This window comes from Ranitomeya variabilis, chromosome 6 (assembly GCF_051348905.1).
Source record: "Ranitomeya variabilis isolate aRanVar5 chromosome 6, aRanVar5.hap1, whole genome shotgun sequence".
In the NCBI taxonomy this organism is placed as follows: Eukaryota; Metazoa; Chordata; class Amphibia; order Anura; family Dendrobatidae; genus Ranitomeya; species Ranitomeya variabilis.
In genome coordinates, this window is record NC_135237.1 from 34,676,903 (window position 1) to 35,830,335 (window position 1,153,433).

Here is a 1,153,433-nt window from a genome sequence, read left to right on the forward strand (position 1 = left end):
ATTTCATTAATTAATTTTATTAATTTTATTTATTGATTTATTTTTTTCAGTGATTTTCTCAATGCGGCCACTTTCCATTTTTTGCATTTCTGTTTTTTCCTTCTCTTCTCCCCAGTGCCACATAACTCTATTATTTTTCTATCCTCGTAGAAACATATGATGGCTTTTTTAATTTTTTTTGAAGGATTCATTTTACCACATAATATAATAGAAAACCGGACAAAAAAATTCCAAGAAATTGCGAAAAAAAAAAGTAATTTTGATATCCTTGATTTTTTTTTCTCATTTACCAATTGGGTTAATTATTTTTATATTTTGATAGATTTTACTTTTCTGAACATGGCGATACCACATATGTGTATTTTCAATTATTTTAAGATTTTAATGAGGTAAAAGAGGTGTGATTTGAACTTTTCTTTTTTTTTTTCTTTTTTTTTTTTACTTTTCATTGTTTTTTTTTTTAGTCCCCTTAGGGCTTGTTCACACTTTGCGGAATTAGCTGCGGATTTTTCCGCAGCGGATTTGCAAAAACCGCAGTGCAAAACCACGGTGGTTTTCCCTGCGGTTTTTTGTGCGGTTTCTACTGCGGATTCCACTACGGTTTTCCAACTGCACTTTCCTATTGGTGCAGGTGGAAAACCGCTGCGGAATCCGCAGAAAGAATTGACATGCTACTTCTTTTTTTCCCGCAGAAAATCCGCGCGGATTTTCCAGCGGAAAAACGCAAAGTGGGCACAGCGGTTTTTGTTTTCCATAGGGTAACATTGTACTGTACCCTGCATGGAAAACTGCTGCGGATCCGCAGCGGCAAATCCGCTGCGGATCCGCAGCAAAAACCGCAAAGTGTGAACATAGCCTTAGGGGGACTATAGCAGAAATCACAGTATTTTATGAATGCCGACCACAGACTGGGTTTCAAAGGAGCTCTGTAATGACAAGCACGGGGGTCTTCAGCAGGCCCCCGGCTGTCATAGAAACCCATCAGCCACCTGCGATCACGTCATGGGCGTGCCCACGGAATTACACGCCTCGTAAGGGAAAATCAGTCATGTGCACGAGCCCTTATACTGAAGATACCATCAGTGCAGTGGAAACCATAGTGGTTCCTGCACAGTTCAGCGCGGATTCGGCCACTGTGAATAATTTGTCCGTGGAAATCCTGCAGCATTCCCATCCATGTGGATTCACCTTTAGGGTTTGAAATATCTTTAAAATACTCCATAAAATAAAATGTATAGTTTTGCCCACCTTTAACTGTAGTTTATTAGATATATTATTCCCTAATTATAGGGTCACATTGGGGCTGGGGGCTTTTCGGAATAGTTGAGGGAGGGAGGGAGGGAGGTATTTTTTGTTCTAGTTTGTTAGCATTTTTTAAATTTATTCTTTACTTTTTTGGGAGGATTTTATTATTTTATTTAAAAAAAGAGGCAAATTGTATAAAATGATAAAAATACTTCTCCAATCCTCTCAGCATAAAAGCACTAATGTTTCCCCCAAGTCATGGACAGGTGGTGTGGATGCAGCAGGAGGACACAATGGGAACATCAGAAGCTGTAGTGACTGGTCGGCAGCTGGAGGAGCAGAACTGGAACCATGGGTAACGATGAAGCAGATTTGAAGCAATGATAGCAGACATAGCTGGGTGTTAATCCAGAAGGAAATAGGGTAGACTTAGTGATGTAGTTGAGCTGAGTTTGCAGTAGAATCTCAAGCGGAGTTGATATAATGGTATAACAGAGTTGACTGTGGAAGTGCTGAGTTCGTCACAGAGTCCAGGCAGAACTGACACAAGAAAATAGCAGCGTTAACTCGGCAGCAGAGCGGAGTTTGTCTTAGAGTGCAGGCAGAACTGGCACAACGTTATAGCAGTGTTGGCTCTGGGGCAGAGCTGAGTTTGTCATAGAGTCCTTATGCATATCTGAAAGAGCGATATCACAAATCCGTAATTGTAAGGATGTCTGAGCCAGCCCAAATGGTCCAAGAGATTGATGTCCCAGGAGAGCATCGGTTCAGAGCAGCAGAGAGAACTAGTTGGTGCAATGGAGGACGGATCTATTGGTGTTGGATCCGGAAGATCCACTACTGCCATTATTGCTCCCATTGATTAGAAGTCATGCCTATAGTGTTACATATAGCTGTAGAGGCCAATGATTGGCTGCAGTGTGATCATGGCGACTGCTCGTAAACAAACCTAGTGCAAGAGTTGGAGCTTCTGCGCAGGATTGGTAAGATAAGTAGTGGTATTTTTGTTAGTTTTGTTTTTTAACTCTGCTGCTGTTTTTTTATTTTAGGACTTGGATAACCTGAACAATTCTGAGCTACAAATATGCATAACTTACTACATAAATAAAAGTATGAAAAATAGTATACTAAGGTTAAGTCCCCACGATGAGTTATTGGTGAGTTTTTGATGTTGTGTATTTTTACGGCACAAAAAGTGAAGAGTCTTAAAGTTCCAGAAAAGTGACTTACTGCCACGGGGCACAAAGAATTGTCCAAAGAGGAAAAAAAAACCCCTTTAATAGCGGCCATATTGGCTGACACTAACCTCACTGAAACACCAAAGTTTGCCAACATCAGGGCTAAGTGGTGCGAGTCCATGGGCTCTTGTCCATATAAACGATCTCAGTCTTATACGTGACTTTTCGTACGGCAGTAATAATTTATGTTGCTCCGACCTTCCAGACTTAAGAAAAACAGGAATCCGATGAGAGTTATACTTTGAGCCTCTGCATCATTTTTCCATAAACAAAGCTCTTAATGGTTAATTAATGTGTCAGAGGAGGATAATATTATGACGTGTCCGGTAAATATTTGGGGATCTTAACCTCCCCTGATTTAAGGTCTGGTGATGCATTTGGTTTACTTCTCCCTGCTGCAGTCAGATCTCTATCTTCGCTCATTTTTCTCATCCGTTTGGTATGCTGCTTACATTAGCACAAAGCCTCAGGCCGCACCATTGCAGCGTTATATACTAGTTTTACTTTTAGCTTAATTTTATAACTTTTTTTTTTGCATAGCCTGTAACTTCCATCGAAGTGAGTGAAAACCTAGTGCAAAATGCCCATGTGGGCTATCACAAGGATGTTCCTATCTAATAGAATCATACAGGTCATCAATATCAGATCGGTGGGGTCCAACACTAATCAACAGTTTGTAGCTCCCGCTATTATACCAGGAAGGGGACCAGGATGGGGGACAGTATGCCAGGAAGGGGACCAGGATGGGGACATTATACCAGGAAGGTGCCCAGGATGGGGGACATTATACAAGGGAGAGGCCCAGGATGGGGGGGACATTATACCAGAAAGGTGCCCTGGATCGGGGACATTATTCCAGGAAAGGGCCCAAGATTGGGGTCATTTACCAGGAAGGGGACCAGGATGGGGGGACATTATACCAGGAAGGTGATCAGGATTGGGGACATTATAACAGGAAATGACCCAAGATTGGGGTCATTTACCAGGAAGGGGACCAGGATGGGGGGACATTATACCAGGAAGGTGCTCAGGATTGGGGACATTATAACAGGAAATGACCCAAGATAGGGGGCATTATACCAGGAAGGGGACCAGGATGGAGACATTGTTATTGGATGGGGTCCAGGATTAGTGGGGCACTATTACTGGATGGGCTCAGCATAGGGAGCATTATTACTGGATGGGACCAGTATGGGGGACATTATTACTGAAGGGGCCAGAATGGAGGCATTATTACTGGAAAGAGCCAAAGATGGGGGACATTATTGCTGGAAGGCGTCCAGGATAGGTGACATTATTATAGGAAGAGGCCCAGGATGGGGAAGATTATTAAAGGACCCAGGACATGGGACATTATCACGTTGGGGCGAACATGTATGTCTTTATTGGATCTAGAATGCTACAAGGGTCCATACAGCTAACCAACATGTAAGTGAGGGCCAGATCCAGATTTTGCACTGGGGCCCCTCAGACTCTAGTTACGCCACTGTCCCCATTGATCTGATAATGATGATCTTTGTTAAGAATAGGTGATCAATATATTATTAGCAGGCAGTCGTTTTAATCAACCAACAAATTAAAAGTTCTACAACTTTCCATTATGCATTGTCTTTCAATTCTTCATCATTTCAAGATTTTTGCTTGCTGAGAATGATAACATTCATAAACTGTAATCCTGTACACAGCTAAGAAAATCCGTCAGCAGGTTTTTGGTCATTAATCTGACAGCAGCACAATGTTGAGTCTGAGACTCTTATTCCAGTGATGTGCTACTCGCAGGGCTGCTTGCTGTCATTTTGATACAATCACAGTTTTCTCTACTGCGGATATAGCAGAACTCAAATGCTGAGATATGTATAACCACGCCCACTCCACCGATTGGCAGCTTTCCGTGTACACTGTGGTAGGGGCGGGGTTACACAGAGCAGGACTAGGAAGCAAACAAACCCTAGTCCTCTAGTGATAATCTCCTGCTGATAAAACTCTGATTTTCATTAAAGCAACTTATTAAGTGACACATCACTTGAATCAGGGTCTCAGTCCCTACATTGTGCTGCTTTCAGGTTGTATGACAAAAACCTACTGACAGATTCCTTTCTGCCTGTTCTCTTCTGAGAAATGGATACAATTGTATCAGTCTACACAATGCTCTGTGACCTAAACATTCTGGACTCAAGACTGATACATTGTAGCAACTTGCAGAGATTGTCCACTGATGTGTTTAGCTCACCGAGCATTGTGTAGACAGATAACGTTCTCATTCTCGGACACCAAAACTGAAATCTTGAAAACGGTGAAGAATCAAGACACAAAGCAGATGAGAAACTTGCAGACCTTTTCATGTACATCATATAATATCCTTCTTTCCATAAAGCTGGAAACCTCATTTAATCATTGGATTCTCTTGATATCTGTAGATCTGTGGTCTGACTTTCACGATTGTTTATAAGTGATCGGGCATCTGGATTTACACTTATTTCATTCCGAAGGTCTCCCCAATGTATCTACTCCCACATTTCATTATGCAACATGACCACAGCCCATTAACCTTCACCATCCCGTAAGAAAAATTGCCTCTCCTACTCCTCCTAGTTTGTGTCCTTCCAATAACCTACAAATTACCGCTGATTTCCCATCAGAAGTGGAATTTTCCTTAAAAAGAATAAATTAGAAAACAAAGCAAAAAGATACATAATGTATCGCGTCATAAATGATATCACAATGCTTTTCTGGAATGTCAGGCATTGGGGCAGAGCTGTGACAATAGTGACAAAATGGCACAAGAAATATATGAGTAGGGCTGATCCTGTGGGCATTTGATGATCTCCTATCGGGCTGATGAAGATACCCAAGAACTGTATTTGGCTGTTTAATCAGTCCCTTGGAATTGGAATTGAGCAAAACTATGTAAAAGTTATTGCCACCCCTCTTAATGCCTGTTTTCGTGAACGATGGTGGTGCTAGCGGTGGAACCCTCAACATGGCCACCTGCTTCTCAAGATTCCAAACGGGTCCCAACAGAGATCAAGGGGTTCATATACTTTTCTTGCATGGTGGGACCTTTGCTTTCTGTGTCCCCCCTGCTTTCCCAAATGCCCTAGTAGGGAAAATTGACAAACTGAAGGATACATTGTCCAGGACCCCTCTGTAGACCAGCAATGACCAGCACTTGAGATGTAGAAGTAGGTGATTACGAGATTACAATGTTACATATTTTTTTTATCATGTTCTATATTTATTGTCAGGCTTGGTAAGGAACGTTCCTGTAACAAGTATGTTGTATACGTCTTAAGAACTGCTGCACCAACGTAAAGTCATCATCTCATAAATGACCCCCTAATATCACTCATGTCACACCTGCAGTATGTGTATGTTCTCAGATATAAAGCAATAATTATGGGGGTACTATATTTTTATTGGCTTCCCATGACCTCAATGAGTACTACAGTAAAGCCTCTGCTGAGCCTGAAATGGCTGATAACTGAGAACAAGAGACTGGTTACATTGTTATAGGAGAAAATACACAAGAAAATCCTCTTTTAATAGCCTCCCTTTCTGATCGGATGTCTGACCCCTGCCGATCAGACAGTAATGTCCTATCCTAAGGATAAGTCATCAGTGACAAAGTAGTGGACAACCTCTTTCAAACTTAGAAATATATAAAGAAATCTCAGTGTCATTGCTCTATGTCTGGCTGTAGGACAACTGGCTGCAGCAAGAGCCTCCCCATGCCCTGCTTTGCAATAGGACAACAGACTGCTATGCTCACCCCTTTTGGCGGCTCTTGGCCACAAGTCAAAAATGTCAGTGATCAGCAGCAGATTAACTAGCATCAGGGCCGATTTTAAACAAAGTGATCCCCTGGACAAAAGTTTAAAATGGGGCCCAAATGCTCACATATTGCTCCATCACACAGAAACATTTTGGTTATAGTTACAAGGCCATTAAATGGGCGTGATTGACAATATTGAAGTCGTTCGACGCTTGTTTCCCAGCCTCTTTACACCGGCTTAGAAAGAAGGATGGTGACAGAATGATCACTAATAGATCAATCTGTCCCCGTACAGCATCATGTGATCAGCAGTATATCTGCAGTTTTCACCCGATAATGTGCTGTTGAGAACAATAATTTTTATTCCGGCATAAATAATCAAATCACTTGATGGGAAGAATCCACCATTTACCCTGGGGGGCGTCTGCGCGCGGACCTGGTCCTCTGGCAGCGTTTTATTGATGATGTCATTTTTATCTGGTCTGGTGGTTTGGATACTCTTAATACATTTTTAACTGATATTAATAAAAATGAATATTTTTTAAATTTTACTTCAACCACCAGTTCCACCAAAATCAACTTTTTAGACTTAAATATTTTTATCAACAATTCTGAAATTCAAACGTGTACATTCAGGAAACCCACTGACACTAACAGTTTTATCCCTCTTGACAGCTGCCATCTCCCTAGCTGGCTGTTGAATATTCCCAAAAGCCAGTATATGCGGATCCACCGCAATTGTTCGAGACCCCAGGATTTTAACATTGAGGCACAACTACTAACCAAAAAATTTTTGGAGAAAGGATATGACGAAAAAATGTTGGAATGTTCTAAAATAACGGCTCTTAAAAAGTCTAGAGAAGAACTTATTAATAATAATTTTAAAATAAAAGATACAGAAGATTCTATCCCCATCATTATACAATACAATGCCAGTACTAACATTCTTCGTAAAATAGTTAACAGACACTGGCACACACTCAAGAATGATAAAATTTTGGGGGATAAAATAGCCAGTCATCCACGATTTGTATATAAAAAATCCTGTAATTTGGGCAACAGTATTGCACCCACCGTCCAGGATAAACCGGCCTACAAACCATCTACCTTCTTCCATAGGATATTGAAGGGGTTTTACCCATGTAACAGATGCAACATGTGCAAACAAATTAGAATGCATAAACAAACTGACATCGAAAAGGATAATAAAAAATTTACAATTAAAGACTTTATTACATGCTCCACCAAAGGGGTTATATATACTATTAGGTGCCCCTGTGGTAAAAGGTATGTAGGAAGAACAAAACGTTCAATGAAAACTAGGATCAACGAACATATCCGAAATATTAAAACTAATTTCATGGGCCACCCACTCTCAAAACACTTCATAGACCATCATGGGGGACAAGTTAAAGACATGGAAGTTACTGGTATTGCGGTGGTACAGAAACATTGGAGAGGTGGCAATTTTATTAAAGCTATGTCCAGAGTTGAGACTAAGTGGATATTTCTACTGGACACTATCGCACCGAGAGGTCTTAACGTTGGAGCTGAACTGTTTGGGTTCCAGTAATGGAATCGATTATGGGAGGCGGTATAAATAGATCATTAGTGGGGTAAGGACCATTCCTGAAGAAGGAGACAGGATAGAGGTCCTTACCGCACTCCGTACACACATCACCGGGCAGTAGCGGCGGTCACGTGAGTGCTACGTCATACAGGTCCTGTAGCTTAGCCGTACGCACCGCTCGGATCACACGCGGCGCCGGCACAGCTGGACCCCGCTTCCTCCTGCCATCAGGTGAACAGTGGCTGCTACCGGCCGGGGCAGCCACTACTTTCTTCGTATTAATGGACTTCTTCTCACTGGATTAACCTCCACGAAAGAATCTTCCGGACGGACATCTACCACCACCTGCCAGGACCACCAGGCATTCTATGCTATCTACACAAGGCGGGTGAGCTTATAGTATTTTCTTTTATGCTGGCTAACAGCCCTGTGTCTGGAATAATTGAATATTTCTGTCCTATATCTGAACCAATATGTCTCCACATCTTTTATACTTTGACCTTTCCAGCGCGAACCTATACACGCTCCGTACGTGTATATATTATCTGCAACTTGATGAATAGGCAGCATTTTGCTCATTTAGTATAATACACCCCATAGTCCTCCACATAATATAATGCACCCCATAGTCCTTCATATTGTATAATGCACACTCCATAGTCTCCATATAGTATAATACACACCCCATAGTCCTCCATATGGTATAATGTGCCCCATAGTCCTTCATATTGTATAATGCACACTCCATAGTCCTCCATATAGTATAATACACACCCCATAGCCCTCCATACAGTATAATGCACCCCATAGTCCTTCATATTGTATAATGCACACTCCATAGTCCTCCATATAGTATAATACACACCCCATAGTCCTCCTTCATATTGTATAATGCACACTCCATAGTCCTCCATATAGTATAATACACACCCCATAGTCCTCCTTCATATTGTATAATTCACACGCCATAGTCCTTCATATAGTATAATACATACCCCATAGTCCTCCATATGGTATAATGTGCCCCATAGTCTTTCATATTGTATAATGCACACTCCATAGTCCTCCGTATAGTATAATACACACCCCATAGTCCTCCATATAGTATAATGCACCCCATAGTTCTTCATATTGTATAATGCACACTCCATAGTCCTCCATATAGTATAATACACACCCCATAGTCCTCCATATGATATAATGTGCCCCATAGTTCTCCGTGTAGCATAATGTGCCCCATAGTCCTACAATGCTGCTACAGTTGAATGCCCGATGCCTGGCACCGCCCCCCCCACTCACAGGCCCCATTGCGTCCATGTGGTCTCCCGCTATTAGAAGCATGCCAGTGGCTCCAGGTTCCTGGTGGAGTGGGGTCCTGGGCAAATGCCTAGTTTGCCCTGCCCTAATGTTGGTCTTGACTGTCATGTTTTCTGCAGGATTTCTACAGGACCGACTCTTAGGTAAAAACAACATTTTACGCATGATGCTGAAACAAACAGCTATATTTCTTGATTTATTTATGCATTCATTTATAGGTTTAGTTTTCCTCTAAGCTTGATGGTTTAATGTCCTTTTAAAACAGGTTATTGACTTTAACACTACCCTGAAATATATTTCTGCAGATGCTTGCCTCCTACTTGTTTCTACTGGCCGGTCCTTAATTCTTTGACACAGCCCAGGCATCTGGAGATAAGATTATTCCATTCCTCTACCTCTCCAATGTTTCATTATTTGTCTCCTTGGCTCAGATGTTTGACCCCAGATCTTCTCCAGCTTCCTCTACAAATGCTGCAGGAGTCCTGGTGGCCAGAACATGCCCTTTGAGTAATCTTCCAGTAGTTGCAAAGCTCAAGGATCCAACATCCCTCATCCTATTGTTTTCCAAAAGCAAAATATTAATTGAGCAATAAAATAGAAATGAGCAGAATATTATGATATCCATACATCATAATTTGATAATAGCTGATTCGGAATGGGACCTACTTTCTTCCAAAATTTCTAAGCCATAACAAAGGCTACCATCAGTAACACACTACGCCGCCAGGAACTCAGATCCTGCAGTGCCAGATGTGTCCCCCTGCATAAGCCAGTACATGTTCGTCGTGTTTGGAGGAGACAGAGTGCTGAGTTGCATCCAAAGAACACCATACCTACTGTGAAGCATGGGGGTGGCAACATCATACTTTGGGGCTGTTTCTCTGCAAAGGGACCAGGACAACAGATCCGTGTACATGAAAGAATGAATGGGGCCATGTATCGTGAGATTTTGAGTGGAAACCTTCTTCTATTCCTTAGCTGATGTAAAAAAGCCATAAATCTATGTGACACATTAATTCCTGCACTGAATGTGTCACAGGTCGCCATAAATTTGTATTTCCACATTCTTCTGTCTCTCTGGGATGTGAAGGTTCCTTTCAATACCACAATTTCATGTCTATCATCCAGGTTTGGATTGTAGGAGGGTAGGGTCTTTGTCTTAGTGTCCAATTCATTATTTGCACTTTTTTAAATAACTTTTATTTATTTGTTTTGGGGTCTTTGTGTATGCGATTCATGAATTTTGTGCAAAATAAAAAATGCTGTTTAGTTTTCTCTTTAATTTTTTTTTTATAACTTCTTGGCACAAAAAGTTGCATGTTCCCCTGAAATGTTGCAAAATTTGCTGAAAAATGTCAGACATACATAAAATCACTCCTGGTGGGGGATTTTCCTACATTTGCAACAAAAATGTGCAAGTGACAATTATCAAAAATATCTGGAAACCCCAAACTTCACTCACAACATAAAAACAACAGGTGAGCACATAGAAAATAGACATAAAAAGGAATAAACTAAAAAAAATAAGGTGCAAATGAAAAACAGGCGAAAAGCACTAAAAACTTGAAAAAAAAGGTGCAATTACAGTAATGAATCAGATCGTTTGTTTTTCCCAAGTAAGAGTAAAAACTATTACCCAGAAGATCAGAACAAAAAAAAGATTGGTACTGCCGCACTGACACGTTGTGACAAATTGCAGCAATATTTCAGTTCATGATCTTAGCTCCCTATTCAGAAAAAAACAAGCCCTGATACAGCTCCCTCAACAGAAAAATAAAAAAGTTACCGATCTCAGAAAATAAAGTTGTTTTTTTCCAAAAATATGATTTTTTTTAACCATTAAAATATAAAAACAGTATAAAAGTTTGTTATCGTCACTGAATGATCTTAAAACAAAATCTAAAAGATACAATAATGGAATTTTTTTTCACTGTTTCAATGCACTTGGATTTTTGTTCCAGTTTTTCATTACATTATAAGAAAAGTTTAATGGTGTTATTCCAAACCTCCTGCAAAAAAAGAGTCCTCAAACAGCGATGTCACCGAATAAAAAAGTTGTGTGCCTCTTGGACAAAGAGAAGGAAAAAAATAAGGCAGAAAAATGAAACTTGGGAAGGGGTTAATCAGTGTGTTGAGACATTTTACTGTATACTTGCAAGACTAAATTTTGTGTCATTCTTATTTTTTTTGCTTCTTGATGAAATCTCATAGTTTAGCCCTAAGTCATAGTTACTATAAATGTTACTCATCATGGCCGGATCAGACCTTGTTTTTGTCTGGAATCTTCTCAGGATTGTAACACTCTTGTCACTTTCACTGTCAGACTCTTTCTTGTGGTATGGTGGAATATTCTTCCAGTCTAATGTGCGTTCTGTTCAGATAAACAGGAAATCGCAGAACTTTCTAATGACTTTTGTACAACGCAGATGCTATCGCTTGGTATTCATTCTTGATCCTCTTGACCTTTTCCAGTAATGTCTTGGACCCTCCCGAAACATGAAGAACACAACAGATGGGGGGATGGAAACTTTCTCCAACTTTTTCCAACTTTTAGAGAACATACAGTATTACTCACTGGGATCGGCAAGGACTATGTAGACAATGTGCTAAGTAGTTCATTAGGTGTGATCCATAAGTTCATCTGGAGATCAGGAAATAGGCCGGAGGCAGTGTTAGACTGTTGTTCTTTGGGTGCACCAGATGATTCTGAGGATAACCCTTTCTCTACAAATCATTTACAATTCTAATGTCACAGTCATCTTTGTTTTACTCATTGAAGACTCTAAGATCTAACATGTTATAATTAGATCATCCCATGAGAAATAAACCCTGGTGGTATGCGATTGTCACAAAAATAATCTCCAAATAAAGTTGTCTTTTGCACTTTTGGTGCCTATTTTTATGTTGGCGCCTTGGCACATTGGAGGATCGTTTGATACTCTTTGAGCAGCTCTGCTGTTTCCTCCCTCCTGTCTTCTTTCTTCTTGTGCTTCCTGAGCTTTAGTTCCTCCTACACTTGACCCCACACCATAACATGATGATATGCATCAGCACTGCACGTGGCGTTGTGGGGTGGAACATGACACAAGGAACACAGGAGACAAAGGAGCTGATCGGAGGACTGTCGGGAGAGGTGTGGGGAGGGATGAGGAGAGTTGAGTATAAGAATTATTTTTTAACCCATCTCTTCAATTTATTATTAACCTCTGATGTCTTCCCTTCTACTTTCAAACATTCAATAATCATACCTATCCTGAAGAACCTTTGGCTCAACCATCGCCCCATATTTCTATTCCCTTTCACCTCAAAACTTGAAAAGCACTTTCACATTGAACTTTCTTCCCTCCTATCATCCAACAAACGGTTCGACAACCTACAATCAGGCTACTGTCCATACCACTCCACTGAAACTGCCCTAACCAACATTACCATCGACTTACTAACCATCAAAGATAATAAACAATATTCTATACTTCTCCTTCTAGACCTGTCTTCTGCCTTCTACACAATTGACCACTCAACTCCTACTACAGATCCTCTCTTCCCTTGAGATCAAAGATGTTGCCCTCTCATGGATCTCCTCATATGTCACTAAGAGCACATCTAGCGTCTCCCGTGCCCACACTACCTCCTCATTTTACCCTCTCTCTGTTGGAGTCTCTCAAGTGTCTGTCTTCAGACCCCTACTCTTCTCCATCTATACCATTGGTCTGGGACTACTCACAAAGTCTCATGACTTCCAGTATCACCTATACGCTGATGACACTCATATATACCTTTCTAGCCCAGATGTCACCTCTCTGCTGTCCAAAATCCCAGAGTGTCTCTCAGCCATATCCAGCCATATCCTCCTTCTTCTTATCGTGCTTTCTAACACTCAAAGTGGACAAAATCACACTCATCATCTTTCCTGCATTTCAATCAACCCCTTACCCAATTTATCTGTATCGGTAAATGACATCACCCTTTCCTCTGTCTCACAAATTCATCAAATTTCCGATGTTTTCACAAATAAACACGTCATATCGATCAAATTTTACTACTATCATGAAGTACAATATGTTAGTCAGAATCGGTGGGATCCGTTGATGCGTTCCAGAATTATTAAGTTATAAAGTGACACTGGTCAGAATTTTAAAAATTAGCTTGGTCAGCAAAGTGAAAAAAGGCTTCGGAGTGAAGGGGTTAAAGGACAGTTTTGCCAGGGGCCACCGCGGTGAGCTTACCATAAATGTATGTATCCTTGGAAACAATATCCAAATTCTATAATAATTATGAATATTCCAGAGACAACCCAAAGCTGGAGAACAAGCAGCTTATTCAATTATTTTCCATTTCGTATCCCCAAGATAATGTCATGACATTCCTTCTTTCCTCTCGTTGAGCATCTGTTGGACGAGTTTCAATATCAGATAAGACAAAAATGATTGCACAAACCATAACACATGACAATCTCACCGCCAAGAAAGATAGAATTTAATAAATGAAATCAAACTTGAGTGTTGCAGCGTAATCTTTCTTCGCACATTCCTTAAGTCAAGTTCCAGTCTGCGTGATTGGACCGGCTGATAGTTAAATGCTGCAGGCAATCTTCAAAAAGAGAAAGAGTGGAAATGTTTTTTTGCTGAGTAAAGTCATTATTTTATACCACTCATGACAATTGATATAAATCATTAGCACTTAAGTACGTTAAAGCTGAGGCGTGCAGAACAATGCGGGGACCATGCTTAACAGAAAAGTGCGCTTATCGAGAAGAACCACAAAATTACAAAGTTTTGTAAAAAGTAAAATAACTTACACTTTTCTTTTTGCATTGTCGACAGCCAAGCGAAAGGACAATAATGAAAAACTATATGTTTATACAGTGTGTACATTAGTAGCCAAAATCTTCCACGTGTGGTCTATTAGTATGGTGATGGGAGTATGTTTTTGGAAGCATCTCATAATCATATTCGGCTTTGTAGCAGCTGCCTGGCATTGGGTGATACTAGAGATGAACGATTCGATTTGCACTACCAGTCCAATGTTCAGTCTGGTGCTTTGTGGCAGCGGTCCTTTACTTCTGCACCCCCCGGCACTCCCAACCTGAAATCCTGTGTGTTTCATTACTAGGTCCTTGACATCACGACATTGTGAGGGGACTAGTAAATAGAACTCAACCAGTGTCAACCAGTTCACATGATGTGCATCTTCTTTTTTGTTTTTCGGTCATCTCTTAGTTCAATGCCCCCAGGACTAGAACTGAGGAGTGGGGTCAATTTAGGTTATTTAGGGTCACTAAGGCATTTTGCTTTAGCATTGAGGTCCAAGCTCTACCAGTGGTGGAACGGAAAACATTTAATAACATAGCCTTGTATCCCTGAGGCAGGGAACACATTGTGTTTGCAGCCAGTGTCGGGGGCATACGCTTGGGAGGAATGTGCCTGATGGTGGCCACTGTCAGGATGGATGCCAAGGCATCCTTCCACCATTTGGACCCACTGTAAAGAAACATATACCGCATGGCAATCTGCTGCACTCCTCTGTCTTTAATTTTTATTTTAACGGCCTTCGGCACGGCCTCTAGTTATGGAGATTTGATAGATAAACGATATGTAGGGTAATTGGTCTTGTGCAAACCTAGATAGATCCACCAGGGTCTTCTCTGCCATTACGTTGATAGTATCAAGGTACCCATAAGTCCCTTGTATAAGGCCAGGTTCACATTGTGTTTATGACTCAGTCGGAGCTTATGTCTGAAGCCCTGGAAACCTGGATTTGGACATAGGTGCAGACAGGGCCATTTACCTTAATGATGCAGACCGTGTCACTGTGCTCTTATCGGACATCATATTCAGTCTGGCACCAAAATACAGTTGATGCAGTCTCTGTGCCCACCTAACAGAGGTGGATTCAAAGCTTATCCCATGGCTAAGGGATAATGTGATTTCACTGGACAACCCGCTTAACTATCATGCTGAAGAGAATTGGTCACAGAGATTAGCAGGACCCACGTCCGTGGGCACAAGACCCAACCCTGTGATGATCTATCACACCATATCTACCAGAATCTTCATTCGATTTCACCACGTCATCTTTGCAGCTTGCACGGCTGGCTAATCAAATTCCATAGCAAGGGATTTTGGCAGGTAGGTGTTGTGGGAGGCTGTAGTCTGGTGGCCATGGTCTGTCAAAGTAACCATTGGGATGGAGCTCTGCAAATTTTTTTGAACAACTCTAGTGCTCAGAGACAGAAAGCACCGGTATAATATTACATCTCTAATTGGATCATCACTACAAAGGGGAAAAGTAGTTGTATAGCCTGCAGCGAGGATCTCCTAAGAGCCCGTACTATCAAGTCACTACTTTACCAGTACTAGCTACTAGGAGTCCATACAATACATTGTGTTGGCTATAGGTAGGAGCTCTTACAATAAGGGCCTACTAGGATTCCAGGGATTTACCAGGAGCTCATACAATTAGGACCTAATCGGAATCTGAGGACCTACCAGGAACTCATACCATAAGGGCCTACTAGGGGCTCATACAATAAGGACCTCTCAGGAGTCCAAGGACCTACCAGGAACCCATACCATAAGGGCCTACTAGGAGTTTGGGGACCGACTAGGAGCTCATACAAAAAGGACCTTTCAGGAGTCCAAGGACCGACCAGGAACTCTTATAATAAGGACCTACAAGGAATCCAGGGACCTACCAGGAACTCATACAATAAGGACTTACTAGGAGTCCGAGGACCTACCAAGAGCTCTTCTAATAAGGACCTACTAGGAGTCTGATAACCTACCAGGAGCTCATACAATAAGGACCTACTAGGAGTCCAGGGATGATGAGCACAGCAGCACATGCCGACTACATCAGCAGAGTCGCTGAGCTCAGTGATTGGCTGCAGCGCTGTAAAAATTACATCACCACTGGAACCTATACACAATCGCTGGAGTGTTTGGAGTATGTTCACAATACTTTTTTTTTCCAAAATTTTTTTTAATGGGTCCGTTCTCACAGAGTGTATATTACACACCTTTAGGGCAGGTACACATAACTGTAGATCATCTCATCCGAGACAATCGGGTCAATTATGCAAATGACGTTGATCAAACTCCATGTTAGCGTCGTGCGTCCGATCCTCTCAGATGAGGAGAAGATGGAGAAAAAAATGTCTCCATCTTCTGCATCGTGTCAGTGCGCGGAAATAAGACTGCACTCAGATGTCATCCGACTGCAGTCTGAAGTGGGTGTCATGAGGTTCTGCAGCAGCTGAGGTATGTGTTATGAGGTGCTGCAGCAGCTGAAGTGTGTGCTATGTAGTCCTGCAGCAGCAGAGATGTAATATGAGGTTCTGCAGCAGCTGAGGTGTATTATGAGGTTATTCAATTGCTGAGGTGTATTATGAGGTTCTGCAGCAGCTGAGGTGTATGATGAGGTTCTGCAGCAGCTGAGCTGTATTATGAGGTTCTGCAGCAGCTGAGGTGTATTAAATGCTTAGGAAGTCTTTGCAGGGGTTTTGTTAATTACTCTGTTTTACTGAGATAATGACTTTTGGGTTTTCATTGGCTGTAAGCCATAATCATCAACATTAACAGAAATAAACACTTGAAATAAATCACTCTGTTGGTAATGACTCTATATACTTTATGAGTTTCACTTTTTGTATTGAAGAACTGAAATACATTAGCTTTTTGATGATATTCTAATTTTGTGAAAAGCACCTGTACCTTAGATGGGAGAATATTCCAGACTACAGAACAGGAGAAGGACTTGGGGATTCTCATTACAAGTAATTTGAGTAGCAGTGCTCAATGTCAGGCAGCAGCAAACAAGACTTTAGGATGTATAAACAGAGAGATAAAATCCTGCGATCCCAACGTATTGTTACCCCTTTATGAATCACTGGTGAGGCCACATCTAGAATATGGGATCCAGTTTTGGGCTTCAGATTATAAAAAGGATATTCAGAAGTTAGAGTCAGTTCAAAGGCGGCAACTAGATTATTACAAGGGATGGAGGCCTCTAGTATATTACAAGGGATGAGGCCTCTCGTATATTACAAGGGATGGAGGCCTCTCGTATATTACAAAGGATGGAGGCCTCTGGTATATTACAAGGGATGGAGGCCTCTCGTATATTACAAAGGATGGAGGCCTCTCGTATATTACAATGGATGGAGGCCTCTGGTATATTACAAGGGATGGAGGCCTCTAGTATATTACAAGGGATGGAGGCCTCACGTATATTACACGGGATGGAGGCCTCTCGTATATTACAAGGGATGGAGGCTTCTCGTATATTACAAGGGATGGGGCCTCTCGTATATTACACGGGATGGAGGCCTCTCGTATATTACAAGGGATGGAGGCCTCACGTATATTACAAGGGATGGGGCCTCTCGTATATTACACGGGATGGAGGCCTCTCGTATATTACAAGGGATGGAGGCCTCTCATATATTACAAGGGATGGAGGCCTCTCATATATTACAAGGGATGGAGGCCTCACGTATATTACAAGGGATGGAGGCCTCACGTATATTACAAGGGATGGGGCCTCTCGTATATTACAAGGGATGGAGGCCTCACGTATATTACAAGGGATGGAGGCCTCTAGTATATTACAAGGGATGGAGGCCTCTTGTATATTACAAGGGATGGAGGCCTCACGTATATTACAAGGGATGGAGGCCTCTCATATGATGAGAGGGTGTAAAAGTTGGACTTGTTTAGCTTAGAAAAAAGATGCCTAAGAGGAGAGCTTATTTGCATGTATAAATATGTGTGGTCAGTACAGAGGACGGGAACATGATTTATTCTTTCCAAGGACCATACTAAGGACCAGGGGGCACTCATTACAGGTGGAAGAAAGGTGATTCCGGCAGCTAAATAAGAAAGGGTTCTTTACAGTTAGAGCAGTGAGACTGTGGAAAGCCGATGACACAGGAGGTAGTATTGGCACATGTGTCATGATCCACATCGGGTTTTGAGTCCTGTCTTCCCTTTTCTCGGTCTGATCATGTCAGGGGTTAACTTTTCTCAGCCTCAGCCTCAATCTGGTCTCAGGTTTTCTATTTAGCCCCGCTGTGTTCTGCAGATCATGTCAGTTATCCTTTCTGCCAATGGATTTCGGATGGATCCCGGGAAGGTACAGGCCATTGTTGATTGGGTGCAACCCAGAGACCTCAAGGGTCTGCAGTGTTTTCTGGGTTTCTCCAATTATTATCGAAAATTCATCAAGGGGTTTTCTCAGGTGGTCAAGCCACTTACCGATCTCACTCGCAAGGAGGCTGATCTCAAAGTCTGGTCACCCTTGGTGGTTGAAGCATTTTCTACATTAAAGAAGTGCTTTTTGTCTGCTCCTATATTCGTTCAACCCAATCCATCAGAACCATTAATTGTAGAGATGGACGCATCGGAGGTGGGAGTGGGGGCGGTGTTGTCTCAGGAACCTGTTACTTTGACCAATTTAAGACCATGTGCCTTTTTTCCAGGAAGTATTCTTCTGCTGAAAGGAATTATGATGTTGGTAACCGGGAGTTATTGGCCATAAAATTGGCTTTTGAAGAATGAGGCACCTTTTGGAGGGGGCGGTTCATCGGATCACGGTGATTATGGACCACAAGAACCTGTCTTACATTGAGTCTGCCAAGCGGTTAACTCCTAGGCAGGCGAGGTGGTCGCTTTTTCTGTTTTCATTTTTCTATCACCTTTCGGCCTGGTTCCAAGAAAGTCAAGGCGGATGCCTTATCTCGCAGTTTTGATCCGATATCACCCCCCAAACTTCCTTCCTCCATTCTTCAGCACAGGGTGGTTGTTTCTGGGGTATCCTCTGAATTGGAGCGTGAAATTCGGGAGGCTCAGTCTCTTGCTCCTCCCTCTTTGCCTGATAATAAGCTCTTTGTCCCGGTTTAGTACCGGTTGAGGGTTCTCCGGGAGTTCCTGCCCTCAGTGGACACCTGGGGATCTCAGCCACCTGGAAAGCCATTACTAGGCTGATTTGGTGGTCTTCCATGACCTCTGATGTCACTGTGTTTGTGTCTGCTGTTATGACCTGGTGGTTAAGAGGCCACACTGATAAGACCTGGTGGCTAAAACGCAACTTGGGACGAGCTCTGAGAAGGTGGTATCTCTACTGACCGCAGTCCCTAATCCTAACAACAACACTAGTAATAGCCGTGGGATGTTCCCGACTCTCCCTAGACACCTCTTCACAGCCTAAGAACTAACTACCCCTAAAGAAGGAAATAGAAAGCTATCTTGCCTCAGAGAAAACCCCAAAAGGAAAGATAGCCCCCCACAAATATTGACTGTGAGTGGAGAGGGAAATGACGTACACAGAAATGAAATCAGATTTTAGCAAAGGAGGCCAATACTAAACTTGATAGACAGAGAGAAAAGGATACTGTGCGGTCAGTATTAAAAACTACAAAATCCACGCAGAGTTTACAAGAATGAACTCCACACCGACTCACGGTGTGGAGGGGCAAATCTGCTTCCCAGAGCTTCCAGCTAGCCTGAATATGACATAGTGACAAGCTGGACAAAAAGATAAATATTTGCAGAGCAATAGAGTCCAAAACAAATGGACAAACAAGGACTAGCAAGAACTTATCTTTTGCTGACAAGGACAGGCCATATGAGAATCCAAGGAGAGAACCAAATCCAACCAAGAACATTGACAGCTGGCATGAACTAAAGCCCAGAGCAGGTTTAAATAACAAACCCAGGCAAGGCGATCAGTGAAGGCAGCTGCTACAGCTACCTAAAGGAGCAGCAGTTCCACTCGAAACCACCAGAGGGAGCCCAAGGGCAGAACTCACAAAAATACCATTAGCAACCACAGGAGGGAGCTCCAGAACGGAATTCACAACAGTACCCCCCCCTTGAGGAGGGGTCACCGAACCCTCACCAGAGCTCCCAGGCCGATCAGGACGAGCCAAATGGAAAGCACGAACCAAATTGGCAGCATGAACATTGGAGGCAACAACCCAAGAATTATCCTCCTGGCCATAACCCTTCCACTTGACCAGATACTGAAGCTTCCGCCTCGAAAAACAAGAATCCAAAATCTTCTCCACCACATATTCCAATTCCCCCTCAACCAACACCGGAGCAGGAGGATCAACGGAGGGAACCATAGGTACCACATATCTCCGCAACAAGGATCTATGGAACACATTATGAATGGAAAAAGAAGCTGGAAGGGCCAAACGAAAAGACACCGGATTGATAATTTCAGAAATCTTATAAGGCCCAATAAAGCGAGGCTTGAACTTAGGGGAAGAAACCTTCATAGGAACATGACGAGAAGACAACCAGACCAAATCCCCAACATGAAGCCGGGGACCAACACACCGACGACGGTTAGCAAAACGTTGAGCCTTTTCCTGAGACAACGTCAAATTGTCCACCACATGAGTCCAAATTTGCTGCAACCTGTCCACCACAGAATCCACACCATGACAGTCAGAAGGCTCAAGCTGCCCCGAAGAAAAACGAGGATGAAAACCAAAGTTACAAAAAAAAAGGCGAAACCAAGGTAGCCGAACTAGCCCGATTATTAAGGGCAAACTCGGCCAACGGCAAAAAGGTCACCCAATCATCCTGATCAGCAGACACGAAGTATCTCAAATAGGTTTCCAAGGTCTGATTGGTTCGCTCCGTTTGGCCATTTGTCTGATGATGGAATGCTGAAGAAAAAGACAAATCAATGCCCATTCTAGCACAAAAGGACCGCCAAAACCTAGAAATGAACTGGGAACCTCTGTCAGACACAATATTCTCCGGAATACCATGCAAACGAACCACATGCTGAAAAAATAATGGAACCAAATCAGAGGAGGAAGGCAACTTAGGCAACGGTACCAAATGGACCATCTTAGAAAACCGGTCACAAACCACCCAGATGACAGACATCTTCTGAGAAACAGGAAGATCAGAAATAAAATCCATGGAAATATGCGTCCAGGGCCTCTCAGGAATAGGCAAAGGCAAAAGCAACCCACTGGCATGAGAACAGCAAGGCTTAGCCCGAACACAAATCCCACAGGACTGCACGAAAGAACGCACATCCCGCGACAAGGAAGGCCACCAAAAGGACCTAGCCACCAAATCTCTAGTACCAAAAATCCCAGGGTGACCAGCCAACACCGAACAATGAACCTCAGAAATTACCCTGCTAGTCCATCTATCAGGAACAAACAGTTTCCCCACTGGACAGCGGTCAGGTTTATCAGCCTGAAACTCCTGAAGTACCCGCCGCAAATCAGGGGAGATGGCAGAAAGAATCACCCCCTCCTTGAGGATCCCAGCCGGCTCAAGAACTCCCGGAGAATCAGGCAAAAAACTCCTAGAAAGGGCATCAGCCTTCACATTCTTAGATCCCGGAATATACGAGACCACAAAATCAAAACGGGAGAAAAACAGAGACCACCGAGCTTGTCTAGGATTCAACCGCTTAGCAGACTCGAGGTAAATCAGATTCTTATGATCAGTCAAGACCACCACGCGATGCTAGGCTCCCTCAAGCCAATGTCGCCACTCCTCAAATACCCACTTCATAGCCAACAACTCCCGATTGCCGACATCATAATTACGCTCAGCAGGCAAAAACTTTCTGGAGAAGAAAGCACATGGTTTCATCAAAGAGCCGTCAGAATTTCTCTGAGACAAAACGGCCCCTGCCCCAATCTCAGAAGCATCAACCTCAACCTGAAAAGGGAGAGAAACACCTGGCTGACGCAACACAGGGGCCGAAGTAAAACGACATTTAAGCTCCTGAAAGGCCTCAACAGCCGCAGAGGACCAATTCATCACATCAGCGCCCTTCCTCGTCAAATCGGTCAGAGGCTTCACCACACTAGAAAAATTAGCAATAAAGCGGCGATAAAAATTAGCAAAGCCCAAAAATTTCTGAAGGCTCTTTACAGATGTAGGTTGAGTCCAATCATGAATGGCCTGGACTTTAACAGGGTCCATTTCAATGGCTGAGGGAGAAAAAATGAAACCCAAAAAAGAAACCTTCTGAACTCCAAAGAGGCACTTAGACCCCTTCACAAACAACGCATTAGCACGAAGGACCTGAAATACCATCCTAACCTGCTTCACATGAGACTCCCAATCATCGGAAAAAACCAAAATATCATCCAAATACACAATCATGAATTTATCCAGATAATTCCGGAAGATATCATGCATAAAGGACTGAAATACCGATGGAGCATTAGAGAGCCCGAATGGCATCACAAGATATTCAAAATGGCCTTCGGGCATATTAAATGCTGTTTTCCATTCATCACCTTGTTTAATACGCACGAGATTATACGCCCCTCGAAGGTCGATTTTAGTAAACCAACTGGCACCCTTAATCCGAGCAAACAAATCAGAAAGTAAAGGTAAAGGGTACTGTAATTTGACCGTGATCTTATTGAGAAGGCGATAATCTATACAGGGTCTCAAGGAGCCATTCTTCTTGGCAACAAAAAAAAAATCCCGCTCCCAACGGTGACGAAGACGGGCGAATATGCCCCTTCTCCAAGGACTCCTTTACATAACTCCGCATAGCGGCATGCTCTGGCACAGACAGATTGAAAAGTCGGCCCTTAGGGAACTTACAGCCAGGAATCAAATTAATGGCACAATCGCAGTCCCTATGAGGAGGCAGGGAACTGGACTTGGGCTCATCAAATACATCCTGGAAATCCGACAAAAACTCAGAAACTTCAGAAGAAGGGGACGAGGAAATGGACATCAAAGGAATATCACTATGTATCCCCTGACAACCCCAACCAGTTACAGACATAGATCTCCAATCCAGCACTGGATTATGTACCTGTAACCATGGAAAACCCAGCACAACAACATCATGCAAATTATGCAACACCAAAAAGCGAATATTTTCCTGATGTGCTGGAGCCATGTACATGGTTAACTGTGTCCAGTACTGAGGTTTATTCTTGGCCAATGGCGTAGCATCAATCCCCCTTAAGGGAATAGGGCTCTGCAAAGGCTCCAAGGAAAAACCACAGCGCTTGGCAAATTCTAAGTCCATTAAGTTCAGGGCAGCGCCAGAATCCACAAATGCCATAACAGAAAAGGACGACAATGAGCAAATCAGGGTAACAGACAAGAGAAATTTAGGCTGTACAGTACTAATGGTAACAGACCTAGGGACCCTCTTAGTACGCTTAGTGCAATCAGAAATAGCATGAGCAGAATCACCACAGTAAAAACACAGGCCATTCTGACGTCTGAATTTCTGCCTTTCTTCCCTAGTCAAAATCCTATCACATTGCATAGGCTCAGGACTCTGCTCAGAGGACACTGCCATATGGTGCACCACCTTGCGCTCGCGCAGGCGCCGATCAATCTGAATGGCCAAAGACATTGACTCATTCAGACCAGCAGGCGTGTGAAACCCCACCATAACATCTTTAAGGGCTTCAGAAAGACCCTTTCTGAAAATTGCTGCCAGGGCATACTCATTCCATTTTGTGAGCACAGACCACTTTCTAAATTTCTGGCAGTATACTGCTGCTTCCTGACCCTGACACAGAGCCAGCAGTTTTTTCTGCCTGATCCACAGAATTAGGCTCGTCATACAGCAATCCGAGCGCTTGAAAAAATGCGTCAATATTGAGCAATGCAGGATTTCCTGGCTCAAGGGAGAATGCCCAGTCCAGCGGGTCGCCACGCAGCAAAGAAATAACAATCTTCACCTGCTGAATGGGGTCACCAGAGGAACGGGGTCTCAGAGCAAAAAACAATCTGCAATTATTTTTAAAGTTCAAAAATTTAGATCTATCCCCAGAAAATAAATCAGGAATAGGAATTCTAGGCTCTAATACCGGAGTCTAGACAACATAATCTTGGATACTCTGTACCCTTGCAGCGAGTTGATCCACGCACAAGGACAGACCCTGAACCTCCATATCAGCACCAAAATCCTGAACCACCCAGAGATTAAGGGGAAAAAAAAGACAAAACAAGCTACAAAGGAAAAAAAAATGACTCAGAACTTTCTTTTCCCTCTTTTGAGATGCATTTAACACATTGTAGGCCAGCTGTACTGTTATGACCTGGTGGTTAAGAGGCCACACTGATAAGACCTGGTGGCTAAAACGCAACATGGGACGAGCTCTGAGAAGGTGGTATCTCTACTGACCGCAGTCCCTAATCCTAACAACAACACTAGTAATAGCCGTGGGATGTTCCTGACTCTCCCTAGACACCTCTTCACAGCCTAAGAACTAACTAACCCTAAAGAAGGAAATAGAAAGCTATCTTGCCTCAGAGAAAACCCCAAAAGGAAAGATAGCCCCCCGCAAATATTGACTGTGAGTGGAGAGGGAAATGACGTACACAGAAATGAAATCAGATTTTAGCAAAGGAGGCCAATACTAAACTTGATAGACAGAGAGAAAAGGATACTGTGCGGTCAGTATTAAAAACTACAAAATCCACGCAGAGTTTACAAAAATGAACTCCACACCGACTCACGGTGTGGAGGGGCAAATCTGCTTCCCAGAGCTTCCAGCTAGCCTGAATATGACATAGTGACAAGCTGGACAAAAAGAGAAATATTTGCAGAGCAATAGAGTCCAAAACAAATGGACAAACAAGGACTAGCAAGAACTTATCTTTTGCTGACAAGGACAGGCCATATGAGAAATCCAAGGAGAGAACCAAATCCAACCAAGAACATTGACAGCTGGCATGAACTAAAGCCCAGAGCAGGTTTAAATAACAAACCCAGGCAAGGCGATCAGTGAAGGCAGCTGCTACAGCTACCTAAAGGAGCAGCAGTTCCACTCGAAACCACCAGAGGGAGCCCAAGGGCAGAACTCACAAAAATACCATTAGCAACCACAGGAGGGAGCTCCAGAACGGAATTCACAACAGTCTGCTTGTGATTCCTGTGCCCGTGTTAAGAGCTCCCATAACCGTCTGGCCAGGGAATTGGTGTCATTGCCAATTCCGGATAGACCTTGGACTCATTTGTCCATGGATTTTATCACTGATCTCCCTCCTTCCAAAGGCAAGACTGTAATCTGGGTAGTGGTTGACAGATTCAGTAAACAGGTGCATTTTGTACCTGTGGCAGGATTGCATAATGCAGACACACTATCTAAGTTGTTTGTTGAGCACATTGTGCTGTAGCATGGCGTGCCTTTGAGTGTGGTTTCTGATAGAGGGGTACAATTGTGTCCAAATTTTGGAGGTCATTTTGTAAAAAATTTGGTATTTGCTTGACTTTCTCCTCTGCTTACCATCCTGAGACCAGCGGTCAGACGGAGAGGACCAATCATTCACTTGAATAGATTTTGCGGTGTCTTGCTACGTCTCAGCAGGATGATTGGTGTTCTTCATTGCCAGTGGCTGAGTTTGCATTTCATAATCGGATTAACCAGTCCACTGGCACCTTTCCGTTCTTTTGTAATTATGGCTTTCACCCCCATTTTGGCGAATTTTCCAGGCTGGATTCAGGATGTCCAGGGGCTGATGCGGCAGTTCAACGGTTGGGGGAGGTGTGGAGGGAGGTCCAGAAGAACATTAGGGAGGGTAAGGGCAAACATAAAGATTTTGCTGACAAGTGACGGTCGGTAGGACCTATATTCCTGTTAGGAGATAAAGTGTGGTTGTCTACCAAGAACATTCGTCTGAAAGCTCCTTTTACTAAGCTAGGGCCCAGGTTTATTGGTCCTTACACGATCATTGAGGTTGTCAATCCAGTTGCCTTTCGCTTACGCCTACCTCCGTTGCTTCGGATCCCCAATGTGTTCCATAAGTCCCTTCTTAAGACATTTGTACCTTCCTCTGCTGGGTCTCCATCCCCTCCACCTACTGTCTCTGTGGGTGGCCAGACTGAGTATGAAGTTGAACGTATTATGGATTCTTGCATGATCCGCAATTCACTTCGGTATTTGGTCCATTGAAGGGGTTACGGTGCTGAGGATCGATCTTGGGTCCCGGTGCCATCTGTCCATGCTGATCAATTGGTTCGGGCGTTTCATATACGTTATTCTGGGAAACCTGGGGGTCCGTGGCCCCTTCTTGAGAGGAGAGTACCATCATGATCCAGACCGGGTTTTGAGTCCTGCCTACCCTTTTCCCAGGCTGAACATGTCAAGGATTAACTTTTTTCAGCCTCAGTCTGGTCTCAGGTTTACTGTTATGACCCCAATGGCGAGGGTCTCAGAGAAACAAGTAAGTCTGCGACGTACAAAAATCCAGCTCATAGGGCAGTGGTAACTGGGTTGACCATATATCTACTCCTAACGCCAACACTAGCAGTAGCCGGGGAACATGCCTACGTTGGTCGCTAGATGTCTCGCGCCAGCCGGAGGACTAACTACCCCTAGAAGAGGAAAACAAAGACCTCTCTTGCCTCCAGAGAATAGACGCCAAAAGTAGGATAGTAGCCCCCCACAAATAATAACGGTGAGGTAAGAGGAAATGACAAACACAGAGATGAACTAGATTTTAGCAAAGAGAGGCCCACTTTACTAATAGCAGAATGTAGTAAGATAACTTATATGGTCAACAAAAACCCTATCAAAATCCATGCTGGAGATTCAAGAACCCCCGAACCGTCTAACGGCCCGGGGGGAGAACACCAGCCACCCTAGAGCTTCCAGCAAGGACAGGAAACAGATAATATACAAGCTGGACAAAAATGCAAACAAAAACAAATAGCAAAAAGCAAGAAAGCAGACTTAGCTTAATCAAGCAGGAACCAGGATCAGAAGACCAGAGCACTACAGATTAGCTCTGATATCAACGTTGCCAGGCATAGAACTGAAGGTCCAGGGAGCTTATATAGCAACACCCCTGACCTAACGACCCAGGTGAGCATACAAGGGATGAATGACATACCCAGAGTAAAATCACTAGTAGCCACTAGAGGGAGCCAAAAGGTAAATTCACAACAGTACCCCCCCCTTAGTGAGGGGTCACCGAACCCTCACCAAGACCACCAGGGCGATCAGGATGAGCGGCGTGAAAGGCATGAACTAAATCGGCCGCATGCACATCAGAGGCGACCACCCAGGAATTATCCTCCTGACCATAGCCCTTCCACTTGACCAGGTACTGAAGCCTCCGCCTGGAGAGACGAGAATCTAAGATCTTCTCCACCACGTACTCCAACTCGCCCTCAACCAACACCGGAGCAGGAGGCTCAGCAGAAGGAACCACAGGCACAACGTACCGCCGCAACAAGGACCTATGAAATACGTTGTGGATGGCAAACGACACCGGAAGATCCAGGCGAAAGTATACAGGATTAATGATTTCCAATATCTTGTAAGGACCAATGAAGCGAGGCTTAAATTTGGGAGAGGAGACCTTCATAGGAACAAATCGAGAAGACAGCCATACCAAATCCCCAACGCGAAGTCGGGGACCCACACCGCGGCGGCGGTTGGCAAAACGCTGAGCCTTCTCCTGTGACAACTTCAAGTTGTCCACCACATGCCCCCAGATCCGCTGCAACCTATCCACCACGGAATCCACCCCAGGACAGTCAGAAGGCTCCACATGTCCCGAGGAAAAACGAGGATGGAAACCAGAGTTGCAGAAAAATGGCGAAACCAAGGTGGTGGAACTAGCCCGATTATTAAGGGCAAATTCAGCCAACGGCAAGAAGGTCACCCAATCATCCTGATCAGAAGAGACAAAACACCTCAAATAAGCCTCCAGAGTCTGATTAGTTCGCTCCGTTTGTCCGTTAGTCTGGGGATGGAAAGCGGATGAAAACGACAACTCAATGCCCATCCTACCACAAAAGGATCGCCAGAACCTGGAAACAAACTGGGATCCTCTGTCCGACACAATATTCTCAGGAATGCCGTGCAAACGAACCACGTTCTGGAAGAACACAGGAACCAGATCAGAAGAAGAGGGCAGCTTAGGCAAAGGAACCAAATGGACCATCTTGGAGAAACGATCACATATCACCCAGATGACAGACATGCCCTGAGACACCGGAAGATCAGAAATGAAATCCATAGAGATGTGTGTCCAAGGTCTCTTCGGGACAGGCAAGGGCAAGAGCAACCCGCTGGCACGAGAGCAGCAAGGCTTAGCTCGAGCACAAGTACCACAGGACTGTACAAATGACCGCACATCCCTTGACAAGGAAGGCCACCAAAAGGACCTGGCCACCAGATCTCTGGTGCCAAAAATTCCCAAGTGCCCTGCCAACACCGAGGAATGAACCTCGGAAATGACTCTGCTGGTCCATCTAGCAGGCACAAACAATCTGTCAGGTGGACAAGAGTCAGGCCTACCAGCCTGAAATCTCTGCAACACACGTCGCAGATCTGGAGAAATAGCAGACACGATAACTCCTTCCTTAAGAATACCCACAGGTTCAGCGACTCCAGGAGCATCAGGCACAAAGCTCCTAGACAGAGCGTCGGCCTTCACATTCTTAGACCCTGGTAAATACGAGACCACAAAGTCAAAACGGGAGAAAAACAATGACCAGCGGGCCTGTCTAGGATTCAGGCGTTTAGCAGACTCGAGATACATCAGATTTTTGTGATCAGTCAAGACCACCACACGATGCTTAGCACCCTCGAGCCAATGACGCCACTCCTCAAATGCCCACTTCATGGCCAACAACTCCCGATTGCCCACATCATAATTTCGCTCTGCCGGCGAAAACTTCCTAGAGAAAAAGGCACAAGGTCTCATAGTAGAGCAACCAGGGCCTCTCTGTGACAAAACGGCCCCTGCCCCAATCTCCGAAGCATCCACCTCAACCTGAAAAGGAAGTGAGATGTCAGGCTGGCACAAAACAGGCGCCGAAGTAAACCGGCGTTTTAACTCCTGGAAAGCCTCCACGGCAGCAGGAGCCCAGTTAGCTACATCAGAGCCTTTCTTGGTCATATCCGTCAGCGGTTTAACAACGCTAGAGAAATTTGCGATAAAACGACGGTAGAAGTTAGCAAAACCCAAGAACTTCTGAAGACTCTTAACTGACGAGGGTTGAGTCCAATCATGAATAGCTCGGACCTTGACTGGATCCATCTCCACAGCAGAAGGGGAAAAAATGAACCCCAAAAAGGGAACCTTCTGTACACCAAAGAGACACTTTGAGCCTTTTACAAACAAAGAATTTTCACGCAGAATCTCAAAAACCATCCTGACCTGCTCCACATGCGAGTCCCAATCATCAGAAAAAAACAGAATATCATCCAGATAAACAATCAAAAATTTATCCAGATACTTCCGGAAAATGTCATGCATGAAGGACTGAAAAACTGAAGGTGCATTAGAGAGACCGAATGGCATCACCAAGTACTCAAAATGACCTTCGGGCGTATTGAATGCGGTTTTCCATTCATCGCCCTGCCTAATGCGCACAAGGTTGTACGCACCACGAAGGTCTATCTTGGTGAACCACTTGGCACCTTTAATCCAGGCAAACAAATCTGACAACAGCGGCAAAGGATACTGAAATTTAACAGTGATCTTATTTAAAAGCCGATAGTCAATACAAGGTCTCAAAGATCCGTCCTTTTTGGCCACAAAAAAGAATCCCGCACCAAGAGGGGAAGAAGAAGGACGGATATGCCCCTTCTCAAGAGACTCCTTGATATATGAACGCATCGCGGTATGTTCAGGTACCGACAGATTAAACAGTCTCCCCTTAGGAAACTTACTGCCAGGAATCAAATCTATTGCACAGTCACATTCCCTATGAGGAGGCAGTGCACTGGACTCAGACTCACTGAAGACATCCTGATAATCAGACAAATACGCCGGAACTTCCGAAGGCGTAGAAGAAGCAATAGACAAGGGCAGGGAATCTCCATGAATTCCATGGCAGCCCCAACTTGACACTGACATAGCCTTCCAGTCCAAGACTGGATTATGGGTCTGTAACCATGGCAAACCCAAAACAACCAAATCATGCATTTTATGCAGAACAAGAAAACGTATTACCTCCCGATGTTCGGGAGTCATGCACATGGTAACCTGTGTCCAAAACTGCGGTTTATTTTTTGCCAATGGCGTAGAATCAATACCCCTAAGAGGGATAGGATTTTCCAATGGCTCAAGAACAAATCCGCAGCGCTTGGCAAATGACAGATCCATAAGGCTCAGAGCAGCACCCGAGTCCACAAACGCCATGACAGGATACGATGACAGTGAGCAAATCAAAGTTACAGATAGAATAAATTTAGGTTGCAAATTACCAATGGCGACCGGACTAACAACCTTAGTAAGACGTTTAGAGCATGCTGAGATAACATGTGTAGAATCACCACAGTAGTAACACAAGCCATTCTGGCGTCTATGAATTTTCCGCTCATTTCTAGTCAGGATTCTATCACATTGCATTAAATCAGGTGTCTGTTCAGACAACACCATGAGGGAATTAGCGGTTTTGCGCTCCCGCAACCGCCGGTCGATTTGAATAGCCAGGGCCATAGAATCATTCAGACCTGTGGGAATGGGAAAACCCACCATCACATTCTTAATGGCTTCAGAAAGGCCATTTCTAAAATTAGCAGCCAATGCACACTCGTTCCACTGGGTCAGCACGGACCATTTCCGAAATTTTTGGCAATACACTTCAGCCTCGTCCTGGCCCTGAGACATAGCCAGCAAGGCCTTTTCTGCCTGAATCTCAAGATTGGGTTCCTCATAAAGCAAACCGAGCGCCAGAAAAAACGCATCAATGTCAGCCAATGCCGGATCTCCTGGCGCCAGCGAGAAGGCCCAATCCTGAGGGTCGCCCCGTAAAAAAGAAATAACAATTTTTACTTGCTGAGCGGAGTCTCCAGATGAACAGGGTTTCAGGGACAAAAACAATTTACAATTATTCCTGAAATTTCTAAATTTAAATCGGTCTCCGGAAAACGGTTCAGGAATCGGTATCTTAGGTTCTGACATAGGACTTCTGATAACATAATCTTGTATGCCCTGCACACGAGCAGCAAGCTGGTCCACACTTGTAATCAAGGTCTGGACATTCATGTCTGCAGCAAACACAAGCCACTCAGAGGTAAAGGGGAAAAGAAAAAAAAATGAGAGAGAGAAAAAAAAACTCAGAACTTTCTTTCTTATAATCCTGCTTCTGCAATGCATTTAACATTTAATTTAGGCCTGGCAAACTATTATGACCCCAATGGCGAGGGTCTCAGAGAAACAAGTAAGTCTGCGACGTACAAAAATCCAGCTCATAGGGCAGTGGTAACTGGGTTGACCATATATCTACTCCTAACGCCAACACTAGCAGTAGCCGGGGAACATGCCTACGTTGGTCGCTAGATGTCTCGCGCCAGCCGGAGGACTAACTACCCCTAGAAGAGGAAAACAAAGACCTCTCTTGCCTCCAGAGAATAGACCCCAAAAGTAGGATAGTAGCCCCCCACAAATAATAACGGTGAGGTAAGAGGAAATGACAAACACAGAGATGAACTAGATTTTAGCAAAGAGAGGCCCACTTTGCTAATAGCAGAATGTAGTAAGATAACTTATATGGTCAACAAAAACCCTATCAAAATCCACGCTGGAGATTCAAGAACCCCCGAACCGTCTAATGGCCCGGGGGGAGAACACCAGCCACCCTAGAGCTTCCAGCAAGGACAGGAAACAGATAATATACAAGCTGGACAAAAATGCAAACAAAAACAAATAGCAAAAAGCAAGAAAGCAGACTTAGCTTAATCAAGCAGGAACCAGGATCAGATGACCAGAGCACTACAGATTAGCTCTGATATCAACGTTGCCAGGCATAGAACTGAAGGTCCAGGGAGCTTATATAGCAACACCCCTGACCTAACGACCCAGGTGAGCATACAAGGGATGAATGACATACCCAGAGTAAAATCACTAGTAGCCACTAGAGGGAGCCAAAAGGTAAATTCACAACAGTTTACTATTTAGCCCTGCTGTGTCCTGCAGATCATGTCGGTTCTAGTTTCTGCCTAGTGCTGCTGTAGCTGACTTTGATTGCTCCGATTTTCCCTGCTGCGCTTGCTGTCTGAACCCGTGTCTCTGTTTTCCCCTGCTGCCGTCTGGACTCAGTGTTTCCCTTTAGTGTGCAGACTCCCTGGTTTGACTTGGCATGTATCCTGATCTGTTTCTGCCCTTTGTCTTTTGGCTTATCCGATCCTGACCGTTACTGACCCCCTGGCTTGTCTCTGACTGTGAGTTTGCTTATTCCTTTGGTACTGCGCTACAGTCTAGGATTTGACCCGGCTTGTTTTGACTATTCTGCTGCTACCTGTAGTAGCCTCACTGTTGCACTGCAGGTTAGCTCTGTTAGGTGCAGACCTGCTTCCTCTCTACTGCCATCTAGTGAAGCCTGCAAGTGCAGCGCCCCAGTGTCCTGGTCGTTGCAGTACTGTGGCTCCGCCACTAAGGGGAGCCATGGTACGTCTGATGGCACTGAAGGAGTTCATCTGACCAGGTATCACAGACACCAATACATTTCAAAGCCGGGCCTCCAGGGGGAGCTAAGGGTTCTATTCATTAGGCCACTCCTCACATACTGGTAAAACTGGGGGTCAGGCAGGAAGTTAGAGAGAAAGCCGACTGGATGGGAACCAGGCAACACCTTGTGGCAGAGGGTGTTGCAGGGGAAGATTCGGTAGGGTCCCTGTCAGGGGTGGGATCCTGACAGAGACTTGGCAACTTGAGCGAACGTAACGGGGCCGTGCCTGCTCAGCATAGCGGCGGTGCCCAAGGAGGGATTGGAAGCGGGATAGATTGTGCTGAGTGAGAAACGAGATCAAAGCAAGAAGGAGAATACCAGTAGGAGTCGTGCTGTAAGACCGAGGCAACATCCTACTGAGGCGCATAACCGGCGGCCGGAACGACGAGGGAGTATTACAATATTTAGCTTCAAGCAATACTCTAAACCAACGGCAGGACAGTCAGTCAAAGGCGGGCTGTCTCATCTAAATCACCTATGCAGTCTTGGGGGGCAACTTGTGGAGAGGGGCGACTCTAGGGTCCCGGAAGAGCTCCGAGCCTACCCGTCATACGGGTGCCGTCCTAACCGTAACATCAGGGAGGGACGGAGGATTAGCAGAACATCATCTAATCGAGTTGTGAGGGAACTTAAGAAACGGACACAACAGTTGTGGGGACTTTCCGTAAGCACAGCAGGGAAGGACCACAACACATAGCGCTAGCAGGTAGGCACAGATTTCCACCTGCAAAGAGAACTCTGGAGGTGCCATCGGACCGGCCGGACTTGCGCAGCCTGGTTATCCGGAATCCGGACTGAGGACCCGGAGATCTTCAGTAAAGAGGTAAAGAGACTGCAACCTGGTGTCCTCGTTATTTACTGCACCGCAACACGCACTACCACCATCCACTTCTATCATTCACTGTACGTCGCCTCCCCACCAGCAGGGTCACGGACCGGGCCTAGCCACCGTGACAACCCCAGAGCAGAGACTCAGAGGCCCGGTACCAGGTACCCCTCGGCCCTGCGGCAGTGGGGGGGCGCTACAATTTTGGCGTCACGAACAGGATCTACTTAAGCCTGAAGAATCAGGTCATGTGTGCCTTGGAACTGTGATTTACTGTGCTTGGACTGTACTTTATTGCAAAGACTGTGGATTGTCACTTGCCGCCAAAAGTTCGCGCCAAAACCGCCGCCATTACAGCGCTGAGGAGAAGCGCAGGAGAAGAAGGGCGTGGAAGTGGGCGTATACAAGCTGGAGAGCGCGAAAGACAATGGCCGCTCAGTCTAAATATTTCTGCACCGTGAGGACGTGTCCGTCAGCAGCAGAGATCCGCCTCCTGATCCTCAATGGAGGGCGGAGACCGAGAAAACGACACCGCCCACTAAGGAGAGAGCGGGAAAAGGACCAGGAAGAAGAATTCAGCGACATGGAGGACGCCATAGCCAGCCGCCCGGAGCCGGAGCGTGGGGTCGGAGCCGAGGACTCCCCCAGCTACCCGGAGAGGCACCGCAGCCAGACCTCCATAGCTGACGCTGACCTCCTGCAGATCAGAGCGAACGAGCTGATCCACCAACTCCCGCAGACGCAGCTGAGCACTGAGGCCGGGTGGAAGAAGACCATCATCGGGAGCCTCACCAGACATCTGTCGGCAGCCTCGTCTGGTCCGGAGCAAGAAAGAAGTTCCAGCGCTCCGAAGCCACAAAGCAAGGCCCTGCCGGAAAAAGAGATGCTGCAAGCAGAGATGACAACGTCGCAGCACGAGGCCCTACAGCCAGCATTCCAGACCCCAGCGGAGGCAGAGCAGACCGGCACCGGAGGGACCGCATCTGAAGCAGGTATGAAAGACGACCCTGCCCTGACGACCGACATCACTCCAGCGACTGCTAGTGCCACAGCTGCTGACTCCGTTCCAGTGACTGATCTTGCAGCAGCCGCTACCTCTGCTGCAGCAAATGCCCCTGCTCAAGCTGCGCAGACCTCCATCGCTGCGCCCGATTTAACCATACATGCAAGACAGATTAACGGCGTTTGTCCAGCACTGGGTGTAACCCTGGACCTCACCTTTCCCAGGCCAAGAAGGGTTAAGTGCCAGGTGCAGCCCTGGAAGCCGTTCAACTAAACCTCGGAAACCTGAAACTGTACATAGTTAACTGTTTGTTTCCCTGCTTTTTGCTACTAATACCCGACCTGGGTTATTCTTAAAGGGATCCCTTTGTTGACCCGGGATCCCTATTGCTCTTTGGTTATTTTCTATCTGCTCTTTGGTTATTTTCTATCTTTTCTATGTTATCAAGAACTGCCGCAATCATGAACAGTGCATGATACAAACTGCTTGTAAATAGTTTGCACCTTCTTAAAGGTGCTCCCTACTGGTTTTACTTAAAGAAGGACTCTTTGCGAAGATACCGCACCGGAGCCTTTGCTGATTATGGACTGGTAGCTTGAGAAGATGCGCTACCTCATAAAGACTTGGTCCCCTCTTAAAGGGGATGTTCACCTGTGTACCTACGAGTAATACTGCCTTAAAACAGTAAAGTGCTAATGATGTCTTAAAAGAGAAAGTAATGATGCTGATGTGAAGAAGTTATATGTAATCAACGAGTTAATTGTAAGAAATGTTTAATGAGGTTGATAGAAAGATGAGGACAGGAAGTGAACCCGTACGGGGTTAGTCAGTGAGTCCTCTTAGGAGCCATACAGGGATGGCTCAGTGATTTCAAACTGAAAGTAATGTTATGTTCTATACTGTGTATAGTAGTTGAAAAGGCAGTAGGCCCGGGCTGAAAGGGGCGGTCCTGTAAAGAAAGGAGAGGCAGCAGGCCTGGAGCAGTTAGGACAGGCGGTCCTGCAGACGTAAAGTAGGAGAATGTAGCACAGTTGCTCAAGCCTTATAATGTGTTATAAGAAGGTCTTTAGTGGATTTAGAGTGTACATCCTTAAAGGCAATGTTAAATTATTGTTCAACAATTTTGCACTAAGTAGAATACCCGGTTGGGTAACAGGAGTTGTTTATAGCCTGTAATTTATAATATTTAACCATGTTTGTAACGTTCAAGTGTCCTCACCTCCCATAAAGGGAGGCTCTGTTCAAATATGCTTATTGTTATTGCACTCAACAAAAATTGTATGTCTTTTTGCTAACCTGTATTGTTGTTTTCTTCCCAGTCCAGGAGTACTGGATTTAACCGGGGGGGAGTGCAGCGCCCCGGAGTCCTGGTCGTTGCAGTACTGTGGCTCCACCACTAAGGGGAGCCATGGTACGTCTGATGGCACTGAAGGAGTTCATCTGACCAGGTATCACATACACCAATACATTTCACAGCCGGGCCTCCAGGGGGAGCTAAGGGTTCTATTCATTAGGCCACTCCTCACATACTGGTAAAACTGGGGGTCAGGCAGGAAGTTAGAGAGAAAGCCGACTGGATGGGAACCAGGCAACACCTTGTGGCAGAGGGTGTTGCAGGGGAAGATTCGGTAGGGTCCCTGTCAGGGGTGGGATCCTGACAGAGACTTGGCAACTTGAGCGAACGTAACGGGGCCGTGCCTGCTCAGCATAGCGGCGGTGCCCAAGGAGGGATTGGAAGCGAGATAGATTGTGCTGAGTGAGAAACGAGATCAAAGCAAGAAGGAGAATACCAGTAGGAGTCGTGCTGTAAGACCGAGGCAACATCCTACTGAGGCGCATAACCGGCGGCCGGAACGACGAGGGAGTATTACAATATTTAGCTTCAAGCAATACTCTAAACCAACGGCAGGACAGTCAGTCAAAGGCGGGCTGTCTCATCTAAATCACCTATGCAGTCTTGGGGGGCAACTTGTGGAGAGGGGCGACTCTAGGGTCCCGGAAGAGCTCCGAGCCTACCCGTCATACGGGTGCCGTCCTAACCGTAACATCAGGGAGGGACGGAGGATTAGCAGAACATCATCTAATCAAGTTGTGAGGGAACTTAAGAAACGGACACAACAGTTGTGGGGACTTTCCGTAAGCACAGCAGGGAAGGACCACAACACATAGCGCTAGCAGGTAGGCACAGATTTCCACCTGCAAAGAGAACTCTGGAGGTGCCATCGGACCGGCCGGACTTGCGCAGCCTGGTTATCCGGAATCCGGACTGAGGACCCGGAGATCTTCAGTAAAGAGGTAAAGAGACTGCAACCTGGTGTCCTCGTTATTTACTGCACCGCAACACGCACTACCACCATCCACTTCTATCATTCACTGTACGTCGCCTCCCCACCAGCAGGGTCACGGACCGGGCCTAGCCACCGTGACAACCCCAGAGCAGAGACTCAGAGGCCCGGTACCGGGTACCCCTCGGCCCTGCGGCAGTGGGGGGGGGGCGCTACACACTTACTGTACTTGCATTGCAGCAGCATGACAACATGGTATTTGTCATATCCTTCTCCAGCACCACATTTTGGCCTCCGTCTGGTGAATTGGGGTCTTGGGCAATGTTACAGTTTACTTGGGAAAAAGCTCCTTTCTTATCCTACAGGCTAAGTGGACAGACACAGTGGCACCTAGCATTGGGTATATCTAATGGTTGACAACATTATGTTTTTTACAGGTTGGAGGTAGCAGCATAGAGTAGGTGACATGAAAGGCTAGACAGTGCAAATGCAGTTTACTTTGTAATATTACTCAGCCCACACTGTAAACACTCGGTAGCACATCTTGTCTTCATACATTTTCCGTGTTGTCGTAGGCTTGGCAGCGTTTTCATTCATTTATTTTCATAATTCGTAGTTTCTCAAATGAGACATTGTTTTGTGCCACCATAAGTCTATAGGTCACAAGTCTTCTGTTCTGTATCTAATAGAATAGTTTATTAATGCCCACGTCCAAATCCGTGACTTAATTTGGTGCCCATGGGGATACGGGTCCTGTAACGTCTCTACCATCTGGCCCATCTTCAAGCATGAAAGTGAGGAGGAAAGATATAGAGATGGAAACTGTATTTGTGAAGGGGCAATGGCATAAATAGAGGATATAATTGGCAGCGCTAGTAGATCACTTCTTGGTAACTTTAATAAATCCTCAAACTTTTGGGATAAAAAGTCTGGGGAAAACTAGACAAGGAGTCTCTCGTCATTCCTTACCACTGCCGGCTTCCAAAGCTCAAAAACTATATAACGCCTACTATAAAATTAATGGAATGAAATCTATGATATTAAATCCCCTAAAATAACGTTATTCAAGAACATAGAGACACAGTATATAGGTATATATGCAAGTGTTATCAGTTATTGTACGGGAGGAGGAGCAGGTGAGCTGTGATATCACTTATTGTGAATGGTGGATCCGGTGTTATCTACTGTATATAGAGGTGTTATCAGTCATTGTACAGGAGGAGGAGGTGAGCTGTGACATCACCTATTGTAAATGGTGGATTCTGTGTTATCTACTGTATATAGAGGTCTTATCAGTCATTGTACAGGAATAGGAGGTGAGCTGTGACATCACCTATTGTGAATGGTGGATTCTGTGTTATCTACTGTATATAGAGGTGTTATCAGTCATTGTACAGGAGGAGGTGAGCTGTAACATCATCTATTGTGAATGGTGGATCCTGTGTTATCTACTGTATATAGAGGTGTTATCAGTCATTGTACAGGAGGAGGAGGTGAGATATGACATCATCTATTGTGAATGGTGGATCCTGTGTTATCTACTGTATATAGAGGTGTTATCAGTCATTGTACAGGAGGAGGAGGTGAGCTGTGATATCATCTATTATGAATGGTGGATCCTGTGTTATCTACTGTATATAGAGGTGCTATCAGTCATTGTACAGGAGGAGGAGGTGAGCTGTGACATCACCTATTGTGAATGGTGGATCCTGTGTTATCTACTGTATATAGAGGTGTTATCAGTCATTGTACAGGAGGAGGAGGTGAGCTGTGACATCACCTATTGTGAATGGTGGATCCTGTGTTATCTACTGTATATAGAGTAGTTATCAGTCATTGTACAGGAGGAGGAGGTGAGCTGTGACATCACCTATTGTGAATGATGGATCCTGTGTTATCTACTGTATATAGAGGTGTTATCAGTCATTGTACAGGAGGAGGAGGAAGTGAGCTGTGACAACTATTGTGAATGGTGGATCCTGTGTTATCTATTCTGTACAAAGGTGTTACCTATCATTGAAATTGTTCATGTAATGGTAATGAGATTGTTGAAAAGTCTTCTATGAAAATCAGGATATGTAAGTCTCTCTCTCTCTATATATACATATATAGATAGATATTAGTGATGAGCGAGTGTACTCATTGCTCGGGTGGTCTCCGAGTATTTGTTAGTGTTCGGAGATTTAGTTATCATCACCTCAGCAGCCTGATTTACAGCTATTAGCCAGCTTGATTACATGTGGGGATTCCATAGCAACCAGGCAACACCCTAATGTACTTAGCCTGGCTAGTAGCTGTAAATCATTCAGCTGAGGCGATGAAACCTAAATCTCCGAACACTAACAAATACTTGGAGACCACCCGAGCAACGAGTATACTCGCTGATCACTAATAGTTATGAAAAATTGAAAAAAAAATGTAAGATAATCTCTTGTTTAAATCTATTTTTATTTTCAGATGACATATTCCCTTTAGAAACAGGATCACCCTCTACATTACAAAAAAATCACAGAAACAGATGTACTCTTTTATTAGCTGGGATGCGCCACAGCATTTATAAAATAAATACCCGATGACACAGGATGGTCCAGTTCTACCAAAACCATCATTAGAAATATTTGCACCTCTACAGAGACCTCCGAACCCTAAAGGTACCTTCACATTAAGCGACGCTGCAGCGATAGCGACAACGATGCCGATCGCTGCAGCGTCGCTGTTTGATCGCTGGAGAGCTGTCACACAGACCGCTCTCCATCGACCAACGATGCCAAGGTCCCTGGGTAACCAGGGTAAACATCGGGTTACTAAGCGCAGGGCCGCGCTTAGTAACCCGATGTTTACCCTTGTTACCAGCGTAAAATGTAAAAAAAACAAACACTACATACTTACATTCGCGTCCCCCGGCGTCCGCTTCCTGCAGTGACTGAGCGCCGGCCCTAACAGCAGAGCGGTGATGTCACCGCAGTGCTGTACTTTCACTTTCACTTTACGGCGCTCAGTCAGTGTGGGAAGCGGACGCCGGGGGACGCGAAGGTGAGTATGTACTGTTTGTTTTTTTTTACATTTTACACTGGTAACCAGGGTAAACATCGGGTTACTAAGCGCGGCCCTGCGCTTAGTAACCCGATGTTTACCCTGGTTACCAGTGTAAAACATCGCTGGTATCGTTGCTTTTGCTGTCAAACACAACGATACATGGCGATCGGACGACCAAATAAAGTTCTGGATTTTGTTCAAAGACCAGCGATATCACAGCAGGATCCTGATCGCTGCTGCGTGTCAAACTAAACGATATCGCTAGCCAGGACGCTGCAACGTCACGGATCGCTAGTGATATCGTTTAGTGTGAAGGTACCTTAACCTGAGTGAATAAAGCCTGCACTATTCCATCTTAGGGTACTGTCACACTAAACGATTTACCAACGATCACGACCAGCGATATGACCTGGCCGTGATCGTTGGTAAGTGGTTGTGTGGTCGCTGGGGAGCTGTCACACAGTCAGCTCTCCAGCGACCAACGATGCTGAGGTCCCGGGCAACCAGGGTAAACATCGGGTTACTAAGCGCAGGGCCGCGCTTAGTAACCTGATGTTTACCGTGGTTACCAGCGTAAAAGTAAAAAAAACCAAACAGTACATACTCACATTCCGGTGTCTGTCCCCCGGCGCAGTGCTTCTCTCCACTGTGTCTGCGCCAGCCGGAAGCACAGCGGTGACGTCACCGCCGTGCTCGCTTTCCGGCCGGCGCTCACAGTGCAGAGAAGCAGAACGCCGGGGGACAGACACCGGAATGTAAGTATGTACTGTTTGTTTTTTTTTACTTTTACGCTGGTAACCACGGTAAACATCGGGTTACTAAGCGCGGCCCTGCGCTTAGTAACCCGATGTTTACCCTGGTTACAAGCGAACGCATCGCTGGATCGGTGTCACACACACCGATCCAGCGATGATAGCGGGAGATCCAGCGACGAAAGAAAGTTCCAAACGATCTGCTACGACGTACGATTCTCAGCGGGGTCCCTGATCGCTGCTGCGTTTCAGACACAGCGATATCGTATGGATATTGCTGGAACATCACGGATCGTACCGTCGTAGCGACAAAAGTGCCACTGTGTGACAGTACCCTTAGAGGCTGGACAAGAAAATGTTGATTCTTATGTCATTAATCTCATTAAGGTGTACCATGTCTGGGTGTATCAGGTGAATGTGATTGCCCTCCAACCATTGGTGGTGACCTACTACCTCCGCAGCCCCTATCTAACCAGAATGTGTATTGATAATACACTTTGTCCTGTCAACAGACTCAACATCCTGGGTGGACTTGTAAAGGGATCCTATGCATCACTAGTGATCCTCTATGGTCCTCCACTTGGTTCTCACGAAGTCAATATATCATGTATTGTCCAGGAGTCCAAGGCACCATGGTTTTTCTTAGAAATAACTTGGCTTTTATTTCATGGATGTTGAAGAAGGTCTCTCTGAATCATTCGGCGGAACCATAGTGTGACAGTTGCAGTTTTCATGATCCCCAGACAGATCCTCCCTGGGAACAAGACTGGACAGGACTTAAGGCCCCGTCTCACATAGCGAGATCGCTAGCGAGATCGCTGCTGAGTCACAAGTTTTGTGACGCAACAGCGACCTCAGTAGCGATCTCGCTATGTTTGACACGTACCAGCGACCCGGCCCCTGCTGTGAGATCGCTGGTCGTGTCGGAATGGCCTGGACCTTTTTTTGGTCGTTGAGGTCCCGCTGACATCGCTGAATCGGTGTGTGTGACACGGATTCAGCGATGTCTTCACTGGTAACCAGGGTAAATATCAGGTTACTAAGCGCAGGGCCGCGCTTAGTAACCCGATGTTTACCCTGGTTACCATCGTAAATGTAAAAAAAACCAAACCGTACATACTCACATTCCGGTGTCCGTCAGGTCCCTTGCCGTCTGCTTCCCGCACTGACTGAGATCCGGCCGTAAAGTGAAAGTACAGCACAGCGGTGACGTCACCGCTCTGCTGTTAGGGCCGGCGTTCAGTCAGTGCAGGAAGCGGACGCCGGGGGACGCGAAGGTGAGTATGTACTGTTTGTTTTTTTTACTTTTACGCTGGTAACCAGGGTAAACATCGGGTTACTAAGCGCGGCCCTGCGCTTAGCAACCCGATGTTTACCCTGGTTACCCGGGGACCTCGGCATCCTTGGTCGCTGGAGAGCGGTCTGTGTGACAGCTCCCCAGCGACCACACAGCGACTAAACAGCGACGCTGCAGCGATCGGCATCGTTGTCTGTATCGCTGCAGCGTCGCTAAGTGTGACGGGGCCTTAAGGTGTGGAGCCTCATATCTTCACAGAGATAAGGGACCCTACAACATATCATGACTCGCAGGTTGTGGTCCTCAGGACAACATCTCATAGGAGGAAGCTGTGGCCAGCTGCTATGAAAAAGCTTCCCAAAGTGGTTGTAGAAGAAGCTAAGAGTTAGGGTACTGTCACACTGTGCAATTTTCGTCGCTATGACGGCACGATCCGTGACGTTGCAGCGTCGTATGAGTATCGCTCCAGCGTCGTAGACTGCGGTCACACTTTGCAATCACGGCGCTGGAGCGATGCCGAGGTTCGCTGGTAACCAGGGTAAACATCGGGTTACTAAGCGCAGGGCCGCGCTTAGTAACCCGATGTTTACCGTGGTTACCAGCGTAAAAGTGAAAAAAAACAAACCGTACATACTCACCATGTGATGTCCGTCAGGTCCCTTGCAGTCTGCTTCCCGCTCTGACTGAGTGCTGCCGTACAGTGAGAGCGCAGCACAGCAGTGACGTCACCGCTGTGATCTGCTCTCACTTTCCGGCCGGCAGACAGTCAGAGCGGGAAGCAGACTGCAAGGGACCTGACGGACATCACATGGTGAGTATGTACGGTTTTTTTTTTTTTACTTTTACGCTGGTAACCACGGTAAACATCGGGTTACTAAGCGCGGCCCTGCGCTTAGTAACCCGATGTTTACCCTGGTTACAAGCGAACGCATCGCTGGATCGCTGTCACACACAACGATCCAGCGATGACAGCGGGAGATCCAGCGACGAAAGAAAGTTTCAAACGATCTGCTACGACGTACGATTCTCAGCAGGGTGTCTGATCGCTGCTGCGTGTCAGACACTGCGATATCGTAACGATATCGCTAGAACGTCACGAATCGTACCGTCGTAGCGATCGTAATTGCACTGTGTGACAGTACCCTTAGAGGGAACCTAAGATCTGAGTTGAGCTTTTCAGTAGTGGTTGGAAATAAGGGTGGGGAACTGGCCTAATGTTCATGGAAATGGCAAACACTTGGTTTTTCTGTCCACCTCCAGTAAAACCTGACAACATAATGGGGGCCCATTTTGATCTTTGCTGTGGACATCCATCTTTTTTTTTGTTAATCACTGACTTCAATAGACAAGTTTTAGTAACTAAGATGTAATGTTAGTCTGATACACAGTGTGGCCTACATGACTTGCATTTTTCTGAAATCCTATAAATCACGCTATCTCATAAATGAGTGTCAGTAGAAATATTTCTACAATTTTAAAAATGACAGGGCAAGAGAGTTTTTTCCATATATCAATCAGTGCATCCAACTTGGGTTGAAGGCCAGCTACAATACAGTATAGACCCCCAGACTGCGATGTGGACCACACATCGTGCATTACTGGGTGGTTGTGACATGTTCTTCAGGATAAAGAGGACGTTGATCACTATTCTATTTTTTTCAAGTAGCTCATATTTTTAGTTTTTTTTGTACATATTTTATAAGAAAGCTTTTATCTAGTTATGATTTTTCTGAGAATCTTGTGAAAGTCTACATTCATCTGCAAAATTTCACATGACACCATATACAGTGAAGGAAATAAGTATTTGATCCCTTGCTGATTTTCTAAGTTTGCCCACTGACAAAGACATAAACAGTCTATAATTTAAAGGGTAGGTTAATTTTAACATTGAGAGATAAAATATCGAAAATAAAATCCAGAAAATCACATTGTATAGAGATAAAATATCGAAAATAAAATCCAGAAAATCACATTGTATAAATTGTATAAATTTCTTTGCATTTTGCAGTGAGAAATAAGTATTTGATCCCCGACTAGTTAGACGCTCCTAATCAACTCGTTACCTGCATTAAAGACCGCTGTCTTACATAGTCACCTTTATAAAAGACTCCTGTCCACAGACTCAGTCAGTCAAACTCTAACCTCTACAACATGGGCAAGACCAAAGAGCTTTATAAGGATGTCAGGGACAAGATCCTGCTCTGCCCTTATTTGCATTGAGGTTGGCTGACACAAGATAAGGTTTTACTGTTCAAAATGGGATAGGACCATCCCGATTGGGGTACACCTTGTTGTGGTGGGATGGCTTTTATACTTTTTTCATCAAAATAGTGTTAACTAAGTACTCCATGTTTTTACATGTACTATTGCTGTTTACTTATTTACTTACTATAGGGTATATGCCCATTTTATTTTTGTCTTGGTTTTTGGGCGGGCCCATGGTGGGGCTTTGAAGAAGAAGCTAACTACAGAAATTCTTCTGGTTTTTATTGAAGGAGTACTATCATATTCTGATGACGATGGCTACCACCGCCAGTGACAGACATATAAATTATAGGTATGTAGTGTATGTATTTTGGGGTATTTTTAGAATTGTGCATGGGGCAGAGGCTTGTGGACATGGGGTTAAGCCTTAGCTAATAATTACACATTTATAAATTTATATTATGTATTCATCTTTATTGACTTGTTTTACTGTCTCTTACATACCTTTCTGTTGAGTAATGTGATACACAGCCATGTTTCGCCTTGTATTATCTGATAATCTGAAGTTTTGATGACAACTACTGCAGTTACCTGTTGATGTCTTTCAAAGTGGGTGGTGCCGTTCAGAATGTATTGACAGCAATGACGCACCCCCATAGTAATAGACACACAAGCAGAAACATCATGATTCTCATGTGACATGGGCAGATTTTCGATTCACTTTATTTCCTCAGTTTCCTGGCATGAAGATGTAAGGGTGTGGACTGTCTTGCCCTGTTCCCGTCCCTGAAGACAACAATCACAAAGTGTGAATAGTGTCATGCGTGTCTATGCGTCTAGTGTATAATATGGTATGGTGCAGTATAAATACTAATATGGTAATGTGAAGTGTAATATCTATCTATGATGTGTAGCCATGTATAATGTTGGTAGTGCACAGCATAAAATAAGGACAATTTGTTTAGTACATACTGATATAGGATAAAATGTGGTTAATGTTTGGGACTTGCCCACAGTGGGAGGAGGTCAGTGAGATTAGAAAAGGGACTCACTTCCTGGTAGTTGTTAGACAGGGAAGTACAGCAACAAGGTCATGTTCAAGTGCAGTGAAAGCTAGGACCAGCATGTACCAATCCTTCAAGGCAGTGGAAGACCCTACTGATATCTCATGCAAACATTCTGGCAACATCAAGAGTCCAAGGCCCCGCATGGGGCCTGATGGACGCATTGTGTCCTATAGCTCACAGTGGAACATAAAAGCATAACCGTGTGAAGGGCAGGTGGACGACCCTGGATGCACTGCGGAAGTGGACAGGAAATTCCTGGGGATGACAGAGTCAGTGTTCTTAGGGATAGTCCAGGAGAAACGAGTGGTATGGTTGAAGATGTGTAGAGCTAAGGAAGCAAGGAAAATGTTGTGCTCTATCCCACATGTTACAACCTGATGAACTTGAACTGACCAGTAAATGGTTGCTAGTTGCAATGAACTTGGTGTTCCCTGAACTCTGTGTGGCGGCTCCTGAGGATGGAAGCCTGGAGGCAGCGGGGGCCTGAGTGAGTGTGATGGACCCCACACCTGACAGCACACTGGGACTGGGACACAGTTTTCCTGCGTAAGGCAGGGGACGGAATGCAACTCACAGGAGGCAGAAAAAGTCAATGAATGTTTTAATTCTTTCAAATGCAGCGGGGATTTACAGTAGTTAAGAAACAATTAATGACATAAAACAACGTAAATCAACAAAAGACCATGCAACAATATGATTGTGATAACAGGGAAAGCTTCTCATTCTGTTATGCTAATGTTCTTCTTGCAAGGGTGGTATGCCCATTCATGGGAGCTACTACGTTAGTTCTTCCTGAAATCCTAACCCTAGCGGGGGTCACTGGCTTTTCCCGCTAGGCTGCAAGTTCTAACGAAGTCTATCAGAGAACATTTAGCCTCCCGTGCACCAAGCAGCCTCCTCCCCAACTGTTGTCCAACCCGTGTGCGGTACGTTGTACCTGGTTGGTGTAGACCTGCTCACTCAAGCTCTTCCTCTGTAACCATAGGCATGCTCCTCTGATCATCATCTCTGAATTTTCGGTGCTTGCCTATCGGCGTGTGTCACCTAGGCATAGGGCGTAAAAGACTGACTGGGTCCCGACTCTTGACGGTTGACGTCTGGCCATTGGGACTTGACTGGCATAAGGTGACAGTTCAGGTCTTGACCGGCGCAGTCTGGACTCTGGGTCTTGACCGGTGTAGTTGGGTCTCACTGAGCATTGTCAGGACCTTGCCTGATGATGACCCGAACCTTCGTGGCGTACGCTTTCCACTGCAGCCTTTCTGGCTGGCCTCAACACGTCTCTGGTCCGCATCTGCCCTGCTCTTTTCCTTAGCGCCAAATCTCCCGGTCATTCGGCGCTCAGGGCTTTTATATCCAGGAACTCTGTCATGCAAGGCACCTGATCAGGTCCAGCACACGAACTCGCTCCACCTGCAACTCTATTGGTACCGAATGGTTCTGCTTGATTTTGTCCAGCCTGCAGATGGCAGTCTTTCCTCACTAATGCCACACCATGCACAGGCTCTTCAGGGGTACCATTGCTTCCTCTTACACTGTAGAGTGCCAGAGTGTATCGGACAGCAGCTTGGTCATGACTACTGCTCCCGGTAGGAGGATAGAAATAGAATGATGTGAGAGGTAAGGAATTTGGTGGAGATTTCGCTCAAAACACTAATGACATACGGGCTGCTCAGGAAACAGGAGGGTGCACGCAAAGCGGTGTAAGTGTCCATTAAAGCTGCGTTGTAGTGAGGACAAAAGGAGCTGTGTCTAATGGCCAGGACCACTCGGATTCCACATGATCCAGAACTCTTTTTTTGGCAGTTCCAATTCTCCATTGACGTTCCTGCTTATTGCAGAAAACTCATTGTCAAGCTTTTTTATTTAGTTCTAATTTCTATGGTTTTTATTAAGGGGGCATGGCTCACAGGATCCTCTGGGGCGTGTCTTTAGACTGCTCTGCCTTATTACCCTTTGAACCATGCCCCCTTAGTAAAAACTATAAAAAAGTATCACAAAATAAAAAGGTCCATATCTCTGGAACTGTATGACAGATTTAAAAAGAACAAAAATCAGAATACTAAGGAGAGCAACGGGAATAAGAGCAAAAACTGGACATCTTTGATGGGTGTTCTTTAAAGAGGTTGTCCAAGGAAGTTTATTTTTTACATGAAACAGCACTCCTCTTGTTTACAGGCTGTGCCTGGTATTGCACCTTAGAACCTTTCACTGCAATGGTATTAAGCTGCAATACCAGACACAATCCAAAGACAAGAGTGGCGCTTTTTCTGGATAAAACGGCACATTGTGGAATACTGTTACCAGAGGTCCCAGGGCTTGGGTATGGCTGAATGTACAGTATACTGCCGTTTAATAGTTAAATTCTTGGGTTATGTAATCATTGCTCCTCCACTATTATCAAGAGAAAATATTTTCCTGTGTTATAAAAATATCAGTTTCCCAGTGGTCTTATACAAAAGTAAAGATAGGAATGTTAAAATATCACATTACCCAGAATGTTTTTATACTAATGAAATGTTTGGTGGGAAAGTAAATCAGCAAATATTTGTGTTTAAATGACGACTAATTGATTTTTCAGGATGATTAAAAGACTTAAAATTGTCTGAGAAATGTGCACACATATACATTGTGAAAACGCACGCAAGCATACGTATATAACACACACATATATATAGTGCAAACATGTGCACAAGCATACGTATATAGCATACATATACACATAGTGCAAACAAACACACAAGCATACGTATATAACAAACACATATACATAGTGCAAACATATGCACAAGCATACATATATAGCACACACATATACATAGTGCAAACAAACACACAAGCATATATATATATAACACACATATACATAGTGCAAGCATGCGCACAAGCATACGTATATAACACATACACATACATGTCAGGCTTCTGGCCACTCCCGCCCTCACTCCCCTGGCCAACATGCTTTTTTAATACAAGTAAAGAGCTGAATTTCTACAAAAGATCGGTGAGAGCTATCTGCTTTTCTTTGGAGGATTTATGACGCATATACATAGTGTAAACATACGCACAAGCATACGTATATAACAAACATATATATAGTGCAAACATGTGCACAAGCATACGTATATAACACACACATATACATAGTGTAAACATGCGCACAAGCATACGTATATAACAAACACATATACATAGTGAAAACATACGCACAAGCATACGTATATAACACACACATAGTGCAAACATGTGCACAAGCATACGTATACTGTATAACACACACATACACATAGTGCAAACATGCGCACAAGCATACGTATATAACACACACACATTCAGCACAATCACATCTTCATCATGCACTTGTTCAGATGACCACACAACTTTTTTTTTGTTCTTCATTCATAGTTGTAGCAGTCATAACATTTTTATTTTTGTGTAATCTTCACTATGTGAGCCCTGGTTTCTTAGAAGGTGAACCGTGTTTTTTCTTTCAAGTGCCATTTTGTAAAAGTTACTTTTCAATTAACTTTTTTATGAGTTTAATGCCTTTACGACCTTTGATGTACTTGTACGACAATAAATGTTGTGTCCCTGCCTTTGATGCGGGCTCGCACGATAAGCCCGAATCTTACCCGGCACATGATAGTTGATTTAATCAGTCATCATGTGCCTTTAATTGCAGTTGGAGCAGAGCGCCGCCTGTGGCCGTTAACCTGTTAAATATCCCCGTCAATCTCTGACAGCGGCATTTAACCTGCACTGGCAGGGGCTATTTCATTCCACGCTCCCATCGGCGTGCTCATGACGTGACCTAGGTGCGCCGATGAGTTGCCATGACAGTCGGAGGTCTACTGAAGATCCCCATGCCATCATCATTATCCTGCTGTGAAAGCCAACCCGTGACCGGCGTTAAGAGCAGAACGTGATTTTTGCTATTCATAGCAGGGCTGACAAACTGCTACTGTATTTATATAGTACAAGCAATCAGCAGCATCAAATCTTCTAAGGGGACTATTAAATACAGTAAAAAGTGAAAAAAAGTTTAAAAATATAAAATGAAAGCAAAAACAAATCCCTTTGACCCACTAAAATAAAGCATTTAAAAAAAAATAAAATAAAAAATACATAATCGGTATTGCTGCGTTCAGAAATGTTAAAATATAAAATAAATTCAATTAATCTGATCGGTAAATAGTATAACAAGAACCACTTTCACCACTTAAAAAAACCCTATACATGTTTAGTATCTGTGTCCCCGTACTGACCTGGAGAATCATTTTGCCATGTCAGTTTTACCATATAGGGACTATGACAAATATAAAACCCAAAAAACAATGATGTCATTCACAAGTAGAATAAAAAAAAAAAAATGTTTTGACTCTTGGAAGAAGAGGAGAAAAAAAGGAAAAAAAAACCCCGTAAAATGACAAGTGAATACTCACTTTGCGTAATCTGTGCACTGTGCGATTTACATACATCCCGCCACATTCCGACTAGCTGTATCTGACCTTGCACAATACACTTACACTGATCGAGTGAGTGTAGAGTAACCTAAGGCCAGACAATCCCTTTAAAATACAGAAACTATGATCGAGGACTTTTACTTAAAATGACCCTCTGGTCCCCCCTGACTAGATAGCCATGGGAACGGTGTGTAGTTATAAGTCGAGCTGTGTACATTACATTCACTTCAATAGCATCAGTAACATTTTGCGCTCCCACAGGATGGAATGGGGGTTCATTTTTGGGCACAATTCATCACTATCTCTACTCATTTTGAAGAAAAGTCATCAGGACCTTTAGACCTAACATCTTAACTAAATTGATGAATGTCTTACAAGAAATGTCTACCTCTCGGGGGAGATATATATGTGTGTATATATATATATATATATATATATATATATATATATATATATATATAAAAATATATATATATATATTCACTGCTCAAAAACATAAAGGGAACACTTAAACAACAGAATCTAACTCCAAGTAAATCAAACTTCTGTGAAATCAAACTGTCCACTTAGGAAGCAACACTGTTTGACAATCAATTTCACATGCTGTTGTGCAAATGGAATAGACAACAGATGGAAATTATTGGCAATGATCGAGACACCCTCAATAAAGGAGTGGTTCTGCAGGTGGGGACCACAGACCACATCTCAGTACCAATGCTTTCTGGCTGATGTTTTGGTCACTTTTGAATGTTGGCTGTGCTTTCACACTCGTGGTAGCATGAGATGGACTCTACAACCCACACAAGTGGCTCAGGTAGTGCAGCTCATCCAGGATGGCACATCAATGCGAGCTGTGGCAAGAAGGTTTGCTGTGTCTGTCAGAATACTGTCCAGAGGCTGGAGGCGCTACCAGGAGACAGGCCAGTACACCAGGAGACGTGGAGGGGCCGTAGGAGGGCAACAACCCAGCAGCAGGACCGCTACCTCAGCCTTTGTGCAAGGAGGAACAGGAGGAGCACTGCCAGAGCCCTGCAAAATGACCTCCAGCAGGCCACAAATGTGCATGTGTCTGCACAAACGGTTAGAAACCGACACAGTGCAGGACGCTTGGCATTTGTCATAGAACACCAGGATTGACAAATTCGCCACTGGCGCCCTGTGCTCTTCACAGATGAAAGCAGGTTCACACTGAGCACATGTGACAGATGTGACAGAGTCTGGAGACGCCGTGGAGAGCGATCTGCTGCCTGCAACATCCTTCAGCATGACCGGTTTGGCAGTGGGTCAGTAATGGTGTGGGGGGCATTTCATTAAAGGGCCGCACAGCCCTCCATGTGCTCGCCAGAGGTAGCCTGACTGCCATTAGGTACCGAGATGAGATCCTCAGACCCCTTGTGAGACCATATGCTGGTGCAGATGGCCCTGGGTTCCTCCTGATGCAGGACAATGCCAGACCTCAGGTGGCTGGAGTGTGTCAGCAGTTCTTGCAAGATGAAGGTATTGAAGCTATGGACTGGCCCGCCTGTTCCCCAGACCTGAATCCGATTGAACACATCTGGGACATCATGTCTCGCACCATGCACCAACGTCACGTTACACCACAGACTGTCCAGGAGTTGGCGGATGCTTTAGTCCAGGTCTGGGAGGAGATCCCTCAGGAGACCATCAGCCGCCTCATCAGGAGCATGCCCAGGCATTGTAGGGAGGTCATACAGGCACGTGGAGGCCACACACACTACTGAGCATCTTTTCCTTGTCTTGAGGCATTTCCACTGAAGTTGAATCAGCCTGTAACTTCATTTTCCACTTTGATTTTGAGCATCATTCCAACTCCAGACCTCCGTGGGATATTAGTTGTGATTAAGGTTGATAATTTTTAGGTTTTATTGTTCTCAACACATTCCACTATGTAATGAATAAAGATTTACAACTGGAATATTTCATTCAGTGATATCTAGGATGTGGGATTTTAGTGTTCCATTAATTTTTTTGAGCAGTGTGTATGTATGTATGTATATATATATATATATATATATATATATATATATATATATATAATTTTTTTTTTATTTAAATACATGTAGGTTGGGCCTAAAACAAAAATAATTTTTGCACATAGGTTTCATTAAAAATGTTGCACCGCTTACCTTTTACAAGCTTTTTTTCTTCTCTGCACATTCAACTTTGATGTGCTCCATAGTCATAAATCAGCTGAGAGGAGCTCAGGAAAACAGATAAAAGAGTCGCAAACTTCATGTCACACTGAGATAGCGGGCTCACTGATGGTTTCTTAGTTGACTCACCAATAGACAGAGGCTATAGAAGGCACAAATTAAGCCCCAAACACATGCATATAACTAAAAAAAAGTCTCCAAAGGCAGAAACCCCCTTTTTAATTATTTGCCACCAATTACTTGGAGTGGACCAATTTTTGATGCTAAACTTTTGGTATGGAAGGATTTTTTGCAATTTACCATCTTTGCAGAGTCTATGCATGCGGAGACAGAACGTACAACCATGTGATCCTTATATACTCCTACCTGAAGAGGAAATGTAGCATGTACGCTCCGTGTCCAAGGTCCCTCTAAATTTAGCTTTTTTTCCATGGATTTGGGGTGGCGCGATCATTTTTGGAAATGCGTTGAAGTGACTTCATACTGTGTAATGGAACATAAATGTTTATTATGCTATAAGTCTGTTTATACAGCAGTTAACATAACACAGAATTTACTGTTTAACTTTCCCACCGTTAACTGATCTCTTTGTGAGCGCTTGCCAATTTTGGGTAGGCATTTTGGCGTAAAAAGAAGTTGATCTAGCTCGCACACTTCACAGCGCGCTCATATTAAAAGGAACCCATCTTGGTCTCGGTCCAGAGCATCCGAGACGGTTCCAAGTAACAAACTTTTCGGCAGCTCCCTTGTTTTTTTTTTTTTTACTTCTGGTGCTTACTATATAATTAAAGTTTTATTAAACAATGTGATAAATCAGAACTATAAGAAAAACATTACAATGACAGCAGTAATCTATCAGCATCTACAAAATGGGAGATGGTAGGTGACAGGGCCCTGCTATGGTGTACGGTAAGGGGGCCAAGCCATCCAATCAGAGTGTCCAAACATAATATTGTGCTCATATAATACCGTATAATCATTTAGTGCACAATAATACAATCTTATAGTGAACAAATACTATGAACATATAGTGCTTAAATTATATCGCTATGTAATGTCCACATAATACAATAATATATTGCCAAATAACAGTAAAAATAGATCAGACAGTGCCCGCATAATACTATAAAGTAACCCCCAATAATACAATCGCATAGGACCAAATAATGGCACTATATAATGGCCACTTAATACAATGAAATACACTGTGTGCAGAATTATTGGGCAAGTTGTATTTTGATCACATGATACTTTTTATACTTGTTGTCCTACTCCAAGCTGTTCAGGCTTGAGAGCCAACTACCAATTAAGTAAATCAGGTGATGTGCATCTCTGTAATGAGGAGGGGTGTTGTCTAATGACATCAGAACCCTATATAAGGTGTGCGGAATTACTAGGCAACTTCCTTTCCTTTGGCAAAATGGGTCACGAGAGATTTGACGGGCTCTGAAAAGTCCAAAATTGTGAGATGTCTTGCAGAGGGATGCAGCAGTCTTGAAATAGCCAAACATTTGAAGCGTGATCACCGAACAATCAAGCGTTTCATGGCAAATAGTCAACAGGGTCGCAAGATGCGTGTTGGGCAAAAAAGGCGCAAAATAACTGCCCATGAATTGAGGAAAATCAAGCGTGAAGCTGCCAAGATGCTATTTGCCACCAGTTTTGCCATATTTCAGAGCTGCAACGTTACTGGAGTATCAAAAAGCACAAGGTGTGCGATACTCAGGGACATGGCCAAGGTAAGGAAGGCTGAAAAACGACCACCTTTGTGCAAGGAACATAAGATAATACATCAAGACTGGGCCAAGAAATATCAGAAGACTGACTTTTCAAAGGTTTTATGGACTGATGAAATGAGAGTGACTCTTGATGGGCCGGATGGATGGGCCAGAGGTTGGATCAGTAAAGGGCACAGAGCTCCACTCCGACTCAGACGCCAGCAAGGTGGAGGTGGGGGACTGGTATGGGCTGGTATCATCAAAGATGAACTTGTGGGACCTTTTCCGGTTGAGGATGGAGTGAAGCTCAACTCCCAGACCTACTGCCAGTTTCTGGAAGACAACTTCTTCAAGCAGTGGTACAGGAAGAAGTCGGTATCGTTCAAGAAAAACATGATTTTCATGCAGGACAATGCTCCATCACATGCCTCCAACTACACCACAGCGTGGCTGACCAGTAAAGGTCTCAAAGAAGAAAAAATAATGACATGGCCCCCTTGTTCACCTGATCTGAACCCCATAGAGGACCTGGGTCCCTCATAAAATGTGAGATCTACTGGGAGGGAAAACAGTACACCTCTCGGAACAGTGTCTGGAGGCTGTGGAGGCTGCTGCACGCAATGTTCATCGTAAACAGAATCTATGGATGGAGGCTGGTGAGTGTCATCATAAAGAAAGGTGGTTATATTGGTCACTAATTTTTTGGAGTTTTGTTTTTGCATGTTAGAAATGTTTATTTCAAAATTTTGTGCAGTTATATTGGTTTACCTGCTGAAAATAAACAAGTGAGATGAGAATATATTTGGTTTTTATTAAGTTGCCTAATAATTCTGCACAGTAATAGTTACCTGCACAAACAGATATCCTCCTAAGAGAGCCAAATCTAAAAAAGAACCCACTCCAACTTCCAAAAATATCCAGCTTTGATATTTCTGAGTCTTTTGGGTTGATTGAGAACATAGTTGTTGATCAATAATAAAAATAATCCTCTAAAATACAACTTACCTAATAATTCTGCACACAGTGTAGTCTCCATACAATACCATCATTTAGCAGCATTTAATACCATTACATAGAGTGAGAAGAACAACACAATCACATAATTTCCAAATAATGCACACATATTGTGCCCGCATTATACCATTATATATTGCCAAATAATAATTTCCCCTGGGATCAATAAAGTGTATCGTATCATAAATAATACAATCATATAATGCCCAAATAATACAATAATATTTTGCTACTTTATATCATTATATAGCACCCACATGATGCAGTATATTGCCAGATAATAATCATATAGTGCTGAATTTAGATCATTATATAGTGCCCACATGATATATTGCCAAATAATACAACCATGTAATGCCCAAATAACGCTATTGTGTAATGCTAGAGTAATACAATCATATAGTGCCCAAATAACACTATTAAATGAAGCCAGAATAATATAATCTTATAGTACCCATATAATATCATCACTTAGCAGTTAGCACCCAAAAATATAATCAAATAGTGCCCAAATAATGCCACTATATAATGGCCACATAATACAATGAAATAGTGGCCATATAATACCATACTTTAGCACCATAATACAGTCTTAGGCTGCCGTCACACTAGCAGTATTTGGTCAGTATTTTACCTCAGTATTTGTAAGCCAAAACCAGGAGTGGGTGATAAATGCAGAAGTGGTGCATATGTTTCTATTATACTTTTCCTCTAATTGTTCCACTTCTGTAGTGCCCAAATAACACCATTATATAGTGCCCAAATAACAGCATTATATAGTGTCCAAATAACACCATTATATAGTGTCCAAATAACAGCATTATATAGTGTCCAAATAACACCATTATATAGTGTCCAAATAACACCATTATATAGTGCCCAAATAACTTCGTTTTATAGTGCCGAAATAACACCATTATATAGTGCCCAAATAACAGCATTATATAGTGTCCAAATAACACCATTATATAGTGCCCAAATAACAGCATTATATAGTGTCCAAATAAAACCATTATATAGTGCCCAAATAACAGCATTATAGAGTGTCCAAATAAAACCATTATATAGTGCCCAAATAACAGCATTATATAGTGTCCAAATAACACCATTATACCATGTCAATGTCATTGACTGATAGGATTGCTACTTCCAATAGGTGACACTAGAGTTCTAGTCCTCTTCCTCACTGAAGAGACAATTTGCATATTTCCCAGTGGAACATTGCAGCTTTAAGTCTCCTCATCTCGACATGCTTAACATGTCACTCTCTGCAAGGAGAAACGATACTTCTTGGATCCCGGACAGATGCCTCTCACTCAGCCAAACCAGATCTCCACTTTGCACTGACGAGGGGCAGTACCCCGAAACACAGTGTCTGCAAATTGAGATTCTGGTTTGGTTTTTATCCTAAGTCATGTGACAAGGCTCGTTAAAGGGTCGTTAGGTTTGCTACTTCCAATAGGTGGCACTAGAGTTCTAGTCCTCTTCCTCTCTGAAGAGATAATTTGCATCCTAAGGTACTGAAAGAGTTAGCAGAGGAAATTGTAGAGCCATTAGCCAGAATCTTTGAAAAATCCTGGAGAACAGGAGAATTCCCAGAAGATTATTGAATGGCAAATGTTGTCCCTATCTTCAAAAAAGGAAAGAAGATGGAGCCAGGAAATTACAGGCCAGTGAATCTTACTTTTATACCAGCAAAGATCTTTGAACAAATTATTAAACAGCATGTATATAAATACTTGGATAAGAATACAGTAGTTAACCAGAGCCAGCATGGGTTTGTAGCAAACAAGTAATGCCATACTAATCTAATTTCCTTCTATGAGGGAATCACTGACTGGGTGGATCAGGGAAATGTGGTAGATATAGTGTATCTCGACTTCAGCAAAGCATTTGATAAAGTATCTCATACTATCCTTATTGAAAAAATAATGGAATGACAGTGCTACGGTTAGGTGGATTCATAACTGGCTCAGTAATTGTACTCAAAGAGTGATAGTAAATGGTTGCACATCCAATTGGAAGAGTGTTTTAAGTGGAGTACCACAAGGCTCTGTCCTGGCCTCAGTGTGGTTGAACATTTTTTATAAATGATCTAAATAACCGACTTGAAGGTAAACTAATCAAATTAGCAGATGATGCAAATCTAGGAGGAATAGCTAACACTAGAGAAGACAGAGAAAGAAGATTCAGAAGGATCTAGATAAGCTTGAATGATGGGCAGCGACTAATAGAATGGTATTTAACAGGTAGAAAGGCAAGATTTTACATCTGGGCAAGAAAAATGAAACTTACATCTACAGAATGGGAGGAATAGAACTAAGCAACAGCACAAGTGAAAAAGACTTGGGTATACTAATAAATCACCAACTGCACAGGAGTCAACAGTGTGATGCAGCAGCAAAACAGGCAAGCACAGTTCTGGGATGTATTATTAAGAGTAGCATAGAGTCTAGATCATGTGAAGTAATTAATCCCCTTTACTTCTCCTTGGTCAGACCACATCTGGAATATTTTTTACAGTTCTGGGCACAACACTTTAAAAAACAAATAGAAAAACTAGAGCAAGTTCAGAGAAGAGCTACCAGTGATGGTGAGCAGATTGCAAGGTATGTCCTACGAGGAATGGTTAAAGGATCTGGGAATGTTTAGCTTATGAAAAATAAGGCTAAGAGGAGACTTTATAGCTGTCTACAAATATCTGAAGGGATGTCACAGAGCAGAGGGATCATCATTATTCTCATTTGCACATGGAAATACGAGAAGCAATGGAATGAAACTGAAAGGGGGACGATACAGATTAGATATTGGAAAAAACTTTTTGACAGTGAGGGTGATCAATGAGTGGAACAGGGTGCCATGAGAGGTGGTGAGTAGTGATGAGCGAGTATACTCATTGCTCGGGTTTTCCCGAGCACGCTCAGGTGGTCTCCGAGCATTTATGACTGCTCTGAGATGTAGTTTTCCTTGCTGCAGCTGAATCATTTGTGGCTACTAGACAGCTTGATTACATGTGGGGATTCCCTAGCAACCAGGCAACCCCCACATGTACTCAGGCTGGCTAGTAGCTGTAAATCATTCAGCTGCCGGAGATGAAAACTAAATCTCCGAACACTAACAAATACTCGGAGACCACCCGAGCGTGCTCGGAAAAACCTGAGCAACTAGTACACTCGCTCATCACTAGTGGTGGTGAGTTCTCCTTCATTAGAAGTCTTCAAACAGAGGCTGGACAGACATCTGTCTGAGATTGTGAAAGATGACACCAGAGAGATCACGTAGAATTCCTCTGCTGCCACCACATGTGATGAACCTGCACCTCGCCACTTCGCTTGACATCAGTATTACATCACCAAGATCACGTGGTATGGTCTCCTCACTTGTACCAACGTGACATTCCTCACCCCCTGGAGACATGTAAGGTCAGCTTGGTGCAGTTTTACACACACACCCCCTGTCCACACGGATCCAGGGAGGCACAGGGAGTCAGAGCATGTGGCCCACGCAGTCACTGACATGTCACCACACTCACAATCCTGACAGGCTGAGAGGCCCCTTTCACCAACACCAGTGAAACAGAGAGCTGCCAGCCCAGAAGGACTGCCACAAGTTCATCGTTAGATATAAGCCCGGTCTATTATCAGGATTATATTGGGGCAGAAATCAGTCCCGGTAGCATGAGAAGTTAATCAGAGAAATAGAAGTGTGGATTGAGATAAAAGAGCAGCCCAAGGTTAAATTATTTATTTAATTGCCTGAAGGGCATGCAAGATAATACACATATACAATAGTCACATATGGAAATACAGATAGAAGTAGGACAAAAGATATAAGCAGTGGTGATGTTAGATCATGGGTGCACTGGGCCACAGGGGGCATGGTCTGCCAGCTGTCTCCTGGGTCCTTTCTCTGCCCGTTACTCAACCCGCCCCTCAATTCCAAAGTGAACCGCATGCATCACAGAGAGAGGGACCACATGGCCTTACACTAGCCTTAATTCCCTTTGTGTCACTCCCCTCCTGCCCTCTGGGCTGAACCTAAATCCCCTCCCCTTGCCTCGGGCAGCTAAAAACACCAAAAACTAATATGAGACATACTTCACAGATATCATTTAGTGAATCCTATATGGAGCAGGGGGTTGGACACGATTATTCTAGAGGTCCCTTCCAACTTTAATGTTCTATGATTCTTTGATTCTATGATTTTACTTGTTTGTGCTGCAATAGTATTGCTCATCCGGCAAAGGGCTTCAAGGATCCAACTCTCTGAGTGAGACATAAAATATACACACATTATTATAGGATTTTCATACAATCATGAACACTCTTGTCATCAGCGGTCCTCACGGTACCCATTACCGATGAAGCTTGTTGACCAGGGATAATTACCATTGTGGTAGCACAGATGGTTTGTTTACACATGGTTTATATACAGTAAAACCACAGGTCAAATATTAGGTAAAACCGCTTTGTATCACCAAACAGCTCTGACCCATCGAAGCATGGACTTCGTAAAACCTTGGAAGGTTTCCTCACTAAGAAACTAGAAGCAGATCCTGAGTGTCCTGTAAGTTGCCAGTTGCGGCATCTGTAAGTTGGACTTGTTTTTCCAGAAAATTTCACAGATGATTGATCAGATTCAAATCTGGAGAATTTGAAGACAAGTCATCACCTTGAACTCTTTGTCATGTTTCTCAAACCATTCCTGAACATTTTTTTCAGTGTGGTAGGGGCGATATTGTGAGACCACAGCTATTAAGTAATCTAACTGATAGGTAGGTGATACATGTCATATCCACGTGATGTCAGGATGTAAGATTTCCCAGCAGAACATTGCTCCATCACACTGACCCCGGCCAGCTCGTCTTCTTCCGATTGTGCATCCTGGTGCCACCTATTCCCCAGGTAAGTGACACACCTGACTATACACATGATGTAAAACGAGATTAATCTGACCAGGCTGCTTTATTCATTACTTCATCGTCCAGTTTGGTAGAAGTAAACCCATATATCTCCTCTATAACATCCAGAAATTGGCCGCTTAAAGATGGAGTGGCCCATCAGCTCCAGTGATTTCTGGGTCTTCCTTATCCTAATTATCCCCTGGCCAACAATGAATCCATCACTGTTACAGTCCCCCCATGTTTGCAACCACTTGTGTATATACAGAAGAAGCTTAGTTGAAAATTTCTTTTTTTTATTCTTCCGTGAAATTGACAAGTTCACAATCAGCCTAAATTATTTTTCAGACATGTTGTTCCTCTATAAACACTGAACTTTTCGACAACTGTTAAATGCGCATTCATTTATGAAGCTGCTATGAGAAACAGAGTGTATTGGAAAGACCAATGACTCCAAGAATGCGAGAAAAATATACAGTTACTCAAAATATCAAAAATAATTTGGGTTTTGGAACTTGACAAAAATGTGCAGAATGTGTGTGGTATGGAAACCATGGTGGAAGGAAAAAATCAAGACGGCTTAATTTTAACTCCCTAAAAGAAATGCAATAAAGCATTAAATCATTTCTATGTACAATAAATCTATTTATCCAAAGAACGCCCTCTTAAATCATCTCCGACTTCTAATTCCATGTTATTTTTGGACAATTGTGCTTCCTCTGTGTGTTCAATAATATACTGAGGAGGACTTAGTGGAACGGAATTTGTACAATAAAGTCTAAAAACCAGCTTGTACGGAAATACTGAGCCAGGAGTGTTACATGTGACCATGGGGCCCCATAGCCGAACTTGGAATAAATGGCTATTCCTCCATGGCCATTACATTCTCCTCTGTCTGGCTTCTCAACGCTCTACAAGTTATTAACCAATGTCAACGCAACCACCAACCTAAATCCAGCAAAAGTAAGTCATGACAAATAGCGCTGCTCTAAAGGTGCCCATACAGATAAGATGGATACCTTTTTGTCATGATGTGACTTGACCCAAAGGGGGTCGGTCAGCGGATGGCGCAACACAGACACAACAGGATGGAAATGGGGAGAAGAAGGCCCTACTGATAGGGAAATGGGGGATGGTCACCACCTGAGCTCAAACCTGAGCCTGTCTCTGCACTTCCCTAATGCCCTAAGTGGGTCCTTCCCCCCACTGCTGTCAGGAACCTCATTCCTCACTGTCACCTAGCACTGCCTTGGATAGTGCACTGGCTGGCAAGGGGCACTTGCCTCACCACTGCAGATAGTATCACACAGGGGACAATGACAAACACGAAAGGAATGAGGATAAAACACCACACTTAGCTGCCAAGCTCCACATCGCAGATGACACAGAAGCCAGACTCCAAACTCCAGAGAGCTGTGACTGCAAGGCTGGTCTCCATAGAGAAACTCTATTACCAACAGTCAGCTGAAGCATCAGGTGGCCATTTAAAGGATGGTGGGAGTGGTCACCACCCACATCAGCTGACCTATCAACTCTGCAGTTACAACAGATTGCCAGCGGGGGGGAAACTGACATTAACCCCCGCTGGTCCTGAAAGGAAAAAAGCTTCATTTAAAAAATAGTGGAACCAGAGCTGCCACTAATCCAAAAATGGATCGTGACACTTTTATGACTCTCATGACTTTCATGAAGTCTCAGCTTGGCCCAGGGTTCATGTATGCCTCCCAGCTTTGAAAAATAAGAAGAGGACACATACTGCAGCGCACATAATGCTCAGCAAGACTTTTTATTTAATGCTAAGCCAGTACCCTAACCTCAACCAGTCCTTTATAAATACCCACACAGAAATATCACTCCTAGTGAGGACCATTGATGTTCGCATACGGTATGGTACCCTTCATGTCACCCTCCATAGTAAAATGATTCCCACAGTATAATGCCCCTACAATCCATTCCCTCCACACAGTATGACGTCCTCACAGCAACCGAGCACACAGTAGGAGGCATCACATACACAGTGTGATGCCTGACAGCCACCCATACACAGAATGATGACCCCCACAGTTGCCCCCGCACAGTATGATGCCCCCACAGTCCTCCAAAACATATTGCCTCCCACAGCACATTTCTCCACAGTGTATGATGCACCAATAGTCCCCATCATACTGTATGATGCTCAGACACAGCATGTTGCCTCCACAGAAGCTTTTTACTGGCCCATGTGCCCTGCTCTAATGGCTGAGTTCATTTCCACTGCTAGTTACGTGACCTGAGAATGTCACACAGTCTGAAGGTCCTTCCAGATCTGATGGCTCCTTACTCCACTACTGTAGTCAACCGTATCGTAGTCAGTTGTATCTGTGCCTTATGAGCACAATTACAATAGAAGTCGGAGCATACCCTGCCCTCCCCTGATAGCGGGACAACTCCAAAAATAACGGACAGACAACATTTTTTTGAGGACACCCTAAAAAAAGCAATAAATCACTAACTTTTCAATTGATATATATGCGGCGCCCCAGGGTCATGGTCGTCGCAGTGGTATTGCTTTCCTCTCGGGGAGAGTGATGCTACGTTTGGAGGAAAAGAAGGATAACTGCATCCAGGTATCACAAACATGCAACACATTTCACACTCCAGACCACCAGGGGGAGCTTTTGCTCCTATTTATTAGGTCACTCCCCATATATATATAACTGGTAGTCTGTAGGGAGAGTTAGAATGTTCCAGACCAGAGTCTGAGGTGGACAGAGGGTCCAAGGAGCTGTGCATGCCCTCAGAGCTGCAGCTCCCAGATGGAGACATTCAGAAGGCAGAACTGTATTGCAGCGAGCGTGAAGGAAGTCATAGCAAAGGAGAGGATACCAGAGGGGGACAAGCCCCGAATAGGCTGCCTCCCTCTGAGGCGCAGAATCCCGGTGGCCGGAACACCGAGGGAGTAAGGACCTTTATGCTTTGCTCCAGAGTCCGGCAGGACAGCTAATTGCAAGTTACCTGTCCGCCCTACACTCAGGAGGCACGGTGGCACCCCTCGGAGGCCGGGGCGTGCTAGAGTCCCTATAAACAGCCTCAAGCCAACAGTCATACGGGTTTGTCCTATCCTATATGGGGGACAGAGAGAGACACCACATCTGTGAGACCCTTATGTGAAGCCATAGGCAGTAATAGACTACACCACTGCAGCGCAAGGGAAGGCTACTGATTTCCACCTGGATAAGGGGACTCTGGACTTGCCTCCAAACCGGCCGGACTCTGCCTGCCCTGTGATCTGGTGCCCTGGACTGTGGATGCTGAAGTCTTCAGTAAAGGTAAAGAGACTGCAACCCTGTGTCCTCGTTCTTCTCTGCGCCTCTCACCATACCACCATCTACACACCGGGAAGCCCTGGGGACATACTTCACCTGTGGGAAGGTATACCATCTAGCTGCCATAACATCACCCCAGTGGACCCCTTAAAGCAGCGTCGGTCATCCTGACCGAATACCACAGGTGGCGTCACGAACACAAACTATATCCCTTTAAAGACCTTTCCTTTTACACGGACGTCCCAGGGCCACAGATCGGTTCAGCCACCGTGACATCCCCCTGTGAACCGCAGGACCTGGTACCGAGTACCCCATGGCCCCATGGGGGCGATCCATATGTGATATATGTTTATAGCCCTTTTTCCTAATATGAAGACACTATCTGCATTTACTGTGATGCATCATTTTTTTTATTTTAATGAACAGGGAAAACATTTGATTGATTATTACGGACTGTCCAGGAATCTCTGGAAGGGTGACAACTCTGATCCCGACTCTCCCCTGGGAGATGGTATCAGGCGACAGAAGACTCAGGCAGATTGAATTTCAATGGACGATCCTTTGTTTTTGCACATAAACTGCTACCAGCTGGAACGTCAGCCGAGCCAGGAGAGATGGATGTCAGCTAAATGATCGTTTGGCCGACAGTAATCTAACATGTATGGCCAGTTTTAGGCTTCTCAAAAGTGTAATCTGATGAAGACAGCCCCTTCTGAAAATTAAATCCATCTAGATACCCCCTGCGATCAGCTGTCATTGTGAGCTGGAGGCAGTGACACCCACAACTTTTATAGCATTATCCACCATTTATGTGTGTGGCCAACTGAGTAACACAAGGCCGTTTCCACCAGAGGAAAGTATGAGATCTGGTTTGGCTAGGTGAGAAGCTTAAGACTGGGATCTCGAGAGTGACGTTTCTCCTTGTGGAGAGTGACAAGCCAAGCCTGACATGTCAGAGTGAGGAGACTTATATGCTAGGGTGAGGGCGGGACAATACCCCAAAGCATTCTGTCTGCAAATTGAGATTATGGTTTGGCTTTTATCCTAAATCATGTGGCAAGACTCATTAAAGGGTCGATATTTACTTTTAAGATCGCTGCTTCCAATAGATGGCACTAGAGTTTTGGTCCTCTTTTTCTATAAAGAGGTAATTTGCATATTTACTTTCCCCGAGGAGCATGCATGACTTATAAGTCTCCTCACTCTGACATGCCAGGCCTGACATCACTCTCCATAAGGAGAAATGTTATCCTTTAGACTTCAGAGGAAAAACAAGGGCAACTCGTAAGGAGGACTGTCTTCTATCCAAACATGCCTGTTCTGGCAAAAACTTGTAGTCCCCATGACTGGGCATAACAAGTCCTTAGTCAGGAGGGCGTGGCCATAGACAGTATGGCAACCCTGATAACACAGTATCAGAGTGTATTGGAGACAGATCCATTACCAATGGAAATGGTAATGCCCACTTGTTAATGTATTCGTACATTTTCAAGACCCTTGTTCTAGTGATTGGGGGAAATACCAGAGAATAGACATTTGTCGGCAATAAATGATGATCTTGGAAAAATATCTTTAAGGGCTTCACAGTGCATTGAAATAATTATTTAGTATTTAAAGGGGTTGGACTACTCGGACAACCCCATCTCAGTTACAATATTTCCCCGTGTAGAATAAAAACACATTAAACTCATGTCCGGTGCTGGCGCCATTCTTGACACATCGGTGTCGAGTGTTACGGGACTCGTGTGACATTACTATCTCACGTGAGCCCTGCAAAGGATACTAATGGGCTGCTTCACTCTCCCTTTCTTCAAACAAAACAGACACTCCGATTGTGAGTTTCATCTGAAGAAATTTAGAGCGAAGCGGCCCATTGGCGGCTGCTGATTGGCTGCAGGGCTCACATGACCTAACAACATCACACGAGCCTCAGGAGACTGGTGCCAACAATGCTGAAACGGCATCGGAAGTAGGATTAAGATGTTTTTATTCTACATTCCAACTAGTAGACTTCCCTATCTAATTGTAGTGAGATATCTCTGCTCATCCTGCCTCAGTCTATACAGTAAAGTTATTAAGTCAGCTATAGGACTCTAGTGGCCAATATCATCTAATATCAGTTTTGCAAAAGCCTGTTTATATTAAGTCCTTTTTTATTCTAGGGGGAAATAATTCTTAATATATCGAAGAATTTAAGTGTAAAAAATTGATAACACCGCTCCGAGCTCTTCTCACGCTGTCAACCGCAGTCTGAGAGTCACATTTATCTCTGCTGCATTTATTTATGCCGGATACATAATTGAGAGCAGAGATAAGCGGGCGAGTGCTGAGTGACGCGGGCGTGCATAGGGTTACTGAGGTAATGTGTATGTATCAGTCAACACGGCAAAATATTACCGAACACCGCACGGCCTTCCGATGGGTTCATTTTGTGGTGCAAAGACTATAGGAGACTGGTTTTATATAGATTACTGGTGTTAAAAGCTTACAAGGCACCAGCTGTGAATCATCATCAGACACAATGCGGCTCATCACATACAGGACGTTTCTCCCTGAGAAACCGGGCCCCACATGCTCAATGGCTTCATATCTCTGACAGCAAGTTACATTGGTCTCGGCACTTATTTAAAGAGGAAGTGAAGGCAAAATGGTCCATTCGACCACTGAGGTGGATTCTCTAAGCCCTTCAGGATGAGCAGTTATTATGAAGCACGGACAGGTGACGCTGATGCAGCAGGGACATCCAGATGGAACAATGGAAACTTCAGTGGCAAAACAGCAACCGGAAATCACAGGAACCGATGTAACAGTGCATCCAGATGCGAGCAGAGCTCAGTTGCATAATAATATGGTAGAGAGGACTCGGTGATAAAGTAGAGCTGAGTTTGCCACAGAGTCCAATACAGTGATAGCTGTGGTAGGGCAGAGATTACTCAGAAATATAGCAGAACTGAGTTCAACATGTAGTCCAATACCTAGCAGGTAGGGGTATGGCAGGGTTGACTCAGCGATATAGCACAGCTGAGTTTGTCACATAGTCCAAATGCAGAGTTACTGCAGAGTTAGCTTAACAATGTATCAGAAATGAGTTTCTTACAAGGTCCAAGGCAAGGTCCAGGACCATAGCAGAGTTATAAAGTGTTGTAGCAGAGCAAGGTTTCTCAGGAGGTTCATGCACAGCTCATATAAGGAAGTTGTCCACAGGAAGAGCATGGATACCAACTACCCAAAAACTCAGGTGTTGTTCTTCCACCTGAGCCAGCCTATATGGCCAGGTAACGGGAAGTCGCATAAAAAAGCGTAAGCAGGAGGAAGACAGAGAGCCCAGTTCTGGATCCACTAGAGGTGAGTATTGAGCAGTACTACTCCTTATAGCGCTGGAAGAAAGTGATAAAGTGCTCTAAGTAAAACGTTTGGCAGTGCCCTTTATTTTTAGAATAAAAAGTTAATTTACTTTAATGCAGAATTATTTGGACCTGATTAGTGTCATATACAGCAGTTTGAATGATCAATTAGCCATATATACATATCTTGAGATAATTAGCATTAACAAAAATAAAATATTTTGTGATACTCAGTGGGGAGAGGTTTATGTTATATGTGTCTATGTGCGGCCTCCCAGTGGTCATAATGTGAATTGCAGTCTATCATGGGACTTTCTAGTATGTCATGCTATGTCTTTAATTTGTTTCATAAGAAATCGTAGTCTTTGATGAAATTCACTGAAAAGTAATAATAAAGACATCAGTGGTTCAATATATTCATATACATAATATATACTGTATATAAAACTTAGAAGCGCATGCAATATATAAATAAAATGTTTTCTTCTATTAATTGTAACTTTTGAGCCATTACTCTAGTGTCAAGATGTTGGAAACAAATGACATGAGAGTTTCTAGATAATTAAGGGTCAGATTTTAGGAATTTCACTGAACTACATAAAGCTCACATACTACCATGTAGTACTTAGTGCCATACAGTGAACACGTTACAGTGCCAGACAGTTCTCTAATGAGCTACATAAGTTCAACAATCTGAAAATGAGGACCCAGTTTTATTACTAATTGGTTGCATTTTTATTGATTTTTCTATCAGCATTTCATTTGATTACATAGGTAGGAATCTTTCTTCTATTAACTCATATTAAAGGTTATTCCCAACAATAAAAGTTAGTAGTTATTCATGGGATAGGTGATAACTTACTCGGTGTTGGTGGTCCGACCACTGGGACTCTCACTGGGAATAGATCTTTGAAATGATGCATACACGTTTTTATGGGACTACCAGTGATAGCTAAAAAACGCATTACACGTATGCACAACTACTGCTCCATTCTGACAGTGATTTTTCACTGCTACCAATTAGAAAGTTATTATCTATTCTGTGAATTATGGAAAAAAAAACTTTAGTTACCAAGATTATCATCATAATGGTGGACTGACTCCTGGCACCACCGCCAATCAGCTGTGACACTCCAGCAAGTGTACTACAAGTACATATTAAATATTACAAATATTTAATTTGCCTTGTATGCAGCATAAAGACTAGGAGCAGCTTTGACATGGGAAAAAAAGTATTTTTGCATAGTTAATGATTACCTTTAGTTAACAACATTTCACTGACTTTCATTCAGCAATTTTTAAGTCTTTAGTCATTTTCAGACCCACAGAAATGCAGTTATCGAGGGAGTGACTCTTTCTGTAATACAGGCTGGATGTGAGTTCTGTATCCAGTATATCCTGGTGCTGAGGTCTTCATTTACTTTTGTGTGTTAGCCAAGCTCCATTACTGCCCTTATCTCCTCTCCATGTGCTTTCCTTCTTGTCTACACCTTGTTTTCTCTGCCCTCCCTGAGACGGTAGATACTCTTTTTTCTTCAGATCTGTATACAAGCTCCTCCCTTTCCCTGCTGCTATCGCTAACACTGAGAGAAGGGATCGGGGAAAGCAGAGGGAGCCATCGGATCCTGGAGCAGGAGTTCTGATGGATTTGTTACTTTTTCTGCAAAAGAACTCAGCTAGATAAAGGACTTATACAAACAATGAAATAATAATTAAGGACTATTTCAAAAATTGGTTTAGTTTGAATTTAGAGGGCAAATAAACTATAAAACATTCTGTGCTAAGGTGTACATTGCTGTCTTATTCAAATCAATGGGACAGAGCTGTAATAGCAAGTCAAGGCACTACTAAAAGTACGGAGCTGTGCCTGGTAAACAATGAAAGCTTCATGGCCCCATCAACCAGCTTTCTAGCAGGGGTACTGCACTGATATTAATAATGTCTATTTTATAACAATAAAAAATAGGGATTTATTATCTCAGAATTAACGATATACTTTAAATTTTAATAGCTATCCACAGGATAGACGATAATTTTCTGGGTGGTGATGGTCCGACCACTGGGACCACCAGTGATCCCGAGAATGGGTCCTTGAAAATCCGGTGCATACACATCTTTATGTGACTACCAGAGATAGCCAAGTGCAACATGGCACACAGGTGTGACTTCTGCTCCATTCTGACTGTGATTCTTCAGATCCCCGTTCTTTGGAACGGTAGGCGTTAAATTTGGTCAGACTCCCACCAATGAGAAAGCAGAGCTATGCATGTTAACCAATGATGGGAATGTGGCCCTGAGCTGACTGACGGGGATCTCAAGAATTGTAAACCCACTTCTTAGATATTAATAACCTATTCTCGAAATAGACCATGTATTTTGTAGCCCTAGAAAATCCCTTTAATCCTTAATACCAAATGACGGGTATAGTACGTCATGAGCACATTTCAGTTCCCGCATCATGACGTGCTATACCGGTCATGTCTTCACGCTGTCACAATGACAGCTCCGTGCCAACAGACAGCTAAAGACGCGGTTCCTGCTCTCTGATCACTGTGATCGGTCAGTCAATCCGACGAACCGATCACGGCATCACAGCATGCACAATCACCGCCCGGAGCTTGGCTCAGCTGCCAGACAAGTTGACCTGTGACCGCACCGCTCCTTGTTGATTAACCCTCCAGATGCCACGATCAAATGTGATGTGGTCCCCCAAAAAATTGGTTTTATAAATTTTGTTGGAAAAATGAAAAATTGCTGGCAAACTTTTAGCCTTTTAACCTAAAACAAAATGATGTTTCAAAATGTATGCTAATGTAAAGCAGACATATGGGAAATGTTTTTTTTATTAACTATTTTGTATAACTATTTGATTTAAGGGCATAAAAATTTAAAGTTTGAAAATGGCAACATTTTATAACTTTTTGGCAATTTTTTTTATATTTTTATAAATAAACACAAATCGTATTAACTAAAATTTCGCTCTACCATGAAGTACAACATGTCACGAAAAAACAAACTCAGAATTACTGTGATGTGATGAAACGTTCCAGAGTTATTACCACATAAAGTGATGCTGGTTATATTTTAAAAATGAGGCTCAGTCATTATTGTATAAAGTGGCTCGGTCCTTAAGCGGTTACATTTTCTTCTGCTTTATTTCTGCTCTATTTCACTGTGTTTTTCTATCATTCCCTTGCTCTCGCTATTAGTAGAAGCTGACAATTCTGATCCTTTTGATTTTCAAAGTTTTGTTTGAAAGTTCTTAAACTTTTACTTGCTGATAGAGTTGTTGCGAATTGATTTGAAGGACCAAGTTCATCGGTAACCTGAGGAACCTGTGGTGACTGGAGGGGAGTCCTGAGAACTGTCTCCTACCTACTGCCATCTGCTGCTCTGCTGTCGATTAGCCGGCTTGGCATAATGTCATCGTTGCGGAGTGATGCACATATAATGCTGCGCCAGACCAGATAATCAAAAGAAGAGCCTTGATGCCAAGAGGTAGGAGGTGGTTCTCAAGTCTCCAGATAAGATCACGTATGTGGCCAATGGACCAGGTCCTGCAAATCGATTCACACCAACATTATAGAGCATAAACGTAAGTTGTGTTATGGAATTTTACTGTTCCAACTACAACTTGGTCCCTATTATAACAGGATAGGTCGTATTGTGAGGCAGCAAGAGGCTCCTGTAGATAAAGACGTTGACAAGAGATTTGGGCTGAGTGACAAATACCTGTCTCTATCCATTTACAAAATGATTGCTGCACCTCTCTATCTGACTAGTCGGCACTGGTCTTTTGGAATACGTCTTCCCTACAGACCCATTGTGTAATCCCTTTCAACACTTGCTCAGTTATTTTAATGGATTAATGTTTAATGCACCGGTAATTCGTGGGATCATATTTGTTTTGGGAATTGACACAGACAGACGGGCTTAGTGACAACCAACTCTATCAGCAAGTGTATCGCTACTAGTTTCACCTGTCACTGTTCACTGTAGAGAAAGGATTTAATGGGGAATTCTGCCAGTAGAGTTGAGCCAAAATGATTAGCAGCAGTCTGGTCGGCAGCCGGTCAGTATTCTGTGGCCACTCGACAAGAGCCCTATGAACCACCTCCCATCTGATGTCACACCACGATGGTTCATTATTATACGTACCGCCAGCAATGTGCTACTATTAGGTAGTGTTTGGTCCACCTCATAACTACTTAATAGTAGCACGTTGCTGGTGGTGCGCCTAATAATGAGACAAGTGTAGAGATGGGCGGACACCTGGATGTTTGGGTTCGGCCGAACAGTTACAAAAAATTCAGGTTTGGTTTATCGCTTCTGATCGGCGGTAAAATCATCACTGCTGGTCAGACAGCCGTGGTTCCTACGCTGTCAAAAGACAGCATGAGTGCGCAGCTATAATCGGAGGTATAAAGTTTACCTCCTGTCACTTGTGTCTGCTGATGGGATTACTGCTCCCATCAGCTGCCGCCTGCTGCCGCTAAGAACAGTGCGAGCAGGAGCAGCTAAGGAGAGTATTCATCAGCCGGCGCCCTCGCTGTAAATAAATAATTAAAAAAAAAAATGGCATGGGTTCCCCTGTATTTTTGATAACCAGCCAGACAAAAGTCACAGCCAAAAAATACCAGCCCTCAGCTGTCTGCTTTAGCTTGGCTGGTTGTCAAAAATTGTGGGGAGACCCCAAGCAGTTTTTTAAAAATTATTTATTTAAATCATTAAAACAATTGGAGTGGGGACCCCTCTTTTCCTGACAACCAGCCTTGCTGAAGCTGACAACTGAAGGTTGCAGCTCCAGCTGTCAGTTTTGCCTGGCTGGTTATCAAAAATACAATGGAACCCACACCATTTTTTTTAAATTGTTTATTTATAGCACAGGCAATGGCTGATGAATACTCACATCAGCCACTTCTGCTCGCACTCCTATTAATGGCAGCAGGTGTCGGCTGATGGGAGCAGTAGTTCCTTCAGCCAACACCAATGACTGGTAATAAACTTTCCAGGTGAAGTCCGTGTTCGGTGTCCCTACCCGAACAGTAGATGTTCGGTACTGACACCAAACTTTACTGTTCAGGTTTGCCCATGTCTAGCCAGGACTAAACAAATGTTTTAAAACAAAATGAAAAGAGGGAATAGAGGTTTTCTAAAACCAGAAAACCCCTATTACGTTATGTTGGTGGTTAGGTGACCTTAAAAGTTCATATTAATATTAGAAATTAATATTTATATAGAAATTTTGAACTATCAGTTGTTAAATTAAATTAATTTTACTTTTATATCAATCTTATCAATAATAGAAAAAAGAAACAATAGTAATATATCACAATAGTTACAGAATTTTTCCTGCGTAACACGAGTTAGTAATACAGGAGTTATTAAGCTTTACTTAGATATTACAAAATTCCGTCCATATTTTATTTTCCGACTTAGTTACTTTTACGGTTTCAAATGCCCTTGTGTTATAGCAGAAAGAACAACATCAAAAGTAGCTTTCAACTTTCCAATTCTTTCTAAATTTCTTTAAACTTATAGGCCATATTGCTGACTCCAGGACTTCAAAGGTGGATTAGGATCAGGCTCAACAAAAAAAATCTTACGATTTCATAAAATATGCATGTGGATTTTGTGCCCATTACAGTAATTATTCATGTTTTAATTATTTCAAAATTCAATTTTCAGGTTACTTTTATGCAGGTGAAAACGGACAGATTTTTGTGAGTGCCATCTATGAGGAAGAACAAGGAAGACGCTAATAGGTTCTTCGATGAAGATGGGAAACCAGGCCTGGTCCTGACTGTTTAGGAAATGATACAAGAATTACCGTATCTAAAAAAAAAATCTCACTGGGTTTGAGAAAATATACATTTTTGAGATTAGGAAACATAGGTATGGATTTATCACAAAAGCTCGTGTGGATAAATTGGTCAGATTTTGGGGGCAATTTTAGTGCACTCTGTTGCGTTTCAGGTTGTTAAGTAGAGATGGTGCAAATCAATTTGGAGGACCTGGTCCAGTAGCCCTGTCAGTGATCGGTTACCACCGAATGGAAGCCTTGTGAAGCACCTCTTACCTGATGGCATCGGCCACTTTTGGGTTGACTGGCCGGCCTGGCGTGATATCATTGTTGCAGCTTGAAACTCTTGAGATATCATGCCCGGTTGACTAAACTTCTAGTTCTAATTACAGTTTTGATCATTATTATGAATTCAATCAATTTGTAGCTATAATAGTCCACTGTTTTTCTGGGAAGGATTTTGACAACATTTTGGGGGGATTTGTGGGAATTTTTACCCTTTGATCCAGAAGAACATTTGTGAGGTCAGACCCTGATGTTGGGGAGATGTCAGGCTCACAATCTCTGTTCTAGTTCATCCTAAAGGTGTTGGATGTGAGTCGCCCTGGCAGGGCCGCGCGATACTCGGTACCGGGTCCAGTGTTTCACAGGGGGATGTCACGGTGGCGACCCGGTCCATGGCCCTGGGCGCTCATGTAAAAGGGGAAGGTCTATAAAGGGAATAAAGTTTATGTTCGTGACGCCACCTGTGGTATTCGGTCAGTGGGGACCGACGCTGCTTTAAGGGGTCCGCTGGGGTGATGTTATGGCAGCTAGTTGGTATAACTTCCCACAGGTGAAGTATATCCCCAGGGCTCCCGGTGTGTAGATGGAAGATGGTGAATGGCATGGTAAAGAACGAGGACACAGGTTTGCAGTCTCTTTACCTTGTTTACTGAAGTCTTCAGGCAGCCACAGTCCAGGGCACCAGATCACAGGGCAGGCAGGGTCCGGCCAGCTTGGAGGCAAGTTAGGAGTCCCCTTACCCAGGTGGAAATCAAAGCCTTCCTCTAGCGCCGTGGTGTTGTAGTCCCTTACTGCCTAGGGCTTCAAGTAAGGTCCTCACAGTTGTTCTATTGTTCTCTCTGCCCCCCATATAGGATAGGACACGACCCATATGACTGGTGACTTGAGGCGGTTTATAGGGACTCTAGCATGCCCCAGGCTCTAAGGGTGTCGCCGTGCCTTTGGAGCGCCCCCACACCACCGCAGGGCCGAGGGGTACCCGGAGCCGGGCCTCTGGGATCTCAGTCCTGGGGTTGTCACGGTGGCTAGACCCGGTCCGTGGCCCTGTCTGTCAGTGGGGGACGTCCGTTGCAAATAGGTGCTGTTAACGGTGGTATAGCGGTGCAGTTGTGGGGTGCAGGTCGCGGTAAATAACGAGGACACCAGGTTGCAGTCTCTTTACCTCTTTACTGGAGATCTCTCGGTCCTCAGTCCAGAATCCGGTCCACCAGGCTGCGCAAGTCCGGCCGGTCCAATGGCACTTCCAGAGTTCTCCTCACAGGTGGAAATCAGTGCCTTCCTTCTTAGCGCTTTGTGTTGTAGTCCTTCCCTGCTGTGCTTACGGAAAGTACCCCACAACTGTTGTGTCTGTTTCTTAAGTTCCCTCACAACTCGATTAACTGATCTTCTGCTAATCTTCCGTCCCTTCCTGATGTTACAGTAAGAACGGCACCCGTTTGTCAGGTAGGCCTGGAGTTCTTCCGGGACCCTAGAGACGCCCCTCTCCCGCAATTGCCCCCCAAGACTTCATAGGTGATATGTGGTAGACAGCCCGCCTGAGACTGACTGTCCTGCCGCTGTTTGGAGTATGGCTTAAAGCTGTATATTATTCCACTCCCTCGGCGTTCCGGCCACCGGTAATGCGCCTCAGCAAGGTGCTGCCTCTTTCAACAAAACCCCTGCTGGTATTCTCCTTCTGCTTGATTTCGTTTCTCACTCAGCACAATCTATCTCGCTTCTAATCCTTTCTTAGGGCACCGCCGCTATTCTGAGCAGGCACGGTCCCGTTACGTTCTTTCAATGCCAAGCCTCTGCCAGGATCCCACCCCTGGCAGAGACCCTACTGTCTCTTCCTCCACAACCCCCTCTCTCACTAGGTGTTGCTTCGTTCGATCCAGTCAGCTTTCTCAACTAACTTCCTGCCTGACCCCCAGTTTACCCACTATGGTGGGGAGTGGCCTAATGAATAGCACCCTTAGCTCCCCCCGGAGGCCCAGCTGTGAAACATATTGGTGTCTGTGATACCTGATTGGAGGAACTCCTTCAGTGCCATCGAACGCACCATGGCTCCCCTTAGTGGCGGAGCCACAGTACTGCAACGACCAGGACTCTGGGGCGCTGCACTCCCCCCTGGTTAAACACAGTACTCCGGGACTGGGAAGAAAACAACAATACAGGTTAGCAAAAAGACATACAAATTTGTTGAGTGCAAAACAATAAGCATACTTGAACAGGCTTCCCTTTATGGGAGGTGAGGACACTTTAACGTTACAAAACATAATCAAATATCATAGCAACAGGCTACAATTAACTCTCATTACCCAACCGGGTATTCTACTAAGTGCAAATGCTGGAACAATAAATTAACATTGCCTTTAGGGAACATACACTCTTAGTTTACCAAAGGCCTTCCTATAATCACATTACAGGGCAAGGTAACTTCACATTCTCCTACTTTGAACCTGCAGGACCGCCTGTCCCTATGGCACCAGACCTACTGCCTCTCCTTTCTTTTACAGGACCGCCCCGTTCAGCCAGGGCCTACTGCCTTTCTCTACTATACATAGTATAGACATAACATTCCTTTCCATTTGAGAGCATGGAGCCCACTCTGCTTGGCTCCTATAAGGACTCACTCACTAACCCCTACGGGTCTACTTTCTGTCCTTAGTAACGAACTAACTTTCTATGGGGACGCAGGGTTTACCTTCTATCCTCACCTTCGTTATTACTTCTTTACTTTCAGTTAAACGGAACTCTACATCTACCCCTACGGGCTTTCTACATCTTTCTCTTCAAAGAACATTATCTAGGTTTCACATTTTAAACAAATTAAACACACATAACTTTTCCATGAAAAACAGTTACATTTCCTTCAAAGCATTATCTTGACATTACTGTTCTAAAACAGTATCACTTTCAAGTTCAATTCTAACCTCCCCTTTAAGAGGAGATCAAGTCTTTCTGAGGTAGCTCTTCTTCTCAGCCTACCAGTCCATGCAAAGGCTCCGGAATGGTATCTTCGCAAAATGTCTTTAAACAAAACCAGTAGGAAGCACCTTTAAGAAGGTGCAAACTATGTACAAGAAAGTTCAAATCATGCACAGTCCATGATTTCGCAGTTTGTGTAACTTTGTGCAAAACTTCAAGAAAACAACAATAGTGACCCCGGGTCAACAAAGGGGTCACCTTTCTTAAAGTTTACCCTGGACGGGTTTAGCAGCAACTTAAAGAACAAACAGTAACTATTTACATTTTCAGGTTTCCGAGGTTTACTCTTGCTCAGGTGGCTTGGGCTCCTGCCCCCCGGCCACTGTGGTGCCAGTGTCCGCGGTTCGAACGTGCAGATGAACTCGACTGGCCAACTCGGTGGCCGCTACCAGGCGCACTGTCGCGATGGTGACAAGGTCGGGCGCTCCTGGGACCAGGTCCGAGGTGGTAAGGGTCGCGGCTCCAAACATACACCGCCGAACATTCCGTGCATACCACCCGAGCGGGTTCTGGTGGCGGCTGTAGGTCACCTGATCCCCCTTTTGCAATGGTTCTCCACTTCGGCCACAGCAGGGAGCCCTCACGTTACAGTGCGCAACAAAAACGTCAGTATCCAATCCCGGCTCGTGTATGAGGCCCCACCCCCTTCTTGCATGGTAGGCCAACACAGTGCCCCGCCTTATCACGTCTCTGTCATCCCATGCCGGAGGGGATTGTGGTATTTTCGGTGGACACATCGGCTCGGCCTCTTTCCGGCCTTTCCACTGTAGAATCAAGCACTGTCTATATTGTTCCCACGTAAGCACCGCAAGAGTGGACCCGTTCTCCTGGGATCCATCTGTCCCAACCCAGGGGCTGTCCCACCGAAGAACTACTCCATCTAGACTCACATCCACGGGCTCTCCCACTCTAGTCGACAGCGGTGGCACCATCCTCCCCAGGTCACCAGGGGATAACACCATTAACCCTGCCGAGAAGGGTCGACCTTTACTGAGATGGAGGTGGGTCGTGGAAGCGGACTCGTGAGGGGGAGCAGGGGCGTCTTCCGTACCTACGCCTGATGTGGTTCCACCGATGTCGATCCGGTCCGCTGACAAGAACGCTGGAGTCGGCTGCTGCTCGGACCGCGGCTCTTCCGATGCGGCCCCCGAACGCTGCTCCGCTCGCTGTGGTTCCTCCTCCACGGACTCCAAGGTCAGGGTTGGTGGACTCAGCTCTGCTATCTGTTCCAGGAGTTTCAGGTCCTCCGGCTGCAGGGGACATAAGTCCGTCTCCGGTGAAGAGGGGCAAGCCGGAGTCGCATCTTCCTCGCTCAGGCACTTGCTGTTCATCATCGCTGCCTGATAGTCGGTGGCAGTGCATGCACCTGACTCCGCCATTTCTCCGAGGTCGGGCTTCTCCATCTCCTGCTTCCCGCCGTTGCAAATCAGGAGGTTGTCTTCTGCTTTGGGGCAGGTCATCTCCTTGCAGCCCGAAGCGCAGAGGGCGGTATCCATTTCTCGCGCCATTCTGGTAGTCTCCTCCCATAGCACGCCCTCCTTCTTCTCCAAAGTAGCAATGGCGGCGGCTTTTGGCGGGAACTTCTATTGGTCAGTGGTAGCACACAGTCTCTCAATAAAGCTACAGTTCATGCACAACAAATCACAGTCTCTAGGCACACATGACCTGATTCTTCAGGCTTAAGTAGATCCTGTTCGTGACGCCAAGATTTGGAGCGCCCCCACACCGCCGCAGGGCCGAGGGGTACCCGGAGCCGGGCCTCTGGGATCTCAGTCCTGGGGTTGTCACGGTGGCTAGACCCGGTCCGTGGCCCTGTCTGTCAGTGGGGGACGTCCGTTGCAAATAGGTGCTGTTAACGGTGGTATAGCGGTGCAGTTGTGGGGTGCAGGTCGCGGTAAATAACGAGGACACCAGGTTGCAGTCTCTTTACCTCTTTACTGGAGATCTCTCGGTCCTCAGTCCAGAATCCGGTCCACCAGGCTGCGCAAGTCCGGCCGGTCCAATGGCACTTCCAGAGTTCTCCTCACAGGTGGAAATCAGTGCCTTCCTTCTTAGCGCTTTGTGTTGTAGTCCTTCCCTGCTGTGCTTACGGAAAGTACCCCACAACTGTTGTGTCTGTTTCTTAAGTTCCCTCACAACTCGATTAACTGATCTTCTGCTAATCTTCCGTCCCTTCCTGATGTTACAGTAAGAACGGCACCCGTTTGTCAGGTAGGCCTGGAGTTCTTCCGGGACCCTAGAGACGCCCCTCTCCCGCAATTGCCCCCCAAGACTTCATAGGTGATATGTGGTAGACAGCCCGCCTGAGACTGACTGTCCTGCCGCTGTTTGGAGTATGGCTTAAAGCTGTATATTATTCCACTCCCTCGGCGTTCCGGCCACCGGTAATGCGCCTCAGCAAGGTGCTGCCTCTTTCAACAAAACCCCTGCTGGTATTCTCCTTCTGCTTGATTTCGTTTCTCACTCAGCACAATCTATCTCGCTTCTAATCCTTTCTTAGGGCACCGCCGCTATTCTGAGCAGGCACGGTCCCGTTACGTTCTTTCAATGCCAAGCCTCTGCCAGGATCCCACCCCTGGCAGAGACCCTACTGTCTCTTCCTCCACAACCCCCTCTCTCACTAGGTGTTGCTTCGTTCGATCCAGTCAGCTTTCTCAACTAACTTCCTGCCTGACCCCCAGTTTACCCACTATGGTGGGGATTGGCCTAATGAATAGCACCCTTAGCTCCCCCCGGAGGCCCAGCTGTGAAACATATTGGTGTCTGTGATACCTGATTGGAGGAACTCCTTCAGTGCCATCGAACGCACCATGGCTCCCCTTAGTGGCGGAGCCACAGTACTGCAACGACCAGGACTCTGGGGCGCTGCACCTTCTGTGTAGTAAGGCGGACAGGTAACTTGCAGTTCAGCTGTCCTGTCAGTCTCTGATGTAAGTCGTGGAGGGCCTTACAATCCTCAGTGTTCCAGCTACCAGTATCTACGCCTCAGAAGGAGGCAGCCTGCTCGGGGTTGGTCTTCCCCTGGTATCCTCTCCTATGCTTTGCTCTCCTGCACGTTCACTGCAATGTATTCGGCTTTCTGAATGTCTTTTTCCAGGAACTGCTGCACTGCGGCTACACAGCTCTGTAAACCCTCTTCTGCCTCAGACTGATCCAGTCTGTGTCCTGGCAAGAACTCACTGACTTTCCCTACAGACTACCAGATATATATATGGGGAGTCACCTAGTAAATAGGATCAAAAGCTCCCCCTGGTGGCCTGGAGTGTGAATGTGTTGCATGCTTGTGTTACCTGGTTACAGTTATCCCTTCTTGCCTTCAAGCGTAACATCACTCTCCCCGTGAGGAGAGCAATGCTACTGTGGCGACCAGGACCCTGGGGCGCCACAGATGTATCGAGGTCTGGGCTCTGTGCGGCCGCTCATGTTCTTCCCACCAAACTCCCCCACCATGATATTATGGACCTTGTGCACTGGAAAATGGCCTACCTCAAACTGCTCCCACAAAGCTATAATTGTCCAAAATGTCCTGTGCTGAAGCAATAAGATTTCCCTTTATAAGAACTAATGGTCTGAGTCTGACCCCTGATAACAAGTCCATACCATTATCCTCCACAAAACTGTACAACAGGCACAATGCAGTCAGGGGGTAACATCGTTCTGGAATCACCAAACTCAGACTCCTCCATCAGATGCAGATAGAGAAGTGTGATCCATCACTGCACAGAAAAAGTCTCCTCCAGAATCTAGTGGTGGCGGCTTTACACCACTCCATACAACGCTCAGCATTGTGCTTGGTGATGTACGGCTGCATGTAGCTGATCAGCCATGAAGCTCTCAACGGGGGCGTTGTGTTTGTGCTGATGTTAATACCAGAGGAGGTCTGCATTTATGGGGTCAGCAGGGCGTTGGTGAGTGACTTTTCTGCCCTCTCCTCCTCAGCACTTAGTGACTCCGCTCGGTAACATTATGTGGTCTACACTTCGATGAGGTCTACTGCAAAGAAAAGTGATCAAATATTACCAGTTCTAAATGTGGCATTCTGATAGACTTCTGCCCAACAATACTGATTGCTATCATAAAATCAAAGGGGGCTTCAACAAAGTAAGCGTGTGCAAATTTACGCAACCACATTATTCTCGTTCTCTATTTTTCTTTCACCCAATAAAATTGAAGCTTTTTTTTCCCAATGAAGTTGTACAGGTTATAGGTGACCTTAAAATGGAGAAAGGTCTGAAATTATTTTTCTCTTGGTGTGATGTCTTACATGACAAAAACCTGGCATTTTGATAGGGGTGTGTAAACTTTTTATATCCACTGTATGCGTAAAATGATTTTATGTTCCATCTGGGGGTGAGGAGGAAGGTGCGGGTTTATCACAGATGTATGGTGGAAAAGGTGACCTGCTATAACTGGCTGGCGTTTCAGCTGTGCAAACAATTATGGCGGAGTAGGTAGTAATCTATAGTGACAATATGTCGGGATTAGAGGGAAGCTAATGCTGGACGTAAATCATGTTTGCATTTATAATACTTGAAGGAGGCAAATAAAGGCAGAAGGAATTCGCCTTGCACTTAACTAAAGAATATGTTAAGTGAAAACCAATAAAGTATAACCCCGCGAGGTCGTATGAAATAACCCAGTGCAAATATCCTGAGGTCCCCTGGTGAATGAGCCGCACAAAAATCCTTTTAGTTTAATGCATTTTGACTAGAAATATATGTTTTCTTCTTCTGCGTCCAAGTCCTTTCCAATGAAATTGTGAAAGAAAACAGATCCCCTAGAGTAGGCAGACAGAAGCTGACCGGGGCGAGGTGGAGAACCTTTTTTTTTTTTAACTCCAGTGCGTAGCAGACAGAATGAAAGATCAGTCTAGCTTACCCATGGGCAGATTTGGGAATGGCCTAAATGTAAATCCATAGAAAATGTTCCCCATATCATTGGTGTGGGAGCTAATCGGGTCACTGTAACTATCGTAGTTATGGGGGCAGCTGGCGCACCGTCAACACGACTGACAGTAAGATCAAACTGTGTCATTCCAGATAAAAGCTGCAGACGTCTTAAGTTGTGTCACAAATATAATATTAGAAAACGTGCATAGCAGGTGCTAAAAACTGCCTGTTAATGCTGTTTAGGGACTGATAATTGTCTGAGATTATTGCATAGTTTTGTAAAAGGTGGTTGTGGATGGTAGAGGTGTGCCCCTTTAAATAAAAGAAAGAATGTAGGGACCCTTGGTCGTAGAGTAGTTCCCCACATATGCCATCTGAGTGCAGTCCGATTTTGTTCATGGACCAATAGACTTGTATTGCCAATTTTCATGCAACACCCAGACCAAAAATGGACATGTTTCTGATTTTTTCTGCTGACCACTGGGTCCAAGGAAAAAAATCTGACATGTGCACAGCGCCATATAATATTAACAGTATGAGTTTCTATCCATGAAAACCATGGATAGCACTTGTGCGAGAAAATTGGTCGTACGGTTGTATGCATGAACCCACGGAGTCAACAAATTTGATAATTATGCAGTTGTACTTGAAGCAGCAAATGTGAAGGTTTCAGCAATCTAAGGAAGAGGCAACAGGTTAACGTTAATAGATGCAAACAAAGTTTTTGTAACTGTGTGCTGACACGAACAAAATGACTGAAACATGCTACCATTCGCTGGCAATCACTTCAGCAGCACCACAGTCACAATGTTGAGGTCTCTGTGATACTTTCTGTGCTGGTCACAACCCCTTCCACAATTACCTCCTTGCAGTGCGTTGCAGGTGGAATGTTGTAGAATCCCTTGTCTGCAAGAAATCACGGGGACGTGTCTGATTTTGTTCCGGGTCAATGTGTTGTCCATGATTAACATTACAATTTGTAGCAGAATCTTTGCAGATTATTATTTTATGCGGGAAAATCTCTGATGAAACACTAATGGTAAAAAGTTACAACTGAGCAAACACTAATGAAAATCGGATCAAAAACATTGATGATAATAGGACACTTTTTGCATAAATGTATAAAAAAGAGAGAATTTGGGCTTGACGCCCTAGCCAGCTCACCGACTGTCCCAAGTGCACGGAACTCTGTTAGGATCTGACGTGGATCAGCAAAATATGAAGGTAGACGTTCCACACTAGGATCGAAACGCGTCGCTTGGCCGCCAGTGCCTGGTGTGCCTATCCACATGTAAAGAGGACACTGCCGTCTGTCATGTTCTAACTTTTGGAAGAATAAAGAAATTGTTTTAGGAGCTGGAACGTCTACCTTCAATTTTTGCATACCCTAAAAATGACTGACGTCTAAATGAGGCTTATAGGCCACTCAGAATAATGATAATTTTTTTATATAGCGTCAAGATATTCCGCAGCATTTTACAATTAAGCGGGGACATGTGCAGACAACAAAGACATGACCAAGTAACTCAGAGTTACAGTTACAGGAGGAGTGAGGGCCCTGCTCTCCAGCTTACAGTCTATTAAAAAATGGGACACAGGTTCGGAGGCTACTAGTGTTACATCAGTTGCAGAACAGAGAGCACGGGTAGGGTGATAGACAAAGATTAGGGAAGAGATGTAGGGTGCTGCATAGCTGTGGAGAGCTTTGTGGGTGACAGTGATAAGTTTATATGGTACTCTGTAGCAGATGGGCAACCAGTGCAATGACTGGCACCAAGTGGAGGCATCGGTGTTGCAGCTGGACAGAAAATCGACCTGGCTGCCACATTCAGAAAGGACTAGAGAGGAGAGGAAAAGAGATTGGAGAGTAGAAAGTTTAGTAAGAGGGAGACTAATCAGTAGAGAGTTGCAATAGTCCAGACGACAATGAATAAGAACAACAGTAAAAGCTTTTTGCAGTTTCAAAGGTGAAAAAGGTGAGATTTTGGAGATGTTTTAAGGCACAGGTGACATGAGCGATTGAGTGATCGGAAACAGGGAATAAAGGAAAGTTCTGGGTCAAATATGACCCCAAGACAGTGAGCATGCTGTTTGGGAGTTATGGTTGAACCACCCAAGGAAATTGCTATATCGGGTAAAAGTAGGTTACAAAAGGGAGGAAACACAAGAAGTTCCATTTTGGAGAGATTCAGCTTCAGCTAGAGGGAGGTCATGACGTTAGAGACAGTGGACAGACATTCCCTGGTATTTTGTATTAAGATGGGGGCGATGTCAGGCAAAGGTGTGTATAATTGGGTATTATCAGCATAGAGATGGTACTGGAAACCAAATCTACCGATGGTTTGTCTAATAGGGTCAGTGTATAGAGAGAAGAAGAGGGGGCCTAGGAAGATTGGTCATCCATGTAAAACACAGTATGGACCAAAATTCCTCCTTATGGGATTTTTGTGGTAAGACAACCTCTTAATGGAGTTCTAGTAAACTAATTTCATGTACCCTACTACAAAATTTGCAATAATTCCGAAGTTGCCGGGACTGTTCCAAATTTTCAGAAACAATCTTGTCTAATCTGGGCATGTCCCAGGCTGAAAAGGGGTGAGATTTGCATAAACCCTGCCCAAAAGTGTGCTTTGTTTCCCAGTTTAGGATGGTCCTGGCGACCTAAAATTTTGCAACAGTGAAGTTGAATTGGGGAGGTCTTCTGTTACCGGTCGATACCTGATAACCAGATTGGAGAGAAGTTCCAAAAAGCGCCTCTCACTCTAGAGGCCCTCTTCTGTCCTGCAAGTCATTAAATTAAATGGGCACTAGTACTTTCCATTGCAGAAAATCCCTTTAATAAGCAATTCTAAAGTGGTATATTGATAGAAGTTTAGTAGAAGCTATAGCAAAAGTCAGAACTTTCCATAATGTGAATTAACCTAAGGCTCATGTATAACCATCTGGAATATTGACCTGCTCAAGACGGAGTGTCTAAAGTTCTTAGCGGAGACATTCTGTATTAATAATTCATAAATATTTCTCATGCTCTTGCCAGATGAAGCAGAGAAAGCAAGACACGTATAGTGCTCAGTCTTAAAACAGGAGCTCCGTTCCCCCAGTGCTTTGGCTAAATGACTATTATGTCTACTGTGGTCACACAGACCTGGTATTAAAAGCAGACACTGTTCTTCACGGTTACCTGCTATTAATTCTAACCGCTGTCGAACTGTTGACAATATGCCCTTCGAAGCCAAAGTCATTTCCCTTTAAAAAGGGAGCAACATGTTTACTACCCTTCACCCGCCACCTACGCTCGTTCTATGATTTGCGAAACGGTAAGAAATAAAAACACTTATGGCTTTCCGCGTTTCTCTTTACTGTAAGAAAATAAAACAAATTACATCCCAAGCCACACAACCTTAGAGACGAGGATGGCCCAGACGGCAGCGCAGTATAGCCTCGGTAAAAGGAAATGTATATTTGTTATTCTAGAAAGGAAGGGCATTCACGGGGGCCTCACATATTGCAAAGTTGTGTTTGGCACAAGACTGACATAAGAAAACGTAAACCTTTTTTTCGGGTGGGAGTCTAGGCACATTTAGAATTTAGGAATAATCTCAGTTGACGGGAGATCCTTGCTGTAATGCCAACTAAAGGTAAAAGACATAGTTGCAAATTTTCCCAAAATCTTCAAGGAAGGCCTCTGGCTTTACAGGTTTGTCCGTATTGACAGAGTATCCCTTGTTCACTGCATTAAAATCTATCCTGACCACCCACTCATAATCCCGGGGCTTTTTAAGTTCATATTTACTTAACAGACTACTTAACATGCAAAAAAAAAAAAGTATTTTCTAATGAAATTCAGTGAATATTTTATGACGGGAAGGTAATTTAGTGAGGTTCTACATGACCAAAGGGGTAGCTGGAAGCTTCGGAGCCCCCCTTGCCAAGCTATGCATGTGTTTAGCATAGAAAAATCGGCCACTATAGCCTCACAATTTTGTGACTTAAAGGAAACCTGTCATGTGGAAAAACGTTATTAACCTGCAGATATAGGGTTAAAAGTGTTCTGAAGCTGCCCAACGTCCTCACTGAAAGCACAGCTTCTGGCCGGAAATGAACTTTGTTCCTCCTGGCAGCCTCTGGCTTTAAGTCATAGAAGCACGACTAGCCGTCTTCAGTCACTGCTCAGTGCATAGTGAGCGCTGGCTATAAGCGTGCTCGGACACTGACTACTGACATCTGACTCTAGAGTGCATCAGTGCCGAGCTGGCTATTGGTCAGTGCCGGGGGAACTGTTACCACCGCGACTCTCTATGCACTCTGTGAGGTGCCTATGGTGGTAGTCATAGCGAGGGGCTGCAGTTCCGGGACACCCTAGCACCCTGCAAAGAAAATATAATGTTTGGTTTACGGCCACGTCCTGGTTTCGGTAGCCGATGGTACGACTCTCCAGGTAGAAGGGGGAAGCTGTCGAGCTCGGGCTCTTCACTGAGAGCGGGCGGTTCCTGAAAATCTCCAGAACATACTTTCACTCCACATGGCCAACACTGTAGCAATACTTGATGTTGGTATGCTCCATCGTCGCCGTGCCGCGTATCGTGAAGGCCACCTGCTGCTCGGCACGTGGTGTTCTTCTTCCAGAATCCACCCTTCCGTGTGTGGAGCAGCTTGCCATTGCTCTACCCATTCAGCTTTGTACTCCTGTTCTTTGGGAATCTGCTGAAGGGACATGGCTTCTTCTTTCTCCGCCACACCCACTAACAGGAGGCTGCAACCTGGACTCAGGCCAGCCCCCACGCCAGACGGACTTTTGCGCCAGTTTCAGTTTAGGACGCCCACGATGGGTGGAGCTATCGCCATCCTCCACGCTATCATCTGCCATTTTAATGTCTCTAATGGCTGCCATCTTTGCCATTTCAGGGGTTCCTCTGCTTTCTGAACACGAAGAATCTAAATCCTGCCGACTACGCCAATTTGGTGACATGGCCAGGATGGTAGTCATGGCAAGGGGCTGCTGTTCCGGCACACCCTAGCACCCCACAAAGAAAATATACTGTTCTGTCTGTTGTGTGGTTTGTATGTAGTACGCAACACTCACTTTTGGATTGGAGATCTCCACACATTGACAGACTCCGAGTCCATTTTCAACATACTAACACTCTGAAGGGAATAATATATCACTACTATTTGCATATGACTGGTATTGGAATTATTTACTAAAGTGTTTGTGTATACCATGTCTATATGCCAGTAACCTTCCTGCTAAGACTTTCTCACAGTATGGGCACCACTACACTCAATAAGCTACACGTATATTGATATATCACAGCTCTCTGTCACTTTTTTTTTTAAATCAGATATTTTTTATTAAAGTTTTCAGAACATAACAGAATTTTTCCAAACATACCCCACAATCTTTTCCCCATTCCCAACTGCTGCTCCCCTACCCAACCCTGGTCCAATGATAAAATATATCACATGAAAAATACAGACATAGATAAGGCACATATCCCAAGGCACCAGTCATGGAGTACAACTAAATCACTTTCAGGGTGATATAAACATGGTACCACGAGAATAAACTTACAGACGGTAAGCCCGGAACATTCAACCATCTTGCCCAAATTTTCTCAAACACTGCCGGTCTACCCCGTTTAAGATAAATGGCCTTCCCTCTGCATAGTATGAGGTTTAGCTTATTTACATATTCTTTCCTCGTGGGAACTGTATCTGAGAGCTCTCTGTCACTTTTATTATCTCTTATAACACATTGCTCTATTTTTTACTGCCTATTATATTAGTCTTCAATGCTCAGTACCAATTGTGTACATATAAAAAGTGCTTGTATTTCATTTCATAGTAATCTGTCATTTAAATAGCTACCTCTTGCGCTATATTGCTATACCTTACTGCCTATTGTGTTCAGTTTGTTCCATACCTAGTATATGTTGATTAAAATTGAGCAGCCATTAGCCTCCTTGACATGTTTCACCACAAGAGCGTCATCAGGTGAAATGATTATAGCCCAATCATTTCCCCTGCCCTTTGAACCTCCACCATATTTAACTGTAGGTACTGTGTTCTTTTGTTTCTGTGTTCATTCTGTTTTTGGTAAACAGCAGAATGATGTGCTTTGCAAAAAGCTCTATCTTGGTCTCATATGTCCACAAGACTCTTTGCCAGAAAGATTTTGGCTTACACATGTATATTTTGGCAAACTGCAATCTAGCTTTTTTATGTCTCTGTGTCAGCAGAGGGGTCCTCCTGGGTCTCCTGCCATAGCGTTTCATTTCATTCAAATGTCGACGGATAGTTTGTGCTGACACTGATGCACCTTGAGCCTGCAGGACAGCTTGAATTTCTTTGGAACTTGATTGGCGCTGGTTATCCACAATCCGGACTATTCTCCATGGCAACTTTTCATTAATTTTTCTCTGCCGTCCACATCCAGGGAGATTAGCTAAAGTTCCATGGGTTGTAAACTTCCTGATTATGTTGTAATCCATGGACAAAGGAACATCTAGATCTCTGGAGATGGACTTGTAACCTTGACATTGTTAATATTTTTCAACAATATTGGTTCTCAAGTCCTCTGACAGTTCTCCTCTCCTCTTTCTGTTCTCCATACTTAGTGTGGCACACACAGACACACAATGCAAATAATGAGTCAACTTCTCCCCTACTTATCTGGTTTCAGATGTGATTTTCATATTTCTCTGTAATTTGCCACAGACGAGTTTGAACGACCATCACATTCTTGAAACAAAGTTGTTTACCCACAATTTTAGAAGGCTGTCTACAATTTTGTCTGGACCATTTTGAGTGTTTTGTGCGAAATTATATCCAATTTGTTTGTTTTTTGTGTTGTTCCAATACACATAAAGGAAATAAGCATGTGTATAATAAAACATGTGTAATTATTAACTTTCTGAGAGAAATACTTCATTCTCTGTAACAATTTCAAGGGTGCCAACACTTTCGACCATTACTGTATATGGCCCAGTGTGCAGGAAATCCTGGCTAATGCAATGAATGTGGTGGGGTTTTGCTGTGAGGATGAGGTCTAGGACTTTGGAGAACTTAGCAATTGTCACTCATTATGGTGCTCAGCTCGTTATGTCTGGGTAAGGATTAGAATAGTAACATCTCTGGTTTTGTGTGCTGAAACTCTGTTCTTTTGTTACAGGGAATTAATATAACGTGGGCACGTTAATATAATTTGTTTTGAAACAATCGCCGCACAACAAAAAGTAATTGACTGCAGTCTGCCGGTTGGGTGACGCCGGGGCTGAGTGACATTCGCAGATAAGTCATTTGTTTTTAATTAACCATGCTTCTCTTATCTTGCATTTAAATGAAACATTACTATGCAGAAGATTTTCATATGCAAAGCTGGAGGAGGGAGACAACATTTCTATTTAGTTCTCTTCAAATACAGATGAAAATGCCAACACTAAGCGTGACAACAGTGACTAATATCCGGGATCTCACTACTGTGCATACTATAGCTACAGGGGTGTAACATGGCGCTCCTGGGGCCTAATGTAAAATCTGTATCAGGGACCCACCTGCCATGTGCCATGTATAACAGGGGTGTCCTCTGATATGGCAGAGGGGTCCTTGGGCCCCACAGACACCAAGGCCCAGCTGCCACAGCTACCTTTGCACCTTCTATGGTTAGACACTGGTATATATTTTATACTTGACAACTTTCATGGAATTTCCAGTTGACTCCCGAAAAAAGGGCTTTCTGCACTCTTGCAAGCATGTTGTCTGTGACATGGCTGGAGTATGAAGTGTGAATCATGTGGAGAAGTCTGGTTGGGGGTCTTTATCTAAGGGTAGGCTTTTATTTGAGGTTTTTACTGTTTGGTTGTCTGATCTGGGGTCCGTATTTTGGTGTAGTTTGGCTTGTGATGTTTATATAGGAGTAGTTTTGTTTAGAGTCTGTACTAAGGGAGACTCTTTTCTGTATTTTGGGGTAGTTTGGTATCTAATGATAGTTTTTTTTTTTAGGGTCTGTACCCTTTGAATCTTGTCTGTGGTCTGTATTTAGAAATAGTCTGGTCAGGGGTCTTTGCTACAGTGGAGACTAGTCTGGGGTCTGTATTTAGGCATAGCCTGGTGAGGGGTCTATATTTTGGGGCAGTTCGGTTTATTGTCTACATAATATAGTTTGTAATGATGGGCGATGGTGCTCGGATATTGTCCGAGCACTTATAATGTGCTCGGATTACCTGTTTGTTAGGGAATCCCCACATGTGTTCAGGCTGTCTAACAACTGCAAATCATGGAGCCCTAGGGACTCGAAAATAATATACAAACACGAATACTCATATAAATACCCTATTACAATACTTTATTGGTTAAAAGAACCCACGATTGGTTCACACCAAAGTGAAAAAAAACAGACACAAATCAAAAACAAGAGCTCAACAATTATTCTAAAATATTGGAGTAACATAGATGTCCATGGTATATTGCCTAAGCTCAACCTACCTATATGCGGGGGTTGGCGCCCTAGGGGGGGAGCGTTATGTCGCCCCCGCTCCACGATGGCTACCCCTAGGAACCCTGATGCACCCTACCACCACTTAGAGGATCCCACTACCCAGTTTCTAGAGGAACCACCACCAATAAACATAGATTAATCCTATGCTATAGAGGACCCTAGACCCCAACAGGTTAAAAACATGTATACTGAACACATCCGGCAGACTAGTGGCCAAACTGGTGGAAAGATTAATTCACAAAAAAACCTTTCACAGATACAAGACTCAATGTTGATGAAGTAATCATACACACATCAAGTTTGCTATTGAAATGATTTAATCATATGACTCATCTGCACCTGTTATTGATACTCTATCATAGCCATAGATCACTGAGATGTTGTCATATCATGATAAATTTACTAGCATATCAGGGTTAATCCAGAAGACAATAATTCATACATCCCTTACCCATATACTCAACCCCAGGAAGAAGCACATGCGAAACGCGCGTCGGGGCTGTAAGGTTCAGCGTGCCACTCGACTCAGCTTGGCTGAGTACATTGTGACAGACACTGAGGAGGTAATATGTATGGAGCGCGGGATATGCTATCATTTTAATGTTTGATACTCACAGCAATTAGCGTGAACCATGGAGTATATTGAGGTCTGATTGATCCATGACTTAGGCTTGTGGCTGAGCTTTGTCTTTGCACTTTAAGGGGCGCACTAAATTATTCATATATTATATCATTGTACTATGTGAGTGCTATTTTAATAATTGTAGGGCTATGTGAGGGCTATTATAATATTTGATAGGACTATGTGGGGTGGATTATAATATTTGGAGGACTATGTGGGAGATAATATACTGTATGGAGGACTATGAGGGGGCCATTATACTGTATGCAAGCAATTATACAGTGTGAAGGTTTGTGTGGGGTCCATCATTCTGTGTGGAGGGCTGTTTGGGGACTATTAAACTGTATGTAGGGCTAGTGGGGACCATTGTACAGTGTGGAGAGGTGCTGGACCATTATACTGCATGTAGGACTGTGCAGGGGTCACAGTTGGGGATCATACCTTGCCGGGGGAATTAAGGTGGGGTACAGGAGGGTCATCATATTGTCCATGTGGATGGTAATGTGGAGGAACTCACCATGGGGGTATCATACTACGTTTGAGGGGGACTTTTGTTGGCATCATACTTTATGGGTGCCTTTAAAGGAGAATCTAGAGCTTTAGTAGAAGGAAAATAACTTTGTAAAGTCTGCAAAGTTGCGAGATATGCTCTTCTGTGACCCCGCCGAATATTTTTTTTTTTTTTTTGGGGGGGGGGCCCAATTAGAACTTCTGCTATGTCATGTTTTCTATGTACGCCCCCGGTCCTGGGTCTAGAATAAGTGGATATCTGGGGTCATTATCATATGAAAGAACGGTCTGTGTTAAAGAGGAGTCTAGTTAGGGTTTTGTGGTCATCCATATTTATATAGATCTGACATATACATTTATTTAAGGGGTCTGTATTTGTTTAGGTGATCTGCGGCACTGTTTTGATTTGGAGGTATATATTAATTCTGTAAAACAATGAACGGGTCATATTTGGACTATTTGGGATTAAATGTTGAGACTATGTTGAGACTCCCTATTAACTACCCTTTTACTTTCATGTCTTGGGCTGCAAAAAAATGTAAAATAATTTTTGTATTTTTTTTCATGATGCATAGAGCTGCTATTAATACTTATGTGATTGACTAAATGATTCTCATGAAAGTTACAAACGAGAGGACAGAAGCAGCCACATCGAAAAAACAACCTCCCCTCCAAATATTCTGTCTTCAACATTTTAGAAAACTACTTGATAAGGAAAGATCTGGCTGAGAACCTGGTCATGTGTCAATGTAAAAAAATATGTAGTGTTAAAAATAGCCATGGTCTTGTGGAGCAGGTTTCTTCTGACCTTGAGGTTGAAGATATGAAGACTGTCAAAGTAATGGGTGTGCCTGAAGAAGACCAGATCTGTATGCACTAATGGTATGATGACTGATGAAGTACTGAGCCCATGACAACTAAAAAAAAATCTCAGTAAAGACCAGAGTTATCCATATCTGGGTAATTAAGGTTATTTTAATTAATCTTTACTTTTTCTAAAGTAATTAAAATGTGTCAAGGGACAATTAAAGCAAATTGAAGAAAATTAGTCCCATTTCAGCAGATTCTCCACCAAACTCCTAACCACCTGAGAAAGAATGTCATGATGCCACATCCCAGGTTCTCACGTCCTGCTAAAATAGGCACATGACACATCATAAATGGACCCCTGTTCACCAGGTTCTCCTTAGGAGCTATATAGTCTACGTCTATGACATAAATTCCATTGTCAAGAAATAATATAAGCTCAAAAACATTTAAATCACAAGGTAGAACCCATTTATGGTCCGTCTTCTTGTTTTGCAACAAATAATGACCAAACGACAGCCTATTGGAATTTTATTTGACTGGTAATTGACATAACAGTAAGTTTGTATTACGATTGGTTTCCTTCATGTCCATCCAAAGCAAAGAGAAGAAAACGAGATTGAGTTCTTAGCTTCTGCTCTTTTCGGTTACCCAGATATCCATATCACCTTCCATGTTCATCCTTGGTGATCCCCAAGCTACTGACTTCAGACAGGGATAGTATACTAATTTTGGAACCATGCGTGGTGGAGGCCTTGCATATACCAATGATGGCATCGGATATATCTAGGCGCAATATGGGTACATAGTTAAGGCCTTCTACAACTCGTGTCCATCTTCTACCTTGGTGAGCATTTGAGGAAGACTTTAATACTTTACTGTTTCTGAATTTAAGGAAAATAATATGATTATTTTTGGAGCCACCAATGCCCTTCCGATATATTTAGTAGGTAAATTGGAGTGGGGATCAAAACGATAATTGGGACATTTTCATTTAAGAAAGTGCCTACCTAATTCTGTATAGTGACCGGTTAGTGGTGGGCTCTTTTTTGCATGGAACATTTGTTGGAACATACACAGAAGTGTAGGGTACCAGGTTTTTTTTGTTTGTTTTTTGTCCCAACCATGAGCTGACAATTGCCAGCCTACCATTGACAAGAAGTTGATCACCTAAGCATATCTTGATCCCTGGTGATTTAAGTGGCACAGTAAAATATTTCTTATACCAACAAACCATGTGGAAAGTCTGATGTGCATGAAGCTAATACATTAAGCAGAGACATAAAAACATTCTGACATTTCAAAAGGGGTTTTATTCAGATTTCCCAGCCAGCTATGCTTTACAGAACGCAATACACAATCCATAATGCCCAGCTGGAATTTGCTCATTTGATGACCAAACCATTCCCTCTCTGGCCAGGGAAAAGAACTTGAGACACAGCCAAAAATATGAATTATGTGGGTTTCATTTCACGGTGTGTAATTAAGTACATCTACGCATTTTCTATTCACACTTCGTTACCTAGCGATATCTTATTCGCCAAAGTCTGACAGGTCTCCAGGCAATTAAAATCGACTTTTTTTTGCTCCTGCAAAAGATATTTGCAGGTGCAAAGTGAAGGATCTAAACCAGACAAAATTAGCTCATTTCTTAAAAAACATAGACATATTTCTAGGTAGAATCACCTCATTATTTCCAGAGCTTATTGCTCACTGTCTATGAATAGAGAAATTCATGGTTATATGATGATTTTAGCACTGTCTAGCAGTGGTGTCGCTAAGCCTCGGCACCAGCAATCGCCACTTTCAATTCCATACACATCCTTAGGACTATTAGGGCCAGGGAGGACATGCCATTATAGCAGCCTGCGCAGCTGCACAGGGGCCCAAGAGATAAGGGGGCCAATACCACCCCCAAAGCAGGTGGACTTGTGCATGATGAGGAACTATTCGACTCCAAAGGGCCTTTATATTTATTGTTGTTGCACATGGACCCAGTTCTATCTATGTCCGCCATTGTATTGGGGTATGCGCACACAATGCATTTTACCAAATTTTTGCAAAAGGAAAATGTTTAAGGATAAGGCTGACGGTGTTTTTCCTGGCATCTCTTCAGCCGCTCTTGTGGCGGCTTTGCTGCTGGCATTTTTATTTTTTCATTTATGTATAAAATAGTGAGTGGCTTCCAAGCGGGACGCAAGTTCCAAAGGTTGCTCTTATCAGCTGTTACATTGCATCATTGCATGTATGTGGGGTCTTCCCCAGGGTGCCATGACCATGACATGCTAGTAAAAATAAATCCGACTGGTTTTGACTATTTTCCAACCTACTTGTAGTGGTGCCCTAGAATTCACAGTGCGACTCCATTCACCCTTGTAGCACTGCGAATGTATTAGCTACACAGAGCGATCTATGGCCACGCAAACTGTGTTGCGGTCAAAGTCACCATGTAGATCCAACCGTACTCATGTTTTTCCCCAAAAAAACTACAGTATATATCAATTTGCTCATCTCTGGCTGTGCCTTAACCGCCTTCCTAGAAGATCAGACATCATATTTAATGTCACAAGTTTCTTTTAGCCAATTTCCTCAAATGTGGAATTTCCTTGGTTTCCACAGATAGCACTCGTATCTATTATATTTATGGGGTTGTACACATGTATGATTGACTTTTTTCTCGGATCTAGTGGTCCACGGAAAAAAATGGAGACATGTCCAACTGTGATCCGAGTGTCGGATCAAAGTCGGCAATGCAAGATTTTGGGTCCGTGAAAAAAAAATTGATTACAGAAGGTTGGGAAACTTTTTTTTTTTTCTCTCCATATCCAAGAAAAAATGATACCACTCTGATCAAAGCCTGATCAAAGTAAAAGGTTTTCTCAGATGTGCAGAAAATGGTCGTATGACTCTATCCAAATAATGAGGAGCTTCAGTTCTCCGTAGACAACAGTGCCAGCGGAAAAAAGGTTTAGGCTTCAATTTGTCAAAGTGTTTCCATGAGAAAACTGTCGTAAAACACTTTGAAAAGTTGCAAATTTTTTTGTGCAATGTATAGTTGTGCAAAGAATTTTGGCGTTTTTATGTCAGCTTTGGCAGCTCTGACAAAATGGACAGAACTGGGGAGGAGACATCGCGGGACTGGGTGTGAGTACGCCTGCCCACCATCAGATTCAGCATGGTCGGTGTTTCTTAAGCTGGAAATATTACTCACATTTCTGGGGAGATGCACGAAGGTCCACACTGCTGATAAGATGCACAGAATTCAGTAAGTGGGGTCTTCCTCTTAAAGAAGTCAACATATCTCATTCCTGCATGCCGATCATTAAGACTGGAATACGAAACACCAGTTTTAATGAATCACGGCAATAGGTTAGACGTTGGAATTAGCCTCTTTTTTAAAGACAGTGTTCAGAACATGTTTTAAAAAGAGTGCCGCTGCCACTCTTATCATTGGGTTGTGTTTGATATTACAGTTCAGCTTCAATGTGAGGGCAATGAAATTTGACAGGTTATGTACTGGTGGGGTGCAGGTTTTGGAAGAACGATGCCTTTTTTCGAAACCTGGACACTCCCTTTTAAGGCTTTATTAGTCTGTGTGCTTGATAAGGTAAGTTAATGGCTCACAGAGCTAATACAGCTGGAGGAAGTGCAGAACTTTCCTTCTTCCGATGATTCCCCCTTGAGTCGTGCACATTGGGGAACACAATGTGTGTGGTAGAAATGAACATAATTTATTATTTTCTGCCAATTTGGACATCAGCACCTGTTAACATTCTCGTTTGTCTTTATTGTTCCCTTGCGGCATCATAAAGCTCATCACGCCGATATCTCCATGTGCTGATTACACATCTGTTCAGGACATTTCCATAGACTGCTATTCTTTTGCTAGATCATTTATTGTATTTCAGCTCTGAGAACTGCCCCAGACAAAGCGAAAACTTTACTGCAAACATTTATAAAAAAAAAAATAAAAAAAAATCAGCATTTTGCCCATATTGATCAATAGGCTTAAATACATCAATGTTTTCTGGAGTGCACACATGCAAACCAACATTTGGAACTCCAAAATTGGGTAATTTACAAAATAGGATTGTCCCCTTTGGAGTGGGATTTCGTTAGTCTCTGCCTCTTTTGTGGGCCGATTTGCATGGTTATCTTGGCAAAGAGGCATTGGAGGATCGAGGCGCGAAAAGGGACATAGCCGGGAATATTTGGAATTTATGTGGGATTTAATAGGGTCCTCCTAAAATACAGACATGGCACTTATTTCCGTTGCATTTTTTTTCCCCCCCAGTTCACAGATATAAATCTAGTTAGTAATTACACGTGGTTTGTAGAAACCCCATTTCCATGCATGCGATGCGGAAAGTTAACACATTTCATGTGGATTTAGAGGCAAAATCCTTGAAAAAAATCCATGTAAAATTCAACACATGTGAATGGGTCTTTAGGAGTTTAGTGCAAACTATTTTATTATTAAAGGGGTTTTCCCATCTCCAAGATCCTATCCCAATATGTAGCAGCTGTAATAATAATATTAGCAAATACCTCCAATTAGAAATGTAGTATAGGTTTTCTGATTCTCTTTGTCTCTTTCCTCATGTGCAGATATTTCAGGACCTTAGGTATCCATGGTTACGACCACTGATATAGTGACAGTTAGTTAGCTAGTTGCTAGTGGTCGTAGCTATGGATACCCAAGGTCCTGCAATGCCTGCATCTGAGGAAAGAGACGTAGCAAATCAGAAAAACTCTACTATTATTATACATACTACATATTTGGGATAGGCTCTTGGACATGGGAATATCCCTTTAAGCTTTAGCTTCCAAAGTCCCAATACTGGCAACAATATGCAGCTATCATTTTATCATTTAAAGGGGTTGTCTCTTTTAAAAGAAGTAATTACCTATCCATAGCACAAGAGGTAACTTATAAATTGGTGGGGGACTGACACAGCACAAGAGATGAGTACCTCGCCCAAGGCTGCTGCCCACGTTACATACACATATCGGTGCCCATGAATGTATGCATATATATAGTTTATGAGAAGTCCCAGGATATAAGATGCAATACTGAGAAGTCACAGAAAGGTAAGTATTAAATAGTAGATAATAATTGTTCCAGCAGTGGATGCTTACCCATAGCTCTGTGTCAGAATGAAAGCCCAACAGTCCCAATACGCGTTTCGCATGGGTTGCCTCAGGGGGCTATATACACAGACATTTGAGTCAGTCTAATATACCCTACCCAATAGCTGAAGACAATCCAATCGCAAAGAGTGGCACAGGCGTTTCAGCCCCCATACTCTGTATACATCGCTTCCGGCAGTCCGGGTGATGCGGTGGGTCAAAGGATTAATTTCCTGTGATGTCATAAACCCGCCCATCTCCCTGTATGATGGCGGGAAAATGCACAGAGCTGATGAGAGCTGGAAAGCACAAGTGGTAGCCATGTTAAATAGGAGCAGTTAAATAAACGGATAGTAAACCCTTTACACATAAAGGCAACAGGTAAAGGGGTTGTCCGGTCCAAATTAACTTATGAATACCCCACCGCATGTACTGTGCGCTGCGGGGATTTTCCGGGTTTCTGACCCAGGACCAGAGGGTATGTATGAGATATACTGTACATACCCCCGGCCAGTGGGCATCGCCTCGATCCATACACTTGTATTGAGCAGAGGTCGCGACCGGACTAGTGACGCAGCCGTACAGTGGGCGTGGCTGGTTGACTTCTTTAAGGAAAATATACAAAATGTGATAAAGAGGTGTTTGTATTCATTTATGTGTGTGCGAAAAGCAGACAAACCGATAGCTACATAATGATAGAAAATATAGTACACCGCACATTCTTGTATATATTTGCAACGGTGAAGATTTATTAACAAGACAACTATATGATTTGAAAGCGACCAGAAGAAATCATGACGTTTCGGCCCTCCCAGGGCCTTAATCATACAATCGCTTTATTGTGCAGAGAAGAGAGGATAGAGATCCTTGAAGGAAGAGGCATACACTTAGGTGCCAGGTTGCTACGGACATAAAGTCACTTAGACTGCCCTGTTGTGGGGGTCTTATGGAACAAGCTGATAAGCGGCGCTCCCGCGCCCTGCTGCCAGACTCTGGCAGCAGGGCGCGGGAGCGCCGCTTATCAGCTTGTTCCATAAGACCCCCACAACAGGGCAGTCTAAGTGACTTTATGTCCGTAGCAACCTGGCACCTAAGTGTATGCCTCTTCCTTCAAGGATCTCTATCCTCTCTTCTCTGCACAATAAAGCGATTGTATGATTAAGGCCCTGGGAGGGCCGAAACGTCATGATTTCTTCTGGTCGCTTTCAAATCATATAGTTGTCTTGTTAATAAATCTTCACCGTTGCAAATATATACAAGAGTGTGCGGTGTACTATATTTTCTATGTACGTGGGGCTTTCTACAGCCCACTACACCTGCACCTCGCTCCCTTATTATCCTGAGTGCACGCCAATTTTCTTTGTTTATAGCTACATAATGATGACATACATAAATAAGTACCGTATATACTCGAGTATAAGCCGAGATTTTCAGCCCCAAAAAATGGGCTGAAAGTGCCCCTCTCGGCTTATACTCGAGTCATGGTCGGCGGGTGAGGGGGAGCGACGCCTGTCAAATACTCACCTGCTCCCGGCGCTCCTGACGCGGTCCCCGCATGTCCCACAGTGTTCAGCGCGGCAGCTTCAAGTTCTTCCCCTCTTCAGCGGTCACGTGGAACCGCTCATTAAAGTTATGTATATGGACTCCACGCCCATAGGGGTGGAGCCACATATTCATTACTGTAATGAGCGGTACCATGTGACCGCTCACTACAGGAAGAAGCTGCCGCGCCGTACACCGTGGGACATGCAGGGACCGCGTCAGGAGCGCCGGGAGTAGGTGAGTATATTTACCTTCCCTCTTTCCACCGAAGCTCCGTCTTCCCGTCCTCTGCTGTGACTGTTCAGGTCAGAGGGCGCGATGACGTATTAGTGTGCGTGCCGTCCTCTGCCTGAACAGTCAGTGCGGAGAGACGGGACGCTGAGGAGCAGCGACGAGAGGTGAGTATGTGATTTTTTTTAGTGCAGCTGCAGCAGCAGCATTACATGTGGCAGAATGCTGTATGGAGCGTCTATGGGGCCATAAAGAACTGCATGGAGCATTATATGGGGTATCTATGGGGCCATAATTGCATGGAGCATTATATGGGGCCATAACTGCATGGAGCATTACATGGCGCATCTATGGGGCCATAATTGCATGGAGTATTATATGGGGCATCTATGGGGCCATAACTGCATGCAGCATTATATGGGGCATCTATGGGGCCATAATTGCATGGAGCATTATATGGGGCCATAACTGCATGGAGCATTATATGGGGCATCTATGGGGCCATAATTGCATGGAGCATTATTTGGGGCCATAACTGCATGGAGCATTATATGGGGCATCTATGGGGCCATAATTGCATGGAGCATTATATGGGGCATCTATGGGGCTATAACTGCATGCAGCATTATATGGGGCATCTATGGGGCCATAATTGCATGGAGCATTATATGGGGCCATAACTGCATGGAGCATTATATAGAGCATCTATGGGGCCATAATTAACTGCATGGAGCATTATATGGGGCATATTTGTATATGGAGCATCTTATGGGGCCCATCATGAACTGTATGGAGCATTATATGGGGCTCCTGATTCAATATGGATATTCAAAAACACTTAACCTACTGATGTCTGAATTAATTTTACTTTTATTGGTATCTATTTTTATTTTTGGCATTTACTGGTAGCTGCTGCATTTTCCACCCTAGGCTTATACTCGAGTCAATAAGTTTTCCCAGTTTTTTGTTGCAAAATACTCGGGTCGGCTTATACTCGAGTATATACGGGTATATGAAACCACATGATGAAGAAATATAAAGAAACAAAAGAAATAAACAACAAATACAGAAAAACAGGAACGACATGATCAGACTCAATTATTGATATAATTAATACATCATACTGATAAATATGTGTGCATATATAATAAAAAAACATAATAAATGATGTGATAGTGAGATATCCATAGGTGGAACAGCGAAATGGCCAAAGGAGTCATCATAATCACTTCATGCATAGGGAAAACTAAAAGACAGACAACGCATAATAAAAAAAAACAAAAATAAAGACATAATATACCTATGAAAAAGCAATGAAACTCAATTTCTTATTTAACCGATAAGGAGTCATAGTCTCCAACGTGACGATCCAGCGACATTGAAGTTGCGCTAGGAGGCGCTTGGCATCCCCGCCCAAAGAGCCACATGTAAATCTATTAATGCCACATACTTTTAGTTCATTAGGATTGCAGCCATGACACAGTTTAAAATGCTTCAGAATGGTGTCAAGTGATGAAAAATCATCAATGCCACGAGCCGCCAGAATGTCCCTAACATGTTCACTAGTTTGTATTCGGAATTCTCGTGATGTAAGTCCCACATAGGTCAAACTAAAAGTGCATATGACGCAGAACATGGAAAAGGTGGTACTGCATGAAATGTAATTAGCAGTCTTATACTTCTTTTTCCCAACAGCAGATATACTGTAAATGTACAGATGAAATTCTTACATGCAAGACAATCCCCACATGGATAGCAGCCACACCTCTGTCGTCCACCACCAAATGCATGTGGGGGGTTTGCCACATAGTGGCTCCTCACCAACATGTCTTCAAGATTTTTCTCTCTTCGGGCTGTCAACAGAGAAGTGTCAGGGAGTAATCTGGACAGAGCGGGTTCAGTTTTTAAGATGGGCCATTGCTCCTTTAACACCTCACGCATTCCCAATGCCGATCATAGGTAGATATAAACCTTATTTGAGGATATCTGCAGGACAAGAGGAGACAAGTAAATTAAAATGTGGAGTATTCCTAGCTTGATAATACCCTTCCTTGATATTTCTCTTACTATATCCTCATGCCCTAAACTTCTCTTTGAGGTCCAATGCCTGTTTTTCAATTGGTTCTTTAGAGGAAGAGATAAGCCTTATCATAAAGAACTGTCCTGTAGGGACAGCTCAAATAGTAGATCTTGTGTAACCTGATGAGGAATGGAGTAGTGAGTTGACAGAAGTCTCTTTGCTAAACACATCTGTGTGAATAGAGCTGTCCCTCTGAACCATCAGTTTGATATCCAATAAGTCAATCTGTTGCCCATGGAACTTGTATGTGGGTCAGATGATGAGACTGTTGTAATTCAACTCAGACATAAATGAATGAAGTTCATCTTCAGTACCCTGTCATATAATTAATAGATCACCAATATATTAATACCAACCCTGGATATGGGACGCTGCCTGTGCACCATTGAAGACGACAACCGTCTTCTAGAACCCCAGGAAAAGGTTGGCATATGATAGCGTACAGGCCACACCCATTGCGGTGCCCTGATTCTGTAGAAAAAAGCGGTCTATAAATGTAAAAAAATTGTCAAAATGAATTGGAGCATTTCTCCACATTATAACAGTGAGTCATATTTTGTAGCAATATGCTGTTGATATCTGATGAATCATTATAGACAATATTCATCTTATTTTTTGATGATGAACTTCAGCTTTGTGTGTATCCAATAAGATATTCATTGATGAATCCAGGGCATTATAAGCTGTGCATTTGACATATATAAGATTTATTGGCCATTATTTAATGGCCATGGGACTGAATTAATTATTAAATACCTATACACTTTGGGATTAATACTACATCAGTTTTGAGAGACCATTAATATATTTTTTAGTACAAAGCAGAGCAAGCCAATATCCATGGCCCCTTCCCTGGCTGTTAATATCAGCCCACAGCTGTCTGTTTAGAATTTGCTGGTTAGAATTTATAGGGCGAACCAACTTCTTTTTTTTTATGTGGTTCCCTGTAAACTAACCAGTAAAGGCTAAGCAAACAGCGGTAAGCTCTTATTAATAGCCTCGGAATGTTTAGGGCTAATGGCCCCTTTCCAGATTATTAATATCAGCCCCCAGCGGTCAGTGATATAGCAGGGCATTGTTTGTCACAGAGTTTAGGCATTACTGAGGAGTGATGTAGCAGACTTCCAAGACAGTGTAGCAGAGCTAGGTCTGTCACAGTGTCCAAAACAGCTGGCCTGTGGCATATCAGAGTAACCCAGCAATGAAGCTAAGCTGTGTTTGCCAGGAGTGTCTGTGGCTAAAGAGGTGCATTGCAGCAGTCGAACTACCAGAATATGCAATGCCCCACTGCCTGAGCCAGTATATAAAGCCTGGGACCAAGGCCTAGGAACACAAAAGAGCGGAGGGAGCCGTCCAAGGCAGGAGTAGGGTGTAGAGCCAGGACACATGAGAAACACATTGTGCTTTCATTTCCTATCTGATGATGTAGTGAATCACAGAGGAGTCACAGTGTAGAATCAGAGCCATATGAGATGTCTCCTGGTCTTCTGCTGAGAGGGTGTAAGATGACAAGTTAGGGATAGACTACTTGTAGACAATAGGTACAGTCATGGTGTGTAACCTATTTCTGCAGCTTTTATTGGCTTTTTCTCTGACTTTACTGCTTTTTTAATTTATTGCAGTTTATGGGTGATGGCGCCTGACGATTGACATAAAGCAAAACACCTTTATATGATCACGCAGACACAGATTTGCAGAAATATATTCTACTCCAATGTGTATTATGAAGATATAAGGAATGGTTTACAGTGGTTCCGCAGTGCAGATACAGCAGTGTTGAATTAGATTTTTGTTCAGTTAGGGAATTACACAATTTTGTCAAAAAGGCATTTTGTTTTATTCATGTTTAATTGTAGAAACATTTTTAGAATTGAGAGTCCTCAGTGGTTGATACCTTTTAATGGCTAACTGAAAAGATGGTAACAAATTGCAAGCTTTCGAGACTAGCTTGCAATTTTTTATCATCTTTTCAGTTAGCCATTAAAAGGTATCAACCACTGAGGACTCTCAATTCTAAATATTTTTCTATCTACTGGCTAAAACGGTACCAAGATATACAGTACAGACCAAAAGTTTGGACACACCTTTTCATTTAAAGATTTTTCTGTATTTTCATGACTATGAAAATTGTACATTCACACTGAAGGCATCAAAACTATGAATTAAAACATGTGGAATTATATACTTAACAAAAAAGTGTGAAACAACTGAAAATATGTCTTTTATTCTAGGTTCTTCAAAGTAGCCACCTTTTGCTTTGATGACTGCTTTGCACACTCTTGGCATTCACTTGATGAGCTTCAAGAGGTAGTCACCGGGAATGGTCTTCCAACAATCTTGAAGGAGTTCCCAGAGATGCTTAGCACTTGTTGGTCCTTTTGTCTGCACTCTGCGGTCCAGCTCACCCCAAACCATCTCGATTGGGCTCAGGTCTGGTGACTGTGGAGGCCAGGTCATCTGGCGTAGCACCCCATCACTCTCCTTCTTGGTCAAATAGCCCTTACACAGCCTGGAGGTGTGTTTGGGGTCATTGTCCTGTTGAAAAATAAATGATGGTCCAACTAAACGCAAGCCGGATGGAATAGCATGCCGCTGCAAGATGCTGTGGTAGCCATGCTGGTTCAGTATGCCTTCAATTTTGAATAAATCCCCAACAGTGTCACCAGCAAAGCGCCCCCACACCATCACACCTCCTACTCCATGCTTCACGGTGGGAACCAGGCGTGTAGAGTCCATCCATTCACCATTTCTGCGTCGCACAAAGACACGGTGGTTGGAACCAAAGATCTCAAATTTGGACTCATCAGACCAAAGCACAGATTCCACTGGTCTAATGTTGATTCCTTGTGTTCTTTAGCCCAAACAAGTCTCTTTTGCTTGTTGCCTGTCCTTAGCAGTGGTTTCCTAGCAGCTATTTTACCATGAAGGCCTGCTGCACAAAGTCTCCTCTTAACAGTTGTTGTAGAGATATGTCTGCTGCTAGAACTCTGTGTGGCATTGACCTGGTCTCTAATCTGAGCTGCTGTTAACCTGCGATTTCTGAGGCTGGAGACTCGGATAAACTTATCCTCAGAAGCAGAGGTGACTCTTGGTCTTCCTGGGGCGGTCCTCATGTGAGCCAGTTTCTTTGTAGCGATTGATGGTTTTTGCCAGTGCACTTGGGGACACTTTCAAAGTTTTCCCAATTTTTCGGAGTGACTAACCTTAATTTCTTAAAGTAATGATGGCCACTTGTTTTTCTTTACTTAGCTGCTTTTTTCTTGCCATAATACAAATTATAACAGTCTATTCAGTAGGACTATCAGCTGTGTATCCACCAGACTTCTGCACAACACAACTGATAGTCCCAATTCCATTTATAAGGCAAGAAATCCCACTTACTAAACCTGACAGGGCACACCTGTGAAGTGAAAACGATCCCCGGTGACTACCTCTTGAAGCTCATCAAGAGAATGCCAAGAGTGTGGAAAGCAGTCATCAAAGCAAAAGGTGGCTACTTTGAAGAACCTACAATATAAGACATAATTTCAGTTGTTTCACACTTTGTTAAGTATATAATTCCACATGTGTTAATTCATAGTTTTGATGCCTTCAGTGTGAATGTACAATTTTCATAGCCATGAAAATACAGAAAAATCTTTAAATGGCAAGGTGTCCAAACTTTTGGTCTGTACTGTATATATTTCCTGTTTAGTTGTATAATTTCAACCAGGGTGCTGGCAATCTGTGAAGTTACCTGGGGCATAATAGAGCATCGGAAGGAGGAGACTGCAGAAAACCTTTAAATTTAGAATGCACTAAGGCACCTACACATTCCAGCTACAGAAGATTTATGACCTTTCATTCTATTTCCATAAATATTAACCCCTTCATGACATATGACGTACATTTATGTCATAGGTCGTGTCCCTTACTTTGGGGTGCACATCATTGCATGCTCCCATCGGCACGCAAGTGACGTGATTGTTGGGGGCCGATAAGTTATCATGACAACCAGGGGTCTGCTGATGGCCCCACATGCTTGTCATTACGATACTCCTGTGAACTCCAACTCATGGCCGGCATTAATAGGAGATCATGATTTCTACTATACTTAGCAGTACTGAAGCCCTGTTATGTATAGCACAAGCGATCGGATGATTGCAGCTTCAAGTCTCCTAAGGAGACTATAAAATACAGTAAAAATGGGAAAAAAAAGTTTTTAAACAAAAGGAAAAAATAAAAATACAGAAAAATCAACTCCACCCCCCTTTTACCCCATTAAAAATAAAACAATTAAAAAATATACACATATTTGGTATGGCTGTGTTTAGAAATTTTCAATCTATCAAAATATAAATTAAAATAATCCGATCGGTGAATGACGTAAGGAGAAAAAGAAGAAAAACTCCAGAATTACATCATATCTACCCATAAAAATTTCAGCTCAGGGAGCAAAAAACGCCCTAGATACAGAAAAATAAAAACGATATGCAAACATTTTTTTTCATACAAATTTCCGAATTTTGTTTCACCACTTAAATAAAAAATAAACTATACAAGTTTGGTACCTGCATTCTAGTACTGACCTGGGGAATCATATTTCCAGGTCAATTTTTCTATATAGTTAACATGGTAAATTAAAGACCCCAACAAATTGTGGAATTGAACTTGGGCCGCCTGATCCAAGATGTCTCCCAGGTGGCTACACTTTGCTGACCCCTAAGTTGAAGTTGAAGTTTCTCAGCTTTCAATAACAGTGAGGTCTTTAAGGTACAAGTATAATTAAGCCCTGACGGCAGGAACTTCCAGGTCAGGGCTACATCGGTAGCATGTCCAAGACCCACTTCATACTTCTTTACATTGCTCTACTTTTGTTGAGAAAAATTCCTTTTTCTTCTCCCCATCAGACCTCAAATTTTGATTGGTGGCAGTCCAGATCCGGAGATCACCGTAAAGCATCAGAAGAAAATGGATGATCTACGCTATGATACACAATCAGAGAGGTGTATGGACCTTTTGCTTTAGTGATTGGATAGGATCTCGGAATCTGGACCACCACCGATCAAAACTTCAAACATATGGGTATAGCATATCAAAAGTTTGTATAAAGTTTCTTGCCGTTTCAGTGTTCACAGAGTATTTTATAAGTGTGAAATGAAATGACAAACTCATATATCACCATCATAGACCCTCTGGGAGTTTATTGGCCATCGGAAGGGCTCCCAACAAAAGCCCGTAAAGAGATTTCTATTATCCTCTTATGTAGCATGAAACAGACACGGCTTTTGTTCTGAGCTGAGTATATAAAGATCCTGTGTACACAAACAAAGCACAGAGTATGCACTCATCAGACTATTGTGCCTCCCTTTAGTTTGGTTTTACACCGTTTCTAAATGCCTAGGGGGGCAATGAGGCATTACGCAGCACATAATTTACTGCGGTTCAATGGCACTTCGGAGAGAAAGCTGAGCCATGTAGGGTCTATCCACGGTGAAATAAAGGCAATAACGCTGTGTAATTAGTAAATACTAAACTAGATAGCCCAAAGCGTTTTGGGAAAGTCTGAATGTCGGTAATTGTAGGGTACACTTGAACCCCTTAGCCACACAGGGCACTGTGCGTTCCGTCAGGGTTCACGAGCTTCATCCGGTGGCTTTGGGTTATATGAATCATTAGTTTTATTTACAGCACTCCATATTTATATCCTACTAAATAATGACCCATCGACCAACGCAGGCCATAAACTGCAGCTGAAGACTTAGAGGCTTAAAAGGCCGTAATTACCGCAGAAACTGACGGCCGGCCGCGGATTCATTTCTAACTTTTGTTTAAGAGCCCCAGAGGAAGCCCCAAAGGAAGGTATCTGTTCTATGATCAAGTATGTGTGTGGGCTAAGGAAGACGATGGAGAAGAAAAATAACATTTACTCTCACATAGAAATCTTCCACCCTTCCGGGCCCGGCTCACACTCAGAGAAGAAAAGAAATCCTATATTGATGTGATATTTTCTGGAAGCTGGCACCGTCTTAAAGGCGGTGTTCTGTAATAACACATGCAACGTATTAGCAATTACGCTTTGTAGATGTGAAACAATGGATATTAAGAAACATTTCCCATTGCTGGCCTGGTGCTTTGGCAGGAGAGTTTTTAGACTTCAGCTGGACGAGATGCAAAAGCCTTTTATGGTTTGGCAATCAATAGGATTCAGCTATTCTGCAGGGAGGGGCAGATTAGGAGAAAGAAAAAGTTTCTGGAATTTCTAGGTCTGTGCAAGCCGTGGATTAGTAAAAAATGGTGCTTTGCATTTAAGGAGGAAAATAGTGATTTTAGGTTGTAGGATTCATGACTGTCTGAAGTCTGAGGATCATATATGTTTCCTGCAAAGAATTACATTGGTATTAGATATTATAGGGGTATTCCCACCTTGGACATTTATGATATCCATAGTAGAAAAAGATTCTCGTATCTGGGACTCACACATGCACACTCACCTCTACATTCCCAGTGGTGTAACGTGGACCTCTTTTCTTTAGAAAGGTGCACATTAATCGGACTTTTATGGCATATTCTGTGGAATACCACAAAAAGCTCCCTCCTCCATCATTCTCCTTGTGCATCTCATTTCTGATGTCTCAGCCCAGTGGATGCCAAGACGTCACTCACTACATTGTGTCTGTAGACCACATGCTGCAGAGACTGCTTTTTTAAACAATGAGTACGTTGTGAGGACCGGGACCATTATGCTTTTCGGAGGGCTACAGTTAGGTCCATATATATTTGGACAGAGACAACATTTTTCTAATTTTGGTTATAGACATTACCATGATGAATTTTAAACAAAACAATTCAGATGCAGTTGAAGTTCAGACTTTCAGCTTTCATTTGAGGGAATCCACATTAAAATTGGATGAAGGGTTTAGGAGTTTCAGCTCCTTAACATGTGCCACCCTGTTTTTAAAGGGACCAAAAGTAATTGGACAGATTCAATAATTTTAAATAAAATGTTCATTTTCAGTACTTGGTTGAAAACCCTTTGTTGGCAATGACTGCCTGAAGTCTTGAACTCATGGACATCACCAGACGCTGTGTTGCCTCCTTTTTGATGCTCTGCCAGGCCTTCACTGCAGTGGTTTTCAGTTGCTGTTTGTTTGTGGGCCTTTCTGTCTGAAGTTTAGTCTTTAACAAGTGAAATCCATGCTCAATTTGGTTGAGATCAGGTGACTGACTTGGCCATTCAAGAATATTCCACTTCATTGCTTTAATAAACTCCTGGGTTGCTTTAGCTTTATGTTTTGGGTCATTGTCAATCTGTAGTATGAAACGACGACCAATCAGTTTGGCTGCATTTGGCTGGATCTGAGCACACAGTATGGCGGCTCTGAATACCTCAGAATTCATTTGGCTGCTTCTGTCCTGTGTCACATCATCAATAAACACTAGTGACCCAGTGCCACTGGCAGCCATGCATGCCCAAGCCATCACAGTGCCTCCGCCGTGTTTTACAGATGATGTGGTATGCTTTGGATCATGAGCTGTACCCCGCCTTCGCCATACTTTTCTCTTTCCATCATTCTGGTAGAGGTTGATCTTGGTTACATCTGTCCAAAGAATGTTATTCCAGAACCGTGCTGGCTTTATTAAATGTTTTTTTAGCAAAGTCCAGTCTAGCCTTTTTATTCTTGATGCTTATGAGTGGCTTGCACCATGGAGTGAACCCTCTGCATTTATTTTCATGTAGTCTTCTCTTTATGGTAGATTTGGATATTGATACGCCTACCTCCTGGACAGTGTTGTTCACTTGGTTGGCTGTTGTGAAGGGGTTTCTCTTCACCATGGAGATTATTCTGCGATCATCCACCACTGTTGTCTTCCTTGTGCTCCCAGGTCTTTTTGCATTGAGGAGTTCACCAGTGCTTTCTTTCTTTCTCAGGATGTACCAAACTGTAGATTTTGCCACTCCTTATATTGTAGCAATTTCTCGGATGGGTTTTTTCTGTTTTCGCAGCTTAAGGATGGCTTGTTTCACCTGCATGGAGAGCTCCTTTGACCGCATGTTTACTTCACAGCAAAATCTTCCAAATGCAAGCACCACACTTCAAATCAACTCCTGGCCTTTTATCTGCTTAATTGAGAATGACATAACGAAGGGATTGCCCACACCTGTCCATGAAATAGCCTTGGAGTCAATTGTCCAATTACTTTTGGTCCCTTTAAAAACAGGGTGGCACATGTAAAGGAGCTGAAACTCCTAAACCCTTCATCCAATTTTAATGTGGATACCGTCAAATGAAAGCTGAAAGTCTGAACTTCAGCTGCATCTGAATTGTTTTGTTTAACCCCTTCCCGACCCATGATGCCTATATGGCGTCATGGAATGATCGCGTCCCTGCAGATCGGGTGAAGGGGTTAACTCCTATTTTACCCGATCTGCAGGGAGAGGGGGAGTGGTACTTCAGCCCAGGGGGGGTGGCTTCACCCCCCCGTGGCTACGATCGCTCTGATTGGCTGTTGAAAGTGAAACTGCCAATCAGAGCGATTTGTAATATTTCACCTAAAAAACTGGTGAAATATTACAATCCAGCCATGGCCGATGCTGCAATACCATCGGCCATGGCTGGAAAACCTGAAGTGACCCCCCCCCCACCCCACCGATCGCCCCCCCAGTGCTCCGTTATGGGGTCCGGTCCCCTCCGTCCTGTGCTCCGCTCCCCCGTCCTCCTGCCCGCTCCCCCCCTGCTCCTATGTCACCCCCCGGTGCTCCGACGCCCCCCCCGTGCCCCGATCTCCCCCCCTTATACTTACCGAGGCTCCCGGTGTCGGTCCGTCTCCTCGCTGGGCGCCGCCATCTTCCAAAATGGCGGGCGCATGCTCAGTGCGCCCGCCGAATCTGCCGGCTGGCTGATTCATTACAGGTACATTTTGATCGCTGTGGTAGGTTCTAACACAGCGATCAAAATAAAAAAATAATAAATAAACCCCCCCCTTTATCACCCCCATAGGTAGGGACAATAATAAAATAAAGAAAATATTTTTTTTTCTTTTTCCACTAGGGTTAGGGTTAGAACTAGGGTTAGAACTAGGGGTAGGGTTAGGGTTACGGGTAGGGTTAGGGTTAGGGGTAGGGTTATGGCATGTGCACACAGAGCGGATCGGCCGCGGATCCGCAGCGGATCGGCCGCGGATCGGCAGCGGATCGGCAGCGGATCGGCCGCGGATCCGCAGCGGATCGGCCGCGGATCCGCAGCGGATCGGCCGCGGATCCGCAGCGGATCGGCCGCGGATCCGCAGCGGATCGGCCGCGGATCGGCCGCGGATCCGCAGCGGATTGGCAGCGGATCCGCAGCGGATGGGCCGCGGATCCGCAGCGGATCCGCAGCGGATCGGCCGCGGATCCGCAGCGGATTGGCAGCGGATCCGCAGCGGATTGGCCGCGGATCCGCAGCGGATTGGCCGCTGCAAATTCGAAGCAGTTTTCCATCAGGTTTACAGTACCATGTACACCTAAGGAAAACCAAATCCGCTGTGCCCATGGTGCGGAAAATTCCGTGCAGAAACGCTGCATTGTATTTTCCGCAGCATGTCAATTCTTTGTGCGGATTCCGCAGCGTTTTACACCTGTTCCTCAATAGGAATCCGCAGGTGAAATCCGCACAAAAAAACACTGGAAATCTGCTGTAAATCCGCAGGTAAAACGCAGTGCCTTTTACCTGCAGATTTTTCAAAAATCGTGCGGAAAGATCTCACACGAATCCGCAACGTGGGCACATAGCCTTAGGTTTAGGGTTGGAATTAGAGTTAGGGTTGGAATTAGGGCTAGGGTTTGAAATAGGGTTAAGATTAGGCTTGTGGTTAGGGTTACGGATAGGGTTAGGGGTGTGTTGGGGTTACAGTTGTGGTTAGGGTTGGGATTAGGGTTACGGTTGGGATTAGGGTTAGGATTAGGGTTGGAATTAGGGTTACGGGTGTGTTGCGGTTAGGGTTGTGGTTAGGGGTGTGTTGGGGTTAGGGTTGTGATTAGGGTTATGGCTACAGTTGGGATTAGGATTAGGGGTGTGTTGGGGTTAGTGTTGAAGTTAGAATTGAGGGGTTTCCACTGTTTAGGCACATCAGGGGTCTCCAAACGCAACATGGCGCCACCATTGATTCCAGCCAATCTTGCGTTCAAAAAGTCAAATTGTGCTCCCGCCCTTCCAAGCCCCGACGTGCGCCCAAACAGTGGTTTACCCCCACATTTGGGGTACCAGCGTACTCAGGACAAACTGGGCAACAACTGTTGGGGTCCAATTTCTCCTGTTACCCTTGCAAAAATAAAAAATTACTTGCTAAAACATAATTTTTGAGGAAAGAACAATTATTTTTTATTTTCACGGCTCTGCGTTATAAACTTCTGTGAAGCACTTGGGGGTTGAAAGTGCTCACCACACATCTAGATAAGTTCCTTCGGGGGTCTAGTTTCCAAACTGGGGTCACTTGTGGGGTGTTTCTGCTGTTTAGGCACATCAGGGGCTCTGCAAATGCAATGTGACGCCCGCAGACCATTCCATCAAAGTCTGCATTTCAAATGTCACTACTTCCCTTCCGAGCCCTGACGTGTGCCCAAACAGTGGTTTACCCCCACATATGGGGTATCAGCGAATTCACAACAAACTGGGCAACAAATATTGGGGTCCAAATTCTCCTGTTACCCTTGTGAAAATAAAAAATTGCTTGCTAAAACATCTTTTTTGAGGAAAGAAAAATGATTTTTTATTTTCACGGCTCTGCGTTGTAAACTTCTGTGAAGCGCTTGGGGGTTGAACGTGCTCACCACACATCTAGATAAGTTCCTTGGGGGGTCTAGTTTCCAAAATGGGGTCACTTGTGGGGGGTTTCTACTGTTTAGGCATATCAGAGGCTCTGCAAACGTAACATGATGCCCGCAGACCATTCCATCAAAGTCTGCATTCCAAAACGTCACTACTTCCCTTCCGAACCCCGACGTGTGCCAAAACAGTGGTTTACCCCCACATATGGGGTATCAGCGTACTCAGGAGAAACTGGACAACAACTTTTGGGGTCCAATTTCTCCTGTTACTCTTGCAGAAATAAAAAAATTCTGGGCTAAAAAAATATTTTTGAGGAAAGGAAACACATTTTTTATTTTCACGGCTCTGCGTTATAAACTTCTGTGAAGCACTTGGGGGTTCAAAGTGCTCACTACACATCTAGATAAGTTCCCTTGGGGGTCTAGTTTCCAAAATGGAGTCAATTGTGGGGAGTTCCTACTGTTTAGACACATCAGGGGCTCTGCAAACGCAATGTGACGCCCGCAGAGCATTCCATCAAAGTCTGCATTTTAAAACGTCACTACTTTCCTTCCGAACCCCGACGTGTGCCAAAACAGTGGTTTACCCCCACATATGGGGTATCAGCGTACTCAGGAGAAACTGCACAACAACTTTTGGGGTCCAATTTCTCCTGTTACCCTTGGGAAAATAAAAAAATTGTGGGCTAAAAAATCATTTTTGAGAAAAGAAAAATTATTTTTTATTTTCATGGCTCTGCGTTATAAACTTCTGTGAAGCACTTGGGGGTTCAAAGTGCTCACCACACATCTAGATTAGTTCCTTGGGAGGTCTAGTTTCCAAAATGGGGTCACTTGTGCGGGAGCTCCAATGTTTAGGCACACAGGGGCTCTCCAAACGCGACATGGTGTCCGCTAATGATTGGAGCTAATTTTCCATTCAAAAAGCCAAATGGCGTGCCTTCCCTTCCGAGCCCTGCCGTGCGCCCAAACAGTGGTTTACCCCCACATATGGGGTATCATCGTACTCAGGACAAACTGGACAACAACATTTGGGGTCCAATTTCTCCTATTACCCTTGGGAAAATAAAAAATTCTGGGCTAAAAATCATTTTTGAGGAAAGAAAAATTATTTTTTTATTTTCACGGCTCTGCGTTATAAACTTCTGTGAAGCACCTGGGGGTTATAAGTGCTCACTATGCATCTAGATAAGTTCCTTGGGGGGTCTAGTTTCCAAAATGGGGTCACTTGTAGGGGAGCTCCAATGATTAGGCACACAGGTGCTCTCCAAACGCGACATGGTGTCCGCTAACGATTGGAGCTAATTTTCCATTCAAAAAGTCAAATGGCACGCCTCCCCTTCCGAGCCTTGCCGTGCACCCAAACAGTGGTTTACCCCCACATATGAGGTATCGGCATACTCAGGAGAAATTGCCCAACTAATTTTAGGATCCATTTTATCCTGTTGCCCATGTGAAAATGAAAGAATTGAGGCTAAAATAATTTTTTTGTGAAAAAAAAGTACTTTTTCATTTTTGCGGATCAATTTGTGAAGCACCTGGGGGTTTAAAGTGCTCACTATGCCTCTAGATGAGTTCCTTGGGGGTCTAGTTTCCAAAATGGGGTCACTTGTGGAGGAGCTCCAATGTTTAGGCACACAGGGGCTTTCCAAACGCGACATGGTGTCCGCTAACGATGGAGATAATTTTTCATTCAAAAAGTCAAATGGCGCTCCTTCCCTTCCGAGCCTTACCATGTGCCCAAACAGTGGTTTACCCCCACATGTGAGGTATTGGTGTACTCAGGAGAAATTGCCCAACAAAATTTAGGATCCATTTTATCCTGTTGCCCATGTGAAAATGAAAAAATTGAGGCCAAAATAATTTTTTTGTGAAAAAAAAGTACTTTTTCATTTTTACGGATCAATTTGTGAAGCACCTGGGGGTTTAAAGTGCTCACTATGCTTCTAGATAAGTTCCTTGGGGGGTCTAGTTTCCAAAATGGGGTCACTTGTGGGGGAGCTCCAATGTTTAGGCACACGGGGGCTCTCCAAACGCGACATGGTGTCCGCTAAAGATTGGAGCCAATTTTTCATTGAAAAAGTCAAATGGCGCTCCTTCCCTTCCGAGCCCTGCAGTGCGCCCAAACAGTGGTTTACCCCCACATATGAGGTACCAGCGTACTCAGGACAAATTGGACAACAACGTCCGTGGTCCAGTTTCTCCTTTTACCCTTGGGAAAATAAAAAAATTGTTGCTAAAAGATCATTTTTGTGACTAAAAAGTTAAATGTTCATTTTTTACTTCCATGTTTCTTCTGCTGCTGTGAAACACCTGAAGGGTTAATAAACTTCTTGAATGTGGTTTTGAGCACCTTGAGGGGTGCAGTTTTTAGAATGGTGTCACTTTTGGGTATTTTCAGCCATATAGAACCCTCAAACTGACTTCAAATGTGAGGTGGTCCCTAAAAAAAATGGTTTTGTAAATTTTGTTGTAAAAATGAGAAATCACTGGTCAAATTTTAACCCTTATAACTTCCTAGCAAAAAAAAAAATTTGTTTCCAAAATTGTGCTGATGTAAAGTAGACATGTGGGAAATGTTATTTATTAACTATTTTGTGTCACATAACTCTCTGGTTTAACAGAATAAAAATTCAAAATGTGAAAATTGCGAAATTTTCAAAATTTTTGCCAAATTTCCATTTTTTTCACAAATAAACTCAGAAATTATTGACCTAAATTTACGACTAACATGAAGCCCAATATGTCACGAAAAAACAATCTCAGAATCGCTAGGATCCGTTGAAGCGTTCCTGAGTTATTACCTCATAAAGGGACACTGGTCAGAATTGCAAAAAACGGCAAGGTCATGAAGGGGTTAAAATTCATTGTGGTAAAGTCTATAACCAAAATTAGAAAAATGTTGTCTCTGTCCAAATATATATGGACCTAACTGTATGTGTCGGCCAATATGATTTTTGGAGGTCTATGTGGGGGCCATTATGCTATTTGCAGACCTTTGAGGGGGGCCATTATAATTTACACTTAACAATTAAGCGGGGACATGTACAAACAATAAATTCGGTTCGAGTTAAGACAATTTAAACAGTGACATTAGGGGTGAGGTCCCTGCTCGCAAGCTTACAATCTACAAGGAAATGGGGGGGACACAATAGGTGAAAAGTGCTTGTTATTTCAGGTCTGGCAATTATAATAAATAGGGATTTTCATATAAAGCTGCATGATCCGGTCATCAGCCCGTGTGTTTAAGTGCAATAGTCAAGTATCAAGTGCAGTTATCATGTGCATGGAGGGTGTGGAGACAGATGAATAGTAGGGTGCAGATTCAGAATAATATTTGGAAGGAGGGAACAGGGCAAAGTTAGTTTACTGAGTAGTTGATGTGGTAGGCTTGTTTGAAGAGATGGGTTTTCAAAGCGCGCTTGAATAGGTCGGGGCTAGGTATCAGTCTGATAGTCTGGGGAAGTGCATTCCAGAGAGCTGGCTCAGCACGAGAGAAGTCTTGGAGACGGAGGTGTGAGGTTCGGATTACAGGGGATGTTAGTCTTAGGTAGAACAGAGGGCACGTGTAGGGCGATAGACAGAGATGAGAGAGGAGATATAAGGCGGTGCAGAACTGTGGAGAGCTTTGTGGGTGAGAGAGATGAGTTTATACTGGACCCTGTAGCGAATGGGTAGCCAGTGTAATGACTGGCACAAGATGGAGGCATCGGTGAAGCGGCTCGACAGAAATATGACTCTGGCTTCAGTATTCAAGATGGATTGGAGAGGAGAAAGTTTGGTAAGAGGGAGACCAATTAGAAGAGAGTTGCAGTAGTCCAGACGAGAAAGAATAAGAGCGACAGTAAGAGTCTTAGCAGTTTCAATGGTGAGAAAAGGTCAGATTCTGAAGATGTTTTTAAGATGCAGGCGACAAGAGCGAGTGAGTGATCGGATATAGGGAGTAAAGGAAAGTTCGGAGTCGAATATGACCCCAAGACAGCGGGCATGCTGCTTGGGAGTTATGGTTGAACCCTCCAGGGTAATTTCGATGTTGGGTAGAGTGAGGTTAGTAGAAGGGAGAAACACAAGAAGTTCCATTTTGGAGAGCTTTAGTTTCAGGCAGAGGGAGGACATGATGTTAGAGACAGCAGACAGACAATCCTTGGTATTTTGAATTAGGGTAGGAGTGATGTCGGGGGAAGAAGTGTATAATTGGGTGTCATCAGCATAGAGATGATACTGGAACCCAAATCTGCTAATTGTTTTTCCAATAGGGGCCGTGTATAGAGAGAAGAGGAGGGGGCCTAGGACTGAGCCTTGCAGAACCCCGATAGTAAGGGGACGAGGAGAGGAAGAGGAGCCAGCAAAAGATACAGTGAAGGAGCAGTCAGAGAGGTAGGAGGAGAACCAGGAGAGGGCTGTGTCCTTGAGGCCTATAGAGCGGAGCATAGGGAGGAGGAGCTGGTGATCCACAGTGTCAAATGCGGCAGAAAGATCCAGGAGAATCAGCAGAGAGCAATGACCTTTGGATTTAGCTGTTATTAGATCATTAGAGACTTTAGTGAGGGCAGTTTCAGTGGAGTGTAAAGAGCGGAAACCAGATTGTAAGGGGTCAAGAAGAGAGTTATTCGAGAAATAGCGGATTAGACGGGAGCGGACCAAGCGTTCCAGGAGTTTAGAGATCAAGGAAAGGTTAGAGACAGGTCTGTAGTTAGCAGTGCAGTTCTGGTCCAGGGATGGCTTTTTAAGTAAAGGGATTATGATGGCATGTTTAAATGAGGAGGGAAAGATACCTGAAGAAAGAGAGAGGTTAAATATTTTAGTCAGGTCAGTGGTGACCACTGGTGAGAGAGACTGCAGGATGTGTGAAGGAATGGGGTCACTGTTGCAGGTTGTAGGCCGAGCAGAAGCGAGGAGCTTGGAAACTTCTTCTTCTGAAACAGGCTCAAAGATGTCTAGTGAGCTTGCGGTGCGTCAGGGAAGGGGATCCAGGCACTGAGGAGATTGGGCTGAGATATCTTGATGGATGTGGTTGATTTTTTCTAAGAAATAAGTGGCCAGATCCTCACCGCTGAGGTTGGTAATGGGGGCCTGTACTTTAGGCTTCAGGAGGGAGTTTAAGGTTTCAAAAAGTTGTTTTGGGTTGTTGGATAGTGAGGTGATGAGGGTGGTGAAGTAGGATTGTTTGGCCAGATAAAGGGCAGAGTTATAGGTTTTGAGCATGAACTTATAGTGGATGAAGTCTTCTGCTAAGAGAGATTTTCTCCACTGCCGCTCTGCACACCTTGAGCAACGCTGAAGAAAGCGTGTTTGCATAGTGTGCCAGGGCTGCCTTTGTCTGTGTCGGGTCTTTCTGCGTGTAGAAGGTGCTGCTTCATCTAGGGCATTCTTCAGTGTATTATTGAAGTGTGACAATGCTGAGTCTGGACAGGAGAGGGAGGAGATGGGGGCTAGAGATGTGTGGAGATTGTCCACAAGCTGCTGGGTATTAATGGTATGTGTATTCTGATAAGTGTGGTAAGTGGGGGTGTCCCGGGTGAGGACACAATTCTTGACAGAGAAGGAAAGAAGGTTGTGATCCGAGAGCGGGAGAGGGGAGTTAGTAAAGTTGTGCAGCGAGCCGGGATGAGAGAAAACCAGGTCCAGAGTATTCCCGTCCTCATGCGTAGGAGAATTAGTAAACTGTGAGAGGCTGAATGAAGAAGTTAGAGAAAGAAGATGAGAGGCAGATTGGGAGAAGGGATCATTGATGGGGATGTTAAAGTCTCCCATGATGAGGGCGGGGATGTGCCAGGATAGAAAGTGAGTAAGCCAGGTGGCAAAGTGGTCTAGAAACTGGCGGGAGGAGCCTGGAGGGCGATAAACAACTGCCACTCACAAGGAGAAGTGTTATGGACCTGGTGGTTAGGAGCACCTGGAATGACCTGATAATCAAAATAGGACGAACTCTGGGAAGTGGGAGCTCTGCTGACCGCAACCCTAATCCTATTATCACACACACTAGAATTAGCCGTGGATCGTGCCTGACTCTGCCTAGACGACTCTTCACAGCCTGAGAGGTAACTACACCTAAAGAGAAACAAAGCCTCACCTTGCCTCAGAGAAATTCCCCAAAGGAAAAGGCAGCCCCCACATATATTAACTGTGAGTTAAGAGGAAGGTACAAACACAGAAATGAAAACAGGTTTCAGCAAAGGAGGCCAGTCTTACTAAATAGACAGAGTATAGATAAAGGGATCTTTGCGGTCAGCACAAAAATCTACAAAAGCCACGCAGAGAGAGCAAAAAGACCCCCGCACCGACTCACGGTGTGGTGGTGCCACTCTGCAACCCAGAGCTTCCAGCTAGCAAAACAAAATCATGATAACCAGCTGGACAGAAACTTAACGGGTACTAAGGAATATATTCAGTACACAAACGAACAACAAATGAGCTTAGCAGGGACTTAGCTTCTGTTGATGTAAACAGGACATCAGAAAGATCCAAGAGAGATCTGAACCAGTACTGATACATTGACAGCCGGCATCAAGTAACGATCTGAGCGGAGTTAAATAGAGGAACCAGCCCAGTCCTAAACGATGCAGCTGAGGAAGCCACTTCCAGACCAGCAGCTCCACTTTCAGCCACCAGAGGGAGTCCACGGACAGAACTCACAGAAGTACCATTCCTGACCACAGGAGGGAGTTCGAGAACGGAGTTCACAACAGAGAAGGGTTTAAAGAGTCTGATGGCATGGACTTCAAAGGAAGGAAATGTGAGTGAGGGAACCGGGGGGATGTGTTATGATTTTCCCAATGGCAGGGAAATCAAAATAACAACGGACTAGCTCTCGGGTGATGGGAACTAAAGTGACCGTGACCTGAACCTGACACAACACTGGAAGTAGCCGGGGAGTGTTTCCTACGATGCCCTAGACACCACGCGCCAGCCGGAGATCTAACTACCCCTATCAGAGGAATATACAGGCCTGCCTTACCTCCAGAGACGAACCCCAAAAGGAGATAGCAGCCCCCCACAGATATTGACGGTGAGTCAAGAGGAAAAGACATACGTAGAATGAACAGCAGATTTAGCACAGTGAGGTCCGCTTACTAGATAGCAGAAGTACAGGAAAGAGTCACTTCACGGTTAACTTCAAAACCCTACTCAAAAACACCATCCTGAAATTACTTTAAAACTCCAGTGACAACTCATGCCACTGGAGTGGCAATTTCAGTCCACGAGAGCTTCCAGCTACAGAGAGTCACATTGCAAATAGCTGGACAAAAATAGCATTAACTAGAAACAAAATTCAACTTAGCTGAACAGGATCTTGAGGCAGGAGAATGCAACAGAATGCTACTGATACATTGTTGGCCGGCATCGGACCAGCAGCCAAGCAGCCTTAAATAGGAAACTCCCCTAATGGGTGTCAACAGGTGATCAATGATAGAAGAAGGCAAATAAGTGGCACTACCATAAAACACCACCGGGGGAGCCCACAAACAGAATTCACAACAGTACCCCCCCCCTTAAGGAGGGGGCACCGAACCCTCACCAGAACCACCAGGGCGATCTGGATGAGCACTATGAAATGCACGAACCAAATCAGGAGCATGAACATCAGATGCTGTCACCCAAGAATTATCCTCCTGACCATAGCCTTTCCACTTAACCAGATACTGAAGTTTCCGTCTGGAAACACGGGAGTCCAAGATCTTTTCCACCACATACTCCAACTCACCCTCAACCAGCACAGGAGCAGGAGGATCAGCAGACGGAACAACCGGCACCTCATACCTCCGCAATAATGACCGATGAAAAACATTATGAATAGTAAAAGATGCTGGGAGGTCCAAACGAAAGGACACAGGATTGAGAACCTCCAGAATCCTATAAGGGCCGATAAACCGAGGCTTAAACTTAGGAGACGAGACCTTCATAGGAACAAATCGAGAAGACAACCAAACCAGGTCCCCAACACAAAGACGAGGACCGACACGCCGATGACGATTAGTGAACTGTTGAGTCTTCTCCTGGGACAACTTCAGATTGTCCACAACCTGTCCCCAAATCTGATGCATTCTATCAACCACAGCATCTACTCCAGGACAATCCGAAGACTCCAATTGACCGGACGAAAAGCGAGGGTGAAACCCTGAATTACAAAAAAATGGAGAAACCAAAGTGGCAGAACTGGCCCGATTGTTAAGGGCAAACTCTGCCAATGGCAAAAAATCAAGCCAATCGTCCTGATCAGCGGACACAAAACACCTCAAGTAAGTCTCCAAGGTCTGATTAGTACGCTCAGTCTGGCCATTAGTCTGAGGATGGAATGCAGACGAAAAAGACAAGTCGATGCCCATCCTGGCACAGAACGCCCGCCAAAATCTAGACACAAACTGAGTACCCCTGTCAGACACTATATTCTCAGGAATACCATGCAAACGCACAACATTCTGAAAAAATAGAGGGACCAGCTCAGAGGAGGAGGGCAATTTGGGCAAAGGTACCAAGTGAACCATCTTGGAAAAACGGTCACACACCACCCAGATGACGGACATCCTACGAGAAACAGGAAGGTCAGAAATAAAGTCCATAGAGATGTGCGTCCAAGGCCTCTTAGGAATAGGCAAGGGCAACAACAACCCGCTGGCCCGGGAACAGCAGGGCTTAGCCCGAGCACAAACATCACAAGACTGCACAAAAATACGTACATCTCGAGACAAGGAAGGCCACCAGAAGGACCTAGACACCAGATCCCTGGTGCCAAAAATTCCAGGATGACCTGCCAACGCGGAAGAGTGAACCTCCGAAATAACTCTACTGGTCCAGTCATCAGGGACAAACAGTCTACCAGGCGGACAGCGATCAGGCCTATCCACCTGAAACTCCTGCAAAGAGCGCCGCAGGTCTGGGGAGACAGCTGACAATATCACCCCATCCTTCAGGATGCCAGTAGGTTCGGAATCACCAGGCGAGTCAGGCTCAAAACTCCTAGAGAGGGCATCCGCCCTCACATTCTTAGACCCAGGCAGATATGAAACCACAAAGTTAAATCGAGAGAAAAACAATGACCAGCGCGCCTGTCTAGGATTCAGACGCCTGGCTGACTCAAGATAAATTAGATTTTTGTGGTCAGTCAAGACCACCACCTGGTGTCTAGCACCCTCAAGCCAATGATGCCACTCCTCAAATGCCCACTTCATGGCCAAGAGCTCCCGATTTCCAACATCATAATTTCGCTCAGCGGGCGAAAACTTTCGAGAGAAAAACGCACATGGTCTCATCACTGAGCAGTCAGGACCTTTCTGCGACAAAACTGCACCTGCTCCGATCTCGGAAGCATCTACTTCAACCTGGAACGGGAGCGAAACATCAGGCTGGCGCAACACAGGAGCAGAAGAAAAGCGGCGCTTAAGCTCCCGAAAGGCCTCCACAGCCGCAGAGGACCAATTAGCAACATCAGCACCCTTCTTGGTCAAATCAGTCAAAGGTTTAGCAATGGCAGAAAAACCCGCTATGAATCGGCGATAGAAATTAGCAAATCCCAAGAATTTCTGAAGACTCTTTAGAGAAGTAGGTTGTATCCAATCACAAATAGCCTGAACCTTAACAGGGTCCATCTCCATAGATGAAGGGGAAAAAATATATCCCAGAAAGGAAATTCTCTGAACCCCAAAAATACACTTTGAGCCCTTCACAAATAGAGAATTAGCTCGTAAAACCTGAAAAACTCTCCTGACCTGTTGAACATGAGATTCCCAGTCCTCCGAAAAAATCAAAATATCATCCAAATACACAATCATAAATTTATCCAGATATTCACGGAAAATATCGTGCATAAAGGACTGAAAAACGGAAGGGGCATTCGCGAGACCGAAAGGCATTACCAAATACTCAAAATGGCCTTCAGGCGTATTAAATGCGGTCTTCCACTCATCCCCCTGCTTAATCCGCACCAAATTATACGCACCACGTAGATCGATCTTAGTGAACCACTTCGCCCCCTTTATGCGAGCAAAAAGATCAGTCAGTAAAGGTAACAGGTACTGGTATTTAACTGTAATCTTATTCAGAAGTCGATAGTCGATACAAGGTCTCAATGAACCATCCTTTTTACCCACAAAGAAAAACCCTGCCCCCAGTGGAGACAAAGAGGGGCGAATATGACCCTTTTCCAAAGATTCTCTGATATACTCCCGCATAGCAGTATGTTCAGGTACAGACAAATTAAACAAGCGACCCTTAGGAAATTTACTACCGGGAATCAACTCAATAGCGCAGTCACACTCTCTGTGAGGGGGGAGAGAATCAGTTTTAGGCTCCTGAAAGACATCATAAAAATCTGACAGAAATGCTGGGATCTCAGAGGGGGTAGATGAAGAAATGGGAACCAAAGGTGCATCCCCATGAATCCCCCGACATCCCCAGCTCAGCACAGACATTGATCTCCAGTCCAAGACTGGATTATGAATTTGTAACCATGGTAATCCAAGTACTAATACGTCATGTAGATTATATAACACAAGGAAACGAATAATCTCCTGATGGTCTGGGGTAAGATGCATAGTCACTTGTGTCCAATATTGTGGTTTATTGCTAGCCAAAGGTGTAGAATCAATACCCTTTAAGGGAATAGAAACCTCCAGAGGCTCTAAATCAAACCCACAACGCTTGGCAAAGGACCAATCCATGAGACTCAGAGCGGCGCCAGAATCCACATAAGCATCCACAGTAACAGATGATAAAGTACAAATCAATGTCACGGACAAAAGAAATTTAGACTGCAAGGTACCCATAGAAAAAGATTTATCAACCTTTTTATCAACCTTCTTTATGCGTTTAGAGCATGCTGATATAACATGAGCTGGATCTCCACAATAGAAGCACAACCCATTTTTGCGCCTGTAATTCTGTCGTTCGCCTCTAGACAATACACTATCGCATTGCATATGCTCTGGTGCCTTTTCAGAGGTCACCGCCAAATGATGCACAGGTTTTTGCTCAGAAGATACCGCCATATGGTGCACAGGTCTTTGCTCAGAAGATACCGCCATATGGTGCACAGATTTGCGCTCCCGTAAACGCCGATCAATCTGGATAGCCAATTTCATGGCATCATTCAGACCTGTAGGCACAGGGAACCCCACCATGACATCCTTCACGGCATCAGAGAGACCTTCTCTGAAATTAGCTGCTAGAGCGCACTCATTCCATTTAGTAAGCACCGACCATTTACGAAATTTTTGGCAGTATATCTCAGCTTCATCTTGCCCTTGGGAAAGAGCTATCAAGGCTTTCTCAGCCAAAATCTCTAAATTAGGTTCTTCATAAAGCAACCCCAAAGCCAGAAAAAACGCATCTACATTTAATAACGCAGGATCCCCTGGCGACAATGCAAATGCCCAACTTTGTGGGTCACCCCGCAATAGAGAAATAACAATTTTAACCTGTTGCGCAGGATCACCAGCAGAGTGAGATTTCAGAGACAAAAACAATTTACAATTCTCTCTGAAATTCAAAAAACGGGATCTGTCTCCGGTAAAAAATTCAGGCATAGGGATCTTAGGTTCAGACATTGGAGCACGTATAACAAAATCTTGTAAGTTCTGGACTTTTGTAGCCAGGTTATTCAGACCTACAACCAAACTCTGTGGATCCATGATTCAAACAGGTGTAACCAAAGCCATTCAGAGATTAAGAGGAGAGGAAAAAAAAAAAAAGGCTGAAGACTGCAGTTTAAGCAAGGAGTACAAATAAGCACTAAGGTGCACTTTCCAAACACAGAAGGAAAAAAAAAAAACCTTTTCATATCCTTTCCTGCTTTAGTGCATAGTTTTAGCACATGTGGCCGGCCAAACTGTTATGATTTTCCCAATGGCAGGGAAATCAAAATAACAACGGACTAGCTCTCGGGTGATGGGAACTAAAGTGACCGTGACCTGAACCTGACACAACACTGGAAGTAGCCGGGGAGTGTTTCCTACGATGCCCTAGACACCACACGCCAGCCGGAGATCTAACTACCCCTATCAGAGGAATATACAGGCCTGCCTTACCTCCAGAGACGAACCCCAAAAGGAGATAGCAGCCCCCCACAGATATTGACGGTGAGTCAAGAGGAAAAGACATACGTAGAATGAACAGCAGATTTAGCACAGTGAGGTCCGCTTACTAGATAGCAGAAGTACAGGAAAGAGTCACTTCACGGTTAACTTCAAAACACTACTCAAAAACACCATCCTGAAATTACTTTAAAACTCCAGTGACAACTCATGCCACTGGAGTGGCAATTCCAGTCCACGAGAGCTTCCAGCTACAGAGAGTCACATTGCAAATAGCTGGACAAAAATAGCATTAACTAGAAACAAAATTCAACTTAGCTGAACAGGATCTTGAGGCAGGAGAATGCAACAGAATGCTACTGATACATTGTTGGCCGGCATCGGACCAGCAGCCAAGCAGCCTTAAATAGGAAACTCCCCTAATGGGTGTCAACAGGTGATCAATGATAGAAGAAGGCAAATAAGTGGCACTACCATAAAACACCACCGGGGGAGCCCACAAACAGAATTCACAACAGGGATGACCTGGAAAGCACATTGTGATGAAAGAAGCAAACCAACACCTCTACCCTGTCTGTTCTCAGGTCTGGTGGTATGTGAAAATTTCAGCCCACCAAACGAGAGAGCAGCAGCGGCAGTGATGTCTGAATGCTGGATCCAGGTTTCTGTACTAGCCAGAAGGTTAAGGGAATTAAAGATCGTGAATGTAAGTTAGTTTGTTACACACAGACCGTGCATTCCAGAGAGAACAGTGGAATGCAATATGAGAAGGCATGCACTGAATGTTAATAAGATTAGCATAGTTTCTATATGTAGCTGGAGGAGAGTAATGTATGCTGGTGGAGGGAGGCCCAGGGTTGGGGGAGATGTCACCTGCAACTAGTAGAAGGAGAAAAAACAGAGCAGGTGGTGGGATGATTTGTATGAACGTTTTGAGTGCTGCATGGCAGTAGTGGCTGGTTTGGAGTGGGTAAGAAATGTCAGTAGAGCCTCAGAGTTATACATGGGAGAGGGAAGGAGGGGTGGATATAGAGAGAGTGCCCAGAATGTTTTAAAGGGCGGGCGAGTTGTGAGAAAGCAGAAGTAAGAACAAATAAGAAGCACATTGATATGATCAATGCATAATGTAGTATGATTGATAAAGAAGCATGATTGTGTGAAAAACTTATGCGCCTTACCTGTCTCCTGCCCTGTCCAACTGCCATTTTCTAACTGCCAAGCACTTTAAACTGTTGCACTTAAAATTTGTTGCCCACGCGAACCCGCGCACGTGCTATCCCAGCCACACTAAATATATATGAAATGGAGTGACTGCTAGCATCAGGAACCACATGGTCACAATCAGCAATTAACCAATTAGCATAAGGCCAGAGCAGGCATTACTATGGAGGGTAAACAACCAATGCTGAACAAGGCCATAAAGCAGTGGGACAAAAGGAAAAAAAAGATAGCTTTGAAAACTTTAATTCAGAAACCAAAAACAGAAAAAAAAACAAAACAACAACAACACAGGAGTGATGGATATAATACCATGTGCAAAGCTTGCTAAATATGGTTCAGTTCACACTTGCAGTCAGCACACAAATGGATGGATGGATAAAATACCATGTGCAAAGCTTGCTAAATATGGTTCGGTTCACACTTGCAGTCAGCACACAAATGGATGGATGGATAAAATACCTGTGTGAAGAAGAGAAGAGAGGATTATCTGCTTCAATGCCATTTTCTAACTGCCAAGCGCTTTAAACTGTTGCACTTAAAATATGTTGCACACGCGAACCCGCGAGCGTGCTATCCCAGCCACACTAAATATAATATACTATACTATACTATATACTACTATATATTATGCCATTTGGAGGTCTGTGTGGGTTTCATTATAATGTTTGAAGAGCTATGTGGGGCCATTATACTGTTTGGAGGGCTGGGTGGGCATCATTATATTATAAGGAGGGCTATGTGGTGGTCATTGTAATGTTTAAAGGGCTGTGTGGGGCCATTATACTGTTTGGAGGGCCGTGTGGAGGCCATTATTCTGTTTGGAGGGCAATGTGTGGGCCATTAGACTGTTTGGAGTGCTATAATAACAAAACCAGGAAACATATTGAAAAAATGGGAGTTTTAACACTATATAGTGCAAAGAAACCCAAAGGCAAAAGCAAAAAAGGCAACCAACTCCATATCTAAATCAAAAGAGGAGGATACAGGAGTATGTAGGTTAAAAAGCAGTAATATTTTATTTAACAAACAAAATATCATTACCGTATATACTCGAGTATAAGCCGAGATTTTCAGCCCAAATTTTTGGGCTGAAAGTGCCCCTCTCGGCTTATACTCGAGTCATGATTGGTGGTGGGGTCGGCGGGTGAGGACTGTCATATACTCACCTAGTTCCGGCGATCCCACGGTCTTCGGTGCCGCAGCCTCTTCCCCTGAGCGGTCACGTGGGACCGCTCATTAGAGAAATGAATAGGCTGCTCCACCTCCCATAGGGGCGGAGCCGCCTATTCATTTCTCTAATGAAGCGGTAACGGTGACCGCTGATAGAGGAAGAGGCTGCGGCACTGAAGACCAGCTGTCCGGGGAAGGAGCGGGACGCCGGGAGCAGGTAAGTATCGCATATTCACCTGTCCTCGTTCCACACGCCGGGGCGCCGCGCCATCTTCCCGGCGTCTCTCCGCTCTGACTGTTCAGGCAGAGGGCGCGATGACGCATATAGTGTGCGCGCCGCCCTCTGCCTGATCAGTCAGTGCGGAGAGACGCCGAGACGGGACGTGAGGAGCTGCAAGCAAGAGAGGTGAGTATGTGTTTTTTTTTTTTTTTATTGCAGCAGCAGCTATGGGGCAATAATGGATGGTGCAGAGCACTATATGGCACAGCTATGGGGCAATGGTGCAGAGCACTATATGGCACAGCTATGGGGCAACGGTGCAGAGCATTATATATATGGCACAGCTATGGGGCAACGGTGCAGAGCACTATATGGCACAGCTATGGGGCAATGGTGCAGAGCATTATATATATGTGGCACAGCTATGGGGCAATGGTGCAGAGCATTATATATATGTGGCACAGCTATGGGGCAATGGTGCAGAGCACTATATGGCACAGCTATGGGGCAATGGTGCAGAGCACTATATGGCACAGCTATGGGGCAACGGTGCAGAGCATTATATATATGGCACAGCTATGGGGCAACGGTGCAGAGCATTATATATATGGCACAGCTATGGGGCAACGGTGCAGAGCATTATATATATGGCACAGCTATGGGGCAACGGTGCAGAGCATTGTATAAATGGCACAGCTTTATGTGGAGTATCTATGGAGCAATGGTGCAGAGCATTGTATATATGGCACAGCTTTATGTGGAGCATCTATGGGGCCATAATGAACGGTGCAGAGCATTATATGTGGCACAGCTTTATGTGGAGCATCTATGGGGCCATAATGAACGGTATGGAGCATCTATTTTTAATTTTGAAATTCACCGGTACCTGCTGCATTTTCCACCCTAGGCTTATACTCGAGTCAATAAGTTTTCCCAGTTTTTTGTGGCAAAATTAGGGGGGTCGGCTTATACTCGGGTCGGCTTATACTCGAGTATATACGGTAAATTGTGCATATAATTACGCACAAAAGGTTAAAGTGCATCAGGATAGTTAAAAGAGAATGGACATCCCCCGGTGTGTACAGCCTATTGTGTCTGTGCAAGCAATGGCAGTGAGCTCCTATGATTAATAACCATGACCACCAGAATTGTCAGGTATGTAGGCCATGCTTACCAGTAAACAGGGCAGTAAAACACCGGGTTGGATCGAGGAGAAGAGACCCCCGACGCGTGTTTCGCTACTTTTAATTAGCTTTCTCAAGGGGAAGTAGGTAACAGTGTCACAAGGACCTTAAAATATGATTGGATTTCATGCATGTGACCAATCACATGCTCGATCTTAGCCAATGAGAGCGGCACTCCTGGCACATACGCATGCAGAACCCCAGGGCCAATTTTTTTGGGCCCAATCAGGATTTCTACTATGGCGCGCCATGATTTCTATGTATGTCCCTGGCTGTCTTATTTGGGCACTGTTATATGTTTAATGTGTGGCACTATTGTAATCACTGTATCACAGGATTTGGGGAGTTTCTATAGCATTTTGCCATTATTACTCTCCATCTTACGTCTTTGAAAAAGGAAGCGAGTCCACAAAAATAAGACATCGAAAACTAGAAAAAATATTATTTTTGAAACATACAGAGAAAGTTTAATCTAAGATCTGAATGAAAACGCATGATAGCTGTTTATAGTAACAAGGCTGTTCTGAATCCGGTCTTTGGATGTCAACGTGATTCTTATTCTGTTGCGTCTAAAGTAAAGCCATCTGTCCATAGAACAATAAATCCCAGTAAGGACAATCATCCAGTAGCTGACGTGTTACACCCTATGATTAGGTCTGGTGTTTACAGGCCTAAAATATGCTGATCATTAAAAATGTAAATTTGATTTCTTCTTTGCCCCCTAAATAACCTCTCCAGCTGAAAAAAGTGATAATGTTGTTTTACAAAGTAAAATTGGGACATGTGATGAGTGATGACCTCTTACTATGGATATGTCATGTTATTTCTAAAAAAAAAAGTTTACTAAGTTCTTTTAGAAAGTTTTTCAAAAGTTTGCAAAGCTATAAACATGATGATTTGGGTGGAGACCATATACCATAGATCTGTCATGTTATGTTTACTAAGTTCATTAGGAACTTTTCCAACAGTTTGCAAAGCAAGAAGATGAGAAAGATTGACTACATGAGACTAAATAATGCCATACTACCAGTGAAAAATCTGCAATAGAAACATGTTTACAAGTCTGAGTAGAAGGAAAGGAATGGATGGCAGCCATCCTCAATTTTGACAAGTAGTGTAGCTTTAATTTGGAGAAGCTGGGCACTTTTTTTGACTGTGCTGGGAGCACTGACTCCAACAATGATCGTGTCTGTCAAGCACTGATGCTTCTTTTCTGGTTGAGGAACTGAATTGCACAAATGCCGCCCAACCAAAATGGTTGTCATTGCTAAGGGTCAATTAGGTGATCTAGCTGACTGGCCAATCACAGCAGATGGCCATAAAGGACTAGATGTCTTCATTGGTTTTACCCTTTGACTGCCTAAGCCCACTGTGTCTTTTACCCTGCCTATCTTCCTTCATTTGATCCCACTGTCCTAGACTAAACATTTGGATTCAATTTTGTCCTTGCCCCCATTTACCTGGTTCTGAACCTTCTTTGAGTTGTTCATTTTGCTCCACCGTTCTGCAAATACAACCTAAGGGACCCTGAGGTGAAATGAAGTTTTTTTATTAGGGAATACAGTATAATATGATAAATGGAGAGTCTATACCCCTTCAAGTGGAATGTTGGAAATGCAAAGCCTGCCCATGGAAGCCATCTTTGAGCGGATGGATTGTTACAATAAAGGTGTATTTTTCCAATTTTATGGAACCATTTTACAGGCCCATACAGTATAATGGCCCCAACACAACCCTCCACGCAGTATGAGGGCTGCATCACAACCCTCCACACTATATAATGGTCCGTACACACTGTATTAGCACCGACATTGGCCACCAAACAGTAGAATGGCCCCACACAACCCTTCACACAGCATAATGGACCCCACACATCTTTCCATACTGTATAATGGCCCGCATATACTATAATTGCCCCCACTAGCTCTCCAAACAGTATGATTTTCCCACACATAGCCCTCCAAAAAGTATAATGGCCTCCCACATAGCCGTCAAAACAGTATAATGGCCCCCTACACAACCCTCCACACAGTATGATGGACCCCACACAACCCTCCACACTGTATAATGGCCCACATACTGTATAATAGCCCCACTAGCCCACCAAAAGACTGACTTAGACCTTATCTTTTGTACTGAAGCATCTAATGAGCATATGCAAAAGTCATTGCAAAAAGAGGAGGAGCAGGGACAGCTGTGAACTCACCTATTGTGATTGGTGGATCCATGTGATCAGCTGTATACAGAGGTGTAATGAGTCATTGTAATCCTGCCTCTGATGATAAGGAGCTTTACTGAAAACTCTTTATGAAAAGACTGGATGGGTGCATCTAAAAGAGCCCTATTGGCCAGTGTGAAGACTGTAAAATTACTATTTTTTATTAAATTAATTTGATGCTATGTGGAAAAAAATATTGCTAAAATGTTTTTAAAACTACAAGTAACCCAAAAATTCTGATTACAACAGTAGGTCATTTTCTGATGATCGCTCCCTTTAAGACTCGAATAGACAATCTGCTTTCTCTAGGAAAATTAATTTCAGGATATCTAAAAATCAAATGAAAAACACATTGCCGACTTTCTCCAGAAATTTCCCTCCAAGTCAATGCTCGGCCAGACCGCCCAGGATGTCATCTCTCTCCATGAGATTATTTATTTACTATCCAGTGGAAAGGTAGAAATACACGATATCTCCGTTTTTATAACATAATTAAATTAAACGTTCTACATACAAAAAGGTTTTATTTCACATGAATGTAAATTGACTTTTAGTTTGAATTTCATCCCAACAAGAACTCTACATGGGAAAATAACTTAAAGGGCATGTAAACTTTTGTAGCCATTTAATTCTTTTTAATGATCTAATGCATTTTTAATAAAATAGATTAAATAATAGAGTTTGGGTCTACAGTTCATAGGCAGGCTCGGACTGGCCCACCGGAGAACTGGAGGATTCTCCGGTGGGCCCAGTCACTGACCCCTGCTGGCATACTGGCCAGCAGCTGCCTTGGTTCCCACTGCTCCAGGGGCCACCAGCCAGTGGCTATGGGGCCCCTGAGTCAAGGGGGCCCGCCCTGTGCCAGCATAGCAGCAGCTGGAGACAGGATCCTGTCCCCGCTGCTAAAGCAAAATGAATATTCACGCTTCCCCACGCCCCTATGGGCCATTTCTGCCATTTCTCTTTAATAGCGGGCAGCGTTATCCACAGGCTGCAGCTAACACTGCCCACATGTAAAGCCACACCACACACACGCACAAGTACCGCCCACACACACACACAGCACCGCACACATACACATACATGCAGGCACACAGACTCACACAGAGCAGCTCACCTCCTGTCATCCTGCTTCCTGTCTGAGACAGCCCAGCTGGATGACGTCATCATCCAATGGGCTGTCTCAGACAGAAAGCTTCCAGCGAGGAAGAGGCTGCTGGGATGAGCTGCTGCTGTGGGGAGGTGAGCTGTGCTGTGTGCCTGCGTGTGTGTGTGCCTGCGTGTGTGTGTATGTATGTGAGAGTGTCTGTGCCTGCGTGTGTGTGTCTGTGTGCCTGCATGTGTGTGTGCCTGTGTGTGTGTGAGTGTGTGTGTGTGCCTGCGTGTGTGTGTGTCTGTGCCTGCATGTGTGTGTGCCTGCCTGTGTGTGATGGGCTGCGGTGAGGTGTGTGTCTGTGGTGGTGAAGGACAATGATATTGATGGGGGAGACGATGGAGGTGATGGGCAATGATGGTGGTGGTGGGGAGACAATGATGGAGGTGATGGGCAATGATGGTGGTGGGGGGAGACAATGATGGAGGTGATGGGCAATGATGGAGGTGATAGGCAATGTTGGTGGGGAGGCAATGATGGAGGTGATGGGCAATGATGGTGGTGATGGGCAATGATGGAGGTAATTGGCAATGATGGAGGTGATAGGCAATGGAGGTGATAGGCAATGATGGTGGGGAGGCAATGATGGAGGTGATGGGCAATGGTGGTGGGGAGGCAATGATGGAGGTGATGGGCAATGATGAGGTGATAGGCTGCATTATACTATATGAGGGGGGCTGCATTATACCCTATGAGGGTGCTACATTATATTCTATCGTGGGGACTGCATTATACCTGAGGGGGTTGCATTATATTTTGTGGGGTGCTACATTATATTCTATGAGAGGGGACTGCATTATATTTTATGAGGGGGCTACATTATATTCTGTGAGGAGGCTACCCCAACCCTTGCTACATAATTATGACGTGAACTACCTTATATTATACCCTGATATTAGCACTTTTTACCGCACAATTGGTGGTTTTGTATCTATTTCTATGTAGCTACATGGTGGGCCCCAAGAATGATTTTCTCTGGTGGGCCCAAGGTGCTCCAGTCCAACGCTGTTCATAGGTAGATCTATGTGTCTTCCTGGTCACAGACTGCAATAATATTTGGTATGTATAGTTGATTTTACTGAATTCTGCTAATTTGTAGTCAGTAGATTTTCAATAAGTAGAAGATATGGAGTATTGCTGCAGGATCAGACTACAAAGGTTTTGCTTGTAGTCTGTTACCATGAAAACACATAACTCTGCGTGGAGGCAAGTATATTAAAAAATAGATTAGATTATGGCACAAAATGGATAGGGATTTAGGAGGATCATTAATTTGGACCATCCATTAAATATACCATCTGCCCATTTTCTATAAACTAAGATCTTATTGATGATAGAAAGTCCGTCTTATCGCCTCTAGAAAAGAGTACATTTAAAAAAAAAATGTTTTAGGGTTGCTTAGTAAGAATCATCTGAAAAATTTCATTTGAATCAAATCAAAAGAGTCCCAAAAAGTCTTTTAATTTGTCCAGAACCAAAGTCAAAATAAGATGAGGGGAAGAAAGGGGTTTAAATACTATGTGAGATTTTACTCAATTGTCCTGGGCCCGTCCTCCAGGTCAGAAGATCCAAGGCAAAGTCTGGAGGACTAGAAGAACTGGGAAAACTTATTGACTCGAGTGTAAGCCGGATATGCATTGTCCCTAATTCCTATTCTGGTATGCATGGTTCCTCATCCCCATCCTTGCATGCATGGCTCCTTATTTCCACCCTTGTCTGCATGGCTCTTTATCCCCATCCTTGTATGTATGGCCCCCATGAGATAAGCGCATAAAAAAAATTCCTACTTACCTTCCCTGTGCACCCTCGCAGCATCTCGTTCCGGTGCCAGCAGCTCCTTTGGCCTGGCGATCACGTGTCACCGCTCATTAAGGTAATGAATATGGGAGTGGAGAGATGTGAATATTCATTACCTTAATGAGTGGGCAACCGTGATAGCCTTGCAGCTGCTTTGAAGCCGGCGATTGCTGCTGACACTGTGCGCACGCTATAAAAGAAATGAATGTTCACTGCAGTGAATATTCATTTCTTTTTAGCAGCGGGTACAGGCTTTAGCTGCAGCCGCCAGTTCCTGCCTCCTGTCACCCGCTGCTTTGCTGTTGCCCCTACCCCGCCATCTTCAGGGACAATGACTTGAGTATAAGCTGAGAGGAGCTTTTTCAGCACAAAAAAATGTGCTGAAAAACTCGGCTTATACTCGAGTATATACGGTAGCTTCAAATCGAATGCACTTATCTCTAATCTCCTCTATGAGAAATTTGATTTCCAAGCATCAATTGGTAAATAAGGTAAGTCTATGGAGACAAGTCAACTGTACAGGAAGACATCTTGAATGCGTTAGAGTAAGGTAGGGGATAATGTCTACAGACCTGCTAAATCTCACAGGGTGTGCTGATTCTCATGAGAACTCTGAAACAAATAACTGTTGATGGATGTGACTAAGCTGGGTGGACATAATGAGCGCCTTTCACTTATTATGCAGCTATGATTTCTGCTATTTGCTATTATGTACGAACCAACTTAAATTTATGTACAGAACACGATATTCATGAAGGGTATAAAATAAACAAACACTCCGACATGCACTGAAGATTGTTGGAGATCAAATACCTGTGTATTTCCTTTGTTCTTATCGTACAAAAACTGGATCCGAGAAACCTCTAAGTTGGAGCGAGTTCAGGTTTGATCCTTCAGGTCTCTGATAATTTGGTCATAAGGTGCTTTCGATAGCTTTCCATGTATTGCCCCATTTCTAGCGCAACTGTTGAAATTGTCCAAAAAAAGTTATCATTTATAGCCACTTTCCTCAAACTGTCTTTTCCATTTTTAATATCTTCCTCTTGTTTTATAGATTGGATACTATGCCCTAAGCTGATAAGAACAGTAATCTGTATTCCGAAGCATGGACGTCTCGGTAAGCTGACATGGCACTGTCAACAAAACGTTGTTGTATTAGTAGCCCGTGTACAGCATTTGTTTTGAATATATTTAGTTAATGCTGTTTTTGTGAGCAAAGAGGGAAAGAAATACAAGCTCTTTCCCGGAGAAATCGCTAGCAATGTTGGCAAGAGTGAGATAGAACTGTTCTACTTAACAGACAACACATGCAAATCGCATTATGATATTACATGGGCATTTGTACTGCTGTATCTTCTCCAAATAATAGTATAAAGATGCAAATAGAGGACATCGCCTTTAAACAACCTTGTGATATTAACTCAAATTAACACAACACATTACTGACCCTATTGGGAAACATATTTGCATTAATTGACTTCTCGAGAAAAAAAAATTCTAGCGTAATTCCTGCTGACATATCACATGCAAATGATTAGCTTTCTTCGATGTTAATTTTCTTTTAGAATGTAATTTTTTTTTTCAATTCATTCAAGTCAAGCAAAGTGCAGCTAATATTGGCCAAAAACCACAGTACATTGCCTGCAAGACAAAACAGTTTGACGATCAAGTTGCAGGTAATGAATCCGCGTCGTGTAACTCGGGCTGCAGCGCTTGGGAAATTCTCTACTAACGAGGAGAAAGTAGATTGTGGAGTAACATGTAAAACTGTCTGACCTGATTTCGTTTTTGTATAAAAAAAAAAAATCAAGCCCTCGGGAATATTTATACTCATACCGAAGAAATTCTGTTTACGCAATTCATTTTTATATTGTTCGGAAAAGTAAAACATAAGTATTCATAGAATCGCGTTCAAGAAATGAATCTCCGAGGCTATTATCGAGAAAATGAAGTGCAGAGGAATAAGGTATTAATGCGGACCCTCGAGATGGGAGCAACAACACTACAAGATGTTATGGAGCATATAATGCAGGTGGTATATCCGATTAACCAGTTTAGGCCCATGCGCTGTAAATATATGGTGTATGGTCCAGGGCTTTCTGATTGGTGAGAGATTGATTTCTGAGACCTATGATCCTGAGAGTGAAGGAGTCAGAGAGCCATCCCATGTGGAAGGAACTAAAGCATGGTCTCCTGCACTTGAATTTAGCATTTGGTAGACTGGTACAGAAGGAAGAGGACTCTGTCCTTGTAGCTTATAATCTACAGTGTAATGGGGAAAGAAACAGTAGGTGGGTGGGTTGGAGCAGCTCCGGTGGTAGTCTGGGGAAAATGGCATCATTGCAGGCTGTAGGTTTTCCTGAAGAGATGAGTTTTTAGGTAATATCTGAAGTTTCCAAATGTGGGAGACAATTGGATGTCTTAGGGCACTAAATTCTAGAGGATGAGGGATGCTTGGGAAAAATCTTGGAGGCAGTTGTAAGGGGGTACAAGGACTAGTTGTGCCCACTCGCCTGTGTTTTTACGTCCCTGACAAGCTGGTATATTTAATACATTATGCTGTGAACTGTATAATTCTGCTAGATTATATATGACTGTTAAATGTGATTGTGCTGTGAAAGTGTAATATCCAGATTAGCCCACTAGAGGGGGGCACAATGGTGTAGGGTAGCAATAGGATAGGAACTAGATAATTAGGAGGGGCCAACTGTGTAAGGTGTAGGGAGCTTCCTGCATTTAGTCAGAAGGACCTCAGAGCCCATACAGGGCAGTTGAGCCACGTAACATTTCTCAAGTCAAAGAGCCCAGCTCGTCCAGGGCCTAGAAGTAATGATTGCTGGTGAAGCAGAGGAATACAAGACAGCTTTGTCATGATGGCAGTCAGCTACTTAGGAAGACGCCTGCCTGTCTGCTGCGAAATGGACCGGGAACGCCTACCGTTAGTCAGACTGGTCAGACCGAATGCTGCGGTACCGGGGACAACGGTGCAACCCGGTGATATTCCTAGAGAGAGGGACAGCACAGGGACAGAAAATGATGTGTCTTGTGAAGTATCTTGTGCTGTACCTAAATGTGAACTGGACGAGCTGAGAAAGGAACTAAGTAAAATTGTTTGTTTTAAGTTGGAACTTGACTCTGTCTCTTTATATGGGATCTCAAGAAAGAAACCCCCAGCGAATCAGAGAGGACCCAGATGGACAGGAAAGTGGACAAAAAGGTACACTACCGCTGGGACATTGTGTGTATGTGAAGAGGGCCAGGGTGCGCTAAAGCAGCCACCATTGAAAGCCACGACTACAGCCCTGGCCCCTGTTACACAGTTATGTAAGGAATGTATGAGACTGGAGGCGAGAAGGAGCACTTGTAAGGATCAGAGATTACATATGGTAAACTATAGGGAGATTAGTTTAGGAGACAGAATATGGATGGCCTTGTAGGTCATTTCTAGTAGTTTAACCTGGATTCGCTAAGGAATTGGAAGCCAATGAAGAGATTGTCAGAGGGAAAAGGTGGAGGAGTAGCAAAGGAGAAGTAGAAAGGATTGGTGTGAGAGTGTAAGCTGGGAGGCCAAAAGGAGGATATTGCAATAGTCTAAGTGGGAGACGATGAAGGAATGCACTAACATTTTAGTAGATTCAGGGTTGAGGAAAGAACGAAATCTAGAAATATTGTTGAGTTGGAGGTGGTAAGGGCTTGGATGTGTAGTTTGAAGGACAGAGCAGAGTCAAAGGTTACTCTTAGAGATCAGATTTGTGATAAACAGGCAGGTGACACAGTGTTAGGGGTTGAGTTCCTGCCTCTGCACAGGGGGAATATCGGGCCATCTCTGCTGCGGTCTCCCATTCTTTTCCTGCCGCAGTGGAGCCTGCTCAGCGGAGACGTCGGTCCCAGTGTCTTGCTCAGTCTGACTCTGTGCAAAGGGTTACTGCTGCTTTTCCAGCTTCTGCCATTGAAGCCAGTGATGGGCAGCGGCGAGCAGACGCTCTTGGGACTAAGTCCTGCTTTTCCCCTTCTGAGCATGCCCAGGGCAAGATTTCTCATTGTAGATCGAGGGTCACATGCTTAGATACTGCAGCAAATCCCATTGGTTCTCCAGGAAGGTCTTGAAGTTGCTCAGGCTCTGTGGCAGCCTCCCATTGGTCCTTCTGGGAAGGTCCTGTACATGCTGCAGCTATAAAAGGTTTGCATGGCCGCACGGTATCAAATCTAAGTCATGTGCTTTGCGCCAGTGTGGTTACGTGTATACAGTATGTGTTCAGGGACCCAGCTGAAATAAGCCCCTAGAATACCGGCTCCTCCCGTGAGGAGATTGTATGATTGTGTAACCACAAACTGCTATCTGCTCGGCAGTTGCTGTGTTCTCCTATGAGTTTAACAGGACACAGTGCTTTCTTTAGGCGACTCTGTGAAGTAACAGAGTTCGTTTCTACCACCATATAGGGCCGCCATGTGCCAGCAGCAGGTTCTCTCCTGCACGGTGGACCCCGGGCTGCAAACGCACCAAATAGCATCTCTCTATTTACTCGGTGCGTTCCGCCAGCCCTAACACACAGCACTGACAAGGAAGGAGCAGGGTCGACCTAAGAGACGAAAATCAATTCTTTTATTTTTCCTGATTTCTAATTAGTGATATGTGTGGAGAAGGGGGGGGGGAGATTTTTGCAGTGTTGTCTCTTTTTGTCTTTGTGCTATATAAGTCTTGCGGGAAGCAGAGGAGGTGTGACTGGCCGGGTATACTCTTATTGGTAGAAATATATGGAGAGATTTAGGGTAATTTAGGATAGTGACAGTACATCAGAGCTCATAGCTCAGCAATGGAAATGGAAAGACCTAAAAGTTTGGACAAATACTTCATATAGTAATGTGTTGTACAACTGCAGCATTGAAGAAGATGATGGTCGTAGTCTATGAATCTTCTTCTTTTTTCTTTATTTTTTTTTATATAGCGCTAACATATTCCGCAGCGCTTTACAGACATTATCATCGCTGTCCCCAATGGGGCTCACAATCTAAGTTCCCTATCAGTATGTCTTTGGACATGAATAATACAGAGATTCATTTGATGGGAGAGAGAGATAGGAGAGGTGATAGCAGTAGCAATGCTTCAGTGTGATTGATCAGTTGTATGTTGTAGCTTTCATCTGTCCTGCTGCAATTGAATTATAATTATACATTTTTTCATCATTTTAATGCACTATGAAGCAGCAGCAATGCAATGCAAGGTTTTTTTACAGAATAAAAAAATATAAAATCAATGTTAGTTAGAGACAGTGTGCTTGCCTGTCACAAGCAACTGTACTGAGCTTTTGCATTTCTTGTGCAATCCTTTACACTAAGAGGGGAATAATTGTTTTTCAGAAATACAAAAGAAACTTCTCCAACATCCAGACATTTAACTGAGACTTTTACCTCTCAAAGGTCTGTTCTACTAGTCAGATTTTACATCGGTGTACGCCACACTAATGCAGTGCCCTGTGACAGGTACTAGTTTTTTGGATGTATACCTAGCTAGCTTCTTATTCTGTCATTTTTGTGAAGGGTGTTGAATTTTGCTTAAAAAAAAAAGAACATTTAAAAAAAATCTTGACATTTAACAATACATTTCATATTTTATTAGTCCTATTTGACAACGATATGCAGCACACCTATACTGCAACATTTTGCTCTCTGTACGTGTACCTAACTAATATTTCTTGTTACTTTTTGACAAGGCCCAAATAATATGCATTAAAAACTTGTTAAAAGTTAATTATCAAATGTATAGTAATTGAAAAAGAGAATAAGTAGCAATGGCAGTGCATGAGGAAATGTAAAAGAGAAAGTAACATATTTCAAGGGTAAAAATGTAGCATCGTCTAGCAGTAGAATAAGCACCATCTCCATTGGCACCAGCTGTTTGGGCAATAGTACTAGGTCACAATTGGTCTCCTTTGCATCTGGACAGTGTATTAGTGGGGAGGAAGTGGCGGGCATTATGAAATATATGACATATCACTCATCTCAGTCACTGCAGGATGATGTTACCTCTGACAGCGACACCTTCAGTCTGAATCAGTGTCTGCACAGAACAGCTTTTCTAATCACAAATGACAAAAACTGCTACATTTTGGCTAACTTTTTATTTTTAAAAATATAAAAAGTCATTATTAAATGGACTATTGATTGCTACTGGGTTACCATCTGTTACTTTTGAAAAATGACAACATTACTAAGACTGTGCTTGTGTTGAAGTGATGAAAAGGGGTTTGATAGAAACCTAGGAGACCTCCTAGGAGATGTGTCTAGCAGACCTAAGAGTGTTAGACAATGTCTTTCATGGGAAAGTGGAGGCTCTACAGGACTACATCTTTCTGCAAATTGATTCGTTGCAAATTAAATTTTGGGGAACAATTTTGTTAAACCTGGTGAATATGAATTTAAAAAGATTGAATAATCTCTATTTATTATACTTGTGTATTACTATATTAGGAGTCTTTTTGCTCTTTTTGCCACATTTTAGCAAAAATTGTACCATAAACCATTATATAAATATGCGGGCAGACCTTACGAAAAACACATCTTTTTTATAGTTTACGGTATTATTGTTGAATCCCGAAATAATCGTTATTTGAATGAAAAATAAAATATGTACAGTATAAAAAAAATCTCCACATGATTTTTTTCATTGCAACAGCATTAATATACGTCACCCACCATATAACCTGCAAGTCACGGGAATGAGAATGGTCTGTGTTCTTTCAGATTAAGAATGGTGAAAACAACTCCACAGAGGGGATGATTTAATGACTTAGTCACCTGGTGTGAGGGAGGGGAGACATGAAAAGGTCTGTGGCTGGACAGATAAGTGAAAGTTTGGGAAGAGAATTCCGCTCTGAATGGGCACCAATTGCTAGGAATGATGTAAATCTCGATGGGGATACTTAGCTTCCATAATGTTAGGAGAGTATGTGTGCTCCGCTGATAAGATTACAAAATCCACCTCAATGCTCCATTGATGTCTTCTAACCCTTCCTGCAAATAATGTTAAAAGAAGGACGGATCACCATTAAAATCAGCATGTCATTTTTATCATTAGGATCATGCCATACTAAGCCTGGAAATACACGAAGCGTCAGGAATGGTTAAACATGCAGGTAAAAAATGTATGTATATACTGTATATATATATATATATATATATACAGCTCTGGCAAAAATTAAGAGACCACTGCAAAATGTTCAGTTTGTCTGATTTTCCTCTTTATAGGTATATTTTTAAGTAAAATATAAATTGTTCTTTAATTCTATAAACTTCTGACAACACGTCTCCAAATTTCCAAGCAATAATTTTTTTTTTTCCTCTGGCCAAGAAAAATTGGCAACATTTTAAAAAAAAAAAACAGTGCTCAAATAATGCAAAGAAAACAAGTTCATAATCATTTAGAAACAACAATATTAATGTTATAACTCAGGAAGAGTTCAGAATTCAATATTTTGTGGAATAACCATGATTTTTAATCCCAGCTTTCATGCGTCCTGGCTTGCTTTCCACCAGTCTTTCACACTGCTCCTGGCACCAAAATGTCAGCAGTTCTTCTTTGTTTGATGGCTTGTGACTATCCATCATCCTCCTGATTACATTCCAGAGGTTTTCAATGGGGTTCAGGTCTGGAGATTGGGCTGCCCATGACAGGGATTTAATGTGGTGGTCTCTTAATTTTTGCCAGAGCTGTAAATAAAGAACAAAAAGCAGTACCAAAAAATTGTAGGGTGCAAAAGCCTCCCAGGTATGTACCAAGCCTTGTAAATATATAAAAAATATGGAGGCAGCAGACCAATTAGATGAAAATCCCGTGCGATTTAATTGCCCATATGGCGATGGCGATGTTTCGGTCCAGAAGTGTGGACCTTTCTCAAGCTTGAGAAAGGTCCACACTTCTGCACTGAAATGTCGGCAATTAAATTACACATGATTTTCATCTAATTGGTGTGAGGTCTCCATTTTTTGGATATATATATATACGGTATATATTTCTACATATAATTTATGTAGATATACTTCCATGCAAGCAGTATACTAACACAGGACTGGAAAATTTGCTGTTTCAAAATCAGTATAAAATATTTCTAATGCTGGCTTCACTATGTTGCAGAGGTGCCACCATTGGGCCTCCTCAATTTTCAGGGTCTAGGTATGACTGCTACCTTTGCACCCCCAATGTCCCTTCTTGATCCGCATGGTGCCTTTGCAATCTGTTTGTTACTCCTATTTAGAGCAACTAACCCTATGACAACCCATTTAGCTATAGAGTGTATAGCAGGAGACCGCTGAGGACCTGCCCCGTACTATTTTGGCGCGTTGATCCCTGGTCACTGTCACTGCAGCTATGTGATTAACAACATTCTCATGTTCAGCTAAAGCTCTGATCCTAACGGTTTTATCCCTTAGATGCTGTGGTCAATAGGGACAGCAGCGTCTAAGGTGTTTAATAAACTCTCCCTCTTGTCAGCTCGTCAACCCTGGCTATAAAATCATGGGGTGACGATGGGTTAACATCTGCCTATTTGTGTACCAGTGACACGCTATAATGTTTAGAAAATTATCTAATCCAAAGCATTTATGCTTTTGTAATTTAGTGGAACAAAAAAAAATTTGTTTTTTTAAAATTAGTGTTTTACATTCTATAAAATAATTTCCACTCCCCAGAAAATAAGAACGTTTTTTTAATAAAAAAAAATAAAATAAATGTTTTCCCACAACAGGCTTCTTTTTTTAATACATTTTTGACAATGTTTAATGAGGCATAAAAAGTGTCTAAAACACATAATAAAAATGGCACTTATTATATTTGTAATTTTGATTGTCAATGTAAGCCAGAATTTTGGTTCACTTCTTTGCTTAGTAAAGAGTTTGTCATATTGAATCCGGAAAATTTCTATTTTTTGAATGGAATGCTTTGTAAGCATCATTCTCGGCAGCACATCATCCTCTGTAATGTGCTGCAGATAACGGGATATTCTATGGGAAAAGAATGAGCGATTTGATTAGAGTTTAATGGCCATGATTGTGCGGTGTAAACCCAGGATAAGTCTAGGGTCTTTTCTACACCTCCCTGTATCTGGCCTTGCTGAGCATGTGTGGCACCCCAGGAGTTCGGGTACCACAGTAGTGTTGTCTTCCTCTCGGGGGGTGGGGGTATTGCTATGTCTGGAGACAAGTGAGATTCCTTTTGGTAGGTTATCACACACACAACACCTTCCAAATCCAGGCCAGGAGTGGGAGCTGAAAACCCTGTTTTGTGGCAGGTTCCCTGAATAAAGATCCTGGTTTGGAGGAGGAGCGAGTTCAGTTAGTACAGATAGTCTGTGTGTGAGGACAGACAGGGACAGAGCACAGTGGAAATACAGGACTCCAGGAGGCCACGAGTAGGCCCCCAGGGAGTCAGTGCGCAGAGAATCCGGGAACCGGGAGCCCGAGGCTTATGTGGATTATAATACACAGAGCAGAACCGGAGGGCATTGAATTACATGGACTTTGCCCATGTTTACCTGTGGCACAGCAGCACCTTGGAGCCTGGAGTCACCGTGAAAGGACCCCAGTAGACACGGCTCAAGCTGCTAGCCATACATATACCTGTCCCAGGACAGGAGAATGAATAGGGACCTTGCTTGAGACACTTAGTGGTAGCAGGGACCTCAGAGACAGTGAGCTCAGAGTGGAAGGCCCCTACCTGACCTACCCAAGGGACCCCGCTGGTCTCTGCACTGCCCAGACTCCTAACCAACCTGTTGCTGGTACCCTGGACTGTGGCCTGTCACCCACAAGTAAACCAGGTAAAGACTTATCACTTGTCTCCTCCATTTATTCACCGGCTACACCATCTACGCCACACACCATAGGATCCCTGGGGACCCCGCTTCACCTGTGGGAAGTGTGACATCTGGGCTGCAGCAACATCCCCCAGGGGACCCCTTTAACTCAGTGTCGGTCCCCCTATTGACCAAACTCCACAAGTGGTGTCACGACAATCTTTGAACATTTAACCCCCTTTAACGTTGATGCCCAGTGCCACAGACCGGGTCGCAGCCACCGTGACATCCCCCTTTGCGACCCAACCCAGTACTGAGTACCCCACTGCCCTGTGTGCGCGTCACATGCCCCTCCGTATGTGCGGTGTCACTTTTCTGTACCATTTACCGGGGCCATGGACCCACAAGTCCATAATGAGCAGACTCTGATTTATTGCCTTTATTGCTCCTGTTTTGCAGTGTCGAGAATGTGACAAGCCAGAGAGCAAGTTAGGACACGTATCCCGGCAGAAATAATAGCAATTACTTTTATGAAAGGCTTAGGTGAAAGATCTGGCGATAACAGCCGTGGCCTCCGGCATGTCTGTAATATTATCATTCCAGTCATCACTGGGCAATTACGTCCATAAGGAGGCCAATAAGGAGCACAATGCACTCATGAGTTACCACCAAAATCCTACATATCAGATATAGGCGCTATCTCGCAGCAAGGGGAGCCAAGAAGTGACCAGTTTCAGGTGCGCTCCGTCCAATAGTTGCCAACTGTTACGATTTTGGCAAGACCTCAGCCCCGACTGTTGTTCCTGTAGTAGAATAAAGTGACTCCCTGCAGTATTAGGCTGTGTTCACACGTTACGGTTGCATTTTTTGGAGTGAATTCAGAAAAAACACATCCATATAACATGCGGCACTAGTTGCCACTCACCAACTTCAAGCAAATTGACCAAATTTTGTAAAAAAAAAATTTTGCATACCCTCTTACAGGCACAACCCATCCCATTCCCCTATTTTCTGCGTCTTGAAGATGAACCATCCAAGAAGTACTGCTTCCTGGGAGAATTGGTGGCATCTGGAAGTTTTGCCAACTCTTCGACGATGTTCACTCTTCAGTATTTGGTCAGTATTTTACTTCAGTGTTTGTAAACCAAAACCAGGAGTGGGTGATAAATACAGAAGTGGTGACATTTTTCTATTATACTTTTCCTCTGATTGTTCCACTCCTGGTTTTGGCTACAAATACTGATGTAAAACACTGACCAAATACTGAAGGTCTGAACGTGGACTTTTGGGAGTCTGAAAGGTGCACCCCTTTTTTTGGGGGAGATTCACAGGCGTTCTGGGGAGGTTGACAAATATACCTTTCAGTGTTGTGTCTACATTCATTACCTGTTACGTTTCACATTCTTGTTGCGTCAGTAAGACAGAAAGGCTGGAGCAGAGGAGCGGAACCCAGCGATGCAGCAGAGCAGGGTAGATCAGGAGACTGTATGTAGCAAAGTAACAGAGCATTCTCCTAAACAGGGGAAATTCCAGCTCAACGGACTTGTGAACAAACTTGTCTTTATCCATCAAAGTGCTCACATCATGATTAAGGTGCAGAGTTACCTGAAACGCGTCGATGTCGCATATCATGTAACTTTCATCGCTGATTCTGTTTTATCCACTATTTGAGCACTTTGGTGAATGAAGAAAAGTTTGTTCACAAGTTCGTTGAACCGGATTTTCTCCTGTTTATGTGATTGCCCCACGCTCTGACGCAACGTTTCCTGTGCTCCGTACGCCAAAGGACGAGCTGGATTTTACTCCTCGAGTACATCAAGATACTTATATGGTCTGTGCACACTTTGCAGTTTTGTAAGGTTTTTGTTGCATTTTTTTCCTGCTCAGATTTATCACAAAACCTGAAGAGTTTCTTGATACCAGCAAAATGAATGAGATTCTTGAAGTCTCATGCACACGTTGCTTAGTTTTTCTTGCAGATTTGCAGCAGATTTAAATCTGCAGCATGTCAATTCTTTCAGTGCTTTTGCTGCAAATTTCACCCATACTAATAAGTGGGGAAAAATCTGCAACAAAAACTCATTGTAAGAAAAAAATACGGTAAAAACATGCCTATTTTACCCCCAGTGGTTTTCCTGCCAAGAGATGTCGAAATGGTACAGAAATTTCTGCTGCAAATACCTCCATGATTTTAAGGGGATTTTGTGCTTAACAAAAAAAAAAAAAATATTCGCTTAAACATACACGAATGTTAAATGTGAAGACAAGCTTGCATTAATGGACATGATACCATCAAAGAATAATTAAAATGATCAGGACACATGATTTTCCTTTTTTTCTAGGTTGCAGCTCTTCAGGGAATAAACAGACCACTTTGGGCGCAGGCCCTCTTCTCTCTGTGATGTGTAGTGGTATTCTGGATCACATTGTACTCTACCAGAAGACTTTTTTTTTTATCCTTTATCTATTTTTATCATCTTCTTTTCTTCATGTAGGATTTCACAGCCTCAGAACGGCTGCAGATGTCAGACGACAGACGAGCACGTATGATTTTATGGCAGCAAATTGCAACCTTTACTGTTATCGGGTGATAATAGACTTTGCTTATGCCGCTTCCTAATGGAAAATGATGTGTGTATCTGCTTATATGATGTGGTATAAACTGTAATAGCAACTAATATCTTATCAGACGCTGTCATAAAAATTCTTCTGCAAGAGAAAACAGTCACATTTTGTTTGCACTTGTACTCTTCTGCTTCTATACTGTCAATGAGGGGAGATACTAATGTCTAAGTGTGCGCTGCGGCATTGTAGACCTCCTCGTAGACACGTTTATGTAGGTTTCTTATTTGTTTAGGTAATTGCGGCACATCAGGGTTTTCTTTATCTTTATGGTTCTTTTTTTTTTTTTGCTTTATTTATGCTTCGCCTTTTGGGCTTGTGACTAAGGCTACGTTCACATTTGCGTTGTGCGCCGCAGCGTCGGCACCGCAACGCACAACGCAAACAAAAACGCAGCAAAACGGATGCACAATGCTGCGTTTTGCGCCGCATGCGTCCTTTTTTTCATTGATTTTGGACGCAGCAAAAATGCAACTTGCTGCGTCCTCTGCGCCCGGACGCGGGCGCCGCAGTGACGCATGCGGCGCAAAACGCAAACGCACCGCATGTCCATGTGCCCCCATGTTAAATATAGGGGCGCATGACGCATGCGGCGCCGCTGCGGCGCACAACGCTGCGGCGCTGACCGCAAATGTGAACGTAGCTTTATCTGTCTTGAATTTTTATGTGCTCCTTTTGTTCATCTTTTTTATGCATTAATATTAGTTTCTGGTGCAAAATTTGTAAATGGAGCTGTGTCACTCCCCCTGTTCACATGCACGGCTAATGTTCATGTGTCTTGAGAATGGAGAGAGATGAGCAAGGCTACTTTCACACTAGCGTTAACTGCAATCCGCCACAATGCGTCGTTTTGCCGAAAAAACGCATCCTGCAAAAGTGCTTGCAGGATGCGTTTTTTCCCCATAGACTTACATTAAGCAACGTATTGCGACGGATTGACACACGTCGCAACCGTCGTGCGACGGTTGCGCCGTGTTGTGGCGGACCGTCGGGACCAAAAAACGCTACATGTAACGTTTTTTGCTCACGACGGTCCGCTTTTTCCGACCGCGCATGCGCGGCCGGAAATCCGCCCCCACCTCCCCGCACTTCCCCGCACCTCACAATGGGGCAGCGGATGCGCTGGAAAAATGCATCCGCTGCCCCCGTTGTGCGGCGGAGACAACGCTAGCGTCGGGAACCTCGGCCCGACGCACCGCGACGGGCCGAGCCCGACGCTAGTGTGAAAGTAGCCTAAGCCACTGTCAGGTACATTTGTGACCCCTACATGCATATATACTCCAACCTGAAGCAGCCAGGATCCAGCGGAATAAGTCATATTTTTGTATTTAAAGGGGAAGCTCTCTTTATGTAAATCATACGGAAACCCATAAAAACCAAATTTTATTCTTCATTTAAAATGCCACCAAACCTGTGGCTACCGACACACAAAAAACACAAACACCGTGCTACAACCACTGTGAACAAACACTGATGACGGGATAATCTTTCCTACTATGGTGCCTACACTGATACCTTCCTAGCTGCGGGGGTTGGCACCCTAGGGGGAGCGTTGTGGCGCCCCCCGCTCAACGATGGCTTACCCAAAGGTTGCTATATATACCCTACAAGATAGGTGGACCCCTCTACCCAAGATGCAAACTGAAGGATCCCCTGGTAGCTAGACAAAGATCACACCAATAACTAAGGAAAACGTGATCCCCCAATCATATTAAAAACAATGGAGAACATGTATCTTGGCAGAAAACGGCAATACATATAGATTTTACACAATACTCGACTGTGATACAATCCCAGTATATAAACTTCTGTGCCTCCAATTTTATCAGCACCTAGACATCATCAAGATGTATGCACAAAAAAATGCTCTTTTTATGATATGCTCCTCAATCGCTGTCATACATTATCAGATACAATTTCACAAAAGCAAGGTATGCAGCGCCCCAGAGTCCTGGTCGTTGCAGTAATGTCGCTCTTCCACTAGGGGGAGTGATATTACGTCTGATGGTACTAAAGGAGTCCATCTGATCAGGTATCACAAGTCACACTTTGTCAGCAAATGAAGAGGAAAAATAATCAGCACCGCTGTAGTGCACTTACCCCTCGGGTGTGGAAATTATCCGTGTCGTGGTGACTCTTCTCTTGATTTGTTATCACAAGTCACACACTACACTTTACACTCCAGTCCACCAGGGGGAGCCTTGCTTCTATCTATTAGGGCACTCCTCACACACGGGTAAAACTGGAGGGTTGGATAGGAAGTTGGGGAGAAGCTACCTGGGTTCGACCCAGAGAGGACCTGTCAGGCAGACAGGGGGAGAAGGAGGAACATCTGAGCTGCAGACAGAGGGTCCCTGTCAGGGGTGGGATCCTGACAGAGGCCAAGCACGAGATAGAGCATTACGGAGCAGCGCCTGCACCCATTGCGGCAGCATCCTAAGAAGGGACATGAAGTGAAGTATATTGTGGAGAGTGAGAAATGAAGTCACAGCACAAGGAGATAATACCGGGAGGAGACCTGCCCCAAGATCGGCAGCCTCCTTCTGAGGCGCGTAGCCGGTGGCTGGAACACTGAGGGAGTCATTAACTCTACCTATTACTTCAGAAATCGGCAGGGCAGTTAATTCCAAGTTGGCTGCCCGACCTTAATACCTATGAAGGCACGGAGGCAATTTGTGGGAGAGGGGCGACACTAGGGTCCCTATAAAATAGCTCCAGGCCTCCCCCGTCATACGGGTTGTCCTATCCATACCATCTGGGGGACAGAGAGAGATAACATCAGAGACATCTACGACAGTTGTGAGGACTATCCCATGGTGCTCAGCAGGGAGGTACTACAACACAGAGGCGCTAGTAGGAAGGCTACTGATTTCCACCTGATTAAGGGAACTCTGGATGTGTCTTCGGACCGGCCGGATTCCACCTGCCCTGTGAACGGTTCTCTGGACTGTGGACCCTGAAGTCTTCAGTAAAAAGTAAAGAGACTGCAACGTTTGTGTCCTCGTTATTCATGCGCCCTACAACGTCCACCATCACCACCTACACATCAGGGAAGCCCTGGGGACCTACTTCACCTGTGGGAAGGTATACCATCTAGCTGCCATAACATCACCCCAGCGGACCCCTCAGCAGCGTCGGTCACCCTCACTGAATACCACAGGTGGCGTCACGAACACCAGACAACTACACCTTTAATTGGACGCCCCTCAAAGGGCCACGGGCCGGGTTGGGCCACCGTGAAATCCCCAGCAATGAGGGAGGGAGAGATTGACCCGGTACCGAGTACCCCATTGCCCTTACACGTGGGGGCGCTCCAGGTACTCATCGTAAAAACGTATGCCGTCTGCCTTTCATACTCCGCCTCAACGCGTTTCGCCCCTCTGGCTCATCAGGAGGTCCTTTTTCTTAACATGCGTCTCGATAGAGTGTGATATGTTTGCATTGTATCCACTAACCTTGGTTTAAAAAGGCCCCCTCCGTTCTATGTGATACCGCCCCACTTCCTGTTAATTAGCAGGAAGAGCGCCTTACCAAATGCACCATGGGTGCAGGATATGTTTTGCGCATGTTCCATATGGAACGCACCTCTATCCTCTGCGATCCACTGAGATACGGCTCGTATCTCATTAACCATTAACTGCGCCTGCGCCGGAAGGATCGCAACTAGATCTTCCTTCTTTTTGCCCCGGGAGTGCGCACTAGATGAAAGTTACACTGCGCATATTCCCTATGGAGCGCTCTTCTATCCACTGCATTCCAAACAGGGGCTACTCATAGATCCCTTTCCTCATACTGCGCATACGTTAGGTGGAATTTAACTCTATCATCTCTAACTTCCAAATCCCTCTGTGGGAGTGTGTCTCCTAGTAAATCATTCATAAATAGTTTGTAAGTGATTATTGCGCACACTCCCAGTGGGACCCCACTTATACTATTGCGTTACTCATCATAAACCATATCCCTTGAAAATCTTTAGGTAATACTCGCTTGTTGCACTCAACCTTAAATCGGGTGCATCTCTCACTTTTATACTCCAATAAGGATCATCGCTCCTCCAACAGATTTCTACAATATCAAAAGGCCCCTCACCTATATATATTTATAGACATTATACTGTCACGGGGCACCTATTTCTCAGCTGATCCAAAAATATATATCTATGCAATTCAATTAAGCTACCTAAACGAACAGTGGGTCCATAGACCAAGGATTATTTTTGATCAGAAATTTTTTTCACAGTAATCTGTGCATCCCTCTATCCAAAGGGAATTTCACTAGAGTAAAGCACCGCCAGATTCATCATTAATCATAGTCCCTTTATAAACAAAAAAGAAGAACAGGAAATGGGTGAAGGAAGAGTCAAGACCTATATGCATGAGCTATAAAAAGCATGCAAACGACATTTGTTCATTAATACCCCTCGGGGTCATTGTATCCAATGTAATATAATCCTTAGGTCAGGGACATGTTGCCATGTAAACAACCCCCATTGTTTTACAGTTAGAGAAAACCCACTGATAGAAAACTTTCCCTGTAGAAGAGCTTATGAACGACTTGTCTGGTTTCATCCACCTGCACATCTGGCAATTGCCACATCTATAGAAACCACAAGGTTTTCTATCCAGCCATGTCCCGTTATTTGTTGGTCTAATGTAGTGGCTATGTACAAGCAGATCTTTCAATGACTTCCCTTTCCTGAAGGTAATGTCCAGGCGTGAGCCTACAATTTCCCTTAATTCAGGGTCCATTTTAAGGATGTCCCAACATCTATTAATTATCTCTCTGACCTTATGATGTTGATTATCAAATGTCCCTATAATTCTAACGACCTCATTTTCGGTTCCACTTAGAACCTCCCGTTTGTGCAACAGACTTTGTCTATCCTCATTCATTGCAAATTGATATGCTGTGTCTGTGACATATCCGGGATAGCCCTTCTCCCTAAATCTGTAGTACATATCTCCGGCCTGACTGTGGAAGGTCCTTGTATTCGAACAGTTCCTTCTCAGTCTTAGGAACTGGCCCTTGGGGATCCCCCTTTTTAGAGGTGTTGGGTGATGGCTATTCCAGTTCAGAAGACTGTTTGTACTGGTAGGTTTACGATATATGCTGGTTGTTAAACCCCCATTTCATTCCTTTTTAATTTTAACATCCAGGAACGCTATTTCTTCCTTGTGGATCTCTGAGGTAAATCCCAAACCAATATTGTTGACATTCAATTCCTCTATAAACAATTTAAACTCATCCTCTGCACCTGTCCAAATCACAAAGATATCATCTATGAATCTATACCAAATGGCTACAGATTCATGGCACCATTTCTGACCCTCCCCAAACACAATGGTTTCCTCCCACCAGCCCAGGAACAAGTTTGCGTACGATGGGGCACATGGACTCCCCATCGCAGTGCCCCTGAGCTGGTGGTAGTATTTGTCATAGAACTTAAATGTATTATGGGAAAGGGTAAAGCTTAGAAGAGACATCACAAATTCATTATAATCACTACAGGCTACCGATCTTTGTTTCAGAAAATGCTGGACACCCCCAATCCCTGCACCATGCGGTATGTTGCTATACAACGCCTCCACATCAATTGATGCCAACCATGAATCCCCATCAACATGCAAGCCCTCAAGTTTTCTCAATAGGTCTGCTGTATCTCTCCAGTACGAGGGGATAGAAGTCACAAATGGACGAAGAATTTCATCTATATACAGGCCGCAATTCTGCGTCAGTGAATGTACACCAGACACAATTAGTCGTCCTTTTAGGGGGTTTAACCCCTTGTGTATTTTTGTCAATGAATAGAAGGTGGCCGCTAGGGGGAACCTTGGAAACAAAAAATAATATTCACTCTTAGAGCTCAGGCCTTTTTCAAAAGCTACATCAAGCAGTTCTTTCAATTGCACTTTATAAATTTCCATTGGGTCTGATCTTAATACCTCATAAATATTCTTGTCTTGGAGGATGGCATTGCACATTTCCTGATATACCTTTGTGGTCCATAATGACCAAGTTACCACCTTTATCAGATGACTTGATTACTAACTGGTCATTACTTCTTAATGTTTCCAATGCCATCATTTCTCCTTCTGTCAAACTGTGATCCTCATTCAATCCAAAGCTTTTAATTTTTCGCAGATCTCTCTCTATAAGTTGTAAAAAGATATCAATGTTATTTGTGTCCCCCTGTGGCGGCGGTTCTCTTTACCAAGACATCAATTTAATGGGTTTAAATAATATACACTCACCGGCCACTTTATTAGGTACACCATGCTAGTAACGGGTTGGACCCCCTTTTGCCTTCAGAACTGCCTCAATTCTTCGTGGCATAGATTCAACAAGGTGCTGGAAGCATTCCTCAGAGATTTTGGTCCATATTGACATGATGGCATCACACAGTTGCCGCAGATTTGTCGGCTGCACATCCTAAAGATGCTCCATACAAGGCAGGATGGATCCATGCTTTCATGTTGTTTACGCCAAATTCTGACCCTACCATCCGAATGTCGCAGCAGAAATCGAGACTCATCAGACCAAGCAACGTTTTTCCAATCTTCTGTCCAATTTCGATGAGCTTGTGCAAATTGTAGCCTCAGTTTCCTGTTCTTAGCTGAAAGGAGTGGTACCCGGTGTGGTCTTCTGCTGCTGTAGCCCATCTGCCTCAAAGTTCGACGCACTGTGCGTTCAGAGATGCTCTTAGGCCTACCTTGGTTGTAACGGGTGGCGATTTGAGTCACTGTTGCCTTTCTATCAGCTCGAACCAGTCTGCCCATTCTCCTCTGACCTCTGGCATCAACAAGGCATTTCCGCCCACAGAACTGCCGCTCACTGGATTTTTTTTCTTTTTCGGACCATTCTCTGTAAACCCTAGAGATGGTTGTGCGTGAAAATCCCAGTAGATCAGCAGTTTCTGAAATACTCAGACCAGCCCTTCTGGCACCAACAACCATGCCACGTTCAAAGGCACTCAAATCACCTTTCTTCCCCATACTGATGCTCGGTTTGAACTGCAGGAGATTGTCTTGACCATGTCTACATGCCTAAATGCACTGAGTTGCCGCCATGTGATTGGCTGATTAGAAATTAAGTGTTAACAAGAAGTTGGACAGGTGTACCTAATAAAGTGGCCAGTGAGTGTATATATATACTGGCTAAGTGAAATATTCCCTGAAAATTTGACCCTCTGCCAATTTATCATTGCAAAACCTCTATTTGCCTGGAAAAAACGTATAGAACACACTGAGGTCTCCTAGGACTGTATTAAACCTTTTTAATGCTCTTTTATGCAAACACAGCCTTAGCAATGTCCAGGTGTCTTCATCCTATCTGGCTATTGGAAGACAGACAATAGCTGTATTGGGTGGCATGTGTGAGCCTTTTATTAGACTACTAACTGTACTAGCCGGCTTCGCCCGGGTAAATAACTGCTGTTAGCAAAATAGAATGTGTTAGCAAAAATGTACTCTGCACACAAAAACCACAAAACGAATAGACAGAAATGTAATTATTAAAAGGCAAAAACTAAGCTAATAGAAGCATTTCACAACATATATTTCAACACCAGAGATATTCCACACAGATTTAACTAAATTGGCCAAATAATGTGAAGTAATCTTCTACTACTTATACGAGAGCCTTTTGATAAAGTTTTTCCTTCAGGTGCAAAGACGAACAGATTTTTGGCTGTTCCAACTCTTGAACAGGCCACATAAAGTTGACCATGAGAAAAGCATGGAGATTGTAAATCGATTCCAACTACTTTCAAGGACTGTCCCTGAGCCTTGTTGATGGACATAGCAAATGCCAGTCAAACAGGAAACTGGAGGCGTTTAAAATCAAAAGGCAAATCAGATGGAATGAGAGGAATTGTTGGAATGAAAACATCTTCTCCTGTGGCACATCCTGTCAAAATGGTTGCCTCAATTACATGTGGAAACAGGTTCTTAATCAAGAGTCTTGTTCCATTACACAGCTTTGGTGGATCCAAATTTCTCAATAGCAGAATAGGTGCTCCAGGTTTAAGAAAGAGGTTGTGAGGAGGAAGTCCTTGTGGCTCCAAGGAATTGAGGAACTCAGTTGGATATGGCTCTTGAGGAAGCAGCTGCTGTTCTCATGTGTGTCAGCCTTGTTTCTCAGTCTTCACATTTTTCATTGGCCCGTAATGCAGCTTTTCTTTTCGCATCAGCTGACCTTCGTGCCATGGAATTCCTTTTCTTATGAGGCATTATTGTGGTAAAAATAGTCTGTAACTGGCAGTTTCTATATCCTCTCACATAGAGGTAATGTGACTGACATCAGCCTTTCCACCAACACACCCTAACTGACATGCTATTACCTCACACAAGCTTTGTTATACTGAGAGTGTCACAGTTCCTCCTGTTCCTCCTTGCACAAAGGTCCTGCTGCTGGGTTGTTGCCCTTCTATGGCCCCCTCCGCATCTCCTGGTGTACTGGCCTGTCTCCTGGTATCTGCTGCCTTTTCTGGACACTGTGCTGACAGACCCTTCTTGCCACAGCTCGCATTGATGTGCCATCCTGGATGAGCTGCAGTACCTGAGCAACTTTTGTGGGTTGTAGACACCACCTCATGCTACTGTACAGTAACCCTAGGGGTGAGAGCAATGACAAAATGCAAAAGTGACCAAAACAACAGTCAAAAAGGATGATAACAGAGAAATGGTCTGTGGTCACCTCCTGCAGAACTCCTTAATAGGGGTTGTCTTGATCATTTCTACCTGTTGTCTTTTCCATTTGCACAACCGCAAGAGAAATTGATTCACAATCAATGTTGCTTCATTACTGGACAGGTTGATTTCACAGAAGTGTGATTGATGAGTTACATTGTGTTAAGTGTTCCCTTTATTTTTTTGAGCTGTGTATATATATATATATATATATATATATATATATATATATATATATTTATATAAATAAATAAATATATATATCGTATGGATGAGGAATAGTAAGAAATGTATTTAAATAGCTTGCAATGTAGTTTATTTACATATATTAAATTGATGTGTTTGTGAAGTGAATTTCCCCTTTAAAAACAAAAACATTATGACTTACTCTGCTAGATCCTGGCTGCTCCAGGGGGAGGATATATGCATGTGGGGGGCACAAATTGCATTTATTTCTAGAGATAGTTCCATACTGATCCATTCCAGTGAGGTATATATCTTTCCAGGCATGAGAAGGAATTTTCTTCGACTCTATCTTTGGAACAATATTTCAATAGCTTTCAATCCTTGTAGACTGTGTCCTGAGATAACGGGCATTATTAGGATACTCCAACATTATTTAGGGCTTTAAGGTTTGTAAATGATAAGGATATGGGACAAGAGGATTAGAAAGTCATTTAAGATAACTACAGGCCTTGAACATTTCCTTACTACAAGATTGAAGAGAGTGAGAGCCGCTACCCTGAATCCGCGGAATTCATTAACCAGACTGAACTAATTAAGCGCCCTTCCTAGTCCGCCTGTAAATTCTACTAAGCAGATTGCAGGAGAATTAAAAGTCAAATTTCCTTCTTTCATAAAGGTCTCGGCCTTTATATTCCAGCATGGAGCAAAGGTGAAAATAAGTTTTAAAATATTCTAGATGAACCAAATTGTTCATATTTTGCTATATAGAACATTTCATTATAAAACATCATGTTTTCCGACTATCTTGCAAGATTCTTCATCAATCCAGTTAGAACTAATGGGAAAGATCCTATAAGGACATATATTTTGCTCTCCTGTCCCTCATTATGTAATAATGCCCCCCATCCTGGACTCATTCTGGTATACTAGGCCTCTCTCATCTTTTTAAGACCGGAGTCACACTACAGCGAGATACGGCCGAGTCTCGCAGGTTAACACCAAGCTCTGGCACCGGCACTCCGGAGCGGAGCATGCAGCTCCATGTATTGCTATGCGGCTGCACGCTCCGCTCCGGAGTGCCGGTGCCAGAGCTTGGTGTTAACCTGCGAGACTCGGCCATATCTCGCTGTGTGTGATCCCGGCCTGAGTGGGAGAACTTGCACAATTGGTGGCTGACTAAATACTTTTTTTCTCACTGTAAGTATTCGGACCTTGTGCTCAGACACTCATATTTAAGTGACATGCTGTCCATTTCCTTGTGATCCTCCTTGAGATGGTTCTACTCCTTCATTGGAGGCCAGCTGTGTTTAATTAAACTGATAGGACTTTATTTGGAAAGGCACACACCTGTCTATATAAGACCTCACAGCTCACCGTGCATGTCAGACCAAATGAGAATCATGACGTCAAAGGAACTGGCCAAGGATCTCAGAGACAGAATTGTGGCAAGGCACAGATCTGGCCAAGGTTACAAAAGAATTTCTGCAGTACTCAAGGTTCTTAAGAGCACAGTGGCCTCCATAATCCTTAAATGGAAGAAGTTTGGAACCACCAGAGATTTTCCTAGACTTGACCGTCCAGCCAAACTGAGCAAGTGTGGTAGAAGAGCATTGGTGAGAGAGGTAAAGACGAACCCCAAGATCACTGTGTCTGAGCTCCAGAGATGCAGTAGGAAAATGGGAGAAAGTTCCACAAAGTCAACTATCACTGCAATCCTCCACCAGTTGGGCCTTTATGGCAGAGTGGCCTGATGGAAGCCTCTCCTCAGTGCAAGACATATGAAAGCCCACATAGAGTTTCCTAAAAAACACAAGAAGGACTCCCAGACTATGAGAAATAAGATTCTCTGGTCTGATGAGATGAAGATAGACCTTTTTAGTGATAATTCTAAGCAGTATGTGTGGAGAAAACCAGACACTGCTCATCACCTGCCCAATACAATCGCAAAAGTGAAACATGGTGGCGGCAGCATCATGCTATGGGGGTGTTTTTCAGCTGCAGGGACAGGACAACTAGTTGCTATTGAAGGAAATATGAAAGAGGCCAAGTACAGAGATATCCTGGATGAAAACCTCTTCCAGAGTGCTGAGGACCTCATACTTGGCCAAAGGTTCACCTTCCAACAAGAAAATGACCTTAAGCACACAGCTAAAATAACAAAGGAGTGGCTTCAGAACAACTGTGACCATTCTTGACCGGTCCAGCCAGAGCCCTGACCTAAACCCAATTGAGAATCTCTGCAGAGACCTGAAAATGGCGTCCACCAACATTCACCATCCAACCTGACGGAACTGGAGAGGATCTGCAAGGAAGAATGTAAAAGGATCCCCAAATCCAGATGTGAAAAACTTGTTGCATCATTCCCAAGAAGACTCATGACTGTACTAGCTCAAAAGGTGCTTCTACTCAATACTGAGCAAAGGGTCTGAATACTTATGACCAGGTGATATTTCAGTTTTTCCTTTTTAATAAAATTGCAACTATTTCTACGTTTCTGTTTTTTTTCAGTCAAGATGGGGTGCAGAGTGCACATTAATGAGAAAAAATTAACTTTTTTGAATTTACCAAATGGCTGCAATGAAACAAAGAGTGAAAGGTTTAAAGGGGTCTGAATACTTTCCGTACCCACTGTACAACAATAATTGTTACAAAATGAGGAACACATTTTTTTATGTATTTTAATGGCCTTTTGTGATCATAGAAAAAATGGAAAAAACAGCAAAAAAGGTGAGAATACAACAGTAATAAAAACAAAGATGAAAAGATACCTTGAATGTTCAAACAAGAAAAACACATGTACGAAAACCCCCAGAAAATATGCCTGGTGAGGAATGGGGGTAAATATCCCGGTCTTGAACTAGTTAAGGAAACCTCTACAAACTAGATGCTGTCCAATCAAAAGAACAAAAAAAAGTCTTCAAAACTGCTTCAGGAAATGAAAAAGCTGTTGCAAAAACGATGCAAAAGAAGTCAAGAAAGACACTTTAGGAAAAACTCAGATGGAATTTCCCTAAAGCGTCTTCCTAGAGCAAAATCTATGAGGGTATGCCGGCAATATAAAAGACACCATGCACACATGACCCAAAGAAGGAAAGTTTGCTCAACCACTCTCTGATGAAAAAAAAGCTTGTGCACATAGACTTGTGTGGATGTCTGATTTAGAAAACCCATTTAGATTCCTCATTCTTATAGAAAATTTCCACCTACTATCTTCATACTTATGTTCAATCGTCTGCGCTAATTTCTTAATAGACCTTTTGAGCAAAATTAAAAATTGTATATCTTATTAATTTATTTCAGTTATGCCAGATGCCCCTATTGTAAGGTGTCCTCTTTGGTGAAACTAAGCTTTACATAGATCTCATTCATATCAATTGGTTGTGTAATACAGGTGCTACTCCAGCATCAGGCTGTCTGTCCGCCCTCTACTTTGGCTGGTCATCCCTGATCCTTGATGAACCTTTGGGATCACAACCTAAGGCCTTATAAACCTGATTATTCGTATAGTTGTGGTATCATGACCACATTACTATACTATTATAACTTTCCTTTCTTGATTCACCTAACAAACCAAGCTCTGTTATTCTGCTGGGCTCTGCTACAATGGTAAAAGTGAGCATTTTGACATACTCAGCTCTGCTATTCTGCTGGACTCTGCTACAATGGTAAAAGTGAGTATTTTGACATACTCAGCTCTGCTATTCTGCTGGACTCTGCCACAATGCTAAAAGTGAGTCTTGTGACATACCCAGTTCAACTGTTCTGCTGCATTCTACTACATTGTTACATGTGGGCTTCCTGACATAACCAGCTCTGCTGTTCTGCTGGGCTCTGCTGCATCGCTACAAATGAGCCTCTTGTCATACCCAGCTCTGCTCTTCTACTGGGCAGTTAGTCACCTTACATACTTAAAGTCGTCTTTCTTTTTTTGTCTTGTGCTATTCGTTTTGCCTTTTTTTTCTGCCAAATTCTTCAACCTGGAACCCTCAGTTCGTGAATTTTCTACAAAGATGAAAATAGGGTTTATTTTTCCCTTTGATTTGCTTTATGACTAATAAAAAAAAGTCTTACACTTCACAAAACAGCGCAAAATTTGTGCCAACAATTTCCAGCGTACATAAAATCACTTCTGAGGAGCACAATTGCATTAAATTTAGAAACTTTTTGCAACATTTTTCCCAATTCTTTTTTTGCAGTTAATAAATCAGCTGAAAGCATCTAGAAAACTCAAACCCCAAACGCAATGACGAACATTAAAAAAAAATCAGGCAAATGCTTATAAAATAGATTTTAAAAAAGGTGCAAATTAAAAGATGAATAAGGCACAAATGAAAGGTGAAAAACCACAAAAACTAGACAAAAAAAGACACAAATGTACCGTAATAATAAATGGGATTTTTATGTTAACAGAATGGGGAAAAAAAATACAGCCTTCTGGTTGAAATGCTAATTTTTCAATATGAGACGATGGCAATGTGTAACTAAATCATAAAAGAGTGTCCTGAAACAAGATAAGGAGAACATCCATGGTGGGTCAACGCAGAGTGACTGGCACAGTGTTAGAAGGAGTTACCAGCGAGTGTAGGTTTAGGAGGTTCTATCAAGGCGTATAAATGTAAAGTTGGAATCCTTATCATATTTAATGCTATGTATCATTAGGTTCAAGCTGTGTTTTCAGAATTTTACCTCCTGTCCTTTTTCAGAGAAATGAGTGTAAAGTGTTTTAAGTTTATTTTATGGGCAGGAATCTTCTTGACACTGTGGTGCCCATTCTAAATTGAAAAAAAAATTGAAATTCAGCTGCTTGCCTATAAAGTAAAGGAGCGAGTTTTAATCTTTAAGTGTTTGCTGCAGTTAACTGCAAATTAGCTAAACCATTCCCGTGCTCAAGTTACAGAATCTGCAGCTTTGAAGCAAGCTTTCCTGAGGCCAAGAAGGCTTATTATTAATGTTACGTGATGTTCCTACTGCTGCCTAGAAAACGTTAAATATTCTCTGGTTGAATGAGAAACTTTTAAAATTTCAAAATATTCTCTGGAAATATTTTTGCATGACCTCTATTCTTAGTATCGCTCTCCATTTTTCTATGCTAGTTGGGTCTCCTAAGGTTCAGAGTTGGACTGGATCACCACAGTCCCCTAGGAATCCGTGAAGGGCCCAAAATTTGACCTACAATTGTCATGATCCACACCGGGTTTTGAGTCCTGTTTTCCCCTTTTTCCGGTCTGGTCGTGCCAGGGGTTAAACTTTCTCAGCCTCAGTCTGGTCTCAGGTAAACTATTTATCTCTGACCATGTCGGTTATATTTTCTGCCTATGACGTGTGTAGCTGCATATATATCTGCTCTATATGGGTATACCTTGACGATTGGTGGAGCAGCAGTATACATTTTTTTGCAAAAAAACGTATCAACTATATACCCTGTTTTTTCCATCTTTTGACTAGCACTCGCTTATTACTGTGATTTTTTTTACAACAGAGTATTTTTGACCTCACTGTGCTCTTTTTTGTCTTCAAGTTTCTTGGTGGTGTGTGAACAGGTTCGTACAGTCTTGTTCAATGTGCAAGTAGCCCATGTGTTTCTGGTCCTCTTCTCCTTCTCTTAAATGCCTGTAGATTTTATGGTAAAATTAATGAGGAAATGTTTTACTTGTCCTAATTTTACTGTATATATTTGAGAATGAGTTATATTTTGGTCTCCTTTTACGTGATAAATTTTCGTAGGAAGTGATATGTCCGCTTTAATTTCTAAATATACTTTTATTTTAAGGCTTTTGCAGTTTTATTTTTAATCGTTGAGCTTGATTGTTCCTATTATGTAGAGATCCATTCTCTGCAGTCATCTCATTATTATCACTGGTAGAATTACAATAAAAGATAAAACCTAGATATAGAGAGCACAGGATCCACCACTCACAATACATGATGGACACAGCTCGCTTCCTCCCTTTCAATGTACAATTGCCTCTGCACTATTGTTCCCTATTAGTCTATTGTTCCCTATTATCTTTGTGACTGCAGTAAAGCATATTTCTGAATGTAAGGGTATGTGCACACGTTGCGGATTTCTTGCAGAAATTTCCTGAAGAAAACCGGAAATTTTCTGCAAGAAATCCGCTTTTTTTTTTTTGCGTTTTTTTTCCGTTTTTTTTGCGTTTTTTTAGCATTCTGCAAGCGTAATTAGCTTGCAGAATGCTAAAGTTTTCCAAGCGATCTGTAGCATCGCTTGGAAAACTGACTGACAAGTTGGTCACACTTGTCAAACATAGCGTTTGACAAGTGTGACCAACTTGTTACTATAGATGCTGCTTTTGCAGCATCTATAGTAAAAGATAGAACGTTTAAAAATAATAAAAAAAATAAAAAAAATGCTTATACTCACCCGCAGACATCAGATCTCCTCACCGGCGTCCGTTCCTATAGCTGATGTGTGCGCGCAGGGCCTTCCATGACGTCACGGTCACGTGAGCGGTCTCGGCCAATCACAGGACAGTGACGTCATTCGGCAAGGTCCTTCACCGCACGCCAGCTACAGGAACCGAAGCCAGCGTGCAGCACAGAGGCGGGAACACTTCGGGGGCCATCAGAGGGTGAGTATAGGACTATTTTTTATTTTAATTCTTATTTTTTGACCACTTATATGGTGCCCAGTGCGTGGAGGAGAGTCTCCTCTCCTCCACCCTGGGTACCAACCGCACATAATCTGCTTACTTCCCGCATCGTGGGCACAGCCCCGTGCGGGAAGTAAGCAGATCAATGGACCCCTAGGTGTGCGGAATCCCCTGCAATTCCGCATTTTAATGAACATGTTGCTTTTTTTTCCGCGATGCGATTTTTTCGCGGAAAAAAAGGCTACATTTGCACAAAAAATGCGGAATACACTGAAAATAATGGGAGGCATATGTTAGCGTTTTTTTCGCGTTTTTATCACGTTTTTATAGCGAAAAAACGCGAAAAAAACGCGAAAAATACTGAACGTGTGCACATGGCCTAATAGTAGTTCATGCAAGATGGTCAAACCAATAATCATGGGCAGGAAGTAAACTAACAAAATTATCCAATCAGAAAAGAAAAAATAGATAACAAAAATATTAATTCAAAATTGTGTTTTAATTAGCAACAAGGCATTTCAGGGCAAACAAGCTATTGGACAATGGCAGGAGCAATGCATGCTGACAAGACTGTAGGGAAGGAACTCCCAGAACCTATCGTGCTGGTAGAATTCCAACTAAAAGGAACCACTCACTCCAAAATAGTGAATGGCCAGTTACAGAACTTGCTAATTGAGATAGTTCCTGTACATATTAGACTGGTATGTGAGAGAAAAACAGTTTTAACTGGTTGTAGAGAATGAGGGCAACAAGCACTTTTAATGTTTAAAAGAGGTCTAAATGGGCTTATCTATGCTGGTAAATGGGTCTGCGGCGGGGCGGATCTTCTAGACATTTTCTGTATTGTGTTCGATCATTTCGATTTAATGAAGACAAAAGTGAATTTGGTGAGGTCAGATGTCACATTATGGAGAGAGCTGGTAAATTATATATTATTTTACGGAATCTTAATTAGGTGTAACCTATAAAGATTATTTAGACGGAATTATTTTTGATTTAGGAACACAAAAGAAATGAAGAATATCCCCATACCTGATTAGTCACATAGACAAAAATGTTCTTGTTATGCTTTTCCTTTGTTTGACAGTTGTGTGGATTTATAAGCGTCTCAAAAATAATATTTCCATATGTGTCCTAGATATATAATTGTAGGTTGGACGAAAATTATAAATTCTTATTGTAGCGAGACTTATAAAACACAGTAGGATACAGAATATAAAATGCAGATAATAGCCTCCTGCTGAATTGAACATAAAGTGCTGCGTGTACTTTGCTAAATTTTAAGCACTCTGAACAAGTCAAGGCTCTTGGGACCATTAGTTGTATAGCGCAGCGGGTTTGAATAAGCTTCAGCCAGTCCAGAAAAAGTTACATGAAGACTGGTATAAATCGCGGGCTGACATTCAGACTTTACAATCTCCAAGCAATTAATCTTTAGCTGGTTTACTGATCCAACTCTACACGAGCGAGCGGGATTATTTGACTGCACAAAGCTATGACATTAGGTATTCTTATACTCAGAAACAGATTATAATGAGGGCAATCCGGGCTACTTCCCAGGGCCAGATTGCCCTCATATAATTTTTTGCGGCACCATTGGCGGCGCATATGGGTGGGCATGAAGCCATTGCTGTTGCGTTGCTGCCAGCAATAGAGAGATGGAGTGTTGCCTTCTCTATGGCTCAGCCGACACATTGACGTCATCATCTGTGTCATTTAGCCTGTACGAGCTAACCACAAGAGGAAGGACGCACAGCTGCAGAGGATCGCTAGGAAAGGCAAGCAATTATTATTATTTTTTTACTTTAAAGTAAATAAATTGGGGGTGGGAAGTGGAGTTAGGAACATAATGTATAATTAATTGGGGGTGGGAGAGAGGACATTATATTATAATGAATTGAGGATGGGGGTGGGAGGAAGAAATTTTGAATTGGGGGTATGTAAATTTAATGAATTGGGGAGGAAGTGTAATTATAATAAATTGGGGAAGACGTATAATTATAAAGAATTGGGGGAGGACATGTAATTATAATGAATTGGGGAAGAACATGTAATTATAATGAATTGGGGAGGACGTGTAATTATGAATTGGGGGAGGATATGTCAGTATATTGAATTGGGGAAGGACGTGTAATCATAATGAATTGAAGGAGCATATGTAATTATAATGAATTGGGGGAGGACATGTAATTATAATGAATTGGGGGAGGATGTGTAATTATAATGGATTGGGGAGGAAGTGTAATTATAATGAATTGGGGGAGGACATGTAATTATAATGAATTGGAGGAGGACATGTAATTATAATGAATTGGGGAGGACATGTAATTAGAATAATGAATTCGGGGAGGACATGTAATTATGAATTGGGGGGAGGATATGTCAGTATATTGAATTGGGGAAGGACGTGTAATTTTAATGAATTGGGGGTGGGCGTGTAATTATAATGAATTGGGGGAGGATGTGTAATTATAATGGATTGGGGGAGGATGTGTAATTATAATGGATTGGGGAGGACGTGTAATTATAATGAATTGGGGAGGACATATAATTATAATGATAATGACTAGTGGAGGAACTGCAAGACAGCTAGCAAATTGGAGGCTGTAGTATCTGCATGTGCTACAGCCAAATCTACACACATTCGCTAAAAAGGCAGCCACATAGGGTCAAGGGGACCAGGAGATTGTTGCCCGACAGGACCCGAGGCTGCTGGCTTGGGACACTGTGTGTGAGGCGCAGGGCAGGAAGACAAGGGCTAGTGCAGAGAGACGACCTGGTAAAGGTACACAAAAAGGGGGTCCTGGAAAAGTGCACCCCAAATTACCCAAAAGCTGGCTGGACCACAGACCCAGAGGACAAAGCACCCGGCTGGTGATTGTAACCAACAGACCGTGAGTAAAGTGAGAAAATTGCACCCTGCTGTGTCCTCAGAAATATTTACTGTGTCACCTGCCCAGTACTGCAACCGTCAGCATCATCATATTGACCACATATCTGCCCTGGGGCTCGCTCTACCTGTGGAGAGCTGTACCATCTTTGCTGTGTCACCATTGGCCCCAGTGGACCTGAACCGCAGCGTCAGCCATCTATTGCTGAACACCACAGGTGGGGTCATGAATCAATCCCCTATAAACTTTTCCCCTTGCATCTTTATTGCAGGCCCAGGGCCACGGAGTTGGGTCATGGCCCCGTGACTTCCCCAAAGAACTGTCTGGCTCAGTTCCGAGTACACCACGGCCCTGGTGGGCAGGTACGGACTGGGAAGTCCTTGGCAGCGGACGGGAAGAAGCCGCCAGGGACTGGTCTTTCCAACTAATCTAAACATGCATGAAATCATACAGCCAGTGCCTGATACATGCTGTCCATGGATCGAGCGACATGTATCAGCTGTCTGATTTCCTTTAAAGCTGCATTCAAATGAATGTGTTTGTAGAAATTATATTTTTTGCTGTATTTGATCTGACATTTGATGAAACCTGCATGGCACTTTACGCTAAGGCGTGGAATCGGGCTTCTCTTGGGAGACCTTGGATCTGAGTGGTGACGCTCTCTCTCCAAAAGATCAGTTCTGGCGACACGTAGTGGACAAATTGCCTTGCATCTTTAGCTCCAGCAAATCTGTGTGAAACAATACATTGACGACATTCCACTTTTATTACCCTTGCTGATATTTTCCCATTTTATAAACATGACGGAATTAGAAATCTATATATATAATTGTCTAAGGGGTACTTCCGTCTTTCTGGCTGCAACTTCCGTCACGGAAATCCCACGTCGCTGATTGGTCTCGCCAGCTGCCTGTCATGGCTGCCGCGACCAATCAGCGACGGGCACAGTCCGATTAGTCCCTCTCTACTCCCCTGCAGTCAGTGCCCAGTGCCCGCATACTCCCCTCCGGTCACCGCTCACACAGGGTTAATGCCAGTGGTAACGGACCGCGTTATGCCACGGGTAACGCACTCCGTTACCGCTGCAATTAACCCTGTGTGTCCCCAACTTTTCACTATTGATGCTGCCTACGCAGCATCAATAGTAAAAAGATGTAATGTTAAAAATAATAAAAAAACAAAAAAACTGCTATTCTCACCCTCCGTCGTCCGACGATGCGCTCGCGCCTGCCGTCATCTTCCATTCCCAGAGATGCATTGCGAAATTACCCAGAAGACTTAGCGGTCTCGTGAGACTGCTAAGTCTTATGGGTAATTTTGCAATGCATCCTGGGAATGGAAGATGGCGGCAGCTGCGCGCGCATCGCCAGAGCTTCGGTGGATCCCAGCGGGTGAGTATATCACTATTTTTTATTTAAATTATTTTTTTTTAACAGGGATATGGTGCCCACACTGCTAAATACTGTGTGGGCTGTGTTATATACCGCGTGGCTGCTATATACTACATGGGCAGTGTTATATACTGCGTGGGCTGTGTGATACACTGCGTGGGCTGTGTGATATACTGCGGGGGCTGTGCTATATACTACATAGGCAGTGTGATATACTGCATGGGCTGTGTGATATACTGCGTGGGCTGTGTGATATACTGCGTGGGCTGTGTGATATACTGCGGGGGCTGTGCTATATACTACATGGACAGTGTGATATACTGCATGGACTGTGTGATATACTGCGGGGGCTGTGCTATATACTACATGGGCAGTGTTACATACTGCGCGGGCTGTGCTATATACTACATAGGCAGTGTGATATACTGCATGGGCTGTGTTATATACTACGTGGGCTGTGTGATATACTGCATGGGCTGTGTGATATACTGCGGGGGCTGTGCTATATACTACATGGACAGTGTGATATACTGCATGGACTGTGTGATATACTGTGGGGGCTGTGCTATATACTACATGGGCAGTGTTACATACTGCGTGGGCTGTGCTATATACTACGTGCCCTGTGTTATATACTGCGTGGCCTGTCTTATATACTACGTTGTCTGTGTTATATACTGAGTAGCTGCTATATACTGTGTGGGCTGTGTTATATAGCACGTGGGCTGTGTTATATACTGTTTGGGCTGTGTTATATACTGTGTAGCCTGTATTAACACATCGGGTATTCTAGAATATGTATGTGTGTATATGTATGTATATAGCAGCCACATAGTATATAGCACAGGCCACGTAGTATTTGTCTGCTATATACTACATGGCTCCTATATACTACATGGCCTGTGCTATATACTATGTGGCTGCTATATACATACATACATACATATTCTAGAATACCCGATGCGTTAGAATCGGGCCACCATCTAGTTATATTTATATTTTCATAAATAGGATTAGAAAACCTCAGAGATCGGCAGCAGAGACAGGCTGGAGGCTATTGTGCTGCAAAGAAGAACATGGAAATCTAAAGTCACAATTTGTTGCCAGAGTTCAGAGCAGATAATGGGAGAGTAACATTATGTGTGTATGAAGAGGTATCACAAACAGCCGAGAGAGTGTCAATCTGATCTCTTTGTTTGTTTGTTCACCTTTAAACCTTATCATTTTACGATCACACTACTTTGTGGACACGTTACAATTGTACAGGCCGCCGATCATTCTGTGCTGATAGAACAAATGTTAATATGATGATTCTGTGCCCACAGAATAGCATGTTATCAGCAGCACATCACCTTTTATCCCCTTCATGATATAGTGATTTTCCATTTTTTAATTTTGGTTTCTACCTCTTCTTCTTCCAGGAGCCATAACTTTCTTTTATTTTTCATATAACCATATGAGGGCTTGTTTATTTCAGGATGTGTTGTACTTTTGAATGACATGATTCATTCTACAACATACTGTACTGGAAAAAGGGAAAACAAATTCCAAGTGCGGTTAAACTGCAAAAAAAGTGCAATTTTACAATTGTTTTTTATTTTTAGTTTTTTTTATTTATCATGTTCACCATATGCTAAATCTGACCTGGCAATATGATTCAAAATATGATTACATTACTGATCCTGAACTGATCCTGAGTTACATCCTGTATTATACCCCAGAGCTGCACTCACTTTTCTGCTGGTGCAGTCACTGTGTACATACATTACATTACTGATCCTGAGTTACATCCTGTATTATACCCCAGAGCTGCACTCACTATTCTGCTGGTGCAGTCACTGTGTACATACATTACATTACTGATCCTGAGTTACATCCTGTATTATACCCCAGAGCTGCACTCACTATTCTGCTGGTGCAGTCACTGTGTACATACATTACATTACTAATCCTGAGTTACATCCTGTATTATACCCCAGAGCTGCACTCACTATTCTGCTGGTGCAGTCACTGTGTACATACATTACATTACTAATCCTGAGTTACATCCTGTATTATACCCCAGAGCTGCACTCACTATTCTGCTGGTGGAGTCACTGTGTACATACATTATATTACTGATCCTGAGTTACATCCTGTATTATACCCAGAGCTGCACTCACTACTCTGCTGCTGCAGTCACTGTGTACATACATTACTGATCCTGAGTTACATCCTGTATTATACTCCAGAGCTGCACTCACTATTCTGCTGGTGCAGTCACTGTGTACATACATTACATTACTGATCCTGAGTAACATCCTGTATTATACCCCAGAGCTGCACTCACTATTCTGCTGGTGCAGTCACTGTGTACATACATTACATTACTGATCCTGAGTAACATCCTGTATTATACCCCAGAGCTGCACTCACTATTCTGCGGGTGCAGTCACTGTGTACATACATTACATTACTGATCCTGAGTTACATCCTGTATTATACCCCAGAGCTGCACTCACTATTCTGCTGGTGCAGTCACTGTGTACATACATTACATTACTGATCCTGAGTTACATCATGTATTATACCCCAGAGCTGCACTCACTATTCTGCTGGTGCAGTCACTGTGTACATACATTACATAACTGATCCCGAGTTACATCCTGTATTATACCCCAGAGCTGCACTCACTATTCTGCTGGTACAGTCACTGTGTACATACATTACATTACTGATCCTGAGTTACATCCTGTATTATACCCCAGAGCTGCACTCACTATTCTGCTGGTGGAGTCACTGTGTACATACATTACATTACTGATCCTGAGTTACATCCTGTATTATACTCCGGAGCTGCACTCACTATTCTGCTGGTGCAGTCACTATGTACATACATTACATTACTGATCCTGAGTTACATCCTGTATTATACCCCAGAGCTGCACTCACTATTCTGCTGGTGGAGTCACTGTGTACATACATTACATTACTGATCCTGAGTTACATCCTGTATTATACTCCGGAGCTGCACTCACTATTCTGCTGGTGCAGTCACTGTGTACATACATTACGTTACTGATCCTGAGTTATATCCTGCATTATACCCCAGAGCTGCACTCACTATTCTGCTGGTGCAGTCACTGTGTACATACATTACATTACTGATCCTGTACTGATCCTGAGTTGAATCCTGTATTATACTCCAGAGCTGCACTCACTATTCTGCTGGTGCAATCACTGTGTACATACATTACATTACTGATCCTGTACTGATCCTGAGTTACATCCTGTATTATACTCCAGAGCTACACTCACTATTCTGCTGGTTGAGTCACTGTGTACATATATTATGTACATACCTTACATTACTGATCCTGTACTGATGCTGAGTTACATCCTGTATTATACCCAAGAGCTGCACTCACTATTCTGCTGGTGCAGTCACTGTGTATATACATTACATTACTGATCCTGAGTTACATCCTGTATTATACTCCAGAGCTGCACTCACTATTCTGCTGGTGCAGTCACTGTGTACATACGTTACTGATTCGGTACTGATCATGAGTTACAGCTTCTTACATACTTCAGAGCAGCATTCACTGTTCTGCAGCTTTCCAAGCTCGTATTTGCCAAAATTCTCCCCTGTCTTTAGAGAGCTTTCTTTGATAATTGGTTTTATGGTAAGATCATTCACATTACTTTACAATAGAGTCAGCCCATGCGGATTCTATAGGGCCCATAAAAATCAGATGGGCTCACTCTATCCATATTGTGAGATAGCGCTCCCTGAGTGCGTTGGGGGACACTCGCTTGGCAACGGGATTAAAGCACAGGAACGTTTTCACACAAAAACAGTCTATTCCTGTTTATTTAGGCTTATAAACTATACCACAAACAGTTGAGTATATACATCAACGGATCATAATAACCACAGACAGTCTGTTCCAATGGCAGATACTTCTCTGTCCGTAACCCCCTTTATCTGGAGTTACCTTACAGGAGCTCCTGCTCCACACACTGACTCCTGTCAGTCTTGGTTTCCATGGAAAAGCTGCCTGACTGGGATCACTGTCCTTGTGACCAGGGCACTCCAGACAGTCCAGACCTGCAGAAGGAATGGTAGCTTCCCCAACGCAGTGCCGTCACAGACTCTGCACATACGGCCTCTCCATGCGCTATTTAGGAAGTCCACTGTTATGACCCCAGTGGACAGGGTCTCAGAGGAACGTGTAAGTCTGCGAGATTCAAAAATCCAGCTCATAGGGCTGTGGTAACTGGGTTGACCAAATAGCTACTCCTAACGCCAACACTAGAAGTAGCCGGGGATCATGCCTACGGTGATCGCTAGATGACTCGCGCCAGCCGGAGAATCTAACTACCCCTAGGAGAAGAAAACAAAGACCTCTCTTGCCTCCAGAGAAAGGGACCCCAAAGCAAGATACAAGTCCCCCACAAATAATAACGGTGAGGTAAGAGGAAATGACAAACACAGAAATGAACCAGGTTCAGCAAAGAGAGGCCAGCTTACTAATAGCAGAATATAGCAAGATAACTTATCTGGTCAACAAAAACCCTATAAAAATCCACGCTGGAGATTCAAGAACCCCCGAACCGTCTAACGGTCCGGGGGGAGAACACCAGCCCCCTAGAGCTTCCAGCAAAGGTCAGGATACAGATAGGAACAAGCTGGACAAAAATACCAAACAAAACAAAAGCAAAAAGCAAGGAAGCAGACTTAGCTTGAAATACAGGAACCCGGATCATAGGACAAGAGCACAACAGATTAGCTCTGATTTCAACGATGCCAGGCATTGAACTGAAGGTCCAGGGAGCTTATATAGCAACGCCCCTGAACTAACGGCCCAGGTGAGGATATAGGAAAAGACAGAAGCTCCAGAGTCAAATCACTAATGACCACTAGAGGGAGCAAAAAGCAAAATCACAACAGTACCCCCCCCTTAGTGAGGGGTCACCGAACCCTCACCACGACCACCAGGGCGATCAGGACGAGCGGCGTGAAAGGCACGAACTAAATCGGCCGCATGAACATCAGAGGCGACCACCCAGGAATTATCTTCCTGACCATAGCCCTTCCACCTGACCAGGTACTGAAGCCTCCGCCTGGAGAGACGAGAATCCAAGATCTTCTCCACCACGTACTCCAACTCGCCCTCAACCAACACCGGAGCAGGAGGCTCAGCAGAAGGAACCACAGGCACAACGTACCGCCGCAACAAGGACCTATGAAACACGTTGTGGATAGCAAACGACACAGGAAGATCCAGGCGAAAGGATACAGGATTAAGGATTTCCAATATCTTGTAAGGACCAATAAAACGAGGTTTAAATTTGGGAGAGGAAACCTTCATAGGAACAAAGCGGGAAGAAAGCCACACCAAATCCCCAACACGTAGTCGGGGACCCACACCGCGGCGGCGGTTGGCAAAGCGCTGAGCCCTCTCCTGTGACAACTTCAAGTTGTCCACCACAAGATTCCAGATCCGCTGCAACCTATCCACCACAGAATCCACCCCAGGGCAGTCAGAAGGTTCCACATGACCCGAAGAAAAACGAGGGTGGAAACCAGAGTTGCAGAAAAACGGCGAAACCAAGGTGGCGGAACTAGCCCGATTATTAAGGGCAAACTCAGCCAACGGCAAGAAGGTCACCCAATCGTCCTGATCAGCAGAGACAAAACACCTCAAATAAGCCTCCAAAGTCTGATTAGTTCGCTCCGTCTGTCCATTAGTCTGAGGATGGAAAGCAGACGAAAACGACAAGTCAATGCCCATCCTACTACAAAAGGATCGCCAGAATCTGGAAACGAACTGGGATCCTCTGTCTGACACAATATTCTCAGGGATGCCGTGCAAACGAACCACGTTCTGGAAAAACACAGGAACCAGATCGGAAGAGGAAGGCAGCTTAGGCAAAGGAACCAAATGGACCATCTTGGAGAAGCGATCACATATCACCCAGATAACAGACATGCCTTGAGACACCGGAAGATCAGAAATGAAATCCATGGAGATATGTGTCCAAGGTCTCTTAGGGACAGGCAAGGGCAAGAGCAACCCGCTGGCACGAGAACAGCAAGGCTTAGCTCGAGCACAAGTCCCACAGGACTGTACAAATGACCGCACATCCCTAGACAAGGAAGGCCACCAAAAGGATCTGGCCACCAGATCTCTGGTGCCAAAAATTCCTGGGTGACCTGCCAACACCGAGGAATGAACCTCGGAAATGACTCTGCTGGTCCACTTATCAGGCACAAACAGTCTGTCAGGTGGACAAGAATCAGGCCTATCAGCCTGAAATCTCTGCAACACACGTCGCAGATCTGGAGAAATAGCTGACAAGATAATACCATCCTTAAGAATACCAACAGGTTCAGCGACTCCAGGAGCATCAGGCACAAAGCTCCTGGAAAGAGCATCGGCCTTCACATTTTTTGAACCTGGTAAATACGAGACAACAAAGTCAAAACGGGAGAAAAACAATGACCAGCGGGCCTGTCTAGGATTCAGGCGTTTAGCAGACTCGAGATACATCAGATTTTTGTGATCAGTCAAGACCACCACACGATGCTTAGCACCCTCGAGCCAATGACGCCACTCCTCAAATGCCCATTTCATGGCCAACAACTCCCGATTGCCCACATCATAATTTCGCTCCGCAGGCGAAAACTTCCTAGAGAAAAAGGCGCAAGGTCTCATAACAGAGCAACCAGGGCCTCTCTGCGACAAAACGGCCCCTGCTCCAATCTCTGAAGCATCCACCTCAACCTGAAAGGGAAGCGAGACATCAGGCTGGCACAAAACAGGCGCCGAAGTAAACCGACGTTTCAACTCCTGGAAAGCCTCCACGGCAGCAGGAGCCCAATTAACCACATCGGAGCCCTTCTTGGTCATATCCGTCAAAGGTTTCACAATGCTAGAAAAGTTAGCGATAAAACGACGGTAGAAGTTAGCGAAACCCAAGAACTTCTGAAGACTCTTAACTGACGAGGGCTGAGTCCAATCAAGAATAGCTCGGACCTTGACTGGGTCCATCTCCACAGCAGAAGGGGAAAAAATGAACCCCAAAAAGGGAACCTTCTGTACACCAAAAAGACACTTTGAGCCCTTGACAAACAAAGAATTTTCACGCAAAATTTTAAAGACCATCCTGACCTGCTCCACACGCGAGTCCCAATTATCAGAAAAAACCAGAATATCATCCAGATAAACGATCAAAAATTTATCCAGATAGTTCCGGAAAATGTCATGCATAAAGGACTGAAAAACTGAAGGGGCATTAGAGAGCCCAAAAGGCATCACCAAGTACTCAAAATGACCTTCGGGCGTATTAAATGCGGTTTTCCATTCATCCCCTTGCTTAATGCGCACAAGGTTGTACGCACCACGAAGGTCTATCTTGGTAAACCACTTGGCACCTTTAATCCGGGCAAACAAGTCAGACAACAGCGGCAAAGGATACTGAAATTTGACAGTGATCTTATTTAAAAGCCGATAGTCAATACAAGGCCTCAAAGATCCGTATTTTTTAGCCACAAAAAAGAATCACGCACCAAGAGGGGAAGAAGACGGACGGATGTGTCCTTTCTCCAGAGACTCCTTGATATATGAACGCATAGCGGTATGTTCAGGTATCGACAGATTAAACAGTCTTCCCTTAGGAAATTTACTGCCTGGAATCAAATCTATTGCACAGTCACATTCCCTATGAGGAGGCAATGCACTGGACCTGGACTCGCTAAAGACATCCGGATAATCAGACAAATACTCCGGAACTTCCGAAGGCGTAGAAGAAGCAATAGACACAGGCAGGGAATCCTCATGAATACCACGACAGCCCCAACTAGACACTGACATAGCCTTCCAGTCAAGGACTGGATTATGGGTCTGTAACCATGGCAGCCCCAAAACAACCAAATCATGCATTTTATGTAGAACGAGAAAACGTATCACCTCGCGGTGTTCAGGAGTCATGCACATGGTAACCTGTGTCCAATACTGCGGTTTATTTTCTGCTAATGGCGTAGCATCAATACCTCTAAGAGGAATAGGATTTACTAACGGTTCAAGAATAAAACCACAGCGCTTAGCAAATGAGAGATCCATAAGACTCAGGGCAGCACCTGAATCTACAAACGCCATGACAGGATAAGATGACAGTGAGCAAATCAAAGTTACAGACAGAATAAACTTAGGATGCAAATTACCAACGGTGACAGGACTAACAACCTTAGATATACGTTTAGAGCATGCTGAGATAACATGTGTAGAATCACCACAGTAGTAGCACAAGCCATTCCGGCGTCTATGAATTTTCCTCTCATTTCTAGTCAGGATTCTATCACATTGCATCAAATCAGGTGTCCGTTCAGACAACACCATGAGGGAATTTGCGGTTTTTCTATCACATTGCATCACATCAGGTGTCTGTTCAGACAACAACATGAGGGAATTTGCGGTTTTGCGCTCCCGCAACCGCCGGTCAATTTGAATAGCCAGGGACATGGTATCATTCAGACCTGTGGGAATGGGAAAACCCACCATAACATTCTTAATGGCCTCAGAAAGGCCATTTCTAAAATTAGCGGCCAGTGCACACTCGTTCCAATGTGTCAGCACGGACCATTTCCGAAATTTTTGGCAATACACCTCAGCCTCGTCCTGGCCCTGAGACATAGCCAGCAAGGCTTTCTCTGCCTGAATCTCAAGATTGGGTTCCTCATAAAGTAAACCGAGCGCCAGAAAAAACGCATCAATATCAGCCAATGCCGGATCTCCTGGCGCCAACGAAAAAGCCCAATCCTGAGGGTCACCCCGTAAGAATGAAATAACAATTTTTACTTGTTGAGCAGAGTCTCCAGACGAACAAGGTTTCAGGGACAAAAACAATTTACAATTATTCCTGAAATTCCTAAACTTAAATCGGTCTCCTGAAAACAGTTCAGGAATCGGAATCTTGGGTTCAGACCTAGGATTTCTGGTAACATAATCTTGTATACCCTGCACACGAGCGGCAAGCTGGTCCACACTTGTAATCAAGGTCTGGACATTCATGTCTGCAGCAAGCATAGCCACTCTGAGGTAAAGGGGAAAAGAAAAAAAAAAAAAAAATGAGAGAGGGAAAAAAAACCTCAAAATTTTCTTTCTTATAATCCCACTTCTGCAATGCATTAAACATTTAATACTGGCCTGGCATACTGTTATGACCCCAGTGGACAGGGTCTCAGAGGAACGTGTAAGTCTGCGAGATTCAAAAATCCAGCTCATAGGGCTGTGGTAACTGGGTTGACCAAATAGCTACTCCTAATGCCAACACTAGAAGTAGCCGGGGATCATGCCTACGGTGATCGCTAGATGACTCGCGCCAGCCGGAGAATCTAACTACCCCTAGGAGAAGAAAACAAAGACCTCTCTTGCCTCCAGAGAAAGGGACCCCAAAGCAAGATACAAGCCCCCCACAAATAATAACGGTGAGGTAAGAGGAAATGACAAACACAGAAATGAACCAGGTTCAGCAAAGAGAGGCCAGCTTACTAATAGCAGAATATAGCAAGATAACTTATCTGGTCAACAAAAACCCTATAAAAATCCACGCTGGAGATTCAAGAACCCCCGAACCGTCTAACGGTCCGGGGGGAGAACACCAGCCCCCTAGAGCTTCCAGCAAAGGTCAGGATACAGATAGGAACAAGCTGGACAAAAATACCAAACAAAACAAAAGCAAAAAGCAAGGAAGCAGACTTAGCTTGAAATACAGGAACCCGGATCATAGGACAAGAGCACAACAGATTAGCTCTGATTTCAACGATGCCAGGCATTGAACTGAAGGTCCAGGGAGCTTATATAGCAACGCCCCTGAACTAACGGCCCAGGTGAGGATATAGGAAAAGACAGAAGCTCCAGAGTCAAATCACTAATGACCACTAGAGGGAGCAAAAAGCAAAATCACAACAGTCCACTCCTTGGACCTTCCAACACATAGGCCTTCAGTCCATGGCCTCACCATGTTCTTCCAGGAAGAACTCCCAGGATCTTCCAACACAGACCATCCAGGACCTTATAGTCTGACCATTCAGGTCCATACACTCTGAACATGTGACCCAAACCCTGGTCACATTAGGAAGCTGTAACCGCCCCTATAGGTGGGATGTGTGTGTGGTTAGTCAGTCCCGCACAGCTCTCCAACTAACCCTGAAAGCCCCCCTTATAACAAACCAAACACTTGTGGAACTAGAAGTCCCAGAGCAACAACATTTCGGGGCTTACAGCGCAGAGGACAACCTCTGTCTCTGCTACACATACCGGCCATTCACGATGGCGCCAGTCACTGTATCACATAACCTACATTTTAATGGGTGGTAAGGACCAGTGCAGGACAGTAGTCTTTGCAGGTGCTGCCATGATAGCAAACAAGAAAGCAGAAAATGCTTTCAAGCTACGGAAAGGGATGAGAGTACTAGTGTCAAGCAGCTCCTGAAAGGGGCGACATTTTTATCGTTGCATGGATCTTCTCTTTATTTATACTTCAGTCTTTTTGACTGTACAGATATTTTATTTTACATTTTAAGCACAGTTTTCTCTCTGTGACCAACTAATGTTTTCTTATCATCCATTAAAGGTGGACAACATGCACCAAATGAACACTTAATAAATCTGAAAAAAAGAGATAATTAAACAATGTGATAAAATATTGACTACCTGCATGATATATAATAAATCTGACAAATTCATCCATTTAAACAAACCGGTTTATTATTGAAGGCTCCGAACAGGGAACAAATTAAGTCATTGAATGTGGTTTAAAGCGGCTGCCAGGGCCGAGCGACCGGCTGCTAGCAGGGGGTTAGCATAAAGTGAATTCTTTATTCACCTCGGTGTTTGGCAACGTCCATGTAGTCTCATTATCATATTCCGTTAAATTATTCAACAAGGTGGTATTAATGGCGCTCGTGAAGGTGTTTTATACCGCCAGCTTCACAATAGTTACAGCAGAGGGGTCTCCGCGCAATGAAGCAAAAATAGCAGTGGCACTAAATAGATCTACAGAGCATCTGGCGAGGGGTCAGCTCTTTCGAGGATGCAGTGATAAGCGGTGTCGTATTTATTGCGGCAGATATGGATGGGCTCAGATGTGAAAATGATTACAAAAGATGCCATGAAAATTAAGAAGATGATAAAATATCAATTGACCCCCTATGTGGAAGCTATTGTTCTTCTCACTTGATAAGTTTTATAATTCTGGCCGCCACTAGAGGGAGCTGCCTGCATACAGATTTATAAATGTAGCTTTGAACTCAATGGAAGTTGCATTAATCTGTATGCGGTGAGCTCCCCCTAGTGGTTGCATCCAACAGCTGTTTCCACAGTGTGCATAAGTCATAAATAATAATTATACATAGTAAATATGTAGTGTGCATAAGTCATAAATAATAATAATACATAGTAAATATGTTGGTGTTTTTGTTTTTAGTTTTTCATGTTAAAAAAACCAAACAAACTAAAATGCAGCAGTTTTCACATTGCCTATTAAGCCTCACACTTGCACCCAGTCTGTACTGCAGAGGCAGATATACCATTGGAGGAACCTGTGCAGCCGCACAGGGGCCCAAGAAGTAAGTGGGCCACTGCTACCTCCAAAGCAGATGCTTTATGATGACTTATTAGACTGCAAAGAGCTCATGTATTGTTCTAGCACAGGAGCCCTCTTCTGTCTGTGTCGGTTCCTGCTGTGCTGTGTAGGCTGGGGTAGGGTCAGCAGAGTTATTTCATTCTTATTGGAGAGCGGGGTTACATTGAAAGGGATTACACAACACTGCATGGAGCGGACTCAGGAGCTGAGCCTGCATCATAAAGTGTGTAACAGAGCAACTGCTGCGATCAGAGTTAGCTCCGATCACAACATTTTAATCTCTTAGAGGCAGCTTTTAAGTGGTATTTAGGAGATTAGGGACATTTGTTTTTTACCACTCATGGGTCCCCCACAATGTGATACCAGGAGGTTGACAGGCTGTAGTTATGAGTGAACGCGCTGGGATAAGGTGTTCTTCGAGCATGCTCAGGTGCTAACTGAGTGTCTTCGGCGCACTCGATAAATTTGTTTGAGTGCCTGCGGCTGCATGTCTCATGACTGTTCGACAGCCGCAACACATGCAAGGATTGCTTAACAAACAGGCAATCCCTTCATGTGTTTCAGCTGTCGAACAGCAGCGGGGACTCACATATATTTTTCGAGCGCGCCAAAGACACTCGGCTAGCACATAAGCATGCTCGGATAACACCTTATTCAAGCATGTTCGCTCATCACTAATGGACTGTCATGGCAGCTGAAGTGGTACTCAGCTCACTGTCCACTTCACTGCCATATAGATACTCTTGTGAGGATCAGCCAGTGGTTTCCTCTATGTACTGTAATAATGTGATATTGCAGTATAAGTAATCAGACAATCACAGGTTGCAGTGCCTTATGGGGACTAAGAAATCTACAAAAAAAAGTGTACAAGTGAAAAAAAAGTAAAAAAAATAAATTAATTAAATCACCCCATTTTTTTCCAATGAAAAATAAGGAAATAAAAAACATCAAATAAACATGGAGCGGCCCCCAGACGCAGGACGGCGGGGTACTCGGTACCGGGTCTATCGGTTCTGAGGATGTCACGGTGGCCTGACCTGGTCCGTGGTCCTGCTAAGGGGCGCCCAATAAAAGGTGTAGGTGGTGGTGTAGGTCGCAGTAAATGACGAGGACACAGGGTTGCAGTCTCTTTACTTCTTTACTGAAGGCTTCGGCATCCACAATCCAGAGCACTGCTAACAGGGCTGGCTGAGACCGGCCGGTCCGAAGGTACATCCAACGTTCCCTTTGCAGGTGGAAATCAGTGCCTACCTACTAGCGCCTGTGTGTTGTAGTACTTCCCTGCTGAGCACCGGGATAGTCCTCACAACTGTTGTGTCTGTTTCTGATGTTCTTTCTCTCTCAATCCCCCTGATGATATGGCTAGGACGCACCCGTATGACGGGGTAGGCCTGGAGTTATTTTATAGGGACCCTAGAGACGCCCCTCTCCCACAATTGCCTCCGTTGTCTTCATTAGGTGATTTAGGTGAGACAGCCAACCTATAATTAACTGCCCTGCCGTTGGTTTGAAGTAATGCTTGGAGCCCAATACTTCCTCGGCGTTCCGGCCACCGGCTACGCGCCTCAGTAGGATGTTGCCGATCTCGGGGCACGACTCCTACTGGTTCTATCGCCTTTGTGCTGTGATCTCGTTTCTCACTTCTCCACAATATACCTCACTTCGTGTCCTTTCTTAAGATGCCGCCGCAATGAAGTGCAGGCGCGGCTCCATAACGATCTGTCTTTTCGCTAGGCCTTTGCCAGGATCCCACCCCTGACAGGGACCCCCTGAATCTTCCCAAGCAACCTCTTCTCTCACAAGGTGTTACCTGGGCAAAACCCAGTCAGCTTCTGACTAACTTCCTATCCAACCCCCAGTTTTACCAGAGTGTGAGGAGTGGCCTAATACATAGAACCCTTTGCTCCCCCTGGTGGCCGGAGTGTGAAGTGTAATGTGTGACTGTGATACCTGGTCAGGTGAACTCCTTTAGTGCCATCAGACGTACCATCACTCCCCTTAGTGGCGGAGCGACAGTACTGCAACGACCAGGACTCTAGGGCGCTGCAAACATATCTGATATCACTGCATCTGCAGAAATCTGGGAACATGTAAAATTATTTAATTTGTAAGTTAATGCCATGAAGAAAAAATGAAACATTAGAATTGTCCACCAAAAATACTACAAAGAGTGGAGATGAGTGAATAAATTTGCAGGACCCTGATCCAGGGATCCGTTCAGCATTCCATGGTTGCTGGACGGGAGCCCTACGAACTGCCTCATAACTGTTCACATCCCAGGCTCCTTTTAGGTTAGCCGCCATGGCGTGGCATCATGAGTTTTTTACACTTCAATGATGATGTTCCACCAGGCTGGCTAATAAGAAGAGGCGCTGGAGATGCCGGAAGGCGGTAAGCGGTTGCAGGGCTACTGCCCAGCGGCCATGGAATTGTGACCTGACCACTGGACCAGGGTTCTGTGAATCGATTCTAACAAAAAGTGATCAAAATGGTAACAATGTAAAATACAGCTCACCACTCAAAAAAAATATACCCTAAAAAAACTAGACAAAAAAGTAAAAAATGTCTCAGAAAATGCCTCCGGAGGTTATTACTAAACAAAATTGAAAATAATCGGAGGTATTACCAGTGTGAGACATGTAGATTGGGAGAGCAGACTGTCAGTCGTTACATGTCTCACACTGGTAACTCTCCTTTTATTTAAAATTAGGCAGATTCTCGGGGAGATCTATGTCCGGCCCATAGATCTTAACAGCTCATTTACATATTAAGAAAAGCATGGATTTCCCTGGAATAAGACGTCCGATCATAGACATCAAGGCATAATTTTTTTCACCTTCCTATGACCTACATGCTCATATAGACGGCTTAGGAGGGACGATCCTACTGTAAGATTCCCTTTAATAGAAGTGAATGTGTCTGTTACAATAAATGATACAATAATAATTGAAAACAAACAGAGAATAATATGCTTAATACAATTTCTTTATTAATAAATAATGATCTGATTCATTCCCTCTAAATTTTAAAATGTGTAGAAAATTCCATAGAATTCTATCTCCATAGCAACCAAATGCAGATCGATGAGTGTTTTCCTATCATCTCCTTTTACTTTAACTTTGTTACAAAACCCGGAAACTAGGGTAAAATATCGAAAATAGTCTGAATGGGTTTTCTTTAAAAAAAAAAAGAAGTAACTTTCTGTATGAAACACATGGAAGAGATTATTAACGTGAAAGAGGAAATTTAAGCCCCTGCTTCCAAATTTGGAGATGTTGGATGTTTTAAGGTCAAGAAAAAAGGAAAGTAGCTGCGATGCAATTTTATGACTACATTTAAAGAAAATAATTGTCTGTTGCCTTTTGCCTCAAACCATCTGAAAATGATATATATCGGCTAAATTAGACATTTCATTAAAGTTGTAAAAAAGGTGAAGTCTCTTAATCTGCGGGTTACTTCATATGCTCTTTGCAGGAAATTCTCAGGACCTTGGATATAAAGCAGAGGAGGAGATCTTGGATGATACTCTGACCGTCTTAAAGGAGCACTATGCATAAAACAATATAATAAAATTAGAACAAACTCTTAAAAAGTTATCCATTTCCTCCTCTTCCAATCTTTTGACTGGCAGTAAGGCAACTGCCTGCAGCAGAAACCCTGTCTGAGAAATTAAACCCACATGTTTTGTAAATCACAGCCTCAGGAAAACCGCGAGGACTCAAACACTGGTAGGCTGTGGATGTTGTTTCCTTATTATTTTGCACTTGTGCTACCTGCTTTATTAAGGGGGTCTGCTGCATTCTGTTTGTGCATTAGTTTCTATGACCTTTTTGCTAGGTTTATACTCTATAGTATACTATACTGACACCAAGGATGGGAAAGATAAGAAACGTAAGGAGAAAATGTAATGCAACTGAAACGCAATTGCACGCAACCTCCACCAGGGGGCCAGGTAAGGGGAAAAAGGTAGCACTCACTGTGTAGCACCACAGTGCAAAGCACAGAGCGGCACTAGGAGGCGGCAGAGAAGTTAGACAGGCCGGTCAGCAACAAACAGGAAGAAGAAGTATCAGAGGTCCCAGACATGCACGTGGTCAGAGACAAGCAAAAAATCGGAACAAGACGGAAGCGCGGGATCCAAAACGTGAGACAGAAGATGTAGTCAGGGTACAAGCCAAAGAGTCAAAGCCAGACAGGAAACTTAGTAACAGAGGCAGAAAGCTGGAGGCAGGGTTCAGAATTCAAGCTGGGTCATACACTGTAGGAAACCACCAAACACAGACTAAGTCAGGGATAGGGAACGGGTCAGGCACAAATACAGGTAGTCAGAGGCAGAAGGATCACTAGGGTATTCGGGTCAACTGCTCAAGCCAGAGACTGGAACTATCACTGACAAATGCTACCAGAAATGGCACCAATAAATAGCCACCCATGAACCAAAGAGAGGCAGGAAAAGTTAACCCCACTATAACCAGGCCGGGGAAAGAAAAGCAAGAAGCAAACCCTGACCTGGATCATGACACAAACAACTTGATTCCTAGCCATGTAACCCCTTGCATGCCATAATCAATGGTGACCACAGCATCTAAGGCTATGTTCACATGTTCAGTAATCATCCATTAGAACAGATCCAGCAGCAATCTGTTGAAAAAAAAAAGTTGTGCAGACACATTTTTGTCTGTTTTTTTTAATGATTTCAACCGGATCTGGGGTTTTTTAACATTGAAACCGATGGAAAAACATATTGGTAAAATAGCCTTCTGTTTTTTTTCTTTCATTTACAAAAGAATCCATTTTTTACTTACTGTATCTGTTTCAAATGGAAGAAAACGGATGGCTATTTAATGGACCCGTTTTCCATAGACTTCAGTGTTGGGAAAAAAAAGGATCCAACAGAAATCAGGTTTTTTAAAAAATCATCAAAAAAGTTGTGTCTGCATGGCTTTTTTGCCAATGGATTGCTGCTGGATCCATTCTAATGGATGATTGCTGGACATGGGAACATAATCTAAGTGTTTACAGAATGACTCTATGTCTGCCATGTCTGGAAGCCTATTTGACTTTGAAAGGCAACACTGCAATGCAGAAGTATTGGTATGTCTTTTCATGTACGTATATGTATGTGATAAGTACTTTAGATCAGATGTTAAAGACTCAAGAGTAACCTTTTTTTACTTTATTTTCCCCCAGAAAGCAATAGTATACATGAAAATACAAAACTTTGTAATATATCTTATTTGAGAAATCTACTTCTTTTTTCCTCTTAGGACTGATCTGCTTAAAATCTTTCTTCAGTGAATATAGACGCTCCCATTACTCAAATAGGAGATGACAGTTGGTGCTCATAAAGTTCTATGGAGAACTGTAACTGTTGTTATAACCCAGGGGTCAGGAACCTTTTTGGCTAAGAGAGCCGTAAACGCCACATATTTTGAAATATAATTCCGCGAGAGCCGTACAATATGTTTAAAGGGCCATTGACAGATCAATCGCTCCAATGTTCACTTAGTACAGCAAGGAATGCTCCTCCCTGCTGTATAAAGCCACAACTGGACTGAAACAATGGTAATTAGCAGTAAAAAAATTAAATAAATAACTTACATTGTGAGCTTGCGATGCATGACATCAGTCCAGCAGTCTGGCTTCTTCTTTTTCCTGCGCATGACTGGAAGCTGGCATTCTTCCCACCTGATGTTGAGAGAATGCCAGCTTTGAGGCATTCGCAGAAGAAAGAAGCTGGAATGTTGGACATGTCACACAACGCATTGTCAGTTATGTCAATTATCTATTTTATTATTTTACAGCGAATTATTGTTTAGGTCCAGCGGTGGCTTAGTGCACCTTCAAAGCAGCAGCACAGCCAGGGGTTTCTGGAACGTCCAAGGGAGACACAAGGGAGGAGACAGATGCCGCTTCACTAGGGGACGCAGGTGCGTGCTTGCAGACGGCGCGGCTATGCAGGGAGTTATGGGAAATGTAGTCCATGCTCCCTGCCGCTCACCACTGCCGCCAATGCTTATCAGGCCATCAAAGAACTACCAATATCAGCGTGCACCGCGGCCTGATGGAGCGCGGTGCATGCATCCTTCCCAGGGGCGTAGCTAGAGCTTTTGCCGCCCGGGGCTGTTCCCGAGTTTGGCGCCCCCCCCCCCCCCCCTAGAACGTATGCGATTTTCACACTTAGTCATGTACCGACGAGCTCCTCTCCCTTAAGCTCCCAATGTTCAGTGAAAAACTGAGAGAAGCAGAAGAGAAGCTCGTTGTTACAGGACCATGAGTATGAAAATCGCATATGAGTGACGTGTCCATGTGTCGACGACTGGAACCTGCAGAGGTGAATCCTGACATCGCAGCTTCTGAATTCTCACAACTAATGCATTGCACACTTTTAGGATTCTCCCTGGCCGGTGGACAGTCATGTCAGCACAAGCATGCGATTTGTATACTTCCGACCACATTCCGACTAGACGTGCCTGGCCTCGCTCAGTTCATTTTCATAGAGTGAGGCCACACATGTCTAGTCAGCACGTGACCGCATGTATGTAAATCGCCAGCACCAGAGAATCCTGACAGTGTGCAGGGCGCACTGTGAGAACTCAGAAGTCTGCAGTCACAAAGAATGACTGCAGACTCATCACAAACCTGGACATCCCCTTTAATGCTCCTAACATAAATAAAAACATGAGAGTTAGTCAGTATCACAAATAACATTTACATCCAGGTACCTTATAGATGACGTCGTCTCTGGAGCCGTTCTTCTTTTCTTCATCTTGTCCAGATCCCCATGATGAGTTTTCTCATCCACAGCCGTCTCTGCAGACTTCCATCTTCTCCGTTCTTTTGCAGAAAGTCTCCACATGACGCCCTTAAAGATACAAGTGTCATTATAATGCTCCTGAATAAAAAATTTCCCCGCACTATATTGTCTGCATAAAATATGACCCCCACACTGTCTGTCTTATGGTACTTGCTCTTCACACTGACCTCCCCTTTCTATACCGGACCCCTCTTCACACTGACCTCTCACACTGTGTCCCCCCTATAGGGCCCAGTATTTATACTGTACTCTCTCATCACACTCCCCCTCCTTTGTATCATATCCCCTCCTGGCTGTGCCCTTACACTGTCCCCCATGCTACGCATGCACACAACCCAACACCCTCACTCCCCGTACTCTGTCCACATACGTTTTTCACATCGCTACTCATACTGTGTCCGCATACATTCCCATGTTTGACCCCAAGCTGTCTGCACCCATCCCCCATACTGTTTCCTCATATATGCCCCCCATCTCCCCCTTTGCTCTTCATTTTGTGTCCTCAGATCTCCCCCACACATTAAATCCCCCCATCCCCATGACAAATCTTCCCCCACACACAATAAATACCCCATCTCCACTCACATTAAATCTCCCCCCACAATAAATCCCCCCATCTCCACTCATATTAAATATCCCCAATCCAATAATATATCCCACTATCCCCACTCACAGTAAATCCCCCCCATCCCCACTCACAGTAAATCCCCCCCAGAATATATGCCCCCCATCCCCACTCACATTAAATCCCCCCCACAATATTTTCCCCCATGCCCACTCACAGTAAATCCCCCCCTGCACCTTCGGTGTCTTCAGCTCCACTCACAGTAAATCCCCCCCACAATAAATGCCCCCATCCCCACTCACAGTAAATCCCCCCCACAATAAATGCCCCCATCCCCACTCACAGTAAATCCCCCCCACAATAAATGCCCCCATCCCCACTCACAGTAAATCCCCCCCACAATATATGCCCCCATCCCCACTCACAGTAAATCCCCCCCTGCACCTTCGGTGTCTTCAGCTCCAGCCTCCACTCACAGTAAATCCCCCCCACAATATATGCCCCCATCCCCACTCACAGTAAATCCCCCCCTGCACCTTCGGTGTCTTCAGCTCCAGCCTCCACTCACAGTAAATCCCCCCCACAATATATGCCCCCTTCCCCACACAGTAAATTCCCCCCCTGCACTTTCGGTGTCTTCAGCTCCATTGGAGCACTTACCACCGCTCTGCATCTCCTGCTCTGCCGCGCAGGTGAGGGACGTCAGCAGCGTGATCACATGACCTGATCACGCTGCTGGCATCGCTCTGACCCGGCAGTCAGAGCTTCAATTGTACTCGCATCACAGATACGAGTACAATTGAACACTGGGAGCCGGCACGCTGCAGCTTCTCTGTGCCGGCTGTCAGCTTGACAGTCGGCACAGAGAACAGCTGACTCCCAGCGCGGGGGGTGACAGAATGCAGCCGCCGGGGGAGACACTGCGGACCGCCGCTTTAGGCGGCCCGACTGCGCCCCCCTGCTGGCTGCTCCCCCCCTAGATACGCCACTGACTCACCCCCGCATTGTGCCGCCCCCCCGCATTGTGCCGCCCGGGGCGGCCCGCCCCCCCCGAACCCCCCTTCCTACGCCACTGATCCTTCCCATAGACAGGTAGGAGCCCTGTCTGCGAGCCAGATACGGCCATCAAAAGAGCCATATCTGGCTCGCGAGCCATAGGTTCCCGACCCCTGTTATAACCCTTCCCTCCATAGCATTTTATAAGCACTAACTGTCATCTCCTATCTCAGTAATGTAAATCTTTCTTCATTCAACACAGATTTGACCCATTAATTGTGAGAGAATCATCAGTCCAATAGGAGAAAAGAGCAGATTTCTCTGATAAGATATTATATTGATATATGCAATAAAAATTAAAACAACGCTTACTCTTTAAAGTTCTTTTGTGGTATTAAAAAAAGTAAAATAATTTGAAAAAGAAAAAATCCTTTTGGAAAAAAAAAGTGAAAAAAGTAAGTTTTTATGCATTCCACCTCCTAAAAATGGAAGAATAAATGATCAACAACTTATATGGACCCCAAAATGGTACCAATGAAAGCTACAAGTCGTCTTATCACTTTATTTGGTAATACAGGTGCTTCTCACAAAATTAGAATATCATCAAAAAGGTAATTTATTTCAGTTCTTCAATACAAAAAGTGACACTCATATATTATATAGAGTCATTACAGACAGACTGATCTATTTCACGTGTTTATTTCTTTTAATGTTGATGATTATGGCTTACAGCCAATGAAAACCCAAAAGTCATTATCTCAATAAATTAGAATAATTAACAAAAAAACTGATTATGATGAGAATACTTGTAAAAATCATCTGCCCACAATAATTCCTCTATGCAAGGACCTCATTAACGAAGGTGTGAAAAATAAAGTCCTTGACTCTAGAGAGAAAAAATTGTAACCATTAATAATCCATCTATTCCTTTTTTTATCATTTACCTAATATTTTGTGAAAAAAAAATGGAAGAATTGCTGTTGTTTATCAGCTACCCCTCCGAAAGATAAAAAAGAAAGAATAAAATATACAATAAATTCCCCCAAATGGTGACATTAAAAAAAATACAATTTACTGCAGGAAAACAAATCTTCATAAAGCTACATCTGCAAGAAGGTAAAAACTATTTTTTGTCATTACTGAGAATCTGTGGTCTTTCCCGTCACATCTGTTTTATTAATTACTTGTATTCCTAAAAGTATCAATTCTGAAACATCTTTTTACAACTTTTCATTGTGAGAAAATTCTAAATATATTGAAGCTGATTGTTTTCACTTCCTTTGTCAAAGGAGCACGTCCCTGCCAGTGTCAGACTGTATAGGATCCTACTTCAACTGGTCACACCTCTTTGTCAATATATTCATCAATTTTTTAGGAGGAATAGTAGATTTTCGAGAAAACATTTTCCAAAATTGTTATTTCATCAGGCATATGATTATTGCTTAAGCAGACCTGGCCGAAGAGATGATAAGTCCTCTTTGAAAAGGTGATCCAAAGTCAGGCATTTATAGAATGTCCAGCAAAACCAAAGAAAAGAGCCGGAGCATAAGTTGCAATGTGTAAGAGCATGTTCACACTGTGGCCATTTCATAGACAAAACCCCCCCAAAAAACAAAATGAGCATATACTCTGTAGTAATTAAATAAGTAAATAGTAATGGTACATCTAAATAACATAGGGTACTTAGTTAACCCCTTTACCCCCAAGGGTGGTTTGCACGTTATGGACCGGGCCAATTTTTACAATTCTGACCACTGTCTCTTTATGAGGTTATAACTCTGGAACGCTTCAACGGATCCCGGTGATTCTGACATTGTTTTCTCGTGACATATTGTACTTCATGATAGTGGTAAAATTTCTTTGATATTACCTGTGTTTATTTGTGGAAAAAAAAAACGGAAATTTGGCGAAAATATTGAAAATTTCGCAATTTTCCAACTTTGAATTTTTATGCAATTAAATCACAGAGATATGTCACACAAAATACTTAATAAGTAACATTTCCCACATGTCTACTTTACATCAGCACAATTTTGGAACCAACATTTTTTTTTGTTAGGGAGTTATAAGGGTTAAAAGTTGACCAGCAATTTCTCATTTTTACAACACCATTTTTTTTTAGGGACCACATCTCATTTGAAGTCATTTTGAGGGGTCTATATGATAGAAAATACCCAAGTGTGACACCATTCTAAAAACTGCACCCCTCAAGGTGCTCAAAACCACATTCAAGAAGTTTATTAACCCTTCAGGTGTTTCACAGGAATTTTTGGAATGTTTAAATAAAAATGAACATTTAACTTTTTTTCACAAAAAATTTACTTCAGCTCCAATTTGTTTTATTTTACCAAGGGTAACAGGAGAAAATGGACCCCAAACGTTGTTGTACAATTTGTCCTGAGTACGCCGATACCCCATATGTTGGGGTAAACCACTGTTTGGGCACATGGCAGAGCTCGGAAGGGAAGGAGCGCCGTTTGACTTTTCAATGCAAAATTGACAGGAATTGAGATGGGATGCCATGTTGCGTTTGGAGAGCCACTGATGTGCCTAAACATTGAAACCCCCCCACAAGTGACACCATTTTGGAAAGTAGACCCCCTAAGGAACTTATCTAGATGTGTGGTGAGCACTTTGACCCAACAAGGGCTTCACAGAAGTTTATAACGCAGAGCCGTGCAAATAAAAAAAAAAATTTTTTCCACAAAAATTATTTTTTAGCCCCCAGTTTTGTATTTTTCCAAGGGTAACATGAGAAATTGGACCCTAAATATTGTTGTACAATTTGTCCTGAGTACGCTGATACCTGATATGTGGGGGGAACCACCGTTTGAGCGCATGGCAGAGCTCGGAAGGGAAGGAGCATCATTTGGAATGCAGACTTAGATGGATTGGTCTGCAGGCGTCACATTGCGTTTGCAGAGCCCCTAATGTACCTAAACAGTAGAAACCCCCCACAAGTGACCCCATATTGGAAACTAGACCCCCCAAGGAACTTATCTAGATGTGTTGTGAGAACTTTGAGCCCCCAAGTGTTTCACTACAGTTTATAACGCAGAGCCGTTAAAATAAAAAATCTTTTTTTCCCACAAAAATTATTTTTTAGCCCCCAGTTTTGTATTTTCCCAAGGGTAACAGGAGAAATTGGACCCCAAAAGTTGTTGTCCAATTTGTCCTGAGTATGCTGATACCACATACAGGTCCTTCTCAAAAAATTAGCATATAGTGTTACATTTCATTATTTACCATAATGTAATGTTTACAATTAAACTTTCATATATTATAGATTCATTATCCACCAACTGAAATTTGTCAGGTCTTTTATTGTTTTAATACTGATGATTTTGGCATACAACTCCTGATAACCCAAAAAACCTGTCTCAATAAATTAGCATATCAAGAAAAGGTTCTCTAAACGACCTATTACCCTAATCTTCTGAATCAACTAATTAACTCTAAACACATGCAAAAGATACCTGAGGCTTTTAAAAACTCCCTGCCTGGTTCATTACTCAAAACCCCCATCATGGGTAAGACTAGCGACCTGACAGATGTCAAGAAGGCCATCATTGACACCCTCAAGCAAGAGGGTAAGACCCAGAAAGAAATTTCTCAACAAATAGGCTGTTCCCAGAGTGCTGTATCAAGGCACCTCAATGGTAAGTCTGTTGGAAGGAAACAATGTGGCAGAAAACGCTGTACAACGAGAAGAGGTGACCGGACCCTGAGGAAGATTGTGGAGAAGGACCGATTCCAGACCTTGGGGAACCTGAGGAAGCAGTGGACTGAGTCTGGTGTGGAAACATCCAGAGCCACCGTGCATTCCCCAGGTAAAGCCACTTTTGCACCATAAACAGCGGCAGAAGCGCCTGACCTGGGCTACAGAGAAGCAGCACTGGACTGTTGCTAAGTGGTCCCAAGTACTTTTTTCTGATGAAAGCAAATTTTGCATGTCATTCGGAAATCAAGGTGCCAGAGTCTGGAGGAAGACTGGGGAGAAGGAAATGCCAAAATGCCTGAAGTCCAGTGTCAAGTACCCACAGTCAGTGATGGTGTGGGGTGCCATGTCAGCTGCTGGTGTTGGTCCACTGTGTTTCATCAAGGGCAGGGTCAATGCAGCTAGCTATCAGGAGATTTTGGAGCACTTCATGCTTCCATCGGCTGAAATGCTTTATGGAGATGAAGATTTCATTTTTCAGCACGACCTGGCACCTGCTCACAGTGCCAAAACCACTGGTAAATGGTTTACTGACCATGGTATTACTGTGCTCAATTGGCCAGCCAACTCTCCTGACCTGAACCCCATAGAGAATCTGTGGGATATTGTGAAGAGAAAGTTGAGAGACGCAAGACCCAACACTCTGGATGAGCTTAAGGCCGCTATTGAAGCATCCTGGGCCTCCATAACATCTCAGCAGTGTCACAGGCTGATTGCCTCCATGCCACGCCGCATTGAAGCAGTCATTTCTGCCAAAGGATTCCCGACCAATTATTGAGTGCATAACTGAACATTATTATTTGATGGTTTTTTTGTTTGTTATTAAAAAACACTTTTATTGATTGGACGGGTGAAATATGCTAATTTATTGAGACAGGTTTTTTGGGTTATCAGGAGTTGTATGCCAAAATCATCAGTATTAAAACAATAAAAGACCTGACAAATTTCAGTTGGTGGATAATGAATCTATAATATATGAAAGTTTAATTGTAATCATTACATTATGGTAAATAATGAAATTTAACACTATATGCTAATTTTTTGAGAAGGACCTGTATGTTGGGGTAAACCCCTGTGTGGGCACACGGGAGAGCTCGGAAGGGAAGGAGCACTGTTTTACTTTTTCAACGCAGAATTGGCTGGAATTGAGATCGGACGCCATGTCGCGTTTGGAGAGCCCCTGATGTGCCTAAACAGTGGAAACCCCCCAATTATAACTGAAACCCTAATGCAAACACACCCCTAACCCTAATCCCAACGGTAACCCTAACCACACCTCTAACCCAGACACACCCCTAATCCTAATCCCAACCCAATTCCCAACCTTAAATGTAATCCAAACCCTAACCCTAACTTTAGCCCCAACCCTAACTTTAGCCCCAACCCTAACCCTAGCCCTAGCCCTAACCCTAGCCCTAACCCTAGCCCTAACCCTAGCCCTAACCCTAGCCCTAACCCTAATCCTAACCCTAGCCCCAACCCTAGCCCCAACCCTAACCCTAGCCCTAGCCCTAACCCTAGCCCTAACCCTAACCCTAACCCTAACCCTAGCCCTAACCCTAGCCCTAACCCTAGCCCTAACCCTAATCCTAACCCTAGTCCTAACCCTAGCCCTAATGGGAAAATGGAAATAAATACGTTTTTTTAATTTTTTAATTTTTCCCTAACTAAGGGGGTGATGAAGGGGGGTTTGATTTACTTTTATAGCGGGTTATTTAGCGGATTTTTATGATTGGCAGCCGTCACACACTGAAAGACGCTTTTTATTGCAAAAAATATTTTTTGCGTTACCACATTTTGAGAGCTATAATTTTTCCATATTTGAGACCACAGAGTCATGTGAGGTCTTGTTTTGTGTGGGACGAGTTGACGTTTTTATTGGTAAGATTTTCGGGCACGTGACATTTTTTGATCGCTTTTTATTCCGATTTTTGTGAGGCAGAATGACCAAAAACCAGCTGTTCATGAATTTCTTTTGGGGGAGGCGTTTGGTAAAATTGATAAAGCAGTTTTATTCTTCGGGACAGTACGATTACAGCGATATCTCATTTATATCATTTTTTTATGTTTTGGCGCTTTTATACGATAAAAACTATTTTATAGAAAAAATAATTATTTTGGCATCGCTTTATTCTGAGGACTATAACTTTTTCATTTTTTTGCTGATGATGCTGTATGGCAGCTCTTTTTTTGCGGGACAAGATGACGTTTTCAGCGGTACCATGGTTATTTATATCTGTCTTTTTGATCGCGTTTTATTCCACTTTTTATTCGGGGGTATGATAATAAAGCGTTGTTTTTTGCCTGTTTTTTTTTTTTCTTACGGTGTTTACTGAAGGGGTTAACTAGTGGGACAGTCTTATAGGTTGGGTCGTTACGGACGCGGCGATACTAAATATGTGTACTTTTATTGTTTGTTTTTTTATTTAGATAAAGAAATGTATTTATGGGAATAATATACCGTATATATTTTTTCTTTATTTAGGATTTTTTTTTTTTTTTACACATGTGGAAATTTTTTTAAAACTTTTTTACTTTGTCTCAGGGGGGGACATCACAGATCGGTGATCTGACAGTTTGCACAGCACTCTGTCAGATCGACGATCTGCTGTGCAGGGCTGCAGGCTTATCAAGCGCCTGCTCTGAGCAGGCACTCGGTAAGCCACCTCCCTCCCTGCAGGACCCGGATGCCGCGGCCATCTTGGATTCGGGACCTGCAGCGAGGAAGGAGGTAGGAGACCCTCGGAGCAACGCGATCACATCGCGTTGCTGCGGGGGTCTCAGGGAAGCCCGCAGGGAGCCCCCTCCCAGGGCGATGCTTCCCTATACCGCCGGCACACCACGATCATGTTTGATCGCGGTGTGCCGGGGGTTAAAGTGCCAGGGGCGGTCCGTGACCGCTCCTGGCACATAGCGCCGGATGTCAGCTGCGATAGGCAGCTGACACCCGGCCGCGATCGGCCGCGCTCCCCCCGTGAGCGTGGCCGATCATGCTGGACGTACTATTCCATCCTTGGGAAGTAGGGCCCACCCCACATGGATGGAATAGTACGTCCAATGACAGAAAGGGGTTAATATTATTGTGATCCACCTCGACAAGGTGACCCATCAAGACGGACCTATCCTGTCTCTGGTATCAAAACCTCACCTTGTGTCAGTCGACTTCAATATCGATAAGGGCAGAGCAGAACAGTGGTCCGACCTTTCAGACACCTGTCTTTGGGAAGCTGTATACTGTACATGAAAAGCCTACCTTGAAAGGAAGGGGCAAACCTATGTACAAAGTACAAGAAACTACAGCAAAACCAAAGAAATGAGCCGGAGCATAAGTTGGTATAGGTGCAATGTGTAACAGTACGTTCACACTGTGGCCATTTCACAGACATGATCCAAACAAAATGAGCATATACCTTATAGTAAGTAAATAAGTAAATAGTAATAGTGCAGGTGTTCCTGAGGCTACTTTCACACATCAGGTTTTTTGCATCAGGCACAATCCGGCGAATGTTCACAAAATAATAAGTGCCTCCCCCCATACTACATAGGTTTAGGTAAGATTATCGTTAAATCTTGCATCTTGGGGCCAAAGAGTTATACTATTTACATGATGTCAGTATCTGAATGCTCGATAACAGTAATTCATTGTTTGTATTCGGCTCGTTGATGTCACTTTGTGGTTAGAAATGTTGCAGAGCTCGGTTAGTATTCTGCCCCGGAGCTCAATGCACTGAATACGTTTCAGCAGATAACCACACAGTAATTAAACAGCTCATTCTGTACAGATGCACGTCGTGTTGTGACCGTCCATTAGTAGTAATCTTCCTAGAACAATATTTAGGATCTCTTCTTGTTGATGTGACATAACTGGCTCTGCAGCCCTTCGCGTTGTTATTTCTGTAGGACCGCGCATTGTTCCATTTTGTAGACCGTTAAGAGACATCCCAGCACCATTACATTAATTACCCAAATTCCTTGGAATTGTATTTGAAGCATAAATTACCATTGGGTAACTTAAAGGGAGTGCACAATCCAAAAAATGATATATTCTAAAACTTGCTCATTAGCTTTCTAACTGCAAAGTTAAAAAGGATATCCAGGACTTTAGAAAAAAAGGCATGCAATTGCTAACATAGGCAACTACCTGAGTATTGTACCTTGTGTCAGTCATTGACCGCTCCTGCCAGAGATTCAGCTGCTCAACAAAGCAGCAGCTTTGTCTTCCTGTTGACAGGGTGGGACTACTGATGTCATGTTGATTGACAGCTGGCCCCGGCTGCCTAATTGGGTAATCTGGCTGTCAATCAGGATGACACCAGTAGTCCCACCCTGGAAGAGACACTGCTGATCTGTTGAGCAGCTGAATCTCTGGCGCGAGTGGTCAATGACCGGCACCAAGAGCAACAGACAAGTAGTTGCCTCTGTTAGCAACGACATGCCTTTTTTTCTAAAGTCCCGGATATCCACTTTAAGCAACTTTCTAAACAGTTTTCAATAGAAAATTTTTGTATATCCTTTATCAAACTGAACAGTTTTGCAAAAAATGTTACAAATCCATCAAAGCTCCTTGTGATGGCCCTCCTTTCTGGAAGGGCTCATGCCTATGACCTATTTTATTAGTTTTCATGGACAGCACTTGCACCCATGATATTCAACGGGGCTTTGCATGTCGAATTTTTTTCATCAGACAGAGTGATCCTGGAAAAAAATGGGAGATATATCTGATTTTTATCCGAGTGTTGAATGAAAATCGGCTTTGAAAGTCTATGGGTCCGTGAAAAACATCAGACAACATTGGGATGACATCGGAGTCCAGTTCGATTTTCACAGACCAACATAATGGAGAAGATCGAGAGACTTTTTTTTTTCTCTCCATGCCTGAGAAAACCTGATGACACTCTGATCAAAGTCTGATTTTGTATTTTGTATTGATGCCCCCATTGCACTTTAAGGCTAATCTGCATGTGGATTTAATTCTTGATTTCTCAGTGCTGGCCCATCAGATTACTACAAGAGAGGTATCATCTTGATTGTTGCTCTACGACCTACACAGCTGTGTCACTGGTTAGATTAGTAATATCTGAAAGCATTAAAGAAGCATAAAAGAAGAGCCAGCCCATATACCTACAGACTTACAATTATTAAAGGGTTAATGCAAGTTAATGCCGACCTACAGGGGACAGGTGATAACTTGTCGATTGATGAGAGTCCGACTACTAGGGTCCCGCCGATCCAGGGAACATGGCTCTGAAATGCTCCATTCTCTATCTTAACTGCTGGTTCAGTTTCTTGTATTTTATTCTTTTTTGTCTCTTCTGTAAGGTATATAACCCCTGCAAAACTACAACTCCTATCATGCCCTGACAGCCTTCCCAGACATTGCATTTGGCAGTAGCTGCTTGACAAAGTTGCACTAAAGACCGCCTAATTGGCCGTGCGCTACGTAATCTAAGACACACCGAAAATATTCTTTTCCTTGCAATCGTATACACGGAGATAAACAATGGCGATACGAGCGGTCCAAGTCAAATAGTTGATTCAGAAATCGGACCTTTTAATAAGGGAAAAAAAAAAACTTAAAAATGCTAAATAAAAGAAGAGGCAGTTAGATTAAACGATAGGTTCCCGCGCCAAACTAAACAGGAATATCCAAACAAAAGGGAAGCGGACCTGTTTCTGAAGCTTCCCTTTGAAGTGCTGCAGTTGTGGTAGGCGTGTTGTGTAATTCTGCCCTATGTTAGTGTTTCTCCTGGCTTGTTTGCTGACTTTACATGTGGTGCGGTTGAAACTGAGCAGAACGTTATAGATATTATGGTGTTTACTGTATTTTACATTTACCTTCTCGAGTGACAACGAGTCTGATGAACTCTCGGTAAACTTTTACTGCAGACATAGTATGTTGTCACTATAGTCATACTACTCCGGGATTTTGGTTTCAGGCAGGCAAGTGCCCACGAGGAAGGTAAGCAAATGCGGATATCTTTTAGAAAAGGGCTTTACTGTTGAGGTACAGAAAAATATAAAAATCTAAATTATTTTTAAACAGGACCTATTACTTTTTTAATTATTTTTATTTTATTTGGTGTAAATGCCACTGTTCTCCTGAATCCGACGTTGTCTCTCTCGTGTTCCTGCACCTCTCCGTTCTGGAAAAATGGCCTCCTCTTCCTGATGTATAAATCTAATATGCTAGTGTAGCGCCCCCACTGCCGCAGGGCCGAGGGGTACCCGGTACCGGGCCTCTGAGTCTCTGTTCTGGGGTTGTCACGGTGGCTAGACCCGGTCCGTGACCCTGCTGAGGGGCGTACAATGAAGGTGGAGGTATGGTGATGATGTTATGATGTGGTGCAGGCCGCAGTAAATAACGAGGACACCAGGTTGCAGTCTCTTTACCTCTTTACTGAAGTCTTCAGGATCCTCAGTCCGGAATACGGTTAACCAGGCTGCGCAAGTCCGGCCGGTCCGATGGCACCTCCAGAGTTCCCTTTGCAGGTGGAAATCTGTGCCTACCTTCTAGCGCTTGTGTGTTGTGGTCCTCCCCTGCTGTGCTTACGGGATAGTCCCCACAACTGTTGTGTCTGTTTCTGAAGTTCCCTCACAACTCGATTATGATGTTCTTCTTCGTCCCCCAGATGATATGGCTAGGACGCACCCGTATGACGGGTAGGCTCGGAGCTCTTCCTGGACCCTAGTGTCGCCCCTCTCCTGTTGTTGCCCCCTATGTCTTCTTAGGTGATTTGGGTGAGACAGCCCGCCTATAACTGACTGTCCTGCCGTAGGTTTGAAGTAAGGCCTGGAGCTCAATACTTCCTCGGCGCTCCGGCCACCGGCTGCAAGCCTCAGTAGGATGTTGCCTCGTCTTACAGCACGACTCCTACTGGTGTTTCTCCTTGTTGCGTTGATCTCGTTTCTCACTCAGCACAATCAACCTCGCTTCTTGTCCTTTCTTGGGGTACCGCCGCGATGAAGTGCAGGCGCGGTCCCATAACGTTCTCTCAGTTCGCTAGGCCTCTGTCAGGATCCCACCCCTGACAGGGACCCCCCTGAATCTTCCCCACAACACCCTCTGCCACAGGATGTTGCCTGGTTCCAACCCAATCAGCTTTCTAACTAACTTCCTATCCAACCCCCAGTTTTACCAGATTGTGAGGAGTGGCCTAATACATAGCACCCTTAGCTCCCCCTGGAGGCCAGACTGTGAAGTGCATTGGTGTCTGTGATACCTGGTCAGATGAACTCCTTCAGTGCCATCAGACGTACCATAGCCCCCCTTAGCGGCGGAGCATCAGTACTGTAACGACCAGGACTCTGGGGCGCTGCACTAGCAAAGTGGGTGGGCTTGGTCCTCGACTGCTCCCTGTGGTTGTCTTCATGAGGATCACTCCCAGTTGGCTAAAAGACCAGATTTATAAACAAGGAATAGGAGGCCATATCTCTGGAAAGGAAATGTGCAGGAATAAATGAGAAACATCACTGGATTCAGGAGAACAGCGGCATTCACACAAGATTTTAAAAAAGTATGTATGGCAAGCAACAGATCCTCTTAAAATAGCAGCCTCCATATTTAAAAATCTACCAAAAGAGTTGTGGAATCATACACATTGGTGGCATAATACTGGGATACACTATGTCTGACCGTCATGGCCACAGCAGAGTCTAAGCTTTTATTAATTCTAAGCAATGTGCTGCCCTCACCCTGTACCTAAATGCCCCATCCATTCCAAATGCCTAATTGGCGGCCTCCCTTCTCCAAAACCTAGCTCGAGGACAAATGAGGAGGTTGGCCAAGAGCACTTACGCGGCTACGCCTCTAATCATGACCCTAGGTCAGCTGATTGCTAGAATGAATTAGTAACAGCCCTAGGAAACCATTGTGTCTAGTAGCACATTGAAGGGTTTCTCCTTTCTACTCATTGAAGGGTTTCTCCTTGCTGCTCATTGTGGGCATATCCCTGGGACATGTTATCAATGTCCAAAAGTCGGCGGCAGCCCCAAATTCTCCTGAATTGTATATAAAGAATGGTAGTTGAGCTAGGAATGTAATGCTCCACCTTGTCTCCTGGCGTTTGGCGTTTTCTTTGGCTATTCTAAAACAGCTGCATGGATGGCCAGTATGTGAATATATGTACATAAGTAGCTCTACATTTTGCTTACATTCCTGCCACTTCCTTTTAACAATCAGTCATTTGTGATTTATCGTAACCATGGGTCATCAATGTCTGTGATGATACCATTAACTATAAACCATCTTTTAAGTATTTTTTTATTGTAGCTTTTTTCGAAAAACTGAGTGCAGACCAATTTGGCCACTTTTAGTTCTCCTTTAAAAAGCAACCACCAAATTAATTTGCCTTTTAGGATCTTTTTAGCTCACCTTGATGGCATGAATATGCACCGCCCAAGGGTCCTGGTCGTTGCAGTAATGTCATTCTTCCACCAGGGGGAGTGATATTATGTCTGATGGCAATAAAGGAGATCTTCCTACCAGGTATCACAAACCATACACCACACTTCACACTCCAGACCACCAGGGGGGGCCTTGCTCCTATCTACTAGGGCACTCCTCACAAAAGGGTAAAACTGGTGGGCTGGATAGAAAGTTAGTCAGAAGCTGGCTGGGCTTTGCCCAGGCAACACCTGTCAGGCAGACAGGGGGAAAGGAGGAACATCGGAGCTGCAGACAGAGGGTCCCTGACAGGGGTGGGATCCTGTCAGAGGCCTAGCTGGACAGAAAGACACGGAGCTGCACCTGCCCCACGTGCGGCAGCATCCTAAGAAAGGACACAAAGAGAATTGTGTTGTAGAGGGTGAGAAACGAAGTCATAGCACAAGGAGATAACACCAGAAGGAGTTCTGCCCTGTAATAGGCTGCCTCCTTCTGAGGCGTGAAGCCAGTGGCCGGAACACCGAGGGAGCAACCGTCTCCAAGCCTTGCTCCAGAGACCGGCAGGACAGTCAATTCCAAGTTGGCTGCCCGACTTTAATACCTAGTAGACATGGTGGCAACTTGTGGGGGTCGGGGCGTCTCTAGGGTCCCTACAAACAAGCCTCAGGCCATCAGTCATACGGGTTTGTCCTATCCACACCATCTGGGGGACAGAGAGGAAGAAATAACATCTAGAACATCTACAACAGTTGTGAGGACCTTACCGAGAAGCTCAGCAGGGAGGTACTACAACACACAGGCGCTAGAGGAAGGCTACTGATTTCCACCTGGATAAGGGAACTCTGTACTGTACTGGACTCTGGACTTGCCTTCAGACCGGCTGGACTCTGCCTACCCTGTAGTCTGTACCCTGGACTCTGCCTACCCTGTGGTCTGTACCCTGGACTGTGGATGCTGAAGCCTCCAGTAAAGGTAAAGAGACTGCAACCTTGTGTCCTCGTTATTCTCTGCGCCTTACATCATCCACCATCACCACCTACACTTCTGGGAAGCCCTGGGGATACACTTCACCTGTGGGAAGGTATACCATCTTGCTGCCATAACATCACCCCAGCGGACCCCTAAGCTGCGTCGGTCACCCTGACCGAATACCACAGGTGGCGTCACGAACTACCCCTTTAAAGACCTTTCCCAAAACCATAAAAAACTCTTTCCTTTATTGGACTTCCCTCAAAGGGCCATGGACCGGGTCGGGCCACAGTGACATCCGCCGAACCGAAGGACCCGGTGCCGAGTACCCCATTGCCCTTACGTGGGGGCGATCCAAATATCCAATAATCTGTTCGGGGACTGAATACAGTGAGGCTTTGCTTTTGCGAGGACAAAGTCATGGCAGGCGCTAGGAAATATTGTGCCACTTCTTCTGTTGACTATAATTTTCTGAAACAGAGGCATCATGAAATGGAATAAAAATCAGAGATTCTGCTTTTGGGGCAAAGTTGGATGACAACCAGGATGGCAGCCATTATAGCTTTCACAAGGGTGGTCACCCAGAGTTCTCAAACTTCTGTTGGCACCCAGATTTTTCAGAATTAGATATAGCAAAAAAAAAATTATTTAGAACCTTTGATCCAATGTAGATTGCCCAATTTATTGTTATAGATTAACGTCTATGAACCTGTGCCAGTTGGAGATTTCATTTCAGAACTATTTATTGATGTCAGCTGTAGCCAAGCACTACGTGTGCCCACACTTACTGGATGGTTTCCACAACCAAAAGTATATGTAGAGTCTTGTTCAGAACTTGTGGGCATCACAGAACAGAAGATTTCCAGCAGTATAGGAGAATGAGGAAACATCTTGGCTCTAGTCTCCACATAAAGTGACGATGGCATCTCCTAGCTCCTGGCATCAGAGGGGTATAATGGATGACCTGGGTCAAATAAAAAAAATGTATCCCAGTGTCCCAATCCTTATGTGATATAGAGTATTGCTGTTTTCTTATGTAGTAGGCATCATAACCCGCTTTAGTCATAGTTGGCAACTTTTGAGAAACGTACATTTTTTTTTACCTTATTGCCTATTCTGTTATGTACAGGACACACCATAACCCAATGGCACTTGAATCACAAACATTGCATATAACCCCCTTCACCATGTCTCAAACTAATAGGAGAACCTTCAACAGATCTGCTGAACAAATACTAACCTCCAAAATAAAGATCCCGCCATACCAGGCTAATATTTACTTCTCTGCACCTTCTTGAAGGGGTTTTCCATATCGACCATATCGACCATATAAAGACTTCATATAATCTCTAAGAAGGGTCAATTTGCAAAAAGTTGCTGAGACCCTTACAATCATCTGGCAGTAAGTGTTCAATTTCCCTGCAGCACCTCCACAGGTGAAATAAAGTATTACACGGTGCCCATTCAAAGCAATATGTCATCTGTGTCATGCAGGACAGGATAGGTTCTCCAGATCATGAGACCTTAATTGTAACCACTGTCCACTTTGGTCAACAGATTATGGTCCTAAAAAATGGTGTGTTAATTGCCTAATAGTGTACATGAAAGTAGGTTTCTCAAACTGGACAACCCTTTTATTCTTAAAGTTTGTTTACATAAGCAGATAATCGATTAAATGACGAAAGGTGTGATCGTAACTCCCAACTGCAAATGATGTCAGACAAATGTCTATACAGGACGAGAATCGTTATTGAAATGGTTGAACAGCGATTGTTACATATTAACTTCGAACATCTTGTTGTGCGTTCACACAGACAGATAATTTGAGGTGCAGGGTCATAAGTACAATAGGTGCAGGGTGCAGGGTCATAAGTACAATAGGTGCAGGGGTTGCAGTTGCACCCAGGCCTTGAAACCTAAAAGGCCTAATTGGTCCCTTTGGCCCATATTAGAAGACCTATAGTATTACATACCAATGATAGTCAGGGGCCCGGTTGTAAATTTTGCATTGAGGATCATGAAATTCAAGTTACCCCACTGCTGTAATGGAATTAGAAAAGCGAAAACATTTTCGATAATCACGAATATGTAGTTGCTCCAACGACTACTGAATTATTGCCTTGAAACACAATCAACCCTATATAGTACTTAAATTTCCAATTTTTGGTGGTCAAATCATTTAGCGAGTGAACAATCTCCATTTGCAATACACAATTTTCAAAAGTTGAACAATCTCCATTTACAATACACAATTTTCAAAAGTTGAACGAGATTTTTTTCAATTGCCTAAACAATTTGCAATGTTCCATGAACACATATACAATGAAAAAGCATTTTTATACACATCATGCAGTCGCTCAACCCATTCATATTACACAATTATCGTGAATGATGGATTGCTCACTTCAGAATTTGATAGATTTTCTGCCAGTGTAAATGCAGCTTAAATAGGGTATTCTTAAGTTATTAAATTGCTTTAATTAGATAGGCAGTGCTTTGATTCTCCTGCAATGACAGCTTTTATCTTTCATAGTGTACAGCTGGTTTCCATGGAACTCATCCCAAACCCTGAAAGAGTGCCTGTTAGTTATATTCCAGTAGAGGGGTTAACTCTTAACATACCAGCCAGCTCTCTCCAGCATACTGATTTATATACAGCTTTAACGATAGCTACTCACCTCCTTGCCCCTCACCTTGACGATCTGTTCTTGTCAATCCTTGTAGAATCACAATCTCTGGCGCCCAGCATCACTTCTCTCACTGTTCAGAGCTGGGTGCTTTTTCAAGTGCCCTGTTATCTATATATGCAAATATAGTGATAACAGTGTAAGACTGGAATAAACTTCAGTTCTGCTACTCCCCAGAAATGTATCTCAAGAAGAAGTAACCACCCTGCCAGAAACCATAAAGTAGGGAAACTGCAATGAGACTGCAGAGTTGTGTTCTGCTCAAAAGTCTACTTCAGAATAATCCTTAAGGGAAAGAGAATGAAAGAAGGAATGAGAAAGAGGAAGAAAGATAGAGAATGAGAGTAAGGGTACCGTCACACAGTGGCATTTTCATCGCTACGATGGCACGATTCGTGACATTCTAGCGATATCGTTACGATCTCGCAGTGTCTGACACGCTACTGCGATCAGGGACCCTGCTGAGAATCGTACGTCGTAGCAGATCGTTTGAAACTTTCTTTCGTTGCTGGATCTCCCACTGTCATCGCTGGATCGTTGTGTGTGACAGCAGGGCCGCGCTTAGTAACCCGATGTTTACCGTGGTTACCAGCGTAAAAGTAAAAAAAAAAAAACCGTACATACTCACCATCTGATGTCCGTCAGGTCCCTTGCCGTCCGCTTCCCGCTCTGACTGTCTGCCAGCCGGAAAGTGAGAGCAGATCACAGCGGTGACGTCACTGCTGTGCTGTGCTCTCACTGTACGGCGGCACTCAGTCAGAGCGGGAAGCAGACGGCAAGGGACCTGACGGACATCAGATGGTGAGTATGTACGTTTTTTTTTTTTTTACTTTTACGCTGGTAACCACGGTAAACATCGGGTTACTAAGCGCGGCCCTGCGCTTAGTAATCCGATGTTTACCCTGGTTACCCGGGGACTTCGGCATCGCTCCAGCGCCGTGATTGCAAAGTGTGACCGCAGTCTACGACGCTGGAGCGATAATCATACGACGCTGCAACGTCACGAATCGTGCCGTCGTAGCGATCAAAATTGCACTGTGTGACAGTACCCTAAGAGAAATAGTGTGTGTGTGAAAGAGAAAAAAAGAATGAGAGAGAAAGGGAACAGGGGTAAGAGAGAAAACAGAGAGTGAAAAAAGGAAAAGTCTCAGAAAATTATTATTGTGTAATTCTTCTCTATTCTTTATTGAGTAAATATAAGATATTATGTTGGTGGAAGCCTTCGGTATATAAGGTATAATTATTTACTCACACACTAATATTAATATCATCAATGTAATAAATCTGGCGCTGTGCAGACTATGAATCAAATAAACAGCTTCATTGTCTGTAATAATAAGCCACACAATTATGTAGCTGTGACCACAGATCATTTGATGGGCTCCAGAGCTCTTAAATGAAAAGAATAATTTCTCATTGCTTGAGGCATTATAACAGGAAGGGGCCTGGGATGGGGACATTGTTATAGAATAGGGCCCGGGATGAGGGGCATTGTACCAGGATGGGGACATTATACCAGAAAGGGGTCGAGGATGGGGGACATTATACCAGGGAGGGGCCCAGGATGGGGGACTTTGTTACAGGATAGAGCCCAGAATGGAAGGCATTATTACTGAAAGTGTTCAGGATGGGGGACATTATTACTGGAAGGGGCTAGATTGGGACATTATTACTGGAAGTTGCCCAGGATGGAGGACATTATTATAGGAAGGGATCGAGGATGGGGGACATTATTAAATAAAGGGCCCAGCGAGGGCAACATTATTAAATGATGGGGAACATTATACCAGGAAGTGGCCTGGTATGGGGGACATTATTACTGGAAGGGTAACGGATGGGGTGCACTATATCAGAAATGGGTCCAGGATGGGGGACATTGTTATAGTATGGGTCATAGGATGGAGGACATTATTACAAAAAGAGGCCAGAATGGGGGAGGTAATTACAGGAAGTAACCAGGATGGGGGGAATTATTACCGAGGGGACAAACAAGCATGTCTTTATAGGATTTCGAATGCTACAAGGGTCCATACAAGGGCGCTGAAGCCGGCTGTCATCCCTTCTCCCCTGCTTGGCCGGCAAGCTACATGAGCAGGGGAGAATGAATGTAAGAAAAACCCCGTCATGGCGTCCCCCCTATGTTTTTAAACCAACCTGGCAAAACTCACAGGTGCACGCTGGTATTCTCAGGCTGGTAAGGGGCCATGGATATGGGCTCCCCAGCCTAAAAACAGCAGCCAGCAGCTGCCCAGAAAAGGTGCATCTATTAGATGCGCCAATTCTGGAGCTTTGCCCAATTCTTCCCACTTGTCCTGTAGCGGTGGCATATGGGGTAATGAGAGGTTAATGTCACCTTCCTATTGTAAGGTGACATTAAGCCGGCTTTGTAATGGAGAGGTGTCAATAAGACACCTCTCCATTACTAATCCTATATATGTTAAAGGGTTAAAAAACACCACACTGTAAGAATAAAGTCTTTTAATGAAATAAAATAATAAACACAGTTTTTCCATCTTTATTAGTCTACCAATCCAAGCAAAGCCCTCGATCTCCTGTAAAAAAAAAATAAAAAATAAAAAACAAACAATATACCCATACCTGTCCGGCGTACAGTCAGTCCCGTGCCATAATCAATGTCTGGGGAATGTACAGTTTACAGTAGCGCTTCTTCCCCGGCGGCTGTCCTTGCACACGGAGGACAATGTGCACTGTTCTCCGTGTGGCACATTTTGCGGCCCGTGTGTCCGGGTGAAAACGAACATGTCTGCGAGTTTTGCACACGGACACACGGTCCGTGAAAACACACTGACATGTGCACAAACCCATTCACTTGAATGAGTCTGTCTATGTGTATCAGTGTCTCCGGTAAGTGAGAAAACTGTCACCACACGTACCGGAGACACTGATGTGTGAAACAGGTCTAATGTGAACAGGTGATAACTAGGAGCAGCTACCTTCATATACAATAAACAAAATAAAGTTGCACTCTGTAGTGCTACAGCATGTCAATGTGAAATATATGAAATACGAATAGCAATACTGCTTCTGGATACTAGGAAAAAATGAGATGCTTAGTACATAATTTGGCCAATTCATGTATGCCCATCAACCAAAGTCAAGGTGGTCTCAAAGCTGATGGGTCCTAACGTGTCTAATGTGAATACCTTTCTAAGACTGAAGTCTGAATTCCTGGGTAGATGTGAACACCTCTCTTCCAAGTCTGGAAGACCCTGCTGCAATTAAAATCCACCACATGCTGAAGGGCGGAGTGCTCGGTCAGAGAGATAATATACAATGACAGAAAGACTAACTGGCACTTCCAAGCTAGTGTGAACAAGTGCCAACTAGGAGTGTCTACCTCCATATACAATACACTCTGTAATGTAGCTTTATCACTACAAAGTGCAATAATTTTTTTTTGTTTATTCCTTACCCAAACAATCCCAGATTTTTCTGGAGTACAGATACTTATCCATTTTCCCATGCTAGTTACATAACAATTACAATTTAGTCATCACTTACTTACCCACGTCAGTAAATAATGGGGCTATTATGTCGGCGGAATGTCATATTTCTTTAGAATTTTCTAAAATGTAGAATACCTTTCAGCCGGGTTGATGAAAAAAAACAAAGCTCATTGTTATTCCTCGCATCTGGGACACGTTTTCTGCTGTGGGTCTTTTTCACAAGCTCCGCAGCAATTCCGATTTACAGTGTAATAGTTTACCTTGGACATCTGAAAATAACCCTGTTTTTCCTTTCATCATGGTGATTTCTGGAGGCCTCTAATAGCAATAATAAAGCTTTCAAGTGAAAAGGCGGCATTGTTATCTGCAGGAGTCTGCAATGTTCTTCATGCTCCTTGGCACGGTGACAATGGGAAAATGATGATTAATAAAACACTGTTGAATACTGCGCAGAACAAACAATTGCTGTATAAATCCCATAGATAAATGAAGCCTAGAGTATCTTATGGGGGTTATTTCGTGTCTGCAGGAGATTCACTTGACTAGTGCTACTCTCAATGTACAGAGTAGCCTTAATTATTTAGACCATAAGTATATGGAGAAAGACAGATAGATGGATAGATAGATAGATAGATAGATAGATAGATAGATAGATAGATAGATAGATAGATAGATAGATAGATAATAGATAGATAGGTAGATAGATAATAGATAGATGATTGATAGATAGAAAGGTAGATAGATAGATAAAAGATACCGTAGATAGATAGATAGATAGATAGATAGATAGATAGATAGATAGATAGATAATAGATAGATGATTGATAGCTAGATAGATGATAGATAGATAGATAAATAGATATATAGATAGATAGACAGATAGATAGATAGATAGATAGATAGATGATATATTTAGATAGATATAGATAGATAATAGATAGACAACATAAAGATAGATAACAGATAGATAATAGATAGATAATAGATGGACAGATAGATAGCTAGATAATAGAGAGATAGATAATAGATTAATAGATAGATAGATAGATAGATAGATAGATAGACAGATAGATAATAGATAGAATAGATAATAGATAGATAACAGAAAGATAATAGATAGATACAGTAATAGATGGACAGATAGATAATAGAGAGATAAATAATAGATAGATGATAGATAGATAGATAGATAGATAGATAATAGAATAGATAATAGATAGATAGATAGATAATAGAATAGATAGATAGATAGATAGATAGATAGATAGATAGATAGATAGACAGATGATATATATTTAGATAGATATAGATAGATAATAGATAACATAAAGATAGATAACAGATAGATAATAGATGGACAGATAGATACATAATAGAGAGATAAATAATAGATGGATAGATGATAGATAGATAGATAGATAGATAGATAGATAGATAGATTGTATAAACGTGACAAATGTAATACTGATATCAGACAGCAAGGCCCTTATACCGCTGCAGCCTGCACACCTTGGTTACTTCTTTAGGAACGCACACTTGAGAGGTGGGAAGTTCAGCTGTAATCTAGGCTATGTCTACAGCATGTGTAAAGCCTCCTTCACATGTCCTGGTGATTCTTGCACAGGAAAAACCAGTACTGGTTAGATCCGTGGTCTGTGTCCATGTGCCATCGTTTTGTACATATGTGACATCTGTGTGTAAGTGTTTCACATCCGTGTGCAGACCGTGTGACACTCACTGGTGCCTGGAAAAAGCAGTACAGTTTGCGCTGATCCCAGCCGCCAGCTGCAGAAGGCAGCTCTCATCATTGTCGCTTGGTCTCCTTGAGATCAGTAGGGCCAGGTGACAATGATGGGAGTCGTACTCAGCAGCTGCTGTGTCCCTCCTGTGTAAAATAAAGAATTTTTAAATAAAAAAAGCATGACATTGGTATTGTCGATGTTAGGTGGGTGATTGTACTTCGCCCACCTTCCCCCTGGACCCTAGGGGCCCCTTCTTGACCCATAAAAGACACCAAAGCCAATGTTGGATAAAACTGTCCACAGCAGCCTTTTATTATAACAAACAATATTTAACATTACATAAATAACCACAAATAAATAGCTGGGGATGGGTCCTTGAAGCTTAAAATCTGGTGATTAAACATGCCAGAAATGCAGTGGACAAACCGACCATAACTTACACCCAGCCGTTACCCCATGGCTCGGGAGCACCAAATAACCCCGAAGGGTGCCACTGCCCACTCAACCCCTGAGGATCAGCCAGAACTAGGCAAAATCCCCCAACCGCCACAACGAGGGTCTTTTGATCACCTCAAAAACCCCAGACCCCACCACACCGAACTGCCATGACCCTCTCGATACCATGTTGTAAACCGAGTGCCCATAAGTCAATGCCCACAGCATTCAAGTGCACACCGTCTCCTAACAGAAACTCTTCACTCCCTTCCTCCAGCTCAAAATGCCGCACCACCACACCACCATTCTGCAGGACAAAACCGGACACTGCACGATTAAGTTTAATTCGAGCCTTATTAAGCATCTTCGCGGCACAATATCCGACCAAATCACCGTCATGCCACTAAACGACAGCCACAACCGTAACAAGTCATGTTTTATGTCCCTCAACAATTCACAGAAAGGGCGTACTCCTAAGTCGTTACCTCCAACATGAAGCACCAAAATATCTGGAGGCCTATCAAGCCGAGCACTGCTGTGAACCTCCTGGCTGGCCCTGTTCCATTCCATGCCCCTGAAACCCAACCAGCGGACAACTGCCATGTCCTGATGGAAACCAAGCTGCCATCCGTCACGCTGTATATGCGCCCGCCGAGCGCTCCAATGGCCCAAGATCCAGACCAAGAGGGGTTTGGCACCTACAACAAAAAGAGAAAACTTAACAATCGTACACAGTAACGACAAAACACACTGTGTTAAGGCCTAATCTAGCTCCTATAGCGCTTAGAGTCCCACCTCCCAATTCTCTGCACCACTTCAGGCGCCAAACCACCTAACGCCGCTTCGGTCACTGCCCCGATTCGAAATGAATGAGATGCGAACTGAGCCATGTCTAAACCCAGCAGCGCCAAGCCTTGCCGAAAAATCGCTACAAACTGAAACTTTGACAGAAACGAACCGTCACCATGACACAACGGACCCATCTGTACCGGCTGGAAATTAAGAAACCCTCGAAAACAACGGACAGGGCACATCAAGGAATCTGTTGCTGCGCCCAACACCACCCACCAAACTGATCAGTTTTACATCGCCGAATCCAAAATTCTAGCTGACCATTAGCGAGCAACACATCCTTGGCTAACAAACCTCCTTGCCTGCACCTGCTCGGGGACAAAAGTTCCCCGATCCTCAATGCCCCAAAGAAAGCCAACGAAAAAGTCAAATGAAAAAGTGCGACTTCAAAATCAGATACGCAAATTTCAGACAACCGCTCACCCAGTTGCTCTAACATTTGAAAAGACACCGGGTGTCTGTGGTCCCCCTGACCACTCCTACGTCCAAACCCCTTCAGCGCCTGTCGGACCAAAAACTATTTTGACAAAACTCTGTCCCATAAGCCTAAAGCCAACCCCGCACAAATTCGCCCTGCCTTAGAAGCGGACCACCCTTCGGCAGTCCCTCTACTCAGCCACAGCAATAAAACTCCCAGCTGATCATCTGCAGACCCGCTAATTCTACATGACTGCAACCACCCTTCCCATAACCCCCATACCGACTGATAAGTGGCCCAAGTGCTGGGAGCCAAGGAAGCCCGTATCAAGTGTTCCACCGCCCTGAGACCACACACCAGAGTTCCAGTGGGCATTCCAAACCCAGTTCCTCCGCTTCCAGAGCCAATAAACGAAAACGCTCCCACTGCAAACGAGACAATGACTCGGCAATGGAATTTTGAACGCCAGGCACATGAGAGGCGGTAACATGTGAATTTATTACCAAACAAGACAAAACCAGCTGTCACAGGACCCGTATCACTAGAGGTGATGACGCCAATAAACTATTAATCGCGCACACCACTCCCATATTGTCACAATTGAAACGGACTCCCCGTTTTGAAACTCGGCCTTCCAGAACTGCACAGCCACCAGGATGGGAAAGATCTCCAGCATGGATACATTTTTGACCCAACCGGTTGTAAACCAGTCAACAGGCCACCTCATAGCGCACCACTGTCCTCTGCAATAGGCCCCAAAGCCAATGCCACCAGAAGCGTCCGTAAACAAATCCAAATCTGCGTTGCCCACAACATCATCCATGAGCAAAGAACGACCATTGTAATCCGGCAAAAAATGATCCCAAACCTCCACATCCACATTGTGCTCGCCTCGCAAGCGCACAAAATGATGCGGTGCTTGAACCCAACTCGTGGCGGTGGCCAACCTACGGGAAGAAACCCTACCCATCAGGATGATGTGGCAAGCAAAATTCAATTTACCAAGAAGCAATTGAACCTCTCATGACTGCAACTTCTTCACACGCCTCGCCCTCGCAACCTCCTCCCGTAATGCAACAACCTTCTGTTCCGGTAACCGAAATTCCCAGTTCACCGTGTCAATTTCAATGCCTAAGAAGGAGAGGCACATACAAGGCCCCTCAGTCTTACCCGGAGCCAGAGGCACGCCAAAACGCTCTGCCACCCAACAAACTGTCCACAAAATTAACTCACGGCATCTGGATTCCGCAGGTCCAATGCACAAAAAAATCATCCAAGTAATTAATTAAGGAATCAAAATCCGACATGCCCCGAACAACCCACTCAATGAAAGAACTAAATGCCTCAAAATATGAACAAGACAAGGAACAGCCCATTGGTAAACATCTATCCATGAAAACCCCCCGTTCCAAAAACATCTCAACAACCTGGAACTCTTGAGGTGAACTGGTAATAAACAAAAAGCGGATTCAATATCAGTTTTTGCCAAAATTGCTCCCCTACCACAACGACGTACCCAACCAGCAGATTCATCAAAAGGCATATACACAACAGAGCAGAGTTCAGGGTCAATCCCGTCATTTACCGACCTGCCACGAGGATACGACAAATGGTGAATCAGTCTAAATTTGTTCAGTTCTTTCTTAGGCACAACACCCAAAGGCGAGACCATCAAGTCAGCTAAGGGGGGATCCTGAAAAGGTCCAGACATCCTGCCCAACGCAACTTCCTTATTCAATTTCTCAGTAACAATAGCAGCGTATTCCTCGGCTTACCTGAGTTTTTTTAAAGACTTAGGGATCTCAAAAGGAGGAACCGGGATCCTGAAACCGTCCCGAAAGCCAGACAACAAAAGTTCAGCCCCATTCCTGTCCAGGTACCTATTTAGATAAGGGGCCATCGCGCCAGCTTCACTGGCGTCACCCCTTTTGAATTTTAAACATCTCGCGGCACCGTGAGAGGAACCATTGCAGTGCGAGCACACGTGTTTGAACTTGCATGTGGATCTGAATTTACTCTGGCCCTCATTGAATTGCCAGCATAAGCTGTGTTTTTGGACTCCTGACTGACCCCTGGCCCCTGTAGCATTCCCTTGCGAGGTAGACTGGCCGGTGCTCCGGCCCCCCCTGAAAGGGATGGCCCAACCTCGATGGTGCCATGACCCACAGCCATAAACCAATGTCCTTTTGATCCCAGCGGATCACCGGACAGATCGCTTTTTTCTGTCTAAACTGCTTGTCGTATCGTAGCCACGCATGGCCCCCATACACCCTGTGTGCCTCCCCAATCGAATCCAAGTAGCAAAATAGGCAAGAGCAATTTTCAGGAGCCTTCTCCCCCACCACACTTGCCAGAATGGCAAATGCCTGTGTTATGATCCTAGTGGTAGAGGATCGCAGGAGTTGTAGCTAAGTCCGCAACCACAAAAACCAGCTCATAGGGAGGTGGTAACTTGGCTGACCGCATACCTGATCCTAGCACAACAACTAGAAGCAGCCGGGGAACGTACCTACGTTGGTTCTAGACGTCTCGCACCAGCCGGAGAACTAACTAACCCTTTCAGAGAAAATAAGACCTCACTTGCCTCAAGAGAATGGACCCCAAAGTTAATATACAAGCCCCCAACAAATAATAACTGTGAGGTAAGAAGAAAAGACAAACGTAAGTATGAACTAGATTTAGCAAAGAGAGGCCCACTAATTAATAGCAGAAAATAGGAAGTGGACTTATGCGGTCAGCAAAAACCCTACAAAAATATCCACGCTGAATATCCAAGAACCCCCGCACCAACTAACGGTGTGGGGGGAGAATATCAGCCCCCTTAGAGCTTCCAGCAAAAACAGGAATCACATTTTGTACAAGCTGGAACAAAATAAGAACAAATGCAATAAACCAAAATAAGAAAGCGGACTTAGCTTTTCTTGCAAAAATCAGAGGACAAGGAGTCAGGAGAAAACAGACATAGACTGATTACATCGATTCCAGGCACTAGACTGAGATTCCAGGAAGTCTAAATAGGAACAGGCCTAACGAACCAGGTGGGTACCAACCTGGAGAAAGACAATCAAAGTGTCATACCGCTAGTGATCACAAGAGGGAGCCAAGAAATACAGTTCACAACAGTACCCCCCCTTTAAGGAGGGGTCACCGAACCCTCACCACGACCACCAGGGCGATCAGGATCAGCAGCGTGAAAGGCACGAACCAAATCGGCCGCATGAACATCAGAGGCGACCACCCAGGAATTATCCTCCTGACCATAGCCCTTCCATTTGACCAGATACTGAAGCCTCCGTCTAGAGAGACGAGAATCCAAAATCTTCTCCACCACGTACTTTAACTCGCCCTCAACCAAGACCGGAGCAGGAGGGTCAACAGCAGGAACCACAGGCACAACGTACCGCCGCAACAAAGACCTATGGAACACATTGTGAATGGCAAACGACACCGGAAGATCCAAACGAAAAGACACCGGATTAAGGACTTCCAAAATTTTATAAGGACCAATAAAGCAAGGCTTAAACTTAGGAGAGGAAACCTTCAGAGGGACATACCGAGAAGACAACCAAACCAAATCCCCAACACGAAGTCGGGGACCCACACCACGGCGGCGGTTGGCAAAACGCTGAGCCTTCTCCTGTGACAACTTCAAGTTGTCCACCACATGATTCTTAGCTCCCTCGAGCCAATGACGCCACTGCTCAAATGCCCACTTCATGGCCAACAACTCCCGATTACCAACATCATAGTTCCGCTCCGCAGGCGAAAATTTCCTAGAAAAAAAAGCACAAGGTCTCATCACAGAGCAACCAGAGCCTCTCTGCGACAAAACAGCCCCTGCAACGATCTCAGAAGCGTCCACTTCAACCTGAAAGGGAAGTGAGACATCAGGCTGGCACAAAACAGGCGCCGAAGTAAACCGGCGCTTCAGCTCCCGGAAAGCCTCGACGGCTGCCGGAGCCCAATTAGCAACATCAGAACCTTTCCTGGTCATATCCGTCAAAGGTTTAACAACGCTAGAGAAATTAGCAATAAAACGACGGTAGAAATTAGCAAAACCCAAGAACTTCTGTAGACTCTTAACAGACGTGGGTTGAGTCCAATCATGAATAGCTCGGACCTTGACTGGGTCCATCTCTACTGCAGAAGGGGAGAAAATGAAACCCAGAAAGGAAACCTTCTGCACTCCAAAGAGACACTTTGAGCCCTTCACAAACAAAGCATTTTTATCACACAAAACCTGAAACACCATCCTGACCTGTTTTACATGAGAATCCCAATCATCAGAAAAAAACAGAATATCATCCAGATAAACAATCATAAATTTATCTAGATACTTCAGGAAGATGTCATGCATAAAGGACTGAAACACTGAAGGAGCATTAGAGAGCCCAAAAGGCATCACCAAGTACTCAAAATGACCTTCGGGCGTATTAAACGCAGTTTTCCATTCATCTCCCTGCTTAATGCGCACAAGGTTGTACGCACCCCGAAGATCTATCTTGGTGAACCACTTGGCACCCTTAATCCGGGCAAACAAGTCCGACAATAGTGGCAAAGGATACTGAAATTTGACCGTGATTTTATTCAGAAGCCGATAGTCTATACAAGGTCTCAAAGACCCGTCTTTCTTGGCTACAAAAAAGAAACCCGCACCAAGAGGGGAAGAGGATGGACGAATATGTCCCTTCTCCAAAGACTCCTTTATATAAGAACGCATTGCGGCATGCTCAGGTACAGATAGATTAAATAATCGTCCCTTAGGAAATTTACTACCAGGAATCAAATCTATTGCGCAGTCACAGTCCCTATGAGGAGGAAGGGCACTGGACCTGGACTCACTGAACACATCCTGATAGTCCAACAAATACTCCGGAACTTCAGAAGGAGTAGAAGAAGCAATAGACACCGACGGGGAATCACAATGAATTCCCTGACAACCCCAACTTGACACAGACATTGCCTTCCAATCCAAAACTGGATTATGGGTCTGTAACCATGGCAGACCTAAAACGACCAAATCATGCATTTTATGCAGAACAAGAAAACGAATCACCTCCCGATGTTCAGGAGTCATGCACATGGTCACTTGTGTCCAATACTGCGGTTTATTCTCCGCCAATGGCGTAGCATCAATTCCTCTAAGAGGAATAGGATTTTCTAAAGGCTCCAGAACAAAACCACAGCGCTTGGCAAACGACAAGTCCATAAGGCTCAGGGCAGCACCTGAATCCACAAATGCCATAACAGGGTAGGAAGACAATGAGCAAATTAAAGTCACAGACAAAATAAACTTAGGTTGCAAATTACCAATGGCGACAGGACTAACAACCTTTGCTAGGCGTTTAGAGCATGCTGAGATAACATGTGTAGAATCACCACAGTAAAAACACAACCCATTCTGACGTCTATGATTTTGTCGTTTGGTTCTAGTCTGAATTCTATCACATTGCATTGAGTCAGGTGTCCCTTCAGACAACACCGCCAGAGGATTAGCAGATTTGCGCTCCCGCAATCTGAATAGCAAGAGCCATAGAATCATTCAGACTTGTAGGAATGGGAAAGCCTACCATCACATTCAGAATAGCTTCAGAAAGGCCATTTCTGAAATTTGCGGCCAGAGCACACTCATTCCATTGAGTAAGCACGGACCATTTCCGAAATTTTTGGCAATATACCTCAGCTTCATCCTGGCCCTGAGAAATAGCCAGCAACGCTTTTTCTGCCTGAATTTCAAGATTGGGCTCCTCATAAAGCAATCCGAGCGCCAGAAAAAATGCATCAATATTTGTCAATGCCGGATCTCCTGGCGCCAATGAGAAAGCCCAATCCTGAGGGTCGCCACGCAAGAAGGAGATAACAATTTTTACTTGCTGAGCTGAGTCTCCAGACGAACGAGGTCTCAAAGAAAGAAACAATTTACAATTATTCCTAAAATTCCTAAATTTAAATCGATCTCCAGAGAACAGCTCAGGAATAGGTATCTTAGGCTCTGACATAGGACTACTTGTAACAAAATCCTGAATGCCCTGCACTCGTGCGGCAAGCTGATCCACACTGGTAATCAGAGTCTGAACATTCATGTCTGCAGCAGAGCTTTAAGCCACTCAGAGGAAAAAGGGGAAGAAGAAAAAAAAAACAAAAAAACTCAGAACTTCTTTTCTTTTAATCCTGCTTCTGCAATGCATTAAATATTCACTTTTTGGCCTGGAATACTGTTATGATCCTAGTGGTAGAGGATCGCAGGAGTTGTAGCTAAGTCCGCAACCACAAAAACCAGCTCATAGGGAGGTGGTAACTTGGCTGACCGCATACCTGATCCTAGCACAACAACTAGAAGCAGCCGGGGAACGTACCTACGTTGGTTCTAGACGTCTCGCACCAGCCGGAGAACTAACTAACCCTTTCAGAGAAAATAAGACCTCACTTGCCTCAAGAGAATGGACCCCAAAGTTAATATACAAGCCCCCAACAAATAATAACTGTGAGGTAAGAAGAAAAGACAAACGTAAGTATGAACTACATTTAGCAAAGAGAGGCCCACTAATTAATAGCAGAAAATAGTAAGCGGACTTATGCGGTCAGCAAAAACCCTACAAAAATATCCACGCTGAATATCCAAGAACCCCCGCACTGACTAACGGTGTGGGGGGAGAATATCAGCCCCCTTAGAGCTTCCAGCAAAAACAGGAATCACATTTTGTACAAGCTGGAACAAAATAAGAACAAATGCAATAAACCAAAATAAGAAAGCGGACTTAGCTTTTCTTGCAAAAATCAGAGGACAAGGAGTCAGGAGAAAACAGACATAGACTGATTACATCGATTCCAGGCACTAGACTGAGATTCCAGGAAGTCTAAATAGGAACACCCAAGGCCTAACGAACCAGGTGGGTACCAACCTGGAGAAAGAATCAAAGTGTCATACCGCTAGTGATCACAAGAGGGAGCCAAGAAATACAGTTCACAACATGCCTGTAACCAATTAACAAACGTCTGCGGGATGAGGCGCCATCTCCACTTCTCCTCCTCTTCCTTCTTACTGTCATCTTTTTTTCCTTTATCTAAATTAAATTTCTCCAACGGAAGAAGTGAAAATATTTCAACGTATTCGTCCTTTGAAATCTTCTCCCTCACTTCTTTCCCAGCAGGCCTTCAAAGCAAGCATACACCTCTCCATGCGCCCTGTCATCTAAATGGATCCTGCATTCCTTTTCTTTTTCTGTCTGCACAGACACCAACACCGACTCAGCACCGCCACTAGGCGCGACAAAACCCCAACCTGGAACCACGTGACCAGCGCCTCAAGGTCCTACCCAAGCTCCCGAACGCCAGCACCCCCAAGTCAGATAAGCCGTGGCACCCTGACTCGCTACCAATGGCCTTACCGCCTGACCGACTCCCAACGACTGAGATAAAGGAAATGACGGGGACGGACATGACATAAAGCTATACTCACCAGGCTGCGAAGGAACTGTGATCCCCCAGCAGCCGACCGTGAGTCCATCCAGCCGATCGTTAACCTCACGCCTCCCAATAGACCCTCCGGGGCCGGAGGTCAGTCTAACAATGACCCAGCGGATCCGGATGATGTAACCTCGACATGGCCAATGACCCTTAAAACGCCAGATCCGCAATCTTCGCGTGAGCCGGCAGACCCAGCCTGGGAATTGCCCCCTCTAGTCTCAGGCCCACCGCCCGCTGGCGATAATTGAGGCGAGTCTTCGCCAGCCCTGCTGGACCATAATGATGGCGAACTGCACTCCACTGGCAGGTCAGGCAGCCTTGTGTCCACCGAAGTGCCACCTGCCATTGCATCTATTGGGGGCATCCCACGCCGTCTCCCACCTGATGAAGAAGCAGGTCGCCTGCCAGGATGATCACCCTGGCGACCTGCCATGACATCCCCGGAAGTTGCTGCAGTCCTGGTGCATGTAAGCTCTGCCCCGGCACAGGAGGAGAAGGTCAGCACATCGCCGTAGGCCTCAGCTCAGCCGGCGTATTTCTCCCAGATCGGGGCCTGCTTGGACGCTTGCAGGCAGGCACCCGGCCCGGAGGGTCCCTGGAGGTGCTCCTACGTCGGCACTGAGACCGGGGAGGCATGTCTAGAGACAGCCACTCAGGGATGTACCCGTCAGGATTGCCGCGCTCCTCCGGAATCCCCCCGACGCCGACCCACCGCTGCTTCCAAGAATGCCGGAGAGCCTCCCATGGCAAGTATACAGCAAGGGAACTGCTCGCTGTGGTTCTGAGCGGGAAACTGCCCAACTCCTCCCATATATAGCCTTATAAAAAAAAACATTTACATATGCCGCCCCCCCTAAAGGTATCTCACCCCCCTCTCCACACCCCTGTCATGTCGGCCTTCACTTAACGCCGCGGTGGAGGGGCGGCTTGCTATGGCCGGTGCTATTTTAATAACCAACAGAGGGAAAGCCTACGGCTGGGAGCTAATGTTAATAATCTGGGAAAAGGGATAATATCCCAAAAGGTTTCAAGGGTCACAGCTGTTTGCTTAGCCTTTCCTGGGGCGTTTACGGAGAACCCCAGAAAAAAATGACACAGGGTCCCCCTATAAATTCTAACCAGCAAAGGCTAAGCAGACAGCTGTAGGCTGATATTAATAGCTTGGAAAGGGGCCAGAGATATTGGTCCTCCTTAGGCTACCAACATCAGCCGTCAGCCGCCCCAGAAATAGCACATCCATCAAATGCACCAAATCTGGCGCTTAGCTTCGCTCTTCCCACTGGCCCTGTGGTGGCAGCAAGTGGGGTAATAGGGTTATTCTCAGGGTGCTAGCGGTGATCTCATTGAGGTCACCGCAGTTCATGAGGACTCTCATAGTGAACTGTCCGTGGGAGAACAGCTTCAGTGATCGTCTGTAAACTCTATGATGTCACCGCTCATCATTGAAACTGCACTTAGTGTGAATGATCGCATCACGGCGTAATTTATTTTGATAATCAGATGCCCCAGAGATGGATCACGGCATGGGACAGTATGGATTATCTACACTTCAGACAGGTGAAGGAAATGGTAGTTTATTGTTTTTGCTGTTTTACAGGGGACATGGGCATCAAAGGATTATCTTCACATCTGACAGTTGATGGATATGGTTGTTTATTATTTTAGATTATTTACAGGGGACATGGGATTCAAAGGATTAGGTGTAAAGGTGAGTATAACTGTGTTTCTTATTTTAAAATAAATGTGAAAACAGGGTGTTGAGTTTTATTTCAAAGAAAGATTTTATTCTTGCTACTTGTGGAGCGCCCCCAGACGCAGGGCCGCGGGGTACTCGGTACCGGGCCTCTCTGTCTCGGTCCTGGGGTTGTCACGGTGGCTAGACCCGGTCCGTGACCCTGCTAAGGGGCGTCCAATGAAAGGTGTAATGATGGGGCGTGGTGCGAGGTGCGATGAATAACGAGGACACAGGGTTGCAGTCTCTTTACCTCTTTACTGAAGGCTTCAGGGTCCGCAATCCAGAGCACTGCTAACAGGGCTGGCTGAGACCAGCCGGTCCAAAGGCACATCCAGAGTTCCCTTTGCAGGTGGAAATCAGTGCCTACCTTCTAGCGCCTGTGTGTTGTAGTACCTCCTTGCTGAGCACCACGGGATAGTCCTCACAACTGTTGTGTCTGTTTCTGATGTTCTTTCTCACAACTTGTATCTGTTCTGATGTTCTTTCTCCGTCCCCCAGATGATATGGCTAGGATGCACCCGTATGACGGGTAGGCCTGGAGTTCTTCCGGGACCCTAGAGTCACCCCTCTCCCACAATTGCCTCCTATGTCTGCTTAGGTGATTTAGGTGAGACAGCCAACCTAAAGTCAACTGCCCTGCCGCTGTTTGAAGTAATGCTTGGAGCCCAATACTTCCTCGGCGTTCCGGCCACCGGCTACGCGCCTCAGTAGGATGTTGCCACGATCTTAAGGCACGACTCCTACTGGTTCTATTCTCCTTTGTGCTGCGATCTTGTTTCTCACTTCTCCACAATAAACCTCGCTTCTTGTCCTTTCTTAAGATACCGCCGCAATGAAGTGCAGGCGCGGTTCCGTAATGATCTGTCCTTTTCGCTAGGCCTCTGTCAGGATCCCACCCCTGACAGGGACCCCCCTGAATCTTCCCCCGTAACACCCACTGCCCCAGGATGTTGCCTGGTTCAAACCCAGTCAGCTTCTCTCTAACTTCCTATCCAGCCCTAATACATAGAACCCTTTGCTCCCCCTGGTGGCCAGAGTGTGAAGTGTAATGTGTGACTGTGATACCTGGTCAGGTGAACTCCTTAAGTGCCATCAGATGTACCATCACTCCCCTTATTGGCGGAGCGACAGTACTGCAACGACCAGGACTCTGGGGCGCTGCACTTGTTTATTTCAATACTTACTATGGGGTTAGTAATTGAAGCGTCTTATTGATGCCTCTGCATTACTAGCCCCTGGGCTTGATGTCACATGACAATCAGTGTTGAGCATTCAGATACCGCAAGTATCGGGTATCGGCCGATACTTGCGGGTATCGGAATTCCGATACCGAGATCCGATACTTTTGTGATATCGGGAATCGGTATCGGGATTAATATCAATGTGTAAAATAAAGAATTAAAATAAAAAATAGGGATATATTCACCTCTCCGACGCAGCCTGCACCTTACCGAGGGAACCGGCAGCCTTCTTTGCTTAAAATGCGCGCTTTTACTGCCTTCCGTGACGTCACGGCTTGTGATTGGTCACGTGCCGCCCATGTGACCGCGACGCGACCAATCACAACAAGCCGTGACGTAATTTCAGGTCCTGAATGCCTAATTCTAGACATTCAGGATTTGAAAATTACGTCACGGCTTGTGATTGGTCGCATGCCGCCCATGTGACCGCGACGCGACCAATCACAACAAGCCGTGACGTAATTTCAGGTCCTGAATGCCTAATTCTAGGCATTCAGGATTTGAAAATTACGTCACGGCTTGTGATTGGTCGCGTGCCGCCCATGTGACCGCGACGCGACCAATCACAAGCCGTGACGTAATTTTCAAATCCTGAATGCCTAGAATTAGGCATTCAGGACCTGAAATTACGTCACGGCTTGTTGTGATTGGTCGCGTCGCGGTCACATGGGCGGCACGCGACCAATCACAAGCCGTGACGTCACGGAAGGCAGTAAACGCGCGTATTTTAAGCAAAGAATGCTGCTGGCTCCCTCGGTAAGGTGCAGGCTGCGTCGGAGAGGTGAGTATATCAATATTTTTAATTTTAATTCTTTATTTTACACATTAATATGGATCCCAGGGCCTGAAGGAGAGTTTCCTCTCCTTCAGACCCTGGGAACCATCAGGGATACCGTCCGATACTTGAGTCCCATTGTCTTGTATTGGTATCGGGTATCGGTATCGGATTAGATCCGATACTTTGCCGGTATCGGCCGATACTTTCCGATACCGATACTTTCAAGTATCGGACAGTATCGCTCAACACTAATGACAATACAAAGGTGACATGAACCCCCACCCTATTACCCCACTTGTCACTGCCACAGGAAAAGTGGGAAGAGCGAGGTTAAGTACCAGATTTGGGGCATCTTGTGGATGTGCCATTTCTGGGGAGCCTGAGGGCTGATCTTGGTAGCCTGGGAGGGGTATCTCTGGCCCCTTGTCAGGCTATTAACATCACCCCACAACTTTCTGTTTAGCCTTTGCTGGTTTGAATTAATAGGGGGACCTTAAGGGTTTGTGCACACGATTATTAGTGCTGCGTACTTGCGCAGCGTCCAACCTGCAGTGTCCAGATGTTACAGCACACTATGCGTGCACAGACGCCCGCGGCTTACCTGCGGAGACAGACATGTGGCGCGTCTCTACAGACCGCAGCATATCAATTATCTTGCGGAGATACAAGCCTCCGCTAGATAAGTTTCACCTGTACAATATATTGGGCACGTTGAATCCGCACGGTTCAATGAACATTTGCGGATTTACCTGCGTTCAATAGCTAGCAGCGGACATGTGCTGTGTCCAAGGCGCTGTCAATTCCTGAACGTGTGCACATACCCTAAGTCATTTTTTTTCTGCCCTCGATAATTCACCAGGATAAGCTAAGCAAACAACTATGAGCTGTTAATAGTCTGGAAACATTTTGGAAAATTGACCCTATTTCCAGATTATTAACATCAGCCCCCAGCCATGTGCTTTCCCTCTGCTATTTATGAAAATTGCACAGAAGCACACGCCGCTTTTTTATTTAATTGTTTACTTTACACAGGAGGGACACAGCGGGTGCTGAATACAACTCCCATCATTGTTTCCTTGTCGCCTGTCTTCAGCAACTGTACCGCTTCTTCGGAGGTGCTGGTACATGTCATGCTGATGACACACGCATGTCAACCGTGTATCTTCAATGTGCAGATGTGATGCACGCATTTTATCCGTGTTGCTGACAAAAAACTGACATGTCTGTGGGTTTTTCATATGGACACACGGTTCATGTGTAAAACCCAACATGTGCGCACCACCATTGAAAACAATGGGTGTGCGTGTGTCCGTATTTGCGGCCCTTCAAAAACGGACCACACACGGACCCAAAAAGGGGGAATCTAAGAGCTGCGGCACAGTTCAGAAACTAGCCCTGCACAAGGATCTACCATAAAGGAAATGCTTTATATATGGGTTTCGGCTCTGACAGCTATTTTCGGAACTCCCATAGAAGAAGTAACTGCGGAGAGTGGTGCTTGCATGAGCCATCTCTCCATTCACAGCATGTGTGACACTGAGTTAAGGATTCCCAGCTTCATTTATTCGTTAGGCAGCAGTGAATGCCCCCATATCCCTGAACATCGTCTTTACACGCCAATATTGACGGGATTTTATGATCTCTAGTATGTATGGTGGGGCATCTCGACTATCCCGAGACCGAAAAGTACGAGCGTTCATGTGTGTGGTGAACTTGGAGGAGATAGCTGTAGACAAAATCAGCATTCCCCTGACTACTGTCGCGTGTTTATAGCAAGATTTTAGGCTAGAAGGTTAGGCCGTAATTTAAGAAAATGGAGGAAAATCTAGGCCCGGTTGCTCATAGCAACCAATCACAGTGCAGTTTAGAATTCTATTAAGCACTGTAAGAAATGAGAGCTGAGCCCTGATTTGTCTATACAAGCTATTCAATCTTTTCATTATTGTAACTCATACATCTTCCTTTTTCTACATGATCCTAAGTCTGTGCATAAATTGACCCTCACCCAGCCGCCATGTGGTAGCAAATTCTGCTGTACAATATGCATTCCAGTTTGTTAATGTTGTAAAACATATGACTGTGAGCGCACAGAGAGCCCATTGTTGCTGTATAGAAGTCATTTTATCTCGGCCTTACTTGTACAGTTAAAGCCTCCTATAATCACCCTTATTAAAGTAATAATGCAGCTTTATGCCGGAATATACAGCCTGCTGTGTCCCCATGGGTGACCACTTTACTTAATAAGAAGGGGAAAATGTCTCCGTTCACAAGAACGTTCCTATCTCTACAAACAGCTCGTTTCTTTAGGATATTGTTAGGATGGAAAACAAATCTTGTATTTGAGCTGATAAGGAAAAACTGAACTGAAGGAATATCTGTAACTATTACGCCGTTTCCAGCATCCTCATTTGTGCGCTTTTTGTTTTCCTCGTTTTCGCTTCAAAATTTTAGGGGTTTTTTTTTGTATCCCATTAAAAATAATGAGAACCCTGGGTTCTGAAAACCAACACACTAAACGTTGATTCTTTTTTTAGTATATGACTTCAATAAATTTAGAAAAATGTATAAATTGGATATTCTGCTATGTTTTTTCCTAGCCTTGGACGGAAAAGAACGCACATATGGACATGAGATGGCCGTTCAATGACCACCAAACAATGACTGCTGGAGAGTGTCGTATGTTGCGAGTCACTAGGTTTCATGCTCAGGTTGTCAGAAAAGTGTACATTTATAGGGTTGTCCCATCAAAACTACCGCTGTCCATGTGCCTTAGCATTGGACCAAGATGGGACCGCAATGCACAGACTGGCCGTGGCTCTTTCAATCCGAGCATGACATCATCATAGAAATATATTAAGCTGTCATGCTTGAGCCGTGAGAGCCATCGGCCAGTCTGTGCACTGCGCTCCGATCTTGGCCCGATTTAAAAGGCCGTCTGTCTGCGACCTTATTAGAGGACATAGTTATCCCAGAGGAGGATTCCATGCTTGATCCCCCCTATATTTATCACAATGGTCATCATTTACCATTGCATTTCCTCTGATGTAATATCAGCAGTGTTCTGACGGTTTTGATCCTAAGATGGCCATACACATTAGATTAATTTCAGCCAAACCCACCAATTTTATGGGGACTAGCTAACCATCTAATGTTGTTTATGGGCCCCATTTAAACTCTTATACAGCTCCATCGACTGTAAAAAAAATGTTTTTCAAAAGTTTGCAATTTTTTTAGGGTTATACAATAGTAAAAAAAAGGATGTATGTTTGATATCGCCATAATCTTACTGAACTGGAGATTCATATTGTCAGGTCATTTTAACTGCACAATGAACGCCGTAAAAATCAAAAACAAAAATAATGGCAGAATGTAGGGGTTTTATTCTCAACATTTCACCTCTGCTACAACAATCTCCTCTTTCATTTTCCTGTGCCAGCTCAGCATTATTGAGCAAACTCTGCTCTGCTGCATCACTGAGTCAGCTCTGCCTTATCACTGTACTAGCTCTGCTGTTCCATCCCATCATCACTGAGTTGGTTTTGCTACAAACTCAGCTCCTCTATAACGATGAGTTAATTCTGTTTTATACACATCGCAGACTCAGCCTTGTCTTATCGCTGTATCAGCCCTGCCATGTTGCAACCTCCTGTGCAACTTAGCTCTGCCGTTCCAGTTTCTCATCAATGAGATGGTTTTGCTGCATTACTAGGCCAATCTTGCCCTAGAATCTCCATTGCAAATAAGACTCTGCTATTCCTATCGCCTGTTACGCCATCACTGATACATCAGTTGCCGTTGTCCCAGTTCTGTCGCTTATGTCTCTGTTGTTCCAACTGGATCAGCATCTGGAGGGCAATGATAAAGATGCCAATCAAGAGAGATCGGTGCCTGTGCTTGCGTGACATTGTTATGTTACGTGCGCCCTGCAGCCAATAAGCGGCCACTTTACTCTCACTTCGTTTGGACAAAACCTTAAAGAAGTGGGAGCTGCTGCTGCTATCAGACTACCTCCAAATGTCAGTTATGCCTGACGAAAGTAAGAGTGAAGTGGCAGGAGGGCTCGCATAACAAGGTGCTGATGTTGCTGAAATGGTGCCAAACGTAAGATACTTAGTTGATGGTTGAAAAATGCAAAACCCATCCAACCACGTCAGGCTGCATTTTTATTAAGTATGGCCTCTAGCATTTGTGTCTCACCTCTCTACGTGCCGAGCGAGGCCTTATCTAAACTGGGAAAGTGAAGAGAAACAAAGCAAAGCTCACGATCAAAAAGAGCAAAAGCTATCCAACCACGTCAAGGTGTACCTTTTATATGGACGGTCCATATCACTGGTGTCTGTGGGGTAGTTGGGTCTCAGGGTGGGTGGACCTGAAGGTGGATTCCGGAGGATGGGGGGGCACGGGGTTGTTGGGCCATGAGGTTGGTGAGCCCCTCCAAGACTGAACACTTTTATCCCCGATTTGTTCCAAACATAGTTTTATTTACAAGCCATGCCTGGTTTCCTTTCACTTTCTCTAAGGTGCAAGGTGAGGCACAGGCGATAGGGACCATCCATCCATGTTTAGGTAAACCTTGATGTAGTTGGATGGCTGTTGTGCTTTATGATTAAAAAAATGTTAACTAAGTACCTAACATTTTTACCACTTACAGCAATAGTGGAGCTCATGTATACATTAGTCGCAGTGTGCGGGCGCATAGTGAATGTATATAGGTTGGCATATTGGCCACGTGGTGTATTTGCAATCAGTTTATTTGGATAGGGCTGTATGAAAGTTGAAAACTAATGCTGCAAACTTTTTTTTTTAAAACCACCTTAAAGGGGTTGTCCGGTCAAAACCAATAAGTCTGCAGTCACTCTGGCCGGGGGTATGTATAACTCATACATACCCTCCACTCCCCAGTCTTAAACTGGCGAACGCCAGCAGCACACAGTGTGTGCACTGGGGGGATTCATAAGTCTGCAGTCACACATTGGGACTGCAGACTTATTGGTTTTGAACGGACAACCCCATTAATCGAAAGTTATCTAAAACTTAAAATAATAATTTTTACATATTTTACATATCCCCACAACATTCTTCACAAAATTCTTGGTACCTCCACTGCATATGTGTAGAAAAGTGGTCTATCAAGCCGCGCCAGAATAACACATTGTCCCTAGAAGCCGTTTTAAGACGCGAATATGATGCTTGGCTATACGTTGTGTAGTTGTTGGACGAAGATCAAGTATCAGCATGAATCTTTTATTGCATTCTCGGTTCCTCTATTTTACTTAACTTGACTTGGATTTCCTTACGTGGACAGGAATGCTTTGCCTTTTATACCATACTTATGTGAAGGAGTATGCTATTTGCACTCGTAGTGCTGCATTATTTATCCGCTATTGGTCCCTGAATTGATCCAGTATTAATAATGCAGAGAGCAGAGAGGGAAGTATAGCCAATGTTCTTCTCTGATCTTGTAGGATGTTGCTTGACAGTTTTGCTGAGACACTTAACCATATGCATTTGGCTTCTAGGTTGAGTATTTTCCAGACACCGGATCAATATTCTTAATTGCACACCACTTTGTTATACGTTCATTAGCGGAAAACCTAAAAACACAATAATGTATCTCAAGGGAATTGTATGACTTTAACTCTATCTAATCTCCCCATGCTATACAGTTGAATGCAATCTACTAGTCTCTGTTATCAGCCATTTCAGATTGGGGGGAGACTAAAGCACCCCTATACACAATATATACAGCCAAGCATTGGTTCGACCAATCGTTCAGTCGGCATCTGTCTCTCCCGATTCCTCAGTACACAGGAGCACTCGCTGTGCCGACCGCGTCAGTGTTCTCTCAGAAAAAGTCACTGCCAGACTCTTCTGCTGGTGGCTTTTGTAGATGAGAACAAGAGGATCGGCAATCCCGAATCAGACATTCTGGATCCTTGTCTTTCCTGGCATCATCTGTCTGTTTGGGTAGAGTTGCCCTCATATATTTTAGGGTTCGGCCAACGTTAATCTAATGTCTTTGGGGTCTTAACAAGTGCCCAGATAAATCCTTACCCCCAGGGATCAATACTGTTTCTCACACGTTCCAAAAATGTAAATGATACAAACCAAATTCATAGTCCTTGATGTGGGGTAAATGTTAAAGGCAGAGGTGTAGTTAGGGGGATCAGCTCAGCGGGGCGAAACATCTGAGTGGGCCCCCAGCCCTTGATTACAACAATGGTGGCACACTTTAATCATAGATATAGGGAACCTCCTCAGATGATCCTGCTGTAACTGAAAATAAATCAGTACACAAAGACCAACACTGATATTACCGCCATATAATGATCATATAGTGGTAAATACCAGTCCTGCAGAATATATAAGAAAACACAGTACGGGAACAGATGGTGACTTACAATGACTGATAATACCTCTGTATACACTATATAACACAGGATCCACCATTCACAATAGATGATGTCACAGCTCACCTCCTCCTCCTGTACAATGTCTGATAACACCTCTGTATACAGTAGATAACACAGGATCCACCATTCACAATAAGTGATGTCACAGCTCACCTCCTCCTCCTCCTGTACAATGACTGATAACACCTCTATATGTAGTAGATAACACAGGATCCACCATTCACAATAGGTAATGTCACAGCTCACCTCCTCCTCCTGTACAATGACTGATAACACCTCTATATACAGTAGATAACACAGGATCCACCATTCACAATAGGTGATGTCACAGCTCTCCTCCTCCTGTACAATGACTAATAACACCTCTATATACAGTAGATAACACCTCTATATACAGTAGGTAACACAGGATCCACCATTCACAATAGGTGATGTCACAGCTCACCTCCTCTGTTATGGACCTGGTGGTTAGGAGCACCCGGAATGACCTGATGGTTAAACTAGAAATAAGGACAAGCTCTGGGGAAGTGGGAACTCTGCTGACCGCAAACCCTACTCCTATCACACACACTAGAAATAGCCGTGGAGCGTACCTAACTCACCCTAGACGCCTCTTCACAGCCTAAGAGCTAACTACCCCTAAAGATGGAAATAGAAGCCTTACCTTGCCTCAGAGAAATTCCCCAAAGGAAAAGGCAGCCCCCACATATATTGACTGTGAGTTAAGAGGAAAGTCACAAACACAGGAATGAAACAGGTTTTAGCAAAGGAGGCCAGTCTTCACTAAATAGTCAGAGGATAGAAAAGTGAACTATGCGGTCAGCACAAAAAACTACAAAAACCACGCAGAGTATGCAAAAAGACCTCCACACCGACTCACGGTGTGGAGGTGCAACTCTGCACCCCCAGAGCTTCCAGCTAGCAAGAAATGAGGAAATGTCATGATAGCAAGCTGGACTAGAATTTAGCAGTACTAAGAAATATATTCAGGCAGCAGTAACAACAAATGAACTCGCAGGGACTTAGCTTCTGCTGGAGTAGACAGGTCATCAGAGAAGTCCAAGAGAGATCTGAACCAATACTGAGACATTGACAGCTGGCATGAAGTAACGATCTGAGTGGAGTTAAATAGGGAAGCCAGCCTAGCAATAAACGAGGCAGCTGAGAAAGCCAACCTCAAGGACCAGCAGTTCCACTCACAGCCACCAGAGGGAGTCCAAGAACAGAACTCGCCAAAGTACCATTCATGACCACAGGAGGGAGTCCGAGAACGGAATTCACAACACTCCTCCTCCTGTACAATGACTGATAACACCTCTATATACAGTAGATAACACAGGATCCACCATTCACAATAGGTGATGTCACAGCTCACCACCTCCTCCTGTACAATGACTGATAACACCTCTATATACAGTATATAACACAGGATCCACCATTCACAATAGGTGATGTCACAGCTCACCTCCTCCTCCTGTACAATGACTGATAACACCTCTATATACAGTAGATAACACAGGATCCACCATTCACAATAGGTGATGTCACAGCTCACCTCCTCCTCGTGTACAATGACTGACAACACCTCTATATACAGTAGATAAAACAGGATCCAGCATTCACAATAGGTGATGTCACAGCTCACCTCCTCCTGTACAATGACTGACAACACCTCTATATACAGTAGATAACACAGGATCCACCATTCACAATAGGTGATGTCACAGCTCACCTCCTCCTCCTGTACAATGACTGATAACACCTCTATATTCAGGAGATAACACAGGATCCAGCATTCACAATAGGTGATGTCACAGCTCACCTCCTCCTGTACAATGACTGACAACACCTCTATATACAGTAGATAACACAGGATCCAGCATTCACAATAGGTGATGTCACAGCTCACCTCCTACTGTACAATGACTGATAACACCTCTATATACAGTAGATAACACAGGATCCACCATTCACAATAGGTGATGTCACAGCTCACCTCCTCCTCCTTTACATTGACTAATAACACCTCTATATACAGTAGATAACACCTCTATATACAGTAGATAACACAGGATCCACCATTCACAATAGGTGATGTCACAGCTCACCTCCTCCTGTACAATGACTAATAACACCTCTATATACACTAGATAACACAGGATCCACCATTCACAATAGATGATGTCACAGCTCACCTCCTCCTCCTGTACAATGACTAATAACACCTCTATATACAGTAGGTAACACAGGATTCACTATTAGGTGATGTCACCTCCTTTCACAATGACTTTTGCCCAGATCAGAGCATATCCAGAAAATACTGAAAAGAGTAGGTAGGGTGATTCTAGAATTAGGCTAAATGGCTGGTGTGAAAAAGTTTTTTTTTTTTTAATATATATAATAATATGGAAAATCATAATAAAAAAAAAACAAATTAACAAATACATCCAGCATAAAAGCCTGACTTAATCCCTTACCAATATACTGGCATATCCAATGTCAGCTCCCCGGCATTGATGTGGGCTCAGGAGCTGAGCTTCATCTGTGGCTATCAGCCACAGAAATTTCCACAATATATGTGTGTTTTGATGCGGTCAATCGCATTGTTCAGTGAACACCTGCGGAATTACGTTCATGATTAGAATGCAGCGCTACTTCTACACTGCTACTTCCTGATCATGGGAACGTAGCCTATGTGTTCCCTTTATGTTTTTGAGCAGTGCATATGTGGCACCCCAGGGTCCTGGTCGTCACAGTGGCATTGCTTTCCTCACAGGGAGAGTGATGTCACGCTTGGAAGCGATGAAGGATAACTCTCACCAGGTAACACAAACATGCAACATGTTCACACTCCAGGCCACAAGGGGGAGCTTTTGATCCTATTCCTAGGTGACTCCCCTGCATATAGAGATATATTGTGGTTTGGAGGGAAAGTTAGTCAGATAGTGCCGGAGAGCAGACTGGAGCAGTCTGAGGCAAGAAGAACATATGAGGAGCCATGCAGCCATGAGAACGTGCTGCAGCTCCTGGACAGAGATAATACCGAAAGCCGAACAGATTGTAGTGAGCGTGTGGGAGAGGGAAGCACAGGAGAAGGACACCAGTGGAGCAGAGCAGTGAATTAGCTACCTCCCTGGCTGGCGCAGATTACCGGTAGCCGAAACACCGAGGTTGTGAGGGACTCTAAGACTGACAGCAGAAACTGGCAGGACAGCTGGATTACACATCACCTGTCCACCCTAATACCCAGGAGGCACGGTGACACCTATAGAGCCCGGGTCATGATAGAGATCCTGTAAAAAGGCTCGAGTCACCTGCCATACGGGTTTATGTCCCACCTTTATGGAGGACAGAGAGAACTGTGAGGACCATATCAGAAGCCATAGGCAGTAAGGGACTACAACACCCCCGCACTTTGAGGAAGGCTTTTAACTCCACCTGGTAAAGGGGACTCTGAATTCGCTTCCAAGCCGGCCGGACCCTGCCTGTCCTGTGATCTGGTGCCCTGGACTGTGGCTGCCTGAAGTCTTCAGTAAACAAGGTAAAGAGACTGCAAACCTGTGTCCTCGTTCTTTACTGCACTATTCACCATCTTCTATCTACACACCGGGAGCCCTGGGGATACACTTCACCTGTGGGAAGTTATACCATCTAGCTGCCTTAACATCACCCCAGTGGACCCCCTTAAGCAGCGTCGGTCCCTACTGACCGAGCACCACAGGTGGCATCACGAACATAAACTTTATTCAATTTCCCTTTTTACGTGGGCGCCGAGGGCCACGGACCGGGTCGCCACCGTGACATCCCCCTGTGAATACCGGACCCAGTACCAGGTACCCCAAGGCCCTGGCAGGCGACTCATATATATATATATATATATATATATATATATATATATTTATATTTATAGTTTATATATTGCATTTGTCTTATTTTTTATGGGGGCTAACAGAGACTCTACGCTACTAGATCCACGTAACTGAGCCACATTCTAGTGTTTGCGTGAGTTGGAGGTGGAGGGCCAAGGTCCAAATTTGGCTCTTGTCCCACAGGACTCTAGTTACGCCACCGATCCTGCAGCTATATCATCACAGACATCATCAATTTGCAGCTAGTTACCGGCCTCCATGGTATGTGTGGTTACTGACTACTGGGGCCAGTTATTATCAGTGTCATCACTGCAGAAACAACCAGAAATAAGGAGCTTAGAAAATAGGATCTGATTTTTTTTCTCGGAAACAGCACCACTCTTAGGGCTCATTTCCACTTGCGAGAAACACGTCCGTGTCTCGCATGTGGAAACCAAGCTTTGGAGCGGAGCGTGCAGTTCCATGTGTTCCTATGCGGCTGCACGCTCCGCTCTGGAGTGCCGGCGCCATAGCTTGGTATCCACATGCGAGACACGAACGTGTTTCTCGCAAGTGGAAATGAGCCCTTAGCCATAGGATTTGTCTGATACTGCAGCACAGACCTTTTTTTTAAACTCCATAGTTTCTCTGTAATAAACCTACATTTTTACCACATAAAACTAGCACATATCATCATATCTTATCATCCTCTACTTGCAGTTACACTACATCACATATTGAACATTATATGAAATTGATTTGAAAAAATGCAAAGTATAAAAATAAATCAAAGATTATTATCTTCAAAGTATAGAGAAATGTCGCCTCTTCTATCTTTGGAAATGCCAGGAGTCTTTGCATAGTGCCACCACAACGCCCAAGAACCCCCAGCGGTGAGGGACGATTACTTCTCCACTGGTATTCGAGTGGCTTTTGATCTCCTAACATATTGGAAATGACTTAAAGGTAAGCCATCTGTTCGCAGCGGAAAAAAAATACATGACATCACTATCTGTTAGGAATACTGTGCAAATCCTGAACATCACGACCTGTAATAATTTTATATTAACTCACCTAATGGGATCGGTCACCAGTGTACATGTGTTTCCTGAATATACGCAGCTTTAAAATAGATTTTGTTTTTTAATTATTATCTTTTAAAATAGATTTTTTTTTTTTTATTATTATCTTTGTAAATACAATATATGTGAAAAATCACATTAAACATATACACAATCATCCCAAAAATGTTGTTTTCTTTCCATCTGTACCAAAGTTCTGATTTCCAACTTTGCACAAAAGTGGTGGTCGAGTGTTTTACGGTTCTGGGGTAGAGATAAGCGAATCTTTTGAAATTTGAATTTGCCCGTCTTCACCAAACTTTCCCAAAGCCATTTGCGTAAACCTCAATAATGAAAAGCTTGCAATTGCTCAGAAAATACTCTACTTGGGTAGAGGAGAGAGGTAAAGAACTTCACAGAACATAAGAGTATCCGCTCTACAGAAGAAAGAGAGAGGACCCCGCTGACCATAAGAGCTTACACTCTACAGTAGAGAGAGGACCCCACTGACCATAAGAACTTACACTCCACAGAAGAGACAGAGGACCCCGCTGACCATAAGAGCTTACACTCTACAGGAGAGAGAGGACCCCGCTGACCATAAGAGCTTATGCAGCGCCCCAGAGTCCTGGTCATTGCAGTACTGTTGCTCCGCCGCTAAGGGGGGCTATGGTACGTCTGATGGCACTGAAGGAGTTCATCTGACCAGGTATCACAGACACCAATACATTTCACAGTCTGGCCTCCAGGGGGAGCTAAGGGTTCTATTTATTAGGCCACTCTTCACAATCTGGTAAAACTGGGGGTTAGGCAGGAAGTGAGAGAGAAAGCTGACTGGGTTGAAACCAGGCAACACCTTGTGGCAGAGGGTGTTGTAGGGGAAGATTCAGAGGGGTCCCTGTCAGGGGTGGGATCCTGACAGAGGCCTAGCAACCAGAGAGAACGTTACGGGACCGCGCCTGCACGATATAGCGGCGGTACCCCAAGAAAGGACAAGAAGCGAGGTTTATTGTGCTGAGTGAGAAACGAGATCAACGCAACAAGGGGAATACTAGTAGGAGTCGTGCTGTAAGATGAGGCAACATCCTATTGAGGCGCATAACCGGTGGCCGGAACGCCGAGGAAGTATAGAGCTCCAAGCCAAACTTCAAACCTACGGCAGGACAGTCAGTTATAGGCGGGCTGTCTCACCCAATTGACCTAGGAAGACACAGGGGGGTAACAACAGGAGTGGGGCGACGCTAGAGTCCCGGAAGAGCTCCGAGCCTCCCCGTCATACGGGTGCGTCCTAACCATAAGATCTGGGGGACGTGGAAGAACATCAGAATCGAGTTGTGAGGGAACATGAGAAACAGACACAACAGTTGTGAGGACTATCCCGTGGTGCTCAGCAGGGAAGGACTACAACACACAAGCGCTAGAGGGTAGGCACAGATTTTTGCAAAGGGAACTCTGGATGTGCCATCGGACCGACCAGGCTTGCGCAGCCCAGTTAACCATATTCCGGATTGAGGACCCTGAAGCCTTCAGTAAAGAGGTAAAGAGACTGCAACCTGGTGTCCTCGTTATTTACCGCGACCGGCACTTCATCACATCACATTATCACCATTTATCCACCCCTTTCATTGGGCACCCCTCAGCAGGGTCACGGACCGGGTCTAGCCACCGTGACAACCCCAGAGCAGAGACTCAGAGGCCCGGTACCGGGTACCCCTCGGCCCTGCGGCAGTGGGGGCGCTGCAATTTTGGCGTCACGAACAGGATCTACTTAAGCCTGAAGAATCAGGTCATGTGTGCCTTGGAACTGTGATTTATCATACTTGGAACTGTGACTTATTGCGAAGACTGTGCCGCGCCACTTGCCGCCAAAACCAGCCGCCATTACAGCGCTGAGGAGAGCGCAGGAGGAGAAGAGGGGCGTGGAGTAGGCGTGGACCAGCTGAAGAGCGCGAAAGACAATGGCCGCACAGTCTAAATATTTCTGCACCGTGAGGACGTGTCCGTCAGCAGCCGAGATCCGCCTCCTAATCCTCAATGGGGGGCGGAGACAACGAAAACGAAACCGCCCATGAAGGAGAGAGCGGGAAAAGGATCAGGAAGCGACCCACGTGGAGGATGCCATGGCCAGCAGCTCGGAACCCGAACGTGGGGTGGAAGCAGAAGACTCCCCCAACTACCCGGACGAGCACCGCAGCCAATTCTCCACGGACAGCGCTGATCTCTTGCAGGCTGAGATGGGAGACTTGATCCACCAGCTCCTTCAGCTGAATGTGAAGACCCAGGCTCCGCACCAGGTAGCGCCGGAAGGAAGTTCTCTGGCATCGGATCTTGCACCACTAACGGAGTTGCTGCTGAGGCCCTCGCCAACACCGCCAGCGGAGCCCGCCGCAGAGGAAGAGCCTGCATTGACCGGTGAGTCCGCCGACCCCGTCCCGCTGGCAGAGGGCTTGTTAGTAGGCCCCGTTGCAGCACCCCCTCTCCCTGGGACCCATAGACTCCAGCACCTGTTACCATGGGAGGAGACAACGGGTATGGAGCACCTCCTGAAAGCCCTGATTCTGCCAACTACCCTGCTGTGTGAAGCCCATGCAGAGCGCACGGTATGCCGCTGGCTGAACCCAGGATCCAACCTCATGGGGTTCCCCGGGGTGAAGACACGGGAAGGGGAGATGGTGCAGGCCCTGAGCTGGGAGGAATACCAGATCCAGCTGGAACAGCAGTGGGAGGAAAAGGAAAAGGAGTACCAGGCCGGGCTGGAGGCCCACCATCAAAAAGACCTGGCGGTCAAGGACCGGGCCCGCAAGGACCCCGCCGCTCACCAGGCCCCGCGCAGGCAGGGCACCATCACCACCTTCAAGCTCCGCGGAGGCTGGGGCTTCATTAAAGAGCCAGGTCTGTATGCGGAGGTGTTTGTCAATCGAAGGGATGTGGAGTCTCATCTCAGAGAGGGCCACCCAGACCGGGATCTCTACCCGGGAGACGAAGTCAGTTACACCAGGCACTTTGGGGAAAAGGGGTGGTTTGCCCTGAATGTCCACAAGAGGCAGAACCCTGTGACACCCCCGATTAAGGTGCCAGTGAAGCTGACCCCTGTAGCGAAGGTGCCCCCTTGTGGTCAGCCCATGATCGTTACCAGGACCACCGAGGTCACCCCAACGTGCACTATGGTCAAGACCACGACATGCAGCATCGTCACCTCAACCACCCTCGTGGCCAAGGAGGCACCTCTTCCGGTGGGTGGTGCTCGTGCTGCTCCAGAACTGAAGACAGTGGGTACGCAGACCCCCAGATGGGACAACACCTCCCCTTATGCAGTACCAGGTGGTGCGCAATACCCTAGGGGGTTGCCTCCGCCGGTGCTGCCTCCTGAGTGGTTCAAGTAACTATCCTAACACACTACAAGAAGACTAAGTAAGCAAAAATGCTTTATTGATTGTAAATAGTTTATTGTTTTTCTGCTGCTTTGCTAAAACCCGTCCAGGGTTAACTCTTAAAGGGATCCCTTTGTTGACCCGGGATCCCTATTGCCTTTTGTTTGTTTTCACTTATTGCTTCAGTTATCAAGAGACTGCCGAATCATGGACGGTGAATGATTAAAAAACTGATGTTGTAAATAGTTTGCACCTTCTTAAAGGTGCTCTCTACTGGTTTTACACAAGGAAAGGACTCTTTGCGAAGACACTGGTCTTGGAACCAGCACCGGAGTCCTTACTGCGAACAGACTTGCAGCTTGAGAAGTTGCACTACCTCATAGAGACTCGGTCCCCTCTTAAAGGGGATGTTCATTGATAGTACTTAGAGAATGATGATGCTCTAAAAGAAAAAGTAATAATGCTGATATGTGAAAGTTAAATGTAGCTAACTAGTTGATTGTAAGAAATGTTTAATGATGTTGATAGAAGAACGAGGACAGGAAGTGAACCCGTACGGGGTTAGTTAGTAAGTCCTCCTAGGAGCCATACAGAGATGGCTCAGTGATCTTGAACTGAAAGAAAAATGATATGTTCTATTCTGTGTATAGTAGTAGAAAGACAGTAGGCCCGGGCGGAAAGGGGCGGTCCTGTAACAGAAAGGAGAAGCAGTAGGTCTGGAGCAGTTAGGACAGGCGGTCCTGCAGATTTGAAGAAGGAGAATGCATAAAAGTTGATTAGCCTTATAATGTTTTATAAGAAGGTCTTTAGTGGATTCAGCGAGTACGTCCTTAAAGGCAAAGTTAAATTATTGTTCAAAGATTTTGCACTTAGTAGAATACCCGGTTGGGTAAGAAAAGTATTTATAGTATGTTATTTAAAGTATTTAACCATGTTTGTAACGTTCAAGTGTCCTCACCTCCCATAAAGGGAAGGTCTGTTAAAAAGTTTACTTGTACTTGCATTTTCAAAATTGTATGTCTTTTGCTGACATGTATTGTTGTTTTCTTCCCAGTCCAGGAGTACTGGATTTAACCGGGGGGAGTGCAGCGCCCCAGAGTCCTGGTCGTTGCAGTACTGTTGCTCCGCCGCTAAGGGGGGCTATGGTATGTCTGATGGCACTGAAGGAGTTCATCTGACCAGGTATCGCAGACACCAATACATTTCACAGTTTGGCCTCCAGGGGGAGCTAAGGGTTCTATTTATTAGGCCACTCCTCACAATCTGGTAAAACTGGGGGTTAGGCAGGAAGTGAGAGAGAAAGCTGACTGGGTTGGAACCAGGCAACACCTTGTGGCAGAGGGTGTTGTAGGGGAAGATTCAGAGGGGTCCCTGTCAGGGGTGGGATCCTGACAGAGGCCTAGCAACCAGAGAGAACGTTATGGGACCGCGCCTGCACGATATAGCGGCGGTACCCCAAGAAAGGACAAGAAGCGAGGTTTATTGTGCTGAGTGAGAAACGAGATCAATGCAACAAGGGGAATACCAGTAGGAGTTGTGCTGTAAGACGAGGCAACATCCTATTGAGGCGCATAACCGGTGGCCGGAACACCGAGGAAGTATAGAGCTCCAAGCCAAACTTCAAACCTACGGCAGGACAGTCAGTTATAGGCGGGCTGTCTCACCCAATTGACCTAGGAAGACACAGGGGGTAACAACAGGAGTGGGGCGACGCTAGAGTCCCGGAAGAGCTCCGAGCCTCCCCGTCATACGGGTTTGTCCTAACCATAAGATCTGGGGGACGTGGAAGAACATCAGAATCGAGTTGTGAGGGAACACGAGAAACAGACACAACAGTTGTGAGGACTATCCCGTGGTGCTCAGCAGGGAAGGACTACAACACACAAGCGCTAGAGGGTAGGCACAGATTTCCACCTGCAAAGGGAACTCTGGATGTGCCATCGGACCGACCAGGCTTGCGCAGCCCAGTTAACCATATTCCGGATTGAGGACCCTGAAGCCTTCAGTAAAGAGGTAAAGAGACTGCAACCTGGTGTCCTCGTTATTTACCGCGACCGGCACTTCATCACATCACATTATCACCATTTATCCACCCCTTTCATTGGGCGCCCCTCAGCAGGGTCACTGACCGGGTCTAGCCACCGTGACAACCCCAGAGCAGAGACTCAGAGGCCCGGTACCGGGTACCCCTCGGCCCTGCGGCAGTGGGGGCGCTGCACTTACACTCTACAGGAGAGAGAGAGGACCCCAATGACCATAAGAGCTTACACTCTACAGGAGAGAGAGAGGATTCCGCTGACCATAAGAGCTTACACTCTACAGGAGAGAGAGGACTCCACTGACCATAAGAGCTTACACTCTGCAGTAGAGAGAGAGGACCTCACTGACCATAAGAGCTTACACTCTACATGAGAGAGAGAGGACCCCGCTAACCATAAGAGCTTACACTCTACAGGAGAGAGGGAGGACCCCACTGACCATAAGAGCTTACACTCTACAGGAGAGAGAGGACCCCGCTAACCATAAGAGCTTACACTCTACAGTAGAGAGAGGACCCCACTGACCATAAGAGCTCACACTCTACAGGAGAGAGAGGACCCCGCTGACCATAAGAGCTTACACTCTACAGGAGAGAGAGAGGACCCCGCTAACCATAAGAGCTTACACTCTACAGGAGAGAGGGAGGACCCCCCTGACCATAAGAGCTTACACTCTACAGGAGAGAGAGGACCCCGCTAACCATAAGAGCTTACACTCTACAGGAGAGAGAGGACCCCGCTGACCATAAGAGCTTACACTCTACAGGAGAGAGAGGACTCCGCTGACCATAAGAGCTTACACTCTACAGGAGAGAGAGGACCCCACTGACCATAAGAGCTTACACTCTACAGGAGAAAGAGGACCCCACTGACCATAAGAGCTTACACTCTACAGGAGAAAGAGAGAGAGGACCCCACTGACCATAAGAGCTTACACGCTACAAAAGAGAGAGAGGACCCCGCTGACCATAAGAGCTTACACTCTACAGGAGAAAGAGAGGACCTTGCTAATCATAAGAGCTTGCACTGTACAGGAGGGAGAGCGAGGACCCCACTGACCATAAGAGCTTATGCTCTACAGGAGAGAGAGGACCCCACTGACCATAAGAGCTTACACTGTACAGGAGAGAGGACCCTGCTGACCATAAGAGCTTACACTCTATAGGAGAGAGAGGACCCCACTCTACAGGAGAGAGAGGACCCCACTGACCATAAGAGCTTACACTCTATAGTGATATAACTATAGGGGTGGTAGCTTTCAGAGGCGCAGAGGTTGCAGTCACCCTTGAAACCTAGAGCCTAAATGGGATTGCTGGTCCTCAGTGCAGTCATGTTGATTCCCCAATCAGTGGCGTAACTAGAGTTAGATGGATCCTGCTGCAAAAATTTGGACCTGGGCCGCCATCTGCATGATCGTCAGATGTATGAGCCTTTGTAGTGTTCCAGATCCATGTAGCAATGTCTCCCATCCTGTAATAATGTCCCCAATCCTGGCCCCTTCCTGTAATATTGTCCCTCATCCTGTCCCCCTTTCCTGTAATAAAATACCCAGTTCTGGCCCCTTCTTGTAATAATATATTTTATTCCGCCCCCTTCCGGCAATAAATCTCCCCATCAAGGGCCCCTTCCAGGTATAACGTCTGCCATCCTAGGCATTTAGCTGGTATAATGTCTCCATCCTTGACCTCTTCCTGATATAATGTCTCCACTTTTTTGTATAATGTCCTCCATTCTGGGCCCCTTTTTGGTATAATGTCACGTTTTCTTGGCATAATGTCCTCCATCCTGGGCCCCTTCCTGTTATAATGTCCTCCATCCTGGGACCCTTTCAATAATATCTATCCCCCATCCTTGTATAATGCCCCCCATCCTGGGCCCTTTACATTAATATATCCCCCACCCTGGTATAACGCTTTCCATCCTGGTCCCCTTCCAGTAATATATGTCCCCTGTGCTATATGATGTCTCCCATCCTGGGCCCTTTCCAGTAATATATGTCCCAATTCTTGGTATAATGCATCCCATCCTGGAACCCTTTCAGTATTATATGTCCCCCATACTGGTATAATGCACCTTATCTTGGACCCCTTTCAGAAATACAGTATATATCCCTCATTCTGATATAATGACACCCCATCCTGGGCCCCTTTCAGTAATATAAGTCCCCCAGCTGATGTAATGCCCCTCAACCTGGGCCCATTCCACTAATATAAGTCTCCCATCCTAGTATAGTATCTCCCATTCTGGGCCCCTTGCAGTAATATATGGACACCATCCTAGTATAATGCCCCCCATCCTGGGCCCCTTCCAGTAATATATGTCCCACATACTGGTATAATGTCTCCCATCCTGAGCCCTTTCAGTAATATATGTCCCCATCCTGATGTAATGCCCCCTTCTTGTAATATACTGTATGTCCCCTATCCTGGCATAATATCTCCCATCCTGAGACTCTTCCAGTAATAATGTATTTGTTCCAAGAAATATAAAAAAAAGCATGCATGCAGTGCAGGGACCCAGCAGGTTTCTGCACCACTATACATTTCAACTGAAGGTACGTGTCCTCAGACACACATCCAACTGAATTAGATTCTGGCAGCAGTGGGCCCTCCTCCTGCATGGGCTACTATACCCCAATATGTTTGTGACATGCAGAAATAGTGCTAAATGCTGTTGCTTCAAAAGCATCCAGCAACTAGAGGGGTTAACACAGTCACAGGAGAGAGGGAGTGGTTAGCAGAGCCCCAGGGTGATTGTGGGAAGCTTGTTTATGGTTCTGACAGCAGCCAAAGGGATGAGTGGTGTGTTTCTGTGATCTGTCTCACAAATATTCAGGCAAGTGAACCATAGGGACACAGGATTCCATTACAGAGTGGAGCTGGGCTAACCAGTACTGCTAGTTGAGAAAGTCTATCAGGAGCAGGAAGATAAGTACTGGAAGAAATTGTGTCTCAGGGATAATCTCCCTCAGCAAACCCTGCCCCCTCCTCCATTACACTGTGCTATAAGGAATGCTGTGTACTACTGTGCGTTTGTAAAGAGTCTTGATCTGTGTTGAACTGTGCTATCAAAAGAGACTGTTAGGCAGCCTTCTTCCTCTGTTAAGCCCTGCCCACTGCCGCTCTTCTTCCTTCAGCTCCGCCTAAGTCTGCATGCATCCTGCGTAACCTATCTTTAACATTGGGTACGCAGGCCATGCGGATGTATGTGGATGCCTCCGCATGCGTCATTTTGATGCTGCGCTGACCTGCGTCAAATGCAACATCTTGTGCCTGAGGAAGCTGAGTAACAGTTCCCCCAGAGTTCCAAAGAATTCATGAGACCTGTCCCGGCCCTCTCTTAACATAGCGGCGTACACGTAGCATGTATGGTCATAAGAAGGAAAGGCCCTGCATCAGTGATATAACCCATGGAAGTCCATGCCACTTGTACATAATATGTGCAATGAACCTGTCAGTAAAAATAGCAGTAATGCCATCAGTTTTGAGGTATACAATTTTTGGTTACATACTAGTATTAGTGCCCACAAGGTGCCATTCCATTTGTGTGTTTGTCATTGTCTAGTGACAAAATCTCGCTTCCTTAAATTATAGCTGTGGAGCGTACGGCGCAAGGGAAATGGTTAATTTTAGCGAATCCGGTTGATTTCCCCACATGGTTGGGAATTTTCTCTCACTATAATAAATCTGACAAGCTCCAAGGAAGCTGCTTAATTTATAATGTGGCACAGCGATGGCTTTCATTTTCAATCGGTGATGCATAGTCTGATGTTTCAGTCTGAATATGTGTTGAAAACAATGCTCCCAGCTTTATATTCCTCTGCTCTAGGCGGCTTCTTATTCATTGAATCTAAGCAGCGTGTTGGCTAAGACTGCCGCCAGGAGTCCTGCCTCTTGATATCTTTGTTATTTTTTCTTATCTCTTCAGAAAGAAATCCTTAGGAAAGTCAAATCAGAACATACCAAGATCATATTGGCTCAGGAAGAGCTGACACTGCTGCCAGGAACATACAGTACATTGTCAACTGAGGATACAGTCGATGACTGCACCGTGTCACGGCACCATATGTGGCCTTCAGATGCAGATAATATATAGGCTCAGAATCTATGGAGCGAAGAATATGGAGTCCAAGTCCTCCGAGGTGTAACTAGAGTCCTTTGAGCCCAAGGACAACCACTGAATTGGGGCTTCCCCATCATCAACAGCTTGGTGCTTGGACACGTGGGACCCGAGGAGCTGCTGAGATCTATAAAGGCATAGCACAAATACTGTATATGGAGCAATAAATCTGGAATCTGAGCCCTCATGGGTATAAGTAAAGTTCAATGAGCTCCAGGACAACCATTAGATTGGGGCTTGCACACAATCCCCAGCTTGGTGCTTGGACACATGGGACCCGTTGGGCTGCAGGGGTCTTTAAAGCTATAGCCCTCCCCCCAAAATTAGCAGAAATATATGGAGTAATGAATATGGAATCTGAGACCTCCGAGGTGTAACTAGAGTTTTATGAGCTCAAGGACAACCATTAGATTGAGGCTTCCTCACACTCACCAGCTTGGTGCTTGGACCCGAGGGACATGAGGGACTGCTGGGGTCTTTAAATGTATAGACCTCACCTTCCAAAATAGCACAGATATATGGAGCAATGAATATGGAATCTAAGCTCTTAGGGGTGTTACTAGAGTACAATGAGTCCCAGGACAACCATCGGATCATGGTTTCTTTACAACCAACAGCTTGGAGATTGGACACAAGGAACCCATGGGCCTGCTAGAGTCTTTAAAGATATAGACCTCCCCCAAAATAGCACAAATATAGAAATATATATATATATATGCAGTATATACTGTATTAGATTTGCAGGACTAGCGCCACAGTTGGTAGCTCATGGCCACCAGATGCAAACCTCCTCCTCCAGGTACCCCCACTATATGGTCTGCATTTAACATTTACCCCACATCAAGGACTATGAATTTGGTTTCTATCATTTACATTTTTTGAACATGTGAGAAACAGTATTGATCCCCGGGGCAAGAATTTATCTGAGCACTTGTTAAGACCCCAAACACACTAGATTAACGATGGCCGAACCCTAATGTACATTTATGCTCAAAGTTTACATACCCCAGCAGAATTTTTGCTTTATTGACCTTTTTTTCAGAGAATATGAATAGCACCAAGACTTTTTCTCCACTCATGGTTAGTGGTTGGGTGAAGCCATTTATTGTGTGCCAAACTACGGCACAATGTTTTCTCTTTTTAAAAAAAAAAAATGACAACCCAAAATATCCAAATGACCCTAATCAAAAGTTGACATACCCTGGTGATTTTGGCCTGATAACATACACAGAAGCTGACACAAATGGGTATGAATGGCTACTAAAGGTAACATCCTCACCTGCGACTTGTTTGCTTGTAATCAGTGTGTGTGCATAAAAGCTGAGTGAGTTTCTGGGATCCAGACAGACTCTTGCATCTTTCATCCAGCCACTGACTTTTCTGGATTGTGAGTCATGGGGAAAGCAAAAGAATTGTCAACGGATTTATTCGGAAAAGTAGTTGAACTGTATAAAACAGGAAAGGGATACAAAAAGATATCCGAGGAATTGATAATGCCAGTCAGCAGCGTTCAAACTGTAACTAACAAATGGAAAATCAGGGGCTCTGTAAAAATAAAACCATGGTCAGGTAGACCAACAAAAATGTCGTCCACAACTGGCAGGAAAATTGTTCTGGATATCCTGGATGAAAACCTCTTCCAGAGTGGTCTGGACCTCAGACTTGGCCGAAGGGTCACCTTCCAACAAGACAATGACCCTAAGCACACAGCTAAAATAACAAAGGAGCGGCTTCAGAACAACTTTGTGACCATTTTTGACTGACCCAGCCAGAGCCCTGACCTAAACCCAACCGAGCATCTCTGGAGAAACCTGAAAATAGCTGTCCACCAACGTTCACCATCCAATCTAACGAAACTGGAGAGGATCTGCAAGGAAGAATGGCCGAGGATCCCCAAATCCAGGTGTGAAAAACTTGTTGCATCATTCCCAAGAAGACTCATGGCTGTACTAGCTCAAAAGGTGCTTCTACTCAATACTGAGCAAAGGGGCTGAAGACTTATGACCATGGGATATTTCAGTTTTTCTTTTTTATTAAATTTGCAAACATTTCTACATTGGGGTGCAGAGTGTACATTAATGAGAAAAAAATGAACTTTTTTGAATTTACCAAATGACTGCAATGAAACAGAGAGTGAAAAATGTAAAGGGGTCTGAATACTTTCCGTACCCACTGTATATATACCCCTGGCAGAAAAAAGGTTCCCCCCCCCCCCCCCCCGCTGTAAAGTAACATCGTGTATAAAACAATAAGGATATTTAATTTTTTTTTTACTATTTCTTGGGCCTCGCTCTGCGTGTCTTAACAGCAGGAACGCAGCACAATCTTGTGACTGAGGTTGTACTTTTCCCTGCTTTGTGAAAGAACAATTCGGATCATTTATACGAGCACAGTGAAATGAGTGTCCCTGACCCATGTCTGAACTTCTGCAAAACAGCCTTTATCACAAAATCTGAGATAATTATGCAGAGCTAGTTAAACAGGCATCTAATCTCATTTTAAAATGTAGCCTCAAAATCCAGATTTACATCTTAACCTAGATAATGCTGAAATAATAAGCACTACAACGTGATATGGTTGTGATTGGTGAGTTATGTGCACGACTAATAAAACTATGTGTTACATCCACCGCTACGCTCCAGCGTCGCCGTTCTCACCGCTCCAGCGCTGCGCTCCTGCGTCCTCGCTCCACCGCTGCTGCGTCCCGGTCTGCACGCTCCTCTGCAGGTGTTCTTTCTCTGCGCAGGCGCTCTAGCTTCCCTCTAGGACGCAGACCCAGCGTCTCTGCTACCTCCTCCTGAAGTCACATGTTCTTTTCCATCCAATCCCGTTCCTGCTCCTCCTATAAAAGGTAGTTCTTCCTGCTTCCTGGTGCCTGATTGTTTTAGCACATTTGCTATCACGTTTGGCTTTTCGTATTCCCTGCTCAGTGCCTGTACTCTGTGCCTTACCGTGCTACCTTCCGGTTCTCTCTGGTTCACTCCGTTTCCTCCTTGTTGTTACCTGCAGTCCCTGTTCATCTTTTCCTGTAGTTTTCCTATGGTCTTCGTTTTGTTTTCCTTCCCTCAGCTCCGCTCCGTTCCTGCCTCCCGGCCCTCCAGGCTCTCTAGCTGCTTCCCGTATTCTTCCCCAGTATCCTGCCTTCGTTTATCTCTCTTCCTGGAGCCGTCCCTACTGGTATCTCACCATGGGTAAGTGACCTCTGGGCTTGCTCCTTGCGGTCCCTGTATAGGGGTCGTTATCTCCTAGGTCGCTTGCCCAGGGGTAGGGCTCCCCACGGTCCAGAGGGTCCACTCTTGTCTCTCCTAGTTCGCTTCAGTACAATCAGGCCATGGACCCCGTGGGTACCCCTTTCTCGGCCCAGAAAGAGCTAGCCCATTTGCGTGAAAACCAACGGTGCATAATGGCTTTTATGAAGTCTATGGAGTCCCGTCTTACCTCGATACAGACTTCAGACCCAGTTAACGCCGCCCAGTTAGTTAGTCTCCAACAAGAACTTGCCCAGCAACGCGATACCCAATCCCGCATGCTGAGTTATATGGCCTCTATTGATGACCGTTTGTTTAATCTCCAGTCTGCCCCAGCTGTGGTCGCACAAGCCTCTTCCCTTGACTCCAGTCCTCCGTCTACCGCTCACCCTCCCCCTCGTTTGGGTAAACCTCCCAGGTACTCTGGCGATCCAAAACTTTGTAGGGGGGTTTTAAATCAATGCCGCCTCCACTTTGAGCTTCTCCCACTTCAGTATCCATCTGATCGGGCGAGAGTGGCGTTCATAGTGTCTCATCTTGAGGGAGAGGCATTAGCTTGGGTGAACCCCTTATGGGAGCATGACGATCCCGTTGTCAGCCACCTAGAGGACTTTCTTGAGACCTTTCGGAAAGTTTTCGATGAGCCCGGACGTTTAGCCTCTACGACCGAGTCTCTCTTTAATCTGCGTCAGGGTTCTTCTTCCGTTGGACAATATGCCATCCGCTTTCGTACTTTGGCCTCGGAGTTAGGGTGGAACAATGAGGCTCTTGTGGGTGCTTTCTGGCGAGGCCTGTCTAGCCGTATTAAAGACGAGCTCGCCGGTCGTGACACTCCAACTACCTTGGAGGACCTTATCTCTCTCGCCACTCGGATCGACCTCCGCTTCCAGGAGCGTTCGCGGGAGTCTGCTCGAGAGAGGAGATCTATGCCTGTCACCGCTACCTTCCGTCAGTCTAGTATTTCTCGTGCCCCCGTTTCTGTTCCCTCTACTGTTCCGACCTCTGAACCTATGCAAGTGGATCGAGTTAAAATGGCGGAACAACGCCGCAAAGAGAGGCGCACCCAGGGCCTCTGCTTCTATTGTGGTAGTGCAACCCATTTACTCCGCAGTTGCCCTGACAGACCGGAAAACTCTTCCGCCTAGGACAGGTAAGAGAGGCCTCCCTAGGTGCCCGCGTTTCCTCTCAACCTTTGACTCTTTCCATTCTTTTTTTCTTTAACCAGCATCAATCTTCCGAGGTGGCGTATGTGGATTCTGGAGCGGCAGGCAATTTTATCAGTCTTGAGGCAGTTCGGAGGCTTCGCGTACCAGTAATCTCTTTGGACACTCCCCGTCTAATCGCCTCTGTGGATGGAAGACCTTTACAAGATGCAATTACCCTCGTCACTGAAGAGGTGGAGATACAAATTGGGGCCCTTCATCGCGAGAAGATCGCTTTTTATGTTCTGCCTAACCTTTCCTTCGCCTTCCTGCTGGGCCTCCCTTGGCTTCGACTACATGAGCCCACACTGAATTGGCGCACTGGAGACGTACTTCGGTGGGGTCCTTCGTGCCATGATCGTTGCCTTCGGCCGGTATGTCCGGTTTCTCGTACCCAGCCTGCTGAAGTTCCTGACGGATTACCTTCTCCTTACTGGTCTTACGCTGACGTCTTCAACAAGCGAGAGGCTGAGAATCTTCCTCCCCATCGTTCTTACGATTGTCCTGTGGAGCTTCTTCCCGGCCGTTCTCCACCTAGGGGAAGGATTTACCCGCTTTCTGCAGCTGAGACCAAATCTATGTCTGAGTACATACAAGAGAACCTAGCTAAAGGATTCATCCGGAAATCCTCCTCCCCTGCTGGAGCAGGGTTCTTCTTTGTGAAGAAGAAGGACGGTTCCTTAAGACCTTGTATAGACTATCGGGGTTTGAACAGCATCACGATTAAGAATCGGTATCCTCTGCCCCTTATACCGGAGCTCTTCGATCGTCTCCGTGGCGCTCGTATTTTTACTAAGTTGGATTTACGAGGCGCTTACAATTTGGTTCGGATCCGCTCTGGCGATGAGTGGAAAACAGCTTTTAACACCCGGGATGGACACTACGAGTATTTAGTCATGCCTTTCGGTCTCTGCAACGCTCCTGCGGTTTTCCAAGAGTTCGTCAACGTTGTGTTCTGGGATCTTCTGTACTCTTGTGTTTTGGTTTATTTGGATGATATCCTTATTTTTTCTTCTGATCTTCCGTCACATCGCAGGAGTGTTCGCGAGGTCTTGCAACGCCTAAGAGAAAACCACTTGTATGCCAAGATAGAGAAGTGCTTGTTTGAGCAAACCTCACTACCTTTCCTTGGATACATTGTCTCCGACTCCGGCCTTAAGATGGACCCTGAGAAGGTGAATGCCATTATTAACTGGCCACGGCCCTGCGGAGTGAAAGCCATTCAACGCTTCATCGGATTCGCCAATTACTACAGGCAATTCATCCCACATTTCTCCTCCATGATTCGTCCTCTCTCTTCTCTCACTCGCAAAGGTTCTTGCTCCAAGGATTGGTCTCCTGAGGCCGAGAAGTCCTTTGTTCTTCTCAAGAAATCTTTTTCTTCTGCCCCAGTCTTGCATCACCCGGAGGTGAATAAGCCTTTTATTCTGGAAGTTGACGCCTCCTCTACCGGGGCTGGGGCTGTGCTCTCACAAAAGACTCCTGAGGGTCTAACGGCACCATGCGGCTTCTTCTCAAAAGCCTTTTCACCCTCTGAACGAAATTACACAATTGGAGATCGAGAATTGCTGGCCATCAAATTGGCTCTAGGCGAGTGGAGATATCTACTGGAGGGCTCGGTGCACCCGTTTGTAATCTTCTCCGATCACAAGAATCTTACTTACCTACAGACTGCGCAAAGATTGAATCCACGTCAAGCTAGATGGTCCCTGTTCTTTGCTCGCTTTGAGTTCGAACTTCGTTTTCGGCCCGGCAACAAAAACATAAGAGCTGACGCCCTGTCCAGGTCCTTCCAATCGTCTGATACCGTGGAGGAGCCAGCTTACATCATTAACCCTACTAAGATGGTCACCGTAGCCCCTTTACGGATGTTCCAACCTCCACCGGGTAAAACTCTTGTCTTGGATGAAGACACTAAGAGGGTCTTATCTTGGGGCCATTCTTCCAAATTGGCTGGTCATGCCGGTATTAGAAAGACTTTTCTTCTCATTTCACGTTACTATTGGTGGCCTACTTTACGTCAAGACGTAAAGGACTTCGTAGCCTCTTGTCCTTCTTGTGCCAGAAACAAGGTACCTAGGCGACTACCGCATGGAAATCTCCTTCCTCTTCCCGTTCCGTCCGCACCTTGGCAACACATCGCAATGGACTTCATCACCGATCTACCTTGCTCTTCCGCCTGCACGGTCATCCTCGTCATTGTGGACAGATTCTCTAAAATGGCTCACTTTATTCCATTATCCGGTTTACCTTCAGCTCCTGTGTTGGCTAACATTTTTATTCTTAACATCTTCAAATTCCATGGTCTTCCTCAGCACATCGTGTCAGACAGAGGGGTTCAATTTACTTCCCGCTTTTGGAGAGCTTTGTGCAAGCTTTTAAAGGTCAATCTGGACTTCTCTTCCTCGTATCACCCTCAAACTAACGGTCAAGCAGAACGTACCAACCAAACCTTGGCTGCTTATCTTCGGCATTTTTCTAATGCTCACCATAATGACTGGGTCGAACTACTTCCTTGGGCGGAGTTTGCCTATAACAACCATTCCAGCGAGTCCTCCGCAAAGTCTCCATTTTTTGTTGTTTTTGGACGGCATCCGAGTGTTCCCCTACCGGTTTCTCCTGCCTCTGGTGTTCCAGCTGCTGACTCTACGGCTCTCAACTTTTCTTCCATCTGGAGCGAGGTCAAAGGGACCTTAAATCTAGCTTCTTCTAGAATGAAGAGACAAGCAGACAAGAGGCGTTTAGATTCTCCTCCTTTCTCTCCTGGTGACAAAGTTTGGCTTTCTTCAAAATTCATCAGACTCAAGATTCCTTCCTACAAGCTTGGTCCACGGTTCATCGGTCCTTTTGAGATTCTACGTCGAGTCAACGATGTCGCCTACAAGCTGAAATTGCCTGCTTCGCTCCGTATACCCAATACGTTTCATGTCTCTCTTCTCAAACCAGCCGTCTTTAACCGTTTTCATTCTCCCTCTTGTTCCTCTTCTCAACCAGCCAGCACGGACAACATTTTTGAGGTTAAGGACATTTTGGCTGTTAAAAAGGTTCGGGGAAAAGAGTTTTTTCTGGTGGACTGGAAGGGTTTTGGTCCGGAGGAGAGGTCCTGGGAGCCCTTGGAGAACATTGATGCTCCTCGTATTCTTAATAGGTTTTTTACTACTCTTCGTAAAGGGGGGTATAAGAAGGGGGGTACTGTTACATCCACCGCTACGCTCCAGCGTCGCCGTTCTCACCGCTCCAGCGCTGCGCTCCTGCGTCCTCGCTCCACCGCTGCTGCGTCCCGGTCTGCACGCTCCTCTGCAGGTGTTCTTTCTCTGCGCAGGCGCTCTAGCTTCCCTCTAGGACGCAGACCCAGCGTCTCTGCTACCTCCTCCTGAAGTCACATGTTCTTTTCCATCCAATCCCGTTCCTGCTCCTCCTATAAAAGGTAGTTCTTCCTGCTTCCTGGTGCCTGATTGTTTTAGCACATTTGCTATCACGTTTGGCCCTTCGTATTCCCTGCTCAGTGCCTGTACTCTGTGCCTTACCGTGCTACCTTCCGGTTCTCTCTGGTTCACTCCGTTTCCTCCTTGTTGTTACCTGCAGTCCCTGTTCTTCTTTTCCTGTAGTTTTCCTATGGTCTTCGTTTTGTTTTCCTTCCCTCAGCTCCGCTCCGTTCCTGCCTCCCGGCCCTCCAGGCTCTCTAGCTGCTTCCCGTATTCTTCCCCAGTATCCTGCCTTCGTTTATCTCTCTTCCTGGAGCCGTCCCTACTGGTATCTCACCATGGGTAAGTGACCTCTGGGCTTGCTCCTTGCGGTCCCTGTATAGGGGTCGTTATCTCCTAGGTCGCTCGCCCAGGGGTAGGGCTCCCCACGGTCCAGAGGGTCCACTCTTGTCTCTCCTAGTTCGCTTCACTATGGTTACCAAAATTTTAGATTTAAAAGAATTGTCCACTTTGGCAGTGGTAGACCCAACTTCTCTGGTATTGAAAGTGGAAGCCATGTCCTGCAGTTTCTTTACAACTTTCCCTGCAGGCAAAATATAGCATTACATTCACATGAAGATAGTAGTACATTAACCTTCTGGGCCAATCAGTGTGGCAATCTATTCAGTCTTAAAGGGGAAGGTCCCAAGCCCAATTAAAACATATGGACAAAGGTTGTGCTCTAGAGGCAACTTCTTTAATCCCTTGAGGACCAGATCTAAATTGGCTTTAAATGGGTGTTTTACAAGAATTGACGCCTTGAAGAGCCCTGGTTAAATGGAGTTGAGTCCAATCATTTTTTATAAGAGTGCCGACAATTGCCAAATGCAGCACTCGTCTGATCCTTGGCTCTCCTATTAGAATGATGGAGAAGCAAGTGCTCAACATTGACCTTGGCTCCAGTCATCCAGGGCTCTATGAGTTCTTGGGATTGATCAAGGCCACGATGGTCAGAACCTCAGCAATCGCAAACTGATCCCCTACCCTTTGCACAGAAGATAATTTTCAAATTTGAGAACACCCCATTACTGTCCATACATGTTTTTTCCATACATACATTCCAAGAGCCATGATTTTATTTTATTTTTTCATTGAAATAGCTTTTTTTTTGCAGGATGACCTGTATTTGTCAGAGGAAACATTTTTGGGTACACACAACATAATACCAATCTTTTGTGAACATGTAGTAAATAAATCTTGTATTTTGACTTTCTAAAGTTGACACTTTTCATTCAATGCACAAATAAAATATTAATGACTGAATTTAAATTTTTCTGAAATAGTTCCACAGTTTTTAGAGGCTGTTTTTCACAGATTGGTGACCTCTGACCATCTTTGCTTCTGAGAGAATCTGCCTCTCTAACATGCTCTTTTTATACAGTCATGTGGCTTGGGTTAAAATTGACTTTCTGTTTTGCATTAGTGCCACTTGCTTTTCCAGCCTTTTGTAAAACCTGTCCCAACTTTTTCTAGATCAATTACTAAATGAGGTTTCTTTAAAATGAAATGATGAATGAAAAAGATGTCATAACTCAGGATAAGTACAAGATAAGTAATGAAATGTACTTGACAAGCCAATGATTTGAAGCAAATTTATTCTCCATGATTTGAATATCATTATCATGCTCCTGAGTCTGGAGGGACTTCAAATCATAATAAACATAAAATATAGAAAGAAAAAGAACAAATAATACTCACCTCTCTGTTCCCCTCTCTGGCCACCTCTGCTGATTGCTGTTCACCGTAAGTATCTCCCCACCTCTTTTTACCGCCACCGAGTTAAAAACCCAGACCAATTCATGGTAGGCTAAGACTTCCAAGATGTCCCGTCGCATGCGCGCTTTATGGGGACAGCACACGCAGTGACGCCATGACGTTGCGACCTTATGAAATGGAGGAGAAAAGATGTCTCTGACCAGGTAGAGGTCAGAAGTCCCAGCTTTGTGTGAAGAGGTCTGGGATTTCGGTGAATGACGATGGTAGAGGAGGTGCTGAGAACCGTACAGGGGACAGCAAGCAGCAAAAGAGGCCAGAGGTAATCAGTAAGGTATTAGATCTTTTTTTTTAAATCTTTTTTTTTTAATCACTTTTATCCAGCTCTACCATTCAGCAAAATGATGGTCAGCTGGTCACCATTTTGATGAATTTGCACTATTGATGAGCAAGTGTACTCGTTGCTTGGGATTTCCCGAGCACGCTTGGGTAACCTCCGAGTATTTGTTAGTGTTCGGAGATTAAGTTTTCATCGCCTCAACTGAATGATTTACAGCTATTAGCCAGGCTAAGTACATGTGGGGGTCGCCTGGTTGCTAGGGAACACCCACATGTAATCAAGCAGGCTAGTAGCTGGAAATCATTCAGCTGCCGTGATGAAAACTTAATCTCCGAACACTAACAAATACTCGGAGGTCACCCGGGCGTGCTCAGGAAAACCCGAGCAACGAGTACACTTGCTCATCACTAATTTGCACGTAGCAAATTTGAAAATAATTTTTATAGAATGCAAGTAAAATTCTATTTCACTCTAATAAATTCATCAATCTCTGATACAGTTCCACATGATGCCAGAACACAAGGCTTCCCAGCAGAACATTGCCACCACCCCACCTCCGCCAGTTCATCTAATTCCCATTGTACATTTTGGTGCCATGTCTTCCCCAGGTAAGTGACACACATGCACCGGTCTGTCCGCATGATGGAAAAGAAAAGTGAATCAACAGACCTGGCATTTTTATTTTATTACTCTGTGGTCTAATTTTGATTCTCATATGGAGCCATTATAGGCATCTTTGGCAGAGGACAGGTGTCAGCATGACCAGACGTCCCAAGCTATGATGTTCCGAGTGTTCTGACTACAGTATTTCTTCTGTGGGATCCAACATGCCGGCAGGGAGTTTGCGGTTAGATTGATAAGGCTGATTGTTAATTAAATTGCTATGTACGGTATAAAGTGTCAAAAAATGTTTAAGGCTGAGCTTACTTGTACTTCTAATGATTTAGAATACTGTAAAATGCACAAACAATATGAGAGGTTTCAAGTCTCAAATATCAATACCGGAAATACAAGAACAAAAGTCAAAGTCAATCAGCAGTTGACAATTTGGGAAATATTTGTGTTGTTTGTTCACTCGGTGTGTTCATGGCCCTGGGGTGAGTACTAGTCCGTACATGAACAGTCTCACTGTCGGAGACCTAAAGCAGTCAATGAACTCTCTCTACAACCTGTCGCCGAGACGTCTACACTCCGTGCAATAGAAGAGACACCAGACACAGCGACCCTGCCATTGTAAGAGAGCCCTTAGGGGATCATCCCACTTAGCCTAAACGCTGCTGTATTTTTTACCTCCCCCCTTTTTTTTAGTGCGGGGAAAATCTGCTGCATTTAACAGTTCAAGCAAAATTCACTCCGATTGTGCATTTTGGAACTGTGCTTTTTGGTGCACTTTTTCTCTTATAGACTTGTATGGGAGTACTGAAAATTTCAACTAAAATTGCAATTGCATTTGTAACAGCAGAATTACAGCATTTCTGCACTACAAATGCAAAAAAAAAAAAAAAAAGCTGCTGCATAAAATCCACGAGAAAAACGCATAAAATAAAGTTATCGAAACATTATAAACATAGCGGAATGATATTATGTATTTTGGTGCAAGCAGCTGCAAAAAAAACAGGCTGAAAAACAGCGATGAAAAAAAAACCCACCGCTACCACACTTGGGAATATGGCCTTGATGCGATTTTTTCATGCATATAAAATAATTTTTGTTGTATTGCTTTTTTTTACCAGTGTTTTTTTCTTGTTTTTTGTGACCCTCCTGCTCCTGTGTGATTGCATCCCCTTCCTGTAGAAAGCCACACCTGTATTTATTTGGTGTGGAAAGTGGAAACGCATATAACACTCATTAATAATTCAGCACTTGTACATGGATTATTTGGTGTAGGAAAAAGAACTTGTAGGAACAAAAGCTACACAGACATAGAAATAATTCAATTCACATTCCAAAATTGTGGATGTATACAAGGGTAATTTTCATTAAAGTGCGATGAAGCATCAGTCAAAAATGCCATATAGTGCAGCGCCCCAGAGTCCTGGTCGTTGCAGTAGCATGGTTCAGCCACTAAGGGGGGCCATGCTGCGTTCAATGGCACGGAAGGAGTTCTCTGAGCAGGTATCACAGTCACCAATACATTTCACAGCTGGGCCTCCGGGGGGAGCTAAGGGTGCTATTCATTAGGCCACTCCCCACCATAGTGGGTAAACTGGGGGTCAGGCAGGAAGTTAGAGAGAACGCTGACGGGATTGAACGGAGCAACACCTGGTGGCAGAGGGTGTTGTGAAGGGAGAGACTGTAGGGTCTCTGCCAGGGGTGGGATCCTGGCAGAGGCTTGGCATGGAAAGAACGTAAAGGGACCGTGCCTGCTCAGCATAGCGGCGGTGCCCAAGGAAGGACTAAGAAGCGAGATAGATTGTGCTGAGTGAGAAACGAAATCAAGCGAAAGGAGATACCAGTGAGGGTTGTGCTGAAAGAGGCAGCACCTTACTGAGGCGCACTACCGGTGGCCGGAACGCCGAGGAGGTAAAGAGTTTCAAGCCATACCTCAGACCTACGGCAGGGCAGTTAGCTTGAGGCGGACTGTCTCACGCATCACCCAGGAAGGCAAAGGGGGGGTACCAACAGGAGAGGGGCGCAGATAGAGTCCCGGAAGATCTCCGAGCCTCCCCGTCATACGGGTGCGTTCCTACCATAGTATCTGGAGGGACGAGGAAGATCATTGCGAATTAAGTTGTTGTGAGGGAACACGAGAAACAGACACAACAGTTGTGGGGTACTTTCCGTAAGCACAGCAGGGAAGGACTGCAACACATAGCGCTAGAAGGAAGGCACCGATTTCCACCTGCAAGGAGAGCTCTGGAAGTGCCATTGGACCGGCCGGACTTGCGCAGCCTGGTGAGCCGTATTCCGGACTGAGGACCCAGAGAGCTACAGTAAAGAGGTAAAGAGACTGCAACCTGGTGTCCTCGTTATTTACCGCGACCTGCACCCCACAACTGCACCGCTACAACATCACTTATTGCACCGGACGTCCCCCACTGACAGACAGGGCCACGGACCGGGTCTAGCCACCGTGACAACCCCAGGACTGAGACCTAGAGGCCCGGCTCCGGGTACCCCTCGGCCCTGCGGCGGTGTGGGGGCGCTCCAATTTGGCGTCACGAACAGGATCTACTTAAGCCTGAAGAATCAGGTCATGTGTGCCTAGAGACTGTGATTTATTGTGTGTGGACTGAACTTTATCGCAAGACTGTGTGCTGTGCCAGTTGCCGCTAAAATCCGCCGCCATTGCAGCGCTGAGGAGAGCGCAGGAAGAGAAGAAGGGCGTGGAGTGGGCGTAGACGAGCTGGAGCGCGCGAAGAATAATGGCCGCCCAGTCTAAGTATTTTTGTGTCTTGAGGACGTGCCCGTCAACCGCCGAGGTCCGCCTCTTGATTCTGGCCGGAGGGTGGAGACCATGGGGACGGGGCCGCCCGCGAAAGAGACCGCGGGAAAACGACCTAGAAGAAGGAAAAAAGATGGCGGCATCCAGAGCACCAGGCGGAACTGATCCGGCGCGGCCTGAAGATATACAGCCTGAGGTAACCTCAGGGGCGCCCACACTGCGGGGTTCGACTTCAACGAGGCCACCGATGGGACGACCCCCTCCGCCGATGTCCGCGGAGTGTGCGGCTGCAGCCGAGACCCGGCAGCTGGCACGCCGCCTGAAGCATGACGCCCGTGTGCTGGCGCGGATGGGGCAACCCACAGAAATCCGCCTGTCCCCAGTGTCCCCTGCTTCTGCTCACCTGGCCGCGTCCGAGGATGCACCACCGACGCCGGGCTTAAAAATAATTCCGGATGCGGAACATTACCGGCGCCTGACGGCAGCCTGGCGGAGCCGGTCCCAGCCCGCCGAGCCGATTGACCTGATAAGCCCCCCCGAGATCCCACCGTCACACTGGGGTGTGGTGGTGGCCTTTAACTCCCAGCATGGACAGGGGATAATCCAAGAGATCGGGGAGCCACTACAAGTTCGCGTGGAAAGGACAGAGGTGGAGCCGAGCAGCGGGAGATTCGACTGTAACTTGGAGCCAGGTGATGCTGTCACCTACACACGGTGGAGGAGGGCCGCGGGTGAAACAGGGTGGATAGCCCGCGGCGTGCAGCGGTGTGTTGCTTTCCAGGCTGCTGCAGGGGTACCGGAAGACGATACCCCGGCGAAGAAAACTGCAGAGCCCGGTCCCGCGGAACCACCAGAGGATCGACATCATCGTGCCCCGGGGGAACGCATACAGTTGCCGACAGCCAGGATCTCCCAGCGAGGGATTCTGGCCCTGCTAGGACCGGAGCGACGCCCTGGCTCATCAGAACGATCTGTGGGATTGGTGAGGCCAGAAAGAAGACCCCCTGCTGCATCCCGACGGTAAAAGTGATGTTACTAATGAAAAATGTAAATAGTTAACTGTTCATTCCTTTAACTGTTCCTGTTTGCTGCTAAACCCGTCTAGGGTTAAAGGTGACCCCTTTGTTGACCCGGGGTCACTGTTGTTTTCCTGAAGTTTATACAGTTTTAAAAAAGAGAACTGCAGAAATCATGAACTGCGCATGATTCAAACTTTCCCTTGTAAATAGTTTGCACTTTCTTAAAGGTGCTCCCTACTGGTTTTAGTCAAAAAGACACTTTGCGAAGAAACCGTTCCTACTGGTCCTAGTTAAAGACACTTTGTGAAGATACCGGACCGGAACTTTGCATGAGACTGGTAGGCTGAGAAGACGAGCTACCTCAGAGAGACCTGGTCCCCTCTTAAAGGGGATGTGAAGAATTGTACTTGAAAGCGATACTGTTACAGAACAGTAATGTGGTAATGATGCCTTGAAAAGAAAATGTAACTGTTTTACATGCCGAGTTATCTGTGTTGAATTTGTTAAAATGTGAAATTTGAATAATGTTTTGAAGACAGGAAAGATGCAGAGAGCCCGTAGGGGTAGAAGTAGAGGTCTGCATAGTTGAAAGTAAGAGAAGTAATAATGAGGGTGAGGATAGAAGGTAAACCCTGCGTCCCCATTGAAAAGTTACTTTGTTGCTAAGGACAGAGAGTGAACCCGTAGGGGTTAGAGAGTGAGTCCTTAAAGGGGCCGAGTAGAGCTGGCTCAGAGTTCTTCAACCGAAAGGAATGTTATGTCTATACTGTGTATAGTAGCGAAAGGCAGTAGGCCCTGGCTGAACAGGGCGGTCCTGTAGAAGAAAGGAGAGGCAGTAGGTCTGGTGCCGTAGGGACAGGCGGTCCTGCAGGTTCACAAGAAGGAGAATGTAAAGTTGAAATGCCTTATAATGTGATTATAGGAAGGCCTTTGATAGACTAAGAGTGTGAGTTTCTTAAAGGCAATGTTAAAGAAGTTGTCCACTACTATAAAGTTTTTTTTTTTTTTTCATAAATCTTGCTATTATGTGCCAATGAAAACATCTACTGTGTTTATTTTAACAATATTACCTGTTATCATGCTGTAGCAGCACATCTTCAGTGCTGGATTCAGCTCTCATGGGGTTAATCGACTACTTCCTTATTGTGCCCTAATACTACAAGTTCCATGATGCTTTGCACTGTCCTCTAAGCCCGAACTTAGCACACCCACTCCAAAACACACCCAAACCCCTCCCTCCTCTCCCTCCTCTCTCTTCAGGCTGATGAGGAGAGGTCACATCTTGGTCACAAGCTGTAAAGCAGCACCAAGAACTGCACAACCATGGTGATCAAGCTTTTAGCTTTTTTTCTTTCTCATCTATTTCATAGTATATATAGTTTAGTATACATATGATATACTGTAAAGAGATCCTACTGCGTATATGTCTTAGATATGTAAATTACACAGTACATGTGTGGTTATATGTGTCCATCTACATACGCTTGTGTGCATGTATATATATTATGTGTGTTCTTATTTTACACTATTTGTGCTCATATACAGGAGAGGCCCCAGTTTCAGAAACAATATATGGGCCATTTGCAGAAATAACAGCTCATCCTAAGTCACAATTCCACCTGCTCTGGAGGTAGATATGGCCCCCAATGCCTCTTCGCTGCAAAGATTGCACCAATATGCGATCACACCTTTTATATACACACCAATATATACTTCTATGTGTATGTACGGAATAAATTATTTATTCATATACATACACTTTAATATTTTGTTGCAGTGATATATACATACATATAGAACTTTGAAGGGTTTGTCCACTATTCTAACAACCCCCTCTCAGTCTGTATGTTTACTAGATTCCAGTGCCTGCACGTTCCAATAGTGTCGGCGCGGTGTCTCGCAGCGATTGTACCTGTGGTCAATCAGTGGCCGCATCACTCTCACCACCTTCTAAGCAAACTCTTATATCTGTAGGAAGTGAGTGTTGCTGCATTTTTTTTAAGAATTACCAAATGTAAGCCACTTCTTCCTAAGGCGAAGACAGTGAAGCAGCCACTGATTGTCCACAGGGTTCACATAATGACACTGACACAAATTCTCCGTGAGAGAAACCGTGGTGACAACATTGGGAGTATTCAAATCACATCCTTGTATTCACTCTCTGAGTGTAATATGAGTAACCAAAAATCTGCATTCACACTGAGAAATTACAGATTTGTAGACTGTAGTCTACACTGTGCATTTTATAGATTCAAAACAGTTTTAGTATCATATATTAAAGGGATTGTTCAGTACTTGTTCATTACTTTATATTTATGGTCTTTACTTTGGTTATGTCATCACTGGGATTGCGATAACCATATCTTCCACCCTCACCGATGATGCGTTTTTATAGAAAAAAAAACTGAAAAAACACCCACCACCATCACGGTGATAAAGGGATCCAAACCCTAACCCTACCCCTAACCTCACCCCTAACCGTTTAATGAACATTTTCTGACATAGTGCCACGATATTTCAGTGCCACGTATTTCAGTGCCACGTATATAAGTGCCACGTATGTAAGTGCCACGTGCCACGTATGTAAGTGCTACGTGCCACGTGCCACGTATGTAAGTGCCACATATGTAAGTGCCACGGATTTAAGTGCCACGGATTTAAGTGCCACGTATGTAAGTGCCACGTGCCACGTATGTAAGTGCCACGTATGTAAGTGCCACGTATGTAAGTGCCACGGATTTAAGTGCCACGGATTTAAGTGCCACGTATGTAAGTGCCACGTATGTAAGTGCCACGTATGTAAGTGCCACGTATGTAAGTGCCACGTGACACGTATTTCAGTGCCACGGATTTAAGTGCCACGTATGTAAGTGCCACGTGCCACGTATGTAAGTGCCACGTATGTAAGTGCCACGTATGTAAGTGCCACGGATTTAAGTGCCACGGATTTAAGTGCCACGTATGTAAGTGCCACGTGCCACGTATGTAAGTGCCACGTATGTAAGTGCCACGTATGTAAGTGCCACGGATTTAAGTGCCACGGATTTAAGTGCCACGTATGTAAGTGCCACGTATGTAAGTGCCACGTATGTAAGTGCCACGTATGTAAGTGCCACGTATGTGCCACGTGACACGTATTTCAGTGCCACGGATTTAAGTGCCACCTATTTCAGTGCCACGTATATAAGTGCCACGTGCCACGTATATAAGTGCCACGTATGTAAGTGCCACGTGCCACGTATTTAAGTGCCATGTATGCAAGTGCAATGTATGTAAGTGCCACGGATTTAAGTGCCACGGATTTAAATGCCACCTATGTAAGTGCCACGTATTTCAGTGCCACGTGCCACATATTTCAGTGCCACGTACGTAACTGCCACGTGCCACGTATTTCAGTGCCACGTATTAAAGTGCCATGTATTTCAGTCCCACTCCCGTGTAGCGGTGGGATATGGGGTAATAAGGGGTTAATGTCACCTTGCTATTGTAAGGTGACATTAAGCCGGGTTAATAACGGAGAGGCGTCAATAAGACGCCTATCCATTATTAATCCAATACTAAAAAAGGGTTAATGAAACACACACACATTAGGAAAAAGTATTTTAATATTCTTCATTTAACCATACTTACCATACTCCAGCACCTGCAAAAAAGTAAAATAATAAACCGTATACTACCTGTCCGCTGTAGTCCAATTAATAACGAGTGTCCCACGACGATCTCCCCTATAGAACAGTGACATTGGGTGGTGTCACTGCTCTATAGGACCCTCAGTGACACACTGACAGAAGACAATGGCTCCTGTAGTGCATCACTGAGGTTACTAAAGTTCACTGGTCTCACTTTATGGCAAAAAGCTGCGTGGGAACTTTCTCATACAGCATGCCATAAAGTGAGACTAGGGACTATTTTCTCACAGGGGTGTAGGAATACATTGTGGGGAATACATTGTGGAAGGATATCTTCCTCCCCTCATTGTGTTCCTGGAGCCCCTGGAGAGTGGTTGCATCAGCAGAGGCTCCTGCTCTCCACGGGAGATCGTCGTGGGACACTTGTTTTAATTGGATTTCTGCGGATCAGGGAGTATATTGGTTGTTTATTATTTTAATATTTTTTACAGATGACAATGGCTTCGGGGATCAAAGTGACAAGTGATGGTGAGTATGTAATCTATGTTATATGTACTGTATGTCTGTTGTATGTACGTACTGTATGTGGCATGTTTCATGTCGCATGTCACATGTTGCATGTCGTCGCATGGTGCATGTCGCATGTTGTCGCATGGTGCATGTTGACGCATGGTGCATGTCGACGCATGGTGCATGTCGACGCATGGTGCATGTCGTCGCATGGTGCGTGTTGCATGTCGTCGCATGGTGCATGTCTCATGTTGACGCATGGCGCATGTCGACGCATGGTGCATGTCGCATGTTGACGCATGTGCATGTCGTCGCATGGTGCATGTCGTCGCATGGTGCATGTCGCCGCATGGTGCATGTTGTTGCATGTCGTCGCATGGTGCATGTTGTCGCATGGTGCATGTTGTCGCATGGTGCATGTCGTCGCATGGCGCATGTCATCACATGGTGCAGGTCGCCGCATGGTGCATGTTGCATGTCGTCGCATGGTGCATGTCACATGGTGCATGTCGTCGCATGGTGCATGTCGTCGCATGGTGCATGTCGTCGCATGGTGCATGTGGTCGCATGGTGCATGTCGCCGCATGGTGCATGTGTTGCATGGTGCATGTCGTCGCATGGTGCATGTGGTCGCATGGTGCATGTGGTCGCATGGTGCATGTCGTCGAATGGTGCATGTCGCCGCATGGTGCATGTGTCGCATGTCGCATGTCGTCGCATGGTGCATGTGTCGCATGGTGCATGTCGTCGCATGGTGCATGTCGTCGCATGGTGCATGTTGTCGCATGTCGTCGCATGGTGCATGTCGTCGCATGGTGTTGTATGTATGTATGTACTGTGTTTTTGTTTTTTTTTTACATTCAACACATTAGCCGGATGATGGGACTACTACTGTCCCATCATTGGCTAATGTGTCACTCACTGTCAGTGTAGCAGGCAGAGCCCGATGGGACTTGTAGTCCCATCGGACGATGCCTGCACACACACGCACAGCGCCGGCACACACACGCACAGCGTCGGCACACGCACACACAGCGCCGGCACACACGCACACACAGCGCCGGCACACACACACGCACAGCGTCGGCACACGCACACACAGCGCCGGCACACACGCACACACAGCGCCGGCACACACACACACACAGCGCCGGCGGGCAGAAGCACCGGCGGTCACAAGCACCGGCGCCGGCGGGCACAAGCACCGGCGCCGGCGGGCACATGCACCGGCGGGCAGAAACACCGGCAGACCCCCGGCGACCGAAGCACAGCCCAGCCACACATCATGATCCCAGCACTGAGCAGTGAGCACACACAGCCCCGCCCGCCCCCAGCACAGCCCTGCAGGCAGCCCCCAGCACCGCCCACAGCCCAGTCACTCTTGCTGAGTGACTGCTGACTGTGGGGGCTGGTCACGCCTGCTGCTGACGTCACGTCAATTTTCAGAGCCTGGAAATTGACGTGACGTCGGCGGAAATGAGCGGCGGCTGCAGTCTGGGGGTCATGTGACCCGGACTCAGCAGGAGGAATAGCGCCGCTCACAGGCGAAAACGTCAACAGAAGGTAATGGCACAATTCATTAGGGGCCCCGGGGGGCTACATTGGGGGGTTAATTGAAAGTAGTGGACAACCCCTTTAAGTTATTATTTCAAAAAAAATTGCACTAAATAGAATACCCGGTTGGGTAACAGAAGTTATTTATACTCTGTAAATTATAAGGTTAATTATGTTTGTAACGTTACAAGTGTCCTCACCTCCCATAAAGGGAAGCCTACTTAAGTATACTTATTGTTATTTGCACTCAACAAAATTGTATGTCTTTTTGCTAACCTGTATTGTTGTTTTTCTTCCCAGTCCCGGAGTACTGTGTTTAACCAGGGGGGAGTGCAGCGCCCCAGAGTCCTGGTCGTTGCAGTAGCATGGTTCAGCCACTAAGGGGGGCCATGCTGCGTTCGATGGCACGGAAGGAGTTCTCTGAGCAGGTATCACAGTCACCAATACATTTCACAGCTGGGCCTCCGGGGGGAGCTAAGGGTGCTATTCATTAGGCCACTCCCCACCATAGTGGGTAAACTGGGGGTCAGGCAGGAAGTTAGAGAGAACGCTGACGGGATTGAACGGAGCAACACCTGGTGGCAGAGGGTGTTGTGAAGGGAGAGACTGTAGGGTCTCTGCCAGGGGTGGGATCCTGGCAGAGGCTTGGCATGGAAAGAACGTAAAGGGACCGTGCCTGCTCAGCATAGCGGCGGTGCCCAAGGAAGGACTAAGAAGCGAGATAGATTGTGCTGAGTGAGAAACGAAATCAAGCGAAAGGAGATACCAGTGAGGGTTGTGCTGAAAGAGGCAGCACCTTACTGAGGCGCACTACCGGTGGCCGGAACGCCGAGGAGGTAAAGAGTTTCAAGCCATACCTCAGACCTACGGCAGGGCAGTTAGCTTGAGGCGGACTGTCTCACGCATCACCCAGGAAGGCAAAGGGGGGGTACCAACAGGAGAGGGGCGCAGATAGAGTCCCGGAAGATCTCCGAGCCTCCCCGTCATACGGGTGCGTTCCTACCATAGTATCTGGAGGGACGAGGAAGATCATTGCGAATTAAGTTGTTGTGAGGGAACACGAGAAACAGACACAACAGTTGTGGGGTACTTTCCGTAAGCACAGCAGGGAAGGACTGCAACACATAGCGCTAGAAGGAAGGCACCGATTTCCACCTGCAAGGAGAGCTCTGGAAGTGCCATTGGACCGGCCGGACTTGCGCAGCCTGGTGAGCCGTATTCCGGACTGAGGACCCAGAGAGCTACAGTAAAGAGGTAAAGAGACTGCAACCTGGTGTCCTCGTTATTTACCGCGACCTGCACCCCACAACTGCACCGCTACAACATCACTTATTGCACCGGACGTCCCCCACTGACAGACAGGGCCACGGACCGGGTCTAGCCACCGTGACAACCCCAGGACTGAGACCTAGAGGCCCGGCTCCGGGTACCCCTCGGCCCTGCGGCGGTGTGGGGGCGCTCCAATTGCATAATGGTACCAAGCAAATAGTAAGGGCCCAGATCTCGTTATCTCCCGTGAATGGGGGTGGGTAGGCTTAATATGCACCACAAGGGGTCCTAGAAGTTCAATATTGTATGTTGTCAATATTTTTTTTAATTTTTAAATGTCCATTGTCCTTCCCCTTCCTTACATTTTTTCTAAGTTAAGAAATGTGTAAGAACTTTTTTCTTTAACTCTTGAAATGCATCCACCCTCATAATTAAGGTTTAAGCAACTGCCTACTTGTTATCCCAGCCATGGTTGAAAAAATATTTGGTTCAGAGAAATGCTTTTAAAATAAATAGCTACTTTAATGGTGAATAGCTCCTTTAAATTAACAAAAAAAATCCAGGTAAAGTTGATATACTGTATAATGCCAGCCCAGCTCTTTGGGGGTGGAGCATAAATTAAGGAACACCAATAAAAAACTCTTATGTCATGTCCCACCCACTAGGGGCCTTGCACTTGGTATTATACAGTGTGGCAGTTTTACAGAGAGTGTTTGATTGGTGTCTATAATCCCCTGCCATAATCACTGGTTGGTTGACTTGTTCTTTGCATTTTCTGACATCACGGAAAGCTTGACATAAAACATATCTGAACATATTAGGTGACTGGGCTGACAGGCAGCGCTATCAGTTGAAACAGCAAAAGACAGGGAAAATGAAATTCCTGAGCAAGTGGAGAATGTAACCAATGTTGTAAAGTAACGGGAGGGGATGGGCGTCTTTCTAATATTTTCCAGCATTCCTTTCATTTAATGTCAATCATCACTTTTATGGTACTGTAGGAATTCCTGAGTTTTACAATCTCTTTCTTATTCATTTGGTGTAAATGGCTGATTTCTTCTCCCAGTCTATTTTCCTGTAAAGTTGTCAAATTGCTTAAAACTTTGTAAAGTTTTCCTAGTTATGCTGTAAAAGTTATTTCAAGTATTTAGCCTATAGCTATTTTAATAGATGTTGAAGGTTTTATGTACAGTAGCTTCACATATTTTTTTTCTTGTGCCCTCCTTCTACTTTTACACTCCCATGGGTTGTTTGATTTTGTTAGGTCTTACCTGGGAAGTAGTGGGTCTTCGAAGCCATTGATCCAAATGAACAGTTCTAATACAGCAGGACATGTGGTGTAGGTGCAATGGAGCTGTAGCGCCCCCCACTGCCGCAGGGCCGAGGGGTACCCGGTAGCGGGCCTCTGAGTCTCTGTTCTGGGGTTGTCACGGTGGCTAGACCCGGTCCGTGACCCTGCTGAGGGGCGCACAATAAAAGGTGGAGGTGTGGGATGATGTTATGGTGCAGTGAAGTGCCGGTCGCAGTAAATAACGAGGACACCAGGTTGCAGTCTCTTTACCTCTTTACTGAAGGCTTCTGGATCCTCAATCCGGAATACGGTTAACCGGGCCGCGCAAGCCTGGCCGGTCTGATGGCACCTCCAGAGTTCCCTTTGCAGGTGGAAATCTGTGCCTACCTTCTAGCGCTTGTGTGTTGTGGTCCTCCCCTGCTGTGCTTACGGGATAGTCCCCACAACTGTTTTGTCTGTTTCTCGTGTTCCCTCACAACTCAATTCTGATGTTCTTCCACGTCCCCCAGATCTTACGGTTAGGACGCACCCGTATGACGGGGAGGCTCGGCGCTCTTCCGGGACTCTAGCGTCGCCCCACTCCTGTTGTTACCCCCCTGTGTCTTCCTAGGTCAATTGGGTGAGACAGCCCGCCTATAACTGACTGTCCTGCCGTAGGTTTGAAGTATTGCTTGGAGCTTAGTACTTCCTCGGCATTCCGGCCACTTCGCAAAGAGTCCTTTCCTTGTGTAAAACCAGTAGAGAGCACCTTTAAGAAGGTGCAAACTATGTACAAAAAGTTTGTAATCATGCATTGTTCATGATTCAGCAGTTCTTTCAATGATGAATAAACAGGAAACAAACAAAACAGAAGAAGGGATCCCGGGTAAACAAAGGGATCCCTTTTAGAGTTAACCCTGATCGGGTTTAAGGCCCCGTCACACACAGCGACGCTGCAGCGATACAGACAACGATGCTGATCGCTGCAGCGTCGCTGTTTTGTCGCTGTGTGGTCGCTGGGGAGCTGTCACACAGACCGCTCTCTCCAGCGACCAACGATCAGGGGAACGACTTCGGCATCGTTGAAACTGTCTTCAACGATGCCGAAGTCCCCCTGCAGCACCCGGGTAACCAGGGTAAACATCGGGTTACTAAGCGCAGGGCCGCGCTTAGTAACCCGATGTTTACCCTGGTTACCAAAAAAAACAAACAGTACATACTCACCATCTGATGTCCGTCAGGTCCCTTGCCGTCTGCTTCCTGCTCTGACTGAGCCGCCGTACAGTGAGAGCAGAGCGCAGCGGTGACGTCACTGCTGTGCTGCGCTCACTGTACGGCCGGATCTCAGTCAGAGCAGGAAGCGGACGGCAAGGGACCTGACGGACATCAGATGGTGAGTATGTACTGTTTGTTTTTTTTGGTAACCAGGGTAAACATCAGGTTACTAAGCGTGGCCCTGCGCTTAGTAACCCGATGTTTACCCTGGTTACCAGTGAAGACATCGCTGAATCCGTGTCACACACACCGATTCAGCGATGTCAGCGGGACCTCAACGACCAAAAAAAGGTCCAGGCCATTCCGACATGACCAGCGATCTCACAGCAGGGGCCTGATCGCTGGTACGTGTCACACATAGCGAGATCGCTACTGAGGTCGCTGTTGCGTCACAAAACTAGTGACTCAGCAGCGATCTCGCTAGCGATCTCGCTATGTGAGACGGGGCCTTTAAAGTAGCAAAAAGCAGGAAAACAAACAGTTAACTATTTACATGTTCAGGTTTCCGAGGTTTAGTTGGACGGCTTCCAGGGCTGTACCTGGCACTTAACCCTTCTTGGCCTGGGAAAAGTGAGGTCCAGGGTTACACCCAGTGCTGGACAAACGCCGTTAATCCGTCTTCCATGTACAGTTAAATCATGCGCAGCGATGGAGGTCTGCGCAGCTTGATTATGGGCATTTGCTGCAGCAGAGGTAGCGGCTGCTGCAAGATCAGTCACTAGAACGGAGTCAGCAGCTGTGGCACTAGCAGTCACTGGAGTGATGTCGGTTGTCAGGGCAGGGTCGTCCTTCATACCTGCTTCAGATGCGGTCCCTCCAGTGCCGGTCTGCTCCGTCTCCGCTGGGGTCTGGAACGCTGGTTGCGGGGCCTTGTGCTGCGACGTTGTCATCTCTGCTTGCAGCATCCCGCTTTCCGGCAGGGCCTTGCTTTCCAGCTTCGGAGCGCTGGAACTTCTTTCCTGCTCCGGACCAGACGAGGCTGCCGACAGGCGTCCGGCGAGGCTCCCGATGAAGATCTTCTTCCACCCGGCCTCAGTGCTCAGCTGCGTCCGCCGGGGTCGGTCGCTGAGCTCGTCCACTCCGGCTTGCAGGAATTCAGCATCAGCGGTGGAGGCCTGGTTGCGGTGCCCCTCCGGGTAGCTGGGGGAGTCCTCTGCTCCTACCCCACGCTCCGGCTCCGGGTGGCTCGCCATGGCATCCTCCATGTCGCTGACTTCTTCTTCCTGGTCCTTTTCCTGCTCTCTCCTTCGTGGGCGGTTTCACTTTCGTTGTCTCCGCCCCCCATTGAGGATCAGTAGGCGGATCTCGGCTGCTGACGGACACGTCCTCAAGGGGCAGAAATATTTAGACTGGGCGGCCATTGTCTTTCGCGCTCTCCAGCTTGTCTACGCCCACTCCACGCCCTTCTTGTTCTCCTGCGCTCTCCTTAGCGCTGTAATGGCGGCGGTTTTGGCGCGAACTTCTGGCGGCAAGTGGCAATACACAGTCCTTGCAATAAAGCACAGTCCAAGCACAATAAATCACAGTTCCAAGGCACACATGACCTGATTCTTCAGGCTTAAGTAGATCCTGTTCGTGATGCCAAGTTTGTAGCGCCCCCACTGCCGCAGGGCTGAGGGGTACCCGGTACCGGGCCTCTGAGTCTCTGTTCTTGGGTTGTCATGGTGGCTAGACCCGGTCCGTGACCCTGCTGAGGGGCGCACAATAAAAGGTAGAGGTGTGGGATGAGGTTATGGTGCGGTGAAGTGCCGGTCGCAGTAAATAACGAGGACACCAGGTTGCTGTCTCTTTACCTCTTTACTGAAGGCTTCTGGATCCTCAATCCGGAATACGGTTAACCGGGCCGCGCAAGCCTGGCCGGTCCGATGGCACCTCCAGAGTTCCCTTTGCAGGTGGAAATCTGTGCCTACCTTCTAGCGCTTGTGTGTTGTGGTCCTCCCCTGCTGTGCTTACGGGATAGTCCCCACAACTGTTGTGTCTGTTTCTCGTGTTCCCTCACAACTCGATTCTGATGTTCTTCCACGTCCCCCAGATCTTATGGTAAGGACGCACCCGTATGACGGGGAGGCTCGGAGCTCTTCAGGGACTCTAGCGTCGCCCCACTCCTGTTGTTACCCCCCTGTGTCTTCCTAGGTCAATTGGGTGAGACAGCCCGCCTATAACTGACTGTCCTGCCGTAGGTTTGAAGTATTGCTTGGAGCTTAGTACTTCCTCGGTGTTCCGGCCACCGGTTATGCGCCTCAGTAGGATGTTGCCTCGTCTTACAGCACGACTCCTACTGGTATTCTCCTTGTTGTGTTGATCTCGTTTCTCACTCAGCATAATAAACCTCGCTTCTTGTCCTTTCTTGGGGTACCGCCGCTATATCGTGCAGGCGCGGTCCCGTAACGTTCTCTCTGGTTGCTAGGCCTCTGTCAGGATCCCACCCCTGACAGGGACCCCTCTGAATCTTCCCCTACAACACCCTCTGCCACAAGGTGTTGCCTGGTTCCAACCCAGTCAGCTTTCTTTTCTAACTTCCTGCCTAACCCCCAGTTTTACCAGATTGTGAGGAGTGGCCTAATGAATAGTACCCTTAGCTCCCCCTGGAGGCCAGACTGTGAAATGTATTGGTGTATGTGATACCTGGTCAGATGAACTCCTTCAATGCCATCAGACGTACCATAGCCCCCCTTAGTGGCAGAGCAACAGTACTGCAACGACCAGGACTCTGGGGCGCTGCAGAGCGATCTCTTAAGAGCTTCAGATGTGGCAGAACTACAAAAACGACAACTGGAGTAGCTGGTTTGCAACAGCTACAGTAGAGGTAGCTGAATTGGAGCAATGATGGCAGATGTAGCAGCCACAATCCACAAAGAAACAGAATAGACACTTCGATGCTCCATTGTTGACACTGCCATTGTCCAAATGAGAAAGACTGGAAGGAGACAAAGCACAAAGAGGGTCTCTTTCTGGGGAAAACAAATATGTAGGAGATAGCACAATTTTGTTCACCTGGTTTGGGTTGGGTACACACAACCACTGAAAACGTTTGAGGCTGTTGCAGACTCACGAGGAGATAGAGCATAGGTAATGGAAAAACGAATGGGTTGATTCTGCGCCGCCGTGTGAAGAAGAATGACGGAAGCCAATCTAAATAGTAAGTGCTTTATTCGTCAACGCGTTTCGAAGCACATAGTTTCTTCATCATGGCAACCACTATGCTTCAAAGCACAGTGACCATGCTTCGAAACACGTTGATGAATAAACCACTTACTATTTAATTTGGCTTCCATCATTCTTCTTTCTACATAGTAACATAGCAACCTAGTTGTTAAGGTTGAAGGAAGACTTTAAGTCCATATAGTTCAACCCATAGCCTAACCTAACATGCCCTAACATATTGATCCAGAGGAAGGCAAAAAAAAAACCCATGTGGCAAAGAATAAGCTCCACACTGGGGAAAAAAATTCCTTCCCGACCCCACATACGGCAATCAGACTAGTTCCCTGGATCAACGCCCTTTCAAGGAATCTAGTGTATATACCCTGTAACATTATACTTTTCCAGAAAGGCATCCAGTCCCCTCTTAAATTTAGGTAATGAATCACTGATTACAACATCATACGGCAGAGAGTTCCATAGTCTCACTGCTCTTACAGTAAAGAATCCGCGTCTGTTATTATGCTTAAACCTTTTTTCCTCCAGACGTAGAGGATGCCCCCTTGTCCCTGTCTCAGGTCTATGATTAAAAAGATCATCAGAAAGGTCTTTGTACTGTCCCTCATATATTTATACATTAAAATAAGATCACCCCTTAGTCTTCGTTTTTCCAAACTAAACAGCCCCAAGTGTAATAACCTATCTTGGTATTGCAGACCCCCCAGTCCTCTAATAACCTTGGTCGCTCTTCTCTGCACCCGCTCCAGTTCAGCTATGTCTTTCTTATACACCGGAGGCCAGAACTGTGCACAGTATTCTAAGTGTGGTCGCACTAGTGACTTGTATAGAGGTAAAATTATGTTCTCCTCATGAGCATCTATGCCTCTTTTAATGCATCTCATTATTTTATTTGCCTTTGTAGCAGCTGCCTGACACTGGCCACTAAATGTGAGTTTGTTATCCACCCATACACCCAGGTCTTTTTCATTGACGGTTTTGCTCAGAGTTTTAGAATTAAACACATAGTTATATGCAGCACCCCAGAGTCCTGGTCGTGCAGTATTGTCGCTCTCCCACCAGGGGGAGTGATGGTACGTCTGATTGTACTAAAGGAGTTCACCTGACCAGGTATCACAGTCACACACTACACTTCACACTCCAACCACCAGGGGGAGCAAAGGATTCTATGTATTAGGCCACTCCTCACACTCGGGTAAAACGGGGGGGTCGGATAGGAAGTTAGACAGAAAGCTGACTGGGGAGACCCAGAGAGAACCTGTCAGGGGTGGGATCCTGACAGTGGCCTAGCACGAGATAGAACGTTACGGAGCTGCGCCTGCACTTCCTTGCGGCAGCATCCTAAGAAAGGACACGAAGCGAAGTATATTGTGGAGAAGTGAGAAAAGAGATCACAGCACTAGGAGATAATACCAGGAGGAGTCCTGCATTAAGAATCGGCAAGATCCTTCTGAGGCGCGTAGCCGGTGGCCGGAACGCCGAGGGAGGGATTGGCTCTACGCATTACGCTGAACTACGGCAGGGCAGTTAATTCCAAGTTGGCTGTCCAAACTTTAACCTAATGAAGACAACGGAGGCAAATTGTTTGAGAGGGGCGTCTCTAGGGTCCCTATAAAATGGCTCCAGGCTTACCCCTTCATACGGGTCGTCCTATCCATATCATCTGGGGGACGGAGGGAGAAACAGAAACATACACGACAGTTGCGAGGACTATCCCGTGGTGCCCAGTAGGGAAGTACTACAACACACAGGCGCTAGTAGGAAGGCTACTGATTTCCACCTGCAAAGGGAACTCTGGATGTGCCTTCAGACCGGCCGGTCTCAGCCAGCCCTGTTAGCAGTGCTCTGGATTGTGGACGCTGAAGTCTACAGTAAAAGGTAAAGAGACTGAAATCTTGTGTCCTCGTTATTTACTGCGACCTACACCATCACCATCTATCTTACTGGGAAGCCCTGGGGACATACTTCACCTGTGGGAAGGTATACCACCTAGCTGCCATAACATCACCCCAGTGGACCCCTAAGCAGCGTCGGTCACCCTGACCGAACACCACAGGTGGCGTCACGAACATGTGACAAACTACACCTTTAATTGGGCGCCCCTTAGCAGGGCCACGGACCGGGTCGGGCCACCGTGACATCCCCAGAGCCGAGACCGAGGGACCCGGTACCGAGTACCCTACTGCCCTGCGCCTGGGGACGATCCATATACATCTTATTACTTCTACCCAAGTGCTTGACCTTACATTTATCCCCATTAAAGCTCATTTGCCATTTATCAGCCCAAGCTTCTAGTTTACATAAATCATCCTGTAATATAAAATTGTCCTCATCTGCATTGATTACCCTGCAAAGTTTAATGTCATCAGCAAATATTGAAATTCTGCTTTGTATGCCCCCTACAAGGTCATTAATAAATATGATAAAAAGAAGAGGGCCCAATGCTGACCCCTGTGGTACCCCACTACTAACCGCGACCCAGTCAAAGTGTGCTCTACCGCAGAGCAGAATCATCACATTTGTTTTTTCCATTACTTATGATCTAGAGTATGCAATTGTGACTCAATGTAGCGAAGCTGGAACAGTGAAGTAGCAGAGTTGACTCAGTTAAGTGTAACCAGTGTAGGAGAACTGAGTTGGCAATTGAGATTCAATGCAGCAGGGCTAGCACAGCCATGTACTATACTTGAGAAAGAGAAGAGGTATAGGTGTAGTAGAGATGAGTTGGAAATGCTCCTGGAGGTGGAAAAATCTTTTACTTTCTGAATACTATAAATTGCAACCTGTTCTCACATTCCCTAATAGCTCAGTGTGTTATTGGGTTGATTCTCAAGCGAAAAGTCACTGGTTCGAATCGAGGAGCCATCCCCCATTAACACCACACTTTACTTAAAAAGAAAAGTGTATATTTAATTTATTCATAATTGATCCTGAAAGCCACGAGTGCACTGATATCTGCCAAGTTTGACTGGCGCTGACTTTGTGACCACCACCACTCCGAGGTTTTAGGTTCCACCACCGAGCGGAGAGGACATAAGATGAGATCATTCCTCAAGCTTTCTACTCAGTGTTTTCCCATGTGCCCTTTCTTTCATTCTGCACGTGTAGATTTTAGAATAAAATGTCATTAGATCTGTGTAAGCAAAATACAGATTCGGCCACTTACCAAGTTTAATAATTCTTAGGAAGATTTACGCCCTAAAAAAAAACTTTGGTCTGACTTATTACCAAAAGAGCAGACACAGAGTCATCATGAAATTGCCTTTAATTGATTTAAGCAAAAATGACTTTGATGATGTCTGACGAGCTTCCTGATGATGGGATAACTTCACAGAGATGATTTCATTAAAGGGGGGGACGGATTCTGTCATGTTAGGGTATCGTTCTAAGAGGCACAGATGACTCAAAAACTTGAAAGAAGTAGCTAAAATCGTTAGGAAGAACATAATAAGTGCTGCAAAAGCGGAAACACAAACACAAAGTTGTATTTGTTCATGGGACACGAAAGTGGAGAATCGAGGTTGAAAATATTTTATGCAAAAAGCACAAAAAAAGCTATTTTGAAGTTTCACTTTTATTTAAATGAGGATTATCTAATCGCCTTAAATATCATATTTTGTTTACTTTCTTGTGGATTACTCATAATCATTGTCAACTGTATCATATCAAGGATGATTTCACCCAAAATATATCACAATAGTGCAAAACAAAAATGACAAATTTGGTGAAACTTACTAGCAACGTTAGACATTTTTTCACTTTCTCACACCACCTCCATGGCTGCCAGCACCAGAATGGTGACTGCAAACTATGTCCTATGAGGAACGGTTTAAAGGATCTGGCAATATTTAGCTTGTAAAAATGAAGGCTAAGAGGAGACTTAATAGCGGTCTACAGATTAGATATTAGAAAAAACTTTTTGACAGTGTCGGGTGATCAATGAGTGGAACAGACTGCCACGAGAGGTGGTGAGTTCTCCTTCAATGGAAGTCTTCACACAGAGGCTGGACAGACATCTGTCTGAGATGGTTTAGTGAATCCCGCATTGAGCAGGGGGTTGGACACGATGACCCTGGAGGTCCCTTCCAACTAACTCTAATGTTCTGTTATTCTATGATCATCGGATGGACGTCTGATCATATAATACAAGGTGGTCTCTCTTGTCCACCAAACTAGGAGCTTGTACAAGCTACATTTTGGCTTGTAGAGGATCAAGAGAGCATCATGTATGATGTACATTCCCTCAAATATATTATATGTATGACGACAATCCATTTAAGCCAATTCCCAATTCCACAACTGTTTTAACTGTTACCATTGAGCATAAAGGTTTCGTTCAGTAATGGACATCCTGTAATTATTGGTCCAAGGGTGCTGCATAAATTAAAACTAAATCTATATTCAGCTGCCGCACTGGTACCGCTCCTCAACTCTCAGCCATGTGATCCCCGCCGGTCTTGTGGTATGTGATTGCCGCACTCAATGAGTGGCCGCTGATTGGCTGCAGCCTTTACATTTCCATCCCAGCAGAAAAGTGTTTCTTCTGCTCAAACTGAAATGTGAAGACTTCAGACATAGGGGGCACCAGGTTGAGAATAGAGGAGCGGAAATGATGTGGTCACTAAAGGGGTTGTCTGGGCTCAGAACAAAAATCTGCAGTCACTCTGCTGAATTGTGACAGCGTGTGGTATGCACACTGTCATAACTCCCCGTTATTCCCAATTACCTCTCATGGGCAGTGATGTGATGACATGTACAGTATGTGATTTATATACCGGTGGTCATGTGTCAACTAGACTCATCCAGCTTTTCTTAATTCTTTTCTACTGAGGGAAGTCGAACACATGACTGCAAGGATGCAAACTGCATATATGCGGTCATATGACTCTCAACTTCGAAAACTATGGAATCATGACAACGTTTGCACGGCACACTGTCATGATTTGGCAGTTTACAGTCGAGTAGAGCATACCTGTCATTTCTGCTGACTTTTAAGAAGCTGTCATGTGTACTGAAAAAATAGCACTGCATCTGCTCATTATATGACTTGACTGGCATTTTTCACCCTTTTTCCTCTCTGCAGGCTCTATCTCTGTTTTTCAGATGTCTCTGAACAGTGGAGTGGAGACTAGCTGTTATGATGTCTCCCATACACAGCACACACAGACATGAGTGATTCTTGCTTTTTTTATCTCTATGTAGCACATGATTATAAGCAGAAAACAAAATATTCCCCAGCAGTGCTACGCAGTGTAGCTGTGAATCCAGCACTGAGATGAGATGAGATAACCACTTACTAGAAAGCTGAAACACCTGGGTTTTTGCCACTTCCCTGCTCGACCCTCTTCCTCCTCCCCCTGTCCCTCTACGTAGGCTTCCTTGGGCAACTAGAACCTGATTCCTCAGTGAGCTGTCAGCCCATCTTGTTTCGACCAAGACATATATTAGCAGCTTCTCAGAATGAATGATTATGAGTTAGAGAGAAGGAGACGAAAAGGCTGATAAGTGGAAAAAGAAGCAAACTTCTCTGATAAGTTATATTACAAATTTATTTGTTTTATTGATTTATACAAGTTTTTTGGAATGACCGCGGCCATTTAATAGGCTGTAATACCCACTACAACCATTGGGTGGCCATATATAGACACATATATCATAAATTTCTCTCTACAGAGTGGATTGATATCACGTTGGTCATCTTGTATCAGGATATGTCAAGACAGGAGGAAAGGTAAGAAATTACACATCTGAACTTATTGCTAAGAGATGAGCCCCAAAGTGTCGTACAATAATTCTCCTTGGAAAGAAGGGGAAGTCAGATGTAATTACACTCCCTGTTATATTTGGCGCCATTGTACTGGGCAGGTGTAAAGCAAGTACTAAAACATGCCATTATCTCCCAACATTACCTAATGCACAGAAAAGATCCATACATCGGCGCCCGCCGTAAATTCATAGACTTATATGTATTAAGAATGGGTTTTCCAGATGTTTCTATAATTTCTCATACCTAGTGATTGCAAATTGTTTTAGGGCCCCTTCCATCTCGCTCTAAGAGCTGCATCCAAGATCCAATTGAGCGGCTCCTTGAGACGTAACAGCCATTTGAAAAATGAATCATCTCCATTTACGAGTCCCCGCTGCCCCCTTAAAAAAACAAAAGCCGCTCTTCGAATTTAAACACGGCAGTAATGATTCATAACGCAGGCGTCTCTGGATACACCGCAAATGAAAGCCGGACGCGGAGCGAGCGGGAAGAATGGAGAGGTCTCACATAGGTAAAAAGAAGCAAAGAAGACTTAACGTAATCCAAATACAATTTTTCCTTTGTATCAAGGGCATTGCTGGAAATTTACTCCGAGCTATTTGCTGTGTTATTTCCAATTGTGCCTGTAATGCTCTTACGAGCCGGTGCCCTTGATCATATTGAAGTAATAGATATGGATGTCTGTCAAAAGGTTTAAAGATCATCTTTGATTCCCAAGTATCGAAAAAGGATGATTTTGTGGACTCCTGAACCTGACATGAGCGCAGGAGACTGAGCATGATAACATTAGAAAGTTATAGGGAAGTGGCCAATATACACGGCGCTCGATGCTAACGTAGCAGAGTGGAGCTACTGCTGAGTATTGGGGCAACACGCTGGCTCGGTGGTTAGCACTGCTGCTTTCCTTCGCTAAGGTCCAGGGTTCAAATCTCACATCTACAAGGAGTTTGTATGTTCTCCTCATGGTTGCTTGAGTTTCCTCCGAGATCTCCACTTTCCTCCCACACTCCAAACACAGTGAAAGGGAATTTAGATTGTGAGCCCCAATGGGGACAGAGATGATGTCTGTAAAGCATTGTGGAATCAATGGCAATAAATATGCACTTAGGAACTCAGTAGGTTTATCTGCCATCTTAAATGTGGATCCCCAAATTAGATTTTGTTTTAGAAGTTACGCCAGTTGAAAAGCTTAAGTCAGCTAGATTGGCAAACAGTGTTAAGAAATTCTAAAAATTCTGCACCTAGGACATCATTATCTTACAAAATGGTGGTCTGACATTTGCGTCACTGAAGAGAGTCTGCTAGTCAGTTTGTGTCATTGCAATGCAGAACACATTCACCATGCTGATCAAAGCTCCTCTTACCATTCACTGCCTATCTGGCAATTTGTCGGCTTTTGCAGCCTCAAGCACGAGCACCAGTGTCCTTCCGCATCTCTGGCTCTGGTGTGGCTATCTCCTCTCTCATATTGCAGTAGCATGCAGGAATGAGCCTTTTTTGGCTTCCTTGTGTGCTGGCACTCTATCAGTCTTTGCCCTCACATCCTAATGGCAGGACTCTCTCATATAGGTGAACTCATTTCCTTCACCTGAGACAATCAACATTGACGGCAGTTCGTGCTCACTAACCCTGGGATAGCCACCTTTATGCTAGGTGCTACTCACCCCTACCTACTAGATAGCATTAGTACAGGTCTATTAGTGCAATTGCACACATCTCCTTCTGTCTACTCCAACTGTTTGTATCTGGTCCCTACAGGAGGGAGCACAGAAACTTTTAAGATCTATGAAACACTACTAGGGAGCATGGAAGCTCTTATGGTGCTAATTAGTGATGAGCGAGTATACTCGTTGCTCGGGTTTTCCCGAGCACGCTCGGATGGTCTCTGAGTATTTCAGCGTGCTCGGAGATTTAGTTTTTGTCAATGCAGCTGCTAGACTGTTATGATCCTAGTGGCAAGGATCGCAAGTAAGACTAGCTAAGTAACTAAACCGACGACCAGCTCTGGGGAAGTGGTATCTGGATTGACCGCAACCTGATCCTATCCGCAAACAACTATAGGCAGCCGTGGAACGTTACCTGAAAATCCTAGATGTCTCTTCACGGCCTGAGAAACTACCTATTCCTAGAGGGAAAGTAAAGTCCTTACTTGCCTCAGAGAAATGACCCCAAAAATATAGAAAAGCCCCCCACAAATATTAACGGTTAGTTAAGGGGAAAGCACAAACGCAGAGATGAAATAGATTTAGCAAATGAGGCCCGCTAACACTAGATAGCAGAAAATAGGAAGGGAGCTGTGCGGTCAATAGAAAACCCTAAGCAAAATATCCACGCAGAGATTGCTCGAGCCCCCGCACCAACTAACGGTGCGGGGGAAGCAACTCCGTACCCCAGAGCTTACCAGCAGAAAGAACTCACATATTAGCAAGCTGGACTAAACTCATCATACACTGAAATCATATTGCAGACTGATGAGCAAAAAATAATCAAACAGAAACGTAGCTTCTCCAGAAGAGACTGAAAACGAAGATAATCAGGGGAGATCAGAATAGCACTGAATACATCGACAGCCGGCAACAAGTGGAGGTGAAGCAGAGCTAAATAGGAAACTCCCTAGTGCATAACGAGGCAGCTGATTCAGCCACAGATCCGCAGGATAACAAACAAAGCCACCAGGGGGAGCCCAAAAACAAAACTCACACAATACCACCTGTGACCACAAGAGGGAGCCCGAAAACAGAGTTCACAACAGTACCCCCCCCTTGAGGAGGGGTCACCGAACCCTCATCAAAAACCCCCAGGGCGATCAGGGTGAGCCACATGGAAGGCACGAACCAAATCAGCCGCATGAACATCAGAGGCGACAACCCAGGAATTATCCTCCTGACCATAGCCCTTCCACTTAACCAAATACTGAAGCCTCCGTCTAGAAATACGAGAATCCAAGATCTTCTCCACCACGTATTCCAATTCTCCCTCAACCAGCACAGGGGCAGGAGGCTCAACCGAAGGAACCACAGGCACCACATACCTCCGCAACAACGACCGATGGAACACATTATCAATAGCAAACGATGCTGGGAGGTCCAAACGAAATGACACAGGGTTAAGGACTTCCAAAATCTTATAAGGACCGATAAACCGAGGCTTGAACTTGGGAGAGGAGACCTTCATAGGAACAAAGCGAGAAGACAACCACACCAAGTCCCCAACACGAAGTCGGGGACCCACACAGCGACGGCGGTTGGCAAAGCGCTGAGCCTTCTCTTGTGACAGCTTCAAATTGTCTACCACATGATCCCAAATCTGATGCAACCTATCCACCACAAGATCCACTCCAGGACAGTCAGAAGGCTCCACCTGACCCGAGGAAAAACGAGGATGAAACCCCGAATTACAAAAAAAAGGCGAAACCAAAGTAGCAGAACTAGCCCGATTATTAAGGGCAAATTCGGCCAATGGCAAAAAAGCCACCCAGTCATCCTGATCAGCAGAAACAAAACATCTTAAATAGGTTTCCAAAGTCTGATTAGTTCGCTCGGTCTGGCCATTCGTCTGAGGATGGAAGGCCGACGAAAAAGACAAATCAATGCCCATCTTAGCACAAAAGGTCCGCCAAAATCTAGACACAAACTGGGATCCTCTGTCGGAAACAATATTCTCAGGGATCCCGTGCAAACGAACCACATTTTGAAAAAACAGCGGAACCAACTCGGAGGAGGAAGGCAACTTAGGCAAGGGCACCAAATGGACCATCTTAGAAAAACGATCACACACCACCCAGATGACAGACATTCTCTGAGAGACAGGGAGATCTGAAATAAAATCCATGGAAATGTGCGTCCAAGGCCTCTTCGGGACAGGCAAAGGTAACAGCAAACCACTGGCACGAGAACAGCAAGGCTTAGCCCGAGCACAAATTCCACAAGACTGCACAAAGGAACGCACATCCCGCGACAAGGAAGGCCACCAAAAGGACCTGGCCACCAAATCTCTGGTACCAAATATTCCAGGATGGCCTGCCAACACCGAAGAATGAACCTCGGAAATAACTCTGTTGGTCCATCTATCTGGGACAAACAGTCTCTCCGGTGGACAACGGTCAGGTCTATCCGCCTGAAACTCCTGCAGCACTCGTCACAAATCTGGGGAGATGGCAGACAAAATCACCCCTTCTCTGAGGATACCAGCCGGCTCAGAATCTCCAGGAGAGTCAGGCACAAAACTCCTAGAAAGAGCATCAGCCTTCACATTCTTCGAACCAGGCAGGTACGAGACCATGAAATCAAAACGAGAGAAAAACAACAACCAATGAGCCTGTCTAGGATTCAGCCGCTTGGCCGACTCGAGATAAATCAGATTTTTGTGATCAGTCAAGACCACCACACGATGCTTAGCTCCCTCGAGCCAATGTCGCCATTCCTCAAATGCCCACTTCATAGCCAACAACTCCCGATTACCGACATCATAATTCCGCTCGGCAGGCGAAAACTTTCTTGAAAAGATAGCACATGGCTTCATCACAGAGCCCTCAGAGCTTCTCTGCGACAAAACAGCCCCCGCTCCAATCTCAGAAGCATCAACCTCGACCTGGAAAGAAAGAGAGACATCTGGCTGACATAAGACCGGAGCCGAGGAAAACCGACGCTTCACCTCCCGAAAGGCCTCCACAGCCGCAGGAGACCAATTAGTAACATCAGAACCCTTCTTGGTCAAATCCGTCAAAGGCTTAACAACACCAGAAAAATTAGTGATGAAGCGACGGTAAAAATTAGCAAAACCCAAGAACTTCTGAAGACTCTTAACAGATGTAGGCTGAGTCCAGTCATGAATAGCCTGAACCTTGACTGGGTCCATCTCAATAGTAGAAGGGGAAAAAATGAAACCCAAAAAAGAAACCTTCTGGACCCCAAAAAGACATTTTGAGCCCTTCACAAATAAAGCATTGGCACGCAGGACCTGAAACACCATCCTGACCTGCTTAACATGGGACTCCCAATCATCAGAAAAAACCAGAATATCATCCAGATACACAATCATAAATTTATCCAGATACTCGCGGAAGATGTCGTGCATGAAGGACTGAAAGACAGAAGGAGCGTTAGAAAGTCCAAAAGGCATCACCAAGTACTCGAAATGGCCTTCGGGCGTATTAAATGCAGTTTTCCATTCATCACCCTGCTTAATACGCACAAGGTTATACGCACCACGAAGATCTATCTTGGTGAACCAACTAGACCCCCTAATGCGAGCAAACAGATCAGATAAAAATGGCAAAGGATACTGAAATTTGACCGTGATTTTATTTAGAAGGCGATAATCAATACAAGGTCTCAGGGAACCATCCTTCTTAGCCACAAAAAAGAATCCCGCACCCAGAGGGGAGGAGGAGGGGCGAATATGTCCTTTCTCCAAAGACTCCTTTATATAACTCCGCATAGCAGCATGCTCCGGCACTGACAAATTGAAAAGTCGTCCCTTAGGAAACTTACTACCAGGAATCAAATTTATAGCACAATCACAATCCCTATGAGGAGGTAGAGAACTGAGTTTGGGCTCATCAAATACATCCTGGTAGTCCAACAAAAACGCAGGGACTTCAGAAGGAGTGGATGAAGCAATTGACACCACAGGAGCGTCACCATGAATTCCCTGGCAACCCCAACTTGACACAGACATTGCTTTCCAATCCAGGACTGGATTATGAGTCTGCAACCATGGCAGACCCAACACGACAACATCATGCAAATTCTGCAGAACAAGAAAGCGAATCACCTCCTGATGACCAGGAGTCATGCACATGGTCACTTGCGTCCAGTACTGAGGTTTATTCATAGCCAATGGTGTAGCATCAATACCCCTTAGTGGGATAGGGAATTTTAAAGGCTCCAAAACAAAACCACAGCGCCGGGCAAATGACAAATCCATCAGGCTCAGGGCAGCACCTGAATCTACAAAAGCCATAACCGGGTAAGATGACAGGGAACAAATCAGGGTAACAGACAAAATGAACTTAGACTGTAAAGTACCGATGGTGACAGATTTATCAATCTTTTTTGTGCGCTTAGAGCATGCTGAGATAACATGAGCTGAGTCACCACAATAAAAGCACAACCCATTTTGCCGTCTATAATTTTGCCGTTCACTTCTGGTCAGAATTCTATCACATTGCATAGACTCAAGTGTCTGTTCAGAAGACACCGCCAAATGGTGCGCAGGTTTGCGCTCCCACAAACGCCGATCAATCTGAATGGCCAGAGTCATTGACTCATTCAGACCTGCAGGCGTAGGGAACCCCACCATGACATTCTTAATGGCTTCAGAAAGACCCTTTCTGAAATTTGCAGCCAGGGCACACTCATTCCATTGAGTAAGCAGCGACCATTTCCGAAATTTCTGGCAATACATCTCTGCTTCATCTTGCCCCTGAGAGAGGGCCAACAAAGCTTTTTCAGCCTGGTTCTCAAGATTAGGTTCCTCATAGAGCAATCCAAAGGCCAGAAAAAATGCATCCACACTGAGCAATGCAGGATCCCCTGGCGCCAATGCGAAGGCCCAATCTTGAGGGTCGCCGCGCAAGAAAGAAATAATAATCTTAACTTGCTGAACGGAATCACCAGAGGAACGAGGTTTCAAAGAAAGAAACAATTTACAATTGTTCTTAAAATTCAGGAACCTAGATCTATCTCCAGAAAACAACTCCGGAATAGGTATTCTAGGCTCTGACATAGGACTGTGAACAACAAAATCCTGAATACTTTGTACCCTTGCAGCAAGATGATCTACACTGGAGGCCAAACTCTGGATATCCATGTCAGCAGCTGAACTCAGAGCCACACCAAGATTAAGAGGAGGAGAGAAGCTAGACACACAGCAGCTAGACACACGGCAGCAAAAAAAAAAAAAATCCTCAAGGCTTCTCTTCTCCTGCTTCTGCCATGCAATTAACACTTTATGGGCAAGCTGTACTGTTATGATCCTAGTGGCAAGGATCGCAAGTAAGACTAGCTAAGTAACTAAACCGACGACCAGCTCGGGGGAAGTGGTATCTGGATTGACCGCAACCTGATCCTATCCGCAAACAACTTTAGGCAGCCGTGGAACGTTACCTGAAAATCCTAGATGTCTCTTCACGGCCTGAGAAACTACCTATTCCTAGAGGGAAAGTAAAGTCCTCACTTGCCTCAGAGAAATGACCCCAAAGATATAGAAAAGCCCCCCACAAATATTAACGGTGAGTTAAGGGGAAAGCACAAACGCAGAGATGAAATAGATTTAGCAAATGAGGCCCGCTAACACTAGATAGCAGAAAATAGGAAGGGAGCTGTGCGGTCAATAGAAAACCCTAAGCAAAATATCCACGCAGAGATTGCTCGAGTCCCCACACCAACTAACGGTGCGGGGGAAGCAACTCCGTACCCCAGAGCTTACCAGCAGAAAGAACTCACATATTAGCAAGCTGGACTAAACTCATCATACACTGAAATCATATTGCAGACTGATGAGCAAAAAATAATCAAACAGAAACTTAGCTTCTCCAGAAGAGACTGAAAACGAAGATAATCAGGGGAGATCAGAATAGCACTGAATACATCGACAGCCGGCAACAAGTGGAGGTGAAGCAGAGCTAAATAGGAAACTCCCTAGTGCATAACGAGGCAGCTGATTCAGCCACAGATCCGCAGGATAACAAACAAAGCCACCAGGGAGAGCCCAAAAACAAAACTCACACAATACCACCTGTGACTAGTGTTGAGCATTCCGATACCGCAAGTATCGGGTATCGGCCGATACTTGCGGGTATCGGAATTCCGATACCGAGATCCGATACTTTTGTGGTATCGGGTATCGGTATCGAAACAACAATAATGTGTAAAATAAAGAATTAAAATAAAAAATATTGCTATACTCACCTCTCCGACGCAGCCTGGACCTCACCGAGGGAACCGGCAGCGTTGTTTGCTTAAAATGCGTGCTTTTACTTCCTTCCGTGACGTCACGGCTTGTGATTGGTCGCGTGCCGCCCATGTGGCCGCGACGCGACCAATCACAGCAAGCCGTGACGTAATTTTCAGGTCCTCAATGCCTAATTCTAGGCATTCATGATTTTAAAATTACGTTCCGGCTTGTGATTGGTCGCGTCGCGGTCACATGGGCGACGCGACCAATCACAAGCCGTGACGTCACGGGAGGCAGGAGACGCGCGCATTTTTAAAATTACGTCACGGCTTGTGATTGGTTGCGTGCCGCCCATGTGACCGCGACGTGACCAATCACAGCAAGCCGTGACGTAATTTCAGGTCCTGATGCCTATTTCTGCATTCAGGACCTGAAATTATGTCACGGCTTGCAGACTAGAACTGAACGGCAAAATCATAGACGTCAGAATGGGTTGTGTTTTTACTGTGGTGATTCTACACATGTTATATCAGCATGCTCTAAACGCCTAACAAAGTTTGTTAGTCCTGTCGCCGTTGGTAACTTGCAGCCTAAATTTATTTTGTCTGTGACTTTAATTTGCTCATTGTCTTCCTACCCTGTTATGGCGTTTGTGGATTCGGGCGCTGCCCTGAGTCTTATGGACTTGTCGTTTGCCAGGCTTGTGGTTTTGTCCTGGAGCCTTTAGAAAATCCTATTCCTCTTAGAGGAATTGATGCTACGCCATTGGCGGAGAATAAACCGCAGTATTGGACACAAGTGACCATGTGCATGACTCCTGAACATTGGGAGGTGATTCGTTTTCTTGTTCTGCATAAGATGCATGATTTGGTCGTTTTGGGTCTGCCATGGTTACAGGCTCATAATCCTGTTCTGGATTGGAGGGCTATGTCCGTGTCAAGTTGGGGTTGTCAGGGAATTCATTGCGATTCCCCGTCAGTGTCTATTGCTTCCTCCACTCCTTCAGAAGTTCCTGAGTATTTGCTTGACTATCAGGATGTGTTCAGTGAGTCCAGGTCCAGTGCTCTTCCTCCTCATAGGGACTGTGACTGCGCTATAGATTTGATTCCTGGTAGTAAGTTTCCTAAGGGAAGATTATTTAATCTGTCGGTACCTGAGCATGCCGCGATGCGTTCTTATATAAAGGATTCTTTGGAGAAAGGACATATTCGTCCGTCCTCTTCCCCTCTTGGTGCGGGATTCTTTTGTGTAAATAACTGTGTACCAGCGCACTACAAAATATGGAGCAATATATAAGGGGTGCAAAAGAAGCAGTATGGAACCATGAAGAAAAAGAAAGAAAAAAGGGGACCGCTTCATGCAAATGCACACCACAACAACAATTTGTATGTAAAAAGGTAAACTTTAATTGACACACAATTAAAAACTATTAAAATGGCATCATACCATCATCCCCACACATGCCCGCCAAAACAATACAATATAAACAAATAAAGGCGCAAATATACAAAATTGCTGAATAACCATAAATAACACAGCACACTAATCAGTATCCTGTAAAACACAGCGTCAACATGTCAGACCTGAGATGATGAAAAAAAGTACAACCAATACCCCCACAATGAATGCACATATAGCCAACTGTGGAACATGGAATGAGCCCATGCACACTGAAGTGGCATATAAAGACAAAGGGGTGCCTATGCATATGGATCCAAACCCAATAAATGACAGAAAAAACTGTCCATCCGTAACGATGCCTATGCAAAAGGATAACTACCACATGGAAGGAAGGTGTATACAGGTCCCAGGTCCGGCCAGACAGAACGCAAAACTGTGCTTGAAAGAAAACCCAATAAGGGTGTGGAGCGCCAAAGGCAGGAGGAGCGTGGGGAGAAGGCTTTTTCTGTCAATTTTGTATATTTGCGCCTTTATTTGTTTATATTGTATTGTTTTGGCGGGCATGTGTGGGGATGATGGTATGATGCCATTTTAATAGTTTTTAATTGTGTGTCAATTAAAGTTTACCTTTTTACATACAAATTGTTGTTGTGGTGTGCATTTGCATGAAGCGGTCCCCTTTTTTCTTTCTTTTTCTTCAGGATTCTTTTTTGTGGCCAAGAAAGACGGATGTTTGAGACCTTGTATAGACTACCGGCTTCTGAATAAAATCACGGTTAAATTTCAATACCCTCTGCCACTATTGTCGGACTTGTTTGCTCGGATTAAGGGTGCCTGTTGGTTCACCAAGATAGATCTTCGTGGTGCGTACAACCTTGTGCGCATTAGGCAGGGAGATGAATGGAAAACTGCATTTAATACGCCCGAAGGTCATTTTGAGTACTTGGTGATGCCTTTTGGGCTCTCTAAGGCTCCTTCAGTGTTTCAATCCTTTATGCATGACATCTTCTGGAAGTATCTAGATAAATTTGTGATTGTTTATCTGGATGACATTTTAGTTTTTTCTGATGATTGGGATTCTCATGTAAAGCAGGTCAGGATGGTGTTTCAGGTTTTGCGTGATAATGCTTTGTTTGTGAAGGGCTCAAAGTGTCTCTTTGGAGTGCAGAAGGTTTCCTTTTTGGGTTTTATTTTTTCCCCTTCTGCTGTGAAGATGGACCCAGTCAAGGTCCGAGCTATTCATGATTGGACTCAACCCACGTCTGTTAAGAGTCTTCAGAAGTTTTTGGGTTTTGCTAATTTCTACCGTCGTTTTATTGCTAACTTTTCTAGCGTTGTTAAACCTCTGACGGATATGACCAAGAAAGGTTCTGATGTCGCTAATTGGGCTCCTGCGGCCATTGAGGCCTTCCGGGAGCTGAAGCGCCGGTTTACTTCGGCGCCTGTTTTGTGCCAGCCTGATGTCTCACTTCCCTTTCAGGTTGAAGTGGATGCTTCTGAGATCGGTGCAGGAGCTGTTTTGTCGCAGAGAGGCTCTGGTTGCTCTGTGATGAAACCATGTGCTTTCTTTTCCAGGAAGTTTTCGCCGGCTGAGCGGAACTATGATGTTGGTAATCGGGAGTTGTTGGCCATGAAGTGGGCATTTGAGGAGTGGCGTCATTGGCTCGAGGGAGCTAAGCATCGTGTGGTGGTCTTGACTGATCACAAAAATCTGATGTATCTCGAGTCTGCTAAGCGCCTGAATCCTAGACAGGCTCGTTGGTCATTGTTTTTCTCCCGTTTTGACTTTGTGGTCTCATACCTGCCTGGTTGGAAAAATGTGAAGGCTGATGCTCTCTCTAGGAGCTTTGTGCCTGACTCTCCTGGAGTCTCAGAGCCGGCTGGTATTCTTAAAGAGGGAGTGATTTTGTCGGCCATTTCTCCTGATTTGCGACGTGTGTTGCAGAGATTTCAGGCTGGTAGACCTGACTCTTGTCCACCTGATAGACTGTTTGTTCCTGATAAATGGACCAGCAGAGTTATTTCCGAGGTTCATTCCTCGGTGTTGGCAGGGCATCCTGGGATTTTTGGTACCAGAGATTTGGTGGCTAGGTCCTTTTGGTGGCCTTCCTTGTCATGGGATGTGCGTTCTTTTGTGCAGTCCTGTGGGACTTGTGCTCGGGCTAAGCCTTGCTGTTCTCGTGCCAGCGGGTTGCTTTTGCCCTTGCCCGTCCCGAAGAGGCCTTGGACACACATTTCCATGGATTTCATTTCAGATCTTCCGGTGTCTCAGGGAATGTCTGTCATCTGGGTGGTGTGTGATCGTTTTTCCAAGATGGTCCATTTGGTGCCCTTGCCTAAGTTGCCTTCCTCTTCCGATCTGGTTCCTTTGTTTTTTCAGAATGTGGTTCGTTTGCACGGCATTCCTGAGAATATCGTGTCTGACAGAGGATCCCAGTTTGTGTCCAGATTCTGGCGATCTTTTTGTGCTAAGATGGGCATTGATCTGTCGTTCTCGTCTGCCTTTCATCCTCAGACTAATGGCCAAACGGAGCGAACTAATCAGATGCTGGAGGCTTATTTGAGATGTTTTGTTTCTGCGGATCAGGATGATTGGGTGACCTTCTTGCCATTGGCTGAGTTTGCCCTCAATAATCGGGCTAGTTCCGCTACTTTGGTTTCGCCATTTTTCTGCAACTCTGGTTTTCATCCTCGTTTCTCCTCGGGTCATGTTGAGCCTTCTGACTGTCCTGGGGTGGATTCCGTGGTTGATAGGTTGCAGCGGACTTGGAATCATGTGGTGGACAACTTGAAGTTGTCACAGGAGAAGGCTCAGCGTTTTGCCAACCGCCGCCGCGGTGTGGGTCCCCGACTTCGTGTTGGGGATTTGGTTTGGTTGTCTTCTCGGTTTGTCCCTCTGAAGGTTTCCTCTCCTAAGTTTAAGCCTCGCTTTATTGGTCCTTATAGAATTTTGGAGGTCCTTAATCCGGTGTCTTTTCGTTTGGATCTTCCTGTGTCGTTTGCCATTCACAATGTGTTCCATAGGTCTTTGTTGCGGCGGTACATTGTGCCTGTGGTTCCTGCTGTTGACCCTCCTGCTCCGGTCTTGGTTGAGGGCGAGTTGGAGTATGTGATGGAGAAGATCTTAGATTCTCGTCTCTCTAGATGGAGGCTTCAGTATCTGGTCAAATGGAAGGGCTATGGTCAGGAGGATAATTCCTGGGTGGTCGCCTCTGATGTTCATGCGGCCGATTTGGTTCGTGCCTTTCACGCTGCCCATCCTGATCGCCCTGGTGGTCGTAGTGAGGGTTCGGTGACCCCTCCTTAAAGGGGGGGTACTGTTATGAACTATATTTTTTGGCTCCCTCTGGTGGTCACTCGCGGTATGGCTCTTGGATACTCTTTCCCCAGGTTGGTAGTCACCTGCTTCGTTAAGACTCTGGGTGTTCCTATTTAAACTTCCTGGAGTCTTAGTCCATTGCCTGGCATCCATGTAATCAGTCCTTGTCTGGTTGCTCTTGTCTACTGGTCCTGATTTTTGCAACATAAGCTAAGTCCTGCTTTCTTGTTTTTTGTTTATTTGTATTATTCTGTTTTTTGTCCAGCTTGTTCATAATGTGATTCCTGATTTTGCTGGAAGCTCTAAGGGGGCTGATATTCTCCCCCCATACCGTTAGTCGGTACGGGGGTTCTTGGATATTCAGCGTGGATATTTTTGTAGGGTTTTTCGCTGACCACATAAGTCCGCTTTCTATATTTCTGCTATTATTTAGTGGGCCTCTCTTTGCTGAATCTAGTTCATACTTACGTTTGTCCTTTCCTCTTACCTCACCGTTATTATTTGTTGGGGGCCTGTATCTACTTTGGGGTACCTTTCTCTGGAGGCAAGTGAGGTCTGTATTTTCTCTGAAAGGGTTAGTTAGATCTCCGGCTGGTGCGAGACGTCTAGAACCAACGTAGGTACGTTCCCCGGCTGCTATTAGTTGTGGGCTAGGATCAGGTATGTGGTCAGCTCAGTTACCACCTCCCTAAGAGCTAGTTTTTATGTTTGCAGTCTTTGCTTAAGACCCTGAGATCCTCTGCCATTAGGATCACAACAGTCTAGCAGCCGCAAATCGTGCAGCTGCGTCAACAGAAAATAAATCTCCGAGCATGCCGAAATACCCGGAGACCATCCGAGCGTGCTCAGGAAAACCAGAGCAACAAGGATACTCGCTCATCACTAGTGCTACTGCTAACCAAATGCTGCCCTACAACCAAAACATTGTCATCAGTAAACCATTGCAGTATATGTTTTTAAGGAAAGAGAGCAAAAACTGTAGTTTTCAGGGCCATAGAATAATGACCTGGTTGCTGGACTGGATCCAGCAAAGCAATTTGCACCATTTCTACTGCATATTAATACCACAACCAGTGGTATATATTCTATATATCATGTATTCTTCCTGTATACATCGCAACATGCAGTAGGGTTCAGGTGGTTACATTTTAACCCCCATCCATGGTCATATATTTGGTGCAGTATAGATGCATGGGCAAATAATGTTTATTTTTTGTTTTAGGTAAAATGGATCCTAATAGTATCTTGCCCCCTGGCTTGCAGCAGAATCATTGAATATTTCCTTATACCTATTTTATGTACAATTTGCAAGATATTTTTACAGATAACAAACATTTTTTTTCGTTATTTTTTCAGCAGCCCTTTATTTTTTTTGCACCTCTTAGATCCTGTGAGTGAAGAGAGAGCTATTTGACCTGCTTTGTGTCACCCAGACATCTCAGCCGTGCCAGCTTTCCCTCCTTTGCTAACAATTAATTGGTATGCAGCGGTGCGAGAATTCTGACCATGCTCCAATTAAAAATTAATATCATTCTGGTACGCTCGTTATTATTCAGTTATGCACATTCCGAGATTTCCATCGTGTCATCGATAACATTAATGTTATATGACCCCCCTTTCCAGAAGAATTATCTTCGCTCTTACAGGCTACTTTATTTTTTTTTTACTATTCCAGCCGGGTTCAAAGCCTGTGGGGTTTTGCCAGATTTGTTGTATATCAGCTCTAAAAAGTCAGACTTAATTATTTTTCAATCTTCAGCTTTTTCTTTTGTGGGAGGAGGGATCTCTTATCAATTTTGATAGCAATTAATCAAATTGATATGCAAAAAAATGTACAGTAAATTGTCTACATCCAGCATTAATAGGGAATGATGACAGATTACCAAACACTCTGGATTATTGGGTGGCCGCTATTTCTATAAAATACTAATATAAAATATAAAATTTTTACTTTGAATATTACAATTGGCTTTCTCTGTTCAGATTTCTGATTCTGGACTGATTACATCTAGCATTGCGCAGTTCTGTGATGGATTATCAAACTTTCTGATTTAACTGGGGTTGGACTGAAGGGGATTGGTTTTGGTTACAGATTAACCTCAACAATATCCATTTTTTGCCATTCGCCATATTGCTGGATTACAAAGGGTCGGGAAGGGGAAAAAATATATATATATTTTTTTTAATTCTCACCTCTCCACCAACCCTCACATTTCACTTCTTCCAGTTGCGGGAAGAGAAGACTGGATCTCAGGAAGCAACAAGTAAGGGTGGCGAAGAGGTGAATATTTTTTTACCCTGTGATTTTTAAGGCAAATTGATAGATGCAAATTCAATATCTACGAATCTCTGCAGATGCATATGCAGATGAGTATGCATCGATGGGGCCATTGATTATAAGTTAACGTGTACTCTGATTTGCATTATTTTCTGGAGAATATCCCTATTGGAGGCGGATACTCAGACCTAGTAGAGTTTGTGTTGATGTCTACCTCCAGTAGGCATATATGCCTGAAAATGCTAGACGTCAAAGCGCATGTTGACTCTGTTGGCACCATTACAGCCAATGGTCCCATCAACGTATACACATAGGCAAAAGTTGGCCGAGAACGCAATTTGAAAGCACCTATGAAGACACTATGTTTGTTCTTAATTATGCCAGACGTATTATTCAGCAGACCCAGAGACAGGAACTATTGTGAATATAAACCTGAACGTTGACTCTTGTTGTTGGTTGAATTGATGTTTGTTGAATGGCTGCTGATGATTACCTATTGTAGCAGTCCCTGCAGCTTATTGTTCTGCTATCCTTGATCTGTTATCTGCGCTACCCTCACCCTGTGATGTCTGAGTAGTATTCTGCACAGGGGAATGAACTGCGGATTTTCAATGGAAAGAGCACTGGTCCATGTGGTCTTTCTAAAGACAGTCGAGCCAGCGGACGAGAGCTCCCACTGACCCCCATGTCGCCACACTTGGTGGCCAGCGGTTTCAGGGGAGCTGCATAGGACCGGTTGGTTGCATTGGGACCCAGAGCCTCAAGTGGGAGAAGGAGCTGGGGGAGTTCTTCCATCGGTACAGGTGGATCCATACCATTGAGCTGAAGAATTGCGGGTAAGGCGGTGCCACACCTTCATCTGCTTCCAGGATCCACAGAATGTGGAGGGTGCCGCGTATGAATGCAATGGATCCGGTTCTTGTTGGTTATGTGTGGCATTTCCCATATCAAACTGGGGATCAGGGGAAGGATAAGGATTACCACACAGGAGGAATGGACCCCCATCTCAGCAAACTGAGTACAGAGTCCTCGTCTTAGTGCTTCCCCCATCAGGGAGTTGGCAGGATCTGAAAGATAATATGAGAGAAGCTGGAGATGTCTGCTATGCTCATGTACACAAGGCCAGAATGGTGATTGTGGAGTTTAGGCCTCTTTCACATATCCATTTTTTCAATCAGTCACAATCCGTCAAAATGTTGAAAAGACGGATCCTGTGCAGATTGTAAAAAACTGATGCACTGGATCCGTTTTTTGACGGATCTGTAGAGGCAGTTGTTGCTGGAATTTAAGGCTATGTGCACACGTTGTGGATTGTATGCATTTTTGCCGTGATCTTTCACCGCAAATACGCATGCACAACACAACCCAATGGGATACTCACCTTCTGGCGGCCCCTGGATCCAGGCAAGGTCTTAGTGATGCTCCCGGCAACTCCCGTTCCCAGTGATGCCTTGCGAAAATGAGCTGTGATGATGTAGCGGTCTTGCGTGATGCTACATCATCTGGGGTCATTGTCGCGAGGCATCACTGGGAACGGGAGCTGCCGGAAGCATCGCGAGGATCGGGAAGGCTGCGGGGGCCGCCGGAAGGTGAGAATATCATGATTTATTTTTTTTAAACATTATATCTTTTTACTATTGATGCTGCATAGGCAGCATCAATAGTAAAAAGAGAGAGAGAATTTCACTGACTGGAAAAATGTTTTTTTACATTGAATAGAAATTCTTCCAGGCATGCTCAGTTTCAAAAGACGGAATCTGATGCTGGATTCCGTCTTTTGACGGACAGCGTCGGATCCTGTGCCCATAGGCTTGCATTATAGCCAACGATGGACGCCGCAGGATCCGTCGCTGTCCGACTTTTCGACATACACAAAAAAATTTTCTACGTCCGCTGTCTCCGGCCAACCGACACCAACTTTACGACGGATCCGTCAAACGACGGATGAAACGGAAAACCATCCATCACAATCCGTCGCTAATACAAGTCTGAGAAAAAAACGGATCCAGCAGAAATATTTGCTGGATCTGTTTTTTTCTAAAAACGACGGATTGTGACTGATGGCAAAAAACAGATGTGTTAAAGAGGCCTTATTTGCAAGAAAGACATGGAAATGCTTTGAAGAAACTGGAGGATACAAAGTTTCGTTCTCATGAAGGCTCAATTTTTTTCATTCGTGTCTGTGCTGAAAGAAATGCTGATGGACAGTCCCCAACAAGTAGAGGATGATCGGAAGCCTATCTTGTCTGGCTAATTAAGAATGGGGAGGAATGTGACGACACCGCGTTTATTCTTAATTATGCCAGATGTATTATTCAGTTGGCTCAGGGACATGAGGTATTGTTCATATAAGCGTGAACTTTGACTCTTGTTGTAGGTTGAATTGATATTTGTTGAATGGCTGCTGATTACCTATTGTATCAGTCCCTACAGCTTTTTGCTCTTCTATCCTTGAGGGACAAAGGCACAGGTTAATTGAACATTCGATGCTTGTTAAATTGGTGAAAGAGTGCTTACTACCTACCATATCAGTCCATGCAGCTTGCTGTTCTGCAAACATTGAAGGACAAAATATGCAGGTTAATTGAACACTTGAGCAATGAGAGATTAACTCCTTTACACCTTCCCCCAAACCTGTGGATAATGACCTGAAGGACAGTTGTGGGTATAAAGGGACCTCTCTTCTTCTACAAAGAGACTGTAGAGGACAGCAGCCAAGGCACAATGACTCCAACCGGAAAAATACAGATTTGATCCACTGCCCATCACAGAACCCATGGAGACTTTTGAAGAACCTAAGTTGGGACAAACAGGCCACCTGGCTACATACCTCAATGGATTCTGTCAGCTTTTTAAGCTTGCCGCTATCTCCTCTCTGTGGATGCCCGTCAAAAGCTACTGCTACTGGTTGAGGTACTGGTAGCCACGTGGCTCTGAAGTCACAATTGTTCTAATTCCTGGTGAGCCAGCGGAAAGGTGAGACTTTCTCATTTGCATCATCTTATGTACTTTCTGGGACTGTACTATATGTTATTGTCTGTTGGCGATCCAATAAAGTATCACCCCACTGTGCTGCCCTCACCCTCTGTTGTCTGAGTAGTTTTCTGACCACTGGAAAGGAGAGTGGGCGTTCAGTGGGATGAGCCCTGGTCCATGAAGTCTTTCTAAAGACAACAAGGCCAGCGGACTAGATCTCCCACTCAGGGCCGGCGTCAGCACCCGGCGCACCCGGGCAAGTGCCGGGGCCCTGGCGAGACGGGGGGGCCCACTCACGCTGTCTGGGATACAGCGCACACACTGGTGTAAGCGCGCGGTCAGAATTTTCATAAACCACCAGAGCGCTGTGTGTGTGGAGGGAGCAGCAGGAGTCATTGTGACAGACAGCTGGGAGAGGAAGCCAGTGCTGAGCAACAGGAGGGCGGGACTTTCCAGCATCCAATCCCGGCTGAGCGCCTTACTACAGTATTCTCCCTGGCCGTCACAGTCAGGAGTGAGTCACAGAGCAGAGAAGTCCCCCCCCTCCCCCCGGTGAGTGTTGTCTGAGCCTGTGTTTAAGTGTATGGATGGTGTCCTGACAGGCTCTAGTCCAGTCCCTGCAGCCGATCATCCTCACTGAGTCTGCTACTGTGCTCATTGACAGCATCAGTCAGCACAGCAGCTGCTATGTCCTGAGCCACTCTGACCCCTGTCTGTATCATCAAAAGAGCAGAGCTGAGTGCCCCTTCCCCCTTCACCTCCTGCAGAGAAGCATAAGACTGCTGAGCCTGCCCCCTGACAGGACACAGCAGCCCCCTCTCAAGATTCCCTGGATTTACTTCTCCAAACTTCAGTCTTCAGAATGGAGCTGTGGTGTCCTGCCAGGGGGCAGATGGGGCACAGAAGCCTTCCTTCTCTGTTCTCTGGAGGGGGCTTTATAGCTGCTGAACAGGCTCACCTTCTAGAGATGTTATGAAACATTACATGTCCACACACACATATATACACTCACTGGCCACTTTATTAGGTACACCTGTCCAACTTCTTGTTAACACTTAATTTCTAATCAGCCAATCACATGGCGGCAACTCAGTGCATTTAGGCATGTAGACATGGTCAAGACAATCTCCTGCAGTTCAAACCGAGCATCAGTATGGGGAAGAAAGGTGATTTGAGTGCCTTTGAACGTGGCATGGTTGTTGGTGCCAGAAGGGCTGGTCTGAGTATTTCAGAAACTGCTGATCTACTGGGATTTTCACACACAACCATCTCTAGGGTTTACAGAGAATGGTCCGAAAAAGAAAAAAAATCCAGTGAGCGGCAGTTCTGTGGGCGGAAATGCCTTGTTGATGCCAGAGGTCAGAGGAGAATGGGCAGACTGGTTCGAGCTGATAGAAAGGCAACAGTGACTCAAATCGCCACCCGTTACAACCAAGGTAGGCCTAAGAGCATCTCTGAATGCACAGTGCGTCGAACTTTGAGGCAGATGGGCTACAGCAGCAGAAGACCACACCGGGTACCACTCCTTTCAGCTAAGAACAGGAAACTGAGGCTACAATTTGTACAAGCTCATCGAAATTGGACAGTAGAAGATTGGAAAAACGTTGCTTGGTCTGATGAGTCTCGATTTCTGCTGCGACATTCGGATGGTAGGGTCAGAATTTGGCGTAAACAACATGAAAGCATGGATCCATCCTGCCTTGTATGGAGCATCTTTGGGATGTGCAGCCGACAAATCTGCGGCAACTGTGTGATGCCATCATGTCAATATGGACCAAAATCTCTGAGGAATGCTTCCAGCACCTTGTTGAATCTATGCCACGAAGAATTGAGGCAGTTCTGAAGGCAAAAGGGGGTCCAACCCGTTACTAGCATGGTGTACCTAATAAAGTGGCCGGTGAGTGTATATCTACTGTATAATTGTCTAAGGGTCACTTCTGTCTGTCTGTCACGGAAATCCCAAGTCGCTGATTGGTCGCGGCAAAACGGCCATGACCAATCAGCGACGGGCACAGTCCGGTGGCGAAATCGCCGCTCCATACTCCCCTGCCGTCAGTGCCCCCTCCATATTCCCCTCCAGTCAATGCTCACACAGGGTTAATGCCAGTGTTAACGGACCGCGTTATGCCGCGGTGTAACGCACTCCGTTAACGCTGCTATTAACCCTGTGTAAACAACTTTTTACTATTGATGCTGCCTATCAATAGCATCAATAGCAAAAAGATCTAATGTTAAAAATAATAAAAAAAATAAAAAATCATTATATACTCACCCTTTGTCGGCCCCCAGATCCAGCGCAGGCCTTTCCCGCTCCTCGCGACGCTCCAGTGACCGGTCCATGCATTGCGGTCTCGCGAGACCGCTATGTCATCATCTTGCGGGACCGCAATGCACTCTTGGGACAGGAGTGTAGCAAGGAGCATCGGTAAACGCCTGGGCTGGATCCGGGGGCCGACCGAGGGTGAGTATATAACTATTTTTTATTTTAATTCTTTTTTTTTAACAGGGATATGGTGCCCACATTGCTATATACTATGTGGGCTGGGCAATATACTACGTGTCTGTGCTATTTACTACGTGGCTGTGCAATATACTACGTGGCTGTGCTATATACTATGTGGCTGGGCAATATACTACATGGCTGGGCAATATACTACGTGGCTGCTATATACTACGTGGGCTGTGTTATATACTACGTGGGCTGTTATACGCTATTTGGCTGTGCTATATTTCTCTGCTGTATCTGTGCATCATGAATCGTGGTATGTGTTAAAGGGGGGGGCTGTTGTGAACTCTGTTTTCAGGCTCCCTCTTGTGGTCACTGGTGGTATGGTGTGACTTTTGCTTTGGGCTCCCCCTGGTGGCTTTGTTTGTTATCCTGCTGGTCTCTGGCTATCAGCTGGTTCGTTATCCTCTGGGAGGTTCCTATATAGCTCTGTTTTACTTCCACTTGTTGCCGGCTGTCGATGTAATCAGTGCTACTCAGATTCCTTCTGACTACCTTGCTCCCAGTCCATCCAGGACAAGCTAAGTTTTGTTTGCTCATTTTTTGATCAGCAGTGTTTATCATGTTTTCTTGTCCAGCTTGCTAAAATGTGATTCCCTCGCTTGCTGGATGCTCTAGTGGACTGAGTTTCTCCCCACACACCATTAGTTGGTGCGTGGGTTCTTGAAATCTAAGGATGGATATTTTGTAAGGGTTTTTTATTGATCGCATAGACCCCTGCTCTATTTTCTGCTTTCTAGTACTAGTGGGCCTCTTTTGCTGAATCTGATTTCATCCCTACGTATGTGCCTTCTTCTTACTTCACCGTTAATATTTGTTGGGGGCTTCTATATCTTTGGGGATTATTTCTCTGGAGGCAAGCGAGGTCTTTCTTTCTCTTTAGGGGTAGCTAGTTCCTCAGGCTGGCTCGAGACGTCTAGGAATTTTTTAGGCACGTTCACCGGCTACCTCTAGTTGTGTTGGATAGGTTCAGATTTGCGATCAGTCCAGTTACCATCTCCCTAGAGCTTGTCCTTAGTTTATTCACTTGCTGGTCTATTCGTGATCCTCAGCCACTAAGGATCATAACAGTACAGCCAGCCACAAAAGTGTTAATTGCATGGCAGAAGCAGGAGAAAAGAAGCCTTGAGAAATTTTTTTTTTTTTTTTTTTTGCCGTGTGTCTAGCTGCTGTGGCTAGCTTCTCTCCTCCTCTTAATCTTGGTGTGGCTCTGAGTTCAGCTGCTGATGACATGGATGTCCAGAGCTTGGCTTCCAGTCTGGATCATCTTGCTGCTAGGGTTCAAAGTATTCAGGATTTTGTTGTTCACAGTCCTATGTCAGAGCCTAGAATACCTATTCCGGAGTTGTTTTCTGGAGATAGATCTAGGTTCCTGAATTTTAGGAACAATTGTAAGTTGTTTCTTTCTTTGAAACCTCGTTCCTCTGGTGATGCCGTTCAGCAAGTTAAGATTATCATTTCCTTTTTGCGTGGTGACCCTCAAGATTGGGCCTTCGCATTGGCATTGGGATCCTGCATTGCTTAGTGTAGATGCGTTTTTTCTAGCCCTTGGATTGCTCTATGAGGAACCTAATCTTGAGAACCAGGCTGAAAAAACGTTATTGGCCCTCTCGCAGGGGCAAGATGAAGCAGAGGTGTACTGCCAGAAATTTCGGAAATGGTCGGTGCTTACTCAGTGGAATGAGTGTGCCCTGGCTGCAAATTTCAGAGAAGGTCTTTCTGAAGCCATTAAGAATGTCATGGTGGGGTTCCCTACGCCTGCAGGTCTGAATGAGTCAATGACTCTGGCCATTCAGATTGATCGGCGTTTGCGGCAGCGCAAACCTGTGCACCATTTGGCGGTGTCTTCTGAACAGACACCTGAATCTATGCAATGTGACAGAATTCTGACCAGAAGTGAACGGCAAAATTATAGACGGCAAAATGGGTTGTGCTTTTACTGTGGTGACGCAGCTCATGTTATCTCAGCATGCTCTAAGCGCAAAAAAAGGGTTGATAAATCTGTCACCATTGGTACTTTACAGCCTAAGTTCATTTTGTCTGTTACCCTGATTTGTTCCCTGTCATCTTACCCGGTTAATGCTTTTGTAGATTCAGGTGCCGCCCTGAGTCTGATGGATTGGTCATTTGCCAGGCGCTGTGGTTTTGATTTGGAGCCTTTAAAATTCCCTATTCCACTAAGGGGAATTGATTCTACACCATTGGCTATGAATAGACCTCAGTACTGGACACAGGTGACCATGTGCATGACTCCTGTTCATCAGGAGGTGATTCGCTTTCTTGTACTGCATAATTTGCATGATGTTGTCGTGTTGGGTCTACCATGGTTGCAGACTCATAATCCAGTCCTGGATTGGAAAGCTATGTCGGTGTCAAGTTGGGGTTGTCAGGGAATTCATGGTGACGCTCCTGTGGTGTCAATTGCTTCGTCCACTCCTTCTGAAGTCCCTACGTTTTTGTCAGACTACCAGGATGTATTTAAGGAGCCCAAACTCAATTCTCTACCTCCTCATAGGGACTGTGATTGTGCTATAAATTTGATTCCTGGTAGTAAGTTTCCTAAGGGACGACTTTTCAATTTATCTGTGCCGGAGCATGCTGCCATGCGGAGTTATATAAAGGAGTCTTTAGAGAAGGGACATATTCGCCCGTCCTCATCCCCTCTTGGTGCAGGATTCTTTTTTGTGGCTAAAAAGGATGGTTCCCTGAGACCCTGTATTGATTATCGCCTTTTGAATAAAATCACGGTCAAATTTCAGTATCCTTTGCCATTGTTAACTGATTTGTTTGCTCGCATTAGGGGGTCTAGTTGGTTCACCAAGATAGATCTTCGTGGTGCGTATAACCTTGTGCGTATAAAACAGGGTGATGAATGGAAAACTGCATTTAATACGCCTGAAGGCCATTTTGAGTACTTGGTGATGCCTTTTGGACTTTCTAATGCTCCTTCAGTCTTTCAGTCCTTTATGCATGACATCTTCCGTGAATATCTGGATAAGTTTATGATTGTGTATCTGGATGATATTCTGGTTTTTTCGGATGATTGGGAGTCTAATGTTAAGCAGGTCAGGATGGTCTTTCAGGTCCTGCGTGCCAATGCTTTATTTGTGAAAGGCTCAAAATGTCTTTTTGGAGTCCAGAAGATTTCTTTTTTGGGTTTCATTTTTTCTCCTTCTACTATTGAGATGGACCCAGTCAAGGTTCAGGCTATTCATGAATGGACGCAGCCTACATCTGTTAAGAGTCTTCAGAAGTTCTTGGGTTTTGCTAATTTTTACCGTCGCTTCATAGCTAATTTTTCTGGCGTTGTTAAGCCTTTGACGGATTTGACCAAGAAGGGTTCTGATGTGACTAATTGGTCTTCTGCGGCTGTGGAGGCCTTTCGGGAGCTGAAGCGTCGGTTTTCTTCGGCTCCGGTCTTATGTCAGCCAGATGTCTCACTTCCCTTCCAGGTGGAGGTTGATGCTTCCGAGATTGGAGCGGGGGCTGTTTTGTCGCAGAGAAGCCCCGATGGCTCTGTGATGAAGCCATGTGCTTTCTTTTCAAGAAAGTTTTCGCCTGCCGAGCGGAATTATGATGTCGGTAATCGGGAGCTGTTGGCTATGAAGTGGGCATTTGAGGAGTGGCGACATTGGCTCGAGGGAGCTAAACATCGTGTGGTGGTCTTGACTGATCACAAGAATTTGATTTATCTCGAGTCGGCCAAGCGGCTGAATCCCAGACAGGCTCGTTGGTCGTTGTTTTTCTCTCGTTTTGATTTCATGGTCTCGTACCTGCCGGGTTCGAAGAATGTGAAGGCTGATGCTCTTTCTAGGAGTTTTGTGCCTGACTCTCCTGGAGATTCTGAGCCGGCTGGTATCCTCAGAGAAGGGGTGATTTTGTCTGCCATCTCCCCAGATTTGCGACGTGTGCTGCAAGAGTTTCAGGCGGATAGACCTGACCGCTGTCCACCGGAGAGACTGTTTGTCCCGGATAGATGGACCAACAGAGTCATCTCTGAGGTTCATTCTTCGGTGTTGGCGGGCCACCCTGGAATATTTGGTACCAGAGACTTGGTGGCCAGGTCTTTTTGGTGGCCTTCCTTGTCGCGGGATGTGCGTTCCTTTGTGCAGTCTTGTGGAATTTGTGCTCGGGCTAAGCCTTGCTGTTCTCATGCCAGTGGTTTGCTGTTACCTTTGCCTGTCCTGAAGAGGCCTTGGACGCACATTTCCATGGATTTTATTTCAGATCTCCCTGTCTCTCAGAGAATGTCTGTCATCTGGGTGGTGTGTGATCGTTTTTCTAAGATGGTCCATTTGGTGCCCTTGCCTAAGTTGCCTTCCTCCTCCGAGTTGGTTCCACTGTTTTTTCAAAATGTGGTTCATTTGCACGGGATTCCTGAGAACATTGTTTCTGACAGAGGATCCCAGTTTATGTCTAGATTTTGGCGGACCTTTTGTGCTAAGTTGGGCATTGAATTGTCTTTTTCGTCGGCCTTCCATCCTCAGACGAATGGCCAAACCGAGCGAACTAATCAGACCTTGGAGACTTATTTAAGATGTTTTGTTTCTGCTGACCAGGACGACTGGGTTACTTTTTTGCCGTTGGCCGAGTTTGCCCTTAATAATCGGGCTAGTTCTGCTACTTTGGTTTCTCCTTTTTTTTGTAATTCGGGGTTTCATCCTCGTTTTTCCTCGGGTCAGGTGGAGCCTTCTGACTGTCCTGGAGTGGATGTTGTGGTGGATAGGTTGCATCAGATTTGGAATCATGTGGTGGACAATTTGAAGTTGTCACAAGAGAAGGCTCAGCTCTTTGCCAACCGCCGTCGCTGTGTGGGTCCCCGACTTCGCGTTGGGGACTTGGTGTGGTTGTCTTCTCGCTTCGTTCCTATGAAGGTCTCCTCTCCTAAGTTCAAGCCTCGGTTTATCGGTCCTTATAAGATTCTGGAAGTCCTTGGCCCTGTGTCATTCCGTCTGGACCTCCCGGCATCATTTGCTATTCATAATGTGTTCCATCGCTCGTTGTTGCGGAGGTATGTGGTACCTGTGCTTCCTCCGGTTGAGCCTCCTGCCCCGGTGCTGGTTGAGGGAGAATTGGAATACGTGGTGGAGAAGATCTTGGATTCTCGTGTTTCTAGACGGAGGCTCCAGTATTTGGTCAAGTGGAAGGGCTATGGTCAGGAGGATAATTCTTGGGTTGTCGCCTCTGATGTTCATGCGGCCGATTTGGTTCGTGCCTTCCATGTGGCTCATCCTGATCGCCCTGGGGGTTTTCATGAGGGTTCGGTGACCCCTCCTTAAGGGGGGGGTACTGTTGTGAACTCTGTTTTCAGGCTCCCTCTTGTGGTCACTGGTGGTATGGTGTGACTTTTGCTTTGGGCTCCCCCTGGTGGCTTTGTTTGTTATCCTGCTGGTCTCTGGCTATCAGCTGGTTCGTTATCCTCTGGGAGGTTCCTATATAGCTCTGTTTTACTTCCACTTGTTGCCGGCTGCCCTCGCTTGCTGGATGCTCTAGTGGACTGTGTTTCTCCCCACACACCATTAGTTGGTGCGTGGGTTCTTGAAATCTAAGGATGGATATTTTGTAAGGGTTTTTTATTGATCGCATAGACCCCTGCTCTATTTTCTGCTTTCTAGTACTAGTGGGCCTCTTTTGCTGAATCTGATTTCATCCCTACGTATGTGCCTTCTTCTTACTTCACCGTTAATATTTGTTGGGGGCTTCTATATCTTTGGGGATTATTTCTCTGGAGGCAAGCGAGGTCTTTCTTTCTCTTTAGGGGTAGCTAGTTCCTCAGGCTGGCTCGAGACGTCTAGGAATTTTTTAGTCACGTTCACCGGCTACCTCTAGTTGTGTTGGATAGGTTCAGATTTGCGATCAGTCCAGTTACCATCTCCCTAGAGCTTGTCCTTAGTTTATTCACTTGCTGGTCTATTCGTGATCCTCAGCCACTAAGGATCATAACAGGGGGCCCACTGAGACTCTTTCGCCCGGGGCCCTCAAAAACCTGGAGCCGGCCCTGCTCCCACTGACCCTCGTGTCTCCAGGGTGCTCTTCATAAATCCTACAAAAATATACGAAATGTAAAAAAATAGGGGAAAAAAAATCACCCAGAATAAACCAAAACATCACCATGTCTGTCCTGTTCACTCTAAACTATTCACATTACATATTAACAGGGTGCAATAGGAAAAAGGGAACCCAACACTTTATTTTATTGAAAAATTTGAAAAGAACTATCAGGCCGATTCACCAAACATTTTTTCACCAGAATTCTAGCAAGAAACTGCTTGAAATGTTCCAACTTGAGGATGCATAAAAATTTGTAAACTTTTCTCCTTTTTACGCCAGTCCTGCCAACTTATAGAAAAATAAGCTGGGCTCAGGCCAAACAGACTGTGCTGAAGCATAGTTGTCAACTTCATCATAATTTACACCACAAAAGTGTTATAAATTACAAAACAGTAATATATGTTAATCTTTATGAATCAGGGCCTATAAATAAAAAATATAATAATTAGTTAATAAAATAAATATTTTTACTTTGTGCACTCTTCCCCAACTGTCTATGTGTCTCGAAAAAAAAAAACCCACAAAATTATTTGAAAAACTTAAGGTCTTTTCCAGTAATTTTGCTAAAAAGGGTCTAGTCATTTAGGATCAATACTTTCCGGCCATTAAGAGGTTAAATGGAAACCAATTTTATATTTCATAAAACTCGTGAAAAATTGATGTGAATTTGCCCAGATGGGCAGGCCGATACATGCCCAGTGGAGATTGCTTGCCCGTATTAGATCACAGCTGCATTGCCTCTTGTTCAGCTCTCGGTGTGAGCGACGAGTCCAATATTAAATCATCCTGTGTGCCTGCTAATATTAATATAGGTTCTTAGATTAAAAAATGCAAAATGTTATCCTCTATTATGTTTAAAATTCTAATCTTTTCCAATGATACATTTTGATTTTGTTAATGACTATATATGTCAATATTTTTTGGCCCAGTGTATCAGAAATTGAAGGGTATCTATCAGCAGGATTTAACCCCTAAATTATTTATATGTGCTTATAGCCCTTTTAAAGAGCAGTCCAGCAACACCTTTATTTGGCAAATCCGTGCCTCCTTTACTAAAAAATCAGCTATTGAATTGATATGCAAATGAGGCTGAAGGGCTATGGTAGATCTGGAGCTTCTGTCACTCCAGCTCTTTTCTCCACCCAGCACCGTGTCCTACTTGAGTGGCGGCTCCTTTGACTGAAGTCACACTAAATAGTCAAGCAGTAGTAGGCGTCACTGGGCGGGGAATAAAGCTGGAGTGACAGAGGCTTCAGATCTACCATAGCTCTTCAGCCTAGTTTGCATATAAACTCAATCGCTGATTTCTCAGTAATGGAGGACCATGTAAAGGTATTGCTGGACTCACCTTTGAAAGAGCTACATATGCATATAAAAATATTGTGGGGTGTGAAATCCTGGTGACAGATTCCTTTTAAAATAGAAAGAAACTGCAAATTTCCATGATTAAAAATCTCCTAGTGTTTTGTGTATACAGCTCCTATGCAAACTTATGTGTCTCTCTATAAATACAAACTACAAGCAAACTTTGTGCAGTCTGATCCACCAGTCATACTGCCTTATATATGAAGTCTTTCTTCTTTGATAAAAAGTAGTGGACAGATGGAAGGGAGTATTTTTTGTCAGGTGTTGCTAAGATTGATGTCACGCCTGCAGTTGAGGCACCTGGTTCGGGGACCCACTGTGCCACAGGGCCGGACCTGCCTAGGAAGGGGCATAGCTAAGCCGCCTCCTGGTGTTCGCTGGAGCTCCTGATGGGGGGAGACAGACTCGGCTGCAGGTAGCCGCCAGGTACCACTTCTAGGCCGGTACCGGTACTGCAGCAGCCGATCCCAGAGGTCGGGTTCGCTGACACAGGGAGACTTGACCGAGGTCACTGACTAGCAGGATATGGAGACTGCCGGACTGTACAGACAGCTTGGATGATAAAGGTAGGTTCTTATTCACACTAGTAGATATCAGGAGACAGTTCTGAAACTGGCCACACTTGGATCAGGGACAAAGGAAAAAGTACTGGCTGCACTAGGACCAGGGACAACGTAAACAGGATTGGCTGCACTAGGACCAGGAACAACGGAAAAAGGACTGGCTGCACTAGGACTAGGGACAACGTAAACAGGACTGGCTGCACTTGGATCAGGGACAACGGAAAAAGGACTGGCTGCACTAGGACCAGGGACAACGGAAACAGGACTGGCTGCACTAGGACCAGTGGCCCAAGTATAGGTACCGCCGATGTGGTTTCAGGATTAGGATACCGCCGAAGCGGTCACAGGAACATAGACAAACGTAAACATAATGCACTAAAGGGAACACAGGATACGGGAATAACTTTAACAGACTAAGGACATGGGGACCTGGTAACATACAGCTGCACACACCAACACCATAAGACTAACTATAATGGTTGCACAGGCACCTCTCTACTGGGGAGGGAGCCCTTTTTACAAGATGCCTCCCAGCTGTTGGCTGAGAGACACGCTGCAGATGATAAGTTTAACTAAATGCCTTCCAGCTGTTATCTGAGGTCATTTTACCATGTGCGTGCGCTGTCCCTTTAATAGCAGGTGAGCACGCGCTTGCACGTACTAGTTGCACCACCGGAACACAGTGCGGCATGCACAGGAAAGAAGGAGGCAGCACAGGAGGACACTGCTGTGGCCGGGGCGGTGAGTAAACCGGAATCCCCTCATGGTGGGAGGAGGGGAATCATCTTCTAAGAAGATAACTCCTTTAATAGGTAAGTTAAAGGGGTTGCCTCATCTTCATAAGTGGGTAAAATTGCAACAAGAATATACTTTCCAGGTTAGCACTTATTAAAAATCCTCTCCGACCTAAAAAAACAAAAGGAATTAATGCTATAATGTACTACTTGTTGTCTTGGTTATCGGCCACTGCTGCAGTCAAAAGTGGCAGCTCTCCTTGTCAAGGCTATAGAGCTTGCAAGTGCTACTCTGAAGCTGGCCAGATCGATGGATGCCCAATGCCCCTGCCTCTGCTTGCTGCATGGGCGAGCGCGCAGTTTAAGCCAACGGTGCCACTATGCTGTTGGTCATTCATCAGGAGCGTACCACACCCAGCAATCAGTAAACCACGAGACAGAGGCATGGTGCTGAAGACAGAAGACAAACCCTTTAAGTGGGTAGGAACTAACATTGAAGTTGAAGTTCCACATTTGCTTCTCAAAGAGTTTCTGCAGCAGCTGAATATGTATAATAACACTGAGCAGAAACTGGATAAGTGTAGTTTACAAAAAAAACAACTTTGCCACTGCAGAACCTCTTTAAGAAAAAAAATTTTTTTTAATGTCATTAGTTACATAAAGAATGAATTAAATTATTAAAATAATAATAATTTATAATTTAAGTTATAATTTATTTACTTAAAGCGCCAACATATTCCGCCCGCGCTCCACAATGAAATGTCATGGGAGTCGTCCATCCATGCAGCATATCATAAATTAATAATAAATTATTAATGACCCTATTAGCTCGGCTTTCTCCTACATACCCCTATTGTACTGCATCTGATTCTGAGCCCCCCCACCTTATCCACCAAAATAGTCTGGATCTGGTTCCTTAAATCAAGTTTTATTACGGGAAGGAAGCGATGTAACGAGTCTAGTGATATATAGATGATAAATCGGCATGCACAATGTAGAGGAATGAATATTTATATGTGTATGAATTTAACATATTATATGCGGTAATTTAATGCACCACATTACCAGCGTTATTTACTTATTTATAAAGAAAATTCCTTACGGACTTCCAATTAATTTTTTAAAGTTCTGTCTTTCTACAATGGACCTGAGGGTTTAATTCTTATTATCAAATTGATTCTGCATCCCATATTATGGATTTTACACTATAATTAATTTATATACAATATATCATCAGGCTTCTTTCTTTTTTTTAACCTTGAGCTAAGATTTTGTCTGTAGCCTAGATGTAGACATAAATATACCAAGCCAAGGCAGAGTGGCTTGTTGGCACCCTACTGGCATTGAGTGCACAGTCTATCAGCCACTTCTAGCTATACTTTTGCAATGCGGGTTGCACAGATCTAGCACATTGTATGTAGCCGGTTCCTTTATTATTTCGACAGGTAATTCAACGTATTCATGTCTCAGCCTGACCCAGCTTTGGGGGTAATAATTTCAGCCAAATCTGGATGGTTTTGTATACCACCTGAAATGGAAATATAGGAAAATTTACTATGGGATTTTAAATTTTTATTTTTTTCCAATGAAATACTGCCCGCCAATGCAGTCTATCATCAGTGATTGCAAAGTGCACAGAGCTTACAAGCTGACGAATTGCTGGATCCGGCCAGCTTCGGTGTCCCTGCGCTCTTACGATGCTGTAGAGCAGTGTTCCCCAACTCAAGAGCCACCAACAGGTCATGTTTTCACTATTTCCTTAGTATTGCACAGGTAATAATTCCATCACCTGTGCAATACTAAGGAAATCCTGAAAACATGACCTGTTGGTGGCTCTTGAGGACCGGAATTGGGGACCACTGCTGTAGAGACAAAGAGTGGGCACAGTGTGGACATCAGAAAGCTGTCAATCATCAGGAGCACATCGCTACCCGGTAAGTGGGAGGCTGAGGAGCAATGTACTCCTGAAGAAAAGAGATGCGATATTCTCTTTAAGGTGCCCAATTTAGAAAAAAATTAAAAAGTTGTGCATTAATCTTTCACAAATTTTTTTATCTCGTAATATCCGACGCCAAGAGGAAGGGTAAAGAACACAGATATATAATCTTACTTTAAAAAATGATTTTTGGGTGAAGTTACCTATGCAAAGCGGACCTTATTAATGAGTCCTGAAAGAGTCTTGAATTTTTCACCGGTTTTCCCCTCTTCAAGCTCTATATCTACTTTTCAGTTGTCTCTGAGCTGGTGTGTGGAGACTACCTGCAATGATGTCATTAATACTCTCTGCACACACAGACATGAGGGATCTCTGCTTTCCTGTTTCTACGTAGAACTTATTGAGAAGCGACAGAGTGGGGAATATTGTGCAGCAGTACTGAGCAGGGTTGCCATGAATCCAGCTCTGGGGTGAGATAAAACATTCACTAGAAACTGCAGCTGCTCTTTGATGTCTCTGTTTAAGGCTGCTCCTCTCACTTTCCCCTCTCTACAGACTTTACTAGGAAGATGTTATCTGATCCCTCATGGCTCATAAGTGGAGAAGGACACATATTTCCCTGATATGACAAATTATAATGTTTCTTATATTTGTGTCTCTATTGATTTATGCTGTTGAAATGATAGTGACTTGTTAAGGCCCCGTCTCACATAGCGAGATCGCTAGCGAGATCGCTGCTGAGTCACAAGTTTTGTGACGCAACAGCGACCTCCATAGCGATCTCGCTATGTGTGACACGTACCAGCGATCAGGCCCCTGCTGCGAGATCGCTGGTCGTGTCGGAATGGCCTGGACCTTTTTTTGGTCGTTGAGGCCCCGCTGACATTGCTGAATCGGTGTGTGTGACACCGATCCAGCGATGTCTTCACTGGTAACCAGGGTAAACATCGGGTTACTAAGCGCAGGGCCGCGCTTAGTAACCCGATGTTTACCCTGGTTACCAGCGTAAATGTAAAAAAAAACAAACAGTACATACTCGCCTTCTGATGTCCGTCAGGTCCCTTGCCGTCTGCTTCCTGCTCTCACTGACTGCCGGCCGTACAGTGAGAAGTGAGAGCACAGCAGTGACGTCACCGCTGCGCTCTGCTCTCAGTGTACGGCGGCTCAGTCAGAGCAGGAAGCAGACGGCAAGGGACCTGGACACCGAAAGGCGAGTATGTACTGTTTGTTTTTTTTTGGTAACCAGGGTAAACATCGGGTTACTAAGCGCGGCCCTGCGCTTAGTAACCCGATGTTTACCCTGGTTACCCGGGTGCTGCAGGGGGACTTCGGCATCGTTGAAGACAGTTTCAACGATGCCGAAGTCGTTCCCCTGATCGTTGGTCGCTGGGGAGAGCGGTCTGTGTGACAGCTCCCCAGCGACCACACAGCGACTTACCAACGATCACGGCCAGGTCGTATCGCTGGTCGTGATCGTTGGTAAATCGCTTAGTGAGACGGGGCCTTTAAACCAAACAATTTATCTACGTTTGGCACCTCTCTCTATTTCTTGAGTGTAAAGGTACCGTCACACTAAGCAACGTCGCCAGCGATCTGTGACGTTGCAGCATCCTAGGGAGCGATATCGCTGTATTTGACACGCAGCAGCGATCAGAATCCCGCTGTGAAATTGCTGGTCGCTGCTAGAAGGTCTGCACATTATTTGGTCGCTAGGTCGCCGTGTATCGCCGTGTTTGACAGCAAAAACAACCATACCAGCGATATTTTACACTGGTAACCAGGGTAAACATCGGGTTACTAAGCGCAGGGCCGCGCTTAGTAACCCGATGTTTACCCTGGTTACCAGCGTAAAATGTAAAAAAACAAACAGTACATGCTCACCTGCGCGTCCCCCAGCCTCTGCTTCCTGACTCTTACTGATCGCCGGCCCTAAACTGAAAGTGAAAGCACAGCGGTGACGTCACCGCTGTGCTGTTAGGGCCGGAGCTCAGTCAGCGTCAGGAAGCAGACGCTGGGGGCGCGCAGGTGAGTATGTACTGTTTGTTTTTTTTACTTTTACGCTGGTAACCAGGGTAAACATCGGGTTACTAAGCGCGGCCCTGCGCTTAGCAACCCGATGTTTACCCTGGTTACCCGGGGGCCTCGGCATCGTTGGTCGCTGGAGAGCGGTCTGTGTGACAGCTCTCCAGCGACCAAACAGCGACGCTGCAGCGATTGGCATCGCTGTCGCTATCGCTGCAGCGTCGCTTAGTGTGACGGTACCTTAAGTTTTAGCAAAATCATTGCTTAACTTTTTTCACCAAGAATAGTCAGAATTATAACTGGAGACTGTGTCCATGAACTACACATTGACTGGTATAAACCTGCAATAAATCATCACTTAAGGGGTAATATGTGAGTTGAGGGACAGTCCCTTGTGGTACTGGTACAGAATTCTTAGCCTTTGTTTATTTTTCACACCCCAACACAGATCTTCAAGGCTCCCAACCTTGATATAGGGCCAAATGCAACATTTATAGTTAGCTACACAGCCGCTATATGTAAGTTACCTATTTAAAGGGGATCTGTCACTTGACATAAATATGTAATTTTTTTACCTGATGTAAATGCCACAGTTCTCCTGAACCTGAGATTCTTTTCCTTTCGTTCCTGCTCCTTTCCAGTCCTGAGATACGGCCCTCTTTCCTTTGAATACAAATCAAGTAGTTGGAACCTTGGGGGCGTAGCCCTCAACTCTTCTCTGTAGCTGTCTTCATCAGGACAACGCCCTGTTGGCTAAAAAGACTAGATTTATATTCAGGGAAGAAAGGGCCGTATCTTAGGACTGGAGAGGAGCAGGAACAAAAGAAAAACCTTGCCGGATTCAGGAAAACAGCAGCATTTACACCGGGATTGAAAAAAACATCTCCTATTGCCAGTGACAGGTCCTATTTAAAGGAGCCACAAAAGTAGAACTACACATTAAAGGAGCATGAAAAGGTAGCCATATACAAACCACAGACTGAAGTCACGTCTTTTGCCTCATTCCAGATATCACGTGGCAAAAGTGCAGGTTCTTCTTAATGGTTAATATCATTGTTTGGAGAAGACAAATGTTTATTTTGGGTCTCCGGGTGTGCGGCATACTCCTTTTGAATTGAGGGTTGCATCTGCCAATACTTTATTTGAGTAAAATGCTTCAGTCACAAATAATTGGCAAGACATTTCTACCTTCAGGGAAGTCTTACTCTTCAAAGCACACGGCGTTCTGTGTTTCCTTCAAACTGTGCCTATGGGAAAATCTATTGTTGATCAAGACAATGAACAAGGAAAAATACAGAACCCCACAAAATTAGATATCACGCAAAACAATGGAAGGTTTTATGAGCAAATGAAAAAAAAAAAAAAAGGTGCCTGCTGTCTTCTTGGATTATCTTAAAAAAAGAATAAAAAAATTTGAGGTCAATTGACAAATGGGAGTATCACCCCAACATACTGATAGACAGCAGCATAACCATTGCTTCTACATGCCCCATGATCCCACTGTTATACTGGTAAAATACATTGTTGCATCACCAGGCAGGTCCAAGTGTAAAAGGATCCACTACTTTAGACCATGTGATCGATGGGGAAACCTGGTACTAACAGTTCAAATTCCCTGCAGCGCCCCCATAGGCTAGATCGAAAATTACACAGTGCCGCTTCAAATCAAGGGATTGTCTGCCAAGACAGGATGGGTCATCCAACGTGAGATCCAGAATAGAGGCTATAATCACTCATAATTTCCTTACTAAGAGGGTACTTTAAAGGGGTTTTCATCAATATGTGGAGGTTGACCTACGCAGTGCCATTTCACCTCCATTCACTGTTTACATCCAACTGGCTCTGGAGCCGATCCTTGGCGCCCCAGCTGTTAAACCCCCACCGATTTGATTTTGAAGATCCTCATCAATATCATAAAACAAGACAATGCCTTTAAGTCTGTCATATAAAAGTGAGTAAGTTTGAGTTTACTATACAGGGTGGGCCATGTATATGGATACACCTAAATAAAATGGGAATGGTTGGTGATATCAACTTCCTGTTTGTGGCACATTAGTATATGGGAGGGGGAAAACTTTTCAAGATGGGTGGTGACCACGGCGGCCTTTTTTAAGTTGGCCATTTTGGATCCAACTTTATTTTTCAATGGGAAGAGGGTCATGTGACACAGCAAACTTATTGAAAATTTCACAAGAAAAACAATGGTGTGCTTGGTTGTAACGTAACTTTATTCTCTCATGAGTTATTTACAAGTTTATGACCACTTATAAAATGTGTTCAAAGTGCTGCCCATTGTGTTGGTTTGTCAATGCAACCCTCTTCTCCCACTCTTGACACACTGATAGCAACACTGCAGATGAAATGAAGCACAGGCTTCCAGTGTCCATTGTTTCAGTTGCTGCACATCTCGTATCTTCACAACATAGACAATTGCCTTCAGATTGCTCTTCCCATTGAATAAAATGGCCGGCTTCAAAATGGCCTCCATGGTCACCACCCATCTTGAAAAGTTTTCCCCTCCCATATGCTAATCTACCATAAACAGGAAGTTGATATCACCAACCATTCCCATTTTATTTAGGTGTATCCATATAAATGGCCCACCCTGTATACTCTCATAAATTTGTGGCGTAACACTAATAGTGGCAGACCACTTGGCTACTATGAGGCCCATAACTTTGGGGCCCCGGGCCAGCACCACCTCCTCACTCCACCCGGTTTCTTAATGTCAACTGAGTATGCATCCTCATGATGCAAATACAACTGTATACAATGGTGGAACAGAAAGCATTGGTTCTCTCCTCCACCTTTCAGTCTGTGCATCTGAGCAGCAGGCACAACTTCATCACTAGGTCACGCCTGCTGCACGGATCCTCAGTCCTCACACAGCACAGACCAGAGCAACACATCAGGGTAACAGGGCTAGAAAAGTGGATTTTTGTATTTTGTTAGTCAATTCTTGTGGTGGGCACTGTGAGCGCCATCATACTGTGTGGGGGAAAAATTTGGACTTTTGCAATGGAGCCCCTTGATTTCTCTGTATGCCCATGAGCTAAACTGCACAACATTATTTTTCCAATTTGACTTAAAAAAAAAAGGGTCAGTAAACGCCATATGTTGCCATATATTAGGCCAGCCTACCCATTTTGGTGTGTCCATGTTGATGAAGCTCTCACCCATAGCCAAGACTTGAACAGGAGAAGGCCCCTGTGTAAGAAAAATGTATGGGCCCTTTGATCTGTAATGACTCATCATAGAGGACATCCTTTATGACTGTAGACAATAAACTGGATAAAAGATAACTAAACCTTTAAAAAATCCTTTTGATATGTAGTAGCCAACCAACAGTAGTCTTAATCAGAGAGGGTCCTAGTTCCTAGACCCCGCATGATCGATTAAGCTGGTTACAGAAGAACTCTGGACTTTAGCACTTGTTCAGGGATCTGAACTTACACATTGTACCCTGGGTTGGGTCTATTGAGTGGCAGCTGGCCAGTTGAGCGAACTGGCAGAAAAGGGTCGTAATAGCCAGGTCAAAATCAGAAAAATCAAAAATGGAATCATCAGGCAGATGCAAAAGTCAAAACAATCCATGGTCAACAACTGAATAGCAGACAAGGCAGCAGAGGTATAGGGAAGGAACCAGGGTCAGGTATAACCTATAACTGGCAAGTGGAGGCAAGGAGCCCTGCCCAAGGCTCACAGAAGGAAGTTAATGAGAACCATGCTCAGGAGTTAACCCCCAAGCTTCCTGCGTGGACGACACCATGAGTCTTACAAATCAAACAGCTGTAGCTCTGTCGCCCAGCGTCACCGGCAATGAAGAAGCAGAAGAATGGAAAGTGAGCACAGGCATGGATGTAATAGAGAAATTAGAGGACCGCTGTTTCTCCTAAAGTGTCAATTTCCGAGGATATGACCTCTCATCTATCTGACATAGGCAAATTTTTTCAACTCTCATGGAATGGAAGGATGGGAAAACCTTTTTTGCAGCAGTTTTCCACCATTTTCATTGCCCTTACACCGAGACCCGTCCTACAGATTCACATTCGAGAGCCGCAGCTGGGTGTGGATGGGGCCTGGCCTGTCACAAAGGGGGACTGATTATGCAAATAAATATCTATATGCAGATAAAAAAAATTTAAAAATCACAATTGCTTGTGGTCAGAAAACCCGCAAGTCTAATAATGAAGTCTAAGTCTGCATCACTGGGGGCATCTTATAGTCTAAAATTTGAAATATTTTTCAGAATTTTTTAATCCCTCTTCAATCAGGAAAGCAGGGAGGTACTGCAGCCTCCATATTAATGGGCCGGCCGCAGACAATTGATTTTTTTTTACCAATCTCATTATAAAGTGGATGCTGTCTAATTTCTGAGAGCCGCCGCTGAAGGAAGAAGCTGATCTATATTCATAGATTAATGTTCACAAATCAGAATGACTTTGTACTTTTTTTTTTCTTTTTAAGGAAACCTTTATCATAAAAAAAGGCCTTATGTTAAAAAACCAACACCCCGCAGAGATGTGTACAAATGCTATGAATAAATTATTTAATTACAGTGTAGGACTCAATTAATTCATAGGATGCATTAGACCACCCTAAGACATGAATGCGATTTCAAAAAGTATTGTGGCATATGTAGGTCAGTGAAACACTTCATCATGGATAATTGCTTTTTTTCCTCGACATGGCAAATGTTTTTTTTTTCTCTCTATATCCTTACATTATGATAATAATAATAATAAGCTATTTCAAATTAACGCACATCAGAAATAGAATTTTTCTCCACTTGTAGTCTGAACCTGGAGAGAATATTTAATGGTGGTGGTATACATAGACACATACAGTATATATATATATTGTACTGCAGCGGTGGTCACACAGTGCGGTAAAGAGGCAGTGACCCAGGTCAGTCCAACTTAAGTCTTTATTTCCAAAACGTTATCCTATGGATCTCAGCCGGGTCATCCAATACAGCCTATACCAAATCAACTACATCTCTCACTCGTAGGTGCGTCAATGGCGTTGCCTTCTCTGGCCTATGTTCAGACTTCACACAGACCTGTCCTGCAGAGAGTTCCCTGATCAGATGCTTGCAAAACAACACACTGACAAACTCTGAAAGCTTAAATGGGATGGTGGATGTGAGCCACTCCTAAAACCTGGAGTTGAGGGAGAGATCCGTCCCACTACCAATCCTATAGATCTCTCCAAAAACAAAAGTCCATGTCAGGTTTTCCTAAATCTGACCTGGTCAAATAGCTTCACCAAATCCACACTTACTTTTGTTCTGGGGAATACATAATGGCGCTCGCATAAAATTCCCCTCACAATATATATATATTGTCTTTCATGGTCTCGGCTCTGTGTATATAAGGAAGACATAGAAGAAATGTCTTTTAATTGTCTTTTCTTCAGTTGAAGAATGTGAAGCACATTGATAGGGGGTGACTAGTGATGAACAAGTATACTCGTTGCTCGGGTTTTTCCATGCATGCTTGGGTGGTCTCCAAGTATTTCGGCGTGCTAGGGGATTTAGTTTATGTCGATGCAGCTGCATGATTTACAGCTGCTAGACAGCTTGAATACACGTGGGGATTCCCTAACAAACAGGCAACCCCCACATGTATTCAGGCTGTCTAGCAGCCGCAAATCATGCAGCTGTGTCGACATAAACTAAATCCCCGAGCAGTCACAAATACTCGGAGTCAACCCGAGCATGCTCGGGAAAACCCAAGCAACGAGCATACTCGCTCATCACTAGGGGTGACTTCTCCAGGACCCCCACTTTTATCTTTAATGATCACTGACCACTACCAAGAATCCTATAAGCCTAGCCAATCTGCTTAACTCTATGAATCAGTAATTACATACAGTTCGGAGTATAGAGATGAGCAAATCATGAAATTTGTTTCAGGTTCGATTTCATTTTGGCCGAAAATTTGCCAATTTCATTCGGCACGAGCCAAAGATCCTCCGAAACTTCCAATTGTCCTAAAAAGAAGTCTATGACACAGTGAGGTCTTTTAGGACTTTATTGAATGCGTTTGAAGCTCTTGATAGCAAGCACAGCTTTAGGAACGTCAAAGTGACCTTAACATATATGGCTACAGGTAAACAAATGGTAAGTATGAGCCGACTTACCAAATTAAGGCACTTAGCATTCAGAAGATTGGTAGATTTTTGGGGGGCTGTAGCTATGTCCTTTTTGATAAACCCACACACTGTGCCCATGCTCTGACCCTCCATACTATGGTCCTTGGCTCTCTAAGACGTCGGACATAAGAAACCTTCCAGAATTACTAAACACAAGGAGGTTTCAGATTCTTTCATCGGGGCCCAAGAGATTTGTTGACTTTCTCAGAAACCACCTCACTTTCATGGAGCCACCTCAATGTTTTGAGCCAGTTGCCAAATATTCTTATAACATCTGTAGCCAAGATTTTCTGATACAGAGCTCCAAAATCTCTCCTTAGACATAGAGTTAAATGTACTGTATATGTATATATTGGTATAAAACTTTCTGATTTCCTGCCGCCTTCATTAGAGATACAATGTAAAAGATGTGCCAATCAGATTCTATAACCCTCTATTCCTCATCTTATTTCTGATAGCATGAGTCTCGCACACAAACTGCAGATTCATTTCCCTCTCCTCCTACTCCTTCTTTCTCTTCACTGTCTCCAGTTTCTGTATTAATAATGATTGTGCAGGTTTACACCATTATACTATATGGAGTGAGTCAGGTCCCAGGAGCAGATGTTGAATATCTACAAGGGCTCCAATACAACTTTATCCGACATGGATTATTGATCTGTTATTAAATTACAATCTCACTGCCCTGTGTGATGCTGAGTCGCTTCTTACAGACAAGCCATGAGTTGGGGTAGTCAAGGAGCCCAAGATCAGGAGTCAGGAGGGTACGTCCTAAACAGAGGGGAGAGACAAAGGCGCAGTCAGGTCACAGTCTGGGGTCAGAATTCCAAGTGCATCAAGGCAAAAGAGGTAATATAAAAGGGTTGTCAAAAGGCAAATCCAAGGTCCAGCAAAAAAGATCAGAATATAAGAGTACAGAGCAAAGGGCAATCAAGCCACTGAGCTGAAAGCTACAACTGGCAATAGTCCCAGCATAACCAGCCAGCTAAATGGCCAGAAATCACTCTATGACAAGTCGACACCAAGAGGATTTCCAGCAAGCCAGACCTAATTGGGCTGCAAAGAAATCCCATACAAAAAAATGACAGCCCAACACGTCTGCATACTATAGGATGACCGAGCTGTCATTCACAATGCTGACAGTCCAGCATGCCCCTGCAATGCATAGGATGGCTGATCTCGGTATCATGAGATCTTGATTTAGATAGGTAGGATTTAAATATTTAGTTGACTTGTGACTTCTCCTTGATAAAATGCATAGTGTCATTATAATATCTCAGTTTTGCAGCCTCGGGCTTAGGGCCTAAAGTACTTATATTGCAGCATGAAAATTAGATATTATAATACAATTTTCACATTGGTACATTAACGTCCTTCTATTTTCTTTATATGGTCATCATACTTCCAGACAACTCGAACTATTTGATAAATAATGTAATTAATAGACAATTTTCAATTCTACAACTTATTTTGTCGTAGCCTCAAATAACTCCAAAGTTCTGCCATTAGATGTCTCCTTTCTGTATAACTTGCTATTCATTGCCTGATGAAAAGTGTAATTCATCTTAAGCAGCACAGATGAGGAAATGGAGGTGGACTTTCTACAGTAAACAAGGGTAGGTCTTTGAATCTCTAGAGGAGGTGAAGTTAGGTTTTTGACTTTCTACTGATAGAGAGGGTGGGTCTTGCATCTATGCAGTAAGTGTGGTGGGTCTTTGTCTCTCTATAGCAATTGGGGTGGGTCTTTGTCTCTCTACAGTTAGTGGGGTGGGTCTTTGTCTCTCTACAGGAATTGTGGTGGGTCTTTGTCTCTCTACAGTTAGTGGGGTGGGTCTTTGTCTCTCTAGAGGAATTGTGGTGGGTCTTTGTCTCTCTATAGGAAGTGGGGTGGGTCTTTGTCTCTACAGGAATTGTGGTGGGTCTTTGTCTCTCTACAGTTAGTGGGGTGGGTCTTTGTCTCTCTACAGTTAATGGGGTGGGTCTTTGTCTCTACAGGAATTGTGGTGGGTCTTTGTCCCTCTATAGGAAGTGAGGTGGGTCTTTGTCTCTCTACAGTTAGTGGGGTGGGTCTTTGTCTCTCTACAGTTAGTGGGGTGGGTCTTTGTCTCTCTACCGTTAGTGGGGTGGGTCTTTGTGTCTCTACAGGAATTGTGGTGGGTCTTTGTCTCTCTACAGTCAGTGGGGTGGGTCTTTGTCTCTCTACAGTTAGTGTGGTGGGTCTTTGTCTCTCTACAGGAATTATGGTGGGTCTTTGTCTCTCTATAGGAAGTGGGGTGGGTCTTTGTCTCTCTACAGTTAGTGGGGTGGGTCTTTGTCTCTACAGGAATTGTGGTGGGTCTTTGTCTCTCTACAGGAATTGTGGTGAGTCTTTGTCTCTCTACAGTTAGTGGGGTGGGTCTTTGTCTCTCTACAGGAAGTGGAGTGAGTTTTTGCCTCTCTACAGGAATTGGGGTGGTTCTTTGTCTCTCTTTAAAAAGTAGAGGCAGGTCTTTGTTTTTCTAAAGGAAATAGGGACAGTTTTTTGTCTCTACAGGAAGTGTAGGTGGGTCTTTGTCTACAGGAAGTGGGTGTGGGTCTGTATCTTTATAAGAAGTGGGGGCTGATCTTTGCCTCTCTATAGGAAGCATGGGCAGGTCTTTGCCTCTAAACAGGAAGTGAGGGTGGGTATTTTCCACTCTACAGGAAGAGGAGGCTGGTCTTTGTCTACAGGAAGTGGCGACAGGTCTTTGTATTTCTACAGAAAATGGGGGTGAATCTTTGATGCTCTACGGGATGTGAGTGGGGGGTCTTTGTCTTTCTACTAGAAGTCATGGTGGGTCTTTATCTCTCTTCGGTAAGTGGGGGCAGGTCTGTCTTTTTACAGGAAGTGTGGAAAAGTGCTTCTCTACAGGAAGTGGGGGTGGGTATTTGTCTCATTACAAGAAGTATTGGTGGGTCTTTGTCTCTCTTTGGTAAGTGGGGGCGGGTCTGTCTTTTTACAGGAAGTGGGGAAAAGTGTTTGCTTCTCTACAGGAAGTGGGGGTGGGTCTTTGTCTCTGTACAGGAAGTAAGGGAGGATATTTGTATCTGCTCCTCCTTTCCTGTCTACAATAAGCATAGAGGTGTAACAGTGAGGTGGACTTTTAGATCAGGCAGGCAAGCCATTGGACAATGGTAGAAGCAATAGACCCTGGAAAGTGAGCGAAAGTAAGTCCAGCATAGAATACTGATTAAGAAGAAATGACCTCTAAAAAGAATAGATGGCAAGATAGAGAGCATGGGAATCATGGCAGCTCCTTTACATATCATACTGCTATGTGCACAAAATGCATTTTACCTTATTGTGGGGCATGTGGGTATCAAGACCATGCTCTTCTGCAGGTTTTGAGCAAGATGAGAGGTACGCTTTAAGTCATGTTCTGCAGCTGCTGAGGAACTGTACCACAACAGGCTTTGCTTAAAGTAATTACAGTAATTCCTAGGTATCAACATTGCACAGTTGAAATAATGGTAGAGCTGAGTAATAACAGCAAGCAGAACATCAAATTATCTCTGTGATCCGCTGCTGTCCCACTGAGCAGTTCTGAAATGCGTTGAGACTATTAAAGGGACAATATACATCAAGTCTATCTTACAATGAATGTTTTTCACCAAAATTAAAGTCCTTACATTAATCATATACACCCGTATCTAGGGTAAGCACTTCTGAGTGAATAGAATATACAAAAAAAAGATGTACGGTATGGCCTGGAAAAAAAGAAGTGAAATCTTAATAATGTCTAAAATTAATATTTTATTAAATCATTTTTTATTTAAAAAAAAAAATCATTAAAATCGGAAAAGGTGCTGAAAACTCGAGGGACATAAAATCAAGTATTGTATTTACAAGAAAGGTAAGCATACAACATGGTTGTGTAATCCATATAACAATAGCAAACCGATGTTATGTTTGATATTAACCCATAAGGGTAAATCATGAGAATGATTTTCAATGTTAGTGATAAGCGAACGTGCTGGGATAAGGTGTTATCTGAGCATGCCCATGTGCTAACCGAGTGTCTTCGGCATGCTCGAAAAATATGTTTGAGTCCCCACGACTAAATGTGAACTTAAGTGAGCTTTCTTTAGTAATATACAGTGCAAGCCTTACTTAGAAATCACTTTATCATTACAACTCTTCCATATGAATGATTGCTTGTTCTCTGTAACCAGCCAAGCATAGAGTGACAGCTTGTACAGATCTCTGGTGAGTACACTTGACTTCTTAGGGTGCGATATGGAAGTAGAAGATGTATCACTTATAGTAGGGATGAAACATTTGAAGTTAACTGTGATGGTGGGATATGTTATGTGGGTATTATGTTGTGTATATTTATATTTTACTGATTATCATGGTGTTCGCTTGTAGGATGAGTTATTTGCCAATTGCTGAATTGCTGTTATTTGTCATCTGATATCACCCCACACAGTCCTGTACTGTTATCTCTCCACAGGGTCAGTGAATAATGTTGTTTGCTAATATGCTAATGACATATTGAACTAGCTTGTTGAAACAATGAGCCCCTGCGACCCACCCCCCTAACCTGTGAATGAGGAGAGGGACTTGTAAATATCAGGGAGGTGAGACACAGATCAGTCCTGTGTGGAACTATGATGTGTTCACAGCACCTCAGAGAGGAAGAAGAGTATATTGACTATGTTATCCTCTGTATGCTGGATTGTTGGACTTTTATTCTGTTACTGAACTGCATTCGTGTTCTGGACTATTTTATCCTTTGTGTGGTGGATCGTATATGGACCTTTCATATTTTTGCCTAAATAAAGGAATTGTTTACTATACTCTAGCTCTGTTGATTGTGTGATACCGGAGAAGGACCCCGTGACATTGACAATCCCAATGGGATATGTAATGGTTGCAGTCTTGTCAGAGTCCAATTAAGGTTGGCTGGGACCTGTTAAACAATTACATGGTCTGTGGTCTTAAGTGTTGGGTTTGCCTGTATAAATAAGAGTGAAGTTCTGGGAATTGTTTTGTTGGGGCCTGGGACTGTAAAGGTCAGGGATTTGTATGGATCTGTAGAGACTGCGGTTTGATCAGAGGGCTGTTAAAAAGAGGATCTGGTGTGGGGTCTGTATAGATGTGGGTCTGATATCGAGTCTTGTCAAAAGAGGGTCTGGTTTAGAGCCTGTATAGACAGGGGTCTCGTCTGAAGTCTTGATGGAGGTCTTATATATGGGCTCTGGACTGGAGTCAGAATAGATGGGGGTCTATACTGCAGTCAATAAATATGTGGATCTGCTCTGGAGTCCATATAATTGGGGGTCTGTCAAAAAAGAGGTCTTATAGATAGGAGTCTGATCTATAGTTTGAACAGATGGTGGTCTAGAGTCTGTAATTCCGGTCTATAGCTTGTGTATAGGGGTCTAGTCTCAGTGTGTAGACAGGGAGTCTGGCCTGGGGTCTGTACATTTGGAGGACACGGTAACTATTCATTTACAGGACCTAATGTGAGGTCTATAATTTTTAGTGGCACTGATCTGAGTTTTATATTTCACTATGGGGTGTGATCTGTGCTTAATTTTAGACATGAAAGTCTGGGGTTATCTGTATTTATTTATAGGTGCATATTCTATAATAATAGGCGGGACATAAGGAGAAAAAAAGGTTGTGCGGTGCCCTGCTTTGTACGCCATGTTTTAAAATGTCTCTCGAATGGTTGTGCTCCCCAAACTTCATAAGGAAGAGATGTAACAAAGCAGGTAGAAGGAGATGTCTCTAGAATTTATAGTTTTGGTTATTTACTTTAAAAATCCATTTTTGTCAGAAAGGTCCCTTGTAAAAATACGTGAATATGCAGAATTTTAATTGAGCAGATTCGCTCAAATTCACAATATGTGTAGAAAAACAATTCAGTACAGAACAAATCAGCAAGAGAGGGGATAAAAATAATGGATCTTAGTGAAAAATAGAGAGAGTGGACCATCGAAGGCAGAGGAGCTGATAGGAGGATTGCCGGAGGTGGGAGAGGTATGGAGACCGCCGAGGAGAATATTAAAGTTTTTCTTAACCCTTCCGGCTGTCATTTTGCTGGAATTCTTGTGAATTGAATTGTGAAAGTTTTGGATTCTGTCGAATCAGAATTTTTAATAAATTTGTACTAAATTTGATTTGTTGTGAATCGATTTAATCATCTCCAATCCCTTGACAATGCGATGATGATTGCAGGTTGTCCTGCTGCTGGGAGCCTGAGTGATCAGCTGTAGATTATGAGGCTCTAGCTAGCCAGTGTTCTATTTTCCTGCAGCGCCTCCGCAGGGGAAATTAAGTATTAACCAAAGTAAGACTGTGGAACTACTAAATCAAGTTAATGCCTTTTTAACTTAGAAAAAAATTCTCATTCCTCCATGGAATATAATACACCTCATTTTCCAAACGATTCAAGAGTCAAGACAGCAAATAAAATATGGGAGATCTGGGAATAATTGATTAGTATTCTGTGCATTGTGCGGTGTTCAAGCAGCCGGCAATGAATACACGGCGCAGACATGAACAGACTGCGCTGCCTGCACTGCATAGGGATTAGTCAATTTGTAGCCTGTGGTATTCCTCTTGCAGATTACTCTTTGATATGGGAACGATTTCTCGCCTGAGCTTGTCTAATAGAATCAATAAATGGTCCCAGGTAAAATCTTATATATTCATATCTCAAAGAAAAGCAAAGATTCTACATTATAAATTTAGATGTAAATATTCCACTTACAACAAATACAGATTCCTTTTTGTATTCTAGAAAGTTTTCTAATAGAATTTCTGTATCAATTCCTCAATTCTCTGTTTTTCAAGATCACTGTTTGCTGTCACTCAATAGAAATAGAACTAATTTTTAATTGTACAAATTAAAAAAAACCAAATCTGCTGCATGTGAACACACCCTAGCTAGCTTTTAAGTTTGCACCTATCCGTCAGACGGCCTTGACTGATTATTAATCACTAGAAGTAAAAATGAAGGTTTCTATTCAATGTCACAGTACAGGGTTAATAAACACATGGATGTCACAGTACAGAGATAATACTCACAGTGATGTCACAGTACAGGGATAATACACACAGTGATGTCACAGTACAGGGATAATACACACAGTGATGTCACAGTACAGGGATAATACACACAGTGATGTCACAGTACAGAGATAATACACACAATGATGTCACAATACAGAGATAATACACACAGTGATGTCACAGTACAGGGATAATACACACAGCGATGTCACAATACAGGGATAATACACACAGTGATGTCACAGTACAGAGATAATACACACATGGATGTCACAGTACAGGGATAATACACACAGTGATGTCACAGTACAGGGATAATACACACAGTGATGTCACAGTACAGGGATAATACACACAGTGATGTCACAGTACAGAGATAATACACACAGTGATGTCACAGTACAGGGATAATACACACAGTGATGTCACAGTACAGAGATAATACACACAGTGATGTCACAGTACAGGGATAATACACACAGTGATGTCACAGTACAGAGATAATACACACAGTGATGTCACAGTACAGAGATAATAAACACAGTGATGTCACAGTACAGAGATAATACACACAGCGATGTCATAGTACAGGGATAATACACAGTGATGTCACAGTACAGAGATAATAAACACAGTGATGTCACAGTACAGGGATAATACACACAGTGATGTCACAGTACAGGGATAATACACACAGTGATGTCACAGTAGAGAGATAATACACACAGTGATGTCACAGTACAGGGATAATACACACAGTGATGTCACAGTACAGAGATAATACACACAGCGATGTCACAGTACAGGGATAATACACACAGTGATGTCACAGTACAGAGATAATACACACAGTGATGTCACAGTACAGGGATAATACACACAGTGATGTCACAGTACAGGGATAATACACACAGTGATGTCACAGTACAGGGATAATACACACAGTGATGTCACAGTACAGGGATAATACACAGTAATGCCACAGTACAGAGATAATACATGATGTTGGCACAGTACAGGGATAATACATGCAGTGATGTCAAAGTAGAAGGTTAATAAACACTTATGTCACAGTACAGAGATAATACACACAGTGATGTCACAGTACAGAGATAATACACACAGTGATGTCACAGTACAGCGATAGTAGACAGTGATGTCACAATACAGCAGAGGTAATACACCCAGTGATGTCACAGTACAAAGATAATAAACATAGTGTTATCATAGTGCAGAAAAAATGCAAAATATAGTAATACCCATGCCCCTACAAACATCACTTCTAGGGGAGAATATCTCTGCATACGACCTTTCACAGAGACTATATGGCAGCGCTGTATCTAGAAGTGACACAACCTCTGTGCACCACAGTACAGGCCACAGTGCAGCACAGTACAGAGCACAGAGCTCTGCGGTGTCTATGGGCCATTTGCAGAATCCAGACAATTATATTTTACCAATAAAACTCATTTGTGCAATTCCTTATAATGATCTGTGGGCGGAGCTTCACTTCATCATGCAAATATGCAAATAAACTGCAGAAATAGAAAAGGAACGCGATTTCCGATTTCCCATGGAAACACACGCAGTGCCCATCACTCACAGAAGATTCCTTGTGATCTGGAGGCCCAATGCCCACGGGGAGCTGAGAGCTGGCGCCGTTATCTCCAAACAGATTGCAACTTTTCTGAAGTGCGTCTCCTTCTTCCTACAACAATACGCCATGCTGTCTTCCCTCCGCTGCACTTGCTGCATTGTTTTTTTCTATATTCCCAGATGTTCCTATTTAATTGGGTCTATGGAAAAAAAATAATAATAATAACGTGAATATATATGCATAATTAGTGATGAGAAATCTTTCATCCTCAGCATTATATCCAGCCGGGCAAAACTAATATGTGATATTATATCTGTCGATGCATTTTATTTATCTCCCGACACCTCCCTGGTGTATAGTGTGGTATATTAAAGGGACAGTGCACTAATGTAATACGGATGCCTGTGTACACCTGTTGGATTCCAGTTGATGAGAAACAGGCTGTTAGGTCATGCTAAAAGTTTAAAAAAAATTGGAAAGACGCAAGTTTTTAAACTAAGTGAACCCAAGGAATCATTGGCACACCCCCGCATGGTTGCACATGATCATTGGCACACACCCTGCATTACCTGGTTACTCTCATGTTCCATGATGGCTAAAATTGCAAAGTTCTTATAAAACAAGCAACTTTGCAATTTTTAAAGGGGTGGACAGATTTCTAATGTCATTGTTTAAAGACCAGTACAGCAGCACTAGCCAGACATGGACAGTGATACAAGCTCTTTGGAATACAGGCTGAAAGTGCTGCTCTGAAGATGGCCAGGACCGCTGGAGTGCACTGTTAGTTCCCGCTCCGGTTAGTTTCAGTGCTCCTGTCCTGTGCTCATCTGCTACAAAGGTAAAACTGCCTCTGCTTGCAGCATCGGAAAGCAAAGTCCGGGCCAGCTGGGCAATGATGCAGATGGTCTGAACTGTCAATCAAGCAAGCAGGAGAGCAACGCCCCAACTAGCAGGAAGCCCAAGGAGTGGTGTGCTCCTGCCAAAGATGCCAAAGATGAGACAACCCATTTAATACATTAACCAAAGAAGCCAGCCAGGGTCAGAACCAGAAAATAACTTGTCAATGACAAATTTACTGCTAAGTAGGGGAAAACTTGGTCAGAATCTTGGAGAGACAGGCAGAACAAAAAGGTGAACACAGGTTCACACAATCTGAGGTCAAAACCAGCGAGACGTAAGGGGATAATTCAGCTGAGTATTCAATAAAGGTCAATATATACCCACCGGGTACATTCAACCTTACAATAACTGGCACTAGGTAAAGGATAAAGGAGATAAAAAGACAGCCAAGTCAGCTCTCTGTTTGGTCCACTAAACCGATTCCCTGATTGGCAATCTCAATGATCATCTGAATAACCAGGGTAAGAATAAATCAACCTGAGCTCACAGCATCTCTCCTGTCACTGCTAACAGGAACAGAGACGAGAGAAGATTGTGTAATAGCAACTGAATAATCTACGCACTGTGTTATGCTTAAAGCAGGATCCTCGGAGGCGGGACATGACACACCGATTCGGAGAACATGCTCCTCCCCTGCAGGACTTGCTCTGTAAATAACATAAATGATCAGTCTTTCCCTTTTTTCATTTATGATTTTTTTCACTTGGGCACTGAAACAGATTATATGGGGCCTGATAGATGGGGGGGGGGGGGCGCTGACAAGCCATCATCAGATGTACAGTATGCAAAATATGTTAAAGCATCAGGGTCTATTAGGGAGCAGCAGCCGCATCTTAGCAGGCAATTTGAGACCGTTTGCAAATGAATTCCTTTGCCTTTAAATGAGTGGGTTACTCGTTTGCATCTTTCAATGACACGCTCCCCCGTAATCAGTAATATTAAATGGCCAGACTATTCTATCTGCTGATTCTATTAAATGACCATGCAGATTAGTGATCTGTTTGTTTTAAAAGGTCGCTCGGTCTGTAAACAGACACAAGGGCCGGGATTATCTCCTCTCATTATCTCTTCCAGCCGCCAGGAGCTTGATTGAAAACAAATGAGTTATTCTGGGTAATGAAAAGTAATAGAAATTAGAGGCAATCAGCAAGGCAAGGTTACTGTGTTCAGCACAAGATGCATGCATTGTATCAGCTTCGTTTCTGAAATGGGGAGATAAGCGTCAGAACCGTCCGGGTATCCGGCAGCTGCTCAATGCGATACCCTCTTCTAAATTCACGACTTATAAACCGGATTTTCCATAGCAAATCGTTAAATAAAATATACTTATCTATCCTCCGGGCTACGTCATTTTTTAACACTTTAGGGTTCACTCACATGACTGACTTTTCCTGTGCAGTAAAAAAAGTTGAAAATTTAAGGCTGAACCCAAGATTTCTGCTGCAAAACTGCACGCGCAAATGAGCTCCATTCAGTCTCTGCAGAAACCTCTTCAATAAAGGACATTGTTCAATGAAGCGATGAACACTGTTACTATCTGTGGAGTATGTGCACACAACGGTTTTTGTTTTTTTAAGCATGGAAACCACCTAAATAAAAAATTCATAAAATGCTCGAAAGTCAATGGGATGGCTCAAAAGATGCCCCAGGAAGATGGCCGGATGTCTTTTAGAGCGTTTTGCCACCACTTTTGCTAAAAAAAAAAAAATTCTAGAGGTTTCTTCATTATTCAATCGATTAAAAGAAAATCGACCAGAAAACTACAGTAAAAAAATAAGGAGAAAAAATAACAGCAGTTAAAACAAGCAAGAAACAACTGAAAAAAATTACACAAAAGATGTTTTAGGAAAAAAATCCTGAAGCATCTTCTGCTTTAATAATTTTGACAGGTTTGACTGGGTTTAAAAAAAGTTGTGTTCATACGACCTTACGGGTGAAAAATAGCAGGTAGTAAATATCTGATTACTGGAGCTCCCACCAATCGCGAGAATTGTGGTCCTGATCGCAATCCCTCATTTTTAGTCACCGAGTTGAGGCTGTAATCCAGCAACATGGTTCCAAATACCCCTTTAGGAGAGGTTAACGTAATAAGGCACTGATAGCTGATAGCCAATAAGATACGATAATAAGATACTGATAGCCAAAACAGCTAGATATTCTTTGGTTAATAGAAGCACAAGAAAATACAGCGGACTCATAGTTATTCAGATTCTGTGTATTCATAGAATCATTTCCCTTTCATTTCATAAAAAATATTGAGATCTTGTGATTTTTACACTGGACACTGGGGCTTCTTTTAGACTCTTACTTCCTATCTTTTCAGGAAGAATTTTCAGCAGTTTCTTTATCATCATAGGGTACCGTCACACAGTACCATTTTAATCGCTACGACGGCACGATCCGTGACATCGCAGCGATCGTATGAATATCGCTCCAGCGTCGTAGACTGCGGTCACACTTTGCAATCACGGCGCTGGAGCGATGCCGAAGTCCCCGGTAACCAGGGTAAACATCGGGTAACTAAGCGCAGGGCCGCGCTTAGTAACCCGATGTTTACCCTGGTTACCAGCGTAAACGTAAAAAAAACAAACAGTACATACTCACATTCCGGTGTCTGTCCCCGGCGTTCTGATTCTCTCCACTGTGTAAGCGCCATAGCCGGAAAGCACAGCGGTGACGTCACCGCGTCACCGCTGTGCTCGGCGCTTTCCGGCTGACAGGCGCTCACACAGTGCAGAGAAGCTGAGACGCCGGAGGACAGACACCGGAATGTAAGTATGTACTGTTTGTTTTTTTTACGTTTACGCTGGTAACCAGGGTAAACATCGGGTTACTAAGCGCGGCCCTGCGCTTAGTTACCCGATGTTTACCCTGGTTACAAGCGAACACATCGCTGGATCGCTGTCACACACAACGATCCAGCGATGTCAGCGGGTGATCAAGCGACGAAAGAAAGTTCCATACGATCTGCTACGACGTACGATTCTCAGCAGGATCCCTGATCGCTGCTGCGTGTCAGACACTGCGATATCGTAACGATATCGCTAGAACGTCACGAATCGTACCGTCGTAGCGATCAAAATGGTACTGTGTGACGGTACCCTTAGGCAGAATTATCATGACAGGTAACACCTTGATACACAGCTTCAGACACTCATTACACACTTAAATACAAAAGAAAGGGTTGGAGTCTGACCACTGAAGAAATGAAGAAACTTGGGTGTGTAGTCTGTTACTATGTGGAGACATGGGTGTGTAGTCTGTTACCATGGAGAGACATGGGTGTGTAGTCTGTTACCATGGAGAGACATGGGTATGTAGTCTGTTACCATGGAGAGACATGGGTGTGTAGCCTGTTATCATGGAGAGACATGGGTGTGTAGCCTGTTACCATGGAGAGGCATGGGTGTGTAGTCTGTTACCATGGAGAAACATGAGTATGTAGTCTGTTACCATGGAGAGACATGGGTATGTAGTCTGTTACTATGGAGAGACATGGGTGTGTAGCCTGTTACCATGGAGAGGCATGGGTGTGTAGTCTGTTACCATGGAGAGACATGGGTGTGTAACCTGTTACCATGGAGAAACATGAGTATGTAGTCTGTTACCATGGAGAGACATGGGTGTGTAGTCTGTTACTATGGAGAGACATGGGTGTGTAGCCTGTTACCATGGAGAGGCATGGGTGTGTAGTCTGTTACCATGGGGAGACATGGGTGTGTAGTCTATCACCACGAAGAGACATGGGTGTGTTCTGTTACCATGGAGAGGCATGGGTGTGTAGTCTGTTACCATGAAGAAATATGGGTGTGTATTCTGTTACCATGGGGAGACATGGATGTGTAGTCTGTTACCATGAAGATACATGGGTTTGTAGGCTGTTACCATGGATCGACATGGGTGTGTAATCTTTTACCAGGAAGAGATTTGGATGTGTAGTCTGTTACCATGGAGACACATGGGTGTGTAGACTGTTACCATGGGGAGACATGGGTGTGTAGTCGGTTACCATGGAGAGACATGGGTGTGTAGTCTGTTACCATGGAGAGACATGGGTGTGTAACCTGTTACCAAGGAGAGACATAAGTCTGTAGTCTGTTACCATGGAGAGACATGGGTGTGTAGTCTGTTACCATGTAGATGCGTGCCAATTCTCTAGGAACATCTGGTTGGCTCCTAGTATAAGCCGAGGCCTCCTGAACGTCTGGAAAAGTTGTCAAACCACAATGGTGCCATCGAAACTTGAATTTTGCAAGTTGGATGTGCCAAGGTCACATTTCATTTGTTGGTAGTGTCCCTTTAAGTGAGAGATTCTGTATTGCAGTGAAATAAGCAGATGATTCCTTCATACAAGGATTTTGGCTTTTTATTTTGCTTTAATTTACAACCTACTTGATTGTAAAAAGCACTAAGAGGGATAAAGAGGGCTCTTCCTATGTCCGGCCACCATGCTTATTTCCTTTGGCAGCATAAACAGTTCTGTGGCAAAGGAAGGAAATGAAGCCAAGGACATGTGGTGGGTGCAAGAAACGTGAACTTTCTTAGGACGTCTTTTAATATGATAGCGATGAGTGACGAGGGCTGTACACAGACACAGAGAGCAAATAAGCACTATGGACAAAGTATACGGCAGCCAGAACCCATCTACAAGGAGAACCTTCACGATACTGCCCCTGCCGGAGCCAATAACAGCTGATGCCGGGTGTTGGACGCCAAGCGATCTGATAGATATAGGTTTGTGTGCTGCCAAAGGCACGTTTGTAGTCTTATATTAAAGCGTAACCTTCGTTTTAGTTTTTCCTTTATAAATCAATTGTACAGGTGAAAATAAGAAACTTTGTAATATATCTCATCAGAGAAATCTGCTTCTTTCTCCCCCTGGGACTGATGTTTCATTCTCAAAATTCTCAATTCACTGGTAAAATATGTTTCAGTGAATATAGACGTTAACATTACTAAGAGAGGAGAAGACAGTTGGTGCTCATAAAGTTCTATGAAGAACTGTGTCTCCTCCCTCAATCTCTTTTCTCCGTAGAATTTTACAAGCACCAACTGTCATCTCCTATCTCAATAGTAGGAAAATCTGTCTTCAATGAATACAGATTTTACCACGATTTTACCATGAAGTCAGAGTGAAAGGTCAGTCCAGGAGGAGAAAGAAGAAGATTTCACTGATAACATAAATTACAAAGTTGCTTATTTTCACTATTGAGTTATGAAATAAAAATTAAAATGACGGTTACTCTTTAATGAATAAGAGCATCCAATGACCACGAACAGATGAAAAAGGGGCTCCTTACCCGTTGTCCTGCTGCCCCAGAGGAGAAATACAGCAGCATGGAGAAACTACACAGGACATGTTACTGGCCAGTTTAAAGAGAAACTGACATTGGTAGGATTTCTAACTGGGCGCCCTCCCCCAAGGACCTGTGTGCGGCGGAATCTTCTGTATATGCACCTCTCGTCTTTGTATCAATTTGTTTCCGTATCTATCTTCTATCTATCGATCTATCTGTATTGTAGTGAAGCCGTCACCGCTGCAGTCTGTCAACAAAGACCGGGAGCAGCATCGAGCGATAGATTAAGGGTCAGTGAATGTAGCTGATTTCATTGCTTTAATCTACAACAAGCCGATGAGTTTAAAATATCCATATATGGAAAAGTCCTTTATATAAATACACATTCAGACCACCTATACTAATACAGACCCCAGACTATACTCCCTAAATAAATACAAACCTCAGATCAGACCCCAGACAGGACCCCACCCATGTAGCTACGACCGTCCAGATTAAACTCCATTATCGTCGAGACCAAGACTCGCTTAATAAATACAAATCTGCTAAGCCAGACCCCTTAAATAAATGCAGTCATCCAAGCCAGGCTCCTAAATTAATTCAGAATCCAAACCAAGCCTCTAAAATAATTTAAACCCCAGACCAGACCCCTTAATTTATTAAGACCTTAAGACCAGACATACTAAACTAATATAGATCTCAGAAAGCTCCTTTCAATAAGGACAGACCCAGACCCCTAAGAAAAATAGAAATCCAAGTCAGACCCCCAAAAATCCAATGTAGACCCCAGATCAGACTTTGCAGATTTCTTGTAGTCTACAGTGCCAGAATGAAGAGTGATAACTTGTGGGTAGTTGTAGGTTCGACTGCTGTGACTCCCACCATGCAGATTTTTAGTTATTCGCTTCGGATTTAGCAAAAGGGTTCCTGCTGCCCATAATTTTTCTGGGCCGAAATATCATCAAAAGAAAAAAAAAATACGTCTCACCTTACCGCTCACCTCTCTGGCCCCTTCGCTCCTCACCGTCGCCCATCTGGTCCACATCCATTCTGATGTGGGAGGGTTCTGCACATGTGTGCGCAAGTTCATGACCTTTCGTGTGCATGAGCAGAACCTTCCCACATCAGAAGATGGGACGTGGACCAGAAAGTTGACGGTGATGTGAGCGGTAAGGTGAGGTTTTTTTACATTTGTATTCTCAGCAGAGACCACAGAGCATAAGGGACATTAAGTTCGTGGATAATTACTTTTCCACAAATCGAATTTCCAGGGGGAAAAACGTGCAAAAATGTGAAATCAAATTTTGCCTGATCGGCTCATCTCTGGGAATACCCATTTAACCACGACATGGGCAACGGAGGAGGTTTCGCTGCTCTTTCAGGTTGGAAGGTCCCCTTTTGGTAGAGTTGGCTCTCATCACTGATGTTCTTATAGAAAGACTAATAACAAGATGCCGTTCCTCAGTGCGATATCTGTAGAAACTGAAAATCATTTTGGGATGAACTGTCAGTGCCAATTTATTTTTATAGGAAGGAAGATTTCGAGGTCCTGCGTGCGCTGCACTCTCGCCCTTTTTGATTCAGGCAAGATACAATATTGTAGAGCAATTGCGGTTATTGATTGAAATCCTTTTTTTGTTCCAAAAACCGAGCGTTAACCTTACGAAGGCCATTGTTTATAGAGGAGTAAATAGCTTCCAGCGTGTCAACCAGGGAGCACAACAGTGTAATATAAGGGGTCAGACGGGCCAATCGAAACCTTGACTTCTAGTCTAAACTCCTGCAAGTTCTTTTAGTTCCAAAGTTTTGTTAATATTTGCCCAAATCTATCTTAAAGGCAACAGAGATGAGTTATGAGGCATGACACATACACACACAAATAAAAGAACATTGCTTGTGCACGGTACCCGCATAGCCGCAAATGCAAAACATTTTCTGACCTAAGGCGGCGCTCGCAGGTGGCGGCTGTGCAATGCAGCAGTCCTGTGACGCTGAGATCTTTTCACTTCTTAAGCATTTTTTATTTTTTTTTTAGCACAAAAAAATCAAATGTATCTCACAAATGCCTGAAAATTTGGGCACAAATTGTGGAGACGCATAAAATCACTCTACGGGAGGACTAAAGTACAGTCGTACAAATATTGATGAATAAGCCAAAATTATATGGAAACTCCAAACCCTGCCCATAATGATAAGCATAAAATAACTCAGGAAAATACTTATAAAATAGACTTCAAAAAAGGTGCAAATTAAAAGAATAATAAGGGACAAATAAAAACAACAATTAGACCAAAAATAAGTGCAAATTCAATAATTAATTGGACCAGAAATGTTTATTGGCTCCTACATTCATTATTTATACGAGTTCAGAGGAGATATTCAAAACGTAATGATTTTTGCATATTACTTAGTTTTTATTTTACTGTGTTTGCATTTTTCTATTTTGTATTTTTTTGTAAATTTTTTTAATCGTTTTGGAATACTTTGTACGTGTTTTTTTTTCTTCTTCTTTTTTACCATTTTTGGTAAGTTTCTCATTTATTATGTTAATGACTAGAGTCCGATGCTCGATCCCTTTTCATTTTACTTTCCTCTATGGCTGAAATGATGGAGCCATAGAGTCCTTTTAACTTTATTACTGTGGGTAATCTTCACAGTCCATCTACCATTCAGCGCTAAGTTAGGTATTAGGCTGCAATGTATACATTATTCTTCTTCAGTCATTCGATTTCTGCAAATGTCACGGCTGGAAATAATAATTTCAGATAAGTAAACCCGTTCCATGTATATAGATGCAAATCAACCCCGGCAAATAGTGCTACGTGCTACGTGCGACATTTACTTCCTAAAAGAACATTAAATCTAGAAATTTATTGGGTTCTGCACATTTTGAAAAATATATTTGCCTTCATACCTGTTTATTCGTTGTGTCTGGGATCGAAACTCGCCTCCGTTCACTTCGATGGGATTGAGGTGCAATACCAAACATTGCCCTTGGACTGGAGTCGTCTCTCCAAGAAAACAGACGTGTTTTATCAATTCTGGAGAAAATTGTACTCATGAAAAATTTGCCAAAATTTTGAAATATAAGGTTGCAGTAAAAACTTATCTTGTAGAAATGTAGAATGAGGGTTCAGTTCCTTCTGCTCTAGTTCATTTTTGTCTTGCAGCCAGGTGAAGGGGAAAGGTTTCAGTGAAAAGTGTGGAGTTTAACATTATTTGTATCCTTATTGCAGATTCAACAGTGGGGGGAGGCTCCTGCTGCAGCCAGTTGTTTTACATTCAAATGTAGGATTGTTAGAAGGACGAGGGGAGGACAAGGCTGATCTCCTAGGACACAAAATTCAAGAATTCTTACCATTTTTTTGTTTTGATTAGATTTGGATCAATAAGGAAAAATATGTTGTTTTTTAATCAATTGTTTAATTTTGTGTATGTTCTATGTTTTGTGCTCCATTGATGAATCCAAGACCAATATGTGAATCGATATGGATAAAAAAAAAAGAATATCATAAATTAAAATTCCCTATTCTTTATTGAATAGAATTTGTACAAGGCAAAAGGGAACCGTCTAGCAAGAAAGTAAAGAAAATAAAATTCCGAGCTTCATCTATAAAATGGTCCTTCTGCCATGATACTCATGATACATTATGTCAAGGCTCACCATGTGAGATGGATCCTCTAATCCCCAGGTCTGGCTGGGCAACACGGACCTTGGGCGTTGGTGTGGCAAGTTGGAAGGCACATGGGCAGCAAGAACTTGGCAGACTCAGGAATCTCAGGAGGAAGAAGCGGAAACCAGAATGGATGGAAGCAAGTAAAGCACAGTATGCAAAGAAGGTGGAGGACATGAAACATAGATGTCCAGAGACTCAATCCCAACACAGCTGTGTGTTAATGGGCCTTAAACAGGTCTAGGAGGATGATATCATTGATCCATGCCAGGAATCCTGGATGTGGAGCACAACAGAGGGCATCGGAGATAGGAGAAGGGAGCGAAGCTCAGGTTACCCATTAAAGGTGTGTAACACACTATGAAAAGATTCCTACAAATAAAGGCTAGACTTACATAAATTGAAGTTATGGTAAAATTGCAGTGCAAGTTGCCCACAACTTTTTTCTATAAAGTGACTATAGGTAATGCCCCTAACACCAGCTAATGCCCAAGTACCACAGGCTTTATAAGGTTCCTCCCAACATGCATCTTTCCTGAGCAAAAATGTCCATTTTGGTTCATTTGTTGAGTGTTTGTTCTTGCTTTGTACGACATTGAGTTATAGACTGTAGGGATAGTGTTGGTTTTCAGCCTCCCTATTACAAGGCAAATAAAATGACGCATATATGATATGAGGAGCATAATATAGTTGTAAAGTAATCTATTAACTGTTACTTTTTAATTCCAGATTTTTCTATCACCACATTATGACAGAACTCTATCCAAAATGTTCATTCTAACTGTTTTGGTGCCGTGATTCAAATTTGTGTCACATATAGCATTATTTATCGGGGCACTATGTGGCAGTATCCAGACACAGCGTAATGTAATTTTCTGGGTACTGTTACCATTCTCTGTGCACTCTTCTCTCTCTAATCTATCTTTCTGCCTTTTAATTTTTTAAACTTCAGTTCCGATGACTTTTCATTTGAGAATCCCCACCCTGAAATGCAGCATCATCAGTGACGTCTGTTTCAGGGGCTGATCTAGTCCCTGCTCTACTGAGCATGTGCCGCTTGTCAATTCTGACACATATTTAGTATGTGTTCCATTCTCACAGTTCTATATTCCTTTGAATGTGCAGTGACAGTGCGCTCCCTCGCCAGGCTAAGTGTAAAGTTACAGGTCGGCTAGAAAGGGCACTGTCAGTGTGCATTGAAAAGGAGAGAAAGCAGCAAACAGGGAGATCAGGGATCAACTCAGCCCCTGAAGCAGACGTCACTGATAACACTTCGCTTCAGGGTGGGGTCTGCAGCTGCGGCAGTGATGAAGCTTGATGATGTCTCTTTTAAATATCCCAGCATGCACTTGGTCTGCCAGTGACCCCTGTGGTTGTCATTGCCGGATTGCTATGAGCGCCGCCCAGCGGTCGGTGTTCATACCAAGTAAGCATTTCTGCTAAACACAGGCGATCTATTCATCGCCTGTGTGTAGCAGAGGCGATCGGATAATTGAAGTTTCTAGTCTTCCATGGAGACTCTTGAAGTAAGTGAAAAGTAAAAAGAAGTTTTTAGAAATATTAAAAAAATAAAAATGTATAAAAGTTTAAATGACGCCCATTTGCCCCATTCAAAATAAAATAATTTAACAAAAAAAATACATATTTGGTATTGCCGCTTTTAGAATTGCCCGATCTATCAAGATATAAAAAGAATTAATACGATCGGCAAACAGTGTAGCAAAAAAAAAGTCAAAATGCCAGAATTATGTTTTTTTGGTTGCCGCAACATTGCATTAAAATGCAATAACTGGCGATCAAAAGGTTGTATCCACACCAACATTGTATCATTAAAAAACGTCAGCTCGACACGCAAAAAATAAGCACTCACCTGGCCACCGATTATGAAAAATGGAGACGCTATGGGTCTTGGAAAATGACACTTTTTTTTTTAACGAACTTCGGAATATTTTTTCACCACTTAAATAAATAACCTATATATTTGGTATGTATGAACTCATAATGACCTGGAGAATCATAATCGCAGGTCAGTTTTAGGATTTGGTGAACATGGCAAAAAAGAAATCCAAAAAAAATTATGGAATTGCACTTTTTTTTTGCAATTTCACCGCACTTGGAATTTTTTTCCCCATTTTCCAGTACATGATATAGTAAAACCAATGGTGTCATTCAAAAGTACAGCTCATCTTGCAAAAACAAGCCCTCACATGGCCATATTGATGGAAAAGTCAAAACGTTATGGCTCTGGGAAGGAGGGGAGCGAAAAACAGAAACGCAAAAACGGCTGTGGCATGAAGGGGTTAAAACCAGTCCTTTAAATGGTAACTAAACTTATTCACAAGTACTGCAAAATTATAAATTTTTGTAACAGCCTTCACTATTTTATTTTTCTGCTTTCTCTTTGTTGCAGTGATGTTTTATTGCTCAGTTCAGGCAACTTTAAAAGCTGCTTTCATCTGCTGCTCAGTAAGATCCCTACACTGTATTCAGTCTGTGTACAGGACTTTCCCTATCTGAGCCTGTCCAACAGATTATCCATGACGGGCAAATTGTCAGACTCTGACTGTTTAAATACACTATATGGATTCTGACTGATCAGCAGCTAAAAGCAGCTTCTAAAGGAGCATGAACTGGGAATTTTACAGCACTTCAGCATAGGGACTGTGATAAAAGGAAGCAAAATAAGGTAATGAAGTATATTCCAAAAATTCATAGAAAACAAAAAATAAATCTAAATTGTAAAAATACAATTCTACCCACGTCTTTTCAGATATATTCCCTATATGGATTTAAATTATTTTTGATGAACAGATGTTCAGTTTCCTTGACCCTACTGATTCCTGCACCCTTTCAATCATTTTGCTCTGAATTTTTTCTTCCACGTTAGTTTCACTATAATAATAATTCCTCACACCCCAGGGTATAACACAGTGCTCAATATCCTGACTGTTACTCCATTCCTAATAATCTCTCATGTCGGGTAGATCAGTGATGGGTTGAATATTTGTCAGTGGGTAGGGGAATTCGCACACTATTAATTTGACCTATAAAAACATGCCACGGGTAAAAAAAAAATGACAAATAATTATTTGGACCATCTGTTTTCACTCATCTGGTGCCAGCATGAATGCGTATAATGAATGAGAAAATCACTTTATGAATATATTACAGAGACAACTAGTACAGGTGTTCTATCATCGTGAACTCGGCACATGGAAAACCTTCGAAGCGCTATGTGTTATTGACTGAAATTGGACTTTTTGTATTTTTTTGTGTAAAACTTTAAAACTTTTTTTGGGGTAAAACTTTCTTCCATTAGGCCTGAGCTGCTTCGGGACTTCAGCTGCTTAAGGCTACTTTCACACATCAGGTTTTTGCCGTCCAGCGTGAATTTTGTAAAAAACAAATACGGCGAATGATGCCGCCAGATTGTTTTTTTTCCCATAGACTTGTATTAGCGCCGGATTGGGTCGGATGGCCTTACGTTTCGTCCTTTTATTGCCGGATCCAGCAAAAATTGCCATTCCGGCTGCCGAACAAAACGGACAGAGGAACATTTTTTGTGTCTGGCGAAAAACCGCACAGCACCTGATCCGGTGCCATCTGGCTTTTCCTCTAATGGAAGCCTATGGCGCCGGATCCGTCAAATGCAAGTATCCGGCTACGGATTCCGGTTTTGAAAATGAGCGTGCCCAATTTTTTAGAATTTTCTATACTGGTCTCTCTCTCTCCAGAAACATACCTGATCCAATTGGCCAGAACAGCTACTCGGATCCAGCAGAAAACTGGATCCGTCGCATCAGGTTTTTCACTATTTTAGACAGATCTGGCTATCCACCACACCGCCTGACGGCGAAAACCTGATGTGTGAAAGTAGCCTAAAGGAGTTGTCCCTACTCCGTAATTTATCATCTATCGAATGAATAATTTGCTGATTGCATGACGGCCAACCTCCAGAACCCATTGACCACTGACGGACACAGACAGAAATAATACATAAGCTCATAATAATACTCAATTCCAGGGGAAATAAAAATTACAGTGTCTACTGAAATCAATGGGTGGATTATGGAACACAAAGACATGCCTGGTCCTTCAGAACAAAGATCCTGCGTAGACGATGTCCTCTCTGGCTAATAAGGGTCCTAAATATGGCACCCCTTTATAATTATTTCCTATTAATATGTTGGAAAACATTTTTTCTGTACCATGCAACCTCTGTAATTGTTGAAAACAAAATTGCATTGCAGGCTAATTCAAGACAAGTGGTTTAGGGCAATATTTTTGGGTTCTCAGGCGTCAAAGTTTCTGAAAGTTTTTTTTATCAAGGACGAGTACAATTGATGTTTTTTTCAACATGTTGCACAACAATTTATCCTAACTCCGACAGTCACAATGGGGGATGTTGTCAAATACATTAACTTCTGAAGGAGTTGTAAGAGGCTAGAATAAATGGTCTACTTTTACCCCTAGAAATTGCGTCAATCCTATCCATTCATTGAGCCTAAATTTTGCAGCCCACAAATATTCACTTCGGCAATGCTTTCAATCTTGACCCATTAAGGTCAAAGCTCCTATAAATTGAAGGATCCACTAAAGTTTATCTTCAAAATATAATTTTCTGAAAAAATGGATGATTCGGATGTTGAGAACCCACCGATCATCAAAACAAAAAGGGAGAGGTGCTTAGATGAGTGACCATTCTGCTGAGATCGACCATGCTCGGCTCTTCTCAGAGAGGTTGGGTTACCAGTGTATGAAGTCAACAAAGTAATTTTGGCAGTGGAGTTGTGAAAAATGTTATGACTTTTGGTATTTTCACACCAGTATCTTCCAGCTCTGCCAAAATAAGCATTGAGGGTGTATGACGCCACAGCTTATTTAGCTCATGGTGAGCGGTGGCATTCCTTACACCAAAAATCTTACTCCAGGGCACCTAGGTGAACAAGACTCGTCAGACGCTCCTCATTCATGAAGAAGTGTGCGCTTCCTAATGAATCTGGAGCGTCTGACTCTTACATACCCCCTCAGCAATACCAGAGAGAAAATAGCCGGACTTGCGGCATCGGGGCCGTAGGCTTCATATGAATCCATACATTACTCTCTGCTCAATTTTTTTCATTTTCGCCTCGTTAGTACTTGTACTTAGTAACTATCAGTAATTGTTGGGGATCTCAACACTCAGATCCTCACAGATCAAAAACTTCTGATATGACAGGTCAGGAGTTCTCTGAAGCAATCAGGTACTCTTGAAATACAAAACATGGCCGGGCACTATTGCCTTTTTTGCAAGAAAAATTATGACCCTGAATTATAGGAAAGCAGAAAAGCAGAAGCCATGTATTTGATATAACTGTCCAAATTAGACCCTTCAACCCCAACACTTAAAGCTCCACTCCAACCGGGTTTTTTACTTCAGAACTGATTTGGCGCCACTAATGTGAGTTCCCTGACCCCAGTATTATACTCACCAGTCGCCATCTTCAGCTCTTCTCAATCTCACTCTGCCATCTTGTGACTGCAACGTCTGATTGACTGGAAGTCAGAGGTAACGATCACAAGCTCTCAATGCAAGTGGAGCGCGTGCCAGGGCCTAGGGGTACTTGGTACTGGGCTGGTACTTAAAGGGATGTGTCACGTGGCAGTGACCTGGTCCGTGGCCCTGGGCGTCCAAGTAAAAGGGAAAGATCTTTTAAAGGGAATGTTGAATAAAGTTTGTTCGTGACTCCACCTGTGGTATTCGGTCAGAGGTGACCGATGCTGCTTAAGAGGGGTCCTCTGGGGAGTGATGGTACTGCAGCAAGGATGTTATGGCTTCCCACAGGTGAAGCTGGAGTCCCCAGGGCTCCCGGAGTAGTAGGGACAGATGGTGGATGGTGTAGAAAGAAATAGAGGACACAGAGTTGCAGTCTCTTTACCTCTTTACTGGTGTAAGGCACAGGGTACTGGATCACAGGTACTGGTATGGTCCGGCCGGCTTGGAAGCGATTCAGGAATCCCCCTACCCAGGTGGGGTTTCAAGCCTTCCTCTATGCGCTGTGTTGTAGTCCCTTGCTGCCTTAGGCCTCTCACAAGGTCCTCACTTTCTCTCTGTCGCCCTTTAGGCAGGACACTAACCAGCATGACAGGTGACTCGAGCCTTTTTACAGGGTCTCTCAGGATGACTCCGGGCTCTATCTGTTAGTGTGCCTTCGGGTGTTAATGGTGGACAGATGACTTGAAATCTTGCTGTCCACAGGTTTCTGCCATGGGGCATGAAGTTACCCCCACACCTCGGTCTTCCAACTACCGGTATCTGCGCTTCAGCGTGGAGGAAGCTCAGTCGCAGCTTCCCTCCAGCTCTTCACTCTCCTTTGCTTCTCTTCCTCCTTCACTGTTTCTACAACTGTTCATTTCTCTTTCTTTGCAGGAGCTGCAGCACCTCACGTGGATGCACAGAGCCACTCTCTTCCTGACTTTCCTTTCCGTCTGCCTCCACTCTGCTCTGTCCCTCTGACAGACTCCTCTCTCTGTCTCTCCCTCCGACAGACTACCCGACTCCTCCTCCAGACCAGAATATATATTATTTAGGGAAGTTCCCCTGAAACCGGGTTCAGAGCTTCTCCTTCTGGCCTGGAGTCAGAACATGTTGCATGTGTGTGAATACCTGTTAAAGGGATCCTTCCTTGCTTCCAAGCATGGCATCACTCTCCCCGTGAAGAAAGCAATGCCACTGTAACAACCAGGAACCTGGGGTGTTACACAAGTTATGAGAGCCACATATAAACCTATAAAAAGCACTAGGCAATGGAACAGTGATAATTATCGATTGGTCTAGTTATGAATTAACAGAGACACCAGTTATGATCAAACTTCCATGCCAAAAAGTAGAGGTATCAAAAAAAGAGTTTATTGAAATAACATTCTGGCCTCATTCTGGCTCTCATCGACTTACATTGAGTAGTAAATTCCTTCTCTCTCAGCAAACAGTGAAGCAATCCGACAGGTCACAGCCTGTAGAAGACGACCGGAACAGCGCCAGTAACATTGGTGCTTTAAATCAGACAGTTTCTCATTTAGTACAGTATATAGCAGTGCACTGCACGGACACTGAGAACACCAGAGGTCCACTATTTATCCAGTTCAGTGAGGAGACGTAAAAACAGCTCCTCTGTTGGCAGAGACTTGTGCCATTTTAAACAGACTCTGCTCTGTTGGTTGGGACTGAACTTTGACAGCATCAGACTAAGCCTGGGTCGTGGGGCAGTGCAAGCAACTAGGGGGAAGTTCATCACAGGAAGGGATCGATTGCGGCAATCTTGAGGAGAAGAAGGTGAGAGCCAGAAGAGGGAGGATGTGTTGCATCTCCATCCAGTGCCGTACGCAGAGCTGTGTGTCCTAGGGAGACAAAGGCTGCTCCGGATAACAGAGAATAATGTCCCATTCCAGTTTGTAGTGACCTCATCGACAGTACGAAGTGGAGTCAAAATCCCCGGGAGATGGGACACATCAGTGACACAGCTGGTGTGCCCTCCAGCAAGCCAGCAGTGGTGTCACACACCTGTTGGAGACTCGCCATCCCCTGCTCACATAGTCATTGACCAGGCGGACACAACTCTGCAGCATCACAGCGACCAGATCCATGTCGGTAAGTCCTGAGCTCAGGCCCACCACAGGGATCATGGCAGGAGCGTGCACGCACACACAGTTCAGCGACGAACTCACACAGGCAGAAACAGGCACTTGATAGCATCAGTGTCCTACTAAATCAATAACTGGATTCCACCTACAAGGATCCCATTCCACCACACCTGACCGCTCCAGTTGAGGAGTGCTTACTTACCCATGGGATGGGGAGAAGTGGTTTATAGTCATTTTATTAACTTTGTGAGCTGCTGTGCTGCACCACCAATAGGCCATTACTAACATTCATCCAATTGTTCCAGAATTCTAGGCAAACGTGCGGAGACCGTAATAGGCGTGTGCCCGATTAGGTAAATTATTGCATCATAGTTACTACTTCCAGGCCTACGGAGTTGTGCAGCACAATGGTCCTGGTCAGTCTTGGCTGGGTGTATGTGAGCCAACTTGGTGCAGTTTTTTTGTTGGAAAAGTCTTTGATCTAAATTTGTTAGAAAAATTAATCTGGCAAGTTTGGTGATGATGGCTGTTTTCCTTGTTCGTGGCTTTGCAGTACCCTGAGAAGCCAACTCCGGTACACGGTGTACACTGTGTGTCCAACATGTATTACCTCTATTATCGTTTAAAGGGAACCTGCCAGCAAGTTTCTAGACCCTAAATCTATCTATGCATCTGAAGTTTTGATGACATCCAAACCTTTGCATTATAAGTCCGTCCTCCTGTTTTCTAGAAATCCATTGACGTATGTTTATGCAAAATGAGCTTGAAAATTGAACGACCTTAACCTGCACTTACAGCTTTTCAGCCACTCTCCCTTTCTCTCCTCCTACCACCGGCCTCTTGTCAGTGACTGACAGGTCACTCTTGTCTTTGATCAGCTCCCCAGCCTGAGATCTCGGTCAGGTACGGGCATTCCTGGGGGCAGCACATGTGCAGATCGATAGTCTGGCTCTTGCAACATCATCAAGACCTTACAGCACATGTGCCACACCGGGGAGTTTTTAAGTGGCCGGACAAGTTCTTTAAGACAATGGGTATGAACGTTCCATTGGGCTATAGGCTTCAAAAATTAAATTTCCACTCAAAAACACAAGTATACGAGTTGAAAGATGAAAATGAAGTATCCGTCACAAGCATGTGCGGAAAGATTTCGAACAATACCCTACAACAACCCCCACATCTGTAGAAAGAGTCATTACAAACCCTATTCTGTTTCTCTGGTTCCAGATGTTTCTTAGAAGATAAAAAGGAGAAAGTCCCTTTCCACAGAATCTGTACATAGAATAATCTCACGAGGTTTCCTCAAAGATCTCACAGCTGTGTAGAAAAATACATATACATGAAATCACTTGGACAGTATCTCGTTGTGGCTTGCTTTTTCCAAGGCTTTGAAGGATTTTATTGACTTGCAGTAATCTCAAGTATTTCACCAGTTACCAATACAAAGGCGTCTTAAAGAAACTTGAAGGCAATCGGTCCTTTATGGAACCTAATTTAAATTCATCTTCGACCCTAAATAAAGGAGGATAAAATGTAAGGAAACCAAACCAGTCATGGATTTACACTATCAGTACCGGTGAAGATTATTCAAACCCTAAAAAATAAAGATTCCTAGCAAATAATTTTCTGAACACTTTTTAAAGTGAAGCTATTACCAGGTTTTTGCTATGTAATCTGAGAGAAGCATGATATATGGGCCTAGACCCTGATTCCAACAGTGTGTCACTTGCTGGTCTGCTTGCTGTCATACAATCACAGTTTTCTCTGCTGCAGATCTAGCAGAGCTGGCACAAGCAACTAGTCCTGTAGTGACAATCTTGTGCTGATAAAACATTGATTAAATTGAAAGAGAAAGACGCTATCATGCATCTGGGTCTGATCTCTTGAGCCTGTGCTTTGTGGTCGGTTTCTCTGTCTGCAGAGCCACAGCAGATACACCTTTCCTCCACGTGTATAGTTACTGTAATCTTCACATTAGTCTTTTTTCAAGTAACACATGTTTTCATTTACTAATTTGTCTGTCCTATCACCTTTCGGGTGCAACTTTATATACTTTCCCCTTGCTGGTATTTCCTGCTGGTGATAGTCTCATTTGTATGGTTTGCCATACTGCTGTAGTTTAAGCCAGTCAGTGAAAGACAAGCTAGGGTTTATCTCTCTGCTAGCTGTTGATGTTCTTTACCCTGCACCTATCTTGTTTCTTTTTAGGAATTAGGCGGCATATTCTCTAACACTACATCCCTAATCCATTATTTTGTATTTTGTGGCTTATTTTACTCACTCTGGGATCTCTTTCTACTTCAGCACACTTTCCCTTTTGTAGGTAATTTGCACTCTGCTCTGCCCTCTGGATCTTTAGGAGGAATATGAAGCGCCTGACAGCTTTTCAGGTTTGAGTGGTTAGGGCTATCTCAGCTTTCACAGGCACCACTAGGAACTGCGGGGTGAGGATCGCTAGTCTGTACAGGAACTGGCAGGGTCAGTTGCAGTTTTCTGTGTGTTACATGTTTTTCCGAGTGAGTTGCTACACTATCATAACACACACAGTCTAGTAAGTGACACATCGATGGAATCAAGGTCTCTGCCCTACATCATGATGCCCTCAGATTACATGACAAAACTTGCAGACAGAAATCCTTTAATATCAAAAATCTTACTTATTCTTTCCTAAAAGGGTTGTCTACTGCCTTACAGGAGTTCTCCCATGAACAATATTTAGCACCTATCTATAGAATAGATCCTAAAGTTTTGATTGGTGGAGGTCTGGCAGATGAGATGACCACCAATCCTTAGACCAGGAGAACTTAAAATCCCTTATGTAAATGCAGAGGTAGTGAACAAGTGTGACCATCACCCCTCTATACAGTAAATGAAGCAGACATTTCTCACCAATAGGTGATATATAGCACTGTGCAAAAGCTTTATGCAGGTGTGGAAAAAATGCTGCACAGTAAGAATGTTTTCACAAGTAGAAGTGTTATTAGATTATTTTTATCAATTAAGAAAATGCAAAGTGAATGAACAAAAGATGAATCTAAATCAGATCAATATTTGGTGACCCCCTTTGCTTTCATCAATTGATCTAGGAACTTGTCACTTGCACACATATTTTGAAGGAAATCGACAGTGAGGTTGTTCCAAACATCTTGGAAAACTGACCCCATATTTTCTGTGGAGGTCGTATGTGCAAATCCTTCTGTCTCTTCATGTGCTCCCAGACAGACTGGATCATGTGAGATCAGGGCTCTTTGGGGGCCGGATTATCACCTCTAGGACTTCTTGTTCTTCTAGTGATAGTTGTTAATGACATTGGCTGGATATTTGGGGTTGTTGTTTGGCTGCAGAATAAATTTGGGGCCAATCAGACACCTCAATGATGGTATTACATGATGAACAGCTCTAAATGTCTGTATTTCTCAGCATTGAGGGCACCATTAATTCTGACCAAATCCCTAACTTGATGTTAGGCGCCGGGATTCTCCCGCTGCACTGGGTAGATCCCAAGCCTTGCTGCATCTGCGGTCTCCCATTCAGCTTTGGCCGCTGCGGGTGCCGCTGAGCATAGACATCGGTCTCAGCGTCTTGCTCATGCTCGTGCTGTTCGTCTGGTTACTGCTGGCTCTTCAGCCAAGTCTATGGTAACCAGCGGTAGGCAGTGACAAACAGACGCTCTGGTGGCAAAGTCCAGAAATCACCCTACTGAGCATGCTCGTGATGTGGCGCGTCTCATTGGTGGTCGGTTGTCAGCTGCTCTGGTGATGTGGCAGCTCCAGATTGGTCCACGAGCAAGGTTTTGTCCGACTTGACATTAGCTGAACATATAAAAGGGTCTCAGAGGCACACGTGGGCATGCTAGTATCATTCTTATTATGTGTGTGTGTATGGGACATTGCACCAGTGTGGTCTTTACCAGCATGTGCTCAGGGTCGGCGGTAAGTCGTTAGAATTCCGGTTCTCTGGAGAGGAGATTGTCTGTGTGCATTCAGGGCTAGCGTCTAGCCATTAGAATTCCTGCACCTCCGGAGAGGAGTTGGTTGCGTACATTTTCTGTTTGTGTGACCACTAGTGTTGAGCGATACCGTCCGATACTTGAAAGTATCGGTATCGGAAAGTATCGGCCGATACCGGCAAAGTATCGGATCTAATCCGATACCGATACCCATACAAGTCAATGGGACACCAAGTATCGGACGGTATCCTGTATGGTTCCCAGGGTCTGAAGGAGAGGAAACTCTCCTTCAGGCCCTGGGATCCATATCAATGTGTAAAAGAAAGAATTAAAATAAAAAATAGGGATATACTCACCCTCCGACGCAGCCTGGACTTTACCGCCGTAACCGGGAGCCGTTGTACCTAAGAATGCGCGCTTGAAGGGCCTTAGATGAGGTCACTGCGCTCTGATTGGTCCGTAGCGGTCGCGTGACCGCTACGCGACCAATCACAAAGCAGTGACGTCACCTAAGGTCTTTCAAGAGCTTGAAATACCTTAGAAGACGTCCGCAGCTTCTGATTGGTCGCGTAGCGGTCGCGTGACCGCTACGTGACCAATCACAAAGCAGTGACGTCTTCTAAGGTATTTCAAGCGCTTGAAAGACCTTAGGTGACGTCACTGCTTTGTGATTGGTCGCGTAGCGGTCACGCGACCGCTATGGACCAATCAGAGCACAGTGTCCTCATCTAAGGCCCTTCAAGCGCGCATTCTTAGGTACAACGGTTCCCGGTTACGGCGGTAAAGTCCAGGCTGCGTCGGAGAGGTGAGTATATCCCTATTTTTTATTTTAATTCTTTATTTTACACATTGATATTAATCCCGATACCGATTCCCGATACCACAAAAGTATCGGATCTCGGTATCGGAATTCCGATACCCGCAAGTATCGGCCTATACCCGATACTTGCGGTATCGGAATGCTCAACACTAGTGACCACTGTTTGCTCTTTACCCAGAGTGACACAGCTCAGTTGCAGAGCATCTGTTCCGTTTCTGTGTGCGAGTGACACAGCTCAGTTGCAGAGCGCATCTGTTTTGTCTCTGCGTGTGAGTTCAGTCCATGTGCTTTTCACACTGAGTGGCGTTTAACTCAGTGTGTGCCAGCAATCGCTCGCTGTGTGTTCCGTCATTGTTCACCCTTGCTGCAGTTTAACATCTCTGCACGGTGGACCCCGGGTTGTGATTTCACTTTACTTTTAAATTTATTTAGTGCAATCCATCAAATCTAACACTTGATTTGCTGAAATGTAACCCCAAACCTGCAGGACCCACCTCAGCGCTTCACTTTTCTTATAGACAATCATTATTTTGCCGCTCTCCAGCCCTTCAGCTACAGCCAAATATTTTACATGTTGACTTCAGTCCAGAACATCTGCTGCCAATTTTCTGCACCTATTTTTCCTGCTTTTATGCATAGCATAGTTAAAGGGGTTGTCTGGCTTTAAGCTACAAGTCTCCAGTCTCTCTTTGTGACTGCGACTGCAAGGATTCTCCGATACTGGGAACTGGGCGGTCATATGACCGCAAGTGTGTGATTTGCATACTTCTGGCCACATTCCGACTAGACATATCTAACCTAGCTCAATACACTTGCATTGAGCGAGGCTGCTCATGTGTAGTTGGCATGTAACCTGCATGTATGTAAATCACATAATTGTGTTCACATGATCACCGCTCCCAAAGCAGAACTTCTCTGAACAGTAGACAGGTGTAGCTTCTCTGAATAGTAGGTGAGTTTAGTTGGGTACCACTGGTTAAAGGAGTTGTCTGGCCTTAGGTTACAAGTCTGCAGTCACTCTGGTGCTGGAGCCGGTGGTCAGATGACCACAAGTGTGTGATTTGCATACTTTTCGCCACACTCTGATTAGATGTGCCTGGCCTCGCTCAATCCACATGCATTGAGCGAGACTGCTCACGTCTAGTCGGCATGCATAATAATAATAATGTAACTATATGTATGTAAATCAAAAACTTGAGTTCACGCGCCCATTGCTTGCAGAGCAGGACTTCTCCAGACAGTAGATGGGTGTAGCTTCTCTGAATAGCAGAGACCAGCTACCAGCACCCCCATACCCGATGATGTGTAACCAATCTACTCAAGTCAATGGAATCCATTAGGAAGATTTATGATGTAATATGTGTACAAATCTGAGCCCATAATGGTGGTTTATTCAGTCGTTGGGTAAAAGAAAGATTGGTGCTGTATTGAAATAAAGGGTTTCAGGGGGGAAGAAGAAAATAGGTTGAGGTCAACCGTTGAATGTGAGATTGGATACTGAGGTTCAGTCTCATGTTCTGTACAAGAAAACTTCCGGAAGAGTTGTTTTCTAGAAAGTTTTGTCAGTGCCCGGTAGATTTGCCAAACTCTTCCAGGAAGCCTCCAATTTTTCCAGGAGCCTCCAGATATTCCGGTAGAATTGTTAAGTTTGTCGTTGCCTACGTACAGAATGGTTTCCATTGAGTCTCGAAATCACCTGTTAAAGACTGCCGCTCACTCGATAGAAAAATGGAAAGAGGGTCCCTGTTAATAAAGCTACATGAAAAGTTGGACAAAGAGTGGGACCCTCACTTTGCTAATGACGGTCTCAACACATTTTCTTAAATTATTAAATTGGAAATATCTCTTTGAGACAGCAAAAAAAAAGAACCTCTAAAAAAAATAGTAAAAAAATTAAATTCAAAACTGTATTCTTGTAATAAAATTGAAAAAACATACATTTTTTTAAAATTTTGACTATAATAAACTAAACAAACTAAAGTCAGAAATCATTAATACACATCATCGATGACTGCGGCATCTTGGTATTTAAGAGTAACGTCATTTCATTTTTTTTTTGCAAAAACGCCACATTCCACATCAATGCATCCAGATGGTATTTTTTCTTGCGGAATAGAGAATAATGACCACATGAAGAAACCACAAAAAGGGAAATGGAATAATAACGTTACCAGTTTTATGCCGCTAACAACTCATTATTAATTGCTAATAGCTGGGGTCATCTTCTCCGGGAACCCATAGACTCTTCTTGATGTGCTTACTTTAGAGTCATGTACAAGGAGATCATTTGTCTTTCCTGTTGTGCATCTTTTCGTGGATATTCTTAATCCCTAAGTGTCATGACCGCAAAAGTTTACCTAATTGCTTTTCGGAGAAAAAAAAATGGAGATAATGATGCTAACTCCATATCACAAATCCTACAAAGATTAACATTTACTTTTGCTGTTTTTTTTTTACTTTTTTTTATATTTTATGTGGAAATAACTGCATTTTTGTGATTTCATGGAGGTATCTGGTGCTTGTGGTGAACAGTCCATTTACTCTGCATATCTATATGCAGTCTTCTTTACTTTAACGTTAGGTTTGGTGCAAATTCCACAAGGAAGCAGCATTTCGCTATGTGGACACAGAGATTTTTTAGGAGTTTTTGATGTGGAAACTTGGTGGAAACTGTTTAGAAACTCTCCCAATCCTCCTCAAAAACTAAAAACTGCTTGAAAATGTGGGATCTTCTGCTCAGTTTCTGTTCCAAAAACTCAGCAAAAAGACACAGAGTCCTTTCCTTCCACGAGCTATAACTTTTTTCCCAGTCGGTAGAGTCATATGATGAATAATTATAATTTTGGTCTCCCTAAGACTTTCTGGACTCTTTTATTTAATTTTTTTTAGGTAAAGTGATCAAAAAACAGCAATTCTGCCCTTTCAATTTTATTTTTCATTTTGATGTTCACCATACGGAAACTAAATAGTATGATACTTTATTAGTTTGGACAGTTATGTACTCAGCAATACCAAATATGTTATTTTTTCACAATTTACGTTTTTTGAAATAGGTAGTAATATAAACGTCTATGGGTTGTTTTTATATTTTTCATTTTTTTTAAATTATATTTTTTAGAGGGCTTAAACCAGCGATCTATTAATTACTTGTAAAATACACTGCACTACTGTAATATTGCAGAGTAGTGTAAAACTATCGATCTTCTATGAAGCCTGGCCACAGTCACGTCTGATTTCTGTAAGACCACAGATGCCATGACAATGCCATTGACAAAATTGACACATTTTTGTGGAGTAGTTCCGCTCTGCTGAATTTATAGAGACGTCAGTCCAAACGAGATATAATAAAATACCTGTGGTTTATTCTACGTGTTTCGAAGTTTAAAATGACTTCTTCATCGGGAAGTTACCACATGCCATTGACATTGAGAGCGGTGATGTTCACTAAAAAGCTCTGGCAAGTGTCCAGGGTTGCAGAGCGGCATTGGAAGAAAACACATTCGCAAGATGACTTCACTGCATTCAAACAGGCAACACTCACTTTTAAATCTTCTCTCACCTCTGCTGAACAGGCCTACTTCACAACCCTCGTATCCTCCCTATCCTACAACCTCAAACAGTTATTCAAAACTTTTAACTCCCTCCTCCGCCCCCCACTGCCCCCTCCAACTTCCCTCATCTCTGCTGAGGACTTTGCCACACATTTTAAAAATAAGATCGACCAAACAAGGCAAGTCTTCATTGTTCAACCACCACAACCCCTTTGTATACCAGACCAATGCCCAAACCCCATAACCTCCCTATCCAACATCACTGAAGGGGGGCTTAATTGTCTCCTCTCCAAATTGCACCTCACCACCTGTGCGCTTGACCCCATCCCATCCCACATCTTCCCCATGTTCACCCCCACACTTATCCCATCCCTAACCCACCTCTTCAACCTATCACTAACTTCTGGCACCTTCCCTTCTGCTTTCAAACATGCCACAATCACACCTATCCTTAAAAAGCCAACCCTCGATCCAACAGCTATGTCCAGCTATCGCCCAATATCGCTGCTCCCGTTCGCTTCCAAACTCCTGGAGCAGCATGTCCACGCTGAACTTTCCTCCCACCTCTCATCTAACTTGCTCTTTGACAATATACAATCTGGTTTCCGCCCCCATCACTCAACTGAGACAGCCCAGACCACAATCACTAACGACCTACTTACAGCCAAAGCTAACGGACAATACTCTGTACTCCTCCTTCTAGACCTGTCCTCTGCTTTCGACACAGTTGACCACTGCCTCCTACTATCAAAGACCTCGCCCTATCCTGGATCTCCTCATACCTTTCCAACCGCATATTCAGCATCTCCTACACTACCTCCTCATCCCACCCTCTTTCTGTTGGAGTCCCCCAAGGCTCTGTTCTAGGACCCCTACTCTTCTCAATCTATACACTTGGTCTGGGACAACTCAGAAAGTCTCATGGATTCCAGTACCACCTTTATGCTGATGACACTCAGATCTACCTTTCTTAAATCTTTTTTTTTAATCTATTTTTGTTGTGTCTCAACTAGTGATGAGCGAGTATACTCGTAGCTCGGGTTTTCCCCAGCACGCTCGGGTGACCTCCTAGTATTTGTTAGTGTTCGGAGATTTAGTTTTCATCACCGCAGCTGAATGATTTACAGCTGCTAGCCAGGCTGAGTACATGTGGGGGTTGCCTGATTGCTAGGGAATCCCCACATGTGTACAAGCTGGCTACTAGCTGTAAATCATTCAGCTGCAGCGATGAAAACTAAATCTACGAGCAGTCATAAATACTCGGAGATCACCCGAGCGTGCTCTGGAAAACCCGAGCATCGAGTATACTCGCTCATCACTAGTCTCAACGTGTTTTTAATTGCACAGTAAAAGTTATGTTTTAATTAACATTTTCCCATTGGCGCTAGAACCCGGTCCTCATGGATCTTTCTTCCATACCGGTATCAAAAATATCAGACAAATTTCTCAAACTTTAAAAAGCAAACCGTGTAAATAAAATAATATAAATCGCTCAGCTGGAGAGTTCCAAACTTTCCCTTTTCTCATGATAAATAAATGAGCTATTAGTGCAATAAGAAAGGCAAAAAGAAAAAAAAAAAAACAACATTATACAAATAAACGTCACATTAAAAAATGATAAAAAGCGATTTGGGTAAAAACATTTTTAATCTATGCAAAACCCAGAGACACGGCACAGCAGTGCATCCTGCCGAATGACGATGATTGTCAATTTGTAACGACGGCAAGAAAAATAATAATAAAAAAAAAAAATAGCTAACAAGAAGAAATCTCATTAAAAGGGTATATAATGCAGCGATACATCCTGCGAGATAATTTACACGGCCATATTTGAATCATGTAATTAGCTATAGCAAACTTACAAAACACAAAAGCTGGTGGGGATAACGGAGATATCATACCGGGGGGGGGTCCCCAACTGCGAACTTCCAGGACCGAAAAGAAATCCAGCAGAAATAAAAAATCATCATTTAGTCAATTAAAGGTCTTGGCGCTGTGCGCCTCTCCGGCAGAGCGCTGTAACCCAAAGATCCAATCCGGAGCCTTTACACGGGGTTCCCAGAATCCGAGGTATTAGAGACATATTCGTCTGTCTTAATAACTTAACCTGTAGTGGAATTTAAATGAGAGATATAATTATGTTCTGCGCGAGAACTCCCCGTGGTAGTTTTTGAAGAGAGAGCGAAAATCGCTGCATGTTCCTATTAGAGGGGCACAGCTTACACGTGATTACTGTCTGATTTGCATGGAGAAGAATATCAGTGAATACAGAACTCACAACATCAGAATATTAAGAAAAAAAGGGCACGTTAGTATTCGAGACCCAAGGGGCTCCAAACCCAATGATTGCCACCACCAGCGATGTGAAGGAGGAGGGAGTCCTTTCCAGACACTTTATAAAGGAACCACACTGTTCGCCACCACTGTAATTATCCAGCTTAATTATTCTTATGCAATAAGTACAATAAGCTGCAGATCTCCCGGGAACGTTCCTGTCACAGATTTTTTTTTCTTCCTGGTACACGATTAAAAAAAGACAAAATCTTCTTTCCACGAGACATTTTTTTTCATTCGAACCCAGTAGGTAGCTGGATGTTCTTATTCCTGACAGTCAGAAGGTATAAAATATGTATTAGAGGAAGGGAGATGTTGAAAGTTTAAATTCACCAGAGGGGAACAGACCTCGTCCTTGCGAGATGGAACCCAAATGTCGTCCAGATGTTCCGCTCTTCGTTCCCAACCTGCATGGAAGAGGGATGACAGAGGAGAGAGCAAATATTTGCACTGGATTAATCGCCTCCAATTATGTCTGCATTGTGTTTTTTTTTTTCCACCGCGCCTGCAATTAAAGTGGATCTGCACTCATGAATTAACCCAAGGTAATTAGACAGCAAGAGCTTTCCCCGATGCAGAAGGCATCCATCCACATGCTGGAAGCTAGAGGAGAACAGTCAGCGTTATTCAGAGGAGAATCATTGGGTTCAACCTGAAAAAACAGTTAGTCGGGAAAAAAAGCCAAACTCCAAATTGTTATACATTTCAGAGAGCGCTTGTTAGGAAATGTGCCATCAGAAATAGATTATTATTGTTTAAATTAGTTTTTGATGCGCTATATTATTATTTTTTTCATTTTCAGGCAAGTTCCTTTGCTCCATATAAATGCATAGCTACTAGGGGGGCAGAGGGGGTGGCCTCCCCAGGCCTCATGCTCTGAGGGGGCCCACTCGGAGCTACACTTCTGTAACTGTATCGGCGTGCACATCGGGGCCATACACTTACACTCTGTGGCAGTGCAGGGAGACTCACTGTGGGGCACCTGAGTCTGATACAACTGACCACATTGATGAGAACGGGAGTATTACACTCCCTCTCCCATCATCTCCCTCTAAGCGTCTGACATCCCTGATGCAGACACTGACAGCGGGAACGATGACGTCGTTACCTGACATCCGCTGTAAGGATATGTGCAGGCGCTCGGAGCAGCAGTGGAATGAGGAGGAAGAGAGGTGAGCATTGTATTTTTTATGGGGAGTGCTTTATACTTTAGAGTCTGCCTATGGGGGTGCATTATGCTATAGAGTCTGTCTATGGAGAGTGCATTATACTATATAGAGTCTGACAATGGGGAGTACATTATACTATAGAATCTATCTATGGAGAGTGCATTATACTATAGAGTCTGCCTATGGGAAAAGCATTATAAAATATAGAGTCTGCCCATGGGGTGCATTATGTTATAGAGTCTGCCTATGGGGGTGCATTATACTATAGAGTTTGCCTATGAGGAGTGCATCATACTATAGAGGCCTATGAGGTGTGCATTATACAATATAGAGTCTGCCTATGAGGTGCATTATACTATAGAGTCTGCCTATGGGAAAAGAATTATACAATATAGAGTCTGCCTATTGGGTGCATTATACTATAGAGACTGCCTATGGGGGGTGCATTATACTAAAGAATTTGCCTATGGGGAGTGCATTATACTATAGAGTCTGCCTATGGGGGGTACATTACACTGTAGAATTTGCCTATGGGGAGTGCATTATACTATAGAGTCTTTGCAGAAGAAATTTGTAACACTCACCAGATTGCTGTTAATTAAAGTCCTTTATTGTACCATCCAAAATCCGGACAAGGACAGCAGGGGCGTGGGCAGGTACATGGAGGGATGCGAGGAACACAGACGGACGAAGGCCGTTTCGCAGGCTTGACGCTTCAACGGGTCCAAGTGACAGTCTGGACCAGATGGAAAAGATAGAAAAAGTGAAAGATTCCATGAGAAAGAACGTCAGCGGTAAGTTACTATCTATAACTGTGCTGTAATCTCTTATATGTTCTGTAGGACTGATATCTACCACTGACCATATGGCGGTAATATCCATAATGGTCGTTATATAGAGATTATCTTCAGTAACATCGCGGTCATCTGCTGAGGTTCTCCTCCACTATTAGGGTGAGTCACTCAGTTGCAATCAAGGTTACCTGGTTAAGAGCCCACTCAGAAGTTTCACCAGCCCCTGAACCAAAACCCTAGCTACGCCTCTTTGCTAAAGGTGTCCATCTGCAACCTTCACAATCATGATGTGCATGGACCAGAGGCGGACATAACGCATAGTTCAGCTGCACGGATTCCCAGCCAGTAAAAGTTCTATACCTGAATGCTGACTTCTCTTGTCTTGCATTATGTGCACTATTTAGCTTCTGACACAAGACCGGTTGTCATCTGCCTGAGTAAATTCTTCTCCTTCTACGTCACAATTGCCCGCGGCAATCTGACTGTGCTCAGAAGGTTTCGCTAGAAATATAATTAATTCTTTGCTTTTTTTTCTTCATGTTATTTGCAGAATGACTTAAAGAGGTTGTCCACTACTTTTAAATTGTTGAGCTATCCTGAGGATAGGTCATCAATGTCTGAACGTCTGGGGTCTGACACCCTGCCGATCAGCTGTTATCGATATATTAAGGATAGGTAATCAATGTAAAAGTAGTGGACGACCTCCTTAAACTCAGGACCTATAGTGTGGAAGGCAGAAATACCTGCAGAACTAACGTGGATAAGACAATCTTTTCTGCCTAAAGATCTAAATGTTATTATTCTACCTTCTAGGCATAGTGTACTGATATATACAAATAGACTTAAAAAGAGTATAAAAACAATTATGATAAACATTTTGTAATACACTTTTTTACATAAATGTCAAAATTTCCACCAGGAAAAGGATTACATTGCAAACTTTTTAACATTTTAGGGTACAAAGTGTTTTTTTTATAGAAATGATAGAAATATATTTCTATGCCATTTTTATATGTGTCCAATATGTACAGTATATACATGCAAACTGGAGACATAACGATCACTGTCGCAGTGGGTGCCACCACGACTGGGCCCATGCGAGAGAGAGGACCGTCGACCCCAGCATCTACTTCAGCATGATATGCATCCAAGGGTGACGCAATTTTTTTTTTTTTAAACATGCTGAGGCAGAACGGGGATCATACAGTGGGTACAGAAAGTATTCAGATCCCTTTAAAGTTTTCACTCTTTGTTTCATTGCAGCCATTTGGTAAATTCAAAAAAGTAAATTTTTTTCACATTAGTGTACACTCTGCACCCCATCTTGACTGAAAAAAAACTGAAATGTAGAATTTTTTGAATTTACCAAATGGCTGCAATGAAACAAAGAGTGAAAAATGTAAAGGGGTCTGAATACTTTCTGTACCCACTGTATATACTAGGAAGGGGGTCAGGATGGGAGACATACATAACAGGAAAAGGCCCAGGATGGAAGATATATATACCAGGATGGAGGACATATATACCAGGATGGGGGACATACATGTATATACCAAAAAGGAGACCATGGTGAGGGACATATATACCGGGATGGGGGAAATATAAACCAGGAAGGAACCCAGGATGGGTGGCATATATACCAGGATGAGGGGACATACATACCAGTAAAGACCCTAGGATGGTTGGCATGGCATATATCCCAGGATGAGGGCCATATATACCAGGATGGGACACATGCATAACAGGAAAGATCCAGGATGGGTGGCATATATACCAGAAAGGAGCACATGTTGGGGAACATATATACCAGAATAGTGGACATATATACAAGAAAGGGCCCCAGGAGGGGGAACATATACCAGGAAGGAACCCAGGATGGGTGGCATGGCATATATACCAGGATGGGGAACATATATAATAAAAAGGGGCCGGGCCCAAGATCAGGGGACATATATACCAGGATGCGGGACATATATAACAGAAAGGAGCACATGTTGGGGAACATATATACCAGAATAGTGGACATATATACAAGAAAGGGCCCCAGGAGGGGGAACATATACCAGGAAGGAACCCAGTATGGGTGGCATGGCATATATACCAGGATGGGAAACATATATAATAGAAAGGGGCCGGGCCCAAGATCAGGGGACATATATACCAGGATTGGGGACATACATAGCAGGAAAAAACCCAGGATGGGTGGCATATATACCAGGATGGGGGACATACATACTAGGAAGGGACCCAGGATGGAGAGACATATGTACCAGGATAACGGACATATATGTCAGAAAGGAACACATGATAAGGAACATATATACCAGGATTGGGGGACATATATTCCAGGAAGGGCCATGTGATGGGGGACACATATATATATATATATATATATATATATATATATATATATATATATATATATAAAGATGGGGACATATATACCAGGAAGGGGCGCAGGATGAGGGTATAAATATCTTCCTCTGAACAGTAGATGGGTGCAGCTGGTTCCAGAGATATGAGCCTTTTTAAAAAGTACTAATTTTTAAGGTCTATAGAAGAGGGTGTGGCTCTTAGGATCCTCAGGGGCATGTCTTTAGGCTACTTTGTATTATTACCCTGTGAGCCACGACTCCTAGGTACAGTGCCTTTCGAAAGTATTCAGCCCCTTTGAAATTTTCAACCTTTTCCCACATATCATGCTTCAAACATAAAGATACGAAATGTAAATTTTTGGTGAAGAATCAACAACAAGTGGAACACAATTGTGAAGTTGAACAAAATTTATTGGTTATTTTAAATTTTTGTGGAAATTCAAAAACTGAAAAGTGGGGCGTGCAATATTATTCGACCCCTTTACTTTCAGTGCTGCAAACTCACTCCAGAAGTTCATTGTGGATCTCTGAATGATCCAATGTAGTCCTAAATGCCTAATGATGATAAATATAATCCACCTGTGTGTAATCAAGTCTCCATATAAAAGCACCTGCTCTGTGATAGTCTCAGGGTTCTGTTGGAAGCACAGAGAGCATCATGAAGACCAAGGAACACAACAGGCAGGTCCGTGATACTGTTGTGTAGAAGTTTAAAGCCGGATTTGGATACAAAATGATTTCCAAAACTTTAAACATCCCAAGGAGCACTGTGCAATCGATCATATTGAAATGGAAGGAGTATCACACCACTGCAAATCTACCAAGACCCGGCCGTCCCTCTAAACTTTGATCTCAAGCAAGAAGAAGACTGATCAGAGATGCAGCCAAGAGGCCCATGATCACTCTGGATGAACTGCAGAGATCTACAGCTGAGGTGGGACAGTCTGTCCAAAGGACAACAATCAGTCGTCCACTGCACAAATCTGGCCTTTATGGAAGAGTGGCAAGAAGAAAGCAACAAGCCACCTGGGAGACACACCAAACATGTGGAAGAAGGTGCTCTGGTCAGATGAAACCAAAATCAAACTTTTTGGCAACAATGCCAAATGATATGTTTGGCGTAAAGGCAACGCAGCTCATCACCCTGAACGCACCATCCCCACTGTCAAACATGTGTTATGAACTATACTTTTGGGCTCCCTCTTGTGGTCACTCGCGGTATGGCTCTTGGATACTCTTTCCCCAGGTTTGTAGTCACCTGCTTCGTTAAGACTCTGGGTGTTTCTATTTAAACTTCCTGGAGTCTTAGTCCATTGCCTGGCATCCATGTAATCAGTCCTTGTCTGGTTGCTCTTGTCTACTGGTCCTGATTTTTGCAACATAAGCTAAGTCCTGCTTTCTTGTTTTTTTTTGTTTATTTGTATTATTCTGTTTTTGTCCAGCTTGTTCATAATGTGATTTCTGATTTTGCTGGAAGCTCTTAGGGGGCTGATATTCTCCCCCCATATCGTTAGTCGGTGCGGGGGTTCTTGGATATTCAGCGTGGATATTTTGGTAGGGTTTTTCGCTGACCACATAAGTCCGCTTTCTATATTTCTGCTATTATTTAGTGGGCCTCTCTTTGCTGAATCTAGTTCATACTTACGTTTGTCCTTTCCTCTTACCTCACCGTTATTATTTGTTGGGGGCCTGTATCTACTTTGGGGTATCTTTCTCTGGAGGCAAGTGAGGTCTGTATTTTCTCTGAAAGGGTTAGTTAGATCTCCGGCTGGCGCGAGACGTCTAGAACCAACGTAGGCACGTTCCCCGGCTGCTATTAGTTGTGGGCTAGGATCAGGTATGCGGTCAGCTCAGTTACCACCTCCCTAAGAGCTAGTTTTTATGTTTGCAGACTTTGCTGAAGACCCTGAGATCCTCTGCCATTAGGATCACAACAATATGCCAGGCCACTGAATAGTTAATGCATTGCAGAAGTGGGATTAAAAGAAAAGAGAGAAGTTCTGAGTTTTTTTTTTTTGTTTTTTTTTCTTCCTTCCCCTTTACCTCTGAATGGCTTGAAACTCTGCTGCAGACATGAATGTGCAAACTCTGATTACTAGTGTGGATCAGCTTGCTGCTCGTGTGCAGGACATTCAAGATTTTGTTATTGGCAGTCCTATGTCAGAGCCTAAGATTCCTATTCCTGAGCTGTTCTCTGGAGATCGATTTAAATTTAGGAATTTTAGGAATAATTGTAAATTGTTTCTATCTTTGAGACCTCGTTCGTCTGGAGACTCAGCTCAGCAAGTTAAAATTGTTATCTCCTTCTTGCGGGGCGACCCTCAGGATTGGGCTTTCTCATTGGCGCCAGGTGATCCGGCATTGGCGAATATTGATGCGTTTTTTCTGGCGCTCGGATTGCTTTATGAGGAGCCCAATCTTGAAATTCAGGCAGAGAAGGCTTTGCTGGCTATTTCTCAGGGCCAGGATGAAGCCAAAGTGTATTGACAAAAATTTCGGAAATGGTCCGTGCTTACTCAGAGGAATGAGTGTGCTCTGGCCGCAAATTTCAGAAATGGCCTTTCTGAAACCATTAAGAATGTGATGGTGGGCTTTCCCATTCCTACAAGTCTGAATGATTCTATGACGCTGGCCATTCAGATTGATCGGCGTTTGCGGGAGCGCAAATCCGCTAAACCTTTGGCGGTGTTGTCTGAACAGACGCCTGATTTAATGCAATGTGATAGAATTCAGACTAGAACTGAACGGCAAAATCATAGACGTCAGAATGGGTTGTGTTTTTACTGTGGTGATTCTACACATGTTATTTCAGCATGCTCTAAACGCCTAACAAAGTTTGTTAGTCCTGTCGCCGTTGGTAACTTGCAGCCTAAATTTATTTTGTCTGTGACTTTAATTTGCTCATTGTCTTCCTATCCTGTTATGGCGTTTGTGGATTCAGGCGCTGCCCTGAGTCTTATGGACTTGTCGTTTGCCAGGCGCTGTGGTTTTGTCCTGGAGCCTTTAGAAAATCCTATTCCTCTTAGAGGAATTGATGCTACGCCATTGGCAGAGAATAAACCGCAGTATTGGACACAAGTGACCATGTGCATGACTCCTGAACATCGGGAGGTGATTCGTTTTCTTGTTCTGCATAAAATGCATGATTTGGTCGTTTTGGGTCTGCCATGGTTACAGGCTCATAATCCTGTTCTGGATTGGAGGGCTATGTCTGTGTCAAGTTGGGGTTGTCAGGGAATTCATTGCGATTCCCCGTCAGTGTCTATTGCTTCCTCCACTCCTTCAGAAGTTCCTGAGTTTTTGCTTGACTATCAGGATGTGTTCAGTGAGTCCAGGTCCAGTGCTCTTCCTCCTCATAGGGACTGTGACTGCGCTATAGATTTGATTCCTGGTAGCAAGTTTCCTAAGGGACGATTACACTGGTCAACAGCATTTTTGGTGCCAAAGATATTTCATCGAATTTAGGGTATTTTTGGGGTGCTGATTCTGAATATGTCATCAGTTTTGCCAGATTGGCTCAAGTTTTTGAGATTTTTGGTATCTTATTTATAGCAGTTGTTGGTAAATGCGACGCATCATCTCATTAATTTCTTTGGATTAGTACTTGAACTGAGCAGTTCTCAATATAGTTTTGTGTTAATTAGTGTTCTAAAAGTTTGTTCATAGCTTGATTTTTGCACTAACTTTATGTTGTTGTCTGTTTTCCAGTGAAAAGCATGAACTCATCAAGAAGAAGTTGTCTTAACGATCCAGACTCATTCTGTTACATTTGTGGTGAATACACACTGCCAAAACATAGAAGAAACATAACAGACTTCGTAAAAAAAGTGTATTTTGCCTATGTTGGGGTTATGCTTGGGGACCAAGACAAGTTTTGGGCACTACACATAGTGTGCAAAGCATGTATCGAATTATTACGAAAATGGAGCAAAGGACAAAGAAAAAGCTTCAAATTTGGTGTTCCAATGGTGTGGAGAGAGCCAAAAAATCATCATGATGACTGTTGTGCCTGATTCTCCTGGAGTCTCAGCGCCGGCTGGTATTCTTAAAGAGGGAGTGATTTTGTCGGCCATTTCTCCTGATTTGCGATGTGTGTTGCAGAGATTTCAGGCTGGTAGACTTGACTCTTGCCCACCTGATAGACTGTTTGTTCCTGATAAATGGACCAGCAGAGTTATTTCCGAGGTTCATTCCTCAGTGTTGGCAGGGCATCCTGGGATTTTTGGTCCCAGAGATTTGGTGGCTAGGTCCTTTTGGTGGCCTTCCTTGTCACGGGATGTGCGTGCTTTTGTGCAGTCCTGTGGGACTTGTGCTCGGGCTAAGCCTTGCTGTTCTCGTGCCAGCGGGTTGCTTTTGCCCTTGCCCGTCCCGAAGAGGCCTTGGACACACATTTCCATGGATTTCATTTCAGATCTTCCGGTGTCTCAGGGAATGTCTGTCATCTGGGTGGTGTGTGATCGTTTTTCCAAGATGGTCCATTTGGTGCCCTTGCCTAAGTTGCCTTCCTCTTCCGATCTGGTTCCTTTGTTTTTTCAGAATGTGGTTCGTTTGCACGGCATTCCTGAGAATATCGTGTCTGACAGAGGATCCCAGTTTGTGTCCAGATTCTGGCGATCTTTTTGTGCTAAGATGGGCATTGATCTGTCGTTCTCGTCTGCCTTTCATCCTCAGACTAATGGCCAAACGGAGCGAACTAATGAGACGCTGGAGGCTTATTTGAGATGTTTTGTTTCTGCGGATCAGGATGATTGGGTGACCTTCTTGCCATTGGCTGAGTTTGCCCTCAATAATCGGGCTAGTTCCGCTACTTTGGTTTCGCCATTTTTCTGCAACTCTGGTTTTCATCCTCGTTTCTCCTCGGGTCATGTTGAGCCTTCTGACTGTCCTGGGGTGGATTCTGTGGTTGATAGGTTGCAGCGGACTTGGAATCATGTGGTGGACAACTTGAAGTTGTCACAGGAGAAGGCTCAGCGTTTTGCCAACCGCCGCCGCGGTGTGGGTCCCCGACTTCGTGTTGGGGATTTGGTTTGGTTGTCTTCTCGGTATGTCCCTCTGAAGGTTTCCTCTCCTAAGTTTAAGCCTCGCTTTATTGTTCCTTATAGAATATTGGAGGTCCTTAATCCGGTGTCTTTTCGTTTGGATCTTCCTGTGTCGTTTGCCATCCACAATGTGTTCCATAGGTCTTTGTTGCGGCGGTACATTGTGCCTGTGGTTCCTGCTGTTGACCCTCCTGCTCCGGTCTTGGTTGAGGGCGAGTTGGAGTACGTGGTGGAGAAGATCTTAGATTCTCGTCTCTCTGGACGGAGGCTTCAGTATCTGGTCAAATGGAAGGGCTATGGTCAGGAGGATAATTCCTGGGTGGTCGCTTCTGATGTTCATGCGGCCGATTTGGTTCGTGCCTTTCACGCTGCCCATCCTGATCGCCCTGGTGGTCGTAGTGAGGGTTCGGTGACCCCTCCTTAAAGGGGGGGGTACTGTTATGAACTATGCTTTTGGGCTCCCTCTTGTGGTCACTCGCGGTATGGCTCTTGGATACTCTTTCCCCAGGTTTGTAGTCACCTGCTTCGTTAAGACTCTGGGTGTTTCTATATAAACTTCCTGGAGTCTTAGTCCATTGCCTGGCATCCATGTAATCAGTCCTTGTCTGGTTGCTCTTGTCTACTGGTCCTGATTTTTGCAACATAAGCTAAGTCCTGCTTTCTTGTTTTTTTTTGTTTATTTGTATTATTCTGTTTTTGTCCAGCTTGTTCATAATGTGATTCCTGATTTTGCTGGAAGCTCTTAGGGGGCTGATATTCTCCCCCCATATCGTTAGTCGGTGCGGGGGTTCTTGGATATTCAGCGTGGATATTTTGGTAGGTTTTTCGCTGACCACATAAGTCCGCTTTCTATATTTCTGCTATTATTTAGTGGGCCTCTCTTTGCTGAATCTAGTTCATACTTACGTTTGTCCTTTCCACTTACCTCACCGTTATTATTTGTTGGGGGCCTGTATCTACTTTGGGGTATCTTTCTCTGGAGGCAAGTGAGGTCTGTATTTTCTCTGAAAGGGTTAGTTAGATCTCCGGCTGGCACGAGACGTCTAGAACCAACGTAGGCACGTTCCCCGGCTGCTATTATTTGTGGGCTAGGATCAGGTATGTGGTCAGCTCAGTTACCACCTCCCTAAGAGCTAGTTTTTATGTTTGCAGACTTTGCTGAAGACCCTGAGATCCTCTGCCATTAGGATCACAACAACATGGTGGTGGCAGCATCATGGTTTGGGCCTGCTTTTCTTCAGCAGGGACAGGGAAGATGGTTAAAATTGATGGGAAGGTGGATGGAGCCAAATACAGCACCATTCTTGAAGAAAACCTGTTGGAGAATGCAAAAGACCTGAGACTGGGACCGGAGATTTGTCTTCCAACAAGACAATGATCCCAAACATAAAGCAAAATCTACAGTGGAATGGTTCATAAATAAACGTATCCAGGTGTTAGAATGGCCAAGTCAGGGTCCAGACCTCAATCCCATCGAGAATCTGTGGAATGAGCTGAAAACTGCTGTTCACAAACGATCTCCATCAAACCTCACTGAGCTCGAGCTGTTTGCCAAGGAAGAATGGGCAAGAATTTGATAACTGATAGAGACATACCCCAAGCGACTTGCAGCTGTAATCGTAGCAAAAGGAGGCGCAACAAAGTATTAAGTTAAAGGGGCCGAATAATATTGCATGCCCCACTTTTCAGTTTTTGAATTTCCACAAAAATTTTAAATAACCAATAAATTTCGTTCAACTTCAAAATTGTGTTCCACTTGTTGTTGATTCTTCACCAAAAATTTACCTTTGGTATCTTTATGTTTGAGCATGATATGTGGGAAAAGGTTGAAAAGTTCCAGGGAGCCGAATACTTTTGCAAGACACTGTAAAGACCGTAAATATTAGTGCAGCGCCCCAGAGTCCTGGTCGTTGCAGTACTGTTGCTCCGCCGCTAAGGGGAGTGATGGTATGTCTGATGGCACTGAAGGAGTTCACCTGACCAGGTATCACAGACACCAATACACTTCACAGTCTGGCCTCCAGGGGGAGCTAAGGGTGCTATGTATTAGGCCACTCCTCACAATCTGGTAAAACTGGGGGTTGGAAAGAAAGTTAGAGAGAAGCTGACTGGGTTGGAACCAGGCAACATCCTGTGGCAGAGGGTGTTGCAGGGGAAGATTCAGGGGGGTCCCTGTCAGGGGTGGGATCCTGACAGAGGCCTAGCGAAAAGGACAGAACGGTAAGGAACCGCGCCTGCCCTACATCGCGGCGGTTTCTCAAGAAAGGACAAGAAGCAAGGTTTATTGTGGAGATTGAGAAACGAGATCAAAGCAAAAAGGAGATAACACCAGTAGGAGTCGTGCTGTAAGATCGAGGCAACATCCTACTGAGGCGCGTAGCCGTAGTTCCTCGGAACGCCGAGGAAGTATTGGGCTCCAAGCATTACTTCAAACCAAAGGCAGGACAGTTAATTATAGGTTGGCTGTCTCACCTAAATCACCTAAGCAGACATAGGGGGCAACTGTGGGAGAGGGGCGTCACTAGGGTCCCGGAAGAACTCCAGGCCTACCCGTCATACGGGTGCGTCCTAGCCATATCATCTGGGGGACGGAGAAGAACATCAGAACAGACATAAGTTGTGGGAAAGAACATCAGAAACAGACACAACAGTTGTGAGGACTATCCCGTGGTGCTCAGCAGGGAAGTACTACAACACACAGGCGCTAGAAGGAAGGCACAGATTTCCACCTGCAAAGGGAACTCTGGAGGTGCCATCGGACCAGCCGGTCTCAGACAGCCCTGTTAACCGTACTCTGGATTGAGGATCTTGAAGCCTTCAGTAAAGAGGTAAAGAGACTGCAACCCTGTGTCCTCGTTATTCATCGCGACCTGCACCACACACCACCAACAACAACTTTCATTGGACGCCCCCTTAGCAGGGTCACAGACCGGGTCTAGCCACCGTGACAGCCCCAGAACTGAGACAGAGAGGCCCGGTACCGAGTACCCCGCGGCCCTGCGTCTGGGGGCGCTCCAAACTTGGCGTCACGAACAGGATCTACTTAAGCCTGCAGAATCAGGTCATGTGTGCCTTGGAACTGTGATTTATTGTGCTTGGACTGTGACTTATTGCAAAGACTGTGGATTGCCACTTGCCGCCAAAAGTTCCCGCCAAAACCGCCGCCATTGCAGTGCCACAGGGAGCGCAGAAGAAGAAGAAGGGCGTGCCATGGGAGGAGACTATCCAAGCGGCGCCAAAAGTGGCGACCGCCCCCTCCGACTACCGCTGCGAGATGACGACCTGCCAAGAAGCAGAGGAGAACCACCCCCTGAATTGCAACGGCGGGAACGGGAGGAAGAAGAAGCTACGCCCTCAGAAAATGGAGGGGCAATATGCATGTGCCACCGAAGATCCCGGAGCAGGGATGGAGACCAGCGAGTCCCAGAGCGACGGCGAAGTGATCCCGGCCTGCCCTCGTCCACCGGAGATGGACCCGAACCCACCGCAGCTGGAGGATCCGGACCTCTCAGAGCCACAGGCGGCGGAACCGAGCCAGCCTATCCCGAATATGGAGCCAGCCGATGCGAAGCAATGGAGGTCAGAGCTGTGTCAGGAGACCGCCCTGGAAGAACCGCGGTCTGGGCTGCAGCCGATTCCAGTGTCCTTGTCAACGGAACAGATCGACATCGGTGGAATCACATCAGACGCAGGTATGGAAAGCGCCCCTGCTCCCCCGACCGACCCTGCTCCCGTGACCGCTCCCCAGCCCGACAATAACCGAGTTTTCACCGCTGAGCTAGTAATACTGACCCCAGGCACCATGGAGAAGCTGGTGCCTCCGTTACCAACAACAATGGGGAAGCCGCTAGATGCAAGCTCAGAGGGGGTGACTTTCCAGTGGGATACCCCACGGATCGGGCCGGATGGGGCCAGGCAGGGGGGCCTCAGCATTGCTGCGCTCACCTGGGAACAGTATAAGCAATGCTTAATTCGACAATGGCAAAATCAAAAAGAGACAGAACCAAATGACCCACCGAGAGTGCAGAGACCAAAGACTGAACACAACAGAAGGAACTCAGTCAGGCAGGGGACTGTGCTGGCCTTCCACCCGAAGCGGGGTTGGGGCTCTATACGGGGGCCGGGACTGCCGACAGGGATCTTCTTTGCCGGCTGCGGTGTGGGAACCCCGGCCCGCGGTCAATGTGATGGTCGGCTACCATGTAAAGGGGACCAGGTGACCTACATTTGCCACCAGAGTGCGCAGGGGTGGTGCGCCCGGGATGTCCAACGATGAATGCCGGTGGTAGCGCCACCTGCTGTCCCTACTATGACTAACTCAGATTTGACCAACCCCACTACTGTTACCACGGTGTGTATAATCGCCGCTACTGAACTTGCAACCACAGCTGACATTCGAATCCAGACACCGGGTGATCTGATCGCGTATGGGAGACCAACCAATGATACTGATTCTGCATCCGCCGAGGATAGAGGACCGCAGCCTTCCCGGCCGGTGAGTGCCCGTCACCAATTGATGCAGTGTAACCTTCTGTGAGGATAAACCTCGGAACCACGAGTATGTAAATAGTTAACTGTTCGTCTTTTGTGTCTTCTGCTGCTAGTACCCGACCAGGGTTGTTCTTAAAGGGATCCCTTTGTTTACCCGGGATCCCTATTGCTTTTTATTTTTGCTTTTGGTTTTTCTTTTTACTCCTTTATACCCCCTATTTTGAAAAGACTGCCGAATCATGGATGGTGAATGGTTCACAAACTGTGATGTAAATAGTTCGCACCCAATTACGGGTGCCCTCTACTGGTTTTACAAGAAAAAGAACTCTTTGCGAAGAAACTGTTCCTGGAAACAGTACCGGAGTTCCTGCCCTACATGGACTTGCAACTTGAGCAGTTGCACTACCTCCAAGAGACTTGGTTCCCTCTTAAAGGGAATGTTCACCATTTGCACTTAATGTACAATGTTGCTTTAAAAGAGAGTGAACAGTAATAATGTTTTACATAGTAAGTTATATGTAGCCAGTTAGTTAGCCATAGAAAATGTTTGATAATGTTGCTAGAAGATTGAGGACAGGAAGTGAACCCGTAGGGGTTAGTGGGTGAGTCCTCCTAGGAGCCATAGAGAGATGGCTCAGTGATCCTGTACTACAAAAAGAGGCAGTAGGCCTGGGCAGATAGACAGGCGGTCCTGCATAAGACCAATCAGAGAGTAAGAAGAAAATATTGCACTTAGAAGAGAAAAATGAAGAAAAGTTAATTTATATTTTAGGAGTTTATTAGTAAGCCTTTAGTGGATCCAGCTTATACGTCCTTAAAGGAGAAGTTAAATTATTGTTGAGAATTTGCACTTAAGTAGAATACCCGGCTGGGTAAGCAAAGTTATTTATAGACTGTTAATTAAAATATTTAACCATGTTTCAGTTGTAACATTCAAGTGTCCTCACCTCCCATAAAGGGAAGCTCTGTTCAAATTTACTTGTTTCATGCATTTCAAAATTTGTATGTCTTTTTGCTGACATGTATTGTTGTTTTCTTCCCAGTCCAGGAGTACTGGATTTAACCGGGGGGGGAGTGCAGCGCCCCAGAGTCCTGGTCGTTGCAGTACTGTTGCTCCGCCACTAAGGGGAGTGATGGTACGTCTGATGGCACTGCAGGAGTTCACCTGACCAGGTATCACAGACACCAATACACTTCATAGTCTGGCCTCCAGGGGGAGCTAAGGGTGCTATGTATTAGGCCACTCCTCACAATCTGGTAAAACTGGGGGTTGGAAAGAAAGTTAGAGAGAAGCTGACTGGGTTGGAACCAGGCAACATCCTGTGGCAGAGGGTGTTGCAGGGGAAGATTCAGGGGGGTCCCTGTCAGGGGTGGGATCCTGACAGAGGCCTAGCGAAAAGGACAGAATGTTAAGGAACCGCGCCTGCACTACATTGCGGTGGTATCTCAAGAAAGGACAAGAAGCGAGGTTTATTGTGAAGAGTGAGAAACGAGATCAACGCAACAAGGAGATAACACCAGTAGGAGTCGTGCTGTAAGATCGAGGCAACATCCTACTGAGGCGTGTAGCCGGTGGCCGGAACGCCGAGGAAGTATTGGGCTCCAAGCATTACTTCAAACTAACGGCAGGACAGTTAATTATAGGTTGGTTGTCTCACCTAAATCACCTAAGCAGACATAGGGGGCAACTGTGGGAGAGGGGCGTCACTAGGGTCCCGGAAGAACTCCAGGCCTACCCGTCATACGGGTGCGTCCTAGCCATATCATCTGGGGGACGGAGAAGAACATCAGAACAGACATAAGTTGTGGGAAAGAACATCAGAAACAGACACAACAGTTGTGAGGACTATCCCGTGGTGCTCAGCAGGGAAGTACTGCAACACACAGGCGCTAGAAGGAAGGCACTGATTTCCACCTGCAAAGGGAACTCTGGAGGTGCCATCGGACTGGCCGGTCTCAGACAGCCCTGTTAACCGTACTCTGGATTGAGGATCTTGAAGCCTTCATTAAAGAGGTAAAGAGACTGCAACCATGTGTCCTCGTTATTCATCGCGACCTGCACCACGCACCACCACCAACAACTTTCATTGGACGCCCCCTTAGCAGGGTCACGGACCGGGTCTAGCCACCGTGACAGCCCCAGAACTGAGACAGAGAGGCCCGGTACCGAGTACCCCGCGGCCCTGCGTCTGGGGGCGCTCCATTAGCATTAAATAAATGAGGTCCATTAAATAAATAAATAATTCAGGAAAGGAGTTGGAATAAAATGAGTGCAAAAATTGGCCACTTTTCACCTGGTGACAGGTCATCTTTAAGGACCATCACACCCACTAGCAGACCAGTTCAGCCCAGTATAGCAGCTTCATATTTATTAAGTAAAAAAAATACAAAAATGTCAAAGTATCATAATACAATAGTGTCCCAGGGTGCGTCCAATTCAATGAACCAGAAAACCCTTCTATCTTTTACAACTACAGGACACTGAAATATCTTAAAAAGGGAAGTGAAGGAAACCTTATATGAGCGCACAATGGACTGGAAAATTCCTTAACGACGCGGTAAGAACCCCAATGACAGATCCTCCTTTATAGCTGCCGTACTACATAAATTGGAGATGTATTTGCGGAGTAATTCCGCGCGTGGTATTGATTTCTCCTCCTATGAAGATGAATGGAAACGCGCTGACAATGCTGTAATGTTTTCGGTGTAAGCAGCGGAGTGTACAGTAACCGGAACACGATGCAGATGTGGATTGTACTTTTATAGCGCCCCGCTTGCAAATGTAGCAGATTGGTCTCTGATGGGAATTGAACCAACACCTACCTGCAATGAAAAGAATTTTATGGAAAGATTGTATTACATCGCAGCGGGTTTTCTGCTGCACATTCATTATTTAACAGAAACCCTGTATACCTAGACAGAAAAGAAAAAACAGCAGTATTCCCAGGCTTGGCACTGACAACAGAGCGGCGCATGGAAATAACATTGAGAATTGCAATACAAAGGGATACATTTATTCCACGCTGCAGAGTCCATCGGATTCCGTCTAGCTAAATAGACCGCCATGCTTGCCTGTATCTCGCACGCTTGCGCTCAATACACTAAGGGTTTAATTAGCAGTCATTATTGCATCCAATTGTATGAAGGACGGCTGACGGTTGTAATCTTAACGAGCCATCGCTTTCCGCTTAGTATGACGGCGTGTGCTGCACACACAGTCGGAGTCGCTTTGACCTCATTTGCTGCGCTACAGCAGTCATCTGCGTGAGACACGTATTACAATTCTACAGAATTTGTTAAAAGAAATGTCTCCAATATATTTTTAAAAGGGATTATGTCAGCAGTTTCTTTTTTTTTTTTGCTAAATAATCCGACAGCAGCGTGATCCAGTGATGTATCACTTAATATACTGGGTGCAGCAGTTGTGATACCATCACAGTTTTCTCTGCTGCAGATTGAGCAGAGCTCAGAATGCTGAGCGCTCTATAACCCCGCCCACACCTCTGATTGGCTGCTTTCTGTGCACACTATATTTACAATCAGCGATGGGGGTGTGGTTGGACTAGTAGGCACGAGACGCCTAGTCCTGTAGTGATCATCATCCGGTTCCTTTAATTAACGCTCTCCTGCAAAGTATGAGTGCATGAGGCTCAGGAACTGAGCTCCCTCCAAATTCAGTAGATATAAAATATATTACACAGGAGCGAAGATTATTATTATTATTTATTATTATAGCGCCATTTATTCCATGGCGCTTTACATGTGAGGGGGTATACATAATAAAAACAAGTACATTAATCTTTAACAATACAAGTCACAACTGGAACAGGAGGAGAGAGGACCCTGCCCGCGAGGGCTCACAATCTACAAGGGATGGGTGAGGATACAGTAGGTGAGGATAGAGCTGGTCATGCAGCGGTTTGGTTGATCGGTGGTTACTGCAGGTTGTAGGCTTGTCGGAAGAGGTGGGTCTTCAGGCTCTTTTTGAAGGTTTCGATGGTAGGCGAGAGTCTGATGTGTTGTGGTAGAGAGTTCCAGAGTAGGGGGGATGCACGAGAGAAATCTTGTATGCGATTGTGTGAAGAGGAGATAAGAGGGGAGTAGAGAAGGAGGTCTTGTGAGGATCGGAGGTTGCGTGCAGGAAAGTACCGGGAGATGAGGTCACAGATGTATGGAGGAGACAGGGTGTGGATGGCTTTGTATGTCATGGTTAGGCTTTTGTACTGGAGTCTCTGGGTAATGGGGAGCCAGTGAAGGGATTGACAGAGGGGAGAGGCCGGGGAATAGCGGGGGGACAGGTGGATTAGTCGGGCAGCAGAGGTTAGAATAGATTGGAGGGGTGCGAGAGTGTTAGAGGGGAGGCCACAGAGCAGGAGGTTACAGTAGTCGAGGCGGGAGATGATGAGGGCATGGACTAGGGTTTTTGCAGATTCTTGGTTTAGGAATGTACGGATCCGTGAAATATTTTTGAGTTGGAGGCGGCAGGAAGTGGAAAGGGTTTGGATATGTGGTTTGAAGGAGAGATCAGTGTCAAGGATTACCCCAAGACAGCGGGCTTGTGGGACTGGGGAGAGTGGGCAGCCGTTTACTGTAATGGATAGGTTCGTTGGGGAGGTCGCGTGAGATGGGGGAAAGACGATGAATTCTGTTTTGTCCATGTTAAGTTTTAGAAATCTAGCGGACAAGAAGGATGAAATAGCGGATAGACATTGAGGGATTCTGGCTAGAAGGGTGGTGAATCCCTCCACCATGTCCGTCCACAGTCCCATCTATATCTTAACCAAAAATGTCTGCTACAGTACCAAACTCATGCCATAATATTCAAATCCCAATGACCCCTTAACCAAAAAAAAGATTGAAAATTATATTTTTCTACAACTAATAAAATGGCTAAAAAATAGTAGAATGGATGCCATGATTAAGACGTTTGTCGAAACGCGTTGGTTAAACGCTGCTCTATGTGCATAATGCTGTAATACAACTAATATTTTACTAACGTGGACTACCTAAAGTTATATAGTTTTTTAATAGTATGGATTAATAAATGTTGGAATTTTTTGCATTTTTTGTTCCTACTATTTTTTCTGCTCTTGGACTGGTTGCTCAACTTTTCATCCGTGCGGGAACAGATGAGGAAAAAAGCCCGTATATAGGTGAGCTGACTTCGGTTCTCTATTTTTGTGTAATGAGATGGCTGACTCCCTTCCAACTCCTGCAAACAAGACCCTACTTCAACTTCGCCCCTAACACTTTTTCTTCCCAATCATTGTTGACTTTTTTTCCCACCATCACTGATCCCATGGCGGTCTTTTAGTTACTTCTTGTCTCAGAAACGAGATCGGAGGAACCAGCCCATTGGACTAAGGGAAGAGGAGAATGGGACCCCCTTGTTGATAATTCCCAGTATTTCAAAACCTAATCATTTAAGAATGCCCTGATCCCCTGCAAAGAAAAACTCAATGCAGACTAGTTTACTGGTCACGTCCTCGAAAACTTGTCCTGTTGGAAACCATGCTCCAGTCCTACAGAAGGAGATCAAGATGGCCTCCACCGTCCTACAAATACCAGTTTTTATATTAAGGATGTAAAATCACATTGGAAAGAGGCAGCAGATATTAATGTCAACGCGGATAAGACATGATAAATGTGAAGACAACTAAGACGTAGTAAAGTGTGTGAAAGATACAATATCTTACAAATAAGGAGACATTTTCCAGACAGTCGTAAATATACCGATAACCCAGGAGGACAGTATCAGGCCGTATCAGCATCTGATGTTTCTTTAATATCTCCGGTACATTCTTTGTTTTGTGCACCTACCCCATTATCCAAACACAACGTTATTGACTCACAAGACATAAAATCAATACTAAGCAAATCACAAGTATATATAGTCCATGGGGCAAAAGTCTTTTACCCAAACTTGTTGTTTTTCTAGTGAAGGTTGTCCTCAAGGGAAACAATTGATCCTTTGCCATGAATGGTAAACTTTAATTCGTTTGATTTCCTGTTTTCTGTTTTTATTCCTGTTTTGGCAGCTTTACTGTGTAGACCAAGGCAGAGTCAGCAGAGTAAAGAGGATTAAATAATATTCTATTGTACTTCCCAAGGCCTATGTATGACAGAATAGTAACATTATACAAGACACACAGATAGGACAACGTATGCAAAGCGACTTTCACTACTTATAGAAAATTAAAACGAGATGGTTTCTATATGGATAAAGTGGACAGGGGTAGACACAACGAAAATGAAAAAGTATTTATAAAAACAATATCTCAATGTGTTTTGGCTGTATCCAGCCTTCATCAGGTGCTGCCTATAGGAACGTTGATGACCTGGTTTTGCTTTCTATGATTGTTTCCTCCAAAGAGACTCCAGCATCTCACTGGGTTGGTTGCACTTGGATGCCACATCTCCCCCATACGCTACATGCAGTTGTGCCCTAGATTGCGCAACCACCCAAGATGAGGATTTCATTCAATCCTCAATTCAACACTAGAGCACCGTCTCCCACTTTCATTTAAGGAGAATCTCTCCATATCGAAATTGGACTTTGGGAGCAGTGGGTGGCTGGGCTGGAATTTGCGTGAAATTTCTCTATCAATTGACTCCCATTCATGTCAGGTTTCGTAAAGCACAAATATCATGCTGACAATACTGGGAGGAAGTGAATACTTCCAGTATGGCTGCCCCCCTCCCCCCCAGAAAAGTTTTCAAAAATAAAAAATCAAATCATATCTACAAAAATTTTTGTTTATGCCCATTCTGCAAATTCAGTGCGCCTATCTGGCATCAGGAGAACATCCCTTCGGCGGATATTAGCCACTCACAAATGGCACCCTTACAAAATCCAGCGGCTGCAGCATCTCATCAAGGATGACCCAGATCGGCGCGCTGAATTTGCAGAATGGGCAAAACAAAAATTGGAACAGGACCCTCAGTTTACACAGAACATTATGTTCAGTGATGAGGAAAACTTTTTGGGTGGGCCATTTGTATGGATACACCTAAATAACATAGGAATGGTGACAGTTTTCTTGAAATCTGCTGCAATGACCCGGGTACTGCATTCACCAGACATCAACACAATTTCCATCCGCTCCTCATGTGTCAATGGCTGTAAACAAAGAGAAACTTGTAAGTAACTCATGAAAGAATAAAGTTACGCTAAAACCAAGCACACCATTGTTTGTCTTGTGAAATTCTCAATAAGTTTGATGTGTCACATGACCCTCTTCCCATTGGAAAAAAATAAAGTTGGATCCAAAATGGCTGACTTCACAATGGCCTCCATGGTCACCACCCATCTTGAAAAGTTTCCCCCCTCCCATATGCTAATGTGCCACAAACAGGAAGTTGATATCACCAACCATTCCCATTTGATTTAGGTGCATCCATACACATGGCCCACCCTGTACATCCATGAAACACGATAAATCTGATCTCACTCGAGGGTCTATTTAATGCCCCATATGCTGCATTAAAATAAAGTCAACCTTACATATGTGTAGATAGAGACCTCCGGAAAAGGATCTTTACATATGTGCAGATAGAGACCTCCGGAAAAGGATCTTTACATATGTGTAGATAGAGACCTCCGGAAAAGGATCTTTACATATGTGTAGATAGAGACCTCCGGAAAAGGATCTTTACATATGTGCAGATAGAGACCTCCGGAAAAGGATCTTTACATATGTGTAGATAGGGACCTCCGGAAAAGGATCTTTACATATGTGTAGATAGGGACCTCCGGAAAAGGATCTTTACATATGTGTAGATAGAGACCTCCGGAAAAGGATCTTTACATATGTGCAGATAGAGACCTCCGGAAAAGGATCTTTACATATGTGCAGATAGGGACCTCCGGAAAAGGATCTTTACATATGTGCAGATAGGGACCTCCGGAAAAGGATCTTTAGTAAAGATCCTTTTCCGGAGGTCCCTATCTGCACATATGTAAAGATCCTTTTCCGGAGGTCCCTATCTGCACATATGTAAAGATCCTTTTCCGGAGGTCCCTATCTGCACATATGTAAAGATTCTTTACATATGTGCAGATAGGGACCTCCGGAAAAGGATCTTTACATATGTGCAGATAGGGACCTCCGGAAAAGGATCTTTACATATGTGCAGATAGGGACCTCCGGAAAAGGATCTTTACATATGTGCAGATAGGGACCTCCGGAAAAGGATCTTTACATATGTGCAGATAGGGACCTCCGGAAAAGGATCTTTACATATGTGCAGATAGGGACCTCCAGAAAAGGATCTTTACATATGTGCAGATAGGGACCTCCGGAAAAGGATCTTTACATATGTGCAGATAGGGACCTCCGGAAAAGGATCTTTACATATGTGTAGATAGGGACCTCCGGAAAAGGATCTTTACATATGTGCAGATAGGGACCTCCGGAAAAGGATCGGGTGGCTTGACTTGAATCACACCATCCATTTGTTCTCCAGGTAGACAGTTTTGCTCTCTCTATAGAGAATACTTGTTCTTGGCTCGTTTGGCCATCAGCCTCGTAAGGCACATGTGCACCTTTACTGGGGCCAATAATGAGGTTGTATCGACGGTATAGCAGGCTAGTTGGTCTTCCTTCTACTTCCATTGACAAGCAGTAGTATACCGTAATCATTCACCTACTGTCGACAGCGCGTCCCTGTTTTCATCAGTGGATATGCCGCTGATCAAAAATGATATTTATTGTATATTTTTGACACATTGGAGTAAAAATTAAAACTGGTCCAATGGTGATCATAGCACCTACGATGAGGACATCCATATCCACTGTAAAGTTATGCAATAGAAACACTCTATTTTATCACTGTGATTGATAAGACATGGAAAAAAGTACCGGCTGTGGCCGTAGGGAGGACATAAGAGGTTGTGGATAATCTGCTATCTATTAACTCTGCTCTTTAATTGATAAAGTTTATGTTCTATGCAGAAAACTCACAAGACACCTGATACATCTAGCAATGGTGAGAGAGAATCCAGAGAATGTGATTATACAGCAAATATTTTGTGCTAAAAGTGGTGCCACATGTTGGGTAGTTGCAAAAAAAATTTTCTTAGGTTTTATATTCATCGCATTTAAGGAATCTCTTCAATACACACTGTTTGTTAGTTAATACTCCCAACATACTGTACTCCCAATGGATGCCTCTTATGTGTGTTTGTCATCCCTTGGCCACCATTGTAAGCCTCGTACAAGAGATGAGTGAAAGTGTCAAAATTATCGCATGAACCACCTAAAATGACGGCTCCCATTTCACAGATTGCAGAAGATCACAACGGCCAGAGAAGACTCACATAATCTCAGGTGTGACAGGTATAGCGTAGCTAATCAGGAAGGACTATCAAAGCCAGTATAAAAGCTGAGGCTGGGAATGCAGCTGCCATATTGTGCTGAATCTGTATAGTGAACGAACGTCACAGCGTAGCCAAAGAGATAAGGAGAGAAAACACACTGAAGAAACTGCACAGATATTGTGTGATAGCACAGCAGTGAAGAACGGTTACCATCTCTTTACCAATAGCCATATGGATTGAGGTCACTACTTCATTACCAAGGCTGTGTTGACATTAAGGAGCTTGAAATTAGTTGGATTCAGTCCTATGAGATCACAGAGTGTCATACACGCCTTTACAGGGCAGTTGAATTATATGAGATTTGATGTGTATCGATTAATTATGAATCAATTTTTTTTAAAAACTGAAAATTTTGCAAAGCTGGCAAATTCGAATTTTTATGGATTCGCAGATTTCTAATATTTATCAATATTTAGAATGCCAAATTTTAGATATTTAAAGGGGTATTCCCAAGCAAGTGCCCCTGGGGTCCTGTTGCCTGCAGCTTTCAGTGGAGAAGTGGTTGGAATTCTCATATCACCATAACAGCCTCCTATAGGTGCAGATTTTTTTGCTAAAGCTAAACTCTTTTTGCAGTCTGGTTTTCTGGCTTGTATGAATATTGTTGGCAGATATGTGTAATTTGTGAAAGGGTTGAGACATTTTTCACATTTTCACATAGGTAAACCAAAACATTTTAGCTGACTGCAGCCACCTCTAGAGGGAGCAGGAGAGCACACCAGAGACACTTTTATTATAAAGCAGTATTCTGCCCCTAGTGGTGGTGGAAGGCAGCTGGAATAATTTCCATTTTTACCACAGCCATGTTTATAGTGATTATTAGAAATGAGGAGTTGTGTTTAATAATTGCAACATTTGGGGTTTTATACCATTTACTAGATGGTGGCCCGATTCTAATGCATCGGGTATTCTAGAATATGTATTCAGTTTATTTATGAAGATTTTAGAATAATACAATGAATACACAGAATTCGGCTGGCCGGGTGCGACCAATCAGCGAAGCGTGGTTCAAATCCCACGCCAGTTCGTGGCCGGAGTGTGTCTGTTGCTGATTGTTCGCGGCCAACCACGTAGTATATAGCACAGCCACGTAGTATATAGCACAGCTAAGTAGTATATAGCAGCCCACATAGCATATAACACAGCCACGTAGTCTATAACACAGCTCACGTAGTATATAACAGCCCACGCAGTATATAACACAGCCCACGTAGTGTATAACACAGCCACGTAGTATATAACACAGCCCATGTAGTATATAACACAGCTCAGGTAGTATATAACAGCCCATGCATTATATAACACAGCCCATGTAGTGTATAACACAGCCCATGTAGTGTATAACACAGCCACGTAGTATATAACACAGCCCATGTAGTATATTGCACAGCCACGTAGTATGTAGCACAGCCCACATAGTATATTTCATAGCCCAAGTAGTATATTGCACAGCCCACGTAGTATATTGCACAGCCCACGTAGTATATTGCACAGCCCACGTAGTATATAGCACAGCCCACATAGTATATAGCACAGCCACGTAGTAGATAGCACAGCCACGTAGTATATTGCACAGCCGACGCTGTATATAGCACAGTCCACGCAGTATATTACAGCCACATAATATATTACACAGCCCACGTAGTATATTGCACAGCCGACGTAGTATATAACCAGCCCATGCAGTATATAACACAGCCCACGTAGTCCCATGTAGTATATAGCACAGCCAAGTAGTATATTGCAGAGCCACAAAGTATATTGTACAGCCATGTAGTATATTGCACAGCCACGTAGTATGTTGCACAGCCCACGTAGTATATATCACAGCCCATAGTATATAGCACAGCCATGCAGTATATTGCAGAGCCAACGCAGTATATTTCAGAGTCGACGCAGTGTATAACACAGCCCATGCAGTATATAGCACAGCCAACGTATTATATTACACAGCCCACGTAGTATATTACACAGCCCACGTAGTATATAGCACAGCCACATATTATATTGCACAGCCGATGTAGTATATAACCCAGCCCACGTAGTATATATCCCAACTCACGCAGTGTATAACACTGCCCACGTAGTATATAACACAGTCCACGCAGTATATAGCAATGTGGGCACCATAAAAAAAAATTAAAATAAAAAATCATTATATACTCACCCTCCGACGGCCCAGGGATCCAGCCCAGGCCTTTCCCGCTCCTCGCGCGCCGCTCCGGTCCCAAGCGGCAATAACACGTGATGATGTAAAGGTCTCGCGAGACAGCTATGTCATCTCCGGTCATTTCCGCAATGCATTCTGGGGATCGGAGCGGCGCACGAGGAGCGGGAAAGGCCTGGGCTGGATCCAGGGGCCGTCGGAGGGTGAGTATATAATGATTTTTTTATTTTTTTTATTTTTTTTAACATTATATGTTTTTACTATTGATGCTGCATAGGCAGCATCAATAGTAAAAAGTTGGTCACACAGGGTTAATCGCAGCGTTAACGGACTGCCTTACACCGCGTTATGCCACGGTGTAAGGCAGTCCTTTTAACGCTATGTGGGCGCTGACTGGGGGGAGTATGGAGCGGGCACTGACTGCAGGGGAGGAGGGAGGGGCCAATTTGTGGCCGGACTGTGCCCGTTGCCTGCCGGCCGCGACCAATCAGCGACGCAGGATTTGCGTGACACACAGGCAGACAATCAGACAGAAAGACAGACAGACAAACAGACGGAAGTGGACCTTAGACGATTATATAGATAGATTAGTTAACTTTTTTTAACTAAATTGCTGTATAATTTAAACTTAGACTTACAAAGTTTTTTTAAAACTTTTAGAAATGTAATTATACTTTTTTTGTAGCCTTAGGTGACCTGAAAGAGCGATGAGTGGATCATTGTTATTATATTATGAAATACTGAGTATTTCATATCATCACTGTCCTCGGATTTACACTGACTGCTCATCTATTAGGCCACTGGCTGACATATGTAAAAAAAATAAAAAATATTTGGAGTCCAGACCAGACCTGTTCTTCTGATTTTATTGTCTTCGAAATGAGCTTTCCAACTTAAATAAATATTGATTTCATTTCTTATAGACCAAACAGTAAGAAATCCACACATCCGTATAATCCACAGGAAAGAAACGAGACAAAAACATGAAACCGCAGAACGTGAAATCCTTTGAAATCAATTTTAAACCTTTCAATGAGGAGAACATTGTTTGAGGTGATGGTTATGATGGGAACAGGACAGATGGAAGGAAAATCACAGCGAGCGAAAACTGAGATAAAAACCCTCCCAGATGCTGCGCTCCAAAAAGGAACATTCTCTGCCATGCCTCAGCAAAGCAAGGATCTTAAAGAACCCTGTATACTAAAGTCTATCTATTATCTATCTGCTGTCTATTTGTTATCTATTGTCTATCTATTGTCTATCTATATACAGTCATGGACGAAAGTGTTGGCACCCTTGAAATTGTTTCAGAAAATAAAGTATTTCTCCAAGAAAAATATTACAATTACACATGTTTTGCTATACACAAGTATATTTCCTTTGGAACAACAGAAAAAATAGAGAAAAAATGGCAAATTGGACATAATTTCATACAAAACACCCAAAATGCCGGACAAAATTGTTGGCACCCCCAACTTAATATGTGGTTGCGCACCATTTGCAATAAATAACTGCAATTGATCGCTTCCTATAACCACCAACAAGCTTCTTACACCTCTCAGCTGGAATTTTGGACTCTTCTTTTGCAAACTGCTCCCGGTCTCTCATATGTGAAGGCGCCTTCTCCCGTCAGCAATTGTAAGATCTCTCCACAGGTGATCAATGGGATTTAGATCCGGACTCATTGCTGACACTTCAGAACTCTCCAGCGCTTTGTTTCCATCCATTTCTGGGGGCTTCTTGAGGTATGTTTGGGGTGATTATCCTGCTGGAAGACCCATGACGTAGGAAGTAAACCAAGCTTTCTGACACTGGGCACTATACTGCAACCCCAAATCCCTTGGTAATCTTCAGATTTCATGATGCCTTGCACGCAGTCAAGGCACCCAGTGTCTGAAGCAGCAAAACAACCACAAAACCTCTTTGAACTTCCATCATATTTCACTGTAGGTACTGTGTTCTTTTCTTTGTAGGCTTCATTCCACTTTTGGTAAACAGTAGAATGATGTGCTTTACCAAAAAGCTATATTTTGGTCTCATCTGTTCACAAGATGCTTTCCTAGAAGGAATTTGGCTTACTCACGTACATTTTGGCAAACTGCAGTCTAGCTTTTTTACGTCTCTGTGTCAGCAGTGGGGTCCTCAGGTGTCTCCTGCCATAGAGTTTCATTTAATTTATACATCGATGGATAGTTCACACTGACAATGATGCACTCTGAGCCTGCAGGACAGCTTGAATTTCTTTGGAACTAAATTGGGGCTGCTTATCCACCATCCGGTCTATTCTGCATTACAAACTTTCATAAATTTTTTTTCTGCCGTTAACGTCCTGGGAGATTAGCTACTGTGCCATGGGTTGTAAACTTCTTGATTATGTTGCACACCATGGACAAATGTACATCAAGATCCCTGGAGATGGACTTGTAACCTTGAGATTGTTAATACCGTTCAACAATTTTGGTTCTCAAATCCTCAGACAGTTCTCTTATCCTCTTTCTGTTCTCCATGCTCAAGCAAAGATTGAGTTGACTTTTCCCCTTTTTATCAGGTTTCAGGTGTGATTTTCCTATTGCCCACACCTGTTACTTGCCACAGATGAGTTTGAACGAGCATCACATGTTTGAAGCAAAGTTGTTTACCCACAATTTTGGAAAGGTGTCAACAAATTTGTCTGGTCAATTTTAAGGGTTTTGTGTGAAATTATGTTTAATTTGGCTTTTTTTTTACAGTTTTGTTGGGTCGTTTCAACATATACAAAGGAAGTAAACATGAGTATAACTAAATACGCGTAATTGCAATAATTTTCTGAGAGAAATACTAACTTACTGTCCACTTGTTGCCTATGGTTGATCTGGTATTAATATAGATTTATTTATATTTTGGGAGAAGTGCAGGGAAAAAGGAATCTTCCTTACATTTTATCTGATGCCTAAGCCAATCACTAATTATCTATATTTATATAAATGTTATCTTTATTATTTCTACAACGATTGCGAGGAGGCATCGTCTACATTTAATAGAAACAATGTTTAATAAATGATTCTCTACTGTACAAGCAGTAAGACTACAGATTGTTTACAGTATGAGCAGTGAGACTGTGGATTCTTTACTGTATGAGCAGTGAGACTGTGGATTCTTTACTGTATGAACAGTGAGACTGTGGATTCTTTACTGTATGAACAGTGAGACTGTGGATTCTTTACTGTATGAGCAGTGAGACTGTGGATTCTTTACTGTATGAGCAGTGAGACTATGGATTCTTTACTGTATGAGCAGTGAGACTGTGGATTATTTACTGTTTGAGCAATGAGACTGTGGATTCTTTACTGTATGAGCAGTGAGACTGTGGATTCTTTACTGTGTGAGCAGTGAGACTGTGGATTCTTTACTGTTTGAACAGTGAGACTGTGGATTCTTTACTGTATGAACAGTGAGACTGTGGATTCTTTACTGTATGAGCAGTGAGACTGTGGATTCTTTACTGTATGAGCAGTGAGACTGTGGATTCTTTACTGTTTGAGCAATGAGACTGTGGATTCTTTACTGTATGAGCAGTGAGACTGTGGATGGATTCTTTACTGTATGAGCAGTGAGACTGTGGATTCTTTACTGTATGAGCAGTGAGACTGTGGATTCTTTACTGTATGAGCAGAGACTGTGGATTTTTTACTGCATGAGCAGTGAGACTGTGGATTCTTTACTGTTTGAGCAGTGAGACTATGGATTATTTACTGTTTGAACACTGACACTATGGATTCTTTACTGTATGAGCAGTGAGACTGTGGATTCTTTACTGTATGAGCAGTGAGACTGTGGATTCTTTACTGTATGAGCAGCGAGACTGTGGATTCTTTATTGTATGAGCAGTGAGACTGTGGATTATTTACTGTATGAGCAGTGAGACTGTGGATTCTTTACTGTTTGAGCAGTGAGACTGTGGATTCTTCACTGTATGAGCAGTGAGACTGTGGATTCTTTACTGTTTGAGCAGTGAGACTGTGGATTCTTCACTGTATGAGCAGTGAGACTGTGGATTATTTACTCTTTTTAAGCAGTGAGACTGTGGATTCTTCACTGTATGAGCAGTGAGACTGTGGATTCTTTACTGTTTGAGCAGTGAGACTGTGGATTCTTTACTATATGAGAAGTGAGACTGTGGATTATTTACTGTTTGAACAGTGAGACTGTGGATTCTTTACTGTTTGAGCAGTGAGACTGTGGATTCTTTACTGTATGAGCAGTGAGACTGTGGATTCTTTACTGTTTGAACAGTGAGACTGTGGATTATTTACTGTATGAGCAGTGAGACTGTGGATTCTTTACTGTATGAGCAGTGAGACTGTGGATTCTTTACTGTATGAGCAGTGAGACTGTGGATTCTTTACTGTATGAACAGTGAGACTGTGGATTCTTCACTGTATGAGCAGTGAGACTGTGTATTCTTTACTGTATGAGCAGTGAGACGGTGGATTCTTCACTGTATGAGCAGTGAGACTGTGGATTCTTTACTCTTTGAGCAGTGAGACTGTGGATTCTTCACTGTATGAGCAGTGAGACTGTGGATTCTTTACTGTTTGAGCAGTGACTGTGGATTCTTTACTGTATGAGCAGTGAGACTGTGGATTCTTTACTGTTTGAACAATGAGACTGTGGATTCTTTATTGTATGAGCAGTGAGATTGTGGATTATTTACTGTATGAACAGTGAGACTGTGGATTCTTTACTGTATGAGCAGTAAGACTGTGGATTCTTTACTGTATGAACAGTGAGACTGTGGATTCTTCACTGTATGAGCAGTGAGACTGTGGATTCTTTACTCTTTGAGCAGTGAGACTGTGGATTCTTCACTGTATGAGCAGTGAGACTGTGGATTCTTTACTCTTTGAGCAGTGAGACTGTGGATTCTTCACTGTATGAGCAGTGAGACTGTGGATTCTTTACTGTATGAACAGTGAGACTGTGGATTCTTTACTGTATGAGCTGTATTCTTTACTGTATGAGCAGTGAGACTGTGGATTCTTTACTGTATGAACAGTGAGACTGTGGATACTTCACTGTATGAGCAGTGAGACTGTGGATTCTTTACTGTTTGAGCAGTGAGACTGGATTCTTCACTGTATGAGCAGTGAGACTGTGGATTTTTTACTCTTTGAGCAGTGAGACTGTGGATTCTTCACTGTATGAGCAGTGAGACTGTGGGTTCTTTACTGTTTGAGCAGTGAGACTGTGGATTCTTTACTGTATGAGCAATGAGACTGTGGATTCTTTACTGTATGAGCAGTGAGACTGTGGATTCTTTACTGTTTGAGCAGTGAGACTGTGGATTCTTCACTGTATGAGCAGTGAGACTGTGGATTCTTTACTGTTTGAGCAGTGAGACTGTGGATTCTTCACTGTATGAGCAGTGAGACTGTGGATTATTTACTCTTTTTAAGCAGTGAGACTGTGGATTCTTCACTGTATGAGCAGTGAGACTGTGGATTCTTTACTGTTTGAGCAGTGAGACTGTGGATTCTTTACTATATGAGAAGTGAGACTGTGGATTATTTACTGTTTGAACAGTGAGACTGTGGATTCTTTACTGTTTGAGCAGTGAGACTGTGGATTCTTTACTGTATGAGCAGTGAGACTGTGGATTCTTTACTGTTTGAACAGTGAGACTGTGGATTTACTGTATGAGCAGTGAGACTGTGGATTCTTTACTGTATGAGCAGTGAGACTGTGGATTCTTTACTGTATGAGCAGTGAGACTGTGGATTCTTTACTGTATGAACAGTGAGACTGTGGATTCTTCACTGTATGAGCAGTGAGACTGTGTATTCTTTACTGTATGAGCAGTGAGACGGTGGATTCTTCACTGTATGAGCAGTGAGACTGTGGATTCTTTACTCTTTGAGCAGTGAGACTGTGGATTCTTCACTGTATGAGCAGTGAGACTGTGGATTCTTTACTGTTTGAGCAGTGACTGTGGATTCTTTACTGTATGAGCAGTGAGACTGTGGATTCTTTACTGTTTGAACAATGAGACTGTGGATTCTTTATTGTATGAGCAGTGAGATTGTGGATTATTTACTGTATGAACAGTGAGAGTGTGGATTCTTTACTGTATGAGCAGTAAGACTGTGGATTCTTTACTGTTTGAGCAGTGAGACTGTGGATTCTTCACTGTATGAGCAGTGAGACTGTGGATTCTTTACTCTTTGAGCAGTGAGACTGTGGATTCTTCACTGTATGAGCAGTGAGACTGTGGATTCTTTACTGTATGAACAGTGAGACTGTGGATTCTTTACTGTATGAGCTGTATTCTTTACTGTATGAGCAGTGAGACTGTGGATTCTTTACTGTATGAACAGTGAGACTGTGGATACTTCACTGTATGAGCAGTGAGACTGTGGATTCTTTACTGTTTGAGCAGTGAGACTGGATTCTTCACTGTATGAGCAGTGAGACTGTGGATTTTTTACTCTTTGAGCAGTGAGACTGTGCATTCTTCACTGTATGAGCAGTGAGACTGTGGGTTCTTTACTGTTTGAGCAGTGAGACTGTGGATTCTTTACTGTATGAGCAATGAGACTGTGGATTCTTTACTGTATGAGCAGTGAGACTGTGGATTCTTTACTGTTTGAACAGTGAGACTGTGGATTCTTCACTGTATGAGCAGTGAGACTGTGGATTCTTTACTGTATGAACAGTGAGACTGTGCATTCTTTACTGTATGAGCAGTGAGACTGTGGATTATTTACTGTATGAACAGTGAGATTGTGGATTATTTACTGTATGAACAGTGAGACTGTGGATTCTTTACTGTATGAGCAGTAAGACTGTGGATTCTTTACTGTTTGAGCAGTGAGACTGTGGATTCTTCACTGTATGAGCAGTGAGACTGTGGATTCTTTACTCTTTGAGCAGTGAGACTGTGGATTCTTCACTGTATGAGCAGTGAGACTGTGGATTCTTTACTGTATGAACAGTGAGACTGTGGATTATTTACTGTATGAGCTGTATTCTTTACTGTATGAGCAGTGAGACTGTGGATTCTTTACTGTATGAACAGTGAGACTGTGGATACTTCACTGTATGAGCAGTGAGACTGTGGATTCTTTACTGTTTGAGCAGTGAGACTGGATTCTTCACTGTATGAGCAGTGAGACTGTGGATTTTTTACTCTTTGAGCAGTGAGACTGTGCATTCTTCACTGTATGAGCAGTGAGACTGTGGGTTCTTTACTGTTTGAGCAGTGAGACTGTGGATTCTTTACTGTATGAGCAATGAGACTGTGGATTCTTTACTGTATGAGCAGTGAGACTGTGGATTCTTTACTGTTTGAACAGTGAGACTGTGGATTCTTCACTGTATGAGCAGTGAGACTGTGGATTCTTTACTGTATGAACAGTGAGACTGTGCATTCTTTACTGTATGAGCAGTGAGACTGTGGATTATTTACTGTATGAACAGTGAGACTGTGGATACTTCACTGTATGAGCAGTGAGACTGTGGATTCTTTACTGTTTAAGCAGTGAGACTGGATTCTTCACTGTATGAGCAGTGAGACTGTGTATTTTTTACTCTTTGAGCAGTGAGACTGTGGATTCTTCACTGTATGAGCAGTGAGACTGTGGGTTCTTTACTGTTTGAGCAGTGAGACTGTGCATTCTTTACTGTTTGAGCATTGAGACTGTGGATTCTTTACTGTTTGAGCATTGAGACTGTGGATTCTTTACCGTATGAGCAGTGAGACTATGGATTCTTTACTGTCTGAACAGTGAAACTGTGGATTCTTTACTGTTTGAGCAGTGAGACTGTGGATTCTTTACTGTATGAGCAGTGAGACTGTGGATTCTTTACTGTATTAGCAGTGAGACTGTGGATTCTTTACTGTTTGAGCAGTGAGACTGTGGATTCTTTACTGTATGAGCTTTGAAACTGATGGATTATTTATCATAAGAGCAGTAATACTGCATTTTTAACTGTATAAACAGTGTGGCTATGGATATTTACATTTAATATCAGTGAGATTATGGATTCTTTACTTTAAGATCAGGCGCACTATGAAACTTTCATGGTTGATTCACTAAACAAATTCAAGGAGGGCCTGGATATCTTTCTTAAAAAATATAATATTTATGTTATGGGACGTACATGGAGTTGAGGGGAATTTTTCTTTTTGTATGGGACAATTAGCATTTTCCTAATGGGTTTTTGCCTTTCGATTGACCCTCCATGATTTAGGTTGAACTCAAAGGATTTGGGTCTTTTTCATACCGTAAAACTTCATTACCTGACAGACAGCAGTGGATGTCAGACGTTATGTATAGCTTACACTCAACATTACTTCTTAATCTTAAATGCTTAGATGACATGATCAGTAGCGACCGCAGCATCTAAGGGGTGTGACACAGTGCTTGTAACCCCTATCAGTACCCCTGACCCTTAATTGTAGAGTGACAATGGATGGCATGGCAGCTGAAGGTCAAATAAAGGGACCCAGGTCTTACATTTGTATATTTTTCGGACTATAAGATGCACCGGACCATAAGACGAACCTAGGTTTTAGAGAAGGAAATTAGGAAAAAAAAACTGAAGCAAAAAATGTGGTCAATTCTGTACTTAAGATCACGTATCCTGGCAAATATGGTCCCCTCATCCCAAACCTGGTATGCATAGCCCCATCCTTATTCTGGTATGCATGGTTGGCCCCATCCCCTTGCTGGTATGATTGACTGTCCCCATCCTGTTCCTGGTATGATTGATTGGCCCCATCCCGTTCCAGGTATGATTGGCCCTATCCCGTTCCTGGTATGATTGATTGGCCCCATCCCTTTCCTGGTATGATTGATTGGCCCCATCCTGTTCCTGGTATGATTGATTGGCCCCATCCCATTCCTGGTATGATTGATTGACCCCATCCCGTTTCTGGTATGATTGATTGGCCCCATACTGTTCCTGGTATGATTGATTGGCCCCATCCAGTTCCAGGTATGATTGGCCCCATCCCGTTCCTGGTATCATTGATTGGCCCCATCCTGTTCCTGGTATGATTGATTGGCCCCATCCAGTTCCAGGTATGATTGGCCCCATCCCGTTCCTGGTATGATTGATTGGCCCCATCCTGTTCCTGGTATGATTGATTGGCCCCATCCTGTTCCTGGTATGATTGATTGGCCCCATCCAGTTCCAGGTATGATTGGCCCCATCCCGTTCCTGGTATGATTGATTGGCCCCATCCTGTTCCTGGTATGATTGATTGGCCTCATCCAGTTCCAGGTATGATTGATTGGCCCCATCCCATTCCTGGTATGATTGATTGGCCCCATCCAGTTCCTGGTATGATTGATTGGCCCCATCCTGTTCCTGGTATGATTGATTGGCCCCATCCCGTTCCTGGTATGATTGATTGGCCCCATCCAGTTCCAGGTATGATTGGCCCCATCCCGTTCCTGGTATGATTGATTGGCCCCATCCTGTTCCTGGTATGATTGATTGGCCCCAACCCGTTCCTAGTATGATTGATTGGCCCCATCCCGTTCCTAGTATGATTGATTGGCCCCATCCCGTTCCTGGTATGATTGATTGGCCCCATCCCGTTCCAGGTATGATTGGCCCTATCCCGTTCCTGGTATGATTGATTGGCCCCATCCCTTTCCTGGTATGATTGATTGGCCCCATCCTGTTCCTGGTATGATTGATTGGCCCCATCCCATTCCTGGTATGATTGATTGACCCCATCCCGTTTCTGGTATGATTGATTGGCCCCATACTGTTCCTGGTATGATTGATTGGCCCCATCCCGTTCCTGGTATGATTGGCCCCATCCCGTTCCTGGTATGATTGATTGGCCCCATCCCGTTCCTGGTATGATTGATTGGCCCCATCCAGTTCCAGGTATGATTGGCCCCATCCCGTTCCTGGTATCATTGATTGGCCCCATCCTGTTCCTGGTATGATTGATTGGCCCCATCCAGTTCCAGGTATGATTGGCCCCATCCCGTTCCTGGTATGATTGATTGGCCCCATCCTGTTCCTGGTATGATTGATTGGCCCCATCCAGTTCCAGGTATGATTGGCCCCATCCCGTTCCTGGTATGATTGATTGGCCCCATCCTGTTCCTGGTATGATTGATTGGCCCCATCCCGTTCCTGGTATGATTGATTGGCCCCATCCTGTTCCTGGTATGATTGATTGGCCCCATCCAGTTCCAGGTATGATTGGCCCCATCCCGTTCCTGGTATGATTGATTGGCCCCATCCTGTTCCTGGTATGATTGATTGGCCCCAACCCGTTCCTAGTATGATTGATTGGCCCCAACCCGTTCCTAGTATGCTTGATTGGCCCCATCCCGTTCCTAGTATGATTGATTGGCCCCATCCCGTTCCTGGTATGATTGATTGGCCCCATCCCATTCCTAGTATGCTTGATTGGCCCCATCCCGTTCCTGGTATGATTGATTGGCCCCAACCCGTTCCTAGTATGATTGATTGGCCCCAACCCGTTCCTAGTATGCTTGATTGGCCCCATCCCGTTCCTAGTATGATTGATTGGCCCCATCCTGTTCCTGGTATGATTGATTGGCCCCAACCCGTTCCTAGTATGATGTATTGGCCCCATCCCGTTCCTAGTATGCTTGATTGGCCCCATCCCGTTCCTAGTATGATTGATTGGCCCCATCCCGTTCCTGGTATGATTGATTGGCCCCATCCCGTTCCTGGTATGATTGATTGGCCCCATCCCGTTCCTAGTATGCTTGATTGGCCCCATCCAGTTATTAGTATGCTTGATTGGCCCCACCCCAGTCCTGGAATCCATGGCCCCATCCGAAAATATTGAAAAAAACAAACCTTTACTCTTATCTTCCTCCGCTCCCTCGCAGTCGCAGCGTCCTGCTCCGGTGCAAGCAGCTGCTTAGTGCTTGTAAGCAGCGCATGGCGGGGACATCATGCGCTGCTCACAAGCAGAGCACAGCTGCCGGAATACTCACCGGGTGTTCATCAGAGATCGCGGTGAGCATCCATTCCTCTTCAGTAGCGCGCAGTGTCAGCCTCCAGCTTCCTGCTGCTGCCGGCGGTCACGTGTGCCAATACATAAGAGAAATGAATATTCTGAATATTCATTTCTCTTAAGTATCGGCACAACTTTGATATTGCTGACTGATCATTGGATGTGTCATTGGATCAGTGGTTGTCCAGCAATTAGTACCCCAATCTACTGGATCTGCCAGAACTGAAGCTCAGCTCCTATAGAGTAGAATAGGAGTTGAGCTGCGGTACCAGAGAATGGCCACTACACTGTGAGCTGATAACTGATCGGTGTGGGTCCCAGATGTCAGTCCCCCACCGATCTGATATTGATCTTCTTACAGATAGGTCATTAGTATCAAAGTAGTGGAAAACCCCTTCAATGTATATGCAGTACGCTCTACAGCTCCCTCTACAGGTGGCTACAGGCAGTCATCCTGCTAACATTTAGCCGTCTATGCAGGGTATTTGGAGCTCTGCATCAGAAAAAATAAGATATGAAGGTTAAGAAATTAGTACAATTTAAAACCTTTTTAGAATAAAAGTCAAAATGGTCTTCAACGGTGGACATTCGCTTTAAGAAACTGCAGCCGAGTGTCCCTTGCACCACGTTAAACAAAATCTCCACAAAAATGAAAAATTTGCTGACCTACTGAAAATATCAAGTTTCATCAGAGTGGAGAGTTTTAAGGCGATTCCTCTTGGTTAGCCGGGTCATGTCACTGTCCTGGACTATACACACCCGTTACGGTATCCATGTTTGCTTTATTTGGGTTATTCGTATTTACTGAGTCGCTTCGTGAGCTGGCACGCCATGAATTTGCTTTTAAATATATGTTTGGAAATATGGTCTGTAGAGTAAACCGCCCAACGAGCCGCATAACACCAGACCTCGTGTCCACCGGAGAAAATCTGTTTAAAGTGAACTTAACTATAATTAGCCAGGAACATTTTTTTTTTAAAGTCTCATGCATTATACAATTCATGGATGGCAGCTGGACCCAATTCATTATGGAATTTCATCTCATAAAATGAAAAAGGCTGAAATATCATCCATTGTTCTGATTTGTTCTTACATGTTAAGCATGCCAATATGAGGAGACTTAAAGCTGCAATGCTCCTCTGGGAAATATGCAAATTGTCTCTTCAGAGAGAAAGAGGACTAGAACTCTAGCGCCACCTATAGGAAGTAGCGATCCTAAAAGTCAATGAAGACCCTTTAACAAGCCTTTGTGAGCCTTGTCACATGACTTAGGATAAAAGCCAAACCAGAATCTCAATTTGCATAACCTGTGTTTCGGGGTACTGCCCCTTGTCAGTGCAAAGTGTGAGATCTGGATCGGCTGTGTGAGAGGTGTTTGACTGGGATCCAAGAAGTATTGTTTGCAAATGAGGGCTGAAAGGCACTGGTCTTATATCATATGGGACAAACTTGGTGACAGGTTCCCTTTAAGCCATATTATTTTAACATTCTAATGCATAGCTCTATATACAGAGTCACTTGTTCTCCGGTGGAGGTCATGACCCAGGCCATACGAATGAACCACGGAATCCATGAGAAACGTGGTAAACACCAGGCTGCCCATTATACTTCCCCGGAGCAGGTCCATTTACCAGACATGGATCCATTAGAAGGCAGAATTGCCAGTCTTTGTGTTGTGGAGAGAAAAAAGATCTTGGACTCTGTCTATACTGTGGCCTCTCTGGACATTTTCTCAAGAATTGGCCAACTCATCTTCAGGCAAGTGAACCAACGGGAGAACATTTCAGTCTGGGTGATGGCCGAGAAGGTCACCCAGACTCTCAGGTACCATTTTTCTTCCTCTAATAAAGTACTGATGAATACAGTGTTATCCTTCAAGGACCAGGTATTACCAGCATTGACATTCATTGACTGTAGGTCTGCTGCTAACTTTATTGATGCGGGACTGGGTCTAAAGTTAGGATTAGGGACAGATTAGAAAGACACTTTCAAATTATCGCCATTGACAAGACACCATTAGCCTGGAATTTGGTCAAGAGGGTAACGGTGGATTTCACTTTCCATGTAGGAGCACTCCACTCTGAATACATCTCCTGTTTTGGATAATTAACCTGCTGGGTTGGTACTGGGGTTTCCATGGCTGCTTCTTCACAATCCTGTTATTGAATGGTGTAAGAAGGAAATTATTAAATAGAGCCCCAATTGCTTCAAGAAATGTCTAAAGTTGGTACAAAAATGCTGGGCTAGTATGAAGGGTCTGCCAGGGTAACTGATAGACTTCCAGGATGTTTTCTCTGAAAAATAATAGAGATACTACCTCTCCATCGTCCCTATGATTGGGCTATTAATCTTGGCCCTGGTGCCAAATTACCTAAAGCTCGCCTTTACAATTTGTTTGGGCCCAAATGGACCACCATGAAAGAACATGTTAACGAAAGTTTATGGAGGGATCATATTCATCTTTCCTCCTCCCTGTAGCTGCAGGATTTTTCTTTGTGAAAAAGAAAGATGGTGGCCTTCGCCCTTGCCTCGATTTTCGAGAACGAAACAATATCATGAATAAAAGTACTTACCGACTTCCACTCATTCCTGACCTATATAATCAGCTTCTCCGGGCTAAGTGGTTTCCTAAACTTGTTCTTAGAGGGACCTAGAGTTTGATACACATCCAAAAGGGTGATGAGTGGAAAATGGCGTTATTAACGTCTAATGGTTTGGATTATCCAATGCACCTGCTGTTTTTCAAAATTTTATGAATTATATTATTTTCTGATTATATTGAAAGATTTGTTGTGATTTACCTGGTCTATATTCTAATTTTCTTGCCCCATTTGGACACCCACCGGGAACATGTCTGTGCAATATTACAAAGGTTGAGGGTGAACTCCTTGTTTGTGAAATTAGAGACATGTGTTTTATTGCTCAGGAAATTTCATTCTTAGAGTTTATCTTGTTTCCAGAAAGGTTTAAGATGGACCCTGGGAAGAAGGTGCAGGCCATAATTGATTGGGTTCAACCTCGTGACCTTAAAGCTTTACATTTTCTTGGATTCAACAACCATTATAGGAAATTTATCAAGGGTTTTTCTCAACCTTACACATAAAGGGGCGAATCTCAAGGTTTGGTTGCCGGATGCTATCAAGGCTTTTGAAAAATTAAAAGAGTATTTCATGTTTGCTCCCATTCCAATCCAACCCGATCTCTAAGAACAATTCATTGTGGAGGTGGATGCTTCGGAGGTAGGGGTCGGGGCCGCTTTATCACAGAAACCCAAACTAACCTGCGTCCATGTGCTTTTTTTTCTAAAAAATTATTCTGCAGAAAGAAATTACAATGTTGGAAATCGTGAGATACTTGTTGTGAAATTGGCCTTTGAGAAATGGAGGCTTTTTTGGAGGGAGCGGTTCATCATGTTTCTGTGGTCACTGATCATAAAAATCTAGCTTACATTGAATCAGCTAAACAATTAACCCTCAGATGGGCCAGATAGTCCTCACAGTTCTCTAGTTTTAATTTCTCTATCAATTCAGGCCGGGGTCCAAGAATGTGAAAGCTTACACATTATCTCGCAGTCTCCATTCAGTTTCTCTCCCAGAACCTCCATACTCCATTCTTCCTCAGGGTATTGTGGTTTCTATGGTAATCTTGGAGTTGGAACAGGAGATCTGTAAAGTCCAGGAGTTGATTCCTTCCGCTACTCCAGGGTCCAAATTATTTGTGCCTGTGTATCTAAGATTGCATCTTTTACAGGAGTTTCATGATTCCGTCTTGAGTGGTCATCCTGGGGTTACCGCTACACGGAAAGCTAAAGCTAGATATTTTTGGTGGCCGTTTGTGCATAATGGTATTAAAGATTTTGTATCCGCTTTTAAAGCCTGTGCACACGATAAAGTCTGTCATAACCATCCAGCCGGGGAATTTACTCCATTGCCAATTCCATTAAGAGCATGGACTCATCTGTCCATGGATTTCATCATGGATTTGCCGTGCTGGTGGAAAACTGCTATTTGGGTGGAAGCTGACTGATTCCGCCAACAAGCTCATTTTGTTCCTTTGTCAGGAACACCTAATGCGGAGACTCTCTCCAGGTTGTTTATTTCTCATATTGTTATGTTACATGGGATCCCTTTTAATATTGTGCCTGATAGGGGAGTGCAATTTGTCTCTAAATTATGGAGAGCTTTTTGTTGTACACTAGGGACTGACTTGTCATTTTCATCTGTATACCACCCTGAAACCGACAGTCAGACTGAGAGGACAAATCCATTTTTGGAACAAACTCTAAGGTGCTTTGTGGCAGTTCGGCAGGAAAACTGTTTTTTTTATTTTTACCTCTTGCCAAGTTTGCCTTTAATAGTCATGTAAATCAGTCCACTGGAACTTCATCGTTTTTCTGTAATTATGGTTTTATCCTCATTTTGATGAGTTTTTTAGGGTTAGTTCAGAATGTTCTGGGGTGGAGGTCACCATACAGAGACTTGGGGATGTCTGAAGGGATGTTCAAAAGAATATTGGGACCACTCAGATTTGCCAAAAACCGAAGGCTGATAGATGGTTGTTGGGTCGAATTTTTAAGGTTGGGGATAGGTTTGGCTGTCATTCAGAAACAGTAAACTTCAGGTACTATTGGTGAAGTTGGATTCAAAGTTCATTGGTCCCTATGAAATTCTGAAAGTGGTCAATCCGTTGGCCTTTTGGTTGAAGCTTCCCCCATCTCTCCGCATCTTCGATAGAACCCTGTTGAAGGAGTTCGTCCCATTGGTGGTGTTGCCCTCGTCCCTGCCTCCTCTGGTTGCTGTTGATTACAGTTTAGAGTATGAGGTGCAGAGTTGTGGACTCTCGTAGGGTCGGAAATTCCTTACAGTACCTGATACACTGGAGGGGAACCGAACATGAGGAGAGATCCTGGGTCTCAGCTCGAGATGTGAAGGCCGAGCGGTTAGTCAGAGGCTTCCATCTGAAGTTTGCTTGAAAACCTGGGGTTCCAGTGCCCCCCCTTGAAGGAGTGGGTAATGTAATCATTTCACCCCTCAGTGTGTCTTAGGAAGTAGTGATTTACTGCTCCATTTTCCATTTTGGTGCCCGGGGCGTGCTGAGCTGTCTGTGCAGTGATTGACAGCTCGGTCATCCAGTCTGGTGCAGGGAAATGCTGAGCTGTCTTTGTTTTTGTTGACAACTTAGCCATCCAATCTGAGTCTGGGAGGTGCTGAGCTCTCTTCAGGTGTTCCCTGTTCCAGTGATTGCTTAGCTACTTAACTGAGCTGTCTGGCCCAGATAGCTGCCACTCGTAGCTTTCAGGTCAGAGTGGCTTGTTTGTCTGTGCCTTGTTCTCAGCATTTTAACTTTCTGATACTTTGTTGCCAGACCCTGGACTTTCCTATTGACTACCCGTTTCTATAATCCCTTTTGCTCTGATCCACTATTCTCCTGGTATTCTGACCTCGGACTGTTATCTGTCTACGCCTTTGTCTCTTCCCTCTGTTTGATGTACACTCCTGGCTATTGACCTCAGACTCCTTGACTACCCTACCTCATGGCTTGTCTGTGAGAAGTGACTTAACATCACACTAATAAAGATATCAATCAGCACTGTTATATTATGTCAATAGTTTAATAGCAAAAACGCTGCCATCAAGTTCCCTTTTCCAGTATATATTGCAGAAAAGAAAAAACGTGGTCAGGTTTCTTCTGTAGCAAGCAGCCTCTCAGATAGAGAATGGTTAAATCTAAGCTCAGCAAATAGGAGAATGCTTATTGGGCACCTCCCATGAGGTGTATAGATTTTTTAAAATAATTTTACCCTGTGTTAATTGCACTGTTTAGTGTTCCTTTAACTCTTTAAAGACCCCTTTCATTTTTTGGCACTGATTTTTTGGGCTTTATTTCTTGCTTACTACTTTTGTAAAAAAAAAATCTCACTTTGACTCTTTCCTGCCCCAAAATCCGATAATTGGGAGTTGAGAACTGCGGTACTATTACTACAAACCATTATACTATTTTGCCTATTATGGAGATAGTAGTCACACTGAAGCTCCTGGCCGATCACCGGAGGTCCCATCAGTGAGATTCCTGCAATACGCTTATTTTTTAACAAAAAAAGAAAAAAGAAAAATGGCCAAAGTGAAAAACCTCTTGAAATAAAATATAAGTGGAGAACCTTTTTTTCGGGTGGCACCATCAGAAAACTTTGAGAACCAAAAGTTCATGCGAGGCCATAAATCAATTTAAATGTCACAGAACAAAGAGGCATTCATGGAAACAGAAGTAATGTATCTTATAATTTCTTCATTCCGGTCATTCTTCTCATTCCAGGCTTCAGTAAAATGCTACAGAGGTTTCCTCGACTTAATACACTTCTGAATAACAATGCTAATAATGACATTATGTCCCAGAATCAGTGGCGCTATTCGATAATTACTTGTAACACCCAATGAAAAATTAAAAACTTGCGACTCTCCTCCACTAGTCCGGCTGTCCTTTAATGTGTGGTGTCCCCCAGAAGCCTTTTGAAGAAGATCCAACTGCTAAAAGACCTCAATATCACCTATGAACACTGCAGGAACCATCACTTATGTGCCACTCCTCGCACATATTTCAGCCACTACGTACCTGTAGACATCAAAAGATAAGAGTCACACCTGACCAGGTTGTTTAAAGGGAAGCTATCATTACAAAAACGACCTATTGTTTAAATAAGAGTTTTGTGTTTAACGTTTTGGGTTTTTTTATTGGAAATTTTCTTTTGTTTACATGTCATAATCTGTATTAAAAATCTTGCAATTCTAACACAGGTCCACTGGGATTTGTTTCTGCTCTAACTTCCTGTTGTTTTCAGGAAATTCACATGCACATTAGCCACAATGAACAGACCCTATCTTTTGTACTGAAGCATCTAATGAGCGTGTGCAAAGGTCATTGTGAAGGGTCAGCTGTGACATCGCCTATTGTGATTGGTGGATCAGCTGTGTAATGTGTCGTTACATATCATTTTAACTCTGCCACTGATGATAAGGAGCCTGCTGAAAACTCTCCTGAAAAGTCAGAAAGTATTAATCTAAAAAAGACAAAGTAACCAGTTTTAAGATAGCAAGATTAATAATTTTGTTTTTTAATAAAGATTGTGATATGAAAATAAAAAAGCATTGCAAATTTAAAAAAAATATACATTTAACAAAAGAATCTGATTTGAAAGGTAGGCCATTTACTGATTATATTATCCCTTTAAGGAGGCTATACATTTCTAATATCTGTCCTATTGAACTCTCACCACCCACATGCAATCTCAGTGCGGCTGAGTGTACAGGAGAGAGATGAAGAATCACCTCTAGGTGGCTTATCCAAAGGATTGGACATGTTGAAATGCAACATGCCCAATCATTTTCAGCTTCATTATCGCTGATATATTTTATGACATTGGTAAAACATAACTGTTTTTTACCCAATATTGTTTCAAAGAATAGTCCCACAGAATTGTCCTCTGGTGGGCAAATTGGACCCTGCCAATTCTTACTTTCTGCCATGTCTCCAATTGATGGTTATTTCAGGCATGTTTGCCCTTTACATTAGCCAGTATTAAGGCACAGGAAACTAAAAGCCAAAAAATGTGACCAAAACATTTGACAATCAGCAGCTTCTTATAGGGGTTGTCCGGTCTAAAATGAATAGTCTGCAGACACTCGGTATGACTGCAGACTTTTGAATGGCCCCAGTGCACGCACCATGCGCTGCGAGGATTTGCCGATTTCTGAGCCTGGAATGATGATGACGTATGCAATATACATACTCCTGGGCAGAAGCCGATTAGTGGGCGCAGTCTCGTTGCATACAGGTGTATTGGCATTTGGATATTTGCGATATATTTGCCAAATTTTGCCAATTTTGGTGCTTAATCTTGCATCGAGCTTAGACCTTAATTTTGCATCATGTTTACTAATGTGGTGACATCTAAATGTTGGTGAAAAATTTGCCAGAATGTTGCCTATTCTGATGTTTAATTTTGCATCGAGTTTAAACCTATTTATGTGTTTTAGACAAGTGACATGTACAAATCTGCACCACATTTACCATCAAGCACGTGGGCAACACTGTGCTATCTACAATATGGGCACATGAAGCACAGTTATTAATGTGCTGGAATCTAGATCTTTGCGAAAAATTTGCCAACATTTTGCCTTTCTTGGTGCGTAATTTGGCATCAAGTTTAAACCTTCATTTTACATTGAGTTCACTAATGTGCTGGCATCTAGATCTCTGCGAAAATTTTGCCAAAATTTTGACTACTTTGGTGTTAAATTTTGCATTGAGTTTACTAATAAGTTGGCATCTGGATCTCTGCCAGAAATGTGCCAAAAATTTGCCTATTTTAGTGCTAAATTGCTTTGAGTTCAAACCTTACTCTTGCATTGAGTTTACTAATGTGTTGGCATCTGGATGTCTGCCTGAAATTTGCCAAAATTTTGCTTATTTTGGTGCTTAATTTTGACTTGTTTAGCAGCACATTTGCCAGCCATCACGAGGCACTGTGATTAGACAGTCGAGTTTGTATGGTCTAAATATTGCACAGGATTTGTTTTCTATCAAAACTCTAACTTTTACAGATCCAAGCTCAGTACTCAGTACAGTAACAGAATCAAGCCTTGTTCACACACAGCACCAGGACCAGTCAGAGTATCAGTACCGGCAGGCCTTACTATGTAGATAAGTATGTACGGCCCAAATGCTGCCAGGGTCCACAACTCTTTGGTCAACACAAGAGGGTTTAACCACCCATGAAAATAAATATCAAAGTGGCTTTCTGTATTCCTTTTACAAACCACATTTACCGCCCAGTCAATATTCGGACCCTTATCTCATAATGACAGCATGCACGCCGCTATAGTTTCCCAATGCCCTACTGATCCATTAATAAAACATGGCTGCTTTGTTCTAAAATCAACGCCAGATCTGTACAGGGTTTGAGTCTGGTGCTGCAGCTCCATTAAAAAGAAGGTGAGCTGAGCTGCAATATCACAGTCGTCCAGTTGGGCAGGTATGGCGCTATTTTTTTTACTTCCTCTAAGAATGTGTTCGCTAAGCCTCAAATTTGTGGTAGGTTTTATTTCTGTACCCTTAAAATTGGTCTTTCTTTTAATTGGCAAAGGATTAACCCACGGGACCTCTACCATTGCTATTGTGTCAGAGAACCCTTTTAAAGGGGTTGTTCCACCAATTTAATTTAACTCGCTTATACCGCAAACATTTTGATCACTGTGCTCATTTGGTCTCACAATCTAAGGGCCAATTCATCAAAGTATTCTGGCGTAAAAAGCTTTGAAAAGGCGTAAAATTTTGGGTTCCATTCAAGTCTGTGCTAAAATTTTGCAATTTTTGGTATTCTCACCCCATTGTCAACCAGCTCTGCCGGAACCAGGGGCATGGAGACTGCTGCTTATCAAGTTCACCATCAGCGGCAGCTTTCGCTACACCACGAATCTTACTATAGCAAGGACTGGAGTAGGATTTGTGGCAAGGTGCGTGGCACTCATCTGATGTTCCTCTTTATAAATTATGAGCGTCTGATTCCAGCAAACCTCCTCATCAAGACCAGCGTGTGAACAAGACCGGTCTTGATGTATCAGACCCTTAATTCCCTATTAGTAGGTCTTTGGAGTGTGAGACGGAACAGGAGAATCCAGAGGAAACCCACGCAAACATGGGGAGAACATACAAACTCCTTGGAGATGTTGTCCATGGTGGACAACTCCATGTTTGGAGGCCCATAGGCTCCAAATGTTCAAAGACGGATACTTCTCCATAAATAAAGCATAGTTGATGGTAATAATAAAGCTGTATAGTCATATACCAGTCCAAAGGATGCTAAAATAAAGCATTCTCCATAGGCTTCCATCGAGTGATTGGGAGTCTACATTTACATTTGATGTCGGCACCAAGATCACATACGTCCTACACATCCTCTACGCTTAGTGTCAATATAGCCAAAACCAACCGTATAAGATGTCTCAAGGGCACCTATTGAAGTTCACAGCTCCCCGCCGTACTAATGCCTCTGGCAGCACAGCGGGGGGTCTCGGAATGTCGAAAAATGAATTTTCTTGGCCCACAGTGAACACAAGAAACAGTCAATATCTAGTCCCATGGGCTCCAATTAGTCGCGATTGATCTTTACATTGGGCCAATAAATCCATCCATGTATGGATGTATGATGTATGTATGACCTGGGTCTTCTATGTCTACCTCTTATATAACTGGCTGCATCGAGACCTTATTTCCGGAGGACGCGTTACAGTATATAGAAAGTATGTGTCCTCTATAGAAAGTATTTGAAAGCTTAATTAACCTTTGGGTTTAATTGCGTCAATGTATTTAGAATCTAAAAAAAAGGCACAATAACAAAAATTCGGCATTAAAAATATCCTCCCGTTTTATGCACGCAGCTCCTATGCAGACCTTTGTTTCTCCACGGTTACAGAGTATAAAGAAACCCTGTGTGTTCTGTAAATATTTTATTCTCTTTAACTTTCTATGAGTGGAATAATATAATAATTTGTTTGCATCCATGGAGACACATTGCTCAGCAGAGGAACTGTATACACAAAACAGTTGAAAATTTTCTATTGAGACTGTTTGCTGTATTTTTCTTTTGTGTTAGATAAATTGGACCCTTTAAAAGTAGATACAGTCCAGCTCACCTTAGTTCAGGCTTTGAATTATTTTGAGCACAGAAATTCCACTCCTGCCCCTCGTGGCCAAAGATTGCTTAACAAATAAAAACATTTCCAGACGATTCTTACTTAAAATGTTTTAAAAAAAACTTTTCTTCCGTATCGTAAAAATTGCCTTTCGCAGTAAATCCAAGAATGATGTAATTTCTGATGCGTTTCAGACTGAAAAAGAAAAAAATCATAATTGAGAACTTTTTCATAGTCTGAAACGCGTGGGAAATGAAATCAAGTATGGAATTACTGTGAGAGGCCATTTTTATGATACGGAAGAAAAGTTTTTTAAATACTTTAATTAAGAATCAGCCGGAATTTTTTTTATTTGTTATTCAACCCTGCCTGCTTTAATGGTCTCATTTGCCCTCCCCTGGTCCAACGCCAGCTCTCCTCCGCTGCTTCAGTGTCTTTTGGTTGCAGCGGTGATGTCACATCACCGCTGCAGCCAATCACTTAGCTTAGCGGCGCTGCTGATGTAGACATCACAAGTCACTGAGCACTCTGATTGGCTGCAGCTGTGTTGTGACCGCTGCAGCCGAAACACTAGGAGCGGCGGAGAGTTGGCGTTGGACCCCGGTAGGGTACGTATCATCTGATTTTATTATTTTCATGTTAAAGGAGAGACCCTGAAAGTGGAAAAACCCTTAAAATATCATTCAAGGCCCTTTTCCTACACGTGAAAAATTGGCAAAATTCTCTCCATTGGCACAAAAGGAAGACGGAATGTCTCCCCCCTAGAGCTGGCTTTACACTAGGTCTATGTCCAGCTTCTATGGACAATGGATATTTTAATATTTGGGCTTTAAAAACCAGTATTTATGTCTGTCACATAATATTTTATAAGGCCTTAGTCACACGTCAGTAATTTTCATCAGTATTTGTAGGCCAAAACCAGGAGTGGAAATTATGGAAAAAAGCTATAATTGAAAAATTTTGCCTGTTCTGTGTTTTGGAGACACTCCTGGTTTTGGCCTACAAATACTGATTAAAAATACTGATGTGTGAACACAGCCTTAAAGGTGTTGTCTGGCGAGTTATTATTTTATTATATTATATATATATATATATATATATATATATATATATATATATATATATTTTTTTTTTAAAAAGGGTCTAAAATGGGTTAAAAACAAATAAAAGTAACATTACTGAACACCACTGATGCCATGACCCAATACAGTCACATGTCCATGAGACGGCCCATCATTCATGTACCAGGAAGTAGAGACCGGCGGGGAACCAGGCGGCTTCGGAATGGGACCAATGGGGGATCGGGGAGGTGAATATCACTTTTTTAAAATTTTTGACTTATTCTGAGATTTAAAAAAACAACAACTTGAAATAAAAAATGCAACACATTTGTGATATGGCGAAAATTCATAACATGAATTCTAAGAATGCAGCAAACAGTTGTTGTGCTTACCAGAACTTCCACGGAAGAACTGCTACAACCATGTCTCCAATAATGACACAATAATACATTCTAGTACATACATAATATACTCCACTGTCACCTTGTGATTTTATAATGAAATCAATAAAAATATAAAATAGAACTGTAACTGCATTAAGTTATTTGTATCTTAATTAAATGTATTTTCTTATGGAATTTTGTAAAAACTGGATACATTTTAGAATAATCATAGACTATATGGTGCCATTGTGATCCCTGGAACCGTCCGGTTGTAAATGTACGGTAATTCAAAAAGTTTACAAGTAAATTTAAAAAGGTATAAAATAAAGTTTTAGAAATGTTTGAAATAAATATAACATTTTTGTAAAACATGAAGATTAATAAAGAGTTTTGGATACTTATGTGTAGTGTATGTAAAGTTTCCACCATACTGCACATAATACATGGAGGACAAGCTGTCAACTACTCCGATTTGTAAAGCCTTGGGCACAGGATGAGGAACTCAGTAGAAACTGACAGTTACACATCGAAAAGAATCACTAGCATAATTTATTATATTCCGTGCTATGATGGACACTTAACTGCTCTGTCGAGATTCAGGTCTCCTGAAAATCCCATTAGTCTGGGGGGCATTACTCCCTCCTGGCCATGGTGGGCCACTAAGTCCAGACAGATCTGGTGACTAAAAGACGCCATGTACACCCATGACAAAAGTGACAGACATAGAGTATAAGTCACACAGGGCAGAGTTCTGGGTGCAGGATGTCAGAATTACTCAGAACTGAGTCACTAAAATAAGATAACGTGTGAATTACAGTTTCATTCTATTTTTTTTCCATTAAAGTAAAATAAAATGTTAAGTTCATGATAGAAAAAAATAAGAGCGAAAAACAAATACTTGGTGGCAACCACAATATAAATAACATAAATATAAATATATATATACCAGTATATATATATATATATATATATATATATATATAACTAAAATACAAGGTTATATAGTATCAAAATAAATCTGTTATATATAATAGTAAATAAAGAATATTTACATATTATTTATTTACTATTGTAACATATTTATTTTGCTACTATGCAATCTTATTTTTTATTTATATATATATATATATATATATATATATGTATATATATATATATATGTATATATATATATATATATGTATATATATATATATATATATATATGAGTCAGTACAGTGTTGTGGAAACTTTTTTTTTAATATACTATTTGGTTTATGTATTCATATATGTGGCTCATGTTTATTCATATTATTGCTAATATATATATATATATATATATATATATATATATATATATATATATATAAAACTATTTAACCTTATAATATTAATATATTAATATTAAGAATGTTATTACTATTGTTAATATTATTAGGTGTTTTACACATATGTACATATTAATATTATAAGGTATGTTATTCTAACAATAATATGAAGAAACATCGGTCACATATAACATGTGAATACATAACCCAAATAGTGTTTTATATATATATATATATATATATATATATATATATATATATATATATATATATATATATATATATATATGTAATAAAATATTTATATATATAAAATGTTATTATTGTTGTTATTATTATATTTTTAGGGAGTGGGGGGTCTATTTTATTGTCACCAGTAAAATAAGAGAGGGAGCAGTGTATTTCTTCTACTATGAGAAGATATGCAATTTTTAAAGAAAATCTCAACTATTTCAGACACACCACCTAAACATGACCAAATCTGCCACATTTCTCAGAAATCACTTAGGCTCAATGAAAGCGTCAAATGAGAAATAAAATGCACTTAGAAGAACCAGTCCTTGATTCTGTATTTATTGCAAAGAAATTAAAAATGATATATGTATATATTTATATATATAAACTATTTCTCTATAAATATAAATGATCTTTCGAAAGCAAACAAAAAAAAAATACTATAAGAAAATAAGAAAGAGAAAAACAAAAACACATTGCATTTTCGTTCAGGGCAACATGAAAACATACAAATAGGATAGTAAAAATAAAAAAAAATAAAAAATAAATAAAAAATCAGAGTTACTTATTGAAATTTTGGAGACCAATACAGCACGACATCAGCTCTTTGTGATAAATAAAAAAATAAAAAAGACCTGTCTGGAAATAAAGTCAGAAAGTTGAACATTATCATCCTGAAGCAATTTTATTAAAGAAAGCACATATAGAAATGATGAATCACCCCCAGTTTTGTGTTAGAAAATAGCAACAAAAAAAATAATCATTTAGCTTATTTTAGAGGAGGAAAAAAAGTATTCTGTTGACTTACTGGCTGCTTTGTATAGTTTCAGCCGATTTTAAAGCGCACATTACGAGCTTTTAACCACAAACAAAGCAAAATTGCATTCATTCCGTGGCAAATTTGCTCCACACCCTGTTGCAATTATCACACAGCTTTGCAGGAAGGGAGACGTCTACATAATACATTATTTTAGGCCATTGTTATCTGGCTCCACAGACTCCCCCCCCCCCCTGCACAATTAATTAGGTCTGCACTGGCAATTATCTAGTTAAGTCAATCTTCCAAGCAGATTTTTAGCAGGGGTTGACAAGGTTAACAAAGGCGGGTCTAAAGAGTGCATTCAACAAAAGGCTCAACTTCCAGACTGCAGTGAATGAATCAATAGGGAAGAAGCCTTTTTTTTGGTTGGACTGATCCAGAACACAAGTGCTTATATGGAGATTTACCCCACAAGAAAATCTGGTTCCCAACTTTTGTTTTCTTTTAATGTTGAAAACAATTGACAAAGTTGTTCAATGTAGAAACATGCAGGTTGGTCTATTACCACTTATGTTGCAAAATAAGTGGCTGAAAATGTTACAAAAAAAACATTATAAAAGGGTCTTTGAAAGTGTATCTGCATTAAAAAAAAAAAAATAAAAAAAAATACATTCAACCAGCTTTCATTGTCATTTCCAGCTTTAATGGCCATAGTCGGGATTGCTACTTGTTACTGATGCAAAAAAATAAAATAAAAAAAAATTGGTCTAAAGAAGGCCAAAGGTCTTTTAACTGGTGAGGGGGGGGGGGGGGGGGGATAGTGAGCTGAGGCAGAGAGGTATCTTATTAAGCTAGATAAGAAGCTGCTTACAAGTGCTATCAAAGTTCTTATTCTTAGACCCAACCCTCCACCCGCCCCACAAAAATAAAGCATATTGTTATTTTTTTCATATTTTCTCCAAGTTGATGGCTTTGAAAGAGACAAGAAAAAAATGTTTTTCTATTTCGAAACCCAGCAGCCTTAGATCCCCTAAGCAATAGTTAGAACATCCTACATTAAAAAAAGGTATGATCTGTTGTCATTTAAATACAAAATATACTTACAAAATGTTACAGGTTTGTTATTTACAAGAAAACATATACAGTGTACACAAGTCAGAGAAGGAAGGAGAAGATGGCACCAGGGGGGTCACACTGTTGTTTCTCCTTGTTTGCTGTTGGTGAGTCTCGTATAAAACTTTCTCCAAGAGTTAAGAGTTTTGCCAGACCAAATCCAAAAACCCGAGGTTATCCCTACAATTAAGGTCATGAGATATTTGATCATGAAGACGGTAAAATCCGGCGTCATGGGCGGATGGATGGGATTGGGGCACTGCACAGCATAGGTCTTGCAATTTTGGCTCACCCAACTTTTTTCCCACTGTTCCCTAAAAGCCTGTTCGTAAAAATAACAAGCGATGACAATGGTGGCCGGAACAGTGTAGAGGACACTGAAGATCCCTATCCTCACCATGAGCTTCTCCAGCTTCTCAGTTTTGGTGCCATCATGTTTCATAATGGTTCTGATCCGAAAAAGGGACACAAAACCAGCCAGGAGAAAGGAAGTGCCAATGAATAAGTAAACAAAAAGTGGGGCCAAGACAAATCCACGCAGGGCATCCACGTTGTTTATTCCAACAAAGCACACGCCGCTGAGAATATCCCCGTCCACTTGTCCCACGGCCAAGATGGTGATGGTTTTGATAGCTGGCACTGCCCAAGCTGCCAAGTGGAAGTATTGAGAATTGGCTTCTATGGCTTCGTGTCCCCATTTCATGCCAGCTGCTAAAAACCAAGTGAGAGAGAGTATGACCCACCAGATGGAACTGGCCATGCTGAAGAAGTAAAGCATCATGAAGAGGAAGGTGCAGGCCTCTTTCTTGGTGCCTTGGACCACCGTCTTGTAGCCATCCTCCGAGAACCTCTCGTTGCACACCACTTTGTCTTCTAGGAGGAAACCAGCAATGTAGGCGATAGCCACCATGGTGTAGCACCCAGAGAGGAAGATGATGGGTCTTTCTGGGTAGCTGAAGCGCTTCATGTCCACCAGGTAGGTGAGGACTGTGAAGAGGGTGGAGGCGCAACAAAGTACTGACCAGATCCCGATCCATATGCGGGAAAAGCGCAATTCCTCTGGCGCAAAATACATCAGCCCATGAACCTTGCCAGCTTCACAAGGGGCACCACAGTCCTTCTCCCCCAAAAAGTGGTAGTTGACATAAGCTGGTACCTTGAGTGCCCTGGGGCAGGAGAATTTGTCCCTGTGGGAGGATCTGATGTTGGGGTTGCTGGTCCATAGGATGGGCACGGCTGGCGTCGGGGTGCCCTTGTCTGAGGTGTTCTGCCCCACACACAGCTCCCCTGCCCCATTCACTGGGAACTTCTCACATCTCAGGCTCTCAGGCCACTGGAAGCCGAATTTATTCATGAGCGCCTCGCAGCCCTGCCTTGCCCTCTCACATAGGGACCTACATGGGGGCAGCGCTTGCTCCAGCACAGTGCACACGGGGGCATACATGGAGCACAGGAAGAACTTCAGCTCTGGGGAGCACTGGACCTTCACCAGGGGGTAGAACTGGTGCACCTCCAGCCCCGCATCCTCCTGGTTGGTGTGCCCCAGCAGATTGGGCATGATGGTCTGGTTGTAGGCAATATCCGTGCAGAGGGGGATGGAGATGGGCTGGCAGTATCCGTGGTCCGGGATGGAGATGCCCTTCTCTCCATTATACTGCGCCTGCACTGCCAGGCTGGCACACAGCAGCAGCGCCAGCAGACTGCAAAGTTTATGGGCGCCCCGCTGTGCCATGCTGCTGCCAGGATCCCTTGCCATGGGAGTTGTGTGGGTGCAGCATGAAGCCTCGGAGGAGCTGTGTGCCCGCCGCCTGCCTGGGTACCTCCGGAGCTGCTCTCCTCTGCGGCTGCAGTCAGCACAAGAGCGGAACTCACTCTGATACATTTGTATCAATCCTTCAACTCATCGGGGCTGTTTCCAGGCTCCCCGCTGCCCTCCTCTCCAGCGAGAGGGAGGAGCCTTGAAACCGAGGCGAACTTGTCTGCTGCTGAAACTAAGGGATCCTCACACAAGTGGAAGTTTGTCTCTTCTTTACTCCCTTCCCATGGCCGAGAAATCTCTGCACAAACAGCAGCCTGAGTGATGGCAGCAACGGAGAATAGCTGCCCCTTTATAGGTTCAGTTCATGCATGGCTCCATAGGAGTGACTATCATGTGATCCTGGCGTGCTATGTATGGGGGAGTGGAGGCCATGTGCCTCCATAGTATGTCAGCCTTGTATCATGTGGTCCTGGTGTGCTATGTATGGGGGAGTGGAGGCCATGTGCCTCCATAGTATGTCAGCCTTGTATCATGTGATCCTGGTGTGCTATGTATGGGGGAGTGGAGGCCATGTGCCTCCATAGTATGTCAGCCTTGTATCATGTGGTCCTGGTGTGCTATGTATGGGGGAGTGGAGGCCATGTGCCTCCATAGTATGTCAGCCTTGTATCATGTGATCCTGGTGTGCTATGTATGGGGGAGTGGAGGCCATGTGCCTCCATAGTATGTCAGCCTTGTATCATGTGATCCTGGTGTGCTATGTATGGGGGAGTGGAGGCCATGTGCCTCCATAGTATGTCAGCCTTGTATCATGTGATCCTGGCGTGCTATGTATGGGGGAGTGGAGGCCATGTGCCTCCATAGTATGTCAGCCTTGTATCATGTGATCCTGGTGTGCTATGTATGGGGGAGTGGAGGCCATGTGCCTCCATAGTATGTCAGCCTTGTATCATGTGATCCTGGTGTGCTATGTATGGGGGAGTGGAGGCCATGTGCCTCCATAGTATGTCAGCCTTGTATCATGTGATCCTGGTGTGCTATGTATGGGGGAGTGGAGGCCATGTGCCTCCATAGTATGTCAGCCTTGTATCATGTGATCCTGGCGTGCTATGTATGGGGGAGTGGAGGCCATGTGCCTCCATAGTATGTCAGCCTTGTATCATGTGATCCTGGCGTGCTATGTATGGGGGAGTGGAGGCCATGTGCCTCCATAGTATGTCAGCCTTGTATCATGTGATCCTGGCGTGCTATGTATGGGGGAGTGGAGGCCATGTGCCTCCATAGTATGTCAGCCTTGTATCATGTGATCCTGGTGTGCTATGTATGGGGGAGTGGAGGCCATGTGCCTCCATAGTATGTCAGCCTTGTATCATGTGATCCTGGCGTGCTATGTATGGGGGAGTGGAGGCCATGTGCCTCCATAGTATGTCAGCCTTGTATCATGTGGTCCTGGTGTGCTATGTATGGGGGAGTGGAGGCCATGTGCCTCCATAGTATGTCAGCCTTGTATCATGTGATCCTGGCGTGCTATGTATGGGGGAGTGGAGGCCATGTGCCTCCATAGTATGTCAGCCTTGTATCATGTGGTCCTGGTGTGCTATGTATGGGGGAGTGGAGGCCATGTGCCTCCATAGTATGCTCTGTTTGGTCAGGTAGAGCGCCACCCGATGGAGCACTTCACCATTTCTTTATCTGCAAGATTCTAACAGAAAGTCAAGCAGAATTCCATAGAAGAAGTAAATGTATTTATTATGTTCACTTATATAGGGACATCATATTCTGCAGATATATTATCATCGCTGTCCCCATTGGGGCTCACAATCTAGAATCCCTATCAGTCTTTAGAGTGCGGGAGGAAACCAGAGGAAACCCACACAAATACGGGGAGAACATACAAACTGCAGATGTCCTTGGTGGGATTTGAACGCAGGACCCCAGTAAGGCTACAGCGCTGACCACTGAGCCACCGTACAATGCTAACCACTGAACCACCGTACAGTGCTAACCACTGAGCCACCATACAGTGCTAACCACTGAGCCACCATACAGTGCTAACCACTGAGCCACCATACAGTGCTAACCACTGAGGCACCGTACAGTGCTAACTACTGAGCGACCGTACAGCGCTAACCACTGAGCCACCGTACAGTGCTAACCACTGAGCCACCGTACAGTGCTAACCACTGAGGCACCATACAGTGCTAACTACTGAGCGACCATACAGCGCTAACCACTGAGCCACCGTACAGTGCTAACCACTGAGCCACCGTACAGTGCTAACCACTGAGGCACCGTACAGTGCTAACTACTCAGCGAACGTACAGCGCTAACCACTGAGCCACTGTACAGTGCTAACCACTGAGGCACCGTACAGTGCTAACTACTGAGCGACCGTACAGCGCTAAGCACTGAGCCACCGTACAGTGATAACCACTGAGCTACCGTACAGTGCTAACCACTGAGCCACCGTACAGTGATAACCACTGAGCCACCATACAGTGATAATCACTGAGCCACCGTACAGTGCTAACCACTGAGCCACCGTACAGCACTAACCACTGAGCCACCGTGCAGTGATAACCACTGAGCCACTGCACAGCGCTAACCACTGAGCCACTGTACTGTGCTAACCACTGAGCCACCGTACAGTGATAACCACTGAGCCACTGTACAGCGCTAACCACTGAGCCACCGTACAGTGATAACCACTGAGCCACCGTACAGTGCTAACCACTGAAAGTTTTGGTGGTTATTATGTGATTGGTTGATGAACGAACTTCACTTTAGAGGTGGGATACAGCACCAGGACAGGAGCCATCAGGGCAGGGGTCCCCAACCTGTAGCTCGCAGTCCCATGAGCTGTCTGCCAGCTCCGTGCATTGGCTCCAGGTCTAGCACACAGGTATGAAGAGCACATCTGAAAATGGTGACTTTTGTGAGCTGCACAGAAGAGCAGATCTGGATGCACATTACTGGTCTTAGGGATTTTGAGATGATTTAAGTATGGTACTCTGGAGACAAGATGACCCCACCTGTCAGAGGAGATGTTTGAAGCTGGATGTGACAGTGTGTGGGGAGAGCTTTATAGGAGGATACTGAATGGGGGTAATGTGGGAACCCCTGGATCTTAGTATACTGCTTTGGGGTGATTTTTCTGGAAAAGCTTTGGTTACCATTATGCCTGTAATGGGGGCTTTGATTGCCACTATGGTGGGGGAGGCGGGAGCTGAATGTGGCTTGCGACCCTCTCTCAGAGTTGAATGTGGCTCTCAAGGTCAGAAACATTGGGGATCTCTGCGTTAGGGGAATGAGTGGGTTAGCAATAAATAAAATTAGCGGTGTAGTGTCGGTGCGCTCCCTGGTACCATAGACAGTGAACAGTTGATTACCTTTACAGGTGGTCAATAGTGATGAGTGAACGTGCTGGAATAAGGTGTTATCTAAGCATGCTCGGTGCTAACCAAGTGTCTTCGGCGTGCTCGAAAAATATGAGTCCTCGCTCCTGCATACTGTGTATCTCGCAGCTGGTCAACAGCCGCAACACATGCAGGGATTGCTTACCAAATAGGAAATCCCTGCATGTGTTCCATCTGTCGAACAGCCGTGAGAGTCAGTACATATTTTTCATGCACGTCGAAGACACTTGGTTAGCACCGAGCATGCTCATATAACACCTTATCCCAGCACGTTCATTCATCACTATTGGCCAAGCATTCTGCGTTTCCATCACTGGTAGACGGAGACAGAAGACCCCTGTGCAAGTACAGTATATGGGGCCTTTGTAGTCCCACAGCTCATCATAAAGCACAAATCCATCTGCTTTAGAGGAAGAAGTGGCCCCCTTACCTCTAGGGCCCCTGTGATGCTACACAGGTTGCACCAATGATATGTCTACGGTCCAACCGTGGTTTCCATCCAGAGCCAAAACATTTGGTTTTTATATTTATATATTTTTATATTTTTTTTCTTCCAGCATCCCCCCCCATACACATGCAGCTTTCATTTGGCTGAGCTTGCAATAAAGATAAGCAGCCACAAGTAGTATCTCAACGTTATCTTCAAGGTTCTAGCAGATCGAAATCCAGCTTCAACGTTATCTTCAAGGTTCTAGCAGATTGAAATCCAGCTTCTTCCCATAAGATACTAGAATGCATATAAGTCAAAATTAATAGAATGCACTATTAAGTGGGCCGGGGGGTCTGCCAGTGGGCCTCCTGCCATATTTGATCACTCCTAGCAGTGGAGCACACGACTCACACCATGGCAGACAGAAACATGCAGGAAAATCCACTGCCCTCGATGGAGCACAACTAACATTTCCTTGTTTTTGCACTTGGACACAAACTTGTCATGGGGTAAATAAATAATCAACTCTTACTGTTAGGCTGGTGCCGCGTTGTGCCCAGGGTGCACTCGCTTTTAAAATCGTACCGGTGGTGACGTGAAAATCTGGCGTTAGGCCGCCAACACTTTTGCCAATTTTTATACTTTTAATTGAGATTTTCAGCCACCTTTTTATGCGCAATTTTGGCCAAATACCTGTAACAAAACTTTGAAAATTACTGCAGGTGTGAATGAGGCTAATAAACAAGGACAGAGAAGGTGTTTACCTGCAAAATTCTAGGAAAATTGTGACTTAAAAATCCCTTATGGAGCGCGCAGCAAGAAACCCCATCATGCCATAGAGTGGTTGAACGGCCATGTTATAAATTGGGTAAATCCTGTACACTCCATTCATCGTTTTATTTCTACTGCAGTTTATTTGAGCATAGAAAGGATCCGTGATTAGTAAATTCTTGTCTATGACGCTCCCGGTGACGGCCATCGCTCCATTCAATTTTTGGCCACTTTGGATGAGGTCTCAATGGTGAGACCCCCAGAAACCAGCAATTCTTATTGCACCTGTCTCTGTGTACAGATGATAATTTGCTAAATTGGGACAATCCCTTTAATTCATGAATTGGAAAAAAGCGATCAAATTGTACCAAATGTATCAAAATGGCAGAACCCTCAGTTTGGATGAAGACGCTTTTCCTTTGTCTCCGCCAACATTTTCACAAACAAGTGTTTCCTTTTATTATTAAATATTGACTGTTTACAGCCAAAAAAAACTATAATATAATAATTTGATAAAACAAATAGTAAATGTTAAAATAATGCAGAGCCCATCCTAACTTTGGTGCCCTCCTCATTACGGCACGAGGCGCTTCGTTAATCTCCCTCGTTTACTGTGAGATCGCCGCTGCTGATATTATATTTTAAGAATTCTGAGAAATTCCAGAATTCATAAAAAATGAAAGTCACCGAGTTAACGGACCTTTATACGATTGTTACTGGTTCCCCCCCCCCCCGCCTGATATACGGCCGGCACTTTATCAGTTTGCTGTTTGTGTCGCATTACTGCAATCGGGGGCAAAAGCGGAGTGCAACCAATGTAAAAACTGTAAAGCGCTGCGGAATATGTCGGCGCTATATAAATAAAGATTATTATTATTATTATTATTAATGGCGGAATTTATATGGAGGAAATGACAAATTTTCAGTGGACACACATACAGATTTCTTCCTCTTTGGTCCGGCTGTGTCCACGTGTATCTTGCACTTTATGTGTGCGCAGAACATCACATATGCGTGTGTCTTTTCGCAAAATTATTTGCAATGGTTGCATTTTTTATTTTTTTTTCATTAGGGAAACAGAAAAGTTGGATTCATAAAGTATCGGAAGCTGATAATCGACGCCAGGTCTGTAGTCAGCTGCTTATCCACTTACCCTTAGGCTTCATCGCCATCAGTGATTTTCATGTGTCCGTTTTTTTCCTCATATCGAATGATCCATGGAAAATATGTCTGATTTTGAGGGTCGGATCAAAATGAGAAATGTAAGTCAATGGGTCCTTGAAAAAAAATCGGATTGCACTCGGATGACATCCGAGTGCAGTCCGATTTTCATGGACTTTAAGAATGGAGAATTTAAAATAAAATTCTCCACTTATGAGGAAGTCGGATAAACCTCTGATCAGAGTAATCGCTGTGATTTTCTAGTACGCAAAAAAAAATATATGGAAGTCTGAATGAGGCCTTACCAAACTTACCAGATTGGATCATCTTCTGGTTGTCAGCGTCTTATCCGATTTGGTCATACCTGTGATTTTCCACTTAACAATAACCTAAATATTTCCTTTCTACACTTTCTGTAAATTCAATCTGCCGTTTGTTTCCTTAGCAGACGACTTTCTTACTGACTCCCCCAATATATGAGTGCTCGGCTGGACTGAGCGTACATGTGTTTTACACTGGCAGCAGCTTCACCCCCCTAAAAATAAAAGGATGTTGAAATTCCTATTCCAACATTTTTCATTAAACTAAATAACAAAAATTATTACATGCATTTAAGTAAAAAAAAAGTGGAAATCCCCTTTAAATCGCCTTTAATTTTTACATTAATTGCATGTCAAATATGGCAATTTAATGCAATTGCAGCTATTTATCAGAAAAAAAATGAATGAAATGTGTTTACATGTGATGATTCCTCAATATTGCAATGAATATGACAGCAACAGTTTTCAGAATTTTTTGATAATCTATATATATATAATTGTCTAAGGGGCACTTCCGTCTGTCTGTCTGTCTGTCTCGGAAATCCCAAGTTGCCAGAGGCCGCGACCAATCAGCGACGGGCAGAGTCCGGCCGCGAAATGGCCGCTCCCTACTCCCCTGCAGTCAGTGCCCCCTCCATACTCCCCCCCCCCAGTCAGCGCCCGCCGCCCACATAGCGTTTTAGCAGTCCGTTAAACCGACTGCGTTACACCATGGCATAACGCGGTGTAACGCAGTCTGTTAACGCTGCTATTAACCCTGTGTGACCAACTTTTTACTATTGATGCTGCCTATGCAGCATCAATAGTAAAAAGATATAATGTTAAAAATAATTAAAAAAAATAAAAAATGGTGCTATTGTCACCTTCCGCCGTCCACCGATGCGCGCGAGCGGCGAGGCTGCTGCCAGCTTCCGTTCCCAGAGATGCATTGTGAATAATTTCGCAATGCATCTCTGATAACGGAAGCTGGCGGCAGCCTTGCCGCTCGCGCGCATCGGCGGATGCCGGAGGGTGAGTAAATAACTATATTTTATTTTAATTCTTTTTTTTAACAGAGATATGGTGCCCACACTGCTATATACTACGTGAGCTGTGTTATATACTGCGTGACTGATATATACTACGTGGGCTGTGTTATATACTGCGTGGCCTGTGTTATTTACTGCTTGGTCTGTGCTATATACTACGTGGATGTGCTATATACTGCATGGCTGCTATATACTATATGGCTGCTATATACTACGTGGTTGCTATATACTACGTGGCTGTGCTATATACTATGGGCTGGGCAATATACTACGTGGCTGCTATATACTATGTGGCTGTGCTATATACTACATACTACGTGGCTGTGCTATATACTACGTGGCTGTGTTATATACTACGTGGCTGTTCTATATTCTGCACCCTGAACCCCCGACATCCTGTGACCAATCAGCGACAGACGCAGTCGAGCCGCGAATTGACGCGGGATTTAAACCACGCTTCGCTGATTGGTCGCGCCCGGCCGGCCGCCACCAATCACCGATATTGGTGCGGGATTTAATCACCGCTTCGGTCATTGGTCGTGCCTGGCCGGCCGCAACCAATCAGCGACAGGCGCCAGATTTGAACCACGCTTTGCTGATTGGCCAGCCGGGCGCGACCAATCAGTGATATTGGCGCAGAATTTAACCCCCACTCACAGCGCGACGTACATACATACATACATATTCTAGAATACCCGATGCGTTAGAATCGGGCCACCATCTAGTTACATTATAATTTGCGGATTTTCCAATTAATATACTCCCCGTTATGAGCTGGGCTGCTCTTGAGGAACTCTATAGGCAGAGGTGACCCCCATAGTGATAACATCTGAGTCCCAAAAAATTCAGGACCCAATAATTCCCCATCGTGTAAGAAAAAAACCCCATAAAACCGCATTTCACAAACAGGCAATTGAAAACCGCACCTATTTAATATAAAACCACAAATCCGTGTGTTTATTTTTTAATCTTCACGGGCGCACTTTGGCTCACAGTGACTGATACATGTGGATTTGTCACAAGTTTTCATGATATGAACTGCAACCATTCTTACCTAGATGTCTTAGTCCTGAGGAGGCTGGAGTAATCACTCTGAAAATCACTGTCAGAATGGATGTATAATCCTGATATTCAAATGTGCATTGTTTTTCCTTCTTAGCTCTAGTTGGTCTCATAAAATGTTGATTTTTAATATCAGGATTATCCAGCCATCATGGATTTATTTTTAAGGTAAGTACATCAGCCTCATCAGGTCTAAGAGATCTATTTAATACTGAATATAGTGAAATCTGGTGGTAAGATCCCTCTAAAAATTCTCAACTTCTCTACTTTAGGTTTCTTTTAATCTCACTTAAAATAAAATTTGTTTAAAAAGTTCAAAAACTTTCCGTTAACCCATTCACTTCCACACCGATACCGACCTAGTTACGATGACTGTCAATTTATTGGTAATGTTAAAAAAAAATGTCTTTCTTTTCGTCTTTTAAGTGTAAAGCTCAGATTTCAGATACATCCAGATAATTACAGTCACATGTTTCCTTCTTTCCATAGTGATTTTGCGTTTTTGGGATTTGACAGTAAAATGCAGACGCTCCCTTACAAAGTTTAATCCTGATTCTTGGGCTCTGGCCTCTGATTGGCTGCAGGAAAGACCAGGGAGGAACAGAAATCTGGGGGCTGAATGCACAGACCTTTTTTTTTTTCTTTTTGGGAAAACAGGGAAGACAAGACCATTAACCCTTTCAAGGCAACAACCCCCTGTACCGAAAATGTTAGTTATCATCTCTGAGAAATAAGAGGGAAAAGAGTAGGAAGCGCCATAGAATACCAGCAGATAGGAAACATGAGGACGGAACAGAAGAAGTCTGGATTGGAAGAGTTTTTGTCAGAATTAGCATTGATCGAAAGGATCATTTCTATTGCACTGGGGATACAGTAGTATTTTTAACCCCTTAATACATCATCTGTTTTTTTTATGCAATTTTTTTTTTTTTTACTGTCACATTTTTAAGTCAATACATATATGAAGAATTTTTTTTCTAGTTTTTTTTTTTCGGGTCTTTTTGAAAACATTCATTGTGATGAATGGCCGTTCACTGTTATTTTTTATTACGGTAATTTTATTTATTTTTATTTTTTTGGGGGGGGGAAACGGTGGGATATAAAAAGGAATAGCGATTTTACCGATTTAATTTTGCATTTTTTCCACTCTGTTTTTATTTAATGGTAGAAATACAGAAATACCAAATAAACACAGGATTATTTTTTTTTTTTTAATTAGCACTTTGCATAGTTAAAGGATATAGGAGGGACAATAAGATTGGTGTTTCTTAGGCCAAGTTTGAAAAAAAAAAAAAAAGAAAAGATTTTTGGAGCAAATTGCATCTAAAGGGCGCGCCGTCTTTCAATAAACTTGGTGCCTTTTGCACTGTCCTAAAGTCAATCCTTTAAAAAAAATTTGGAGCAATTTCAATTTTAAAGTGAAATAACGCTTTCTAAAAGTTTTTGGACACACCCCTTATAGTAACCACACCCATTTTCCCAACTTTTATTGACGACCCCTTCACAATTCTTGACTTTATGGTGGTTCCGTTTACTTAGTGGTCATAAGCTTGTAAATAACTCACGAAAGAATAAAGTTACGTTAAAACCAAGCACACCATTGTTTTTCTTGTGACATTCTCGATAAGTTTGATGTGTCACATGACCCTCTTCCCATTGGAAAAAATAAAGTTGGGTCCAAAATGGCCGACTACAAAATTGCCGCCATGGTCACCACCCATCTTGAAACGTTTTCCCCCTCCCATATACTAATGTGCCACAAGCAGGAAGTTGATATCACCAACCATTCCCATTTTATTTAGGTGGATCCATAGAAATGGCCCACCCTGTATAATAAATAAGGAGAAGAAGAGGTGTTTTTAATGGGGAGAGAGCTGGGAGGTGGACCCCCGACGCGCGTTTCGCGGCCGCACAGTGCCGCTTCCTCAAGCTGTCTCCCCATCCTGCCCCTGTCATTGGTAGGTTTAGCACCTATACCAACCACCGTACTTAGTGGTGATACTGTGGAGTCCGACTATGGACATCTTCATTTGATATATAGGTGCTCTTTTGTAAGCTAGGCTCACTATGGCCTTTTTTTGCTTACATAGAGTGTAGTTACGTATCATTTTTGTTTGGGGTGGGGCTTTTTGTATGCTTCCCATAGTGGGAGCATTACTTGGGGGTTTTTGGGGAGGGGGGTTCTTCTCAGCATATTTTAGGCATTCATTTTTGCTCTTGTTACTGAATAATGTTAATTGTTATTAAACTACATATTTGAACTATTTATGGAATAAACATTGTTTAATGAAATGTTCATCGATGCTCTGTATCTTTCTCCTTAAATCATTGTTTATTAATTTATAGTTTTTTGGAGGAAATGTAAAAAAAAGAAACACTAAAACAAACTCTTGGTTTGCTTCTTTTTTGCATTTTTTATACTTCCCTTGTGACAAACAATGTGAAGTTATTTTTATTGTCTCTGTGCATCCTGATTCCTGAGGCCGGCGTCACACTGGCGTTTTAAACAGCCGAGTGCAATGCGATAAAAAAATCGCATTGCACTCGGACCAATGTTCAGCTATGGGGCAGCTCCCACCAGCCGACTTTTTGTTGGCCGTTTTCCTCGGTCCGAGACAATCGCAGCATGCTGCGATTGTCTCGGACCGAGGAAAACTCTCGGCTCACACGCACCCATATAAGCCTATGGGTGCGAGTGAGACAGCGCACACCACTCGGATATCATCCAAGTGCTGTGAGTTATAAGCGGACCCCAGCAATGGAGGAGATGGAGAAATTAATTTCTACGCCTCCTCCGCAGCTGTGCTCCGATCCTCCCTGTGCGAGAGAATCGGAGCACAGACACATGACACTCGGCGCCGAGCAGGAGCCAAGGGTCATTAGCATATCACATCCGATGATCTCGCATCCGATGCAATACGCCAGTGTGACGCCGGCCTTACTATTGAAGCAGTACCGTTTACCCAAAACAATAAAGTCATATTTTGGGGGCTTCTTTATGAATGATTTGAGCATTTTTTTTTTCTACCTGGAGGACAAGGAAAACCATTAGTGCGCATGCGCTGGCGTACTATGTCCCGGAAGTATTTCGCTGTGTTCCGGGACATAGTGCGCCGGCGCATGCGCACTAATGGTTTTCGGCTTTGCCCGCAGTTGGGCAAAGCATACTGCGCGTGCGCAAGGCAAGATTGCTTTGCGCACGTGTTAACTAGGGAGGAAAGCGAATCAACATCAAGTCAATTTCGCGACCAGCGTGCGGCCAGCGGGAGAAACGGGGTTAATGAAAGACCCGAAAACACCGCCCATATGACCCAAAAAAGGACCCGCCAAATTCAGGTGACAGGTTCCCTTTAATTTAATGGAAATTAATCCGGAAATATCAGTTGCCATACAGATGATCCATTTTTGGTCCATTTTTTTTGTGCACCCATAGATTTGAATGGGAGAGTCTTGTCAGTAAATGGTCAGTATTTTACATCAGTATTTGTAGCCAAAATCAGGAATGGGTGATAAATACAGAAGTGGTGACGGGTTTCTATGATATTGTTCCTCTCCTGGTTTTGGCTTATACACTGTGTTCCAAATTATTATGCAAATAATATTTCCTCCTATTTTCTCTAAATTACCTATCTGAATTGCAGTCATTGTTATTTTACAGTCATCTACTATTCTATATAATTGCAATGTTTTGGAACAAACTGCCTATGAAACCAGTATCTTTTTTAAAAAAAATAAACACTCAAAATGCATGTTCCAAATTATTATGCACAGCAGAGTTTTCAACCTTTTTTTTTAATTTTGAACAAAACAATGGTCAGTTGTGAAGTTATAAGCATTATCAGCTTATAACAAAATGAAATCAAACAGTTTTCAAGTGAAACCTTTATTCTAGGTGATGTTACATTTGCACATAGGACCCCTTGTTGGAAAGAAGCTTCTGAACTCTCTCGTCCATTGAATTTGTCAGTTTTTGGATGGTTTCTGCTCCAGTTGTTTTGCATGTGGACAGAATCCCCTCCCAGAGCTGTTGCTTAGGGCTCATTTCCACATGCGAGTCACACGTCCGTATCTCGCATGTGGAAACCAAGCTGTGGTGCCGGCACTCAGGAGCGGAGCTGTGCAGCTCCATGTGTTCCTATGCGGCCGCACGCTCCGCTCCTGAGTGCCGGCACCACAGCTTGGTTTCCACATGCGAGATACGGACGTGTGACTCGCATGTGGAAATGAGCCCTTAGATGTGAACTGCCTCCCGCCATCATAGACACTCCTTTTGATGATGCTCCAGAGGTTCTCAATGGGGTTGAGGTCAGGGGAAGATGGTGGCCACACCATAAGTTTGTCCTCTTTTATGCCCATAGCAGCCAGAGATGCAGATGTGTTTTTTGCAGCATGAGACGGTGCATTATTATGCATGAAAATGATTTTGCTGCGGAAAGCACGGTTCTTCCTCTTGAACCATGGCAGGAAGTGTTGTTTTAGAAACTCCACGTAGATTATGGAGTTCATCTTTACCCCTTCAGGGATCATAAAGGGGCCGACAATCTCTCTCCCCATGATTCCAGCCCAAAACATTACTCCACCTCCTCCTTGTTGGCGCCTTAGCCGTGTTTTCATGGGTTGTCCATCAACCAGCCATCCTCCACTCCATCCATCTGGACCATCGAGTGTTGCACAGCACTCATCGGTGAACAAAACAGTTTGGAAGTCAGTCTTCATGTATCGTTTTGCCCACTGGAGCCGTTTCTGCTTGTTGCACTGGATAGAGGTGGTTGACAGGATGGCTTACGCACAGCTGCAAACCTCTGAAGGACCCTGCATCTTGTTGTTCTGGGGACGTTGGAGGCACCAGCAGCTTCAAAAACTTGTCTGCTGCTATGACAAGGCATTTTTGCAGCTGCTCTTTTCACCTTACGCAATTGCCTGTTGGAAAGAGTCCTCAATTTTTCCTTATCAGCACGCACACGTGTGTGCTGGGAATCAGCTACACACTTCTTGATTGTGCGATGATCACGATGAAGTGTCTTGGCAATGTTGATTGTAGTCATGCCTTGACCTAAATACTCCACAATTTGTTGCTTCTCAGCAGCCGACACATCCTTTTTCTTTCCCATTTTGCCAAAAAATGTAGGCTGCTTAATAATGTGGAACAGCCTTCTTAAGTAGTCTTGCCTTTATTTGGACACACCTGCCAAACTAATGTGCACAGGTATCTGCAATTGCTTTCAGTGATATAAAGAGCCCTGACACACATCACCATCAATGAGTTTAAATGACAAACAAACAAATTCTAACCTTATCACTCCTAAACTCTTTGTGCATAATAATTTGGAACACAGTGTAAATACTAATGTAAAGTCCTGACCAAATACTGAAAGTGCAAAAAAAATGGATTTCCAATGGCTGATCCTTTTGTTCTTGGAATTATGAGCCTCCTCCGGTGGAGTCTGGCATCGACTGTATTAGGCCGGCATCACACTTGGCGTATGAAAATACGGCCGTAATACGCAGAAATTGTCCCAAAACACTGTTCCGTATTCAATGCGAGGATGCGATTCTAACACACAAATTTATCCGTGTGTCATCCGTATGGCCTCCATACAGCGTTTTTTTCACGCAGGCTTGCAAAATGGACATATCATGGATCCATCGGCTCATATACTGTATTCTTAAAAACATATATACAGTATATATATATATATATATATATATATATATATATATATATATATATATATATCAGTGAGACACATATATATATATTTATATTTAATTCAGCACTAGATAGCAGAAAAGCCGGTAGTTCAATTGCTCCTTTCTCCTTCACAAACCCGACAGGATATGAGACATGGTTTACATACAGTAAACCATCTCATATCCCTTTTTTATTACATACTCCCTCTTTACTAATGTAACAAGTGTCTCTGTGTAAAATTTGGGGTCTCTAGCTATTAAATTAAAGGGTTAAATCCCGGAAAAAATTGGCGTGGGCTCCCACACAATTTTCTCCGCCAGAGTGGGAAAGCCAGTGACTGAGGGCAAATATTAATAGCCTAGAGAGGGTCCATGGTTATAGGATTCCCCGGCTAAAAACATCTGCCCCCAGCCACCCCAGAAAAGGCACATCTGGAAGATGAGCCTATTCTGGCACAGCCTCTTTCTTCCCACTCCCGTGTAGCGGTGGGATATGGGGTAATGAAGGGTTAATGTCACCTTGCTATTGTAAGGTGACATTAAGCCAGATTAATAATGGAGAGGCGTCAATTATGACACCTATCCATTATTAATCCAATTGTCTGAAATGGTTAATAAAACACACACACACACATTATTAAAAAGTATTTTAATGAAATAAAGACACATGGTGTTTTAATATTTTATTATACTCTTAATCCACCTGAAGACCCCTGTCACCTGAAATAAAGTTAAACAAAGAACAATATTCCATACCTTCCGTCGTTCAGTCTTGTCCCACACTGTAATTCCATCTGAAGGGGTTAAACCATTTTACACCCAGGAGCTCGGCTAATGCCGCTGTGCTCCTGTCTGTAAAACTTGCTGAATGAATGGAATGCAGGGGAATGTACTGTAGTTACCTCGAGTCGCGGTGAGGTGCCCTCTGCTGGATGAACTCATATGACCTCGGGCCTGGGAACTTTTCAGAATATTTTCCCATGCTCGAGTTCATATGAGTTCATCCAGCAGGGGGCGCATCACCGCGACTCGAGGTAACTACAGTACATTCCCCTGCATTCCATTCATTCAGCAAGTTTTACAGACAGGAGCACAGCGGCATTAGCAGAGCTCCTGGGTGTAAAATGGTTTAACCCCTTCAGATGGAATTACAGCGTGGGACAAGACTGAACGACGGAAGGTATGGAATATTGTTCTTTGTTTAACTTTATTTCAGGTGACAGGGGTCTTCAGGTGGATTAAGAGTATAATAAAATATTAAAACACCATGTGTCTTTATTTCATTAAAATAATTTTTAATAATGTGTGTGTTTTATTAACCCCTTCATCCCCAAGGGTGGTTTGCACGTTAATGACCAGGCCAATTTTTACAATTCTGACCACTGTCCCTTTATGAGGTTATAACTCTGGAACACTTCAGCGGATCTTGGCGATTCTGACATTGTTTTCTCGTGACATATTGTACTTCATGATAGTGGTAAAATTTCTTCGATATAACTTGCGTTTATTTGTTAAAAAAACGGATATTTGGCGAAAATTTAGAAAATTTCTCAATTTTCCAACTTTGAATTTTTATGCCCTTAAATCACAGACATATGTCACGCAAAATACTTAATAAGTAACATTTCCCACATGTCTACTTTACATCAGCACAATTTTGGAACCAAATTTTTTTTTTTGTTATTGAGTTATAAGGGTTAAAAATTGACCAGCAATTTCTCATTTTTACAACACCATATTTTTCAGGGACCACATCTCATTTGAAATCATTTTGAGGGGTCTATATGACAGAAAATACCCAATTGTGACACCATTCTAAAAACTGCACCCCGCAAGGAGCTCAAAACCACATTCAAGAAATTTATTAACCCTTCAGGTGTTTCACAGGAATTTTTGGAATGTTTAAATAAAAATGAACATTTAACTTTTTTTCACACAAAATTTGTTTCAGCTCCAATTTGTTTTATTTTACCAAGGGTAACAGGAGAAAATGGACCCCAAAAGTTGTTGTACAATTTGTCCTGAGTACGCTGATACCCCATATGTGGGGGTAAACCACTGTTTGGGCGCATGGCAGAGCTCGGAAGGAAAGGAGCGCCATTTGACTTTTCAATGCAAAATTGACTGGAATTGACATGGGACGCCTTGTTGCGTTTGGAGAGCCCCTGATGTGCCTAAACATTGAAAGCCCCCACAAGTGACACCATTTTGGAAAGTAGACCCCCTAAGGAACTTATCTAGATGTGTGGTGAGCACTTTGACCCAACAAGTGCTTCACAGAAGTTTATAATGCAGAGCCGTAAAAATAAAAAATCATATTTTTTCACAAAAATGATCTTTTCGCCCCCATTTTTTTATTTTCCCAAGGGTAAGAAAAGCAATTAGACCACAATAGTTGTTGTGCAATTTGTCCTGAGTACGACGATACCCCATATGTGGGTGTAAACCATTGTTTGGGAGCATAGCAGAGCTCGGAAGGGAAGGAGCGCTATTTTACTTTTCAATGCAAAATTGACTGGAATTAAGATGGGACGCCATGTTGCGTTTGGAGAGCCCCTGATGTGCCTAAACATTAAAAACCCCCACAAGTGACACCATTTTGGAAAGTAGACCCCCTAAGGAACTTATCTAGATGTGTTTTGAGAGCTTTGAACCCCCAAGTGTTTCACTACAGTTTATAACGCAGAGCCGTGAAAATAAAAATTCCTCTTTTTTTTCACAGAAATGATTTTTTAGCCCCCAGCTTTGTATTTTTACAAGGGTAACATAATAAATTGGACCCAAAAAGTTGTCCAATTTGTCCTGAGTACGCTGATACCCCATATGTGGGGGGGAAGCACTGTTTGGGTGCATGACAGAGCTCGTAAGGGAAGGAGCGCCATTTGGAATGCAGACTTAAATGGATTGGTCTGCAGGCGTCACGTTGCATTTGCAGAGCCCCTGATGTACCCAAACAGTAGAAACCCCCCACAAGTGACCCCAAATTGGAAACTAGACCTCCCAAGGAACTTATCTAGATGTGTTGTGAGAACTTTGAACCCCCAAGTGTTTCACTACAGTTTATAACGCAGAGCCGTGAAAATAAAAAATTTTTTTTTCACAAAAATGATTTTTTTGGCCCCCAGTTTTGTATTTTCACAAGGGTAACAGGATAAATTGGACCCCAAAAGTTGTTGTCCAATTTGTCCTGAGTAAGCTGATACCCCATATGTGGGGGTAAACCACTGATTGGGCGCATGGCAGAGCTCGGAAGGGAAGGAGCGCCGTTTGGAATGCAGACTTAGATGGATTGGTCTGCAGGCGTCACGTTGCATTTGCAGAGCCCCTGATGTACCTAAGCAGTAGAAACCCCCCACAAGTGACCCCATATTGGAAATTAGACCTCTCAAGGAACTTATCTAGATGTGTTGTGAAAACTTTGAACCCCCAAGTGTTTCACTACAGTTTACAACGCAGAGCCGTGAAAATAAAAAATATTTTTTTCCCACAAAACTTATTTTTTAGCCCCCAGTTTTGTATTTTCCCAAGGGTAACAGGAGAAATTGGACCCCAAAAGATGTTGTCCAATTTGTCCTGAATACGCCGATACCCCATATGTTGGGGTAAACCCCTGTTTGGGTACACGGGAGAGCTCTGAAGGGAAGGAGCACTGTTTTACTTTTTCAACGCAGAATTGTCTGGAATTGAGATCGGATGCCATGTCCTGTTTGGAGAGCCCCTGATGTGCCTAAACAGTGGAAACCCCCCAATTATAACTGAAACCCTAATCCAAACACACCCCTTACCCTAATCCCAACGGTAACCCTAACCACACCCCTAACCCTGACACACCCCTAACCCTAATCCCAACCCTATTCCCAACCGTAAATGTAATCCAAACCCTAACCCTAACTTTAGCCCCAACCCTAGCTGTAGCCTTAACCCTAGCCCCAACCCTAGCCCTAACCCTAGCAATAACCCTAACCCTAGCCCTAACCCTAGCCCTAACCCTAACCCTAACCCTAGCAATAACCCTAGCCCTAACCCTAGCCCTAACCCTAACCCTAATGGGAAAATGGAAATAAATACATTTTTTTTATTTTTTTATTTTTCCCTAACTAAGGGGGTGATGAAGGGGGGTTTGATTTACTTTTATAGTGGGTTATTTAGCGGATTTTTATGATTGGCAGCCGTCACACACTGAAAGACACTTTTTATTGCAAAAAATATTTTTTGCGTTACCACATTTTGAAAGCTATAATTTTTCCATATTTGAGTCCACAGGGTCATGTGAGGTCTTGTTTTTTGCGGGACGAGTTGACGTTTTTATTGGTAACATTTTCGGGCACATGACATTTTTTGATAGTTTTTTATTCCGATTTGTGTGAGGCAGAATGATCAAAAACCAGCTATTCATGAATTTCTTTTGGGGGAGGCGTTTATACCGTTCCGTGTTTGGTAAAATTGATAAAGCAGTATTATTTGTCGGGTCAGTACGATTACAGCGATATCTCATTTATATCATTTTTTTATGTTTTGGCGCTTTTATACGATAAAAGCTATTTTATAGAAAAAATAATTATTTTGGTATCGCTTTATTCTCAGGACTATAACTTTTTTATTTTTTTGCTGATGATGCTGTATGGTGGCTCGTTTTTTGCGGGACAAGACGACGTTTTCAGCGGTACCATGGTTATTTATATGTGTCTTTTTGATCGCGTGTTATTCCACTTTTTGTTCGGCGGTATGGTAATAAAGCGTTGTTTTTTGCCTGGTTTTTTTTTTTTTTTCTCACGGTGTTTACTGAAGGGGTTAACTAGTGGGACAGTTTTATAGGTTGGGTCGTTATGGACGCGGCAATACTAAATATGTGTACTTTTATTGTTTTTTTATTTTATTTAGATAAAGAAATGTATTTATGGGAATAATATTTTTTTTTCTTTATTTAGGAATTTATTTTTTATTTATTTTTTTTACACATGTGGAAATTTTTTTTTTTAACTTTTTTACTTTGTCCCAGGGGGGGACATTACAGATCGGTGATCTGACAGTGTGCACAGCACTCTGTCAGATCGGCGATCTGCTGTGCAGGGCTGCAGGCTTACCAGCGCCTGCTCTGAGCAGGCACTCGGTAAGCCACCTCCCTCCCTGCAGGACCCGGATGCCGCGGCCATCTTGGATCCGGGACCTGCGGCGAGGAGGGAGGTAGGAGACCCTCGGAGCAATGCGATCACATTGAGTTGCTGCGGGGGTCTCAGGGAAGCCCGCAGGGAGCCCCCTCCCTGCGCGATGCTTCCCTATACCGCCGGTACACCGCGATCATGTTTGATCGCGGTGTGCCGGGGGCGGTCCGTGACTGCTCCTGGCACATAGTGCCGGATGTCAGCTGCGATATGCAGCTGACACCCGGCCGCGATCGGCCGCGCTCTCCCCGTGAGCGCGGCCGATCGCGTATGACGTACTATCCTGTCGGTGGTCATACGGGCCCACCCCACCTTGACGGGATAGTACGTCAGATGTCAGAAAGGGGTTAACCATTTCATTCTATTGGATTAATAATGGATAGGTGTCATAATTGACGCCTCTCCATTATTAATCTGGCTTAATGTCACCTTACAATAGCAAGGTGACATTAACCCTTCATTACCCCATATCCCACCGCTACACGGGAGTGGGAAGAAAGAGGCTAAGTGCCAGAATAGGGGTGGCTGGGGGCAGATGTTTGTAGCCAGGGGGGGCCAATAACCATGGACCCTCTCTAGGCTATTAATATCTGACCTCAGTCACTGGCTTTCCCACTCTGGCGGAGAAAATTGTGCGGGAGCAAAAAAATTTTCTGGGATTTAACCCTTTAATTTAATAGCTAGAGCCCCCAAATTTTACACAGAGACACTTGTTACATTAGTAAAGAGGAATATGTAATAAAAGAAGGGATATAAGGTGGTTCACTGTATGTAAACCATGTCTCATATCATGTTGGGTTTGTGAAGGAGAAATGAAATGCCGGCAATTGAATTACCGGCTTTTCTGCTATCTAGCGCTGAATTAAATATAAATATATACAGTATATATATATATATATATATATATATATATATATATATATGTGTGTGTGCGTGTGTCTCACTGACATATATATATATATATATATATATATATATATATATATATATACACATTCTATGTGTAGACACTTATTCTACCTATTCTATTTTGTCAGTGTGATTTTACTGTACACCGCACTGAATTACCGGCTTTTCACTAACACCGCTGCGTATTTCTTGCAAGTCACACGCATGGTCCGTGTGTAATCCGTAATTTTCTCACCCCCATAGACTTTCATTGCATGCTGCGATTTTCTACGGCCGTAGCATACCGTATATTACGGATGTGTAATATACGGCAGATAGGAGCATAGAGAATCATTGGGCCGTGTGCAATGCGTATTTTCTGGACGTATTTTCTGCGCTCATACGTCCGTAAAACTCGCTAGTGTGACGCCGGCCTTATAGAGAACACCACAGATAGCCGTTCTTCTGTATGGGGGAGTCGGGAGGAACTGTATGGGGAAACAATCGTTTATCGCTAAGTTCTTGGATCCCATGGGAAAGCAGCGAGCGCTTGCAAACTTTCTGAAATTTGTACAGACCTAATACTTCTTGGTACAATTGTATCCAGTCTACATCATTATTTATACAGTTTCATGCACTGATTAGTGTTGAGCATTCCGATACCGCAAGTATCGGGTATCGGCCGATACTTGCGGTATCGGAATTCCGATACCGGGATTCCGATACTTGCCGCGTATCGGATACCGGAATCGGAAGTTCCAAGATTCAAAATGCAGAAATTCAGCCAATGAGAATGATTCCAAGTGTGGGCACATCCTGTTTAGCATGGAGGGCATGAAAGTACTGGCAAGGCTGTGATTGGCTGCTGAAATGATGTCATGCTGCAGTTTAAAAGTCGCTGGCGCCATTTTGCGATCACTCTGCTGTGAATTCAGTTAGTGACAGGACGCTGTTTGCTGACTGAGGGACAGTTTAGAGATAGCGATTTGCTTCTTTGTGCTTTCCAAAGGCTAATTTAGCAACCGCTGTGTTCACCTACTATTCACCTTGCTTTTGCCTTGTAGCGCTGTTTTCACAGCGATCTGCAAGGTCTGTGTGTGTGTGTGTGTGAGTGCAGCCCACTCTCTAGTCTGAGTGCAGCCACATAGGCCATCCATAGCTGGTTGTATTCAGTTCAGGGAGGGTGGTTCATTGCCTCATACTGTTCTTTTTTTTTTTTTTTTTTCCAAGTAGTGTAGTCTGCTGCTAATTTATTCAAAAAAATCCTATTAGTGTCTTTCCACCCGTCTCCAGCTAATATGTGGAAAAACACTACATAGGATAAAGTAGAGGAGGGTTTTTGGGCCTTGCAGCGCCGTTTACGGCTGTCTGCACGGTCTCCGTGTGACTGCAGCTCGCCCTGTAGTCTGTGAGCAGCCGTAGCCTGGTTGTCTCCAGCTCAGGGTTGTTCACTGCGTCATACCGCCAAATCAATTTTAATTTTTTTTCAAGTAGTGTAGTCTGCTGCTAATTTATTAAAAAAAATCCTATTAGTGTCTTTCCACCCGTCTCCAGCTAATTTGTGGAAAAACACTACATAGGATAAAGTAGAGGAGGGTTTTTGGGCCTTGCAGCGCCGTTTACGGCTGTCTGCACGGTCTCCGTGTGACTGCAGCTCGCCCTGTAGTCTGTGAGCAGCCGTAGCCTGGTTGTCTCCAGCTCAGGGTTGTTCACTGCGTCATACCGCCAAATCAATTTTAATTTTTTTTCAAGTAGTGTAGTCTGCTGCTAATTTATTTAAAAAAATCCTATTAGTGTCTTTCCACCTGTCTCCATCTAATTTGTGGAAAAACACTACATAGGATAAAGTAGAGGAGGGTTTTTGGGCCTTGCAGCGCCGTTTACGGCTGTCTGCACGGTCTCCGTGTGACTGCAGCTCGCCCTGTAGTCTGTGAGCAGCCGTAGCCTGGTTGTCTCCAGCTCAGGGTTGTTCACTGCGTCATACCGCCAAATCAATTTTAATTTTTTTTCAAGTAGTGTAGTCTGCTGCTAATTTATTTAAAAAAATCCTATTAGTGTCTTTCCACCCGTCTCCAGCTAATTTGTGGAAAAACACTACATAGGATAAAGTAGAGGAGGGTTTTTGGGCCTTGCAGCGCCGTTTACGGCTGTCTGCACGGTCTCCGTGTGATTGCAGCTCGCCCTGTAGTCTGTGAGCAGCCATAGCCTGGTTGTCTCCAGCTCAGGGTTCTTCACTGCGTCATACCGCCAAATCAATTTTCTTTTTTTTTCAAGTAGTGTAGGTTGCTGCTAATTTATTTAAAAAAATCCTATTAGTGTCTTTCCACCCGTCTCCAGCTAACTTGTGGAAAAACACTACATAGGATAACGTAGAGGAGGGTTTTTGGGCCTTGCAGCGCCGTTTACGTCTGTCTGCACGGTCTCCGTGTGACTGCAGCTCTATCTGTTGTCAGTTCAGCCCCCCAAAAAGAAATAAATAATAAAGTTCACCAAACACACCAGTGACACCACTTTACATTTGTGTAGGCCACATTAGCTCATATTAAAGTCTAGTCCACACTTTAGAAAATTAGTGTTTCTTATACCTGTTAGGAGGAGTTGCTCAGGAATAAGCACACAAATCCGTTAGTACTTTTCTGCTTATCTTTATCAGTCAACCAAGATGAAGAAGGCAGTGAGTAAGGCACGTGGGCGTGGGCGTGGGCGCGGAGCAGGGAGGGGACGTGGGGATTCTGTGCCTGCTGCGGGCACCGGTGACTCATCAGCACCCACTTTCACCAGGCAACAGTCGTTCATGCGCAGCTTTGTGTCAGAGCGCCGTACACCGCTGCTGCGTCAAGACCAAATTGAAGCTGTTGTCGGATGGATGGCAGCTAATGCATCAACTTCCATTAGTGCCACATCCTCTCAGACACAGAGCACTGGAGAGCAGCCATCTGTCTCTTCACCACCTGCCAAATTGCCCAGGCAGACAGAGAGCCCAGGACAGGAGCCGTCTCTACTTCTGTTCTCTGAATCTCTTGGCTTGGAAACAGGGGGCCAGCCAAGCAGCATTGGAGAAATGGAAGAAGAGGCAGGGTGCAGTGATGCCCAACAGCTTTTTCTGTCTTCCTCTGAAGAGGCGGGTGGGCCAGTGGCTCCGGTCACCACATCGCAGGCCGCATCAGCTGATGATGACACTCAGGTGCCACTTACTGGTGCGTGCTCTGCTGCTGAGACTACCCAGGAGGAGCAGTTGGGGGCAGAGGGTAGTGTAGATGATGAGGTCCTCGACCCATCTTGGCGTGAGGGACAGGAAGGTGGTGGGAGCAGCTCTGAGGAAGAGATTCCCCGTACGGCCCAAAGAGGGAGAGGGAGGGGGAAGACTGCGGATCCTGCAGCCTCCGCTTTGGCACCCGTTAGGAGCATGTCTCTTCCAAAAGCCAAAAAGGGCGCTCCCAAGACTTGCAGTGCCTGGTCCTTTTTTGACACAGTTGCAGATGACATTTGCTATGTCAGATGCAACGTGTGTCATCAAAAAGTCAAAAGAGGTCGAAATGTCAGCAACCTCAATACCTCCAACATGTGGAAACATGTGCGCAACAGGCACCCGGCGGAGTTAGAAAAACACACTGAAGAGGTAGGCCAACCAACAGCGGCAGCTACCACCTCTTCAGCTCGTGTTGCCTCTTCCTCTAGCTCACACGCAGCTGGTTCGGCTTCCTCCCAGGATCGCCGTGGAAGAACCTCTGGCCCTGTTGTCCAGAGACCCGCTGTAATTCCACCCGCAGCGCCACTTTCCCAGTCATCCACACACTCCCAGCCCAGTCTACAGCCATCGGTAGTACAGGCATGGGAGAAAAGGCGGCCTTTCTCGTCAAACCACCCACGAGCACAGGCTCTGACTGCAGGCATTGCCAAACTTCTGTCACTGGAAATGCTGTCATTCAGGCTGGTGGAGACTGACAGCTTCCGTGACTTGATGTCATTGGCAGTCCCACAGTACAATGTGCCTAGCCGCTTTTACTTCAGCAGGCAAGCCGTCCCTGCCCTGCACAAGCATGTGGAGGGACACATAAAACACGCGCTACTGAACGCCGTCAGTAGCAAGGTCCACCTCACCACCGATGCGTGGACCAGTCAACATGGACAGGGGCGATACCTTTCCCTCACTGCCCATTGGGTTAATGTCGTTGAGCCGGGTACAGACCGTGCGAGTGGCGCAGGACGTGTCCTGCCCACTCCAAGGATTGCAGGAATCCATTCTGTACGCATTGACTCCTCCTCTTACACCAGTTCCTCAGAATCATCGCTGCAGGAGCCGTCACAGTCCACCTCCACATGGACCCGTGATGAACGTGTACCTGTTACGACCAACATGAGCACAGCCGTGGCCAAACGTCAACAGGCCGTGTTGAAATTAATTTTTTTGGGGAATCGTAGCCACACAGCGCAGGAGCTCTGGAATGCCATCAAGCAGGAGAGCGATGTGTGGTTTGTGCCAGCGAATCTCCAGCCAGGCATGGTAGTGTGTGATAATGTCCGAAATCTGGTGGCAGCTCTGGGCCTCGGCAACCTCACTCACATCCCATGTCTGGCACATGTGCTCAATTTGGTCGTGCAGAGCTTTTTGAGGGACTATCCGGATCTTGATGCACTGCTGCACAAGGTCCGCCTAGAGTGTGCTCACTTGCGGCGTTCCAGCACGGCAAAAGCGCGCATTGCGGCTCTGCAGCGCCGACACCGCCTGCCGGAACATCGCATCATATGTGACCTACCTACCAGGTGGAATTCCACGTTACATATGTTGGAGCGGTTGTGTGAGCAGCAGCAAGCTGTAATGGAGTACCAGCTGCTTCAGGCGCAAAAAAGTCGCAGTCAGCGCCGTACAGACTTCACAACCACAGAGTGGGCCACTATGAATGACGTCTGCCAGGTTTTGCGTCCCTTTGATTATTCCACGCGGATGGCGAGTGCAGATGATGCACTAGTCAGCATGACTGTCCCCCTTATCTGCCTGCTTGAAAAATCACTGCAAGCGCTAAGGGATGATGTTGTGGAAGAGGTGGAGGATGAGGATTCACCATTTCCATCATCTTCTGGACAGTCAGCGCCACGTGGTTCCTCACAAACGCGTAGGCAGGGGACAGTTTGTGAGGAGGATGAGGAGGAGTCAATGGAGGAGGAAGACATCCGTCCAGAGGAGGGAGTTACACAATTGTCCAGTACTCAGTGTGTACAGCGAGGGTGGGGTGATGACGAGCGGGCAGAGATCACGCCTCCAGCAGGGGACAGTGTTTCTTGGGCAGTTGGCAGTCTGCAGCACATGGTGGATTACATGCTGCAGTGCCTGAGAAACGACCGCCGCATCGCCCACATTCTCAACATGTCTGATTATTGGGTGTTCACCCTCCTCGATCCTCGCTACCGGGACAACGTAGAAAGCCTCATCACACCGTTGAACCGGGAGCGAAAAATGCGGGAGTACCAAGACACACTGGTCAATTCCATCATCTTCTCCATTCCAACTGAGAGAAGTGCTGCTAGTGCATTCCAAAGCAGCTCAGTGCGTCCAGGCAGTGGTGGAGGCTCTGCACAAAGAGGGAGCAGAAGCAGTGCCTCTGCCCAAGGCAAGACCAGTATGGCCCAACTGTGGCACAGTTTTCTGTGCCCGCCACAAAAGTCTACACCATCACAGACGGCTCCAGTCAGCAGGAGGCAACGGTTCCGTCAGATGGTGACAGACTACATGTCTTGCCCTCTTGCTGTACTCCCAGACGGCTCTTCCCCTTTCAAGTTTTGGGTCTCAAAGCTGGATACATGGCCAGAGCTAAGCCAGTATGCATTGGAGGTGCTGTCTTGCCCTGCGGCCAGTGTATTATCGGAACGTGTCTTTAGTGCTGCAGGTGGTGTACTAACTGACCGTCGCATGCGACTATCCTCCGATAACGTTGACCGGCTTACTTTCCTGAAAATGAACAAGGCCTGGATCTCGCAGGAATTTGCCACTCCTCCTCCTGATTAAATAATTAGGTCACTGTATACGTTATCCAGGTCTCCTGTTGTGTTCATCTTTCTACCACCTGAATTTAAATTCCTGGGCTCCAACACCGCCAGTTGAGGCTCAGAAGTGCCGTCTGCACAGTCAAAACATACGACCCAGTGTTATTGGGTTTCAGTAACGTCAGCTGATCCCCAGCTGTGTAGCCGGCAATGTGTCATGCGACCGCCACGCTGACACAACAACTGAAATGTAAGGGAATCTGTCCCCCCCCCCCAAGGCGTTTGTTACTGAAAGAGCCTCCTTGTGCAGCAGTAATGCTGCACAAGGAAAAGGTAGCTATTTTTGTTTAGCACCTTGCACACGCAGAACTTAACACTTATAAAATGTGTCCACTGATACCGTAACACCGTCCCGGAGGTGGGACTTTCCTTCGTAATGTGATGCAGCACAGCCGTCATTCCTACCCCCCCGGCGCCGCGCACCGGCTCCTCAGCGTTGTTTGATTCCGTCCCGGAGCCTGCGCTGTTATGTTATCCCGTGGCCAGGCACACTTAGCGCTGCCCGTCTTCTGGCATCATTTGGTGTCAGGATGGCTGCGCCTGTGCGGCCGCGCTGGCAGAGAGCCCGCCTCGCAGTGTCTTCTGATTTAATCCCACTGGGGGCCTGGGATCCATGGACATGCGCAGTGCATATCTGAACCTCCACCTCTCACTCATCTCCCTATGGCTTCTTCAGACTGTTCGGTGTCAGCTGGTCCCTAATAGCATGCCACGGCCGTGACACCGCACAGTCTTAAGAAGCCGTAGGGAGGGGAGTGAGAGGCGAGGATATGCACTGCGCATGTCCATGGATCCCAGGCCCCCAGTGGGATTAAATCAGAAGACACTGCGAGGCGGGCTCTCGGCCAGCGCGGCCGCACAGGCGCAGCCATCCTGACACCAAATGATGCCAGAAGACGGGCAGCGCTAAGTGTGCCTGGCCACGGGATAACATGACAGCGCAGGCTCCGGGACGGAATCAAACAACGCTGAGGAGCCGGTGCGCGGCGCCGGGGGGGTAGGAATGACGGCTGTGCTGCGTCACATTACGAAGGAAAGTCCCACCTCCAGGACGGTTTTACGGTTGCAGGGGACACATTTTATAAGTGTTTAGTTCTGTGTTTGCAAGGAGCATGATGAAAAGAGCCACCTTTTCCTTTTGCATCTTTTGTGCTGTACAAGCTGGCTCTTTCAGCTACAAACACCTTGGGGGGGGGGGGTTAAAGGTTCCCTTTCGACTTTCTCAGGCTTCGGCCTACATTGTGTTCCTCTGCTTTTCCACCTGTCCCTGGGCTCCAACACCGCCAGTTGCCGTCCAGAAGTGCTGTACGCACAGTCAACAGTCCCTCCTCTGTTATTGGGGTTCAGTAACGTCAGCTGTTCCCCTGCTGTGTGTGTGGCAATCCCTCCTACCTCCTCCAACCTCCTCCAACCTCCTCCTCCTCCACCTGTCCCTGGGCTCCAACACCGCCAGTTGCCGTCCAGAAGTGCTGTACGCACAGTCAACAGTCGCTCCTCTGTTATTGGGGTTCAGTAACGTCAGCTGTTCCCCTGCTGTGTGTGTGGCAATCCCTCCTACCTCCTCCTACCTCCTCCAACCTCCTCCTCCTCCACCTGTCCCTGGGCTCCAACACCGCCAGTTGCCGTCCAGAAGTGCTGTCCGCACAGTCCCGACAGTCCCTCCTCTGTTATTGGGGTCCAGTAACGTCAGCTGTTCCCCTGCTGTGTGTGTGGCAATCCCTCCTACCTCCTCCTACCTCCTCCAACCTCCTCCTCCTCCACCTGTCCCTGGGCTCCAACACCGCCAGTTGCCGTCCAGAAGTGCTGTCCGCACAGTCCCGACAGTCCCTCCTCTGTTATTGGGGTTCAGTAACGTCAGCTGTTCCCCTGCTGTGTGTGTGGCAATCCCTCCTACCTCCTCCAACCTCCTCCTCCTCCACCTGTCCCTGGGCTCCAACACCACCAGTTGCCGTCCAGAAGTGCTGTCCGCACAGTCCCGACAGTCCCTCCTCTGTTATTGGGGTTCAGTAACGTCAGCTGTTCCCCTGCTGTGTGTGTGGCAATCCCTCCTACATCCTCCAACCTCCTCCAACCTCCTCCTCCTCCACCTGTCCCTGGGCTCCAACACCGCCAGTTGCCGTCCAGAAGTGCTGTCCGCACAGTCCCGACAGTCCCTCCTCTGTTATTGGGGTTCAGTAACGTCAGCTGTTCCCCTGCTGTGTGTGTGGCAATCCCTCCTACCTCCTCCAACCTCCTCCTCCTCCACCTGTCCCTGGGCTCCAACACCGCCAGTTGCCGTCCAGAAGTGCTGTCCGCACAGTCCCGACAGTCCCTCCTCTGTTATTGGGGTTCAGTAACGTCAGCTGTTCCCCTGCTGTGTGTGTGGCAATCCCTCCTACCTCCTCCTACCTCCTCCAACCTCCTCCTCCTCCACCTGTCCCTGGGCTCCAACACCGCCAGTTGCCGTCCAGAAGTGCTGTCCGCACAGTCCCGACAGTCCCTCCTCTGTTATTGGGGTTCAGTAACGTCAGCTGTTCCCCTGCTGTGTGTGTGGCAATCCCTCCTACCTCCTCCAACCTCCTCCAACCTCCTCCTCCTCCACCTGTCCCTGGGCTCCAACACCGCCAGTTGCCGTCCAGAAGTGCTGTCCGCACAGAGCCAAACACCTCGCCAATGTGTTAGTGGGGTTCAGCACCGCCAGCTGTTCCCCTGCTGTGCAGCCGGCAGCGTGTACTGCGACCGCCACGCAGGCACAACAAGTTAAATTTAAGGGAACCTGCCCCCCCCCCCCAGGCGTTTGTTACTGAAGGAGCCACCTTGTGCAGCAGTAATGATGCAAAGGGAAAAAGTGCCTCTTTTCGTGGTGCTCCTTGCACATGCTGATCCTAACACTTATGAAAAGTGCCCCCTCCTACCGTGATACCGTACGGTTGGTGGAACTTTCCTTTGTGATGTGACGCAGCACAGCCGTCATTCTTACCCCCTTGGCGCCGTGCGCCGCCTCCTCAGCGTTGTTTGAATCAGTCCCGGAGCCTGCGCTGTTAGGTTAGCCCTTGGCCATGCACACATTTTGCGCTGCCCGTCTTCTGACATCATTTGGTGTCAGGCTGGCTGCGCCTGTGCGGCCGCGCTGGCCGAGATCCCGCCTCGTACTGTCTTCTGATTTCATCCCACTGGGGGCCTGAGATCCATGGACATGCGCAGTGCATATCTGAACCTCCACCTCTCACTCATCTCCCTATGGCTTCTTCAGACTGTTCGGTGTCAGCTGGTCCCTAATAGCATGCCACGGCCGTGACACCGCACAGTCTGAAGAAGCCGTAGGGAGGGGAGTGAGAGGCGAGGATATGCACTGCGCATGGCCACGTATCTCAGGCCCCCAGTGGGATGAAATCAGAAGACAGTACGAGGCGGGATCTCGGCCAGCGCGGCCGCACAGGCGCAGCCAGCCTGACACCAAATGATGTCAGAAGACGGGCAGCGCAAAATGTGTGCATGGCCAAGGGCTAACCTAACAGTGCAGGCTCCGGGACTGATTCAAACAACGCTGAGGAGGCGGCGCACGGCGCCAAGGGGGTAAGAATGACGGCTGTGCTGCGTCACATCACAAAGGAAATTTCCACCTACCGAACGGTATCACGGTAGGAGGGGACACTTTTCATAAGTGTTAGGTTCAGCATGTGCAAGGACCATAATTAAAAGAGCTAAGTTTACCTTTTCCAGCATTAGTGCTGTACACGATGGCTCTTTCAGCTACAAACGCCTGGGGGGGGGGTTAAAGTTTCCCTTTCAACTTGCTCCAGTGCAGGCTTCGGCCTACACTCTGCTCCCTCTCCTCCTCCTGCTGACCCTGGGCTCCAACACCGCCAGTTAGGGCCCGGTACTGCTAGCTGCACAGAGAAAAACACCAGCCAATGTGTCAGTGGGGTTCAGCACCGCCAGCTGTTCCCCTGCTGTGCAGCCGGCAACGTGTCCTGCAACTGCCACGCAGGCACAACAGACCCAAAAGCTGCCGCCAGTGCAGGCTTCGGCCTACACTCTGCTCCCTCTCCTCCTCCTGCTGACCCCGGGCTCCAACACCGCCAGTTGGGGCCCGGTACTGCTAGCTGCACAGAGAAAAACACCAGCCAATGTGTCAGTGGGGTTCAGCACCGCCAGCTGTTCCCCTGCTGTGCAGCCGGCATCGTGTCCTGCAAAAGCCACGCAGACACAAGAACTGAAATTGAAGCGAACCTGTCCCCCCTCCCCCAGGCGTTTGTACGTTTTAAAGGCCACCTTGTACAGCGGTAATGCTGCATGTGTGCAAGGTGGCTCATAAACGTATTCTCCTCGCACATGTGGAACTGAAAACACGTCTAAAATGTGTCCTCTGTGTGACCATTTAACCGTCCCGGTGGTGTGACTTTCCTTTGTAATGACACGCTGCAACCCCCTTGGTAGCGCTGCCCGTCTTCTGGCATCATGGTTTGGCTGCCTGCGCCTCTGCGGCCGCCCTGACCCACACAACGCCCCTCGTTGTCTTAGTTATTGGGACTGCGAGGGTGTGATTGATGGGCATGATCAGTGCATCAGTTCGCCTGTCCCTCATCTCCTTCCGCCTTCTGCGGACTGTGCGGCTTCATGGCCGTGGCATGCGATAAGGGATCAGATGACGCCGCACAGTCTGAAGCGGGTGTAAGGACCCGAGTGTGAGAGGCGAACATATGTGCTGCGCCAGGCCCTGAATCCCAGCCCCGCAGTGTTTTAACAATGTTAAGACACTGCGGGGCTGGGATTCATGGTCATCGCGAAACGCACCGGCCGACATTAAATGATGCCAGAAGATGGGCAGCGCTAACAGCGCTAGGCCAGGGGATAACACGACAGCGCAGACTCCTGTACAGCAAATAACAACGCTCAGGAGGCTGCACCCAGCACCAAGGTGGGATTCTTGACATCTGTGCTGCGTCTCATTACAAAGGGAACTCGCGCCTCCAACACAGTTTGACTGTATAAAGGGCTAAATGTTATACGTGTTTCACTCAGCGTGTGCAAGGAGCGAAATTAAAAGAGCAACCTTTGACTTGTGCAGCACTACTGCTGCATAAGCTGTGGCTCTTCTACTTTGTAACCCCTGAGGGGGGGGTTAAAGGTTACCTTTGAAATTGGTTCAATTAGGCTTCGGCCTACACTCTGCTCCCCCTGCAGAGCCCTGGGCTCCAACACCGCCAGTTGGGGCCCGGTACTGCTAGCTGCACAGAGAAAAACACCAGCCAATGTGTCAGTGGGGTTCAGCACCGCCAGCTGTTCCCCTGCTGTGCAGCCGGCAACGTGTCCTGCAACTGCCACGCAGGCACAACAGACCCAAAAGCTGCCGCCAGTGCAGGCTTCGGCCTACACTCTGCTCCCTCTCCTCCTCCTGCTGACCCCGGGCTCCAACACCGCCAGTTGGGGCCCGGTACTGCTAGCTGCACAGAGAAAAACACCAGCCAATGTGTCAGTGGGGTTCAGCACCGCCAGCTGTTCCCCTGCTGTGCAGCCGGCATCGTGTCCTGCAAAAGCCACGCAGACACTTGCTCTTGTACCTTCTGCTCCCCATCCTGGTTCCAGTACCGTCAGCTGGTTCCGGGCAGAGCCTTTGGCTTAGGTGCCTCCCTCTGAGTATCCGAGTTCCACCAACGTCAGGTGGTCCTTGGTAGTGCTTTCAGGCACGGGTACCTCCTGCTTAGTAACCGGGTTCCAGTAACGTCAGCTGGTCCTCGGTAGTTCCATTGGCTCTTGGACCTTCGGGTAGCCATCCGAGTTCCAGTTCCATCAGCTGGTTCTCGGCATTTTCTCAGCCTTCTTGTACCTTCTGCTACATTTCCAAGTTCAAGAGACTAAACACGATGACCTGGAAGAACACCCCTAAGATGACGACGACACCAGAGACGACAACCACCGTGATGACGACGACCCTGGAGACGATGACCCTGAAGACCACCGTGATGACGACGACCCCGGAGACGACGACCCTGAAGACCACCCCGATGACGACGACCCCGGAGACGACAACCCTGGAGACGACGACGACCTGGAAGACCGAGAAGCAGAAGAACAAGAGGCTGCAGAACAAAGAGCAGAAGAACATTAAGCATAACACTAAATATCAGAGCAAAAAATATTATCTAAATTATAAGCAGAAGAAGACTAAGCAGTGTATGGGGGTGAGTCCGTTCCTCCTCGTGGTGCCCCTGGATAAAGCCTGATGCTGCAGGCCAAACTGAACGCGGACAAATGTAACTCTTTTGTGACAGGCAGAACGGAAGGTGTAATCTTCAAACTTTTATAGATAACAACTACGGGAATGCCTGTCACAAATAAGAATATGATGAAGAAGTAGAAAATGATGAAGATAATAGTAAAATAAAAAGAATATGAACAATGTAACCCAAAAAATAATAGGTAGAAGATGAAGAAGAAGATGAATAAGGTGAAGAAGTTGATGTCAAAGAAGCTGATGATGAGGATAATGAAGAAGAAAGCGTGGGAGAAGTAAAAAAGAAGGTGAAGGGCGTTGAAGTAGTGATAGTGAAACATCAATATGTGACATAAAAAATAAAAAAAATAACATAGTCAAATTCTTTCTAACGCCGAACGTCATAAAAAAAAAAAAAAATCCTGCTATTCTATTACATTGGGCTAAACCTCTGTGCCTTTAATGTCTCCGCCACGTCCCCCAATACATCCTACATTATTCTTAGTTGTTTTCCTTCATGTAGAATGAACCTACAAGTGTATAAAGGGTTTATTTTAATTCCGATATTTTCGTCCCATTGACTTGCATTGGGATCGGGTATCGGTATCGGATTGGATCCGATATTTTGACGGTATCGGCCGATACTTTCCGATACCGATACTTTCCGATATCGGAAAGTATCGCTCAACACTAGCACTGATACATTGTATCAAACTATGGAGACAAAAGGTAAATATTGTCCTGCTGAGGAGTCTGGATTGTAAACATTGTAGAAGATTCTCAGCAGTGAGAGGTCAAGGACGCACGTAACACAGAGGCCATGTGGCCCCTGGAGAGAAAGGGCCCGGGTAGGTTTTCTTCTCTTTGCTGCTGGCAAGAATTGAACCAAAAGTTTATGAAATAAGCTTGAAGGTCCTAGCCACATATTTGGGGGGCCCTTGCCGAGGTCCACCATCTATGTATTCGTCTTTCAGGACATACTGAGAGTTGTAGTTCTTCTCCAGCCTGGAAGTCGCAGGTTTGCAGATCACCGACATATCGCAAAGTAAAACACAGAATTTATTCGCTTTAATAAACTTTTTGAGAAGTTTGCGACTTTGTCCTATCGTCGCGGAAGTTGGATCTTCGCAATAAATGGCTTGAAGCCGAGGAAGGGAATGCGCCCGGATGACATGTGCGCTAATCCTTCATTATTGCAGAAGAAGGAATTGACGAACTGCAATTTTTTTCGGATTGATGTTCCTACATGTATCGGGGCGGGGACGGCTCTGAAAAGAAAGGGTTGTTGAGTCTGGAGGAGCCGGACACTTTCTGTAAACTCCTTTTGTGTAAATTGGTTATAATTTTAATAATTTTCTTTCTTTGATTTTTTTTTTTTTTCATCCCAAACCCTTCTTGAAAGAACCATGTACGGGAAAAATGTCAATGTCGATTTTCTTTTTTTCTTTGCACCAATATGATAGAGCCCCCCCAAATATAACAATCCTTTTCTATGAGGAGTGGACCCATTAATTTACCCAGTGGAGGCATAAGAAGAGCAATCCCTCCTATAGTAGTCATATGGTCTGCATCAATGGCCTACAAGCCCCCAGGCCTAGAATAGCATCTATTTATAAAGGGGTCCTCTGCTTCAGAAAATCCATTTTCTTACACCCAATTAGGGGATTCTGAGTTTTTACAGGGGGTCCTCCATTCAGGATCCTCATCGCTTGGTCAGAATGATGAGTGGTTAGAAAGAGCATTACCCACCTCGGAGGACCTGTCTTGTACCTCATTATTCAGAGAACCCATTGATTTCAATGAGAATAGTGTAATACTTCATTTCCCCTGTGGAGGCGCTGCACAGAAATTAAACATGGTACAACTTTGGGGCCGATTTTTTTTTAAAATTTTTTTTTTTCGTCACTGTTCAAAAATTGTGGAACTAATGGAGTTTTTACACCAGTCCCGGTTACGTTTTTGACTAGTTTGCTCAACTTACCTAGGAGGGTGTAGCAGAACCCCCCAAAAAGCCCCATTGAGGCTTTTATGATCAGCTTATTTGTAGCAAGTAGGGATCGTCTAAAGAAAATATAAATCTATCTGTTAAAATAGTTTTTGCAATTGGGTTTTATTAAAAATGTTGCACTGTTTTGCTTTTACAGGTTCTTTGTTTCCTAGGGTATTCAACTTTGATGTGGTCTGTGGTCATAAATCATTTGAGAGGAGCTCAGAAAAAGACAGATAGAAGAGTTAAAAACCTGTCAGAATGGGCTCACTGGTGGATTCTCAGTTAACTCATTCTGCAGCCAGCAAAAGACTATAGAAGGCAAACGGTGCAAAATGTTTAATAGAACCCAATTGCAAAAATTGTTTTTAGCCGTGAATATATGGATTTAAGCCAATCGCAGTGGTGCACATTACAATATGTACATTGCAGCATAGATCGTGCATTATCGCATTACCCCGACTTTCTTTTTACGAAACGGAGAGACAAGAACTTTGAAACACAAGACGGGTCATTGAAGCGTCAGAAACCTTCATTAGGCGGAATAAGAAAGCCGCCCCTTGTTTGCCAAGAAGCAGCAAGAATTAGGAACATAAAATAATTCTCTGTCTGCGAGAGATTCCCGTCTGCCACCACTATTAACTCTTCACGGGGCCGCACTTAACTTGTCAGCTCTCTCCATTAACCTCTACTTATTGTGCGATTTCTTAACCTTTAATCAGATCTTTACAAGGAATTTCCAGATCTGACACTTTTTCTTCTTTTTTTCTTTCTTTCCAAACAATAAAATAATATTTTGCTGGAGCTCCATGGAAAGACTGAGACAAGGAGACAAGGAGGGGAGAAGGAGCAGGAGGCAACACCCGGAAGAAATCCCAACAACTATCCAGATTTTTATTTTGTGGCAGGGACCTGTTCTCATGGTGCAGGTCCCACATCTGTCAGACATTGATGCCACATTTTGGGATGTCTGAGATGGTAATACCCTTTTAACAACTCTTAGGCCATGTTCACACTTCGCGGTTTTTACCGCGGATCCGCGGCGATTTTGATGCTGCGGGTCCGCAGCAGTTTCCATTGCGTTTACATTAACATGTAAACCCTATGGAAACCGCAAACCGCTGTGCACATGCTGCGGGAAAAACCGCGCAGAAACGCAGCGGTTTACAACCCGCAGCATGTCACTTCTTTGTGCAGAATCGCTGCGATTCTGCACACATAGGAATGCATTGAACCGCTTACTTCCCGCATGGGGCTGTGCCCACTTTGCGGGAAGTAAGCGGATAATGTGCGGTTGCTACCCGGGGTGGAGGAGAGGAGACTCTCCTCCAGACCCTGGGAAGCATGAATAGTGTAAAATAAAAGAATTAAAATAAAAAATGATGCTATACTCACCTCTCAGCGCTGCCCGCGGCCGGCCGGTCAGAGTTGCTGTGCCGAGCAGGACCTGTGATGACGTCGCGGTCACATGACCGTGATGACGCCGCGGTCACATGACCGTGACGTCACGAAGGTCCTTCTCGGCACAGCATCTTTTGAATCGGAGCGCCGAGTGCAGCGCCGAGGAGATCACGACGTCAGAGGGTGAGTATAACCAATTTTTATTATTTTTACCATTACTATTGATGCTGCATATTGCTGCATATGCAGCATCAATAGTATAGGAGTAATCCCGCAGCGGAAACCGCGGAACAAACCGCGATAAATCTGCAGGGATAACCGCAGCGGTTTTGCCCTGCAGATTTATCAATTCCGCTGCGGGATAAACCCGCAGAGCACACCGCAAAGTGTGCACATAGCCTTAAGCATTTATCACCCACTCCTGGTTTTGGCTTACAAATACTGATGTAAAATCCTGACCAAATCCTGATGCAATCCTGAACGTGGACACATACCCTTAGAGAGGTGGCTGCGCATGCGCTGCATTCTCCACTCAGCTGCGCATGCATGACACTCTCTACTCAACTGTTCATGCATGGCACTCTCCACTCAGCTGCTCATGCATGGCACTCTCCACTCAACTTTGCATGCATGGCACTCTCCACTCAGCTGTGCATGCATGGCACTCTCCACTCAGCTGCTCATGCATGGCACTCTCCACTTAACTGTTCATGCATGGCACTCTCCACTCAGCTGCTCATGCATGGCACTCTCCACTCAACTTTGCATGCATGGCACTCTCCACTCAGCTGTGCATGCATGGCACTCTCCACTCAGCTGCTCATGCATGGCACTCTCCACTCAACTGTGCATGTATGGCACTCTCCACTCAACTGCATATGCATGGCACTCTCCATTCAGCTGCGCATGCATGGCACTCTGCACATAGCTGCTCATGCATGGCACTCTCCATTCACCTGCGCATGCATGGCACTCTCCACTGAGCTGCACATGCATGGCACTCTCCACTCAGCTGCGCATGCATGGCACTCTCCACTGAGCTGCACATGCATGGCACTCTGCACATAGCTGCTCATGCATGGCACTCTCCACTCAGCTGCACATGCATGGCACTCTCCACTCAGCTGCACATGCATGGCACTCTCCACTCAGCTGCACATGCATGGCACTCTCCAATCAGCTGTGCATGCATGGCACTCTCCACTCAGCTGCGCATGCATGGCACTCTCCACTTAGCTGCTCATACACAGCATTCTCCACTCAGCTGCGTATGTACGGCACGACCCCCAAGTATCATGTCTGTAATAGTCTTCTCATACGATCCTTTTCGGCCCCTCCTAGGGTCAACAGGAACCTTTGCACCCGTACTGGATGGTGCCCAAATTTCAGCGCCAAATGCTGACCAAATGACACTTGCATACATTGCTCTACGTAACACCGCCATACAGTGCCTCACCGCTATACACAAAAATAAAATACTGTGAGGAGGTAACAGAGGCGCAACGTGGGACCCATGCAACCCAGACTTGCCCCATCTTTAGTGGAAATTCCTGGAAAACCCTCTCGGGTAAAGCACTGGATTTACCTGCAGTCCTATGTAAAAGCCCAGTCAGAATCAATCTTTGTTCCATATATCAAAGAGATAAAGTATGAAAAGTGTAAAGGAGTTATTGATGCGATGCGCAGGAAGTATATATTCGGGGCGACCTCTGTACTACAGAGAACATAACGAGTGCTTTCTAGTACCTGACTTGTTGGCTTGTGATCGGCGTCTGAGTGCAGCTCTTTTAACCTCGGTTCATCAAAATTCATTGAACATATTACATTAATCAGGAATTTCAATCGCTACATTTTGTGCCAATTTGTCTTCTTTCTTTTTATATGAAACGATAGAAAAAAAAAAAAAAAAGCATCGAGCAGCGAACGCTTTGAGCGCACAAAGTGCCTGTAGTGAGCTAAAAGGAGAAAAGGCTGCAAAGGCGTCCCATGGAGGATGCTACGCCGAACTGCGTCACCTGGGGTTCATAGGTCATATTAGTCCTGTCCATGGTGAGGATGGAGGCGCCACAGCAAGTGTTAAAATAAGACCCTTTATGGGGAACAGATTTGCTATCAAAGACAGTAGGGTCTAGTGTTTGTTTCCCAGTACGTCAGCCTTAAAGGGAACCTGTCGGCAGGATTGTGCTCAGCAACCTACAGACAGCGTCAGGTCGGTGCCGTTATACTGATTAAAATGATACTTTGGTTGATTAAATCCGTCTTGTGGTTGTTGTGTAATCTTTATTTTTGGTTTTCAGTTAATTAGATTCTCGTGCTCCGGGGCGGGGCTGTAGGCGGGACTGTGGTGGTCTGTGGGTGGGGCTGTGGGCGGGGCTTTATTTGGTGCTCTGCTTGCATCTGCATGGCTTATTACAGGTAATTTTTTCTCTCCCCCACAATACTATGACTGTTCTTCTGTACACATAGACACATGGGGGCTTGTTTTTTGCAGGACAAGTTGTACTTTTGAATAGCATCATTCCTTTTACCATATACTGTGTACTGAAAAATGAAAAAAAAAATCCAAATGGGACAAAAAGTGAAAAAAAACCCCACAATTCTGACATGTTTTTTGGGGAATTGTTTTTATGTTATACATTTTATGGTAAAATTGACCTTGGAATATGATTCTACTCATTAGTACGATTACGGCGATACCCAACAGGTCTATTTTTTTTTTTAAAATTATTTTAGAGGTGAAAAAAAATCAGAAGCTTACAAAAAAAACAACAGCATTTTTTTGTTGTTTCGATATTTTCTGGGAACCGTAACATTTTCATTTTTCGGTCAATATATCTGAGTGTTTGGGTTTGTTTTTTTTTCAAGGCGAGACAACGTATTTATTGGTACCATTTTGGAATAGATATGGCATTTTGATAACTTTTTACAGCATTTTTTGTGGTGTTTTTGGCCTTCTTAAATTTTTTTCATTTGCAGTTATCTGTATATTTTGATAGATTGGACTTTTGTGAATGCGGCGATATCACATATGGGTATTTTTTTTAATTATTATTACCTTTATTTTTAACGGGGTAAAAAAAGGGGATGATTTGAACTTTTATTTTTTATATATTTTTTCTACTACTTTTCACTGTTCTTGTTAGTCCCCTTAGGGGACTTGACGATGTGATCTTCTGATCGCTGCATATAGCAGAAGTCACGGTCTCCTTTGAAACTCGGCCACAGCAGGGTCTCAAGGGAGCTCTGTAATGACAAGCACGGGGGTCTTCAACAGACCCCCAGCTGTCATAGCAATCCATCAGTGATCTGTAATCATGGGTGCGGTGATGGACGTATGTAATGACGCGGGCCCCCCATGCTTGCCCGTGTTACATGCTGCAGTCGGAGTTTGACAGCAGCATTTAACAGGTTATCAATCGCATCCGGCGCTTTGACCATACACCTTCCTCCAGGGCCAGACTGGCCATCGGGCAGTTCTGGCAAATGCCAGAAGGGCCGGTTCCAGTAGTGGGCCGCTGCACACTGTGCCGTTGTCAGCGGCGCCAGCTCCAACTCGCCCCCCTCGCCAGCGCCGCCGCATTCAACTATACCGGCGTCTATGACACCGCTACAGTTCAATGCAATGATGGAGGAGAGAGCATCTGCTGTCGCTCCCTCTCCCATCATTCTCCGCTCTGCCTCTGACACTGCGGGTGCACTCACTGTGTGCCAGGCACAGTACAGAGGCAGCCGCCGAGACTGGAGCAGGGAGCAGGCAGCACGGGCACGAGGAGGGGATGAGGAGTGTGTGTTGGTTTTTTTTAACTGGACTGTGGGGCCAATCTCGGTGGGGGGGCTGTGCGGTATACTACTACCTGGGCTGTGTGTGCTGTATGCTACTGTGTGTGCTGTATACTACTACGTGGGTTGTGTGTGCTGTATACTACTGTGTGGGCTGTGTGTGCTGTATACTGCTGTGTGGGCTGTGTGTGCTGTATACTGCTGTGTGGGCTGTGCTGTATACTACTCTGTGGGCTGGGCTGTATACTACTCTGTGAGCTGTGCTGTATACTACTCTGTGGGCTGTGTTGTATACTACTCTGGGCTGTGCTGTATACTACTACATGGGCTGTGCTGTATACTACTACGTGGGCTGTGCTGTATACTACTATGTGGGCTGTGTTATATACTACGTGGGCTGTGTTATCTACTACGTGGGTTGTGATATATTATGCAGGCTGTGCTATATACTATGTGGGTTGTGCTATATACTATGCAGGTTGTGCTATATACTATGCAGGTTGTGCTATATACTATGCTGGTTGTGCTATATACTATGCGGGTTGTGCTATATACTATGCGGGTTGTGCTATATAATATGCAGGCTTTGCTATATACTATGGGGGGTATATTATATTCTATGGGGAGGCTGTGTTATATACTATGTGGCTGTGTTATATACTATTGTTTGGGTATATTATATTCTATGGGGGAGGCTGTGTTATATACTATGGGGGGGTATATTATATTCTATGGGGGAGGCTGTGTTATATACTATGTGGCTGTGTTATATACTATGGGGGTATATTATATTCTATGGGGGAGGCTGTGTTATATACTATGGGGGGGCTGCATTATATTCTATGGGGGCTACAGTATATATTATGGGGAGGTGGGCTGTATTATATTCTATAGGGGGCTACATTATATTCTATGGGGGGCTGTATTAGATTTTATGAGGGATGATTGCATCATACTCTGATGGGGCTGCATTATATTCTATGGGGAGGTGGGTGGTATTATATTCTATTCGGGGCTACATTATATTCTATGGGGGTCTGTATTATATTTATATTCTATGTGGGTTGATTGCATCATACTCTTTGAGGGGGCTGCATTAAACTGAGGGGGGCTGCATTATATTATATTGGGGGTTACATTATACTCTGTGGGGTGGTTGCATTATACTCTGTGGGGTGGTGGCTGCATTATACTCTGTGGGGTGGTGGCTGCATTATACTATATGTGGGCTGCATTATACTGTATTGAGGACTATGGGGAATACGTTATACTATATGAAGAACTATGGGGTGCATTATACTATGGGAAGTAAATTGTTCTACATGGATGACTATGGCGGGGCATTATACTATATGGAGCACTATGAGGAGTGTATTATGCTATATGGAGGACTATGAGGAGTGTATTATGCTATATGGAGGACTGAACAGTGTATTTTAATATATGGAGGACTATAGGGAGTGTATTATACTATATGGAGGACTGTGGTACACATTATAATATATGGAGGACTATGGGGTTTATTTTACTAAACAAGTAAAATGCTGCATATTCAGATTGTTTTTGCTGGAACAAAAATCATTGTTCTCAGCAGCACATTGCCAACGTAAACTGTAGATGTGCTGCTGATAACATGATACTGTATGGTGATCTGTTAGTGAACTATTAGGCCGGCGTCACACTCGGCGTAAGACAATACGGTCCGTATTTTACGGCCGTAATACGGAGAAATGTTCCCAAAATAGTGATCCGTAGTCAGGGTGTGTCAGCGTATTTTGCGCATGGCATCCTCCGTATGTAATCCATATGGCATCCGTACTGCGATATTTTCTCGCAGGCTTGCAAAACCGACATCTAATGGATTTATGTGCTCAAATGTTCGGTAAAACATATATACAGTATATATATATATATATGTCATTGAGACACATATATATAGTCTGTATTTATATTTACTTCAGCGCGATATCTGTGAAAAGCCGGTAATTCAATTGCCGGCTTTTCATTTCTCCTGCCTAAACCCGACAGGATATGAGACATGGTTTTCATACAGTAAACCATCTCATATCCCCATTTTTTTTGCATATTCCACACTACTAATGTTAGTAGTGTGTGTATGCAAAATTTGGGTGCTGTAGCTGCTAAAATAAAGGGTTAAATGGCGGAAAAAATTGGCGTGGGCTCCCGCGCAATTTTCTCCGCCAGAATGGTAAAGCCAGTGACTGAGGGCAGATATTAATAGCCAGGAGAGGGTCCATGGTTATTGGCCCCCCCGTGGCTAAAAACATCTGCCCCCAGCCACCCCAGAAAAGGCACATCTGGAAGATGCGCCTATTCTGGCACTTGGCCACTCTCTTCCCACTCCCGTGTAGCGGTGGGATATGGGGTAATGAAGGGTTAATGCCACCTTGCTATTGTAAGGTGACATTAAGCCAGATTAATAATGGAGAGGCGTCAATTATGACACCTATCCATTATTAATCCAATTGTATGAAAGGGTTAAAAAACACACACACACATATTTTAAAAGTATTTTAATGAAATAAACACAGCGGTTGTTTTAATATTTTATTGCTCTCTCAATCCATTTGCAGACCCTCGCTTGGCAAAACAATAAACGCACAATATACATACCTTCTGCTGACCCGTCACGTCTCACGAAGTAATCCATCTGAAGGGGTTAAAATAATTTACAAGCAGGAGCCCTGCTAATGCAGCTGTGCTCCGTGCCTGTAATCCCCGGCGAATGAATGAAATGTAGGTCATTGACCTACATTTCCTTCAGTCGCGGTGATGCGCCCCCTGGTGGATGTTCTCATGAACTGCAGCCTGGGAACTTTTTCCCACGCTCCAGGTCATATGAGATAAAATTTATCTTTTTATTTTATCTCTGTGTTTTGGCGATAAGATGTATGCAAAAGAGGGATCAGAGTTAGTTGATCTATGTTAGAGGGGGTGGTGCGGTGATTGCTACTCATGTACAATTGTTTTTTATATGTGTATATGTGAACTGTGTTGTGTATGTTTTTTTTCTATTTTTCTATTGTATTCCTATTGGTAGATGGTTAATTATAGGGGAGGGCTTATGGGTATATAATGGTGGTTGAAATGCTGTGTGCTGGGCTTGACAAAGGTCTTTGGACCGACACGTTGCCGCAGGAGGCAGAATAAATATGTGAGCTGCTTTTCACTATCCGGTGTGGCGCTGTCCTTTTCTTCAGTTTGGATTTGGGTGGCTAGACCCGGTCCGTGACCCTGCTGAGGGGCGTCCAATGAAAGGTGTGGATGGTGGTGATGTTGTAGTGGTGCGGTGCAGGTCGCAGTAAAGAACGAGGACACCAGATTGCAGTCTCTTTACCTCTTAACTGAAGGCCTCAGGATCCTCAGTCCGGAATACAGTTAACCGGGCTGCGCAAATCCGGCCGGTCCGATGGCACCTCCAGGGTTCCCTTTGCAGGTGGAAATCTGTGCCTACCTTCTAGCGCTTGTGTGTTGTGGTCCTCCCCTGCTGTGCTTACGGGATAGTCCCCACAACTGTTGTGTCTGTTTCTGAAGTTCCCTCACAACTCGATTATGATGTTCTGCTTCGTCCCCCAAATGATATGGCTAGGACGCACCCGTATGACGGGTAGGCTCGAAGTTCTTCCGGGAACCTAGAGCCGCCCCTCTCCAAATGTTGCCCCCTATGTCTTCTTATTTGATTTGAGTGAGACAGCCCGCCTATAACTGACTGTCCTGCCGTAGGTTTGAAGTAAGGCCTGGAGCTTAATACTTCCTCGGCGTTCCGGCCACCGGCTGCGCGCCTCAGTAGGATGTTGCCTCGACTTACAGCACAACTCCTACTGGTGTTTCTCCTTGTTGCGTTGATCTCGTTTCTCACTCAGCACAATAAACCTCGCTTCTTGTCCTTTCTTGGGGTACCGCCGCAACGAAGTGCAGGCGCGGTCCCGTAACGTTCTTTCTGTTCGCTAGGCCTCTGTCAGGATCCCACCCCTGACAGGGACCCCCCTGAATCTTCCCCTGCAACACCCTCTGCCACAGGATGTTGCCTGGTTTCAACCCAGTCAGCTTCTCACTAACTTCCTACCTAACCCCCAGTTTTACCAGACTGTGAGGAGTGGCCTAATACATAGTGCCCTTAGCTCCCCCTGGAGGCCAGACTGTGAAGTGTATTGGTGTCTGTGATACCTGGTCAGGTGAACTGCTTCAGTGCCATCAGACGTACCATAGCCCCCCTTAGCGGCGGAGCATCAGTACTGCAACGACCAGGACTCTGGGGCGCTGCACTCCCCCCCGGTTAAATCCAGTACTCCTGGACTGGGAAGAAAACAACAATACATGTCAGCAAAAAGACATACAATTTTGAAATGCAATAACAATAAGTAAATTTGAACAGAGCTTCCCTTTATGGGAGGTGAGGACACTTGAACGTTACAAACATGGTTAAATACTTTAAATAACATACTATAAATAACTTTTTCTTACCCAACCGGGTATTCTACTAAGTGCAAATTTTTGAACAATAATTTAACGTTGCCTTTAAGGACGTACACACTGAATCCAGTAAAGACCTTCTTATAAAACACTATAAGGCTAATCAACTTTTCTTCATTTTCCACCTTTACATCTGCAGGACCGCCTGTCTATCTGCCCCAGGCCTACTGCCTCTCGTTCTGTTGCAGGACCGCCCCTTTCCGCCCGGGCCTACTGCCTTTCTGCTACTATACACAGTATAGAACTTATCAACCTTCTCTCAGTTCAAGATCACTGAGCCATCTCTGTATGGCTCCTAGGAGGACTCACCGACTAACCCCATACGGGTTCACTTCCTGTCCTCATTCTTCTAGCAACACCATTAAACATTTCTCACAATTAACTAGCTCACTACACATAACTTTTATATGTAAGCATTATTAGTACTTCCTTTTAAAGCATCATCATTCTTTAAGTGCTATTGATGAACGTCCCCTTTAAGAAGGGACCAAGTCTCTATGAGGTAGTGCAACTTCTCAAGCTGCAAGTCCATATGCAGCAAGGACTCCGGTACTGCTTCCAGGAACAGTTTCTTCGCAAAGAGTCCTTTTCTTTGTAAAACCAGTAGAGGGCACATTTAAGAAGGTGCAAACTATTTACAATAAGTTTGTAATCATGCAGTGTTCATGATCCAGCAGTTCTTTTTCAACAATGATGAACAAGAAACAAAAACAAAAGCAGAAGAAGGGATCCCGGGTAAACAAAGGGATCCCTTTGAGAGTTAACCCTAGTCGGGTTGTAGCAGCAAGAAGACACATCAAAAAGGACAAACAGTTAACTATATACAAATGATGAAGCATTCTTGCTTACTCAGTTTCTGGCTACCCCCCACCGAGGCTTTACCTGGCAGGTGGCCCTCTGCGGCCCAGGCAGGCCGGACTCCAAGTCTACTCCCGATGTCAGGTGTACCCCATGGGTTCGGGTCTTCTGCACGACCAGGTCGTGCGCTGCGATGAGTGTCTGCGTGGGTCAATGGATGATGCTGGCGGCGGCAGAGGCTGCAGCAGCGGCTTCAGCGGCAAGCTCCTCCTCCTCGGTTCGGGACACCGCCAGAACGGCCGTACAGCGCTGCCCACCAGCTGCTTCCCTTTAGACGCCGGCGATACGTCACCACATCCCCCGGTTTCAGGAGGGACTTGGCGCCATCTCCACACAGGCAGGGCTCCACTTCGTCCCGGGTGATGTGGACCCTCAGGGCTGTTCCAATCTCCTGCACGAAGCCCTTCCCTTCTTGGGGTTGGTAGACGATTACGACGCCCCATTTCGGCAGGGAGCCCTCCAGAAGCTCACCATGCGCCTCCCGCTCCACTTCCCGCTGGAACTCCGCAACCAGGTGGTTCCTGTATTCTCCCCAAGGGAAGGGCCCCAGGTCTGGCCCCCCCGGTACTTTGGGGCCAGGCTGCGGGAATGCTGGGGCACCAGTGGTCGCAGCGGCGGCCGGGTCTGGTGCAGAGGGGAGGCGGCCTCCCTGGGGGTCGCGGCACTCAGTACCCCTACTTGGGGTAACTCCTCCGGCGCCACTCCACTCTCCTGAGGGAGGCACACGGGCTGGGGACCGCTCAGACAAAGGATGCCCCATCGACAGCTCCCACGGGTCCAAATCCTCCAGCGGGGGCATATCGGAATAATCCTCCGGTGACGGGGATCGATGCGGGGCCATCCTTTTCCGCAGGCCTTCTCTGGTCTCTAGTCCCACCTCATCTGAGTCATAGTTTCGTTTCTTCGGTCTCCGCCCGCCATAGAGGATCAGGAGGCGGATCTCCCATGCTGACGGGCACGTCCCCAGGACACAGAAATATTCAGACTGGGCGGCCATTGCCTTTCGCACTCTCCAGCTCAGGTACGCCCACTCCACGCCCTTCTTCTTCTCCTGCGCTTCTCAGAGTGCTATAATGGCGGCAGTTTTGGCGGGCATTGTTGGCGGCAGCGGCAATGCACAGTCTTTGCAATAAGTCACAGTCCAAGCACAATAAATCACAGTTCCAAGGCACACATGACCTGATTCTTCAGGCTTAAGTAGATCCTGTTCGTGACGCCAAGTTGGAACGCCCCCACTGCTGCAGGGAGGAGTACCCGGTACCGGGCCTCTGAGTCTCTGTTCTGGCGTTGTCACGGTGGCTAGACCCGGTCCGTGACCCTGCTGAGAGGCGTCCATTGAAAGGTGTGGATGGTGGTGATGTTGTAGTGGTGCGGTGCAGGTCGCAGTAAAGAACGAGGACACCAGGTTGCAGTCTCTTTACCTCTTTACTGAAGGCTTCAGGATCCTCAGTCCGGAATACGGTTAACCGGGCTGCGCAAGTCCGGCCGGTCCGATGGCACCTCCAGGGTTCCCTTTGCAGGTGGAAATCTGTGCCTACCTTCTAGCGCTTGTGTGTTGTGGTCCCTAGAGTCGCCCCTCTCCAAATGTTGCCCCCTATGTCTTCTTAGGTGATTTGAGTGAGACAGCCCGCCTATAACTGACTGTCCTGCCGTAGGTTTGAAGTAAGGCCTGGAGCTTAATACTTCCTCGGCGTTCCGGCCACCGGCTGCGCGCCTCAGTAGGATGTTGCCTCGACTTACAGCACGACTCTTACTGGTGTTTCTCCTTGTTGCGTTGATCTCGTTTCTCACTCAGCACAATAAACCTCGCTTCTTGTCCTTTCTTGGGGTACCGCTGCAACGAAGTGCAGGCGCGGTCCCATAACGTTCTTTCTGTTCGCTAGGCCTCTGTCAGGATCCCACCCCTGACAGGGACCCCCCTGAATCTTCCCCTGCAACACCCTCTGCCACAGGATGTTGCCTGGTTCCAACCCAGTCAGCTTATCACTAACTTCCTACCTAACCCCCAGTTTTACCAGATTGTGAGGAGTGGCCTAATACATAGTGTCCTTAGCTCCCCCTGGAGGCCAGACTGTGAAGTGTATCGGTGTCTGTGATACCTGGTCAGGTGAACTCCTTCAGTGCCATCAGACGTACCATAGCCCCCCTTAGCGGCGGAGCATCAGTACTGCAACGACCAGGACTCTGGGGTGCTGCACAGGCACGTCCTGATAGACAGATAGGGAAGTACAGTAAGGTAAAGTTCAAGTTGCAGTCGGTGAGTATATATCTTTTGGGGCAGTGGGAGGCCTTGCCAGAGTCCCTTGCGAACATTCCTGCAACGTCCGGAGCTCAAGGCTTGGCACAGGCACTATGAAGAGTACCTTATCCTCTGGTGTACAGGGGATGATGGACGTGGAACCGTGAGATAGGAAGGCACAGGATCCCGGATGCACTGTGGGACTGGACAAGAAATCCCAAGGGCTGAGGGAGTCAGTGAACGAGGGGATAGTCCAAGAAGAACGGATAGCGATGTTAGGGGCGTGCTGTACTAAGGAAGCAAGGCATAAGAATTGTTGTGCCCAATACTGCGTGCTACAATCTGATGAACTTGAAAGGTCCAATAAACCTTTGGTTGTTGAAATGTACTGAGTTATGTGTGGCGACTCCTGAAGATAGAGGACTGGAGAAAGCAGAGGACTGCGGCCTACAAGTGAGTGTGATGGACCCCACACCTGACAGCACATTGGGTCTGGAACACAATTTTCCTAAAAAGCGCCGGGGCGAAAGAGCAGCAGCTCAGCCATGGCTACCGCCTGCTGTCACTTCACACATTCACACTTTTGTTTTTATCACAGACAGCGCTGTTACCTATGATATTCTATGGGGCCGTTCACAGATCTGATTTTTTTTCTTGAACCGAGTGGAACCGAGCGGAAACATGTCTGATGTTGATCTGAGTGTCAGATAAAAATCGGCTGTGCAAGTCTAACGATGTGTGAAAAGTCAGACAACACTTAGATGCCATCCGTGTGCCGGACGTTTTTCATGGACTAATAGGAGAAGGCGGAGAAACTTTTTTTATCAGTGGAAAAAAAACTGATGAAACTCCAACCAATCTCTGATGAAAATCACCGGTGAAACTGATGAAAATCTGATGACAATCACTGTTGAAACAGAGGAAAATCTGATGAAAATCACTGGTGAAACTCACTGATGAAACTGATGAAAATCTGATGAAAATCACTGGTGAAACTGATGAAAATCTGATGAAAATCACTGGTGAAACTCACTGATGAAACATGAAAATCTGAGGAAAATCACTGGTGAAAATCACTGGTGAAACTGATGAAAATCTGATGAAAATCATTGATGAAAATTACTGATGAAACTGATGAAAATCTGATGAAAATCACTGGTGAAACTGATGAAAATCTGATGAAAATCACTGGTGAAACTCACTGATGAAACTGATGAAAATCTGAGGAAAATCAGTGGTGAAACTGATGAAAATCACTGATGAAAATCACTGATGAAAATTACTGATGAAACTGATGAATCTCTGATGAAAATCACTGGCGAAACTGACGAAAATCTGATGAAAATCACTGATGAAAATTACTGATGAATCTCTGATGAAAATCACTGGTGAAACTGATGAAAATTACTGGTGAAACCCACTGATGAAACTGATGAAAATCTGATGAAATTCACTGGTGAAACTGAGGAAAATCTGATGAATTTCTGATAAAACTCACTGATGAAACTAATGAATCTCTGATGAAAATTACTGGTGAAACTGATGAAAATCTGATGAAAATCACTAATGAAACTGATGAATTTCTGATAAAACTCACTGATGAAACAGATAAAAATCTGATGAAAATCACTGGTGAAAATCACTGGTGAAACTGATGAAAATCTGATGAAAATCACTGATGAAAATTACTTATGAATCTCTGATGAAAATCACTGGTGAAACTGATGAAAATCACTGGTGAAACTCACTGATGAAACTGAGGAAAATCTAATGAAAATCACTGGTGAAACTCACTGATGAAACTGAGGAAAATCTGATGAAATTCACTGGTGAAACTGAGGAAAATCTGATGAATTTCTGATAAAACTCACTGATGAAACAGATGAAAATCTGATGAAAATCACTGATGAAAATTACTGATGAAACTAATGAATCTCTGATGAAAATCACTGGAGAAACTGATGAAAATCTGATGAAAATCACTGATGAAACTGATGAATTTCTGATAAAACTCACAGATGAAACAGATGAAAATCTGATGAAAATCACTGGTGAAAATCACTGGTGAAATTGATGAAAATCTGATGAAAATCACTGATGAAAATTACTGATGAAACTGATGAATCTCTGATGAAAATCATTGGTGAAACTGATGAAAATCTGATGAAAATCACTGATGAAAGATACTGATGAAACTGATGAATCTCTGATGAAATTCACTGGTGAAACTGAGGAAAATCTGATGAATTTCTAATAAAACTCACTGATGAAAATTACTGATGAAACTCTGATGAAAATCATTGGTGAAACAGATGAAAATCTGATGAAAATCACTGATGAAAATTACTGATGAAACTAATGAATCTCTGATGAAAATCACTGGAGAAACTGATGAAAATCTGATGAAAATCACTGATGAAACTGATGAAAATCTGATGAAAATCACTGATGAAAATCACTGGTGAATCTGATGAAAATCTGATGAAAATCACTGATGAAAGTTACTGATGAAACTGATGAATCTCTGATGAAATTCACTGGTGAAACTCAATGATGAAACTGAGGAAAATCTGATGAAAATCACTGGTGCAACTGAGGAAAATCTGATGAATTTCTGATAAAAATCAATGATAAAACAGATGAAAATCTGATGAAAATCACCATGCGAACTTCGCTCTAAGTCAGTATGTAACATGAGAACACAAAGCGAATGTTTTTCCTGAGAATTTTTCTGATTTTCCTACGACCCCATGATGAGCTTTTGGTGAATTTTTGAGGTTGCACCATTTCGGAACTCATAAAGTAGAATAGGTCACTTGCATTTTTTCGAAAATACGCAGAGTAAAAAAACTCACCAAAAACTCACCGTGGGAACGTAGCCTTAGACATTACATAAAATTCACTGCTTTCTTTTTTGAAGTCGTACAGGACCAGTTTAGAAGTAAAACTCCCCAGTAATGGTAGAGAAATGATGGGAAGATTGGAAACACTTGTGCCAGGAGTTGAAAGATCAACACAAAGTTCTAAGTGAGCGAGCAGCAGGGAGTTGTCTTCTCCTCCTCCCATCTTGTCTGTGCGGCCATATTGCACCCTGGGGGACATTGGCCAAAGGAGGTAAAACAAAAAGAGAAAAAGTAATAAACGACAGCGAGTATCAGAGCGATGCGCTATTTATGTGGATGCAACGTGGAACGATGCGGGTCAGGGGGGAAAGGAACAGGCTGAAGGAGAGCAATTCCTAGAGGCTCCAAATCAAAAGAGTTGTCATACAGATATCCTATAGTACCGGCTCGGAATATATATATACTGCATGTGGCGGAACAGGACAGTATATATTTTCTCCTGTTGTATCTATGTATATATATTATGGCTGTCAACGTGCGTGCATTATTTATGAATAGCTTTGCTTTTTAACCATTTCAGGATTTGGTTTTTTTTCTGCTTTTCTGGGTTTTTTTTCTCTCTCCTCTCTTTCCAAGAGCCAAATATATATCTATGTTTTTTCACCAAATTTCCCACCTCCACATCTCAAAAAAATGTTGAGTTTCTGCTTAGTTTCTCCAAAAACTCAGCAAAATTACCTTGTGTTCACAGCCCAAATTTGCTACTGTTTGCTGGGTATAGTTTTTGACAGCATTCATTGTGCAGTAAAAATGACCTAACAAGAATATACATGTCAGTGCAAAATGTATGGGCTTTATACAAATCTCGTGCCCACTCTTGATTTTAGTTGTTTTTTTTTTAAGCTGCGTAAAATGACCTGCGGTTCATGTTTGTAATCTGCAACATGTCAATTTGGGATGGGAAAGGGGGCGAGATTATATATACAGTACCTCTTGGCTAGACATATCCTGAAATGACCAGATTTCTATATAATATATAAATAAATATATTTTTGGTATTCTGTCAGGGTCAGGGCCGGTTTTAGGCAAAGTGGGACCGTAGGCAAAAGTTTAAAATGGGGCCCCAAATGCTAACATATTGCACATCACACAGAAGCATTTCGGTTGTACTTACATGCGCTGAGTTCAGGCCACTAAACGAGTGTGATCGACAATATTGAAGTCGTTCGCTTGTTTCCCGGCCTCTTTACACCAACTGAGAAAGAATGAAGGGAACAGAACAATCACTATTAGATCAATCTGTCCCCATACAGTATCATGTTATCAGCAGCACAATTACTGTTTACACCGGCGATGTGCTGCTGAGAACAAGGATTTCTGTTCCCACATAAACAATCACTCGATGAATATGCAGCATTTTGCTTGTTTAGTATAATACACCCCATAGTCCTCCATATATTATAATGTGCACCACAGTCCTCCATATTGTAAAATGCACACCCCATAGTCCTCCATATAATATAATATGCCCCATAGTCCTCCATATAGTATAATACACTCCCCATAGTCCTCCATATAATATAATACACTCCCCATAGTCCTCAATATAGTATAATACATGCCCTATATTCCTCCATACATTAAAATACACTCCTCAGTCCTCCATATAGTATTATACACTCCTCATAGTCCTCCATATATTGAAATACACTCCTCAGTCCTCCATATGGTATTATACACTCCCCATAGTCCTCCATATAGTATAATGCACTCCTCAGTCTTCCATACAGTATAATACACTCCTCAGTCCTCCATATAATATAATACACTTCTCATAGTCCTCCATATAGTATAATATGCTCCTCATAGTATTCCATATATTAAAATACTCAGTCCTCCATATAGTATAATACACTCCTCATAGTTCTCCATATATTAAAATACTCAGTCCTCCATATAATATAATACACTACTCAGTCCTCCATATAGTATAATACACTCCTCATAGTCCTCCATATATTAGAATACATTGCTCAGTCCTCCATATAGTATAATACACTCCTCATAGTATTTCATATATTAAAATACACTGCTCAGTCCTCCATATAGTATAGTACACACCTTATAGTCTCCATATAGCATAATACACTCCTCAAAGTTCTCCATATATTAAAATACACTCAGTCCTCCATATAGTATAATACACTACTCAGTTCTGCACATAGTATAATACACTCCTCATAGTCCTCCATATATTAAAATACACTGCTCAGTCTTCCATATAGTATAATACACTCCTCAGTCCTCCATATATTATAATACACTCCTCAGTCCTCTATATAGTATAATGCACTACTCAGTCCTTCATATAGTATAATACACTCCTCAGTCCTCCATATAGTATAATGCACTACTCAGTCCTTCATATAGTATAATACACTACTCGGTCCTCCATATAGTATAATACACTCCTCAGTCCTCCATATAGTATAATACACTCCTCAGTCCTCCATATAGTATAATGCACTTCTCAGTCCTTCATATAGTATAATACACTACTCGGTCCTCCATATAATATAATTCACTCCTCATAGTCCTCATATATTAAAATACACTGCTCAGTCCTCCATATAGTATAATACACTCCTCATAGTGCTCCATATAGTATAATGCACTGCCATAGTCATCCATGTAGTACAATTCACTTCCCATAGTATAACATACCCCATAGTTCTTCATATAGTATAATGTATTCTCCATAGTCCTCGATACAGTATAATGCAGTCCACATATAGTATAATGCTGCCACCCCACAGAATACAATGTAGCCCCCTGAGTATAATGCACCCCCACCATACAATATAATGTAACCCCATAGAATATAATGCCACCCACTCATATAGTATAATGCAGCCCCTCCATAGAATATATGGTAGCCACCTCATAGAGTATAATGCAGCCCCCATAGGATATAATCCAGCCCCCCCTAAAATATAATGTAGGCTCCCATAGAATATAATACAGTCCCCGATAGAATATAATGTAGGTCCCCATAGAATCTAATACAGCCCCCCACAGAATCTAATACAGCCCCCCATAGAATATAATGTAGGCCCCATAGAATCTAATACAGCCCCCCATAGAATATAATGTGGGCCCCCATAGAATCTAATACAGCCGCCCCATAGAATATAATGTAGGCCCCCATAGAATCTAATACAGCCCCCCATAGAATATAATGTAGGCCCCATAGAATCTAATACAGCCCCCAGAGAATATAATGTGGGACCCCATAGAATCTAATACAGCCGCCACATAGAATATAATGTAGGCCCCCATAGAATCTAATACAGCCGCCCCATAGAATATAATGTAGGCCCCCATAGAATCTAATACAGCCCCCATAGCATATAAAGTAGGCCCCATAGAATCTAATACAGCCCCCATAGAATATAATGTAGGCCCCCCATGGAATCTAATACAGCCCCCATAGAATATAATGTAGACCTGCATAGAATCTAATACAGCCCCCATAGAATCTAATACAGCCCCCCATAGAATATAATGTAGCCCCCCATAGAATCTAATACAGCCCCCCATAGAATATAATGTAGCTTACCCACCTCCCCTCACTCATTCATATTTAAAAAAACCCCAAACAATCCTCACCTTTCCTCTTGCCCCATGCTGCTCCCGGCTCGGCTCCAGTCTCAGCGGCTGCAGACTGCCTGACACACAGCAGGTGCGCGATGATGTGACATCATCACGCACCCACAGTGTAAGAGGCAGAGGGGAATGATGGGAGAGGGAGCATCAGCTGACGCTCTCTCTTCCATCATTGCATTGAACTGTACCGGTGTCTTAGACGCCGGTATAGTTGAACGAGTCGGCGTTGGCGGCAGGCGACTGGCTGGGGGCCCCTGGGGAGCGGAGGCCCTAGGCAGCTGCCTGGTCTGCCTGCCGCCCTGGTCAGGAGATGTTTATGCTATATGTGTCTGTAAGTTGATACGCAGTGGTGGTAATATGAACTGCAGTCTGTAATAGGTTTTGTTTTCATGTGGCTGTATTTCCCGTGAACCAGTGTGGCGCTGTTTCTGCCGGAAAGTGGCCATGTTTTTCTAATACAGGAAACTCCTTTAATAGCATTATCTAAGTGAATTTCTTCTGTGACTCTTCACTATATACTAAAGTGACATGAGACATTTCCCGTGACACGTTGCCCCATCCAGGGCTCCCGCCGGCATTTTACCCTTATTTTTGCTTTGCTGAGATAACGTCTCTTTTGCCGGTGCGTTAACACTTGTCATTATAAAAAATGGAGTTGCCGCATTCTTTGGCTTGTGAAGTCTGTCCTTACATTCCCGCTGTCATCAGAACAGTAAAGATGATTAATATTATGAAATCTGATCCTTGCTGGTAAAATTTCTGCTCGCCCCACGGGTATCGTGTGAATTGTAGCTTCCAGGGACAATGACATCTGATACCGACACATGCTATGAGAATCCTAACATCTTCAAGACCTAAATCTGACAGCAGGTAACTGCTCCCACTTTCCGTGTCATATTTGTAGGGGTCCAGGAGCATGTGGGCATTTACCTCCTGAATTTTTCACTAACGTTACTTGCTGAGTGTTGTTGCTTTGCGTTTTTAAAGTGGAAACTCTCCAAAATCCTCCTAAAAAAACTTGGCGTAAAAAGACTGTGTGAACACACCCTAAGGGGATGTTATGTGCACATGGAGTCTTTCTGTGAGGTTTTCAGAGCAGAACCTGAGCAGAGACTCTGCTCCAAAAATTCATAAAAAAACCCCTCTGTGTTCACATATTCAGACATGGGTGGGGAAACATCATTTTTTTTCTAGCCCTTGGGCAGAGTCTCGATGAGCTGCAGTGCTTACTTAGAATGTGCTCACTACTGAAGCATCAGTCCTGACGTTTGCAACACTGAATTATGTCCTGACACTGGCATTCTCTGGCGGAGGGTGCACATTCTGCAATCAGGCCCGCTCCTTGTGATATATTCATCAGTCATTGTCTCTTATGAGAAGTATATACAGCAGTCTCTGTGTCACCTATGTGATGTATATACAGCAGACTAAGTGTCACCTATGTGATGTATATACAGCAGTCGGTGTCTGCTATGTGCTGTATAAACATCAGCCTCAGAGTCTATGTGATGTATATACAGTAGTCTCAGTGTCTCCTATGTTATGAACATACAGCAGTCTCAGTGTCTCCTATGTGATGATAATAATAATCCTTATTTTTATATAGCGCTAACATATTCCGCAGAGCTTTACAGTTTGCACACATTATCATCGCTGTCCCCAATGGGGCTCACAATCTAAATTCCGTATCAGTATGTCCGGATGTGGTGCTAACCACTGAGCCACCTCTGCCCTGATGTGTATATACAGCAATCTCAGTGTTTCCATGTCTCTTATGTGTTGCATAAACATCAGCCCCAGCGTCTGCTATGTGATGTATATAAAGCAGTGTCAGTGCCTCCTATGTGATGTATATACAGTACAGCAGTCTGTGTCTCCTATGTGATGTATATACATCAGTCTGTGTCTCCTATGTGATGTATATAAAGCAGTGCCAGTGCCTCCTATATGATGTGTATTATTTTTTTTACGTGTAATCAATTTATGTAAAGGAGATGTCTTCTGGATGACTCCTGCTGTGAAGAGCAACATATTTTGTTTTGTTTTTAATCCCAAGATCACCTTCTGGTGGCATGTTTGCAATAAGCTATTGGGGCCTGTGTTTTTTTGTTTGTTTGTTTTTTTACATTTGCTAACATTTCTATATTTGTTCTTATCCCTTGTACACAACTGATACTGTTAATTCTCGAATATATTTTATTCCTTTTTGAAAGATTCTTCAATTATTATTTTTTTTTACATTCTTACTGGGGGCGCTGTTGTATTGGTGTCTGGGGAATGTATTACACACTTACAATGGTAGAAAAAGGTACTGCAACTAAAATGTGCAACTATAATTTGCTCTGATACTGGAAAGACACGGCTTGACAAAAAGAGATAGACCTCTTCATTTCATCAGCAAGAGGCGCAGCATTAGCATTTTCATCAGAGTATATACGTTCCCTTTAAATTCCACCATTTTCAACAAAAATATTTATAGAGTTGTGTGTCCTGTGTACTCAAATAGCAGATTGTAGATACTATTCTGTGCCCTTGATGCATTTCACCCTAAGATTAATTTGCAGATTCTTTGTATCTGGCATTATAAAAAATAAAAAAATAAAAAACACGTTCCCAGGAAACATTAGTGGGGTCGTGTTTCGGTGGTATGCGGCATGTCGCAGAACACCTTAAATTAAAAGGCCGGCATTCCTGCTTCTAGGATAAACGTTCCGTATACAGTAACTTTATCATCCTCATGTCCACCGTCATCTGACTCGCCGTCCGTCTATCTGTTCTATCTTGTACTTTCCTTCAATGACTTCATTCTCTTCCCACACAGACGATGACTGAATCTGGCTCCGATGACATTCCATCAATGCGACTGCTTTAGTAGGGCAGGAGGCTCCGGTTACCTTCTAACAGACACAAATGTTTGTTTTCCATCCTGACAACTGCTCCGCTCGATTTCTTTGGTATTTGCCTTTCAAACTGAACTTTTTTTTCTTCTTCTTCTTTCGCAATTAAATTATATTTTCTCGTTAAATTGTGCAAAATAAACTAATTTTCCAATTGGAATGATTTAATAAAAATGCTCACAAGTCTAAGCTGTTGCCATTTTTGCAATAGTTATGGCACCCCCCTTTTCACTTGCACTCAGAACGTCCGCCTATGGTGTCCAGCCTCTATTCCATTTTTTGTTTTGTTATTAGTCTGTTCATTAGCAGAAATCACCACTTTGTCCATAGGCAAGAGGATTTAGTGATAGGACTGTGCTACTCGGCATGTCTGGTCATCGGTTCTGGGTACATTTGGCAGAAAGGAATTAAAAGCGTTTTTTTTTGGGGGGGGGGGTTTATTCCCTTTTCAGGAATATTCAATTAAAAAATGTTATGTTATGGGACAGGTTGCCTTTAGTCATATCCTTTTAACTTGTATTTCGTTACGTCGTACTTCTGATACATTAAATATAAAGCCATCATAGACATTTATTGTATATGCAAATCCATATCCCATCTCTGATGTCCCCACTTACATGCAGAATGGAAGTCCCCTAACTTGGCTCATGCCGACGCTCGACTCATCGGTTTCCAATAAAATTTATCAGAGGGAGCCCACCTGTCCACTGGCTCTACATCTGATTGAGAGCAGGGGTTCGGCCCCCTTTACAGTATATAAACCAGTAATGTTAGACATGATGGTTGGGAGATCAGTTGCAGGTCTTGTATCTTGATACTAGAAGATTCCATTTATGGCTCCGCATGGGAGGTTCCTTTTGCTGTGATCCACCCATGCTGTTAAGAAATATGAAGATGGTTGAGAAATCTATATATATAATCGTCTAAGGGGCACTTCCATCTGTTTGTCTGTCCATCTGTCTGTCACGGAAATCCTGCATCGCTGTTTGGTCTCAGCCAGCGTCTGTGTTATATACTACGTGGGCTGTGTTATATACTACGTGGCTGTGCTATATACTACGTGGCTGTGCTATATACTACGTGGCTGCTATATTCTATGTGGCTGCTATATACTACGTGGCTGCTATATACTATGTGGCTGTGCTATTTACTGCGTGGCTGTGTTATATACTACGGGCTGTGCTATATACTACATACTACGTGGCTGTGCTATATACTACGTGGCGGTGTTATATACTACGTGGCTGTACTATATCCTGTACCCCGAACCCCCGACATCCTGCGACCAATCAGCGACAGACACAGTCCAGCCGCAAATTGACGTGGGATATAAACCACGCTGCACTGATTGGTCGCGGCCGGCCGCGACCAATCAGCGATATTGGCACGGGATTTAAACACCGCTTCGGTCATTGGTCGTGCCCGGCCAGCCGCGACCAATCAGCGACAGGCGCAGTCCGGCCGCGAATTGGCGCCAGATTTGAACCACGCTTCGCTAATCGGCCAGCCGGGCGCGGCCAATCAGCGATATTGGCGCGGAATTTAACCCCCACTCACAGCGCGACATACATACATGCATACATATTCTAGAATACCTGATGCGTTAGAATTGGGCCACCATCTAGTGCTTAATAAATATAAACAGTCAACTCCATAGTGTTTGGCCTGCCTAGTCAGTTGGCACCATCAAATGCAAGGGAATGTGGAAGTTTTAAAGGACAGTGTGTATTTTTTTTCTTAAAACAACATATTGCTCATGTTACTGTGAGCAGTCCGCATGACCTAAACTTTTTCTAATGGCTTGCAGCATCTCCATATCTTAAATCGAGCACCACTGGAACGTCACTGGTTAACAAATGCAAAGGGAGCTGCCAGCAGTGGATCTTGATTTGCATGTCAAGTGCATTGAGCGCAGCAGAACCTTCCGGGATTTCTGTACCTGGCACTCCATACTAAATAAATCTAGATGTTTTGTAAATTTTAGTTCACATTTTTTCACCTTTTGCAGATTAGTAACATGGCTATCCATCATGCGGTTTCCATAATTCCACACATTTTCCTTCCTGGTGTTGCAATGTTAATATAGAGTATGGATATAGCTACTATAATACTGCCCCAATGTACAAATATATAACTACTATAATACTGCCCCAATGTACAAGAATATAACTACTATAATACTGCCCCCTATGTGCAAGAATATAACTACTATAATACTGCTCCTATGTACAAGAATATAACTACTATAATACTGCCCCCTATGTGCAAGAATATAACTACTATAATACTGCCCCCTATGTGCAAGAATATAACTACTATAATACTGCTCCTATGTATAAGAATATAACTACTATAATACTGCTCCTATGTACAAGAATATAACTACTATAATACTGCTCCTATGTACAAGAATATATCTACTATAATACTACTCCTATGTACAAGAATATAACTACTATAATACTGCCCCTATATACAAGAATATAACCACTATAATACTGCCCCTATGTACAAGAATATAACTACTATAATACTACTCCTATGTACAAGAATATAACTACTATAATACTGCTCCTATATACAAGAATATAACCACTATAGTACTGCCCCTATGTACAAGAATATAACTACTATAATACTGCCCCCTATGTGCAAGAATATAACTACTATAATACTGCTCCTATGTATAAGAATATAACTACTATAATACTACTCCTATGTACAAGAATATAACTACTATAATACTGCCCCTATATACAAGAATATAACCACTATAATACTGCCCCTATGTACAAGAATATAACTACTATAATACTACTCCTATGTACAAGAATATAACTACTATAATACTGCTCCTATATACAAGAATATAACCACTATAATACTGCCCCTATGTACAAGAATATAACTACTATAATACTGCCCCCTATGTGCAAGAATATAACTACTATAATACTGCTCCTATGTACAAGAATATAACTACTATAATACTGCCCCCTATGTGCAAGAATATAACTACTATAATACTGCCCCTATGTATAAGAATATAACTACTATAATACTGCTCCTATGTACAAGAATAAAACTACTATAATACTGCTCCTATGTACAAGAATATAACTACTATAATACTGCCCCTATATACAAGAATATAACCACTATAATACTGCCCCTATGTACAAGAATATAACTACTATAATACTGCTCCTATGTACAAGAATATAACTACTATAATACTGCTCCTATGTATAAGAATATAACTACTATAATACTGCTCCTATGTACAAGAATAAAACTACTATAATACTGCTCCTATGTACAAGAATATTACTATAATACTGCCCCTATATACAAGAATATAACCACTATAATACTGCCCCACATGTACAAGAATATAACTACTATAATACTGCCCCTATGTACAAGAATATAACTACTATAACACTGTCCCTTATGAACAAGAATATAATTAGTATTTTTAAAGAAAATTAGTTCTATTTCTCTGGATGCTGGGGTGTCTTTTAAACATGTAGAATATTCAGGTCTTGAACCAGTATACTGCAGCAGGATTTTCTTTTCCTTCATATAGATAGCAAACATTTTCCCACACAAACTGCTAATGAATTAATTGTTTGAGACAAAAAATCAACCGCCCTCTCACCCTTATTGATAGATCTGCTATATTCGCTGCACATTGATGTTTTACATCAAATTTATTGACAATAATTTTAATGAGCAATAAGCTTAGTTCTTATCTTTATTGTGTCGGCTCACAGCTTGCTTTAAAGGGATTTTGTCAGCCTGAAGTTACTTTTTATAACAAGTACACTGCCTTGTTGGGAATATTCAAGAAGTTGTCCACTACTTGGACAACACTTTCTCACACCCCTCGCTTGGCCCCAACTAAAATAAAAAAATCTTTTACTCGCCTCCCATGCTGGCGCCTTTGCCGCGGTGTCGACACTTGCTCTCCCGTGCGGTGTTGTGTCACGTGACCACAGCGCCCAATCAGCGCTGGCATCTCTGTCCCCACTTCCCTGAACATGAAGAGGAAGTGAGAGAGCAGCTGCAGCCCGGACTTCCTCTTCATGTTTGATTTCTCCGAAGGCGGGGACCTTGACATCAGCTCTAATTGTTCAAGTAGTAGGCAACCCCCTTAAGACTTCAAAGTGCTCTGGAGTCCCGTGTGCCTGCTGTGTCTAGGATATTTTGCTATCTGACTGCTGCATAGATACACTCAGGGTACGTGGTTACATCAAGAGGGCACGTAGCTTTATCAAGGGGCATGGATGGTTTTATCAAGAGGCATGGATATGTCCTTAAAAAATTGGACCGTCCGTGAATTTGGTCCAGTTGTACAGTAAAAATCGAATATGAGGTTGGCAACCCTGGGCCTGGTACCCCTACTCTTCTCCATTAATACCTTTTTGACCTGGCACATCTCAAAGTCCCATGGCTTCCATTACCACCTATATGCTGGTGACACTCAGATCTACGTCTCTGGCCCATACGTCATCTCTCTGCTCTCCAGAACCCCAGAGTGTCTATAAGACATATTTTCCTTCTTCTTCTCCTCTTGTTGAGTCTAGACAAATCTGAACTCATCATCTTACCTCCATCTCATGTATCTTCCCTTCCCGATTTATAACAATAAATGACATCACACTTTCCCTTGTACCAGAAATCCTTTACTCAACCCTGAATCTACTAAAATGTTAGTGCATGCCTTCATCGTCTCCCGCCTCAACTACTGCAATATCCTCCTCTGTGGCCTCTCTGCTAACACTCTCGCACCTCTCCAGTCCGTCCTCTCTCCTCCCTACTCTTCTGTTTGTCCCCTCTGCATATCCCTTTATTGGTTCGAAATTCCCCAGCGTATCCAGTTCAAACTACTAACACTGACCTACAAAGCCATCCATAATCTATCTCCTCCGTATATCTCCAACTAATCTTCTGATATCTTCCAACACGCAACCTCTGGACCTCAGAAGACCTTCTCTCCTCCACACTCATAGATTTCTCACCCAATCACCTCAAAGTCTTCTCCCAAGTATCCCTCATCTTCAGGAATTTAGTTCCTTAACATGACCAATGATCTGACACATTCAGAACTTACTGATGGAACTTGAAAGCCCATCTCTACAAGAAAGCTAACAGCCTGCACTGACCCTGTTGTCACCTCATCACCACCATTGGAGCTGCCACCTCAACACCAAAGGACCTCCCACAAAGTAGTCTCTTTCCCCATTATCCTGTAGACTGTAAAGCTGCGAGGGCAGGGCCCTCTCATTTCTATACCAGTCTGTCATTGTTAGTTTGTTCACTGTAATATATATTTGGGTTTTGTAGGTGACCTCTTCTCATGTACAGCACCATGGAATAAATGGTGCTCTAAAAATAAATAATAATAAATGCCTCAAGAACTTCAAGTAACTTCTGCACAAGTCGTCCAACAACATATCCCATGCTGAAACCATTTGGAAACTCCTGGCCTACAGGTGTGCAAATTTTTGGGAAAACCCCCAGAGATAAATAGTTAAATGCTCAAAATATAAAAATGTGAACCCTATGAAAGACTGGGAATATTTTCATTAAGTTTCCATTGTAATGTTTTGTGCATTAGGAGGCATTTTCCTGTTGCTGATTATTAGCCTCAGCGTGGATCGGATAAATTAAAACGTAAATTAATCACATTTAGAAAGAAAAGGTTATTAACAGATTAAACTTCTCGCTGACGGCAGGTCCATCTCCAACTGCTTTGTTAATAGCAATGTGGATGGACACACATCCGGGTATTAAGTGTCTGGACTTATTGATGATCCGATTACAACAATCATAGACTCACTACAGGGCAATTTCTCCTCAAAGGGACGTATCGTTTAGATTCTAATTACTAATTAACAGCTAGATTTTATTTTTTTGGCTGTGCAACATGATTATTGGAGTGGTCATTTTGCCTGAGCCGCTGATATCAGCATTTCGAGGACCATAGGAAGCATTAGACTGGAGATGTTCATTGACTCCTCTTGGGAGAGTATTTTGGGAACGCGATTTGCAATTATCATTGTCCACCATTTACTTTTGGAATGAACTTTCATGCTCAGTTTCCAGGCAGCTCTTGAGAAGGAACAATTCGATTTGCCCTACCCTGTTACGGCAACCAGTCCGCTCCTCTACGACAGCCAATCTTCACTTTTGCACCAGGTTTCTGGGACTTGCATTCCAGGCACTTCTAGCGCTAATTATGCCCCAACCCATCATGACATTGTGGGAGACATAGTAGAAGAAGCAAGAGGAGCCCAGGTGCTGCAGAAGTGAACACCAGCTGCCATGGAGGAATGGACTGGATGTTGGATGAAGGCAACGTGAATCAAAATGCTCTTCTCTGCTGAGCGTGTGAATTTTCAGGGAATATTGAAGACCATTTTGGACTTTACAAGCAATTCCTAATAATACTGCCATACAATGCCTAAAAAGTATTGTCCACCCATGAGGAGATTTCGCTTTAGCGAATCCGAGGGGTGAGTATTAAACACACCGTTAGGATTCAGCTTCACTTACCGGTGCCAGCGGTCCTCACAGGACCATGTTCTTCTGAGAATCTAGGCGGCATATAACCAACACTATACAAATTGCATATTTGCAATCTAATGCCGACCGCTAGGATCCACAAAGTTGCAGGTCTTGCCGAAAAATGGTCTTGTATTTATTATTTATTTATTATGCATTGCTTATATAGCGCTATCATATTCCGCAGTGCTTTACATACATTATTATGTATGGCAGTGTTATTTAGACATTAAATGAGGCATAGTGTGGGAAATATATGGTAGTGTTAAAGGACACATTGTAGTAACATGTTATGGGGAACACTATATAACCGTAGTATTTAGGCATGGTATGACGGCATTATTTATGCACTGAATAGTGGTATTTGTGGGCATCACAAGGAAGTATTACATTGTAGTGTAATGTTCTAGTTTAACCATTCATTAAAAACGAGCATGTTTATCTGTGTCGGGTATCTGCTTTAAGTACAGAACATTAGCCTTGTAAAACATGTGAAAGGGTCATACCCTACAAATAATGTTATCCCCTTCCCATAGGACGGATTCTGACATCTGAAATTCCAAGAACAAGGCTCTGTAACTCCATCCTGAATAGAGCAGAGGTTCCATGCTCCATTTATTGTCCATGGGATTGCCGTAGGAAGCGTTGAAATCGCTGGGGTTTCCAGCACTCAGACCTCAAGGGATCAGCAAATTATTGTTACATACCTGTCCTGTTTCTTCCTTCTTTCAACCCGGTCAACTGAGCTCTGTTGTGCTCCACATCAGGCTTTATAAGTGGCTTGGTGAACTCCGATGTGATTGTCCGCCTTGGCCTATATAAGGCCCACCAAGACACCCACCTGTGTTGGTATTAAGACTCTCAGTTCTCCTGTGTCCTAACTGCCTGCGGTGTCCAGTGCTTCCAGTACTTGTTTCTAGAGATGAACAAACTTGAACTTAAAAGTTTGGGGTTCGTACCGGATACTTGGTTTCCGGTTCTAAACGTCGAACTCTGTCTTCTCACTGAAGTCCGTTGCAATGTTCAACGTTCTGGAGTAAGTCTGGAAGGAGATTTTCCAGCTCAAAAGTTCGGGTTCCCATGCTTTTCAACGGAGTTCTGGTACCCGAACCGAATTTTGGAATAAAGCTCTGGTTGGGTACCAGAACCCGAACTTCCACTGTTCCTCTCATCCCTACTTGTTTGCTTACGTGCACCGTGTGCACATCCAGACATAGGGCTTGGGCGATCCACCTCACCAGGTGACCAGGTGAGCTGAAACAGTTATTCCCTATCCTAAGATTAGGGGTAACTTATTTTTGGTGGGAAGAAGTTCTTCAGGCTAGCAGAATGAATAGCCTATTGTTAGATTAGTCCATCAGCATCAAATATTTTGGGGGGCCACCTCACAGCACCCTGCCAAATCAGCAAATTGTAGCCACTGTGGCTCTTCAGCAGATGATCGGCAGGAGAACTGCAAGACTTTTCCTCCATGAGACATTATTGAATGATATCTATCATGTCGTCCCTTTCAACTTAAAATTAGAGGCACAAAGAAGTAGAGTTTGGACCCAAATAATTTTTGGGGGGTTGCGTTGTTGGAGATGTGTGCCGCTGATCTTGAAAAAGTTTTTGATGATGTTTTTTCCACATTCTGTTGGGACAACACCGATAAATCTCATTGACTGCAAGACTCTCATTGTTATTGGAAGAGAAGCATTTGCTGAACTATTTCTATCTCCGACCCAAAAAATCAATTACCCTAAAACCAACACACATTTTAAGGGGTCTTGTTAGGAAAACCCCCTTATGCATATGCTTTCTTATGTGATGTGGAAGTTATACAGGTGGGTCCTCAGCTTGGGACCCCCTTCTATGGACAGCGAGAAAAAGGAGACACCATTTTATAGTATTTCCACCTCGCTCGTTGCGGCTTTCCTAAGGCATCGTAAGGTTGAAATATTTGATCTAATGAAACTTTTTTGCTGAATATGAAGGAACCAAGAATGTTACAATATTGTTTTTTTTTCCTCTTACTATTTTTGTGACCTATATTTTCAAAAAACATTTAGTTTTTTTAAAATCTTTTTATATATATATTTTGATTTTTTTCTATCCATCCAACTTCATCTCCAGCATGTTTTGGTTGGACATAGCTTTTAATGACTGACTGGGAGGCTTGACAGAAGAGGACGCCACATGTAGAGACGTGAACTTCATGTGAACAGCTCAAATCCAGCTATGTGACATCTGTTTCAGCCAGGTTTTCCCGCTGCTGCCTCTCAGTCCATCGCATTAAATAACACGATTTGGCCGGGATATCCATTCCCTTTAAATCACGCTCTGTTTGCAGCCAACCAGCAGCAGGTCAAGGCCAGCGGAGATGGTGTGACACCAGAAGGTAGCGGAAAGTTTCCCTATTCATTCAACCTCACCACCAGCTGTTCTGTCAAACTTAACTTTCTGTAATTGTATCCGCACACTTCAATCCATCACGCCACATGTTAAAACTCGCTTGAGACAATCTCACATCATTATAAAGAACCAAAGAGAGCCATCCGAACGGGCCTGGGGAGATCTTTCTGGGTCATCACTCTCAAGATAATGACCCTTTCCATATTCCTCAGCTTTTAACATATAGTTTGCACTTTAATATAACTTACCTTAAGACGCCACGTTTAGACGTCGCAAAAATTTTAATTACTCTGCTATTTGCATAGACGACTCAAAAATAAAAAATACATTGAAAAAAAATTGTCGCATTCTTATGGGATTGATTTATAAAGTCTAAATATAAAATCATACACTGACAACTTTGGGTAAAAAGATTTGTCAGTTTCGAAATCTGCATGTGAGTGAACTATAACCAACGAGATATTTGTTGCTATGTCCTCTATGATAATTCAGTAAATATCTTTGTAAAATGTAACCAATATTACATGACAATGTGCATAATACAAATTAATACTACAATTAGCAACTATAATACTGCCCCTATGTACAAAAATATAATTACTATAATACTGCTCCTATGTACAAGAATATAACTACTATAATACTGCCCTATGTACAAGAATATAACTACTATAATACTGCTCCTATGTACAAGAATATAACTACTATAATACTGTCCCCTATGTACAAGAATATAACTACTATAATACTGCTCCTATGTACAAGAATATAACTACTATAATACTGCTCCTATGTACAAGAATATAACTACTATAATACTGTCCCCTATGTACAAGAATATAACTACTATAATACTGCTCCTATGTACAAGAATATAACTACTATAACACTGCTCCTATGTACAAGAATATAACTACTATAACTCTGCCCCTATGTACAAGAATATAACTACTATAATACTGCCCCTATGTACAAGAATATAACTACTATAACACTGCCTCTATGTACAAGAATATAACTACTATAATACTGCCCCTATGTACAAGAATATAGCTACTATAATACTGCCCACTATGTACAAGAATATAACTACTATAATACTGCCCCTTGTAGAAGAATATAACTACTATAATACTACTCCTATGTACAAGAATATAACTACTATAATACTGCTCCTATGTACAAGAATATAACTACTATAATACTGCTCCTATGTACAAGAATATAACTACTATAATACTGCCCCTATGTAGAAGAATATAACTACTATAATACTGCCCCTATGTACAAGAATATAACTACTATAATACTGCTCCTATGTACAAGAATATAACTACTATAATACTGCCCCTATGTACAAGAATATAACTACTATAATACTGCTCCTATGTACAAGAATATAACTACTATAACACTGCTCCTATGTACAAGAATATAACTACTATAACACTGCTCCTATGTACAAGAATATAACTACTATAACACTGCTCCTATGTACAAGAATATAACTACTATAACACTGCTCCTATGTACAAGAATATAACTACTATAATACTGCTCCTATGTACAAGAATATAACTACCATAATACTGCCCCTATGTAGAAGAATATAACTACTATAATACTGCCCCTATGTACAAGAATATAACTACTATAATACTGCTCCTATGTACAAGAATATAACTACTATAATACTACTCCTATGTACAAGAATATAACTACTATAATACTGCTCCTATGTACGAGAATATAACTACTATAATACTGCTCCTATGTACAAGAATATAACTACCATAATACTGCCCCTATGTACAAGAATATAACTACCATAATACTGCCCCTATGTAGAAGAATATAACTACTATAATACTGCCCCTATGTACAAGAATATAACTACTATAATACTGCTCCTATGTACAAGAATATAACTACTATAATACTGCCCCTATGTACAAGAATATAACTACTATAATACTGCTCGTATGTACAAGAATATAACTACTATAACACTGCCTCCTATGTACAAGAATATAACTACTATAATACTACCCCTATGTACAAGAATATAACTACTATAATACTGCTCCTATGTACAAGAATATAACTACTATAATACTGCCCCTATGTACAAGAATATAACTACTATAATACTGCTCCTATGTACAAGAATATAACTACTATAATACTGCTCCTATGTACAAGAATATAACTACTATAATACTGTCCCCTATGTACAAGAATATAACTACTATAATACTGCTCCTATGTACAAGAATATAACTACTATAACACTGCTCCTATGTACAAGAATATAACTACTATAATACTGCCCCTTGTAGAAGAATATAACTACTATAATACTACTCCTATGTACAAGAATATAACTACTATAATACTGCTCCTATGTACAAGAATATAACTACTATAATACTGTCCCCTATGTACAAGAATATAACTACTATAATACTGCTCCTATGTACAAGAATATAACTACTATAACACTGCCTCCTATGTACAAGAATATAACTACTATAATACTACCCCTATGTACAAGAATATAACTACTATAATACTGCTCCTATGTACAAGAATATAACTACTATAATACTGCTTCTATGTACAGGAATATAACTACTATAATACTGCTCCTATATACAAGACTATAACTACTATAATACTACCCCTATGTACAAGAATATAACTACTATAATACTGCTCCTATGTACAAGAATATAACTACTATAATACTGCTTCTATGTACAAGAATATAACTACTATAATACTGCTCCTATGTACAAGACTATAACTACTATAATACTGCTCCTATGTACAAGACTATAACTACTATAATACTGCTCCTATGTACAAGAATATAACTACTATAATACTGCCCCTATGTACAAGAATATAACTACTATATTACTGCTCCTATGTACAAGAATATAACTACTATAATACTGCTCCTATGTACAAGAATATAACTACTATAATACGGCTCCTATGTCCAAGAATATAACTACTATAATACTGCTCCCATGTACAAGAATATAACTACTATAATACTGCCCCTATGTACAAGAATATAACTACTATAATACACTTGAAAACTCATTCGTTTTAAGTTACTTTCCTTATTTGTCTTTTTGTATTAGTTGTCGTTTTTGGCTCCAAATTCATGAATCATGTACACTATTTTGAGTTAAAAAATTTGTTTTTCTTCCTGTTTAGAACTGATTTTACACCTTATTGTGTCAAAATGTTGGTATTTTTAAAAATACACCAAGGTAGACTGGAGTGAAATTGTACCAAAGTTTTGCAACGTTTCAAAAAGTCGCAGTTGATGAATCAGCCGAAAACATCTAGAATCCGTAAACTCCATTCAAAACTTGGAAAAGAAAAAATATCTTGAGAGCACATATAAAAATAACTTTAAAAGAAAAGCTACAACTATGATAATGAATTGTACAAAAAAAAAGGCTCAAAACATAAAATTAGACAAAAAACACATACAAAGGCAATGATGAATCAGGGCTTTCGTGTCTGAAGAAGAACATATTTTTTTTTGTCCATTGATTTTACATACGGATTACTAGAATTTGCAGATACTCTGATCATTTCATGTGATTCAGATTTCCTAATACCGGCAGATGTGGTGTTTTTTTCTCCTACATGTAGAAGAATGGAACGAAGATCCAAGACCAGTGAAGAAGACAAAAGTCAGATGAGGCACAAATACATCTTTATTTAATTTTTGCACAAAATACATATAGTAACAAGTAAAGCATCAATATACGCTGCTACCTACAAGACCATGAAGATAAAATCAGTCTATTATTATGCACTAAGCCAGCAATTCTCAAACTTTCTGTGACCTTCTAGGCACCCATAGGAGGTCGCCACTTTTTGTTACTCGGTTTATTAGACATTGGTTTGGCTACTTCCCCCTTGAATTCCATGGAAATAGATCAGCTGTGGAGAGAAATGTGTAACGCCGCTATCTGCAGATGAGGATAGGTCGGAGGGTTCACTAGGGTAAGTTGTGTGCGGACTAATTCCGTGAAAGAGTTAGTTAGAACCCAGTGATGGCTGCTTCTCCAGCCGCTGTACTCACACCCGATGGGTGGAGGACATATCACGTAAAGGTGAGGAAAGGTCTGGGCCTTCCCATAGTCAAATGTGATTCCAAGAGGTAAGTATGAAAAATTTTGTTCCTGCAACATGTTTCAGAGGGCTCGAGGAAGGAGTAAAAGCTACCCCAAAACATGTTGCAGGAATAAACTAGGACATTTTTACACCTACCGCTTGGAATCATCTGGATTTCCCACACCTCTCCTCAAAGATCAGGCATTTATGACACATACTACCAATTTTGCCGTGAAGGTTTCTCATAGTAATGCTCTTTTAACATCTTGTAGTATGTGTGTTGAATTCAAAACAATTTGGACTTTTGGATCTTCGGCCAAAAAGGGGTAGGTTTTCTCTACACCCACCCACAAATCTAGATGGTCCTGTAAAATGGACCCAATATCTAAGGACTATTTTAGACCTACTTGTCAACGAAACTATGGGTTGCAGTCATGGACTCTGTTAAAGTCCATGTCCGCTCAATGCTGCCAATTCTCCAACCTCCTCCATCTTTGGTCCCAACATCATGTGCAGGATGCTGGGACACAAGAATCCTTCTAAAATTGCTGATTTTCATAACGTTTCGCCAGGGAGAATTGCCACCTCTCATGTCTCTCTGGGAGGTATTCTTTCCTGGACAAGTTGGCAAGCATTACTTTAGGTAAAGCCATAGGTTAGTGCAGATTTTATAAAAAACATCTATTCATATCTGGCTCATTGATAAAATTGTGTAAATGCTAAAATCTAGTCTAAGGCTATGGGCACACGGAGGGTTTTGGAAGAGTTTTTGGAGAAGAAACTCTCCAAGTCTCAAAAACTTTTGAGTTTCTGCTCAGTTTTTTGCTCCAAACAGATAGCACCATGTGCACACAGTCTAAAGAAAGAGTAGGAAGTCTTTGGATTTTTTTTTAAGGGGAAAAAACACTCCCATTTTTGGTATTTTGACAGAATTTGCAAACTCAAAATCTCTCACCCCTGGGTCATAAGGGTACTAGGTCTTCAGTTTGAGAATCGCTGGGCTAAAGAAACAGACTAATGTAATATGAAATAGGCCACATATGCTGCTACCCCCAAAGCAATGACCCAGCCCAGTTTTTTGAGGGTTTATCAACACTGGCACCATTTTTGCAAGTCTGTATTTTACTTATATCAAAAAACGAGTGCATTTTACCAAAAACTATGAAAGGCTGCCATCACCATGTTCTGATTGCAAATGCAAAGATGCAATCTTATAAGTGCATCAGTTCATGAACTATTCTGACCCCCGTACTGGTGAGGGTCGAATACTGTTTAATAAAAGCATGTAAGACATTCTGGAGCACCGATAAGGACCCCATTCACTTTTCCTGTGTTTTATTTATTTATTTTTTTCAATCTCTTTGTACTATAGAATTAAATAATAAAAAATAATTTTCATTAAATGTGAACAAAATAATCATGGTACAACCAGAAAATAATGTGCACCTCCTTGTGATGGAAAGTTAAAAAGTTCTGGCAAAAAATAAGAAAAGTTTTGTTTATTTAACCTTTTTTATAACCTGTTATAAACATCACCTCGGCTTAAAAAAATTATAGAATTGATCCTGAAAAAAAATAAATACATTTGGAATTTTTTTTGTGTGTGTGTGTGTGTGTGTGTGTGTGTGTGTTTACTTTGGAGTCAGGAAATTGTGCAGATAATATTACTCATTTCTAGTTCAGTTACGGGATTAAATAAATATATTAATATAGGAGACTCAGCTATAATGATAGTATCACAGTGATGATGATGTGTTTACCCAAATATTTGGAGACCAATGTGTCCCCCTTAGTGCAATTGCCTCTTGATATTGCATTTGTTAAGATTTTTTTTGCCCTTGGCCAGAAAGGGTAACTATTGCATGTTTCCTGTTAGGACTTTTCCGGTATCTTAAGAGTCAAGGTTACACCTCTCTTCCCCTGAGGTTTTCTGGTTGGAAGCGAGGGGCCTCTGTAGCAAGTTGTTTTCCAAAAATGGTCACTATCATTTCTCCATCTCTGCACCTACCACCCAAAGTTTGACGTATCAGAAGATTTGGCCAGGATGTTGGGTTGTACAGTCATCGGGAAAGGGTAGGGCTGCCTTAGGCGAGGATCCATGCTGAAGAAGCTGAGGCATTGTAAGTTTCCATCAGCAACTTTAATCTCCAATGTGAAGCCTCATGTCCTACTAGAACTTTAAAAAGAAACCTTTTATTTATTTTTTATAATTTTGTCCAGCATGGAAAATTATGAAACTTTTCATATTACTTTATTGAGGGATTACTCATTTGGAGTACAGATGCTGGCAGTAAAAGAGTCAGCTCAGTATCGGTGTCTCATGAAGGACTCTTTCAGATGATCATCGCTCTGATCTCCGATCGCGCTCTGGGTCTCAAGACACATGGCCACTTTGTGCATTGCAATCAGACCGATGAACACGGATGTTCGAAAGAGCCCTATCTCTGGGGATAAGCTGATACAGGAGATTGTTCTGATGAGGACAACTCTAAGAGGAGGAGATAGGAGCACTGCTGACCTTTCACTGCCATCAGCTGTACTCCAAATGAGAACATTCTGTTATAAATGCTGATAAAGGCAGGTTAATAGACTGAGGAATAGCATTGGTTTGGAAGCCACTTACTGGGCTGAACTTGTAAAACAACTTGGGGAAACTTGACGTTTCCCTGTAGCCCTTTGTTATTGAATTAAAGGGGTTGTCCCATCTGGGACACGTGTGGCCTATTAACAGGATATGTATGTTTGTTCTGGAAGTTGTGAAACTTCCACACAAGTGAATGGACCAAGTCGCAGATATGCGGCCACCTCTCCACTGATAGTGGTGCATCACGGAGCTCCATTCTCGAGGTAGATCTGGGTGCAAGAGATGGGACCCGCATCGATTGGAAAAATATGGCATCTCCTATTAAGACGCAATAAATTTATCTTCTCAAAACCATACAATGGTTGCTTGACCAAGAATAAATAACTAAACAATCAAACATGACCTTAGCTGTTGGGATCAACACTAAATGTACTAGCAGGAAAAGGGGAAACATAGTTGGCTCCCAAATCTTTCTAGAGCCAGTAAGAGATATCCCATAATTTGGGATCTGCCATTCTGTTCATATCTGGAATAAATTAAATAATGGAAAAAGTATAAAGGATTCTGCCCTTTGTCTTTTGTAAGGTCAATCTAAATGCAGCACTGAAGGTCAGGAAGTTCTCCATTTCCAGTTAGCAATGAGAACCTGTGGATATTCTATCAAATGTTCTAGGCTTATTGCCTTTCAAGTTGGAACTGGAACGACTCAATAAGGCCAAAAAATAGACATAATGCACATTATGCAATCGGTATGGAATGTATAAAAGACAAAAAATTGGAAACTGCTTTGGTTTGTGAAATGATATGTAATATAAATTATCCCTGTATTTAATCTCTCAAAATGCAGAAGTGCACACCATGATCGTGAGGCTACAGGCTGCAAGGAATTATTTTACATTTTTTGCAAGTTTTCTTTTCTGCCTCCTGCGGCCACTGTAGGGAAAATGTATCATGACATGGTGACCATTGAAAAGATTGGGTGATAGAGATGGGCAATTCGATTTATGCTGCTGTGGTCTGGCGGCCATTCTGGTCCTCCGAGACAGCCGATCCTCACTTATGAATCCATCATCCTTGGGCGTCTCTGGCATTTAAGACGTCAAGTGAGACTTCGATACTAGACATCACACAACATCATGTGTGAGTGGCGCCACAACACCATGATGTCGTAAGACCCAGTAAGCACTGGAGGCGCCCATCATCAACCTGATCATGCAGAAGTAAAACCGGTTGCGGCAAAGAAGCAGACTGGACACTAGATCCAAGGCAGCACAAATCAAATTGTTCAATCTCTACTGGGTGACTATGGAAAGCATGGTTGACCTGAGAACACATCAGAAGCCAAAGCCAACCATTTTGTTACAGCTCTTTGCTCCAGCTAAGAAACAATGTTTTTCTTTTTAGTAGATTACTGCCCATATGGAATATGGAAAGGAGGTTTCCAGAAAGAAGTAGCCATTTTGAAATTAAAAATATATATTTTTTAGGGGAATTCAGAGTAATTACCTCGAATGGGGATAAACTACAGCCCACTGATTACACCATGCAATTCCTTATTTCCCCTGTGGTGGCACTGCAGAGAAATTGTACACTTGCTCTTGGATTCTAACATCGATTACAAGTGATTTGTATTCTTAGTAGTGAGACAGTCATTGACTATTTCATTCTTGGGGGTACCATTCTGTCATTGTCCAGAGATGGGCCACCCCTTTCACAATAAGTGATTTTTTTTCCCCCTAATTTACATTTGCAATTCTACTATGAAAGACTTTAATAGAGATCATTGCGGGATCTTGCTTTATATGCCACAATTAGGAACTCCTTCCTACTCCTCTCTAGACTATGGAGTTCCTGGAACAAGGACATCCATTATTTAAAGGACTGCCGCGTTTTATAAAATGGCGCAAAGCAAGAGATTATGATGATGGGGACATTAGCGTAAAACGAGGCCTCGATGTCAAACATTTTCAACTAAAAATGCAAATTTAAAGGGGACCTGTCACTTGCCATAAATATGTAATTTTATGATCTGCTGTCAATGCTGCTGTTCTTCTGAATCTGGTGTTGTTTTTCTTTTGTTCCTGTGCCTCTCTTTTCCTGAGATATGGCCTCCTCTTCCTTGCAAGTAATTTCCTTTTTTTAAGTCAAGTGGGCGTGGTCCTCAACTAAGTTTCCCTGATGACCACGCCCACCAATAAAAATGCAAGATTTATGTACAGGGAAAACAGGGCCATATCTCAGGAACAGAGAGGAGCAGGAACAAAAGAAAAACATCCCCGGATTCAGAAGAATAGTGGCATTTTTACCAGGTCAAATATATGTATATATATATATATATATATATATATATATATATATATATATATATATTTATTTTTTTTTTTTTATGACAGTTCCTCTATTAAATAACAATGAGGGGGAGAGGTTTTTTTTTATCTATACAGATAGACATTTTGATTTTATGGGCATTTACCTCTTTAATAATAAAAAAAAAAACACACTGCCCTCCAACAAAATTTGTCTCAAGGGTTCTGCACAGAATTTCGGCTCAATGCATCTCTCAGCTTCACACTGACACATCAGCTCGTGCTGGGATACAGGAAGGCAGAGCTGCTTCATGTAGGTGAAGAGTGAGTAATAAACTTGTAAAAAGAAACCTGAGTATTACAAATGGGTAATAGAAGTTTATGTAATGGACTTGATGTTTTTGTTTTTATGGTCCCTTTGAATATCAGTGTGAACCATCAGAATAAAATGGAATGCAATTTAAAAAAAAAAAAAATAATTCTCTTTAAAATTGACCACAGCTCCAAAAGTGAAGAAAATTACAACCCGTCCCCCGCGCGTTTCCATTCATATTCTATATATGCTTTATTCTAAAAACCATGAATACATTACACAATGTTATAGCGAAGTACAAATGTCAATGTTTTCTCATCCAAAGCCTCGTATTAACAGCTTGAATGTTCAACAAAATATTGCTAATTATAAGAACAGGTCCCAGCGCCCAATGATATTAAAGTCCTTGTATAGAAATGTATACTAAATGATCCAGTATGAATTTGCTTCAAACATTTATTGCAAACGAGATTTTTTTTCTTTTTCGCTTTTCGCTAAGAAAAGTCTTGCAAACCAATAAATAGTCGTATTCTAGGCTCACAGCCTTGTAGGAAAAACTTAGGAAGGTTTAGAGACATGAGCATATACGTATGTGTTGTCTTAAATGAAATCGGAGAAAATAACATAAAAAAAATGCCATGTAGATATTACATTTTAATCTTCATATAAATCACAAGGTAGCAAACTGCGTGCAAGGCTTGAAGCAAATAAGTGAGTGGAATATTGTTTCGAGTGATGAGTCAGCTTATGGTTGATGATCAACCGCCAAAAGTTCTCTCCATAAGGCAAATGTCTTCTCCTTCCATGAATTTCTGAAATTTTTGACTTTTTTTTTCTCCTGGAAAAGAAGAAAACACAAAGTCAACATGATGGGTAAATAAAAAAGTTTGACCAATGGCCATCGAAAGAGCTAAAATATCTAAAAAATATTGTTTTCTTAATCATTAGGGTTTTTTTTTTAAAGTTTTAGGAGTCAGACCTCAATGCTCATTCATTGGAACCCAGAAGTAAATAGTTGACCCATTTGGCTCCGAGTTGTAACTTGAAAGGGTGTGAGGTTTTGTTTGTTGAGCTTTTGGAGCAGAAGCTCTCCAACTGTCTAATCAACTCATGTTTTGATAACTCCTCGTGATTTTGAAAACTCGTAAACTCTGCAAAATAAACGCTAACCTAACTGCCCAACTCCCACTAACTTACGAAGAATCATGGCTGTGTAAGGTCAACCAGTAATGCTCCGTCAAAACCATTCTGCTTCAACGTTAGACCATTCAGATCTATGGAAATACAAGAACCAAATGGTTTTACTATTTCCAATCACCATAAAGGTACATGTACACCAGTTGAGTGGCGTTAAACAACTGCCGATCGGCATGTTTTCAGGTCGGTGGTTGTTGGTCTGTTTTGATAGGCAGAAAGTGTTTTAAGTGTTCACAGAATGATCTGTAGTCGATCTTTCTGTGCGATTAGGTTGCATTTGTTCTCAGCGGCACGGTTCCGGATCTTTTAAGAAAACTTTCACAGGATGAATGATCGTTTTGCTCGTTCTTCAGGTGATCGGCAACCTGTTTAAACGGCACTGTTTTTGGGAAATAAACATTTCTAGGAATGCTCATTGCCTATAATACTGCAACGGAAGTGCACCTTTTGGGTTGGGTTGGAATAATCCCTACTGAGAGTTTTTGGAACATCTTTTCCTGATTTCTTAGGGAGGAATATGTTCCAATTCCCATTCTGTTTAGTAATTTACCGAAACAAAATTTTGATTAGCTCTGTATCACCTTTGGAAGTTTTGGAGAAAAATTACATGGGGAAAAAACTGTTCCTAATCTTATCCTTGGCCTTATATGTAAGCTTAGTAATACATTTTGATGCATTAAGTCCTTAAACCGTAACGGTCATTGTCATAGTGTGGGAAGACTAAGTGCAACACAAGGGGAAGAAGCTCTTTAGCGAAACGGCGCTGTCGGGGTAGGAGCATGGCGTAGCCGGGAGTTATGCACATGACACTTACACTTTGTAAGTACCATCTCTAAATTTTGATCAAACTTGATGATTCTCAGGTTTATTTTGAACAACATCTTTTGTAAGGATTTGCACTGATCACTTTTTTAATGCACCGGTCACTTTCCGAGCATTTGATATGCACTTTCATTGTGGATGAATAGCCCTCTACATGCATATTCAGATAGCATTAACACATCACTGGATTGCTTCATTCGAGTGCTAAAACAAATCTTTCATTAGAACTTAAGATGGAATATTATTTGTGCGTACCAGTATCATTACTTTATATGATTTACTCCCATGCACATGTGTCTCTTCATGTTCCATAAGCTTGATGATATATTTTTAATCTGGTTTTGTTTTTATTTTTTATAAACTAAATAAATATTTGTATTTTATTTTATCTTTACACACGGCAATATATCGTCCGGCCTTATTACATCACTTGAGGACGTGTGTACATATGTTCTAGAAATAGACGTTTTTGCCTTGAAAACTTTAGAAGACTGTTAATTTATAAAAGAACTGTAGAGGAAATGTCCTTCATCCGTGGTGAAGCCGCCCTAGAATGGTATCTAAAGGGTCACCTTCTCCTGGCCCCAAACACTCAGGTCTCCATGCAAGTCATTCTGTTGATATTACCCATCTGTGACCAAACAAATTTTTTGTTTACCAAAATTTTTTAACACTGTATTGCATACTCTAGTCTAACCCTACAAGAACCTGCATCAAGGGAGACGTCATCATTCCTTAGCAGTGGAACCCTGCCCTTGATTATCATATTATCATCTCCAAATTCCAACATAATGAGCCGTATTTAGAGGTTTTTTGTTTTTTTTAGTAACTTGGAACTGAATATTCTAGTTCCCCGTCTAGGATTAGGTTGTAAGTGTGACATCCTGACCGCACCATCAAAGCCTCGACGCGTAGGATAACAGGTTTCTTGCACAGGCACCGTGCCATCTGCCTTTTAATTTCACGGGAATGGAAGGGGTTAAATGTTCATCGTGGCTCAGTACATCTTGTCTACTTGAAAGTGACTGGTAAGCTACACAAGGTTGGGGACCATTATCGTAGATCGTCTGTTAAAGACTCGTTTGATGGCTTCAGTGCATGCGTATATATATTTTAAGGAGATCATGTCCTTGAAGACCATCACACACTTAGACCATTAAGTGCTGACTTTCCATTATATAGTCTGAAGAACCAAGCTCGGCAATTTTTTTTTTTTAAGTTTTGCAAAACTTAAACATTTTAGGCGATAAATGGATTTTCAGCACTTTTAAAAGAAAATTCTTCTAGAACTGAACATAAGTTATAGAAATAAGAGCAGCAACCGTGAAAGACTTCGTCATTCCAAAAAGTGACTAGATGCCAAAATCTTTATCTGTAAAGAAACTAGTGCCATTTTAAAAAAAAAAGTAATATTAAAAATGCAAAAAAATACCTCAATAATCTGCACATTCTGATATCGTTACACCCCATAGTGATGTAACATGTAAGCCAACTAAGAAATGGTCTACTGCTTCCGGCTAAGCCTCGCAAGCTCCTTGCAGTTGCTCCTATGCAGGCTCGGACTGGGCCATAGGGCAACAGGCCAATCCCCGGTGGGTTCCCAACCCCAGTGTATGGTCAGTACTTGGTATAATTCACTTGATTAACTCCATACAGAAAAAGCATCATCTCATCATTCATTAACCAAACTACCCAGTTGATTATATAGAGATATTGGTAAATTTGAGTATTTGTGTAATATTTGTATGCAGGTGAAAAGTGGGCGCCCAAAGTCAATGTTACTGGTGGGGCCTTGGCACCCCAGTCCGACACTGCTCCTATGTCTCCCCTTCTCTCTGACTAACGGCCCAATTGTAGGTGGGCGCACAGGTTGGAATCAGAGCCAGGCTCTGGTGCTTATTTGGCCTCAATGGTCTGATGGCTAAAGGGGTTGCCTACTACTAGGACAACCCCTTCTGAATCCCTATATTTCCACCCAGCAAAATAATAATACTTTCCTCCAGTGCCGGCGCCATTCCAGCGGTGTCGGCAGTGGCTCTCCCGGGGCTCACATGACATTATGTCGCATAATCCTTGCAGCCAATCAGTGCTGACTTCACGCTCACCTCCTTTGGATAAATCTATAAATCCAGAGGAAGTGAGAGCTGCTGCTGCCCTCCCACTTCCTCCGGATGTCAATTACATCCATAGGAGAGGAGAGTCAAGCCACCGCTGAAGTCATATGAGCTCCGGGAGAGCCAGTGCCGACACCGCTGAAATGGCACCTGCCACCGAGGTGAGCATAAGTGCTGTTATTTTATTAGAGGGAAACAGAGGTTTTCTGGATAGTGGACAACCCCTTTTATAAAGACTGTTACAGTTTGGTACGAAAGCCCTGGAACTTCAACTTCGTTCTCTACCCTTGGCATTCTTGTCGTTACTGGCCATTGACAAAAAACAGCAGTTGGGGCAAAATGGGTATAGTTGGCGCGGCCAACTGATGGTCAGGGGAGATGTAAATTGCACATGTCTGATTTCGGGCGGCCAATCTTACTGTTCTCCGGAGAACAGTCACCGGCCACAGTCAGGGGTACGGCTTTCTCATAGAGAACACAGGTGCACCAGAAAAGTCGGCTGAGATGGCTGCCAGCCAAAGTTCAGCCGGCAGCCATCTAATGTGTATGGCTAGTTTCAGACTATCCCACCTCCGTGCTTTAGTACCTGCCTCCCTTAGACACCTGGGCACACAAAAAACCTTCAGTAACAGAAAGGTTTGGTTGTTTTCATAGGACTCACGAATTTTGTTGAATCTTCCGGGAGTCAGTGACATCTTCCCTTTTTCTGGGAGGGTTGGAAAAATTGGCAAGTGTGCTCTACTGGATGTTTAATCAGCAGAACCATGGTACGGTCTTTCCAGATTTCCTTGTATATTGATTTAAGCTCACACATCATTCTTGATATCTCATTGTCAAATAATAGTCGCTTTACAACAAATCTAGGCTTAGAGTTAATATAAAGTAGTAAAATGAAATGCTCGATGGTTTTGCACAGGACAAAGCGGACATTTTGGGTGAATCACGATTCCAAAAATGCATCATGCTATAGAAAAATAAAAAGATGAAAAAGGAAAACAAGGACTCTTGCTGTGCAGGTGAATGACCTGTGGGAGCAGACCATGCCTGCTAGGATTTCTACACATTGCAAGCATCAGACGGAGAGTAACTGATTAGATCATCTTCTACCTGCCACCGACTAGGCTCGGGAGACTAATTAGAGGAAGTACTGCCTGCACAGGCACCCCATTGACACCTAATTTGCTCAGCCAAAGCCCTTGGGGAGAATGTATTATCTGTGCAGCTGCGCTTTCTGCCTTACTGAATTTAGACATAAGCAAACCAGTTCTACGAAGAACAATAAGACCCTCTCTGGCACAATGACATTCTGAGAAATGCACACATACAGAGAGAAAATAAAATAATCCAGAGGCCGCCATGCCCTTGTTCAGAGATTTTTCTCACGAAAATGGAAAAAAAAATGTACGCAATATATACCGCTATCGCTTTTAATATTTTTCTATTGTTTTAGCTAATTTAACTTTTTTTTAAGATTTATGGTTTGTGCTGATCTTCTATGCAATTTATTTTTTTTCTGTTAAAAAAATAAATAAATAAAAACAAATCTCAGGCTATCTATATATATAATTGTCTAAGGGGTACTTCCGTCTGTCTGTCTGTCCTCAACTTCCGTAACGGTTATTAATTCGCTGATTAGTCTTGCCAGCTGCCTGTCATGGCTGCCGCGACCAATCAGCGACGGGCACAGTCCGATTAGTCCCTCCCTACTCCCCTGCAGTCACTGCCGGGCGGCCGCTCCATACTCCCCGCAGTCACGGCTCACACAGGGTTAATGCCAGCGGTAACGGACCGCGTTATGCCGCGGGTAACTCACTCCGTTACCGCCGCTATTAACCCTGTGTGACCAAGTTTTTACTATTGACGCTGCCTATGCAGCGTCAATAGTAAAACGATCTAATGTTAAAAATAATAAACAAAAATAAAAAATCGTTATATACTCACCTTTCCCGTTGCTCGCCACCCTCCGGTAACCGCTCTGTGCAAGCGGCAAGTTCCGGTAGCAAGGATCGTATGGCAGAAGGACCTGCCATGACGTCACGGTCATGTGACCGCGACGTCATCACACCCTGGGACCGGAAGCTGCCGCCTGTACCGCGCACAGGCGGCAGAACTACAAGTATGGTGAGTATGTTAGAACTACAAGGGGCCCTTGGATCGGAAGGTATGTTTATTTTTTATTTTTTAACCTGTGACATACGTAGCTGGGCAATCTACTACGTAGCTGGGCAATATACTACGTGGCTCTGTGCTGTATACTACATCGCTGTGCAATATACTATGTGGCTCTGTGCTGTATACTACGTCACTGGGCAATATACTACGTCACTGGGCAATATACTATGTCGCTGGGCAATATACTACGTCGCTGGGCAATATACTACGTCGCTGGGCAATATACTAAGTCGCTGGGCAATATACTACGTAGCTGGGCAATATACTACGTCGCTGGGCAATATACTACGTGGCTGGGCAATATACTACGTGGGCTGTACAATATACTACGTAGACATGCATATTCTAGAGTACCCAATGCGTTAGAATCGGGCCACCATCTAGTTAATCTATAATTACGTAAGATCAACCCACAGGATCCCCTATTGATCAACAGTAGTGTGATTGTGCCTGGTACCGCAGCTCATCCCAGCCAACAGTCCAGTTTTTGCTCTTCTTTTATTCCCGAGTATTTGGTTTATTGCGTTTTTTGGTTTTCTGAAAACTACCATATGGCTCCAGAGATATGGGCCTTTTTATTAAGTGCTTATTTTTCTGGTTTTAACAAAGGGGTGTGGCTCACAGGATCATTATGTAGAGCAGCCTTAAGACACACCCCTGAGGATCCTGTGAACTGCACCTCCTGGGTAAAGGCTATGAAAAATAAAACGGTCCATATCTTTGGAACCGTATGGCGGATTTCAGAAAAACAAAAAATGGCACACTCAGGAGCAGCAGGATAAAAATAAGAATAAAAACAGGACACTTGGGATCTAATGAAAAGTCCTCATTAAGCCACAGTTACCAGTCACAGTCACTTTTGTATAGACATTATTATGACTGATACAGTGATGGGGCCACAGCGTTCCAGTAATCGGATCTTCAATCTACCGACCTCTTATTAACTGTAAAATCCCTTTTAATTAAAGATCACAGAACAATAGGGACAATCCAGCACTAAGTCCCTCAATCCTACAAGTTTAGAGGTTCATCAGTAACACAAAAATGAAAATCCATGTGATACCATGGCAGATGCGAAATTACGTACTGTAGGAAAATATATTCCATGTACTGAAGAATATGTGGGACCATATCATTAGTAAAAAGCAAATAAGCCACCCACTTCTCAATACTTTCACTGATTAGTTTGATAAAGTCGCACGCATACAACCACCCGTCAGAGAAAAAAACAAAAATGTCCAATTGTTAATGCCCTTTTGTTCTATATCTGTTTCCTAAGGAACAATGTCATCCCGTTGTTACAATATCAGGCTATTATCGACCTCATCATACTAGAGATCTGGTGGGGCTTATCTAGGTGCCCTCCTGGCAGATGTAGCAGGGTCACTTCCTAAAACCTCTTTCTCTATTATGGGATTAGGCAGGTGGTGTGTCATCCTTCACCTCCCCCCTTCCTTCCGTTTCTTTATACCTCTTCTCCATTTTTTCACACATCGCTTGTTTTTACTATACCTATACATGTGCTGCATTTGTCCTCTTCTGTATCTCCGCATTGTCCTCTTTTACATTCTTATTTTTCTTTTAAGGAACTAAAAACGTTTCAAGAGTAAAAGAAAAAAAAATGGCTTTTGTGTCAACGATGCCTTCCATCAGCATGTAGTCTAAAATTTCAGGTACTCAACGCTAGGTCCATGCGGACTACGTGGTGGCAGGATGAACCGTCTTCTGAGACTCCAAAGCACGAACTCTACTAATAACAGCTCTCTCATCACGGCAGGTAAGCAGGCACTATCCATGAGAGCCAGGGCGTCATCGAGAGGTCTTTATTGGGGTAAGATAAGGATCCATGGATCCTGTTGGCAGAGATTGCCTTCTAAATCAGTGTTGACCTAACCCTTCTCCAGATGAAGTCATCAGAGCCAACAGTTGGAAGTTTCTGCTCTTGATATCAAGAGCAAATTGACCATTAGGGCAGTCACAAAGGGCCCCAGACCTAGAAAGGACCGTGAGGGGTCCATATCACTATAAGTTCACCCCTGCATGATGAAGTATCAGGAATCATCTCCTTAGCAGCAAGAGCCTTGAGAAGACTAAAAGAAGTTGTCTCATGCTGTCTTCAGGAGCACACAGCTCCCCTGCCTCCCAGCTTCCTGTTTGCTGGGGGGAGCAATGCACTCCTGATTAACAATTTGGACAAGTAGCATTGTGACGCTGCTGGCCTGAAATGTGTGAGCTCCGATTCTGCAAGCAGAAGAAACTTTGTTTTTGCAGTTTGGCAGTTGTTTGCAGTGGCAATGAGGCGGGCTGGATCGACAGCATCGCTTGCAAGCTCTAAGGGAGAGAGCCTGTAAGCGCTGCACTCCTTGCCTATGAAAACGAGCAGTGAACAAAAAAAAGTAAATTGCAAAGTTGCTTAATTTTACAAACATTTTGCAATTTTACCCATTTATGAAGATAAGACGACCGCTTTCAAGAAGTGTTGATTCTGAGAGAGACAACGATCTTTCTACAACTACTTATGTGGTCAAAAACTGTGGTTTTCCACGACTTGATCAACTATACATATCCGTAGTGTTTGGTATTGCAGCTCCATCCTAGCCAAGTAAATATGTTAAAAAGTCACATAAATATATATATATATATATATATATATATATATATATATATATATATATATATATATATATATATATATATATATATATATATTGTATTATTTAATTTTCCTTCTATAATTAAATCACAGCATGAGATCGCCTGTGATTGTGAAATACAATGGTGGAATAAAATGTCCTAGAGCCAAAAGATTTAAATCATTGGTGTAAAATAAACCCCATAAATATAAAGGAAATCTTTACACGGCTTCTTCCAGAACTCTAAAAGCTCAGTATCATTTATCCATATTTAAACACCTTGGAGATTTGCTGTGTGCTGCCATTTTTTTTTTTCACAGTCCTTTACCTCTCTCTAGAGAATCGTGTAATTTATTTTCTAAACTCTTTTTTTACTTTGACACTCCGGCAGAACCTCTCTCTTACCCCCTTACATTGTCTAAGGAGATTTGCTGTGCAAAGAACAAAGTCTCCCAAGCCTTTTGCAATTTCCATTTGAATCAGCTTTCACAGCACAAAGAATGGTGAGATTTCCAATATGAATCTCTCTGTAAGAGAAACCGGCCTCCATTGGGCAGCGAGGAGGACGGAGGGAAGAGTCTGATTTTAAGGATTTGTCGGCAATGTTATTTACCAAACAGGAAAACATAAAATACAACTAATATGGTAATCATTGTATTTTTTAATCAAAGTAGTATTTTTGTAGATATCAAACTATCACCTTGTAGGGGGCATACAGAGTAGAATTTCACAGTTGATATTAATCAATACAGAGGATAGTTTAATATTACAGAGGGGTTTATAGAACCTGGAAGCTTGAGCTGAGAAATTGAAATTTAATGTAGATAAATGTAAGGTCATGCACTTGAGCAGAGGAAATAAAATGTATAATCATGGGCAAAATTGTAAAACACTGGTTAAAAATGTGACTGAAAAAAACTTGGGTGTATGCGAGGACGATAAGCCCTACTTTAGTGGCCAGTGTCAGGCAGCTGCTGGTAAAGGCAAATAAAATAATGGGATGCATTAAAAGAGGCATAGATGCTGATGACGAGAACATAGTTTTGAGCGCCCTGTACTATATGTGAATTTTGAACTGCATCACTGCCACATAGACTGTTGTTATAACATGTAGGTACTTGGGCACACACAGTTTATCTTGATTTATTTATTTTTCTTCTTGTATTTGCTGATTTTTTTTGGTGCACTAAATTCTTCAAAATGGCGACTCCGACTTACTTCAGGCAAGAACTGGAGTCAGGGGCGCCTCAAAAAGAAAAATGTGACATTTGGTAAGTGTCATTTCATAAAACGGTCTAAAATATTTGGATAAGAAAAGTAGTTGAGGAAAATAATAAAGACTTAAAAAAAGAAAGACAACTTAAAAAGTGGCACAACAAATATAGAGAATAAGGCACAAAAGAGAAAAATACTCTGGGAAAACTGGAGAAACCACAGTGATGAATCGGGGGCCATAGAGTCTGGGAGACTAATGTCCTCATTTTCTGATGTAGGACGCATCATCCTCACGAAGCAGGAAAGGAGGACGGCGACCGTAAGAAGAGAGGAGGCACCAGATCAAGACCAGTGACGCCCATCGGGCCGGACCTCGCCGTAAGGGAGTATAATAAAGGCTCTTTCCAGACGGAAGTGAACGGCCCCACTGATTTATATGGGGACAGTCTGCCTTTGGTTTGTTGGGGGTTTTTTGAGAAAGGGAGACAAATTTCTGCGTGCAGGACTTTCATTCTATTCTAAAAAAAAAAATGGACACCAAATGGAAAGCCGATGCTGTTTTAGGAGCCTCTCTGCTGCCGTCTGAAACATGAATGCACCGGGTCATACTGTATCTCCATCTGTTTGTCTGCTCAATATGCATGTTGAGTTTGGAGACGTAGAATCATGGATCGAAAATCACCGACCATGAACAATGGACATGTGAATGCATCCCAAGTTGTACGCGTTCGCTGAGGCTCCTTCATCTTAGTGATCATTGGGATTCGCATCATTACCAACACTAAGGGCCAATCCTTTAAAATTCTGATAATATTCTTAAACTCAAATAGCTTTGCGGAATAAATAGCTGGCGTATCGCAATATATTAATGTCATCTTTAAGCAGATCTATTACTGCACATCCCTAAATTCTGAAGCACATTCCTTCAATCGCAGCAATAACCGCATTCATATCATTTTACATCGTGGCCGGGGATCCTGGGGCTGTGAAGAAGCGGAATTTTAAAGCTCATCCATCTCTTGTCATCCAGAGTGGATATTGTGAGCGGTGGAACGGATTTACAGAAAATAAGTACAGCTGATTCAAAGAGAAAGTTCTTGTTTTGTTCAGCGAGTGGAATGAACACCCCCAAAATCCACAATCCCCTCACCTTAAATGATCCTCAGTTCTGGAGACCTGATTGGGTGATGTATATTAGTTTGAGATGAGCAAAAATGAGACTCTAGTCAGGAGCAACGTTAGTAATCTGTGGCCGGAGGACCAGAGCTCTGAAAATCTCCTCCTACTTGACGGCATCCTTGGCACCTCTTCTAATCAGTTGTTCAGTGTAACATGATACTTGAGTCATGATGTAATGATAACGTTGCGCCGGACCTTCTAATCACAAGAGGAGCCGGGGATGCTGAAACTATGAGGAGGGTCATGGCATAGGTCTGGCAATCATGGTCTATGTATGTGGGTCCAATGAATTTTTTTTTACTCAAATCTACTACCTTCTTGTCGAACCTTGCCTCTTAATATAGCTTCTCCTTTTTGGGGACACCACTACTGTGGGAATATGGTCCACTTCTGTTTCAACAGGACTCTTCCTCTGAGTCGTAGTCCTGTTCCTTCTCTCTGGGTCTATGACTCCTGGTGTGAAAAGTTTATCCTTCTTTTTCCCCCTTAGACTGTCACTACAAAAGCAGTTGTGAGAACCTGCAGTGAGGATCCGTCACCAACATATATTTCCAGTGAATCAACAGTGGAAAAATTTGTACGTGTTACAAGGTGGCGAATACCCAACTTAAATACCGGTCCGCATCATGCATCAATAAAATACCGGTGTGCATCAATGTTCACAGGACGCTTGAATCTAGTTATCAGTAACATTCACATTACATGACATTAGGAAGAAGCAAAATATTTCTCCACCATTGTATTCTGTGACAACGGTTAGTTGCCGATATGTTTATTGGGATACATATTTGTATTGCGCCTTGAACAGCGAAGGGCTCCACGAAGAAGTAGAATAGAATGTCAAATTCCAATTTTAGTCAGTCCTTTTGTACTTTTAGACTTACCTAGAAGACTCTTTAGAATCCGATACCTAGGACTAGGTGGTGGGCAATTGCATAATGAAAATAGCAGCAGACCATGCGGCTACTATTGGGGCCATGGTTTCGGAGGACCCGATGCTGAATGGCACCACCCAACAACCACTCCTTCACATCATCATCCTTAGTAAGCAGATAGTTGAAAAACAAAATGGTGGAACGGGATGCCGTCTGCAAATTTTGTGCAGTACCCTAGAACTGTTCCAACCACAATGCCTCTAATGAAAGCCAAAAGTTAGATGCTTGATCCCGTAGTCTCCTGTCCAGATCTGTGATAGATTGCTTCTGCTAGGATGGAGGGTTTGTATCCTAGGACATCAGGGAAGTGCTGGTGATCTGGTAGCCCAGATGTGCGAAACGGAATATGAGATGCATAAATAGTCCGCAAAAGTTCAAAAAGTCAAATGTAAAAAAAGAAGCTACATGGACTTCAGGCTCTTTACTCCATTACTGTGAGAACATGAGAACGCAGTCTTATAGTAACATTTAACAGACATCTTTCGATATTGAGTCAGAGTCATACGCCGCCAATGGTCTTTTCACTTAATCCTATTTATCTGATGTTTTGCATAATTTCCATGGTCAGCTCTTCTCTAGGATGAGAAGGTCCTGTAATGCTAATCTTAAGGAAAGTATTTGTTGGTCTTACATCTCACTGGTGTGGTTTACAACAGTAACACATGTAAGGAAAGCTCCATCTGACGTAAGTCAGTCAATAGACTATGTCCAATAAAACTAGGCTGGTTTACTTTTTCCCTTCACAGAAAACCACAGATAACTCCAGCGGCTGTCTACTTTCCTATAGTTAAAAAGTGAGAGCTTTGGTATACAAATTCACATCCGTGAGGCCGTTCCTGCAGCCCTCGAGTGCTTTTCCACTCTTCTTATAACCTCAATTGCTTCTGGGTCCCGTTTCTTGAAGAAAATTATCTGACTGTAAACCACATATCCTATTCCTTGGAATACTTGTTCAGTTCTCGTATTTCCCCTGTGCTCTACATATAAATGTACACGCCATCCTCACAGACAAGCGGTGGAAGCTGTGTCTTTCCCTCGGGACACAGCTGCCTAATCAGAAGCATGGATATTTCTCTATCCGGCTTGATGGCCATATTCCATTGATTAATCAGACTACGCGGTAACGGATTTACCACTTATTTCTACTACTCTGCCTATACTACGCTAGTACGTAACCGATGAAGGTCTCCTATGACCTTTTGTTGGTACTAGGAATAAATTGAATTGCATCAGAAACCTAAGTTGAGTGCCAGGTTCTTTTTATCTCTACATATAAATGTAACACAACCATAAAAAATGCAGGCCCAGTAAGTAATATAAAGAGGGAGGTGGACTACCTGAAAACTTCAGGCAGGTGAGCAGTGTTATTTTTTTCGTGTGTGATTATAAATCCTACACTCAAATTTTTAAAATGACCCTGTAGGAAACTTGTGAGTGTGGGACACAAAGTTGGCCACAGAAATGTCTCTTTGCATAACCATGCCCCTTTTACAGAAACCACTCGATTCCCAGTACTTGTTTCGCACCATGAATGCGCAACTGGATGCCAATGTTTTGTATCGTGACAAATAATTTCAGGGGCACACACTTCAGCAATTACCACTTTCTGGGAGACTTCTGGGATTTATTCTTTCCCTATTTTAGGGATCTTGTAGGGTCCCTAGGGTTAGTCGACGGTGAGTGGGGGCGCCTACCGTTTTACATTAGGGTGCCTACCCCCACTGCTAGGTAGGGCCCGTCTATAGGGTTCTTATAGGGCCTTTTTCAGGGTTCCATAATTAGGGAATCCTAGGGATTGTTGAGGGCGAGTCGACGCTGAGTGGGGGCGCCCACCGCAGCAAAGTAGGGTGCCAACCCCCACTGCCAGGTAGAACTAAGTGTAGTTTTTTTCCTAGGGCTCTTTAGGTACACAAATTATTGCCTTAATATATAATTTTCTATTGATCTGAAAAGAGTTTTATTATTGTATAATAAAAGTTAGATTTTAGGGATCCTTGTTGTTTTTGGTTTTTGTAGTGTTCTAGGTTCCTGATATATACGATTTCTTGGTCAGTTTTTAGACTTCTGGGATGCTCTGGAGATTTGCCAACTTTACTGAAAGTCCAAGAACTCTCAAATTTTGAGGGGAAGTTTCCCGAACGTTACAGTGTCAATGTTTTAGTGTCAGCTGCCAACAGCCTTATTTCCTTGGTTTTCCAGGAGTCCAAGAGATTTCCCCTATTTCTGATGGCAAAATATGATACCCTTTGTTTCACCCCATCTATGTGAGTAATGGAACTTTAATCTTCACCATGTAGTCAGCAAACCAAATACCTACAGTATGACTATGCAATTGCTGTCATGAATGGCTCCACAAGCCTAACGTGATGGTGACACTTCTCATTTAACGACAAGCTTCCAACTAGCGTGAAGTCGGGAGAGATGTATACTTTGCTCTCCACATAGAGAACTCCTGGTCAAGCGTTCCAATGTATGAAGTCGGGTGAGGTAGTTGTTGTTGTGATTCGAACTAATTGGCAGATCCCCGTTAGGGTGGAGTGGAACATGGAAGTGAAAGTGCACATGCTCAACCATCGATCCATTCATTCCATACGGGGCTGCTGTGTGCTGCGTTTGGCTTTTTCTTGCAACGCCAGAGAGAACCATAGCTCGTGGTTGGGCGTCCAGCCTGCTGCTCCATTTTGTCATAGGGATAAACGTGCCCCTTCAAGTTTAAATCTTCCCTGTTCTGTTGATTGGTGCGGGTCCTAGTGGTCATACCCCCCTACAGATCAGTAAGTGATCACCTAAGTGAATGACAACCAATTTAACAGTCCTCCTGCCACTCCATGCCTTACTCATTAGGATATATATTTTAGTTACCAAAACGGAATCCATTAAAGAATTACAATCTAATTTCCCTATCAGTATGTCTTTGGAGTGTTGGAGGAAACCGGAGAACCTGGAGGAAACTCACACAAACATGGAGAGAACATACAAACTCCTTGCAGATGTTGACCTTAGTGTGACTCGAACAGTGCAAAATATCGGTGCTAACCACTAAGCCACCATGCTGCTCACATATCCAAATCTTTATAGTACACCCATCCTTCCCACATGCCGGTTCTAGTTCTAGCACTTGTTAAACAGTGAGACTCTTCTGACTCTAATTGGCCCTTGACACAATGGAGCCATGATGTCCACCAAGAAACTGAACCAGCAAGAAAATAACAGGCCTGACCAAAAAGGAAACTAAATATTAATGGGGCTCTGTAAAAAAGAATATACACATGACAGTCCACCTTCATTTTAGGAGCTTACAATGCAAACCTCTTTTCTTAGGGTTTACATCCATGTCAATGGAGTGCACAGGCATACATGGTAAAGTGTCCCACAAATGTTGTAATCTGCAGGGATCAGCTCTAATCTTTCAGGAAGCCTGGTAATAAGTGCTGCATTATCCTGTAGCGCCACTGCAGGTGATATTAAGTATTGCACAGTGTCTATACTAATTCATGGGTTGACCGTCATGTAGGACAGAACAGGTCCTCCAGAGTGGGAGACACTCTTTATGATATATGACCTTTTTCCACTTCCAATGCTAAACTCAAAATTTCCTAAAATGGTTTTCCAAACCTAGAAACGAAGAAAAAAAAAAAGCAAAATCCCATACATGGTCCAGTACAAGGAACTGGGATTTAGTTCATCCTCTGGGTACATGAAATGTCTTGTATTTATTTGTTAGCAAAGCCCATAAACTGCCGCTTGTAGCAATAAGCCAAACAGATTTATACATATTCTTCCTAATCCACATGATACTTTAAAGCCTGGGCCAAGCATTCGGGACAGGCCTGAGCACGCTCCGCATACGTCGTCTACTGCATATGTGCGCGGGGCAGCAGCGTGAGCACACATTCCTCGGGATGGTATAATTTAGCTGCATGCTACCAGAAACATGAGAGCTTTCCGGGATAATGTATTTTATAGGACGTGGCGGGGAAAGTCCATTATTTCCTAAGCATTAAAATAATAGTGCTCGGTATGGAAGAGAAACACAATACCTGAAAGGCATGCTTGTACTCGCTCAAGGTTTTTTTTTAGTTTTAATAATTACTTTTTAAACCCTTTTTTTCTGGCACATAACTTATGGAGTGGAGAGAATGTCCAAAAAATTCGATTCGAGAAATATTTGCTCAATACATGGGGGAAAGGAATTAGATTCGCAATGAATAAAATTGATCTGGGAAAGGGGTTAAAAAAAAAAATCACACTCTCCTTGGCCTGACCCATACTTGTCCCACCATCAATTGCTCTACCATCATTACTCCAGTGAGATTTTCCATTCATAGGGTGCATTTTGTGTAACGTGTGATGGCATAGATGACCAGGCTGGAATGAAGCCAGAAGCTAGAAAAGCTGATTGGATTACCAGTAGATGTGGGACAGGTACAAAAGAGGTAAAGGCAAATATGTCCAAGATTTTTTTTTAACCCTTTTTTATCTCTATAATTCAGCAAAAGGGTGGTTTACCAGCTGTATTCAACAGAGGTGAATCGCAAATATTCTGGCCAATCCAAATATTTTCTAAAATTTGAGGAAAATTCGATTAAACTTGAATAGATTAATTTATGTCCAATAATGTACATCTATCAATACACAAGCATCTGTTATCTGCCTATGGGCCAGTGCCAGACTAGGGCTTTTTGAGCCCACTAGATATTGATGGGGTTGGTCCTTGAATAGGTGATCGGTGCTGAATGGTGAGGGTCTGACCACCGGAACCCCTATGATATCAGAAAAAATGCTCTGGAGCACCTCTTTGGTTGAGCATGTACAACACTATCACTGCTTCAATCGTTGCCCATGAGCCTGGCTAGAATCACTCATTGTACTCGGATGTTTCCATCTGTAGTGGTGCGTAGGTTCATCGATGACGCCAACCAAACAAGGAACTCTTGAGAATCTCAGGGTTGGTGGGGGTTTCAGAGGTTGGATTCTTAGCAATCAGCAACTTATCAACGATCATGTGAATAGGTGATAGTACATGCCCCCTCTTAAATAACAATTATTATTACTATGATTATTATATAGATGGTGGGTCAAGAGTGGCAACTAATTGGCTCCAAAGTCAAGTACAAATGAGGTTGTCTTCGACTGGACCTTTGAGGTCCAGTGGAGAATTATCTGGAACTCTAATAACCATAGATAAGACAATGACTTCTGCTAATGCTTGGTGTATGGCAATAACCCTATGGGCTAACACAAAGTTTTCTAAAGTGTGGAAGTTAAAAGACACAACATTTTAGTGGAAAAAGTTGTAAAAAGTTCCATGGCTGGACAACTTATATTAAAAATTACTATGTAGCCTTGGCTTGAGCTAGCTTAACAATTAAAGCTACCCTCAGCAAAACCATCCTAAAGTGGTAATCCATTGGTAGAAATTATCTTCTATCTACAGAATAATATAGATAACCACTGGAACCTGTCCGATTGTAAACACAGGGCACTTATCGGAGAGGCAGTGCGCTAGCTCGACCGCTGCCTCATTCTTTTTCTATGGGGCAACCGGAGAAAGCAGAGTACAAAAGGGAGCGAATTGAGCGGCGGTGAAGCATACTCACTGCCTCTCTAAGGGGAATGCAAGAGAAGCAATGACTTTTAGATTGGAGGGGGTCCAAAGTTTACGTAAACCTTTCCCAAAAGTGGAGATATTTAGCCAGTTTTGGGCATCACCGGGCGGTTCTAATGTTGAGATTTAGACATTTCTATTGCAATTATGCATCCACCGTGACCCCCACAGAATACTATACCACTCCCAGCTTTTTTCGATAGCTACATGGTTGACCCGCAGAAGTCAATGGTTGACCATGAAACCATTCCTAGCATCGCAAACCACTTTGTTGTCGGGTTCACCGGGGTCGCAACTGATGGCACGTCCTCGCAATATGCTACAAACGTCTTTTGAGACTTTTCTTGTTGGCATAAACTCCAGTAAAATCCCAATTAAGTGACAAGGCATCGTGCCCAGCGATTATTTCCTTAGCGATCTGACGGTCTTTAACTCCTAACCATGTATTTTCAGTGACCCGCGATAACCTTTCAGCAATTACTCGCCGCTGATTATCGGTTTCTACGCTTTTTCTTTTTGAAAGTAAGTGCACACACCGGCAAACATAAGAAAATATAGAGATGCGCATTACTTAGGGTTCTGACACTGTTTTTTTTCTTTCTTTTTTCTGCATGAAGATGGATCTAGATTTATGGGAAAGTTCTCATCCAGCCGTCCTTAATCGGTTGTTATTTTCCCATAGCTAACGAGTGCACATCATGAAGTGCGGGACTTGTGCCAAATTGAGAGCTGATAGATGCGACATGTCATCTTATAAATAGACGTGTCAGTCGGCCACCTACAACACGTAATTACGGAGACCAAGACGTCGCAATCATGCTGCAGAAAGGAAAGAAGTGACAACTCCCAGATGGAAAAATCCAGGAGGAACTTGTACAAGTTCCCTCATTAGGGGCCACAAAATACAAGAAGTTACAAAGCCGGCAGCTTGCGGCAAAGCCCGCTAAAGGAAACCAGATGCAGATTTCCAAGACATGTATACTGCATGGGTTATAGTGCGAGAAATAATGATTGCTCCACAAAAAAGAAGTGAATGCACTAATGTGGGGGGGGGGGGAGACGTGCCGGCGTTTAAAATATTAGCTGCTTGTTAAGAAAGTCACGTTCTTCTCTCTGGAAGGAAGGAAAGTATTACAATAATGCTAAACATACTATACTTAACTATTCAAGTGCCCCGCTGCAGTCAAGACCGTGTTTCGGACTTTCAGCAGGTGCGATAGAGGCGACTTTACGCCATAAAATCATGAGCGATTGAGGTTTTTCCATAAGGATTTCAGGTAAGACAATTGGACATGGTGCATAAAGGGGATAAATGTACTGTTGGATGCAGATAAAGAGGTTCTGCAGCAGGAAAATCTATTGAACAGAAAGCAAAAATGAGACAACGTACTGGTGTAAGTTTGTTAATGAGGTTCTGCAGCAGCTTGAGTCTGCATTATAAGATAAAGCATAGCCCTTTGCTGTAAATTAGACGATAATTTAAGCATTTCGTATGCTTTTAATATATGTAAATCGGCTGCTGCGGAAGCTCTTGTTGAGATGAAAGAGTTGCTTCAGGATATAAGGCTTCTCAAGAGGTTCTGGAGTATTATAAGGTATATTCAGAGTCAGGATGAGGGATAAGCAAAGTGGATGGCCACATTAAAAAATAAAAATGGAAAAAGGTATTTATTAAAAACGGCCACCCGTTTTGTGTATGCAGCTCCTATGCAGACCTATGTGGACCAGTCTGCAAACTAATACCTGTGACCATTGCTTCTGGTAAGTGTCCTTTAAACGCTGCATGTTCTATACACAAAAGGGAACCTAGACTTGTCAGCGGAGGTTTCTCAGCAGTCATTATTATCAGACGCATGATAACAGTTATTTTATTTATTTTACTCTACTGTTCCGCAGCACTTTACAGACATCATCATCACTGTCCCCATTGGGGTTCACAATCTAAATTCCCTATCAGTATTTGGAGTGTGGGAGGAGAGTGGAGAACCCGGAGGAAAACCACGGGGAGAACATACAGACTCCTTGCAGATGTTGTCGTCCTTGGTGGGATTTGAACCCAGGGCCCCCAGTGATACAAGGCTGTGAGTGCTAAGCACTGACATTGAATGCATATATATAAATTCAATGTGATCCTGCCAGTGACATTGATGTACACCCATTTGTAGAGCAGGATTCACAATAGTTAACGGTCATAGTTCACCTCCTCCTCCTGCCTGCACAATGACCTCTGCACAGATCAAAGAGCATGCCAACTACACTCTCACATAGAAGTCAATGAACATCTTGAGTCCACAGTTCCTATGGTCCACGGGGTTGCTTTAAATCAGGGGTCTCAAACTGCATTCTTCGAGGGCCGCAAACCATGCGTGTTTTCAAGATTTCCTTAGCTTTGAACAAGGTGCTGGAATCATTATCTGTGCAGGTGATGAAATGATCACCTGTGCAGCACAAGGAAATCCTGAAAACATGACCTGTTTGCGGCCCTTGAGGAATGCAGTTTGAGACCTCTGCTTTAAATAGTGCCAACCGCAAGTATAAATTACCAATTCTTCTTAGGGTAGCTATAAAATTCCCCAAAAATTGTCTGCATCGTCTTTTGGGAACTGAATGTAATGTCTAAAAGAGGACCTGTCACTTGCTATAAATATATAATTTTTTTTCATCTGGTATAAAAAGCCGCTGTTCTCCTGAATTCGGCGACATTTTTTTTTTGTTCCTGCGCCTCTCCATTCTTGAGATACGGCCTCCTATTCTCTGAATGCAAATTGTATTTTCAGCCAAGTGGGCGTGGTTGTAAAGATGACGTCCCTAGAGTAGAGTTTGAGGATCACGCCCAATTGGATAAAAATACAAGATTGATTTACAGGAAAGAGGAGGTCATATCTCAGGAACGGAGAGGCACAGGAGCAAAAGGAAAACATCGCCGGATTCAGGAGAACAGCGGCATTTACACCAGGTACAAATATTACATATTTATGGCAAGTGACAGGTTCCCTTTAATAAAGGTTCCTGAACCCGTCTGTCCAATGGAAAGTATGGGGAGGACACAAAAGCTCATTAAGGGTGTACAAATTCTTTATCGAAGACTTTTCAACTCTCCTGGCATTTTTATATTAGCAACTCTGCATTATGCTGACCCCCTGTTATTCCTCCTGGAAATGTAAAACAAGTGGAAGTTATTTTTATTGTCAAAGGAGAGTGTCTCTATGCACTGAGTCATTATTCAATCAGGGCTGATAATGTCAGACGGTGCAGGGGCAAAACCCATTGACAATTCTTGAAATTGCCATAAAATTGATGTCTGAGAATAGTCAGCTCAATGTTCTTTTAATTCATTGCATTTACTCCTGTCAGCTTAATTCCAGGACATCCCCATCAAAGAGGATGGAGACCTTTTTTTTTTTTTTTTTTCTTAAATTAATAAAATTAGGGCTAAAACTCATTGGGTTTCATTAAAAATTCCGTTTGCCTTCTATAGCCTCCGTGTTTCTGCCTGCAGAATGAGTTAACTGAAATTCCAAAAGCGAGCTCATTCAAATTGCATGCCGGCAGAGTTTATATCGCTTTTGTCTGCCTTTTTCCGCGCTCTTCTCAGCCGATTTATGACCACATCAAAGTTGAATGTAGAAAAAAAAAAACTGTAACAGTCAAATGGTACAGAATTATTTTATGATACTCAATTACAAAAAATTATTTTTGGCCCAAAATAATAACATTTAAGTAAAGAAAAAAAAAGTCCCTAATAGGTGCACAGCCCTTTTAATACCACAGCAATTTCCCCAGCTTTAGAGTCAAGGCATTGTCCACACTCAGCTGATTGGTTGGAAGAAACTCAACTCAGCTCCTGATTGGTGCTCGGCAACCTGCTGTGACTTCCTGCTGTGCTAGAGGAAGAGAGAGCAGCTTCATTCCATTTCTAAGCCCTGGGCTGTTCAGGCCACTTCTACAAAGTCCACACAAAGTTATACCTTATATATACAGTATTATATAAAAAGTAAGAAAACCAGATGAAGACATTCCATGCGTGGGCATTTCTTTTCCCTAGGTGGTCATTTTTTGTGTTTAACCCCTTTATAAATATATAAGGATGACAGACTGCACATTTTTGATATGCACTGCAGCGCGTCAATCTTCCGCTAAAGCACCGGATTGTATTGTGAAGAACAGGCTGGCGGAGAAAAGTTTCCCCGTCGTTTCCTTTTTATCACTATTTTTATTTCCGATAAGGAGTTTAGAATGTGGGCTCCTGTGGATTTCTGTGATTGTGCAAGAAACGAGCAATTTTGTCTTCCCTAATTCAGCTACATTGTATCTCAGAGGAAAGTCTTGTGTCGTCGTCGAGCATAAAGTGCAGGCAAAAACATTTATCCAGATAAAAGACCACAAGCGGTTAACCTACTCAGCGGAGGCAACGCAACCAGGCAACGGGATAATGACCTCTACCCAAATGTGGAAGGCATCAATTTGATTCTATGACAGCCAGACAAAAGACTATGGCAGCGCCACAGGAAAACTTTATCAATGATAACTCAAGTCTACAGTATGTGAACAGAATGAATTAGCATAAAGTACAATGAAGAGTGGCATATTGATCTCCAGCAGGAATTTCTACAGCTTCATGTCTGTCTGCAGGTGCATGTTAAATATTTCCCTTTATGCCTCGCTTTCCAGCACAATGAGACAACAGTGTTCCTGTGTACAAACATAAAAAACACGGGGTCTAATGATTAAAAAGTCAAAATCAGACTGCACGGGGGCGAATTCTGCCTGCAGCACCGATGCCAAGAATCACACCAGGGAAACGTCTCGGAGTAACTTATATGGGATTCCTTCAAAGATCTGTTCGTATGCGGCATATGGAGAAAAGTATCGGACACAGCTCGGAATCAGCCAATTCCAGTTTCTCATTCAGTTCCATTTCCCACGATATAACAGTGTCCCCTCACCCTAGTGTACAACATCCGCCCCATCATCTCCTGTATATAACATCCAGCCCCTGCCCCCATGTCCGATATCCGCCCCATCATCTCCGGTATATAACATCCAGCCCCTGCCCCCATGTCCGATATCCGCCCCATCATCTCCGGTATATAACAACCAGCCCCTGCCCCCATGTCCGATATCCGCCCCATCATCTCCTGTATATAACATCCAGCCCCTGCCCCCATGTCCGATATCCGCCCCATCATCTCCGGTATATAACAACCAGCCCCTGCCCCCATGTCCGATATCCGCCCCATCATCTCCTGTATATAACATCCAGCCCCTGCCCCCATGTCCGATATCCGCCCCATCATCTCCGGTATATAACAACCAGCCCCTGCCCCCATGTCCGATATCCGCCCCATCATCTCCGGTATATAACATCCAGCCCCTGCCCCCATGTCCGATATCCGCCCCATCATCTCCGGTATATAACATCCAGCCCCTGCCCCCATGTCCGATATCCGCCCCATCATCTCCTGTATATAACATCCAGCCCCTGCCCCCATGTCCGATATCCGCCCCATCATCTCCGGTATATAACATCCAGCCCCTGCCCCCATGTCCGATATCCGCCCCATCATCTCCTGTATATAACATCCAGCCCCTGCCCCCATGTCCGATATCCGCCCCATCATCTCCGGTATATAACAACCAGCCCCTGCCCCCATGTCCGATATCCGCCCCATCATCTCCTGTATATAACATCCAGCCCCTGCCCCCATGTCCGATATCCGCCCCATCATCTCCGGTATATAACATCCAGCCCCTGCCCCCATGTCCGATATCCGCCCCATCATCTCCTGTATATAACATCCAGCCCCTGCCCCCATGTACGATATCCGCCCCATCATCTCCGGTATATAACAACCAGCCCCTGCCCCCATGTCCGATATCCGCCCCATCATCTCCGGTATATAACAACCAGCCCCTGCCCCCATGTCCGATATCCGCCCCATCATCTCCTGCATATAACATCCAGCCCCTCACCCCCCCATGTATGATATCCGCCCCATCATCTCCTGTATATAACATCCAGCCCCTGCCCCCATGTCCGATATCCGCCCCATCATCTCCTGTATATAACATCCAGCCCCTGCCCCCATGTCCGATATCCACCCCATCATCTCCTGTATATAACATCCAGCCCCTGCCCCAGTGTACGATATCCGCCCCATCATCTCCGGTAGATAACATCCAACACCCCCCCCCCAGTACGATATCCGCCCCATCATCTCCGGTATATAACATCCAACCCCTCACCCCCCCCCAGTACGATATCCGCCCCATCATCTCCGGTATATAACATCCAACCCCTCACCCCCCCCAGTACGATATCCGCCCCATCATCTCCAGTATATAACATCCAGCCCCTCACCCCCCCCCCTGTACGACATCCTCCCCATCATCTCCGGTACATAACATCCAGCCCCTTGTCCCCCGTGTCCGACATCCTCCCCATCATCTCCGGTACATAACATCCAGCCCCTTGTCCCCCGTGTCCGACATCCACCCCATCATATCCGGTATATAACATCCAGCCCCTTGCCCCCCATATACAACATCCGCCCCATGATCTCCGGTATAGTACACGCAGCCCCTTGCCCCCCGTGTATGACATTCTCCCCATCATCTCCGGTATATAACATCCAGCCCCTCGCCGCCCCGTGTCCGACATCCGCACCATCATCTCCGGTATACAGTACAGACCAAAGGTTTGGACCCACCTTCTCATTTAAAGATTTTTCTGTATTTTCATGACTATGAAAATTGTACATTCACACTGAAGGCATCAAAACTATGAATTAACACATGTGGAATTATATACTTAACAAAAAAGTGTGAAACAACTGAAATTATGTCTTATATTCTAGTTTCTTCAAAGTAGCCACCTTTTGCTTTGATGACTGCTTTGCACACTCTTGGCATTCTCTTTATGAGCTTCAAGAGGTAATCACCAGGAATGGTTTTCTCTTCACAGGTGTGCCCTGTCAGGTTTAATAAGTCGGATTTCTTGCCTTATAAATGGGGTTGGGACCATCAGTTGTGTTGTGCAGAAGTCTGGTGGATACACAGCTGATAGTCCTACTGAATAGACTGTTAGAATTTGTATTATGGCAAGAAAAAAGCAGCTAAGTAAAGAAAAACGAGTGGCCATCATTACTTTAAGAAATGAAGGTCAGTTAGACCAAAAATTGGGAAAACTTTGAAAGTGTCCCCAAGTGCAGTGGCAAATACCATCAAGCGCTACAAAGAAACTGGCTCACATGAGGACCGCCCCAGGAAAGGAAGACCAAGAGTCACCTCTGCTTCTGAGGACGAGTTTATCCGAGTCACCAGTCTCAGAAATCGCAGGTTAACAGCAGCTCAGATTAGAGACCAGGACAATGCCACACAGAGTTCTAGCAGCAGACACATCTCTACAACAACTGGTAAGAGGAGACTTTGTGCAGCAGGCCTTCATGGTAAAATAGCTGCTAGGAAACCACTGCTAAGGACAGGCAACAAGCAGAAGAGACTAGTTTGGGCTAAAGAACACAAGGAATGGACATTAGACCAGTGGAAATCTGTGCTTTGGTCTGATGAGTCCAAATTTGAGATCTTTGGTTCCAACCACCGTGTCTTTGTGAGATGCAGAAAAGGTGAACGGATGGACTCTACATGCCTGGTTCCCACCGTGAAGCATGGAGGAGGAGGTGTGATGGTGTGGGGGTGCTTTGCTGGTGACACTGTTGGGGATTTATTCAAAATTGAAGGCATACTGAACCAGCATGGCTACATGACAGCATCTTGCAGCGGCATGCTATTCCATCCGGTCTGCGTTTAGTTGGACCATCATTTATTTTTCAACAGGACAATGACCCCAATAACACCTCCAGGCTGTGTAAGGGCTATTTGACCAAGAAGGAGAGTGATGGGGTGCTACGCCAGATGACCTGGCCTCCACAGTCACCAGACCTGAACCCAATCGAGATGGTTTGGGGCGAGCTGGACCGCAGCCTGAAGGCAAAAGGGCCAACAAGTGCTAAGCATCTCTGGGAACTCCTTCAAGATAGTTGGAAGACCATTCCCGGTGACTACCTCTTGAATCTCATCAAGAGAATGCCAAGAGTGTGCAAAGCAGTCATCAAAGCAAAAGGTGGCTTCTTTGAAGAACCTAGAATATAAGACATATTTTCAGTTGTTTCACACTTTTTTGTTAAGTATATAATTCCACACGTGTTAATTCATAGTTTTGATGCCTTCAGTGTGAATGTACAATTTTCATAGTCCTGAAAATACAGAAAAATCTTTAAATGAGAAGGTGTGTCCAAACTTTTAGTCTGTACTGTATATACCATAAGTAAAAATTCCAGGAATGTCCAGAATCCTCACATAATAACTGGGAGACATCTCCAACTAAAAGAGGAGTATAAGAAGATAATCCTCCTGGAAAGTAGCGCTTATTGTGCTCGAGTCCAGGACGCTTCATCTTTGGTCTGAGGTCTGTTTGCCCTGATGCACATTCAGGTGGTAGAAATTCATAGATGTAGAAGGGGCACAACTTGTAAAAAGGGCTGTAATTATCTTTAGCACAACCAGTTTGGTATATACATAAATGCAACACATACTTTATCCACACTGTACAGAGCATGGTTTTTATATCAGCAGCTCAATATCATCAATTTTTTCTTTGCTTTGATGCTGCAAATTTGTGCTACTGGAAGGTTCCCACTGGACAGAATCAGTCTCCTTCCCCCTCTGGCAGCTGTTAACATAGTCCTTTCTTATGAGTCTTTTCAGCCAGTCTGCCATGTACTACTGAGGCTTTGCTCCTTCCCTGACATGCAGAACAGAAAGCTATTTCTATTGGTTGATCTGCAGTGAACAAAAAGTCCCGACTCTGGGAAGAGCGACTGAGCATGTGCGACCACCAGCACTCAGCCCGTAAGGTGGACGTGCACATAGCTATAAACTGTGAAGACCAGGTGGGACACCAGTAAATTATATAACTTTGCTGGATTATTAAAGGCATAGAAAAAGATGAATATTAAAAGTCTAGGATCCAAAGAACGAAAAAAAAAAAAAAGTTTTAAAAAAAGTAAAAAAAAAAAAAGTGTCGCCTGCGGATAGGCGGCATAGAAGAAAATCATTTGTTAAACCACCAAGGTGACTCCTACTAACAAACACATTCGGACAGATGTTCGGAAGGGTAAATGATCCCCAGCAGATGCCCCCCTTACTTTTAAAGAGGTCTCCTTATGTCCGGTCACTTTACAGATGTATTCCATCGACAACGTAGCACAAATACACAAAAAGTAACATTGCAACAAACACACCGACATATGTAATAATGCGCGATACCATCACGTCACCGATGTTCCGGAAACGATTATTCCTATATTTTACCCATTATCTTACTTTCTTCTGAATATTTTATACGATGGCTTTACAGTTATTACTGCTAAAAAGGAAAAAAAAATCAATATTTGGTCTATAACTCGCAGCAATGTGACATTTTCTTTCTTTGTGTGACTGCCCACCCACATTGTAGGCAGCTGGCGGAAAAAAGATGAGCTGAACAGCTGTCCTCCTAAACAAAAGGATCCCCGACGAGGACGAAAAATAATACCAGGGAATAATCTCCGGGCTTGTTAGACTGGCATTCATTATGCCGCCACATATAGAGAGGAGGGAGAATTTATATACGTGCATCAGGGAGTGGGACATCACACATACAAGAATGGCGCCACACCTGTCCGCGGGTGGTGCGTGGTACTGCAACTCCGCTCAATCACCTGTAATACCATGCACAACCTGAGGACTTGGAGTGGTGCTGTTTTATGAAGGAATCGGACATCTTTTTTTTTATTCTGCCCATGGGTGGAGGGGATAGGAACGTTGGGATGACCCTGCACCTTAACCATTACTGACATCCACCATACATGTTGGTAGCAGGTGTATGGAGCGGGCTCACGGGGTGAACTCTCCACATACCCGGCAGATGATGGCTGTGTGTTACAGCCGGGATCTGCTTCAAACAACTACAGGTGGCGCGAAGCTTCAACTGCGATTATTAACCTGTTAAATGCCGCTGTCAGCGGCATTAGTAGTGCGCCAGCATGTGGGCAAGTCATTCTAAGAGCTCAAGATATGATCACAGGTCGCCAATGGGTTACTTTGACAGCCAGGGGTCTGTTGAAGACCCCCGTGTTTGTCATTACAGAGCGCAAAACGTTTCGGTCCGTAATCTGGACCTTCATCAGTTACTACAAGTGAAAAAAACAATAAACTAAAAATTATACAAGTCAACAAAAGTATATACAAAAACATGAACAAGATTGACATTGAGAGGCATATGTGGAATTAGGTCACAGTGAAATAACGTCATAGACACATAAAATGTCAAGTAGAAAAAGACCTAATCAAGTATAAAGGCACATCTCATTTTGTAAGAGAGAATAGGGATGGAAGTAAGTGTGACACGTACCGTACTTTTAATGAAAATTGGGTAAAGGAGACAAAAATGTCTCAAGGCACACTTATGGTCAGCGTCTGAGAAGGTGAGGCAAAAAGCAGGGTGTTAACAGAGGTAAGACCGTGTGCTAGGTGAACGTTGTATATAAGGCATACCTGGTTAATGCGCTGGACTGAGGGATCATTAACTAGGATTAAATAAGAGTATGTTTTAGAACTATATAATAGTATGTTACCTGTATCAGGAGGACTTGGAGACGTGTGCCGAATCAGTCCTCCTGATACAGGTAATAGCACTGCGGCTCCTTCACGGCTACTCAACGGTCTTTTTCAGCTATGGGACACTTCGTTGTGACTCACAACGAAGTGTCCCATAGCTGAAAAAGACCGTTGAGTAGCCGTGAAGGAGCCGCAGTGCTATTACCTGTATCAGGAGGACTGATTCGGCACACGTCTCCAAGTCCTCCTGATACAGGTAACATACTATTATATAGTTCTAAAACATACTCTTATTTAATCCTAGTTAATAAGACGCTGACCATAAGTGTGCCTTGAGACATTTTTGTCCCCTTTACCCAATTTTCATTAAAAGTACGGTACGTGTCACACTTACTTCCATCCCTATTCTCTCTTACAAAATGAGATGTGCCTTTATACTTGATTAGGTCTTTTTCTACTTGACATTTTATGTGTCTATGACTTTATTTCACTGTGACCTAATTCCACATATGCCTCTCAATGTCAATCTTGTTCATGTTTTTGTATATACTTTTGTTGATTTGTATAATTTTTAGTTTATTATTTTTTTCACTTGTAGTAACTGATGAAGGTCCAGATGACGGACCGAAACGTTTTGGGTACTACATTAAAATTACACAAGCATTAAGTTGAGTGCAAGGTTCTTTCTTTTATTTATATGGTGTGGGAACCTACCTGTGCACCTTCAACAGTAGTGCACACGCTCTTTTTTGTATACTGTCATTACAGAGCGTCCTTGTGGCCAAGCTTCAAAGGAAACCGTGATTTTTTTTTTCTATATGCCCCAAATTTGTGGCATCACTGTGTATAGCACAAGCGATCGGACAATCGCAGCCTCAAGTCCAGTAGGAGTCTGAGAAATAGTGAAAAATTAAGAAAAAGTTTTAAAAATTGGAAAAAAAACCCATAAAAGTTCAAATCATCCCCTTTAACCTCATTAAAAATAAAGATAATTAAAAAAAATGTAAAAAAATACACACGTGGTATCGGTGCGTTCCGAAGAGTCGGATCTATCAAAATATGAAAATTATTAACCCCATCGGTAAACGCTGTAAACAGAAAATAAATTTGAGAACGACCAAAGTCGTTTTTTTTAGTCGCTGCAACATTACAAAAATGTTGTAACAAGTGATCAAAATGTCAATGGTATCAATAAAAACGCCATGTCGTCCTGCAAAAAATAAGCCATCACTTGGCTCTGTCAACCTAAAGATGAAAACGTAACGGGTCTCGGAAAATGGTGACAACCACTGAATTTTATTTTTTTTTTAAACTCCTGATTTTTTTCATCACTAAAATAATTCTAAAAACCCTGCACGTTTCTTTTTAACCTCATACAACTCCCGGTAACTATAGTAAGTGCACATCCCTAGAAATATCCCTCCGTATAAATAGGAAACAACTGGGATTATCTAATGCAGCTAGCGAAGATGATCCAAAATATCCCCCCGCCCCGTGCAGTCTCCTATAGCCTCTCATCTTTGCGATGATACTTATTAGACCCATAGAACACCACCCTCATTGTATTTCCCTTCTCTCAAACTTTTCCTTTTCTGGCCATTCATGCAAAAACCAACAATGCGGAATTAGAAGGGCACATCTGTGCCGAGGATTCAAGCTCGAGGCTTCGGACTACAAAGTGAACGCTTCTTATCGAGTCCGCTATTTAGTTAATTCTAACAATTGTTTTATAGGACATTGTTCGGAACTCTACCAGAGGAACTTCTAAGATTGTGAATTCTCCCTCTGTTAAAATGGGTTTCCGGAAAACAGCGATGGATTCCGATCTTAGAACATTGGTGGATCCAAAGCAAACCTACAAACATCTCAAACGGTAAAATTGAATTGAAAAAGGTTGTACTACAAAAAACATCTATTACCTGAAAGTAGGATTGTTGATAAATGTCTGAGCACTGGAGGTTCCAACCACACTAATTTACCAATTAATGGAATTGGTGGTGGAGCTTCATGTGGATAGTCCATAAATGCCTCAGATGAGAATATTCCATAAACGGTTATTCCTCCATCTTCATAAATGGATAATGTCAGAGAGAGCTTGTAAAAACAAACACTGTTGCAGTTTACAGCTTATTAAAATTTGCAGCCGTTATTTAGATATTAACACTTTTTTTTTTACTTTACAGCGCGTTGTCTAGGAGACCGACCACCACTCCTTTCTAGATTGCCACTACTGCGCTGAAGCTGGCCGGAATTAAAAGGCATCGGTGAGCTTTAGCGATCCTAGCCAGTTTCACAAAAAGGGCTGACAAGCTCAACAGAACAGGGTTTGTAACCTTTACGTATGTTCTGCTCCAACGGTGGTCGGTCTCCAAGGCAACGAGCAGTAAACAAAACTGTTAATATTTCAAGAAGGGATGGAAATTTTAACAAGCAGTAAATTGCAAGATTGCTTATATCTGAAAGCCCTAACCAACAATACCCATGTATGAAGACGGAAATAACTCTTTACACTAGCACTGTATTATGATTGAGGAGAAGTAGGCGATAGATGTTCTGGTAGACCGCGCTGGTTGTGAAAAAGAGTAATTCAATGTGTGATAATACTTAAAGTAGCTTTTAGTAATGCGTTTCAAGTTCGTATCGAAACCTGAACTACATATAAAGATCAATACAACAAGGAGGGGTTTAATGATAGAAAAGGGGTGTCAATATTCATTCATATTACATCTTAGGCACGACAGTAATGACCATATATTTGAAAGTCTATTCTGTTATTTTATTTTATGTAATGTCAGGCTTTTTACATTTTTTTTAGAAATCACAGTATACTCACGCCCGGGAGGGCATTTTTTGCAGCGCGAAACGGCTGTCGTCCATTCCACTCCTGCTCCCATCCTCCCGATACCGATGTGTTAAAGTATTGGAATAAAGAAGTTTTTTTTAACCCGTGAGTGCTATCTGTTCCTTTCAATTTTTATATACATTTACGCCCCTCTTGTTGATTTAAACCCCTCCTTGTGTTACTGTTCTTCACATGTAGTTCCGTTTGGAGAAAGCTGAAACGCGTTAATAAAAAGCTACTTGAAATATTACCACATGTGGAACTACGGTACTCCTTTTTCACAGCAGGGCGGTCTTCCGGAACATCTATCCCCTACTTTTCCTCAATCTACTTCCAGATGAAGATCCTCCGCAATAATCAGCTGAATAATCTACCGGCATTTATTGGACTCAATAAAATCAAGTGAGCAACCTCCTCACCCCAGATTTAATTTTTAAATTGCATCATTACCCTATGTGCGCTCTTTTTTTATTTTCTAAAAACTGTATATGGAGCATTTGGATTGGCTGTAAATGTGTGATTGGCGGGGGTGCGGGAACTATAGCAATCAACAGAAGACAGGAGTTGCTATAGTGCCGTAGGTCTTTCACGGTGGTTCCATCTACATCGTGGGTCAATAATTACATGAATAAAATAGATTAGAAACCACAGCCAGCTCACCAACCAAACCCGCAGGTGCACGGAACTTCGTCTTGATGGGACAGGATGTATGATACAAAAATAAAGTTCTGATAAAGATCCGGTCTCAAATCGAAACGCGTCGCTTTAACCCCTTGGAATCACATTGTACAGGGAGTTTTTTCACCGCTGCAACATTTTTTTTTAACCAGGACTCAACACCTTATTTTTGTGCCAATAATTACACACTGATGATCCACGCTTAGAGTAGGTCTCCAATAAAAATTTCTAGAAAACACCTTTATTGGATTAAATAATAATGCAAAATGCAAAATGCAAATAATGCAATAATAAAATGCAAAAATAAATCACAATCTATCGCATGCTAAAAAATGAATTTGAGAATTATTTTCTTTTTATTTTCAATTTCAATTTAGTAAAAAAAAAAAAAATAATAATAATAATTAAAAGCGGATCACGAGATTTACTGCCACGACTGTCAACCAAAATTAACATTAAAACACAAATAAGAGTTAATTAAAAAAAAATGGATTTGTGTCTGATCAAATGCTGTTATGTGCAAAATGAAGGAATGGCTCGGGCCAGTCAGCATATTGCAAACAACAGCGAATGTCTAGATCCGTTCCTTACCTGCTGTGCAGAAACAATTGTCTTCTCACTCAGGGGCCCGAAACCCTTTAAGCTGCTTGCTCTGTAACCTTAGCTGCTTGGCCTAACACAATTCTTTATTTTCTTTTTTTTCTTCTCCGCAACTTGGACTCACCAAATAATAACCGTGGTTCTTATTAACCAACTACTGAGCGTGAAATCATTACATCGCCGTGCAACACTTTTAGAGTCAATCAAACATTCAAAATAATATTCAAAGCTTTGCAGAGCGGGAAAAAAGGCAGCAAAGAAAAATCGTATGCAAAAAAAAAAAACACTAAAAAAATTACAATTAGTAAAGTAAATAATAAATAACGCCAAGTCAAAACAACTTACGGTATGTAATTATTTACATAACTTTTTTTCCCAAAATAACTAAAGATATTTAAAAAAAAAAATGATTTTTTATGTAAGATCTGTGCAATCTGGAATGGTAGTGATTTTTTTTTTTTTTTTTGCAAAGAGCAGATGATGGGTAGCACACATTGCAGTGGGAAAACTTTTGTTCGGCCCCATCAGGCATTAGTGCATGTCTAATCAGGCCACATTGAATTACATTTTGCTTTGTCTGTATTCTTTACACAACCAAACATGCGAACAAGACATTCATCTGCTTGAAGATCCTCACAATGCCACAGTCACTTTATTTACTTCAAGGTAAAAAAGAAAAACAGAAATAAAGAAAAGACATTTTATATACTTTGGAAAAATATAGAGAGGAAATGTATTTAGTTGCGCATAAAACCATTCTAATGTACAAGAATATAACTACAATAATACTGCTCCTATGTACAAGAATATAACTACTATAATACTGCTCCTATGTACAAGAATATATCTACTATAATACTGCCCCTATGTACAAGAATATAACTACTATAATACTGCCCCTATGTACAAGAATATAACTACTATAATACTGCCCCTATGTACAAGAATATAACTACTATAATACTGCTCCTATGTACAAGAATATATCTACTATAATACTGCCCCTATGTACAAGAATATAACTACTATAATACTGCCCCTATGTACAAGAATATAACTACTATAATACTGCCCCTATGTACAAGAATATAACTACTATAATACTGCCCATATGAACAAGAATATAACTGCTATAATACTGCCCCTATGTACAAGAATATAACTACTATAACACTGCCCCTATGAACAAGAATATAACTGCAATAATACTGCTCCTATGTACAAGAATATAACTACTATAATACTGCCCCTATATACAAGAATATAACTACTATAATACTGATCCTATGTACAAGAATATAAATACTATAATACTACCTCAATGTACAAGAATATAACTACTATAATACTGCTCCTATGTACAAGAATATAACTACTATAATACTGCTCCTATGTACAAGAATATAACTACTATAATACTGCCCCTATGTACAAGAATATAACTACTAAAATACTGCCCCTATGTACAAGAATATAACTACTATAATACTGCTCCTATGTACAAGAATATAACTACTATAATACTGCCCCTATGTACAAGAATATAACTACTATAATACTGCCCCTATGTACAAGAATATAGCTACTATAATACTGCCCCTATGTACAAGAATATAACTACTATAATACTGCTCCTATGTACAAGAATATAACTACTGTAATACTGCTCCTATTTACAAGAATATAACTACTATAATACTGCCCCTATGAACAAGAATATAACTGCTATAATACTGCCCCTATGTACAAGAATATAACTGCTATAATACTGCTCCTATGTGCAAGAATATAACTACTATAATACTGCCCCTATGTACAAGAATATAACTACTAAAATACTGCCCCTATGTACAAGAATATAACTACTATAATACTGATCCTATGTACAAGAATATAACTACTATAATACTACCTCTATGTACAAGAATATAACTACTATAATACTGCTCCTATGTACAAGAATATAACTACTAAAATACTGCCCCTATGTACAAGAATATAACTACTATAATACTGCCTGTTATGGACCTGGTGGTTAGGTGCACCGGGAATGACCTGATGGTTAAACTAAATGACAGGACAAGCTCTGGGAAGTGGGAACTCTGCTGACCGCAAATCCTAATCCTAACACACACACTAGAAATAGCTGTGGAGCGTACCTAACTCTCCCTAGACGCCTCTTCACAGCCTAAGAGCTAACTACCCCTAAAGATAGGAAAATAAGCCTTACCTTGCCTCAGAGAAATCCCCCAAAGGTAAAGGCAGCCCCCCACATATATTAACTGTGAGTTAAGAGGAAAGTCACAAACACAGGGATGAAACAGGTTTCAGCAAAGGAGGCCAGACTTACTAGATAGACTGAGGATAGGAAAGGGATCTATGCGGTCAGCACAAAAAACTACAAAAAGCCACGCAGAGTGTGCAAAAACACCCCCGCACCGACTCACGGTGCGGAGGTGCCACTCTGCAACCCAGAGCTTCCAGCTAGCAAGGCAATATCATGTTAGCAAGCTGGACTAGAACTTAGCAAACACTAAGAAACATAATCAGTACACAATAAGCAAGCTAAGTCCCCGCTGGTTCATTTGTTATGCTGGAGTAGACAGGTCATCAGAAAGATCCGAGAGAGATCTGAACCAGTACCGATACATTGACAGCTGGCATGGAGTAATGATTTGAGTGGAGTTAAATAGAGAAGCCAGCCTAGCCGCAAAAGAGGGCAGCTGAGGAAGCAACCTCAGAACCATCAGTTCCACTCACAGCCACCAGAGGGAGTCCACGGACAGAACTCGCCGAAGTACCATTCATGACCACAGGAGGGAGTTCGAGAACGGAATTCACAACAACTGCCCCTATGTACAAGAATATAACTACTATAATACTGCCCCTATGTACAAGAATATAACTACTATAATACTGCCCCTATGAACAAGAATATAACTGCTATAATACTGCCCCTATGTACAAGAATATAACTACTATAACACTGCCCCTATGAACAAGAATATAACTGCTATAATACTGCTCCTATGTACTTTATTTACTTCAAGGTAAAAAAGAAAAACAGAAATAAAGAAAAGACATTTTATATACTTTGGAAAAATATAGAGAGGAAATGTATTTAGTTGCGCATAAAACCATTCTAATGTACAAGAATATAACTACAATAATACTGCTCCTATGTACAAGAATATAACTACTATAATACTGCTCCTATGTACAAGAATATATCTACTATAATACTGCCCCTATGTACAAGAATATAACTACTATAATACTGCCCCTATGTACAAGAATATAACTACTATAATACTGCCCCTATGTACAAGAATATAACTACTATAATACTGCCCATATGAACAAGAATATAACTGCTATAATACTGCCCCTATGTACAAGAATATAACTACTATAACACTGCCCCTATGAACAAGAATATAACTGCAATAATACTGCTCCTATGTACAAGAATATAACTACTATAATACTGCCCCTATATACAAGAATATAACTACTATAATACTGATCCTATGTACAAGAATATAAATACTATAATACTACCTCAATGTACAAGAATATAACTACTATAATACTGCTCCTATGTACAAGAATATAACTACTATAATACTGCTCCTGTGTACAAGAATATAACTACTATAATACTGCCCCTATGTACAAGAATATAACTACTAAAATACTGCCCCTATGTACAAGAATATAACTACTATAATACTGCTCCTATGTACAAGAATATAACTACTATAATACTGCCCCTATGTACAAGAATATAACTACTATAATACTGCCCCTATGTACAAGAATATAGCTACTATAATACTGCCCCTATGTACAAGAATATAACTACTATAATACTGCTCCTATGTACAAGAATATAACTACTGTAATACTGCTCCTATTTACAAGAATATAACTACTATAATACTGCCCCTATGAACAAGAATATAACTGCTATAATACTGCCCCTATGTACAAGAATATAACTGCTATAATACTGCTCCTATGTGCAAGAATATAACTACTATAATACTGCCCCTATGTACAAGAATATAACTACTAAAATACTGCCCCTATGTACAAGAATATAACTACTATAATACTGATCCTATGTACAAGAATATAACTACTATAATACTACCTCTATGTACAAGAATATAACTACTATAATACTGCTCCTATGTACAAGAATATAACTACTAAAATACTGCCCCTATGTACAAGAATATAACTACTATAATACTGCCTGTTATGGACCTGGTGGTTAGGTGCACCGGGAATGACCTGATGGTTAAACTAAATGACAGGACAAGCTCTGGGAAGTGGGAACTCTGCTGACCGCAAATCCTAATCCTAACACACACACTAGAAATAGCTGTGGAGCGTACCTAACTCTCCCTAGACGCCTCTTCACAGCCTAAGAGCTAACTACCCCTAAAGATAGGAAAATAAGCCTTACCTTGCCTCAGAGAAATCCCCCAAAGGTAAAGGCAGCCCCCCACATATATTAACTGTGAGTTAAGAGGAAAGTCACAAACACAGGGATGAAACAGGTTTCAGCAAAGGAGGCCAGACTTACTAGATAGACTGAGGATAGGAAAGGGATCTATGCGGTCAGCACAAAAAACTACAAAAAGCCACGCAGAGTGTGCAAAAACACCCCCGCACCGACTCACGGTGCGGAGGTGCCACTCTGCAACCCAGAGCTTCCAGCTAGCAAGGCAATATCATGTTAGCAAGCTGGACTAGAACTTAGCAAACACTAAGAAACATAATCAGTACACAATAAGCAAGCTAAGTCCCCGCTGGTTCATTTGTTATGCTGGAGTAGACAGGTCATCAGAAAGATCCGAGAGAGATCTGAACCAGTACCGATACATTGACAGCTGGCATGGAGTAATGATTTGAGTGGAGTTAAATAGAGAAGCCAGCCTAGCCGCAAAAGAGGGCAGCTGAGGAAGCAACCTCAGAACCATCAGTTCCACTCACAGCCACCAGAGGGAGTCCACGGACAGAACTCGCCGAAGTACCATTCATGACCACAGGAGGGAGTTCGAGAACGGAATTCACAACAACTGCCCCTATGTACAAGAATATAACTACTATAATACTGCCCCTATGTACAAGAATATAACTACTATAATACTGCCCCTATGAACAAGAATATAACTGCTATAATACTGCCCCTATGTACAAGAATATAACTACTATAACACTGCCCCTATGAACAAGAATATAACTGCTATAATACTGCTCCTATGTACAAGAATATAACTACTATAATACTGCCCCTATGTACAAGAATATAACTACTATAATACTGCTCCTATGTACAAGAATATAACTACTATAATACTGCCCCTATGTACAAGAATATAACTACTATAATACTGCCCCTATGTACAAGAATATAGCTACTATAATACTGCCCCTATGTACAAGAATATAACTACTATAATACTGACCCTATGTACAAGAATATAACTACTATAATACTACCTCTATGTACAAGAATATAACTACTATAATACTGCTCCTATGTACAAGAATATAACTGCTATAATACTGCTCCTATGAACAAGAATATAACTGCTATACTGCCCCTATGTACAAGAATATAACTACTATAACACTGCCCCTATGAACAAGAATATAACTGCTATAATACTGCTCCTATGTGCAAGAATATAACTACTATAATACTGCCCCTATGTACAAGAATATAACTACTAAAATACTGCCCCTATGTACAAGAATATAACTACTATAATACTGATCCTATGTACAAGAATATAATTACTATAATACTACCTCTATGTACAAGAATATAACTACTATAATACTGCTCCTATGTACAAGAATATAACTACTATAATACTGCCCCTATGTACAAGAATACAACTACTATAATACTGCCTGTTATGGACCTGGTGGTTAGGTGCACCGGGAATGACCTGATGGTTAAACTAAATGACAGGACAAGCTCTGGGAAATGGGAACTCTGCTGACCGCAAATCCTAATCCTAACACACACACTAGAAATAGCTGTGGAGCGTACCTAACTCTCCCTAGATGCCTCTTCACAGCCTAAGAGCTAACTACCCCTAAAGATAGGAAAATAAGCCTTACCTTGCCTCAGAGAAATCCCCCAAAGGTAAAGGCAGCCCCCCACATATATTAACTGTGAGTTAAGAGGAAAGTCACAAACACAGGGATGAAACAGGTTTCAGCAAAGGAGGCCAGACTTACTAGATAGACTGAGGATAGGAAAGGGATCTATGCGGTCAGCACAAAAAACTACAAAAAGCCACGCAGAGTGTGCAAAAAGACCCCCGCACCGACTCACGGTGCGGAGGTGCCACTCTGCAACCCAGAGCTTCCAGCTAGCAAGGCAATATCATGTTAGCAAGCTGGACTAGAACTTAGCAAACACTAAGAAACATATTCAGTACACAATAAACAAGCTAAGTCCCCGCTGGTTCATTTGTTATGCTGGAGTAAACAGGTCATCAGAAAGATCCGAGAGAGATCTGAACCAGTACCGATACATTGACAGCTGGCATGGAGTAATGATCTGAGTGGAGTTAAATAGAGAAGCCAGCCTAGCCGCAAAAGAGGGCAGCTGAGGAAGCAACCTCAGAACCAGCAGTTCCACTCACAGCCACCAGAGGGAGTCCACGGACAGAACTCGCCAAAGTACCATTCATGACCACAGGAGGGAGTTCGAGAACGGAATTCACAACAACTGCCCCTATGTACAAGAATATAACTACTATAATACTGCCCCTATGAACAAGAATATAACTGCTATAATACTGCCCCTATGTACAAGAATATAACTACTATAACACTGCCCCTATGAACAAGAATATAACTGCTATAATACTGCCCCTATGTACAAGAATATAACTACTATAATACTGCCCCTATGTACAAGAATATAACTACTATAATACTGCCCCTATGTACAAGAATATAGCTACTATAATACTGCCCCTATGTACAAGAAAATAACTACTATAATACTGCTCCTATGTACAAGAATATAACTACTGTAATACTGCTCCTATTTACAAGAATATAACTACTATAATACTGCCCCTATGAACAAGAATATAACTGCTATAATACTGCCCCTATGTACAAGAAAATAACTACTATAACACTGCCCCTATGAACAAGAATATAACTGCTATAATACTGCTCCTATGTACAAGAATATAACTACTATAATACTTCCCCTATGTACAAGAATATAACTACTAAAATACTGCCCCTATGTACAAGAATATAACTACTATAATACTGATCCTATGTACAAGAATATAACTACTATATTACTACCTCTATGTACAAGAATATAACTACTATAATACTGCTCCTATGTACAAGAATATAACTGCTATAATACTGCTCCTATGTACAAGAATATAACTACTATAATACTGCTCCTATGTACAAGAATATAACTACTAAAATACTGCCCCTATGTACAAGAATATAACTACTATAATACTGATCCTATGTACAAGAATATAACTACTATAATACTACCTCTATGTACAAGAATATAACTACTATAATACTGCTCCTATGTACAAGAATATAACTACTATAATACTGCTCCTATGTACAAGAATATAACTACTATAATACTGCCCCTATGTACAAGAATATAACTACTATAATACTGCCCCTATGTACAAGAATATAACTACTAAAATACTGCCCCTATGTACAAGAATATAACTACTATAATACTGCCCCTATGTACAAGAATATAACTACTATAATACTGCCCCTATGTACAAGAATATAACTACTATAATACTGCCCCTATGTACAAGAATATAACTACTATAATACTGCCCCTATGTACAAGTGTACAAGAATATAACTACTATAATACTGCTCCTATGTACAAGAATATAACTACTGTAATACTGCTCCTATTTACAAGAATATAACTACTATAATACTGCTCCTATGTACAAGAATATAACTACTATAATACTGCTCCTATTTACAAGAATATAACTACTATAATACTGCTCCTATGTACAAGAATATAACTACTAAAATACTGCCCCTAGGTACAAGACTATAACTACTATAATACTGCTCCTATGTACAGGAATATAACTACTATAATACTGCTCCTATGTACAAGACTATAACTACTATAATACAGCCCATATGTACAAGAATATAACTACTATAACACTGCCCCAATGTACAAGAATATAACAACTATAATACTGCTCCTATGTACAAGAATATCACTACTATAATACTGCTCCCTATGTACAAGAACATAACTACTATAATACAGCCCCTATGTACAAGAATATAACTACTATAATACTGCCCCTATGTACAAGAATATAGCTATTATAATACTGCCCCTATGTACAAGAATATAACTACTATAATACTGCTCCTATGTACAAGAATATAACTACTGTAATACTGCTCCTATTTACAAGAATATAACTACTATAGTACTGCTCCTATGTACAAGAATATAACTACTATAATACTGCCCCTATGTACAAGAATATAACTACTATGATACTGCCCCTATGTACAAGAATATAACTACTATAATACTGCCCCTATGTACAAGAATATAACTACTATAATACTGCCCCTATGTACAAGAATATAGCTACTATAATACTGCCCCTATGTACAAGAATATAACTACTATAATACTGCTCCTATGTACAAGAATATAACTACTGTAATACTGCTCCTATTTACAAGAATATAACTACTATAATACTGCCCCTATGAACAAGAATATAACTGCTATAATACTGCCCCTATGTACAAGAAAATAACTACTATAACACTGCCCATATGAACAAGAATATAACTGCTATAATACTGCTCCTATGTACAAGAATATAACTACTATAATACTGCCCCTATGTACAAGAATATAACTACTAAAATACTGCCCCTATGTACAAGAATATAACTACTATAATACTGACCCTATGTACAAGAATATAACTACTATAATACTACCTCTATGTACAAGAATATAACTACTATAATACTGCTCCTATGTACAAGAATATAACTGCTATAATACTGCTCCTATGAACAAGAATATAACTGCTATAATACTGCCCCTATGTACAAGAATATAACTACAATAACACTGCCTCTATGAACAAGAATATAACTGCTATAATACTGCTCCTATGTGCAAGAATATAACTACTATAATACTGCCCCTATGTACAAGAATATAACTACTAAAATACTGCCCCTATGTACAAGAATATAACTACTATAATACTGATCCTATGTACAAGAATATAACTACTATAATACCACCTCTATGTACAAGAATATAACTACTATAATACTGCTCCTATGTACAAGAATATAACTGCTATAATACTGCTCCTATGAACAAGAATATAACTGCTATACTGCCCCTATGTACAAGAATATAACTACTATAACACTGCCCCTATGAACAAGAATATAACTGCTATAATACTGCTCCTATGTGCAAGAATATAACTACTATAATACTGCCCCTATGTACAAGAATATAACTACTAAAATACTGCCCCTATGTACAAGAATATAACTACTATAATACTGATCCTATGTACAAGAATATAACTACTATAATACTACCTCTATGTACAAGAATATAACTACTATAATACTGCTCCTATGTACAAGAATATAACTACTATAATACTGCCCCTATGTACAAGAATATAACTACTATAATACTGCCTGTTATGGACCTGGTGGTTAGGTGCACCGGGAATGACCTGATGGTTAAACTAAATGACAGGACAAGCTCTGGGAAATGGGAACTCTGCTGACCGCAAATCCTAATCCTAACACACACACTAGAAATAGCTGTGGAGCGTACCTAACTCTCCCTAGACGCCTCTTCACAGCCTAAGAGCTATCTACCCCTAAAGATAGGAAAATAAGCCTTACCTTGCCTCAGAGAAATCCCCCAAAGGTAAAGGCAGCCCCCCACATATATTAACTGTGAGTTAAGAGGAAAGTCACAAACACAGGGATGAAACAGGTTTCAGCAAAGGAGGCCAGACTTACTAGATAGACTGAGGATAGGAAAGGGATCTATGCGGTCAGCACAAAAAACTACAAAAAGCCACGCAGAGTGTGCAAAAAGACCCCCGCACCGACTCACGGTGCGGAGGTGCCACTCTGCAACCCAGAGCTTCCAGCTAGCAAGGCAATATCATGTTAGCAAGCTGGACTAGAACTTAGCAAACACTAAGAAACATATTCAGTACACAATAAACAAGCTAAGTCCCCGCTGGTTCATTTGTTATGCTGGAGTAAACAGGTCATCAGAAAGATCCGAGAGAGATCTGAACCAGTACCGATACATTGACAGCTGGCATGGAGTAATGATCTGAGTGGAGTTAAATAGAGAAGCCAGCCTAGCCGCAAAAGAGGGCAGCTGAGGAAGCAACCTCAGAACCATCAGTTCCACTCACAGCCACCAGAGGGAGGCCACGGACAGAACTCGCCAAAGTACCATTCATGACCACAGGAGGGAGTTCGAGAACGGAATTCACAACAACTGCCCCTATGTACAAGAATATAACTACTATAATACTGCCCCTATGAACAAGAATATAACTGCTATAATACTGCCCCTATGTACAAGAATATAACTACTATAACACTGCCTCTATGAACAAGAATATAACTGCTATAATACTGCCCCTATGTACAAGAATATAACTACTATAATACTGCCCCTATGTACAAGAATATAACTACTATAATACTGCCCCTATGTACAAGAATATAGCTACTATAATACTGCCCCTATGTACAAGAAAATAACTACTATAATACTGCTCCTATGTACAAGAATATAACTACTGTAATACTGCTCCTATTTACAAGAATATAACTACTATAATACTGCCACTATGAACAAGAATATAACTGCTATAATACTGCCCCTATGTACAAGAAAATAACTACTATAACACTGCCCCTATGAACAAGAATATAACTGCTATAATACTGCTCCTATGTACAAGAATATAACTACTATAATACTGCCCCTATGTACAAGAATATAACTACTAAAATACTGCCCCTATGTACAAGAATATAACTACTATAATACTGATCCTATGTACAAGAATATAACTACTATATTACTACCTCTATGTACAAGAATATAACTACTATAATACTGCTCCTATGTACAAGAATATAACTGCTATAATACTGCTCCTATGTACAAGAATATAACTACTATAATACTGCTCCTATGTACAAGAATATAACTACTAAAATACTGCCCCTATGTACAAGAATATAACTACTATAATACTGATCCTATGTACAAGAATATAACTACTATAATACTACCTCTATGTACAAGAATATAACTACTATAATACTGCTCCTATGTACAAGAATATAACTACTATAATACTGCTCCTATGTACAAGAATATAACTACTATAATACTGCCCCTATGTACAAGAATATAACTACTATAATACTGCCCCTATGTACAAGAATATAACTACTAAAATACTGCCCCTATGTACAAGAATATAACTACTATAATACTGCCCCTATGTACAAGAATATAACTACTATAATACTGCCCCTATGTACAAGAATATAACTACTATAATACTGCCCCTATGTACAAGAATATAACTACTATAATACTGCCCCTATGTACAAGAATATAACTACTATAATACTGCTCCTATGTACAAGAATATAACTACTGTAATACTGCTCCTATTTACAAGAATATAACTACTATAATACTGCTCCTATGTACAAGAATATAACTACTATAATACTGCTCCTATTTACAAGAATATAACTACTATAATACTGCTCCTATGTACAAGAATATAACTACTAAAATACTGCCCCTAGGTACAAGACTATAACTACTATAATACTGCTCCTATGTACAGGAATATAACTACTATAATACTGCTCCTATGTACAAGACTATAACTACTATAATACAGCCCATATGTACAAGAATATAACTACTATAACACTGCCCCAATGTACAAGAATATAACTACTATAATACTGCTCCTATGTACAAGAATATCACTACTATAATACTGCTCCCTATGTACAAGAACATAACTACTATAATACAGCCCCTATGTACAAGAATATAACTACTATAATACTGCCCCTATGTACAAGAATATAGCTATTATAATACTGCCCCTATGTACAAGAATATAACTACTGTAATACTGCTCCTATTTACAAGAATATAACTACTATAGTACTGCTCCTATGTACAAGAATATAACTACTATAATACTGCCCCTATGTACAAGAATATCACTACTATAATACTGCTCCCTATGTACAAGAATATAACTACTATAATACTGCTCCCTATGTACAAGAATATCACTACTATAATACTGCTCCCTTTGTACAATATTATAACTACTATAATACTGCTCCTATGTACAAGAAAATAACTGCTATAATACTGCTCCTATGTACAATAATAAAACTACTATAATACTGCTAATAGGTACAAGAATATAAACCAATATGCAAGAGATACAAAAAGCGGCACCAACCCACATATGACTTCCACCACACACTATTAGTTGCGGGTATAGCAGATGGTTTCTGCGCTGCAAACCATCACATGAAACCGGGGTGCTCCTTCATAGAAACAAAGTCTTTAAATGCACATAATGTTCATAAGAAGAGATGAGGGCACTCACCGGACTGAAGTAAAAAATAGTTCCTTTATTGAAAACAGTACATCCAGAAGACGATTAAGGCCGGGGGAGAGGGAGCTCGTGCGAGCAGGGGAGGACTACGGCCGTTTCGCGCTGTCCTGCGCTTCTACGGGTCAGATTGTGGCAGGCACCTGACAGCGGATATAGCGTGCCGGCCGGGCACGCCCCAGCAGTCGATGCCTCCCACAATCAGAGAGATACAAATAACAAATATAAAAACACTTAAAAACCGAGCACACAGTACAGAAAGTACAAATGAATGGAAATACAAGACAAAATTCGCTGAAATGGGAAAGCATTTGACAGACATAACAAATCTACATATACCTATCAAAGGACAAAAAAGCCGCTATGCGGCGGAGTATTAGATTGTTGCCTACAGAGACGTAGCAATGGAATTGAATATACCGCCCAGACAAAAAATCATACACATTAGACTATATCACTGGGTGTTCTAACGCCACCTATAGGAAAATCGACATATCCACCCTGTCGTTGAAACCAAGTGGACCCATAGCATTACTGCGCAGGATCCACCTGGCCTCACACCTCAGGAGAAGATTGTCCAAATCACCCCCTTGTATCGGCAGAGTCACCTTTTCGACACCCGCAAAGGTAAGGCAATCTGTTAAACCTCCATGTGCCTCTCTCATATGGGAAATAAAGCGCGGTACTCCCTTACCTGACACTACAGTTCTACAATGTTCCCGGAAACGGACATAAAGCGGACGGATGGTCTTGCCAATGTAGAATCGCTTACAGGGACAAAACATAACATAGACCACATGATCAGTTTTACACGTGATGAAATCATTCACCAAATGTGAGACAGCTCCTATGCGGAGGAGACGATCCGTCAAATGTTGCGAGCAACACGAGCAATGGCCACATTTGAAATTCCCTTTGAGGGGCATATTTTGTAGCCAATTCGTGCTTGGTTTTGTCACCCTATTTCTGACTAGTCGGTCCCGCAGTCTGACACTCCTCCTATTGGCTATTAAGGGGCCTCTCATAGCCACCTCAGCCAATTCTTTGTCTCTTTCCAGGAGGTGCCAGTTTTTTTTGATGGCCAGTCTAATCTGTTGGTCCATACTTCCATATTTAAAACAGAAATTAAATCTTCTTGAATTTCCCTGTTTCTGACCAGATTTCATTTTAATTGATGGGGTTATCCTCTCTTTTTTAACCCTATCTAAGGCTGATGATAGCATTCCTTCTGGGTAGCCTCTATCTAGAAACCTCCCTTTCATATCAGCGGCCTGGCGAAGGAAACCTTCCTCAGTATTATTGACCCTGCTAGTTCTTAAAAACTGGCTGTAAGGAACGGCCCGTTTAGTGTGCAGCGGATGATAACTATTATAATGCATGAGTGTATTAGCTGCAATTGGCTTTCTGAACAAGGAGGTGCATACCTTACTTTCTTTGATCTCGACTAAAACGTCTAGAAATTCAAGCCGAGAACCCCCGAACACTGAAGTGAAGGTCATATTCAGGTCATTAGTCTGATTGAGATATCTTACAAAAGCCTGGAACGTTTCTTCAGTACCGTCCCAAACCACCACAATGTCATCGATATATCTGCGAAAAAACTTAATCTGTGGCAGAAAAATATTATTTTCAGAATAGACATATTTCTCCTCAAAGAAACCTAGGAACAAATTCGCAAAAGTACATGCTACCGGGGTCCCCATCGCGGTACCTTCCTTTTGTAAATACCAATCATCTAGAAATGTAAAGACATTATGGGTCAGTACAAAATCTAATCCCTCACATATAAAACTGATGAAATTGTCACTTTTGTCCGTTGTATTTAAAACAGTTTTAATTGTCTCTACCCCAATGGACTGGGGAATCTTGGTATAAAGGCTTTCCACGTCAATGGAAGCCAACGAAAAACCCTCCTGCCAAATAAATCCTTGTATACTTCTTAAAAAGGAATTGGTATCCTTAAGATAAGAAGGGATGCTATTAAGCATGGGGCGTAACAACCAATCAATGTACTGGGATAGGGGCTCAGTGAGCGACCCTATCCCAGACACGATTGGACGGCCAGGAGGACGAGTGACAGATTTGTGTGCCTTTGGAATATGGTACCAATGAGGTTTCGTGGGGAACCCCGGCAGCAACCTCTCGGCTTTCTTCTGCGAAATTGTCCCTAGTTCCACATGTTTCCTTAAAAAAGACCTTAACTGACCTTTATACTTCTGTAGCGGGTTACCTGGGAGTAATTTATACACAGTAATGTCTGATAATTGTCTTTTGGCCTCGCTGATGTAATATTCTTTGGGGAGTAGAACAATCTTACCTCCCTTGTCAGCTGCCCTAGTACAAGAATATAACTGCTATAATACTGCTCCTATGTACAATAATATAACTACTATAATACTGCTCCTATGTACAAGAATATAACTACTATAATACTGCCCCTATGTATAAGAAAATAACTACTATAATGCTGCTCCTATGTACAAGAATATAAATACTATAATGCTGCTCCTATGTACAAGAATATAACTACTATAATACTGCTCCTATGTACAAGAATATAACTACTATAATACTGCTCCTATGTACAAGAATATAACTACTATAATACTGCCCCTATGAACAATAATATAACTACTATAATACTGCCCCTATGTACAAGAATATAACTACTATAACGCTGCCCCTATGTACAAGAATATAACTACTATAATAATGCCCCCTATGTACAAGAATATAACTACTATAATACTGCCCCTATGTACAAGAATATAACTACTATAATACTGCCCCTATGTAGAAGAATATAACTACTATAATACTGCCTATGTGCAAGAATATAACTACTATAATACTGCCCCTATGTAGAGGAATATAATTACTATAATACTGCTCCTATGTACAAGAATATAAGTACTATAATACTGCTCCTATGTACAAGACTATAACACTGTTCCTATGTACAAGAATATATCTACTATAATACTGCCCCTATGTACAAGAATATAACTACTATAATACTGCCTCCTATGTTCAAGAATATAACTACTATAATACTGCCCATATGCACAAGAATATAACTACTATAATACTGCTCCTTATATATAAGAATATAACTACTATAATACTGCTCCGATGTACAAGAATATAACTACTATAATACTGCCCCTATGTACAAGAATATAACTACTATGATACTGCCCCTATGTACGAGAATATAACTACTATAATACTGCCCCTATGTAGAAGAATATATCTACTATAATACTGCCCCTATGTACAAGAATATAACTACTATAATACTGCTCCTATGTACAAGAATATAACTACTATAATACTGCCCCTATATACAAGAATATAACTACTATAATACTGCCTATGTGCAAGAATATAACTACTATAATACTGCCCCTATGTACAGGAATAAAATTACTATAATACTGCTCCTATGTACAAGAATATAACTACTATAATACTGCCCCTATGTACAAGAATATAACTACTATAATACTGCCCCTATGTACAAGAATATAACTACTATAATACTGCTCCTATGTACAAGACTATAACACTGTTCCTATGTACAAGAATATATCTACTATAATACTGCCCCTATGTACAAGAATATAACTACTATAATACTGCCTCCTATGTACAAGAATATAACTACTATAATACTGCCCCTATGTACAAGAATATAACTACTATAATACTGCCCCTATGGAGAAGAATATAACTACTATAATACTGCCCTTATGCACAAAAATATAACTACTATAATACTGCCCCTATGTAGAGGAATATAATTACTATAATACTGCTCATATGTACAAGAATATAACTACTATAATACTGCCCCTATGTATAAGAATATAACTACTATAATGCTGCTCCTATGTACAAGAATATAAATACTATAATGCTGCTCCTATGTACAAGAATATAACTACTATAATACTGCTCCTATGTACAAGAATATAACTACTATAATACTGCTCCTATGTACAAGAATATAACTACTATAATACTGCCCCTATGAACAAGAATATAACTACTATAATACTGCCCCTATGTACAAGAATATAACTACTATAACGCTGCCCCTATGTACAAGAATATAACTACTATAACAATGCCCCCTATGTACAAGAATATAACTACTATAATACTGCCCCTATGTACAAGAATATAACTACTATAATACTGCCCCTATGTACAAGAATATAACCACTATAATACAGCCTATGTGCAAGAATATAACTACTATAATACTGCCCCTATGTAGAGGAATATAATTACTATAATACTGCTCCTATGTACAAGAATATAAGTACTATAATACTGCTCCTATGTACAAGACTATAACACTGTTCCTATGTACAAGAATATATGTACTATAATACTGCCCCTATGTACAAGAATATAACTACTATAATACTGCCTCCTATGTTCAAGAATATAACTACTATAATACTGCCCATATGCACAAGAATATAACTACTATAATACTGCTCCTTATATATAAGAATATAACTACTATAATACTGCTCCGATGTACAAGAATATAACTACTATGATACTGCCCCTATGTACGAGAATATAACTACTATAATACTGCCCCATGTACAAGAATATAACTACTATAATACTGCCCCTATGTACAAGAATATAACTACTATAAGACTGCTCCTATGTACAAGAATATAACTACTATAATACTGCCCCTATATACAAGAATATAACTACTATAATACTGCCTATGTGCAAGAATATAACTACTATAATACTGCCCCTATGTACAGGAATAAAATTACTATAATACTGCTCCTATGTACAAGAATATAAATACTATAATACTGCTCCTATGTACAAGACTATAACACTGTTCCTATGTACAAGAATATATCTACTATAATACTGCCCCTATGTACAAGAATATAACTACTATAATACTGCTCCTTATATATAAGAATATAACTACTATAATACTGCTCCGATGTACAAGAATATAACTACTATAATACTGCCCCTATGTACAAGAATATAACTACTATGATACTGCCCCTATGTACGAGAATATAACTACTATAATACTGCCCCATGTACAAGAATATAACTACTATAATACTGCCCCTATGTACAAGAATATAACTACTATAATACTGCTCCTATGTACAAGAATATAACTACTATAATACTGCCCCTATATACAAGAATATAACTACTATAATACTGCCTATGTGCAAGAATATAACTACTATAATACTGCCCCTATGTACAAGAATATAACTACTATAATACTGCCCCTATGTACAAGAATATAACTACTAAAATACTGCCCCTATGTAGAAGAATATAACTACTATAATACTGCCCTTATGCACAAGAATATAACTACTATAATACTGCCCCTATGTAGAGGAATATAATTACTATAATACTGCTCATATGTACAAGAATATAACTACTATAATACTGCCCCTATGTATAAGAATATAACTACTATAATGCTGCTCCTATGTACAAGAATATAACTACTATAATGCTGCTCCTATGTACAAGAATATAACCACTATAATACTGCTCCTATGTACAAGAATATAACTACTATAATACTGCTCCTATGTACAAGAATATAACTACTATAATACTGCCCCTATGAACAAGAATATAACTACTATAATAATGCCCCCTATGTACAAGAATATAACTACTATAATACTGCCCCTATGTACAAGAATATAACTACTATAATACTGCCCCTATGTACAAGAATATAACTACTATAATACTGCCCCTATGTACAAGAATATAACTACTATAATACTGCTCCTATGTACAAGAATATAACTACTATAATACTGCCCCTATATACAAGAATATAACTACTATAATACTGCCTATGTGCAAGAATATAACTACTATAATACTGCCCCTATGTACAGGAATAAAATTACTATAATACTGCTCCTATGTACAAGAATATAACTACTATAATACTGCCCCTATGTACAAGAATATAACTACTATAATACTGCCCCTATGTACAAGAATATAACTACTATAATACTGCCCTTATGCACAAGAATATAACTACTATAATACTGCCCCTATGTAGAGGAATATAACTACTATAATACTGCTCATATGTACAAGAATATAACTACTATAATACTGCCCCTATGTATAAGAATATAACTACTATAATGCTGCTCCTATGTACAAGAATATAACTACTATAATGCTGCTCCTATGTACAAGAATATAACTACTATAATACTGCTCCTATGTACAAGAATATAACTACTATAATACTGCCCCTATGAACAAGAATATAACTACTATAATACTGCCCCTATGTACAAGAATATAACTACTATAACGCTGCCCCTATGTACAAGAATATAACTACTATAATAATGCCCTCTATGTACAAGAATATAACTACTATAATACTGCCCCTATGTACAAGAATATAACTACTATAATACTGCCCCTATGTACAAGAATATAACTACTATAATACTGCCCCTATGTACAAGAATATAACTACTATAATACTGCTCCTATGTACAAGAATATAACTACTATATTACTGCCCCCTATGTACAAGAATATAACTACTATAATACTGCCCCTATGTACAAGAATATAACTACTATAATACTGCCCCCTATGTACAAGAATATAACTACTATAATACTGCCCCTATGTACAAAAATATAACTACTATAATACTGCCCCTATGTACAATAATATAACTACTATAATACTGCCCCTATGTACAAGAATATAACTACTATAATACTGCTCCTATGTACAAGAATATAACTACTATAATACTGTCCCCTATGTACAAGAATATAACTACTATAATACTGCTCCCTATGTACAAGAATATAACTACTATAATTCTGCCTCTATGTACAAGAATATAACTACTATAATACTGCCCCTATGTACAAGAATATAACTACTATAATACTGCTCCTATGTACAAGAATATAACTACTATAATACTGCTCCTATGTACAAGAATATAACTACTATAATACTGCCCCTATGTACAAGAATATAACTACTATAATACTGCCCCTATGTACAAGAATATAACTACTATAATACTGCCCCTATGTACAAGAATATAACTACTATAATACTGCCCCTATGTACAAGAATATAACTACTATAATACTGCCCCTATGTACAAGAATATAACTACTATAATACTGCCCCTATGTACAAGAATATAACTACTATAATACTGCCCCTATGTACAAGAATATAACTACTATAATACTGCCCCTATGTACAAGAATATAACTACTATAATACTGCTCCTATGTACAAGAATATAACTACTATAATACTGCTCCTATGTACAAGAATATAACTACTATAATACTGCTCCTATGTACAAGAATATAACTACTATAATACTGCTCCTATGTACAAGAATATAACTACTATAATACTGCCCCTATGTACAAGAATATAACTACTATAATACTGCTCCTATGTACAAGAATATAACTACTATAATACTGCCCCTATATACAAGAATATAACTACTATAATACTGCCTATGTGCAAGAATATAACTACTATAATACTGCCCCTATGTACAGGAATAAAATTACTATAATACTGCTCCTATGTACAAGAATATAACTACTATAATACTGCCCCTATGTACAAGAATATAACTACTATAATACTGCCCCTATGTACAAGAATATAACTACTATAATACTGCTCCTATGTACAAGACTATAACACTGTTCCTATGTACAAGAATATATCTACTATAATACTGCCCCTATGTACAAGAATATAACTACTATAATACTGCCTCCTATGTACAAGAATATAACTACTATAATACTGCCCCTATGTACAAGAATATAACTACTATAATACTGCCCCTATGGAGAAGAATATAACTACTATAATACTGCCCTTATGCACAAAAATATAACTACTATAATACTGCCCCTATGTAGAGGAATATAATTACTATAATACTGCTCATATGTACAAGAATATAACTACTATAATACTGCCCCTATGTATAAGAATATAACTACTATAATGCTGCTCCTATGTACAAGAATATAAATACTATAATGCTGCTCCTATGTACAAGAATATAACTACTATAATACTGCTCCTATGTACAAGAATATAACTACTATAATACTGCTCCTATGTACAAGAATATAACTACTATAATACTGCCCCTATGAACAAGAATATAACTACTATAATACTGCCCCTATGTACAAGAATATAACTACTATAACGCTGCCCCTATGTACAAGAATATAACTACTATAACAATGCCCCCTATGTACAAGAATATAACTACTATAATACTGCCCCTATGTACAAGAATATAACTACTATAATACTGCCCCTATGTACAAGAATATAACTACTATAATACTGCCTATGTGCAAGAATATAACTACTATAATACTGCCCCTATGTAGAGGAATATAATTACTATAATACTGCTCCTATGTACAAGAATATAAGTACTATAATACTGCTCCTATGTACAAGACTATAACACTGTTCCTATGTACAAGAATATATGTACTATAATACTGCCCCTATGTACAAGAATATAACTACTATAATACTGCCTCCTATGTTCAAGAATATAACTACTATAATACTGCCCATATGCACAAGAATATAACTACTATAATACTGCTCCTTATATATAAGAATATAACTACTATAATACTGCTCCGATGTACAAGAATATAACTACTATGATACTGCCCCTATGTACGAGAATATAACTACTATAATACTGCCCCATGTACAAGAATATAACTACTATAATACTGCCCCTATGTACAAGAATATAACTACTATAAGACTGCTCCTATGTACAAGAATATAACTACTATAATACTGCCCCTATATACAAGAATATAACTACTATAATACTGCCTATGTGCAAGAATATAACTACTATAATACTGCCCCTATGTACAGGAATAAAATTACTATAATACTGCTCCTATGTACAAGAATATAAATACTATAATACTGCTCCTATGTACAAGACTATAACACTGTTCCTATGTACAAGAATATATCTACTATAATACTGCCCCTATGTACAAGAATATAACTACTATAATACTGCCTCCTATGTTCAAGAATATAACTACTATAATACTGCCCATATGCACAAGAATATAACTACTATAATACTGCTCCTTATATATAAGAATATAACTACTATAATACTGCTCCGATGTACAAGAATATAACTACTATAATACTGCCCCTATGTACAAGAATATAACTACTATGATACTGCCCCTATGTACGAGAATATAACTACTATAATACTGCCCCATGTACAAGAATATAACTACTATAATACTGCCCCTATGTACAAGAATATAACTACTATAATACTGCTACTATGTACAAGAATATAACTACTATAATACTGCCCCTATATACAAGAATATAACTACTATAATACTGCCTATGTGCAAGAATATAACTACTATAATACTGCCCCTATGTACAAGAATATAACTACTATAATACTGCCCCCATGTACAAGAATATAACTACTATAATACTGCCCCTATGTAGAAGAATATAACTACTATAATACTGCCCTTATGCACAAGAATATAACTACTATAATACTGCCCCTATGTAGAGGAATATAATTACTATAATACTGCTCATATGTACAAGAATATAACTACTATAATACTGCCCCTATGTATAAGAATATAACTACTATAATGCTGCTCCTATGTACAAGAATATAACTACTATAATGCTGCTCCTATGTACAAGAATATAACCACTATAATACTGCTCCTATGTACAAGAATATAACTACTATAATACTGCTCCTATGTACAAGAATATAACTACTATAATTCTGCCCCTATGAACAAGAATATAACTACTATAATAATGCCCCCTATGTACAAGAATATAACTACTATAATACTGCCCCTATGTACAAGAATATAACTACTATAATACTGCCCCTATGTACAAGAATATAACTACTATAATACTGCCCCTATGTACAAGAATATAACTACTATAATACTGCTCCTATGTACAAGAATATAACTACTATAATACTGCCCCTATATACAAGAATATAACTACTATAATACTGCCTATGTGCAAGAATATAACTACTATAATACTGCCCCTATGTACAGGAATAAAATTACTATAATACTGCTCCTATGTACAAGAATATAACTACTATAATACTGCCCCTATGTACAAGAATATAACTACTATAATACTGCCCCTATGTACAAGAATATAACTACTATAATACTGCCCTTATGCACAAGAATATAACTACTATAATACTGCCCCTATGTAGAGGAATATAATTACTATAATACTGCTCATATGTACAAGAATATAACTACTATAATACTGCCCCTATGTATAAGAATATAACTACTATAATGCTGCTCCTATGTACAAGAATATAACTACTATAATGCTGCTCCTATGTACAAGAATATAACTACTATAATACTGCTCCTATGTACAAGAATATAACTACTATAATACTGCCCCTATGAACAAGAATATAACTACTATAATACTGCCCCTATGTACAAGAATATAACTACTATAACGCTGCCCCTATGTACAAGAATATAACTACTATAATAATGCCCTCTATGTACAAGAATATAACTACTATAATACTGCCCCTATGTACAAGAATATAACTACTATAATACTGCCCCTATGTACAAGAATATAACTACTATAATACTGCCCCTATGTACAAGAATATAACTACTATAATACTGCTCCTATGTACAAGAATATAACTACTATATTACTGCCCCCTATGTACAAGAATATAACTACTATAATACTGCCCCTATGTACAAGAATATAACTACTATAATACTGCCCCCTATGTACAAGAATATAACTACTATAATACTGCCCCTATGTACAAAAATATAACTACTATAATACTGCCCCTATGTACAATAATATAACTACTATAATACTGCCCCTATGTACAAGAATATAACTACTATAATACTGCTCCTATGTACAAGAATATAACTACTATAATACTGTCCCCTATGTACAAGAATATAACTACTATAATACTGCTCCCTATGTACAAGAATATAACTACTATAATTCTGCCTCTATGTACAAGAATATAACTACTATAATACTGCCCCTATGTACAAGAATATAACTACTATAATACTGCTCCTATGTACAAGAATATAACTACTATAATACTGCTCCTATGTACAAGAATATAACTACTATAATACTGCCCCTATGTACAAGAATATAACTACTATAATACTGCCCCTATGTACAAGAATATAACTACTATAATACTGCCCCTATGTACAAGAATATAACTACTATAATACTGCCCCTATGTACAAGAATATAACTACTATAATACTGCCCCTATGTACAAGAATATAACTACTATAATACTGCCCCTATGTACAAGAATATAACTACTATAATACTGCCCCTATGTACAAGAATATAACTACTATAATACTGCCCCTATGTACAAGAATATAACTACTATAATACTGCTCCTATGTACAAGAATATAACTACTATAATACTGCTCCTATGTACAAGAATATAACTACTATAATACTGCTCCTATGTACAAGAATATAACTACTATAATACTGCTCCTATGTACAAGAATATAACTACTATAATACTGCCCCTATGTACAAGAATATAACTACTATAATACTGCTCCTATGTACAAGAATATAACTACTATAATACAGCTCCTATTTATGTAAAATTACAACTACAATAATACTAAACCAGAATGTAATGCAGTCTTTATGAGGTTACGTCCTCCCTCTTTAGAGCTAATAATCATGTTTAATGGCAGAACCATACGAAAACCTCCTTATTAGCTAGAACTAAATGGCCAGAGCTGTACAAATGTCAGAATGTCGCTGCCTCCCTCAGTGCAAGGCAAAGAATGTTTCGTGAATGAGTCACATTAGCAGCAAAATTACATTAAAATAATAATAACAAAAAAACCCACTTCACAGGGATTGCTGGTAATTATATCTCACGAATTACAATGCACCCCCAAACTTTTCAATGGCTTTGATTACTCAACCATGGCTCAAGTGAATAATTTGGCTTTCACAGAAAAAACAAGCACATTCATTCTCACGACAATGCAGGGACAGTTTTAATTAAACCTTATCAAAAGATGAATACAAGCGAAGAAAAAAAAAAAAAGAAGAAATCCAGCTTTCCTTCCCCATTCCTCCAAACGGTTTTCATCAGTGCACTCTATAGCGGGCATGCTCATGCGGTAATTAACCACTGTCGAAGTAATGTTAAACTTGTGTTAATGTTGGTTAAGATTTAATTACTTCAATTATCTGGAGGTTTAGGCTATTCTTAATGTGCTAATTTCTTGCCGGCTTTTTAGATACCTCAAGTTACAAGTGGTGAAAAAGTCCATCGAAAGGTTCCTCTACTCAAGCTCTTACCAAAAAATATGAGACCGCCACGAAGAGCAAACTGCTAATATCCGGCTTGTATCTCAATCGCAGGATGGCTATAGCTATCTATTATAAGATACAGGGCTTAAAAGGGGAAGATTAGTTTGGAGAACCTATTTTCAAACACCCAGTTAGGGAATTTTGAGTTGAAGGGGTTGTCCACTACTTGGACAACATCTTCTTAATCCCTATGTTTCCCCTCCAGTAAAATAATAACACTTAGGCTATGTGCCCATGTTGCAGAAATGCTGCGGAAATGTCTGCAGCATTTCCGCAACTCCCTGCCGTGGGTAAAACGCATGCGGAATTCGCATGCGTTTTCCCACAAAACACAAGCGTTTTGCAAGCATTTTTAGCTTGCAAAATGCTTGCGTTTTCCAATCGATTTGAAGCTTCGCAAGTGCTTGACAAGTGTGATCAACTTTTTACTATTGATCGATATCGCCTGATATCCCTTCTCCCTTATGCCTTAAAACTACTGGAACAGCATGTCCATCTTGAGCTGTCCTCCCACCTCTCCTCCTGCTCCCTCTTTGATCGGTTACAATCTGGCTTCCGACCCCATCACTCAACTGAAACTGCCCTAACTAAAGTGACCAATGACCTACTAACTGCCAAGAGCAAGCGACACTACTCTGTCCTCCTTCTCCTGGACCTGTCTTCTGCCTTCGACACTGTGGACCACTCCCTCCTGTTACAGATTCTCATATCTCTTGGCATCACAGACTTGGCCCTATCCTGGATCTCATCATATCTAACAGACTGGACATTCAGTGTCTCCCTCTCCCACACCACCTCCTCATCTCGCCCCTTATCTGTCGGTGTTCCCCAAGGCTCAGTTCTAGGCCCTCTACTCTTCTCCATCTACACCTTCGGCCTGGGACAGCTCATAGAATTCCACGGTTTACAATATCATCTCTACGCTGATGACACACAGATCTACCTATTCGGACCTGACCTCACCTCCTTACTTACCAAAATCCCACAATTTCTGTCTGCTATTTCATCTTTCTTTTCTGCTCGCTTTCTAAAACTGAACATGGACAAAACAGAATTCATCATCTTTCCCCCACCTCACTCTACCCCTCCACCAGACCTATCCATCAATGTCAATGGCTGCTCACTTTCCCCGGTCTCACACGCTCGCTGCCTCGGGGTGATCCTTGACTCTACCCTCTCTTTCAAGCCACATATCCAAACCCTTGTCTCCTCTTGCGGATTCCAACTCAAAAACATTTCCCGGATCCGTGCAGTCCTTGACCATGAAACCACAAAAAGAATAGTACATGCCCATATCTCCCACCTCGTCTACTGCAACCTCCTACTCTCTGACCACCCCTCTAGCACCACTCCAATCCATCCTAAACTCTGCTGCCCGAGACTAAGGCTACTTTCACACTAGCGGCGTACTCGGCCCGTCGCAGTGCGTCGGGCCGACGTACCGACGCTAGCGTTGTTTGCGCTGCACAACGGGTGCAGCGGATGCTGATTTTCAGAGCATCCGCTGCCCCATTGTGAGGAGCGGGGAGGAGGGAGTGGAGTTCCGGCCGCGCATGCACGGTCGGAAAAAGCGGACACGTCGCACAAAAAAAAGTTACATGTAGCTTTTTTTGTGCCGACGGTCCGCCAAAGCACGACGCATCCGTCGCACGACGGTTGCGACGTGTGTCAATGCATCGCAATGCGTCGCTAATGTTAGTCAATGGGAAAAAACGCATCCTGCAGACAACTTTGCAGGATGCGTTTTTACGCCAAAACGACGCATTGCGACGTATTGCAAAGAACGCTAGTGTGAAAGTACCCTAATCCACCTTTCTCCCCATTATTCCCCAGCCTCTCCTCTCTGCCAGGCCCTTCACTGGCTTCCTATTGCCCAGAGGCTACAGTTTAAAATACTAATAATGACATACAAGGCCATTCACAACCTGACTTCTCCATACATCTGTGACATGGTCTCCCGGTACCTACCTACACGCAACCTCCGATCGTCTCATAATCTTCTTCTCTACTCTTCTCTCATCTCTTCCTCCCACAACCGCATCCAAGACTTCTCCCGTGCTTCCCCTATACTCTGTAACGCTCTACCCCAACACATCAGGCTCTCGCCTACCACGGAAACCTTCAAAAGGAACCTGAAGACTCACCTCTTCCGACAAGCCTACAACCTGCAGTGATCCTCAGTCTACTGAACCGCCGCATGACCAGCTCTACCCTCTCCTAGTGTATCCTCACCCATCCCCTGTAGACTGTGAGCCCTCGCGGTCAGGGTCTTCTCTCCCTCTGTACTTGTGTGTGCCTTGTTTTACTCATGTTTATTGTACTCGTCTATATTTGCCCCGTTCACATGTAAAGCGCCATGGAATAAATGGCGCTATAAAAATGTATAATAATAATAATAATATTGATGCTGTCTATGCAACTTCAATAGTAAAAGATAGAATGTTAAAAATACTAAAAAAATGAAAAATATGGTTATTCTCTCCTTCCGACTGCCCCCGAACTCCTCAGCGGCGCTCCCGGTCCGTTCCGTTCCCAGGGATGTTTTGCGCGAAGGACCTTTGTGACGTCAAGGTCTCCTGACCACGATGACATCTCAGGTGATAAGCGCAATGCATCCCTGGGAACGTAAGCCGCCACGTGCACCTGAGAGCCGGGAGGACTCCGGGGGCCATCAGAAGGTAAGCATATCCCTATTTTTTCTTTTCTTTTTTTTTACAGGAATATGGATCCCAGGGCCTGAAGGAGAGTCTGCTCTCCTCCATACCCGGGTATCATCTGCACATGAAGCGCTCACTTTACGCATGGTGGGCATAGCCACATGCGTAAAGTGAGCGTTTCAATGCAATCCTATTTGTGCGGAATCGACACGATTCCGTAGAAATAATGAACATGATGCGGATTTTACCACTATGTGATTCGGAAGCTTGAAAGTCCGCAGCATGGGCACAGCAACTGCGGAATCCCATAGGATTGCATGGGAATGCGTTTTTATTAGTGAGGAGCGAGTGTACTCGTTCCTCAGGTTTTCCCGAGCACACTCGGGTGGTCTCCGAGTATTTATGACAGATTTAGTTTTCATCGCGGCAGCTGAATGATTTACAGCTACTAGCCAGGCTGAGTACATGTGAGGGTTGCCTGGTTGCTAGGGAATTCCCACATGTAATCAAGCAGGCTAGTAGCTGTAAATCATTTAGCTGCCGAGATGAAAACTAAATCTCTGAGCAGTCAAATACTTGGAGGTCACCCGAACGTGCTCGGGAAAACCCGAGCAACGAGAACACTCGCTCATCACTAGTTTTTATGTGTTTCCGCTGCGGCAAAAAACATGGCAGAAACGCATAAAAAACACAACGTGGCCACACAGCCTAACACTTACCCCGGGTGCCGGCGCTGTTCCACCTCTAGTGCTGGCGTTGTTGCAGCAGCGCTGTTCCACCTCTGGTGTCGGCGCTTTTGCAGAAGCGTTGTTCCACCTCTGGTGCTAGCGCTGTTGCAGCGGCGCTGTTCCATCTCTTTTGCTGGTGCTGTTGCAGCAGCACTGTTCCACCTCTGGTGCTGGCGCTGTTACAGCAGCATTGTTCCACCTCTGGTGCTGGCGCTGTTGCAGCAGCGCAGTTCCACCTCTGGTACTGGCGCTGTTGCAGCAGCGCTGTTCCATCACTGGTGCTGGCGCTGTTGCAGCAGCGCTGTTTCATCACTGGTGCTGGTGATGTTGCAGCAGCGCTGTTCCACCTCTGGAGCCGATGCTGTTGTTGCCAGTCCTTTTGTCTGCCCTTACTCACACTGAGGTAAACATTGACACATGATAAGGTTTTTAATATTAGACAGTGTAGGACCGTCCCGATCAGAGTTACCGTGTCGTGGTGGGATGGCTTTTAAGCTATTCTTGATCAAAAACAGTATTACTAAAAACTCTGTTATTTAGATGCACGTTTTGCTTTTTACTTATTTACAGCAGGGTTTTTGCTCATTTTTTTCTTTTGTAGGTGCACTCAACATGGACTACTGAATGCTGTGGTGCACACAACACTGGACTACTGAACGTGGTAGTGCAATCAATATGGACTACTGAATGCGGCGGTGCACAAATCACTGGACTACTGAATGCTGCGGTGCACATGCAGCGCCCAAGAGTCCTGGTCGTTGCAGTACTGACGCTCCGCCACTAAGGGGAGTGATGGTACGTCTGATGGCACTAAAGGAGTTCACCTGACCAGGTATCACAGTCACACATTACACTTCACACTCTGGCCACCAGGGGGAGCAAAGGGTTCTATGTATTAGGCCACTCCTCACACTCTGGTAAAACTGGGGGTTGGATAGGAAGTTAGAGAGAAGCTGACTGGGTTTTGCCCAGGCAACTTCATGTGAGAGAGGGAGTTCCTGGGAAGATTCAGGGGGGTCTCTGTCAGGGGTGGGATCCTGACAGTGGCCTAGCGAAAAGGACAGAACGTTACGGAGCCGCGCCTGCACCCGTTGCGGTGGCATCTTAAGAAAGGACACGAAGCGAGGTATATTGTGGAGAAGTGAGAAACGAGATCACAGCACAAAGGAGAATAGAACCAGTAGGAGTCATGCCTTAAGATCGTGGCAACATCCTACTGAGGCGCGTAGCCGGTGGCCGGAACGCCGATGAAGTATTGGGCTCCAAGCATTACTTCAAACAGCGTCAGGACAGTTAACTCTAGGTTGGCTGTCTCACCTAATTCACCTAAGCAGACAACGGAGGCAATTGTGGGAGAGGGGCGTCTCTAGGGTCCCAGAATAACTCCAGGCCTACCCGTCATAGGGGTGCGTCCTAGCCATATCATCTGGGGGACGGAGAGAGAAAGAACATCAGAAACAGACAAAGCAGTTGTGAGTAGTGTTGAGCATTCCGATACCGCAAGTATCGGGTATCGGCCGATACTTGCGGTATCGGAATTCCGATACCGAGATCCGATACTTTTGTGGTATCGGGAATCGGTATCGGATCCATACTAATGTGTAAAATAAAGAATTAAAATAAAAAATATTGATATACTCACATCTCCGGAGGCCCCTGGACATCACCGCTGGTAACCGGCAGCCTTCTTTGCTTAAAATGAGCGCGTTTAGGGCCTTCCATGACGTCACGGCTTCTGATTGGTCGCGTGCAGCTCATGTGACCGCCACGCGACCAATCACAAGCCGCGACGTCATTCTCAGGTCCTAAATTCCTAGAATGAGGAGTTTAGGGCCTGAGAATGACGTCATGGCTTGTGATTGGTCGCGTGGCGGTCACATGAGCGGCACGCGACCAATCAGAAGCCATGACGTCATGGAAGGCCCTAAACGCGCTCATTTTAACCAAAGAAGGCTGCCGGTTACCAGCGGTGATGTCCAGGGGCCTCCGGAGAGGTGAGTATATCAATATTTTTTATTTTAATTCTTTATTTTACACAGTAATATGGATCCCAGGGCCTGAAGGAGAGTTTCCTCTCCTTCAGACCCTGGGAACCATCAGGATACCTTCCGATACTTGGTGTCCCATTGACTTGTATTGGTATCGGGTATCGGTATCGGCGATATCCGATACTTTTCGGGTATCGGCCGATACTATCCGATACGATACTTTCAAGTATCGGAGGGTATCGCTCAACACTAGTTGTGAGGACTATCCCGTGGTGCTCAGCAGGGAGGTACTACAACACACAGGCGCTAGAAGGTAGGCACTGATTTCCACCTACAAAGGGAACTCTGGACGTACCTTCGGACCGGCCGGTCTCAGCCAGCCCTGTTAGCAGTGCTCTGGATTGCGGATCCTAAAGCCTTCAGTAAAGAGGTAAAGAGACTGCAAACCCTGTGTCCTCGTTATTCATCGCGACTTGCACCACCATCACACCTTTCATTGGACGCCCCTTAGCAGGGTCACGGACCGGGTCTAGCCACCGTGACAACCCCAAGACTGAGACAGAGAGGCCCGGTACCGAGTGCCTTGCGTCTGGGGCGCTCCACACACAACACTGGACTACTGAATGCTGCAGTGCACTCAACATGACTACTGAATGTGGCGGTGCCCACAACACTGGAATACTGAATACTGAATGCGGTGGCGCACTCAACATGGACTATTGAATGCTGCAGTGCACACAACACTGGATTGCGTTCTGACACTGGCCAGTGTGAGCGTCAGGACGATATTTGTGGGCAGAGTGTCTCCTATGTGATCTATATACACCAGCCCCAGTGTATCCTATGTGATCTATATACACCAGCCCCAGTGTCTCCTATGTGATGCATATACACCAGCTCCAGTGTCTCCTATGTGATGCATATACACCAGCCCCAGTGTCTCCTATATAATGTATATATATACCAGTGTCAGCTTCTCTAATGTGATGTGTATACACCAGTCCTAGTAGCTCTTATATAATGTATATTCATCAGTCCCAGTGTCTCCTATATTGTATATACACCAGCCCAATATATACCAGCACCAGTGTAGTCTAATATTGTATCAAAATGTAAACACAATGCAATACTTTGTATTAACTTTAAATATTACATACCATATTCATAAATGGCTATAGTAATACAGCTATACAATTAAATATTATGAATATTAGTATTAATCAATTTGAATTTCTAATCAATCTTTTATCACATTCAAAATTGTGAACAATCAGGGGATGGAAAGTAAAAACGAACATTGGCGCCAAGAGTACAAAGCAAGAGAAAGTTGCTTGAAAAAAAAAGATCTTTATAAAGCTGACGCTGGCCCCCACCCACCTCTATAAAAGACTGCAGACCTTTATATCTCACCCCCATTGAGACTCACTATTATTCACACCGACATTAAAGCAATTTATTTAGAAAAGAAATGTGTTTTAGTTCAAAGAAAAGCTGTTCCAGATTCATTACATAGTTGACCGTCATGGTCATCTATTGTCATGAAATGGCTCATAGCACAACTCAACGTCTCGGCGTGAAAGGAGAGACCCAGCAGCCGCTGAGAACGTCCTCTGCCTGAGAAAAGCTCCTTTCGGGGGCGATGCTTCATGTTGACGTCGGTCGTTATTTTTAATAATATCAATATTTATGACATATAGATCATCATGAAGTTCAGAGATGATACATTAGAGGCACAATATACCGTAACGATGGGGCGATCTATCTGGGGAGATCAATGAAGGCGGCTGATGGATTACTGTTGGGTAATTACCGGTATTATATGGATGGCTATTTTTCAGAAATATCTTTCATATTGGCAAAAGCATTGGTAGAAAAAAAAAATTGAGCTACAGCTCAAACTGGCAGGTTCAGCTGACTTTTGCCTAAACTGTATGGGACCCTTTTGTCTCAACTGCTCCAAACCAGTAGAGAGCATTATTATCAGGCGACCACAAGGCAGCACTGTATGTTTACTATGTGGCACTATTATACAGCTATTTATGTATTTTCCATATGGGTATGATGAATTATTTTTTTAAACAAAAATCACCTGTAACCTTTTTCATAATGATTTACTGTCATTATTTCTGTTTTCTCTGCCAAGAGACACTGGAGGATAGACATGTGCCAATGAGCAGTGCCATCACCCATTGTGAATGGTGGATCCTGTGTTATCTACTGTATATAGAGGTATTATCAGTCATTGTACAGGAGGAGGAGGTGAGCTGTGATATCACCTATTGTGAATGGTGGATCCTGTGTTATCTACTGTATATATAGGTGTTATCAGTCATTGTACAGGAGGAGGAGGTGATCTGTGACATCCCTATTGTGAATGGTGGATCCTGTGTTATATACTGTAAATAGAGGTAATATCAATCATTGTACAGGAGGAGGTGAGCTGTGATATCTCCTATTGTGAATGGTGGATCCTGTGTTATCTACTGTATATAGAGGTGTTATCAGTCACTGTACAAGAGAAGGAGGAGGTGAGCTGTGACATCACCTATTCTGAATGGTGGATCCTGTGTTATCTACTGTATATAGAGGTGTTATCAGTCATTGTACAGGAGGAGGTGAGCTGTGACATCACCTATTGTGAATGGTGGATCCTGTGTTATTTACTGTATATAGAGGTGTTATCAGTCACTGTACAGGAGAAGGAGGAGGTGAGCTGTGACATCACCTATCGTGAATGGTGGATCCTGTATTATATACTGTAAATAGAGGTGTTATCAGTCATTTTACAGGAGGAGGAGGTGAGCTGTGATATTTCCTATTGTGAATGGTGGATCCTGTGCTATCTACTGTATATAGAGGTGGTATCAGTCACTATACATGAGGAGGAGGTGAGCTGTGACATCGCCTATCGTGAATGGTGGATCCTGTGTTATCTACTGTATATAGAGGTGTTATCAGTCATTGTACAGGAGAAGGAGGAGGTGAGCTGTGATATCACCTATTGTGAATGGTGGATCCTGTGTTATCTACTGTATATAGAGGTGTTATCAGTCATTGTACAGGAGGAGGAGGTGAGCTGTGATATCACCTATTCTGAATGGTGGGTCCTGGTTTGGGGAGCCATGTCATCTGCTGGTGTAGCTCCACTGTGTTTTATCAAGACCAAAGTCAAGGACATTTTAGAGCACTTCATGCTTCCCTCTGCCGACAAGCTTTTTGTAGATGGAAATTTCATTCTCCAGCAGGACTTGGCTCCTGTCCACACTGCCAAAAGTACCAATACCTGGTGTAAAAACAACAGTATCACTGTGCTTGATTGGCTGCAAACTCGCCTGACCTTAACCCCATAGAGAATCTATAGAGTATTGTCAAGAGGAAGATGAGAGACACCAGAACCAACAATACAGAGGAGCTGAAGGCTGCTATCAAAGCAACCTGGGCTCCCATAACCCCTCAGCAGTGCCACAGGCCAATCGCCTCCATGCCACGCCGCATTGATGCAGTAATTGATGCAAAAGGAGCCCCGACCAAGTATTGAGTGCATTTACTGAACATACATTTCAGTAGGCCAACATTTCGGATTTTAAAATAATTTTTCAAGCTGGTGTTATAAAGTATTCTAATTTACTGAGATAATGACTTTTTGGGTTTTCATTGGCTGTAAGCCATAATCATCAACATTAACAGAAATAAACACGTGAAATAGATCACTCTGTGTGTAATGACTATACAATATATGAGCTTCACTTTTTGTACTGAAGAATTGAAATAAATTAACTTTTTGATGATATTCTAAATTTGTGAGATGCACCTGTGTATATAATCACTAGATACAAAATACAAAGGATAGTGTAGATAAGACAGTGTTGACAGAGGGGCTGAAAAATAGCAATATTTATGTTACTGTTTTATCCAAACTAAAGCTGAAAAGAAAACCATTTTTGCATAATCAATTTCCTCCTGGAATAAAAAAAAGGCAGCTATGTAAATGTGGGCCGTCCCTGGCTTGTCAGGAATGGCTCAGAACCAGCTAGCTTTCATTTCAATGTCTATTGCAATCAAGTCGACCATCCTACCAGATTGACAGGAAAGCCGGCCCACCCATTCACTCCGCTTCACGGCACTGACACTTGGATCTCGGAGCTTTCCTCTCCCCTTAAAAGAACTCATTTAGTCATAATTAACTATTCTCTACATATCCCCAAAGGTATGGTAATTGTACTAAAAGGCAACAACTGGAGCATTCATTCGGGGCTTTCTCTCTCCCTTTTTTTTCTCCTGATACTTTTTCTTTCCTCGCTTGCCTCCTCCCTAGTAACGTTACTGGCAAAGGAAAGGAATGGAAACCAAGATCAAGTGTTCCAACAAAAGAACAAATATGTCAAATGTTCAAAGGACGCCCGTTAAATGGGGCTGTGTACACGGAACGGGTAAAGTCAATCAAAAATAAAATATCCAACATGCAAATTACATGGAAGTTTCCAAATAAAAGTCAGAAACGTGCTTCTCCATATCTCCTGCAGTTTGTCCCACAAGCCAGGTTGGTAAGGACAATATTTTTAAAAATAATTGACCTCTAAAAAAAAAATGCTTAGAAGTCTCTAACGCAAAATCTGTAAAACTCTGCAAACATAGTGTAGTACCACTATTATGATCCCCATGATGCCCCCATAATGACTTTACACACAGTGTGATGTCCCAATAATGCCTATACACAAGGTATGAATGCCACCATAATGCTTCTACACAAACTATAATGTCCCAAAGAAACCCCCATACGCATAATACCCCCTACATAGCGTACCCACCACACATTATGGTGACCATACAGTGCCCCCACATAGCATAATGACTCCAAAGCATGATGCCACCCCACACACATTATGATGCCTTAACAATATACCCCATACAAGGATACCCAACAGTGCCCCCATATACCATGACTCCCCTAATGTCCCCCTACCACTATATGGTGCCTCCACAGTGTCCCCCAACACAATGATAAACCCCAGACAGTATTATGCCCCCATAATGCCCCAACATATTATGATACACCCAGTGCCCTCATAGTACTACATATGATAGCCCCACATTACCATCACAGACATAGTATCATGTCCAACAGTGTCTTCATGCCCCAGAATTATTTTTTTTTATTTTTATTTATTTATATAGTACCATTGATTCCATGGTGCTGTACATGACAAGGGGTTACATACAAGTTACAGATATCACTTACAGTAAACAAACTAACAATGACAGACTGATACAAAGTGGTGAGGACCCTGCCCTTGCGGGCTTACATTCTACAGGATTATGGGGAAGGAGACAATAGGTTGAGGGTTGCAGGAGCTCCGGTGTCGGAGGCAGTATCTCCGGTAGTGCTGAGGAGGCAGCGGGTCAGTGCAGGCTGTAGGCTTTCCTGAAGAGATGGGTTTTCAGGTTCCACCTGAAGGATCCGAATGTGGTTGATAGTCGGAGGTGTTGGGGCAAAGAATTCCAGAGGATGGGGGATATTCTGGAGAAGTCTTGGAGGCGGTTGGATGAGGAGCGGATAAGTGTGAAGGAGAGAAGGAGGTCTTGGGAGGACCAGAGATTACGTGAGGGAAGATATTAGGAGATTAGTTCAGAGCTATATGGAGGAGACAGGTTATGGATTGCTTTGAAGGTCAGTATTAGTAATTTGAACTGGATACGCTGAGGGAATGGGAGCCAGTGAAGAGATTTGCAGAGGGGGGAAGCGGAGGAGTAGCGAGGAGAGAGATGAATTAGTCGGGCAGCAGAGTTAAGGATGGACTGGAGAGGTGCAAGGGTGTTACCAGGGAGGCTACAGAAAAGGATGTTGCAGTAGTCAAGGCAAGAGATGATGAGGGCATGCACAAGCATTTTAGTAGATTGACGGTTGAGGTAAGGACGGATTCTGGAGATATTTTTGAGCTGGAGGCGACAGGAGGTGGACAGAGTTTGGATGTGCGGTTTGAAGGACAGGGCAGAGTCAAAGGTTACTCCGAGGCAGCGGACTTCCGGTACGGGGGAAAGCATGATGTCGTTAATTGCGATAGATAGGTCAGGTAAGAAAGATCTATGGGATGGAGGGAAGATGATGAGTTCAGATTTGTCCACATTGAGTTTGAGGAAGCGAGAGGAGAAGAAGGAAGATATAGCTGATAGACACTCCAGGATTCTGGACAGCAGCGAGATGAAGTCTGGGCCAGAAAGGTAGATCTGAGTGTCATCAGCATAAAGGTGGTAGTTGAAACCATGAGACTTTATGAGTTGTCCCAGGCCAAGTGTATAGATTGAGAAGAGTAGGGGTCCTAGAACAGAGCCTTGGGGGACTCCAACAGAAAGAGCGTGGGATGAGGAGGTAGTGTGGGAGTGGTAGACGCTGAATGTGCGGTTGGAAAGGTACGAGGAGATCCAGGATAGGGCGAGGTCTTTGATGCCAAAGGAGGAGAGGATCTGTAGTAGGAAGCAGTGGTCAACTGTGTCGAAAGCAGAGGACAGGTCTAGAAGGAGGAGTACAGAGTATTGTCCGTTAGCTTTGGCTGTAAGTAGGTCGTTGGTGATTTTGGTCAGGGCTGTCTCAGTTGAGTGATGGGGCTGAAATCAGATTGTAGATTGTCAAAGAGAATGATGCCCGTTCACTCCACCACATTGGCAAATAAAGAAGCAGATCACCACTCTGTGCTGTATGGTCAGGCACAGCAGGCGCAATGTAATGACGACATTGTTCTCCTTCAGATGGACCGGAGGAATGTAGTTAGCACCCCGCTCCACCATATTATTCAACCGCTTCCAATTCCTAGAGATGCAGACACACATCAAAGTGGAACATACTGCTGACCTCCTGGGACAGGATCAGCTCCCTAATTCTAGGTCCGTCCAACTGTATCAAGACAGTTAGGAAGCATTTATATATAATCCAAAATTGCAAATCACTCAAATTATGGTCAGTTTCTGTGATGAACCCACACCTCTCCCCCACGCCTCACAACGCGATCTCCCCACTTTCACCAATGTGACGTTCTGCACCCCCCCTGGGGACACAAGGTCAGCTTGGTACTGTTTTCCACTTACGACCGATGTCTCCACAAGCCCAGGGAGGCATAGGGAGTGAGAGGATGTGGACCACGCAGTCACTGACGTGGCACCACACTCGCTCACAACCCTGACAGGTTGAGAGGCCCTTTTCACTAACACCAGTAAAACAGCGCCTGGTCAGCCCGAAAAGACTGCCACCAGTTCCTCGTAAGATATAAGTGCGGTCCATTAACAGGATTATAATGGGCCAGAAACCAGCCCCAGTAGCATGGAAATTTAAAATCAGAAATGGACGTGTGGATTCGTGAAATGAGATAAAAGAGCAGCCCAAGGTTAAATTATATAATTACGAGCCTTAGGGGCACACTAGACAATATACTATATACACGATAGTTATACATAAACAACGGTCAGATATGCAAATACAGATAGAGGTAGGACAAAAGATATAAGCAGAATAGAAGGATCAGTTACCAGTGGATAAAATACCTGGCTTTTGGGAGAAGGGCTTCCACATGGGAGGTTTGTGGTCCCTCTGTTCCTTTACTTCTCCTCACACGATACATCGTTGCGACCTCTCCATAGAAAAAAGCAATAGGCCATGCTTTACACGAGCATTTAACCCCATTAGGTCACTCTCTTCCTGCCCACTGGGCTAAACCTAAATCCCCTCCCCTTGCTTCTGGCAGATAAAATCTCCATAACCTAAGATGTGTCATAACTCCTTAATGGACGGACCTAGAGAGGCGTTTTTTGCGCTATAGGATCCCGCCGGGCCCCTACTACGCATTAAGATGAAACACAGATTTGATATCTGGTTTCTCCTGGCTGTTCTATGTAACGCCATACCTATGGGTCCTAGAACAGGTCAAGACCCAGGCGGGCGTTCGCCATGATCTAGGGATCTCAGAAATATATATGATGTACAGCTAGGATGTATAGTATCTCCATAACGCCTTATGGAAGTGTGTTTCTGGAATGTTCTAGGAAGGAGCAGCTTCAGCAGGACTCTGTATGTTAGGTAGGACTTTGTCCTGTTCAGAACTGGTCAAGGTATGAGATCTGTCACTCACAGGCTTTGAGGCTTGGCCCCCCTAATGAGCTAGGTGCCAGCTTTCTTGTTGAGGCATTGAGAATGTGGGCTTCCTGCTGATCCCAGTTTCCTGTCAGTGCTGGACAAAGGAAGGGGTTTTTATAATACCAGGTCAAATAAAATACAAATGATTGGCATGAAATTATATATTTTATATATATATATTTTTATATTTCTTCACACCTCCCCCTATAGAGGGCGCTAGGGGCAGCACTTTCTGGTGTTCCCCCATGGGATAACCCATCGGTGTTACCGTGGTCACGGCCTTTCTTGTGGTGAATGGCAAAGTGGTTCTGCTGGAGCGTGGCTCCAGGGTAACAACCTGCCATTCGTCGCGGATACGGTATGTAACCAGATGAGGGGGTTGTGGTGCATTTCCATGGTGAATTAGCGTCTGTACAAGTATGGCTGCAGACTCTGCAGGGCCCACACAATTGCCCAACATTCCTTCTCCATCGTGCAAAAGGCCAGCTTCCTTGGCAGGAGCTGACGGCTCAGGTGTAAATAGGGTGTTCTTGGTTCGTAGAGTCAACTTGGCTGAGAACAGCACTGAGGCTAAAGTCACTGGCGCCGGTCTGTACTACAAACGGCCGTGTAAAGTTGACTGTTTCTAGTACCGGGAAACTGGAATGGGCGGTCTTCAGCGCCCGGAATGCCGTCTCACAGTTATTAATACAATCGACTGCTACTATAGTGGGGAACTAACCTCCTATAGTACCCAGTGATGTCCAGGAAGGACATCACCTGTTTTTTTGTTCATGGAGGTGGACAAGGATGCGATTGCTTCAACCTTCCTGGGCTTTAGAACCCCCCATCCCAGGTAGTGGACCTCACTAATACCCAGCTGGAACTTTTTCAGCTTAATGATCAAGCCTGCCCAGCGGATTCACCCGAGCACCTGCGCACAGATGACTTGGCAGGCAAGGATCTACCATGCTCTCTTGATACCATTATACATCTCAATACTAGGATTGATCTCCGCTTCCATTAGGAAGCTCTACAACAGGCTAGAGAGTCTTTTTTTCTGGGAACCTATTAGGTCGATTTCAACCTTTCAGTGTCCTTTGATGCCACAAGCTTCACCTCCTGCTGTAGAGACGAAGCACGTAGGGCGAACGGATGTTGACTGGACCACCGGTCAGGTGGTTCAATGGGGATCGTTGTGTGCCACCAACTGCCTTGCCAAGGTCTCACCCAAATCCCCGCCTCCGATGCCTTCAGACCTGCCTTCACTGCCTGAGAGTTGTGATGCGTCTGATTCGGAGGAGGAATAACTGCACATCTATAATCCGGCTAAGGTTATTGAAGTGGTGCACAGTGGGTAGCACAGGACAGCGCTGGAGTCCTGGGTTCAAATCCCACCAAGGACAACATCTGCAAGGAGTTTGTATGTTCTTCCCGTGTTGCGTGGGTTTCCTCCGAGTTTCCTCAAACATTCCAAAGACATACTGATACTGAATTTAGACTGTGAGCCCCATCGGGGACAGCGATGATAATGTGTGCAAACTGTAAAGCGCTGCGGAATATGTTAGCGCTATATAAAAATAAAGATTATGATTATTATTGATTCCTGAAAGAGACATCTTTCCGGTTAAGACCGTGGCTTCAACTCGGAGGAGGAGAATCCAGTCCAGGAGCAAACCTGCCAAAACTGCCTGCACCCCTACCTTCCATGTGACATTTCCTCGGCAACCCGACCTGAAAAAGGGGGAACATAAGGCGAGATCCTGTCACGGTGGTAACCTATATGGCTCCTCAGCGCCGCTCTACTCACTGTGGTCATCACATGGCTCGCTGAGTTTTGCCTCTTGCAGCACTGCTGCATCTTAGGGTGGTTTCCATTTTGCCTTAGGGGGTCTCTGCAGGAATTGAACCCTGCTGTGTCCTGTGGAGATTAGGTTGCCCGGCCTATAACGTGTGTCAGCAGGGTCTATATCTGGAAGCTCTTCCCACCACTTCTGGCCGAAACGTTGGTTCCTAGACTGTTTGTTTAGCTAGAGTCCTGCTTGTGCGTTGTCTGTTTCTCCAGGTACTGACCCGGCTCATGTACCCCGCTCTGTCTGACCTCTCCTCACCCCCACTATTCATACTGATCATGTGCTGCCTGCCCCGACCATGTCCCTTTGACCACGCTTTGTCTTTGCCCTCCTGTACCGTGACTCTGACCCTCTGGTCAATTGCTGCAGACTCGGACACTGCCATGGAGTGGTACCTGGCGAATACCTGTGCCCAAACAACCTTATCACCAGAGGCTGTAGTGAGCACTGGATAGTTACTTAGTCACACCGCTCCAGGGTAAGCCCGGTTCATGGTGCAGTGGGTCCACATACACCAGCATTACCTTTGCCCTCCAGCGCTATAAGCAACATAATGTGCTGATAACATGCTGGAAAAAAGGTAGGACATCCGAAGCAAAATATGCTAAACAGCCCATAATACAAGCCACAATTATTTATAGTGAAAAGCAGAATGACAACCCTTCCTTAAAAAGTCTACTTATGTGACTCCGTTATTATTTTCTTCTCCTTAAATGCAAACATTTGATCATTTGGCTGGTAAAAAAAAAATGTATATCTTCCAAATCCTGCTCCAGACTTCAGGCATCAACAGCCACCCCTTGAATTTGTGCATGTGAAAAAGAGTAGAAAAATAAAATCTTCACATAAGAAAAAAAAAATCCCAGATGATTTTAGCAAAGTTTAATCTGCTGTATTCCAGCCTTTGGGCGATCGTGCTCGCTTAACTAACTCGAACTTCTTCTGTAATGCGCAGCTCTGGTGGTTAATGTAAGTTTTCATTCTAAAATGTTCTCTATGACCTGAGCCCTTGAGCATTTTGAGAAATCTCAGGAAGATTAAAAATGTTTCCAGTGAGTTAAAAGTCAGAAATTTGGAACATTATATATTACATATATCCAAATGTGTGCACATATAGATTATTAATTAGGATAAATCTTTTAATCCAGCAGCAAAAATCATAAGACTGTTGATCACACTTGTTCATGCCAAAATCTGTCATCCATCTACAGCACTTGAAAGAAAATAAAATGTGAAGTTTATAAACTAAAATAATCTATATAATATGTTAAATTACTTTGCAAACAAATTGAATTAACCTGTGCTGATCCTGAATTACATCCTGTATTAAACTCCAGAGCTGCACTCACTATTCTGCTGTTGCAGTCACTGTGTACATACATTACATTACTGATCCTGTATTATACCCCAGAGCTGCACTCACTATTCTGCTGGTGCAGTCACTGTGTACATACATTACATTACTGATCCTGAGTTACATCCTGTATTATACTCCAGAGCTGCACTCACTATTCATCCTGTGCCAGCAGAATAGTGATTGCAGCTCTGGAGTATAATTCAGGATATAACTCAGGATCAGTAATGTATGTACACAGTGACTGTACCAGCAGAATAGTGAGTGCAGCTCTGGAGTATAATACAGGATGTAACTCAGGATCAGTAATGTACAGTACAGACCAAAAGTTTGGACACACCTTCTCATTTAAAGGTTTTTCTGTATTTTGAGGACTATGAAAATTGTACATTCTCACTGAAGGCATCAAAACTATGAATTGACACATGTGGAATTATATACTTAACATAAAAGTGTGAAACAACTGAAATTATGTCTCATATTCTAGGTTCTTCAAAGTAGCCACCTTTTGCTTTGATGACTGCTTTGCACACTCTTGGCATTCTCTTGATGAGCTTCAAGAGGTAGTCACCGGGAATGGTCTTCCAATCTTGAAGGAGTTCCCAGAGATGCTTAGCACTTGTTGGCCCTTTTTGCATGCCGCTGCAAGATGCTGTGGTAGCCATGCTGGTTCAGTATGCCTTCAATTTTGAATAAATCCCCAACAGTGTCTCCAGCAAAGCACCTCCACACCATCACACCTCCTCCTCCATGCTTCACGGTGGGAACCAGGCATGTAGAGTCCATCCGTTCACCTTCTCTGCGTTGCACAAAGACACGGTGGTTGGAACCAAAGACCTCACATTTGGACAAATCAGACCACAGCACAGATTTCCACTGGTCTAATGTCCATTCCTTGTGTTCTTTAGCCCAAACAAGTCTCTTCTGCTTGTTGCCTGTCCTTAGCAGTGGTTTCCTAGCAGCTATTTTACCATGAAGGCCTGCTGCACAAAGTCTCCTCTTAACAGTTGTTGTAGAGATGTGTCTGCTGCTAGAACTCTGTGGCATTGACCTGGTCTCTAATCTGAGCTGCTGTTAACCTGCGATTTCTGAGGCTGGTGACTCAGATAAACTTATCCTCAGAAGCAGAGGTGACTCTTGGTCTTCCTTTCCTGGGGCGGTCCTCATGTGAACCAGTTTCTTTGTAGTGCTTGATGGTTTTTGCCACTGCACTTGGGGACACTTTCAAAGTTTTCCCAATTTTTCGGACTGACTTTCCTTCATTTCTTAAACTAATGATGGCCACTTGTTTTTCTTCACTTAGCTGCTTTTTTCTTGCCATAATACAAATTCTAACAGTCTATTCAGTAGGACTATCAGCTGTGTATCCACCAGACTTCTGCACAACACAACTGATGGTCCCAACCCCATTTATAAGGCAAGATATCCAACTTATTAAACCTGACAGGGCACACCTGTGAAGTGAAAACCATTCCCGGTGACTACCTCTTGAAGCTCATCAAGAGAATGCCAAGAGTGTGCAAAGCAGTCATCAAAGCAAAAGGTGGCTACTTTGAAGATCCTAGAATATAAGATATATTTTCAGTTGTTTCACACTTTTTTGTTAAGTATATAATTCCACATGTGTTAATTCATAGTTTTGATGCCTTCAGTGTGAATGTACAATTTTCATAGTCATGAAAATACAGAAAAATCTTTAAATGAGAAGGTGTGTCCAAACTTTTGGTCTGTACTGTATGTGCACAGGGAAACCACAAAAAGAATAATCTGTGCAGCTTGACTGGTATGATATGATAACCCCTATATATAGTTATATATAAAAGCCCCGCACAAAAAGAGTGAGAAATTAGCTCCTGGTGTACAAACAGTTTATCCCCTGCATTCCACTTAAAGCATAGTAATCCCTTAAAAATAACGAATATGTAGTCTTCCATTCTAATTTTTACCCTTTTCATAACCTACAACCAATATATACCATATTGCGCTCGGGGTAGTCAATAAGTAATATACCCCCTCCTTCCACGAAGAGCAGAGATGTCAGGAGACCTTGGAATACTCCTGGCTCGTCCCCAGAATCATCATTACTACTCTATTGAATATTTCAGTTTTATACAAGGTGACCTAGGAGAAAAGCAAACCTTAGAAGTGGAAGGATATGATAAAAGAGAATAATATTATGTTCACAGGGGAGAAGCTTTATCTGTGGCCTTAGAGAAATGGCGTTTTTATCATTAGAGCTCAAGATTTAATGATTTTCTTCTTTTTTAAATAAAAATAACTGGATACAAAATGTGATTAATGAAAACTCTCTGACTACCTTCTATCATGTCTACAAAATATAACCTTATAGTAGTCAAATATAGTTTCCTAAAAGCCTGAATATTACTTTCTACACCAATACTTAGTAACCAGTCACATGTATGTATAAAAATAATTAGCCTGAACATGTGATTGCTGGTAACTGCCTACACGTTGCCCCTGAAAAATCCCTCTAAATTGCTGGCCACTTGTTGGCGTCCATTTATCTAGTTTGCTGTTCACTGCTAGTTGTCAAATGTAATCCATTCCTAGCAACAGAGAAGCCAATATGGTCCATAGGAAGTAGGTAGACCTTTGTTTCTGTATAGGAAGTAGGGCGGAACTTTGCCTCTCTACAGGAAGTGGGGCGGGCCTATGTTTCTGTACAGGAATTGGGCGGAACTTTGCCTCTCTACAGGAAGTAGGGCTAGCCTTTGTTTCTGTGCAGGAAGTAGGGCGGATCTGTGTCTTTCTATAGGAAGTGGGGCGGGCCTTTATTTCTGTGTAGAAAGTAGGGTGGATCTGTGTCTTTCTATAGGAAGTGGGGCTGGCCTTTGTTTCTGTGCAGGAAGTAGGGTGGATCTGTGTCTTTCTATAGGAAGTGGGGCGGGCCTTTGTTTCTGTGCATGAAGTAGGGTGGATCTGTGTCTTTCTATAGGAAGTGGGGCGGGCCTTTGTTTCTGTGCAGGAAGTAGGGTGGATCTGTGTCTTTCTATAGGAAGTGGGGCGATCCTTCGTTTCTGTGCAGGAAGTAGGGTGGATCTGTGTCTTTCCATAGGAAGTGGGGCGGGCCTTCGTTTCTGTGCAGGAAGTAGGGTGGATCTGTGTCTTTCTATAGGAAGTGGGGCGGGCCTTCGTTTCTGTGCATGAAGTAGGGTGGATCTGTGTCTTTCTATAGGAAGTGGGGCGGACCTTCGTTTCTGTGCAGGAAGTAGGGTGGATCTGTGTCTTTCTATAGGAAGTGGGGCGGACCTTCGTTTCTGTGCAGGAAGTAGGGTGGATCTGTGTCTTTCCATAGGAAGTGGGGCGGGCCTTCATTTCTGTGCAGGAAGTAGGGTGGATCTGTGTCTTTCTATAGGAAGTGGGGCGGGCCTTTGTTTCTGTGCATGAAGTAGGGTGGATCTGTGTCTTTCTATAGGAAGTGGGGCGGACCTTCGTTTCTGTGCAGGAAGTAGGGTGGATCTGTGTCTTTCCATAGGAAGTGGGGCGGGCCTTCGTTTCTGTGCAGGAAGTAGGGTGGATCTGTGTCTTTCCATAGGAAGTGGGGCGGGCCTTCATTTCTGTGCAGGAAGTAGGGCGGATCTGTGTCTTTCTATAGGAAGTGGGGCGGGCCTTCGTTTCTGTGCAGGAAGTAGGGTGGATCTGTGTCTTTCCATAGGAAGTGGGGCGGGCCTTCGTTTCTGTGTAGGAAGTAGGGTGGATCTGTGTCTTTCTATAGGAAGTGGGGCGGGCCTTCGTTTCTGTGCAGGAAGTAGGGTGGATCTGTGTCTTTTCATAGGAAGTGGGGCGGGCCTTCGTTTCTGTGCAGGAAGTAGGGTGGATCTGTGTCTTTCTATAGGAAGTGGGGTGGTGTGATTTTGCTTCTGTACAAGAAGTAGAGCGGATGTTTGTCTCTCTACAGAAAGTGGGGATGAACTTTGTTTCACTATATGAAGTGGGGGAGGGTCTTTGTTTTTTTAAAAGAAATGGTATTGACTTGTTGTCATTTTACAGGAAGTGGCAGTAGATTTTTGGCACTACAGGAAGTGGGGACAGGTTTTTGTCTCTCCACAGAAGTGGGGTGGAGTCTTTTTTACTCTACAGGATAAGGGTTTGGGCCTTATACTCAGGAAGTGCAATCGGGTCTTTGTCTACGTTAGAAGTAGTGTCGGATAACAAGTGGGATAAGGTCTTTGTCTCTTTAAAGCTAGTTGGGTTGGGTCATTGAATCTACAGGAAGTCGGGGTTTTATTCTCTCTACATGAAGCGTGATCAGGTCTTTGTCTCTATAGAAGATGGGTCAGGCATTCGTGTATCTACAACAAGTGAGATTAGGCCTTATACTCTCTATACAGCAAGAGGTGTTTGGGTTCTCTAAAGGAAGTGGGGCGAGTATGTGGCTCTCTACAATAAATTAGGTAAAGTGTATCTCTAAAGGAACAGTGGGTCTTTGTCTATAATAAGCAGTGACAGGTTTTTATCTCTCTACAGGAAGTGGAGTCGGATCATTGTCTCTCTAAGGGAAGTGGAGGTGGCTCTTTCTAAAGGAAGTGAAGTTGGGTCTTTGTCTCTCTACAGAACGTGGGGGCAGTTCTTTGTCTCTCTGCTCCTGCTCTCCTGTCTGGTATAGTGAGCATTAAATTGAGGGCATGAACAATGAATAACCATATCTGGACAAAAACACTCATAATAACTTCCCAAGTATAGAAAGCATTTAAAGAAGAACAAAACAATAGAAAATACCTATCAATTATTCATAAAGCAAAAAAAAAAAAAATGAAAATATACTTACATACAAATATATGTAAAAATGCATGCTGGGAAAACAAGGAAAGGAAGTTCAACCACCTAGAGTTCTGGCAAATAGTAGATGGCCAGTGACACAGCAGGAAAATCAGAGCAGTTCCTGGGAATATTTAACTGGTAGGGGCATCAAGAGCAGTTTTAATTTGTTGTGCTGGATAAGTGCAGGAAGAACGTGACTTTCTAATGATTTTTTGTAACGGGACAGTTGTTTTTTCAATGATTATTTTACCGTAGTAAAGTTAATTATGGTTGCAGTTAATACAATGATGATGTCGCCGGTATTCCCAATCTATCTACTCATGGAAAATGTGTGACCGTGCAGACTCCCTGACTTGTCTCTCTTCTTCTCCTTCCCAGAATGAACCAAACCCACTCCAGCTATCCGTCCTTCAGTCACCGTATATGTGTAGAGTCTTTGTGCCATGTCCCAACGGCTAGTTGGTGAAGCATTTCTACTGATAACGAAGGTACTAATTGCATCTATCCAAAATCTGCAGGAACGGCAGAGGAATCCTCCGCACAGTGCTACTTCTTGTGCATTATATATTATACATATATTTTGTTTATCTGGACACTTTATGCATTTTTTTATCTGGACTCTGTGTCCACAGCATGTTCGGCTCCTGTATATTTTATCTGGATTCGGTCTGGTGTATCACAATCTTGTACATATTATTTGCATGCTATATGACAGTTTTTATGTGGACGCTGTAAGTACAGTACCATTTATCTGGCATATGAATACAGATACTTTATCTGGGCACTGTATGATACCATTTATCTGGACACTAAGGGAGGATAGACTTATTGAGGCTTTTGTTCCAGTTTTCCTGTTTGGAAATCTTAGAATTTATCAGACATTGTCCAACACTTTGATAAATTTGGTGCAAATATGGCAATGTATTCTTCAGAAAATCTGACGTAGAAAAATACCATCATGATCAGTTCTGCCCTATGTACACTTTGTATCTGGGCTTTGTATGCATTATTTATCTGAATGCTGTACATTATGGCCCCGAGACATCTTTGCCTTTGTGCCTGTTTTTTTTTTTTTTTTTTACTAACTTTGGGGCCAATATTTTTTGGAACATTTTTAATTAAATGCATGCATTCGGGGCTAAAAATGGTTTTTGCAATCGGATTACATTAAAAATGTTGTACTGTTTGTTTTCCATAGTCTCTGTTTTGTACTGACTGTTGCTGGGTGCAGAATGACTGAAAACTCATCAGTAGGCTGTTTCCGACAGTCTTACTGGAGAGATTTTAGCTCTTTTATCAGACTTTTTTGGGTGCCTCCTTAATGTGCAGGGAAGCAAGGAGCCAATAAGAGCCAAATGGTGCAAAACTTGTAATAAAAAAACAAATAAATCGCAAAACTTATTTTTTAGCCTCAATTACATGCATTGAACTAAAAATAATCGCATTGAACTAAAAATAATCCCCCCGAAAAGTGAACAACCCCTTTAACTCAATCTGCACCATGAGTGACTATTTTTTTCTTAGGGAGGTTTAGTGTGATATTTGCCTTGCTCATTGCTAAAGTAACTACAAAGTAAGAATCGGGGAGAACTGAAGCTGAAATACCAACGAGTAAAATGCCAGATGTTGCCTCCCCGACGTGAAAAAGAACCAACTTTAAACTGGGTTTTGCTAAAAACTGTTCTTGTGACCCAGTTGATGGAATTGTTCTGTGTGACTGTTGGTACTTTGAAGAAAAAAGGAAAACTCATGGGCAAGGGTATCGCATGGAGGCTGTTGTTGGAGCATGTGCCACGTATGCTGGGTAACAAGAAGGGGGTCTCACAAGTCACATTTTCTTTGCCACAGAATTCAGATGCAGGTTAAGGCAACAAAATCAATATATGTCCGAGACACAAGAAAGTGTAGGTGCATGGAGAAGGAGATTTCTCAAAAACTAAGCTTTTGTGAAAATGTTTTGGCACAGCTTAAATGACCTAGTCCTGAGCACCCAATCACCTACCCAAACCACTGTGCAGAAAAGCGCATTGGTGCCCGGACTCAATAGAAATAGAGGTAATTAAAGGGGTATTCCCACCTTAGAGATCCACCATACTGTGTATACACAGAAAATTCTTAATCTTTTCATTGACAACTTTATCTTTCAAATAGTAGAAGAGAGAACAAGAGGATCTTCAATCTTGGACCTAAGGCTACGTTCACACTTGCGGTCGGCGCCGCAGCGTCGGGCCCCGCAGCGTCGCCGCATGCATCATGCGCCCCTATATTTAACATGGGGGCGCATGGACATGCGTCGCACTTCCGTTTTGCGCCGCATGCGTCACTGCGGCGCCCACGTCCAGGCGCAGAGGACGCAGCAAGTTGCATTTTTGCTGCGTCCAAAATCAATGAAAAAAAGGACGCATGCGGTGCAAAACGCAGCGTTGTGCATGCGTTTTGCTGCGTTTTTGTTTGCGTTGTGCGTTGCGGCACCAACGCTGCGGCGAACAACGCAAATGTGAACGTAGCCTAATTCTTACCAGCAGGGAGGAGATGGTTGGGAATTTAGGAGGCAGCAATCATGACATCCTCGAATTTTTGATTACAAGAGGAGGAAGACCAGCGAGGACTCAGACTTTAAAGGTGGACTTCAGAAAGGCAGATTTGAATGGGCTCAGAAAGAGGGTAGGAAAGGTCCAATGGCTGGATCACTTGTTAAAAAGGAAAAAAAAAATGGAAATTAAATGAAAAGTAAGGGGCATATCTAAAGAAGAATATATTCTGTCTGCAGGGAATGCAGGGCGAGGCAGAAGAGCTAAAGCCAGTAATGAAGTGAGGCTTACAAGGGAGACCAAAAACCGTAAAAAAAAAGGATTTGGGGGGTATGTCAAAAGCAAAAGAAAAGTCAAAGATGCTATAGGATTTTTACAGGATGAAAAGGGTAAAGTGGCCAAAAATGATGTTGAGAAGGCCAAACTTTTGAATTCCTATTTTGCATCTGTGTTATCTAAGAAAACAATTGTAGCATCAACTGATCTTCACGGTGCCATCAAAGGAATAAAATAATCCACACTATATCTAATAGCAGAGGAAATTGCAGAACCACTAGCCAGAATCATTAAAAATCCTTGTAGAACAGGAGACGTTCCAGAAGATTGGAGAAGGGCAAATGTCGTCGTCTTCAAAAAAGGAAAGAAGATGGAGTCAGGAAATTACAGGTCAGTGAGCCTTACTTCTTCACCAGGAGAGATCTTTGAACAAGTTATTAAACAGCATGTATGTAAGTAGTTGAATAAGAATACAGCAATTAACCAGCATGGGTTTGTAGGAAACAAGCCATGCCAGACTAATCTAATTTCCTTCTATGATGGAATCACTGACTGGGTGGATTAGGGAAATGTGGTAGATATAGTATATCTCAACTTCAGCAAAGCATTCGATAAAGTATCTCATACTATCCTTCAGGAAAAAATGACCAAGTATGGGATTGACAAGGCTACAGTTAGGTGGATTCATAACTGGCTCAGTGATCGAACTCAAAGAGTAGTAAAAAATGGTTGCACATCCAATTGGAAGAGCGTTTCAAGTGGGATACCACAAGACTGTGTCCTGGCCCAAGTGTTGTTCAACATTTTTATAAATGATCTAGATAAGGCAACTGAAGGTAAACTAATGACATTTGCAGATGATGCAAAGCTAGGAGGGATAGCTAACCCTAGAGAAGACAGAGAAAGGATTCAGAAGGATTGAGATAAGCTTGAACAATGGGCAGTAACTAATAGAATGGTATTTAGCAGGGAGAAATGCAAGATTCTACATATGGGTAAGAAAAATGAAAATTACATCTATAGAATGGGAGGAATAGAAGTAAGCAACATGTGTCAAAAAGACTTGGGCATACAAAAAGATCAAAGACTGCACATGAGTCATCAGTGTGATGCAGCAGCAAAAAAGCAAACACAGTTGTAGGATGTATTGAGAGAAGCATAGAGTCTAGATTACGTGAAGTAACTATGCCCCTCTACTCCTCCCCGGTGAGGCCTCATATGGAATACTGTGTCCAGTTCTGGGCACCAAATTTCAAATAAGCCATTGAAAAACTGGAGCAAATTCAGAGAAGAGCTACCAGGACGGTGAGTGGACTGCAAACTATGTCCTATGAGGAATTGTTGCTGGATCTGGCAATGTTTAGTTTGCAAAAAAGAAGCTTAAGAGGAGACTAAATAGCTGTTTATAAATATCTGAAGGAATGTGACAGTGTAGAGGAGTCATCAATATTCTCATTTGCACACGGAATCACGAGAAGCAATGGAATGAAACTGAAGGTGGAAGATACAGATTAGATATTAGAAAAAACTTTTTGACTGTGAGGGTGATCAATGAGTGGAACAGGCTGCCATGAGAGGTGGTGAGTTCTCCTTCAATGGAAGTCTTCAAACAGAGGCTGGACAGATATCTGTCAGAGATGGTTTAGTGAATTCTGCATTGAGTATGACCCCGGAGGTCAACTCTAACATTCTATGATTCTATATCATCCACTCCCATAAAAGTGAATAGACATTTGCATCCATTCTGGAGAAGGGTCAGGGGACCCTTTTTGGAGAAAGATGCTGGTCCCACCCTGGCACTCACACTGCTCAGACATTTACGGCACATTTACAGGATACGTCATAAATGTCTAAGGTGGGTTTAACTCTAACATAGAGAGGAAAAAAAAGTACTGAATTCCTTCTTTATTCCAGGCTGCTTGTTATATCTGTACGGAAATGTTCCATCATTGCTGTTCTGCAACAAGATCAGCGGCAATACAAAACTTACGACCAATTATAAATAGTTATGCTGTGACTTCTTGCCAAAGATGTGACCCGGCCTTCATCTCCGCTCAGTAGGGAGGCTGCCGGTTTCTTGGCTAAGAAGAGCAGCTTTTCCCAACCAGATGCACGCGATTCTACGAGAGCCAAGAACACGGCTGCTTGATTCAGGAGCTCACCCTGACAGGTTCTAGCCTGGTACTAAAAGATAAGAATGTCAAAACACAACTCATACTGCCTTTCAATTAAACATTAGTACCGCGCAGAAGCAAAAATAATGAAGGATGTTGGGTCTTCCTGCTCCTTACTCCTTGTAATTTAGGCGCTTCTGTCTCTCTTTCCGAGACACGGAGATCTTCCATGCACACGAGATGATATATTCATTAAAGGATAGGACTGGAGCAGATTTATGCCACTGAAATTATTGGATGTCGCTAGATGGGGTGCAGAGGTTGCAGCTGAGTGGCCTCGATGCCTCAGGGGGGCTGAACGCCCCTCTGCATCATGAGAAGACAGCAGTGCGCTACCTCACTGTACAAATACGTCTCTGCATATATCCTGCATAATGTGAAGGCATTGCTTTATATGGCTGAGAGGATCCTGGAACAGATTGTCATGGAGGTACAGTACAGGAGCCTAAAGTTACCTTTTTGGAAACTCGACATACCTCTAACTGAAGGGGCTGACTCGATATATGATTGGGATAAGTTGTCTGCAGGTGGAGTGATTTTTTGCAGTAGCATTTTTCTGCTATGGCTCATAGTGGGGGGTCCCAAGCAGTAAGAGGGTGGAAGGTCTCCTCTATGGTATCCATGTGCACATAGCTACAGTAGATGACCCCTATAATGTGATCATCAATGGTACGCTGTTGAAACGTGTACCAATCTATAACAGCTGTGCATTAGAACTATCACAGTTGTGCAGCAGATCCATTAGGGTTGTGCAGTGGATTCTTCACAGTTGTGCAGCAGGTCCATAAGGGTTGTGCAGCAGATCCATCAGGGTTGTGCAGCACCATCACAGATGTGCAGCAGGACCATCAGGATTGTGCAGCAGGACCATCAGGATTGTGCAGCAGGACCATCAGGATTGTGCAGCAGCACCATCAGAATTGTGCAGCAGGACCATCACAGTTGTGCAGCAGGGTCCATCACAGATGTGCAGCAGGGTCCATCACAGTTGTGCATCAGATTGATCACAATTGTACAACAGATCCATCATGATTATGCAGCGGATCCATCATAGTAGTGGACAGGATCTGACTAATTTCCTGTCACGGGGTTACCGCGACAGTGTGGAGCAAGAAGATTGCAGCATCTGATTGCTCCTACTCCGGCCTTCAGAAGAAGCACTACTCCTTCATTTTAAGTGTGTTTATTTCTTCTGGCAGAACAGGGGTTAAATGGCCATGTTGGAAATCCCTGTGCTCACAGCTGAGCTTGGTTAGCCACTCCATGCCCCTTTGTAATCTGGGCTCTGATACTAATCCTTGTCAGAGCTAGCATTTGCTGCATGGCTAATGGAGGGAGAGGAGTTTATATGAGGAGAGTTGGAGGAGTTATCTGTGACTGTTGTCTGGTTTGTATGCGTGGTAATTCCCTATCCTTCTCTGTTTTGGTTTATTCCCCATCCTCCACGCCCCGATGCATTCCTCTGTTATATATGAAGGAATATTTTGTATGTCTGGAGTTTTCTGTTAACCCTTGTTTGTGTTGCCTTGTCGGGTTGGTGTACTACGGTGCACAGTAGTGCCCCTCTTCCCTGGGTGGGAGGAGAGAACAGACAGAGGGCTAACTCAGGAGATAAGGCAAGGGTGGGGGCCCTGGCATCTTCACCTTCAGAAGTATCCCGGGGAGTAGGGCGAGCTATGCCACCCCCTAGTGTTAGGGACAAGGAAGGAGCCCCTGGTCCTAGGTCACCCGACAGCTGTGTCGTGACATTTCCTTTTTTTCTGCGTGAAAAAAAAAAACACTCCAAATTTGGCCATTGAGTGAATGAGAATATATTCACATGATGACAATTTCCGTCTACATTTTTTCCGCCTAGACAAAGGTTCAAATTTGTCCAATGAATGGAATAAGAAAAGAAAAAAGAATGATGCACAAAATTCATGTATAAGCAGCATAAATAAAGCACTAAAAACTCTACAGGTTTTTCCAAGGCAGATTTTTCTAGCAGAACAAACTCTATACTTACCCCAGGGGTATTCACACTGCATTTTTTTAATGTGGATTTTGGAACAGATTTTGTTTTCACATGAAAAATGCAGCAAACACTCTTTGAATGAGCTTCCTAGTCAATTCAAAACAGGCCTATAATGCTGGTTTTCCACATAGAAAAAGAAGTGTCAATTTTTGAGGCTTTACGGTTTGAAAAAATGCATCAAATTTGACTCCTGAATCAAATGATGGAGAAAACAATGTCCCATAGCCAAATATAAAAAGCATACAAAAATGCACCAAAAATCATGTCAAAAATGTGTTTATTGAAGAAGGGCTTTTTTGGTGTGTTTTTTTTTTTAGCCAGAAAAATCCATGTAAAAAAAATTGTGTGCCAACATATCCTTTGATATGAAGTTTTAAGTGGATTTGGTTTAAAATTCATGTAAACAAATCTGAGTGATATTTCTTTTTTACTGCAGCGAGGTTTTCAAAAATTTGTCCGGGAAAAAAAAAAAAAGATTAAAAAACGTTGCACGAACAGCAAAAAGGATTTTCCATTGAGCTGAAACGGGAAAGTAGTTGAAGAGATATTTTAGGAGGATTTTGAAGCAGCTCCCCTTCAAAATCTTCTTCAAAAAGTTCCACGTCGCAGAGCAGACACGGAAATTAGCCCAATTAGAAGCATCCTTTGCTCCATTGCAACAAAATTCATCTTTTTGTCCATATGTCACTTAGACTGCAAGTGCACTGGGTGGCGTATAGATGCACTTGCAATTCATGGTTCTGCCAAACAGTTTTCCAAGGCACCAGATATTTCCCAAACTTCCTGTATTGAATCCTCATGAATAAAATAATAACAAACATATCAAAATAGTGCAGCAACGTTTCGACCACAAAAGGCCTTTTTCAACCCAAACAATAAAAAGAACATCACTAAATCATTATTTGATTTGAAAAAAAAAAAAAAGCAGTTTTTGGCCGAAGCGTCGCTGAGATGTTTTGCCATGTTTGTAATTTTTTCATGAGGATGCAATAAAGAAAGTTTTTGCCTTGGAAAACGGATTTTAGTTCCTGTAGTGAACGACCAAGTGGAGAGTCCTTAATTAGAAGGACGGAGTTGTTGGAGTGGTGCAGGGATTCCTACTGACAAGCGGTGTCACCTATGACTCCAGCCGAAGTCTCACGCATGTGACAATCCACTTCTGGCCGCTGCATGGCACAACCTGGGGTTCTAAATCTAATGCAACGTGCATGTATATCTACAGGCACCGAGAAATAGTGAACATGTATGCTCAAGCATTCCGTAGCAGCTTTTCAGAGAATTCCCTGAGTCTGTGCACAGCAATATACAAGAATAAAGCAAGGCTAAGAAGACTTCATTTGACGATTGACTTGTAAGCAATCAAGTACAATTCCTTTCTTGGTCCAGATGCAATAATTGTGTAACTTTCTTCAAGGGAACTTTACTTTTAACTTATGACTGCCAGAGGGTGGAGGAGACTGATTAAGGAACTTAACGGGGATTATAGTTACTGCTGCCAGAGGGGGAAGGAGACTGACTGGCAAATATAAATAGTGAGGAGGAGGAAGAGGAGACTGACTATTGGGCATATTGAGGAGAAGGACAGACAAAGTGATTGCAAAGGGTTTTAGGAGAAGTAGCAAAAAGTAGAAAAAAGGATCACATAGCACTACCCAACTGAGCACCCACAGTAACATACATTTGCAGTGGTGCTTGGAAAGATACTGTGAAGGAAAGCAAAAGATTAAAATACTATATTTTGGGTGAAAACAGTGCAGGAATAGTTAATAGACTAATCTGAGATACAAAACATTTCAGTTCTGAAGGTTTCTAATCTTACATAGAGTTTTGTAAAGTTGGGTCAAATTTGTCAGATTGAGTTAGTCAGATCCGCCACAATAGTTATTTCCTTACAAATGGTCTCTAGAGATAGAGGGTCCGTTTACTAGACCCCATCACCCAGGAGAGCGCTAATCAAGTAAGCGACAGACTGACATAACATGCATGGACCAAACTTAGTTGTCAAAACAGCAGAACTATCCTCATGTTCGCAGCTGTAAACCATGGCTCCAGCCCACCCAGAATTATGTTCGTGATTCCTTAAGTGCACAGTAATGCAAATTTCTCAATGGTCTTCATTTAAAATGATCAATCATTTTGCTGCTATAAAGTGTCAGTAAAGTTCTTTAATTAGCTGAGTAATCAGAGCTTCTGCTTACTTCTGACTGCTCTTTCTGCTCTCCCTCTCCTTTCGCTAAATGTAGGAAATAGCAACAATGACCGGGTTGTACAAAGTTCTGCACAGTGTGAAGATAGGGGAAAGCATCTATAGTCTCAGGGAGGGCAGAGAAAACAGGCTACAAAAAAAAGAAAGCAAATGAAGTAGAAATAAGTGCAGGATAGAAGCTGTACTAATATTTGAGCAGTGAAGGCAGCAACACCTTGGACACATGCAGACTTCACATCCAGCCTGTATTACTGGGAGAGACACTTAACACGAGAAAAACCTGAAACGTGGGATCAAGCTGCAAACTGCATGTAAAGGAGTTTGAAAATGAATAACTGAAAAGCAACTACTATCATATATAAAAATAATTTTTCCATGTCAATGATGCACACATTTATTAAACACTGTCAGGTTTTCCAGCAGAGAGGAGTGGATCGCTGGTGGTCCAAATACAGTGTCGGACAGGAATGCCAAAGGCCCAAAGGTTCTGCAACATGCAAATATTACTTGACCCTCATTCACAAATTTATATACGTTTCTATATATTAGTAAGCTGAGCAGTTTGTTAAATAAACGATGAGTTTGCTGCTTTTATCTGTACTTAGTGAATCAAGTGGATTGTGCCCATATAGAGGGTGCGGGCCCACCGGTGAATTTACCTGTTCTCCCGTGTGCCAGTCCGAGCCTCTCCAAACATACCAAAAGGAACAATGGCTGAATAAATGAGATTAATAACATTCATGATATACTGTATATACTTACAATACCGCTTTGCTCATAATTACATATTTGGAAGCAGAAAACAGCCAGTAATGCTAAATTCACCGCAGTCCCTTAACCCATCTCATGATCAATTGTCCTTCTATTTCGCTCCGGCACGGCCGCCGTTCAGCTTTCTAGATGACACATTTGCATTAACGTCAACACTAATTAATACAACGTGCGCCCATCATTGCTGTGGTTAAGACAAGAGGGGTCTGCATTCTTTTTTTTTTGCTGAATGTTAGCCCAACCTGGAGATTATGCTAAATGGCTTCATTCGCAGTCCGGGCTCCTCCGCACGTCGAGAGGACAACGTTTGTTCCCTCCAGTGATAAACAAATTATACATGAAATCAATTCCACTTCACGATAATTTTCCCCATTGGGTATTATCTTTTCCGTCTCCTGCTCCCCATAGTTGAGTTTGCATCCTGCAAGTTGCTAATGAGCTGGGGGCTTTCTGTTCCAGGTGGCACCCCCTGCCTGGAAGTCATGACATTTCCCATTTCGAATGCTGCTGGCATTTTTCGACAGCTCCTGCTAACTAGCCTTTTTGACCCGCGCTAAGAACAACTCATCTGATCGAATCTTCTAACCTGCCAATCATTCCGGCAAATGATCTTCACAGTCACTCCCAAGGCAGAATAGAAAAGGAAAAGCCAGTGAGAGAGGGAATATGAAGTAGGATCCCGAGCTTAGCTGCTTCTAGCTCCATCTAATGAGAATACTTTAGTCTCTGAGGCAGCTGATGGATTGAAAGGCTGGTGGGAAAATTAGGACAGGACTGAATGCCTGGCTTGGTAATTACAGATTTCTTCCCAAACACAGATTATTCCGCAACAAACACCTTTGAAATATTCATTTATTTCTTCCCATTTTTTTTCTTATTTTTTTTCTTATTATTATTTTTATTTACATTTGTTTTATCAATTTATTTGTTTTATAAGCAGAAAAAATATATTTAAAAAATGACTGATTTTTTTTCTTTTTTTTTTTTTTTATTCTCAAGCCCTTCCCCCTCCACCTCCTTAAACACAGTCACAGTTCCATTTATAATACAGCCCCTGATCCTTTGGTTAAATTCCCAAAGGAGATGCAGCCGGTTTGGTAATTAATTTTAACAATTTATGCCTCTGTTCAGTAGCAGATCTTTTACAAAGATAAACTGTGTATTACAAAATGGTGCAAAATAAAAACGTCGCCCCAGAAAAACATCTGTCTTGTCATCAGGCCTGGGCACCAAAAAAAGAAAAGTCTTATTTTATTTTCATTTTTTTACGTGTGTGATCGTAATAGCAAAGAAGAAGAATCTGAGCTGTAAATAGGTTATACAGGAGAACATTTTATATTTCCTTCAAGGGGAACATTTTTTTTTTTTTAACACCATGACAACAGAATACGGAAGATCATCAAGGTACTGGTAGAAAATACATTTTCACTATAAAAAATAATAATAAATGCAGTAACATAATGGAATATAGAAATCCTACGTTCTATGTGCACCGTACTGGCCTGCACAAAAAATATTACTTCTTTTTTTAATCAAAGCGCCCAATTCTACATTTACATTTTTTTTTTTAAGGCACATATTCGATGAGGTTTCTTCAATATGGCGGATGCGGTTCATGAATTTTGTGCAAAACCAAAAATGATATTTATTTATGTCTCAAACTTTTCTTGTGCATAATTTGCGCAAAAAATTAATATGTAAATAAAACTGCTCCAGAGGGAAGGGCTGGAGAACATTTGCGCAAAAATTGAGAGTTTTTGAAACGTCACAATTGATGAAAACAGACAAAAATATCTGATAACCCTCAAGTCCTGCCCCCCAAATGATGACCATAAAAAATAACAACAGGCAAACACATAAAATAGACTTCATAAAAGGCTCAAATTAAAAAAAGAATCAGGCGCAAATGGAAAACACCAAAAACTAAAGAAAAAAGGCGCAAATGCCGTAATGACTCAAGTCCTTAGTAGTCTTAAGATGCAATACAAATCATGAGATGACAAGACGAGCTGCCTTTTTTTTTTTACTTTAAGTTTTATTTTAATGCTTTGTCTTTTGTTTTTTATCATATTACCACAATTTATCGTAGGCCTTTTTGGAATATATTAGGCTATGTCCACTTTGGAACCACATCTTTGATGTAGAGATGAGCAAAAATGATTTGGAGGACTCAGGCCACATCAGTAGTCCATGGCCACTAGACCAGAGCCCTTTGAGCCTTTTTCTACCAGACGGCATCTCTGTCGCTCTACTCATTAGTACACCCCGTTCATCGCCATGCGAGTGTCACTCCATAATGATGATTTCATGATGTGACTATTAATCAGAAGAGGAGTCAGAGATTCCGGCAGGTAGGAGGAGGTTCATAGGACTCGATTTCTGGCATACATTAATGATAGGTCCATTGGACCAGGGTTCTGCAGGGTTCTTTTTGCTCAACTCCACCACGATGGACTCCAACAGGTTTCCTTTTTGTGCTTTGCTTTCTACTGTACAGAATAAAGCAGCATGTAGTCAGTCCATCAAAAAGAAAGAAAATCCGATGGACAGGACCTACTAGAAGCGTCAACTGTGCCTATAAACGGTTTGCTTTTACCAGAGGGAATGTACACAAGATATCTTTTTTAGGCGATTCCGCTCCGAAACCCACCTGAAAAAGAGGCCTGAAAATGCTCCTAAAAAATGAACGTATACATTTATTTGTTAAAATGACTTGCTGTTCATATATTCAGTCTTCTAAATCTGAAAATGAAAAACTAGAAGAAGAAGACTGGTCCATTCTTCAGGCACTTACCAAGCTGGAGATGCTCTATACTTTACAATAGAAGTCAATTGGAAGGCTCAAAAGATGTCTGGAAGACGCCTGGGTGGTTTCATTTTTTTTTAATGGAGCACCCAAAAATATGCCATAATGCTGGAAAAACACTGCTAAATACCCCCCACCAAAGATGTTGAAAAAAGTTCTCAGAAAATAATAATAATAAAAAAAATAGGCGTTTCCTGAAGCGCCTTCTTCCTCTTGAGGAACTCACCCTAAAAGCTTGCTCACAGTAGCGCACAGCATTCGATGATTCTCTCATGGAAAAGCATCGGATGCGATATGCTAATGACACTTGACTCAAACTCTTCTGCAAGCGGGAGCCAAGTGTCAGTGCTCCGATCCCCTCACATGCCAAAATCATATCCTAGGTGTGGAGAAGACGGAAAGCTTATTTTCTCCATCTTCTACATTGTTTGAGTCGGTGTATATCGGACTGCACTCGGATGACGTCCGATATAGATCACTTACATTTTTTTTTTAAAAATAAGCAGCATGAAAAACTCGCCAAAAACTCATCGTGGGAACGTAGACTTGGGGTTGTTTATCTGGGAGGACAGCCAACAAATGTACTCAAAGCTGGGCATCGTTTTAACCACACCCGACAAACTTCACGCATAAGAAACATTCCAGAGCCAATACTTTTTTGCCAGTGACCTGGAAGATGTCCCAACTTTTCCATGAGTGTGGGATGAGTCTCTTGCCTCCTCGCAGTCCGAAATTACTCAAGGTATGATAGTTATGTTATATCTAGTAATGATGAGCGAATGTGGCGCCCCTACGGTTCGGCTACCACAATGGTATCGCCTCCCTAACCGGTGGTGGTATCGTGTCTGGAAGTAAATGGAGCTCCCTACACTGAGTAAACCACACATCCACACACAAGTCTGATCCCTAACCAGAAGGGGGAGCACAAGCCCCTAGTTTTTAGGGGGACTGTCCTTTCTGGCTGGGGGGAGGAGTAAGAGCAGATGTAGTGCAGTGTAGTGTAAGGAAGGGAAGAGAGAACACATGGAGTTTCCAGGGGTTGGAGCTATGGAAAGTTAACCCTAGGATTACAATGAGAACAGGGCACCAGAGCCCTAGGCTAGCAGGGATTGCAAATCCTGGGAGCAGAGTTTGGAGACCGGGGGGACTGCAGGTCCTCTGGCCACCTCTGCAGCACCAGAAGCACCACATTATATAGAGTTCAGAGCTGGGACCGAGAGAACAGCTTCCAAAAGGGGCTCACAATGTATGCTGGCTGGAGCTGCTGCAGAATAGACAAGAAGGGAGTACAGATCAGCTCATAAGCTGCTGAATTTCCAAAGAGACAGACACAGGATGACATGATGCTCATCAGCCACTTGACTGCTGCAATCAATTCCAGAGTTTGCATGTACAGCTTGTGGCCAACCATTGGCTGTAGTAGTCAGGTGACTGATAGAAGGAACTAACTGAGTGGCGGTGGTAGAGCCGCAGGGGGATATATTTATTTTTAGAACATTTTCCATATTAGGACCAATTTTGTATTTTCCCAGAAGACCCTTTTAAAACTTTTCATCTTGTGCAGCTCATTGAACTTTAGCTGAGGGACAGGAAGGATACACTTGTATGTCCATGCATGGGATTTAGTAAAAAAAAACAATGTGGGTCACAATAAAAAAAATAAAAAAAATAAAAATCGATATACCACATTATTGTATTTCCCATTTTTAGTGAAAATAAATTAATCAATCTAATGCTTCCCTCCGCAGTCAGTGTCATTTTTGCATTGTCCGCTGTGAATAAAAATGTCATCCCAGGCTATCAGCCACTTCAACTCAAACACGCTTTTATGTTAAGACACTTCATGGAATGTTGGAAGCGCATAAAGACTGTCTAGTGGGACTTGGCTGCTGTCCTGGTATTAATAATGTAGCACAGTGCGCATATGACATGTTAGAAAGCACCTTTCAAAAAATAAAAACAAAAACAAACAAAAAATCCAGACAAAACAAACATCAAAACAAACAAGGGACTCTACATTAATAAACACCGACCACAAGAAAAAAGAAAAAAAAAAAAGGTCTGTAAATCACAGTCATGACTGGAAACATCATAGAAACGAGAGCTGTTGAAACTAATCTAAGCAGGAAAAGAAAGATAAAAATCAACTCGTCATTTACTTAAAGAGGAGCTGTCACTTGCCCCCTGAAAATTGAGTTAAATACATTGTAAAAATCCCTGAGTTCCACTGATTCTGACACACTTTTCCGTTTTGTGTTGCATCACTCCATTACAGAGATATTCACATTTGTTGTTTTTGGAGCATGGTATGTGAAATCTCTCCTTGTAGAGCAACTGGGCGTTTGTTGAGTGTCTTCTCTGGGAGTGCGCACTTTCAGCCCTCCCTTTTAGTTGCTGCCAATCACAGTTCAGCAGCTAAACTAGCAGTTTATAAGTCTCAGACGCTGCTGAACTGTGATTGGCAGTATTTGGGAAGGGTGAAAGGACGTGCCCCCAGAGAAGACTCTGAAGAAATGCTCAGTTGCTCTACAAGCAGAGATTTCACATAGTGTGCTCCAGAAGTAGCAAATTAACAAATGTGAATATCTCTGCAATGGAGCGATGCAGTGCAAAACAGAAAAAAGCAGAAGAACCATGGGAGCTCGGGGATTTTATCAATGTATATAGCTCAATTTTTTGAGCAAGTGACAGGTCCTCTTTAAAGAGGTCTGTACACTTTTAAAACCAATGTATTATTATTGCTCTGTTTTGTGTCTACATCTCTTGTCCAGAGCAATAGGGTCACAGGTGGATCAGATACTGCAGACGTTCTAGTCTGTAGCCATGTAAGCATCAAACAAAGTCCCTGTTACATGTATTAGAGCAATAATTGACGCATAGGTGGATAAAGCCACTAAAATTTAAAGGGATATTCCAATACTATTAATACATGGTATATTATTGGGATATTCTGTCATTTTATGATCAGTGAGGTCCTACCTCAGGAGAAAATTGTTTTTTTTTAAGCAAATTAGGTGGCAAATTCTTTGTGGGTAGTTCAACTTTACCCATCACCTCCTCCTTGTGCTGATTAATCATGCATGGAGGCAATGTCCTGTCTGAATGTAAAATTCTGCACCTGCACTGTGCGGTCCAGGGGCGAAGCATGCATAATACCCTCCCAGCCAGTGTTGGCAACCAACATGACTTATAGGGGGCAACATTGTTCTTCCCTTCTGGAGGAGTTTTAATTTGCATATCTTAAATCCCTGTATGAAGCTCCACCACCTGAAGCCCTTCATGACGTATAACACAGTGAATTGGTTTTGCTTTCTAACACAGAAAATGTCTACATTTGTAGAAATTAACAATTTGCTTCATTTTTTTGACCCGACAGTAATTGAAATCAATTTTATGCAAATATGATACTTAATATTTCAGCCACATTCATGTATTTAAATTTCACCCCTTTAGTAGAAATTGCCAAAAGCAAATATTTAAATTAATTTTTAGCAGTATTATTTTGCCCTGAGGAGGTGAAATTTGTCTCGTCTATCAGCTAGACATCACAAAAAAAAAAGATGTTCATCCCAATAGTACAAATGAGAAACACTCAAGCTTTATAATAGAAATGTTTTTAAAAAGAGTTCATTTTTAGTTCATAAATCAATAGTAAACATGAAAATAAGCAATGATCTAATATATCTTATCAGAGAAATCTGCTTCATTCTGCTCCTGGACTGATCTTTCATTCTCAGTTCATAGGTAAAAATCTGTATTCAGTTAAGACAGATTTTACCATTACTGAGATAGGAGATGGCAGTTGGTGCTTTTAAAATTCTATGGAGGGAGTGAGGCGCTATAGACATTAGGTTGCACGTTCTCTCCTCATAAAACTTTATTAGCACCAACTGTCATCTCCTACGTGCGAACTGAGAATTTTGAAAACAAATGAGAATGTCCAAGAGTAAAGATGGGTGAACCCAAACAGTAATGTTCCGGGTCCGTACCGAACACCTACTGTTCAGGCATGGACTAAGAACACGGACTTCACCAGGAACTCCATGTAACTGTTCAGGTTTGGCACCCCGAACACTGGGTGTTTCTCCGGCAGCTCTAATAGGCTTTAAGTTTAATACCACCGGTCAGAGTGCTGCGGTTCCCACGCTGTCAGAGGACAGCATAAGCCTGCAGCTGTGATCAGAGGTAAAACATTTTCCTCTGGTCACAGGCGTCGGGTGATGGGACTACTACTCGCATCAGCTTACGCCTGCTGCTGTTAACAGCGAGAGCAGGTGGCGGCTGATGGAAGTATTCATCAACTGGCGCCTGCGATCTAAATAAATAATTAAAAAGAAAAAAAAAGTGTGGGTTCCCCTGTAATTTTGATAACCAGCCAGGCAAAACTAACAGCTGCGGGCTGCAACCCTCAGCTGTCAGCGTTAGCAAAGCTGGTTGTCAAAAATAGAGGGGTTCCGACTCCCCATGCCATATTTTTTAAGTATTTAAATAAATATTAAAAAATTGCATGGGTCCCCCCTATTTTTGACAACCAGTCAAGGTAAAGCAGACAGCTGGGGGCTGGTATTCTCAGGCTTGTAAGGAGCCATGGATATTGAACCCCCCCCAGCCTAAAAATAGCAGCCCGCAGACACCCAGAAAAGGCTCATGTATTAGATGCACCAAATATGGCGCTTTTTCCGGCTATTCCCACTGGCCCTGTGGCGCTAGTCACTGATGCTGCGCTCGCTGCAGCTCATTCCCCAGTGGTTTTCCACCTGGACGGTCGCATCTTGGCACCGTTCAGGTTGAAAACTGTTAATCGCCACACATGGATTACGGTGTGGGACAGAACGATGGACAGGTGAGAGATATGGTTGTTTTTAATTTTAATTTTTTTTTTCACAGGAGACCATGGCTTCAATGGAATGGGCGTTAGGTGAGTATAATTGTGTTTGTCATTTTTAAATCAAAATTTCAAATACAAAACTTTATTCTAGTTGTGTGTTTATTTACCAAAGAACTATAGGAGTAGTAATGGATAGGTGTCTTATAGACGCCTCTGCATTACTAAGCCAAGGGCCTAATGTCACTGGACAATACAAAGGTGACATCAACCCCACAAATATGAACCCCACTTGCCACCGCCACAAGGCCAGTGGGAAGAGCAGGGCAAAGCGCCAGAATTGGCGCATCCAATAGATGTGCCTTTTCTGGATGCTGCAGGCTGCTATTTTTAGGCTTGGGGGGGGGGCAATTATTTAAATAATTGTAAAAAACGGTATGGAAACCCCTCTATTCTTGATAACCGGCCTTGCTAGAGCTGACAGTTGAGGTAAACTTTTACCTCTGATCACAGCTGCGGGCTCACACTGTCATTTGACAGCGTGGGAATCACTGCTCTCTGACTGGCGGCAATGATTTTACTGCCGATCAGGCAGTGTGTGCCGCGCTGTCATGCACAGGACAACATGGCAAACACTGGATGTTCAGGCCACCCCTATTCAAGTGAATGGGTTCAAGGTTTGGGTACTGTTCTGGTAACTGAACATAACTTTTTTTTAGGTGATGTCACCTTTTAGGTGATGTCACAGCTCACCTCCTCCTGTATAATGACTGATAACACCTCTATATACAGTAGATAACACAGGATCCACCATTCACAATAGGTGATGTCACAGCTCACCTCCTCCTGTACAATGACTGATAACACCTCTATATACAGTAGATAACACAGGATCCACCATTCACAATAGGTGATATCACAGCTCACCACCTCCTCCTGTACAATGACTGATAACACCTCTATATACAGTAGATAACACAGGATCCACCATTCACAATAGATGATGTCACAGCTCACCTCCTCCTCCTGTACAATGACTGATAACACCTCTATATACAGTAGATAACACAGGATCCATCATTCACAATAGGTGAGGTCACAGCTCACCTCCTCCTCCTGTACAATGACTGATAACAACTCTATATACAGCAGATAACACAGGATCCACCATTCACAAAAGGGGATGTCACAGCTCACCTCCTCCTCCTGTACAATGACAGATAACACCTCTATATACAGCAGATAACACAGGATCCACCATTCACAATAGGTGATGTCACAGCTCACCTCCTCCTGTACAATGACTGATAACTCTATATAGAGTAGATTACACAGGATCCACCATTCACAATAGATGATGTCACAGCTCACCTCCTCCTCCTGTACAATGACTGATAACACCTCTATATACAGTAGATAACACAGGATCCACCATTCACAATAGGTGATGTCACAGCTCACCTCCTCCTCCTGTACAATGACTGATAACACCTCTATATACAGTAGATAACACAGGATCCACCATTCACAATAGGTGATGTCACAGCTCACCTCCTCCTGTACAATGACTGATAACATCTCTATATACAGTAGATAACACAGGATCCACCATCAAGATAGCTCACCTTCTCATTCCCCTGAAAGATCAAAGCATGCCCAGAAAGCTCTCCTATAGAAGTAATTGATTCAGAAACAGTTTACTGCTGCCTATACCCATGTGGCTGCTGAAAAGAAAGTAGGAGTTTTAAGCTTAGTGGCCAGGGAGAAAATTGCAATATATATATATATTTTTTAATAAACATAATTTGGATTTTCTCAATGGAACTACTAAAAAACAGTAGAATAAGCAATTGGATAACCCTTTAATTAAAGAACACTTTTTATACAACTGCTGCAACTTATGTGACTATTGCCAACCTGAATATTAGAGTATATCTCTCACACTCAGTAATATAACCATAAGCAAAAAAACTGCATTTATGATTCATAGACAAGGAGCCATATACATATTACATCTGTTTCCAGAACATTGTACTGTGCACCCACCTAAATCCCGCCACGTGATGCCAGATCATCAGTGTTTGCTGATTGAGAGGCTTTTACTGAAACTATTATTTTTTCCAAACATCCGCATGCTATCTCCAGCTTCTGGCTGTAACTTCACATTCGGTACAGTAAAAATGGAAGACACTGCAAGAAAAAAAAAAAAGCCACATTAAACCTGCTCATAAAACAAGGTAATGAAAAATGGACCCATAATAGGTGCAGTCGTCGTACAACACACGGAAATTACAAAGGCCACCCACTGATTTCAAGTATGTAGTACCTGCTTCCTCCTGCAGAGGCGCTACAGTGAAATTGAGCACTTGCTTCCAGGTTCTCTTGCAGATTGCAAATAATTAAAGAAAAAAAAAGATTCTCAGGGAGATCTATGTCCGGCCCATAGATCTTAACAGCACACTTACATATTAAGAAAAACGTGGATTTCTCTGGAATAAAACATAGGATCACAGATATCAAGGTATCATTTTGTTTAACTTTCTATGACCGGCATGCACATATAGATGACCATATCGATAGATGTCCTGTATACATTACACACACACTTGTACATATAACACACACAAGCATATATAAAATATGCACAAACACATAATACATGGATTAAAGCAGTTATTTTTTTTTTTTATGATGCACTAGTTCAGATGGCCAGTGTCACGATTCTTTATGGGATTCGTGGCAGCTCTGGTTCTGATAAAATTTGATTGTTTTTTCCTTTTTGTCCAGCAAGAGTTAATGTCTTTCTCTTGTTGGCTGTTCTTTAAGGTTGTATAGTAGAGAAATAGTTTCACCGCACACTCTAGAGTTTTCATGCAAATAATCTTTAATGATTGTTCAACACAAGTGCAAGTGGCGGACAAAGTGATGGCATATACAAGGAAGCGACTAACGTTTCGACCCACTTCTCAGCAGGAATTTTGGATTCTACTTTTGTAAACTGCTCCCGGTCTCTCATAGTTAATTCGTCTTCTCCCAACAGCAATTGTAAGGTCCCTCCATTAGTATTCAATGGGATTTAGATCCGGACTCATTGCTGCCATTTCACAACTCTCCAGCGCTTTGTTTCTAGCCATTTCTGGGGGCTTCTTGGAGTATTTGGGGTCATTGTCCTGCTGGAAGACCCATGATCTAGGACACAAACCCAGCTTTCTAACACTGGGCACTACATGGAGACCCCAAATCCTTTGGTAATCTTCAGATTTCAGGATGCCTTGCACACAGTCAATAGAAAGACTTGCCACTCAGGTGATAGATGAAATTAAGTGGTTTTATTTACAGTCTAAGGGCTCATTTCCACACGCGAGAAACACGTCCGTGTCTCGCATGTGGAAACCAAGCTCTGGCGCCGGCACTCAGGAGCAGAGCTGTGCAGCTCCATGTGTTCCTATGCGGCCGCACGCTCCGCTCTGGAGTGCCGGCTCCACAGCTTGGTTTCCACATGCGAGATACGGACGTGTGCCTCGCATGTGGAAATGAGCCCTAATAGTACAATTTTGACGTTTCGGTCGGCAAGGACCTTCATCAGAGTAGTAGAAGAAACAATTGTAACAAAAGAATATAAGAGAGTCACGTATGATACAGAATTTAAACTATATCATCATGAATGGTTGTATCATACATGACTCTCTTATATAATTTTGTTACAATTGTTTCTTCTACTACTCTGATGAAGGTCCTTGCCAACTCAAGCTGCGACTCAAGGAGAAGTCATTATTATGGGGGACTTCAACTACCCTGAAATAGATTGGGGAACAGAAACCTGCAGTTCCGGTAAAGGTAATCGGTTTTTGACAATTATGAGAGACAATTACCTTTCACAACTGGTTCAGGACCCAACAAGGAGGGGGGCACTGCTAGACCTAATATTAACCAACAGGCCAGACCGCATATCAAATATAAGGGTTGGGGGTCACTTGGGGAATAGTGATCACAAAATAATAAGTTTTCATGTAACCTTTAATAAGATGGGTAGTAGGGGGGTGACAAGGACACTAAACTTCAGGAGGGCAAATTTCCAACGGATGAGAGAGGATCTTGGTACAATTAACTGGGACGATATCCTGAGACATAAAAATACACAAAGAAAATGGGAGACGTTTATTAGCATCCTGGATAGGACCTGTGCACAGTATATACCGTATGGGAATAAACATACTAGAAATAGGAGGAAACCAATATGGCTAAATAGAGCAATAAGGGACAAAAAGAAAGCATTTAGAGAATTAAAGGAAGTAGGTAGTGAGGAGGCATTAAATAAATACAAAAAATTAAATAAATTCTGTAAAAAGCAAATCAAGGCAGCAAAGATTGAGACAGAGAGACTCATTGCTAGAGAGAGCAAAAATAATCCCAAAATATTCTTTAACTACATAAATAGTAAGAAACTAAAAAATGATAGTGTTGGCCCCCTTAAAAATAGTCTGGGTGAAATGGTGGATGAGGATGAGGAAAAAGCCAATATGCTAAATGACTTTTTTTCATCAGTATTTACAAAAGAAAATCCCATGGCGACAATATGATCAGTGATAACAAAAATTCCCCATTAAGTGTCACCTGCTTAACCCAGCAGGAAGTACGGCGGCGTCTAAAAATCACTAAAATTAACAAATCTCCGGGCCCGGATGGGATCCACCCCCGAGTACTGCAGGAACTAAGTACAGTCATTGATAGACCATTATTGGTAATCTTTAAAGAGTCCATAATAACAGGGTCTGTACCACAGGACTGGCGTATAGCAAATGTGGTGCCAATATTCAAAAAGGGGACAAAAACTGAACTCGGAAATTATAGGCCTGTAAGCTTAACCTCTACTGTGGGTAAAATCCTGGAGGGCATTCTAAGGGATGCTATACTGGAGTATCTGAAGAGGAATAACCTCATGACCCAGTATCAGCACGGGTTTACTAGGGACCGTTCATGTCAGACTAATTTGATCAGCTTCTATGAAGAGGTAAGTTCCGGACTGGACCAAGGGAGCCCAGTGGATGTAGTGTATATGGACTTTTCAAAAGCTTTTGATACGGTGCCGCACAAAAGGTTGTTACATAAAACGAGAATAATGGGGATAGGGGAAAATATGTGTAAGTGGATTGAGAGCTGGCTCAGGGATAGGGAACAAAGGGTGGTTATTAATGGAGCACACTCGGACTGGGTCGCGGTTAGCAGTGGGGTACAACAGGGGTCAGTATTGGGCCCTCTTTTTAACATATTTATTAATGACCTTGTAGGGGGCATTCAGAGTAGTATTTCAATATTTGCAGATGACACTAAACTCTGCAGGGTAATCAATACAGAGGAGGACAATTTTATATTACAGGATGATTTATGTAAACTAGAAGCTTGGGCTGATAAATGGCAAATGAGCTTAAATGGGGATAAATGTAAGGTCATGCACTTGGGTAGAAGTAATAAAATGTATAACTATGTGCTTAATTCTAAAACTCTGGGCAAAACCGTCAATGAAAAAGACCTGGGTGTATGGGTGGATGACAAACTCATATTCAGTGGCCAGTGTCAGGCAGCTGCTACAAAGGCAAATAAAATAATGGGATGTATTAAAAGAGGCATAGATGCTCATGAGGAGAACATAATTTTACCTCTATACAAGTCACTAGTTCGACCACACTTAGAATACTGTGCACAGTTCTGGTCTCCGGTGTATAAGAAAGACATAGCTGAACTGGAGCGGGTGCAGAGAAGAGCAACCAAGGTTATTAGAGGACTGGGGGGTCTGCAATACCAAGATAGGTTATTACACTTGGGGCTATTTAGTTTGGAAAAACGAAGACTAAGGGGTGATCTTATGTTAATGTATAAATATATGAGGGGACAGTACAAAGACCTTTCCGATGATCTTTTTAATCATAGACCGGTGACAGGGACAAGGGGGCATCCTCTATGTCTGGAGGAAAAAAGGTTTAAGCATAATAACAGATGCGGATTCTTTACTGTAAGAGCAGTGAGACTATGGAACTCTCTGCCGTATGATGATGTAATGAGTGAGTCATTACTTAAATTTAAGAGGGGACTGGATACCTTTCTGGAAAAGTATAATGTTACAGGGTATATATATTAGATTTCTTGATAGGGCGTTGATCCAGGGAACTAGTCTGATTGTCGTATGTGGGGTCGGGAAGGAATTTTTTTCCCCAGTGTGGAGCTTACTCTTTGCCACATGGTTTTTTTTTGCCTTCCCCTGGATCAACATGTTAGGGCATGTTAGGCTATGGGTTGAACTAGATGGACTTAAAGTCTTCCTTCAACCTTAATAACTATGTAACTATGTAACTTCAAAATTGTACCATTACACTGTAAATAAAACCACTTAATTTCATTTATCACCACCTTTTACTTTAGGTAAACAATAGAATGATGTGCTTTACCAAAAAGCTCTATCTTGGTCTCATCTCTGTCAATAAGGTGCTTTCCCAGAAGGATTTTGCCTTACTCACATACATTTTGGCAAACTGCAGTCAAGCTTTTTCATGTCTCTGTGTCAGCAGTGGGGTCCTCCTGGGTCTCCTGCCATAGAATTTAATTTCATTCAAATGTTGTTGGATAGTTTACGCTGACACTGATGAACCCTGAGCCTGCAGGACAGCTTGAAGTTTTTTAGAACTTGATTTCTGCTGCTTATCCACCATCGAGACTATCCTGCGTTGCAACCTTTCATTAATTTTTCTCTGTCGTCCACGTCCTGGGAGATTAGCTACAGTGCCATGGGTTGTAAACTTCTTGATTAAGTTGCGCACCATGGACAAAGGAACATCAAGATCTCTGGAGATGAACTTGTAACTTTAAGATTGTTGATATGGTTCAACAATTTTGGTTCTCAAGTCCTCAGACAATTCTTTTCTCCTCTTTCTGTTCTCTATGCTTAGTGTGGCACACACAGACAAAGATTGAGTCGACTTCTCTCCTTTTTATCTGGTTTCAGGTGTGATTTTCATATTACGTGAGTATGAACGAGCCTTAAAACAAAGTTGCTTACCCACAATTATGGAAAGGTGCCAACAATTTTGCCCGGCCTATTTTTGGAGGTTTGTGTGACATTATGAACAATTTGCATTTTTCTTGTTCCAATATCAAATAATCAACTTCATATGGAAACATTTACTGAGCACTGGCAGATGCCAGGAATCATGAAGAGAAGAACAAGAGGAGAAAACAGAATGAGCACAGCAGCATCCTGTGTGCGAAACATGCAGTGCAATCAGTGTAGGTATTGCTACAGATCTTACTCGCCTCCATGTGCAGCTGAACTGGTTGCACATGTGGTATGCCTGTCCTTGATGTAAACAGACTGCCACATTCTTAGAGGTTATGGACTTTTCCGAATTACTAAGTAAATAGAAAAGTATGGCAGCAGTCTACCTAAAATAGCTCTACACATGTCTATAGGATGTAAATATCACCACTCAGCTCTACTGAAGTGAATTGGGCTGAGAAGCAATACCACACATGACCTGTGGACAGGTGTGGCACTGTTGCCAAAAGAGAGTAGTTATGTTTCTCTAATACAATAGACAAACAGAATTTAAGCCTACAGCCTCTGGACTGGCCAGAGCCACAAGTCTCAAGAGTAAAACAGGTCTACACCTTGCATTGGCCAACGATCGAACCAGGAATAGTGGGGACAGTGTTATGATCTGGTGACCTTGGAGCGCATGAAACTTTCTCTGGAGTCGGTGGAACCTGTACTGACCGCAAATCCTGAACTAACACCGCAACTAGAAGTAGCCGTGGGGTGTGCCTAACATACCCTAGACACCTCGACACAGCCGGAGGACTAAATACCCCTATAGATGGAAATAGGAATGCTACCTTGCCTCAGAGCAGACCCCCAAAGGATAGGCAGCCCCCCACGAATAATGACTGTGAGTAGGAGAAGAATAGACACACGCAGGTAGAAAACAGGATTTAGCAAAAGAGGCCACTCTAGCTAAATAGGAAAGGATAGGACAGATTACTAGGCGGTCAGTATTAAAACCCTTCCAAAAATATCCACAGCAGATAATACAAAAAGTTCCACAATCTAACTAAGGACATGGAATGTATATCTGCCACTCCAGAGAATCCAACAAGACTGAGAAAATACTGACACAATCTAAGCTGGACAAGAAAACACCAAGAATAGCACTGAATTGTGAAGCACATAGCATGTGTGCCACAGGGAAAAAAAACCAGACACTTATCTTTGCTGATTTGGCAGAAAGGCAGGAGGAACCAAGCAGAGGTCCAACACCTCCCAACAACAATTGACAACTGGCAAGGACTAATGAATCCTGCACGCCTAAATACCCCACTCAGAACTGCAATCAGCAGATACACCTGACCAGGACTGCAACTCAGGGGCAACTGCATTACCACCTACAACCACCGGAGGGAGCCCAAAAGCAGAATTCACAACAGTACCCCCCCCTTGAGGAGGGGTCACCGAACCCTCACCAGAGCCCCCAGGCCGATCAGGACGAGCCAGATGAAAAGCATGAACCAAATCAGCAGCATGGACATCAGAAGCAAAAACCCAAGAATTATCCTCCTGGCCATAACCCTTCCATTTGACAAGGTACTAAAGCCTCCGCCTCGAAAAAAGAGAATCCAAAATCTTCTCAACCACATACTCCAACTCCCCATCAACCAAAACAGGGGCCGGAGGATCAACAGAGGGAACAACGGGCACCACATATTTCCGCAATAAAGATCTATGGAAGACATTATGGATAGCAAAAGAGGCCGGAAGCGCCAATCGAAAAGACACCGGATTAATAATCTCAGAAATCCTATAAGGACCAATAAACCGAGGCTTAAACTTAGGGGAAGAGACCTTCATAGGAACATGACGGGAAGACAACCAAACCAAATCCCCAACCCGAAGCTGGGAACCAACACACCGACGACGGTTAGCAAAACGTTGAGCCTCCTCCTGAGACAACACCAAATTGTCCACCACCTGAGCCCAAATCTGCTGCAACCTGTCAACCACAGAATCCACACCAGGACAGTCAGAAGGCACAACCTGCCCAGAAGAAAAACGAGGATGAAAACCAAAATTACAAAAAAAAGGCGAAACCAAAGTAGCCGAACTAGCCCGATTATTAAGGGCAAACTCGGCCAATGGCAAAAAGGCCACCCAATCATCCTGATCGGCAGACACAAAACATCTCAAATAAGTCTCCAAAGTCTGATTAGTTCGCTCGGTCTGGTTATTTGTCTGAGGATGAAATGCAGAAGAAAAAGACAAATCAATGCCCAGCCTAGCACAAAAGGCCCGCCAAAACCTAGAAACAAACTGGGAACCTCTGTCGGACACAATATTCTCCGGAATACCATGCAAACGAACCACATGCTGAAAAAACAACGGAACCAACTCTGAAGAGGAAGGCAATTTAGGCAAAGGCACCAAATGAACCATCTTAGAAAACCGGTCACAAACAACCAAGATAACCGACATCCTCTGGGAAACCGGAAGATCAGAAATAAAATCCATAGAAATATGCGTCCAGGGCCTCTCAGGGACCGGCAATGGCAAAAGTAACCCACTAGCACGGGAACAACAAGGCTTGGCCTGCGCACAAGTCCCACAGGACTGCACAAAAGAACGCACATCACGTGACAACGAATGCCACCAAAAGGACCTACCAACCAAATCTCTGGTACCAAAAATACCAGGATGACCAGCCAACACAGAACAGTGAACCTCAGAAATCACTCTACTAGTCCATCTGTCAGGAACAAACAATTTCCCCACAGGACAGCGGTCAGGTCTATAAGCCTGAAATTCCTGAAGAACCTGCCATAAATCAGGGGAAATGGCAGAAAGGACCACCCCTTCTTTCAGAATGCCGACCGGTTCAAGAACCTCAGGAGAATCAGGCAAAAAACTCCTAGAAAGGGCATCAGCCTTAATATTCTTAGAACCCGGAAGATGCGAAACCACGAAATCAAAACGGGAAAAAAACAAGGACCATCGAGCCTGTCTAGGACTCAGCCGTTTGGCAGACTCGAGGTAAATCAAATTCTTATGATCGGTCAGGATCACAATACGGTGCTTAGCTCCCTCAAGCCAATGTCGCCACTCCTCAAACGCCCACTTCATAGCCAACAACTCCCGATTGCCGACATCATAATTGCGTTCAGCAGGCGAAAACTTGCGGGAGAAGAAGGCACACGGTTTCATCAAAGAACCAACAGAATTCCCTCTGAGACAAAACGGCCCCTGCCCCAATCTCAGAAGCATCAATCTCAACCTGAAACGGAAGAGAAACATCTGGTTGGCGCAACACCGGAGCAGAAGTAAATCGGCGTTTAAGCTCCTGAAAGGCAGAGACAGCCGCAGAGGACCAATTCGCCACATCAGCGCCTTTTTTCGTCAAACCAGTCAAGGGTTTAACCACGCTGGAAAAGTTAGCAATGAAACGGTGATAAAAATTTGCAAAACCCAAAAATTTCTGAAGGCTCTTCACGGATGTGGGTTGAATCCAATCATGAATGGCCTGAACCTTAACCGGATCCATCTCCATAGATGAGGGAGAAAAAATAAAGCCCAAAAAAGAAACCTTCTGCACCCCAAAGAGACACTTAAACCCCTTCACAAACAAGGCATTGTCACGAAGGATCTGAAATACCATCCTGACCTGTTCCACATGAGACTTCCAATCATCGGAAAAAATCTAAATATCGTCCAAATATACAATCAAGAATTTATCAATATAAGTCCGGAAGATATCATGCATGAAGGATTGAAAAACAGATGGAGCGTTAGTGAGCCCGAATGGCATCACAAGGTATTCAAAATGGCCTTCGGGCGTATTAAACGCAGTTTTCCATTTATCACCCTGCTTAATACGAACAAGATTATATGCCCCCGAAGGTCAATCTTCGTAAACCAACTAGCCCCCTTAATCCTAGCAAACAAATCGGAAAGCAAAGGTAAAGGGTATTGAAACTTGACCGTGATCTTATTCAAGAGGCGATAATCAATACAAGGTCTCAAGGAGCCATCCTTCTTAGCAACAAAAAAAAACCTGCTCCCAACGGTGAAGAAGATGGCCGAATATGCCCTTTCTCCAAAGACTCCTTAACATAACTCCGCATGGCGGTATGTTCAGGCACAGACAGGTTGAAAAGTCGGCCCTTAGGAAACTTACTGCCTGGAATCAAGTCAATCGCACAATCACAGTCCCTATGCGGTGGAAGGGAACTGGACTTGGGCTCATCCAATACATCCTGAAAATCAGACAAAAACTCTGGAATTTCAGACGAGGAAGAAGAGGAGATTGACATCAAAGGAACATCATTATGAACCCCCTGACAACCCCAACTAGTCACAGACATAGACTTCCAATCCAACACAGGATTATGCAACCACGGGAAACCCAGCACGATAACATCATGCAAATTATGCAACACCAGAAATCGACAATCTTCCTGATGGGCTGGCGCCATGTGCATGGTCACCTGTGTCCAAAACTGGGGCTTATTTTTAGCCAAAGGTGTAGCATCAATCCCCTTTAAAGGAATAGGGTTCTGCAAAGGCTGCAAGGCAAAACCACAACGCCTGGAAAACTCAAAATCCATTAAGTTCAAGGCGGCGCCTGAATCCACAAATGCCATGAAAGAAAATGATGACAATGAGCAGATCAAGGACACCGATAACAGAAATTTAGATTGTACAGTACTGATAGTAAATGAACGAACGATCCTTTTTGTCCGCTTAGGGCAGACTGAAATGACATGAGAAGCGTCGCCACAATGACTTTGCTCTAAGGACGACGCCACAGCGCGCACAGTTTGACGCTCCCGCAAGCGCCGATCAATCTGAATGGCCAGAGACATAGAATCACTCAGACCGGAAGGCGTGGGAAACCCCACCATAACATCTTTAACAGATTCAGAAAGACCCTTTCTGAAAATTGCCGCCAAAGCATCATCATTCCATTTAGTCAACACAGACCATTTTCTAAATTTCTGACAATACAATTCTGCCACCTCTTGACCATGAGACAGGGCCAACAAGGTTTTCTCCGCTTGATCCACAGAATTCGGTTCATCATATAATAATCCTAAAGCCTGAAAAAAGGAATCTACATTAAACAAGGCCGGATTCCCAGATTCCAGGGAAAATGCCCAATCCTGTGGATCGCCACGCAGCAGGGAGATGACAATTTTAACCTGCTGAATGGAATCACCGGAGGATCGCGGTCTTAGAGCAAAAAACAGTTTACAATTGTTTTTAAAACCCAAAAATTTGGACCTATCACCAAAAAACAAATCAGGAGTAGGAATCTTCGGCTCTAAAGCAGGAGTCTGAACAATATAATCAGAAATACCCTGTACCCTAGCAGCAAGCTGGTCTACACGAGAAGCTAATTCCTGAACATCCATGCTGGCACAAGACTCCTCAGCCATCCATAAATAAAGAGGGGAAAAAAGACAAAACAGACTACAGAAAAAAATGGCTCAACACCTTTCTTCCCTTCTTCTGAGATGCATTTAACTCATTATTGGCCAGTTGTACTGTTATGATCTGGTGACCTTGGAGCCACATGAAACTTTCTCTGGAGTCGGTGGAACCTGTACTGACCGCAAATCCTGAACTAACACCGCAACTAGAAGTAGCCGTGGGGTGTGCCTAACATACCCTAGACACCTCGACACAGCCGGAGGACTAAATACCCCTATAGATGGAAATAGGAATGCTACCTTGCCTCAGAGCAGACCCCCAAAGGATAGGCAGCCCCCCACGAATAATGACTGAGTAGGAGAAGAATAGACACACGCAGGTAGAAAACAGGATTTAGCAAAAGAGGCCACTCTAGCTAAATAGGAAAGGATAGGACAGATTACTAGGCGGTCAGTATTAAAACCCTTCCAAAAATATCCACAGCAGATAATACAAAAAGTTCCACAATCTAACTAAAGACATGGAATGTATATCTGCTGTTGTGAACTCTATTTCTGGGCTCCCTCTTGTGGTCACAAGTGGTACTGTGTGAGTGCTGTCTTTCTGCAGGTTTGTGACTGGCATCAGCTGTCTCGTTATCTGTGGGTTGGTTTTCTATTTAAGCTCACTTGGACTCTCAGTCTATGCCTGCTGTCGTTGTATTCAGTGCTATTCTGATTGCTCCTGTCTACATCCGTTATCAGTCTCTCCATGAGAAGCTAAGTTCTGTTTGCTTATTCTTGCTCATCTATGTTCAATATGTTTCCTAGAATATTATGAGTTTTGTCCAGCTTGCTAATATGTGATTTCTCTGCTTGCTGGTAGCTCTGGGGTGCTGAGTTGCTCCCCCCACATCGTTAGTTGGTGTGGGGGTTCTCGCATTCTCTGCGTGGATATTTTTGTATAGGGTTTTTTACTGACCGCACAGATCCCTTGCTATTTTCTGCTATCTAGTGTTAGCGGGCCTCATTTGCTTAACCTGTTTCATCTCTGCGTTTGTCTTTTCCTCTTAACTCACCGTTATTATTTGTGGGGGGCTGTTCTGTATCTTTGGGGTTATTTCTCTGAGGCAAGTGAGGTCTTACTTTATCTCTAGGGGTAGTCAGTTTCTCAGGCCGTGAAGAGACGTCTAGGATTTCAGGAAACGTTCCACGGCTACCTTTAGTGTGTTTGGTTAGGATCAGGTTTGCGGTCAGTCCAGTTACCACATCCCCAGAGCTTGTCCTATTATCTCTGACAGCTGGTTAGATTTGTGATCCTAAGCCACTGGGATCATAACAGTACAGCAGGCCAGAAAAGTGTTTAATGCATCGCAGAAGTGGGATAAGAGAAGTCCTGAGTACAATTTTTTTTTTTTTTCCTCTCCCTTTGCGGCAGTCTGTCCAGCTTCTCTCATCCCCTTAATCTCTGGGTGGCTTTGAGTTCAGCTGCAGACATGGATATTCAGAGTCTGACTTCTAGTGTGGATCATCTTGCTGCAAGGGTGCAAAGCATTCAGGATTTTGTTGTTCACAGTCCTATGTCTGAGCCTAAAGTACCTATTCCTGAGTTGTTTTCTGGAGATAGATCTCGGTTTCTGAATTTTAAGAATAATTGTAAATTATTTCTTTCTTTGAGACCTCGTTCCTCTGGTGATTCCGCTCAGCAAGTTAGAATTGTTATCTCCCTGTTACGTGGCGACCCTCAAGATTGGGCTTTCTCCCTGGCGCCGGGAGATCCTGCATTGCTGAATGTGGATGCGTTTTTTCTGGCGCCTGGACTGCTTTATGAGGAACCTAATCTTGAGAACCAGGCAGAAAAGGCCTTGCTGGCTCTCTCTCAGGGCCAGGATGAAGCTGAGGTGTATTGTCAAAAATTTCGGAAATGGTCGGTGCTTACTCAATGGAATGAGTGTGCCCTGGCTGCAAATTTCAGAGAAGGTCTTTCTGAAGCCATTAAGAATGTTATGGTGGGGTTCCCCACACCTGCAAGTCTGAATGACTCAATGGCTTTGGCCATTCAGATTGATCGGTGTTTGCGGGAGCGCAAATCTGCGCACCATCTGGCGGTGTTTTCTGAACAGAGACCTGAGTCTATGCAATGTGACCGAATTCTGACCAGAATTGAGCGGCAAAATCATAGACGTCAAAATGGGTTGTGATTTTACTGTGGTGATTCAACTCATGTTATCTCAGCATGCTCTAAGCGCGTAAAAAAGATCGCTAAATCTGTCACCGTTGGTACTATACAGCCTAAATTCATTTTGTCTGTTACTTTAATTTGTTCTTTGTCATCCTACTCGGTTATGGCTTTTGTGGATTCAGGTGCTGCCTGAACCTGATGGATTTGTCGTTTGCCAGGCGCTGTGGTTTTGTCCTGGAGCCTTTGGGATTCCCTATTCCACTGAGGGGTATTGATGCTACACCATTGGCTGAGAATAAGCCTCAGTATTAAACTCAAGTGACCATGTGCATGACTCCTGTACATCAGGAGGTGATTCGCTTTCTTGTGCTGCATAATCTGCATGATGTTGTCGTTTTGGGTCTGCCATGGCTGCAGGCCCATAATCCAGTTCTGGATTGGAAAGCTATGTCTGTTTCAAGTTGGGGTTGCCAGGGGATTCATGGCGATGCTCCTTTGGTGTCAATTGCTTCTTCCACTCCTTCTGAGGTCCCTGAGTTTTTGTCGGACTACCAGGATGTATTTGATGAGCCCAGATCCGGTGCCCTGCCTCCTCACAGGGATTGTGATTGTGCTATAAATTTGATTCCTGGTAGTAAGTTCCCTAAGGGACGACTTTTTAATTTGTCTGTACCAGAACATGCCGCAATGCGGAGTTATATAAAGGAGTCTTTAGAGAAGGGACATATTCGCCCGTTCTCCTCCCCTCTTGGTGCAGGATTCTTTTTTGTGGCCAAGAAGGATGGTTCTCTAAGACCTTGTATAGATTATCGTCTTCTAAATAAAATCACGGTCAAATTTCAGTATCCTTTGCCATTATTATCTGATCTGTTTGCTCGGATTAAGGGGTCCAGTTGGTTCACCAAGATAGATCTTTGTGGTGCGTATAACCTTGTGCGTATTAAGCAGGGGGATGAATGGAAAACAGCATTTATACGCCCGAGGGCCATTTTGAGTACTTGGTGACGCCTTTTGGACTCTCTAATGCTCCTTCTGTGTTCCAGTCCTTCATGCATGACATCTTCCGAGAATATCTGGATAAATTTATGATTGTGTATCTGGATGACATTTTGGTCTTTTCTGAGGACTGGGAGTCCCATGTGAAGCAGGTCAGGATGGTATTTCAGGTCCTGCGTGCTAATGCCTTATTTGTGAAGGGCTCAAAATGTCTCTTCGGAGTACAGAAGGTTTCCTTTTGGGGTTTTATTTTTTCTCCTTCTACTATTGAGATGGACCCAGTCAAGGTCCAGGCTATTCATGACTGGACTCAGCCTACATCTGTTAAGAGTCTTCAGAAGTTCTTGGGTTTTGCTAATTTTTACCGTCGCTTCATCGCTAATTTTTCTGGCGTGGTTAAGCCCTTGACGGATTTGACCAAGAAAGGTTCTGATGTGACTAATTGGTCTTCTGCGGCAGTGGAAGCCTTTCGGGAGCTGAAGCGCCGGTTTTCTTCAGCTCCAGTATTATGTCAGCCTGATATCTCTCTTCCTTTCCAGGTCGAGGTGGATGCTTCTGAGATTGGAGCAGGGGCTGTTTTGTCGCAGAGAAGCTCTGATGGCTCTGTGATGAAGCCTTGTGCCTTCTTTTCAAGAAAGTTTTCGCCTGCCGAGCGGAATTATGATGTTGGTAATCGGGAATTGTTGGCTATGAAGTGGGCATTTGAGGAGTGGCGAAATTGGCTCGAGGGAGCTAGGCATCGTGTGGTGGTCTTGACTGATCACAAAAATCTGATTTATCTCGAGTCTGCCAAGCGCATGAATCCTAGACAGGCTCGTTGGTCGTTGTTTTTCTCCCGTTTCGATTTCGTGGTCTCGTACCTGCCTGGTGCGAAGAACGTGAAGGCTGATTCCCTTTCTAGGAGTTTTGTGCCTGACTCTCCGGGAGTTTCAGAGCCGGCTGGTATCCTCAAAGAGGGAGTGATTTTGTCTGCCATTTCCCCAGATTTGCGACGAGTGCTGCAGAAATTTCAGGCTGATAGACCTGACCGTTGCCCACCAGAGAGACTGTTTGTCCCAGATAGATGGACCAGCAGAGTTATTTCCGAGGTTCATTCTTCGGTGTTGGCAGGTCATCCTGGGATTTTTGGTACCAGAGATTTGGTGGCTAGGTCCTTCTGGTGGCCTTCCTTGTCGCGGGATGTGCGTTCCTTTGTGCAGTCCTGTGGGATTTGTGCTCGGGCTAAGCCTTGCTGTTCTCGTGCCAGCGGTTTGCTTTTGCCTTTGCCTGTCCCGAAGAGGCCTTGGACGCACATTTCCATGGATTTTATTTCAGATCTTCCAGTATCTCAGAGAATGTCTGTCATCTGGGTGGTGTGTGATCGTTTTTCCAAAATGGTCCATTTGGTGCCCTTGCCTAAGTTGCCTTGCTCCTCCGATTTGGTTCCTTTATTTTTTCAGAATGTGGTTCGCTTGCACGGCATCCCTGAAAATATTGTGTCTGACAGAGGATCCCAGTTTGTGTCCAGATTTTGGCGGATTTTTTGTGCTAAGATGGGCATTGATTTGTCTTTTTCGTCGGCCTTCCATCCTCAGACAAATGGCCAAACCGAGCGAACTAATCAGACGTTGGAAACTTATTTGAGATGTTTTGTTTCTGCTGATCAGGATGATTGGGTGACTTTTTTGCCATTGGCCGAGTTTTCCCTTAATAATCGGGCTAGTTCTGCTACTTTGGTTTCGCCTTTTTTCTGCAATTCTGGTTTTCATCCTCGTTTTTCCTCGGGTCAGGTTGAGCCTTCTGACTGTCCGGGGGTGGATTCTGTGGTGGATAGGTTGCAGCAGATTTGGAACCATGTGGTGGACAATTTGAAGTTGTCACAGGAGAAGGCTCAGCGCTTTGCCAACCGCCGTCGCGGTGTTGGTCCCCGACTTCGTGTTGGGGATTTGGTATGGCTGTCTTCTCGGTATGTTCCTATGAAGGTTTCCTCTCCTAAATTCAAACCTCGCTTCATCGGTCCTTATAAGATTTTGGAAATCCTTAACCCGGTGTCTTTTCGTTTGGACCTCCCAGCATCGTTTGCCATTCATAATGTGTTCCATAGGTCTTTGTTGCGGAGGTATGTGGTGCCTGTGGTTCCTTCTGTTGAGCCTCCTGCTCCGGTGCTGGTTGAGGGCGAATTGGAGTACGTGGTGGAGAAGATCTTGGATTCTTGTATTTCCAGACGGAGGCTTCAGTATTTAGTTAAGTGGAAGGGCTATGGTCAGGAGGATAATTCCTGGGTTGTCGCCTCTGATGTTCATGCGGCCGATTTGGTTCGTACCTTCCATGCGGCTCATCCTGATCGCCCTGGGGGTCTTGATGAGGGTTCGGTGACCCCTCCTCAAGGGGGGGTACTGTTGTGAACTCTATTTCTGGGCTCCCTCTTGTGGTCACAAGTGGTACTGTGTGAGTGCTGTCTTTCTGCAGGTTTGTGACTGGCATCAGCTGTCTCGTTATCTGTGGGCTGGTTTTCTATTTAAGCTCACTTGGACTCTCAGTCTATGCCTGTTGTCGTTGTATTCAGTGCTATTCTGATTGCTCCTGTCTACATCCGTTATCAGTCTCTCCATGAGAAGCTAAGTTCTGTTTGCTTATTCTTGCTCATCTATGTTCAATATGTTTCCTAGAATATTATGAGTTTTGTCCAGTTTGCTAATATGTGATTTCTCTGCTTGCTGGTAGCTCTGGGGTGCTGAGTTGCTCCCCCCACATCGTTAGTTGGTGTGGGGGTTCTCGCATTCTCTGCGTGGATATTTTTGTATAGGGTTTTTTACTGACCGCACAGATCCCTTGCTATTTTCTGCTATCTAGTGTTAGCGGGCCTCATTTGCTTAACCTGTTTCATCTCTGCGTTTGTCTTTTCCTCTTAACTCACCGTTATTATTTGTGGGGGGCTGTTCTGTATCTTTGGGGTTATTTCTCTGAGGCAAGTGAGGTCTTACTTTATCTCTAGGGGTAGTCAGTTTCTCAGGCCGTGAAGAGATGTCTAGGATTTCAGGAAACGTTCCACGGCTACCTTTAGTGTGTTTGGTTAGGATCAGGTTTGCGGTCAGTCCAGTTACCACATCCCCAGAGCTTGTCCTATTATCTCTGACTTAGCTGGTTAGATTTGTGATCCTAAGCCACTGGGATCATAACAATCTGCCACTCCAGAGAATCCAACAAGACTGAGAAAATACTGACACAATCTAAGCTGGACAAGAAAACACAAAGAATAGCACTGAATTGTGAAGCACATAGCATGTGTGCCACAGGGAAAAAAAACAGACACTTATCTTTGCTGATTTGGCAGAAAGGCAGGAGGAACCAAGCAGAGGTCCAACACCTCCCAACAACAATTGACAACAGGCAAGGACTAATGAATCCTGCACGCCTAAATACCCCAGTCAGAACTGCAATCAGCAGATACACCTGACCAGGACTGCAACTCAGGGGCAACTGCATTACCACCTACAACCACAAGAGGGAGCCCAAAAGCAGAATTCACAGGACAGGCAGGCATTGGCACGTCTGCTATGTAAATGGATCCCAAACAGAAATGGGAACATTTGTTGTCCACCTCTGAGGACAATTTTTACTTTTTTTTTTTTTTTTTTTTACTTAAAGGGAAGACAGCTGATCCACAGGCAACATGTATCAGGCACTGACTGAATGATTTTAGCCAGGTATTTTTGAGTCTTCAACTCTGTGGGATTCCAGAGAAAAACATGCTTTAGAAGCAGCCAGGGACTAAGCCATATGGGTGACTAGTCAGAAAGGTGATGTCCATGGTGGCTTCTCCCCACCGATTGCGAATGACTGACAGGTCTCTCCCTATACACATATGCAGGGAGAGACCCATCACACAAGGGGAGTGGGCATGGAGAATCCACTGGGAACCCACCTTTCTGACTAGTAACCTATGCAGCTTTTTCTCTGGCAGCTCTTAAAATATATTCTCTGAAACGCCGCAGCATTCAACTTTGATGTGGTCTGTGGTCATAAATCAGCAGAGAGGAGCATAAGAAAGACAGAAAAAAGGGTTAGAAATTCTCCGACTGCACCTCCGGGATGAGCTCATTGATGGATTCTCATTTCAGCAACCAGAAAAAGCCAGTACAACACAGAGGAAATTTTTGTAGAGAAAGCCAACTACAAAAATGATCGTTAACCATGTAAGAAAAATATGCCCCCAAAAATGGGCAACCCAAAGATTTTGGAAAACAAAAAACATGGGGAACCGAAAGATTTTGGATAGCAAAAAAGATGGGCAATCCAAAGATTTTGGAAAACAAAAAAAGATGGCAATCTAAAGATTTAGGAAAACACAAAGATGGGCAATCCAAAGATTTTGAAAAACAAAAAAGATGCACAACCCAAAGATTTTGGAAAACAAAAAAGATGGGCAACCCAAAGATTTTGGAAAACAACAAAGATGGGCAACCCAAAGATTTTGGAAAACAACAAAGATGGGCAACCCAAAGCTTGCGGAAAACAAAAAGAGATGAGCAACCCAAATATTATGGAAAACAAAAAAGATGGGCATCCCAAAGATTTTGGAAAACAAAAAAGATGGGCAACCCAAAGATTTTGGAAAACAAAAAAAGATGGGCAACCCAAAAATTTTGGAAAACAAAAAAAACATGGCAATCTAAAGATTTCGGAAAACAAAAAAAGATGGGCAATCTATAGATTTGGGAAACACAAAGATGGGCAATCCAAAGATTTTGAAAAACAAAAAAGATGGGCAACCCAAAGATTTTGGCAAACAAAAAAGATCGACAACCCAAAGATTTTGGAAAACAAAAAAGATGGGCAACCCAAAGATTTTGGAAAACAACAAAGATGGGCAACCCAAAGATTTCGGAAAACAAAAAAGATCGGCAACGCAAAGATTTTGGCAAACAAAAAAGATGGGCAACCCAAAGATTTGGGAAAACAAAAAAGATGGACAATCCAAAGATTTTGAAAAACTATTTTTGTGTATTTTTATTTTACATTTAGAGAGTTTCTTAGAAAAGCTTTATAACAAAGTCTAGTTTTAATTATGGCTCTACTGGTTGCATTTCAGCTTTTCCAAAATGATTTAGGCAACTGGTTAAATTTTTAAGGTGGAAATTTGTTCCCTGTGCATTTATAGGACAGTTCCCGTGAATATTATTTCTTAACACCAAGTGCCTCCGGTCTTGACTTTCCTTGATGTCACTGCTTCCTAGTGGGATGACTGGCTGCATTCCTGCCACTAGACGTTCAGCCCACCAAATGACTTCGTCTTCTGTGTTGTGTCAGGCGGCACAATTTATTTTCAGACGCATGAGACATCCAAGCCGAGCATATCTTTGTTTTCAGAAGATATTCAAAGCCGAGCTCTCTGCCTACGTAACCGGACTTTCTCTCTCTCTCTTGCAACTGGATTTGTGTTTCATAATGATTATCTTCCAGACGCAGAAACCATATTCGTCTAACTTAAAAATTTCACTGGAGGCATTTAATGAAAAAAAAAAAAAACCTTCCTTTAAAATATAATGATTTTTCATCTTTATTCTACCCCCCTTCAAAAGGTTTCACTACTCCGATGTTTAACGTTATGCAAAGACGTGTTTCTGCCAGTGAATATCTCCTTATGGTTATGCTTCTGTAAATTACCTGCTGTGAGCTGATAAAAGGATTAATGCTGCCAAAATTCTTAATCTGTGAAATTACAAATTAAATTCTCATATTAAAAATACCACCCTGAGGTATTTTTTGTGGTTTTAATTCCCCTCTGGTGTTCTGCATACATTGTGCTTGTTAATGACTACGACAAGTCTTCTCTGCTGGCAGGCTGCTGCGGAGCGATAGTGTGTTGGCATTTACTTTGCTGATAGAGCTTGGATTTAACCACTGGCTGATAAACTAAGTGGCAACTGGGTAATAACTCAATATTAAGTGAAAAGTGCTACTACAGAATACAGAATTTATAGCCTATCAAAATCCTGGCTGTTCTTAATCATTCATTCAGATCGGATTGAGATGTCATAAATGGAGAATGATCATAGAGGGACGGAATCGGTGTTGGGGGAGGGAGAGAATTTATAAAAAAAAAATAAAAATTCATTTTTCGGAATTTTATTTCATCGTTACCTATGAAAGCTCTTATTTATAAGCCACGGTAATTCCAAGGGCAAATGACCCTACAAATATTAATAATGCAAAATACGGGAGTTTTAAGACATGGGCTGACCGTATCTCCTGTACAAAAAGATTATACTTCTAGCCTATGATCCGCGAAACTGCCGAAGTAATCAATCTTCACGCATTGATGGATTTACCCCTTAAAGCAGCCTTTAAAGTGAAAACATTTTTTTTTTTACTATTTGGCACACAATGTAGAAACCATTTGTAAAATTACATAAATACACCTAATGGGATAACCTTAAATGGAGAGAACCTTTATATGCCCCTCACCTGAGGCCGGCAACCAAAAATGGGGAGCATTATTATTTGCCCCCCCCCCCCAAGTTTGGTAACCTTAAATTGGAAGAATCTTTATGTGCCCCTCCCCTGAGGTTGGCAACCTTACATTCGGAGAGTCCTTATATGCCCCTCCCCTGAGGTTGGTAACCTTAAATTGGGAGAATCCTTATATGCCCATTCCCTGAGGTGGGTTACTTTAAATAGGAAGAATCTTTAGAGGACCCTTTCCTGAGATTAATTTTCTTAAATTAGGAGAATTCTTATAGACCCCCTCCTCTGAGGTCAATAACCTTATATAGGAAAAATCCTTCTAGGTTTCTCCTCTGAGGTTGGTTACCTTAAATAAATTGGGATGAATCTTGCAGACCTGTTATGAACTGGTGGCCTAGGAGCAGCATGAGACGTACTCTGGAGAAGGTGGTACCTGTACTGACCGCAGACCCTGAACTTAACACCGCAACTAGAAGTAGCCGTGGAATGTACCTATCACTCCCTAGACATCTCGACACAGCCGGAGGACTAATTACCCCTAGAGATAGAAAAGGGAAAACTATCTTGCCTCAGAGAAAATCCCCAAAGGATAGACAGCCCCCCACAAATATTGACTGTGAGAGGAGAGGGAAATAACATACGCAGACTGAAATCAGAATTTAGCAAGGGAGGCCACTTCTAGCTAAATAGAAAGGATAGGACAGAGTACTATGCGGTCAGTATTAAAACACTAGAAAATATCCACCACAGAAAATACAAAATCTCCACATCTAACTAAAGACATGGAGGGTATATCTGCATCTCCAGAGATACCAGCTTGGATGAACAAATCCTTATACAGACCAAGCTGGACAAGACAAAACATAGAAAATAACTTAAACGATCAGGCCCACAGCATGTGGACTGCAAAAAACAAAGCCAGAACTTATCTTTGTTGAAATGAACAGCAAGCAAGAGAGACCAGGCAGGGAAGTGAATCCTCCAGGAAACAATGGACAACTGGCACTAACTAAAGGGTCAAGCAAGACTAAATAGCCCAGTCAGAATTGCAATAAGTGGACACACCTGATGAATGCTGCGATCCAAAGACAGCAGCGCTACCACTTATAACCACCGGAGGGAGCCCAAGAGCAGAATTCACAACACAGACCCATCCTGAGGTTGGTAACGTTAATTAGAAAGAATCATTAAAGGCCCCTGCCTTGAGGCTGTTTATCTAAAATGGAGAAAATCCTTATAGGCCCCTCCCCTGAGGTTGGCTACCTTAAATGGGGAGAACTTATATGCCCCTGATCTTCGGCTGGTTACCTTAAATGGGGAGAACCATTGCCCCCTATATTTTAAAACCAACCCTGCAAAACTCACAGGTGTGGGCTGCTATTCTCAGGCTGGTAAAGGGACATGGATATGGGCCCCCCAGCCTAAAAACAGCAGCCCGCAGCTGCCCAGAAAAGGTGTGTCTATTAGATGCGCCAATTCTGGAGCTTTGCCCGGTTCTTCCCACTTGCCCTGTACCGGTGGCAAGTGGGGTAATGAGGGGTTAATGTCACCTTCCTATTGCAAGGTGATATTAAGCCGGCTTAGTAATGGAGAGGTGTTAATAAGACACCTATCCATTACTAATCCTATAGTATGTAAAGGGTTAATAAAACACCACACAGTAAGAAAAAAGTATTTTAATGAAATAAAACAATATACACAGTTTTTCCATCTTTATCAAGCTGCCATTCCATGCGAAGCCCTCGATCTCCTGTAAAAAAAAAGTCAAAATAATAAACCAACAATATACCCATACCTGTCCGTCGTACAGTCAGTCCCACTCAGTAATCCATATCTGCGGTATATACAGTTTACAACCAGGAGCGCTGCTAATGTGACCGCTCCCGGCTGTAAACTACTTGGGAATGAATGAGAAGCTGGGAGCAGAGCTTCAGTGACTAGCAGTGACGTCACCGAAGCTGTGCTCCCTGCCGGCATGAACTAAAATGAACTCTTCAGCGTGGGAAAATGGTACTGATGCGGCACACGGTTGCCACAAGTGTGCCGCATGTAGGAAGCACACGGACACGGATATCTCCTGTACCGTGTTTACCAGCCTTACATGTATTTTTGAAACATATTTCCAATGGTTTTATTTTTCATATCACAAGCCCAAATAAATAAAAAAATCTTGACATTTTTTAAAATGTCAACTGGGGCTTTTTTACACTTATACATACTTTCCTGTCCTTTCAGGAAGAGTTTACAGAAGTTTCCTTATCATCAATGGCAGGATTACCATGATAGGTAACATCTCTATACACAGTTCCTAACACAGGTTCCATCAATCACAACTAGGGATGTCACAGCTCACCTCCTCCCCCTCATTTCACAGTGACTTTTGCACACATCCATTAGTTATTTCAATACAAAAGATAGGGTCAGGAGTCTGACCATTGTGGCTAATTTCCATTTCCTGCATTTCCTGAAACAACAGGAAGTTAGAGTCTAAAAAAAGCCCTAGTGGCCAGTGTGAATATTACAATAATTCTATTTTTTATTTTTAATAAAAAATGTTGATATGGAAAAAAATAAATACATTTAAGAAAAAATCCTGAATTTATAGCAATAGTTACTTACCTTATGATCCATTCCCTATAATTTACTTTTCTTATTCCTTTCAAGGTCTTGTGACCCTTAATAGCTCACAATCTACATTGAGAAAAAGTGATAGAAAAGTAGCCAATCCCAGTTGGAATACATAAAGGGTTTATCTAAGGCTACTTTCACACTAGTGTCGCACTCGGCCCGTCGCAGTGCGTCGGGCCGACGTACCGACACTAGCGTTGTTAGCGCTGCACAACGGGTGCAGCGGATGCTGATTTTCAGCGCATCCGCTGCCCCATTGTGAGGTGCGGGGAGGAGGGGGCGGAGTTCCGGCCGTGCATGTGCGATCGGAAAAGACGTTCCCGACGGAGCAAAAAACGTTGCAAGCAACGTTTTTTGCTGCCGACGGTCTGCCACAACACGACGCAACCGTCGCACGACGGTTGCGACGTGTGTCAATACGTCGCAAATGAGTCGCTAATGTTAGTCAATGGGGAAAAAACGCATCCTGCAAGCACTTTTGCAGGATGCGTTTTTTCGCCAAAACAACGCATTGCGACGTATTGCAAAAAACGCTAGTGTGAAAGTACCCTTAGCCTTTTAAAATCGAGGGCCTAATCTTGGGATCGGACATCAATATTAGATTGTGGGGGGTTGACTTTTGTTCTTACATGGTGTCTCATGCAGTATCACACTAGCAAATGTCGTACTGCTCATAGTTGGCCATGCAAGGTACTGAGACGTTGTCCCATTCAACAATAGGAAAGAGATTTGACAAATGATATTCACAGGGCTGAGCCCCTTTAGTAATGACAGGCACTACTGACCTTGGTGTGGTGAACACTCGGAACTTGCAACCTTCATCCCACTGTTGGGGTTCAATGCAATGGAAATGCAGCTATACAAGATGTGGTGTTATTCCCTAGTTTATTGATTTGGCACTATTATATGCACGCTTTATGGAAATGTTACTAGGGCACTTTATGACTGCATTATTTGAGCACTATAAAGAGCATCAATAGAAGTCTATGCCTGGGGCACCATCCAACCTTGGGCTGACTCTTGGTATTTATGAGAAAGTATCATGAAGAAACTCTGTTATGCAAGAGTAATACCAATGTATATCTCTTATTTCAAAAACACATGGTCCTCATGTAATAAGGATGGATGGGACAGATGGGGGAGAAGGAACATCAGGTTCCACCATGTCTGGTCTAAACTTAATACATCAGTCCATAATGAAAACATCCCACCAATAGTCATATGTGATGACGGCAATTAGGACCTGGACAACTGAGACCAGACGTGAGGTCATGTCATCGGCAGCTGCGGACAGGAGAACATCTTTGGCAGCAAATGGGAGCATTATGCAAGAACATGACTGCAGTTGTGGTACATGGTACCCTGTGTCTGACCTTAGGCAGTAAGGATAATGTGGGGTCATCTGTGTGCAAACTGCAATAATATGGTTATAAGGCAGGATAATAATATTCAAGAGTAATTCTCCATTCTCCAAACTTGTGGAGGCTATACGCAACAAAGCCGCACAGCCTTTCTCCTTCCTTGCCTATAAACATGCATAATTATTTTAATGCTGCCATTTGTTGCCAGCGGAGGCTTGGGTGGCCTCCATTTGATCGTTGGCCCCATTCTGTCCAAATCAGCAGGAATGGCCAAGGTATGTCTGATATCAACCCCTTCACCTCCAGGCGATTTTCAGTTTTTCATTTTCTCCTCCCCTACTTTAGCCATAAATGTTTTTTTATTTTTTCGTCAATAAACCCACATGAGGGCTTGTTTTCTTTTTACCATTTTGTGGTCGATACAATGTTTTGATCGCCTCTTATTACATTCTATTGCAGAAACATAATTCTGGCGGTTTTATTTTTTTTACAGTTATACCGTTTACCGATCGCATTTACTTTATATTTTGATAGATTGTGCGTTTCTAAAAGCAGCAATAGCAAATATGGGTATCTTTAATATTTTTTCATTGTTTTATTTTTATTGGTGTAAAAGGGGGGTGATTTCAACTTGTGGGTATTTATTTTTATATTTTTTTTAACTTTTTTTTAAATACCTTTTAGTGCGTTCAATAGTTTCTTTAGGAGACTGGAAACACATCTTCCGATCACCTGTGCTACACATAGAAGTGCATCAGCCCAGCTATGCATAGCAAAAATCTTCTGCAGACCACCGGCTGTCATGACAGCCCATCGGTATCCCAAGATCACGCGACAGTGGCGCTGAAGGGTCGGGACCAGTGCCGGCTTCCAACCAGTGTGTGTTAAATGCCACTGTCAGTGACTGTCAGCTGAATCTTACTATTTAACAGTCGCGGGTGGATCTCGAATAGAGATTGAATAGGGTGGTGGTAGAGCATCCAACCTGACACCACATTTTGTAATGGGGATAAAAGTGCCCCGGTGAGGATAATTCCCCTGTCACTGGTTGCTACTGGTCCCAGTTTTCACTGAACAACCGGTAGATAACTTTAGACAATACCTTTAAAAAAAAAAAATTAAAATGAATATTAGTGTTCTTACCAATCAGTTTTAATCTGCAAAGGTATCTGAAAGCAAGTGTTCCATTTCCCTGCAGTGCCGCCACTGGAGAAAGAAGGCATTACACGCGGTCTGATATCAATGTGTGAGCATGGACATACCGAGTCCTCCGGAGTGAGAGACGCTCTTTCTTTAGTAGTTCTTTCCTCCAGCTGAATGATTGATGTCCTGACTCCTGAATGAATTTTAGAACAGGTTTTCTGAACCAGACAATTCTTCAACCCTTAGTGCTTTTCAAGACATTTATATCACATTTTCATCAAGGTTTTGTAGTTCCTTTGATGGTGGCACACAGGGCTGGCTCAAAAAAATTATGTGGGCCCTTGAGTAGTAATGCCGCAGTGGACACCTACTATGCCTCAACTTCTTTTTTTAGTAAACATACAGTTATGGGAATACCAAATAAGTCTGCTGCAATTTATTAGTAAAATGTAATAAAAAATGTGTTTATTGTGATCTGAATATGTTTTTAGTATTTTTTAAAACAACTTAAGAAAACTTTACTTATTTTTTTTTCTCCTCCTATATTTTACCAGCATATAAAGAGAAGTTTCTATATCCCAGCATATTATGAAAGTAAAGAAGAAAGCTATAAAGGTTTTTAGGAAGAGAAACTCCTCTAACAGAAAACAGTGTAGCCTCTGGCTCACTGTTAGTGTTTCTGCCTCTCAAACACCTCCAAAATGGGACCTGATTTTAAAAAAAAAACAATCCTAACTGGATATATAGATGCATCCTATAAGCCTGTTAGAATAACTGTAAGGCCTCTACACTAACTACCTTTATAGGATAAATTAGACAACGTGTAAAAGCAGGCATCCAGTGTAGTTTCTCCAACTGTGCTGCGCTATGACAGTGTAAAGGTTGTGTGTTGATATCAGCTCTATATGAAAGCTACATTTATCCCCTAAAAAAACCCCAAAAATCGCCACAGAACCCTGGACAAAGATGCCCAATTCTAGTGAACAGAGTTTAGGATACATAAGTGTGGAACACAAAAGGAATTCAACATTAGGGTGAGCACTTAAACAATTTACCCCGCGAGACTGCAGACATTTTCTCATCATTAATTTGTCATCATTCTCTGTTATATTTGACTGGTTTCAGCAAGCCGGACCCACCAGGACGCATTCTTCTCATATCAGATCTGGGGAGTTATTGCAACAATTCTTTTTTTTTTTTTTTCTATTTTGTTTTATCCTGTTGCTAGGCAGCTGTTTATTATAGAGAGATGTTCCGAGTAAGAATAAGATGTTGAAAATTCTAAAGAGCTAAAAAGGAACATTTGAAATATCTTTACATTTTCTGGATGTCATACTGTGTTAAATCAAGAGGGATACGATTCTTCATTGAAAATTCTAAGAATGTGAAATGCTTGATACTTCTTTCTATATTTGTGTTTTTCATTGCTTCGGGGATGATGTACAAGACTTTCCATTTACTTCTGAATAATCACAGTTCTCGCTTTTTTCTAAATTGTTTTTCTCGATGACATATTCGTCATGAGAGAATGAGACCAGAAATGGAAAAAGTTTCTTTTTTTCCACACATTATGGAAAACTTCAGTTTCTCAAACAAGTCAAATTGTAAGTACCGTATGTCTTCATCATTTGTGAGAAACAGGAGGAAAAAAAATCACTTATGTTGACAATAGGACAGTAAATCAGAAATGTGTGATAGAAAATCAGAAATACTCTAGACATGGGTGCAATTGGACCCTTTTTTGGTCCAAGGTCCTCCTTGTCAGATAGCACTATGCCCAAGAGTAACGGTATATTAAAACATAAAAGGCATTCACGTTTAACATATTTATGGCATATCAACAGCATAAGCCATGAATGTCTTAAAAGATAGGGGTCTCAAAAATAAAGTCTCCACTTATCAGAAGTCCTCTACTACCGATTGACAGTGGAAAAAAAGACAAGGTGAACACTTATGTTTGACACAAACGCCATTGTGATCATATAGCCATACAGCCCCACTCTATAACAGTGCTAACCGCACAGGTCCTCCATAAGAATAAGAGTGTCATTTTGAACAATCAGGAGAAGTATGAGGACCGTGAAGAATAAAATTATGGGCACAGTTTTCCTGCTGTAGACCAACCATCCAAACACAGAAGAAAATTCAAAGTCATAAAGATGAACATCTACACGGCATCATCTTGACTCCAATTGCCACCTCAAAAGGAAAACAATTTGTACAAGTTTAGTTTGATTTATTGTGGTTGGGGTTGGTCAAAGCCAATGGACCAACTGAGGTCTCCTCTTGTAAAGTTTTTTTGATCATCTCAATAGATTGTATAAGAAAGAGCCAAGAAGGTCTACGCTTATAACTTTCTATCTTAACAATCCAAAAAACAGTTGAAGCTAGACTGTCCTCGTCTTGTATCTAATTATCCTGGCCAAGAATGAGTTGGCAGTTAGCATCATTACTCGAATCTGGCTCGTTGGCCTCGTTTGGCATCCATTAGGGAACACATGGTGGGAACATTACATGAGTACAAAGATGGAAATCATAGAACTGAAAATACCTTCTGACATTGCTGGATTGATGGGTCTCCTACTGATTAATGGAAATTCACCCATGGTGGTTGCTATTCCAGAAGGTGAGCTCAGTAGGCCTATGAACTTAGACCTTCTTCCTTGATATGGTTTAGAATACAAAATTTGAGCTGGCCAAAGACATTCATTAACTGTTGACCAACAGCTATTCCTCCCGACCTCTCCATAAACACATACGTTTAACTCAGCCATACATATTTGTATTATGACTTGGAAGAGAGAAGTAAAGCTTCCCGGTACAGAATAGATAGATGCCAAACAAATAAACATTCAGCCAACAGCTACTGCTCCCTCAATACACAGGAACACTCGGCTGTGCAGAGGGTTCCTGTGTTCTCCTTGAGAGAGTACCTGAGGGACTCCTTTGGCAGCAACTTATCTCCCAGAGGAAAAAAGTATCGGCCACTGGAAATCTGACTTGCCGGATTCTTCTCTCCCCTGGGAGAGAGTTGGTAGCCTCCATACACATTTGACTGTCGGGCAGGTCCATCAATATTGGCAAGTTCTGCTGATATTATTTTGAATGGAAGTCTTAAGTGGCTGCCAAATACTTCTAGTGGTGGCTTATATCCCTGGAGAACAAAAAAATAGGCAACATGCCCAGTTCTACTATCCTTGACTTAGGACGAACGCTTGTCAAACATCAAATACATATCAGATGGTCAACCAGTCTCGACGAATTAAGAGGGTTCAGCTGATGTTAATTTAATGTGTGTTGCCATCTTTACTATATACAATGATTATCTAAGAAGATACTATAGGGTATGTCAATCTAACTCATGGCCAATGCCAATGAGCCATGTATTGGTTAATTTTCTAAATAGGCAAGAATCGGTTTATCTAGTTATCACACCTAGTAATGAACGTTACTAATGTTATGATATGTAAAACCACAGGCTTGAAAATGTGTGGACTTTATTCTGCATGTTGCCAGTACTTACTATCGCTCAACTCAAAGAGCCGTGGGGGAAGATCGCTGAAGTAGTCATGGTTCAAAGCAGCTTGGGCAGATAATCGTTTTTTGGGAAAACACTGGAGGAATTTGAAGGCAAGATCTTCAGCATGATCCACATAGCTTAACCTAGGAGAGAAAATGGAATAGTTTACTAAAAAATATATCTAACCTATTTGCAATTTGGGACACGTAGACAAAAAAATAGAATTTAGTAAAAAAAAAAAAGAAATTAAAAATGTGAATAAATATAAAACAGTTACAATTTAGGAGTATTAGAAAATGTAATTTAGTTAAAACAAAAATTATTGAGTAGTAATTAGTTGCTTACTAATGATGAATATAATATGATAAAAGTTAAAAAAAATAATAATAATAAAAAAATGACTCCAGACACTTAGCTTAAGGTTTTGGACCTAGTGTCACATCTATGTCTTAAGTACAGACGACAGAGAATTAAATTTTGTAAAATAAATCCTCAACTCTGATTCAGTTTACTCTTAAGTGACTATGTCTCTGCTGGTGTGCTGAAAACGATTGGAAAATAATTAAATTTTTCAATTTTTTAGCTTTTGTTAAATGTCATGAACTTCTGAACTCGGAGCTTGTAGTCCTAGTCCTCAACAAGACTTCATCGAATCATTAGTAAAGGAACCCTTTAAATAAACAGATTAGTCTGGTCTCTGCCCCTGTGATTAGTGGATGAGGATTAACCAGGTAAATACATCCCAGTGTCTACATTTCGCATTCTATCATGTAACCTGGGATCCGATGTCACTTTACAGGCGGCGCCTTGTATATCTTGTATATAGTCCAAGACCCAACACTCGCCACCAACTCTGTATCTGTACGGCAATTCTTCCAATAGACACTTGTGTCTTTAGGATCGGTGTAAGTTTCATCCAGTAAAGCTTTCCAATTCTATGTTCTTATTAATTGTGGGCTAAAACAGGGATCAGTTGGAAACATGAAAACTTTCCAGAAATTCTAAGCTTGACAAACAACTCAATAATATGTCTCTAACAGATCGTAATCCAGGACTAATGGATTAAATGCACGAATGCCAGCGCTCACCGTTCACACAGGGAACTCAATGGAGCAATTATTGGCCTTTAGAAATGTTATTAATGCTATTTTTCAATCTTTGGGATTTTAATTGGTGCAAATAAATGCCTTGGACCGGCCAGAGGATCGAGATAAAAAAAAAAGTGGGTCACAAACAGCAATATGCAGCCGCCCTCCCCGCTCTGCTTCCCAATTTCACCACTATCCGCATCCTCAGGGTGCAAATAGCGGTGAATATAATGGTGGAGGAGGGAGCTGTCAGCACCTTTTGCCACCATTCGGTGTGTGCCATACGCGATAATATATATATCTATGAATGTGTATGAGATATTTGTTTGTAAATAGGGTGATTATGTGGGGGGGTCTCATACTGTATAAAGTGAGGCTATGTGGGGCTCATACTGTATAAAGGAGGCTAGTGGGGGCTCACACTGTATATAGAGGCTATGTGGGGCTCATACTGTATAAAGGAAGTTATAAGGGGGAACATACTGTATATAGGAGGCTGTTATGACCCCAATGGCGAGGGTCTCAGAGGTACGTGGAAGTCTGCAGAATACAAAAATCCAGCTCATAGGGCAGTGGTAACTGGGTTGACCATATATCTACTCCTAACGCCAACACTAGAAGTAGCCGGGGATCATTCCTACGTTGATTCTAGATGACACGCTCCAGCCGGAGAATCTAGCTACCCCTAGTAGAGGAAAACAAAAGACCTTTCTTGCCTCCAGAGAAGGGGACCCCAAAGCTGGATAGAAGCCCCCCACAAATAATAACGGTGAGGTAAGAGGAAATGACAAACACAGAAATGAACCAGGTTTAGCACAGAGAGGCCCGCTTACTGATAGCAGAATAAAGAAAGGTAACTTATATGGTCAACAAAAACCCTATCAAAATCCACACTGGAAATTCAAGAACCCCCGAACCGTCTAATGGTCCGGGGGGAGAACACCAGCCCCCTAGAGCTTCCAGCAAAGGTCAGGATATAGATTTGGAACAAGCTGGACAAAAATACAAAACCAAAACAAATAGCAAAAAGCAAAAGGCAGACTTAGCTGATATAACTGGAACCAGGATCAGTAGACAAGAGCACAGCAGACTAGCTCTGATAACTACGTTGCCAGGCATTGAACTGAAGGTCTAGGGAGCTTATATAGCAACACCCCTAACTAACGACCCAGGTGCGGATAAAAGGAATGACAGAAAAACCAGAGTCAAAAAACTAGTAACCACTAGAGGGAGCAAAAAGCAAATTCACAACAGTACCCCCCCTTAGTGAGGGGTCACCGAACCCTCACCACGACCACCAGGGCGATCAGGATGAGCGGCATGAAAGGCACGAACTAAATCGGCCGCATGAACATCAGAGGCGACCACCCAGGAATTATCCTCCTGACCATAGCCCTTCCACTTGACCAGGTACTGAAGCCTCCGCCTGGAGAGGCGAGAATCCAAGATCTTCTCCACCACGTACTCCAACTCGCCCTCAACCAACACCGGAGCAGGAGGCTCAGCAGAAGGAACTACAGGCACAATGTACCGCCGCAACAAGGACCTATGAAATACATTGTGAATAGCAAACGACACAGGAAGATCCAGACGAAAAGATACAGGATTAAGGATTTCCAATATCTTGTAAGGCCCAATAAAACGAGGTTTAAATTTGGGAGAGGAGACCTTCATAGGAACAAAGCGGGAAGAAAGCCATACCAAATCCCCAACGCGTAGTCGGGGACCCACACCGCGGCGGCGGTTGGCAAAGCGCTGAGCCCTCTCCTGTGACAACTTCAAGTTGTCCACCACATGATTCCAGATCCGCTGCAACCTATCTACCACAGAATCCACCCCAGGACAGTCAGAAGGCTCCACATGACCCGAAGAAAAGCGAGGATGGAAACCAGAGTTGCAGAAAAAAGGCGAAACCAAGGTGGCGGAACTAGCCCGATTATTAAGGGCAAACTCAGCCAACGGCAAGAATGTCACCCAATCGTCCTGATCAGCAGAGACAAAACACCTCAAATAAGCCTCCAAAGTCTGATTGGTTCGCTCCGTCTGTCCATTAGTCTGAGGATGGAAAGCAGACGAAAACGACAAATCAATGCCCATCCTACTACAAAAGGATCGCCAGAACCTAGAAACGAACTGGGATCCTCTGTCTGACACAATATTCTCAGGGATGCCGTGCAAACGAACCACGTTCTGGAAAAACACAGGAACCAGATCGGAAGAGGAAGGCAGCTTAGGCAAAGGAACCAAATGGACCATCTTGGAGAAGCGATCACATATCACCCAGATAACGGACATGCCCTGAGATAGCGGAAGATCAGAAATGAAATCCATGGAGATATGTGTCCAAGGTCTCTTCGGGACAGGCAAGGGCAAGAGCAAACCGCTGGCACGAGAACAGCAAGGCTTAGCTCGAGCACAAGTCCCACAGGACTGCACAAATGACCGCACATCCCTTGACAAGGAAGGCCACCAAAAGGACCTGGCCACCAGATCTCTGGTGCCAAAAATTCCCGGGTGACCTGCCAACACCGAGGAATGAACCTCGGAAATTACTCTGCTGGTCCATTTATCCGGGACAAACAGTCTGTCAGGTGGACAAGACTCAGGCCTATCAGCCTGAAATCTCTGCAACACACGTCGCAGATCCGGAGAAATAGCTGACAAGATAACTCCATCTTTAAGAATACCAACAGGATCAGCGACTCCAGGAGCATCAGGCACAAAGCTCCTAGAAAGAGCATCGGCCTTCACATTCTTTGAACCTGGTAAATACGAGACAACAAAATCAAAGCGGGAGAAAAACAATGACCAGCGGGCCTGTCTCGGATTAAGGCGTTTAGCAGACTCGAGATACATCAGATTTTTGTGATCAGTCAAGACCACCACACGATGCTTAGCACCCTCGAGCCAATGACGCCACTCCTCAAATGCCCATTTCATGGCCAACAACTCCCGATTGCCCACATCATAATTTCGCTCGGCAGGCGAAAACTTCCTGGAGAAAAAGGCACAAGGTTTCATAACAGAGCAACCAGGGCCTCTCTGCGACAAAACGGCCCCTGCTCCAATCTCTGAAGCATCCACCTCAACCTGAAAGGGAAGTGAGACATCGGGCTGGCACAAAACAGGCGCCGAAGTAAACCGGCGCTTCAACTCCTGGAAAGCCTCCACGGCAGCAGGAGCCCAGTTAGCTACATCGGAGCCCTTCTTGGTCATATCCGTCAACGGTTTCACAATGCTAGAAAAATTAGCGATAAAACGACGGTAGAAGTTAGCGAAACCCAAGAACTTCTGAAGACTCTTAACCGACGAGGGCTGAGTCCAATCAAGAATAGCTCGGACCTTGACTGGGTCCATCTCCACAGCAGAAGGGGAAAAAATGAACCCCAAAAAGGGAACCTTCTGTACACCAAAGAGACACTTTGAGCCCTTGACAAACAAAGAATTTTCACGCAAAATTTTAAAGACCAACCTGACCTGCTCCACATGCGAATCCCAATCATCAGAAAAAACCAAAATATCATCCAGATAAACAATCAAAAATTTATCCAGATACTTCCGGAAAATGTCATGCATAAAGGACTGAAAAACTGAAGGCGCATTGGAGAGCCCAAAAGGCATCACCAAGTACTCAAAATGACCTTCGGGCGTATTGAATGCGGTTTTCCATTCATCACCTTGCTTAATGCGCACAAGGTTGTACGCACCACGAAGGTCTATCTTGGTGAACCACTTGGCACCTTTAATCCGGGCAAACAAGTCAGACAACAGCAGTAAAGGATACTGAAATTTGACAGTGATCTTATTTAAAAGCCGATAATCAATACAAGGTCTCAAAGATCCGTCCTTTTTTGCCACAAAAAAGAATCCCGCACCAAGGGGGGAAGAAGACGGACGAATATGTCCTTTCTCCAGAGACTCCCTGATATATGAACGCATAGCGGTATGTTCAGGTACCGACAGATTAAACAGTCTTCCCTTAGGAAACTTACTGCCTGGGATCAAATCTATAGCACAGTCACAGTCCCTATGAGGAGGCAGAGCACTGGACTCAGACTCACTGAAGACATCCTGATAATCAGACAAATACTCCGGAACTTCCGAAGGCGTAGAAGAAGCAATAGACACAGGCAGGGAATCCCCATGAATACCACGACAGCCCCAACTTGAGACTGACATAGCCTTCCAGTCCAGGACTGGATTATGGGTCTGTAACCATGGCAGCCCTAAAACAACCAAATCATGCATTTTATGTAAAACCAGGAAACGTATCACCTCGCGGTGTTCAGGAGTCATGCACATGGTAACCTGTGTCCAATACTGCGGTTTATTTGCTGCCAATGGTGTAGCATCAATACCCCTAAGAGGAATAGGATTTTCTAATGGTTCAAGAGTAAAACCACAGCGCTTAGCAAATGACAGATCCATAAGACTCAGGGCAGCACCTGAATCTACAAACGCCATGACAGGATAAGACGACAGTGAGCAAATCAAAGTTACAGACAGAATAAATTTAGGTTGCAAATTACCAACGGTGACAGGACTAACAACCTTAGCTATACGTTTAGAGCATGCTGAGATAACATGTGTAGAATCACCACAGTAGTAGCACAAGCCATTCCGGCGTCTATGAATTTTCCGCTCATTTCTAGTCAGGATTCTATCACATTGCATTAAATCAGGTGTCTGTTCAGACAACACCATGAGGGAATTTGCGGTTTTTCTATCACATTGCACCGAATTAGGTGTCTGTTCAGACAACACCATGAGGGAATTTGCGGTTTTGCGCTCCCGCAACCGCCGGTCAATTTGAATAGCCAGTGCCATAGTATCATTGAGACCTGTGGGAATGGGAAAACCCACCATAACATTCTTAATGGCTTCAGATAGGCCATTTCTAAAATTAGCGGCCAGTGCACACTCGTTCCAATGTGTCAGCACGGACCATTTCCGAAATTTTTGGCAGTACACTTCAGCCTCGTCCTGCCCCTGAGACATAGCCAGCAAGGCCTTTTCTGCCTGAATCTCAAGATTGGGTTCCTCATAAAGTAAACCGAGCGCCAGAAAAAACGCATCAATATCAGCCAATGCCGGATCTCCTGGCGCCAGCGAAAAAGCCCAATCCTGAGGGTCGCCCCGTAAGAACGAAATAACTATTTTTACTTGCTGAGCAGAGTCTCCAGATGAACAGGGTCTCAGGGACAAAAACAATTTACAATTATTCACAAAATTCCTAAACTTAAACCTGTCTCCGGAAAACAGTTCAGGAATCGGTATTTTAGGTTCTGACCTAGGATTTCTGATAACATAGTCTTGTATGCCCTGCACACGAGTAGCCAGCTGGTCCACACTTGTAATCAAGGTCTGGACATTCATGTCTGCAGCAAGCATAGCCACTCTGAGGTAAAGGGGAAGAAGAAAGAGAAAAAAAAAAAAAAAAAACTCCGAATCTTCTTTCTTATAATCCCTCTTCTGCAACGCATTAAACATTTAATACTGGCCTGGCAAACTGTTATGACCCCAATGGCGAGGGTCTCAGAGGAACGTGGAAGTCTGCAGAATACAAAAATCCAGCTCATAGGGCAGTGGTAACTGGGTTGACCATATATCTACTCCTAACGCCAACACTAGAAGTAGCCGGGGATCATTCCTACGTTGATTCTAGATGACACGCTCCAGCCGGAGAATCTAGCTACCCCTAGTAGAGGAAAACAAAAGACCTTTCTTGCCTCCAGAGAAGGGGACCCCAAAGCTGGATAGAAGCCCCCCACAAATAATAACGGTGAGGTAAGAGGAAATGACAAACACAGAAATGAACCAGGTTTAGCACAGAGAGGCCCGCTTACTGATAGCAGAATAAAGAAAGGTAACTTATATGGTCAACAAAAACCCTATCAAAATCCACACTGGAAATTCAAGAACCCCCGAACCGTCTAACGGTCCGGGGGGAGAACACCAGCCCCCTAGAGCTTCCAGCAAAGGTCAGGATATAGATTTGGAACAAGCTGGACAAAAATACAAAACCAAAACAAATAGCAAAAAGCAAAAGGCAGACTTAGCTGATATAACTGGAACCAGGATCAGTAGACAAGAGCACAGCAGACTAGCTCTGATAACTACGTTGCCAGGCATTGAACTGAAGGTCTAGGGAGCTTATATAGCAACACCCCTAACTAACGACCCAGGTGCGGATAAAAGGAATGACAGAAAAACCAGAGTCAAAAAACTAGTAACCACTAGAGGGAGCAAAAAGCAAATTCACAACAGGAGGCTATGTGGGGGCTCATACTGTACATAGGAGGCTATGTGGGGGCTCATACTGTATAAAGGAAGCTATGTGGGGGCTCACACTGTATATAGAGGCTATGTGGGGACTCATGCTGTATATTGAAGGCTATGTGGGGACTCATATTGTATAAAGGAGGCTATGTGGGGGCTCACACTATATAGAGAGACTATGTGGAGACTCATACTGTATACTGGAGGCTATGTAGGGGTTCACACTATATTTAGGGGGCTCATACTGTATATAGGGGGCTATGTGAGGGCTCAAACCATACATAGTTGAACTATGGGGGCTCATACTGCATATGAAAGGATGCTTACTATATGTAGGGGGCCATCGGTGGGATCATGCTCTATATAGGGGGCTGTGTGTGAGGGCCCATATTGTATTATAGGTGTGGCTGTGTGTGGAGTCACACCATGTAGGGGGGTGTAGTTTGACCTCTAAATCCTTACCAACCCTAAGAATGAAGGGGACATATTGCGGGTGCAGTGATGCATAACCTTCCATTTTTTCCCTGTAGAGCAGCACAACCATTTTACCATGAAAAAGCTGCCAACCCCTTTCACTTACAATGGTCCATGCTGACGTAATCTGTAGAACTGGATGGTCCAGGGCCACTATCCAGTGAGAAAACCATTAAGGGGATGCAGAAATAAAACATCACTGGAGCGGTCGGGTTCTAAATGCTGCGCTCCCGCCAATCATCACATCCTAGAACCCCCTTTAGGCACATCTGTTGGCTAATAGCACTGCATATATTGTCAGAGGAGGTGCGGTATCTTGTGAGCAAGTATGGCGGTCACACGGTGCCTTAGCGGGGCCATCATTCAGAATATCTGGAGCATAGGCAGAAAGCTGTCAATCAGTGGTGGGGGCGGGGTTACACAACAGCAGTTGACTAGGAGGCATCAGACACCTGGTCCTGTAGTGATAATCTCCTGCTCATAGAAGAGTGATTTTCTTGAAACAGCAACACACAGCCTAGTAGGTGACATCTCGCTGGAATAATGGTCTCTGCCCCTACATCATGCTGCTCTCAGATTACATAGCAAAAATCTGCTGACAAATTCCTTAAAGGTACATATGTCTTTATGTCCTAGAGAAGTGCAAGGTACTAAAGACATGACACCGGAATCCTTTCATTGGTAATTGACCCACTGCCAAAATGGCATATTATTGTAGGATTTTACAATTATGTAATTTCTGTATATAAATGGGTTCCGATACTCCAGCAAAAAGTTCTTAAACTATTTCAAAAATTTGGAAACAATAAAATAATAACATGGACATTACATATTAAAAATGTAGAACAACAACAACTATTAATAAAAGTAACACCAATGAGCAAAGGGTTGAGTAACACTTTGGGATACCTCTTCACACCTTCAGCACAAATATATACACACGTGGTTTGTAATTTCCAGCAAACAATTCTAACTGGTTAGAGATGTTTAATTATTACATTCATACAAAGATTTCTTCATGGCCGTGACCATTTTTTTTTTCTCTCATTTACATCAAAACTAACCCACATTTGCCAAGCCCAATATTTGCCGGTCTTGGGGAAAGGTAGTGTGACATCACAGGAGACACATGCTGTCTAGATTTGCTCGCTATCTATTTGTTTAATCAGCAACAGTTTTTGTAATTGGGGGTTTAAAGTCCCTTTTAATTTACTACAAAATCATCTTTTTTAATACTTTTTTTTTTTAACCAAGTCAGACTTTTTGGTTAGATTTTTAATTGCACAACATAAATTAAGTAAACGCAAGGAATGTATAAATGTAATGTAGGAGAAACAACATCTACAACTATTCACATAACATAAATACTGTATACAGTGTGTGTGTACATAGTTATATATAAATAAATATACACAGTGTAGATAGATTTCTTGACTTGCACAGATTTTTTTCATTTATTGGATTTTCTGTATTTCTTTTTTTTAGATCCTCAACCTCAGAATGAAGTATTGCCTAGTGTATATCTTTAACATATGTTTTGGTATGCTTACCAACACTTAAAGCACAATATTGATATATTTACGCTTTTCCCTTAATACAGCCAGGTAATGCCCCCGAAGAGCATAAACCCTGCCGCTCTTTAGACTTAAGCCCTATCTTCAATACAGCTGGGCAATGCTCGCAAAAAGCATAAACCCTGCCTTCTTTGGATTTAAGCTCCGTCCTGAATACAGCCAGGTAATGCCCCAGAAGGGCATGAACTCCACCTCTCTTTAGATTTAAGCCCCACCCTCAATACAGTCAGGTAATGCCCCCGAAGAGCACAAACCCTGTCCTTGTTTAGATTGGTTGCAGGATTGTCCCCGAAAAATCAGGACTGTTGGCAAGTACAGCCAAGATTTACAAAATATTGACATCCATTGGAAAAAAAAAGTATCCTGCTGGGTGTACATTTTTTGCAAGTTGTTTCAGGATAGAAAATCAAGATATATATATATATATATATATATATATATATATATATATATATATATATATATATATATATATATATATATATATATATATATATATATAATACATAGTAAATCAACAAAAATGCAAGTTTCCTCATAGATCGGCTCTTGAAAATCGTAGAATTTTAAGATGAGCACTCTACCTTAACCTTAAAATACTATGTGCGCGGGCCGAGTAAAGAAAAAAAGTATTTTAAAAAAATTACAAATTTTTTGGGGAAAAAAAATCTGAAAAAAAAAAAAATAAATAAATTTCAACTTAAATTAAATATATGTACTACATTTCAATATGGATAAAAAAAAAATCTTACCATGCATCAGAGTCAGATTTTAGTTCATATAATACATATTTTGTATCTACAGAGATAAAAAATATATATGGTATATATCAGTAGGAATTTGGAAAAAAATAATCCAGATCCAGAAAATCAAATAAGCATTCAGCCCATCAGTCCGTGATGATTTGAAAGATGTCAAAAGAAAGGCAAAGCAAGATGGTAATATGCCCTATATACTATACAATTTAATAATGCATAATCCCAGCACAAGCTCTTTAAGGTTCGCGTTCTCCATAAACCTATCTGAAAGCTGAAAATATGTGATAGAGGTGCAATATACTTTTTAACAAACCTATCAGATTTTTTCATGTAATGCTTTTCAAAGGCTTAAACTAAACCGAGCATAGAGAAAATTACCTTTTACAGTATGACTCCTAAGTGAAAAAAAAAAAATTCTGATTTTTTTTTCTTAGGGTTTTTTTTTTTTTTTTTTTAAAGCAAACTGCACAGTGACTTTATCTCATCTCTACTGTATCTTGGCAAATGATGAAAGAGAAATAGGAGCATGGGTGCAGTTAACATTGTGCAGCATTCTTCCTGCTCATATTTATTTCCTTGCATTCCTGGAGCAAAACCAACATAAAAAGGAACAAGTAAAATAAAGACCAAAAGTTAAAAATAAGCATAAAAAAAAAAATTTTTTTGGAGCAGACCTGGTTCTACATTTTATATTTTTGGATTGAGTTTACGTGTTTAAAGTGGCAACTAAAAATAAAACGGCAATGGAAAAGGAAAAAAAAAAAAAAAAAAAGTAGCCTCGGAATGGTCGGCCAAAAGAATGTAGGAGGATTCCGGCTGGAGGAATGTTCTGCTTTTGGCAGACATCTGTTTAATCTGTAGATTTGTACATCATTTGTTAGATGGACAGAAATAATAAGCTGTCCAGAGGTCGGCATAGGAGAAATAAATTGAGGGTTAGTCCTCCCAAGAAGATTCTTAAGCCATGATCCACATAGATCACCATGTATGAAACCCACGGCCAAATTTTGCAACCTTTTTAAATGGAATGAGCAATCTGATCTGCAGACATCATGGCACAGAGCCGGGCGAGCTGAGCAGATTCAAATATAGTTATATAGAGAAAAGATTCAGTATAACTTGTAATTTAGCCAATACCTGCTCGATCTAGGGTTAGGAGTCCAGTGGGCGGTCCTAATCAGTGACTGACACCTATCTCTGTACACTGTGTGCAGAATTATTAGGCAAGTTGTATTTTAGAGGATTATTTTTATTATTGATCAACAACTATGTTCTCAATCAACCTAAAAGACTCACAAATATCAAAGCTTAATATTTTTGGAAGTTGGAGTGGGTTCTTTTTTTAGATTTGGCTCTCTTAGGAGGATATCTGTTTGTGCAGGTAACTATTACTGTGCGGAATTATTAGGCAACTTAATAAAAGCCAAATATATTCCCATCTCACTTGTTTATTTTCACCAGGTAAACCAATATAACTGCACAAAATTTAGAAATAAACATTTCTGACATGCAAAAACAAAACCCCAAAAAATTGGTGACCAATATAGCCCCCTTTCTTTATGATAACACTCAGCAGCCTCCATCCATAGATTCTGTCAGTGGCTTGATCTGTTTCCGACCAACATTGCGTGCAGCAGCCACCACAGCCACCACAGACACTGTTCCGAGAGGTGGACTGTTTTCCCTCCCTGTAGATCTCACATTTTATGAGGGACCACAGGTTCTCTATGGGGTTCAGATCAGGTGAACAAGGGGGCCATGTCATTATTTTTCTTCTTTGAGACCTTTCCTGGCCAGCCATGCTGTGGAGTAGTTGGAGGCATGTGATGGAGCATTGTCCTGCATGAAAATCATGTTGTGCTTGAACGATACCGACTTCTTCCTGTACCACTGCTTGAAGAAGTTGTCTTCCAGAAACTGGCAGTAGGTCTGGGAGTTGAGCTTCACTCCATCCTCAACCCGAAAAGGTCCCACAAGTTCATCTTTGATGATCCCACCCCATACCAGTAGCCCACCTCCACCTTGCTGGCGTCTGAGTCGGAGTGGAGCTCTCTGCCCTTTACTGATCGAGCCTCTGGACCATCCATCTGGCCCAACAAGAGTCACTCTCATTTCATCAGTCCATAGAACCTTTGAAAAGTCAGTCTTAAGATATTTCTTGGCCCAGTCTTGACGTTTTATGTTATATTTTTTGTTCACAGGTGGTCGTTTTTCAGCCTTCCTTACCTTGGCCATGTCCTTGAGTATCGCACACCTTGTGCTTTTTGTTACTCCAGTAGCTTTGCAGCTCTGAAATATGGCAAAACTGATGGCAAATGGCATCTTGGCAGCTTCACGCTTAATGTTCCTCAATTCATGGGCAGTTATTTTGCTCCTTTTTTGCCCAACACGCTTCTTGCGACCCTGTTGGCTATTTGCCATGAAACGCTTGATTGTTCGGTGATCACACTTCAAAAGTTTGGCAATTTCAAGACTGCTGCGTCCCTCTGCAAGACATCTCACAATTTTGGACTTTTCAGAGCCCGTCAAATCTCTCGTGACCCATTTTGCCAAAGGAAAGGAAGTTGCATAATAATTAAGCACACCTTATATAGGGTTTTGATGTCATTAGACAACACCCCTCCTCATTACAGAGATGCACATCACCTGATTTACTTAATTGGTAGTTGGCTCTCAAGCCTGAACAGCTTGGAGTAGGACAACATGTATAAAAAGGATCATGTGATCAAAATACAACTTGCCGAATAATTCTGCACACAGTGTATGTATGCTCATACTTGATCATTTGGTAGAGACCACCAGCACGACTTCTAAATCCAGAATGGGCAGGGATTTCAATCAATATGGTATTAAGTCAGATTGAATCTTTGAAACCCTTCATGACGTGGCCAATTTCCGTTTTTGCGTTTCTGTTTTTTTCCTCTCCTTCTCAGAGCCATAACTTTTTATTTTTCTGCCCACATTTTTCTGTCAACATTTGAGGGCTTGTTTTTGCATGACAAGTTGTGATTTTGAATGACCCCATTCATTTTACCATGTAGTGTACTGGAAAACGGGAAAGAAAAAAAAAGTGGGTAAAAATTTTGGAAAAAAACGCAATTCTGACATTGGTTTTTGGGAATTGTTTTTATGTTGTACATTTTATGGTAAAAATGACCTCACAATATGATTTTGCCGATCAGTACGATTACGGCGATTCCAAACATGTCCAGTTTATTTATTATTGTAGTGGTGAAAACAAATTAGAAGTTTTCAAAAAAATAAAAAATTGGGGGGGTTGTTTGGTCATTTTCTTAGACCCATAACGATTTTATTTTTCCATCAATGGAGCGGTGTGATGGCTCATTTTTTTGCGGAGCGAAAATAAGTTTTTATTGATCTCATTTTAGGATTGATGTTGTGAAGAGGTTAACACCAAGCTTTAATGTCAATCTACTCATCCCCTCCTCGACTATCACTAGAGATAAGCGAATTGTTTAGAGTTGAATCAAATTAGTCAAATTTTTACAAAAAATGTTTCTAAATTACTGGAAACTAGGGTTGGTGTGAACTGATTTGCAGGACCCGGTCCATCGGCCACGTCAGTAATCTATAGCCGCTAGATGGGAATTCTGAATACCACCTCCTGACTAATCACAAGAAGAGCCAAGGATGCCGAGAGGTAGGAGGCCACAGATTATTAACATAGCTGATGGACAAAGTCCTGAGTGTCGATTCACACCAATATACCGGAAACCAATTGTGCACCTATTCATTTCGGGCAAATCCAGGAAATTGTCAGTCCCCATTTGGCTGGATTATAGGGAGCAAGGAGAGAGTAAAACAAAAAAATGTATACTCACCTCTCGTCAACCCTGCCCATACCTGTCTCATCGCCACTGGTCCTCTGATCGTCTCTTCTATCTTCCTTCTAGGTGGGACCTCCATTCACTAGACCCCACGCCTTGACATGGGGTGCAGCACAAGTTAATGACGTGTTGCGTCCCAAGTGATGATGTGGGGCTTATTGAATTGATGATCCATTCAGTAGGAAAATCGAAGATAGAAAACAGATGCTCGAACTGATGAGAAGACCAACAGGTGACAGGACAGGACCATGGAGAGGGTTGAGGAGAGGCAAATGTTAGATTTTTTTACGCTCTTCCCGGCCAATTAAATTGGCGTCAAATTTATTCCATGTACAGTAAATCTAATTTTTCTCCTGAATTTTGCAAATCTGCCTGAATCAAATTTTAATACGTTTGCTTAACTCACCTGTTACACGACACCAGATTGGACGGCATTTTCATGGTGGCAGGTTCCATACCAGTTCTGAAATTGATTGTAAATTTGCAATCCAAAACTTCAACTGTACCACCACTTATTTAAATGCTGTGATAGTGTTTTCTTTAAAAATTTACAATGATGGCGGCATTAATCTACACTTATGGCCATTTGATTAAAAAATCCATAAGGGTCCCAACTCAAACACCCCCACAGATGGGATTTTCTAACAACGCTTCAAGTAGTGTCTCGGGTGGGAAATCAGATTTGACCACACTTAAACTTGGTACGGAGATAAGGCAGCAGTTTGTATTTATCCACGTGACATGTAAATTCATATTGTGGTGATACGAAATGTATATAGATTTTTTTTTTTATTTAACTTTTGTCTTTTTGTGGGGTTTACAGTTCTGATTGGAACCATTTTCAGATACTTTGGACTTTATGAGCAATAATGTGTAATATAATTTTTCTTTTTTTGACAAAATAAAGCATTTTTTATTATATTTTTTGTTTAATATTTTTAAACATATCATTTAACTTTTTCCAGCCTTTTTTTTAGCTTTACAAAAAGTTCAAAGATTCCAGAATATATTTTTCCTTCTCCAGATCAAGTGATCATGTGTGTGCTGAGAAGGAGCAGGACTGTGGGATCATGGCAGATCCTGACGAGTTCTGCATTGCAGACATAAGGCTGAATAATCCCTGTAACTGGGGATAATATTCCAGCCTCGGTTACAGGGGAAACCAGCAATGGAAGGTATGTGGATACAACGTCACTAATCAAACCGGTGGAGTTTTTCAAGCCAAAGATACTTCAGGAAACTCTGGATTTTTTTTCCCCTAAAGCCTCTTTTGTGTTATTTCTCCGGTCATTTTCTGATGGATTTTCAAAGGGTTTTGTCAGCCAGTGTTTTTTTTTTTTGAGTGTTTCCACATGGTTTTTGTGACATCTTTTTCTACTGTCATAGTCCGGTCGTTTTTTATATTCACTCCATTTCACCCTATGCTCATCAAGTTTTTTTTATTTTTATTTATAGAAATGCATATGTTCATTCTTTTGAGTGCTTCCAATAGGTTCTTCAGGCGGTTTCCTGTTGTAATACCCCCCAAAAGTTTTTTTATGACCTTATGTGGGGGCACAAATAAAAAAAAAAATCCAGAAAAAAAAGGGACACTGCCAAATTTCTATTTCTAAGGCCACCCTCCCTTTCCCCATTGTTAAAAAAAAATAATAACGATCTGATATATAAATGAATTTCTATGGAAAGAGGAACACAATTTCAAATTATTGTCGTAAAGAAAAAAAATGTGAAAAATAAAACAGGAATTTCATTTTTTTTTTCCTTTACATTTTTCCTAATATCAGTAAAAAAGGAATATTAAAATAACAAAAATTAGACTACAAGTATCACAAAAAAAGTTAGCAAAAATTATTTTTATAAATGAACAAAAACATTTTAAAGCCTAAAAAAAATAAAAATAAAATAAAAAATAAAAATAAAATAAAAAATGTGCCTGGTCATGAATGAGGAAAAATGGAACTGGTTAAACAATAGTTGATTTTCTGACGACCCAGAAAACATGGAACGTTGAAGTCCAATTTTTCTATAGCTTTCTGTCCACACAATATTATGTTATAGTTTACCCCATTTTCACTCATACATAAATAAAACCATGGGAGTCATTAAAAAACCCGACCAATTATCTGTGCTCCGAGCCCGTGCAGAATAACGACACTCGCATTTTACCTGTGAGAATCAAAAAGCAAACACAGAAAGTTGTGCTCGGAATTTAGCACAAAACCCATCTTTGTTGTTGCTGTTTACATCTGGTGGAGCAGATGAATCGCGGGAGATAAAAGACTCCCGGAACAGAAAGAGCCGCTAACTTAGAAACACTTTTTTTTTTCTTACACAACAAACATTTTGTGGCCGAGATTTTGCTAAAGCTCATTTTGTAAACAACATTTCTTTTTCTTTTTTCTTTTTTCCTACTAGTTTCACAGTTTCTTCTAATCCAAATAGTGACGAGGGATTTCAGGCAGATTTTCCCCGTAAACGCTCTCACATTTCTGCATCACATAGTACATAGCGCACACATTGGCTACGCTTATATCATTGCACGCGGAGATAATGCAGGGGGAAGAGAAAGGATTTGGTCTTTGGCTCTTCCACCTCCAATAGCCTGTGTGTTTTTATTCCAACATATTCCGTAGCGCAGTACAAAGACTATCACTAGTGCTGGGATAAGGTGTTATCTGAGCATGCCTGTTATGATCCCAGTGGTAGAGGATCTCAGGTATTCCGGCAAGGTCAACAAAAAACATAGGAACAGCTCTAGGGAGGTGGAAACTGGGCTAACCGCATATCTAATCCTAACAACAACAACTAGAAGTAGCCGGTGAACGTGCCTACGTTGATTCTAGACGTCTCGAGCCAGCCGGAGAACTGACTACCCCTAGAGGGAAAATAAGACCTCACTTGCCTCCAGAGAAATTGAACCCCAAAGATATAGAAAGCCCCCAACAAATAATAACGGTGAGGCAAGAGGAAAACACAAACGTAGAGATGAACTAGATTCAGCAAAGTGAGGCCCACTAGTCTAGATAGGCAGAAAATAGAAAGTGGACTATGCGGTCAGCAGAAAACCCTGCAAAAACATCCACGCTGAATATTACAAGAACCCCCACACCGACTGACGGTGCGGAGGGGGAATATCAGCACCCTAGAGCTTCCAGCGAGCCAGAAAATCACATATCCAGCAAGCTGGACAAAAACACTGAAAAATGCAAATGATCCAAGTTTTCAAAACAGACTTAGCTTTTCTTGCATGAGACAGACGGAAAGGAATCAGGAGGAAACCTTATAGGACTGGATACAACAATGCCAGGCAAGAGACTGAGTCCAGAGGAGACCTAAATAGGGAACACCCGCTGCTTAATGACCCAGCTGGAACCCAGGCCTGCAACAAGACATGCCTAACACAGTACCGTTAGTGACCACCAGGGGGAGCCCAGAAACACAGTTCACAACAGTCCCCCCCCCTTGAGGAGGGGTCACCGAACCCTCACCAAGACCCCCAGGGCGATCAGGATGAGCAGCGTGAAAGGCACGAACCAAATCAGTCGCATGAACATCAAAGGCGACAACCCAGGAATTATCCTCCTGACCATAGCCTTTCCACTTAACTAAATACTGAAGTCTCCGTCTAGAGATACGAGAATCCAAAATCTTCTCCACCACGTACTCCAACTCGCCCTCAACCAAAACCGGGGCAGGAGGCTCAACAGCAGGAACCATAGGCACCATGTACCGCCGCAACAGGGACCTATGGAACACATTATGAATAGCAAATGACGCTGGAAGGTCCAAGCGAAAAGACACCGGGTTAAGGATTTCCAAAATCTTATAAGGACCGATAAAGCGAGGCTTAAACTTAGGAGAGGAGACCTTCAAAGGAACATGCCGAGAAGACAACCAAACCAAATCCCCAACACGAAGTCGGGGACCCACACCGCGGCGGCGGTTGGCAAAACGCTGGGCCTTCTCCTGTGACAATTTCAAATTGTCCACCACATGGTTCCAAATCCGCTGCAACCTATCCACCACAGAATCAACCACAGGACAGTCAGAAGGTTCAACCTGACCTGAGGAGAAACGAGGATGAAAACCAGAGTTGCAGAAAAAGGGTGAAACCAAAGTGGCAGAACTAGCCCGATTATTAAGGGCAAACTCGGCCAGTGGCAAAAAGGTAACCCAGTCGTCCTGATCAGCAGAAACAAAACATCTTAAATAAGTCTCCAACGTCTGATTAGTTCGCTCGGTCTGGCCATTAGTCTGAGGATGAAAAGCCGACGAAAAAGACAAATCAATACCCATCCTAGCACAAAAGGACCGCCAGAATCTGGACACAAACTGGGATCCTCTGTCAGACACAATATTCTCAGGGATGCCGTGCAAACGAACCACATTCTGAAAGAACAAAGGCACCAAATCAGAGGAGGAAGGCAACTTAGGCAAGGGCACCAAATGGACCATTTTAGAAAAACGATCGCACACCACCCAGATGACAGACATCTTCCGAGATACCGGAAGATCCGAAATGAAATCCATGGAAATGTGCGTCCAAGGCCTCTTCGGGATAGGTAAGGGCAAAAGCAACCCGCTGGCACGAGAACAGCAAGGCTTAGCCCGAGCACAAATCCCACAGGACTGCACAAACGAACGCACATCCCGCGACAAGGACGGCCACCAAAAGGACCTAGCCACCAAATCTCTGGTACCGAAAATCCCAGGATGCCCCGCCAACACCGAGGAATGAACCTCAGAAATAACTCTGCTGGTCCATCTGTCAGGGACAAACAGTCTCTCCGGTGGGCAACGATCAGGCCTATCAGCCTGAAATTTCTGCAGCACTCGTCGCAAATCTGGGGAAATGGCAGACAAAATCACTCCCTCTCTGAGAACACCAACCGGCTCCGAGACTCCAGGAGAGTCAGGCACAAAACTCCTAGAAAGTGCATCAGCCTTCACGTTCTTCGAACCAGGCAGGTACGAGACCACAAAGTCAAAACGGGAGAAAAACAACGACCAACGAGCCTGTCGGATTCAGGCGCTTGGCAGACTCAAGATAAATAAGATTTTTATGATCAGTCAAGACCACCACACGATGTTTAGCTCCCTCGAGCCAATGTCGCCACTCCTCAAATGCCCACTTCATAGCCAACAACTCCCGATTACCAACATCATAGTTCCGCTCAGCAGGCGAAAATTTTCTTGAAAAGAAGGCGCATGGCTTCATCACAGAGCCATCAGAACTTCTTTGCTACAAAACGGCCCCTGCACCAATCTCCGAAGCATCAACTTCAACCTGGAAGGGAAGAGAGACATCCGGCTGGCACAGGACTGGCGCTGAAGTAAACCGACGCTTCAGCTCCCGAAAGGCCTCCACGGCCGCAGGAGACCAATTAGCAACATCAGAACCCTTCTTGGTCATATCCGTCAAAGGTTTAACCACGCTAGAAAAATTAGCGATAAAACGACGGTAAAAATTAGCAAAGCCCAGGAACTTCTGCAGGCTCTTAACAGACGTGGGCTGAGTCCAGTCATGAATGGCACGGACCTTGACTGGGTCCATCTCCACAGTAGAAGGGGAAAAAATAAAACCCAAAAAAGAAACCTTCTGTACCCCAAAGATACATTTTGAACCCTTCACAAATAAAGCATTCTCACGCAGAACCTGAAACACCATCCTGACCTGGTTCACATGGGACTCCCAATCATCAGAAAAAAACAAAATATCGTCCAGATAAACAATCATAAATTTATCCAGATATTTCCGGAAGATGTCATGCATGAAGGACTGAAACACAGAAGGAGCATTAGAGAGTCCAAAAGGCATCACCAGGTACTCAAAATGACCCTCGGGCGTATTAAATGCTGTTTTCCATTCATCTCCCTGCTTTATGCGCACAAGGTTATACGCACCGCGAAGATCTATCTTGGTGAACCAACTGGCACCCTTAATCCGAGCAAACAAATCAGACAACAATGGCAAAGGATACTGAAATTTCACCGTGATCTTATTCAGAAGACGATAATCTATACAAGGTCTCAAAGACCCGTCTTTCTTGCCCACAAAAAAAAATCCTGCACCAAGAGGAGAAGAGGATGGGCGAATATGTCCCTTCTCCAAAGACTCCTTCATATAACTCCGCATCGCGGCATGCTCTGGCACAGATAAATTAAAGAGTCGTCCCTTAGGAAATTTACTACCAGGAATCAAATCTATAGCACAATCACAGTCCCTATGAGGAGGAAGGGCACTGGACCTGGGCTCATTAAATACATCCTGAAAGTCTGACAAAAACTCAGGGATCTCAGAAGGAGTAGAAGAAGCAATAGACACCAATGGAGAATCGCCATGAATCCCCTGACAACCCCAACTTGACACAGTCATAGCTTTCCAATCTAAAACTGGATTATGGGCCTGTAACCAGGCAGACCCAAAACAACAACATCATGCATTTTATGCAGTACCAGAAAACGAATCACCTCCTGATGTACAGGAGTCATGCACATGGTCACTTGTGTCCAATACTGAGGTTTATTCTCTGCCAATGGCGTAGCATCAATTCCTCTAAGAGGAATAGGATTTTCCAAAGGCTCCAGAACAAAACCACAGCGCCTGGCAAACGACAAATCCATCAGACTCAGAGCAGCACCAGAATCTACAAAAGCCATAGCTGAGTAAGAAGATAATGAACAAATTAAAGTCACAGACAAAATAAACTTAGGCTGAAAAGTACCAATGGCGACAGGATTAACAACAATTTCTTTTAAGCGCTTAGAGCATGCTGAGATAACATGTGTTGAATCACCACAGTAAAAACACAACCCATTTTGACGTCTATGATTTTGCCGCTCAGCTCTGGTCAGAATTCTGTCACATTGCATAGAATCAGGTGACCGTTCAGACAGCACTGCCAAAGGATTAGCAGATTTGCGCTCCCGCAAACGTCGATCAATTTGAATGGCCAGAGCCATTGAATCATTCAGACCTGTAGGGATAGGAAACCCCACCAACACATTCTTAATGGCTTCAGAAAGACCATTTCTGAAATTTGCGGCCAGGGCACACTCATTCCATTGAGTAAGCACGGACCATTTCCGAAATTTTTGACAATACACCTCAGCTTCGTCCTGGCCTTGAGAGATAGCCAGCAACATCTTTTCAGCCTGACTTTCAAGATTAGGCTCCTCATAAAGCAAACCAGGTGCCAGAAAAAACGCATCAACATTCACCAATGCAGGATCTCCTGGCGCCAGAGAGAAGGCCCAATCCTGCGGGTCGCCGCGCAAGAAGGAGATAGCAATCTTAACTTGCTGAGCGGGATCACCAGAGGAATGAGGTTTCAGAGACAGAAACAATTTGCAATTATTCCTAAAATTCAGGAACTTAGATCTATCTCCAAAAAACGGCTCAGGAATAGGTATTTTTGGTTCACACATAGGGCTATGGATAACAAAATCCTGAATGCTTTGCACCCTAGCAGCAAGCTGATCCACACTAAAAGTCAGAGTCTGGACATTCATATCTGCAGCAGAGCTCAAGCCACTCAGAGAAAAAGGGGATGGAAGAAGCTAGGCGAACTGCAGCAACACAAAAAAAAAACCAAACAAAAAAAAAACTCAGAACTTCTTTTTAATCCCGCTTCTGCAATGCAATAAACATTTTCTTTGGGCCTGGCATTCTGTTATGATCCCAGTGGTAGAGGATCTCAGGTATTCCGGCAAGGTCAACAAAAAACATAGGAACAGCTCTAGGGAGGTGGAAACTGGGCTAACCGCATGTCTGATCCGAACAACAACAACTAGAAGTAGCCGGTGAACGTGCCTACGTTGATTCTAGACGTCTCGAGCCAGCCGGAGAACTGACTACCCCTAGAGGGAAAATAAGACCTCACTTGCCTCCAGAGAAATTGAACCCCAAAGATATAGAAAGCCCCCAACAAATAATAACGGTGAGGCAAGAGGAAAACACAAACGTAGAGATGAACTAGATTCAGCAAAGTGAGGCCCACTAGTCTAGATAGGCAGAAAATAGAAAGTGGACTATGCGGTCAGCAGAAAACCCTGCAAAAACATCCACGCTGAATATTACAAGAACCCCCACACCGACTGACGGTGCGGAGGGGGAATATCAGCACCCTAGAGCTTCCAGCGAGCCAGAAAATCACATATCCAGCAAGCTGGACAAAAACACTGAAAAATGCAAATGATCCAAGTATTCAAAACGGACTTAGCTTTTCTTGCATGAGACAGACGGAAAGGAATCAGGAGGAAACCTTATAGGACTGGATACAACATGCCAGGCAAGAGACTGAGTCCAGAGGAGACCTAAATAGGGAACACCCGCTGCTTAATGACCCAGCTGGAACCCAGGCCTGCAACAAGACATGCCTAACACAGTACCGTTAGTGACCACCAGAGGGAGCCCAGAAACAGTTCACAACACATGCCCAGGTGCTAACCGAGTGTCTTCAGCGTGCTCGAAAAAGATGTTCCAAGTCCCCGCGGCTCCATGTCTCGCGGCTGTTCGACAGCCGCAACACATGCAGGGATTGTCTAACAAACAGGCACTCCCTCCATATGTTGCCCCTGTCAAACAGCCGCAAGACATGCAGCCGTGGGGACTCAAACATATTTTCGAGCACGCCAAAGACACTCAGTTAGCACCCGAGCATGCTCAGATAACACCTTATCCCAGCACGTTCACCAATTGCTTAAAGAACCCCCGAACAGCAGACAGGAGCACACAGCGATGACTTTGTGCTCGGCTCCTGTCTGCTGCGCAAGGCACTAACACCCCCAACTAAAGCTCAATAGACCCCCAAGTAGGGTGCAGCTTAGCCAACAGGGGCTCACAGCTTCTAGCCAGGGCAGGGCACATGCTCAATACAGAAGGGTCTATTGAGCGATTGGCGGTGGCCTCAGGACCCACATTCCCATCGATTTTCAAAAATAACCGCCCAACATGAAAAACATACATTCAAAGTTTAAACAAATTAATTAATGCATCAGTAGGTTTTTTTTTTGAGGTGTCAGAATGAAACAAGTGAACCTAGATAAAACCAACAGAAGCATAGGACGAACTTACACACTTGATTCAGATTTTTTTCCTTCTTTAGATTCAAACCCAGGACCCAAGAACTGCAGTTAAGGGGATGCAAAGAATTAGAAAATCTTGCTGTGTCCCCCCCCCCCACCCCTTAAAAAAAAAAAAAACAGCGCCACACTTGTCTGCGCAGGTTGTGTGTGGTACTGCAAGCTCATCTCAATTAATACAAAAAGGATGAGTTGCAACAGCAGATACAACCCATGGACAGGTGCGGCTGTGTTTCTTGGGATTTGAAATGGTGTACAATCCCTTTAAATCTGCTATGCAAGTGCTAACCTTTCATGGCATAAGCTACATAGATACTTTTTAGTGGTGTCGTTAAATAACACAGCAGTTTAATATACCCCTTTAAGGTACTGCACATGTAGCACTTCCCTACCATGGTCCTATCACCTTCTGTGTAAGGTATGTGGGTGAAGAAGAGTCACTAAAAATGACAATATAGGTATTATAGTCCAAAATGTTTGCATTTTCTTTTTTTTAACGTCATGCCATATTTATTCATGGTTCATATCTATGTAATACAACAATATTACACAAGTTGCTCAATTTTTTTGCATGTGATTCCGGTACTTTGGACATGTGACCACTGCAGGCAATCGCAGGCCACAGCTATGACTGGTTGCAGTGGTCACAAGATGTCCCAACTTTAACCCCTTAACGACCAGGGGTATTTAAGTTTTTGAATTTACGCTTTTTTTGCTCCCCTTCTTCCCAGAGACATAACTTTTTTATTTTTTGGTCAATATGGCCATGTGAGGGCTTGTTTTTTGCAAGACGAGTTGTACTTTTGAAGGACATCATTGGTTTTAACATGTCGTGTACTCGAAAACGGGCAAAAAGTTCCAAGTGTGGTGAAATTGCAAGAAAAGTGCATTTTTTTTTTTTTACCATGTTTGCTAAATGCTAAAACTGACCTGCCATTATGATTCTCCAGGTCATTTCGAGTTCACAGACACCAAACATGTCTAGGTTCTTCTTTATTTAAGTGGTGAAAAAAAATTCCAAAATTTGTGAAAAAAAAAAAAAAGTTAACCGCGGGTGGATCGCGATTCCACCCGCGGCTGTTGAAGGCACATGTCAGCTGTATAGATCAGCTGTCATGTGCTTGGAAAGGGGGAGTGCAGCATGGGCGTACGGTTATGCCCAAGGACTGAAAGGATTAGTAGGATTTAGCTAAGTAAAGTACACGCATAGCCATATTGACGCAGTGAAACTGATTAAATCAATACCTGTGGTGAAGAAATCCGTTTTATGGATTTTGTGTAGTCAGGGTTTGAAGTTTTCTCATAGCTTCGTGCATCGAGGCGGAACTGTGGGAAGAGTCTTCAGCTCTGCCACGAAGACCCTATCCACAGATCCGCCATGAAGACTCAGAGATCGGAGAGGGACCTGGCAAAGATATAGAGGGAGGATCTGCAGGTAATTATGCAATTGTTTTTGTACTTTTTGACCATGTTGGAAACAAAAAAAAGTTCTGAACAACCCCAAAGAAGTACATGTGTCTGCTTCACTGAAGTGACTGGCTGCAATACCAAACACCATGAGGAGAGGTGAGGTGCAGGTTTTGGTAATTAGCACTCATTTCTTTAAAGTTGTCCCATCCCTTTTACATTCAATTCTCTATTTTTTTGGACCATTTTCGTGCTGCAGAGCGTCTGTAAGTCCTTCATGTAGCTGAGTGATCTGTAAAAATGTGACAAATCCATCACAGCTCCTGCTCCTGATGGCTCTCTCTGCCCTCCCTTCTCTCAGTGTAAGGGATCATACTCATTTGCGAGAAAAACGGACGAGAGCAATCCGAAAAAAAAAAAAATCGGATTGCACTCGGACCAATGTTATTCAATGGGTGACATCTCATCTGCGATTTTTTTTCTCAGCTCAGATCGGACTGAGGAAAAAAAATCGCAGTATGCAGCTATTTGCTGCGTATCTCGGATGAGACTCGCCAATGTAAGGGTACTGTCACACAGTGGCACTTTAGTCGCTACGACGGTACGATCCGTGACGTTCCAGCGATATCCATACGATCTCGCTGTGTCTGACACGCAGCAGCGATCAGGGACCCCGCTGAGAATCGTACGTCGTAGCAGATCGTTTGAAACTTTCTTTCGTCACTGGATCTCCCGCTGTCATCGCTGGATCGTTGTGTGTGACAGCTTGTAACCAGGGTAAACATCGGGTTACTAAGCGCAGGGCCGTGCTTAGTAACCCGATGTTTACCCTGGTTACCAGCGTAAACGTAAAAAAAAAAAAACAGTACATACTCACATTCTGGTGTCCTTCAGGTCCCTTGCAGTCTGCTTCCCGCTCTGACTGACTGCCGGCCGGAAAGTGAGAGCAGATCACAGCGGCGACGTCACCGCTGTGATCTGCTTTCACTTTACGGCGGCACTCAGTCAGTGCGGGAAGCAGACGGCAAGGGACCTGAAGGACACCGGAATGTGAGTATGTACGGGGTTTTTTTTTAAACTTTTACGCTGGTAACTAGGGTAAACATCGGGTTACTAAGCGCGGCCCTGCGCTTAGTAACCCGATGTTTACCCTGGTTACCCGGGGCCCTCGGCATCGTTGGTCGCTGGAGAGCGGTCTGTGTGACAGCTCCCCAGCGACCACACAACGACTTTCCAACGATCACGGCCAGGTCGTATCGCTGGTCGTGATCGTTGGAAAGTCGCAGAGTGTGACAGTACCCTAAGAGAAAAGCGCACAGCGCTAGCACCATACGGGTGCTGTCCGTTTTTTACACACACTGGTGTCCTTCGATAAGCCGGTAATTCAGGGCGGTGTACAGAAAAATCACACTGACATGTTAGAATAGAATACAAAGAATAGAAATATACATAGAAAAGAAAAAATAAATAAATAAATATAAATAAAATATATATATATACAGACACACACACACACACAAACACACACGTCAGTAACACACGTTTAACAAAGAATCATACAAATTCCCCAAGTAAGCACTGATGGCAATCCACTGTAAAAGAGATATGATCCTGTAATAATTATGGACACAGGTGGTAGCATGTACAGCAAAATCAATTATTGTTTCAGGGATATAGAAATCACTCAGACAGAAATGCAATAGAAAATGACCGGCCGGATGACTCTGTATGGCGTATGCACCATAGCTAAACAAACAGGCGAATGGCATGTATTGCCCAAAATGGAGGGTCTGACCCTCTCTGGACCTCGTATTTGGTTTGCATACTCTCTGGGCATGCTTTTATGACATTATACCCCTTTAATATTTTAGTTATCTTGGTACATGGCAATTATTTATGAGGCTATAGGGCAATTTATTATCTTTTTGGCATGTTGCTCCATTTTGGGCAATACATGCCATTCGCCTGTTTGTTTAGCTATGGTGCATACGCCATACAGAGTCATCCGGCCGGTCATTTTCTATTGCATTTCTGTCTGAGTGATTTCTATATCCCTGAAACAATAATTGATTTTGCTGTACATGCTACCACCTGTGTCCATAATTATTACAGGATCATATCTCTTTTACAGTGGATTGCTATCAGTGCTTACTTAGGGAATTTGTATGATTCTTTGCTAAACATGTTTATAATCACAGCAGATCGTTCCATATAAAGTTAGTTTCTATGTGACCAGCACTCGTTTAACATGTGCGGCCTGTTATGCACTGTATATATTTCTGTTATGGATTATATCCTTGTAATGTCCATCTGCTATAAGCATTAGCCTTGAGCATAGTCATTTGGGTATTGCAATACCACTATCATCGATACTCCATTCTTGGGCTTGGTTCTTGGAGGGTCCACCTCTTAATGGGGTTGTTTGTTTATTGTTTTTAAATGTTTTTATCCATTGTTGTTATGTGTTTTGGACTCTAATAAATAATATATATAAAATATTAAGTGATACATTATATATTTAGGGTGTTCCCCTGTTTTTGGTATGTCTCTTTCTTCTCTGGATTACATACAGTAAATACATATAGAATAGGTAGATATATAAATGTCTGTGACAAATACAATTAGTATAGTGTGCGTGCAAATTACTGGACATGTATTAATAAAAGATAACTTTATGAAAAAAATGGTGTGGGCTCCTGCGCAATTTTTGCAACCAGCAGAGGGAAAGCCAGCGACTGGGGGCAGATGTTTATAGCCTGGGAAGGGAGTAATACCCATGGAGCTTCCCAGGCTATTAATATCAGCTCACAAACTGTATACTTAGCCTTTACTGGCTATTAAAATGGGGTACTCCCCCCAAAAAATGACATGGGGTCCTCCCATAATTAATAACCAGCAAAGGCTATGCAGACAGCTGTGGGCTGAATAGCCTAGGAAGGGGTCATGGAAAAGTAGTTACAGTCTCAGTGAGGGCAGAGAAAATGGTCTCTAGAAAAGAAGGAAAGCATGAGAAGAAGAAATGAGAGTAGAATAGAAACTGTGCTGCTATGTCCAGACCTCACATCCAACCTATTGTACTGGGAGAGTCATTCCTACAAGAGAAAAATCAGGCTGCAACTTACATATTAGAGGATCTGTAAATGAATGAAGCATTAAAGATTGCAGACTGAAACTTACTGCAATTCTATTTACTAAAGGTACCTCCCATCATATGTAAAAAAAAAAAAAAAAATCAAGATGTTAATTTTTTTGTTGCCAATATTTAGCTTCAACAATAGTATGTTTTTTTAATGAAGTTTGAATTCCGTTTACAAATACATTGTATCTTTTTGGAGGAAATTTACCCCGAAATCCTTTTCTCCCTTTTTTTCTTCTTGTATATTTGCTTATTTCTTATGAGGGTTATGAATATTATATGTGAAATCTGGAAGGCTGTAATTAAAGTTAGCGAAACGTGAAATTCCGCGCTCTTTCTTCTACCTCTACATCGACGTGAACATAAAACAAACACAGCTGGCATCCTTTGTATGGGCGCGCGCACGTCTGTTTGGTCGCTGAAGGATTTAGCTGGACAAACATCACAAAGAAGATAGCTGATTGCATTGAATTGCTAATCAAATATTCCACCGTGCGAGGGCAGCCGCAGATCAATTATTGCCAGATTTGAATAATTTAATGGGGGAAAGTCTGTATTTGGTTATATGATGTTTTGGAATTAAATCATTAGGGATTAGATTGAGGGAAATGTGTGCGGTGGGTGGGGGGGTATAAAGGTGGACGGGATGTGATGCACTCTGCTCGCCCCTATTAACGAACGCTAGATTAAATATATCGGAATGGTGAGACGACGGTACCTCAAAGGGTTAAATGGACGCGTTGGAACATCCGAAATCTCAGCGCGGCTGTTTACTTTCTGCTAATAATGCCAATCTGGCGCTGGGATTATCTTTTTGGCAACGACTGAGCAAATATCTCGAAGTAAAAAAAATAAAATTAATTAATTAATTTAAAAAAAGTCACTTGAATTTCCAATTCATGATTGGTGAATGATGCAAATATTTTTTTATTTGCTTATTTTTATTTTTATTAGTTCAATATTTAAAGGAGAAATTAGAATTAGAAAAAAAAAAATCTTCATCAAAACCCTGTTCACAGATTGTGTTCGGTATTACAGCTCCATTTACTTTAAGAAAGACGAGTTGCAATACCCCACACAACCTGCAGACAGTTGTGGCGCTGTTTTATTCTAGGTTTTATTTTTAGTTTTTTAACCCTGAACAATCACTTCAACATCACTATGCAACATTGTCTGACACCCCTCCACCTTCTCTATGCACTGATCTGCTCATAAGAGGGGAGATGGTTGTAAGTTGCTGTTTTTTTTCCCTTTGAGAACAATTGATTGGACATAATGTAATTCAACATGTCCCATCCTCTGCTCTTCACAATATCTACTGGACGATAGTCGGGCGGACACTTAATACGCATTTGAGGGCTGACCAGTCTCACCAAAAATCTTGGGTTCGGCCGACATTAATCTTTTGTTTATGGTCATCTTTAAATAGGAGATTTTGTGCCACATTTTTGCTTTCTCCTAAAACAGTAAAGTACATTTAAAAAAAACAAACAAAAAAACTTCATTAAGATATATAGACTCTTTGGGGTCTATTTTGCTGAACAGTTTTGCAAAAAATAGTAGTGTCAAGTATGTGATTGATATTTAAACATCCCTTAAAGGGAATCCATCAGCAGGCTTTTGATATGCAATCCGACAGCAGCAATGATGTAGGGACAGAGGGGAGGGTGTGGGTGCATGGAGCAGGCTCAGTAGCTGAACCCGCTCCACACAAGACAGATGCCGACTGTGTTATACAGCTAGCATCTGCAGCAACCAGAGCTACGCAGCAGCATTTGAGCCAAGAGATATTGCCCGGGCAGCACTGTGGCATTTGAGCAACGTTTTAGTGGTGGTGGGAGGAGACACAGGTTCAAATTTAGGACTCCTGTTATGTCACAGTGAGAAAGCAGCTATAGTCTCAGGGAGGGAAGAGAAATAATGCTACATATATGGAGGGAAGCACATGAAGATTAAATATTTTCAGGATAGAAGCTGTGCTGATATATTAGCTATTGAAGGCAGCAGTCTCCTGGAGTTCACATCCAACCTGTATTACAGGAAGAGATACTCCTACAAGAGGGAAAGCTGAAACTTGGATTAGTTTGGAAACTGTATATAAGAGGTCGGTCTGAAAACTAATGAAGAAGTGAAGATTGCAGACTGAAAATGAATGCAATTTTTTTTAACGAAGTTATCTACTAACATATGTAAAAATATTTTTCTCCATGATAAAAGTGTCCATAGCCTTTAAGTCTAATACATATTCCAGACCTGCCTATATCGGTTGGTTTACTCCAGGCAGTAGATGAATTCCTTATTAGCCTAATTATCTGAAGCCATTTCTTGCTCATACACTTGATGTAACTCGTTATAAGTGATCATGAGGTTGCGTCACAGTACAGGGCGAGTACCGGTCTCCCACCTTTACACACCGGACCCCCTTCCTGCCCCTGATACAGACTATTTTAGCCATCTTTCCCACCTGAAGTTGCGCTGTATAAGTTTTTAAGATGTTTGCCTCTAGATTGATAAAGCAGAAGCAAGTAGTTAATACACAGTCCCAAGACGCCCAACTGATTAAAGTATTTCCCTACGTAAAAGCAAAAAGCATCTTAATTATCTGAAGAAAACTCACAGTTCATGCAGCTCCAGCTAATGAAGCGATACATTATGAAGCTTTGTTATGCAATATTCATGATCGAGATGCCAACGTTGTACCATATACAACACAGAACATCTCCCTGAGTTCACTAATATTTTATCTCCAGGAAGACTGTAGGGTGCCGGGAGGTCTCTGATGCGCTTCCCCCTAGTGCTGGAAGGGTTAATGAAAAACTTTAAGTCAATGATATTAAAGAGGAATGCCAACCAAAATAAAGGGTAACATTGGGTGCCCTACCCTAGATCTGCCGCCATCACACAATATGTTGACTTTCGGACAGGGTATGAGACGATGGAAATGGCAGAAGATGTAGGAGGGACTGTGAAGTTGCCATCAAATGCAAAGCTGCATTTCACAATTTTATGCAGACAATGAACCATTGAGAGGGTTCCCGCTCCCCGATTAATCATTTATTTCACTGTGTTGGTGTTACGAACCTGTCCCAGATCCGGACTTTGCCCCCCTGTCCCAGATCCGGACTTTGCCCCCCTAACCCCAATCTGCTGATCTCTGTTGTGTTCCACATCGGGCATTGCAGATGGCTCGGCGTGATCCCATGTGATCATCTACCTGGGTCTACATAAAGCCTACCAAGACAAATACCTGTGTCTAGATATTAGGACTTTCTAGTTGCTCTGGAGTTCTGTCTGCTAGCTGTTCCTGATCTACCAGGATCTCTGCTACCTTTTCCAGGTCATCCAGGACTTCTGCCACCTGTCTGCGTTCTTTCAGGAGCTCTACTACCTGTTCCCGATCTTCCAGGACCTCTTCAACCTGTCCACCTGTAGCTTCCAGGATGTGTCCTATCGGCCTTGAGCTTCCAGGACCTCTGCTACCTGCTCCTGGTCTTCCAGGACCTCTACTACACGTCCACCTTTGACTTCCAGGACATCTCCTTATGCATTCAGCTTCCATAATATCTGCTACCTGTTCTTTGTCTTTCAAGACGTATGCTACCTGTTCCTGGTCTTCCAGGACCTCTACTACACGTCCACCTTTGACTTCCAGGACATCTCCTTATGCATTCGGCTTCCACAATATCTGCTACCTGTTTTTTGTCTTTCAAGACCTATGCCACCTGCTCCTGGTCTTCCAGGACCTCTACTATGTGTCCACCTGCGGCTTCCAGGACATCTCCTGTCCATCTTCAGCTTCCAAGACCTATGCTACCTGTCTGCCTGCTGCTTCTAGGACCTCTGCAACCTGTCTGCGGTCTCTCATTCCTCTGCTACCTGTTTCCTGTCTGCTTCATTTGCCTGCTGCACCAACGTCCATGGCCCTTGAACCCAACCGGACCTTGGGCTTTGAGGATCCACTTTACCTAGTGAGCCTAACAGATGGTTGTGAATGTTAGTAGTGGAACAGGTTTGTGCATAAAATCTAAATAAGAAAACAAGGATACCTCAGAAAAGAGGAGCAACAGACCATAAACATCCACATTCAATAGGAACCATAATCACAAACAAAGAAATAGATAATAAGTATTTCTAGATCTATTAGTACATATAAAGTGCACAGTTCAGTACAATAGTAACGGAGATAAATAAGTACCATCAAATCTTCAAATGAAGATATTAATTTTGGTTATATCACCTCATCTAGAGAATGGAGCTGTGTGTTTTGGTTTGTGCTCTTCAGAACCCCGACGCGCGTTTCATCACTATGGCTTCTTCCTGGGGGCATGACATTGTACGCCTAGTTCTTAGGTTCATAGATTATAATTGTTATTTATAAAGATATTGACTGAGTGGTTGATTTAGTGGCAGTACAATCTACATGGGATCTGATCATTAATGATATTTAATGGATATATAACATTATTTTCATGCACTGTGCACTTTATATGTTCCATTATATCTAGAAATACTTATTATTATCTATTATACGGAGTACGGATTCAATAGAAAGCATAGGTTTCATAGTTGCACGCTCCTGTCTACTGAGCCGCGCACTGACTGGGGGGTCTATTAAGCAATCGGTGGAGGTTGCGGGACCCAGACCCCCACCAATCTGCAGGCAATTAAAGTACCTGCCAAATCTGAAAAAAAAAAACACACTCAAAGTTTAGTACTCTTTAAGTGAGTCTCCAACTATAGCTAGGGTGAGGAGCAATGTAAATCTTGGAAACGCTATCATGTTTTCCTAAAAAGAAGAGGTCCTCCAAAAATAAGCCATAGGATGATTTTACAGGATTTTTACAGGGCTCGAAATATGAGCCCTACTCCAAAAATAAGCTCTAGTTACAGTGAAGACCAGTGTTGGGGGGGGCACCGCTCTCTTAGGGGCCCTCAGTGTTTCTATTCCGAGGTTAAGACTGCCTAAGGACTGTTGCTGAAATAATCATGATCATGTGACCATGATGTTACCAAAAAAGTAAGACATCCCCTGAAAATAAGCCCTACACCCATCTTTTGGAGCATAAGACCCTTTCTGATTTTCAACAAAACATGGTAGGTTCACGGTCAGTGAAAGGATAGAGGTTGCATAAAGTTGTTGCTCTGAGAAGAGGGTGAATATCAGACGTTTTATTTCAGCTACTAAAATTACCAATTTCCCAAGAGGTAGGTGTAAAACTACATATCAGTGGGAAAGAACAAAACAAAAGTCTAATAATTGCATAATAAATAAAGGCATAGGAAGCAGGAAACATACGTATATGTGAGACCAGGATGCTCGGAACGCACAAGATAGGAGCATATGTCATATTTAGTAGCAACCAACCAAATAAATCTAGTATACTCATCACATGTATTGTGCATTGCTATGGCTTAAGGCCCCGTCTCACATAGCGAGATCGCTGCTGAGTCACTAGTTTTGTGACGCAACAGCGACCTCAGTAGTGATCTCGCTATGTGTGACACGTACCAGCGATCAGGCCCCTGCTGCGAGATCACTGGTCGTGTCGGAATGGCCTGGACCTTTTTTTGGTCGTTGAGGCCCCGCTGACATCGCTGAATCGGTGTGTGTGACACCGATCCAGTGATGTCTTCACTGGTAACCAGGGTAAACATCGGGTTACTAAGCGCAGGGCCGCGCTTAGTAACCCGATGTTTACCCTGGTTACCAGCGTAAAAGTAAAAAAACACAAACAGTACATACTCACCATCTGATGTCCGTCAGGTCCCTTGCCGTCTGCTTCCCACACTGACTGAGCGCTGCAAAGTGAAAGTGAAAGTACAGCACAGCGGTGACGTCACCGCTGCGCTCTGCTCTCACTGTATGGCGGCTCAGTCAGAGCAGGAAGCAGACGGCAAGGGACCTGACGGACATCAGAAGGCAAGTATGTACTGTTTGTTATTTTTTACATTTACGCTGGTAACCAGGGTAAACATCGGGTTACTAAGCGCGGCCCTGCGCTTAGTAACCCGATGTTTACCCTGGTTACCCGGGTGCTGCAGGGGGACTTCGGCATCGTTGAAGACAGTTTCAACGATGCCGAAGTCGTTCCCCTGATCGTTGGTCGCTGGAGAGCGGTCTGTGTGACAGCTCCCCAGCGACCACACAGCGACGCTGCAGCGATCACGGCCAGGTCGTATCGCTGGTCGTGATCGTTGGTAAATCGCTATGTGAGACGGGGCCTTAACCCTGTCATTATCACCAAGTGGTTTGGCATCAAGGTCCATGTATGAACACAGAACAATTGTCCAAGGAGGATAATACCAGTATTTTACCTTCGACACATACCAATTGTAACAACTCTGCTGGCATCACGGCATGGCCTCGCATTTCTCACACTATCTTACCCACTGCTCCAGGCCATGATGTGGTTTCTGTTTCTTGCCAGCTCCATGTTCTGTGTCTCTGCTCTCTGCATGCTTCATAGTTCTGTGTATAGAGGGGCGGCGCCTGAACTCTCTGGTTCTTATAGGAATCAGGTGCATCTGTCCAATCTGTTCCTGACCAATTGCCAGGAGGCCTCCAGTATATAGTGCAGCTCCTCCCAGTGGTCTGGGCCTGTGCAATGTGTTAGCTCAGTTAGTGTCTTGCTTCTGAGTTTGCCTGGCCTTGCTCTGAGTTACTCCCTCTCTGGAGGATTTTCTGTGTTATTTCCTTGGTCTTTGTCCGCCCACCAGGAGGCAGTATATCCTGGTCCCAGTGTCTTTGTCCTTGTGTCTTGTTCCATTGCCTTGTCTGCACTTAGTCTTACCTCGGTCTCCTAGTCTTTGGCTTCCTTCCCTGTTGTCTTTCCTTGTATTCTCAGTCTACTTTCACTCCGCACTCTTGCAGCTCTGCCTGCTCTGAACCTTTGTGACTTTACCTCTGCTCCTCCCTTCTGCGTTTCTGCTCCTTTCTACTCAGCTTATCTTCTGCTGTTGCAGTTATCCCTTGCTGCAGCTTCTCTCCACATTCTTTGTGGCTCTGCTCAGCTTTGCTGCAGAGACCCCTCCCGCAGCACCTCTCCGCTCCTTGCGGTTCTACCTGGCTCCGCTCCTTGCGGTTCTACCTGGCTCCGCTCCTTGCGGTTCTACCTGGCTCCGCTCCTTGCGGTTCTACCTGGCTCCGCTCCTTGCGGTTCTACCTGGCTCCGCTCCTTGCAGTTCTACTTGGCTCCGCTCCTTGCGGTTCTACTTCTCCTGCACTTGGCTCCGCCACCAGCTCTTGGCTCCGCCTCCTGCCTGTCTGCACTTGGCTCCGCCTCCAGCTCTTGGCTCCGCCTCCTGCCTGTTTGCACTTGGCTCCGCCTCCAGCTCTTGGCTCCGCCTCCTGTGGTTTTGCACTTGGCTCCGCCTCCTGCTCTTGGCTCCGCTTCCTGCACTTCTGTTCTTGCCTCTAGCTCCTGTGCTTTCGCTCTGCATCCGCTCTTGCGGTCTTTTTCTACTTATTCCTAAGTCCTCGTGTCTGAACAGGTTCTTACCCGTTCTACATACCTGCCTGCAGACCGGTCCCTACCGGTCCTTCCAGTGTGCCAGTCTTGTCCACCAGTCCTGCCAGAGAGCCAGCCGTGCCTGCCTACCTGAGAGCCAGCCGTGCCCGCCTGCCTGACAGTGTTCCTGTTGTACCCGTCTGCCTGCCTATGTGCCAGCCGTGCCCGCTTGCTTGTCTATGTTCCGTTCCCCGGTGGGATCAGCAGCCACAACCAGACTCCACCCTGGAGTGGTACCTGGTAGCTCCCTATTGCACAAGTCTGAACTTACCATTAGAGGCTCCAGCGAACACCTAGGAAGCTACTTAGTTACGCCCCTTCCAGGGAAGTTTGGTCTGTGGTCCAGTGGGGCCACTCCCCCGCACACCCGCGCCAACCAGTCTGGGCGCGAGTATGACACCAATGTGTACAGGGGCTCCAGAGTTGTGTGCGTCCACCCCGACGCGCGTTTCGGAAAGCCTTCGTTACCACTTTCCCAACAGATATGTAGTTATCACCTATCAGTGGGAGTCGGACTGCTGAGAACCCACAAACTGTAAGGGAATAGCATTCTAACCCCCACTGATCTACAGCGGATAATCTAAAATAACTAGGTGCAAATTGCAGCAGTTACACCCAAGACTTGATGACTGAAGAAGCCCAAAGATGCACATGGTCAGCGTTGGAGACTTTATTATAGATATTGCATACAGAGCATTTACCCACTGAACTACTTATTGTCCCATAAATAACCGCTTGCGCACAATGGAGAAGGAAACTGATGGGCAGATGGCAATAAATGGGAATTGTCTTCAAAAACCCGAATAGCCGTGGTACAGGGGCCATTTAATTATGTCCCCGAGTGTGCACTTTAACTAGAGGAGTCGGCAGGATGAGATCTTATGTCTCACACTGACACACATCGTTTGTAGCTCTGCCACGTCGTCCAATGCTAAATCCGTGCTAACCGGCTGGAAGAGGCTTTGAAACCGAGTGGAATCCATCTATCGCTGTACACACAGCGAGATCCACAACACAGTTGTCAATAACCGGTAATGAGCACAAAATCCGTTAAGCAGAACGCAGTGGGGGAAAGGATTCTGCAATTCTGGAAATGTTACATCTGGATTTTGCTCGTGTTTGAAGAACATGAGAATCAAATCCTGTTGCCTAAACTCAAAGTCATAATGATGTGACTGCGATGCCGCCGCTTCCATCCCGGCAGACGTAGGCACTTGCCGGAGCAGTCGGCCGCGTCAATTACCGGTCACTTTACATTCTGTTACCAGCAGTGACTAATCTGACTAAGGGGCGACGAGGAGAAGCATTGTTTTCGACATTGTGGAATGACATAATTAAGAAGAAGTCAACAAGTGAGAGGCGCCCAGGGAGCGCTGCCCTTACAAATTGCTTCCCGACAACTTTGTGGGGGAAGATCATCCTGTAATATCTGTCAGATAATAATTCTGTCATCTCAATTTCATAAACTGATATTTGTGACGCTGAGAAAACGTAGACGTCACGGGAAGAACATGGAACTGAACAAGGTTACATGGCGGCGCAAGGAAGTCATTTTCCTTAGTAATTTGGCTTTTGAACGACTTTGCAAATTTTCCTGACAGAATAACAATTCATGAGCAGATTTCATCTTAGAACTTTGTATTGTTCTGTCCTTCAGTTACAGCTACTGGAAATTATGGATTTGATGAAAACTGATAAATTCCATTCCTTTCCTCAAATAAAGTAGGTTCTGCTCACTCACTAATCATTGTGGGCCGATACTAGTACATATGGAGGGGCACCTTAATAAAAAATGTTTTACCCCACGAAGAAATTAGAGCAACACCGGTCATTATATTCAGGGCAAAGTAGCAGTGATTGCTGTGAAGGCGCTATGGCCACTATTATGGTGGTCTGGGAGCAATGACTTGGCAGGCGCTGTTATGATGGATAGTGGCAGGCACTGTTATGATGGATAGTGGCAGGGACTGTTGTGATGGATTGTGGCAGGCGCTGTTGTGATGGATTGTGGCAGGCGCTGTTGTGATGGATTGTGGCAGGCGCTGTTGTGATGGATTGTGGCAGGCGCTGTTGTGATGGATTGTGGCAGGCGCTGTTGTGATGGATTGTGGCAGGCGCTGTTGTGATGGATTGTGGCAGGCGCTGTTGTGATGGATTGTGGCAGGCGCTGTTGTGATGGATTGTGGCAGGCGCTGTTGTGATGGATTGTGGCAGGCGCTGTTGTGATGGATTGTGGCAGGCGCTGTTGTGATGGATTGTGGCAGGCACTGTTGTGATGGATTGTGGCAGGCACTGTTATGATGGGTAGTGGCAGGCACTGTTGTGATGGACTGTCAGGTGCTGTTGTGATGGACTGTGGCAGGCACTGTTGTGGTGGATACTGGCAGGCACTGTTGTGGTGGATACTGGCAGGCACTGTTGTGATGGATTGTGGCAAGCGCTGTTGTGATGGATTGTGGCAGGCGCTATTGTGATGGATTGTGGCAGGCGCTGTTGTGATGGATAGTGGCAGGCGCTGTTGTGAAGGATTGGGGCAGGCACTGTTGTGGTGGATACTGGCAGGCACTGTTGTGATGGATTGTGGCAGGTGCTGCTGTTGTGATGGATTGTGGCAGGCGCTGTTGTGATGGATTGTGGTAGGCGCTGTTGTGATGGATTGTGGCAGGCACTGTTGTGATGGATTGTGGCAAGCACTGTTGTGATGGATTGTGGCAGGCACTGTTGTGATGGATTGTGGCAGGCGCTGTTGTGATGGATAGTGGCAGGCGCTGTTGTGATGGATTGTGGCAGGCGCTGTTGTGATGGATTGTGGCAGGCACTGTTGTGATGGACTGTGGCAGGCACTGTTGTGATGGATTGTGGCAGGCACTGTTGTGATGGATTGTGGCAGGCACTGTGGTGATGGATTGTGGCAGGCACTGTGGTGATGGATTGTGGCAGGCACTGTGGTGATGGATTGTGGCAGGCACTGTTGTGGCAGGCACTGTTGTGATGGATTGTGGCAGGCACTGTTGTGGCAGGCACTGTTGTGATGGATTGTGGCAGGCACTGTTGTGATGGATTGTGGCAGGCACTGTTGTGATGGATTTTGGCAGGCACTGTTGTGATGGATTGTGGCAGGCACTGTTGTGATGGATTGTGGCAGGCACTGTTATGATGGATTGTGGTATAGTAACAGCTCTGCTAACAATTACTTGAAAAGAGGAGACTCAGCAAAATCATACAATGACCAAAGTGATGGTTTCCACTAGGTGCCACATTTAGATGTACGGACATTTGGCCACCATGGTCCCAGAAGTTTCTAAGAGGAGACTTACTTGTTCCAAGCTTGTCGCAGATTCTTCGGGCCATACTGTGTAAACCGGTCTGTAAGACACAAACAGATCATGAGATCAATCACGAAGCTGAGATGTAACTGCAAATAACTAGATAATACAGATAATTGTAGGCTGCACACAGGATCTCCGGGGATAGAGTTCACTGCTATTATTGGGGGGGCTCCAGACTGCTGTTATAGGGGGGACTCCAGACTGCTGTTATAGGGGGGGCTCCAGACTACACATCCAGACTGCTGGTATAGGGGGCGTCATACTGCTGTTATATGGGGCTTTAGACTACACATCCAGACTGCTGTTAGAGGTGGTATACATGTGTATATTTTGGTTTTTCTAGATAAGTTATAATAGCAAAAAACTCGGCACTCAGACTTGACTTAATCAGATAAAGTGATTTAATGGTGTCCACGGTAAATAACAGAAGAAACGCTTCGGTCCTATAGCCGGACCTTCATCAGTCACAATATTTGATCGTGAACGGAAGCTAGTGGACCCGAAAGATTATGGGTTTTCATTAAGGTCATAGATATAGGTGGACACAGCCAGTGTCTCAGGGGGATAAGTCCGGCGGTATTGCCTTCTGTGGTATAGAGCCTGCGTGTCCTGGTCAGTGGAGGACGCAGTATCCACTGCAAGTCCGTGCGACCTTATCTGATTAAGTTAAGTCTGAGTGCCGAGTTTTTTGCCATTATTCATGGTATTGGAACCTACTCTGGCACCTCTCTAACGGCTATGCACGTGTTTATTCTTTTATATCTCTAGATAAGTTAGACCTGGATTTTCAGGGGACATTACCAAAAACCTGTAAAATACAGCAGAATATCCGCACACATCACAGGAAAATAAATGACTGTTTCCCAAATCAACTTTTGCATTGTAAACTTTGCAGCTTTCCCATTAGCTGCTTTTACAATGTCAGGACATCAGTTCAGCATGGCCCAATTAATTTAAACCTCCAGGTGCCGTACAAGTCAAACAGCGGGAGATGAAGACTCGGCAGATAACACAGACATTACCAATAATCACCGCTGCTATTCCTTCATTCATTATTGCACAAGGTTTGCAAACATTCAATTATGAGAAGCGATGTCTGCTCCTGTGTGTTCTACAAGGACATGTCCATTTCACCAACCAAATAAAAACGCAGAAGGAGCCGATTTCATTTATGTGAGGTTTTTACTAACCCCTTTAAAGAAGTTGTCCACTACTTGGACAACTTCTTCTCATACCCCTCACTTGGCCCCCATAAAATAAAAAAGCTTATACTCAACTCCCGTTTTGGCGCTGTTCCCGCGGTGTTGGCACTCGCGTTCCCAGGGTGCCAGTGTGTGTGGATAAATAACAAAAGACTGACCGTCACATCCAAACATAAATTAGGTCTGAACAGGTGCTTACCTAGAGTCGCCAACTCATATATTCACACAAAAAGCAGCATACTGTAATGCTTAAACATGAAATATGAAAACTGAATTACATTACTGCACTAGAAATAAGAAAAATTGAGAATATTTAGCGCACAAGTAGGCCCATTCATGTGTACCTGGCAGTCACCTGACTGGGCACTCCGACCCTTAGCTACAGGTGTTTTTAATTTCAGCAGGATTCTATCCCTCCATAGAGATATAGACTTCAATCTAAGAGAGGATTGGCATTAGGTCCTGGCAACGAGAATCACCTTATCGTGGCTGCCGGGTAAACATGAATTGCCCAATTTATGCGCTAGCATTCTCAATTTTTCATATATCTAGTGCAGTAATGCAATTCAATTTCCATATTTCCTATGGGGGTGTTTTTCAGCTGCAGGAACAGGACGACTGGTTGTCAGTGAAGGAAACATGAATGCGGACAAGTGCAGAGATATCCTGGATGAAAACCTCTTCCAGACTGCTCTGGACCTCAGATTTGGCTGAAGTTTCACCTTCCAACAAGACAATGACCCTAAGCACACAGCTAAAATAACAAAGGAGCGGCCTCAGAACATCGTTGTGACCATTCCTGACTGGCCCAGCCAGAGCCCTGACCTAAACCCAACTGAGCATCTCTGGAGAGACCTGAAAATGGCTGAACACCAACGTTCACCATCCAACCTGACGGAACTGGAGAGGATCTGCAAGGAAGAATGGCCGAGGATCCCCAAATCCAGGGGTGAAAAACTTGTTGCATCATTCCCAAGAAGACTCATGGCTGTACTAGCTCAAAAAATGCTTCTACTCAATACTGAGCAAAGGGGCTGAAGACTTATGACCATGGGATATTTCAGTTTTTCTTTTTTAATAAATTAGCAAAAATTTCTACATTTCTGGTTTTTTTTTTCCAGTCAAGATGGGGTGCAGAGTGTACATTAATGAGAAAAAAAATGAACTTTTTTGAATTTACCAAATGGCTGCAATGAAACAAAGTGTGAAACATTTAAAAGGGTCTGAATACTTTCCATACGCACTGTGTATCACCACATAATGTTGGCAGAGAGAATTTATAAGTCGGCATAAACAATCTAGTGATCCAATGATCGTGATTGATGAGCATTGATCCATATGTAATATTGACAATCGATGCTTGTACTCTCAAACACCTGACTGATATTAATATTTTTTATAAAGTATGCCGCATAATACACAGCATAGACAGCTGCAGCACGCCATGCCTTGTAGGTCATCTGCAGAAAACACAGACATTGGAATACATCAGATCCTGTGCGGAGTTTGGCACGGCTAGCACAACATGCCCTTCTCACGCTGGATGCGGCACATCCTACCCCTGTTGTGTTTTTATGACTGTATTAACATAATTACAGACAGATAGTCACATTGCTCATAATTGATGCTCTGCTCAGCATGACAATTACAAAAATGTCAGAGCTCGCTCTCTGCAGGCAGCTGCCGGAGGCTAGTCAACTCCAGACCCCTTCTGAACGCCAAAATATAATCTGGTCCCAGACGGAACAACGTGCCCGGCAACAAGTACATCTCTGTCTTTTGCTGACCTAGTGATGGCATTTAAAGACTGAGTAGAACAGTCGGTAATATTAATAATTGCGTGTTTCCGAACTGTAAAGAGAATTCTGATTACAGGGTGGTGCATTGTTATAAAGCCGGCCCAGTGATCAGCAGAATGCCAGAGCGGCTGGTTGCTATGGGTACAGTGTAACAGTTGCAGATTTGAATTGCTGTTGTCAGGTAGAATATCCATAGCAACCAGTTGGTCTCGGAATGCTTCGATTTTAAACTGTAACTGTCATTTCAGGAGAATTTGCAGTCGAATGTCAGATTTTACCGGTAGCTCCTCCCTCCTCCATAGAATCTCACAAGCACCAACTGTCATCTCTCATCCCAGTAATGATAAAATCTGTCTTCACCGAATACAGATTTTAACCATAAATTGAGAGTGAGAGATCAGTCCAGGAGGAGAAAGAAGCAGATTCCTCAGATAAGATCTATTACAAAGTTGTTTATTTTCATGCGTTCTATTTATTTATAAAATAAAAATGATAACAATGGTTAGACTTTAAGCTAAAAGTTGTGTTGTCACTGGGCGTTGGGCTGAGGACAAGAAGTAGATTTCAATGTAATCAGATCCTGTTTTTCTCCTTATGTTGCCCGTATGAGGAATCGACTGTCTAAGTCATCTCTCCACTGATTTCACTGCTCATCCAGCCAAGTTTACACCCATTATTAGAAATGCGGCCCACAAGTTTTGGGTGCCTTGTCTTGGGCATTTTGCCGCTTTGCTCCTCAGTTGGACAAGTCGTAAAAAGTATCTAAAACGCATCATAATTATGGTGCAAGTTAGGAAAGACAGTTTTTCTTTTGCCAAAAATGATGCCATAAATCTGGTGCCTTTAGTTTGATAAATAGGCTCTGGGTTCCATATTGTTCTGAAATGCACTGTGGACATTTGAGTAAAATAAAACAGAGTTTAAATGATAAAAATAGATGATCAAAAATTAAAAAAAAAATAAATGCTCTAATGCCATCAGCAATTAATGCTGCAATCTATGGAGCTTCCTGGAGTAGCCCTTTAAATCACTGTATGCGTCTTATAGGTTACAGGAAGTGTGAGGGGGGTCTTTGCCTTTCTACAAAAAGTGGGGGCAGGTTTTAGCCTCTCTAAAGGGAAAGTTGGAGAGTTTTTGTCTCTATACTGAAAGCAAGATGGGTCTTTGCCACTTCACAGGAAGTGAGGGGGTCTTTGGCTCTCTGCAGGAACCAGGGTGGTCTTTGAATAAAATCAAGAGTGACGCAAGCTACAAAGATAGGAAAGTAAAGCTCCAGCACCTATCGTGCTGTCAAAATGCTGCAGAAGAGGAAGAAAATTAGAAAAGAGAAGGTCCAGCACCTATAGTGCTGTCAAAATGCTGCAGAAAGGGAACCCCATGCTGAAAAAAGATTAAATGGAAAATGTACAGTATAATAATTGTGGCAGTTCCTGGAAACATTAGACTGTGGTATGTGCCCCAAAAGCAGTTTTAAAGGGAATCAGTCATCAGGTTTTTGCATAATATAGGTGCAGAGATCCTGATTCCAGTGATGTGTCACATACAGGGCTGTGTTCATGTAGTCTTAATAAAATCTCTGTGTTATCTGCTGCAGATCTACCAGTTTTCAGAATGCTGAGCTCTGTATAACCTCCGCCCACACCACTGATTGGCAGCTGTGTACACTGTGCAAAGGCAGAAATCTGCCAATCAGTGGTCGGGGCGGGGTTGGACTACCTGGTAGTAGGTTTACTAGTCCTCTAGAGATAATGTCTTGCTGATAAAACTGTGATTTTATAAAATATACACTAAGCAACCCAGTAAGTGATACATCACTGGAATCGGGATCTCTGTCCCTATATTATGCTGATCTCAGGTTAAATGGCAAAAACCTGGTGACAGATTCTAATTTGAGGTGAGGAAGGAGGGTGGAAAATAAAATATCTAACTCTGTTTTTGGATGAAATGACATTTAATGAATGAGCCTAAGCTGCAGTAACTGACCCGACCCATGGTCAGAAGTGGCGCTGTTTCTAGGAGAAATTATAAATTTTTCTGTAATCTCATGTATTTCTTAAGCTGAATGTAAAATCTGCTGTTGGCAATATATAGTGGAGACCTATCTGCATAAAATTAGGTCTAATAAGTTCTGTACCTTTCCTGCCAATGTTAATATGAATTAATCATATGCCCACCATTGGCGCAGTCGCTCCTCTGCTAATGCAGACGGAAGAGCCACTAACTAGGGAAAACCAGAAATGTGATCTGATGGATTCTTTATGAGGATTTTCCTATATGACTAAATTATATCTTTCCCAAACATCATTATCTGCCTAATAAATAGGCTATTTTTGACAGCGTTGTGTCAAGGACAGGTTCAAAAAGAAGAGTATTTCAGCTGAAATCACAAGTGAGCTTATTAGCGGAGTGCTGAAGGAGCTGTTGGTCTGCTGTGAGAATTGAAAAAATAAGTGCTTGCATTTTAAGTAACACTGAATAAGAGATTTTTTTTCTTTCATCAGCCATAAGCCTCATGAGCTGCCGCTCTGTGCAGTGTATTTCCGCGGCTCCTGTCGGAAGTTGGGCGGTGAGAGACCCCTAACGTGCCGCGGGGTACTGCACGGGCATCTCACCACGCTGACATTTTCTGCCTGTGCTTGCGATTGTCATGAGAGTTCAATGTGATTTTTTTAATCGCACCATCCGTTTTACATCCGTATGTAATCAGTTTTTTTTTCTCAGCAACTATTTCTATACAGTCATTTACAGGACCATTTACAGTGTTCTATGCCACAGAATGGTAAGGTATCCGTAAAGACGTCATACGCATGGTGCGAGTGCTGTGCGTTTTTTTTCCTCGCACCCATTGACTTGCATTGGCGAGTCTCGTCTGAGACTCGCAGCATGCTGTGATTTTTTTCTCAGTCCGATTTCGGCTGAGAAAAAAATCGCAAATGAAAAGACACCTATTGAATAACATTGGTCCGAGTGCAATCCGATTTTTTATCGGATTGCACTCGTCAGTTTTTCTCACAAGTGGAAATGAGCCCTAAGGGCTTGTAAGGGGTTCGCCAGTATGGAATACGGAATATTACAGTTTTTGAGGAGTAGGTGAATTGACCAAAAAAAGCAACAATTCTGTCTTTTGGATTATTTCTTATATTTTTCTTCTTCTTTTTTTTTTTTTTTTTTTTATAAACAATTCAGTCTTCTGGATTATTCCTTTTTCTTTACAACATTTATCTCATATAATAAATAATTTAATTTGTTGATCAGAATTTTCCTAAATTTTTTTTTTTTTAAGCGAGAAAGTTGGGGTGATTTTTTATTTTTAAACAATTCTGTCTTTTGTATTATTTCTTTTTTTCTTTACAGCATTTACCTTATAGATTAAACAATTTAATTTATTGATCAGAACTTTCCTAGATTTTTTTAAAGGAGAAAGTGGTGGTGATTTTTTCTTTTTTTGTGTGTTTTTTTATTTATTTATTTATTTTTTTTTACACTTTTCAATATATTTTTTAGTCCCCATGTTGATTAGGATAACATTAGTACCCAGCTGCCAATGTATATGTGCATTTCCACAAGGAGGTAGAGAGAAATAGTAGTCAAAATATTTACTAAGACAGGAGAGTTGACCGATCCTGCCCAAAAATGTTATTGCTGACACATTCACTTAAACTCTGACTTTTATCATCTGTCGGTTTGGATCTCTCCATCTTATAAGCGCATTATGCAGGTTGTCAATTACTTACTGTATGTAGAGGTGTTATCAGTCATTGTACAGGAGGAGGAGGTGAGCTGTGATATCACCTATTGTGAATGGTGGATCCTGTGTTATCTACTGTATATAGAGGTGTTATCAGTCATTGTACAGGAGGAGGTGAACTGTGATATCACCTATTGTGAATGGTGGATCCTGTGTTATCTACTGTATATAGAGGTGTTATCAGTCATTGTACAGGAGGAGGTGAGCTGTGACATCACCTATTGTGAATGGTGGATCCTGGGTTATCTACTGTATATAGAGGTGTTATCAGTCATTGTACAGGAGGAGGAGGTGAGCTGTGACATCACCTATTGTGAATGGTGGATCCTGTGTTATCTACTGTATATAGAGGTGTTATCAGTCATTGTACAGGAGGAGGAGGTGAGCTGTGACATCACCTATTGTGAATGGTGGATCCTGTGTTATCTACTGTATATAGAGGTGTTATCAGTCATTGTACAGGAGGAGGAGGTGAGCTCTGACATCACCTATTGTGAATGGTGGATCTGTGTTATCTACTGTATATAGAGGTGTTATCAGTCATTGTACAGGAGGAGGAGGTGAGCTGTGACATCATCTATTGTGAATGGTGGATCCTGTGTTATATACTGTATATAGAGGTGTTATCAGTCATTGTACAGGAGGAGGAGGTGAGCTGTGACATCACCTATTGTGAATGGTGGATCCTGTGTTATCTACTGTATATAGAGGTGTTATCAGTCATTGTACAGGAGGAGGAGGTGAGCTGTGACATCACCTATTGTGAATGGTGGATCCTGTGTTATCTACTGTATATAGAGGTGTTATCAGTCATTGTACAGGAGGAGGAGGTGAGCTGTGACATCACCTATTGTGAATGGTGGATCCTGTGTTATCTACTGTATATAGAGGTGTTATCAGTCATTGTACAGGAGGAGGAGGTGAGCTGTGACATCACCTATTGTGAATGGTGGATCCTGTGTTATCTACTGTATATAGAGGTGTTATCAGTCATTGTACAGGAGGAGGAGGTGAGCTCTGACATCACCTATTGTGAATGGTGGATCTGTGTTATCTACTGTATATAGAGGTGTTATCAGTCATTGTACAGGAGGAGGAGGTGAGCTGTGACATCACCTATTGTGAATTGTGGATCCTGTGTTATCTACTGTACATAGAGGTGTTATCAGTCATTGTACAGGAGGAGGAGGAGGTGAGCTGTGACATCACCTATTGTGAATGGTGGATCCTGTATTATCTACTGTATATAGAGGTGTTATCAGTGATTATAATCATGTCTGTTATGATAAAGAGATGGCTTAAAAGTCATCTGTACAGAAAAGCAAGAATATTTCTGTGTTTCTTTTTCAATAGTGACATGAAAAAAAATTATGACATTTTAAAAAAATGCATTCAACATAAAACCTGACATAAACACTAGGTCATTTCCTGATGACACATTACTTTTAAAAGCAACAATGCCCCAGAAAATAAATATTCTCACCCAACCTTGGTCCTTCCCACCAGGTGAGAATGTTTCTTTTAGTCCACGTGGACACCAATAGAGACGAGAGTTTCTCTCACCTGAGCAGACAGCCGTGAGCCACATATCTTGAGCCCGCAGCCACTGGGTTGGGGTCCCGTGATCTGGGGTACTTACTCTACTCACATCCTTTTAATTTAGCAGAAGTTATAGTTGTGAGAAATCTGCTATTACGCGGTTTTTAAGTTGATTAAATTCTAATACAAGCTCTAATGTGTGGTCTGCCGGGATGCCAATTGGCATTTTTGTTGGCAAGGCCTGTCATTGTAGAACAAAGAGAAGGTCTGTCCTCCACAATTCAGTGCCAGCGGCGGCTGAGAAACTTGGTCCACGTCTGCTGTCACGTGAGGCTCGCTCGCATCATACGGAGCTGCTGACAGTCACTCAAGGACAAGGTAAGATTCCCAGACGCCATTACAGATTACTCTGGAGTCAGACGGAGATTTCGTTGTAACAACTCTGGAGCCTCCTACTTCACATCCAACTCATTTCACTTATTAATCAGTGAAAGTTAATATACCAATCCGGAGGAAATATATTTACTACAACCAGATTGTCCAGATATTCAAAATGGCTTCCGAAATCTCTGTCGGCATCTGCAAGTCCACAAGTCATATGGGCCCTAACATAGCGGAGGGCACAGGATGTAATAGTGCTATGTTTATGACATTGGAGACTATGGCTACAGGTTATATGCAGCATGTCATTTAAAGGGAACCTGACACTCCCAAAATCGAAGGTGAGGTAAGCCCACCGGCATCAGGGGCTTATCTACAGTATTCTGGAATGCTGTAGATAAGCCCCCGATGTAACGTGAAAGGTTAGAAAAACAGGTTAGATTATACTCACCCAGGGGCGGTCCCGGTACAATGGGCGTCACGGTCCGGTCCGGTCCGGTCCGGGGCCTCCCATCTTCTTACGATGACGTCCTCTTCTGGTCTTCACGCTGCGGCTCTGGCGCAGACGTACGTTGTCTGTCCTTTTGAGGGCAGAGCAAAGTACTGCAGTGCACAGGCGCCGGAAAAGGTCAGAGAGGCCCAGCGCCTGCGCACTGCAGTACTTTGCTCGCCGGAGCCGCAGCGCGAAGACAAGAAGAGGACGTCATCCTATGAAGATAGGAGGTGCCGGACCGGACCGCGATGCTCATCGGACCAGACCGCAGCGGGACCGCCCCTGGGTGAGTATAACCTAACCTCTTTTTCTCATCTTTCAGGATATATCGGGGGCTTATCTACAGCATTCCAGAATGCTGTAGATAAGCCCCTGATGCCGGTGGGCTTAGCTCCTCTTCGATTTTGGGGGTGACAGGTTCCCTTTAAAGTAGGCCTCTTATCAGGTCAAAAGTGGACAGTTTTTGCTCTTATTTTATTCCCACTACTCCCTTAAGTATACAATTTTTTTACAAATCCACCATACAGTTCCAGAGATATGGGCATTTTTATTTTGTGCTAATTTTTACTGTCTTCACGCACAATATCCTCAAGGGTGTGTCTTTATGTTACTTTTTATAATTATTGTGACACTGAGTCACTTGTCACGGACAAGCCAGGAGTCCGGATAGTCAAAGAGTCCGAGGTCAAACATCAGTAGGGTATGTCATAAACAGAAGTAAGAAACAAAGACGTAGTCAGGTAACGGTCCGAAGTCAAAATACCAGGAGGATAGTGGATCAGAGCAACAGGGTTAAACAGATGGATGGTCAGAATGAGGTCCAAGGTCAGGCAACAAAAGATCAACAAACGGAACACAAGGCACAAAGAGACAAGACACACAAAAGCTGAATGTATGCCTGGCAGAGGTCTGGGAGTAACAGCCTAGTTAAGTAGCCTGGCAATCACCTGGGACAATGAGCACCTGAAGACAGTCAGCGCCACCCAGTATCAGAATGGACAGCAGAGCTGTCAATCACAACACGAACAGCTCAGCACACCCATACACCAGACTGGATGACTAAATTGAAAATCAAAGTACTGACAGCTTCAGCATGCCCTTGTACCAGATTGGATGGCTGAGCTGTTAATAAATGCATCTCAGACACTCAGGGGTAGAATCATGACATTTCTCCTATGAGCCACCCCCATTGTAAAGATTGCCTTTGCCAGGTGCCAAAAAACCTTAGCTTTGTTCCCTAGCTTCATATCTAAATTATGCTTGCCAGCATCTCCATAAAGTCTTGTAGGCTCCCAAAAAAATGAGAGACCTTTCAAGCTCCTGGAAGACTTCGCAAATCTTTTAAGCACCATAGAAGCCTCCCGGAAGCAGCAACTTTGGAGAAGAAAGGGATTCAAGAGATAACTCATTATTTTATAATAGAGGGCCAATTTTTACAAATAATCTCAGCAAATCCGCTCCCTCTTGAATCTATCTTGCTAAAGCTACCAACTGGAGGTAAGGACCCGGAAGTCCAAGTCTGACCGTTTAACACGCCGGGCACCATGACTAGGGAGGAATATCATCCAAATCAGACACCTAGCACATGGCTGGGCTTTATGGGGGAAAATCAATTTCGCTATAGCATTCTAAGATATAGGGCAAAAGTTCCAACGACTGCAAGCTCAAATCCCCTAGGTGCAACATAAAAGTTAAATTAAAAATGAAATAAAAATGTTTGAAAAAAAAAATATAACAAAATATCAACGTATGAACCATCTGGCCTTTTCTAGGTAAAAAAAACAAACATATCTGGTATCTTGTCGGGTTTGTTCAAATCTGATTTGTCAAAAAATTAAAATTTCTAAACCATCTGTTAAACTCTAAAAAGAAAAATCAAACGCGGTCTTTGACATCCTCTAGGCCCTGAAAAATACAGCTCTGGCAAAAATTAAGAGACCACCACATCAATCCCTGTCATGGGCAGCCCAATCTCCAGACCTGAACCCCATTTAAAACCTCTGGAATGTAATCAAGAGGATGATGGAGAGTCACAAGCCATCAAACAAAGAAGAACTGCTTACATTTTTGCGCCAGAAGCAGTGTGAAAGACTGGTGGAAAGCATGCCAAGACGCATGAAAGCTGTGATTAAAAATCATGGTTATTCCACAAAATATTGATTTCTGAACTCTTCCTGAGTTAAAACATTAGTATTGTTGTTTATAAATGATTATAAACTTGTTTTCTTTGCATTATTTGAGGTCTGAAAGCAGGTTTGTTTGTTTTTTTTAATTTTGACCATTTTTCTTTGTGAGAAAAAAATACAAAATTTATTGCTTGGAACTTCAGAGACATGTCAGAAGTTTATAGAATAAAAGAACAATTTACATTTTACTCAAAAAATATACCTATAAAGAGAAAAATCAAACAAACTGAACATTTTGCAGCGGTCTTTTAATTTTTATCAGAATTGTATAATAAGTGATCAAAACAATGCAATGCCCCCTCCCTCTCAAATTGTAATTGGAAAAAGCTAAAAGGTCTCAGAAAATGGTGACAAACCAAGATTTAAGTGCAAAAACAGAAAATCCTGGGTCATGAAGGGGCTAAGGAGGTAGACAATGATTTATAGCATTGCTACTTTGGGTTGCACTTCAAGGAGAAAGTTAATTTGCGTGTTGTTGTTTGTTTTGAATTTTTATTTTACCATGGAGCGTGGTCATGAAGGCTCCATACTCATCTGGTCTACCCCCACCAAAAGAAAAGAAAGGACCAACATCAGTAACAACTTTCGATACCTTGTCTACCGCCTATAAAAATACCATTAATCACCAAAATATGTGCAGCGCCCCCACCGCCGCAGGGCCGAGGGGTACCCGGTACCGGGCCTCTGAGTCTCTGCTCTGGGGTGTCACGGTGGCTAGGCCCCGGTCCGTGACCCTGCTGTGGGGCGCACAGTGAATGGGTAGGTAGATGTAGATGGTGGTGACTGTAGCAGTGCAGTTGTGGGGTGCAGGTCGCGGTAAATAACGAGGACACCAGGTTGCAGTCTCTTTACCTCTTTACTGAAGATCTCTGGGTCCTCAGTCCGGAATAGGGTTCACCAGGCTGCGCAAGTCCGGCCGGTCCAATGGCACCTCCAGAGTTCTCTTCACAGGTGGAAATCTGTGCCTTCCTTCTAGCGCTATGTGTTGTGGTCCTTCCCTGCTGTGCTTACGGAAAGTCCCCACAACTGTTGTGTCTGTTTCTTAAGTTCCCTCACAACTCGATTAGATGATGTTCTGCTAATCCTCCGTCCCTCCCTGATGTTCTGGTTGGGACGGCACCCGTTTGACGGGTAGGCTCGGAGCTCTTCCGGGACCCTAGAGTCGCCCCTCTCCACAAGTTGCCCCCCAAGACTGCATAGGTGATTTAAGTTAGACAGCCCGCCTTAGACTGACTGTCCTGCCGCTGTTTAGAGTATTGCTTGAAGCTGGATATTATAATACTCCCTCGGCGTTCCGGCCACCGGTTATGCGCCTCAGTAGGATGTTGCCTCGGTCTTACAGCACGACGCCTACTGGTATTCTCCTATTGCTATGATCTCGTTTCTCACTCAGCACAATCTATCTCGCTTCTGGTCCCTCCTTGGGCACCGCCGCTATGCTGAGCAGGCGCGGTCCCGTTACGTTCGTTCAAGTTGCCCAGTCTCTGTCAGGATCCCACCCCTGACAGAGACCCTACTGTATCTTCCCCCACAACACCCTCTGCCACAAGGTGTTGCCTGGTTCCAACCCAGTCAGCTTCTGATCTAACTTCCTGCCTGACCCCCAGTTTACCCACTATGGTGGGGAGTGGCCTAGTGAATAGAACCCTTAGCTCCCCCCCCGGAGGCCCGGCTGTGAAATATATTGGTGTCTGTGATACCTGGTTAGACGAACTCCTTCAGTGCCATCAGACGTACCATAGCTCCCCTTAGTGGCGGAGCCACAGTACTGCAACGACCAGGACTCTGGGGCGCTGCATATGCATCAATGGATACTTCACACGTTTGTAGCATGCGGTCTCCAGATTACTGTACACCTGGCAGCGCCCGCGATGGGTACAATGGTGGCGACTGTTACACTGCACTATTCCGCGTACATCATTGACTCCGCAGTTTTCACAGATGACTAACGACTTTGCTCGGCCAAGGAATAAAATCTCTTTCACAGGAGATACTTTTGGCTCCAGCAGACTAAATCTAGATTTCTGGGAGGGCTTGTCAGTCGTGGATCCCCCCTCCCTTCAAATGCACAAAAAAAGACCCTCGAGTAAACACTGAAGAGTAACTTTCTCTGCCAGATGCTTTGCTTATTGCCGTATTTCTTCACATATTCACCTTCTTACATAATTTAGGAGGCAAGGTACAAACCTCGGCTTGTTTCCCTGGTGGAGGGTCTTTACAGACCTACCCGGATTTAAGACGTCTTGTGGCAAAAAAAATAGTGAATTCAGCTTATTCCTTTTTTATATATCCATTCCTTTTGGCAACGAGATCCAGAATGCAATTTCCTCTTTTGCTACTTTTTCTCATATTGCTCCAGGGAGCTGCGTCTATGTACAATGATCGGCATTGATTCGTGTCCTAGCCGCAAAACCATCTAGTGCCCACCATGTTCTTAGGGTTTGCCTATTCCTTAGATTCTTCTTGACCACTGATGGCTGAGTGTTTTCGGGGGCTGCGTCTGCTTATTGAGAACTGCAATTACATAGAAGTGTGAAATTGCACCAAACAATAATAGCGGCCAAGTAGCAAAGCTTAGTGGCTGCCATTTCCAGCTTCTTATTTGTTTGTTTGCTCCTTCAACCACAAAAAAACGCAATGAAAGGAAATGTGGATCTTTCAGAGCCTCGGGGTCTACGAGACGATAAAATGTTTCATACAAAAGCAAAGGTTTTACAATGAAGAAAATTTTGAGAACAAAGGGGAGGACTCCAAAAACCCTGGCAAAACAGACTTTGAAAAACCGACTGATGACCTTGTGTCTCAGGTAACTAGTCCAAGGTAGGTCCCCAGCGGCTTCTCACCACCTCGCTCCCCCAGATTGAGAGGTCTCTCCCTAGAAAAACACATGGAGAATGATGGTTTTTCAAAGTATTTTTCTTTAGAAACACTGCAGACTAAAATATACCTGACCACAATAAAGCAGCCAGATACTGGTTCATGCTGCTTTTGCCTCAAGCAGCATGGATCTCCTTTCAGGTTCACTTTCAAGTGCACCCATCATTTCAGGTGATTTAACGGTTATTCTTCATGTACAAAAAATAACATTATTTCTAGCCATTATATGACTTGTCTCCTGCATTTTTCACCAGTTTTCCCCGTGCAATATCTAGCTCTAATTTGAACTTGTTTCTAAGCTAGTGGGTGTAAATTAGAGACTGGTGACAGACATGAGGGACTCCTGCTCTCCTGTCTGTATAGCACACACAGACATGAGGGACTCCTGCTCTCCTGTCTCTATAGCACACACAGACATGAGGGACTCCTGCTCTCCTGTCTCTATAGCACACACAGACATGAGGGACTCCTGCTCTCCTGTCTGTATAGCACACAAACCATGAGGGATTCCTGCTCTCCTGTCTGTGTAGCACACACAGACATGAGGGACTCCTGCTCTCCTGTCTCTATAGCACACACAGACATGAGGGACTCCTGCTCTCCTGTCTCTATAGCACACACAGACATGAGGGACTCCTGCTCTCCTGTCTCTATAGCACACACAGACATGAGGGACTCCTGCTCTCCTGTCTGTATAGCACACAAACCATGAGGGATTCCTGCTCTCCTGTCTGTATAGCACACACAGACATGAGGGACTCCTGCTCTCCTGTCTCTATAGCACACACAGACATGAGGGACTCCTGCTCTCCTGTCTCTATAGCACACACAGACATGAGGGACTCCTGCTCTCCTGTCTCTATAGCACACACAGACATGAGGGACTCCTGCTCTCCTGTCTCTATAGCACACACAGACATGAGGGACTCCTGCTCTCCTGTCTGTATAGCACACACAGACATGAGGGACTCCTACTCTCCTGTCTCTATATCACACGCAGACATGAGGGACTCCTGCTCTCCTGTCTCTATAGCGCCCGCAGACATGAGGGACTCCTGCTCTCCTGTCTCTATAGCACACACAGACATGAGGGACTCCTGCTCTCCTGTCTGTATAGCACACACAGACATGAGGGACTCCTGCTCTTCTGTCTGTATAGCACACACAGACATGAGGGACTCCTGCTCTCCTGTCTCTATAGCACACACAGACATGAGGGACTCCTGCTCTCCTGTCTGTATAGCACACACAGACATGAGGGACTCCTGCTCTCCTGTCTGTATAGCACACACAGACATGAGGGACTCCTGCTCTCCTGTTTGTATAGCACACACAGACATGAGGGACTCCTACTCTCCTGTCTCTATATCACACGCAGACATGAGGGACTCCTGCTCTCCTGTCTCTATAGCACCCGCAGACATGAGGGACTCCTGCTCTCCTGTCTCTATAGCACACACAGACATGAGGGACTCCTGCTCTCCTGTCTGTATAGCACACACAGACATGAGGGACTCCTACTCTCCTGTCTCTATATCACACGCAGACATGAGGGACTCCTGCTCTCCTGTCTCTATAGCACCCGCAGACATGAGGGACTCCTGCTCTCCTGTCTCTATAGCACACACAGACATGAGGGACTGCTGCTCTCCTGTCTGTATAGCACACAAACCATGAGGGATTCCTGCTCTCCTGTCTGTATAGCACACACAGACATGAGGGACTCCTGCTCTCCTGTCTCTATAGACTCATTGAGATGACAGTGAGAGGGGGTGCCTATCTTGAGTGGATTTTTAGTGTGCCAAACTCCATGGTCAGGTAGGATGATCTGTAGGGATTATCTAGTTATCCCGTGTATTCCCTAATTTATAATCCTGCTTTGTACTGGTAATAACTACAACTTTTTGTTACCTTTTTGCCAGTTAGTAGAATATTTAATCAAGAGTATTGTCTTTTTTGTCTACTTTTAATCATATTAATAAAGTATATCTTTTTAAGTTTGTTTGTTTTTTACATGTTAGACATTTGTATCAATTTTTATATATATATATATATATATATATATATATATATATATATATATATATATATATATATATATATATATATATATTTGACATTTAAAATATAAAGTAAAACATACAAGCTTGGTATCGCCATAATCATACCTGGAGCACCATAGTGTCACGTCATTTATACCACACTATGGACACAGTAAAAATGTAACAAAAAAAATGGTGGAATTGTGAGGGGGGGTTGTCATTTTATCGCACTTGGAATATTTTTTTTCCAATTTTTTAGTACATTATATGGTAAAAGCCCCCATATGGCTGTGCCAGCAGAAAAATAAAAAAAGATAAATGACTCTTGTAAGAAGGGGAGGAAAAAAAACGTAACTGCAAAAAAAAAAAGACAAGAGAAAAGAAAAATTTGCAGTTGGGAAGTGGTTACGTTTGGACACCGCCAGTCCGGTGTAGAGTGCGGCGCTCTTTAAAAAGCCACACTATTTTGCAGTTTGGGGAGCTTAAACCATTCTATTGGGATGTAAAAGGCGCAGAGCGGAGGATTTAAATATATTCATTACAGAGAATCTGAAAATTTCTTCCTCCCAGTGTGAAGTCATTAGATCTGAAATGTGAAGTGTCACGGATGTCACTGAGGAAGGCCATTGGCTCGGCGCTTTGAGATGTTTCTAAACTTCTGACAGCATTTCCAAACACACATTTGGCACATGCAAAAGGATTTATACACACTGGGATATCTTTGGAGCAGAAAGATTAGTTATACTGAACGGGACATTGAGATTCATCCCACATGGACGTATAAGGTTAGAGAAGGGGGACATCAACTCCAGCACGGAACTCTTCAAGAGTCTTTAATTTTTCTTCAATAATGATTCATCCCTGCGTAAATGAAAAGTCCTGCAACTTTCTCCTTTGCTACAATTTTTTGTTATTTTCCAGATCTCAACTTGCCGTCAGTGAATCAGGACACTTACTGAATGAGAATTAGCTGAGAATACCACTGTAGCCAGGGTAGACAATGCTCTGTGAGCTAAAAACAAATACATGCTCAACAGCAGCTGCATAATCTCTGCTAGTTGTATCAGGATATTTAGCACACAGAGCATTGTATAAACTGTATCCAGTGTAGACCATGCTCTGTGAGCTAAACACATTATCAGCAGCTGCATAATTTCTACTAGTTTGCTACAATAGATCAGGCGGTTTAGCTCACAGAGCTTTGTATAGACTGGATATAATTGTATCCAGTGTAGACAGTGCTCTGCGAGCTAAACACATGAGCTGCAGAATCTCTGCTAGTTTGCTACAATGTATCAGGATGATTAGCTCACAGAGCATTGTATAGACTGGATATAATTGTATCCACGACAGAAGGACTAGTTGTGTACAGGAGAACGATCATATTCACTACCAGCAAACAGAGATCATGAAAATAGTGAAAAATTGTAACATTATTTAGGTTATAGAATGTTTCTTTAATATAATCTTGAAGCTTTCAATTGATCTTAAAATGTGATAATCAATCGTGTAATACAAGATTGAAGATGTATTTCAGCCTTTAGGGGGGGTGGACCCGTGTTTTGGGGTTGTTGTTTTTTTTACCACCAATGCGTGGTTTCACTTTTAGGCCGGGGACACACTTAACGTATAAAAAAACGGTCCGTTTTTCACGGCCGAGAATCGCACAAATGTTTCAAAAACAGTGATCCGTGTGCAGTGCGAGGATGCGATTTCCTCGCATCAAATGATCTGTGTGACATCCGTGTGACATCCGTATGGCATCCGTATGCCGAGATTTTCTCGCAAGCTTGCAAAACCGACATCTAATGGATTTATGTGCTCAAATGTTCGGGAAAACATATATACAGTATATATATATATATATATATATATATATATATATTTATATATATATATGTCATTGAGACACATATACACTCACTGGCCACTTTATTAGGTACACCTGTCCAACTTCTTGTTAACACTTAATTTCTAATCAGCCAATCACATGGCGGCAACTCAGTGCATTTAGGCATGTAGACATGGTCAAGACAATCTCCTGCAGTTCAAACCGAGCATCAGTATGGGGAAGAAAGGTGATTTGAGTGCCTTTGAACGTGGCATGGTTGTTGGTGCCAGAAGGGCTGGTCTGAGTATTTCAGAAACTGCTGATCTACTGGGATTTTCACGCACAACCATCTCTAGGGTTTACAGAGAATGGTCCGAAAAAGAAAAAAAATCCAGTGAGCGGCAGTTCTGTGGGCGGAAATGCCTTGTTGATGCCAGAGGTCAGAGGAGAATGGGCAGACTGGTTCGAGCTGATAGAAAGGCAACAGTGACTCAAATCGCCACCCGTTACAACCAAGGTAGGCCTAAGAGCATCTCTGAACGCACAGTGCGTCGAACTTTGAGGCAGATGGGCTACAGCAGCAGAAGACCACACCGGGTACCACTCCTTTCAGCTAAGAACAGGAAACTGAGGCTACAATTTGTACAAGCTCATCGAAATTGGACAGTAGAAGATTGGAAAAACGTTGCTTGGTCTGATGAGTCTCGATTTCTGCTGCGACATTCGGATGGTAGGGTCAGAATTTGGCGTAAACAACATGAAAGCATGGATCCATCCTGCCTTGTATGGAGCATCTTTGGGATGTGCAGCCGACAAATCTGCGGCAACTGTGTGATGCCATCATGTCAATATGGACCAAAATCTCTGAGGAATGCTTCCAGCACCTTGTTGAATCTATGCCACGAAGAATTGAGGCAGTTCTGAAGGCAAAAGGGGTCCAACCCGTTACTAGCATGGTGTACCTAATAAAGTGGCCGGTGAGTGTATATATATTCTGTATTTATATTTCATTCAGCGCGATATCTGTGAACAGCCGGTAATTCAATTGCCGGCTTTGCATTTCTCCTTCACAAACCCGACAGGATATGAGACATGGTTTACATACAGTAAACCATCTCATATCCCCATTTTTTTTGCATATTCCACACTACTAATGTTAGTAGTGTGTATGTGCAAAATTTCAGCGCTGTAGCTGCTAAAATAAAGAGTTAAATGGCGGAAAAAATTGGCGTGGGCTCCCGCGCAATTTTCTCCGCCAGAGCGGTAAAGCCAGTGACTGAGGGCAGATATTAATAGCCAGGAGAGGGTCCATGGTTATTGGCCCCCCCGTGGCTAAAAACATCTGCCCCCAGCCACCCCAGAAAAGGCACATCTGGAAGATGCGCCTATTCTGGCACTTGGCCACTCTCTTCCCACTCCCTGTAGCGGTGGGATATGGGGTAATGAAGGGTTAATGCCACCTTGCTCTTGGAAGGTGACATTAAGCCAGATTAATAACGGAGAGGCGTCAATTATGACACCTATCCATTATTAATCCAATTGTTGGAAAGGGTTAAAAAACACACACACACATGATTTAAAAGTAGTTTAATGAAATAAACACAGCAGTTGTTGTAATAATTTATTGTTCTCTCAATCCATCAGGAACACCCTCGCTTGGAAAAATAATAAACGCACAAGATACATACCTTCTGGTGAACCGTCTCGTCCCACGAAGTAATCCATCTGAAGGGGTTAACTAATATTACAGGCAGGAGCCCTGCTAAATGCAGCGGTGCTCGTGCTTGTAATTCCCCGGCGAATGAACGAAATGTAGGTCATTGACCTACATTTCCTTCAGTCGCGGTGATGCGCCCCCTGGTGGATGTCCTCATATGACCTGGAGCGTGGGAAAAAGTTCCCAGGCTGCAGTTCATGAGAACATCCACCAGAGGGCGCCTCACCGCGACTCAATGTAAGTACAGATCCTGCTTTCCTTTCAGCACCCGGGGATTACAGGCACGAGCGAGTGGTTTATCGCAGCTCTGCCTGTAATATTAGTTAACCCCTTCAGATGGATTACTTCGTGGGACGAGACGGTTCACCAGAAGGTATGTATCTTGTGCGTTTATTATTTTTCCAAGCGAGGGTGTTCCTGATGGATTGAGAGAACAATAAATTATTACAACAACCGCTGTGTTTATTTCATTAAACTACTTTTAAATCATGTGTGTGTGTTTTTTAACCCTTTCCAACAATTGGATTAATAATAGATAGGTGTCATAATTGACGCCTCTCCATTATTAATCTCGGCTTAATGTCACCTTCCAATAGCAAGGTGGCATTAACCCTTCATTACCCCATATCCCACCGCTACAGGGAGTGGGAAGAGAGTGGCCAAGTGCCAGAATAGGCGCATCTTCCAGATGTGCCTTTTCTGGGGTGGCTGGGGGCAGATGTTTGTAGCCACGGGGGGGCCAATAACCATGGACCCTCTCCTGGCTATTAATATCTGCCCTCAGTCACTGGCTTTACCATTCTGGCGGAGAAAATTGCGCGGGAGCCCACGCCAATTTTTTCTGCCATTTAACCCTTTATTTCAGCAGCTACAGCGCTGAAATTTTGCACATACACACTACTAACATTAGTAGTGTGGAATATGCAAAAAAAAAGGGGATATGAGATGGTTTACTGTATGTAACCATGTCTCATATCCTGTCGGGTTTGTGCAGGAGAAATGAAAAGCCGGCAATTGAATTACCGGCTTTTCTATAGAACACCGCTGCGTATTTCTCGCAATGCACACGCATGGTCCGTGTGTAATCCGATTTTTTCTCGCACCCATAGACTTGCATTGGCGAGTCTCGGCCGAGATACGCTGACAATCGCAGCCTGCTGCGAGTTCCCTCGGATCCGAAATACGGTGGAGAAAATATCGGATGATGGGAGCTGCACCATAGATTAACATTGGGCCGAGTGCTATGCGATTTTTTATCGCATAGCACTCGTCCGTATTACGGTCTAGTGTGACCCCGGCCTTATATAGTTACACAGGTTGAAAAAAAGACCTAGGGCCATCAAGTTCAACCTTTCTATTACCAATGATAGCTTTCTCCATTTAAAGTGGATCTGTCACTAGATTTCACAATAGAACTACCATATATACTGTACGCTAGTAAATCATCACCCAGATCTGATGAGGCTGGTGTACTTATTTTGAAAATGTATATATGTCAGAATGTCAGTAAAATTCTGATAATTAAGGTAAGCTTTTGTAATGAGTCTAGCTATAGAATAACATTTCTCATGAATCCAAGCCTGACTTTCAGCTATTCAGTTCAGTCTCCATCCCACCAGCCTCATGAGGTGTAAGAGCTCTATTAATAATAAGTACAGTTTATACTGTGAATCTGGTAATTTGTGAGATTTAAAAAGGAAAGTGTCATTGTTTAAAAAAAATCTTTTTATTAAAACTAAAAAAAATAGACATATTGCAATTTCCGCATTGGCCACTGGGGCTTTTTGAAACGAACTTCCTGTTGTTTCAGGAAATGCACATGTACATTAGCAGCACTGAACAGACTCCAACTCTATCTTCTGTACTGAAGCATCTAATGACCGTGTGCAAATGCCATTGTGAAGGGAGGGGGAGGAGGTAAGGTGTGACATCACCTATTGTGATTGCTTGTAGCTGTGTATAGGGGTGTTATTTGTCATTGCAATCCTGCATCTGCTGATAATGAGATTGCTGAAAACACTTCCAGAATGTTCAGAAAATAAGAGTCTAAAAAAGCCCTAGTGGCCAGTGTGAAAATAGCAAGATTCCTAATTTTTATTTGACTAAAGACCGTGATATGAAAAATAAACTATATATATATATATATATATATATATATATATATATATATATATATATATATATATATATATATATATATATATATATTGCCAAAAATGTTTAAAAAATGCATTTAACACAAAAACGTAAGTTATTTTTTGACGACACGTCGATAGAAACCCCACGGCTTTTCATACACCATGTAGATGCACCTGGCACCGTCCTCCAGTACAGTCGTGTATGGGGATAGAGGGTTAATGATAACGAGCATAGGACCAAGGTAAATGTAACTCCCCAAAATCCTTTATAAAGGCCATAGTAATTATACTATAAGTGCAGAGCGGCCGAAACATGACATTACTCAAATCCCGAAAATAATGTAAGAAAATTCCCAGAAGAGAACAAATTCTGGAAAGATACGAGTCAAATGAATCACTCTATTCAGTGCAAGAACCTAAAATACCCCAGCGGGAGCGCGCTGCCCAGCTGAACTCCGGCTAAGCACTTCCAGTAAATGCTAACCGAGCATGAAAACCTTAAGTGAGCGCACAATTATTTTTGGGATATGCCTCTGAAAATAAAAAGCGAAGAAAAGACTTAAAAATGGGACGGAAACTGAGGCACGGCATAAATTAGAAAGGTGCAGAACATTGCAGTGTACATGTGACTGACTACCCCCCCTCCAATCTCAGAAATTAGGACTGAACCTCTAGCGCCACCTATTGGACGTAGCAATCCTAAAAGTCAATATCGACCCCTTTAACGACCCGTGCAGATGACTTCGCATACAAAGCCGAACCACAAACTCCATTTGCAGACACATGCTTTGGGGTGTTTGCCCCTCATCAGTGCAAAGTAAAAGATCGGCTTTGGCTGAGGGACAGGCCTCTGACAGGGGAGTCTAAGATTCTTCTCTGACGAAAAAGACTTTCAATCACCCCCTGCGCTGCACGCAAAGTATAAGGATCGGTGTGATGGGTGTCTCAAGATCGTGCTCGGAGCCTCCTCACTCTCTAGCCGCGTCCGCCTAGGTCTCTTCTGCTAGAACTGGGCAGACAGAAGACTTGGAACACTGTGTGATGACATAGGAGATACGCTTCCATCATGATAGAAGTGGTGGTGATTGCCGGGAGTGGAGGACGCGCCGGGCCGATCTGGGGACACCCATCAGTCCGGATTAGTCTGCATGCAGCATGGGACAAGAATAAAATACTTTTTCGGAGGCATGCAGGGGCACCTGTGAAGATATATGGGGGTTGCAGGAACTCCGTGTGCGTGCTTTAGGTGATGAGCAGGATTTATAAGGTATAAAACTGGTGACAGGATAGTGACCTTGGCTGTGGATTGGCATGAGGCCCAGGTCACTATACGTAGTGAGCACGCTCTGTAGTCAAATGCCGGGGTTACTGCAGTGTAAAACCTCATAGCCTAAGGATGGAAAGGAACAAGCAAAGCCGCCATCAAATGGACTAAACTGCTTGTAGCTAGATTGCACATGTGCACCGTAAAATATACTTATTTTAGCATCTGACCAGTGGCGTAACTAGAGTATGATACGCCACGATGAAAAATTTGGGCCTGGGCCCCCCTACCTGCATGTTGGTCTGATGTATGGCGCTATGTAGCATTATAAATCCTATAAAGACATATCTGTTCACCCTCCATGAAATAATGTCCCTATCATGGCTCCTTTCTGTAATAATGACCCTATCATGGCTCCTTTCTGTAATAATATCCCTATTGTGGCGCCTTTCTGTAATAATATCCCTATTGTGGCTCCTTTCTGTAATAATATCCCTATTGTGGCTCCTTTCTGTAATAATGTCCCTATTGTGGCTCCTTTCTGTAATAATGTCCCTATCGTGGTTCCTTTCTGTACTAATGTCCCCCCTCCTGGTCCCCATCCTGTAATGATGTCCCTCATCCTGTGCCCCTTCCTGTTATAATCCTCCCTGTCCTGGGCCCCTTTCTAGTATAATGCCCCCATTCCTGGTATAATGACCCCCATCCTGGATCCCATCCAGGTATAGTGACCTTCATCCTGTGCCCCTTCCTGGTATAATGTACCCCATCCAGGTATAGTGACCTTCATCCTGTGCCCCTTCCTGGTATAATGCACCCCATCCAGGTATAGTCACCATCATCCTGGGCTCCTTCCTGGTATAATGTCCCCATTCCTGGTATAATGACCCCCATCCTGGATCCCATCCAGATATAGTGACCTCCATCCTGGGCCCCTTCCCGGTATAATGTCCCCCCATACTGGATCCCATCCAAGTATAGTGACCTCCATCCTGGGCCCCTTCCTGGAATAATGTCCGTTCTGCCAATCTTTTCCAACATAGTAAAACTAATGAACAATTCTTCTTAACTTCCCCCTCTATCCTCTTCTATAGTTTGCAGCTGACGTAGGCAGACCAGTTATGGGCAGCACATGACTGCTATGTGCAGACCTTGAAGGGCACGATGACATCAGCTGCCGGCCTCTGATTGGCTGGCGGCATGTATTACAGTGCAGGGAGTCAGCGGGTCTTTGCGCCACAATACACTTTAGCTGAATGTGCATCCTCAGATTCACATCCAGCTGAAATAGGCACAGTTATCAGTATTTTATTTTTTTTTTTATTTAAATTAAATTTTTTAGCTGCTTTTTTCTAATATCAATAATCTGGCTGCTACATGAATTATATAACTTTAATTTAATTACTACTATTAACATACCTTTAATTATTTTGAAGGGATAAAATACAGCAATTTTGACCTTGTTTTTATTTATTTATTTTTTTTGGCAGAGGTTGTGTAGCTTTCAGGGTGCCAAAATAAAGTACTAGGACCATTTTTGGGTGGATACAATTAATAATTTTTAATGGTTTACTACATTTCCATAACTAAAATACTTTCTAAATTCTGGAGCTGTAATAATTAGATTTTATTGTATTTTGTCCTATCTTATATGTTGCTCGGATCCTGGCTCCTGTAAGAGCTGACAACGTCTGCACCATCCTTGCCGTCTAGATTTATAGAGCTGTGTGGGAACTACCACCCTCCAGCTGCATAACAAGGAGTTTAAAGGAGTAATTGGCTAACTAAAAAAAACTGCGGATTCTCTGATAACTCAGAATTCCATGACATTAGAATGCATTTTATAAACTGAACAGCCCCTTTAAGGCTTACAAAACATAGAAACACGGTGCGGGATTGTGAGCTAAATTGCTTGGAAGTGGCTACTTTGCTCAGCTAGTAAATAGCTTTGCTGACAGTGGTGTTTCTTTTCCCCGAACAACGCTTCTAGTTTACTTTGCCGTGGGCATCGAGCGTTCGTGAAGCCAAACCTCAGAAGGCCTCCAGCAAAAGCTTGGCTGTCAAACCCCCGTATGGTTATAAATCCATCCCACTCTATTCAGATGTAGCAGAGCTGAGATTTCGGTTTAACCGTTTCATTAATGCACTGTAGTAGTCTTAGGCAAAATGAAGACCGTGCTCACGGGATATATTTTAGGTAGTTTATTAGAGCCTACGCGTTTCAAGAGCGTTCTTGCTCTCTTCCTCAGGGCATGATGCCCTGAGGAAGAGAGCAAGAACGCTCTTGAAACGCGTAGGCTCTAATAAACTACCTAAAATATATCCCGTGAGCGCAGTCTTCATTTTTGCCTAAGACTACTACCCTCAACATCCTTTTGGATTTCTGTGGAGACCTGCTGCTACGGTTACGCCTGCATGGGAGTTGTGACCTATTTTCACAACTTCAATAGGTGAGCACATTCCCTACAAAGTCTGTATTTATTCATATACAGTGTGACACATTGGGGGCGCCTTGTGTGTTTTTTTCTTTTTCATTAATGCACTGTAATAATTCTCCTCACTACAACATAACTCTGCAGCCACAACACAGAAGACAGAACCACTTTGCATGGAACACTCCGCATCCCCCACCTGCATGTCCTCTACCCGTTCATCTAAGTCACTGATGCCCCTATTCCAAAATCATAGAGAATATGGAACCCCATAAAAGAAGTCCTAATGCTGCCCACTCACAAAAAAAAATATATATATATATATATATATATATATATATATATATATATATATATACAGTGGGGCAAAAAAGTATTTAGTCAGTCAGCAATAGTGCAAGTTCCACCACTTAAAAAGATGAGAGGCGTCTGTAATTTACATCATAGGTAGACCTCAACTATGGGAGACAAACTGAGAAAAAAAAATCCAGAAAATCACATTGTCTGTTTTTTTATCATTTTATTTGCATATTATGGTGGAAAATAAGTATTTGGTCAGAAACAAACAATCAAGATTTCTGGCTCTCACAGACCTGTAACTTCTTCTTTAAGAGTCTCCTCTTTCCTCCACTCATTACCTGTAGTAATGGCACCTGTTTAAACTTGTTATCAGTATAAAAAGACACCTGTGCACACCCTCAAACAGTCTGACTCCAAACTCCACTATGGTGAAGACCAAAGAGCTGTCAAAGGACACCAGAAACAAAATTGTAGCCCTGCACCAGGCTGGGAAGACTGAATCTGCAATAGCCAACCAGCTTGGAGTGAAGAAATCAACAGTGGGAGCAATAATTAGAAAATGGAAGACATTCAAGACCACTGATAATCTCCCTCGATCTGGGGCTCCACGCAAAATCCCACCCCGTGGGGTCAGAATGATCACAAGAACGGTGAGCAAAAATCCCAGAACCACGCGGGGGGACCTAGTGAATGAACTGCAGAGAGCTGGGACCAATGTAACAAGGCCTACCATAAGTAACACACTACGCCACCATGGACTCAGATCCTGCAGTGCCAGACGTGTCCCACTGCTTAAGCCAGTACATGTCCGGGCCCGTCTGAAGTTTGCTAGAGAGCATTTGGATGATCCAGAGGAGTTTTGGGAGAATGTCCTATGGTTTGATGAAACCAAACTGGAACAGTTTGGTAGAAACACAACTTGTCGTGTTTGGAGGAAAAAGAATACTGAGTTGCATCCATCCAACACCATACCTACTGTAAAGCATGGTGGTGGAAACATCATGCTTTGGGGCTGTTTCTCTGCAAAGGGGCCAGGACGACTGATCCGGGTACATGAAAGAATGAATGGGGCCATGTATCGTGAGATTTTGAGTGCAAACCTCCTTCCATCAGCAAGGGCATTGAAGTTGAAACGTGGCTGGGTCTTTCAACATGACAATGATTCAAAGCACACCGCCAGGGCAACGAAGGAGTGGCTTCGTAAGAAGCATTTCAAGGTCCTGGAGTGGCCTAGCCAGTCTCCAGATCTCAACCCTATAGAAAACCTTTGGAGGGAGTTGAAAGTCCGTGTTGCCAAGCGAAAAGCCAAAAACATCACTGCTCTAGAGGAGACCTGCATGGAGGAATGGGCCAACATACCAACAACAGTGTGTAGCAACCTTGTGAAGACTTACAGAAAACGTTTGACCTGTCATTGCCAACAAAGGAGATATTACAAAGTATTGAGATGAAATTTTGTTTCTGACCAAACACTTATTTTCCACCAGAATATGCAAATAAAATGATAAAAAAAACAGACAATGTGATTTTCTGGATTTTTTTTTCTCAGTTTGTCTCCCATAGTTGAGGTCTACCTATGATGTAAATTACAGACGCCTCTCATCTTTTTAAGTGGTGGAACTTGCACTATTGCTGACTGACTAAATACTTTTTTGCCCCACTGTATATATATATATATATATATATATATATACAGGTCCTTCTCAAAAAATTAGCATATAGTGTTAAACTTCATTATTTACCATAATGTAATGATTACAATTAAACTTTCATATATTATAGATTCATTATCCACCAACTGAAATTTGTCAGGTCTTTTATTGTTTTAATACTGATGATTTTGGCCTACAACTCCTGATAACCCAAAAAACCTGTCTCAATAAATTAGCATATTTCACCCGTCCAATCAAATAAAAGTGTTTTTTAATAACAAACAAAAAAACCATCAAATAATAATGTTCAGTTATGCACTCAATACTTGGTCGGGAATCCTTTGGCAGAAATGACTGCTTCAATGCGGCGTGGCATGGAGGCAATCAGCCTGTGACACTGCTGAGATGTTATGGAGGCCCAGGATGCTTCAATAGCGGCCTTAAGCTCATCCAGAGTGTTGGGTCTTGCGTCTCTCAACTTTCTCTTCATAATATCCCACAGATTCTCTATGGGGTTCAGGTCAGGAGAGTTGGCAGGCCAATTGAGCACAGTAATACCATGGTCAGTAAACCATTTACCAGTGGTTTTGGCACTGTGAGCAGGTGCCAGGAAGCATGAAGTGCTCCAAAATCTCCTGATAGCTAGCTGCATTGACCCTGCCCTTGATGAAACACAGTGGACCAACACCAGCAGCTGACATGGCACCCCACACCACTGACTGTGGGTACTTGACACTGGACTTCAGGCATTTTGGCATTTCCTTCTCCCCAGTCTTCCTCCAGACTCTGGCACCTTGATTTCCGAATGACATGCAAAATTTGCTTTCATCAGAAAAAAGTACTTGGGACCACTTAGCAACAGTCCAGTGCTGCTTCTCTGTAGCCCAGGTCAGACGCTTCTGCCGCTGTTTATGGTTCAAAAGTGGCTTTACCTGGGGAATGCGGCACCTGTAGCCCATTTCCTGCACACGCCTGTGCACGGTGGCTCTGGATGTTTCCACACCAGACTCAGTCCACTGCTTCCTCAGGTTCCCCAAGGTCTGGAATCGGTCCTTCTCCACAATCTTCCTCAGGGTCCGGTCACCTCTTCTCGTTGTACAGCGTTTTCTGCCACATTGTTTCCTTCCAACAGACTTACCATTGAGGTGCCTTGATACAGCACTCTGGGAACAGCCTATTTGTTGAGAAATTTCTTTCTGGGTCTTACCCTCTTGCTTGAGGGTGTCAATGATGGCCTTCTTGACATCTGTCAGGTCGCTAGTCTTACCCATGATGGGGGTTTTGAGTAATGAACCAGGCAGGGAGTTTTTAAAAGCCTCAGGTATCTTTTGCATGTGTTTAGAGTTAATTAGTTGATTCAGAAGATTAGGGTAATAGGTCGTTTAGAGAACCTTTTCTTGATATGCTAATTTATTGAGACAGGTTTTTTGGGTTATCAGGAGTTGTATGCCAAAATCATCAGTATTAAAACAATAAAAGACCTGACAAATTTCAGTTGGTGGATAATGAATCTCTAATATATGAAAGTGTAATTGTAATCATTACATTATGGTAAATAATGAAATTTAACACTATATGCTAATTTTTTGAGAAGGACCTGTATATATATATATATATATATATATATATATATATATATATATATATATATATATATATATATATATATATATATATATATATATATATATATATATTCAGTGGGATCACAGAAGAGTGTGTCCCAATTTTGTAGACTTTACAAAGTAATTTTCCTCCTACTGAAGCCCCTTTTATTGCCCCCATAAAGTATGATGCCAAAAAGTGTCCACAGGGATACTAACCACAGTGATTTCCTCCATAGCACCCTGCACACGCACTGTATAATGACCCTACTGTATCCCCTGCAAAAGTATGGTGACCCCCTACAAAGGATTATGCCCTCAGCACTGTATAATGGCCCCCACAAAACCATCCACACTGTATAATGGCCCCACACAACCCTCCACATGGAATAATGGCCCAACATAACCCTTCACACAGCATAATGGCCCCACACAGCCCAACACACCGTATAATGCCCCCCACACAACCATCCACACTGTATAATGGCCCCACATAACCCTACACACAGAAAAATGGAACCAGATAACCCTACACACAGCATAATGGCCCCACACAGCCCTCCACACTGTATAATGGCCTCCACATAGCATAATGGACCCGCACAACCTTCCACATTGTATAATGGCCCCACATAACCCTACACACAGCATAATGGCCCCCACACAACCCACCACACTGTATAATGGCCCCCACACAACCCTCCACACTGTATAATGGCCCCACATAACCCTACACACAGAATAATGGCCCCAGATAACCCTACACACAGCATAATGGCCTCACACAGCCCTCCACACTGTATAATGGCCTCCACATAGCATAATGGCCCCACACAACCTTCCACATTGTATAATGGCCTTACATAACCCTACACACAGGATAATGGCCCCACACAACCCTCCACAAAGAATAATGGCCCCACATAATCCTAAACACAGCATAATGGCCCAACACAACCCTCCACATTGTATAATGGCCCCCAACAACACTCCACACAGCATCATGGCCTCCACACTGTATATTTGCTCGCACTCAATATAATGTATAATACTTCAGAGCTTCAGTCATAAATCTAAAGTGCAGCTCCAGATTATAATACAGAATGTAACTCAGGATCAGTACAGGATCAGTAATGTAATGTACGTACACAGTGACTGCACCAGCAGAATAGTGAGTGCAGCTCTGGGGTATAATACAGGATGTAACTCAGGATCAGTAATGTAATGTAAGTACACAGTGACTGCACCAGCAGAATAGTGGGTGCAGCTCTGGAGTATAATACAGGATGTAACTCAGGATCAGTAATGTAATGTATGTACACAGTGACTGCACCAGCAGAATAGTGAGTGCAGCTCTGGGGTATAATACAGGATGTAACTCAGGATCAGTAATGTAATGTATGTACACAGTGACTGCACCAGCAGAATAGTGAGTGCAGCTCTGGGGTATAATACAGGATGTAACTCAGGATCAGTAATGTAATGTAAGTACACAGTGACTGCACCAGCAGAATAGTGAGTGCAGCTCTGGAGTATAATACAGGATGTAACTCAGGATCAGTAATGTAATGTATGTACACAGTGACTGCACCAGCAGAATAGTGAGTGCAGCTCTGGGGTATAATACAGGATGTAACTCAGGATCAGTAATGTAATGTAAGTACACAGTGACTGCACCAGCAGAATAGTGAGTGCAGCTCTGGAGTATAATACAGGATGTAACTCAGGATCAGTAATGTAATGTATGTACACAGTGACTGCACCAGCAGAATAGTGAGTGCAGCTCTGGAGTATAATACAGGATGTAACTCAGTATCAGTAATGTAATGTAAGTACACAGTGACTGCACCAGCAGAATAGTGAGTGCAGCTCTGGAGTATAATACAGGATGTAACTCAGGATCAGTATTGTAATGTATGTACACAGTGACTGCACCAGCAGAATAGTGAGTGCAGCTCTGGGGTATAATACAGGATGTAACTCAGGATCAGTAATGTAATGTACGTACACAGTGACTGCAGCAGCAGAATAGTGAGTGCAGCTCTGGAGTATAATACAGGAGGTAACTTAGGATCAGTAATGTAATGTATGTACACAGTGACTGCACCAGCAGAATCGTGAGTGCAGCTCTGGGTATAATACAGGATGTAACTCAGGATCAGTAATGTAATGTATGTACACAGTGACTGTACCAGCAGAATAGTGAGTGCAGCTCTGGGTATAATACAGGATGTAACTTAGGATCAGAATAAAGGTCTATAGTTCAGTAATGTTTCCTATTCCCACTATTTTTTTCCAATTGTTGAAAACATTTTTTTCTATTTGATAACACATTCCCTTTATTGATTCATTTTACTGCCATTATCCATATCGCTTAGTACTAGTTATCTGCGCTCATTATAGGGGCACTATTTTTTTTATTATTCTCAGCTGTTGAAGACTTTGGTGCTAATGAAAATCAACTATGTCTCTGTTGCCATCTAGTGTTGGAATCAGAACACTGCGACTTGGAAATTATGACATTTGGGGGTCCCTATGTAAGAAACATTAACACAGCCCCCTCACAAGTTATTGTGTGATCCTATAATGATTCATTAAAAAATGAAAGGATACATATACTCTATATAGAGGAATAACACTTTTTTATCTAAGGAACCAGCAGCACAAATGACTTCAATCTCTTTTTCTGTCCCTCATAAAACCACTGCTGCATGCTCTGTTATAGCCTAACTAATTAGGCTGATCTGCCATGCTGGCAGTGTGATAGCTGCATATTGCCGGCCTGCTGGGTTATACCGGCGGTGTACAGTTTCCTGATGGTTCCATTATGGAGACGCTCGCACATGCTCGCTGTCATCAGTGTTTCCTGTGCTCGATCTGATGTAGCTGCACATAGACGGACTGGAATACAGGTGCACGGTCTTATCCTCGCTCTGTCATAAGGGTAAGCTGCATGCAGTTATTGCTGCACATTTTCACACTGTATTATAGCTGCTCTTTTGTAGGCTGGCTCTATTATACAGTGGGTACGGAAAGTATTCAGACCCCTTTACATTTTTTACTCTGTTTCATTGCACTCATTTGGTAATTTCAAAAAAGTTCCTTATTTTCTCAGTAATGTACACTCTGCACCCCATCTTGACTGAAAAAAACAGAAATGTAGAAATTTTTGCAAATTTAATAAAAAAGAAAAACTGAAATATCACATGGCCATAAGTATTCAGACCCTTTGCTCAGACACACATATTTAAGTCACATGCTGTCCATTTCCTTGTGATCCTCCTTGAGATGGTTCTACTCCTCCATTGGAGTCCAGCTGTGTGTAATTAAACTGATAGGACTTGATTTGGAAAGGCACACACCTGTCTATATAAGACCTCACAGCTCACAGCGCATGTCAGACCAATGAGAATCATGAGGCCAAAGGAATTGGCCAAGGAGCTCAGAGACAGAATTGTGGCAAGGCAGAGATCTGGCCAAGGTTACAATAGAATTTCTGCAGTACTCAAGGTTCCTAACAGCACAGTGGCCTCCATAATCCTTAAATGGAAGAAGTTTGGGGCCACCAGAAGTCTTCCTAGACCTGGCCGTCCTGCCAAACTGAGCAATCGTTGGAGAAGAGCCTTGGTGAGAGAGGTAAAGAAGAACCCCAAGATCACTGTGGCTGAGCTCCAGAGATGTAGTAGGGAGATGGGAGAAAGTTCCACAAAGTCAACTATCACTGCAGCCCTCCACCAGTGAGGCCTTTATGGCAGAGTGGCCCGACGGAAGCCTCTCCTCAGTGCAAGACATATGAAAGTCCGCATAGAGTTTGCTAAAAAACACATGAAGGACTCCCAGACTATGAGAAATAAGATTCTTTGGCCTGATGAGACGAAGATAGACCTTTTTGGTGATAATTCTAAGCGGTATGTGTGGAGAAAACCAGGCACTGCTCATCACCTGCCCAATACAATCCCAACAGTGAAACATGGTGGTGGCAGCATCATGCTATGGGGGTGTTTTTCAGCTGCAGGGACAGGACGACTGGTCGTCATTGAAGGAAACATGAATGTAGCCAAGTACAGAGATATCCTGGATGAAAACCTCTTCCAGAGTGCTCTGGACCTCAGACTTGGCCGAAGGTTCACCTTCCAACAAGACAATGACCCTAAGCACACAGCTAAAATAACAAAGGAGTGGCTTCAGAACAACTCTGTGACCATTCCTGACTGGCCCAGCCAGAGCCCTGACCTAAACCCAACCGAGCATCTCAGGAGAAACCTGAAAATGGCGTCCACCAACGTTCACCATCCAACCTGAGAGAACTGGAGAGGATCTGCAAGGAAAAATTGGCAGAGGATCCCCAAATCCAGGGGTGAAAAACTTGTTGCATCATTCCCAAGAAGACACATGGCTGCACTAGCTCAAAAGGTGCTTCTACTCAACAAGGAGCAAAGGGTCTGAAGACTTATGACTAGTGTTGAGCGATACCGTCCGATACTTGAAAGTATCGGTATCGGAAAGTATCGGCCGATACCGGCAAAGTATCGGATCCAATCCGATACCGATACCCGATACCAATACAAGTCAATGGGACTCAAGTATCGGACGGTATTCCTGATGGTTCCCAGGGTCTTAAGGAGAGGAAACTCTCCTTCAGGCCCTGGGAACCATATTAATGTGTAAAAGAAAGAATTAAAATAAAAAATATTGCTATACTCACCTCTCCGACGCAGCCTGGACCTCACCGAGGGAACCGGCAGCGTTGTTTGCTTAAAATTCGCGCGTTTACTTCCTTACGTGAAGTCCCGGCTTGTGATTGGTCGCGTGCCGCCCATGTGGCCGCGATGCGACCAATCACAGCAAGCCGTGACGTAATTTTAGGTCCTTCAGGATTTTAAAATTACGTTCTGGCTTGTGATTGGTCGCGTCGCGGTCACATGGGCGACGCGACCAATCACAAGCCGTGACGTCACGGGAGGCTGGACACGCGCGCATTTTAAAATACGCGCGTGTCCAGCCTCCCGTGACGTCACGGCTTGTGATTGGTCGCGTCGCGTCGCGACCAATCATAAGCCAGAACATAATTTTAAAATTCTGAAGGACCTAAAATTACGTCACGGCTTGCTGTGATTGGTCGCGTCGCGGCCACATGGGCGGCACGCGACCAATCACAAGCCGGGACTTCACGTAAGGAAGTAAACGCGCGAATTTTAAGCAAACAACGCTGCCGGTTCCCTCGGTGAGGTCCAGGCTGCGTCGGAGAGGTGAGTATAGCAATATTTTTTATTTTAATTCTTTCTTTTACACATTTTTACATTAATGTTGTTTCGATACCGATACCCGATACCACAAAAGTATCGGATCTCGGTATCGGAATTCCGATACCCGCAAGTATCGGCCGATACCCGATACTTGCGGTATCGGAATGCTCAACACTACTTATGACCATGTGATATTTCAATTTTTCTTTTTTATTAAATTTGCAAAAATGTCTACATTTCTGTTTTTTTTCAGTCAAGATGGGGTGCAGAGTGTACATTAATGAGAAAAAATGAACTTTTTTGAATTTACCAAATGGCTGCAATGAAACAGAGTGAAAAATGTAAAGGGGTCTGAATACTTTCCGTACCCGCTGTAGCTGCTCTATTTACATAGTAACATAGTTAGCAAGGCCGAAAAAAGCAACGTGTCCATCCAGTTCAGGCTATATTCCATCAGAATAAATCAGAATAAATTCCCAGATCTACGTCCCTCTAAAGAACCTAATGACCGTAGGATACCATAATGCTACGCTCCAGGAAGACATCCAGGCCTCTCTTGAACCCCTCGACTGAGTTCGCCATCACCACCTCCTCAGGCAAGCAATTCCAGATTCTCACTGCCCTAACAGTAAAGAATCCTCTTCTATGTTGGTGGAAAAACCTTCTCTCCTCCAGACTCAGAGAATGCCCCCTTGTGCCCGTCACCTTCCTTGGTATAAACAGATCCTCGGAGAGATATTTGTATTGTCCCCTTATATACTTATACGTGGTTATTAGATCGCTCCTCAGTCGTCTTGTTTCTAGACTAAATAATCCTAATTTCGCTAATCTATCTGGGTATTGTAGTTCTCCCATCCCCTTAATTAATTTTGTTGCCCTCCTTTGTACTCGCTCTAGTTCCATTATATCCTTCCTGAACACCGATGCCCAAAACTGGACACAGTACTCCATGTTCGGTTTAACCAGGGGTTTGTACAGAGGCAGTATAATGCTCTCATCATGTGTATCCAGACCTCTTTTAATGCACCCCATGATCCTGTTTGCCTTGGCAGCTGCTGCCTGGCACTGGCTGCTCCAGGTAAGTTTATCATTAGGATCCCCAAGTCCTTCTCCCTGTCAGATTTACCCAGTGGTTTCCCATTCAGTGTGTAATGGTGATATTGATTCCTTCTTCCCATGTGTATAACCTTACATTTATCGTTGTTAAACCGCATCTGCCACCTCTCGGCCCAAGTTTCCAACTTATCCAGATCCATCTGTAGCAGAATACTATCTTCTCTTGTATTAACTGCTTTACATAGTTTTGTATCATCTGCAAATATCGATATTTGACTGAGTAAACCTTCTACCAGATCATTAATGAATATGTTGAAGAGAAGAGGTCCCAACACCGACCCCTGCTCTATTATAGCTGCCATTTGTTTGTTTTTCTTTTGGTGACTTATGGCTTTATTTCTATTCTTACATCTTAATACTTATATTAATATTTTCTAAAGAAATAAACTATATGATTTGACTGCTTGCTGTATCTTTATTTATGAAGGACCGGCCATCAGGTCAAACGTGGCCAATTTTTCCTCTTATTTTAGTCATCCTGCTCCCCAGAGTTTTCCTTTTTTTTCCCATTCCGGAGATATGGGCTTTTGTATTTAGTGTTGATTGTTATTCTGTTTTCCAGGGGGCGTTCCTCACATGGAAATAATGGAGATCAGCCTAATGATATGCCCTCAGAGAATCCGGTTACTCACACCCCCTCGTAAAGACCATACACATATGCACCAAATACAAGGCGGCCTTTGTCTCTTGAACCGCATAACGGATGTGTAATTAAAAATAAAAAAATTAATATTTAGGGGAGCAGCGGGAATAAAATAAAAGTGTCTGGTCTCTTTTTAATAATCGATCTTCTGATGAAGGTAAAATAATTAAAAGCATTGTTTGATTTACTGATAATGAATGTTCCGGTCTTTGCATTGTCTGTCTGTCTGTGATTGCATTTGATCATCATTATTAGCATTATTATCATTTGTGTAATTTTGCTGCCCCCTGGTGGAATACTGCAACTTTACACATATACAATATTTCTGCATTCATAGAATCTGCACAAATTTTAATGACAACACAATTGTACACTGATAAATCCATTTGGCCATGAACAACCATATTTTTTACCCCTGTAGGTATTTTTTTTCTTCTTACTACTCTCTGTTCTGCACATCAAGACATGGCAATTTCATATGCCAGATGTTAAAATATAGAAAACCAAAAAAACGTATGCGCCCAATGGTGCATCCACAGACACCATCCGTCAGCAATTGGCTGCCATCTTTAAAAAAAAAAAAAAAATGTGTTTTTTTTTTCTAGATGGAGAGAGGTTGCACTGAATTGGTAAAACAATTTAATGTATCAGGTTTACAGAGGATCTTTCATCAAATTTTTCATGATGAACTGCACACACAATGTAATAGTGGCTGCAGAGTGTAATACAATGTTATTTTATTTTTTTTCTTCTCCATTGCGGAGATATTAGCAATCAAATATTTGGCATCCAATGAGTTAACATTACTTAAATCCAAGTGGGTGTTATTAGATAGTTTTCACTGGGGGGGCGTGTACTTCTGCCTCCTGTATGACACTGACCAATCATAAGCAGTCAGCTACATAGAAGTGTAGAAGGACCTGTGATGATGTCATCAGGGTCACATGATCTGAGTCCACAGGTGATGCCAGCCGGAGTGTGCAGCCTAAATACGCACCAAAGATCTATTATACAGCACAGAATTCTGGGAACGAGTCAATAGGCGCTGCATGTCTGTGCTGTAATATGTCATCTCCCACCTCAGTAATGTAATAATCTGTATTCACTGAAGACACATTTTACGTTGTGGTCAGAACCCGGCGCCTGTGAATACCGGTATCTTTACTGCTGTTCACAGGCGCCAGAGCCGGATTCGGGGAACGTGGATGGACTACATCGGACCTGCCTGGGAACATTTTTGTTAATAAATTGGTGAACGAGGGTCTGTCTCTCGTGTTTATTTCTCTCTTTTTTTGGCTTTCAGGTATACATTGCTGGACTACAGTGGACTACGTCAGACCTGCCGCTTTGTTTTTTTTCCCAATAAATTTGTGGATGAGAGATAATGTGGGGGAGTCTTTATACAAATAAAAAAAAAACACACAAAAATCCTTTATTACTGGGTTAGTAATGGGGGTGTCTGATAGACACCTCTCCAATCCATTACTAACCCCTGGGCTTGATGACAGATGTAATTTTTGAAAAGTCACAGCTGACATCAACCACAACTACCATTACCCCGATTGGCACTGCAACATGGCAATCCTGAAGAGCCTGGCAAAGTGCCAGAATGGGCGCATCTCATGTGATGTGACACTTCTGGAGTGGCTGGGAAGGGCCCAATAATCAGGGACCTTTCCAGCCTGATAATATCAGCTCTAAGCTGTCGGCTTTACCTTGGCTGGTTATCAAAATATCTATCTATCTCATATCCATCTCTCTCTCCATTTTTGCACATCTTTAACACATAAACATCAAGAATTTCTCTTCTGCATTCTTTTCCAAACCTGCTGAGACACATGCATACGTTCTACTCCAATAATCAGGAAACATACGCGATACCAAAGGACTCCGCAAGGTAACATCATCGGCGTAGCTCACTTCCAATGCGGAGTTTTAGCAATTTATGGGGGTTTCCTCTGCAGGAACACCTCCGATCAAAGCTTCTCACATGTTACGGAGACTCGTAGAAAGTTTTATAAAATGACAGGCACCCTAACTCTGCAGAACAGTGGAGGTCCTGGAGGTCGGACCCCCACCGATCACACATTGATGACCACCAATCACTGCTTTCCAGCTTACCTGGTTTAAAATGTGGTAATGAATGGATGCCAGGCCACGAATCTTCATTGGGTGTCCCGAGAATCTGCAATTAACAATGACAGGAAAGTCAAAAATACAGATGTGATAGACAAGATGGCAGAAGCAGGACCATCAACATATTACAGAAGAAATGCAGCACCCTCTTGTTTTAACCCCATCATGGCATCATGTAGACATTGGGGGTTTATGCACTGTGAGTTTTTCTGGACATGGTAGGTTCCCTTTAGCCCCATACATGTGACTGTTACTTCATAAGTAAGGGTCTGTGACTGACACTTGGGGCATGTGTGTGCCACCCTATTTGGGTATAGTTTGTATATTAGGAGGGTCCCTAGGGCACTTCCAGTTACTGGACGCAATCATGTCCTGCGTGTCACCCCATGCTCACTTTCCTCTGGTTGTCACCCTCCGCTCTGATACCCCTGCAGTCTCTTATCTCTCACTCAGTGTCACACAGAACATTGCAGTGTGCAGTACCGGTCAGTCACCACAAGAGGGCGGCACAGGACCGTTAATATCTCGTACTAATGACTCTTATTCAGCATAATTCTGCGCTAAAACCATAAATTCCTATAAATGTATCAGAGCCTTAAAAATTAGATTTTTTTTTTTCAGGTAGGACAAGAAATAAAATAGTTTAAATGTAAAATCTGCTTTACGCTGCAGACATTGTCTTGCTTTATGCTCTATTAGGGCCTGTGCGGGTCACCGCCATCCACTGGAATCAATTGGCATCTATTGATCTGAGCGCGGTAATGCATTTATCGTGGCGACTCTCGGCAGCGGACACCCCCCCACCCTCCGTTTGTTAGCATGTGTCCAGGGGTACAGCCATGTGAAACTTATGGTTCCACCACAATATAATAAGAGAAAGTAGGAATAGCACAAAGCCGCCCCCAATAACCGCACGCCGTCCTCCGCCAACGGCTCTGAACTGTAGATTGGATATTAAATAGAATCAGATGTACATCTGGACGCAGAGGCGGCAGGGGAAGGGTTAATCGGCTATCAGAACCCATCATTAGGGCGGCCCCTTATTAGAGATGAGTGGCTGCCGGTGGCCGCGCTCCAGACCCCACAGAGAACAGAGAGAGGAACCCATTCCAACATTCCTGTCTTCTGTTCGGGGAAGATTTCAGCTCATAAAGAATTTTCTATCCAAATAAAGAGCAGCTGGGTCGTTACAGTGTGTCATCACAGTGTGGAGGACAACCGCCGGGATTATGGGGGCAGGGAAGTCTGAGGGTTACAGAGGCAGCAGAGCTGAGGTTGTTATTGAAATTCAGGGGCATGAAGGCTCAAAGTAAAAAAAAAATATTCCATAAAGTATGTATGAAATTATCAACACATCTCCACTACATCTGCAACTGCGACTTCCGCTCTGCTGCATCTGCACCTGCCAGCTAAATTCTGCTATATCCACATCTGGAAACTCGGCTCTGCTGCATCTGCAACTCAGGAGTTAATTTTACTCCATCTGCATCTGAAAACTCAGCTTTACTAAACCTACAACTAGGAACACAGCTCTGCTACATCTGCATCCGGGGAACTCTGCTAAATCAGCAACTGAGAACACAGCTCTGCTACATCAGCAACTGAACACAGCTCTGCTACATCTGCATCTGGGAAACTCTGCTCTGCTACATCAGCAACTGAAAACACAGCTCTGCTACATCAGCAACTCAGAACACAGCTCTGCTACATCTGCATCCGGGGAACTCTGCTAAATCAGCAACTGAGAACACAGCTCTGCTACATCTGCAACTGACAACACAGCTCTGCTACATCTGCATCTGGGAAACTCTGCTCTGCTACATCTGCAACTGACACCATAACTCTGCTACATCTGCATCCGGGGAACTCTGCTAAATCAGCAACTGAGAACTCTGCTCTGCTACATCTGCATCTGGGAAACTCTGCTCTGCTACATCAGCAACTGAAAACACAGCTCTGCTACATCAGCAACTCAGAACACAGCTCTGCTACATCAGCAACTCAGAACTCTGCTCTGCTACATCTGCATCTGGGAAACTCAGCTCTGCTACATCTGCAACCGACACCATAACTCTGCTACATCTGCATCTGGGGAACTCGGCTCTGCTACATCTGTAAATCAGAACTTCTTTAATTTGTGTAAAACAAACGACTCCCCAGCAGGGACTTCGGCTCTGCTACATCCACAGGTCTAATACTAATTGTCGGCGGTCTCGCTCCATGTGAATATGTCTCGGTATTTCCATGAATGTGCAGGTCATACACTCCGGCATTATCGGGCTGCGCAGCGTCTCACTATTAATCAATGCCCCTTATATATGTGGGCACAGCCACGCACCTTCAGCAGAGCTCAGTGCAAACCTGCCACACAGACCCCCGTGTGCCATCACATTATTAGCAGAGGGGTCCTTGGCCCCCCTAGGCATCAGGTCCCGCACCTCTGTGCCCTTGTACCTGCACCCTGGACCCCTCACCATTGCTTTTCGGCTGCATCCCCTGCAGAATTTCACCATTTCTACCACCCTCTGATACTTTGTATTATGCGGCGGACCCCTGGAGCAGCGGACCCCTGGAGCGGTGGGTGCAGGGCTGATTCTTCCCTTTCATCCGTTTTACCCTTCCAGCACAAAAACCCTGAGAAATGCCAACCTCTCCGCCGTGCCCCAGATATTAATAGATGTGACAGTGCTGGGTAGAGGAAAGGTTACAGCGGCCGCGCGTCACCTCATCCAAAGGGAAAGATTCATCAAAAGAATCGGCCGGGGACCCGCGGAGCGCGCTGTGTGAATGTCAGCATGGCCGCCTCACCCCGGAGGAAAGCCTCCACATCACACAGCTGCCGGTCACACACAATACATGAGAAGGGGCCGGCAATATGGAGGGGAGGCAGAAGGGTAAAGCAGAACTCCGCTCCTTGCACTACATTGCCGTGATCCACCCTCGGAAGACGGCACCGAGAATGTGATGAGAAAATGCACAACTGACGGAGATCACGGCCTTAGAGTTTGCAGCTTGGTGCCATGACAGTGTGACCCCAACTTTAGGAGCTTGTCCACCCTTAAACAATATTTTTTCTTAAAAGGCGTTCTCCATGATATTAAGGACTAATCCTGTTATTGACCGGACCGGAGAACGGCCACTACACAGTGTGCGGACTTGTGCGTTGTGCTGTTCCAACTCTGTACACGGTTACTTCCGACCACCGCGGCTCAGGGAGGATCCTGGGGGGTCAGATTCCACCGATCTGATACCGATCAATTCCGTATAAATCGGAGATAGCAACGCAGCGCATGGACTGGCCATCAGCTATTCCGACCCAAGCAGGAAAGCTGCATAGAAGTACATGCGGCTGCCGTGCTCAGGTGGGGAGGGCCGCCGGCCAGTCCGTGTGCCGCGTTCTGATCTCACTCTGGTTTATACGGCGTCTGACTCTGCCCCAAGGATAGCCAATCAATACCAAAGCCCCTGTAGGCTACAGATGACCCCCTTGCTCATTTGGTGCAGAAAAAGTCTTGACTAAGTAGATGAGATTTCCACAAATCTCTCCTGCACATTGCGGCTATTTTCTGTCCATAAATCTGCCCAGTGGTGCAGATTTCTAAATCTCCAGGACGTCCCATCTTTGTGCGGATTCGGCCCAGATTTCATCCTTTCCCATGGTTAGTGTATGTTCACACAGGTTCACACAGGTTTTTTGTTGCATGGATTGTGGAGCGCAACCTGCTCCAAGTTCCAACTAAAAACCGCTATATGCACATCATCATTTCCAGGAAGGTGGACCGGCTGAAGATTCAAGATGAAGACACTTGGAGAAATGCCGGCACTTTTTCCACAAGGGTCTTTTTTTTAATCATTGTATTAGGTTATTTCTTGAAGCAACTGAATTTTTTAGCAATTTTTCAGTGATTTTTTTAGTGTCTTTTTATTTAACTTTTTTTTTTTTTTTGCTGGTGTTCTTAGGTAGTTTTTTTTTAACCTCCATTCAACAACGAAGAAACCACTAGCAGTTTTTCAAACAATCTTATATTTTGATAGACACGATGACACAAACTGCTTATGTTTACTTCTTTCTTACTTCTTTTTTCAATTGGGAAAAGTGAGCAAATTATATATTTATTTTTTTTTACATTTTCCTTTATTTTTTAACTCATCATAGGATGTATGATCAAGTGATCGCTTACACTATATATTGCAATACTAGAGTACTGTAATATTTAGATTAACTGATATTCACGAGTGTGTCTGGGCTTCATAGGAGGCCCAAGATGGCAGCGATGGGGTCGTTCAACAATTGACAGCTACATTTAAATGGTCAAACAGCAGAGATCGGAGCTAGCTCTGGTCGCTGCTGCTAGAGACAGATGTTGTCTATGTAACGTAACCGGCACCTGTCCCGTATGGAGTGAGCTCTGCTCCATATACATGCACCCTGATGATGTACAGTTACATCAAAGTGAGCAAAAGGATTAACAAGGCTGTCCACTACTTTATGACTGATGACCTTTCCTTAGGATAGGTCATCAATGTCCGACACCCGGCACCCATGCGGAGCAGCTGTTATTGGTGGCCGGAAGTACTCACTTGCGGAGCTAGCTGTCTTCTGCTTGGTACTACACATCCAAAATCAATAGAAGGCGGATGTGCAGTCCCCTGCAGTGGCCACTATCAGAAGATGGCCAGCTCCACAAGTGAGCACTTATGGCCAATGGCCACTGCCACCGATAAGAGCTGATTAGGAGGGGTGCTAGGTGTTGACCCCGGTCAATCAGACGTTGATGACCTATCCCAAGGATGTGTCATCAATCAAAAAGTACTGGGCAATCTCTTTAATGCAGAGAGACCCTGGACTCGCAACGCAACAGCCACTACCAAGTGTTCAAAACTCTGGCATCCTGGCTAATGACGTGGGGTTTATCCGGCCACCACTGGTCCTGAAAACAGCTGATCGGATATTAATGACCTTTACTAAAGTCATCAATAACTGGACAACCCCTTTGATGTTGGAAGATGTTGAGTTTGGGAAGATTCCTCTTTGGAAAAAAAAACGATGCACGGTTATAAGACGAAGACGACTCGACAGGGTTCATGCTCTACAAGATGAATACTGTTGCACCGTAAGAACAGTAAACAAAAGCTGCCACCCCGGTGTGTCAACCGACAACCTCCACATCAGAGCATCGAAATGCTAACACAATTGCACGCATGACAGTATCGGCAAAAATCTTGACGACTCCCTACATCTTGTGCTTCCATCCAAAATTCTGCATCAGTAGAGACAATTTAGGCTTTCAGAAGCCGGAGCTCATCTCCGCGTCTATCAGATTGGAGATAAATCGGAGAGGTCACCGGCTCACGGAGGTTTGTCACCTCGAAATAAAAGAACTGGCGGAATATAATAAAATGGAACAATTGTGACTCCATCACGGAATATTTTTCCCGCAACAATAAACTGAAATCTTCACAATTCCTCTCATTCTCTCGCCTCTCGGCCTCTTTATTCCCGTCCTCGGCTTATCAGTCTTTATTGGGAGAAAATAACACTGAATTGGATGGATGGAAGCGTCTTATTGTCGAGAGCATCTAAAAAAAAAAAGGATATTTAAGAATTGGTCAAGACGGCCCCGTCTGCCAACAGAGACCCACTCAGCTGCCAAATGTTGTATATGATCTACAAATTGCCAATTATCGGGCGCACGGCTCCGCAGATCCTCAGTTGTGGGATGTTGTGATTTAGGTTGTGAATTTATTTGATTCCCTCAAGCTTTTTATACTTTGTATGATGTCAGCCTTCTCCGCACCCGCCGCACTGGGGACGGTCACAGAGTTTGGTTTGGTTTGGTTTAAATTAAAAAAAAGAAAATTGCACAAATTAAAATTCAGAACTAGATTTATAAATTCGATTTTTTTTGTTACATTTATTTAATAAAATGTTGGGCATTTTTTTTCCATATTACAATCTGTATTAAGACCAAAAATATAGAAGTCTTGTAATTTTCACACTGGCCGCTGGGGATAGATACATTAGCAGCAATAGACTGACTTACACCCTATCTTTTGTATCAAATGATCTAATGAGCATTTGTAAATGTCATTGTACAGGATGAGGAGGTGAGCTGTGACATCACTTATTGTGAATGGTGGTTCCTGTGTTATCTACTGTATATAGGTGTTATCAGTCATTGTACAGGAGGAGGAGGTGAGCTGTGACATCACCTATTGTGAATGGTGGATCCTGTGTTATCTACTGTATATAGAGGTGTTATCAGTCATTGTACAGGAGGAGGAGGTGAGCTGTGACATCATCTATTGTGAATGGTGGATCCTGTGTTATCTACTGTATATAGAGGTGTTATCAGTCATTGTACAGGAGGAGGAGGTGAGCTGTGATATCACCTATTGTGAGTGGTGGATCCTGTGTTATCTACTGTATATAGAGGTGTTATCAGTCATTGTACAGGAGGAGGAGGTGAGCTGTGACATCACCTATTGTGAATGGTGGATCCTGTGTTATCTACTGTATATAGAGGTGTTATCAGTCATTGTACAGGAGGAGGAGGTGAGCTGTGACATCACCTATTGTGAATGGTGGATCCTGTGTTATCTACTGTATATAGAGGTGTTATCAGTCATTGTACAGGAGGAGGAGGTGAGCTGTGACATCACCTATTGTGAATGGTGGATCCTATGTTATCTACTGTATACAGAGGTGTTATCAGTCATTGTACAGGAGGAGGTGAGCTGTGATATCACCTATTGTGAATGGTGGATCCTGTGTTATCTACTGTATATAGAGGTGTTATCAGTCATTGTACAGGAGGAGGAGGTGAGCTGTGACATCACCTATTGTGAATGGTGGATCCTGTGTTATCTACTGTATAAAGAGGTGTTATCAGTCATTGTACAGGAGGAGGAGGTGATCTGTGACATCACCTATTGTGAATGGTGGATCCTGTGCTATCTACTGTATATAGAGCTATTATCAGTCATTGTACAGGAGGAGGAGGTGAGCTGTGACATCATCTATTGTGAATGATGGATCCTGTGTTATCTACTGTGTATAGAGCTGTTATCAGTCATTGTACAGGAGGAGGAGGAGGTGAGCTGTGACATCACCTATTGTGAATGGTGGATCCTGTGCTATCTACTGTATATCGAGCTATTATCAGTCATTGTACAGGAGGAGGAGGTGAGCTGTGACATCATCTATTGTGAATGATGGATCCTGTGTTATCTACTGTGTATAGAGCTGTTATCAGTCATTGTACAGGATGAGGAGGAGGTGAGCTGTGACATCACCTATTGTGAATGGTGGATCCTGTGTTATCTACTGTTTATAGAGCTGTTATCAGTCATTGTACAGAAGGAGGAGGCGAGCTGTGACATCTCATTGTGAATGGTGGATCCTGTGTTGTCTACTGTATATAGAGGTGTTATCAGTCATTTTACAGGAGGAGGAGGAGGTGAGCTGTGACATCACCTATTCTGAATGGAGGATCCTGTGTGGTCTACTGTATATAGAGGTGTTATCAGTCATTGTACAGGAGGAGGAGGTGAGCTGTGACATCACCTATTCTGAATGGAGGATCCTGTGTGGTCTACTCTATATAGAGGTGTTATCAGTCATTGTACAGGAGGAAGAGGAGGTGGTGAGCTGTGATATCACCTATTGTGAATGGTGGATCCTGTGTTATCTACTGTATATAGAGGTGTTATCAGTCATTGTACAGGAGGAGGTGAGCTGTGACATCACATATTGTGAATGATGGATCCTGTGTTATCTACTGTATATAGAGGTGTTATCAGTCATTGTACAGGAGGAGGAGGAGGTGGTGAGCTGTGACATCACATATTGTGAATGGTGGATCCTGTGTGTTATGATCTGGTGGCCTAGGAGCTGCATGGACGAGCTCTGGAGTAGGTGGCCTCTATACTGACCGCAGACCCTGAACTTAACAGCGCAACTAGAAGTAGCCGTGGGATGTTCCTGTCACTCCCTAGACACCTCGTCACAGCCGGAGGACTAATTACCCCTAAAGAAAGAAACAGGAAAACTATCTTGCCTCAGAGAAAATCCCCAAAGGAAAGACAGCCCCCCACAAATATTGACTGTGAGAGGAGAGGGAAATTACAAACGCAGACTGAAAACAGAATTTAGCAAAGGAGGCCACGCTACCTAGAAAGAAAAGACAGGAAAGAGTACTGTGCGGTCAGTATAAAAAATACTACAAAATCCACCACAGAGAATACAAAAATCTCCACACCTAACTAAAGGCATGGAGCCTAACTCTGCGACTCCAGAGCTTCCAGCTTGGCTGAATAAATCCTTACACAGACAAAGCTGGACAAGAAAAAACATAGCAATTCACTGAACTATAAAGTCCACCGCATGTGGACTGCAAAAACAAAGCCAGGACTTATCTTTGATGATTTGGACAATCCAGCAGGAGAAACCAAGCAGAGATGTGAATCCTCCAGAAAAACAATGGACAACTGGCACTCACTAAAGGGTGAAGCCAGACTAAATAGCCCCGTCTAAAGTGGAAGCACCTGATGACTGCTGTGAAGGACAAACAGCAGCACTACCCCTTATAACCACCGGAGGGAGCCCAAGAGCAGAACCCACAACAGAATTCACAACAGTACCCCCCCCTTGAGGAGGGGTCACCGAACCCTCACCAGAGCCCCCAGGCTGATCAGGACGAGACAAATGGAAGGCACGAACCAAATCGTCAGCATGAACATCGGAGGCAACAACCCAAGAATTATCCTCCTGGCCATAACCCTTCCACTTGACAAGATACTGAAGCCTCCGTCTTGAAAAACGAGAATCCAAGATCTTCTCCACAACATACTCCAACTCCCCATCAATCAACACCGGGGCAGGAGGATCAACAGAGGGAACCACGGGCACCACATATTTCCGCAACAAAGATCTATGAAAAACATTATGGATGGAAAAAGAGGCTGGAAGGGACAAACGAAAAGACACCGGATTGATAATCTCAGAAATCCTATAAGGACCAATAAACCGAGGCTTGAACTTCGGGGAAGAAACCTTCATAGGAACATGACGAGAAGACAACCAGACCAAATCCCCAACCCAAAGCCGGGAACCCACACGCCGACGACGGTTGGCAAAACGCTGAGCCTCCTCCTGAGACAACACCAAATTGTCCACAACATGAGCCCAAATCTGCTGCAACCTGTCAACCACAGAGTCCACCCCAGGACAATCAGAAGACTCAACCTGCCCTGAAGAAAAACGAGGATGAAACCCAGAATTACAAAAGAATGGTGAAACCAAGGTAGCAGAACTAGCCCGATTATTAAGGGCAAACTCGGCCAATGGCAAGAAAGCCACCCAATCATCCTGATCAGCAGACACAAAGCATCTCAAATAAGTTTCCAAAGTCTGGTTAATTCGCTCGGTTTGGCCGAAATGCGGAAGAAAAAGACAAATCAATGCCCAGCTTAGCACAAAAGGACCGCCAAAACCTAGAAACAAACTGGGAACCTCTATCGGACACAATATTCTCCGGAATGCCATGCAAACGAACCACATGCTGAAAAAACAACGGAACCAACTCAGAAGAGGAAGGTAATTTAGGCAAAGGTACCAAATGAACCATGTTAGAAAACCGGTCACAGACCACCCAGATAACAGACATCCTCTGGGAAACAGGAAGATCCGAAATAATATCCATAGAAATATGCGTCCAAGGCCTCTCAGGGACCGGCAAAGGCAAAAGCAACCCACTGGCGCGGGAGCAGCAAGGTTTGGCCCGCGCACAAGTCCCACAGGACTGCACAAAAGAACGCACATCCCGTGACAAAGAAGGCCACCAAAAGGACCTACTAACCAAATCTCTGGTACCAAAAATCCCAGGATGGCCAGCCAGCACAGAGCAGTGAACCTCAGAAATCACTTTACTAGTCCATCTGTCAGGAACAAACAGTTTCCCCGTTGGACAGCGATCAGGTTTATCAGCCTGAAACTCCTGAAGAACCCGTCGCAAATCAGGGGAGATGGCAGAAAGAATCACCCCCTCCATCAGAATACCAACCAGCTCAAGAATCCCAGGGGAATCAGGCAAAAAACTCCTAGAGAGGGCATCAGCCTTAACATTCTTAGAACCCGGAAGATACAAGACAACAAAATCAAAACGGGAGAAAAACAGGGACCATCGGGCCTGTCTAGGATTCAGCCGTTTGGCAGACTTGAGGTAAATCAGATTCTTATGATCGGTCAAGACGACAATACGGTGCTTGGCCCTCTCAAGCCAATGTCGCCACTCCTCAGATGCCCACTTCATAGCCAACTCACGATTGCCGACATCATAATTGCGTTCCGCAGGCGAAAACTTTCGAGAAAAGAAGGCACACGGTTTCATCAAGGAACCATCAGAATTCTTCTGAGACAAAACGGCCCCTGCCCCAATCTCAGAAGCGTCAACCTCAACCTGAAAAGGAAGAGAAACATCCGGCTGACGCAACGCAGGGGCAGAAGTAAATCGGCGCTTAAGCTCCTGAAAGGCAGAAATAGCCTAAGAGGACCAATTCGCTACATCAGCGCCCTTCCTCGTCAAATCGGTCAGGGGTTTAACCACACTGGAGAAGTTGGCAATGAAACGGCGATAAAAATTAGCAAAGCCCAAAAATTTCTGAAGGCTCTTCATGGATGTGGGCTGGATCCAATCATGAATGGCCTGAACCTTAACCGGATTCATTTATATAGATGATGGAGAAAAAATGAAGCCCAAAAAAGAAACCTTCTGTACTCCAAAGAGGCACTTAGACCCCTTCACAAACAAAGCATTATCACGAAGGACCTGAAATACCATCCTGACTTGTTTCACATGAGACTCCCAATCATCTGAAAAAATCAAAATATCATCCAAATATACAATCATGAATTTATCAAGATAATTCCGAAAAATATCATGCATGAAGGACTGAAACACAGATGGGGCATTAGAGAGTCCGAATGGCATCACAAGATATTCAAAATGGCCCTCGGGCGTATTAAACGCAGTTTTCCATTCGTCACCCTGCTTAATATGAACAAGATTATATGCCCCTCGAAGGTCAATCTTAGTAAACCAACTAGCCCCCTTAGTCCTGGCAAACAAATCAGAAAGCAAAGGCAAAGGGTACTGGAATTTGACCGTGATCTTATTCAAGAGGCGATAATCAATACAGGGTCTCAAGGAGCCATCCTTCTTGGCAACAAAAAAAAAAACCTGCTCCCAATGGAGAAGAAGATGGCCGAATATGCCCTTTCTCCAAAGACTCCTTTACATAGCTCCGCATGGCGGTATGTTCTGGCACAGACAGGTTGAAAAGTCGGCCCTTAGGAAACTTACAGCCTGGAATCAAGTCAATAGCACAATCACAGTCCCTATGCGGTGGAAGGGAACTGGACTTGGGCTCATCGAAAACATCCTGGAAATCTGACAGAAACTCAGGAATTTCAGAAGAGGGGGGGGGAGGAAATTGACATCAGAGGAACGTCATCATGAACCCCCTGACAACCCCAACTAGTCACAGACATAGATTTCCAATCCAACACCGGATTATGTACCTGTAACCATGGAAACCCCAGCACAATAGCATCATGCAAATTATGCAACACCAGGAAACGACAATCTTCCTGATGGGCTGGCGCCATGCACATGGTTAACTGTGTCCAAAACTGAGGTTTATTTTTAGCCAATGGTGTAGCATCAATGCCCCTCAAAGGGATAGGACTCCGCAAAGGCTGTAAGGGAAAACCACAACGTCTGGCAAATTCTAAGTCCATCAAATTTAAAGCGGTGCCTGAATCCACAAATGCCATGACAGAGAATGACGATAATGAGCAGATCAGGGTCACAGATAACAGAAATTTAGGTTGTACAGTACTGATGGTAACGGAACTAGCGATTCTCTTGGTACGCTTAGGGCAATCAGAAATAACATGAGCAGAATCGCCGCAGTAAAAGAACAACCTATTCTGACGTCTGAATCCTTGGCGTTCAGCTCGAGACACAATCCTATCACACTGCATATGCTCAGGACTCCGCTCGGAAGACAACGCCATAGTGTGCACAACTCTGCGCTCACGCAAGCGCCAATCAATTTGAATGGCCAGAGACATAGAATCACTCAGACCTGCAGGCGTGGGGAACCCCATCATAACATCTTTAACAGATTCAGAAAGACCCTTTCTGAAAATTGCTGCCAAAGCATCCTCATTCCACTTAGTAAGCAAAGACCATTTTCTAAATTTCTGGCAATATGATTCTGCCGCTTCTTGACCCTGACACAGGGCCAACAAGGTTTTCTCAGCATGATCCACAGAATTAGGTTCATCATACAATAACCCAAGCGCCTGAAAAAAGGTGTCTACATTAAGCAAGGCCGGATTCCCAGATTCCAGTGAAAATGCCCAATCCTGCGGGTCGCCACGCAACAGAGAAATTACAATTTTTACCTGCTGGATGGGATCACCAGAGGAACGGGGCTTCAGAGCAAAAAACAGTTTACAGTTATTTTTAAAGCTCAAAAATTTGGACCTGTCCCCAAAAAACAGATCGGGGGTAGGAATTCTAGGCTCTAAAACAGGAGTCTGCACGATATAATCAGAAATACCCTGTACTCTAGCAGCAAGTTGATCCACCCGAGAAGCAAGTCCCTGAACATCCATGTCAGCGCCTAACTCCTGAGCCACCCAGAGGTGAAGAGGGAAAAAAAAACACAACAGAGTACAAAGAAAAAAAAAATGGCTCAGCACTTTCTTTCCCTTCTTTTGAGATGCGGTTAACTCATTGTTGGCCAGTTGTACTGTTATGATCTTGTGGCCTAGGAGCAGCATGGACGAGCTCTGGAGTAGGTGGCCTCTATACTGACCGCAGACCCTGAACTTAACACCGCAACTAGAAGTAGCCGTGGGATGTTCCTGTCACTCCCTAAACACGTCGTCACAGCCGGAGGACTAATTACCCCTAAAGAAAGAAACAGGAAAACTATCTTGCCTCAGAGAAAATCCCCAAAGGAAAGACAGCCCCCCACAAATATTGACTGTGAGAGGAGAGGGAAATTACAAACCCAGACTGAAAACAGAATTTAGCAAAGGAGGCCACGCTACCTAGAAAGAAAAGACAGGACAGAGTACTGTGCGGTCAGTATTAAAATACTACAAAAATCCACCACAGAGAATACAAAAATCTCCACACCTAACTAAAGGCATGGAGGGTAACTCTGTGACTCCAGAGCTTCCAGCTTGGCTGAATAAATCCTTACACAGACAAAGCTGGACAAGAAAAAACATAGCAATTCACAGAACTATTAAGTCCACCGCATGTGGACTGCAAAAACAAAGCCAGGACTTATCTTTGATGATTTGGACAATCCAGCAGGAGAAACCAAGCAGAGATGTGAATCCTCCAGAAAAACAATGGACAACTGGCACTCACTAAAGGGTGAAGCCAGACTAAATAGCCCCGTCCAAAGTGGAAGCACCTGATGACTGCTGTGAAGGACAAACAGCATCACTACCACTTATAACCACCGGAGGGAGCCCAAGAGCAGAACCCACAACAGAATTCACAACACCTGTGTTATCTACTGCAGTCTGTTTTCACTGCCCGATTATTAAGAAAAGATCCTTCCTAGGAACACTAACCCTCTTTGTTCTCACCTTTGCTGTTCAGTTTTAATTTCCTGTTAGGACATTTCTAGTGAATAAGAAATGCCATGAAGAAGAAATTGCCCTTTAATGACCCATGTTATCCCCCCTTGTTGTAGCATTGCTGTTCCAGTTGTCTCTGACAGTCTCTACTTACTTCCTGCAGTGCCGTTGACTAGTGCTGCCAATCAAGGACTTGTCTCATGTTGTACATGCATCAGTGAGGCAAGTGATTGGCTGCAGCGGTTGCATGTGCATCATTGTAGGAAGACCAGCAAGGGATTACATCCATGAGTATGGGCTGCTTTTTTATTTAATGCCTTTTTTAATATTGGTGATTAATTTTCATAAAACAATAGAAACTCTCTTTAAGTGTGCCTTGTTGGAACAGCCCAAACTCCAACTTAGAAGTTTCTTGGATTCAGTTTCTGGCCGGAGAGAACTTAAGAAATACACAGACTTGAGATTTCCATTGATCTCCAAAGGTTTGCCAGAGTGTTGGTTTAGTTTATATCCTTCCTTCCTCTAACATTTTACATACAGTTATAAATCTGAAAAAAAAAAGTACATTACCGCTCCAAAATATAAAAGAAAAACTAAGATTTAAAAATCATTAATATTTTGTACTATATGTAAAGTAAAAAAAAAGATAAACCCTATACCAATCAATAAACAGTAAAAACATTAAGGTATTAATTGCAATGTTGTGGAATTATTGCAGGTGGTTCAAAAAATCCACATATGTTCTAGTGTGGCTGAAAGTTGACGTAAAAAAAGCAATGGTGCAAAAAAAAAAAGTAAAAATACAAATAACCCCATAAAAATAACATCTAATAGTTACAAAGCTTCATAACTAATGAGGTCATGGACAAGGAGGCAAAAAAATAAAACTTTCTGTTGATCTCTAAAAACAATTCCCCCCCCCCCCCAAAAAAAAAGAAAAAAAGTTGTTGTTCACTTGTGTCAGGCCCTTTAATATTCGTGACTTATCGGGGCCACGGACAAGGATTAAAACCACTATACTGACACCAATCTTTCCACAGACCTCGAGTGACATTTTTAAAGGGTTTCTCCACTTTGGACAATCCCCCAAGGATCACAATAGATGATAGCAAAAATTGTCTCCTGTGATCAGCTGTGGAAACCCGGAAGTAAGTGTTTCATTTTCCTGCAGCGCCTCCACAGGGGAAGCTAAGCATTACATGATAAGTCCTCCAGAGAGAGAAAGTGATGTTCTTTGTAACCATTCTCCAGTTTGGCCAAGAATTGAGGATTCTGAACCGAGGAGTCCAAGTCTAAATTCCCTAATGGTGCATATGCCAATGTGCACAGTTCGACATCATACATGACTGTGTGCATCGCAGTCCTGATCCTAATCACATTAGAGCTGTCTGATCCATCTGCCATTAGACCGTCCAGAAATGTGGAAGTTGTCCTCTCATTCCCAGCGTGTTACGATCATTGCCCGGTAATTGTTCGACGTGTTAGCTTGTTACTCAGTCAGCGAGCTCAAGTTTACATTTGCTAATCCTTTGTGTCTAGAGTCCAGACTAATGCAGCGGCTCCCTGAGCCCAAATTATATAGATTTATAGACTACTGGGAAAATATACAACATTTCATTGTGATCCTTGTGTAAAGATGTAGAATTTGTAGCATTTGTGCGAGTGCAGCGAGAATTGAGCTAAAACGTTACGTGATATTCCGATAAAGAGAGATGGGGATGACTGCTAGATCTTGGGGAGGTTGAGCGTGGAGACCTCAACGATGGACAGAATGGACTTCAGTCCCCCATAGGAATGGAGCATTGGTCAACCATATGCACGACCGGTTGAACTCATAGTTATCAATATTTAGTGGATAGGCGATAATTGATGATTTCACACCTGGAATAAGCCTTTGAGTAGGTCCAAGTATATTCCTTCCACCGTGTCCTTTCTGCTTTATCACACAATGAAAAGCACTAAAGTAAAAGATGTTGGTACACCGGTGTCAAAAAGATGCTGTGTGCACTTAGCCGTAAGCTTTTTGGAGGCTTTTTTTTTTGCGTTTTTGTGATGCAACATTGGTTGGAGTAATTTTTTTTCTACTTTGTTGATTAAGTGGTCAAATTTGGTCCATCTTTCAAGCAGTGCCGCTTTGTAGAAATAACATGTTGCTTCTTTTTCCACATGGAAAAAAAACAGTACTGTGCACTAATCTCAGATTTTCCCATTGACTTCATTTAGAAGTTTACTAAATTAATATTTGAAGCGGTTTATGATGTGGATTTTAGAGCAGAATCCTCTCCGAAATCCACAACCAAAAAAACCTTGGTGCAAACATACATCAGCGTGAAGCTTTTTGGTGCATACTTGGCACCAACATCCTCGTAAAAAAACACTCCAAATCCACTTGCAACAACAATCCAATTTATTTGAGTGGGAAACACACTTCTACGTCACGTAGCTCTTCTTTTTCTACACATTTTTAATGCATGGTAGAAAAAGTGTCATATCAATTCATCTAAATCGTGCCAAAGTGTAATTTGGTCAGTCTTTGATGCATTTTTTTGGCCAAAGTTTTGCCTCGAAAACACTTTGTTGCTATGCCACATAGTGTTAAACCAGCCATTAAAAACCACACTGAACATCCGATCCTACTGAAGTCGATGTGATCTGGGCTTCAGTTCTGAGAATGGTCATTGCAAAAGTTATGGCGACGACGTGTTTGCAACTCTCCAAATTGTGACGTTCCGGAACCTGGGACTCCAGAGATCGTCTGAGTGTTGCATTTGCCGGTGTTGAACCCCTAACGATCTCATATTGATATTTAACCGCAGGGACAAACATTTGCATTTGTAGTATTTTTTCCGACGAGGCACAATATGCGCTCTTCACTTGTACAGAATGCACAATATTACCAGATTTGATCAAAATTTTCATCGAATTCTGAACTTGCAACAAAGCTCGGGAGACAAAAAATTATCATCCAGCATTCTCCTTGATTTTACACTTTTGGGAGAAAAGTTTTTAACATTTTTGATGAAGCGTAAAAAATAATATACATTTAAATTTTACGATATATGAAGTTTAACTTTCAAACCAAGAGCCCGGAATAAGAGGTTTAGCAGCCGCACAGGCGAGGGTCTGCGGCTCCAGATTTCATTAACATTCTTATAAAGTAAGCACTATTGTTCAATTGAGTTAAACCATCTGCGGAGTCAGCACTTCCCGCGATATCCACAGATCAGCGACAAATCTGCATTGCCGTCAGACTACAGGCATTCTGTGCGGCAAGGAAACGCTCCGGTCACAAGTAAGAAACGGGCAATGATGCACTGCAGCTTTGTGGCTCACTGCGTTCATTGTACTGTTTCTACATTGTAGCAACACACGACCATTGTCCCTATGTTAGATTACTTTCACAAGAGGAAATGTGTCGGCCACATAGGAATAAACTTTCCCTGCACAGACGATATCACCTGGTTGTACCTGTGCGCTATCATTATTAATTGGAAAATATGGATAAAATATGTATGACTAGTGAACAAAGTGTAAGTATATTAGAAAATATGATTTTTAAGGTTCCTAGATTTGTGTTTTCAAAATTACATACATTTATCACCTATCCAAAAGGACAACTGATAAATGTATGATTCCGGGGGGTCCTACCGATCCTGAGTATGGGGATCTCAATGTCCCTTAGAAATGAAGTTGTAGTGTGCATGATTGACCACCGCTCCATTATGTCTAAGGTTTTGCTGAAACGCATGCTTGACCACTTCTACAGGACTTATGGTACAAGCTTTCTTTGTCAATCTCAGAAGTAAATGGAGCTTTGGTTGATCATGCGCACTGCTACTCCATTCACACAGGCGACTTTGGGATCCCCATCTTCAGGGCTCATTGAACGTCCATTTCTTGTAGATGGGATATGTCCGTGTTTTTCACAGATAGAACTCGGATCTAGTATAGTTTATGGAGTAGTTCACATGATCAATTTTAAAATTGCGGAGATATGACCGATATTGATCGGAGTGTCCAATTAAAATTGGGAATGCAAGTCTATGGGTCCTTGAGAAAATAGGACAGGCTTCAATTGCCAACCTTGTGCGGTTTACTTTTAAAAGACTGATAGATATGAGAAGATGGAAAAACTTTATTTTTTTCTTTCTCATCTGAGAAAAACTGATGAAATGCTGACCAAACTTGGATGAAACACAGATGAAACTTGGGTAAAGGTCGGATGAAGCTCGCATGAAGCTCGGATGAAACTCGGCTGAAACTCGGCTGAAACTCGGATGAAGCTCGGATGAAGCTCGGATGAAGCTCGGATGAAGCTCGGATGAAGCTCGGATGAAGCTCGGATGAAGCCCGGATGAAGCTCGGATGAAGCTCGGATGAAGCTCGGATGAAGCTCGGATGAAACTCGGATGAAACTCGGATGAAGCTCGGATGAAGCTCGGATGAAGCTCGGATGAAGCTCGGATGAAACTCGGATGAAACTCGGATGAAGCTCGGATGAAGCTCGGATGAAGCTCAGAACAAAATTACTGATGAAACTAGGACTATCTTTCTTGTACGTAAAAAACAAAGACATCTGAATGACCCCTTAGGCCTCATTCACACATCAATATTTTTGATCAGTATTTTATCAGCATTTGTCTGCCAAAATCAGAAGTGTTTCCCAAACCCAGAACAGAGGTCATTCTTTCAATCATAGTTTTTCTCTATAAGCGCCACTCATGGTTTTGTCACACATACACTGATGCAAAGTACTGACCAAATACTGACATGTGAATGAGGCCTTAGTGTCACTGGGCGTCCCAGTTCTAGGACAGCCAGCAATGAACTATTTATCACCTATCCTTTGGTGATTAATATATTTAGTGGGAGAAAAAAAATCCTATAAAATGATATTATACGGTGGGAATCGTGAGGGTCAATGATTTCATAAGGAAAAACCTTGATGGTAATTTGTCCAAATCTCACTCACTTATGAGAACCTAGCACTAAAAATTTCAGAACAGGTCTATAAAAAAAATAAAAAAAACACACTTGAAAGAGCATTTTTTTATGTTCTGTCTTCTACGCACACGAGAACCATGTATGTGGAGACCACTCAGAAACCAGCTGTAATCTGTGGAGACATTGACAAAGAGTTCCGTCTCCCTGCAGTGCCCCCGCAGGGGAGATGACGCATTACACAATGCTCATTCACTCTTTCAATTCTGTATAATGGAGTAAAGGACGAGTCCTCCAGGGGGAGAGACGCTCTTTATAACCACTCTTCACTCCTACCAACAAATGAATATAGTGAACAGAGGACTCTTCACTGGTAACTCAGAATTCCCCAGTATATACCTGATGGTAAGCACATTATTTAGTGTGAAAATGGCTTTAGCCAACAAGAAAGCTACATAAGCAAATTGTTGTGCTCTCTGCCCTTACAGGCTGAAAGGTACAGAGGCATGGCGCTAAAGGTGGAGATAACCGATAGCTGAATGCTTAACGGGAGATCGAAACAAGCCACTGCCTATGGGGGCAAATCACCTTCCATAAAACAAAGGATTTGATAGATTGAATTCTGACGTGCCTGGTCCTTCTTTCTCATGGTATCTTCCAATAGGTGAGAGTCGGGCGACCACCATGAAAATTTGATGGTCAGCCGTTCCTGCCAAAATTGACAGGTGTATGTCCCTCGTCACTATCAGTGGGGTACGGCAAGTATTTTGTGCCCCTTATCCTGTGGCCCTTTATTACTCTCTTATACCAGAACAGATTGAACCTCTTATCTCTCAAACATATGTATTATATTTCTATTGGCTCTGCGTTCTGTTGCAATAACATTTGTAAAATAAAGTGATGTATTCTAAAAAGAAAAATTATCCCATTTTTTTAAAAATTTTCATACACATTGTGATAAGGAAGAACAAAAAAATTGTCAATACATAAAAAAAAGAAAAATACATTTAACAGAAAAACCCAATTTAAACGATAGAATGTTTAATCCGAAAACAACCTATTTAACCCATTACTTGCCACATTAGCAATTTTCATTTTTTTAATGACAGATTTTTAAATGATTTGGGTCCTAATGAACCAGAAACATAATTTGCAAAATTTTTACAAGTACGGATTATTCAGAAAAGGGCGTCCCAATATTAAATTAAAAATTACAATGACATGATTTCCTATTTTGAAAACATTCATTTTACAAACACAACACAAAAAATTGGACCTAATTATAAAAATTATAAAATCATAGCTGCTAGAAGCTAAAGATTAGGCGTCCCCAAAAAAAAGGACATTGGTAGATAATGGGTTAACATAAGACATGGAAAGAGGTTGTTTTAGCTGAGAGCAGGACCTGCACAGTTATCTGGAGTGGCGTCATTATAGGTCACCCCTCTCCAGTACTAGCAGTGATTACACCATCACCCCTCGCCCCGCCGCCATCATCTGGCGGACTGCTGCACGTTCCTCGCTCATGGCTGTTGTTGGATACTAAATGGTGCGTGAGACATAAAGAGCCAACACAACCTAATTCTCCGAGGTCGGGACGCGGAGCGTTGACGGATGAGACGCGTTATGAGAATCAGCAGAGAATAAATCATTTCAGGACGAAGGTGTCACCGACGGACGTGTGGCCAAACGTCGCCTGCAAATCCCACTAAGCACTACAGAGGGGCGGCAGCATCACCCCCCTCCGAGGACGAGCTGGACTATTATAATAAATTACAGATTATTCATATATTTTACATTTTTTAGGCTTACACCTCTGATAACACCTCTATATACAGTAGATAACACAGGATCCACCATTCACAATAGGTGATGTCACAGCTCACCTCCTCCTGTACAATGACTGATAACACCTCTATATACAGTAGATAATACAGGATCCACCATTCACAATAGGTGATGTCACAGCTCACCTCCTCCTCCTGTACAATGACTGATAACACCTCTATATACAGTAGATAATACAGGATCCACCATTCACAATAGGTAATGTCACAGCTCACCTCCTCCTCCTGTACAATGACTGATAACTCCTCTATATACAGTAGATAACACAGGATCCACCATCCACAATAGATGATATCTACTGTATATAGAGGTGTTATTGTACAGAAGGAGGAGATGAGCTGTGACATCTATTGTGAATGGTGGATCCTGTGTTATCTACTGTATATAGAGGAGTTATCAGTCATTGTACAGGAGGAGGTGGTGAGCTGTGACATCTATTGTGAATGGTGGATCCTGTGTTATCTACTGTATATAGAGGCGTTATCAGTCATTGTACAGGAGGAGGTGAGCTGTGACATCACCTATTGTGAATGGTGGATCCTGTGTTATCTGCTGTATATAGAGGCGTTATCAGTCATTGTCCAGGAGGAGGAGGTGAGCTGTGACATCACCTATTGTGAATGGTGGATCCTGTGTTATCTACTGTATATAGAGGAGTTATCAGTCATTGTACAGGAGGAGGAGGTGAGCTGTGACATCACCTATTGTGAATGGTGGATCCTGTGTTATCTACTGTATATAGAGGAGTTATCAGTCATTGTACAGGAGGAGGAGGTGAGCTGTGACATCTATTGTGAATGGTGGATCCTGTGTTATCTACTGTATATAGAGGAGTTATCAGTCATTGTACAGGAGGAGGTGGTGAGCTGTGACATCTATTGTGAATGGTGGATCCTGTGTTATCTACTGTATATAGAGGCGTTATCAGTCATTGTACAGGAGGAGGAGGTGAGCTGTGACATCACCTATTGTGAATGGTGGATCCTGTGTTATCTACTGTATATAGAGGCGTTATCAGTCATTGTACAGGAGGAGGAGGTGAGCTGTGACATCTATTGTGAATGGTGGATCCTGTGTTATCTACTGTATATAGAGGTGTTATCAGTCATTGTACAGGAGGAGGTGAGCTGTGACATCACCTATTGTTAATGGTGGATCCTGTGTTATCTGTTATGATCCTAGTGGCTGAGGATCGCAAAACAGACTAGCTAAGTTAATGAATATAGACACGAGCTCTAGGGAGGTGGTAACTGGACTGACCGCAAACCTGATCCTAACCAAACACACTAAAGGTAGCCGGTGAATGTGCCTAAAATCCTGGACGTCTCGACGCAGCCTGAGAAACTATCTACTCCTAGAGGGAAAGTAAGACCTCGCTTGCCTCAGAGAAATCACCCCAAAGATATAGGAAGCCCCCAACAAATAATAACGGTGAGGTAAGGGGAAAATACAAACGTAGAAATGAAAACAGATTCAGCAAATGAGGCCCACTGATACTAGATAGCAGAAGACAGATAGGGAACTGTGCGGTCAGTAAAAAACCCTATGCAAAATATCCACGCTGAGAATACAAGAACCCCCACACCAACTAACGGTGTGAGGGGAGAAACTCAGCCCCCTAGAGCTACCAGCAAGCAAGGAAATCACATATTAGCAAGCTGGACAAGAAACAAAAAATAAACCAAGAAACATATGAACACTGATGATCAAAAAAATGACCAAAGAAAAACTTAGCTTCTCTTGAAGAGACTGATAACGAAGGCATGCAGGAGAGCTCCAAAATAGCACTGAAGACATTGACAGCAGGCAACAACTGATAGTCCAGGTGAGCTAAATAGGAAACCAGCTAACAGATAACGAGACAGCTGATCCAGCCTCAGACCTGCAGAATGACACAAAGAGCCACCAGAGGGAGCCGAAAGACAGCACTCACACAGTACCACTTGTGACCACAAGAGGGAGCCCAAAAACAGAGTTCACAACAGTTATCTACTTTATATAGAGGTGTTATCAGTCATTGTACAGGAGGAGGAGGTGAGCTGTGACATCACCTATTGTTAATGGTGGATCCTGTGTTATCTACTGTATATAGAGGTGTTATCAGTCATTGTACAGGAGGAGGAGGTGAGCTGTGACATCACCTATTGTTAATGGTGGATCCTGTGTTATCTACTGTATATAGAGGTGTTATCAGTCATTGTACAGGAGGAGGAGGTGAGCTGTGACATCACCTATTGTGAATGGTGGATCCTGTGTTATCTACTGTATATAGAGGTGTTATCAGTCATTGTACAGGAGGAGGAGGTGAGCTGTGACATCACCTATTGTGAATGGTGGATCCTGTGTTACCTACTGTATATAGAGGTGTTATCAGTCATTGTAATCCTGCCTCTGTTGATAATGAGACTGTCTTCCAGAAAGTATACACTGGGTTTAAACAGTTCAATTTCTAAGGACATATTCCCTTTAAATTTAAAAGCAGTTGGAAATGAGCTTTGTGGGAGTTTTTTCCAGAAACAGCGCCACTCTTGTCCACGGGTTATGTCTTATATTACATAACTTAACATTTCAATACTTCGGACTGTTACAGGCAGCACCAGCAGTTATGCATATTGTTTGCACTTTTTATATTTTTTTATATAATCAGCTGAAAAAGTGTTGTTTTTTTTACTTTTATTGTTTAATTGCTTTTCTAATAAATTTATGAACATTGATTTTTATTTGAACATGCATAATACACTTTTATTAGGTGCCCCTGTGACACATACCAATATTGACTGCAGCACCTAAAGGGGTTCACACATGTCAGCTGCCATCCACTGCACATGGATCAAGCTCAGATACTGGGCCCGCTCTGTAAATTTGATGGTGCCTTCCACCATATATAAATGACAGACGTTACAGCTGGAGATTTGGAGCTCTGTTTCAGGAAAATGGCTTGGACCACTATACTGGTTAAAAAAAAATTAAAGGGGATGTCCAGTCTTTACAAGGTGTATGAAGCCGTGCCTGGTAAACTGGGGCTTTTTTAGACTCCTATCTCCTGTCCTTCTCAATGACTTTTGTACATGCTCATTACACACTTCAATAGGATAGGATCAGAGTCTGTTCATTGCTGCTAATCTGCATGTGTATTTCCTGAAACAACAGGAAGTTAGAGTTTAAGAAAAGCCCTAGTGGCCAGTGGGGGAATTGCATTATTCCATAGGATAGGTCTTCCATTTCAGATCAGTGGAGATCTGACACCCAGCCCCGCAGATCACCAGTTAGAGCAGGTCCTGCGGTGGCTGGAAGTGAACGGTTTATGGAGTCCGGACATCCCAGCTGTAAGAAGACCTGTTACCAGCTGATCAATGTCGGTCCAGGTCTCAGGCTTATACTAAGGATGGTCCACCAATAACAGAAAAATCTGACATTTATGCTCTAGTTTCGGGCAGGATGGCAGAGAGCCTATGAGCAAGGCAAAAGGTATCCAGCCAAAATAACGCCTGGGACTACTCTCTCGCCTGATGTCAGTTATCATATCCCAAATAATCCCTCTTCCCCTCCCCAAATGCAAAATGAAACCCATACTCATTCCCAATCGTGGCAGGATCCACAGACTCGGATATGTATTATTTATTGCATATCATACTTAATATGACAGCAACAAGGGCACGGGAGGAATACATTTCCAGGAACACCATGAATGTATCTATATGGAAAAATAAAAAATCTGCATTTAAGGAAAATGTCAATCTTATCTCTCATGAATAATAAATGTCATCAACACACGATAAAAAAAAAAATTTTTTTAATAAAACTCACCAGAAATATTCGTTCCAGTTGGTCCTGAATGTCTTTCATTCCTGGAAAGGCCGCGACGCCCTGGATCATCTCTATGAATATGCATCCTACTCCCCTGTCATTGAAAAAAGAAATAGGTAATTGTCAATTGCGATTTGTCAAAAACGGCGGCACTGCATCAGCACGCGGGGGCTAGTGGGTTACGGTCACTGCCCTATGTGATCTGCTGGAAGAAATATCTAGTAAAATACATTTATATCAAATACATAAAACTGGACAAGTCCTACATGAGAAAAGCTCCTTAAATTCATGTCGGACAGATCTGCTGGAATCGCCCGGAAGATTTTATTTGATCCGAATAAAATCTGCCCTGAAAAGATGATTATTAGGATCTGAGGTCTCTTTATAATGACCTCTTCTTGGCCCACCCTTCACTGGTCCTGCCCCTGCAGAACCCAGCCTGTTATTCCACTCTCTACGGATTGGTCTTTGGTCTAGAACTTCAAGGGTTTGTCCAAACGCTATTGTCGGGTGTCCCGGGACCAGGGGCTCCTTCCCTACCCCTAACGGTAGGGGGCGCCCTAGCTTGCCCTGTTACCCTGATTACTTCTGATGGTGGAAGACGCCAGCGGCCACGTACCTTGCCTTAGCTCTAAATCCGCCCTCAGTCTGTACCCTTCCCCCACCCAAGGAAAAACAGAACAGTAGTGTACTGTAATACACTAACAAGACTAACAAGGTAATACGAACAAGGATAAAGGAAAATACCAGTCATACAAATATACTAACACAAACAAGAGGTAAACACCAGGGAGTGGAGGATGGGGAAAAACCAAAGTAGGAGAAGAAGGAAAATTATCACACACTCAAAACCTAGCAACAGTCACAGATAAATCCACCAAACACCTTCTCCAAAAAACACCAACAACTTCCAGCCATGCAGCAAAAGCTAACTCTGACAATGAGTGCTAGCCAGGGTCCAGAATATACTGTATAGGAGATGGGCGTGGCCAACAGTGTACAGCTGAGAGCCTTAATGTAGGAAAGCTTCCAGGAGCCCTCAACTGAGCAGATTAACCCCTGCATTGCTAAAAGAAACTTACACAGTTTAATATGAAGGTGAAGAGCTTCTAATCAGTACAGGAGTAGGAGAAATCAGATGCTGCGGTCTTATGGCTCCTCTCTGTCACGATAAACCTGCGACAGGGATGCACGGGAGCATTGCACATCATTGATACCAATTACATTTTTGGCGTACCACAAAACCAATGGGGCGCAAAGCATGTCACAGTCGTACCTATGTGACCACGTATATTTTGGGGAAAAAAAAAGGGGTATTTGGGCTTGATAAAATCCCTGTTCCCTGGATGCAGTTTATTTAAAAAAAAACAACACACATTTGCTTTGCTCACCCTCCCCGGTAAAGTGCTGAGTCCCCACCAGTACTCGCAGTGTCTGCAGCGTTGATGTCACGCCAACCACGGACAACGTCAACTGGGGCAGCACCGCTAAACTCAGTGATTGACTGCAGCAGTACAGATAATAAAAGATACTGAAAGGAGCAGCGGAGACTCAGCGTTGGACCTGGGGAGGGTAAAACTGCAGCCAGGAGACAGGGTTTTTCCCAAACTGAAAAAAAATCTCTTTAATTTATTTCTCTCCAAATATTTTGATAGATGGTAAGATAAAAAAAACTTTACTAATCACTCTCTATGAGTAAAGTAAATTGGAAAAGTAGGTGATTATATATAATGTTCCATCTGTCCCGGCTGATTACTAGAGAAGCCGCATTGATTAAACTGCCAGTCATAATTTACCCTCCTTAGAGGTCTATTACACAGCAAGAGCCACAATAAATCTTCGTCAATGGCTTATATAATCAGGAATGAAAACAAGTTCAGTAACAAAAAATGAAGTTCTAGAACTTTCATTACCAGATGGAATTGTAATTTCCCAGAGAGGCTTTCTGCAGTCACTGTCCAAGTCTAACAGGAGAAGAATGTTGTCACACGGACTATAAATGCCAAAATACCAGGTCAGACTTAATAAAGGGACACAAAAGCTAAAGACAAGATTCCAAAATTCACAGAAGAATTCGCTCTAATTATTTACATGTTCTCGCTCCTATTCTTTCTGTGTACGGGAGAAATCCCCAATGGCCGGCAAGCAGGCTGCGTCTCCTACATTACAGGACCTTAATGTGGTGGAATGTGTCACTATAGCAATTAGATGAAAAGATAGGAATAAATGAAAAAGATAGGAGGCAAACAGATATAAAACTTAGAAAGTAACAAAAAGACAGCTAAAGAAAGAGAAAAAGAGAGAAAAAGAGAGAAAGAAAGAAAGAAAATGAAAGAGAAAAAGAAAAAGAAATAGAAAAAGAAAGAAAGAAAGAAAGGCAATGTGCCAAATGATGAAGAGCGCGAAAGATAGAGAAAAGGAAAGAAAAAAAGTAAGCAAAAGAAAGAAAGATGAAAGAAAAAGACTGAAAGGAAGGAAACAAGGAAAATAACAGAGAAAAGGAAAGAAAAAAAGAAAGAAAGAGAAAAAGACTGAAAAGAAGAAAGAAAGAAAGAAAGAAAGAAAGAAAGAAAGAAAGAAAGAAAGAAAGAAAGAAAGAAAGAAAGAACGAAGGAAGGAAAAAGAAAGGCAGGCAATGTGTCAAATGTTGAAAAGAGAGCGAAAGATAGAGAAAAGGAAGGAAAAAAAGAAAGCGAAAGAAAGAAAGATGAAAGAAAAAAACTGAAAGGAAGGAAACAAAGAAAATAGCAGAGAAAAGGAAAGAAAAAAAAGAAAGAAAGAAAGAGAAAAAGACTGAAAAGAAGAAAGAAAGAAAAAGGGGAAAAAATTAAAGGGAACCTGTCAGCAGATTTTGCCGCTATAAGATGCGGCCACTGCCTTTCAGAGCTTATCTACAGCATTCTATAATCTGTAGATAAGCCCCCATTCCAACCTGAAAGATAAGAAAAATAAGTTTTATTATACTCACCCTGGAAGGCGGTCCGGTCCAATAAGTGTCCCAGGACCGGGTTCTGGTGCCTCCCATCTTCTTGCGATGCCGCCCTCCTGCTTCTTCATCGCTCCCCGGCATCGCGCTCCTGCGCAGGCGTACTTATCTGTCCTGCTGAAGGCAGAGCACAGTACTGCAGTGCGCAGGTGCTGGGAAAGGTCAGAGAGGCCCACGCCTGCACACTGCAGTACTTAGCTCTGCCCTCAACAGGACAGATAAGTACGCCTGCGCAGGAGCGCCGATGCCGGGGAGCGATGAAGAAGCAGGAGGGCGGCATTGCAAGAAGATGGGAGGCACCAGACCCGGTCCTGCGACACTCATTGGACCGGACCGCCTTCCAGGGTGAGTATAATAAAACTTATTTTTCTTATCTTTCAGGTTGGACCGGAGGCTTATCTACAGATTATAGAATGCTAAGGTAGCTCAACAAATACATTGGCATCATTATCAGTAGTCAAGAGTATTTTTGATCAGAATTATACTATTCATTTTAATGCCCCAAATAATGGACCAAAATCCTGGACCGATCGTCAATATCATAAATAACATAAGAAACAAGAAAAAAGACGATCATCAAGCCCAAATTTATATGAAACTATAGAAAACCTTTATTGAAAATCGATACAAAAAACAGTTAGGACGGTGGATACAACCACGGGGCATATGTACAATTTACATGCATGGGACGTGGGGACGCTGGCAGAGTTATCAAAAATTTTACATTTCCATTGTCTCGGTTAACAAACCATTAATAGATATATGATAAAAATATGTTACCCCCAAACAAAGTAATCCCTTAATAGTGGGGATCCAAGAAAGCATTAGTAAGCAGCGAATGTCACAGATTTACATACCTATATCAAATGGCCTGTGGACCACCGGGGGGCAGAGAGGGGGAACGCCAGTGGTTTTCTATAGTTTCATATAAATGTGGGCTTGATGATCGTCTTTTTTCTTATTTGTTATGTTAAGTATTATAGAATGCTGTAGATAAGCCCTGAAAGGCGGCGGCCGCATCTTGTAGCAGCAAAAATCTGCTGACAGGTTCCCTTTAAGTGATAGTCTGATATTTATGAGATATAATGTATGTTGATAAATAGATAGATAATAAATGAATAGATAGAAGACATATAGATAATAAATAGATAGATGATAGATAATAGATAGATGATAGATAATAGATAGAAGACATATAGATAATAGATGATAGATAGATAGATAGATAGATAGATAGATAGAAGACAGACAGACAGATAGAAGACAGATAGATAATAGATAGAAGACATAGATAATAGATGATAGATAGATATAGATAGATAGATAGATAGATAGATAGATAGATAGAAGACAGATAGATAGAAGACAGACAGATAGATAGAGATAGAAGACAGATAGATAATAGATAGAAGACAGATAGATAGAAGACAGACAGATAGATAATAGATAGAAGACAGATAGATAGAAGACAGACAGATAGATAGAGATAGAAGATAGATAGATAATAGATAGATAGATAATAGATAGATAGATAATAGATAGAAGACAAATAGATAGAAGACAGATAGATAGATAGATAAATAGATAGATAGAAGACCGATAGATAATAGATAGAAGATAGATCGATAGATAGATAGATAATAGAACACAGATAATAGATAGATAGATAATAGATAGAAGACAGATAGATAATAGATAGAAGACAGATAGATACATAGATAAATGATAGATAATAGATAGATAAATGATAGATAATAGATAGATAATAGATAGAAGACAGATAGATAGATAGATAGAAGACAGATAAATAGATACATAGATAAATAGATACATAGATAAATAGATATAATAGATAGATAATAGATAGAAGACAGATAGATAGATAGATACATAGATAGATAAATGATAGATAATAGATAGATAAATGATAGATAATAGATAGATAATAGATAGAAGACAGATAGATAGATAGAAGACAGATAAATAGATACATAGATAGATAATAGATACATAGATAAATAGATATAATAGATAGAAGACAGATAGATAGATAGATACATAGATAGATAAATTATAGATAGATAGATATAATAGGTGATCGATAATAGATAAATGATAGATAATAGATAAATAGATAATAGATAAATGATAAATAGATAATAGATAGATAATAGATAGAAGACAGATAGACAGATAGATAATAGATATATAATAGATAGAAGACAGATAGATAGATAGATAGATAGATACATAGATAGATAAATTATAGATAGATAGATATAATAGGTGATAGATAATAGATAAATGATAGATAATAGATAAATGATAAATAGATAATAGATAGATAGATAGATATAATAGATGATAGATAAAGAGATAATAGATGATATATAGATAGATAATGAGTATGCGCACCAGCACAGATTAGCTTCCACTGTTGCTCTCTGGAGATTGTGGGTGATTGTCAGGTAATGTGTATTCGATCCTCTGATGACCCGGACGCTCCATCACACCAGACACACACAAAACCTTAGTGAAAACAAGTCGATAATGGGACGGTGAGAGAAACGTGAGTGTCTGAACCAGGCAAGAAGATTAGCTGGAAAATATTATTTTTCAAACATTTGAAACCTCGTTCTTCCGACATTTTGTATAATGAACCCAATTTTAGATGGAGTCAGGAACGGGTCCACTATTTCAGTATAAGGATGGTTACTGCTTCAGCATTTTCTCCTAGGTTCTATTTTCATAAATATTACATATATATATTTATTTTACTTACTTACATAGCGCCATTGGTTCCGCAGCGCTTTACAAACATTATCATCGCTGTCCCCATTGGGGCTCACAATCTAGAATCCCTATCAGTAGGTCTTTGGAGTGTGGGAGGAAACCGGAGAACTTGGACATATATATTAAGGTATGTGTGCAAACAATGCTGCAAAGTCAGAAAGCTTTTAAAAATAGAAGTGTCAATAGTTTATTTTTATTTATTAACAAAATGCAAAGTGAATGAACGAAAGAGAAATCTAAATCCCCTCAATATTTGGTGACCATCTTTTGCCTCCATCATCTCTCGGTACTTGTACTTGCGCACAGTTTTTTAAGGAACTCGGCAGGAGGTTGTTACAAACATCTTGGAGAACTGACCCCAGATCTTCTGTGGATGTCTCTTGGGCAAATCCTTCTGTCTCTTCTTGTGATGCCAGACAGACTGGATGCTGTGAGATCAGGGCTCTGCGGGGGCCGGATCATCACTTCCAGGACTCCTTGCTCTTCTTAATGACATTGGCAGGATGTTTGGGGTTGTTTTCCTGCTATAGAATACATTTCGAGCCAATCAGATGCCTCCATATTATATGATGTGTAAGTATCTGCCTGTATTTCTCAGCATTGAGGACACCATGATACACGCCGATTTCCATTACTCTGGATTATGAAAAGTCAGGTACGGCAGAACAACACGCCCTAAAATTTTTGCATAAAATGGGCAATTTCAATCTGATGATCCATCATTGGCTGGTGGTCTATTGAAGCCCAGCCCCCTTGGCCAATGGGGGGGCTCAATCTTAATCAGGGAATGGGGGGAGGCTCCTGCTGCTGCCCGGTGTCTTGCAGGCACACACAGGACAAGTGAGGAGGAACATGGGGAATATGGCTGATCTCATGAGACATAGTGAAGATTTCTTTATATATTTTCCAATCAATTTTAATTTTTAATTTGGAAATTAATAGGATTAAAGAAAGGGAAGAGATTAGTGGAGGAAGTGCTGCATTGATTATTTTTGTGTATTTTTGGGGGGTATTTAGTTTTCCTTTAAGAACCTTTTTACTGATTTCTCTTCGAATCTTCAGTCTGAAGTTGTAAATGACATTTAGTAAATATTTCTAGAACAAATTCATCATGATGGAAGTATTATAATTCAGCAGCGTATTCCCAATAAAACGTCCCTCTAATTGAACACGCGCCGTCTCCCGGACACAAAACCGCGGCTTCGGCTCCTCTTTGGAAGTGACATTGATTAAAACCTGACTTGCATTCTTCATAGGTTTTGTTCTACTCCTGCTGATAAACATCCTAATAATTTAAGCCGATCTCTCGGGGGAGATAAATATAATTACCAGGAAGATGTCAGCCATTGATCGGCAGAATTAAATAGCCAAACACAAAGACAAAAAAAAAACAATGAAAAAAAAAATAATAACATTTATTAGAGGATATCGGGGTTTTCAGACTTTACATTCGGATTATTAATCTTTTCTTCTACAGAATCTAATATTTTCTTAAGTAAATTTATGGGTTTTTTTCTTTTTTTCAATAAAAATATGTACCGTTATTCATTTTATTAAAATTCAATAAGACAAATGGAAGTGTCCACTTTTATCTGGAGATAGAAAACAAATGTCTACGCCAAGTGATGCCGAACACAAAAGTGTTTTCATGGATTTATCCACCAAACTCGATGGCGCACCGGGTGGGGTGGGAGGACATTTGTTAATCTTCCCCACTAACAATTCGGAAATCTGGGATCCCCACTGGTCATAGAAAATATCTGCATTGGACCCTTCACACCTAGGGCCACAGTGTTCAAAATAACGTCCCTCTAATAAGTTGAGTTTAGAATGGAGGAAAGTTTTCTACTTGGGCTAAAACGTCTTCATAGTCGTCCAACAAGTGATGGAGTTCTCAGCCACCAAGAAGAATTAAGACATGGTATGTCAGGATCATTAAAGAACCCTTTAAAAGAGAAAATGTCACTAACTTATATAAAATAGACTGAGTACCTCCTCCTCTAATTGCCGCTGGTCTACTGAATACGGAACCGTTTTTATTTTTTTTCTGTGCCCCTCCGTTCCAAAGTTATACCCCTTGGTAATAATCGTGCAATTTTTTTCCCTTTAACCAACTGGGTGTAAACAATAAAAATTCTTTGCGGCCGTGGCTGTTTTTTGATTGGCTAGCATCAGAGGAGAAACAGCAAACCCCCAGGGAGAAGTTCTGGGGTACACGCCCAGTTGGTTGAAGGGAAAATGTGAAACTTTATTAACAGGGGGGCATAACTTTAGAACAGAGGGGCACAGAAGAAAAACAAAAACTGATCCAGAATCAGGGGTGTGGTGGCAATTAGAGGAGGCTAAAAAAAAAAATCTTAAAAAAATAAAATTAAGTAACAAAAAGAGACCTAGATGCTTGTCGAATGACAGCTACCATTTTACGTAAAAACTTTCTTAACTACGGTGGTGAGCCGGAGAATATTAGCGCATATAGTGCATCAAGGTGAAAGTCATTGATGTACAAGGAGACTTTCTTCCCTAGATCCGAGTACATGCTCAAATAAATTGGTTTGACACATACCACTTGTAGCCCAGTGGACAAACTTAAAGGTCAAGCTTGGACTACTTTGCAATTAATGGCTTTGTTCCGTCATTCAGACGCCCTACAGCGCACAGGAGCCTCCACTAGAGCTTAGATATATAGCCCACTCTGGCGGAGCCTTGGAAAACCTATGGATTACAACAGAGTTCCGAATGTGTTACTATGGAAACAGAACATGTTTACCTTAGGGATCTTTATTTTAAACAAAAAACAAAACATGTAGCATACGTTTCTCATGGGAACGGCTGTCAATCAAAAAAAGCTCCAATTGTGATTTTCTTACCGGCTGAAAAAAAAGGCGAAATACTATCAATACTATCACAGGGCCGAAAGCACATAGGACACGTCCGCACATGGACTTCTAGAACGCATCAGCCAGGTCCCTTTCAGATTCTGAACCTATATGATTTTTTTTTTATGTTCCAGTTTCTAAGTTGAAATATTTTTAGCATCCCACAAGAAAAATAAAAATTACATTTTTTATTAAATTAAATGATGACATTAATCAAAGAGCTAGCCTAGAAACCAGTGTTTTGTTTTGTTTTTTAAAAAAAAAAAATTAAGAATTTGAAAAAAAAATGATATGTAAAATTATATTTTATATTTTCAATATTCAATTGACCACTGTAAGGTCAGTTTTCCAATATTAGGACTTTTTTTTTTAAAGTGTATATTAATCCTAGACTATATGAGCCGTGACATCATCTATCCGGACCATGACGTAGGCTGCATTTAGCTGACCGACTATGGTTGATAAATGACTGCCTATTGGCGGTCATTTAATGGCCTGACCGCACTTCTATACGCACAGAAGAATTGTTAGAAGAGGAGGCAGCATTAAAAGGGGTTGTCTGGTGAAAACAAGTTATCCTAGGGCTAATGTTAGACCAGTGTATATTCTCTCATCGAAGAGAATCGGGTCGATTATGTAAATCAGAGTTTGATCAGAGTGCAATCAGAGTAGGATACGATTCTCTCCTCTTCTCCGCTCTGTAAGGCTGCAGAAATTGAACTGCACTCAGATGCCATCCAAGTGCAGTCCGATGTTTTCCACGCATATTCCAACTGAATATCGGATCAATCTCCGGCATGCAGTGATATTTTTCCTTGGACGGGCTCTGTCCGAGGAAAAAAATTGAAAATGTGTACGACCCCACAGAATAACCTTTGTCCAAGTGTAATCTGACGTTTTGTCACATCGCACTCGGACTGATAATACAGCCATGTGCACAAGCCCTAAGAATAGGTGATAACTTACTGTTCGGCGGGGGTCCTGCACAGATCGGCAGGAAGACGCACTATCACCACTCCATTCATGCAGCTCCATACAGAAGGAATGCAGTGGCGGTCGGACTTACCACTCAATTATGTAACAAGGATAAAAGCGCCTTGTTCTGCTGCCTGCTGATTGGTGATTAGACCTCCACCGATCAATTATCAATCATTACATAACCTCCAGATGGTTGACAGCTTGATTTCATCGGAAAACCCCTTTAAGCATTAGCACATCATCCCCTTCAATCTCAGAGGTTAGACCCCCACTGATCATAATGTGAGGTGATATCCTAGCGATACGCCACCACTTTATAACATTTAAATACTCTTAAAATGGAAAAGATCATTTTCTTGTATGTGTTCTGATCCAGGGGAATGTTTATGCTTTTATTACTCTTTGAAGGTATTTAGAAGACATTCATTTCACCCAGTAATAACCTAAGTAACGTCCGTGTCCATCCGGGCTGGTGAGATGCCGTCACCCAAGAGGCTCAGGAGTCGCCGCAGCCACAAACAAGGAAGACCTGACGTGGGACTGCACTGGAGTCATTAGCTCTTACTTACATCCCTAATGTTCTACAATAGCAAATGAAGCATAAAAATAGTGTTCAGACAGCACACCTGCTTGCCGAGCCGTCCAGAAACGACAATGTTTGTGCAGCCATTTAGGTGCAGCTGGTCCCCCTCAATTGTGGGGCCGCTTCCTTCCTCCGCTTGAGCGGAATACTCCCCGAGCCTCATTCATTACAATATCGGGCCGTTTATTCTCATCATCTGTTTTGTCGAGTGGTACATAAGAGGCTTGTGTTAACTGGCAGACACTTCTAGATGTTTTCCAAGCAGAAAACAAAAAAAAACCAAAACACATCTCTCAGTAACCGATCGACCACGGACATACAGTGTAATACATTCTATTTTATCCCCATCAGTAGACATCAGCGAGGAGGTAGGAAAATAAAACACAATCCTAATAGTGTCATTTGTCACTTGTTTAGACCTCAGGAGGAGTCAACGTGTATTTGTGAAGCTTCAGTACCAGAGCCACAAAAGGTCCGGGGTGTAACATTCATCATATAGACAATGGTAATAGCCGTCTTAATTTCTCCAAGAGAAAAAAATGCGGCCTTAATAAGATATAGGATGTGATCGGAATTTCTGCCGAGGAACCAAATGCACTGCTCAAAAAAATAAGAAGAACACTAAAATACCACATCCTAGATATCTCTGAATGAAATATTCCAGTTGCAAATTTTTATTCATTGCATAGTGGAATGTGTTCAGAACAATAAAACATAATTATCAATGTAAATCACAACTCATATCTCACGGAGGTCTGGATTTGGAACGATACTCAAAATCAAAGTGGAAAATCAAATTACAGGCTGATCCAACGTCAGTGGAAATGCCTCATGACAAGGAAAAGATGCTCAGTATTGTGTGTGGCCTCCACGTGCCTGTATGTCCTCACTACAACGCCTGGGCATGCTCCTGATGAGGCAGCAGATGGTCTCCTGAGGGATCTCCTCCCAGTCCTGGACTAAAGCATCCGCCTTCCTGGACAGTCTGTGGTGCAACGTGACGTTGGTGGATGGAGCGAGACATGATGTCCCAGATGTGCTCAATCGGATTCAGGTCTGGGGAACGGGCGGGCCAATCCATAGCTTCAATGCCTTCATCTTGCAGAAACTGCTGACATACTCCAGCCACATGAGGTCTGGCATTGACCTGCATTAGGAGGAACCCAGGGCCAACCGCACCAGCATATGGTCTGACAAGGGGTCTGAGGATCTCATCTCGGTACCTAATGGCCGTCAGGCTACCTCTGGTGAGCACATAGAGGGCTGTGGGGCCCTCCAAAGAAATGCCACCCCACACCATTACTGACCCACTGCCAAACCGGTCATGCTGAAGGATGTTGCAGAGAGCAGATCACTCTCCACGGCGTCTCCAGACTCTATCATGTCTGTCACATGTGCTCAGTGTGAACCTGCCTTCATCTGTGAAGAGCACAGGGCGCCAGTGGTGAATTTGCCAATACTGTTGTTCTGTGGCAAATGCCAAGCGTCCTGCACGGTGTAGGGCTGTGAGCACAACCCCCATCTGTGGACGTCGGGCCCTCAGACCATCCTCATGGAGTCGGTTTCTAACCGTTTGTGCAGACACATGCACATTTGTGGCCTGCTGGAGGTCATTTTGCAGGGCTCTGGCAGTGCTCCTCCTGTTCCTCCTTGCACAAAGGCTGAGGTAGCGGTCCTGCTGCTGGGTTGTTGCCCTCCTACGGCCCCCTCCACATCTCCTGGTGTACTGGCCTATCTCCTGGTAGAACCTCCAGCCTCTGGACACTACGCTGACAGACACCGCAAACCTTCTTGCCACAGCTCGCATTGATGTGCCATCCTGGATGAGCTGCACTAACTGAGCCACTTGTGTGGGTTGTAGAGTCCGTCTCATGCTACCACGAGTCTGAAAGTACAACCAACATTCAAAAGTGACCAAAACATCAGCCAGAAAGCATTGGTACTGAGATGTGGTCTGTGGTCCCCACCTGCGGAACCACTCCTTTATTGAGGGTGTCTTGATAATTGCCAATAATTTCCATCTGTTGTCTATTCCATTTGCACAACAGCATGTGAAATTGATTGTCAATCAGTGTTGCTTCCTAAGTGGACAGTTTGATTTCACAGACGTTTGATTTACTTGGAGTTAGATTCTGTTGTGTAAGTGTTCCCTTTATTTTTTTGAGCAGTGTATATTGCTAGCATTTTAGTAGTAATAATAACGAGTGCACTACTTACTGTATTACTAAAGTAAAAAATTGTCCAAAAAGCAGAATTTTTTAAAAAAAATATATGTGAAAAACCCGATGAAATAATATCAATATTAAAAAAAAAAGTCATACCCTACTTACAATAAGTTAAAGGGGTTGTGCATTACTCGGACAACCCCGTCTGATCCCCTGTGTTTCTCCCAGTTGGTTGCACACGAACGTTTTCTCTACATCTAGGAAAAATTATCTGATTAGAGTTTGATCAGAGTTTGATCAGAGTGGCATAAGTTTTTCTTGGAGGTGGAGAGGGGGCAAAAAATAAAGTTTCTCCACCCTCTACATTCCTGTCGGTCCGTGAAAATCTGACCGCACTCGGATGTCATTGGCTCCATAGACTTGCATTGCGGATTTTGATCTAACACTCAAAGGGAAGTGAGAGCAGCCGCTTCTCTTGATGTTTGATTCACCCAAAGGCAAAGAAAGTGAAGCCAGCGCTGACTGGGCACAGGGGCTCTCGTGACATCATGTGAGGTGAGCCCTGGGGAGCGAGCACCGAAATCACTGAAACGCCGCCGGCACCGGAGGCAAGTGTAGGGGTTGTTATTTAACTGGTGCAAACATGCTGATTGAGACAGGATTGTCCGAACAGTGGACAACCCCTTTAAGAGAAGTTGTGGTAGAATTTCAAATGGTCTGCCACTTTAAAAAGGCATGACTTACTAATAGAGATGAGTGGATCGATGTGAAGTTTGATCTGAATTTCCAGAAATTCATAGATCCCGGTGAATTTAAACAATTTGTGATTCGATAAAAAAAGGCAAAAAAAAAAAGTCCCTTTAATTAGCTGCAAATCACATTCTTGGGGAAAATTCAAAATTCAAATTTAAATTTCAAAAGATTCATCTTTATTTACGATATGAGAATATCTAAAATCATAAAATATTACGACTTTGTAAAACAACAAAAAAAAAAAATGTATGTCTAGTATACAAGCTTAACTCTTTCACGCCACAGCCCATTTTCATTTTTTCATTTCCGTTTCTTCCTCCCGGAGCCATAATTCTTTTATTTTTCCGTCCATTGACATGTGAGGGCTTATTGTTTTTTGCGGGACGAGTTGCACTTTTGAATGACACCATTCATTTTACCAAATAGTGTACTCAAAAAACGGGAAAAAATCCATGTGCGATGAGATTGTGAAAAAAACTAAATTCTGACATTGTTTTTCTGGGAATTGTTTTTACGGTGTATATTTTATGGTAAAAAAGACCTTGCAATATGATTCTCCTCATCAAAAGGATTACGGCAATACCCAACATGTCCAGTTTTTTTTATTATTTCAGTGGTGGAAAAAAAAAATCTGAAGTTTGCAAACAAAAACTTTTGGAGTTGTGTCACCATTTTCCCGAGACCCATAACATTTTTATTTTTCATCTGATGGAGTTGTATATTAGCTTATTTTTTTGGGGGGGAGAGACAAAGTTTTTGTTAGCATAATTTTGGGATAGATGTAACTTTTTGATCACTTATTACAGCAATTTTTCTGGAATTATGGCGACCAAAAAACCGTAATTTTGGCGTTCTAAAAGTTTTCCGTTTACAGTGTTTTCTAATCGGGTTAATTAATTGTTTATATACTGTGATAGATAGCAAATATGTGTATTTTTTAAAATCTTTATTTTCATTGAGGGGAAATGGGGGTGATTTAAACCTTTAATTTTTTTTTCATTTATTTTTTTTTTTAACTGATCTTGTTAGCCTCCCTTAGGGGTCTTGAAGATGCGATGATCCGATTGCTTGTGATACGTGCAGCGATGCGTCCTCATCACTGCATATAACAGAAATCACACTCTCCTTTGACGCTCTGTCACAGGCAGGGTTTTAAATGCGCTCCGTAATGACAGCCACTGGTGTCATCGGCTGACCCCTAGCTGTCATGACAACAAATCAACGACCCGCGATAATGTCACGGGTGTGCCAATGGGGGCAAGTAAGCACACGAGCGCCCATCGGTAGGAGTTAAATGCCACTGACAGAAATTGATAGTGGCATTTAACTGGTTTAACAGGTAGTTAGCGGCAGGTCCTGGTTGTAATTCACAGCCATCGCTTGCCTGGTATATATGGAGCATGTTAAATAAATTGTGTAAAGTGCATCACACATCAGACACACTCGGCGTTAACCCCTTGTCCAGCAGTTCCCAAAAGAATTCCAGCCTTCAAACTTTAAATGAGGATTTGGACTTATAACGGGGGCCCCTGGGTTGTGTCAACGGAGTGGCTGCAGCAGGAGAATCAATCCTGAGGCAAGGATGATCAAACAAAGTCAACCATTATAAGGAGGGAGAAAACTTGGCCAGAGTCATAAGGCAAAGCCGTATTCAACTGAAAAACGGAGTTGAAATACAAGACGGTCAGACAAAAACAAAGGCAGAAAAAACTAGGGTCAAAGCCAAGAGGGATAACAGATAAGGCAAGGTCAAGATAAAGTCGGGTCAGTAACAGGATATCCATAGGGACAGCACCCTGAGCTCAATATCTGGCAACTTCAAGTAGTATACAAGGAGTTTAAGAAGGGTGTGGTGCTGCCCACTGGCCACAGCAGGTAGCTGATTATTCCTGCTGAGTTGCTGGACCACACACATGACCATCCGGCCTGGCTAAGTCCAACCACAGGGTCCAGCCACACCGGTGTCAATGGCAGGACAACGTCTGCACCGCCCAGAGATACCGGCTATGAAGTCTCCACAATCAGCGCTGCCTGCAGAATGAATACTCCAGCACCTGGTGACAGAGGCGGACGTCACTGGAGCAGGTGTGGAAAGAGATGTGGGAATTGGGAAATGTAATTACGCTTTTTAAAAATTTTTTAATTACTATTGACGAGAGATACAATATTAGCCGCCTATAAAAAAAAAAATTTGAATTATGTATTAATTAGTATGTATTAATCAATAGAAACTTGGCAATTTTGCAATAAATTAACGTTCTAGCAAGACTTACCACATGTCCAGACAGGTGGAGTATTCTGTGGAGCCCAATAAGACATCGGGAGGTCGATACCAAAGAGTAACTACTTCATTAGAGTATGTGTGGCTCGGGACTGATTTGGCTCGAGCGAGACCTATGAGACAAAAATAATCTGTGTTACGCAAATTATCTTTAAATAATTACCTAAGGTATTGCCAAGACGCCTGGGAACAATAATAGTAAAGATGGTCCATATTAAAAAGTAGTAGATGGATTAGACATTATAGAACAAAGAAAACATTCACGTTTCTAGGATAAAATGTAAAGAGTTTTTTGCTTTTGTACAATTTTTTATTGTTAATCAATTTTTTTTTTTTTTTAAATAAGTCTTCCGCTAAAATTCCAACTGTGCAACTGCTTTACATAGCTGGCTGTGCTGCTGCTTCTGCTACTTGTTCTCAGCTCAGGGCTATTGCCACCTGTCCGCCTCATTGAGAGCATACTCTCTCCGCTCTACCCCTCCTCTCCATCTAAATAGCACAGTGTTAGACATCCCGGTGGATGGGGGTGTTGCAAATACTTTAGAGAAAGCCAATCTGTAGTAAAAAGGGAAGAGGTTACCCAAAGTCTGCAGGTAAAGAATATACTGAATGACGGCATTCTTTGAAGATAGGAGCTGTTCTGCAGTACCCGGCAGCAGCCACTACACAAGGAATGGATCTACGGAGAGGAGCTTTATTCAATGCGTTTACATCCGGTCACCCGAGCTTGTAACAGCGGATCAGTTGAGGTTCCAGGTGTCGGACTATCGGATATTGATGCCTTAACCTAAAGGATAGGTCATCAATATATTGTGACTGTGTAGGGGGGAGGCTGGGATGAAGAAGACGCCATGGCAAAAGGTGGGTTTGTGACGGTGTAGTTTAGTTTTATACATTATTGTATGATACAGTAATGTTATATTTTATCCCTATGGCCGGTGTTGTGTGTTCAATTCTCCTACAGGTAATGCTTAAGGCCATCCCTGGAAACGCAGGAGGTCTGTCCACTAGGGGAACCATACTATAGGTAAGGATATAGTTGCACTTGGGATTAGACCATTAATAGTGTTGGGATTAGCCCATGGTTGGGGAGGGGTTACATGAGGTTTTATAGAAAATGTATCCGGGTTACAGTAGTTAGATAGTCAATCAGAGTCCAGGACTCAGCCAAGCACAAATGCAAGTTCTGGGTGGCATGCAGAGCAAGGCTAACATAGAGTTAGCAGGTTCCAGTGCAATGAAGGTACAGCAGAGAAGAACATATTTAGTCAGTGCGGGTCTCCTAGAAGAATGAGGGCACATCATCGGCCAAGTCTGGACCCCGGGGACAGTCATGGACCCAAGGTTCAGGAGAGGTATAGAGAGTCATGCCTCTGTCTCTCTGATGAGGAAAGTGTTAGCTGGGTCGTGGACTGGGGTGAGGATGATGGGTCTCAGGGCAGGATGGGGACAAGGACTGATGGAGCACAAAACCAAGGGAACGTCACTAAAAAGAGACTTTGTCTTCATCTGTATTCTGCAGCCACAGGTAAATGAATTGCACAGTAAGTCGGACCTGTTAAGGTCTTCTGCCTTGTTTGTAGCCGGATCCTGTCCCATTGACGGGGAGGTGATGATGACTCCTGAAGCAAAAATGAGTAAGGAACGTACTCCTCCACCCCACACACTCCACCCAGACACCTGATTAGAAGATGGGTTTTAGGCCACCAGAACTCCGTTTCGGCCCACAGCAAACACGCACTTCCCCCCAACCCTACAACTGGACAAGCCCTTTAGTTCTCATAATTCACTTACACAATTATTTTTATGGAAATTTAACCTTTTTTGTACAAAAAGTTTCCAAACAAATAAAGACCAATCTGATGTGTAACATTAAATTTATTTAATAAAAAGTAACATGTTCAATAATTGGGGAAAAAAACGTGAAGGTAAAACAGAACTAGAGTTCATTACTTTATTGGAAACCAAAGGGGAAAGAAAAACATATTTTTTTTATGTGAAAAGTTAATTTTGTTTGAGATTTCCACTCCAGGCGGCAGACAATATAATAACCTGATTGTCACTCATCATACACATGCTAGACTTCTTCCACCTTCGCAGCTGCCAAGACTTAGATAGGAACAATGAGCTACCAAACCAATTATCCAGTCTTTTTTACACCTCTGAAACCTTTATATTACGGGTAGTACGATTTTTGCATGAATTGGCCGCCTAGATGATAACACTTTCTAGCCAATTACATGATACTACAATGGCCATAATACACAAAAAAAAGGGAGCGCACAACACAATACGGCAATAGCTGCTGTCAATTCTCATCGGAAGTCAACAATTCTGAAGACGGCTGCACCAGAACCAGAACAGCACTTAAGAAAATCCTTGAAATGTGACATTCAATTATTTGCCTCTCTGGTTTTTAAAGTTGATTTAAAAGACTGTCAAAAATAATGAAAAAAATAAAAAATAAAAAATGAGACAATAGCAAACCAAACCTATACTCTCCAATTATTATTTCCGGGTGATAATAACAGGCACACTTCAGAAATCCAAAATAGAACATTGATGTTTTATAATATTGATCATTAAATGTTTTGAAAAGAAACATGAAAATAAAAAAGGTAAAATGTAAAAACTGTAAAAAAAAAATAAAAATCTTTACACTTTGAATTTTTTTTTTTTTACATTTAAAAAAGAAGTTTAATTTTTTACCCCAGAAACATAATACAATAAATGACTGCCTTCACACTGAAAATAAGTCTGCAAAAAGTTTCCAAAAATATCTTTACAGCAACATATCCAAAAACATATATATATTTAATGAAAAAAAAAAAACATACTATACTTTTTCTTATAGAAAATAAAAATGAAATTTTCCTGGCATTCGTCATGATGAGTGTATGTGACATGACCAGTAGACATCCTGTGCTGTATTCATGAGAGAGCTGGGTCAATTAGAGAGGCGTTAAATAATAAATTTAACCTTTGTGTGATATTGAGAGGCCGTCGTTAGCAGAACTCGGCGGGTCCCTCTGTGGCACTGAGCACTTCTACAACCTGTCATGATTTGATATATGACCTCTTATTTAAGGAGACCACCGAGAATATACCCCTGTCAGTGTATATCAATAGCTCTTCATGTATAAGGTCTAGGATTATTATTATTATTATCATTATTATGGACCTTAAGAAATGTGCATGATTCAAGAAAAAATGTAAATGGTAAATTATATATACGGTATATAGGGCAGCACGGTGGCGCAGTGGATAGCACTGGGTTCGAGCCCCACTAAGGACAACATCTGCAAAGAGTTTGTATGTTCTCTCCGTGTTTCCGTGGGTTTCCTCCGGGCACTCCGGTTTCCTCCCATATTCCAAAGACATACTGATAGGGAATTTAGATTGTGAGCCCCATCCGGGACAGTGTGTGCAACCTGTAAAGCGCTGCGGAATATGTTAGCGCTATATAAAAATAAAGATTATTATATATATATATATATATATATATATATATATATATATATATATATATATATATATATATATAGGCCCCTTTTACAGATCGGCATCTGTAGTGACAGTTTTCACAAGTAATGGAGACACTTACACACATAGACCCATTCAAGTCTATGGATCTGCTCACAATATGCTGACATATCTGTTTTTTCAGAAAAATAGCAAAAAAGGCAGAGATGCTTACCTGCCTAGGCCTCCAAACAAATGCACTGGACGCAGGATGCAGTGGATGTGTGCATTTGTTTGGAGGCCTAGGCAGGTAAGCATCTCTGCCTTTTTTGCTATTTTTCTGAATTTTTGGAGGATCTCTGAATCCTCTTTTTGTGCTAGTATTGGTTCATGTCCGTTTTTTCCCAGCAGCACGGTCTGCAATACATCCCGTACACCTGCACACTGACATCCGTGTGCTATGTGTGTGACACATACCGGTGACTGGGAAAAGCAGTTAGCACTGTTCCCGGGCAACTCTTATCATCATCACCCTCGCTTGGTCTTCCTGCAATCAGCTAGACCAGGCGACGCTGATAATAGTTGTAACCAGCACATTAAATAAATAAAAGGTTGGGGTCCTCCCTATGTTTTAAAACCAGCTCAGATAAAGCAGACAGCTACGGGTCTTCTATCAGGCTGGAATGGTCCATGGCTAATGACGCGTTCCGTGCTAAAAATATTAGCCCACAGCCACCCCAGAATTGAAATATCACATTAGATGCGCCAATTCTTGTGCTTCACCAGGCTCATCCTGATGCTTTCGTAATTGGGGTAATATGTGGGTTTGATGACAGCTGTGATTTGTCAAAAATCACAGCAACCATGAAGTCCTGAGGTTAGTAATGGAGAGTGGTCAGTCAGACACCCCCATTACTAACTCTGCAGGGAATAGAAATAAACACAGGCACAGAGTAAAGTCCTTTAATTGCAAAACTCGATCCCCGACAATTACTCTCATTTACCCATTTATTACCATAAAAATAAAAGTAATCCTCACCTGTCCCCCGTAAATCCATAATAAGAAGGTCCCATGACGATCCCAGATTCTGCTACATCTGGATGTTGTGGCGAGCGGTGACATCAATAACGTGACCGCTCACATGAGAATTTCTCACACTGCGGGTGGTGACATCAGTAAGGTTACCGCAGTTCACAGCTGGCAGTCGTAGTGATCTTGATGGTCTTGTTATTGCACCATGGATAAGCAATAATCTGCTTATATGGATTAGTCTGCTTAAATAAGGTCAAGTCTAGACCATATGTACATACTAATGCATGGCAGCCATTTTTCAACATAGCATACAACAGGAACAATATGAGCCATTTTATTCAGAACTACTTTCTATGGTACAAGGGGGTGTGATTCACAAAATAATAACGATGAGCTGGCTATATAGACACGCCCCAGAGGATCCTGTGAACCGCGCCCCCTTTGAAAGACCATAAAAGACCATTTTAATTTATCATCCAGATTTAAGGATCTTTTTATTTAGTGCCACTTTCGGTGGTCTTCACCAAGGGGCGTGTTCAAAGGTTAATAATGCAGAGCAACCTAAAGACACACCCCAGAGGATCCTCTGAACCACGTTCAATTGTAAAGACTATAAAATTTGCACTAAATAAAAGCTGTGCAGGCCTCACAACATGGTCATGTGAGGAGCAACGTTCGTCATGATGTGTGACGCGCCCTTACATGCCCATGTTGTCAGGCCTGGTCACAGCCAGCTGATCCCAGACAGAAGACTGAAGACCCAAGGTAAGAGGAGGACCAGGCAGTGAGCTCCGGTGGCAGGACAGGTAAGGGATAAGCCTACAACAGACAAGTATAATCGTTAATTAGGTTTTAACCCTTTCGTGGCCCTATAAAGAATCCAGTAAAATGGTGACCGACAGTGTTGTGGTTATGGAGTACTGATGGATTTGTATGAACCAAATGCCCCCAAAAAATGTTTATAGTTCAGCATCTCCAAATTTTAGGGAAAATTCATAACAAATTCGACTCCTAACAAATTGAATCGCTAATATCAAGAATTAGGCAGTCAGAGAGCTGCGCGTCAGGACAAGTAAAGAGCGGCCATAGGACAGGAGAGTATAAAATTCTAGTATTTTTAACCCCTTCCTGGCCTTCTTTATGTTTGTTTTTTGCTTCGAGGTCTGGAGAGACTTTGGAGAATAATAGACGTCTTCAATTTGGATTGATTTTCATTCGACTACATCAAGCCATTTGAACCATGGCCCAAAACTCCCCAAAATGAATTCGTAGAGATTGGCTATTCTCTAGGTGACACATATAAATCGTTGGTGGCCCCATCGTTAAGGCTGGTAGTCAGACTTTAGTCTCTCCTTAAAAAAAAACAAAAAAACATTATAACGTAATTTATCCAAGGGTAAAATATAATTTCCTTCATCCATTTTTCAATATAGCAGGCAGGAAATAATGGTCCGATCAACAAGAGTCCTGTGGGGTTTGGAGACAATGGCAGAGAATATGCTCCGAGGAGTCTCCTCGCCACGTAGATTAGCCGGTTCTGCATGTATGGAGAGTGATCACTGCATACGGACTGTTCTATAATCCCACAAGACCTGAACGCTGAGCGAGACCTTTAAATATACGCTGTCAATAAACGGCCATTAAGCTTGTCCCAGGTCATTACATCTGACACCACCGTACAGTGTAAACACACAAAGCAAAAAAACCAATAAGGAGCCACAAATCCCAGATGTGACCGGAGGGGTTACTCCAAATATAGATTTATAAATGCTGATGGATGAAATAAATCAGTCCAAAAGGAATCATTTTTTACAAAACTGCTCCAACTTAAAAAAAAAAAATAATAAATAATAATAATAATAATAATAATAATGTGTCAATAAAAGAATGCGATAATGATATACTAAAAAAAACACTTTCTATTTAGTGGTGGACCAGTGAGGTGAGCAGCTTCTATTATTTTTTTGTTACAATATTAAAGACTGATTGTCACTTCCAATCAGAAAACAGGTGTGCACAGATGCTTACTAAGAGTAGCCATGTCCATATATTACTAATAAATAAAGCTGCATTCTGTAACGCTATAGCATGGAAACATGAAATATGAAATGTGAATTGCAGTACTGCTCTAGAAAATATGAAAAAATGAAGATACTTAGCCCATAAATTGGACAGTTCAAGTGTGTCCAGCAGCCACCACAAGGCGATCTTCTTTGCTGGGAACCTACCCTAATATGATACCTCTCCTGGGTGGATAGCCTACAATTATATTGGTAGGATCCTACCTTCCCATATAATTGTAGGCTATCTGCCCAGGAGAGGTATCATATTAGGGTAGGTTCCCAGCAAAGAAGGTCGCCTTGTGGGGGTAGATAGCTAGATAGATAGATAGTAATAGATAGATAGATAATAGATAGATAATAGATAGATAGTTTCATGCATAACCACCTTAAGTAAAAAGGCATTTTTTATTTCATGTTTTGTAAAGTCTCCTTACCAAAGTCGGCCAGCTTCAGCTCCCCTGTATCACTGATTAGAAGGTTCTGCGGCTTCAGGTCCCGGTGCAGTATGTGGCCTTGGTGAATGTAGGACAGTCCTCGCAGCAATTGAAATAAAAATAACTGCAAGAGAAAAAGAGGAGCAGATTCTGTAAAGCTTCTAAGCGTACAAAAAGATATAAAAGTCTGTGATTAAAAAGATCTAAAATTCCACAATGTGAATTAACAAGTAGGAACACAAAAACTTTAAGTAAACAATGACTTTCTGCTATTACTAATATTCGCTGCACTTTTAGGTCCAACATTCTGAGCTGAATACATTATTAAATCTTTCTAGGGGTCTGTGCTCTATTTCCCCTGCATAAAACATAGTTAAAAGGGTGGTCCCAGGTAATAACTATCTGACCACTGGGACCCCCACCACTTCCAAGAATGTGTTCCCAATGGAGCGCCTGAATCATGGACGGCCACCGCTCTCATTTCATAGAGGACGAAGAACTCAAGTTCTTGTGATTAATGATCAATCCCATTGTTCAGATCCTGAGAACAGGCGATACACTTTAATTCTGAGAACACCCCTTAAAAAGAATAAAATTCTGATAACCAGCAACTGCCACAAGAGGGAGCAGTCTGCATACAGAATCATTATTGTGTTCAATGTAAAACTCAGTTCAGGATTGGACCGTTATTTCATATCCTGTAGGGTCCATGACTTTTTTTTTTTTTTTACAATACCCCCTAAATAATAAGCACTCTTAATTTAAAGGGAAACTGTCTTTAAAAAAATGGTATTTACTTGCAGCCATATTAACAATCTGCAGTAAATGGAGATGGAGCGGTTGCAGGGAAAATATAGCTTCATTTTCTCCCTGCAGCTGCACTATACATATATTTAAAACATTATTTTACCTGCAGATTACCACAATGACTGCAAGTAAATACTGTTTTGGGAAACTGGAAACACTTTGAAATAAAAAGTATACAAAAGAAAATATGCTAAATTTTCTGCAAAATGAAAACCAGTTTAAATACACAAGAAGTAAATATAAATATTGATACAATGTAACAAGTATTATTTTTAACATAATCTGGACGATCACAAATCCCGTCGGAGGTTACGGAAGGTTCTTTTTTCTCGCCGTCTCTCGGCTCTACGTTATTGTATTACTCAGCATTCATAGTGTAGGAAAACGTCGGCGCAGTAATATTCCCGCTCCAATAAATCACTGACTTTACAGGGTTTTTTAAAAATAACAGGAAATATTCCATTTTTCACACACTTCCGTCTGCACTGTAGTAAGAATTCATTTCACAGCCGCTTAAATTACAGGAAACATTTTTCTTAAAGAGGAAAAACTTTTCTTAATAAATGTTCACCCCTCCGCTCATAACTAATATAGATAAGAGACGCAGGTCAAAGTGACAAACCAATGCCCATGAGAACACAGCTATTCAAGATATAATTAAAGGACCACCAGGGTTAGAAAACCTGAATTTTTTTTTTTATTTTTTTTTTTAAATACAGTGCCACACTTGTCAACAGGTTGTTTATGGTATTACAGCTCAACCTGACACAGCGGTTTTAATGCATTTTTTCTGCCAGGAAAAATATATATTTGAGGCATTTTTTTTCTTAAATTTTGCTGCTATGACATTTTAATCTCAATGGCAAAAAATTGCTGTAAATACGGATGAAAAAAATTGACATACTGCATTAAAAAAAATAAAGCACCATTCATTCTGACGTCAGTGCAAAATGTTGCATTTTTCTGCACGAAAAAAAAAAGGAATAAAAAATGTAAAGTGTGTACACTCACGAATTCAGTTCCATAGATGAAAAGTAAAATCTCAGATACAACCATCCAGGATTATGTAATCTTGTATCTGTTTGATCAATAAGTCTGCGCTCGCCCCCCCTTAGTAGTGACGGCCATCGTGGTTGGAGGGGCTTCATGGACTGTTTTGCTCTTGCAGATCACAATCACTGGCCTGGACTTGTCACCAGGTCAGACGGGGCCGTTTTACCTTGTTCTATTCACGTTGCTCCCCCGAGTTTTTGTTTTTTTCTTTAAATTTGTCATCTGGTTCCAGACCTTTAAGATTAGCATATTGGGTACACTAAATATATAGTATTTTCCAAGGGGGGCGTTCCTCGACGGATTCTCTGTGGGCAGGTCTCCGATCTCTGGAACAGTATGGCAGATTTACAGAAAAAAAAAAAAAACTCAGGGGAGCAGTGGAATTAAAATAAAAGAGAAAAAAATGGACACATTTGACCTACTGCCGTTTGCTCTTAAAGGGGTTGTCCGGCCTTTGGGTACAAGTCTGCAGTCACTCTGTGATCTTCACGTTGCATGCACTGATCGCTGTGAGGTTCCTCCGGTGTCGCGCCAGGAATGGCAGGCGCGTGATTGCAAGTATATGATTTGCATACACATGCCGACTAGACTTGTGCGACCTTGCTCAGTACAAGTGTATCGACAGAGGTCGGTCACGTCTAGTCTGAATGTGGCCAAAAATATTCAAACTGCATGCTTGCGGTCACACGTCCGCAGCACTTTGCCTTTTTTTAGGGTTATTACTGATTTCCGGTAATTGCCTAGTGAGTGACCGCTTAGGAAATCTACTTATGTCCAGAACATATATCAATAGTGACTGAGGAAGCCACAAACTTCTTTCTGCTATACCACAGGCTGCCTGTATAGGTTTCACAGACTCGTTTTAGCTCCATGGGAATCATGTGACTTCTTATAATAAATAAAAACACATAAAAATTAAAAAAAAAAAAAAAAAAGATATATGCAGTTTGCTCTTCGGGAAGATGATTCTTAGAGATACAAGGAGACAGACGATAAACAATCAATCTTTAGGCAACAAGTCCCTTGACTTTGATACATGCAAACCGGCATAAGGAAGTACGGTATTTTCTGTATATTTTTTGCCACATTTTGGAGGATAACGCCAGGGAGATTTGATTTAAGACTCCTGCACAGTCACTTGGTAAGACTGCGGTCCTATAAATATTTATGTATGAGAGCAAAACAATTTATTTCCTGCAAAGTTCCATTATATCCAGTTTATTTAGTCACTCTGGGTCCTTATGTGCCTCCATAGATTTTCCATCATGGCATGTACAGTCAGATTTAGAGGTATATTTTCCCCTAGAAGCACTGTTATATTGTCATACAGTACTATGCAGATGCACCATGTGGCGGCACACGGAGTGGATACAGATCCATAGCGACTTGTCTGTGCTCCCTACACCACACATCAACCATATCTAGAGAGTAAACGCTTGGTGCATACCTATAAATATATGGGCGCCGTGCAAATGCGGTATTAAGTTTGTCACATACGGTATGGGAAAACCATGAAAAATGTCAAGAACTCAAATACATTTGCATAAGAACTTCAGACAGTTTACAGCCCAGCAATACAGATTTGCACACATTTAGGCATAAATCAAGTAGTATGTTGCCCACTGAGCTGCAATACCAAGCACAGCCCATAGACAGGAGTGGCGCTGTTTCCCAGGAAGAAGCCTGGTCTCAAGAGTTCACACTGATATATCAGAGACATCAAAAAACCTATGACTGTGAACACATTAAAATATCTAATTTTGCAGTACCCCGGAGCTAGAAACCTTATCCTTGAGAGCCATAAGGTGTATTTGTTTTTATTTATAAATATATATTTATTTTACAGTTTTATTACTTTTTTCCCCCTTTTTAGATAAAAAAAAATCATTTTCAATAAAGGTAAATTCATATTGGTTTCTGGGATTAATTACACTGCTACAGAGAGAGATGTCCATAACTGCAGGTCGGGGCCGAGAGCGTTATTGATTCTGTGCCTGGGAATCATCATCATCGGCTAACTCATTTACACCGGTAATGTGAAGCGTCGGTCACATCCAGCCGTCTGCTCCCCGCAACGGTTATGGACATTGTTCTTTCCCAACATATCCCACAATCTTATGAAATACCAGATAACACGAGAGCGACGCAGGAATTCGAGAACAGCCATAATAAACCGGTTCTTCCTTGCGGCCATCCACATTGATCGTCATTACTGATATGTTCTGAACTCCGAAGAGACGGGAAACCCTAATTTTCTATTTTCGTTCCCCAAAATGTTCCAATATAAAACACAACCATAACCCCAACCTGGAAAAGTCAGACACCCCACCCTATCTATAGATTTTCTCTAACTGTTTCTACATTGCTGCAGCATGTCATTACTTTTCACATTAAAAATTATTTTAACCCCTTCATGACCTTGGGATTTTTCGTTTTTCCGTGTTCGTTTTTCGCTCCCCTCCTTCCCAGAGCCATAACTTTTTATTTTTCTGTCAATATGGCCATGTGAGGGCTTATTTTTTGCGGGACGAGTTGTACTTTTGAACGACATCATTGGTTTTAGCATGTGGTGTACTAGAAAACGGGAAAAAAATTCCAAGTGCGGTGAAATTGCAAAAAAAAGTGCACTCCCACATTGGTTTTTTGTTTGGCTTTTTTGCTAGGTTCACTAAATGCTAAAACTGACCCGCCATTAGGATTCTCCAGGTCATTACGGGTTCATAGACACCTAACATGACTAGATTATTTTTTATCTAAGTGGTGAAAAAAAATTCCAAACTTTGCTAAAAAAAAATAAAAAAATTGCGCCATTTTCCGATACCCGTAGCGTCACCAGTTTTCATGACCTGGGGTCGATTGAGGGCTTATTTTTTGCGTGCCGAGATGGCGTTTTCAATGATACCATTTCGGTGCAGATACATTCTTTTGATCGCCCGTTATTGCATTTTAATGCAATGTCGCGGCGACCAAAAAAACGTAATTCTGACATTTCTAATTTTTTTCTCGCTACGCTGTTTAGCGATCAGGTTAATGCTTTTTTTTTTATAGATAGATCGGGCGATTCTGAACGCGGCGATACCAAATATGTGTAAGTTTGATTTTTTTCTTTATTGATTTATTATGAATGGGGCGAAAGGGGGGTGATTTAAACTTTTATATTTTTTTCACATTTTTTTTACTTTTTTTTTTTTTTTTTTTTACTTTTGCCATCCTTCAATAGCCTCCATAGGAGGCTAGAAGCAGGCACAGCACGATCGCCTCTGCTACATAGCAGCGATCTGCTGTTCGCTGCTATGTAGCAGAAAATCAGGTGTGCTGTGAGCGCCGACCACATAGTGGCGCTCACAGCTAGAGGCAATCAGTAACCATAGAGGTCTCAAGGACCTCTATGGTTACTGTCCTGACACATCGCTGACCCCCGATCATGTGATGGGGGTCAGCGATGCGCTCATTTCCGGCCGCCCGGCCGGAAGCGCCGGTTAAATGCCGCTGTCCGCGTTTGACAGCGGCATTTAACTAGTTAATAGCGGTGGGTGAATCGCGATTTCACCCACCGCTATTGCGGTCACATGTCAGCTGTTCAAAACAGCTGACATGTCCCGGCTTTGATGCGGGCTCACCGCGGAGCTCACATCAAAGCAGGGGATCTGACCTCGGACGTACTATCCCGTCCGAGGTCAGAAAGGGGTTAAAGAAGACCTGTCCGGTGCCATAAATATATATGTTTTATATCTGGTATAAATGTCGCCATTCTCCCGAATCCGGCGTTGTTTTCCATTTCTTCCTACGCCTCTCCGTTCCTGAGAAACGGCCCCAACTTCCCAGTGTATAAATCTAGTTAAAAGGGTGTGGTCATTAACTCTGCTCAGTGGGCGTATACTTGATGACCACGCCCAGTTGGATAACAAACTAGATCTAAATACAATGTAGAGCGGGCGTTATCTCAGAAAATAAAAAGACGCAGGAATTGCCAACCTGAATAAATGCATTTTTAGGGCACGCTTAACCCCTTTACGACACAGATATTACGTTTTTGAGTTTTTGTTTTTTACTCCCAGAGCCATACGTGTGTTTTTTATTTTTTGATCAATATGGCCATGTGAGGGCTTATTTTTTTTGCAGGACAAGTTGTACTTTTGAAAGACAACATTGGTTTTACCATATAGTGTACTGGAAAATGAGAAAAAATTGGAAAGTGCTGTAAAATTGCAAAAAATTACCAGCCAGTAATGCAGCCGGTGCCTAAACCGTTTCCAGAGACCAGTGTGTCTCTGAAAATTCCATGTTTATCCGGACTGCTACAGCCAGTCTCTGGTCTGAAGGTATCCCAAATCTGTGTCAGCAACCGTCCTGTGGAGGATCCAGAACTTATTAATGTGGACTGAGCCTTACTTCTTAAACAGTGTCAGCGAACCTGACCCCTGGGGTCAGAAGCTACAGTACCGGGGACTGCCTAGGAGTGGTACCTGGCTGCTACCTGCAGCCAAGCCTGACCCCACCATCAGGAGCTCCAGTGAACAGCAGGTGGCCGCTTAGCTACAACCCTTCCAAGGAGGCAGGCCCGGCCCTGTGGCACAGTGGGTCCACGAACCACGGGCGCCACCGTTGGGTGTGAAAGTTGTGACGCCCCAGAGTCCTGGTTGTCACAGTGGCTTTGCTTTCCTCCTAGGGGAGAGTGAGGTCACACTTGGAAGCAAGGAAGGATATCTTTCACCAGGTAACCACAAAGCACACAACACATTCAAACTACAGGCCAGAAGGGGGAGTTCTGAACCTGGTTTTCTGGGGAGCTGCTCTAGACATAGATTCTGGCTGTAGGGGAAGTTAGTGAGCAGTCTGTCAGAGGACAGAGGAGAGAGCAGTCGGACATTGAGTGTCGGAAGGACTGAAGGGGCCGTGTAGCCAGAGTTGCTGCAGCTCCTAGAGAAAGAGAACTGAGAAGGAAAGGACAGTTTGTAGAAAGTGTGCAGGAGAGCAAAGCACAGGTGAGAGACACCAGGGGACAGCTGCAACTGGGCTACCTCCCTGGAGAGAGCAGATACTGGTAGCCGGAAGACCGAGGTTGTGTCGGACTAAGAGGCACAGCAGAAATCGGCAGGACAGCTGAACTGCAAGTTACCTGTCCGCCCTAATACCCAGGAGGCACAGTGGTGCATAGAGCCTGGGTCGTGATAGAGACCCCATAAAAAGGCTCGAGCCACCTGCCATACGCGTTTGTGTCCTAACCTATATGGAGGACAGAGAGAACTGTGAGGACCTTGCCAGAAGCCATAGGCAGTAAGGGACTACAACACCACTGCACTATGAGGAAGGCTTTCATCTCCACCTGGTAAAGGGGACTCTGGATTCGCTTCCAAAAAGCCGGACCCTGCCTATACCTATGATCTGGTGCCCTGGACTGCGGTTGCCTGAAGCCTACAGTAAACCAGGTAAAGAGACTGCACACCTGTGTCCTCATTCTTTACTGCACCATTCACGATCTCAATCTATACACAGGAGCCCTGGGGATACACTTCACCTGTGGGAAGTTATACCATCTAGCTGCCATACCATCACCCCACAGGACCCCTTTAAGCAGCGTCGGTCCCCACTGACCGAATACCACAGGTGGCGTCACGAACAAACTTTATTACAAATCCCTTAAAAGACCTTTCCCTTTATTTGGGCGCCCAGGGCCAGGGACCGGGTCGCAGCCACCGTGACATCCCCTTTCAGTACTGAACCCGGTACAGAGTACCCCCACGGCCCTGGCGGGCGACTCACAGTCAGATTTAAAAAAAAAAAATAATAATAATAATAATAAAACGCAGATTCAAGGGAGCAGTGGGAATAAAATAAAATAAGAAACTTGTTAATTTAAACTGTTAACAGGTCTTCTTTAAAGCACATCTCTGCTTGGCTGTAAGGCAACTGACATTATTAGGAGACGCCCCTACAGCGCTATCTTCTATAAGCCACCAGGTACATCAAGACTTCCCACTTAGGCCGGAAATGGTGATCACGAAATTCAGACGCTTTTGCAGACTAATAGACACTTTGGGAAGGTTACCTATTTGTTTACCGGTATCATTAAAATTCAGTTTTTATTTGTTAGTTTACAATACTTATTTGGAGGAGCAGGGAATTTAGGATGGATTTATCAGTGGAAGCTGGAGAACCAATGAGAAGGTGAACCAAGCCAACCATATTTTAATGGGACTGACAAAGGCACCAACTGTACTCAGATATCACTGATAGACCCATGAACTTTGAATCAGGTGGTGCCACACCACTCATAGGACCGGTGCACCATTCAAGAGGGGACAGAGAACCTTCAATCTTGTGATCAGTGGATGTCCCAAGGGTCAGACCCCTAGTGACTAGTGATGAGTGAACGAGCTCGGATACGGTGTTATCCGAGCATACTTGGGTGCTAACTAAGTGTCTTCCGAGTGCTCGAAAAATAGGTTTGAGTCCCCATGGCTGCCTGTCTTGTGATTGTTTGACAGCCGCAACACATGCATGGATGTCCTGTTTGTTAGGCAATCCCTGCATGTGTTGTGGATGTTGAATAACCACGAGACATGCAGCCGTGAGGACTCGAACATAGTATTTGAGCACACTGAAGACACTCGGTTAGCACCCGAACATGCTCAGATAACACCTTCTCCGAGCTCGTTTGCTCATCACTACCAGTGGCCATTTGTACTATGGGACAGGACCTTTATTAGCGCGGAGATAGGACCAACAAGGGCTGGGTGCTGCTCCTCCATAGCTCATGGTTGGCTTCCATGATACATATGGCCTTGGATGCTAACTATAAGAAGCATTATACACTAGGATACAGACCCAAATAACTATAATTCTTTCCCATCAACCAACGAGGGCAGTTCACAATGTCCCAATGTTCCAGTATATAAGAAGAGAAGGTCTGGTACATGGAAAACCTTTCACAAATACTTGAATTAGCTCTTTTGTGGGGCTCAGGGCTCCCAGCAGCAGGAGGCAGGAGCATGTCTTAGGTGCCGTAATCAGCCTTGCGTCTCTTTTCACAGTGCTGAGAGCTTAGCCTTCTGTAATGTGCCGAAGAGCTCTTGGATACAAGAAGAATTGTCTAAAGGTTCTTATGGAATGCTCGAAAAATGACCAAGTGACTGGCGGCAAAGTAACAATTGGGAGATTTCCAACAAATGTCATTAGTTTACATCATTAGCCATCCGGGAGCAGCGAAAAAAAAAAAAGTATATATAACGATGCAATCTGGATCTGTCATTTGTGCGTATTTATAAAGTGCCAACATATTCTGCAGTGTTGTACAGAGATCGTCATCACTTCTGGTCCATTTAACCATTGAAGAAACGTCCATGCAGATATTGACCTCGGTTGCAAGGCCACAGCGTGGGTGGGAGTGGAGGAGAAGGAGGGTCGGTTGCCCTGGCTGTCACAGTCTATGGGGGCGCAAAATTATTTAGTTATAATCTTTTTGTTTATGCAGAGCGCAGCAATGGAAAACGTGGAAAAGCTCGGGACAATAAAGTGAGCTTTGTTATCTCGATTGCTGCCTACGCAAAGCACAACAGCCAATGGGAAAAACTCATCTCCATTGCTGCGCTCTGCATCAACAAAACGAAGAAGAAGGAAAATGAAAACAAAATTAATGAAGACCTTATTTAATCAAGTGCAGCGCATGTGGATCCAATACGGTCTTCATTCATTACTAAGAGCAGCTTCTTATATATTTTTCCACTTTTTCTAACCCTAGGGTTAGAGACTTGTCTATGGTTAGGCTCAGATTTAGGGCTAAGGTATGGGCTAGGCTTATGGGTAGTTTTAGGAATAGGGCTAAAATAATAAAAATTGTTCCGTAAAAATAAAATATGTAATAAAAAAAAGAAAAATAACTTTTTAAAAAATATATATTTCTGGTTTAAGCAAAAAGCAGAAAAAAATAGGAATTTATTGCACAAACTATAATTACAGAACGTCAACGTTACCAAAGAAGTTCATTAATGGACTGGTAGAAGAAAGGAACCCCAGGAGCACTAACAATTCATGGATTAGGTGGCCCAAAATACTTGTCCTGTCCCAGGAGATGGCAATCCTCGCTACACCACTGATCCATGATGTTACATACAGGACAATATTGTGCACCATAATGGGTGATAGATCTGTGCTGATTCCCGGAAGTAGTTGTAGGGGTCACGGAAGTAGCAGTGGTCCTGGGCCTTGATGCCTAATTGGATGGAATGGACCCACATAGTGGGTGGGAAAAAAGCTCCATCTGAGCACTACCTTGGCCCACAAAAGGTTGCCCACAAGCCTCTCTGGGCCCAGGAAAACCCAATATTTTGCTTGGACTGCGTCTGTAAATTCTGGATAGTTTGGAAGTGCGGTCTACAGGCCTGTAAATGCCAAGCACAATCTTAAAAAAAAAAAAAAGATACAGAAGTTATCCTTTCCAAAATGTAAAGGTTTGGTTTTGCCCCAAATCTCTATGCTTCCCCCCAACTCATTTATGGTGCTGCTTTAAGCTTCCCACCATCTTGGTATAATGAGTATTATATTCGTATTTTACCTACTACCAAACGGCACACAATTAAGGGCATTGGGCCAACCCACCCATTTAAGAGAAAGGCGCCTGGAAGTAGCCCCATCATGGCGAGCAGAGTCTTCAAGCTGTCTGTTCCGACCTGGCTACTGTGTCTGTGCGAAAACTGGGAAAATGGGGAAACCGGTAAAAAAATATTATTTAAATGTCCCCCGATGGCAGGGATCCCCAACAAGTGCCTCATGGTTTTGTACTCAGGAGGCGGCCACGCAAACTATCAGCGTCCACAGGGGGTAAAGTGGTATTGATACTTGTGAAGTGGCCGCTCAGGGGGCTTAGGTCATCACTACTTTATATAGCGACGCTCTTTCATTTTAGGGGGCTCTCACTGCATTATTACTTGACAATGCAGCACTCAAACCATTACTACTTTATAAGGGGGCACTTGCAGTATTATTAGGCGGCACTTGCAGCTTTATTAGGCGGCACTCAGGAAATTATAGCCTTCAAAGGGGCACATAGAGGGTTTATAATATTTAGTTTCATAGAATGTGGGAACATCACGCCGGCACGTCTCCGAAATTATGGTGTATGGTGTATAGAGCAGAAACACACTACCAACATCAGCCCAGAGAACAAAAATTGGCGCTGTGTTTACACAACCATCAGATCCATCAAAATTAGACAATCCCTTCCTTTTGCATATTAATTTTTTTCGGATATACATGAAAGCCATGAAAATAGATCAAAGGACTGGAAAATGAACAGCCTGTCCTGCCACATATCCGGATAAACCACATTTATTCTAGCATTGGTGTAGAGGAATATCTGTGGGGTCCGCACAGTAAAGCCCATTGTATGGGTATGAGAATTACACAAAGGGCTAAAAATCCAATCTGCGCCCACAGCTGCCACCGCTCACCCGACCTCGTGTGATCATACAGAATATTAAGGGTCTGGAGAGTGAACACACGACGGTGTAAAATGGGGGAATACAAAATGAACAAATGTCAACCTGGATAATTGATTCTCTATGGCGGCTGTGACAGGCGGCCTTAATTTGGTGTAATATTACTGGGACTTGTGCACACCTGCCTGCTCCGCGGACTGTGAACGACATAATATTACCTTTCTCTCAGCTCCATCAACTCGAACGGCTCCTAATATGCACATTTTTCAAATATAATGACGTTGTACAAACTCCACCGTCCACAATCCACCAAAATGTCAACATTCTGCAATGTGTCACCGGAAGAAAAGAAAAATAAACCTATTTATCTCATATCTATCTAATACATACCTACCTATATTCATCTATCTCATATCTATCATCTATCTATCACCTACATATTATCTATCTATTATCTATCTATCATCTAGCTATCTATATATCTATCTATATATTATCTCTCATATCTATCTATCTATCTATTATCTAACTATTTTAATCTATAATCTATCTATTATCTATCATCTATCTATCACCTATATATTATCTATTATCAATCTCTATCTATCTATCTATCTATCTATCTATCTATCTATCTATTATCTCTCTATCATCTATCTATCTATATATCTATCTATATATTATCTATCTATCTATCTAGAAAATGAAAAAAAGAAGCAGCACTAGCAGACAATATAAAGCCAGTACGGATGCAAAATCATTCAGGCAATTACAAAACCTCCAGATTGCTTAAAAAAAAAATGAAAGCAGCACTCCATCAAGAATTTAGGAAAAACTGCGATTTAATAGCTCATTGGGGCTCAGCAACATTTGAGTTCTGTTGAGAACGGTTCTTAACAGAACCAAAACGTTGCTGTGCCCCAATAGGCTATTAAATCACAGTTTTTCCTAAATTCTTGATGGAGTGCTGCTTTCATTTTTGCAGCTATCCATCTATCTATCTATCTCATGCAGGAGAGGACACAGGCAGAATAGGGCCCCTGTGCAAGAACAATATATGGGCCGATTACAGTCCAATAGCTCCTCATAATGTGAAATCCTACCTGCTTTGGACATAGTTATGGGCCCCTTTACCTCTTGGGCCCTTGTGCGGCCGCACAGGTTGCACTAGTGCTATTACCACCTCTGATCTAATGTCTGTTTATCATTTCTATCCATTCATCTATCCATCCATCTATATATAGCACATCTACCTATCCATTTACCCACCTATTTATCTTCCCATTTATCATATATCTATCCAATTCTCTATTTATGTATCTACACCTCTATCTCATATCCATCTACCCATCCTTTTTAATGGCTTTAAATCTTAATATTATTCAATAAAGATTTATTCTTATATGTAATTTACTTAGTCACATCTGCTTCCATTTGTTTTGGGTATTATAATAACCTGGAAATGCGGATATTATGATCCATCCATCTACCCACCCCTCCGTCTACCCATTCACCCATTTCCCTTCCATCAACCAGTCTACCCATCCATCCGTCTACCCATCCATCCGTCTACCCATCCATCCGTCTACCCATCCATCCGTCTACCCATCCATCCGTCTACCCATCCATCCGTCTACCCATCCATCCGTCTACCCATCCATCCGTCTACCCATCCATCCGTCTACCCATCCATCCGTCTACCCATCCATCCGTCTACCCATCCATCCGTCTACCCATCCATCCGTCTACCCATCCATCCGTCTACCCATCCATCCGTCTACCCATCCATCCGTCTACCCATCCATCCGTCTACCCATCCATCCGTCTGCCCATCCATCCGTCTGCCCATCCATCCGTCTGCCCATCCTTCCGTCTGCCCATCCTTCCGTCTGCCCATCCTTCCGTCTGCCCATCCTTCCGTCTGCCCATCCTTCCGTCTGCCCATCCTTCCGTCTGCCCATCCTTCCGTCTGCCCATCCTTCCGTCTGCCCATCCATCCGTCTGCCCATCCATCCATCTGCCCATCCATCCATCTGCCCATCCATCCGCCTACCCATCCATCCGCCTACCCATCCTTCCCATCTACCCATCCATCCGTCTACCCATCCATCCGTCTACCCATCCATCCGTCTACCCATCCATCCGTCTACCCATCCATCCGTCTACCCATCCATCCATCTGCCCATCCATCCGTCTACCCATCCATCTGTCTACCCATCCATCCGCCTACCCATCCATCCGCCTACCCATCCATCCGCCTACCCATCCTTCCCATCTACCCATCCTTCCCATCTATCCATCCTTCCCATCTACCCATCCTTCCCATCTACCCATTTATTCATCCACCCACCATCTATGTATTCATCCATAATAAATCCCAAAACAGGTAAATGTGTCAGCTATGGGAGGCTCGGATCGTTTTACTTAAGCCCCAACCGTTAAAAAAATTCAGAAATTTTGAAGCTATTGAATTTTATCCCCATACCGTGCTGGCATTTTGTAGGTTATGTATCAAGTTAAATGAAAAAATACGAAGTGCAATATGGTCTTATCCAAATCAATTCGTGAGGATAAAGAATTAAGCTCACCTGAAAGGGTTGTGTAAATCACAATCCCCGATGAGGTGAAAATGTCAGCTGCTGCAATATCCACGAGTGTTTTCAGATACCAGAGTAGAGTGGATTTCTTGATATGTGCTACTGATTTAGACACAATCCAAAAGAGTTCAAGATTTTGTGGTTGTCCTGCGGAAAGAGTCAGATGGACTCTGAAACGCATCGAAATTAAATCATTTTTTCCTGAGATCTTTTGGATTGTGTCTAAATCAGCAGCGCATGTTATGTAACACGTGGCAGATTCAGAATCCTGGTTTTCGCTTGTAAAATATTGAAAAAAAAAAAATATCACAAAACAGAATCACTCAGATTCTAAGAATCATGGCCGACAAACATTTTCCATCAACTGTGCCTAAAATATATCCATAAAAAGGATAAAAACCTAAATGACAATTTAAAAGAAAATTCACTATAATTTTCATGAACAGCTCAATACTTAAAATGACAGAAATACCAAACAGAAGTGACAGGTGATCCGAGGAGAGACGCAGATCAGTATAGATCTATGGATCGTGATCAGACAATGGCGATGACACCATCACATACAAAGCCCAAAAAGTCAAGTCAAAGATAATCTATAGACTATTGATTTTTGCTCTTCGAAAAAAAAAAAAAATCAGTAACATCTGTCTGTTGTATTGTGTGGTCTGGTAGAATTATCTTTAGATCAATGGAACATATTAACCATATGATTCATCGTTTGGGGGGAGGGGTAAGTCCCTTTTCTTTTGTTTGTCTTTTAGTATTTATTGACCAAATTCTTCAAAATGCTTCATGTATTTTGCGAATTCTACACCAAATAACAAATGCTCTATATATTTTTGCCTTTACCTGTTTTGCTCCTTTTTAGTAGAAAAAGTTTTACTTTTCACAAATGACTCAATATTTGTACCTAAAGATCTGCCATACATAAAATCACTCAGGGGTGGAGGTAAAGTACATTTGCAAGAAGTTTTGTAACTTTTTGAAAAGTTGAAACTGTTGAATCAACCAAAAAATGTCTGGTAGCAACCAAACTTAAAAAAAAACTTATTAAAAAAAACAAACAAAAAAATAAAAACACACAAGATGAACATCTATAAAATAGTTAAATTAAGCTTCAAATAATAGGTGAAAAAAAAAACACCAGAAACTAGACAAAAAAAGGCGCAATTGGAACCATGAATCGAACCCAAAGTGTTTCTGAAAATCTCATTACTATTGTGTAACAAACAATAGACTTGTCGACGGATCGTCAAATTTAAATAGATGGTTAGACAAGAGAGCGCTGGCCTGAAGAAGAGAGGAGCCTAACGAAGATTTCACATGTGCTCGATGACGCACCTGAACTACTTCCTGCTAGCAGCCCTCGATATAGAAAGACTCTAGCGCGGCAAAAGCATAAACAAGGTAAGTTCACATGTCCTTTAATCATCCCCGAAAGGATCAGCTAGGCCTCATCCACACGTCAGTATTTTACCCGTATTAGAGTATTTTTTGATCAGACTTTGATCATAGTTTGGTCCGAGTTTTATAAAGTTTTTCTCGTATGTGTAGGGAAATACAAAAAGTTTCTCCACTTACTCCGTTTTGACAGTCCATGAAAGTAGAACACTGGATGTCATCTTAGCGCAGTCCGATTTTTAGCGGAACCACAAGAGTTGCATTGGGGATTTTGATCCGACCCTTGGATCACAATTGGATGTGTCACCGCGATTTTCAACAACCTGGGCCATGAAAAATCCCGGACATGTGAATAGCCACATAGACTATTACACGTATGAGTGCTATTCACGAAAAACATGGAAAGTGTATGCAAAAAAAAGACGTGTGAATGAGGCCTTATAAATTGCATCAGTTTGAAAATAATTCAGTATTTTTGCTTACTTGATCCTTTTCCATGATCACTGGATTACTGCCTTCCACACATGACTTCCTGCATAGCAGCGCTCTCTCTCTCTCTCTATATATACATACATATATATTTTTTTTTTTTGATTATGGGGCCAATTCATTCCGACTGGCATTCCAATCGACTTCGTTGAATCTATGGCATTCACTACAGTTATGGGGTCAGAAGATTTCGGAGGCTCTCTGGTCAGGGTCCTTGACGATCGTCCCTCACTCTGGGCAGGACCTGTCCTGTTCTGCAGTGTGTAATACATACTTTCCCCAGTGGTGGCGCTGCAATAATATTAAACATTTCCTACCATAGATTACAGCAGATCACGCTGGGTCCCAGCAACCAGGCATGCAAAAATATATATACGGTATATAAAAAAAAGCAATTTACAATGACCTTGTGATGTGAATGTCAGCATAAAAGCACCAAAACAAGTGGAAGCACTTCATATAAGTAACTTGTCGACGGATCGTCTAATTTAAATAGATGGTTAGACAAGAGAGCGCTGGCCTGGATCGTATCCTACGTGACACCCGCTATTGATTCAGACAGCTTTATTAAGGGTCTTGCTGCATTCGCCCATTCAATCTGAAATCAGAGGTGTTGTGCGGACGGCATAATTAATACGGGCTCCCCCAGACTCTGGACACAAGCCAGTATTGTCTCCGCTATGTTAATATCAACCCGATTCATCCCATTTATCATCTGCGGCCACCACCGGAAAGATCTGTACTAAACTGCTAATTTTAGAAAGGCATTATGGAAAATTCTAAAAAGAGGCCTGAGACCATCTAATGTTATGGAAAACATTAACAAGGGGTCAGAGGGTTGGAGGCTGTTACAAAATAGCAGCGGAAAACAGAAAGAAAATTTAATGGTGAAATATATTACTATTATTTTTTATCCCTTTTATTTGTAAAATGCTGCAGAATATATTGGCACTTTCTAAATAAAGATGATCAACAGGGTAGTCTGAATATTTTGTTTCAGGAGCGCACTGCTCCGCTACCTCCCGGCTTCCTCTTTGCAGAGGGGTGGTGTGCTCCTGAAGATTGTCAGCTTGGCCTGGCGACATGGCTAAGCTGCTAGCCCAAACTGTGCCCTCTCTGATACGGATAGCACAGGCAGCTTCGGAGGAGCAAGGAGACACTAAAACGCATACATTCAGACAATCTGGCCAGATTCAGTGAAGTGCTTACAAGCTTCAAAGCAAAGAGCTTGCATACACTGCACTCCATCCCTAGAAAAAAAAAACGGTTCAGAACAGCACAAGTTCTAAAAAAAGGGCTTGAAAGCTCTGAGCTCCATCTCTATGAAACAAGGTTCAGAGCAGCATTTACAAGCTTTAAGACAAAGGGCTTGTAAGTGCGCCAATTCTTGCCTACAAAACCACCCACCTCTGATGGACTGTAGAGATGGCCAAGGACCGTAGCAAAGTAGAAATTAAATTCCATTCATCCTTAAAAACGGAGAGGAATTTTAGTAAGAAGTGATTTGTAAAGTTTCTTGTCTTTTCCAAGCATTTTTACCTATTAAAGAAGTTGAGCATAACCCTTTTAATACGAATACTAATTTCATACCTTATTTCTATTATGTACATTAAAGGGGTTGTACCAAGTACATGAGTTATCCTCTATCGATTGGATAGGTGTTAAGCTGAGTCTGTTGGGGGTCTGGCTACTAGGACCCCCACACGCACCTTGAAAATGGGGCTGTCTAATTGGAGGGTAGGTCAGGCATATGCACCTCCTTTCCATTCACTCTCTATGGGACTGCCAACAATAGCCAAAAACTGCGTCTGCCATTTTCATCAGCACCATAGAGTAGGAAAGGAGAAGACGTGCGCATGCTCAACCTGCACTCCACACCCCACCATTTTGTGTATACAAGAATAACAGTAAAAATTAGGATGTGTTTTAAAGATGTCATGTGTATATTTGGTGTAGATAAGGTGAACCTCAAAATCATTTCTGGGGCCAAGCAGCTCTTGCCCAAAACTACCGTCTGGCAGCCACTGACGTAGCCGCTGGACCAGGTTCCTGCAAATAAAAGTGGCTCCGTCTATAATACGTCTAGTAGTGTTGAGTTCTGTCTGATACATCCTCACCCAGATGTATTAGTAAACCCCTTCTAATGTAGTATATACCCCCTGGCCACCAGGATGCATACATTAAGCAGGCCATTCACATAAGTCGGCTGATAATTCGGCCATCTCTCACACCTCCACCATACACTCCTCTGGCAATTGCGTATTGGCCAACATTATCGCCAAATAAAAGAATCGGCCACTGAAATTCCAACTGCCGGATCTTTCTCCCCTGACCTCATCTTTGTCGCATACACATCAAGCCTCGTAGAAATTGGTGGGTTTGTCCAACTTTTTCCTAGTAATCTCAGTTGTTCATTATGCCTTACCTTCACATTATCAGGATGTAGACCCCCGGGGTATTTGTCCATGTACTGACACAGATCTGTATGCTGAAAGATAGAAACAGAAGCCAGAATTACCATCTCCGAAAATCACATCTCTCTACTTCACTGAGCAAACACACGTCTCAATAAATTGATGCTATCCACAACTGAGTTTAATTATTTTCACTTATCTCTCCCCCCATAATCAGTGAATTAAGGGTCAAATTATGAAATGGAGATTTAACCAAAACATTCTTTATTAGCCAGTCAGGCGACCCATGTACCATCACACGCTGCTCTCAATGATCTGTGTCAGATGTAACCACCACCAGTGGCATCTTGGTTATGTAACGTCACCTGTATAACCTAATGGGGTTTAAAAGTAGGGGTTGTTTTAAGGAATTGGTCCGGTGACCAATTTACCATCACAGCTTTGATCTTACTGACCCAGGTCAGAGTCTAAGCCCAATGGAAACACAGTGTTAGGCATTTTGCTCAAGTGACGTCGTCAATATACCCAAATACAGCTAAAGAATAAGGGTCATCCTATGATATTAAAAACACAGGAGATAAAAGTCTACTCTTTCTGATCAAACTAATCTCCCTTTCTCATGATCAACTGATGCCAAATGGTGTTAGTCTCGAAGACAAAAAATGTCAGAGGATGGTCACCACTGTAGGCAGCGATTGGCTGAACACACATTTCCGGGAACTGTAGGGACCATGTAAGCATCGGAAAGGGAAATGGCTGAGCCGCAAAGATGAGTATTACTTTTTTATTATTGCTTGAAAGGTGTTGTCTACTTTTTTTTTCTCATTACTAAACAAATGTATTTGAGACTCCTTTTTAACAATTGGGAAAGATAAAAATTGTGCACCATCTGGCTTTTACAGACTCTTTGTTTTCTTGCACATACAACTTTTATGCGGTCTGTGGTCATAAATCAGCAAAAGACAGCAAACAAAAAGACAAAATAGTTACAAACTCTCCCTTCTTAGCAAGCTCACTGACGAATTTTCAGGTAACTCATTCTGCATCCAGCAAAAGACAGTACAACACAGAGGCTTTAGATGGCAAATTGTGCAATAGTTTTCTAAAGACGACCAATTGCAAAAATTATTATTAAACTCAAGAAAAAAAAGTCTTTAAAATTGGACAAGTTCTTTAACCCCCTTTTAACAAACACATTTTTATCCGTTACCTAATTGAACAACTGCCATTAATCCAGCATTAGAAAGCCATGGCTGCTTTTTAGGGTTGAGCTGCAATAACATCCAAACCTCTAGACAAGTTGGGTGCTGTTTTTGGAAGAAAGCACTCACGTTATCCTAATCCTGGATAATCTCTTTAATATGTTAACATTAATAAAATATTTGGAGAGTAAACATCGTCAAATTTTGATGTTTTTTGTTTATTTTATTTCATTTTTTTAAGATATTTAAAAAAAAAACATTTCTGAAAACCAGGCTGTGCAATTTTTGCTTTGATACCAGCAATTTCTCTACAGGGAGTCTCCATCTCCTTCTAATGGATACCTCCTACGAGGAGTAATTTCACAGAAATTCATGCCATGGTTTTATATCAATATCTCACTAAAATCCTCATCTCTAGTGCTCGCAGCAGGCAGCTCCTGAGGGATTTCAGCTCTGGCTGAATACATAGGAACATGAAGGTAATAATAAAGAAGTGAAATGTAGTCATCTGGAAGGGAAATGAGACTGCATTGCATATGGGTGCAGAATCGTACCCCAGCGCTGCACATGCCGACTGTACAATTATAACATAAATGCGAGCTCGCTTACTAACTGAGATCTATTATATTGTACGAAATCTTACAGCCAAAGAATCCTGTAATTTGACAGCCTCCTCCAATAAACCTGGTGCTTTGGTAATTGGACTAATTTTATCATAATTTTCATTTTTCCATTGCCTTAATATACTTAAATATGCTATATTGCGGTGTCTAAAAGCTAGCACATGGAACAGCACTGTAAGGTAATGTTAGGAGAAGCATAAAAAAGGGGAAACACTCTAAAGTGCACAAGGTCCAAAATTTAATAAAGGAGGAACTGCAACATCTCACATAGACGTCGAGGTCGACCACAGAAGTTAACACCTAAACAGGAGCATCTTCCGATGAGAAGGGTTATAGAAAATCCACAAGCAATTTCACTGCACTTATCTGAAGTAGTAGAAAGCCAAAATAGCGTAAGGTTTACCATGACCTAACATGGCGTACACTGCACAGGAAAGGCATGCATGGGTGTCTGCCATGAAGGATGCCTCTCCTAAAGCACATGCCCATTCTGAAAAATATGAAGACTATGAAGACTCTATACTGTGGACCGAAGGGACCAAGATAAATATTTTTGGAACTGCTGGTTTCAAAACTGTTTTGGGTCACTAAGGTGAGGAGTACAAAGAAAAGTGCATGATGCCTACAGTGAAACATAGTGGTAGCAATGTCCTTATGTGGGGCTGCATGAGCGTGCTGGTGTCGGGAAGCTACATTTCACTGATGGCTTCATGAATTCACAGATGTACTGCTCTATAGTGAAAGAGAATACACTACCATCACTCAGTGTGTAAGGGGGGATTTTGGCCGATATCTATATCCGCGCCCCTAAACAACTTACATAGGGGTCCTAGGGTGTGTGTGTGATTGTGGTTCTGTGATGGACACCTTCAGGATTTACAATTGTGCAGCATCGGACCCGATTAAACTCAAGGTGAAGAAACCAGACAAGTTTGCAAAAATAAATACCTTTTTTTACCAACGATAAAACTTATGTACAGAGATATTTTCTCTGCACAATACAGGCACATTGTTAGTGGTTATGGATGGCGGCACAATGCTAATGAGAAACGTTACAGATGAACAACAAGACAGATTTGTTAATTTTACCTTCTTGGTACAGGGCCACCCAGGTCAATATGTATTTTTTTGACCACTGCACACTAATTGCACTCGTGTGCAAGGTGTTTGACTCCGTTTTTTTTTTTTTTTAGAAAGTGACCGGTTGTCTTGTACAAACCCCCTTGATTCTGATGCGCTTTTCCATTTTGTGCTGCATCACTCCATTGCAGAGATATTCGCACTTGTTGCTTTTGGAGCGCAGTATTTGGAATCTCTGCTTGCAGTCCGTCTGCACGTTTCTTTAGAATTTTCTCTGGATGCATGCGCTTTCACCCCTCATTCACAGACATTGCCAAGCTGTTATTGGCAGGATCTGGCAGGGAGGGGTGAAAGTGCATGCCCATAGAGAAAGCTCTGAAGAAATGTGCAGTTGGACTGGAAAAAGAGATTCCAAATACTGCGCTCTAAGGCCGGTTTCACACGTCAGTTGCTCCGGTACGTGAGGTGACAGTTTCCTCACGTACCGGAGACACTGACACACGTAGACCCATAAAAATCAATGCATCTGTGCAGATGTCATTGATTTTTTGCGGACCGTGTCTCCGTGAGCCAAACACGGAGACATGTCAGTGTTCGTGGGAGCGCACGTATTACACGGACCCATTAAAGTCAATGGGTCCATGTAAAACACGGACCACACACGGACCTTCTCCGTGTGCAGTCCGTGTGGCGTGCAGGAGACATCGCTACAGTAAGCGCTGTCCCCCCCACATGGTGCTGAAGCCGCGATTCATATCTTCCCTGCAGCAGCGTTTGCTGCATATAAGATATGAATAATAGTGTTTAAAAGAAAGATCTATGTGTCCGCCGCCCTCCCACCCCCTGTGCGCCCCCCCACCCCCTGTGCGCCCCCCCGCTGTTCTGAAAATACTCACCCGCCTCCCTCGCAGTGTTCTGTGCTGGCCGCCCCTTCTACTGTATGCGGTCACATGGGGCCGCCGATTAGAGTCATGAATAGGTGGCTCCACCTCCCATAGGGGTGGAGCCGCCTATTCATGACTGTAAATGAGCGGCCCCACGTGACCGCATACAGGAGAAGGCGCGGTCAGACCAGGAAGCATCGACAGCCAACGAGGGAAGCGGGTGAGTATTTTCAGAACAGCGGGGGGGCGCACAGGGGGTGGGGGGGCAGCGGACACCTAGATCTTTCTTTTAAACACTATTATTCATATCTTCTCTGCAGCAAATGCTGCTGCAGGGAACATATGAATCGCGGATTCAGCACCAGATGCTGGTAGTACGTGTGGTACACAGCACGGTGCGTGTGGTACCCAGTGGGCACACGGGCGGCACACGTGTGCCACACTGATGTTCACGAGAAACGCAGGGGCACACGGACACGGATAATTCCGGTACCGATTGTTTCCGGTACCGGAATTATCTGGACGTGTGGGACAGCCCTAAAAGCAACAAGTGTGAATATATCTGCAATGGAGTGACCCAGCAGAAAATGGAAAAGATCATCAGAATCAGGGGAACTCAGTGATTTTTTACAACATATTTAACAACTTTTCTGAGCAACTGACAGGTTCGCTTTAATTTTACTTTTTTTGCCTCCTGAACCCCGTCTAACATTGTAGAGTGTAGAATAAAAACTGATCCATCCCAAGTTCGGAATCCGCAGCGATGACAAGCGGTTCAATGTGTGCCAGGAATGTCAGGTGGACACAGACAGGCATACAAAGACGCATATTCATGGCAGAGCAGAAGTGTCCTCAATGGACCTCCGCAATCAGACTGCCTGCTTCTATTCATTAATCAAAATATAAAAAGAAAAAAAAAAATACCAAAAAACATTAGTGTCTACAGCAACTGGTATATCATATCTGCATTGCTATACATTAACTATATTGCAAAAAAAAATGTGGTTATGGTTTGCATATATTAGAACAAGACCCAATACACTGATACTATAGGTATTCTCTGGCTTTATCCATTTATTTTTCCAATTTGGACAATCAGCTCTGATCAGATGGGAAACTTTGCAGAAAGTGTTCAGTTTGCCTGCAGCACCCCCACAGGGAAAATGAGGCATTACCATGTACAGTATAAAAATGAGAGAAAAAAACCCTGAGAAATGAGAGCAAAAACTGGACACAATTGAGCACGTGACAGGTCCTCTTTAACTATTCCTTTTAGAATAATGTAAATTAGCATGAAATGTTTTGTTTAATACATGTGTACAGCTTTAAAAAAAAAAAAAATAGAACTAATCATGGACTCTATGTAACATTCATTTACGCATTTGCAGAAAAATTCCCCTAAAATATGAGCAGCCTTGTGACCCGTATGTTCCAGTCTTCTCCCAGCAAATTACACAATTTTTTATCATTTCCATATTTATGTGCAAAATTGTCTTATACATAGATATAACTTTTTTCTTTTTATGAAAATCAAGGGACTACGAAAGGCAATGTGAAAATGAAATGCAGAGAGGCGGCTCGCTCCTCTGGGGAAGCGGTATCATGAGTCAGGTTTTCCATGAGGTTAGTGATTTCCTCGGATGAAAGTGGCCTAATCTGGAGCTGTGAATGAGGCGCTTTCACCACTTCACACAGGGAAATTACAAGACGAAAATGCTGCCGCATTCCTCCGATAACTGTGTGACAAGAGCGAGGGTAGCGGGGCTCCGGCAGCGGGGTGGGGGGACGCTTCTCTCACAATACTACCACATAAAAACATCTTACTATAGTAACCAAACGGGGATAGAAAGAAATTAAGGAAATAATCAGGGCACCGTCTCCTACATGGGTGAGCCTTATAGTGTCCCCATAGGAGGACGATGGCACTAGGGTTGTTGTCTTAGGCAGGGCTGTGGAGTCGGAGCCCATTTTGGTGGAGTCGGAGTCGTGGAAATTGAGGAGTCGGAGGTTTGGCTTACCAACTTCATAGCCCTGGCAGGGCTGTGTAGTCGGAGTCGTGGAGTCGGATTCATGGAAATTGAGGAGTCGGAGGTTTGGCTTACCAACTTCACAGCCCTGGCAAGGCTGTGTAGTCGGAGTCGTGGAGTCGGAGTCAAAGCCCATTTTGGTGGAGTCATGGAAATTGAGGAGTCGGGAGTCAGAGGTTTGGCTTACCGACTCCACAGCCCTGGTCTTAGGCCCAACATTTTTGGGGTGCAAAATTTGAAATAAGAAAAACAGAAATATATTAGTGGCATTAGTAAGGCAAAAGTTCCAAGACAGGGCAGATGTCATGGACTTTATTCGGTTGACCCGGTTCTTCAGGCAAGCAAAACTTTGAACTGTATGGAGTAGAAAGCCATAAAGGATTTTTCAACTTGTAAACCGCAAACTGCTGGCGGCCTGAGGACCACAAGACATCAGCGTCCCAGGGCAGGTGGCACAACGACATCGTTGCATTGCACCACCGATGCCGACTCGCTGTGTGAACATGGAAGAAGACGACTTCATCAGTTGGATTAGGTGAGTAGAAACTTTAGTTTTTGGAAGAGCTGGCCTCAGGAAGAATTATTACTATCGGAACAGGCACTCTTACTTTTTTTTAGGGTGCACTAAAACTTCCCTAAGTTTGTTTTGTAGGGGCACTCAGTGGACAATATTACTGGGGTAGAAAACGCAATATTTGCCTTCCCCCCGTACTGACAACCGATGCTACACCGCTGACATAGGTATACAAGAGGACCCAGTTTCCAACGATATTCCACTTACTCGTCTGTTTGCTGTAGCTTTGATTAAATCACTGCTTTATCAGCAGGAGATTATCACTAGAGGACTAAAACCTGCTGCCATGTACTCTTCCATATTCATGAGCTCTGTATAACTTAGCCTCCACGACTGATTGGCAGTTTTCTGCCTATGCACAGTGTACACAGAAAGCTGCCAATCAGCAGTGAGGGTGGGGCCATACAGAATTCAGAAAAGTGATAGAATCTCTTTTTTTATCTGCTGCAGATCTATCAAACCTGCAGTAACCATTAGACTACATTCCCATGATGAGCTTTGGGTGAGTATTTTATGTTGCGTATTTTCGAAAAAATGCAAGTAACCTATTTTGCTTAACAGGTGCAGAAAATCTGCAACATCACGAAAAGCTCATCGTGGGAATGTAGCCTTAAAGTAAGTGACACATTCCTGGAATCAGGGTCTCTGCCCCTGTATCATGTAGCTCTAAGATGGGATGACCGATTCATTCTAAAGAAAGGATTATTTTCGAATTATATATTCCATTTAATAAAGATTTAATTAGGTTGCAGTACGTTCTCCTCCAACAGCGTAAAGTCATTAGACCGAGCCCACGATGATGACATTGACGTGGTCACAAGATGAACAAGACCGGGCGCTATCAATCTTCTTCACCTTTCTAATGCCGGACGGGAAACATTTCAATTTAAGAATGCCATTAAATCGGATTTTGCACCCTCCGCTCCTGGAAGCCCCGGGGCGAGAATTGTATCACATACAGCTAGAAATCCCTTTTGGCAGAACATGATTCATATTAGAAAATATTATAATTAACCAGCTGAGGAGGCGCAAAAAAAAAAAAATCCAACAAAGACTCGAACTGACGGAGCAAAATAATTTATAGGGTTCAGATGGAGTGCATCCCATCGCTGCGCGCACAACAACAACAAACGACAACGCTCCCCTGTTACATGGCGCTCGGCACTAATGAACGCCGCGACTAAGCGCAAGAAAATGCCCCATACTTGGGCTCCGTGCTGAAAAGTGATTATCCCAGACGAGAAGTTGGCAATTCTGGAATAGGAATTTGCAAAATTCTAAGATGAAATTGTCCTTCGTGTCGTTTTTGTTTTTTTGTTGTTTTCATCGTGGCTAAAAGATGGAGGAGACACGTGAAGATTTCATTAAGATGCAATCTCTGGAAGCAAGAAGCAATGATCTCGGTATTAAACACGTTCGATCATCTCGCGGTTCATCAGCCGGGTACATAGGAGCGGGTTTAGGAGGAAGATTTCGGGAGTTCATCGAAAAGTTAATTTAATGAACAAAGAAAATAAAGTTTGGATGGAGCGAATCACGAGCATTGTCCTAACTCACCGATTGCTCCTACTATGGCGAAGATGAGCAGCTAATAGGGTGCGTCCACTTTTGCAACCAATTTTTTTTTTATTATTATTATTTCACTGCATTTAAAGCTTAAAACTAAAAAAAAAAACCTATCCAACCATTTTGTATTTGCAGCTCCCGTGAAGACCTGTGGACTATGTCCACCTTCTTACTGCTCAAGGACAACGACAATTATGCAATATTTTTACTTTCAATTCTTCTACCAGTTTTTGCTTTGTGTCCATAGCTCCCAAGAAAAGTATTTGTAAGAAGCGGTTAAAGAAGCGGTCTACTATTTGGACAACCCCTTCTTCATGTAAATGTTTGGCCCCAGTAAAAATAAAAAAACCTACACTCACCTCCCTTGCCGGCACTCGCGGTCCTGGGACTCTCGTGCAGTTGTTGTGACATGTGACCACAGCATCCAATCAGCTCTGGCATCACTCTCTCCGCCTCCTGTCAATTTGAACATGAAGCGGAAGAGAGAGATCAGCTGCAGCCTGGATTTCCTCTTCATGTTCAATGTATCCAAAGGCAGAGAGAGTGACGCCAGCATTGATTGGGCACTGGGGTCACATGTCAAAACAACAGCACGAGAGCTCCAGTACAGTGAGTGCTGGAACGGTGCCGGCACGGGAGAGGAGTATGAAGAAATAAGTTAAGACAACAATCTTTAAAGGGGTTGTCCACTACTTGGACAATGCCTTCTTGATTTAAATGTTTGGCCACAATAAAATTAAAAAAAAACACATACTCACCTCCCAAGTGGGCACCGTTCCAGCATTATCGGCACTCACAGTACCGGGGCTCTCGTGCTGTGATGCCAGCGTTGATTGGGCACTGGAGTCACGTGTCACAACAACCTCAGGAGAGTCCCAGGACTGCGAGTGCCGACACCGAAACAGCACCGGCACGGGAGGAGAGTATAGGTTTTTTATTTTATCAATGCCAAACATTTAAATCAAGAAGGGGTCGTCCAAGTAGTAGACAAATCCTTTAAAGTCTGTTGTCCAGCTTTTTTTCGCTGCTGAAATAAGTCTAAAGCTAAAAATAAAGCAACTCTGCAAAAATTGATTCATATTTTCCTGACACTTTATGTATGCAATTCCATCGTAAACCTATGCGTCTCCGTGGTAACAGACTACAAACAAATCCTGTAGCCTGGTCCATTCCACCACTGGAATGTGGCTCACAGCCACAGGTGCGGACATATCATTGGTGTAATCTGTGCGGCTGCAAAGGGGCCCAAGAGGTAAGGGGCCACATCCACCTGCAAAGCAGGGGGAATTCGGCATTACGATGAGCTACTGGACTGTACAGGGCCCTTATACTGTTCCGCCAGTGCACAGCCATCTGATATGTGCCTTTCCTTTTTCCGGAATCTGAAAGGAACGGAGGCCTCTGGAATGGGACATGAAGCTGACCCAACCACATTCCCATGGTGCTGCAACACTTCTAAAGCCGCTCTCGAGTTATAACAAAAAGTGTGCTTTCTGGCTGTTGGGGATGACATCATGGGGCAGACAGCCGGCATTGTGCGCCTATGGCACGGCAGTGAGCCCGCCATTCTTCTTCTGGAGAGGCGAGCGCAGACATTTGGTATGCATCAGTAGTCCCACTGACGACGAGAACTTCTCTTCTCACAGCAAAGAGCTCTGTGAAACACAACTGTAATGGGAAATGCTCACTTTGAGAAGAACTGCAACCTCCTGCTCTGTGGCCTCCCCACTAACACTCTCGCACCCCTCTAATCTATTCTAAACTCTGCTGCCCGACTAATCCACCTGTCCCCCCGCTATTCCCCGGCCTCTCCCCTCTGTCAATCCCTTCACTGGCTCCCCATTACCCAGAGACTCCAGTACAAAACCCTAACCATGACATACAAAGCCATCCACAACCTGTGTCCTCCATACATCTGTGACCTCGTCTCCCGGTACTTACCTACATGCAACCTCCGATCCTCACAAGATCTCCTTCTCTACTCCCCTCTTATCTCCTCTTCCCACAATAGTATACAAGATTTATCTCGCGTATCACCCCTACTCTGGAACCCTCTACCACAACACATCAGACTCTCGCCTACCATCGAAACCTTCAAAAAGAACCTGAAGACCCACCTCTTCCGACAAGCCTACAACCTGCAGTAACCACCGATCCACCAAACCGCTGCACGACCAGCTCTACCCTCACCTACTGTATTCTCACCCATCCCTTGTAGATTGTGAGCCTTCGCGGGCAGGGTCCTCTCTCCTCCTGTACCAGTTATGACTTGTATTGTTCAAGATTATTGTACTTGTTTTTATTATGTATACCCCTCCTCACATGTAAAGCGCCATGGAATAAATGGCGCTATAATAATAAATATATATAATAATAATAATAATAATAATAATAATAATGAGTGAAAAGCTCATGGTCACATTTCTCTGAGGTTTCAGCCATGTTACGCGCATAGGGACACGATCGCATATGTCCGACATCAGCTCTAATGGCTCCGTACACAGATATCACGTCATTGTGAAACGGCCTTTTTCCCATTGTGCCCAAAATCTTGCCTTAAATAATTGGCCAATTACAGTGAAAAACTGATCGGAAAGTCTCATAAGCCATCAGAGAGCGGCAAAATAATGTGGAAAAGGATGGAGATAAAACGAGCAAGTTTAAGGAGTATCTAATATAATACCTTTATTAAGGACCGTTCTAAATGAAGATGTCACTCGCCATAAATATATCATTTTTTTAATCTGGTATAAATGCCGCTGTTCTCCTGAATTCGGCCCCTTCTTTCCGGTATGTAATTCTTGTCTTTTTAACCAAGTGGGAGTGGTCCTCAACTTTTCCCTTTGGGCGTGCTTGTCAGGACCACTTCCAATTGGCTAAAAAAAAAAGAGTAGATCTACACAAAAGGGAAGAGTGGGCCATATCTCAGGAATGGAGAGGAGCAGGAACAAGAGAAAAACATTGTCGGATTCAGGAGATCAGCGGCATTCGGACAAAGTTAGAAATATATTTATATATCCATCGTACGTGACAGGTCCTCTATAAGAGGAATATATCACCTATAAATTTTTTTTAATAATTTAAGCTAGAAACCGCTACATATTTATATTTTTATTGTTGATTTTCTTTTCGGTACATGATTATTGGGACCGGCTATAATATTTTGTTAATGGCATTTAGAGATTCCCTTTATAGCAGCCACATGGACCAGAGAGGTGTTGTGGGCATGCCCTGTGATCTGTGCAGAGGTCTTCGTGCAGAGAAGAAGAAAGAATTACCATACTATTCGATCCAACATTGTAAAGATGGAATTAAGGGAATAATTTAAAGGAACTGTCCATGGGCTGTATCGGGTATTGAAGGACAGCCCCATTTATTTAGGGTGTCTAAGCGGTAATTTCAGACATAGCCAATAGGCAAGAGTGGCTTTGATTCTTATAGGAGCAGGGGAATAAGCAAATATTTTTTATCTATAGTCCTGGACAACTTAAGAAACTTTAGATTCTGACTTTTTTTTTTTTTTAATTGTCCCTTCTGCTTCCAAAGTCACTTTTATTTGACTCTAATTGAATCCTTCTGTATGGAATGCAAAACATTTTCATGATGAGGTGACCACAAACCAGTCATGACTTCCGTATTACTCGTCTCCTACCCTTCCTCATTCCACAATGAATAAAAATGGAGATAAACCACAACCACAGAAATCCATCCCAACCTCCAATTTATAGTATAATCTGCTAATTAAAAAAGTAATTGAAACATAAGAGGTATCAAGTATAAAGCCTATATTTACCCCATGTATTCTGTTATTTTTTGTTACATTTTATAGCATGTTTTATGTTGTAGTATTGTCAATCGGAACCAACCTAAATGTGTAATTAAATATTGTATAAATCAGGTTTCCATATTAATTATGTATATATATTTATATTATTTTCAATTTTCTAAATCACTGTGTATACACTAAAGATAAAAATCTATGTCTTGTACTCTCCATAAGGCTGCCGTCACACTATCAGTATTTGGTCAGTATTTTACATCAGTATTTGTAAGCCAAAAACAGGAGTAGGTGATAAATGCAGAAGTGGTGCATATGTTTCTATTATACTTTTCCTCTGATTGTTCCACTCCTGGTTTTGGCTTACAAATACTGATGTAAAATACTGACCAAATACTGATAGTGTGACGGCAGCCTTATGGAGAGTACAAGACAAACACCAGAAGCTCCGGCCACAGGAATAACACAATGTTCTATACTCACTGGAAGGAACTTTTTTTTTTCACCTTTTTAAGGTTTTTTATTGTTTTGTGTTTTTTTTTTTTTTTTTAAAGTAAACTGTAAATTCTTTATATTGTGCATTAGAAGTTTTGTTCTACAATTTTTAACTATTATTATTACAAATGTATATTATGTATTTTTTCCTCTTAAAACAGTCAAATATTTTGTTTATGCTTTAGATACAAAATTGATAAAAAGGATCTTTCGGCAGGTTTATGCTATGAAATCTGACAGCAGCTTGATGTAGGGGCAGAGACACTGATTCCAGTGATGTGGCACTTTTACTAGGCTGTATTTTGGTGTTTGAATACAATTAGTGTTTTATTAGCAGGAGATTATCAGTACAGGACTAGGTGTCTCGTGCCTCCCGGTCCAACTTCTCCCCACCACTGATTAGCAGCTTTCTGGCAATATACAGTTTACACAGAAAGCAGCCAATCAGTGGTGGGGGCGGGGTTATACAAGGCTCAACATTCCAAGCTCTGCAGCAAAGAAAACAGGGATTCTATCACAACTTCTGCACCCAGTAAACTAAGTGATACATCGCTGGAGTCAGGGTCTCAACCCCTACATCATGCTGCTGCCAGATTACATAGCAAAAACCTGCTGACAGATTCCCTTTAATCACAAAATTAAACATACATTTATGGTGTAAAAATGAGTTATAAATGTATGTCCCGTAGGGTCTGATGCTAGGACTCCTACCAGTGGGTGCGAAGCTTGAGAATTATGGGGAACTTGACTTAGTTCGGGCAGCATTACTCAGATACCGGCTATGGTTCTCAGATAACTAGTCCAAGGCCGGTGCCTGGCGGCTTCTTCCCCTCCACGTTAGGTCATTCTCTATGTATATGTATAGACCTGTCAATCAGAGGAAAAAGGGTGGAGAGAAGCCAACAGGGACCCGCCCCTTGGACTAGTCATACTAGTAGAAATGTCCCAGGTTTGTTTGTAAAAAGCAAAGAAACTAACAAAGTAATAATACAAGCGGTTTCTCATTTCTAAATTCTTGTGAAACAAAATGATCAATATAAAAAAAAAAAAAGTTATTTTGCTATGGAAAATCTCCGCTACACCTAGAGCACATTCTCCGCTAAAATCCGTCCGAACAGAAAAATGTTTTTATCGTTCTATTTTTAATTTAATTTGGAAGAGACGAATACTATTGGCGATGGGAACAGCTCTTTACGACTATTGTCAATGTGCAGCGAATCACCACATTCCACCGCTATACGTTGTTCCCATCAAGGGAGAGTGAAAAGACAAAAAACGACAAATGATAATAACACGTCCTATCAATATTCATAACGCAGACTCATTTATTACCCGCGGTATCTCCTAGCCTCTAGCACTAATTCCTGACTTTTCCCCAGCAGGAACGCTTCATCATTTATTTAAGTGACATTGTCTTTGAAAAGACTTTATGAATCTTTGCTTTCCGCGTTGTCGATACATGCGGGATTTAATATCTGAACTGTAAAATCGCAAAAAAAAATAAATAAATAAAAATGTACAAAAAAAGTTATTAGTTGAAGGTGTGTTGTCTGATTGTAACACATCCATCAAAGCTCCTGTTCACATCACCGGCCACCCAGGAATATCACCTGATAACACAAGATCCATGGCTCCAGGACAAGACATAGGAAGGGATGCGATACTGAGGATCTTATCAATATATATGGATTAAAGATCACAGAATTAGCAAGGTTTCCTGTGTCTGCACCTGACCCTAGCTCTATGTCACAGGGGCTGCTGATGGCTTATTTTAATAGCTAAGCCAGTCCCCTTTCAATAAAAATGTCAAAGCCCCTTGAATAGCTTAGCCAGCCTCGTATAACTGCTTAGCAAGCTCCATTTACTAGCTAAGCCAGCCCCCTTTAATAGGCAAATTAGTCCCCTTTAATAGCTAAGTCAACTCAATATAATAGCTAAACCAGCCCTTTTTAATAGCCAAGCCAGCCCTCTTTAATACACAAGGCAATTCCCTTTAATAGCTAGGTTAGCCATTTTCAAAAGCTAAGCCCATCCCCTTTAATTGCTAAGCTTGAGCTTTATAATAGCTAAGCCAGCCTTTTTTTAACACCTAAGCCAACACCCTTTAAAAGATAAGCTAGCCCCCTTCATTGTCTGTACATCAAGTGTGGAAGAAAACAGCACTGACTTAGCACTGTCCTCTCCTCCATCTTTACATTAGCCATTACAGAGAAGGCGGCTTGTTCAGCTACTGAAGTAGTCAGCCAGCCCCCTTCTCACACAGCTCTGGTCTGGTGCCTATGTAGGGGACAGGGACCTGGTGAGCTGTGCAGACGGGTGGAACCATTGTTGCCGGGAGTCGGGGTTCCGGGGGACGGATTTGAGGGGTGCATGGGAAGCCAGGCTCATGTGACAGGAGGAAGAGTGACGCAGGGAGAGGGGAGGATAAAAAGCAAAACGCGCGAAAGCAGGGGCAGAGAAGCGCGGGAAATCTCTGAGGAGAGGAAACTGCAGCGCAGTTGTTGTGAGTGTGCAGGCCGCAGTGAGACTTGCTGGAAGCAGGGGGAAAACGTGCAACAGACACTGCGGGCAATTACCAGAGCCCCCAAAAAGAGGCGCATTCGTCGTCAGCGACCCCCCAGGCAGAGGGGTAGTGCTGACCAGCTCAGGGACAGTATTACCGCGCTCCCTGAGAGCACCTTGCCAGAGAGTGCTACGGACTCGCATGGTTTCGTCTCAACTGTGACTGATACTGATTATTCTCCTAATCCTCCTCAAAAAGACTCTTCTCTGGACTGGGAGGCTGTTACCTCGGATCAACGTCTGCCTGCAGGAGGGAACGCAGCACCGCAGAAGACATTCTGGACTCGACTCTACGCCTGGGCCCGTCGCCAGAAGACACCTCCTTCCTCCGCCATCAGGACTACGGCGTTGTCGGAGCCTCCCCGTCAGGACTACATCGCTGAACCAGCACTGATAAGTGACCGTTGTTGACTTTATCTTAGTAGGGAGTCACTAGTGAGGCGCTGCCGCGTTCTACGGGTATAGTTCAGGGCGGTCATATAGTAATTAGGATTTACTGCGAGATTGTGTTCTTGTATATAAGTTCCCTGCGTGGAAAAACGTTTGTCATCTTTTTGGTTGGAAGTTAAAAAGAAAGTTAAAAACGCTATTTGCTTTCTGGCTCCTATTTGTCCCTGCATCCTTCTTTACCTGCGGTCCCTACATTTGGCGTAGTCGGCAGGATGCAGGATCCAAAGAAGGAGCCAGAAGATACGGAGGATGGGGCTGGGCCTAGAGCTTCTCTCTCATTGGGGGCCATGTTAAACAATTTGCCCAAGTTTAATGGGAGCAACATGTTGTTGTGGAGCTGGACTGAAAGGATGAGGGGGCTGTTGAGAATGCATCCTATGACCCCAGCCCTGGAAGCAGAGGTGGCCATTATGGCCTTAGACGGAGAGGCTCGGGATTCAGTGATGTTGAGACCCCCCACAGAGCGGAATACTTTTACCGGGGTGTTACATGTGTTAGAGGGGACGCACGGGGATCCCACCGACGTGGGAGAGCTGCGGGCCCGGTTGTTTGGACGGCGACAAAAAGAGGGCGAGACTGTCACTCAGTACATGAATGCTCTGCAAGAGCTAAACATTGCAATCGTGCGGAAAGATGGTATGGGGATGGGACATGTTGACGTGACCCTGCGCGACCAACTGGTGACGGGACTGCGGGATGAGTTGACCAAACAGGCTCTACGTGAACGAGTGCGGGTCGACCCGCGCCTGACTTTCTCCGACATAGGCAATGAGGCCCGCACCCGGGAGCAAGAGAGGGGGGTGACGGTCCTGACAGGAGAGGCTCGGGTTATCCAGACCGCTGCACCAGGAGGGGGTGAGCCGTCGTGGGTTCAGGAGATGCGGCAGGAGCTCAAACAAATCCGAGAGGAACTGGCCGAAGTAAAAAAAAAATGCGCGAAGCCCAAGGGAGCTACCCCGGGAGCAAGGGTCTGGGAGTCCAGCTCGTGGCGCTCGTTCAGGATATTATCCGGTCCCCGGTGCTTGCTATGGTTGCGGGGAGGCAGGACATTTCGCACGGGAGTGCACCCGGAGAGGGAGGGCCTCGTCACGGCGGCCGTTAAACTAGAGGACTCCGAGCTAAGGGGACGACGCTCGGAGTCAGAATCCCCGCGGATGGGTGGTGAAAGTCCCGAAAATTTGGTTGCCAGCTGTCCCCTGGTTTGGGCAGAGTTTGAAGGGCGGGCTGTACGTTGTCTGGTGGACACCGGATCTCAAGTCACGACGATGCCCGAGGCCTATTTTAGAAAACACTTCCCTGTGTCAGTCAGACCCCAATGGGGCCCCGTAATCCGGTTGCAGGCCGCCAATCAGCTGCCCATCCCAGTGGAAGGGGTCACCTGGATGCAAATATCTTTATGTGGGAAAGACCTGGGCCGCCGGGGGGTTGTGTTGACGCGGGGGGATCCCAGCCCACAACATATCGTGACTTTGGGGATGAATGTATTGAAGGACTTTGGCAGTTTGCTGTTAGGGGAGACCACACAAGAGACACTCAATCAGTGGGGGACTAGTACACCTCAAGGCTCCGTGTTCAGACAGTTAGTGAGGGAAGTCCGTGTGCAAGAGACCTTTCAGGAGGGAGACATACTAGGGAAAGTAATCACCTCCCCGACAGCAGAAGTGACGTTTCCCCCAGGACAGACTGTTATATCCCTGCCCATCCGAGCTCGCATCCCTCTGGAAGGAGTGCAAGTGCAGGTTGAGCCCACCTTTACGTCCCCTTTGCCCACAGGACTGCTGGTGGCCCGATCTCTGGCTACTGTTAAAAATGGGGCCGTACCAGTGCGATGTGTGAATGTGGACGAACACGATGTCGTGCTACGGGTCCGAAGTGAGATGGCCAAAGTGTTACGACCGTTAGAAGTGATGCCTCCTCCAGATACTTTACAGTTAAAGGTGGATTCCCCTGATCCCTGGATGGTCAGTGTCCGGTCTACACAGGATCCTGAGCTGATAGCGTTCCGAAAAGGTCAAACTATTCTGGAACATATGCGAGCAGAATTACCGGGTCTGGATCCATCACAAGTCTCGCGAGTGCAGCGGCTCCTTGGACACTATGCTGAAGTGTTTGCGCAACATGAAGATGATTTTGGCTGTACCACGGCCATCGAACATGGAATTCCGACCGGAGATACAGTGCCCATCAGGGAGCGGTACAGACAGATTCCCCCGCAGATGTACCAGGAAGTAAAGACGTTGTTAGGCCAGATGCTACAAAAGGGAGTGATCCGCGAGAGTCAGAGCCCGTGGGCTGCCCCGATCGTGCTGGTGCGGAAAAAGGACGGCACGCTCCGGTTCTGTGTGGACTATCGTAAGCTAAATGCATGCACCGTCCGAGACTCTTATCCACTTCCCCGTATCGAGGAGTCTCTCTCCGTGCTGGGTCGGGCCAAATATTTTTCCACCTTAGACCTAGCCAGCGGATACTGGCAGGTCCCGATGACAGAAGCAGATCGTCCTAAGACAGCGTTCATCCTTCCCATGGGACTATTTGAGTTCAATCGAATGCCGTTTGGGCTGGCCAACGCTCCAGGCACCTTCCAACGATTAATGGAGCGGTGTCTGGGGGATTTGAACTTCGAGGCCACTCTCATTTATCTGGATGACATCATCATCTACGCCCCAACATTCGAGGAACATCTGTGCCGACTGGAACAGGTACTAGACCGGTTGCTGAAATACGGGCTTAAGGTGAAGCCCCAGAAGTGTCACTTGTTCCGGGAACAGATCGAGTACCTGGGGCATGTGGTGTCCGCCGAAGGAGTCCGGCCATCGCAGGAGAAGATTGCTGCAATCCAGGAGTGGCCCACACCGGAGACCGCTAAGGATGTACGGGCGTTTTTGGGCCTCGCTGGGTACTACCGGCGCTTCGTGAAGAATTTTGCTCGCCGTTCTCACAATCTACAAGTCCTGCTGAAAGGAAGCTCCCCCAAGGAACGGGGAAAGAAGATACAATGGCAGGAGTCACAAGAAGCAGCGTTCCGGGACTTGAAGACAGCTCTCATGGAGCCGCCGGTGTTGGCTTATGCGGACTTTTCGCAACCGTTCATCCTACACACCGACGGCAGCTCTCAGGGATTGGGGGCTGTGTTGTCTCAGGTTCAGGATGGGCGGGAGAGAGTGATCGCCTATGCGAGTCGGTCTCTTCATGACTGAGTTGAACCCAGACAATTACAGTTCTTTCAAGGTGGAGCTGCTGGCCGTGGTGTGGGCTATGACGGAGCGGTTCGCTGAGTACCTGGCCGGTTCCGAGGTGCTGATACGCACGGATAACAACCCGTTGGCACATCTGGAAAATGCAAAATTGGGTGCCCTAGAACAGCGCTGGGTAGCCCGGATGGCCAAGTACAGATACCGTATCCTTTACAAGCGAGGAGCGGAGAATGTTCATGCTGACGCATTATCTCGTCTGCGGAAGAATCCCCCAAGGACTAACCGAGATGAGGAGCTGGAGGGAGAAGAAATCCCCTACGCCATCGGCGGCGCTACTCGGACGGCTGTGAGCCGGGAACAGACCGGGAACGGAACGGCCACAGGACTGTTGGTTCAGAGTCGGGACGAATGGATACGGCTGCAACAGGAAGACCAGGAACTAGCTCCATTGCGACAGTGGATAACGAATGGTCTATTGCCCGTGAGAAGCCCTGGACAAACTCTCCCGTCAGACCTGAACCTTCTTCTGCGGCAGTGGGAGCGCCTAACTCTTCAGGACGGGCTCTTATGCCACTTAACCATGGCTCAGGCAGATTCCGAGCCGACCTGGCAGATGGTCTTACCAGGGCCCGTGGTGGCCGCAGTTGCTAAAGAAGCTCATGAGTCCGGGGCACACTTCGGAGTGAAGAGGACGTTTAAGTGGCTGCAAACTCGGTTCTATCATCCTCGGCTGCTTGCGGAAGTACAAACTGCCTGTAGACAATGTCGACAATGTGAGCTAACCAAGTCACCGGAGGAAAGGGCGCCTGTGCAGAGCATCACGACGTCTGCCCCTTTTGAAGTATTAATGATAGACTACATTACCATTGGAGCAGCGCATCAAGGCTACGAACACTGCCTCGTTATGGTAGATAATTTTTCAAAATTCGCGGTAGTCACCCCTACCCGTGATCAGACAGCTGAGTCGGCGGCGAGCGCTATCTGTAAGAACTTTATTCAAGTTTACGGCTGTCCGAGGCGAATACATTCGGATCAAGGCGCCTGTTTCTTGGGCAAAGTCATGGAAGAGCTGCATCGCCTCTACGGCATTGATAAGTCACGCACCACACCGTATCATCCCCAGGGAAATGGGGCTTGTGAGCGGTTTAACCGGACTTTGCTTCAAATGCTGCGTGCGCTAGAACAAGATCAGAAGGCCCGCTGGCCGGAGTATGTGTCGGACCTAGTGTGGGTCTACAACAATACAGTTCATCAAGTCACAGGACGCACCCCGTATGAAGTGGTCTTTGGGCGCCCAGGAAAAGGCATGACAGATCTGGAACTGTCTTCGGAGGAAGAAGGCCCCCGAACAGGGATGGCTTCGTGGGTGCGTGATCATCGGCATCGGCTGCAGACCTTACACCGACTGGTACACACTCGAATTCGGGAAGTGGAGCATCGGAGCACCCCTACAGCAAAACCCCCAGAGTTCCGGCCAGGTGATCGAGTACTCGTTCGAGAGCAAAGACCGCAAAACAAGTTAGACCATCGTTGGGAAAAAACACCCTATCGGGTGCTTCGCCGTATAGACCCGCATGGACCTGTATATGAAGTGCAGTCTGAGGCCCTCGGAAGTACAGGTACTCGCATTCTTCATCGCAACATGCTCCGGTTGTGTCGCTCTGTTGACTCGGACACCCCGGAATCCGCAATCAGGGAAGAGCCACCTACGACTGAATCCCCCAACAACCATTGGTGGGATGAAGAAGATGATGAAGAAGAAGAACGGCGTCAAAATACTCCCCCTATCTCGACTACTACACTACCCCTGACCAGTCACTCTTCCGCTGACGACATTTCCCCAACACCCCCTATACAAGGACCCGAGCCACGACGTTCTGAACGTTCTACTGCCGGTCGACCCCCAACTCGCTACAGTCCTGACTTACACACCAGACAGACCCAAGTGTGGAACAATCCGTCAGGTGGGCGACCTGTCAGTGCGAAGGCCTCGCCCAGGGACTGGCGAGCATACAGGGTGGAGGAATGTAGGGGACAGGGACCTGGTGAGCTGTGCAGACGGGTGGAACCATTGTTGCCGGGAGTCGGGGTTCCGGGGGACGGATTTGAGGGGTGCATGGGAAGCCAGGCTCATGTGACAGGAGGAAGAGTGACGCAGGGAGAGGGGAGGATAAAAAGCAAAACGCGCGAAAGCAGGGGCAGAGAAGCGCGGGAAATCTCTGAGGAGAGGAAACTGCAGCGCAGTTGTTGTGAGTGTGCAGGCCGCAGTGAGACTTGCTGGAAGCAGGGGGAAAACGTGCAACAGACACTGCGGGCAACTACCAGAGCCCCCAAAAAGAGGCGCATTCGTCGTCAGCGACCCCCCAGGCAGAGGGGTAGTGCTGACCAGCTCAGGGACAGTATTACCGCGCTCCCTGAGAGCACCTTGCCAGAGAGTGCTACGGACTCGCATGGTTTCGTCTCAACTGTGACTGATACTGATTATTCTCCTAATCCTCCTCAAAAAGACTCTTCTCTGGACTGGGAGGCTGTTACCTCGGATCAACGTCTGCCTGCAGGAGGGAACGCAGCACCGCAGAAGACATTCTGGACTCGACTCTACGCCTGGGCCCGTCGCCAGAAGACACCTCCTTCCTCCGCCATCAGGACTACGGCGTTGTCGGAGCCTCACCGTCAGGACTACATCGCTGAACCAGCACTGATAAGTGACCGTTGTTGACTTTATCTTAGTAGGGAGTCACTAGTGAGGCGCTGCCGCGTTCTACGGGTATAGTTCAGGGCGGTCATATAGTAATTAGGATTTACTGCGAGATTGTGTTCTTGTATATAAGTTCCCTGCGTGGAAAAACGTTTGTCATCTTTTTGGTTGGAAGTTAAAAAGAAAGTTAAAAACGCTATTTGCTTTCTGGCTCCTATTTGTCCCTGCATCCTTCTTTACCTGCGGTCCCTACACCTACACAACAAATGCCCTGTGTGAGACCAGGACGAATCTTCAGATCATTTGTTGCAGGACATTGCTCCATTGCAGTCTCCACTGATCGGGGCCAGGAAAGGCCTTAAAGATGGAAGAATAATGACCTGGACCTGTCCTCACCTGACCTAAACCCTACTGAACTTGTGGACTCTTCTTATACGGGACATTTACAGTGAAGGAGAACAGTCTCCTCTCTGATCAGTGTCTGTGGTTGGTGCTGCCCAACAAGATGAAGAAACCGAAAGACTCCATGGATGGAGCCTATGGCTGTTATTGAGAAGAAAGGCGGCCATATTACTATATAGATTACTATATTGTGATTGAGATTTTTTTATTGGAAAAGTCAGAATTGTATTTTGTACATTTTGAGGTGTTTGGTTCTTATTCTTACTGTAACAGATAAAAATAAAGAACTGAGATGGAAAATTTACATTTCTCATTTAGTTGCCCAATAATCTGCAGAGATATTCTCCTAAAAAGAGAGTAGGAGAAATGCCAATCAGTGGGAGCAAACTCAGACTGTAGGACACACAACTTTATTGGTAATGACCAGTTGTCAATTTATTCCTACATTTTCCAGGAGAAATTATAGAGAAACTGATCTGTAAGAAAAGTTTCTCAAAACTTTTGATTTGAATGGGACAGATAAGCATTTACTAATGCAAACATGTCAGGAAAGCTAACAAGTCCTATGTAATGGAGTTTTCTCATGGTGTTTTCCTCAGGAACTGACCACTCCACTGCCTCCTGTTTGACAGGGGTCATTGCACTCCTAACTGTAACTGTACCTCTGCAACATGGAAGAATCACAGGGACACTGAAGATGACCAGCATCCAGTAATCTGGCTAGCTTCAGAGCTGCGCTTGCAGGCTTGTTGCGCTCCTGAAGATTGGCTTTTTAGGCTAGGGACATGACTGAGATGCTGGTCCAAACTGCGTGTTCTTCAGTGCTGCTTGCAGAGGTAGCATTGACCCTGCCACTTGGTAGGAGCACAAGGGCTCTAAAGCTGGCAAGATCCAGAAATTCGGTCAGCATCAGAGTTGTGCTTGCAGGCTCATTGCGCTCCTGAAGATTGGCAGTTGAGGCTAAGGGCATGACTGAGCTATAGGTCCGGCCTGTGTGTTCTTCCGTGCTGCTTGCAGAGGTCACATTGCCCCTGCAGCTTGGTAGGAGCGCAAGGGCACTAAAGCTGGCAAGATACAGAAATTCGGTCAGCATCAGAGCAGCACTTACAGGCTTGTTGCGCTCCTGAAGATTAATAGTTCGGGATATGGCACGACTGAGATGCTGGTTCCAACTGTGTGTTTATCATTGTTGCTTGCAGAGGTCACTTTGACCCTGCAGCATGGTCTGAGCACAGAAGTTGATTCTGGCAAAATCAAGCCTTCCAGCTAGCTTCAGAGACGCCCTTGCAAGCTTTGTAATAAAGAGCTTGTAAGCATTGTGCTCCTTGCTTGGAAAACTGGCCACCTCTGATAACGTTTTAATAAGAAGTTGCAGATTTTGCAAACATTTTGCACTTTTACCCATTCATAATGTGGAGAAAACTCCGGATTCTCTCGTGTATGGTATATAGGTTTCTAATCAGAGATGGATGTGAGATCTACGTTACAAAGTATTGGCTACCTTCACATCATCGATAAATCTTGCATTGTGTAGGATGTGATTACTGCACGTAGGTTATATTTTCGGTCAGGCAGAAAGACACGCTGCGAGTTCCTGCTGAGCGAGGGAGCGAGCCGCATCATTTGCAGTCTGGACACAGACCCGTCCGTATCAATGCTGCGGAGATTACACAATTGGAGATATTTGGGGAGGACGGGGGAGCAGATAATTGTTTCCATTAACATAATATTTCTGTTGGCGAAAGCTTTTTTTTCTGTTTAGTGCCCCTTTAAATCAATTTTGGCAAACCAGCCGGAAAAAGGTGAAAGAAATGAAGTGTAATCTGAGTGCAAACTTTGTTTTCTGACACATGCCTGCCCGTGTGGGATTAATCTAGCTGGAAATGTTCTCTACCCAAGGTAATTTTCTCCCTGTATCAATTCCACCTCCTTCAATCCATCTGGTACGTGCAAGAGTTTAATTATTATGCGAACGTCCCATGATTTTTACGGCTGAGAGCGAGGGTATTTTTGTAGAAATACCATATGTTTTCCAAAAGAAATTGCAGAGAGATTAATTATGTGTTCCGGGGCTTTACGTTCTTTTACAATTACAGCTGGATAAAGTGGAAATTACTGCACTGTCTGTACAAGCCAGAGAGGTTTTAATTATTAGCTAAAGTGTAAAACCACAACAAAAGCTAGGTAAGCCTGATCCCGAAATTATATGTATGTGTTGTCAGGACGCCATGCTGGGCACAGTCTTCGCACCAGGCAGCATTGACGCATCCAGACAGCAGCTTAATAGGCCACATCCTAGTTCATCTCTCAGGAAAAGAAATCCTATAATCTTGGGTTTAAGAACTTCTCAAAAGTAAGAAAAGGGTTTTTTTCGCAATGCACTCGCAATAAACACAGATACCACTTTGACGTAGCCACAATTTTTATTACAGCAGAGCCATATTGTTTTTGCAAGACGATGGGATTCCTAAGAAAAATGGCCTAATAATGCAAATACATTACCAAAGGGGTTATCTGGTACTTTATATTGATGGCCCATCCTTAGGAGACGTCATTAATAGCAGATCCGTACAGTTGATGGAGTTGTGCTGTTCAACCCAGAAATTGATCACATTCGGTTGCCTCCAGCAATGGGAACACCTGAACTGGGGCGTGCTGGGAGTCAAAACCCCACTGATCTGATATTAATGACCTATCCTAAGAATAAAGCAGACTTCTCAGACTGGAAGAGGCTGGTGTACTTGCTTAAAAAAAAAAAAAAAGTGTCAGAATGGCCATATAATACTTTATGAAAGCTTAAACTCAAAACCACCCACTTATTTTGATTGACAGTTCATCAGTGTTTCTCCTCCCTGTTGCTGCAGCTGCTGCTGAATTTCCGTCCACCCAACTGGATTAACACACCAGCTCCTTATTGTCCCCCCTACTGCATCTCTGAACACCCAACCTGATTTACAGTTCCTCAGTGCCGCTCCTCCCTGCAGCTGCTGAATTTTCACCCACCCAACTAGCTTGATTTAACAGCTCCTCATTGTCCCTCCTCCATGCTGCTAAATCTCTACCCACCTAGTCTGATTAATAGACCCTCAGTGTCCTTCCTCCCTACTTACTCTCCACCCACTTAGACGACTGATTGACAGTTCTTCACTGTCCCTCTTCCCTACTGGTGCTGCAGAATCTCCACCCACCTAGTCTAACTAACAGCTCCTCAGTGTCCCACTTCCCTACTGCTGCTGCAGAATCTCCGCCCACCTAGTCTGATTATTAACAGACCCTTGGTGTCCCTTCTCCGTACTGACTCTCCACCCACTTTGACTGATTAATAGCTCCTCACTGTCCCTCTTCTGTTATGATCCGGTGACCTTGGAGCAGCATGAGACTTTCTCAGGAGAAGGTGGAACCTGTACTGACCGCAAACCCTAAACTGACACCGCAACTAGAAGTAGCCGTGGGGTGTACCTAACACATCCTAGACACCTCGACACAGCCGGGAGGACTAAATACCCCTATAGATGGAAATGGGAATTCTATCTTGCCTCAGAGCAGAACCCCAAAGAATAGGCAGCCCCCCACAAATATTGACTGAGTAGGAGAGGAAAAGACACACACAGGCAGAAAATAGGATTTAGCAAAAGAGGCCACTCTAGCTAAATAGGAAAGGATAGGACAGAATACTAAGCAGTCAGTATTAAAACCCTACAAATATCCACAGCAGATAATACAAAAATTCCACCATCTAACTAAAGACATGGAATGTATATCTGCATCTCCTGAGAATCCAACTTGACTGAAAAAAATCCTAACACAGTCTAAACCGGACAAGAAAAAACAATGAATAGCACTGAACAGTAAAGCACACAGCATGTGTGCTGCAGAGATAAAAACCAGACACTTATCTTTGCTGACTTGGCAGCAGGGCAGGAGGAACCAGACAGAGGTGCAAAACCTCCAAGAACAATGGACAACTGGCAAGGACTAATGGATCCTGCACACCTAAATATCCCAGTCTGAGCTGCAATCAGCAGAGACACCTGACCAAGATTGCAACCCAGGGACAACTGCATTACCACCAACAACCACCGGAGGGAATCCAAGAGCAGAATTCACAACACTCTTCCATACTGCTGCTGCGGAATCTCCACCCACCTAGTCTGACTGACAGCTCCTCACTGTCCCTCCTCCCTGCTACTGAGATCTCACTCTGCTCAGAGCAAGCTGCAGCTGTTGGGAAGTGTGTGCAGAGACCATACATTCGGAGTCATGAGTAGGGATGAGCAAGTATGCTCGTTACTAGGTTTTCACGAGCATGCTCGGGTGTTCTCTGAGTATTTTGGGGGTACTCAGGGATTATGTTTGTGTCTCTAGCAGCCACAAATCATGCAGCTGCAGACAGCCTGAATACATGCGAAGATTCCTTAACCCCTTCATGACCGTGGGATTTTTCATTTTTCCGTGTTTGTTTTTCGCTCCCCTCCTTCCCAGAGCCATAACTTTTTTATTTTTCCGTCAATTTGGCCATGTGAGGGCTTATTTTTTGCGGAACGAGTTGTACTTTTGAACGACATCATTGGTTTTACCATGTCTTGTACTAAAAAACGGGAAAAAAATTCCAAGTGCAGTGAAATTGCAAAAAAAGTGCAATCCCACACTTGTTTTTTGCTTGCCTATTTTGCTAGGTTCACTAAATGCTAAAACTGACCTGACATTATGATTCTCCAGGTCAGTACGAGTTCATAGACACCTCACATGTCTAGGTTATGTTTTACCTAAGTGGTGAAAAAAAATTCCAAGCTTTGCAAAAAAAAAAAAAAAAAAAAAATAATTGCACCATTTTCCGATACTCGTAGCGTCTCCATTTTTCATGATCTGGGGTCAGGTGAGGGCTTATTTTTTGCGTGCCGAGCTGGCGTTTTTAATTATAGCATTTTGGTGCAGATACGTTCTTTTGATCGCCCGTTATTGCATTTTAATGCAATGTCGCGGCGACCAAAAAAACGTATTTCTGGCGTTTCGATTTTTTTTCTCATTACGCCATTTAGCGATCAGGTTAATGCTTTTTTTTATTGATAGATCGGGCGATTCTGAACGCGGCGATACCAAATATGTGTAGGTTTGATTTTTTTTTTATTGATTTATTTTGATTGGGGCGAAAGGGGGGTGATTTAAACTTTTATGTTTTTTTTATTTTTTTCACATTTTTAAAAACTTTTTTTTTTCACTTTTGCCATGCTTCAATAGCCTCCATGGGAGGCTAGAAGCAGGCACAACCCGATCGGCTCTGCTACATAACAGCGATCATCAGATCGCTGTTATGTAGCTAAAATGCAGGTGTGCTGTGAGCGCCGACCACAGGGTGGCGCTCACAGCTACCGAGGATCAGTAACCATAGAGGTCTCAAGGACCTCTATGGTTACCTTCCTGACACATCGCCGACCCCCGATCATGTGACGGGGGTCCGCGATGACGTCATATCCGGCCGCCCAGCCAGATGCGGTAGTTAAATGCCGCTGTCTGCGTTTGACAGCGGCATTTAACTAGTTAATAGGCGCGGGCAGATCGCGATTCTGCCCGCGCCTATTGCGGGCACATGTCAGCTGTTCATAACAGCTGACATGTCCCGGCTTTGATGCGGGCTCACAGCGGAGCCCTGCATCAAAGCAGGGGACCTGACGGCGGACGTACTATCCCGTCCGAGGTCAGAAAGGGGTTAACAAATAGGCAATCCCTGCATGTGTTCAGGTTGTCTAGCAGCTGCAAATCATGCAGCTGCAGGGACACAAACAATCTCTGAGCACACCCAAAATACTCGGAGGACACCCGAGCGTGCTCGTGAATACCCGAGCAACGAGCATACTCGCTCATCACTAGTCATGAGCTCTCTCACTCTATAGCTAGATTCATATAATTTTAGCATAAGAATAAGGCCATGCCGACACGCATTTTTAAAATAAGTGCAATATCCCCATGAGGTCCAACGGATTTTAGTAATAATTTATAGCGTTTGTATTATATATTTAGAAAACAAAAAAGATACACCAGTAAAAAAATTTAAAAATCTTTTAGCAAACTCCAATAAATAAATAACTGTATAGTAATCTTTATTACCAAATAACATTCATGAAAAACATGATATAAAATACAAAAATAATTATATTGTGATACGGTGTTGGCCACAAAAATAGATGTAAATACTTTTATGCCCACAAATGATAAAAATAATTCTCGGAGCGATACCTTTATTGACTAACCAGAAAAAACCCGACCTGAAGAAGGATCCCCTGTGATCTGAAAGCTTGCAAATATATTACCAATAAAGTGGAGTCGCTACATTGGCGCTTTCACATGCAATTAGCTGACGGTATGACATATGCAATTAAGAATGACTTACCACATATTCAAAGACCAGGGTGAGGGTCTCCTTGGTGTGGATGATATCGTGCAGCAGCACTATGTTTGCATGCTTCAGCCCCTTCAACAGTGATGCTGCAAAAACAGAAAGCAGTGATTGTCCAAGGTGTCGGCTTACTTAAAGGAGGTTTCCAGATCAGAAAACATATATGCGTTAATATTTTTTTTAATTAGGAAATTCTGAGATAATAGGGAGGGTCCTCCAATGTAGAGAGCGGATATAAAGAGCATCTTTCTTTCTCTCTGCAGGACCTATCTTGTCCTGTATTACATAGATAACACATTGATTGAATAGACACTGTAATGCTTAGTTTACCCTGTGGAGGCGCTGCAGAGAAACTGAACACTTACTGCCAGGCTTCTGTAAGGATTACACCTGCAGTGGACTCTTGAGAAAGGCTCACACTTTAACCCGAAACTTTGTGTACCTCTGACAGACAGATAAATAGCTACAAAGACAGATAGCTACATAGACGATAGATACACACATATATATATATATATATATACACACACATACATACAAATAGATAACAGATCGAGAGAGAGATAGATAGAGATTAGATATATAGATAATAGATAGATAGATAGATAGATAGATAGATAGATAGATAGATAGATAGATAGATAGATAGATAGATAGATAGATAGATAGATAGATAGAGTGACATGTAAAAGTTTGGGCACCCCAAATCAAAATTACTGTTATTATGAACAGTTAAGTAAGTGGAAGATTAAATAATCTCTAAAAGGCCTAAAGTTAAAGATGACACATTTCCTTTGTATTTTAGGCAAAAAATATATTTTTTCATCTTCTACATTTTAAAAACTAAGACATCTCCCTTGGAGATTTGTGTGCTCAGATAACTTTGAACAAGGTTTCAGACCTTAATTAGCCTGATAGGGTTATGGCTAGTGTTGAGCATTCCGATACCGCAAGTATCGGGTATCGGCCGATACTTGCGGGTATCGGAATTCCGATACCGAGATCCGATACTTTTGTGGTATCAGGTATCGGTATCGAAACAACATTAATGTGTAAAATAAAGAATTAAAATAAAAAATAGGGATATACTCACCTCTTCGACGCAGCCTGCACCTTACCGAGGGAACCGGCAGCCTTCTTTGCTTAAAATGCACGCGTTTCCTGCCTTCCGTGACGTCACGGCTTGTGATTGGTCGCGTGCCGCCCATGTGACCGCGACGCGACCAATCACAGCAAGCCGTGACGTAATCTCAGGTCCTGAATGCCTAATTCTGCATTCAGGACCTGAAAATTACGTCACGGCTTGCTGTGATTGGTCGCGTCGCGGTCACATGGGCGGCACGCAACCAATCACAAGCCGTGACGTAATTTTAAAATGCGCGCGTTTCCTGCCTCCCGTGACGTCACGACTTGTGATTGGTCGCGTCGCCCATGTGACCGCGACGCGACCAATCACAAGCCGTAACGTAATTTTCAAATCCTGAATGCCTAGAATTAGGCATTCAGGACCTGAAAATTACGTCACGGCTTGTTGTGATTGGTCGCGTCGCGGCCACATGGGCGGCACGCGACCAATCACAAGCCGTGACGTCACGGAAGGCAGTAAACGCGCGCATTTTAAGCAAAGAAGGCTGCCGGTTCCCTCGGTAAGGTGCAGGCTGCGTCGGAGAGGTGAGTATAGCAATATTTTTTTATTTTAATTCTTTCTTTTACACATTAATATGGATCCCAGGGCCTGAAGGAGAGTTTCCTCTCCTTCAGACCCTGGGAACCATCAGGGATACCGTCCGATACTTGAGTCCCATTGACTTGTATTGGTATCGGGTATCGGTATCGGATTAGATCCGATACTTTGCCGGTATCGGCCGATACTTTCCGATACCGATACTTTCAAGTATCGGACGGTATCGCTCAACACTAGTTGTGGCTTGTTCCCTATCATTGTTAGGAAAGGCCAAGTGAAGCTAATTTCTGTCCTTTATAAAAAAAAACTCTGAAAATGAAAATGGCGGAGGTCCGCAAAGCAGGAGAAGGCTATAAGAAGATAGCAAAGCATTTTCAAGTTGCTCTTTCCTCAGTTCAAAATGTAATTAAGAAATGACAGTTACCAGGAACAGTGGTGGTCAAGATAAGGTCTGGAAGAACAAGCAAAATTTCAGTGAGAGATGCCCGTAGGATTGCTAGAGAGGCAAATCAGCCTTGCTTGACTGCAAATGACCTTCAGAAAGATTTAGCAGACTCTGGAGTTGTGGTACACTGTTCTACTGTTCAGAGACAACTGCAAAATATGTGGCCTTCATGTAAGAGTCATCAGAAGAAAACCTCTCCTGAATACTCATCATAAACTTCAGAGTCAGAAGTATGCAAAAGAACATCTAAACAAGCCTGATGCATTTTGGAAACTAGTCTTGTGGACTGATGAGGGTAAAATAGAACTCTTTGGCCACAATGATTAAAGGCATATGTGGAGAAAAAAGGGCACAGAATTTAAGGAAAAGAACATCTCGCCAACCATTAAGCATGGAGGTGGTTCAATCATGCTTTGGGGTAGTGTTGCAGCCAATGGCATAGGGAACATTTCATGGTTAATGGAAAGAATGGATTAAATTAAATTTCAACAAATTCTTGATGCAAACATAACACTATCTGTAAAAAAGCTGAAGGTGAAGAGAGGATGGCTTCTACAAATGGATAATGACCCTAAACACACATCAAAATCCACAATAGACGCCCTCAAAAGGTGCGAGCTGCAGGTTTTACAATGGCCCTTACAGTCCCCTGATCTAAACATCATTGAAAATCTGTGGCCAGACCTCAAACCAGCAGAGGATGGAAGACAACCCAAGAATCTCACAGAACTGGAAGAATTCTCCAAGGAAGAATGGAGGAAAATCCCTCAAACAAGATTTGAAAGACTCTTGGGTGGATACAAAAAGCGTTTACAAGCTGTGATACTTTCAAAAGAGGGCGCTACTAGATATTGGCCATGCAGGGCGCCCAAACTTTTGCACAGGCCCACTTTCTTTTTATAATTTTTAAAATGTAAAAGATGAAAACAATTTTTTCCTTGCCTAAAATACAAAAGGAGATGTGTCATCTTTAACTTTAAGCCTTTTAGAGATAATTTCATCTTCAACTTGTTTAACTGTTCATAGTAATTTTGACCAGGGGTGCCTAAACTTTTGCATGCCACATTAGATAGGCAATTTTTAGGATTTCCTGATCTCTTTATAAACTTTGCTATAATGCTCTCGTTTGAACTCGAGTTTCAATAATAAATCCCATCTTACAAGTGGGCAATATCCAGATCTTCATCTCCCTGCACATCATAGCATGCTCCTAGCTCCCTATGTGGTGAGGTCATACACACTGACATCACACACGGATAATCAGCATTGTGTAATACGGCCACTATTTTAATTAGTTTTAATTGCTCGCATTTGTAATTTCTGTGGATGAAGGACGAGGCCTGCAGACATCATTCCTCGCAGGCTGTATTCAGGGTTTCTATAGTTGAGGCTTATAAATGTAGAAGTAATAGTAAGGCCCCATGTAGAATCTGCAGTGACATTGATATTCAGCACAGGTTTACTACAAATAATCCTGGGATTTAGAATCTTTAGTATCGACCATCTGCTTTTTGCAGGTAATATCTGCTAAAGTCAGGACGACATTGTCAAACACTGTTCACTGTCGTTTCAACAAACTTTTCCTAAATCAAGAAAAAAAAGAAACTATAACATATCTTAATAGAGAAATTTGCTTTTCTCCACTTATAAGCCACTTCTCCTCTCTCCTTCTTTCTGATCTACTGAACTTGTCATTCACTCTTTTCACGACTTTCTACTAAGTGTTTATCTCACCCCAGTGCTGGATTCACGGCTACTCAGCTCTATAACGTCATCCATGCTGCTGCTGAAGATGTGCTACATAGAGATAGAAGAGCAGGAATCTCTCATGTCTGTGTGTGTTCTAGTAAGTGTTTATCTCACCCCAGTGCTGGATTCACAGCTACTCAGCTTTATAATGTCATCCATGCTGCTGTTGCTGAACATGTGCTAAATAGAGATAGGAGAGCAGGAATCCTTCATGCCTGTGTGTGTTCTAGTAAGTGTTTATCTCACCCCAGTGCTGGATTCACAGCTACTCAGCTCTATAATGTCATCCATGCTGCTGCTGCTGCTTCTGAACATGTGCTACATAGAGATAGAAGAGCAGGAATCCCTCATGTCTGTGTGTGTTCTAGTAAGTTTATCTCACCCCAGTGCTGGATTCACAGCTACTCAGCTCTATAATGTCATCCATGCTGCTGCTGCTGAAGATGTGCTACATAGAGATAGAAGAGCAGGAATCCCTCTGTGCGTGATGTGTATGGAAAATAAAGGCAGCTAGGCTCAACCCAGTAGCTCGGAGACAACTGAAAATTAGAAGTAAAGCCTGCAGAGGGGAAACTGGTGAAATATGCAGGTCATATAATGTGATACAAGTTATATTCTCAAAAAATAAAATGTAAAATCCCTCAGTTCTCGAGAAGGGAAAGAATTTTTAATGGCAAGTAAATGGCAAAGTTGCTTGTTTTTATGAGTACTTTGCATTTTTTCTTAATATGATAACAATGAGAAAACCCCTTAAAGCTTCCTTGTACCCAGTGCGTGTATTGATGTAATACGTCCCTTTATCCAGCTGGGATAACATGTGTCCTTCAATATTTGGAAGGCTCTAATGTTCATTTCATCATCTTTGCCCCCATCATTCGTCATGTCCACACAATGTTATAGATCTCTAATGAAATAATGATCATGACACACAATACCGGGCAGCTGTAATTAGGAGAAAATGAAAAGGTAATTTTAAAACCAATTTATAATTCTGCTTGCCGCATTTTAAATGACAGAACTTTATTAAAATCAAGTTTAGGCGAGTCTGTCCGCTTTCAGTCATTTTTCGTACTAATGTATATTTAATGGTCTGTCAATAGGCGTCATGATTTATTATATTATACATCTTGCTCAATGACTTTTTATATCTTTTTTCCTGTCTTAGAAGTTTCTGCAGCCTAATACAGTATATAGTTTCTGTCAACTTGTCCACAAAGACTATGGCCTGATCTGCAATTACTGTATGTACAGTATTGCTGGTGCTAAGCTTCAGCTTTAACCCCTTAAAGGGTTACTTTCACTTTCATCAATTTGATATTGTTGGATAGGGCTTATAAAAACAAGCACTTTTGCAATTTACTACTTATTAGAATTTCAAGCCGTTCTTGAGTTATCAACACTTTTATTTTGTTTATAGCCCGTTGCCTAGGAAACTGACCACCGCTTCTGTCTAGCTTGTAAACATTGCACCAAAGCTGGCCGGGATTCAAAAGTGTCAGCACCAGCTTCAAAACAATGTTTATAAGCTCAACAGAAAACAGCTTGTGAGCACTGCGCATGTTCTGGTGTCTAGCCACAGTGGTCGGTTTCCAAGTCAACGAGCTGTAAAGAAAAGTGTTAATATCTCAAGAACGGATGATAATTTTAAAAAACAATAAATTGCAAAATTGCTTGTTTTTACAAGCTCTATCTGACAACAGCCATCTAGGACGATGAGAAAAACCCTTTAAAACGGTTGTTTGTCCTCTACACCAAATTTAAAGGGTTAAGCTGCTGGCATCTGAGCTCTGTACCAACACGGCAGTCAGATTTAGGCGTGGACTGTTGAACACAGCAGGCACGAGTGCTGTATGGATGAAGTTCAGCTCCTGAGCTCACTCCATACATCATCATACAATGCACATGCTTCTCAAAGGGACTTAGTAATCAGATTTTTCGAAGAATACGATTAGGAATAAGACTTTTATTACCTTGTTAGTCTGGTTGGTCTATTACAGTACACTACTACTCCCCTCTTCCCTGGGTTGGGGAGGAGTTAAGACTGAGGGCGGATTCAGGAGCTTGGGCAAGGTAGGTGGCCCTAGCATCTTCACCATCAGAAGTAATCTGGGGAACAGGGCGAGCTATGGCACCCCTAGCGTTGGGGACAGAGAAGGAGCCCCTGGTCCCATACACCCAACTAGAGAGTCGTGACACTATGGGACTGCTGGCAATAACTGATCGCTGTACTCGACTTTCTCCTTTAGTCCCGTAGACAATAACCCAAATACTGGCTAAATACTCCCCAGTACACTAGGAAGACTTTTTACGTTAGCTAACCTATACCAACCCCCCAGTGATATGTGATGATGATAACATTTACTTCCAGAATACTTTTTTTTCCCCTAGTGAGATATGAACCCTAACATAACTCCCATTACCTCAGCCTCTACGGTTGCATTAACGCCACGGAAATAGTGCAAATACCACCCCCACTACCCCCACAAAAAAGTCAAATAATGTGAGTAACTTCACATTATTTGACTTTTTTTTGTTGTGAGGTGGTATTGCATTATTTTGGTATTCTTCATCTAGGTTTTACTAGACACTGGACTTTTCATAGCCAAGCGTGATAATAACATAGAAATAATATGGCCGCCTAGAGAACGGAGACTTAAATTAGAATCATCGCCCAATTCGTGTATTGCGCAGCTATATTACGCTGCTGACATTTCGGCTGCTCAGGCCACCATGAAGCTTCATTCGCTCTTTAAAGCGGGTGATTAAACTCCGTGGCGTTAATGCAACCGTACAGGCTGAGGTAATGGGAGTTATGTTAGGGTTGAAACATCGCACATATCTCACTAGGGAAAAAAAGAAGGATTCTGGAAGTAAATGTTATCATCATCACATATCACTGGGGGGTTGGTAAAGGTTAGCAAACCTAAAAAGTATTCCTAGTGTACTGGGGAGTTTTTAGCCAGTATTTGGGTTATTTCCAGCAATCATTGTCTATGGGACTGAAGGAGAAAGTAGAGTACAGCGATCAGTTATTGCCAACAGTCCTATAGTGTCACGACTCTTGTTGGGTGTCTTGGGACCAGGGGTTCCTTCCCTGTCCCTAACGCTAGGGGTGCCCTAGCTCACCCTGTTCCCCAGATTACTTCTGATGGTGAAGATGCTAGGGCCACCTACCTTGCCCAAGCTCCTGAATCCACCCTGTCTTTAACCCTCCCCAACCCAGGGAAGAGGGGAGTAGTAGTGTACCATAATACACCAACCAGACTAACAAGGTAATACGAACAGGGATAATGGAAAATACCAATCATACACAGGGGAGTTGAGGATGGTGTTAAACCAAAGTAGGAGAAAAAGGAGAATTAGAACACACACACAAAACCTAGCAACAGTTTCAGATAAATCCACCAAACACCTTCTCCAATAATAACCAACAACCGCCATGCAGCATAAGCTAACTCTGACAATGAGTGCTAGCCAGGGACCAGAGTATATAGGAGATGGGAGTGACTAATAGTGCAAAGCTGAGAGCCTTAATGCAGGAAAGCTTCCAGGAGCTCTCAAGTGAGCAGATTAACCCCTGCATTGCTAAAAGAAACCTACACTACTACTTACTCTTAAAATCATAGATTGTTCATGTCTTTGTCAGTGCGCAAAGTTACAAAATAAGCAAGGGATCAAAAAAAAAAAAAAAAAAAATTATATATATATATATATTAGAGAAAAAGTGGAACAGCACAAATTCTTTACTTATCTTCGGGTGCAGAGCCCAAACAACCCGTCCCTCGGTTGCTTTCAGTCCATATAATACAAAAGCAGGCAGCACTCCATGTTCTTTTAAGACAATCTGCAGGTCTTTATTGAGCCCACAACTCCATGCAATAAAGACCTGCAGATTGTCTTAAAAGAACATGGAGTGCTGCCTGCTTTTGTAATATATATATATATATATATATATATATATATATATATATATATATATATATATATATATCTCTATATCATACTCTTATAAGCATAAAAAAATAATAACCCACTAAAAGACACGCAATTAAATAAAATCTAAAAATGCACGGAGGGCATGAGTTTTTATTAAATCACATCCACTTCTCTTAAACGCTGAAACACAGATTTTCTGCCCCCCCCCCCCCCCCAAAAAAAAAAAAAAAAATGCAGCATTTATGCTATATGGGAAAATGGCTTAACGGGGTTGTCCCATAAACAACGTATATTTTAATCAATAGGGCTAGGAATGATGGATCATCTCTTGGCTTGGAGATGTGGTATGTGCTGACCATGAACTGGAGCTGCTCTACATGGTAAGACACAGCCATTACACAGTACACAGCAGGGGCACATCTATAAGATTATCTCACCACAGGAACATTTTTTTTTAAACACATCCAATTGTGGAAACTGTTATTATTCCAAGATCTATTGATTAAAATATACTTTTTTCATGGGACATCCCAATTTAAATGTTCTCTTAACCCCTTACCGACCTCCACCGTACTATTACTGCGGAGGACAGATCCCCTGCTTTGATGTGGGTTCTGGCGCTGAGCCCACCTCAAAGCCGCTATTAACCAGTTAAATGCCTCTGAAATGCTGACAGCGGCATTTAACCGGCGCTTACGGCCGCGGACGGAAATGAGCGCATCACCGACCCCCTGTCACGTGACCGGGGGTCAGCAATGCGTCGACATAGCAACCAGACCAGAGGTCTCCTTGAGACCTCTATGGGTGCTGATGCCGGATTGCTGTGAGCGCCACCCTGTGGTCAGCGTTCATAGCAAGCCTGCAATTCAGCTACATAGGAGCGATCTGATGATCGCTGCTATGTAGCTGAGCCGATCAGGCTATGCCAGCTCCTAGCCTCCCATGGAGGCTATTGAAGCATGGCAAAAGTTAAAAAAAAAAAAAATGGAATTTTTTTCCCGTTTTCTAGTACATGACATGGTAAAACTAATGATATCGTTGAAAAGTGCAACTTGTCCCACAAAAAACAAGCCCTCACATGGCCATATTGACAGAAAAATAAAAAAAGTTATGGCTCTGGGAAGGAGAGGAGTGAAAAACGAGAACGCAAAAACAGAAAAGGGCAAGGTCATGAAGGGGAGTTTAAATGTTCCCTAAAAGACTTAAAAAAGGACATTTGTAGCCAACTGCTTATCCAGTTTGCACAGACACTTCCCTTAGTGAAAAAGCAGAGAAAAAGTTTAGGTTCGTTTTTTTTTTCTTTCTAAGTTAGCGTTTATCTTAATTACATTTAGAGGCCAAACTTCTCGGCTTCCTATAAATGACAGCGGCTTCCTGCACATAATGAGTCAGGGATTCGGCCATTGTTTCTGTCCTCCTTCATGTATATGAAACATATCACAGAGCAACAATGCCCCTCGCACACCGACACCGGTACATTGTCCGCTGGCTTCATGGACCTCATCAGAGGAATGGACTGGGGTCTGATTTCTTTGTTCCCACGATATTTCTAATTAGGTTGCATTATTAAAGGGCCACTACTTACAAGAAAATCTTCTCTGATCATTCACACCCATGGATGTAAATGTGGATCAAAACTGTGGAGATGTGTGAGATAAAAGTAACAGTGAGAGATGGAGTGTGTGCAATCACTCAGCACAAGCAAATGATAAAACTTTATATTAGCGTCTCTTTAAAAATGATTTTCCAACTTTTCTTAAAGGGAAAGTTCAATGGATACTAGAATCCTGGGGTGTAATGCAAAGGATGGAGGTGTACACTGGCCCTAGCAGGGGGTCACCGGTATTTCCCGCTAGGTCGCACGTCCTAGATATGCCAGTCACTGGCTACGCAGCGTGCTTGTCGCACCGGCAGCCTCAATTACCTGACGCACAGCCCCAGCCCACACCCTGCACCCTAGGTCTACGCTGGAAGTAACGGCTTGTCTCCAGAGTCTGGTTCGGATCTGGTCGTGGTCTTCTACTAGCAATGCTGACAGATCTTCCACACAGCTCAGGCCTTCTCTGGCATCTGACCACTCCTAGACCCTACTGTGGCGACGGCGCCTGTAAGCTCACCTCGCAGCCACACAACATGTCCTGGTACAGGTTCTTTCGCAAACTTTTCTCTTCTCGGCCCGGCGAAGCCTTTCATAATTAGTAACTGTGACACACGTGTCACCTGACCTGGTGTCCTCTTCAATATCTTCTCCGGGAGCACATACTTCCACTCTTGGGTTCCTACTACAATTTTTTCTTTACTGTTGCCTTTGACCAGCAGATGGCAGTGTTCACTTGCAGTGACTCAGGCATAAACTGTACTCTCCTTCTCTCCCGTCCTCCTCCTTATAGCCATGCCTCCTTTTAAGGTGACACCCCTATGTCTTATTTTCATCCATAGGAACTATTTTGGAAGTGTTGCTTTCAGGCAATTTGGTGGAAATCAGTAGATTTATTGACTCTTCTAGGAAGCCAGCAGACCTTCCCTTCTCTTTGGATCCTCCCAACTGCTCTGGGAGAGTTGCTGAATGACCGGGTAGCAGTGATTACATGGCCTAATTTACGGCAGTGAAATATTGGTAAGCATGAGGTTAGGCCTATTCTACGAATATAACAAATATATTTTTTTTTCAGCAAGCAGAGAGTACTTACAAAAAGTGTCCCTCAATCTGGATGACTCAGAAAGACTAATGCATTACATGTACTGTTTCCACTGAGAACTGTGTAATACTTTTCTTCACCACTGGAGGCACTGCAGAGGAAATGAATATGTATTGTTCCTTAATATGTATTGTTTCCAAAGGAAATGTATCAACAAAAAAGTAACCTACTTCTTAAATCCATTCAACTTATTTTTTATATATCTGTTGTATATTTATTTATATAAATCAGGATCTGTATTAACCCCTTCACGACAGGGCCATTTTCTTTTATCCTCCCCTTCCAAAAGCCATAACTTTTTTTTTTATTTTTTCACCCCCATAGTCATACGCGGTTTTTTTTTTGCAAGACAAGTTGTACTTTTGAATGAGACCATTCATTTTATTATGCAATGCACTGGAGAGCAGGAAACAAATTTCGGAGTGTTACTAAATAAATCACAGGAACAAACAAAATAACTAAATTGGTTAACACTGCCAGTCGCATAGTTATTACCAGGACAAATTACACCCCGAGGAATAAACCAAGAAGAAACTCCATATAAATGTTTTTTTACAAAAAGAAAGGAGAGATGACTTCAAAATATAATACACAAAAATGTCATTTATTGAGAACAATACATTTAAAAATAAGAAACCTATTGTAACAGAGGTGAGCAAAGCAAGATTCCTATAAACACACTGGGACCATATTGATAAGGGGTCTATACTGATCAGAGGTCAGAGAACAATAATATATAATCTAGAATCCAACAAATTCAGAGTAACTAACCATATATAAAACATAGAGGATAAAGTGCATAATGCAAAAGTCATATAGTCTCCATGATCAGGTCAGTACAGTTTACACATTGTGAGATGCTGGTGCACTGTCCCCAGGAGACAGCAGGACCCTACCCCCACAGAGATATAGATTTCAGTCTAAGAGAAGACTCACAGGTTCCCATATAGATGAAGAATTTATTCTAAGAGAGGAGTGGCATTGTTAGGTCCTGGTAACGAGAATAGCCTTAACGTGGATTCCTGGTACACATGAATTGGCAAGCTTTCTCAATTTTTCATATTTCTAGTGCAGTAATGCAATTAAATTTTCATATTTCTTGTTTGAAAGTTTTGGCGCTACAGAGTGCTGCCTTATTTGATTGTATATGAGACTCTAGGTTAGCACTAGTGATGAGCGAATATACTCGTTACTCGAGATTTCCCGAGCACGTGCGGGTGTCCTCTAAGTAGTTTTTAGTGCTCGGAGATTTAGTTTTTATTGCCGCAGCTGAATGATTTACATCTGTTAGCCAGCATAAGTACATGTGGGGGTTGATTGGTCGCTAGGGAATCCCCACATGTACTTATGCTGGCTAACAGATGTAAATCATTCAACTGCGGCAATAAAAACTAAATTTCCGAGCACTAAAAACTACTTAGAGGACACCCGCGCATGCTCGGGTAATCTCAAGTAACGAGTATATTCGCTCATCACTGGTTAGCACCTGTTCACACCTAGTCTATGTTTGGATGTGACGGTCAGTTTTTTAAAATTTTTATTCATTAGCCTTCTGACTGAACACTCTGCCTTTTAGCCACGTGTTTTTAATCACAGCAGGACCACTACCCCTCCACAGAGAATTAGATTTTAGTCTAACAGAGGATTCATGTTCCCATACAGATGAAGACTTTATTCTAAGAGAAGAGTGGCTGATAGGTCCTGGTAACGAGAATCGCCTTAACGTGGCTTCCCGATACACCTGAATTGGCCAATTTATGCACTAGGCTTTCTCAGTTTTTCATATTTCTAGTGCAGTAATGCAATTCAATTTCTGTATTTCACGTTTGAATGCTATGGCGCTACAGAGTGCTGCCTTATTTATTTGATTGCATATGAGTTGGTGTCTCTAGATTAGCACCTGTTCACACCTAGTCTATGCTTGGATGTGACGGTCAGTTTTTTTAAATTTATATGTTAAAACTGACCTGGCAATATGGTTCTCAGTACGAGTATGCAGATACCAAATATGAATAGGTTGTTTTTTTTTTATTTAAGTAGTAAAAGAGCATTGGAAATGTGAAAAGGTGTTATCTGAGCATGTTCGGGTGCTAACTGAGCGTCACACGACACCTTATCCGATCACGCTTGCTCATCACTACATTATTATTATTTATTTATTAATTCCATGGTGCTGTACATGTGAAAAGGGGTTACATACAGGGTATTACTACATTGTAATCATTAACGAAAACCATAGAAACTATTATAAAATATATAATAATGGCTTCCAAAAATGAAATCCCATCATCTCTGCAAAAGTTAATGACATCTATAATGAACTAAATCTATGGCTGAAAATAGACAAAAAGATATAAACATATGCAGCGATTATTGTCACTGTCTGCACAATCAGCGAGAAGTTTCACATCCCCGTCAGCACTTTGCACTTCTGCTGGGAAACCTGCAGGTCACACGTTCCTTCCAGATAGAACTTACAGTATAATACATACTAATGACACCGGAACCATATTGTTCACATTAGTGTTCAAACACAGATGTGTGAATGAGACCTAAGAGGCAGGGGGGGCGCATTAGCAAAAGTTTGGATTAAGTTTTAGAAGTTTAAAATTAATGCCCAAAGCCATAGATCTAAAAACTAATGTCCACCCTTTAACTCTTATTTTTCTCATCTAAATGAGTAGAAAAAAGTGAATTATTTAAATCAGGTTTTGTTTGTATTTTTTTTTATTTTTCAATAATGGAATTATTATTTTTTTTTTCAAAATAACTCAATTTAAATAAAACATTGCAATCTTCACACTAACCGCAAAACCGAATATTAGACTCCTACTTCCATGTTGCACCAGAACTTTTTGTGGGGTTCATGGCAAAAGGGGTGAATACCTATGCATATGCCAATATTTATTTATTTTATCCCATAAATTTAATTTAGGCGAATATTTTTCTCACTTCACCAACTTTAGACTATTTAGCGCTGATGGATCACACACAAATTGGATTACAAAAATATTTAACAACATAGGTAAAAAGCCAAAGGAAGGGGGGGGGGAATACTTTCGCAAGCCACTGTAGGTGTGATCACTGGCGAGTGCAGCGCTCAGCTATCTCCAATGCTTCCGAAGAGAATGAATAGCGCGGAGGTGCTAGACTTATGGTCCATTCAGAGCCCTGCTTTCAGCATTGCTTGATGAGGTCAGACCCCTAGTGAACCTGCGGATAGGGGATAACGTCTGATATTGGAACTAACCCTTTAAAGAATTATTTAGAGTGAAATGTTAAATTTAAAAATGTTATGTATTTATAAGCTCTGGTATATACTTTTCCCCAGAAACAGCGCCACTGTTGGTTATAGGCCGTGTATGGTATTGCAGCTTAGCCATGCAGCATACCTTTATGTTAAGAGAATGGATTCAGTCTTTTTATCCACTGACACAAATCATTGATGTAAATGGGGGAATAAACATTTTTCCATTCCATCGCTCGCGCCTTATAGGAGGTTATCACGTATTCTGTATACCGTTCCGGAATGTGCCGGTGTCCCTGCATTCAGCAGCTCTATTTGTCATCCTGTAATAGTACATCCAAGGAGCACTTCAGATAAGAATTATATAGATAAAATACCCGGCCAGCGCTTGTGTTAAAGCAGTCGCTTCTTTCTGCATAACACAAAAATCCTGGGGAACATGACCAGGAATAATGCACTGTATTCTGCGCTTCTGTAATGCATTAACCATAAACATAACATTGAATAGTTTATTGCAGCAGAAACGGGGAAATAAAGTGATGTCAGAAGGAACAGGGAATGTTGAAATGTAATATTCTCAATCGTTCTGTCCTCCAGAACCACGGTCAGAGTAGAGTTTGGACAAGGAGTGTAACGATCAACCAGTCCCGTGAGGGTGAGGGGCCCACAGACGACAGTGCAAACTTTAACTGGATGTGCATACTCAGACGCACATTCAGTTGAAGTGTATTGTGGCACCGAGACCCGGCAGATCTGTGCGCTGCAATACACTCTGCCGACCAATCAGGGGCCAGAAGCGGACGTCGGCGTGCACGTAACTGGGGGCTCATGATGCGCTCCTGTCGCTTGCGCGATAAGTCAGCTGCCGCCATCAGAAGAGGATGCCACGCGGTGGGAGACTGGCGGGAAGGTGAGCAGAATCTTTTTTTTTTTCTATGCATTAAAGAGCAATAGCAGAATAAGGGACATATATACCAGTACTGGGGATATACACTGCTTGCAAAAATAAAGGGAACACTAATATACCACATCCTAGATATGACTGAATCCGATTGAGCACATCTGGGACATCATGTCTCGCTCCATCCACCAACGTCACGTTACACCACAGACTGTCCAGGAGTTGGCGGATGCTTTAGTCCAGGTCTGGGAGGAGATCCCTCAGGAGACCATCCGCCGCCTCATCAGGAGTGTGCCCAGGCACCGTAGGAAAGTCATACAGGCACGTGGAGGCCACACACACTACTGAGCATCATTTCCTTGTCTTGAGGCATTTCCAATGAAGTTGAATCGGCCTGTAATTTGATTTTCCACTTTGATTTTGAGCATCATTCCAACTCCAGACCTCCATGGGACATCAATTTTGATTTACATCGATCACTTTTAGGTTTTATTGTTCTCAATGCATGTCACTATGTAATGAATAAAAATTTGCAACTGGAATATTTCATTCAGTGATATCTAGGATGTGGGATTTTAGAGTTCCCTTTATTTTTTTGAGAAGTCCACCTCATTATAGGACCTAACAATACGAAGATGAAAAATTTATTTTCTTCTTTTTTTTTTTTTTATCCAAACCATGTGGCACATAACTGCGGGAACGCTCCGTCACACAATGCCTGTACAATCATCATCAAAACATCTCTTCAGTTTTTGCTTCATCACGGAATCCACCGACCTCCGATAAATGGAACATAATGTGTTCGTCTTACTCGCTTTTGTCATCTTTCCGTTGTCTTTGAAACATAGGTCCATAAATACGTAAGGTTTTTTTTTTTTTATCAATAGTGAGTTTTTCTCTTATTTTTCGCATTTATAAAACACTCCAGGTAGTGCAGGTTTTATCACAGAGACGAGAATAAGTAAATCTCAGACAAGAATGGGCCTCTGACATCCTTTATGCTGCTACAGTGGAATTTTACAGCTTTCTTCTCGAGTTTTGTTCTGTTCACCCGATAATTGCAGTCTAACAAAGAGCGCCATAGGATAACTCGGCTGGTTACTCGATTTAAACCTGAAAGTTTCCTAATGGGGGGAATCGAGTGGTTTTCCTTTTTTAATTAATTAAATTGACTTTATTAAAACAATGCAACACAGAATAAAAGACAGGAGCACAATAGCGGCGATGATTAGATGACTTTCTGAGGTTTGCATACACACAGATACACGGTAACAAAAAATAACAAGAGGAAGAAGATGTCCGACATCTTTACTGCTGTGCAGGTATTTTATTTTATTTTTTGTAATAAACTTCAAAGATTTGTGTTTTTCCACAGAAGGCAACAAGGATCAGAAAATATCTGAAAGCCTGGATCTATGTATTGTGTCCTGCTACTTTTCACACAGAAATGTAGCACCACAGACTACAAAGTAGAGATGGGAAAATGTAAGTTATAAGCAGAAAATGCATGCATAGGAATTATGGCTCCCCATAGCAAAAGTCCTAAATGGGCCCCCTTCTCACCCTCACCCCCCCAAAAAATTTGGCATAATAGATGGTGTTACAACACATAAGCGCAGTCACAAAAGGGCGGCCTCCCAACTTTTACAAACATGTAAAGGGACCTGTAGTGCAGTATGTACAAAGCAATTGTGCCCCTACTCAAGCCCATTATATTTATAATACACAATTATAATGCAGCGCCCCAGAGTCCTGGTCGTTGCAGTACTGTGGCTCTGCCGCTAAGGGGAGCTATGGTACGTCTGATGGCACTGAAGGAGTTCATCTGATCAGGTATCACAGACACCAATACATTTCACCGCCGGGCCTCCAGGGGGAGCTAAGGGTTCTATTTACTAGGCCACTCTCCACACACTGGTAAAACTGGGGGTCAGGCAGGAAGTTAGACAGAAAGCTGACTGGGTTGGAGCCAGGCAACACCTTGTGGCAGAGGGTGTTGCAGGAGAAGATTCAGTAGGGTCCCTGTCAGGGGTGGGATCCTGACAGCGGCTTGGCAACTTGAGCGAACGTAACGGGACCGTGCCTGCTCAGTATAGCGGCGGTGCCCGAGAAGGGATTGGAAGCGAGATAGATTGTGCTGAGTGAGAAACGAGATCAAAGCAACAAGGAGAATACCAGTAGGGGTCGTGCTGTAAGACCGAGGCAACATCCTACTGAGGCGCATAACCGGTGGCCGGAACGCCGAGGGAGTATTACAATATTCAGCTTCAAGCAATACTCTAAACCAACGGCAGGACAGTCAGTCAAAGGCGGGCTGTCTCATCTAAATCACCTATGCAGTCTTGGGGGGCAACCTGTGGAGAGGGGCGACTCTAGGGTCCCGGAAGAGCTCCGAGCCTACCCGTCATACGGGTGCCGTCCCAACCGTAACATCAGGGAGGGACGGAGGATTAGCAGAACATCATCTAACCGAGTTGTGAGGGAACTTAAGAAACAGACACAACAGTTGTGGGGACTTTCCGTAAGCACAGCAGGGAAGGACCGCAACACATAGCGCTAGAAGGAAGGCACAGATTTCCACCTGTAAAGATAACTTTGGAGGTGCCATTGGACCGGCCGGGCTTGCGCAGCCTGGTTATCCGGATTCCGGACTGAGGACCCAGAGATCTTCAGTAAAGAGGTAAAGAGACTGCAACCTGGTGTCCTCGTTATTTATTGCACCGCACCACCACCACTACCATTATCCATCATATCTATCACTGTACGCCCCTCGGCAGGGTCACGGACCGGGCCTAGCCACCGTGACAACCCCAGAGTAGAGACTCAGAGGCCCGGTACCAGGTACCCCTCGGCCCTGCGGCGGTGGGGGCGCTACAACTTGGCGTCACGAACAGGATCTACTTAAGCCTGAAGAATCAGGTCATGTGTGCCTTGGAACTGCGATTTATTGTGTTTGGACTACTTTATTGCAAGAACTGTGCTGCGCCATTTACCGCCAAGGTCCGCCGCCATTGCAGCGCTGAGGAGAGCGCAGGAGAAGAAGAGGGGCGTGGAATAGGCGTAGACAAACTAAAGAGCGCAAAGGACAATGACCGCCCAGTCTAAATATTGTTGCATTCTAAGGGCGGGCCCGTCGACAGGAGAGATCCGCCTCTTAATCTTCTATGGCGGGCGGAGACCGAAGAAACGAAACTATGACTCAGATGAGGTGGAACTGGAGACCAGGGAAGGCCTGCAGAAAAGAATGGCCCCGCATCGACCCCCGTCACCAGTGGATTACTCCGATATGCCCCCGCTGGAGGACTTGTATCCTTGGGAGCTGCCGATGGGGCATCCCGTGCCTGGACGGTCCCCGGTTCATACGCCTTCCACAGGAGAGGGGAGCGGCGCAGGAGGAGCTACCGCAAGTGAAGGTACCCAGTGCCGCGACCCCCGGGGAGGCCACCTCACCCCTGCACACGGCCCGGCCACTGCTGCGACCAGTGACGCCCCGGTGTCCCCGCCGTCTGGCACCAATGCACCGGGGGGGCATGACCTCAGGCCCTTCCCCTGGGGGGAATATCGAAACCACCTGATCGCAGAGTTCCAGCGAGAAGTGGAGCAGGAGGCGCGTGGAGAACTGCTGGAGGGCTCCCTGCCGAAGTGGGGCGTCGTGATCGTTTACCTGCCCCAGACGGGAAAGGGCTTCGTGCAGGAGATCGGGACAACCCTGAGAGTCCGCATCACCCGGGATGAAGTGGAGCCCTGCCTGTGCGGGGACGGCGCCAAGTCCTTCCTGAAGCCGGGGGATGTGGTCACGTACCGCCGGCACCTAAAAGGGAGTAGCCGGTGGGCCCGGGATATGCAGCGCTGCACCGCCGTTCTGGCGGTATCCCGCACTGAGGGGGAGGAGCTCGCCGCTGAAGCCGCCGCTGCCGCCGCCGCTGCTGCCAGCATCATTCATCGGCCCACACAGACCCTTATTGCAGCGCACGACCTGGTCGTGCAGAAGACCCGAACCCACGGGGTGCACCTGGCCGCGGGAGTGAACTTGGAGTCCGACCCGCCTGGGCCGCAGAGGGCCACCTGCCAGGTGAAGCCTCGGTGGGGGATACCGAAAAATGAGTAAGATACTGCATTATTTGTAAATAGTTCTTCAAACTGTCTGTTTCCCGATTTTTGCTGCTAAACCCATTTAGGGTTAACTTTTAAAAGGGATCCCTTTGTTGACCCGGGATCCCTATTGTTTTGTTTGTTTTTCTAAGTTTTGCACAAGTTTTCAGAACTGCCGCAATCATGAACAGTGCATGATACAAACTTTTTGTAAATAGTTTGCACCTTCTTAAAGGTGCTCCCTACTGGTTTTACTTAAAGAGAGACTCTTTGCGAAGATACCGCACCGGAGCCTTTGATGAGTATGGACTAGTAGCTGTTGTGATTTTGCTTTTTGCTCCCTCTAGTGGTCATTAGTGATTTGACTCTGGAGCGTCTGTCTTTTTCTATATCCTCCGCTGGGCCGTTAGTTCAGGGGCGTTGCTATATAAGCTCCCTGGACCTTCAGTTCAATGCCTGGCATCGTTGAAATCAGAGCTAATCTGTTGTGCTCTTGTCCTCTGATCCTGGTTCCTGTTTTCCAAGCTAAGTCTGCTTCTTTGCTTTTTGCTTTTGTTTTGTTTGGTATTTTTGTCCAGCTTGTTCCTATCTGTATCCTGACTTTTGCTGGAAGCTCTAGGGGGCTGGTGTTCTCCCCCCGGACCGTTAGACGGTTCGGGGGTTCTTGAATCTCCAGCGTGGATTTTTATAGGGTTTTTGTTGACCAGATAAGTTATCTTGCTATATTCTGCTATTAGTAAGCTGGCCTCTCTTTGCTGAACCTAGTTCATTTCTGTGTTTGTAATTTCCTCTTACCTCACCGTTATTATTTGTGGGGGGCTTGTATCTTGCTTTGGGGTCCCTTTCTCTGGAGGCAAGAGAGGTCTTTGTTTTCTTCTCCTAGGGGTAGTTAGATTCTCCGGCTGGCGCGTGTCATCTAGCGATCACCGTAGGCATGATCCCCGGCTACTTCTAGTGTTGGCGTTAGGAGTAGCTATTTGGTCAACCCAGTTACCACAGCCCTATGAGCTGGATTTTTGTATCTTGCAGAATTACACGTTCCTCTGAGACCCTGTCCACTGGGGTCATAACAGTATGCCAGGCCCGTATTAAATGTTTAATGCATTGCAGAAGTGGGATTATAAGAAAGAAAATTTTGAGTTTTTTTTTTCCCTCTCTCATTTTTTTTTTTCTTTTCCCCTTTACCTCAGAGTTGCTTAAGCTTGCTGCAGACATGAATGTCCAGACCTTGATTACAAGTGTGGACCAGCTTGCCGCTCGTGTGCAGGGTATACAAGATTATGTTACCAGAAATCCTAGGTCTGAACCCAAGATTCCTATTCCTGAACTGTTTTCAGGAGACCGATTTAAGTTTAGGAATTTCAGGAATAATTGTAAATTATTTTTGTCCCTGAAACCTTGTTCGTCTGGAGACTCTGCTCAACAAGTAAAAATTGTTATTTCATTCTTACGGGGTGACCCTCAGGATTGGGCTTTTTCGTTGGCGCCAGGAGATCCGGCATTGGCTGATATTGATGCGTTTTTTCTGGCGCTCGGTTTACTTTATGAGGAACCCAATCTTGAGATTCAGGCAGAGAAAGCCTTGCTGGCTATGTCTCAGGGCCAGGACGAGGCTGAGGTGTATTGCCAAAAATTTCGGAAATGGTCCGTGCTGACACATTGGAACGAGTGTGCACTGGCCGCTAATTTTAGAAATGGCTTTTCTGAGGCCATTAAGAATGTTATGGTGGGTTTTCCCATTCCCACAGGTCTGAATGATACCATGTCCCTGGCTATTCAAATTGACCGGCGGTTGCGGGAGCGCACAACCGCAAATTCCCACATGGTGTTGTCTGAACGGACACCTGATTTGATGCAATGTGATAGAATCCTGACTAGAAATGAGAGGAAAATTCATAGACGCCGGAATGGCTTGTGCTACTACTGTGGTGATTCTACACATGTTATCTCAGCATGCTCTAAACGTATATCTAAGGTTGTTAGTCCTGTCACCGTTGGTAATTTGCATCCTAAGTTTATTCTGTCTGTAACTTTGATTTGTTCACTGTCATCTTATCCTGTCATGGCGTTTGTAGATTCAGGTGCTGCCCTGAGTCTTATGGATCTCTCATTTGCTAAGCGCTGTGGTTTTATTCTTGAACCATTAGAAAATCCTATCCCTCTTAGGGGTATTGATGCTACGCCATTGGCAGAAAATAAGCCGCAGTATTGGACACAGGTTACCATGTGCATGACTCCTGAACATCGGGAGGTGATACGTTTTCTTGTTCTGCATAAGATGCATGATTTGGTTGTTTTGGGGCTGCCATGGTTACAGACCCATAATCCAGTCCTTGACTGGAAGGCTATGTCAGTGTCTAGTTGGGGCTGTCGTGGTATTCATGAGGATTCCCTGCCTGTGTCTATTGCTTCTTCTACGCCTTCGGAAGTTCCAGAGTACTTGTCTGATTATCAGGATGTCTTTAGCGAGTCCAGGTCCAGTGCATTGCCTCCTCATAGGGACTGTGACTGTGCAATAGATTTGATTCCAGGCAGTAAGTTTCCTAAGGGAAGACTGTTTAATCTGTCGATACCTGAACATACCGCTATGCGTTCATATATCAAGGAGTCTCTGGAGAAAGGACACATCCGTCCGTCTTCTTCCCCTCTTGGTGCGGGATTCTTTTTTGTGGCTAAAAAGGACGGATCTTTGAGGCCTTGTATTGACTATCGGCTTTTAAATAAGATCACTGTCAAATTTCAGTATCCTTTGCCGCTGTTGTCTGACTTGTTTGCCCGGATTAAAGGTGCCAAGTGGTTTACCAAGATAGACCTTCGTGGTGCGTACAACCTTGTGCGCATTAAGCAAGGGGATGAATGGAAAACCGCATTCAATACGCCCGAAGGTCATTTTGAGTACTTGGTGATGCCTTTTGGGCTCTCTAATGCCCCTTCAGTTTTTCAGTCCTTTATGCATGACATTTTCCGGAACTATCTGGATAAATTTCTGATCGTTTATCTGGATGATATTCTGTTTTTTTCTGATAATTGGGACTCGCATGTGGAGCAGGTCAGGATGGTCTTTAAAATTTTGCGTGAAAATTCTTTGTTTGTCAAGGGCTCAAAGTGTCTTTTTGGTGTACAGAAGGTTCCCTTTTTGGGGTTCATTTTTTCCCCTTCTGCTGTGGAGATGGACCCAGTCAAGGTCCGAGCTATTCTTGATTGGACTCAGCCCTCGTCAGTTAAGAGTCTTCAGAAGTTCTTGGGTTTCGCTAACTTCTACCGTCGTTTTATCGCTAACTTTTCTAGCATTGTGAAACCTTTGACGGATATGACCAAGAAGGGCTCCGATGTGGTTAATTGGGCTCCTGCTGCCGTGGAGGCTTTCCAGGAGTTGAAACGTCGGTTTACTTCGGCGCCTGTTTTGTGCCAGCCTGATGTCTCGCTTCCCTTTCAAGTTGAGGTGGATGCTTCAGAGATTGGAGCAGGGGCCGTTTTGTCGCAGAGAGGCCCTGGTTGCTCTGTTATGAGACCTTGCGCCTTTTTCTCTAGGAAGTTTTCGCCTGCGGAGCGAAATTATGATGTGGGCAATCGGGAGTTGTTGGCCATGAAATGGGCATTTGAGGAGTGGCGTCATTGGCTCGAGGGTGCTAAGCATCGTGTGGTGGTCTTGACTGATCACAAAAATCTGATGTATCTCGAGTCTGCTAAACGCCTGAATCCTAGACAGGCCCGCTGGTCATTGTTTTTCTCCCGTTTTGACTTTGTTGTCTCGTATTTACCGGGTTCGAAGAATGTGAAGGCCGATGCTCTTTCCAGGAGCTTTGTGCCTGATGCTCCTGGAGTCGCTGAACCTGTTGGTATTCTGAAGGATGGTATTATCTTGTCAGCTATTTCTCCAGATCTGCGACGTGTGTTGCAGAGATTTCAGGCTGATAGGCCTGATTCTTGTCCACCTGACAGACTGTTTGTGCCTGATAAGTGGACCAGCAGAGTCATTTCCGAGGTTCATTCTTCGGTGTTGGCAGGTCACCCAGGAATTTTTGGCACCAGAGATCTGGTGGCCAGATCCTTTTGGTGGCCTTCCTTGTCTAGGGATGTGCGGTCATTTGTACAGTCCTGTGGGACTTGTGCTCGAGCTAAGCTTTGCTGTTCTCGTGCCAGCGGGTTGCTCTTGCCCTTGCCTGTCCCTAAGAGACCTTGGAGACATATCTCCATGGATTTCATTTCTGATCTTCCGGTGTCTCAGGGCATGTCTGTTATCTGGGTGATATATGATCGCTTCTCCAAGATGGTCCATTTGGTTCCTTTGCCTAAGCTGCCTTCCTCTTCCGATCTGGTTCCTGTGTTTTTCCAGAACGTGGTTCGTTTGCACGGCATCCCTGAGAATATTGTGTCAGACAGAGGATCCCAGTTCGTTTCCAGATTCTGGCGATCCTTTTGTAGTAGGATGGGCATTGACTTGTCGTTTTCGTCTGCTTTCCATCCTCAGACTAATGGACAGACGGAGCGAACTAATCAGACTTTGGAGGCTTATTTGAGGTGTTTTGTCTCTGCTGATCAGGACGATTGGGTGACCTTCTTGCCGTTAGCTGAGTTTGCCCTTAATAATCGGGCTAGTTCCGCCACCTTGGTTTCGCCGTTTTTCTGCAACTCTGGTTTCCACCCTCGTTTTTCTTCGGGTCATGTGGAACCTTCTGACTGCCCTGGGGTGGATTCTGTGGTGGATAGGTTGCAGCGGATCTGGAATCTTGTGGTGGACAACTTGAAGTTGTCACAGGAGAGGGCTCAGCGCTTTGCCAACCGCCGCCGCGGTGTGGGTCCCCGACTACGTGTTGGGGATTTGGTGTGGCTTTCTTCCCGCTTTGTTCCTATGAAGGTTTCCTCTCCCAAATTTAAACCTCGTTTTATTGGTCCTTACAAGATATTGGAAATTCTTAATCCTGTATCCTTTCGCCTGGATCTTCCTGTGTCGTTTGCTATCCACAACGTGTTTCATAGGTCCTTGTTGCGGCGGTACGTTGTGCCTGTGGTTCCTTCTGCTGAGCCTCCTGCTCCGGTGTTGGTTGAGGGCGAGTTGGAGTACGTGGTGGAGAAGATCTTGGATTCTCGTCTCTCCAGGCGGAGGCTTCAGTACCTGGTCAAGTGGAAGGGCTATGGTCAGGAAGATAATTCCTGGGTGGTCGCCTCTGATGTTCATGCGGCCGATTTAGTTCGTGCCTTTCACGCCGCTCATCCTGATCGCCCTGGTGGTCGTGGTGAGGGTTCGGTGACCCCTCACTAAGGGGGGGGGTACTGTTGTGATTTTGCTTTTTGCTCCCTCTAGTGGTCATTAGTGATTTGACTCTGGAGCGTCTGTCTTTTTCTATATCCTCACCTGGGCCGTTAGTTCAGGGGCGTTGCTATATAAGCTCCCTGGACCTTCAGTTCAATGCCTGGCATCGTTGAAATCAGAGCTAATCTGTTGTGCTCTTGTCCTCTGATCCTGGTTCCTGTTTTCCAAGCTAAGTCTGCTTCTTTGCTTTTTGCTTTTGTTTTGTTTGGTATTTTTGTCCAGCTTGTTCCTATCTGTATCCTGACCTTTGCTGGAAGCTCTAGGGGGCTGGTGTTCTCCCCCCGGACCGTTAGACGGTTCGGGGGTTCTTGAATCTCCAGCGTGGATTTTTATAGGGTTTTTGTTGACCAGATAAGTTATCTTGCTATATTCTGCTATTAGTAAGCTGGCCTCTCTTTGCTGAACCTAGTTCATTTCTGTGTTTGTCATTTCCTCTTACCTCACCGTTATTATTTGTGGGGGGCTTGTATCTTGCTTTGGGGTCCCTTTCTCTGGAGGCAAGAGAGGTCTTTGTTTTCTTCTCCTAGGGGTAGTTAGATTCTCCGGCTGGCGCGTGTCATCTAGCGATCACCGTAGGCATGATCCCCGGCTACTTCTAGTGTTGGCGTTAGGAGTAGCTATTTGGTCAACCCAGTTACCACAGCCCTATGAGCTGGATTTTTGTATCTTGCAGACTTACACGTTCCTCTGAGACCCTGTCCACTGGGTCATAACAGGTAGCCTGAGAAGATATGCTACCTCATAAAGACTTGGTCCCCTCTTAAAGGGGATGTTCATCTGTGTACTTATGAGTAATACTGCCTTAGAACAGTAAAGTGATAATGTTGATATGTAATTGTTAATGTAACTAACTAGTTAATTGTAAAAGAATACTGATAATGTTCCCCGAAGGAAAGTGAAAGTTAGAAGAAAGATGCAGTGGGCCCGTAGGGGTAGACGTAGTGTCCTGCATACATGTCAGTAAGAAAGTAATGAGAAAGTTTAATGTTTTATGGAAAATGTTTGATAATGTTGATAGAAAATGAGGACAGAAAGTGAACCCGTAGGGGTTAGTTAGTGAGTCCTCTTAGGAGCCATATAGAGATGGCTCATTGATCCTAAACTGAAAGTAATGTTATGTTCTATACTGTGTATAGTAGTTGAAGAGACAGAAGGCTCGGGCTGAAAGGAGCGGTCCTGTAAGAAAGGAGAGGCAGTAGGTCTGGTGCCGTTAGGACAGGCGGTCCTGCAGATTTAAAGAAGGAGAATGTAAAAGTTAAATTGCCTTATAATGTGATTATAAGAAGGTCTTTAGCGGATTCAGAGTGTACGTCCTTAAAGGCAATATTAAATTATTGTTCAAGAATTTGTACCAAGTAGAATACCCGGTTGGGTAAGAACAGTTACTTATAGCATATTGCTATGATATTTAACCTTGTTTGTAACGTTCAAGTGTCCTCACCTCCCATAAAGGGAAGCTCTGTTCAAGTATACTTATTGTTATTTGCACTCAACAAATTGTATGTCTTTTTGCTAATCTGTATTGTTGTTTTCTTCCTAGTCCCGGAGTACTGGATTTAACCGGGGGGGAGTGCAGCGCCCCAGAGTCCTGGTCGTTGCAGTACTGTGGCTCCGCCACTAAGGGGAGCTATGGTACGTCTGATGGCACTGAAGGAGTTCATCTGATCAGGTATCACAGACACCAATACATTTCACCGCCGGGCCTCCAGGGGGAGCTAAGGGTTCTATTTACTAGGCCACTCTCCACACACTGGTAAAACTGGGGGTCAGGCAGGAAGTTAGACAGAAAGCTGACTGGGTTGGAGCCAGGCAACACCTTGTGGCAGAGGGTGTTGCAGGAGAAGATTCAGTAGGGTCCCTGTCAGGGGTGGGATCCTGACAGCGGCTTGGCAACTTGAGCGAACGTAACGGGACCGTGCCTGCTCAGTATAGCGGCGGTGCCCGAGAAGGGATTGGAAGCGAGATAGATTGTGCTGAGTGAGAAACGAGATCAAAGCAACAAGGAGAATACCAGTAGGGGTCGTGCTGTAAGACCGAGGCAACATCCTACTGAGGCGCATAACCGGTGGCCGGAACGCCGAGGGAGTATTACAATATTCAGCTTCAAGCAATACTCTAAACCAACGGCAGGACAGTCAGTCAAAGGCCGGCTGTCTCATCTAAATCACCTATGCAGTCTTGGGGGGCAACCTGTGGAGAGGGGCGACTCTAGGGTCCCGGAAGAGCTCCGAGCCTACCCGTCATACGGGTGCCGTCCAAACCGTAACATCAGGGAGGGATGGAGGATTAGCAGAACATCATCTAACCGAGTTGTGAGTGAACTTAAGAAACAGACACAACAGTTGTGGGGACTTTCCGTAAGCACATCAGGGAAGGACCGCAACACATAGCGCTAGAAGGAAGGCACAGATTTCCACCTGTAAAGAGAACTTTGGAGGTGCCATTGGACCGGCCGGGCTTGCGCAGCCTGGTTATCCGGATTCCGGACTGAGGACCCAGAGATCTTCAGTAAAGAGGTAAAGAGACTGCAACCTGGTGTCCTCGTTATTTATTGCACCGCACCACCACCACTACCATTATCCATCATATCTATCACTGTACGCCCCTCGGCAGGGTCACGGACCGGGCCTAGCCACCGTGACAACCCCAGAGTAGAAAGGGATGTGTAGTGATAAGGACGGCTATGGAAGCCTAGTGACATGGATGTAGCTATGGAACGAGGGTTACCACTAAGGGTAGGGACGAAGCCTGTGTCCTGTGGTGTCGCGGTATCCAGCGGTGGATACCGCGACACCACAGGACACAGGCTTCGTCCCTACCCTTAGTGGTAACCCTCGTTCCATAGCTACATCCATGTCACTAGGCTTCCATAGCCGTCCTTATCACTACACATCCCTTTGTACGTTACTGATGAAGGCCCCGTGTAGGGACCGAAACGTCTAAATCACGCATTGGGATCAATAAATTTTATAGTCTCTCACCGCAAAGTTGAGTGCTGGGTTTTGTTGAATTGATTACTACGGTTTGGGAACCTACCCATGCACCTTTCAGTTGCTGTGCACACGCTTTCCTGTAACCCCAGAGTAGAGACTCAGAGGCCCGGTACCAGGTACCCCTCGGCCCTGTGGCGGTGGGGGCGCTACAATAATAATTATTGTTCTCACCCAGTAGGATTCCCTTACATGCCCCCGATAGAGTATGATGTCCCTAAAAATTCCTCCACACACACAGTATGATACCCTCACCATGAATGCCTCCTTACAATTTTACCCCTAAACGTATAGTATGATATCCCCCACAGTGACCCACAACACAGTGCCCCCAACATAGTATAATACCCCACAAAGTCCCCAACACAGTAGGATGCCCCATTAGTTCCACACACAGTATAATGTACCCGCAGTTCTGTACCACCCCTGAGGTCTGGTGACCAGAGGTACTGCACCTCATCCAGAGGTGTGGGACTCCGCTTTCAGGAAAGGAGGGGGCACTAAGCGGGACTCCACACCAGCATCCAACACCACAACACCCCAGTCAGGGCATCTGGATGTACCCTATGGGAGGATGGCCTCATTCCAGTCTGGAGAGGGTAACTAGGTAGAGGGTATAGGTGGAGACAGTAGTTAAGGGAGGAGCTAATTAGGAGGGAAAGTAGTCAGAGTGGGGAGGAAGAGACGAAGTGAGACGGGCAGAAAGGAGCTCCCTGTCAGAGGGAGCTAGAGAAAAGTAAAGTTACAGAAAGAAGGGGTCCTAGGGGCACGGGTAGTGAGGAATCCATCCGTGGGGCCCGCATCCACGCCGACCGTAGTCACAGTGAGAGACCAGCCCTCAAACTAGTGGAGAAACTAAGGACTCGGCTACCTAACCGGAGGCTGCAGCATCTGCATATGCTGCAGCCACATTCAACACATTCGCTGAAAAGGCAGTGGATAGGATCCAGGGGACTCAGAACGTCACCCGACAAGATCCGAGGCTGCTGGATTGGGACACTGTGTGTGAAGGCGCAGGGCAGGAGGTGGAGAGCCAGCACAGCGAGATGGCCAGAAAAGGAATATAGAAAGGGGGTTCTGGAAGGTGCACCCAATCTACCTGAGAGCTGGCTGGACCACAGACCCGAAGGACACAGCACCCCGGCTGGGGACTACATCTAAGAAGTGTGAGTAAACATGTGGAAACTGCACCCTGCTGTGTCCTCTGAATTATTACTGCGTCACCTGCCCTGCACCACAACATCCATCACCACCCTTTAACACCATTATTGCCCTGGGGTGTAGCTCTACCTATGGAGAGCTGTAACAACACTGCTGCATCACCATCAGCCCCATTGGTCTCTTCAAGCAGCGTCGGCTAACATCTCCTATTTGCCGAATACCACAGGTGGCATCATGAACAATTCCCCTTTTCCCATAAACTTTATTTCCCTTCATCATCACACTTTTATTGCACGCCCAGGGCCACGGACCAGGTCACTGCTGCCGTGACAACCTCCCTTTTAAGAATTGACCGATCCGGTAGAGAGTACCACACGGCCCTGGCGGGCACTCTAGTTCCACACACAGTATGATGACCCCTCAGTACCACACACAGTATGATGACCCCTCAGTACCACACACAGTATGATGACCCCTCAGTACCACACACAGTATGATGACCCCTCAGTTCCACACACAGTATGATGACCCCTCAGTTCCACACACAGTATGATGACCCCTCAGTTCCACACACAGTATGATGACCCCTCAGTTCCACACAGTATGATGACCCCTCAGTTCCACACACAGTATGATGACCCCTCGGTTCCACACACAGTATGATGACCCCTCGGTTCCACACACAGTATGATGACCCCTCGGTTCCACACACAGTATGATGACCCCTCGGTTCCACACACAGTATGATGACCCCTCGGTTCCACACACAGTATGATGACCCCTCAGTTCCACACACCGTATGATGACCCCTCAGTTCCACACACCGTATGATGACCCCTCAGTTCCACACACCGTATGATGACCCCTCAGTTCCACACACCGTATGATGACCCCTCAGTTCCACACACAGTATGATGACCCCTCAGTTCCACACACCGTATGATGACCCCTCAGTTCCACACACAGTATGATGACCCCTCAGTTCCACATGCAGCGCCCCAGAGTCCTGGTCGTTGCAGTATTGTCGCTCTTCCACTAGGGGGAGTGATGGTACGTCTGATGGTACTAAAGGAGTTCATCTGACCAGGTATCACAGTCACACACAGTACACTTCACACTCCGGCCACCAGGGGGAGCAAAAGGTTCTATCTATTAGGCCACTCCTCACACTCGGTTAAAACTGGGGGTTGAAGACCTGTCAGGCAGACAGAGAAAGAAGAAGGAACATCTGAGCTGTAGACAGAGGTCCCTGTCAGGGGTGGGATCCTGACAGAGACATTGCCAGAGATAGAACATTACGGAACTGCGCCTGCACCTCATTGCGGCAGAATCCTAAGGAAGGACAAGAAGCGAAGTATATTGTGGAGAAGTGAGAAACGAGATCACAGCACAAGGAGATAATACCAGGAGGAGTCCTGCCTTAAGATCGGCAACATCCTTCTGAGGCGCGTAGCCAGTGGCCGGAACACCGAGGGAGTAATAGGCTATACGAATTACTTCAAACAACGGCAGGACAGTTAATTCCAAGTTGGCTGCCCGACCTTAAACCTAATGAAGACAACGGAAGCAAATTGTGGGAGAGGGGCGTCTCTAGGGTCCCTATAAAATAGCTCCAGGCCTACCCGTCATACGGGTCGTCCTATCCCGTGGTGCTCAGCAGGGAGGTGCTACAACATACAGGCGCTAGTAGGAAGGCTACTGATTTCCACCTGCAAAGGGAGCTCTGGATGTGCCTTCGGACCGGCCGGACTTAGCCAGCCCTGTGAACGGTACTCTGGACTGTGGATGCTGAAGTCTTCAGTAAAAGGTAAAGAGACTGCAACCCTGTGTCCTCGTTATTCATCGCACCTTACAACATCCACCATTACCACCTACTCATCAAGGGAAGCCCTGGGGACATACTTCACCTGTGGGAAGGTATAACATCTAACTGCCATTCCATCAACCCAGCGGACCCCTAGCAGCGTCGGTCACCTTGACCGAATACCACAGGTGGCGTCATGAACACTTGACAAACTACACCTTTAATTGGGCGCCCCTTAGCAGGGCCACGGACCGGGTCGGGCCACCGTGACATCCCCAGAACCGAGACAGAGGGACCCGGTACCGAGTACCCCACTGCCCTGCACCTGTGGGCGATCCACACACACAGTATGATGACCCCTCAGTTCCACACACCGTATGATGACCCCTCAGTTCCACACACCGTATGACGACCCCTCAGTTCCACACACCGTATGACGACCCCTCAGTTCCACACACAGTATGATGACCCCTCAGTTCCACACACCGTATGACGACCCCTCAGTTCCACACACCGTATGACGACCCCTCAGTTCCACACACCGTATGACGACCCCTCAGTTCCACACACAGTATGACGACCCCTCAGTTCCACACACAGTATGATGACCCCTCAGTTCCCCACACAGTATGGAAGTATGCAGTTCCCTCTTCTTGACAAGGGTTGAGACCGTTAAGTTTCTGTTCACCTCAGTTTTATAGGCAAAATTCTGTCATTTATATAGTAAGAAATAGGGCAGCATGCGAAAGCCTATAGTGGTCCATTAGCACCTTAATAAGGGGTAACTCTCACTCGGAAGGACTTGTATTGTCCTGAACTCCACAGACAATTCATTGATTTGAATCAGCACTTTGCAATGCTAAATTTTGCTTGTATTGGTGCTACGAGGAAATTAATCAATTACGATCAGGTTTCCCTACAGATTAAAGTTAGGGGTCCCATCAAGGAGACACTGTGATTTGCTGATTGTTAAGAGGTCCTTTAAAGGGAATCAGTCAGCCCATTTTTTGCTATGTAATCTGACAACGGCATGATGTAGGGGCAGAGACCCTGATTCCAGTTATGTATCACTTAGTTTACGAGGTGCAACACAGTTTTCTCCTCTGTTTATTTAGCAGAGCTTGGAATGCTGGGCTGCGTATAACCCCGCCCACATCACTGATTGGCCGCTTTCTGTATACACAGTATATTGACAGAAAGCTGCCAATCAGTAGTGGGGATGGGGTTGGACCAGGAGGCACAAGGCACCTAGTCCTATAGAGATAATCTCCTACTGATAAAATACTGATTATATTGAAACAGCAAAACACAACCAATTAAGTGACACATTGCTGGAATCAGGTTCCCTGCCCCACATCAGGCTGCTCTCAGATTACTAAGCAAAAACCGTCTGACAGCTTCCTTTTAATCATAGAATTAAACATACAATTATGGCACAAGAATAACTGATACCAAATTCAGGACAAGGTATTTGAAAGTGTTTTTAACAAATTTTCAATTTCAAATTCATCCTGCAAACTTCCAAAATTTTGTTGTTTTTTTGGGGGTTTTTTTTAATCTAAAGACATCATGATGATTTCAGTTACGTTGCCTAAATTATTTTGACGGATGACCTCCGACTAGAAGCTTTATTGTATATAAACCTTCTATAAATGCAGTCACTTCTGCACCATACGTAGCCAAAAGTAGTGAAATGGTGGCCGTCAACATAGATTACCATCGATTGTAAAATCCCTACAGAAGAGATAAAAGGCAGACTATTGTGTCATCGGGAATTTTGGACATTCGTCAAGTGGCAAATTTATTACGGAGTTCTAGAATATTTGCCTCTGAAAAGACGGACGCGTTATCTTACCTTCCCTGATGGCAGTAAATGGAGTTCCCTCCTCTTCTTGAAGTCTTATCACCTTCAGCGCCACCAACTTTCCATTCACTCTGAAACAGGAGGAGACACGATTACAGAGACAAATCGTAAATTGGTTGACGTTCTTTTTGCGCTAATGTTTATGGTGTTCTTAAGTAAAATGACAATAACTGATTAAAGAAAAATCGGATTAATAATGCGGCCAGAATCGTGGATAGCTGCTGCAGCAATGATCTGTGCTGGAACGGTAGTGTTGACATCACAATCACTGGTGATATGACCGGTGAGGCCGCCGATTGACTGCAGGGGTGGCACGGTGACTCAGTGGTTACCACTGCGCTGGAGTCCTGGGTTCAAATCCCACCAAGGACAACATGATGAAAACATAGTAGTGTTTGTTTTTTTGGTAACCAGGGTAAACATCGGGTTACTAAGCGCGGCCCTGCGCTTAGTAACCCGATGTTTACCCTGGTTACCAGTGAAGACATCGCTGGATCGGTGTCACACACACCGATTCAGCGATGTCAGCGGGACCTCAACGACCAAAAAAAGGTCCAGGCCATTCCGACACGACCAGCGATCTCGCAGCAGGGGCCTGATCGCTGGTACGTGTCACACATAGCGAGATCGCTACTGAGATCGCTGTTGCGTCACAAAACTTGTGACTCAGCAGCGATCTCGCTAGCGATCTCGCTATGTGAGACGGGGCCTTTACTTTACAATTTACTAGCTGGGAAACACATGGAATACTTTGTAAGGTTTTGGGCACCAGTGTACAAGAAAGGGAACTTGTCAGCTCCGATCACGCTATTAACCTGCAGATATAGGGCTATTCTGCAGGTTAATAGTGTTATGAAGATTCCTGGGTGCTGCACTATCAGTACAAATGAATTTGAGTTTTCTAAGGAGCCGCCGGCTTTCAGTTATGCAGAAAGAACACCAAAACTAGAGCTTTTTATAGTGGATTTAAAATAGGCCGCCGGCTTTCAGTTATGCAGGCAAGTTGGTATGGTTGCAGTCACCGATCACAGTACTGAGACTGATGACTATTGACAGTTGGTTCCATACTGAACCATTTCTGAGATGGGCTGTGCCTATAGCTGCTGTTCTCCGTACTGTGAGCGGTGACCGTAATTGCTCCGGGCACGCCTGTATAACTGAAAGCCGGCGGCCTAATAAATATAGATAAATATAACCAGAGTAGATTGCTCCCTCTCCCAGAGTTGTACTAATGGGACATAAACTGTCTGGAAGAAAGAAGGATTTTACACAAACATGGCAGGGAATTCTTTAGTGTAAAAGCAGTGGGACTATGCCAGAAAAATTGTAAATTCATTAAGAGATCAAAAGGGGCCTGGATGCCATTCTTGGGAGTAAAATATTACAGGTTATAGATATCAGACATTGATCCAGAGATTTATTTGGAGTCAGCAACAATTTTCTTTACATTTTTTTTTCTGTGCTTTACTCACCTCTCCCAGGTACTGCGCCCGTCGAGTTTCTGCCGCTACTCCCATCGACAGCGCTGCAGCCAATCATTGAGCTCAGCAACTGGCTCATGTCGTCTACTTGAGCAGAGCTGATGAGTTCATCGATTGACAGCAGCGCTATGAACATGACGTCAGCACTGCAGACAATAACAGACACTGGAAGCAGCGGTGGAAACTCAGTGACGGACCTGGGGAGGGAGAGTAAAGAACAGTTTAGCTTGTTTAAGAGAAAAAAAAAACTATAGCCCGGGGAGCAAGGTTTTCTAAAAAATTAAAAAGGAAGCCTCTTTAATTCAGTTGTGTGCATGAGGCCTAAGTGAGAACTGTAGTCATCGTCAGAACATGGAGAACAAAGCAATTGTAATAAGAAATGACACTGAATACTATTACACGATGGTTTCCCACATCACCCGGCAGAACATACAGGGAAACTTCAAAGAAACATTGGAATTCTAAATCATAAAAGGAAAATATCCTTCCTGACCACAAAATAAATATATATATATATATTTATGAAAGTCATGTTTTGGAAAGCAAATATTTGACTTTCCCTGAATTGCTATGAAATATTCAGAATAGACATTTACTGACGCTCTCCCATTAACATCCATTTATCAGCCACATAGCAGTGACCTTAAATAACGTCCCCTCCAAACAAGCAATGTGCGATAATAAAGGATGTGTGCAGTCCGCGATGTCTACTGGGGCTTCATCTCAGAGCTTTACACCCACTTGGTGGAGACTCAACCCTTCCTTCTAATTAACATCACCAGGGGATATCTCAGAAGATCACGGACATGTCTGATGCTATGCGCACGTATGGGTTTGGCATATTGGAGGTAAATATCAAAGGTATTGGTTGACGTTAGCCTTTGACGCATCCATAGATCTCCATGCATCAAAGGAGAGACCTTTTGGGACATGCTGAGCTAGTATGCGTCATCATAGCTGTTTGCAATTTTTTTTCACTGCCGTATGGTTGGGTCCAAAAATGTGCAGTTTTATTGTTTTCAGAAAACTCCAAGGGATTCAAAAACCAAAAACAGCCTCTTCTGGGCACAAACATATCACAGCACATAAACACTTGGCAGGGCACATATGTCAGTGCGGGCTCACCTGAACAGATTACAGTCCATTCTCAGGAAGCAAACTTCATACACAGAGGTATGATCCCATCCAGTCGCAGTATTCCCTTCAGCCTGAGCTCCAGCAGCTTTCAGCACCAAACAGAACTGTTCTGCTCTATGCGTAGTTCACACTCAACAGGCTGCAGCTTCCACACGTTACTCTGCAGCTCTAACACACAGACTGCATGGCTTTCCTGGCTGGCCCATGCAGTCTCCAGTCATAGAGAGACTCTGGCATGTCTCTCTCCAAGCTACAGCTCACATTTTGGCTGGACACTCATCAAACCGCACACTCGACTCTGATCCATCCAGCAGACTGACACACCTAGTGAACACAGGCCTTAGTTCTTAGCAGAGCTAGGATTTAAGTAAATGTAAGGGGTGTACCAGGACTGACGTGTACCCCACCCCTCTGTATTAATGTATTGTACGATATTATGCTGTAGTTCAGAGTAAGTGCAGTACTTCAAGGTGGACACTAGATGGGGTACATTAGTGTACATTGTTTTCATAGGAGGAGTCTACTGTGGGTAAGCCAGGAGCATTTCCTGATCAAAATCCTGTAGGGCCAGGCAGCCCAAACAGTCCGGACGGGCTATAGAGCCCTGGGACAGCATAGTGACCCCGCAACATTGTGAAGCTAGGAGCCTGGCCGTCCAGGGTCTATAGTGGCCAGAATCTACAGGAGAAGGCTACCGCAGAAGTTACAGCAGAATAGAAATGCAGGTCGCGCCAAGATGTGGCAGCTTTCTACTTGGGCAGATGCCCTTATGACTGGTGGGAAATGGACAGGGGAACTCCTGAAAGTAGTTATGCCGTACAGGGAGGACGCTGCAGTACTGAGCGAGACGGTACGACCCGAGAGCATACCCGGAGACGTGAGGAGGAACACAGGGAGAGTCAAGGATGTGTACTGTGTGTAATTTCATGTCAGTGCTGTAACTGATCTGGATGTGCTGCATATGGAATCAAGTAAAGTTGTTCATTTAAAGTTGTAACTGGACTGTCTCTTTATGTACTAAAGTAAAGGAAGAAGTTTCTCTGCGACTCAGTGAGGACCCTGAGAATCAGGCAAGTGAGACAGTGGGACTGTGTGTATGTGGTGCGGGTGGCCATGCCATGACTACGGCCCTGCCTGCCGCTCACATATATATACACACACACACGTGCCAAGTGTACAAGTGTAAGAGCACATTCACACTGCGGCCATTCAATAGACAAGACCCCCACCCCAAAAAATGAGCATGCCCCCTACAGAAAGTAAGTCAGTAAACAGTAATAGTACATATAAATAACACAGGGTACTTAGTTAACGCTATTTTGCTCAAAAAGGCATAAAAGCCATCCCACCGCGACAATGAGCACCCATGGGGATGGTCCTAACCTGTCTAGTATTAAAACCTCATCATGTGTCAAATGACATCAATGTGAATGAGGCAGCAGCAGCGGATATTATCAGGTGGTCAAAGGAGATGTGCCTGCACCCAACCAGCTCGGGTGAGCTCTTTCCTTTTACTTTCCTTTGTATCTAAAAGGGTATTACCCGATGGTCTTGTTCACTTTTTGTTCCCTCACAGCTTTTATACTAATGTGAATAAGGGCAGAGTAGGACAGAGCCAGACTGGGAGGACCATTAGGATCACCCCGATGGGTACACCTTGACGTTGGTGGGATAACATTTATGCTTTTTTTTTTATCAAAAATGTGAACTTAAAAAAAAGCAGTATGTGCATGAGATTTCAGAAATGTCATTGACCATGCCGGTGCTATAACATGCTGCTCCAAACGTGCTGCGTAAAATATGCAGCAAAAACACCACATGTGAATATACCCTGAGAGCTGTTGAGGTTTTCATTGGAGTCACTCATCAGGAATTCTCCCGAGTTCCATCTCCAACAAAGCCAAGAACAAGAGGTGAACAAAGCCGATGAAAGAACCTGCACAGCACTGTATCTCTAGGGTCGGTCGCTTCAGGATTTTATTTCGCAGTTGGAATTATATCAGATATTACGGGAGTTTTAGGAGTCAGCGGTTATACAGTGGTGGAATAAACTGTATAAAATAATACACAGAAGTCCCTGGATGCTGATGAACAGACATAGATATGGTTCACGGGCTCAGTCATGGCCCCATTGTTATTCGAAGGAGCGGCTGATGGGTCATGGCCCCACTATCCTTCACCATGAAAAACGTCCTCTACCAAGACAAGACGATTCCACTGTAAGGCTACTTTCACACTAGCGTCGTACGACGCACGTCGCAATGCGACGTTCCGACGCGAACTGTGATAGCGCCGCACAACGGTGGCAGCGGATGCAGTTTTACATCGCATCCGCTGCCCCATTGTGATGTGCGGGGAGGCGGGGGCGGAGTTCCAGCCGCGCATGCGCGGTCGGAAAAGATGGTCACGACGCATCAAAAAATGTTACATGTAACGTTTTTTGGTGGCGACGGTCCGACGCAACCGTCGCATGATGGTTGCGACGTGTGGCAATGTGTTGCACTGCGTCGCTAATGCAAGTCTATGGAGAAAAAAAGCATCCTGCAAGCACTTTTGTAGGATGCGTTTTTTCTACAAAACGACGCATAGCGACGTGCAGTGCATGACGCTAGTGTGAAAGTAGCCTTACCGAGATCCTTGACAATCCCCGAATATGTTTCATATTAGTATGCGGGGATGTCACATTTATCTCCTACTCTCCTTCTTCTGTGGTGCCAGTAGGGGACCTCAGATCCAGAACGATGGACGCCTTCCCTTCCTGTCCCACCCTCATCTCCATCACTAATAGGAGACCTCTTTTTTTCAAGGTTCAAATTCGTCCACAGCCATCGAAGAGGATAAGATAGGGGACATTAAAATACTGATTTCAGCACAGTCTTTACTGCTATTTATGCAAAAATGACAGAAAAGTAAATTAATAGAATTTTTACTAACAAATGTCAAAAAATTATATTTTGTAGGAAGAAGCATTTTCGAAACACTGAACTTGGGCAAAACAGAATTGGGCTTTTCTTCCTGCCTGAGCAAACTCAAAATAATCCATAAGTTATAAGTAATTCTCACCTTCAATTCCAAAGGATGCAGGATTATGAATACAGCTCTGGAGTAAATATGGACTGTATTTAGGGGCTGGATCAAGTTAGGTCTCGTTCAGAAATCCAAGTACGAGAAAAACAGACTGAGGGTATGTGCACACGTTGCGGATTTGGCTGCGGATTCGCAGCAGTTTTCCATGGGTTGTACAGTACCATGTAAACCTATGGAAAACCAAATCCGCAGTGCACATGCTGAGAAAAATTCCACGTGGGATTGTGCGGATTCCGCAGCATTTTACACCTGTTGCATAATTGGAATCAGTAGGTGTAAAAACGCACGTGAAATCCGCAGTAAATCAACAGGTATTTATGAGAATCTGAGCGGAAAAATCCGCAGTGGAATCCGCAATGTTTGCACATACCCTGATTGTTTTGATCAGAGTTTGGTCCAAGTGTCATCAGTTTTTCTTGTATGTTGAGAAGAAAAGTTTCTCCGTCTTCTCCTTTTCGACATGTCATATGAGTGTGGTCCGATTTTTCACGGACCCATAGACTTGCATTTCAGATTTTGATCCGACGCTCGGATCAAAATCACACGTGACTATGCGATTTTCCGCAGGGGAAAAATCACAGACATGTAATGGCCACAAAGTATCACAGGTATGAGTGCTATTGGTGAAAAACACGGACAGCACTCATACATGAAAATCGGACATCTGAATGAGGCCTTACTCAACTTTTAGATAAAATACAGTATTTTATACTCAGTTTATGGAAATTCTAGAACATTTAATGGTGGACCAACAATTTAACACCTACTTGATATTTTCTCCCCCTATCAGAAATGTGTCATAGGTTCCACTACTTTGCAGCTTCTGGTTTGGTGCAATTGAAAAAGTAATCTGATTTATTTTTAAGGGAGGCAAAAATCTAAGTGACTGATGCAAAAATGCACAGAATTGCAGATTTGTCCAACCATTGCCATAAATTTCATCAAGGACTTCATTGTCTCACAGTACAAATCCATTACATTATCGCAACTTGGTGGCAAAACTCACAAGAGGCTGCAATTCGCATCACGATCATCGAGTGGCCACGTATAGAACAAACCTTTCCTGACATATTATGGTGAAATTTTCATCTAATGTGATCATCTGGAGACCAATATTGGGCAGGATGTGCCGGCGACGGCATATGATAGGGCTCACCATTTACATCTCTACCTAGCCTCAATATTGAAGAGAAGATGGTTGTACAGATCCAGTACTCAACAATCTGGGCGTTGGAACATCAAGTGGACACATTGGCTTGACACATACTCATGGTCTTGTGAAAAGAGCCTCTAATACTGCCAACGGGGCTAGGAAAGTGATGCATTGCTATCAGTTGATGCTAAACAATAGAGATTTGTGAATTGATCAGATGCAAATTGAATTCAATCCAAATTTGATGAAATTCACAGATTGTGGGGAATCCAAACAATGTGATTTGCTGTGGGCAAATTCCCCCCCAAAAAATGTCCACCACCATTCTACACAAAGCTCAATATTGTATCAACCAGAGAAGGCTAACATGAGCTCAGGTTTGAAGCCAGTAATGATAGACTATCATAGGCTTGTGTAAAAGCCGAGGCAGGGAATGCAGCAGATATTTAGAACTGAATCGGGATATTGAAAGGACGTCACAATTTAATCACAAAGCGTTGAAGAAACTGTACGGATAATGTCTGACAATACAGATACCATCCATTTATCCATATCTGTATATATTCCTCAACATTAAAATTGCAACACCAAGAAAGAAAAGTCATGGGATTATGGAAACCACAGGATGGATAGACAGGTGAATGATGTGCAAATGGTGAAAAGGAAAGTTGAAATAAAATGTTAAAAAAAAAATCTTAATTTAATCAGTATCGAGCATGAGCCTCACGGGCAGAAATCCGTGCATTTAACCTTACTGATAGCAACCAAGGAGTGTATTAATATTTGCCTGAGGAATGTTCTGTCAGACTGAATGCAATTGGACAAATCATCAAGATCCGCAGCTGGCGGCTCTCTTTGAAATTGGTGACAATTGACATCCCCGATGTGCACATGGAAGACAAGTCCGCTTGAGGTCACGGTAGCACATTTAGAGCATGTAGGCTGCTCATAGTAGCACGAGCAACATGCAGCTAGTAAAAAAAATGTTGAAAACAGCTCCTGGTACACTTTGGAGAAATTACTGTAACACTGGTTCCACAAACAAATCAATGTAACGCTGACCTGTTAGTGTACCTGGAATGAAGAATAGAGGGGTTTGGCTATTGTACATTACGCCACTTAACCCCATAATCCCGGGAGGAGGACTGGTGTGATGTTCCCTCATGAAGGCCTCTTCATGGTGTTGCCTATGTGGTCTCCAAACCAATCTCTGGCTATCATTGCATTCAAGATAAAAGCAGGACTAATTACATTCCAGCCTCAATTGATATCTTGCTCTGCACCATGATGGCCTATGAGACCTGTGGTGTGATGTCAATGGAAGACCTGTAGCTGGACGTTTGCCTTATGTTGTGCAAACGCCTTCTGATAGTTTGCGTACACAATATTTGATGCCCTAGGCTTGATATGACATCCAAATTTTTTAAGAACAAAATGTATTAATAGTGGAAAAAGTGGTATTTCCATTCTCCAAAGTGTCCGTTTTTCAACATGACACCATGCTGCATGTTGCTCATGCTACTGTGAGCAGCTTTCATAATCTAAATGTGCTACCATGGCTGCAGCGTCTACAGACTTGTCTGTCATCGAGCACATCTGGGACATCTTAGCTTGGTAATTGCAAAAGGAGCTGCCAGCAACAGATCTTGATGATTTGCCCAAGTGCATCTAGAGTGGGAGAACATTCCTCAGACAATCATTAATAACCTCACTTGAAGTGGTTAAAAGAAGTAGCATGTTCATGCTTCAGATGGCTTTTCCGCTACGAAGCTGCTCGCCACTATACTGGTAAGTAGAAGGACAAGATGCTTTCCAGTTTTGGAACTTAGGTATTTCTGTATAATTTACATTAATACATTGGGTTATATTTATAAATGCCTAGTAACATGTAGAAATATAATATATGAGGCCTAAAGAGCTCTAAAAAGCTTAAGGGCTGTAGAAAAAAATTTAAATACTCCCTGAATTGACATAGAAGAGCTTGCCCATTTATAAAGAATTCTCGTTTCACAGTGGTATAACTTGATCCTTGTGAGCCCCAATATAAAATATACGACAGGACCCCCAACAATCACGTCTTTAATACTTATAGTCTCTTAGATATAGACCTTTTGGGTCCCTGTATACTCCAGAGCGCATGTGCGACTGCACCCTCTGCACCTATTACCGTTACGCCCCCGATCACTCAGAAATACTTACTTGCTTTTGCCTTTATAAACGGTAGCGTACGAGCCTTCTCCTAATTTTTCTAGTTTCTCATAGGAGTCAGCCTTGCCAAATTTAGGACTTGTTGGCTAGAAAAAAAATGAAAAAAAACACAAAAATCACCAAAACATTCCAGCAAAAGTCAAGGATACGATAAGTGGTAAATGAATAGATGTTGTTAGTCAATGTTACCAAACAAAATCAAAAGAGCAATGACCATTCACATGCAATATGAACTTGAATCAGTGATGTGCTTCGTTTTCTTTTCTACCCATGAAGAGAATGGAAGGCCCCAAATACTATAATAAAACATGGCGCAGATACCTGGCCTTGCAAATATGGCTATCACTCATATTATGGAGAAGAGAGGGCTTTTTGTAACACCCCATCCAAAGCCTTTCTGGGTCCAGATACTTGTTGCTCCTTTAGTTTGCATACATTTTAGCAATTTGTACCCAATTTTTTTAATTTTGTAAAGAATGATCTTGAACTTTGTTATAGGTCACCCAGTTTTAATTTCTAGGTAACAGTTGGCCACCACACAACATTGTAGGTTGATTGAATGGTTGTTATTGTTTCTCTACACAGAAGTAAAAGGAAGACCCATTAAATCTTGGACATGGCCTTTGTCCGATGCCCATCACGGTTCCAAAATTGGGTTCAACCAGTAGCCGCGAAAATTCACCAACAGACCTCTATTGAGACACAAGTAATTTTTAAAAAATATATTCATGGTGGAAGTGTCTGTAGAAAATAAAACTTAAAGTCCTGGATACCTTTTGAAAGGCAATAAGATTATTTTTGATAGTACAAATGGCACGGTAAAGTCCTACTCACATTAATATATATTTTTTTTTTTTTTACTATACCAGAAGACACAAATAGGTTTCAAAATTAAAAAGATTTATTCAATTACCTGCTGTTTATTCAAAGCCCTAAATAATACGAGAACTAGTCCACCAATTCACCAGACCTACTTTTATCCTATGGCCTCTTTTGCATTATCAGTAGGTCCTGCCCAGAAGCAGTCTCAAATTAAGCTCAAAAGGACCATGACTCCTAGAACAAAGTGAGCTCTGGATACATAAGGGAAAGATGTGATGATAAGATCAGCTCTCACTTGCCAATACACTGGAGGGTTGGAGTGGGTTTCAAAATTTTAGTAAAAAATTATTTCCATGCTGAGAAATATTTTTGGACCCAATGTGACAAGACAAACTACACCCACAGGGGCAGATTTATTTATCCTATCTTATTCTTAGGCCAAGAAGTTTGAAGATGCAGTAAATTTATCAGTGTGCCGCACTCTCGGTGATAAATATGGTGCATCTTGCTAGACACTTACATAACCTTAGATCACCTACTTGCTTGCCTATTGGTTGTTCCAGTATTTTGTATCATAATGTGGTCACTTCTTACCATGTTTTAGGCCAACCCGCTTTTCTACCAGGCCACAACCCTTTCCTCTAAGTCACACCCTTGGTCATACGAACCAGAAAAAGTGTCTAAAATATATAAATGTGGTGCAAAATTGAGCCAGTATTCTGTTCCCTTTAGCTTGGTAAGCCACCACCAGCTAACTATGAGATGGTGTCATTTTCTGGTCAGGGAGGTCTGAATGTTGGGATTGATAGGGCTGCAACTCTTCTAAGTAGCACACGTGGTCATGCTCTTGAGGCTCCTTAATTTTCAGGACATCCTACGAATATGCCATGAGAATAACCCTTTAAAGCTGTATTAGATAGGTGTATGATATTAGAAACATGATGGCACCACTCTTGTGTAAGGGCTTTGAGAATAGGGTTGTAGACCCACATCTTTCTTTTTTTGCCAGTCTTATAGTTTAGCATATCATCTGTTGGTGCAGTCCGTACTTGCTCAACTATTGAAATGGTCAGTTCACTTCTAATGTGTGGGGTTTTTTTTGGATACTTTTCTCTTGAGATTTCTTAAAATTAAAGCCCGGAAATAGCAGTCACATCAATAAAACGCACAAGCTGTGACCGTGTTACATTAACGTTAATTTAATTGGAGAAAACCCTTGTGTTAAGCCTGCACTCCGGTATAATTTCATGTTTAATTCATAAAAAATATAAATATTTCCTCTTGTGTAAAATAAACCTAGAAACAGAATAAAATAAAGTGAACCTAAGCTAAACCCCCAAAAATACCATAAAAAATTATAGCAAATAGATCAAAAAGAAAAAAAAATAAAATAATAAATGTATACCATTACCGTTCATAAGTGTATATAAAGATTTTTTTACATTTTTTTTTCGAAAGTATAAAATTATATTGTTCTATCCCCGCGGTGTAATTCATCTTCACAAAGTATCATAACAACACCTGCTACTTTTTCAGGAAAGTCTAGAGAGACAATAAAAAGGAGCTTTAATGGAAGATTAAATCCAGAACTACCTGACGCCTCTGTGGGGATTATATGTCTCATGCATTTTTTATGGCAGAAAACAGCTTGAAAATGTCGTTCTTTATCACTACATGTACGTTCTGGGGAACTTTTTATTTTTTATTTTTATTGAAATCTACTCTGGAAGAACAGTATCCCACAGGGGACACTTATTGTTAATTATGTGAAGTGTAAATATTAATTTAAGAGCAATTATTCTTATTTTGTAAGACGTCTTACAGAAAAATGTCACCTTTACAGCTGCTTTACAGCATACCTGTCATTTTACTCCAAAGCTGTAGAAAACCTTGGTCTTGCTGTCATCACCCTGTCAACGAGTTAAAACTGCCTTTGGTGCACATACCTATCTAATATGTAGAGGAACTGTCCTTATTCTTGTGGTCAGTAAAGTGCCATCCACTTTTTTTCAGGGCTCCTCTTAATCAGCGATCTGCCAGCACAGCCAGTGCAGGAACTTCCAGTCCATCACTTCTAAGCATGAATTTATTCCGCCATTGTACAATAACTTGCCTTTCCTGAACCAAAAGTGGACTTGTCTGTTATGTCTCTATGTGCCTTGGGAGACAGGAAAGCAGGAGCAGAGACAAAGACCCACCCTCATGTTCTTTAGCGAGACAAAGACCCGCCCCACTTCCTGTAGAGACAAATACCCGCCCCACTTCCTGTAGAAAGACAAAGACCAGCCCCCACTTCCTGTAGAGACAAAGACCCGCCCCACTTCCTGTAGAGAGACAAAGACCTGCCCCCACATCCTGTAGAGAGACAAAGACCTGCCCCCACATCCTGTAGAGACAAAGACCTCCCTGCCACTTCAAGTAGCCAGATAAAGACCCGTCCTACAAACCATGTAGCCAGATTAAGACCCATTTCCATTTTCTGTGGTGAGATAAAGACCCCATACCTGACTTCATGTGCACAAAGACCCACTCCCACTTTCAGTAGCGCAACAAGGACCTAACTCCCATATCCTGTAGAGACAAAGACCCGCGCCCCACCTTACGTAGCCAGATAAAGACTTACCCTCACTTCCTGTAGAAAGAAAGACCCACCCCCACTTTATGTAAACACATGCCTTCCACTTCCTGTAGAGACAAAACCCACCCCCACTTCCTGTGCAGAGATGAAGATCCACCCTCACTTCCTGTAGAAAGACCCACCCCCACTTTATGTAAAGAAAAAGACCCGCCTCCCACTTCCTGTAGAACAGAGATGCGCTTCCCACTTCCTGTAGAGACAAAGACCCACCCCACTTCCTGTAGAGAGACAAAGACCCACCCCACTTCCTGTAGAGACAAAGACCCACCCCACTTCCTGTAGAGACAAAGACCCACCCCACTTCCTGTAGAGACAAAGACCCACCCCACTTCCTGTAGAGAGACAAAGACCCACCCCACTTCCTGTAGAGAGACAAAGACCCACCCCACTTCCTGTAGAGAGACAAAGACCCACCCCACTTCCTGTAGAGAGACAAAGACCCGCCCCACTTCCTGTAGAGAGACAAAGACCCGCCCCACTTCCTGTAGAGACAAAGACCCACCCAACTTCCTATAGAGAAACAAAGACCCACCCACTTCCTATAGAGAAACAAAGACCCACCCCACTTCCTGTAGAGAGACAAAGACCCGCCCCACTTCCTGTAGAGAGACAAAGACCCGCCCCACTTCCTGTAGAGACAAAGACCCACCCAACTTCCTATAGAGAAACAAAGACCCACCCACTTCCTATAGAGAAACAAAGACCCACCCCACTTCCTGTAGAGAGACAAAGACCCGCCCCACTTCCTGTAGAGAGACAAAGACCCATCCCACTTCCTGTAGAGAGACAAAGACCTGCCCCACTTCCTGTAGAGACAAAGACCCACCCAACTTCCTATAGAGAAACAAAGACCCACCCACTTCCTATAGAGAAACAAAGACCCACCCCACTTCCTGTAGAGAGACAAAGACCCATCCCATTTCTTGTAGAGAGACAAAGACCCACCCCACTTCCTGTAGAGAAACAAAGACCCACCCAACTTCCTATAGAGAAACAAAGACCCACCCCACTTCCTGTAGAGAAACAAAGACCCACCCAACTTCCTATAGAGAAACAAAGACCCACCCACTTCCTATAGAGAAACAAAGACCCACCCCACTTCCTGTAGAGAGACAAAGACCCACCCCACTTCCTGTAGAGAGACAAAGACCCACCCCACTTCCTGTAGAAAGACAAAGGCCAGCCCCATTTCCTGAAATCCATTTTTTTATACATGCCTCGGTATCTCCTGAAAATTATTTTATTCTTTAAATCACTTACTTTAGCCATAAAGCACAATCATTGTTTGTGCCATTTGAGCTAACAGAAGAACAAAGCTATCCAAGCAATATGCTGCCCCTCCATAGGGTAACAATCAGTCTTGGTTGGATTTCATCAAAGTGTGAAAAGGTGTAAAAAAAATGCTGCTGATTTTAGTGCACACCCTCTTTTGCAAGGAAATCTGCAACATTTTACGAGTCTCTCTACTTTTCAAAAGTGGCAAAAAAATGCGATAAAGTTCTGAGGAAGAATAATGACCAACTGCAATTTATAAGTGACTATTTCATAAATTACAGCTCAAATCTACTCTAGTTCATAGAAACAGCACCACATCTGCGGTGTAGCCTTAAAGTTAAATGGTAAGCTTCTGTCTACCTGTAGCGACCACTAGGGGGAGCTTATTGTATACATTACTCAGTATTTAGCTCTTAAGCTCCTTCTAGTGGTGGCTAATGGAATTTTCATTATCAGGAACTGCCTCTTCAATTATATATTGGAGATAAGTTATTTAGGTTGGAATTAGTTTATCACCTAACCGCTAGATGGGTTTGTGGTTCCTCACCTCCCTCCAGCTGCAGTGCAAATGTTGGCAACAGTCCCAACTGGTAAAATTGTGCCATGGAAAAAATCAGGCTGGGGAGATGATTAAAAATTGCCAATAGCATCATCATTTTTAAAAGGATATTCCCATCTCATACATTTATAGCATACCCACAGTATGTAATGGGCCATATCAATAAATGGGAATTTCTAGATAAATAAGCAGAGGTCATACTACACATATACGGCACATAAATATACTAAGTGGGGTATACCCCTTTAAATATAATCATGAAGTTCTCACAATCCCCCGGGACATTACATAAAGTAGCTGTACTGTAGTAAAATAAATTTTGCAGCGTTTGGGAACCGTGTGTTCTCCACAGAGTGCGATATCTGTATACCCCCAGGCTTCCTGCACTTTTATTCCTCAGAAATAAATTTACCGAAGGAAGGACATTATTTTTTTTATTTTACTTTCAAAGCTCTACATTTACATAAGAGACTTCCATAAGAACAGAGTACAAACTTTTTGGACCCGATTTATCAAAACTGTATAACAAAAAAAAGTATAAAATTCACATTGATCAGAAAGTGAACAAATATCCTGATCCGAACAGAGTCTAATTCCTGTTGCAATTAATTCATAAAATCTGGCAAAAAAAAAATGCCATCTATTACCAGGGAAGCAATCACCCCAGAGTGCCCTCAGCACTCTGCTGCTCGATAGAGAGTGCAAAGAACACTGTACTGTGATTGGTCAGCCAGTCACAGCAGACAAACATTTTCTGCTGTGATAGGCTGAGAGGCAGAGGGTGCAGCATGACCTTTAAAAAAAAAAAAAAAAAATCTATACCTTATTTTATGCTGGTCCCAAACTAATATTTATTTTAATCCTTTCTATTTAATGTCATAAACTACTCTTTTCTGATATACCTTAATTAAAAAGTCCCTATTGTTCCATCACTACAATCTTGAACTACTTTATTTTATTTTCTTACTACTTCCTCTTTGATGACCGTTTGGTTGAGAATCACGGTGCATGCTGGGGTACTTTTCCTGCACACCGGATATAATATTACCAACGCATACTGACAGTGCGCTCTCTAGCCGGTTTGTCACTTCTGATCAGAGTCGGCAAGGGAGCGCACGGTCACTGCGCATATTGCACCGTGGCAAGAATCTGCTGAGCATACATGGGAACTGACAACCGGCTCATTCTCAGTAGTGCAGGGATTAGCCCAGCCCCTGAAATGGATATCACTGATGACGCTTAATTTTAGGGTGGGGGCAGAGGTTGCGGCAGTGACGCAGATGACAACTCGTTTGACTATCCCAGCATGCAGTAGGATTCTCCATCTAAGCATGAAAAAGTTAAATAGTGTAGTTAGGGAATGGTAATATGATATTGATAATTACACAATATTAGAAAAGAGATTAGATTAGAATTAGATTAAATTGAGAGTTAGGAATACAATACACTTTAGTTTCGGACCACCCCTTTAAGGCTACTAATAAGGTGGACAAGCCCTTTGAATTTTACTTTAAAAAAAGAAGAAAAAAAAATCAGGCTTAAAAATAACAGTTCAACTCTGATTAGTTCCTGTGTGCAACTAGTTGTTCTATAGATTGACTTGTTTGGCTTGGTTAATATCACCGTTCATGTTGTAAGGCTTGGGCATAATCTTACCTGTGTAGTTACTTCAATTATTCTTTTCTTCTGGAAGATGGATAATTTGAAAATTGTTTCCCAAGGAATATTGGTAATAAGACACTATGTGACTGCAGACTTGTGGTTCTTCACAGTGCGCTGTCAAAATTTGCTTGTGCCGGGAGCGGATGGTCATTTTGACTAGACATATCCAGCATTGTTCATTTCACTTATATTGAGTGAGGTTTTGCATATCTAGTTGGCATGTGACCGCATGTATGCATATCATATACATTCGGTATGGCGACTACCAGCTCCCTACACCGGCAATGTAGAATCCCGACAGCGTGTATGGTGCGCACTGTGAGGATTCAGAGGTCTGTAGTCACAGAGTGAACCCCTCTAAGGACAGCACCCCTTCCAAAACCAAGGGTAACTGGATAAATCTAGTGATAAAACATACAGTTAGGTCCATATATATTTGGACAGAGACAATATTTTTCTAATTTTGGTTATAGACATTACCACAATGAATTTTAAACAAAACAATTCAGATGCAGTTGAAGTTCAGACTTTCAGCTTTCATTTGAGGGTATCCACATTAAAATTTGATGAAGGGTTTAGGAGTTTCAGCTCCTAAACATGTGCCACCCTGTTTTTAAAGGGACCAAAAGTAATTGGACAATTGACTCCAAGGCTATTTCATGGACAGATGTGGGCAATCCCTTCGTTATGTCATTCTCAATTAAGCAGATAAAAGCCCTGGAGTTAATTTGAGGTGTGGTGCTTGCATTTAGAAAGTTTTACTGTGAAGTAAACATGGGGTCAAAGGAGCTCTCCATGCAGGTGAAACAAGCCATCCTTAAGCTGCGAAAACAGAAAAATCTCATCCGAGAAATTGCTACAATATTAGGAGTGGCAAAATCTACAGTTTGGTACATCCTGAGAAAGAAAGAAAGAAAGAAAGCACTGGTGAACTCATCAATGCAAAAAGACCTGGGCGCCCACGGAAGACAACAGTGGTGGGTGATCGCAGAATAATCTCCATGGTGAAGAGAAACCCCTTCACAACAGCCAACCAAGTGACCAACACTCTCCAGGAGGTCGGCGTATCAATATCCAAATCTACCATAAAGAGAAGACTGCATGAAAGTAAATACAGAGGGTTCACTGCACGGTGCAGCCACTCATAAGCATCAAGAATAAAAAGGCTAAAAAACATCTAAAAAAGCCAGCACATTCTGGAAGAACATTCTTTGGACAGATGAAACCAAGATCAACCTCTACCAGAATGATGGAAAGAGAAAAGTATGGCGAAGGCGTGGTACAGCTCATGATCCAAAGCATACCACATCATCTGTAGAACCCGGCGGAGGCAGTGTGATGGCTTGGGCATGCATGGCTGCCAGTGGCACTGGGTCACTAGTGTTTATGGATGATGTGACACAGGACAGAAGCAGCCGAATGAATTCTGAGGTCTTCAGAGCCGCCATACTGTGTGCTCAGATCCAGCCAAATGCAGCCAAACTGGTTGGTCGTTGTTTCATTCTACAGATGGCAATGACCCAAAACATAAAGGCAAAGCAACCCAGGAGTTTATTAAAGCAAATAAGTGGAATATTCTTGAATGGCCAAGTCAGTCACCTGATCTCAACCCAATTGAGCAGCATTTCACTTGTTAAAGACTAAACTTCAGACAGAAAGGCCCACAAACAAACAGCAACTGAAAACCACCGCAGTGAAGGCCTGGAGAGCATCAAAAAGGAGGAAACACAGCGTCTGGTGATGTCCATGAGTTCAAGACTTCAGGCAGTCATTGCCAACAAAGGGTTTTCAACCAAGTGCTAAAAATGAACAATTTATTTAAAATTATTGAATCTGTCCAATTACTTTTGGTCCCTTTTAAAACAGGGTGGTACATGTTAAGGAGCTGAAACTCCTAAATCCTTCATCCAATTTTAATGTGGATACCCCCAAATGAAAGCTGAAAGTCTGAACTTCAACTGCATCTGAATTGTTTTATTTAAAATTCATTATGGTAATGTCTGTAACCAAAATTAGAAAAATGTTGTCTCTGTCCAAATATATATGGACCTAACTGTAGCTGTCCTGTCACCGAACATTAGACTTCTAGCAAGAAGAGGAGAGATTTATGACGCCATGTCAATGGCTGCAGATTCCTATGTGGACTGACATCCCCGACCATAATAATAAGTGACCACAGATAGGAGATAAAGAGAGAAACTGCTCGCCTTGCACTAAATCGTCCGTTTTCCAAGTACCATATTTAACTTCCGGAAGCAGCGAGGACAATATCACCATCCACAGCATGTCACATGTCATATTAGGATTATTAGATATATTACTCTACGCTTATTTATTTTATTTTATTTTTAAATGTCAACTCTCGTACGTTCCTGGTCTGTGTCTGTCACAAAGAATAAATCATTCTAAAATTATAATCTACGACTTGTGAATTGCTAACATTTCCAATAAAATGCCAGCCGTAAGTGATGTACAAGAGATTAGCAAAATATGTCACATTTATAGTTAAGAGCATTGGGGAAAACAGAAAAAAATAAATAAATAGAAAAGAAAAAGAAAGACCAAGTGCAAACCGTGCAATCCTGAGCCACTCAGGTAAAGCTCCTAAAAGTGATCCCCCCTTTTTTTATCATGTTTGGGAGACTACCCTATGAAAATTGGGATTAATTAGAACTCGTTGATACGGAAGAAAAAAAATAATAAAGAGGACCGATCTCCTGTTTCTGCTCTTATTTTACGTCCACTGTTCCATTAAGTTTTTTTCCCCCTTTTTAAAATCCACCATACTATTCCAGAGATATGGGCACACTTTTTACTGCTAATTTTGTATGGTCTCTATAAGGGGGCGTGGCTCACAAGATCCTCAGGGGCGTGTCTTTAGGCTTCTCTTCAATGGTAAAGATAGTAAAAATTAGCACAAAATAAAAAAAGCCGATATCTCTGAGACTCGATGTCAGAATTTATCAAATTAAAATTTTAATACTTGGGAATGGCGAGAATAGAAGAACATCAAAAATCGGTCACTTCCCACCCGGTAATAGGTTCTTTTTTTTTTAATGGATAGTGGTAACATTTTCCCCATAATTTCTAAAATTTCATTTGGAACCTTGGTGACAAAGCAAATTTTAAATTAATTAAAAGTGTCACAGTTAACACGGTTTCAGTTTAAACTTAATGCTAAAACTTACAATATTTTGTATATTTCATGATTCTTTTCATTTATCTTTTGGTTGTTTTTCTTTTTACGATTGAGATTTTGAGATTTTAACTGTGGATGATAATAACCCTTTAAAAACCTTTTGCATAGAAATCTCAAGATTCTTCTGGAACCAGCTCTCGTTGCAGGTTATTTCACAGGTTCGCTGCTCTCACAGTAAAGAACCCTTTCTGTTGCGTCAGTTTGATTTATTTTTCTCTCGGTTTGTGTGTGTATGTGGGGGAGGGAGGAGAACACTTCAATTAGGCTGGAGTCACACATAGCACTTGATAAGGCATCCGAGGTGGATCTCCTAGAAAACTGCTTCCTAAATGTCGCAGCGGCCTCCCACTACATCATTAAAAATTATTTTCTAATGTCTCGCTTAATAAAATTGCCCCAAGACCTCCTAAAACACAGATTCAATTTCCAAAATCTCCCTAAATAAATGCAGACCCCAGATCAGACATTTAACAAAAATAAAAACTACAGACACCCTAAAAGTCTAGACCCCAAACCATACCCCTTTCATTTACACCCCCAACCAATCCAAGTATTGTCTGTATATACAGACCCTAGTACAGCCCCCCAATTTACAGATCTCATATCAGACCCCTCACTCTTGGTTAGAGAGCCCAGACCACCACTCTGAGAACCAGCTGTATATACAGACCCTATTACCGCTCCCCTGTTTACAGACCCCAACGCAGACCCACTTTGTTCAATTTGGATCATCTTTAGATAAACGTGCAACGTTTTAAAGAGTTGGCAAATTTTTGGAAACCGAAAAGTCGCAAAAACTGGTTAAAGATTAAAAAAAAAAGAACATTTTTGATTTTGTGCCAAATTCATGAACCACATGCACCATTTTTTAAGTCCCTCGTCCACATCTGGCTGACAACGTAATACTCTTCATAGTAAGGTGGCATGAAAAGAAGTCTATGACTGCGTGATAACAGCAGCCTATGGAGAATCACCAACACATGGCCCGGCCATGGCCCCGAGGAATATTAGCGGATGTGCTTGGATTTCCATTGATCACAACAAGTCATTTCAATAAGAAAATTGCACAATTGAAGGATTTTTTTTTCTATAGCTTTCTTAAATGATCCAGGATTTTTCATGGAATTAAATTTGTGCTAAAATTGGGACAATTTTCCAGAATAGCACTGAATATAGTCACATTTCTCCGTAGGTTATTATAACACCTGCTGTCATCCTTAGCGAATACATCAGCATACATTATACAAAGCTGCTCAGTCCTACATCAAAATGCCAACGTCCAGGCTTGGAACACTACATTTATATTCTGTCACTGTGACAAACGCTGAGAAAACCATTCTCCGACAAACAAGGCGGTAATATTTCAGCAGTAGGAATGGAGGAGGTCAAAAGGCTAAGAAGACCAAAACCGCCAGAAAAGAGGACTACCGGAGTCCAAAGCTTCATGATCAGAACTTGAGCCCGCATCCACATTAGCATAATGTCGCCCAACCACACCGCCACCGATATTCATTGACTTGGCTGACAGACTAATGTGTATGGGGGTCTCGGGTGAGAAAAAAATCTGGCATCGCCGATTCCGGACTGAAGACCCTTTTGTTCTCTAAAAGATAGGCCACCACCAGAGATGTCTGACAGCGGCTCTCTCATAGAGGACCCAAGAACTCCGCATAGTGACCGCTCTTATATATGGGACAATCGACGTGCAGGAAAAACGGCCTGCAGATGGTGAATGGATGGCTTTAGTTTGCTTAATTCAAGTCAATAGCTCCATGGGGGCAGGTCTGGAGTTCATTTTTTTGGAGGATTCAGACTAAAGCCCCGGAGGGCATCTTGACAAAAGGTCAGACATACTGTGATCGGAAAGCGCAGCCCAACCTTCGGATCTCCCGACCTGAGCTAGGTGCTTCACACATGTATCTGAAGCAGCTAGCTCAGGTCAGAAGACCCGGCGGTCAGAAGGGAGCTTTCAATCTTCAATCCGAGAATGGTTAGTGTGAGAAATTGGCCTAAAAGGAAAGCCTAGTTATCACTTCTTCTCGATTATCACCCGATAATTCAATTTTGGCATTTTAACCTTTTTGCAATCTACTGTATTTAAAAAAAAAAAAAAGATCTGGAAATATAGCAGTTTTAATATTGGCCACTAGAGCAGCAACAATAAACGGACACCCTTTTTTTTGTCAGCTTTACTGTACAGGCTGCGGCAGAATGACCAGAGGCATCTCGCTATGATTAGGAAGTATGCAATCTAATTACAGCTCTATCATACAGATGGAGGTCTAGACTTAGCAGGATAGCGATACTATAAGACTCAACACAGTAGTCTCAGGTTTGTAGTCAATCACTTTCTGGAAACTGTAATAAAATCTGACATTTTTCTGTCAATTGATGGCCATTCATGGCTGCTGCTGGGGCTACGTGGTGACTTTAGCCATGACACATACCGTACGGGCAAAGAATGCTACATGCCGCTGCTACATCACAGCACAATGCAAAAGAACAGGATTGCATCGAGATTCCCACAAGGTACAACAACAAGCAAGTCACAAACAATCAAAATTAATCCGTGTTTTTGTGCCTTGCCCGTCGTAGTCATTATATCTTTTGGGTCACAGTGAGACACCATTTTTACTTGCAGAAATAAAAAAGAATCAATAGCTTCAATTTTTCAGGCATCGTTTCTTTTCTACAGACTTACTGTCCGTTCTAATGAATAAGCTAAATACCCTTTGATATTGCAGAATATCCCTTTAAGTCTTAAACAAGAGATCAGCAGACAAGTTTAAAGCTTTTTATTTTTATATCTTCCGTGTTCATGTAACCAGCAGGAGAACTGCTCTATCCTGCACCATTAAGCATTGTTAAAGCATTGATTTCAGCTCTACAGAAATACACGAGCGCTGCAGATTCATTCCAGTTTAACGCATCGCATGGTTCAGAGTCGGAAAAAAATGTTGTATGTTTCGGAGAATATTTAATTAAATAATTGTTATAAAGATTTTTCCAAGAACAAAAGTACATTTGAATTAATCGATCTATGATTATTAATAAATTCCACAATGGATATGTTTAAAAAAAAAAATGTTCCTGTGCGGAGATAATCTTATACATGTGTCCCTGCTGTGTACTGTGTAATGGCCGTGTCTGAGCAGGAGATACACAGTACACAGCGGGGGCACATGTATAGAGAAAATGTTCCTATGCTGAGATGATCTTAAACACATCTAATTGTGGAACTTATTATTATTCAATGATCTATTAATTAAAATGTTGATTAAAATTAATTTTGTTCGTGGGACAAACCTTTAATTAAAGGTCATTCCAATTCACTACATGTCAGCGCTCCCTGACAATATTGTTGTATATATCGATCATAGTTTAGATTTAAAATATATATATATATATATATATATATATATATATATATATATATATATATAGTGGCATAGCGACTGGTCATGTGACTAATGGGCGGTATGTATCGCAGAGGTGGGGGGCCCTGTGATGGAAGCCTGGGTATGTTTTGCTCAAGCAGATCTACTGCTGAGGGATTTATTTACATTGGGAGGCTTCCAGGTGATTGGAGAGATGGATGGGTCCAGTCACCCACAAACCCACCCAAAGAGGCGTGTTTGAACACGTAAGATGGTTTTGTGTTGAAGGACCTGTGGTGATGTCACGCTCACCTGACTGGCCATGTGACAGGTACCTGGGTGTGGTTATACCTATGTAAAGGAGGTGTGTGTAGCACATGGTGGGAGTGTTTTGGGAGTCTGTCAGGGTGGACACACTTCCATGTGTCCTGGCTGGACACTGCAGAGTGGCCTGTGTGTTGGACGGTTCCACGTGGGGACAGACGTCCTGGAAGCACACAGAGACCATATTTAGGCTGGAGAGCCTACGTGCTGGACATAGCACAGTCTGTGTGCCCACAGACCTGAGAGAGCGGAGCTCTACTATGGACATTGAGGATTCATCTATCTGATGTAAGACTGTTTACCTCTTGTTCCTGTTGCTATGTGGTTTATGGAGCAATAAACCCCGTGAACTTTTAATGGAACGTGTCTCCTGAGTGTCACCCGCCGCACCTGAGCGAGTACAACCCCTAGAATATATATATAGGCGCAAGTGATATTAACCCGAAGATATTTGCAGCAAATAAAACAATACAACAAAATTGTCAATAGAAAAACATCTTATATATTACATAATTTGCGCAAAAATACCTTAATGGGTTATGCATATAAATAACATATTTATTAGAAATACAATAAAATTCTGCCGATCAATGATAAAAACAGAGGCAGAAAAGTCCAAATGTGCACACGGTCAAATAAGTCCAAATGCAATCCTGAGCGCTTGGTGCTCAATCACACTCGAACGCCGCTGGGAAGAAGGCTCAAGAAGCGTGTGTCACCGGCCGGGACCACGCTCCTGAATTAACTCTTTCTGCTGCAACATTTATCTTTGGAGAAGAACCCCGTATTGTGGATTCAAATACCACGGTGAGAGAGGTAATCTCGACTTCATGCACTTTTATGCAGGTTTATCTGCAAGCCTATTAACTTTGTGGAACTCTGTGTAGTAGTTGTTAAAACAGGACACGTTCTGGCGTAAATGCACCAGACATTCAGGATTGTATCTAGACCTATTGGACCTCTTAAATTTGGACTTATCTGACTCTGTTTTTCATTTTTTTTGTTTATTTTTGATCGGCCGAATATAGATTTTAATGCATCTGGAGTTAGTGCACCTAGCGCTCAGGATTGCATTTGGACTTATCTGCCTCTGTTTTTATCATTGATCGGCTGAATTTTATTGTATTTCTAATAAATATGTTATTTATATGCATAACCCATTAAGGTATTTTTGCCCAAAATATGTAATATATAAGATAGTTTAGATTTATTTTACATGTATTTTCAAAAAAGCCAAAGCAAAAATGGACAGCCTGTAGATACTATTCATATAAAGCATATGTGTATGTGCCATGTGCTGGCATGTTGGGCCATCAGCAAAGACAAAATATACACTATTCTCAGGGCTGGAAGGTATAAAAAGCAGAAAGGATGTGTCCTATGGCCACCATCACAGAGATCTAGAGGATTTCCACCACTCAACCTGACTAATGGTCAACACTACCACTGAGAAATTATATCTTCTGCACCACTATCACCGAGACACATGGGATCTTAAGCACTCACCATCCCTAAAAGCTACACTACCACCACCACCAAGATGTAGAGGATTTTCACCACTCACTATTTAGAGACCACTACCACTAAGACCTATGATATCAACACCACTCATCCTCTGTAGAGGTCACCACTTCCACCGAGATCTATGGAATCTCCACCACTTTCCCTCTCTAAGGGTCACACTAGAACCACCACTAGGATGTAGAGCAGTGTTTCCCCAAACTACAGTCCTCTTGGACCCCACGGGTCATGTTTTCAGGGTTTCCTTAGAAATGCTCAAGTAGTGGAAGTATCATCAAGGCATCAAGAATTGTCTCACCTGTGCAACACTGTGGAAATCCTGAAAACACGACTCGTGGGGTCCATGAGGACTGGAGTTTGGGAAACACTGATGTAGAGGATCTCTGCCACTCACTTTCTAGGGGCCACTACTATCACTGAGTCCTATGGGATCACCACCACTCATGCTCTCTAGAGGTCGCCACCAAGACCTACTGTATCTGCACCACTGCTGGGCTCGCCACCACCAAAGAGATCTAGTGGATCGCCACCACCAATTACCCCCTCTAGGGCCCACCACTTCCATTGTAACCTATGAGATCTCCATCATTCAACCTTTTTAAGGCTTATACTACCACCACCAAGATGTAGAGGATCTCCACCACTCACTCACTAGGTGCCACCACTACCACCAAGACTTTTGATATCTTCACCACTCACCTTTCTAGAGGTTACAACCACTTAAACCTCGGTGCTCTCCAAACTCACCATCTCAATGGGTTACCATCACCATAAAACCCTATGTGATCTCTACCAATCATCCTCTTGGTCCTGGTGTCTGGTGAGGTAGGATTTAGCCCCTCCACAATATTGTTTGGCCAAAGAGCAATCACTAAGCTTAAAGGGTCATTCACAACATTCAAAGTTTATTACTCATCTTATCGGTGGGGTCAGACCTCATTAAACCCAGGGAACTGTTGAAGAAAGCAGTGCACTGGACTTGGCTAGACTACATCAGTCCCATGGACAATGAATCGAGTGCAGACAGGGTATTTCAGACCTGAGCTTTAGGGATCAGTGAGCGTTTCAGCACTTCGACCCCCACGTTGCTCACAATTCTGTTTTGAGAGTTGGTGGGAATCCCAGCACATGGACCCCCACAATCAGCAAGTTATCACATACCCTATGAACTTTAAATATTGGGAATTATCCTTTTAAGGGGTTTTCCAGGGAATAAAAATGATTTTTCCACCACTATAGTCAGTGATGGACAAAGAGGTCCTTTCTGGCCATTTCCAATGTGAGACAGCAGCAGAAATTACACACCAGCGGGGACCAGATAAACGTCCGATCAGGAAAGGAAGGTGACTAGAACTTCTTTTATTTTCCTGGCGATATTGAAAAAAAGCTAGTTGGTACTTGGCTGCAAGTATGCAAATCACACGAGGAATAAGTGATGATGGGACAACCCCTCTGAGCTATACCAGCCCTCTTCTGTGTCATGAATGATGCAGAGACCTATAAGGGGGCTGGCTTAGCTTTTTAATTTGAAGAATTGATGACTATTGCTGGTGTTCTGTATGGATCATTTAAGTAGCCAGCCGCCTTTTCTGACATGGCTGATGCAGAGATCAAAAAGGGGACTGGATTAGCTTTTGAAATTTAAGAATTGAGGACTACTGGAGGCGGTCTGTAAGGATAATTTAAACAGCCAGGCCCCCTTTTTTCACTCTACATTAGCCATAACAGAAAAAAAGGGTCTGGATTACCTACTGAAAAAAATCAACAGTCCCGCAATATCACAAGCTAAGATAGCCCCCTGCATTAACCAAAACAGAAAAGGGGGCTGGCTTAGCTATTGAAATGAGCCAGACAGCCATCCCCCTTTGTTCTCATCACTGATCACACGCTGACACAGAGAGCTCTTTTCTGTGCCAAAACAAACTTGAAGTTCTGGCATCTCGAGATCGGGGCAGATAATTTAAGGCAAGTATATTAGCAGAATTTACTTATTTCCCTATTACACACATTTAAAAACCTTTTTTAAAGTAGGACAACCCTTTAAGGACATATAAATGGTTTTACATTAATTATCCCCATCTCCATCATCACTGAGTGCGGTTTTTGCTCAGCACAACTATGTGTTACACAAAGGCCTCCATAACAAAATTTTAAGACTTGGGTTTCCAGTCCTAAAACATATTATTTCTACAGTCATATGGCCATAAAAAGTTACACTAGTTAACTTACAGAAAAGTATTGCTCTGTGTCCTCCCCCCCCCCCCCCCCAACAGGGGAAAGTAAACTAAATCTAAGTCTTCCTGACCACCCCAGGCTTTGACACCGTGCACTCTCTTACCGAGCTGGGGCTTGAATGACGTCTGACTTTGGGAGACTCCTTCCCCACGGAGGCACTCTTAAAGTTAATGCATGCATTGTTTTCAGAGTGCACTCTCTTCACCTGGTTTGCTGATTTTTCGAAAGGGTCAAAACTGCTCTGAGTCCTCTGAACCCGGACTTTCTTGTCTTCAGGAATGGTGTCCAATGGTTTGATCACAGAGTCCATTCCCTGACAGTTCCGTGTGGACATCTTGGTGACACATATCTACAAGGGGGTGAGAAGCAAAAAAAAAAAAAAGCTTAATGTAGAAAATAAGTCAACATAGATTCCAGCTAAGCAATAATAAGCAGACGTACATCGTATCCTCGAGGTCGGAGAGAAAAATTGCTTTTGTTCGATACCGCGAACATGTTCCTTTCAGGATGATGCATTGTTTGTGGAGGACTCAACAATGACTTCAGTAATCAATCCCTAAGTTACAGAAACACGAGACACTATCTGCCTGGTGTAACCCAAACAGAACCATCGACCGTCACCTAATACAAGCTGCATCTGTCTGTTCTACAGCCCTGAAAGAAAGGTTCACAGCTAGCTAAGCCTACAGTCATGGCCAAAAGTATTGACACCCCTGCAATTCTGTCAGATAATACTCAGTTTCTTCCTTAAAATGATTGCAAACACAAATTCTTTGGTATTATTATCTTCATTTAATTTGTCTTAAAATGAAAAAACACAAAAGAGAATGAAGCAAAAAGCAAAAATTGATCATTTCACACAAAACTCCAAAAATGGGCCAGACAAAAGTATTGGCACCCTCAGCCTAATACTTGGTTGCACAACCTTTAGCCAAAATAACTGCGACCAACCGCTTCCGGTAACCATCAATGTGTTTCTTACAATGCTCTGCTCGAATTTTAGACCATTCTTCTTTGGCAAACTGCTCCAGGTCCCTGATATTTGAAGGGTGCCTTCTCCAAACTGCCATTTTTAGATCTCTCCACAGGTGTTCTATGGGATTCAGGCCTCGACTCTTTGCTGGCCACCTTAGAAGTCTCCAGTGCTTTCTCTCAAACCATTTTCTAGTGCTTTTTGAAGTGTGTTTTGGGTCATTGTCCTGCTGGAAGACCCATGACCTCTGAGGGAGACCCAGCTTTCTCACACTGGGCCCTACATTATGCTGCAAAATTTGTTGGTAGTCTTCAGACTTCATAATGCCATGCACACGGTCAAGCAGTCCAGTGCCAGAGGCAGCAAAGCAACCCCAAAACATCAGGGAACCTCCGCCATGTTTGACTGTAGGGACCGTGTTCTTTTCTTTGAATGCTTCTTTTTTTCTCCTGTAAACTCTATGTTGATGCCTTTGCCCAAAAAGCTCTACTTTTGTCTCATCTGACCAGAGAACATTCTTCCAAAACGTTTTAGGCTTTTTCAGGTAAGTTTTGGCAAACTCCAGCCTGGCTTTTTTATGTCTCGGGGTAAGAAGTGGGGTCTTCCTGGGTCTCCTACCATACAGTCCCTTTTCATTCAGACACCGACGGATAGTAAGGGTTGACACTGTTGTACCCTCGGACTGCAGGGCAGCTTGAACTTGTTTGGATGTTAGTCGAGGTTCTTTATCCAACATCCGCACAATCTTGCGATGAAATCTCTTGTCAATTTTTCTTTTCCATCTACATCTAGGGAGGTTAGCCACAGTGCCATGGGCTTTACACTTCTTGATGACACTGCACACGGTAGACACAGGAACATTCAGGTCTTTGGAGATGGACTTGTAGCCTTGAGATTGCTCATGCTTCCTCACAATTTGGTTTCTCAAGTCCTCAGACAGTTCTTTGGTCTTCTTTCTTTTCTCCATGCTCAATGTGGTACACACAAGGACACAGGACAGAGGTTGAGTCAACTTTAATCCATGTCACCTGGCTGCAAGTGTGATTTAGTTATTGCCAACACCTGTTAGGTACCACAGGTAAGTTACAGGTGCTGTTATTACACAAATTAGAGAAGCAGCACAGGATTTTTTGAACAGTGCCAATACTTTTGTCCACCCCCTTTTTTATGTTTGGTGTGGAATCATATCCAATTTGGCTTTAGAACAATTCTTTTTGTGTTTTTCATTTAAGACAAATTAAATGAAGATAATAATACCAAAGAATTTGTGTTTGCAATCATTTTCAGGAAGAAACTGAGTATTATCTGACAGAATTGCAGGGGTGTGAATACTTTTGGCCATGACTGTATGTAATGCCTTATAATAAACATCTCAAAATTAAAGTGGACCTGCCATCAGGTCAAACATGGCCAGTTATTGCTTTTGTTTTATTCTCGCCTTTCCCCTGAGTAATCTAGTTTTCGTTTGTTGTAAATCCGCCATATGGTTCCAGAGATATAGACCTTTTAACTTAATGTTAATTTTTTATGGTCTTTACAAAGGGGCGTGTCCTTAGGTTGCACTGTGAGTCCCGCCCCTTGGTAAAGACCATAGATAAAAATTAACATAAAAAATATAACTGTCCATATCTCTGGAACCGTATGACCGATTATTAAAAAACAAAAAGTTAAATACTCAGAAAAGCGGCAAGAATAAAATAAGAGCAAATACTGCCCAATTTTAACCTGGTGAAAGGTCTCCCTTAAAGTGCAGATCAACCTATGGATACAAATTAAAATACAGCAGTAATTCCCAATTGCGGAGGGTTGAGATATTATAACTCGCCCCTAAACAACACATTGCACATACAAAAAACGTAAATCTGTATAGTTACATCTATACTTCTTTTACATTGTGACATGTTGCAGATTATGGTTTGCATTTACAAAATTGTGAATGTTCCCAGTCGAGCAGTTACCCTAGGATATACAACGTAATAACCGACACTGAGCACCAAAATAAGATTTATGCCACCCGCCCGCGGACACTGGGTGTCCTGTGTGTGAGAACTGCTCATTCGGAAAAGATTGAGCTGACTCAATAAATAGTACGGCCAACATTTTGCTTTGTTTGCAGAGTTTACCTGAAGGTTGTACCGCATGAGTCCATCACGTCCAACCAAAGTCACATCCACGACAAAAACTGATGATTACACGAGAAACATCACTACAATCATCAGCACACTATCAAGTAACTAGGTGAAGAAAAAAAAACTTTTAAAGGGAATGTGTCATCATAAAATGACCTGACTGTTACGTCAGGTTTTTTATGTAAAATATCATTTTAAATTTTTTTTTTTTCTTTTACATAAGACTAGCTATATTAAATAAAAAAAAGTCAGAAATATTAACATTTTTACACTGGACACTGGGTCTGAGAGTTAACGGATACGTCTTCTTCTTTTAAGCAGCCACCTGGACATAAGCAGCAATAGACTGGCTCTGACTCATGAACTTGCATAAAAGTATTTTCTTATTTTCTAGGCAAGTCTGATCTGGGCATAGGTCATTGTGCAGGGAGGAGGTGGGCTGTAACATCATCTATTGTGAATGGTGCATCTTGTGTATGTGCTGTATATAGAGGTGGATCCTCTGTTATCTCCTGTATATAGAGGTGTTATCAGTCATTGTATAGGAGGAGGAGGTGAGCTGTGACATCACCTATTGTGAATGGTGGATCCTGTATTATCTACTGTATATAGAGGTGTTATCAGTCATTGTACAGGAGGAGGTGGTGAGCTGTGACAACACCTCTATGTACAGTAGATAACACAGGATCCACCATTCACAATAGGTGATGTCACAGCTCACCTCCTCCTCCTGTACAATGACTGATAACACCTCTATATACAGTAGATAACACAGGATCCACCATTCACAATAGGTGATATCAGTCATTGTACAGGAGGAGGAGGTGAGCTGTGATATCACCTATTGTGAATGGTGGATCCTGTGTTATCTCCTGTATATAGAGGTGTTATCAGTCATTGTACAGGAGGAGGAGGTGAGCTGTGACATCACATATTGTAAATGGTAGATCCTGTGTTATCTACTGTATATAGAGGTGTTATCAGACATTGTACAGGAGGAGGGGGTGAGCTGTGACATCACCTATTGTGAATGGTGGATCCTGTGTTATACACTGTATATAGAGGTATTATTACTCATTCTACAGGAGGAGGAGGTGAGCTGTGAGATGTTACCATTCATTGTAAACTTGTCTGTTATGTTAATGAGACCGCTGAAGAGTCCTCTCTGTACAGAACAGGAAGAATGAGATTAGTATTTGGTGTAGTGGTCAGTGTGAGAAATGCAAGAATTTTTTTTTTCTACATAATGATTTAGAAAATTGAAAAAAAGATGAGCAAAAACTATTAAACAACATGCAACATAAAAACCAGACTTAAGCATCAGGCCATTTTCTGATGACACGTTCCCCTTAAATATATTTTTATGGTGGACACATATTGTACATAGATGTTAGTGCTCAATGGCAGCAAATCTATCCAATGGTATACATGGAATTTACCTTGGCATTATAATTATATGTGGAATTTATTAATCCACAAAAGGATAAGTGCAAAATATATTCGATTACTCAAAATAATCATTCAGTCCTCTCGGACCTTGTTCACATTAGTATTCGGAATAGACCAGCAGTAATACCAGCAGTAATGGGCCAACGTCTCCAGAAGTCACTATTAGAGTGCCGTAGTTAATTTCCTACATTTTCTTTAAAGCCACCCGTCACAATCAGTCAACTCATAAATCATCTCCAGAGTTCACAGATTAAACAGGAAGGAACGGATACAAAATATCCGTGTGTGAACAAGTCCCTACCGAGTCCGCAACATTGAAAGCATGAAATTTTACAGGTGTACGGCTGGAACAGCCGACAGAACTACAGGAAAAGTGGAGATAATTAACGTCTAAGGTTGAGAATATCACATCTAATACATCTAGTCGTCTTCCGAGCAGACATTTCACAAACAGATGGCTGCATTAGTAAATGTATTTAGCAGCAGGAAACATGTGAATAAAATTTGAATATGGTAATAAAGCGCAGGTTATGTAAGAAATATTCCTGACAGCATATAAAAATGAGGCATCTAGGTCTTCGCCTGCTGATAAATTGTAGGTAAAGGCAACCTGTGACCCTCCACCCGCTGCGGCAACCTGTGACGCTCCACCTGTAAGAGGGTGAACTGTAGTTCCACTGAGAGGGCACTAGGACCCTGTGGTTTTTGCCTGCTGCAGCAAAGGACAGACACTGCCAGGCCCCTGGACACTATGTGTGCTGGTGGGTGGGGTCTGGTGTCGGGTGTGAAAAGTGTCAGATAAGGAAGAGAGAGCAGAGAAGAAAAGGCGGGAAGAGAAAAGGAAGCAGCAGTGTTATTGAAAGAGACTGTGTGAATTTGCTGCCAGTGTGTTGGAGAAAAGCTTTCGAGAGGAATTAACTCTGTGAGAGACTTTTTTTGTTGCTAACGTTTTTCTGGGAAAAGTTAACCTTTTATTTTGGAAGACTGAGACTTTACTGAAAACCCACTGTGTATTTGAGGGTCTGTGGAGTCCTTGTGCATTAAGATGAGAAACAAGTTTGGACAGACTGCTGATATAAAGACGGATGGATTGTTGTAAGAGCATTTCTAGGAACTACAGGAGTAGAGACAACTTCTTGAGGCCACTAAACTAAGTCCCCGGCGTTTGGGCTCGGCATCGGCCGACAAGACGGAGAAGCGTGCTGTAACTTATTGGTGCCGAAGACTTGGACTGGCTGCAGCCTGTGTGGAATCCTGCCTGAGAGAAGACTCATCTTAGGTTAACGGTACCATAGTCATAGATACCCGGGTATCCCTTTTCAGAGTGTTTAATCGTTACTTTAGAGGTGTATTGCATATTAGATGTGTGTAAGTTATACTCAGTGTGTCATTCCAGGGGCTCCCTTGATAACACTACATTCAATTTACATCTGTTCTTGTATTGAGTTGTTCTGTGAGGTAAATTGATTACTAGCCTGTTGGAGTATACAGTTCTCAGGAGACCTTGGAGTGGCACAGTGATTTCAGCTGCTGCTGAATTAGTGTATCTTTTGGGTGCATCTGTCTGAGTATTCCTCATATTACCTTACTTATTCTGCCTTTGAGTAAACAACTGTTGGGGATTTCTGCCTTAGTCTTGGTTTGTGACTCACTGGATCTTATTCGGACCTCTGGTCATTACATTTTTGGCATAGTCGGCAGGATCCAGTGTTTGTCATGGACGAAGGCGAGGGTAGAAACGACCCCGCTGTATCCGCATCCTCCTCGGGGGTTGGGGTTCCCCTGGCAGCCGCGGCGACTCCGGGAGGGTATGTGCCTGTAGGAGCTTTACTTCAGCACATGCCGAAATATGATGGGCGCAATATGGCATTGCAAGATTGGGCCGAGAGGGTCCGGAGTATTCTGCGCATGTGTAATTTGACCACCGCATTACGCGCTGAGCTGGCATTAAATGCACTGGAGGGCGATATTAGGCGTATGGTGATGGTGCACCCAGAATCAGAGAGGGATACGTTAGAAAAGATTTTGGAGCTGTTAGAGGGGAGTTTGGGGGGCCGAGCGCGTGTGGCCCAGCTTCGGTCCCTATTCTTTAATCGTCCCCAAAGAGAGTGTGAGTCCCTGATGCAGTACTCTAATATCTTGCAAGAGACGTTGAATGAGATGCAGCGACTAGACCCGGGGGCCATGGGGGCGTTCCGGGAGGTAGACCGCTTGCTCCGGGATCAATTCATCACCGGGTTAGCCAATAGACTTCTCCGGGACAAACTGTTGGAAATGGCCCGGGCTACACCAGAATTATCTTTCTGGCAGATTTACCGAGCTGCAGTGGAAAGGGAAGATAAATCTGCCCATGTGCCCGAGGGGTCAGTGAACAGTGCCCAGCTGGAGGAAGGTGGGTCATCGGGGTCAGGGGGAGAGGGGCTGGTAAGCGTGGTACAAGCTTTGCGTGATGAGGTGAAGGAGTTGAAGCTGAAATTGTCTCAACTGACAGTTGGTCCCGCCTATACCCCCTCACGGGGGCCTTCTGCCCCACCCCCTGGAACGGTGACCCCACAGATGGCCAGGTCGCCCTATCAGAATGAGTCAAGCCCTCGTCCACGAGGAACAATTACCTGCTGGAAGTGTGGGCGCCAGGGACACATCTCTCGTTACTGCCGGACGCTTGCAGCCCCAGAAACCCCGTCGCCGGCTTTAAACTTCCGGCCGCTGCCATGAGAGGGCAAGCAGCAGCGGCCCCACCCGCACAAAGCCCTCGATGGGATGAGCAAGATTTGTTTGCATGTAGTCCAGTGATGGAAGCAGAGTTTGAAGGGCGGAAGATGAGGTGCTTGGTTGACACGGGATCCGAATGTACTATAATGCCTCTAGAAGTATATGAGAGATACTTCAGTCGGCTAGTGATGCCAGAGGATGGCCGAGTGATACGACTTACCGCCGCAAACAATGGTCAACTGTTAGTCAAGGGGATCGTGTGGATGCAGCTAAAAATGTTTGGTCAAGAGCTGGGGCAGAAAGGGGTAGTACTGGTGGATCACCCCCCTAGAAGAGGAATGGAGGTGACGCTCGGAATGAACGTGCTGCGAGACTTGAATCACCAGATTTATGCCAGTGAAGGACCCCGATACTGGGCCCGTGCGACAAGACACCGACCCACACAGAGAATTTTACACTGTCTAGTGCTGAGTTGCGACTTGCTGAAAAGTGCGGTCCCAGGTGGCCGGGTGGGCCGGGTCCGAGAGCCATCGCGGGCCCCGATCCTGCTGGGACCCAGACAAGAGGAACTCTTAATGCTGCCGGTGGGAGCTGCACAGAGATTGAAGGGGCTTGAAGTGCTACTTGAGCCCGCCCAAGAGGGGTCCTCATTTGCCAAAGTACATGTGGCCCGGTCTTTGGCGATTGTGAAGAATGGACGGGTGCCGGTCCGATGCATCAATGTTTTAGATGAGGCTGTTACAATTCCCGCTGGGACCATACTGGCTGAACTGTTTGTGCTGGCAGAGAAGGTGCCGGAAAATGCAGGATTCGAACTGCGACCAGATCAACAGTCATCCTGGACATTTGCGGTCGAGGTAGGCCGGACTGAACCTCCTACTGAGGAATGGAATGGTCATGTGATCATGGAACAGATGGGGGTGGATCGGGAGAAGCTGACCCCAGTGCAGTTGGAGCAGTTGGAGAGAGTTTTGTGGGAGCATCAAGAGACCTTTTCCCGACATGGAGAGGACTTCGGGTGCACCCAGACGATTGAGCATGAGATTCCAACGGGGGATACTCCACCCATTAGAGAAAGATATCGTCAAATCCCTCCGGCGCTCTATCAAGAGGTGAAGAGCATGGTGGCCAGTATGCTGGACAACCAAGTGATCCGAGAGAGCCGGAGTCCCTGGGCGGCCCCTGTAGTCTTGGTCCGCAAGAAGGATGGGACACTCCGATTTTGTATGGACTATCGAAAATTGAATGCCCACACCGTACGGGATGCATATCCTTTACCCCGTATTGAAGAATCCCTGTTCGGAACCTCATTTGAAGATCATCTGGAGAAGCTGCGTCAAGTTCTCCGGCGGCTCAGGAGCTACGGCCTGAAAATAAAGCCAAAAAAATGCCAATTGTTACGAAACCAGATTGAGTATTTGGGACACCTGGTGACTCCGGACGGGGTACTACCTATAGCCAGTAAGATTAAGGCGGTACAAGAGTGGCCACCTCCTTGTGACCTGTGAGAGGTGCGGGCCTTCCTGGGCCTAGCAAGATACTATCGGCGGTTTGTGCCTAAATTCTCACAAGTGGTGGGTCCCTTGAACGAACTTTTGAGAGGGACAGCGCTGGGTCCTCGAAACCGCCCCATTCCATGGGGGCCCCTACAGGAAAAGGCATTTGATGAAGTGAAAACCGCCCTCACGAGTGCCCCATTGCTGGCATACGCCCGGTTTGACACCCCTTTTTTGTTGTATACCGATGGTAGTCTTCATGGGTTGGGGGCAGTACTAGCACAGGTGCAGGACGGCCGAGAGCGAGTGATTTCTTATGGCAGCAGGTCTTTAAGAGACTCCGAGCGAAATCCGGCTAATTACAGCTCATTCCGACTGGAATTACTGGCCCTGGTGTGGACAATGACAGAACGCTTCGCCGAGTATCTAACAGGGGTTGAGGTGCTAGTCATGACAGATAACAAACCGCTAGCTCACTTAGAGAATGCAAAACTGGGAGCGTTGGAGCAGCGGTGGGTCGCCAGACTGGCCAAGTTCAATTACCGCATTAAGTTCCGCTCTGGTCGAGAAAATGGCAATGCAGATGCATTGTCAAGAGTGCCCCTTGGGTCATCAGGGGAAGATGTTGACGAACAACTTGAGGACACTGAAACTCCAGCTTTGGGGCAGATACCTATCTTCCAAAGTGTGGTACACTCAAGTGGGGTGGCCACCGGAATGCCCTGTGTCCTGGGTAAAACACCCTCAGATTAGACAAAAGTCCAGGATGAGTGTCCGGACGTTGCACTTGTGCGCCGTTGGGTACAAAACAAGGTCTGGCCCAGTGCAGAGGACAAAGCTCAGTTGTCCATGGAAGGAATGAAACTCCTTCGACAATGGGATAAATTGTGTGTGGAACAAGGTCTTTTGTATCGTAAGGTGTACCTGCCATCTGAGCTGCAGCATCGGTACCAACTGATAATTCCTGTGGGGATGGGTCCCGTGGTTGCTCGTGAGGCGCATGAGAAGGGGGCCCATTTTGGAAGTGAAAAGACACTTCAGTGGTTGCAACGAGTCCTCTATTGCCCTGAGTTGGGAGGGATGGTGGCCGACGCTTGTCGGCAATGCCGAATTTGTGGGCTCAACAAAGGCCCTGAACAGCGGGCTCCCACACAGTCTATTAAGACTTCAGCTTTACTGGAGCTACTCATGATGGACTACGTTTTGATAGGGTACTCTACGTCAGGGTACTCCTATTGCCTGGTGATGACAGATCACTTTACCAAGTATGCTGTAGCGGTGCCGACAAGAGATCAGACGGCCAAGTCGGCGGCTGAGGCCGTGTGTCGACATTTCTTCCAAATGTTCGGGTGTCCGCAGAGAGTACATTCAGATCAAGGGGCCTGCTTTCAGGGGACGCTGATGAAGGAGTTGCACCAGCTCTATGGTATTGAGCAGTCGAGAACAACGCCTTACCACCCTCAGGGTAACGGGGCGTGTGAGCGCTTTAATCGGACCTTGTTGCAAATGTTGAGGTCCTTAGAGGTCAGCAACAGACACGCTGGCCTGAGTATCTCCCCGAATTGATGTGGGCTTACAATAACAGGGTGCACAGTACTACTGGTTACTCACCCCACATGTTGATGTTTGGTAGACCTGGCCGAGACATTGAGGATTTGAACATGCCGGATCCCTCCTCCGCCCCCCTTCGGACTGCATCCGAGTGGGTACGAGAGCATCGGCGGGGGTTGAGTGTGGTGCATCAGGTGGTGGGTGACCGCCTACGCCAGGTGGTCCATAGGGACACGCGACCCGTACAGAGTTGTTCTCTCCGGGAGACAGAGTGTTGGTGAGGACAAAACGACGGTCAGGAAAGCTGAGTGACCGATAGGAGGCGATACCGTATCTGATAAAAAAAACAGGTGAATCCTGAGATTCCAGTGTACGAGGTCGAGCCGGTGGGGACGGGGGGGCCAACCCATAATTTGCACCGTAACATGCTACAACGGTGCTGGTTTGAAGATTCGGCGCCTATTCCCCTAGAGCCAGAGGCCGTGTCCCAAGGGGCGGGAACTCTGAATGATCTTGAGTTTGATGGTGTGCTTGTTCCTGCGCCTGATTATTTGCCCCCTTCGACCAATCTGGCCTTGTGTGATGAGAATGTTGAGGATGTGGAGGATGCTGTTGAGGAGAGCGCATCAGGTCGACTGCTTGGTCCTGACGCTGTATCGCGGGACATCGAACCGCAGAAGGAGGCAACTCCACTTGCGCCCGCTAACACGACCACGGAAGCGACTTTAGCTCTCTCTAGGGCTGCACCTGTTGATGTAGGACTCAGGAGAACTACACGATCTACGGCTGGAATACCGCCTCAGCGATATGCTCAGCATGAATTTGAGTGGGAAGGTATGTCGAGGACGCCAACCTCTAGTGGGGTGGCATGTAAGAGGGTGAACTGTAGTTCCACTGAGAGGGCACTAGGACCCTGTGGTTTTTGCCTGCTGCAGCAAAGGACAGACACTGCCAGGCCCCCGGAGACTATGTGTGCTGGTGGGTGGGGTCTGGTGTCGGGTGTGAAAAGTGTCAGATAAGGAAGAGAGAGCAGAGAAGAAAAGGCGGGAAGAGAAAAGGAAGCAGCAGTGTTATTGAAAGAGACTGTGTGAATTTGCTGCCAGTGTGTTGGAGAAAAGCTTTCGAGAGGAATTAACTCTGTGAGAGACTTTTTTTGTTGCTAACGTTTTTCTGGGAAAAGTTAACCTTTTATTTTGGAAGACTGAGACTTTACTGAAAACCCACTGCGTATTTGAGGGTCTGTGGAGTCCTTGTGCATTGAGTTGAGAAACAAGTTTGGACAGACTGCTGATATAAAGACGGATGGATTGTTGTAAGAGCATTTCTAGGAACTACAGGAGTAGAGACAACTTCTTGAGGCAACTAAACTAAGTCCCCGGCGTTTGGGCTCGGCATCGGCCGACAAGACGGAGAAGCGTGCTGTAACTTATTGGTGCCGAAGACTTGGACTGGCTGCAGCCTGTGTGGAATCCTGCCTGAGAGAAGACTCATCTTAGGTTAACGGTACCATAGTCATAGATACCCGGGTATCCCTGTTCAGAATGTTTAATCGTTACTTTAGAGGTGTATTGCATATTAGATGTGTGTAAGTTATACTCAGTGTGTCATTCCAGGGGCTCCCTTGATAACACTACATTCAATTTACACCTGTTCTTGTATTGAGTTGTTCTGTGAGGTAAATTGATTACTAGCCTGTTGGAGTATACAGTTCTCAGGAGACCTTGGAGTGGCACAGTGATTTCAGCTGCTGCTGAATTAGTGTATCTTTTGGGTGCATCTGTCTGAGTATTCCTCATATTACCTTACTTATTCTGCCTTTGAGTAAACAACTGTTGGGGATTTCTGCCTTAGTCTTGGTTTGTGACTCACTGGATCTTATTCGGACCTCTGGTCATTACACACCCGCTGCGGCAACCTGTGACCCTCCACCCGCTGAGGCAACCTGTGACCCTCCACCTGCTGCGGCAACCTGTGATGCTCCACCAGCTGCGGCAACCTGTGATGCTCCACCAGCTGCGGCAACCTGTGACCCTCCACCTGCTGCGGCAACCTGTGACGCTCCATCCGCTGCGGCAACCTGTGACGCTCCACCCGCTGCGGCAACCTGTGACCCTCCACCCGCTGCGGCAACCTGTGACCCTCCACCCGCTGTGGCAACCTGTGACGCTCCACCCGCTGCGGCAACCTGTGACCCTCCACCTGCTGCGGCAACCTGTGACGCTCCACCAGCTGCGGCAACCTGTGACCCTCCATCCGCTGCGGCAACCTGTGACCCTCCACCCGCTGCGGCAACCTGTGACGCTCCACCCGCTGCGGCAACCTGTGACGTTCCACCCACTGCGGCAACCTGTGATGTTCCACCCGCTGAGGCCACCTGTGACCCTCCACCTGCTGCGGCACATAAGTCCAAACCAACTGCAGCAAAACCTCTACAATGCCTTGCCAATATGATCGTGTAGTCTGACTTAACATTATTCTACATATTTTACAGATCTTCACATACCGTATATGTCATCTGAGAATATGTTCACAAATATATATTTTTTTTTGCAAGGATTCAGTGGAAAAATCCATTTAAAAAAAAAAAAAAACACTTCAAATTAGCTTGCAACTAGAGATGAGCGAACTAGGTCAGAAAACGTTCGCCAGTCTAAAATTTAGCACGAACGTAGCTCATTCAGATTCGTGTTCGGATTCCCGAGGATTTTTCCTAAAAATCATCAAGAGTTCAGCCAAAGCTTGGTAAATCATTGAGTTTCCACTAAGGGCTCTTTCAGACGTCAGTTGTTTTGGTAGCAACTTGGTCCATAAAACGTCCCGCACACATAAACATTGATGTAATCCCTGTGTCATCGTTGTGACACGTACCGGCTCTTGGGAATCAGCAGTACTGTTTGCGGAGTTCCCCGGTGCTGGATGCTGAAGATAAATCACATCACTGACCCCTGCTCCACTGTCACAGCTCACCTCCTCCTCCTGTACAATGACTGATAACTCCTCTATATTGATAGCTAACAGGATCCACCATTCACAATAGGTGATGTCACAGCTCACCTCCTCCTCCTGTACAATGACTGATAACTCCTCTATATACAGTAGATAACACAGGATCCACCATTCACAATAGGTGATGTCACAGCTCACCTCCTCCTCCTGAACAATGACTGATAACTCCTCTATATACAGTAGATAACACAGGATCCACCATTCACAATAGGTGATGTCACAGCTCACCTCCTCCTCCTGTACAATGACTGATAACACCTCTATATTGATAGCTAACACAGGATCCAGCGCTTGTATTTAGAAAATAAAAACAGATTGGGAAAAATAATATGTATTATTATCTTGGCATAAGTAAAAAAAAATTTAAACAATACTGTAGGTGATAGGTGACAGACCGGTACAGACATGTTGTACTCTGCATTCTATTTAAGCAAAGAAAAACAAAAAAAAGCAACATGAATAATGCCAGCAGCGAGACTAATAATACATTGTGAGATGTTATGTAAGTACAGAGAGAACATTTACGAGCTTTTCTATCACTTGCGCTAACATTTCTATTACCAGAGCGGACAGTGCGTTCCTGAACAATTATAATTACTGTAATCACTAAAATAATGATATATTAGTAATCGACCAAAAGTAGAAAGCTGCAGGTTATGGACAAGTAGCAACAACTACGTTAAGATTATATAAAAAGGTACCACGTCAAACCTGATGTCACTGCTCCACCACGGGGAGAGCGGGAAGCAGCCAATCAATATGCCAGCCAGTGAATACCCCCAAACCAACGAAACCAGGCCCCGACATGTACCACAGTCAGTAAAGACATAATTTACGCTTATACTGGTTGAGGGGTGGTCGTAGACCAAAAGAGAACCACCACTGATGGAGTTTGCCCATGACCAGTTATCCAACAGTATGGTCATGGTCAGTATGGCAGAGAAGAAAACAGGTAAATGATTTGTAAAAAAAATTTAAAAGGAAGTGGTGTCCTAGTTTTTACAATAGAAACTTAAGGCCATCAGTTTTATCGCCTCTTTTACAGCAGTCTAGCAATCTGAATATAAAACTTCCAAGCCCTCTGCAGATCCCCAAAAATACCTTTTATAATCCACCCGTGCAACGCAGTCTGGTCTTATGGGTGTTACCTGTCTTGCTCCACCCTCTTGTCCCCACAATCGCCATCCTCCTGCCCTGCTTCATGTGGATGACGCGTCCTACATCTTTCACACAGGGCCCCCAATCTCACCCCTACATACTGCCCCACTGAGGGCAGATTAAAGTCCAGTAATGCACATGCGCCAGGGGAGGACAAAAGCGCCGGTGCCCAGAAGCAAGAGCGGCACATGCACATTAGATACTTTGATCTGCACTCAACAAGGCAGAGCGATGTATGCCTGCACAGGAGCGCGACTGGGGGCGCTGTGTGGATGACATAGGATGCGTCATCCACATGAAGGAGGACCACGAAAGAGAAAAGACACCGAGCAAGCAAGTTTTAGCACTTATGAGTTGCTAGACTGCTGTAAAAGAAGCACAAACGATTAGTTTACATTTGAAAACCTGGTGAAGCTAAAAAGTCAAGTGACCATTTTTATAGTGGCTTCCACTTGGAAGCCCCTCAATATTTTGTATAAAGTTTAAAAAAACAAAAATAAAGCGCCAGTGGCAAAACCAACGCAAAAAAGACCAATAAGACAGCAAAGACAACACTTCAAGAAATGCACCGCGTTTTTCCTCAATTCTTTTCCGTACATTAAGCACGGTTTCCTCATAATGTGGCCATATAAAGTCTCGATAATAGCGCCATATAGTAAACAATTAATAGTGCCAAATAAATGTGCTGAAATCTAGACAAATGTATGACAAAGAATACAAGTTCAGGATGTAACAAACAAAGTACTCCACAAAAGAGGCACAAGGGCACAAGTGTACCAGCAAGGGAAGCAATAATAATTTCCAATCATGCAACCTGTGAGGCAGTGACCGGTGTTCTATGCGAGGGTCACTATATGTCCCCCAGAATGCACACAAAAGCGTATTGAGGCAGCTGGAGAGCATTGCAGTCACAGGTATAGCTGTGATTGCAATGCAAAATAAAAGTAAGTGTTGGTCTTGGGCGAGCTATTTGCCCAATGCTGATTTAAGAAAACCCATCATGGGCTTTTATTTTTGAAGCGGACTACAGGATGGAAGTAGGGCGGTCCCTTTCCTCCCAGCCAGGTCTTACAAGTGGCCAATGGCCACAGGTTCTGTTATGACCCCAGTGGACAGGGTCTCAGAGGAACGTGTAAGTCTGCAAGATACAAAAATCCAGCTCATAGGGCTGTGGTAACTGGGTTGACCAAATAGCTACTCCTAACGCCAACACTAGAAGTAGCCGGGGATCATGCCTACGGTGATCGCTAGATGACTCGCGCCAGCCGGAGAATCTAACTACCCCTAGGAGAAGAAAACAAAGACCTCTCTTGCCTCCAGAGAAAGGGACCCCAAAGCAAGATACAAGCCCCCCACAAATAATAACGGTGAGGTAAGAGGAAATGACAAACACAGAAATGAACCAGGTTCAGCAAAGAGAGGCCAGCTTACTAATAGCAGAATAAAGCAAGATAACTTATCTGGTCAACAAAAACCCTATAAAAATTCACGCTGGAGATTCAAGAACCCCCGAACCGTCTAACGGTCCGGGGGGAGAACACCAGCCCCCTAGAGCTTCCAGCAAAGGTCAGGATACAGATAGGAACAAGCTGGACAAAAATACCAAACAAAACAAAAGCAAAAAGCAAAGAAGCAGACTTAGCTTGAAAAACAGGAACCAGGATCAGAGGACAAGAGCACAACAGATTAGCTCTGATTTCAACGATGCCAGGTATTGAACTGAAGGTCCAGGGAGCTAATATAGCAACGCCCCTGAACTAACGGCCCAGGTGAGGATATAGGAAAAGACAGACGCTCCAGAGTCAAATCACTAATGACCACTAGAGGGAGCAAAAAGCAAAATCACAACAGTACCCCCCCCTTAGTGAGGGGTCACCGAACCCTCACCACGACCACCAGGGCGATCAGGATGAGCGGCGTGAAAGGCACGAACTAAATCGGCCGCATGAACATCAGAGGCGACCACCCAGGAATTATCTTCCTGACCATAGCCCTTCCACTTGACCAGGTACTGAAGCCTCCGCCTGGAGAGACGAGAATCCAAGATCTTCTCCACCACGTACTCCAACTCACCCTCAACCAACACCGGAGCAGGAGGCTCAGCAGAAGGAACCACAGGCACAACGTACCGCCGCAACAAGGACCTATGAAACACGTTGTGGATAGCAAACGACACAGGAAGATCCAGGCGAAAGGACACAGGATTAAGAATTTCCAATATCTTGTAAGGACCAATAAAACGAGGTTTAAATTTGGGAGAGGAAACCTTCATAGGAACAAAGCGGGAAGAAAGCCACACCAAATCCCCAACACGTAGTCGGGGACCCACACCGCGGCGGCGGTTGGCAAAGCGCTGAGCCCTTTCCTGTGACAACTTCAAGTTGTCCACCACGAGATTCCAGATCCGCTGCAACCTATCCACCACAGAATCCACCCCAGGGCAGTCAGAAGGTTCCACATGACCCGAAGAAAAACGAGGGTGGAAACCAGAGTTGCAGAAAAACGGCGAAACCAAGGTGGCGGAACTAGCCCGATTATTAAGGGCAAACTCAGCTAACGGCAAGAAGGTCACCCAATCGTCCTGATCAGCAGAGACAAAACACCTCAAATAAGCCTCCAAAGTCTGATTAGTTCGCTCCGTCTGTCCATTAGTCTGAGGATGGAAAGCAGACGAAAACGACAAGTCAATGCCCATCCTACTACAAAAGGATCGCCAGAATCTGGAAACGAACTGGGATCCTCTGTCTGACACAATATTCTCAGGGATGCCGTGCAAACGAACCACGTTCTGGAAAAACACAGGAACCAGATCGGAAGAGGAAGGCAGTTTAGGCAAAGGAACCAAATGGACCATCTTGGAGAAGCGATCACATATCACCCAGATAACAGACATGCCCTGAGACACCGGAAGATCAGAAATGAAATCCATGGAGATATGTGTCCAAGGTCTCTTAGGGACAGGCAAGGGCAAGAGCAACCCGCTGGCACGAGAACAGCAAGGCTTAGCTCGAGCACAAGTCCCACAGGACTGTACAAATGACCGCACATCCCTAGACAAGGAAGGCCACAAAAAAGAATCCCGCACCAAGAGGGGAAGAAGACGGACGGATGTGTCCTTTCTCCAGAGACTCCTTGATATATGAACGCATAGCGGTATGTTCAGGTATCGACAGATTAAACAGTCTTCCCTTAGGAAACTTACTGCCTGGAATCAAATCTATTGCACAGTCACATTCCCTATGAGGAGGCAATGCACTAGACCTGGACTCGCTAAAGACATCCTGATAATCAGACAAGTACTCCGGAACTTCCGAAGGCGTAGAAGAAGCAATAGACACAGGCAGGGAATCCTCATGAATACCACGACAGCCCCAACTAGACACTGACATAGCCTTCCAGTCAAGGACTGGATTATGGGTCTGTAACCATGGCAGCCCCAAAACAACCAAATCATGCATTTTATGTAGAACGAGAAAACGTATCACCTCGCGGTGTTCAGGAGTCATGCACATGGTAACCTGTGTCCAATACTGCGGCTTATTTTCTGCCAATGGCGTAGCATCAATACCCCTAAGAGGGATAGGATTTTCTAATGGTTCAAGAATAAAACCACAGCGCTTAGCAAATGAGAGATCCATAAGACTCAGGGCAGCACCTGAATCTACAAACGCCATGACAGGATAAGATGACAGTGAGCAAATCAAAGTTACAGACAGAATAAACTTAGGATGCAAATTACCAACGGTGACAGGACTAACAACCTTAGCTATACGTTTAGAGCATGCTGAGATAACATGTGTAGAATCACCACAGTAGTAGCACAAGCCATTCCGGCGTCTATGAATTTTCCTCTCATTTCTAGTCAGGATTCTATCACATTGCATCAAATCAGGTGTCCGTTCAGACAACACCATGAGGGAATTTGCGGTTTTTCTATCACATTGCATCACATCAGGTGTCTGTTCAGACAACAACATGAGGGAATTTGCGGTTTTGCGCTCCCGCAACCGCCGGTCAATTTGAATAGCCAGGGACATGGTATCATTCAGACCTGTGGGAATGGGAAAACCCACCATAACATTCTTAATGGCCTCAGAAAGGCCATTTCTAAAATTAGCGGCCAGTGCACACTCGTTCCAATGTGTCAGCACGGACCATTTCCGAAATTTTTGGCAATACACCTCTGCCTCGTCCTGGCCCTGAGACATAGCCAGCAAGGCTTTCTCTGCCTGAATCTCAAGATTGGGTTCCTCATAAAGTAAACCGAGCGCCAGAAAAAATGCATCAATATCAGCCAATGCCGGATCTCCTGGCGCCAACGAAAAAGCCCAATCCTGAGGGTCACCCCGTAAGAATGAAATAACAATTTTTACTTGTTGAGCAGAGTCTCCAGACGAACAAGGTTTCAGGGACAAAAATAATTTACAATTATTCCTGAAATTCCTAAACTTAAATCGGTCTCCTGAAAACAGTTCAGGAATCGGAATCTTGGGTTCAGACCTAGGATTTCTGGTAACATAATCTTGTATACCCTGCACACGAGCGGCAAGCTGGTCCACACTTGTAATCAAGGTCTGGACATTCATGTCTGCAGCAAGCTTAAGCCACTCTGAGGTAAAGGGGAAAAGAAAAAAAAAATGAGAGAGGGAGAAAAAAAAAAACTCAAAATTTTCTTTCTTATAATCCCACTTCTGCAATGCATTAAACATTTAATACTGGCCTGGCATACTGTTATGACCCCAGTGGACAGGGTCTCAGAGGAACGTGTAAGTCTGCAAGATACAAAAATCCAGCTCATAGGGCTGTGGTAACTGGGTTGACCAAATAGCTACTCCTAACGCCAACACTAGAAGTAGCCGGGGATCATGCCTACGGTGATCGCTAGATGACTCGCGCCAGCCGGAGAATCTAACTACCCCTAGGAGAAGAAAACAAAGACCTCTCTTGCCTCCAGAGAAAGGGACCCCAAAGCAAGATACAAGCCCCCCACAAATAATAACGGTGAGGTAAGTGGAAATGACAAACACAGAAATGAACCAGGTTCAGCAAAGAGAGGCCAGCTTACTAATAGCAGAATAAAGCAAGATAACTTATCTGGTCAACAAAAACCCTATAAAAATCCACGCTGGAGATTCAAGAACCCCCGAACCGTCTAACGGTCCGGGGGGAGAACACCAGCCCCCTAGAGCTTCCAGCAAAGGTCAGGATACAGATAGGAACAAGCTGGACAAAAATACCAAACAAAACAAAAGCAAAAAGCAAAGAAGCAGACTTAGCTTGAAAAACAGGAACCAGGATCAGAGGACAAGAGCACAACAGATTAGCTCTGATTTCAACGATGCCAGGCATTGAACTGAAGGTCCAGGGAGCTAATATAGCAACGCCCCTGAACTAACGGCCCAGGTGAGGATATAGGAAAAGACAGACGCTCCAGAGTCAAATCACTAATGACCACTAGAGGGAGCAAAAAGCAAAATCACAACAAGGTTCCTTGCAAAACCCTGCAGCAATTGGTTGGGAGTGTCAGTCTTGTTTTGCAAACCTGCATAGCAGGAGGCTATGCCAAAGCGTTAGCATGTGTGAAGCAACACTGAGCCAAAAGGCCTGGCGCCCCTCGCACTGCTCAGCGTACAAGGCGGTGCAGTTGCCCACGGTAACCGGTCTCAGATACGGACTGTCTTGTTTCCCGGCTGTGATCCGGAGGATACTATTTGCTTTCCTGTTTGTGAGTACGCTGGCCCTTAAAAGAGACTTTGTTTTGAACTTTGCTGGGTCACTGCCTGTCTGTCACACTGCACCAACCCTGCTGCACTACAAACCCGAGAGCTAACAGGAAAGCAGCATTATTTTAAATTCATCTCTGAATCACTATGGTATGTACAAAATGGGAATAACGCTGCGGTGACGGAGGATGCGCCGCTTGCAGTGCCACGATTGGCTTTAGCTTTAGTCGGCAACATATAAAAGGCTGACAGCATGGCCACCCCATATCACTCCCTGAGGAAGCAACGTGCCGCGAAACGCGCGTTGGAGTGCGGGGTCGAGGCACGGACATATCATGAGTACTGGTAAGGATAGCCACTTATATACTGCACCTTTAAAACTTTTTGGAACTTTATAAAAATTAGCATTAGACTTTATTCAGTCGCTGTTATTGCTATCAGCATTATGCACAAGGCACTTTATTATATAAAAATATTTTTCTACTTGATAGTGGCTCTTTGCGGTGTCTCATATATATCTGTTGAGCAAAATAAGAAAGGACATAACGTCAATATATATCAGATATACTGAACCAGTGGTCCTTATACAGAATGAATTTCTATATATGTATTTTTGTGCCTCCTCCGATTGTCTGTGTTATTGTTTGTTAGTGTCTTTATATTCAATAAAATATTATGGTTTTATCATATTTATACATACTCTTTTGTGTGTTATTACATTCTCAAGTAGTTTGTTTTGGGTAAATGTTAATGTGTCTACTTGAAATAAGAAAAGAGAAAATTTGGGTCGAAACTCTCTCCTTGGTTTTTTTGGTAAAGATAAGCAAAGCAAGGTCCATTTAAAGCCACGTTATGATCCTTTAGCTGTATATGCAGACCAAGTTTCCACATTAGAGCTGTAAAATAAAAAAAAACATTAAAAAAAAAAGAACAAGGCTGATAGGAAGGAGGATTATGGCGGTCGGTGAACTAAGGCGGCAGCAGCACGTCTCGTGTCATAATAAAGGAGAAATCAATAGTAAATGTGTTGATGCTCAGAACATCAAGAGCATACATTTCTTCTTCTCTTTTGAGGAGACTCGACTTTGCTTTTCCATTTAAAAAAAAAATAATAATTTTTCAGATTTATTCAACACACTGGAAAGAAATGAAAAATTAAACAAATTGTTTCCGATGACCCAGATTTGGCTTAACACGCTCATGTTTGCACAGAATGGTGTCTGTTAAAGTAAAATTCCACCTCGAAATGAGGAAAACGCTGAAAAGGCCATCTGGGGTCTTTCTAAATGACAGTCGGTGGGAGTCTGAGCATCCATTTGTGTAGTAAGGAAAAAAAAAAAAAAAGAGAAACTTAAAGAAGATCCAAGAAGTCAGACATTTAATATGGGAAGACGATGCTGCTACCATGGGGCCCTCGTTGGTATCATCCCTTTGGCAAATGAGTTGGAAGAACCAACCGGTCTCCCAAGGAACTGGGCGATTAGTCTAAAGTTGGCCATACACTAGATATTTGTCAAGCGAATGACAGTTCTGCCGACAGCCATCTCTCCCAATCTTCCTATGCCCGGGGACTCTCGGCCGAACGATCCTGTGTTCCGTATGAGAGAGCCGCTGCCAGACTCCGCTCGACGTGGCTTATAGCTGTACCAAACAAAAGGATTGGCTGATGAAATTCAATAGGACGAAGCTTTCTCTCCCCGACTATCTTCTGTTAGGAGTGAGGTGGAAGGACCCAATAGATGGGCAGCAGATCCTGCTGAAATCAGTTAGTTTTCTAGACAATGTGTATGGGGTACTTAAAAGGGGTATTGTCAAGTTTGGAAGTTACTTCCCGATTGCTGGTGGTCCGCCGCTGCAACCCAAACTGATCATGAGTTCTTTAGAGACTCACGTGAATGGAGCAGTAGTCGATCATGCACACTAGCCCTCCATTCACTCTTATGGGGGTGCTGAAGATCAGCCAAGCTCAGTACTCCGCTATCTCCAGCGGTCCAATTAGGAATGAATGGAGCTGCAGGGATGATGATCAATCACCCACTACTCCACTTCCGGAGCTCTGAAGAGCCCTTTGATACAGATGATCAGTGGGGGTCACAACAGTTGGACCCCCAGCGATTTGGAAGTTATCATAAATAGGTTGTGAGAAACCAACATTATTTCTCCCCATCCTGGGTAAAAAAAATAAAAAACAAGCATCAAGTGACAATATCATATTTATCTTTCATATAGTGCCACCTATAATACTGGCTTAGAGAAGTTGTAACTAAGTATTTCTCCAAAAATACCAAAATAATTTTTTTCTCATTATTTCGCTTTGACCTTTTATGAAAATTCACAGATAGCTGAAGATTTGGCACCAGGATCTATGCGCTTCAAGTTGCACCTCTCTATGTACAGAACTTGAATGTTCTTCTCGAAGTTACTGAAATGTACCGATTTCCTAATTTATCCATGAAGTTCGGAATACTACAGGAGCATTAATAATTTCAGATACCCAGAGGTTCTGAAGCCATGAGAACCAAGAAGATCCAGGTGAAGGTCTTCTGATGTCAGTAGTGGTCCACCAAACATGAGGACCTTCTAGATAAGGCGGATGCGAACAATTTTCATAACAATTTCAGACTGAATTATTAAAAATTTCACTACATAAATATGAAAATCTAAAAAAATAACTTTCTTGTCTGGTTTCCAGAAATGTGGCGCAAAGGCAAAAACTTGAACAATTGGGTACAACTGTTGACCTATGAAACATTAAGTTGTAATAGATTGTCTTCCCGTTCCCTCCTCTTGGCTGAAAGCAGAATATGAAAAGAAGGATTTATAGGATGTGCACAGTAAATTATTAGGAGTGAAAGGTAGAGAACTGCTGTGGGACAATAGTAATATTGGTGGTTTTTGTCTCACATGGGGTTCCTAAGGCTGAGAACCTGGGCATGACTGCTACCTCTGCGCTCCCTAAATGAATCCTAGTGGAAGGGGCGAGACAAAAGGATGGCAGGTTCTGCCACAAATAATATACCGTATGCCAACTATGTATTTAAGTGTTTTACCAAAAAGAAGAAAAAAAGCAAAAGGAAGGGAGTGGCACAGTCACTGACACAGAGGTTCTTCCAAGACCTTAATCAGGGTATGGTGCGAAATTCATCAAATGGATAGCCGCCTGATAAAACCGTTGGTGCTCTTCTGAAAAAAACATCCATCTATGCAATCCATGTACAAGAAAAATTGAGAAGGCACTCATCGATCTTCAGAAAATCAACACTTTATTTATTCTATCTTCAGACGGCGCGAAACGGCCGTCGTCCTCCCCTGCTCACACGAGCTTTGGCTCCCTTTCCCCTGGCCATGAATTTTATCTTTAGATGGAATAAATAAAGTGTTGATTTTCTGAAGATCGGTGAGTGCCTTCTCAATTTTTTTTGTACATGGATTGTATTTATATGTTTGCTGTCCTGGTGGCCCGACCCCGATCTTTACAACTTCCCAAAAATGTCCAGGAAACTTCTGGCACAAGATGAGGCCTCCTGGACTCTCGGAAGAGCTGGAAAATCTTCTGGTTATAGAGAAAGACTCCTGAAACCTCCCAAAAAGGAACACTTCTAATACATTATTAACCCCGGTGTTGTCTCAGGCCTCCCGCACATTGAACACTACAATAAAGTCATAACAGGCCCATTACATATTTACCATTACTCAGCACAACCATAAAAAAAACACACTTTAATCTTCCCACTTTGAAAGTCAAGAGTATAAAGCGTTTCCTTGCGCCAGGAATCAAGTAATGCAGCACAAACACGGCCAAGACTGGATGCACTTAATCTAATACGCTGCACTTATTGAATAAATTCATTTCTGCAGAGTGCCTGCTCTTACATCATCACTGAGAGCTTTCCAAAGAAAGATCCATCCAAAGCGGCCCCGGCTGCGCGCCGCGCCATTATCTGGGAGATAGAATACGGTTTGGACAGAGGTCCAGACGTTGCAGAGTCTGCTCAGCGCATCTGCTGAATACAAAATCTGAATATGCAATTTTAGAGAAAGTCGGTGGAAATTACATTTGAATAACAGATCCATAACATAAAAAAGATACAAGATACCGAGAAATGACGGCAATGATGGATGTACTGTACCGTGTATCTGCTGAGCCACACACAGGCGCCACCTGATGATACCAACACAAATCCTTACCGGTGCCTCCATTATAACGTGTTATTTCTAGCATTAGTGACTTCATATGGCGCAAAAGCAACTCTTGGTCCAAAATGTCATTTCCTTATATCCTATTTTATATAAGAATATCTATCTGCAGGACTAGGTGTCTGTGTGATTTAGTCCTCTTGCTTTGCATAGCCCCGCCCCCACCACTAATTGGTAGCTTTCTGCCTATGCACAGTGTACTACCAAAGCAGCCAATCAGTGATGTGGGTGGGGTTATACAGGGCTCCGCATTCAGTGAACTGGTAGAACTGTTATTAACACTCCATCAAGTGTCCAGTAAGTGACACATCACTGGAATCAGGATCTCAGCACCTAATTTATGCTGCTCTCAGATTACATAGAAAAACCTGGTGACAGCGCCACCACTGGAAAAAAAAAGAAGCATTACATAGTGTCCATTCAAATCAATAGCTTGTCTGTGTAACGAAGGCCTGGACGAGTCCTCCAAGGTGAGAGACGCTCTCTAAGACCCTCTTTCCTTTGGCCAAGAGATGAGAACCTGGACAGCTCTGTTTCGAGTCATATTCTTCATCCACCCATGAAAGCTCCAGATGATACAGGATAAATGCAGTTTTCTTTCTTTTTCCTACAGTAGAGGAATCCTAGAACAGATGGCTGCACATCCAATTTGCAGGGCAGGACCATCTGGGACCGCACATTACTTCTGCACATGGTGTAGGTGCAGCCCGTGACGTCGGCTGGCGGAAGGATGATGGGTGGACACAGATCAGTCTGGACAGGTCACATCTAGAAAATATGGAACTGACTCCATTTATTACTCCCCAACTTATTATACCCAGTGCTCCTGTACAGGAAAACTTCAGTCCTTGTTCATTAGTGTGCCATGCCCTGGAATTATTAATTACACCAATGGCTACAGTCCGTTCATCAAATGTGAAGACACAAGGGGTCCGGACACAAAACAGATCAGCTTAGGTTTCCTCGTTATAATGGAGGGTGATATCGCTGCAGCCCGGAATAATGAAGGTTTATTTATGCGCGGTGTGTGCAGATGAACAAGCGCTCGTACAGACGATCACTCCCATATAGTTATTGGAATTAATATTCCATCCTATTAATACAAGGAGATATGTGGCTGACAAGGACGTCCGCACAAAAGATGCGACTGATGGGTGGAGAGGTTTATACAGAAGGAACGATGGTAAGAACCAACTTTCAAACAACCAGTGTTCCATATAAAAGGGCTTTAAAGGAGTATTTCCATGTCCAAGATCCTATCCTTATATGTAGTAGGTATAACAATAAGAATATTAGCAAATACTTCCAATTAGAAATGTAGTATAGTTCTCCTGATTCACCATGTCTTTTCTAATGAGCAGTAGTTGAGGTATCCATGGTTACGACCAATCATATAGTGACAGTTAGTTGTTAGTGGTCATAGCCATGGATATCTAAGCTACTGCACATGGGATAAGCAAGATATAGCTAATCAGAAGAACTATACACCATTTCCAATTGTAGGTACTTGCTATTATTATTAATACACCTACTATACATTGGGATAAGATCTTGGAGATGGGAATACTCCTTTAACTCTCAGCTGCCTGGAAGTGTATGCCCCCCCTGCAATGAAGCAAAGCGCATATATTCAATAACTTCAGACATGTTTGAGATGTATGGTCCATGGAATTTTTTTTCTTAAAATTGCAATCATATCATTAGAGCAGAATGTTCCAATAATTGACAATGGCTGAAAATAAATGTTCTACTTTTATTAACAGAGGATAAGTCCTCCCTTATCTGTATAAAAAGGGAATAACTAAGGGGTCCGACTGCTGGAACCCCCAAGAATGGGGCAGTAAATCCTGGGGAAATCCTACGAGAGGTTCTAATGCTCGATCTCCGCTCCATTCATTGGTCATGGGACTGCCGGAGACAAACAAGCACCATACCGGGCTATTTTATCTATAAACCATGAATGGAGCGGACATCGAGTATGCAGACCTCCACTTCTGGCCGGACCCCCAGTTATCATCAAGTTTCATCTCCTTTCCTATGTATTTTACGATTCTAGGAATAATCCTTTCATTTATTGAGGTTGGAATGTTAAAGAACAGCAATTCCATTATTGTTTGTTTATTTCAGGGTTTTGTTCTTTATTTACACCGCACAGTGACTATCTTCTATGCAGACTTTTGTCTGGGAGTTGTTATGTATGTTTCGTTACTAAATGTATTTAGTTAATTTTTCTTTATCTTAAAACCCTGATTTACAAAATGATTTTTGTGTGTTTCGCTGTATTCTAAGTGGCAGAACTTTACTAAATTTCCTATGAGACGGTTTCTTTTCTGCAGATTGACTTTTAGTTTTCCTTGGTGCCATTTAGGAGAACAGAAGACGTTTTATTAATTACTTTTAACTATCATTGGTAATATATTTTTTTATTTTTTTTATTTTTTTTTAATTTTTACAGCATTTGCCTTGTGAAACGCTCATGTTATAGTACAAGTAATTACGTAAGTGAAAAATACTAGTTATTTCTAGATTTTTTTTATTATTTATTTTCTAAAAAAAAAAAAAAAATTATTATTTTTATTTTTATTTTTTTAACTATTTTTTTTTTTAAATTTGAATTATTTTTCATTTTCACATTTTACATCCTGTTTTATAGCTTACTTGACCCGGCTAATATTTTCTGAGGCTTGGAAATAAAACAGAGGAAGCTTCTTCCTATTGACCATGGCCTGCAGGGTTTGTTGGCCAGGATCGGAGTTAACACTGATCCTGGACATTGCAGCAAGAATTTCTCGGGTTCTCCATAAAAACTGTAAAGTGAAAAAATATTTAACTCCTGCGACCAGTTATGGCGTCTAGTAACCGTGCTCCATTGAACTTGTGGTGCATAATCAATACATGGAGTTCCCCTTTAAGGCCCATTCTCCAGTATGATAGACCATTCTGTGTCATAAGTAACATTTTCAGCCATTTATAGAAAACAGGAGATAACTGCAATGCCAGAACCCAGGAAGTCTGTGGAACTTTGTATATACAGCAGTTTCCTGCAGGGAAGCAGGATTCACACAGAAAGATCAGTTAGAAAACATCTATTAAATTTGCTTTATAATTAAATGAATACCCAAATTAACAGATAATGATTTTTACAGCCATCTGACATGCCCTTTTTAAAAGGAAATATCCAGGATTAGAAAAAAAGGTTTGTTTTTATTTTTGTATGAAACAGCACCTCTCCTATATATTGGCTGTGCCTGGTATTACAGCCCAATGCTATTTACTTGGGACGAAGAACTGTACTCCTCAATCAACTTGGGCCGTGTTGGAAAATACCCGCACTGTAATTATATATAGGTGTATTGCATTACTAGTTATTGCTTAGTGCAGCCGCACCCCACCTATCTATTACCCACATACTGGCAACACGTCACCGCGTCAAAGTGGCCAATAATGGCCCCCAGCAGAGGCGTTACCGTAAATTACATAACTGCCATAGTCTCGGCACATGTTTTCCATGGGTCATGGATCATCGATGGAATCTTTGCTGGCTTACAATTTATTAATTTGGAAACTTACTGTCCTAATGTGTACCTGTTCTTTTATACAAAACATGTACAAAAGTCTGATCTTGCTGTCCACAGAAAGGCAAAACTGCTTTTGGTGCATATACCAGTATGATATATACAGCAACTGTCCCGATTCTCATGCACTGTTGCTTGCTATCTTTTATGTGAGTGATTCCTATGAATTATTATTCAACCAGCATTATATGTGCAGGAACATCCTTTTCCTCAATTCCCATTATGCATTGCCTTTGCCAGTCCTGAACTGAGAATCAGCCTGTCTGTTATACCTGTGTGCAGGTTGAGAGAAAGGAGAGCAAGAGCAAAGAGGGACAAAGATCCACCACAACTTCCTGAAAAGAGAAACAGGTTGCACCTACTTCCTCTAGAGAAACAAAGATCTGCCCCCACTTCCTATGGAGAGAAGCAGGTTGACCACCATTTCCTTTTGAGAGGCAAAAACCCGGCCCCAATTGTAGAGACAAAGTCCCACCTCCACTTCCTGTAAAATAGACAAAGTCCCAACTCCACTTCCTGTAAAAGAGACAAAGTCCCACCTCCACTTCCTGTATAGAGACAAAGTCCCACCTCCACTTCCTGTAAAAGAGACAAAGTCCCACCTCCACTTCCTGTACAGAGACAAAGTCCCACCTCCACTTCCTGTAAAAGAGACAAAGTCCCACCTCCACTTCCTGTATAGAGACAAAGTCCCACCTCCACTTCCTGTAAAATAGACAAAGTCCCAACTCCACTTCCTGTAAAAGAGACAAAGTCCCACCTCCAGTTCCTGTATAGAGACAAAGTCCCACCTCCACTTCCTGTATAGAGACAAAGTCCCACCTCCACTTCCTGTATAGAGACAAAGTCCCACCTCCACTTCCTGCAAAGAGACAAAGTCCCACCTCCACTTCCTGTATAGAGACAAAGTCCCACCTCCACTTCCTGCAAAGAGACAAAGTCCCACCTCCACTTCCTGTAAAATAGACAAAGTCCCAACTCCACTTCCTGTAAAAGAGACAAAGTCCCACCTCCACTTCCTGTATAGAGACAAAGTCCCACCTCCACTTCCTGCAAAGAGACAAAGTCCCACCTCCACTTCCGATAGAGACAAAGTCCCACCTCCACTTCCGATAGAGACAAAGACCTGCCCCCAGATCCTGTGGAGAGACCCAACCTCACTTACTATGGAGACAAAGACCCGCCGCCACTTACTGTAGAAAGTTAAAGGACCCTCCTGACTTCTTGTGGAGATACACAGTCCTGTCCGACACTTCCAATAGAAAGTCAAAGACCCACCCTCATTTCCTTCCTATAGAGAGACAAAGACCAGCCCCCAATCACTGTAGAAAGCCAAAGGCCCGTCCCCTCTTCCTATAGCCTGTCTCAGTGTCTCCACTGCTAGAGGCGGATTACACCTGACAACTGACATTGCACAACTAGTAAGACTGAGAAGAGATATCTAGTTGACGGCATCTTCTAAGGAATTTTTCACAGGTAAGACAACACAGTACAGGGCCCTGTAGGTTTGGATTTCTTTTTCCCTCAATAATAAAGACCTTCATTTATAATCTGCATTTTGTGATGACTTGTGTTATCTTTGTCTAACATTTGCATTTGTATTTTGATCTGAAACATTTAATTGTGACAAACATGCAAAGGAATAAGAAATCAGGAGGGAGGCAAACACTTTTTCACACAACTGTATATAGTTTCCTAACATGGATGCGAAAACATTAAGTTTATTTTGAGCGCTAATAACTAAATGCGCGGTTCACACATAGGGCAGAATCAAACACCAGACAAATGTATGTAAAGGATGACACCATGGCTTATAATAGCAGCAATTTACATGAACTTCCAGAAGTTTGCACCAATTAATGGAGTCTCGACAATCTTCTGTATATTATGAAACATCCCGTTCATTGCTTTTGTGCTGGAATAAAATTAACAAAAGCAGCTGCCAGGGTCAGAGAACCACAGGTCCAGGACTTACTGGTCCCCTTTATTTTCAGCTGGTGACCAGCAGAGGGAATGGGATTTAAAGGGCCCATGAACTATCAGACAACATGATCTCATGTGATAAACAATGCCAGAAATAGACAATCTACCAATCATTTTATATGAAAATTAGATTGTCTTACCCTCGAAAAATCAGGCTAAAGTGTCAGCCACTAGGTGTCTCCCTTCTGTCTAACCTGCTATTCCCTGCCTGTTGTCAGGTGTCATCTGTCTGTAGCAGCAGAGGTGCCGAGACTACAGTAAGTGAGGGCAGCCTTTTATCTCTCTACTGGAAGACGGGTAGGTCTTATATATATTTTTTTTTGTAATGAGAGCTCTTTTTTGTCTCTCCACATAAAGTGGGGGTGTATGTTTGCCTTTAAAGTGGGGTTAGGTCTTTGCCCCTCTCCCACCATTTCCTGTCTGTAAACTACATGCAGGCCTAACATAGAAACAAGCCAGACAAGTCATTGGACAATGGCATGAGCAATGCATGCTTATACGTGAGGTGAAGGTAGGTTCCAGCACCTATAGTGCTGACAGGATGCAGAGGAAGCACCAACTCGAAAGGAGAGGATGGTAAATTATAGAGTATGAGTCAGGACAGGCATGCAGGCAGGCATTGTGTGAAAAGACAAGTACACTTTATTTCAATAGCATGGTTGAGATGAACTAGTCAGACCTCCTTTCTGAACTTGATTTGCAGAATGTTCCACTAGAAAGGGGGAGTGATAGAACAATTAAAGAGGGGGAAAAAAAAAAAAAGAGTTGAAAAACATGGCTGATTTGTTCCAAAAACAGTGCCACACCTGGTTATGTGTGGTATTGCAACTCAGTCCTATTCACATGAATGGAAATGAGCTGCAATACAACACATAAACCACGGACAAGTGTGGCGCTATTTCTGGAAGAAAGCGGTTTTGTTTGTTTGTTTTTAATAGGTACGTCCCCTTTAAATGACTAACATCAAATACATATAAAACGCATACGCTATCAACATGAATAATTGCTTAATCCGTCTACTGGCTTAAATTGGAAACATTAATATTAGTCTACCGAAACCATGCCGTTCCCCAATTCACACTGTCCTATTTTTCATACTTTTATCCTGTTGCTTAGCAATGAGTGCAGGGAATATCTGTATTAGACACTCTTCTTCTTATCTTCTCCCTTTGCATCAGTTTCAAAGTACTCATTATAAATGACTACAGGAATTAAAAGGGCTAGAATTGTATTTAGTTTTTAACAGAAACACGCAAAGTGGGGCCACTTTGGGAAAAATGTAAAGGATTTTCTCTCTCCCCAGTGCTGGTTTCACAGCTACACTGCTCAGCAGGGCAGGAATCCCTCATGTCTGTGTGCTGTGTGTGAGAGACATCATACACTGATGAGCAAAAGGGTAACTGTTTAGAGCGTCTGACTTTCAGGTTCCATATCTCACCATCCACTACTGCTCTGAATGTGAGGCCACCATCATTTTATAGACAATCACCTTGGATATCTCATACATAAATTTGACTTGCAACGATTTAGCATATGATTAGCTATGCAGATTCTTGTGATATCGCTGCATTGTTACTGTTTTGCTCCAAAACATCTAAATTTTAATTTGTATTCTTTTGTTAGTATTTTGTAAATCCACCTTTGGCTTTCACCACTGCCTGAATCCTTCTGGGCTGCTCTCGATCAGATTTAAGCATGTCTCAACCGAAATCTGATCCCAGGTCTAGTCTTCACGTTCCCCATGTTGGGGCACTCTCTTCTCCTCGCTTGGGTCTGTATACAGCTTTTTCTTCACCTCTACCCACAAGTGTTCGAGCGGGTCGAGGTCTGGGGATGGTGGAGGCCACTCCAGCACCTCTACTTCATTCTTATCGAACCATTTCTTCCCCAATCTCGATGTATGCTTCTGGTCATTGTCCTGCTGGAACACCATGTCTTCCGTTTCATACCCATAGTACTCAAGTGTGCGAAGTAACTCGTCTTGTAGGATACTCACATATTGCTCAGCATTGAGACCACCATCGATCCTGGTCAAGTATCCAACGCCTTTGGCTGTGAAACAACCCCATATCATCAGGCTTCCTCCACCAAACTTGAACGTTCCTTCGATTTCTCAATCCATTAGCCCCTTTTTCCCCTCATTTCTTCCAGACCCATTTGCACCCATCAGAGCCTTTTGAGTCATCGCTCCAAATCATCCAATTCCAATCTTCTCCAGTCTACTTTTTGCACTTTTTTTCAAAACTTCAGCCGACGCTTCTTATGATGATATTTAAGTTGAGGCTTCTTCACCTTTTTCCGGGCCACCATTCCAGACTGTGCGTCCCACAGGGCTTGCATGGAAGTCTGTGATTTCACTATTATGAAGCATAAGAGCCTCCTCCACTGCCATCATTGTTGCGCCAGAACTGATAGACCTTGGGATGAGCCGACTTGTTGACTGACATTTTGCCTGGAAGTCCACCTCTTGGCTTCTGAATAGATGGACGGACTTCATTTTGTATTCTTCCAACTGTCATGTTGCAGTTTGGCATTTTTGGGGGCCGAGGGACGACTATCAATGAGCTGGATGATGCCACTTCTCTTTTCTTGGGAAATCTTCATGGCGGCTCCTCGATAAAATCAGTGACTTTTCACTTGGGTTTCAACCCAATGACACACAGATATTAGGGGATATGAGAACAGGTTGTATTTTATAGTATATAGGAAGAAAAAAAATGTTTCCACCACCAGGAGCAAAACAATAACAATGCAGTGACCGGAAAGGAATCTGCATAACTAATCATAGGCTACATAGCTGCAAGTCACATTTATGTATGAGATAGCCAAGAAGTCTGTCTATAAATTGATGGTGGTCTCACGTTAGAAGCTGTAGTGGATGATGAGATATGGAGCCTGAAATTCAAAAGTTCAAAACGTTACCCTTTTGCGCCTGCCATCAAAATTTGTGTCCTCTTAGTAAATTACAATCATCATATTATATAGCACTGTGTACATACAACTGCTCATTTTTTCTTTCTACCCAGATAATTCTCATCTTTTCTCTGCTCTATGTAGAAAGAGAAAGTTTCTTGTCCCTCTGCCAGGGACTTTTTCAGTGACTGATGAGTCATACAGGGAAAATTGACCAGTTTCTACATAGAGCTTAGAAGGAATCAGCTAGTCAGTTGATGCCATAGACCTAATGGGAAAGAAGAATTATCTGGGTAGAAATGCAAAATAAGAAATTGTAAACACACAGTGCTATATAACAGGATTGCAATATAGTAAGAGAATATAAGTTTTAATAGGAATACTTCTTTTACAGAAGCATCATAGAGAGTCGGAATACAACCCAAGATCCAAGTTCTCCAACATAACATAACAGTACTAACAACCATCACCCTCCAAAAGTAAAAAAGATTATTAAAAAAAGTTTGTGAAATTCTTTAAGGTTTATTTTCAATTGTCTGTTACAAAATGATGTGAAATAAGTAGCTTGGAGAGTAAATGTCAAAATTTGCCGCCAACTAGGTTCTGGCACATTCTACCACAAGCATTCTCGTCCCACTAACGAGAACTAAATGGTTACAGTAGCAAAATGCTTGTAAAAATCAATCAACTCTGCAACTTACTTCTTATTCTTCTCAAGAACGGATGGATTATTTATTATATAGCTGCTCTGTGCCAAGACTACCAGCCACCTCTGCAGACTGCTCCATGCTTAGGAGTTCAGCCTCCGCTGACACAGTGCTTACAAGCTCTCTCCTATAGACCTTGCAAGCGCTGCCCTGGAGTTGGATCTTAAGAATTACAACGCTCAAATTGGTGAATCGATCAAATAAAAATTAGAAATCCAGGGGTTCCGATGATCCTTATAAGAAAGATTCGGCACCACACAACTAATCTTGTCCCCCTTGTGGTATTGTTTGCAGAACCGGTACGTCTATGGGCCAATCCCCCAGTTAGAATGAGAGGTTTTCTGTAGGCATCTGCTGTACCAGTCATGAGAAATCCAGTGGAGAAGTCATATGCAAATTAGGTAGGTAGTGCACTAGCAGAGTGACTGCATTGACACGCCCCCAGTGCCCTTCCAGCCTCATTTGCATATGACTACTACACTAGATTTCTCATTACTGGTATATTGCACATCTACAAAAAAGGTCTCATGTTTATTGGGGGACAAGTACAAATACAGTCAGACCATTACTTCTATATGTTAAAAAAAAAAAAAAAACGTTCTCTTTAAACCTTAAAAAAAAATTAGCAAAATTAAAGTACACCTCCAAACCTCAAAATTCAGGTTTGCACACCTTCTTATCTCCTACCTGGGAAAATTATTGAGTGAAAAGCACCACTGTACGACCGCCCAGATTTTCACTTCCATAACCGATTACATATTTTCATAGAACAAATATTGCAGAAAAATAGCAAACCGCACATTACATTATTATCAACCCAGGCATAAAAAATAGAAATGTGCGGCTGAGTTCACATGAGAGGTAACCGGGAATTAGAGAATCAATCTGGAGCATCAGACGTCACTTGTATGTCATCCTTCCCTCAGATCTAAGCAGTAATTCCAGTAGGACGTTCGCGGTGTCAGAAGCTCCTCTGTAGACCGCCACGGCAAGGCTAGAGCCATAAATATGGAGGACCGAGAATTACGCACACAGTGGGGGCCACGTATTATAGGGTCAGTGATAAAAACACCGGACAATGAGGGTAAAGGATTCGCCTGGTTTATAAAACACATTTTTAGAGAACTTATCAGAGATTTCGGAGTTAAAAGAGCGAAGGTTCTCCCATCCAGGACTGATCTCAGAGTGTTCTCCACCTAGCACCTTCATGCAATACATGGAAAGACCATTGATTACCTTGGAACTGTGTAATGCTAAATTTTTCAACTTGGCGATTTAGCCAGAGGGGGTGGACTTGGCCAGAGGGGGTGGACTTGGCCAGAGGGGGTGGACTTGGCCAGAGGGGGTGGACTTGGCCAGAGGGGTGGACTTGGCCAGAGGGTACACACCATAAAAAGAAAAAAAAAGTTCTGCCTCTCAGAAAGAAGAAAATGTAAAAAAAAATAACCTTTCATAATTTTTTTTTAAAGTAATAATCAAACTTTACAAGGTAAGTTTTAAGATTGTAAAATCACCAATATTTCAGTTTATTTCCAATTTCACTCTACTTTGATTTTTTTATTTGATTTTTTTTTTTTACTGTTTATTTTAAATTTATGAAGTCACTCGAAACTACAACTCGTCCATCAAAAGAACAAGACGTCATACAACTGTGTCTGCAGAAAGAATAATAAGTGATGGATCTTTAGGGTGCAAAAATGGTTAAAATACATGAGAACATCTTTCTCATCTTTGTCCTTGTTTTCTTTACACGATTTTAATGGCAGACATATTGCCAGGGCGGCATGAACAGGAGCTGAAGATATGGTAGTAAGAACTATAATGAGCATGCTGTGCAACCTGTGCAGTGAGGGGGGGGGAAGGAGGAGCCGTCATCATCCTCCATAGTCAGTGCTGTGATCCTGCTTTATCGGCCTCCAGCTATATAATAAAAGTGTCACATTTCATATTAATCCCGTCATCTGATAAGATGATGACTGCTGGGCTCCTCCCTATGTACAAGGGACAGGATGAAAATCCCAACTATTTAAAGGGAATATGTTATCAGAAAATTAACAATTGCCCAAAAGTTACATTTAACTCAAAAACCTGATTTAAGCAATGTTTTTCCCCAAATCACAATCTGTATTAAAAATGAAAAAAAAAATGTAATCTTGAAATTCTCACACTGGAGCCTTTTTATACTTTAACTTCTCATTTCAGGAAATACACATGTACATTAGCAGCAATGAATATGCTCAGCCTTCTGTTTTGTACTGAGGCACCTAATGCACCTGTGCAACCGTCACTGTAAAGGGAGGGGGAGCAGGGTCAGCTGTGACATTGCCTATTGTGAATGGTGGATCCTGTGTTATCTACTGTATATAGAAGTGTTATCAGTCATTGTACAGGAGGAGGAGGTGAGCTGTGACATCACCTATTGTGAATGGTGGATCCTGTGTTATCTACTGTATATAGAGGTGATATAAGTAATTGTACAGGAGGAGGAGGTGAGTTGTGACATCTATTGTGAATGGTGGATCCATTGTTATCATCTGTGTATAGAGGTGCTATCAGTCATTTTGTGGGAGGAGGAGGAGGTGAGCTGTGGCACCTATTGTGATTGATGGGTCCTGTGTTATCCGTCCTTAGAATTCTGTCTGCGATATGAGTCTGCTGAAAACTCTTCCTGAAAGGTCAGGATGTACAAGTCTAAAATAGCCCCAATGACTAGTGCAAGATCGTGTTATAAAATAAACAAACAGGGCCAAAATTAAAAAAAGAATAAACGCAAAACAAAAATCCAATTTAAACAACAGGTCATGTTCTACTGACACATCCCCTTGAATACCTTTCTTGCCAATACCTCTCCCCCAAGGTGATAATGTAAGATGCAGAATTACTCAGGGTGTAAGGATGTGTAAAGAGAGACTGTAGCTGTAGATTTGTTACATTGTATCCATTATTCCATGTGAATGCAACATTTCCTTCTCCCTCCGAGCCTGAGCGACCGCACATAACGCCGAGACCGACCCGGCACGTCCTGTTGACACAGATTATTTTGGTCACTGCCCCTGAAGGAAATCCATGAGCGTAATTAAATTCCATCTTTACTTATAATTAATTCTTAATTATTTCTTATAGCTCGAGGTCGCTGCCGGCGCACATGGCATCCCCATTTATTACATTTGCGACACAATCTTAAAATTTCATACTTCTCAATGGCATCGTGATCAGTGTGATCTGATGACGCATCGTGAACCCAGTCAATCAATACGGATGGATGTGTATCATTTAAGACAGAAGATATAAAAAGGGTTGTACTGGATTAGAAAAACATCTAAAAACTGTCCATGGGTTCGCAATAAGGACTCCAGCTCAGTTCAACTCAAGTGAATAGGGAAGAGCTGCAATACCAGACACTGCCTGTAGACAGGTGTGGCGCTGTTTTTGGAAGAAAGCAATCAGTTATTTTCTAATCCGTTACAAACCCTTTAATTCTAACTGTTGAATGGAAAGCTCTACCTTTAAGTGCTGATCTGGAGTAGATTTTATTTTTAGGTTATATTTTTTAGGCTATAGCTTAACTCCTCGCTGCCAACAGCCCCAATTCTATGTGGGACTTTTCCATAAAACCAACCTGGATCACCATAGGGTTCAATGATCACTAGGATCACCATAAGGTTCAATGATCAAATGCATCATCATACGGTTCAATGATAACTAGCATCACCATACAGTTCAATGGCCATTAGAATCACCTTAGGGTTCAATGGTCATTACGAGCACCATAGGGTTCAATGATCACTAGAGCCATCATACGGTTATGTGGTCCCCAATATCATCATAAAGTTTAATATTACCTAGAATCTTCATAGGGTTCAGTGGGTACTAGAATCTTCAAAGGGTTCAATGGACACTGGGTTCACTATAGGGTTTAATGGTCAGTAGCATCACCAAAGAAGTTAATGGTCACTAGGATCACCTTACGGTTCAATGGTTACTAGGATCACCATACGGTTCAATAATCACTAGTATCACCATACAGTCCAATGGTCACTAGGATTCCCATACAGTCCAATGTTCACTAGGATCACCTTACGGTTCAATGGTCACTAGGATCACCATACGGTTCAATAATCACTAGGATCATCATAGGGTTCAATGGTCACTAGGATCACCATAGAGTTCAATGATGTCTAGGATCACTATGGAGTTCAATGGTGCCCAAAATTACCATAGTGTTTAATGGTACCTAGAATCTTCATAGGGTTCAGTGGTTACTAGGATCATCATAGGGATCAGTAGTCAATACTCACTAGGATCAATATGGGATTCATTCACAAGAATCACGTTAGAGTTTGATCATAACAAAGATCATCATAGGGCTCAATGAGAACTGGGATCACAACGGGGCAAAATACCATATGCAGCACGGTGGCTCAGTGGTTAGCACAGTTGCTTTGCAGCGCTGGGGTCCTGGGTTCAAATCCCACCAAGGACAATATATGCAAGGAGTTCGTATGTTCTACCCGAGTTTGTGTGTGTTTTCTCCGGGTTCTCCGGTTTCCTGCCACTCTCCAAAGACATACTGATAGGGAATCTAGATTGTGAGCCCCATTGCGGACAGCAAAGATAATGTCAGTGAAGTGCTGTGGAATTAAAGGTGCTACATAACCAAACCATAATAATAGGAGGTCTTATTATTGTAGCCACCTGTTACATAAAGGAATTCTGCTGGTTCCTGCCAAATCCTGAATGATTATGTTGACTTAGAATTCAACATTAAAGGTTCGGTGTTTTTTGGCAGAAAGAATAGTGTTACAGACGGCTGTTAAAAATCCCTAAAAATGTAAACTGGTGAAAATGTCAATGTGTGGATATGTTTCCTCCTATAAGATGGAAAAGATCGAGTTTATGTTTACTTTAAGAAATTGCCTGAGTTTTATGTTGCACCTATAATAATTGTAAAAACTAGTATATCGTATGTATCAGACTGGGATGAACCCGCGATGACCGCCTCTTCCTCCATATTCATCCATCGCCGTATATTTATGGCTCAGGCTCTAACATCGGCTTCCCATAAAACCATTATTTATAAATGTTCTTGACCCAATATATCAAGGGGGCGGACAACTTCATAAACTTGAGAGCTGCGGCAATCAATATTGGCCCAAGATATGCAGATGGCCAACATCTTAGGTCATTCCTTTGCTCCTGGCAATAACCAACTTCTTAGATGATTGGCATGAGGATGACATTTACAAATTTCCACTGGTTCCTGAATCTTTGGACCAAAGATGAACTGCATCATCGGGAGTTGCCAAGTCACAGGGTGGCGGTTCATAATTGACTGACGCCACAAGTCGTGCCTTCATGACCGTTCCACTTTACACCAGCGATCCACGACTTTTTTCTGGGCTGCCACTTAACAAACGAGACTTTGATGACTGATGATCCTAGGTCTAATAAGTTTAGGAGTGAAGCTCCCCAAGGAACCCCAACATTTTTGGGGGTCATATTAAAGCACTGGCCCCATAATCACAAATCTGAGCCCTAAAGTTGGGTCTATTACATCGTGCACCAAGTTGGGGGTTCATACTCTAAATCGAAATCTGATTAACTCTTCGTGAACCCATTTAGAGTTTTTACGAATGACAACGATGATGCCACCTTAAGGGTAAGAGTCGGGGGGCCAGGTTGACACCATTTTCCTACACGTTTAATCTTATGTGCACCTCAAGTCCCTGGTAAAAAAAAAAAACCTCCTACAAAAGGCAATGGCAACACTAATGTTGGGTAAACAGGAAAAAAATTCATGCACACTCTGTTTTTCAAGCCTGATCGTGGTGATGGTGGTGGTGGTGGTGATGGTGGTGGTGGTGATGGTGGTGGGGAGAGGCAACACTCCCATCATCTCCTGCATGCAATCACTTGGGTTGCAGAGATTAAAGTGGTTTCTCACATCCAGTTAGGGGATGAGGCAACTATAGCAAGGTGTAGGAGAAAAAGGGCAAGAAATGGTTGTTCCTTCGATGTAAGGTTTCCGTGAGGTGTAGTCCTATGGGACCCTCTAGCTTGGAAATGTAGCACATTTGCGTTTTGCATAATTTACAATGAGGCTTGCATGGCAGCGGCGGTGAGATATGGAGAAGGCGTGTGATGTCTATAGGGAGCGGTGTGTACAGATAAATATGCACGGTAATAATTACTGACTCACCGTTGTGCCGATCTCGGAACTGGCTGCTTCATCTACAACTCCTGGTCATGTCTCCGTCCGTGGTCGCCAGCGGGGCACGGAGATTGCAGCCAGGCCGGTGTCATTCAGCAAATGAATTCACAACATGTTAGTGCTGGAGCGAGCTGGAATGGGAAGGACGTACTACACCGCGCAGAGAGAGGGGGAATCACAGGCAGCAAACAGGGAAATCTCAACAGGCAGATTATATTCTCATAGGACTCCCCGGCATCACGTCTAGATGAGCAGAGACAAAATAATAGCCCGCTGCCCGAGACTTCCCTGCCGTGCCACCTTAATGTACTGCAAGCCTTCTGCAAAAAGAGGAAAGGATGCACCTTCCTACGGAGCAGCAAGGAATCAGCCAGCACTGGTGCCTGCAGTAGTAAAGCAGCCGGGAGACGTATATACAGAGTGACAATATACAAGGCACTAGGATGGTATAAAAATAGGGGGGTGGGCATCATCCGGTATTTCCAGATTCGCATAATCACTGCAGCCAGGATTAATGACCGGATAAATCAGCCTGGAAAAGTAAAATAATTCTTCACGGAGGAGCAGTAATTGCAGCCATATTGTTTTCACCCAGCTTTCCCAGAAACAGATAAACAAAGGAAATATTGGGTCAGATTTATGAATGCATTTCCCAACTGGAAACAGGAACATGTGTGAAAGTGTCTGTAGTGAAGCCCCTGTGTTCCCACATAAGAAAATAACCAACAACATGATGCCCCCACAGTACTTTCCCCCCACACGCAGTAGGATGCCTCCACAGTACATTCCCCCCACACACAGTAGGATGCCCCACAGTACATTCCCCCCACACACAGTAGGATGCCCCCACAGTACATTCCCCCCCACACACAGTAGGATGCCCCCACAGTACATTCCCCCCACACACAGTAGGATGCCCCACAGTACATTCCCCCCCACACACAGTAGGATGCCTCCACAGTACATTCCCCCCACACACAGTAGGATGCCCCCACAGTACATTCCCCCCCACACACAGTAGGATGCCCCACAGTACATTCCCCCCACACACAGTAGGATGCCCCCACAGTACATTCCCCCCCACACACAGTAGGATGCCCCCACAGTACATTCCCCCCACACACAGTAGGATGCCCCCACAGTACATTCCCCCCCACACACAGTAGGATGCCTCCACAGTACATTCCCCCCACACACAGTAGGATGCCCCACAGTACATTCCCCCCACACACAGTAGGATGCCCCCACAGTACATTCCCTACACACGCAGTAGGATGCCCCCACAGTACATTCCCTACACACGCAGTAGGATGCCCCCACAGTACATTCCCCCCACACACAGTAGGATGCCCCCACAGTACATTCCCCAACACACAGTAGGATGCCCACACAGTACATTCCCCCCACACACAGTAGGATGCCCCCACAGTACATTCCCCCCACACACAGTAGGATGCCCCCACAGTACATTCCCCCCCACACACAGTAGGATGCCCCCACAGTACATTCCCCAACACACAGTAGGATGCCCACACAGTACATTCCCCCCACACACAGTAGGATGCCCCCACAGTACTTTCCCCCCACACGCAGTAGGATGCCCCCACAGTACATTCCCTACACACGCAGTAGGATGCCCCCACAGTACATTCCCTACACACGCAGTAGGATGCCCCCACAGTACATTCCCCCCACACACAGTAGGATGCCCCCACAGTACATTCCCCACACACGCAGTAGGATGCCCCCACAGTACATTCCCCCCCACAGTACATTCCCCCCACACACTGTAGGATGCCCCCACAGTACATTCCCCCCACACACTGTAGGATGCCCCCACAGTACATTCCCCACACACGCAGTAGGATACCCCCACAGTACATTCCCCCCACACACTGTAGGATGCCCCCACAGTACATTCCCCCCACACACAGTAGGATGCCCCCACAGTACATTCCCCCCACACACTGTAGGATGCCCCCACAGTACATTCCCCACACACGCAGTAGGATGCCCCCACAGTACATTCCCCCCACACACAGTAGGATGCCCCCACAGTACATTCCCCAACACACAGTAGGATGCCCACACAGTACATTCCCCCCACACACAGTAGGATGCCCCCACAGTACATTCCCCCCACACACAGTAGGATGCCCCCACAGTACATTCCCCCACACACATCATGATGTCCCCACAGTACATTCCCCGCACACACAGTGTAATGCCCCCACAGTACATTCCCCCCACACACAGTAGGATGCCCCCACAGTACATTCCCCCACACACAGTAGGATGCCCCCACAGTACATTCCCTGCACACACAGCATGATGTCCCCACAGGACATTCTCCCCCACACACAGTAGGATGCCCCAACAGTACATTCCCCCCACACACAGTAGGATGCCCCCACAGTAAAATTCCCCCCACACACTGTATGATGCTCCCCACAGTACATTCCCCCCACACCTTCTGCAGAGACAAGTCATGGACAGAAGTAGTCATAGTGGTCTTGGCCGACTGGAAAAGAAGGAGGAAAGTGAAGGACTATGATCAGTGAGCAGGTCACTGGATTTATCTACACAGTATGTACATGCAGTGGGTACGGAAAGTATTCAGACCCCTTCAAATTTTTCACGCTTTGCTTCATTGCAGCCATTTGATAAATTCTAAAAAGTTCATTTTTTTTACATTAATGTACACTCTGCACCCCATCTTGACTCAAAAAAAAAAAAGAAATTTTGACATTTTTGCAAATTTGATAAAAGAAAAACAAATATCACATGGTCATAGGTATTCAGACCCTTAGCTCAGACACTCATATTTAAGTCACATGCTGTCCATTTCCTTGTGATCCTCCTTGAGATGGTTCTGCTCCTTCATTGGAGTCCAGCTGTGTGTAATTAAACTGACAGGACTTGATTTGGAAAGGCGCACACCTGTCTATATAAGACCTCGCAGCTCACAGCGCATGTCAGACCAAATGAGAATCATGAGGTCAAAGGAACTGGCCAAGGAGCTCAGAGACAGAATTGTGGCAAGGCACAGATCTGGCCAAGGTTACAACAGAATTTCTGCAGTACTCAAGGTTCCTAAATGGAAGAAGTTTGGGGCCACCAGAAGTCTTCCTAGACCTGGCCATCCAGCCAAACTGAGCAATTGTGGGAGAAGAGGCTTGGTGAGAGAGGTAAAGAAGAAATCCAAGATCACTGTGGCTGAGCTCCAGAGATGCAGTAGGGAGATGGGAGAAAGCTCCACAAAGTCAACTATCACTGCAGCCCTTCACCAGTTGGGCCTTTATGGCAGAGTGGCCGGATGGAAGCCTCTCCTCAGTGCAAGACATATGAAAGCCGCATAGAGTTTGCTAAAAAATACATGAAGGACTCCCAGACTATGAGAAATAAGATTCTCTGGTCTGATGAAATGAAGATAGACCTTTTTGGTGACAATTTTAAGCGGTATGTCTGGAGAAAACCAGGCACTGCTCATCACCTGCCCAATACAATCCTAACAGTGAAACATGGTGGTGGCAGCATCATGCTATGGGGGTGTTTTTCAACTGCAGGGACAGGACGACTGGTTGTCATTGAAGGAAACATGAATGTGGCCAAGTACAGAGATATCCTGGATGAAAACCTCTTCCAGAGTGCTTTGGAACTCAGACTTGGCCGAAGGTTCACCTTCCAACAAGACAATGATCCTGAGCACACAGCTAAAATAACAAAGGAGCGGCTTCAGAACAACTCTGTGACCATTCCTGACTGACCCAGCCAGAGCCCTGACCTAAACCCAATTGAGCATCTCTGGAGAGACCTGAAAATGGCGTCCACCAACGTTCACCATCCAACCTGACAGAACTGGAGAGGATCTGCAAGGAAGAATGGCAGAGGATCCCCAAATCCAGGGGTGTAAAACTTGTTGCATCATTCCCAAGAAGACTCATGGCTGTACTAGCTCAAAAGGGGCTTCTACTCAATACTGAGCACCTACTTATATACCCATGAATACTTATAAACCATGTGATATTTCAGTTTTTCTTTTTTAATAAAATTTGCAAAAATTACTACATTTCTGTTTTTTTCAGTCCAGATGGGGTGCAGAGTGTACGTTAATGAGAAAAAATTAACTTTTTTTAATTTACCAAATGGCTGCAAAGATACAAAGAGTGAAAAATGTAAAGGGGGTCTGAATACTTTCTGTACCCACTGTACATAGTCTGCAGACCACTGGAGAAGAACTAAACATGATAAGGTCACTGTATGGTGGTAATATAAGTCTTAGTACAGTAGATTGTTGATTATGGCGGTGTTATCTCTACTGTATATATGGGTAAAATGTGCTTATGGTCAGTTAGTATTATATGTCTCTTTTAGTGCAGTATTGATTTAATATTGGTCTTGGAACAGTCATGGCGGCTTTCCATCACTATGTGGTTTTATCATGTGGTCATAGTGTGGCGGTATTATTTAACACTTTATTGTGATATTATTGGTAATATTGGCCTTCAATTAGACCTTGATTTCTTCCAAGGCTAGTCAGGGTCATATTTGTGATAAAGTCCCTCACACAGGGAAGCGGTGTACAAGCCAGCATTTGCATGTGTTCTTTCAAATGACAGGGCTGAATTCCAGTCTGGCCCTACAAACAGCAAAAGGACATCTAGATTAGAGATCTATTTAATTAGGAGGATGAAACTCATCGGGATCCATTCAGTTTTTTCTTCCCATACTCCGCATTAAAGCAATTAGTGTCATTAGAAAAAAAAAATAGGTTTGATAACAATCTCAGGGATCAGGATGTCCAAGTCCGAGCTCTGAGTAACACTATACAGTATGTTCTGCACAGTTAGAAGCAAGAATTGTCAAAGGATGAAGCCAATACAAGCACTGGAGGTCATGGCCTACATTTATTACTGAAGGGACCCTGGGCCTAAAAGAGATGGCCGGAGTGATTTGTGCCAAATTTATTAGAAGGAGCACTCAATTATTAGAAGGTGCAACATTTTGAGTGATCTGCCAGTGATACACTATTAGCAAGCTTAGATTTGTTACAAAATTTAATTCATTTACTCAATATCATTTACTTTATAAGTTCACAACACTTACACCTACTGTTTAGTGTCTAAAGCACCTAGATGTCTGATTCTGGGGCAGAAGGTTTGCATCACCCCTGAAAATGTTCAGATATTGGAGCTGTAAGGAGATGGACCAGCTGCCAGTTTCCCCTGAAGACATCAATGCTGCTGTGGTATAGAATGTGAATAATGTTTGGTTCCTGATTGTTAATACTGCCACTACAGGGAAACCTAATGGTCACAAGATGTCACCGTCTAGCATGTAGGTGAGAGGTGAAGTTTGCCAAGTAACACAGCTAGCATAGAGACAGTGTGAGAGTTAACTAAGTGTGAGGAAAGCCCAAGGTGGGTGGGCACCCTGGGAATCTCTGGGTAGTTTTTCAGGAATAGGAAGAAGGGACAGTCAGTTGAGGGACAGTAGTGTGAACGGTCAGCAGCAGTCTCAAGCATTGGGCTGCTAGGAACAACGTGGGCCTAAAACTCGGGGCAGTGGATTGCCAGAGAACCCCTCCGCACAAGTCCCTTTTGCAGGCCTGGGAACCTTGAGATGGTCGTAGGGGCCCAGGGGCACACTCCTCCTGCGAAGATGCAGGAGATATTGGACTGAATCTCTCAGAGGCGGAGTGAGATGGAATCCAAATATACTGCTATAAGTAGAGAAGAATTCCTAGTGCTAGGGGAGAGAAGAGGGATACTGTAATCATACTGAGAACCAGGGCAGAATTTGTGTCCTGTGCCTGTGGGAAAGAGGACAACCTGTTGAGCATTGTAGTTATTACTGCCAACATTCCAGAAGAGGAAAGCCTGAATCCAGAGGAGGCCTGGGCCTTGAAGTAAGTGTGATGCACCTCACACACAGCAGGACAGGGACGCATGTTGCCTGTAGGATGCCAGTGGAAGCAGAAGCTCGCCCATGACTACCTCGCCCTGGCATCTTAGGGTATGTGTCCACGGTCAGTAAATGCTGCTTGTTTGACGCTGCGCAGAGCTGCAGCGTCAAACACGCAGCGTCCAGATGTTCCAGCATAGTGGAGGGGATTTTTTGAAATCCCGTGTCCACTATGCGTGGAAACCCACACGCAGCGGCCCTGCGACTCCGGACATGCTGCGCGTCTTTTCAGATCACAGCATGTCCGTGCTACCTGTGGCGACGCTGCGTCGCCGCAAGTAATATCACAGGGCCCTATGGCGAGGGGTGCGATGATCCCGGATGTGTACAGTACACATCCGGCATCATCGCGTCCCAGAAAGGGGGCGGGGCTTAGCGCCGAGCGGCTTTGCTGCTCCGGCGATACCGCCGGCCATCCTGAACGTGGACACGCACCCTTACAGAGCGATCACAAAACCAGCAAAAGTTTTGTTGCTAATAGTCAACAGAGTATGAAAAATGTGTTGAGAAAAAGAGTTACACATTATCTGCCAAAGATGACGAATTAAACCTGAAGCGATCAGGAAGCCATTACCGTATTTTTCGGACTATAAGACGCACCTTTTCCCAAAATTTTTTTGGGGAAAATGGGGGTGCGTCTTATAGTCGGAATATACTTACAAATACTGTGGTGGCTGTCCCAGTCCGACGCTGCAGCCTCCCTGGCTGGTGTGGCTGTAGCCTCCCTTCCCATGCTGGTGTGGCTTTCTGTTGCGGCGGTGGCCTGTTGGGCGACGGTGGCGGTGCTCTGTGGGACCAGGGCGGTGGTGGCCTGTTGGGCAGCTGAGATCTGAATCTGAGCATGCGCCATCCCTGGCAGCTATTTTCCCAGAGCCCCACAGACCACTGCCACCGCCGCCCCGTCCCACAGAGCACTGCTACTGCCACTCAACAGGCCACCGCAGCCACACAGAGCACCTGTCACAAAATGCAGGCAGAGCCTCGCCACACCACAGAGCAGCACCACCGCACCAGCCTGGGTTGGGATTTCCCGGAAGCCACCGCACCAGCTTGGACCAATCAACAACCCCTGTGACCACTCCTCCACCTGTGCCGAAACCCCTCCCTGGTAAGCTGAATTCAGACTGTAAGATGGACCCCCTTTTTTTTCCTATTTTCCTTCTGAAAATTTGGGGTGCGTCTTATAGTCCGAATGCGGTATCTCCCAGTGCTGTCCCAGAACTGCAACCTCCCTCGAGGCCCAGAAGTACAAGGTGCTCAGTGCTCAGAGACACGGCCGAGATGAGAAGGCTGAGCCCGACAATCACTGAGCAAGACACGGAAGTGGAAATGTCAAGACTGGTCCAAGAAATATTTGATACAGATTGATCAAAGGTTTTATGGACTGATGAGATTAGAGCAACTCTTGATGAACGAGGTACAGACATCCACCTCCACTCCAAGGTGGAGGTGGGCACTGCTGTGGGCTGCGATTATTAAAGAGTTGGACCTTTTTGGTTTCAAGATGGACCCAAAAATCAACTCCCAAACCTACTACCAGTGTTTAGAAGACACTTTCTTCCAGCAGTGGTTCAGGAAAAGTCTGCATTTGTAACACCCCAGGTTGTTACAGTGATGTTGCCTTCCTTTCGGGGAGGGTGATATCATGCTTGAGGCAATGAGGATTCTCTTTACCAGGTAAGCATCTACATTCAACATGTTCTGAATACAGGCCAGAAGGGGGAGCTCAGGATCTGGATTCAGGGGAGCTTCCCTCACTTTAAGAGTTCTGGTCTGGAGGATGAGTTAGATCCGTCTGGAGGAGACAGTGAGGAGAGAGGAGGGAGAGCAAAGAGTGTGCAGAGCGGTGCAGCCAGGACCGAGCTGCAGCTCCAGGAAAGGAGCAGAACCCGAGGGGTTGAATCTTAGAGGAGCTTAGAGGAAAGGAGCACAGTGGAGGAAGAGGCTCAGAGGGGAAATGCCACCGGACACCCTCAGAGCCAGAGCGTAGTAACCAGGCACCGGGATCCCGATGTTGTGTTGTTCTCCAGGATGCACGGCAGAACCAGAGGGCATAGGACTGTATGTTAATTGCCCACATCAAGTCTGAGGTGAAGCAGTAACCTGAGAGCCCAGGTCATGATAGAGACCCTGTAAAACGGCTGACACTGCCCACTGTGCAGACATCTGTCTCAGGACAGGAGAGAGAGGACTTTGCCAGCAAGCTACAAGCAGCAGGGACCTAGCCAACTAGCGCAAGATGGAAAGGCTTACAGACCCCACCTGGGATAGGGATCCTCTATTGCCTCTAAGCCAGCTGGACCATAGCTACCCCTGCGCTTGGTACTCTGGACTTAGGCTACTGCTACCATCAGAAAACCAGGTAAAGACTGCAAACCTATGTCCTCGTTCTTTGCCATACAATCCATCACACCATCGGTGCCCTACACCTGAGAAGCCCTGGGGACCTACTTCACCTGTGGGAAGTTACACCATCTAGCTGCCATACCATCACCCCAGAGGACCCCTTTTAGCAGCGTCGGTCCCTACTGACCGAAAGCCACAGGTGGCGTCACAAACAAACTTTAATCCTAAAACCCCTTTAAAGACATCCTCTTTAACATGGACGCCCAGGGCCATGGACCGGGTCGCGCGCCACCATGACATCCCCCTGTAAGCTGACCGGACCCGGTACAGAGTACCCCACGGCCCTGGCGGGCGACTCACATCTTTCATGAAGACCAGAATTTTTCTTCAGGATAATGCTCCATTGCAACACTAAAGTCTCCACTGCTTTGAGCCAGGAAAGGCCTTAAAGATGAAGAATAATGATACAACCCCTTCCCCACCAGACCTAAACCCTAGTGATCACTTGTGAGTGCTTCTTATATGGCAGATTTATGGTGAAGGAGAACAGCCACTATTCTGATCAGTTTCTGGGGCTGTGGTTGGTGCTTCCCAAAAAGTTGATAGTCAACAGATGAAGGAACTGATAGACTCCATGGATGGAGCTTATTGAGAAGATGGGTGGCCATATTACTATACCGATCACTGAGATTTTTTTTCTTTTAAATATCAGAAATGTAGAGAGACCCCAAAAGACCTGCAACTATAATTGCAGCAAAAGGTGGTCCTACAAAACCACTGAGTCAGGGGGGCTGAACACAAATGCACGTCACAATTTTCAGAATTATAATGTTTAAATAATTATAAAACGTATCATTTCCTTTACACTTCACAGTTACTTGCTACTTTGTGTTGACTTATCACATACTATAAAATCTCAATAAAATACATTTAAGTTTGTTGGTATAAGGTTAAAAAAATGGGGAAAGGTTCACGAATACCTTTTCAAAGCACCATATAAAACAGTTCCTATTACCTTTGATAGAATAAGTTAACGTAGAACATTTCTTTGGAAAGACATTTTTACTCTTCGAATAAAGTCATAATTTTCCTTTCTTCACTCGTTACAGACAAGGAATGCTTTTATCTTCCCAACCATCGGATTTCCCACAGTTGGCCAACATTAAACAGCAAATCTTAAGAAAGACTGATGACCATGAAACCATTCTTAGCACAAACCCTCTCCAGTAAATATATCTTAAGTAGTGTGGGGATTATTCATCTTGGTTGAGTATCTCTTCTTTTCCTCCATGCTGCAGAGATGTCCATCAGCACATAAAGCCTATTAATACACTTCACATAGGGGAACGGCAGCTGCGACAGGTGTGGGATTATTACAGCAGTTTACTTTAATTGAAAGCAACTCTATCTATGCTTACAACTGGGCTCGCAACGTTAATTAATGACGGATCGGTTGGGAGGAAAAAGAAAAAACCTTTAATGACCCCTTCGGAAAAAAAGCAAAAAGAAGTCTATGTCTATCCATTTACGGTATATGTATCATCTACATAATATGAAGTCAGAGGACAGTACGAGTCAATGGCCACACTCTTACAGATCCTTAGATTAGACTTTGTAAGGAGCCTTCCTTCCGTACGTTTTATAGACAAGTCCTTTTTTTGCTGCGGCTACAGTTTGTTTTTGTTTTTTTAAATGTGCCTGCAATTTTTTTTTTATAAGGAAAAAATTATTAAAAATGGAATAATTGGACCCATATAATATAGTAACCATATAACATTGCCTTCAGAAGCCCAAATAATAACACTATATTGTACCCAGAAGTAGAAATGAGCAAAGCTACCAAGATTCACTCGATTTGGCCATCAGATTCGATCTGAATCAAAAGTCCCCGATTGCCATGAAAATTTGTCTCTCCAGACAACAAAGCAACATAAAGGGAGGAGAGGTTTTTCCGGCACTGCCTCGCCCATGCTAAGGCCAATGACTGACCTCACGCAATCACGTGGAAGGGTGACGCACTTCAGGACACGAGAATCTATCACAGGTGAATAGAATGTATTATATTAATTTAACCCCTTCACTGCACTCAGAATATATTAAAATGATGGCTGGCTTATCACCGTTTTGCCTGATTAAAGTCAATGGAATCCTCAAAATGTTGGATTCACCAGGATCAAAACGTTTTGATTGGCCAGTGTGTCATCAGTGTTTGGCCAGTGCATCATCAGTGATTGGCCAGTGTGTCATCAGCGATTGGCCAGTGTGTCATCAGCAATTGGCCAGTGCGTCATCAGCGATTGGCCAATGTGTCATCAGCGATTGGCCAGTGCGTCACCAGTGATTTGCCAGTGTGTCATCAGAGATTGGGCAGTGTGTCAGTGAATGGCCAGTGTGTCATCAGTGAAAGGCCAGTGTGTCAGATTGGCCACGGTGTCATCAGGGATTGGCCAAGGTGTCATCAGGGATTGGCCAAGGTGTCATCAGGGATTGGCCAGTGTGTCATCAGAGATTGGCCAGTGTGTCAGTGAATGGCCAGTGTGTCATCAGTGAATGGCCACGGTGTCATCAGGGATTGGCCACGGTGTCATCAGGGATTGGCCACGGTGTCATCAGGGATTGGCCAAGGTGTCATCAGGGATTGGCCAAGGTGTCATCAGGGATTGGCCAAGGCGTCACCAGGGATTGGCCAGTGCGTCATCAGAGATTGGCCAGTGCGTCATCAGAGATTGGCCAGTGCGTCATCAGAGATTGGCCAGTGCGTCATCAGCGATTGGCCAGTGTGTCATCAGCGATTGGCCAGTGCGTCATCAGAGATTGGCCAGTGCGCCATCAGAGATTGGCCAGTGTGTCATCAGAGATTGGCCAAGGTGTCATCAGGGATTGGCCAGTGTGTCATCAGAGATTGGCCAGTGTGTCATCAGCGATTGGCCAGTGTGTCATCAGCGATTGGCCAGTGCAGTGTCATCAGAGATTGACTTGTGTTGGATCTTGTTATCTGTGTTGCCGCACCAAAAAACAGACAAGCCAACGTGAGTTCTCTATACCTCTCCTGCCGCCATTCAGACCTCCAATGGGCATCTATTTTGGCCTCTTCTCCTTCTGTCCATTTCCGGATTTTCCCTCTTCAGCAATTGATTATTCCCCAATGTGGTCATGTAGGTGGTGACGCAGGTCATTAATATTAATGCTTGGGCATCTTGCCCTATGGAACCCCCAACGGTCTAGTCAGTGGCAGCGCCTGTTGAAAGAAGGCTGAACTCGAGAGATTCAAGGACTGAGTGGTGGGGGGTCCGGTTTGGGGAGGACAGAGGAGAGGCGAGTATAATATTTCCTTTTTTTTTTTTTATTACCCCTTTCCCGGCCATCAGAATTCACACTAATCGAATCCCAAATTTGGATTTGTTAGAAAACACAGCGAAATGTAATCATTTAGAACTAATATGTTCATCTCTAATCAATGTGATCCCGTCACAAAAACAAAACAATGAGATTTACGTAAACCCCGTCCACAAGCGAGTGGCATTACTTGCTTTTGGGGGAACGTTCCAGGGGTGGAAACATTTCCCCAGATTTTTGAGAAATTGTGGAAAAATAATGGAAGACATTTGTGAAAGCATCTAAAAAGGAAAACAGTGTTTGTTGCCCGTAGCAACCAATCACAGTGCAGCTTTCATTTCATTTTCTGCTCTTGAGAAATGTGAACTGCACGGGGATTGGTTGCTATGGACAACAAAAGACGACTTTCCTAAATCCGCTTCATTGCGGGCCTCGGCATAAAATTAGGGGGACACAGAGGTCCAGCATGGGCCCACAAAGTTGTATTACTGACCCACACAATAAAAAAATAAATAAAAATCTGTAACACGAGTGCGATCCCTGCCTGTGTTGGGGCGCACTTACCGACTCGGAGCATTAGATAAGCTACGTTTTCCATGTGAAGACTCATATTTATGTTCATGGTGAAAATACAGACTTCTTCACCCGTCAGTCAGCAATGCCAAACGTCTCTGTACACTCAGCTGTTTCCTACCAGCACAGCTGGGTCTGCGTGGCGCACGTCCCAGAGGAATGAACCCCCTGTGTGTCTACATTTATAGCACGGCAGAAATGTGCGCAAGACTTATATGCACGATGGTACTTTTATTTTTTGCTTTGGATTTTGTGTGCAGCTCGTAATACTGTTTTATACCTTTATTATAAACCCGTATTAGGTTGCCGGGGCAACAGACGCTGCCTAATGACCTATTTAAAGGGGCGATCAGTCCAGTAACCACTTTGCATGCAAAATATAGTACATCTTCTGTTTGACTCTTGTTCCCATTCATTTTACTCAGATCCTAACCTTGGCTTTGTTTTTGGACTCGGCTTGCATCTCCCTCTTTGCATTTGTCACCCGTTTCCCATTGTTCTTGAGCCATCCTCTCCCTGATCTCCTCGTATCCTCCAGATTGTTGCACCATGATAATTTTCCTGGTGATTAATCAGTCCTTGTTTTGTCCACCCATAACCACTTGGCGCATATAAATATAACTGTAGGATGGAGTGGCATGATGATGCCAGACACCTACTGAAGATCATTGTCGGTACCATCTTGGTCGCCTAATGAAGCCCAGCCAGTGCAGGGGACCATTGGAGATTATCAACTTCACTATAAATTGCAATACTGCAGTACTGTGCTTTATAGAACAAGATATCAAACAATCTTTATAAGGACTAAAAATAAAAAAAAATTATAAAAAAAGGCTTTTAAAAATACTTTAAAAAAATATATAAAAAATTGTAAAAACTTAAATCTCCCCACTTTTCCAAATTCTAAAATAAAGAAATGTAAAAAAAACCAAACAAAAAAAAAACAAAAACTTGGCATCATCGCTTAAAAGTTCATATCATGAGAATATAACATTTATCAACCCAAACAGCAAACTATGTACAGAAAAAAAAAGTTGAAATACCAAAATTGCCATTATTCAATCACCCCTCCACCCTCCAAAAAAAGTAATCAAAATTCCTTAGCTACTTCAAAAATTAAGTCATCACACAGGTCCATCAACAGAAAAATATAAAAAGTTAAGGCGCTGAGGGAAGGCGGCAAACCAAATTTATTTTTTATTTATTTCTTTTTTACAAATTTCAGATTTTTTTCAAATCACTAATATAACAAAAATGCCAACTATGAATGCCATGCAATTAAAATTTAAAACATAATGAAGAATTTTTTTTTTGTTGTCACCATTCCACCACACTTTTTTTTTTTCACCATTTTTTTCCTGTATAGTGTGGCACCCCAGGAGTCCGGTAGCCACAATGACATTGCCTCCCTCACAGGGGGTGAGGTCATGCCTGGAAGCAAGGAGGGATCTCCTTAGCAGGTAATACAAGCACCCAACACCGTTCCTACTCCAGACCAGAGGGGGAAGCTTTAACACCTGATTTCATAGGAGCTTCCCTATAAGTTCTGGAGGCGGAGTTAGTCAGTCAAGAGAAGAGTGTGAGACTGGAGGGAGAAAAGTGAGAAGAGCCTGGGGAGAGGAGCTGTGACCAAGCTCACACAGAGCTGAGCGACAGAAAATCGGATGTCAGTCTGTGGTTGTGCGGGTCCTGAAGACCCAGCAACTAAATCCGGAGGACAGGAAATTGCAGGTCTCCTGACCCCATCTGACACCCGGAGGCACAGCAGCATACCAGAGCCCAGAGTCACCAAGAGGGAGTGACACCTGTAACAGGCTCAAGCTGCCTGCCATGCGGGTAGTGTTCCACTTAATGGACAGATAGAGAGGGACTTGAGTAGAGCTTAAAGCACCAAGAACCCAGAGAACAGCGCAGTAGGAAGGCCTCCAACCCCACCTGGCTAGGTGGACTCTGAAATGCTTCCAGGCTCAGATCTCCATTAGCACCTGTTACCTGTGCCCCGGACTGTACCTTCAACCAGGGACTAAAGATAAAGAAAACTGCAGCCCTTGTGTCCTCTATTCATTTCCTGTACCCCAACGTCCACAATCCCCTTACAAAACTGTACCGGTAGCCCCGGCTCCACCTATGGGGAGCTGAACCATCCCAGTTGCATCACCATCGGCCCCAGCGGTCTCCTTAAGCAGCGTTGGCCATCATCTATAGCCGAACATCACAGGTGGCGTCACGTTAAAATCCCTTTTAACTTCCCTTCCTTATTTTTATTGCACGCCCATGGCCACGGACCAGGTCACCGCTGCCGTGACCACCCCGACAAGGTTCCGAGTACCCAACGGCCCTAGAGTGTGCTACAAAAGTCCTTATATTGCTATGTCAATGGAAAAAAAAATTTTTGGAGGAAGGTAAAGAAAAAAAATAAAGCGCAAAATTAAAAACTGCCGAGTCCTGATGGGGATAAGAGGTGACCATGACAATGAAGGAGACTGAGAACATTGCGGAGGTTTGGGCTACCTCCTTTGAGGTCTTTGGAGTAGATCTTATATTGCATGTGGACATGTTCTGTATAGATGGAGGGTGGACCCTCAAAATAATTTTCCCTGGCGGATCGATTGATCCATAGACCATCATTGACCAAGTTACATCAGCCTCTCACCCAATCTCCAGGCAGTAAAAGTTCCAAATACTACTCAAGAGTTCTGTAAAAAATTGCGGATCAGATCCAGAGAAAAACCATACATCAGGTATTAAACCATTATTAAACAGGCAAAAATAATATAACCACCCAGTCCAGCGAGACGCTTACATCATCCACATTACTCAGGTTTTTTACTGCACAGTATGTATCCAAGGAAACAGATATTAAAACAAAATGTACCGTAACTTGTAAAAGTCTTGGAAAAAATGGTTAAGAGTAACTGCTCTCAAAAAAGGAGAAAAATTACTAATATTTAATAGAATAAAAGTATTCAGATGAAAAATAGAAACAAAGAAAAGAAGTAACACCACCCTTAAATAATAGATTAACAAGTGGGTTTTATCAAAGGGTAACTAGTTTGATCATTTGTGATCCAGTTATTGAGACCCTCACGAATTTCAGAATCACAAGGAGCAGGAATTCTCAGATGAGGGCTAGGAAACTTTGCCATTTGCCTCCATGAGGTCAGCTGCTAATACAAAGCTGACTTCAACCCCAATACTATTACTTGACAAAGCACCAAGAGCAATGCTAAGCCCCAGAATTGACGCATTTTATGGATGCACCTTTTCTGGGGCAGCCGAGAGCTGATGTTTTTAGTCTAGGAGGGGCAAATATCCATGGCCCCTTCCTTGGCTATTAATATCATCTTGCAGCTGTCTGCCTAGCCTTTGCTGGTTGTCAATTATAGGGGGACTCTAAGCAATTTTTGGGGCGGCATCCACAATTTAACTAACCAGTAAAAGGTGAGTATACAGCTGTGAGCTAATATTAATAGTCTGGGAAGCTCCATGTGTATTAACCCCTTCCCTAGCTATAAACATCTGTTCACAGCTGTCTGCTTTCCCTCTACTAGTTAATAAAAGTTCAGGGGATCCCATGGCATTTTTTTCAGAAATTTATTTATTTACAAAAACACATGACAGTAAGCTACACACGCAAAGCACTGACTATTTCTTGCTCACATATTTCTAGCTATCAATTGAAGAATATTCCCTTTCAAAACTATCTTTAAATGACAGAGAACTGCTCTATGTATAAAGCTCATGTTAAAATTGCATTGCAGACGTATTGCATTTGCATGTCATTCAGTCGCTAGGTGAGAAAAATCGCCTTGTGCTCGCATGCAAATCGCATGCCACTTTTCTAGATCAAAATTGAACCAATTTTTAAAACGCAAGTGTATTTCCAGCCTCACAGTGTCAGTCATGTTGTGTTTTTTTTTCTTTTTTTGGAGGGCGGTTTAATTTTTTTATTTATTTTTTTTTTTTTAGAAACTTCACATCGTGGGTCATCAGAAAAAGAGGACGAGACAATTTAATTCTAAAGCTGTTACTCCTTTAATAAAACCACAAAGAGAAATCAGCTGTGAATAGTTGAAGAGAATCCTATTCCAAAAACCCTGATCACCAGGGTGGAGTCTCGTTCTGAGATCATGGACAGATTTACCATGCAGAGTGGACTTCTGGGCGCCGTAAAATCACACTAAGGTTATGTTCACACGTTACGTTTTTTGCCGCTTTTTTTATGCAGGCAAAACCTGCTCTCCTGGCAGTAAAGAAGCTCCTTACGAAAACCAGGTTTTGCTGCGTACTTGTGCATTTTTTGTTGTTGCGTTTTTATTGTCTCTTGTGCATGCTGATAAACTTTAATTCCCCCCAAAAATCATGATGCAACTTCCTTAGGTTTTTGCACTAAAAACACAGCAAAACCCGATATTTGCATTTTTTGCACTTACTCATTGCTTTCTATGGGTGAAAGAAAAAAATATAAAATAAAATCGCTGCAAAAACAATTTCTGAAATCTCATGGCTTTTGCTGGTACAGTAAAAATCAGCTTAAAATTTTCATTAAAAACGCAATGTGTTAACATGAACGTGCACCTCTGCATGACATCAAGTATATTCAGCCAATGTAAGAACAAGCATCTGTTTAATTAATGTGCATTAAATATTTACAGAACCTGTCAACAAGCAGCCTGGATGGTGCTGACAGATCTCACAATGCATCAGTATTTAGTGCTTTTTGGGCAGGCTTGTGTACTGCTCTGTCCAACCTACTCAATAACATCTCCATAGTCACGTGCCTAAGTATTAATGAGTGGAGCGGACGTGGGCATTCACACAAACTAACAGAGTCCCCACATATCCAGTACTACCCACCTGCTTGTTGATGGTTTCCAGGTGGATTGAAAAATGTAAACCGGAATCCAATCAGTTACTTTACACTAATTCTCTACTTGACCTTAAGGTGTGTGGGGAGAAGGACTTTTTATTTTTACTTTGCCGAAGTTATTTTGAACTAAAAGTATTTTTTTGCAATTGGGTTTCTTTAAAATGTTTGCACCGTTTGGCTTTTACAGGCTTTTTACAACGCTGGCTGCAGAATGGGTTCGCTGAGAATCCATCCGTGAGTTCATTCCAATCGATCTTTTTTTTTTTTTTTTTAACTTCTCAGTGATGATTTATGATACCATGAATGTTCAGTTCACAAGTGATGCGCTTTGTGGTCATCTTTCAAAACCGCTAAAAAAAATTAAAAAAAATAAAAAGAGTTACAAACTCTCCCATCAGCACAACAAGCTCACGGACTGATTCAGCAGTCAGCAATGTGCAAGAAAACTGACTTTAAAAACCAAACAGTGAAAAACTTCTAAAAGAAAAAAAAAAAAAAAAAAAGAACAGAAACCAAATAGCAAAAATTATTTTTAGCCCAAAATACATGAAAAAAAAAAAAAAAATATATATATATATATATATATATATATATATATATATATATATATATATATATATATTTATTTTTATTTTTTTTTATTTATTTTTTTTTTCATGTATTTTGGGCTAAAAATAATTTTTGCTATTTGGTTTCTGTTCTTTTTTTTTTTTTTTCTTTTAGAAGTTTTGCACTGTTTGGTTTCTAAAGTCAGTTTTCTTGCACATTGCTGACTGCTGAATAATGTATATATAATATATATATAAAAAAAATTTGCCTTGGAGGTGCCATATTGTTTAATACAGAGCCACATTTACGGTATGTTAACTTTTTTTCTTTTTTATTATTTGAATGAAGGGATTGGGGGTTCTTTGAGAAAGATCGAGAAGGGCAGGTAATGGTGATGGTCCCTTGTTTCTCTAGGTCAGGGGTCTCAAACATGCGGCGCCCCGAGGCACCACTGTGCGACCCTTGGGTCCCGGAGACGATTGCAGCCCGGTATAGGGGCCGCCGATGTTAATGCTCCATTTCAACTGAATGTGCGTCCTTGGACCAGTTCTGCACCACAATACTTGTAGTGGCCATCGACCAGTCAAGAGGTCGGTGACTGATGTTGGCATCTCTGTCATGGCCGCACTTGACGTCACTGCCATGTGCCGCCCTGGTTGGGGAGAATAAAGAGGACGCTGTTCGCCGAGGGATTGAGGTAAAGTGAGAAGAATTTTTTTGTGTGTGTGTAAAGAGCGACAGAATGTGGGACATTGTTGTTATTACAAGATGGGGACATTACTACAAGAAGGAGACAAGGAAGGGGGGATTATTACAAGAAGGGAACAAGGATGGGGGCAATACTACAAGAAGGGAACAAGGATGGGGCATTACTACAAGAAGGGAACAAGGATGGAGGCATTATTACAAGAAGGGAACAAGGATGGAGGCATTATTAAAAGAAGGGAACAAGGATTGGAACATTACTACAAGAAGGGGACAAGGATGGGGCATTATTACAAGAAGGAGACAACAAGGAGGGAACAAGGATGGGGACATTACTACAGGAAGGAGACAAGGATGGGGGCATTATTACAAAAAGGGGACAAGGATGGGGACATTACTACAAGAAGGGGACAAGGATGGGGGCATTTTTACAAGCAGGGAACAAGGATGGGGACATTACTACAAGGAGACAAGGATGGGGGCATTATTACAAGAAGCAGACAAGGATGGCGACATTACTACAAGATAGGGACAAGGATGGGGGCATTACTACAAGAAGGGGACAAGGATGGGGGCATTACTACAAGGAGACAAGGATGGGGGCATTATTACAAGAAGCAGACAAGGATGGGGACATTACTACAAGAAGGGGACAAGGATGGGGGCATTATTACAAGAAGGAAACAAGGATGGGGGCATTACTACAAGATAGGGACAAGGATGGGGACATTACTACAAGATAGGGACAAGGATGGGGACATTACTACAAGATAGGGACAAGGATGGGGACATTACTACAAGAAGGGGACAAGGATGGGGGCATTACTACAAGAAGGGGACAAGGATGGGGGCATTACTACAAGAAGGGGACAAGGATGGGGGCATTACTACAAGAAGGGGACAAGGATGGGGGCATTACTATGAGATTTTTGTGTATGATTTCACACGCTTTTATAAGAATATTACATCCCATAGCAGCTGAGCAGAAGACACCAGTATTATAAATGGCACATGGGAAGTGTGGGCCGTTACACAGTCTATTGGGGCTCGGGAGAAAAGGTCACTGGAGCTTTGAGAAATGGAGAGTTTGGATTTTCTCCCAGCTTTATAGAGGGTCTTTGGAGATCTCCTTCAGACTCCGATTTTACAGTAACGAGATCCTCTGTAGAGACGTTTCACTTATTTGGCGTACTGGCCCAGGCTGGCTGCTAAGTTTATGCACTTATTCTTTCAATTACAATTTTATCGTTAGCATTTGGCACGGAGTAATCAGCTGGATCACTGCTAATTCTGGGCTTACCGAGCCCAATGTTATTCAACGTGCAGCTGTTTCCATACAATAGAGAAAGTCACTGCTGAACTCAACATGAGCGGCTTCGCTGATGAGTAACTTCTTAAAAGGAAGGAATTTTTGCATAATGTATAATGAAACGTTCTGCAAACTCTACAATTCAGGGTGCTTCATTTTCTCACCGTCTCCTGGATCTCTGCTTGAAGTCAATGAAAAGGAAGGTGTCACCCAAATGTTGGACTTTAGGCTGATAGGTCTTATACTCTAGGTAGGACATATACTGCGCACCCACCACTCTTATGCTGGAGATAAGCTGCACATGCACCGCACCACCACCTCGCTTATGTCTTTAGCCTGGGGAGGTAAATATCCATGGCCCCTTACTAGGTTATAAATATCCGCCCGCAGCTGTCTGCATAGCCTTTGCTGGTTATTAATTAGACAGGGACCCTACGTAATTTTTTTTTTTTGTTGGGGGTCCCCCATTTCAATAACCAGTAAAGGCTAAGCATGCAGATATGAGCTGATATTAATAGCCTGGGAAGCTCCATGGGTATTACACCCTTCCCAGCCAATAAACATCTGCCCCCAGCCGTCAGCTTTCCCTCTGCTGGTTTGAAAAATTACACGGGAGCCCACACAATTTTTTTATGAAAAATAATCTTTCAGTAATTAAATACATGTACAGTAAGCTGCACATGCACTGTACTAATTCTATATCTGACTGACATCTTTATATTTATTCTATGTGCATATACTGTATGTAATCTATCTATTCTATCCTGTCACGCTGTGATTTTACTGTACGCGGCTACTAAATTGTCAGCTTTTCAAAGGACACGGGTGTGTAAAAATCGGACGGCACTCACATGATCCAAGTGCCATGCAATTTTTTTTTCATTACACCCATTGATTTGCATGGGCGAGTCTCGTCCGATATACGCAGAAAATCCCAGCATGCCCTGTGATTTTTTTTCTTCAATCTGATTTCAGCTGAGAAAGAAAAAAATAAATAAATTTGCAGACGAGATGTCACCCATTAAATAACATTGGTCAGAGTGCAATGCAATTACAGTATCATCAGACAAATCTCTGCAAACCTCCCCAGCAGTGAGGCGGGAGGTGCCATCTTGTCAAAGTAACTGGCCGTGAGCCAAACTATTCTTAATTACCGGCAGGCAAACATCAACCAGCTGCCTACGGTTAGTCAGTGTATGGGTACTGAACATCCTGCAAGTACCAGGCATCTTTTTAACATCCTTCACAAATCTGCTGCAGAATTCTAATGTTTTAGATCTGAATGAAATAAGCCTTGAATCCACCTGAAAAAGCACCAAAAAAGTAACGTGTCCATTTTTCAGGCGGTTTCATTTGGACGTTGACTGCTCTTTATAATAGAAGATAAAGGCGAAAGGCACAAACGTGAAAACGAGCATAAAAATGGCGGTGCAGGTAAAAAGCCAGGACATGTCCATCCTTCCGGGGTTTTCCACTCCGAAGACGCTCTGTACTTTAAAACTTTCCCATTGACTTGAATTGTAAAGACGCTGGGAAGAAAGGTGGACATTTTTTGGAACATTTGGTCATTTTTATTTTTTATTTTTTAAAAGCTAGAGGTTTCTTCACTATTCAATAGAGTGAAACAAAACAACCGTAAAAAAGACGTCACAAAAACCCTCCAAAAAAACTACCAAAAAACACTCAGGAAACAACAACAAAAATTACATAAAAGAGGCTCCAGGTAAAAAAAAAAAATCTTGAAGTTTCATGAAGATTCTTTTGTTGACAACTCGTCGAGTCCGCCTCAGTTTATAAGACGTTGTGTGCACATAGTCAGTTTCTGCTCCCAAAACTTCATAGCCCAGAAGTATGTCCTATGAAGTTTTTTCACTTTTTGGTTTTGCTGACCAAAAATTCCATGTCAGTAAAACACTGTTTTTTGGGGGGTATTTCTTATTGTTTTTGTGTGGAGGATTGTTTTTTTTTCTGCTCCAATAGGTAAATATGAAGTGTTTATTTCAAAGAAGAAAGGCATCAAAAATGGTCGGCACTTTGCTGGTGCACGGTCGCTAAGGCTGTATCTGGCGTATAGTGCTGCACCTTTAAGGCAGTGAAAAGTTAGGGACCCACTGAGAGGTTTGCCGTGACGTGGCAGTGGGCTTCATACGCTATGATCGGAATGCTAAGCTAAGAACCTTATGTGCAGTTTTGTAAATTACTCCCTAGCCGCAATAGATCAATGCATGATTTTTGGATGTGTGGTCCGGTCCTTGTCCATTTTTGACAATGCTGTAGAAAAAAAAGACATGTTGCTTTTTCCACGTATGAAAAAACTCCCCAAAACAGCGCCATGTGCACTATGGGGGTGTTTTACCACTCAATATGGAACCAAGTCAAAAGTCCTTAATTAATGTGGATTTTGTTGCAGTATCTGCTCCAAATTCCACACAAAAGAAAAACTCGATGTGGACATACTCATACTGAACACCATGCAAATTAGCGCTCTCACAGACCAGAAGAAAAGATCTCCTAGGTGAGGAAGACACTCTGTATATCCGACTCTTTTATCATGACCAGGAATACATGCCAAAACCAGAGGCTCCTCTAAAAACCACTGTTACGCTTGGGGTTTGCCCCTCATCAGTGGCTGAGTGAGACGCCCTAGAAGAAACGTGGGAGACGGTACTGGCTCTCTTGAAAGAGGTCAACTGAGTATGGAGTCTTAATGTCAATTCTCCATTAACATTAGTGGTTACTTCTCCGAGGTGGTATTTGCGAGATTCACTTGATATTTGCAGAACGAAAGAGACAATTTGCATACTTTTCTCCCATGAGGCATGGTCTGTAAGACATACTCAGCTGGTCAATTTTATGAAGAACCAGTAGTTCAGCCAAGTGCCCTCAAGCCAGACTGCTATACACTGAATAGGAACAAACTAGTCAGAGGCTGGTCCCCGGTGGCTTCTCCCTGCCCTACTAGCCTTGACTGGCACGTGTTTCTCTATACACACCCATGGGAGGACATCTGTCAGTCTAGAGAAGCGAGACGGTGAGAAGTGGCAAAGGATCTGCCTTGGTAAGTGATCCGAGACATATAGTCCCTGCCTGTCATGTCAAAGGATGTCGTCACTGAAACACCATGGCATTTCAGAGTAAACCATACAAGGCCGGAGTACCGCAGTCAGTGTTCGCTTCACGCTGGCCATTTTTCAGGCATCATGACTCTCCTGTTAGGCTCCCCTTAACTTGTGAGGTGTATTTTAAGCCAATTTTGAGTAACATGGTCAATTTTAGTCAACGGTGATCAGAGTTGAACCTAAAAGTCACACATTTCTCAGCTGATTAGGAAGCATAAAATGAGCTTCAGTTAATAAAGCGAGTGCCCCATCACTGTAGAGGAAGGGAAAAGTCAATAACGTCATAAATCCATAACCAGAAAAAAAAAACGCACATTCATTTCACTCAATCAAGCTTTTCTGACAGCTAAGCCATACCGGCCGCCAGTAGGAAATAGCTATGACAGACACATACACATCCTGCTCCCTATGTCAGCAAAGTGACGGCCAACGGGAAGCAGTTCTTCATTCTACTTCAAAAACTTTTCCAACATCAACACCCAAAAGAGTTGAATGCAGCGCAGGGATTTAGAAGACACCAGTGAGAAAACGTGGAGACCTGAATAACAGATCTGAAGCAAAATTATTCTTATATTTTCCCAATGATAATTCTCAATTCCTCAGAGTGTCTAGACGCAGTGAATGACAGTTTTGCCGTCCAATGTAGGACAGGAACATGCTGAGCTGTCAGTATGGTGATGGAGAGCTCAGCCATCCAATCAGATGCTGGGACCTGCTGATCTGTCAGTGTCTGGAGTGATAGTTTAGCCGTCCAATCAGGACCAAGGTGTGCCTGGGCTTCCTCAATGTGTCTCCTGTTCGGACTGTTTACTTGGTTATTTAACCTCTCTGCCTTACATTGCTGTCAATTGTAGCTTTGCTTGTGAGGTGTGTGTTTGCTCTTTGCTCCTAGTCTGTTATTCTGATCTTTGCGGCTCGACCTTGGAGTTGTCTCGACCATCCGTTTGCCTTGCCCTTTTGCCATAATCCATTACTTTCTTAGAATTGTTACATCGGACCGTCATCAGACTACGCCTTTGTCTCACCCCTCTGTCTATGACGTACCCTCCTGGCTTTTGACCCCTGACCGCTTGACAACCCAGCCTCACTGCTAATCTGGGAGTAGTGATTAGCGTTACAATAATACAATGTCAACATATTCCCCAGAACCATAGACTCCGTTCACATTGGAGTTGAAAGCTCCAGGAGTCTCTTTCGAGGATTGTGTCACATTTGTTGAAAAAGGAGTACAGGATATAGCACTACATGTCTCACTGGTAAAATGGACAACATGACGAAAGTCAAAGGCACCTAATTATACGTCAGTGGGGTCTCAGGCACTGCTGGTGTCCATCATTTGATGGATCGGTCAAAGAGTGAATGGTATCTCTGCTCTTATGGCAGAACTGAAAATATTTTTTTACATCAGGTGATGTTTATCAGCCACATGACAAGTTATTAAAACACGTGCATGGTAGCTACTGGCTAAGCCATCCTGGCAAGTGGCTGATGGATTATATGTCAGCAGTGCCTCCCTTCTCCTGGTCCAAAGATATGAACTTGACCATACAGAGGCTATCACCACTTACATCAGTCTCCGTTGCCACTGGGGGTCACAATTTATCTTCCCTAGGATTGATGGACACCCAATGCCCAGGATCCAAAAAGATGAGTAGAGTAGATGGGCTTAACAATGCTTAATGAGGCTTAGAGCCTCATTCTGCTGAACATTGGATGGTTCTGGCGGTCAGTCCCCCAGTGAATGTTATCTGTATGTTTATGTAGTATGGGAGAAAACCAAGAGGGAACCTACCCAAACTTGGGAGAACATACAAAAAGATCCCAGTTCTGTTAGATAACGGGGCTGTCGAATTTCTAGGAAACTCTTTGTCCAAATGCTAGCTCCATATTACAGAACAGGCAAAATACTATACTATGTGTTGGATTCACAATGACCACTTCCCTGAATATGAAAATGTTTAGGGTCGCCATATTCAGAAAGGGGACCAATGACTGGGCTTCAGAATGAGTGTTTTCTTCATCTTCAAACACCTACACAATGGATGGACACCCAGAGTGAAACCAGAAACATTGCCTTGATGGAACCAAAAACCTCAATGATAGGCTGGACAATCTGGAGGAGCATTATCTATATGGTGGTCCTCTGCCAAGTTCCACGTAAGGGTAAACTGGAATATATTAAGGTTTTAATGAGGTTGGCATGAATGAACAATCCCTTATGTATAGACCGGCCCAAGAGAACCTAACAAGTAGGTTTTGGGAATACTGATTCTCCATCAGGAGATCTAGTTGTTATAGGAAGTCTTAAAGGAAATGCTCTCTATAAAAAATATATCTATTAGCTCTCCTCCAGGAGGAAGAAAACCTCTCTATTGACACCCAAGTAGCTGCTCCATAAATGAATGTCTGGACCATTAAAGAGCCTTAAACATCACTGTAGATGAGTTTTGTAATAGAACTGATAATTCAAACAATAGACAAATAGAGATAGAAGTTGCCCACTAGTTTGCCAAAAGTTCGACAGCTGGCAAGTACCCTGAATCCCAATCTAAAAAAAAAAAAACAATAACAGCTAGTACAACTACAGACACTAGTGATCCATATGGTATGACTCCATAAAATGGTTCCAGGACAATTCTATAGGTCAGGGACAGACTGGCACTGAAATTCAGTCCCGCATTTAAAAGCACACAGGCCCACGCTGTCCCCGCACCCGATACTTGAATAGGATTACATGTAACTAATATTACCATGCTTGGAGGTAATCAAGATTTAGTCCAAATTTATAATAATACCACTATATAAAAAGGTTCACTAATACTACAATAGTAATATAGCAATATATCAGATAAATACCAACAAACCATAACAAAATATTACTAGCATATATGGTGTTGATAACCCTAATATTCCATTTCCTAGCTCACTATATAGTACTAGATGGTGGCCCTATTCTAACGCATCGGGTATTCTAGAGTATGTATGTATGTATGTATGTATGTATGTATGTATGTATGTATGTATGTATGTATGTATGTATGTATGTATGTAGCAGCCACATAGTATATAGCACAGGCCACGTAGTATATAGGAGCCATGTAGTATATAGCAGACAAATACTACGTGGCCTGTGCTATATACTATGTGGCTGCTATATACATACATATTGTAGAATACCCGATGCGTTAATACAGGCCACGCAGTATATAACAGTGGCCAAACAGTATATAACACAGCCCACGTACTATATAATACAGCCCAAACAGTATATAACACAGCCCATGAACTATATAACACAGCCCACGCAGTATATAACACAGGCCACGCAGTATATAACACAGGCCATGCAGTATATAACACAGGCCATGTAGTATATAGCACAGCACACACAGTATATAACACAGCCCACGCAGTATATAACACAGGGCACATAGTATATAGCACAGCACACGTAGTATATAACACAGCCCACGCAGTATATAACAGTGCCCATGTAGTATATAGCAGCCATGCAGTATATAACACAGCCCACGCAGTATATAGCAGTGTGGGCACCATATCCCTGTTAAAAAAAATAATTAAAATAAGAAATAGTTATATACTCACCCGCCGGGATCCAGCAAAGCTCTGGCGATAAGGGCTCATTTCCACATGCGAGTCACACGTCCGTATCTCGCATGTGGAAACCAAGCTCTGGCGCCGGCACTTTGGAGCGGAGCGTGCGGCCGCATAGGAACACATGGAGCTGCACAGCTCCGCTCCTGAGTGCCGGCTCCACAGCTTGGTTTCCACATGCGAGATACGGACGTGTGACTCGCATGTGGAAATGAGCCCTAAGCGCGAGGCTGCCGCCATCTTCCGTTCCCAGGATGCATTGCGCAATTACCCAGAAGACTTAGCGGTCTCGTGAGACCGCTAAGTCTTCTGGGTAATTTCGCAATGCATCTCTGGGAACGGAAGATGGCGGCAGGCGCGAGCACATCGTCTTACGACGGAAGGTGAGAATAGCAGGTTTTGGGTTTTTTGTATTATTTTTAACATTAAGATCTTTTTACTATTGATGCTGCATAGGCAGCATCAATAGTAAAAAGTTGGGGACACACAGGGTTAATAGCAGCAGTAACGGAGTGCGTTACCCGCAGCCCGTTACCGCTGGCATTAACCCTGTGTGAGCGGTGACTGCAGGGAGTATGGAGGGACTAATCGGACTGTGGCAGTCGCTGATTGGTCACAGCAGCCATGACAGGTGCAGCGCCCCAGAGTCCTGGTCGTTGCAGTACTGTGGCTCCGCCACTATGGGGAGCTATGGTGCGTCTGATGGCACTGAAGGAGTTCATCTGATCAGGTATCACAGACACCAATACATTTCACAGCCGGGCCTCCGGAGGGAGCTAAGGGTGCTATTCATTAGGCCACTCCCCACCATAGTGGGTAAACTGGGGGTCAGGCAGGAAGTCAGATCAGAAAGCTGACTGGGTTGGAACCAGGCAACACCTTGTGGCAGAGGGTGTTGTAGGGGAAGATACAGTAGGGTCTCTGTCAGGGGTGGGATCCTGACAGAGGCTTGGCAACGAGAACGAACGTAACGGGACCGTGCCTGCTCCGGGTAGCGGCGGTGCCCAAGAAAGGATTAGAAGAGAGATAGATTGTGCTGAGTGAGAAACGGGATCACGCAAAGGAGAAATACCAGTAGGAGTCGTGCTGTAAGATCGAAGCAACATCCTACTGAGGCGCACTACCGGTGGCCGGAACGTCGAGGGAGTAGAATAACATTCAGCTTCAAGCAATACTCCAAACAGCGGCAGGACAGTCAGTCTCAGGCGGGCTGTCTAACTCAAATCACCTATGAAGTCTTGGGAGGCAATTGTGGGAGAGGGGCGTCTCTAGGGTCCCGGAAGAACTCCAGGCCTACCCGTCAAACGGGTGCCGTTCCTACCCGAACCTCAGGGAGGGACGGAGGATTAGCAGAACATCATCTAGTCGAGTTGTGAGGGAACTTCAGAAACAGACACAACAGTTGTGGGGTACTTTCCGTAAGCGCAGCAGGGAAGGACTACAATACATAGCGCTAGGGGGAAGGCACAGATTTCCTCCTGTTAAGAGAACTCTGGAAGTGTCATTGGACCGGCCGGACTTGCGCAGCCTGGTGAGCCGTATTCTGGACTGAGGACTCAGAGATCTTCAGTAAAGAGGTAAAGAGACTGCAACCTGGTGTCCTCGTTATTTACCGCGACCTGCACCCCACAACTGCACCGTTACAACACCACTTATTGTACTGGACGTCCCCCACTGACGGACAGGGCCACGGACCGGGTCTAGCCACCGTGACAACCCCAGAACTGGACAGAGACTCTCAGAGGCCCGGCTCTGGGTGCCCCCCGGCCCTGCGGCGGTGTGGGGGCGCTCCACAGGCACCTGGCGAGACCAATCAGCGACGCGGGATTTCCGTGACAGAAGTTGCAGACAGAAAGACAGACAGACGGAAGTACCCCTTATATTGTATGTATTATATATTGTATATATACACTCACTGGCCACTTTATTAGGTACACCTGTCCAACTTCTTGTTAACACTTAATTTCTAATCAGCCAATCACATGGCGGCAACTCAGTGCATTTAGGCATGTAGACATGGTCAAGACAATCTCCTGCAGTTCAAACCGAGCATCAGTATGGGGAAGAAAGGTGATTTGAGTGCCTATGAACGTGGCATGGTTGTTGGTGCCAGAAGGGCTGGTCTGAGTATTTCAGAAACTGCTGATCTACTGGGATTTTCACGCACAACCATCTCTAGGGTTTACAGAGAATGGTCCGAAAAAGAAAAAAAATCCAGTGAGCGGCAGTTCTGTGGGCGGAAATGCCTTGTTGATGCCAGAGGTCAGAGGAGAATGGGCAGACTGGTTCGAGCTGATAGAAAGGCAACAGTGACTCAAATCGCCACCCGTTACAACCAAGGTAGGCCTAAGAGCATCTCTGAACGCACAGTGCGTTGAACTTTGAGGCAGATGGGCTACAGCAGCAGAAGACCACACCGGGTACCACTCCTTTCAGCTAAGAACAGGAAACTGAGGCTACAATTTGCACAAGCTCATCGAAATTGGACAGTAGAAGATTGGAAAAACGTTGCTTGGTCTGAGGAGTCTCGATTTCTGCTGCAACATTCGGATGGTAGGGTCAGAATTTGGCGTAAACAACATGAAAGCATGGATCCATCCTGCCTTGTATGGAGCATCTTTGGGATGTGCAGCCGACAAATCTGCGGCAACTGTGTGATGCCATCATGTCTATATGGACCAAAATCTCTGAGGAATGCTTCCAGCACCTTGTTGAATCTATGCCATGAAGAATTGAGGCAGTTCTGAAGGCAAAAGGGGGTCCAACCCGTTACTAGCATGGTGTACCTAATAAAGTGGCCGGTGAGTGTATGTGTGTGTGTGTGTGTGTGTGTGTGTGTGTGTATATGTGTATATATGTATGTATATATATATATATATATATATATATATATATATATATATATATATATATATATATATATATATATATATATATGGAGCGCCCCCACACCGCCGCAGGGCCGAGGGGTACCCGGAGCCGGGCCTCTGGGATCTCAGTCCTGGGGTTGTCACGGTGGCTAGACCCGGTCCGTGGCCCTGTCTGTCAGTGGGGGACGTCCGTTGCAAATAGGTGGTGATAACGGTGGTGTAGCGGTGCAGTTGTGGGGTGCAGGTCGCGGTAAATAACGAGGACACCAGGTTGCAGTCTCTTTACCTCTTTACTGGAGATCTCTGAGTCCTCAGTCCAGAATACGGTTCACCAGGCTGCGCAAGTCCGGCCGGTCCATTGGCACCTCCAGAGTTCTCCTCACAGGTGGAAATCTGTGCCTTCCTTCTTAGCGCTATGTGTTGTAGTCCTTCCCTGCTGTGCTTACGGAAAGTACCCCACAACTGTTGTGTCTGTTTCTTAAGTTCCCTCACAACTCGATTAACTGATCTTCTGCTAATCTTCCGTCCCTTCCTGATGTTACAGTAAGAACGGCACCCGTTTGTCAGGTAGGCCTGGAGTTCTTCCGGGACCCTAGAGACGCCCCTCTCCCGCAATTGCCCCCCAAGACTTCATAGGCGATATGTGGTAGACAGCCCGCCTGAGACTGACTGTCCCGCCGCTGTTTGGAGTATGGCTTAAAGCTGTATATTATTCCACTCCCTCGGCGTTCCGGCCACCGGTAATGCGCCTCAGCAAGGTGCTGCCTCTTTCAACAAAACCCCTGCTGGTATTCTCCTTCTGCTTGATTTCGTTTCTCACTCAGCACAATCCATCTCGCTTCTAATCCTTTCTTAGGGCACCGCCGCTATTCTGAGCAGGCACGGTCCCGTTGCGTTCTTTCAATGCCAAGCCTCTGCCAGGATCCCACCCCCGGCAGAGACCCCACTGCCTCTTCCTCCACAACACCCTCTCTCACTAGGTGTTGCTTTGTTCAATCCAGTCAGCGTTCTCTCTAACTTCCTGCCTGACCCCCAGTTTACCCACTATGGTGGGGAGTGGCCTAATGAATAGCACCCTTAGCTCCCCCCGGAGGCCCAGCTGTGAAACATATTGGTGTCTGTGATACCTGATTGGAGGAACTCCTTCAGTGCCATCGAACGCACCATGGCTCCCCTTAGTGGCGGAGCCACAGTACTGCAACGACCAGGACTCTGGGGCGCTGCACTCCCCCCTGGTTAAACACAGTACTCCGGGACTGGGAAGAAAACAACAATACAGGTTAGCAAAAAGACATACAAATTTGTTGAGTGCAAAACAATAAGCATACTTGAACAGGCTTCCCTTTATGGGAGGTGAGGACACTTTAACGTTACAAAACATAGTCAACTATCATAGCAACAGGCTACAATTTACTCTCATTACCCAACCGGGTATTCTACTAAGTGCAAATGCTGGAACAATAAATTAACATTGCCTTTAAGAAACACACACTCTTAGTTTATCAAAGGCCTTCCTATAATCACATTACAGGGCAAAGTAACTCTTCATTCTCCTACTTTTGAACCTGCAGGACCGCCTGTCCCTATGGCACCAGACCTACTGCCTCTCCTTTCTTTTACAGGACCGCCCCGTTCAGCCAGGGCCTACTGCCTTTCTCTACTATACATAGTATAGACATAACATTCCTTTCAGTTTGAGAACATGGAGCCCACTCTGCCTGGCTCCTATAAGGACTCACTCACTAACCCCTACGGGTTCACTTTCTGTCCTTAGTAACGAACTAACTTTCTATGGGGACGCAGGGTTTACCTTCTATCCTCACCTTCATTATTACTTTCTTACGTTTCTATCCATGCAGAACTCTAGTCTACCTCAACAGGCTTTCTGCATCTTTCCTTTTGAAGAACATTATTCAAGCTTCACATTTCAAACATATTAAACACATATAACTTTTCATGTATAACGGTTACATTTCTTGCAAAGCATCATCATGACATTACTGTTCCAAAACAGTATCACTTTCAGGTTCAATTCCCACCTCCCCTTTAAGAGGAGATCAAGTCTTTCTGAGGTAGCTCTTCTTCTCAGCCTACCAGTCCATACCAGAGCTCCGGAATGGCATCTTCGCAAAGTGTCTTTAACTAAAAAAAGTAGGAAGCACCTTTAAGAAGGTGCAAACTATTTACAGGAAAGTTTAAATCATGCACAGTCCATGATTACTGCAGTTCGTGTAACTTTGTGCAAAACTTCAAGAAAACAACAATAGTGACCCCGGGTCAACAAAGGGGTCACCTTTTAAAGTTTACCCTGAACGGGTTTAGCAGCAACAGGAACAAAAGAACAAACAGTAACTATTTACATTTTCATCAAGCAATAAAATCTTACTGGGGTTCTGCGGAAGGCGACCTCTTATCCGGCCTCACCAGGCCAACAGATCGCACCGGTGAGCCAGGACGCCGTTCCGGTCCCAGCAGTGATAAAATCCCTCGCCGGGAGGTCCTCCTTACTGGCAGACGCACACGTCCCTCCGGGGCACGGCAAGGCTGGGCTTCTCGGGGTTCCGCGGGGCCGGGCTCTGCTGCTTTCCCCACTGAATCAGCTCCTTCTGGTGTTCCGGCAGCAGCCTGGAGGGCAATGCATCCCTGCACGCCCCGCGCCATCCAGCCAGCCTCTCCCGTAGCCCTCCTCCAACGAGTGTAGGTGACGGCATCACCTGGCTCCAGATCGCGAGCGATCCTCCCGCTGCAAGGCTCCACCTCCTCCCGGTCTACGCGGACCTGTATCGGCTCCCCGATCTCTTGGATTACTCCCCTTCCGCACTGGGGATTAAAGGCCACCACCACACCCCAGTGTGATGGCGGGATCTCCGGAGCACTAACTAGGTCGACCGGTTCTGTAGGATGGGGCCGGCTCCGCCATGCTGCTATCAGACGCCGTAAGTGCTCAGCATCCGGCATGATTTTCAGGCCCGGAGCGGGTAGCGTACCTTCCGCCGCGGCCGGGTAAGCAGCAACAGGAGACAACTTGATCTCGGTGGGCTGGCCCACCCGGGTGAGGGCACGGGCATCAGCCTTCAGGCGGCAGGACAGCTGTCGGGCCTCGGCTGCAGCCACACTTTCTTCGGACAGTGGCACAGGGGGTCGGCCCAACAGTGGCTCGGTGAGGGTCAGACCCCGCAGCGTTGGCGTTTCAGAGCCTGTCCCAGCTTGTGCGGCCTCGGACTGGGCCGGGTCAGCTCCGCGCTGTGCTCCTGGTGCCGCCATTTCTTGTTCTTTTCCCGCGTTTTCTTCCCGCGGTCTCTTCCGTGGGCGGCCCCGTCCCCATGGTCTCCACCCTCCGGCCAGGATCAGGAGGCGGACCTCGGCTGTTGACGGGCACGTCCTCAACACACAGAAATATTTAGACTGGGCGGCCATTGCTGTTCGCGCTCTCCAACTTGTCTACGCCCACTCCACGCCCCTCTTCTCTTCCTGCGCTCTCCTCAGCGCTGCAATGGCGGCGGATTTTGGCGGCAAATGGCACAACACACAGTCTTTTCAATAAAGTACGGTTCAAGTACAGTAAATCACAGTCTCTAGGCACACATGACCTGATTCTTCAGGCTTAAGTAGATCCTGTTCGTGACGCCAAGATTGCGGAGCGCCCCCACACCGCCGCAGGGCCGAGGGGTACCCGGAGCCGGGCCTCTGGGATCTCAGTCCTGGGGTTGTCACGGTGGCTAGACCCGGTCCGTGGCCCTGTCTGTCAGTGGGGGACGTCCGTTGCAAATAGGTGGTGATAACGGTGGTGTAGCGGTGCAGTTGTGGGGTGCAGGTCGCGGTAAATAACGAGGACACCAGGTTGCAGTCTCTTTACCTCTTTACTGGAGATCTCTGAGTCCTCAGTCCAGAATACGGTTCACCAGGCTGCGCAAGTCCGGCCGGTCCATTGGCACCTCCAGAGTTCTCCTCACAGGTGGAAATCTGTGCCTTCCTTCTTAGCGCTATGTGTTGTAGTCCTTCCCTGCTGTGCTTACGGAAAGTACCCCACAACTGTTGTGTCTGTTTCTTAAGTTCCCTCACAACTCGATTAACTGATCTTCTGCTAATCATCCGTCCCTTCCTGATGTTACAGTTAGAACGGCACCCGTTTGTCGGGTTGGCCTGGAGTTCTTCCGGGACCCTAGAGACGCCCCTCTCCCGCAATTGCCCCCCAAGACTTCATAGGCGATATGTGGTAGACAGCCCGCCTGAGACTGACTGTCCCGCCGCTGTTTGGAGTATGGCTTAAAGCTGTATATTATTCCACTCCCTCGGCGTTCCGGCCACCGGTAATGCGCCTCAGCAAGGTGCTGCCTCTTTCAACAAAACCCCTGCTGGTATTCTCCTTCTGCTTGATCTCGTTTCTCACTCAGCACAATCCATCTCGCTTCTAATCCTTTCTTAGGGCACCGCCGCTATTCTGAGCAGGCACGGTCCCGTTGCGTTCTTTCAATGCGAAGCCTCTGCCAGGATCCCACCCCCGGCAGAGACCCCACTGCCTCTTCCTCCACAACACCCTCTCTCACTAGGTGTTGCTTTGTTCAATCCAGTCAGCGTTCTCTCTAACTTCCTGCCTGACCCCCAGTTTACCCACTATGGTGGGGAGTGGCCTAATGAATAGCACCCTTAGCTCCCCCCGGAGGCCCAGCTGTGAAACATATTGGTGTCTGTGATACCTGATTGGAGGAACTCCTTCAGTGCCATCGAACGCACCATGGCTCCCCTTAGTGGCGGAGCCACAGTACTGCAACGACCAGGACTCTGGGGCGCTGCATATATATATATATATATATATATATATATATATATATATATATATATATATATATATATATATATATATATATATATATATATATATATATATATATATTTGGTCCCCCCTCAACAGCCCCCTATATAGTATGATGGTCCACCTCACAGTACATCTTATACAGTAATGTGACGGTCCACCTCACGATCCCCTATATAGTATGATGGTCTCCCCAAAAGCCCTCTATATTGTTTGATGGACCACCCCACAGCCCCCTATATAGTATAAGGTTTTCCCCAATAGCCTCCTAAATAGTTTAATGGTCCACCCCAACTACCTATATAGATATAGTATGATGGTCCACCCTACAGCTCCCCTAGTCCAGACTCCTCGTTCTCTGCAGCCTTTTCTTCTATCCAGTCTCAAAGTGGTCGTTTGCGGTGTGACGCAGTGACGTTATTGCGCAGGTGATGTCCCCAGAGCGGTGTTGACCTCCGGCCAACCGCAGGTAGAAGGTCAGAAAGGAGGCCTTCCGGGATAAGTGATAGAGCATGAAGCCAGTAGCTCTGTGCCCAGTTTCAACTGTTAACAGCATCGACGTCCTGAGGACACGGATACTGTTAACAACATAGCAGACAATGTGGTCCATGGTCGGACCGGCCCATCTGGTGTTTGCCAGAATTGCCAGATGGCCAGTCAGGCCCTGCTATAGGTCCATACTGTACCTTTATATGCCGCAGATTTTAGGAAGAACAAAACAGCAACACACATGGTGCCTATGGCTCTGGAAATCACACTTGTAGGTACTCTAGAAGCCGCCATGTAAGGTCCACAGTTCTGGTGCCACTAATGCAGAAGCTAATCCTTTATTTAGCTACTACGACAACACTAGTAAATGGGTTTGCTTGTTTTTTTCCCAGTGAATCATTTTCTTTACCAACTGAGCTTTATAAAGGAGAGAAGCCTCCACGACCCGATCTGGCAGGAGGACATCAGATATACTGTATAGGAACGAATTAACATTTTTTAATGCATTCTGAGAAATACATAAAGCAACAGGGAGACAGAATATCATTTTACTAAGAGGAACCCATTATTGATATTTCATATTTCACTGTCAGGCGGAGATGGCCGCTTCGCTCCATGGACAGCAGCCAAGATGCTCTCACTTGATTGCAAGCGGCTTTGGTCTTTAACTAGATGAAAACTCCAAGATGGATAATTATTCTCATAACAGGAATAACTTCAGTCTTGTTTTTAGTAATCTTCTAAGTGGAAATAACTATACTTCCTCTAATGTCTGGTCCCAGTTGCAATCAAGTTTACATTTTTTATTTTTTTTTTTTTTTTGGGGGGGGGGATGTCTCCCGATTGTCCCTCGATTGCAGATGTCAGGGAAAGGGAAGGGTCGGACATATTGGATTTCCTTATTCCTGCTAAAAACAGTCATGCATGTGCATGGGAGAGTCAGGAGGAATAGCGGTCAGACTAACAAAAAGACAGGTACCCGGGAGCTAGAGACATTTTTTAGGAACAGTTATAAAGAAGAGGGGACGTTCAATAGCTGGCACACTCTTCCAAGTGAGTGGTCAGCATGTTTATTTGGTGGGTGGTTGGTTGGTATCCTGGGAGGCAGACGTCTCCTATAAACCTAGTTCTGGTTGCAAAAACAAACAAAAAGCAAAAAAAAGACTATCCTACAGAATCAAGCAACATCTGGGTAAAAAAATAAATAAATAAAAATAATCACCTGTTGCATCAACAGGATCACTAGCAATCAGGACAGATTGTCTCCATATCCCACCCCAGTGTGATGCAGCAGATCACTGTAAGATAATTACCCTAATAGATATCCCAGGTAACACTGCTAAGAGACTGATAATCTTCGCAAAAGTTATTTCATCAGTCTTTAGATTTTTGCTTACCATGTTAGTACAGGCTGTGACCAGAGATCCATTAATTGGTCTGTTCATCCAGATTATACACATAGTAATGCTTCATCTATAGACCATGATCCTGTCGTACATTTATTGCTGGTTGCAATTTTCAAATGGTCGCCATCATTTTAACAAATTTGGTGTAAATCAATAGTACAAGCAAATCTAAGAAACTTTGTAATATATCTTATCAGAGAGATAGGCTTCTATCTCCGCTTATGAGCCACTTCTCTTAAGCACAATAATTCACTCTGAAAAACAGCTAAAATCCATCTTGCTTAAAACCAGACTGCCAAATCACGGAGAGATTATATTACAGTGGATTGATAGATCATACCTACTAAAGCTTATAGAGATTGTTATGGAGGTGAGGAGATGGAGGGGGAACATAAAAGAAAGAGACATACACAGATGATGATGGCGCTGCTGGTTTCTAGTATGTGTTTATCCAGTGCTGGAATCACAGCTACACCACTCAGTACTTTTGTAGAATGTCCTCTCTGCTGTTGCCGATTCTGAACATTTGCTATGTAGAGGCAGGAGAGCATGTCTGTGTATGGGAGTCATCATAGCACTTATTCTCCACCCGCTAGCTCAGTGACAACTGAAAATTAAAGATAGAGCCTGCTAAGGGAAAAAACTAGTGATATGAGCACGATACAAGTCATATAATGGCCTGGATTATATTATTCCTCATGTACACGCTTGACAGCTTAAGGCAAAAAGTCATCTGAATTGACAAGTACACTGAAAAGGGTATCCGATTTTGTTGAAAACAATAATCCTTAGTCCTTTTTGTTAGTATTCCCACTTTTCTTATTTCTGGCAGTTCTCTCATAAGCAAGGTCTGCACATCCTACAATGCACTGCAGAATTTACACTGCATATGTGCCGGAGAAAGAGGCAAGTGGAATCCAAAAGGAGGAAGCTTTAGTCATGGAAAGTTAGGAGGAGAGAAGAGGAGAATAGAAGTGATGATAGGACTTGATAAACGAACAGACAAGTGAAAATAACAAGAGGATCACAGAAGAAGTCTGATCCAAGTATGATAAAAAGTCCAACAGTTCACTACCGAGTCCTGTGCTGAGCTCTGCAGAGAAATTAGGTGGTTACATATCGTACATGTCTGCGTGCTTGCAAGGACCCTTCCTGTAATTTGTCCTGCTGGTCTGTAACTATTGTTGGATAAGTCTTGGCAACAGGCAGTGGACACCAAATTGTAAGTAAAGTATCCCCAAAACTTTAAAGCAATTTTTCAGCCCAAAAATATTTTTGGTTAAGAAATGATATTGTACTTTTACTCAAGGGGAGATTGCCATTCTGACAAGTACAAGTTTGTGCTGCAAATACATTGAAATGGTCTCCGTTATTTCAACAAATAAAATGGTAGTTAGCTGCACCACCTTGTCAGAGTCTGCATAAGGGTTCATGCACATGACCGATTTTCTCGGACGACTGCTATCTGCCCTTTTCAAGGATAGCACTCGTACCCATGATATTTCATGGGATTGTGCAAATGTCCAATTTTTTCCTTGGACCGAGTGCTCTGCGGAAAAAAAATAAATAAAATCAAAGACATGTTTCATTTTAATCTAAGTGTTGGATGAAAGTCAACAATGCAAGTCTATGGGGGAATAAAATTGGACAGATGGTGGCTCAGTGGTTAGCACTGCAGCCTTGCAGCACTGGTGTCCTGGGTTCAAATCCCATCAAGGATGACATCTGCAAGGAATTTGTATGTTCTGTGTAGGTTTCCTCTGAGTCCTCCCACATGCCAAAGACATACTGGTAGGGAATTTAGATTGTGAGCCCTAATGGTCACAGTGATGATAACGTCTGTAAAACGCTGCAGAATATGATGGTAACTATATAAAAAACATATAATAAATTAATAATAAAACAAAACCCCCCAAAATGGCGGAATGCTTGTTTGCTTGTTTTTTTTCACCATTTTGTCACACTTGTGATTTTATGTTATTTTTTCAGTACATTATATGGTAAAGTGAACGATGTAATTCTAAACTACAACTATGGGGAGAACAAACAAACTGCTTGCAAACTGGTCTTTTTTTCAATGCATTCAGTGTCTAGTAAAAACGACCCAGCGACATTCTTCAGGTCAGTACAATTATCATGATACAAGTCAGATTTTTTTTTTTTTTATAGAGATTTATTGGTGAAAAAAAAAATCTGAATTTTGTTAATTTTCTGTTGATGTAACTATGAGGGTTTGTGATTCTGTGTGGCAATTTTTTTGTTGTGGAATGGTGGTGATGAAAAAAACAGCAATTCTGACTTTTTTTAAATTTCTTTATGGAATGTAACTTACGTGTTCATTCTTTTGTGGGTGCGGTGATACCAAATATATTTTGCTATTACTTGTTTATTTTTTTTTTAATTGTTTCAAACTGTTTTTTTAGATTTATAAAACTTTTTTTTTACCCCAATTTTTAACGATTTCTTTATTATCTCTAGAGGACTTGAACCTTTGATTGCTTGTACTATACACTGCAATATTTCTGGGAAATTAATTATCTATAAAAAACAAAACAAAACAGACAAGCACAAACGCTGCATGTCGGGAAGGGTTTAAAAAGTGTGGTTCAGGGCTGAGAGATTGATAGGTCATCAATACCAGACTGTGGGAGACACCGCCACCAATCAGCTGTTATCAGTTCCCGCGGTGGCAGGAAATACACAGAACTCCACAGCTCCCTATGCTATGCAGTGGCCGTTCTCAGGTACTGCATCTCAGCTCCTATTAAAGAGGTCGATCCGGGACTTTAAACATTGATGTCCTATCCTTAGGATTGCTTATTACACTCGGAACACTCACCGACCAGATTATCCTGGTGTCAGCAGCGGCTGGAACTGCTCTGTATGGGGACTGCAAAGCACAGCTCCCTCAACTGTATAGTGGCCACGACCAGGTTCTGCACATCCGCCCCCTATTCAAACAAATAGGGCCAGGCCACAATTCTGGAGATGGAGCTGTGCCGTGCAGCTCCACACTGATCAGTTCCGGATGCCACCGACACCATCTGATCACCCGGGGTCCTGGGTGTCGCATCCCCACCGATCAGACATTGATGACTTTTCCTAAGGACAGGTCGTCAATGTTAAAGTCCCGGACAACCCCTTTAATGCCACAGCTATGAGACACAAGTACCATGACCATTTCCTTTTACTGGCAGCAAGCAGTGAATATGGTACGGAATGGAAAAACTAAAAAGGTAAAATGGAAACTGCAAAAAATCTTTTCATGGTACAGACTGATCTTTTCTTTAGACAAGACGAGATAATCCGTTTAAGACTCTAGACCAAAGAAAGTGTTAACGGCAATGATACGGTATATGGATTTTTTTTTTTTAAATGTGGAGCTCTGTAGTTTGGGGAATATTTGACACAAAGAATCAAGATGACAAGTTCACAGTCGAAAAGTGCAATGAATTCCCTTTAGGAACCAAAAACTGTCAATCTTGGCATTTCTTCACCGAGGTCACAAAGCCCGCAGACAGCAGCGACTTGGAAAATACGGCAGCAGAATAGAAATCCATCACTGCGGACCTGTGCTCTGCACCAGTCTGCAGGGAATTACCGACCATAACGTGGCCGTAATGTGCAGCGTAGGGTTCACGATGTCCCCACCTGTCGTAGGTGTGTGAATCAGGGCCTACGTATGAAAACTCTGCTTACACAATGAGGCTGCTAACAGCTCAGGCAATAGCTGGACCTCCAGGGTAACGCCGATGCCCTGGTGCTACGCCTTGTCCTAATTTTTATTGTTTTTTATGGTATATTACAAAAAGCTTTTGCTACTTGCATATATGGTAACATTATGGGATTGCATTTTAAGCAATTTTCCAATAATGGGATTATATACTTACAGGCAGTCCATGGCCTGCGTATATGGATACTACTTAAAGGGGGTGTCCGGTATAGAAAATACAGTTTTAAGTGCCCTATAAGAGCAACTTCAAGCTCCTCTACCCCCCACCAAGCCAGAAAAGAGCCAGATAGGTGATAACCGGTGATTCGAGGGAGAATCGGACTGCAAGGACCCCCCATCTTTCCCTAGAAGAGGTGCTCTCAAATCTCTATGGGACTGTTGGAAAAAGGAAAGGACTAAATTGGTGTCAGAGCCCTATTCTCTGGATTGGTGGGGTTCCTCGGGGGTGGGCCTACTCCATTCCACAAGTTATCTTATCTTCTATATTTTAAAGGGGGGGGGGGGGTTAAAAATGATTGTGCATCAATGTTTGATCTGTCGGGGGGGGGGGGGGGATCTGCAGAATGACTGCATTGTAAAATTTCAGAAATCCCCCTCCTTTAAAAGGGATTTGTCATCAGGTCAAAATTGGTCAGATTTTGCTTTGTCTCGCTGCTCCCTGAAAAAGTTCTCTTTTTAGGGTTTTTTTTTTTTTATCCCCTATATATGGTTCAAAAAGATAATGATCTTTTTATTCAGTACTAATTTTTATATGTTTTTTCCAAAGGGGGGGGGGTTTCACCCCAATAATGCCAAGCAGCTTAAGACACGCCCCAGAGGTTCCCCCTTATAAAGACCATAAAAAGTAGCACTAAATAAAAAAGGCCAATAATGTTTGTTTGTTTTTTTTTCCAAGGTGGGGGGGGGGGGCATGTTTTTTGACTGTTCTGTATTATTACCCTGTGAGCTTGGCCCCATTTGGTAAAAATTTGACAAAAACTAAACTGAATAAAAAGGACCATATTTCTGAAATAAAAAAATAGATTTTTTGAAAATAGAAAATAAAGGAATACTCAGGGTGGCAGTGGGAATAAAAAGAAGGAAAAAAAAAAGGCAACTTTGGATTTTATGACGAGGCGCATTAAAATAGAAAATGATATATACTGTAGTTTGTAACGGAAATTACTTTCTGTGCTGACACCTATTGGTTATAAGTGGCATTGCAGCTACAATTAAAAATAATTATATTAGTAGTTTATACAATTATCAATCATTCACAGAGGTAAATGTTTAATTATAAGGGGATTACAATTTAGCACTTAAGGTTTTCTCTTTCACAAACCTGTAACATGATTTCCTGCTAATAACACCCAACATAATGACTAACACTTGTTTAACCTCCAAAAATGTCCCTGATTAGGGAGGTCTGTAGCGAGGCTGGAGGCGATGTCCTTACTGACAACATAATTAAGCTTAGTGCGGAGGAATGCGGATTCTTCCTCGGGGTCTTGCCCTTCATTAGTTTCCTTATCTGCTGATACATTCCTTATTTGGTTTTTCATCATGAAGAATGCTGGGTGTTGTGGTTACCTACTGAAGTGTCATGAAAACAGCGGCTGAGGTTAGTCTCTCCTTCTGTGACATTGACAAGGAATGTGGTCTAGTTCATGGCTGGAATAAAACGGCCACAGACTGAATCTACTGCGGGCGAGGAGCCAGCGCGTAATGTAACACACGACAAGGAAACAAATCAAAAGAACCAGCAGCAACCAGTGACAAAGCGTTTCTCCCTCTTAGGCAACTTTCACACTAGCGTTAACTGCAATCCGTCACAATGCGTCGTTTTGCAGAAAAAACGCATCCTGCAAAAGTGCTTGCAGGATGCATTTTTTTCTCCATTGACTAACATTAGCGACGCATTGCGACGGATTGCCGCACGACGGTTGCGCCGTGTTGTGGCGGACCGTCGGCCGCAAAAAATGTTACATGTAACGTTTTTTGCGTCCGACGGTCCGCTTTTTCCGACCGCACATGCGAGGCCGGAACTCCGCCCCCACCTCCCCGCACCTCACAATGGGGCAGCGGATGCGCTGGAAAAATGCATCCACTGCCCCCGTTGTGCGGCGGAGACAACGCTAGCGTTGGTAACCTCGGCCCGACGCACTGCGACGGGCCAAGCCCGACGCTAGTGTGAAAGTAGCCTTAATTCCTCAGGTGCTTAAATAATTCCTTTAATCTGGTATCCAGTAGTTTGGTACTTAAAGGAGTTGCCTGGGACTTAACGTATTCTTGTCTATCCCAGTTCAGAATAAGCAGCCATGTGTGTTGACTTGAGGATAAATAATATTTCTGGCCAATGTATGACTTGCATTATGTATTTTTCTATATTTTTTCCCTTTGCAGAATCGATCTCTAATATTAAGTTGTCTCAGAGCTTGTAGGTGGACACAAACAGCAGCATAGATGACATTATAGAGCAGTACTGAGCAGCGTAACTGTGAATCCAGCACTGGGACAAGACAAAACATGTGTTAAAAAGAAGCAGAAGTCTGGAAGTGCTTCTGCTTTATTCTGCACCTCCTTTTCTATCGAATTTCATAAGCAGCTATAGCCAGAATCCTTAATGAGATAGCAGTGTGTTTTTCAAAGTGGATGGTGAGCTTAACATGCAGTGGGGAGACATGGCTCATAAGTGGAGAAAGCATATTTCTTTTATATATAATTATACCCTGTACAGCATATACAGGTCCTTCTCAAAAAATTAGCATATAGTGTTAAATTTCATTATTTACCATAATGTAATGATTACAATTAAACTTTCATATATTATAGATTCATTATCCACCAACTGAAATTTGTCAGGTCTTTTATTGTTTTAATACTGATGATTTTGGCCTACAACTCCTGAAAACCCAAAAAACCTGTCTCAATAAATTAGCATATCAAGAAAAGGTTCTCTAAACGACCTATTACCCTAATCTTCTGAATCAACTAATTAACTCTAAACACATGCAAAAGATACCTGAGGCTTTTAAAAACTCCCTGCCTGGTTCATTACTCAAAACCCCCATCATGGGTAAGACTAGCGACCTGACAGATGTCAAGAAGGCCATCATTGACACCCTCAAGCAAGAGGGTAAGACCCAGAAAGAAATTTCTCAACAAATAGGCTGTTCCCAGAGTGCTGTATCAAGGCACCTCAATGGTAAGTCTGTTGGAAGGAAACAATGTGGCAGAAAACGCTGTACAACGAGAAGAGGTGACCGGACCCTGAGGAAGATTGTGGAGAAGGACCGATTCCAGACCTTGGGGAACCTGAGGAAGCAGTGGACTGAGTCTGGTGTGGAAACATCCAGAGCCACCGTGCACAGGCGTGTGCAGGAAATGGGCTACAGAGAAGCAGCACTGGACTGTTGCTAAGTGGTCCCAAGTACTTTTTTCTGATGAAAGCAAATTTTGCATGTCATTCGGAAATCAAGGTGCCAGAGTCTGGAGGAAGACTGGGGAGGAAATGCCAAAATGCCTGAAGTCCAGTGTCAAGTACCCACAGTCAGTGATGGTGTGGGGTGCCATGTCAGCTGCTGGTGTTGGTCCACTGTGTTTCATCAAGGGCAGGGTCAATGCAGCTAGCTATCAGGAGATTTTGGAGCACTTCATGCTTCCATCGGCTGAAATGCTTTATGGAGATGAAGATTTCATTTTTCAGCACGACCTGGCACCTGCTCACAGTGCCAAAACCACTGGTAAATGGTTTACTGACCATGGTATTACTGTGCTCAATTGGCCTGCCAACTCTCCTGACCTGAACCCCATAGAGAATCTGTGGGATATTGTGAAGAGAAAGTTGAGAGACGCAAGACCCAACACTCTGGATGAGCTTAAGGCCGCTATTGAAGCATCCTGGGCCTCCATAACATCTCAGCAGTGTCACAGGCTGATTGCCTCCATGCCACGCCGCATTGAAGCAGTCATTTCTGCCAAAGGATTCCCGACCAAGTATTGAGTGCATAACTGAACATTATTATTTGATGGTTTTTTTGTTTGTTATTAAAAAACACTTTTATTTGATTGGACGGGTGAAATATGCTAATTTATTGAGACAGGTTTTTTTGGTTTTCAGGAGTTGTATGCCAAAATCATCAGTATTAAAACAATAAAAGACCTGACAAATTTCAGTTGGTGGATAATGAATCTATAATATATGAAAGTTTAATTGTAATCATCATTACATTATGGTAAATAATGAAATTTAACACTATATGCTAATTTTTTGAGAAGGACCTGTAGTTGCCCAGAATTGAGGGTATGTGCACACGTTGCGGATTTTGTGGAAAACAATATCCGCAGTGCACATGCTGTGGAAAAAAATGCGCAGAAACATAGCGTTGTTTATTCCGCAACATGTCAATTCTTTGTGCGGATTCCACAGCGGTTCACACCTGCTCCATAATAGGAATCCACAGGTGTAAATCCGCAGGTGGAATCCGCACAAAATAAGCAAAAAAAAAATCGCAGTAAATCCACAGGAAATCCGCAGTGCGGTTTACCTACGGATTTACTAAAATCAGTCTGGAAAAATCTGCAACGTGTGCACATAACCTTAAAGTGCACTAATCATTTCAGTTCAGAATTAGTCTCTGTAAGGGCTCGGTTTGAGGATTCCATCAGGGAACCTGTTGCTCCATGGTAGTTTCTTCTGGCTGTTGGGCTATTGCTCTTTTCATTTCTTGTTCACATGCTTATTGTTGCTATTGTCTATATTCTACCTATCACGGTCTAAGTGGGGCTTTTTGTATATTCTCCCTTCACTGCACTTCCTTGCTGGCTATACTTCAAAGTGGATTTGTGCCCTTAATCGAAGGGATTTACCCTGCTACACTAACACAGCTTATATTCTTGCTGTGTATCTGTTTGTCTACCTTCCCAGCACCCTTTTTTATCATTTAAGTTTCTGGGAGGTCATTTGCATTTCATCTACTTTGGTTCTCATTATTCTCTCTTTCCCCTTTTATGAACATGCTTTAAGTTTCTCACCATGGGTCTTCATGACCACCTGCACACATTCCTTCCCTGCATGTTAGCAATGTGTTGCAGCGGCCTCTCTGATTTCTAAGGAGACACGAAAAAACCTTCCACGACCTTTTAGTGGTGTTTTTAGTTGTGGCAGCTAGGGATTTACTAGTCTGTACAGGGTCCAGTTGGACGTAGGTGCGGCTTCTCTCAGAAGCAAGTCTTCTTTACTCGCTCTACCCGTGTGTGGTACGAGTATAACATCATTCATGTTTGTGTACCTAAAGAATAACATTATTTCTGGCCATTATATGACTTGTATCCTACATTTTTCACCAGTCTACACCTCAGTAAGATACATCTCTAATTTTCAGATGGCTTTCAGTTGATGGGTGGAAATGAGCTGTCATGATGTCTTCCATACACATCAGATATAGACATGAGGGAATAGTGCTCTCCAGTGATTATGTAGCATATGTTCCAAAGCAGCAGTATGGAGAACATTATTCAACAATACTGAGCAGTGTAGCTGTGAATCCAGCACTGAAATTAGATAAACATGTACTAGATGGTAGCAGGGATCTGCAAGTGCCTGGGGTTTATTTATCTCCTCCCTCTGCTAGCTTCTCTATAAACTTTGATGGTAGGAAGGTAAATTCAGTATCCTCAGTGAGATTGCACTCTGTTTTTCAGAGTGAATAAGAAGCTCAGGGGGAAGGAGAAGTGGCTCATAAGTGGAGGAAAAAAAAAGCATATTTCTCCAATAGGTCTTAAAATCTTTTCTCATATTCACTCGCATCATTAAACTTAATCCATCCCCTGTATGTAAATGTAGTCTTGTGAGCCAAGTAGGCATCGTCCTCAACTCCTCCTTGTGCAGCCGGCTGGCTAAAAGTACAAGAAAGAGGTGGCCATATCTCAGGAGTAGAGAGATGCATGAACAGAAGGCAAACAGCGCCAAATTCAGGAGAACGGTGGCTTTTACACAACATAAAAAAAATTACGTATTTATGGCAGGTGAAAGATTCTCTTAAAAAAGGGGGTATATACAGTACCTATATAGCATTCATTTAAACTAAATTGGGTCAAGTAGCAATACTATATGCAACCTGTGGGAAAAAAGGCTATTTTTTTCTTATTATGCACAACCTATTTAAATAGGTTGACCCTTTTAGAGAACTAAGAGTTAAATGGTTCAGAATCAAGTCTACTTGCCATACTGGAGTGGATTCAAACTAATTTTCTGACTTTGGAGAACCCTGCAAATCCACATATAATACGGACAGTCCAATAATCTCACTGTGCACGGTGTAATGCTTGTTTTCTCCTGTAGGAGCACTGTGGACAGACACAGCTGATCAGCGAAGGTTTTATCAGCCAGACATCTTGCCATGCACATATCTTATAATACTCTACAAGTAAAAGATGAAACTGCACATGGAGAAGTTAAAAACCACGCCCATTTGGCTAAAAAAAAAGACAATTGCCATCTAGGGAACATAGGGCCATATCTCAGGAATGGAGAGGCGTAGGAACTAAATAAAGACATCACCAGAATCGGGACAATAGCAGCATTTACATGATGTATTACATAGTTATGGCAAGTGACAGGGCTACTTAAAGTGTTTTCGACTTGGAGTCCTATTGACCAGAGGTGTCAAACTGCATTCCTCGAGGGCCGCCAACAGGTCATGTTTTCAGGATTTCCTTGTATTGCACAGGTGATAATTTAATCACCTGCACAGAATGATTCCAGCACCTTGTGGAATGCTAAGGAAATCCTGAAAACATGACTTATTGGCGGCCCTCGAGGAATGCAGTTTGACACCTCTGCTATTGACCATATACTTGAAGTTTCTCCAGATTTTCTTGCACTCGGTCTACATCTTATTCACCTTTCTGCTGGTCATTTTCTACCTTCTTTATCTTTAAGTATCAACAGCTCCAAAATATAAACAATATTTTCCACCTGGTCATATGAGGCTCAAGTATGATGTTCTACGTTGACATCCGGTGATCAGTGCCCGCTTGGGCTGAGGACGCGCGTCGAGGAGAACTCCTTATGTCCTGAATTATTTAACCCTTGTGAAAGAGTTTCTGTTCCTGCAAACTATTTCCTAACTCTGCACTCTGACCATTAATGCATTCCTTCCCCCACTGAATGCTTACAATATGACCGGCGTTCAGGCTGCATCATGGTGACCCACAAATAGGCTGTAACTGTGGGGAATGTGCTTCCAGCTCTCCTGCTGCTGTGCGGGGGATTACTTACAGGATATGAGAGGATGAGGTTACAGTGTAAGCACTGAAGGCCGGGCCCTGTGATGTAATGCATCCGCCCAAGTGTGAGGAAACTAATCTGTGATACTTTTAAAAAAAAATAAAGGAGAATATTTGTGATCCCATTAGCAACTTTCTTTTTAGGAATTATTCTTAAAGGGAACGTGTTTCCCAAACATAAACCAGCCGGGCGCACCACGTTGTGAATCTCTCCCTAAAGCCAGTCTGTCTCGCAGATCTCAATAATGAGCTTCATACTTGTCCTGCACTGTATGCTGTTTGCTGCCTAGAGTTCCGATGGGCATCTCCGGACCACCCTCTCTGGACCACCCTCTCTGACAAGGGTTGCCCCCCCATCTGTCACGTCACATTGCGAATGTGCAAACCCTCAGCTTTACTGGGCAGGTGCGAGACTTATCCGGCGGTGTGGCTGACGTAGGAGATGTCATCCACGTCAATTCCCAAGTGGAGGAACGATGATTGGGTGTGCCAAGCCTGGTCCCAAGATTCCCATCGCTCAGAGGCGACTAATAAACAATGCGTTCCTCCCTCAGCCAAGGACTTATGAAATGAATCCTCACATTCCAGTCTGCAGGACTTCTCCAGTGCTGCACCAATTCTGTGGAAAGTACTGCCCCACACCATTAACCTCACCTGTTCCTCCAGAGTATTTCGTTTTTTTTATTTAGTTAAATCCAACATATGGTTCCAGAAATACGGGCTTTATTAAAATTTAGCGCTGTTGTGTTAGGATCTTTACAAGGGGGCGTGTCTAACAGGGTAATGCATAAAGACACGCCCCAGAGGATCCTGTGAGCAACACCCACCTAGTTAAGACCAGAAAAGTTAGCTGTCCATATCTCTGGAGCCATATTGCAGATTTAAAAAAATAAAAATGAACTAGGCTAAATCATCTTAAGCATGGCTCGCCTAGTCTGTGGCACATTGGAGGGCGTAGCTATACTGGGTGCGCGGGTTGCACTTGAGCCCTATAGCCTAAGTGGACCCAATGGCTTCCTTTGGCCAATATTAGAAGACCAATACAATTAAAGACCCACAAGCTTCAAGTTACGCCAATGGCAGCCTATGCTCACAGAACAATCAATTACTGATCGTTCTGTGGGCATCGTAAGCGCGGACTGCTCGTCTGAACAGGATATTAATCAATCAGCAAACACGGAGATGATCGGTAGCTGTTTAACATCACTGTAAAAGATCCCTTAGGTATTGTCTCATCAGAAAATGACCCACTGCTTTAATCAGGTTTTAAGGTTTTGTAATTATTTTTTTATATAATTTCACAATCTATATTGAAAGATAAAAAAAAATTAGAAATATTTTAATTTTGACATTCTAGACTCATTATTCTGCTTCTTTACAGTAGACTTTTCATCAACCTCATTATCATCGCAGGCAGAATTGCAATTACATACGGTATTTACCGGTCAGTGCCAATCCAGTAACGGAAGAAAATAAAAAAGTAGTCCAACAAAAAAAAAAATCCTTCTGTAGCCTAGAATGTCACATTTATTCATGTAGATAAAAATTCTATCATATATGTACACCCCCCGCAAGGATAAGCTCAGATGCCCTATGCGTTTCGGAGTTCAGCCATAGTCATGAACATGATGAAGTTTTTATCTGCTTGAAAAGTTGAGAAGTTTTAAGCTATGGAAAGTTTTTTGCCAAAACATTTTTTTTTTTTTTTTTTTGATACTGCGAGATTTTTATGTCCCCATAGTATGAGATTTAACTTCCTTTACTTTTTGGCTAACAGAGCTTTGCCGCTTTGCCAGGGCTCGTTTTCTGCACGGCAAGTTGCCGATTTCAATAGTTTTCTTTTTGAATACAATTAAAGTTTCAATCATTTTTTTCTACATAGGTTTTTGGGGAGTAAAATGAGGCAAAAAATAATAAATAAATTAAAAAAAAACAAAAAACAAAAAAACAGTAGTCTGATAGTTAAAAAAAAAGGACTCCCAGTTTTAGTAATAAGAGGGGTCTTAGCGGTGGAGCCCATAGCTATCCCACCTCGATCACATTTCTTGCAGGGAGGGGTGTCAGACATATGCCCCGACGGGGCCGCTAAACGCAATGTGAAATTACTGTCCCAAAAGGCTGCGCTCCAGGGACAGCAGGGGTTAACATTCGCCTGCCGTTACACCAATATAATATGGATCTCTGGTTAAATGCAGTTTCTGGGATTTCCTAATATTCTAAACTATAGGAAAGTAATTACCGACAGAAGAGTTTTACCAGGATCAATTACATGACTGTCAATGCAGAGCAATATGTCCGTACCTCGTCAATGGTGTTCTCGTCTTTCTTCAAAGCTGTAAAGAAAAATAAATTAAAAAAACACATTAGGGAGTAATAAATCTAGATGAACATAGACATACAATCAGCAAAGGCTATCCTCTGCTAAGTACTCCAGTCTATTAAGAAGAGCTGCATACAAAGTATTACATAGATGGATATTTTCGGATAGAGCTTGTAAAAATAGGCACATTTGCAATTTACTCCTTATTAAAATTTGTAGCCGTTCTTGAAATATTATCATTTTTTCTTTTGTTTACAGCTTGTTGCCTTGGAGACCGACCACCGCTGCTGTCTAGCCTGTAAGTTGATCAGGATTAGAATGCAACAGCGCGTGTCAGTGATCCTGGCGCGTGTAAAAAAAAGAGTTTAAAAGCTCAATAGAAAAAGAAAAGCTTGTAAGAGCTGTGCATGTTCCGCTGTCCAGCAGCGGTGGTCGGTCTCCAAGGCAACGAGCTGTAAAAGAAAAAAAAAATGTAATATCTCAATAATGACTGGAAATTTGAATGAGCAGTAAATTAGAAAATTGCTTGCATTTACAAATCCGATCTGTCAATATCTATCTATGAAGGGAATAACCCTTTAATAAAGGGTATCCTCACCTGTAATACAAGGATGCATGGTCCATAGAATGCTACCCTTGAAATTAAAATTCAGATTAAATAGATTGTAAACTCTGTATAGTATTACATGGTCACCCATGTTATAAATCGGGGTGTAACACATATGGTGTAAGCAGTAAGAGCTCCTTGGGCATGCGCAAATGTAGCCAAGGGGCCCCATTTACCCCAAAGAGACCAAAGAGTTGTCCATCATAACTGATCTTAAGCACATGGGGTCATAATACCGGCCCCTTCAGGACCATGCATATGGTGTGCCAAAACTTGAAGAAGCCCTGGGCATGTGGAGTAGTAAATAAGTGAATAAATAATGGGGTCTGGAGCGAGGTCAGAATTTAGGGCCCAATTATTGCATTTGTAGCAGTTTTTTTTTTACCCTGGTTTTTTTGGCGCTTTTCTATTGTTTTGTTCCATTTGCACCCAATTCATCTTGTAAATTTGCTCCTTTTTCAAATGTCCATTTTATACTCAAAACTTGGCGCTAATGTAATCCATCCCCGTCCCACAGGAGTAGTTTTATGTACAGCAGTTATTTGGGGAGCAAATTTTGCACCATTTAGCCAAACGTGTGACATTTGCATCATCATGTTGAAAAACGGATCAAAGACAAAGAATAAAGTGCATTGTCAATTTCAAGCAATAGTCATGAACAGTTCGAACAATTTGGAGCAACAAATGACAATGAATACAACAAGGCAAAAAAAAGGAGACTTAAAAAAACGCTTATGATGAATTGAGCCCTTATTTGGAAAAAGGCGAGAAGAGGGGGCGCAAAAGTTTAGCATCGGGGGGGTGTTCAGGAATTTCAAAAAGTCGCCAACTTTTAGATAAGCGCTTCCAAGTGGATAAAGAAAATACTGAGCAAACAATGTTGACCCTGTATCCATTGCTCCATCTCCTCCATGCCTTAATCACTTTCCTATGGGAAAGTTTGGGTGGGATTCAGGAGAGCCCGGTAGATTTCTCATGCCTCTGTAGGTCCCCCCTTTTAGTAGGAACCTGGTCTTACATTGGCGTACCATGTCTTCGAAATCCAGGAATGTGGCTTGTTAGCAGGTCTTCTCTTCAATCGAGGCTACATTCACACATGCATTTACTGTACTAATGCATTGTTTTTGCTGCTACAATGTTGCAGTAGAAAAGCAGCAGTTAAGCTGCGGTTTCTGCTTCTTGAAGTATCCAATAACCAAGAATCTCTCAATCTGGCAACTACAGTGTTAAAACTTACTATATAAATGCCATTTTCCATACCTGATGATAATGAATGTATCAGCAGACCACGTGACACAGCGCAGACGGTTTCATGGATGCATTAGCGTTACGGAAAACGGTTGCGATTGTCCTGACATTAATGCTGCAGGGCCACATGACCTGACTGCGGGAGAATCCCCCCTCCCCCAGTGTGCATCAGTATTGTGAACCGGCCCTGACCATTACAGAGCCATGGATGGCTTTTAAAGTGCACTGATCAATATCTGCATTAACTTGCAATTAGGGATGTTGGAATTTACTGCTTAGTGCGTCGGATGAATAAATGATACATCGCACATTACTCTGGACAAGGCGAGCGCTGAAACTTCACCATGTTTAATCGGTTACGGTACAGCACGCGTTTATGTATTCAGGATTGTGGACCCAATACACAAGATTTATTTATTTCCCCCTTTATAGGGGCTATAAATACTCAGAAGTTATGGGAAATCACACATCCACAGTGCGCCATTTTGAAATATGAAATATTAAAGAGCTTTTCCCTTTAAGTCCATAAAACGTCATCAGCTATCAAGTTATTAAAAGTTCTGTTCAGCTATTTCTTAAATGCTGGAAAAGTTGAGGGACATCCGTGCATCATAATTGGTTGTCATTTACCTTTCCTGCAGTTTTGAACTGCAAATATATATTTACCCATGGCAGTACATATTCTGTTACACAGGGTGCATTACTGATCCTGAGTTACTTCCTGTATTATACCCCAGAGCTGCACTCACTATTCTGCTGATGGAGTCACTGTGTACATACATTACTGATCCTGAGTTATATCCTGTATTATACCCCAGAGCTGCACTCACTATTCTGCTGATGGAGTCACTGTGTACATACATTACATTACTGATCCTGAGTTACATCCTGTATTATACCCCAGAGCTGCACTCACTATTCTGCTGGTGCAGTCACTGTGTACATACATTACTGAACCTGAGTTACATCCTGTATTATACCCCAGAGCTGCACTCACTATTCTGCTGGTGCAGTCACTGTGTACATACATTACTGATCCTGGGGCGGCTCTAATGACCCTCTACAGAAAGCGGTGCGGATCTCATGACCCTCTACAGAAAGCGGGGCGGCTCTTATGACCCTCCACAGAAAGCGGTGCGGATCTCATGACCCTCTACAGAAATCAGCGGCGGCTCTTACGACCCTCTACAGAAAGTGGAGGTAGCTTCTTGACCTTCCACAGAAAGCTGGGGCGGCTCTTTGACTCCCAGCTTCTGCTCTCCTGCCTGTCAAACTGCATACAGACATAACAGAGAATTGACTTCCAGTTGTGGACAGGAAATCCGTTGTACAATGGTAGAAGTAATACATACCGAGAAGAGAGGTATGGAAGTTACAGTACCTATGGTGCTGGTAGAAAGCTAATGAAGAGTAACCACTCACTTAAAATGTTTAGCTGGCAAGTTACAGAGCAGTAGAATCAGGACAGTTCCTGGACATATTAGGCCGGCCTCACACTAGCGAGTTTTACGGACGTAAGAGCGCAGAAATTACGTCCGTAAAACTCGCAAAATAAACGGCACAATTATTCTCAATGGGGCTGCTCCTATTAGCCGTATATTACGGTTCAGTATTATACGGCTTTCTAAGGCCATACAAAATCGCAGCATGCTGCGTTTGTCAGCGTATTGCGCAAAAAAAAGAAAAATTGCCAATGAAAGTCTATGGGGGCGAGAAAAATACGGATTCCACACGGACCAGCAGTGTGACTTGCGAGAAATACGCAGCGGTGTTAGTGAAAAGTCGGTAATTCAATTGCCAGCTTTTCATTTCTCCTGCACAAACCCGACAGGATATGAGACATGGTTTTCATACAGTAAACCATCTCATATCCCCATTTTTTTTGCATATTCCACACTACTAATGTTAGTAGTGTGTATGTGCAAAATTTCAGCGCTGTAGCTGCTGAAATAAAGGGTTAAATGGCGGAAAAAATTGGCGTGGGCTCCCGCGCAATTTTCTCCGCCAGAATGGTAAAGCCAGTGACTGAGGGCAGATATTAATAGCCAGGAGAGGGTCCATGGTTATTGGCCCCCCCGTGGCTAAAAACATCTGCCCCCAGCCACCCCAGAAAAGGCACATCTCCCATATCCCACCGCTACAAGGAGTGGGAAGAGAGTGGCCAAGTGCCAGAATAGGCGCATCTTCCAGATGTGCCTTTTCTGGGGTGGCTGGGGGCAGATGTTTTTAGCCACGGGGGGGCCAATAACCATGGACCCTCTCCTGGCTATTAATATCTGCCCTCAGTCACTGGCTTTACCATTCTGGCGGAGAAAATTGCGCGGGAGCCCACGCCAATTTTTTCCGCCATTTAACCCTTTATTTCAGCAGCTACAGCGCTGAAATTTTGCACATACACACTACTAACATTAGTAGTGTGGAATATGCACAAAAAAAAGGGGATATGAGATGGTTTACTGTATGTAACCATGTCTCATATCCTGTCGGGTTTGTGCAGGAGAAATGAGAAGCCGGCAATTGAATTACCGGCTTTTCACAGATATCGCGCTGAATGAAATCTAAATACAGAATATATATATATGTGTCTCAATGACATATATATATATATATACTGTATATATGTTTTCCCGAACATTTGAGCACATAAATCCATTAGATGTCGGTTTTGCAAGCCTGCGCGAAAATCTCGCAGTACGGATGCCATACGGATTACATACGGAGGATGCCATGCGCAAAATACGCTGACACACCCTGACTACGGATCAATATTTTGGGAACATTTCTCCGTATTACGGCCGTAGTACGGACGTATAATACGTGGCGTATTGTCTTACGCCAAGTGTGACCCCAGCCTTAGACAGATATGTGCTCTATAAGAAATTTTTAGAGAAGTTGTTCGGCGGAAACATGTCATCACCTCTCAACCGCATTGGTGATAACATGTTGATCAGTGGGGTCTGAGACCTGCATCAATCAGAATGAAGCACTTTAATCGCAGTTCGAAGCGCATGCCCGACTGCTGCTAGATAAATTCTCTATGGGTCCACCTTGCCCTGCGCTTTGATTTTTACTGCAGACCCACAGAGAATGAATTGAGTATTTGGGCATCCGACCTGCTGTTCCATTTTGTAACAGAGCTCAAGGTGCCCCATCAAGGATAAAAATTCCCAGCAATCGATCTTTGACTAATTAGGAAGCTATCACAAATTGTACATTAATTAATGGCATTAGGTGAATGGGAGTTAATAAAATACCATTTACCATAGTAAAAAAAAAAATATCTGACATACAGCATCACCCCAGTGTCGTGCCTACCATGGAGACAGATCATCCTATGTATGCTGCCACTATTCTGCTGCTTGTCTCATTTGACTGCAAAAATCAGGTTACCTATTGCGACCACTAGGGGGAGCTCACCACATACAAATGTATACAGCGCCAACTAGCTGTAAAAGTGAGCTTTACACGCTATGGATTCCCATACTTTTTGTGCATATCCCCTTTATTAGGCAATATTCTAAAGAAAACATGCGTGACTGTACAGTTAGTGCAATTTCCAGCCCCAGTATAAAAAGACATTTCGGTACAGTCCCAAAAAGGTCTGCTCGTCACTCAGACCAGGAATGAAATAACTAAGGAATTAGTAACATCAACACTATTCCACAGAGAGGCCAGACCCCAGCACAATCCTTGTAAGCATCCCGGGCCGAGGAGACTATTTATAACAGTGGAGATACATACACAAGAGCGTCACTAACACTAGGAGGATGGCTGGGTTATTACTTCTGTTAACTATTCCGGGACACTTGAGTTCTATAATCCCCCAAAATAAGACAAGACAACATGAGGAGCTGCATACAATGTTAGCAAAAGTATGAAATGCAATAAATAGTACAAAAAAAACATAACATAACTTTTCATCCAGTGAGGATCGGAGTTAGGATATTGGTGCTACTTGTTTTTGGAGCCCATTACTTATAATTATATTTCTAAACAATAGAAAGACCTAAATCCTCAATGTATACGCAGCATAGAGTTAGCTCCCTCTAGTGGTGGCAATAGGCAGGAAGAATAGCATACGTTGAAAGTTTACCTGTAACAGGTGACTGTTCAAAGTGAGCTGTCGTGTGTGTACACGATAAAAAACACAGTTTCTAGCCATTCTAGGATTGCATTTTCTCCCAGTTTTCACATTTTCTATCTTTAGTTTTCAGTTGTCTAATATGTAATGGGTTGACACTAGCTGCTATGAATTCTCCTATACCTAGCATACACAGACATAAGGGATTCATGCTCTCCTGTTTCTATGTAGTACATGTTTAGTAGGACTTTATACAGTGTTACAGAGCAGTATAGCTGTGAATCCAGCACTGGGATAAGTTAAAACATTGGAAGGAATCAGCAACATGGAGAGCTTCATACGGCATAATGGAATTGTTTAGCTGTGAATCCAATGATGTGGACAAATAAAACGTACTAGAAAGCAGCAGCAAGGAAGAAGTTATATAGTAGTACAAAACATTGTAGCTGTGTGTCCAGCACTTGAGGGAGATTAAACACATGAAAGCAGCAACAGCAGCACAATGGAAGCCATTATACAGTATATTTAAAGGGAACCCGTCACCCCCAAAATCGAAGGTGAGCTAAGCCCACCAGCATCAGGAGCTTATCTACAGCATTCTGGAATCCTGAAAGATGAGAAAAAGAGGTTAGATTATACTCACCCAGGGGCGGTCCGATCCGATGGGTGTCGCGGTCCGGGGCCTCCCATCTTCTTACGATGACGTCCTCTTCTTGTCTTCACGCCGCGGCTCTGGCGCAGGCGTACTTTGTCTGTCCTGTTGAGGGCAGAGCAAAGTACTGCAGTGCGCAGGCGCCGGGAAAGGTCAGAGAAGCCCAGCACCTGTGCACTGCAGTACTTTGCTCTGCCTTCAACAGGACAGAAAGTACGCCTGCGCCGAAGCCGCAGCGTGAAGACCAGAAGAGGATGTCATCGTAAGAAGATGGGAGGGACCGGACCGCGACGCCCATCAGATCGGACCACCCCTGGGTTAGTATAATCTAACCTCTTTTTCTCATCTTTCAGAATACATCGGGGGCTTATCTACAGCATTCCAGAATGTTGTAGATAAGCTCCTGATGCTGGTGGGCTTAGCTCACCTTCGATTTTGGGAGGTGACAGGTTCCCTTTAAAGCAGCGTAAATGTGAATCTAGCACTGGGGTGAGATAAAAGAGAAAACAGCTGCACAGAGAATATTATACAGCAATACTAAGCAGTATAGCTGTGACTCCAGTACTGGGGTTAGTAAAAATGGGAAAGCGACAGCATGAGGGATATTCTACAGCACTACTGAACAGCGTTGCTGTGACTCCAGTACTGGAGTGAGCTAAAACTGAGAAAGCACCAGGACGAAGGATATTATACAGCAATACTGAGCAGTGTAGCTGTGCGGTTCTATGTACATTATGTTCTATGTAAAACAGTTACTGTACATTACTGTTCTATGTACAGTAACAATAAGAAAACTGATCATTTTTTCTTCCATTGCCTATTATGTGAACTTTTCAAAACTACACCATTTATTTTAAGAGGGGGGTACATAGAGGGCGATCACACAGCCAGAACCGCGATAAAGAGCAAGTGGGTGAGGGAGGGAGGCCATGTTATTTCTTCTCACTCACATAAGGAACAGGGGACACCATGCCTGGCTACAGAATGGCAGCGCACAGGTAATAAGTCTGAGGTCACTCCGAGGTGACAGCTGGAGTGAAATCGGGGACAGAAGCAGGACTTCATTATCCGCACTCATAAACTCAGCACCTCCGGATTTATGGGACTCATTTTTGTGTGCAACTGGAGGGTCCATCAGTGACCTTCTAAGGTAACGACCGTGACAAATAAGTCCCTACAAGTGGTAGCATAGCTCCCAGGCTGCAAAACCGACAAATAAGAAACACATTTATATCTGGGGTACAATGTAAGATAATAGCTGGCCATCACGACTAACCCCTGCCCCTCAATTAACCAATTAGGAACTAAACTATTCTGGCCTTCGGGTCCAAAATAAATTGTTTTGCTTTTTTTTATATTTATTTATTTATTTACTTTCACAACACAGTAATATCCAGTCTACTTTTTGCAAGTTTCACATGAATTCTGTTTTTTTTTTTAATGTATTGAGTAGCAGGTATATGGTACCAATTTTTCATAATTTAATTTAGGAGGGAGGTGTGAGCGCCATTAATAAAATAAAAATGATAATAATTATATATACTATATTAATATAATGTTTTTTTTTGTTTCTTTTCCCATAATTTGATTTTCATATTATTTTAATTTGGTTTAAATTAATATTACGTCTCTGGTGGATGCATTTACCGCACTCTCGGGCACTTTGTTGTACATCACCAAAAGTGTTTTAACGAGAGCAGTGTTGGATAAATCCCAAAAACTTGCTGCCGCACGTTTTGGAGGTGGAATTGGGCCCCCTTACCTCAAGGGCCCCTGTTGATATGTCTGAATATGAGGCCAGGTGTCATTCTCAGGGCACATTACAGGCACCAGAGACCAGGTCAGCAAAGAAGCCGGGTGCACAAGAAAGTGGGATGCTTGTGTGTATGAGGAAAGGGGGTGTAATAGTGTAACTGGGGGGCACTAAGGGCATCGTACTGCGTATGGGGGAAGCTAATGGTCTTAAACTTTTGGCCACTGTATTGTGGAGAGCAATGGGAGCAGCTTACTGTGTGGGTCACACTAGATCTATCATCTACCATCGGGATACATGTCATGAAATCAGGCCTCCTGATGAACCAGAGGGGCGAAACGCGTTGAGGCGATACACAGCATAGGCGGACGGCATCTGATTGTGGAGGAATACCATGTTATGATTAGTGATGATGAGAAAAGATATGATATTTATAGCTTAACATGGTCAGCGATCGTGCTGAATCTTTTCTGTATCGCCGTTAAAAGCCTATGAACATGTTCTCCATTGTTTTTATTGTTTCCCTATCTATAGGTGTGATCTATGTATAGACACTGGGGGTACCTTCAGTTTATTATTGTCTGGGTAGAGGGACCCGATTGGAAACATAGGGTGTATCTAGGGACCCCAGGGTCAGTCATCGGGGAGCGGGGGCGCCATAACACTTCCCCTAGGGCGCCATCCCCCGCAGTTAGGCAGGTACCAGTATAGGCATCATTTAGGGAATATCCACCCCTACACCTGTTTTTTTCACGCTGGTTTTTGTTGTGTGTGGGATGGTCACAGGTTGGTGGCATTTTAACATAAATTAATAAAGTAACAATTTTTTAAGGGGTATTATATGATTTTCTCACTAATTGCTACCCGAGATTACTATTTGTTGATTTAAGATTTTGTGGAGTACACTAGGGGCATCATACTGAGTAGGGGGAACTAATAGTCTTATACTGTTAGGCACTGTACTGTGGAGGGCAATGGGAGCAGCCTACTGTGTGGAGGACACTAGGGGCATCATACTGTATGTGGGGGACACTAGGGGCATCGTACTGAGTAGGGGGGAACTAATGGTCTCATACTGTTAGACACTGTACTGTGGAGGGCAATGGGAGCAACTGTTGGAACATCATACTATGTGCTGGGGCAATATACCATGAAGGGGGGTGTGTGTGTGTGTGTGTGTGTGTGTGTGTGTGTGTGTGTGTGTGTGTGTGTGTGTGTGTGTGTGTGTGTGTGTGTGTGTGTGTGTGTGTGTGGCCATGAAAGGGTCTCATACTGTGTGGGAACACTAATGGACTTTACTTGGTGAAATATTTTGGTGTACGCACACAGTAATGAGAGACGTTTTGAATGTTGCTTGGCGAAAATAAAAATTGTTGATTGGTGGCACGCAGTATTTGTACTTCTTTCTTGACTTCCAAAGTTGGGATGTGTGCCGTTTTGGGGTATAGTACTGAGAAATGGACCGCCAACTGTCACATTTGTCAGTTTTTATTTAGAAAAAAAAAAAAAAGAGCAGAACTGTAAAATTGTTGAAATGAAAAAAAAAAAAAAAAATATCAGAATTTTTACATTGGGGCATAGGTTGAACAAAAAACAACACACATTTGCCACCAGGATCATGTCACAATCACGGAGATCCTACCCGTGTCATATCCCCTTCATTGTTTGCACAGGCATAGTGGCATGTCTGCATTGCCATCAGCTCTCCGATTGCCCAGATCAAAATTTTGAAAGCTTTTATAAAACTTCGACATTCTGTCCTCAAAGGATAACTCGTATCACATATTTCAGAGATGGCCTCATCACAGAAGTTCTGGTGGGGCTGCTTTTGGCTACAAGTCTGATTCCTAGGATTAGAGGTGAGCTGCAGCGCCCCAGGGTCCTGGTTGTTGCAGTAATGTCATTCTTCCACCAGGGGGAGTAATGTTACGTCTGAAGGCAATAAAGGAGATCACTTTACCAGGTATCACAAACCATGCAACACAAGTCACACTCCAGTCCACCAGGGGGAGCTATGCTCCTATTTATTAGGGCACTCTTCACAATTAGGTAAAACTGGTGGTCTGGATAGGAAATTAGTCAGAAGCTGGCTGAGCTTCACTCAGTCAGTACCTGTCACGCAGACAGAGAGGTCGGAGGGACATCTAGCAGTTGCTGACAGGGTGGTCCCTGACAGGGGTAGGATCATGTCAGAGGTCTAGACAGAAGGCCACGGAGCTGCGCCTGCCCGATGTGCGGCAGCATCCTAAGAAAGAGACACGAACAGCGAATTGTATTGTAGAGGGTGAAAAATGAAGTCATAGCAAAAGGAGAGGAAACCAGAAGGAGTTCTGCCCTGCAAAAGGCTGCCTTCCTTCTGAGGCGCAGGATCCGGTAGCCGGAACACCGAGGGAGCAATCGTCTCCATGCCATGCTCCAGAGACCAGCAGGACAGCTAATTCCACGTTACCTGCCCGACCTATACCCAGGAGGCACGGTGGCAACTTGTGGGGGCCAGGGCGTGCTAGAGTCCCTGTAAAAAGCCTCAGGCCATCAGTCATACGGGTTTGTTCCTATCCATCTGGGGGACAGAGACATAACATCTAGAACATCTACAACAGTTGTGAGGACCTTACGAGAGGCTCAGCAGTAAGGTACTACAACACCCAGGCGCTAGAGGAAGGCTACTGATTTCCACCTGGATAAGGGGACTCTGGATTTGCCTTCAGACCGGCCGGACTGTGATCTGGTGCTCTGGACTGTGGATGCTGAAGCCTTCAGTAAAGAGACTGCAACCTTGTGTCCTCGTTCTTCACTGCGCCGCTCACCATCCACCATCTACACACTGGGAAGCCCTGGGGATACACTTCACCTGTGGGAAGGTATACCATCTAGCTGCCATAACATCACCCCAGCGGACCTCTAAGCAGCGTCGGTCACCCTGACCAAATACAACAGCTGGCGTCACAAACATTTCCCCTTTAAAGACCTTTCCCCCATTTACAACGGACGTCCCTAGGGCCACGGACCGGGTCAGCCACCGTGACATCCCCCTTGAGAACCGAAGGGCCCGGTACCGAGTACCCCAAGCCCTTGGGGGCGCTCCAATCTTTGGCATCACGAACAGGATCTACTTAAGCCTGAAAATCGGGTCATGTGCACCTAAGAACTGTGCGAGAATTGTATTTGAATTGTTTGTGCTGAAAGACTGTATTGCAAAAGACCGCCAAAATTCCTGCCAAAACCACCGCCATTACAGCGCCACGAGGAGTGCAGGAGAATAAGGGCGTGGCGTTGTGGGCATGAACGAACTGAAAAGCGCAAAAAATAATGGCCGCCCAGTGTAAATATCTCTGCACCTTGAGGACGTGTCCGTCAGCAGCCGAGATCCGCCTCCTGATCCTCAATGGTGAGTGGAGACAAAGAAAAAGAAACTGCCCCAGGAGAAGGGAGCGGGAAAAGGATGAGGAAGGAGCCAGCCACGTGGAAGACGCCATGGCCAGCTGCCCAGAACCAGAGCGTGGGGTCGGAGCAGAGGACTCCCCCAGCTACCTGGAGAGGCACCGCAACCAGGCATCCACAGTTGGCGCTGACTTCCTGCAGGCCGGAGTGGAAGAGCTAATCGACCAGCTCCTGCAGCTGCGGGTGAACACCAAGGCCGCATGTCGGACAACGCCTGCGGAGGACCCGCCGGCGCCGCCTCCAACACTGCTCCCTGCACCGCTTCCAGAGCCGACGCCAGATCTGCTGCAGACTCCGCCGCCAGTAGAACTGACCGGCACCGAAGACACCGAGGTGGCAGGTAAGGACACCGACTCTGCCCCGGTGACAGAGGAACTGCTGATAGGCCCCGTAGCAGCACCACCTCATCGTGGTACCCAGCACCTCGAGCCTTGGGACCAGGCCACGGGAATGGAGCAATTCCTGAAGACCCCAATTACCCCCACCACCCTGCCGGGTGAGTTATATGCAGAGTGGACTGTGTACCGCTGGGTGAACCCCGGACCAGACTTTATGGGGTTCCCCGGGGCAGCCGCGTGTGTAGGAGTAGCTATGTGTGGCCATTATATGGTACGAAGTATCATGTGCTGCCAATCAACAGTATGGAGCATCATGTGCGGCCAATATACAGTATGGAGCATCATGTGCGGTCATTATACAGTATGGGGCATCATGTGTGGCCATTATACAGTATGGAGCATCATGTGCAGTCATTATACAGTATGGGGCATCATGTGCGGTCATTATACAGTATGGGGCATCATGTGCGGTCATTATACAGTATGGGGCATCATGTGTGGCCATTATACAGTATGGAGCACCGTGTGGCCATATTTTTTTGTTTATAATTTTTGTATATGAAACAGTGTGATCAGCAGTGCTAAATGGGTGTGGTTGGGACGTGGATATGGGTGTGACTAATTATGAATGGGTGTGGTTAGAGACGTGGCCTAAAATTTGCCACGGCGCACATTGCGCGCCGCAAACTTTGTCCCTCTTTCCCATCTTCAAAAGTTGGGAGGTATGGTTTCATAGTCACAACACACAGGCTCTCCATGCATGTGTTCTGACAGTGGACACAGCTGCGACACATGCAGCTGCAGATCAGCCGGCGCGCTCCAGGTATCCTGGTTCCCCCTGCAGCTTATTCGGTAAGCGCTATAGCCCACCAGCGTAGGTGCTCCCTGTTGTAGGTCAAAAATTGGGGGTCCTAAGCAGAGAGTCTCCCCCACCCCTAATGACACCATATACTCTAATTGTACTGGATATTTTTATATCATTTTTTTGATTCTTTTAGTACAGAAAAGCTGGGCTTCTACACTTAAAAAAATCCACTTGTGTTTTTTTTTTTTTTACATGTGTTCTTTTCAGGCTCCCCATAAAAGCCTACAGAGAAAAGAAGCACACTTGAACGGCGTCTTCATGCAGACGCCATGCACGAATTTCTATGAAATCCCATCCAGTCTTCCACTCTGGACTGTTAAATACAGATTTTCTGCATAAAGAAAACTGCATCATTCCCGATATGTGGGAACACTGCCTTAAAGTAGTTCAGCCTTTCTTGTCGGAGGAGAACATCCCGCCAGGGTCTTGGACGCAGCAGCCAGTATGGTATGTTGGAACATTTTGGCAGCCGGCCTCTGGCACCGGAGCCGTCTCACATTTTCCAAATGTAAGTGGAGAGAAGCAGCGTTTGCATCATCGGTTACATTTGGATAAACCCAACTTTTTTTTTTCTGGCCCTGAAGGGTCTCCTCCTTTTCTCCTTACAGGGTAATAATAGGCATCAAATACTTCACATTTGCATGCATGAGAATACTGTTCTGTTTCATTGATGACACCGCTGGAATTTCCTCCCTTAATACAGTGAATTTTCCAGAGCAAGAGAAAAAAAAAAAAAAAAAAAAAACACGCCCTGGAACAGTGACAGCAGTAACTAGTTAGCATGTGATGAAGAGCCAAGCTAAATAATGACAGAATTGTGTCCATGCAGGGAAGAGGGCAGCCCAGCAACCTGGATAAAAGGTTTTGGCACAGATTAAAAAATGGCCCCGAGATCACTACGGCCCATAGGACGCAGGACATTTTGGAATGTGGCAGCCACTTAACCTTCTCACCCCCATCTTCCCAATGCCTCTGGGGCTCTGCATTAGGTAGACGAGCCATCTGTTCTGCACACAGCTCTTCTATCGCTGCGCTGAAAATAATAATAATAATAATCAGCCATTGTTTCCTCTATATAAACAAACAGCATCTGACAATTCACGTACATGGAGGAAACGTAACAAGTTCTGGGGCAATAAACATTTACAGAAATGGTGCTAAGGCTTTCCGAAGGATTTCTTTTCAGACTAACTTTTCTTTTTTTACATTATAATTTTTTTTTTACATTACTAAATGATAATTTAATTACAATTAAAACATTACAGGCTATATCCACCTTTGAAACAACATTGTGTAATGTTCTAAAGCATCTAAATGAAAGAAACTTGATTAGAGAGTACCCATTGTTTTCGTTTTAGTTTTAGAAATCAAGTATCAGAGAAGTTTGCTTCTTTCTCCTCCTGGATTGGCTTTTCACTGTCAATTCAGGGGCAAAACCTGAATTCAGTCAAGACAGATTTTCCCAATTACTGAGATAGGAGATAACAGTGATCATAATGTTCAATGAAGAAGTGAAAATGTCATTTCATTCATTTCCTTATCAGAATCAGAACTTGCAGCAGAATGCCTGTGTCGGCCTCTAGCTCCTCCTCCCTAGAATGCCTGTGTCGGCCTCTAGCTCCTCCTCCCTAGAATGCCTGTGTCGGCCTCTAGCTCCTCCTCCCTAGAATGCCTGTGTCTGCCTCTAGCTCCTCCTCCCTAGAATGCCTGTGTCTGCCTCTAGCTCCTCCCTAGAATGCCTGTGTCTGCCTCTAGCTCCTCCCTAGAATGCCTGTGTCTGCCTCTAGCTCCTCCTCCCTAGAATGCCTGTGTCTGCCTCTAGCTCCTCCTACCTAGAATGTCTATGTCTGCCTCTAGCTCCTCCTCCCTAGAAGGCCTGTCTGCCTCTAGCTCCTCCTCCCTAGAAGGCCTGTGTCTGCCTCTAGCTCCTCCTACCTAGAATGCCTGTGTCTGCCTCTAGCTCCTCCTCCCTAGAATGTCTGTCTGTGACTAGCTCTCTCTTCCCTAGAATGCCTGTGTCTGCCTCTAGCTCCTTCCCAGAATGCCTGTGTCTGCCTGTGGCTCCTCCTCCCTCCTTTATATAAATTTTAAAAGTCTCATCTGTCATCTATGGAGGAGGGAGGAGCTGGGGCAGACACAGACATTCTGTTTCAAGTTCTCCAGAAATGAAAGATGCACTACTCCATAGAACTTTATGAGCACCAACTGTCATCTATCTATATAATCATCTAAGGGTCACATCCGTCTGTTTGTCTGTTACGGAAATCCCACGTCGCTAATTGGTCGCAGCCGCCCGTGACCAATCAGCGATGGGCACAGTCCAACCGCGAATTCGCCCTTTCCTGCTCCCCTCCAGTCAGTCAATGCCCCCATTACGGTTCAGCAGTCCGTTAGACTGCGTTACACCGCAGTGCAACGCAGTCCATTAATGCTGCTATTAACCCTGTGTGACCAACTTTTTACTATTGATGCTGCCTATGCAGCATCAATAGTAAAAGATCTAATGTTAAAAATAATAAAAAATCATTATATTCTCACCTTCCGGCGCCTTTCCCGCTCCTCGCGACGCTCCGGTCCCAAGAATGCATTGCGACAATGACCGGAGATGAATCACGTGTTATTGCCGCAATGCATTCTTGGGACAGGAGCGTCGCGAGGAGCATCGCTAAACGCCTGGGCTGGATCCGGGGGTCGCCGGAAGGTGAGTATATAACTTTTTTATTTTAATAATTTTTTTTTTTAACAGGGGTTATGGAGCCCACATTGCTATATACTATGTGGGCTGTGCTATATACTACTATACATATTCTGGAATACCCGATGCGTTAGAATCAGACCACTATCTAATATATATATATATATTTTTTTTTTTTTTTTTCACTGAAGACACATTTTACCTGGGAATTGAGAATTTCAAGAATGAATAAACTCAGAAGAAAGAAGCATATTTCTCTGATAAACTTTAATAATATATCTTACCTTAGTTTTTATGTGCACTATTGATTTATGGGGAAAGAAAGAAAAAAATTATCATTACTCTAAGTTTTCAATAGAAATCTCCTATTGTTTTGTGTATCCAAATACAAATGCTTCTCACAAAATTAGAATATCATCAAAAAGTTAATTTATTTCAGTTCTTCAATACAAAAAGTTAAACTCATTACATAGAGTCATTACAAACAGTGATCTATGTCAAGTGTTTATTTCTGTTAATGTTGATGATTATGGCTTACAGACAATGAAAACCCAAAAGTCATTATCTCAGTAAATTAGAATAATTAACAAAAACACCTGCAAAGGCTTCCTAAGGGTACCGTTACACAAAACGATTTACTAACGATCACGACCAGCGATACGACCTGGCCGTGATCGTTGGTAAGTCGTTGTGTGGTCGCTGGAGAGCTGTCACACAGACAGCTCTCCAGCGACCAACGATGCCGAAGTCCCCGGGTAACCAGGGTAAACATCGGGTTACTAAGCGCAGGGCCGCGCTTAGTAACCCGATGTTTACCCTGGTTACCAGCGTAAACGTAAAATAAAAAAACACATACTCACATTCCGGTGCCTGCGTCCGCTTCCCTGCACTCCTCCTGCATCCTGTGTAAGCGCCGGCCAAAGCAGAGCGGTGACGTCACCGCTGTGCTCTGCTTTCACTTGACGGCCGGCGCTCACAGTCAGTGCAGGGAAGCAGACGGCCAGGGACCTGACGGACACCGGAATGTAAGTATGTACTGTTTGTTTTTTTTTTTACATTTACGATGGTAACCAGGGTAAACATCGGGTTACTAAGCGCGTCCCTGCGCTTAGTAACCCGATGTTTACCCTGGTTACAAGCGAACGCATCGCTGGATCGGTGTCACACACACCGATGCAGCGATGACAGCGGGAGATCCAGTGACGAAATAAAGTTTCAAACGATCTGCTACGACGTACGATTCTCAGCGGGGTCCCTGATCGCCGCTGCGTGTCAGACACAGCGATATCGTATGGATATCGCTGGAACGTCACAGATCGTGCCGTCGTAGCTATCAAAGTGCCAATGTGAGACGGTACCCTAAGTGTTTAAAAAGGTCCCTTAGTCCGTTTCAGTAGCTTCACAATTATGGGGAAGACTGCTGACTTGACAGATGTCCAGAAGGCAGTCATTGACACACTCCACAAGGAGGGTAAGCCACAAAAGGTCATTGCTAAAGAAGCCGGCTGTTCACACAGTGCTGTATCCAAGCATATTAATGGAAAGTTGAGTGGATGGAAAAAGTGTGGTAGAAAAAGGTGCACAAGCAACCGGGATAACCGCAGCCTTGAAAGGATTGTTAAGAAAAGGTCATTCAAAAATTTTGGGGAGATTCACAAGGAGTGGACTGCTGCTGGAGTCATTGCTTCAGGAGCCACCACACACAGAGGTATCCAGGACATAAGCTACAAGTGTCACATTCCTTGTGTCAGCCACTCATGACCAATAGAGAACGCCAGAAGCATCTTACCTGGGCCAAGGAGAAAAAGAACTGGACTGTTGTCAGTGGTCCAAGGTGTTGTTTTCAGATAAAAGTAAATTTTGCATTTCATTTGGAAATCAAGGTCCCAGAGTCTGGAGGAAAAGTGGAGAGGCCACAATCCAAGCTGCTGGAGGTCTAGAGTGAAGTCTCCACAATCCATGATGGTTTGGGGAGCCATGTCATCTGCTGGTGTAGGTCCACTGTGTTTTATCAAGACCAAAGCCAGAACAGCCGTCTACCAGGAAATTTTAGAGCACTTCATGCTTCCCTCTACCGACAAGCTTTTTGGAGATGGAAATGTCATTCTCCAGCAGGACTTGGCACCTGTCCACACTGCCAAAAGTACCAATACCTGGTTTACAAACAACAGTATCACTGTGTTTGATTGGCAGGAAACTCACCTGACCTTAATCCCAAAGAGAATCTATGGGGTATTGTCAAGATGAAGATGAGACACCAGAGCCAACAAAGCAGATGAGCTGAAGGCTGCTATAAAAGCAACCTGGGCTTCCATAACCCCTCAGCAGTGCCACAGGCTGATTGCCCCCATGCCACGCCGCATTGCTGCAGTACATGATGCAAAAGGAGCCCCGACAGTTATGATCCGGTGACCTTGGAGCCGCATGAGAGACTTTCTCAGGAGTAGGTGGTACCTGTACTGACCGCAAACCCTAAACTAACACCGCAACTAGAAGTAGCCGTGGGATGTACCTAACACATCCTAGACACCTCGACACAGCCGGAGGACTAAATACCCCTATAGATGGAAATGGGAATTCTATCTTGCCTCAGAGCAGAACCCCAAAAGGATAGGCAGCCCCCCACAAATATTGACTGTGAGTATAAGAGGAAAAACACACGCAGACAGAAAAACAGGATTTAGCAAAAGAGGCACTTCTAGCTAAATAGAAAAGGATAGGACAGAATTCTAAGCGGTCAGTATTAAAATCCTAAAAATATCCACAGCAGATAATACAAATATTCTACATCTAACTAAAGACATAGAAAGTATATCTGCATCTCCTGAGAATCCAGCATGACTGAAAAATCCAAACAAAGTCTAAGCTGGACAAAAACACAATGAATTGCACTAAATTGCAAAGCACACTGCATGTGTGCACAGAGACAAAAAACCAGACACTTATCTTAGCTGAATTGGCAGCAGGGCATGAGGAGCCAGAGAGAGATGCAATCCCTCCAAGTACAATGGACAACTGGCATGGACTCATGGATCCTGCACACCTAAATACCTAATAGAGCTGCAATCAGCAGAAACACCTGCCCGGATTACAACCCCAAGACAACTGCACTACCACCAACAACCACCGGAGGGAGCCCAAGAGCAGAATTCACAACACCCGACCAAGTATTGAGTGCATTTACTGAACATACATTTCAGTAGGCCAACATTTCTGATTTTAAAATCATTCTTCAAGCTGGTGTTATGAAGTATTCTAATTTACTGAGATAATGACTTTTGGGTTTTCATTGGCTGTAAGCCATAATCATCAACATTAACAGAAATAAACACTTGAAATAGACAACTCTGTTTCTAATGACTCTATATAATATAGGAGTTTCACTTTTTGTACTAAGTAACTGAAATAAATTAACGTTTCGATGATATTCTAATTTTGTGGGAAGCACCTGTATGTCTCCATGGTTACAGACTACAAACAAACCCTGTTTGTAGTCACATCCTGCATTCATACTCTGTTCCAGTTGTCCTACCTTGGATGATGTTTGACCCATTGCATTGCTAAATGAATTGGTGCTGACTGAACTGGGAGCAGAGTTTAAAGGGATTGTCAGTTTTTTCAACTAAAGGGAAACTGTCACCAGTTTTGTCATGTGTCACCTAAATCTTTCACCTTATTCAGCGCCAGTGTTGCATTCCATAACATGGTTATATAACCTCTTGACTCTCCCTGTATACATCTGAAACACCTTTTAAAGTTCTCCGGGGTTGTAGGCTAATCCCGTCAGTCCAGTCCGAGGGGTGTCCATTCTGGGCTCTCTATCCCTCCTCCCAGCTGCTGCTTGCAGTCTTCCTGCTGTGATTGACATGGGTGAGGCCTCCTGCGTCACCCACATAGCCGGGCGAAATCCAAAATCCCACGTCTGTGCAGAGAAATTGCCAGCTTGCGTCTATACACTATGCCCTACTGCGGGTAGAGCCGAAAACATAAGGGCACCTGTGCACATCAATGGAAGCTAAATGGTTCTGGCACTTGAGCTGGAAAGATGCGTGCCAGAGAGCAGTGGGCGCGATGTGAGAATTCACAAGTCTGCAATCAGTGACCACAGCCATGTACCCTATGGATGGACAACGCTTTAACCTTCACAAAGAGGTCAGGACATTCTAAGAGGAAAACCCCAGATGGCTGCAGTGTCCGCCAACAATGGCTGATGATGTAGATGGACAAGATACACCAAAATAGGGTACCAAAGCAACAGGCAGAAACGTTTCACAGGGCAGGGCCAGGGTAGACCATGTTCTTTCACAACGAAGACAGACAAAGTCAAGGCAGTTTGAGGTGATCACAAAACAAGAAAGGTAAATTCCGAAATTACAGATCAAAAACCAAGTAAGAGTCATCAGTAGTAGGGAAGGATCCTGGTTAAGACCACCTGCAGCTTTATGTTAGGTGACTGGCAATGGGTACTGGCCCAAGTGGCCACGTGCACAGCTAGCAGAGAAGGTGGCCAATTGTGGTCAGCAGTGTCGGCTGGAGTGTGGTCATCGCACACAAAGAAGAGGAGACCAGTATACGGGTTTAATTAAAGGGATTGTCTGGTCTAAAATTGAACTATGTGACTCATCACATTTCGTGCGCTGCAAGGATTGTCTGGTGTCTACGTGGGAAGTGGCAGCCATGTGACCGCAAGTATGCGATTTGCATACTCCCGCCACATTCCGACTAAATGGGCGCAGCCTCACTCAATGCAAATGTACTAAGCAAGGCCTGAATCAGTCTAGTCGGAATGTGTTCAGTCACATGACGGCCGCTCACATTGCGCTGGAAAAACCTCACAGTGCGCTTTCCATCTTAAGATTGGACAACCCCTTTAAGGGCGGCACGCAAAGTTTTCTCCTAGAATGCGCAGGAGTCTCTGGAATAAAATACACATTTAGATTTCTAGACTAGTAAGCTCTTCGGCAAAAGGCCCTCTTCGGAGGAGTGCCCAGTCTGCAGACTTCTCCTTACGGAGTCTATAATACAGATTGACAAGGAGGAGATCTTTGGTGCAAGCAGTCAGAGGGGGCTGGGGTCTTGTACCTAAAGTTAGATACTGTGATGCATCTAGTACATCGTAGGTCTTGTGCCACAATGATATAGCTGTTCTCAGGGCTGCCATCAGGGTATTACTGCCCTTACTGGTGTATGGGTCTCGATAAGCAGAGGGGGCTCACTGCTCTAGATAACTTATTTTCTGCAGAGACGAGTCCTGGCTGGAAGTAGTGATGGCGGTGTGCGCTGGATGAAGATGAAAAGCAAAGATGTAGAACTAGCAACATCACCGGTGAGTCAGTGTGTTATCTGTACACTGGCACTATACACTGTATACTATATACAGAGCTCCTGTATATAATGTCACCAGTGATCACTGTATTACCTGTACACTGACACTATATACAAAACTCCTGTGTATAATGTCACAATGTCACCAATGATCACTGTATTAACTGTACACAACACTGTATACATAGATCCTGAGTATAATGTCACTGATAATCACTGTATTACCTGTACGCTGACACTGTATACTATGTACAGAACTCCTGTGTATAATGGCACTATGTTGTAGTAATATGTGATCTGATCATGGTGTGGCGGTATTTGTTCCTTGTATGTGCTATCATTTGGTCACTATGTGGTGGTAATATGTGGTCTGGTCATGGTGTGGTGGTATTTGTTTCTAGTTTGTGATATTATTGGTCATTTTAAAAATTGAAAAATAAATAATATACCTAAATTGTATTGGATATTTTAACAAAACAAAAGAGTCTACCTTGTCATAGTGGCGGCTTAAAAAATATTTTGGCCAAAACAAAAGCTGCTGGTTATGTATGTGGTGATGGGAATTGTAAATGTGCGATTGGTGAGGATGTGGTGCAGAAGCGGAGGTTTTCCAAGAGAGGGAGGTGGGACTATGGATGGTTTGAGTAGTGGAGGCAGGGCTGGGATGGACTCTCAAGGGGGCCCCGAACATTTTGCCAGTATGGGGCCCCCGAAATTCCTAGTGGCAGCCCTGGCTGTTCTTGTATGGCAGTACAGTTTTTACTCACTACCCAAAAAAACTGATTGGCAGCTTTCTCTGTATACTGCATATTGACAGAAAGCTGCTAATGAGTGGTGGAGGTGAGGTTGGACCAGGAGGCACAAGGCACCCAGTCCTGTAGAGAGAATCTTCTGCTGATAAAACACTGATTTTATTGAAACAGCAAAACACAGCCAAGCAAGTGACATCACTGGAATCAGGTTCTCAAACCCTAAATCATGCTGCTCTCAGATTACATAGCAATAACCTTCTGATGGATTCCATTAAAGGTTCAAGAAAAGTTGGTGGTGGGCACAAGTTATACATCAGAGAATGTATGAGAGAGCACACAAATTTTTTCTTAAAGAAATTCTTTAAAAAATATCACTATCAGTAGGACATGCAATATTGGGGTAGACCTTCAAGTGCAGAACTGTAGTTGATGAGCGGTGCACCTAGGCGTTTATGCCTCCCAGGAACAATTACGTCAAACATTTTACGTTGCATTTCCATATGGTTTCTTGACAATCTGCAAGTGATCGAGTCACATTCTTGTTATGTTTTTCATGTTGTTACACAAGCATGCAGGTGCGGAACATGTGTGTCAATGACCCCGCCATTTACATTACATGGAGTAAACAGCGAACTGCCAAGGTTACTAGAAGGAAAAGCCGGATTACTCACCGGTAATGCTCTTTTAACCCCTTCACCCCCGGAGCTTTTTCCGTTTTTCCATTTTCGTTTTTCGCTACCCTCCTTCCCAGAGCCATAACTTTTTTATTTTTCCGTCAATTTGGCCATGTGAGGGCTTATTTTTTGCGGGACGAGTTGTACTTTTGAACGACATCATTGGTTTTAGCATGTCGTGTACTAGAAAACGGGAAAAAAATTCCAAGTGCAGTGAAATTGCAAAAAAAGTGCAATCCCACACTTGTTTTTTGCTTGCCTATTTTGCTAGGTTCACTAAATGCTAAAACTGACCTGCCATTATGATTCTCCAGGTCACTACGAGTTTATAGACACCTAACATGACTAGGTTATTTTTCACCTAAGTGGTGAAAAAAAATTCCAAACTTTGCAAAAAACAAAACAAAACAAAATTGCGCCATTTTCCGATACTCGTAGCGTCTCCATTTTTCGTGATCTGGGGTCAGGTGAGGGCTTATTTTTTGCGTGCCGAGCTGGCGTTTTTAATTATAGCATTTTGGTGTAGATACGTTCTTTTGATCGCCCGTTATTGCATTTTAATGCAATGTCGTGGCGACCAAAAAAACGTAAATCTGGCGTTTCGAATTTTTTTCTCATTACGCCATTTAGCGATCAGGTTAATGCTTTTTTTTTATTGATAGATCGGGCGATTCTGAACGCGGCGATACCAAATATGTGTAGGTTGGGTTTTTTTTTTATTGATTTATTTTGATTGGGGCGAAAGGGGGGTGATTTAAACTTTTATATTTTTTTTATTTTTTTCACATTTTTAAAAACTTTTTTTTTTTACTTTTGCCATGCTTCAATAGCCTCCATGGGAGGCTAGAAGCAGGCACAGCCCGATCGGCTCTGCTATGCAGCAGTGATCATAAGATCGCTGCTACACAGCAGATTTGCAGGTGTGCTGTGAGCGCCGACCACAGGGGGGCGCTCACAGCCACCGGCAATCAGTAACCATAGAGGTCTCAAGGACCTCTATGGTTACCTTCCTGACACATCGCCGACCCCCGATCATGTGACGGGGGTCGGCGATGCGCTCATATCCGGCCGCACGGCCGGATGCGGTAGTTAAATGCCGCTGTCTGCGCTTGACAGCGGCATTTAACTAGTTAATAGCGGCGGGTGATCGCGATTTCACCCGCCGCTATTGCGCGCACATGTCAGCTGTAAAAAACAGCTGACATGTCGCGACTTTGATGTGCGCTCACCGCCGGAGCGCACATCAAAGCGGGGGTCCCGACATGTGACGTACTATACCGTCACATGTCGGGAAGGGGTTAATGAGTCCACGACAGCACCCCACATGAGAGAGGGATCCGCCCCATAGGAACAGGAAACCTACAGAATAAAAGGAGGCGGTCCCCTCTCCTCCTCAGTTTAGTTTACAGAGTACAAAAAGGGAACCGCAAAAGCTTTAGTATTAATTCTTATTCAGCAACATAAATATCTTAAACTCTATACAACCATTATTTGTGAATTTAAAAGGAAGAGCTGTGCATAACTTAGGGAGGGTAGTAAATGGGTGCTGTCGTGGACTCATTAAAAGAGCATTACCGGTGAGTAATCCGGCTTTTTACCCTTCGCCACGACAGCACCCCACATGAGAGATTTTCAGAGATTCATTATTTGGGTGGGATTACTGTATTAAGAACAGCTCTACCAAAGGTTAGATCAGAAGATGTAGATAGATCAAGTCTATAATGGTTGTAAAAGGTAGAAGGTGTAGACCAAGTTGCGGCCTTACATATTAAATGGATTGGTACATCTGCTTGTTCCGCCCAGGAGGAAGCCATGGCTCGTGTTGAGTGCGCTTTAATACCCGCTGGAGGAATCTCGCCTTTTGATGCATAGGCCAAGCAGATAGCCTCTCTAATCCATCGAGATATGGTAGCTCTCGTGACCCCATGTCCTTTCTTGTGGCCCTGAAAGGAGATAAACAGAGCCCTACTCTCCCTCCATGTCTGACACCTTTCTATATAGGTCAGGATGGCTCTTCTGACATCTAAGGTGTGGAATTTATGCTGTTCTGGAGTTACAGGTGAATCAAAAAAGGAAGGGAGAAATATCTCTTGGGACCTGTGGTAGGTGGACGCTACCTTAGGGAGGTATGAGGGGTCTGGTTTTAGGACTATCCGATCATGGAATATCAGTAAGAAGGGTGGGTCTACTGATAGGGCCTGGATGTCGCTAACCCGTCTAGCTGAGGTTAGGGCTACCAAGAGGGCTACTTTATATGTCAGGATTTTTAAAGGTATTGAATCTAGTGGCTCAAATGGGGAGCTGGTTAAGGCCTCTAGCACTAGATTTAAATCCCACGGAGGTAGACGGGGAATATGGACCGGTTTACTACGTTCACAAGATTTTATGAATCTGGAGATCCACCTATTAGCTGCTATATTGCATCCATATAGGGCTCCTAATGCCGAGACCTGAACTCTTAAGGTGTTTACAGATAACCCCAACTCTCGGCCTTTTTGCAAGAACTCTAGAATAGGTGTGACTGGAACTTGCTTAGTGAACGGTACCGTGTAAAAGTCTAAGAATTTATTCCATACCCTACTATATATCAGGGTGGTAGATCTTTTCCTGCTCAATAAGAGGGTGTTTACTAGTTCTGCTGAGAACCCTCTTGATCTTAGTAGTTGCCTCTCAAATTCCACGCCGTCAAGTGAAGACCTTGGGACAGCAGCTTCTTGTCTGATGGGAGAATCCATGGATCGCATAGGCACATGGTCTGGAGACAAGAGAACCATGGTCTTTTCGGCCAGAATGGTGCAATGAGGATCACTCTTGCTTGTTCCCTCCTGATTTTTCTGATCACTAGAGGAATCAGAGACATCGGAGGAAAGGCGTATGCCAGCTGGAACCTCCAAGGATGGTGGAGAGAGTCCAACATATCTGGGTGATCCATGGCGTTCAGGGAAGCGAACCTTCTTACTTGCCGGTTGTCTTTTGTGGCAAATAGGTCGATTTGTGGTATCCCCCATGATTCTGTTATCATACTGAATATGGATCTGTTTAAGGTCCATTCCCCTTGACGTAACTCGTTTCGGCTGAGGTAGTCTGCCCTGATGTTCTCTACACCTCTGATGTGCAGGGCTGTTAGGGATGTTAGATGAGTCTCTGCCAGCTGGAAGATGTCTGCAGCTATGGTCATTAGACTTCCTGACCTTGTACCACCCTGACGGTTCACATATGCCACTGTGGTGGAATTGTCCGAGTAAATTCTTACATTTGCTCCTTGAATCTGCGGAAGAAAGTGATTTAAGGCATATTCTACCGCTTTTAACTCCTTCCAATTGGAGGAATATGACAATTCTGCCTGGTCCCAAGTATCTTGGGCCAGACTGTCTTTCATATGTGCTCCCCACCCAATAGGGCTGGCGTCGGTGGTAATTATTTTAGACGGGTCTATTATCCATGGTACACCCTCTGAGAGGTGGTCCATGTCTAGCCACCAGGATAGTGATTCTAAGACATCTTTGGAAAGAGTTATTCTGCTTTCTAGATGTCCGTCTTTTCCCTGAGCCGACAATACCTCATACTGTAATTGACGAGTATGAAATTGTGCCCATGGTACAGCAGGGATACATGATGATAATGACCCCAGTAAAGACATGCCCTTCCTTAATGTCATGTAGGGGTTGCGTATTGCGTCTGATACCCTTGATTGTATAGTCAGTTTCTTTGCCTGGGGGAGGAAGCATCTCTGACTTACGGAGTCTAGCTGGATTCCTAGAAATGTCTGGACAGTTTCTGGATTCAGCCGGGATTTTTCGAAGTTGACGATCCAACCTAACTCCTGTAGGGACGAGATCGTATTAGATAGACGGGTTTTACACTGAAGCATAGAGTTTCCCACCACTAGAAAGTCATCTAGGTAGGGTATTATCAAGGTATCTCGTTGACGTAGATGAGCCATCACTTCTAATATCACCTTAGTGAAGATGCGGGGAGCCATAGAAAGCCCAAATGGCATTGCAACATACTGAAAGTGACGAACCTGTCCTTCCAGGGTGACTGCTACCCTTAGATACTTTTGATGTTCGGCATGTATGGGAAGATGATAATAGGCATCCTTTAAGTCTATTCCGGCCATGACACACCTAGGAAACAAGAGTTTTATGGTTGAACTAATGGATTCCATTTTGAAGGTATGATTACGCAGGAAGGCGTTTAATCTTTTGAGATTTATGATGGTTCTAAATGAACCATCAGGCTTATTGATCAAGAATAAAGGGGAATAGAACCCCTTCCCTTCTTGATCCTGGGGAACTTCTATCAGGACTTTTTTAGACAGAAGAGATAGGATCTCTGATTCCAGAGCCCTTTGTTGGTCTTGACCTTTTGGAGATGTTACTATAAAGGAATCCCAAGGGATTCGGTCAAATTCCAATTTTAGGCCGTATTGTACAATGTCCAGAATCCACTGGCTGGATGTTATTTGTTCCCATCTGGGGAGGAAGAATTTTAATCTGCCGCCCACCTCCTGGTTAGCGGTATTTGCGTTTCGGGTTATGGGACCCGCTAAAAAAGGCACCTTTTTGCTTCGGGTCCTTCGACTCCCATCGCTCCCTTTGTTCGAACGGCTTGTTCCTGGTAAAGGGACGTCTTCTGAAGGCTCTCCTGTAGGATGGAAGATACTGGTTAGGGAAGCCTTTTTTCCTTTCTCCTGCTTTACTCAGGAGTTCATCCAGCGCTTTTCCAAAAAGGAACTCACCCTGGCAGGGGATCGCACAAAGTTTTGCTTTGGCCTGTGCGTCCCCTTTCCAGTTCTTTAGCCAGAGTGCTCGCCGGGCTGTGTTCACTAGGCCGGCTGACCTGGCTGCTAGGCGTAGCGAATCCACAGAGGCATCAGCCAGGAATGCTACTGCTTCTTTGATTAGAGGGAATTTCGGCAGGATTGACTCTCTCGAAGTTCTACCTCTAATCTGTTCCTCCAGTTGCTCCATCCACACTAGTAGTGACCTCGCAGTGCAGGTACTAGATATGGCGGGCCTGAACGCCCCCGTGTTGGCTTCCCACGACCTTTTTAGTAAAGCTTCTGCTTTACGGTCCAGCGGGTCTGTCAGGACTCCTGAATCCTCCACCGGTAAGACCGACTGTTTGGTTGTGGAGGCTACAGCGGCATCAACCTTCGGCACCTTTGACCAGGTATTTAGCTCCTCGTCGCTGAAGGGATAGCGTCTTTTAGAGGATGATGGTAGAAAACCTCTATTTTGCTTATCCCACTCTTTTTTTACTATTTCTTTAATAGTTTTTATGACGGGGAAGGACCTACGTTTCCTCTGTCCTAACCCCGCGAACATGATGTCCTGAGCCGATTTACTTTCTTTCTCATCTGAGCACCCCATCGTGCTTCTGACAGATTTTATTAAATTGTCCACACTGCTGTTGGGAAGACAAAGTCCAACTTCAGTCTCGGATGAGCTCGGCTGGGATTCCGCTTCACCTGAGGATATACATACGTCCTCTGACTGTGAACTGACCGGAGATTTGGACCTACTAAGCTGACGGGTACTGGTGGTACTAGTCTGCGCCAACCCCTGCATTTCTTCCCGGATCATAGCTCTGACATCTGATGGAGTCATTATGTTTTCCTGCCGTAAGGTTTGCATGATACACTCCGAACACAGTTTTTTAACATAATCATCCGGGAGGGGCTGCGTACATAAAGCACATTCCTTGTGCTTGGACTTGTGTGTCCTTTTCTTAGTCTAGAGGCAAGATACAGGAGGAACATATATCAGCATATAGGAAGAGACTCTTTCAAAAACTCACCCAGTGAAGCTGACAGGTACCGGTTCTGGAGGGGGATTTCGTTTGGTGGTAGAACCCTTCTCTGGAGGTCGACCACCACTCTTTGTGCTGCTCCTAGCGCTTCTTTCCTTGCTAGGAGAACGCTGTTGCACTGCGGGCAAGTGCGCATCGTCGGCCGGTGAAGCCATCTTACACACACCGGCCCGACGCTAGCGCTGCATTTTTGAATCTGCCGCCCATTCTCCTGCCTCCCCGGACCAACCCGGAAGTGCTCCAGCGACTTCCGGGTTAGACGCGCCGCTCTCACTCACCATGCGGCGGCTAGGGATATTAAGCCGGCCGCAGCAGCGCGCGCGTCCTCACGGTGCCGGGCGGACCCACGGTGACCGGACCCGGACCGTGGATGCTTGGCCAGACGAGGGGGGAGGCTGCAAGCAGGGGCTCCCCCGCCGCTGCTTCTGGAACCGCAGCCCCTGCCGTTCCCTCAGATACCGACGCAGGCGGGTGCATGGCCCAGGTATCCTCTTCATCTGTAGGTAAGCTGGGTCCCTGTAGGAACAGGAAACCTAAACTGAGGAGGAGAGGGGACCGCCTCCTTTTATTCTGTAGGTTTCCTGTTCCTATGGGGCGGATCCCTCTCTCATGTGGGGTGCTGTCGTGGCGAAGGGTAAAAAGCAGAGCGATGACGTTTCTTATAAGCGGTGCTTGCACACATTGCCTTAGCTAAACACAGAGCTTCTTTAACTTTAGATTTCAGTTTTTGACACCACATAAACTATTCTGATGTATATCGACCTGGAAAAAGAAGCATGCCGGTGATTGGCCTTTAGGCGTTGTTCACACTGAAATCAAAATTCATTATGCAACAAATCTGTGCATATCTTCTGCAATTATTTATGCATTCTTCTATGGGTTTTTTTGTGTGTAGAAATCGTACAAAAGAAAAACACAAAAAAATAAATACAAAAATTATCCCCAGACCAGTAGTTTAACCAACAGATTTCAGGGTCTTCATTAAAATTAATAGATAAAAAATAGGTTAAAAAGTTCCTTTTTTCGCAACAGGGATAACATGATGCAGTTTTTATTAAAAACCCATTTCTGTACAGATTTTGCATGAAAAATATATAATAATATATAAATGACGCAACATGTGGATAAGACTGAATTTAAACTCGTCCGCCTCGCTGGTACTGTAAAAGGCTGCAGGTTTTACATACAAAATATCCTCACCAAGTATGCAGCATGTGAACACTGCCTAAAGTGAGATTTTTCAGCGTCGGCACAACGGATTCCTACAAGACATGTATCATTTTTTAGTTTTGTTCTACGACCAATACAGAAAAATCTGATAGATTCCTTTTAAAACTAAAAGTTCAACTATTTTACATCATAAAAGAGCAAAAATACTCTTCAGATTCCGCAACTAAGGGATAAATGAATAACAGATCAGCTACATCCACAAGAATGTCACACAGGTGCCGTCAGATACTATGTGAAGGAAGAGCCGCTGTGAAGTGTCGGCAGACAGCAGATGATTGACAATTTCTTCCTGAGGATACAGAAAACGTGTAGCTGGCTGAATTTTTGCAGTCATATTTTTTTCTGACAATTTTCAAAACTTTACACCCCCCCCCCCCCCACACACACAAAAAACAAACAAAAAAAAAAAAAAAAAACCACACACACACACAACAGGAAAAATATAATTATAAGATCAAAATACATTTTTATTTTAATCACAAGTTGCATATATTGCTTATATTATTATTATAACTATATTTTCATTTTAGATTTACCGTATTTTATATTTTACATAAACGCTGCTTTTATTTTAAGGATTTTTTTATTTTCATTTTACATTTTCATTGAATATTTTAAAGTTTTACTTTCATTTAAATTTTTTTGTATTAAATATATAAAATATCTAAAAAAAAAAAAAAAGTGACGCAACATTAAAATTTAATGTAAAATAATGGCAAATCTGTCACTGACGAGACAGATAGATGAGGGGTAGACGACCGGTCACAGGGCCTCAGCTGTTAGCTGGCAAAGCCCAATAGGATTTTAATGTTCTGTAATGGCTGGTTAGTCTGGTCTTTCTGAATTGATAGCCCCCATTCTAGATCTAATTTTTGCAATTAGTAATTTTGCTAAATACTGATATTCAGTATTAATATTATATTGTCTATAGATGTATAGTTAAAGATAATGTGTCACTTGCTATAAATTCATGTTTTGTTTTTTTTTTTACCCCGGTCTAAATGCTCCTGAGCCAGGCGATGTTTTTCTTTTGTTCCTGCTCCTCTCCGTTCCTGAGATATGACCTGGTCTTCCCTGTATATAAATCTATTCCTGTTCCGAGTGGGCGTGGTCCTCCAGAAACGCCCACAAAGAGCTGAAGATCACACCCACTTGGCTAACAAGACTAGATTTATGTACAGGGAAGAGAGGGCCATATCTCGGGAATGGAGAGGAGTAGGAACAAAAGAAAAACAACGCCGGATTCAGGAGAACATCGGGAGTCACACCTGAGAAAATAATTACATATTTATGGCACGTGACAGGTCCTCTTTAAGGAATGAAACCGCACCCCTGGAGGCCAAAGGCTAGAAAAATTATGGTGTATTCCTTGAGACATCCTAAAATTAGGTGCATTAAAAAGTTAATGAAAACACCTGATCATGTTCCTGGAACATTCAAGGTTTTCTTCTTACCCTTGGTCTCTAAAATTCTGATTTGGGAATATCTGGTTACAGGTAGTAAGTTGCATGCAACTTTGCAATGACAGATCGCAATGTAAGTCATGTGACTTGACTGCCACGAGAGGTTGCGACTTCCAGCGTGCAGAAAAGCCAAGACCGATAAACTTGCTTTAATACAAAATTCATCCAATTTGCCCTTATTTCTCTTAAACCGATCCTGCTGAGATATACAAGAAGAAAAAATAAAAAAATAAAAAAATAAAATCAACCAACATCTTTATCTCCCTACCTACATACAGACAATGGATGCCTGCAAAAAAAAATTTCAATAAAATATTGAAACACAATAAGGGAGCTGTATCTTCTATTTAACTCCTTCTCTTTTGCTTTGCATCATTTTTGATCCATTCTCCCCACTGTAGATGAAGGAGTGTTTCATACAATTGTGTTTTTTCTTCCTTTTTTTCTTTTTTTTTTACTACTCTAATTAAAAGGCAAAATTAAAATACGTTGCTTCGAGCTATTGTTGCACTTTTTGCCTTTGTTTACTTTTATAGGCAATACCCATTGTGTTTAAATAAAAAAAAAAAAAAAATTAATAAAAAAAAAATTAAAAGTTTCGCCATCTGTACATGCGAATCCATGGAGAGAATGAAACAGCTGACAGTGTGCCAGCAAAGAGTTAACGCAAGCTGTATCGCCTTACAAATGAACGTCCTTCTCTCGGCGCGCCGCGCAACGCCAGCTGGTGTTTAATACCCCTCCACCCTTTTAAATATCAGAATCGATCCGGCGCTGCACATTTGTAAGGATGACCACGCTGCTGCACTTTACTACAACGATGGAGGATACATACGCGAGAGGAATCATTTTGGTTACATAGGACTGCACATTATATATTTGATTTCCTAAATATGGGTGACAATACATGGGAAAGGGCTCGAAATAGCACCACACTTGTAAGCAGGCAGAGTGTGGTATTGCAGATCAGCCCCCGTTTAATTAGCTGCAATACTCGCCCATAGAATGGAGAAGCTTGTGTTTCACTTACTCACTAGAGATCAGTGAATCAAATTAGTTACAACTTTCATCCCAAAACGTTGGATTCGCCTGAATCTGACATTTTTTGGGGGGGATTAGATTAATCCAGCAGGCCACCAATTTGTTTGATTCTTTAGAGGGTGGGGAAAGGGAATATATAAATTAAATTAAAAAAAAACAAAAAAAAACACTCATACTCACCTGAACTCACGTATTCTGCCGCCTCCCCCACAGCCCCAGTCCTCCAGGACTGTCTTTTTTTTTTCTTTAAATTCTGTTGTTCTGTTCCGGTGCTGAGGCCTGTGATTGCACTCATGGATGCAAGCATAACTATCTGATGAGCCCCGATGCAAAATTTGGACCTGAGCCCACTCCCTCACCACACACAAGACCCCCTGCATGTTGATCAGATGTATGGTCCCTTGTAGTTGTCTCCCCCCCATTATGTAGTAATGTCCCCGATCCTGGTATATATGTCCCTCAACCTGGCCCCATCCTAGTATAGATGTCCTCCATCCTGGTATACACAGAGGGGGAAATAAGTATTTGATCCCTTGCTGATTTTGTAAGTTTGCCCACTGACAAACACATGAACAGTCTATAATTTTAAGGGTAGGTTAATTTTAACATTGAGAGATACAATATCAAAAATAAAATCCAGAAAAATCACATTGTATCAATTATATAAATTTATTTGCATTTTGCAGTGAGAAATAAGTATTTGATCCCTCTGGAAAACAAGACTTAATACTTGGTGGTAAAACCCTTGTTGGCAAGCACAGCAGTCAGACGTTTTTTGTAGTTGATGATGAGGTTTGCGCACATGTCAGGAGGAATTTTGCTCCACTCCTCTTTGCAGATCATCTCTAAATCATTAAGATTTTGAGGCTGTCGCTTGGCAACTCGGAGCTTCAACTCCATAAGTTTTCTATGGTAATAAGGTCTGGAGACTGGCTAGGCCACTCCATGACCTTGATGTGCTTCTTTTTGAGCCACTCCTTTGCCTTGGCTGTATGTTTTGGCTCACTGTCTTGCTGGAAGACCCAGTCATGACCCATTTTTAGTATCCTGGCGAAGGGAAGGAGGTTGTCCTTCAACCGGCAGCGTCTTGATAAATATGGGTCTCAGTGTGTACATACACGAATATGCACACCACATTTGAAACTCAGCCAAAACCATCAAGTTTTTCAACCAAAAGGAGTTTCAGGAAACTCTGGAGTTGTTTTTTTCCTGAAGCATCTTTTGTGGGGGGGTTTAAGTCCATTTCTGAGCCTTTTTTTCCCTGACAGTTTTAGCCAAAGGTAACTTTTTGGAGGGTTTTCCCCATGTTTTTTTCATATAGAATCCATTTTTGAACTTATTTTAGGGGCTAAAAAAAGCCATTGTTTGCACATAGCCACTAATTTTAAAGCAAAAAAGACAGTAAAACACTCCAAAAAAATCTCCAGTTGTCTTACAGGCATCTTGTGAGCTTTCCCACTGACTTTTACTGTTACAGTGGGTACAGAAAGTATTCAGACCCCTTTAAATTTTTCACTCTGTTTCATTGCAGCCATTTTGTAAATTTAAAAAAGTTTTTTTTCTCATTAATGTACACTCTGCACCCCATCTTGACTGAAAAAAAAAAAAATGTAGAAATTTTTGGAAATTTATTATCAAAGAAAAACTGAAATATCACATGGTCATAAGTATTCAGCCCCTTTGCTCAGACACTCATATTTAAGTGACATGCTGTCCATTTCCTTGTGATCCTCCTTGAGATGGTTCTACTCCTTTATTGGAGGCCAGCTGTGTGTAATTAAACTGATAGGTGTGCGCCTTTCCAAATCAAGTCCTGTCTATATAAGACCTCACAGCTCACAGCGCATGTCAGACCAAATGAGAATCATGAGGTCAAAGGAACTGGCCAAGGAGCTCAGAGACAGAATTGTGGCAAGGCACAGATCTGGCCAAGGTTACAACAGAATTTCTGCAGTACTCAAGGTTCCTAAGAGCACAGTGGCCTCCATAATCCTTAAATGGAAGAAGTTTGTGACCACCAGAAGTCTTCCTAGACCTGGCCGTCCAGCCAAACTGAGCAATCATGGGAGAAGAGCTTTGGTGAGAGAGGTAAAGAAGAACCCCAAGATCACTGTGGCTGATGCAGTAGGGAGATCGGAGAAAGTAGTTCCACAAAGTCAACTATCACTGCAACCCTCCACCAGTCGGGCCTTTATGGCAGAGTGGCCCGACGGAAGCCTCTCCTCAGTGCAAGACATATGAAAGCCCGCATAGAGTTTGCTAAAAAAACATGAAGGACTCCCAGACTATGAGAAACAAGAATCTCTGGTCTGATGAGACGAAGACAGACCTTTTTGGTGATAATTCTAAGCAGTATGTGTGGAGAAAACCAGACACTGCTCATCACCTGCCCAATACAATCCCAACAGTGAAACATGGTGGTGGCAGCATCATGCTATGGGGGTGTTTTTCAGCTGCAGGGACAGGACGACTAGTCGTCAGTGAAGGAAACATGAATGCGACCAAGTGCAGAGATATCCTGGATGAAAACCTCTTTCAGAGTGCTCTGGACCTCAGACTTGGCCGAAGGTTCACCTTCCAACAAGACAATGACCCTAAGCACACAGCTAAAATAACAAAGGAGTGGCTTCAGAACAACTCTGTGACCATTCTTGACCGGCCCAGCCAGAGCCCTGACCTAAACCCAACTGACCTTCTCTGGAGAGACCTGAAAATGGCGTCCACCAACGTTCACCATCCAACCTGAGAGAACTGGAGAGGATCTGCAAGGAAGAATGGCCGAGGATCCCCAAATCCAGGGGTGAAAAACTTGTTGCATCATTCCCAAGAAGATTCATGGCTGTACTAGCTCAAAATGGGCTTCTCCTCAATACTGAGCAAATGGGCTGAATACTTATGACCATGTGATATTTCAGTTTTTCGTTTTCAATAAATTTGCAAAAATTACTACATTTGTTATTTTTTCAGTCAGGATGGGGTGCAACGTTTACATTAATGAGAAAAAAAATTAACTTTTTTGAATTTACCAAATGGCTGCAATGAAACAAAGAGTGAAAAATTGAAAGGGGTCTGAATACTTTCCGTACCCACTGTAAGTACAGAGTGTCTTATGAACGGAAAATGCCAGATGCATGGACACATCACTTCTTTTAACCACTTGGCGTTTTTATTAACCTGAAGCGGTTATATGTTCAAAAGCCAGAACATGTGCACAGTGATTTTATGTAGAAATGCTATGTTCATTCTTTTGAGCTTTTTCAGACAGGTTTTTCAGGCGATTTTTGCTGACGGGTTTTATTTTATTTTTGTAATCATTTAACCAGTGCTTTTCTGGATTTTTTTTTTTTGCTTTTTAAAGACATTCAACAATGAAGAAACCACTAGCTGTTTTTCAAGCAAAACGCTCAAAGTAGTCACCTGAACATCTTTTGATCTTTGCCATTGACTTCTATTGTAAAGTACAGAGCGTCTCCAGAGAGAAAACACCTGAACTATGGTCGGGCCGCTCCATTGTCGGTCGGGTCACCGAACACGTGGACAGCAACTCATTTTTACCTAGAAAGGTTCATTCTCTTCAGGAGAGTAGACGAACGGGGACCTGGGTGGAGTAGACGACATTGACCCGTTGGCGATAAAAACCTTGTCTGGCGGCTGTCAGATGGGGACGCTTCTTGAGACACTTTTATAAGGACACAAACAATGGCTGCCCTAACAACTAGATAAGGCTCATTCCCAAATAATCCAGCTGTAGAGGGCAGCCTGATGTAGCAGAGCTGAATTGGTCAGGGAACCGTTTCTTCTCTACGCTGTGATGATGGCTGACAAGACTCACATGACCCCCGTCACATGACCCCCCCGTCACATGACCGGGGGGGGGGGGCCCACAGTGTCTGAACAGCCCGGGGCCCTGGCTACCCTTAAGCCACCCCTGCTGACAACACTATAGGTTTTTCCTAAATCTTATGGAAAGTCACTGAGGACGCATTGAGGAGAATTGTAGCAGAGCCGAGTCTGTCATGCAGCACATCTGACCATAACGAACCTAATCAGCAGAGTCGTCAACTCCTATTCTAATAAAAGTTCCTGACAATGATGACCCAACTATAGCCATACAGACACATCAGAAGACAACATGGACGTGGGTCACAAAACCTCTGCTACAGATAATAAGGGAGATGTCAATGGAGCAGTTGCCCATGGCAACCAATTTGATTGAGGCCTTTGAGGAAAAACAGGAAGTGGAACACAACGGGTAACCGAGGGCGACTACTCCACTTTCCTTTGTGACAGTTTGGATACACGGCCCCTCCCTCAGATTAGAACATTTGTCTCGGTACGGCAGACATAATGGGGCAGATCGATCAAAAAATGTCTACAAGAAAAACTCTTTGTTGTCCATAGCAACCAATCACAGCGCAGCTTTCATTTTAACAGAGCTGTTTACAAGATGAAAGCTGAGCTCTGATTGGTTGCTATGGACAACAAAGACAGTTTTAAGAAATCATCACGTCTAGGATCGCCGTCATGGCCGGAGGGCTAATGATTACGGTCAGGGCTATAGCTTGGAATAAAATACATTTCAAGGAACATTTATGAGGCGGTCGCCAGTTTTACAATGCATTTCGCATAGGTTCTGATAGTGATCCACATTGCAGCAATAATAGGACTGCGACTCTTTAAGAGGAACTGAAAACTTTTCCAGGGTATTTGGAGCATGTACCAGATCACACAGGAAGTGGTAAAACAAGGAATGTCTCCAGATATGAAGTCACCAGAGAGATCCCACTACATAATGCGGAATAAACAGAGAATTGTCAGGATCGGTTCATAATACACGTATCAATGCAGCAGAGCCGAGTGTGTCAGGGGCAGCTGGGATCATGATGAAGCAGAGCTAAGATTATCGAGGGCTATGATCATTATATGGGGTCACTATGCAGAAGAAGGCTATGCTCAACATGCAGATGTAGCAGAGCCAAAATGCAGATGTAGCAGAGTCAAGCCAGTCCTGTGTGGTGTTTATGGTGAGAAAAGAGGACGGAGCTTGATATAAGGGGTGAATATATAGAGGCAGCAGATAGGAACTTGTCATGTAAGCAGATAAAGCAGAGCTGCACGGTGTAATACAGTACATGGGCGATATGCAGAGATGAGCTTGTCATTTGTAGTTGATAAGGCAGAGCTGAAATTGGTGAAAGAAAAGGAAAATGTATATGTTTGCGTATATATTTCTGGGTTATATGCAGAGGTGCACTTGTCATATGTGGGCAATATATTCCGATACTGCCTAGATGAGCTTGTCATATGCAGATAAAGCAGAGCTGAGCTAAGTATAAAGTACATGGGATATCTGCAGAGATGAGCTAGTCATGTGTGGTCAATATGCAGAAAAAGTAAAGAGCAGTTTGTCATTTGCAGATGAAACAGAGCTTGTCCTATGCTGAAACAACACAGATGAGCTTGTGGTATATGCAGAGCTGAACTAATTATTATACACTGTGTGCGTGCGTGTTTTAGGCAGATGCAGCAGAGTGGAGCCTGTCATATATGCACAGCAGGATTAGCTGGTTTCAGGTGCACCAAATACATACTTGTCCTATGTAGTCTCATTGCAGAGTAAACAGGGCTAAACTGGTCATAGGTTATCATCAGCAGAATCAAGCTGGTCATGTGTAGTCTATGTGCAGATGAAGCAGAGCCAAGACCATTGGATATGGTCAGTATGCCGCTATGGCAGAGCCAAGTTTGTCACATGTAATGTATGGGAAGATAAACTAGAGCGCTGCATGTTATGGAGGAGCAGCAGAGAGGAGTTTGTCATATATACAAATAAAGCAGAGCTACTAGGATGGTTTGTGTTCTGTATATAAGAGCAGCAGAGATGAGCTGGCCATGTATACAAGTGTATATACAGGAGCAACAGAGATGTGCTTGTCATGTACACTAATATCCAGCTTTTAGCTCTGCTTTCTGTGTATTATATGCAGGAGCAGCAGAGAGGATGTTGTCCTGTACATAGTAAAAGCAGAACTGCCTTGTCATAGGTGGCCAATATGCAGATAAAGCAGAGCTAATCTGGTTATAGGTGCATCATCTTATGATATGATATGATATAAGAAGCAGAGATGAGCTTGTCATACAGTCTGCGGTCTATTTGCATATAATGCAGAGAAACTTGTTATCTGTGGTCAATATGCAGATGAAGCAGAGCCAATCTGGTTACAATGTGGGTTGTATGCAGGAGCAGAAGAGATGAGCTTGTCATATATGCAAATCACTATGCAGATGAAGCAGAGCTAATCAGGTTATGTGTGAGAAACAGAGCTGAGCTGGTCATGCAGTATGTGACTATACAGCAGAGCCAAACTGATCATATGCAGATTCAGTGGGTAGAGAAGAGGAGTTTGTCACATAGTATGTGGTCTACCTGCATACAAAGCCTAGCTCAGGGTAGATATGCAGATAAAGTAGAGCTAACCTGGTTAGTGGGGATTGTATGCAGGAGCTACACAGATAAGCCTGCAATACAGTATGTGGTGCACACATCCAGCTCTGCTACATCTGCAGCCCTCAGCCATCCCTCCACTGTGCATGTCAGCAGATCCAGTCTCCAGTGCACAGAAACATCTGCTCTGCTGCATACCAAAGAGCCTGCTGCCCAAAAGAAAGTTCTGCTCCCTCCACGCAGAGCTGCAGCTTGTCCCCCAGAGCGGCCCATCACCACTTACCTATCCTGCTGAAGCTCTCTGACAAAGTTCTTCTCAACTTTTTCATCTTGCTCAGCTTCTGAGTGGGCTGAGGTTCAATCATGTCACACATTTAGATGGCAGGCTCCTTGTCCCAAACTGCAGCAGGAAATAATAAGAATAATCCCCAGATACAATGTAGCTAGGAGCTGTGTTCCCTCCTTGGATCTTCAGCCAGTAACAAAAAAAAAAAAAAAAAGCAGCAGAGACTTTAGGTTTTGCACTGCTGTGCCCAGAGGATCTGACTCATTTTTGGATCTGTTTTGCAAAAAGCAAAAAAAAAAAATAAAAAAATAGAAAAAATAATATTTAAGAAAATATTGCTACAATAGTTTGTGTATTTGTAAACAAAAATCCAAGGAAGTGCAAGAGGAGTTTGCAAAGGGGGTAAATGATCAGGATGCAGGGAAGCCCTGGTGGACATGCAGCAGCTTTGGTTGGTCCTTCTGCAGCTTCTTAGACAGCCCAGTTCTGTGTCTGAGCTCTGTTCTGTCCCACCCCTGGCTTCGTCATTGTAGTGTTTATATTCTTAGCAGGCTGATGAAGCACATCCAGGATGGGGCTTTTAACTACAGAGGAAAGGGTATTTGCTCTGTGGTCTCAGCCTGTACAATGGGGATTGTCATAGCTCAGGGGAGCCATCTAGTGGTGGTTATAGGTAAACGCAGCTCCTAACTTGTGCAGTAAATCACCATTATGGAGCTCAGCTGTGAGAACAGCACTAGGTCTATCAGGATTTTGATGAGCCTTCATTATAGCATTGCATTAAAATGGAGATGTGGTCATCTTACATTTAATTGAGTTAGTGGATGATCAATATAATGCAGGAGTCACCGAGTGGAACTGAATAAACCTATTTCTGGGTAGGCTTTCCACATGGGTCCAATTAAAATTAAAAAAAAGGGGGATACCGATATGTGATCTTACCTACAAGTCAGCAGATAGCAATCAATCCTTATGTTCCAAAGAGTCAAACTGCTTACAAAATAATGGAGAAAAATAATACAATTTATCGATGTTGTAAAGCAAATGGATCAGGCAGTTCATTATAGGTTGAGAGCGCCTGGGGCAAGACAAGTACTTTGCATCACCTAATCCATGGATAATTAGCATTCCTTTTTGAAAATATAAAGTTATACATATATTTTTTTTCTTTTTATTACATTTTTGTGTTTTTTTTGTAAGGTAGCTATTTTATTACCCTATCCCTAGCACTGTTCCTTAGTCTAGTAATCAGTAGCATAACTAGAGAGTCCCATGGTCTCCAGTGCAAAATTTGGACCAGGACCCCAACCTCCATATTGGTCAGATTTATGAGCATTGCTAGCGGTCTAGATCCTATAAAGACATACATGTTCACCCTCCATGTAGTAATGCCCCCATCCTGGCACCTTCCTGTAAGTGTCCCCAGTCCTGGTCCCTTTCTGTAATAATGTCCCATGTCCTGGGCCCCTTTCTGTAATAATGTCCCCTGTCCTGGGCCCCTTTCTGTAATAATGTCCCCTGTCCCGGCCCTTCTCTGTAATAATGTTGTTCTTTCTGTCCCCTTTCTGTAATAATTTTCCCCATCTTGGCCTGTATCCTGCAACATTTTCCCTTATCCTGAGCCCCCTTCCTGGTATAATGTGCCCATTCTGGGCCCTTTCATCTTAGAATGTCCCCAGTCCTAGGCCTTTTATAAGGTTCCCCATCCTGGGAACGTTCCTGGGTTAATAATCACCTTCCTGGTAAAATGTCCCCCATTATGGGCCCATACCTGGTATAATGCCCCACATCCTGGCCCCCTCCTGTAACAATGTCCCCCATCCAGGTATAATATCCCCCATTATGAGTCCCTTCCTGGAATAATGCCCCCATCTTGAGCCTGTTCCTGGTAGACTGTTCTCCTTCCTGGACACCTTCATGGTATAATGTCCCGCATCCTCAGAGTGTTTGTATTGTACTTGATAAATGCCTATAACAGGTCAAAAAATTGTATCTATGGCGGAATTAAGCATCTTTATTTTCTTCACCTGGAATGGACGCTGTTCCCATTTTTCTGATTGTTGATAGTGTAATGTCCTCTATTCTGGGAACCTTCCTAGTAGAATGTCCCCCCATCCTGGGCCTGTTCCTGGTGTAATATCCTCCATTCTGGGCACCTTCCTGGCAGAATGTCCTCCATCCTGAGCCTGTTCCTGGTGTAATGTCCTCCATTCTGGGCACCTTCCTGGTAGAATGTCCCCCATTCTGAGCCTGTTCCTGGTGTAATCTCCTCCATTCTGGGCACCTTCCTGGAATAATGTCCCCATTCTGAGCCTGTTCCTGGTGTAATGTCCTCCATTCTGGACACCTTCCTAGTAGAATGTCCCCCATCCTGAGCCTGTTCCTGGTGTAATATCCTCCATTCTGGGCACCTTCCTAGTAGAATGTCTCCCATCCTGGGCCTGTTCCTGGTGTAATGTCCTCCATTCTGGGCACCTTCCTGGTAGAATGTCCCCCATCCTGAGCCTGTTCCTGGTGTAATGTCCTCCATTCTGGACACCTTCCTAGTAGAATATCCCCCATCCTGAGCCTGTTCCTGGTATAATGTCCTCTATTCTGGGCACCTTCCTGGTAGAATGTCCCCCATCCTGAGCCTGTTCCTGGTGTAATATCCTCCATTCTGGGCACCTTCCTGGTAGAATGTCTCCCATCCTGAGCCTGTTCCTGGTGTAATGTCCTCCATTCTGGACACCTTCCTGGTAGAATGTCCCCCATCCTGAGCCTGTTCCTGGTGTAATGTCCTCCATTCTGGGCACCTTCCTAATAGAATGTCTCCCATCCTGGGCCTGTTCCTGGTGTAATGTCCTCCATTCTGGGCATCTTCCTGGTAGAATGTCCCCCATTCTGAGCCTGTTCCTGGTGTAATGTCCTCCATTCTGGGCACCTTCCTGGTAGAATGTCCCCCATTCTGAGCCTGTTCCTGGTGTAATGTCCTCCATTCTGGGCACCTTCCTGGTAGAATGTCCCCCATTCTGAGCCTGTTCCTGGTGTAATGTCCTCCATTCTGGGCACCTTCCTGGTAGAATGTCCCCCATTCTGAGCCTGTTCCTGGTGTAATGTCCTCCATTCTGGGCACCTTCCTGGTAGAATGTCCCCCATTCTGAGCCTGTTCCTGGTGTAATATCCTCCATTCTGGACACCTTCCTAGTAGAATGTCCCCCATCCTGGGCCTGTTCCTGGTGTAATGTCCTCTATTCTGGGCACCTTCCTGGTAGAATGTCTCCCATCCTGAGCCTGTTCCTGGTGTAATGTCCTCTATTCTGGGCACCTTCCTGGTAGAATGTCCCCCATCCTGAGCCTGTTCCTGGTGTAATATCCTCCATTCTGGACACCTTCCTGGTAGAATGTCCCCCATCCTGAGCCTGTTCCTGGTGTAATATCCTCCATTCTGGACACCTTCCTAGTAGAATGTCCCCCATCCTGAGCCTGTTCCTGGTATAATGTCCTCCATTCTGGACACCTTCCTAGTAGAATGTCTCCCATCCTGAGCCTGTTCCTGGTGTAATGTCCTCCATTCTGGGCACCTTCCTAGTAGAATGTCCCCATCCTGGGCCTGTTCCTGGTGTAATGTCCTCCATTCTGGGCACCTTCCTGGTAGAATGTCCCCCATCCTGAGCCTGTTCCTGGTGTAATGTCCTCCATTCTGGGCACCTTCCTGGTAGAATGTCCCCCATCCTGAGCCTGTTCCTGGTGTAATGTCCTCCATTCTGGACACCTTCCTGGTAGAATGTCCCCCATCCTGAGCCTGTTCCTGGTGTAATGTCCTCCATTCTGGGCACCTTCCTAATAGAATGTCTCCCATCCTGGGCCTGTTCCTGGTGTAATGTCCTCCATTCTGGGCATCTTTCTGGTAGAATGTCCCCCATTCTGAGCCTGTTCCTGGTGTAATGTCCTCCATTCTGGGCACCTTCCTGGTAGAATGTCCCCCATTCTGAGCCTGTTCCTGGTGTAATGTCCTCCATTCTGGGCACCTTCCTGGTAGAATGTCCCCCATTCTGAGCCTGTTCCTGGTGTAATGTCCTCCATTCTGGGCACCTTCCTGGTAGAATGTCCCCCATTCTGAGCCTGTTCCTGGTGTAATGTCCTCCATTCTGGGCACCTTCCTGGTAGAATGTCCCCCATTCTGAGCCTGTTCCTGGTGTAATGTCCTCCATTCTGGGCACCTTCCTGGTAGAATGTCCTCCATCCTGGGCCTGTTCCTGGTGTAATGTCCTCCATTCTGGGCACCTTCCTGGTAGAATGTCCCCCATTCTGAGCCTGTTCCTGGTATAATGTCCTCCATTCTGGGCACCTTCCTGGTAGAATGTCCCCCATTCTGAGCCTGTTCCTGGTGTAATGTCCTCCATTCTGGGCACCTTCCTAGTAGAATGTCCTCCATCCTGGGCCTGTTCCTGGTATAATGTCCTCCATTCTGGGCACCTTCCTGGTAGAATGTCCCCCATTCTGAGCCTGTTCCTGGTATAATGTCCTCCATTCTGCCCCCCATCCTGCTACAATGCCTACTAACCCTAGTCTGAACCGTAGTTAGGGTTAGAAAGAGTATCTAAAACTTAATATTACAATTTTATGATTTATATATATATATATATATATATATATATATATATATATATATATATATATATATATATATATATATATATGAGACACTTTAAAAAAAAAAAAATTTGACAGTTCTCCCAGAAGATCTCTGCCTCTTCTCTCACAGTCCAGACAAGGGTTGCCATCTATTTTTTTTTTTTTTTCTGGATGGCTCATCAAAAAATCATTGCCAGACAAAGTTTTTTATCGGCAACCATAATAAATCTTTATGATAAGTGACTCATGTCTGCAGCCCATAATTCTAATATGAAGACATCAGCTGCATTCATTGTAAAATTATGATACTTACAGTCAATAAAGTGTCTTCAGCTGCAAAAAAAAAAAAATCAAGGACACCTCAAATTTTTTTTACGGATAGGGGAAAAAAGTACTCAACTTTTATGGAGTGTCCTGGAATTTCTGGATGTCTGGCATTTCTGGATGTCTGGCAACACTGAGTGCAGCCTATGTCACTTCAGTCGCTGTACAGAGCGCAGCAGCCGATGATAAACTTCTCCTCTCTGCAGCATTCTGCGTCAGAACCTGCAGCACAAACTGCCTGCATTACTAATGTAGCTCGCCTGTGTCTGCACGGGATCACTGCGCCCCTGTGCTGTTCCAAGAACTAACAGTGGGAGTAAAATTTTGGGGTAATCGCACCTCCGGCCCCTCCACACCGCACCACTGGGTTCTGCCCTTTTCAGGATAGAAGGATGAAAGGAACAATTGCTCTCTGACAGTCATTTTTTTGACTTTGGAAAGCTTGGTTTATGGTCTGTTATTAGCATTTTGTATTACCCTAATTAAAAGAATTAAAAAAACAAAACTGGATATAAATCTATAATTGATTTCCTGCCGTTGAATTCAGTGGAAGACAACAGATCACTGATCGCAAACATCCAAAGGAGACTGAAAAAAGTAAATAATTGTAAAAAGCAAGAGTTCAACAAAAAAAAAAAAAGTTTATAATTTCAAAGTTCTGAGCCGGTTCTGATTTTTTTGACACAGAAATGCTAAAAATTGGTTGCCTGCAGCCGCCTCTAGAGGGAGCGTTGGAGTTTAATGCACGGTGGCTCAGTGGTTAGTGGTGATGCTTTGCAGCCCTGGTTCAAATCCCACCGAGGACAACATCTGCAAGGAATTTCCATGTTCTCTGGGGGTTTGTTCTAGTTTCCTTTTACATTATTAAAGACACATTGATAGAGAACTTGGATTGCGATGAAAATGCCTGTAAAGCAGCAGGATATGGTGGCGCTATATGAGCAAGCATGGTCCTCCCTGGTCATACCTGTATGCCTTGCTTTTTGCTCATGTTTAATTGTATTTGTCTATATTTGCCCTTTTTCACATGTAAAGCGCCATGCAATAAATGGCGCTATAAAAATGAATAATAATAATAAATAAGATTATAGATTGAACTCAGCAATGAAAAAGTATGCAGTAAGCGCCCTCTAGTGGTGGCTGCAGGGAGCCACAATTTTATCAGTTTACTTTATGGCTATAGAGGGAATTTGGAGCTTTGCATCAGGAAATGGATTTGAAGCTGACCCCTTCTCTTCTATGTACACCACTAGGCCTAAGTGAGATTATAACCCCTATTATCTACAGCTGCATCCCTGCCGTTCTACATAGGATGCCCCGTGTATGGGAAAATATCAGTATGTACGACGCAGATTCTTCATTTCCTGCTCAAAGACTCATTTATCCTCTGAGCTCAGGAAACAATTTCCATCTAAAAAAATCTGCAAGTCACGATGGAGCGTAGCGCAGCTTAGAAGTGAAATATTTGCCACAAACTTCACGAAGATGGAGCAATAAAAATCCATTAAGAGCAGCAGCTGTCCAGTAAGCTCCGCGCACCGCAAACTACCTGGCTGAGACCTGGCATCGTTCTCTATGAATGAGGCTGGAAACCATTAACACAACATATGATTTCACGATGGCTACAGACACAGGCATTCTGCACATGGCCGACACAGCAAGACCCAGAGGTGCTTCTCACAAAATTAGAATATCACCAAAAAGTTAATTTATTTCAGTTCTTCAATACAAAAAGTGAAACTCATCTGTTATATAGAGTCATTACACACAGAGTGATCTATTTCACGTGTTTATTTCTGTTAATGTTGATGATTACGGCTTACAACCAATGAAAACCAAAAAGTCATTATCTCAGTAAATTAGAATACTTTATAACACCAGCTTGGAAAATTATTTTAAAATCCGAAATGTTGTCCTACTGAAATGTATGATCAGTAAATGCATACATTACTTCTTTTGTATCAGTTACTGCATCAATGTGGCGTGGCATGGAGGCGATCATCCTGTGGCACTGCTGAGGGGTTATGGAAGCCCAGGTTGCTTTGATAGCAGCCTTCAGCTCGTCTGCATTGTTGGGTCTGGTGTCTCATCTTCCTCTTGACTATACATTCTCTATGGGGTTAAGGTCAGGAGAGTTTGCTGCCAATCAAGCACAGTGATACTGTTGTTTGTAAACCAGGTATTGGTACTTTTGGCAGTGTGGACAGGAGCCAAGTCCTGCTGGAGAATGACATTTCCATCTCCAAAAAGCTTGTCGGCTGAACCATTGGGTATTTTGACCAGATCAACATTTTTATGCAGATTTTCCACTTTTGATCTATATAAATGGTGGACGCAGTGAGGGACATTCAGAAAACTCTGGAGACTGCAGGGCGGAACAGATTAGAGTAGAGCTGAGCGGATGGATTCATGGTACTCCGATCCAGCATCCAGGTCAGTGTTACCTGGTGGATGGACGGGAGGCCGTGTGCCTCTTACCTTCCGGCTTCCCTGGCGCAGCTTTTGATTAACCAGAACTGGCTGGACGTCATCTGTGCGTTCTGCTCATCTCTAATTGGGACGTGTAGATTGTTTTTTGTTCCTTCATACACAGTCTGAGCCGCCAGAACTTTCTCATCTTTATATAGTCTCACTATATGACATCCAGCTTTTTTTGTGTCTATAAGGCCTTTTTCACACTTTGCAAAAAATACTGTGTTTTTATTTTCTGCAGGATCCACGCCAAACTGCACAATAACAATCTTCTCTGATTATTGCATTTTTGTGGCATGTTTTATTCCTTGTTTGTGCAGATGTGAAGCCGCGTGTTTAAATTTTTTTTTATATTACAGAAAAGCGTAAATTTTGCACCTAAGAAGTGACTGCTGTTTGTTACATGAATTTTATTTTAGACTCCACATAGAAAACAAGAGAGAAAAAAAATCGCTACCAAAACCGCACAGTTCATCTTTAAACCACAGGGGGCGCAGGATTCATTAAATCACATCCACTTTTGGATGTTGGCATTGAACCGTTTGGTTCCCCCTTCATGCCAGAAGGGCCAGTCTGGTCGTGGGCTGCCTTGTGTGCTACGTTGTTAACAGAATCAATGTTCTCAAGGCACCCATACTGTTAAGAGTTGTGACGGAGTACAAAGCCGGTCACTCCGTCACTTACCTCAGCATGCCGTGGGTATAATTAGAAATATTGGTCTTGTAGTAAATCTTCCTTTCCTCCATCCAGGGTAATATTAGTAATATATCCCATCTGGTTATTGGGGACGGGGACACCATGGGCCTGTGTGATTTCAAATGCCAGGGCTGAATTTCAGCCCCAGTCCGTACCTGATGCCAGACCATGTCTTATTGTTGTCAAGAAATAGGAAAGTTCTGATAACTTCACTTACACATACAGATCTCTCAGCTGCAGTTTCTTCTGCCTGCCAACACAAGGCTGGAATTCTGAGCCACTCTTTCTCCCTCTGCCTGTGGGTGTAATCCTAAACCCCTCATTTCCCCCCTCCCTCAAGAATTTATATGGCTCCTGGCTGCGGCAGACAGGTCTTCCTACACTACTCATTCCTCCTCCCACCTGATACTGGTTAAAACTGGTACACAAAGCATGGGCTTCTATTGTTCTTTTAAGGGTATATATATTGGCACCAATTAGGGCTAGAGATATAAGGATTATATATTCCGGATGTCCATCGAGAGATCTATACCTCACTGAAACCGCTAGAAGCTAAACCCAACGAGAGTTTCTCCGTAAGCGGGTCGTGTAACTATGCCGTGTTTCTACTTAAAAGAATCCCCCCGACGTGGTGCACCTCCTGATCATTGTGTCGTCCATATACGAGGTTCATATAGCGAGCTATGTCATAAAAATGATCGCCATAACTCTAAGAAAAGGGGAGGATTGAGCCTCTAAGGAAGGTCACCACAGGGGGAGTGGCTTGGTTTTAGGCTAGGAAATAAGTGAGTGAAGCAGCAGTTTTCATGTGTCTTTTGTCTGGGGTCTAGCTGCTATACAGTGGTGATGTATCTGGATATATGCTCGCCCTTCCCCCACAGCACACAGTCAGCCATGAGATGATATGACATAACGAAATGTAAGTGTTCTTTTCAACTTTAATCCCATTTTATTTGTAATTGTACTATACATATGCTACTTGTCTTCTTTATAATATCTTTTTATACTTCTGTAAACACTGCCTACCTTTTTTGGAGTAAAATATATAAAATTACTAGCTTGTCTCTCCTTGTTCTATAACGAACTGTCACGTCCTCTGAAGTGAATTATGCTACTAATCTGGGTTGGCTCCGGACCCGTTAAAATTAAGAAATCGGAGCTGGTGCCAGCGGATTTGTTCTGTGTGTTTGGAAGGCTTTGCAGCGACGGACGGCGTTGATGATTATTGTTCCCACCTGAGTGGGAGTAGTTATATCGCCCTCGCTGCAGTGTGCCCATTAGGCAGTACAAAGTAAGGCAGCCTTTCTGGCGACTAATTATCCTAGGTGCAGTATGGTGACTGACTTGGGGGTAAGGGGGGCGCCAGAGAGCTGCAGGTTCCAAACCGGAAGTGGGATATAGATAAATCCCCTTCTGAAAGAACCAGGGGCAAACAAACATCCCCGCCACTCACACCAATTTGTCATGAACCGGGGTTGATAAAGGTATCCTCCCCGTGAACCGTGACATATTGGTGGCAGCGCGATGGGATGCCTGACATATTGGTGGCAGCGGTGGGATAATAGAGAATTAGCGATCTGGTTTGAGCAATCATTCTCCTCACTAAAAACTTGCACAGTTCTTGCAAGGACTTGGCGCAAAAAAGTTTTGTAGAACAAGCTCAGTGTTTACTAGTCTTGAGACAAGTGTGTGTATATAACAATTACCCCCTCCCTTTCTCTTTGTTTTTCTATCCTATCTTTTATTTGGCGATGACGGCCGCAAAAGGAAAAGGCTGGTATAAGCAGCATAACAAGGACACTCTTATTGCCCATTGGGGGTTGGTGCAGATTGACGCCATGGCCAAAAACAAAAGCCAACTGGTCACGGCTCTGGTGCAACAGTAAATTGTCCACCACTGCCCAGCAGATGCAGAAGTTGGCCCAAGTGAAAATGGTGCTGAGGCAGAGGTCCAACCACGGCCCTACCAGCAACCAGGGCGGATTTGACCCCCGCCTGCAGCTGGCTCTGCAACAATGCTCCGCAGATGACACAGAGAGACGTCTGCAGCTTATCCTGCAATTCCAATAGGCAGAGAGAGCTGAGCGGGAGGCCCAAGCTCGGAGGGCCCATGAACTGCAGATGGCCCAACTTGGGACAGTACCATCCACAACACGGGGCAGTGAGTCCAGCAACGCTTCTCTCCCTCCAGACCAAGATGAAGATTATGAGGCCATCAAGCAGGCCCTGATAAAGTACCAGCTTACACTTGAGGTTTATCATAGAAAGTTCCGGAACCCACAACGTGGCCCACACGACAGCTACGGCGATGTGGCGCATTGACTCGGGACCCACTTTGACCAGTAGACCCAAGGACTGTCAGTGACCACCTTTGCACAGCTGCAGGAACTGATGATCAAAGACCAGTTCTTCCATCTTTGCCCAGCTGAGGTGCGACAGTTCGTGATGGACAGAGAGCCCAAAGACGTGACGAAAGCAGCGCAGATTGCTGATGCCTATGAGGCCAACCGTAAATCGGAAGTGAGGAAGCCAGTCACCGGCAGGAGAATTTCCACCCCAAAGAACTCAACAAAACGACTCATAATTGAGAGGCAGGTGCGGGCTGTATAATACAGCCGACATCTGCCTTGTCCACAGTAGGTTCATCCCTTGAGAGGACTCCATACAGCCGACAGTGTCATGTTTTTTACATGTACATCAGGTGTCATTCACTTTAAAAGAGCTGATCCGCAATACCAGACAGGACCTATGGTCAGGTGCGGCGCTGCTGGTGGGAGAAAGTAGCCTATTTTTTCTAGTCTTCTGTTTTTTACTTTCTGAATTTTTCCTCCGGGGTCTCATCTTTCTACCCGACTTCCTATTGCTAATAACCGCGTCTGTGACTATAATTTAGGCTGAGCTCCGCTGTTGTAAAATGCTTCAATCGTGCGAAATAAATAAAAACAAAAAACAAATGGAGACAATAGGCCGGCGTCCGTCTCCTCCAGACGTTTAGTGTCTTTATATCACGCTGACAGATTTCATATCCGGTCCTTGACACCTTTCATAAAAGTCGGCTGCCAAAAAATGATAAATGTTTTCCTATTAAGTTGCCAGTGTCTCTCTAGCGATCTTCCATCGTCTGTGGAGGATACTTCCATCATCCTCACAAATACCTCCTCCCGCCCCCCCTTTCTTATCGACAAGCGGCGCTCCGTCAGCGGCTGCCGGCAGCGAACCTTCAAGGGCAGTCACATCCGTGGTGTCCCGTGCCACACATCACCTCTAAACCCGGGGCACTTTACTCCATAGGATCGAGCGACTCACCGACCTCCAGGCCCAGACTCTTCTCTGATTGTCTTAAGAAAAGGCTTTACCCCAGATTTTCTTTACAGAAGAATTATTCATGGATTTTATATGGATTAACCTGAAGGAATTTCAGCCCACCGGTAGATCGTTACTTAACCCACCCACAACACAGCATTGTCTGACCCCGATTAATTATTCTGTGAAAAAGCAAAATTAAATGGCTTTTTACTTCAACTCCTACGCATGAAACATCTATTCTACATTATGCTATTATTCTAAAATTCACAAGTGCCGGTATAATACAAGAAATAACATTATGAACAGTTTTACAGAAAGAGATGCTAAATGATGGATAGATGAACGGAAGCTGAGGGCGCTACATCTTGCCTACCCAACGGGGGCATACTTTGAAATAAAATTGCTGAATGCCTGCGGCCTCCCTATGGCCGCAGGCATTCAGCACAGTAACAGCCGGGGAGCAGGCACAGAGGTGAGCAGTGTCTGTAACTGACACTGCTCACCCCTCTCCCTGTCCACGACCCGGCTGTCGCTCCCTCCCTGCACTCAATTGTATTTGCGTCTGTCAGATGTGAATACAATTGCTGTGAGCCCCGCCAGGGACAGAGGAGCTGTAATCTCCCCTGCTCCGCCGGGATCTCCAGCAAGGTACAGGCTACTTCTGGCCTCCACCTTGTTGGAGACTGTGCATGCCATGAAATGAGGGGCTGTGCAGGGGGGCTTACAATGAGGGTCTGTGCAGAGGATAATACAATAAGTGCAGGGGGGGGCATACAATGAGGGGTGGTGCAGGGGGACAGCAAAGTATATTAGGAGCTGTGGTGACCACCATACTGTATAAGGGGCTGTGGAGACCATGCTGGATAGGAGGCTGTGGTGGATATCATACTGTTTGGGGTGCGGTTTGTCGGCTATAATACAGAATGGGGTGCTGTGGGGGCCATCATAGTATACATGTGGGGCTGTGGGTCACCACACTATATATTGGGGGGTTGTTGTGTATATATCATAAGGGCAGCTATGGTGACCATCATACTGTGTAGCGGGACAGTGTGAGGAGTGGTTACAGTTTGAAGAGGGCAGCATGGTGGGCAGTGTGCATACTGTGAAGAGGGGGCACAGAATGGATATCAAGAGTTGAAAGCATGAAATGGGGGCACAATATGGAGAGGGGTTATTATGGTGGGGGGATAGTGTGGAGATATAAAAATGGTCATTGAAAATTAGAGAGGGGACAGCCACAGTATAGGCTGTGGTTCATAAGGGCAGATGGTGTGGCAGATACAGCAGATAATGGTAGACAGTATGGTGGTGACTTATTTAAGGTACCATATGGACTGATATTTTTATGCAGAGGGCATTAATAACACTTAGTTTTAAGGGCACTGTGTCGGGATGTGCTACAAACGACCGAAGATGGAGGTCTGCAGAGAACAGATGTGGATGTGAAAAGTCATTATAGACAACACTGCGATAGTAACATAGTTAGCAAGACCGAAAAAATACATTTGCCCATCCAGTTCAGCCTATATTCCATCAGAATAAATCCCCAGATCTACGTCCTTCTAAATAACCTAATAATTGTATGATACAATATTGTTCTGCTCCAGGAAGACATCCAGGCCTCTCTTGAACCCCGCGACTGAGTTCGCCATCACCACCTCCTCAGGCAAGCAATTCCAGATTCTCACTGCCCTAACAGTAAAGAATCCTCTTCTATGTTGGTGGAAAAACCTTCTCTCCTCCAGATGCAGATAATGCCCCCTTGTGCCCGTCACCTTCCTTGGTATAAACAGATCCTCGGAGAGATATTTGTACTGTCCCCTTATATACTTATACATGGTCATTAGATCGCCCCTCAGTCTTTTTTTTTTCTAGACAAAATAATCCTAGTTTTGCCAATCTCTCTGGGTATTGTAGTTCCCCCATCCCCTTAATTTTCTTGCCCTCCTTTGCTCTCGCTCTAGTTCAGAGATGAAAAGAAAGGGGACTCCAGAGATGTCGTCACCTACTGTATAAGGTACCTGGATGTAAATGTTTGTGATACTGACTGCGTCTCATCAGTACTATGGTTCTGTGTGGTCCACAGTCTGATAATGGCCGTTAATGGTAAGAAGATACTGGGAGTTGTTATTAAGGACATACTAGGAGTTGGAGCTTCAGGCGATAACATCGTTTATGGTGCTGATTTGACATTACAATTGATTGTTGAATAAAAGAACCAAGTTTTGTACAAGTATGGCTACGTTCACATTAGCGGCGGGCGCCGCAGCGGCGCCGCATGCGTCATGCGCCCCTATATTTAACATGGGGGCGCATGGACATGCTTCGCACTTGCGTTTTGCGCCGCATGCGTCGCTGCGGCGCCCGCGTCCGGGCGCAGAGGACGCAGCAAGTTGCATTTTTGCTGCGTCCAAAATCAATTAAAAAAAGGACGCATGCGGCGCAAAACGCAGCGTTGTGCATGCGTTTTGCTGCGTTTTTGTTTGCGTTGTGCGCTGCGGCGCCGACGCTGCGGCGCACAACGCAAATGTGAACGTAGCCTATTTCGGTTCTGGTCATGTACTGATTGTGGTTCTCGTTAAGCATTCATGTACTGGTGATGGCTCTGGTGATGTATTTATTTACTGATGTTTCTGGTGCATTATCCATGTACTATTGATGGCTCTGCTGCTCCAGTTGTGTACCGATGAGAATATTGGCTTCGTATTCATGTACCGATGATGGTTCTGTTGATGAATATATCAGAATTATCGTGACTACATGAATACAGCACCAGAATAACCATCAATACATGACTATGTGACCAGAACTGGAATATGTAATCAGAACCACCATCAGTACATAAATACATCACCAGAACCACCATCAGTTTTGTGCAAGCTCTATTTGTTGCATGGCGGATGTAAAAACCAATCGACATATCCTTTTTTCTATAATGGGGTTTTTCTATAATGGGGTTCCGTTTATTTTCCATCAGGGCATCTGATAAATGTTACGCTATATTAGTTTGCATGACTTGGATTTGGACATTTAAAATATAGGATGTTATGGATTAATATCGGTATCGTTTCCCCTGTATTGTGCAAGTGGCCCGTAAAAAAAATTATTGATTCTGTATCTAACTATGAAATTGTACTCCTGGTCAAGTCACATTTCTAAAGTACACCACTTTTTTTTTTTTTTTTTTTACTTCTGCAATTTTTGTGTGAAAAAGGTAACATTTCTAGTGGAAGGGAACATCAGTTTGCTATTTAACCCATCTGATTGGGCAGTGCATTAGGGGTCCTGTTACCTTACCTTGTTCATCACACCTCCTCTAATCGGGTCGTGCACATCAACTCCAATGGGCCCCTTGTGCCCAACATCCGACCCATTCCTTTGGGGTGGGGGCACCATTGGCTTAATCTGCCTAGGGCACATAATACTTTGTCCCGACCCTGGATGATTGATATATATATATATATATCTATGTGTGTGTTTATATTAGATTATGTTGCAGGGTGTCCCATTTTCTTGAATTATGGTGGACAGTTTAATCTGGAGGCCTGGAAAGGTGAGACTTCAGTGGAGAGCCCCATCTGCTGAGCACACGCCTCATATTGGCAGATGGGCTTCTACAATATGATCAAAAAGCGTCCATAGTGGCTCAGTTTAAAAGGTTTCAGAAACCGCTTGACCTCCAGCTGCTGTTTGTTTTCCGTTATGTATCTCCACAAGGAGAGGTAATAATATTCATCCAAAAACATTTCGACTTCAAGAGTGTAAAAACTGAAAACATTAAATATATAAAAAAAAAAAAGCCAACGCGTTTTAAATGCAAACCTGTCACGACTAAGGATGCTAGTTTGCATTTGAAACGTGTTAGTTCCTCATTTGTTTTTTGTTACATTAAAAAGTTTTTTTATTATTCAATAAACACTTAATTTTTACTCTCTTGATGCTGGAACTTTTTGGATACATATTACCTGTCTGGCAGCCTTGTTGAGGAGCAGTCCGTGCACTGAGGGTTACTACTTTTGCCGGCAGGAAGCCTTTGCTCTTTTTTGCTGTACAGGGAGAGAACTGTCAATCAATGAAAGGGGGGCGGAGTTTAACTACCATCCAGGGACTATGCAAGGTTTACACAGCCGCATGTTTCAGATTACCAGGCTGAGGTACGGCATCCTGCGTCTGATTCATGGTGCTTGTGGTTTGGGAAGATTGAATCTACTGTCAGGTTCCCTTTAAAGATCTCTTCAGCACAACACCGACTTCTACCAGTGTGAGTCTATGGTAAGGACATGGCTGTGTGCCACATTTTATACACCCAGATAAAATTCCTGGGCTACAAACAAAAAAAAAAGAAAGAAAAGTGACCGGTAAAATAAACATCTATATTAAAACCACGCGTTTCGCAGCCGATCCAGCTCCTTCATGTACGTATATAGCTGACAGTTTTATATTCTGCACCTCTCCAGCCGAGTGTTTCCTGCCCTGAAAGCATCTTCTTGCTTATCTCATTTGTGTGTAAAAGAATAAAGAGAGAAAATCCACAATGAAGAGAATGTAAAAAAAGAAAAAAAAACACAGATTAGGAAGGAGGGAAGAGGCGTCTGAGGAAACACCTTGGGCAAGGTCGCCCTGCACCGCTCTAATCTCCTCTACAGATGCATCTGATAAGCAGCCATCCTATAAACACGTGTGGCCAGAAATCCAAGCGGTTCGCGAGGCTTCCGGAGACATCCTTGTAAAGGGCACAAATCCCTTGATTTCTGACAGACGCAGCGCCTTTCCAGTCTGCAGGTTGTATCTGGTATTGCAGGTCAGCCGGAGTGTAGGAAAGCAGCAGATTGTGCCAGAAGTCAGTCCCTTTATGAGACAACCGTGATCTCATGATCATGGACAACCCCTTTAAATTAAATAATGGATAGTTAAAAAAATCTATAGGGGCTTCAGCCTCCATAAAACTCATACCTGCAGCATAGGTTTCAGAAAATTGCAAATGAGGGACCCCCAGTGCACCCCTGTGTAGCCAAGTGCTCCGCTCATCCCCCTCAATCAACATGCCGCGCACCTTCGCTTTGCTTGACTTACAGCACAGGCTTGCTCAAAGCGAGTGCTGCGTGAAATGAATTCCCGGGCATGCATGTTCACACTGACACTGCAGGAGCCCAGCAAATGTGCGCACACATAGTGGGTGTGCTGTCAGCGATTCTTAGGTTCTGCAGCTTGTGCTCATCACTGTGTAATTCTGTGTGCAGCGAGCGGGTGCTGTAGACAGGAGAAAGGTATGAGGGCACAGTGTCAGTGCTCTCCTCCCTCTCTCTCTCCTGTCTGCTGCGCCCGCTGCACACAATCACACACAGACGAGAGAGGGATGAGAGCACTGACACTGCTGCGCCCACTGCACACAATCACAGTGTCAGCGCTCTCATCCCTCTCTTGTCTGCTGCGCCCGCTGCATACACAGTGTCAGTGATCTCATCCCTCTCTGTCTGCTGCGCCTGCTCGCTGCACACAATCACACAGTGTCAGTGCTCTCCTCCCTCTGTCTGCTGCGCCTGCTCACTGCACACAATCACACAGTGTCAGTGCTCTCATCCCTCTCTCCTGTCTGCTGCGCCCACTCGCTGCACACAATCACACAGTAATGAGCAGAAGCTGCAGAACCGAAGAATCGCTCACCGCACTGATCCTTTGTGTCTGTATGTGCACGTTCGCGAGGCTCCCATCTTTCCATATATTTCTTTTGTATCTAGTCTGATCCCTTTTAAAAATAATATAGTTTCATACCCTGGAGAGCCCCTTAAACAATATAATGCCACCCCCTTTGGCAGATGGAGTATATACGGGCAGCACGGTGGCTCAGTGGTTAGCACTGCAGCCTTGCAGCGCTGGAGTCCTGGGTTCAAACCCCACCAAGGACAACATCTGCAAAGAGTTTGTATGTTCTCCCAGTGTTTGCGTGGGTTTCCGATGGGTACTCCAGTTTCCTCCCACATTCCAAAGACATACTGATAGGGAATTTAGATTGTGAGCCCCATCGGGGACAGTGATGATAATGTGTGCAAACTGTAAAGCGCTGCGGAATATGTTAGCGCTATATAAAAATAAAGATTATTATTAAGATTATTATCCCCCCGCCACCTGGGACACTGCCAAAACCGTACATGAACGTGTCTGCAATGGTGAAGTAATCTGACGCATATTGCCGGTACAAGCAACTGTAGAATTAAGGGTTCACTTTTCTTTTAATCTTTAGTATTTTTTTTGCATTGTAACTCTATTAAACGAAAAAACAAGGATTTACGGAGTTAGGGAAAAGTGCAACATGTGATGGTACAATACAGAGAATGGCGTCACAAGTAATAATAATCTAGACACTCAGTAACACAGGGTGATACACAGGGAGCCAGAACCGCCCAGTACAGATGAGCAGAGCCGAGCCTGCCCCACAACTGAAGGGTAAATTACACTTAACAACGTCCCCAAGCTAATCCCTGTCTGGGCACATGAGCAGAACTCTGCTTTACAAGAAATGCGTCATCAGAAAATGGCCTATTGCTTATCTCAGGTTTTAATGGGAAAAGTAATTTTTATAAAAAAAAAAATCACAATAGGTGATGTCACAGCTCACCTCCTCCTCCTGTACAATGACTGAGAACACCTCTATATACAGTAGATAACACAGGATCCACCATTCACAATAGGTGATGTCACAGCTCACCTCCTCCCTTCACTAACATTTTCCAAGATTAGAGCAGGCCTAATTTTTCCTTCTCTACAAATAGTCTATTGCCAACGTCCATGTGCCCATCAGGAACTAGGAGTCCTAAATTATTCCCAGTGGCCGGTGTGGTGTGAATACTGACATTTCTAAAAATATATATACAGTATTATTGATAATAAAAAAAACAAACATCAAAACTGTTTTAAAACTACATTTCACATAAAAATCGGATATAACTAACAGGCCATTTTCTGATGACACATCCTTTAAGTAACAATCAGATCCCAGTTATCTAGAACCAGCGCCTCTCTTATCTGTAGGTTGTGTCAGGTATTGCAGCAATATTAGACAGCCCATGAACAAAGAGTGGATCCGTCTCCAGTGGGGCTGGATCGGAATCCATTTAGTAATTTTTACAGACCCGCTGAAATGAACCTTTTAAAATATGGTGATGGTGACAACCCAAAAATATATATTCAAGACCAGAAGTGTTAAATTCCTATAATCATGCGGCAAAGTACGGTGAATACATTACAATGTGCAAGGAATAAAAAAAAAAAAAAAAAAAAAAAAAAGAAACTACTAGAAAAACAAGAAATGTTTCATATCCACGTTACGTGTGAAATAAAAAAATTTAAAAGAAAAATAAAAAACCAGGAAGAAAAAAAAAACCGCATGCTAAAGAAGCGGTCGTCTCCCCTGACGTGCCCAGTTTAGAAAATACTCGCATTCCCTATAGAATTCCAATTTTGGGGGATCTTGGTGTTATTTCTCAGTTACTCTTCCTGGAAATGTATAAAAACTGTGCCATGTACTGATACTATTCTTCTAACATTTTTTTTCAGGGACAAATCCAACTTGCGAGTGTAACGGTAGCACCTTGCTGTCAAATTGTACATTTCCAGGAGGAATAAATAATATGAAATATTGCTTCAGTGTTTTCTTTATTTTAGGGGGGTGTAAATCTTTGCAAACAGAACCCATTCTGGAGCTATGCTTTGCATTGTTCCTCAGTAATTCCTCCTGGAAATGCAAAACCAAAACTGACAAGTGGGTGCTATAATTGCTTGTTAGTTGGATTTTTTTTCTCCCTATACAGGGACTGAAAATGTCGCACAATCCAAGCAGAATGGTAATACGCCTTTGCCGATTTCTTTACAGTTTTCCAGTAGGAGTAACAGAGGAGTGACCCAAAGATGCCCCACGATATAGGACGTGCAGATGCGTCAGGAGAGAGGACGGCTCCCTGTATGCCGGCTGTAGATGAGAACATTCGCCCTGGGGATGCAGACATCTAGATCAATGGGGATTATGGTTTCCACCATTGCAGATATTGCTAATCGAAGGGTTAAATCGTAAATGACAGAGAAAAAGCAGTCCAGATACAGGTCCTGACCAACACAATAGTGGCTACAGACCTAATGATCGCCGATCACCCGATCGTCAGCAGCGATCACTTAAGTCTATGGTCAACTTCAAACCCCAGGAGCCTCATGCACTCGGGAGAATGATCGGCAGTCAGTCCGGCGTCTGCAGGGTGTGCTGCAAATCCACAAATCTCATCCAAAATCTACTCGCTGTCAAATTTGCTGTAGGGGTGATCCGTGTCCTGCAGAAGACCTGGAGAAGAAAAAAAAAAAAAAAAAAAAAAAAAAAAAAGGATTAGAAAATACAGCATGATTCGTGCAGCTTCTATCACAGCCAGAGATTCAGCAAAGGGTTAATAAGTTTTGGGTTTTTTTAATTGGAGAAATTGGTTTCCTGTAAAATAAATAAGACGCAATATGAATATAAACCGTGGCGTATCTGGATATACACAAAGGAAAGTAATCAGACCTTAGAATAGACAAAGTGTTGCATCTTCGGGGGAATTTTATAAATATTTTTTTATTAAAATACGGTATATATTTATAAAAAATTATGTTTATTAAATTGTATCTATATATACACATTTATATAGATGTATACATGGGGGGTACACAGGCCTACGATTTATCATCTAAATAGAAAAAAATCGTATTTTCCGGCGTATAAGACGACTTTTTAACCCCTAAAAATTGTCCCAAAAGTCGGGGGTCGTCTTATACGCCGGGTACGGCGTGTGCAGGGAGCGATCCTGGATGTTCCCAGGGTCTGGAGGAGAGGAAATTCTCCTTCAGGCCCTGGGATCCATATTCATGTAAAAAATAAAGAATAAAAATAAAAAAATATGGATATACTCACCCCTCCGAGAAGCCTGGCTGTCACCGCTGCAAGCGTCTGCCTCCATTCCTAAGAATTGCAGAGCGAGAAAGACCTTCGATGACGTCGCGGTCAGGTGACCGGTCACATGAGCAGTCACGGACCAATCACAAGACCGCGACGTCATCGAACGTCCTTCACGCTCTGCAATTCTTAGGAACGGAGGCAGACGCTTGCAGCGGTGACAGCTAGGCTTCTCGGAGGGGTGAGTATATCCATATTTTTATTCTTTATTTTTTACATGAATATGGATCCCAGGGCCTGAAGGAGAGTCTCCTCTCCTTCAGACCCTGGGAACCACACGCCGTATAAGATGACTGGGCGTATAAGATGACCCCCGTCTTATACAGCGGGCATATCCCAAATTCCATATTTTATATGGAAAAGTTGGGGGTCGTCTTATACACCAGAAAATACGGTATATATTTTTTCATGTAGATGATAAAACGTAGGCCCGTGTACCCCCCATGTATACATCTATATAGGAAGAATCGGCAGGGAAGGGGGAGTATTATACTTTTGTAATTTTAGACTATTTAAAAAAAAATAATTTAAGAATAATGTGATCAAATAAATAAATATACATATACATACATATATATATATATATATATATATATATATATATATATATATATATATATATATATATATATTTATTTGATCACATTATTCTTAAATTATTTTTTTTTAATAGTCTAAAATTACAAAAGTATAATACTCCCCCTTCCCTGCCGATTCTTCCTCGGCTCCCCGCTGGTCTCTGATTATCACATTGCCCATGCAGCACAGCACTGGCTGTAGAGGCGAGGTGCTGACCCCCACTACGGTCCCCCAAGGGCATTTGGTAAGGAGTTGTCTTGGTGAGAAAACCCCTTTATATACTGTAGTCGTGAACATTTCATGTCTGCAGCTCTCATGCGGAGCGCCTACAGCCTGAAGGTTACAAGGGTTTATCCCAAGATAAGTGATCAATGTGTACTAGGATCCTCCATACAGGAGACCTGGTAGGCCCTGTGTCCCCATGTGAAGCCACTGCAGTTTCCACATGCACATTAAACAATCTCTTAGAAATGTTATGGAGCAGAGGCCATGTATTGACACTATTGTTACATTTACATGGTGGAATTGAGACCCCTGTTCTTGTGATTGGTTGAGGGGTCCAGCGTACTTTTATCAGCTATCCCGTGGAATATCCCATTCAAACATATCACATTAACCTGTTAATGCACCATGACGCAAATATATTCTACACTTGAAGCTGCCCCAAACTGGGGAGGTGCCAGCTGTGATATACTGCCGCCGCCTGTCACTAACCGCTCTGATCAATCATTAGGATGCTGCAGCCAGTCACTACAAGTGGAACAGCTCCTCACCCTTTCCTGATGCATTTAAGGTTCTGAAGTTCCTCTTAAGAAGCCCTGCCTGTGATATAGAAGTTATGTAATATATGTGATCAAAGGGTCGCAGGTTCAAGTCCCCCAAGGAACAAAAAACTAAAAAAAAAAAAAAGGAGAAAAAATAATAATTGATTTATTTAACCACTAAAATCTAAAAAAAAATATAAAATCTACCCCCCAGCAACCAGAACAGCTACCGTATATACATTTGGTACTGTCATAATTGTACTGACCTAAAGAATGTTCATCATGATATTTTTCTGTTATTTGGGAGGTTTTGCTTTTAAGTACATCGTGCGTGTTGGGGTTAGACTACACATAGGATTCGTTTGTATTCTGTAACTAAGGACACACAAGTCTGCAGTGGAGCTGCATACACAAAAAAAAAAAAGTTCAGATTTAGTACAGAAAGTTTTAAGATTGCAAGTTGTAGTATCTGCTGTGCGGAAGGTCACAGATGGGCAATGCCACAGACAGATCCATATTAATGGCTTCCTGCTCATTCCGTTGCCGGTGATTGAGCGCTCCACATATCAGCCATAAACCCTTGACGGGTGGGGGTGGGGTGGGGGGGGGGGCGACGGTTTTAAAGGAACTTTTACGGCTTCCTACTTTCACCCGCTGACGTGACCCGCAAGTGCTTTGCGAACAGCAGGTGTACAGGTATACATTCTAATGGGTTCTGCATCCACAAGCTATACCGCCACATACTGCAGGCGGTATTGGATATTATGCAACCAGTGGCCACTTTCCGAGGTCCTTTACCCCTGCTCCTTCAAAAGGTTCAGCCATAATCCAAAAATTAAGAAAGTGTGATCCTGGACTTATGAAAGAGGGCTTCTTAGCAAGAAGCAGGCGACAGATGATTTAAAGCTCCTAATCCCCTACATAGACATAGGTTTAAAAAAAAAAATGCTTACTACCTGCAGCCACCACTAGGGGGAACTCATGAGGTTATAACTGAGTTCAATCTATGACTGTATGCTGTAAGCTCCTGAGCTCCATCTAGTGGTGGCTGCAGGTAGCCAAAATATTCTCTTTTACATCCATGTCTATGCCGAGGTTTTGGAGTTCTGTTTCTGACCGCTAAAGATATATTAAGAAAATAATCAGCACAGAAATGTGTCCTATTTAAAGCTAAAATTATAGTATTTGAGGGTGGATATTGACTTTAAATCCTGGTACAGTGTGAATAAAACCCTCCCATCCTGGAGCGGTGTCAGTGTAATAATACCGCAGGAGCAGGGAGTTACAGGTGCGCCGGTAATTATTTCTATGTCCCTGGTGTTTGCCTTGAATCCAGGCTTTATGAGAACACACAAACAGACCTTCACCGCTATTTGTACAGATGAAGCCGCTTGTTTGAAGTTCACTTTCTTTTGTATCATCCGCCGCTCGAGAGACCCCCGCACCTGACATTTTAAAAATTGCTTTGCTCTCCAGTTCCCGGCAGGAGCGGTCGACATCGACCATGCGGCAATTCTTTATATTGAGTAATTGGCAAAGAGCAAAAAGGGCGAAGGGAAATTTTTACCAGTTGACTTTCACCGAGGGCCGTGAAAAATCTCAGTTATATTCAGACGCGGATAATGGACCCTTTCATCTATCAGATGATTGAGCAGAGATATTTTTTTTTATTCATTAGTGATTAATAAACAAAAAAACTAAAATTCTGTTGGGAAAAAAAAATAAAAATAAAATTTGCAAAAACTGTAAGGACGATTAGAGCGACACTTGATCCAGGCCTGTGTCGGCGCTGCCACACAACCCGCTCACTTCCTTCTCTCAGCCCTTTTATTATAGGTCTTCATAGGAGGGGTGTCAAACCCAGCTTCTCGTGGTAACCGTAGGTTGAGAATCCAGAACAGAGTACACCCCTCCAGCATGTTACTTACATTTCTCTAATAGGGTATACAAGAATAGATTTTCTAAACTGGACAACCCTTTAAGTCCACCATTACCTGCTCCCCAACCTAGGACCACTGACAGCAGCGACTAGAGCTAGCTCCGATCGCTGCTGTTTAACCATTTAGATGCAGCGGTCAATCCCTGAAAGCCGCAATTTAATGGTTCTGTAGTGCATGTAACGGAATCACGGGTGCAGCTGTATTACCATGGCAGCTGTGGGCCTTCTGATGGCCACCGCCAATCCTATTAGTGTCCAGTCTATAGCCTGATGTCATAAAGATTGTTAAAGGAGTTATCCAGGTTTGGGATGAAAGTCTGCAGTCATTCCATGTGACTGCAGACTCAAGAATCCTCACATCAAGCACCCTGCACGCAGTCAGGATTCTCCAGTGTCGGCAGTGAGAGTAGGTGGTCAAGCGATTTCTGGCCACATTCAGACTAGACGTGAAAGGCCTTGCTCAATACAAGTGTATTGAGCGAGGCTGAGCACGTCTAGTGGGCTTGTGACTATATGTATGCAAATTGCATACTTACAGTCACGTGACTGCCTGCTCTCACTGCCGGCATCGGAGAATCCTGACAGCGTGCAGTGCTCGTGCTGTGAAAACTTTGAAGAGTGACTGCAGACTTTCCTCTCAAACCTGGACAACCCCTTTAACAATCTTCGATGAAGCTCCGCCATAGACCAAATTGGTGGTGACGGTGGTCATCAGAAGGCCCTGGCTGTTATAGTAAATACTTCACCACTCCGTAACTATGTAGCGTGCGGGATAGGCGTGTATGCACTTCAGAACCGTTTAAATGCCACTTTCAGAAACTTACTGCAGCATCTAAACGGTTAACAGCAGCGATCAGAACTAGCTTTTAGTGGTAGCTGTCAAAGGTCCTGTACTGCCCCATCACCCTGCAGATCTCCTTGCTTCCACTTCCGATAGGGAATTTATATGACCGCTGCAGCCAATCACTGCGGTCACACATCATGTCAGCTGAAGGAGGTAGAAGACCAGAGTGGAACCTGGGCAGTGATATGACGGAGTGACGAGGGAGCAGTAGGTTACCTTTTGGTTCTGGGTTTTTTTTTTTTTTTTTACCTGTCTTTTGGGGGGACAAAAGGGGGCAAACAACCCCTATAAGAAGAAACTTTAAAGGAAACGTCTATCCTCCCCGGTGTCACTTTCTATCCATGCCAGGCAATCTCAATACATAATCATCATCTAAAATTATACAAAAAAAAAAGCTGGATGGGACAAATGAGGAACAAAAAAAAAAATCCGGCAGCATCCATATTAGCGCATCCCCCACAGACGAGCCTGAGCTGACATTCTGTAGTCTAATCTTCGGAGCCCGAGTTAATAAATCTCTTCTCGTTCTGTCACTCATCCTTATTAAAGAGTGAATTAAGTTGGACATGGAGGAAAGGAGCCCCCAGAAGAACAATGTCGCATCCTGCAGGACTCCCATCTGCATAAAAAGGAAATTAGTCATTATATCCAGCCGTCGTTTTCGGGAGGAAAAGAAAAAAAAAAAAAAAAAAAGAAAGTAACAGAAAATGAACCTGAGGAAGGAAAAGAAATCCGGCCATAAACTTCAATAGGCAGCGCGTAAAAGCCCCGCTGCTCCCCGGCGTGGTCTCCGCTAACACCGCACTAAGATTACACGGCGCAGACATTAAGCTCGTCTGAAAAACGGTTATCACACGCTGTAGGGATTAAACTTCAGCCCAAGCCTCCGTCTCTGTACTGGGGGACACTGGATTATAGAAAGATGCCTACAACGGGATTTATGGAGTATTGACCGGGGCAGTCATTATGTAGGACATTTCCACTCTACTGACATCTGGTAAATACTTGCATTCCCCATGAAATTAGAATTCTGGAGAATTTTTTTTTTCTTTAAACTTTTGTTCCATCCCTCTATTGCTCCTCCTGGAAATAAGACCTCAATGACTGGGCGTTACTAATCCAGCAGTCATGTAGGGCCACATTGCCAACGAGAAGGGTGGTACCAGTTAGGAGTTTATTCATTTGTTTCCAGGAGGAATAACAGAGGAACAACAAGACTTGGACGAAAAAAAAAATGTCAGGAGAGCCAAGGTATAACTCTGAAAATGACCATAGAGGTTGGGTGCAGAATAGACCACCCGAGACTCATAGACATCAGCGGAAACTATGTAATGTAAGGGACATGACGATGTTTTGGTGGGTGGTGTGTAGACACAGAAGCCCATCAGAACAAGCAGGTTAAGTCTTGGTAAAAGGGATGGAGCAGCAAATTAGTTCTGAAGAGCTGTATAGTCTGGGACAGGATGAGCGGAGAGATCTCATGATCAGAAGATGTTGGATTTAGGAGATAATGATACTACTAACAGATAAAGATTCTGTATGCAGCTCCCTGTCACTCATGCAGGACGATAAAAAGGATGACGCAGCAGATTAGGCCTTTGAAAAGCTGTATAGACTGGGGCAGGATGAGCGGAGACATCTCATTATCAGAGGATGTTGGATTTATGAGGAGATAATGAGACTACTAACATAAGATTCTGTATGCAGCTCCTTGACACTTGTTCAGGATGGTAAAAGGGATGGCGCAGCAGATGAGGCCTCTGAGAAGCTGTATAGACTGGGACAGGATGAGCGGAGGCATGTCATCAGACGATGTTTGATTTATAACAAGATAATAACACTGTACAGACATGTGGTTCTGTACGTAGCTCTCCTATCAAACTCATGCAGGACGGGTTTTTCTCCATCACTACCTGCAGACTGCAAAAGGGATGGAGCGGCAGATTAGGCCTCTGAAGAGCTATGTAGGCTGGGACAGGATGCGCAGAGACATATCAGGGGATGTTGGAGTTAGGACGGGATAATGACACTAGATGCAGCACCCCTGTCGCTCACATGTAAGAGGGGATTTCCTCCAGGCAATAATACATTTACAACTTTTATATCGGAGATAAAATATCTATTGTTATTACCACGGTATAATAAAAAGTGCAGAAAAATCTTAGATACAGGAAAGTATTCACCATCCCTAACCTAATAAACAAGGCCGGTTATCTCTGCACAGCAGCGGTTTTACATTTAGCGCTCATGTTGCGGAGAAGACAGAAGAAAGGTCATCAGATTGTGGAGATCATAATCTTCCAAAGTAAATAACCTGCGCAGAAGACCTGAAACTATGCAAGACGACAATGGTGATATTACAGAGAAAGTACAATAATATAAAAAAAAAAAAAGTATATAAAACTACAACCATCCAATACAAGACCAAACTGAATAATGTGTAGAAGTCGGCAATCCAGCTGCTGTTCAGTCTGTATACCTTTAATAAAGGGAACCTGTCACCCCCAAAATCTATGAGGTAAGCTCACCGTCATCAGGGGCTTATCTACAGCATTCTGTAATGCTGTAGATAAGCCCCCGATGTCGCCTAAAAGAGGAGAAAAAGAGGTTAGATTATACTCACCCAGGGGCGGTCCTGCTGTGGTCCGGGTCCGATGGGTGTCTCAGGTCCGGTCAGCGCCTCCTATCTTCATTCCATGACGTCCTCTTCTGGTCTTCATGCCGCGGCGCAGGCGTACTTTGTCTGCCCTGTTGAGGTACTGCAGTGCGCAGGCGCCGGGACAGGTCAGAGGCCCAGCACCTGCGCACTGCATTACTTTACTATTCCCTCAACAGGGCAGACAAAGTACGCCTGCGCCGGAGCCGCGGCGTGAAGACCAGAAGAGGACGTCATGGAATGAAGATGGGAGGCGCCGGAGCGGACCTGCGACACCCATCGGACCAGACCGCAGCGGCCCCTGGGTGAGTATAATCTAACCTCTTTTTCTCCTCTTTTAGGTAAGATCGGGGGCTTATCTACAGCATTCCAGAATGCTGTAGATAAGCCCTTGATGACGGTGGGCTTAGCTCATCTTCCATTTTGGGGGTGACAGGTTCCCTTTAAACTGCAGCTCTGCTCCTTCTGATAGGCTCCTGTGTATAAGCATCAGCCCACCATAAACCCGAGCGTATCACAATTATGAAACATATCGGAATATAAGGTTACAAGTACTAGAGTTGAAAAAAAAAAAAACAATTTGCAGGGTCCAGCTTCAGTGGCCACATTGGTAGTCTGTGGCCGTTGGACCAGAGCCCGGCCAAAACCTTGTGTGACCTGCAGCATCCCTGACTTGAAGGCCTGGTGCAACATTATAGGTTTGTCGCACCTTAAATTACTGATGTTGTGCCAGACCTACTAACCGGAAGGGGCACCAAGATTCTGTAGGTAAAAGGAGGTTATCAGGACTCCACTCCAGTGGCCACAGACTTCTGATGTGGCCAGTGGATCAGGGCCCTGCGACTCTGTCCAATCCTCACACACTGGGGAGGAGCTTTTGGTGTGGTCCTTCAAAACAGCAAAACAAAAATTTTATATATATATATATATTAATCTTACCGTATTTCATTATATTTAATCTTACCGTATTTCTTCCGGATCTCGTTATGTTTTATGGTCCTCTCGTTCTTTCTGTAAAAAAAAAAAAAAAATTACAAACAATGTAAACTCTTAAAGATCCTGATCATATTCCGGTGAGGCTCTGCAGGGGCAGGAACAATTCTGTGCAGGGTGTCGGCATGGTCTGTTCCCTTCCAGCGGGGTAAGAGGCAGTTTGGTTTTTTACTAGGTTATTTCCCCTTTAGGGGTTTGTTAAGTTTTATTTCTCAAAATGAACTCAAGCAAAATTTGTGTTTATTCCAGATGTTGGGTCGTTGGGGGAAAAGATTTGAGACCCATCTTGAGCCGCGGTTAAGATAAAAGGACGTAGATCAATGACATCAATGTATAACTGCAACACTTACACCTCAATACTCCAGCGTCTCCATGAACTCAGTCAACTCAATTAAAATCAAAAGATGGAGGAGATGAATGCGAAAGTGAAAAGACGGGAGATTTACACAATGGAAGCGAGTGCGGAGGAGCGAAAGATCAAGAGCAAAGAGAACGGACAGCGCTGCCGGGAAATAACTACATATTACATCTAGAGTATTACACCACAGACTTCCAACAGAAAAAGGTCAATCCATCCAATGGAAAGCCGCCCAGCGCAAATCCATCCAATGGAAACCCGCCCAGCGCAAATCCATCCACTGGAAAGCCGCCCAGCGCAAATCCATCCAATGGAAAGCTGCCCAGTGCAAATCCATCCACTGGAAAGCCGCCCAGCGCAAATCCATCCAATGGAAAGCTGCCCAGTGCAAATCCATCCAATGGAAAGCTGCCCAGTGCAAATCCATCCACTGGAAAGCCGCCCAGCGCAAATCCATCCAATGGAAACCTACTATCTATGGCATCCCTGGCGCCTCTCCTGATTAGTAGGCCTCTCCACATTACTGCATAATGTGCAAGATAATAACGTTGCAGTGGCCACTAACTACTCAGAAGCTGCAGGTAACAGAGTCCTGCAAGTATTTCAGCTTTTGCTCATCTCTACAATTTATGCATTTATTTACAGGAGGAATAATACGGAGGAACTGGAGCATACGCTCAGGGGGTTAGGATGGCTTACCACGGCCTAAAAAAGGCCCTCGCGTTTGCCATGGACTTGAGCCTTCTGGGCCCTGACAGAGACATGGTATGGTAAGCTACATGTAAAACGGATTGACATAATACTGAATGGTGCACTGGGGAAGTAAAAAAAATAAATAAAAAAATTTAAAAAAAAAATGGAAAAAAAAATTTATTGGCCAAGACTGGAATGGTCCTTTAAATTCACCTTTTCCCCACACTGATGAGCAAACTTCTACCTATGAAATGCCGCCCTCCCGTTGAGAAGACGCCAACAAATCATTTTGTGACAAAAAGGTTATTTCAACCAAAATGCAATTTCATGTCTACAGGCGGGGAGAAAAAAGTGGTGGTTTCATGAGGCCGGCAACATGCCGCAAGTCAAGTCCTTCTCTGTTCATCTAATAAATTTGCGAGTGGTGTGCTGGGATTCATTTGGAGGACGGCGTCCTGATCGCATTGTTAGGCGGAACAATTTAAAGGACGTATTTATAAAAAAAAAAAAAAAAAAAAAAAAAAAAAACACAACACATTCGGTGCAGAACACTTTTTTTTTTTACAATTGGTGACATGTGCTGCAGATTGGCGATGACTTTATAAAGTTTTTATCTTTAAACCTAAAAAAAACACACAAAAACACAAGAGAAAAATAAATCCTTTACCGGCTTGTAAAATCCCCCGCCACTCCAGTGCTCTCCGCCAGACATGGTTTACTTGGCAGCAGCATTGACATTCCCCCTGCACACGGCGGTGGCGGCACTGGAGCGACAGGGGGTGTAACAGGTTTATTATTATTTTAGCAACTTTCCTTTTTTTTTTTTGTTTAGCAGAACTTGGAAAAAAACCTTTTGAAGTTCTTTTGACGGTCAGGCAATAGAAAATATATATATATATATATATATATATATATATATATATATATATATATATATATATATATATATATATTTTTTTCTATTGTATACATATACACACACACACACACACACACACACACACACACACATTACTCCTCTGCGCCCATCGGATCTTTGATTCATGGACCCTTCAGCCAATTAGGTCATCATCCATTACATCACTACGTTGCTTCTTAGACCTTTTTGCATTTGTTAGTAAAAAAGAAAAAAAAAAAAGAAAGAAAGTGAAGGACCATAGTGGCTAAAGACCAAGCGGCTCCTCCGGGGCCGTCATAACTCAGGCCCGGGATTTACAATACTGTCACTTCCCGACGTTCAGACATTTTTCACCGCCGGTGTTGCAGCGATTTTGGTAGTAAATAAGGGGAGCGGAGAACAAGGCAGGTCTAATGAATTAGGGAACTGCGGCTGGGTATTTTCAGGACGTATTATGTCGGATGCAAATCCATAACGTTCCCCTGACAAAGGCTTTTTAATGAATTTTTGATATATCTATGCGGAACAACTGTGCGAGGCTACAGAACGGGCCACCGGGAGCGGCTGGTGGAGAGGAGACGGGGGACCGAACACTGCGCTCTGTACTAATACCGGTCCTTTATTACTATATCAATGCGGCTTTTCAGTTTAAATGTCCGCTAAGGAAGCGTTAAAGGGGAACGCCGCAGCAAGAAGTTCTAAACTTCCTTCCTACAGCAATGGTACAGAGCCGATAAGGCTTGGCTACTGTATGGCAGAACTGTGGTCAAACTCCATCTTTCCTCTAGAAGAAGCAACTTTCCCTATAGTAGTCACAGAAGGGTCCCAGAGAATTAAGGACCCCATTTACATTAGACCAATGTTGGACGACCCCACTGATGTCGGTGGGCTTGGCCGACTGTAGTCTACTGTGTGTGAGGCCTCTCGACTGTCCCCCAACATCATTCGGCATGCCCAATTTTGGATCAGTAATACTTTTTGTTCCAGACAAGATAACAGCCGCCTTCCCAGAGGAGTCTACCAACAGCTCGCGGGAGAGCAAGCGCCCGTGTGTATGGGGGAGTTGGGCGAGATGGCCGCCAAATAAACATTCACCAACTTTTCCCAGTTTTTCGATAGTACTAGCAGTATTCACTCCATCTCCGCTCAGTAGTTGTAGCAGCACTGACGCTTCCCCCCAGTAGTACCAGTTCCAACGCACATTTCTCCTAGTAGGAGTAGCACAGCGCCAACACTTTTTTCCCCCCTAGTAGAATTCCCACCCCTTCTCCTAGTAGTTGAAGCAACACCACCCCTTTCCCCCAGTAATAGCAGCAGCACCATGGTCCCACCCACCTCTTTCCCCCCAGTAGTAGCAGCAGGGTCTCCGCTCATTCAGCATGCCCAAATACAATAACCCCTAACAATGCGCCGTCTGCCGGACAGCAGGTACATGAAGCAGGAGCCAACATTAAGGTCAATATCAGGACTGACCTGTCAGGAATAGAATATACTCGAGTGTCACGTGGTCATAAAATATTATATTAAACAAAATGCTGTTATATTCCATATATATTTCACAAGTTTAGCTGACTGATAACAGTGAACAATAGCATGCAATGATCCCGCTGTCTCTGGAATTACTCGTTTAACGCACATTTAGGGCATAAAACGTTGTTTAGATCACATCTAACGGATGATGTTGCTCATTGCATTTAATGCATTATCTGACTCGGAGGGTCCCGCACACATCAGATCAAAGCCGCAGGGGGAGAAATCCACTCTGAAACATTAGTCCATTAGGCAGGAAAATGGTTTCCTTCCATTAACACTTGGGCCGAGAATAAACAGAGAATGAGAATGACGCGGCAGCGGCCATCTGTTCCTCTAAGTGACTGTGCACAGCCGTAATCAGGAGATAGGGGAGCGGGCGATACGTAGGCAACGGGCATTATTTACTGTTAGGACATGTGCCCATTACTGGATTCAGAACAACATGGCACATTATGGTCCAGGGGCAAGAATCATATCCATGTTCTGTAAATTACTTTTAACTATTAATACTGAGGTCAAAATACGCTATTTATTACAGTAGTTATATTCTTGTACATAGGAGCAGTATTATAGTAGTTATATTCTTGTACATAGGAGCAGTATTTTAGTAGTAATATTCTTGTACATAGGGGCAGTATTATAGTAGTTATATTCTTGTACATAGGAGCAGTATTATAGTAGTTATATTCTTGTACATAGGGGCAGTATTATAGTAGTTATATTCTTGTACATAGGAGCAGTATTATAGTAGTTATATCCTTGTACATAGGAAGCAGTATTATAGTAGTTATATTCTTGTACATAAGAGCAGTATTATAGTAGTTATATTCTTGTACATAGGAGCAGTATTATAGTAGTTATATTCTTGTACATAGGAAGCAGTATTATAGTAGTTATATTCTTGTACATAGGAGCAGTATTATAGTAGTTATATTCTTGTACATAGGAGCAGTATTATAGTAGTTATATTCTTGTACATAGGAGCAGTATTATAGTAGTTATATTCTTGTACATAGGGGCAGTATTATAGTAGTTATATTCTTGTACATAGAGGCAGTATTATAGTAGTTATATTCTTGTACATAGAGGCAGTATTATAGTAGTTATGTTCCTGTACATAGGGGCAGTATTATAGTAGTTATATTCTTGTACATAGGAGCAGTATTATAGTAGTTATATTCTTGTACATAGGAGCAGTATTATAGTAGTGATATTCTTGTACATAGGAGCAGTATTATAGTAGTTATATTCTTGTATATAGGAGGCAGTATTATAGTAGTTATATTCTTGTACATAGGAGCAGTATTATAGTAGTTATATTCTTGTATGTATAGGGCAGTATTATAGTAGTTATATTCTTGTACATAGGGGCAGTATTATAGTAGTTATATTCTTGTACATAGGAGCAGTATTATAGTAGTTATATTCTTGTACATAGGGGCAGTATTATAGTAGTTATATTCTTGTACATAGGAGCAGTATTATAGTAGTTATATCCTTGTACATAGGAAGCAGTATTATAGTAGTTATATTCTTGTACATAAGAGCAGTATTATAGTAGTTATATTCTTGTACATAGGAGCAGTATTATAGTAGTTATATTCTTGTACATAGGAAGCAGTATTATAGTAGTTATATTCTTGTACATAGGAGCAGTATTATAGTAGTTATATTCTTGTACATAGGAGCAGTATTATAGTAGTTATATTCTTGTACATAGGAGCAGTATTATAGTAGTTATATTCTTGTACATAGGGGCAGTATTATAGTAGTTATATTCTTGTACATAGAGGCAGTATTATAGTAGTTATATTCTTGTACATAGAGGCAGTATTATAGTAGTTATGTTCCTGTACATAGGGGCAGTATTATAGTAGTTATATTCTTGTACATAGGAGCAGTATTATAGTAGTTATATTCTTGTACATAGGAGGCAGTATTATAGTAGTTATATTCTTGTATATAGGGGCAGTATTATAGTAGTTATGTTCCTGTACATAGGGGCAGTATTATAGTAGTTATATTCTTGTACATAGGAGCAGTATTATAGTAGTTATATTCTTGTACATAGGAGCAGTATTACAGTAGTTATATTCCTGTACATAGGAGCAGTATTATAGTAGTTATATTCTTGTACATAGTGGCAGTATTATAGTAGTTATATTCTTGTACATAGGAGCAGTATTATAGTAGTTATATTCTTGTACATAGGAGCAGTATTATAGTAGTTATATTCTTGTACATAGGTGCAGTATTATAGTAGTTATATTCTTGTACATAGGAGCAGTATTATAGTAGTTATATTCTTCTACATAGGTGCAGTATTATAGTAGTTATATTCTTGTACATAGGGGCAGTATTATAGTAGTTATATTCTTGTACATAGGAGCAGTATTATAGTAGTTATATTCTTGTACATAGGAGCAGTATTATAGTAGTTATATTCTTGTACATAGGAGCAGTATTATAGTAGTTATATTCTTGTACATAGGAGCAGTATTATAGTAGTTATATTCTTGTACATAGGGGGCAGTATTATAGTAGTTATATTCTTGTACATAGGAGCAGTATTACAGTAGTTATATTCCTGTACATAGGAGCAGTATTATAGTAGTTATATTCTTGTACATAGGGGCAGTATTATAGTAGTTATATTCTTGTACATAGGAGCAGTATTATAGTAGTTATATTCTTGTACATAGGAGCAGTATTATAGTAGTTATATTCTTGTACATGGGGAGTATTATAGTAGTTATATTCTTGTACATAGGGGGCAGTATTATAGTAGTTATATTCTTGTACATAGGAGCAGTATTACAGTAGTTATATTCCTGTACATAGGAGCAGTATTATAGTAGTTATATTCTTGTACATAGGGGCAGTATTATAGTAGTTATATTCTTGTACATAGGAGCAGTATTATAGTAGTTATATTCTTGTACATAGGAGCAGTATTATAGTAGTTATATTCTTGTACATGGGGAGTATTATAGTAGTTACAGAGGTTGGACAAAATAATGGAAACACCTAACGTTTTGGCATCATAATCTTCGAACATGTGATAAACATGCAAACCGTGACATGTGGTAATGTTTTGTAGTTGATTATTTGTGTTATGTGTATGTAAATTAACTGTTTGTTTTGCAGAATTGTAAGAACATTGATGAGAACCTGATACTAATGTCAGACCTCTCGGATTTTCAAAGAGGCCAAATTGTTGGTGCTCGTATGACCGGCGCTAGTGTAACAGAAAGTGCCCGAATGCTTGGTGTGTCAAGAGGTACTGTCTCCAAAGTAATGACTGCGTTTGAAAGGGAAGGAAAAATGTCCGCAGCAAAGCACAGGTCCGGCCGAAAGTCAAAGTTGACTGAGAGAGACCGTCGGACTCTAAAGCGAATTGTGAGAGAGAATCGCAAGACCACGGCTCCGAAAACCACTGCTGAGCTCAATGAACACCTACAGAACCCAGTTTCCACGAAAACTGTTCGTCGGCAGCTGCACAAATCTGGATTCCATGGAAGAGCTGCAATTAGAAAACCGCTGCTCTCAATGACAAATGTTTCCAAGCGTTTAGAGTGGTGTAGAAACCTCCAGAATTGGTCCCTCGAGCAGTGGAATCATGTGATATTCTCAGACGAATCATCGTTTACCCTATTTCTGACCTCCGGCTGAGTGTACACTTGGAGAAAGCTGAAAGAAGCATTCCATCCAGACTGCCTTCTCCCAACCGTAAAACATGGTGGAGGTTCTGTGATGATCTGGGGTGTTATTTCGTGGAGATCCGCCGTGCCAATTATAGCCCTTCATGGAAGAATTAACAGCCGAGATTATTTAGGCATTTTGGGCGACCAAGTGCATCCAATGGTTCAAGTACTGTTCCCGGAGGGGAACGCCATCTTTCAGGATGATGATGCACCAATTAATACAGCTAGAATCGTTAAAGCATGGCACGAGGAATATTCTAATGAAGTTGAGCATCTCATCTGGCCCCCACAATCCCCAGACCTCAACATTATTGAGCATTTATGGTCGATTTTAGAGATTCAAGTTAGACGTCGATTTCCGCCGCCATCGTTGCTCAAAGACCTGGAGGGTGTTTTACCTGCAGAATGGACTAAAATTCCTTTGGAAACAATTCACACCTTGTATGAATCCATACCTCGGAGAATTGAGGCTGTAATCGCCGCAAAAGGTGGAACTACACCATATTAAACTAACTTTTGTTGATGTTTCCAGGTGTTTCCATTATTTTGTCCAACCCCTGTATATTCTTTTACAGAGGGCAGTATTATAGTAGTTATATTCTTGTACATAGGAGCAGTATTATAGTAGTTATATTCTTGTACATAGGAGCAGTATTATAGTAGTTATATTCTTGTACATAGGGCAGTATTACAGTAGTTACCGTATATACTCGAGTATAAGCCGACCCGAGTATAAGCCGACCCCCCTAATTTTGCCACGAAAAACTGGGAAAACTTATTGACTCGAGTATAAGCCTTAGGGTGGAAAATGCAGCAGCTACCGGTGAATTTCAAAATTAGAAATAGATACTCCATACCATTCATTATGGCCCCATAGATGCTCCACATAAAGCTGTGCCATATATAATGCTCTGCACCGTTCATTATGGCCCCATAGATACTCCACATAAAGCTGTGCCATATATACAATGCTCTGCACCGTTGCCCCATAGATAGCTGTGCCATATATATAATGCTCTGCACCGTTGCCCCATAGCTGTGCCATACAGTGCTCTGCACCATTGCCCCATAGCTGTGCCATATAGTGCTCTGCACAGTTGCCTCATAGCTGTGCCATATAGTGCTCTGCACCGTTGCCCCATAGCTGTGCCATATAGTGCTCTGCACCGTTGCCCCATAGCTGTGCCATACAGTGCTCTGCACAGTTGCCTCATAGCTGTGCCATATAGTGCTCTGCACCGTTGCCCCACAGCTGTGCCATATAGTGCTCTGCACCATTGCCCCATAGCTGTGCCATATAGTGCTCTGCACCGTTGCCCCATAGCTGTGCCATATAGTGCTCTGCACCGTTGCCCCATAGCTGTGCCATATAGTGCTCTGCACCGTTGCCCCATAGCTCTGCCATATAGTGCTCTGCACCGTTGCCCCATAGCTGTGCCATATAGTGCTCTGCACCGTTGCCCCATAGCTTTGCCATATAGTGCTCTGCACCGTTGCCCCATAGCTGTGCCATATAGTGCTCTGCACCGTTGCCCCATAGCTGGCCATATAGTGCTCAGCACCGTTGCCCCATAGCTGTGCCATATAGTGCTCTGCACCGTTGCCCCATAGCTGTGCCATATAGTGCTCTGCACCGTTGCCCCATAGCTTTGCCATATAGTGCTCTGCACCGTTGCCCCATAGCTGTGCCATATAGTGCTCTGCACCGTTGCCCCATAGCTGTGCCATATAGTGCTCTGCACCGTTGCCTCATAGCTGTGCCATATAGTGCTCTGCACCGTTGCCCCATAGCTGTGCCATATAGTGCTCTGCACCGTTGCCCCATAGCTTTGCCATATAGTGCTCTGCACCGTTGCCCCATAGATGCTCCACATAAATCTGTGCTGCTGCTGCAATAAAAAAAAACAAAAAAAAACCACATACTCACCTCTCTTGCTTGCAGCTCCTCGGCGCCATCTTCCCGGCGTCTCTACGCACTGACTGATCAGGCAGAGGGCGGCGCGCACACTATATGCGTCATCGCGCCCTCTGACCTGCACAGTCAGAGCAGAGAGACGCCGGGAAGACAGAGCGGGGCCCGGCGTGTGGAACGAGGACAGGTGAATATGCGATACTTACCTGCTCCCGGCGTCCCGCTCCTTCCCCAGACAGCTGGTCTTCGGTGCCGCAGCCTCTTCCTCTATCAGCGGTCACCGGCACCGCTTCATTAGAGAAATGAATAGGCGGCTCCGCCCCTATGGGAGGTGGAGCAGCCTATTCATTTCTCTAATGAGCGGTCCCACGTGACCGCTGAACAGGGGAAGAGGCTGCGGCACCCGGAGACCGTGGGACGTGGAGGGGGGGCGCCAGGAGCCCCGGAAGCAGGTAAGTATATGACAGTGCTCACCCGCCGACCCCACCACCGATCATGACTCGAGTATAAGCCGAGAGGGGCACTTTCAGCCCAAAAATTTGGGCTGAAAATCTCGTCTTATACTCGAGTATATACGGTATATTCCTGTACATAGGAGCAGTATTATAGTAGTTATATTCTTGTACATAGGAGCAGTATTATAGTAGGTATATTCTAGTATATAGGAGCAGTATTATAGTAGTTATATTCTTGTACATAGGAGCAGTATTATAGTAGTTATATTCTTGTACATAGGAGCAGTATTATAGTAGTTATATTCTTGTACATAGGAGCAGTATTATAGTAGTTATATTCTTGTACATAGGGGCAGTATTATAGTAGTTATATTCTTGTACATAGGGGCAGTATTATAGTAGTTATATTCTTGTACATAGGGGCAGTATTATAGTAGTTATATTCTTGTACATAGGGGCAGTATTATAGTAGTTATATTCTTGTACATAGGAGCAGTATTATAGTAGTTATATTCTTGTACATAGGAGCAGTATTATAGTAGATATATTCTTGTACATAGGAGCAGTATTATAGTAGATATATTCTTGTACATAGAGGACAGTACTATAGTAGTTATATTCTTGTACATAGGAGCAGTATTATCTATATATATAATTGTCTGTCTGTCTGTCTGTCTGTCTGTCTGTCCTGGAAATCCCGTGTCTCTGATTGGTCGAGGCCTGGCGGCACAGCATGGCGACGATGATGTCATAATGGTTGCCATGGCGACAATGATGTCATAAAGGTTGCCTCGACCAATCAGCAACGGGCACAGTCTGCCGCGAATTCTGGAATCATCATTGTCCATATACTACGGGGACATGCATATTCTAGAATACCCGATGCGTTAGAATCGGGCCACAGTCTAGTAGTAGTTATATTCTTGTACATAGGGGCAGTATTATAGTAGTTATATTCTTGTACATAGCGGCAGTATTATAGTAGTTATATTCTTGTACATAGGGGCAGTATTATAGTAGTTATATTCTTGTACATAGGAGCAGTATTATAGTAGTTATATTCTTGTACATAGGGGCAGTATTATAGTAGTTCTATTCTTGTACATAGGGGCAGTATTATAGTAGTTATATTCTTGTACATAGGGGCAGTATTATAGTAGTTATATTCTTGTACATAGGAGCAGTATTATAGTAGTTATATTCTTGTACATAGGGGCAGTATTACATCAGTAAATATTACATAAGGACTAGGAGACAACAGCTGACGAGGTTTATTAACCTACGCAGCTCCCATGTGTTAACAATGCAGTCAGAGCGTCGAGTGCGTGAAATTACAGTAAACTCTGTACCTCTGAAGAGACTCTTGTTTCCGCTTCTCACGCTCTCGGATGAGATTTTCTTCTTCAGCTTCCAGTCTCCTAGAATAGAGAAAGCAAAATAAAACCTTATGTGGCTGAATAAGAAATGTCCGAGCTGTTTTTTTAAAAATTAATAAACAAATCTATAGAAGTCAAAGAAGAAAGATGTCGGGCCAAACCTCATACCTAAGTGATGAATGTGCAGAATCCAGAGCTGCATTCTAAATTCTGCTGGCAGTCAGTCAGCACAGCGCTGACAAACATTCCTCTACTAGTGCAGCTGTTTTTTATTGTAAGTGAACTGCAACATTCTCACAGATGAGGACTTGATACATTTATATCCAAACAATCCTCCAAGACCTTGGATGAAATCTTTCCGCAGGTTTTTGCCATGTAATCTGATAGCAGCATGGTGTAGGGACGAATACCCGGATTCCAGCGATGTGTCATTTACTGGGCTGTGTTGCTTTTACAATAAAAATCAGTGTTTTATTAGCAGGAAATTATCACTACAGGACTAGGCGAGTCGAGCCTTAGTCCACCCCCAGCACAGAGTAGCCAATCAGAGGTGTGGGCAGGGTTACAAGCTCAGCATTTAAGCTCTGCTAGATCTGCAGCAGAGAAAACGAGAAATGTATCAAAATGACAGAAAGCAGGCCAGTAAGTGACATATTGCTGGAATCAGGATCTCAGCCCCTACATCTTGCTGCTCTCAGATTACATAGCAACCACCTGGTGAGAGATTTCATTTAATAATAAATCAGATTTAATTATATACCTGCCCTGATACACTGTATCAAACTATTAGGGCAGGAGTTCGATTTGTGCCGCTTTCTTATGTTCAAGAGGCTTTTATAGACGTCACTGAACTGAAGCAAACCCTGTACTGTGAGCAGGGCTAGGTCTGTATGGAGAGTTGACAGCAAACAGATCTTCAAAATAATAAGAAATGTGAATAAAAGTAGAAACTGGTCCCAACATTTACTGAACGTCTTCCAATAAACCAACATCTTGAAATAGTTGTCAAGGTCGTACGTTTATCCTTGTTCCTCATGGGCGGTGTCACAAGGCTCCTCCCCTTGGACACACCCCAGTGGTAACTGAGGACAGGGGCAAGCAGCTCCTCACCTCTTATTTAAAGAGACTCTTCAGCCGCAAGATTACTTTTATACAATTATATTGAGGTAGTCATTGCTTTTTAAGGCGTGAGGGCCATGTTGCCAAAATGAACCAACTCGATGGGCTGCAATATAACTCAAGGTTTATTACCAACTGGGAAATGTATGCCATATTAGAGGAGTAGGGAAGGGACCACGAACACAGCCATCTGCTCTGCAATGTAGTTTCTGAGGATATAATATATATATATATATATATATATTATATGTGTAAATAATACATCTCTAAAATATATATATATATATATATATATATATATATATATATATATATATATATATATATATACACATACACACACACACATACACATATACATACACATATACATACACATATACATACATATAAACACACTAAATAAATAACTTACAGCCGTGAACTTGAACTCTTTCGACAGTAGCAACAGTAACAGCAGCAAACGATTATACACAGTAAGAGGATTCCAGCCACCACCGCTATTGCAATGATCAAAGCTTCAAAGTTTACTGAAAAGAAACAAGAGAGAAAATAAAATGATCATCTGGCACATGTACAGGGCAAAGGTGACCAAACTATAAAATGTCAGCCATAAAGAACACAACGTCCAAGGCAATATAGAATCCTTAAACCAAAAATGTATCACTAGGCAGAAAATGTGGCTAAAAATCCGAGCGTCTCTATGGTAACAGACTACAAAACAAACAAGCTGTAGTCGGACTCTGCAGACAAACTACCAACTGACCCCAACTTTTTTCATACATACATTTGGCACATTAGCAAAAAATAGGGGACAGAGAGCAGCGATATGACTGCAGTATCAGATTACACCTAGATTACCATGGGTCTGCATAGGAGCTATAAACAACAAATGGATTTGCTTTTATTATGTCTTTTAGTAAAGTGATTTTTTTTTTTTTCCATTTCAGAAGCAAACAAAAAAAAAAAAAACACCCCAATTTGATAATATTAATCAATATGGAGGCACTTTTTGTTGCAAAACAGAAAAATTCCAAGTTAGTTGGAAAAGTTTTCTACAGTTTCCGGTTTAAAAAATAACTTCTGGAACTGAAGGTTTAATTGTGTCTGAAGCTATGTGATCCGGGAGAATGCGCCGCTACACAGTGACAGCAGATCAGCACTGGAGTGTCCCCTGTCCACAGCGTTACACTCGGAAAATCTCTAATAGTGAGCGCAGGAAGAGTAGATAGAAGTGATGATCTGCGAGATGTCACTGCGAGCTGCGCTCACTAGACCAAAATGGTCATATTAGATTCGGCTCAGATCTCCGGTAAGATCTCGAATACTGCGGGAAACAACCTGTGGCTCCCTGGGTGTAAAGCTGCTACAAACTCTCAGCCGGCTCTATGTTAAAGGGATCGGAACCTAAAAAAGGTTTCTTTTTGTTTTCTCTGTTTTATATAAAAAAGAAGTTTAGTTTCTGTACATATGAACACTCTGGGCCCGATTAACGAATTTGCACTTTATTTTTGTTTGTCTACTTTTTGATGTTTTTCCCTTATTGTTCACTTATTTCTTCTTGTAATTTGCACTTTTTTTTGTTTTAAGTGTATCTTATAAGTGTATAGTTTATACAGTCATGGCCAAAAGTGTTGGCCCCAGAAAATGAAGTATTTATCCCCGGAAATTAGTACAATCAGACGTTTTATTATACACATTTTTGTTTCCTTTGTGTGTATTGGAAAAAATAAAAAAAATAAAAAAGGCAAATTGGGCATAACTTCACCCAAGATCACTAGAACAATACTGTTAAAGGGTCAGAATAAGATTATATATAATTACACACAATTCGCCAAAGACAACTAAACATCCCTTATTAAAGACCCTAAATAAACCGGAAATTTTATTTAACTGTTAAACAATGGAAAAAGACCAAATTTAATTAAAAACACAAAACACTGAAGGGAATAATATATCACTACTATTTGTACATGTAAAAAGTGCCTGTATTTCAATTCATAGTAATGTCTTTTAAATAGCTACCTCTTGAGTTATATCGCTATACCTTACTGCCTATTGTATTCAGTTTGTTCCCTACCTAGTATAGGCTGATTAAAATTGAGCAGGCATTAGCCTCCTTGACATGTTTAGTCACACGAGCGTCATCAGGGTAAATGATTACAGCCCAATCATTTCCCCCTGCCCAGTGCCAAAGGCAGCAATACACCCAAAAACACTTTTGAACCTCCACCATATTTGACTGTAGGTGCTGTGTTCTTTACTTTGTAGGCCTCATTCTGTTTTCGGTAAACAGTAGAATGATGTGATTTACCAAAAAGCTCTATCTTGGTCTCATCTGTCCACAAGACTCTTTCCTACAAGGTTTTTTTTCATTCTGGCAACCTGCAGTCTTTTTTATGCCTCTGTGTCAGCAGTGGTGTCCTCCTTGGCCTCCTGCCATACTGTTTAATTTAATTCAAGGGTTGACGGATAGTTCACGTTGACACTGATGCACCCTGAGCCTGCAGGACAGTTTGAATTTCTTTGGAACTTGATTTTTTTCTGCTTATCCACCATCCGGACTATCCTGCGTTGCAACCTTTCAGCAATTTTTCTCTGCTGTCCACATCCAGGGAGATTAGCTACAGTGCCATGAGTTGTAAACTTCTTGATGGACAAAGGAACATCAAAATCTCTGGAGATTGTGGGGCGGTGACCCACGTTACAGCCAGGGGGCGCTGTGTGTGTGCTTCAAGATGCGCTTGGAGGCATAAATGTGATGAGACTAAGTCCGGCAGGAGTGTTAATGGCCGGTGTGTGTGTTGCAGAGGAAGACACTCTGTGCTGTCAATCTGAAGTTTGGTTGGTGTGCTGGGACCTGTAGTCCCACAAGTAGTTGTGTAATGCTAATGGGAGATTGGCAGGGCTAGTTATGAGAGATGGGAGGGTCAGACTAGCCACACACACCCACACTCCCACCCAGGGGAGTGGTTACAGGTATGTAATGTGACCAGGGTGTGGGTCACATGTGCCTGTGTGGTTCCTGTGTATGGATCCGTTTGGTCCATGTGCAAGGTCCTGGACGGTCGGTGTTGGAGACTCCTGGTATTGGAGAAGTCCTGCAAGCACCTGAGACCGTGGACCTGATGTACGGTCAGTGTTGGATTGTCCTGGTATGGGCTGGAGTCCTGCAAGCACCTGGGAAGAGTGAGTCCTGCAATAGCCCGTGTGTTGGATTGTCCTGGGATGGACTGGAGTCCTGGAAGCACTGCTGAGGCTATGGACTGAATGCTTGAGGTGTTGGATTGTCCTGGGATGGGCTGCAGTCCTGCAAGCACCTAGTAATTGTGTGAGTCCTGGAATGGTCAGGGTGTTGGATTGTCCTGGTATGGACTGGAGTCCTGTAAGCACTTGGTAGATCATGGACTGATGGCCTGTGTGTTGGAAGTGCCTGTGATTGGACTTCCTGGAAGCGCATGGAAAGGCTGCATCTACAGAGCCTGAGACGGTTTCTGTGTTGGGGAAGCTACAGTTCCTACTGTGGGTCTGGACTATCTGAGGTGCCCTGGTCACAAGGACGGTGATCCCAGTGAGGCAGTTTCCCTGTGAACCAGCACTGGCAGGAGTCAGTGTGTGGAGCCGAAGTTCCTGTGAGGTAATCCCTGGTATGGGAAAAACCTGTGATATACGGCAGAGACGTATCTGCCATTGGAACAGACTGTCGGGGTTTAATATGTTCCGTTGATGCATGTAATGAACTGTAATGGAGAGAGATACCAGTGTGACCACTGAAGGCAATGTAAAACCGTATGTGATATGCTGATATGGCGGTATAATGAACTGTTTGTGTTATGGTTTATGACATTTAATAAACTGGAATAGACTGTTTAAGTGGAGAAATCGTGCCTGAGTGCTTAAATCCTATGCCAAGCGAGTGTCCCCCAACACACTCAGGTAGCGTTTCGCCACAAGATGAACTTGTATCCTTAAGACTGTTGATATTGTTCAACAATTTTGGTTCTCAAGTCCTCAGACAGTTCTCTTCTCTTTCTGTTCTCCATGCTTAGTGTGTCACAGACACAATGCAACGATTGCGTCAATTTCTCCACTTTCTATCTGGTTTCAGATGCGATTTTCATATTGCCCACAGCTGTTACTTGCCACAGGTGAGTTTGAACGAACATCACATGCTAAAACAAAGTGGTTTATCCACAATTTTGGAAAGGTGCCAACAATTTTATCTGGCCCATTTTTGGGGATGTGTGTGAAATGATGTCCAATTTGTCTTTTTTTTCTTGTGTTGTTCGTTGTGAAAGGAAATATATCTTCTCTTTGTACTGTATTAGCCAGTACATAGAAAAATATTAGGATTTGAGAGTCCTCAGTGGTCGATACATTTTTAATGGCCAACTGAAAGGATGGTAACAAATTGAAAGCTTTCGAGACTACTCAGGTCTCCTCATCAGGTATAATTCTTCAGACTTTTTATTAGTCTATGCCTGATGAAGAAACCTGTGTAGTCTCGAAAACTTTCAATTTGTTACCATCCTTTCAGTTAGCCATTAAAAGGTATCAACCACTCAGTTCTAAAATATTGTAGTTGTTCTCAAGACTTTAGAAATTTCTGCGTACTTGTACTTCAGTCGACCCCCTGGCAGTGATTTTATGTGCGTTGGAAATTTTTTGGGAGCGAATTTTAAAACATTTTAGCGAATGATGTGACCTTATGAGCTAAAAAGTGGGATGTGTTTGCTTGTAATCAGTGTGTGCATAAAAGCCGAGTGAGTTTCTGGGATCCAGACAGACTCTTGCATCTTTCATCCAGCCACTGATGTTTCTAGATTGTGAGTCATAGGGAAAGCAAAAGAATCATCAATGGATCTATGGGTAAAGGTAGCTGAACTGCATAAAACATGAAAAAGATACAAATAAAGATATCCAAGGAATTGATAATGCCAGTCAGCAGCGTTCAAACAGATTAATAAATGGAAAATCAGGGGCTCTGTAAAATCAAAGCCACGGTCAGGTAGGCCAACAAAAATGTCGTACACAACTGCCAGGAAAAGTGTTCGGGATGCAAAGAAAAACCCACAAATAACATCAGCTGGAATACTGGACTCTCTGAACACTAGCGGAGTGGCTGTTTCAAGATGCACAATAAGGAGGCACTTGAAGAAAAATAGGCTGCATGGTCGAGTCAGCAGATTAGTTTTTTCTTCTTCATAACTGAAAAGAAACCTGTCCCGCTGTTCATGAAGTCCGATTCTGTCACCTTGTATATGAAGTCCAATCCGAGGGCAGCATGTTAAAGAGCAAGAGGAGCTGAGCGAACTGATATATAGGTGTGTGGGAAAATACTGAGCATAATTTGTAATTTATCCATTTTAAACTTTACTATTTTTATGCTTAAGAGTCCAGTAGGCGGTCCTAATCCGTGACTACCTCCCACTGGACTCCTAAGAAAATGAGAATACTACAAGTTCTACTGACTCTTCCCACAAACCTATATATCAATCTGCTCAGCATTTTTAGCTCTACAACATGCTGCCCTCAGATAGGACTAAATGCGTAATGTGACAGGCTCCCTTAAAGGGGCATATTTTGTCTTAGTGGGGACTGGAGAATTCAACCACTGCTGCGACTGAGCAAGATGCAATATAAATTTTTCTTAAGACGTCCTAATATTTGCCCAGTTGGAGTTTAGTTCGTACTGAAGTCATTGCCATCACTCCAGACATGTAATATATCCCCCATAATGGTCTCTGTGGCCCTCTCCCGTCTCCGCCGGGCACTCTCTCATTACCTTCTTCCTCGACTCAGGGGCTGATTATGACATCTTGTTAAGCCAGTCTCAGATTTGTGGGCAGCGCTATAAGGAAAGTGGTGCGGCCTTCATCTAGTATGATATAATGGACTGTCTGAGCACCCGCAGATTGGGGTCACGGCATTAAAGGGATAGCGCCAAATCTCATCCGCCAGTAATTTGGCCATTAATAATGAAGTGAGGACGCAGTGTTCGTTTTTACCCCATGTCCCGCAATTAGTAAAATGTGAAGGGGGTCTGTCAAAACGAGCAAATCCAGCAAATACCAGGGAAGGCAGAACACATTCTACTTTCATTATCCTCGCCTTTGAATCCTGCAGCCTGCAATATTAACAGCATAATTTAGCCCTAATTGCAGAATGCCAGCGCTCGATAACATTTATACAGGAAGGATCTTAATGATTTCAAATATCGGGCGACTTTTGCAGCTGTCAGCAAAACAAAACCCCCTGCTGCTCTGACAGACAGGACTCTGCTGCCGCCTGGTGGGCAGACAGCTGAACTGCAAGTCTCGGAATTCGCCAGCTTTTCCCATTTGGCACAGATTGCGATATTCTTTCTTACAGGATTGTTTTGTTAATTTCATGTAAATGGGCTTATTTGTTTTGGTGGGTTAACTGTACTTGTCTGCAGAATGGCACTGATCCGTCACCGCCTCGGAGTAAATTTGCATTATTAGCAGACATTTATGCTAATAGAGCCGAAAGCTGCCGAGATATTTAACGGGATAGTTTGCATATATTATAGCGACTGCAAATGCCACAGAGAGAGTGTCGGAGTGAAGCCCATGGGGGGCGCATCTGTCTATTATTCTACACCCATCATTTCAGGCATATTAGTGCAGTTTAGGGTAATTTATGGCCATAATTAAAAATAAATCAATTTATTTAACGGTATGATGAGGATTTGATTTAAAGGGGTTGTTTAGGAATAGGAAAAGATGGCCGCTTTGTTTTTATTAATCGGCGCCACACCTGGCCATTTGTTATGTGTAGGATTGAAGCTCAGTCCCATTTGCTTCAAATGGAGCCGAGCTGCAATACCAGTCACAACCTAGGTGTGGCGCTATTATAAAAACAGCCGGAAGGACAGGCTTGTTACAATGGAAGTCTATGGGCAATATAGGCTTAACAAAAGGCATCAGGGAAGTTATAGTTTGGAAAATCGCAGTGCAACCTATTAAGTATTGATCTGGTTTTTTTTTTGTTTTTTTTTTTAACTTGGGATTACTTTTTATTTTATTTCCAAAGATGCATTGCGTGGCTAACTGGTCTCCCTGTGGCATTTTGGGGGAAACTTTGCACTTACTTGCTGGAACCAATCCTTCCTATGCAATGCATGTAGACACAAGGTGGTGTGCTGGCGCCATCTGGTGGTTACATTAGTCTTTACCTTTGCCATGGTATACAGCTTGTCGCCACTTACCACAATGTGCCCTGATTTTGCACCCCAGCAATTTCTGCATTATTTACACAAGTGCTGGCTCCTTCCAAAGGCAGAGAGGGTCCACCAAGCGTTACATAATTGGTCTGGTATATTAACCCCATACCACAGCTGACAATTTCTGTTTTTGTACTTTGTTGTTTTTTCCTCCCCCCTCTCTCAAGAGTCACAGCCCTATAAAGTTTGTGAAAAAAAATATAAAAATAAAGTTTGTGTCTTTTTTTTTTTTAAACCCACAACTTTTTGTACTTTTATGTGGATGGTGCCATTTGAGGACTTTTTTTTTTTTTCATGTTGAAGTTTTTATTGGTCCCGTTGTGGGGTGTGTGCGACGTTTTGAAGCAATTCTGGTGTTTGGATTTTGGCATTCACCTTTTGGGACAGATGTTTTCCTTTTGCCTTAGGGTACTGTCACACAGTGCAATTTTGATCGCTACGACGGTACGATTCGTGACGTTCTAGCGATATCGTTACGATATCGCTGTGTCTGACACGCTACTGCGATCAGGGACCCTGCTGAGAATCGTACGTCGTAGCAGATCGTTTGGAACTTTCTTTCGTCGCTTGATCACCCGCTGACATCGCTGGATCGTTGTGTGTGACAGCGATCCAGCGATGTGTTCGCTTGTAACCAGGGTAAACATCGGGTAACTAAGCGCGGGGCCGCGCTTAGTAACCCGATGTTTACCCTGGTTACCAGCGTAAACGTTTAAAAAACAAACAGTACATACTCACATTCCGGTGTCTGTCCTCCGGCGTCTCAGCTTCTCTGCACTGTGAGCGCCTGCCGGCCGGAAAGCGAGCACAACGGTGACGTCACCGCTGTGCTTTCCGGCTATGGCGCTTACACAGTGGAGAGAAGCAGAACGCCGGGGACAGACACCGGAATGTAAGTATGTACTGTTTGTTTTTTAAACGTTTACGCTGGTAACCAGGGTAAACATCGGGTTACTAAGCGCGGCCCTGCGCTTAGTAACCCGATGTTTACCCTGGTTACCCGGGGACTTCGGCATCGCTCCAGCGCCGTGATTGCAAAGTGTGACCGCAGTCTACGACGCTGGAGCGATAATCATACGACGCTGCGACGTCACGGATCGTGCCGTCGTAGCGACGAAAATTGCACTGTGTGACAGTACCCTTAGTTCGGGTCAATTCCAAATATGTTCATTATTTTAGTTTGCTCCTTACGTCTGAATAAAAAGGGGACGATTAAAACTTTAAATTTGTGTATTTTTCAAAAAATATAAATATATATTTTTTCTTCAATTTCTTCCCTATGGGGACAAGAACTTGCGATCGCTTGATAGCCGATACAAATGTCAATCTTTTATGAGTTCTAACATGGTAGATCTTCATTAAAGGGGTACTCCCATCTTCAAGATGCTATCCTAATATGTAGTAGGTGTAATAATATTCGCAAATGCTTCCAATTAGAAATGCAGTGTAGTTCTTCTGATTAGCTATGTTGCTTACCCTATGTACAGTGCATTGCAGTAGCTTAGGTATCCCTGGTTACGACCGCTATCAACTATCTGTCACTATATGAATGGTTGTCACCATGGATAGCCAAGCTACTGCAATGCTCTGCACATGGATAAGGCTAGGTTCCCATTGCGTTAATGGGATAGCGCTAACGGACAGCGTTGCACGGCGAAATTAACGCCGTGCACCGCGTCAGTTAGCGCTCCCATTGCCGGCAATGTTAGAGCGCATTGCTAGCGCGTGTCATTTTCGGCACGCGCTAGCGATGTGCCGGTCTTTTGTAGCGCGCCTCGGACGCTGCTTGCAGCGTCCGCGGCGCGCCAGAGGTCCGTTCCCCGCTCTCGCAGATCGGGGATCTGCGAGAGCGGGGACGTTAACGCGACCCCTGAACGCGGCCCCGAAAAAGACATTGCGTTAGCGCAATCCGCTAGCGCTCGCGCTAAACGGATTGCACTAACGCAATCTGAACCAAGCTTTAGCAACATATAGCTAATCAGAAAAACTATACTACATTTTTATTTGGAGACATTTGCTAATATTATTATTACACCTACTACATATTGGGATAGGATCTTGGAGGTGGGATTATACCTTTAAGCCCCCTGCTGCCATGGTCAACCCCTTGATCGTGTCACAAGGGGGAGCGTACATAAGCATCCCATCATTTTTAATGCATTCTGCAATTACATCATGCCTTTTTTCCCATGAAAAAAAAATGCACAGCGGTAAAAAAAAAACACAGCATGTTCATTAATTTTATGGATTTTTCGGGTTTTTCCCGCTATTTAATGCATTGGGAAGCTCCGGAAAAAAAAACGCACAAAAAAGGCGCAAAAAACGTCCGTTTTTGTTCAGGAAAATTCTGCAGAAAATCCTGACGTGTGCACATAGCCTAAATGTGACCGCCGCTCCATTGACCGCCACAGGGATTATTCCTATAGCTCTCAGTTATAGTGAACGGAGTGTGTCGGTCTTCACCGCAGTTCGGGCATTCTATTAATGAACCAGGAGGCTCAGGATGAGCAGCAACTATAAAAGCGTCACTGGATCAAATAGTGTATGGAATTGTGGGAGGACAAATAATATACAAAATGTAATTACTTTTCGTCCAATCAGGATTCAGAATGACTAACTATCCAATGCCTTTTAAGTTTTATTACTACTCACCAGTATAAAAAAAAAAAATAATAAAAAAAAATAATAAACCCCCATGCATATGCATAAGTCATCATTTCTATTCAGCAAGATCAATTTGAATAATCAATCGGCCAATTTGCATGTTATTATCTCACATTTGCATAAACATGTGTCCCTCCCCAATCCGGGGCCCATGTGTAGCCCCCCGGAGGGAGGGGGGCTGTGGTCGCATCTTGTCTGATACATTTAGCTGCTAAATCCCCTGAAATCCGTGTATTGTGACAATAACGACACTCGACCCCCCCATAAACGGACACAAGTGGCGCCACGTAGAGCGGTATACTTACTCCAACAAGCCCCCCACCTGGCAGCCGACATGGCGCAGAGGGAAGAGGGGGGCAGGATGGATCTGACGGGGTAATCCAGGCACGTGCTATTTGTTATACACCACAGGCACTGCGGGGAGCAACACAATGACATTAATGACAGAAAATCAAGCTCATTTCACTGCCGGCAGATGCAGCAGTCAATTAACCCTTTACAACTGCAAAAATGATTTTTAGCCCCAAATACAATCATGTAAAAGATAAAAAAAAAAATAAACATAAAAAATAAAAATAGGATATATCAATCCATGATGGACAATTCTGTAAAGATTAATTTCATTATATATTTTTAGCTGTTTTCCTGAACATAGTTCCAGATCCTCTGCATAGTAAGAGTGAATGATAATACCTGCAGCCACCACTAGAGGGAGCCAACTGCACACTGCTTCACCTTCAGCTCAGCAATAAACCTATAAGCTCCATCTAGTGGTGGCAAAAGGTAGTTCAGATTTATTTTATTTATTTATTTTTTGAACCCCTCAATTTACAGGCACTTTTATGACAACTTTTTGCAAAGATACAAAACTTCCCCCCCCAATGATGTAACTATATGAGAATACATTTTCTACTTTTATTCTTTCCTCTCCTAATTCCATCACTTGTATAATGTGCCCCCCCGTTAGCACCACGCAGTTCCGTCATTGGTGGGAGGAGACCCCCTCCCTCAATTGGTCCTAGACCTGTCATGGACCCCTGCCTCTATGTCCGGCCAGTCAGACAACACATTAATATTTGTGGAAACTTACAGAGACATTTTTCAGACATTCTTCGCAGGACTTTCCAGAGTAGAAGCTGCAAGCTGCAAAAAAAAAAAAAAAAAATTAAAATTGACAAATTCCACTATAAAAGTCAGAAAAATGTTAATCCTGTTTGCAAATGAGGATTTCCCTGTATCCCCATGATAGCACTTCCTGGTCAAGAACTTAGCGAGTCTGATTGGCTGTTAGGAATTCCAGTATCCCTATGACAACACTGAAGTGCATCAGGTCAGGCATCGTCACAGAGGTGGCAAATCCCCCCCAGCGCCCCTGCTCCGGGGTCTGTAATGAGGACATAAACTATGGCTTCGGCTACATGAAATTCTGTAGTTTTCCCCTTTGAAGGGTCCGGTCACAGCCCCTTCTTTTCATGTCCACCACCTTTGTCTCACACCAATGCCTCCTCCTTATGCAGCAGCAGCAGCTGTAACCTGATCCCTCAGTGAAAACAGAATTGAAAAATTTTAGACAATAAATGAAATGGGAGGAAGAAGAGACACATGTGGGAAAAGAGGGACCAATTTCTCCATCTACAGCAGCGGCTGTAATCTGATCCCTAAGTAAGAACAGAATTGAAAGGTTTTGTTTTTTTTGACAGTGAATGAAATGGGAGGAGGAAGAGACAGAAGTGGGAATACAGGCATCACAACGTTTCTTATCGTTTGTACAGTTGTTTTATATATTAATAACAAAAACAAACAAAAAAAACCACCACACCTTTAATGGGGACCTGTCACTTGCCAAACATGTTATTTTCCTTTTTTAACCGACGTACATGCCACCGTCCTCCTGAATCCAGCGAGGTTTCCATATGCTCCTGCTCTCCAGTTCCTGAGATCTAGCCATCTGTTCCAAATATTTAAAATCTAGTCTTAACCAAGTAGGTGTGGTTTTTTCCCCATGGTGACCATGCCCACTTGGCTTTAAAGAGAAACAAACAAACAAAAAAAAATAAAATAAATAACCTACAGTCATTGAAGTGAGGGCCATATCTCAGGAACGGAGAGGCGTAGGAACGAAAAAGACATCGCCGGATTCAGGAGAACAGCGGCTTTTACACCAGGGTGTATGTAATTATATAATATATATATATATAAAAAACAGACAAGTGACGGGTCCTCAAACCCCACTGCAAACGTGAAACCATGGTTAGATCAGTGTCCTAGCATTTGGGGTCCCCAGCAATCAGAACTGTATCAGGGAGGGAAGACCCCAACACTTAGCCGTGTAATGGCATCTGCCGCACGTCTATTAGCAGCCATTGTAAAACTGCTCACTGCAGAAACCGTCAGACATTCTTCACTTTCTATAAACCGTTCCATTGTAAAACAATTAGAAATAATTCGTCAAAGCTGTGGATATTTTATTCGCTTCCTCATTTTATCTCTAGTAATGAAAATCAGGGAAACATTCTGGATAAAGGACAGACGTATAAAGGCCGCATAAAGGCTCTGTGCACACGTCAGGATTTCTTGCAGAAATTTTCTGAACAAAACCGGACATTTTCTGCAAGAAATCTGCATGCGTTTTTTTTTTTTTTTTCGCTTTTTTGTGCGTTTTTTTCCGGAGCTTCCCAATGCATTAAATAGCGGCAAAAACGTGAAAAATCCGCAAAATTAATGAACATGCTGCGGTTTTTACCGCGATGCGTTTTTTCCGCGATGTGCACAAAAATTGCAGAATGCATTAAAAATGATGGGATGCTTATGTATGCGTTTTAAGTGTTTTTTCCGAGGAAAAAGGCCAAAAAAACGCGGAAAAAAAACGTGAAAAATCCTGAACGTGTGCACATATCCTTAGAATTTTTTTTTTTAATTTATTCAACATCTGAAATGAGAAAAGAAAAATCTATGCGAATGGATTTAATTACAAACTTCCTACAATTCATATAGAAAAGACAGTCTCCATGGTAACAGACTACAAAAGCAACGATCTGTAGTCAGGGCCTGCAGTCAGGTCGGTTTCATGGCGACAGTTCACACTGCTCTGGGAAGTGACAGTGGAGATTGCCGAAGCACTGCTGTGCCACTGATCTACTGGTCATCAGGGGTCCCAAATAAAAGATTGATATATACACAATCTATCAACGCCGACAGCGCAGTCCCTGCAAACTGACGGCATACAGACGGATGCTTTAAATGTAGGACAGGTGAGAAAAAGCTGCTTGGAAGTCCCATACACCTGAATGTGGGGCAGTCACCTCCCACCTGATGTCTACGGGAGAATAACTGGACCCTTATTCTAAGCGATGAAATCTTCCCATTCTAAAGCATTTATGGAAAATCCCAAGGAAACCGAATACCAGTAATTTCAGGGAACTTCAGAACAGGCTGCCTTGTGTGCACAAGAATAACACTAATTATTGCCATTAAGTGACTTGTATTCTGCATATTCCCCTCTGCAGGCTCCATCTCTAATCTTAAGTTGTCTCTGAGCTAGTGGGTATGAACTAGCTGTTATGTCGTTTCACATACACAGCACACACAGACAAGAGGGACTCCTGCTCTCCTGTCTCTATAGCACACACAGACATGAGGGACTCCTGCTCTCCTGTCTCTATAGCACACACAGACATGAGGGACTCCTGCTCTCCTGTCTGTATAGCACACACAGACATGAGGGACTCCTGCTCTCCTGTCTGTATAGCACACACAGACAAGAGGGACTCCTGCTCTCCTGTCTGTATAGCACACACAGACATGAGGGACTCCTGCTCTCCTGTCTGTATAGCACACAGACACGAGGGACTCCAGCTCTCCTGTCTCTATAGCACACACAGACATGAGGGACTCCTGCTCTCCTGTCTCTATAGCACACACAGACATGAGGGACTCCTGCTCTCCTGTCTGTATAGCACACACAGACATGAGGGACTCCTGCTCTCCTGTCTGTATAGCACACACAGACATGAGGGACTTCTGCTCTCCTGTCTGTATAGCACACACAGACAAGAGGGACTCCTGCTCTCCTGTCTGTATAGCACACACAGACATGAGGGACTCCTGCTCTCCTGTCTGTATAGCACACACAGACATGAGGGACTCCTGCTCTCCTGTCTGTATAGCACACACAGACATGAGGGACTCCTGCTCTCCTGTCTGTATAGCACACAGACACGAGGGACTCCTGCTTTCCAGGCTCTGTGTAGTGCATGTTGTAAAGCAAGAGCAGCATTAAGTACACTTCATAACAGTACTGAGCAGTGTAGCTGTGATTCCTGCTTAGGTGAACTAAAACACTTACTAGAAGCATGGTCATAATCACTCGTGTGTCTGTACCTCACTTTCACTCAGCTTCTATTGCCTTCTCCCCCTGCCCTCTTCAAAAACGTCAATAGTCAGCTGTAGTATGATCCCTCAGTGAGCCGACAGTCAGTCTCATATTGACCAAGATGGATTTCAGCTTTTTTTTTTTTTTTCATAACGAATTAGGAGTTCAGAAAGCAGGGGGAAGAGAAGAAGTGGCGCATAAATGGAGAAAAGCAGATTTCTCAGATGAGATATATTACAATGTTTTTATGATTTATTTTGCTTGAGGGGGCAGATAAACATAACGGGAGAATCCTTTTGTAGTGCTCCAGCCATGAAATAGACAACACCACATATCAGTCTAATAACGCCAAGAAATGGAAGTGAAAGGGGAACTTTCTGACCAATGGGAAGTGTTAACGCCATAATAAAGAACTTTTTCTTTAAGGAAGGATATTGAGAAAGGTTATGTAGAGAGCAGTAAAGACACTTTGAATTATAAACTCAGAATCTACGGCTCTGCGCTCGCAGGAATGTAATAGTATAGATTTATGGCGGCTGTGAAAACTAAAAACCTACACGACTGCCAAAAATACAAAAGAACATTTACCGTGAATTATAAGACTTTATAAAGACGTTCTCCAGAGGTGAATTAACAAAACAAAAAAAACCCCTCTGCATTTAGAGACATTTCCGATAATGTGCTTTATCTGGAGATGGATGTGACTATTCGGCGGCCGATCCCGGGTCGTTCTTCACTGGAATTAGTCTCCAGGCTTAAAATCAATGGCGGTGAAATTAGCATTAAAAATAGCAACATCGCATAAATCCAAGTAAATAAAAAACGGTAAACAGTTAAATTGGTCGACGTAAATACTAAGGCGGGGGGTGTACTTATTTTCCAAAAACCTCTAGTGGGGAAAAAAAATGCAATAGAATAATCCCAGAAATATGAAATAAGTTATGCATACTTTTTGAAACCACCTTCTTCCCTGTTCCAGTGCATTTTAAACAAAAGTGGAGCAACTTCGCTACAATGTAGACCTGTGCGTCTCCATAGCAACAGACTACAAATAAACCCGGTGTAGTCAGATGCTCCAGAAATGTATGTACTTCTCTCGCTTTTCTGCTTCAAAGGAAAAAAAAAAGGGGAAAAGGGAATAGGCCAATGCAGGGAGTTCCTTTGTGCTCTATAACAATGGAGAAATTTAAAGGGGTGGTTCAGGTTTGGCATGAAAGTCTGCAGTCACTGATTGCAGACTTGTGAATCCTCACATTGTGCACGGTGCGTGTTGTCAGGACTCTGCGATTCCAGCACCACAGGTATGTGAAATGCATGCTCTTGGCCATATTCCGACTAGACGTGCCCAACTTCGCTCAATAAAGGTGGATGTACCGCACCCGAAGAATCCTGAATCCTATGTGAGCAAGTGTGCAGCCACAATAACTGAAGAGATGTGCCAAACTTGGATAACCCCTTTAAGTCTGCATCAGAGCTGTATACATCAAACAACAGGATATATATATTTTTTTTTTTAGCACAACATTTTGCAAAATTGTTTTTCATTTCCTTTTTTTTTTTATTTTAGAAACTTTGCAGTTTGATACGGATTTAAAGATCTCTATGAAGCTGTCAATTTGGGTCCTTAGATCTGCGGTCCGAAAGGAATATTTTTAGGGGGGGGGGGTTTGGTGAAAGTAAAAGAGTTTCCATTATATCTGTATCCCTTATTTCTGCTTTTTAAGATCTCCGCTTGCTGTCATTGATTTTACTTCCAGGGAATAGAATTTTACCCTGGTGCACGGGATACAGTAATTTGAGCCGTAATGTAAAATTACACAGAAATGAAGCCTAAATGAAAGTTAGCCAAGCGTGACATTAGCGGTGAAGGGAGCCTTGTTCTAAATCTTTATCGGATTTTATGGAAATCTACAATCGGCCACTGATGGCTGAGAAAACACCACTTATCAGATGTCACCATGTGACCGATGGCCTATGATCACCCGGGTCCTCGGAGCTGGACTAATATAACGACGCTAATTAATCTCATGTGATCATCAGCCAAAATGAGACCTTGGTATTTGAGTTAGTGTGCTTGTGGTTTAAATGGATCGTGGGGGTAAATCGAGGCTGCAGATTTTGTATCTGGATTGTGTCAACTTACACTGCAGATTTTCACCATTGATTTCAATATAAAGAGCATGGGTACAAAATCTTTTTACTTAAATTTTAGAGCAGAAACTGACTTGAAAGTCTCCAAAGCCTCAAAAAAATTTGGGCATTTCTGCTAGGGTTGAGCGACCTTTATTTTTTTAGGGTCGAGTCGGGTTTCGCGAAACCCGACTGCCTTAAAAGTCGAGTCGAGTGAAATCGGCCGACCACCGTGAAAAGTCGGGGATCGGCCGAAACACGAAACCCAATGAAGAAATTGTGTTTTCCCTCTCCCGATCTCTCTCTCCCTCTCCCGATCTCTCTCTCCCTCTCCCGATCTCTCTCTCCCTCTCCCGATCTCTCTCTCCCTCTCCCGATCTCTCTCTCCCTCTCCCGATCTCTCTCTCCCTCTCCCGATCTCTCTCTCCCTCTCCCGATCTCTCTCTCCCTCTCCCGATCTCTCTCTCCCTCTCCCGATCTCTCTCTCCCTCTCCCGATCTCTCTCTCCCTCTCCCGATCTCTCTCTCCCTCTCCCGATCTCTCTCTCCCTCTCCCGATCTCTCTCTCCCTCTCCCGATCTCTCTCTCCCTCTCCCGATCTCTCTCTCCCTCTCCCGATCTCTCTCTCCCTCTCCCGATCTCTCTCTCCCTCTCCCTCTCCCGATCTCTCTCTCCCTCTCCCTCTCCCGATCTCTCTCTCCCTCTCCCTCTCCCGATCTCTCTCTCCCTCTCCCTCTCCCGATCTCTCTCTCCCTCTCCCGATCTCTCTCCCTCTCCCTCTCCCTCACGGGAAGACTGGTTTTACACTTTCCAAATCGCTGCAACATACAAGCGAAAAAAAATGGCGATTAGTTGTGCACGCCCCCTGACACCTATGTCATCACTCTGCCGCTCCTTCATTGGCTGCAATAATGGCGCTGAACGCGTCATACGAAACGCGACTTTGGCGCCAAGTTCGCGTACCGCGTGGCCGACCCCACACAGGGATCGGGTCGGGTTTCATGAGACGCCGACTTTGCCAAAAGTCAGCGACTTATGAAAATGACCGATCCGTTTCGCTCAACCCTAATTTCCGCTCCAAAGAAAAAAAAAAAAAAGCTCAGTGTGAACACAGCCTAAGGGGTTGGCAATTCCACAGCAGTATTTGGTGCAAAATTTGCCTCTGTGGATTAGTCCCTTATACAACCCCTGGCAAAAATTATGGAATCACCGGCCTTGGAGGATGTTCATTCAGTTGTTTCATTTTGTAGAAAAAAAAAAGCAGATCACAGACATGGCACAAAACTGAAGTCATTTCAAATGGCAACTTTCTGGTTTTAAGAAACACTAAAAGAAATCAAGAACAAAAAATTCCACTATTTTTCCCCTATGCTTGGTTAAAAAAGTAACCATTACTGACTACCACATTTTTTGTTCTTGATTTGTTTTATTTTTTATTAAAGCCAGAAAGTTGCCATTTGAAATTACTTTAGTTTTGTGCCATGTCTGTGATCTGCTTTTTCTCTACAAAATTAAACAACTGAATGAACATCCTCCAAGGCCGGTGATTCCATGATTTTTGCCAGGGGTTGTAGATGTACTGTAAAGCAATGCTGCAGTGTGGGGAACATGCAGACAGCCCCCCATTACTGGTGGGCCGCCTGCTCAGGCAAAGCAGAGTCTGCACTGAATGCTAGCCCTGTGGGATCAGTGCAATGTCCTAAGCTACAAGAACCTGCGGTGACATTATGGTCAATTAATCACGATTCACAGGTCCGGCTCGGAGCCCGGGTCTGATGCTACAACTGAACCGCAGAGGAGCGATGTGCACACCTCCTTCCCACCTCCAGTATAACGTGCGCTGCAGCTAATAATGACACCCCTCGTCCCCCATTGACACCGCATGACACCCCTCGACCCCCATTGACACCGGATGACCCCCCTCTTCCCCCATTAATAGCGGATGACCCCCCTCGTCCCCCATTAATAGCGGATGACCTCCCTCGTCCCCCATTAATAGCGGATGACCTCCCTCGTCCCCCATTAAGAGCGGATGACCTCCCTCGTCCCCCATTAAGAGCGGATGACCTCCCTCGTCCCCCATTAATAGCGGATGACCTCCCTCGTCCCCCATTAATAGCGGATGACCTCCCTCGTCCCCCATTAATAGCGGATGACATCCCTCGTCCCCCATTAAGAGCGGATGACCTCCCTCGTCCCCCATTAATAGCGGATGACATCCCTCGTCCCCCATTAATAGCGGATGACCTCCCTCGTCCCCCATTAATAGCGGATGACCTCCCTCGTTCCCCATTAATAGCGGATGACCTCCCTCGTCCCCCATTAATAGCGGATGACATCCCTCGTCCCCCATTAATAGCGGATGACATCCCTCGTCCCCCATTAATAGCGGATGACATCCCTCGTCCCCCATGAATACCGCATGACATCCCTCGCCCCCCATGAATACCGCATGACATCCCTTGTCCCCCATTAATACCGCATGACATCCCTTGTCCCCCATTAATACCGCATGACACCCCTCGTCCCCCCTTAATACTGGATGACATGCCTCGTCCCCCATTAATACCGCATGACATCCCTCATCGACACCGCATGACATCCCTCGTCCCCCATCGACACCGCATGACATCCCTAGTCCCCCATCGACACCGGATGAGATCCCTCGTCCCCAATGATGGTTTAAAGCACAACTGTCACTGGATTCACAATATGAACCGTTTTCATTATTAAAAGGAATGCTCTTATCATAGGTTACTGGCCACCCTACAGTTTAACAGCGGTTGCCAGTGTCCTTGCCAAGAAGCTCAGCAGCAGCCAGATGGCTGGATCTGTCCAGGTTCAGCATACCTGTGCTCTAGAGGTAACACGGAGTCTGTAGTAGATTTGGAAAGGGCACAGTTCAGTTTTACACCTGATGAGGCCGATGTACCTACTTTTAGTTTCAATAGATTTTTATTCAGAAACTTATAAAACCAAGTTTAAATTGTGTCCCGAGCAAGGGACTATGGAATTACAGATCCACAAACATAACTACAACTATTAAAAGGGGAAGACAAGACAAAGACAGGGGAAGGGATGTACCTACTTTTAAAGTGGATGGCTGTTTTAAAATAAGTACTGTACTCTATGAGTTTGGCTAAAAAGGTTTATTTTAAAAATAGGCAACAAAACTTTCACAAAAGGAGTATACAATTATAGAGTATCCCAACATCGGACCGACATCACCCCTCCTCCTTATATAACCACATAATATCTATATTACAGGCAGCACACACAGTTGTGTGAGTGTTTGCCCCCTTTCTGTTTTCCTATTCTTTTGCATGTTTGTCACACTTAAATGTTTCAGATCACCAAACAAATGTAAATATTAGACAAAGATAAACACACGTATTCACAAAATGCAGTTTATAAATGAAGGTCTTTATTATTAATGGAAAAAGAAATCCAAACCTACAGGGCCCTGTGTGAGAAAGTGATTGCCCCCTAATCTTAATAATTGGTTGGTGCGCCCTTAGTAGCAACAACTGCAATCAAGCGTTTGCGATAACTGGCAATGAGTCTTTTACAAGGCTCTGGAGGAATTTTGGCCGCTCATCATTGCAGAATTGTTGTAATTCAGCCACATTGGAGGTTTTTCGACCATGAACCACCTTTTTAAGGTCACGCCACAACATCTCGATCAGATTAAGGTCAGGACTTTGATGGGGCCACTCCAAAGTCTTAATTTTGTTTAGCCATTCAGAAGTGGACTTGGTGTGTTTTGGATCATTGTTCTGCTGCATAAGCCAAGTGTGCTTCAGCTTGAAGTCATGAACAGATGGCCGGACATTCTCCTTCATGATTTTTGGTAGGCAGCAGAATTCATGTTTCCATTTACCACAGCAAATCTTCCACATTATGAAGCAGCAGAACAGTCCCAGACCATCACACTACCACCACCATAGTTTACTGTTGGTATGATATTCCTTTTCTGAAATTCTGTGTTACTTCTACGCCAGATGTAATGGGACATAAACCTTCCAAAAAGTTAATCTTTTGTCTCGTCAGTCCTTCTCCCAAAATTCTTCGGGATCATCAAGATGTTTTCTGGCAAAACTGAGACGAGTATGTTTTTATTGCTCAGCAGCGGGTTTCGTCTTGTATCTCTGATATGCAGGTCATTTTTGCTCAGTCTCTTTCTTAGGCCACATTCACTCTAGCAGTATTTGGTCAGTATTTCACATCAGTGTTTGTAAGCCAAAACCAGGAGTGGATGATAAATGCAGAATTGGTGATGTGTTTCTATTCTACTTTGCCTCTGATTGTTCCACTCCTGGTTTTGGCTGACAAATACTGATGTGAAATACTGACAAAATACTGAAAGTGTGAACATGGCCTTATGGTGCAGTCATGAACACTGACCTTAACTGAGGCAAGTGAGGTCTGCAGTTCTTTGGATGCTGTTGTGGAGTCTTGTGTGACCTCTTGGAGGAGTCGTCTCTGCGCTCCTGGTGTAATTTTGGTCAGCCGGCCACTCCTAGGAAGATTCATCACTGTTTCATGTTTTCACCATTTGTGGACAATGGCTCTCACTGTGGATAGCTGGAGTCCCAAAGCTTTATAACCTTTTCCAGACTGCTAGATCTCAAATACTTAGTTTCTCATTTGTTCCAGAATTTCTTTGGATCGCGGCATGATATTTGGCTTTTGAGGAACTTCTTGTCTACTTCACTTTGTCAGGCAGGTCCTATGTAAGTGATTTCTTGATTGAGAACAGGTATGGCAGTAATCAGGTCTGAGTGTGGCTACGGAATTTGAACTCAGCTTCCCAAAGATGTGATATACCACAGATAATTTGTGTTTTAAAAAGGTGGGGGCAATAATTTTTTTTCCCCCACATAGGGCCCTTATAGGTTTAGATTTCTTTTATCCCTTAATAAAGATCTTAATTTATAAACTGCATTCTGTGGTTACTTGTGTTATCTTTGTGCAATATTTAAATGTTTCAGATCACCAAATACATTTAAGTGTGAAACACACAAAAGAATAGGAAATCAGGAAGGGGGCAAACACTACCACACCACTAATCTGTATTACAGGCAGTACGCGTAATACCTGTATTACATGCAGTACACATTTCTGTGTGATGAACTCGCACCTCGCCACCCCACCTGACATCACTATTATGCCAGATGGCTCATGTAAAGCGGTCTCCACACTTTCAGACACCCCCAGTCCACACGGGCCCAGGGATGGAGAGCATGTTGCCCACGCAGTCACTGACGTGGCACCACACTCACTCACAACCCCGACAGTCCCCTTTTCACTAACAGTGAAACAGAGCGCTGCCAGCCCAGTAGGTCTGCCACCAGTTCCTCGTTAGATACAAACCCGGTTCGTTAATGGGGTTATATCGGGCCAAAAATTAACCCCGGTAGCATGGAATGTTACACTGAGAATAAAAACGTGTGGATTCATGGACCGAGAGAAAACAGCACTACACAATAAACTATGGTTACACATACACAATGGTCAGATACGCAAATACAATACTAGTAGGACAAAAGCGATAAGCAGATGGATCATGTCAATTAACGGGTTGATGTTCGACCATATGTGGACTGGGCCGTAGGGTGCATGGGCTGCCAGCTGGCTCCTAGGTCCTTCACAGTAAGGCTAGGTTCACATTGCGTTAATGCAGACCGTTCAACACATGCGTTAAACGGGCTGCGTTAACGCAAGTGCCGACTTGCCATCACGCTAGCGCAGATAGAGCTAGCAGATGCTCTATCTGCGCTAGCGGTGACGGACCTGGAAATGCTGCAGCCCGCGTCCCAGGGTCTGTCACTTAATGAGGGCACATCGCTAGCGCACGCCTATTGTGGGCGTGCGCTAGCGATGCGCCCGAAATAGAGCTCAATGGCAGCGTTAACGGACTGCCAGAACGCAATTTGAACCCAGCCTTAGTTACATTACCCCCTTTTGATGTGGACGGCATGCATAACAAAGAAAGACCACATGACCTTACACTAGCCTTTATCCCTTTTGGGTTACTCCACTCCAGCCCTCTGGGCTGAACCTAATCACATCTCCTTGCCTCTAGTAGCTGAAAACTCCGAAACCTAAGAGGACTCATAACTCTTAAATGGACGGTCCTAGGGAGGCGTTTTTGCCGCCATCTGATCCAGCTGGGCACCTGCTATGCGTTGAGACTAAACACATCTTTGATATCCGGTTCCTACTAGTGATGAGGGAGTGTACTCGTTGCATGGGTTTTCCCGAGCACGCTCAGGTGGTCTCCAAGTATTTATGACTGCTTGGAGATTTAATTTTCATTGGGGCAGCTGAATGATTTACAGCTACTAGCCAGCCTGAGTACATATGGAGTTGCCTGGTTGCTAGAGAATCCCCACATGTAATCAAGCTGGCTAATAGCTGTAAATTATCCAGCTGTACCGATGAAGATGAAATCTCCGAGCAAATAATTGGAGGTCACCCGAGCGTGCTCTGGAAAACCCGAGCAGCGAGTACACTCGCTCATCACTAGTTGCTACTGGCCATTCTACGTATAACTCCTCCCTGAGGAGCTAGAATGGAGCGAGACCCTGGAAGGCATTCGACATGTTCTGGAGGTCTTGGAAATATACACGATGCATGGCTAGGACATATAGTATCTCCACAACTCCTTATGGAATTATGCTTTTAGAATGTTCTTTGGCAGCTTCAGCAAGTGCGCCCAACGCCCCCACCCCCGCAGGCAAGTGCGCCCAACGCCCCCACCCCCCGCAGGCAAGTGCGCCCAACGCCCCCACCCCCGCAGGCAAGTGCGCCCAACGCCCCCACCCCCGCAGGCAAGTGCGCCCAACGCCCCCACCCCCGCAGGCAAGTGCGCCCAACGCCCCCACCCCCGCAGGCAAGTGCGCCCAACGCCCCCACACCACAGGCAAATGTGCCCAACACCCCCGCACCACAGGCAAATGTGCCCAACACCCCCGCAGGCAAGTGCGCCAAACGCCCCCACACTACAGGATAGAGATATATATATATATATATATACACATACATACACATACATACATACATACATACATACATACATACATACATACATACATACACACACACAGGTCCTTCTCAAAAAATTAGCATATAGTGTTAAATTTCATTATTTACCATAATGTAATGATTACAATTAAACTTTCATATATTATAGATTCATTATCCACCAACTGAAATTTGTCAGGTCTTTTATTGTTTTAATACTGATGATTTTGGCCTACAACTCCTGATAACCCAAAAAACCTGTCTCAATAAATTAGCATATCAAGAAAAGGTTCTCTAAACGACCTATTACCCTAATCTTCTGAATCAACTAATTAACTCTAAACACATGCAAAAGATACCTGAGGCTTTTAAAAACTCCCTGCCTGGTTCATTACTCAAAACCCCCATCATGGGTAAAGGTACCTTCACACGAAGCGACGCTGCAGCGATAGCGACAACGATGCCGATCGCTGCAGCGTCGCTGTTTGATCGCTGGGGAGCTGTCACACAGACCGCTCTCCAGCGACCAACGATGCCGAGGTCCCCGGGTAACCAGGGTAAACATCGGGTTGCTAAGCGCAGGGCCGCGCTTAGTAACCCGATGTTTACCCTGGTTACCAGCGTAAAAGTAAAAAAAACAAACAGTACATACTCACCTGTGCGTCCCCCGGCGTCCGCTTCCTGACACTGAGCTCCGGCCCTAACAGCACAGCGGTGACGTCACCGCTGTGCTTTCACTTTCACTTTAGGGCCGGCGCTCAGTAAGTGTCAGGAAGCAGACGCTGGGGGACGCGCAGGTGAGCATGTACTGTTTGTTTTTTTTACTTTTACGCTGGTAACCAGGGTAAACATCGGGTTACTAAGCGCGGCCCTGCGCTTGGTAACCCGATGTTTACCCTGGTTACCAGTGTAAAATATTGCTGGTATCGTTGCTTTTGCTTTCAAACACAACGATACACGGCGATCGGACGACCAAATAAAGTTCGGGACTTTATTCAGCGACCAGCGACATCACAGCAGGATCCTGATCGCTGCTGCGTGTCAAACTAAACGATATCGCTAGCGAGGACGCTGCAACGTCACGGATCGCTAGCGATATCGTTACAAAGTCGTTTCGTGTGAAGGTACCTTAAGTCTAGCGACCTGACAGATGTCAAGAAGGCCATCATTGACACCCTCAAGCAAGAGGGTAAGACCCAGAAAGAAATTTCTCAACAAATAGGCTGTTCCCAGACTGCTGTATCAAGGCACCTCAATGGTAAGTCTGTTGGAAGGAAACAATGTGGCAGAAAACGCTGTACAACGAGAAGAGGTGACCGGACCCTGAGGAAGATTGTGGAGAAGGACCGATTCCAGACCTTGGGGAACCTGAGGAAGCAGTGGACTGAGTCTGGTGTGGAAACATCCAGAGCCACCGTGCACAGGCGTGTGCAGGAAATGGGCTACAGGTGCCGCATTCCCCAGGTAAAGCCACTTTTGAACCATAAACAGCGGCAGAAGCGCCTGACCTGGGCTACAGAGAAGCAGCACTGGACTGTTGCTAAGTGGTCCCAAGTACTTTTTTCTGATGAAAGCAAATTTTGCATGTCATTCGGAAATCAAGGTGCCAGAGTCTGGAGGAAGACTGGGGAGAAGGAAATGCCAAAATGCCTGAAGTCCAGTGTCAAGTACCCACAGTCAGTGATGGTGTGGGGTGCCATGTCAGCTGCTGGTGTTGGTCCACTGTGTTTCATCAAGGGCAGGGTCAATGCAGCTAGCTATCAGGAGATTTTGGAGCACTTCATGCTTCCTGGCACCTGCTCACAGTGCCAAAACCACTGGTAAATGGTTTACTGACCATGGTATTACTGTGCTCAATTGGCCTGCCAACTCTCCTGACCTGAACCCCATAGAGAATCTGTGGGATATTGTGAAGAGAAAGTTGAGAGACGCAAGACCCAACACTCTGGATGAGCTTAAGGCCGCTATTGAAGCATCCTGGGCCTCCATAACATCTCAGCAGTGTCACAGGCTGATTGCCTCCATGCCACGCCGCATTGAAGCAGTCATTTCTGCCAAAGGATTCCCGACCAAGTATTGAGTGCATAACTGAACATTATTATTTGATGGTTTTTTTGTTTGTTATTAAAAAACACTTATTTGATTGGACGGTTGAAATATGCTAATTTATTGAGACAGGTTTTTTGGGTTATCAGGAGTTGTATGCCAAAATCATCAGTATTAAAACAATAAAAGACCTGACAAATTTCAGTTGGTGGATAATGAATCTATAATATATGAAAGTTTAATTGTAATCATTACATTATGGTAAATAATGAAATTTAACACTATATGCTAATTTTTTGAGAAGGACCTGTATATATATATATATATATATATATATATATATATATATATATATATACACACACACACATACATACACACACACAGACTCCTGCATTGTAAACCTCAGTCACTAGCTCTGCGCACATCAATGCATTATCCCACCATTTCTTACGGTTTTCCTCCCCCGTACTCTTACGTCTGGTGATGGGAGCTGGCACTGGAGGACTGGTCTGTGTCGCCACCATGGCCAGGCCGAGGAGGAGCAGCACGCCCCGGGCACAGAGATGCCGCATCCTCGTCTCCTCCATGGCTGTCATGTGATGACTGTGATCAGGGCTCCGTCCTACTCCGCAGCGCCGCGATCACTGCCCCTGACTTCCGGGAGGCGGCGCCTGCTGCTTCCTGATCACACTGCTGCACCACGTGACACTCCACCTGCCACAGCTGCTGCTGCATCGGGACACAAACATTCCACCGCGGAACGTTTTGTTTTGCCTCTGTTGCTGCACGGACTAAAATTAAGACGCACAATACTGGGCATGGGGGATTGTACTCAAGGTTGCACAGGAAATATTTCCTTTCCCTGGTCGAGCGTGGAGAGAGCAGCGCAGTGGCAGGGTAGAGACACGTGTGATGGGGATTTCTGGGTGCAGGGTACAGTTATGGGGGGTGTTTGTCTCCCCAACTCAGTGCAGTGTGGTTCCTATATGTTACAGAATGGATTAGTGATGGTCTGCTGCTGTGAAACTGTAACTCTCAGCATGCCCTAGCGTCCTGCAGCTCTCCTGGCATGATGAGAGTTGTAGTTATTATTTTCACCCTGCAGCCAATCATCATTTTTGCTCTTTTGTTTTTTCTTCCTTTTTTATTTTTCTGCCTAATATCTGGGATTGTTTTTCTGCAGGACCAGTTGTTCTTTTCAATGGGTGCATTTTTGGGGTGCATAAAACGTTTTGGTCGTTTTTTGATTCCTTTTTTTTTTCTTTAAGGTAGATGGTGGATGTCTGAAAAATGATAATTCAGTTTTTTTTTCTTCTCTGTGGTGTTTTGCATTATGAGTTAATTTTATTTTTTGAAATCGGACTTTTGCAGATTTCTCCCTTTTTTTTAAATTATTTCTTTTTAATTTAGGAATATGGTTTATTTATTTATTTTTTTAATTATTATTGTTAATTTAATTTTTAGACCTACAGCTTTTTTAGTACTTTGAGCAATTATTATTATAATTATGATACAAATATTATTTTTTCTTTTATTTTTTATTTTTACTCTTGAATTAATTTTTTTTAAATTATTATTCGAATGTTTTTTTCCAGAATGGCAGATGACGGCAAGCGGAGCGACGGTGTAGTAAATGTGAATTCTGACAGAGGAGTCGCTGCTATTAAATCCCAGTAAGTGTTATATTTGTATAATTATACTGATGTCTGTAGATCTCCTGTATGGAAAGTGGTGCAGACAAGAACTGGAGTTGTTGTCCAAAGCAACTAATCGTAATTAGGAGGTTTGTCCACTACTGGACTCCAGGGTGCAGCATACAATAAAAAAAGCAAAAAAAAACTTTATACTTTGTCATCAAGGTGGAAACACCATTTTACCACTCTAATGGAAGTGAATGCTGCAGCCAATCAGCATACGCTGCAGCCAATCAGCATATGCTGCAGCCAATCAGCATATGCTGCAGCCAATCAGCATATGCTGCAGCCAATCAGCATATGCTGCAGCCAATCAGCATATGCTGCAGCCAATCAGCATATGCTGCAGCCAATCAGCATATGCTGCAGCCAATCAGCATATGCTGCAGCCAATCAGCATATGCTGCAGCCAATCAGCATATGCTGCAGCCAATCAGCATATGCTGCAGCCAATCAGCATATGCTGCAGCCAATCAGCATATGCTGCAGCCAATCAGCATATGCTGCAGCCAATCAGCATATGCTGCAGCCAATCAGCATATGCTGCAGCCAATCAGCATATGCTGCAGCCAATCAGCATATGCTGCAGCCAATCAGCATATGCTGCAGCCAATCAGCATATGCTGCAGCCAATCAGCATATGCTGCAGCCAATCAGCATATGCTGCAGCCAATCAGCATATGCTGCAGCCAATCAGCATATGCTGCAGCCAATCAGCATATGCTGCAGCCAATCAGCATATGCTGCAGCCAATCAGCATATGCTGCAGCCAATCAGCATATGCTGCAGCCAATCAGCATATGCTGCAGCCAATCAGCATATGCGGACTGGCTGCAGTGGTCACTTGACATTGTCTGGTGACCTGCAGAATGCGCTGTGCTAAGATCGAAGGATCACTGCCAGGCCAGGTCTTTTTTTATTATTATTTTATACTATTAATAAAGAGTTGTTAAGTAGTGGACAACCCCTTTAAGCTTTTTTGTTATCACAGCGGTTCTGAAAGTGGAAGTAGTGATCTAATTAAGTGCGGCCTATAATTCCAAGTGTGGATCGACTTGTACATAGCTGATCGTCACTCGTTAATGGGCCTTTTGATTGTAGCGGCACTGTGTGCACCACAGCCATGTAAACTGAAAAATGGATGTCTAATCGAGGCCTCAGGATTTGCACAGGAGCGTTGTGTCTTTAGTATTTCAGACATAATATTTGTGACATTAAGAATAATCTAGTCGTCTTGTGCTTTTATTGCTGCAGGTTTTTGACAACAAAGGACGCCTTCCACGCTCATATACACGCAGATGGGCCATTTGTTACTGAGGAGGAGGAGGTCAAGGATGTGAATAGCAATGCCGTGGACGAACCTCACGCAAAAAAAATTAAATTGGATGATGCTGTAGGAAATCGGGATGAGCAAAGAACGAAAGTCGAAGAGAACAAGCAAGACCAGAAGAGGGCGAGAGGGCAGAACAAGAGTCGTCCTTATGTCAAGTATCACCAGCTAGAGCAGCAGCGGCTGTGTCCATCTATCATACAGGTATGGAAGAGACGCTGAAAAATGGACACAAAAAGCAGCAAATGTCTAATGGAATAAACTTTCCATATGCAAATTGGAGACTTTCTAGGGTGAGGACAGGAGGTTTTTCAGAGTCCTGTGCAGAATATGGTGTACTTGAAATTGCGGGGGTTGTGGCAAGGTGACGCCAAGGCGGGAAGAGGGTTGTGGCAAGGCGACACCTGGGCGGGGACAGGGGTGCAGCAATTTGATGCATGGGCGAGGAGAGGCATGCGGCAACGTGACGCCAGAGAGAGAGGTGCGGGAACGTGACGCCGGAGAGAGGTGCGGCAAGGCAACGCCGTCGTTGAGGAGAGGTGGAGGCAAGGCGACAACGGGGAGGGGGGGCGGCAAGGTGACGCCGTCGACAGGGAGGGGGGGCGGCAAGGTGACGCCGTCGACAGGGAGGGGGGTTGGCAAGGTGATGCCGTCGACATGGAGGGGGGGGGGGCAGCAAGGCGACACCGTCGACAAGGAGAGGTGGTGGCAAGGCGACATTAGGGCCAGGAGAAGGAGCGACAATGTGACGCCGGGGCAACGAGTGGAGGCTGAAAGGCAATGTAGAATAATTTTGCTAATTCCCAATGTTTCATAAAGGTCAACAGATCCAGCATGTCAGAGAATATTTACTTTAGACGTCCAGCTAGGGACAAATACTTTCAACGAGACTGGTCCGACACTGCCACTTCCATGGCCGGCTCTTCTCAGCGCTGCTAGAGGTGATTGACATGTCTGTCATGATGGATAATACCTCTCAGTTGCCTGCATTGGTGCTGGCAAGAGCCGGCCAGGCTCTGATTTATGCTGCTTGTAGTTTGCATACCATTAATAATATGTTGGGTCCCTTTAAATTTTCTGTACACCTAATTAATCACTTTTCCTTTCACTAACAGGAATGCCCCAGGAAATGTTTCTTCGGTGACAAATGCAAATTTCTGCACAGCATTGAGAAATATATGTCCGGGAAGCTTGAAGATATCGGCCCCAAATGTTATCTGTACGAGACTTTCGGCAAATGCACCTACGGGGTCAGCTGCCGTTTCGCCAAATCTCACTTGGGTGACAGTTTCCAAAATCTAATAAACCCGGAGTTGGTGGAACAACAGGAAGGAAAAGAGCTGGTGACGAATAATCTGTGCAAAGAGCTGCAGATCCAGCTGCGTAAGAAGAGGTTTTTATTTGAGAAGTCTGAGGGATACCTGAAACTTTTAAACCAATCCCAAAAAAACAAGAATGAAGAAAAGAAGACTGTGCTCAAGGCCGAGTCCCAGGTGGGCACACCGGAGGATGCCACGTCTAAAGGAGGTGACCATGATGTGTGTGCAGACCCTGCAGCGGGAGCAGTGGGTCAAACTGAGCCGATCGCCCAGGAGGCCTCCATGGAGGCCAGGCGGGTGTCTATGGGAGCAGTGACAGATGAAGATATCATAAAACTCAGGCCGTGCGAGAAAAAAACGGTGAGAATCCCAAAAATGGTCTAGCTTATATAAATGCACTTGTGGTGGGATGTAGGGTATTTAGAGGGTCTGTCTGCACTTCACACATTGGCTCTGTGTGATACCCGAAGCTTTCTACTACTCACATGATTGAGAAAGAGCTGGTGATACTATCCACCAGTATTATGTGTCGCTTCCGGTGTAAAACAGCCCCTTCATCATCTGATCAGAGGGTCTGTCAGTGAGTCGGACCCCCACTAGTTTGATATTAATTACCTATTTTAATGGCCCATTTAGAAAAGCCAATAGTGTTCATAGGATTGTCGGTCGCTTGGAGCACAAGCAAAAACGCTGTTTGTGATGATTTTTATGCCTCGTTGTCGGCAGCACGTCGCCCCTTGTAAGCGGGGTCATGTGCTACTGATAACAGGACAAAACATGACCCCAATACTGTTTTGTCAGCCTGTAAAGGAGTTGTATAATTAAATGAATCCTTTGGATTGATGGTAACTTTTCGATCGATGGGGTAAAAGTTCCCCTTTGTGGGACCCGCACCAATCAGCAGCCCCATAGGGAATAAATGGAGCAGAAGCTGAACGTGTGCACTGCCGCTCATCCCTCTCATACTCCCATCGATCTCTAGGTTATCGCCTATCCTGTGGATAACTGATAACTTTGTGTCACCGGACAACCTTTTTCAAATGCCAAAAATCCCTAAACCAAAGAACATGAATAGCTGATTTATTTATTTTTTTTCTGTACAGATTGATTTCCGAGGCAAATTGTACCTTGCTCCACTAACGACGGTAAGTGTTGTGTTTCCATTATTCACTCTGTTCTTGGACACATTAGATCACTTTGACACTTATGTCACTTTCAAAACAAAACCCAAATCCACCAAAGTGTAGGAGTAGATTTTACAAAATCTCGTCTCCATCCTGCAGCTAACACAGGCGGCCCATATCTTACTTCTCATAGCTGAGGGTTTGCACCAGTGGCTTCCAGTGTAGGCAATCCTTCGTGAGCTGCGTGTCCCAACAGCACCAGCCTATGTCCAGCGCTGATCTTGCCGGTCTGGAGTCCCGGACTGTCCAGACCTCATACAGTTATTAAAACTTTATGGGTTTTCATTTTCTGTAAACGCTGGACTTTGTGTAGAAAGCTGAATTTTTGGCAGTTTCCCAGATCACATATATCATTTTCTTCTTTTTTTTTTTTTTTGCTACAAGTGTGGGAATCTTCCATTTCGAAGAATATGCAAGCGGTACGGAGCGGACATCACGTGTGGAGAGATGGCCATATGCACCAACCTCCTTCAAGGCCAGCCGTCAGAATGGGCGCTGATGAAAAGGCATCATACTGAGGATCTGTTCGGCGTTCAGGTTTGTGGTTGCCGCACCTTGCGTAGGCGAGTCTCCTGTCTAGCTGATGTTTCGCTGGCTCAGGAGCTACGCTCGCTACATTGATTACAGGGGCCGACTGTTATACCTGCCTCTAAAACCAGTAATCGGAGCTAGCGCTGATCGCTGTGGCTCAATCATTTCGATGCCACTATTAAAGATGAGCGAATTGAATTGCAGCAGGCAAGAGAGTACCCCATGGACATCAATCAGGCGAGCCTCCGACTACTTGCCTACATTCCCATGTCTCTTCTGATTAGTAAACCCGGCGTGACGTCATGTGAGACGCAACACAGGGTGCTGTCAATCAATTCTCTCATCTCTAGCAGCTATCAATCTCTGAAGCCGCCTTTAAATGGTTGCAATCTGGGGCTTTGATGAGTCCAAACGATCATACCGCCATCTTTATACTCCCATGAAGCTCAGTCTGTGATCATTAATTTTCTTTGTCCTTAAGGGAGCTAAAAATTACGTTGGAATACTTGTTAAACAATTACGTTTTTACATAAATTTAAATGACACCCCCTCCCTTTCTTTTCCCAATTTGAAAATAAAGAGAATAAAAATAAATAAGTAAACTTTCAGAGGGTCCGTACAGAGCAACTTTTAGGCTGGTTTCACATTTGCGTTTTGATCTGCAGCGTTTTAGCGCTAAACGCATTCGTTTTTTTTCCTATACTTAACATTAAAAAACGCATGCGTTTTTTAGCGTGCGTTTTGAAGCGTTTTCGGCAACGCATGCGTTTTTTGACACGTGCGTTCATTTGCAGAAATGCAACATGTAGTAATTTCTAGCGACGTTTTTTTGCCGCAAAAAAACGCATGCGTTTATTCGCGGCAAAAAAATGCATTGCTGTCTATGTAAACGCATGCGTTTTTAAGCACATGCGTTTGCTTGCGTTAAAAACGCATGCGTTTTTACCGTAAAAAAAAAGAAAACACAAGAAAAAAACAAGAAAACCCTAACCCTAAACACAAGAAAAAACAAGAAAACCCTAACCCTAACCCTAGGGTTACTAGGGATCCTAACCCTAAGGTTAGGATCCCTAGTAACCCTAGGGATCCTAACCCTAACCCTAGGGATCCTAACCCTAACCCTTAGGGTTAGGATCCTAACCCTTAGGGTTAGGGTTAGGATCCCTAGGTTTAGGGTTAGGGTTACAGTTAGGGTTAGGATCCCTAGGGTTAGGATCCCAAGGGTTATGGTTAGGGTTAGGGGTAGTGTTAGGGTTAGGGGTAGGGTTAGGGTTTGGATCCCTTTATCACCTTGATGGTGGGGGGTGGCTTATCAGTGACCTGGTGACCAGGACATTCTAATAAAAAGCTACCCCTAACCCTAGGGATCCTAACCCTAACCCTAGCTAATTCTATTAATAGTGTGTCTTCTAGTTGATTTTGATGATTGGCAGCTGTCACACACTTCTCAGCATGCGTTTCAAAATCGCAAACGCGGGAAAAAACACATGTAAACGCGGGAAAATGCCGCGTTTTGCCGCGTTGTTTTTTTTTGGCGTCTAAAAAACGCAGTGTTTGCATGCCTTTACATGCGTTTTTTCACCACATGCGTTTTTTTAAAAAACGCTGCAGATCAAAACGCAAGTGTGAAACCAGCCTTACAGACGCTCTGAATGTTTTTTTTTTTTTTGTTTGTTTCTTTTAAACTCTTTTCTAATTGGTAAAAGAAAGGGAGGGGCGTAATTTAAACTTATGTAAAAACGTAATTGTTTAACAAGTATTATAACATTTTTTTATTATATTGGTCGTAGCGAATATATCATCAGAAAATTGATTTTTATTTCGAATTTGCAATTTTCCCACCAGCCACTGGGGCGTTTTTAAAAGTTTAACTTCATGTAGTTTCAGGAAACAGAACACTTAGATTAGCCACAATGATCAAACTCCGACCGTATCTTTTGTATTGAATCATCTAATGAGCGTGTGCCATGGTCATTGTGAAGGGAGGAGGAGGTGAGCTGTGACATCACCTATTGTGAATGGTGGATCCTGTGTTATATATATACGTCACTCAAGAATCTGATTTGAAGGATAGGTCATTTATTTTAATCATGAAATGGGGCTAAAAGTATAAAGCTGAAACCCTGCTATGTATATAACACAAGCGATCAGACGATCGCAGCTTCAAGTCCCCTAAGGGGACGATTAAATAAAGAAAAAAATAAAAACACAAACGTTCAAGTCACCCCTTTTTTTTGCCCCATTAAAAATAATTTAAAAAAATCACATACATTGCTGCACTCAGAAAGGACCGATCTATCAGGTTGGTAAATGGTGTAACGAGAAAAAAAGTCTCCAGAATTGCAATTTTTATTTTTGGTCACCGCAACATTCCAATAAAAGGCGATCAAAACATTGTATCTACTCCATAATGGCATAAATAAAAACATCAGCTCAGGGCGCAAAAAATAATCCATCACCTAGCCCCAGATCCTGAAAAAAATGAGAACATTACAGGACTCGGAAATTGGCAACAAAAGCAAATTTTTTTTTATTTTTTTTTACCAATTTCAGATTTTTTGTTTACTACTTAAAAAAACAAAAAAAACCTATACATATTTGGTATCTGTGTACTTGTAACTGACCTGGGGAATCATATTGCCGGGTCAGTTTTAGCATATAGTGAACAAGATTAATAAAAAAAAAATCCGAAAAAACATTGTGGAAGGGCATCATATTTTTTTTTTTTTTTTTTTTTTTTCAATTTCACTGTTCTTAGAATTTTTTTTTCCCCTTTTACAGTACACTATGTGCCAGAATGAATGATGATCAAAAGTACAGCTCGTTCCCGCAAAAAAAAAAAAAAAGAAGAAAAGCCCTCAGGCTGGGCAAGGGAAAAATAAATTAAAATAAAAAAGTTATGCCTCTTGAAAGAAGGGGAGGAAAAAAAAGTGACAAACGGATTATTGCCCAGGGGTGAAGGGGTTAATCATTGATTTACGAGTTTCGTTCTTTTCTTCAGCTAGAGGGCGCCTTCCCGGACACACTGATCAAATGTGCAGAGCTGCTGAACAGAACCATCGAGGTCGACTTTGTGGATATTAACGTCGGGTGTCCGATCGACTTGTTCTATAAAAAGGTGAGGCTCTGATTTGTGTCCACGGATCCTCTGTAGGAACTGAGCAACCGGAGTTGCAAAACTTCTAAACGTTGGGATGCGGACCCCCCCGATCACCAAAACTTCTGATTCCCTCAGAGGTTCTGTAACAGGTTTCATCCTCTAGGTGTAAGGCTCTGCTCACATCGCGCTTTAGGCTACTACCAGCCTTCATTAATCTTCCCATCAAAAACCCTAAGGGAAAGCAAAAAAAAAAGGAGCCTGTACGATATATTTCCTGACAGCAAGCAGAGATCTTGGAAATAAAAACCATACACAAAAAAACAATCCCAGAAGTTTTTTTTTGTTTTCCATCGGTTTTAATTTTTTTCTGCATGAAAACCGCAGAATGTTGTTTCAAGAAATTCCGCATATATTATGTACAATTTTTTTTTTTTTATGCATCCAATTGAATGTGTAAAAATAAAAACCGCAGCAAAAAAATGCTTAAAGAATGGACGCTCTGCTATTAACAGGAAAAAAAAAAACCATTAAAAAAATGCATCATGTGAATGAGATTTTTATAAATCTCATTCATTTTGCTGCTACTATAAAACGGTGCACTAAAAAAAAAACCAGGAAAAAAAAAAAGTCTGCGTGTGAACAAGCCCTTACACTTCATCTTGGATTTTGTGGATGTTTTTAGGTTGTAATTGTTTTTTTCTTAATAGAAATACTTGAAATGATTTTTTGTTTCTGATGAAATTAAAATGGAAAATATTTCTACCTTTTTTTATTACAAGGGTGGAGGATGTGGATTAATGACGAGAATGAACAAATTTGAACAAATCGTAAGAGGAATGAACTCGGTGAGTGTGTGGAATTCTAAGTACAGTGTGTATAGGGACGCACTCTAGAAATTTTTTTTTATTATTTCTTATCGCTCCAGTTGATCTAAAATGAAGCAACTTTGTAAATGATTTTATTAAAAAATACCTAGAATTTTTTTTTTACTGTTCTGTGGCTACAGCTCCTAAGCATAACTATGTATCTCCATGGTAACAGACTACAAAGAAATTCTGTGTAGTCAGATCCTGCAGCCAAATTCCCTTGCACTTGCCCCTCTACTTTCTGATATATACTGTATTACTAAGGCTATGTCTCCACGTTCAGGATGGCCGGCGGCGAAGCCGCTCGGCACTAAGCCCCGCCCCCTTAATGGGACGCGATCATGCCGGATGTGTTAACTCTTCACATCCGGGATGATCGCTCTGTCCCATAGGGCCCTGTGATATGCCTTGCGGGGACGCTGCGTCCCCGCAAGGTGTACGGACATGCTGCGATCTGAAAAGACGCGCAGCATGTCCGGAGTCGCAGGGCCGCCGCGTGCGGGTTTCCACGCATAGTGGAGACGGGATTTCATAAAATCCCCTCCACTATGCTGGAACATCTGGACGCTGCTTTTTTGACGCTGCAGCTCTGCGCAGCGTCAAAAAAGCAGCGTTTCCTGACCGTGGAAACATACCCTCAAAGTCTGTGAACCCCTTACCCTGCCCAGTCATCCTGGTCATCATATCAGCAGCTTTACCTGACGATGAGATGATTATTGTAGTGTGACTGACCAATCCAGCTAATGGGCTGTTAAAGGGGTGGTGCGGAGTGAATAGGTTAGCGAGTGTCCTCAGATCACCTGCTACTGCTGGAAGAACATCACAGCTCCATACGCCATCTAGTGGCTGTTTTAAGGTACTGCAGTTCAGATCACATTCACTTCATTAGGAGCTGAGGGCTATGAATAGAGATGGCCAGTAGTCAATAAATTGTTTTGTTTCTCAAGTGCTATGATATAAGGGCGTAGATAATCTTACCATGATATATTAAAATGTATTAATTTTTTTTTTTTACATATTTGCAGGTTCTGGATGTTCCCCTCACTGTGAAGATCAGAACCGGGGTGCAAGAAAAAGTCAACCTGGCCCATAAACTTATTCCGGAGCTGCGGGATTGGGGGGTGTCGCTGGTCACTGTGAGTCCTCTTTATCATCCCGGCATCAGACGTATAAGGGGTCTTATAGAGATAGTATATGAATTTACAGGGGCTGTCCATGAATTAAAAAGAAAACAAAACCTGGCTTCTTACTTTCAAAAACAGCGCCACACTTGTCCTCAGGTTGCGTGCAGTATTGCAGCACAGCTCCATTGAAATGAAAAGGGTTAAACTGCAATACCGCACACGACCTGTAGACAGATGTGGTGCTGGTTTTGGCAATGGGCAGCTATGTTTTTTCTGTTCTTTTTAATCTCTCACACTCCGTCCTCATCACGGGCTGTTGAGGGCACTGGATGCCTTCCTTACGTGTAGGAACTCGCCCTGTTTAAATCTTAACGCCCTGCTCTTATCCATCCATTAACTTTTCCAAGTTCCTATAGTGTATGAACCTGAAAATTTCTGGTGTAATAAATACTAGCGTTCCCAAGAAAATGACATTATTAATAGTATAATTTATGACAAGATCAAAATTTAATCTTTTGATTTGATCATAAATTAGTTCAGAGAAGGGATCGGGTGTTACAGATCCGGGAACCATCAGATGAGCTCGCTGACCGATTCACTGGTAACTCATTTTTGCAGTCTATGTAAACTGATAAGAGGATGTAGAAGCCATAAAGTTTTAACTGTTTTTTTTTACTAAAACTCTGTCTGAAAAAAATACTTTAGGCCAGATTCACACTTCTGTTTTTTGTGATCTGTACAAGGACCGGCCGGGGGTCTCAAGACCAGGAGGTCCATGGCCGTTCCCTGTGTAGTCCATAAAACGCAGATGTGTGAATCCGGTTGTGCAGGAACAAATACTCACATTTTAGGCAGGCGTCCATAATCTTTAAACAGGCAGTTACCTTATCATGATGAGCCCATTTTGGTGTGGGCTTGTGATGAGGAGCGGGCCAAAGGCCTTTATACACCCCAGGACCCATTGATCTCCATTGTTTAACCCCTTGAATGCTGCTGATGCTCCGGGTCTATTGAAAGATACAAAGAGCTATGTGACCCTATTGTTAAAATGGAAAGATTTCCTTATAAACAAAAATTCGGGAAATATGTAATTCCAGGTTGTGAGAACAGATTTTTTTTCCTTTTTTTGTTTTTTTAATAATTATTTTCTGTTATTTCATTTCAGCTGCACGGTAGATCCAGGGAACAGAGATACACAAAACTGGCCGACTGGGAATATATTAAGCGATGCGCTGAAATCGCCGACCCGCTGCCCTTTTTTGGTGAGTGATTCTAGTTGATTGCTCTGTAGCGGTGATCTCCGACCTAGGGCCTGTCAGCATTTACAAAAGTACATCTGCAGGAAGCTGGAGAAATGTGAATGATAACCTCCAATTAGCAGAATTGCAGGAAGAACAGAGGAACCAGAGACGCTGCACAAGTTTCAGTTACTCCCCTGGTGCCGGTGTATATTGGGGGCCGAATTCAGGACGAGTATTGTACCGGTCCTTGATTACTCTGAACCACTTTTATTACATAATTGTTTTGATATTTAATGTTCCGATATTTAATCTGGATCCGTAAATTGTGTACATCGAGAGTTTTGTGGAGCCAGCCGTCAGTAAGTCGGATTATTTGTACAATTAATTGTGGTATAAATCATTTTCTTGCAGGGAATGGCGATATCTTCTCGTTTGAGGATGCAAATTTAGCATTGGAGACTGGTGTTTCTGGGATCATGATGGCCAGGTCAGTATTCTGGGGTGATCAGAGATGTCACTATGAATAAAGACCAGTATATAGGGGGTTCTTATATGGAAGACATTGGTAAAATTTCAAGTAAATCCGGGAGCTAAGTGTCATGAAGTCCCATAGTAGAAACCTCTGCAGCTTGGCCTATAAGTGTTATTCCTGTCTACGTAAATAATCACCGAGCCACAAGAGAAGAATGATAATTTACAGTCCAAAAATTATCTCTGAGCCATAAGAGAAGAATAATTTTTAGACCGCTAATCCCCAGGACAGGGAACTTGTATCCCCCCCCGGCTGCAAGACAGAGGCCTTGTGGGGTCAAATGAAGCAGCTTCAGTCAAAGTCTATGTCACGGAGAAAGATGGCCGTGCACCACGGCTATTTCATATTTTCAGTGCCATAGCCTTTGAGAGGGGTCGAATCACGACCACACAACTCCTCCTGGCCTAATTTCTGCAGCCACCCTGTTCTTGTGATCCCTTGGACATATGCGGATTTAACAGTTTCCACCTGATATCTTGCGTCTTCTGGAATAATTGCTTTTCTTGATGACTTTCTCATGTTCCATTTCTTGATTGCAGGGGGGCTCTGGTAAAGCCTTGGCTGTTCACGGAGATAAAAGAGCAGCGGCACTGGGACATCTCCTCATCAGAACGACTTGACATCCTCCGAGACTTTACTAACTTTGGGTTCGAGCACTGGGGCTCAGACACGCAGGGGGTGGAGAGGACCAGGAGGTTCCTGCTCGAGTGGCTGTCCTTCCTCTGCAGGTAATGTGCTTGGTATTTTAGAAAAGTTTGGTGTTGGGCGTTATGGTGGCAGACCCAAGTTCTTGGAAGTGGAACTTTCCTGAATCCACACATTGTCAATCCTCTTTCACAGATACATTCCGGTTGGTTTATTGGAACGCATACCTCAGAAGCTGAACGAGAGACCCCCATACTATATGGGAAGAGACTACATGGAGACGTTAATGGCGAGTCAGAATGTAAACGACTGGATAAAGATCAGGTACATGTGTTTAAATGGAAAAAATAAAGGCAGATTCAAGCACAGCCGCATCAGTAGAAGTCTGATCTGTCAAAATAGGAAATGCTTTAACCCGTAAAGTAATGAAAAACAATGATGCAACGGAAGTGCCATTTTCAAAAGCAATCAAGATGTTGACGGAAAAAAATTTTTGTTTGCGTCACCATTTTCCAGGTTCACAATTCTTTTCATCTTCTTCGCACCATGGCCATTTTTTGGTTTTCATTTTTTCCTCCCCTCTTTCCCAGAACCATACCTTTTTTATATTTTTCCATCAATATGGCCATTTGACACTGTTGAGTTTACTGTGGAGTTGTCCGCCATCGATCGCTTTCTCAGTGCCGTTTATTTATTTTTTTCTTTTGCAGTGAAATGTTTCTGGGTCCCGTTCCTCCTAATTTCACGTTCCTGCCGAAGCACAAAGCCAATTCCTATAAGTGAGAGGTGTTATCGGAAGCGGCATGGAACAGATTATTTTATTGCTTTCTTTTAATAAATCCTTCAGAATGTGTTACTGGAGCGTGTTCTTCACTTTGGTTATTGGGAGTCTACATCATACAAACACTGGAAACTGCTATTTCTCATTTTACCGGTAATCAGGAACAGACCCCTGTCATGGGCTTTAAAGGGGTATTTCCATCGGCAAGATCTTATCCCAATGTGTAGCAGGTATAATAATAATATTAACCCCTTTACCCCCAAGGGTGGTTTGCACGTTAATTACCGGGCCAATTTTTACAATTGTGACCACTGTCCCTTTATGAAGTTATAACTCTGGAACGCTTCAACGGATCTTGGCGATTCTGACACTGTTTTCTCGTGAGATATTGTACTTTATGATAGTGGTAAAATTTATTTGATAAAAAAAAAACCGAACATTTTGAAAATGTTGCAATTTTCCAACTTTTAATTTTTATGCCCTTAACCCCTTCCCGACATGTGACGGTATAGTACGTCACATGTCGGGACCCCCGCTTTGATGTGGGCTCCGGCGGTGAGCGCACATCAAAGTCGCGACATGTCAGCTGTTTTTTACAGCTGACATGTGCGCGCAATAGCGGCGGGTGAAATCGCGATCACCCGCCGCTATTAACTAGTTAAATGCCGCTGTCAAACGCAGACAGCGGCATTTAACTACCGCATCCAGCCATGCGGCCGGATATGAGCGCATCGCCGACCCCCGTCACATGATCGGGGGTCGGCGATGCTCCTCCATTGTAACCATAGAGGTCCTTGAGACCTCTATGGTTACTGATTGCCGGTGGCTGTGAGCGCCCCCCTGTGGTCGGCGCTCACAGCACACCTGCAAATCTGCTGTGTAGCAGCGATCTTATGATCACTGCTGCATAGCAGAGCCAATCAGGCTGTGCCTGCTTCTAGCCTCCCATGGAGGCTATAGAAGCATGGCAAAAGTTAAAAAAAAAAGTTTTTAAAAATGTGAAAAAAATAAAAAAAATATAAAAGTTTAAATCACCCCCCTTTCGCCCCAATCAAAATAAATCAATAAAAAAAACCCCCAACCTACACATATTTGGTATCGCCGCGTTCAGAATCGCCCAATCTATCAATAAAAAAAAAGCATTAACCTGATCGCTAAATGGCGTAATGAGAAAAAAAATTTGAAACGCCAGATTTACGTTTTTTTGGTCGCCACGACATTGCATTAAAATGCAATAACGGGCGATCAAAAGAACGTATCTACACCAAAATGCTATCATTAAAAACGCCAGCTCGGCACGCAAAAAATAAGCCCTCACCTGACCCCAGATCACGAAAAATGGAGACGCTACGAGTATCGGAAAATGGCGCAATTTTGTTTTGTTTTGTTTTTTGCAAAGTTTGGAATTTTTTTTCACCACTTAGGTGAAAAATAACCTAGTCATGTTAGGTGTCTATGAACTCGTAGTGACCTGGAGAATCATAATGGCAGGTCAGTTTTAGCATTTAGTGAACCTAGCAAAATAGGCAAGCAAAAAACAAGTGTGGGATTGCACTTTTTTTGCAATTTCACTGCACTTGGAATTTTTTTCCCGTTTTCTAGTACACGACATGCTAAAACCAATGATGTCGTTCAAAAGTACAACTCGTCCCGCAAAAAATAAGCCCTCACATGGCCAAATTGACAGAAAAATAAAAAAGTTATGGCTCTGGGAAGGAGGGTAGCGAAAAACGAAAACGGAAAAAGCTCCGGGGGTGAAGGGGTTAAATCACAGAGATATGTCACATAAAATACTTAATAAGTAACATTTCCCACATGTCTACTTTACATCAGCACAATTTTGGAACCAACATTTTTTTTTTGTTAGGGAGTTATAAGGGTTAAAAGTTGACCAGCAATTTCTCATTTTTACAACACCATTTTTTTTTTTAGGGACCACATCTCATTTGAAGTCACTTTGAGGGGTCTATATGATAGAAAATACCCAAGTGTGACACCATTCTAAAAACTGCACCCCTCAAGGTGTGCAAAACCACATTCAAGAAGTTTATTAACCCCTCAGGTGTTTCACAGGAATTTTTGGAATGTTTAAAAAAAACCTGAACATTTACGGTAACTTTTTTTTCACAAAAAATTTACTTCAGCTCCAATTTGTTTTATTTTACCAAGGGTAACAGGAGAAATTGGACCCAAAAAGTTGTTGTGCAATTTGTCCTGAGTACGACGATACCCCATATGTGGGGGTAAACCACTGTTTGGGCGCATGGCAGAGCTCGGAAGGGAAGGAGCGCCTTTTGACTTTGCAATGCAAAATTGACTGGAATTGAGATAGGACGCCATGTCGCGTTTGGAGAGCCCCTGATGTGCCTAAACATTGAAACCCCCCACAAGTGACACCGTCTTGGAAAGAAGACCCCCTAAGGAACTTATCTAGATGTTTGGTGAGCACTTTGACCCACCGAGTGCTTGACAGAAGTTTATAATGCAGAGCCGTAAAAATAAAAAATCATATTTTTTTTCACAAAAATGATATTTCGCCCCTAATTTTTTATTTTCCCAAGGGTAACAGAAGAAATTGGACCCCAAAAGTTGTTGTGCAATTTGTCCTGAGTACGCCAATGCCCAATATATGGAGGTAAACCACTGTTTGGGCGTATGGCAGAGCTCGGAAGGGAAGGAGCGCTGTTTGACTTTTCAAAGCAAAATTGACTGGAATTGAGATGGGACGCCATGTCGCGTTTGCAGAGCCCCTGATGTGCCTACACATTGAAACCCCCCATAAGTGACACCATGTTGGAAACTAGACCCCCCAAGGAACATATCTAGATGTGTTGTGAGAACTTTGAACCTCCAAGTGTTTCACTACAGTTTATAACGCAGAGCCGTGAAAATAAAAAAAAAAAATTTCCACAAAAAGTATTTTTGGCCCCCAGTTTTGTATTTTCCCAAGGGTAACAGGAAAAAATGGACCCCAAAAGTTGTTGTCCAATTTGTCCTGAGTACGCTGATACCCCGTATATGGGGGGGAACCACTGTTTGGGCGCTTGGCAGAGCTCGGAAGGGAAGGAGCACTGTTTGGAATGCAGACTTAGATGGATTGGTCTGCAGGCGTCACATTGCGTTTGCAGAGCCCCTGATGTACCTAAACAGTAGAACCCCCCACAAGTGACCCCATATTGGAAACTAGACCTCCCAAGGAACTTATCTAGATGTGTTGTGAGAACTTTGAACCCCCAAGTGTTTCACTACAGTTTATAATGCAGAGCCGTGAAAATAAAAAATATTTTTTCTCCTTCGCCTCATTGGGGGACACAGACCATGGGTGTTATGCTGCTGCCACCAGGAGGACACTAAGTGATACAAAGAAAGTGATCTCCTCCTCCGCAGTATACACCCTCCTGCTGGCTCTCAGCTAACCAGTTCTTGCTTAGTGTCTGTAGGAGGCACTTGGGTCTGTTTTCAGACCCCAACATTTTTTATTTTTATTTTCTGTAAATTTTTATTTTTTAATTAACGGAGTGAAGGGGGCGACGGATTCCTTTCTAGGGTCCGCTCTCCCCCGAACCATCAACAGGCAAGCACGGCGAGTATACCTCCCCGTACCTTTCCTGCGACGACTGGGGCACGCCTAATCTATGCTAGGGCGACGGTTCCTATACGGTCCCGATCTCCCCCCTGTAAGATGGCGAGCACATAGAGTATACCTCTTATGTGCATCCGGGCTCCTCCGCAATTAAGCCCTCACCTGTTGGCTTCATGTAGTCCCCACAGTAGCCGTAAGCCCCCTGCGGCAGGCACAGCCATAAGTCCCCTGCGGCAGGCAGATATGAAGATGGACAGAGGCTCTCCATCCCCCGGCCAAGGGACGATCGATTGAGCTTATTCCCTCGCAATAGAGGCTGCATCTCTGCTCGGTGGTGGTGAGTAGTTTCCTTCCTCACGCTGCCTGCGTGGAAGGTGCGGTCCTGGTCCCTGGGGAGAGGTGCCGCTGGCCAGTACGCCAGCAGCAATCATTCGGCGCTACGTCGCGGCCCGCCAACGCGCTCCATTGGCAGGCTCCATAAATTTAGTCCCCGGCTTTCTCAGCCAGACTAGGCCGCAATTGAAATCCCCGCCAACCGCCGAGCCCCGCCCAGCTCACTTCAGGGGCGACGGTTCCTTCACGGTCCCGATCTCCCCACACCAGCAGCAGGCGACCACATGGAGTGTCACCTCCATGTATCCTCTCCTGAAGCCAGGCCTAATGCCGGACAACAGGCCCTGTCCACCCGGACTGAACTCCGTGGATGTACAGAGGCCCCTCTCTATGGCGTCCGAGCAGCCCCCACTGTCCCACCACTGTGAAAGTGGATGGCACAAGGAGGCGGACGGTTCCTCTCCACCTCCCTAACAAAAGGGATGATGGATTGAGGTTTAGCCCTCTATCCCTGCACCGTCCACGCTGCAATACCCGACATCCGCGGCGGCTCCATGCCGGGAAGCGCACCGATGGTGAGTGGATCCTGCCAGCGATGGGCTTCTGCAGCGGGATATTCACAGGCAGTCTCAGGCTTCCCTGTGGCCCACCTCCCTGAGGTAACGCTCCAGCCGGCTACAAAATTTAGCCTCCGGCTTCGGCCGATGTGTAGGCCGCACCCCGGAAGCGCACTGTGGCGCCCTAAGGCGGCTCTGCCTGTTTTCCTGGCGCTTTTTGCCTAGCACGGAAGCGCTCAATTTTCTCGGCCACTGCAACGCCCCTCACTTCTACGCTGGCGCCGGCTGCAGAAATTTAGGCCCTGGCTTGGGCCTATTTGTGAAGTCTCGAGGCTCCGCCCATGTCGTGCATGTGGCTCCGCCCCCCGAATTGGCGCTTCTCGCTCTGCAAGATTTTACCTAAAGGTGCATGACCAGTATTCCCTGGTCTTAAAGGCACGTGACCAGTGTTCCTGGTCTTAAAGGCACGTGACCAGTATTCCTGGTCTTAAAGTCACATGACCAGTATTCCCTGGTCTTAAAGGAACACGACCAGTATCCCCTGGTCTTAAAGGAACACGACCAGTATTCCCTGGTCTTAAAGGCACATGACCAATCCGAAGCTGGTCATAAGTGAGCCCTCCGCCGCTGATCCCAGGTTATCCCAGTGTAACTAGTTCCCTCAGTGGACTTCGTCACTGCCGCAACCGATGGTTTTTCTGACCAAGAAATTGAATCCCTCCGTGATCCTCCGTGGCTCGGAGTGCTCGCAGGACCGATATAGATGGTCCCTCTCCTACATGGGATCCGTCGGCTAGCAGGGGCCGCGAGTATTCTGGAAACGTACAGGCATCTACAAAACGGAAGTTTTCATTTCATGATCTCTCTCCAATGATTTGCTGACAACAAGACTCTGAACTCGGATCGGATATTGCCTTGGACCTGGACTTGCCAGAGTTTCAGTAAAGGATGACTCGCCTATTTATATCATCATCCAATCTCTGTACATTGACGAGGACTCCGGTCCTGCTCTAGACTACAGTGTCCCTCATAAGGAGACTAACCTCCCTCGTAGAGCATTTGCCATCCAGTCCGGATATGCGATTCACTGGACAGAATCCTCTACGTGGGACGCCATGCCTGGTCTGATTTTTAAGGGTGACGGGCTCTTTAAAGGGCACCGATCTCCCCACACCATCAACAGACGGGCACACGGAGTGTCGCCTCCAGGTATCCTCTTCTGCATCCAGGCCTAACGCCAGACAACCTATCCTGTCCACCTGGAGACCTGAACTCTGTGGATGTAGAGGCACCCTTTTCGGGCGTTTGAGCACCCCCCTCTGCATCACTACTATTTAACAGAAGATGCAAGAAGGCGGATGATCCCTCTCCACTTCCCTGTTAAGAGGATGGTGGATCGAGGGTTCCTAATTTTTAACTCTGCAATGACCTGCTGGAAGCAGCCGCGCATTCTGCCACTTGGCAGATTAACCGGGTACAATCTCCTGTGGTTTACCTACCAGTATCCCTGCCCGATGTGTCATCAATTAAAAATTCCACAATCTGTCAAATAGCAAATCTGGTTTGTTCCGTTTTGCGGCTTCGGGTCCAGCCCTCTACCCTCCCTAGCCGCCGCTTGGATTGCTAGAGCAACGGTCTCCTGGCTGGAGACCTTAACTACTTTGATTCACACCAGTAACCCTTTCCTGAAGACAGTACAGCTGGTCAATCAAATCTTTTGAGCGGGAGACTAACAAAGGATCTTACGTTCCTACAGCCCCGACCAGCAGTGAAAGGGTTGTCCAGGACAGTCTAGATCTAAGGGTTCTTGGTTCCAAAAAGGGGAATGAGAAGTAGGACCGATCCTGGACCTCAAACTTCTAACAACCTTTCACAAGGTTCTTCTTCTTCGAATGGAGTTCCTCTGCTCAGCCATTACTTCAACAGAAAAAGGTGCAGTTTCGGGCATCCATCGACATTCGGGATGCTTACCCTCTTCAAAAATTCCTTCGCTTTTCCATTCGTGAACAGCATTTAATTCACGACCTTGTCCTTCGGCCTTGCTACCGCACCCAGAGTGTTCGCAAGGGTCATGGCGGCTGTCATGTTCCTCTTGCACCCTAGAGGTGTGGTCGTCCTGTCCTGTTTGGCCGACTGCCTATCTGCCCTTCCAGGACTACGCTAAGTCGTCTATATCACCTGCGATACCCTCTCATCTGGGCTGGTGGCTAGACTTAGACAACTTCTCATTTCCAGCCCATCAGATATCCTTTTTGAGGATGATCCGGTACTCTTCCAGAAGGGTGGTAATTCTCCCTCCAGACAAGGTCATGGTCCTTCAACAGGGAGCTCGCGCACTTGATCACTCATCCCCTCATTTCATTCGATTTGCTGGGAGGGTTCTGAGGAAAAATGGAGATGACAATGGAAGCAGTTTCCTTCACTCCGCTCGTTTTCAGCAAGTCAAGCAGACTTTCAGACGATAGTCTCTGAGCTCCTTCTTCATCCAGGGCCTTTCTCCCAGTTCAATGGTTACTAGTATCTTCCAATGCCAGTCCTCTTCTCCCGATCATTGCTCTGGAGATCCGAAAGGTAGTCCTACAGTAGGTCCACTGCCTTATGGCGGGTCAACCCATCTGAATTCAATTGGACAATGCCACGGCTGTGCCATACGTCAATTATCTAGCAGGCACCATGGCCGAGGTACCTCACATTCTCAGATGGGCCGAGATCTATCACTCAGTGATCTTGGCAGTACATATCCCAGGAGTATAACTCTGGGCGGTGAACATATTCAGCTGTCAGGGTTTCGCCTCAAGTGAGTGGGAACTTCACCCGGAAGTCTTCCATTAGACCTGCCTTCACTGGAGCTCTCCAATTGTAGTTCGGATGGCGTCCAGACTGATTGCCTGTGTACTCGAGTTTGTCGTTCGGCCTCGAGATCCAAGAGCCATCGCACTGCATGCTCTGGTTCTTCCGTGGTACCAGTTTCCACAACTCCCCTTCCACTACTTCCGAAAGCTTTCAGAAGCAGAAAGGGCCCCAGTGATCATCGGAAATCCACACTGACCACGTCAGTTTGCTTGCGGAGCTGGTAGCTTTCTGCCTTTCTGCAACAAAACTGCAAGTAGGGACCTTCTCGCATGAAGTTTTCACATGTAGTTCTTCCCTATCGCATACCGTTAGATCATTGGGATCTATTCTATTAGGGAAGGTCGCCCCTTTTTTCTCGGCGATATCCTCATCCTGACGAGTCTTCGGTGCTAACGGGTCCTTTCAGACTTTTTTCCCTTATTTCCTTCAAGGCAAGGTTGTCCTCAGGCCATCCCCGTCCCTTGTTACCAAGGTGGTATTGTATTACCACTGTTATGAGGGCATAGTTCTTCCCTCATCTCTTTCGGCACCAGTCCACAAAATGGAATGCGTTCCCCATATTCTGGACGAAACGAGTGCTCTGAGTAGGTACGTCTCGAGGACGGCATCCTTCCGAAGGTTGGACACTGTATCTTGGGCTTCCTGATGATAAGGCTAGTTTCACACTAGTGTCATGCACTGCACGTCGCTATGCGTCGTTTTGTTGAAAAAACGCATCCTACAAAAGTGCTTGCGTTTTTTCTACAGACTTGCATTAGCGACGCAGTGCGACGCATTGCCACAAGTCGCAACCGTCGTGCGACGGTTGCGTCGTGTTGCGTCGGACCGTCGCCACCAAAAAACGTTGCATGTAACGTTTTTTGGTGCGTCATGCCTGTCTTTTCCGACTGCGCATGCGCGGCCGGAACTCCGCCCCTGCCTCCCCGCACCTCACAATGGGGCAACGGATGCGTTGAAAAACAGCATCCGCTGCCCCCGTTGTGCGGCGCTTACACAGTATGTGTCGGTGCGCCGCAACGTCGCATTGCGACGTGCAGTGCACGACGCTAATGTGAAAGTAGCCTTAGAGGGAGGCTTCCTGATGTTTACAGGAAGGGTTTAGCCGTCTTCATCGGCCATTTAGCCTGGTGTATTCCTTTCACCATCCAGGAGTCCTTCCGTGTTAGATGTCAGCCTATCTCCGTCTATCGTGGGTTCTAGGCACCAGGCGTCGATAAGACACGCCTGCAAGCTTGTGGATTCGTCCAGTCCACATGCATTCTTGAAGCATTATAATTCCTAGACTTCCACAGATGTGAGTCTTGGCAGGCGGACTCTGCAGGCCACGGTGGCGCACTTGTAAGTAGCGGTTACACAGGGCCTGATCTGATGTTGTCCCCACCCAGGGACTGCTTTGGTACGTCCCACGGTCTGTGTCCCCCAAAGAGGCGAAGGAGAAAGAGGGATTTTTGTGTACTCACTGTAAAATCCTTTTCTCCGAGCCAATCATTGGGTGACACAGCTCCCACCCTGGTATTGGCTTATGCTTGTTTTTATAATCTGATATGCTATACTCTCATATATAATATGACATGCTGTAAGCTAATATGTTGTTACTAATCTCCTACTGCGTTTTGCACCGAACTGGTTAGCTGAGAGCCAGCAGGAGGGTGTATACTGCAGGGGAGGAGCTAACTTTCTTTGTATCACTTAGTGTCCTCCTAGTGGCAAGCAGCATAACACCCACGGTCTGTGTCCCCCAATGATTGGCTTGGAGAAAAGGATTTTATGGTGAGTACACAAAAATCCCTCTTTTACCCACAAAAATTATTTTTTAGCCCCCGGTTTTGTATTTTCCCAAGGGTAACAGGAGAAATTGGACCCCAAAAGTTGTTGTCCAATTTGTCCGGAGTACGCTGATACCCATATGTTGGAGTAAACCCCTGTTTTGGCGGACGGGAGAGCTCGGAAGGGAAGGAGCACTGTTTTACTTTTTCAACGCAGAATTGGCTGGAATTGAGTTCGGACGCCATGTGGTATTTGGAGAGCCCTGATGTGCCTAAACAGTGGAAACCCCCAATTCTAACTGAAACCTTAACCAAACACACCTCTAACCCTAATCCCAACCCTAACCCTAACCACACCCCTATCCCGAACATGCCCCCAACCCTAACCACACACCTAACTCCAACACACCCCTAACCCTAATCCCAACCCTAATTACAACCGTAAATGTAATCCAAACCCTAACTTTAGCTCCAACCCTAACCCTAATGGGAAAATGGAAATACATTTTTTTTATTTTATTATTTTTCCCTAACTAAGGGGGTGATGAAGGGGGGTTTGATTTACTTTTATAGCGGGTTTTTTAGCGGATTTTTATGATTGGCAGCCGTCACACACTAAAAGACGCTTTTTATTGCAAAAAATAGTTTTTGTGTCTCCACATTTTGAGAGCTATAATTTTTCCATATTTCGGTCCACAGAGTCATGTGAGATCTTGTTTTTTGCTGGACGAGTTGACGTTTTTATTGGTAACATTTTCGGGCACGTGACATTTTTTGATCGCTTTTTATTCCGATTTTTGTGAGGCAGAGTGATCAAAAACCAGCTATTCATGAATTTCTTTTGGGGGGGCGTTTATACCGTTCCACGTTTGGTAAAATGGATAAAGAAGTTTTATTCTTCGGGTCAGTACGATTACAGCGATACCTCATTTATATCATTTTTATGTTTTGGCGCTTTTATACGATAAAAACTATTTTATATAAAATAATTATTTTTGCATCGCTTTATTCTGAGGACTATAACTTTTATTTTTTCGTTGATTACGTATGGCGGGTCGTTTTTTGCGGGACAAGATGACGTTTTCAGCGGTATCATGGTTTTTTATATCCGTCTTTGATCACGCGTTATTCCACTTTTTGTTTGGCGGTATGATGATAAAGCGTTTTTTCCTCTTTTTTTTACGGTGTTCACTGAAGGGGGTTAACTAGTGGCACAATTTTATGTGTCGGGTCGTTACGGACACGGCGATATATGTGTACTTTTATTGTTTTTATTTATTTAAAGAAATGTATTTACTGGAATAATTTTTTTTTTTTCCTTTAGGTTTTTTTTTTTACACATGTAAATATTTTTTTTTTTATACTTTATAACATTGCCCCAGGAGCGGACATCACTATATAGTGACAGATCGCTGATCTGACACTTTGCAATGCACTCTGTAAGGCTAGGTTCCCATTGCGTTAATGGGAGAGCGCTAATGGACAGCGTTGCACGGCGGAATTAACGCCGTGCACCGCGTCCGTTAGCGCTCCCATTGCCGGCAATGTTAAAGCGCATTGCTAGCGCGTGTCATTTTCGGCACGCGCTAGCGATGTGCCGGTCTTTTGTAGCGCGCCTCGGACGCTGCTTGCAGCGTTCGCGGCGCGCCAGAGGTCCGTTCCCCGCTCTCGCAGATCGGGGATCTGCGAGAGCGGGGACGTTAACGCGGCCCCGAAAGACATTGCGTTAGCGCAATCCGCTAGCGCTCGCGCTAAACGGATTGCACTAACGCAATCTGAACCTAGCCTAAGATCCGCGATTTGACGTGCACAGCTCCTCCAGGCTTCCCGGCACTTGCTTTGAGCAGGCGCTGTGAAGCCACCTCCCTGCAGGACCTGGAAGCAACCCCGCGGCCATTTTGGATCCGGGGCCTGCTGCAGGGAGGACGACGGAGGAGACCCTCGGAGCAACGCGATCACATCGCGTTGCTCCGAGGGTCTCAGGGAAGCACGCAGGGAGTCCCCTTCCTGCGCGATGCTTCCCTATGCCACCGGAACGCTGCGATCATGTTTGATCAGTGTTCATGTGCCAGGGGCGGTCCATGACCGCTCCTAGCACATAGTGCCAGATGTCAGCTGCGATAGCTGACACCCGGCCGCACTCGCCTATGACATACTATCCCGTCCCTGGGAATTAAAGGGCCACTGTCACCCCCCTCCAGCCGTTATAAACTAAAAGAGCCACCTTGTGCAGCAGTAATGCTGCAGTCTAACAAGGTGGCTCTTTTAGTTTTTGATTCATTTATTACCTCAAAAAAGCGTTTTAAAAATTGGCCACACATACCAAATATTATACCTGGAGGCGGTCCGAATCGTCCTGTATGAATCTCCCAACTGCCGTCACTCATCTCTTCAGGGCCGATGGTACCCGCTCCCTGAGCGCTGTTATCTTCTGAAATCCGGCGCCTGCGCTGTGCGTGCCTGCCTGGGGCAGGCGCAGTCTTCATTGTCAGTCACAGCTCAGACGCAGGGTGCCTGACTGCGCCTGTGCGGCCGCCCTGTTGCTGAATCCCCGCCCCGCACTGTGTTATTCCTGGGCATGCGCACTGCGCTTGTCAGACGCTCCCCCAGGTCCCCCGCCTTCCAGCGTTGTTCTTTGTGGCTGTTCCAAACGTCGGCAATGAAACCTGTATATTCGGGCAACGCTGGAAGGCGGGGGACCGGGGGAGCGTCTGACAAGCGCAGTGCATAATGAATAACACAGTGCGGGGCGGGGATTCAGCATCAGGCGCAGTCAGGCACCCTGCGTCTGAGCTGTGACTGACAATGAAGACTGCGCAGGCCCCAGGCAGGCACGCACAGCGCAGGCGCTGGAATTAAGAAGCAACAGCGCGAAGGGGGCGGCGACCATCGCCCCTGAAGAGAAGAGTGACGGCAGTTGGGAGATTCATAGAGGACGATTCGGACCGCCTCCTGACACAATATCTGGTATTTGTGGCCAATTTTTAAAACGCTTTATTGAGGTAATAAATGAATCAAAAACTAAAAGAGCCACCTTGTTAGACTGCAGCATTACTGCTGCACAAGGTGGCTCTTTTAGTTTATAACGGCTGGAGGGGGTGACAGTGGCCCTTTAAGTCCAGGTCACCTCGACAGGATAGTACGTCTTATGGGATTAAGGGGTTAAATACCTCCAATTAGAAATGTAGTATAGTTCTTCTGATTCGCTATGTCACTTAGCCCTTGTGCAGGGCATTGCAGTAGCTTAGCCTTACATGGTTATGAGCACTCATATAGTGACAGTTGCTAGTGGTCGTAACCTTGGATACCTAACCTAGTGCCATGCCCTAAGTGACATAGCTTATCAGGAGAACTATACTACATTTCTAATTGGAGCTATTTGCTATTATTATATCTAGTACATATTGGGATAGGGGATGGGAATACCCCTTTATGTTAACAGCTCGATCTGCTCCTACCTGGGTCAGTGCTGCAGGATCAGAGGATGGGCGATCATTTACCTTTTTATTTCTCTATTATTAAACGTCACACGGGTATCACCTGGTAACTACCGACCTTTGAAGAAAATGCCTTCCAACCTTTTACAATCAAGAAAGACCTCGGATTGCCGTAGAATTGGCTGCTGGGAATTCTCTTTTTCCCAGGGAAGCCTTCTATAGCCAGAAATTTTTTGTAGGGTCTCACATATGGTTTCTCCTATCATTCAGATGAACAGCTCGAGTGAGCCAGAAGAGGAGGCCTTACAAAGTGTTCTGTGTTTTTTTTTTTGTTTTATTTTTTTGGTCGTGCATGGCTCCTTCTACCTAACGAAACCGGGTATATTGATCTGGGGTTGGTGGGCTCCTGCATGATTGACAGTTTGGACTAGTGATTTGATTGCTATGCTGGCCCAAACTGTGGACCCTCCAGAGACTGCATTGCAGGAGGACAGGTCAATCCACCCAGCGTTTACAAGCTCTACAAAAAAATGGGGTTTGGAAGCGCTGTGCTCCTTGCCTAAGAGACTGGCTGCTATAAAATTTGGAAATCCCACCTGCTCTAGGAAGCAGAGTTGTTTTAATGATAGAAATTAGAACGTTGCGTTGTTTTATGAGAACTCTGCAATTTGACTCATTTGAAGAACCTGTTAGCATATGCATGCTTCCTGAACCCCAGGCTCATGGTTGTTGCAGCTTGCACTCTGAAAGGCTGCGTGCTAAGATTCCGGCCAGGTCCTAGAAGGTTCCTTGCAGGTCTCTCTTTACACACACATAGGGAGTGAACTTTGGGACCCACACTCCCAAGATCCAGGAGGGCCACACAAGATTTAAAGTGATCAGAAGTCTCTCTCGATAGATGTGTAATGCTGTATGTAATAGGACTTTTACAGAGAATTTGGACAGGATTTATTTCCCTCCCTTACTTTTGCATGGAGTGGAATCACGGTATAAGGTGCCGGTTTTCTCCTTATCCAGTTTTTGGGCCTCAGTGCTCACGTTCTCAAACCTTACCCAGTTCACTCCATGGCATCCTCCTCTGATGATACATTAGGTTAGAGAAGATTGCCGAGCTGCTGAGCACCAGGAAAGTTGCATGGCAAGAGTTTTTCCAAAAACCTCACCCTTTTGAACTTCCGTAGATTGTCCCACAGGCCGTAGTTTTTTTTTTTGTTTTTTTTTACCAAGACTGCGTAGAGGAACGCAGACCACTACGACTGCTTTATAAATGAAGATAATTGTTGGTCATCTGTTCACTGAGTTAGTGATGAGTGACCGTGCTGGGATAAGGCGTTATCTGAGCATGCTTGGGTGCCGAGTGACTTTAGCGCTCGAAAAATGTCCTTGCCGCCGCATGTGTCACGAATGTTCGACAGCCGCAACACATGCAGGGATTGCCTCACTGTTTTGAACTGCTGTGTTTTTTTGTAAACTGCAGCATGTCACTTCCTCCAGTGTTTTTGCACCCATAGACAGCAATGAGTAAGTGCCAAACCGCAGGCATCAGGGTTTACTTGAAAAACCTTAAGGAAGTTTGCATCATGATTTATTTATTTTTTTTTTTTTTAAGAGGCGTTAAACTTTATCGGCATGCACAAGAGACAACGTAGCAAAACCTGTTTTGTTTTTCTGCCATGACAGCAGGTTTTGCCTGCAGAAAAAAAAATGCAACGTGTGAACATAGGCATCATCTAAGGTTATTTGATGCAGCAAAAATACACATTACTTTTCTGAAATGGTCCAACAGATTCCGCTATACCGCCAATTTTAGTATAACTGCACTCAAACAATTGCGTACGACGTGGTCTTTATACTGCTTAGGATCCATCTAAGAAGAAATCGCATACAAACACAAGATACATGGCCATTTTACAGCACTGCCAGAAAGCACTCTGCTCATGTGTAGCACAATATTGCCCCCACCACACTGATCACAGACAGAAGGGTTCCTGCCCGGTTATCCAATTCCTACTACTCCATATTCAGGTCCAATTATATTAATCTGTATTTAAATAATCAAATCCTCGGTGTCGCCTCTAAATATTTTGCATTTATTAAAATAGAAAAAAAAAAAATCTGTTACAAAACTGCAGACAGAAGGCGTTTATATATAAACTAGTGTTCAGGACTAAAATCAGAGCGGGGCTGGGTACAGGCAGAATCTAAGGGATCCGTTTCCAGGAAATTCACTTTTTTTCTCAGATGCACATGACGCTCTGTATGAACTGCGGAGAAAAGAAAAGGCGAAGTCAAGGATGAAGACAATACAAACTGCAGACATCATGACAAAGATTCCTTAGACAACAAGTCACAATTCTTGCTGAAAGTTTGGAACTTTTTCTTTTTCCCGGCGTTATGCAAGGAGCAGCGCGAGACCCCTCACAAGTCGTCCTCTGGTCTCCATTTGCTGGTGGAGGTTTGTGCCTCGTGTCCTTAGGCTGCGTACTACTCCAATATAATGGAAATACCTGGGCTTGGATGTGCCCTCACTAAATATGGCCGCTGGGGTGAACACGCAGATCATGATGACTTCGTAGCTTCCCGACGCTGCTGTGTGCATGGACGCACCGGAAGATGGAACGTGTCATTCAATGCAGGAGACCCTTTGTATATTACAAAAATCTTTAATTCTATCACTTGACCCCTAATCAGTGTCTGGAAGAGTGCGACCGTACAGCCAGATTTCAGCTTGGTATAATAAATCTCAAGAGCTGATGAGGCTTTATGTTCAGCTTCAGTCATAAAATGCTCTAATATGAAAAACTAGTCATTCAGTTATTGATTTTCAGAGTAATTACATCAGTGTAATCAGGTCTAAAAAATCTATGTACTGTATGATCTGGCAACACATCCTTTACTCTAGCAGGGACAGGTCTTCTCTATCCAGTTGGCAGCATTAAGCAATGTTATTAGGTATCGTTTATGCACACAAAACTTTCAGTTTTTTTACATAATCATAATCCAAGTTGTGCATCCTCTAATTCTCACACTTTTACTGGATCTCGGCTTGCTGTCAGTGAATGAATTGGATTGTGTTCATCCTGGAGGCTGATAAGATACGGAACTGCAAATGAAAACGGCCTTTCAAGGCGCCGTCTGTCTGTGACGCAATCGGGATGAAATATGTTATCGCTTTTCTTGGGACAACGCCGAAGATACAACGTAAAAGTAGTCACACAAGCTTTAAACTAACAGTGTAAATTGTGTGTGCCCTCTAAACCGCTGGCAACAAACGTGAGTACACCCCTAACTGAAAATGGACAGTTTGGGCACAATTTGGCAATATTTTGTGTGGCTACTATCTTTTTGTGCCTTATCTCTCTTGGTCATGCAGGGCGCTAGAGCTTCACTGGTGGTCACTAGTGATGAGCGAGTATACTCATTTGCTCAGGTTTTCCCGAGCACGCTCCGATGGTCTCCGAGTATTTGTTAGTGCTTGGAGATTTAGTTTTCCTTGCCTCAGCTGGATGATTTGCAGCTACCAGACAGCTTGAATACATGTGGGGATTCCCTGGCAACCCCCACATGTACTCAGCCTGGCTACTAGCTGTAAATCCAGCTGCGGCAAGGAAAACTAAATCTCCAAGCACTAACAAATACTCGGAGGACCCCCGAGCAACCAGTATACTCGCTCATCACTAGTCTGTAGACATGGCCAGTTCAGCACATTTATACTCAGTTTCTTTAGCGTGGCAGTGTGTATTCGTTATGATGGAATACTGCCCTGCAGCTCAGTTTCCCTTGGGTATGGATCATGCTTTGCTTCAGTATGTCACAGAACATGTCAGAAGAGGACTAGAAATCTAGCACCACCTATTGGAAATAGCAATCCTAAAAAAAAGTCAATATCAACCCTCTAATTAGCCTTGTCAGATGACTTAAGAAAAGCCAAAATCATAATCTCAGTTTTCAGATACTGTTTTGGGGGTACTGCCCCTCATCAGTGCAAAGTATGAGATCTTGTTTGGCTGGTTGAGAGGCGTCTGACCGGGATCCAAGGGGTAACATTTCTCCTTGCCTCAAAACTGACATGACAAAGGTGAGGAGACTTAAATATCTCCATGCTCCTCTGGGAAATATACAAATTGTCTCTTCAGCGCGGAAGAGACTAGAACTCTAGTTCTACGTAGTAATCCTACATGTTGAGATTCATGGTTCCCTAATTGAACTATAGATCCCCACAGCTGGTAGCATTCAGGCAGCCCCAAACCATGACACTGCTACCACCATGCTTGACTGTAGGCAAGTTTTTGTGCTCCATCTGGCTGACACCACACACACACAAACACACTTGACACCATCTGACCCAAATAAATTTCTTGGTCTCATCAGACCACAGAACATGGTTCCAGAAATCCATGTCCTTAAATCAGCCTGTGTACAGCAAAGTGTTTGTTGGCTTTCTTGTGCATCATCTTTAGAAGAGTCTTCCTTCTGGGACAACAACCATGCAGACTAATTGTATGCAGTGTACGGTGGCGTATGGTCTGAGCACCATCAGGTGGATCCCCCACCCCTGTAACCTCTGGAGGAATGCAGGCAGCACTCGTACGTCCATTGTGAACAGACAAGTTCTGGCTATGAATGCTGAGCACATGCACACAACTTCTTTGGTCAACCATAGTGAGGCCGGTTCTGAGCAGAACCTGTCTTGTTACACTGCTCTAGGGTCTCGGCCATCGTGCTGCAGCTCTGTGCAAATTTACAAAGCTGTACACCGACTGCTGTACATTGTGTCATCTCTTCAGTGATGGCACAAGAAAAGATTATACATACTTTATATAAATAAAAAAAAATTTATTTATTTTTTTTTTTAACACACCTTGCAAAAATCAAGAAAGATGTTCTGAAATAAAAAAATTGCCCAATAGGACACCATTACTCTGTGGGCACTTCTCCTTCCCAGATCGACTGGAATCTAAATTGACCATACTTATAAAATCCCATTTACTAGCGCTACACAACGGTGTGGCCCAGAAGTATCGCAATACTCACATCATCATACTGGAAATTCACCATCCCCTGCTGGGCAACATCTCGTCTCCTGAAGGAGTCTGCAGAGAATGAAGACGACATTTGTTAGAAACCAATGAAGAAGTATAACTTCCCCAATTATAATATAACGCCGCCACTCACCTGTCATCGCTCGCAGCCTGACACAGCAAGAAACGTAATCGTCAAACTTTATCTTCCCGTGGGTGCTGTATCTTTTAGCGATTATATTCAGAGCTTGGGGGCTCAGCCGATATCCTATAATATAGAATAAGCAGGTCTTTTCTGGATGCTCCCTTCACAATGCTCATAGGAAGAAGATACAGAGAGTATTACTCTATGGCATAAGACACAGCTCCCAGAGCCTTTGCAGAGACAGCAGCTTAAAGAGGAGACGTCAAATGGATTTTTTTTCGAAACATGAGCTCCCCTGATTCTGCTGCTTTTTTCCGTTTTGTGCCACGTCGCTCCATTGCAGAGATATTCACATTTGTTGCTTTTGGAGCGCAGCATGTGAAATCTCTGTTTTGCAGTCCAACTGGGTGTTTCTTCAGAGTCTCTGCTGAGGGTTTGCGCTTTCTTGCCTCCCAGACACTCAAGCACAGCATCTTAGACGGAGGGGAGAAAGCACAAATCCTCAGAGAAGCCTGAGGAAGCACCCAGCTGAACCGCATGCAGAGATTTCACATAATGTACTACAGAAGAAACAAGTGTGATTTTCTCTGCAATGGAGCAATGCAGCACAAAACGGAAAAAAGCAGCAGATTCAGGGGGACCTCAGGTATTTAGCTTTATTTTTTTTTTTGGAGCAAGTGACATGTCCTCTTTAAAGAGCAATTACACCCCTTTGGCACGGCTTAGAGATTTGGGAGATTTATGGAACTTTGTAAACAAATATTGTTATTGATTTCTAGCAAGGCTCGGACCTCTCTATAGGGGTCTTATTCTGTAGCGGTTTGAGGCGTGACATTTTAGAAGGCATCTATTGATAAGTCTAAGAATTGGACTCCTAGCAAATAAGAGGTTCTTATGTGGGTGTTCAGCTCCAGTATATTAACCCATTACCATAATATGGGGGCACTACTGAGGGGGAGAGAATATAGGCAGAAAACTGCTGAAATCCCACCTCTTACAGTACAATATGTCATATCTCTTAACACTATAATTTAGCCTGAAAACAAAAAAAAAACAAGCCAAAATAAAACGTTATACATCCAGAATAAATCAGTCTGGTTTTTTTTTTTGTTTTTTTTAACCCCAATAGAGTAAAAAATGGTTAAGAAACACGCCAAGGGTCACCCAACAGAAACTCGCCAGCCTCCGACATAAACGAGGCTGTCAAGTATCAGTTGAGAAGACCATCAGCCAATCCGAACATGAATCTCTGACTGTGGCTTCATAGCGACTTGTTTTTTTTTTTTTTTTTTTTTTTTTATGCAAGAAGAGGCTTATAAATGGGGAAGGAAACATTCCTCCATTAAGAAACTTTGTAATATGTCAATGTTTGCCTATTCTATTGCTTTAGGCTTCGTACAGTTCCCATACTCACCCATGGTCGACACAGCGCGGTGCAGCTCCATCGGACCAATTGTCCCACTTCTGTTCACATCAAAGGTCATGAAGTTCTGCCTCCAGCTGTTTAATGCCATCCCCAGTTCCTTAAACTCATTAAAACCCAACTTGCCGGAGTAGTCCCTCTGAAGACAATGTTAAGGAGCTACACTTTTGCAAGATTTGACTTTGGATAAGGTCATCAATACATTCCCTCATAATACACACTGCCATATCGCAGACCCTTGGGGAACCACTGAATTTATATATTTTTTGGCTGCTGGTGGGGGGGGGGGGGGGGGGGACTATACAGCGCCTCATGAAGGAACCAAGAAAGTAGAAATCAGCCGCACTCACGTACAGTTTCTTACAAATAAGTGTCTATAATTACTGCATTGATAATTCACCACAAAAATTGGAAGAATGGTGCAAAAAAAAAAAAAAAATATAATAATATAGCTTAGGTTTAGTTTACGCTTTGACCCAGCCTGGGTCGCTCTCAAACTTTAAAGAGAAATATCTAGAAGTTATTGTGCACGCCACTAATCAAAAGCACCCATTCTTTTATCCTGAACACAGGACATTATTAGACAGACGGTTGATATTACCCCTGACTGTTTACGTCAAGTGTGACTAGTAAACAGTCTGTAGGCATCTAGCAGACACAAACAGGGAACCAGTCTCCAATTGTTTTTGGAGCTTTCTAATCATTCCTACAACTCTAAACAAATGGTCCTTGATCTCCTATCATCGATACTGCATGAGAATTATTTTCTACTGATCAATTCTATGTAAAGATTTGGGGAACCGCTATGGGGTCAAATGTGGCACCAGCATATGCCAATTGTTACATGGACGCCTTTGAAGGCGATTACATCTATACTAACGACCTCTACAAAAGGCACGCCAAAAGCTGGCAGTGCGGTTTACCTGCGGATTTACCAAAATCAGTCTGGAAAAATCCACAGAGTAATCCGCAGCGTGTGCACGTGGCCTAAAACTCCAGCTTTGATTTGCACAAGACCCAAAAAACATCAATGACCATCTCGTAAGAGCAGATATAGGGAGCCTCACTAAACAGCCAAAACAGAGTTTACTGGGAACAGAGGGCACAGGCACGTTCCCTTGTTTAAGATCTGCCTCCTGCTCCAATGTCATAAAAAATAATTGTTGTCACACACCCAAGCACCAGAAAAAAAATAAAAATTAACGCAATAAAAGGCTTCTATACCTGCGAGACAAAATTTTGTAGTATACATGATCCAGTGCCCTGACGCCAGAATTAATTTTTTGGGTCGCCGCAACATTGCACTAAAATGCAATAACGGGCGATAATGGGAAACACACACACATGGAATTGCACTTTTTTTGCAATTTCACGGCACTTGGAATCCCCACCCCATTTTTCAATATAAGATATGGTAAAACTAATTGTGTCGTTCAAAAGTACAACTTATCCCGCAAACAAGCCCTCACATGGCCATATTGATGGAAAAAAAACAAACAAACAATAAAAAAAACACAAAATATCCCTGGTCACTAAGCAGACTACAGTTCCCATACTCACCCATGGTCGCCACAGCGCTGTGCAGCTCCATCGGACCAATTGTCCCACTTCTGTCCACATCGAAGGTCATGAAGTTCTGCCTCCAGCTGTTTAATGCCATCCCCAGTTCCTTAAACTCATTAAAACCCAACTTGCCGGAGTAGTCCCTCTGAAGACAATGTTAAGGAGCTGCACATTTGCAAGATTTGCCTTTGGACAAGGGCCCGGGGCATTAATACTTACCACCTCCTCATACACACTGCCATATTGCAGACCCACTGAATATTTTTTCGACTGCTAGGGGGACAGTACAGCACCTCATGGAGGAACCATACAGGACACGTGCCATGACTATCAGTTATTATTATGGACTTGTGTGCCGCTATATAGCATCTTTACGGTAAGTCACCCGTATCGGAAGAAAACCAAGGCATGGGGAAGAATCGTTACCAACCTGCAGATACAGGACTGCCCTCTTCCTGGATTAATTAAGTACACCTCCAGCTTTAATGGCCCCTATTCATAGTCTTCACTGGTGGACACCATCTGCCATAGCATTTCCTTTCAGGGGTCACTGTCAACGGCATACCTCCATCAAAAACAAACGTATCTCCTCCCACACCAGACACCGAGCGATTATCCGATGAATGGTCAAAACACACAATGGGCTGCTGCTCCCAGAAATAAAGGACTGGTGTGTGGCCAATAAAGTGTCATTTTATGCCCACCCTTAAAAGATGTATATCAGTGACCCCCAAGTTATGATGATCGCAGCGGCATTTATAGAAGGATACATCCAGCATGGCGATCATAATTCTGCAGGTTTCCAAGTTAAAGGCTGTCAAAGGACAAAAGCAAAATTAAGAGAATACTAATAATTAATAAGATACTCAGTTACAAAGCAGTTAAATTATATAATGTTTAATCATCCTCCAGGTATTTGATAAGTTATGAATTTTTGTGATATACTCCATTGCCTTATAATGCCTCCTGCTGTTCCGAACACTATGCTGCAGTGTTTCACATGTCGAGTTAATGATCATTTAGAAGTGGCCTTCATCTGCTGCTCAGCAACATCTATCTGTACACTGTATTCAAGGGTGTGTGTGTGTGTGTGTGTGTGTGTGTGTGTGTGTGTGTGTGTGTGTGTGTGTGTGTCTTTCCTTCCCTGTCTTGTCTGAGTCTCTCTGCTGTACTCTGACTCATCAAGAGTACAGGAATTGCCCCATGTCCTTACTGAGCAGCAGTTGAAAGCAGCTTCTAAAAGGAGCATGAACTTGTCAGTACACCGTAGTGCTTAGGAGAAAGGAAGCAAAATAAAATTCATATTTATACTCAAGGTATTGCAAGATTAAGTTAAAAAAAAAAAAAAAAAAAGTTTACTCTAAAGGAATTGTCACTAATTATACAACCTCTTGACGCCATCGTCTCAGTCAATAACTTAGACCTTCTTCAGATTCCATTTATTCACCACTGCGGTCATGCCGCCTTTCCACCAGCGCTTCTCTTAAATACAATCCGTGTACCTGAAGGTCTGAGTTATTGACCAAAATGATTTTTTGGTTCAACTAATATGTATATTGGATTGCAAATTAAAGATCACCTCAATTATGTACATCACATGCCAGCACGAATAGGACCCCTTAGATTTTGCTGCCAGTTGCTGACAGCGGCATTTAAGTGTTTAGATATGGATGAAGGGTAGGGCCGTGTTACCTGGTGTTAAGGTGTTATCTGAGCATGCTCGTGTGCCAATAGAGTATCTTCGGCGTGCTCAAATAATATGTTGGAGTCCCTGCAGCTGCATATCTCGCAGCCACAGCACATGCAGGGATAACCTGTTTGTTAGGAGACATGCAGTCACGTGGACTCGAATATAGTAGTCAAGCACGCTGAGGATACCCAAAGCACAAGCATGCTAAGATAACACCTCATCTGAGCACCCTCGCTCATCACTAGCCCTCACCCATCTTTCGGACCAATAAATATTTATAAGGCCCGTTCTTATTTTCGTGGAAACACGTAGGCATCAGTGAGATACTGCCATGCAGATTGTGGACCTCAATTATCAAAACTGGCCTTGTTCCCCATAGCCACCAATCACGGTGCAGCCTTCATTTAACCATGTAAAGGCCGTGTGTACATCCTTCTCACATTGCTCATCGGTGGGGTTCTCCAGCAACAAAAAAAAAGATAAAAATAAATAAAATAACAATTTTTGGAGCTACAGCTGTTGTCCCCGATGAGACAATTCCTTTAAGAAATAAAAGCTGAGTGATGATTGGTCGCTACAGGTAACAACGCTCCGGTGTGCGACTTTATGGTACGGTCACGAACCGCGCACCCATGTCCTTCACATGACTAGGACAGATTTTATTTCAACAATGAAGGTTCCTTACGTCTTTTTTTCCCTGCAAAATGAGAAATTGGAGTTAAATCCCAGACTGAAATCAGATGTATTAGAATTGATGAAAAAGAAAAAGTGGAGCAGTTACTCATGGCAACCAATCAGATTGCCGCTTTCATCTTCCAAAGGGCATAAAAAAAAAAAGTTGGTTGCTATGGGCAATTGCACCATTTTACCTTTTCGTTACTTTTGTGTAGATCTCCAATTATCTGTATTTTTTTCTGGACACTTACGACTATATCCTCCCGACATGCCAGCTTGCGACAGACATCTCTGCAGCTCGTCAGCATCGATCTGACCATCCTTAAAAATGAAATAAATGTGGTCATGACATAGATAAATAGGTAGCCACAGCCGTTTCCATGGCGCCTATAAAAGTGAATACAGAAGTCGTTGCCCCCTTGGTCATACCCTGCATGGACACGGCTGAAGTGGCCATCTCAGCGGACATTATGGGGGTAGGGGAGGGTTGTGAGGCCCATATCAGACATGGAATGTCGTGTGCAAACATGAAAAAGATGAGAACAGTAACTTACCTGGCCTGCAATAGCTAAAAAGTAGCCATACATGGGGTCCTGCTGAGGGTAGCCACCCGGAGGCACGCCATACTGCAAAAATAAACGGGAACATAATAGAAATTAATGTGCTGTCAACTACCAAAACACCCCCAGAAAGGATATTATTAATAAAGTTATTATGAATAAATTCATCCCTATCCTTTGTTACACCGACAGAACCCAGTCCTTAAATGTTAGGACAAGGGAATGTGCAGAAGGAAGTGATCGACAGTACAGAGGATAGGAGCGTGTGAGCATGTGCAGAAGGAAGTGATCGACAGTACAGAGGATAGGAGCGTGTGAGCATGTGCAGAAGGAAGTGATCGACAGTACAGAGGATAGGAGCGTGTGAGCATGTGCAGAAGGAAGTGATCGACAGTACAGAGGATAGGAGCGTGTGAGCATGTGCAGAAGGAAGTGATCGACAGTACAGAGGATAGGAGCGTGTGAGCATGTGCAGAAGGAAGCTCCACTGCGGTGATCGACAGTACAGAGGATAGGAGCCTGTGAGCATGTGCAGAAGGAAGCTCCGCCGCGGTGATCGACAGTACAGAGGCTAGAAGCCTGTGAGCATGTGCAGAAGGAAGCTCCGCCGCGGTGATCGACAGTACAGAGGCTAGAAGCCTGTGAGCATGTGCAGAAGGAAGCTCCGCCGCGGTGATCGACAGTACAGAGGCTAGGAGCCTGTGAGCATGTGCAGAAGGAAGCTCCGCCGCGGTGATCGACAGTACAGAGGCTAGGAGCCTGTGAGCATGTGCAGAAGGAAGCTCCGCCGCGGTGATCGACAGTACAGAGGCTAGGTGCCTGTGAGCATGTGCAGAAGGAAGCTCCGCCGCGGTGATCGACAGTACAGAGGCTAGGTGCCTGTGAGCATGTGCAGAAGGAAGCTCCGCCGGTGATCAACTGAACTTGGTGCAGGTAATCTCTAGGTCACAGCAGTCGATCTTCCTATTGCACGTGCTCACAGGCTCCTCACAGATTTGGACATTTGAGGAACAATTCTGTGTAACAAGACTGACTAGTTTTCATTTTTCTGCACTTTTTTTATTTAAATTTTAGGTTTTAAAACAACATTGAGTCTCATAACATCCCCCTTCCCCATCAATTACGATGTATGAGATCTTGTTTGAGCAAGAAGTTGTAGTTTTTTTGGTAGCATTTTGGGAAACATACAGGATGTAGTTATCACATTTTTTTTGGGAAGCTGCAAGGAAAAATATAAAAACAAAAATATTGGAATTATCCATTTTTTAATAGTCCTTATAGGGAACTTAAACTTGCAGTGGTCTCATCATTCATACTGCAATAGTTTATGATTTTCTACTATATACGGCAATACAGGTCTCCTATTGAGCAGAGATTACAGACTTGTGGCTGAACTTCACAGAAGTTCGTAGATGGCAGCCATCAGTGTATGTGCTCACATTGCGGGGACGGTGGAGCAGTGCGGCCTTAAATGTTTATTTCAGAGCACGACGGTGGCATTTAAGGATTACACAGCAGCAATCAGAGCTAGGTCCGGTTGCTGCTGTTAGAGGCAAGCGCTGCCTGAACTCCAAAGCCCGTTCTATATGAGTGATGTACATGCAAGTCACATTAGGAAGGGGTTAATGAACCCTAGCGATTACCGTACGTCTATAGACAAAACGATTGATTTCCTAATTAAAGGTATTTTCTAAGCACATTTTTCTATTCATGGAAAAATTCTGTAAAGGAGTTTACTGCATTCATAAACACAATGTACAGCGGCCATCTCAGCGATCTGCATCCGGACATTGTCCGACTGCAGCAAAACTATAATTTCACATGTTCTGTAGCAGCCTCAGGTCCTGGACTCCTGTACTATGGCAGATGCGGGGCCGTATACAGCTGTACGATGATTACACAGGCTTCCTGCAGGCAGATAACCAATGCCACTTGTCAGTCACTGCTCAAAAAAAAAATTATATATATACACACACACACACACATACACGTTCATGTCCCAGTATAAAATGTCTGCAGGAGCTCACAGGGAGAGCGAAGGTCTCAGGACCCTAAATCATACAGTGGTCTCTTGGTAGAAGATACCAAAAGGGAGAAAGAATTGAATAGAAATAATATCTCTCTCTCTCAACTTCGACCAAGAAATAGCGCTACAACTGTCCACAGGTTGTGTGTGGCATTGCAGGTCAACCTCATTAATTTCAATGGAGTTGAATCACAATACCAGACAACAGGTAAGGATAAGTTGGCGGAGTCACACCATGTCCCCTATGGTAACCCTGACCAGTGGAACCTCAACTGCGTAAGTGTCACATATCAGCATTGCGTGAGGAGATAAGGTATGTGATTGGTGTTCCCCCAATTATGGCTACTAAACTAATAGAAAATGTAAAAGATCCATCAGTGCATCCAAAGTCCAGTAACATGAAATGGGCGCTAGGACTTTACTACTGACGACTTCTGCTAATAAATGAGTGGGAGAGAACTTGTAGAACCACCCATAAGGAGCTGAGGGCCCTTCAAGCCCCGGATCAGTGGGAATTCAACCTCCACAGATCAAATACTGAAGGCCTGTCCTATAAAGCCCCCACCATACACTTTAGATACCGTCTCCCCACCCCAGACAGCAGGACTTCTCTGTACTTTGATGCTGCCAGACCCCTCTACCGGTGACCTATGACTTAGAGAACAAAAGTTTCGTAGGTCCAAAATGTGACATGCCAGAATCTTATCTCCCCCAACATGTGATAATAAGGGCCTCATTCATTAGTTTGTTGGCCAAACCCATCAATATCAGCAGGATTGACCCATTTTAGTCTAATGTGTATGAGGGGCCTTAAGGTTGGACTCCTACATTCATGTTTCAAGTCCGGGCACAGATCGGCTGAGGGTCTCCTGACCTGAATGTGACAGCCTTAAAATATGCCTGTCTAGTAAAGGTCAGGTGAAACGCGGCCAATAAGCACTTGAAATGTGAAACATGGAACTATAATTCTGGCCTAAGGTTCGGTTGTTAATATTAAAGTCCTGAAAAAACCCTTTGACCAGGGTTGGCGGAGCGATTGGGGGGTGTTAACAGCTCTGGATTTCCCAACATTTGGTTGTGCCAAGTAGCTGTGGTCCTCCCAGTCACCTTGACAAGGGCCCACTCCGTGAAGAGTCTTTATGACCAAAGCCATACATGGATCCCCAATCTCCCAAGGGCGTGAGAAGAAGTCAAGTGGTCTCCAAGTTGCACCCTAGAAAACGGGTCCTGGCCCAACAGGGCAATCACAGTTGTAGGCCAAGTCCACACAGGGATTTAAGAAGACCATGGAGATCCCCATCATACAGTGAGGGAATGGGGTGAGGAATCTTGGGACTTTCAAGGCCCAGAAATCAATAATTTACTACGGTAAGTTTTTCAGTTTAGGTGATAAAGGTTATTTGAAATACGCCGATGCATGAACTACGCCCGACTATAGGGAGAGGCTCCAATAAACTATAAAAGAGGACCTACCCAAAGCCAAAGTCCAACAGATGAATCAGCCTGTGCTTATCTCCAGAAGATAAGGAGAAACACCATAAAGGGACATTTATGGTTTATTGTATGAGGTCCATTACTAGAGGAAGTGACCACATCCACCGGTCTTTATGGGGCATCTGGAGGGGATATCTCTAGGTGCAGCTCAGGGGTAGGACAACGCACCTATATGGTGTGCTCACAGTTACAGCCGTTGGTAACAGCCCATGTGACGACAATAGACCTTTGGAATGTAAACTAACCCATTATCCATCTGTAACCAAAGTCCATGAAGACAAATACCAATAAAGCTTGTAACTGTGTTTCTAGCAACAAGACAATAGAAGAGGGATTTTTCCACAACTGACTCAGCATAGGAGATAAATATCTGATTGCTGGGGCTCCCACTGCGGGAAACACCATGATCATAGGACTAAAAAGGTCCCGAGCTCACCATTCCTCCTCTCTGCACGTACGCTGCCACCTGATTCAAAAGGGGTATTCCCAAAACTAAAATCGATATTTTAGCTATAGAATAGCAGCAGATAACTTACCGCCGAGGAGTTTGGGATCTCCAGAACAGGGATCTGTAGAGCAACATCATGAATCCAGCACTGGCTACAGGTGTCCAACCTCAGCTCCATTCATTGTCTATGGTACTGAAGAAGAAATCCATGCACTGTAGACAATGATTGCAGAAGAGGTCGAGCCTGCGCAGTCACTGCTCGATTCAAGACAAGGTCTCCACAGAGCCTGGATCTTGGAATAACTGGGGGTTCCATTGGTCGAACCCCAGCAATCTTTAAGGGGAACCTTAAAAATCCCCCCCCCCCTTATCAGTATAAAAGGGGGATTATTTTCAAAGTTTCCCTTAAAGATTAGCACTATAATCTCCGATGAAAGCTTCATTAGTCCCATAGACTTTCAATACAGCAGCACATGCTTGACCAATAGCTGATTCTAACTCCTCCCCATTGTAAGTGTACAACGAGAATGTGCGGGAGGGGATCGAACTCATAGCAGCGGCGGTCCCAGCGATGTGACATTTTTTAATCAACATAAATGCTGAGGACAAGACAACCCCTTTTAATCCTTCAAGGGCCATTTTCAAATTGGGAAGTTATCCTGTATTCATTCAATTTTCATAAAGTAGCAAGAAGCGTCCAATTCAGTTACAAAATCCCACCGCAGTCCGGGTCGTGGACAGAGATTCTGCCACAATGCAACAATATAGGCAAGGGAAGGAGGAAACCTACTGCACACACGTGCGAAGACGGATGACATACAGTAAAGTCTTCATGCTAATCGCTACACGGTTCAGGATCTTGGTGATGACTTCGGGTGCAGTGAGTACCTGAAACGCGTAGATACTAGCAGGAAGATTTTACTATAGGAAGGTCATCCATTCCGTATTTATTAAAATAAAAGGTTGGATGAAAATGTATTTTCATGCCAGGGTTAATAAGGGAGGAGTCCCAAGGAAGGGTCCCTCTCTCTGGATACCCTCTGTTAGAGCAGTGGTTATCAGATGGAAGTGGACAATCCCTATTATATAAAGAGCACTGACAGATTCCAATGGGCGCGCACTAAGAATTCTACAATCTGCTTTCAGAACCTCAGCACTGCACAAATACTAAAAAAAAAAAAAGAAAAGAAAAAAATCCCTTTTATTTCTTTCCCCATTTAGGATGTACTGAGGCATCCAATGTCAGGCACATGGAGCGGGCGCAGAAGCTGCAGCAGACTGGGTGGGGTGTAGCTGTGCTATACAGCCAGCGCCTGACCCTGCCTAGCCACAATGGCTGCTGTCAATCTCTGACAACAGCATCTCAATTACTCTGGAGCCCATCATCCAGCATGGAATAATAATAATAAAAAATATATATATATATATATATATATATATATATATATATATATATATATATATATATATATATATATATATATATATATATATATCTCTATCTCATAATAAAAAATAATATATTATTATTTATATATTAAAAAAATAAATATATAATCTATATAACACACACATATATATATATATATATATATATATATATATATATATATATATATATATTTTTTTTTATTTTTTTTTTCACAAAAACGAAGTTCTAGGAGCCATGCGAATCCCTTTCGTTACTATTGTGCCATTGCTATCTACAGTTGTCATTGGCACAGGGGTCAGTGCAGGGCGTTGGTGGCTCCTAGAACTTCCCTTTTTGCATTATTACCTCCTGTAAAGGACTATGGTCCAATTTGCAAAAGGTGTTAAATACCACACACCGCCCCGTGCAGACTACACGCGGTACCGCATGCGATTATACCTAGCCCCCTTCCATGCTACTCATCACTAGCACAGGCAGTCAGTGAGCGCACAGAGGCCGCCGCGGCGCAGCACTCACCCCCGGGGCCGGATAGTAGCCTCCTCCTGGAAATGCCATAGCTGCAGGCTGGAGAGAGCGATGAGGACTGGGTGCACTGCCCGGAGCCTCACCCTGATAAAGCAGCAAGCGAAGCCCCGCCCACTACTCCACGGGGAACGGACGTGGGCGGGGCGCTGTCAGCCTTTGACGACTCCCAAAGCGAAACCCCGCCCAGTTATGCTATGATGCTGCTGTGATTGGCGCGGGCGCGGTTATCATGCAAATTAGCACGACCTCTTTTGCCTTTGAAGTTCCTGATCGGGCGGAGCGTTGTCTGCGTGTAAACTAACCAGCAACGTGAAACCACGCCCCCACTCGAGCCTGTAAAGTAAGAGAAACTACGCTCTCTATTGTGATTGGTGGAATGCAGTAAGAATGTAAAACAGCTAGCAACGGAAACCCCGCCCTCAAACTATTGTGACAGGAGAGGTGTCGCAGTAAAGTGAAACCACCCCACGCGTCAGTTCGTTGCTATGGTCACAAGCGCCGCCATTATTTTTAACCCCTTAAGGACCGGCTTAAAGGGATAGTCTTAATTTTGTCAATGGGACCGAAAATGAAGACTGGGATAAAGTTACACCACCGAATTCTAGGACATTTAAAACCTTCCTCGGCGTCATTTCCAAAAGTTTTAATTTTTTCACGTTTCCTCTCCCCTTAACCCCGTCACCCCCGATCGATTTTAAGTTTTTTCTTTTTTTGTTTTTTTCCTCCTTTTATTCCAAGAGCCACAGCTTTGTTGTTTTTCCATCAAAATCTGAGGCTTGTTTGTTGCGGGGCGAGTTGTACTAGTGAATGACGCCATTGGTTTTACCATATCATGTACTGGAAAACGGGGAAAAATGATTCCAAGTGCGTTGAAATTGCAAAAAAAATGCAATTCCACGATGGTTTTGGGGTTTTTCATTTACCATGCTCACTATATGGTAAAACTGAGCTGGTAGCATGATTCCCCAGGTCAGGGCGAGTGCGCAGATACCAAACATGTCTAGGTTCTTTTTTTTATGTAAAAGGTGAAAAAAAAACTTTGGACATTCGTAAAAAAAACCCCCTCTTTTCTTGAGGCGCCATTTTTGGAGACCTGTACCGCTGTCATTCTTCTTGATCGGGGGCCGGTGAGGGATTATTTTTTGTGACCTGAGATAATGTTTTTCTTGATATAGTTTTGGGGTAGATACGATGTTTTGATCTCCTTTTATTGTATTTTATTGTAATATTTCGGCGGCCAAAATACAGAATTCTGGCGTTTTTTTCTCGTCATTTTATATTTGTATAGATCAGACTTTTTCGAACGCAGCTATACCAAACATGTGCATTTTTTATTGTTTTATTTTTAATGGTCAACAGGGGGATGATTTGAACTTTTGTTGTTTTTTTTTTCCACATTTTTAAAACTTTTTTTTTTAACTTTTAACTTTTTTTATTGTATTTAATAGTCCCCTTAGGGGATTTGAAGCTGCGATCGTCCTGTCTCTTGTGCTGTACTGTTATGACCCCAGTGGACAGGGTCTCAGAGGAACGTGTAAGTCTGCAAGATACAAAAATCCAGCTCATAGGGCTGTGGTAACTGGGTTGACCAAATAGCTACTCCTAACGCCAACACTAGAAGTAGCCGGGGATCATGCCTACGGTGATCGCTAGATGACTCTCGCCAGCCGGAGAATCTAACTACCCCTAGGAGAAGAAAACAAAGACCTCTCTTGCCTCCAGAGAAAGGGACCCCAAAGCAAGATACAAGCCCCCCACAAATAATAACGGTGAGGTAAGAGGAAATGACAAACACAGAAATGAACCAGGTTCAGCAAAGAGAGGCCAGCTTACTAATAGCAGAATATAGCAAGATAACTTATCTGGTCAACAAAAACCCTATAAAAATCCACGCTGGAGATTCAAGAACCCCCCGAACCGTCTAACGGTCCGGGGGGAGAACACCAGCCCCCTAGAGCTTCCAGCAAAGGTCAGGATACAGATAGGAACAAGCTGGACAAAAATACCAAACAAAACAAAAGCAAAAAGCAAAGAAGCAGACTTAGCTTGAAAAACAGGAACCAGGATCAGAGGACAAGAGCACAACAGATTAGCTCTGATTTCAACGATGCCAGGCATTGAACTGAAGGTCCAGGGAGCTTATATAGCAACGCCCCTGAACTAACGGCCCAGGTGAGGATATAGGAAAAGACAGACGCTCCAGAGTCAAATCACTAATGACCACTAGAGGGAGCAAAAAGCAAAATCACAACAGTACCCCCCCCCTTAGTGAGGGGTCACCGAACCCTCACCACGACCACCAGGGCGATCAGGATGAGCGGCATGAAAGGCACGAACTAAATCGGCCGCATGAACATCAGAGGCGACCACCCAGGAATTATCTTCCTGACCATAGCCCTTCCACTTGACCAGGTACTGAAGCCTCCGCCTGGAGAGACGAGAATCCAAGATCTTCTCCACCACGTACTCCAACTCGCCCTCAACCAACACCGGAGCAGGAGGCTCAGCAGAAGGAACCACAGGCACAACGTACCGCCGCAACAAGGACCTATGAAACACGTTGTGGATAGCAAACGACACAGGTAGATCCAGGCGAAAGGATACAGGATTAAGAATTTCCAATATCTTGTAAGGACCAATAAAACGAGGTTTAAATTTGGCAGAGGAAACCTTCATAGGAACAAAGCGGGAAGAAAGCCACACCAAATCCCCAACACGTAGTCGGGGACCCACACCGCGGCGGCGGTTGGCAAAGCGCTGAGCCCTCTCCTGTGACAACTTCAAGTTGTCCACCACAAAATTCCAGATCCGCTGCAACCTATCCACCACAGAATCCACCCCAGGGCAGTCAGAAGGTTCCACATGACCCGAAGAAAAACGAGGGTGGAAACCAGAGTTGCAGAAAAACGGCGAAACCAAGGTGGCGGAACTAGCCCGATTATTAAGGGCAAACTCAGCTAACGGCAAGAAGGTCACCCAATCGTCCTGATCAGCAGAGACAAAACACCTCAAATAAGCCTCCAAAGTCTGATTAGTTCGCTCCGTCTGTCCATTAGTCTGAGGATGGAAAGCAGACGAAAACGACAAGTCAATGCCCATCCTACTACAAAAGGATCGCCAGAATCTGGAAACGAACTGGGATCCTCTGTCTGACACAATATTCTCAGGGATGCCGTGCAAACGAACCACGTTCTGGAAAAACACAGGAACCAGATCGGAAGAGGAAGGCAGTTTAGGCAAAGGAACCAAATGGACCATCTTGGAGAAGCGATCACATATCACCCAGATAACAGACATGCCCTGAGACACCGGAAGATCAGAAATGAAATCCATGGAGATATGTGTCCAAGGTCTCTTAGGGACAGGCAAGGGCAAGAGCAACCCGCTGGCACGAGAACAGCAAGGCTTAGCTCGAGCACAAGTCCCACAGGACTGTACAAATGACCGCACATCCCTAGACAAGGAAGGCCACCAAAAGGATCTGGCCACCAGATCTCTGGTGCCAAAAATTCCTGGGTGACCTGCCAACACCGAGGAATGAACCTCGGAAATGACTCTGCTGGTCCACTTATCAGGCACAAACAGTCTGTCAGGTGGACAAGAATCAGGCCTATCAGCCTGAAATCTCTGCAACACACGTCACAGATCAGGAGAAATAGCTGACAAGATAATACCATCCTTAAGAATACCAACAGGTTCAGAGACTCCAGGAGCATCAGGCACAAAGCTCCTGGAAAGAGCATCGGCCTTCACATTCTTTGAACCTGGTAAATACGAGACAACAAAGTCAAAACGGGAGAAAAACAATGACCAGCGGGCCTGTCTAGGATTCAGGCGTTTAGCAGACTCGAGATACATCAGATTTTTGTGATCAGTCAAGACCACCACACGATGCTTAGCACCCTCGAGCCAATGACGCCACTCCTCAAATGCCCATTTCATGGCCAACAACTCCCGATTGCCCACATCATAATTTCGCTCCGCAGGCGAAAACTTCCTAGAGAAAAAGGCGCAAGGTCTCATAACAGAGCAACCAGGGCCTCTCTGCGACAAAACGGCCCCTGCTCCAATCTCTGAAGCATCCACCTCAACTTGAAAGGGAAGCGAGACATCAGGCTGGCACAAAACAGGCGCCGAAGTAAACCGACGTTTCAACTCCTGGAAAGCCTCCACGGCAGCAGGAGCCCAATTAACCACATCGGAGCCCTTCTTGGTCATATCCGTCAAAGGTTTCACAATGCTAGAAAAGTTAGCGATAAAACGACGGTAGAAGTTAGCGAAACCCAAGAACTTCTGAAGACTCTTAACTGACGAGGGCTGAGTCCAATCAAGAATAGCTCGGACCTTGACTGGGTCCATCTCCACAGCAGAAGGGGAAAAAATGAACCCCAAAAAGGGAACCTTCTGTACACCAAAAAGACACTTTGAGCCCTTGACAAACAAAGAATTTTCACGCAAAATTTTAAAGACCATCCTGACCTGCTCCACATGCGAGTCCCAATTATCAGAAAAAACCAGAATATCATCCAGATAAACGATCAGAAATTTATCCAGATAGTTCCGGAAAATGTCATGCATAAAGGACTGAAAAACTGAAGGGGCATTAGAGAGCCCAAAAGGCATCACCAAGTACTCAAAATGACCTTCGGGCGTATTGAATGCGGTTTTCCATTCATCCCCTTGCTTAATGCGCACAAGGTTGTACGCACCACGAAGGTCTATCTTGGTAAACCACTTGGCACCTTTAATCCGGGCAAACAAGTCAGACAACAGCGGCAAAGGATACTGAAATTTGACAGTGATCTTATTTAAAAGCCGATAGTCAATACAAGGCCTCAAAGATCCGTCCTTTTTAGCCACAAAAAAGAATCCCGCACCAAGAGGGGAAGAAGACGGACGGATGTGTCCTTTCTCCAGAGACTCCTTGATATATGAACGCATAGCGGTATGTTCAGGTATCGACAGATTAAACAGTCTTCCCTTAGGAAATTTACTGCCTGGGATCAAATCTATTGCACAGTCACATTCCCTATGAGGAGGCAATGCACTGGACCTGGACTCGCTAAAGACATCCTGATAATCAGACAAGTACTCCGGAACTTCCGAAGGCGTAGAAGAAGCAATAGACACAGGCAGGGAATCCTCATGAATACCACGACAGCCCCAACTAGACACTGACATAGCCTTCCAGTCAAGGACTGGATTATGGGTCTGTAACCATGGCAGCCCCAAAACAACCAAATCATGCATTTTATGTAGAACGAGAAAACGTATCACCTCGCGGTGTTCAGGAGTCATGCACATGGTAACCTGTGTCCAATACTGCGGCTTATTTTCTGCCAATGGCGTAGCATCAATACCCCTAAGAGGGATAGGATTTTCTAATGGTTCAAGAATAAAACCACAGCGCTTAGCAAATGAGAGATCCATAAGACTCAGGGCAGCACCTGAATCTACAAACGCCATGACAGGATAAGATGACAGTGAGCAAATCAAAGTTACAGACAGAATAAACTTAGGATGCAAATTACCAACGGTGACAGGACTAACAACCTTAGCTATACGTTTAGAGCATGCTGAGATAACATGTGTAGAATCACCACAGTAGTAGCACAAGCCATTCCGGCGTCTATGAATTTTCCTCTCATTTCTAGTCAGGATTCTATCACATTGCATCAAATCAGGTGTCCGTTCAGACAACACCATGAGGGAATTTGCGGTTTTTCTATCACATTGCATCACATCAGGTGTCTGTTCAGACAACAACATGAGGGAATTTGCGGTTTTGCGCTCCCGCAACCGCCGGTCAATTTGAATAGCCAGGGACATGGTATCATTCAGACCTGTGGGAATGGGAAAACCCACCATAACATTCTTAATGGCCTCAGAAAGGCCATTTCTAAAATTAGCGGCCAGTGCACACTCGTTCCAATGTGTCAGCACGGACCATTTCCGAAATTTTTGGCAATACACCTCAGCCTCGTCCTGGCCCTGAGACATAGCCAGCAAGGCTTTCTCTGCCTGAATCTCAAGATTGGGTTCCTCATAAAGTAAACCGAGCGCCAGAAAAAACGCATCAATATCAGCCAATGCCGGATCTCCTGGCGCCAACGAAAAAGCCCAATCCTGAGGGTCACCCCGTAAGAATGAAATAACAATTTTTACTTGTTGAGCAGAGTCTCCAGACGAACAAGGTTTCAGGGACAAAAATAATTTACAATTATTCCTGAAATTCCTAAACTTAAATCGGTCTCCTGAAAACAGTTCAGGAATCGGAATCTTGGGTTCAGACCTAGGATTTCTGATAACATAATCTTGTATACTCTGCACACGAGCGGCAAGCTGGTCCACACTTGTAATCAAGGTCTGGACATTCATGTCTGCAGCAAGCTTAAGCCACTCTGAGGTAAAGGGGAAAAGAAAAAAAAAAAAAAAAAATGAGAGAGGGAAAAAAAAAACTCAAAATTTTCTTTCTTATAATCCCACTTCTGCAATGCATTAAACATTTAATACTGGCCTGGCATACTGTTATGACCCCAGTGGACAGGGTCTCAGAGGAACGTGTAAGTCTGCAAGATACAAAAATCCAGCTCATAGGGCTGTGGTAACTGGGTTGACCAAATAGCTACTCCTAACGCCAACACTAGAAGTAGCCGGGGATCATGCCTACGGTGATCGCTAGATGACTCTCGCCAGCCGGAGAATCTAACTACCCCTAGGAGAAGAAAACAAAGACCTCTCTTGCCTCCAGAGAAAGGGACCCCAAAGCAAGATACAAGCCCCCCACAAATAATAACGGTGAGGTAAGAGGAAATGACAAACACAGAAATGAACCAGGTTCAGCAAAGAGAGGCCAGCTTACTAATAGCAGAATATAGCAAGATAACTTATCTGGTCAACAAAAACCCTATAAAAATCCACGCTGGAGATTCAAGAACCCCCCGAACCGTCTAACGGTCCGGGGGGAGAACACCAGCCCCCTAGAGCTTCCAGCAAAGGTCAGGATACAGATAGGAACAAGCTGGACAAAAATACCAAACAAAACAAAAGCAAAAAGCAAAGAAGCAGACTTAGCTTGAAAAACAGGAACCAGGATCAGAGGACAAGAGCACAACAGATTAGCTCTGATTTCAACGATGCCAGGCATTGAACTGAAGGTCCAGGGAGCTTATATAGCAACGCCCCTGAACTAACGGCCCAGGTGAGGATATAGGAAAAGACAGACGCTCCAGAGTCAAATCACTAATGACCACTAGAGGGAGCAAAAAGCAAAATCACAACACTGTACATAGCAATGCTTCAGCTCTGCTATGTACAGCTAATATTTCAATCTCTTATGAATGGACTTACTTCTTTAGGATAATCGTAATGACAGGCACTGGGTTTATCTGCAGACCTCCAGCTGTCATGAAAACCTTTCTGCGCCCTGCAATTGTGTCACAGGTGGGCAGGTGGCATGACGTGCCCCCTGCTGGCATGTGTTAAATGCTGCTGTCACAGATTGATAGTTGTGTGGAGTTTGTGTGTTTATCCTCATCCTCTCCTATTTGGTTTCACCTTCCTATACCTCCCCTGTGTTTCATTCTGTTGTTTGGTGACTATATTTTGTATGATTATAGTTTTCATTTATCCCTGTCTGTCTTCCCTTGTTTGTCTGGTTAGTGTTATCCAAATACACTTTGGTCTCACACGTCCCTGGGTGGGGGAGGGAACAGATAAGGTTAAATATAGGAGCATAGCAAAGCACATGGCCCGGCATCTCCACCTTCAGTAGTAATCCGGGGGACAAGGATAGACTAGAGGGCTCCTAGTTCAAGGGATTCAATGGTTGACACGTCAGAGGTGGGGGTTGGGACTGTATTGTCGCAGGGTTCATCGCCAAGTAAATGGTGTCCGTTTGCATTCTTCTCAAAAAAACTGTCGTCCACTTACAGAAACTATGATATTGGTAATAGGAAACTCTTGGCAATAATGTGGGTCTTTGAGGAGTGGCATCATTTTTTGGAGGGGCAGTTCATTTGGTCATGGTAATCACCGATGATAAAAATCTTTTGTTTTTGAAATCCGCCAAATGCCTGACACCTCTACAGGCAAGATGGTCATTATTCTTTACCAGATTCAACTTTGTTGTGACTTATAGGCTGGGGCATAAGAACATTAAGGCGGATGCTTTATCTCGATGTTTTCCAGGGGGAAAGGGGAGAAAGTAATTGTGAGCCGATTCTAATATTACAGAAAGGTGTAGATTACGCTACTATATGTTCTCATTTACCAGACAGTTCCAGTCCGATCCCCAGGTCACCGTGGGTTACCTCAGAATCATGGCTGCTTTCCACGTTAGAACGGCGTCCTCCAGATGCACAACATGTCTCTTCCTCCAGAGTTTCCTCTTCTTCTCTGATGTTCTCCTCCACATCCTTCTTAGCTTCTTCAATGTCCTTCTCCTTACCAATATCTACAGTGGGGAAAATAAGTATTTGATACACTGGAGAAGTCTGTAATTTTCATCGTTTTCTTCTTCCTCCAAGCACAGCAAGTCGAGTTGATACCAAAAAATTCTATTTTGGTCTCATCTGACCACATGACCTTCTCCCATGCCTCCTCTGGATCATCCAGATCATCATTGGCAAATTTCAAATGGGCCGGGTCATGTGCTGGTGTGAGCAGGAGGACATTGCGTTCTTTGCAGGATTTTAATCCATGATGGCATACTGTGTTACTAATGGTAATGTCTGAGACTGTGGCCCCAGCGCTCTTCAGGTCTTTGACCAGGTCCTCCCGTGTAATTCTGGGCTGATTCATGACCTTTCTCAGAAACATCCTTACCCCACCAGGTGAGATCTTGCATGGAGTCCCAGACCGAGGAAGATTGACCGTCATCTTGTGTTTCTTCCATTTTCTACAGGAAAGAAATATATCTTGGTACCGTGTTAGCCAGTAGATAGAAAAATATTTAGAATTGAGAGTCCTCAGTGGTTGATACCTTTTAATGGCTAACTGAAAAGATGGTAACAAATTGCAATCTTTCGAGACTACATACGTCTCTTCATCAGGCAAAGACTAAAACAAATTCTGAAGAATCACATATTTATGCACAACATAGTATAGAGAAAAAAAAAAAAAAAAAAAAGAGGGGAAAAAAAAAAACCATGGATAAGCTAGGTGACATGAAGCAGAATTCCCATCAGGCCTCTGGCGTACTACCGCTACATTGATGACATTTTAATCATCTGGACGGAGTCTGAGCCACAGCTAAAGACGTTCCATGAACAGTTTAATCAATGTCATCCCACCATCAACTTGACACTCAACTACTCCTGCACTGAAATTAACTTTTTGGACACCATCATTAAGCTGCAGAACAATAAAATAGAGACATCCCTGTATCAGAAGCCAATCGACCGTCCAACATACCTTAAATGGGACAGTTTCCATCCAAAACACATAAAAAACTCCATTGTCTACAGCCAAGCCATCAGATACAATCGTATATGTTCCAACCCAATGGATAGAGATGAACACCTGGGTCGCCTCAGAAAGACCTTTTTGAATCAGGGCTACCATCCAAGAACAATTGAAAATCAGATTACAAGAGCCACCAGAATATCAAGGAATCACCTGCTACATTACAAAACTAAAGAAGAAAATAACCGGGTGCCTCTAGTGGTTACCTACAATCCAAATCTGGAGGCGCTAAGGGGAGCTGCACGGAAATTACAACCTTTACTGCAAAAAGATGCCCGCTTACAATCCATTTTTCCAGACCCCCCACTACTGTGTTTTAGGCAGCCCCCAAATCTAAGAAGCATCATTGTCAGAAGCTCCCTGTCCTCTCCAGCAGCTGCAGGGACCTTTCCCTGCAATCAGAAAAAATGTAAAACCTGTCCATTTATAATGACCACGGACAAGATAAAGATCCCCAATTCACACCAGGACTACAAGATACCAGGTACATTCAGCTGCATCACTTCTAATGTGGTGTACCTAATTATTTGTACTAAATGTCCAACTGGGGGTCTGTATGTAGGGGAGACAGGGCAGAAACTGAGAACAAAGATGAACTCTCATCGCCATACAATAAAAGAAAAAAGAATGGATATACCTGTGGCAATACATTTCTGTCTCCCAAATCATAACATTATGGACATGAAATTACTTGTATTGAAAAGTAACTTCAAAACTCAGAGAGACAGAAGAGTCTGGGAGTATAAACTGATGACGACCTTTGACACTCTAAATGCAGGAATGAATGTGTCACACGGATTTATGTCTTTTTACATCAACTAATGAACTTGCCCCTCAGACCATGTGGGGTCATCACAACAGAACGAGACCCTAATCACAGGACAATAAAACAATCCTTATCTAAGAATTGGCCCAATATTTATGGACGTAACTGTTTATCACCCATGGTAATTCTGCTTCATGTCACCTAGCTTATCCATGGTTTTTTTTTTCCCTCTTTTTTTTTTTTTTTTTCTCTATACTATGTTGTGCATAAATATGTGATTCTTCAGAATTTGTTTTAGTCTTTGCCTGATGAAGAGACGTATGTAGTCTCGAAAGCTTGCAATTTGTTACCATCTTTTCAGTTAGCCATTAAAAGGTATCAACCACTGAGGACTCTCAATTCTAAATATTTTTCCATTTTCTAATAATTGTGCGAACAGTTGTTACCTTCTCACCTAGCTGATTGCCTATTGTCCTGTAGCCCATTCCAGCCTTGTGCAGATCTACAATTTTGTCCCTGGTGTCCTTAGACAGCTCTTTGGTCTTGGCCATGGTGGAGAGGTTGGAGTGTGATTGAGTGTGTGGACAGGGGTCTTTTATACAGGTAACAAGTTCAAACAGGTGCAATTAATACATGTAATGAGTGCAGAAAAACTAAGGCTACTTTCACACTAGCATCGGTACGGGGCCGTCGCCATGCGTCGGCCCGACGTACCGACGCACGTTGTGAAATAAAAGCACAAGGGGGCAGCGGATGCAGTTTTACAATGCATCCGCTGCCCCATTGTAAGGTCCGGGGAGGAGGGGGCGGAGTTTCGGCCGCACATGCGTGGTCGGAAATGGCGGACACGACGCACAAAAAAAGTTACATGGAACTTTTTTTGTGCCGACGGTCCGCCAAAACATGACGCATCCGTCGCACGACGGATGCGACGTGTGGCAATCCGTCGCAATGCATCGCTAATGAAAGTCTATGGAGAAAAAACGCATCCTGCGGGCAACTTTGCAGGATGCGTTTTTTCTCCAAAATGACGCATTGCGACGTGCAGTGCATGACGCTAGTGTGAAAGTAGCCTAACACGTTTGTGAGAGCCAGAATTCTTGCTGGTTGGTCGGTGATCAAATACTTATTTCATGCAATAAAATGCAATTTAATTCAAAATCATACAATGTGATTTTCTGGTTTTTATTTTTAGATTCTGTCTCTCACAGTTGAAGTGACAATAAAGTTACAATAAAAATTACAGACCTCTCCATTCTTTGTAGGGTGAAAACTTGCAAAAACGACAGTGTATCAAATAGTTATTTTCCCCACTGTCTGTCCTCAAAGTCCTTTTCCTTATTCTCCTTCACCTTCTTCTCCTTGACAATAATGACCTCCACTTTCTCCTCGATGTCACATTGCCTTCCATATAGTATAATGCATCACCCATACTCCTCTATCAGTAGCGTAGCTCCCGGGGGAGCAGAGTGGGCAGGCGCCCCGGGCCCGGTGCTCTGAGGGGGCCCACCCGGAGCTACGCTACTGTAATTGTATCGGCGCGATACAGTTACATTCTATGGCAGAGCAGGGAGAATCGATCTCCCTGCTCTGCCGCTATGGGGCCCCTGAGCAGGCGGGGGGGCCCGGTGCCAGCAGTGGGCCCCCCGCCGTCATCGGAACATCAGCTCTACCGGCATTTAGCCGATACAGCTGATCGCAATGATAGGAGAAGGAGCGCATCATCCCCCCGACACAGCGGGCGCAATGACGTCACTGCCCGGCGCCCAATGTCAGGAGATCAGCGGGAGCAGCGCAGGAACCAGGAAGAAGAGAGGTGAGTATTTATTTTTTAATGGGTGCTGCCTTATTACAGGGTCTGCCTATGGGGGGGCTGCCTTATTACAGGGTCTGAAGGAACAGATGAATGACCTCGGGGAGACCAAAACATCCAACACTGCGGAGACACCATCACGTGTTTCTCATTGCTTGCGTTGAGAAACACGTGATGGTGTCTCCGCAGCTTACTTTACATGTGTTATTACAGGGTCTGACTATGGGGCTGCCTTATTACAGGGTCTGCCTATAGGGGGGGGCTGCCTTATTACAGGGTCTGCCTATAAGGGCTGCCTTATTACAGGGTCTGACTAAAGGGGTGCTGCCTTATTACAGGATCTGCCTATGGGGGGGCTGCCTTATTACAGGGTCTGACTAAGGGGGTGCTGCCTTATTACAGGTTCTGACTATGGGGGTGCTGCCTTATTACAGGGTCTGACTATGGGGGCTGCCTTATTACAGAGTGTGACTATGGGGGTGCCGCTTTATTACAGGGTCTGCCTATATGGGGGTGCTGCCTTATTACAGGGTCTGCCTATGGGGAGTGCATTATACTATATTATGGACTATTTGGTGCATTATGCTACTGTATATGGAGGCTATCTAGGGGGCCGTCATACAGTGTGGAGATTATAGTGTGGGGGTCATTATACATTGTTGGAGCCATCAGTTTGGGGGCTACTAAGGAGTCAGTATACTGTGTGGGTGCATTATACTGTGTATAAGAGAGCATCATGCTGTGTATAGGGGAGCTGTGTGCAGCGCCCCAGAGTCCTGGTTGTTGCAGTAATGTCGCTCTGCCACTAAGGGGAGCGATGTTACGTCCGATTGTACAAAAAGAGTTCACCTGACCAGGTATCACAGTCACACACTACACTTCACACTCCAGCCACCAGGGGGAGCAAAAGGTTCTATTCATTAGGCCACTCCTCACACTCTGGTAAAACTGGGGGTTGGATAGGAAGTTAGGGAGAAGCTGACTGGGTTTTGCCCAGGCAACATCCTGTGAGAGAGGGAGTTACTGGGAAGAACCAGGGGGGTCTCTGTCAGGGGTGGGATCCTGACAGTGGCCTAGCAAGAGACAGATCGTTACGGAACCGCGCCTGCACCCCCCATTGCGGCGGCATCTTAAGAAAGGACAAGAAGCGAAGTATATTGTGGAGAAGTGAGAAACGAGATCACAGCACTGAGGAGATAATACCGAGAGGAGTCGTGCCCCTAAGATCGTGGCAACATCCTTCTGAGGCGCGTAGCCGGTGGCCGGAAGACCGAGGGAGTATTGGCTCTACGCACTACTCCGATCGCGGCAGGGCAGTTAACTCTAGGTTGGCTGTCTCACCTATTCACCTAAGCAGACAACGGAGGCAATTGTGGCAGAGGGGCGTCTCTAGGGTCCCTATAAAATAACTCCAGGCCTACCCCGTCATACGGGTGTGCAGCGCCCCAGAGTCCTGGTCGTTGCAGTACTGTTGCTCCGCCACTATGGGGGGCTATGGTACGTCTGATGGCACTGAAGGAGTTCATCTGACCAGGTATCACATACACCAATACATTTCACAGTCGGGCCTCCAGGGGGAGCTAAGGGTGCTATTCATTAGGCCACTCCTCACACTTTGGTAAAACTGGGGGTCAGGCAGGAAGTTAGGGAGAAAGCTGACTGGGTTGGAACCAGGCAACACCTTGTGGCAGAGGGTGTTGTGGGGGAAGATTCGGTAGGGTCCCTGTCAGGGGTGGGATCCTGACAGAGGCCTGGAAACCTGAGAGAACGTTATGGGACCACGCCTGCACTTCATAGCGGCGGTGCCCTAAGAAAGGATAAGAAGCGAGATCTATTGTGCTGAGTGAGAAACGAGATCAAAGCAAGAAGGAGAATACCAGTAGGAGTCGTGCTGTAAGATCGAGGCAACATCCTACTGAGGCGCAAACAACCGGCGGCCGGAACGCCGAGGAAGTATAAAGCTCCAGGCAATACTTCAAACCAACGGCAGGACAGTCAGTCACAGGCGGGCTGTCTCACCTAAATCACCTATGCAGACATAGGGGGCAACCTTTGGAGAGGGGCGACTCTAGGGTCCCGGAAGAGCTCCGAGCCTACCCGTCATACGGGTGCGTCCCAACCATAAGATCCGGGAGGGACGGAGGATTAGCAGAACATCATCTAATCGAGTTGTGAGGGAACACGAGAAACAGACACAACAGTTGTGGGGACTATCCCGTAAGCTCAGCAGGGGAGGACCACAACACATAGTGCTAGCAGGAAGGCACAGATTTCCACCTGCAAAGGGAACTCTGGAGGTGCCATTGGACCGGCCGGACTTGCGCAGCCTGGTTAACCATATTCCGGACTGAGGACCCAGAGACCTTCAGTAAAGAGGTAAAGAGACTGCAACCTGGTGTCCTCGTTATTTACTGCGACCGGCACTACACCGCACCATAACATTGTCATCCATACCTCCACCTATTATCGGGCGCCCCACGGCAGGGTCACAGGCCGGGTCTAGCCACCGTGACAACCCCAGACCAGAGACTCAGAGGCCCGGTACCAGGTACCCCTCGGCCCTGCGGCTGTGGGGGCGCTGCAAACTTGGCGTCACGAACAGGATCTACTTAAGCCTGAAGAATCAGGTCATGTGTGCCTTGGAACTGTGATTTACTGTGCTTGGACTGTACTTTATTGCAAGAACTGTGTGTTGCCACTTGCCGCCAGAAACTCCCGCCAAAACCGCCGCCATTGCTGCGCCACGGGAAGCGCAGAGGGAGACGAAGGGTGTGTCATGGGAGGAGACTACCAAAGCAGCGCCAAGAGTAGCGACCGCCCCCTCCGACTCCTGCTGCGAGATGACGACCTGCCCAGCAGTGGAGGAGAACCACCCGCTGACTTGCAACGGCGGGAACGAGGTGAAGAAGGAGCTCAACCTCGGAGAAATGGCGGAGCCAGGTGCATGCGTTGCCGCCGAATGCCAGACAGCGACGATGAGCAGCAAGTGCCCGAGCAACGGCGAGGTGATCCCGGCTTGCCCTCACCCATCAGAGGCGGACTCGCGACCACCGCCAGTGGAGGAGCCGAGCCTACCTATCCCAGCCACGGAGTCATGGAGAGCGGAGCCGCATCCGGAGGCCGCCGAGGAGGAGCCGCGGTCCGGGCTGCAGCCGATTCCAGCGTCCTTGTTAATGGAACGGATCGACATCGGTGGAATCACATCAGGCGCAGGTATGGAAGACGCCCCTGCTCCCCTGCCCGATCCCGCTCCCGCGACCGCTCCGCGTCCCAACAATAACCGCCTCTACTCGGTTGAGCGGGTGATTCTCACCCCCGACGCGATGGGGAAGCTGGTACCTCCACTACCAACCAAGATGGGCGAACCCATGGACGTGGGCCCAGATGGGGTGATCCTCCGGTGGGACACCCCCTGGACAGGGCCAGATGGAGCCCGGGAGGACGGCCTCACCCTTGCTGTGCTCACTTGGGAACAGTATAAACAATGTCTGATCCAACACTGGAAAAACCGAGATGAAACAGAGCAATCTGATACACCAAGAACGCAACGCAGGAAGCCTGCGCACGGCAAGAGAGACGTGGTAAAGCGGGGAACTGTGCTGGCCTTCCACCCGAAGAGGGGTTGGGGCTCCATACAGGAACCGGGACTACCAACTGACGTCTTCGTTACTAGTTACAACGTGAAAACTCCCTGCTGCAGCCGAGATGGTGACCCATTGCAAAGGGGGGATCAGGTGACCTACACCCGCCACCGGAATACACAAGGATGGTGCGCTCGGAACGTCCGACGATGTGAGCCTGAGGGAGCGTCACCTGTCGCTCCGATCATGACTGATCCAGATTTTACAGATCTTGTTACTATCACCACCGTACGCCTTGTAGCGGCTACAGAACTGGCAAGCAGGATTAGCCTTCAAATTCAGACCCCGGGTGATCTGATGGCACCTGAGAGACCAACCACCAGCACAGACATTGCATCGGCCGGGGACCAAAGACCACCCCCTACACAGCCACCATCAGAGTAAGCAAAAATGCTTTAATGACTGTAAATAGTTCATTGTTCTTCCTTGCTGTTTTGCTGCTAAAACCCGTCTAGGGTTACTCTTAAAGGGATCCCTTTGTTGACCCGGGATCCCTATTGCTTTTTGTTTGTTTTCTACGTTTTGCACAAGTTATCAAAGAACTGCTGAATCATGAACAATGCATGATACAAACTCCTTGTATATAGTTTGCACCTTCTTAAAGGTGCTCCCTACTGGTTTTACATAAAAGACGGACTCTTTGCGAAGAAACTGTTCCTGGAAACAGCATTGGAGTCCTTGCTGCGAACGGACTTGCAGCTTGAGAAGTTGCACTACCTCATAGAGACTTGGTCCCCTCTTAAAGGGGATGTTCACATGTTGCAATTAAGAAAAGTATTGCCTTAAGACAGTTAGATGGTAATAATGTCTTAAAAGAGAAAGTAAAAATGCTGATATGTAAGAGTTAAATGTAACTAACTAGTTAATTGTGAGAAATGTTTGATAATGTGTTAGAGAATGAGGACAGAAAGTGAACCCGTAGGGGTTAGTAGTGAGTCCTCCTCGGAGCCATATAGAGATGGCTCAGTGATCTTAAACTGAAAGAAAAATGATATGTTCTATACTGTGTATAGTAGTGGAAGGACAGTAGGCTCGGGCAGAAAGGAGCGGTCCTGTAACAGAAAGGAGAGGCAGTAGGTCTGGAGCAGTTAGGACAGGCGGTCCTGCAGACTTAAAGTAGGAGAATGCATAAAAGTTAATTAGCCTTATATGTGATATAAGAAGGTCTTTAGTGGATTTAGCGAGTACGTCCTTAAAGGCAATGTTAAACTATTGTTCAGAATTTGCACTTAGTAGAATACCCGGTTGGGTAAGAAAAGTTATTTATAGTAAGTTATTTAAAAGTATTTAACCATGTTTGCAACGTTCAAGTGTCCTCACCTCCCATAAAGGGAAGCTCTGTTAAAAAGTTGACTTGTTGTACTTGCATTTTCAAAATTGTATGTCTTTTTGCTAACCTGTATTGTTGTTTTCTTCCCAGTCCAGGAGTACTGGATTTAACCGGGGGGGAGTGCAGCGCCCCAGAGTCCTGGTCGTTGCAGTACTGTTGCTCCGCCACTATGGGGGGCTATGGTACGTCTGATGGCACTGAAGGAGTTCATCTGACCAGGTATCACATACACCAATACATTTCACAGTCGGGCCTCCAGGGGGAGCTAAGGGTGCTATTCATTAGGCCACTCCTCACACTTTGGTAAAACTGGGGGTCAGGCAGGAAGTTAGGGAGAAAGCTGACTGGGCTGGAACCAGGCAACACTTTGTGGCAGAGGGTGTTGTGGGGGAAGATTCGGTACGGTCCCTGTCAGTGGTGGGATCCTGACAGAGGCCTGGCAACCTGAGAGAACGTTATGGGACCGCGCCTGCACTTCATAGCGGCGGTGCCCTAAGAAAGGATAAGAAGCGAGATCTATTGTGCTGAGTGAGAAACGAGATCAAAGCAAGAAGGAGAATACCAGTAGGAGTCGTGCTGTAAGATCGAGGCAACATCCTACTGAGGCGCAAACAACCGGCGGCCGGAACGCCGAGGAAGTATAAAGCTCCAGGCAATACTTCAAACCAACGGCAGGACAGTCAGTCACAGGCGGGCTGTCTCACCTAAATCACCTACGCAGACATAGGGGGCAACCTTTGGAGAGGGGCGACTCTAGGGTCCCGGAAGAGCTCCGAGCCTACCCGTCATACGGGTGCGTCCCAACCATAAGATCCGGGAGGGATGGAGGATTAGCAGAACATCATCTAATCGAGTTGTGAGGGAACACGAGAAACAGACACAACAGTTGTGGGGACTATCCCGTAAGCTCAGCAGGGGAGGACCACAACACATAGCGCTAGCAGGAAGGCACAGATTTCCACCTGCAAAGGGAACTCTGGAGGTGCCATTGGACCGGCCGGACTTGCGCAGCCTGGTTAACCGTATTCCGGACTGAGGACCCAGAGACCTTCAGTAAAGAGGTAAAGAGACTGCAACCTGGTGTCCTCGTTATTTACTGCGACCGGCACTACACCGCACCATAACATCGTCATCCATACCTCCACCTATTATCGGGCACCCCACGGCAGGGTCACGGGCCGGGTCTAGCCACCGTGACAACCCCAGAGCAGAGACTCAGAGGCCCGGTACCGGGTACCCCTCGGCCCTGCGGCGGTGGGGGCGCTGCAGGTGCGTCCTATCCAAACTGGGGGACGGAGAGAGAAAGAACATCAGAAACAGATACAAGAGTTGTGAGGACTATCCCGTGGTGCTCAGCAGGGAGATAATACAACACACAGGCGCTAGTAGGAAGGCTACTGATTTCCACCTGCAAAGGGAACACTGGATGTGCCTTCGGACCGGCCGGTCTCAGCCAGCCCTGTTAGCAGTGCTCTGGATTGTGGATGCCGAAGTCTACAGTAAAAGGTAAAGAGACTGCAACCCTGTGTCCTCGTCATTTACTGCGACTTACACTATCACCATCTACACCTCAAAGGAAGCCCTGGGGACATACTTCACCTGTGGGAAGGTATACCATCAAGCTGCCATTCCATCACCCCAGCGGACCCCTAAGCAGAGTCGGTCATCCTGACCGAATACCACAGGTGGCGTCATGAACACTTGACAGACTTCTACCTACACCTTTAATTGGACGCCCCTTAGCAGGGCCACGGGCCGGGTCGAGCCACCGTGACATCCCCAGAACCGAGACAGAGGGACCCGGTACCGAGTACCCCACTGCCCTGCGATCGGGGGCGCTCCATGTACAGGGGGAGACTCGGGACATTATTAAATGTAAAGTGGGCACTTATTGTTATAGGGAACTCAGGTTACTGTGGCTATCAAAGGGGCACACAGGGCAATATTACTTTCTAGGGGCAAAATATGGGCACTGTTTTCTAGGGCACCAGGTATTACTATATTATAGAGGGGTGCTTTAGAATTTAGAGGGCACAGAGAACCACACAATAGGTGCAGTAATAGGGACACATACGGCAGCAGCGGCTCAGTATTGGGGTATCAGGGGCAGTAATAGGGACATATATGGCAGCAGCGGCTCAGTATTGGGGTATCAGGGGCAGTAATAGGGACACATACGGCAGCAGCGGCTCAGTATTGGGGTATCAGGTGCAGTAATAGGGACACATATGGCAGCAGCGGCTCAGTATTGGGGTATCAGGGGCAGTAATAGGGACACATACAGCAGCAGCGGCTCAGTATTGGGGTATCAGGTGCAGCAATAGGGACACTTACGGCAGCAGAGGCTCAGTATTGGGGTATCAGGTGCAGTAATAGGGACACATATGGCAGGAGCAGCTCAGCATTGGGGTATCAGGTGCAGTAATAGGGACATATATGGCAGCAGCGGCTCAGTATTGGGGTATCAGGGGCAGTAATAGGGACACATACGGCAGCAGCGGCTCAGTATTGGGGTATCAGGTGCAGTAATAGGGACACATACGGCAGCAGCGGCTCAGTATTGGGGTATCAGGTGGAGTAATAGGGACACATATGGCAGCAGCGGCTCAGTATTGGGGTATCAGGTGCAGTAATAGGGACACATACGGCAGCAGCAGCTCAGTATTGGGGTATCAGGTGCAGTAATAGGGACACATACGGCAGCAGCAGCTCAGTATTGGGGTATCAGGTGCAGTAATAGGGACACATACGGCAGCAGCAGCTCAGTATCAGGTGCAGTAATAGGGACACATACGGCAGCAGCGGCTCAGTATTGGGGTATCAGGGGCAGTAATAGGGACACATACGGCAGCAGCGGCTCAGTATTGGGGTATCAGGTGCAGTAATTGGGACACATACGGCAGCAGCGGCTCAGTATTGGGGTATCAGGGGCAGTAATAGGGACACATACGGCAGCAGCAGCTCAGTATTGGGGTATCAGGTGCAGTAATAGGGTCACATACGGCAGCAGCGGCTCAGTATTGGGGTATCAGGGGCAGTAATAGGGACACATACGGCAGCAGCGGCTCAGTAGTGGGGTATCAGGGGCAGTAATAGGGACACATACGGCAGCAGCGTCTCAGTTTTGGGGTATCAGGTGTAGTAATAGGGACACATATGGCAGCAGCAGCTCAGTAGTGGGGTATCAGGGGCAGTAATAGGGACACATACGGCGGCAGCGGCTCAGTAGTGGGGTATCATGGGCAGTAATAGGGACACATACGGCGGCAGCGGCTCAGTATTGGGGTATCAGGTGCAGTAATAGGGTCACATATGGCAGCAGCAGCTCAGTATTGGGGTATCAGGTGCAGTAATAGGGACACATACGGCAGCAGCGGCTCAGTATTGGGGTATCAGGGTCAGTAATAGGGACACATATGGCAGCAGCGGCTCAGTATTGGGGTATCAGGTGCAGTAATAGGGACACATACGGCAGCAGCAGCTCAGTATTGGGGTATCAGGTGCAGTAATAGGGACACATACGGCAGCAGCGGCTCAGTATTGGGGTATCAGGTGCAGTAATAGGGTCACATACGGCAGCAGCAGCTCAGTATTGGGGTATCAGGGGCAGTAATAGGGACACATATGGCAGCAGTGGTTCAGTATCGGGGTATCAGGTGCAGTAACAGGGACACATACGGCAGCAGCGGCTCAGTATTGGGGTATCAGGGGCAGTAATAGGGACACATATGGCAGCAGCGGCTCAGTATTGGGGTATCAGGTGCAGTAATAGGGACACATACGGCAGCAGAGGCTCAGTATTGGGGTATCAGGGGCAGTAATAGGGTCACATACAGCAGCAGCGGCTCAGTATTGGGGTATCAGGTGCAGTAATAGGGACACATACGGCAGCAGCGGCTCAGTATTGGGATATCAGGGGCAGTAATAGGGACACATACAGCAGCAGCGGCTCAGTATTGGGGTATCAGGTGCAGTAATAGGGACACATACGGCAGCAGCGGCTCAGTATTGGGGTATCAGGGGCAGTAATAGGGACACATACAGCAGCAGCGGCTCAGTATTGGGGTATCAGGTGCAGTAATAGGGGCACATACGGCAGCAGCGGCTCAGTATTGGGGTATCAGGTGTAGTAATAGGGACACATACGGCAGCAGTGGCTCAGTATTGGGGTATCAGGTGCAGTAATAGGGACACATACGGCAGCAGCAGCGGCTCAGTATTGGGGTATCAGGGGCAGTAATAGGGACACATACGGCAGCAGCGGCTCAGTATTGGGGTATCAGGGGCAGTAATAGGGACACATACGGCAGCAGCGGCTCAGTATTGGGGTATCAGGTGCAGTAATAGGGGCACATGCGGCAGCAGCGGCTCAGTATTGGGGTATCAGTAGGATGAGGAGTTTGTGCAGGTTGGTAGTAGATGGTGATGGGGCTGGAATGTGAGAAGTGAAATGTGGCTTTGTTGTATGCTCTGCAAGTTATGGCTCATGGAAGAAGGGAGGAAAAAGAAAAGCACAAAAGCTCCCTGCTTGATCCAGATAATGTGTTCTAGGTGGTGAGGGCTGCATAACAAAAGGCTCTGCTCCAAATATTGTAAGCTGGATCCTCGGTATAGACGGTTTATTCCTACCCACTGATCTGAGCAGTCATCAGAGTTTAGGGCTTAAGTTGATCCTAAAAGTAGCTGTGGCCTGAGTTGTTTATGGTTTTTACACCTCCTGACAGGGAATTTTTTCTGTTTTTGCTCTTTTATTTTTTTCTCCCCTTCTTCCAAAAGCAATATTTTTTAAAAAATGTTTCTATCAATATTAGGAAAGCTTATTTTCTTCTACCATTCAATGTGTTGGAAAATGGAAAAAAAAAAAAAAATCAAGTATTGCAAAAATATGAACAAACGCATTTCCTCAATTGTTCTTTGGGTTTTGATATTACGGCCTTCATTGTGCTCTAAAATTGAACTGGAAATGTGTTTTCCCAGGTCAGTATAATTATGGCAATACCAAATGTATATAGTTTTTTTTTAAGTGGTGAAAAAAATGTTAATTTTTTTTCCAAGAACTGTAACATTTTTATGCGAATTGAGCTGTTTGATGGCTTCTTTTTAAGCATGGCAAACTTAAGTTTTTATTTATTTCATTTTGGGGTAGAAAAAACTTTTAGATAGCTTCTCATTTTTTTAAAATTTTTTTTTAATTTCTTCAAAAACTTTTTTATGGTATGGTTTTTGTTTATTTTTTGCTTACTATACTCTATACTGCAATATCTCAGTATTGGGTCTATTACAGGACCGCACTGGTTACTAATATGTATGACAGAATGGTTGGTGGGAAAGTCAGACGGCATGGCACTGGGCTGGGTTTTAGACTCCCTTGCTAATGTGCTTGCATTATGAAGCTGAATGTAATGATTTACAGGTGAGTCCTGATCCTTTTCTCTATATTATGCACTTTGCCCAACTGATATCATCGCTGTAACACCCTAGAACAAAGGTCTCCAGTGTCTCTAGTGTGACTCTCATCTACTGTATATTCTATATGTGGCATCTCGCACTGCGTGCAGACAGTTTTATTGAAGTCTAGGTGTAAGGGCTGTCCCACACGTCCAGATAATTCCGGTACCGGAAAAAATCGGTACCGGAGTTATCCGTGTCCGTGTGCCCGCCCGTGTGCCGAGTGGGTACCACACAGAGCGTGCAGGAGACAGCGCTAAAGTTTAGCGCTGTCCCCTGCATCGTGCTGAAGCCGCGATTCATATCTTCTGTGCAGCAGCGTTTGCTGCATAGAAGATATGAATAATAGTGTTTAAAAGAAAGATCTATCTGTCCGCCGCCCCCCCACCCCCTGTGCGCCCCCCCCCCGCTGTTCTGAAAATACTCACCCGCTTCCCTCGTTGGCTGTCGCGGCTTCCTGTCCTGCCTTCCTGCCTTCTACTGTATGCGGTCACGTGGGGCCGCTCATTTACAGTCATGAATAGGCGGCTCCACCCCTATGGGAGGTGGAGCCACATATTCATGACTCTAATCGGCGGCCCCACGTGACCGCATACAGTAGAAGGCAGGAAGGCAGGACAGGAAGCTGCGACAGCCAACGAGGGAAGCGGGTGAGTATTTTCAGAACAGCGGGGGGGCGCACAGGGGGTGGGGGGGGCGGCGGACAGATAGATCTTTCTTTTAAACACTATTATTCATATCTTCTATGCAGCAAACGCTGCTGCACAGAAGATATGAATCGCGGCTTCAGCACCATGTGGGGGGGACAGCGCTTACTGTAGCGCTGTCTCCTGCACGCCACACGGAGACTGTCCGTGTGAGGTACGTGTTTTTCACGGACCCATTGACTTTAATGGGTCCGTGTAATACGTGCGCTCCCACGAACACTGACATGTCTCCGTGTTTGGCACACGGAGACACGGTCCGCAAAAAATCAATGACATCTGCACAGATGCATTGATTTTAATGGGTCTATGTGTGTCAGTGTCTCCGGTACGTGAGGAAACTGTCACCTCACGTACTGGAGACACTGACGTGTGAAACCAGCCTAAGGCCGGTTTCACACGTCAGTGGCTCCGGTACGTGAGGTGACAGTTTCCTCACGTACCGGAGACACTAACACACGTAGACCCATAAAAATCAATGCATCTGTTCAGATGTCATTGATTTTTTGCGGACCGTGTGCGGACCGTGTCTCCGTGTGCCAAACACGGAGACATGTCAGTGTTCGTGGGAGCGCACGTTTTACACGGACCCAATAGAGTCAATGGGTCCGCGTAAAACACGGACCTCACACGGACATTCTCCGTCTGGGGTCCGTGTGCGTGCCGGAGACAGCGCTACAGTAAGCGCTGTCCCCCCCACATGGTGCTGAAGCCGGTATTCATATCTTCCCTGTAGCAGCGTTTGCTATAGAGAAAATATGAAGAATAGTGTTAAAAATAAAGATTTAGGTGTCCGCCGCCCTCCCACCCCCTGTGCGCCCCCCCGCTGGTCAGAAAATACTTATCCGGGTCCCCCGTCGGCTGTCGCTCCTTCCTGGTCTGGCCGCACCTCCTACTGTATGCGGTCACGTGGGGCCGATCAATTACAATCATGAATAGTCGGCTCCGCCCCTATGGAGGTGGAGCCACATATTCATGACTGTAAATGATCGGGCCCACGTGACCGCATGCAGGAGAAGCCGCGGCAAGACCAAGAAGGAGCGACAGCCGACGGGGGACCCGGGTAAGTATTTTCTGACCAGCGGGGGGGCGCACAGGGGGTGGGGGGGCGGCGGACACCTAAATCTTTATTTTTAACACTATTCTTCATATTTTCTCTGCAGCAAACGTTACTGCAGAGAGGATATGAATCGCAGCTTCAGCAGCTTCAGCACCATGCAGAGTGGGTACCACACGCTCCGTGTGGTACCCACTCGCCATACGGGCGGCACACGTGTGCCGCAGGTATGGCCTCCGTGAGTTCCCAGGCACACGGACACGGATAACTCCGGTACCGATTTATTCCGGTACCGGAATTATCTGGACGTGTGGGACAGCCCTAAAGCAGATAGCGTGGGAATGATGGGTAATGTTACGAGGATTTTATATAATATACAGTCCGGTGCATACGTTTTAGGCAAATGTGAAAAAAGTCCTGCAAAGTAAGAATACTTACAAATATAGAAGTGATAATAGTTTATTTTTATTAATTAACAAAATGCAAAGTGATTGAACAAAAAAGAAATCTAAATCACATCAATATTTGGTACAACAAAACCAGTATCAAAGCATCAATTCTTCCTTGTCACCATTTTTAAAGGAACTTGGCAGGTACAGGTGCTTCTCACAAAATTAGAATATCATCAAAAAGTTAATTTATTTCAGTTTTTCAATACAAAAAGTGAATCTCCTATATTAGATAGAGTCATTACAGAGTGATCTATTTGAAGTGTTTATTTCTGTTAATGTTGATGATTATGGCTTACAGCCAATGGAAACACAAAAGTCATCATCTCAGTAAATTAGAATACTTTATAACACCAGCATGAAAAATGATATCAAAATCCGAAATGTTGGCCTGCTGAAATGTATGATCAGTAAATACACTCAGTGCTTGGTTGTGGCTCCTTTTGCATCAATTACTGCATCAATGCGGCATGGCATGGAGGCGCTCAGCCTGTGGCACTGCTGAGGGGTTATGGAAGCCCAGGTTGCTTTGATAGCAGCCTTCAGCTCGTCTGCATTGTTGGGTCTGGTGTCTCTCATCTTCCTCTTGACAATACTCTATAGATTGTCTATGGGGTTAAGGTCAGGGGAGTTTGCTGCCAATCAAGCACAGTGATACTGTTGTCTGTACACCAGGTATTGGTACTTTTGGCAGTGTGGACAGGGGCCAAGTCCTGCTGGAGAATGACATTTCCATCTCCAAATAGATTGTCAGAAGAGGGAAGCATGAAGTGCTCTAATATTTCCTGGGAGATACCGTAGCTTGTGCTGACTTTGGTCTTGATAAAACACAGTGGACCTACACCAGCAGATGACATGGCTCCCCAAACCATCACTGATTGTGGAGACTTCACACTAGACCTCCAGCAGCTTGGATTGTGGCCTCTCCACTCTTCCTCCAGACTCTGGGACCTTGATTTCCAAGGTCTAGTGTGAAGTTTCCACAATCAGTGATGGTTTGGGGAGCCATGTCATCTGCTGGTGTAGGTCCACTGTGTTTTATGAAGACCAAAGTCAGTGCAGCCGTCTACCAGGTAATTTTAGAGCACTGTGTAGAGACATGTGTAGAGAGATGGTCAAGAGGGACTGAGTAACTGTAAGCGAACACCGCCATCTGCTGGACCAAATTGAAAGTAAAAGTAAAAAAAGAAAGAATTATGTTAGCAGGAACAAAATTGTGCTGGGAGATTTGCATGGGGAGTGAATTCGCCTGCTGAATCTGATCAAAAGTGACACACAGGAAAATTTTCTGAACATAAAAGGGCTACCTAGGCTTAGAAGAGCAGTTGACGCCAGAACCTGCAACAGGGCAGTTTGTATGCCTGCAAAGTGGGCTTGAGCCACCATTGCCACAGAAGAGTCCGAGAGCGGTCAGATGTCAGGAGAAGGTCCGAGTTGTGAGGAAGATCCTTGCCCCGCTCCAGTGGCCATGGCCGAGTTACTGGAACATGCTTGGAGAAGAAGACAGGCGGGACGTTGTGAGCCAGTGAGCAAGATTTTGATGTCTCCAGTCGAGGCCGGGGATCCAGACCATGTTGTCAAGTACCGAAGACCACAGCAACGCCGGTCAAGACCCGGAACTCAGAGTCGAGGACCAGTGACTCTTACATCAGCTGGTGATTGGAGGAAATGAGTGAGCAGGGCTGTTGCGTTCAGCACAGACTCACGGTACCGAGTGTGGGTAGGAGGAGGCTGCAGATGAGATAGAGCCCAGTGTCCCAGAAAGTATTATTAGACTTTGCCAGGACCTGAAGAGGTACAAGGGTGCCCTAGAGACTGTCCTGCTATTAAATACAGTGTTTGCCCCTTCCAGGTTAGACCAAGGTCGGACTGTAGACCCCAAACTGATCTTGAAGATACTGTATATGTCTGGTAATGTACTAACCAATATGTCTCTATGTATATAATTGCCTGTTCCATGTAAATGATACTGTTACTATTGTTCTTGTTCGATTTATCTGTGATAATAATCTGTCTTGCATTTAACCCCGCTAAGTGAACAAAGTAGATTGTTGATCCCCCCCCCCCCCCCCCCCGTTGCCTACGCTGTTGCATTCAGATCACCTGCATTACACACGTATAGTGACTGTGACCAATGAAAGTTTGGGCCGAATATTCTCAAAGTGCATTGGACCCCGGTACTTGGGAAGCTAACCCTGGCTGGGACACCCACAGATCTTGAGAATGAAGGTCGTGTGGTCACTCTCCAATGTGACCTGCAATTGTGCATGTGTGTTCCTAACATTTCTCGGCCCTGGGCATTGGATAATTAGACTGTAGGGACAACTTTAGGGACCGAGTCTAGGAGATCGCTCATTCTGCGGTTCTATATGGACAACAGGACTTTTGCTCTATTTTGATATACAACATATTGGCATGGGTTACCAACATCATTATAATCATACAGAAGGCAGATTTGTATTAAAAGCACAGTAGAAACCACCGCTAATCCCCGGGGAAATTATGGAAAAGAGACACGAGAGCTTCTGAGAACAGTTCCTGCTGATTTGCGGAGCTAATATACTGTATATGTCAATGTGCGCTCACATCAAGGAGTTTTTTTTGTTTCTCAAAGTGATTTCTGCCTAATGGGAAAGTACGACACTAATGTTTTATTTAAAGTGATACATTGGGATTCTTTGCATGAAATTACCATTCAATTCATGCCAACCAATTCCATCATTTATCCTGAAGACTAATGGACAGAGCGCGTCCCGCCCAGGATGAGGGAAACAATGAGATATCCATCCAACATCCTAAAAACAAATTAGACATCACATGAAGCGTGTCCTATACGCCGTGGATGCAGATATCGCTTTGTCAATTCACCAGTGAATGACTGCAGGATTAGCGACACTTCTGCACTCATTTGCCTCCGGCAGGTGGTCAGGATCCTTGGACCATGCAAAGCTTAAGGGGAAGCTATCATCAAAAAATGACCTATTGTATAAGTCAGATTTTTGTGTTAAGTGTATTTTTATTTTATTTTTGGCAACATTTTTTTTTTTTTTTTTTTAAGCCACAATCTAATATATAAAGCTGAATGTGTGTGTGTGTGTATGTATGTATGTATGTCCGGGATTGGCATCTGCACCGTCGCAGCTACAGCCACAAAATTTTGCACAGTCACACGTCTGGACCCCGAGAGCGTCATAGGCTATGCTGTGAGGTGAAATTTTAACCCCGCGCTTTCCAATTCACCAAACAATTTTGCCCCTATCTACATAATGGGGAAAAAATGAAAGGAAAAGTGTTGGAGGCAAATTAACAGCTGCCAGATGTGAACAAGGGGGACTTAAAGAATGACAGCGATGGCGCCAAAGAGTATATACTGTACAGTTGCTAAGGTGGGGCCCCGACATGGGATAATCACCACACCACCACGGGGATATGAACACACACACAAAATGCGCCACACACTACCACGTGCTCGAACACATATACCACCCTCAGCGCACATTTCACCACACATACACCAACCTCGCCACATAAAAGTCGAAACACAAAAGTCGCCGCTCAAAACTCGCCACATGGAAAACTCGCCACACGCAAAACTTGCACACGCGGAAAAATTGCCACACGCAGAAAAATTGCCACACGCAGAAAAATTGCCACATGCACAAAAGTTGCAACACATGCAAAAGTTGCCTCACACAAAACTTGCACATACTCAAAAGGCACCACACATAAAACTTGCCACGCGCAAAACTCGCCATGCGCAAAACTTGCTGCACACAACTTGCTACACTAACCTGTCACATGCAACTCGACACACAAAAAGTTGCTACACGCATGTCGCCACACAAAACTCATCTCACAAAAGTCGCTGCATGCATGTCGCCACACGCAACTCAACACACACAACTTGACGCACGAAACTCGCCCTAAAACACACACAAGTCTGGTATTATCCTTCAAAAATAAAAATCTGATTAATAAGCAGACAAACTACAAGAGCAACAATTGTACCATATAGGAAATACGGCAGCTGTCAGTCACATGACCAGTCTATTATGTGTATGTGTGAGCTAATATATACTGCCAGGGGGGAGGGCTTCCTCTAGGCTGGGGATTTATCAGGCTGCCAATAGCAACCAATCACAGCTCAGCTTCTATTTTGCTACAGTTAATTAACCTGAGATCTGATTGGTTAATATAGGCAACAAAGACATTCTCAGTATAACAAAGCCAATATACAGTATGTTGTGAAATTCTTCTATTAGCTTAGTTTTTGCCTTTTAATAATTACATTTCTATCTATTTGTTTTGTAGTTTTTGTGTGCAGAATAAATTTTTGTTAACACATTCTATTTTGCTAACAGCAGTCATTAACCCGGGCGAAGCCGGGTAGTACAGCTAGTCTGTAATAAAATTAAAAAAAATAGAAATCTTGCAATTTTCCTCTCACTGGCTTTTTCTGTTGTTTTAGGAAACCCACACTTACATTAGCAGCAATAGACTGACTTAGTCCTTATCTTTTATACTGAGTCATCTAATGAGCGTGTGAAAAGGTCACTGTGTTGGGAGGGAGAGCAGGTGAGCTGTGACATCACCTCTTGTGATTGGTGGATCCTGTATTATCAGAGGTGTTATCAGTCATTGTTATCCTGCCTCTGATGATAATGAGACTGCTGAAAACTCTACAGGAAGGCCTGGTGGCTGCTGTGAAAATTGCAAGACTGTTAATTTTGCTTTTGCAAAAAAAAATTGCCAAATTTATATGCAAAAAATACAAGTAACACAAAACACTGATGTCAACAATAGGTTATTTTCTGATGTTAGCTTCCTTATAGCATTCCCAATAATAATAGTCTAGATTGTCTTTTCTTAAAATGAATCATTGTGCTTCTCCTCAGTTATTCCTGTAGGAAAGGTATGACTAAATTGACAACCGGACATTACTCTCCGCTCTGACATATATTAAATATGTGATCTTGGTCTCCCTGATACTCATAATCTCCTGTTTGCAGGCAGCAGCTCTAGCAATGAGCCTCAGTCCACATTGATGAAGACAGGAGAATTTGGAAATCTTAAGCTATGTTGCAGGCAGTGAACGCAGAAGCTGATGATACAGGTCCATAGAGATATATTGTATATAGCAAGGTATTTCTAGGTCTCTGTATTCTTGAGGTGAAGAAAACTCAGATTTCTTTGTTCCTATAAAACTACTAAAAATAATAAAAAACAATTGCAAAAAAGTAGATATGGGTGAACCCGAACAGTAAAGTTCAGCATCCGTTGAGAACACGTACTGTTTGGGCAGGGGCACCGAACACGGACTTCACCATGAAGTACTTGTTACTGTTCGGGTTCGGCTGCCCAAACACAAACACTGGATGTCTGGGCCCCCTACTCAAGTGAATGGGTTCTGGGTTCTGGTACCTGAGCCCGAACTTTTTGTAACTGTTCGGCTGAACCTAATGTAGTACCTAGGAGAATTTTGTATACTTGATCTGCATTGCAACCACTTCCGTACAGGTAGATTATACTTGTACATAGAGATACATCTGTATATAGCAGTGGATTTCTATGTCCCCATATTCTAGAGGGAAAATAGAAGTAATTTTTTTTATTTACATAAAATTAAAAAAATAAAATATTGAAAAACAAGTACAATAATGTTAGTTTAATTAGCTTTTTAAAAAAAAAAAAAAAAATAAACATCACAAATCAGCAAATAACATGAACATGTTGGGTGTTCCCGTGAACGTAATGACCCACACAACACAGCGATCAGATTATTTACGGAGATTGGTAAAAAGTGGCGTCATTGATATTTTTGTCTATTAAACCCATAAAAAGTAATAAAACTGTACCGCCAAGGCTGTGTTCACAGCTAGCGTAAATTCTGTGTTTTTTCTATTGCGTTTTTGTCTTCACGTTTTCTGCAGGTGTCCGCACCATACGACGCAATAACAATCTTCTCTGATTGATTGCATGTTTTCCCCCATATATGATGCGTTTTTGGTGTCGTTTTGAAGCTTTGATTTCTGCGGTTAAAAATGCAACGGCTACAAATTCTGCTGTGCTTAACTGTCCACACAAAGTGGCTGTGATTTCATGAAGACTGCGCCCCCTGTGGTCTAAAGACGCTGCTGAACTGTGCGGTTAGAGAAACGCGGCTTCCCGTCCAGCCGCCAGGTAACACTAGAGTCGGGAATCGATCCGCTCATCTCTTGTCCCAACTGTCCTGGATGCAGCGGACAGTCCCGGATTTGGGTTTATGGTGACTCCACAACCTGCAGTCTCGGGCGTCTTCTGAATGTCCCTCGCTGTCACCGCCCCTCTGACATCTCCTCCTGCAAGGGGGGAAAGAAATGGTAAAAGGGGTGTGGCTAGGGGCGTGGTGAACATTAGCTGGGGTGCAATAACTTGTCCCTTTTTTTGGTCTTCAAAAGTTTTGAGGTACTCGCTTATGAAGCCCAGCATGTGGTCTTCATAGGAAAAAAGGGGCAGATTTATCAAAAATGTCTAAAAAGGAAAACGGTCTGTGTTACTCATAACGACCAATGACAGAGCAGCTTTCATTTGACCAGACCATATTATGAAATGAAAGCTGCTCTGTGATTGGTTGCTATGGGTAACAAAGACTGTTTTCCTTTTTAGACACTTTTGGTAAATTAGGCCCTAAGTGTTTTTTTTTTTTTTCTTCATTACACTGCAATATTATAACATTGCAATGTATTGTTCAATCCAATGAATAAAGGGCAATACCCAAAAAAAAATGTAAAGAAAAAATAAAAATAAATAAATGAGAAAATAAAAAATTAACCTAGTTGGTATTGACACACGTGTAACGGTCCAAACTAATAAAATATCACAATACTTATCCCATACAATGAAGCGGAAAAAAAATTAATTGAAATGACAGGATTTGGTATTTTGTTAGCCAATTTGCATGCTAAAAAATGGAATAAAAAGAGATGAGAAAGTCATAGGGACTTAAAAATAGCCATAATAAAAATAACAACCCGCACTTTTAAAAATAAAAACATTTATAGCTTAGGAAAGCGAGGAGGAAAAATCGAAAATGAAGATCAAATGCTCTAGAGAAAAAATATTAGACACCCCCCCCCCTCCCCCCATAGTCTTGCGAAAATAAAAAGTTGTTTGAAAAATCAAATCAAAAAACCTCTGGGGTTAAAATAGCCTGGTCCAAGAAGGGTTAATAAACTACCAGTTTCTTTTTTGTGGGTGTTCAGAGTTCATATTCCCTGGGAAACGGCGTCCCATGCCACGGTAGATCAATGTGTCAAATCAATAAAGTTGTGTTTGCTTTGGAAACTGTTCTGGCTCTTCTAGTATTAGAGATGTCTTTGTATTACTGGAGTCTTTATGTTATTGGGTAAATATGGCAGTAACAGATGAAGGATTTCTGTAGGCGGTGGGACGCCAGCTTAGCAAACATGTGAATAAAAGTTGTATAAAAAGGCGGTATTATTTATTGTACTGTATGCCCCTACGGTGACATATACAGTGAATACAGAAAGTATTCAGAACCCTTTAAATTTTTCACTCTTTGTTTCATTGCAGCCATTTGGTAAATTCAAAAAAGTTCTTTTTTTTCTCATTAATGTACACTCTGCACCCCATCTTGACTGAAACAGAACAGAAATGTAGAAATTTTTGCAAATTTAATAAAAAAGAAAAACTGAAATATCACATGGTCATAAGTCTTCAGACCCTTTGCTCGGTGTTGAGTAAAAGCACCTTTTGAGCTAGTACAGCCATGAGTCTTCTTGGGAATGATGCAACAAGTTTTACACGCCTGGATTTGGGGATCTTCTGCCATTCTTCCTTGCAGATCCTCTCCAGTTCCGTCAGGTTGGATGGTGAACGTTGGTGGACAGCCATTTTCAGGTCTCTCCAGAGATGCTCAGTTGGGTCTAGGTCAGGGCTCTGGCTGGGCAAGTCAAGAATGGTCACAGTTGTTCTAAAGCCACTCCTTTGTTATTTTAGCTGGTGCTTAGGGTCATTGTCTTGTTGGAAGGTGAACCTTCGGCCAAGTCTGAGGTCCAGAGCACTCTGGAAGAGGTTTTCATCCAGGATATCTCTGTACTTGGCCGCATTCATGTTTCCTTCAATGACAACCAGTCATCCTGTCCCTGCAGCTGAAAAACACCCCCATAGCATGATGCCGCTACCACCTATCAGGAACCCTGCTCCAGACTTATAGCAGGAGTCTGCACACGTGTTCCAAGTGGACTGAGGGTGTGTGCGGAGAGCTGCGGCAAGCTTACCTGCCGGCATGTTGGACCTGAAACACGTGACGACCGGGGGGGAGTGACCGGAGGTGGAGCCAGACGTTGAGTTGCGGCGGTGGCCGGAGATGCCGGAGAGTAGTCAGAAAGTGACGAAGTCAAGCCGGGAGGTCAGCGTAATCCAAAGGGTGAGATGTAAAGGGTGGTCAGGACGTAGCAAGAGGTCAGATAGCCGGAGATAGTGATGCAGTACAAACGAGGCAGGCAGACGGGAAGAAAGAGTACCAAGCCAAGACTCAAAACCAGAAAATGCATAGACGAGAAAACAGACCGGGTAATACATTAAAAGGCACACGGACGAAACAGTATGCAAGCACACCAGGGGTCAGATACACAGACAAGAACGAATGTATCACTGACAAGGTTCCCAGATGGAGGCGGGTAAATTGTTGTGAATTCCGTTTTCGAACTCCCTCCTGTGGTCATGAATGATACTTCGGCAAGTTCTGTCCGTGGACTCCCTCTGGTGGCTGTGAGTGGTGGTACTGCTGGTTCTGAGGTTGCTTCCTCAGCTGCCCTCGTTTGCGGCTAGGCTGGCTTCTCTATTTAACTCCACTCAGATCGTTACTCCATGCCAGCTGTCAATGTATCAGTACTGGTTCAGATCTCTCTTGGATCTTTCTGATGACCTGTCTACTCCAGCAAAAGCTAAGTCCCTGCTGGTTCATTTGTTGTTCATTGTGTACTGAATATATTTCTTAGTACTTGCTAAGTTCTAGTCCAGCTTGCTAACATGATATTGCCTTGCTAGCTGGAAGCTCTGGGTTGCAGAGTGGCACCTCCGCACCGTGAGTCGGTGCGGGGGTCTTTTTACACACTCTGCGTGGCTTTTTGTAGGTTTTTGTGCTGACCGCATAGATCCCTTTCCTATCCTCCGTCTATTTAGTAAGTCTGGCCTCCTTTGCTGAAACCTGTTTCATCCCTGTGTTTGTGACTTTCCTCTTAACTCACAGTTAATATATGTGGGGGGCTGCCTTTATCTTTGGGGAATTTCTCTGAGGCAAGGTAAGGCTTATTTTCCTATCTTTAGGGGTAGTTAGCTCTTAGGCTGTGAAGAGGCGTCTAGGGAGAGTTAGGTACGCTCCACAGCTATTTCTAGTGTGTGTGTTATAGGATTAGAATTTGCGGTCAGCAGAGTTCCCACTTCCCAGAGCTTGTCCTGTCTTTTAGTTTAACCATCAGGTCATTCCAGGTGCACCTAACCACCAGGTCCATAACAGTACAGCTGGCCAGCAAAGTGTTAATGCATCTCAATCGAGGGATAAGAGAAGTTCTGAGACAATTTTTTTTTTCTGCAGTGTGTTTTGTCTTTCTTTTCCCCTTAACCTCTGGGTGGTTCAGGACTCAGGTGTAGATATGGACATTCAAGGTCTGTCCTCTTGTGTTGATCACCTCACTGCGAGGGTACAAAGCATTCAAGATTATGTAGTTCAGAATCCTATGTTAGAGCCTAGAATTCCAATTCCTGATTTGTTTTTTGGAGATAGATCTAAATTTCTGAATTTCAAAAATAATTGTAAACTGTTTCTTGCTTTGAAACCCCGCTCCTCTGGTGACCCCATTCAGCAAGTAAAAATCATTATTTCTTTGTTACGTGGTGACCCACAAGACTGGGCATTCTCCCTTGCACCAGGAGATCCTGCATTGCTTAATGTAGAAGCGTTTTTTCTGGTGCTTGGATTGCTTTATGATGAACCTAACTCTGTGGATCAGGCAGAGAAAATCTTGCTAGCTTTGTGTCAAGGTCAGGATGAAGCGGAGGTATATTGCCAAACGTTTAGAAAGTGGTCTGTGCTTACTCAATGGAATGAGTGTGCCCTTGCAGCAATTTTCAGAAAAGGTCTTTCTGAAGCCCTTAAGGATGTTATGGTGGGGTTTCCCACGCCTGCTGGTCTGAATGAATCAATGTCCTTGGCCATTCAGATCGATCGGCGCTTGCATGAACGCAAGGTTGTGCGCCATTTGGCGGTGTCCTCCGAGCAGAGGCCTGAGCCTATGCAATGTGATAGGACGTTGACCAGAGCTGAACGGCAAGAACACAGACGTCAGAATGGGCTGTGTTTTTACTCTGGTGACTCCACTCATGCTATCTCTGATTGTCCTAAGCGCACTAAGCGGTTCGCTAGGTCTGTCACCATTGCTACTGTACAGCCTAAATTTCTTTTGTCCGTTACTCTGATTTGCTCTTTGTCGTCCTACTCTGTTATGGCATTTGTGGACTCAGGCGCTGCCCTGAATTTGATGGACTTGGAGTTTGCCAGGCGCTGTGGTTTTTTCTTGGAGCCCTTGCAGTATCCTATTCCATTAAGGGGAATTGATGCTATGCCCTTGGCCAAGAATAAACCTCAGTACTGGACTCAGTTGACCATGTGCATGGCTCCTGCACATCAGGAAGATGTTCGCTATTTGGTGTTGCATAATTTGCATGATGTGGTCGTGTTGGGTTTGCCATGGCTACAGGTCCATAATCCAGTATTGGATTGGAAATCAATGTCTGTGTCCAGTTGGGGTTGTCAAGGGGTACATGGTGACGTTCCGTTGTTGTCAATTTCTCCTTCTACTCCTTCTGAAGTCCCTGAGTTTTTGTCGGATTACCGAGATGTATTCGATGAGCCCAAATCCAGTGCCCTACCTCCTCATAGGGATTGTGATTGTGCTATTAATTTGATTCCTGGTAGTAAATTTCCTAAGGGACGGCTTTTCAATTTATCTGTGCCGGAACACGCCGCTATGCGGAGTTATATAACGGAGTCCTTGGAGAAAGGGCATATTCACCCGTCGTCGTCACCGTTGGGAGCAGGGTTCTTTTTTGTGGCCAAGAAGGATGGTTCTCTGAGACCTTGTATAGATTACCGCCTTCTCAATAAAATCACGGTCAAATTTCAGTACCCTTTGCCTCTACTGTCTGATTTGTTTGCTCGGATTAAGGGGGCTAGTTGGTTCACCAAGATAGATCTTCGAGGGGCGTATAATCTTGTGCGTATTAAACAGGGCGATGAATGGAAAACAGCATTTAATACGCCCGAGGGCCATTTTGAGTAACTGGTGATGCCATTCGGGCTTTCTAATGCTCCATCTGTGTTTCAGTCCTTTATGCATGACATCTTCCGAAAGTATTTGGATAGATTCATTATTGTATATTTGGATGATATTTTGGTCTTTTCAGATGATTGGGAGTCTCATGTGAAGCAGGTCAGAATGGTGTTCCAGGTTCTTCGTGCTAATTCTTTGTTTGTGAAGGGGTCTAAATGTCTCTTCGGAGTTCAGAAGGTTTCCTTTTTGGGTTTCATTTTTTCCCCTTCTACTATCGAGATGGATCCTGTTAAAGTTCAGGCCATTTATGATTGGACTCAGCCTACATCTGTGAAGAGCCTTCAGAAATTCTTGGGCTTTGCTAATTTTTACCGTCGCTTCATCGCTAATTTTTCTAGTGTTGTTAAACCGTTGACTGATTTGACCAAGAAAGGTGCTGATGTGGTGAATTGGTCCTCTGCGGCCGTTGAGGCTTTCCGGGAGTTGAAACGTCATTTCTCTTCGGCCCCTGTGTTGTCAGCCAGATGTTTCGCTCCCTTTTCAGGTCGAGGTTGATGCTTCTGAGATTGGAGCAGGGGCTGTTTTGTCTCAAAGATCTTCTGATGGCTCTGTGATGAAGCCATGTGCTTTCTTTTCTAGAAAGTTTTCGCCTGCTGAGCGTAATTATGATGTTGGCAATCGGGAGTTGTTGGCTATGAAGTGGGCGTTCGAGGAGTGGCGACATTGGCTTGAGGGAGCCAAGCATCGCATAGTGGTCTTAACGGATCACAAGAATCTGACTTATCTCGAGTCTGCTAAGCGGTTGAATCCTAGACAAGCTCGATGGTCGCTGTTTTTCTCCCGTTTCAATTTTGTGGTTTCATACCTTCCGGGTTCTAAGAACGTGAAGGCCGATGCCCTTTCAAGGAGTTTTGTGCCTGATTTCCCGGGAGTTCCTGAGCCGGCTGGTATTCTCAAAGAGGGGGTAATTCTGTCTGCCATCTCACCTGATTTGCGGCAGGCGCTGCAGGAGTTTCAGGCTGATAGACCTGACCGTTGTCCAGCAGAGAAACTGTTTGTCCCTGATAGATGGACTAGTAGAGCTATCTCTGAGGTTCATTGTTCGGTGTTGGCTGGTCATCCTGGGATTTTTGGTACCAGAGGTTTGGTGGCTAGGTCCTTTTGGTGGCCTTCCTTGTCACGGGATGTGCATTCTTTTGTGCAGTCTTGTGGGACTTGTGCTCGGGCCAAGCCCTGCTGTTCTCGTGCCAGTGGGTTACTTTTGCCCTTGCCAGTCCCGAAAAGGCCTTGGACGCATATTTCCATGGATTTTATTTCAGATCTCCCTGTCTCTCAAAGGATGTCGGTCATCTGGGTGGTTTGTGATCGCTTCTCTAAGATGGTCCATTTGGTACCCTTGCCTAAATTACCTTCCTCCTCTGATTTGGTTCCACTATTTTTCCAGCATGTGGTTCGTTTGCATGGCATTCCGGAGAACATCGTGTCGGACAGAGGTTCCCAGTTTGTTTCAAGGTTTTGGCGGTCCTTTTGTGCTAAGATGGGCATTGATTTGTCTTTCTCTTCGGCTTTTCATCCTCAGACAAATGGCCAAACCGAACGAATTAATCAGACTTTGGAGACCTATCTGAGATGCTTTGTTTCTGCTGATCAGGATGATTGGGTGACCTTCTTGCCATTGGCTGAGTTCGCCCTTAATAATCGGGCCAGTTCGGCTACTTTGGTTTCGCCTTTTTTTTGTAATTCTGGTTTTCATCCTCGTTTTTCTTCTTGGCAGGTTGAGCCTTCGGACTGTCCTGGTGTGGATTCTGTGGTGGACAGGTTGCAGCAAATTTGGACTCATGTAGTGGACAATTTGACATTGTCCCAGGAGAAGGCTCAACGTTTCGCCAACCGCCGTCGCTGTGTTGGTCCCCGACTTCGTGTTGGGGATTTGGTTTGGTTGTCGTCTCGTCATGTCCCTATGAAGGTTTCTTCTCCTAAGTTTAAGCCTCGTTTCATTGGTCCTTATAAGATTTCTGAAATTCTCAATCCTCTGTCGTTTCGTTTGGCCCTTCCAGCTTCTTTTGCCATCCATAATGTGTTTCATAGGTCGTTGTTGCAGAGATATGTGGTGCCTATGGTTCCCTCCGTTGACCCTCCTGCTCCGGTGTTGGTCGAGGGGGAGTTGGAGTATGTGGTGGAGAAGATTTTAGATTCTCGTATTTCGAGACGGAAACTTCAGTACCTGGTCAAATGGAAGGGCTATGGTCAGGAGGATAATTCCTGGGTTTTTGCCTCCGATGTCCATGCGGCCGAGTTGGTTCGTGCCTTTCATTTGGCTCGTCCTGATCGGCCTGGGGGCTCTGGTGAGGGTTCGGTGACCCCTCCTCAAGGGGGGGTTACTGTTGTGAATTCCGTTTTCGAACTCCCTCCTGTGGTCATGAATGATACTTCGGCAAGTTCTGTCCGTGGACTCCCTCTGGTGGCTGTGAGTGGTACTGCTGGTTCTGAGGTTGCTTCCTCAGCTGCCCTCGTTTGCAGCTAGGCTGGCTTCTCTATTTAACTCCACTCAGATCGTTACTCCATGCCAGCTGTCAATGTATCAGTACTGGTTCAGATCTCTCTTGGATCTTTCTGATGACCTGTCTACTCCAGCAAAAGCTAAGTCCCTGCTGGTTCATTTGTTGTTCATTGTGTACTGAATATATTTCTTAGTACTTGCTAAGTTCTAGTCCAGCTTGCTAACATGATATTGCCTTGCTAGCTGGAAGCTCTGGGTTGCAGAGTGGCACCTCCGCACCGTGAGTCGGTGCGGGGGTCTTTTTACACACTCTGCGTGGCTTTTTGTAGGTTTTTGTGCTGACCGCATAGATCCCTTTCCTATCCTCCGTCTATTTAGTAAGTCTGGCCTCCTTTGCTGAAACCTGTTTCATCCCTGTGTTTGTGACTTTCCTCTTAACTCACAGTTAATATATGTGGGGGGCTGCCTTTATCTTTGGGGAATTTCTCTGAGGCAAGGTAAGGCTTATTTTCCTATCTTTAGGGGTAGTTAGCTCTTAGGCTGTGAAGAGGCGTCTAGGGAGAGTTAGGTACGCTCCACAGCTATTTCTAGTGTGTGTGTTATAGGATTAGAATTTGCGGTCAGCAGAGTTCCCACTTCCCAGTGCTTGTCCTGTCTTTTAGTTTAACCATCAGGTCATTCCAGGTGCACCTAACCACCAGGTCCATAACAGTAGATATAGCCCTCCCCAAACCAAAAGGAGGCCTGCAAAATTAACCCTGAGAGGACAGGAAAGGAACCCTGTCCACAACCATGACACCACCATGTTTCACTGTTGGGATTGTATTGGGCAGGTGATGAGCTGTGCCTGGTTTTCTCCACATGTACCGCATAGAATTACCACCAAAAAGGTCTATCTTCATCTCATCAGACCAGAGAATCTTATTTCTCACAGCCTGGGAGTCCTTCATGTGTTTTTTAGCAAACTCTATGCTGGCTTTTATATGTCTTGCACTGAGAAGAGGCTTCCATCGGGCCACTCTGCCATAAAGGCCCGACTGGTGGAGGGCTGCAGTGATAGTTCACTTTGTGGAGCTTTGTCCCATCTCCTTACTGCATCTCTGGAGCTCAGACACAGTGATCTTGGGGTTCTTCTTTACCTCTCTCACCAAGGCTCTTCTTCCACGATGGCTCAGTTTGGCTGGATGGCCAGGTCTAGGAAGACTTCTGGTGGTCCCAAACTTCTTCCATTTAATGATTATGGAGGCCACTGTGCTGTTAGGAACCTTAAGTACTGCAGAAATTCTGCTGTAATCTTGACCAGATCTGTGCCTTGCCACAATTCTGTCTCTGAGCTCCTTGGCCAGTTCCTTTGACCTCATGATTCTCATTTGGTCTGACATGCAGGGGGTGAGGTCTTATATAGACAGGTGTGCGCCTTTCCAAATCAAGTCCTATCAGTTTAATTATACACAGCTGGACTCCGATGAAGGAGTAGAACCATCTCAAGGAGGATCACAGGGAAAAGGACAGCATGTGACTTAAATATGAGTGTCTGAGCAAAGGGTCTGAATATTTATGATGATGTGATATTTCGGTTTTTCTTTTTTAAAAATTTGCAAAAATGTCTACATTTCTGAATTTTTTTCATTTAGGATGGGGTGCACAGTGTACATTCATGAGAAAAAAGATGAACTTTTTTGAATTTACCAAATGGCTGCAATGAAACAGAGTGAAAAATTTAAAGGCGTCTGAATACTTTCCGTACCTACTGTATAATAAATGCAGCTGCTCCCAGGCCTCATATGTGAGGATTTGGCATTCAGAGACAATATGAAGTCAGTTCACAATTTTTTTCCTTGGAACACTTGCCTTTAGCAGTGTGACTTGATGGCATTTGTTCACAGAGGAGGAGTTTTACACATCTTTCTTTTTTAAAGCTTTTTCTGTATACCGCCCTTTTTTTAAAAAAAACTGTCACTTAATATGTAATTATTTTATCTTGTATAAATGTCTGGTGCAAGTATGCTGTAAAGTCCTTTTAAAGGGGATCTGTCATGGTTCCCAATGGCAAGGAAACGTCAGAGAACTTAAACTACAGACTAGCTCCTGGGTGATGGAATCTCGAGCTGACCGTGAGCTAAACCTACCACACAACTAACAGTGGCCGGGTGGCGTACCTACGTTTTATCCCTAGACGCCTAGCGACAGCCGGAGGACTAACTAACCCTAATAGAGGAAAAGACAGACCTGGCTTACCTCTAGGGAAATTCCCCCAAAAAGGAGACAGAAGCCCCCCACATATATTGACGGTGAGTTCAGAGGAAAAGACATACGCAGTATGAAGGTAGGTTCAGCAAAGCGAGGTCCGCTTACTAGATAGCAAGAAGATACAATAGGGAACTTCACGGTCAGCTGAAAACCCTATTAAAATACCATCCCGAAATTACTTTAAGACTCATGTGTCAACTCATGACACCGGAGTGGCAATTTCGGCCCACAAGAGCTTCCAGCTACAGAAAAATAACATAACTGTGAACTGGAACAAAAATGCAAAACAAACTTAGGACTAAGAGTCCAACTTAGCTGATAGTAGTCTAGAAGCAGGAACATGCAACAGAAAGGCTCTGGTTACATTGATGGCCGGCACTAGAATAACTGAGCAGCAAGGCTAAATAGGATACACCCATATCCTGATGGAAACAGGTGAACAGTGAAGCACACAAGTCCAGTACCACCAGTGACCACCGGGGGAGCCCAAAAACCAAATTCACAACAGTACCCCCCCCTCAAGGAGGGGGCACCGAACCCTCACAAGAACCACCAGGGCGATCAGGATGAGCCCTATGAAAGGCACGGACCAAATCAGAGGCATGAACATCAGAGGCTGTCACCCAAGAATTATCCTCTTGACCGTAGCCCTTCCACTTGACCAGATACTGAAGTTTCCGTCTGGAAACACGGGAGTCCAAGATCTTCTCCACAACGTACTCCAATTCACCCTCAACCAACACCGGAGCGGGAGGCTCAACGGAAGGCACAACCGGTACCTCATACCTGCGCAATAATGACCGATGGAAGACATTATGGATAGAAAAAGATGCTGGGAGGTCCAATCGAAAGGACACGGGGTTAAGAATCTCCAAAATCTTATACGGGCCGATGAACCGAGGCTTAAACTTAGGAGAAGAAACCCTCATAGGGACAAAACGAGAAGACAACCACACCAAGTCCCCAACACGAAGACGAGGACCAACACGACGACGGCGGTTAGCAAAATGCCGAGTCTTCTCCTGGGACAACTCCAAATTGTCCACCACCTGTCCCCAAATCCGATGCAACCTATCCACCACAGTATCCACTCCAGGACAATCCGAAGACTCCACCTGACCGGAAGAAAAACGAGGATGAAACCCCGCATTGCAAAAGAAAGGAGAAACCAAAGTGGCAGAACTAGCCCGATTATTGAGGGCAAACTCCGCCAACGGCAAAAAGGCAACCCAGTCATCCTGATCCGCAGACACAAAACACCTCAAATAAGTCTCCAAGGTCTGATTAGTTCGCTCAGTCTGGCCATTAGTCTGAGGATGGAACGCAGACGAAAAAGACAAATCAATGCCCATCCTAGCACAGAACGCCCGCCAAAATCTAGACACGAACTGGGTCCCCCTGTCAGAAACGATATTCTCCGGAATACCATGCAAGCGAACCACATTTTGAAAAAACAGAGGAACCAACTCGGATGAGGAAGGTAACTTAGGCAAGGGCACCAAATGGACCATCTTTGAAAAACGGTCACACACCACCCAGATGACAGACATTTTCTGAGAAACAGGGAGATCAGAAATAAAATCCATAGAGATGTGAGTCCAAGGCCTCTTCGGAATAGGCAAAGATAACAACAATCCGCTGGCCCGAGAACAACAAGGTTTGGCCCGAGCACAAACATCACAAGACTGCACAAAAACTCGTACATCTCGAGACAGGGAAGGCCACCACAAGGACCTAGCCACCAAATCCCTGGTACCAAAGATCCCGGGATGACCTGCCAACACAGAAGAATGAACCTCCGAGATGACTCTACTGGTCCAATCATCAGGAACAAACAGTCTACCAGGCGGGCAACGATCAGGTCTATCCGCCTGAAACTCCTGCAAAGCCCGTCGCAGGTCTGGGGAAACAGCAGATAATATCACCCCATCCTTAAGGATACCTGTAGGTTCAGAATCACCAGGGGAATCAGGCTCAAAACTCCTAGAAAGGGCATCCGCCTTCACATTTTTAGAACCTGGTAAGTATGAGACCACAAAATTAAACCGAGAGAAAAACAACGACCAGCGCGCCTGTCTAGGATTCAGGCGCCTGGCAGACTCAAGATAAATCAAATTCTTGTGATCGGTCAATACCACCACTTGATGTCTAGCCCCCTCAAGCCAATGACGCCACTCCTCAAAAGCCCACTTCATAGCCAAAAGCTCCCGATTACCAATATCATAATTTCGCTCGGCGGGCGAAATTTTTCGAGAAAAGAACGCACAAGGTCTCATCACGGAGCAGTCGGAACTTTTCTGCGACAAGACCGCCCCAGCTCCGATCTCGGAAGCATCGACCTCAACCTGAAAAGGAAGAGTAACATCAGGCTGACGCAACACAGGGGCGGAAGAAAAGCGGCGCTTAAGCTCCCGAAAGGCCTCCACAGCAGCAGGGGACCAATCAGCAACATCAGCACCCTTTTTGGTCAAATCAGCCAAAGGTTTAGCAACATCAGAAAAACCAGTTATAAATCGACGATAAAAATTAGCAAAGTCCAAAAATTTCTGAAGGCTCTTAAGAGAAGAAGGTTGCGTCCAATCACAAATAGCCCGAACCTTGACAGGATCCATCTCAATGGAAGAGGGGGAAAAAATGTACCCCAAAAAAGAAATCTTTTGAACCCCAAAAATACACTTAGAACCCTTCACACACAAGGAATTAGCCCGCAAAACCTGAAAAACCCTCCTGACCTGTTGGACATGAGAATCCCAGTCATCCGAAAAAATCAAAATATCATCCAGATACACGATCATAAATTTATCCAAATATTCACGGAAAATGTCATGCATAAAGGACTGAAAGACTGAAGGGGCATTTGAAAGACCAAAAGGCATTACTAAATACTCAAAATGGCCCTCGGGCGTATTAAATGCGGTTTTCCACTCATCCCCCTGCTTAATTCGCACCAAATTATACGCCCCACGGAGATCAATCTTAGAGAACCACTTAGCCCCCTTTATTCGAGCAAACAAATCAGTCAGCAGTGGCAGAGGATACTGATATTTGACTGTAATTTTATTCAAGAGTCGATAATCAATACACGGCCTCAAAGAGCCATCTTTTTTAGATACAAAGAAAAAACCGGCTCCTAAGGGAGATGAAGAAGGACGAATATGTCCCTTTTCCAGGGACTCCTTAATATATTCTCGCATAGCAGCATGTTCAGGTACAGATAGATTAAATAAACGACCCTTTGGAAATTTACTGCCCGGAATCAGATCTATGGTACAATCGCAATCTCTGTGAGGAGGTAGTGAACCAAGCTTAGGCTCCTCAAAAACATCACGATAATCAGACAAAAATTCCGGAATCTCAGAGGGAATAGATGACGAAATGGAAACCAAAGGTACGTCCCCATGAGCCCCCTGACATCCCCAGCTTAACACAGACATAGCTTTCCAGTCAAGGACTGGGTTATGAGATTGTAACCATGGTAATCCGAGCACCAAAACGTCATGTAGATTGTACAACACAAGGAAGCGAATCATCTCCTGATGGTCTGGATTCATACGCATAGTCACTTGTGTCCAGTATTGTGGTTTATTACTAGCCAATGGTGTAGAGTCAATACCCTTCAGAGGTATAGGAACTTCCAGAGGCTCTAGATCAAACCCACAGCGCCTGGCAAAGGACCAATCCATTAGACTCAAAGCGGCGCCAGAGTCGACATAGGCATCCGCGGTAATTGACGATAATGAACAAATCAAGGTCACAGACAGAATAAACTTAGACTGTAAAGTGCAAATTGAAATAGACTTATCAACCTTTTTTGTACGTTTAGAGCATGCTGATATAACATGAGTTGAATCACCACAATAGAAGCACAACCCATTCTTTCGCCTAAAATTCTGCCGTTCGCTTCTGGACAGAATTCTATCACATTGCATATTTTCTGGAGCCTTCTCAGAAGACACCGCCAAATGGTGCACAGGTTTGCGCTCCCGCAAACGCCGATCAATCCGAATAGCCATTGTCATGGACTCATTCAGACCTGTAGGTGCAGGGAACCCCACCATAACATCTTTAATGGCATCAGAGAGACCCTCTCTGAAATTCGCCGCCAGGGCGCACTCATTCCACTGAGTAAGCACAGACCATTTACGAAATTTTTGGCAGTATATTTCAGCTTCATCTTGCCCTTGAGATAGGGCCATCAAGGCTTTTTCAGCCTGAATCTCTAAGTTAGGTTCCTCATAAAGCAACCCCAAAGCCAGAAAAAACGCATCCACATTGAGCAACGCAGGATCCCCGGGTGCCAATGCAAATGCCCAGTTTTGAGGGTCACCCTGCAGCAAGGAAATTACTATCTTAACCTGCTGTGCGGGATCTCCAGCGGAGCGAGATCTCAGGGAAAGAAATAATTTACAATTATTTTTGAAATTCAGGAAACGAGATCTATCCCCGGAGAAAAATTCTGGTATAGGAATTCTAGGTTCAGATATAGGAGCATGAATAACAAAATCCTGTAAATTCTGAACCTTCATAGCAAGATTATTCAAACCTGTAGCCAAACTCTGAGGATCCATTTTAATCAGGTGAGATCAGAGCCATTCAAGGATTAGAAGGAGAGAGAGAGACAAAGGCTGCAATTAGAGCAGAAATGCAACTGAGTCAACTAAAAAGCAAGCTCAGAAGAAAAAAAAAAAAAAATCTGCAGACTTCTTTTTCTCTCCTTTCTTCTGCCAACGGTTTTAACCCTCGGCCGGCCATACTGTCATGGTTCCCAATGGCAAGGAAACGTCAGAGAACTTAAACTACAGACTAGCTCCTGGGTGATGGAATCTCGAGCTGACCGTGAGCTAAACCTACCACACAACTAACAGTGGCCGGGTGGCGTACCTACGTTTTATCCCTAGACGCCTAGCGACAGCCGGAGGACTAACTAACCCTAATAGAGGAAAAGACAGACCTGGCTTACCTCTAGGGAAATTCCCCCAAAAAGGAGACAGAAGCCCCCCACATATATTGACGGTGAGTTCAGAGGAAAAGACATACGCAGTATGAAGGTAGGTTCAGCAAAGCGAGGTCCGCTTACTAGATAGCAAGAAGATACAATAGGGAACTTCACGGTCAGCTGAAAACCCTATTAAAATACCATCCCGAAATTACTTTAAGACTCATGTGTCAACTCATGACACCGGAGTGGCAATTTCGGCCCACAAGAGCTTCCAGCTACAGAAAAATAACATAACTGTGAACTGGAACAAAAATGCAAAACAAACTTAGGACTAAGAGTCCAACTTAGCTGATAGTAGTCTAGAAGCAGGAACATGCAACAGAAAGGCTCTGGTTACATTGATGGCCGGCACTAGAATAACTGAGCAGCAAGGCTAAATAGGATACACCCATATCCTGATGGAAACAGGTGAACAGTAAAGCACACAAGTCCAGTACCACCAGTGACCACCGGGGGAGCCCAAAAACCAAATTCACAACAGGGATCTGTCACTTGTGATAAATATGGTATTTTGCGGACTATAAGACTCAACGGACCATAAGATGCACCCCAAATTTTGGGAATGTAAATAGGAAAAAAAAGGTTTTAATATAATTTAGGTCCGTCTTATAGTCCAAATATAAGGTAGCTTACTGGAGGGGGTGGTGGTGGAGCGGGTCAGAGAAGGCAGAGTTGCTGCTGCAGAAGGTCAGTGGCAGCAGGAGTGGGGTGATACTGTGGGCCCCGGGCTAAGAGGAAGGGGTGTACTGGCGGTGTGAGGCTGCGGACCCTGAGATTCAAGGAAATGTCTGAGGCAGGAGTGGAGACAATCGATTTCCCCGTAGTGAGCTTCAGGAAAATGGCCACTGGAGGCGACGCATGCGCAGATTGAGGTCTCCGCTCAATTACATTTATTCAAGCCCAGGGCTCGCAGTCCAACACTGCCACCCCCTTCTCCCAGCCCGGGGTCCGCAGCATTGCCCCACTCATACCTACATTCGGATTTTAAGACGCACCTCAATTTTCCTCTCAAATTTTGAGGAAAATAAAGTGCGTCTTTTGATCCAGAAAATATATGTACTTTGTAGTATGTAGTATGTTCTCCTGAATCCAGTAATATTCTTCTTTTGTTCCTGTGGCTTTCCTTTCCTTAGATATGGCTCCTTCTTCTTTGTACATAAATCTAATCTTGATATCAAAATGGGTGGGGTCCCTTAAAATAGATGTAAGAACCACGCCCAATTGGCTATCGAGAATTGATTTATATACAGGAAAGAAGGGGCCATATCTCAAGAATGGAGAGGTGCAGGATAATCTTGTACGCAAAGCCAAGTGGTCCATTATGGAATCAAACACTTAGGGTGAGATCACTAAAAAGGGGGGATAGTTGCACAAAAATTTTCAACAGGTAATACCTGCCTCCTAGACCAAAAGTAAGAACAGGGTAAAAAGAGGAAATTGCGTTCAACTAAAGGTTCAACTAAAGGTGAGTAAATCTCGAAAAATTAGTTGCGGGCTCATCTGCAGATTCTATTTCGTCCCAATAAAATCATTCTGAATCGAAAGTAACCCCCAATTGCCATGAAAAAGCATTTATCATCTTCTGCGGTCTCTCCAGACTCCAAAGCACAAGAAAAAGATGGGAGAAAAGCGGTTAGTTATCAAAAGTATCCTATACTCACCATTCCTAGGCTTTTACCCCACTCCTTATGTTGCGAATACAAACATGAATGTCAATGATCTATCCAGGCTTGGACTGGCCCACAGGAGATCAGAAAAATCCTCTGGTGGGCTCCTGTGTAAGTGGGCTACCGACCTCTTATATTAGCTCTACAAATTTAAAACTTCAATATTAAAGACCCCAAAACAGACCTTAAAAAATCATCTGTCCACTTGAATCACTTCCACACTCCTGGCTTCTTTTCAGTATCTCTGGCCCCAAAATGAAACAGTACCTGGAAATTTTTTAAAGTAAAAATGTCTTCAATGGTTTCATCAACTGATCTCACCTAAATCTGCCCCAGGGTTTGCTGGTCAAATACTTTTATGAAAAAGGAAATAAGAATCCAGCAACTGGCCTGGGAAGGAAACCAGGAATGTTGATTTTTTCTTGTTAAAAACATCCACATCAGTGATATAAATGCTAGGAGGCTTCCTTCCTACGCGCTTCGAACCACCAATTAATACAAGAAAACGGAGCAGGAACATCCATAACAACATAGTTGTATATAAAAAGATATAAGGTTTATTAAATAATTCCAATTCAATAACATCAATATTAATACTGCAATGAGTGCTGTAAGCACTCCGCACATACAGAGAGGCAACAAAAAAGGGACATGATGATAGCCAGACACAAAGAGGGAAAACACAATGTATTATGCCCCTTTAGCACCTTTATCACTAGGATGTATAGCCCAAAAATACTCAAATACAGGGTCCTGCCGGTATCCCATTCACATAAGTGACAGAGCTATGATGCATACAATGCACCATCTATTCAATCAGGCTTACCCATTATGGTTACTTGAAAAAGGTTCCCCCTCCTGGTGTGGCTCCCCTGGACGCGCGTTTCGCGTATTCGCTTTCTCAGCAGGGTTGCTTGTTCTTAATTATAGCACACTTTTTCTGTTTGAGGCTTGTGCATAAGACACGTGCACAGAAACTAATGTCAGTGCTACTAATTGTCACACTTGGAGTTAATATTATTCATTAGATAGAAACACAGTGATCACAGTGATATACAGTCAAATCTGTTTTCTAGAACTCGTCCCACATATAGAAACATACTCCGTTATGAGAAAATAACCTAATATTCTAATGTTTAAGTAAGATGTTTATATTAAATATATCTTTTTATAAATTTGTTATTTTTTTTCTTTTCAATTTTATATATCATAAAAAAAATCAGGAATCTTGTAATTTTCACACTGGCCTCTAGGACTAATCCTAGATTCACACTTCCTTTTCAGTAGTCTTATCATAATCATCAGAGGCATGTATTACAGTTAAAGGTAACACAGTTCACAATAGGCGATGTCACAGCTCACCTCCTCCTGTACAATGACTGATAACACCTCTATATACAGTAGATGACAGGATCCACCATTCACAATAGGTGACGTCACAGCTCACCTCCTCCTCCTCCTGTACAATGACTGATAACACCTCTATATACAGTAGATAACACAGGATCCACCATTCACATTAGGTGATGTCACAGCTCACCTCCTCCTCCTGTACAATGACTAATGTCACCTCTATATACAGTAGATAACACAGGATCCACCATTCACATTAGGTGATGTCACAGCTCACCTCCTCCTCCTGTACAATGTCTGATAACACCTCTATATACAGTAGATAACACAGGATCCACCATTCACAATAGGTGATGTCACAGCTCACCTCCTCCTCCTGTACAATGACTGATAACACCTCTATATACAGTAGATAACACAGGATCCACCATTCACAGTAGGTGATGTCACAGCTCACCTCCTTCTCCTGTATAATAACTGATAATCTGTTGTGAAATTGGATTCTGGGCTCCCCCGGTGGCCACTGGTGGAATTGAACTTGTGTGCATCATCCTCTCTGTTCACCTGTTCCCATCAGGATGTGGGAGTCTCTATATAACCTTGCTCCTCTGTCAGTTTCATGCCGGTCAACAATGTAATCAGAAGCCTTTCTTTGCATGTTCCTGCTACTAGACAACTCCCAGCTAAGTTGGACTTTCGTCCTTGTTTGTTTTTGCATTTTGTTCCAGTTCACAGCTGCTGTTTCATTACTGTGTCTGGAAAGCTCTTGTGATCTGAAATTGCCACTCTGGTGTTATGAGTTAATACTAGAGTCTTAAAGTCATTTCTGGATGGTGTTTTGATAGGGTTTTCAGCTGACCATGAAAGTGCCCTTTCTGTCTTCCTGCTATCTAGTAAGCGGACCTCGATTTTGCTAAACCTATTTTCATACTACGTTTGTCATTTCATCTAAAATCACCGCCAATATATGTGGGGGCCTCTGTCTGCCTTTTGGGGAAATTTCTCTAGAGGTGAGCCAGGACTGTATTTTCCTCTGCTTGGATTAGTTAGTCCTCCGGCTGGCGCTGGGCGTCTAGGGATAAAACGTAGGCACGCTACCCGGCCACTGTTAATTGTGCGGCAGGTTTAGTTCATGGTCAGTTTAGATTCCATCTTCCAAGAGCTAGTTCTTATATATGCTGGGCTATGTTCTCTCGCCATTGAGAATCATGACAGTTTTACCGGCCCAAAAGGGTTAAATTATTGGCTGAGAAAGGAGAGAAAAAAGAAGTCTGCTGAAATTTTTTTTTTTTTTTTTTTCTCTAGTTCTGAGTGTGCTCATAATTGAATCACTTGCTAGTCTGCCTATACTGCAGCCTTCCTCTCTTTCTCTCCTTCTAATCCTTGAATGGCTCTGTGTTCACCTGTTTGAAATGGATCTTCAGAGTGTAGCTACAGGTTTGAATAATCTCGCCACGAAGGTACAAAATTTGCAAGATTTTGTTGTTCATGCACCTATGTCTGAACCTAGAATTCCTTTGCCTGAATTTTTTTCAGGGAATAGATCTTGCTTTCAAAATTTTAAAAATAATTGCAAATTGTTTTTGTCCCTGAAGTCTCGCTCTGCCGGAGATCCTGCACAGCAGGTCAGGATTGTAATTTCCTTGCTCCGGGGCGACCCTCAAGATTGGGCTTTTGCATTGACACCAGGGGATCCTGCGTTGCTCAATGTGGATGCGTTTTTTCTGGCCTTGGGGTTGCTTTATGAGGAACCTCATTTAGAGCTTCAGGCGGAAAAAGCTTTGATGTCCCTATCTCAGGGGCAAGATGAAGCTGAAATATACTGCCAAAAATTCCGAAAATGGTCTGTGCTTACTCAGTGGAATGAGTGCGCCCTGGCGGCGATTTTCAGAGAAGGTCTCTCTGATGCCATTAAGGATGTTATGGTGGGGTTCCCTGTGCCTGCGGGTCTGAATGAGTCCATGACAATGGCTATTCAGATCGATAGGCGTCTGCGGGAGCGCAAACCTGTGCACCATTTGGCGGTGTCTACTGAGAAGACGCCAGAAAATATGCAATGTGATAGAATTCTGTCCAGAAGCGAGCGGCAGAATTTTAGACGAAAAAATGGGTTGTGCTTCTATTGTGGTGATTCAACTCATGTTATATCAGCATGCTCTAAGCGTACTAAGAAGCTTGACAAGTCTGTTTCAATTAGCACTTTACAGTCTAAGTTTATTCTATCTGTGACCCTGATTTGTTCTTTATCATCTATTACCGCGGACGCCTATGTCGACTCTGGTGCCGCTTTGAGTCTTATGGATTGGTCCTTTGCCAAACGCTGTGGGTATGATTTGGAGCCTTTGGAAGCTCCTATACCTCTGAAGGGGATTGACTCCACCCCATTGGCTAGTAATAAACCACAATACTGGACACAAGTAACTATGCGTATTAATCCGGATCACCAGGAGATTATTCGCTTTCTGGTGCTGTATAATCTACATGATGTGTTGGTGCTTGGATTGCCATGGCTGCAATCTCATAACCCAGTCCTCGACTGGAAAGCTATGTCTGTGTTAAGCTGGGGATGTAAAGGGACTCATGGGGACGTACCTTTGGTTTCCATTTCATCATCTATTCCCTCTGAGATTCCTGAATTCTTGTCTGACTATCGTGACGTTTTTGAAGAACCCAAGCTTGGTTCACTACCTCCGCACCGGGAGTGCGATTGTGCCATAGATTTGATTCCGGGTAGTAAATACCCTAAGGGTCGTTTATTTAATCTGTCTGTGCCTGAACACGCTGCTATGCGAGAATATATAAAGGAGTCCTTGGAAAAGGGACATATTCGTCCTTCGTCATCTCCCTTAGGAGCCGGTTTTTTCTTTGTGTCTAAGAAAGATGGCTCTTTGAGGCCGTGTATTGATTATCGGCTTTTGAATAAAATCACGGTTAAATATCAATATCCGTTACCACTGCTGACTGATTTGTTTGCTCGTATAAAGGGGGCCAAGTGGTTCTCTAAGATTGATCTCCGTGGGGCGTATAATTTGGTGCGAATCAAGCAGGGGGATGAGTGGAAAACCGCATTTAATACGCCCGAGGGCCACTTTGAGTATTTGGTGATGCCTTTTGGTCTTTCAAATGCCCCTTCAGTCTTCCAGTCCTTTATGCATGACATTTTCCGCGATTATTTGGATAAATTTATGATTGTGTATCTGGATGATATTCTGATTTTTTCGGATGACTGGGACTCTCATGTCCAGCAGGTCAGGAGGGTTTTTCAGGTTTTGCGGTCTAATTCCTTGTGTGTGAAGGGTTCTAAGTGCGTTTTTGGGGTTCAAAAGATTTCCTTCTTGGGATACATTTTTTCCCCCTCTTCCATCGAGATGGATCCTGTCAAGGTTCAGGCTATTTGTGATTGGACGCAACCCTCTTCTCTTAAGAGTCTTCAGAAATTTTTGGGCTTTGCTAACTTTTATCGTCGATTTATTGCTGGTTTTTCTGATGTTGTTAAACCATTGAGTGATTTGACTAAGAAGGGTGCTGATGTTGCTGATTGGTCCCCTGATGCTGTGGAGGCCTTTCGGGAGCTTAAGCGCCGCTTTTCTTCCGCCCCTGTGTTGCGTCAGCCTGATGTTGCTCTTCCTTTTCAGGTTGAGGTCGACGCTTCTGAAATCGGAGCTGGGGCGGTGTTGTCGCAGAGAAGTTCCGACTGCCCCGTGATGAGACCTTGTGCTTTTTTTTCCCGTAAATTTTCGCCCGCCGAGCGGAATTATGATATTGGGAATCGGGAGCTTTTGGCCATGAAGTGGGCTTTTGAGGAGTGGCGTCACTGGCTTGAGGGGGCCAGACATCAGGTGGTGGTATTGACTGACCACAAAAATTTAATTTACCTTGAGTCTGCCAGGCGCCTGAATCCTAGACAGGCGCGCTGGTCGTTGTTTTTCTCTCGGTTTAATTTTGTGGTGTCATACCTACCGGGTTCTAAGAATGTTAAGGCGGATGCCCTTTCTAGGAGTTTTGAGCCTGACTCCCCTGGTAATTCTGAGCCCACAGGTATCCTTAAGGATGGAGTGATATTGTCTGCCGTTTCTCCAGACCTGCGGCGGGCCTTGCAGGAGTTTCAGGCGGATAGACCGGATCGTTGCCCACCTGGTAGACTGTTTGTTCCTGATGATTGGACCAGTAGAGTCATCTCTGAGGTTCATTCTTCTGCGTTGGCAGGTCATCCTGGAATCTTTGGTACCAGGGATTTGGTGGCAAGGTCCTTCTGGTGGCCTTCCCTGTCACGAGATGTGCGAGGCTTTGTGCAGTCTTGTGACGTTTGTGCTCGGGCCAAGCCTTGTTGTTCTCGGGCTAGTGGATTGTTGTTGCCCTTGCCTATTCCGAAGAGGCCTTGGACGCACATCTCGATGGATTTTATTTCGGATCTGCCTGTTTCTCAGAAGATGTCTGTCATCTGGGTGGTGTGTGACCGTTTCTCTAAGATGGTCCATTTGGTTCCCTTGCCTAAGTTGCCTTCTTCTTCCGAGTTGGTTCCTCTGTTTTTTCAAAATGTTGTTCGTTTGCATGGTATTCCGGAGAATATCGTTTCTGACAGAGGGACCCAATTCGTGTCTAGATTTTGGCGGGCATTCTGTGCTAGGATGGGCATAGATTTGTCTTTTTCGTCTGCTTTCCATCCTCAGACTAATGGCCAGACCGAGCGGACCAATCAGACCTTGGAGACATATTTGAGGTGTTTTGTGTCTGCGGATCAGGATGATTGGGTTGCTTTTTTGCCATTGGCGGAGTTCGCCCTCAATAATCGGGCCAGCTCTGCCACCTTGGTGTCCCCGTTTTTCTGTAATTCGGGGTTTCATCCTCGATTTTCCTCCGGTCAGGTGGAATCTTCGGATTGTCCTGGAGTGGATGCTGTGGTGGAGAGGTTGCATCAGATTTGGGGGCAGGTAGTGGACAATTTGAAGTTGTCCCAGGAGAAGACTCAGCTTTTTGCCAACCGCCGTCGTCGTGTTGGTCCTCGGCTTTGTGTTGGGGACTTGGTGTGGTTGTCTTCTCGTTTTGTCCCTATGAGGGTTTCTTCTCCTAAGTTTAAGCCTCGGTTCATCGGCCCGTACAAGATATTGGAGATTCTTAACCCTGTGTCCTTCCGTTTGGACCTCCCTGCATCTTTTTCTATTCATAATGTTTTTCATCGGTCATTATTGCGCAGGTATGAGGTACCGGTTGTGCCTTCCGTTGAGCCTCCTGCTCCGGTGTTGGTTGAGGGTGAGTTTGAGTACGTTGTGGAAAAGATCTTAGACTCCCGTGTTTCCAGACGGAAACTCCAGTATCTGGTCAAATGGAAGGGATACGGTCAGGAGGATAATTCTTGGGTGACTGCCTCTGATGTTCATGCCTCCGATCTTGTCCGTGCCTTTCATAGGGCTCATCCTGATCGCCCTGGTGGTTCTGGTGAGGGTTCGGTGCCCCCTCCTTGAGGGGGGGGTACTGTTGTGAAATTGGATTCTGGGCTCCCCCTGTGGCCACTGGTGGAATTGAACTTGTGTGCATCATCCTCTCTGTTCACCTGTTCCCATCAGGATGTGGGAGTCTCTATATAACCTTGCTCCTCTGTCAGTTTCATGCCGGTCAACAATGTAATCAGAAGCCTTTCTTTGCATGTTCCTGCTACTAGACAACTCCCAGCTAAGTTGGACTTTCGTCCTTGTTTGTTTTTGCATTTTGTTCCAGTTCACAGCTGCTGTTTCGTTACTGTGTCTGGAAAGCTCTTGTGATCTGAAATTGCCACTCTGGTGTTATGAGTTAATACTAGAGTCTTAAAGTAATTTCTGGATGGTGTTTTGATAGGGTTTTCAGCTGACCATGAAAGTGCCCTTTCTGTCTTCCTGCTATCTAGTAAGCGGACCTCGATTTTGCTAAACCTATTTTCATACTACGTTTGTCATTTCATCTAAAATCACCGCCAATATATGTGGGGGCCTCTGTCTGCCTTTTGGGGAAATTTCTCTAGAGGTGAGCCAGGACTGTATTTTCCTCTGCTTGGATTAGTTAGTCCTCCGGCTGGCGCTGGGCGTCTAGGGATAAAACGTAGGCACGCTACCCGGCCACTGTTAATTGTGCGGCAGGTTTAGTTCATGGTCAGTTTAGATTCCATCTTCCAAGAGCTAGTTCTTATATATGCTGGGCTATGTTCTCTCGCCATTGAGAATCATGACAATAATCCCTCTATATACAGAAGATAACACTGAATGCACCATTCAAAAAGTTTATGTACAGTAGATAACACAGATAGACATGATGGACAGCAGTGTTTGCAGCCTCTTATTACCCCAGCACTTCTGGTATCTCCAGCATTAGATCTGATAGAGATGGTTGGCAGCAGTGTGAGCAGCCTCTTCTTCCCTCGGCACCTGGTATTTCCAGCATTAAATCTGATAGACAAGATGGACAGCAGTGTGAGCTGCCTTTTCTTCTTTCAACACCACTGGTATTTCGGGTATTAGAGCAGATCGACAGGGTGGGCAGCAGTGTGAGCAGCCTCTTCTTCAGCACCTGGTATCTCCAGCATTAGATCTGAAAGGCAGGGTGGGCAGCAGTGTGAGCAGCCTTCTTCACTCAGTGCCCCTGACATCTTCAGTATTAGGGCTCATTTCCACATGCGAGGCACACGTCCGTATCTCGCATGTGGAAACCAAGCTCTGGCGCCGGCACTTTGGAGCGGAGCTGTGCAGCTCCATTAGTTCCTATGCGGCCGCACGCTCCTCTCTGGAGTGCCGGCTCCACAGCTTGGTTTCCACATGCGAGATACGGACGTGTGCCTCGCATGTGGAAATGAGCCCTTAGACCAGATACACAGTGTGGACAGCAGTGTGAGCAGCCTTTTCTTCCCTCAGCACCCCTGGTATCTCCAGTATTAGATCAGATAGACATGATGGACAGCAGTACGAGCTGCTCAATATAAAACCTCATAAATACACTGCTCAAAAAAATAAAGGGAACACTAAAATTCCATATCCTAGATATCAATGATTGAAATATTCCAGTTGTAAATCTTTATTCATTACATAGTGGAATGTGTTGAGAACAATAAAACCTAAAAATGATCAATGTAAATCACAACTAATATCCCACGGAGATCTGGAGTTGGAATCATGCACAAAATCATAGTGGAAAATGAAGTTACAGGCTGATCCAACTTCAGTGGAAATATGCTCAGTAGTGTGTGTGGCCTCCACGTGCCTGTATGACCTCTCTACAATGCCTGGACATGCTCCTGATGAGGCGGCGGATGGTCTCCTGAGGGATCTCCTCCCAGACCTGGACTAAAGCATCTGCCAACTCCTGGACAGTCTGTGGTACAACGTGACGTTGGTGGATGGAGCGAGACATGATGTCCCAGATGTGTTCAATCGGATTCAGGTCTGGAAAACGGGCGGGCCAGTCTATAGCTTCAATGCCTTCATCTTGCAGGAACTGCTGACACACTCCAGCCACATGAGGTCTGGCATTGTCCTGCATTAGGAGGAACCCAGGGCCAACCGCACCAGCATATGGTCTCACAAGGGGTCTGAGGATCTCATCTTGGTACCTAATGGCCGTCAGGCTACCTCTGGTGAGCACATGGAGGGCTGTGCAGTCCTCCAAAGAAATGCCACCCCACACCATTACTGACCCACTGCCAAACCGGTCATGCTGAAGGATGTTGCAGGCAGCAGATCGTTCTCCACGGCGTCTCCAGACTCTGTCACAACTGTCACATGTGCTCAGTGTGAACCTGCTTTCATCTGTGAAGAGCACAGTGTGCCAGTGGCGAATTTGCCAATCCTGGTGTTCTGTGGCAAATGCCAATCGTCCTGCACGGTGTTGGGCTGTGAGCACAACCCCCATCTGTGGACATCGGGCACTCAGACCATCCTCATGGAGTCGGTTTCTAACTGTTTGTGCAGACACATGCACATTTGTGGCCTGCTGGAGGCCATTTTGCAGGGCTCTGGCAGTGCTCCTCCTCTTCCTCCTTGCACAAAGGCTGAGGTAGTGGTCCTGCTGCTGGGTTGTTGCCCTCCTACGTCCCCCTCCACATCTCCTGGTGTAGTGGCCTGTCTCCTGGTAGCGCCTCCAGCCTCTGAACACTACGCTGACAGACACAGCAAACCTTCTTGCCACAGCTCGCATTGATGTGCCATCCTGGATGAGCTGCACTACCTGAGCCACCTATGTGGGTTGTAGCGTCCGTCTCATGCTACCACGAGTGTGAAAGCACAACCAACATTCAAAAGTGACTAAAACATCAGCCAGAAAGCATTGGTACTGAGATATGGTCTGTGGTCCCCACCTGCAGAACCACTCCTTTATTGGGGGTGTCTTGCTAATTGCCAATAATTTCCATCTGTCGTCTATTCCATTGGCACAACAGCATGTGAAATTGATTGTCAATCAGTGTTGCTTCCTAAGTGGACAGTTTGATTTCACAGAAGTTTGATTTACTTGGAGTTATATTCTGTTGTTTAAGTGTTCCCTTTATTTTTTTGAGCAGTGTATATTATACTGGCCTAAAAAATCATATTGCCAGTTGTTTTATATCCCATAATGAACGACGTAAAAGCAAAACACCCAAAACCATGGTGGAATTATATATTTCTCCATTTCATCTGTAATATGCATTAATTAAATCTTGTACCTTGTCTCTTTAAGAAAGATGAGATGTAGAGAATTGTGGGTAGTTACAGAGAGGAGGGGGAGAAGTTACTTTCACTTTGTCATGCATGCAGAGACAAGCTTATGCAACCTGCTAAAGAGAAATAAAGATAATGAAGATTTACTAGTGTGGATTACTTACAAAGTGTGGACATTACAACTGGCGACGAGGATGGGATCGAAAATCTTCTGCTGCAGTGAGTACTAATCCCTATTTTACTGATCCACACGGCTGCACCACTGAAAAACTTCATCATGGCTGAATACTTACACAGTTTCCCACAGTTTGATATGACTGATGTCACTAATCTCTCCCATAACTGGAGAAAATGGTTGAGCAGATTTGAGAACTTTCTAGAAGCCATAGATATAAAAGAGGAGAAAAGAAAGAAAGCATTACTTTTACATTGTGCAGGCACAGGAGTCTATGATATCTACTGCACATTACCTGCATCTGAGACAGATACATACAGCGATTGCAGCAAAGCTCTCACTGATTACTTCAATCCCAAACAAAACATCAGATATGAGAGATACAAATTCAGAATTGCTAAGCAGCTTCCCGAAGAATCCATAGACACCTATGTCACACGACTGAGGGAGCTAGCACATGGATGTGCATTCACAGATATAGATGATGAAATCCTAACTCAGGTAATCGTCACCTGCTCATCTAACAAAATAAGGCGCAAAGCTCTGCAGCAAGATCTCTCTTTACATGAATTACTCAAAATAGCCCGTGCTACGGAAATAGCAGATCATCAGGCTGCTACAATGGAGAATGGGGAAAAGTCACAGGTACATAATCTCGTGCATAAAAATACACAAGACAAGCAAACCCCGAAACAGAAAAAATGCTATAGATTTGGACAGGAGTTCCCTCACCGCCTGGACAGATGTCCAGCTATAGGACAGACATGCAATAAGTGTGGAAAAGGGAACCATTTGGCAGCTGTCTGCAGATCAGCACAATACAAGCCTTCTCTGCCTATGACACGGCCTGCAGATGTAAAAATGGTAAATCAGGATACAGAAGAAGCATCTGGAGCAGAAAACTACGTGTTCACCACCTCTGCCACTGGCTCTGTACAGTCCCCCTGCATCACACTCCCAATCTGCGACACCAATATCACGTTTACAATAGATACGGGAGCGTCAGTGGACATCATAGACAGCACTACCTATGAGCAATTGAAGACAAAGCCAGTTTTGCAGCAAATACATACTAAAATCTTCCCATATGGATCTGAAATACCTCTAACTACCAGAGGGCAGTTTGATGTTGAACTGAGCTATAAAGACAATAAGCAGAAAACTACCTTTCATGCGTTACAAGGATCAGGAGGCTGTCTTCTCAGCTATCACACTGCCTTGAAGCTAGGTCTCATCCAAATTATCCATACCATAACTGATCCTGCGGACATGGATATACAAACCATGGTGAATAATTTTCCCTCCCTATTTAGTGGCTTGGGGAAACTAAAAGACTCTCAAGTACATCTTCATGTGGACGATAGTGTTCGCCCAGTGGCCCAGTCACATAGGCGCATTCCATTTCACCTGAGAAGGAAAGTAGAAAAAGAACTCCAATTCCTCATGGACGAGGACGTTATCGAAACCGTTACTGGGCCCACTCCCTGGGTCTCACCACTGGTGGTAGTTCCTAAACCAAAGGCTCCTGACCAGGTGAGATTGTGTGTTGACATGCGCCTACCCAACACTGCCATTCAGAGAGAAAGACATATCTCACCCACAATTGATGACATCATTCATGTGTTAAATGGAGCGACCGTCTTTTCAAAACTCGATCTCAATAAGGGCTATCACCAGTTAGAGCTGAGTCCAGAATCCAGATATTTGACAACATTTTCCACACATGTGGGCCTCAAAAGATATAAAAGATTGACTTTTGGGGTCTGCTCTGCAGCGGAAATTTTTCAGGATGCAATAAGGGGCGTTATTCAGAACATTCCAAATGCCTTTAATTACAGTGATGACATACTGGTGTTTGGCAAAACTCAAGCTGAACACAATCGTGCTCTATATGCCGTCTTTGAATGCCTCCTCTCTGCTGGACTCACCTTAAACAAGGAAAAATGTGAATTTGATAAAGATTCATTAGAGTTCTACGGTCATATTTTTTCGGCAAAAGGGGTACAACCTGATCCCAAGAAAGTGGAATCCATTAAATCAGCCTCAATTCCACAAGATGCCAGTGAAGTACGCTCATTTCTTGGAATGGCCAGTTATTGTGCTAGATACATTCCAAACTTCTCAACAATTAACAGTCCATTAAGGGAACTTACAAAACAGAGTTGTGTTTTTCAATGGTCTCCAGACTGTCAAATTGCATTTGAAACAATTAAAACTGAACTTTGCTCAACAACCACCATGGCCTATTTTGATCCAGCTCTCCAAACTGAGCTAATTGTGGACGCCAGTCCCGTGGGGCTGGGTGCCATCTTAGCACAATATAAAGATAACAATCAAAATCCTCAGATTATTTCTTATGCAAGTAAAAGCTTAACAAGCACGGAACGGAAATATTCACAACCTGAAAAAGAAAGCTTGGCAGTTGTCTGGGGATGCGAACATTTTCACTTATTTCTGTATGGAGCTCCCTTCACTGTTGTCACAGATCATCAAGCACTCCTTACGATCTTTGGAAATCCCAGAGCTAAAATGCCTGCACGCATAGAACGGTGGGGTCTACGTCTACAGGACTACAACTACAAAATTGTCCACAAGCCTGGAAAATTCAGCAATCCCGCTGACTATCTGTCAAGACATCCGATGACTGATGATCTACCTGAGCATTCCGCCATTGAAGAATACATATGCTTCATTACAGCACATGCAGTACCAAAAGCTCTTTCCATTGATCACTTTGTGAACGCCACAACAAGTGACAAGACACTACGTGCTTTAATACAAATCATCCGAAATCGAAGGTGGCATGAAATTCAAAGAGAAAAATTTACCGATCCTGAGATTGATCTGACAGAATTAAAACTATTCTCAAGTGTACGGTATGAACTATCTGTCACTGAGGAATGCCTCATCCTTCGAGGTACCAAATTGGTTGTACCTAAGACTCTGCGCAGCTTAGTAATACAGATAGCGCATGAAGGTCATCTGGGAATTGTTGGCACAAAGAAATTACTCAGAGAAAAAGTGTGGTTCCCAAACATGGATCAATTGGTGGAAGAGAAGGTTAAACACTGTTCCACCTGCCAAGTTATCACTCCATCATCACAGCTGGAGCCTTTACAAATGTCACCTCTACCCACTGCTGTCTGGGAGGAGGTGGCAGTCGATATATATGGACCGTTACCAAATGGCCAATACATTCTAGTAACAATTGACGAATATTCCAGATACCCTGTCATTTCTTTTATCTCTTCAACATCTGCTACTAGTGTGATACCAGAACTGGATAACATATTTTCAGCATATGGCATTCCAAGAGTGGTCAAAACGGACAATGGACCTCCATTCAATGGACACGTGTTCACACAATTTGCTGAATACTTGGGGTTCAGTCACAGAAAAATCACACCGTGCTGGCCGCAAGCAAATGGAATAGTCGAACGCTTCATGCGCACCATGGGGAAACGAATCAAGGCAGCTAGCCTGGAGCACACCCCACTGAAACAGTCATTGTACAAATTCATGCGCAATTACCGCAATACGCCACATTCTACTACCAATGCTGCTCCAGCGCATCTAATGTTTGGCAGAACTCTGCATATACGAATCCCTGACGTAGTCAGTCGTCCTGTACCAAGTGACTCCTCTGTGCGCTTAGCAGACTCTTCCAACAAACAAACCATGAAACACTATGCAGACAGAAGGCGAAGGGCACAGCCAAATGCTATCAAAAGAGGTGACGTCGTTGTGGTGCGTCAGAGACCAATCAACAAGACTTCAGCTGCATATTGTCCCGCAAAATATAACGTTATTGACAAGAAAGGCAGCATGGTCACGGCTGAGAGGGATGGACACTCCATAACTCGAAACTCTTCACATTTCAAAATTATTCCTCAAAATAATGACAATGGACATTCTCTGGGGGAAGATTCGGCACTCAACAGTGGAGAGAATCACCAGGAGGCAACAAGTTCTTCATTAATGGACACCATCGCTGAGCCCAGACGTTATCCATCAAGAGAGAGAAGGGCTCCATCCAGACTTATTGAAGAAGCGTGACTTCTTTTCTTTAACAGGACATACGTTTTCTTGGACATTTTTCTTGTTGCATCATTAGTTCATGTTATTTTATTTTAGTTTTATTCGTTTAAAAAAAAAAAAAAAGGGGATGTTGTAATATGCATTAATTAAATCTTGTACCTTGTCTCTTTAAGAAAGATGAGATGTAGAGAATTGTGGGTAGTTACAGAGAGGAGGGGGAGAAGTTACTTTCACTTTGTCATGCATGCAGAGACAAGCTTATGCAACGTGCTAAAGAGAAATAAAGATAATGAAGATTTACTAGTGTGGATTACTTACAAAGTGTGGACATTACATCATCCTGCTTGGATTTTTTTTTGCTGTATCTCAGTTCATTATATGGGAAAATGAATGCTGTCACTGAAAATTGCAACTCATCCTGCAAAAAAAAACAACAACAATCCCTCAAATGACTATGTTGGTGGAAAAACAAAACAAAAACATTATGACTATTGGAAGAATGGGAGGAAAATATGAAAATGCAAAACCAAAAAATGTCTGTGTCCTTATGCTGATATGGTCATTACTGAGTTTGTCCACTGTAAACATAAGCTCTGAGCTGCTGCCAGTATACCTTCTTACTTTGTGTATATACTGTGTACAGAGCTTCTTTCTTATATGTAGATGAGATGAGATCCTTTTCATCAGTTTCTTGACCAAGCTGTGCTGTGCTTTTTCCCTGCATGTGGTCTGGGCTTATAATCTGTTGCAGATTTCAGCTTTCAGCAGAATCATCAGACTTTGTGGGAGAATGAACTGTTTTACTTATTACATACAGCAATCATTATCTTCTTCGTCACCTTGGAGGATGTCAGAAAGAGAACACAGACACAAGCTAGAGAGGTGATGCCTATAAAATAGTCCAGAAGGACTGCTACACATATCAGTAAACTGTAACAGTTAAAGCAGCGCCATCCACTGTTCTTCCTCCTTAGCTGCAGCTGTTGCTATTTCTCCAACATACCCCACTTTTTCCATTTGCCTCTCCAAAGCAAATATTTTCCATGATTGGCATTAAAAAATAAGGTAAGAAAATCTACAAACATAAAAGTAGCACTTTTTTTTTTCTAGCTCATTCCCTTTCACTTGAAACAGGCTGAACTGCAGTACCAGACTCTGCCTATAGACAATAAGAGCACTGTTTGTGAAGAGCAGACCTTTTTTTTTTTGCACTCTTACATGACTGTTCCATCCTTTTCTGCTATACATATGCATACAGCCCCTGATGAAGACAAACGCCGAAACGCGCGTCGGGGTGGGCGCATGCTTGTTGCAATTTCTACTGTCTCCTATACAGGTACATTTCATGTGAACATTATATAGCTATTCTTACGAGCAGCAAATATTCTAACTCATTTGAAGCTGTCTGTTACAGGTGTATTCATGCATTGCAGCACTTTATCATTTTAATGTGAATTGATATATAATCATATCTATTAATCTGGTATTTTTGCACTGCTGTACTTTACTAGCATAATCAGAGCATACATACTGCTATATTTATTTATTTGCGGGCAAATACCATGATATTGTATCAGTGCACCTTTTACTACTTCACAATCTGTCACGGGGAGACTAGGTGAGCGAGAGCTAATAACCCGGGCCCCTGCAATGTCCCTCAGACTAGGGAAATCCTGACTGACCCTCTACCTAGAGTTTACACTGATGGTGTGCATGTCTAGGCCTCGAAACTCACCCTGTCTCCTGTTTCAACCCTAGGCTGAAACCTCCGCCCTCCACCCAGTGAAGAGGTAATACACCAATACCCACAGATAGCACAGACAAGGATAAAGGAAAATATAAACCACGCCACAATCACTCAGGAATACACTATAAATGTGCAGGGCAAAATAAATACAAATATAGGAAGGAGTAAATAAGACAAAGGAAAATACACCACCAGCAACGATTCTCCAACCACCAGCTCTCCACTCCAGACCGAGATAACAACGCACAAGACAGAAGCTATAATCGGCGACTCCCAATGATCAGGAGAACTATTTAAAGGCAATGGGCATGGCCCAGCTTCCAATCCGAGGATCAGGTAAATTAACCCCGAAACAGCTAGACAAAATCTAGCCAACGCCAATGAGCAAATAGTGGTCAAAAGCGGAATTACCGCTGTCTGTCGGACGACCTGGTCTGAACAGCGTCCGACTTGACACAATCTTTCTTTATACTTGGTTCTTTTCAGCAATTTAGGAGGTTGTTGTGCTTCCTATCTGATTATAGTCATGTATATTACTTAGGATGCCTAGCAGGTATTTATTTATTGATCTATTTATTTATCTAACCTACACTTATTTATTATTGATGATTTGAATTTTTAACATCTGTTTGCCACTTTGATCAGCGCTTGCTTTTTCTTCTGGTTGTTCTTCCTACCATTATACACCAAAATTCTTGATCAATAAAGTGTTTCATGATTTTTTTCACCATTATTAAAGGGAAGGTACCCCATTTGTAGATCATTAATAAATCAATGTAATGTAGCAAACCATGCTGTTATAACCAAGTTTTGATTGCATTTGAAACATATTTTGTGTGTTATATGAGTTTAAAGAAGGCACTGGGGCTGACATCTTGCTTTCACAGTAGCAGCACGACACTATCAGTGTCATAATACGGCACCCCATGGTCATAGGAGATACAAGATGGACTCTGACCCTATCTATTGTAATGGAACTGTCACTGCTGTGAACTGGGCAAGCCTCTGTGGGCTGCACAATTTACAATAGTGGGCGTGTTCTGCTGCCATATTCATGGAACCCTCGCATCTGCTAACATAAGCAGTACTGCTTCCAGCAGAACAGATCCTAGATTGACAACTGATGGGAGTAAAATGCAGGAAAAAAGTACTGGCAGAATAGCAGAGACATCAAAAAGGAACAGTGTACCATTAGCATTATTGGAGCATGAGCTGTCAGCTGCTCAGCAGGAGCTGTGATTAATCCCTTCCTAAGATAAGATAAGGAGCTGCAGGTCTGCAGTGAATGGTCAGACATTGTGGAGGGGGGTGAGAGAATCATGTAATCTGGGTGAGAGAGACTGATGGGAGAGAGAGAGACAGTCACTGCTGGTGATAGCAGATCACAGCACAGTCACCCACAAAATGGCGCTGCCCTGTGATGCTACTCTTCATTCTGCCCCAGGGACACTAGACCACCCAAAAGGAAATGGTGATGTCAGCAGTTACTGCCCCAGTTTTGCTGCTAACAGTAAAGCTGGTAAGTCTCACTATAGCTGCTTGAGGTCTAAAATGGAAAATGCTCCCCCTAGTGGAAAATATATATATTTGTAAGAAAATATATAATATTTTTCATATAGAAATGTTTGCAAACAGTGCAATAATACATTTTAATGACTATTTTAAGCTTAATTTCACAAAAAACAAACTATAAGAAAAACTGGTGGCACCTTCCCTTTAATGACCTCCTTGTCAGTTATCCTTTCGCTCCGGTTTTCATGCAATTTTTCTCGATGGGGCCGCCATATAATATAGTCCACACATGCACTTATAAGTGGGAGACTTCTCAGTACATACGGATGAATATTTGTCACCATATATATATTCTTTCAATATTTGCATTTGTATTATGTTTTACTCTTGAAGTGTTCTACTCTTAATTGTGAAAGAGCCATGGCTTACAATTTATCTAGCTTCCAGAGCTTTACTTTTTCCCCCCAAAAAAAACCCTTTTCCCCATCTGAATAAGCTATGGTATATTTGCTATCATTTTTTGATTAGGGGGTCTGATCTCCAGGATCCCCATAATTTGAAAGAATGAAATACATATATAGTTTCCAAGATTTCTGAAGCTGTCCTATCCCCCACCGGTATTAGAAATGGTCCATTACATGGTTCGATTTTTATCCATTAGAAAAATGAAGATCTGGACCACCCAGAGACTTCTAATCACTGGCATTTAATAAGTGTCACGACCACTGCTGCCATTAAAGCATCAGTAAATCTATATCATTTTAGAACATTTCGAGTTATTGACATCTACAGCTACACTGTAAACCTATTCTTTAGATCTGTGAAAACTGCAATACATTGGTAAGAGATATTTACATAATAGAATGAAAAGTAATTGTATCTTTTAGAAAATAAAAGTACATTAAATTGTGCTGCAGAGGATAATATGTGCACTTCCACAATTGTCCACTAGATGTCAGGGTTTTCATGCCTTATCCACCCAATGTCATGCACAGTATGTCTGTGATTTAGATCTCATGGACATGAAAAGTATTCAGGAATCACATCAGTTCTGCTCCATACATTCTGCACAAGTACAGTTTATGCAAAGTTCTTTTTAAGAAAATTGGAGTATGATCTATCTCAGTTTTCCTTAACCTTTGGCTCTCCAGTTACAAAACTACAACTCCTATCATGCCTCGACAGCCTATAGTTTTGCAACAGGTTGTAAGGAGAAATCCCCTGTCAGATGCCATGTGATGGATAGTGTTCTCCCTTAAGGATACTTTTACTGTTTTTCTCATCGGTGCTCCCATGTATCCATCTACACAGCGAAGATCCACTCAAGTCAATGGGTTAATGCAGCTGGTTGCAGTTCCCAAAACCAATGTGCAGAAAAAAATTAGAAGAGGATCAATATTACGTCCCCCTTCGTTCTCAGTCATCGGGATTCCCATGCAGTGATGTGTTCCCAGTTGCAGCAGTCGAAACGTAATATTTCTTGGCCATTCGGACTTGTTCTAAGCAATAATCCATCTCCATGATGTCCACATGCACTAATAGGCCATATTAAAAAGGATTTCCTTAACGAAAGGATCCCTTTAAAAATCACCGGTCTAATTTATCTCAATCTATGGTATTTTTTATGGTGCACGTAACATTTCTACAACTATTAACAAAAAATAAGAGCATGTAAAAACTTTCCAATCCAATGCAGTTGTACTATGCCTTTGCGCTGAACCACAAGGCAAAAAGTAAGAAAAAGTAAACCAAAGGGAATTATAATACACTAATGTAGAAATTCTATCAATTTTATAAAAAAAAAAAATGAAAACGAGCAATTCTTATTTTTGACCACCAGGTGGTGCTGTGGTAACATGCTGCGCAGGCAGCGTAGATCTAAATGCAGTAACATAGTCCATGAGCCAAGAACCAAATTTGACGATATCGGTACCAAGCGGAGTGACTAATTCTCTTTGGTATTTTTAGGTAGATGCATGTCTGTAGTTTATTTTTTGATATGATAGCCCTTACATATACGTAGCTTATTAACCCCTTCAGCCCTAGGCCTATTTGTACCCAAGTGCCTAAGCCAATCTGACCTGTGCCACTTCATGGGCTAATAACTTTGGAACGCTTTCACCTATCCAAGCCATTCTGAGATTGTTTTCTCGTGACATATTGTACTTCACGTCAGTGCTAAATGGGAGTCAATATATTTTACCTTTCTATATAAAAAAATGCTAAATATTCGGAAATTTTGGAAAAATCGGCAATTTTTTAACTTTGAAATTCTCTGCTTTTTACAAAAATACTGATACCCCCCATAATAGTTATTAATTTACACTCCCCACATGTTTACTTCATATTGGCATCATTTTGAAAATGAAACCTTATTGTTTTACGACGTAATAGGGCTTATAGTTTTATGCGCAATTTTTCACATTTACAGCAAAACCCACTTTTCAAAGGACCAAGTCACTTCTGAAGTCACTTTAAGGGGCTTACATAACAGAAACCACCCATAAATTACCCCATTTTGCAAACTACACCCCTCAAGCTGTTCAAAACTCATTTTTAAAAACTGTTAACCCTTTAGGTGTTCCACAGGAATTTTAGCAGAATGAAGGCGAAATTTCAAAATTTCATTTTTTTTCCAGATATTACATTGTAATCCAATTTTACCTGCAACCTAGCAAGGGTTAACGGCAAACCCAAACTTGGTTACCCTAATTCTGCAGTTTATAGAAACACCCCACATGTACTCGTAAACTAAAGTATGGGCACACAGCACAGCTCAACACGGAAGGAGCGCTATGTGGTTTTTGGGTGGCGGATTCACTGGAAGAAATCTAGGGGGCCATGTCACATTTGAAGGCTGCCTGAGGTACCCCCACAGTGGAAACCCCAAAAAGTGACCCTATTTTGGAAACTACACCCCCAAGGAATCTTTTAGGGGGTATAGTGACCACTTTGACGTCCAGCAGTTGGACTGGGTTCAACATAAAAATCCGCAGCGACATTGTAGTGGCCCAGGACACTGTAAGCTACCTGCCCACTATCAATGCTCCTGCAACAGCCATGTCCACTGTGAATGAAGTCTTGGAGCAAACACATGCCATCATGCAGACCCTGAAGCTTAACAGAATTGTGTGTGTGTTTGATCAAGCACTCTATGCCAAAGCTGCCGAGGTTATCTGGAAACAGGAGAAGTTCAAGAACATTATAATTAGAATGGGTGTCTTCCACACAATCTGTAATCTCCTCTCTATCATAGGGAACAGATTTCAGGATGCAGGCCTTAGAGATCTGTGTGTTGAATCCGGTGTAATCGCTGAAGGATCAGTGTCTGGAGTGATGGACGGCCGGAGGTACAACAGAGCAGTGAGACTACACAAGCTGGTCTATGAAGCACTTATGAGGCTTGCATGGAAAAACTTCCTTCCATGGCTAGAAGAAAACCATGCAAGGGACCTTCACCATCTGGATGAAACACTGAAGAACATCACAAACTTTCGCATCAGTGTGTCGCAGGGATCCTTCGAAAAGCTCTTGGATAATGAATCTTGCACACTTACCCTGAAGCTCTTTCAAGTTTATCTTGAGACCCTCAGAAATGAACAACTCTCAGCATTCTGGATGTCATACTTGGACATGGTCGAGACCATGCTGGCCCTGGTTCGAGCTTCAAGAGAAGGCAACTGGATGCTTCACCTAGGAGCAATCCGACAGATGATACCATGGTGTTTTGCCTATGACAAGGTCAACTATGCCCGATACCTAACCTATTACTATGCCACAATGTCTCGGCTGCCCATAGAACACCCAGAGGTCCATGAATACTTCATGCAAGGTGGCTTTTCGGTCCAGATCGGTAGCAAGAATCCTTTTGGACGAATTCCTGTGGACCAGACCATTGAAGAGACAATCAACAAAGACACCCAGACACCAGGGGGCACAAAAGGCTTCAGCCTCAAAGTTGGAGCTGTTTCCAGGTTCTACCTGACATCAGAGTACCGCAGTATGTACTTGAGGCAGCTGAGGGCCCTGGTAGGCCAACAATATACTGACTTCAGCCATTCAGACCTACAGGTGTCTAGGATTAGAAGAGATGAAGCCGATGTCCAATCTTTCGTTCAACTGCTGGAGACAGGTTGGGTGAACCCCTTCAACAAAGAGCATAATGGTGAACTTATCAGTTTGTCAACAGCGACTGTAGCACCACCAGATGTAGCCAAAGACCTTCAAGGGGCATACAGTATAGGAGAGGATGCATATCAAACATTCAAGGATGAGCGTTTGGGTACCGATAAGCCAACTACATTGTTTCATGACAAGATGACGAAGAACAAACTTAAAACGTTCTCTAACATCCAAATGAAGACACGCAGACAAGGTCTTGGCAAGGAGGTAATTTTGAAGGCTGACAGAAACCTATTTGGCCAGATGATACTTGTAGCTGAGAACAGAAAGCTACAAATGAGTGATGTCTTGACTCATCCCCTGGGTCCATTGCCATGGGCACTTGCCAATGGTGATGGGTCTATCCGCAAGACCAACAAGGCTGCCCTCGCAAGGGAGTTGGAGAGGAATGCTCGTCCTGCAGAAGTGATCCCCGAGCCCTCTGCAACCATCATTGATGGGATGAGCCTGGTTCAGAAACTGAAGGGAAACAATGCAACATTTGGCCAGCTAGCAGGCACAGCAATGAGTCGCGCTATCCATGAGGGTGCTAAGAGCAAGCGCATTGATATTGTCTTTGACGTCTACAAGGAGACATCCATCAAAGATACAGAAAGAGTCAACAGATATGAAGGCACAGGGATCCATTTCAAGAACATTCAACATGGGCACAACATCCAGCAGTGGAAAAAGCTTCTAAGTAGTTCCTCCAACAAGGCAAGTCTCATAAAGTTTCTGGTAGAAGAATGGAAGGCGAAACACCACAGGGAGAAGCTTGAGGAGAAGGAGCTGTATGTCACATGTGAGCAGCTCTGCTTTAAGATCACCAAAGAACAGTGGGAAGAGGCTGCTGACCTTAAGTCAAATCAAGAAGAAGCAGACACACGCCTCCTTCTCCATGCTCTTCATGCAGCAGAATCTGGTTACAAGTCGGTCATCATCACTTCGGAGGATACTGATGTCATGGTCCTGTGTCTGGGCATGTGCCACAAAATCCCATCCCACCTGTTCCAGAAATGCGGTACACAGAACCGGACAAGATTCCTGGATATCACCACTCTGAGCCGAACATTGGGAGGCAGCGTATGTGATTCATTGATTGGTATGCATGCATTTACAGGCTGTGACACCGTCAGTGCATTCGCTGGCCGTGGGAAGATGACGACACTCAAGCAGTTGAAGATGAACAAGACATACCAGGATGCCTTTCAGGAAGTTGGTCGTTCATGGGAAGTGTCTACCGAACTTTTTGAGAAGTTACAGGAAATCACCTGCCACATGTACCTGCCAACTACCCAAACAACTGAGGTAAACAGGCTCCGTTATCAGCTGTTCTGTGCCAGACGTGGAGTGGTAGAGTCAAGTCAACTCCCTCCTTGCCAGGACTGCCTTTTCATGCATGCACTGCGTGCAAACTACCAGGCTGCGATCTGGAGGAGAAGTCTGCAGAGCCAGCCATGGGTTGCAAACCCAACAGACTGCGGTTGGATGATAGATAACGACGGAAAGCTTGTTGTCAAGTGGATGCAAGGGGCACCAGCACCAGAAGCTATTATACAGCTACTGTCCTGCAAGTGTGTGCGGTCATGTGAACTTCCTCAGTGTACTTGCCTCAGCAATGGCCTGAAGTGCACAGACATGTGCAGATTACAGACATGCCAGAACAAGGGTACTGAAGACGAGCCAGTAGAACAACAGTCAGATTCAGAGTCCGATGTTGAAGATATTATGGAGTAACATATATATATATATATATATATATATATATATATATATATATATATATATATATATATATATATATATATATATATATATATATATATATATATATATGCACATGACATGTTCAGTGTGTATTTACATAACTTGGATTAAATTTTGTTACAAATACTACATCTAGTCACTCCGGGTGGTACCGATATCGTCATATTTGGTTCTTGGCTCATGCTAAAATTCCTGTGGAACACCTAAAGGGTTAACAGTTTTTAAAAATGAGTTTTGAACAGCTTGAGGGGTGTAGTTTGCAAAATGGGGTAATTTATGGGTGGTTTCTGTTATGTAAGCCCCTTAAAGTGACTTCAGAAGTGACTTGGTCCTTTGAAAAGTGGGTTTTGCTGTAAATGTGAAAAATTGCGCATAAAACTATAAGCCCTATTACGTCGTAAAACAATAAGGTTTCATTTTCAAAATGATGCCAATATGAAGTAAACATGTGGGGAGTGTAAATTAATAACTATTATGGGGGGTATCAGTATTTTTGTAAAAAGCAGAGAATTTCAAAGTTAAAAAATTGCCGATTTTTCCAAAATTTCCGAATATTTAGCATTTTTTTATATAGAAAGGTAAAATATATTGACTCCCATTTAGCACTGACGTGAAGTACAATATGTCACGAGAAAACAATCTCAGAATGGCTTGGATAGGTGAAAGCGTTCCAAAGTTATTAGCCCATGAAGTGGCACAGGTCAGATTGGCTTAGGCACTTGGGTACAAATAGGCCTAGGGCTGAAGGGGTTAATAAGCTACGTATATGTAAGGGCTATCATATCAAAAAATAAACTACAGACATGCATCTACCTAAAAATACCAAAGAAAATTAGTCACTCCGGGTGGTACCGATATCTGGCCCGGCTCATGGACTAACATCATTATCTGTGTGACTAGTAAGCTGTTAATCAGTTAAAAGCAGCTATATTGATCGTGCTGCGCTGATGAAGAAAATCTGACATATTTCTGAAGTTGGGAAAAATAAAAAAAATCAGCTCTGACTCTTAGTGGATAGCTTTATGTGAGACACTTCTATTTTCACTTTTTCTTTTGTTTTGGAGGAGGTGAAAATATAGAAAAACTTGGGGTTACTTTATAAATCCCAGCTCACCATGGGAGGGATTTTTTTTTTTACAGGACCTCAGTGATGATGGTTGAATTTTTTGTTAAATGATTTTAAATTCTGCATTTTTATTAAAAATTATAATATTTTTTAATCTGTTACATTTCATTTATTGTTTTGTTAGTTTATCCGACAATATGGCCTCAGTGATCTATTTAGAAAGTTCTGTTTAAAGGTAAAAAGAGCAATTTAATTTTTAACATTGCCGTACAAAGCCGCCAAATAATACTACCATCTAGTGTCCAAATAATAGTGCCATAAAATATCAAAATGATAGCCTCATATCATATTCAGATAATTCTGCCACATAGCAGCCAAATAATAATGCCACATATTTCCCAAAAAGTACAGTACTGTCATTCAATATCTAAATTATTCCGCCATGCAATGCCTGAATAATGAATAGGTTAATGGTCAAGTTTCTGTGTCATTTAAAGAGTTAATGGTAATGTCTTTGGTGTTGTAAAGCATTAAAGGGGTAATGATAAAGTCTCTGATGGTCTAGGACATTGAAGGGGTAATGGTAACGTTTGTGATGATCTAGGGCATTGAAGGGTGATGGTAAAGTCCCTGATGGTCTAGGACATTGAAGGGGTAGTGTTAAAGTCCCTGATGGTCTAGGACATTGAAGGGGTAGCGTTAAAGTCCCTGATGGTCTAGGTCTCTTTTTGACATTGAAGGGGTCATGGTAAAGTCCATGATAGTCTAGGACATTGAAGGGGTAATGGTAAAGTCCTTTATGGTCTAGGATATTGAAGGGGTAATGGTAAAGTCCCTGATGCACTTGCACATTGAAGGAGTAATGGTAAAGTCCCTGATGGTCTAGGTCTCTTTTTGACATTGAAGGGGTCATGGTAAAGTCCATGATAGTCTAGGATATTGAAGGGGTAATGGTAAAGTCCCTGATGGTCTAGGACATTGAAGGGGTAATGGTAAAGTCCCTGATGGTCTAGGACATTGAAGGGGTAGCGTTAAAGTCCTTTATGGTATAGGATATTAAAGAGGTAATGGTAAAGTCCTTGATGCTCTTGGACATTGAAGGAGTAATGGTAAAGTCCCTGATGGTCTAGATCTCTAGGACATTGAAGGGGTCATGGTAAAGTCCCTGAGAGGCTTGGCCATTGAAGGGATAATGGTAAAATTGTTGAGGTTCGTAAGTTCGTAAAAGGTTGATAGTAAAGTTCCTGCGAGTTTTAAGTAGAGATGAGCAAACACATAAATGTTCGGGTTCAGAACTATAAAAAAATCACACAAATGACAGCGCTTGAGCCAGCAGCTGTTACTGGCAGTGACAAGGTTACCAACAGTCAAGTGCTTGCTGATGACTACTGCTATCATCATCGTGCTACTGGACTTGCTGATAGCAGCGATTGCAGGCTGCACAGATGAGAATATTCACCAGCAGGTGCCAGTGCATAGCGGTAGCTTTACTGCTATCCACAGGCGCCGTAGACAAAGAAGAAGATTGACGTGGATTACTTTGTGGTATAATTTTATTAATAAATGGGTGAATGTGGGTTAGTGTGGGGGAGTCTTTAATCAAAAAAAGTTTTTTTCCTATGTGGGTATATTTATTTTTACTACTGGATTAGTAATGGGGGCATCTTACTGACACCTCTCCATTACTAACTTCAAAAACAATTACGCCAATTGCCACCACACCAGGACAATCGGGAAGAGCTGAGTCTAATTGCAAGAATTGGTGTATCAAATATGATGGGCGGCTTCTGGGGCGGCTGCAGGCTTATATTTGTAGTTTGGGAATGGCCCAATAACTATGGGCATTTCCAGCCTATAAATATCAGCCTGCAGCTGTCTTCTTTCATTTAGCTGGTTATTAAAAATAGGAGGGCGCCCATTCCATTTTTAAAATTTATTTATTACTAGTAAATAAATAAGTGAAAATGATGTGGAGTCCTCCTTATTTTTAATAACCAGCCAAGGGAAAGCAGACAGCTGTGAGCTGCTATTATTATTCGTTGAAGAGGCCAATATTCATGGAGCTTCCCAACCTTTTAATATCAGCCCTTAGCTGTCTACTTTGCCTTTGCTGGATATTGAAAATGGGGGGACCCTAAAAAAACAACGTGGTGTCACCCCTTAATTTTAACCTTTTCACGATCTTTGACGTATCCATACATCCTGGTTGCTAAGTACTTACTGACTTTGGACATATGTCCATGCACAATCGCCGCTGGATGTTCAGCTGACACCTGCCACTTCCTGCTTCCTGCAGGTTAACCCTCTAAATGCTGCATCATTATAGCAAGGCTCCGATCGTTGCCATGATGACCTGATGTCCTCATGATGACATCCAGGTCACCGAGCTCTAGCAAGTAAGTTAGATCAGGAACTGTGCATGATGTAACTAACTTGTGTCTGCAGCACTGACAGTTTACAAAGCATAGCAATGCTCCTGCAATGCTTTAGAATTGCAATCAGAGCTGTGAATGTCAAAGTCCCATGGTAGGACAAAGTAAAAAAAGTAAAAAAAATTGTTACAAATATTTTAAAAAATATCACAAAATAATAATAATAATAATAATAATAATAAAAAAACATTATATATATATATATATATATATATATATATATATATATATATATATATATATATATATACACATACACTGTGAGGCAGTGACTGGTGTAGGGGTCACTGTATGTTCCCCCCAGGATGCACACGGAGAAGTATTGTGGCCATGAGAGTGCATTGCAGTCACAGGCATAGCTGTGGTTGCAATGCAAACTAAAGTGAGTATAGGTTGTGGACATGCTGGTCGTCCAAGGCAGATTTAGGGTCAAACTACTCTGGGTTTTTGTGTTTTGAAACAGACTGCAGGATGGTAGTTGTGCAGTCTGTTTCATTCCGGGCTGGGTTTTCCATGTGGCTGAATGCCACAGATTCAAGTTAAAAACCCTGCAGTATAGGGTTTGGGTGTGTCAGGTTCAGTGTCAGTGTCCGTCTGGTGTTTGGAGGAGTACAGAGCGGAAGGCTCTGCAGCGCTCCACCTGTGTGCAGCAACACAGGTCAGCAGAGCCAAACAGCCAAGGCAGCTGAAAAGCCTGGCACCCCACAGCGTACACAGCGGTGCAGTCGCTCAAGGCAACTGGTCACAGAAGGTGGACTGGTGTGTTTAGTGACTGTAAACTGGAGGATGTGGTTCCTGGCTGCGATCTGGAGGATATCGTGTACTGTGTATTGCTGTGAGTAAAGAGACATTAACACAGTGGTGCAGTCACCCACAGCAACAGGTCAGAGGTGGACTGGCATGTATAATGACTGTAATCCAGAGGATATGTGCACAGCTGCGAACTGGAGGTGGAATGTCTTGTTCCCGGCTGCGATCCGGAGGATATTGTGTGCTGTATTTTTTGAGTTGAACATTAAAGAGATTTTTTGCTTTGAACTTTGCTTGGTCACTGCCTCATCTGTTGTGAAATTGGATTCTGGGCTCCCCCGGTGGCCACTTGTGGAATTGTACTTGTGTGCATCATCCCCTCTGTTCACCTGCTCCTATCAGGATGTGGGAGTCGCTATATAACCTTGCTCCTCTGTCAGTTTCATGCCGGTCAACAATGTAATCAGAAGCCTTTCTGTGCATGTTCCTGCTACTAGACAACTCCCAGCTAAGTTGGACTTTTGTCCTTGTGTTTTTGCATTTTGTTCCTGTTCACAGCTGCTGTTTCGTTACTGTGTCTGGAAAGCTCTTGTGAGCGGAAATTGCCACTCTGGTGTTATGAGTTAATGCTAGAGTCTTAAAGTAATTTCTGGATGGTGTTTTGATAGGGTTTTCTGCTGACCATGAAAGTGCCCTTTCTGTCTTCTTGCTATCTAGTAAGCGGACCTCGATTTTTGCTAAACCTATTTTCATACTACGTTTGTCATTTCATCTAAAATCACCGCCAATATATGTGGGGGCCTCTGTCTGCCTTTTGGGAAAATTTCTCTAGAGGTGAGCCAGGACTGTCTTTTCCTCTGCTAGGATTAGGTAGTTCTCCGGCTGGCACTGGGCATCTAGGGATAAAAAAACGTAGGCATGCTACCCGGCCACTTCTAGTTGTGCGGCAGGTTTAGTTCATGGTCAGTATAGTTTCCATCTTCCAAGAGCTAGTTCTCATATATGCTGGGCTATGTTCTCTCGCCATTGAGAATCATGACAGTTTGACCGGCCCAAAAAAAAGGGTTAAATTACTGGCTGAGAAAGGAGAGAAAAAAGAAGTCTGCTACAATTTTTTTTTTTTTTTTTTTTTTTCCTCTAGTTCTGAGTGTGCTCTTAATTGAATCACTTGCTAGTCTGCCTATACAGCAGCCTTCCTCTCTTTCTCTCCTTCTTATCCTTGAATGGCTCTGTGTTCACCTGTTTCAAATGGATCTTCAGAGTGTAGCTACAGGTTTGAATAATCTCGCCACAAAGGTACAAAATTTGCAAGATTTTGTTGTTCATGCACCTATGTCTGAGCCTAGAATTCCTTTGCCTGAATTCTTCTCGGGGAATAGATCTCACTTTCAAAATTTAAAAAATAATTGCAAATTGTTTTTGTCCCTGAAGTCTCGCTCTGCCGGAGACCCTGCACAGCAGGTCAGGATTGTAATTTCCTTGCTCCGGGGCGACCCTCAAGACTGGGCTTTTGCATTGGCACCAGGGGATCCTGCGTTGCTCAATGTGGATGCGTTTTTTCTGGCCTTGGGGTTGCTTTATGAGGAACCTCATTTAGAGCTTCAGGCGGAAAAGGCCTTGATGTCCTTGTCTCAGGGGCAAGATGAAGCTGAAATATACTGCCAAAAATTCCGCAAATGGTCTGTGCTTACTCAGTGGAATGAGTGCGCCCTGGCGGCGATTTTCAGAGAAGGTCTCTCTGATGCCATTAAGGATGTTATGGTGGGGTTCCCTGTGCCTGCGAGTCTGAATGAGTCCATGACGATGGCTATTCAGATCGATAGGCGTCTGCGGGAGCGCAAACCTGTGCACCATTTGGCGGTGTCTACTGAGAAAACGCCAGAAAATATGCAATGTGATAGAATTCTGTCCAGAAGCGAGCGGCAGAATTTTAGACGAAAAAATGGGTTGTGCTTCTATTGTGGTGATTCAACTCATGTTATATCAGCATGCTTTAAGCGTACTAAGAAGCCTGACAAGTCTGTTTCAATTAGCACTTTACAGTCTAAGTTTATTCTATCTGTGACCCTGATTTGTTCTTTGTCATCTATTACCGCGGACGCCTATGTCGACTCTGGCGCTGCTTTGAGTCTTATGGATTGGTCCTTTGCCAAACGCTGTGGGTATGATTTGGAGCCATTGGAGGCTCCGATACCTCTGAAAGGGATTGACTCCACCCCATTGGCTAGTAATAAACCACAATACTGGACACAAGTGACTATGCGTGTTAATCCGGATCACCAGGAGGTTATTCGCTTTCTGGTGCTGTATAATCTACATGATGTTTTGGTGCTGGGATTGCCATGGCTGCAATCTCATAACCCAGTCCTCGACTGGAGAGCTATGTCTGTGTTAAGCTGGGGATGTAAAGGAACTCATGGGGACGTACCTTTGGTTTCCATTTCATCATCTATTCCCTCTGAGATTCCTGAATTCTTGTCTGACTTTCGTGACGTTTTTGAAGAACCCAAGGTTGGTTCACTACCTCCGCACCGGGAGTGCGATTGTGCCATAGACTTGATCCCGGGTAGTAAATACCCTAAGGGTCGTTTATTTAATCTGTCTGTGCCTGAACACGCGGCTATGCGAGAATATATAAAGGAGTCCTTGGAAAAGGGACATATTCGTCCTTCGTCATCTCCCTTAGGAGCCGGTTTTTTCTTTGTGTCTAAGAAAGACGGCTCTTTGAGGCCGTGTATTGATTATCGACTTTTGAATAAAATCACGGTTAAATATCAATATCCGTTACCACTGCTTACTAATTTGTTTGCTCGTATAAAGGGGGCCAAGTGGTTCTCTAAGATTGATCTCCGTGGGGCGTATAATTTGGTGCGAATCAAGCAGGGGGATGAGTGGAAAACCGCATTTAATACGCCCGAGGGCCATTTTGAGTATTTGGTGATGCCTTTTGGTCTTTCAAATGCCCCTTCAGTCTTCCAGTCCTTTATGCATGACATTTTCCGCGATTATTTGGACAAATTTATGATTGTGTATCTGGATGATATTCTGATTTTTTCGGATGACTGGGACTCTCATGTCCAGCAGGTCAGGAGGGTCTTTCAGGTTTTGCGGTCTAATTCCTTGTGTGTGAAGGGTTCTAAGTGTGTTTTTGGGGTTCAAAAGATTTCCTTCTTGGGATACATTTTTTCCCCCTCTTCCATCGAGATGGATCCTGTCAAGGTTCAGGCTATTGGTGATTGGACGCAACCCTCTTCTCTTAAGAGTCTTCAGAAATTTTTGGGCTTTGCTAACTTTTATCGTCGATTTATTGCTGGTTTTTCTGATGTTGTTAAACCATTGACTGATTTGACTAAGAAGGGTGCTGATGTTGCTGATTGGTCCCCTGATGCTGTGGAGGCCTTTCGGGAGCTCAAGCGCCGCTTTTCTTCCGCCCCAGTGTTGCGTCAGCCTGATGTTGCTCTTCCTTTTCAGGTTGAGGTCGACGCTTCTGAAATCGGAGCTGGGGCGGTGTTGTCGCAGAGAAGTTCCGACTGCTCCGTGATGAGACCTTGTGCCTTTTTTTCCCGTAAATTTTCGCCCGCCGAGCGGAATTATGATATTGGGAATCGGGAGCTTTTGGCCATGAAGTGGGCTTTTGAGGAGTGGCGTCACTGGCTTGAGGGGGCCAGACATCAGGTGGTGGTATTGACTGACCACAAAAATTTAATTTACCTTGAGTCTGCCAGGCGCCTGAATCCTAGACAGGCGCGCTGGTCGTTGTTTTTCTCTCGGTTTAATTTTGTGGTGTCTTACCTACCGGGTTCTAAGAATGTTAAGGCGGATGCCCTTTCTAGGAGTTTTGAGCCTGACTCCCCTGGTAATTCTGAGCCCACAGGTATCCTTAAAGATGGAGTGATATTGTCTGCCGTTTCTCCAGACCTGCGGCGGGCCTTGCAGGAGTTTCAGGCGGATAGACCTGATCGTTGCCCACCTGGTAGACTGTTTGTTCCTGATGATTGGACCAGTAGAGTCATCTCTGAGGTTCATTCTTCTGCGTTGGCAGGTCATCCTGGAATCTTTGGTACCAGGGATTTGGTGGCAAGGTCCTTCTGGTGGCCTTCCCTGTCACGAGATGTGCGAGGCTTTGTGCAGTCTTGTGACGTTTGTGCTCGGGCCAAGCCTTGTTGTTCTCGGGCTAGTGGATTGTTGTTACCCTTGCCTATCCCGAAGAGGCCTTGGACGCACATCTCGATGGATTTTATTTCGGATCTGCCTGTTTCTCATAAGATGTCTGTCATCTGGGTGGTGTGTGACCGTTTCTCTAAGATGGTCCATCTGGTTCCCTTGCCTAAGTTGCCTTCTTCTTCCGAGTTGGTTCCTCTGTTTTTTCAAAATGTTGTTCGTTTGCATGGTATTCCGGAGAATATCGTTTCTGACAGAGGGACCCAATTCGTGTCTAGATTTTGGCGGGCATTCTGTGCTAGGATGGGCATAGATTTGTCTTTTTCGTCTGCTTTCCATCCTCAGACTAATGGCAGACCGAGCGGACTAATCAGACCTTGGAGACATATTTGAGGTGTTTTGTGTCTGCGGATCAGGATGATTGGGTTGCTTTTTTGCCTTTGGCGGAGTTCGCCCTCAATAATCGGGCCAGCTCTGCCACCTTGGTGTCCCCGTTTTTCTGTAATTCGGGGTTTCATCCTCGATTTTCCTCCGGTCAAGTGGAATCTTCGGATTGTCCTGGAGTGGATGCTGTGGTGGAGAGGTTGCATCAGATTTGGGGGCAGGTGGTGGACAATTTGAAGTTGTCCCAGGAGAAGACTCAGCTTTTTGCCAACCGCCGTCGTCGTGTTGGTCCTCGGCTTTGTGTTGGGGACTTGGTGTGGTTGTCTTCTCGTTTTGTCCCTATGAGGGTTTCTTCTCCTAAGTTTAAGCCTCGGTTCATCGGCCCGTACAAGATATTGGAGATTCTTAACCCTGTGTCCTTCCGTTTGGACCTCCCTGCATCCTTTTCGATTCATAATGTTTTTCATCGGTCATTGTTGCGCAGGTATGAGGTACCGGCTGTGCCTTCCGTTGAGCCTCCTGCTCCGGTGTTGGTTGAGGGTGAGTTGGACTCTCGTGTTTCCAGACGGAAACTCCAGTATCTGGTCAAATGGAAGGGATACGGTCAGGAGGATAATTCTTGGGTCACTGCCTCTGATGTTCATGCCTCCGATCTTGTCCGTGCCTTTCATAGGGCTCATCCTGATCGCCCTGGTGGTTCTGGTGAGGGTTCGGTGCCCCCTCCTTGAGGGGGGGGTACTGTTGTGAAATTGGATTCTGGGCTCCCCCGGTGGCCACTTGTGGAATTGTACTTGTGTGCATCATCCCCTCTGTTCACCTGCTCCTATCAGGATGTGGGAGTCGCTATATAACCTTGCTCCTCTGTCAGTTTCATGCCGGTCAACAATGTAATCAGAAGCCTTTCTGTGCATGTTCCTGCTACTAGACAACTCCCAGCTAAGTTGGACTTTTGTCCTTGTGTTTTTGCATTTTGTTCCTGTTCACAGCTGCTGTTTCGTTACTGTGTCTGGAAAGCTCTTGTGAGCGGAAATTGCCACTCTGGTGTTATGAGTTAATGCTAGAGTCTTAAAGTAATTTCTGGATGGTGTTTTGATAGGGTTTTCTGCTGACCATGAAAGTGCCCTTTCTGTCTTCTTGCTATCTAGTAAGCGGACCTCGATTTTTGCTAAACCTATTTTCATACTACGTTTGTCATTTCATCTAAAATCACCGCCAATATATGTGGGGGCCTCTGTCTGCCTTTTGGGAAAATTTCTCTAGAGGTGAGCCAGGACTGTCTTTTCCTCTGCTAGGATTAGGTAGTTCTCCGGCTGGCGCTGGGCATCTAGGGATAAAAAAACGTAGGCATGCTACCCGGCCACTTCTAGTTGTGCGGCAGGTTTAGTTCATGGTCAGTATAGTTTCCATCTTCCAAGAGCTAGTTCTCATATATGCTGGGCTATGTTCTCTCGCCATTGAGAATCATGACACTCATCACTACACATGGTGCTACTGCTGCACTACAACACATGCACAGGTGCTTCTCCCAAAATTAGAATATCATCAAAAAGTTAATTTATTTCAGTTCAATAAAAAAAGTGAAACTCATATATTATTTAAAATCATTTCAAACAGAGTGATCTATTTCAAGTGTTTATTTCTGTTAATGCTGATGAATATGGCTTGCAGCCAATGAAAACCCAAAAGTCATTATCTCAGTAAATTGGAATAATTAACAAAAAACGCCTGAAAAGGTTTCCTAAGCGTCTAAAAAGGTCCCTTAGCCTGTTTCAGTAGGCTCCACAATCATGGAGAAGACTGCTGACTTGACAGATGTCCAGAAGGCAGTCATTGACACACTCCACAAGGAGGGGAAGCCACAAAAGGTCATTGCTAAAGAAGCCGGCTGTTCACAGAGTGCTGTAACCAAGCATATTAATGGAAGGTTGAGTGGAAGGAAAAAGTGTGGTAGAAAAAGGTGCACAAGGAAAAGACTGCTGCTGGAGTCATTGCTACAAGAGCCACCACACATAGACATATCCAGGACATGGGCTACAAGTGTCGCATTCCTTGTGTCAGGCCACTCATGACCAATAGACAACGCCAGAAGCGTCTTACCTGGGCCAAGGAGAAAAAGAACTGGACTGTTGTCAGTGGTCCAAGGTGTTGTTTTCAGATGAAAGTAAATTTTGCATTTCATTTGGAAATCAAGGTCCCAGAGTCTGGAGGAAGAGTGGAGAAGCCACAATCCAAGCTGGTGGAGGTCTAGTGTGAAGTCTCCACAATCAGTGATGGTTTGGGGAGCCATGTCATCTGCTGGTGTAGGTCCACTGTGTTTTATCAAGACCAAAGTCAGCGCAGCCGTCTACCAGGACATTTTAGGGCACTTCATGCTTCCCTCTGCTGACAAGCTTTTTGGAGATGGAAATGTCATTCTCCAGCAGGACCTGGCCCCTGTCCACACTGCCAAAAGTACCAACACCTGGTTTACAAACAACAGTATCACTGTGCTTGATTAGCCATCAAACTCGTCTGACCTTAACCCCATAGAGAATCTATGGAGTATTGTCAAGAGGATGATGAGAGACACCAGACCCAACAATGCAGACGAGCTGAAGGCTGCTATCAAAGCAACCTGGGCTTCCATAACCCCTCAGCAGTGCCACAGGCTGATCGCCTCCATGCCACGCCGCATTGATGCAGTAATTGATGCAGAAGGAGCCCCGACCAAGTATTGAGTGCATTTACTGATCATACATTTCAGTAGGCCAACATTTTGGATTTTAAAACCGTTTTTTAAGCTGGTGTTATAAAGTATTCTAATTTACTGAGATAAAGACTTTTGGGTTTTCATTGGCTGTAAGCCAGAATCATCAACATTAACAGAAATAAACACTTGAAATAGATCACTGTGTGTGTAATGACTCTATATAATATATGAGTTTCACTTTTTGCATTGAAGAACTTAAATAAATTAAGTTTTTGATGATTTTCTAACTTTGTAAGAAACACCTGTATATTGCACCAATAAATAAATAAATATTTTTATGAAAAAATAAATAATTAAAAAAGTACACATATTTGGTATCGCGGCTTCCAGAGCGACCCGACCTATAAAACTGTCCCACTAGTTAACCGTTAAAAAAAAGGCAAAAAAAGATTCTTTTTTCTCATACTGCCGAGCACAAAGTGGAATAGAACGTGATAAAAAAGACATCTGTTAAAAAAATCGTAACTCTGAAAATTTAATCTTGTCCAGCAAAAAAAACAAGCCATCATGCAGCTCCATCAGCTGAAAAATAACAAAGTTATAGCACGCAGAATAAAGTGATCCAAAGATAATTATTTTTTCTATAAAAAAAAGTTTTTATTGCGTAAAAGATCCAAAACATAAAAAATATAATTGTCGACATCACTATCATAAGTAACCTGGGTAACAGAGCGAGCTAGGGCGCCCCTAGCATTAGGGACATGGAAGGAGCCCCTGGTCTAAGAACACCCAACAACAGAGTCCTGACAGTGTCAGGCAGGAGCGTGAGAATTTCCGTGCCTGCCATTGACTGCAAGGAACCCTATAGTCTCATTCTGAGAATGTTCTGAGAGCGAGGCTCAATAGGGTGAGTGACAGGCATGAGAGTGAGAATTACTGTACCTACCGCTGAACGGGAATGAACTATGACGTCTCGTTCTGAAAACTTTCAGACTCTATAGGATTAGATTGGCGTTGTGGCACATTTCACTATTGGATTACCGTAGGAACTTCCTGGATTTATTTTTAATTAATAAATGGGTAAACGAGGGAGTGTGGGGGAAGTCTTTATTCAAATGAAGTATTTTTATACTATTTATCTGTGTATTTTTATTCACTTATGAGGTTGATAATGGAGTGTCTGATAGATGATGCCCCATTACTAACCTCTGAGCTTGATGTCAGCGGCTGAGAGGCGGAGTGCTCAGTCAGAGAGTCAATGTATACAAATATTAAAAGACTGACATTCACATCCTAAACAGAAAACAGGTGAGTACAGGTGCTTAGCTTACTAAAATGAAATTAAAAACGCCCCTTCCCCTTCAGTCTCAGCCATTTTTAATTGTAGGAGGCTCCTACCTTCCCATATAAATGTAGGCTTCAGCCTAAGAGAGGATTCACATTAGGCAGGTTCCCAGCAACGAGAATCGCCTTAGCATGGTTGCCCGGTACACATGAACTGGCCAATTTTTGTGCCAAGCATTCTCAATTTTTCTAATTTTCTAGAGCAGTAATGCAATTCAAATTTCATATATTTCATGTTTACATGCTTTAGTGCTACTTTATTTGTTGGTTGCCTCTATGCAGTATAATGCACTCCCCATAGTCCTCCATATAGTATAGTGCACTCCCCATAGCCCTCCATCAGTATAATGCACTCTTCATAGTCATCCATAGTCCATACATTATAATGTGCCACCTATAGTTCTCTATTTCGTATAATGCACTCCCCATAGTCCTCTATAAGGCATCCAGGACCCCACTGATGATGTGTATTCATTAGATTAGATGCTGTCATAGCCAGGTACCCTATCAGGGCATTACTGCCCTTACTGCTGTATGAGCTCTTGGGCTTCTGCTCACCGGGCCCCATTGTGCAATATAGTACGATGACAAAAAGACTGACTGGCACTTCCAAGCTAACGTGAACAGGTGCCAACTAGGAGTAGCTACCTCCATACACAATAAACGGAAAAAGTTGCACTCTGTAGTGCTAAAGCTTGTCAATATGAAATATATGAATAACAATACTGCTTCTGGATACTAGGAAAAAATGAGACATTTAGCACATAATTTGGCCAATTCATGCATGCCCATCAACCAACAACAAGGTGGTCTCAAAACTAATGGGTCCTAACGTGTCTAATTAGCAAAGATCCCTTTGTTTTTCAATTTTTCTTCTTAATTTTACCCTATTTCTAAAAAAGGTTATAGCAAAAAAAAGGTAGTTTAATAAGCAAACAAAATAACAAAGCAAATAAACAAAACAAAAAAACCCCAAAAAATAAACAGCAGCACTTAACTTATGTACAGGTTGTACCTGGCATTGCAGGTCAGATGCATTCATAAAGCTGAACCGCAATACCAGACACAACCTGGACACAGATATGGCGCTATTTTTGGAAGAAAGAAGTAATAATTGTTTTTAGTGCTACATAATCACTTCTAGGAAAATCAGATTTGCCATTTTTGTGTTTCAAGTGTCTGAAAATAACAAACAATAAAAATGTTTGTTTAGAGTTACACAAACCATGAATCTGAGA

General features: G+C 43.7%; 6 protein-coding genes and 1 long non-coding RNA gene across 13 annotated transcripts; 1 reads left to right on the plus strand and 6 right to left on the minus strand.

Annotated features, from left to right (window-relative positions):
• Positions 1 to 345,841: 345,841 nt before the first annotated feature.
• Positions 345,842 to 349,196, minus strand: LOC143783390 (uncharacterized). 2 transcript variants are annotated; one of them, XR_013217145.1, is made up of 3 exons: positions 349,160 to 349,196; positions 348,590 to 348,741; positions 345,842 to 347,243 (listed from the first exon to the last, which is right to left on the minus strand). It is a non-coding gene; the product is annotated as an uncharacterized LOC143783390 (long non-coding RNA). The 2 variants fall into 2 exon arrangements; XR_013217144.1 differs by having other exon boundaries at positions 345,848 to 346,609.
• Positions 349,197 to 398,171: 48,975 nt separating this feature from the next.
• On the minus strand, positions 398,172 to 400,760 carry FZD1 (frizzled class receptor 1). Its single transcript, XM_077268216.1, has one exon. The coding sequence runs from the start codon at positions 400,672 to 400,674 to the stop codon at positions 398,869 to 398,871; it is 1,806 nt and encodes a 601-aa protein (XP_077124331.1). The 5' UTR covers positions 400,675 to 400,760; the 3' UTR covers positions 398,172 to 398,868.
• A 74,660-nt stretch (positions 400,761 to 475,420) lies between these two features.
• Positions 475,421 to 959,623, minus strand: CDK14 (cyclin dependent kinase 14). 5 transcript variants are annotated; one of them, XM_077268230.1, is made up of 15 exons: positions 958,956 to 959,623; positions 920,230 to 920,261; positions 831,385 to 831,528; positions 813,559 to 813,653; positions 804,493 to 804,572; positions 772,610 to 772,704; positions 744,698 to 744,760; positions 726,489 to 726,612; positions 719,489 to 719,609; positions 704,082 to 704,175; positions 679,802 to 679,865; positions 641,459 to 641,507; positions 602,989 to 603,128; positions 574,311 to 574,454; positions 475,421 to 476,031 (listed from the first exon to the last, which is right to left on the minus strand). In XM_077268230.1, the coding sequence occupies exons 1-14, from the start codon at positions 959,044 to 959,046 to the stop codon at positions 574,339 to 574,341; spliced, it is 1,308 nt and encodes a 435-aa protein (XP_077124345.1). In that variant the 5' UTR covers positions 959,047 to 959,623; the 3' UTR covers positions 475,421 to 476,031; positions 574,311 to 574,338. The 5 variants fall into 5 exon arrangements, with proteins under 5 accessions (XP_077124345.1, XP_077124344.1, XP_077124347.1 ...); XM_077268229.1 differs by having other exon boundaries at positions 831,283 to 831,528; positions 958,956 to 959,599; XM_077268232.1 differs by lacking the exons at positions 920,230 to 920,261; positions 958,956 to 959,623 and adding an exon at positions 870,951 to 871,460.
• Positions 942,475 to 948,102, minus strand: LOC143782054 (uncharacterized). The gene is made up of 3 exons (XM_077269152.1): positions 947,421 to 948,102; positions 946,292 to 947,326; positions 942,475 to 942,521 (listed from the first exon to the last, which is right to left on the minus strand). Exons 1-3 carry the CDS (start codon positions 948,052 to 948,054, stop codon positions 942,475 to 942,477), a joined length of 1,716 nt encoding a protein of 571 aa, XP_077125267.1. The 5' UTR covers positions 948,055 to 948,102.
• Positions 959,624 to 977,571: 17,948 nt separating the features above from the next.
• On the minus strand, positions 977,572 to 1,025,331 carry PTTG1IP2 (PTTG1IP family member 2). Its single transcript, XM_077268233.1, has 7 exons — positions 1,025,135 to 1,025,331; positions 1,010,174 to 1,010,226; positions 1,009,389 to 1,009,497; positions 999,589 to 999,703; positions 998,028 to 998,096; positions 987,097 to 987,143; positions 977,572 to 978,705 (listed from the first exon to the last, which is right to left on the minus strand). Exons 1-7 carry the CDS (start codon positions 1,025,253 to 1,025,255, stop codon positions 978,656 to 978,658), a joined length of 564 nt encoding a protein of 187 aa, XP_077124348.1. The 5' UTR covers positions 1,025,256 to 1,025,331; the 3' UTR covers positions 977,572 to 978,655.
• Positions 1,025,332 to 1,025,384: 53 nt separating this feature from the next.
• On the plus strand, positions 1,025,385 to 1,039,086 carry DUS3L (dihydrouridine synthase 3 like). 2 transcript variants are annotated; one of them, XM_077268225.1, is made up of 14 exons: positions 1,025,385 to 1,025,556; positions 1,026,255 to 1,026,332; positions 1,027,608 to 1,027,887; positions 1,028,799 to 1,029,362; positions 1,030,106 to 1,030,147; positions 1,030,571 to 1,030,723; positions 1,033,719 to 1,033,835; positions 1,034,597 to 1,034,662; positions 1,035,709 to 1,035,819; positions 1,036,973 to 1,037,069; positions 1,037,460 to 1,037,535; positions 1,038,120 to 1,038,308; positions 1,038,421 to 1,038,549; positions 1,038,936 to 1,039,086. In XM_077268225.1, the coding sequence occupies exons 2-14, from the start codon at positions 1,026,256 to 1,026,258 to the stop codon at positions 1,039,006 to 1,039,008; spliced, it is 1,974 nt and encodes a 657-aa protein (XP_077124340.1). In that variant the 5' UTR covers positions 1,025,385 to 1,025,556; position 1,026,255; the 3' UTR covers positions 1,039,009 to 1,039,086. The 2 variants fall into 2 exon arrangements, with proteins under 2 accessions (XP_077124340.1, XP_077124341.1); XM_077268226.1 differs by lacking the exon at positions 1,025,385 to 1,025,556 and adding an exon at positions 1,025,571 to 1,025,592.
• A 14,518-nt stretch (positions 1,039,087 to 1,053,604) lies between these two features.
• On the minus strand, positions 1,053,605 to 1,068,672 carry SRI (sorcin). The gene is made up of 8 exons (XM_077268223.1): positions 1,068,529 to 1,068,672; positions 1,062,607 to 1,062,678; positions 1,062,304 to 1,062,373; positions 1,060,458 to 1,060,501; positions 1,059,685 to 1,059,832; positions 1,056,711 to 1,056,824; positions 1,056,570 to 1,056,628; positions 1,053,605 to 1,053,799 (listed from the first exon to the last, which is right to left on the minus strand). The coding sequence occupies exons 1-8, from the start codon at positions 1,068,565 to 1,068,567 to the stop codon at positions 1,053,773 to 1,053,775; spliced, it is 573 nt and encodes a 190-aa protein (XP_077124338.1). The 5' UTR covers positions 1,068,568 to 1,068,672; the 3' UTR covers positions 1,053,605 to 1,053,772.
• Between the last annotated feature and the right edge of the window lie 84,761 nt (positions 1,068,673 to 1,153,433).

Bases quoted from the DNA above. Each gene is read 5' to 3' on its own strand.
- PTTG1IP2 (XM_077268233.1), bottom strand. From the start codon at position 1,025,255: ATGACAGCCATGGAGGAGACGAGGATGCGGCATCTCTGTGCCCGGGGC. The intron at 1,009,498-1,010,173 runs GTAAGTTTCCAC...TGCTCCCCGCAG, and splicing joins AATGTCTGAAAAATGTCTCT to TGCCTGTGGTGTATAACAAA. The intron at 999,704-1,009,388 runs GTAAGTATACCG...GTTTCTTTTCAG, and splicing joins CAGGTGGGGGGCTTGTTGGA to TAAACTTTGAAGCTTTGATC.
- FZD1 (XM_077268216.1), bottom strand. From the start codon at position 400,674: ATGTATCAGAGTGAGTTCCGCTCTTGTGCTGACTGCAGCCGCAGAGGA.
- CDK14 (XM_077268229.1), bottom strand. From the start codon at position 959,046: ATGTGTGACATGATTGAACCTCAGCCCACTCAGAAGCTGAGCAAGATG. The intron at 726,613-744,697 runs GTAAGGCATAAT...TTTCTCTTGCAG, and splicing joins TACATCCTGATAATGTGAAG to TTATTTTTATTTCAATTGCT. The intron at 641,508-679,801 runs GTAAGCTGGAAA...TGTGTCTTACAG, and splicing joins ATTACCACATTTTAAACCAG to ACCGGTTTACACAGTATGGC.
- LOC143782054 (XM_077269152.1), bottom strand. From the start codon at position 948,054: ATGGGGTGCTCAGATGAGAAAGAAAGTAAATCGGCTCAGGACATCATG. The intron at 947,327-947,420 runs GTGAGTTCCTTT...TCCATCCTACAG, and splicing joins TTGTGCGATCCCCTGCCAGG to GAGAGCCTTCAGAAGACGTC. The intron at 942,522-946,291 runs GTATCCCTGCTG...GATCACTTGCAG, and splicing joins ACTGGGGTCATTATCATCAT to ATTGTCAAGAAACCATATGG.
- SRI (XM_077268223.1), bottom strand. From the start codon at position 1,068,567: ATGGCATTTCCAGGAGGAGGCTACTATCCGGCCCCGGGG. The intron at 1,062,679-1,068,528 runs GTGAGTGCTGCG...TTATTTTTGCAG, and splicing joins GCTACTATCCGGCCCCGGGG to TATGGCGTGCCTCCGGGTGG. The intron at 1,056,629-1,056,710 runs GTGAGTGGCGGC...CATTCTCTGCAG, and splicing joins CAGGCTGCGAGCGATGACAG to ACTCCTTCAGGAGACGAGAT.
- DUS3L (XM_077268225.1), top strand. From the start codon at position 1,026,256: ATGGCAGATGACGGCAAGCGGAGCGACGGTGTAGTAAATGTGAATTCT. The intron at 1,030,148-1,030,570 runs GTAAGTGTTGTG...TTTTGCTACAAG, and splicing joins ACCTTGCTCCACTAACGACG to TGTGGGAATCTTCCATTTCG. The intron at 1,037,536-1,038,119 runs GTCAGTATTCTG...TCTTGATTGCAG, and splicing joins TCTGGGATCATGATGGCCAG to GGGGGCTCTGGTAAAGCCTT.